At 36.8% G+C, this 1,153,433-nt stretch overlaps 1 long non-coding RNA gene across 4 annotated transcripts; it reads right to left on the bottom strand.

Moving 5' to 3' along the window:
- Window positions 447,246–1,087,837, bottom strand: LOC102165712. 4 transcript variants are annotated; one of them, XR_002342756.1, is made up of 9 exons: window positions 1,087,707–1,087,837; window positions 962,702–962,787; window positions 814,200–814,326; window positions 497,516–497,604; window positions 489,380–489,499; window positions 464,689–464,767; window positions 450,618–450,720; window positions 450,371–450,516; window positions 447,246–447,808 (listed from the first exon to the last, which is right to left on the bottom strand). It is a non-coding gene; the product is annotated as an uncharacterized LOC102165712 (long non-coding RNA). The 4 variants fall into 4 exon arrangements; XR_002342754.1 differs by having other exon boundaries at window positions 962,707–962,787; XR_001307769.2 differs by lacking the exon at window positions 1,087,707–1,087,837 and adding an exon at window positions 1,001,804–1,003,731 and having other exon boundaries at window positions 962,707–962,787.

Raw genomic sequence — 1,153,433 nt, 5'->3', positions numbered from 1 at the left:
TTTTGACAATATTCTGTTTAAAAGAATGCCTTATTAAATATCCCCCACACATGAAATGTATTGAAGTGACAAATATACATAAAAACATGATGCTGGAAGGGCGGAAAAAAATTAGCAATGCAGTCTCAGGATGAATAATCTTTTATTTTAATAGATCATTTATGCAACGTGATTAAAGTACTGTTTTGTTTGATCACTTTAAGCCTCACTGACTATTTGATGCATGAAATAGGTTCTCCATTCAGTAGCCTAAATTATTTTTGTCTTTAGACTTCTGGAAGTTTGTACATCCATTCTATCACTTGTAAAAATAAGAATTAGAACTCATTATATTTTAGATTTTCATCTAGGAATATTCCTAGGTACGATGTTTCCAAACTGACAAAAATAAAATTTTGTAATTTCCTGTCAGATATAGCATTTTATAAAATACTTTTGGGGTAATTTTACAAGAAAAACAATTTATAATTATAGTAGTGCTTTATATTTCACAACATAAGTTCACATGTTTTTTGGTTTTTTGGGTTTTTTTTTTTTTTTTTTTTGCTTTGCTTTTTAGGGCCGCATTTGCAGCATATGGAGATTCCCAAGCTAGGGGTCTAAGTGGAGCTACAGCTGCTGGCCTACACCACAGCCACAGCAACATGGGATCTGAGCCACATCTGCGACCTACACCACAGCTCACAGCTACCCCGGATCCTTAATCCACTGAGCGAGGCCAGGGATCAAACCTGCAGCCTTATGGTTCCTAGTCAGATTTGTTTCCGCTGCACCACTATGGGAATTCTGACACAGGTATTATTTGTAGTTTAAAATTATATTAAAGTCTGAAGATTTTAGTGATGTTAGAGTAAGTTTTATACTTTATGAAATGTATAATGATGTATAAATGAGTAAATTAAAATAATATGCATAAAATAATTATATATCTATATTATATTTACATAAATTATATATGTATAATATATGTACCTATGCGTACATAATCATACATAATATATATGTGTGTGTGTATATATATATACATATGCAGGGTATATGATAAAAATATTATGACAAAATATTAAAAATCTAGATAAAGGGTATATGGGAGGTTTTTTGGCTTTGTTTTGTTATTGCTCCACAACTTTTCTTAAGTTCAGATTACTTTAAATCAAATTAACCAAAAAAAAACTTACAAGGATAAGATATATCTGGTTCAGGACCCCCATTTACAGGTGAGCAAACTGAGGAACAGTCAGGAAAATCATGTATTAACATTATAGGGGACTTCAGTGCTGGAATAAATTACATTAACATTCCAATTTCTCATTTTCAGGTAATCCATTTACAGATAAAAAATAGACTGAGAGGTGTTAAATTATTCTTCTTAGGTCACATAATTAGTATAGCAGAAATTCTCACTTATATTTGGATTCCAAATTTTGTATTCTTTCCATTATGCATTGGATCAATGTACATTTATACAAGGGAACATGCTTCTACTTAAATCGGAATAAAATATACAGTTAAAGAAATGATTTTTCCTTCAGAATGTATCAATATATAAAGGCATAACAGAACATATTAGCATAATATTCCAGAATGTATTATCATAATATTACTGGAGGCTAATCAGAGATGAAGTTAAGGTCAGATATTATTTGTATTTTGTATTATAGTCCACATATATTGAGAAATAATAATTTTCACGCTATGACTGAAAATTCACTGCATACTGGCATTGAAAGTAAAGTAACAACAATTACAATGAAGCCAACCAATCACAAATTCTGTTTTAATTTATTTGAATTAATTCCACTCCAATATTTAATTTGTTTTGACTTATCTGACTCAGAGGAAAAACTCAAAAAACCATAACAAAAACTTTGTTTTATGGATAAGCTTTTTATCATTGCTCTGCACTTAAAACAATCTCTGTTATTTTCATTTCATGTTGGAAGTGTAGTTTTCATTTCTAGAATTAAATAACATTAGGTCTAATTTGTATTTCTCTGTTTTAGCATGTTTTCCCATTGTTGTATTTTCAATCTCTTCTCTCCTTCCTGCATTTTAGCTATGAGTCAAATGAAACTTATTAATGATCTTTAAGGACATTTATATTAGAATTTGTTATACTTAGCATATAATGGATGCTCAATAGATGTTTGCATACATGTATATATTATATATATGTTGTATATATTCACAAATGAATATATGTGTGAGAAGATTGGTGAACTTAGGGTAAGGTAGCAATCCTACCAAAAGTTTACTGAAATAATCAGCATTTTTTAAATGGGAAAATTTTACATCAGCCCTGGAAACTAGCCTGAAATAGAGGAGATTCTGCTAAATATATTCAACCACTCAAAGAAAGTACCTAAAACTATCTGACAAATCTGCTTCCTATGAAAAATAGGCTTTTCATAAAGTGGACAGAATTCACTCAGAATCCCATGATTTCTCCCTGATTTGGAGTGGTGAATATGAAGAGATATTTACATATATCTTTGTCATATCAAACATGTTTTAAAATATTGGATCAAAATGGCCATATTACTAAGGAATGAATATGGACTCGTATTAGTGGAGTGCCCCAAATTAAGATGGCTGAAAAAAGATGAAACTCTCTTTAAGATAAAAATATCCAGAAGTAAGAAGTTCTGGGTTTGGCATGGCATGGGTAAGAAGTTCTGGGTTTGGCATGGCATGGGTATGGTTTCAATGAAGATCATGTTCAGTTCTTTCTCCGCTGTCATCCTAGATACGTGAAAGCTCATATCATGGCCACTGGAACCTCAGACATCCATTTACATTGTGAACCAGTGTAAATAGGGGACACAGGTAAAGTCAAGGGGGACTTTCTATGTAAGTCAGTTCCTTTTAACCAGTCATCCTGAAAGTATGTGTAACATTTTTTCGTACATTCCAAGGGCTAGAACTCATCCAGTTTGCTACAGCTACCATCAAGTGAGGCTAGAAAATGACATCATTTATTCATGTGCTATTTTAATGTGCCAGAATTTTGGATTTGTTACTGTGAAGACAAATTTCCTAGTTATTTGTTTAAGTCAGATTCATGAGATTGGTTTATAATATCAATTATAGTTGTCTGCAAGATTTTATTAGCAAAGCTAGAAAAATATAAGGAAACACTTCATTTCTAACACTCACTAAGACTAAGGTTCTGGTCATAATTTAGGTTTGCCAGTCAATTCATTTTTATAGGATGTTAGTTCAGGGCTGAATTACACAGGGACAGAGAAAGGACTGAGGGGAGTTGCCATTGTGACTCAACAGGTTATGAACCCAAATAGTATCCTTGAGGATGGGGGTTTAATTCCTGGCCTCACTCAGTGGGTTAAGGATCCAGCATTGCTGTGAGCTGTGATGCAGGTCACAGATGTGGCTCAGATCCCACGTTGCTGAGGCTGTGGTGAAGGCTGGCACCTGCAGCTCTGATTTGACTCCTTGCCTGGGAACTTCCATATGTTGTAGATGCAACCCTAAAAAGAAAAAGAAAAAAAAAAAAAGGAATTGAGGCCTCTATTTTACTGGTAAAACTAATCTGAGATGGTATGATTCTATACCCAGCAGTGAATTCCACAGCTTTCTGAACATGGTGATGCAGCAGCTTAACTGGTGGCTCACTTCTGTGATATAAATTCTGGAAGCTTATTCTAGCATCAGTTTCTGCACTCCTGTAAATTAGTCTTTGTCCTAGTTCAGACACCTGAAAAATGTCATTGTACTTAAAGAGTTACAATAGGTTTTGTTGTCTATATTTTAAAACAATAAATACAAGATAGGATACTTATTTAATTAAATAAATTAATAAAATCACCAGGTTACAACAAAAGTGAGAACTTTCTGAAAGATATAAAACCTAAAGCTTCAACTTTTTTTTTTTTTTTTTTTTTTTTGTCTTTTTAGGGACACACCTGGGACATATGAAGGTTCCCAGGCTAGCTGCAGCTGTAACAGCAGACACAGCTGCAATGACATGGGATCCAAAACGTGTCTGTGACCTATACCACAGCTCATGGAAATGCCGGATCCTTAACCCACTGAACCCAGGGATTGGAACCCGCATCTTCTTGGATCCTAGTAGGGATCATTAACCACTGAGCCATGAAGAGAACTCCCTAAACTTTTATTAAAAAATAGTTTAAGTGATATAGTTATGATATTTTAAGTTGATTGCTATAAAAATAAAAAATACAATTTTCAAAAAGAAAGAATTTTTTTCCCAACAGTTGAATTGTATGAGATAGTAACATTGCAATGAAGCAGGAAAAACATTAAATTTATGTTCCATGACTAGAAAGCATAGATCTTGACATGCAAACCCCCGCCAATCAAATTTATACTCTCTATAAAAGACATTCTTAAGGGAAAACAAATAAGAAAATATGAAAAAAAGAGATGTATAATAATATATTGGGCAAACCGTAACAAGAAGGGGGCAGGTAAGGTTGTGCTTCTGCCTAATATATAGAAAAGTGAAATGAGCATCGTTTTCATAATAAAACAGAAAAACTTAGCAAATCATAGCTTTTTAGAAACCAACACATAACTGAATTTGCGTGGAAACCACCAAGGAGGAAACAGTCTAAGGAGAAGCTGGCCCTTTTGAGGAGACAGGACACAAGCTGTCACACAAATGTTGCAGAGCATGGGAGGGAAAGGGACTGGGCACTGTATAAATGGATAGGAGGATGTCAGATAAAAATTTTAAACAAATTCTTAAAGATTGAGCATGGCCTATTATGAGAGAATTGAATATCTGGGGGCAGCAGGCAAAAGACAAATTCACACCAAATGCAAGTAAAATAAAGGAAATAAGTAAAATCGAAAATAAAAAATTCCTGAAGTATAAAGCAGAAAGAGAAAAATCATGAAACTAAAAGTTCGTCCCTTGAAAATATTAATAGAATTAATGAACTTCTAGTCTATTGAGCTTGAAAAAAGAATAAAGAAATACATTATAAATATTAGGAATGAAAGAAGTGTCAAAACTATAACCATTGAAGACATTACAAGAAAATAGGAAATACTACAAATAGCTTTCTGCCCATAGCTTTGACAACTTTGATGAAATGATCAAATTCTTTGAAAGATACTAACTTGCAAAAGCTTACTCAAGAAAGCAGATAATTTGAATAGTTTATGCCTAATAAAATAGTTGAACTTATAGTTTAAAGCATTGTAACAGAACTGTAGATCCATGTGTCTTCTCTGGGGAATCTACTAAACACTTAAGGAAGTATTAATACCAATTCTCCACAATCTCTTCTAGAATATAGAAGGGGAATGAACATATCTCAACTAGTTTTAAGGAGGAAAGATTACCTGATACTGAAAACAGGATAGATATTACACAGATCAATATTACTCATAATCATAAATGAAAAATTTTTTTTTGTTATTATATCACCAGATGAGGTATATCCCAGAAGTGCAAAGGTGATTCAACAAATTGATCAGCATAATAAACAGACTGAAAAAAAAAAGCAGGGAATTGCTGTCACGGCTAAGCAGAAATGAATCTGACTAGCATCCATGAGGACACAGGTTCGATCCCTGGCCTCGCTCAGTGGGTTAAGGGTTTGGCATTGCTGTAAGTTGTGGTGTAGGTTTCAGACGCGGCTTGGATTCGCACTGCTGTGGCTGTGGAGTAGGCCAGGGCTACAGTTCAGATCTGACCCCTAGTCTGGGAACCTCCATATGCTGTGGTTGCATCCCTAAAAAAAAAAAAAAAAAAACAAAAAAAAAACAAAAAACTTCCCCTCTCCCAAATTTTAGGCCCAAATGCCTTCAACAGATGAACTCCCCCAAATATTTTAAGGACGAAGTTGTTGAAATTCTATAGGGGAATCTTCCATAAAATACAAGAGTAGAGAATACTTTCAAAATCCTTTTAGGAGGCTAGCATTCTCTGATAGTAAAACCAGAAAAAGACATTAGAAAAACATCCAGACCAGTATCACCCATGAATATAAATGAAATTATCTGTAGCAAAATATTTTCAAATGGGATACAGCAATACAAAAAAGCATATTATGAGTAAGAGAACTTTATCCCAATAAAAGAAAACTATGGTTTAACATTCAAAATTAATCAGTGTAATTCATTACATCAAGAGATGAGAAAAAAAAAACCTATATGATTTTCTCAATATAGTCACAAAAATATTTAAATATTCAGTAGCCTTCCTTGATGTACAACAATTTTGGAATAGAAGGTGCTTCTCCAACATAATAAAATGCACCTACAAAAATAATTAGCATTGTATTCAATATTGATATTTGAAGGCTCCCTGCCTAAGCTTGTGAGCAGGGCAAGAATATTTTTACTACATATATTTCATAATGTACTGGAGGTCCTAGTCAGAATAAAATGTCAAGAAAAGAATTAGAAGTTAAATAAAAAACTTCATGAAATTCCTGACTGTATTTTTTTTTAAGAAACTCCCCAAATCTACAGAAAACTTATTGGAAGAAATAAGTGTGTTTAGCAATGAAACATGATATAATGTCAATATACAAGCCTCAATTTTATTTCTATATGCTAGCAATTAAAATTGGAAATTGATAGGATGTAGAAAACAAACATAAAAATACTGATAAATTGGATTTCTTCAAAATTAAAAAAAAAATCCTCTTTAAAAGACACTGTTAAAAAAAAAAAAGACAAGCCAAAATCTGGGAGAGAATATTTATAGAACACATATAAAATTAAGAATTTTTATTCTAAATATGTTTAAAGAAAAACAACTTAATAGCAAGATTAATGATTTGATTTAGAAATTGGGAATAATTTGAAGAGATAACTTATCAAGAAAGAGATATGGATGTTAAATAAACTTATGAAAACATGCTTAACAGTTTTAGTTATTGGGAAAATACAAATTGAAACCCAAATGAGTTATCACTATATTCTGATTAGAATGTCTGCAATTAACAACAAAATTTGACATTATCAAGCAAATAACTAGGCTGACTTGAAATCTCATATTTTGTAGACTAGAATAAATGTAGAAAAGAAAAAGGAATTTAAAATTATAGATCTCTTTAATAAAATGTTTTAAGAATTTCTCATAAAGTTAAAGATGAATTTACTAGGTAATTCAGCATTCCATTCCTAGGTATTTACAAAGAGAAAACAAGACATATGGCTCCACAAAGACTTGTGTACAAATATTTATGGCACTTTTTAAATAACAGCCCCCAACTGGAAATAATACAAATATCCATCAACTTGTGAATGATTAAACAGAATGCAACATATTGCTAAAATGGAATACCACTCATCTATAAAAAGGCATGATGTTAATAAATGAATGTGACAACTTTTTGCTAAATGAAAGAAGACAGAAGCCAGGGATTTTATGATTTCATATTAAATTTCATAAAATCATAATCACAGGGAGAGAAAACAAATCACTATTCTGTAAAGGGCCATGAGTTTTGGGGAGAAGATGGGTAAGAGGTGGGAGGAGACTTGTGGTGAAGGAATTTTTTAAAATCTTGATGGTAATGGCAGTTATGCAACTGTATATGTTACTTGCAACTCATTGACTCATATATCTAAAACTGGTGAATTGGCATGTAAAATATACTTCAGGAAATTATTAAAATATAAATTTTAAAATACATAAAAGCAATAACTGTGTTAGACATATTATGGAGAAATTTTTACCTACTTCATTGGGTTTGTGCTTTTTTAAATAAGATTATGTAGGTAAAACCCTTAGAACAAATGCCTAAAATACAGAAAGCACTCAATTAATGCTGGCATATGTACTATTAATGTTAAAAGTATGAAAAAATGCAAAACCACCTTCATTATATATGTGAAAGGATATATATATCTGAGGAAAATATTGCAAGTTTCAAGTAGTTTAAATGTTACTACTTATATGCATATTTTAACTGAAGACAATACCAGTGCAGCATGAAATAGTGTTCACATTTTAATGTCATCTCAAGGAATCTTAGCTTGGAAATCTGGCCTTCTAATGTAAGAGCAGATTTTTGAACTAGAGGACACGGAGCCACAATGCCCAGAAATGGTGGGAGATTTGAGAACCTAAGAAAGGTTTGCTTTTATGGTAGATGTTGCCAAAAAGAAATGCTATTTGTATCAATGCCTGAATGGGAAATTTGTCATTTATCAGTTTTTGTTCATCCTTTTATCACCGGTCCCTGGCACATTGCACATATTCAGCAAATAGCTGAAGAATGAAAAGATGGAATAAAGGGAAAGTCTGGTAAACATTTAACATTACAGAGCAAGAAAGAAGAAAATAAGTTTGCACTTTAAGAAGGCATATACCTCTAGTAAAACAGACCTCACCGTATGCCTGAGAAAGGATCATAATTTCTGTTATCCTTCTTTTTCCAAGATATGAGCTTCCAGTTATATCACTGTGCTTGAGAGCTCCATTTCTTTCCCCATTTCTCTTTCTAAATGGTTAGTTTAATTTACTCAGGTTATGGAAGAAAATGCAATAACTATTCTTCAAAGTTGACTGAGCATAAAAGTAGTAAAGCTCTAGGAGCAAAGAAAGGCATGATGTGAATTGGCAGTAATTAAAATGGAATGACCTCTCTCAGTCTAGAAAAGGGCATTTTGAATCAGATGATCGATAAACATTTTCCTTGTCATGCCGAAGTTGCTGTGGATATGGATGTATACATTACACTGAAGTATAAGGAGTTATACTGATTTTAGTCATTCCAGTCAGTAGTTGAACATTCAAAATAGAGATGGCAGCTTTCAACCCCATCTAAATGCCCCTGCAATACCAGTCACCTAATTTCATCAAATTTGTTGCCATTTCAGGCCATAGTTTTGCTTGTAGAGTTTAGGATCACACAAGAGCAAGGGCCTGAGATCATTGTTTGGATTTTATTGATGGGTATAACAGGAAATCTGCCATGGATACAATATCTGCAAGATACCTTTTGTTATCTTTTTTTCAAGAAGATTTTGGGAGAAGTTGTTTTGAGATCTCGACACAATGTTTATGAAAAGATTTGTGAAAGAAGAAACTTTATGGATGGATAGGATAATTACACAAAGGCTGATGGGATAACGACAAATCCTTCTAGTCAATTTATTATGTTTCCTACCTTCTCTGAGCTCCTGGGAATCAATGAACACATTCCTTTGTAAATGTGCCTGAAATAACTGAGAATATTTAATGCTGAGAGACAGTGAATACCAATGATGATCTTCTGGTGACTAAATATCGTATTTCCTAAGAATTATACAAAAAAGAATAATTTATAATTTAATTTTTGGCCAACTAGATGAATTTTTGAACATTTCAAATGAATTTTAAAGAAAAAAAAAAAACACTGTATTAAAATTTTTAAAGTAGGCTGATAAATACTAAGCCATCCGTCCACTTGTAGTTTGTAATTCATAGTAATTATTTCCTAGGGAAGAGTGCCTCTTTTCATCAGGTGTTCAAAATAACTTGTAATTTTGTAATTGTATGTTTGTATTTCTCACACTTGTTGAGATTTTACTAAATTAGGGTTATTATTCAGATGAACCTTCTGAAAAGCATTTCAATCAAAATGTCTCCCACTAATAGACAGTATATTGGTGTTCTCCTCTGAACATATATCTTTTCCTCTAAATTGCTTTATTTACATAAAATGCAAATATTTTTATCAATGCAAAGTTGTAATTGAATGAATTAATTTTGCTATTTGATTGGCTATAGCATGTGTTGCTTCCAGGCAATGATAGAACTATTTTTGTCTGAAGATTCAGCATTGCATCTGGTATAAACACATGTACAGAGCCACTTGTTCATTTATTTAGCCAAAATAAACTGATTCAATAAAATCAGAACTCTAACGGCAGATTGTTTTTTAAACATCTTGATAGTACTACTTGCCAATCTGGTAATACAGGGGTAGGGAGTGAGAAGTCCAAACTACTGGATATAAGATAGGCTCAAGAATGTAATGTACAACACAAGGAATGTAGCCAATATTTTATAATAACCGTGAATGGAAAGTAACCTTTAAAGTTGTAATAATAATAATCATGTGGGGAAAAAAGAGCCTGGGTAAGGCCTACTTGCTGATCTGGGAGAGCCTCCTGGAAAGTCAAGAAGCAACGGGAACTCACCCTGGGGACACAGACACAGGCAGCAGCCACTTTGGGGAGCTTCTTGTACCATGTGGACAGAGTGCTGACAAGCGCCACTTTGTAATTCTCCCTCTAGCTATTAGTGCAGGAACCTGGCTCCATCCACCAGCAGTCATTACCCCAGTTAGAACGTTAGAAGTCCTAACTTTCTGCCCAGTCCAAATCAGGGCTAAAATTATTTGTAGCCATGCATTTGTTGCCAAAACTCGGACTCTGTTCACCAGTGCTGAATAGAAATGCAGAGACAGAATTTTGGGTGAAGGAGAAAAAAATTAACTTTTATTGCTTTGCCAGGCAAAGGAGACCATAATGCCTTAAAGATTGTGCCCTCCCTTGGGAAAGAATTTCAGAGAGATTTATAGTCTAAACGGAGAAAAACAGGGTTTCAGATAAGAATCAGGATTGGAACAAACATGCATTCTTCTTTCTTTGGGGGAATCTTAGTCATTGAATTTGGAGTCAGGTGATCTGGACATGATCCTGGTAGTGGTCTTCTGGGTTATTATCTAGAATAACATTCTTTGTGAAAAGGGCATATTGATCAGCGATTAGAACAAACTAGGAAAGTTCCTGGAAAACATCGTGTGCTAATAGTCTTTATGCCACAGGCATTTGTGCTCAGGGTGCCTAATTTTAGCTCACAGGTGATTGTGTTTAGGGTACAATCCAGTGAGGGAGAGGTACAAGGAAAGGCTCCACGCTGTTCAATTTTAAAGTATTCATTTCTAAAAGAAGCATAAGGTATATAACCTTTTGGTTAGGTGTATAAGCTGCGTATGTCATTATGTGTATCCCTTGAATGTGAACCAGGATCCCACAGGCTGTACTGTGGTTGCTTGACTTTTCCTCCCTTGTCTTTGCATCCCCTCCCTTCTCTGATCAGCTACTGTCTGAACCTTCCCCTTGGAACTCAGGGAAGGCCATAGAGGCTGAATGAGGCCCCATTTCCTAAAAATAAGAAAAGGGGAACAAAGAAAAGCTTTTGTGCCCAGGAACCCCACAGGGCCCTACTCAGTTACATACTCATATCCATGAGAATTTGTCCCACATATTCCTTCTCATGACAGTTCTTTGTTTGAAGCCATCCTTGGATTTTGATTATATCTATTTACATAGTCTTACAAAGATATGCATAGAAATCAGTGTATTATGATGCTTTCTTCAATACTCCAGATTTTCACTCCTTATTTGGTCAGCATAGATCTTGTAGGAAGATAGTTCCTATAATGTGGACTTGTACTATAGAGCTTGTGAGTACATACTCTTTTTTCTCCTCATAGCTTGCCACATAGTCAATAGATAGGGTAGTTCTTCAGGCTAACATTACCATGCTTCCCTTAGATATTAGGTACACTGATGAATCATGTCTCAAAATGACAGGTTAAGCTAATCAAGTACTGTCCTGCTATGTCCATATAAACACATTGCATTGCCTCTTTGTACCTTTGCCAGAAAAAAAAATAATATCTACTAACTTTTCTATTCAAGAGTATTGTAGGAGTTAATAAATGTGCAGAATTTTCAAAGAAATAGATAGTACTTATAGCTGTGTGGAGAAAACACTTGTGTATAAATGCAATATATCATTGCTATAGGATCTCTTAAGCCTAATGAAATGAACCCAACGCATTCCATGAACCCATTTTTTACTTGGACTACATCCAGCTCACCAAACACAATTAGAACATAAAACTTTTGTCATGACCATAAACTAAAACAACCTGGATCTCTGTATAATGTAGGCCATTCTAGACAGTGTTCAGTTTGATATTGAAATTATTATAAGGTCTTCACTATAATATGATTCCATGACAATGATTTAAGCACAGGTTTCCAATGTGTCACTTAGGGCTCCTGAAGGGGGAACAGAATTGGCACCCCAAAATGTGCCTCTTGGGCATAAAGTTTGTTTTAGGCTGATTATTTTTAAGAAACAGCAGGCATAGGAAATGCTTTGAAAGTTGAGTAGAAGTTACTCTTTTGCAAGTGATATTTACATTGATCACTTGTAAGGGAAGTGTTATAAGGGACATCTCCATTTGTAAGGATGACTCTCTCTCTGTACTGGAAGAGAAGGGTGACTCTAAATCTCTAGAAACTCTTATCAGTGGAGAAGGCAATGATATAAATCTGCATAACAGCTTTACTCTTGTTTTATCATAGCTTCCCCCCAACTTCTTCTTTTGTCTTTAGCTGGAGATGGTATTTTCGGTGGTGGCTTGGACTGTCTGAGGGAGTTACTCAGCTTTCTTGGGTATCTCCCATATCTACAGGTGTATATGTGTTGTTAAACTTGTTTTTCTCCTGTTAATCTGTCTTTTATTACAGGGGGATCTCACCCAAGAACCTAGAAGGGTAGACAGAAAGTTATTTTTCCTTCCCCACACTCCAAACACAAAGAGCTTTGTTTGTGTTTCTATTTGGTTTTGGCTTTTTTTTTTTTTTTCCTAAAACAAATTCAAGTTGGATTTTTAAAGTATTTAAACACATCTTACCAATGACGAGATCCAAGTTTCATAAATTTTCTCTTCCCTTCTAAAAATGTTACCCCCTCTACAATTTTATTTCTCTTCTTCCTTTTAATTTCAAACTTGTAAAAGAGTAGTGTTCACCTGTCACTTTTTCATTTCCTTTCCTCCCACTTACAATTTAAAAAGAGAAATACTCTTGTTTTTCCCTCTCAAACTTATGGATTCAGTTTCCTGGAAGGTTACCAATGATGTAATGGATAAACCCAGAACTTTATTGGCCTGGTTAATGTCTTTACTCTCCTTCCTATGTCTTGGATGCATTTTATAGTATGAACTCAGGTATGATTCTTGATAATATTCCCTTTCTTTATGTTTCATTATATTTTACTTATTTCCATTTAATTCTCATGATTTCCCTCTAACTTTTTTATTTTGTGTTAAATATTATCATTTTGAGTAACACTTCTCCAGAAAGCCTAAAAATTCTACCCTGTCCAAATTAGGTCTAAAGTTATATAGGGACCATGTCTTTATATCCAAAAGGATAAAATATTGTCATAATGCCAGTTTCCTTCCATTGAATTCATTATATATTTCCATTTACAAAGTCTAGCCAAGTCCATGGTATATTGTAGGCATTCAGTAAACGCTTGTTGAATAGATCGATGTTTGTCTGATTCCTAAGCATTTATTTCCCTTTTTCTGTGTCATTTGTCCTGTTTAGTATCTTAAATTCTATACCACTATCATGATTCACTTATGAAATGCAGCCTAAACCTTTAAATATTTTTTTTCTCCAATTAAGTGGGTGCTTAGTTCAGGGTTGAGGTAGCTGGCCACAGATTCTTCTGCACTGGTTGCTGCTCCAAATGTATCATTGCATCAAGCCAGCTTTGCAACTGCTCCTGGCCTTTTGCTGTCCTCTGGTGGCTATATGCTGTATCCACCCCATCCCTCCTTCCTGGAGTGGAATATGTAAGAAAATATACTAGATGAAGACCTAAAATATTTTATTCCCACAGATTGAATTAGTGTTAGCCAAGCTAAGTAGTAAGAAGAACTGATGTGGCCTATTGGATTCATTATGAGCTTAGAGCCCCATTAATGCCCCTTTCACTGCCATTCAAGGTAAGCTGCCCACAACCCCTTGGTTTCTCAACACATATATACCTCTGTGCACTTCAAGATTCTTGTGACTCTAATCTAAAATACGTCTTGTGAGAGAAATCTCTTTTCAATAGCTTATCACATTTATAATCACTTTTAAAAGTAGGAGAGGGTACACTTGCAGGATTCAGGCTGGTGTGGATGGGAAGGAAAGCTCATGCAACTCATACTTATATGGGGCTGAGCAGAACTATCTAAAAAATCCCTTAAACTGTTATAGTTATAAAATTCTTATTTGTTATAAGATACAGTTTCATTTGAGTGATGCAATTTTAAGCTATGTGTCATGGAAAGATTAACCCCTCCCCAACCCTTTTGTTCCAGCTCACATTTGCCAAGTAAGGAACTTACATTAAATTCTGAAGTTTCATTTCTTTCTCTCTCTTTTTTTTTTTTTTTTTTTTGCTTTTTAGGGTCACACTTACAGGGCACATAGAGGTTCCCAGGGCTAGGGGTCAAATTGGAGCTTCAGCTGCCGACCTATGCCATATCCACAGCAACTAAGGATCCAAGCCATGTCTGCAAACTTTACCACACCTCACAGCAATGCTGGATCTTTAACCCACTGAGCGAGGCCACGGGTGGAACCTACATGGATAAGAGTTGGATTTGTTTCCACTGAGCCACAAGGGAACTCCTAAAGTTTCATTTCTAAATGAAAAAGTGGATACAGTAGCATCACTCTTCCATCACTAAGTTATCATAAGACTAATAGTAACTATCTGGCTTTTAAACTGTGTGGTTTTATGCACAGAGGAGGGATTGAAGAGACAGTCATCTACTACAACATGTTTACTGATAAGCATTCAGGCAGTTATACATCTCCTTAAACTTGTCTTGAGGAACTTGACACAGTGAGGGGTAGTAAAACTCTCATGTTATCTATGTATCATTAAGCTATAAGAACTTTTTACATACTCTGTAAACAAATGTTTAAATATTTATATTTACCTATATTATATAAAAAAGTCTTTTTAAAATATTATAGTAAAAAAAACCCAGAATGGACAGAATATGTAGTTGACCCTTGATCAAAATGGGTTTGAGTTGTGTTGGTCCACTTATATGTTAATTTTTTTTCAATAAATACTACTAGAGAACAACACAGGCTGCAGTTGTTTAAATCCAGATATGTGGAACCTCAAATACAGAGGACCAACTGTTAAGTTATACAGGCCTCAGGTTTTCAGTTGTGCAGGGGTTGGTGCTCCAACCCTTGGGTTGTTCAAGGAACAACAAAAAAAATGTGTGTGTCTGTGTGTATGTTTGCATATATATATGATATATATAATATTACATAAAATATATTATTTATATCAATATTATTATATCAATATTATTATATCAACTGAAAATCAATAGGAAGTGTGAGGCTTGCCCTTTCTGCCCGCCATGGCATACGGTGAGATGAAGAGAATCAGAGATAGGGACTCTGTGTCTGGAGAAAATATACCTAGATCAGGAAAGCTTACTAAATAGGTTGAGAAAAAAATCTGAAAGTAAAGATATTTTAGCCTCATCTCCTGGAAAGAGATCATCATTCTGAATATCATGTTTCACTGTGGTGATGACAGTGAAGTAGCTGAGAAGGGATAGCTGACTTTTGCAGGGACCCAGAAGTTCCTGTGTTCTCTGGAAGAGAATGCAAAAAGTAGCTGTATCTCTGGTTACTACTGTGGGGGAAAAGTGTCTTGGTTAATAAAGGCTACTGAGGATATTACTTTGGAGACAAAACTGAACTGTCAGTTATGGTTCAGGGAGATATAGAATTCTTTGGTTCTGCTGGGAATAATTTAGCCCCAGGGGAGAGCTATAGAGTTGTAGCTCGATCAGGAGACAGTCCTCATTAATGCATTCTAATGGGGTGCATATGCATAGGAAAAGACTTACCCCACCTCAGGGATACCAGCCTCCACATAGCCAGTGGAAAGCAGCCCAAGGACCAGCATGAAACAGCCTGAAACACCAATCCCAATGTCATAGTAAGCCCCATCCCAGGGGAACTATAAGCCTTCTTCTATTCCTAAATACTGTCTTTAAAAAAATACATATATATATGTGTGTGTGTGTGTGTGTATGTGTATATATATATATATATATATATATATATATATATATATATATTCCCATAATGGCTCAGTGGTAATGCACCTGACTAATATCCATTAGGACATGGGTTTGATCCTTGGCTTTGCTCAGTGGGTTAAGGATCCAGCATTGCTATTAGCTGTGGTGTAGATCGCAGATGTGCTTCGGACCTGGCATTGATGTGGGTGTGGTATAGGCCAGCAGTTCCAGTTCCAGTTCAACCCCTCACCTGGAAACTTCCATATGCTGTGGGTGCAGCCCTAAAAAAAAAAATTTAGCATAGTTGATTTACAATGTTGTGTTACTGACTACTGTACAGCAAAGTGATTTAGCTATGCATACACACATATCCATTCCCTTGGAGGTTATCAAAAAACATTGAGTAGAGTTCCCTGTGATATATAGCAGCCCCTGTTGACCATCCATTCCATATACAAAAGTGTGCATATGCCAGTCACATCCCCCCAATCCATCCTCCCTTCCATTTTTCCCCTCTGGTAATGATAAGTTTGTTTTCAAAGTTTGTGAGTCTGTTTCTCCTTTGTAAATAAGTTCATCCATGTCATTTTTTAGGTCCCACATATATGTGATAACATATGGTATTTGTTTTTGTCTGACTTACTTTGTATGATAATCTCTAGGTCCATTGATGCTGCTGAAAATAGCATTATTTCATTCTTTTTTGTGGCTGAGTAATATTCCGTTCTATATATGCTCCACACCTTCTCTTTCCATTTTTCTGTCAATGGACATTTAGGTTGCTTCCATCTCTTGGCTATTGTAAATAGTGCTGTACATGTACCTCAGGTGCAGGTATCTTTTCAAATTATGCTCTTAAGAAGGAAGAGGGTGGGATAAGCAGCCTTAATAGATCTTGGCATTTTAAACTAGCTATATATTTTCAGAATAGGAACTGTTCAAACCAAAAGAAACTTCAAAATGAATGAGATATCATTATTAGAATATCTAACTTTTCATTGACTCCAGTTGTCACTGAGTCTTCTTAGAAGTAAAGCAGCTATAATCTCTATCTACATTGAAGTAGTAACTTAAATTCTTAACCCTTTTATACAGATGGTAAATGTCAGAATTAGAATTTAAACTAGGCCTGTTCTATCACCTGTGCACTAAAACTATTTTTATATAGTCGGCATATACAGTTGGCATATATATACTGACTTTCAATTACAGGCGTAATTGAATGTCAATACAAAATTACTGGTTACTATAATTCACATAAATTGCAGTTTAAATTTTATTCTCATTATCAATAACATACCAACAATATACATTAATAGTCTGCTCCAATACAGGAAATATATATGTGTGTGTGTGTGTGTGTGTATACATTTGTCTGTATGTATATGTATGGAGATCTAGACTTAACAAATTGCTTGAGGGTTGAGGGAGATAATTTTTGTTCAGTAACCAGGCCATGTCATCCGGAGTGGGAAAATTAAATCATGGAGAGGACTTTCATAAATTATCAGAAAGAGCAATGCAAAACGTCTTCTGGAACAAGTTAGTTTCCGGCTAAAATTCAATCTCTCTCTTTCAATGTGCCCCAAATGGCCCACAGATATCTTTTCTGGGAAATACACCTATAGGGAGCCATGTTAGGAAGTAGTATCCTGTGTAAGGTTTCTGATTTACTGAGATGTTCTGGGAAACCACTTAACTTCTCACAGCTGCAAATTCCTCATGTGGAAATGTAACCCTCTTATAGGTGGCTGGAAATAACTGGTGGAAATAATCTCAAAAATATTTTGCAGGAGTTCCTACTGCAGAACAGCAGGATGAGCATCTCTGGAGCACAGGGATGCAATTTCGATCCCTAGCTTGGTACAGTGGGTTAAGGATCCAGTGTTGCAACAGCTGTGGCATAGGGTTATACCTGTGGCTCGCATCGGATCCCTGGCCTGGAAATCCACATGTCGCAGGGTGGCCAAGAAAAGAAAAAAAATTTTGTTTGTTTGTTTTGCAAAATCAATAGGAACTTTAAGCAGTGCTTCAAATGTGAGTAAAAGGGATTGTGTGTGCACGTGTATCATGGGGACAAGTTCTAATTCTATAGGTCACATGGAATATGTATGTGGCAAATGTATTCTAGAAATCCTTTAGCTCCCTAGAAGGAAATACTAATTTGGGGTATCTTTATTAATTATACTCTAAGGAAACTTTTACTCTTTTCAGATTGATGATGAGGCACATGATCTGCATGGTTGAGTTTGCTGATTTGTAAGGGAAATGTGCTACTTGGAAAAGATGCTGAAATCAGAATCATCTTGATCCTGCCATGTGAGCTGTTATATCAGAGCAATCTCTTTCTGCAGGCTTTACTAGGAAGATAAAAGCTTTAGGCTGTAGGTGATGGAAAGATGTCCCTTTGGGAAAACAATTTGAGGAGGAAAATATTTTAGATGCTAAAATTTCTGGTACAAATAATAACTATCCATTCTTTTCGTCAAATTATCCCACCAGTGAAAGCGCAAGACTCTACTTCACCATACTATCATAATCTAGAGGAATCATCTATTTTAAAAGAAGAGGGGATGTCAAGCAAGTTATTGCTACCAGGTGGAAGAATCAACCAAATAACTGTTTTGAAAATATCAGGGCATTAATTTTGTCTTCCTATATACAAGCCTACTTACCAAACACCTTTAATTCCACATTTCTTTCTTGATAGATTTTATATTCTTTGTTTTTCTCTTTTCAGACAATACAATTGAAAATGTCATTTCTGTATTTCTCACTTCAGCTTTCCTCAAAGTGTTTCTCTGTTCTTACCCACATACTCAATTATATTTTAGAATGTAAAATAAAACAGCTTTTAAAATGATAAATCTTTTATAAAATACAAATTAGTAATGGAAGACAAGAATAATATGTTAAAAAAAAAAACTCAGTGTCTGAATTAAGGAGTTGCAGGGGCCTGATGGTGTGGGAGTGATATTTTTTAAAGGAAATTAAATGCTACTTTACATTTTACATTTCATATAATAAATGATATAATTATATAAATGAATGTTCTATAGCAGGATAACCTTTTGGTTTACTGACCTTTTGAAGAACTGGGAACAGGATGATGTGTCATTCATTTTACATGGTTCACATGTACTTCCTTCTAAACTATTTTCTCGCAGAGAAAAAAATTAAGGCTGTTTTTTTTCAGCATAAGTTGGAGGTATAAAAGGCCTTAGTTAGCCAAGGCTAGCTGATGTTTAGCTGTATTTTTTTTTCTCAACACTTTCTTCCCCCATGTTTTGTTCTTATTAGTAATTACACTTTGTTTTGGTGATACTGCTATCTATCATTAGCTATATATATATATATATGTGTATATATATATATATATATATATATATATATATATATGGTACAGCTTTCTGTGACTAAAGCAAGTGTCAAAAAAAAAAAACAGAGAGAATGCTAATTGGCAGCATTACAGGAGAGAATGAGACTCACGAGTGTATGTGTGTAAGAATATGAGTCACCAAGAATAGTCAGATATGCCTGAGAGTGATCAAATATGACTTTTGCAAAAATAGGAAAACTGAGTCAAATCAGGATTCTGTGAGGTATATGTTACCAGTGAATGAGAACATAGAAATGAGGTAACAGGGAAACAAGAAAGATACCAGTCACTCCTTGATAGACACAAAGCAAAATAAATATTAAAATAAAACATGAGGATGATGGATTTTGAGCATTATTTAACAATCAGAAATAATACTTTAGTGGAACACTATGTTTCCATAGTACACAGTTTTAAAACTTCTTAGTAAATATCTAGACTTAAAAAGAATTTGAACAAGAATGGATGTGTGTACGTGTGCAACTGAATCATTTTGTTGTAGAGCAGAAATTATTTATAGTTGTAAATCAACTATATTTCAATAAAGCTTTAAAAATAAATACACAAATACTTGTAAAATAAAAAAATGGAAAAAATATGGAAAACTGGGGATTTCCAAGTGAGGGTCCAAATGATAAAGAAAATGCTGGCGCCATAGATTTTAAACGCCTCACGTATGAAATCTGGTTACCCGTTATTGATGGAAACATATATTTATTGTATCGATAAGTACCAATATCTATTTATTGGCAATATACTTGGCCAATAAATATGGATTAGCACTATAAATTATCTATTGATGGGAACAAATCAATAATGTCAATAATTTAATATATATGTGTCAAAGTTGTATCTACATCTAACTATTCCACTCAATCTATGGGGGAAACCAGTCATCTCTAATTTTGATTGCTGTTTTATGTCATGATCTTGGAGCCTGACATATGCAGAGAGTTTTTTTTCCTAGATAATATTTTTGCTTCATTTTTACTCCTTTATCCATTTCTCTCATGACCAACTAAAAAGGCATCCTCTTGTGCATGAGCAGTTGGAGTGAGGCAGTGGATGGAGACTGAAATGAACATTGAGGGCTGGACTTCACAGTCTTGGCATCGTCAGGGATCAGTCAAGTCATTACCTAGTGACTGAAGTGTTTGTCACATAAGACATCTTCGCTGGTTTAGAAATCTTCAACCAAGGGGCTGATATAAAGAGTCATCAAAACAAAATTATTCATTAGTAGTTACAAGACCGATTTTAGAAACTTAATAAACTATGAGGGAATTTAAGATATAATTTCAAAAGTCATAAATCATAAAAAAATCTACCCAGGATACAACAGTGTGTTTTTGGTATTATGTCCATTTAGTTACTTTGTAGGAATTGATTTAACTCTGGACTTTCAAGGGAAAGAAATGTTGCCAAGTAGAGGCCATGCATTGCAAATGTTATCAGGCCAGTTTGTTGTTTAGTAATATGTTTACTGCTCATAAGTCACCTGAGTTTGCTATTTGCCTTTATTGTGGAGTGTCCAAGAATGCATATTAGATCAACTGAATGACATACTCAGTAAATTCTTATGTAATTAATCTAAAAGAATCCCCATCTTTGTGTTAAGAATTAGCTGTGAAAGTTGTGTCTTTTACACACAGAAAAAATAAAATATTTTCATAACACTTGCTTAAAATAGGGCAGCTTTCAGAGAAAGGGAAGATTTAGTCAGTAAATTAAAAAGATTTGACTGCAGGAGATCCTGCAGGTCATTTAGCCTAGTCTCCCTCCCTAGTAGAGGAAGAATCACAATCTAGAGACACGGGCCTGGCAAAAACAGAACTCAGTTTTCTAACTCACAGACCAAATTCCTTTTGAACATACCATACTACCTAACAGTCACAGATACTTCAGACCTATAGTGAATCCTGGCCTTGAGTGTTGGAAGTGATCAGTGGACATATGGGAGACAAAAAAAAAAAAAAAAAAAAAAAAAAAAAAAAAATTTGAGGCCCCATTTCATCACATACAAAGCTCTTCACATTGGGCAAAATACAATAATGAGATTTGAAATGAGCTAAGAAAATACTATCTTCTCATCAAAGAGTTAAAATTTAATGTGAATTAAGTAGGAACCAGAGAGAGGGTAAAGACACCGTAAATTAACATCTTCTTAAACAAACAACTCTTAAACTCAAGTAATTTATTTATTTCAGCTATTTAAAAATATCAGTAAATCAGCTAAAATCTTCACTAGATGTTAGATGAAAGGGATCAAGGTTTTAACTAAAAGAGAAAATGAAAATTGAAATTGTGATAAATATTATATTCAGTTAGATAACTGTTAACAATAAAATCAAGTTAGAAACACATTAAAATGCATACTTAAAAAAAACCTTATCTAAAGTTTATATTGCATTTCATACAAATTTTAGAGTGTATATTGGTAATTATATTACAATTTTCTCCCCAGTTTCTTAGGGGAGAAATTGTGTATTACTAAGTGGTCATTATTATAAGATGCCAGTGAATTTCCAAGTCCATAATATTTAAAAATATTAAAAATACTTTTAAAATATTAAGTTTTCTTTTAAAAGGCAATAGCATCATCTAGTTAGCAATAATAAACATAATAAGGAGTATTTACAGTTTACCAAATGCCTACTATGGGTCAAGAACATTGCATACATTACATGAAATAAATTGAGAGCATGGATAAATACCAGATAATGATAATTACTTCTAATGAACAGGTGAGAAAACCATAACCTAGGATGATTTAGGTAATTTTCCTTGGGCTTTGTAAGTGACAGGATTCAGAATCAGGCCCTTCTGCCTTTCAAGTCTGTTTTGGAATCATGTAAATCCAGAGACTTATGTAGTTTCAGAGAAGTTATCAAACCTCTGGACACCCAATTGCTATTTTCTGTGGTATATAATTCATTTAAATAAAACTTCCTCTGGATTAATTTTTTAGTCTAAATCCATGATAGTTCAATAAAACAAGATGTACATAGTTTATTTACTAAATTACATGGAGGTTACTAGGTGGCAGAAACTATTCTAAATACTTTAGGAATATTCACTCATGTAATTTTCATAACAGTCCTCTGAGGCAGATACTGTTATTATCTCCATTAGATGAGAAAACTGAAGTACAGAGAAGTTTAGTAATTTACCTGGTATCACACAGCTGGTAAATGGCAGAGCTAGGTACTGAACCTAGGCAATCTGGTTGAAAGTCAGTGCTATTAATCACTCATTATACAATGTAAATTTACCTGGTAAATTTAAATGGAAAGTATCAGAATTCACCAAATATTTATTTTCCTCACTAGCCTTCTCTGGTAGCTGAAATTATCCTTTATACTATGTGTTTGATTTAAGACAATGAAAGCAACTAATGGTGACTCTTTGCTACCACTTATGTCATTTCTCATATTTCTTCTGAATTTTGTCCTTGACGATGTACAGCAAACTAAGATTTTCCTACTTACACCAGTGAGGGAAATGCTACAACATATACCCTGTTCTTGCAAATTCACAATGTAAAATTCTGGCAATAAAGAAAACCCTTTTTACTTTGTTTAGTCCACAATCTTCTAAGCATAATTGATTGTGAAAAACATTAAAAACATATTTACAGTCTAGATGGATACCTGGACAATGCTTCTTAATAGTAAAAACTCAAGGTCTGGGGTCAATGTTGATTAAATTACTGAACATTTAGAGTGAAAACATCCTTTTCCAGGCTCAATTTTCTCATTTGTAAAGTAGAAATCAAAACAGCCCCTAACTTAGAAGGTAACAATACAACTTGGTCACTTGGAAATCTTATATTGTGAGTAGTCTAATACAAAATTTTCAGACTGGTCTTCAGCTGTTTGATTTCAACAATAGATTATTTTTAATATTTCTAACCCTCCCCAACACCTGCCAAAGTGTAACATTCCCTCACCTCTTCCAGAAAATTTGAGGAATCCTGATACTTTCTGTACCTCAGAATCAGATGAATCCATTTGACTTGGATATTACTATTGATTGAGAACTGAAAATCTTTTTTTTTTTTATGGTTACATTGAGTTTTATTTGTATCTTGAAAAACATTTAAGATAGATCTTGAATTTGGGGGTTAAGTGTCTTAGAAGCATTTCTACCTACATACTATAGAGTAGTGCTCGGGTCTGAACCGTAATTGAACATAATTTTTTTGAGGAAATTGTGCCAAACATCAAAAGCTCCAACTTTATTTATTGTTAAATCTCTGTGCTCTCTTCTCAGAAGGCATTAACATTATTCTCCTCAGCACTCATTTTTGCCGTTGACATTTCTTGTTTAAATTCTTAATCTACCAGGTCACCTTGAGAACTGTTCACCAGAAGAGCCTTTTTTCCCAGACAAACATATCCCATGGTGACTGCAAAATGCCACTATTCTCAAAGCCAGATTCTTATAACAAAGAAAAACAAAACAAACTTTGTGATTTTCCTTTCTTACTGTGAATATGACAGACTTGGTTTCCAGACACCAAACTGTTTCTCTTCTTCTTTTTATCCTCTTTTTACTACATTGTACATGTCACTAAATTCACTACCGTGAAAGATGGACAAACGTTGCATTTCCCAGGAGAATTTTCAAGCAGCCACAGAAACTTTATGCAAAACAGTATTTTCTTGATTCATCACCTAGTTCTGAATCATAAATCAAATGTTGGCAGTGAGCTGATATATCTTGCAATCAAAGCAACTAGAAAATAGTGTGATATGGATGATATGGAGGGAAGGGGAAGTGGTGATTTATTTTAGTCTTTGACTCAGGAACAGATGATAAGTACAACGTACTGAATGTTTCCATTCACTCTTTCACTTTCTGCTTTTCTTTTCTTCCCTTTATATTTTTATCCAAGTAGAGAATAGATGGAAAAACATTTCCAGCAAATGATGTACATAAACGTGGTGGCTATAGGAGCCTTCCCTCTCTCATGTATCCTGTTTTCTTTATGTCTAGCTCTAGTCAAAACCTCTGTTGAACCAAATGATATTCACAGAGAATGTTTAATGCCTATACATTTCACATTGAGCACTCTGTGTGTGCTGGGGAGAAGGTGGGGACCCTATCATGTTTTATCTCCTTGAATCAATAATTTTTCTCCTGGATTTGAGAAGAAATAAGCCATTACTTTTAGATGATAAAAAAATATAGCTTATAATGAAATAACCTAATATTCCAGTCGCTTTTTAAGATGAAACTTCTTGAGACCTGATAGAGTCCTCATGGAGTCAACACCAGTTGTTATCAGAACAATCTTTCTCTCCTGCTTAATAGGTGTTTCATTGTGGGCAAGTCACTGAGTCTGTCCAAGCTTCTTTTTGTTTCCCCCATCTACAAGGTAAGAAAAATAAATAAATAAATAACAAAAAATAACAACAACAAAAAAATACTTCCTAAAAGTTTTGTTAGAATTAAATGAGATAAAGTCTTGCTCACAGCACATGATACAATTCAATTAATGTATTAATGTTATCACTTTCCCTCAGACTTCTGTCCTTATATTCTTACGCTCCTCCAGCCTTAGATTGCTTTTGTTTAGGTAGGTAAGTTAAAGACACTTTTCATTGGTTGACTTTTAGAAAAATATGGAACTTAGATTTAAGGTTCAAAAAGCCAGTGAGAATGTTAACCTTATCTGTTAAAACTGATCATCATTCACTGCTAAGTACTGAATATAAAAGATCAAGAGAGTATGATAAAAACAAAAGAAAACAGAGAACACCTAACACCATGATTTAGATATAATTTCTATGAATCTTGTTAGAGAAACCTTAATTTATTACTATAACTTAATACTACTTTTGACATGTATTGAATTTTTAAAATTGAATATTAGATCAATATTCACTTATTATATTTTTATTTGAAATTTCTAGCTTTGGTGTAAAGGAACTATTCCTATATAATAAGTCCCAAATAAAACAAAAACAAGAAAGCAAAACCCAGGATTCACAGTCACATAGGCCTGCAGTAAAACCTAGCTCTCTTCATTATACTAGTTAGGTAAACTTTGGGCAAATCACAGATGTTACTTCCGTTCCCTCCTATTTGAAATGGGGATCACCCCATCTGTCTCAAAGTGTGATTTTGTCAATTCAATGAAAGATTGTAGGTAAAGTCTCTGCATACATTTACTCAGCAGTTGCTTGCTGAGTACATATGTTGTACCAGGCACTACTCAAGTTGCTGAGAATAAAGCCTGCATGCAATAGGTATGGCCTACCCTCCACATTTACTTCCAGTTGGTGGAAGCATTTACTTGGAAATAAGTATTGGAGGAGAGATCCAGGGACCTATGATATCTTTGATCATAGGACCCAATAAAACCAGGAGCTCAAAAATCTGCCTCACACAAGTCAGAATGGCCATCATTAATAAGTCCACAAATAACAAGTGCTGGAGGGGGTATGGAGAAAAGGGAACCCTCCTGCACTGTTGGTGGGAATGTAAGCCGGTACAGCCACTATGGAGAACATTATGGAGGTGCCTTAGAAATCTATACATAGAACTACCATATGACCAGCAACCCCACTTCTGGACATATATCCAGACAAAGCTTTCCTTGAAAAAGACACATGCACCCACATGTTCATTGCAGCACTATTCACAATAGCCAAGACATGGAATCAACCCAAATGTCCACTGATAGATGACTGGATCAGGAAGAGGTTGTATATATACACAATGAATACTACTCAGCCATAAGAACGAATGAAATAATGCCATTTGCAGCAACATGGACAGAACTAGAGACTCTCATAGTGAGTGAAGTGAATGAGAAAGAGAAAGACAAATACCACATGATACCACTTATATCTGGAATCTAATATATGGCACAAATGAACCTTTCCACAGACAAGAAAATCATGGACTTGGAGAATAGAATTGTGGTTTCCAAGGGGGAGGAGGAGGGAGTGGGGTGGATTGGGAGCTTGGGGTTAATAGATGCAAACTATTGCCTCTGGAATGGATTAACAATGAGATCCTGCTGTGTATCACTGGGAACTATATCTAGTCACTTACAATGGAGCATGGTAATGTGCAAAAATAGAATGTGTGCATGTATATATAACTGGGTCACCATGCTGTACAGTAGGAAAAAAAACTGTATTGGGGAAATAACAATTAAATAAATGCATAAAAGCAGATTTTGAACAGAAAAAAAAAAAAACTGCCTTGAGGGAGGGGGATTCGAGACAGGACCCAAGCCAGGAAGCATGATATTTTGCTTCCCCATGCTAGAAAAAACAATGATTTTTTGAATGTCAGAAGGAGAAGAATGAATATGTAAATTAACAAATGAGTGTGTATGGCACAGTGGGTTAAGGATCCAGCATTGCTGCTGCTGTCACACAGGTCGCAACTGTAGCCAAGGTCTGATTCCTGGCCCAGGAACTCCTTAGGCCATGTGGTGGCCAAAACAAACAAACCAACAACACAAATGGGTGTGTAGACGTTAATTGTGAAAAGAAGGAGACCAGGGAAAAGGGGATGCCCCAGGCCAAAAGAAAATCATTTATAAAGGAGTATGGGATGAATATGGTGCACAATGAATGGTAGTTTTGATTACAGCAAAGCATTTTTCCAGAAATAAAATTATAGCCCAGGTTGCAATGTAAATTCACTTGAGGTCTTAGTGTTTGTAAGGAATAGAGGGTAGGACGTAAAGAAAACCTTTTGAGTCATTTATTTGGATAGATTCTTAGGGAGGAATGGGAAGAGATTTCCTATCCTGCTATATTATATGTAAGAATGACTCAAGTTCTTGTCCTTGTTACTTCCTGTTCTGCCAGATCTCAAAGATTAGCAAATGGAGCCAGCTAAGCATATATATATATATATATATATATATATATATATATATATATATATATATATATTGTCTTTTTGTCTTTTCTAGGGCCACACCCACGGCATATGGAGTTTCCCAGGCTAGGGGTCTAATCGGAGTTGCAGTGCCAGATCCGAGCTGCGTCTGCGACCTACACCACAGCTCACAGCAACGCCAGATACTTAACCCACTGAGCAAGGCCAGGGATCAAACCTGCAACCTCATGGTTCCTAGTCAGGTTCATTAACCACTGCATAGGCATATAATCTTATGACCATTATGCTTTATAGAATGTACAGTGCATAAACTATGTCAAGTTGGCTTGAAATAAAGAGTATAAAAATTTTATATTTTAATAATAACAATGTATTCAATATATAGCATTATTTTCTTAAAGTGCTATTTCATATTCATTATTTTAGCTACTGACAGCTTCTCAAAACTTCTATACTTTCATTTTTGGATGAGATAGCTGAGGCACAGGATTTGAATCTTCTGCTTCCTGGATTTTAAAATCAAATGTAAACAAAACATTTTTTGAAGAACTAATGGGAGAGGGTTGTTTCATGTTCTCTCTCCCTCTTTCCACCCCTACTTTTGCTTACACATGCAGAGTGAGGATGGATGAAATGCATTGCCAGACTAGGCTATTACCAACACCATTACAAATAGGAATAACTTACACTGATAATTAGCTAGTTTTCAAATTATTTTCAGATGACCTATCATGTCTGGTGCACCAAGTAGTGGTAAATGTGTCATATCCCATCTAGAGTCAAACAACAGAAAGAGAAGTAGATCCCGGACTGGAATCAAGATCTGCAAATACCTTTGGAAGTAACCATGGAAGGTTTTTAGTTCACTATTTTATAAAAGACACAAGCAAAGAAACAATGTAACTTAAAGTGGGACATGCTGTGAGCAGACAGTATTTCCTAATATTCCAGGAGGAAATAATCCTCTTCCCACAGTGAGCTACGGTATACATGTGTGCTTCTAGTGGTGGCTAAGATTGACTGTGGGCTAGGAATGAGGATAGAAATAGAACCAGAAAACTATCTCAAAGGTGCTTTTTACCACATTAAATTTAAACCATGCCTAGTTTAATACTGTTGCATTTTAGGTTGTTTCAGAAAAATCTAAACTAGATGCAATCTCTTGTACCCTGTTAATATTTTCCTTTGTTTATAGGCTTATTGGAAATGCCTTGAACTGTTGTTGATGCCTGATAAATTCTTCAGTTAAGAGAACCGAGAAGTCAGGATCTATTAAAACACTCTAAGGAAATCCTTGTGCCTGAGAAATTTACATTCCAATGTGCTGATCACATTGCCTTTCTTAATGAAGGAACTTTTCCATTCCAGGGTTCCCACAAGAACAGCATCATAAATATAATTTTTTTTCTGATAGGCGAGAACTTAGTGTTACCTCTTGAAGCTGGTGGAATGTAAAATAGATCAATTGATATCATCACATGATCGAGTCTAGTCTTCATTATCCTTTCTAATGGAGGGTAAAGGAGACAATTCAGAACGGAGGATATAAAAAGCCAATATATTTGACATTAAAGCAGTTTGAATGAGGGTGCCACATTCAGGAATCCTATATCAAATTGTGATAACTCACTGTAAAGCTCTGGTTCTTCAGAATATAATTTTATCCTGTTTTTGTTTGTTTTATTAAACTTAGGGATAAAATTATTTACTATTTCATAGCACTATAAGAAGAAGAAGAAAAAGAAATGAGTGATCTCTTTCTCTCTTCCTCTCTCTCTTTTTAGGTTCTTGCTCACATTATTTTGAGGGCTAACCTAAAATGTATCTTTCTCAACACTTATGGAAGCAAATTAAGCACTTCCTTATGTCAAGGCATCCATATTCTACTTGATACATTAATAAGACCTTTAATTGTATGCCACTTTACCATTATAGAGCATTTTAGCATATATGATCTCCAAGAATCCTCAAAGCAATATGAGAATAGTGTGGGCAAGTTTTGTTTGGTGGCCATTGATTGTTGCTTTTCACTTGACATATTGAGATTCTGAAGAACAGTAGCCATGGTCTCATTCACCATGCTTGAATACAGAGGATCTGACTTCTATTTTACTGCTCTTTCTACTACCTTATGTTACTTTCATCTTTATTGTTAGGTATTTATCTAATATCTGAAATCTGCCATTCAAGACTTTCTCTAGTCTAGTAGATGTGTAACTGGGTTCCCATGTTGTACAGTGGAAAAAAATGTGTTGGGGGAAATAACAATAAAAAATATATAATTTCAACTTTAAATATTCTGTCAAACATTCAATTCAGTAAAAAGGGGGTCTACTGTCCCACAAATGTCCCCTGCCCCTCCCTGTGATTGCTTGCACCTGGGATATCTTCTTCCAGTTCCCAGACCCAGCCATATCTTCCTTTTCCTTCCAGGCCACAGGTCCTGGCATCCTACCTGTGGCCACAGGGCCTTCATGAACACATCTCAGCAACTGGTTTCTCCTTTCCCTGAACTCCCTTTTTGCACTATTTGCACTGATCATTCCTGATTTAATAGATACTTTCTTTAAATAACTTATGATACTATTCATGTACATGTATTCTAAACCTAATTAACTCCCTAACCCAAAATTTTACCTTTCTGTGCTGAAAAGAAGATGCGTTAGACCATGGTTTTTAACATGGTGATTTTCCTGTGGTTATTGATTTTAAATACATAGCTCAAGAGTGAATGGAAATGTGAACAAAATAGGCAAATTAAACTCAATTTCAACTTAAATTGTTGTACATAATTTGATTCTGGCAAATAAACTGATATTTCTGATTGAATAGTACATTTTGTAGTAATTAGGTTAATATATACAATTTTTCTGATTAGTATGTGTCTTGTTGTGTTTCTCTTTGGATTTATCCTGTGTAGGATTCTGTGTGCTTCCTCAACTTGACTGAGTGTTTCCTTTCCCATATTAGGGAAGTTTTTGGCTATAATCTCTTCAGATATTTTCTCTGGTCCTTTCTCTTTCTCTTCTCCTTCTGGGACTGCCATAATATGAATTTTGGTACATTTGATGTTGTCCCAGAGATATCTTATGCTCTCCTCCATTCTTTTCATTATTTTTTCTTTATTTATTCCTATGGCATTGCTTTCCAATACTCTGTCACTTATTTGTTCTGCCTCCATTATCCTGCTGTTGATTCCTTCTATTGTATCTTTCATTTCAGATATTGTGCTATCCATCTTAATTTGCTTGTTTTTTAGGTCTTCTAGCTCTTTGTTAAGCATTTTTGTTTTTAATTTCTCTATCTGTGCCTTCATTTTTTTCCCTAAGCTCTTGGATCATTTTACTATCATCACTCTGAATTATTTTTCAGGTAGATTAACTATCTCCTCTTCATTTAGTTATTTTTGTGTGATTTTGTCTTGTTCCTTTGTCTGAAACCTATTTCTTTGACGTCTCATGATGTCTAACTTTCTATGTTTATTGTCCCCTTGATGGATATTATATAGATGCAGCATCTGGTGCCTCGTTTTGGAGTTCTGAGGGATGGTAGCAGCTAATGTATACTCAGAGCTTGTGATGGGAGCTGTAGTATTATCCTACCTCTCCTGGAGCCTGGTGGCTGCTAGGAATATGGTCCATGATTTGGCAGTTGTTCCCAGTTCATGGGATTGCTTTTGTGGTTGGGGGGCAGCATTGGCTCCTGTGACCCCTCTTGCTTACAGGTAGCTCTCAGGGAAATTACTTACAGTTGGAAATGTCAGCAGCTGCTCCTGCCATCCCTCCCTTTGTTGGGTAGGCTCTTGGTGTTGCTCTCTGTAGCTGTGGGGGCAGGTGCCTTTCTGTATTCACTCCCTTTGTTTGATTGGTCTAGGGAGTGTTCTCTGTAGCCCCAAGGGGTAGGCTGATCCCTATATGTTGCTAACAGGCTCTCACTATTCCTTAGGCCCTAGGCAGTTCTGGTGGCCCCTACCGTTACTAGGTGTATGGCAGAGTGTTCCCTGTAGCCACTGCAAAGTAAGATGTGCCCAAAAGACTCTCTCAACTCCTTTGGCTATCTGTGCAATATACACTGCTTATGTGGCCCCCTACTTGATTATTGGGTTGGGTCATAGAGCTTTTGCTATTTCCAAGGATCCCTAGTGTTGTTTCAGAGATAACTTTCTCTGCTCCCTAGGCAATTGAGGCTCTCTGCCCACCCAGGGGGCCCTGTGCAGACTCTTGCACAGGCAAAACTCTTTCCAAATTCACCTTCCACCCTCTAGACAAATTGTATCTTTCACCTACCTAGGAGGTCCCTTCAAACTCCCAGGATCATTTGTGCTGTTCCAGAAATATTTTTCCCCAACCCCTGTTTCAGAAATAACTTTCTCTGCCCCCTAGGCCAATTGAGGATCTCTGTCTACCTAGGAGGCCTTGTGCAAACTTCTGTACCATCCCTGCTGTTTCCAAATTCACCTTCTGCCTCCTAGACAACTCCTGGCTTTATGCCCGCTTAGGAGGCCCCTTCCAATTCCCAGAATCATTTTTACTGTTACAGCAATTACTTCAGTGTTCCCCCGCCTGGCTGCTGGCTGGAGTCACAGGGCCTGTGTTATTCCTGAGTTCCTTCTGCCTGCTCCATGGATTCCCTCTGCTTGCTCCACTTTCTCTGTAGCCTTAAGGGAAGTGGGTTGCTTCCCAACTTTTGCTAAGCAGCCGCTGCTTGGAAGTAGATCCTGTAGCTGTAGCAGTTGGCCTCTTGCAACCTGAGAGCACTCACAGGGGTAAGGCACCCCTTAACAATGGCGTCTATCTTTTAATCCCAACCAGGTTTGCCTCAGTTTATAGTCTCAAATTTTGTCACTCCAGACTCTAGTCCCTTTAGCCTATCTCTGTGCTACCAATCCTAGTTTTTTCCCATGCAGCCAGCCCCAGCTCTCTCTGAGTCTGACCATTTGTTGAGGGCCGTTTCCATCTCACCTGCTTTACACCAATTGTTTTGTTTTCCTCCAATACTTGGAATATCCTCCTCTGTCTCTGCTGGTGTCTTCGCTGGTGTCTTCACTGGTGTGGGGAACTTCCCAGGCTGCAGGAGTTGTTCCTCTCTCCAGCTCCCTCCTGGAGGTGTAGGACTTGACTCACTTTATTTCTCCATTTCTCTCCTTTTCTTCTTTATTTTTTTTTTTCCTATGCAGTTTCATGGAGATTTTCTTGCCCTGTCAGAATCCTGGGGTCTCTTGTCAGCATTCAGCTAATCTTCTGTGAGAATAGTTCCACATACAGAAGGATTTTCAGTGTATTTTGGGGAGTAGGTGATCCACATGTCCTACTCCTCCACTGACATTTTTTCCTCCTCCTATTTAATAAATTTCATAGTAGATACTTTTAATAGGGATCGAGGTACCTAAGTATCACTACTAAGAATCTTTTTTCATAAAAATTACCTGTTAAGCCTTAATCATTGGGGTAGACAAAATAATACTCCTCGCAAATGAGGTTGGAATAATGTGCTTTGAAGATAAAGGAAGGAACCTCTAGCCAAGTAATGCAGGTAGCCTCCAGAAACTAGGAATGGCAAGGAAATATATCGTTTTCTGAGGCCTCCAAAAAGTCTGCAGCCATTCTAACACCTTGGTTTTAGAAACCTGAACTCTAGAACAATAAAAGAATAACTTTGCTTTGTCTTAAACCACTATGTTTGCGTAATTTGTTAGAGCATCAATAGCAAACTAACACAAACATAATGAAGGTATTTTGTTTAAATTAAAGTCAAGTTACACAAATGAACATATCTATGAAATAGAAACACACTCTCAGATATTGGGAATAGACTAATAGTGGCCAAGGGAATGGGGAGTGAGGGAGGGAAAGACTGGGAGTCTGGGATTAGCAGATACAAACTATTATATATGTCGGATAGATAAACAACAAGGTCCTACTCTATAGCAAGGGAACTATATTCAACATCCTGTGATAAACCATAGTGGAAAAAATATGAAAAATTATAATTGTAATATATAAATAACTGAGTCACTTTGTTGTATAGCAGAAGTTAATACAACATTGTAAATCAATTATACTTCAATATTTTTTTTTTTAAAACTGGCATTCGTTGCCAATACTTAAACAAAAATAAAGTCAGGTTAGAACAAATTATTTACATAGAGATTTTTTTTCTCCATAGCATTCAGTTTCTATTTTGTGGATCCCTGAATTGAGAGCCTGAAGCTCTGAACATAAGGAACTTCTGTGAAATCTGAATAATATACTGAGACAATATTTTAGTTGTTCCTTTATGTGCAAAGTCATATGGAACTTAAAAGACTTTAGCACATCCAAGATTAAATTCAGTATCACTGATTAATACTTATAACTACACTGTAATTTGGATTCGTTATGTTTATATTTATTTTATCAGCTTAGTGAAACATAAGGTAGTTCTCCTTGTTACTGATTAAGTATACAGCGATTAGGTGCTCATGGACTTAGGGGTAACTATGTGTGGCATTTTCCACTGTTTTTTTTTCCGTACAGCTGTTATTATTATATGAGTTCTGTTAGAGCTGATAAGAAAAATGCCTAATTGATGACTGACCTTCCATTTTCCTTGTGTGATTTTATAGTTATCAAATTGCTCAGGGAATAGACATAGTAATAAAATCCCAAACTAAACAAAAAATCTAAACACAATCAACATTGGAGCCTCTGCTAAAAAGTGTATCCTCATAACTTAAGCAAGCTCTCCTCTTTTCTCAAAGAACATACTCTAGTCTGTGGTCTTCTCTGCTAAAAAGGCAACCCCTCTCAGTGGGATTAAATACATTTTTACTTTTAAACAAAGATATTTGGGATATTATTTGGGGTATTATTCACACAAAAATAAATGAAATTGTAGATGTGGATATACTTACATGATATGGATAAATATTCTGGATATATGGTTATAATCATCAATTAATCCATAGAGCAGCATCTCCTAATCTTTTTCATTTCAAGACACCTTTCCATAGAAGACACCAAAGATAATTTATGTGGATTATATCTATCCTTAGTTATTAGAATTTAAAACGGTCACATTAATTTATTTATCTAAATAAGAATAGAGGAGCCATGGCAGGCATATTTATCTCAATAACATATTTTATAAATATAATTTTGCTTTTCAAATATTTAATTTAGTGTGGATGGTGGCATTGGCTTTTGTACTTTGCAAATCTCTTTAATGTCTTGCTTAATAGAAGGCAGCTGGATTCTCATATCTGCTTTTGCTTTCTGGCCTCAGAAACTTCACTTTATATTTGTGAGAGAATGAGAATGTAGAAAGAAAATAATGTCTTAGTATTCTGATGAAAATAGTTTTGACATCACGAACTCCAAAGGAGGATCTGGGAAACCTCTAGAGGTCCCTGGACCATACATTAAGAACTGTGTGCTGTGTGTATCTGTATAGTTGTCTCTATACCTGTCTATCTGTTTATCTACTTATCCATCTATCTATCATCTATCTATAATTCACTTAGAAAAAGGTTTGGGAGAATTTTTATTCATTAAAATAATATATTTACTACTATCATAATCTAGTTACAGCATTATTTGCAGTTAATATTTTGAGTGTTTACTGTGATTCAGATGCTAGGATAATCACTTAAAATTATTATATTGTTCAATCTTCCCGAAAACCCTGTGAAGCACATAATCTCATCACAGGTGAAGAAACACATTTTAAAGATAAGGAAACAGATAATAATAATAGGTACCTTGCCATTTAGCAATTAGAAGATATGGGATTTTACTCTAGCTTGTCTCACTCTGGAACCCATGTTATATGTTTTAATTATAATATCTAAGAGAAATATTCATTTGACAGAATATTAAAATGTGTGTGTGTGTGTATGTGTGCATGTGTTCCTGCATACTTGTGAGTCTTTGTCTTTTTGCAAATATCAATCATTTGAGGGCAGGAAAATGTTTAATATTTAGTGATATTCTAAATTATAAGCAAGCCCATATTGGTGATTTGTAATAGGTTGTTTTTCTTGGTTGATATAAAATATTTTTCCATTTATACCATGAGTGGAAAATATAAAAATATGAGTCAAGTATTTATTTACTTTTTTGCAGTTTTGAAATTCTTAGAACACCAAAGAATGCATTTTCTTATGATTTATTTTAAAATAAGTTATTTGTGTTTATCTTTCCAACAAGAGAATTGACTCATGGAATATTTATTACATTTATTACTTTTAAACTTTTTTCCAGGAAACTGATTAAATTGATAATCAACTCTTCAATAATTTAGATAAATTTTTTTAGACTTTTGAATCTACTCATATAAACTATCAAATAAAAATGGCAGTGATTAGATTTTGCAATTAATGTTAAAAAACTAATTTGACTTTAAATCAGTTTTAAATCTAGGGTCTAAATCAACAATTAATGTATCACTAATAAATAATATAATATCAGATGTATATGTACATTTTTCTGGGCAATAGACATGTAAATTTGATCAATTTTACATAGGGATCAGTGAACCCTAATAAGTTAAAAATCATTCCCTTGATCAAAATTCAATGCCTCATGAAAATTAATGTATTAGATTACTTTAAATAGTGTGCTTTTACTTACTTTATGGCAACATAGAGGCTAAAATATTTGCTTAGAGTAAAATAAATACTTTTCAGAAATAATAGTAGTTAACCTCTCCATAAATATACAGAATTATTCATTATAGCAGATTATTATTTTAAAGAATCCAGTTGAAATAATAAAAGGAGAATATTCTAAACAGCTAATCAAAATAACATTTTGAATTGACAGCAGAGTATAAGAATATTTGAGATGAATTACTACTTTAACTTGAAATAAATTGTATTTCCCCTCATACAATGAAATTCTGAAATGTTATACTCAGAGGATCAATATTTTACAATTCTTTGTTTTGACTAAGATCCATCATGAATAAAATTATTTTTAAAGGTTGTTATAAATCCTCTCACTCTGTTGCTTAAAGGAATTATTAGTTTTTTGGTTGATAATTGTTCTAAAATAATTTTGGTGGTTTTTTTTTTTTTTTGTATTTTGTCTTTTGTCTTTTTTAGGGTTGCACATGCAGTATAGGGAGGTTCCCAGGCTGGGAGTCAAATCAGAGCTATAGCTGCCGGCCTACACCACAGCTCATGGCAATGCCAAATCCTTAACCCACTGAGCAAGGCCAGGGATCGAACCTGCATGCTCATGGATGTTAGTCAGGTTTGTTAACCACTAAGTCACATGGGGATGCTAATGTTCTAATATAATTTTGAAAGAAACTAATCTTCCAAGATGTTTATAGAAACATATTTTCCTTAAAAAAAAAAGTTCCCAATCAGTCACATTTCTGTATACTAACAATGAAATATTAGAAAAGGAATACAGAAATACAATACCTTTTAAAATTGCACCCCTAAAAATCAAATACCTGGGAATACACCTGACCAAGGTTGTAAAGGACTTAGATGCTGAGAACTATAAAATATTAATCAAGGAAATTAAAGATGATGTAAAGAAATGGAAAGATATTCCATGCTCCTGGGTTGGAAAAATTAACATGTAAAGATGGCCATACTACCCAAAGCAATCTACAGATTCAAAGCAATCCTATCAAATTACCCATGACATTTTTCACAGAACTAAAACAAACAATCCAAAGATTTATATGGAACCTCAAAAAAACCAGAATTTCCAAAGCAATTCTGAGGAACAAAAACCAAGCAGGAGGCATAACTCTCCCAGACTTCAGGCAATATTACAAAGCCATAGTCATCAAGACAGTGTGGTCCTGGTACCAAAACAGACAGACAGACAATTGGAAGACAATAGAGAACTCAGAAAGAAACCCAGACACCTATGTTAGTTAATCTTTGACAAAGGAGGCCAGAACATAAAATGGGAAAAAGACAGTCTATTCAGCAAGCATTGCTGGGAAACCTGGACAGCTGCATGCAAATCAATGAAACTAGAACACACCCTCACACCATGCACGAAAATAAACTCAAAATGGCTGAAAAACTTAAATATAAGACAAGACACCATCAAACTCCTGGAAGAAAACATAGGCAAAACATTCTCTGACATCAATCTTATGAATATTTTCTCAGGTCACTCTCCCAAAGCAACAGAAATAAGAGCAAAAATAAACCAGTGAGACCTAATCAAACTGACAAGCTTTGGCACAGCAAAGGAAACCAAAAAGAAGCCAAAAAGACAACTTACAGAATGGGAGAAAATCATTTTAAATGATGCAACTGAAGGGCTGCATCATTTGGGCTTAATCTCTAAAATATACGAACAACTGATACAACTCAACAGCAAAAAAGCCAACAACCCAATGGAAAAATGGGCAAAAGACTTGCATAGACATTTCTCCAAGGAAGATGTACAGTTGGCCAACAAGCACATGAAAAAATGCTCAACATCCCTGATTATTAGAGAAATGAAAATCAAAACTACCATGAGATACCACCTCACCAGTCAGAATGGCCATCATTAATAAGTCCACAAATAACAAATGCTGGAAAGGGTGTTGAGAAAAGGGAACCCTCCTGCACTGTTGGTTGGAATGTAAATTGATACAACCACTATGGAGATCAGTATCAAGCTACCTTAGAAATCTATCCAAAGAACTATCATATGACCCAGCAATCCCACTCTTGGGCATATATCCAGACAAAACTTTCCTTAAAAAAGACACATGCACCTGCACATTAATTGCAGCACTATTCACAATAGCCAAGAGCTGGAACCAACCCAAAAGTCCATTGACAGATAATTGGATTAGGAAGTTGTGGTATATATACACAATGGAATACTACTCAGCCATAAAAATGAATGAAATAATGCCATTTGCAGCAACCTGGATGGAACTAGAGACTCTCATCCAGAGTGAAGTAAGTCAGAAAGCAAAAGACAAATACCATATGATATTATATCTGGAATCTAATATAAGGCACAAATGAACCTTTCCACAGAAAAGAAAATTATGGAGAATAGACTTGTGGTTGCCAAGGGGGAAGGGGAGGGGGAGGGAGTAGGATGGATGGGGTACTTGGGATTAATAGATGCAGACTCTTTGCCTTTGAAGTGGATTAGCAATGAGATTCTGCTGTGCAGCACTGGGAACTATGTCTGGTCACTTATAATGGAGCATGATAATGTGAAAAAAAAGAATGTATACATGTATGTGTAACTGGGTCACCATGCTGTAGAGTAGAAAATTGACAGAATGCTATAAACCAGCTATAATGGAAAAAAATAAAAATCACTATAAAAAAAATTCTTTCCTTTATTCAAACCTCCAAGGTGAAGTTGGGGATAAACACTTAACTGTCTTATGAACTAATTTAACCTTTGGGATAATGAGTATAACAATAGCCTGTTTTTTTAAGGACTACTTAAGAAAAGAGAATGGAAAATAGAGAAACCAACATTTTGAGCTTCATTTCAACTAGTATCTACCATATTTATTCCCATCAATTACTTTCACTTTTATTACTCAGAGACAAAAATACCCATAAATAAATTTCCCCTCAGCTTCTCTTCATTTTTTCTTTGGAATGCAGTATCAGTACTTAATCACAATCAAATTATGGGTAGTGAAAGGGATGAGGAATGGAAGAATATGTCTTGTTGAATTACAAATATATTATCTGCTTTTAAATAACCTAGAGTTAGACCAAATAATGTGTTTGCATCCAGGTAACTTTTCTGTTTCAAGTTACTAACTAGATGTCCCTTTCAATCATACAATTTCAGGTCCTATGTCCCAGTCAGAAATGACATTAATTTCCATTAGGACATTTTCACTGAAAGTTACCTCAATAAATAAATCAAAGCTGTTGGGTTACAAACATTATATTCTCATTTCCTTTCAATGAAATTTCCCTTGTAAAGTTGTTAAAGAATTATTATTCTAATAATACAGATTTCAATGATTATTAAACTACTTTTCATCATTAAATGTTTAACAAATGATAATTCATGAATCTTTACATTCAAAGCAAGTGTAAAATTATGAACATTCATGCTGTACCTGAGGTCTTCCCACTCTTTGAAGATGGGAAATGCTACACTATCAATTTTTCCTTACTATTGCATTATTTTAAAAATAACACAATATACCTCTGATGATAGCTTTATCTTTTCAACTGTTAAGGTTTCCTGTGCCACCAGTAGAACCTGAATTGTACTAGTTTCTGAAGAAAAGATATTGAATCATATTACTCTGAAGTCCAGGGATGGGATTGACACCGAGGACTCCAGGGCCCTGAGTGATGCCATTGGGGATATTTCTCTTTAAGTCTCTTATTTCCCTGTTTGTGAGTTGGCCATTTTCTCATCTTTTACCAGGATGAGGAATGAGGAGAGAAGAGTGTGCCTGCTAATAGATCCAGGCTTATAAAACTCAATGCTTTGTTGCTTCTTCTCATTTACCGAGTCATCATATATCTCAGAGACAGAATCTCCCTCATGTCAGTCTGTGTGTGTGTGGACGCAAATGCACGTTTCCACATTCACGCATGCATATGGGTATGTGTGCCTGCGTTGTATCCCATCGTCACACTCAGCAGAGTTGATGGGAAAGAAGTCTCACCTTGGAGTCAGAAGACCTATGGCTAAATTGGGGCTCTTGCTGTGAAGCCGCTTAGGAAATTAGGCATAAGACATTATTACAATGCTTTTTAAAATGCAAATGTTTTCCTGTAGTGCTCTGTCTCTTAAGGTCACTTTAATAAGAAGAAATAAAGGAAAGTTTTAGAATTGTTTTACTTGAAGATAAAGATAAAACCAAATAATTTATTTTATTGCAGGCAATGAGCCTATTATGATTTGCATTGCTCTTAGGTGATTTATTCAAGGTATTGATTTGTTGCAATATGCTACAATTTAAAGAATTATTTTTCATTGATATTCACCAGTTTTTATGCTAAGGTCATGCATGACTTGAATTTGATAGTGTCAATTTACTGTACTGTTATAAACTTATTGGAGGATTCTTCAGGGCAAGTTTTCATTCCTAAATGAATCATTTTTTTTATTTTAAATTCATGGATTTGCTCTATAAGGTCACTACATTTTTTTTCCAAAGGATTTGAGTCCTGTTTTTGCTTATCCCCAAGGATGATAGATTTATACTTAGAAATAGAAAAATAATAGATTATACTTATAAAATGTTTTACTTGCATAAATTCTCACCAATTCCAAGCCATCAGAGATAAAGGATTCAAGAAATGTGACTGATAGAAGACAAAAATATGTGAATCAGAGCATAGATATAAAGTTTATACTGGATACTTCAGAGCTCCCCATCCTAACATCTGAGAACAAATATGCAACTTCTTCCCATAAACATTACCCATATCTTTAATCAAATAATCTTGTGAATGATTAGCCCTCACTTTTATTGCTTTGAGCTAAATATACACTGTCCTTCAAACACTATTTCCCAAAACATATCACTGAATAAAGGTCACTCTGGCTTATGTGAGCTGCTAATCCGTTTGCCACTTCATCGTTAGTTATCATGTAAAGTTATCATGTAATAGAAATCAACTGACTTTTCAGAAAAAAATTCGTGGAGAAAGTATAGCAAGAGGGAAGGTTAAATTATTTGTCATAGAATAAACATTCAAAATAACTCAGACAAGAGTATCTTTTAAATGAAATGGAGAAGAGGGACTCAAATAATCAGAAACTCAAGTGAAAACCTGGATGTCAGCGGCTTTTATAGCACATTTCCTGTTGTGAGTTAAGACACCAAGGTTGCCCCCTGATCTGAGTTGTTGTAAAGGGCGGTAAGGCAGACTGGGGCTTCTTTGGATGGACTACTCCTTTAAAAACATGTAGATCTATTGCTTTCATAGTTTAAAATAAAAGTCAAAGCCATTGGCTTATCATAGTCCTTTTTATTTTTTGCTTTTTAGGGCTGTACCTGTGGCATATGGAAGTTTCCAGGCCAGGGGTTGAATTATAGCTACAGCTGCCAGCCTATGCCATAGCAACAGCAATGCAGGATCCAAGCTGTTCTGCAATCTAGACCACAGCTCGCAGCAACACCAGATCCTTAACCCACTTAGCAAGGCCTAGGATAGATCCTGTGTCCTCATAGACATTCGTTGGGTTTGTTAACCACGAAGCAATGATGGGAAATCCTTACTTATCTAAGTCTTTGAGCCTAGGACATAGGCTTGAAATTTTGTTTGCTAATGGTCAGCTTTGGTGTAGTTGCACTGCCTGGTCTTGGGTCCCTTTGATGTCCACCATTTTGGATGACGTAAAAATGAAAGGTAGGAGACGAAGTAAGGATAGGCTACCCTTTGTTCTAGGTTGAATTAAGCCACATCTCCTGAATGAGGTGTCATGGCAATTTTTAAGGTAGAGAAAGCTGACAAAGTTGCTTCTAACTACTCCTGGGCCTCAATCTTATTTCGGCTAAGTCATCTTCCTCCTTGTCTCTGCTGCTACTAGCCAGCAAAGAGAGTTCTGGGTTTTCCAACCCTAAATATGTATAAATGATCACATACCCCTTCTCAGTCCACTTGGATTACAAGTTATATTCAGAAAAGTCTTCTTCTATGGGAGTTTCTGTCATAGCTCAGTGGAATGGAATCTGACTAGCATTCATGAGGATGCAGGTTCAATCCCTGGCCTTGCTTAGTGGGTTAAGGATCCAGTGTTGCTGTGAGCTGTGGTGTAGGCCACAGACATGGCTCGGATCCAGCGTTCCTGTGGCTGTGGTGTAGGCTGGCAGCTGAAACTTCAATTTGACCCCTAGCCTGGGAACCTCCATATGCCACAGATGCAGCCCTAAAAAGATGAAAAAAGAAAAGAAAGAAAGAAAAATAAAGAAAAGGCTTCTTCTAGAAAATTAAGTTTTTCTTTCCCCTCTTACCTTAGAATGATCAGCTTTAGTTCAAGCATTCATTCTAGTAGCATTTCATTAGGGCTGTGAGTAGCCAATACAAGTTAGCTTACTGAAGAGTTCCTGCAAAATATCTTAATGCTTTAATCTTCTAGCATATGCCCTGCTATAAATAATAACGTCCTGTTTGGGAAAAAATAATTAACTTTATATAAAGACTGTCAATGTTAAACCCAATATCCCCAATTTACTGTTTCCTCCTAATTGCAACCCATTTCACATTTGGACCTGTAACATGTAATCTCCTCTTTCTTGAATCAAATTCTGTTATCAGTTAAGACATTTTCATTTATAATTAAAAGAAGATTCAGTGTTCCCATTGTGGTGCAGTGGAAAAAAATCTGACTAGTATCCATTAAGATGTGGGTTTGATCCCTGGCTCTGCTCAGTGGGTCATGGTTCTGGTGTTGCCATGAGCTGTGGTATAGGTCACAGACACAGCTCAGATCCTGCACTGCTGTGGCTATGGTATAGGCTGGCAGTTGTATTTCTCAGTCAATCCCTAACCTGTGAAGATGTCATGGGTGAGGCCCTAAAAAGCCAAAAAAAAAAAAAAAAAAAAAAAAAGACTCATATTTACTCTTAAAATAATGTCAGGAATTAGTTCTTTTCATTAAATTTAAAAGCTCCAATTTCAAGGTAATAATTTGATCACAGTTCTGAACTCTATTTCTTCTTTTTTTTTTGAAAGGTTGGAGAGTTTATTATTTACTCATATAAAAAAAGTGAGGATAGAAATTGAGGATGCAGCACAGTTATGATGATAACTCCAGCTCAGTTTATCTAATTCTCTGCTCTCTGCTATGCATTTCCCTCATAGTGACAAAATGGTTGCAGTTAAAGACTCCACACATATATGTATCTCACACTGTTGAAAGAAAAAGAGAGAAGGAGAGGGAGAAGAATGGGATGGGGGGAGAGCAAGAGAGAGAGAGAAAGAAAAAGAGAGAGAAAGGGAGAGATAGAATCTGTCTCCCAGAATGGAAACCAGAATGAAGTGACTCATGTTATAGGCTCACCTCTGAACATACTGGTCTCCTTTAACTTGGGTCACATAGCTCCTTCCATTCAACTTCCCTGGAATGGCATGGATCAATAGCATGACATTCTACTTCTTTCGTGGAGAACAAGATACAGTGATTTATGTGATAATGTCTGCACATCATGTTATATGAGGAATAAGTGAATATTAAGGAGATGATGAATCTATAAACTGAAATAGAGACTCTATCCATGACTTACAAATATCATCTGTGAAAACTAACCAGGTCATTTGATTGAATATAAGTATAATATGGGATAAATATAGGATGAAGTTACAATAAAAATTAACATAAGTTTAGGCTATGTTCATAAACTATATATTGGAAACAGAAAAAATATGAGCCTTAGTTTTAATTTAGGCTGGCTAGACCTAACTTGAAATGCAGTTTTTAGGTGTGAGTGTCACAATTTAAAAGTGACATGATAGGTAATGTGTGGGTTTATCTTTGAGCTTTTTATGCTGTTCCACTGTTCTGTATTTCTGTTTTGTGCCAGTACCATACTGTTTTGATGGTAGTAGCTTTATAGAATAGTCTCGAATCAGGGAGCCCAATTCCTGCAGTTCTATTTTTCTTCCCCAGGATTGCTTTTCAGGGTCTTTTGTATTTCCATACAAATTTAAAAATGTTTTGTTCTAGTTCTTTGAAAAATGCCATTGGTAATTTGATAGGGATTGCATTGAATCTGTAAATTCCCTTGGGTGGTAATAGTTATATTGATGGTATCAGTTCTTCCAATCAAAGAGCATGATATATCTTTCCATATATTTGTGTCATATTTGATTTTCTGCAACAGGGTGTTATAGTTTTCAGAACACAGAACTTTTGTCTCTTCAGGTAGGTTTATTCCTAGGTATTTTATTCTCTTTTGATGAAATATAGTCACTTTCTGGTAGCATTGTTAGGACTTTCTATGTATAGTATCATGTCATCTGCACAACAGTAATTGTTATACTCTTATTTTCCAGGTTGAATTCCTTTTATTTCTTTTTATTCTCTGATTGCAGTAGATAGGACTTCTGAAACTATTAGTCAACATTATTTTTGAGATTTTGTTACATTAACACAATTAACTTTAGTCCACCTATGTTTAAATATTTTAGCATATTCAACTTTGTGATTACATCCGCAATATACATTCTTTCTCATTCTCAAATGTGTAGATTATTTACATGTTTTCACTTATTCTAAGTATTCAATTTAGTTGATATTATAAACTTGCTCTAAAAGTTGGTAACCTATTTATTTATTTATTTATTTATTTATTTATTGTATGGCCACATAGGAAAGTTCCTGGGCTGGGGTTCAAAGTGGAGCTGCTGCTATGGTCTCTACCATAGCCTTGGCAACACCAGATCTGAGCTGCATCTGCAACCTGTGTTGCAGCTTGTGACAATGCCAGATCTTTAACCCAATGGGTGAAATCAGGAATTGAACCTGCTTCCTCACAGAGATAATGCTGGGTCCTTAAACCACTGAGCCATAATGGGAACTTCCTGGTAGACCAATTTAGATTCATACCAACAATGAATTAGAGTTACTATTTACTCATTTATATTAACATGTTTGTTGCAAATCTTATGGATGTAATTTTAATTAAATTAAAATGGTGCTTTTTAATAGGGAAGTTAAGTATCTGTTCTTGGCCATTTGAATTTCTTCCCACTAATTCAAAAACCTTTGCTTGTTTCTTACACTGGTTGCTTTAAATTTTTGCTTCTTGATTTCTATGTTATTTGTGTTTGCTGGCTGATAACCATTAATAGTTTGTATGTATTAAAATAATTTCTTCAAAATTGTGACTTTTCATTTATATTTCTCTATGAAATATTTTCTTCTGAAGATGTTAATTTACTGAATTGCAGTTCACCAGTCTCTCCTTTGATGGTTATGGTATTGCTCCTGTGTGATATATTCCACCTTGCAGTATGTGTGTGTGCATTTCTTTACATACTGCTTTCAATGCCTTTGCCTTTCCCTCCTTTCTGATGATAACACCAAAGGTTGTAATTATATCCAAATGAATTTTTTCATCTTATTTTTACTTTGTCTGATATCCTACTCATTAATGAGTTCCTGAAAATAACCATAACATTTAGCAATATTAAAATTTCCTGATGTCTACTGGTAGAAAGTAGAGGCTCACCAGTTACCTGGCCAATATTAAAACCTTCTCTAATACATTCTTGGTTGTCAGGAAAAAAGATTGAAGTTGTTGATTTTGCTCCCTACAGTTGCAAAAAATCTAGGGTAGTGCATAACTCAGGGTTGGCACTTAATCTTTTGGCAACTCATCGGGGGTAAAGAAAATGATCCATAAGTTCTATTAACTGAAGACTCCTCAAACAGGAGGAAGACTTAGACAGGAAGGAATGATTGAGGAAACCAATGATAATTTGGCTGGGGAAGATATATGCCTTGGAGGGCACTGAGGCATGATAGTTATCTTAAAGTAATTGAAGTGCTGTCATGTGGAAGAAGGATAAGGCTTTCTCTGTGTATCCCTAGTGACTTAAACAATGAATCAGTGGGTAGAATTGGTGTTCCAGTACAGTGTAAGAGAAAGCATCAATGGCATGATACCTGAATGAACATGGTGTAATTTCAAAAACATCACTGGAAATGTCGGATGGCCTTTTTTTCTAGAGACTTATAGACTTTAGATGGACAGTTGGACTGCTATTTTCCACTTTAGAATTATAGAAAAATTAAAGAGTTATAGTATAACAACTAAATGGTATACCTAAGGAAGTTAAAAACTTCTCATATTTCAAGAAAAACAAATGACTATGGAGTGCAATGGAGAATCTCCATCTAGCTTGTAGAATATTTTCATAAATATATAATTATTTTCAAATTCTACTTACATGGCCCTGTTAAATCACTAAATACAATAATTATTCAGAAATAAATAGGAAATATAGATAAATACGTGTGAACTATTCTACATAACTGTAAAACAATGATGACTTACTAAGTTGAGCTTAGATTATAAATTATATTAAATGAAATTTTATTTTTAAGGAATGAGTGGGAGAAGGGTGTGCTCAGATACATTCTTACCATGTTAGATTGTCTCCGTGATTCTTCTAGATTTCTTCTAGCATGGCTTTAATAATACTGTAAATTTACATCACTTATTTTTAGTAGCGTTAGATGAAACTAGCTAAATCGACATAATGCTTTCTGCCACTTAAAGATTTCAGTTCAGAGTAGTTATACTGTTTACTCCCCCAAAGAACTAAAATTTTCATATTATACTTTTGTAGTAAATTAAGTGTAGCCCAAATGCATAATTTACACCAAAATCTAAAATCTAATTTGGTTTCTCACCTCAAGGTGCAGCCCTCTGACTAGACCAACAATGTAGTAGGACTTCTTACTGTGATGGGCGTTTTCTAAATCTGTGCTATCCAATATGGTGACCTCTCTCTAATGAGCTCTTGAAACATGGCTAATGTTACTAAGAAACTGATTTCTAATACTATTTATTTTTTATTGATTTAAATGTAAATAGCCACATGTGGGCAGTGGCTACCATATTGACAGTGCAGGTCTAAACAGATTTTCCAGAGTTCCTTTCAGAGATAACCCTTGACTTCTGCAGGCATATCTAAGACTTAGAACCTGTGTTTCCATTTGAAGTTCCTAATGCTCCAAATCAATTGGAATAAAGGCAAAAAAGAAAGTGAAATTTGCAAGTTTCCGTCATCTTCTATATTTTAGTGACAAAGTCCTAGTGAGACTTTACAGTGTGATACACACTGTCTAGGCCCTAATTGTATAGCATTGAGTGACGAAGTTACTTCCATATAACTAGATATATTCAGTTTTGTCCAATTGTTTCTTGAGTATTTACTGAAGTAGTTCTTGGTATTATCTCTGAACATTTCTTTGAATGAATTTTATTACTTTATGAATGGGACATGTATTAAACTCTTCTGAAGAAAATGAATGGTTTGAGAGTTTCTGTCACTCATGTTCCTGCAAAGATAAATGACAGCAATCTCCTCTCTAGTCCTTATAATTCTTAAGGGCAAGGACCTTGAAGTTTTTATTATTTTAGCAGAATATCTAAGCTGTAGAGGGAACTTAATAAATATGCTACCTGGATGATTAGTTTTTTTAATGCAAAGGAGTTATAGACCAGCGTAGAAGACACATATTTAAACCACAATAATGTACAATGGGAAAATCACACATAGTCTAGAAGGATCCATACATTGTATTATCCACTGAAGATTTATGTATTCATTAGCAATTGGGAAAATCTTAGCAGTAGATATGGCTTCCTTAACCACCATATTTTTTTCCACTTATCTATGCCATTTCCACCTCTTAATGCTTTTTTTTTTTATTGTGGTGAGTGCCTTATGCTATCCCAGTGTCACACTGTACAGCTCTTCACAACCTGCCTCTCTAGTATTTCAAGGTAGATGTTCTTAACCCAAGTTCTTTAGTGTCCTGACCTTATTAAGCAGTTAAAAGGAAATATAGAGAGTTCCTATTGTGGTGCAGTGAAAGCAAATCCGACCAGAAACCACGAGGTTTCCGGTTCAATCCCTGGACTTGTTCAGTGGGTTAAGGATCCAGTGTTGCTGTGAGCTGTGGTGTAGGTCATAGACACGGCTTGGATCTGGCATTTCTGTGGCTGTGGTGTAGGCCGGCAGCTGTAGGTCCAATTTAACCCTTAACCTGGGAACACCCATATGCTGTGGGTATGGCCCTAAAAAGACAAAAAGACAAGAAAAAGGGAAATATAGCTGCTGTAACTAATAAATCTTAAAATAATAATACGTTGATCCACTTGGATATTTATGTTCATTTCATCATCAAAAATTTTATTGATCTAAAGGAATGCATTACAGATATTTAGACATTTTTGAAGGGAAACATTTGAAAGCTTCCCTGGTGCCCCTCAGATCTCAGCAACAGGCAATTGCTTATCTTGATGTGAATGAGGCCAGCTCTGGGGAGGTACTAGGAAAATTTGTATTTTCTTTGAGCTCTAATCCATGACATAGGCTATTAATTATTTCTGATACTTCAATTTCTTGCTCTAAAATGAGAATCTTATCTAAATTTAACTTCCCAAGGCATGGTGCAGATTAATCAGATTATGTACAGTGAACTATTTGTTCAGAAGTTTATCTTTAGTAAAGGTCTACATGGGAAATCCTCGCTATTCTACTGCAAGATATACAATGTATAAACCGATAATTGTAATCTTTCTTTGTTAAAGCCTTGAGGACTTGTCTCTGATGGGTTTGATCAAAGACTTAATCAAACAATATTTGCTAATCTCTTCTTGTTAAATTGACATAGTCTTTAATTGAGAATATATCTTCACATACTCATAGGCTCATTAGAATTTCTGAATTTATGGGTATCTCCAAAGTTCATTCCCCAAAAAAACAGAAGTTTTTCTCAGTATCTAAATGCACTGGGTATGTAGATATTATCTTTAACTCATTCAAAGTTTTCTCTCACATGGAACTAATTTTCTAACAATTTTTTTCCTTGTTCAATCTGTTTGGAAATCCCTATTCCTTATAGATAATCTCCCCCAAATATTTATCTCTCAAATACCTACCTCAAAGTACTTTTTATGACGTCAGTGTAGTTACTTATTAATAACATAGGCTAACTCTACCTACCCTGTGATTCATCTATTAATATATAAATTGATTGCTGCATGCATTCTTTCACATACTCATTCTCCACACTGGCAAAACATATTATTTTAAAGAGCTTAAATAAAGTTACATATGATTAAAATAAGCTTCTCTTTTCTTCCTTTCCCTCTTCTTCTCCCTTACTTTTCATACACCCTTATCTTTTTACATCTCTCTTTTCCCCTTTCACAACTTCACACAGGGCTTTCTTAATTGTTAGATAAACAGACAATTTTGTTATTTTTAGCTCTGGGATTTTTTCCCCTAGTCTCAGGTCAAAACTGGTTTCTTACTACTCATTGACTCTATAGCATGGTCTTGATTCCCATGACCACAATCTCTTAAACCATCCTTCTTTTTTTTTTTTTTTCTTTTTTTTTAAGTCACAAATATTAGGCCTTTAAAAAATAGGGAAAACAGGATAAGCTACATTGTTGCAACCAGAAAACAAGTCAGTCTTTCTCCCACAGAAAACAAAAGTCATATGGTATTTATGCTATGGTCCCCTTAGGCTGCTCAGTTCCCATCTGGAGAAACTGTTCATTGTCAGAAATGGTCACTTCTTGCAATTTGGCACATTAGGAGAATGTACAAGGATGCTTGGAACTCATAACAGACTTACTTCCACAGGGAATTGAGATACAGAGATTACATTATTTACTCAATAACATACAAATTTTAAGAGTAAGAAACAGATTTAAACCTAGGACAATTTCACAGTTTCCATGATGAGTCTTCAATCCTCGACCTACCGGGCTGAAATCACCAAGAAATGAGGTATTGGTACTGGATAGTTTTCATTATTTTAAGCATAAAAATCTCTTTATTTTTGGAGCAATCTCCCATTGAATAAATTCTAGTGGGATACAAGATCCAAGGGGGTTGCACATTCCCAATTCACCCCAAAATAATTGGAAATAGATAAAATACTAAGGCATTGCCAGTTGGATCTCTGCCTGGAGCTAGAAAAGTGAAACTAGTAAAACTAGAAGAATGATGCTAAAATTAAGGAAGAATTAAAAACAATATTCATTGCAGTGTTGGTGGCATTTCAAGTCCAATACCAGTGATGGAATGAAAAGTCCAGGGTTGGTAATAGGTGTTGAAATGTGGAATCATAACCAGTTTTGTTGACCTCAGGCATTGCACCCCATTCCATAACCTTCATGTTTATTTCTGATTCTTATTATCCAATCTGCACTTAAGTTTTACAAGCTACATGATATTCTTTTGAAAATCAACCTCAAGGTCACTATTTGAGGATACACTTCAAGTTGGCATGTCATGGTAACTAAGTATATACAGAAAAATCCTATGTTATTTATTAAATTTAGACCTAAATTTTCTTGTTAATTGAATAAATCAGAGTCAGAATTATGCTTACACATAAAACATTTAAATGTATACAAATTGTTTTTATATCAGTGAATTTTATTATAATTTTACAACAATCACAACCTAATTTTGGAATGTTTCCATCCCAGACACCCAATCCACCCCACTTCTCCCCTCTCCCTGTCCCCTTTGGTAACCATAAGTTTTTCAAAGTCTGTGAGTCTGTTTCTTTTCTGCAAATAGGTTCATTTGTTCCTTTTTTTTACATCCCACATAAAACATTTAAACATATACAAATTGTTTGTTTCTTGGAGTATAGATATAGTGATTGAGTCCTTCCTCATACTTTTATATTTGGCTCATGCAGACCAAATTCAACATCATGTTTTAAAAAATCAACTTAACTTTTCAAGTGTTATTAGGATTCTCCAAAGAAAGAAACAAAATCATCAATAGGAGATAGATATATGTACATGTATTTATTGCATGTGGAAATTGGCTCATATAAGTAAGGAGGCTGAGAAGTCTCACAATCTGCTGTCTGCAAACTGGAAAACTAGGAAACTGCTGTAATTCATTCTGTGTCCAAAGGCCCGAGAACTAGGAACACTGATGTCTGGGGACAGAAGAAAATGGATGTCCTATCTCAAGCAATGAGAGTAAATTTACCCTTCCTCTATCTTTTTGTTCTGTTCAGGCCCTCAGAGTATTAGATGGTGGCCACCCACACTGGGGAGAACAATCTTCTTTATTCATTCTACCAATTCAAATACTAATATTTTCTGGAAACACCTTCATAGATGTATTCAGAAATAATATTTTACCAGCTATCTGCATATTTCTTAGCCTAGTCAAGTTGATACATAAAATTTACCATAGCAAGTAGTAGCAAAGCATATAACTTGTTTTATTTTTTAATTTTTTTGGAGTATAGTTGACTTAGAGTGTTATACTAGTTTCAGTTGTATAGCAAAGTGAAGTAATCATACATATAAATATATTATTACAAATGATTGAGTAGATTTTCCTGTGCTATACAGTGGATCTGTCATTAATCATCTCTTTCATACAGTAGTATGTATATTTTGTCCTCACCATCCCAATTCTGTTCTACCCTCCACAATAATTTCACCTATGGTAACCTTAAGATTGGCTTTGAAAACTGTGAGTTTATTTCTGTATTACAAATAAATTATTTAGCATATGACTGGTTTATATGGAAATGATTCATTTTTTTCACACTCACATTATATTTGGTTTGCATGATGTTTAGTTGAATGATGCAGGTAAAGGAACAAATAAAATGTAATATATAGGTTTAAGAAAAAAAATGCAACTGTTAGAAAGCACTTAGCTAAACTGGTGGGAATGGTAGAGTAGGGTGTCCTTAGCTTACCAGCTATAAGGGACACAGTGTACTATGAATAGCTGCCAATATACCTTATAGATAAAACAGTTAATCCATTGAATGACGTAAATAGAGGTTACCTGCTTTCAAAAAATAGCAAACTCCTGAAAGAGAACATAGGCAAAATATTCTCTGATATCAATCTTAACGAACATTTTCTCAGGTCAGTCTCCCAAAGAAACAGAAATAAGAGCAAAAATAAACCAGTGAGACCTAATTAAACTGACAACCTTTTGCACAACAAAGGAAACCAAAAAGAAAACAAAAAGATAACTTACAGAATGGGAGAAAATCATTTTAAATGATGCGACTGACAAGGGCTTAATCTCTAAAATATACAAGCAGGTTCTACAACTCAACAGCAAAAAATCCAACAACCCAATGGAAAAATGGGCAAAAGACTTGCATAGATATTTCTCCAAGGAAGATGTACAGATGGTCAACAAGCACATGAAAAAATGCTCAACATCACTGATTATTAGAGAAATGCAAATCAAAACTACCACAAGATATCACCTCACACCAGTCAGAATGGCCATCATTAATAAATCCACAAATAAATGCTGGAGGGGTGTGGAGAAAAGGGAACACTCTTGAACTATTGGTGGGAATGTAAGCTGGTACAACCACTATGGAGAACAGTATGGAGGTACCTTAGAAATCTATCCATTGAACTACCATATGACCCAGCAATCCCACTCTTGGGCATATATCTGGACACAATTTTCCTTAAAAAACACATGCACCCGAATGTTCATTGCAGCACTATTCACAATAGCCAAGACAAGGAATCAACCCAAATGTCCATCGACAGATGATTGGATTAGGAAGATGTCGTATATATACACAATGGAATACTACTCAGCCATAAAAATGAATGAAATAATGCCATTTGCAGCAGTCTGGATGGAACTAGAGACTCTCATCCAGAGTGAAGTAAATGAGAAAGAGAAAGACAAATACCATATGATACCACTTATATCTGGAATCTAATATATTGCACAAATGAACCTTTCCACATAAAAGAAAATCAGGGACTTGGAGAATAGACTTGTGGTTTCCAAAGGGGGAGGGAGTGAGGTGGTTGGGGAGCTTGGGGTTAATAGATAAAAAGTATTGCCTTTGGAATGGATTAACAATGAGATCCTGCTGTGTATCACTGGGAACTATGTCTAGTCACTTATGATGGAGCATGATAATGTGCAAAAATAGAATGTGTACATGTATGTGGAAGTGAGTCACCATGCTGTACAGTAGAAAAAAAATTGTATTGGGGAAATAACTATTAAGAAATAATAATAAAATAGCTCCTTATAATAATGCCATTTCAACAGATGGAAACAATTCTGATTTGAATAGTACCTATACCATTAAGATACTAAATTTGATTTTTCCTTTTCTTTAGTTTTTGAAGGTTATATACATTAAATTGAGTAAACTATTTCTGTCACCTATTGATGATTCTTCAGATTAAATATAAGAAGTTATTTAACATTAACTTCTCCATACCTAAGTTTCCTCATCTGTTTACTGGCATTAATATTACTCCTTACACCATAGGTTGCTAGGAAGGATGTAAATGAGTTAATACATAAAATAGTTAGAGAGATGCTTGGTGCATAATGAATTCCAGGATGGTGGCATCCTTTGTTTTCGTGCAACATACAACCTGTGTAGTCATATTCAACAGCCTTGAGAAGTGCAATTTTTATAAATGTGGAAAGCAGAATTAAAGAGTTTAAGTAACTTGCTCACAGTCACATAGCCAGTAAATGGGGAGAATCTATTCTGACTTATAAGCATAAACTCTGTTATCTGCCCTTGGGGATGGAAATGACACGGAGCTACCAAGGTCCTCACAATACTACACTCACTACCTATTGGCATTGAAGGAAATTCTGATGACCAGACACATGTTAAATTTCTAGATCCCTCATCCTCAAAGAAAAGGGAGGATTGCTTACTTTGCCATCCATGCAGAGCATACTGAATCCACAGAGATCTGAGGATAATTTTCAGAGCATACATAAACATACCCAATTGCAGGTGTATTTACTATGAAAAATACAAACCATTGTGAGGAATATTTAATACTGTAGTTAGATATTCTATATTCTATTTACATGTGGTGAAAAACCATTTTGCAAGTTTTACCAATTCAGGTATAATTTTAGAATTCAAAAGAGAGAACATTTTCTTACCAGTTTTTGTTAGCTCATCTGTGTTTAAATAACTCTTTAAAAATTTCATTGTCCTTTCAGTATATTGGAAGGATATATATATATATATTTAAAATTATTTGAATTGGATAGCAATGAGAAATTTCTTTTCCTAATCTTTATTTATCTAGTGTTTCTGATTTTATTTTTTTGCTATTCAGGGTGTGGCATGTGGAAGTCCCCAGTTAGGGGTTGAATCAGAACAACAGCTGCCAGCCTACCCAACAGCCACAGCAACACAGGCTCTGAGCCACATCTGTGACCTACACCACAGCTCATAGTAACACCAGATCCATGATCCACTGAGCGAGGCCAGGGAGTGAACCAACATCCTCACGGATACTAGTCAGATTTGTTTCCACTGCGCCACAACAGCAACTTCAGTGCTTCCTATTTTAAAGTCTCTATTTTTTGCCTTATGTTTTTCACAAATTTTAGCCTTTTGTGCTTTTCTCTTTTTTCTTCGTTATCTAAAGTCAAAGCTCAAATTCATTTGTTTGATTTCCTTCTTATGTACACAAGTTTTTTAGTATAAATCACCTTCACTTCTAACACATAATCTCTTTAATAAAACATTGTTTTATCTCATAAATTCTGTCTACTGGTCTGGGATTCTTGCCTTTACAAATGGCCTCTGTGTATCACAATGCTCAATTTATCCTTTGTTCATATAAAATAGTACTTTTAAAATATTTTTATTTTTCTACTATTTTAGGTTCCTTTAAGTTCCTATGTATTTCTCATAACAGGAGTCAAATCAATGGGTGAGCTTCAGATTATTTTTCTTCTGGGATTCCCCTTCTGAAGAGATCCTAATGAACAGTCAACTGTTCTCAGTCTTGAAATAGAAACAAGAAAGAGCTAGAACATATTTCTTGGCTTATCCACATAATGGATGGTCCTAGAGACCAGGCTATACCAATACATTCCACACTATCACTATGGAAGTTCATAAAAGGAAATTGTCTTATGCAATATCTTGTGTGAGGGAATGAAATCTTCACAGAGTGATACTTGTAAGTTAGCAACAGAACCTAGATTGGTGACTTGAGACCTTGATGCCTCATTCATTGGGATGTGCTAAAATAAGCCTCTGGCAAGACAGACTTAATTACAAGGGAATTCCTCAACAGGTTGACATCATATTACTCTAGGGGATTAGAATTTCCTGAGAGAGGCAGTCTCTTAAAGGGAAGGTCACAGCTCCCATGGATGGCTTCTCCAAAGAGACTGTCTTTCGGATTTTAAATATTTTCAAATATTAATTTATTTCCTTATATATGCACATTTCCCCAGTTTCTTGCTGATAAATAGTGCTATGTGCAAATGTGCAATTTTCTGTAGTATACATTACTGGAAGTAGAAATCTTGGATAAAAGGATATTTATATTTTAACTTTTGATTGACACATCCAAATTGTATCCTTAAAACTCTCTCAAATTATACTTCTAACATTAGTATAGGAAAATGCTAATGTTCTCATATGTTTTTTGAATCGTAAATGTAATGTCTTTTTTAATCTGTATCTATTTGAGTGAACAATTGTATCTTTTTTATTTTAAATTGCATTTGATTATTTCTCTGTATTTATAGTCTAATTGTATTTATTTTTCTAGAAAATGCATATTCATACCTTTGCTTCTTTGTTGTTCAGTTGTCACATTTGTATTGATTTATCGAGATCTTTGCATGTTATGAATAACCTTTGTTCACTATTTATGTTGCAAAAATTTCCCAGCCTATGGTTGTCTTTTGATTTTGCTTATAGTGTTTTTTTTTTGGTGCTGAAGCTTTAAATTCTTATACATTCAGTTTTGTCAATTTTCTTTATACTTCTGGGTTGCACATCTTGTTTAGGGAATCATTTTCTGAACACTTGTTTTTGTATTTTTTCCCACATTAACCCACTTTAAAAACTTGAAGTAATTTCCTAAACACAATTCCATAACCTTTCCTATTTTTCCTATGTCTGGAGAAGGAATGATGTAGTAAAAAAATGCAACAGATTAGGAGTTTCTCTTCTGATACCTAGTAAGTCTCAGAAAATATTTCTTAAATAAATGAAATGTGGCGGGATTTGCTGCATACCACCAAGAGTTTGTTATTAGCCTTTAACTGGCCTGACCTGATAAATTATTCATTGTCTGTGTTTATACATTTTAAATGAAATAATTATTCATATTATAATTTTAAAACACATTATTTGCAATAAAACATTTTATTCAAAAATAATCTTTCATATAGCCCTAGTATGAAAAAAGCAAACAGTGAAGTATCTAGCTGAAGCAAATGGGTGGATAGCAAGTGGAAAATATCAGACCTCTCAATGCAGTTTCCTCCCTGTCCCAAACAGTCTCTAAGGCATCTCTATACAGACCTTTAAGCTCCTAAAAGCCTATTTTGAAAAGACCTGTTTTAAACTGGTGGTCTCTAAAGTCAATCCTAGAGGTAATCTATTAGTGTTTGGAAATAAGATATTAGAACCTTCATTTATATTGAACAACATTAGTATTATTTCAATTTTTACATGTTTTATAATGTACATAAAATACCAGTATAGTATACAGGTATATAATACATAAATATATATATATATATATAGATGTATATAACTCTATTAAGCCAATTCTATGTCTAAAGGTTTAAGAATCTATGTATTTGAATACTATATCCCTATTTTTGAGTTAAGTACTACAAAATTAAACAAAGAGATAAGCAAAATATCTCACATATATTCTCTGCAGTGAAAGAGCCCTTACATAATTTGGAATATGATTTTGCCTAGTTACAAACAGACAGACACTCTAGGACATATAAATCAAACAGAATGGTACAGATATAAGTATTCAGGGTTGTTCAACACATGGAGACCAAAAGAGGTCAAAATGGTATGAGAGACTTAAAGAAGACTTGCTATTTAATATGAGTCCTGAAAGACCAAGAACATTCAAGAAGCAAAAGACTGGAAAGGGTAAAGGAACTGTCAAGAGTAGAAGGGGGGCAGGGATATATCCGAAAAAGCCAGAGAACAGAAATGAATGTTTACCATTATTTATCTTCATTATAAAGATAGATATAACTTAAGAGCATAGTATAAAATCAATGACTTAACTTTACTTCCTTAAAAATCCTTCACTTAAAAAAATTATTTATCGGAGTTCCCGTTGAGGTGCAGTGGAAGTAAATCCAACTAAGAACCATGAGGTCGCAGGTTTAACCTCTGGCCTTCCTCAGTGGGTTAAGGATCTGGCATTACCGTAAATTGTGGAGTAGGTCGCAGTCGTGGTTCGAATCCCACATTGCTGAGGCTGTGGCGCAGGCCAGCAGCTGTAGCTCTGATTCGATCCCTAGCCTGGGCACCTCCATATGCCGTAGGTGCAGCCCTTAAAAAAGGAAAAGAAAAAAAAAAACTACTTATAATCCCCATCTTAGCTGTACGAAAGGAAAGGAAATCTACACTTTCCTTGAATTCATGAGTCACTTAACTCTTAAAAAACCTAGTTAAGGACACAAGCTGTAACCACTTTCTCCTCCTGGAGAGAATTTGTAGGATCTAACTTCAGAACTAGATGAATAAAGAGAAGTAAACTAGAAGGTTGGGTAATGCCTCCTTCTCTGTCTAGATACTCATGTTGCAACAGAACAAAGGGTGGGGGAAAAATGTAATTGTAATGTATACATGTAAGGATAACTTGATCCCCTTGCTGTACAGTGGGAAAATAAAAAAATAAAATAAAATGAATTGTGATCAGGTGAACTGAAAAAAAAACAAAAAAACAAAAAAACTTGAAGGCTCCTCTGATTAGGAAAGAGGAATGCCTCATGGGGTCCTCTCAGTTCTCTGTTCTCATATATATTATAATTGAGAGTAACCAATCCTTTAATTCACAGTCCTTTTATTTTTAATGAATATATAGATATTGAGGCACAGATATCAATAAATTTGTCAAGGTCAGGTATCAAGTCAAAGACAAGTTGAGAGCTGAGATCTAAATCTTTGCCTCATTAGCCAGTACTTTTACTACATTATGGTAAATGAAAATCAAACTATACATAATGTTATGCTAGATTTTGAGTGGAGAATGGAAGGCAATATATAAGGCATAGTAAGATAGGGAAATAATATAATGACATCATGTAGAAAATATACACAATATTAAATATTCTTCTTGGCTTTCTTCTCCCATCTATGGCCTCATGGAATGACATAGCATTTCTTCTTTTTTGTGCTGGAAAACCTCTTCTTTCCCAAGCCAAATTCTTATAGTTAATCTCTTTACCTTAATGTCAGCCCTTCTTAGAAATAGATGCTACACCACACACTTATACATCGAATTTATGTTGCCAGTTCACCCACTTTCTCTTTTAATTAATGACTACATTCACAAAAACTAACTGGCTTTGTTATGGTTATAGTATTGACTGCACACAAATTTAAATAATATATGTGTGTGCATATCATAATATTATAACAGATTCTTAAGGTTTTTGGTAAATATTAGAGTGGTAAAATAATTTCCCCCACTTTATCTTTTCTATGGATGAAAAGACACTTTCACTTCACCCATGAAGGAACTCACTTCAGTGACTACCCTCCCAAACCAGTTATCAGTAAATTAAGAATTTCTGACATTCATAGGGCTATACGGATCAGAGGGTGGGGACATTGCATTGAAATATGAGGAATAATCCTGCTGGACTCCTGACACATGGCTATGAGCAATGAGCATTTGGGCTTTCCACTTCTATATATAGTGCAGGTTAACAAGACAACTTCCTAAGCATTTATGTTGAATAATTTTCCTAATAAGCACATGGATATAATCTAATTTTACTCTTTACACATTAGTTAAAGAATTAATTCTAAAACAGTGTTAACTCATGATGCACAAGTGTTGTGTAGACTGGCAGTGAAAATAAGTTTGGAGTTGTTGGATCCACCTTCTTTCAATCTTGGCAGTGTATCTCTGCAACTGCATTGGAGAATTCTCAGACTGAGGTCATTTGGGAACAGAAGGCTTGGGAAAGCATTCCCTCCCACTCTAGTGGAAATGAGGCATTACTTTAACAGGCCTGTTTTCAGTCAGTAATAGTCAGGAGAGGGGATGAACAAATGGGTTGAGGTCTCCAAATCTCAGTTGTGAAAACTTAGGAAGGGAGAGGGAAGTGTCTATAATTTTCTTCCTGTCTAGTGTTTGCATTTGTGGCTGTGTGTGTGTGTGTGTGTGTGTGTGCACGTGCGCACGCACGTGTGCAGATGTGTTTTCCATTATATTATTTGAAATTTGTCTAGGCATTTTCTTGAGGTGGTTTTTCTTTTACTAATTACAGAGACTATTCAGTTCCTTAAAATATAGTCTTAAAAGACATGATACAGGGGAGTTCCCGTCGTGGCGCAGTGGTTAACGAATCCGACTAGGAACCATGAGGTTGCGGGTTCGGTCCCTGGCCTTGCTCAGTGGGTTAACGATCCGGCGTTGCCGTGAGCTGTGGTGTAGGTTGCAGACGCGGCTCGGATCCCGCGTTGCTGTGGCTCTGGCGTAGGCCGGTGGCTATAGCTCCGATTCAACCCCTAGCCTGGGAACCTCCATATGCCGCGGGAGCGGCCCAAGAAATAGCAACAACAACAACAACAACAACAACAAAAGACAAAAGACAAAAAAAAAAAAAAAAAAGACATGATACATATATACGATGGAATATTACTCAACCATAAAAAAACATGAAATAATGCCACTTACAGCAACATAGATGGACCCAGAAATTAAATAAGTGGAGTAAGTCAAAGAAAAACAAATATCATATTAGATCACAAATATCAAAATGTGGAAACTAATAAAGATGATACAATAAAACTTAGAAAACAGACTAAAAGATTTTGAAACCAAACTTATGTTTACCAAAGGGGAAATGTGGGGGAATAAATTAGCGAGTTGGGGTTAATATATACATACCACTATATATAAACTAAACAGGTAAAAAGGACCTATTATCTAGCACAGGGGAATTTACTCAGTAATATGTAATAACCTATATGGGAAAAGAATCTGAAAAGGAATAGATATATGTATATGTATATGTTTAACTGACTAACTTTGCTATATGCCTAAAATTAACACGGCTTTGTAAATCAACTATATTACAATAAAATTTAAATTAAAAATATTTTCTTGAAATATATACCCCTGCCACATTTCCATTGCTCTGGTTCATATCTATTTCTCTACTAAATGATCCATCATTCTTTGTATGAGGATTATAACACAATGACTTTGTCAAAGACAGTATGTGTCAGTAATGTAGTCCATAAGTATGTCCGATGCTACCACTGTATAATTATCTCACTGAGGTGAAAGAGGTTTTAGAGCCAGCTCTAGCTCTGGGGGAAAGAGAGTAGTGGAATTGAGCATTACCTGAAAAAGCTCCCCTCTTTCTCATAAAAACTTTGCAGACTATGCCACACTTTCAAATTGAACCTCTCCTCCTCCCTTCCCATCCAGTGTCCTAGTTTCCTCCTTCTCGCATCCATTGATCTATGTTTTAACTTTCTCCTTCTCCTTCTCCTTCTAAGAGAACTTGCTGTTCATTTGCTTTTTATCTCATAACATGTGCTGCACTGGAAACTGAAAATCTTCAGTCATTAAGTTGTCAACATCTTGATGTACTGATGAGATGTTAATGCTTTATTGAACACCTACAGAACAGTTTGGACATTTTTGACATACACTGAATATCTAAACATATGCAGATTTGTTATGAATATATTTATCTTGCATACTTAATCTATAGTACATGGGTACAATATCAAAGAAACAATTCATAAAGAAACAATAAACTTGGACTTCATTAAAAGTTAAAAAATCTGCTCTGTGAAAGACATTGTCAAGAGAATTATAGGACAAAGCACATACTGGGAAAAAATATTTGCCTAAGACACATCTAATAAAGGTCTGTTATCCCAAATATATAAAGTACACTTAAAACTCAACGATAAGAAACAAACAACCAATAAAAGAGAGTCAAAGACTATAATAGACACTTCATGAAAAAAGATATACAAGTGTCAATTGAACTTATGTAAACATGTTACCCATAATATGCCATCATGGAAATGGAAATTAAAACAAGAAGCAGCTACCGTTATGCATGTATTAAATGGAAAAATCTGGAACACTGATAACACCAAAAGCTGGTAAGAAAGTTGAATAGGAAATCTCATTCATTGCTGGTGAATGAGCATCCATTCAGTAGCTGAATGGATAAAGAAACTATGGTGCCTCTAGACAATGCAGTAGGACCCCAATGTTACAAGAGAAACCTCTGTACCTTCCCCTCAATTTTTGAAAGCCTAAGACTGATCTAAAAACTTTCAGAAATTATTGGAAAATTCTATATCATTCACAAATATGCACATCAAACCTACGTCAAATTGCTGATTTTGTATTGTATTATAATTAGCAAAGATATAACAAATGGTTGAAACTGGGTAAAGGAGCCATGAGACATATCTATAGCCTCTTTGTAAATTCCTCTCAGTCTGTCTGTCTATCTATAATTTCAAAATAAATGTTTTAAGTTTAGTAGGTTAGATTCAGCCATAAATTTATTTTTTAGAATCACTTTCATGGTGCCACATGGCATTAACCACTAGTTGGCAGAAGTCCAATTACAAATCCATATCTTATGTATTTTCTTGAGCCCCCTCAGTCATATTTTTAAGGAAAAATCAAGTGTTTTGTACTTTTCCAGTAAGAAGCATTAGAAATATTTGAACTTCCAGCCATTCATTTTCAAGATTTTTATGTAATTCCTCAGTACCTAGCATGTTAGAAGCAGAATTCTCCATAGAAACATAGAATCTCTACTTTTTTCTTTGTCTTAAAAATATCTCTCTCAGAGTTCCCATTGTGGCTCAGTGATTAATGAACCTGACTACCATCCATGAGGACACAAGTTCAATCCCTGGCCTTGCTCAGTGAGATAAGGATCTGACGTTGCCATGAGTTGTAGTGTAGGTTGCAGATGTGGCTCAGATCCACTGTGGTGGTGGCGTAGGCCAGCAGCTACAGCTCCAATTCAACCCCTAGCCTGGGAGCCTCCATATGCTGCAGGTGTAGCCCTAAAAAGCAAAACAAAAAACTAACAAACAAAAAAAAGAAACACAAAACTCTCTCTCTCGGAGTTCCCATCATGGCTCAGTGGTTAATGAATCCGACTAGGAATCATGAGGTTACGGGTTTGATCCCTGGCCTTGGTCAGTGGGTTAGGGATCCGGTGTTGCTGTGAGCTGTGGTGTAGGTTGCAGACGCGGCTCGGATCCCACGTTGCTGTGGCTGTGGCACAGGCCAGCAGCTACAGCTCTGATTAGACCCCTAGCCTGGGAACCTCCATATGCCACAGGAGCAGCCCTAGAAAAGGCAAAAAGACAAAAACAAACAAACAAACAAAAAAACTCTCTCTCTCTCCTTACTCTTCCCCCCCCCCATAGAAAGCAGCTTATAAAAATCACTCTTGGAAACTCCTGATTTTTTGGTTTTTAAGATATGTATTTGGAAAGCAAGTGCTAATTTTGCTTAACCATTTTCATTATGTTTTTAAGATAGTTTCATTTTGAAAGAGCCTACCTATTCCCAACCCAATAATTTTAGAGAACAGTAATACTTAGTAGGAGTTCATCACCCTGCATGTGTAATTTTTTTAACTAATGCATTGCTTAATATTGCCTGTGGGGAGGGTTGATGTCTCACAGCCCATTTGCAGTAAACCTGTGGCTGGAATACTGTGCAACTACAGTGGTCTCTCTCTCCATAGGCCACGAGAGCTCTTCTCAAAACCAGTTTATATTGAGAGGTATCCCCCAAGCTGCCAACAAAATATTTTTAAAGCATCTCTTGGAGAGAATCTGCATCCAATAGAGAACTAGAGGCAAGGTGGAATCCCAAAAGAGTTTTAATGGTAAGGGATTCCTTGAACATTAAAAATCTCATTTGGGAAGAAAATAATAAAGTAATGCTTTTCTGACACTGGATATGCTAAACTCAAATGCCACAGTACTTGGTGGATCACTGTAATGAAGAGCTAATTGCCCTATATAGCTGTAACTGAATCAAGAGCCTCAGAGGCATGAATGAAGTGCATTTGCCTCCTCCATCTTTATTTATGTGTGCTGTGGCCCAGCCCAGAAGAATACATAATTCTGATTACATGCTTATTGAATAAATAGAGGAAACAAATTGTACATCTCTTTTGGAGAATGTTATATATACTACTTTTTTTTTTTTGTCTTTATAGGGCCACACTCAGGGCATATGGAATTTCCCAGGCCAGGAGTCAAATCAGAGCTATAGCTGCAGGTCTACACCAAAGGTACAGAAATGGCAGATCAGAGCCATGTCTGCAACCTATGCTGCAGCTCATGGCAACACCAGATACTTAACCCACTGATCGAGGCCAGGGATTGAACCCGTGTCCTCATGGATACTAATTGTGTTCATTATTGCTGAACCACAATGGGAACTCCCAGAGAATGCTATATATTCTAATCATCAGTTTGAACAATAGCAAATAGCTTATGGGAGCCTACTGGATTTTTAAAAATAGTCCTTGAATTAAGAATGTTTGAGTGTTAACACATTCATTTTTAGCAAATATATACAGAGAGATCTTTAAAATTCTTGTATTAAAAAGTTGCTTGAGTCAGCATCAAGGGAAGTGCTGGAGGGGTTTTGAACTTGGAGATATTGAAAAAGTTTTACAGAATTTCATAAGCTACTGAAATTGCAAATGGTAATAAAGGAAATCCATAATCAACCAGCCTTTCTCAAAAGGGATGTTGGGCTATAATTTCAGAAGTCTATCAAGCAATCCTCGACAAATGCAGCTTCACAGAAAAGTTGTATTTATGTATATTTTTCAAATTTGAGACAAATTAATATTTTCTTTAGCAGATTCTTAATAACTTTTACATTCTTTTTTTCATTTTTTTATTACTCAAATGAATTTATCATATCTGTAGTTGTATAATGATCATAACAATCTGATTTCACAGGATTTCCATCCCACAGCCCAAGCACATCCCCCACCCCCCAAACTGTCTCCTCTGGAGACCATAAGTTTTTCAATGTCCGTGAGTAAGCATCTGTTCTGCAAAGAAGATAAGCTTGTCCTTTTTTTAGATTCCACATGTCAGTGAAAGCATTTGATGTTGGCGTTTTATTGTATGGCTGTCTTCACTTAGCATGTTAGTTTCTAGGTCCATACATGTTGCTAAAAATGCTGGTATTTCGTTCTTTTTAATGGCTGAGTAATATTCCATTGTGTATATGTACCACATCTTCTGGATCCACTCCTCTGTCGATGGACATTTAGGTTGTTTCCATGTCTTGGCTATTGTAAATAGTGCTGCAATGAATATTGGAATACATGTGTCTTTGTTAGTCGTGGTTTTCTCTGGATAGATGCCCAGGAGTGGGATTGCTGGATCAAATGGTAGTTCTATGTTTAGTTTTCTGAGGAATCGCCATCCTGCTTTCCACAGTGGTCGCACCAATTTACAATCCCACCAACAGTGGAATAGGGTTCCTTTTTCTCCACACCCTCTCCAGCACTTATTGTTTGTAGACTTTTGGATGATGGCCATTCTGGCTGGTGTAAGGTGGTACCTCATCATGGTTTTGATTTGCATTTCTCCAAGAATGAGTGATGCTGAACATCTTTTCATGTGTTTCTTGACCATCTGTATGTCTTCTTTGGAGAATTGTCTGTTTAGATCTTCTGCCCATTTTTGGATGGGGTTGTTTGTTTTTTTGGTATGGAGCTGCAGAAGTTGTTTATAAATTTTGTAGATTAATCCCTTGTCAGTCGATTCACTTGCAAAGATTTTCTCCCATTCTGTGGGTTGTCTTTTTGCTTTGTTTAGGGTTTCCTTTGCTGTGCAGAAACTATGAGTAGGTCCCACTTGTTTATTTTTGTTTTTATTGTCAATACTCTGATAGGTGGATCTGAGAAGATGTTGCTGTCGTTAATGTCAGAGAGTGTTTGGCCTATGTTTTCCTCTAGGAGTTTGATAGTGTCTGGTCTTATATCTAGGTCTTTAATCCATTTGGAGTTTATTTTTGTGTATGGTGTTAGGGAGTGTTCTAATTTCTTTCTTTTCCATGTGGCTGTCCAGTTTTCCCAGCACCACTTATTGAACAAGCTGTCCTTTCTCCATTGTATAGTCTTGCTTCCTTTGTCATAGATTAGTTGGCTGTATGTGCATGGGTTTAATTCTGGGCTTTCTATCCTGTTCCACTGAACTATATTTCTGTCTTTGTGCCAGTACCATGCAGTTTTGATGACTGTTGCTTTGTAGTATAGTCTGAAGTCCGTGAGCCTGATTCCTCCAGCTCCATTTTTCTTTTTCAGGATAGTCTTTGGCTATTCTGGAAGTCTTTTGTACTTCCAAACAAACTTTAAAATATTTTGTTTGAGTTCTGTGAAAAATGTCCTTGGTAATTTGATAGGGATTGCATTGAATCTGTAGATTGCCTTGGGTAATATAGTCATTTTGATAATATTGACTCTTCCAATCCACAAGCAAGGTATATCTTTCCACCTACTTGTGTCATCTTTGATTTGTTTCATCAGTGTCTTATAGTTTACAGAGTACAGGTCTTTTGTCTCTTTAGGCAGGTTTACTCCTATGTATTTTATTCTTTTGGATGCGATGGTAAATGGGATTGCTTCCCTAATTTCCTTTTCTGCTTTTTCATTGTTAGTATATAGAAACGCTATCGATTTCTGTGTATTGATTTTGGATCCTGCAACTTTGCCAAATTTGTGGATAAGCTCTAACAGTTTTCTGGCAGAGTCTTTAGGATTCTCTAGGTATAGTATGTCATCTGCAAATAGCGATAGTTTTACTTCTTCCTTTCTAATTTGGATTCCTTTTATTTCTTTTACTTCTCTGATTGCTGTGGCTAGGACTTCCAGAATGATGTTGAAGAGTAGTGGTGAGAGCAGACATCCTTGTCTTGTTCCTGATCTCAGCAGGAATTCTTTCAGTTTTTCACTATTGAGAATGATGTTCACTGTGGGTTTGTCGTATATGGCCTTTATCATGTTGAGGTACGTTCCCATTATGCCCACTTTCTGAAGGGTTTTTATCAGAAATGGGTGTTGGATTTTGTCAAAGGTTTTTTTTGTATCTATTGAGAGGATCATATGGTTTTGATTCTTCAGTTTGTTAATGTGGTGCATCACACTGATGGATTTGCGGATATTGAAGAACCCCTGCATCCCTGGGATAAATCCCACTTGATCATGATGTACAATCCTTTTAATGTATTGTTGGATGTGGTTTTCTAGTATTTTGTTGAGGATTTTTGCATCGATGTTCATCAGTGATATTGGCCTGTAGTTTTCTTTTTTTGTGGAGTCTTTGTCTGGTTTTGGTACCAGGGTGACAGTGGCCTCATAGAATGAGTTTGGGAGTATCCCTTCTTCTGCAATTTTTTGAAATAATTTCAGAAGGAGAGGGGTTATCTCTTCTCTAAATGTTTGATAGAATTCGCCTGTGAAGCCATCTGGTTCTGGACTTTTGTTTGTTGGAAGTTTTTTAATCACAGTTTCAATTTCAGTTCTTGTGATGGGTCCATTCATCTTTTCTATTTCATCTTGGTTTAGTCTTAGAAGATTGTACTTTTCTAAGAATTTGTCCATTTCTTCTAGGTTTTCCATTTTATTGGCATATAGTTGCAAGTAGTAGTCTCTTATGATCCTTTGTATTTCTGTGGTGTCCGTTGTTACTCCTCCTTTTTCATTTCTAATTTTATTGATTTGAGTCCTCTCTCTTTTTTGCTTGCTAAGTCTGGCTAGGGGTTTATCAATTTTGTTGATCTTTTCAAAGAACCAGCTTTTCATTTCATTGATCTTTTCTATGGTTTTCTTTGTTTCTACTTCATTGATTTATGCTCTGATCTTTATGATTTCTTTCCTTCTACTAACTTTAGATCTTGTCTGTTCTTCTCTCTCAAGCTGCTTTAGATGTAAAGTTAGCTTGTTTATTTGGGCTTTTTCTTGTTTCCTGAGGTGGGCTTGTATTGCTATAAACTTTCCTCTTAGAACAGCTTTTGCTGCATCCCATAGGTTTTGGAGTGTTGTATCTTCGTTGTCATTTGCTGCCAGGTATTTTTTAATTTCCTCTTTGATTTCTTCAGTGATCCATTGGTTGTTTAGTAGCATGTTGTTTACTCGCCACGTGTTTGTGTTTTTTGCAGTTTTTTTCTTGTTGTTGATTTCCAGTCGTATAGCATTGTGGTAGGAAAAGATGCTTGACATGATTTCAATTTTCTTAAATTTACTGAGGTTGGATTTGTAGCCCAGGATGTGACCAATCTTAGAATGTTCCATGTGCACTTGAGAAGAATGTATATTCTGTTGCTTTTGGATGGAATGTCCTATAAATATCTATTAAGTCCATCTGGTTTAATGCTTCATTCAGGGCCTGTGTTTCCTTATTGATTTTCTGTCTGGTTGATCTGTCCATTGCTATAAGTGGGGTGTTAAAGTCCCCCACTATGATTGTGTTATTGTCGATTTGTCCATTTAAGGTTGTTAGCAGTTGCCTTATATATTGTGGTGAACCTGTGTTGGGTGCGTAGATATTTAAAATTGTTATAACATCTTCGTGGATTGATCCTTTGATCATTATGTAATGTCCTTCTTTGTCCCTGAAAATATTCTTCATCTTAGAGTCTATTTCGTCTGATATGAGTATTGCTACTCCCGCTTTCTTTTGATCCCCGTTTGCATGAAATATTTTCTTCTATCCTCTCACTTTCAATTTGTATGTGTCCCTAGAAGTGAAGTGGGTCTCTTGAAGACAGCATATATATGGGTCTTGTTTTTGTATGCAGTCAGCCAGTCTGTGTCTTTTGGTTGGGGCGTTTAGTCCATTCACATTTAAGGTAATTATTGATATGTATGTTCTTATTGCCATTTTATTAATTACTTTGGATTTGTTTTTGCTGCTCTTTTTCCTTTCCTTCTTCTCTTGTTCTTTTCTGCCTAGAGAAGTTGCTTTAGTATTTGTTGTAAGGCTGGTTTAGTGTTGCTGAATTCTCTCAGCTTTTGCTTAATCTGTGAAGGTTTTGATTTCTCCTTCAAATCTGAACGAGAGCCTTGCTGGGTAAAGTAATCTTGGCTGGAGGTTTTTTCCTTTCATCACGTTAAGTATGTCATGCCACTCCCTTCTGGCCTGCAGAGTTTCAGCTGAAAAATCTGCCGATAACCGTATTGGGGTTCCCTTGTATGTGATTTGTTTCTTTTCCCTTGCTGCTTTCAAGATTTTCTCTTTGTCTTTAATTTTGGTCAGTTTGATTAATATGTATCTCGAGGTGTTCCTCCTTGGGGTTATTTTATATGGTACTCGTAGTACTTCCTGGATTTGAGTGAGTGATTCCTTCCCCATGTTAGGGAAGTTTTCAGCTATTATATCTTGGAATATTTTTTCTGTCTCCTTCTCTCTCTCTCTTCTCCTTATGGCACCCCTATAATATGGATGTTGGTGCATTTAACGTTGTCCCAGAGTTCTCTGAGACTCTCTTCATTCCTTTTCATTGTTTTTTCTCTTTTCTGTTCCACATCTGTAATTTCCACTAATCTGTTCTCCACCTCACTTATTCGTTCTTCTGCCTCCTGTATTCTGCTGTTAGCTGCTTCTAGTGAATTTTTTATTTCAGTTATTGTATTTTGCATCTCTTCTTGTTTAAGTTTTATATCTTGTATCTCTTTGGTCAGTATTTCCTGTAAATTATCTATCTTTGCCTCCAGTTTATTTCCAATGTCTTGCATCATCTTTAGCATCAACAGTCTAAAGTCTTTTTCCTGGAAGGTGAGAATCTCCTCATTGCTTAGCTGATTTTCTGGGGTTTTTCCTTTCTCCCTCATCTGAGTTATACTTCTCTGTCTTTTCATTTTCACATGTTTTTGGTGTGGTGATGTTTACAGATAATAGAGTTGTAGCCTTTCTTACTTCTGATGTCTGCCCCCCCTGTGGCTGAAATCGGTATGGGGGGCTTGCTGTAGGCTTCCTGATGGGAGGGGCTGATGCCTGCCCACTGGTAGGTGGAGCTGATTCTAATCCCTCTGGTGGGTGGGGCTTAGTCTCTGGAAGGGATTAGAGGCAGCTGTGTGCCTGAGGGGTCTTTAGGTAGCCTGTTTACTGAGGGGTGGGGCTGTGATCCCACCTGGGTTGTTGTTTGCCTGGGGGCTTCTCAGCAGCTGACTGACAGGTTGGGCAGATTTTCCCAAAATGGCCACCTCCAGAGAAAGGCATGGCTGCTGAATATTCCCTAGAGCTTTGCTTTCAATATCCTACCCTCACAACAAACCACATTCACCTCTGTTTTCCCAGGATGTCGTCCAAGAAGTGCATTCAGTTTTGACCCAGATTCCCATGGAGAATTTGCTTTGCCCTGGGACCCAGTGCATGTGAGTCTGTGTGTGCCTTTTAAGAATGGGGTCTCCATTTCCCCCAGTCCCATGGAGCTCCTGTGCACAAGCCCCACTGGCTTTCAATGCCACATGCTCCAGGGGCTCTTTCTCCCCGTGCCAGATCCCCACACGTGAGAGTTTGATGTGTGGCTCAGAACTCTCACTCCTGTAGGTGAGTCTCTGTGAACCAGTTAGTTTCTAGTCTGTGGAGCTTCCTACCCAGGAGGTATGGAGTTGTTTATATTGCGAAATTACCCCTCCTACCTCTTGATGTGTCCTCCTCTTTTTCTTCTGGAGTAGGGTATCTTTTTTAACGTTTCCGGTCCATTTGGGTGAAGTGTGCTCAGTCTTTAGTTGTGAATTTTGTTGTTTTTAGGAGAGAAGTTGAGCTCCAGTCCTTCTATTCCGCCATCTTAATCCTGACCAATAACTTTTACATTCTTAAGATTACTCATCTATTTCTGGAGCTTCCTTGGCTAGTTCATCTTCTGGTTAACATTTAATTTATAGGATATACATTATCCTAGTGCATATATTTTGATTTCATTTGTTTTTTTTATTTTTAAAATTTTATTGGCATATAGTTGACTTACGATGTGTTAGTTTCATGTGTACAGCAAAATAAATCAGTTATATGATTCTCTTCCCATTTGTGTGATTTTATTTAGACGTGTTCAATTTAGGTTTTTTGTTATTTCTGTATTTTATAATATCCCTCAATCACATAATTGGAGAAATCTCTTAAGTGTGGCTCTTCGATACAGAAAAATAATGACAATTGTGATCTAAAACATCACCTTGAAATTACATAGTGAGTATATATGAGTAAACAGAAACATTAATACAAATACAAAATTTATATTTGTATAAGAAAAAAATCTGATGGTGTGATGATTTGAGATAAAAGAGCAGAAAAATACAAAGACTAAATTGGAAGTTTAATGATAAAAAGTGGATGCTGAGCTGTTTTATACTAGGGGTTTACATTCAAATTTGGTCCCAAGTGAAGGTCCTCTTATGCAACATTATTTAAGATGACATGAAACCAATAATGTGTTGATATCATATTTTAACAAAACATGGTGACTTCTCTGGAAATTCAACTGAGTTTTTATTTTAAAAGCACAAAATAAAGCTTTCCAGTACAAATTTGATGAGCATAATTACTAAAGACTAAGATAAGAGACTAAAATCACAGAGCATTCAAATTTACATTTACTCAGTGGGGAAGGAGCTGTACTATGGTTAGGAAGCTTAGGAGTTAGATGCAGACAGATATACTATGGTCAAATGATTTCTTTATCAAATGGCTTTTTTGACAAAGGCAATTGCATGCCTTATGAAAGAGTGGGATTTTTATACAAGCTGTTTTTTTTTTAATATAAACCACTGATATACAAATCCTGCATCAGTTCATAATGTATATGTGGTGCATATATGAATAAAAGTGCTCAATGAAATTTTATTCTTTCTATTAAAGAAAAATTCATTCTACCTAAGAATATCACTTTGTTAATAAGACTAGAGAACTTGTGTTGGGAATTTCATATGGGGAATGTTATTCTTATGCACAGCAAAGAAAGGAGATTATATACAATTAAAATAGGTGACACACTGCTTTCTTCACAGAGAATGGCTTGTCAATGACTAACTTATAAAGAAAACAGTGAAAATTGTAAGCATGATCAAACTTGAGCCACCGTGTAAATATGCATTCTATGTTCTGGGCAAAAAAATAAATATATGGGAGTCTGACCAATGGTCCCCAGAGATGTCCATGTCCTAATCTTTGAAACCTTCAAAAAATGTTTCCTTACATGGCCCAGGGAATTTTTTACAGCTGTGATTGCGTTAATGAGTTTGAGTTGGAGAGATTACACAGGTGGGCCCAGTGTAGTCATAAGTATTCTTATGAAAGGAAGGCTGGAGGGTGAGAATCAGAGCAGTGGTAATGAAAGCTGAGATCAGAGTGATGCCATTATTGCTGGAAGGGGCCACAAGGCAAGGAATGCAGGTGGCCTCTCAAAGCTGGAAGTAGACACGGAAAGAATTCTTCTCTAGAACGTCCAGGAGGAATGTAACCCTGATGATACCTTAATTTTAGCTCCATGAGACTCTTTTAAAACTTCTGACCTCCAAAATTTTCACGTAACAAATATGCATTAAGTCACTAAATTTGTGCTAATTTTTTACAGGAGAAATAGGATAATAAAATAGAACATAAGAAAATTTCTCTGCTGGGCACAAAAGGGAACAGGGCATACTTAACTTTAGAAGTGATGATGGCATTGAGGTCTATCTATTTAACCTTGATACTGGCAGTAAAAATCATTTGTAAGTGCTGAATGATACATTTTAGCAATCAATTTTGAAAAGCTTGAGCTTACCACTTCAGGTTTTAAATATAGCCTTTGGAATGGATAAGCAATGGGATCCTTCTATATAACACTGGGAACTATGTCTGGTCACTTGTGATGGAACATGATAATGTGAGGAAAAAGAATGTATACATGTATGTGTAACTGGGTCACCTTTCTGTGCAGCAGAAAATTGACAGAACACTGTAAATTAGCTATAATGTAAAAAAATCATTATTAAAAAATTTATAAAAGCTTTAAGTCTTGAAAATGGGACATTATGACTTAAGACTCAATTCTAGTGAAAATAGCACATTCAGAGAACTCGACTCCTTTTTAATATTTGGTCTTCGTCTTCATTCATTGGAGAAAGAAATCAACAACATATTCAGGACATGTTTAAAAACTAAATCCAAATTTAATGAGAGAGCTGAATATTTTGCAAAGCCAAATAGCATAGGATGGACTAAGAAACAATTTGACAATATTTCCCAAGTTACAATATTGCAATATCTAACTTTCATAAATGAAATGCATTACTGAATTTCAACTTCTCTTAATAGCTATATTATATCTGGGTGCATGTTTCATATAAATAAATGTAGAACTCTGTCGGAGTGTTACAGGGAAAAAAAAAAAAAACAAATGACAAAACTCCACACTTACACTAAGATTTTTTCTCTTTCATGGGAAACATTTAGGATTAACCCTCAAACTGTTATATTTTTAGTTAATAAAAGTTATGTTAAATTCAACAATAGATGTTAAAAATAAAAATCAGCTGTCTTTTGACATTTCCTACATAAATTTGGTGGACCATAACTTCTGGTAGATAGCCATGAATGGGTTTACAGCAGGTACATTAAAAAAAAAATACAAACAAAAAAAAAACACAACAAAACAAAAAAATTTGTATATTTCATAAAATGTTCATTTTATCCTGATACTTAGACAATTTGGCTGTAAATAATATTCTAGATTTGGTGCCATTTTTATTTAAAATTTTGAGACCATTGTTCCATCATCTCAGTTTTCAGTGATACAGCTAAAAATTCCAGTTTTGACCTTTAATTCTTTGTAATACATTTTCCTTCTCTGGAAGTGTTTAAATCTTCTCTTTATTCCTGGTATTGAAAACTTTTATGATGTCAATATGTTTGTGTATATTTTACATTTTCTGACTGTTATGATCCTTGGTTGGTTCTTTCTATACAAAAGCATATGTCTTTAAATTCTGCGAAATATGCTCATAAGTTTTCTTTGATTTTTTCTTGATAATTACCTATCATTGTTTGGACATTTTAATTTTATAGAAGTGAAGTGTAATAAGGAAAATTTACTGGAACCTGAGTTATACCTCAAACTATCTATTAAAAAGCTAGATATATATTCTTTGGTGACAATTATAATAATTTCATCCATTTTTCAATGTGAAAAACAACCTTATTTTCAGAAATGTTCTCATCTTTTAAAAATATTAGCTAAAATCAATGGTCTGTGGCTATTCTGAAAGAACATTTACAGATCTATGAGTGCTATAAATTGGAGAAGCATGGCCATAACCAGTGTTTCAAAGATTACAAATGATCTTTAAATGCAATGCATGGTATTGTTTTGTCTCTGACTTGTGGCAAAAAATTAAGTCTGAATTTTATTTGTGGCTATTTCTCACTGAGAATATTCCCAGCAACTAAAATTAACATATATGATGGACCTAACCTCAGATATAAATTAAAATCTTATATAATTCCTGTGACCAGCAAGTACATGTCATAGACTTACTGAATATCAACAAAGAATTCTAGCAATGCCTGTGGATGAACCCTATATTTTGTGCTCCTTAAACAGAGGAGTAAGCCCTCCTTCTGTGAGTGGCATCTGATAATATCTCACCTGCTTGACTGACACTCTATTAAAATACAGTTTCTCTTCCTTCCTTTCTCCTTGATCTCACTTATATTCTCTATAAGAAGCAAAAGATTCAAATCTTATTCACCTCGTGGTTAAAAAAAATACTCTAAAATTCAACTAATGTCAGAACTTCAAAGAGGCCAAAGAGAACTTGAAATTCAGAAAGCATTCTATTCATTTTGTCATCATTGACACACATGCAAAAGCCTTCAGACCAAATTTTAGCCTACTAGGAGCCTCCTTCTTGTAACAACATCTCAGGAAATTCAAAATTCCTACTATGGGTTTGCTTCTATTTGAGCTGAGTATTTGTAGTAAAGAATGGAGAGCAGAAAAGGATCAGGATGTTGTTGTATGCTTCCAATTTTCCCAGGAAGAGTAAGTCATATGGAAAATATTAGCATTCTAGAGTATCTGAAATATATTTTCCAGTTTTGTTGAGAAATAACTGACATACATACTATATAAGTTAAAGGCATGATGTTTGTTTTACATACACCATAAAATGATAATCACATTAGGTTCAAGTACCATACGCCTTCACATATAGATATAAATACAATAAAAAAAAGAAAGAAAAAAATCTTTCATTGCAATGAGAACTCTTAGGATTTACTCTCATCACAACTTTCCCACATAACATATAGCAGTGTTACTGCAGTCATCACATTGTACATTACGTCTCTAGTAGTTATTAACCTTATAACAGGAAGTTTGTATCTTTGACCACCTTTCTCCAATGTAATAAATTTAACCTAAATTCTGAACCAAACTGCAGCACCAGTTGGAAAATTTTACAAATTATATTCTAACATCAGCAAAAATATAGGATATATGCCCAGGAGTGGCACTGCAGCACTATTCACACAATAGCCAAAACATGGAAACCACCTAAATGTCCATCGACAGATGAATTGATTAAGAAGATGAGGTACATATACACAGGGGAAAAGTACACAGCCCTAAAAAGAATGAAATAATGGCATTTGCAGAAACATGGATGCAACTAGAGATTCTCATACTGTGTGAAGTAAGTCAGAAAGAGAAAAACATACCGTATGATATCCCTTGTATGTGACATCTGAAATACGGCATACATGAACCTATCTACAAAACAGAAAAAGGCTCAGAGACATAGAGAACAGACTTGTGGTTGCCAAGGGGGAGAAAGTGAGTTGGATGGGGAATTTGGGTTGGTAAATACAAACTATTACAAACTATTAGAATTGATGAGCAATGAGGTCCTGCTGTACATACAGCACAGGGAACTATATCCAATCTCTTGGGATGGAACATGACGGAAGATAGTATGAGAAAAAGAATATGTGTGTATGTGTATGACTATGCTGTTCAGCAAAAATTGACACAACATTGTAAATCAATTATACTTTAATATAAAACAAGAGAAAAAATATAGGGCATTGAGTTTTCTACCAAAAGTAGTTATCTGTGGTCTAGTTTTCTTGAAAGGCACATACTGTGAGTTTCTGATCCTGTTTTCTCTTGTGGAGTGGATCCTGTCTCTCATAACTGACTAAAAATCGATGGAATGCTTGCTGCTTTATGTCATTGACTTGTGAATTCACATTTCTAACTGTTTAACTTTAGGGCATCCTGCAGTGCTTTCAGGATATGACAAAGTAGGATGTATTTTGTTGCTATATGCTGATGGGTATTCTCCAGCTTTTGTAGCCCCTGAAAATGATGACAACAAAAGTGCCTGAGTTATGTAACTTCCACACAAGCCATTGCTGGACTGAGATGTGTTCCTTCTGGATGACAAACACAACATATTATTTAAATGTTTGAATTAAAAATTAACAATCTAGTGAATGCATTTTTCTCTTTAGAGGTATTTTGTTTAAATTTCTTCAGGTAACCATCAGTTGTCAAGACTGAGCAAGCAAAGAAGTAACAGAAATATACAATGACTTTTCTTTCTCCCAAGTCTTTGGCAGAGAAATAATGATAAAGGAGGCCTGTCTCCTATTATTCCCTTCATACCCTCTGACAAGATGGCTAAAGGAAATGAAAGTATAAAGGTAAAGAGTCCTTAGTGGCTGATAGGTTCGTATTTGGGGACTTAGGTCATTTAACTTCTCTGAGCCTGTTAACTCAGTTACCAAGTTGAAATATAAATTAATATAATTGCTGTCAGAGAATTCTGAGATCGTGCAAGGAAAGAGATAATTAGAAGTCACTCAGTGGATTTGAAAAGGCAAGGAAATGGGATGATGGGATACAAAGAACACTGTACTAGGTGTCAGAGGAGTTTTGACTCATTCTGACTCATTGCATGAAGAGTCAGAGAATGCCCACCTTTGGTTTTGACCAGTTATGATACTGCATAAAGGTCTCTATACATGTCTGGTCTTTATTTCTCTTCTAACTAAGGAATTTAGGTGGCAATAAAGAGAGGCCAATTTAAACTAGTTCAAGGTTATGCTTCCATCTCTGAAAAGTGATAGATACTATTGCAATCTCAAAGTGATCTCACCTTCTAGGAGAGGCTACAGATCACATGGTTCACTTTCGTAAACTGAAACACTTTTATAATCATACCAAGCCAAGAAATATATAATATAGCCAACTTTTACATGGGGCTGGAACTAGAAAGTGAGAAAATGCATTATTTCTCAGTACCTTAGGTATTATGATGTCTCTCTCACCTCCATTTCTCTTTATACTTTTGCTGCATTTCTATCCCCATTGCCCTTTTCCAGACTAATTTTCTCTACTTACACATGCTTGGCATGGTCGTTCCATTCCAGTGCTTGCTGTTCCATTACAATCATGGGATTTCAATTATAGTCCCCCTACACAGACTGATAGTGGCATCAATGTTGCCTTGATCAAGTTATTGGAGGAGGAAAAAAAAGTTTTATTCTACCCTATGGACTGGTTTCTCTAAAGTCAGTGGTCCATATTTAATCAGCTGTTGACAGAGTAGAGGTGCCTAGAGATGATTTGTACTGTGGTGGTCTGGCCTGTAGGTGGAATGCTATATAAAGTGCTTAATAGACAATATGTCATAAAAGTATCTTGACAATACTGTGGAGTGGGTGGTATTATGTCACTTTCATAACAAAGGAAACTGAAGGGTAGAAGATTTAATAAACATTTCACGTCACGTAGTTTAGGTGACGTGTCCATTATTTGAGCTCAAGGTTGGCTAATCCCAAAGTCTATGCCCTTAACCAATATTCTCTCCTGCCTCTTCTCAACAGTGAATAATCCTTTACTCAACATAGACTCTCTTTTTAAGTGGCTGCCTCAGTGTTATACTAATTGTAGCTTCTGTCTGTCATTTCTCTAAGTGATGGACTCTCTCCACCAAAGAATCCCTTTTAGTAAGAAGACTTATCTTTTCTCATTAAGGAGGGATATGCTGAACAGTATATAAATATGGCTAAATGGAGTAACTCCCCCATCCCTTTTCAAGACACTGTGTGTGGTCATGTGACCATACATACTCTATCCTTGCTGTTCTGTGGTAGTCCTCAAATTTCATCTCCTATTAAAATGGATCCTGTAAAACCCTCTTCTTGCATCTATAATTACTCTTTGTTATCATGATGCTGGATGCTAACTTTTCTTGATGATTCCCTCCAGTTCCTTGAAGGTAGTTCCTAGCTATTGAAATGATGTCTGGTCACTGCCAGCAGCATCTGTAGCAAAAACAAACTTCACCCAATCCTTCAGCTGTTGCCAAGCCTCTCAATCCCTGGGTTTGAACTTTTCAGGATGGTAATTCCTATCTTTAAGTCATCAGTCAAAACAGTGTTGTTTACCAAGTATTTCTGGGTAGTATCTATACAGTAAACATTCTGTGGTTTTCATTGTCTGTAGGTTTTAACCTTGTTAGCCAGGGTTTACTGTCTCTGGTGTCAGAGAGGGCTTATAAATAGCAGTTACACTGTAAGTCATTTCCTTTAACTTTTATAATGTATATTGAACTAGACTGACTTGTCAACATATTCCCTTGATTTCTTAAATGCCAAATAAGATTCATTTGAGCAGTGCTATTGGATTGTTTCATTATTAACCTTTCATAGTCAATTGCATCATGTAAAAGCATATCAGGATAGAAGGGCAGACTCACTGCACATCTGTACAATGTAAGGGGTGCTCTCAACAGACTGTCGAGCATATCTGTGGTATTTAAATCTCAATGACAAGTGCCTTCAAATGATTTTCAAAATATAACAAATTTCCCTGTGCATATGAATTCAATAAATAAAGTGGCTAATAAACAATAATGCTCCAAACCTACTTTTTACACACAATTTGCTTTAAGTGTCAGAATGAATGTCATATTCAGATGTCCAACAGTTTAAGTTGAAGCAACGGGTTTCTACTGCCCACTCTTATCTTGAATTCTGAGTTTATTATCAGAGATTACAGTGTATGTAAACACACTGGACGTGAATAATAAGAGTTACCTCAAACCATTTCTTTCATTTAGGCATTTTGAAAATATTTTTGAGCTACTGCTATGTGCCAAGCATTTTTCTGGGTGCTAGTTGAGCAGTGTTGAACAATGCATGATTTTTGCCTTCATGAAACTTACACTCTGATGAACAATTGTGATTACAAAACTGAATTGTGCAACATTGGTTAGATAAAAGAAAGTGGAAAAGGGTAGGCCAAGACAGCAGAAGAAGGAAAAGTGCCGTGCCATTAATATTAGTTTATGTGTTCAGAGTACTTTATATGAAGGGATAAAGGGGGTAATATGCAGAAGTGATAAAAATAAACCTAAATTGGTTAACATCATCCTTATTTTTGAGAATCTTGAGTGCTCAGATATGACTTTTATTCTAAAGGCTATGGTGAAATTCATAAGCAGAAACTTTAGTACTGCCATTGCATATTGCCTCTTTTAATTAAAGGAAACATCTAAGTCTTACAATAGGAAAAAAAAGGGAAAAAAAGGAAATGAAAGTTATTGAAAATGAAAATGTAATATTTTCCTATCCAAATCTTAGCCTCTTAACTCTAAAAAGACTTACTTGAGGAATATACAAGATTTCTAATAAATTTAATTATGGTTGGAGACCATCAATTCAGATAACTAGTTCTTGCAATTGCATAATTTTCTAGAGCTATGTACAGGAACCTAAATTGAGAATGAAGAATTTCAAGACATTTAATGAACCCAAAATTGGAGTTTTCTTTGGCAGTCTAATGAGAAATACCAACTGGCAAGTGAGTGAGGGAAGAGAAATGAAAGGAGAGTGAAATTGGGTCTATGGGTTGGTTCTTGGCTAGATAAGAGTAAGTGGTATTGAAAGAAAAGTCATGAGTTGGGGAATATTCAGTTGTCAAAAGTTAATGGCCTCATTGAGGTTGAAGAATAAATGTATTGTCAATAATATATTTAAAAAATCTAGAAGTTGATGTTTACATAGTGAAATGCTGAAGATTATGACAGAAATGAGAGTGTTACATGTTATGATAAACCGTGTAGGAGTAAATGAATTTTTGAAATGAATTAGAAGATGAGGTCACTACATCAAAGAGATATCTGCACCCCCATGTTCATTGCATTATTTACAATAGCCAAGACATGAAAACCATCTCAGTGTGCATCAACAGATGAATGGATAGAAAAGATGTTGTATACATGTACAATGAAATATTTTCAGCTGTGAAGAAAAAATTGTGTCATTTGTGACAGTGTGGATGGATCTGGAAGGCATTATGCTAAATTAGATACATTGGACAGAAAGACAAATATTTTACCATATCACTCCTGTCCCAAAATCTTCAGATCAACTCCAAAGTCAGTTTCAAGGTGTCAGAGTAAGGCAAAGCTGAACCTCAGCAAACCTTGGGGAAGAGGTTGCTAATCTCATCCACCCAAAATCCATACTCATGGTGGCCTTGCCAGTGGCTGAACTATCTCACTGCACCCACCTAGCATATACAGCCTATCACTCAACCCAGGTCTTTGTTTCTTATTTGCTTGAATTTTACTTCTCATTCAAATAAATATAAGGGCTCATTTTAAGACCAAAAGAAAAATCAAAAAGGAAAGATAGATACTGTCTGTGACTTGCATTTTCACTTTCCTTACTGGTCTTTGCTAATGTGTTCTTGGAAACAACAGTCTGAATCTTCACCTTGCTGAGTTGGGAGTGAAGAAAGAGTAGATCATTTTGAATACATATTCTTACTTTTGTTACTGAATTTTCATAGATGTTCTTTTTTTATTATTATTATATTTTTTTCCCACTGTATAGCAAGGGGATCAACTTATCCTTACATGTATACATTTTTCCCCCACCCTTTGTTCTGCTGCAATATGAGTATCTAGACATAGTTCTCAATGCTACTCATCAGGATCTCCATGTACATCTATTCTAAGTTGTGTCTGATAAGCCCAAGCTCCCAATCCCTCCCACTCCCTCCCTCTCCCATTAGGCAGCCACAAGTCTCTTCTCCAAGTCCATGATTTTCTTTTCTGAGGACATGTTCATTTGTGCTGGATATTAGATTCCAGTTATAAGTGATATCATATGGTATTTGTCTTTGTCTTTCTGGCTCATTTCACTCAGTATGAGAGTCTCTAGTTCCATCCATGTTGCTGCAAATGGCATTATGTCATTCTTTTTTATGGCTGAGTAGTATTCCATTGTGTATATATACCACATCTCCCAAATCCAATCATCTGTTGATGAACATTTGGGTTGTTTCCATGTCCTGGCTATTGTGAATAGTGCTGCAATGAACATGTGGGTGCCTGTGTCTCTTTTAAGTAGAGTTTTGTCCGGATATATGCCCAAGACTGGGATTGCTGGGTCATATGGAAGTTCTATGTATAGATTTCTAAGGTATCTCCAAACTGTTCTCCATCGTGGGTGTACTAGTTTACATTCCCACCAGTGCAGGAGGGTTCCCTTTTCTCCACAGCCCCTCCAGCACTTGTTATTTGTGGATTTATTAATGATGGCCATTTTCTGACTGGTGTGAGGTGGTATCTCATGGTAGTTTTGATTTGCATTTCTCTTATAATCAGCGATGTGGAGCATTTTTCCATGTGTTTGCTGGCCATCTTGTATATCTTCCTTGGAGAAATGACTATTCAGGTCTTTTGCCCATTTTTCCATTGATTGATTGGCTTTTTTGCTGTTGGGTTTTGTAAGTTGTTTATATATTCTAGAGATTAAGCCCTTGTCAGTTGCATCATTTGAAACTATTTTCTCCCATTCTGTAAGTTGTCTTTTTGTTTTCTTTTGGGTTTCCTTTGCTGTGCAAAAGCTTTTCAGTTTGATGAGGTCCCATGGGTTTATTTTTGCTCTTATTTCTATTGCTTTGGGAGACTGACCTGAGAAAATATTCATGATGTTGAAAGATGTTTTTTCATTTGCTGTTCACCCTTAGGAACATTTACAGAAGCTTTAAGTGGTTGTTTTGTAACGGTTTACCACAGTTTCACTAGGAAATGGGTTAGAAGAGCTCCTTACACTAATCTCTTACTGTAGTTTCTTACTTTTTTGTATGACTAGTAATTTTTTTAATGGGTGTCCGACTTATTGTGAATGTCACGTGGTTGGGTGCTTGTTGTTTCTGTATTTTTAAAAATATTTCTAACTCTCTTCATGTCTGTATATGTATATGTATATGTATAGCATATATATATACACATGAGGGGAGCAAGAGATAGAGATATCTTAAGGCTTGATTTAAGCTCTTTATGTTGACCAGGTCAGTATTTTGCCCCACTCCTAAGGAAATTTCATCTGATTATGCCACCTAATATTCTGAGTTTTTTTTTTTTTTTTTCACTTTGGCCAGTGAAACTAAACATTATTTTGGACCTGTGTCAGCTGAAAGGATTTTTTGTTTTACCACTTTCGATTTGCCTTTCTAATCCTAAGGCAGTTTCCTCTGAATCCCTGATGAGGAATCCTTTGAAAATCTCCAGAAGCCTTTCTTTTCAGCTTCTTCTTTTCTGTTACTCTGCCCTATGAACTCAGACAACACTTATATTCTCTGACTTCTAACTAAATCTCCAACTCTTGGAGCCCATAGGGCTTCACCTGGGTTTCCTCTTTATGAAATGTGTAAGTTGCGGAAAATATAGTGTTTATCTTGTTTTCCCTCTTAGTTATCCCTTTCTTGCACTACCCAATGTCCAATATCTGGTATTGTTTTATATATTTTTTCAATTAAAAATATTTTTAGGTGGGACAGTAAACTCCATACTCTATCTTGGATGGACGCAGAGGTTTTTTTTCTACATTCTTTATTTGAACTAACAAAGTGTAATAGTTTTTTTTCTCTTTCCTTTTTGTCTGTGTGTGTGTGTATGTGTGTGTGTGTGCATGTATGTGTGTGTCTGTGGCTTCATATGTCTCATCAGACTTGGGAAATTCTTAGTATTCTTTAGATTTTCTTTTGAAATATTTTTTTTTTCTTCTGGTTTTCTTGTTTCTATATCTTAAATTTCTTTTTTTTTTTTTTCTGTTTCCTCTATGATTCTTATGGTCTTTCCAGTATTTTCCATTTTTGTCTTCATTAGAATTCTTTCTACTAATACATGATTCTAAGAGAATTTTCTATTCTCCTATTTCTAATTTATTTCAATTATCTATTGAAATTCTTTTTTTTTTTTTTTGTCTTTTGTCTTTTTAGGGCCACACCTGTGGCACGTGGAGGTTTCCAGGCTAGGCGTCTAATTGGAGCTACAGCAGCTGGCCTATGCCGGAGCCACAGAAATGCCAGATCCGAGCCATGTCTGCAACCTACATCACAGCCCAAAGCAATGCGGATCCTTAACCTGCTGAGTGAGACTAGGGATCCAACCCGCAACCTCATGGTTCCTACTCAGATTTGTTTCTGCTGCACCATAATGGGAACTCCTGAAATTATAATTTTATTGTGATATTTTTCTTATAGAATGTGTATATCTTTAATTGACTCCTTGCCTTTGCTAACATTTTCCACCTTTTCCTAAATTTCTAAATATAATAATCATTATTTTTTAATCTTTGACTGATAATGCCAACATATGAATCACCTATAAATCTATTTCTGATATTGATTTTTAATCTTTGTTATTCATTTTATTTTAATATGTTAGCTGTTCCTCTTTTTATTGTACTTCGTAATTTTTATTTTGTTGATTGATATTGTTCATGAAAAAGTATAGATACTCTACTCTACACAATGTTATTTTTTTTCTTCCCAGAAATGTATAGAGAACCCATGAATCTCTTCACTAGTCTTGAGTTTGAGTCACAGCCTTTGTCATGGGCATTCTATTTCCATTTTTCTTTTTGTTTCAGAGTATACGCTTTAATCCTACAATAAACACTGTAGCTTTTCTTATGTTGTTCAGGTCTCTCAGACTCAGTCTCACAAATAATGTCAGACTTGGTTATTCCCTATCTTATTACTAGTCTAGAAAAACTTATTTCAACCTTATCAGCAGTACATAATCTTCTTTATAACATTGTGCTAAGTAGAAATCATGCTGTGCTTAACCTTTTCTGATGAGTAAATTATTATACCTCTCATGGAAGTACATTTCATCTTTGATACCTTGATTCTACTTTTGGAAGCAGCTAGTTAAGGAATTTTAATGGAAGTCAGAAAACATGCTTGTGCATGCACTCCCTATCCCTACTTCCCTTCTCTCTCTCTTTCTCCTACCTTCCCTTTTTCCCTCTTCCTTGTTAAAGAACACCTTTCTAAGGTAACTGGAGAGCAACAGAAGATCATTATATACATAGGCAATAAAATTAAAATTGAAATAATAATTCATTACAAAATAAATGATAAATTGAAAAATTAATTAAAGGAATATGAATCCTGATAAGTAAACATACAATATTGTAGTTAAGGTGGAAATGTGCTTATTTTCTAAAAAAACATTTTTCAAATTGTGAATTTCAGACTTGTTCCCCTTTATAAGATATTCATGCTAAAATGACCTAGCAAAGCCATGATAAACAGAAATTTTACATCTCTTAATAAGAGTTACTTGTTTGTTTTTGCGCATGTGTGGGTCTATGCTTAAGTTGATGCTAGCTAAAAAAAAGCTATCAAACTTTCAACTTAAAAGATTAAGCTAAATTTTGTATTTTTTTAGATTTCTGGCATTGCTAGGGGACTTAAAATGTTTACTAAATTAAATTTGCATAAACATATATAATACCTAATAGTAATTGATTAGGTATCACAGATCATTTGAAATTAAGATATTAAATAATGTTGATAATTTTTCATGTCTACGTCATCTTTATTTTTTTAATTGCTCAATGAATTTTGTTACATTTATAGTTGTACAATGATCATCACAACCCAATTTTATAGCATTTCTGCCCCAAACCTCCAGTGCATCCCCCCACCCCCCATCCTGTCTCCTTTGGAAACCATAAGATTTTCAAAGTCTGTGAGTCGGTATCTGTTCTGCAAAGTTCACTGTGTCCTTTTATTAAATTCCACATGAAAGTGATAACATATGATGTTGGTGTCTCACTGACTAACTTCACTTAGCGTAATATCTAAGTCTATCCATGTTGCTGCTAATACGTTATTCTTTCCTTTTAATGTCAGCAATATTCCATTGCGTATATGTATCACTTCTTCTTTATCCACTCCTCTGTCAATGGACATTTAGATTGTTTCCATGTCTTGGCTATTGTATATAGTGCTGCAGTGAACAATGGAGTAGACATATCTTTTTGAGTCATAATTTTCTCTAGATAGATGCCCAGGAGTGAAATCTCTGTATCAAATGGTAATTCTATTTTTAGTTTTCTGAGGAATTTCCATACTGTTTTCCACAGTGGTTTCACCAATTTACATTCCCACTAACAGGGTGATAGGGTTCCCTTTTCTGCACATCCTCTCCAGCATGTATTTTTTGTAGACATTTTCATGATGGCCATTCTGGCTGGTGTAAGTGGTACCTCAGAGTGGTTTTGATTTGCATTTCTCTAATAATTAGTGATGTCGAGCATCTTTTCATGTGTTTTTGGCCATCTGTATGTCTTCTTTGGAGAACTGTCTGTTTAGATCTTCTGCCCATTTTTGATGGCGTTTTTTTTTTGTTTCTTTTTTTTTTTTTTTTTGGTTTTGAGCTCTGCCATATACTGTTTATAAATTTTGCAGATTAATCGCTTGTCAGTCACTTGATTTGCAAATATTTTCTCCCATTCTGAGTGTTGTCTTTTTGTTTTATTTAGGGTTTCCTTTGCTGTGCAGAAACTTTTAAGTTTAAAACAATATTTGTTTATTTTTTATTTATTGTTAATCTAGATGATGTGAGAGGGTATTGCTGTGGTTTATGTCACAGAATGTTTGGCCTAAGTTTTCCTCTAAGAATTTTATTATATCCATGCTTATATTTAGGTATTTAATCCATTTTGAGTTTATTTTTGTGTGTGGTGTTAGGAAGGTTTTTGTTTTTGCTTTTGTGTTTGTTTGTTTGCTGCTCCAAATATTTATTTCCTTCTTTTTTTTAATGTTACTTTCCCCAACACACTATTTTTTTTTTAGAAATGTACAGCATGGGGACCCAGTTACACATACATGTATACGTAATTTTTCTCCCATTGTCATGCTCCATTGTAAGTATCTAGACATAGTTCTCAATTCTACACACCATGATCTCATTGTCAATCCATTCCTGAAGCAATAGTTTGCATCCTTTTACATGAGGCTGCCCAGTTTTTCCCAGCACCACTTATTGAAGGGACTGTCTTTCTCCAGTGTATAGTCTTGCCTCCTTTGTCATAGATTAGTTGACTGTAGGTGTGCAGGTTTAATTCTGGGCTTTCTATCCTTTTCCACTGATCTATACTTCTGTCTTTGTGTCAGTACCATAGATTTTGATGACTATAGCTTTGTAGTATAGTCGGAAGTCAGGGAGTCTGATTCCCCCAGCTCCATTTTTCTGTCTCAGGATGGCTTTGGTGATTCTGGGTCTTTTGCGCTTCCTAACAAATTTTAAGATATATTTGTCTTATTCTATGAAAAAATCTCCTTGGCACTTTGATAGGGATTGCATTGATTCTGTAGATTTCCTTGGTTAGCATAGTCATTTTGATAATATTGCTTCTTCAAATCCAAGAGCATGGTATGTCTTTCCATTTGTTTGTGTTGTCTTTGATTTCTTTCATCAGCATCTTATAGATTTTAGAGTACAGGTCTTTTGTCTCTTTAGGTAGGTTTATTCCCAACTATTTTATTCTTTTTGATGCAATAGTAAAAGGGATAGTTTCCTTAATTTCTCTTTCTGATCTTTCATTGATAGCATATAGAAATGCAGTCAATGTCTATGTATTAATTTTGTATTCTGCGACTTTGCCAAATTCATGGATGAGCTCTAACAGTTTTCTGGTAGAATCTTCAGAATTTCTAGGTATAGTATCATGTCATCTGCAAACAGTGATAGTTTCACTTCTTCCTTTCTAATTTGGATTCCTTTTATTTCTTTCTCTTCTCTGATTGTTGTGGCTAGGATTTCCAAAACGATGTTGAATGGTAATGGTGAGAGAGGACATCCTTGTCTTTTTCCTGATCTCAGTGGGAATTCTTTCAGCTTTTCACCATTGAGAATGATGTTAGCTGTGGGTTTGTCATATATAGCCTTGATTTGTTGAGGTAGGTTCCCTCTGTGCCCACTTTCTGAAGGGTTTTTATCAGAAATGGGTGTTGGATTTTGTCAAAGTTTTTTTTTCTGCATCTATTGAGAGGATCATATGAGTTTTATTTTTTCAGTTCATTAATGTGGTGTATCAGCCTGACTGATTTGTGGATATTAAAAAATCCTTGAGTCACTGGGATAACACTCACTTGATCATGGTGTACAATCCTTTTAATGTATTGTTGGATTTGGTTTGCTAGTATTTTGTTGAGGATTTTTGCATCTATGTTCATCAGTGAAATTGACCTGTAATTTTCTTTTTTTTTTTTGTGGTATCTTTGTCTGGTTTTGGTACCAGGGTGATGGTGGCCTCATAGAATGAGTTTGGGAGTGTTCCTTCCTCTGCAATTTTTTGGAATATTTTCAGGTTAGGTGTTAGCTCTTCTCTAAATGTTTGATAGAATTCACCTGTGAAGCCATCTGGTCCTGGATTTTTGTCGTTGGAAATTTTTTAAATCATAGTTTTAATTTCAGTGCTTGTGACTGGTCCATTCATCTTTTCTATTTTGTCCTGGTTTAGTGTTGGAGGATTGTACTTTTATAAAAGAGTTTGTCCATTCCTTCTTGGTTGTCCATTTTATTGGCATATAGTTGCATGTGGTAGTCTCTTGTGAACTTTTGTATTTCTTTGATATCTTTTATAACATTTCCTTTTTCATTTCTAATTGTATTGATTCGAGTCCCTTCTCTCTCTTTCTTGATGACTTTGGCTAAGGATTTATGAATTTTCTTGATCTTTTCAAAGAACCAGCTTTTAGTTTCATTGATCAATGGTTTTCTTTGTTTCTATTTCATTTATTTCTGCTCTGATCTTTATGATTTCTTTACTTCTGCTAACTTTATGTCTTATATGTTCTTCTTTCTCTAGCTGCTTTATGTAAATTTAGGTTGTTTATTTGGACTTTTTCTTATTTCCTTAGGTAGGATTGTATTGCTATAAACTTCCCTCTTAGAACTCCTTTTGCTGTATCCCATAGGTTTTAAATTGTTGTATCTTTGTTGACATTTGATTCTAGGTTTTTTTTTAATTATTTATTTATTTATTTATTTAGTCCTTTTTGCAGCTGCAATTGCAGCATATGGAGGTTCCCAGGCTTTGGGTCTAATTGGAGCTGTAGCTGCTGGCTTATGCCAGAGACACAGCAACGCCTGATCTGAGCCACGTCTGTGACCTACACCACAGGTCATGGTGATGCCAGATCCTTAACCCACTGAGCAAGGCCAGGGATCAAACCTGCAACCTCGTAGTTCCTAGCTGGATTCATTTCCACTGTGCCATGATAGGAAGTCCTACTAGGTTTTTGGTTTTGTTTTTTAATTCCTCTTTGATGTTTTCAGTGATCCATTGGTTGTTTTGTAGCATGCTGTTTAGTCTCCACATGTTTGTGTTTTTGGTGTTTTTTTCTTGTTGTCGATTTCCAACCGTATAAGCATTGTGGTTGGAAAAGATGATTGGTATGATTTCACCTTTCTTAAATTTACCAAGCCTTGAGTTGTGAGCCAGAATGTGATCAACCCTAGAGGATGTTCATGTGCACTTGAGAAGAAAGTGTATTCTGCTGCTTTTGGATGGAATGTCCTATACATATCTATTAAGTCCATCTGGTCTAATGTTTCATTTAGGTCCTGTGTTTCCTTGTTGATTTTCTATATGGATGATCTGTCCATTGCATTAAGTGGGGTGTTAAAAGTCTCTGCTATATTGCATTATTGTCAATTTCTCTTTTTAAGTTTTTTAGCAGTTGCCTTATATATTGAGGTGATACTATGTTGGGTGAATATATATTTACAATTGTTATCTTTTTGGATTGATCCTTTGACCATAATGTAATGTACTTTTTTGTCTCTTATAATATTCTTTAAGGTCTATTTGTCTGATCTGAGTATTGCTATTCCAGTTTTCTTTGAATTCCTGTTTGCTTGGAATATTTTCTTCCATGCTCTCACTTTCAATGTGTTTGTGTTTCTAGAATTGAGGTGGATTTCTTGAAGACAGCATAGGCTTTATGGGTCTGGTTTTTGTATCCATTCAGCCAGCCAATGTCTTTTGGTAGGGGCATTTAGTCCATTTACATTTAAAGTAATTATTGATATGTATGTTCTTATTGCCATATTATTAACTGTTTTGGATTTGTTTTTGTTACTCTTTTTTCTTCCCTTCTTCTCTTGTACTCTCCTCTTGTGGTTTGATGACTGTATTTAGTATTGTATTTGAGTTGATTTTTCTTGTTTGTGTGTGTATCTATTGTAAATTTTGGCTTGCAGTTACCCTGAAATTTTGATATAGGAGTCTATATATATATACTTACATATATATTTATCTATATTTATCTATATTCATATATATATATGAATTATACTATTTTAAGTTGTTGTTCTCTTAACTGCATGAGCATCTCCAGTGTGCTATATTTGTACCTTCCTCATGATTTCTGATATTGGTAACATATTTGTGCATAGATTATTTCCTACCTTTACTGTATATATGCCTTTACTGGTGATCCTTGTTATTTGTAGTATTTTTTGTTTCTAAGTGCGGCCTTTTTCTTTTCTGCCTAGAGAAGTTCCTTTAGTATTTGTTGTAAAGCTGGTTTAGTGTTGCTTAATTCTCTTAGCTTTTGCTTGTCTGTGAAGCTTTTGATTTATCCTTCAAATCTGAATGAAATGCTTGCTGGATAAAGTAATCTTGTTTGGAGGTGTTTTTCCTTTCATCACTTTAAGTGTATCATATCACTCCCTTCTGGCCTGAAGAGTTTCTGCTGAAAAACCTGACAATTACCTTATTGGGGTTCCCTTGTATGTTATTTGTTTCTTTTCCCTAGCTGATTTCAATAATTTCTCTTTGCCTTTAATTTTGGTCACTTTGATTCATGTGTGTCATGGGGTGTTCCTCCTTGGCTTTATTTTGTATGGTACTCGTTGTGTTTCCTCAATTTGAGTGAGTGGTTCCTTTTCCATGTTAGGAATGTTTTTCATCTATTACTCTTCAAATAATTTTTCCATCCCTTTCTCTCTCTCTTCTTCTGGCACCATTATAATGTGGATGTTGGTTCATTGAACATTGTCCCAGATTTCTCTTAGACTGTCTTCATTTCTTTTCAACCTTTTTTCTCTTTTCTGTTCCACATCACTGATTTTCACTAGTCTGTCCTCCACCTTGCTTATTCATTCTATGCTTCCTGTATTCTGTTGTTGGTTGCTTCTAATGAATTTTTTATTTTCAGTTATTATATTTCACACCCCTGCTTTCTTAAGTTTTAAATCTTGTTTTTCTTTGTTCAGTGTTTGCTATAAATTAACAATCTTTGCCTCCAGTCTATTTCCAATGTCTTGCATCATTTTCACTATCATCAGTCTAAAATCTTTTTCATGGAAGCTGATCATCTCCAGATCACTTAGCTATTTTTCTGTTTTTTTTTTTGTTGTTGTTGTTGTTCACTTATCTGAGTTATAGTTTTCTGCCTTTTCATTTTTATATGTCTTTGGCATTATCTCCTTTTTGCAAACAATACAGTTGTAGTCTCTCTTGTTTTCTGCTGTCTATGCCCCTTATGACTGAAGTTGGTTCAAGATCTTGCTGTAGGCTTCCTTATGGGAGGGACTGGTGCCTAAACACTGGTAGGTGGGCTGTGTCTCTGGGTGAGATTAGAGGCAGCTGTGTCCTCACTGGTAGGTGGGGCTGATTCCTATCTCTCTGGTGGGTGGGGCTTTGTCTCTGGGTAAGATTAGAGGTGGCTGTGTGCCTGGAGGGTCTTTAGGCAGCCTGTTTACTAATGGGTGGGGCTGTGGATTATTGTTTGACCTGGGGCTTTGGCACTGATGGGTGGAGCCAGATTTTCCCAAAATGGCCACCTCTGGAGGAACACACACTGAGAAATATTCCCAAGACCTTTGCCTGCAATGTATTTCCCCCACAATGAGCCACAGTCATCCTCTGTTTTCCCAGGAAATCCTCCAAAAACTGCAGTCAGGTCTGACCTAGATTCCTGTGGAGTCTCTGCTTTGCCCTGGGACCCAGTGCACATGAAAACCTGTGTGCACCTTTCAAGAGTGGGGTCTCTGTTTCTCCCAGTCCTGTGGAGCTCCTGTGCACAAGCCCCACTGACCTTCAGTGCCATATGTTCTGGGAGCTCTTTCTCCCAATAGCAGATCCTCAGGGATGGGGACCTGATGTGTGGCTCAGATGTCTCATTCCTGTAGGTGAGTCTCTGTGATACAGTTACTTTCCAATCTGTGGGCTGCCCACTCGGTGGTTATGGGGTTGCCTTCTCACATACTCACCCTCCTAGCATCTTGATGTGGCCTCCTCTTTGTCTTCTGGAGTAGGATCTCTTTTTTGAAAATTTCTAGCAAATTTGGTTGAAGGTTGTTCAGCATATTTTTTTGGTAATTTTATTGTTTTTATGAGAGAAGATAAGCTCCAGTCCTTCTATTCTGTAATCTTAATCCCCTCTGTCTATATGAGGAGATTTTTTTATAGGAGTTATTGACAAATTTTTAAATTTTTATTTTTCTCTTACCAAAAGTAGTGTGAGTTAAGGAAGAAATCATTGAGTGTTAAGTAAGCATCTCTTATTTGTAATCTTTTATATACTCCTTACATTGCCTTATAATGTGAAGGTTTTCATTAATTTATTTGTAAAATAATTATCACATATTTAACATGATCAAGCATAATTGAGATTTAAAATTCTATTATAAAGGAAAAGTGATCTAGAAACATTCAAAGAAAGTGTTAGGATTTTGGCTATCTTAAAAATGTCACTCTAATTAATTAATGATGAATTTTCAAATACAGATAATACTTTTTATGATCCCATGTGATTTCAATAAGAATTCTGTCCTTGATTGCACCTGGTTTTGAATTCTGCAGATTTACTTCTCTCTAATTACTGGGGGATATTTGCTTTATAATATCTGGTACTTTTTCCACACTGAAATTAATATTTCTCTTTATTACAGAGAAATTTTTGCTGCTGATTTTAGAATGTTCCACTTTCGGAAATATTATGTTATGTGCTATTTACCTGTAAAACCAAATGAAAGACACATACAAATGTAGAAATTAAACTGCTGAATTTATGGAATCTGCCCTTATAGTTATTTCTGATATTATTTTATGAAATTTGAAATGTCTAAGTTTCTCTATCTACATAATAAAAATAAGAAAATATTTTACTTACAACATATATTTAGCATTTCTCTTGTTACTTATTTTCAATCTAGTGACAAAATTTTGTTTTAAAGTTCCTCTTTATCTGGATTATGTTTCTAAATAATCCATTGTAATAATACAACTTTTAAATTATATTTGAAAATTAAAATAAACAAGGAAGATATACAGATGGCCAACAAGCACATGCAAAATTGCTCAACATCACTGATTATTAGAGAAATGCAAAGCAAAGCTACCACAAGATACCACCTCACAGCACTCAGAATGGCCATCATTAATAAGTTCATAAATAACAAATGATGGAGGGGTGTGGAGAAAAGGGAACCCTCCTGCAATGTTGGTGGGAATGTAAGCTGGTACAACCACTATGGAGAACAGTATGGAGGTACCTTAGAAATCTATCCATTGAACTACCATATGACCCAGTAATCCCACTCTTGGGCATATATCCAGACAAAACCTTCCTTGAAAAAGACACGTGCACCCACATGTTCATTGCAGCTCTATTCGCAATAGCCAAGACATGGAAACAACCCAAATGTCCATTGACAGATGATTGGATTAGGAAGTTATGGTATATATACACAAAGGAATACTACTCATCCATAAAAAAATGAAATAATGCCATTTGCAGCAACCTGGATGGAACTAGATACTCTCATCCAGAGTGAAGTAAATCAGAAAGAGAAATACAAATACCATATGATATCACTTATATCTGGAATCTAATATACAGCTCAAAGGAAACTTTCCACAGAAAAGAAAATCATGGACTTGGAGAATAGACTGTGGTTGCCAAGGGGAGGGAGAGGGAGTGGGATGGATGGGAAGCTTGGGGTTAATAGATGCAAACTATTGCCTTTGGAATGGATTAGCAATGTGTAGCACTGGGCACTATGTCTAGTCACTTATGATGGAGCATGATAATGTGAAAAAATAGAATGTGTGGAGAGAGGACAATATGGCGGAGGAGTAGGGGGACATGCTCGCCCTCTCCCACAAACACAACAAAAAAAGCCCATTTACAGAATAAATGACTCACACAGAACAGCAACCAATCGCTGGCAGAGGAACCTAAACTCCAATAATGGCAAGAAGTTCGTAACATTACTGGGCAGAACGAGAGAAAAGAGGAGAGTGAGAGAAGGTGAATCTGAGCGGGACGGGTGCTCCCGAAAGGGAACTGTGGAGGAGAAAGGGATCCCGCACCCTGGAAAGTCACCTACACGGGGGAAAGATCAAATGAACCTGAGGAATCTCCAGATGCAGAGAAGAGTGTAGCAGTAAGTTGGAGTAAGGAAAAGCCAATCAAGAACCGAACGGACCATCTGAACTACGGGCACAGTCACCAAAAATTGAGACGCCTGGGTGGGGGCTGGGCACTGAGACCTTGGCTCCAGAGGTTAGACCCTGAGAATGGGCTGGGGGAGCGGGGCGGAGTGGAAACTGCTTGGGAGATCTAGAAACCATTTGACTGGGCAAAGACTGCCTGGGAGACTAGAAAACAAAGCTGTCGCAGAGGAAGGGAGCAATACTCTAGGGGCAGGGAAGTGGAAAGCCGCATCAGAGGGAACCTGGGAGAAGAGCCTGGTCTGTGCCCGTGCTGGGGAGGGGAGAGAAGAAGGGGTGGGTCCCCATAGAATACCTCCCACGCCACAGCAAGCTTACAGGCCCACTAACTAGCTGAAAGCTGTGCTTCCCAGTGCATCCCCTCCCCCACCCCCCCTACACTCTCACCAAACCTGGGGCTGCCTGCCATCCAGGAGGGCTGGCCTCAACAATTGCCTAAAGCCTACCACCACACAGGCCTGCTTGCCCTTTGGAGGGGCTACACTTCCGCAGAGCAGCACCAAACACCACCAGCACCCAAGAAAAGGCCTGCAGCCCAGAAAAGCTAGAACAAGCCTAGCCAGGCCATGAATAGATCTGCCTAATTCTCAGACAGTTTTTCTGAGTCAGGCTGCCCCGGGGAGGAGCCTCTTGGATTTCCAGCGGCCCTGCTACCCGCCCAAGCCCCCAGGGGGTGCCAAGCTCTAGAGGATCAGCTGCATAGGACTGCCAGCTCCAGGCAGATCCCCCTGCAGCCCAGAAAAGCTGCAACAAGCTTGGCCGAGCCAGGAAAAGATCTCAGACAGTCTTTCTGAGTCGGGCTGCCCTGGGGAGGAGACTCTTGGGTTTCCAGTGGCCCTGCTACTGGCCAAAGCCCCCAGAGGGTGCCCCACTCCCACGGAATAGCTGCTCAGCACCACCAGCCCCCTGGAAGAGCCCCTGCAGCCCAGAAAAGCTGCAACAAGCTTGGCCAGACTGTGAAAAGATCCGCCTACATTCTCAGGCCATCCTTCTGAGTTGGGCTGCCCTAGGGAAGCACCTCTCACATTCTCAGTGACCCAGATAGCTGCTCCAGCCCCCAGGGGGTGCTGCACTCCTGAGGAACAGCTGCCCAACACTGCCAACCCCCTGCAAGAACCCCACAGCCTAAAAACACCAGAGCAAGCTCTGCATGACCAAGTGAAATCTGCTACCATCATGGTGTGGACCTCCCAGTCCTGTCTGCCCTCAGGAAGTCCTCCTTTGCTTCAAAGAAACACTGTTAGCCCCATCAACACTCCAGAAAAGCCACACTGCCTCAAAAAAGATTGACCAACAACGCCAGCCCTCAGGAAATATTCCATGGCAGTGACAAGGCAAACACTGTCCGATAACGGAGAGTACAACTCCCTCAGGAGAATGAAAACAACAAGCAGATGAAGAAGCTGAGAAACCACCCCCAGTCAAACCAACAGGAGAACTCACCTAAAACAGTCAACAATGAAACAGACCTCTGCAGTCTGACAGACCTGGAGTTCAAAAGAGAAATAGTGAAAATACTGAAGGAATTAAGAGAAGATATGAACAGTAATGCAGATACCCTCAGAAAGGAACTAGAACATATAAGGAGGAGCCAAGAAAAACTGGAACATTCATTTGCAAACTGCACTAAGGGCAGTAAAAACCAGAATGAATAATGCAGAAGAACGAGTTAGTGATATGGAAGATAGAATAATGGAAATCACTCAATCTGGTCAACAGACAGAAAACTGAATCAAAAAACTGGAAAGCAATATAAGAGACCTATGGGATAATATAAAGTGGGCCAATCTACACATAATAGGAATTCCAGAAGGAGTAGAAAAAGATAAGGGGATGGAAAATATATTTGAAGAAATTATCGATGGAAACTTCCCAAATTTAAAGGATACTGGGTTCAAGATACAAGAAGCACAGAGGGCCCCAAACAAACTGAACCCAAACAGACCCGCACCAAGACACATCATAATAAAAATGGCAAAAGTTAGTGATAAAGAGAGGATCCTCAAGGCAGCAAGAGAAAAACAGAATGTTCCCTACAAGGGAACCCCCATAAGAATATCAGCTGATTTCTCTACATAAACACTACAGGCCAGGAGGGAATGGCAAGAGATATTTAAAGTGCTAAAAGGAAAAAATATGCAACCTAGAATACTCTATCCAGCAAGAATATCATTTAAAATAGAAGGGGAAATACAAATTTTTTCCAACAAACAAAAACTTAAAGAATACAGCAACACAAAACCCAGGTTAAAGGAAATATTGAAAGGGCTTCTCTAAACCAAAAAGAAAGGAAGGAAAGGGAAGAAAAAAGAAAAGAAAAAAAAAAAAAGAAGAAGAGGAAGAACTAGGACTGAGGAAACCGCAATCAGAGAGCAGTCACTCAAATAAGCCAGCATACAGATTTAATCATGAACATGCAAATCAAAACTACCATGAGATACCACCTCACACCAGTCAGAATGGCCATCATTAATAAGTCGACAAATAACAAGTGCTGGAGGGGCTGTGGAGAAAAGGGAACCCTCCTGCACTGCTGGTGGGAATGTAAACTGGTACAGCCACTATGGAGAACAGTTTGGAGATACCTTAGAAATCTATACACAGAACTTCCATATGACCCTGCAATCCCACTCTTGGGCATCTATCCGGACAAAACTCTAATTAAAAGAGACACAGGCACCCACATGTTCATTGCAGCACTATTCACAATAGCCAGGACATGGAAACAACCCAAATGTCCATCGACAGATGATTGGATTCGGAAGAAGTGGTATATATACACAATGGAATACTACTCAGCCATAATAAAGAATGACATAATGCCATTTGCAGCAACATGGATGGAACTAGAGACTCTCATACTGAGTGAAATGAGCCAGAACGACAAAGACAAATACCATATGATATCACTTATAACTGGAATCTAATATCCAGTACAAATGAACATCTCCTCAGAAAAGAAAATCATGGACTTGGAGAAGAGACTTGTGGCTGCCTGATGGGAGGGAGAGGGAGTGGGAGGGATTGGGAGCTTGGGCTTATCAGACACAACTTAGAATAGATTTACAAGGAGATCCTGCTGAATAGCATTGAGAACTATGTCTAGATACTCATATTGCAGCAGAACAAAGGGTGGGGGAAAAACTGTAATTGTAATGTATACATGTAAGGATAACCTGACCCCCTTGCTGTACAGTGGGAATATAAAAAAAATTATAAAATAAAAATAGAATGTGTAAATGTATGTGGAAGTGTGTCACCATGCTGTACAGTAGAAAATTGACAGACACTGTAAACCAGCTACAATGGAAAAAAATCATTATATATAAAAAAAATCACTTATAAATAATTCATAGAAATTAGAATATATTTAGGGCTTAATAGATCTAAAACTACTATATAAACTTTTAGGATGAAGCTGTATCAGTATTTCACATGAAGTTATGCTTTGCTTTACTTTTGTTTGTTTTTCTTAGGGCTGCACCAGAGGCACATGGAGGTTCCCAGGCTGGGGGCCTAATCAGAACTGTAGCCGCCAGCCTATGCCAGAGACACAGCAACACGGGATCTGAGCCACATCTGTGTACCTACACCACAGCCCGTGGCAACGCCAGATCCTTAAGCCACTGAGCAAGGCTAGGGATTGAACCCACAACCTCATGGTTCCTAGTCAGATTCATTAACCACTGTGCCATGACGGGAACTCCCCATTTCTCTTTTTTATAAGTGTTTTTGGTGTCAACTCTAAGAACTCTATACCTAGCCTTAGTTCCTGAAGATTTTCTACTAGTTTTTTTTTTTTTCAATAGGTTTTATGCTTTATATTTAAATCCATGACTATTAAGTAAAATATTGTATAAGGGGTGTGTGTGCATGTGCTATTGTTATTGTGGTTGTTTTTAATTGTGGAAATATTTATCCTGTATTCATTGGTGGTATTCTTAGAAATTTCTCAGGTGTAAAATTTGTTGACCCTGTAGGGAACTTGGCATAATTTGTTGTAGACCATCACAACAGATGTTATATAAATTGTCACCAAGTATCTTGATCCTTCATTATCCTAACACTGTTCTAGAAGACACTATATTCCTTCAGTTGAAGAAGTGATATCAAAGTCCCTTATTAAGATGTGACTATAGGAGTTCCCAACATGGCTCAGTGGTAATGAACCCAACTTGGATCCATGAGAATGTGGGCTCGATCCCTGGCCTCACTCAGTGGGTTCAGGATCATGGCATTGCCCACCATTCTTCAGTGTAGGTCACAGACATGGCTTGGATCCTGCATGGCTGTGACTCTGGTGTGGGCTGGCAGCTGTAGCTCTGATTCCACCCCTAGCCTGGGAATTTCCATATGCCATGGGTGTAGCCCTAAAAAGATTTTTTTTTTTTAAATGCAAGCATATAACTTGAGATGAATGAGATCAAAAGTCAACAAATAGCGGTCACTGCCATTCCGAGCCTTTGTTTCCTCATATTTTAAATGAAGAACCTTACCCTGATGATCTTAACCTGGATGATCTTCCATTCCTGATCATCCTGAGAATTCTGTAATTCTCACTTTATTAGTACCCCTTCAAGACTTGTTCTTGATCATTTGTGTTAGGACTACTCCCTGCCTATGCCATTAGTGTATCTTGAAAAATCATTTGGGCATACTCTAACATGTCCTTCTCCCATCCCTATATTTAAAACTACTGTTTCTAATATTAGTGAGAGGTTAACTATCAGCTAGGTTAACCATGTATCAGGAAGACATATGCTGACAATATGACACATATAAGAGGTGAGAGTTATAATCTGAAAATACATTGAAAAGGCCCAGAGGTAGAGTTAATACCTAAAAAAAAGAAAATAACAATATAGGTTAGGAGAGAAGTAAAACGAGAAGCTTTAAATAGCTCGAAGTTAGAAACGGGAGAACAGCAATATGTTGTAATCTAGGGGTAGTTAACTACCGGTAAAAAATAGGTCTGAAATTAGGAGGGTAGTCTTCAGAGTGAGAGAAAGAACAGCACAGTATATGATTAATTTTCCTTAACATCATGATGTTCGGTTCCGTCACTAACTTTGCCCACCATTCTTCAGTCTTCTGAATTTTCTGTTTCTCTCTTAATTGTGTTAATAATTGAGGAAAATTCTGCCCCCTTAATGAATACACTTGTCTCTCTTCCTGTTCTTCTGTTTACCCTAATGTGTGCTCCCATGCTGAGTAAGATAGCAAACCACTGAATTTCCTGGTTACTTCCAGCATTACCAATGAAAACTTCCTTCTCCGTTTCAAGGCTGGATGTTCAATAAAGGTACTTTCAAAACATGTTTATAACGATGCTTTATCATGTAATCTGTTAAAAATGTATTTAAACATATAATTTAACTTATTATAAAGGGAATCTCCAGCCACTAGAATGTTTGCATTATCAACTCGTGTTATCTCAGATGCATGAGAAACTCTTCTTTGGTGTTTTGTTTTGTTTTGTTTTTGTTTTTGTTTTTTGGCTTTTTAGGGCTGCACCTTTTGGCATATGTAAGTTCCCAGGCTGAGGCTTGAATAGGAACTACAGCTGCCGGCCTATGCCACAGCCAAAGGTACACAGGATCTGGGCTGTGTCTGTGGCACACACCACAGCTCACGGCAACGCCAGATCACAGACCCACTGAGCGGGGCCGGGGATCAAATTCTCATCCTCATGGATACGAGTTAGATTCACTTCACTGTGCCACAAAGGGAACTCTGGATTGTGTTTTTTAAGGCATTCTTCCTCATCAATTTTGTATCGACCTTTCTGCTCCCAGATCCCTCTGTACACTAGTTCTTTACACATTTCTGGAGTTAACTTCTGGAGTTAAGGTTCATCCTCACTGCATCTTTACTGCAAATCCTGTGGTTAAATTCAACTTTATTTTTTTGAAGAAAAATTGGGACCCCTATTTGAAGAACAAGCTGCTAAATATTAAAGTATCCTTGTTCCTAGGATAACTGTATTAAATCAACTATACCTTTATTTTTACATCTGAGGTTTAACCTAGTATTCTATTTCTAGCATCGAGTACCCTGTTTTATTGACTTGTATCTCAATCTGTTCTTGGGAAATCTGTTTACTGTTTCCCAGATCCAGACCCTTTCATGAACATTTTCAGTTTCCAAAAGATTTAAATTCTTCTCTGAGCCCCAGTTCCTAAAGATGATACCCTGCTTCCTTTTTCTAGAATTCTATCATGCCAACCTTCTACATCCTCTCTGAATTGCTACCTACAGCCTGTTCTGTTGTGATTTTTTTCAGCAAATGAATTTGTTGAAAATTCATTATGTTTTACCAGAGCTTTCTTATGTCACATTCCTCAGTTACTTTTACCACAATGCTGTGTAGTAAACAATCTCAAAATTCAGTGGTTTATTACAACAAATAGTTATTTCTCAGTCACAGGTTTGCTAAAGGCTATGACTCTGGTGAGCTTGCCTGGGAATAACTGGGCTTGGCTCGGGCTGTGATGTGGATTCAGATCTTTATATTTCGCTGCGATTTGGAGCTGTAGTTCTCTCATACAAATGGCAGATATCCTAGTGAAAATACATAATGTCTCTTAAGGTTTTGTCTCAGAAATAGCTCATTGTCATTTCACCCCATATTCTTTGTCTAAACAAGACTAATAGCCAATCTTCATATCTGAGAGGCAGAAAATAATACTCTGTTCAAAGTGAACCATAGCAATAAAGGGAGGAAATAAAGAATTGGGAACAAATTCAATCTACTGCACATTCCTACCACTTAATTAGATTGAAGGAAATAGTCACTATGCATTTCAAAGGCTATGCTCAACTTATTTATTTATTCATAAGTATCTACTAAATATTTATTGAATATCAGGCTTAGGGTTACATTACTGAAAAATAAATTAGCTTTGTCTCATGAAATTCAAAAGTCCCCTGGGAAAGCTGAAGAGGTAAACAGACCATTAGGTGCCATATATGCTAAAATATCATGGTACATATAAGATGCTTTGAATTCCTAACCCAGTCTTGGTGGTGACAGAAAACTCTCTAGATGAGCATTTCTCATTCATAAGTATAAAACTGTCACATTTTTTAATCCCACTTGAGTATATTTAACCTCTGTTTTCTATTTTCCTACTTAGATCTATCCCTGAGTTAACTGAGTTCTCAATTCCTACTTTCAAAATAATGTTTATTTTTATTCATAGAAATAATATCATATGTTGTGAAGATAAGATAACCTTTGAGAGTAATTTCCACAGTAAATTAAAAGATGTAAATGAATAGACAACTACTCATACCTTGTAAAATGTGAATTTTTTAGAAAGACTGCTGTAAGAATAGTTTTCTGCCTACCTTATAGGTATTCATTTTTAGCATATAAGATATTAAAACTATTTGTATTATGACAATAAGATATCATTACCAAATGCATTGTATCTGGATATTTTTCATACTATGATAATCACATATCTCACTTTAAAGATAGTGCATGTGTATATATATATATGTACATATTTACGTATGACTTAATAACTGTTGAAATCACCTTGTTGTTATGATCAATGAGGTATTCATAAAGTCTCATTAGAATTATCTTCTGCCCATAGATAACTAAGTTCACAAGAGACTCAAGCAGAACAAACAGCAAAAACACTCAGAAGCATTTTTCTTGCTATTCCAATTCCTATTCCACTTGGGAGAGCAAATGTAAAGAGTGTGAAGCGAGACTTAATTCTTACCACAGTTCCAACACTCATCACTTGACCAACTGTGAACAGGTTTAATTAAACTCTCTAAATCTTTATTTTATCACTTATAAAATGCAATAAAATTATAATAACAAAAACACCTAACTGATAGAGTTTTTAGGAAGATTAAATGTGATGTCAATGTGCTTTACACACTATTTTTCATACAGTGAGCACTCAAATAATATTAGCTTATATTTTTAAAGAGATGGCAAGTCTATATTCTCTAAGCCTTGGTGATTGGCTGTCATTGGTGTCATTGAATAAATTTCTAAAGTTAGCCACTTCTTGCTTTTTGGCCTGTAATAAGTATGCCAGCATAACTCTTTGTTCTTCGAGTCTAAAGACTATACATTAAAAGTAATTGCAATATGAATTTTAAGAGTCCAAGAAGCAATCAATTTTATACTAACCAATAACATAGACTTACAAAAAATACTGAAAAATCCAAAAAGTCTTGAACAATTCCCTTTAAATTTGCTGTAGTGTTTTGGTTTTGTTGTTGTTGTTATTGTTGTTATTCTACACTCTGATTTATTTCAGCAATATTCTTTGGTTATTTAAGCACACCTAATACCTTACTTTTAAGATGCTGTAGTGGTGCCGTCTTCACTATTCCACATTAGTAGCCCCTAATGTTGAAAGAAGATGAAGGTCATTAGTTATTTAATATTGTTCTCACTGGGGTGAATTGATATAAATTGAACTACACAAAGTCCAGTGGGGTTGGAGGCCCAGAATGTTTAGATGGTGGCCTTCAGGTTACCAGGTTAGGAGCCTAAAGGATGATGACAATCTATACATCTATTTTTGATTAACTGGAGATATATTTCTTGACTTTGCAAGCATGAGAGGAAATTAGATTTAGGCAAGTTACTGAGACAGATTAATCTTGTATTCATTGATTTCCTAGGACCCTTTACAATGCTTTCTCATACGAAAAAATGGCTCCAAAGGAATATAGTAAGGAAATTCACTAACTTGCAATTATCACCCCCATTCCACCAGTTTGGCATATCGGAACTTTAGTGAGCCTGACAATAATTAATCCAGTCCCATATGTAACATAGGAGAAAGTTTCTTGATGTTTGTCTTGGAAATTTCTTCTATATCTGTGCTTTTCTCTTGGTCTACCTCATGAATACTAATTATCTTAAACTATTGCACTGATATTCTAAGCAGATCCTTCACCAGTCTTTGCCTACCAGAATGCAGCCAGTTCCTAACACTGAGATCCTCTCTTTCCTCATTTCCTACACTATATCATGTTATAATATCTCTGGTTCACAAACTCCTAGAGTGATTCAAAGAAGAGAGTGTCCACCTAGTTTGAATTACTTTGGGAAAAAATTACTGCTCTCACAATGTCCATTGAGATTATGTAAGCAAGCTGTGCTTTGAGTGAGCTCTCTGCTATCAACCTTGGTAAACCTTTAATAGTCTATGTCTTGCTCAGTGAACGACCCTCTTCTAGTTCAACTCCCTCCCATCATTGTGACAGCCACATCATTATGTGAGAGAATACAAAAGAGACAAAAAAAAAAAGTAAAGAAAACTAAAGCCAAAAATGTTGCATACTTAAATGCAGATAAGAGCAGAGTAGCTTTGGAATATAGGGAACTAAAATTCATAAAATTCTATGTCCCAATTAGTACTAATGAGTTTTTAAATATTTTATGATTTTTTTGGTTCTTTACCAAACTTACAATTATGCTTATTATGTCAAAATTCTGTTAAGTTTACACTCGAGCTTATTTTTAACCTTTATTTACTAAAATACTTTATGAATTTGTATTGTAATTTAGTATCTTAAAATAGTACTTCTTATTAAAAGTTGTTATTAAAAAGCCAAATAAAAGTAATGTGCTTATTTTTTGCAAAGATCACACTATTTTTCAAGCCTGTATTTATTTGAGTAAAATCTATTTGTTTCAATTTTCTCTTTCTCTCACTTCTTTTTCTAAATGAAGAATGTAGTTCTTAGAATAGTGCCTGGCAAATTTAAGTGCCAAATGTTAATTGAATGAGTTCTGTATATCATTTAATTTTGTCTTCTGAGATGATAAAGGAAGGAATTTAGATAATAATGTTGATAATCCTCTATAGAGTTTCACATACACAATCAATTTTAAATCCCAAAGTATCGTATAACATTATTATCATGTTTATATAAAAGAATTAGGAAACTAAATTCCTCTCTTGCCTAAGTGCAAAGAACAAAGGGCAAATACACACCATGTGTCTCTCAATAAAAAAACTATTCCTAACCCTAACCCTATAATAATAAAATTTAAGAACTTACTATATTCCAATCATTCTGTCAGTGATTTACAATAAGCATCTTATTAAATCCACATTACAACCTTACTATACAGAGAATTTAAGGTTTATTATAAGTTAAATGACATGTTCCAAGTGATACAGTTCCTATGTAAGGGACTGGATTTCCAACACAGTTCTTTTCAGAACCCATAGCATGCAGTCCTTCTGGTATCTTTATAGTAGTAGTTGTGAAGGCAATAGAGTGTGGTTTGAGGGAAATTTTTTCAAATACAGCTATTCTGATGGAGAAGAATTTAGAGATTTTCTTTTAGAAACATATGAGTAAGGAGATAGCTTTTCTGAAATATATGTTCATTGGGCTATTCCTTAATTTATATTTTTAGAGAAAAGCTAACACCTATCCTTCTGAAATTATTCCCCAAAATTGCAGAGGAAGGAACACTCCCAAACTCATTCTATGAGGCCACCATCACCCTGATACCAAAACCAGATAAAGATACCACAAAAAAAGAAAATTACAGGTGAATTTCACTGATGAACATAGATGCAAAAATCCTCAACAAAATACTAGCAAACCAAATCCAACAATACATTAAAAGGATTGTACACCATGATCAAGTGAGTGTTATCCCAGTGACTCAAGGATTTTTTAATATCCACAAATCAGTCAGGTTGATACACCACATTAATGAACTGAAAAAATAAAACTCATATGATCCTCTCAATAGATGCAGAAAAAAAAACTTTGACAAAATCCAACACCCATTTCTGATAAAAACCCTTCAGAAAGTGGCACAGAGGGAACCTACCTCAACAAATCAAGGTTATATATCACAAACCCACAGCTAACATCATTCTCAATGGTGAAAAGCTGAAAGAATTCCCACTGAGATCAGGAAAAAGACAAGGATGTCCTCTCTCACCATTACCATTCAACATCGTTTTGGAAATCCTAGCCACAACAATCAGAGAAGAGAAAGAAATAAAAGGAATCCAAATTAGAAAGGAAGAAGTGAAACATCACTATTTGCAGATGACATGATACTATACCTAGAAATTCTGAAGATTCTACCAGAAAACTGTTAGAGCTCATCCATGAATTTGGCAAAGTCGCAGAATACAAAATTAATACATAGACATTGACTGCATTTGTATATGCTATCAGTGAAAGATCAGAAAGAGAAATTAAGGAAACTATTCCCTTTACTATTGCATCAAAAAGAATAAAATAGTTGGGAATAAACCTACCTAAAGAGACAAAAGACCTGTACTCTAAAATCTATAAGATGCTGATGAAAGAAATCAAAGACAACACAAACAGATGGAAAGACATACCATGCTCTTAGATTTGAGGAAGCAATATTATCAAAATGACTATGCTAACCAAGGAAATCTATAGAATCAATGCAATCCCTATCAAAGTGCCAAGGACATTTTTCACGGAAGTAGAACAAAATATCTTAAAGAAGAATATCTTAAAGAATATCTTTTGTACGTACCAAAAACCCCAAATAGCCAAAGCCATCCTGAGACAGAAAAATGTCAGGCTCCCTGACTTCAGACCATACTACAAAGCTATAACATTAAAACCTATGGTACTGACACAAAGACATAAATATAGATCAGTGGAACGGGATAGAAGCCCAGAATTAAACCCACACACCTACAGTCAACTAATCTATGAAAATGAGGCAAGAATACAATGGAGAAAAGACAGTCCCTTCAATAAGTGATGCTGGGAAAACTGGACAGCCACATGTGAAAGAATGAAGACTTCCTAACACCATACACAAAAGTAAACTCAAAATGGATTAAAGACCTAAATATAAGACCAGATTTCATTTTTAAATTAAAAATTTCTGACCTTATGAGGATGTTAATACACACTGAAAGGTTTTGGGTGTGTTACATAATGGAACACTATCTGATGAAAAAAAAATCCATCAGACTTAATAAAATTTTAAAAAATTAGTTGTTTTGTAAAATAAAAGCAAAATCTTGTTCAAATCTGCAGTTCTATGGAGCCAATATTTTTATGCTCTTTTTCCTTTTACATCACTTTTAGGTGTTCCAAGGACTATCAGATACTCTTTAATGAATTTCAATTCAGAATTTCCTGACCAGCATTCAAAAGGAGTTTTCAAAATGTTGGCCGTTTTTTTTTTTTTTTTTTTTTTTTTTCTGCTTGCTACCAAATTCAGAATCAATAGGATAGTATGAGTATTTTTCTGGCATTGACTCAGAGTCTTATTTAATAATTTGAGAGGTCAAATTTACAGCCTACTACAAATAGGTAAATTGAAGAGAAAAGCATCAGGTAAATCAAAGAGCGTCTGGCAATCACTTTGTTAACTTATTTTTAACTTGTTCTACTAAACAGAGTCACTCTCCATTTCCTCTACACTGACTGCTGCAAACAATACAGGGACAGTCAAACTGATGAACCCCTCTCAATCCACATTATCTACCAATGGAAAGTTAAGTGTTTAGCGTGTGACAGCTGGATTGTTTTCAAACATTTCTAGACAAGTTGTTTCATTTACTATAAATGCAAATGTTTATAAAATAGAATATAAACTAACGAAACATTGCAAAAAAAGTTCCTTCCTTGAAAGTGATGCTGAACATGGGAAAAACTTGGCAAATGTGAGTTAGTTAAAATAATATGATAAAATTACGGCCATGTTAAGTAGGGAAAGACAACTGAAAAAAAGGTAGGGAAAAATCATAAAAATCTAGAAGGATTCTGTATTCAGATCATTTAACAAATGGCTTTTTATTTATTTATTTTGCTTCTTATGGCCACACCCACAGCATATGGAAGTTCCCAGGCTAGGGGTCAAATCGGAGCTACAAATGCTGGCCTACACCACAGCCACAGCAGTGTGGCATCTGAGCCACATCTGCAAACTACACCACAGCTCACGGCATCGCTGGATCCTTAACTCACTGAGCGAGGCCAGGGATAGAACCTGCAACCTCATGGTCCCTAATTGGATTCGTTTCTGCTGCGCCACAACAGGAACTCCCAACAAATGCCTTTTTCAATCCAAAGAAACCAAACCTAGAAATCATAGGTAACGCATGACAAGTTTCTGAAAGAAGATGATTTTGGACTCCATTTCAAGGATTTTCATTCAAAATGACTTCAACTGAATTTTCAAGTGATTATATATTTATATCATTTACATTAAATATTATGTGGCATGTATATTTCACTTTATGTATATATTCTTATGTGTTATATACTTTTATTTTATTATGGTATCCCACTTCAAATTGATTATTTGTTCTGTTTTCAGAGCAATCATTGGCCATGAATAGGTTAGGCAACAATAATAAAAGGTTTTTTATGAAGCACTTATTTTATGATATACAAGTCCAAATGTACATGTGCTAACTTATTTCATTTTTCTAGCAGCCTTGTTACTGCCACCTTTTACAGATGAGGATGCTGAAGCAGAGAGTATTTAAGCAATTGGTTCAGTGCTTTGTAGCTGTCACACAGTGGAGCTAAGATTCAAATGGGGGCAGTCTGTCCCCAGAGTCCATAAATTGAACATGCATGTATAGTATATGTTTTTCTATATAAAGATATTGATAAACACTTGTCCTTTTTTAGACAGATCAAATTAATGAATAAGCATGAAAAACTGCATGCATATTTATTAAATTATCCCAGTGCTGCCCACTCAGAAGGCAACTTCAAGGTTGTGTTTGCCTACAAATAAATTTGCACCCATGTTCACTTGCAAAGGATGGTTTATCTCTCTTAAAATTGTTTTCCTAGTCTATTTTTACTAATATCTCATTCCTAACCTCTAATTCCTCACCACTAGACACTTTTCTAATACTCCTTCTGAAGAACTGAAAGATGCCTGGCATATCTGGTCTGTTTTTTCTCCACAAAACTCAATTGCATTTGCAGCCTAACTTCCACCCATCGTTCTAGCTTAATGATCGACACACTGGCCAAGAGAAAAAAAATGAAACAAAATACCTTGACCTTGAACCAAAATACACCACTAAATTTAGCTCTGCCTGCTCTCACCTCCATTATGGTGTCCCCAGCCATGTATACAGGATGCCCTTGATGCCACCATCCCACTGACATGCCTGTCATAAATTGATTGGAACTAGAAGAACTGATATTTTTCATTTTCTCTTTCTAAAATCCAAACTTATTCATCGAAAACCCTGGGAGGTAGACTCTATACATAACACTCTCTATTTAACTCCATTAAATTCAAAATATATTCTGACAAGTTCCCTGTCTTCATAACAGTCAGCCCTCAGAAATAGTTTCCTACCAACCAGTAAATGGATTTTGATTATGAACACAGGGAAAATATGGGTGATGGGTCATTAGCAAGTACTACATTTAAAAATATGAGTTTTAATAATCTAAAGTGTAGCCTTAAGTAGTTATGGGAAAGTAATTCTTATTCATTAGCTATAGATGTTCTATTAACTCAAAAAACCAAACTGGGCAACCCAGGAGAAAAGGGAATCCCCCCATTCGTGGTTGATGAGATCATGTTGAAACTCTCTCAGCTGATGCCTGTTGGAAACCTGAATGTAATATGTTGGGGAGTGTGATTCTATAAGAAAATTACATGAATAATAGCAGACTTTGCATTCTTCTATGCACTTACTTTTTTTTTTCCTATTCTGAAATTAATGACAATTTAGTCTGTTGAACTTACTTGAGAAAAACCTGAAGATGACTAATCTTAGTTCTGACTTGAAAGGCAGGAAAGGGAACAGGTAACTCTCAGAGGATGTGTGGAAATCCCCCTTTTTACTCTTTGGTCTCTTCTCTCATACACCAGCCCTCTAGCAATCCCTGATGACAGATAGAGACAAAACTCTGGGGAAAGGGGACCTTTTTTTGTGTTCAAGGAAGCTCTGGTTACAAAAGGATTGGGTGAACCCTATTGCCTTTTCTCCTCTGCATCTCCCTATTGCTTCATTCCAGACACTACTAGCACAGTTGTGGAAGTTCACAGCAGAGTGGGGTAAGTAAAACACCAGGTTTTTTTTTTTTTTTATTACCAGAGATCCAAAAAGAAGATATCCAGCGAACTTAAAAGAACTGGAAAAGTCATGGAGAGGAAGAAGCTTAATAATATAACTCCATAAAGTTTTCTACCTGAGCATCCCCAACCTCATGCATGAATCTGATACTATTTCCTGTGTCAAAGGCACTGATAACTGAATTAAAAGACCACCTGCTATTCTCCACTGGATGTAAACAAGACCACAGTCTCCTAACGTTATATATGAAATGTCCAGGTACAATCCAAAATTATTTTACAAACAAGCAAACAAACCAAAACAAAACAAAGCAAAAACAGGAAAAACCTAATTAGTATGGGAAAAGACAATTAATAGATACTAACACCAAGGTCGAATAGATGTTAGAATTTTCTGACAAAGACTGAAGCAAGTATTGTAAAAATTCTTCAGCAGGCAATTGTGAAAACTAATGAAGCCAATGGATAAATAAAAAATCTTATCAGAGAAATAGAAGATACAAGGACCAGGCAGAAATTTTAGAAAATAAAAATTCAGAGGACGATGGCGAATGGGTAAATAAACTGGATTGTACAACGAGGCAATAAAATAATATCCAGTGCTAAAATGAAATCAGCTATAAGCCATGACAAGATATGGAGGGACCCTAAATGACCAAGTGAAATAAACCAATCTACATACTGTATGATTCCAACTACATGTTCTGGAAAAGGCAAAACTATGGAGAAAATAAAAAGGATTAGTGGTTTCCAGGGTTAGGGTGGAGGGGAAGGATGAATAGGGGGTGCACAGATTTGGGGGGCAGTGAAAATACTCTGTATGATGCTATAACGATAGATATATGTCATTTTACATTTGCCCAAATCCATAGAATGAACAGCAAGGGTGAACCTTAATGAAACTGTGGACCTTGGGTGATTATGATGTGACAGTGTAGGTCCATCAGTTGTAACAAATGTGCTGCTTTGGTGGAGGATGTTGATAATGGGAAAGGCTGTACATGCGTGGGAGCAGGCATTATATGGAAATCTCTGTGCCCTCCTCTCAATTTTCTGTGAATCTAAAACTGCTCTAAAAAATAAAATCCTTAATAAATGTTATAGGATGGGCATAATATCAGAAAATAAATGATAAAACAAAAGATCCAATAAGCTCAAATACTGAGAACAAACAAGTGGTCACCAGTAAGGAGAGGCAGGAGGGGCCAATACACGGGGAATAAAACTACTGTGTATAAAATTACAAGCAACAAGGACATATTGTATAGCACAGGGAAATATAGCCACTGTTTTGTAATAAATTTAAATGGGGCATAATCTATAAAAATATTCAATTGTTATATTATACACCTGAAATTAATATAACATTGTATGTCAACTATTCTTCAATAAAAAGAATATCCAAAAAAATAAATAAAAAGAATATCCAGTGAATTTAGAGATAGACCTCTATATGGAAATATCCAATTTGTAAAACAGTGAAGATAAAAGTGAAAAATAATTCTGTTTGGTAGTCTTAGAAAATATAATCTCAATTCCTTCTCATTCCAGGAGACCAATTTAAGGATCTGGGAAGTTTATATTATGCCTATAAAATAAAGAAAGGAATCCAATCTTATTTATTTGCTTAGTGATAAATCACGGCAAAGCCACCTGGCTTTACCCTTATCTGCCCTAGTGAACTCTCCTGACATTATCCTTATTCCTGGCCTGTTACCCAGGGATGACATCATCTACGTGTTGCTGATGGTATATAAACAACTAAGGTCACTCTCACTTAAATGAGACCCCTCACCTTATGGTCATGTCTCTAGCTCTCAAACTCCCAGCTTTAATAGCTATTTTAGATCATTATGTTTTTGAATGGTATTAAAGCTCCTCTTTGATTTATTGCTTTCTCTGTCTCATTCAGCTTCCAGATCTGCACAGTCATTTGCTGTCTCTGGAGAAAGAGTCCTTCTTACACTCTAGCTCTACAATTGAAGACTAAATTCTGATTTATCAGCCAAAAGTAAGTGTTTAATCATGAGCTACAATCAATTTCTTGAAGCCAAATCTCAGAAAGGTCTATCCACTCAAAATTTTACCTAGGTAGTGATACCCTAGAATTTTGCCTATTTTGCTGTGCAAGGAGTTTTGAAGAAATTTGATATAGAAATTGTTTTATTTGCTTAATTTGTGACTGACAGTTTCACATAGTGGTGTTTATTTCTAATTGATAGATATCATACTTTAGCTCAAATCCCCATAGAAACACAAAATTGAAGTAATTTAATATTTTGAGGTGATAATCTTTCTTAGAAGACTTGTTTTGTTATTTTCTTTTTAAGCTTTAGTTAAAGTTTCTTTTAAAACCTCAGGTAAACATTTCCCATTGATCTTCTCAATACTTTGGCCTTGTATTTTATGTATATCTTCTCTGATTTCCCCTTAATTTTTAGTCAAAAGTTTTCCAGAGACATTTATAATGAACTTTTACATGAAGATAACTTGAAATGTGAAGTGAGGGGATTATTTATGAATTCTAATTCCTCAGAAATATGATGTCATATAAAGCATTATTTCTTAACTGTTTTCTGATTGTTTGTATTCTCCATATTTTTAAAGTAAGAACAGTCCTGCTAAAATCTGAAATTTCTGTGCATGCCCCATAAGAAATCATTAGGATCAGCATGGCTAGAGTACTTCCATGATATTTGAAGAGTTATTTTTTTGGTTTGTTTCTGTGTTTTGATTTTTTTTTTTTTTAAAGCAGCTTTACAGCTGTAAAACACATACAAAATCTAGGTGGTTCTCTAGCTACACTTCCCTGCCTCTGTAAATAATGCAACAGGGTATAGCAGTAGGGGCTTGATGGAAAGTGCTGCAAATGCAGGAATCTGCAGTCTTTTACTAGGTTCTGCAATGCATTCAGTACATCTAGCTACACTAGGATGAGCAATGGTACAAGCACTTGCAATGCCATCGTCTTATTTTATACAAGAATTCAGCTTAAATTTTAATGTTGTGCTTATTTTGTTGAGGAAAAAAAGTTATATGGGTTATATCTTAAAAACAACAATGATAACAAACCCCATCTTTAAAGCAGCTCCAAAATTGCTATTCTTGAATACAGTGTTACACTGTCAATATTAGCTCTTTAGCAGTGTTTCCTGAACTGTGATCTTTAGACTAGATGGTCAAAGTAATATGCATCCAGCCCTAAATATACTGAACCAGAAATTCTGTGAGTGAAGCTTATAAATTTACTTACCTACTTTATATCTTCCATAGGTGATTCTTATGCCACTAGTTAGACAACCCTTATCTCTAAGTAAGGAAAAGACTGTGCTTCAGAATAATAAAATTGATGAAATAGCACTGATGCTCTTTAATTAAGGCCTGAAGGATAAGAAAAACCATCAAAGACTAAAAAGGAAGAAATGACCTAAAATCAATAACTATTTCAGTATTAAAAATCATATATTAGAGCCAAAAGGGACCTTAGTCCAAACCTTACAGTATATGACAAGTAAACTGATAGTAGCAAGTGTTGTCTAATGAGTGCTTACTATGTGCTAGATATTGTGCTAAGCACTGTAGAGGAAATATTTGATTTAATCTTTGTTTCTCTGATGGTTGAAGATTTAAGATTCTCAAGTATGTTATTGGTAAAGATGGAATCAGACTCTAAAAATTAGGCTCAAAGCCACATTCTTATTTTACCTCGTAGCTTCTTTTCTTCTTCCTGGATGGAAGAAAGATGAACGCCACCAATTACATGTACCCCTTGAAATGAGTTTCAAGTACTGATAAGTCACACTTTTACAAAATGTTTGCAATCTACTAACTTTTTCATTTTTCCCTGAAGAAGGAAGAAATTGAATTCTCTAAAATGTCATACTTTGACCTTATTCAAAGGCTAAGGCACAAAGTATGTTGTGTTAAAATGAAATGACTAAGAAAATATCCAGATTGAAGTTTTATGTGAAGAGCACCAAGACTATTAGAATTAGTTCCTTCTCAATGATTTACTCTTAATTTTGTAATGAGCAATTATACATCATGATCTTTAAGCAATAATTTAATTGTACATTCTGTGCTGTGTAGAATTCTAGAGCCATCAATTTGCTTGCTCATTATCTCTAAGGATCTGTTTGCATGTGGGCTGTGTGCATATGCTTCATCCAGTCATTTGTCAAGCATCCTTATATTTTCTGTTTCCTACAATCATCATTTCTTTAAGTTTGCATGACTTTATAAGGTCAAAACCTCTATCTTCCCTTCTATTCTCTGTGACAGACTCAACATGGGGAATAAGTAGTTCTGTCTTCGCTCGCATCACTTTAAGCAAAAAAGCCAAATATTTTAGCATGGCTGAACTTTCATGCTCAAGTCCTGACCTACTTTTTCAGCTCTATTTTTTAGCACTTTCTTTGTTCTCCATCTTATATTACAACTATATTTGAAATGCCATAAGCATATAACAGTGTCTCATTCACCTGTGCATGTGTACATAGTGTTTTATGCCCTGAGACTCTCATTTTCTTATCTGCCTGAAGAATTCTAAGTTCTGCAGCAAACTCTAACTCAGCCTCAACCTCCAGGCAGGATTAATTGCTTTCTTCTCTGCATTATCTCTGGACTTTGTACTTACCTTTCTCTGTCACTGCATTTACCACTCTATATTCAGCTGTTTGTCTTCTTGACTTCTTGATTCTGAATTTCTTGAGGGAGATTCTCCTTTATTTCTCCAGAACCCAGGATACCTGACAGAGCAAATGCCTACTGAATAAAAGAGATTTATCTTTCCCTTTGCTTTACTTTTGTTTGTTTGTTTGTTTGTCTTCAGGCTGCACCTGAGGCATATGGAGGTTCCAGGCTAGGGGCCCAATCAGAGCTGTAGCCACTGGCCTAAGCCACAGCCACAGCAACATGGGATCTGAGCCACATCTGCAAGCTACACCACAGCTCATGGCAATGCTGGATCCTTAACCCACTGAGTAAGGCCAGGAATTGAACCTGCCGTCCTCATGGATGCTGGTCAGATTTATTTCCTCTGAGCCATAATTGGAACTCCTGCTTTACATTCATAAAGACTCATACCTTCTTAATGGAGTTTTCTTTGTAAAGAAAATGTAATAATTGAGAAAACAGCATTTAGTGGGAATTAGCAGTTGATTACCAGACTGAATATTAATGATTATGCTTACTGGTCAATACAATGGGAACTATTATTGTCAAAGGGTTTCACAGTTTCTGAAGAATTTTCTTATACATGAACTTAATGTTCATACTACCAAGGTTGATATTACTTAATTATTGCAGCTAAGAGACTGGAGATCCCACAGCTGTAAATGGTTTGCCCATTTTGGCTAGTTTGTTTTTAACCACAAATTTCATGCTCATTCCAACTGCAAAGAGAGGAGTTATGAATGAATAGCTTAGAGAGTCCAAGGAAAATGGATAATTTGTTCCTTTCTTAGAAGTCTTCAAAAGAAAAATAATTTCATTTTCTTAAATATTATTTAGCATAAATAATTCATTTTCTTTCAAATCAAATGGGAGCTCACAAGCATTTGTTTTTAAATATGTATTCTGTATCTCAGATGTTGAGATATATGGCATGTGGATAAGTATGCCCTAAGGCTTATGCAAAATTTCAGAAGACTTGTGGGAAAGGAGTTTTTGCAATGATTAAAAAATAGCAATTATTTCCTTTTTGGGGCGGTATTAGGATCATTTGTTTTTTTTTTCTTTTCTTCAATAGATCCCTAATACTTTCTGTATAAACACATACATGACTTATTTTTACTTGATAAAAAAATTATTATAGAAATAAAATCTGTTTTAAAATTTGGAATTTCAATTAATAGATAACATCATTTTAGAAATGATTATGCTATTGCAGCTCAACATTGTCCTCTGGTGATTTCAACAAGAAAACAAGGAAACTAAAGCATAGTCCCTACAATGTATTCACACATCATTTCGACAAAAATGTCTTATTTAATTACACACAGTTTTGAAGCCCAGAACTGCTATTTTTTCCCTCCTCGCTTTTTCATGTCTTTCCTTTAATATTCTCTGAATGAAAAGTGCCTAACTGCATTTAAGAGCACTGAATCACTTCCCCACACTGCAACCCTACGTGCCATTGTCAAAGGCTCTTCCAGAGCTGCATTTTCTAATAGTCACTGACATAGGCTATTAATGGCTTATGCTCCACTGTCTCATTTTTTGTGATAATTTTCATCCTAGTATCACCAGTTATTTCTTCATGAGACTGCCACTTTGCAGGTAGACTTTCATTCCTTCCCACCAATGTGACTCATGACCCTGGGTCTATGTGAGAGAACACCCTTCTCTGCTGTGAATTTCCTGCCAAGTCTTTCCCCTTTCTCCATTTCCAAAGCGTAGATGCAAACAACTGAGCTCAAACACTATGTATTTAAAGAGGCTTCACTAAAGTTTAATGAATAATGAAAGGGGAGTGTAACTCAAGCAATAACAGCTATTCCACTGTCCTCTGCTAAACTGGCTCCTTGTGTAGGTCTTCATCTGTGTCCTTCCTGGCTTCCCTCTATTCCTCAGCATTAGAACTGCTTACCGGAGTTCCCATAGTGGCACAGTGGTTAACAAATCCGACTAGAAGCCATGAGGTTGCGGGTTAGATCCTCAGTGGGTTGAGGATCTGGCATTGCCGTGAGCTGTGGTGTAGGTTACAGCCACGGCTCGGATCCCGCATTGCTGTGGCTCTGGTGCAGGTCGGTGGCTGCAGCTCCGATTAGACCCCTAGCCTGGGAATCTCCATATGCCTCAGGAGCGGCCCTAGAAAAGGCAAAAAGACAAAAAAACAAACAAACAAACAACTGCTTACCACCTGCCTACAGTTCAGAGCGTGAGCCTTCATATCTCCCACCAGCAAAGAGAGAGGATATTTCCCTACGATATATCTAAATTTCTGTTCCCCAGGTTTTCATTGTCTTTCTTTGGTTTAACTTCTTTCAAGGATGATTGAGACTGGCAATATCCATCATACTCCATGGAAAACCCAACCCTACCTCTGAGGTTTACTATGCTTTTATGGTCTGGACGCAATAGTCAGAAAGTATTTATTGCTAAATCTGCAAATGCCTGAGCAGTTTAATTTTGTTCGTGTTCACCTTCAGATATATATCTATGATTATATCTGTATATTATATTAAACAGACATTTAATTGCCTCAAATGACAAAGCACATTTGTATTACAGGAGTCATGCATCTCTAGGCAAACCTTTAATATTTCTCAATTACTTGCTAGATTATATTCAAACTTCTTAGTTTGACATTCAAAACCTCTCATATTCTGCTCCTAGCCTACATTTTAACTTTATTGTTCCTGTGCGTCCAACGTTCCATTATATCTGGCCAGTTGAGTAAGCAGTCTTTACATTTCTTTCACCCATGGTTGTTCTAATACAACTACTTTCCCATAGAGACATGTTTTTATTCAATGACAAAATTGTTAAAATCCTCTTCATAACTCAGTTATTAACAAGGCATCATGGAACTCAAACTAAATGAACCAGACTTTTTGTACTAACCATATTTCTTCTAAGAAACTATTTTTTAAAAAATTGTTAGTGCATTATAAGCTGTAGTGAGCTTTATAGTTATGAAAAAATCAAGTGTTGATTAAGGGACCTATGCAGTCCAATAGGAATCTGATTTTTTAGGTTCCATGTGCTTCCAAGAGTGAAATTCTGTAATGATCTAATTCCATCACTTGACCTACATAATTTACCAAGGTGGACATTGGGGAAGCATCAAAGTCAGCACTCTTCTCAATTAACTAAAAAGAGAACAACTACTGTTTCTTTAGCTTATTCGGAAGAAAATAAAAGATTCTGCTCTCAATGATCAAACACATGGGTTACAAAGGTAATAAATAATACACTGAAGAGATTTAAAAAAACACAATTTAGAAAAGAGTCCTAAAAGTGCTCTCTGAACTAAATGAATGCCAGCTCATTCATTTAGGAACTAAAGCATTAAAATTAAAAAGCAGTAACCTGGAGTCCCCGGCGTGGCTCAGTGGTTAACGAATCTGACTAGGAACCATGAGGTTGCGGGTTCTATCCCTGGCCTTGCTCAGTGGATTAAGGATCTGGCATTGCCATGACCTGTGGTGTAGGTCACAGACGCAGCTCGGATCTAGCGTTGCTGTGACTCTGGCTAGGCTGGCAGATATAGGTCTGATTAGACCTCTAGCCTGGGAACCTCCATATGCGTCGGGTGTGGCCCTAGAAAAGACAAAAAAAAAAAAAAATTAAAAAAAGCAGTAACCTATTTTTTCCCAGTGGCAAATGAATCTCATTTCAGTGCTTTTTGCTTTCAATATTTTTTTGTAAAGTTGTATGACAAAGCAGCTTAGTAAGTAACAAAGTGTTAGCTCTAGGGATAAGATAAACATCTGAGAAAATATATCACTTATATAAAAGGCAGGGCTATGTTATTCCCTCATTTTGAGTTTGTTTTTTTTTTTTTTCACCCCTTCAAACAGACATGATGAAATTATCTGCAGTGCAATAGCTATATGATGACTATGTATCCAATTACTGCTGAAAAGCCTCTCATGTAGGTAGAAGACTTATCATTTCATGAGTTTGGAGATTCACTGAGCAAAAGTAAAGGCAGTGAAATCAGGATGTGTTAGGGAAAACGGAGCCAGTTTATTAAAATAATGCAAAAAGGGAAAGGAAGTGATGAGAAAAGGAAAAAGAGGGAATAAAAAGATCAAGAGAATTTACACTCCACTTTAAAAAAAAAAAAAAAAAAAAAAAAAGTCCTCCAAAAGTACAAATGAGTCTTGCTTAGGGAAAAAAAAAATGTTATACTGAAAACTCTCTGCAAGTGTTTGAGTCATATTATAGGTTGAACTGTAATTGAGAATAGATTTATATAGTTTAAATGTATAGTATGCCTTCATCTGTTCAAGGTGCTTTCATTTTTAACACTTCTTCTGTTCCCCAGTTATACTGAGGCTATTAGCCACATTATTTAAATATAACAAAAGCTTATCTTTATAAATCACCTTCATTGCAATGGTTAAAACCAATGAAAAAAATAAAAATATTCAGTATTTATGTTAAAAAAGGCTATAGACCTTGAAGTTTTAAGTAACTAGACAGTGGTATTGCCATTAATATAATTTCAAAGAAATAAATAAATATGGATGAATCCTGAAGTCTAGATCATGTTCTGATTCCCCCAATTAGGTCCATAACTTGATAAATTGAAGACAAAGTAATGGCACCATTTCAAGCATCAGAGGACTGTACAGGGCCCCCTTAAATGTAGACATCAGGTTCATGTGGCTTTCTCATCACTAGAGAAGAAGAGACATATTACAATGAGAAATGGGGAATCAGATGGACTGGGAGTTTGAGGATAGTGGATACAAACTATGAAATTTAGATGGGTAAGCAATGAGACCTTACTGTATAGCACATGGAACTGTATTTAGTCTCTTGGGATAGACCACGATGGAAGGTAATATAAGAAAGGAAATATATATATGACCTGGTCACTTTGCTGTACAGCAGAAATTGGCACAACATTGTAAATCAACGATAATTTAAAAATAAATAATTTGAAGCAGAAAAAAAGCAGAAATATCTGTTTCCATAGCTGAGAAAACTAGGGATCCCTAGCACCCCCTGCTGAAGGAAATTGAGGACAGTGGATTCTGGCTGATTCATAAACTAAAGGAACTCCACATCTTCTAAATACCAAAAATAGTGACATGCAATTTTATTTTAATTTCTCTACTGCTTTTAGCAGAGTTTTGTTTATATGAAATCAATAAATATGTACTCATGGGATGTATGTCTAGTGCAACCTGTGGTCACATGGAGATAAAACAGTTCATTTATGCTCAGTTCACTTGAGTTTGCTGCTAATGATTTTCCATTTTTCTTTACTGCCTCAGCTGGCATCACCTCCTCCAACTTTCATTGCTCATTTTCCCTTTCTTCCCTTTCTGTTTTGATACTTCAATTAATCATGTCATTTAATCATTCTGATCCAAAATCTGCTATCAGGAATTTATATGAGTTGAATAATTGGCAGATTTTACTTTGGCAATGAGTGCCTGTGTTCTGAGACTGTATATACAAATGGAATATGATTGGTCTGTACCTGAAAATAGAACTCTGACCCCAAACTTCTTCAGTATCCATCCTGGGAAGTCAAACCACAGTCACTGCAGCAATCAACCCAGAATGGTTTGGACCTCATCATTAACTTCCATCTTCCCTAATTCTTGGCCCCATCCCCTTTGTCCAACTTTGGGTCAACCAGAGAAAGCCAAATATCTCCCCAAACCAATCACAGAGGATAGCTCATGTCTCTTTTCCTGACCCTAGTTTCCTCATGCCTCATACCAGCAGCCTCCACTTAGAGCAAACTGAAAATCTTGCCCATTTTTTCACTACAAAGCTGTCCTACTACCATATCTATCTTTGAGTCTTTGCAAAATGCAAGTGATGGTGTCTGACCCCCCCAAGCTCTAAATAAACAGCCTCTGCTTGGCCTCATTTAGGTGATCTTCATTTATTTGCACAAAATTGCCTCTACCAGTATTTATATTGCAAACCCCTAATTAATAACTTAACAAAAGAATGTTTTGTTTCTGTTTGAAAGGTAAGTCAAACATAGCCGAACAGTGGGGGAGAAATTGTTTGGATTCTTGCAAGATGCTTGCGACTGAGGACGGTATAGTTCTAATTCCCAGAGAAAATCTACCAGGACTTGCTGATAGGAAGAAAGCCTTTGAATCTTTTTAAATTTATGATGGTACTCGGCAACTACCCAAGGTCAGGTTTACTGAAAGAAATCTCTACTAAATAGCTACCTTTTATCTCTTGCTTGTCTACCATGAATGGAAGACAGTTCCTATCTGTTCCAAGTATTCAAACTGTGAACAATGTGTAAAATGTAAAGAAATTGATGATCAAAATTGTAAATGATTTAGTCAAAACACGGAGTTGATATATACCAGATTCATGATGTGAATGTATAGTGCTCTGACTGTTGGCCATTTCATGTCTTCTTTGGAGAAATGTCTATTTATTGGGTTTTTCATTTTTTTGTCATTTAGTTGTATGAGCTGTTTATACATTTTAGATAATAAGCCCTCATCTGTTACACACTTTGAAAATATTTTCTCCCATTCAGTACATTGTCTTTTCATTTTGTTGATGGTTTCCTTTGCTGTGAAAAAGCTTTTAAGTTTGATTTGGCCCCATCTGTTTATTTTTGCTTTTGTTTCTTTTGCCTTCGAAAACTAATCTATTGAAACTATTGCTACGATTTATGTCCAAGAATATTTTGCCTATGTTCTACTTTAGAAATTTTATACTTCAGTTCTTATATATTTAGGTCTTTAAAATATTTTGAGTTTATTTTTATATGGTGTGAAGAAGTGTTCTAGTTTTATTAATTTAAAGGTAGCTGTCTATTTTCTCAATACAATTTCTTGAAGAAACTGTCTTTTCTCCATTGTATATTTTTGCCTCCTTTGTTGTGGTTTCTTTGTATATAAATGATTTTTTTCTTCCTGCTGCTTTTAGGATATTCTCTTTATCTTTCATTTTTGCCATTTTACTTATGGTATGTCTTGGTGTGGATCTCTTTGGGTTCAACTAGTTTGGGAAACTCTGTGCTTCTTGTGCTTAGATATACCTTTCCTTCTTAAGATTTGAGAAGTTTGCAGCCATAATTTCTTCAAATACATTTTAGATTTATTTTTTCTCTGATTCTTCTCCTCTGGAACCTCTGTTATGTGTAGGTTGGAATGCTTTACATTATCTCATAGATTGTATATGTTGCTTTAATTTTTTCATGTGTCTTTCTGTCTGCAGTATTTGTTGGGTGATTTCCATCATTCTATTTTGCAGATCACTTATTTGTTCATCTGTATTATTTAGTCTGCAATTCATTGTTTCTAGATTGTTTTTTATCTCAGTAATTTTGTTGTCTAATTTGGATTGGTACCTCTTTAATTTTCGAGTTCCTTGTTACAGTTATCTGCGTTTCTATTAATAATCTTTCTTAACTCCTTTAGCTTTTTTCTTACCTCTTTTTGAACTTGGAATCTAGTAGACCAGTAAGGTATGTTTCATTATTTGTTCTTTCAGTGAGTTTTTCAGTTCTTTGAATTGAGCATAGTTCCTCTGCTACTTCATTTTACTTAACTTTCTCTGTCTCTGTGAATTTCATTTAACAGTTATCTTCTATCATCTTAAAGTGGTGTTTTTATGTGGGAGCATCCCTGTATAGACTGTGTGAGCCCAATATTTTTGGTGTGAAGTCTATTTTTCTTAGGAATGCCATCCATGCCTTTCATTAGTTTGTGCTGGCTGTTATCCCCTTGACAGGGGGTGTCAGAGCCTGCATCAGATATTGGGTGGGGCCTCCTCTTTGCTCTGTAGCTGCCACTGCCCTATCGGGAGCAGGGTCTGCTTCCCAGATGTTGAAGTAGGAGCCCTGAGGGTCAGATTTTGTTAAGGCTCCTTTGCCATTGAGTGTATGTTCTGTTCCTAAGGGGTTGAGTACTGAAGCAAGTGAGGTCTGTGTGGTCACAGTGAACCTATGTTCCATCTATAAAGGTATCCAGGGCTCTGCCTGGGAGCAGCTCAAGTTTACTTCCCTTTCTACTTTGTGTGTTCTTGACCTAGTGCTTAGCTGGTGTTGGGGAATGGATGCTGTGGATGCTAGAACTGAGATGGTTGTGCAGCTGGCTGGGACCTGGACTGCCTCTGTGGTAGGTTTCTCCTCGGATCTTTCCACATGGGGAGGGTGGAGCCCACTGGTAAATGAATCTCTTCATACTCCCACCCATGGAATGTCTGCCAGAGATTTTTCTGCAGTCCCACCCGGTGTTTGTACCAAGAAAGTCTGCTACTTCTGGACCCACTCCTGCAGTGTGTATGTTTATAATGGGCTCAGAAGCCAGCCCTATCCTTGCTGAGAAATTGCCCACAAAGTTCACTGCAGCCAGGCCTGCCTTCACCTCTGTGTGCTGACAATGGGCTCCTAGGTTTGACCTAGACCACACCCTAGGTTCTCTGGGCTGTCTCTATTCAGCTAGACTGAGTTCTTTCCCAGGCACTCAAGATTCAGTGCCTAGTTGCTAGGCTTACTAGTAGCCTTGGCTTGGGTGCACTTCTAGCTGGGAATGGTGGGGAGGCAGACGCTGTTGGTGCCAGTCTGTCTCCCCCCCCTGATTTCTAGCAAGCCAGCTTATGTTTGTTCTCTTGTGAGTAGAGTCCAGCTTTTTCCAGGCCCTTTATCTGTCCCAGCAGACCTCATAGCAGGCAAGGGGCTCCTCAGGGTGAGAGCCTACCCATGTGGCCCTTCTCTCCTTCATAGATCCCTCCCAGGAGTGCCAGTCCCACTTAGCTTTTGATTTTGTCCTACCTTGTTATGTGGAGATTTTTATTAAAGCTTTAGTTGTATAAGAGATCTCCTGCCAGTCTCCAGTTGGTTTTCTATAGGAATCATCCCACATGTATATGTATTTTTGATGTATTTATGGGAGGGGGTGAGCTCCACATCCTCCTACTTTGCCATCTTGGTCCTCCTCCCATAAGAACATTTGTAAATGTGAAATTATCAAACACGTTTGAGATAATATGGTACAAAACAAGAGAGAATTTATATAACAAAAAGGGAAAAATTTTAATCAATTGTAATCATGCCTTGTAAGAGATACAAAAATGTTCAAGGAAAGAGGTTAAGATGATGAAGACACAAAAATCTTTATGGAATGATAAATAGGTGAGTGGAATTGTGATGATTAAAAGGGATGAGAACAGTTTCATAAATCTCTTAAAGTTTTTGAAGAATTGTACTGTTAAAGAGAGATATAGGATTGTGCTCTAACCAATGCTGAACACATATTAGATTCCCAGTAGATATTATAGAGCAAAACAATGAGTGATTGAATTAATAGAACTGGCTGGTAGAAGGAAAAGCAAAGATGAAAGATATAGGGAAATATATATCATTTTAATATAAAGAAATGCTTTCTTAACAAGCTCTGTCCACAGACTTTCAAATCAGCAATTAACTTGGTTGAATTGAAAAATCAGGTTACAGTTATTTTTTTTCAGTATCATTAAAAAGAAAGACAGTGGTTCTTACTAAAATTGTACATCTTGCAAAAAGTTAGACTTTTCTGTAACTGCTTCTAGCTACAAAATCTAGGCTTCACACTAGTATCCTTTTAAATTCTCATAATATTTTGAAATTAATTTTTACACATGGAAGCAATTTTAGGATGCAAGTTGTTCTAGGAAAGAAAATGTCAAATAATTTTTAATTAAATATGTATTTTCATCTGTTTCTAGCACAAACAAACCAATATTTGCAGTAGTAATAATATAGCTTATTGTCTGTCTTCTCTTATCTAGAAGCTGTGCTGAGAGTTTCATATATCTCTAACAATAATACCAAAACAGGTCTAGGACAACCAAAGAATGTGTGTAGTATATAAACTCTCTTGGGTTTTGGGATGTTTGGTAGTTTACTCAGTGTCATTTATTAATTAATGGAGCACATATTTATATCTGCATCTGTCTTATTTTTTTTCTCATGTCCTTTTTAACTTATGTGATTTTCCCCCTGACAGAAATTCTTCCTTATGCTGTTGCTTCAATGCCATCATTATATATTGCCTAATCAACATTCTCTAGTAGGCAAAATAATACACAATTTATAGTAAAGTAAATCCCAGTAGTTTCATATGAATTAAATGATATCTGAAGATAAGTAAAAATTTAGCAAGCGCTTTTATAAGAAAAATGCCATACTGAAATACCATTGTCATTTTTGGAAAATGCATACTGACAGGAAATTTTAAAATTCATAGCAGATATTCCTGGGGAAGGCTTTTTTTAGAGTCAGAATATGAACTAATAATGGAACTCATGCAGGAAAGAATCTGTGAAGTACTGAGTTTGGTGTGATGGACAGAGAGATTTGAAGATAGGTAGCAATTTACGATAGCAACCATTCATCCAATATATTTTTTTTAATTATTAAAGTGAAAGAGTAGAAATGATACCAGTTATAAAATATAGAAAATCCTACAGAAGGCAAGGATCACTTAAGTATTTGCTTTTATAATGGAAACAAGATTTATTCACACACAGTATTCTATTCTCCTCTTCCTGCATGTAGTGAATTTTCTCTTTGCACAGTAAATTACCCTATCCTCTACCCTCTGTGAAAAGTTTGAACCCCACTGAATCCCTTGAGATTGCACTATCTGCCTCCCAAATACATCAATCCTAAATTTTGTTTATTACTTCCTTGCTCGTCATTTTAGTTTTCTCTCATATGAATAAAACCCCAATAATTTTGCTTTCTTTGGAATTCATATAAAATGCATACAATATACATATTCTTTAGTGATTTACTTGCTTTCATCAACAAATTCATTTTCATTCCTGTATAATGGCCAAATATATATTGCTAAACAGCTATCCAAAATGAGTATACTGATTAAAAACACCACCATGAAAAGCATACGGAAGTTTCCATTACCCATTTATGCTCTTAAATCTTTGAAGTCAAACTTTTTATATTCAATATGATAGGTGTGAAATAGTTTCTCCTCATCATTTTTAATTTGCATTTTCCTGATGACTAATGTATTGAACATTTAAAAATGAATTTCTTTTTCTGTAAAATATCTTTAAATATCATTTGCCTATTTTCCTATTATATGAGTTTTTCTTATTTAGGCTTTATCTAAATTGTAAACAAAACTACAGATTTTGTCATGATATGTGTACAAATATATTCTCAATATTTGTACCCTATTTTACCATATATTTAATGAGTAGAATTTTTAGATTTTTATATAATTCCTCATTTGTAAATTTTATACGTTTTGCCTTGATTAAGAAATATTTTCATGAGATGAAGTTATAAAGATATTACCTTAGGGAGTTCCCATCATGGCTCAGTGGAAACTAATCTAACTAGTACCCATGAGGATGCAGGTTTGATCCCTGGCCTTGCTCAATGGGTTAAGGATCCAGAATTGCCATAAGCTCTAGTGTAGGTCACAGACGCAGCTCAGATCTAGCATTACTGTGGCTGCGGCATAGGCCAGCAGCTACAGCTCCAATTTGACCCCTAGCCTGGGAACCTCCATATGCCATGGGGGCAGCTCTAAAAATAAAAAATAAAAAAATAAAAAGATATTATCCTATGTTCCCTTCTAAAATTTTACAGATTTATCTTTTAAAAATGTCTTTAATGTGTCTTTAATCCACACACATGCGTATATATTGTTGACTCTTGAGCAATGCAGCGGAAAGGGCTCTAACCTGCCATGCAGTTGAAAATTCACATATAGCTTAACAGTCAGTCCTCAGTATCTGCAGTTCCTTCACGTCTGTGAATTTTACAACCTCAAATCATGTAGTCCAGTAGTATTTACTCTTGAAAAAACATCCTTACATAGGCAGACCTGTGTAATTCAAACCTCTGTTAAGGGGCAACTGTATATATACACACATATATACATATATATATGATATCTCAGTTTAGAACTTGTCATTTTACCTGCCTTGATATTGATACCACACCACATTAATTATAACTTTATAATAAATAAGAGTTTAAAAGAGAAGAAGGTTATGTCTTGCTTGTTTTCAGGCAAGCCATATTTAGGCCTAGCCATTATGATCTTCCTTATAAACCTTGGAATCTGATTACCCAGTTCTATAAATAAACTATTGGGATTTTCATTGGAAAGCCTTTAATATATAGGTCATTTGGAAAATAGTCTGTGACTTTAAGACATTGATGCTTTATTCCTTGGAATATGGCATACTCAGATATTTAGATGTCTATAATGTTTTACAGTAATATTTGATAATTTTCTCCATAAATGTACATTTTATTATGTATTTTATTTCTATTCCTTTAATTTTAGTAAGTATTATAAATTATACGTTTTATAAACTACAATATTTGACCATTTGTTACTGGCATAGAGAAATAAAACATTTCTTTACTAATCTTATGTATGATACACTTAATAAATTCCTTAATTATTCAAAAGGAAATTAGGTACATTTTTGGCCATATATATACACACATAACATTGAATTGTATTCTTTCAATTGGTGAATTTCGTGGTAGATAAAGTATGTCTCTATAAAATTATTTTATAAAAGATAAAAAGACAATCCTCTTGAACACCTACTGTGCCTGAAACCAGGATTCGTACCCTAGGATCTCAGATGCAAAGAAAAGGGGGAATATGGTGACTGTTGACCAAATCATGTTATGTTGCCAGGCACTGTGCTGGATTCCAGCATATGATACTACTTTCAATGATTGTCAAACAACAGTCCAGACCCTCACGAAACTTATGAACTGAAACTCAATTGCAGTGTCATGAATCAAAGACTCATGATCAGCAGCTATGATGACAAAGAACATCTGTGCGTGTGTTATGTCTTTGTGTTGATTGGCCAGGTGGATCGATCTGATGCTACTTTACCATCATCACCTCAGGGGAAGTCAGATGCAGTAATCATCTTTATTTCTTTACCTAGTATGGATATCTGGTAAGAAGAAATGGTTTTCACTTATTTTAGCTCTCAGTAGATACATCTTAGGAAGTACCATTCTCAGATGATACTTTGATAAGGGATTTTATGAACACACCAAGTTATTAAATACAAATAACCCACCATAATTTGTACTTATGTTCTCATGGCTTTCCCCTCAAAAGAGAATATCCAATTCTACCAGGTTTTTCCTCTCTCAAGAACTACATTTGTGATTCTGATATTGTTATCACCTCACCTCAAATTAATAATTATAAGAGATGGTCATTAAATAAACAGGCTTCAGTCAAAATAACACAATAAAAAAAGAAAGAAAAGATAGTTTTGTTCTACTTTCTTATCTCATTTTTATCAGTAGGTCTGGGAAAGAAAAGCCTTTTCTTGCTACTTTCACTCAAGGTGCCTGAAATACTGCTTCATAGTTGAGAGCTTTCGTTCTTTCCTTCTCACTTCACTGAATGTGCTGTAGACTTCAAAGGTTATAAGGGACACAGCTTATCTGAGACAGCTGGAGAAGGAAACTTCTTAAGCACATATATGATACAAATACCACCAAGACTTGTTATTTGCAAAATCGTACCCAGATTAGCGTAGAAATTATGCAAGTTAATGTTAGCTGCAAAACAGAAATATATACTGTATACATTACTGCTCTTTTACTGACTTTTACAAGTTATATAATATTGTTCCCTAATTGTTCCAAGTACTTTGTATTGCTGAATGTACTATATAAACATTATGGCAGCAACTTTTCTGTCATCTTAGGCCATCTTCCTATTCAGTATTCCTTCTAAATGAATCAATGTTCTGTTCTTTTTAAAAGACAATCACAATTCCATCTAGGTCTCTGCATTTATCAATATATTTCTGTATATCTGTATATTTCTGTAGAGTCATAAATAAGTCTCACTGATACTCTTTCCCATTTATGTGGTATACTGTGACTTATACTGTCATACTGTGACTCATACTGTGTGTTAAATAAGTAAAGGAATGTTTCATTTGTTTAAATGATATACTGGTCATCAGATTAGCCTTCTTCAAGAAGGCAGGTTTGGATTCTTTCAGCTCCGAGGTTGAAAGCCCAACTCTGTGATAGGAGTGTGAACGTGAGTTGATATCTAACATTTTTGTGTAAATTGGTGTTCTTCTCTTTATAAGAAGGAAAATATTTATCTCAAAGTTTATTGCAAATATAAAGAAAGATAAAGTAGGAAACCAGCCATTAAGTAATTGTTCAAAAGGTTTTAGTTATCTTAATCATTATTATCACTCTTCTTGATAGTAGATATTAATTTTAAGATATAAATAAGAGTTAATAGTTAAGAGAGTAGAATGTCTTCATTTTTTAAATTGATGAGCAAAACATGTCACAAGGCCTGCCATCCTTCCACCCTGTCCTTTTATCAGGTATCACTGATCAGTTACCTCCTTCTTTACTGAGCTGAGATGTGCCCTCAAATTCCTTTTCAAAACTACACCTTAACTTTCAGGTTTAGCTTATCTGTAAATTTATAATAAAGCTAATTTTGCTGTGTGGTTAATTTTGCTGAGGTTAATTTTGCTGTGTGGATCCAAGAACTTGAGAGCATGGGTCACTGCCTAGGAACTGTGGTCAAATTTGGGATGAAGCAGGAGAGGCATAATGGGCAGCAGAAGTTCAGCATAAGGTCAGATAGTGAGTAAGCAAATTCTGAAAAGGAAGTAAGGATTCTTATTACCTTGTTGAACCACCTAGAGCTTTGCACTGCTACCATTTGCTATTTGATGTGAACTTGAGTTAATATTCTACTTGAAGATAAATAGAGCCCTTAGCAATTTTTCACCAAGCATACAAAAGAATACAGCGCCATTCCTTACATTTACACATATCCTCTTTCCACAAGAAAAATGGTTGAAAATACACAAAGGATATTCTTCCTTTTGGGGTCACAGGGACCATGTCTGAATTGACTATGTTGTTTCTTATCTATTACCAAAGGAATGTTCTCTCTGGATTCCCATAGTGAGATACTATCACACCTTCAACTATGGGACATTTTTTTTTTCCAAGAAAGAGGTGGGAATAATATCCTTCAGTTCTGCACCTATGGTTATAAAAATGAATTCTGAGGTTATTGCAGTTTCCAATTTCTGCAGTCCATGCACTACTTTGTTTTCTTACCATATGATAAAGAGAAAGTAAAATGACAAAGTAAAAAAATAAGTTATCAAAGAATACTTCTTAAATTGGAGCTTGTCTTTTTCTTTTGTAGTGCCAACATTGGCAACTATTTGAATGTGGAAGACAAAAGACATCTGTAACACCAGAAAGGTCAATATGTGTTTTATATGAAAAGTTGCATTTGACTTGAGTTTTCTTAGCAAAATTTCCAGGTGCTTTCCAATGCTTTATATCACTATTTATGTCGAATAGCCTATCAGGAGAGTCTGAAGCATAAAATGAATTGGAAGATGGGAAAGCACTGTTGAAGAGAGTAGCATGAAATCAATGTCAGATTGGTCCCTCCAGCACTGGGGATACCTAGATGTTTGGTATATCCTAGATCTTATGCATCTGGATACTCAGTTCTTCAGCTGCCACTGCCCTGTTATTTTACATTTATGCAAACGTTGCATAGATATCTTTGTTAAAAGATTTAATTTTAGCAATGGGAAGGTCTCTTTCCATTAGCTTTACCTTCATTAACTTGTCTATCTAGATATCTTTGTCTCAATATTTTCTGATAAATTTGCTCATATTATACATGCCCTGTATCCCTACTGTGGCAGAATTTAAAGAGCAGCAACTGTTGAAGATGCTGGAAAAGTTGGGCAGTGTGAAAGAGTACATGTTTGCTCTAGGGTAATTCTCAAATTTCTAGTTGCTTAAACATTGTCTAAAGAGTATGATTCAATTGATTTCTAGGCTATACCCCAGATGATCTGATTCTGCAGGTCTAGGAAGAGGGGAAAGAATTTTGTTTCTAGCATTGTCCAAGGCAGTATTGCTCTTGGTATGAGACTACACATTAAATATCTCTCAATTATGATACCAGTAGTCATTTTTTAGGGTAGTTTGTTGACAGATTTTAGAGAAGGAACTTTCACTTCAGATGTAATCCTCTTTCTTTATCTTTTGACATATAATGTGGCAGGTGTATTCTTAAGCTAGCAGTGATGTCTCATTTGATTCACAAATGGGAATGTCAAGAAGAGAAGTACAGTGCTTCTTGTGTCTTTGGACAATGATCACATTCTACACATAATCCAAATGTAATCTGATATCCTGTTTTGCACTTCTGAAAGCTCAAATTACAATGTCTTTGAACCTGTTTCACTAATCTAACCAAACAGAAATATAGCATTCCTAAAAGTATCCTCTGTTATTCCGCATAGTCCCTCAAAAGGGGACATAGCTTACAAAAAGTTCATTAGGTACAGGCAATTGTCATTTCAATTATGTCCTTCCTCCCATGCTTGGTTCCCTGCTTCACAGTCTCTTTTGCAAGTATCAGTGCTGCCACTCAACATTGTCCACTCACTGCAAATGTACTATCTATGTACTTAAAATGCAGCATGACAATGTGAGAAAAATTTATGTATAAATGTATGTGTAACTGGGTCCCTATGGTGTACGGTGGGAAAAAAAAATGTGTGTTGGGAGAAATAACAATAAAAAATTAATTAAAAAAAAAAGAAAATTTCTCAAGCTACCAATCTTCAAAGTGCCAATCTTCAATCTGATGTTTTTCTCCCCTAAAAGATGCAAAATATTGAGATTTACTGGGGTAACCCTGTCCAAATATCCACTAATTCTTTTCATAGTTAATGGAATATGCAGTAAATCTTGACAGTTTTTTTTTAATATTTTAATGTATTCCTATCTTTTGTTATCCACAATACTGGTTAAGGCTTTCATTACCTCTTGTCCAGATTACTGAAATAGTCTCTTAACTGGTCTCCCTCTGTACTTACTCCTATAAAATCTATCTTTTCTACAGTCAAAGAAAGATTTATCTAAACACATAATTATGCTACTTTTAATTAGATCTGTGTGTTTCCTGCATTATAGGATATAGGTAAACAAATATCCAGATTTGATCTTTAAAGTGGTCATTATTAGGCAATTATGGGAACCAGAAGTGCTTAGTAACATTCCCTGTGAATAGAGGAACCATTATACATATGAATGGAACTTCTGTTAGGTATGTATTTGAAGACATTAATTCAGTGTCTTCTATATAGGAAAAAATACGTACCCTAATTTTCAGTGTTTGGATCAGCAGTTCAGAAATAACTGTCTTGAGCTAAAAATGAGACTAACTAAACAAAATGATAGAGGACTGGAAATGAATCACATTTTGATTTCTATAATAAAAATTACTGCCTTGATATCAGTGAGGAATTAATAGGAATCAGATTATAAAGGTTTTGGTGACAATAAAATATGGAGAAATAATGAGGATGATGTAAGGAACATTACATTGTTAGTATAGATTTCGAGTAAAAATTATTGGTTGTTCAAATTGTTCTCAATATAAGAACATTATTTTATTGCTATCTTTATATTTAATAACATTGATCTAATACACTGTTGAATGTCAAACATTACATTTACTTAATCAACAGATAATCAGCAGAGAACAAATTTTGGGGAATTCAAAGGACTCATTTTTTAATGAGACTGGGGAAGAATGGGGGTAATAATTCTTTCAAATTTGGATAACCTGGCACTTGAATTAGTCCTGCTGTTCCCATGTAATGTCCCCAAATAGCAAACAATCCTTCTGTCCATGCTACCTAGCTTCTGCAAAACTCCTATTTTCATGGTGCTGGGAGGCCAGGAAACCCTAATAAATGTCAAAAGAAATATGAAAAAAATACATGGAAAGGCACTAGTCAGGTGGATGATACTCCCTGCTTTTAAATTCAATTTCTACTGATCCTATTCCAGGCTTCTTTAATTAAAAAAAAAAACAAAAAACTTGTGATAATCCCAAATGTAATATTCAAAAGAAGAACCCTCAATAGCTCAAAAAATAGGGAGGTTATAACTCATTTCTGTAGTCTCAGGAAATGAGGGAAGGGGATTCTTGACCTATACCGTCTTGAAACTGTTCCTGATCCCACTCCACAATCCCTCCTCCCACTTGCCTGTCATTAACCTATTTTAGGGTTCTAACTCTATAGAGAAACAGAACAAATGTAGAAGAATTAATAAGCAGATAAGATATTTTTAACAAGGTAATTTTATTATTACCAATTGCTGTGTAATGAGTAAATTACTTGAAATTTAGCATCTTAAAGCAGCAAACATTTCTTCTGTTACAGAAGTTGTGAGGATCAGGCATCTAAGAATATCTTAGTTGGATGATTTCTGGATCAGAGTTTTTATGAGGTTGTCTTCAAGTTGGCTCTAAAGACTTCAGTGGCGTTGGAAAATGCCCTTCAATACTTATTCTTGTGGTTGTCGAGAGGAGGCTTCAGTTTCTGTCTCTCCACTTGCATTTTATCAGTTCTTTCAGTACTTTGCTTGGAAATCTCAGCTAGATCATCCAGTTACTAGAGGCAACACTGTTGCTAAAAATGTCTGTCACTTCCAAGCAAGGACTACCTTTCCTCAATTTTCCAGTAACACTTTGTTCTGATTTTATAAGTCCTTGCTTGCAGCTTTATTCATGATCACATGGCTTTAAGGCTTCAGATAACCTTCAGTTATCCTTCTTCAAGGGTAATATTTGAATAGTGATCTAAAGGAGTAAGAGAGAGAACTATGTAGCTATCAGGGGTGAAACATTCCCATTAGAGGGAGTAGAATGCACAGATTCGCTGAAGTAGAGGTTCTAATTTATCATTTTGTATATACACACACATACACACACACCTAAAGGAAAGTTTGGTCAAAAATAGCACAAAGGCAAGTATGTCTGCAGCAAAATTAATAAAGGTAGAACTAGTATGAGTAGGAGGAGAGTAATAGCAACTAGTACGATCAGTAGAGGGATTATAGATTACTGTAAAGACCTTGGCTTCCTGCTGATTGAGGTGGGAAGGTAATGGAGGAATTGCAATCTAGCTTAAGTTATAAAAGAATCATCCTGGCAGATATATGGAGTATAATTCTGTGTGTGTGGTGTATGCGTGTATGTTTGTGTGGTCATGAAATGTAGGCCAGTTAGGAAGCATTACAGTCCAGTGCAAGATGATGGTGCCCAAAGCTTGGCTTACAACATGGAACTTATCAAGAAATTGCTGAATTTAGGATATTTCTAAAGGAGTATCTTGAAGCCTCTCTTTTTGTGGATCCATATTACTACGGGGAGTTAATGACAAGTCATAATTTTATAACACTTAAGACTTGAGATCCTTAGCATTTGATTGTAAAACCAAAAGTATGAATTTAGAGAATGTCAGATTACAATCCTGGTAAATACATCACTGTCCTATATCTAAAGCCTGAGGTCAAATTATAGATCAAGGAGTTCCCTGGTGGCCTACTGGTTAAGGACTCAGTGTTGGCACTGCTGTGGCTCAGATTACTGCTATGTCTCAGTTTCAGTCCCTGGCCTAGGTACTTCTACATGCCATGGGCACAGGCTAAATAAATAAATAAATGAAGTATCAGTCAATAAAAATGTATTTGATCATTACACAGATAGTCCAGCTTCAACATCAGGTTTGGAAATTGAAAATTCCATTGAACCTTTCTTTACTTGTATTTATACAAACAAACTAGTTCTAATTTATCATTTTGTATATACACACACATACACACACACCTAAAGGAAAGTTTGATAGGTAAAAGTGGCAGATGACACCTGATATATAATAGAATAGTAAAAGACAAGTGCCTTGGTGTCTGTGCTTATTAGATAAGAAATAACTAATAACTGAAATTGTACCTCAGTAGTCAATCTTCAATTAGTTGTTAATGCATAGATTACTTTTCCATTAACTATGCTTTTGAAATGTATTTAGGAAGAGCTCCCTTAAAATTCACAGGCAAAGAAACTGTGGAAAGTGAAGAATTCTGGTTAGGAAAGCTGATGTTTCAGAGATATTATTTCAAAGACAAATTGAAAGTAGATAGTAGTATATTTTCCATCTCTTTATCATCTTGTGTTGAATAAAATTCAACATCTTATGTTTAATTTAATGTAGAAATGCATTAAATTCTATATGAAAGTAAAAGTTGTATAGGGCAGATCCCAGTTATGGAGAAGTCCCAATTTCTCTAGGTATGGCTCAGCACTGCTGCCCCTCAAGTCTATTCTGCATCTGTTTGTACCCTAACCTCAGTGTAATAAGAGACAATATTTAGACACTGAAGATTGTTCTTTAGTACCCCCAGTCATCCTTCACCTATAGGTAGTCCTGTCATATGCTTCTTTTGGGTACTGTTATGATGTCTACTACTATAGTACTATATAGTACTATATCTTTTGTCTAAGGTCTACTGTCTGTCAGCCATGTTTTTAGAGTATTTACTAGATAATCATTAAGTTTGCAAGGAAACTTTTCATCTGAAGTTGTAAATAATATCTGATGGGTATTGGAGGTTATTCTTGGAATGGAGTAGGACTTCATAAAGTGTATTTTTAATAATAAACCTCATGTTTTTATGGAATACATCTGCATTATAAATCTTGTGCCAATGCCCAAAGTATTCTTGATATTTATTCATTTAAAAAAAACTAGCAATTTTTGTGATATATCCTTGAAAAATGGCTAGATACTGCACATATTTAATGGAGGTTTAAGATTTGAAATCTTAATGGAGGTTTAAGGTTTGAAATAAGAGATTGAGACATTTTTAGAGATTGAGACATTTTTGGAGATCAAGGCATTTTTATCTTCTATTATAATACTTTGGTCCTTTGTTGCTGACTTCACACTCATTCTTAGAGCAAACTTTTATGTGGTGAGATAGTGCTAGTGAAACCTTCAGATTTGTATTTAATTTGTATTAATAATAATTGAATTAATACTATTTACCAGGTATTATGCTCAGTATTTTCACAGGTTACCTAATTTAGTTCACAAGCAGGCATGATTTAGTACTATTATTCAAAATGGAAAATAAAACTTAAGTAAAATTGATGCATCACAGACCCTGTTTAGATCCAGGTTTTTATTCCCAGTCCAGTATTCTCTGCCATCCACCCAAAGTCACTTAATATCCTGCAAAGAAGTTTCACATCCTTAACCATTAGCTTTAAACATCTGTGACAGTTATAATGAGACGACCTGCTAATCCTACTGCATTCTGGGTTATTATTTCTTGAATACTATTTTAGTCTGAGGGTTAGTAGTATAAAAGTAAGCACCCAGCTACATATCACAGTTAATTATTCAAAGTCTTCAACATTTTTCCAGACAGAGCTTCACTTTTAAATTATTAATTTTTATTTCATTTTCTCAGGGGTTTGAATAAAAGCCAAGATTGGAGCTTTGGTTTTCTCAAATTGAGCTAGATTAAATTATATCTTGTCTTTATTGTGTCATGCAATGGCCTGGAATTATAAATAGTACTAATATGATTGCCCTGGTTCACTTTACTATACACATGACTACTAAAACCAACCTAAATTAATTAAACAAGTTTTAATTTGATTTTTAACCTTTTAAGCAGCCCAAAATAAGAGAGAAGATCTAATTTAGAAAACAGAAATGCCCGGGATGCCAAATCAAATTTAATCCACATAACAAGACAGACATTGACTGGGAACACATTTCTATGGACCAATTTATGCCCTAAAGAGAGACCAAAAATGTTAATCCTGTACGTAAGAGACTTGGATTTAGAAAATGTTTATTGATAGACCAAGGGACCTGGGTTCAGCATTAGTAGATAACTCATCTACTTTAGGATGTATGTTTATTCTCTATGAAAGCCATCTAGGCTTCTTTATTTTCCTTTTTAAAAAAATTGTATTGGCATATAGTTGATTTACAATGTTGTGTTAGTTTCAGGTGTACAGCAAAGTTAATCAGTTATACATATACATATATCCATTATTTTCTTTTTATGTCTTTTTCTACATCATACTTGTTAGAAATATTTTATTGGAGGTAGTACTGGAGGCAGAGTAGGACTTGGCAAAGTCTTTTGATTTAGTTAAAAAGGATATATGTGCTCTGTAATAAAAGTACTAGTGATGATGACGGCATTGGTGATAATGCCAACATTGATTGAATGTTTAATGTGTACCAGACCCTATTCTAAGTTCTTTACATTTAGTAATTTAGTACTTATTGCAGCCCCACAAGATGGGTTACTATTATCACCTCTATTTTATAATGAGGAACATAAGGGGCATTTTTTTTCCAGTTAATTGTAGAGGTATTGTCTTCTTTTTGTGTTTGTTTTTTATAATCCCTAGATACATGTATTCAATAAATATCTGCTAAGACTTGATGCTAGAAGTACCATGGTCAACATAATTTATATCTTTACCTCAACAGGCTCAAAATTAAACAAGAAGCAAATATGAGAAGTTATAAATTATACCTATGGATAAACCCATATGAGGGACTATTGGATCTTAACATTCCTGTGGAGGGAGATAAACATGTATTTTAAAAAATTATATGTCAAGTGATAATAACTGTTACACAGGAAACTAAAGTACAGAAGGGAAGTAGGGAGGGCCTAAGTAATGGGGCAATTTTAAATAGGAAGACCTGGGAGGAAAGAGACCCTTGAAAGTAAAAATATTTGAAAAAAGACCATATATTAATGAGAGAAGGAGACATTCAAATATCTGGAGAAATACTAGTTATGTCAAACAGAAAAGAGGGAACAAATGCAAAGGTTCCAAGGTAGAATAATTGCTGATATGTTGGTGAAACATTAGGAGGCTATTGTGGTTGGACAGATGTAAGTAAGGAAGCAATAATAGGAGATAAACATCAGTTCAGCAATGGAAGTACCATTTCCTAGTAAGAATTTGCAAACTATTGTGAGTTTTTCTTTTCTTCTTCCTTTATCTATTGTTTGTTTATTTTGCTTGGAAGTGAGTTGAGGAATCATTAGAAGGCTGCAATCAGAGAGTAAAATAGTTTGTTTTCCATTTTTAAAGTAAATTTTATCTACTGCGTTGAGTACAGATTTTAGAGAGATAAGGAAGGATGTTAGAATACCAGTTAGACAAAAAGTTAGATTGATGAAATATAGAATGACTGATGACTTTGAGAGCGATAAAATGGAAATTAAATTCAAGAATTAGTCTGGGAATTCCCATCGTTTTTCAGCAGAAATGAATCCAACTAGGAACCATGAGGTTGCAAGTTTGACCCTTGGCCTCACTCAATGGGTTAAGGATCCGGCATTGCCTTGAGCTATGGTGTAGGCCACAGATGCGGCTCAGATCTGGCACTGCTGTGGCTCTGGCATAGGCTGGCAGCAACAGCTCCAATTAGACCCCTAGCCCGGGAACCTCCATATGCCATGGGAGTGGCACTAAAAAGACAAAAGACAAAAAAAAAAAAAGAATTAGTCTAATTTACACATTGATAACACAGTAATTAAATATAACTGCAATATTTAGTATAATAGAAAATGCCTTATATTGTCTTATGCTTGGGGATTTCTATAGCCAATAAACTCAGTAAATGTTAATTAGGATAAAGTCATTCACTTCTTTGCCTCTTGAATTCAATTAATTTCATTATCCATTGGCAAAAGCCATATCCCATCTGAGGTAACAACTTCTCAAAAATTTAATGATTAAATATTCATTTGAAAAAACATGAGCTTTGGCTCTTACCCATGCCGCAGGTCAAGACTAATATGAAATGCATCAAAAATACAAATGTCAAGTTAAAACAGTAAGACATCTAGAAGAAATATTGGAGAAAACTCTTCATAAACTAGGGACAAGTAAAATTTCTGTTAAAAATCAAAATGCAAAACCATTAAAAAAGTAATGAATGCACCTTTTTTTTCAAAATGAAAAGACTTAGTCTTCAAAAGATAGTTTTAAAAAATGAAAAGATACTGGGAACAGTAAGATGGTGGAGTAGAAGAACTGGAGCTCACCTTCTCTCATAAAAGCAACAAAATAACAACCAACCGCTGAACAGCTTTCAACCCTCGACTTCAAACCATCAAAAAAGATATCCTACTCCAGAGGAAAAATAGGAGGGCACATCAAGATGGTAGGAGGGGTAATTATGTGATATAAGCAATCCCATCCATGCAGGGTGGGCAGCCCACAGACTGGAAACTAACTGTATCACATAGACTCACCTATGGGAATGAAAGTCCTGAGACTCACATCAAGTCCCTTAGCCTGGGGATCTGGCATTGGGAGAAAAGGAGCCTCTGGAGCATTTGACAATGAAGGTCAATGGGGCTTGTGTGCAAGAGCTCTACAGAACTGGCGGAAACAGAGACCCCATTCTTGAAAGGTGCGCAGAGGCTTTCATGTGCACTGGGTCTCAGGGCAGAACAGAGACCCCATATAAATCTGGGTCAGATCTGACTGCAGTTCATGAAAGATCTCCTGGGAAAACGGGGTGACTGTGGCTCACTGCAGATGAAGGTCATTGAAGGCAAAATCTCAGGAATAATCATCAGTGTGTGCTCCTCTATAGGTGGCCATTTTGAAAAATCTTGCCCCCCCAGGCCAAACAGTAATCCTGGTAGGACCACAGCTCCACCCTTCAGCAAACAGGCTCCCTAAAGACACCCAAGGCACAAAGCCACGTCTAATCTCACCCAGAGACAAAGCCCCATGCACCCGAGGGTTAAGAATCAGCTCCACCTATGCTTGGACAGGTACCAGTCTCTCCCATAAGGAAGCCTACAGCAACATCCTGTACCAACAACAGCCACAAGGGCAGAGACATCAGAAGCAAGAGAGGATACAACTTTATTGTCTGCAAGAAGGAGACCCCAGCAAAAATCTATACATGATAAAAAGGCAGAGAATTATGACTCAAATAAGGGAGCAAGAAAAAACCCCAGAAAAACAGCTACGTGATCTGGAGATTATCAGCCTCCATGAAAAAGACTTTAGACTAATAATAGTGAAGATGATTCAAGATTTTGGAAATAAACTAAAGGCAAAGATTGATAAATTATAAGAAACATTGAGGAAATAAATACAAGATTTAAGGATTAAGCAAGCAGAAATGCAAAATGCAATACTGAAATAAAAATTTCATTAGACATAACCAAGCAGAATACAGGAAGAAGAAGAACAAATAAGCAAAGTGGAGGACAGACTATTGAAAATAACCGATGTGGAACATAAAAGAGAAAGAAGATTGAAAATAAAGACAGTCTAAGAGAATTCTGGGACAATGCTAAACCCACCAACATCCATATTATAGGGTTGCCAGAAGGAGAAGAGAGAGGGAAAGAGAAAGAAAATATTTGAGGAGATAATAGCTGAAAACTTCCCTAACATGGGAAAGGAATCACTCACTCATATCCAGGAAGCACAATGAGTACCATATAAAATAATCCCAAGGAGGAAAAACCCAAGACACATATTAACCAAACTGACCAAAATTAAAGACAAAGAGAAAATATTGAAAGCAGCTAGGGAAAAGAAATAAAAACATACAACCTGAAACCTGATAAGATTATTGGCAGACTTTTCAGCAGAAACTCTGCAGGACAGAAGGGAGTGGCATGATATACTTGATGAAAGGAAAAAACCTCCAACCAAGATTACTCTACCCAGCAAAGCTCTCATTCAGAGTTGAAGGAAAAAATCAAAATCTTTATAGACAAGCAAAAGCTAAGAGAATTCAACATGACTAAATCAGCTTTACAAGAAATACTAAAGGAACCTCTCTAGATGGAAAAGAAAAGGCTACAAGTAGAAACAAAAATATTCCCAATGACAAGGCTCAGCAGTAAAGGCATACATATAGTAAAGGTAGGAAATCATCCAGACACAAATGTACTACCAAAATCAGAAGTTGTGGGAAGAGGAGGCTACAAATGCAGGACAATGGAGATGAACTCGCAATTATGAGACAAACAACTTAAAATAATCTTATATATCTTGTATGTATGTGTATATGTGTGTGTGTGTATATATATATATATATATGTGTGTGTGTGTATATACACCTATATCAGAACCTCAAGGTAACTGCAAAACAAAAATATACAACATATACACATACAAATAACAAAAATCAACTCAAATACAACAGTAAATATAGTCATAAAACCACAAGAGAAGAGAACAAGAGAAGAAGGGAAGAAAAAAAGACCAAAAAAACAAATCCAAAACAGTTAGTATAAAATGGCATTAAGAACATAAATATCAATAAATACCTTGAATGTAAATGGAATAAAAGCCCCAACCAAAAGACATTGACTGGCTGAATTGGCACAAAAACAAGACCCATATATATGCTGTCTTCAAAAGACCCACTTCAGTTCCAGGAACACATATAAATTGAAAGTGAAAGGATGGGTGAATATATTTTATGCAAACAGGAATAAAAATACTAGGATAGCAATATTCATATCAGACAAAATAGACCTTAAAATAAAGAATATTATAAGAGACAAAGAAGAACATTACATTATGATCAAAGGATTAATCAAAGAAGAAGATGTAACAATTGTAAATATATATGCACCCAACATAAAATCACCTCAATATATAAGGCAACTGCTAACAACATTAGGAGAAATTAACAATAATACAATAATAGCTGGGTACTTTAACACCCAACTTATAGGAATGGACAGGTCATCCATACAGAAAATCAACAAGGAAACACAGGCCCTAAATGAAGAATTAGACCAGATGGACTTAATAGGTATTTATAGGACATTCCATCCAAAAGGAGCAGAATACACATTTTTCTCATGTTCAAATGAAACCTTATCTAGTATTGATCATATTCTGGGCCACAATTTAAGCCTGGAATATAAATGGCAAATTTAAGAAAATTGAAATCATATCAAGTATTTTTCTGACCACAATGCTATACAATTGGAAATCAAAAAGAAAAAAAAACCCAAACATGTGGAGACTAAACAACATGCTAATAAACAACCAAGGGATCACTGAAGAAATCAAATCAAAAAATAACTAGAAACAAATGAAAACAAAGACGCAACAATCCAAAACTATGGGATGCAACAAAAGCAGTTCTAAGAGGGAAGTTTATAGCAATTAAAGCCTACCTAAGGAAATAAGAAAAAGCTCATTAAAAAAACCCAACTTTACATCTAAAGCACCTAGACAGAGAAGAACAGACAAGATGTAAAGTTAGCAGAAGGAAAGAAATCATAAAGATCAGAGCAGAAATAAATGAATTAGAAATGAATAAAACCATAGAAAATATCAATTAATCTAAAAGCTGATTCTTTGAAAAGATTAACAAAATTGACAAACCCTTAGCCAGACTCACCAAGAAAAAAAAAAGAGAAGACTCAATAAATCAGAAATGAAAAAGGAGAAGTTACAATGGATATCAAAGAAATACAAAGGATCATAAGAGACTACTACAAGGAACTATATGCTAATAAAATGGATAACCTAGAACAAATGGACAAATTCTTAGAAAATTACAATCTTACAAGACTAAACCAAGATGAAATAGAAAAGATGAACAAGTCAGTCACAAGTACTGAAGTTGAAACTGTGATTTAAAAACTTCCAACAAACAAAAGTCCAAGACCAGATTGCATCACAGGCAAATTCTATCAAACATTTAGAGAAGAGCTAATACTTATCCTTGTAAAAATATTCCAAAAATTTCAGCAGAAGGAACACTCCCGAACTCATTCTGAGGCCATCATAACCCTGATAATGAAACCAGACAAAGATACCACAAAAAAGAAAATTATAGGCCAGTAGAAATGATGAACATAAATGCAAAAATCCTCAGCAAAATACTAGAAAACCAAATCCAACAATACATTAAAAGGACTGTACACCATGATCAAGTGAGATTTATCCAAGGGACGCAAGGATTTTTCAATATCTGTAAATCAAAAAGTGTGATACACCACATTAAAAAACTTAAGAATAAAAACCATATGGCTTAATAGATGCAGAAAAAACATCCAATACCCATTTCTGATAAAAACCTTTCAGAAAGAGGGCATTGAGGGAACCGACCTGAACATAATAAACACTATATATGACAAACCCAGAGCTAACATCATTCTCAGTGGTTAAAAGCTGAAAGTTTTCATACTAAGATCAGGGACAAGACAAGGATGTCCAGTCTTGCCACTACTATTCAACATAGTTTTGGAAGTCCTAGCCATAGCAATCGGAGAAGAAAAAGAAGTAAAAGGAATACAAACTGGAAAGGAAGACGTAAAACTATCACTATTTGCTGATGACATGATACTATACTTAGAGAATCCTAAAGATGCGACCAGAAAACTGTTAGAGCTCATCAGTGAATTTGGTAAAGTTGCAGGGTACACAGTAATTAACTGCATTTCAACATACTAACAATGAAAGATCATTAAGAGAAATTAGGGAGACAATCCCATTTACATTTCTTCAAAAAGAATAAAATACTTAGGAATAAACCTACCTAAAGAGACAAAAGATATGTACTCTGAAAATTATGAGACTGACAAAATAAATCAAAGATGACACAAACAGATGAAAAGACATACCACGCTTTTGGATTGCAAGAATCAATATTATCAAAAGACTATACTCCCCAAGGCAATCTACAGATTCAGTGCAATCCCTATCAAATTAACAAGGACATTTTTTCCACAGAAAAATGGGATTGTAAATTTGTGCAATCACTGTGGAAAACAGCATGGAGATTCCTCAGAAAACTAAAAATAGAACTACCATTTGACCCAGCAATCCCACTCCTGGGCATCTATCCAGAGAAAACCATGACTCACAAAGACGCATGTACTCCATTGTTCATTGCAGCACTCTATTCTGTAGCCAATACATTGAAGCAATGTAAATGTCCATTGACAGAGGAGTGGATAAAGATGTGGTACATATATACAATGGAATATTACTCAGCCGTCAAAAGGAATGAAATAATGGCTTTTGAAGCAAACTAGAAGTTACCATGCTTAGTGAAATTAGTCAGACAGTGAGACACCAACGTCATATGCTGTCACTTATACGTAAAGTCTAAAAAAAGACACAATGAATTTCTTTGCAGAACAGATACTGACTCAGAGACTTTGAAAAATTTATGGTTTTCAAAGGGGACACATTGTGGTTAGGAGGGCTGGGCTGGAGGTTTGAGGGATGGGATGGGGGTTTTGGATAGACATGGTATAAAATTTGGTTGTAGTGATCATTGTACAACTATATATGTAATAAAATCCATTGATTTGAGAATTAAAAAGATATTGAGAAGATATATTTATGTATTCTCCCAACATTTTATATATACACATATATGTGCTGATGTTTTATATATATTATATACATATAATGCTCTTCAAAAGATAGCATTAAAAAGAGGAAAGAAGATCAATACTGAAAGAAGATATATATGTATTCCTGACCTGATAATTCTCTCATATACATATATTCTTATATTGATAAATATATGGTAATTTAAATTTATAATATATAAATTTTTTCATACAATATAAAATAGCATGCTTATGTATTCTCTCATATATATTTACAGATATACTGATAGGTATAATGATATATTAATAAACATGTATCAGTATGTTGATAAATATATGCCAATATAATTTTATAATAGAGGAGATAAAAAAAACTCATAACCAATATTTTAAAAAACTAAAAACCTAACACAAAATAAGAAAAATATTTGGACACTTCTACAAGGATATATAAATGACTAATAAGCATATAAAAAGATCTGTAACCATATTAGTTCCATGAAATATGCCAATTAAATTAATGAAATAAAGTGATATTACTACATAGCTCATGCAACAATTAGGAAGGTGAGAGTTTTAAAAACAGACAATGCCAGTTAAGTTATTAGCAATGATGTGGATCTACTGGGACTCACATGTATTCCTGTTGGGAATGTGAAATAAAAAACTTCTTTTGGAGAAAAAGTTGAAGTTTTTTTTTTAATTTAAATATAACCTTACCATAAAAATCCCAAGAAAAATGAAATTATGTGTCTATTAATAAGCTGATACATGAATATCCACTGCATCTTTATTTTTTATAGCTAAAACTTGAAAGCAATTCAAATATTCATCAACAGCTGAATAGATCAATTGTGGTATATTTATACAATGAAATACAATTCATTCATAAATAGACACAAAGTACTAATACACATAAAAACATGGGTGAATTGCCAAAAGATTGTACTGAATGAAAGGATCCAGACACAAAGGAAAAAAATGGTATTAGATCCTATGAATATGACTCTTTAAAAGAAACCAGTCTAATTTATACCAAGAGAAAACAGATTAGGGTTTACCTGGGTTTGTGATGTAGGGAGAGGATTGATTAGGAAAGACACAATAGTGTTGCCATGTTTAACAAAAATAAATAAAATAAAATAAAATAAAATAAAATAAAATAAAATAAAATAAAATAAAATAAAATAAAATAAAATCATAAAACAACATAAAATAAAGAAAATACAAGATGCCTATTTTAATCTGAATTCAGATAAATAATGGATTTTTAAAACCTTTGTCTCAATTATTACATAGGACATACTTATTTTATGAAATTCAGATTTAACTACACATCCTGGCAGATAAAAGGCAACATCTATTTATGTAAAAAAATCCCTTCAGAAAGTGAACTTAGAGGTAACATAATTTAAAATAATAAAGGCCATATATGACAAACCCACAGCTAAAATCACATTCAACGGTGAAAACCTGAAGCATTACTGCTAAGATCAGGAACCAGACAAGGATGGGCTCTCTTACCACTGTTATTCAACATAGTTTTGGAAGTCCTAGCATAGAAATCAGATAAGAAAAAGAAATAAAAGAAATATAGGAGTTCCTGTTGTGGAATAGTGGAAATGAATCCGACTAGGAACCATGAGGTTGTGGGTTCAATCCTTGGCCTCACTCAGTGGGTTAAGGATCTGGTGTTGCCATGAGCTATGGTGAACGTTGCAGACATGGCTCAGATTTGGCATTGCTGTGGCTGTGGTGTAGGCCGGCAGCTGTAGCTCCCATTAGAGCCCTAGCCTGGGAACATTCATAGGCTGATAGCATGGCCCTAAAAAGAAAAAAAAAAAGAAAAAGAAAAATATCCAAGTTGAAAGGAAGTAAAAAAACTGTCACTAATTACAAATGATTTTTATATTATACTTAGAAAATCCTAAAGAAGAGGTCATCAGAAAACTATACAACTTATCAATAAATTCAGTAAAGCTGTAAGATATAAAATTCAATTACAAAAATAAAACCAAAGACATAGACTAACATGAAAAATAAGACCCATACATAAGCTGCCTACAAGAGACCCATATCAGATCTAGGGACACATAGAGACTGAAATTTAGGGAATGATAGAAATTATGGTATTCCACACAAATTAAATTCAAACAAAGCAGCATAGTCCCTGCTGTGGCTCAGCAGGTTAAGAAGCTGACTGGCATCCATGAGGTTTGATCAGCAGATTTGATCCCTGACCTTGCTCAGTGGGTTAAGGATTTGGCATAGCCTCAAGTAGCAACGTAGGTCACAGATACAGCTGGGATCTGGAATTGCTGTGGTTGTGGTATAGGCTGGCAGCTGCAGCTCCATTTTGACCCCTAGCCTGGGAAATTCCATATGCACAGTTGTGGCCCTAAAAAGAAGAAAAGAAGCTGTAATAGGATTATTCATATCAGACAAAATAGACTTAAAAAAAAGACACAATAGACAAAGGAGACTATCTAATGATCAAGGAATCAATCCAAGAAGAAGATGTAATAATTGTAAATATATATAAACCCAAGGTAGAAACACCTCAATATACACACAGTAAGAGTAGGGTATTTTAACACCCAACTTTCAATAATGGACAGATCATCAAGGCATAACAATCAATAAAGAAACACATGTCTTAAATGACACATTAGACCAGATAGCTTTAATTAATATCTATGGAACTGTCATCTGAAAGCAACAGACTACCCTTTCTCCTCAAGTGCTCATGAAACCTTCTCCAGGATAGATCACGTCTTGAGCAACAAATCAAACTTCAGTAAATTTAAGAAAATTGAAATGATATCAAGCATTTTTTCCAACCACAGTGCTATGAAACTAGAAATCAACTAAGAAAAAAAAAAAGAAACTTCAAAAAAACAAACAAATGGAAGCTAAAGAATATGCTACCGAACAGCCAATGGATCACTGAGGAAATCAAGGAAGAAATCAAAAAAATACCTAAAGACAAATAGCAATGATAAAAAAAAAAAAGGGATCCAATACCTAAGGGAAACAGCAACAGCAGCCCTAAGAGGAAAGTTTATAGAAATACAGTCTTTTTTTATTACTCAATGAATTTATTACATTTGTAGTTGTACAATGATCATCACAATCCAATTTTATAGTATTTCCATACACACCTAGTGCATACCCCATCCCCAAAACTGTCTCCTTTGGAAACCATAAGTTTTTCAAAGTCTGTGAGTCAGCATCTGTTCTGCAAAGAAGTTCATTGGGTGCTTTTTTTCAGATTCCACATGTCAGTGATAGTATTTGATGTTGATGTCTCATTGTCTGACTGACGTCAGCATGATAATTTCTAGGCCCATCCATGTAGCTAAAAATGCCGTTATTTCATTCCTTTTAATAGCTGAGTAATATTACATTGTGTATAGGTACCACTTCTTCTTGATTGTGTTGACCAAGGACACTTGTTAGGTATCTTCTATCGATGGACATTTAGGTTGTTTCCATGTCTTGGCTACTGCAAATAGTGCTGCAATGAACATTGGAGTACATGTGTCTTTGAGAGTCATGGTTTTCTCTGGGTAGATGCCCAGGAGTGGGATTGCTGGATCAAATGGTAGTTCTATGTTTAGTTTTCTGAGGAATCTCCATACTGCTTTCCACAGTGGTTGCACCAATTTACAATCCCACCAATAGTGTACTAGGGTTCCTTTTTCTCCAGCACTTATCGTTTGTAGATTTTTTGATGATGGTCATTCTGGCTGGTGTAAGGTGGTACCTCATAGTAGTTTTGATTTGCATTTCTCTAAGAATGAGTGATGTTGAACATCTTTTCATGTGTCTTTTGGCCATCCATATGTCTTCTTTGGAGAATTGTCTGTTTAGATCTTCTGCCCATTTTTGGATGGGGTTGTTTGTTTTTTTGGTATTGAGCCATAAGAGGTGTTTATAAATTTTGTAGATTAATCCCTTGTCAGTTGATTCACTTGCAAAGATTTTCTCCCATTCTGTGGGTTGTCTTTTCATTTTCTTTAGGGTTTCCTTTGCTGTGCAGAAACTTTTAAGTTTAATTAGGTCCCATTTTTTAGTTTTGTTTTTATTGTTATTACTCTAAGAGTGGATCTGAGAAGATGTTGCTGTCATTTATGTGGGATAGTGTTTGGCCTATGTTTTCCTCTAAGAGTTTTATAGTATATGGTCTTATATCTAGGTCTTTAATCCATTTGGAGTTTATTTGTGTGTATGGTATTAGGCAGTGTTCTAATTTCATTCTTCTCCATGTGGCTGTCCAGTTTTCCAAGCACCATTTATTGAACAGGCTGTCTTTTCTCCATTGTATAGTCTTACCTCCTTTGTCATAGATTAATTGACTGTATGTGTGTGGGTTTAATTCTGGGCTTTCTATCCTGTTCCATTGATCTATATTTCTGCCTTTGTGCCAGTACCATACAGTTTTGATGACTGTTGCTTTGTAGTATAGTCTGAAGTCAGGGCGCCTGATGCCTCCAGCTCCATTTTTTCTTTTTCAGGATATCTTTTGGCTATTCTGGGTCTTTTGTGCCTCCAAACAAACTTTAAAATATTTCATTCGAGTTCTGTAGAAAAATGTCCTTGTTAATTTGACATGATTGCATTGAATCTGTAGATTGCCTTGGGGAGTATAGTCTTTTGATAATATTGATTCTTGTAATCCAAAAGCGTGGTATGTCTTTTCATCTGTTTGTGTCATCTTTGATTTCTTTCATTAGTGCCTTATAGGTTTCAGAGTACATATCTTTTGTCTCTTTAGGTAGGTTTTCTCCTAGGTATTTTAATTCTTTTGGATGTGATGGTAAACAGGATTGTGTGGTATATTCCTAAGAATTTGTGCATTTCTTCTGGGTTGTCTAGTTTATTGGCATATATTGTCTGTCGTAGTATCTCATGATCCTTTGCATTTCTCTGTTGTCAGTGTAATTCTCCCTCTTATTTTCTAATTGTATTGATTTGAGCACTTTTTTCCCCTTGATTAATCAGGCTAAATGTTTATCAATTTTGTTGATCTTTCAAGAACCAGCTTTTGCTTTCATTGATTTTTCTATTGTTTTCTTCATTTATATCTCATTTATTTATGCTCAGATCTTTATGACTTATTTTCTTCTACTAACTTCAAGTTTTGTTTTCTCTTCTTTCTCTATTGTTTTAGGCATAAGGTGAAGTTGTTTGTGATTTTTCTTCTTTCCTGTGATAAACCAAAAGCTGGTTCTTTGAAAAGATCAAGAAAATTGGTAAACATTTAGCCTGACTCATCAAGGAAAAAAAATGTGCTCAAATCAATACAATTAGAAATGAAAAGGGAGAAATTACACTGACACCAGAAAAATACAAAGGATTATGAGATACTACAGCAGGCAATATATGCCGGTAAATTGGACAACCTAGAAGAAGTGCACAAATTCTTAGGAATGTACCACCTTCTAAGGCTGAACCAGGAAGAAATAGAAAATATGATTAGAGTTCAATCATAAGTTCTGAAATTGAAACTGATTTTGCAAAAGTCCATGACCAGATAGCTTCACAAGTGAATTCTATCAAACATATAGAGAAGAAAAAATACCTATTCTTCTGAAACTCTTTCCAAAAATTGAAGATCAAAGGACACTCTCACACTCATTCTATGAAGCCACCATCACCTTGATATCTAAATCAAATAAAGACACAACACACACACACACAAAATCATAGACAAATGTCATTGATGAATATAGATGCAAAAGTCCCCAAGAAATATTAGCAAGCCAAATCCAACAATGTCTTAAAAGGATCATACACCATGATCAAGTGGGATTTATCCCAGGGATGCAAGGATTCTTTAGTAGCCACAAGTCAGTCAGTGTGACATACCGCATTAAAAATCTGAAGTCTAAAAACCATATGATCATTTCAGTAGATGCAGAAAATGCTTTTGACAAAGAATGACACTGATTTCTGATAAAAACTCTCCAGAAAGTAGACATAGAGGGAACCAACCTCAACATAATAAAAATGCATGTATGACAAACTCACAGCTAACATCATTCTCATTGGTGAGAAGGTGAAAGCATTTCCACTAAGATCAGGAACAAGACAAGGATGTCCACTCTCACCACTGTTATTCAACATAGTTTTGGTAGTCCTAGGCATAGCAATCAGAGAAGAAAAAGAAATAAAGCCATCAAAATTTGAAATGAACAAGTAAATATTCCATTGTTTGCAGATGATATGGTACATCACATAGGTCATCCTGAAGATACTACCAGAAAACTACTAGAGCTTCTCAATAAATTTAGTAAAGTTATAGGATAAAAAGTTGATACCCATAAGTCTCTTGCATTCCTATACACTAATAATGAAAGATTAGAAAGAGAAATTAAGGAAACATATCCCATCAAATAGAATAAAATATCTAAGAACAAACCTATATTGTTTGAGGTTAAAAACATATATTCTGAAAACTGTAAGATACTGATGAGGAAATTGAAGATGACAAAAACGGATGGAAATAAATAAATGCTCTTGGATTGGAAGAATCAATATTGTCAAAATGACTGGACTACCCAAGGCAATCTACAGATTTAATACAATCCTTAAACTACCAACAGCATTTTCACAGGACTAGATCCCAAACTTTTGAAACTCATATGGAACTACAAAAGACCCCTAACAGCCAAAGAAATCTCAAAATGAACAATGGAGCTGGAGTAATCAGGGTCACTGACATTAGAATTTACTACAAAGCCACATCATCAAAAGGGTATGGTACTGGTACAAAAATGAAAATAAAGATCAGTGGAACAGTATAGAAAGCCTAGAAATAAATCCGTGTAGCTATTGTCAATCTACAACAAAGGAGGCAAGAATATAGAGTAAGTAGAGAAATGACAGCCTCTTTCATAAGTGGTTCTGGGAAAACTGGACAGCTGTATGTAAAAGAAAGAAATGAGAACATCACTTTATACCATGCAAAAAAAAAAAAAAATACTGAAAATGGTTTAAAGACCTAAATGTAAGGCTGGATACCATAAACCTCTTAGAGGAAAATATAGGCATAACACTCTTTGCCATAAACTGCAGCAGCATCTTTTCAGACACACCTCCCAGAGTAATGAAATTTAAAACCAAAACAAACAAATGGAACCTAATTAAACATAAAAGATTATGCATAACAAATAAAACCATTAACAAAATAAAATGACTACCCATAGAATGGGAGAAAAGCTTTGTAAATGAAATGACTGACAAGAGATTAATTTCCAAAATATCCAAACATTTCATGGAGCTTTATATGAAAAAACAAGCAACCCAATCAAAAAATGTTCAGAACATCTAAAAGAACATTCCCCCCAAAAAGGACACACGGGTGGCCAAAAGAACATGAGAAAATGCTCAACATCACTAATTATTAAGCAATTTAAATCAAAACCACAAAGAGGTATCACCTAACACCAGTCAGAATGGCCATCATCAAAAAGTCTACAAACAATGCTGGAGAGGGTGTGGAGGAAGGGAATCCTACACTGTTGCTGGGAACATAGTTTTGTACAACCACTGTGGAGAACAGTGTGGAATTTCCTCAGGAAACTAAATATAGAACTACTGTTATGATCAAGCAGTCCCACTCCTGGGCACATAGCCAGAGAAAACCATAATTCAAAGGATACATTTACCCCCTACGTTCATTGCAGCATTCTTTAGAATAGCCAGGACACGGAAGAAACATAAATGTCCATAAACAGAGGAATGGATGAAGATGTGATTCATATATAAAATGGGATATTACTCAGTCATAAATAGAATGAAATAATGCCATTTGTGACAATCTGGATGGAGCTAGATATTATCATACTAAGAGAAGTAAGCCAAATCCAAATATTATATAAAATCACTTATATGTGGAATCTAATAAAAATGATACAAAAGAACTTATTCACAAAACAGAAACAGATTCAAAGCTTTTGAAATCAAACTTATGGTTATCAAATGGGAAACATTGGAGGGAGGGGTGGAGTGGGAGGTTAGGAGTAGTTTATACAGACTTCTATGCACAAAATCAATGGGTAAAAGAGAACTAATATATAACTCTGGAAATCCAACATTCTGTGACAGCCTATATTGGAACATAATCTGAAAAAAAAATATATATATATATCACATATGGGAGTTACCATCATGGCTCAATTGTAATTAACTCAGACTAGGATCCATGAGGATGTGTGGGTTCTATCCCTGGCCTTGCTCAGTGGGTGAAGGATTTGGCATTGCCATGAGCTGTGGTGTAGGTCGCAAACATGGTTCTGATCCTGAATTGCTGTGGCTGTGGTGTAGGCTGGCAGCTGCAGCTCTGATTTGAGCCCTAGCCTGAGAACTTTCATATGCTGTGGGTGAGGCTTTAAAAAGGGGAAAAAAAGAAAAGAATGGATACATATGTATACAGGTATGGTTCATTTTCTTTGCTGTACACCTGCAACTAGCACAGTGTTAGTAGTTACCATACTCCAATAAAATTTACTTAAAAATAACTTTGATGGCCCAGAAATTTCACTTTTTTTTCTTAGTATCCTGGAGAAACTGTTGTATATCTTCAGTGGGTCAAATAAATACAATGTTCAAAACACTGTGGTTATAAACAGCAAAAAAAATGAATCAAACCAAATGTTTTCAATAGTAAAATATATAAATGAATCATAAAATATTCATGAAATACAGCACTATTAAACAGTTAATAAATTCTACCTTTATCAATCTGGGTATATGTCAGAAATATAAGGTAATATATCATTTAAAAAAGAACATGTAGTTTTTAATTTACATTATTTAAAACAAGTAAAACTGGATATTACATGTTAGGAGATTCATAAATGTAGAGCAAGTGTATAAAAACCCATAAAGGTGTGGCAAATACTGAGGCCTAAGATACTAATTAAGCTAGTTTTTGTAGGTGATAGTGGGTACAAAGTTGTTTGGAAGATGTTCTTTATCTTGCGTATATATATATATGTATATATATATATACACACACACACACACACCAAATACACTCATGCATGTAAATTATTATTTCATTTGTATATTTCTATAAATGCATGTTTTAAAAAGATCAAGCAAGATATGCAATTTTTTCTTACAAGAAAGCCATTGAATAACAACATTCCTTACCTTATACTCCCATCTGGTGTAAATATAGAAATTCTTGGTTTTCTTTGTTTCTATGACACTGAAGCTTAATGTAACCTAGGCAAACTTCATTACTTTCCTATGTTTGTAATTCTTCTTTGTAAAATGTATCTTTCATTCATCTTGGAGGAAGACTAGGGGACCCAAAATGCAACTGTGTTCAAAACAAAGCTCACAAATTCTTATTTGCTCATTTGAGGATTCCAAATTTTCCTTCAGGAAATTCTTAGATTGCTAATACCACTTACAATGGTCCTCAAGGAAATGCATATATCCATTTTTTGAACATCTACCATCTTTTAATATCATCTATTATGTACTTTAGCATTTCAAAGTTATTCCATGTTTGTGATTGAATTTTACTCTCATAACACCTTCATGAAATAGTAAGGAATTGTTAATACTATTTTACAGAAAGTAAAGTTCACAGTATCAGCAACATCCAAGGTTAGTAAGTTCATTATTAGACATCGATCCTTTATTTTCTATATCATACTATGCACTGTATTTCAGTTTCTAAAGGCCTTGAAAATATTCAAAGAGCTCTCTTTTATTTAGAATATTTATTAAAAGAGTAACAGCTTTCTAGTTATTGCTATTGTCAATTATGTGGCTATTCTTAAAAATTTTCAAGGAATACTTAAACTCTTTCAAGAAAAGTAGTATCCCTCATTTTATATATGCAATTGAGATCTATGAATATGGAAATTTTCTTAAGGTCACTAAATAATCTGAGATCATAAACATATCATTGCATTTTTGTTCTTTTATCTTTTAAAAACTAGTTTTCTAGGAAGTAGAATGAAGTCAAAGTCATTGAATAGTTTAGGGATTTGGAAGTGGCGTAAAAACTTAATGTGAAAATTCATTTATAGAATTCCCTTAACTTGCAGCTTAAAGAGATAAATACTATACATATATTTTTTGTATATTTAGCCCCTAGGCAAGCATGTTTCCAGACTTCTGCTTTTTTTTAACCTCCATCAACTTCCTAATACAATTAATTAATAAAATAATTTTTTCCACAAAAAAATTGTCTAACATTTGTCTTTCATTTCCATTTGCCTTTTCAAGATCTCAGTGGATTTTCTATTTGTCATGATCTATCAGAGAAACAGAACTGACAGAATACATGTGGAGACACACATATCTCTCCATAGTCCAAATGTGGTGGGTAGGCCAGCAGGCTGGGCACTTATGCAAGACTTGCTGTTTGCTGGTAAAATTCTTTCTTGCTTGAAGGTGGTCCCCCTTTGTTCTATTAAGGCCTTTAGCTTATTAGATGAGGCCCAGTCACCATATGAATGGTAATCTGCTTATTAATTACATTTATTTAATATTAATCTTATCCAAGAATCAACTTCACAGAAACATCCAGTATAATGTTTGACCAAATATCTGAGTACCATGGCCCAGCTAAGTTGACACAGAAAATTAACCATGACAATTTTGAATGTCCTATGCTCCAAATCACTCCCTAAATATTATTAATACTTATAGTCTAATTCATTTCAATTGCATTCTTTACATTTTTATTAAAACATGTTAATTTGATGATCCACTTCTGATAATTGATATAGACTGCATGTTAGTATCCCCCTAAAATTTATGTTGAAATATGATGTTATCAGGAGGTGGGACCTTTGGAAAGAACTTGGTCATGAGTGTAGAACTCTTATGAATGGGATTAGTGTTCTTATAAAAGGAAGCTCCCTTGCCCCTCCCTCTATATGGGAACATGTTGAGAAGATGGCTGTGTATGAACCAGGAAGCAAGTTCTCACCAGACACCTAATCTGATGCTGCCTTGATCTTGGACTTCCCAGCCTCCAGAATGGTGAGAAATAAATTATACTGTTTACAAGCCACCCAGTCTTTGGTATTTTGTTACAGCAGCCCAAAAGAACTAAGACAATAATATTTTACTAAAACAATTATAAAAACCCTAAAAATTGTTTTTTAAAATGCTTGAAGACACTGAAGGAATAAAAAGATAAATTGGTAGTTTTAGGAAGATTATGAAGAGGATGGAGCTGTATCTATGATGATAAATCTGACATTTTGGTCATATATTTTTTTTCATTGTGGAGAAGGCCAAACTGAGGCAGAAACTAGGAGGAAGAGAGGCTGAGTAGTTTTTTTTCAACCCTCAAGGGTTATGAAGAAAAGCGGCACTATCCAGGTTATGACAAAAAGTGAAAATACAAGTGTAAATCCCTCACTTTGGATCTGAACCATGAAAAGCTATATATTAACAACATTGGTTAGATGGTATCATTCAACAAAGAAAAAAAAATAAACATTGGTGAGTTGGCTGTAGATCCTTATAAAAACTGGAGTCAACTCAAACCCTAAAATTTTATTTGTCTCATCTGGAAATTCTGGAAATGATTGTGTCTTGCACTACATTCCAGAAGCAATCATCATCTTCAATGAAGGATGATAATATCATTTTAGACTTTAAATTATTTTTACAATAAGTCTTGTGGTTCCTAGAGATGAAGAGTGGAGGGAGGGAAAATTGGAGAAAGGTTTTCAAACGGTACAAACTTTTAGTTGTAAGATTAGTAAGTACTAGATATGTAATGTACAACACGATGACTAACTAACACTGATCCATGATATATAGGAAAGTTATTAAGGAAGTAAATCCTAAAGTTTCATATCATAACCTTTTCCCTTTTTTCTTTCTTTTTATTGTATCTATATAAGATTAATGTTATTTGAGCCTATCGTGATAATCATTTTGCAATATAGCAAATCATCATACTGTGTACCTGAAACTTATAAAATGATATGCTAATTATTCTCAATAAAATTGGAATTTTTTTTCTTTTTTAGGACTACACTGATGGCATATGGAAGTTCCTGGGCTAGGGGTTGAATTGGAGCTACAGCTGCTGGCCTACACCACAGCCACAGCAATGTGGGATCTGAGCCACATCTGCGACCTACACCACAGTTCGTGGCAATGCTGGATCCCTGACCCACTGAGTGAAACCAGGGATTGAACCCACATCCTCATGGATACTATTTAGATTCATTTATGCTGTGCATGATAGGAACTCACTGTAAAATTTTTTATAAAATTATTATACATATAATGATAGGAACACTGTCATAAACAACCAAAACAAGAGAAGAATATAACATGGACACAGGCCAGCATATATTGTAAACTATAGAAACAGAACCACAGGGTATCTGAGCTTACCTGAAATAGACTATATAATAGAAATATTCACTATGTTCCAAGAGATAAAATACGTGGTTGCAAATTTAGTCCATAACTGAATAATGTAAACAGTAACTAAATGGAACTTCTAGAACTGATAAATACGATAATCAACTTTTAAATATAGTTATGGGTTCATAGATAATTAGATGTTTAATTGATGAAGAGAGAATTCGTACTGTAAATTTGGTCAGAAGAAAATATCAGAATTTAGCCAGAGAGGCAAAAGAATAAAAATCAGAAGAAAAGAAACCAAGCTGGTGAGATAAATTGATAAATTCAGTCAATATGGCAAAGAATAGGGCAGAAATTCTGTTTAAAGAAATAAGAATTTACAATTTAACTGCTATTGGAAAACATCAATCCCTAGATTTGACAAACCCTAAGAACCTAAGCAGAATAAATAAATTTAAATCCACACTTAGGTCAATCACAGTGAGAGTGCTTTTTGAAAAGCAAGCCCGAAGAGAAAAGCCTTAAACATATTGAGAGTCTATCGTTAAAACAAACAAAGAAATAAACAAAAAGGCAACAAATAGCCCAATAACTGATTTCAACAGAAACAAGGTAAGTGGATACAAGTCCAGTATCAGGGTTGTCATTGTCGTTTTAATTTTGTAGGGATGTCTTCCCACTCAGTGGTTGCTTTTTTTACTTTCTTGATGATGTCCAAATCCTGGCTTATGTGCACCAGCATCAAACTGAATCTAGGAGACAGTTCTGTGTGAAGCAGAAAAGAATAGCTTTATTGCTTTGCTAGGCAAAGGGGGCCATAGCATGCTAATGCCCTCAAGTGTATGTGTGTGTCCTACCCTGGAGCGGGTGGTGAGGAGTCTAATAGTAATGGTTAAGGAGCAGGTGTGATCAGCTCCTGAATATTCTTCTGATTAGTTGGCAGTGAGGTAATTGGGAGTCAGAATCATCAACCTTCTGGTTCCAACCAGTCTGAAGTCTATGTTCTTGTGGTCAGTTGTTTTCATCTAGTGGGGGTCAGCTTCCTGTAAAAACGATTTAGAAATGTGTGTCAGGCCTTGATATGTATCTTTCAGGGAACTGAGAGTTGGGAGATTGTGCTATGTGGCAGATTTATAGTCTAAATTGTTCCAGTTTCCCAGCCCAACAGCTCTTCCTTGTTTCTACATCGACACATCACCTAATCATTAACTCTTGAGTCAGCCTTTTGGGACTGAGAGAAGGCCTGGAAGGCTAAAGAATAAGCCTTTAATGTCAAAAGATAAGGACACAGGGGCTTGTACATGGTTTCATTTTGAAGCACAAAATATTTTAATTGTGATTAAGTCCAATTTACCTGTTTTCTTTTATTGTTTCTATTTGAGTGCTGTATCTAATAAGATTGTATATGTGTATATGCACTTATGTGTATATATGTGTATATGTGTGTATATATTTCTCTCTATATATGTATATAGATGAAGATTAAGATTTAAAATATTGTTTTAAAAGTCAACAGGATTACCTATATTTCTTAACCTCATTACTAAATAACATTTTTTTTTATTTTTTCCCGCTGTACAGCATGGGGATCAAGTTATTCTTACATGTATACATTTTTCCCCCACCCTTTGTTCTGTTGCAATGTGAGTATCTAGACATAGTTCTCAATGCTACTCAGCAAGATCTCCTTGTAAATCTATTATTCTAAGTTGTATCTGATAACCCCAAGCTCCCGATCCCTCCCACTCCCTCCCTCTCCCGTCGGGCAGCCACAAGTCTATTCTCCAAGTCCATGATTTTCTTTTCTGTGGAGATGTTCATTTGTGCTGGATATTAGATTCCAGTTATAAGTGATATCATATGGTATTTGTCTTTGATTTTCTGACTCATTTCACTCAGTATGAGAGTCTCTAGTTCCATAAATAACCTTTTTTTTAATGTGTTAATTTTTAATTTAATCATACAAAGATGTCTTGTCTTTCCTTCCTTTCTTCCTTCCTTTCTTCCTTCCTTTCTTTCTTTTTGTCTTTATAGGGCCATAACTGCTAGTCTATGCCACAGCCACACTAGATCTGAGTCCCATCCGAGACCTATGCCACAGGTTGCAGCACCACCAGAACACTTTAACCCACTGAGCAAAGCCAGAAATCGAACCTGAATCCTCATGGATACTAGTTGGGTTCTTTATCTGCTGAGCCACAACAGGAACTCCTAAAGGTGTTTTCTGTAGCTTATTTTTCATCCTGATTTCCAATGCCATTGATGTTTAAATTACCAAGAAATCAAAATTTTGCTTGTCACTTTATTGATGAGAAATATGAGAAATTTTGCTGAAAGTAAAGTCAACATCTCTTCGTCCTTTAAATCCAGGTCCTCAATTTTTGTTATCAACCTCATGCAAGATATTGAGCAATGCTCAATTGTGCCTTTCAGATCAGTTTTTGGTGAAATATATTGCTTGACATCTTATTTCTGGCTTAGACATTTCAAACATTATGGAGAAACAAAGTCATCAAGTCAGAATCACAACTTGATGAAAAGTGGGATGATGGTGGAAGTGTGAGACTGGAGAAGCCTAAGATTCCCACCCTGCAGAGAAGATGAAATATGACTTGGGTTGGTTGTTGTTGTCAGAAAGTGGAAACCTCTCCACTCTGCTATACTTACCATGTCCTGCACCTTCTGCTCCCATCACTTCTTCCATAATCATCTGTCCTCTTGTTCTTATTCAGAAAGACAGAGGGTCAGTAGCAATGATAAAAGCCACTCTCTAAACTCTAAGCCACACTTTAAGTATTGCTCAATATTTTTATACTGTGAATCATGCATTACCTACTAAGAGGTTATACATTTAAAAAATCTTCTTGAATAGAAGATATTCAAATAATTACTCAGAGAACTAGATCTTTTAGTGATTCAGAGAGATATTTAGCTCTGTAATTTACAGATACTCAGAACAAATTGACCAATTCATATTCCCAAAGTAGGAAACAATAGAATATACAGCTCAGGGTTTTTTCCTGCTTTCTTACTGAATAGAAAACTAAATCCTATAGGTTAGAAATGATTTGCTATAAATATTATGAAGAACAATTATTAAACTGTTGATTTCAACTCATAGCTTTGGGGGGAATGGTCTTATAGACTATTAAAGAATTAATATGTATAGCAGTGTTGAGGTTTCATGAATTTGAAGTGATAGTCTAAATAGATCATTTATTAAAGTACCAGAATCTGGAAATGATTATGAAAAGTATTGTTTCATAACAAAATTATTTTAACTCTTAAATAATTTTAACTGAGATTTTTCAGCTTATATTTTTGTTTATTTGTTTACCTAACCCAAGATAATATGAGAGTCTGACAAAATAAGGAAGTAGACAATCTGTTTATATAGTCAAAGAAGAAAGGACAGGTTAAAATCTGTACATGAGGAATACAAAGGAAAGGTTTGCAATCTTTATACATTATGCTTATGTGCAATCAAATAACCCAGCCAAGGAATAGAAATCCCTTAGAAGAAACTTAAAAATGTGGACAAGAGAATTCTGTTGTTATTGTTGTTGGCAAAATCAATTTTAGTTTCACAAAACAAAACAAAAAGAAATTGAGTAATAAATGTAGAAATCCACAGCCACTTCACTGATTAGAAAGGGAATGGAACAAAAATGCACTCTTTGAATATTTATGCAATAGGCATTTTAAGATAAATATTTCATCGTAATGCTCAAAATTAATAATCCTGTAAGGTATTACACTACCCATTTTCCAAACAGATATAATAGACTAAGTCATTTTCCCAAGTTAAATCAAGGAGTAAGTAATGGAAATAGATTCCGAATCATGCTCTGTTTAAAAAATATGATCTTAATAAGAGTAGCGGAAATTTCTCTGAAGTTGAATGTTATTCCCTGTAATTTCCTTTGTCCTCTAGGAATCTTCAATTTGTCTTAATATTTAAAAAATTATTTTTATCCTAATGATAATTTTCAGACAACATAGTTTTTGTTAATATGGATCTGGGGAACAGAGGACAAAACATTAGAATGTAAGGAAGTTGGCATAGTCACTAAATGTTGAAACAAAATTACCCAACCAAAAATCAATACTGTAAAAATGGCCATACTACCCAAAGCAATCTACAGACTCAATGCAATCCCTATCAAATTACCCATGACATTTTTCACAGAACTAGAACAAACAATCCAAACATTTATATGGAACAACAAAAGACCCAGAATCGCCAAAGCAATCCTGAGAAACAAAAACCAAGCAGGAGGCATAACTCTCCCAGACTTCAAGAAATACTACAAAGCCACAGTCATCAAAACAGTGTGGTACTGGTATCAAAAAAGACAGGCAGACCAATGGAACAGAATAGAGAATCCGGAAATAAACCCTGACACCTATGGTCAATTAATCTTTGACAAGGGAGGCAAGAACATAAAATGGGAAAAAGAAAGTCTATTCAGCAAGCATTGCTGGGAAACCTGGACAGCTGCATGCAAAGCAATGAAACTAGAACACACCCTCACACCATGCACAAAAATAAACTCCAAATGGCTGAAAGACTTAAATATACAACAGGACACCATCAAACTCCTAGAAGAAAACATAGGCAAAACACTCTCTGACATCAACATCATGAATATTTTCTCAGGTCAGTCTCCCAAAGCAATAGAAATTAGAGCAAAAATAAACCCATGGGACCTCATCAAACTGAAAAGCTTTTGCACAGCAAAGGAAACCCAAAAGAAAACAAAAAGACAACTTACAGAATGGGAGAAAACAGTTTCAAATGATGCAACTGACAAGGGCTTAATCTCTAGAATATATAAACAACTTATACAACCCAACAGCAAAAAAACCAATCAATGGAAAAATGGGCAAAAGACCTGAATAGACATTTCTCCAAAGAAGATATACAGATGGCCAACAAACACATGAAAAAATGCTCAACATCGCTGATTATAAGAGAAATGCAAATCAAAACTACCATGAGATATCACCTCACGCCAGTCAGAATGGCCATCATTAATAAATCCACAAATAACAAGTGCTGGAGGGGGTATGGAGAAAAGGGAACCCTCCTGCACTGTTGGTGGGAATGTCAACTGGTACAGCCACTATGGAGAACAGTTTGGAGATACCTTAGAAATCTATACATAGAACTTCCATATGACCCCGCAATCCCACTCTTGGGCATCTATCCAGACAAAACTCTACTTAAAAGAGACACGTGCACCCGCATGTTCATTGCAGCACTATTCACAATAGCCAAGACATGGAAACAACCCAAAAGTCCATCGACAGATGATTGGATTCGGAAGAAGTGGTATATATACACAATGGAATACTACTCAGCCATAAAAAAGAATGACATAATGCCATTTGTAGCAACATGGATGGAACTAGAGAATCTCATCCTGAGTGAAATGAGCCAGAAAGACAAAGACAAATACCATATGATATCACTTATAACTGGAATCTAATATCCAGCACAAATGAACATCTCCTCAGAAAAGAAAATCATGGACTTGGAGAAGAGACTTGTGGTTGCCTGATGGGAGGGGGAGGGAGTGGGAGGGATCGGGAGCTTGGGGTTATCAGACACAACTTAGAATAGATTTACAAGGAGATCCTGCTGAATAGCATTGAGAACTATGTCTAGATACTCATGTTGCAACAGAAGAAAGGGTGGGGGAAAAAATGTAATTGTAATGTATACATGTAAGGATAACCTGACGCCCTTGCTGTACAGTGGGAAAATAATAAAAAAAAAAAAAAAGAAAGTAAAAATAGAGGGAAGAAGCAGTAGGATACATTACCTGCAGGCACATTTTTAAGGCATATCTTTCTTAAGAAAAAAAATCCATGTGGATGTTGTGGATCTGGAAACTGACTCAAAATCAGAAGTGTGGAAAAAAAGAAAAGAAAAGGAAGAGTTCCCATTAGGGCTCAGCGGTTAACGAGCCTGATTAGCATCCATGAGGACTCAGGTTTAGTTCCTGCCTTCGATCAGTGGGTTGAGGATCCATCCAGCATTGCCATGAGCTATGGTATAGGTTGCAGACGCAGCTCAGATTCCAAGTGGCTGTGGCTGTGGCATAGGCCAGTGGCTAGAGCTCCGATTGGACCCCTAGCCTGGGAACCTCCATGTGCCAAGGATGCAGCCTTAAAATAAATAAATAAACCTTTTAAAAGAGAGATCTTCAAAAGTGGGCAAATTGGTTTTTTAAATTTATTTTAGAGTATCTAGAATTTAAAATCATGTTTACAAGTGAACAGATAAGATAATAAAAGGAGTTTTGTTTATTAAAAAAAAAAAACAAAATTACCCAACCAATATTTTTTAAGCTTTTCATCAATTATTTATTTTTCAATAAATATAGGGTTTTAAGTTGTTATTTTAATACACATTGCAAATTTTTCAAATTTTTTTTCAAATTTTTCAAAATGGAATTTAATATCACAGATACACTTTGTATCTAGTTATGTATTATATGTTTATCAGTGCTTTGTACATGAAAAAGTTAAATTTTGAGGGCCCCTAAAAGTGAAGTTTTGCTTCTGTAGGTATATTATGACCTCCAGTGAGGTTATATCACCTATATTTATGGTTAATTTATTCCCAGTATTGTTTATTTGGTTCTTTCATTTTCACTTAAAAAAAATAACTTGAAAATTTTTTCTGAGTTTTTTTTTTTTTTTTTTTTTTTTTTTTTTTGTTTGTTTTTTTAGTTTTTTCAAAGAACCAATTTCAGGCTCTTTTGGTGCTAGTTGATCTTTGTATCTCCTATTCCATTTATTCTGCTTTTAAACTTAGAAGTTTTTCTTTCTACTTTCTTTGACACTCATGTTCTTTTTTTCTAACTCTTTGGTTAAGTGATCAAATACTTTGGATTTTTAATTTTTTTCTCCAATAAAAAGATTTAAGTTCACTTATATCCTAAAATATTTTTTAAAAATGTTGGAGTATATATACTTGGCCTACAAATTATGTTAGTTTCAGATGTACAGCAAAATAAATCAGTTGTTTATAAACATGTATCCATTCTTTTTCAGGTTCTTTTCTCATATAGGTTTTACGCAGTATTCAGTAGATTCCCCTGTGCTATACAGTAGGTCCTCGTTATGTATTTTTATAATTAATAAGGTGTATATGTTAATCCAAATCTTCCAATTTATACCTGCCTCCCCACCTACTTTTCCCCTTTGGTAACCATAAGTTTGGTTTCAAAAATCTTTTGAGTTTTTTTCTGTTTGGTGAGTTCTTATGTATCATTTTTTATTAGGTTCCACATATTAGTGATCTCATGATATTTATCTTTCTCTCTCTGACATACTTCATTTAGTATGATAATTTCTAAGTCCATCCATGTTGCTACAAATGAAATCACTTGTTCTTTTTATGGCTGAGTAATATTCCATCATACATACTACCTTTTTTTTTTTTTTTTGCTTTTTAGGACCACACCCACAGCATGTGGAAGTTCCCAGGCTATGAGTGCTATCAGAGCTGTAGTTGCTGGCCTATGCCACAGCAACAGCAATGTCAGATCCTTAACCCTCTGAGTGAGGCCAGAGATCAAACCTGCATCCTCTTGGGTACTAGTGTGGTTTGTTACCACTGAGCCATCACTGGAATTGCTATACTACATCTTCTTTATCCACTCCTCTGTTGATGGACATCTAGTTTGCTTCCATGTCTTGGCCGTTGTAAATAGTGCTTCAATGAACATTGAGATGCATGTATTTTTTGCATTATTGTTTTCTCCAGATATATGACCAAGACTGGAATTGCTAGGTCATATGGTAGTTCTATATTTAGTCCTTTGAGGAACTTCCATACCATTCTCTACAGTGGTTGTACCAATTTACATTCTCACCAACAGTGTAGGAAGGTTCCCTTTTCTCCATAGCCTCTCCAGCATTTATTGTTTGTAGACTTATTTGATGATGGCCATTCTGATTAGTGTGAGGTGGTACCTCATTGTAGTTTTGATTTGCATTTCTCTAATAATTAGTTATATTGAGCATCTTTTCATGTGCTTTTTTTATTTTTTTATTGCTATTTCCCCAATACAATTTTTTTTCTACAGTACAGCATGGTGACCCAGTTACACATACATGTGCATCTGTCTTCTTTGGAAACATGTCTTTTTAGATGTTCTGACCATTTTTTAATTGGGTCATTTGTGTTTTTTTTATATAAAACGGTATGAGATGCTTGTATATTTTGGAGACTAATCCCTTGTCAGTCACTTCATTTGCAAGATTTGCTCCCATTCTGTGGGTTGTTTTTTTTTTAATGGTTTCCTTTGCTGTGCAAAAGCTTTTAATTTTAATCCTACCATATTTTAAGTAATATTTACATTAGCGCTAATAGTTACTGAGTACTTACTATTCTTGAAGATCTGTGGTAAAATTTTGCATATTTTAGCTCATTTAACCCTCACATCAACACTTTCAGCCAATAGTATCATTTTCCTCCCTTTTCAAAGTAAAATCACATTCACATAGCTAATAGATCCTGGTGATAAGATTCAACCCAGGCAATCTGACTCCTGAAACTAGATTGTTAACCATTTATGCTATATCATATTTTCTATTTTTGTTATTATCTTTAATCAAAGCATGAGTATTAGAAACCTTATTTTATTTCTCCATATATGGATGTCTTTAGTTATCATTTGTATATATTTATAACTTGAACAGAAAACATATTTGAATAGAACCAATTGTTTGAAATTTGTGAGTTATTATATGAATAAATACTTTATTTAAAGTTTCATATTTACTTAAGAATTATACATCTATTTTCTTACTTAATGAGGATAAGTTGTTATCATCTTTAACAGATCATTCTTATTAATAATTCTGTTTGAGTCTTCTGTGTCTTTAAATTCTTTTGTCTCTTTGTTAAATGAATATTTGAGAATTATATAGTAAATATTTTTCTCTCTTATTGGGGGTTTTAAACTTCTCTTCTAGTCATGTTAGTATATCCTACATGTATAATGAAGCTACTTTATTGTAGGCATTCAAGACTTTTAAATCTAAGTGTTAAATATACATGTTGTCATTATGTAATAAATGACCTTTATGCTGCCAATGGCTTTTACATTAAAAATACATTTTCTTTGATATGATATCAGCTTTCTATTATATTGGCTTTGTCTACTCTATTTCTAGCCTCTGATTTTCTACTTGTCACTATTTTATATTTTGTAATATACATGACTCATTTCTAAAAGATCTATTAGGTTTTATAATGGTCAATTTCATGTGTCAGCTTGGCTAAGCCATGGCACCAAGTTTCTTGGTCAAATACCAGTCTAAATATGCTGTGGAGGAATTTTTGTTGTGATTAACATTTAAATTAGTCGACTTTTAACAACGGAGATTACCCTTCATTATGTGGGTGGGCCTAGCCAAACACTTGAAGTCTTTAAGAGAAAAAAGTTGAGGTGCCCCAGGGAAGGATTTCTGCCTCCAGATTGCATTTGGACTCAGACTGCAACACCAACTCTTCTGCATCTCTCCAGCCTGCCATCTTGTTCTGCAAATTCAAACTTGCCAAGCCCTACAAGTGTACAAGTCAATTCCCTAAAATAAATCTCTCTCGTAAAGTTTAGACCAAGCTTATATTTTGTGGGAAGCCTATGGGGTCTTGGTTAAGAGAAGTCCCTCCAAATAGGATTTGAACTGGACCAGGGACCCAGAGGAACTATAATTATAACATTTAAAATTATTTCCTTAATTTGGGGTTTCCTGTACCATGAAGGTAGAATAAATTTGAACTTCAAATCCACATAAGACAAACCTGGTGTTCTAATACTAATGGGAGATATTATTTTCCATCTGAGTTCAAGCCCAACAGACATCCTTTTTTGTATTCTTCTTTTCCCATTGGGCAATCCCCCCCCCCCATTTTACACTTTCACTAAAAGGAGAACATTTTGATGGTCCAGGTTTTATTTAAGTGTCTCAATTCTAAATCTCTACCTTGAGTATGTTAAAATGATGGCTTTAAACATGTTCCTAGTTTCTAGGATGGCCAATCCCCTCTGGACTGCTTGACCTTCAAATTACCTCTCTTATTTGTGGTTGTTCTTCATTTACTGTCTCTTTGGGATTTCTTTCACATTTTAAAAAATCTCAGCTATACTGAGAATCATATACTTTTTATGCAACATTCCTCCCTATTTTATATCAAGATATTTTTCAGAATATGTAGCCCTTAGACAATTTTTTTCTTAAGCTAGTTAAAATTCATGTCATTGGTGAAACAAAAACAATTTTAATATTAATTATTGCCCTTAGTGTTTTGAACTCTAGTCAGTTTTAAAATTTGTCAACTTTTTTATGTGTTTTTAAATTTTTTATTATAGTTGATTTACAATGTTCTGTCAATTTGTGCTGTACATCACAAAGTGACCCAGTTATCCATATATATATACATTCTTTTTCTCATTTTATTCTCCATCATGTTCCATCAAAGTGATTAGATATAGTTCTCTGTGCTGTATAGCAGGATCTCATTGCTTATCCACTCCAAATACAATAGTTTGCATTTACCAACCACAAACTCCCAGTCCATCCCACTCCCTCCCCCTCCCTCTTGGAAATAAGTCTGTTCTCTAAGTCCATGAGTTTGTTTCTTTTCTGTAGATTTTTTCATTTGTTTCATTTGTGATATATATATATACACACAAACACATATATATACACACCATATATATATATACCCATATATATATATACACACTCTTTTTATATACATAATTATCTTGAGTATAATATAAGGAAGAGAATGCATATATAACTGAATCACTTTGCTGTACAACAAAAATTAGCATGACATTTTGAGTCAACTATACTTTAATAAAAAATAAATACAAGAACAATATATTTTCTATTTCTTTCCAACAAGAGAGAGGATATCTCCAGAGGGCAACAGAAGTCACAGAGAGAAAAAAACCTCTGATCATCCTGAATAATTTTCATCTCTTTTTTAGCATGTAAACTTTGTCTTTTGTGAGTCAGCAGTGGTGTGTGCATTTTAATTCTGTTTAAATACTTACCTTTATATCCATACTTTCTTCCTCAGAATCAAGTACCTACTCTCTCAGAGATGTGGATAGATATTAAGGTAATTTCCTTACTAACTTGTTTCTGGCATGACCTTTCTGCCTCATTTGCTCTGAATTGAATATTCTGATCATAATAAGATTCAACTTAGTTTGGGGTTAATTTCCTGAGGTATTCACTGGCTGTCTCAATATGTAGATTCAGGTCTTATTATTGCAAAATTTTTATTGATTGTAGTTTTAAGTATCTTTCCATACAATTACTTTGTTTTACTTCTTCAGGCTATACCGTTGTAATTTCAGTGGATCATCTTTGCCTGTCTATAACTTCAACCTCTTTCTTTGTCTTTTATTTTGCTGTCTCAAAATTATCATAACATACAGTCTCTTAATACACATGAATGAGTCTTTCTATAATAATTGCTGGGACAGTTTTAAGTTGAACTACGAAAATTTTTGATTGTCATGCTAATTTCTAATTTACAATCAGAAACATATATCCCAAATCATACTACACAAACCACGCAAAACAAATTTTGGCCTCATACTCTGGCTCACACTTGCAATCAAAAATTTTTTCCTTGTACTAGGGAGTAAATTTTAATACTCAGAATTTTAATTAATTTGCATTATCCTAATTACCAGAAACATTAATTGCTTTATCATATATGTATTGGTTGTATTTATTTCTTTGTAAATTCTTGTTCACTTTCCCCTTTTCTTCTTAGAACTTTTTTCTTATTGATTTATAGGAGATCTTTATATATTCTTGACAAAAATGCTTTCTTTTACATATTGAATATAGTCTGTTACATCTATCTATATATAGAAATATATAATACATACTTTTTAACTTTCGAAGCTTAATTGTCTTTGTGGTACATAATTTTTAAAATGTGTAGTAGCCTAACAATATTTATTCATTCCTTTATTAATGGCCTTTTGTTTTATCATTAAGAATTCTTCATTTCCTACCCTAAATTATAAGACATTTTCCTGTATCTTCTGCTAGTATTTCATAGATTTTTTTAATATTTATATATTTGTCATATCGGCAATTTTTGTTTGTGAATTTGTGAGAAATAAGGAACTAACCTTTTCTTTCTTCAAGTGAATTGGAAAATTTAAATAAAAATGTTATGGGAAAGCAGACTTCCAATCCAAGAGAGTCTTTTTTCTATGAAAGGCTGGTTTATTTATCACACAAATATAATATAAAAATGAAGAAGTCATCATTTATTAGAATATATTTGTATAATTGTGGATTTATTATATATATAATATATGCTATTTTTTGTCAAATACAAAGCTTAATATAAACTTATATTAAGCTATATGCAATTGTCTGCTAATTTTACTATCTAGTCTTAGGTGGAATTTACTGGGATTTAGTGCTCAGATTATGAGAAAGAAGAATTTAATTACAGGAGTTCTCATTGTGGTTCAGCAGGTCAAGACCCCAACATAATATCTGTGAAGAGGTGGGTTTGATCCCTGGCCTCACTCAGTGGGTTAAGATCTGGTATTGCCACCAGCTGTGACTGAAAATGCAGCTCAGATCTGGTGTTGCTGTGGCATAGGCCTGTAGCTACAGCTCCATTTCAACCCCTAGTCCAGGAACTTTCATATACCGAAGGTGTGGCCTTAAAAAAAAAAAAAAAAAGAATTCAATACATTTAGCAGTGACATTACACTAGGAGTTTGTGTTGATGTGTAGTGACATTATTTTTAGACTAAACATTGTACACTGGAGACAAATTACATAGTGCCGTATTACATATAAACAAGTGAACAAAGGAAAGAGATGAGGCCTTTGGCCTGAAGAAATCTTAGAGGATTCATGGTAGTTACTGTCAAGTATTTGAAATGATATATGTAATGAGAGCCGGCCAATGAATAAGCATAGAGAGAAGCAACATTTAATTTAATGAAATAGAAAGTTCTTTGTTATTAACACTGGCTAAGAATTGAGTAGGTGGTCATGTGAGGAAGGGAGTTTCTGGTCACTGGAGGAATCCAAGCAGAAACTGGGAAGCTGCTTTCAGACCATGCATAGGGGATTGGGACTGGAGAGTCTGCTGGATGTTAGACTAACATTTTATTTCTAAGATAATGTTATTTAACTTTGTACCATATCACTTAGAATTTCATAGCCTCGTGAAAATTAAACGATGGGAACATAAACTGACGAATTTCCTAATGTAAATGAAAATTTTGTAAGACGTGATGAAAATTTAATATGAAAGATTAAGAAACAATGAAGGGGAGTTCCTGTCGTGGCTCAGCAGAAACGAATCCAACTAGGAACCATAAGGTTGCAAGTTCAATCCCTGGCCTCGCTCAGTGGGTTAAGGATTTGACGCTGCTGTGAGCTGTGGTATAGGTCACAGATGCGTCTCGGATCTGGTGTTGCTATGGCTGTGGTGTAGGCCGGCAGCTGTAGCTCTGATTAGACACCTAGCCTGGGAACCTCCATATGCCACGGATGTGGCCGTAAAAAGACAAAAAGACAAAAATTAAAAAAAGAAACAATAAAGGTGTTTTTTGATTTCTACTGATTGCCATAAACATATTTTCTAACACAGACAAGTGAGGGAAAGCAAAGTAGAAGGTGAAAAATCCAGAGGCTAATGGCAATGAGGAGGAGGGGAAGAAAGTCTGATACTCCCATAACTTGTGTTTGCTGTTAACCTGTGTCAGGTTCTCAGCACATTCCACGACATCTCAGTCACTCATTTCTAAACATTGTTTTAGTTACTTTGATGTTTGCTTGCAAGTGTTCTTAATTTTCTCTCAAGACAAATGTATATACTTTAAGCAAAGCATTATTAAGCAAAGCATGCTTTAGGCTGCTTCACATTAAGTCTTTCTAACATGCAAATAGAAAAGAGAACCTTTTGGAAAATCTCATCCTGTTTTCCACAGTGGCTGCACCAATTTAGATTCACACCAACAGTGTCTGAGTGTTCCCTTTTCTCCATATTCTCTCCAAAATTTATTTTTAGATGTTTTAATGATAGCCATTCTGACAGGTGTGAGATGATATCTAATTATTATTTTGATTTACATTTTTCTGATAATTAATGACGTTGAATACCTTTCCATGTGCTTGTTTACCATATGTTTGTCTTCTTTGGAAAAATGTCTATTTAGGTCTTCTGCCCATTTTTAATCAGGTTGTTTTTTTTTATATTGAGTTGTCTGAGTTGTTTATATATGTTTGTATATTAATTGCTACTGGTTGTATTATTTGCAAATATTTTCTCCCATTTAGTAGGTTATCTTTTTGTTTCATTGATGATTTCCTTTGCTGTACAAAAGCTTTTTGGTTATTTAGATACCAATTTTTTTTTTTTTTTTGCTTTTATTTCCTTTGCCTTAGGAGACAGATTCAAACAATATTGTCAGAGAATGTTCTGCCTATCTTTTCTTCTAGGAGTTTTATGGTTTCTGGTCTTATATTTAGGTCCTTGATCCATTTTGAATCTATTTTTCTATGTGCTATTAAAAAGCATTCTGATTTCATTCTTTTACCTGTAATTATCCTGTTTTCACACCCAGTCCTTGCCCACTGGTTAGTGGAGAAGGTCCTGGGGCTGGTTCTGGCCCACTGGGAGACAGAGCCAGGTTCTGGAATCTGTCTGCAGGGTCCAGGGGTTCCAGAGCTGGTATAGGAACACTGGTGGGTGGGGCCAGTTCCTGACACAGCTGGCTACAGGGTCCAAAATGTCTCAAACCTTGTGTCAGCCTGCTAGTAAGTGGGGCTGGCTCTGTGGAGGCTGGCTTTGAGGCCCAAGGTGTTTCAGGACTGGCATGGACCTGCTGGTGCATGGGCGACAGTTGTCCTAGGGCTGGCGTCCACTTCAAATGAAGTGAGGCTGTTTCCTGAGACTAAAGCAGGCTAGCTGGTAGGCAGGGCTGGGTCCCAGAGGATTCTGGGGTGGTGCCTGCCCACTGGTGGATAGAGCTGTGTCCTGAGACCTCTGATTGTAGGACCCTGAGGGTCCCTGATCTAGTACCTGGGCACTGTAATGTGGGATTGGTCCTGGGTCCCCTGGTGGGTAGGGCCATATCTTGGTGCAGTTGAGGACTCGGGATCTTAGGGCAGCCTATCTGCTGGTAGGTGGGGCTGTGTGCCTGTTCAGTTATTTCCTTGACCTGAGGCATCCCAGTACTAGTGCCTACAGTTAGGTGGGCCTAGGGTAAGCCTGGGTCCTGAGGCTAAAAACTAGAGGAGGAATGAGCTCCCCAGTATGGCTGCTGCCAGTGTCCCTGTCCCCTGGATGAGCTCTAGTTGCTTCCTGCCTCTCCAGGAGACTCTCTAAGATCAGCAGGTAGGTCTGACCCAGGCTTCTTTCAAATTACTGCTTCTGCTCTGGGTCCCAGAGCATGAGATTTTGTATGCATCTTTTAAAAGTGAAATCTCTATTCTTATAGTTCTCTGGGTCTGTGAAATTTAGCCCTACTGGCCTTTAAGGCCAGGTATTCTTGGGACTTGTTTTCACAGTGTTGGGCCCTTGGGCTGAAGAATCCAATATTAGCTCAGACCCCTTGGTCCTTGGGGGAAACCTCTGCAATTGTAACTAATCTCCCATTTGTAAGTAACCAGCCTTAAAGTGTGGGTTTTGTCTATACCATGACCATGCCTCACCCATCTGTCTTGTTGTAGTTCCTTTATATATAGATTTAGTTGTAGAAAATCTTTCTGGTAGCTCCCATCTTTTTCATTGCCAGTTGTTTTATAAAAAGTTGTACTTTTGGCATGCAGGTGAGAGGAGGTGAGTGCCACATCTTCCTACTCTGCCAACTTCATACATCGTGGCTAATATTATCAATGAATTTTCTTATAAAGAAACAGAAAAGAAGGAAGTTTATTCACTTGCCAGGGACAAAAACCACTCTCTTAATTTCCTTTGTTATCTTTTCCCATGTAACTCTTCCTTCCTAAGGTAGGGCACAAAAAAACAGAAAGTAATATACAGAAAGAAGACTGGGTTAAGTTCTTCCTTAAGCATCCCTAAAGGTCAAATAATAACAGGGAGAGTTTTGACATTTTTGAAAATGATTATATGGAGACACTCAAAGCTAAACTACTTAGCCTTGGTTAAAATGAAAGGTGATGCAGCATCACCATACACAGTTCCTGAATGGCATTTATTGAAATATTCCTTCCTGTTTCTTTCCCTTCTTCCCTCCTCTCCTGCCTCCATTTCTCCTTCTTTTCTTATTTTCCAGTGTCTACACTCTCTTTTATTTACTTTCACAATTTTCTGCCTTCTGATTTACTTGATATAAAATATACTTACTATAAACATATTAAAAATATTCTGGACTCTGATTCACATTGTAAATGGATCCCTTTTCCAGAAAAAAAAAAAAAAAAACTTCCCCTCCTCCCTACAGCACTATCGTTGTTAGTACATTCTGCTAGTTGTGCTGAATGTTAAAATAATTTCTGGGCATATCTTTTAACTGAATGCCCAGCATGGTACTCCTAGTACTGAATGTTTTAATTGGCCATTTTCTCCTTTTGGAGCCCAGAATAAAAGCGGTAATCATATTTTCCAGACACTGTTAGCACTGTTTGGCATTTTCCTAATAAAGCCTAAATGCTCCTGGCCTTTCATCACAGCTTTCCAAACCACCCTACCCTGATTGCTGTAGCCTGGAAACATCACCTCCCACTGGCTGCAAGTTTTACTGAACAATCAGCAATTTGCCTAGAGGAATGATGACCATGTTTTATTTCTCTGACTTTCAAGTAGTCAGGCTTCTTTTAAATCAATTCAGCTTTATGCTCAGTCTTTGAAGGATGGTAGTGGGGCTGCTATTCCATTCTCAGAAAGTAATCAGTAGCAGTAAATAGAAATGTCTCCTATGAAGAATTAATTATCGTGTCTGTTAACCTGTGGATCAGAACTGAATGAAAAGCTGGGCGAGAAAGGGCCACGCAGAACGAGATGTCATCTCCCCAAAGTGAGCTTGTTGAAATATGATTTCATGAGCACAGGTTTTCCTTAGTTCTGTTTTAGTCTTTATTGAAATGAAAAAGAAATGCCTCAGGAAATTGAAATATCTATCGTTGACAGCACTGCCTACAAGTCAGGACACCTTTTTTTTTTTTTTTTCTTTTCTATATTAATCATCCATCTTTTCCTTAACAAATGAGTGGAAAGGGGCATCTTTTTCTTGAGATTCATTTTTAAACCCAAATGGCAGTGTTCAGGCTAAAGTAATCACTGTGTCATAGTTATTTATTTAAGGAGAAATTTATTGTCAATAGCGTCCTTTAAAATAAAAGGAGTGAAAAATGTATGGATATATGAGTTGGATATGTACAACATAATGCATTAGAGAACTCTACATTGCACACTCAGAAGAGAAGGAAGGAAAAGCTACACAAGAAAGAGTGAGAAACAGTCTACTTCAACACTGACAAAAGACCAGCAATTAATACCTGCAGGGAAATGAAAGAAAAGGGCTAGCATAGATAGTCAATATCTCCCTGAAGAGCATTTGCTTAAAGAGAAGGGGGAAATTCTAATTTGGTAATCATTGTTCTATTTGCCATATCTCATTTGTTCTTCAAAGGAATTTTTGATGATACATCATTTGCATTTCACAAATTGAGTATTGCAAAGATTAAGATGCATCCCCCAAATCACATAGCCAGGGGTAAAAGGATGAGATTTGTTGAGCTCTGAACCTTTGCTCTCTCTACTATAGCAAGCTGTCTCAAACTAAAAAGCAGTTTTATATAGAGATAGAAAGATATATAGGATTCCCGTCATGGCACAGTGGAAACGAATCTGACTAGAAACCATGAGGTTGCAGGTTCGATCCCTGGCCTCTCTCAGTGGGTTAAGGATCTGGCATTGCCATGAGCTGTGGTGTAGGTCACAGATGCAGCTCAGATCTGGCATTGCTGTGGCTCTGGCATAGGCTGGCAGCTATAGCTCCAATTAGACCCCTAGTCTGGGAACTTCCACATGATGTGGGTGCGGCCCTGAAAGACAAAAAGACAAAAAAAAAAAAGAAATTTAAATATTACTATACACATTCTTTAAATAGAGACATAATAATCTTTAAGTTCTCTAATCTTTCATTTAACATATATTTATTGTTTTTTAACATATATGACTGGGGATATAATAATAAAATGTGAACAAAATATAGCATTTAAGAAACACAGTACATAGGAGGAAAATATACCATGAAAAATAATTATTGTGAGGAATTTTAAACTTAAAACTTTTTCACAGCAAAGGAAACCATAAACAAAATGAAAAGACAACCCACAGGATGGGAGAAAATATTTGCAAATGATGCAATTGAGGCGGGATTAATCTCCAAAATATACAATTAGCTCAATATCAAAAATCAAACAACCCAATCAAAAAATAGGCAGATCAAAATGACACTTCTCCAAAGAAGACATACAGGTGGCCAACAATCACATTAAAAGATGTTCAACTTTGCTAATTATGAGAGAAGTATCAATCAAAACTACGATGAGGTATCATGTCACACCTGACAAAATGGCCATCATCAAAAAAATACAAATCATAAATGCTCAAGAGGGTGTGGAGAGAGAGGAACACTCCTATATTATCAGTGGAAATTGGTACAACCACTAGGGAAAACAGCATGGAGTTCCTTAAAAAATTAAAGATAGAACTCCCATATGATCCAGCAATCCCAGTCTTGGGCATATATCCAGAAAAACCATAATTTTGAAATGATACATGCACCTTAATGTTGATTGCAGCATTATTTATGATAGCCAAATGGGGGAATAGCCTAAATGTCCACCGACATAGGAATGGATAAAGAAGATGTGGTATATTTACATAATGGAATATTACTCAGCCACAAAAAGAATGAAATAATGCCATTTGCAATAACATGGATGAATCTAGAGATTGCCATACTAAATGAAGTAAGCCAGATAGAGAAAGACAAATATCATTGATATCACTTATATTTGAAAATTTTAAAACATTATACAAATAAACTTATATACAAAATAGAAATATATCCATGGACATAGAAACCAAATTTATGATGACCAAAGGGGAAGGAGAGGGTGATAAATTAGGAGCTTGGGATTAACATGTACACACTAAAATAGATGACATAACCAACAAGGAACTACTGTATAGCACAGGGAAATATACTTAGTGTTTTATAATAAGCTATAAGGAAAAAAATTTGAAAAATGATATAAATATAACTGAATACCTTTGCTGTATAGCTGAAACTAACACAACGTTGTAAATGAACTAGTCTTCATTTTTTTAAGGTCTAAATTAAAAAAATAGGATTTTCTGAGAGAACATTCCTCAATCCTTTAGAAATAAATAATTCCCCACCTATTTGTAGGCTCCTATAACAAGAGAACAGGAGGGTGGGATGACAGGGCTTTTTACTCTCACAACTACTGTGATTTTTTTTTAATTTGCTAATGAATTACACATAAATTAGGAAGAAGATGATGAAACTATCATTGTTGGCACTTGAAATTATTATAAAACTAAAACTCACCATAGAACCTAGTGAAAAACCATGTAAACAATATGAAAATGCAATACAATTATAGGGCATAAAATCAATATACAGAAACCAAAACCATTTGTATGTATAAAACATAAACCACTTAGAAGGTATATAATAACAGAAAACTGCTCTCACAAGACCCATATGGAGAAATGTATAATATAACTCTAACAAAAAAAAAAGGATATAGGTCATCTTAAATAATAAAAATGCTAATATTCTCAGATAATTTATAGTTTTATCAAATCATCAAGATGCTTCTAAGGATCAAATGGGATAATATCAGAAATAGCCAGGACATTTTGAAAATGAATATCAGAGAAATAGGCTAGGTCCTACCATTTATTAAAATAATTATAAATTATTTAATAAATAATTATTTAAATTTATAATTATTAAATAATTATAAATTATTTAATAAATAATTATTTTAATAAATGGTAATACTACCCAAAGTAATCTACAGATTCAATGCAATCCCTATCAAATGACCTATGACATTTTTCACAGAACTAAAACAAACAATCCAAAGATTTATATGGAACCACAAAAGACCCAGAATTGCCAAAGCAATTCTGAGGAACAAAAACCAAGCAGGAGGCATAACTCTCCCAGATTTCAGGCAATATTACAAAGCCCCAGTAATCAAGACAGTGTATTACTGGTACCAAAACAGACAGACAGACCATTGGAAGACAATAGAGAACCCAGAAATAAACCCCTGACACCTGTGGTCAACTAATCTTTGATAAAAGAAGGCAAGAATATAAAGTGGGAAAAAGATAGTCTTTCAGCAAGTATTGCTGGGAAACCTGGGCAGCTGCATGCAAATCAGTGAAACTAGAACACACCCTCACACCATGCACCAAAATAAACTCAAAATGGCGTAAAGACTTAAATATAAGACAAGACACTATCAAACTCCTGAAAGAGAACATAGGCAAAACATTCTCTGACATCAACATCATGAATATTTCATCAGGTCAGTCTCCCAAAGCAACAGAAATAAAAGCCAACATAAACCAAACTGACAAGCTTTTGCACAGCAAAGGAAACCAAAAAGAAAACAAAAAGACAACTTACAGAATGGGAGAAATAGTTTAAAATGATGCAACTGATAAGGACCTAAACTCTAAAATATTCCAATAACTTATAAAACTCAGCAGTAAAAAAGCCAATAGCCCAATTGAAAAATGGGCAAAAGACCTGAATAGACATTTTTCCAAGGAAGATGTAAGATGGCCAACAAGCACTTGAAACAATGCTCAACATCCCTGATTATTAGAGAAATGCAAATCAAAACTACCATGAGATACCATCTTACACCAGTCAGAATGGCCATCATATATAAGGTCACAAATAACATGCTGGAGGGGATGTGGAGAAAAGGGAACCCTCCTGCACTGTTGGTGGGAATGTAAACTGGTACAACCACTATGGAGAACAGTATGGGGGTCCCTTAGAAATCTATCCATAGAACTACCATATGACCCAGCAATCCCACTCTTGGGCATATATCTGGACAAAACTTTCCTTAAAAAAGACACATGCACCCGCATGTTCACTGCAGCACTATTCACAACAGCCAAGACATAGAATCGACCCAAATGTCCACTAAAATATGATTGGATTAGGATGATGTGGTATATATACACAATGGAATACTACTCAGCCATAAAAAGAACAAAATCATGCCATTTGCAGCAACATGGATGGAACTAGAGACTCTCATCCTGAGTGAAGTAAGTCAAAAAGAGAACTGCAAATACCATATGATATCACATATCTGGAATCTAATATACGGCACAAAGGAAACTTTCCACAGAAAAAAAAAAATCATGGACTTAGTAGACTTGTGGTTGCCAAGGGGGAGGGGGAGGGAGTGGGAGGGACTGGAAGCTTAGGGTAAATAGATGCAGAATGTTGCCTTTGAGATGGATTAGCAATGGGACCCTGCTGTGTAGCACTGGGAAGTCTCTCTAGTCTCTTATGATGGAACACATAATGTGAGAAAAAAGAATGTATGCATGTAAGTGTAACTGGGTCACCATGCTGTACAGTAGGAAAAAAATACATAAATAAATGATAAAAAAATGACAATGTGTCATGAGCAGACATGAAGACCAATATAATATAATAGTAATGCCACAATTAGTTTCAAGCACATTTAGCAATCTAAATTACAAAAGGCATCATAGGTAATCAATGATGAGAAGATAGATAATTTAATAAATGATCTCAGGAGAACTGTATGGTCATCTAGACATAGTCAGATCTATGCCTTCCATCCTCTGCCAGATGGATTTCTAGTGGTCTGAAGATGCAAATGTAAAAACATAAATAAATAAAACTATAAGGTAAGACCATGAGATAATATATTCCTAACCTTGGAGCAAGAATAATATTTCTGTTTTTGGCTAAAAATTCAGAAGCATTAAAATGAATACATTCAAGTAATTTAAAAAATCCACATGCCTTAAATAGTAGAAAACCAGAACACTTTGAAAGTAACATGAGGAAAGAAAAATATAAATTAACATAATATATTTTGAATCCATACCTATTATGGGATAATTTTCCATAGATATATAATAAATTATCTAGAAAATATTAAAAAAGCAAGATCACAATAGAAAAATAAGCCTAGACTATTAATAGAAGGCTCAGTAAAAAAAGAAAATTACAAATAGTCCTTAAAAATAATCAGGTAGTAGCAATTTCATCCTTCCAGTTGCGTAAGACAGAAAACTTGGAATAATAATTTACTTCTTTATTTCCTTTACATTACATATCAATGTTTCAGGAAGTCTTGTTTGCTATATCTTAAAAATACATCTGGAATCAGACAACCCATTTCTGTCACTAGCAACCTGGACTAAGCTGCCACCGTCTCTTGATAGGATTGCTGCTTTAGCCTTCTAACTGATCTTTCTGCTTCCACTCCTCTTCCAGCTTGCTTTAATCTTATTAGTAGCTATAGTGATTGTTTTATTTTTTTTTAATTTTTTTGTCTTCTTGCTATTTCTTGGGCCACTCCCGCGGCATATGGAGGTTCCCAGGCTAGGGGTCCAATCGGAGCTGTAGCCACTGGCCTATGCCAGAGCCACAGCAACGCGGGATCCGAGCCACGTCTGCAACCTACACCACAGCTCACGGTGACGTCGGATCGTTAACCCAATGAGCAAGGGCAGGGACGGAACCTGCAACCTCATGGTTCCTAGTCGGATTCGTTAACCACTGCGCCACGATGGGAACTCCTATAGTGATTGTTTTAAAGTTTATGTCATCTCGTGTCCTTTTTCCTTGACTTCTTCAGTAGATTTTTTCTTCATTTTATCCAGAATGAAAGCCAGAGTTTTTTACATTGTTTACAAATCCCTGTGCATTCTGGTTTAACATTCTTTCTCTAACAATCTATTCCACTCTTCTATTCTCCTGCTCTGCTTCAGTCACACTGAACTTGTGATTCCTTCACAATGCCAGATATTATTCCACCTTGATGTTTTGCACTTGCTATTCCATCTACCTGGAACTCTCTTTCCCCAGATACCTCTCTTATCTTCAAGTTTTGCCTAAATGTAACTCTCATTCTTCTGTCACCTTATTCTACTTTTATTTCTTGAGAACAGTTATCATTATCTAATATTATATTATAATTTACTGTACACATACCATTAGCTGTATAATTAAATCTATAATTTTTTTCTATTCAGTTCACTTTTATATTCCCATCACCTAGAATAAGGCTGGCACATAGTAAGGATTCAATAAATATTTGTTCAATGAATAAGTTTAATTCTGTTCCTAATCCTACAGGGAAATGTAACTTAAAATTACAGTGATATGCCATTTTCATATAACAAATTGGCAAAATCTAAAGTTGATAACACCCTCTGGCAAGACATACTTTCATAAATTACTTGTGGGTGTGTAAAATGGTGCAAACCATATGGAGGGAAATTTGGCACTATCTGCTACAGTACATTGGTACATATTCTTTGGTGTACCAAGTCCATTTATTCGCACAAGGATAAAATGCCATATGGTCAGGTTCTTTATTGTCGTAGCATTGTTAAAGTAAAGAATGGAAAATATTAAAAAAAGAGCTGGTTGAACAAATTAAAGTACATTAATATATAGGAATACTATATGGCTTAAAAAATAAGGATTGGTTCTCTATGCACTGATTTCAAAAATTTTCCTAGCTACATTTTTGAACTTTAAAAAATGTACAAAGAAGTATGTACAATAATCTAACATTTGCGTAATAAGAGAAATTAAGCAATTACATATTAACATTTGTTTGTACCTATCTATCAACTATGGCAGGATGTAGAAGAAATCAATTAGTGTTTGTAGGATGGAAAAAGACCAAAAAAGGAAAAATGGAGGCAAAGTTAAGCAGGAGATATTTCTCTTCACACACGTATTTATTTTATATTTTTGAGTAATGTTAAAGATGCTATATTGATATGTTAAAATATTGACTATAGATAACTAAGTTTTAAAATACTGCAAGTTTGCATTTACTACAAAAGAACTATAGATTTAAAAAACTGACTTCTTAATCACATTCTAAAGAGTAATTAATACAGAGGCAGAAATTTTCTTCAGAACTTAGAAATTTGTTACACTTTTGAGAATAGATTGAAGAAAATCACTATGTGAATGGATGAAATCAGCCATATGGAAAAACATGCACCTACGTAATTATTTCTTGGAAATAGGTGGTCCTAATCAAGAGATGAGGGTGTAGTTTCTATCAAAATATGACTGCAATAAGCATGTTCAAATTATGACTAAGACAGTGCTATTAAAAAAGGAAAAAAGATATTTCGTGAGGGAGATAGTTGATTAGAAACAGAAATGCAAGTGTCGGAAAGAGAAGGTGACACCTCGTTCTTCCATGTCCCATGGTTGGAGTCCTCTGGACAATAGTCATTAGCTTCTGGTCTGCTTAGTGTATGTACACACTCACTGTGCAGATGGATACAAACACCCTTAAAGCTTTATGGAAAAATCCACTAAAAATATCTCATTCCATCATCCTACTTAAATTAATAACAACTTTCTAGTTATTATCAGATGTAGCTATCTGAGAAGGAATAACAAGATAAGGTTAATTTGAACATTTCATTCTACTCGATGATTATATTTTACAGTGGAAATCAGTACATGTATATTTTATTCTCTTGAGATTTTGGCTAATATAATCCCATCTCCCTGAGTTTGATCATCCTAGGGATATTAACAAATGCTAAAAGCCCATGAAACCAATAAGTGCAGAGTTGATAATCCTATCACCAAGGTGTTGCCAGGAGGAATTCTCAGGATGACCAGCCAGTGACATTACTGATATCACCTTGTATTACTATGGTCCTCCTACTACAAGCATAGGAACAAAGGTAATTTGATAGCTGAACATAGGATGGAAAGAATGAAATGACTGAGGTAACTCACGCTATGTCCCAGTTTTTAAAATGCTGTTAAGATGAAAATATGAAAAAGTTTTTTGTTCCCTAGAAAAATTGGTCATCAAGGTATCACTCAAAAAAGAGAAAAGATTATCTCCTATTTCATTAATGCAGAACAGTCATAAAATGCACTGTTAAACTAACTACTAAATAGGGCACTCTTAATCTAAAAAAAAAAACCTGAAAAAGTCGAATTACCTTCTTCTCAATTACTATGCAAATAAAAATTGATAAGAGCCTCCGTGTCTCTTTCTGTTAATGACCGTTCAAGCAAAGAGAATATTCCATTAGAAAAAAAAAAGAAAACAACTTCCCACATAATATCACCTTTTTCAAATTATTACTATAGTGACTGATAGGTTACTTTAAATATGGGACTATGGAAGTGGAAAACATAAGAGCACAGTACTAGAAGCTCTTAGTCCCCAGTTATTCAAATAAAATTCTTCAGGGAATTTATTTTTGTCTTTTTGGAGCATGCCCATTACATATGGAGGTTCCCAGGCCAGGGATCAAATTGGAGCTGCAGCTCCCTTCCTACACCACAGCCACAGCAACACCAGATCTGAGCCGCATCTGCAACCTACAGCACAGCTCACAGAAATGCCAGATCCTTAACCCACTGAGTGAGGCCAGGGGTCAAACCTGGATCATGGATCCTAGTTGGGGTTCATTACCACTGAGCCATGATGGGAACTCCTTTTTAGGGTTTTTTATTTCATTTCCGTTAAACTTTTTCCCATAAGGGAAGTTTTGTTGTTGTTGTTTGTTTGTTTTGCCACCTATGATGAATTTTTAAGTGAATCAGTTGTTTATTAAGTACTAAAGCACAAAGTAGGGTAAGAAACCAAGACTTCTGTTCTCAGTCTTGCCCTTTCTCTTAAATCTTCTTCTCCTTTTGAGCCATTTTATCTCCCCTTCCTTCCAAATGATTCCTTATTGAGTGCTGCATAGTTTTGCTTGCTTTCTCTGAATCATTTTAATACAATTTACTTATCGTTGCAGACAACAGATACTAGCTTACCTAATTATGTAGAGAATTAAATTAGGTAACAGTTGTAAGTATATAAGGAGCTGCTCTGTTATTTTCTATACCAGCCACTGTGCTAAGCACTGCACAATTATTACCTCCTATAGTACTCAAAATCACCTTTTGCATTCCCATGTTGATTCTGATTGAAAACCTATAGGTTTTTGATGTCCTTTTTGGAAGAAGCCCATGAAGTCTATGCATACTCTGTTCATATGCTTTGCTTTTTTTCAGAATAGTTCACCCAATTACAAATATATTATCAAGTGTTTATTAGGTGTTCTGAAATTCACTGGAAGAGTTCCTTAATTATGCATTTTGAAAGCTATCAGTATTGAACTTCTGTCTCATGTCTTCATTGAGCATTAGTTCAGTCCACAATTATATAGTTTTTGGAGTTCAACTTTGGGTACATTACTTGCAAATTGGCCTTTCCCTTTTGGGGACTTATATGCTCACTTTGAAATGGGGATGGGGAATTATTAGGATCTCCAGAATTTTGTGGTACAAGACATTTTATCAGTATTTATTATAACTTTGATATTTGGACAATGAAAAGGTAAAAAAAAAACAAAAACAAAAACAGTTTTCTTAACACAGACTACAAGATTGAAAAGCTCTACAAAATTCATTTTGCCTGGTATACCATCCTTAAAAACACTAGCACAATTAATCTGCCCATGAAGGGCAGTAGAAGCTGACACAGGGGGTCAGGATTCAACTAACAAGTTTTTTTTATTTGCTTTTTCCTACTCATATTTAGTTCCAACTTGGCCATCTTTTCCTTGAAAAATAAGTTTCCTCTTCTAAATATGAAATTTGGAAAAAGATTTTAGACATGAGCACTGACTGTTTTAAGAAAGGTTTAATCATTTAGGGGTTTTATCACTGATGGGAGAGTTGTGGAGAGAGTTAATTTGGGTAAGAAGGATAGAAAAAGATGATTCATGTGCTGGAAATAGCTGTGAAGAATGTGACCATAGGGCATAGTAGAATGGTTGGTTGAGGAATTGTTTTTCAACATATTTTTGCTTTAATAATTATGTCTTTTGAATAGAAAATTGCTGGGGAGGAAAGCCAGATTGTATAGACTTAAGGACAAAGCCAGTGGAGAGATGATGATAACAGCTGGCAGAGATCACTTAAGTGTGAACCCACTCTTTTAACACTGAAAGAAAGGATAAAAGGCAAAGAATAGAGAGAAGTGTGTTGAAGTAGGGGACATAGACCATGGAAAATATAAGTGCTATCTATGTGCAGCAGTGTAAAAAAAATTAGGAGGTAGACTCAACTTTTGAGGCTGAGACATGAATTACAAATGATGGTGGAGCACAGGGAACTCTACCCAATACTCTGTGATAATCTTTAGAGGAAATGAATCTGAAAAAACATTAATGTGTGTATATGTATGACTTGAAGCATTTGGCTATACAGCAGAAATTATCACAAAATTATAAGTAACTATTATTCAATACAATTTTAAAATATGACTATGGGAGCAAGAAGAGTGAAGGGATTATTTTTTCAAAATGGAAATGTGATATTTTGCTTTATTCAAATGTATATACACACCGCGACAAAAACTGAATTTGACCCAGGAAATCACAATGAATTAAAATAAATCTAAGTCCTGTGGTCTTAAAGTGTAACTTATGTCACATGGGAGTTGATTTTTTTAGTTTGAATCCTAAGTACTATACTCCTACTATTACTTCCTCTTCCCAATCTTTTCCCTAGTATTTGAGGCTTCCTGTAGGCTTAGGACCACTTTTTCATGCTAGTAACTTGATTATATTTAGGTCTATTTGGGGACTTGCTAATTTCTTCCAGATATCATTTGGTGTATGACTTCTTCAGTACTCATTTGTTTTAACTATGGGAATTTTAACTTGACAAAGCAGTTTCTCCTTCATTATTCCTTTTTTTCAAGAATTTTCCTGGATAGTGTAACATATTTATATTTCCCCATAAGTTTTAAAAGTATTTTGCAATTTAACAAAAAATAAATAAATAACATTTCCTGAAACAGTATTTAATTGAGATGTCATTAAATTTATATATTTCCTTGTGAAAAATATATTTACAGTTTTTTCTTTCCCTAAATTAGTTTAAAGGATGCTGCCCAGGAAAGTTTTATAGAATTTTTATGTGCTATTCATTTCTTGTGAAGATCTAGGTGTTTATACTTCTTATTTTAAGAGATAAACTAATTTGTTATATTTAATATTATAATATTAAAAACCATAATACTCTGTAGATTTAGTAATTAGCTAAATTACCATTTTGTGTGTAGTATAAGATACAGGTCCAATTTCATTCTTTTGCATGTAAATATCAGTTTTCTGAATAATATTTATTGAAGAGATTGTCATTTCCACTTTGTATATTCTTGGTGCTTTTTTAAAACATTAGTTGATCATATATATATATAGGGTTATTTCTTCATCATCTATTCTGCTCCATTGGCCCATGTGTCTATTTTTTGCCAGTGCCATATTGTTTTGAATCCTCTTGCTTTGTGATATAATTTGAAATCAGGAAGTGTGATGCTCTAGCTTTTTCTTTTTCAAGATTGCCTTAGTAATTTGGAGACTTATGCAGTTCCACATGAATTTTAGGATTCTTTTTTATATTTATATGAAAATACCATTGGAATTTTTATAAGGATCACATTGAATCTGTAGATATCTTTGTGTAATATGGACGTCTTAACACTATTAATTCTTCCAATAACTTGTCATAGGATATCTTCCCATTTATTTTTCTTTGTTTTCTTTCATCAATATTTTATAGTTTTCGGTGTGAAGATCTTTCTCCAGCAATATTGGCTAAAGTCATTCCTAAGCTTTTATTCTTTTTGATGCCATTATAAACAGAATTGTTTTCTTAGTTTCCTTTTTGGACACTAATTGTTTTGTATGCTGATGTATCTTGAAACACTATTTAATTTGTGTATTAATTCTAATAGGGATTTTTTGAAGTATTTAGGATATTCTATACATAAGATTATGTCTTCTGCAGGAGATAATTTATCTTCTTCCTTTTAATTTAGATGACTTTTACTCTTTTCCTTGCCTAATTGCTCTGGCTAGAAACTCCATTACTATGTTGGATAGAGGCAGTGAGAGTAGATATCTTTATACTATTCCTAATCTTAGAGGAAAAGCCTTTTTCTTTTCACCATTGATTATAATATTAGCTGTAGGCTTATCATATATGGCCTTTATTACATCTTCTATACTTAATATGTTGAGGGTTTTTTTTTTATCATGAAAGAATTTTGAATTTTGTCAGAGGTTTTTTGCATCTTGGAGTTGATCATACAACTTTTATCCCTCATTCTATTTATATGTTATATTACACTTGTTGATTTGTGTTTGTTAAATCAGTTTGTATTCAAGGGATATTTCCCACTTGTTCTTGGTATATTATCCATCTAACATTGCTGTTGAATTCTGATTGCTGATATTTTGTTAAGGATTTTTGCACCTATGTTCATCAGGTATATTGGCCTATAATTTTCTTTTCTTGCAGTGATCTTGATAGCTTTGTATAAAGGTGGAAGTTGTTTGATAAAATGAATTTGGAAGTATTCAATTTTTTGGTGAAGTTTGGGAGGATTAATTCTTCTTTAAATGTTTGGTAGAATTCCCCAGTGAAATCATCTGATCCTGAGGTTTTCCTTTGATTCTGTCCATATATTCATTATTGGTCTTTTCAAAATTTCTATTTCTTCATGTTTTAGTCTTGGCAGGTGGTATGTTTCTAGGGATTTATTTATTTTGTTCTAGGTTATCCAACTTGTTTGCATTTACTAACATATTTTGAAGATATTGTGGATTCAGTTCCAGACCCCCACAGAAAAGCAAATATCACAATAAAGCAGATTACATGAATTTTTTGTTTCCTACTAAATATACAAGTTATATTTACAGTATACATTTTTATTATGAACAATAACATAATTTCTAAAAAAGAAATGTATATACCTTAATTAAAAATAGTTTATTTCTAAATAATGCAAACCATCATCTTAGCCTTCAATGAATTATTATCTTTATGCAATAGTAACATCAAAGGCCACTGATCAGATGACAGGTATAATAATAATGAAAAAAAGTTTGAAATGTGAGAATTACTGAAATGTGACAAAGAGACATGAAGTAAATAAACACTCTTAGAATAATGGTGTAGGATTGCCACAAAGCTTCAATTTGTAAAAAACACATCTGTGAAAAACATTAAAGCAAATCACAATAAAATGAGTTATGTCTATAATTGTTCATAGTAGTCTTTTATGATGCTTGATATATCTCTGGTATCAGTTGTAATATTTCCTCTCTCATTTCTGATTTTATTTGTCTTCTCTCTTTTTTTAAATTTAATTTAGCTTGCCAATTTTTTAATCCTTTCAAAATACACTTTCATAGATTTTTTTATATAGCTTTCCTATTCTCTATTTAATTTTTTTCTGCTTTCTGCTTTGAAAGATGTTTAGGTAACTACTTCAATTTTTGTAACGTTTATCGCATAATTGTACCATCTCATTTTACAGTTAAACCTTTATTGAATTTATATTTTATTTTGTATTAAAGTTATACTGAAGTTGTGTTAAATTTCCCCAACCATTTGATCTTTATTTTCTTGCTGTGTTGTCCATGAAGACCAAAGAAAGGCAAATGATAGTTAATCCAAAATCTCTTTAGTATTTAAGGTATCTTTGCCTCTAAGTCATAACTACTAGATATTAAAATTAACACTATGTAAAAAAAGTCCTCAATTAAAAACAAGAAGAAATTGAGCATTGCCTAGTTATTCCATTTTCACAGCCATTTTTATGTTCTCTCAAAAGATATTATTCTTTGGAATTTCTTCTCCCCTTTCCAAAGGTTTATTAACTGATTATTAATTGAATCTTACTCAAAACTAACATGAAGTCATCTTTATCATTTCCACTGATGTTCCTAGGATTTGCTACCTAGACACTGAATTGGTTTTACACAGACAGAAAACTTGTTTTGTTAAATTTTCTTGATCAACAGCATCTTTTATCATGTGTAAGGAAGGACATAAATCTCTTTTGCCACATAATATATATAACATAAGAGCTACCAACTAAATATTACAGAAGTTCAAAATAGGGTGAGGACTATGGACTGAAACAGATGAATAGGGATATTATTTTGAAATGGCATCGAAAATATGGTGGACATTTGTGTTAGTACCTCCATAAGGAGCTGAAAATGAAATGTTGTAATGGGTTCATATGTATGCTCATAAAACTGCAGAGAGGGAAGAAGCATCCACTACAAAAATTGTAGGGAATCTGACTATATCAAATATATTTTTGTCCATAATTTACATGAAATAAAGTTGGATACACTTGATTTTATCGTAAAATCAACATGAAACCATTGACAATTTCATGCAGAAAAATAAGTGTTGAGAGAAGAAAAAATAAAAGCAATTGATAGAAGGGAAATTTGTTACTTTTTCAAAGAACCATAATAATGACATATTTTTCTATCAAAGGAAAATAAGCTACCTTAAATGAATAAAATTTTTACTTACAATCAAATCTTGTATAAATAAAGTGAGAAAAAAACAAAGTAATGTTACTTGAATTATGGAAGTAATACTATCTTTCATGCTCCCCAGGGATCTCCAGGAAAAAGACAAAGATGAAAATTACCATTAACTGCTATTTGTGCAAAAATGAAACCAGTTGCAAATCTTTCCGAAGGAGGGTCTCTTGCTTAGTATTTGGTCTTATACATTTGTCCTTTGAGAGCTGTCACTGAAGTTATACTTTAGAAATCTGACAATATTTTACCATGCTATTTAAACAAAATATAGTTCAATGGGAATGAGTTGGTTATTTTAGTTTTGAACCTTCTCTTTATAATCTGATAGGCAAACCTGTTTATACTTTCATTTTTTCCCCTTAGGTATTTCTTGTTTTTTTGTTTGTTTCCCTTTTTTCCTTGCCTTTCCTTTCCTTTCCTTTTCCTTTTCTTTCCTTTCCTTTCCTTCCCTTTCTTCCTCTTCTCTTCCCTTCCCTTCCTTTTGTCTTTTTTCTTTCAGGACCATACCTGGGGTATATGGAAGTTCCCAGGCTAAGGGTTGAATCAGGCTTCAGCTGTAGGCCTATGCCACAGCCACAGCAATGCCCAGATCCAAGCTACATCTGCAACCTAGGCCTCAGCTATGCTGCAACACAGGATCCTTAACCTACTGAGCAAGGTCAGGGATCAAAGCCTCATCTTCATGGATACTAGCCAGGTTCTTTACCCACTGATCCACGACAGAAACTCTGTATTTCTTCTTTTGAAGTGTAGATATTTAAGTAATACTTTTCAACAATTACCAGATAAGCATATACAATTAGGACATTTTTCCAAAACATATACATTGCCTTTCAGAGTTTGATATCTCTTTGTACTATCATTTTCAAATTGTGCTCTGAAAATCCTTGGATGATTTTAATTAGTGTTTCACAGCTGCCTTTTAGGAAAATTTAGGGATTTGTGAGAGGTATAGTTTTTGACTAGAAAAGTTAAAACTTTATATTGGTCTTCTACTTGATATTTCTTTTGAAGAAACTGTACTCTTGCCTTAAAAGGGGGGAGGGTTATTCCTTTTTCTGCTTTAAAAAAGTTTTTTCTTTTTAAATTAATGAGCTGGAATTATTGACCTAGTGTCCTTTATTTAAATAACATTTAATTTCATGTGTTCTCTGGAGAGTCATTTGGACTTAAATGTTTCTTTTCTTATTATTCTTTTCCACAATATTATTAAATTTATCTTCTCCAGACCTATCACACTGCTTACAGACACTAACATTCTTTTCAGAGAGAAAGGGGAGACAGAATTAGAAAGGTGTTTGATCTGAAGAGAAATTCACTGTGGCTAACTACAACTCCCATTTAATAACATTTATTTTTCTATTGAATTAAGGGAAAGGAATTTACATCTAGAGTCCTTGTTCTAGTGATGGAAATGGCAGTGTATCCAGGAGGTAAATATGATTCGGAAGTGACATTAGGTAGATAGAGACTGTATCACATGTAGGGTGACAAAAAGGAAAAAAGAAAAAAAAAATAAGACCAGAGAATATATCCTTGAGGAACAAAATGTGAACTTAAGAAGAGTCAACAAGAAGACAGTTTTGTGAGCATTTAGCAAAAGAGGAAGTTGGCAGCTTGGTAAAAGATGCTCCAATAAAGGAGAGTCCTGCCATGTGGGGATGGGGGAGGCAGTATCTGAGACTTCTTATTAAAGTCTTACAGTTCCAATACCGTTTGATTTGTATGCTTGGCAAGATATCCAGGACTCTTAAAATCTGAAGAGAAGAACATTGAATTCCATCCAAAATTTTAATTCAATTTTTTTTTTAAGTTTACTTGATCTGTGGGGAAAAAACATGAGATATTTGGAAGTTTTATATATATATATATATATGTATATATATATATATTTGGCAGCTGTTCTTCTCTCAAGTAATAACTTTGAAGAAAATATAATTCTGTGATAAGCACAATATGTCAGAACAAAGCAGAGATAGACCTTTGAAACTGAGTTGAAGGATCCAGGGAGGATTATCAGCTTTATAAGGACATAAACCATGCAAAATAGGCCTATGCTTTCCTTTCCAGAACAGATCTGATTTATTCTGTCCATCTAAAGAGCTTCAGTTGACCCCTGCACTTCTATACTGGTTTGTATGGACTATGTACATACACACATACAAACACACATATACAAACATACATACATAACTGCATCTTGTTATAAAACAATAGCCTGGATCCTTCCAGGAAAGGCAAGCTGAAAGCTATATGCATTGTCAATAATACACAAGTTATTGTTAAAGACCAAATAGGTATCTTCTAAGATAGTTAGAACCAGTTTTGTGTTTTTCTATTTTAAAAATTATCTCAGGTCACCCTACATATAATAATCTTCTCCTAGACAATCTTTCTCTTCTTTATTCTTCTACCTATTGGAATTTCCTGAGATTTCTGTATTATAGAAACACATTCACACAAATAGAGACATTTCCCTCGAGTTCCTATAGTGAAAACCATGGTGCTCTGCACATATTTGGCACAACATCAAGGTTTTTGACTGACAGGCTGGCACTCCAAGCTAGCTGTGCTTCCCAGGCAGTGCTGCACAGAGTGGAAACATGGCTATGAAACTGATACTATAAAATTACTTTTCTAAGAATGCCTGTAGTGCCATAGGATGATACATATCGCACTGGAACTGGCTAAATCATGCTTCTGAAAGTGGTTTTCTGCAATAGTTTCATTGTTGTTTCATTTTTGTTATTGCTGAAGGGGGAAAGGGAATGAAGATGGAGGAGTATATCTTGTAACAATATTCTAGGAACTCATAATTTCTCTCTGGGTATAGCCCTTCGGCATACAGTTTTCCCCCAAGGATAGTTCAAAATGTAATATTTTTATTTTATCTTTCTGCATCAAAAAGGTCCTCTAAGCTAACAAACATAAAAATCTCATCAAATGATGCATAAATTGCATCTAATTCAGCAAATTATTTCATGACCCGCTTTAGGGTGGAGAAATCACAATTAAAGGCTTAGATCCTAGGGAAAAAATGGATTTGTAGTTATAGAAAATAACATTTCTTAATGATTGTTTGGTATTCATATTTTAGAGCATATAACCATTTCAGTCATCTAGGAAACTTAAATGACAGTAAGGTCCTTGACTTTTCATGGAAATCATTTTCATAATATTTGTAGACCCACCAAGAGCTGATTTGGAAGCAGAATGGGTCTTTTAAATAAATCAGTGTTTAGAGAGTATTATTACCTTCCTAAATTTAGTTATATGATCTTTCTTTATGGAACTAAGAAGTTAGTTTTTGTCATTGTTGTTGTTGTTGTTGTTGTTGTTTAAGCTTTTGTTGGTCCAAGCCCTTTGCAAACTCTCTATATTACTGTAGCCAGGTAAGAAATACTTGTGTTCCTCATATGCATAGAACTCGTTCAAAAAGAATGAAGTAGTAATTTGCCTGAGTCATTTCTTCATGTTATACATTCTCCTTAATGGTTTCACAGAATGTTGATTACCTATCTCTGTGTTGTCTCATATTGAGAAACATAGTATTCCTTTATACATATAACATATAATGGAATCATCTTTGCTCTGCACCTGAAACACAACATTCTGAAGTAACTATATTCCAATAAAATAAAAATGAATGAATAATAAATAAGTATTTTTAAAGAGAAATACAGTATTACTTACACCTATGTTAATTCTACATGTGTTCCTTCCCCAAATCAGTCATGATCTTGCAGCCGAATTAGCGAGACTGGTTTTTTTAAGGTGACACTCAAGCAGTACAGGAAAAATAGAGGAATTAAAATGAGTTAAGCCAAAGCAAAGGGTGCTATGTGATCAAGTTTATCTTGTTTGCTATGAGCTACACATCAGCAGCACCCTCCTTTTTAGTAATTTACTACCTGTGTCTTCTCACTGCCTGGGGCTGGACCAATGTTGGCTAAATATATAAATAAATAAATAAAAATCTATTCAGTATGCAGTCTTTAGAGAAAGTACTATGAGCAGTTTAAAGAACATAGATATCATGATTCTTAAACTCAGTCATCACTTGGCATAAAGAGAAGCACAGGGTGAGTGGTAAAAGGCTAGTGCTCCTTCTTTTGTCATGAGAAACGGACAGTTTTAGACTTAAAAAGAGAGATATTATCTGATTATGTACTACAGTCAGTATTATAAATATGTTTTGCACTTTCAGTAGTTTGATTCTGCTTGACATCCTTCCAGTTGTCCAAGCCAAAAACTTTAGGATGATCTGTGATTCCTCCTTTCCTCCCCACATATACCTAATTCATAAACAAATTCTATTGGCTCCAATATCAAAATATATCTAGAATCTTAACACCAGATATTCTGTTGACACCCTAATCAGAGCACTGCTCCTTTCTGTTCTAGATTATTGAAGGAGATTTCTGATTTATTCCCCTGCCAATACCCTTGCTGCTCGTCAGTCTATTTTCACTCCGTAACTAGTGTGATTCATTTAAAAGGTAAGCCAGGTCATATCACTCCAATGGTTTCCCTTTTGACTTGGAGTAAAAGCCAAAATCCTTCTACATGCCCTGCAAGGTCCTCCCTGCTCTGATCTTCTGCCATTTACCTCACCTCTTCTCTGGTCTTATTTCTGGTCCTTTTTCACAGATTCAGTCATGCTGGACACAGGATGGTTTCAAACACTCCAGGCATGGTCCTATTTCCAGGCTTTGTTCTCTTTGTTCCATTTCCTTATACAGCTTTTCATGTAAATTACTACTTGACTCACTCCCTCACCTCCTTCCAGTCATTGCTCAAGTCTCACTTTCTCTCTGGAGGTTATACTGTCTACTCTGTTCAATATTGCAAATGGGCCTCTCCCTACTCCCAACTCCTCACAATTCTGATTCTCTGAACCCTGTCTTTTCTTTAGTTTTTATAGTACTCTTAGAACATACAATTCATACTTTTATGTTTATTGCTTGTTGTGTGATTCCCCCACCAGAAGGTTATCTCTTCAAGGGCAAGGATCTCTATCTATTTTGATCTTGATATACACTTGAGTACACTTAATGAATTGTTGCTGAATCATTGAATGGCAGAGATTTACCTATCCCTATTCATCTCTGTTACAGAAGAAAACAAAACATGTAATATGCAAGTGACTTTGAACATGGTCAGTATTTTATCATTTGAGGCATTAAATCAAATACACAGGGACAAATTAAACAGCACATATTTATCAAGAACTTGATGTATGTTGTACACATTTATCTAGATTTCAAAAGAAACATTAGGTATGGTTCTGACCTCAAAGATAACCTCTTGGTTGTAATTGGTTAATGAGCAAATCTTATCCATATTAATTAATTAGTAGAAAAAAATGCAACTCTTTATATGACTTTATGGCATTAGAATCACCAGGAAAGCATATTAAAACATTGATGGCTGAGACCCCTCCCCCAGAATTTCTGATTCAGCAGGTCAGGATTAGACCAGAGAATTTGCATTTCCAACCAGTTCCCAGGTGGTGCTAAATATTGCTGTATCTCACTTTTAGAACCACTGCTCTATCCTAACAGTTCTCAACCCTAGCTACACATTAAAATTATATGAATTTTTTGGAGTTCCCATCGTGGCACAGCAGAAACGAGTCCCAGTAAGAACCATGAGGTTGTGGGTTCAATCCCTGCTCAGTGGGTTAAGGATCTGGCATTGTCGTGAGTTGTGGTGTAGGTAGCAAATGCGGCTTGGATCCCACGTTGCTGTGGCTGTGGTATAGGCTGGCACCTACAGCTCTGATTCGACCCCTACCCTGGGAATCTCCATATGCCATGGGTGCAGCCCTAAACAGCAAAAATAAAATGAAATAAAATAATATGAATTTTTGTTAATTAAAAAAACATGCACTGGTGACCAGGTTCCAAACCCACAGATTTATATTTAATAGTGTTGGGTGGGGCATAGTCAAATTGATAATAATGTTCTTCCACTTCAGAAGGACAGTTGTATTGTTACTCAGAGTTAGTTTTCATAGTAAACCAACTGAAGAGAGATTCGAGATACTGTTCAAGATGATCAGGCCCTTTGCAATGAGCAATGCATTTTCTCAGTCAATTGCTCTTGTTTCCTTTTAGCATAAATTTTAGATTTTAATTAATATTTCCAACACACAAGAAGTCCAGCATCCCCCTCTTTTCTATACCCCTCAGTGTACAATTTTCAAAATTCCTGAGTTTATTAACTTCAAAAGATAATCCTCCATGCATTTGCCAGGAAGGACTAGGGCTCTAGAGACCCTGTTCCCACTTTCCAAATGTTATTGTTTCTGTTGTAGCCCAAAGATTGTCATAATTGAAAACTGCTGCAACCCTAACATATCTGCATTCAGTGGCTCAGACACCTTTGCCAGTCCAGGTGTTCATGGAGACCACAGAAAGATCTCCAGGTACTCTGTGCTCTCAAGAATACAGTTCTTCTGGATTACACTAACGTGCTCAAACACTTAAAGTGGAACTGCTCTGTCAGGTCAATGTGGCTGAGTCAGGTGGGCTTTTCAGTGTAAATGGTATGTGTGACTAGGACCAGCTCTTACCTAAGAACAAGTAGGGTATGCTTTCACTTTTCAGGAGGAATTTTAGGTTGAGATTCTTTACCTGCAAATAAATATCTATCTGGAATATTTCAATCCATGACAGACTCTAATAAAGTGGAATCTCAAAAAGGAAAATATCTGGATTCCTTTTCTTCAAGATGCTCCTTGGCCCCTATGCATACTTTTTCATCCATACTCCAGCTGTCACCTCTGCATATCTATGAAATTTCAGAATAAGAGTTATGGGTAGTCCAAAAAGTTGCCATCATATCCTTTCCATACGACAATGGGTACTACTAAATACCATTCATTTTTATTATTAACTGGGACCATTTGAATCAGTATTTTCCTAATAATGAAAATCTACTATAGCTTTATGTCTATACCATCCAGTAAGAAAAGGGCTGGCATACATTTTTTCTTAAATCCTCTTTAAAGGAGATTTGCTTTTTAAGTTGAAACTTTCTTCTCTGAACATACCAAGGAAAGAGACTATGGTTTATTCATTTGATATTTACATTTCCCCTCCCAGTCTAGCATACCATGTGGAAAGCACTGATTGAATGTTAAACTGAATTATAAATTTCTGACATTTATCCTAGTTCTACTTACACAAAATATGTCTCTCTGATATTTCTATTCTTCTCATTGGAGATACATAAAATAAGTGTAAAAACTTTTGAACATAAAAAATATTTAAATATTTGATGGCAGCTATTTTGTCCTTACCTTTTTGGTGTTTTTTACTCCAAACTAAGCATCTCCATTCTTTTAATTCATTTCCTATGTTAGGGAATCAACAATCGTCCCCAATTCACCTTTTGATCTTAGATCAGAGGTTCTTAAACTGAAATCCATGGATACCTAGGGAATCCATAGATGGGTTTCAAAGAATTCTGCAAAAATTCTGAAACTGTAGATATTAAGCATGTTTTTCTGGGGAAGATAACTATATAGCTTCTTGGAGATTATCAATGATCTCCCAAATAATAAGCATCACTGAAGGAAAATTTTTCCAGTTTGTTGTTGTTGATCTTATGTTTTGTTTTGTTTTGTCTTTTTGCCTTTTCTAGGGCCGCTCTCGCGACATATGGAGGTTCCCAGGCTACGGGATCTTATAGGAGCTGTGGCCACTGGCCTGCGCCAGAGCCACAGCAACACAGGATCCAAGCCACGTCTGTGACCTACACCACAGCTCAGGGCAAGCGGATTCTTAACCCACTGAATGAGGCCAGGGATGAACCTGCAACCTCATGGCTCCAGGTCAGATTCATTAACCTCTGAGCCATGACGGGAACTCCTGTTGTTGATCTTAATGTGTGGTTTCCAGAGTTCCCATCTTGACTCAGTGGTTAACGGATCTGACTAGTATCCATGAGGATGCAGGTTCAATCCCTGGCCTTGCTCAGTGAGTTAAGTATCCAGTGTTGCTGTGAGCTGTGGTGTAGGTTGCCGATACACCTTGGATCCTGTATTGCTATGGCTATGGCTACGGCTATGACTGGCAGCTATAGCTCCAATTTGACCCCTAGCCTGGGAACCTCCATATACCACTAGTGCTGCCCTAAAAAGAAAAAAAAAAAAAAATAGGGTGGGGGTTATAAAACCAGAAAGAGCAGAGAAAATTTATTATTTTTCTTCCATAAGACATTTTTTTTAAATTAATGCTACTCAAGCTTCCACTTAACTCTCTACCTGTCATGTGATATTCTTAGCTAACAGTAAATTAAGTTGTAAATAAAACTGCTCTTTTAACACACACACATACACACACACACACATTATCAAGCTTAGTTCTACTACTACTTTTATATATCTTTTAGTGTAGAATTTATATCCCACATTATACCCATTAAACTTTATCATGTTGATGTGGCTCATCATCATAGACATTTTCTTGCATCTTATTTCTTATATTAATTAACCTTTCTGGCTTCTAGTCATTTATAAATTTTAAAACCATGCCTTCTCTTTCATCTTCCAGTTTGTCGATAAAACCATTGAAAGCTCTGTATCAGTCCACAAAAGACCACCCTATACTTTACCTGTGAATCCCTTAATCTACTCTCTTTGGAGGTTTCTTATTTGGGTTCCCTGGCTTATCATACAGTACATAGTTCACCAATGTTTTAGATGAAATATCATGAAAGAGTTTGATGTCTAAATTAAAGGTTTACTTTATCAACAACATGCAATTTGCTACTCCTGTCACCACAGAAAATAAGGTTATTTGGGACAAAACTCTACATAATGTAAACAATTGGTATTACTACTGACTATTGCTTCTCTAAATTTTGGCTAACAATTCTAGAACGTTAAACAGTTTGAAAAAATTATTGAAAGGAGATCATCAATGTATAACACTACATTACTCCATAAAATTGCGTATTAAAGAGAGCAATTTAGAATAGTTTAGGGATTTTTATTTTTTAAAAGGGATTCTCTTCAAAAATGTGTTTTAACAAGTTTGCTCTGTGTTATACAAACAAGCATTTTAAAAGAATGAGAAAAAGTGACTCATTTTGATACAGTGAGAGCTTGCTGTCATTTTTTCAATAGCAGAATGTAGATTCTTTATAGCAAAACATTGCAACATATAATACATGTATAAATATAGGGATATTAAATTATTTATACAAAATTAAGCATCATGGATGTTATAATATTTTCTCAAAAAATGGATTTTTTTCCCTTATTTGAATGATGCATAACTGACATAAAAAATGTTATAGAGGGAAGGAACACTTACGGATTATTGACCAAATCAAATATGTTAATTTGTTGATTTATTTTAATATCACAGTTGGTAAAAAATATTTATAAAACTCCTATAATAATCATACATATAATTATAGATGTTTTACTAATTTTAATAACATAATTTGTGATATCGATTTACTTGTTAACTATTGATTTATCTATAAATGTTAAGAATTTTCTTAGAAATAAACAATGATAAGTTTAGAAAGAGTAGTTTGGGAGTTCCTGTCGTGGTGCAGTGGTTAATGAATCCGACTAGGAACCATCAGGTTGTGGGTTCGATCCCTGCCCTTGCTCAGTGGTTTCGATCTGGCATTGCTGTGAGCTGTGGTGTAGGTTGCAGACGCGGCTCGGATCCCGCGTTGCTGTGGCTCTGGCCTAGGCTGGCAGCTACAGCTCCCAGCTCCGATTCGACCCCTAGCCTGGGAACCTCCATATGCCGCAGGAGCCGCCCAAGAAATGGCAAAAAGACAAAAAAAAAAAAAAAAAAAAAAAAGAAAAAAAAGAAAGAGTAGTTTGAATTTTGAAGTGTGGTGCAAGTGAAATAAGAGTGAGTAAATAATTAAATAAAAAAGAGAAAATAGGAAGCAAAATGGAACATATAATTAAAATTAAAATGTCTATTATTTCTTTAAAAGTCATTATCTCCCAGTGAGGAAGAAAATTTCCCATATCAGAAATATAAAAGCATACAAAACAAAACTTTAAAGAATAAAATAATATTTTTGAATATAATTTCTGTCAAAGTTTTTAAGGTTGTAAAACATATTTACAATCAAAGCACATTTAACTTCTGCATAAAACATGAACTCCCTCAAGAATGACCTTGATCTTTAATAATATATAATTTTATTTTCTGAGAAGCAAACCATACCTCAGTGTGAAAGGGCTATCATCCAGGTCCCTAATAAAGGAAAAGAGCTGAAGTTTCTAAGATAACAGAAAATAAACCATGATAAGATAATTACATAGAAGATGCTTCAAATATTTAAAGTTTGGAAAATTACTTGAACTGTTTGGAAAAGCTAAGAACATGTTTTTAGATCAAATGATATATAAATACCTATCAAGCTAAAGGAACTTTTGAACCTGAAGTTGTTTTGAGTTCTCACACGTATCAGTTCAAGTTGCATTCTTGGCAATAGCCTTCTTAAATCACATCCATCAACATGTGATCACTTGCTTACATGCTGCAATCATCAGTGTAGTGTTGGATTATGTCTTCCTTCTTTATTTTCTTTCTCCTTCTGTGAAAGCTAAAGGGATAATTTGGGAGAAAGAAAGAGAGGTATTATAGATTATGGGGTTCTTCATCAGCAATATGAATCTCCTTGCTGTCTTGGCTCACTTTGTGGTACTTGGCATATGTATGAAGATACTTAACCAAAAAAAAAGCATTTACTATAAAATTTAGCTTTCACAAAAGGAGAAAGAAAATACAGAGGAAAGACAATAAGCAACAACTACACTGACATTTTTGGAAGATCATGTAGACATTTTGTAAAGGTGATATTTAGTCCCTGGGTTTTCCTTTCCGAGAAAAAGGAATTATCTTTTTTCTTCTGAGGTGTATGTTTCCAAGAATCTGTAGAGTTTCCCAAAAGTAAGCAAAAACCGAATCAAGCCATACTTCTCATATACCACACGGTGTGTGTGTGTGTGTGTGTTGGATGTCTATTCCCCCCACCCAATAACATCAAATTGCTATATGTGATGATCAGTCATGCTCATAGCAAAAGGAAATATCTGCATGGAAAAGTGCATATTACCTTCCTAAAAATAATTGCCTAAGAAGCACATTCATTTTAATGTTTTAAATCTTATGAGAATATAATCAACTTTCAAATTTCTTGTTCAGTGAAATTTATGCTCTAATAGGGGAAATGGGGAATTGAAAGGATGTTTTTCTGTTTTGTTTTTTGTGAGAACACTCAGATGCATCCCAATCATAAAAGTGGCAAAAGGAGTTTTATGTACTTGTGATTGGTTAAAGAAAGATGTCCTGTATTATTGATTAAAATATAAAGCTATGGAAGGATTCTTATTTTAATAATATAATAATACAGATTACAGATTAACTGCTAAAATTGTTCTTCATTATTTCAAGATTTAAAAATATATGCAAAGGATCCAATGTGTATTAACCTTTAGGTCAAAATGGTGACATGATTTTCTCATTGATAAGTATAATCTTGGAATATAATGGTATGAAATTCCATTTTCCACAATCAGGCTCATGGAAACTAAAATCTTTGTGGGGTACCCAATCATTCTAATGTTAGAGGGTCAAGAAGGACACTGATTCTTCCAAAATATATAAACATCCAAGAACCGAAGTTGGTAAACAGAGAATTTTATAGAAATGTTTATGATCACTTTTGAAGTTTGTCCCATTTGTTCAGAACATTGAACAATGTATTAATGAACCATGAATTCTGAACCTTCTTCTTCCATTACAATATTTAGTTTGAAAATATTACAACAGGAGTGAAATAGAATTTTTTATAGAGTATTGGAAACATTTCAAACAGGATATTTTTCATTAAATAGAATTAGCAGCCTTCAAAATTACTAGATATTTGTAATGCATATTGGAAGTTTTCTAGATTTTTAGATTCTCTTAAATTTTATTTTTCTAGATTTCCATTTACTGTACTTTTTAAGAAATTTTTTATCCCAGGAAGATCTTTTAAAACACACATGCATTCCACCAGTCTTAAGAACTATTCTCTGAGTTATCAGCATCTTCTGATTAGAAATTCGTGCATTTGAACAGCGGTAGGGATAGTTAGTTAAAGCTATTGCTGCTGACTCCTCCTGCCCCTTTTTTAGAATTAGCATTTTAATATTGTTTTATTTTACATTTTATTTTATTTTATTTTATTTTATTTCATTTCATTTCATTTCATTTCATTTCATCTTATTTTATTTTATTTTATTTTATTTTATTTTTATTTTAGGTTTGCTTTAGCTTGTAGAAGGATGCCAGGACTTACATGGGGTTGAGCAAATCTCTCATTCTGAGTAAAGCTAAATGACTACTACTAGATTTTTTTTTTTTTATTCACGATTATCATGCCAATGTCAGTAAAGTGCTATCTCTCAAATCATGTCTCTTAGGATAACTTCTGAACCCAAAGCAGTTAGTGAAATAGACTAAATATCTCTAAAATCATTTGTCTTTAAATGTCAAAAATAAAGACTAAAGAGTTAATCTACGATTCTATTTTTCTCCCTGAAGTTTAGCTTTTGTATTTTTCTCACTCTTCTTTATTTAACACAGACTGTTTTTACTTTAGCAGTTAAATTAGTTTTTCTTGTTTTTTTTTCCCCCAGCTAGCCTGAGCTGTTCACCTGAAAAACTGATTCTATGGAAAAATGCTTTCCATCTCCCAAATAGCCAACTTAGTAGCAAATGTGTGCCTCACAACCTGGTTTTAAGTGAGGAACTTATTGTATCAAAATATCTGTCTCTCAGTGCTATGCTGAGGTCATTATTCACAGTAAAAGTTCTGAATACTAATTTCCATTGCTAGTAGATTTAATTACAGGGGTTAGAAGGCACCTTAGAAAGAATTCATTCTTACAGTTATGAATACTTAAAAACATATTTTTAGGTCCATTTTTCTGTAAAATATTACTTCCACTAAACCCAGTATATAAACACATAATAGCAGCAATTTACATTGAATGAAGATGAGGTTGAAGGTGAGAGATGAGTAGGTTAACGTCTGCTCAATCACTGTCTATTCTGATCCCTAGAGACTGCTGAGATATATCCATGGAAGCCTTGAATGAAAATGGCAGAGCTAGTCTGTCCATCTCATTTAAAGATGTAAAACAGATTCAGAAGGGGGAAATAACTTGGAGAAGTCAGCCCATGGATCAGTGGAAATAAAGAAGTGAGTATGACCTCCTGAATCATTAAACTATCCTGTCTTGGATAGCTTATACCCTCTTTAAGCAGTTAAGTCATAAGATGAAGCTCAAGCATGACATTTATATTTAGTATGTTAGCAATTTTCCTATTCTCTTTGGGCAAAATTTGTAAAAATTAATCTTATGCAGATTTCAATGTGTAAAACTAACTGGCTATACTAAAGATATCATTAAAATATTTCCAGTTTTAGTTCTAAATAACTTTGATTGACTTTCCCATAAAAATAATCTGCTCTTCATTAAACCTATCATCATAAAGATTCAATCTGGAAAGCTGCCCTTCTAAAAATAAAGAAATGTCATCTTTCTGTTGCCCATAGAACAGAAGTAGTCCAAGACTGCAAGACACACTGTCCAGTTGGTTGTTGAGTGGGAGCAAAAGGCAGTCAAGAACAGAACTTCTAGTTATGCATTTTTTCCATTTAAAAAAAGGCTTTCTCCACAATGAGTTACCACCTTACAATTGTCAGAATGGCTGTCAAACATAAGCCAAATAATAATTGCTGACAAGTACATAGAGAAAAGAGAACACTTGTTTACATTTGGTGGGAATGTAAATTGGTGTAACCATAATGCAAAGCAGTATGGAGGATCCTCAAAAAATTAAAAATAGGGAGTTCCTATTGTGGATCAGCAGAAACAAATCTGACTATTATTTATGAGGACCCAGGTTTGATCCCTGGCTTTGCTGTGTGTTAAGGATCCGGCATTGCTGTGACTGTTGTATAGGCCAGCAGCTATAGTTCTGATCGACCCCTAGCCTGGGAACCTCCATATGCTGTGTGGGGCAGGCCTAAAGAGACAAAAAAAATAAATAAATAAATATATATATATATATATATACATATATATATATATATATAATTTCCATTTGATCCAACAATTGCATTTCTGAGTGTGTACTCAAAGAAAATAAAAATACTAACTTGAAAAGGTATAGGTACTCCATTGTTCATTGCAGCATTATTTACAATAGCCAATATATGGAAGGAACCCAGTGTCCATCAATAGATGAATGCATAAAGACAATGTGGTATATCTACACAATAAAGAATTACTCAGACATAAACAAAGAATGAAATCTTGCCATTTGTGACTTTATGGATAGATCTAGAGGGCGTTATGCTAAGTGAAATGTCAGACAGATAGCAAAAACATCACATGATCTCAACTTATATGTAGAACCTAAAAACATACAAACAAGTAAAACAAAACAAAACCATACACATAGATACAAAGAACATACCAAACAGGTTACCACAAGGAAGATGAATAGGGGGCTATATGTGAAATAAGTGAATCCATTAAGAGCTACAAATCCCCATTTATATAAGTCATGGGGAATGTAATATACAGTATAAGGAGTATGGTTAATAATATCATAATAGTTTTGTATGGGGATGGATGCTTACTAGGCTTATCATGGTGATCATTTCATAATGTATACAGATGTCAAATCATTATGTAGTACACCTGAAACTAACACAGTATTGTACATTCTTGGTTTATTGTTTTCCCTGTTTTTCAAGCTTGGACAAATTCCTAGCCATTAGCTTGCTTCCATTAGTGGCATGAGCTATATCTTTCAGGCTTATTGAAATGAAGAGGCATGAAAAATAATTGGCATTAGCTATAACGAATGGACTAATGTAATGTTCTCAATCTTCGATTTTCTCATTATGTGCCCCAGTTGCTAATGAAAACTTTGTAAATAAATCAATAGGTAAATTATAAGAAATATCTTTTAAAAATCCACTTTTCCAAAAAAAAGTATATTGATGTTGCCAGCTCTTCAAAACTCATGCTGTACATGTCAGTAATACCTATTGTAAACTGCTTATGTTCTAATATATCTGATAAGTTGTGACTTATAGACAGAAAAGTGTTTTCTCAGTGTCTGAAGGTTATTTATCAAGGCAAGTCAACTAGTAAGTCTTGCTTAGTTTATAATATCACAGAATATTAAATATTTATAATAAACAACAGAGGGAATATTATGACTTCAAAAATAATACTTCTAAATTGAATTTTAACAAAATATTATTTTAACAGAAATGCCATTACAAGTTATAGAGTTACAACAAAATTATCACCATTTTCATAAATCTTGCTGGATATGTCTCAAAGTTGACTAATTAAAATACCTTTTTAAGGAAAAATTACTTAGCTATTTTCATTATAGTAATATTTAACTTGTACTCATATGAACTATGTGTATATGACATAAAGCTCCTATACATCTATAAGTAAAACTACAAAACCAAAAAATAAATTTAAAACTTTAACAGTAATTTTTTTTCTCTCACTAAATTAATATAGCAAGTAGTTTTGAGTTGAAATGTTAATGGCATACCTGTTTGGTGGAGATCTTTTTAAAATTTTTTTATTTTTTTAAATTTTATTGGAGTATAGTTGACGTAATGTTGTGTTACTTTCAGGTGCATAGCAAAGTGAATCAGTTATAAATATATCCATTCATTTTTCCCCATAGAGATTATTACAAACTATTGAATAAATTTTCCTATGGTACATAGTAGGTTCTCATTAATTACCTACTTTATACAATAGTGTGTATATGTTATTCCCACCTTATCAACTCCTCCCTCCCACCAACAATTTCACCTATGGTAAATTAAACATAAGATTGTTCTAGAAATCTGTGAGTTTGTTTTTGTATCATTTTTATTAAATTACACATATAAGTGATATCATATGATATCTGTCTTTATCTGTCTTACTTCACTCAGTATGATAACTTCTAGTTGCACCCATGTTGCTGCAAATGGCATTATTTCATTATTTTTTATGCCTAGTATTCCATTGCATATATGTACCATATCTTTTTAAAAAAAATTTTCATTATAGTTGATTTACAATGTTCCGTCAATTTCAGCCATACAGCAGAATGGCACAGTTATACATATACATACATTCTCTTTCTCATATTATCTTCTGTCATGTTCCATCACAAGTGATTAGATATAGTTTCCTGTGTTATACTGCAGGACTTCATTGCTTATCCATCCCAAATGCAATAGTTTGCATCTACCAACCCCAAACTCCCAGTCCATCCCACTCCCTCCCCCACTTCCTTGGCAACCACAAGTCTGTTCTCCATGTCCACGAGTTTGCTTCTTTTCTGTAGATAGGTTCATTCATGCCATATATTAGATTCCATATACAAGTGATATCATATGGTATTTGTCTTTCTGATTTATTTCACTTAGTATGAGAATATCTAGTTCCATCCATGTTTATGGAATTCTAATAATTTACTCTTCCCTTTTCTGAGATTCTGCAAATTTTTGGTTAGTTGATATAAATTAATATTCACATCATGGGAATGAATAATTTGTATACAAAATGTATACTGTGTCTTTTCTGGTCATAGCATAATTATTAAACTACAGCACTATCATGTAGCACCAAAGGTTTATACACACAAATGAACACATGTTTTTACAACACTCATCAGTATGTAGTAAGAAAGCTGTCATCTGTGAAAAAAGTTTGAATTAGTATTTATAATTTAGTCTCCATGATAGAAAAGTGCATGGGGAAGCTGTAAGTGCTTATGTAGAAGCTGCATCAAGTTACCCAGAAAATGTAGCTAAGGTGATGAAGGTGGTTACAGCTAAATAACAGTGTAGACAAAACAGTCTTATACTGAAGGAGATGCTACCTAGGGCTTCCATAGCAAGAAAGCAGAAGTCAATGCCTGGTTTCAAACCTTCAAAGGATAGGCTGACTCTCTTATTATGAGCTATGCAGCTGGTGACTTTAAGTTAAAGCCAGTGCTCATTTACAATTCTGAAAATTCTAAGCCTTAAGCATTATGCTAAATTTACTCTGCCTGTTCTCCATCAATGGACCGAAAAACCCTGGATGACAGCATATCTGTTTATAGCCCACTGTTGAGAACCACTGCTCAGAAAAAAAAAAAAAAAAAAAAAAAAAAAAAAGGTATTCCTTTCAAAATATTATCGCTCATTGACAATGCACCTGGTCACCCAAGAGCTCTGTAGAAGATATACAATGAGTTTCATGTTTTTTCCACACCTATTAACAAAACATCCATTCTCTAGCCCATGTATCAGGAGCAATTTCAACACTGAAGTCTTATTATTTAAGGAAGATATTGGGTAAGGCTAACCAGCTGCCATAGATACTGATTCTTCTGATGGCTCAAGGTAAATTGAAAAACTTCTGAAAATATTTAACCATTCAAAATGTCATTAGGCATATTTGTGATTCATGGGAAGAGGTCAAAATATCACCATTATCAGGAGTTTGGAAGAAGTGGATTCCAACCCTCCTGGATTACTTTGTGGGGTTCAAGACTTCAATGGAGGAAGCAACTGCAGACATGGTAGAACTAGCAATAGAACTGGAATTAGAAGTGGAGCCTAGGAGTTCCCATCGTGGTGCAGTGGTTAACGAATCTGACTAGGAACCATGAGGTTGTGGGTTCGATCCCTGCCCTTGCTTGGTGGGTTAATGTTCCGGCGTTGCCGTGAGCTGTGGTGTAGGTCGCAGATTGGGCTCGGATCCCGCATTGCTGTGGCTCTGGTGTAGGCTGGTGGCTACAGCTCTGATTAGACCCCTAGCCTGGGAACCTCCATATGCCACGGGAGTGGCCCAAGAAATGGTAAAAAGACAAAAAAAAAAAAATTAAATTAAAAAAAATAAAAGAGGATAATAAAGGGTTTTCAAAAAAAAAAAAAAAAAAAGTGGAGCCTAAAGATGTGACTGAATTGACTGAATTGCTGCATCTCATGATAAAATCTTAAGAGATGAAGAGTTACTTCCTACAGATGATCAAATAAAGTGGTTTCCTGAGATGGAATCTACTCCTGGTGAAAACACTGTGAAGACTGTTGGAACGATAAGGATTTAGAATATTATATAAACTTAGTTGATCAAGCAAGAACAGGGTTTGAGAGGATTGACTCCAATTTTAAAATTTTACCTTCTATTGTAGGTAAATAACTCTCAAACAGCATTAAATACTCTGGAGAAATCATTCATTAAAAGAAGAGTTAATTGATGTGGTAAACTTATTGCTGGCTTATTTTAAGTAATTTTCACAGCCACCTTCAGCAACCTTCAGCAACTACCACCATGATCAGTCAGCAGCCATCAACATTGAGGCAAAACCCTCCCCCAGCAAAAAGATTCCATCTCACTGAAGGCTCAGGTGAAGGTAAATTTTTTTAAGTAATAGTTTTTATTTAAGGCATGTGCATTTTTTGAGATAATGCTATTGCACACTTAATACAGTGTAAATATCTTTTGTATGAACACAGAAACCAAAATGGTTTTTGTGACTCGAGTTGAGATAATCTCTTTATTACTATGGTTTGGAATCAAGGCAGCAATATCTTTGAGGTTTGCCTGTCTTTTATTTATTGGTAAAAATCTTATCAAGGGTAGCTTGAACAGCATTTGCCTTGTTGTTGTTTTTTTTTTAATTTACATCATCAAAACATTTTTAATTGAAATATAGTTGAAAAAGTATTGTGTTAGTGTCAGGTATATAACACAGCGATTCACCTGTTAAATACATAATGTAATAGTCGTCATAATAGGTCTAGTAATAATCTGTCTCCATATAAAGTTATTAGAATATTGCTGATCATATTCCTTATGCTGTATATTACATCCCTATGACTTATTTAATTTTATAACTAGAAGTTTGTACCTCTTAATTCCATCCACCTATTCCTCCCATTACCCCTACTCCCCTCTTCTCCAGCAGCCACATGTTTTTTCTCTTTATCCATGATTCTGGTTCTTTGTTTTTTAGATTTCACATATAAGTAAGATCGTGTGTTATGCGCCTTTTTTATCTGCAATATTTGACTTAGCATAATCCCCTCTAGACTCATCCATGTTGTCATTAGTGGGTGAATAATACCTCACTGATTATACACACCAAGTCTTTTTTAATCCAGTTGTTTATTGATGTACACTTAGGCTGCTTCCATATCTTGGCTATTATAGTATTATTATTATAGTAATAAACATAGGGTGCATATATATTTTTGAATCAGAATTTTATTTTCTTCAAGTAAATATCCAAAAGCAAAATTGCTGGATCCTGTGGTAGTTTTATATTTATTTTTTTGAGGAACTTCCATGCTATTTTCCACAGTAGCTGCACCATTTTGCAGTCAATCCCAGTACCAGCACACAATTCTTCACAACTTTGCCAACATTTGTCATTTGCTGTATTTTTGACACCAGGCATTCTGACAGCTGTGAGATGGTACCTCATCGTAGTTTTGATTTACTTCACCCTGATGATTAGGGATGTCGTGCATCTTTTCTTGTGTCCGTAAGCCATGGATGAAAGTGAGAGTTAGGGAGCATATTTGTTTTGTGCCTGATCTAGGGGAAATGCTTTGAGATTTTTATATTTTCAAATTTTTAATTTTTATTATTGAAGTATAATTGATTTACATTATTATATTAGTTGCCCGTGTACAGCATAGTGATGCAGTATTTTGCAGTTTATACTCCATTAAGTTATATACGAGCTATATATGACTATAGTTTCATGTGCTATGCACTATATCCTTATCGCTTATTTTATTCATACTAATCTGTACCTTTTAACTCTATACACATATCATATGCCCCCTTTCTTCTCCCCACTGGTAAACATTAGTTTGTTTTCTATATCTCTGAGTCTGTTTCTGTTTTACTATATGCATTCATTTATTTTTTAGTTCACATAAAAGTGATATCATACAATATTTTGACTTCTTTCAGTAAGCATACTATTTCTAGATTCATGTACATTGCTGCAAATAGCAGAATTTCATTCTTTCTCATGGTTGAGTGACATTCCAGTGTGTGTGTACACATTTTTATTCATTTTTCAGTTGATGGATACTTGAGTTACATATCTTAGCTATTGCATATGGTGCTGCTGTGAACATTGGAGCATAAGTATCTTTCAAAATTAGTGTTTTCATTTTTTTCCACATATATAACTAGGAGAGGAATTGCTGGAAAATGTGGTAGTTCTATTTTTAGTTTTTTGAGAAATTTCCATATTTTTCCATAGTGACTGCACCAATTTATATTCCCACCAAGAGTGTACAAGGATTCCCTTTTCTTCACATCCTCACCAACCCTTTTTTTTAATTTTAATTTTTATTATTATTTTATTTATTTATTTATTTATTTATTTATTTATTTATTTATTTATTTATGTCTTTTTGCCATTTCTTGGGCCGCTCCCGCGGCATATGGGAGGTCTAATCGGAGCTGTAGCTGCCAGCCTATGCCAGAGCCACAGCAACGCAGGATCCGAGCCCAATCTGCGACCTACACCACAGCTCACAGCAACGCCGAATCGTTAACCCACTGAGCAAGGGCAGGGATTGAACCTGCAACCTCATGGTTCCTAGTCAGATTCGTTAACCACTGCGCCACGACGGGAACTCCCTTTCTTTTTCTTTTTTTTTTTTTCCTTTTGCCTTTGCTAGGGCCACTCCTGCGACACATGGAGGTTCCCAGGCTAGGGGTCTAATCGGAGCTGTAGCTGCCAGCCTATGCCAGAGCCACAGCAACACAGGATCCAAGCTGTGTTTGCGACCTACACCACAGCTCACCGCAACGCTGAATCCTTGACCCACTGAGCAAAGCCAGGGATCGAAGTTGCAACCTCATGGTTCCTAGTCTGATTCGTTAACCACTGAGCCACGACGGGAACTCCCTTTTTTATCTGTATGTTTTGATGATAGTCTTTCCAACATGTATGAGATAATAACTCATTCTTATTTTGATTTGCATTTTTCTAATAATCAGCAGTGTTGAGCATCTTTTTTGTGTACCTATTAACCATTTGTATGTCTTATTTGGAAAAGTGTCTATTCAGGTCTTCTGCCCATTTTTTATTATTTTCTATAATGAGTTGCATAAGCTGTATATGTATTTTGGACATTAACCCCATGTTAGTCCTTGGTCACATCATTTCCAAATAGTTTCTCCCATTCTAGTAGTTTGTCTTTCATTTTGTCAGTGGTTTCTTTTGCTTTGAAAAAACTTTTAGATTTAATTAGGTCTCTTCTTATTGCAGCCTGACCAATACTTGCCTTGTTCTTATTGTGTAACTTATTTAACAATATGAAGTAAGTCCCTTTTCTATATGCCTTAGCAAATTGTCATACTTGTTATGTTTAGATTAGCTCCCAACATTTAGTCTGTGCTTTCAATGTTGTGAAATATCCTTGAGAGTTCCCTTAACATGGAGCATGTTACTGGTATCACTTATGTTGAGATGTGCTGTTACTTCATGAAGTAACAAATGAGAAGTGACCACTCATGGACAGACTTTGAAGGAAGTAACATGGTTGGTCATTGATCATGATACACTTCTGTTATTTATGCAGTGATTGTGTGCCAAAGAACTAGTATTAATATCTGTAATTTATCCAGTTACTCAGAGTTAAAACATTATAATATGAACAGCATTACTGGGGAGTGGTGTTATTTAGTTAAGTCATGGTAACTCAAAGGCATGCGTATTGAAACTGCAAAATAAGGACTGCCTCTGTGTATGTACATGTGTATTAAAATTTTATGATTATGTAATAACCAAATTAAGACTTGTATTCTCTCAGTACTAGACAGTTGCCTCATTTTAAACATGTATGTCCACTCTATCTTAAGGTAAATTATTGTTAACTTGAATTAGTTTATATTTTTCTACTTTAAGACCAAATAATTAGTCTTCAGTATATTTTTCTATATAAGTTATTTGAGAGAAAATAAAATTGAGGTTATCTTTTACGGATTTAAGTAAAAACTCCTTAAGTCTAATAAAATAAACAAGATGTTAAAACACAGAACAAACTACATACTTTGCAGTTAATTTAATTCACAGCCAGGCTCAGAGCAGTGCCTTTACGGCCCATTGTTTTTTTAATCCTCCTGGAAACAGTCACAGAAAAATTGTGATGCCTTAGTTTTCATGAAGCTGGTGAATAGAGTGAGTGCTGGTATGCAGGGTATGATGCATGTTTGATCCCTGGCCTCATTTAGTGGGTTAAGGATCTGGTGTTGCCATGAGCTGTGTAGGTCACAGATGTGGCACTGACCTGGAGTTTCTGTGGCTGTGGTGTAGGCTGGCAGCTGCTGCAACTCTGATTTGACCCCTAGCTGGGAACTTCCATATGCCCAAGTTGCGGCCTTAAAAGGGAAAAAATAAATAAATAAATAAACATAAGACAGGCCACAATAAAACTCTTAGAAGAGATCATAGGCAAATGTTCTCTGGTATAAATTGTACCAATGTTTTCTTAGGCCTCTTCTTCCAAGACAATAGAAATAAAAACATAATAAACAAATGGGAGCTAATCAAACTTAGAAGTTTGTACAGCAAATGAAACTATTACAAAAAGACAGCCCACAGCAAGGGAGAAATTATTTCCAAATGGTGCATCCAAGAAGGACTTAATTTTCAAAAACTGCCTTTCTTTTCAAATTCATATTGGTGGAAAGAGAAATCACATCAGAAACTTAAAGATAGAGCATTTTAAATGAAGAGAGAATGTTACTTTGACTGGACTTTTATTTTTTTTTTTTGATGTGCATTAAAATTTTAAATCATCCAACATTTAATATTTAGAGAGAGGGCTGTTAGTACAGAATAATGAGAATTAGTCACTGTGCATATATTTTCTAAGTATGTAATCTGCCAAAACAATATTTCAGATATAACTCTCAGATGAATATTTAATTTCAATTTGGTTAGCTTTTCCTGTTGCTGTAAAATATTTCAATGCATTCATGAGGTTTCTGATAAAATATCAATCCATTCTATTATAGATATTTAGTTGGCATCTGACAGGTGATAAATAATTTATTAGGCTTCAAGAAATTTAAAATATAAGTGAAACACGTGATACCCTCTCAAAGAGCTCAGTGTTTTCATGTGTAGTTTTATTAAAATGAGAAGATTTCAAATTTGCTATTGGGGTTGTGATTTTTAAAGTTGTGATTTTTTTCCTAATTATATCACCTACTATAATTAGTTCCACCTGTCTGACTCCTGGCCGAAACATCATTGTATACTATCTTGGGAGTAAAACCATCCTTCAATTTAGTCTGTTCAGACACACTCAGAAATTAATCAATGCAGTATTTTATATTCTTCTTGATGACCTCAGTATTTTTACATCTACACTCACCACAAGCCTTTCATTTTCTTTATTTACCAGCAATATTTTGTATAAAGAAATCAATAACTTAGATACATGTAAAAATATAGCACATTAAAATTGTCCTTGGTTTAAGATAAAACCATAAACACAGCAACCAGTCATGCTAACAACTGAATTAGTGACAATACATGTGGAAAGATCAGTCAAGAGTTTTTCAAATAGTCATTTGAATATTCTTATGTTATTGTTTATATAATAATATAATAAATATTACAAACATTCTCAGGAAATTTTTTTTTCACAGGTTGTTCAAACTCACAACAGCTTTTGTCCAGATGATGTTTTCTTCAATTTTATTGAGATATGTTTGACATGCAGGTAAGTTGAAGGTGTACAGTAAAATGATTTGATTTATATACATTAAGAAATGATTACCATAATAATTTTAATAAGCAGCTACATCTTATATATAGACACAAGATTAAAGAAACAGAAACATTTTTTATTTTTTATTTAAGGCATGTGCATTTTTTGAGATAATGCTATTGCACACTTAATACAGTGTAAATATCTTTTGTATGAACGCAGAAACCAAAATGGTTTTTGTGACTCGAGTTGAGATAATCTCTTTATTACTATGGTTTGGAATCAAGGCAGCAATATCTTTGAGGTTTGCCTGTCTTTTATTTATTGGTAAAAAACTTATCAAGGGTAGTTTGAACAGCATTTGCCTTGTTGTTGTTGTTTCTTTTTTAATTTACATCATCAAAAAAAATTTTAATTGAAATATAGTTGAAAAAGTATTGTGTTGGTGTCAGGTATATAACATAGCGATTATATATATACATGTATGTGTAACTGGGTCACCTTGCTGTAAGTAGAAAATTGACAGAATACTCTAAACCAGTGGTTTATTTTGCTTTTATTTCTGTTGCTTTGGGAGACTAGGAACTATGTCTCGTCATTTATGATGGAGCATGATAATGTGAGAAAAAAGAATGTATACATGTATGTGTAACTGGGTCACCTTGCTGTAAGTAGAAAATTGACAGAACACTGTAAACCAGCTATAATGAAAAAAAATGAAAATCATTATATATAAAAAGGCAAAATTATCAAAAAAGAACAAAAGGAAGCTTTAGATAAAAAAATTCTCAAATTATGTTGACAAGAGTAATTCAAATAAATACAAATAAAAATTAGGATTTGATTCACGTACCTCTTTTCACATGCATATTAGAAGACAGAAGAAAACATCTCTAGTTCCAACTCTCCATGAACAGGAAGTTAAACTAGAGAGGAAAGCATAAGTAAATATTACTCTCCTAAGACGGTGGTCTTCTTTCTTTCTTTCAAATTCTGCTCTAAAGGAAACTTACTAGTTTCACCGCAAAGCGAGTCATTCCACATATTTTCCCTAAAAATGTAGTCTTTTCTATTTTCAACATTATTAATTACTTCTCCTCTTTCTTAAATAAAATAAAATATACATGGAAAGATTAATCCCTATATAACAACATTTTTCTATAAATATATATGTATGTTATAAGTATAGCCAAAAATCTACCTATTTTACTGAATTTTTTTCTTGCTTAGTATCATTTCGGTATGTAATACTTTGGTTCTTTTTAGCAGAAAACATAAAAAGCGTTCTTAATACACTAAAACCTGAATTCATTATTTTTATTTATTTATGTATTTATGTATGTATTTATTTATTTATGTCTCTGCCTTTTCTAGGGCCGCTCCCACGGCACATAGAGGTTCCCAGGCTAGGGGTCGAATCAAAGCTGTAGCTGCCGGCTTATGCATGAGCTACAGCAACACAAGATCTGAGCCTCGTCTGTAACCTACACCACAGCTCAGGGCAACACCGAATCCTTAACCCACTGAGCAAGGCCAGGGATCGAACCCGCAATCTCATGGTTCCTAGTTGGATTTGTTAGCCACTGAGCCATGACAGGAACTTCAGAATTCATTATTTCTGAGATGATTTTATTTGAATAACTTATCTTTATTTTTGCTAGTCATTTTTTAAAAATACTTAATATTTTTTCCCAAAATAAAATACTCTTTGACTTAGAGCAGAAACTGCTTTTCTGTTGCATATCTGTTGTTCTTCCATCATGGAAAAAGCTATGAATCTCAAAATAAAATAGCAATGGTAACAGTAAACCAATTATAATGATTTTCTTAGAAGACTATCAACTCTATAGAATGATTTGTGAGTATGCTTTTATAGGAATTCACTATTGTTTTTCTACTGATTAGTTTATGATTATAGAACATATGCACATAGGATCTAAAATTTAGGTCAAAATTTTAAGGTTTGTGTGTAGATGAATTTACCAGTGTTATGGTCACCAAGTAAAGTTTTCCTTTATACTTCCATGTATATTCAGTTTTAAAAAATACAAATATCCAAAGTGCTTTTCAATTACAGTATTTTTACAAATGGAAAAATTTCTATGTCTACATCTATAACTGTACCTTCCAGAAATCATTTCAGATAGATAAAACAATGTTTTATGCATAAGCATTAAAATAAAGAACAGAAATTCTTTCAGTGTTACAAGGCAGATTTCCTACATTAATCTGAAAAAGTTTCTAACTAAACTATCTTCACTCTTATTGCTGTCCTTGTCATTGTTTTCCTTATATTCTTACAGGGTGTCAATAAAAATGAAAATATGTATGCGGTTATTCCCTGCTGCAGAAAATTATTTGTGTGAATAATGGTTCAAGAAATTTGTCTTGCTGTCTGCTAAATTATTGAAATGTAAACAATAGCATTCATTTATCTAAAATCAATATTTAGATGTTAAAGTTGAACCATTTCTTACAATTTTGATTTTTCTTCCAAGCTTCAATAATTATGAATAGGTCTCATTTTAGATAGTGGTGGTGATGTATCAGTTTCTTCAAATAGCAGTTAATGTTTGGAAGGTAAAGAACATTACCAAATATCCAAATATCCAAACACCCAGTGGTTAAAAAAAAATCATTATAATATAACTCTGTTCTTTCCAAAACATCATAAAATACATAAAAATAAAGTAACTTAAAGATGTTTGGTGACATAATCTTTACTATTTTCAGTCATTATTCCTCTCTGTGAAGAAAGCTGTATCCTGTTACTTAAATAGTGATGAGGTTCAGAATAGTCCACCCCCCAAATATACCTCTTTGGCATATTGATTTTTTGAATAAAATTATGTCAAAAATCACTGATTCTAGAAAGACACTCTGACCCTTATTTGTCCTCCTGAAAGTAGGAAATAAAATTCCCATATAAAAGGTAACCCATCTGTACCAGAAGGTAGAGAGACATTTTTATCACCAGAGGTACGGAATTCAAAGAAAAGAAGGTCTAAAACAAATCTTGTTACTTCTTTACTCCTTTACTACCCTATACCCAAATCCTTTAAATTGTCAGTTCTTTAAAACTTATTATTTCTTTGTATAAAAGATATAAAAGCTGCCTGCTTGGTTCACTTCTTTGAGCCTCATATTTCTATGAGCTCCTGTACATAGTAATTAATTTTTTTCTCCTGTTACTCTGTCTTATGTCAATTTAATTATTAGACAAGCCAAAGACCCTAGAAAGGAAAAAAAGTTTTCTTGCCTACAATAACATCTCAGAGTTGATCACATGTCAAAAGATAGAGTTGTGCCTGGAACACTAGGTCTTATTTATCTCAAGAAAGTATTTTGTTTTGTGCTCTCAGTTTTTCCACTGCAATGCAAATATCAGGTGTTTTGTCAATTATTCCTTCCAAGATCAGTAGATTTAGAGTTGGACAGTAACCATGACCATAGCAGTGCATTATAACATGAATTGAGATTACTCAATTTTACCAAGAAATAAACCAGGTCTTTAGAGATTCTGCTGGCTCATTTAGGTGACCTCACTTGAAAATTAAAATAAAGCCCTTTAGTAATGGGCATGTGTTTGTGAATGTTTTCCTGAGAATATGTTTTTAGGAGGACTACTATTCAAAAATGAAGTTGACTCTTCTCATTTTTATATGCAGTAAAATGCTCTTCCACAGTTGAATAAAATTTTGAAGTTTATTTGCATAAAAACAAAGGATGTCTGAGGTCTCAAGTAAGTGTTGCAAAGTGATGTCAACCAACAAATTACATTTCCCATTATTGTCCTAATAATAGCTTTCTTTGTTGAGAAGTTATAGTGCTTCATTTAGAAAATAGAAAACATGAGAAAATTAATGATATCATTCACAAAAAACTGAAAACAAATCAGAAAATATAAATTCATTAAAAATGCCTATATTTATAGGCCTTTCTATTAAGCTATATATATGAATTATTTAAAATCTTTTTAAAAAGCACTGGCTTGAGAATAAAAAAACCTGAAAGTTCTTCATTAACCTAAAAACCGTGTTTTTCACAAAGAACAATTAAATCCATGAATTTCAGTATCTTTTGAAGACACTAGGGATACAGTATGAACTCCAACAGAAAACTTTCACATGCACGCAAGTCTAAGAACAATTATTTCCATAGCACAGGGTGTTCTATGCACAAAATTACAGGGTTAAGAGCATTTACTTGATTCACTAACCTGATATCCGCTTTATCCCATCCTCCAAGTTCTCCATATCTGGATTTGTAGCTAAAAGGTTTTGTTACATCAAGTTCTTTTTTCTGTTATACTAAATTTCAGTTTCTAATCACGGTTGAACCACATTTTACTCTGCAGATTCAACCATTTCAAATCAAGTTAGTCCGTTTGGGTCTATTGTATATGTTTGTATGTATACACGTGTATTTAGTATATTTCTTTAAACACATAAAACATATATAAACTGGGTTGCAGCAGATCACACAGTATTTAGAGTGATATTATATACTACTTAGTTTTGCCTCTGCGGTTTGTATCTGGATCTTTGTATCAACATTTAATTGTAAGATCACATCTACCAACCTACCTATATCTGTTATTATGGACAAAATTTTCATATTTCTATAAACTAAATTAATTCTCTCTTATCTACTCAATTTCTCCTTCCTCTCCTTATTATCAATTTTTTATCTTTGTTAGATTATTTCAACTAGGATAAAAACCTGATATATGTCATATTAAAATATATATTCTGTTCCAGTTAATACCTCATTTCTTTATACAACAAAACTCCTTGAAAATAGTGAATCCATTTGTGATCCTTCATGTACTCTTCAAGCCCGTATAATCAGACCTTCTTCTAGATCACTATTGTTAAGGTCAACAGTGACCAGCACATTGCTACATCCAATGGTTTCAGTTCTCAAGACAGTTGATCACTTATTCCCTCATAAACCCTTTTTTTCACTCGGCTTCCAAAATGTCATTCCCTCCGATTCTCTCCTACCATCATTGCTGTTACTCTTTTTCCCTGTTTTTTTCTTTTCCCTCTAACCAGTTGGAAAGCCTTAGCTAAGCTAAGACCTCAGACTTCTTTTCCTACACCTACTCTTTAGGAGACCTTGTTCAATCTTATAGCAGTAAATGTTATTTATATTCTTAGCATTCCCCATGTTTTATCTACAAATCTGACAACTCCTCTGAAGTCTAGACTTTCATATACAACTAATTAAATCAACATCTACAGTTGGATTTCTAATACTCATCTCAAACTGAACACCTTGATTGTTAGCTCTCCTAAATCCTCTCCTTCTCATCTACCCTGTTTAACTTAGAGTATTATACGTCTCCTCTATGTCTTTCATGCATCACACCCAATTAATCAGAAAATTCTTTGGGCTTAAGTTTCAAAATAGATCTGGAGTTTTCCCATTCTTGGAATTTCTACTGATAAAATCAAATTCCAAGCCATTGTTGTCTCGTATTTGGAGTATTGTAAAGTTTATAAATGTACTGGCTCCCTACTCTGCCCTCATAATTATTCTTTCAAAATCTAAGATTATGTCACTCCATATATAAAAATCCTTTAATGAATTCCTTTCTTACAGTAAATAACAAAATTCAAACAGTATCTTACAAGACCCTACATAGTCTGACTTCCCCAAGCTATCTCCTAATACTCATGTGCTATTATTTCCCCTCTCTCTAATTTTATTCCATTATACCCTACAAGTATACTTGGAGGACCAAAACACTCTGAGCATATTTTTGGCTAAATTATGTACACTCTCTCTTCTCTTTGCCTGAAATGCTGACTTTCAGATAAGATTGTAGCTCACTTCCTCACACTTTTCAGGTCTCTACTCAAATGTTCTATTTGGCAGTATATACCACTACCACCACCATCCTTAACTTATTGCTCCCTTGACCCATTTTAGTCTATTTATTAGAGGTTCATTATCTTCTTCTTTGCTAATTGAATGCCTCCCTCTTGCTGAAATAAAAGGATGCTTAGAGCCAGGAGTTCCTTCCCTGATGTCTGTGACCCCAGAACTTGTAAAAATTTCTGGCACAAAGAAGGCATTCCATAAATCTATTGAAATGCTAAGAAAAAACCTCTATATTTCTCTTCCATCTCAAAATGTATCCCACGGTATGTTTCCTAATACACTTAACCATAAAATGATTTTGTTTTCAACAACAACAACAACAAAAAAAAACTTGATTTTCTGTCAATATTTTGTCCACCTATTGTCTTCTAATCTCTCCTATTGGGACTGATAACTGTGCATTACAGGTAATATTTTATATTTAATAATTAGGAATAAATTTAAATTTTTTTAGGACCACACCTGTGGAAGCTCCTAAGCTAGGGGTTGAATCAGAGTTGCAGCTACTGGCCTACACCACAGTCGCAGTAATGCCAGATCTGAGCAACATCTGTGACCCCTGCCACAGCTTGTGGAGATTCCAGATCCTTAACCCACTGAGAGAAGCCAGGGATCTAATCCACTTCCTCACAGACAACACATCAGGTTCTTAACCTGCTGAACCACAGTGGAAACCCTAAAAACTTATTTTTAAAAGAAAATAAAGGTACAGAAATTTGATGGGACTATTACAAATGTTATGAAGCTATCTAATACTTTAATTCTAAATTAATGTTTTAATTGCAAAGGAACTTAAACTGACTTCTAAATTAAAATAACTGCAATATAATACACTTCAGCTGAGCAATTTTTGGAAATGATGCTAGATTATAGAATGTTTTCATCCTAGAACAAGTTGGGGAAATACACAAATCTAGACAGTAGTTTTGATGTAGTTACCATCTGGCCTCAAATTTGATGATTTCCCCATTGAATGTAGGATAAAATTCAAGTCTCTTATGTTGGTATTTAAGATTTTCTTTAACCTGTAAAATTTTATTACAGCTCACTTTTAGTCCACCTCTATTGCTACCTTACAGCCCAAGATCCTGCCACAGCCCCATTACCCACACGCATTATAATGCTTCATGCCTCCTTGTTGATTGGCTCATATGGTACTATCGGGTATAGGAAGTTTGGGAGTCACACATGTGAGTTTGTATAATGACAAGTTTCTCTGAACTTTTCAAGTAAACTTTACATAAGCATTTTAACCAAGATACTATGAATAATTAGATTTAAGACTTAGCAACTGTGTGACTATGGCTAAGCAACATCGCTCATCCAGTCTGCTTAGTTGTAAAATGAAAATAATTATCTATTCTATCATTCTATTATAAAAAAATAAAAAGTGCCTAATAAAATGCTTGAAACAAGTAGATACAAAGAGATGCATGTTTATTCTCTTTCCTTCTCCAATCCACTATCATTCAACATCATTACCTGTGTATATTACAGCACTATCTTTAGCATATAACTTCTCATGTAACTTCTCATTATATATCACAATTCTTGTTCTTGAAGTTTTTTTCTATGTAGCTTAATATATTATTATAGCCATAACCAAGGGACATACTCTCTCTGGGCACAAATCACTACTGTTTTCAAGTTTTAAAGATGTAATATGAAGCTTTAGAATGTCTATATTAATAAGAAATTATAAAGGTTAAGATAGCTCACTTATGAGTCTGGTTTATCAAAAGTTGCTTTTAGATGAAATCTTTAAAATATATGAGTTTGTGTGCTGGGGAGGAAAAATTTTTCCTTTACCCTTCTAAGTTCTTATGGCTGAAATAAGAATTAAATTAACGACAGATTAACAAGAGAAAATCAAAACAAAATTTAATAAGATGTATACATAGGAGAGATCCAGCAAAACTGAATAACTCTCAGGGAGGGGGAAATTGCCCCTTCCACTTCTCTTGACTTCTTATGGTTGAACTAATAATAAAATTGATACAAAACACATTAACAGGAAAAAAGAGACAAATTTTGTGTGCATGGAAGTCATAGAAACGAAACCTAAGATGTGGCCAAAATAGACAGCTTTTATATTTCTTAGACAAAGAAATAATAAAGTTGTGCAAATTGACAGGTCAAAGAAACTTGGGTTTAGATGGTAATTAGTGAAGAATCTAAACAGAGTTTGGGTTTTGGATACTAATTAAAGAAGTAACGATGTTGATGTGGGCTTCTCAGCCTGAATCCCTGTCTCTGATGATGAAGGTGTCCTTCTACCTCTAGATGCAGGGAATGAAACTATTACTTGAGAAGCTCTTATTTCCTGCCTTCAGGGAAACAGAAAGGAGGGTCTGAGGATAGCTCTTCTGTTGGCCATTTCTTAAGAAACTTTAATTCAAGGTAATTCATGTGCCATTGAAGCACATTCGGGGGCAACCTGCTATGAGACCCAGACATCACCAAAATAGCAGAAGCCCTCACCTTAAATACCATCTTCAGCTGAAGACAAAAAAAAAATCTGTCCTGGGGTAGTGACTTTGCATTTCAAAGAGGAGGAAACAATCAACATGGGGAGATGGAAAAGCCATGTTTGGTAAACACATGTTTGCTGGGTCGTGAAGAGACAATTGGACACAGAGTCATCCCTGGTTTGCCACACCATACCTATCTCATATTCTTTGCAGGTATTTCTGGTGATAGCTCTATTACAGGAATAGCCCCTTTATCAAAGCTCTTTAGATAGCTAAGGGGGAGGTAAAAAAAAGACTTCCCAAGTCTTCTGTTTCTTAAAAATAATCTGCCTAAATTAATCTTTAGCTAAAGCAGAATTTTTGAGGTGGTAAATTTTGCTCCCCTGTACATGTAATCATCCATCATTGTTTTAATTTTCTGATGAACATTAATAAAAATGATCTGAGGTGTCATGATGTGATTTTAATAACTTTAGTATAACTAGTTTCTGATCTTATTCATAGAAATGTGAAATACCTTGCAGAAAGATTATTTTCTTTAAACCGTATATTTTAAAATAACATAATCCTACTTCAAAATTACTGTACCTTTTCTTTAAATCAAAGATGTTTAAACTTTCTCATTAGCTGAACTAGATAAATATTTTATAAGTCTAGATAAAATGAAAGCTCTATGTTGAAATTAGAATATTTTCTCAGAGGAAGCAAAAACCAAAAATTTGGAGGCTAACTTTGGTTAGATAAATAGGATTTGCTATTTCTGTCACATTATCCAAAACAGCATATTTTCTTCTGGCTTTATAGATTGTGTTTTTAGTGCCTGTTGGGTCATTTTGTCCATTAAGCACTTTCCTTCAAGGTACTGTGTAGTTGTTCCTTTTAAGAACAATGTAGCAAATAATCTGTTGTCAAATGTTCTGATGGTTTCCTATTTTTTTCCCTAAGTACTAGATATTTTTTTTACATCAATTGAATTTGTAATCATGACCATTTGTCCAGGAGAAAAAATGCTTTCAGATTGAAAAATAGACCAATTTAAATGAAAGCTCATTTTGACATTTAAGCCTCAAGTAAAAATTAAGCTTTGCCAATAGTATTAAATAAGAAAAAGAAAGAAAATTGGAAAAAGGTAATTTGGGTAGACTACAATAATTGTAAATCAGATAAAGTTTGTGTTCTTTTTCATTCTATCCTTATTTTCTGTAACATTATTTTAAATATATATTCTTGCAACTTATCTGAATATTACAAGAAAAACTAAACTGTGTCTCATGTTTGAAAAAATATTCTTTTGAGTACATTGAATATTCTGAAGAATTTATTATCCATCTTATTTTTCATTATAACTGTTATTCTGCCAGAATTATTTTCTATAAATTTTAGTTTTCTTGAAAACTTCCCATAGATTTGAAAATATTATCAAATCTATTGTTATAATAAAGAAGTCTTTGAAAAATCTTAGAAAATGGTAAAATGATAAATACAATTAATGTCATCAGCATTAGTCCTAGGTCTATATTATTAAGGTTAAGATTTTTTATGTAATAGCTAGAAAGAGCTAAAGATGCAGATATGAATAGATAGATATCATACCTATCTACCTATTATCTATCTACTTATCTATCTACCTACCTATCATCTAGCTATCTCTTCTAATGATTATGGATGCCCCACAGTAAATATCTTTACAATAAAGAGCAGCCTTTTTAAAAATAAAATTTAATGGGACAAGAAATTGCAAATCACTTTGATTTGACCACATCAGTTTGGTCATTAAAAATCTGTTAATATCAGGTATATAAACACTTTCCTCAGAGTTCTATGGTGGTTCGGTGGGTTGAGGATCTAGTATTGTCATTGATGTGGCTCTGGTTACTCCTGCGGTACAGTTTTGATCTCTGGCAGGGAACTTCTGCATGCCATGGGTGACCCCCCCCCAAAAAAAAAAACTTTCCCCCAACCAAGGAATGTTTTACAGTGGAAACGTTTAAATTTATTTTCAGCTTTCATTAAATCCTGTTGATAAAATAATATCATCCTCCTTGAAAGACATTGAGAAAGTCTCCCTTCGAGCACAAAACTGAGGACTTCCTTTAGGTTCGGCCTCTGAACTTCTCTCTCTACCATTCACTTATTCACTATCAGGAAACACTTAGCAAAATATTTTTCCTGTCTTACAACTGAGAATATACCTAGAGGAGAAACTTCTAAATTAAGACCGTGTCTCAGGGCTCATGAGGGAATTTTTACCCTGTAATTCTATTCCATGTGGCATTTTCTTTGCCAGGGATCTCCATTTTAAGAGCAGTTCATAGTAAATAAAAAGTCTGTATACTATGGTTTTTAAGTTTAGAACCAAATTCTCTAGAAAGAGTGACTAGAATCATTCCACAACATGTAAAAATAGATAATTTTTTCTTGTATTTTGCATCAAATATTCAAATATGACTAGAGAGTTTCATTTATGCTTCACATTGACATCTAAAAAAAATGTAACTATTGCTGTGGATAGTTTCCACTGCATCCTATGGGGCAGGATTGGTGAATCAATCAAAATAGCATATCTTCAACTTTCTAAAACCTTCTAGATACTATATATCCCAATTAAAAAAGATTTATATCTTCTCTTTAATACTTTTTGTCTTGTGGAAAGGATTTCAGTCCATGACTCAGAACTTATCCAATATTCTTTTTTAACATAGTTTGATTTCTCATTTCTTTATTAGGTGTTTTGTTTGTTATTGGGTGAAAATTTTAATTGAAAAGTCTTTTTTTAACAAGTGTTATTTAAATTAATTGATTTTATTATTGATTATTTTTTGTAATCAAGAAAAGTAATAGTTTCTGCTTATGTCTATGCTAGTCTATTTAAAAAAATACATATTCTCTTACTTGTTGTTATTCATTGAGAGAATGTGATATTTCTAAAGGAAAATACAGCTCAATGGAATAAAAAAGGCTACCTGAGGAGTTCCTGTTTTGGCTTAGCAGAAACAAATCTGACTAGTATCCATGAGGATGCAGGTTTGATCCTTGGCCTCGCTCAGTGGGTTAAGGATCTGGCATTGCCATGAGCTGTGGTGTAGGTCGCAGATGTGTCTCAGATCCTGCGTGGCTGTGGCTGTAGCTGTGGCCATCAGCTGTAGCTCCAACTTGACCCCTACCTTGGGAACCTGACGTGAGTGTGGCCCTAAAAAGAACAACAGCAACAAAAAAGGCTAGCCTGAAATCCACAATCTTCTTTATGTTCAAAGAACATAAATGGAAATAAAAGAGTACCAAAAAATTATGATGGCAGATCTTTTCCCTAAACTTGTGGTTCCTATATATATTCCTTGACCGAACAGAGTGAAACTTGAGAAAATTATAAATTGACAGGAAATGTATTAGAAAGTTAGAGAATTTGATGGTTTAATCTATTGCTAAGTAACAAACATCATAAACATAGCAGTAACAGCAAAACAAGTAACAAATATCATAAACCTAGCAGCTAACAGCAAAATATTTCTTATCTCAGTCTCTATAGATCATAAATTGGAGCACTGACCTCAGTGCTGTGGCTCAGAGTGTCTTAATTATGCTGTATTCAAGGCGTTGGGCAGGGCTGCAGTCATCACAAGGCTTAACTGTGAGCCCTTGATCAATCCAATCTGCTCCGAACCTCACTCACATGTCTGTGGACATGCCCGAGGTCCTCACAGAAAATTGACTGAAAACATCAGTTCCATGCCATGGGGGCACTCCACTGGGCAGCTCCAAGATGCCACCATGGCTTCTCACAGAGCAAGTGTGCCAAACTGTGAGGGATAGAAGTACAAGGGAAACAAAACAAAGCAAGCAAACAAACAAAAACCAGTATTTTTTGTAAGTTTTATTGAAGTGGAGGGGATTTACAAGGTTGTGATAATTTCTGCTGTACAACCAAGTGATTCAGTCATACCTACACACATATCCGTTCTCTTCCAGATTCTTTTCCCAAGTGGATTATCACAAAATGCTGGGTAGTGTTCTCTGAGCTATACAGCATGTTCCTGTTGGCCAGTCATAACAACAGCATTTTAATTACAAAAGTGACATCCCATTATTGTTGTCCATCGTTTATTAGAAGCCAGTCATTAGGTAAAGCCCACACTCAATGGAAGGCATCAATACTAAGAGGTAGAGCTCACTAGAGGCCGTCTTGGAGCTGTCTCCCACCCTGTCTGAATGAAAATGAAAGTGAATATGGGCCTAACATAAGGGTTACAAAGGCTTAATTATCCCAAATTTAAAGTTACTATAAGCATTCCTGGTTGTTTTATATAATATGGCCGCTTCAACTGTTATATCTTACTTCCTTCCCATTAATCCAAGAGAGAAAATCTAATTCATGGATTGGGGGGAAAAATGCTGCCAGCTGTTGATTGATAAAATTAATCAATAAAGCAAAAGTTGAAAAGAAGAAAATAAAACTTTCTCAAAATCTGTTGCCAATCCAACCTTTTTTTTTTTTTTTTTTTTTTTTTTTTGGTCTTTTTAGGGCCATACCCATATGCAAGTTCCCAGGCTTTGGGTCAGATTGGAGTTATAGAAGCCAGTCATGCCACAGCCACAGCAACAGGGGATTGGAGCCACGTCTGCAACCTACACCACAGCTCACAGCAACACTGGATCCTTAACCCACCGAGCTAGGCCAGGAATCAAACCCAAGTCCTCATGGTTATTGGTTGGATTCGTTACCACTGAGTCACAACAGCAACTCCCAATCCAGCATTTTTAGAAAGTGTGAAGGAGTCCTGTTTTTTTTTTTTTTTTAACCCTAATTCCTTGTATTGTTATGTTATTTACCTGTTGTCTTGAAGGGGATGAACCTATTGTGTATTTTCTACTTTTTGTATTTGAAATCCTGTTGGGGGCATTAAATCTTCTGTAAAATAATTTTTAGTCATGCTTAGTGGTTAATAACTTACCTAGCTACAAAATTCATGGATGTAATTACTATCAGATAGTGCACTATAATTTTTAAATTCCATGAAAAGAATCTCTACACACACACACACACACACACACTTATGCTGAGAGTAGATGATACTGACAGCTAAGATGATCTTCAATACAACCTACTTCCAAAACAAATAATAAAAAATAAAGGAAACAATAAAGGAACTAGCTATGTGTGTTTAATATCATAAAGCTAAAGGATTGAGAAAGATTGTCATTATTGATAACCTTTGCTCAGGTAAGAAGACAGGATGTAGATATTTAACGAATGGGAAGGAGATCTTCTTAGGAATTTATGTTTGAAAAGTTAATAAAATGTAATTTTAATAAAAATATCCTCTCAATGACTATAAAAACAGTGCATTTAAGCAGTTAACACTAGAATGTAAGATTTAAAGGCTTACCCTGCACTTATAAAGTTTCTCTTTGTTTTTCTTTCAAATTCCGTTATTGAAATGAGGGCTGATATGAAATTTCTAGGACCCCGAGATATCCATATTAGAAGGAATCTCAGTTTTTAATACCTCTCTGACTTCTTTACTAAATCACTTGTTACTTTTTAACATTATAAACTGCTACCTCTTTAATAAAGAAATCAGAAAATAGGCAATTCTCAAGACAGAAGAAGTGGTTGATCACTGTTAGAAAAATCAGGGGTTTTGGAAATCCCCATCATGGCTCAGCAGAAATGAACCTGACTAGTATCCATAAGGATGCAGGTTTGATCCCTGGCCTCCTTCCATGTCTTAAAGATACAGCATTGCTGTGAGCTATGGTGTAGGTCTCAGATGTGGCTCCAACCCTGTGTTGCTGTGGCTGTGATGTAGGCCCACAGCTGCAGCTCCAATTTGACCCCTAGCCTGAGAACCTCTGTATTCTGCAACTGTGCCTACCCCAACAAAAAAAAAAAAAAAAAAAGAAAGAAAAGAAAGAAAGAAAGAGAAAGAAAAAGAAAATCAAGGGTTCTGGACAAGAAAACAAGGGCACAAAGCACATATTTTATCCACTAGAAATAGTAACATTACAGAAGTTAAGACAGGTACACAAAGGAAACTGAGGACTTGCTTGAAAATAGGGAAATTAGGAAGTCACTATGGAAGAGGTGGGAGAGAATGTACAGAAGGCAGAGGAGTCACTGTGCTTTTAGAGAGGGACGAAAACATGTATACGTCTCGAAAGTGAGTCTTCCATTAAGGAGCATAACCCTGTTCCCATCAAATATGAAAGTGGCGCAAAAGACAGTGATGTAGATGGTAAATTAATTGGATACAGTTCTGAGGACTTCTCAACACATAGAGGTGCTTTGTGAGGTCTCAGGGGATTTCCTGTGAAGAGGAGTAGTATTTATCATCCCCAAAATACACCTGTTTAGTGTAAGGATTATTTTGAGCTGAGTATTTTTAAGAAACAGAAGACTTAGAAAAAACTCTTAAAAACTGAGCAGAAGTTATCTTTTCATAAGAAACATTTACATGTATAAGGGAAATCTTATAAATTTAAATTGATAGGTAATATAAATAAAATTTAGAACCATCCTTCTCTTCTAAGTACAGAAGATAAGAGCCCCTAAATTGCTAGAAACTTTTATCAATGGAGAATCAAGGACATATCTGCATAACAACTCTACCCTTGTTTTCTGTGCTTTTCCAGGCAACCTCCCATAACTAGGACTTTCCTACCACCACCTCCCCCAATGTTTGTCTTCGTGTTTAGCTGGAGATGGTATTTAATGTGATAGCTTGAGTCCTTTCAGAAAATTAATAAGTTTCCTGGGTATTTTCCATGTATATAGGCGATATACATGTTATTAAACTTCTGTTTGTTTTTCTCCTGTTAACCTGACTTTTATTACAGGAAGGTCTCAGCCAAGAACCTAGAAGAGTAGAAGGAAAGTTATTTTTCCTCCCCAACATCTGCATGTGGGAAAGATTAGAAAGAGGGATATTTTCCAACAAGGGAAAACTTCAATAAGTTGAGATAGCTTTTAAGATCTTAGTACATCTGTGCTATGCCATAGAACCCTGGGAAATGAGTGCTGTTGTTTTGCACATTTTATAGTTAAAGAAAAAGATTCCAAGAACTTAAATAACTTGCCCAAAGCAAAAAGTAAATGGAGGGGTGAAGATGTGAATCAGGCAGTTAGGTCTAAGAATATAGTGCATTTCAGAGGAAACAGTATCTTTTGCCTTTCAGGCAGATAACTGCCTTTCTAGTGGGATTAAATATTTAACCATAATCACTCAAAAATTTGGATTTCTGGAGTTCCCGCTCTTGTGCAACAGGATTGTGGTGTCTCTGTAGCACCAGGGAGCAGGTTTGATCCCTGGACTGGCAGAGTGGGTTAAGGATCTGGTGTCGCCACAGATGTGGCTTAGGCCACAACTGCAGCCTGGATCTGATCCCTGACCTAAGAACTTCTCATACCATGGGGAGGCCAGAGAAAAGGAAAAAAAAAAATGGGTTTCTTGAAATCTATGCCATCTCAGGATATGTACAAACACATGACCAATTTATTAAAGTGATGTGTAAACATACAAGGATAATTATTTCAATTGCAGTTTAAGGAATATGAGGAGTTCCCATCATGACTCAGTGGTTAATGAACATGACTATAGTACCCATGAGGATGTGGGTCAGATCCTTGGCCTCACTAAATGTGTTAAGGATCTGGTATTGCCGTGAGCTGTGGTGTGGATGGCAAATGCAGCTCAGATCCAGAGTTGCTGTGGTATAGGCTGGCAGCTACAGCTCCGATTCAGCCCCTAGCCTGGGAACCTCCATATGCCATAGGTGTGGTCCTAAAAAGATCCCCCCCCCCAAAAAAAAGGAATATTAAAAGTTCAATATCCCAAACAATGTTCTGCTCTTCAAAACTCTGTAGACTGAAAAAAAAAAAAATACAACGTTAAGTAAGAGCAGTGAGTTTCATTTTACTCGGGGGCCTTATTGAGTACTCTAGCCCAAGAGACAGACTCTCAGACAGCTCTGCGGAACTGCTCTGAAGAGACAGGAAGGGAGCCAATATGTACAGATTTTTTTTGACTGGAAAAATACACGTAGTCAAGCACAAAAAGATTCCTGCTAAATACAATAAGCAGATATCTCAAGTTAATGGTTCTAGTGCTTTTCTGTGTGTAGGAAGATACAAGAATCTGGGATCATTAAAATTCTTTGCTAGATAAGCACCTTAACAGTCTAGGGGCCCTTTGGCCCAGAAGCACAGAATATTTCATCCAGTTTTTAGCCATCCTGAATTCCCCTCAAGGTTCTTTGTTGGTGGGCAACTGCAGAAAGTTGCAACCTAATCTTTGTAGTACTGGAATGGCAGGTAACAGTCTTTGTTTATGGTGTCCCCTGTTGGTCATAAATGTGAATGAGGTTTGGAAGGCATTTCATGATCAATTTATTCCAGGGCTCTTGGAAGACTTATTCCTAGGTCAAATGAGGATTTCCTTGATAGGCTAATCAATGTGCTACTACCTTGTACATGGTATCCCATAAAGCCTCTGGATCACCTGTCTTGCTAGTCTGTTGTGGTCCAGGAAATGACCCCATCTTGTTTATTCCATATCTAAATTTACAACTATTGCAATCATTTGATCTTACAAAGAATTATATATATATTCAATTGTTTCAAGTCACTTAGTCATCATCATTTTTATCAGAGGCCCAGTCATACAAAGAAACAACAATCTTGCAAAGTTGACAGAATATAAATAATATGGCTAGTCACTTTAATAAAGCCATAAGTAAGAATTTAAGGCAAGAACTTCCATTACTCATGGCCTTCCATTATATATGACTATATATAGTATATACTATACTATATACTACTATATATATACATTATATACTACTATACTTCCATTAGTAGTATATCCTTAATTGTCTGACACGGTCACTACCTTTAAGGAAAATTATATAGTGGTGTGGTTGATAAGGCATCCAGCTGAATTTCCTGGTGTTAGTTAATCCAATTATCATTAGCATGATTTAACCATTGCCAAAATAAGGGACTTTAAACTTAAATGACCATAACCTGGTGTTAACCATAAAAATACCTTTCATAACTGAGGTAGGGTCCCTTATATTAATTGGAAAGTTATATTCTTTCACTGAAATGTAACTCATTGCTCTGATTGAGCCTGAGTAAACTTTAAAGAAGATAAGCCCACCTGGGTTATAAGTTAGAGGTTATCTGGTGCCCCTTACCTAATCACCAGTTCAAAACTCCTCAGTATCTTTCAACCAGGCAAAATCTTCCCAGTATCTCTCAACCAGGCACTTTCCCAGTGTCTCTCATCAGGTCATATTCTCAGTATCTCTCATCTGAGGAGTCAGGTATAATTTTTTCTCCATCACCAAATAAAACTCAAGATCATCAACCAAAATGAGACATTTGAAACCAGGAGAGACTCACCCAAATTTATCTGGTCTTGCGAAGAGGCAGACAGGCACAAGGGCCCTTGCTGTTTCCGAGGCTGCAGACCTTCATAGAGTTCAAATGAAAGAGAGAAATCTGCTCTGGGTCCTTTTCTGGTTTCCACAACTGTCGACTGAAAGATAATGCACAATGTAAGGGCAGTGAATTTCAGTTTTATTTGAGGACATTACTGAGAACTATACCCAGGAGACAGTTTTTCAGATAGTTCTAAAGAATTGATTCAAAGAAGTAGACTTAGAGGAGGAGCCTCTGTGTGTGTGTGTGTGAATTGTTTGCCTAGGAAATACATGTAATCAAGAATAAAAAGATTCCTGCTAATCCCAAAGAGCGGACTTCTCAAGTCAGTAATTTTTGTGCTTTTCTATGTATGAGAAGATTCAAGAATGTGGGGTCATTGAAATTCCTTCCTACATATGCATCTTAAAAATCTAAGGGCTTATGTATTCAAAAGTGCAGAATACTTCATTCTGTTTCTCTCCATTCTGAATTCCCCCTAAGGGTGTACTGTCAGCACTGCAGTGCTTTGCAACTTAATCCTCATAGAACTGCAATAGCAGGCAACATTCTCCGATTACAACCCAAAGTGCAGTTAATAGTACTTCCCTCTATTCAGATTTTCCAGTGGTTTGCTAGAGCCAGCCTGTACTACCTCACAAGAACCATTACATTTTCATGAATTTCTTGAGCAAGTTATTTAACACAGACATTCTTTAAAATGAAATCATATAGATATACAATTAAATCAGAAATGTACATTGTATCATGTAACAGGGTGGTGGAAATAGAGTTCTCCCTTTAAAAAAAAAGGTTTAATCTAAGCGGATTCACTTATTTGTGGGTATTTTTCAATAAATATATACTGCAGTGCTATACAACCTGCAGTTACTTGAATCCTCAGATGCAGAACTGAGGATAAAGAGGACTGACTATAAAATTCTATGTGGATTTTGTACTGTGCAGAGGGTCGGCACCCCTAACCTGTATGCCGTGCAAGGATTAACTGTACTATAAAATAATTGCGCCTATGTGTTTCTCCCAACCTTTCCATTCAATGACATCACCTTTGTAGCTAGAAATTGGCCAAGGTAGAAGTACTTACACCATGAGAATCAGTGAAGGGGGCAAATTTTGCCACCCCCAAATGTGTCTCTGGCATGAGAATTAATTTAGGCTGATAATTTTTAAGAAACAGAAACAGGAAGTCTGTCTTTTTACCTCCCTCTTAGCTGCCTAAAGGATTGAGATAGAGGGCCTGTCCCTGTAATAGAAGTATCACCAGAGATATCTGCAATGTAAGTGGGCCAGGTTTGGTGGGGGAACCCAGGCAGGGCCCAGAGATCAGAAGCCATACTGTGTCCTATCGTCTCTCTCTGTCTCTGCCAGACACAATGCGTGTAACCGTTTACCAAACATCTGGATTCCATTTTCATATCCATTGCAATCCTCCCCTTTGTTGTCCCAAACCATTAACACCCACATCTTTTGTCTTTGACCTAAAATGGTACTTAAAGGAAGGGTTTTGACCATTTTGACAAATTACTCAATTTTGATGGGTTTTTAGTATGGTTTTTTTTGTGTGTTAATCTGTTTCGTGTCAATTAGGTTCTTAGACTACCTAGAAGAAACTAGAAGGGTAGAGGAAAATATATTCCTCTCCCCCGTCAGCAAATGGTATAAATCAATGATTGTGTTGTTTTCTTTTCTGTTTGTTGCTCTTTACCAGAATATCATTGCAATGGACATGAAAGTGGAATCCAGATGTTTGGTAAACGGTTACACACATTGTGTCTGGCAGAGACAGAGAGAGACGATAGGACACAGTATGGCTTCTGATCTCTGGGCCCTGCCTGGGTTCCCCCACCAAACCTGGCCCACTTACATTGCAGATATCTCTGGTGATACTTCTATTACAGGGACAGGCCCTCTATCTCAATCCTTTAGGCAGCTAAGAGGGAGGTAAAAAGACAGACTTCCTGTTTCTGTTTCTTAAAAATTATCAGCCTAAATTAATTCTCATGCCAGAGACACATTTGGGGGTGGCAAAATTTGCCCCCTTCACTGATTCTCATGGTGTAAGTACTTCTACCTTGGCCAATTTCTAGCTACCAAGGTGATGTCACACCTCTGCACAGTACAAAATCCACATAGAACTTTATAGTCAGTCCTCTTTATCCTCAGTTCTGCATCTGAGGATTCAAGTAACTGCAGAGGAGGGGTGAGGAATGGGCCACATTCCTTCCCTAGCATGGAGTGAGCAGGCCAGGTTGCTCAAGGTAGGGAAAGGGACATTACAATGAGACGTGACCAGAGATTTGTATGGACTCTCCTTGAAGGGGATTTGAAACCTATAACATAAAAGGTCTTGGTGGGTATCTCATTTTTTTAATTAGCATTTCCTTGATAACATATGTTGTGAGGCATCTTTTCATGTACTCATTTGCCATCTCTATATCCTCTTTGGTGTGGTGTTTGGTAAGGGTTTTTGCCCATTTTTAATCAGGTTGTTTATATACTTGTTGAGTTTTAAGAATTCTTTATGTGTATTAGATAACAATCCTCTATTACAGGTGTCTTTTGTAAAAATTTTCTCCCATATACATTTCTTCTTAAACAAAAGATACACCAAAGATCTGCACTGATTTCAAACCACCTATTTTAAAGTTAAAAGCTATTCAGCAAAAGAACTGGGAGGAATTGTTAACAGCATCAAGTGGGAAGCAGGTCCAAAGACCATTATTATGTAAGGGTCTTTTTTCTGTGGGAGAGAGAAGAGAAGAGGTGGGAAAATGCAGAGCATTTAGGTTTCAGATGTCTATTTGCATAGATACTACTTAAGGAAATAAAAAAAGTTTGTTAAATTTACACAATTTTTAAATCTACTTCCCTTCAGTTGAAATTTTTTAATTTTAAATATGATTACCTAAAGTTAAGCTGCACTTGTAAAACACATACATGACTTGGGAGAAGATTAAATTTTATACTTGTGTAATCAGTTCCAGCATGCCATCAGAGGAGGGTAGGAATTAAAACTCTGAAAAGTAATCATTTCAGAACAGCACCAATAACTATACAAGATAATCAACAGTATATATTCCCCACATAATAGCTTTAAGTAAGATTATTTTTTAAATTTTATAATGTGCTTCTTTTTAAGCCTCCAGGTGCATCTACCCAATTTAACATTCTTGCAAATGTAACTTTTTCCACTTGAATTATTTTGAATCAATGGCATATGACTTTTCCTAGAGAGGAAATCATCAGACTACATGGAGTATAAGCCATATTCAAAACACGTAAGCATGCAACACTCTTGTAATGGATGCTAGAAACTTCACTAAGCATAAAAAGAGATGCAGTTATTACTGTGTTATAGAGGAAAAAAAGTAATTTTCTCTCTACCCATCTGAGTTCTTAGCTGAGATCCATGTAGTAAAAGACATAAACAAGAGAAAAACAGAACTTTATTAGCATATCTCATGTATACTTTGGAGAAACTCAAGGAAAAATGAGTCACTCCCTGAAGTAGCTTGGAATTCAGGCCTAAATACTATGATAATGGGGAAAGAGGAGAGGGGATGTATGTCTCTGAGGATGGTAAAACATTTTTGTGGAAGATAAATGTGCTCCTAGAAGAACAGATGGGAGTATGACAGTGTGGGAAAAGAAAAATAAATTCCTTCTACCCTTTTAGGTTCTTGGCTGAGATACTCCTGCAGTAAAACAAAACAAAAACTAAACCAAACCAAACCAAAACACAAAACATTAACAGGAGAAGAACAAACAAAAGCTTAATAACATGTATACATGGGAGATACCCAGGAAAACTGAGTAACCCTCCAAAATGGACCAGCCATTACCTTAAACGCCATCTTTAGCCAAAGACAAAAGAAAGATGTTGGAGGTTGGAGAACCAATTATAGGAGGTTACCATGAAAGCACAGTAAACAAGGATAGAGTTTTTGTCCAGATTTGTCAGTGCCTTCTCCATTAAATAGTTTCTAGAGATTTGATTATCCTATTCTTCCTCATGCAGGGAGTGAAGCAGTCTCATAAAGGGAGATTTCCCTTATAAACATAAATATCTCTTTTAAAAGCTTACCCTCTATTAATTTTTGGAACTTGTATCTGCTGTTTAAAAAAAAATTAATCCTTACGCCAAAAAGGCCTATTTTGGGGTGAGAGATTGTGCTCCCCTTCAATAGTATGTGACGAGGTTGGATGTGGTGTTAAGGTCTAGTCTCCTCTGATATGAAGAGGCAGACTTCCCTGGTTGATGAAATTCTCAAGGAGAAAATCTGTGACACCTGAGTTCCTTTTGGAGGGTCTGTCTTTAAGAAGGTAAAAGGAATTCGGAGGAAGCCTCTCCTTGTTTTCCAGCATCTGCTGTTTCTCAAGTCTCTACAGCTCAAATTAATCAACATATCGAAGTGGCATATTTGGGGGCAGCATGTCCTGAATTCCTACATTGTATTTTGAGATGGCATATTCTTCTCTTTTTCAGAATCATATATATATTCATTTATCACCCCAAATCAATTGTCCGATCTCTGCTTATTTTGATACAGGAAGACCTCCAGGTATGTTTATGTAAGTGTTCCAAGTAGAGAAAAAACCTCCTTTGATTTTACAGATAATATACATTTTTCAAAACTGAAAAGATTAAGAAAGAAAATTTATTCATGTTTCTATATCATACTGTTGGTAATTCAGACTTTGAATACTAAGGCTCAAAAATTTCAGCTGTTTTCTCTTTTAATACATATGATCAGCAATGAGTGAAAAGCAAAAAAGCACATTTATCCTGGGAATAGTAAAAGCAAAATAATAAAATTAAATGTCTAGGACAATGCAAAAAAATTTTTCTTGCAATCTTTATGAGTTTTGTACAGTTTAATATGTTATACATCTTATTAATTTTTGTGTATGAATCATTTTTAGATACGAAGTCATTTAAAAATTCTAAGTAGGGAGTTCCATTGTGGCTCAGTGGAAATGAATCTGACTAGCATCCACGAGGATGCAGGTTTGATCCCTGGCCTTGCTCAGTGGGTTAAGGATCCTGTGTTGCCTGTGGTGTAGTTTACAGACCTGGCTCAGATCTGGCATTGCTGTGGCTACGGTGTAGACCAGCAGGTGCAGCTCCAATTTGACCCCTAGCCTGGGAACCTCCATATGCCACAGATGTGGCCCTGAAAAGCCAAAAAAAAAAAAATTCTGTAAAGTAAAAACCTACTTAAACACTTTGCCTTGAAATCTGTCCCCCAAAAATATCCTGAATTCAATTACTCACATAATGTACCTTAAAAGAGAACACAAACCTTTCCTTTAGAAAGAAAAGTTTTCTGGTTATAATCCATGATATGTAAATTTAGGAAAACTAATAGCCTAGCTATCCCATTCTCTAAACTCCTTTCTTTTCCCAGACCCCCACCCATCCACATACATGCACACTGGACCAAAACCACACATCCACCAGCTGAAGTCTCCAATTCTATAGTTAGTCTTTTAAAGTCTGTAACTACTTTGCAGAGATGATTATAATTAATGACAGTGCAGAGTGAATAAATTCCATATTTCCCCCCTAGAAAAGGCATTGGACAAGAATGATGGCAAGGATTTCCCTGGTGGCTCAGCAGGTTAAGAACCTGGTATGGTCACTGATGTGGCTCAGGTCTTTGCTATGATGTGGGTTCAATCCCAGCCTGGGAACTTCTGCATACCATGGGCCAAAAACAAACAAACAAATGAAAAATGATGACAAGCACACAAAAACAAAATGGTTCAAAATGAGAAATTGGTTGGTGGCAAAGATAAACCACTCACTTTTCAGTTTTGAGAAAAAATAAGTGCAAGTTTGCCTTTGAGCTGTTTCTTGAAGACCCAAAGCCATGTCAATACCATTCCTTTGGTTTAGGCATTGTTCCTTCTCCCAAGCAGTGGTATCATATGGATGTGGTCTCTTGTTCATTGGGCATGAAAATAATGCATCATGGATTACCCCTTCTCCAAGCTGAGGCAATCTTTTACACCATAGAACTTTGTTACACTTATCTGTACCCTGAAAAATCAACCATAAGATTCATGAATTATGTATGGATCAGGTGGGGTGTAGTAATGAATGCATAATTACCAAAAATTCATGAGATTATTCATATACATATGACTTCTCAAAGCCCAACTATTATTAACCACATCATAAATAAATTGAATCATATAAGTGTTAAAAGCTTTAAAAAAGTACTTCCATGGACATGTTATTTATAAATCTCATTTATTGCAATCGATTTAGCAGTTTTCATTCCATTTTATGAATTTCCAAGTTACATAAAATGTAGATTTTTAAGAGCTGTGATATGTTGGTGTTCCCATTACTGCCATAAGTGCTTTCATTAATGATCAGTTAGATATTCTACTTGGCCTTTATGAAATCTAAGCATTATAAAAAAGAAAAAAGAATGGTAAACCACAGGTAGCAAAATGCAATTTAACAGTGTGTGTTCAGCTTTTACGTTCTTTGTAAGCCAGAATTGATTTTAGTAATTATCCCAGTTTTCTAGGAGCCCTGTTCTGTGGGCTATTTCTTCTTTCACAACTAGCTTTTCTTCTTGTGTTCTTGGAACCCCACCTGTAAAATATCAATAATCTGCCTCCTTCTTCAAAATGACGTTGCCTGGATATAGAAATTTATGTCCATAAACACCATATGTTATTTAGGATATTCCTTTAAAAAACAAAAACAAAAACAAAAACCTGGATTCCACTGTGCCTCTAAAAACAAAGTCAGGACTGAGGATGAGCATCATGTATACATTTTAATCTATTAGTCAACTGCATTTAAAAATAAACATGAAAATCCTAAGTTTACACTTTGGTCAAGTAATTTTGCAGGGAAATCACCTTCCAAATTCACTGTTTCATTCCTGACACCCTCTCCACAAAGACCCTCAACTTGCTCTCATTCAACATGCGTACCACATTAATCTCCCACAGAGCATTTTCATGTTTGCTGCCAACAGTGCTTTAGTACTTGGCTTTACATAGATTTGCTCTTGTTGTATATTGCATTTGGTTGTTTCCTTTTCGTTCTCTTGTGTGAGTTATCCAGTCTCTAGTGCTACACTCTAAATTCCATTATGACAAGAGCTAAGTGTTTTAAAATATAGCTTTTTTATTATTTAGGTATGGCATGACCAACAGATCAGAAGATGACTGCCATTTAAAAAGGAGTTTGTTATACTCACAGATTCCAAGAGAAGGGGTCATGCCATGCCATGGGGAACCACAGAAGGAAGCATTAGGATCAGTCAGGAGGCAGAAAGAGCAGAGAAAAATAAAGAAAAGAAGCCTCTGTTGTGGTTTCCATGGAAAAGAATGAATGGGCTAGCCAGGGAAAGCAGGCTGTAAGAAGTAAGTAAGAAAGCAACTATTGACTGGTTCAAATAAGTTCAGTGAGTTTGGGGGCACAGCAGCTTTTCTAGGTGTCTGGTACTTGGCTCTGGGGTGATTAGGGCAGTGGAATAGTGACCGAAGACATGAGGGTGTAAAGGAAGTGGTTAGAACTCTGGGCTCTAGTTTCGTTGATTTGCATATAAAAAGTGTAGGCAAACTCTATGCAAAGGATTAGCTAACCCTGGGAAAAGAAGTCTCTCAAGAGACTGTAAGGCCCCAAAATGTCAAAGCCTCAGAAAATACAAGCCATTAGAAATACTAAGGTTTGTATATTTTAACTCTTCACGGGACTACACAAACAATAAATAAACTGAAACCCTTGCAACAACAAAATTAACTCTCTTTGAGAGAATTACATGCTGCTTATTTTTTTTCAGTCTTTCAGGAATATTTAGCAAGGGTTAGCCTCACAAATATATCTGTAAAATCAACAAAGCACTTCTACCTAATAGGTATGTCTAATGTTAATGCCCTCCAGCCAAAGATCACAAGAATACACATGTAGGTGAATGAGATGGGCTTATTTCTCACTATAGCAATGGAGAATGAATGGCTTGGGGAACTGTGGGGTGTCTCAGTAAGAGAGTGTTAGAAAGGATTTAGACACAGGTTGGTTGGGTGAATTTGGAGAGAGTCCAAAACACTGGAGGTCTGGTCTGGATTCAGTGTTGTCTGAGATTGAGGGCAATTCTGTAGTTGGGCATTTCTGTAGTTGGACATTTCAACTAATGTTATCTATAGAGGGGTCACTAGAGGGAGGTAATAGGCAAATAGGTAAAGAAGCAGCCATCGTTCATATTAACTGTGAGAGATGAGCTCCCTCATGATCAGAGTTACCTTAACCAATATGAACCTGCTGTGAAATTGCTTGTGCTCAGTAGGGGGATATTGATACCTAGATGTGAGTGCCCAGCCAGCTCTAGATGTCAAGGGTTGCTTTTTTTTTTTAGTACATTATATCAAGTGCTGAATTTATGTATATGCAAGTCAATTTTCATTATTAGTGAACAGTCACAAAGTTACCATGTACACTGAATTAACTTATATTGAAGCACTATTCCTATGGGAAATACAGGGTTAGGTTCCTGTGAGAAATTAATATTGTTTTTGTCAACCAATCAATACAGAACCTTGTTCCTTGTGTATTTCTGTTTAAAGATACCTTATTTAATATGTGTTGTTGATTCATTAATACAGAACTCACAGCCAACAGCACTATAATTCATGTCTGACCAAAGCTTGTCTAATGCCTGTATTTTTTCTACAAGACATGTCATAGCCTTCTTGCATTTAGAAACATTAGGCAGTATTTGGGGGTCATTTTATATAACAGCAAAATCACTATAAAAAAGCTCAAAAATGCCAAACTCTACGACTAAACAGACCATACTAAATAGTATGAGAGCTGAGACCAAATAGTAGTTGAGCTGAGACCAAATAGTAGGAGAGCTAAGACAAATCATAGCTTTGTTTGAACTCAGCTGGGAAGATGCCCACTGGAGGATTTAATTTTTTTTGCTCCTTTGTACATGTCTGTGCAGGACCACAGAGATGCCATAGTTATTGAATTTGGGAGTTACCAATAAATTTTAGTGAGTAGGTGAATTAACAAATATAAAATTTACATACAATGAAGATTGACTGTGTAAATTATTTCTAATCCTCTGAAGAATTTTTCATAGTAGCATTGAACTAAAACAAACAAATAAAAAGAAAACAAGAAAACAAAACAAAAAAATAAAACCTGAGGCAAAATGATGTTTTTTGCTCACGGTCACAGAAGTAGTTTCTAGAAGAGTTAGAATTTGAACCCAAGTCTCTGTGATTTAAGTTCTGTTCTTTCCATCACACCACATGCTCCTATGAGCATGCATTCTCTTTAAAAATTAAGGTCTTTTTTAAATTTGAGAAGGACATTATAGGTAATATTTCCAACATGGGAGCATATTAGTACTATCAAGTACAATAATTTGGTGGTGAGTATAATGTTCCTTTCTTAATTATTATTAAGTAAATATGAATGATTATAATCAGTCAGCAATAATAGTAATGCCTGTATGTGTCATCCATGTTCTGTAATTACAGGATACGATGATTAAGGGAGTGACTAAGAAATTTCTTTTCAGAAACTGTAGGAGGCTGCTATCACTTATTTCCTGAAGAATATGGTTTGAATCTAGAAACAAGTCTTTGCCTTGAATATTAGCTTTCCACATGAAAAGGGGTGAATTCCAATACAAATATGTCAGAAAACCTTAGCTTTCCATTGTAATTGGCTTACCAATAACAATAACCTACCAAAGGTTAACTAGAATTCAAGGCATTTGGCTAGAGACTGGCAATGATGAACTTTAACCTGGGATCCTAAAAAAGCGAGATAGTTTAATGCCCCCACCCTTATATTCTAGGGAACAACTTACTGTAAATGACCACCTTTCCCCACAAGGCTTAGGTGAGACTTGGATCCTCCCTTATTAACCAGTACAATGCCAACTATAAACCCTTCAAAGTCCATTATTTGCCTTGTAAAAGATTAGCTGAACTATTTGTGCCTACTGATCAATCTGAACATATGTTTGAGAACCTGACCCAGTTTTGTTAAGCTTTTCTTCTATACATAGGATCTGACCTTGGAGACTCACAACTAGACAGCATCAGGATGAGAAATAGCACTGCCTTAAGTGCCCTTCCTAAAAATCACAAAAAAAAGACATTCCCAATCTCAACTACCGATTCCTGTTTTTTCTAGCCTCTTTTTTGGGGGGGAGGGAGGATAGATCATAATTTATTTAAATAATTCTTTTTTTAATCAAAGTATAGTCGATTTACAATGTTTCTTCGATTTCTGTTATAAAGCAAAATGACCCAATCACACACAGTTCCTGTGCTGTGCAGTAGGGCACCATTGCCCTCCATTCCAAATATAGCAGTTTGCATCTAAAAAAATCCTGAAATGCCCATCCATCCCACTTCCTCCCCCCTCCCCCCAGGAACCACAAGTCTGCTCTCCTTGGCCATGATCTGTTTCGGTTTTGTAGATAGGATAATCTGTACCATATTTCAGATCCCACAAATAAGTAATATCCTATGGTATTTGCCTTTTTCTTTCTGGCTTACTTCACTTAGTATGAGAATCTCTAGTTCCATCCATGTTACTGCAAATGGCATTAGTTTATCTTTTTTATGGATGAATAGTGGTCCATTGTATATATATAAAACACATCTTCTTAATACATTCATCTATCAATGGACATTTAGATTGTTTCCATGTCTTGGCTGTTGTGAATAGTGTGATGAACATAGGGGTGCATGTATCTTTTTCAGTGAAAGTTTTGTCAAGATGTATGCCCAGGAGTAGGATTGCTGGACCTCCTCCTGTATAAGAAAATATACCTGAACTTTGAGATCCTTGCAGTATCCATGACCAGAGCATCTCCCTAATCACATTCTCTTTCTTTCTCTCTTTTTTTTTTGGGTCTTTTTAGGGCCGCACATGTGGCTGTTTCTTTCTCTATTGCAGTAATTCTTTTTGAATAAAGTCTCCTTACATAATTCTGAATTTGCTTTTTTGACTTTTCTATGTCATAAAATTCTGATGATAATCTAAGATTAAAAACAAAAACCCATTTTGCAATCAGTGTTTGAAATATGCTATTTTGCAGGTATAGGCCACATGTAACCATGAGACAAATGACATTTTCTTAAAGTTCCTTTTGTTTGCCCTAGTAAATTTGAAGTTGAGAACTAAATGCACTTTCTTAAGAAGCCATATTTCAGGGAAAATACATATTCCTTTTCATCCATTTACTGAAATTACTTCTTACCTTACATAAACTAAGTAGGTTTAAGCCTTGGATTATATACTTCAATTTATCTCCTATTATAAGCAACCTCAGAGAATTAGAGATATTGTTTCAGTTTCTAAACTTCTTAAAGAGAATAAATACAGAACATCAAACAAATTGAAAATCTTTAAGTGACCAACTTGAAGGTTTTAGTATGAATGTTAATGTAAATTACATTTGACATAAAATGGGTCTATAAATAATCCCTTTTAAGTTATTAAATTGACCTGAATATTGGTGTAAGTTTTGCACGCAGCCTGTATATGATACAAATTAAGGCTTTTTTTGCTCATGGAAAAGCAATGACATTAAAATAAATATGATAGCTTTTTTGGAAGGAAGGGAGAATAATCTTTATGAGGGGTCTGCAAAGTTCCAGACACTGTGTTGACTATTTTTAAATACATAACTTTAATTTTCTCAATCTAGTATTGAGAAATTAAGCAGTGAAGTAGTAGTATAATGAAGTAGCTGTAGTATAGTGTTGAGGTAGTAGTTACTGGAACACTGAGACTAAGACCTTGAAACTAGACTTTCCAACTAGAAACTACCAGAGACAGATTATGAGCACATGACTCCTGCTGCCGTGTATAGAACTTCTGCCATAGCTTATCTCTTTGCTTGTTCCATAGCTTGTCGCTTCACTATTCACAGCTTGGATGAAAACTGACAAAATTTTCCACAGTGCTTTATGACCAGAAAAGCTAATACTTTACTCACTCAAAGATGGATTTTACAGCAGAAATTCTATATTGAGAAAGTGTTACAGTCAACAAGTAAAATCGGATTTTTGGGGAGTTCCCGTCGTGGCGCAGTGGTTAACGAATCCGACTAGGAACCATGAGGTTGCGGGTTCGGTCCCTGCCCTTGCTCAGTGGGTTAACGATCCGGCGTTGCCGTGAGCTGTGGTGTAGGTTGTAGACGCGGCTCGGATCCTGCGTTGCTGTGGCTCTGGCGTAGGCCGATGGCTACAGCTCCGATTCAGTCCCTAGCCTGGGAACCTCCATATGCCGCAGGAGCGGCCCAAGAAATAGCAACAACAACAACAACAACAAAAAAAAGACAAAAAAAATAAAATAAAATAAAATTGGATTTTTGTTTACATAAAAGAGTGTGGTGAGCACACACATTCTGTAAGTGAAATTTACCCCAAACAGTAAAATAATGTAAAGAAGAATGGCTTTCCACGTCCAGCAGATGTTATTACTAGGACCTTCTTTCTTATCACATATTTGGTTCAAGATTTCAAATCACCTCCATGACATATACTCTGGCTCAATAGAGGAAGAGCATGGCCTTTATGGATTATAAAGAAAATTTCATCTGTTTGATTACCATGAAAACTGTTATTTTATTTCAAATAAATATTTCCCTATGACAAAGCTAATCATTTATAAAATTTTTTTTACAAAAGTTGCCTTTTATAAAATAGCATTCATAAGGATGCAAATGTAAATCTTAAGAGATTATAAAAACAAATGAATTTAAATAAAACAGGAAGACACCTGGAACTCAAATATATATTTATGTTAAAATGTATTTGTGTGTTTTTTTTGGTTTTGTTTTTTGGTTTTTTTTTTTTTTTTTGGCTGCATCCATGGCATGTGGAAGTTCCTGGGCCAGGACTTGAAACCATGCCAGAGTTGCAACCTGTGCCACAGCTGCAGCAATGCTGGATACTTAACATGCTGTGCCACAAGGGAACTTCCAAAATGTGTTTGTTTTAAGTACTTGAAATCTTTCTTCAATGTCCTCTAAATATAATATTTCCTTCGTCACTCATAAATAGGTTTTCTGGTAAGGTCTATTTTGGAAAATTATATTACTTAAAGATCTTTTATTAAGAAATTATGAACAGTAAATGCAGAATACTGGCTGATGAGGGTAAAGTGGAATGAAAAGCATGTTTTATTGAGGGTTGGAAAAAGAATTAATGGCTTATAGATTAGTCTTTTGGGAATATCATACTCAAAAGGGAAGGTTAGAGAAACATGGTCAGTTCTACTCTTCTAAGCTTCAGATATGATGATCCTTCTTCAGGTAGATAGCTATAATATGAGTTGGCTCTTAGAAAATAATGAACTATTGAACTATAACATGTATAAATGACTGCAAAGTTATACTATATCATGGTGCTTTTTTCAATAAAATAAAATATCAAGGATACAGCATACTTCCATGATTTTTTTCAATCAATGTATACCTCATTGCTCATTTTTTCAAATCATTATTGACTCAAGCATGTTCAAGATTAATGTTAAATTTAAAAATTATTTTCCCCATTATGCTAAAATGTGTTATATTCCCTTCCTTATGTGTCCTCTTAATATCTGTCCTCAAAGCAAATTGCTAACATGCAATACAAGCTCCAAAGATCGAAATCTTCAATAAGTACAAGACTATATTTCTTCATCTATATATTAATGTTTTTAGTTATATATTAATGCATTAGTTATCCATTCTGTAAGAATGATTCTTACCTTCCCCATGATACCAATGATTCCTCTCACCTAAACTAAGCTTGCTTTTATTTTGTTTTATGTATTCCATCTTTCACTTTTTTCTTATTGTTGTGTATCCTGCTGTTTTTCTGCAACAGAATTACATATGTAGCCAAATTAAATATGCAAATACATGTGAATGAATTTTTCTCTGACAGGGCTATCATGGTTTTCAGCAATTCAAATTCACTAAATTTTCTACTTTATGGAATAATTGAATAGAGGCTATACCAGTTAATTAAATATTTTTGATAACATAATAAACCATAACTTTATTTTTTATTCACTTACTTTAGGACAATTCAGGTCTTTCTGGTCTTCATTCCATTACTACATAGAACTAAGGTATCCAGTATAAGGGAGAAAGGCTAGTAAGTTAACACCTGTGCTTCCTCCATAGTATACTGTGTTTTTGTACATAGGGAAAGGGGTACATTTCTGTTCAAACCTTTTGCCCATTGTTTCAGTTGGGTTACCTTTTTAAAAATTGTTTTGTAGGAGTTTTTAATTTTATAAATTCATGTCCTATATCACAAAAATAACACAATGTGATATTGCTTACCTTTTAATTTTCTTAATAGTTTCAGTCGATGACCATTTATTTTGCTATTTTACATTTAGGTCTACATTCTACCTATAATTGAATTTTTTTTTTGTATAGTATGAGGTAAGGAATAAAAAATTACTTTTTTTTACCTATGGATATACAAATGACAAACATCATTATTAAAAAAATAGAACAAAAGCACCCAAAGAATCATTTTTTTCTACTCTATCCCAGTGGTGTCATTGTCATAAACAAATGAACGTATATTTCTTGGCTTCCTGTTCAGTTCTTTTAGCCTATTTGTCTATCTTTGCAAAGCTAGTAGCACACAGCTATTAATTACTGTGGTAGTGTAATATCTAAATATATTTTAATAAAACTCCTTCCAATTATTCTTATTTTTCAACATTATGCAGACTAGTTTTGAACCTTCCTATTTTCATTTATTAGTTCAATTCTACAAAAATAATACTGGGATTGAATTAAACTAAACTACAAAAGAATTGGGGGGAAATTGACATCTTTATAATATTTAGTTTTGTAATTCATTAACAAAATATTTTAGTTATTTAGGTCCTTTATAGTTTATCTTAAAATATTTTGTGATTTTCTTAGTAGTTCTTTAAGTATCTTACATTTAATTTATTCCTTGGTATTTGATATTTCAGATAAATAGTGTCACTTTACATTATATTTTTTGGTCCTTTGTTGCTATATATGGAATTATTAGAATTCTATGGGATACCAAAATTATTTTTATATATTTATGTGTGTCTATCATTTATGACAATTGTTTCATTTCTTATTTTTCACTTCTTATGGCATTTTGCTCTTATTTTTTCTTTCTTTTTGTGCTTGTGAAGGACCTCCATATAAATGTCGAATTGAAATATTGATAATGAGCATATTTCCTTCTCTCCCATCTTCAATGGAAAGTTTTCATAAGACACCATTAAGTATGATATTTACTATAGGACTTTCTAGATGTGATTAACTAAATAAAACAATTTCATGTCTATTTTTTGTTTTCACTTATGACTTAAAATTATGCTTATTAAATATTTTTTCTAATCAAATATTTTATGTCATTCAAGTCAAGTTTATTATTTCTGTTGTTCAAATCTCCTACACACACATATAGACACACACTTTAAAACAATCACTTAGCCCTTGTAGAATAAAATGCCTCTGGAAATGAAACTTCATTAAAAAAATTTAAAATAATAACATGTAATGTCTGATGATAAACCATTTTATAGCCTGAAAAATCTCACATCGAGTTTATTCCCAGATGTAGTTCTGTAATCTATTTAGGAGTATATATTTCCCATCCATATTTGATACCATGTTTAGCAGCAGGTAGAATGCTAGAATTTTTTTTCCTTTTTGAAACAAGTAACCAACCTTTAAATATTGTTATTGTAACTTAATTCTTGTGTTAGAAGACAACTGCTAAATACTTCACGAAATATAGAGAAATCTATTGCATTGTGCTACTCAGTATTTACATGTGTGTAAAAACATACATATATATTACTTTTATTTTTATGCCAAAAATGTAACAAAGATGTTACTCTGTAGTAAGATACAATAAATTGTAGGTGACAATGGGTAACTAATATTTGAAGGGTATAATTAGGAAATACTACAGTATTTTCCAAAGATTTTTTTGCGTCATTATGCAAATACCAGTGTTATACTTTGAACTATGCTATTCAACTCAGTTTAATTGAGCACACACTTACGCAAATCTTGTTTTAGAAAAGGCATTCTAATAGTCTAAAATAATATGACATTTTATTATTTTTTTAACTGATAAAGTGCCATTATAATGAAAATTTAATTATATTAATCAACGATATTAATGATGGAGTTCCAATCATGGCCCAGAGGAAAAAGATCTGACTGGGAATCATGAGGTTGCGGGTTCAATCCCTGGCTTCACTCAATGTGTTAAGGATCTGGCGATGCCCTGAGCTATGGTGTAGGTCATCTGGTGTTGCTGTGGCTGTGGTATAGGCCAACAGCTACAGCTTCGATTAGACCCCTAGCCTGGGAACCTCCATGTGCCATGGATGTGGCCCTAAAAAGACAAAAAGACAACAATGACAAAAGGAAATATTACTGTCAAGGCTATCCTCACAGGAATTTTACCAACACCCATCTTTTAACTCTGAAGAAAAATTACATCAAAAAGCAAATTATGGTGTCTTGTCTTATATTTAAGTCTTTAAGTCATTTTGAGTTTGTTTTTGTGCATGGTGTGAGGGTGTGTTCTAGTTTCATTGATTTGCATGCAGCTGCCCAGGTTTCCAAGGAACACTTGCTGAAAAGACTGTCTTTCTCCCATTTTATGTTCTTGCCTCCTTTGTCAAAGATTAATTGACCATAGGTGTCAGGGTTTATTTCTGTGTTCTCTATTCTGTTCCATTGGTCTGTCTGTCTGTTTTGGTACCAGCACCATGCTGTCTTGATGACTATGGTTTTGTAATATTGCCTGAAGTCTGGGAGAGTTATGCCTCCTGGTTGGTCTTTGTTCCTCAGGATTGCTTTGGCAATTCTGGGTCTTTAGTGGTTCCATATAAATGTTGGGATTGTTTGTTCTAGTTCTGTGGAAAATATCATGGGTCATTTGATAGGGATTGCACTGAATCTGTAGATTGCCTTGGGTAGTATTGCCATTTTTACAATATTAATTTTTCCAACACAGAAGCATGGAATGTCTTCCCATTTATTTACATCTTCTTTGATTTCCTTGATTAATGTTTTACATTTCTTGGGATATAAATCCTTTGTCTCCTTGGTCAGCTGTACTCCCAGGTATTTGATTTTTTTGGGTGCAATTTTAAAAAGTATTGTATTTCTGAATTCCTTTTCTAATATTTCACTGTTAGTATACAGAAGTGCGACTGATTTCTGAATGTTCATCCTATATCCTACTACTTTGCTGAATTTGTTGATCAGTTCAAGTAGTTTTTGGGTTGAGTCCTTAGGGATTTCTATATATAGTATCATGTCATTGGCATACAGTGACAGTTTTACCTCTTCTCTTCTTATCTGGATGTCTTTTCCTTTTTTTGTTTGTCTGATTGCTGTGGCTAGGACTTCCAGTACTATGGTGAATAAGAGTGGTGAGAGTGGGCATCCTTGTCTTGTTCCAGATTTTAGTGGGAAGGCTTTCATCTTTTCTCCATTGAGTATTATATTTGCTGTGGGTTTGTCATAAATGGCTTTGATTATGTTAAGTAATGTTCTTTCTATACCCACTTTGGTAAGAGTTTTGATGATGAATGGATGTTGGACTTTGTCAAATACTTTCTCTATTGAGATGACCATGTGGTTTTTAACTTTTCTTTTGTTAATGGGGTGTATGACGTTGAGTGATTTGCATATGTTGAACCATCCTTATGCACCTGGAATGAATCCCACCTGATCAAGGTGTATGATCTTTTTGATATGTTGGATTCAGTTGGCTAAAATTTTGTTGGCAAATTTTTTTCTTTTTTGGTAGGAAAATACACCTTACAAATGTTTTCTCAGGTCAGTCTCCCAAAGCAACAGAAATAAAAGCAAAAATAAACCAATAGGACCTAATCAAACAGACAAGATTTGCACAGCAAAAGAAACCAAAAAGAAAACAAAAAGACAACTTGCAGAATGGGTGAAATAGTTTCAAATACTGCAATTGAAAAGGGCTTAATCTCTAGAATATACAAGCAACTTATACAACTCAACAACATAAAAGCCAATAACTCAATTGAAAAATGGGCCTGAATAGACATTTTTCCAAGGAGGATGTATAGATGGCCAATAAGCACATGAAAAAATGCTCAACATCCCTGATTATTAGAGAAATGCAAATCAAAACTACCATGAGATACCACCTCATGTCAGTCAGAATGGCCATAATTAATAAGTCCACAAATAAATGCTGGAGGGGGTGTGGAGAAAAGGGAACCCTCTGGCACTATTGGTGGGAATGTAAGCTGGTACAACCACTATGGAGAACAGTATGGAGGTCCCTTAGAAAACTATGCATCAACCTAGCATATGACTCAGCAATTCCACTCTTGGGCACATATCTGGACAAAACTTTCCTTAAAAAATACGCATGTGGAGTTCCCGTTATGGTGCAGTGGTTAACGAATCCGACTAGGAACCATGAGGTTGTGGGTTCGATCCCTGCCCCTGCTCAGTGGGTTAATGATCCAGCGTTGCCGTGAGCTGTGGTGTAGGTCGCAGACGTGGCTTGGATCCCGCGTTGCTGTGGCTGTGGCGTAGGCCGGCTGCTACAGCTCCGATTAGACCCCTAGCCTGGGAACCTCCATATGCCACGGGAGTGGCCCTAGAAAAAGGCAAAAAGACACACACACACAAAAAAAAACACATGCACCTGCATGTTCATTGCAGCACTATTCACAATAGCCAAGACATGGAAACCCAAATGTCCATCGACAGATGATTGGATTAGGAAGATATATATAGACACAATAGAATACTACTCAGCCATAAAAAATAACAAAATCAGCCATTTGCAGCAATATGGATGGAACTAGAGACTCTCATCCTGAGTGAATTAAGTCAGAAAGAGAAAGACAAATAAATACCATATGATATCACTTATATCTGGAATCTAATATATGGCACAGAAAAGAAAATCATAGACTTGGAGAATAGACTTGTGGTTGCCAAGAGCTAGGGGCAGGGAGTGGGGTGGATTGGGAGTTTGGGGTTAATAGATGCAAACTATTGCCTTTGTAATGGGTTAACAATGAGATCCTGCTGTGTAGCACTGAGAACTGTCTAGTCACTTATGATGGAGCATGATAATGTGAGAAAATAGAATACGTATGTGTAGCTGGCTCACCATGCTGTAGAGTAGAAAAAAAAATGTATTGGGGAAATAATAATTTAAAAAATTGTGAAAGAAAAAAAAGGCAAATTAAAATCAGAATGACACTTGGCAAGTGTGAAATTAGAGAAAGAACAATTAAGTAGATAATGAAATGGCTTTGGAATCTGTCAACCTAATGAATTTATACAATTTCACTTCATAATAACCCAAACTGAATCAGTTAAATTATGTAAACACTTGATATTTGTAATTGTAAGAATTAAAACATTCAACGTTTTTGTGCTCCAAAATATGCATGGTGTGTACATGATGTCTTTGGTATAATTAGTATGATTCGCCTCTGAGCTGTGAAGCACATATTCATGATTGTGATGATAAAATACAAATATATGTAATGATTATAGTTTATCATACTGTATATATGAGAAAGTCAAAACTCAATAAAACACACTCAGTTGGGCATTTAAAACATGTCTCCAAATAGATTTTACTTTTTTTTCTTTTTTTTTTCTTTTTTTTTTTTTTTTTTTGTCCTTTTAGGGCTGCATCCGTGGCATCTGGAGATTTCCAGGTTAGGGGTTGAATCGGAGCTGTAGGGCCGGCCTACACCACAGCCACAGCAATGCCAGATCCGAGCCGCTTCTGCGACCTACACCACAGCTCACAGCAATGTTGGATCCTTAACCTACTGACCGACGCCAGGGATCGAACCCGCAACCTCACGTTTCCTAGTCGGATTCATTAACCACTTAGCCATGACAGGAACTCCAGCAATTAGGTTTTGAACTTTTTAAATTTCAAGTGAATGCTTGAGATGTATTTTATTTGATTTGATTTGATTTGATTTTTAGTGCTGCATCTGCGGCATTCAGAAGTTCCCAGGCTAGGGGTTGAATCAGAGCTACAGCTGCCAGTCTATGCCACAGCCACAGCAACACGGGATCCGAAACTCATTTGCAACCTACACCACAGCTCAAGGCAATGCCAGATCCTTAACCCACTGAGCAAGGCCAAGGATCAAACCCATGTCCTCATGGATGCCAGTCAGGTTTGTTGACCACTGAGTCGTAATGGGAACTCCCATTTATTTTATCTTATTTTATTTTCAATTTTTAATTTTTTAAAGCTTTGAGATTCAAATGGAAACGTCAAGAATTTGAGAATTTGGATCTCAGTGAAGTCATGTGGGCCAAAGAAAACACTTTGGGAATTTACAGTGAATTGATGATGTTCTAAGGACTTGATATGAAAGATGATGCAAAGGACCATATGAAGAGACAGAAGACTTCTAAGGCCCAAGCTTTGTAACTTTAACACCTCAATTTCACGAATATGTAGAGGATTCAGTGCAGAGAACAAAAATAAGAGAGTGGAAAATTAGGAGGAAAATAGAAGAGAAAGTAGTGTTCTAAAGGAAGAAAATTAAGGAAGTGTTTTTTTAAAAAAAGAGGAGCTGATCAAAAGTTTCAAATTCTGTTGTCAGATCAGCTAATAGAAAGGTTAAGAAATCACCATTGTGCTGACTACTGGAGGGCATCCAGTGACTGAGGAGAGTTTTGGTAGAAGGATGTAGGTGAAAGTCTGGTTGAAATGCGTTTAGAATAGAGTGAGGGTAGAGAAATTGGAAAAAAGAAAATATAAATTAATTATTTGAGAAAATTTTCTGGAAAGGGAATTGGATGGATTCTTTATTACCTGGAGGGAAGAGTGGGGCTTGTTTAAAAACAGAAGGTATGAAAGTTATTCAGCTGTAGATGTCCCCCGTTTGTAAGAAAGCAAAAGTTTTTGAAGTAAAATACTGTAAACTTCCACATTCTGACTGCATGTCCTGGCCACTCAATTTATAAACATCATTTCTGAGAATGTGAGGCATTTTTAGTGAGCGAGAGGGGTTGATGTGTTCGAATGCTCTTAAAAAGACAAATATTTTCCTGAAAGTTTCACATGGTGTCAGTGGCTGTTTCTATACTCAGTTTCAGAATATTTCTACACACAATCTCCCTCTGAGGAGTAAAGGAAGTCTTCAGCCCTGTGCAGGGCTCGTACTAAGATTTCATCTTCACCATTTGAACCAAATATTGTGGATTGCCTGTATTGTGTCAGTATAATAAACTGGGAGTATAAAAGTGAAAAAGACAGCTGTTCTGCCCCCAAAGAGTTTAAATTTTGAAGGCAGTGACAAAATAAGATGTATGCTGAAGGTAAAAGGGTTTGGAGTGGTCTGTATGTATCAACATAGGTAGTGAGTGGCTAGGTAAAGCAGGAAATAGTGTAGGGATTACAAAATAGCAATTAGGACCTTATCACAGACTGCAAACACATAATACCATTTTCCTCCCTCTTTGTTCCACTCTCTATTAGAATTTATGGTTTGAAGACTGAAGAGCCAAATAACACATTTATGAAACTATTTTCCAATTTAACTGTTAAGAATTTTTATCCTTTAAACTTAATTCTGTTCTTGTGGTATAGGCTTCCACTGGGCTTAGATCTCTGTCTTATATATTTGTGTACCACTTAGTGCCTTAGCACAGATAGCCAGGATCAATTAACTTTCACAGATCCCCTCTGCTCTCATCTCCTACCTTCCATTCTCTGGAATGCTTGACAGTCCTTCCCAACTTTTTATGTGGGCAGCATATTGTCCTTTGCTAACTCTGCTTCTCTATATCCCCTTCCACATCTGCTGCTTTTGTTTTTGCTGACTAGAAATCCAATGATGTGCATATTTTGACTTGCTGAAATCCTAAGTAGTTATGAAATCAATTACTTCAGTCTAAGAATGCTAATACTGAAAAATACTTACAGTAGACAGAGCACTTTCCTCTAACTCTAGAGTTAACAATGTGATAACAAAGTCTTGTTTGGAGAAACCTGAAGATATGTTTGGATTTTTAAACTCTTATCATGATATATTTTACACTTAGTATTTGATTTTGACTTGTTAATTGCCTCTTCTAGACCTAAATTTGTGGATTTAACTCTGACTTCAGAAGATCATGAACCTTTTGATAACTTTGATCTAACAAATTTGTAATTTGTTTCATGAAGGGAGAATTCTCAAAATGATTGCCAGAGCTTCAGATAAAATCAATACATCTTTGGGGAAAAAGCTGAGTCCACTATAAATATAATGTGCTTAGAAATATATCACGTGAAAGTGTTAGTAAATATTTGTGTGCATATGTAATATGTATGATTATATATGCATGTCTCTATATACGAACATACACATGTGTATGTATTTTTAATATACATATAAATTTTGGTGCTTTTGTTATCAGTTGGAGTCAATTTTGATGAACCTTATTGGGTCATTCTTTTTCCCTAATAAGTTCATTAAGTTCAGAAGAATAGGTGAGAAGTTATGTAATAATGGTAAAATACTAGAATATTCTTCCCACATTTCCCTTGGAACGTGGAATCAGCAATATCCACCTTCTACTACTTCCTTGTGTAGCTAAGGCACCCATTCCATATTTACTAGGATTTCTTTCTTTCCTGGAATTACAACTGCCTAAGATCACCTCCCTAATTACCTATAAAATGAGATCTAGGTTCACCCTGCCTAAATCCAAAGTCCCAGCACTCTGACATTTGGGGCTGGTTAATTTTTCGTTGTGCACACCATGAGGTAGGGTATTTCCTGAAAACACTGTGGGATATTTAACAGCATCCCTGACTGTTACCAATTAGATGTTGGTAGCACAACACTTTCAATCTGTGGCAATCAAAAATGTCTCCAGACATTGCCACATGTCAGCTAGGGGAGTAAAATCAACCTGGTTCTATTGATTTTTTTTTCTTTTCTTTTTCCTTTCCTTTCTTTTCTTCCTTCCCTTTCCTTCCCTCCCCTTCCTCCTTTCCCCTTCCTTCCCTTCCCTTCCTTCCTCCCTCCCTCCCTTCCTTCCTCCCTTCCTTCCTTCCTTCCTTCTTTCTTTCTTTGTTTCTTTATTCCTTTTTTGTAAAGGCAAATCTCTCCTGTCCTTTGTCTCAAGGAATTTTCAGGAACAATCCAGCTCCTATATGGAGAAGACACTGAGATTTTTCTCGTTGTCTACATCTACATATGTTCTCTCTTCAGATAGACCTCCAAAAATTATGTTAACATGGAGACTCTGGGTTGCACTGACTTTCCTCATCCAAGCCCTTGGAACAAACCCTTTTACTCTCCTTCGCCCTGGTTCTATTTCTTGCCATGAACTTGTGCTTGGTCAGGTCTCTACCATTAACTATAAAAAGACCCTGGGCATGTCATTGAAACTCTTAATTGTTTATGTTCCTTAAAAATCTTGCCTTTAAAAATAACCATATTATCTTACTGCCTACTGATGTAGATCTTACTGTGGAAGTGGGAATTAAAAATAAATGCAATAACAGAGATGGAAGTAGCTATAAAAAGTATTACTCATGTTTCTTTTTTCACTCTTTCACCAGATACTTAAAAGACATTAAATCCTATTTAAAACATAACCTAAGGGGCTAATTTTGCCTGAGATATATGTGTAACTGGAATGTTGTTTACTTGAGTTTTTTAACCCCATAATGTTAAGTAACCTACCTTAACGTTGTTGGCATCCTGCCCTCATGGAATGAATACCCACAGCATAGCATCCAACTGCTGCAGCTGCCCTCATTTCACCGAAGGGGAAGGCAAGCAGCACATGTCCTGAGGTTGCCCAGGCAACATGTGGGAAGGCACATGGAGTACAACGGGGAAGAATTCCAAGATGCCAGCCCCTCATTGTACAATATTGACATCCCCACACAGTTCCCCACACCTCCTATACCAGCTTGCTTAGCAATCACTGAAATAAAATAACAAATCAATTTCAAGCTACAAATGCTCTTGGTAAATAGAACAAACTGCTGCCAGTTGACTGGCTTGATGACACACCACAATGGACAAGCATGGAAATTTCACCACTGCTGAGACAGGACAGAGTTCACCCAGTGAAATGCTGGGGAAATCTAACCTCAACTGTGGAAAATTTCTCTGCTGCTTGTTCTTGTAGCTGTGCTGACCTTTGCCCTAGTTGCAAAGATAAACAAACCAACAAAATAAAACCTTCAAGCCTTTCCACAAAACGCTCTAAGTTTCTACAGGTTCTCTTTGAAGGAAATGATTGACTTCTTCCAAGTTTAAACTAATATTCATTATTAAGCCCCACTGTTCCCTCAGTTTCTTATGATAGCATCATCATCACCACCTCAGTAAGACATCCAGGCACATGCCTCAGTCCATCCATTTCTCTGGTTCCTCTCATCAGTCAGCCTGACAGCCAGCAAGGACTTCTTATGCCAATATTTAAATATCTATTAAATTCACCCTCTACAGCCAATTCACTCCCCATTACTCATTATTTTCACTTGGATTACTACCATGTTATCCTAATTGGTTACTTAGTCTATACCAAGTACCAGTCTATTCTCTAAATAGACATGATTCACTTCCTGTAAAGCAAATCTGATAATATATCCACATGCTCAAGACCCTTCTCAAGTGAGACAGCTGAAAGAGCCCAGGTCCCCTTTCTCCTAATGCCTCGTGCAATGTCCCATAGAAGGTGCAAGATCAAAAAATAGCTTCTGAATGAAATTCCTTTTAGGTATTCTCATCATGGCTCAACGGATAAGAATCTGACTAGAATCCATGAGGACACAGGTAGGATCCCTGGCCTCTATCAGTGGATTAAGGATCCAGCATTGCTGTGAGCTATGGTGTAAGTCACATACACACTCGGATCTGGCATCACTGTGGCTGTTGTGTAGGCCAGCGGCTACAGCTCCTATTCGACCCCTGTTCTGGGAACCTCCACATGCTGCAGGGGTGGCCCTAAAAAGACAAAAAAAGAAAAAATCCTTTTGGAACACTCTTTACATATGATTGCACTCCAGGAGAGGGCAAATTCTCACCTGGAAACTTCTCTCAAATCAGCACATTCTTCAGTTTGAATGTTGGCTCTGCTTACTTGGCCCATTATTCAACTGAGACATAAGAAAGCAAGGAAATGATGATGAAGAACATTAAAATTTTATATGAATATGTTATAGAAAACTGAGGCTCTGTATCTTTGAAATGACAATAAATATAGATTCAAATCAAATTTTTGTTCTGTGGTTTTGTCCAGTGTAGGGAGTGAGCAGAAAATTGGAATCAAGAAAACTGGGTCCTCAGTGCCAGAGTCCTGTTCAAATAATTTGTCATCTGCTCTTAGTATCTTCATCTGTGAAATGAGAAAGATGAACCCTATTTATGTCACTAAGGGAAACAATGAACTATATATCCCGTGAGTTCCTTATGATGTTAAGTATATACAGATATAACATTTGAATATAATGTCACAAGTGTACATCCATCAATTTTTCATATAGTTCTGATTATTCTCAACTTCCTAAAATTTATCCATGGACTCCGACAGGTTTTTTGTTTGTTTTTGTCTTTTGAGGGCCTCACCCACAGAATATAGAAGTTCCCTGGCTAGGGGTCGAATCAGAGCTGTAGTCGCTGGCCTACACTTCAGCCACAGCCACACCAGATCTAAGATTCATCTGTGACCTACACCATAGCTCATGGCAATGCTGGATCCTTATCCCACTTAGCAAGGCCAGGGATTGAACCTGAATCCTCATGGATACTAGTCAGATTAATTTCTGCTGAGCCATGATGGGAACTCTGACTCTGTTTTGATAGTGACAATTTGTCCCTAGATCTCAGGTTTAAAACATTTTCTTTACAACTTACACCATAATTTCCTACTCATCATATTATTTATGCCGAATATTTGTGCTCTGAAAAATTCTGCAGCCTTGTGTATTTTCATTCTAATATCATAAGAAATAAACATGAAGAAGATAATTTAAAAGTGTTGCTATATTCATTTTATTCATCAATTCTTTAAACAGGAAAGATTGTGGTTAAAAAAAATCCTGTGAGGATAAACATTTTTATCCCTACAAACACATCTGAAAAATGTTAGGATTAAAAAATGGCTTACCAGAAGTGGAAAAAAATTGATTTTCCTGCTTTTTACTGACACAATCACCTCAATTTACCACTGCATTGCAGTGAGTCTTTGTGGATACCAGTGACTATATTTAAACAGAACACAGAAGTCTCAGTCCAAACTTAAATGCAGGATGTGCAGTGTCTATAATGGGGTGTGCAAGTCATGCCAGCACAAATGTTTAATCTAAAGAATAGAAAAATCTTAGAGTTCCCATAGTGGCTCAGTGGAAATGAATCCAACTAAGAACGATGAGGTTGCAGGTTTGATTCCTGGCCTCACTCAATGGGCTAAGGATCTGGCGTTGCCGTGAGCTGTGGTGTAGTTCACAGATGCAGCTCAGATCTGTCATGACTGTGGCGTAGGCCAGCAGCTGTAGCTCCGATTGGACCCCTAGCCTGGAAAACTCCATATGCCATGGATGTGACCCTAAAGCAATAAATAAACAAATAAATAAATAAATAATAAACAAAGAGTAGAAAAATCCTTCAAATAAGTTCCATAGAGCTCAATGCAATTTTACATCTCAACTGGTTGTTCTGGCATTAGATTTCCTATATCATATGTACCAGGTCATATAATTGAGGACTGTCAGAATAACTATTACATTTCCTTGAAAACATGGTTCGTATTCTAAGCTCATGCTTTAAGAATCATGAACATAAACTGCGGTCAGTAATGCCTTTATATTATTTATTGAAAGTGCTGGCCGATGCCTACTCAGGAGCATTATGTAAAACTTCCCTCAATACTTTTAGCACATATTCCAGCTTGTTCCTGTGTATCTGTGTTTTTCTACATTTGCACTTACTATGTATATTGTATTTCTGCATATGCTCTTTAAATAAAGATGAGTATTAAAGAGTTGAAAAATCAGGTAGCTGAGATCTAGAGTCATTCTGAATTTAGGAAGGATAGCTGTTCTTTGATGACTTGTACTTTTTGTCTTTTTTTTTTCTTATATAAGAAATGAGAATAGCATTAATCTACCCCCTAAAGCTGTTCAAGTATTTGACAGAAGAATTCAAAGTGTTTCATAAATTATAAAATACCATATGTTTCCAAAGTAGTGTTATTATGATTTTGTTACAAAGTAAGGCATATCTTGTTTTATTGTGCTTTTCCTTAGTGTGAATCAAAGACTGCATTTTCAATAAATTGAAGGATTATGGCAACTATGTGTCAAGCAAGTTTAGGTGCACAATTTTTCCAACAATATTTGCTCACTTTGCATCTCTGTGTCACATTTTGGTAATTCTTGCAATATTTCAACATATTAATTATTATTATATTTTTATGGTGGTCTGTGAACAGTGAACTTTGATGTTACTATTGTGATGATTCTGAAGCACCAGGAACTGTATCAATACACAGGAGAAAATTTAACTGATAAATGTGTGTGTTCTGACTGTTCCACCAACTGGCCATTCTTCCATCTATTTCCCTCACTTAGAGCCTCCCTATTCTCTGAGACACAATGATATTTAAAAAGGCCAATTAATAACCCTACAATGGCCTTTGAGTGTTCAAGTGAAAGGAAGAGTTGCACATATCTCACTGTAAATCAAAAGCTAGAAATGATTGGGCTTAATGTGGAGGTCATATCAAAAGCCCAGATAGCTCAAAAGTTAGGCCTCTTATACCAGTTAGCCAGGTTGTGAATGCAAAGAAAAACTTCTTGAAGGAAATTAAAAGTGCTACTCCAGTGGTATAGCATAGTATGCCTTATCATGGTATTAGCATAGTATTCCTTATCATGAGTGATAAAGAAGCAAAAAAACCTTATTACTGATATGGAGAAAGTTTTAATCATCAAGAGAAAAAGCCTAGTCCAGAGGAAGATCCTAACTCTCTTCAATTCTATCAAAGTTGAGAGAGATGAAAAAGTTGCAGAAGAAAAGCCTGAAGCTAGCAGACATTGGCTTATGAGGTTTAAGGAAAGAAATCTTCTCTATAACTTTAAAGTTCAAGGTGAAACAAGTGCTGATGTAGAGGCTACAGCGAGCTATCCAAATGATCTACCTAACATAATTAACGAAGGTGGCTACACTAAACAACAGATTTTAAATGTGATGGAACAGGCTTCTATTGGAAAAAGATGCCATTTAGGACTTTCATAGCTAGAGAGAAGTCAGTGCCTGACTTCAAAACTTCAAAGGGCAGACTCTCTTGTTAGGAGCTAATGCTGCTGGTGACTTTAAATTGAAGCCAATGCTCATTTAAAACACTTAAAAATTATATTCAATTTAAATCCTAGGGTACTTAAGAATTATATTCAGGAGTTCCCATCATGGCTTAGCAATAATGAACCTGACTAGTATCCATGAGGATGTGGGTTTGATTCCTGGCCTTGCTCAGTGGATTAAGAATCTGGCATTGCTGTGAACTGTGGTTTAGGTTGCAGATGTGGTTCGGATGTGGTGTTGCAGTGACTGTGGCATAGGCTGGCAGCTATAGCTTGACTGGACCACTAACCTAGAAATTTCCATATGCTGCAGTGTAGACCTAAAAAAACAAAAACAAACATAAATATCATATTCAATTTATTGCTCCTGTGCAGAATAGATTATATCAATGGAATAGCAAAGCTTAGATGTGAGAACATCCATGTCACTGCAGATACATTATTTCATTAATTTTTATGGCTGGATAGTATACCATGGTATAAATATACCACATTTTCTTTATCCATTCAATTGTCAATGAACATTAGGTTTCTTCCATGTGTTAGCTGTTGTAAAAAGTGCTGCAATGAACATTGGGTGCACTATGGTTTTCTCCAGATATATGCCTAGGAGTGGGATTGCAAGATGATATGGTAGTTCTATGTTTAGTTTTTTAAAGAACCTCAATTCTGTTCACCATAGTGGCTGCACCAATTTGCATTCCCACCAACAGTTTAGGAGGGTTCCTTTATCTTCTCAGCATTTATTGTTTGTAGACTTTTTGATGATGGCCTTTCTGATTGCTATGAGATAATACCTTGTGGTAGTTTTGATTTACATTTCTCTAATAATTAGCAACACTGAACATCTTTTCACATGCCTTTGGCCATCTGTATGTCTTTGGAGAAATGTCTATTTAGTTCTTCTGTCCATTTTTCAATTGGGTTGTTTTATTTATATAGAGTTGTATGTGCTCTTTGTATGTTTTGGATATTAATCCCTTGTCAGTTACGTCATTTGCAAATATTTTCTCCCATTCTGTATGTTATCTTTCTTTTTATTTTTGGTTTCTTTTGCTCTACAAAAGCTTTAAGTTTAATTAGGTCCCATTTGTTTATTTCATATTTGTTTCCATTACTCTAAGAGATGGATCCAGAAAGATATTGCTGTGATCTATGTCAAAGAATAATCTGCCTATGTTTTCCTTTAGGAGTTATATTGTATCAGTTGTTACATTTAGGTCTTTAATCTATTTTGAGTTTATTTTTGTGTGTGGTGTTAGAGAATGTTCTAATTTCATTCTTTAACATCTAACTCTTTTGATAACTGTATACATTTCTGTACCATCACCCAAAACAAGAGTTAGAATGTTCCCACTACTCCTGGATGTTCCTTTCTGTATTATATACTCACTTTAGCAGAAACAGTCATTTCTAATTTCTATCACATAGATTTTTTTTTCCTGTATCTTGGATTTTACAGTATTCTTTTGTTTCTAGCCTCTTTTGTTCAGCAGAACGTTTTGGAGATTCACCTATGTTGTGAATATCAATAATAAATATGTTCCTTTAAATTACTGAATAGTATACCATTGTACAAATATGACAAAAATATGTCCTTTTTCTATTGAATGATACTTGACTTGTTTCCAGTTTTGGGGTGCATGAGTGAGTTTGCTATAAACATTCTTGAACAAGTCATTTTGTTAACACATGTTTTCATTTTTCTTGAGAGTGGGACCTCCCTTAGGAATGTGGTGCTCCTGTGGGTATTTCCTTAGGAGTAGAATTGCTGAGTCATAGAGTAGATGTTGGCATGAGAGTAAAGTGGCACATCTACATTGAAAAATTATCACTATAAAAGTCTATCTAATTTACCTAACATCTACTTTATATATGCTAGATTTTAAATTAAATTTCCAAATTGTCCTTTAAAATGTTTGTACAAATTTTACACTCTCACTAGCAAAGCATGATGGTTCCAGTCACTCCATAACCTAAATAACCCTGATTGTCTTGGCAACTTATCCATCTTCATTTGGCATTTTCAGTGGATTTGTGTGTGTGTTTTAATTTTTTTTATTTCCTCCATATTAGTTGCATGCATTATTACTTCATTCTTCTAAATTTCTGAGTGGTAGTTCATTATACAAATAGCTGAATTTCTTTATCCATTTTTTTGTTGATAGATATTTGCAATGTTTCCAGATTTTTACTATTGTAGATAAAGCTTTATAGACACTGGAACACAAATAGTTTAATAAATTGTTTTCGTTTCTTTACTGGGTTTCAATGAAAAGTATAGATAAGGAATCATCAAACTGCTACCTCCTGTGGGCCAGATCTGGCCCACCACCTGTCTTTGTAAATAAGATTTGATTAATACAAGTTTATGTTCTTTTGTTTATATATTTTCTTTGGCTGCTTTTGTGCTGCAGAGGACAAATTGAGTATTTTAATTAGAAACCATGTGACCTACAAGGCTTAAATTATTTACTATTTGGCCATTTACCAAAAAAATTTTTTCCAACTCTTAGTTTATATATACATTTATCTTTATAAGAAGCTGGTACAATTCAACAAAGCTGTTATGGAACTTTAAATTCATACAAACATAGCATAACAGTTTCAGTTACTCCACATCCTTGCCATTCTTTCTTATTGTTATTTGTTTTTATTTTGTGTATTCTAATTTGCTGAAATGACTTTACATTGTGGGTTTTAATTTCCATTATCCTGAAGGATAAAAATGCTGATCACCTTTTCATGAAATCTTATTGATGATCCATGAATCTTCTTTTGTGAAATGCCTGTTGAAGTCTTTCGTGAGTTGTTAAACTACATTTTCTGCTTTTTATGTTATTCATCTGTAGGTGTTTCTTATGTACTCAAGATACAAGTCCTTTTCAACATGTATTTCAATTTTATCCTAGTTTATGGCTTTCATTGTCATTCTCTTAAACTTATCTTTTGATAAACAGGAAATTTACATTTTTATGAGGTCTAATTTGTCACTTTTCATTCGTGGTTAGTGCTCATCAAGTCCTGTCTGAAAAAGCTCTTTGCCTTTCCCAAGGTAACAAAAATATTCTACTAAATTTTCTACAAATTTTGGAGTATGTGCCATTCCATACTACTTGTGTCCAGAGGGAGATAGGAGGCAAAGCTCACTTTCTTTCCATATGAATCTCCAGATGTTAAGGTATCATTTATTAAAAATATTTTCTTTCCCCGCTGAATTAATTTGGCATGCTAGCCAAAAATCAACTAATCATACATGTTTGGGTTTACTCCTGGATTATACATCCCATTTATCTGTTTGTCTATCATTAGACCAATACCATACTGTCTTTATCCCTATAGCTTTATATGATCTTGAAATCACAGTATAAATCCTCCAGCTTTCTTAAAACTTTTTATCATATTTTCGTTTTCTAGGTTTTGGCATTTTAGTTCAAATTTTGGAAATAAATTGTCAATATCTTTGAAAGAACATCTAGGATTTTGATTGCGATTGCATTGAATCCATATATCAACTTGGAGATAATGGAAATCTCAGCAATAGAGTCTTAATAAGCCACGTGCAATCCATAATCCATATAGTTAGATTTACTTTATCTCAGCCTATTTTTCTATTTTCCATATAGCTGTATTCTATTATAGGTACTTTGCATATATTTCATATTTAACATCTAGGCACTTGATGTTTTAGATTTAAAAATTTGTTTCTAGTTATTTACTTTTGGTATATAGAAATATGATTAGTGTTGTATCTTGTGGCCTGTGTTGTGTTGGTAAATGTCTAACAACCAGCTCTTTGAGTGAAAAAGAGCTGAAGTTTGCAGTGGTACTTATTTTTATGGTATAACTACCATGGCAGATTTCAGGCTGTCAATGTATATCACTGAACATTGAATTGAGATAATACGTGCAGTAGCACATCATTTCATCCATATACAGCATATATAAATATCCTCAAAACATAGATATTGCTAAAATATATTAGGAGGTGATCATATCTGAGTATACCATTGATTTTAATATAACTTATTTCATTATATGTTTAATTTGTATTAATTGCTATGCTTACAACCTGCACATAAAATTCCTGAAAATTAAAAAAAAAAAATCATCTCTTGAATGCCAGTATCGCCAAGGTCAGCAAGTTCCTGCCTATGACTTTCGTAATTCTGTTACTGGTTCTATTATTAGTTACATTTTTTGTTAGTTGTTTTTAGGATTCATAGGGTGCTCTACATATCAATCATGTTATCTGTGAATAAAAACATATATACTTCTCCTTTTTAGAGTTTATGCCTTTCATTTCCTCTTGCTAATTAGGATTTCCAGTCAAATTTTAATAGAAGTGGTAGAACAAGCATATTTTCCTGTCTCCCAATCTCAAGACCCCTCAGATCTTTTTATAAGAGCTTAGTTACCAGCCTTACAAGAATTAGATCCACCTCTGCTTTATTGACTGCTGTTCAACTGAAGGGTACATGGGTGATCTCTTTGCTCTCAGATTTTAAGACCAGTTTTCTGCACCTTAGGAGACCCCTCTCTTCACTGGTGCCCAACCCCAGCCTTTGGATATTTGCTGCAGTGCACTTGAGTTAGGCCTGGGGTGACTTGGGAGCTTTGTCTAGGGAACTGCTATCTACAGCCAGCATTTGGTATGTCTGCCTTCTACTTGGTGAATCTTTAGAGTTCCTAACAGGGAATTATATTAGTTACATTTATCCTTCCCAAAGCCACCAAAATGAAATTATCTACTCTTCTGCCCTAACTCTGCCCTAAGCAGTGTCAATGTCTTGTTTAATGACAGTCTCCTGAACCTTAGTGGGGCTCTCTCTCTGCTCTCTTGACCTAATCCCACTTTTAGGCACTCTATATTTCACACTCTTGGAAGGCCCAGGGGAAAGCACTGGCGAATGGTTGCAAACTTGTCCTGTGCTTAGGGATCCTCAGGATTCAAACCTATTAACCATGTCCACACTCAGCCATTAAAAACTTGACTGATTCTTCCTTACAGCCATCTATAGTGGATTTCTCCTTTTCTTACTATTCTTCATAGACTTGGACTTCTTTCTTGGGAAATGCTAATTAATTTCTGTGATTTAGTTCATTTAGTTTTCTTTGTTTCCTCAGCTCTCTGCTCAGTTTAAAAATACTATGAGTTCTGGGCTTATCTGTCTTATTTTTATTGTTATGGTGGGAGCAATAGAGTCCTGTGATTTTTTTTTTTTTAATTCTAACTGAAAAAGTCTTCATTTATATATTCAGATTTTGAGTACACTCAAAAAGTCTTTATAAATTCTTTATAAAGATACTTACCATTACTTATGAGTTTTTAAGAATTTGGAAGTAAGAAAATGGGAAGTTAATTAAAATTACATCATTTCTTAATATCTATATGCTATATCTAGCCATATCCAATTGATACATTATCCTAATTTTTATCTAGTTCTAAAATTTACTTAGCGCTAATGGCTTTATGGGCAATATTAAATTCAGTGTTAAAACACAATCATGAGGAGTTCCCATTCTGGCTCAGCGGTAATGAACCTGACTAGTATCCTTGGGAACGTGAGTTCAATCCCTGGCCTTGCTTAGCGGGTTAAAGGATCTGGCATTGTCATGAGCTGTGTAGGTTGCAGACACAGCTCAGATCCTGCGTTGCTGTGACTGTGACATAGGCCAACAGCTACAGCTCCGATTGGACCCCTACCCTGGGAATTTCCATTTGCCTCAGGTACAGCTCTAAAAAGACAAAAAGAAAAACTCACAATTATGAGTTTCATACTTTGGTGTAACTGAGGAAATCAGGGATCAGTGAGTTATATGTTTAATATCACACAATAAACAACAGGGTCAGAATTCAACTTCCATTTGTCTAATTTGTGACCCCCCTGCTTAACCTCTGCACTCCTCTACTTCTAAGTTTATTCATTTTTGAAATATAACTACTTTATAAGTTGGCAATCTCATGAACCACTGCATCGTTATCGCCTCCATAGGTTGACATAAGCCTACATACAAACATAATGGTAAAGATTTGCCAAAATTTACTTTTAGTAAAAAAGGAATTCTCCACCTAAGAAGCAGGGCTATCACTGTTAAAAATTAAAACAAAAAATTGCATGGTTGTAGTTATTAATGCAGTTGATTGATTTCTTTTTCACATGCATGTTTCTGAGCTGGATAGGTATTTATCTCAAAAAGCTCTCTCTGCATGTCTATACTTTGATCATCAATCCCCACCTAACTATAAAGCTATTATTAAGAGTGTTCAATTTCTGATTCATTTCAGAAGAACAGCAGGAATAAACTTGAGGCTATTTTTTTCCTTACTGAATTACTTCTGTAATTATTGCTGTATCCTGTGGGCTGAGGAGAATGTCTTTTTACTCAGAATTATAGGAGAATTTGCACAAGGTCAACACAAACCTAACTGAAGGAATAGTTACTAACTTAATGTTCTCTCTTTGTCTGTATTCCTTAAGAAAAGAAGTTCAAGTGAATAACATGATGGGTTTTACCAGATTCTGCCCTGTTTCTCAGCCATATTTTATGTTCAGATTTTGTACACTGTCAATTATTTTAAATTTCACATTTAGCAATAGTTAGAAGAAAAGGAAATGTGGAATATTTAATTGATGAAGCCTTGTTCTCATCCTAGTGCTCAGATCAATCAAGGTATTTTAACCACAAAAAAAGGTGCTTTTTATAATAGAGGCTCTGCATTCAAATATGAAAAGAAATGTGAAAATATTTGATTGTCCTGTTATCATTGTAAATCTCTCACTGAGTGGAACTAAACAATATTAAGTTGTGTGCCTTAAATTTACTATTATACTTTGGAGCATGAGCAGTCCTCCCACGTCCCAGTGCTTCTCCCCCACTTAGTACCAGGATGCACAGCTCAGAAAAAAACTAAACATTCCTGTTCCAACGCCATACATCTGTTTCTGAAAAACCTCAGTTCAGAAAAGTCAGAGATTATGGGGGAAAATAGGATTGAGGAAAACCACTCAAAACCTATGGAACTGTGTAACCAGAACATTGACAGCAATTATAATAATCTTATTAAAAGTCCTAGCACAGTGATATGCTGATATTTTTTATATCTCAATTTAGATTTTTTTAACACAAAGCAAAATAGCTGCCTATAGTCCCTTTTAGGAAATGGGCAAAACAGGTCCTTCTCCTCTCTTAGCCGTGTCAGGCCTCAACTATAGATGCTCCTTATGATAGGCCCATTTGTATCAGAAGTTCTTTGGAAGTAATATTTCAGAAACAACAGAATTTGTGGGGCAATGAGGACTAGACAGTCTCATGTCTGTAGGAACTTTAGGGTTTTTTTTTTTTTTATTTTCATGCTTTTTGTGTTGAGATACATTTGAGCAGAGAGATGATGATGAATTATTTTTAGGGAAATGGTAAAATAGTAATTAAATGGGTATTTGAGACAAGCACTTGTAAATAAGAGCATCCTTTTGGCATCCAAACACATTTGTAGTAAAAAAAAAAAAATCAGCAATTTACTTCACCAATTTTGGGTCATTTACATATATGTAGATGGATGAGGGCTGAGAATTAGATACTTGTGTGGTTTTGATTGAGATTTCTTGCTCTCCTAAATCCATTTACTTGTTGAATTGCACAGAATTCTCACTTTTCTAAATTTTAAATTAATGCTTATTAAAATAAGAAGGATATTTTCATTTTCTCATTCAGCTTGTTTAGTATATGTAAAAAGAAGATGGGGCTGATGGTGGTTTAACTTATGCCACCTTTCATCACTCTCTCTACTAAAGCAGCGTGAACTCCGTCATGAGATTTCTACCTGCTCCAAGAAAAGGCATGGCTATGAACAATGTTTCCAGCAGTTAGATAGTCAGCTCCCTGGCTCCAAAGTTGTAGTCATTGGCAGTAAGCAAGTCAGGCCCACTAGGTATACGTGGGAATTCAAGAAGCAGCAAAAACCAAACATAAGAAACATAAAAAAAAAATGGCAAATATGGTAAAGTAATTGAAAAAAATTCAACCTTTAATTCACTACAAAGAGCCTATCACCATAATCTATATTGAGGTCAGCTTAAGTTATAATAAGCTTATGTTACGTCTGAAATGATTATCTCCATGAGAAACTGAACAGATAGAAGTTTTCCAGCTGACTATCTACCTATATATTTTTACCCATAATTTTTTTAAAATGATAGTAATAATAATAGTATTATTCTGTGTCATGCACTCTTTGACCCCCTTACATGTATTGAACAATTTAATCTGTACAGAAACCCTGAGGAAGCTGAAACATAGGGTGTTTAAATATGTTGTCTAAAATTGCATAGTTAGTAATTGGCAGATAAAGAATTCATACCTAAGCTTCCTAGCTAAGAACTTACGGTCTTAATCACCATGTTAATGTAGGAATCTGCTGAGAAAATCATCCACTGATAAAAGAAATTATAATTCTACATGGCACAATTTGTAGGAGGAGGTATAAATGTGACTTACATACCAGTCCTTAGAAGATAATATTTAAGGAAAAAACAACTAGAAATTCAAATATTTGATTTGAAGTATTAAAGTCACAAAAATCCAATGATACTTTTGGATTTTGATGTTCTAATGCTACTAAAAATGGAACTGAAAATTAGAGAACTTTAAAAAAATGTCTCTTCTTGAGAAATAAGAACAGTCTGAAGAAATTTTACCGTCTGCTAAGTTTATATAAATGATGAGGAATACAACCCTAAATTTACATCAGTTTCCCCCATGCAACTCAAAGATGTGTGTATGTGTGTAATGCCATATTAGATACTCCCTACTCTTTGGAATTCTATGACTTAATTTTCTAAAATCTCAAATAATTTGGGACTATGACAACTCAAATTTTAGAGTTTATAGACAAAACTAAAAGATTAGATCAGTGGATTTTTGTTTCTGTTGAGCTGGTGACTGAGAATGAGGATCAGAGTATTTAGGATAATTGCAAGACCATTTTTCTGTTGCTGAGAAGGACCAGGGAAAGCTTACTCTTGGACTGTGCAAAACAACATATAAATCCTAGCGTTTAATATAGTGCTCTGTGACCTGCTGATGCACACAAAATGCTTGTTGTTCTATCGACTGAATTTAATGACCTGTAAATAAGCTACTGCTTCACAGCTTTAATGGCATTTCCCCTTGATATACTAGATGGGTTGTATACATTTGCGAATTTAAAATCGACTCTTGGAAATCATTCATACTGACAAACACTATGATTTCACTCATGTGTGGAATATAAAAAACAAGCCAACAGAGAAACAAAATAAATGAACAAACAAGCCAAACAAAAGCAAACCTGCATGTATGGAGAACTGAATATCAGTTATCAGATGGGAAAGGACAAGGAGGAAGGGCAAAATGGATAAAGATGATAGATGGAAACTAAACTTTTGGTGGTAAGCACTCTGTAGTGTGTACAGAAGTAGAAAAATAATCTTCGCATGAAATTTAGTATGATAAACCAATATTTTCTCAACCAAATTAAATTTAAAAAAATCAACACTAGGATAACAAATTATAAAATGACACTATACAGCTATAACGTTTAATAAGACCAATGTTTTAATTTTTTGATTTATATAATAATTCTTCTTTAATTTAGGTTGAAGTCTTTGCGTGGAATTGTGTGCTGTTAAATTCCTGTTCTTCTCTAGCCAATTAGTCCCCCTAAATACAGCCACTGACAAGAGACTTGCCTCGTAAGCTTATCTCCATTCTACAGAATACATCTCCGTAATCACACACAGTGTTGATGAAGAAATGAGACTCAACACTCGACCGCAGAACCTAGAAGAAATACATAGTCTAAACCTTGTTCAATTTGCTTATTGGTTATAACAGAGGATTTTTTTTAAAAAAAAGTATTGATCCCTGTACTGACAGGAATCATTTAAATCCATGCCTTATAAAATACTTCTACTATTTATGGTGTTGAAAGCTGTAAATCCTAGACCGCTTACAAAAATAAGATTTGAAACACTTCACTCTGTTTTCCTAGAACCAGTCGCAAGATTATATTGAGTTTATGAATTCTGGTTATGAATGTACCTGGAACGTTTTAAGATTATCTCCAACATAGAAGTAAATGATTTCACTCACATCATAGTCAACTGTTTACAATTCTACTATGTGCAAAGAAATCGGTTATTCTGACAACAAGAAAAATATTCTTCCAACTTCCCTCCATTAAAAAAGCTTTCATCCTGAAATGGGAAAAAGTGAGGCAGGCATACCTACTGCACATTATTACAAAATAATTAGCTAACAAAACAGACACCCAAATAATACAGAACTTAGTCAAAGGCCAATCGTATGCTGCATTAATTGTAATTTCAAATGATCTTAAATTTGTGCTTTAACTAAGATTTTTAAATTATAGCATTGTTCTCTACAAACAACATTTTAACTCAAAAAAGAAAATTATAGGAGAGGTAGATTTTATTTTACTTCTTAAATAGGAGAATCACAGAAGGAGTCATTCTACTTAGGTGTGTGCCATTTCTGATGCTAGAGATGATAGACATTTTTTCATTCCCTTCAGAAAATTTTGTTAAGAATTTCAGAAATGCCTTTTCTAATAAAACTTTGCAGAATGTTGTGAACAAAACAGCCATCCTAGCCAACAGTAATAAAACAACATTTTAAAGTAGAAAATGCAGAAGTTTAAAAATTCACATTTAAAAAAATTTCGGGTATAACTAGTCCCAGAGCTTCATCCAGTCTGAATTTTCTGAGCATCCTACTCCCCTTAATCTGTAACGTGTTTCCAAACAGTGTCTTTATAGGAGAAGCAATGCCATTTTTGAGGAACAAAGAGAGGTAAACAAGGTTCATATCCTCAAATGTAAGGCGAGCTCTTTTTTAGTTTCTTACTATTAAAATATGGCTTATTATTTAAGTCAACACTTTAACAATATTTGCAGAGCAGATTAAACATTTTAGGACACATGTACAAATCTCTGGTGTAAGCAGGGAAATAATATTATTTCCATTTAATTACATGAGAAAAATTAGAATGAAACTTCATGATTTTTCTCAACTAGTTTTGCAGATTAGGTCTTGAATTCAAGATTTTCTGTATTGTTCTCAAAATACTTGTTTTCCCTTCTGTTTTTGGTAACCAAGAATATTTTTGAGTTCTTTTGGTCACAAATACCACTTTTTATCAAACAAAAGATTCTGGTATGTAATTAGGTCAAAGACCTAATGAAGTTTCCTTGTAAGAGTTTTCATTCAGAAAATAAAATGTAGATGCTCTCTGGAGCTGTGAATGACAAAAGGAGTGTGGCTCTATTCAAGGCAGCAGTTTAATCTTCATTGTTAGGAAACCTAGGCTAAGGGATCCCACCTCAAAGATTATTCCATTATCCAGAGACTAGATTGTTTTCCACATCTTAACTGGCAAATCCTAAAAGGGCTTTTTACATTATAGAAGATCCACATTGCTAAAGACATCATATAAATACAGAAAAATGCACACTTGTTTAAACAGCTAAATAAAGATGGATCTTAATAATAATATCTTTGTAAAAAGGACAGGTGGTATTCAAATAAATGGCTTACAACTAATCCTCTGTGTGTCAACCATTCATTGCCAGAGTTTGTTAGGGGCTTTCTCTCAGCCATCTATTCTGCAGAGCATACCCAGAAAATCTTGTATTTTCCTCTCTCAATCTTTTGCTGATGCATTCCTCTTTCTGAAATGCCCACTCCCTTATTTCTACTCACCTAAAGTCATCCAGTCTTCAAGACAATTCAAATATTTACTTTGCTGGATCAAGTAAAAGATATTTCTTCCTGTTCTGTTTCTCAGTCCTAAATTTGTTTCTGTCATAATATCTTTACCAAATAAAACACACTATTTCAGATATATATTCTTCTAGGAAAATATTGTAAACATAGTAGGAACTCAATAATGCTGTAACAGCTACAAAAGGTCAGTGATTGTACACTTAGAAATAATAATAATTGGTTGAGCAAAATGTCAATAAATGACAAATTTGAGTATAACCTAAAGGAAAGTCTCATACAGAAATATAGGAATACTTTTCTAGTCAATATTTTTACTACCTTGAAAAAGGGTATAATATAATGTTCTTTAAATCTACCTATAACATCAAATGGGAAATGATATGCATTTCATCAGAAGACAAAATCAGCTCTCTCGTCAGTGCCAAAAGTTTAATACTCAAATGCAAATCCAATCTGACTCATTTTATTAAAAATATTTCCCCAACACACATTCAACTACTGATATATTTTACTCCATCTAAAATCAGTTCTTAGAACACTGACAAATTCTTTTAAAAAATATAGAAATGGAAAGCCAAAGAAAGCCATTTTCTGCAACTTTTTCCCTCTCATTGTAAAGTCCTCTGCCTATTATCTTTAACATAATTATATGATGCTTCATCATTTCTACTAAATGCAAGCCTACAAGACTTTTTCCTCTTTCCTCTCTTCCTCTCACTGCTCTCCCTCTCCCCCCTCCTTCCTTCCTCACCTCTCCTCTCATTCTCTCACACACACACACACACACACACACACACACACACACACACACACACAAACACCCCTCTCAATCAGTACAGGAAGCCAGAAGAGAAAAGTATTTTAAGACAGGAAGAGAGCCTCTTTTTGCCCTAAACATACAATACTTAGATGGTAATACTCTGATTGCCCATGAGGCTGCCCTGCTGTCATAGTTTCATTTTTTAGATAAAATTTGTGAATATGAACCGCTGTCATATTTTCATTTTTTAAGTAAAATGCTGTGAATAAGGCTAGAATATCTAGTACTTAAATGTTCTCCAACTTGATTTTTGTGGGCTTTTTTGCCTTGACTTCTGTCTGAGCACTTGCCTTTTACTATTTTTCTCTCAGAATACTTAAACTCAGTGTGACAGATCCTTTGAAATTACAACCAATTTAAAGGAAAAACATTAAAATAAAAATAAATTATATATATTTTATTTACAGAAGAGTACATATATATATATAAAGATATTTTGTGTTTGATAAAATATAATTTAATCCCTGCAAGTTTTCAAATAATGGTAATTTGAGAGGGCCAAGAAAACCAACAAAAATAAGTGCAGGTAATGTGTAAATTAAACTATATGAAAAATTTAAAGTCATATATAATTCCTTTTATTTCATTTTATACTCAATGTAAAAATACTCAATTTTTTTTAATAAAAGCAGAAAGAAGAATGCATCTATTATCGCCTGATGCAAGCAAACCCTGTTAACATTTTGCTGATTCCTTTTAATTCTTTTCTTTTTTAAAATTTGAAGTATAGCTGATTTACAATACTATGTTAATTTCAGGTATATAGCAAAGCAATTCAGTTATTTTTTTCAGATTATATTTTTTATGGGTTATTACAAGATATTGAATACAATTCCATGTGCTCTTCAGTAAACTTTGTTGATTATCGTTTTCTGTAGTTTGTTAATTAATCCCATAATCCTCACTTGTCTCTCTTCCCTCCTTTTTGGTAAGCATAAGTTTGTTTCCCATGCCTGTTTGTTTTTGTTTTGTATATAGATTCATTAGTGTTACTCTTAGATTCCACATATAACTGATACCATATAGTATTTGTCTTTGTCAGACTTACTTCGTTAAGCAAAATATTCTCAAGATCCAAACATGTTGCTGCAAATGGTAATATTTCATTCTTTTTATGGTTGATTAATACTCCATCACTGCTACTTAAGCCAATTGCCTGTTGATGGGTAATTTCTTCCATTCCTTAGGTTGTTTTGTTATTGGCTTCCTTTGCTGTGAAAAAGCTTATAAGTTAGATTAGGTCCCATTCATTTTTTATTTTATTTATTTTGTCTCCAGACACTGATCTAAGAAAATATTGCTGCAATTTTTATCCAAGTTAGTCATTATGCCTATGTTCTCTTCTAGGAGTTTTATGGTATCGTGTCTTATATTTAAGTTTTTAAACCATTTTGAGTTTATTTTTGTATACAGTGTAAGGGGATGTTGTAATTTCATTGATTTACATGTAGCTGTCCAGCTTTCCTAGCACCAATTGTTGAAGAGATTGTCTTTTCTCCATTGCATATTTTTATATCCTTTGTCATAGATTGTGTAGGTTTTTTTTCTGGGCCCTCTCTTCTGTTCAATTGATCTATAAGTCTGCTTTTGTGCCAATACTAACCTGTTTTGATCACTGTAGATTTGTAATATATTCTTAAGGCTTTGCCTCTTTTTCTCAGGATCCGCAATTCTGGGCTTTTTGGTTTTCCATATACATTTTAGGATTATTTGTTTTAGTTCTGTGAAAAATTAGCATGAGATTTTGATAGGGTTCAAATTAAATTTGTAGATTGCTTTGGGTAGTATGGATATTTAAAAAATATTAACTCTTCTACTCTAAGAACATGGGATATCTTTCCATTTCTTTGAATCATCTTCAATATCCTTTATAAATCTTTTTTCTTTATATATATTTTATTATTATTAAAGTATAGTTGATTTACAATATATCATCAAGTTCTGTTGTACAACAAAGTGACCCAATCACACATATTTCCCTGTGCTGTACAATAGGATCCCATTGCCCATCCATTCCAAATATAACAGTGTGCATCCCCAAAACCCCCGAATGCCCATCCATCCCACTATCTCTCCTTCCCCACCCCTGCCCTGGGAACCCAAGTCTGCTCTTCTTGGCCATGATCTGTTTCAGTTTATTGTTTGCTTGTTTGTTTGTTATTTTTAAGTAGGATCATCTGTTCCATATTTTAGATTCCACAAATAAGTGATATCATATGGTATTTGTCTTTTTCTTTTTGGCTTATTTCACTTAGTATGAGAGTTTCTATTTCCATCAATGTTGCTGCAAATGACATCAGTTTGTCTTTTTTATGGCTGAGAGATATATATATATATACCACATCTTCTTAATCCATTTATCTGTCAATGGACATTTAAGTTGTTTCCATGTCTCGGCTATTGTGAATAGTGCTGCTATGAACATAGGGGTGCATTATCTTTTTCAATGAAAGTTTTGTCTGGATATATGCCCAGCAGGGGAGTTACCTGGATCATATGGTAGTCCTATTTTTAGTTTCCTGAGGTACCCTCCATACAGTTTTCCATAGTGGTTGTATCAATTTACATTTCCACAACAGTGTAGGAGAGAACATTTTTTGTCACACACATTCCAGCGTTTGTTATTTGTTGACTTGTTATCTTTTATAGTTTTTAATATATATGTCTTTCACCTCCTTGGTTAAGTTTATGTCTAGGTATTTTTAACACAATTTTACTGAGATTAAAAATGTTTCCTCCTTCTGATATTTCAATATTAAAGGAATGCAAGAGACTTATGTATATTAGTCTTTTATCCTGCTAAATTGCTGAATTCATTTATTATTTCCAATAGGTTTTGCGTGGAAACTTTAGGATTCTCTATATAGAATGTCATATCATCTGCAAATAATGATGGTTTTAGCACTTCTCTTCCAACTTGGATATATTTTATTTCTTTTTCTTGTCTGATTGCTTATCTATTACTTCCAATACTATTTTGAATAGAAGTGGTGGCAGTAGGCATCCTTGTCTTGTTCCTGTATAAGACTGCTATCTCTTCACCAGAGTATTATGTTGGCTGTTGTTTGTCATAAATGACTTCTATTATGTTGAGGTATTTTTCTTCTCTCTTTTCTTTTATAAGAGTTTTTATCATGAACAGATGTTGAATTTTATCAAATGCTTTTTCTACGTCTATTGAGATGATTATGTGTTTTTTGTCTTTCCTCTTGTTAATGGGGTATAACACATTAATTTGCATATGTTGAACCATCCTTACAACACTGGAATGAATTCAACTTCAACTTGATCATGGCGTATGATCCTTTTTAATGTTTTGTGGATTTACTTTGCTAATATTTTGTGGAGGATTTTTGCATCTATATTCCTCAAAGATATGGGCCTATAATTTTCTTTTTTCTTTTTTTTTTTTTATCCTTAGGTCTGCAGCTATTGGAATATGGAAGTTCTCAGGCTAGGGATCTAATCAGAGCTGCAGCTGGAGACTACACCACAGCCATGACAATGCCAGATCTGAGCCACATATGTGACCTACACCTCAGCTTGCCACAATGCTGGATACTTAACCCACTGAGCAAGGCCAGGGATCAAACCTGCATCCTCATAGATACTAGTCAGATTCTTAACCTGCTGAACCACAACAGAAATTCCTTTCTTTTTCTTTCTTTCTTTTTTTTTTTTTTTTTTCTTGTAGTGTATTTGTCTGGTTTTGGTATGAGGGTTATTGTGATTTCATAGAATAAATTTGGAAGTATTCTCTCCTCTTCCATTTTTCATAATGATTTGACAAGAACAGTTATATATTTATTGTATCTTTGGTAGAATTCCCCAGTGAAGTTGTCTGGTCCTGGGCTTTTGTTTGCAGAATGTTGTTTTGTTTGTTTTTTAGCAGATTCTATTTCATGTTTAGTGATTAGTGTGTTCAAATATCTGTCTCATCTTGACTCAGTTATGACAGACTCTATGTTTCTAGAAATTTTTTCTAGGTTATCCACTTTTTTGGCATTTAACTGTTCGTAATATTCTCTTTTTTTTTTTTTTTTTTTTTGTATTTCCGTGGTATCAACTGTTATTTCTTCTACTTTATTTCTTATTTTTTTTATTTGGATCCTCTCAAAATCCTATTATTATTATATTATTGTCAATTTGTTTTATATATTCAGGTGTTCCTATATTGAATATGTCTATGCTAATGAGTATAATAATATCCTCTTCTTATATTGATCCTTTTATCATTGTATAATGTCCTTCTTTGTCTTTCTTTAGAGACGTTGTTTTAACATCAAATTTGAGGGCATTCCTGTCATGGTGCAGCAGAAATGAATCTGACTAGGAACCATGAGATTGTGGGTTCAAACCCTGGTCTCACTCAGTGGGTTAAGGATCCAGCATTGCCGTGAACTGTGGTGTAGGTTGCAGATGTTACTTGAATCTGTCATTGCTGTGGCTCTGGTGTAGGCTGGCAGCTACAGCTCTGATTGGACCCCTAGCCTAGAAACCTCCATATGCCTCAGGTGAGGCCCTAGAAGGACAAAAAGAAAAATAAATAAATAAATAAAGTCAATTTGAGATATGAGTATTGCTATTCATGCTTCCTTGTTATTTCCATCAGCATGAAATGTCTTTTTTTTTTTTCAAATCTTACCACTTTCAGTCTATGTGTCCTTTTCTCCCTGAAATGAGTCTCTCTTTTTTTTTTTTTTTTTTTTCTTTTAGGGGCCGCACCCGTGTCATATGGAGGTTCCCAGCCTAGGGGTCAAATTGGAGCTGTAGCGTCTGGCCTACGCCACAGCCACAGCAACTCGGGATCCAAGCCATGGCTGTGACCTACACCACAGCTCACATCGATGCCAGATCCTTAACCCACTGAACAAGGCAACGGATCGAACCTGAAACCCCATGGTTCCTAGTCGGATTCGTCAACCACTGAGCCACGATGGGAACTCCTGAAATGAGTCTCTTACAGGAAGCATAATTTGGGTTCTTGGTTTTTATCCAATCTGACACTCAATGTCTTCTGATTGGAGCATTTAGTCTATTGAAATTTAAAGTACTTATTGTGGGAGTTCCAGTTGTGGCTCAGCAGAAACGAATCTGACTAGCATCCATGAGGATGCAGCTTCAATCCCTGGCCTTGCTCAGTGGGTTAAGGATCTGTCATTGCAGTGAGCTGTGGCATAGTTTGCAGACACAGCTGAATTGCTATGGCTGTGGCATAGGCCAGCTCTACACCTCCGGTTCAACCCTATGCCATGGGTATAGCCCTAAAAAAGACAAAAAAATTTTGTTTTTAATTAAAAGTACTTATTGCCATTTTAATCCTTTTTCTCCTGGTGATTTTATATTTCTTCTTTGTTCATTTATTCTGTTTTTCTTTTTGTGGCTTGATGATTTTCTTTTGTAGTATACTTCAGTTTCTTTTGATTTGTTGTGAATCTGTTGTATATTTTGATTTGTGGTTACCACAGAGTTCAAGTATGTGGACCCCAATTACATTTACTTGTTTTAAACTGATAGCTATTCTAGTTCACAATCTAAAAGATCTAAATTTCTATATTTCCTTCCTGTACATTTTGTGTTTTAATGTCCTATTTTATATGTTCATGCTATCATTTTACTGTTAATTGTATTTATAATTACTTTTTTCCATTTTTTTATTGTTTATCTTTGCACTTGCTTCTTTAAGTGAACTTCATTCATTTTTTATATTTTCCATTCCTATTGTGATTTTCCCTTTGCTGTAGATTCTTGCTTCTTTTTTTATCTAGAGAAAGTCCTTCAATGTTTCTTTACGATAAGTTTAGTATTGCTGAATTATTTTAGTTTTTGTTTGTCTGAGAATTTTTTTTTTTATTTCTCCTTCTATTCTAAATGATAATCTTGCTAAGTAGAGTACCCTAGGTTACTGAGTTTCCCTGTCAGAACCTTCAATATATTATGCCACTTCCTTTTGGTCTGCAAAGTTTCTGCAGAGAAATCAGCTGATAGCCTCATGGAAGTTCTGTTGTTCTCTTACTCTTCTCTTACTGTTGTTCTCTTGCCGCCTTTAGGAACCTCTATCTTTATCTTTTGCCATTTTAACTAATATACATCTTGGTGTTGGTCTTTTGGGCTTCATCTTCTTTGAAACCCTTCATGCTTCCTGTAACTGGATATCTGTTTCTTTCTTTAGGTTTGAGAAGTTTTCAGCCAAAATTTCTTCAAATATTTTTTCTATTGCCTTCTATCTCTTCTCCTTCTAGAATGCAATATTTATATTTTCCCACATTTCTTTCTTTCTTTTGCTTTCTTTTTTTTTTATTTGTCTTTCTATATGCTATTCTAAATAGGTGGTTTCAAATATTCTATCGTCCAGATCAATTATTGATGCTTTTACGTGATCTAGTCTGCTCTCTGTTACTTCTGGTTTGCCAATTTTTGATTTGTTCATCCTTATATTTTTGAATTCCTTGTTCCAGTTATCTACATTTCTATCAATAATCTCTTTTAATTCATTTAAGATCTTTATGCCTCCTTTTTGAACCAAGGGTCTAGTAGACTGCTGAAGTCTGTTTTATTATTTATTATTTCAGGATTTTTTCTTATTCTTTTACTTGGGAATAGTTCCTCTGACTTTTCATTTTATTTAACTTTATCTTTATCAATTTAGGAGATACAGTTATCTACTCTGGTCTTGAAATGGTATTTTTATGTGGGAGTATCAGTGTGTACAATTTGTGCTTCCAATGTTTTTTGGTAAGAGGGCTAGTTTTGTTATGGATAACAGCCATGTCTTTTCCCATGGTATGCTGGCTATTATACTCTATGGGGTGTGTCTTGTGTTGTAGAATCTAGAGCCTGTTCTGAATGTGACACAGGGCCTCCTTTCTGTTCGATGCCTGTCATTGCCCTGGCAGGGGTAGAGTCTGCTCCCTGTTTGTTGGAATAGAAGCCCCGAGGCCCAGGTTTGATCAGCCTCCATTTCACCCAAAAGAGGTTAAGTGCTAAAACAAGTGATGCCCTTCTATGCTACAGAGGACCTATGTGCCACCTATATAGGCATCTGCAGTTCCACTCAAAGCATTTCCTTCTCTATTGTAGGACTGTAATGTGGAGTAGGCTAGGGCTGGGGATCAGGGAGATATGGCTACAGGAATTGAAATTGTGATGCTATCATCAGAGATATGTGTTGCTTCTGTGGCAGCTTTGTCACAGGTCCTATCTGCCCTAGATCTAATGCCAACCTGTGTTTTGAAGTGAGTGAAACTGGGGCATCCCCACTGGGAGACAAATGGCTGCATACTTTTAAGTGTACCAGCATTTGCTGCCCCAACTGGACCATACCACAGGCCCTCTTTTTTGTCTTTCCATAGCTAGAGGAGTTCTCTTCCAAGGCCTATCTTCCAAAGATTCAGTGCTTAGCCATTCTCTGCTCCTGTGGTGCTACCTCATGTGGACTCTAACAGTGTCCTCTGTATCTCTGCCCAGATCACACCCCCAAGTATCCCAGTATCTCCTTGTGCAGCTAGTCTGTATATATGCCCAGATCACATGCTAGCTGTGGTGTGGAGTGATCAGGGCTGAGATGTTCTCCCCTTTGGATTAGGAAGTACTGTGAGGTGGCAGCCTCCAATGCAGGGCTCTTTCCACTCTGATTGTCAGCAAGCCAGCATGTGCAGCAAGCCAAGAAGTAAAGTTTAGACTTCTCCAGCCCTTCTCTCTGAAAGTGGATTTCACAGCTGGCAAGAAGACCTGTATTCTCTGCACGGGAACTCAGACTGGAATGACCAGAATGTGGTTTGATCTGTTCACTTTCCTGGGTGAGAGCTTATTCTTCCAGACCTCCTCCTCCTCACAGATACTTCTCATGGTTGCAGGTCCCAATCCAGTGCCTTTTGTTCCCATCCTACTTAGATGAGTGGAGATCTTTCTTACAGATTTGGTTTTATAGGATTTCTACATTTTCTGGCTAATTTTCAGGAGAATTGTTCCATATGTAGATGCAATTTTGATGCATTCATTGGGGGAGATGAGCTCCATGTCTTTTTTTTTTTTTTTTTTTTTTGTCTTTTTGCCTTTTCTAGGGCCACTTGCGCAGCGTATAGAGGTTCCCAGGCTAGAGGTTTAATCAGAGCTGTAGCTGCCAGCCTATGTCAGAGCCACAGCAACGCAGGATCTGAGCCATGTCTGTGACCTGCACCACAGCTCACGGCAATGCCAGATCTTTAACCCTGGCAAGGCCAGTGATCAAACCAGCAACTTCACAGTTGCTAGTCGGATTCATTAACCACTGAGCCATGATGGGAACTTCTCCATTTTTTTAAATTTAATTTTGTTTTTTAGGGCCACACCTGTGGCATATGGAGGTTCCAAGGCCAGGAGTCAAATCAGAACTATAGCTGCCAGCCTACACCACAGCCACAGTGGGATCCGAGCTGCATCTGTGACCTACATCACAGCTCATGGCAACACTGGATTCTTAACCCACTCAGCAAGACAAGAGATCAAATCTGCATCCTCATGGATACTAGTCAGATTCATTTCCACTGAGCCACGTGGGAACTCCTTCATGTCTTCTTACTCCACCATCTTCCTCACTTTTTATTTCTTTCTTAAGTACCTTTTTCATTTATAAAGATGTTCTGTATATAATTGGACTTTTTTTCATGAAGCATTGTCATATGGATTTTAAAAATAAAACCTTGCAAAGACCCAGTTACAGCAGTCAAGTGTTTTGTTTAGTTACGGATATAAGAAAAACAAACAAACAAAAACCAACTAGCCAACAAACAAAAACAACCTGGTGTTCTCTATTTTTCTCCTTGCCTGATAAGGAAATCTTATGATGTCAGCAGGCATAGTAAAGTTTAATTTCTAATGGAAAGTTGCATGGGGTCTAATATGAGGCTAAATATGAGAATAGAATGTAGAATGAGTAATCATGTCAATTTCTGTGTTGTAGTAATTCCTCATGAAATGAAATGAAAGAACTCCATTGCTTACCCTGGGTACAGTTCAAATATTGACTAGGTTAAATCACTCTCCTTTTGGGGTAAGCTACACCTGTTGCAGTGATGTTTTCATTTGAATGGAAGCATAACTAGCTATACAGGGGCCTAACTGACCATGAGTCTCCTGACAGATTGTCATTACCATTGGGAAGAACACCAATGCCAGTCTTCATCTTTATATCATTGCATACAGGGCTACCAAAACATATAGAAAATACAGGAAGCTAACCAAGCTGCAAAAATTGAATCATAATGTTGTCTTGAGAAGCCTGTCTACAATCTTGTATTCTTTCTTGTCAGGACTTTCCAAAGTGACTAGACAGATACAGAGCAGTAGGCAAAGGTGGTGACAAAGAGACTCTGGGGAACTGAAAGAAAACTCAACAAAAGGAAACTTTTTTCCTCATCTTGAGTTCCTTTCATGGTATTTAAGTCTCACCACTACAGAAATTTTTTGGGGGGTAGTTATTTAAGAAGATGCACATAATGTTTATTTTTGGCAGGAATATCAATCCTATCAACTTTCTAGATTCCATTCCTCTCAGTCTCTTCAAAAGTGCATATCTATTATTTCTCTATGTCTCTCTGGGCTCTATCCTTTTTCTTCAAGCAAGCCCACTGTCTTTCACTATTTAAATCTCCTAGAATTAATGGTATCTAATAATTATGTATGTTGTCTTTGTAACGTTAACGAGTTATTACTGCCTTTGATTTTCAGATGGGAAACTGCAGCCAAAACAAGCTAATTCAGTGGCCAAAGTTACACTACTAAATAGTAGAATCAAAGTTCAATCTTCATACCTGTTTAACTCCATTCCCATTCTTTGTATTGCATCAAATGTTGCTTTTCCTTCCCCCTTCTTCTACTTGTCTTTTTCCTTTACTTCAGTGCTTTCATGTTGACCCTGAATTTTTTAAATCTCTTTCTGCATTTCCTATCAGCCTTGACCTACCTTCATTGTGCCATCTGACCAAACCTCAAGCCAATAGTACTCTTTTGTAGGTTCATAAGGTTAATTCACTAGCTTTCTTTTAATCCTTAGTTCTTCCCAGTCTTTCCCCAAATCCAGTGTTGAATACCCTATCCTTAAAGCTTGTATTGCCCTTATTAACATGACATTGCTATTTCCTTTTTTAATTCTTTTCCAAAACTAAAATCAGTTTTTTAAAAGTGTAAAAGCTAAACTTTCTCAGCTTTTGCTAATGTATTATTGGTTAAATACCTACCTAAAGCAGAGTCAGATTTAAATATCAATTCTACCACATATTGTGTATGAGCTCTTGTCCAAGTTCCCTAATATCTCTGAACCTTGGCTGCATGATCTATGAGAGGTATCTTGGATAAAGGAAAATTGCTCATAGTGCTCACAGCGTACAATGGATACTCAAGGCAACACCAGATCCTTAACCCACTGAGCAAAGCCAAGGATCGAACCCCATGTCCTTGTGGATACGAGTTGGGTTTGTTTCTGCTGAGCCACTGTGGGAACTCAGAAAAAATAAATTTCTTTATGAACAACAACCATACACAAACATAACTGTAAAAAGTCCTGATGCTCATGAGAGATTTTAGGCAATGTTACCTCCTGAAGTTAGAAAACAGCAGAATTCATGCCACTTTAACTTTGTTTCTTATTGTAGCCTACTTCCCAAAGAGTAAATCCTGGGAAAAATGTATCTTCATAAAAAGTAATACATCATATTAATTTCTTATAATTTTTGGCAGTGTTTGTGCTTTTAGGATGCCAAGCCAACAAACAAAAATAAAAAAATATATAAATTGATTACACACAATGATAGTAGTCAAAATATTTGTAAAAAAGGTAGTTTACCAAACTTGATAACTTAAAACAGACATATCTTTAAGTTTGGATCCTCTTCAAATCAGATAACTTGGAAATAAGGGACAGTATAGACTCCCTTAAAGTAAAATCTGTTTGTGTATCTGTCATACGGAGACGATATAATACTAAGTCAATTAATTTAAATGCCTCTAATGAAACAAACTGAAGTCTTAATTAGGTCTTCGTTAGACCATCCCTCAGTGAAAAGTTGTGATAAATAATTATTCACGTGGTGCTTCCTTAGCCAGTTAGCAAGTTTGCAATGATTTAATAATTACTTTCCTTTTGTGCTTCTAGGAAGCTACATCACTTTTACTCTCCTATGAGAGTCAACGTTTAAGTGAAAAAGTATGATTTATACATCTAAACATTCATCTTTGGGAATAGTCTCCAAAATAAAATGTTATTCTTTTTGGGGTTAGAGCTTCTATAAACAATTAACTAGGAGGCCACAGTAGAACATGAGAAAAGGAAATGTGTACGCCATCTGAACATCTGGGTTTCTTTTCTCTCCTGGCTTGAGGAAAGCTCCATGTTAAAACCTCAAGAAATATTTTACTATCATTCTTCATCCAGCCTCAATTAAATAGGACGTGGTTTTATACTTTTGGTGGTTTTGAGGTTTTGGCATGACTTTCACATTTGGGGTTGGATCCTTTTCTAACATTACAGCTGTTTTCAATATAGGCATTGAAAACTAGAGGAAATGTATTAACTTTACTGCATTACTGAGAGCTGTTGACTTTTTTTTTTTTTTGCTTTTTCTAGCACTTGTTTTAAGTGCCCTGCTCTAGATTAAACCCAAATCATTCCTTTGATACATTGAGTTTCCTGTCAAAATAGATGTATTATAAGTTTCCTGTGCATTAAGCAGTCCCTTCATGCCAACAAAAATACATTTGCATCTTCAGCTACAGATGAACAACTTTGGTCATGACATTCTTTAAATAATTAGAATGACAAATTTTAGGTGGCTTTTTCAAAATGATAGTGATAGTATATACATTATCAAACTACCCAGTTCCACCCCTCACAATGCTCCCAATCTCACCAATATCAGAGAACATTTTTGTTGAAAAATTAGTAGTTACAAAAGTCACAAGTCAAATGTTATCAATTTCAATAAATTTATGCTACTATTTTAAACCTAAGCTATGCTATCCCACATTAGAATTTAAAGAAATCCCAAATAATAGTGCCAGCAGTGATGGCAGTAATACCTAAATAAAGTGATTTGAAATTTTTTTTTCATTTTCATGCATGGTGCTTACTTTGTCATCTGTGAAGCATAACTGTGTAGGATTATTAAACATTTCAGAAAACGGGAAAAATGAAATCCAAGGAAATTAAATATCTTGTGTGAGATGACACTTTCATGACGTGAAAAATTCAGGTTTTTTGGATTTAGCCCTACAGTCTTTAGTGTCAGCAGTTTTCTTTACCAGTTTCTCTTGTGACTAGAAGAATGATCTGGACACATTTCTACCAAATCTTTCTGGAAAATACATTAATGAATTTGTGTAAAAAGTTTCTAAGCACAGTGTTATTGAGGGACTCAATTAGAGTGTGGTATTTTGCAGCTCCTGTCATCTAAAGAGCAAAACTATGCTTGGCGAAGGAACTTAATATTAAACATTAAAAATTATAAAAACTTGTCTTGAAATTTAGTTCTGCTACTCTAGGGCATGAATAATCTGAGAAACGACACAATTATCATTGAGACACAATTAGGACAGTTGTTTAGGGGCAAGAAATGTCCCAGGGACTTAGTGCTTCGAGTTTCACCAGGAGTCTTATTTCTTTGTGACAAGTTTTTTTCTTAACCAACCTCTAATTCTTCACTTACTTAGTCTATAGACAGCAAAGATACTATGGAATAATTAAAAGTATGCTACCAAAAAGTTCTGAAAGTACAAATTTTAGTAAAATGGCCAAAGTGTTAATTTTATTTATTTATTTATTTATTTATTTATTTGGGTCTTTTTTTTCTTTTTTTTTTTTTTTTTTTTTTTTTGTCATTCCTTGAGCCGCTCCCACGGCATATGGAGGTTCCCAGGCTAGGGGTCCAATCGGAGCTGTAGCCACCGGCCTACACCAGAGCCACAGCAACGTGGGATCCAAGCTGCATCTGCGACCTACACCACAGCTCACCGCAAGGCCAAATCCTTAACACACTGAGCAAGGCCAGGGATCAAACCCACAACCTCATGGTTCCTATTTGGATTTGTTAACCATTGAGCCACGATGGGAACTCCCAAAGTGTTATTTTTAAAAGAAAGTATTATTTTAAAAGTGTTTTAAAAAACAACCATAGTACCTAAAATACTTTTGTTCACTGAATTTCTAGCCAGAACTAAGATTATTATGCTAAAATTGTTCAATAATAATAATCCCTCAAATGAAATTAGTTCTGTCTCCTTATTTGAACATTGATAACTTCAATATAAATACAGCACAGTGTAACCAGGAAGTTGTAGTTGAAGCACTATGACAGTGTATATGATGTTACAAGTTCATGATTTTAGAAGTATCTGTCAACCATGACTTTTAAACCTTTCCTCCCCATTGAGGCTTGAGCTGGTTCCAGATGGTGATATAATTTTGGTAGAGAGATATTGGCATGTTGTTTATAACAATATCTATAGTAAAGGGTAATAGGAGGGTCTACTCTTCACCCCAAGTGTAAGGAAAGGGACTTTAATTGGGAGCATTCCATTTATTCTATGGGGCACTTATGGATTGGTGTTTGACATACAACAAAAATCTGAAGGTATACTGAGGGATTAACCAGTTGCTTTGATGGTGAAGAAAAGGAACTCTTGTTATTGTCTAAAAATTGGCTTGAACTCACAAACTTTTTAGGGTTTTCAGGGTACTAAAAGCATGAGAACTTTCTTTGGTAGTTATATGTGAAAAAAAGCAAGCAAGCAAGCAAGCAAGCAAGCCAGCATTGGGTGTTTTTTGAACATAAATCAAGTTCTCACAGAAAGAAGCTGGACATAAGCTTCTTTGAAAGGAATCACAGGGGAAAAGAAAGAACAGGTTCCACTAGTGCTGTGGAACCTCAGTTGAGTGATCAGAAGGACGAGGATTTTTTTTTTTTTTAAAAGTCAGCGTAAACATTGGTCAGGTTCAGAGGGTGGTAGATCTCCAGAGAACACCAGTTATGAAAAACTTTCCTGATTCCATTTTCTATCTCCCACTACTCTAATCATAAAGGGAGGATGAAACTAAAGACAGAAAAGCAATGAAAGTATTCCATTGGTGGAGATGGGATAAGGAACTACATACCCTTTTTCCCATCTTCCATGTTCTCATTTATAGTAAGCAAGTCTGGGAAGAAATTTTAACTTGAAAGCAAGATTGAGCTGTCACTATTACTCAGACCTAAACAGTGACTAAACCGAGACTGTGCTATGTGAACTGAAGAAACTGGAGAATAATTTTTGCTACTTATGATTAACCAGAAAAGCCATTAGGACCTGCCCTATTTTTCTTTCAAGGGCAGGGGAAAGCCCACAGAGTAAATTTAAAGGAACTGTAGGGGGCATTTCATCTGATGACATTCCATTGAGTTTTACAGTAGATTGTTATAGAATCAATAATAATAATTGCTGCAAAGTTATTGCATTGCCTACAAGATAATTCATAATTTTTGACTTTCCTTCTAATTCTACAATTCCAACTTATATTTTCAAACTCAGAGTATCTCTTTCTTTTGATATCTATTATCCACTTCTGTTCTCAAGTTTCCATTCTGTTTCTAAAAATAATATAAAGCAAAATGTTCTGTTTCTCCTACGAGCCTGAGAACATTTTGAACCATATTATGGAAAAATAGAAGTCTAAACAGCTTTTAAGCTACAGTATTAAATATCTTCATTTCCCTCTCTTTCATGAAAGGGCAGGTAGTGATAGAACTTGAAGGTGATTAATAATAGAATGGTAGCTGAACTAGTGCAGACATGTATCTCTTTGGCTGTGCTTTCAAGGTAATAATGAAAGAGCAGCAATATTATGCCGTAATGGCCTTCCCTCCTGCCACCATTGTTTTTCAAAATTGTACTCAATAAACCACAGCCTGACTATACTTCTTTAATAATCAGCTATATATTTAGAAGCAACATAAAAGTACTTGAATATTTTATGGTAACTAAGAATCACTCTTATCTATAATTACAGTCAATACTTGGACAAAGGGGGAAGAACTTAATTTTCTTAGTGTTTTCATGCATGGAAAAACAATCAAGTTTTCCCCTTTTTTTGGTAATTGCATTGAATAGCCCTAACTGTGTTGACTTTTCCATATTATAAGCAAGCCAGGCCATTGCAGTGTTAAAGTCTTAAAACATCTAGCTGTTACTTTATTTTCTATAAACCTAATGATGGTGATCAGAATTTTCCCAAGTCGCATTTATTTTTTGTTCTTACAAGGCTTACTCTCTATTCATTGACCTTATATCTTGATTACGTTTTGGCTGGAAACTAATAAAGCCCCATACTGGAAAATGGAATAGTCCATTATCGATGGAATCTTGCCTTAAGAAACAGTGGGGAAAGTAATAACAAATGTTCTTTTGTTAAATATTGTGCTAGGCTAATGGGTCTGACTTTGTCAAGTTACTAATGGAATGCAGGAGTGTTGAACACAGCATGCTCACAGAGTGAACAAGAGTGTAGAAAGAATGAAGGGGATGAAGTCTCAAATGATTTATTTTCAAGCCTTGTAAACTAATCTTGTTGAATGATGCATTCAACAAGAATTCAAACTTGGCATTGATGTCTAGTTCATGTCATGTCTAATGTCTGACAATGCTGAATTGTCTTGACTATTTTATTGTGTAACATCGAATAGAAGACGCCATGTTTTGGTATAAGTGATAAAATAATTTCTTTTTCATAGACATTAGTTATTGTATCAAGGATTTTTAGAGAGTTCTATTCACCAGAATTATCTACTTTCTGTTTTTAAAACTTTTTATTATAGTTGATTTTCAATGCTCTATCAATTTCTGCTGTATAGCAATGACCTAGTTATACATATTTAGCCATTCTTTTTCTCATTTATCTTCTATAATGTTCTATCACAAGTAATTGGATATAGTTCCCTGTGCTATACAGCAGGACCTATTGCTAATCCATTTTAAATGTAATAGTTTAACAACAGATATGGCTCGGACTTGAGTTGCTGTGACTTTGGCATAAGCCAGCAGCTACAGCTCGAACTTGACCCCTAGCCTAAGAACTCCCATATGCTGTGGGTGCAGCCCTAAAAAGACACACACACAAAAAAAAAAAAAAAGCTTGTAAGTTTGATTAGGTACCAATAGTTTAATTTTGTTTTTTATTTCTATTGCCTTGGGAGATTGACCTAAGAAAACATTTGTATGGTTGATGTCAGAGAATATTTTGCCTATGTTCTCTTCTAGAACTTTTATGGTATCTTGTCTTATGTTTAAGCCATTTTGAGTTTATTTTAGTGCATGGTGTGAGGGTGTATTCTAGTTTCATGCAGCTGTCCAGTGGAGTTCTCACTGTGACCCAAAGGGATTGGAGGCCTCTCTGCTGTGCTGGGACACAGATTGGATTCTAGGCCTGGCACAGTGCGTTAAGGACCCAGTATTGCTGCAGCTCTGGAGTAGCCCAGAATTGTGGCTGGAATCTGATCCTTGGCCCAGGAACTCCATATGCCATGGGGCAACCAAAGAAGAAAAAATAAATTAGAAATATATATTTTCTTGTATTATATGTTTATATTATATTGAATTTTCCATTATGTTCTCTAAGCCATTGAAAGAAGCTCACTCACATCTCCCACTATAACTGTGAAATTCATTATTTCTTCTCACGGATCTCACTTTTTGTTTTTCACATTTTATTGGATGCCTACAAATTTTTAAGAATTATACATCTCTGGTGAGTCTTTACCATTCGAAATTCCTCTTCTTAATTTCTTCTGCATTAAAGTTTAGTTCACCTGATATTAACATGGCTGCACAGTTTTTCTTTTCAATACAGTTTGTCAAGTTTATTTTCCCCTCAATTTTTTTCTATCAGTTTTGTATTAGTATTTACATGGGCCTCCTACAAAAAACTCGTAGTTAAATTTTTGAAACTTTAAGTGCATCTGAAAATATTTACATTTAAATGGAGTATTTATATTTACATTTTATATAATTACCAAAATATTTGGATTTATATCCATCTTATTTTAAGCTATGTTGCCTCCCTCCCTCATCTCTGCTCTAACTTTTCCCTTGTGATTCCTTTCATAGATTCTAGGCATCTGTTGTTGTGTCCAGCTTCTTTCTGTGAGAACTTGAATTGTGTTCAAAAAATACCCAATGCTAGCTTGCTCACTTGCTTTTTTTTTCATGTATAACTACCAAAGAAACTCTCATGCTTTTAGTACCCTGAAAACCCTAAAAGGTTTGAGAGTTCAGGCCAATTTTAGGACAATAGAAAGAGTTCTTTTTCTGTTCCATCAAGCAACTGGTTAATCACTCAGTTCCTTTGCTGTTATGTCAGACACCAATATCCCAGAGAATAAATGGAACCATATAGGATGCTCTGAGAATTCCCAGTTAAAGTCCCTTTCCTTATGCTATATTGCCTCCCATCTTATTTTATGCTGTCTTTTACTCTCCTTTCTTGTTTTGTCTCAGATTGTTTGAATATATTTACCATTGCATTTTCCTTTAATGACTTTTACTATCACAGTTTTACATATGAGGAAACTGAGTCACAGTAAAAGTTACCCTTAGGAAAGTTCACTCAAGGTATGAAACCCTGTTGAGTACCTCCTGAGACCAACCTTTTTCCCATGGTGCTACTATTCCAGAAGCCTAACTGCAGTTATCATTAATCCCACCATCTTGGAACATTGTTATAACCACGGGGGTAATACCTTTAAACTGAATTCTTTTGCTTAAATTCCCTTTTATTGTTTCTGTGCTGTGATTTGAAACCCCAGCCTCCCAATTTGGCATTAAGAGTAAGGCAAGAAAATGTGAGTCTAGGGATAGGTTATATAGAGTCAACTCTGAACGCAAATGATCTTTGCAGGGGCACATTTCTAAGAAACACATTTTGAAAGCCATACTAATGAAATAAGCTATCTGTCCACCTCTCCACAAGCTTAAAATAACACAAAAATTAATTATTATGATTAATTATCAACAAATTTATACTCTGTGAATAAGACCAAGCAGATGAGGAATCAGGAAGTTGTTTGCATGTTGCCCTCTACCTCTGAATTAAGATATTTTAAATGACAATTTTAAGGATTCTCTGGATCACCTTAATTTCTTAATTTGGAGGTGTTTGTTTATAGTAATAAGAAAGACATTAGAGGGTAGCAAGGAACATCAAAGAAAATAGTCATGTAGACTCCTATTGTAGACTCCCATTTGATTTCCATTTATAATTGACAATAAAAAATGCTTTAACTTCATGAAGTGCATGTTTTATATCATTCTTCCTGAATTTAAAATAAATCATCTAGGTAGAATGTAATATTAAAATAATTTGGCTGAATTGACTTTCTAATATTTGGAGTTCATATTTTATTGCAATTCTCTCTTTAATGAGGCTAATTTTCCTTAACTTTTCAAGTTAATATTTTTGAAGAGCAATAGAATCTACTTTAGAGAGTTTACTGTCCCAAACAGAATTGTAGACAGAGCACTGAGGAAACTCAAATAAAAGAATGATGTGCATCCACAATAATTTGGACATAAAATCAAATATAATTTATTCAATTAATATTTAAACTTGCATATGTGTGCATTTGCATGTGTATGTGCAGCTGTTGTTTTTTTCCATCAATAGGGAACGTTAAATAGAAGTGAATTCAATCTTAGGATGGTTTTGATTGTTTTTTGTTTGTGTTTATTTTCCTTTTAAATTAGTAAATGCAGTAAACAGTGAAGACCAAATACAAGTATTGAAAGGAGAACCTTCCAAAGTAAACTACAGTCAGATCATTCTTTTCGTGCGCAACATTTGCAAAATAACAAAACTCTTTAGCATCTTTGGATTCCTTCCTGGGAGTTATGATTCTTATAAACTCAAATTGGTTTGAATTTTTGACTCATCTAGTACCAACATTATTCCATTGATTCAGTTATATCAAAAGATATTTTTCTGGTATCTAGCCTTGTGGTGCTTATTTTAAAATCTGGGAGTAATTCCAGTACTATTAAATAAGCTCTCAGGAAGATGAAAGAGGGAGAAGGGACATGGCAGGGCCTATAAATGCATAATAAAAAGTGGTTCTGCCTTCAAATCTTATATATCAAAGTGAAATGATTTATTGCTTAAGGTGTTTCTCTCAGAATATTTTTAGAAACAATATATAGTAACCTCAACACTTTATAATCACATATAATTTTTGATCAAATATAAAATCATATATTGACCACCCATTTTTTGTCAGTCCAAGTTCTTATTGCCATTTGTTTATTTTTAAAAAGCAAGTCCTCCCTCAAATTAGAAAGATGTTCCACTCTATAGAATATTAAAATGTCTGAAAAGTAGAGATTTGTCTTTCTATACTGTTATTAACAGTAGTGTCTAGAGGATTGCTTATAACCTAGCAAGTAATTTATTATCCAAAAGCATTAGCTTAACTGAATATCAAGAACCACAGCTTCCAAGTAAAAATTTCCAGAAGTGAGCTCAAATTTGTACAAGTGTTTATATTCAGATTTTGACCCGGAATTATATATTTTGAGGCTGTATTGCTCAGGGTGGGTTATACAACTCTCCTGTGTGATACCAGAGTGCTCTGGATGACTTCCTTTCACAGCCTGCTTCACACCACAACTCATTGCCTCTGTACTTATTTATCTCACAAGGACAGACTACAACCTCCTCATTTGCAGAGTCTTGTCTCATTTGTATTATGTCCCCTATAACTTTTACAGGATTGCATCATAGCAGGAACTTAATATTTGTTATATGAGTGAATTGTATGTTTTTAAGACAAATAGGGACATTAGTAAGTATCTATGAAGGCTGTTGGCTCATTCAGTTGAGTCTTTGGACTTGCTACACCAATTACCCTGTTTGATGGGAATTATTGCTCCAAAGAATAAACTTAAATTTCTGTTAAGTCTAAGGTTTTACAAGGACCATTATATAAAGTACTACATATAAAGAAAATAACTAGTATAATGTCTGGGATATGATGGTGGTGGATGATATGAACACAAACATATTATGTATATACTTTGTACATGTATAGAAATAAATTATATTACTGAGTGGCTCTTTGCATTATTATATTCATCTATAAGCTGATCATAATGATACTGACATTACTACATGTAAGAAAAAATTATTAAAATAATATTAACTTTAAAACTTTGCAAAGAGACACTTCACAATTTTTTAAAAATTGACATACCTAGATTTATAATATCTTTATAAATAAATTTAGAAAAAGTGATTCTTAAAATTAGTACAACTTTGAGATATACCAACTTCATTGAACTTGTAGTTATGCAAGAGAAGTTTGCTTTTTTTTTGAAAGTATTTATAATCTTATGAGCCTTACCTAAAACCATTAAACAAGTGCTAAATATGAACTCCTGATTATGAATATTAAAGTTACTCAGAAAGGGAAGATATAAATGTGGTTTGGAGGATGTAAGATCCATGACAGGAAAAGAGTTTGATATAGGTCAAGTAAAGTTTAGGATTCAGATGTTCCAAAATAAGTTGGATGAATTCTTTTTGGGCAGAAGGGTTGAGTTCAAACATTGGCCTGAGAATAGATACGTCACATGCTAAAGATAAAAGCTGTGAATACTTAAAATTGTAAATGTAGTTGGCAGTGGCAGAGCACACGAGTAGGGGATTTTATGAAGTTAGGAGATAGGATCACAGGATTATTCTAAGATCTTGAGGAACCAGGTAACCTGAAGAAACTAGCATGTCTTAGGTGATTATTCTGGAAATGATCAGCAGAATATTTGCAGAGAGGATGAAACTGCATCAGAAAGGTGAAACTGCAGTCTCCTATTCATGCTTCAGTGTTAAAGCCCTAGGTCAGGATGAAAAGGTAAGAGTCAAATTGAGTTGAAATCTTAAGGGAATAAATAAAAACACTTAATATGAATATCCGAGATGAAAAATAGGGATGAGAAAGATATGTCAAGGTCTTAAGAAGACTGATGAATTAGCTAATACCACAATACAAAAATCATTATCTATAAGGACAGAGGTTTCTGGAAGTGTGTATGTATCTGTTTCATAAATAAGTGCATTTGTATCAATTTTTTTAGATTCCACATATGAGTGATATCATATGATATTGTTTTTTACTTACTTCATGTAGTATGATAATCTTTAGGTCCATCCATGTTGTTGCAAATGGCATTATTTAATTTCTTTTATTGGCTGAGTAATACAACATCTTTTATTTTTTATTTTATTTTTATTTTTTTGTCTTTTTTGTCTTTTCTAGAGCCACACCCATGGCATACAAAGGTTCCCAGGCTAGGGGTCCAATCGGAGCTGTAGCCACCGGTCTCCACCACAGACACAGCAACTCAGGATCTGAACCATGTCTGCAACCTACACCACAGCTCACAGCAATGCTGGATCCTCAACCCAATGAGCAAGGCCAGGGATCAAAACCACAACCTCATGGTTCCTAGTCAGTTTTGTTAACCACTGGGACAACACAGGAACTCCCACATCTTCTTTATCTATTTCCCTGCCAATGGATATTTAGGTTGCTTCCATGTCGTAGCTATTATAAATAGTGCTGCAATGATTATTGGGTTGCATGTTTATTTTCAAATTCGGGTTTTCTTTGGATATATGCCCAGGAGTAGGGTTGCTGGATCATAGGTGGTTCCGTATTTAGTTTTCTGAGGAAACTCCATGCAGTTCTCCATAATGGTTGTACCAATTTACATTCCCACCAACAGTGTATGAGGAGTCCCCACTCTCCACATCCTCTCCAGCACTTATAGTTTGATGGCATTTTGATGATGGCCATTCTGAGTGGTGTGAGATGATATCCCATGGTAATTTTGATTTGTTCTTCTCTAATAACTAGAAATGTTGAGGGTTTTTTGTTTGTTTGTTTGTTTTTGGTATGCTTTTTGGTTATCTGTATATCCTCTATGGAGAAATCTGTTCAGGTCTTCTGCCCATTTTCTGATTGGGTTGTGTGTTTTCTTGATACTGAGTTGAATAAGCTGTTTGTATATTTTGGAGATTAATCCTTTGTCAGTCACTTTGCTTGCAAATATTTTCTCACATTCCGTGGGTTATCTTTTCATTTTGTTTATGGTTTCTTTTGCTGTGCAAAAATTTTTTAGTTTAATTCAGTCCCATTTGTTCATTGTTGATTTTATTTCCATTACTCAAGGAGTAGATCCAAAAAGATATTGTTGCACTTTATGTCAGAGTGTTCTGCCTATGTTTTCCTCTAAAGGTTTTATAGCATCCAGTCTTACATTTAAGACTTTAATCCATTTTGAGTTTGTTTTTGTGTATGGTGTTAAAGAATGTTCTAATTTCATTCCTTTACATTTTGCTGTCCCATTTTCCCAGGACTGTTTATTGAGGAGACTATTTTTCTCCATTGTATATTCTTGCCTCCTTCATCAGAGATAACTTGATCATAAATTTTCATCTGCTCTTTTCAATCCATCCTTTATTCCCATGTCCTCCCCTTCAGTCCCCAGGAAACTGTTGATCTTGTATTACTATAGATTTATTTTGATTTTCCAGAATTATTTTATGAAGGGAATCATACAATGTATATATTTTTTACATAATTAAAAAATATTGTGTCTCTTCAACAATAGTGCAATAAATCTATAACAATGTACTGCCATTTTCTATTATTAGCCTCTGTGCTATTGTATATTCTATGTATAATCTAAAATTCACAACATTTTTTTGCTTTAAATAGTCAATTTTATTTTAAAGAGGTTTTCAAAGATTAAAAATATTTAAAAATACTCATGTATTTACCATTTCCATTGTTCTTTATTCCTTTATAGAAATTCATATTTCTATCTAGCATTATTTTCTTCTTCATGAAAGAATTCCTATAACAATTTCTATATGACAGATATTTTGATGATAAATTCTTTTAGCTTTTAAAACCAAATTTGTATTTGTTTTAAAAGATATTTTTTCTTGTTACAGAATTATGAGATTTTCCTCTTATATTTAGCTATGTTGCTCCATTGTCATCTGCCTTGTATTGTTTTTTTTTATATTTTTTTCAGTATTCTTTTTTATCATTTATTTATATATATATTTTTTCTACTGTACAGCATGGTGACCCAGTTACACATACATGTATACATTGTTTATTCTCACATTATCATGCTCCATCATAATTGACTAGACAGAGTACCCAGCAGGATCCCGTTGCTAATCCATCCCAAAGGCAACATCCTGCATCTGTTTACCCCAAGCTCCCAGTCCCTCCCACTCCCTCCCCTTCCACCTTGGCAACCACAATTCTGTTCTCCAAGTCCATGATTTTCTTTTCTGTGGGCAGTTTCCTCTGTGCCATATATTGTTAGATTCCAGATATAAATGATATCATATGGTATTTGTCTTTCTCTTTCTGACTTACTTCACTGAGGATGAGTGCCTTGTATTGTTTTAAAAAAAGTGTGCTGTTATTGTTTTCTTTATCCTTCTCTCTCTCTGCATATATACATATATATATGCATATACATACATATATATAATATCTTCTCTGGTTATTTTTTTTTTTTTTTGTCTTTTTAGGGCTGCACCCATGCATATGGAGGTTCCCAAGCTAGGGGTCAAATTGGAGCTGTGGCTGCTGGCCTATGCCAGAACCACAGCAACGGGGATCCAAGCCACGTCTACAACCTACACAGCAGCTCACGGCAACCACGGATCCTTATCTCACTGAGCAAGGCCAGAGATCGAATCTGCTTCCTTGTGGATGCTAGTCAGCTTTGTTAACCACTGAGCCACAACAGGAACTCCCTATTTTAAGATTTTTTAATTCGTGTAAGTGACTTGATTATGATGTGTTTTAGATGAATTTTGTTCATGTTCCTTGTACTTAATATTTGTTGATTTTCCTGGATCTGTGAATATATAGTTTTCATTAAATTTGGAAAACATCTAGTCTTATTTCTTCAAATATATTTTCTGTTCTCACTTTTGGAGGCTCCATTTACTTGTGTATTTGATAACTTTAAGTTATCCCACAGTGCAGTGTGCTTTATCATTGTTATTGATAATAATTATTATCTAGTCTTTCTGTTTTACTTTTTACTCATTTGGTATAATTTCTTCTGCCATGTTTTTAAATTTACTCATCATTTTAATGCAGTCTCTAATTGTCTGTAAAATTCAACCATATGTTTTTCATATTAAATGTAAATTTTAATATATTTTTAAAACATATATTTTATATATTAGTATATATTAATTTATTTTATTCTATTTGAGCCTTTATTATATTTTAATACATCTCTTTTACTGACTCATTAATGATTTTTTGAACATATAAAATATAGCTATAAACACTCAGTTAATGTTCTTGCATTCTAATATTATCTATCTCTTATTCGAATCTGTTTCTATTGATTGCTTTCCTTTTCAACATGACTTGTATGTTCTTCTTCTTTATATGCCTGGTAATTTTGGTTTGGTTACCAGGTAGTGTTAATTTTATTTTGTTAGATGCTGGATATTTTTGAATTCTTTAAAATATTCTTTGTTTGGGAGTTCCCATCATGGCGCAGTGGTTAACGAATCTGACTAGGAACCATGAAGTTGTGGGTTTGATTCCTGGCCTTGCTCAGTGGGTTAAGGATCCAGCATTGCCGTGAGCTGTGGTGTAGGTTGCAGATGCGGTTCAGATCCCAAGTTGCTGTGGCTGTGGTGTACACTGGTGGCTATAGCTCTGATTAGACCCCTAGCCTGGGAACCTCCATATGCCACGGGAAGCGGCCCTAAAAAAGCAAATAGATTAAAAAAAAAAAATTCTTTGTTTTATTTCTGAAATGCAGTTATGTAGACATGGTTTTATCCTTTGGAGTCTTGCTTTTTACCTTGATTAGTCAGGGCGAAAGCAACTTCTTAGCTATGGTTAATTTTGACCTGCTGCTGAGGCAATACTATTCCTTTGATTTTTTCCTATTGTATTTTTATAATGGACATATTTCCCAAAAGTTGATTATAAGTTGTAAAGGTACAAAAAACCTGATAAATGTTCACAGTGAATATCCATTTGTTTACTACTTATATTTTATGATTATTATTTACTATGCCTTCTTTATGACATATATTAAATTTATTCCTCCCTCTCAATCCATCTGCAGTTTACGTTTTCTCATGTAATCTAGCAAACTGTACTTTTATATTTACCATACTTTTGCTCTTTTATTTTTTCTTATTTCCTAATGTTTTAAGTTTTTGTTTTGTTTGTTTGTTTTTTTAACCATGATTTTTAGGTTTGGACATTTTCCCTTAGCCATTCTTTTAGGAGAGATGTGATGCTGACAAAGTTTTATTTTTTTTTTTTTTTCAGTTGAGAATATTTTATTTTTTCTCTTTATTTCTGAAGATTATTTTCTCTGCATATAGAATTTTTATTTGAGAGTTCTCTTCCTTCAGCACTTGAAAAATGTGGTGCTACTTTCTTCTGGCTTCCATAGTTTATCATGAAAACTGCTGTCATTTGAATTGTTTTCCTTTTCAGTAAGATGTTATTTCACTGACTGCTTTCTTTATCACTATTTTCATAAGTTTGACTCTGATGGATTTTAACGTGTATGTTTGTATATTTGTATATCTGTTTGGGGCTTATGCAGCTTTTTAAATCTTTGGGTCTAAGTCTCTTTTGCCAAGTTTGGGTAATTTTCAGCCATTCATTTTTTGAATAGTTTTTCATCTCAACCCTTGTTCTCCTCTCTTGAAATTCTGATGACAGAAATGCTAAATATTTGGTTATGATGCAGGTCAAGGTTTTGTTATTTTTGTTCTGTTATTTTCCTCTCTTGTTGTTTAGGTTGAGTGCTGTCTATTGTCCTGTATTCAACTTCCCTGATCATTTTCTCTGTTATCTTCATTCTGATGTTGTACACATGGTTGATTTTTTGTTGTATTTTTATTTCTAAAATTCTATTTGGTCCTTGTTTGTGTACTTTATTTTCTGAGACTTTCTATTTTTTTTCCATTTGTTTCAGGTGTGCTCATAGTTACTCATTGAACCAATTTTATAATGGTTATTTAAAAATCTTTGTCCAAAAATTCTAATACCTGTACAACTTCTTTGATTACCTTTTCTCATTTAAGTTTAGATTTTTATGGTTCTTGGTATGAAGAGTGATTTTTCAAATAAAATTTGGACACATGATATAGTATAAGACTCTGGATCATAGTTAAATATTTCCTTTTGATATAATTCCTCTGACACAACTCTAGTAAGAGAAGGGGGATGCCCTCCCATTTCTGTAATACTGAAAAAGTGATGGAAATACAAGGTCCCTGGGTGGACTCCATGGACACCTGGGACCCATACCTACATAGCTTATACTAACATTGTGAGGAGGTAGCCTCTTACAGATGGCTGGTTCTAAAAATTTGAATCTCCACTAGTCCTTCTTTTTACCACTCCAACAAGGAGGGAGTAGGATGCCTCATTATTACCATGTAAGGTAGAAGTTCAGGCTGCACATAAAGTCTCCATTGACACCATAGAAGAGAGGCCATGTTTGTTACCTGGAGAAGACACTTGCCCCATTCCTACTCATTCTTCCCTAACTCTACCCCAATATGATGTTGCAGCCCCTTGATATAGCCTGAGGTAAGATCAGGCCACTCAAGATGTTGTTCTCTTGCCCTCTCTACTTGCATCCCCTATTTGACCAGTCCCTGCCTTACCCATACCCTACTTGCATGACTGCTTAATCAGTAACTGCATATGTGTTTGCCTTCTGACCCAGTTGGTGACTATTCTAATCCTTAGACCAGAACATCTCCACCATGCTAGATTATCAAAGGGAAACATCTACCCCCGTGATAATCATTAACCCAAGGAACTATGAGGACCTGCCATTCTGTTGGTTTCCCTAGGAATTGATAAGCCAACCTAACATCAATTCCACCCCCACCCCCTAACTCTGCATTGAAGATCATTGACGTGTTTGGCCTGCCACTGCCATATATTGTTGGGTGTCACTCCAGGACCTTTTGCTCCTGACTTGCAAGATTCTCTAGCCGATAAATTATAGATGCCTCTGTCACTGTCTTCAGCCTCTTTCTTTGGTCTCACAACTAGGCAATTACAAAACTTGCAGACTTATGGAGTGCAGCCCCACACCTGACAAGGTAGAAGTCTAAGCTCTTGACTCAGCCTTTGCTGCTGGGGGTGGGGATAGGCCTCAGTTTTTCTGTGGTGTTTGGCTGGAATGGAGCAGTTATTATTTATCTTACTAGACTTCACCTTTTCTAGTCTTCTAGTTAGAGAGAACAAGATTTTGTTGGGGCTTTGTTTTGTCTGTGTCCATTGGTATTTCCCGGTTGCTAGCTTCTCCAATACTCAGCCCAAGATCTATAAGGCAGAAATAATATATAGGGAATCTACCACACTTCCTTCCTTAGATCCTGAGATTTCTAGCCAGTCTGCCTCTTCTCTTCACCTTTTAGAATCTTCTTGTTTGTTAGCTATAGAATGCCCAAGATTTTAATTTATACTTATCAGGAACAATGAGGAACATTATCAGCAACGTTTACTATTCCTAGAGCCGGATGAGGTTTCCCACGATAACTGATAAGATCAGGAATGATCCTTTGAGCTCCAAAGATGGCTTCCTTCCCCTATCAGGTGGTTCTTTCCTGAACTCAAAAGCACTTGCTAATCAGGATGCTGCTAAAGACTAGAGGGTGCCTCTTTAGATCTTTAGACTCATTCTTGGTTCAAAGCAGTCTCATTGTGTATCTCCTCTCTCTGCAGTGCTCTTTCCTCTGGATCGTGGCTGCTTTGTCTCCCTCCTCATTTTCCACTCTGTTGTCTCCCTTTTTTGCAGCCAAGAAACTCCTACGAAACAGTAAATGGAGAAATTAAAGGGCTCATCTTTTTTTGTTTTCCTTCTTTCAGGGATCACGGTCTTACACTAACTTCTGTCCAATGTCTGAAAGAAATCACAGTTTCATATACTTTCCTTTTTTTTTAAAGGTAGGTACAAATATATTTCAGCTATTCCATGATTTCCAAAAGTGTCATTTATGTTCCCTGTTTTTTTTTTAAACTTTCCCTTTCAGTCTTAACTTGAATATTGCCTGAAACATGGTATATTTACAACAACCTTCTCAGTTAAACTTCCTGAAAATACATACTTCCAGTGGAAAATATTAATTCTACAATGATATGCCTTGTCTTACATTCATGAGGACCAACTGATATCCCTCTATTAATTCATAATGTTTAAAGTAAACAAAAAATCCAAAAAACACAGACTATTAATGTGGGAGATAATGGAGATGATCTAAACTCATCTAGAGATAAATTGAGAAAAACAATTTTTTTCAATAACATGATAAAAACAACCAGGACCCTGTGATATTGCTAGAATGACAGACTTCATTTTTACCTTATTATTAAATAGTTTAGTGGGAAAATAAAATCTTACACTGTGTAGATATAAGAGATCTCAAACTATTGAAAATTATCAAAGGCAATAAAAGTTTTCTCCAAAAGAAATATTCTCATTTGTTAAGAAAACATGAGAGCTTGCCACTCTTTTATGTTCTATTGTCACTAGCTACATAGTCTCATAATGATATTCCAAACTTTAAATAGTTCAGAAAAATGCAGGATGTGGTTACATGTACTCATTTGTTAAGTTTATGGAGACTGAGCATCGTGTCCTTGTATTTAAATAGCATTATAGATACCATCTGTTCCAGCAAAGTTCCTCCATTACTGAACTCACATTTATTTCATGTCATGGGTATTTAATGAGTACAAAGAGAAATAATGGCTTACTGTGATATTGCTTTGAAAGTTGGCATGAGAAAATGTCTTATTTTGACAAATTGCAATCATTTCCAAATTTATTGCCGATATGCACATTTCCAAAAAGCCTATAGGGAATGTTGCTAAGGAAAAGACGTCTCTTCCACACATAGATGGAATATATAAACAATTTAGAATAACAATTTGATACTATTAATTGTTACACATACTGCTTCAAACTGTTTTGAGGAGTTCCCATTGTGGTGCAGCAGAAATGAATCTGACTAGAACCATGAGGTTGCAGGTACGATACCTGGCCTTGCTCAGTGGGTTAAGGATCCGGTGTTACCGTGAGCTGTGGTGTAGGTCACAGAAGTGGCTTGGATCTGATGTTGCTGTCTCTGTGGTGTAAGCCGGCAGCTACAGCTCCGATTGGACCCCTAGCCTGGGAACCTCCATAGGCCATGAGTGCAACCCCAAAAAGCAAAAAAAAAAAAAAAATGTTTTGAAAAAAATTACAATAGCAGGATTTTTAACTTATTGAATTCTGTCAGTTATTAAAATAAGAGAGTGGATGATAAATGTAAGCAGGGGAACAAGGGTTCTACTCTAATTGGAAATAGAGTAGAAAAGTTATACCTTGGCTTCATTTCCAAAATAAAAAATAGCTCATACAACTCACCAACAACAAAACAAACAACCGACCAAAACTAGGCAGAAGACCTATATAGACATTTCTCCAAAGAAAACATACATATAGCCAACAGACACATAAAAAGTTGATCCACATCACTAATTATTAAAGAAATACAAACCAAAACTACCTCACGCTGTCCAGAATGGCCATTAAAAAGTCTACAAATAGCAAATGTGAGATGGTGTTGAAAAAAAGGGAACACTCTTACACTGTTAGTGGGAGTGTAGGTTGGTACAGTCACGGTGGAAAACAGTACGGAGGTTCCTCAAAAAACTAAAAATACAATTACCATGGGATCCAAAAATTCCACTCTTGGGTATACATCCAAAGAAAGTTGAAACATAATATTGAAAAGATATATGCACCCCAATGTTCATATAGGTATTATTTAATAGCCAAGATGTGAAAAAAAAAGTTGATAAGTGAATAAAGAAGATATGGTATGTGTGTGTATGTGGTATGTGTGTATATTTATTTATATACACTATAAATATATATATTTATTTATATACATTATAAATATATATGTATGTATTTATAAAGTGGGATGCATAAAATTGAATAAAAATATTGCCATTTGGAAGTACATGGATGGACCTGGAGGATATTATGCTTAGTGAAGTAAATCAGATAGAGAAAGATAAATATTTTATGCTTTCACTTATATGTGGAAATTAAAAAAATAAAACAAGCAAATGAATATAACAAAACAGAAACAGACTCACAGATATGGAGAACAAACTAATGATTATCAGTGTGGATGTGGTAAGGTGAAAGACAAGACAGGGGAAAGGGATTAAGACATAGCAGCTAGTAGGTATAAATAAGCTACAAAGATGTAATATATAACCCAGGGAATATAGCCAATATTTTATAATTTAAACATGTATTAAATCACTGTGCTATAGACTTGAAACTAATATTTATAAATCAACTATACTTCAATAAAAAATGATCACATTCTAAAATCTCATCATATAATGTTGAGAGAGAATAAAGAGGAAGCTGGACGCCTTTGCTTGAGAAATTACAAGTGTCTTGGTGAAGTAGTTGGTATTTTCTTTCCAAATAGCAGCATAAAAATATAGTTTGGATACTGAGAATAGGAAAAAGCAGGAAAACTAAAAGCAATACAGACTAATGATAATTCCTCTTTGTCCCCATTACCATACATGGACACCTACCACATAGCTGTATAATGTTACCAGTAGCCTTAGTTTTAAGTTACTCTAATCTTCATAGAATAGATTAAAGGAAGAATTTGAAACTTTGTTTATTTTATGAAAAACACCTGTCCTGAAGTGGCTTATAATGATGCTAGGGTTTTTCATTTGGAGTTTTTTTTGTTTTGGGCTCAAATACTAAGAATTGTTCTGACATGAAGGAAATTAATAAAAGATGGCTGTCACATCAAAAACAAACAGGAAACCAAAAAGACAAGACAAACATACTGCTTTTCCAAGAACAGGAAAAAAAGAAAAAGAAATAAAAAAGAGGGACACTGGAAAGTATACAAGTATCCTAGAGATAAACTGGGCTTATTTGCAGAAGCAGCAAAAAAAAGTAAGCCCCATATTGGGAACTGGATGGACCAGTGAGGAAAGAGCAGTCCCCCTCAGGAGAGCTCTCAGATGCTGTGGGGTGGTCATATAGAGGATTTTTAAAAGTCTGTCAATCTATACTGGGGTATGGTGTTATTGGCATTGGACAGCTCCAGATTGACATTTATTGCTAAGTGAAGATGGACTTATATTTGTCATATCCTTTTCTACTGTGGGAAAGGAAGAATTGCTCACCTTTTACGGGGGCATTATTTGTTAAAGACCCTCGAGTCTCATTAGGACACACTGTAGGAACGGTTACTAAATGAGCTATAGAAATTAATGGCCCTGCAAATGATCAAAAACTTCAACCCTTACTAACACTGAGTAATATAATATAAAGCAATGACAAAAGCCAGTGGAGTGAAGACCATACTGTACAGACTACTAAGTTATGTTGGCTTGCTGAAGTGTTGGGAATTATTGTAGTAATAGAAGCCAAGATGGTGTATGGTACATCACATATTTTAAATGTTACAACTTTTAATTTTGGACAAAAGTTCTTTGCAGTTCTTGTTTCTTTATTCCTTTTCCCCCCCTTGAAAACAGACCCTCTGAGTAGATAAAGAATGCCAGTTTAAAGATGTCAATAGTCTATTATATTAATTGAAATCCCTTATAAAATATTTCAATTTAGTTAACAGAGCTGGAGTATGCATTAAAGAGTTATGACATAAGAGGAAGCTATGAGTATGACTGTTACATAAATATACATATTACACAAACACACATGTGAAAATAAACGGGCATGGGTGCTCCAAGTGATGTAACAGTGCCTATTATGACAGTTATCTTTGGATGCATAAAAAATGATGACCAAACGTAATGACTTAAAAAAATTATTATTTCTCATGATTCTATGGAGTTTGCTGGATGGCTTATTTGGGCCACCTTTTCAGGTATTTACGGTTAACAGGAGTCTCAGCTGAGGTTGATGGCTTAGGATGGTCTCACAAATCTGTTGTTGGCAGAATGATTAATACAGGGAATCTCAGGTGTGATGGCCCATTTCTGTTCCATATGATCCCTTACCCTCCAGTAAGTTGTGTTGCCCTTCTTCACATGGTGGTCTCTGGATTCAAAATAGCTGAAAGAGAGGGTAAACTCCAATTCTAAAGAGCATCCTAAAGCTCTAATTCTTAAGTTTCTGCTTGTATCACATTTGTCAATGTGCTGTTATTGAAGCAAATAACATGGCCAAGGCTTGATTCAAGGGGTGGAGAAAGATAGCACACTTTTGTTGGTGGGAGGGTTGACAAATATTGTAACAGTTTTTGCAGTCTACAGCTGTGAACTTTGAGAGCCTATTCATTCTTCCTTAAATTCATAATCCTATTATCTTTGCATATTAATGTAGACATCATGAAAATAATGTTTTTGTTGCTAAATGCCTGATACCCATTATTTTACTTTATTTTATTAATTAAAGTTGATTTATAGGAATTCCCATTGTGGCACAGTGGAAAAAATTTGTATCCATGAGAATGAGGTTTGATCCCCTGCCTCCCTCAGTGGGTCGGGGATCCAGTATTGCTGTGAGCTGTGGTGTAGGCTGAAGATGTGGCTCAGATCTCACACTGCTGTGGCTGTGGCATAGGCTGGCAGCTATGGGTCTGATTAGACCCTAGACTAGGAACTTAATATGCGTGGTTGCAGCCCTAAAAATAAGTGGGAAAAAAGTTGATTTACAATGTTGTGCCAATTTCTGCTGTACAGCAAAGCACAGTGACTCAGTTATACATGTATATAAATTCTTTTTTATGTTCTTTTCCATCATCGTCTATTCCCTGTGCTGTACAATAGACCTTGTTTTTTGTCCATTCTAAATGTAATAGTTTACATCTACTAACCCTAAACTCCCAGGCCATCCCACTCCCTCCCTTCTCCACCTTAGCAACCACAAGTCTGTTCTCCATGTATGTGAGTCTCTTTATGTTCTGTAGGTGGGTTCATTTGTGCCATATTTCAAATTCTACATATAAGTGATCTCATATGGTATTTGTCTTTCTCTTTCTGACTTGGTATGATAATCTCTACTTGCACCCATGTTTCTGTGAATGGCCTTATTTCATTCTTTTTTTATAGATGAGTAGTATTGCATTGTATATATGTACCACATCTTCTTAATCCATTCATCTGGTAATGGACATTAGATTGTTTCCATGTATTGCTATTGTGAATAGTTCTGCAATGAACATAAGAGTGCATATATTTTTTGAATTATGGTTTTGTCTAGATATATTCCCAGGGGTAGGATTGCTGGATCATATGGTAGTTCTACTTTTCAGTTTCTGAGGAAACTCCATACTGTTTTCTATAGTAGTTTTATCAACTTACATTTCCACCCACAGTGTAGGAGGGTTCCCTTTCCTCCACACCCTCTCCAGTATTTGTTACTTGTAGACTTATTTTTTCCATTTTTATGACCACACCCATGGCATATGGAAGTTCCCAGACCACAGACTGAATCTGAGCTGCAGCTGTTACCTTATAAAATTATTATATAACATACATCAGTCATGACACATAGTTGTTAATTCAAATCTATGGATATTTTATGGTATATGGAAGGCCAAATTATATTTCTTTACATTGATTAGTGTGACTTTTTTACAGTATATATCCATTGGATAAAGTGAGGTAAAAGAATAAAAAGATTCAATACTTTGTAAATACAAAATGGGCATCCAATTCCATTTTTGTTATTATAATTCCACTAGCAAATTTTAAAGTGTCATCTGTTTAATGTTTATTAAGTATCAGGCATAAATATTTAAAGTTATAAGTTCAGTAATGTATTAAGCTACAGAAAAACTCTGAAAAGAGTGACATTATACCTGTTTTAAAGATAAGAAATAAAAGCTTAGAGACAAATAACCCACTTTACTCATACAGTTGTTGGAGGTAAACAAATTTGTCCAGCATTTTTTGAGTCCAGGTTCACTCCATATACATTTAATATCTTTGATTTAAAAGAACACTGTTTTACTTCATCCAAAAGTCATTCCTTAGATATAGAAAGATTAGCTCTATAACATTGGGTATAAGCATCATCTTACTTCTCACTTTTTTCTCCATTTGTTTTATGTTCCTCAGCCATTTAGTAAGCTCAGTATCATTTGATTCCTTATTTCCTTTGTTCCTATGAGTCCCCACAAACACTACCTAACACCAGCACCTAGCATACATCTTTGGACATATAATCTGTGTTCAATTAATATTTTTAATTAATTGAAAAGAGCAGATATTGTTATATTGTGTTCAAAGACATTAAATTGGCTTGCCTGTATCTACATTGTTATCATCCAAAGTAGTATTAAATTCCCAATCCTAGAACTATTTCTCTTGCAGCTAGGTAAAGTTGTTTCCAAGATTTTGGACTTACTGTGTTTTGTGATAGTATCTCCCTCTACAATTTTACTTAGCAGGAGATATACTTTATATTTGACATTATCCCCTTCTCATTGCATTTTTTGACTCTATTCTCTTCTTCAGTGAGAATCATATTTATCATATTTATATCATATTTATATGGTAACACAGATTTTTTAGAATTTATTTTATTGAAGCCTAGTTGATTTATAATGCTGTGTTAATTTCTGTTGTACAGCAAAGTGATTCAAATATATATATATTTATATATGTAAATATATATATATTTTTCATATTCTTTTCCATTATGGTTTATCACAGATTGAATAATGATTTTGTATTCATATTATTTCCAGGTAAATGTTAATTATGACCTTATATTCTGCTCTGAATTCATCCATAAATTTCATCTCTAAACCATCTGTCCATCTTTGCTGGATTACCTCACCCATCACTGTTTGTACTATGTACCATCAACCCAACCATCCCAACACATCTATTCAATTCTCTCAATCTTAGTCATTCTCCCGCTCCTACAGTCTAGAGCATTAGATTTACCTAATTTTTCCCTTAATTCTAGAATCAAAAAAATTCTCAAATTTAAAAAATCAATTATTTCAAAGTCTCATTACATTTGCTATCATATCAGAAATCTGAATTCTCTATTTTCCCATCCATTTTCCTTTTTCAAAATTAGAATATATTTTAGCTTGATTTTGTGATTTTTGTGGTGTTGTTTCTTCATTCATTGTTAGGAGTTTTTCTCTTCCCAGCGTGTTGCTCAATGAACACTCAGTATGTGTCATGTATGAAGAATATCCTGCCATACTTTGCAACCTAATGGGACTGAGACTTACACCACTTCCTGGCCTTTACTCGAGAGTGATGCTTTTTATTATGTTCTGATAGCAAAAATTCCCACATATCCTGTTTCTAACAGCTGTTCTATGAATGGATAAAAGTGAGGAGGAGGAAATGGCATTTCTTATATGTCAACCCCTTTTTCCCAATCCAAAAACAAATTGCACTGGTTTGATGGGACTCATGAGAGCCAAAAGAAATACTGAAGTACTGTGTTTGTTTGCTTGAGCTGGAGAATCAAATTTAAATTTAAATAGGTAGCAGATCCTGAAAATCTTCTTTGTATGGTCTAAGCCTTGAAATCTATAGAACATCTGTCAAGATGGGAAGTTTGTTTCAGTTTTGCTCTCTTTTGCAAGTGAGCGTGTGAATGGAACCATTACCATAGTCAATAGCTAAATTTGAATTTTTACCAAAGGACTAACTTCAAAATAGTTAAACTTAAGGGGAATGGTTTGATAACTCAGGGTCAGGAAACTGGAAGGAAATCGATAAAACAGTGAAAGAACTCTCTGCTCTGAGAAGTCTTTCTTAATATATATTATGATAATGCAGATTATAATATAAAGGCTATAATTATTAAAGATTCAGATGATGCAGTCTCATAATATCTTCTATTTGGTAGTTTTAGATACCTTGAAAGGTTTAGGTATGTTTCAGATCTCTATATCAGATTGACAGTTGATCCCATAGCCTACGCCACTTTAGTAAATACATATTATTGCCACTAGGTTGATTCTATACTTAAGTCATACTCATTAATATCTTGTGTCAATGCTCAACTGAAAATCTGCCTTAAAGTTATTTTGATAACAATGTCTGGAGCACAATACATTTTAATACATTACATTATCAAACATAAATTTTAGCTACCATTTCAGGGAAATTGATAGAAGAGAAAATAAGTTAGAATTAATCTAATTAATATTCTAGGATGATTCCAACTACAAAATTAAATATGACTTATTTTAAATACAATCTTGGGTATTGTATTTTACTCTTAGGCCATTTAATACCAGGGTGCAATAATCTGAGGATTATTGATGCTACTGTGGCTGTGTGTTGGTTCATTCCTTGAAATATTTCTAAGGACTCATGAAACAATTTTTCTAGTGCTCTCCAGCACGTTCATATTTTTATCTTCCACAAGTGAAGTTAGCCAAACTGTAAACAAATTTTTCTTTCTCAAGCCTCTCAAGACTAGGTAAAAATAAAGATGCATCTAGTAGGCTAACAGCATTTATTAAACTGAATTAGGAATGATGAGGTAATTCAGCAATGACCTTAATAATATTCATAAAAAAAAAAACAACTAGCATTTCAGAGGATTATGATGAACCAGGTAATATACTAGATATTACATAAAAGATATTTCTAATCCTCATAACCTCTCCTCACCCCAGTTTAGAATTATCATCTTCATTTAGTTGTGTAAGGACTGAAGAATAAAGTGGATTGACTTGATCAAAGCTATTCAACTAATTGACTTGCACTGCTATATTCAAACCTAATGTTTCTGGTTCCAAATCCCATCTCCTTACTACTCCAAACATTCATTTATGATCTGCCATCAGTAGGAGAGTTGTAGGTTTATTAGGAATCACATATGCCCTCAGATATATTTTTCTGTCCTTTATTTTTATTTATTTATTTATTATTAGGTCTGCACATGGCATATGGACATTCCCAGTCTAGGAGTTGAATTGGACCTGTAGCTGTCAGCCTACGCCACAGCCATAGCTGCACTGGATCCGAGCCACATCTGCAACCTACACCACAGCTCATGGCAACGCTGGATTCTTACCCCACTGATTGAGGCCAGGGATTGAACCCACGTCCTTATTGTTACTAGTTGGGTTTGTTACCACTGAGCCACTATGTGAACTCCCAGATATTTTTAAAGTGGAAGAAATAATAGGAAAAAAATAAAATGCTATAGTCCAAGAAGAATGTGACATTGTTCAAAAGTGAAATGTAATCAATTGAATGTGATATTGAAAAGAAACAGACAGTATTGCCATAATTCTTAGAAGAACCCTTACGAAAGCACAACTCTAGGACTGCAAGCCATAGGCCATGACTATGGCAAAGGGTGGGTGTGTAGACTGATTATACTATTGTTTAAAAAGTGTATTCAACATGCACTACTGTCACCTTTCTGGGTCTCCCAACATTTGAGATTACTCACTGAGGATCTGTTAATTTTCAATAAAATCTTACCCAGAAAAGTTATTGGTGATGTTCAAGTAGCTCAATATGAATGACACACATTGAGTGACAATGACTACATGGAAGCGATCTGCTCAGCAAGAAGCAACGACCCTCCAGAAAAGCATTTATTTTTATATTCCCTTTTTTTTATGCCTACTCTAGATCTCTAAAAAAACTCAACAAATTGATGCCTTTGAGCTGAGAAGCTGATTTTCAGTACTTCTCGCATTGCAAAAACAGACCTGTTTTTGTCAGTTTTCTAAATTGGGATTTTGTATAAGAGTTTAGGTTGAAACAAAATGTGAACTACATTATTCTAAAAAAGAAGTATTTAAAGATGACTTTTCCAGGGTTTAAATGTTCAGAGAATTTTCCATTTGGGGTTTTTCAAAGGTCTCCTCAACTAATAATCACTAGAGTAGATGACAATGATTAGTTCACAATGATGCTTTCCAAGGGCCTTAGTGAATCAACAGAGGAATGTCTGACAACAATTTTCTGTCCCTCAGGGCTTCTATTGGCATCTTCCTGAGTCACCTGCAGGGTGTTATCTGTCATCACTATACATTGCTTTTTGTTGGATCCATTTCTAGAAGTCTGTTTCTTATAAATCCCCTTGGAGACAGGCACTCCTTCAAAGTGAGACATATCAGATTTGAGGGTTTTCCAAAAGTCTCAGGAAACTAAGTCAGAGCTTAGTCTGAATCAAGGTGCATGCACTGTTAATTGAATTTCTGTACCAACAGTCAGAAATATCTTATGGATATAAATTAGAATCACAAAAATTCAAAGCCTGTGACAACCCCAAAATGACTTATTGTTCTTTAATAAATTAAAGATATTATCTATGAGAGATAAATAATATATATCTATCTTTTGATAGATGCATATTCTAGAGGAAAGAAAATCATTCTAATTTCCCCTTTCAATATCTTTATATGATGCATTTAAAATATAAAGTACTCTATATGTAGAACTACAAAGGTAGATGTCTGAAGGTAGTTTGATGAATAACACATTTTTGTTTGTTTATTTGTACGTACACTAGCAAAGTAATAAAATGGAATTATTTTTCCATATCCAAAGAAAAAGTATCTTGGGTCTGGTTTTTACCGTATAGGATAAAATAGTTGAAGAATTTTTTTGAAAACCTGGATGTGTGTGCAGAGTGCCTGTTGTGGTGCAGGGGAAATGAATCTGACTAGTAAACATGAGATTGTGGGTTCAATCCTGGCCTCACGTGGGAACTTCTATATGCCACAGGTGTGGCCCTAAAAAGCAAAAAAAAAAAAAAAAAAAAAAAACACACACACCTGGATTTGTGAAGAATACACTGCTCCAAAGAGAGGGGACAGAGTCGGATGGGTGGGGAGTTTGGGGTTAGTAGATGCAAACTATTACATTTGGAATGGATAAGCAATGAGCTCTTACCGCATAGCACAGGGAACTATAGCCAATCTCTTGGATAGAACATGATGGAAGATAATATGAGAAAAGGAATATATGTATATGTATGACTGGGTCATTTTGCTGTATGGCAGAAATTGGCACAACACTGTAAATCAACTATAATAAAAATAAATAAAAAGGAGTAAAGAAATAAGCACTGGTTCTATCAGACCATAAAGAGAGTAGTAAGACTGGGAAAGGAATTCAAATCACCAGGCTCACTAAGTACTATTCAAGATAATATAGAACTATAGGTTCAAGGGTTCCTTTGGCCTAGTCCAAGGGCCAAAATTAGTGACCCCGTAGAGATCATCTCAGCATACCACCTGGGAAACAGGAAGAAACTTCATGTTTCTTTGAGATGGACTCATAGAAATCAAATTTACAACCCCACTTGAAACAATCAGAAAAACAAAAGGAACGGAATGTATGGAAATCAGTTTGCAATCACTGCACATCAGGCAACAAAGGACAGTGATTTCCGCTGCCCCCTCCCACCCAAAGTCAAGCAAGACAAATGATTGCCACAGGTTGATGCCTTAATGCTTTGGAAATGACAGTCTGAGGGAACTCAAATAGCTGAAGTTCTCTTCAGAACGACCTGAAGATTTGCAGAGTGTCTTCAGCTGCACTTCTTCACGTCACTCTCTTTAAAGCCTTTACCTCCCTGGTACTCTGTCCTGAGAACTTCAGTCATTAGCTCCAACCCAATATACCATACAGGAAGGAATCAATAGCTATACAAAAATGCAACAAAAATCAAAAAATGTATTTTTTCAAAAAAAGACAACAATTAGTATCTTCTTTCTTGATTTGATGCTGTTTACACAGTGAAGCTGAACATGTTTTAACTTTAAATTCACTGGTTTAATTTTAACTAAATTTTAAATTCATTTATTTTTCAATAAAAGGCGTTTTAAAAATAGACACCATTGATAGTGATAAAGAGCAAAACAAAAAGTAAAACTAAAAACACTTGGGAAGATTCCAATAAAAGGTATGTAAAACCCATACAGAAAAAAATAAAACTTTTCTAAAATTTAATAAAGAACACAAATAAATGGAAAGAGGATTCTGTGTTCATCAATAAGATTACAGCTGCAGAAATAGCAATACTCAATAAATGCAGATTCAATGATGCCATAATAAAAATTTATTACCATCTTGTAATAACCTAATGGAAAAGATCTGAAAAAGAATGTATATATAATATTGTATACTTAATAAACATGTATATATGTATCACTTTGCTGTACACCTGGAAACTAATATATTTTAAATCAACTATATTTCAATTAAAAAAATTGTTACCAGATTTTTCATGAAACATGACATAGAAATTTCATTTCAAATTTATATGGAAGAGTAAACAGCCAAGAAACTTCAAGATATTTCTGAGAGAAAGACTCAAGAGTGGGAAAAAAAAAGTTGCCATATTAGGTATTAGCACTCATTATAACGTTCCAGAAGTGAAGGATATTTGATACATCTGGAATTCAGAAGGAAATAGGGTCTTGGGATCAGAAAGAAACATATTTATTGTTAATTTTCCAGTTCTAAAGTTCAAAAATGTAGTCACAATGTTCATTACATCATTAGAATAAATAAAGCAAAAGATTCATGTATTGAGTGATTATGACAATATATCATAAATTAGGTATTATGATCAAAACAATTATTTGCCCCCAAGAGTCAATAGAAGGAAGAGAAGAAAAAGGAGGAGGATAAAGAATGAAGACTTTGAGAGGCTATTGAAATGGAAAGGAGAAAAAAATAAATATTAGTAATATTTTATAAGTAAACATCTAAATAAGTTATTGAAGGACTGGCTATATGGTATGAAATAGAAGTCAAAATTAAAGATTTTCCTAGTGTACTTAGTAGGGTGTGAAATAGGTAACGCAGCTGTGGAAAGGATAAAGACATTCAGAGGCAATTTTTGGTCACTTTGATTTAGAAGAGTTTACTCTACATACCTGATAATAAAAAGTAGTGATAGTAAAAGATAATTTGAAATTCAAGCCTGGAACTTGGAAGAATACACTGGTGATTTAGATACAGGAATCATCTGCATACTAATTAATAGATGAGATGGCCTAAGGAGAAAATTAATTAATTTTACTTAGTGTAAAATACATTTCCAACAATCAGAACTGTCACATACTGACATTCATTGCCTTGAATGGTACTAAACTTTCAGATAGTTGATGCATTAATAGTCACCTGACATGAGTATTTTAGGAAATCCCTAGACTGAATCAGATATTAATCTTTGTGACTCTTAGGGTTAATGCTAAGAATTTATGGCTTGTGCTTTTTTTCTATGTATCTTTATTTATTCCTGCCACATGACACTTATAAACACATGTACAAATTTATTTTACATAAGTAAGGAAATAAAGTATTTGCTATAAGTCATATTATTTGTCAAGGGGATGAATATCATTTGTGTTTGAGAAATCACTCCTCTTTGGGCAGAAGTTCATTTTTACAGTGTTAACATATTGAATGAGATACCACACAATGAAATTAGAATAAGGTCAGAATTAAATCAAGATACGGCTTTGATTTGTACACATAGTACTTGACCTAATATTTATTTATCTGTGTACTTAAAAGTAGAGACGATCTCATGTAAAAATGAATAATTTTATTATAAAATGAAACACAATAAAAGGTGAATGCTCTAATATTTCTCCAAGGAATATCTTTACCTTTGATGAGGAATGTGACACCTTTATGGATGGATGGTAATTTCTAAGACTCTAATTGGTAAAATGATTTTCAGAGACACTATTATTTACTTCTTTCTTTTTCTCCTCTCATCTCTCATCTCCTTGCCTTTTCCTTCTACTTGTTTTGTTTGTTTGTTTTTGTCTGTTTTTTCTTCTCCCTCTTTGTTTATCCTTTCTTTTGAAAAGGAAGTATAACTTTTCTGGAGTAACACAGGCAGGAAAAGGTGCACTTTCCAAGATCTTATTGGGATTTTTATTTATGTTAATAATAAAAAATTAAACTAAAGAAATCTTGTAAATTGTTCTAAAATTGTTTCATGCCTGTACGTTACAAAGCAGCACATTCTTTTTTAAAAATGCAATTTATTGAAACAAACAAAAAATTCACTCATTTCTCCCACCTTGACCCCCTCTCTCTGGCAACCACCTATCTGTTCTTTGTATCTATGACCTCATTTATATTTCTTTATAATAACATATCATTATTTATTACTATATGTTATATGTATATTATATGTTAATATTTATTTATTTAGATTCCACATGTCTGAGAGATTATAAAGTGTTATTTTTCCTTAATTTCTCTTAGCATAATGTCCTCAAAATCCATCCACATTGACACAATGGCAAGATTTCATTCTTATTTATAAGAATGAGGAACATTCTATTGTGTCTATTTTTCTTATTCATCTATCAGTGGGCACTTACATTGATTCCATTATCTTGGCTATTATAAATAATGCTGCAGTGAACGTAAGGGTACATATATCTTTTTGAATTGATATTTTTGTTTTCTTTGGTTAGCACCCAGAAGTGGAATTGCTGGACCATTTGGTAGTCCTGTTTTTAATTTTCTGAGGAATGTCCATAGTGTTTTCCAGTGGCTGCACTGATTTATATTCCCATCAATAGCTCACAACTACTCCCTTTTCTCCCCACCCTCACCAACACATGTTATTTCTAGTCTTTTTGATAATAGCCATTTTGACAAGTATGAGGTGGTATCTTACTGTGATTTTAATTTGCAATGGCCTGATGTTAATCATGTAGAGCAAGATATTCTTTTTTAAAATTTTTAAATTATAGTTGATTTACAATGTTCTGTCAATTTCTGCTGTACAGCAAATTGACACAGTCATATATATATACTCCTTTTCTCATATTATCATCCATTTTGCTCTATCACAAGAAATTGGATATACTTCCTTGTGACCTCATTGCTTATCCATTCTAAATATAATAGTTTGCATCTACTAACTCCAAACTCCCAGTTCATCCCACTCCCTCACCTCCCCCTCAGCCACAAGTATTAGAGCTACATATTCTTCATTGTACTTTTATTTTTTCACACTTAACAATATATTCTAAGAACTTTTCCCTTTTAGCTCCAAGGACATGCTTTCTGTGTTGTGGTTATTACTTATTTAGGTAGTTCATCATTAATGCAGTTGGTTTTAGTATGGTACACTTTCTAGAAGATTTTTAAAATGACCTCACTTTGTATGGTTACTTTATATACAATGTACAAAATAAAGTAATAAAAAAGAAAAAAATGCTACACATATGAAAAGACAGGAAAATGTGGAAAGGCTCTGAGATGGGAACATGGCTGTTATGTTTAAAAGACAGCAAGGACACCAACCTGATTTGAGTGGAATATGCAGCAGCAGTGGTAGAGGAAGTCAGAGAGGAAAGGGGCTTCACACTATTACATTGTAACTTGTCAAATTGTAACTTTGAAATCCTCTCTTAAAGGGGTACATTATATTATAGATGACCCAGGATTTTTCTTTCCTTTTCTGTGACTGCAGATAAGTGGACTGAGATGTGATATCTTGGCTTATGATTATTAAAGGCATGATATCCACAGATAAACCTTTGATTGGAATACATCCATCATATCACCAACTTGGCAAGTGTTTTTATACTGGCTTATTGGAAACACTGTTACAAAGCTACTTTTTATGACTCTCATATTCAAAGAAAATTTCAAACCAGTGGGGAGAGTTGACTAGTTTTTTTGTTTCCTCTGACCATGGAAAAAATAACATAATAAAATTCAGTGGGGGTAAGGCAGAGGGGACACTCTGGAGTCATTAGAAGTCAATTAAAGCTATGATGCCATGATTCCCTCTCCTCCACTCCTTGTATCCAACTTGACGTGAGGTCTTGTCCATAGAAAGCTCTTAATAATTTTTTGTGAGCTAATGGCTGATGGAAACTTTGGAAGTTTTAAATGATAGATCTATTAAAGGAAATAATAACTAGGAAAATTTACTCTAACTGAAATTGGTGGAGCTACTTAATTATTATTTATAAGAGACACATACTTAGTGTTTCTAGGCCCACAGACCTTTCACTATTTGAAACAATGAGTATATACCTATACCTGTGCTTATGTTTTCATCTAGAATAGGGATCTACTTGTCAGGCTGGCTACTGGGTCACTGGTTTCTCCCTTTTGTTTTGTAAGTGGTCGTGCCATAAATCAGGTCCATTGGATGATCTTTGAGGCAGAGAAGACACCCTTCCTTCAACTGGCTTCCACAACTCTAAAGACCATCTTTAGTCTTTTCCTATGTGCTTTACTTGAGTGTCACCTTGAAGGGATAGACATCATTCCAGGTGTTGGGGCATGGGGAGTGGACACTAGTAAATACCTACTGCAACAACAGCAAAATCTGTCTCATGAACTTTACTTTTTTGTGTGGAAAAGTAACAAAATAAATAATACTGAAACCACACCCCTTCTCAGGTGGGCCTCAAACCCAACCAAAACTCAGATTAGGACTCAAATGCATGGGCTGGGACTTGAATCTACCTGTACCTCAGATTAGGATTTGAACCCACTGTCTTTTTATTATTATTATTATTTTCTCTTTATGGCTGCACCTGCAGTGTATAGAAGTTCCCAGGCTAGGGGTTGAATTGGAGATGCAGCTGCCACCAACGCTGGCCTACACCACAGCTATGGCATCATCAGATTTGAGCCAAACCTGCATCCTATGCTGCAGCTTGTGGCAATGCTGGATTCTTAACCCACTGAGCAAGGAGCAAGGCCAGGGATCAAACCCGTATCCTCATGGACACTATGTCAGGTTCTTAACCCAATTAACTGCAATAGGAACTCCATCAAACCCAGAGTCTTTTAACTGAAATGACTCACCTGGTGCCAGGACTTACTGAAGGTCAGCTTCTTTTGATTTGTCACAGAAAGAATTCTGAGTGAGGCAAGTGGCAGGCAAAGAGTGAGTTGATTAGTATAGGACAATTGTGAGAGACACAAGTGAGTAGGAAAGGAATATAGCGGCCCTGAGAACAAAGAGGGCTACATTTTATAATCAAAGAAAAAATGAGGAGGGGAGAAGACCACTTTCTTCCTTATTTTGGGTAGATTTCAAGTCTTACATCATTAGTTCCTCCTTTGACCCTTATATGTTCTAACCAGGACTGTCATGGTGCTATTCAAATCATATGTATATTAGCAAAAGGGTGGTAACATAGAGTAAATATTGTAATTCATCTCAGGATTTGGTATAATATCCCCTTTTACCTAGTTTTTTTCTTTTTTCTCTTTTCTCCTATATTTCTGTCTTGACCACATGCAAAAAGAAATGCTACTCTTCAAGGACTATTAATCATGACTTCCTGTGATAAGATTCAGTTCCAGGTCTATCATCTTGCATCCTTACTATCAGGGTTTGTGGTTTGAGTGTGATTGGCACTTAGATGCATCCAGTCTTCCTTCAAGGTAATGTGGATTGTTGCTAGGTTAGTACTTCCTTAAAATTCCCTGTCCTTAATCCACTAGTGGGATTTTTAAACTATTTAATTATCCTTATCTATCCCTCTCAATATTATCCACTGTCCATGGGGGTTTGGGATGCACACTGTGGTATATGGAATGATTGGCCAGTGGGACCTGCTGTATAGCACAGGGAACTCTACCCAATATTCTGTGATAATCTATATGGGAAAAGAATCTGAAAAAGACTGGATGTGTGTATAACTGAATCACTTTCTTGTATAGCAGAAATTATCACAACAATGTAAGTCAACTATACTTCAATAAAACTTTAAAAAATTTAAAAAATATATATTATCCATGACATCACAGACAGAGTTTTAAAAGAGAATAGAAAAAAGTCTAAGAATTAGTAGTAATGATTAGAATGCCCAAATGTTACTTATTAGGCATATTAATGAAAGATTTGAGTACATATTTGTTATCTGTATGTTGAGATTTAAAATAATGCCTATTTCCTGCATGCTAATAAGAAATAACATGTGAGAGAAAAATATTTATCTTGTATTTTATGTTCACAAATTTTCAAAAACACATTAACTTTATTGAAACTGATAAAGAGCAGCAGCATAGATAGTTACTTAAAAGTCAGTGATTCCAAACACTAAAATTTTCTCAGGTTTCTCTAATACATTTCCAGTTGGGAAAAGAATTGGGAAAAATACCAACAACAATAGTAAGTTTCTTTATAAGTTCAGTTACAATTAAAATCATTAACAGTATCTCATCCATGTGTGGTAGGCAAAATAATGATGCCAAAGTGGTCCATGTCCTAATCACCAGAACCTGTGAACATGGCAAAAGAGAATTAAGATTAATGATGCAATGAAGGCTGCTAATCTGATGACCTTCAGATGGGAAAATTATCCAGATGGAACCAATGTAATCACCTGGGTCTTTAAAAATGAGAACTTTTCCCAGCTGTGGTGTGAGGAAGAGCCACAATGGAAGAAGAGTTAGAAAGACACGATCTTGCTAGTTGAAGGAGAAAGGAGCTACCGAGTAAGGCATGCATGTGGCTTACAGAACTGGAAAAAAAACAAGGAGTGGATTTTCCCATGGAGCCTCCAGAGGACCTATCTCAGACTTCTGACCTACAGAACAGTAAGAACATAAATCTATGTTTTTTTTTAATCCACAAATTACAACAAGGTCATGTTAATGTGTTACATCAGCAATATAGAAAACAAATATACGTGACTCATAACTTTCCACATTTACCTGCCCCATGTCCATTTAACATTGGTGTCTGTGCTGATACAATGTTTACATCTCTAGCTGGGTAGAGGAGAGCTCAAAAGTAAAAGAATTTGGAAGCAAGAAACTCCTAATTTCTTTATGGGGAAAAAAAAACACATCAGAAATAACTTATTAATTTTGAAAGAGATAAGAATACGGGACAAAATTATTTTCGAGACCAAAAAAGAAATGGTAATTATGTGATGTGATGGAGGTGTTAGCTAGAGTATGTTAGTAATCATTTTGCAGCATGTAAGTGTATAAGAATCAACATGTCTTACACATTCAACTTCCGCAATTTTATATGCCAATTACATAAAAAATAAACCTGGAAAAGTGGGGGAATCCTTTTTTGCTTCTATGGTTCATAGTATTTTGTATCATTTAACTTTTCTTATCAGTCAAGTGAAGGAATTTACAGCATAGTACCTGAATATTTGTGAAAGCACTTTTAGGTGCAAGTGATTTGCCTCATAGCTTCCTTTTAACTGTGATTTCTTGTTAATGGTAGAATCATGTATCTGATTTTGTGTTTTTCTTTCCTGAGAGAGAAATGTTGTTAATATCTCTTTCCATATTTCATAAATTAGCTCTTACTGCATGGGTTCACCAAAGATGCACAATATATGTTATTTGTCTCATCTAACTATTTTTATCTTATATTTATTTCTTGTATTCAGGCATTCCTGAAGTCTGGTCATTGGCTTTTTAATCATCTACATATTCTGTTTGTGATTTTATCCACTATTGATAAGTATTAAATTTATACAGGTGTTTTAACCAGTATGATATTTCTCACATAATTTATTAAAAATAAACAAAGCAAAGCACACATATTCAGTATTCCCTCTGTTCCAAATTTTGATGATAATATTACTGAAAATATCTGGTTGGATTTTTCATAATCACCTTTCAAATCATTAGCTTTCCTTCCAAATCAAGTTTTCCTCTTGGTTCATAATTTTTATTAAAAGCAGATATTTCCCAGAAATGTCTCAGAAGAAATGTGGTATAGTTTTGAAAAGATCTTTTACAGACTTGACTTTAAATCAGTCACTGTTTTCTCAACTGTCACTTGATAACAACATTAGTTGCATTTTGTCTCCCTAGCCCTAATTTCGCTTACTAGCTCTTCAATCACCCATGTAACCAATCCCCAGTATTAAATTCCCTCCATTAGAAATATCTTAAGTGTTTTCTGTCATTCTCAGGAGACAAACAGATTGTATTGGAATTGAAAAATGAAGAGGCACCTTCCTTGTTAATTTTCTCATTCATGTTTTTCTATAATTCAATCTTACAAAATGTCCACAAACATTTCGTTTTCACCAAATAGCAGTTGTTTTCATTTTCTCATTATAACACAGGTGTGAGTACAGAATTTCCAAACAGTAGATAAAGGAGAAAGGGAAAAATAAGACTTTTGAACTAAAAATCAAATACCACATGGGAGGAGGCTATACCTCAACAAGAGTGACTAGATACATAAGGCTAAGTCTGAGAGACACACACAAAACTAATGATTGGAGAGCTGCAGTAGAGGATGGCATAAAAATGGGCATCACAACGGATGAGGAAGGACTTCAAAGGAAGCTTTCTTATCTCTTGTCTTCAGGGTGTGTGTCCTCTCTGAGCTATTGAGAAGAATGTTACCTGGTAACATGCTGGTTCCTCTGTGTTCTTTTACCTTTACTCAGAAAAAATAAGTGCCATCACAGAGCATACATCAAAGTTCTCTGATGGATTTGCATAACATGATTGAGCCTTTTGATTACCACAGAGGAAACAGATTTAAAACATCAGGCTCTCTAAATATCTTCATTGCGGGAAAAACAAAGCAAAACAAACAAGTAAAAACAAACCCCACCTTATTTCTATGCAACCGGAGAAAAATTACATATTTTCTCAAATAATGTCCTGAATTTTCTACAGAGAATGAAAACCATCAACAAAATCGTTTTATCACTATCAGGAAAGATAAAGCAAAAACTATTTCATCTGCTAGAAAATTGAATGTTTGCCAGGCACTACAACATAGAGAATGTAATTGGGATTGTACCCCCCCTCCCCACCTGCCTTTTCAATGGATTACTTGATAATTCAGTTGTGGTAATGTAGATGCTTGGTCATCATTTCTATTGAATATATGACAAATAAACTTCATTCATTTTCTATTTGAAGTAATCTTTATATATTTGAAGTTATTCTACTCACTGATTTTTATTTCTTACTGCAACATGTATACTGAAATGACTGAAAACTTGAAAATTTAAACTATCAAAAATCATTACTCTCCCCACAACCCTACCTTTTTTTCTCTTTGACAAGAAAGAACCTTATTTCCATTAGGCTTTCTCCTCTAACAGGATGTAGACATAAGTACCATGCCTCAGGTTATTAAAGCTAATGATTTTAAACAATGTTTTAAGTCTTTAATCCAGCCCTCTGCTTCCTGAGGGCCTGAGGCCATGGGAAAGACTGAGAGGGACATGTGATGGACTCAGTGCTTTAGAATGAACTTTGGACATGGGATACAGAGACCTGGATGGTGGCCAAAATTCAACCCATTATTGGTCTGTTAATTTATAAAAGTCATTTAAAAGTGTTTAAAAGTGTCGCTTCCCACTGATCTTAAATGACTGTCATAAAATATCCTATCTGGAGTTACTGTTATGGCTCAGCAGGTTAAGGACTCGACATTGTCTCCATGAGGATGCAGGTTTGATCCCTGGTATCACTCAGTGGGTTAAGGATTTGGCGTTGCCACAAGCTTTGGTGTAGATCATAGACGTGCCTTGGATCTGGTGTTGCTGTCTCTCTGGTGTAGGCCAGGAGCTGCAGCTATGATTCAGCCCCTGGCTGGGAACTTTCATATGCCACAGGTATAGCTATATGAAGAAAATAAAAATATCCTATCTGATCAGCCTAATAGGAAAGTATCAGTTGAACCAACAAAGACTATAAGAACAAAAATGTAGGCCAGACCCAAGAAAAGTAATGAAGATCTTTTTAAATGTCGAAGAACCATATCATTATAAGCAATATTATGAGGCTACAGGAGTGCTAAGGTAGCACATTGGCCAGAAATGATTGAGTTGAGATACCAAAGGAAGGGGATATAGCTACTCAGACCTTCAAAATGCTTTTGCTTTTCAGGTCTCCTGCTTTGTCACTGACCAAAACATGGATACAAACCTTCTAGTGAAGTGACGTTACTTGTTTTCTGAAAGCTATGTAAAGAGAAGGATCTTTTTCTCTCAATTATAAATTACACAAAATCCTTTGTGATCTGTCCCCTTTTTCCTTTCTAGTCTCTATCTAATCTTTCATTTCCCTTCCCCGATTTCAAATATACTGCACTTTACCTTCCTCAAATATTCCAGACATCTTTTGCTTCTGGGCCTTCTATATAGTCTTTCTGTCTGGAATGTGCTTTCCATTTCTCATTTTCCCTGTTAACTGTGACTCAAACATTCCAGATGAGGTTTTGCTTCCCCTAGGAAGCCATGTATTGCATGCTGAGTTAGGTGATCATTCTGCTATGTGCTATTACGCACCTTTTGCTTTTTCTATCACAGAACCTGTAGCATTTCTTACAATCACTGGGTTAATGTTCTATTACCTCCTCCAATGGAATTTAAGTTCCTTGAAGGCAAGGTTAATGTCTGGTCAGCCAGGGATGCCATTGTATTCCAGCTCTAGCATCCTTCTTGGTGTAGGGAAGGTATTTGACACATATGTGTTGAATGCATGATTGAAGGGAAGAGTGAATGACTGATTGCCTCTACATTCTGCTTTTGTGGTTTTCAGATTTCAATTCTATTGTTCCTAGAGACTGCAGAGACCCAGTTCTTTATTGATGTGGTCCATGCTAGCTCTAATTGCCTCTCGACTTGCTTCCATGTGAAGAGGGCCATAAAGTTATGCTTCAGCTTTAACTCAGTTTTGTATGAGAAAAAAAAGTAGCTACGGCTAAACCAATAGACAGTGTCATGAACTAAGTAGGGCAAAGAAACTGTTAAGTGTATATCACAGAATAGGAGAAAACAAAGAATTTCAGGAGGCTGTTTTAGGGGCTAGTAAACTCAACAGATTATATAAACAGAGGGACTTTATATCTTTGAAGAATGGAGTTCTTTTTGATTTCCTTTGAACCACCAGAAAAGGTAAACAATTTTTCCGTGGAGACCAGAGAAATTGCTTGTAATGCCTTCTGCTGAGTTGTGACTTCTAGAATTGGAGCCTGATGTGAGAATTCTAATGCAGATGATTAGTGAGGGAGTGCCTGCAGGTAAAAACTGCAAAGGAATAGGAGAAAGAAGATCTGAGGAATCTGGGCAAAGATGAGGACTCAGCTGAAGCCCATAGTCTTTCTGATCCCCAGTGAGCTCAGGAGCATTAATGGTAATGTAAAGCTACAAGCAGATAGGAGCTGACATTCTGTACTCTAGTATCAGTCAGTCATGAACTATAGACTACGCTTTGTGGATATAGTGTCATTTTCTAGGTGTATCAGGCCAGGTGGCAATTATGAGAAGACAGGTAAATCTGAGCTTTTGGAGTCATTATGCAACTGCAGCTGGGACTTGAGTGCACCAGCCAGTTTAGGAGAACTGAGCAGGACACCAAACATACCTACACTCTGCAACCCCAGAAACAGAATTATTTCAAGACCATACCAACTAACCAAGAAAATGATCTAAATCTTCTTATACCATTGTCATACCTGAATAGGGTCTATTCTTTTGACAATACTGTTTCTTAATTCCATTCTCCATTTATGTCTCTGTGGATGAGAATGTAAAGGAATTAAATCTGAGGCTCCCATCACACCCTTTATGTATTCAGCTGTCTCCTGAAGAAAGCCTAATAGAGTATGCACTGAGTTGGATACAGGTTATGGCTCTCTGCTAATTTAGTTGGCCTTTTAACAGAAGTTTAACCCCATTAAAATTAATTTTTTTCTAGTGTAAGGTGAAGGTGAACAATACAATTTCTGGTTCTTTCAATAGACCATGCTTTTATTTATTCAGTAAAAATGAAATATTTATGCATGCATTGGAGTTGCTTTCTATTAATTTTTTTGATAATGAATATGTTATAGTTAGTGAATAACTCATCTTTTTCTCACTCATTTGAAATACCGTAATAATTATAAAATGAATATTTATATTTTTTCAGTTTCTGACTCTTATTATTTAGGATTTAATCCATTTATTGACAAACTATTTTTAAACTGCCTACTATATGTTAGTCACTGTACTATGTGAGGATTTATCTGTCAATTATTATAATAGTATCACAGTGTTTTAACTGTTTCATAGCATAGAATAAGTGCTCCTTAATTATATTTCATTTTCATTATTTTACCAGATAATGTATATTTATTAGTCTAAATGAAGTGTTATTTTGTCAGTTTTCAATATCTAATTAGGAATTGTGTTTGGACTTCTAGAAGGATTCTTAATTTCCTACAAGATTCTGACAAATTTCTTGTTTTCATCCTTTCAAAGTAGGGGCTATTGGTGGGTGTTTTAGAATATATTTTTACTTTTTGCTTACATTTGGAAGTTGTATATTGTATATTAGAGTCGCTTAACATTTTCAAAAGTGTATAGTGTCTAGCTACATAACATTAGTAGGAGGCTGTAAAAAATTCCTGAGTTTCAGTTTAAAATGACTCTCATGATTTGTGATTGGTTCATTTGTTTTCAGTTGAATGTGATTGAGTAGGTTAATACATCTTTACTTGACCATCTTTCCTGGGAATTCATTTGTACTCTGTGAAAGGTATAGCAAAAACTCTGGAACTTTATCAAAATATCTATTTTCCTTTCTTCTTGGGTTCAATCTAGACTACCTTTCCCAACCACCCTTGCAGGCAAGTAACTGGGTCAGGATGATGGAATGTGAACTGAAGTAATACATGCAACTTATAGGCTGCTACTTTTAAGAAGGGGATATAGGAGTTCCTCTCGTGGCTCAGTGGTTAACGAATCCGACTAGGAACCATGAGGTTCCAAGTTCGATCCCTGGCCTTGCTCAGTGGGTTAAGGATCCAGCATTGCCGTGACCTGTGGTGTAGGTTGCAGACGCGGCTTGGATCCTGCGTTGCTGTGGCTCTGGCGTAGGCTGGTGGCTACAGCTCCAATTAGACCCCTAGCCTCGGAACCTCTATATGCTGCAGGAGCAGCCCAAGAAATGCAAAAGACAAAAAGACAAAAAAAAAAAAAAAAAAGGGGGGATATACCCACTCTCTCTTCTCCATTCTGCTCTCCCCAGGATATAGAGATCTAAGGACTGGGGGTGTTGCACTGTGAAAGGAACATCGCATTACCACAAGAAGACTCACTGACTATTCCTTCATGGGAAGAAAATAAATTCCTATAGTGTGAATCATTATATATCAGGTTATTTTTCTTCTTTAATCACCAACCAGCCTTCTTTAATAATATCATTTTTTAATCCTCTTTCCTTGTTAAACTCAAGGCACTGTGGTTTCTATTACAAATAAAATTTATGTTAAAAAATTATATCTGAAATACCATTCAAAACTCCATGAACAGTGTTCTTTCCATGCTGAGAAGTAGAATATGAGATAGGGCCTTAGACTGGGTTTCCTTGAATCAGACTCTGAGATGGGGAATTGCATGCAGAAGGTTTATTGGGAGATAATAACACCTGTAAAGTGAGAAAGGCGGTGTTGTGTATAGAGAGAAGCTGACCTGCAAGGTCAGCAAATGAAAGCTGTCTAGGTCTACAAGGGCCTCTGGAGCTGGGAGGGCTCTTTGGCATTGTCTCAGGCTAAGGAATGGAAGACAGGCCTTCATATTTCCACATAACACTGGCCACCAGCAGCCCCCTGGCAAGGGTCATAACCTTGGGGAAACAGTCATGTATGGCTTATGATGTGTCCCATGAGGGAAAAAGCTGAGAGCTGTCAGTGTTTCAGCAGTTAGTGCATAGACACTTGAAGGCAGGATTGTTGGTAATGGGAGGGAAGGGTCATAAATTAGTAATTGGGTAAATAAAACTCTTTTTTTATTTGAAGGTATTAATTGCATCATGTTCTCCAGTGTACGGCAGGCACACTGCAGGCTATGGGCAATACCCGTTGATCATTTAGAAAGAAAATATAAGTGTGTGTTCATGAAATACTTTCATTCTATTGTGCTTTGGAGATACTGTGTTTTTAACAAATTGAAGAATTGTGAGAACCCTGTGAAGCACAAGTCTGTTGGCATCATTTTTTCAACAGCATTTGCTCACTTGGTCTCTCTCTGTCACATTTTGTTAATTCTCTCAATACTTCAAAGTTTTTCATTATTATGTATAGATATTTCGTAATACTTAATAAAAAACTATTAAAAACAGTTGACATAAAACAGTACATGTATATTGTTTATGTATTTGACTTATCATAATAATTCTTATTTTATAGTGTCTGTTTTGTATAGACTCTAAGTGATACCAGTCATAACATTACCATCCTATGCAACATTAGGCAAGAAAAATAAGCTGTTGTAAAAATTCCAATACCTATGCTTTTTAAAATGAGTCCAGAATGACACATAAATTGGTTACAATATATCTTTGTTGCTTTGGAATTTCTTTAAACTACTCTAAGATATTCATATTTTTTTGGCTGTCATCAGTTGCATTACTTGGTGTTTGATCCATTAGAAACAATAACACAAATTTATTTACTTGGGAACATCTTTCTTCCTTAGTATATGTAATATATTTTGTTGTTTGCAACAAATATGGAATTGAAGTTATTCTTCTAAAGACAAATGTTTGCTTTCACTTATTGGATTTGTGGTCTGCCACCCTGCTTTCATGCTTTGTTGATTGCATAATGTCTTTTTCTTTCAATATCCAATCACAGGATGATCATTTTGAAAAGTTGTGACAATGAAATTCAATATGCACAGAACCATCAAGGCACATAATTTGAAATCATTAAACTATGAGTGTCTGACTGTAAATCTGAAAAGGATCCTGATTTGGGAAATAGTAAATTTTTTAAAGTATATTTTAGAATTGATGAAATATAGTATATTACTGTTGTATATTAGTATTTTATCAATCATAAATATGTGCATAATGGATATGCACATTAAAAAATTTGGGGGAAATTCTGGTTTATATTGCCAGGGGATTATTTTATTAAAAGTTTTAATAAATTGATTTATAAAATGGCATATTGTTCTAGTTCATTTCAAGGATTTTGAAAATAAGAACCCAAATATGGCATAAAATAAAGCAGAACTAACAAGGGTTCTAGAATGTATTAAATGCCATTTTTCCAGAGAATTCCATATATCTTCTTGAGTTGGAATCACTCTGACATACCATCTCATTATTAATGGCTTCATAAACATCTCTACCCATTGTCTAAAAAAACTTTCAGTTCAAAACCTATCCATCACCTACTCTCCTACTTGGTTTGTTTCTTGTTTGTTTTGTCCGTCACAGACTTCTGGTACCAAATTGTATATGCATATCAAACTATATTGCTAGTTTGATGCTATATTTGCCAAAATATAACAATTATGTAAGACTGATAACCTAATGGCCAAACCCCATTTTTGTGTTGACTGATTGACATAAATCTCATTTTCACTTGAATTATTTTTTTTCCTTTTGTCACTGGCTTAAATTTTTAGAAAAATACAAAAATTAAAGAAAAATAAATAAAAATGTATAAATAAGAGGAAATTATTAGGTTTCAATGTTTGTAAGCTCACAAAATTGAAAATAACCCTTTTTAAAAAAGGGTCCTTCAAAACAACTTTCTTATATTCCTTATTGTTAAATATATTAAACATATAACAGAAAATAGAGAAAATCTAAATTATTCTCTAACTCAAAATTCACTCAAAGAAAATATTTTATGTAACTATTAAGCAGAGAAGTTGTTGTTGTTGTTGTTGTTTTTTCTCAGATTATTTAAATTGCTTCCAGAGCATGTTAGAAACTTCCTTTTTATAAAACTCTCATCCTGACAGTGAAATAAACAACACAGCTTTTCACCTCCACTGACACCATCAAGCCCTGGGCTCAGAAATTTGTAATTAAAAACTATGTAAAAGACTCATGTCACAGTTTACTCATGGGAATTCCATTCCTAAAAATGCCTCCCACACTATCACTGAAACCTGTTCAAAGGTCATGATTGAAGTAAGCACCTACTTTGTTTTATGTGTGGCTCATGCTACTAAGTCATCACCATATTCCTAAATTGTTTTACCAACCTCATTTACCAGAGATAGGCTCAGTGTTACCCTCCACACTCTACAGCAGATTTTAGACTCTTTTGAAAAGTTCTCCCAACATTAAACGGTAGTAAATAATAGACTCTCAACCTAAGTCCATGGCTCAGCAGTCTAATCTCTTGCATGGCTATTAATATCACCTAAATATTACTACCAGCTCTTTTGCTACTATCACTAATAATGTAATGATTTCAAACATGGTGTGGAATAAAAACACAGTCAAGAGTTAGACAGCAACCTCAAGAGAAATAAACTAAGTAGAGCTAAATTGATTTTTTTTTTTTTTAAGAGAAGAAAATCATACCAAATAGGAAAGGCAAAAGCAGAAGCGTAAAAAATGTTTTAACAACAATTTTAAAAATCCATAAACAGAAGCAAATATCACATATATGATATTGCATTTACTCGATTGCAAAAAATGTTCATGTCTTAAGCTTTTCTCTATTTTTCAACTTGATTGAGGTTGAGGTATAAATGACAAATGTAATTGTAGTGAAGTGTGTACACCATGATATGATATGCATATACATTGTGAAAAAATTCCAACCATTGAGTAAATCTCACGGATTTACTTTTTTTGCAGGGTGGGGTGAGAAAATTTAAGTCCTACTCTTTGGCAAATTTCAATTATGATATAGTAGTATTAACTATAGTTACTATGCTGTGCTTTAAATCCTCAGACCGTATTCATCTTATAACAAAATTTACACCCTTTTACCAGCCTCCCTGATCGCTCTCTCTGCTAGTCCCTGGCAACCACCATCCAACTCTTTGTTTCTATGAATTTGACTTTTTTTTTTTTTTAATCTAAGGGATATCATGCAGTATTTTTCTTTCTCTGCCTTACTTTTTTCACTTAGCATAATGCCCTCCAGTCTCATTCATGGTGTCACAAATGGCAGGGTTTCCTTTATTTAAGAAAATATTATTCAGTTGTGTATATGGATATATATATATATATATATATATATATATACATACATTATATTTATCCACTTATCTACAGACAGTTATCTCTAGGTTGGTTCCAGGCTTTGGTTATTGTAAATAATGCTGCTATGAATGTGGGAGTATAGATTTCTCTGAAACAGATTTCTTTTCCATTAGGTATACCCAAAATTGAGATTGCTGGGTCATGTGGTAGTTCTATTAAAATTTCCATAGTAACCTCCATATTATTTCCATGGTGGCTACACCTGTTCACACTCCCACCAGCAGTGTACTACGGCTCCCTTTTGCATATCCTCACCAGTGATTGTTTCTTGTTTTTTAAGATAATAGATATCTTTAAGGTGTGAGGTAATAACACATTTTGGTTTTGATTTGTATTTCTGGGATTATTAGTGATGTTGAGTACCATTTATTTTTAAACTTATTTTTATTAAGGTATAATTGGCAGACAACTAAGATATAATTGGCAGATAACATTCTGTATGGTTAAGCTGTAAAAGGTTGATTTGAAGTGTTTAGATGTTGCAGTTTGACTATTACTCTAGTGTTAGCTAACACCTCTATTATGACACAAAATTATCATTTCTTTTTTTATGGTGGGAACAATTAATATTTTTTCTCTTAGCAACTATATTCTCAAACAACCCAATTCCCCAACCCAATCTCCAAGCCCCTGGTAGCTACTATTCTACTCTCTGATTTTATGGAGTTGACTTTTAGATTACACATGTAAGTGATATCTTACACTGTTTTCCTCTGACTTCTCTCACTCAGCATAATGCCCTGACATTCCATCCGTGTAGTCACAAATGGCAGAATTGCCTTCTTTCTCATGGGTGAGTAATATTCCATTGTGCATGCATGTGTGTGTGTGTGTGTGTAATATGACATTTTCTTTATCCATTTATCTGTTGGTGATATTGAGGTTGTTTTCATATCTTGGCTATTGTGAATAATACTGCAATGCAGTAAACAATGTGGTGCATGTATCTCTTGGGTATCCTGTTTACATTTCCTTTGGATAAATGCACAGGAGCAGAATTTCTAGATCAAATTGTACTTATATTTTTAATTTTTTGAGAAATCTCCATACTGTTTACCATAATGGCTTGAACCAATTTCCAATCCAACAACAATGTAAAAAGTTTTCCTTTTCTCCACCACTGCACAAATTCTTGTTATGTCTTGTCTTCTTGATAATAGCTTGTATTCTTTTTTTTTTTTTTTTTTCTTTTTCTTTTTAGGGCTGCCTATGCAGCATATGGAAGTTCCCAGGATAGGGGTTGAATTGGAGCTAAAATTTCCAGCCTGCGCCACAGCCACAGCATCATGATATCGTGCTGACCTACAGCAAAACTCACAGCAACACTGGATCCCCAACCCACTGAGCAAGGCCAGGGATTGAACCCACATCCTCATGGATACTGTTCGAATTTGTTTCCACTGTGCCACCACAGGAACTCTGATAATAGCCATTCTACTGGTTGTAAAGTGACATCTCATTGTGGTTTTGATTTGACTTTCTCTGACGATTAGTATTATTGACTACCTTTTCATGTGTCTGTTGTCCACTTGTATGTCTTTTGGGGAAAATATCTATTCAGTTACTTTGCCCACTTTTAAATTGGGCTATTGCTTTTTTGCTATTGAGTTGTAACAGTTCCTTACAAATTTTGGATAATAACCCTGTATGACATATGCGGTTGGTAACTAGATCCTCCCATTTGATAAGATGTCTGTTCATTTTGTTGATAGTTTCCTTTGCTATGCATAAGCTTTTTAGTTTGATGTAGTCCATTTGTTGATTTTTGTTTTATTGCCTTTGCTTTCAGTTCAGATCCAAATAATCATTGCCAGGACCATTGCCAAGGAGCTTGCTTGACATGTTTTCTTTTCCTTTTGTGTGTGTGTTTTTAGGACGACACCTGTGGCATATGGATGCTCCCAGGATAGAGGCTGAATCAAAGCTCTAGCTGTCACCACAGCCACAGTAATGCCAGATCCAAGCTGCGTCTTCAACTTACACTGCAGCTCACAGCAGCACCGGATCCTTAACCCACTGAGGAAGGCCAGAAATTGAACCCATGTCCTCTTGGATAACAGTTGGGTTCGTTACTGCTATGCTATGGCAGGAGCTCCACATGTTTTCTTATACAAGGGTTATGGCTTTAGGCCTTTTTTTCAAGTCTTTAGTCCATTTTTTAGTTGACACTGTGTACAAAGTAAAATAGGGGCCTAGTTTGATTCTTTTGCATGTGGATACCATTTCCCAACAGTATTTATTGAAGAGGCTATCCTTTTCCCAGTGTGTATGTATGGCTACTTTGTCATGCATGGCTACTTTGTCAAATTCATTGATCATATATGGCTGATTTACTTCTGGGCTCTTGATTTTGTTGTATTGAATTATGTGTCTATTTTTATGCAAAACTACTTCATTTTTATTACAATAGCCTTGTAACATAGTTTGAAATCAGGAAGTGTGTTGTCTCCAGCTTTGTTGTTTTATTCTCAAGATTCCTTTGTCTCTTCAGAGTCTTCTTTGCTTCTATATACATTTTAAGATTAATTTGTCTATATTTGTGAAAAATGTTATTGGAATTTTTGATAGGGATTTTATTAAATCTATGGATAGCTTTGGGTAATATGGACACTTTTACAATATTAATTCTTCCAATTCATGGGCACAGAATATCTTTCTATTGTGTCTTCTTCAATTTCTTTTATCAAAAGGCATATATTCTATTTTATAGACCATTTCCTTGGTTAAATTTAACCACAAGTATTATCCTCTTTTTGATGAAATTATAATTTTTTTCCCTTCATTTCTCTTGCAGATAGTTCATTGTTGTGTAGAAACACAACTGAGATTTGTGTATTTTATAACCTGTGCTTTACTGAATTCATATGTTGGTTGTAACATGTCTTTGGCATAATCTTTGTGTTTTAAAATATATAATATCATGTCATGTGCAAGCAGATAAACTCTAACTTCTTAATTTCTAATTTTGATGCCTTCTATTTCTTTTTCAATCCTATCTTCTCCCAGTACTGTGTTGAATAAATGAGATGAAAGTCTGGGCACCTGTGTGTTGTTCTGGAACTTAAGGGAAAACTTTCAGCTTTCACCATTGATGATGATGTTATCTATGGGTTTACATTTACAGCCTTAATTATATGAAGGGAAGTTACTGTTATTGGGAAGTTTTATTCAATGAAAAAAAATACTGAATTTTCTCAAAAGCTTTTTCTGCATCTGTTGAAATAATATGATTTTTATGCTTCACTCAGTGTGGTATGTCACATTTATTTAATGTACTGTTGAATATGGTTTGGCAGTATTTTGTTGAAAAATTTTGAATCTGGGATATTGAACTCTGTTTTTTTCTTTATTTGCAGTGTCCTTGTCTGACTTAAGTATCAAGGTAATCTTGGCCTTGTAAAATGAGTTTATAGTATTCCCTCATCTTTTACTTGTGGGGAAGAATTCAAGAAGGATTACTATTAATTCTTCTTTAAACCTTGGTAGAATTAACCAATGAAGCCATCAGATCCTGGGATTTTATTTGTTGATTTGTTGGGAGGTTTTTGATTACTGATTCAATCCCCTTACTTGATATTGGTATGTTCAGATTTTCTCTCTCTCTCTTTTTTTTTTTTTTTTTTTTTTTGGTCTTTTTAGCTATTTCTTGGGCCGCTTCCGCAGCATATGGAGGTTCTCAGGCTAGGGGTCGAATCGGAGCTGCAGTCACAGGCCTATGCCAGAGGCACAGCAATGCGGGATCTGAGCCACGTCTGCAACCTACACCACAGCTCACGGCAACGCCGGATCATTAACCCACTGAACAAGGGCAGGGACCGAACCCGCAACCTTCCGGTTCCTAGTCGGATTCGTTAAGCACTGCGCCACGACAGGAACTCCAGATTTTTTATTTCTTTTAACTCAGTCTTAGCTAGTATGTTGCTAGGAACTTGTCTATTTCTTTTAGGTTTCCAATTTGTTGGCATATAATTTTTCTTTGTAATATTTTATAATTTTTTATTTCCTTGTTATCAGTTTTAATATCTCTTATTTATGACTTAAATTTGTTTCCTCTTTTTTCTTAGACTAGTTAAAAAATTGTCTTTTTTTTAATCTTTTCAAAAAAAATCACCTCTTTAATTGTTCTTTTTCTATTGTCTTTGTAGTCTATTACATTTATTTCTGTTCTGATCTCTGGTATTTTCTTCCTTCTACTAATTTTGGGTTTAGGCGGCTTTTTTTTTTTTTTTTTTCATCTCTTGAGGTGTTAAGCTGTTTATTTGAGATATATTTTTTTCCTTACATATGCATTTATCACTATAAGATTCCCTCTTAGATTGGTTTTCAAGTATACCACGAGTTTTAGTATATTATGTTTCCACTTTAGTTTGTCTCAAGATGTTAAAAATTTCCCGTTTTATTTCTTGTTTAACTCATTATTTTTTTTTTTTTTTTAGGAACATGTTGTGTACTGTCTACATGTTTGTGACTTTTTCAAGTTCTTTTTTTTTCTTTTTTTAATTTTTTTAATTTTTATTTTTTTGTCTTTTATGGAGCTGCTCCCATGGCACATGGAGGTTCCCAGACTAGGGGTCTAATCAGAGCTATAGCTGCGGTCTATGCCAGAGCTGCAGCAATGTGGGCTCTAAGCCGTGTCCGCAACCTACACCACAGCTCATGGCAATGCCGGATCTTTAACCCAATGAGCAAGGCCAGGGATGGAATCTACAACCTCATGGTTCCTAGTCAGATTCGTTAACCACTGAGCCACAACAGGAACTCCGAAGTTCTTTTAATAATTTATATTTACTTCATACAATGTGGTTAGAAAAGATGCTTGATATGATTTAAATTTTTTTTTTTTTTTTTTTTTTTTTTTTTTTTTTTTGCTTTTTAAGGCCACATAAGATGTTGAAGTTCCCAGGCTAGGGGTCAAATCAGAGCTACAGCTGCCAGCCTATGCCACAGTCACAGCAACATTATCTTAGCTGCACCTGCAAACTACACCACAGCTCATGGCAAAGCCAAATCTTTAACCCACTCAGCAAGGCCAGGAATCAAACCTGAGTTTCCATGGATACTAGTCAGGTTCATTAAAACTGAGCCACAATAAGAACTCCCTAAATACTCTTAAATTTATTAATACTTTTGTGTGGCCTAACACATATCTATCCTAGAGAATATTTCATGTGTGCTTCAGAAGAATGTATATTCTGATGCTCTTGGATGGATATGTCTGTTAGGTTAACCTACTCTAAAATCCAGTTTAAGTTTAGTATTTCCTGATTCACTTTCTGTTTGGTTATTACACCCATTGTTGAAAGTGGGATGTCGAAGTACCTTTATTGTATTGTTGCCTACATCTCCCATCTTAACTGTTAACATTTGTTTTATATACGTTGAGAACATAAATACTTAACACATCATTCCTTTTGATGAACTGACATCTTTATTATTCTATAATTACCTTCTTTGTCTGTTGTTATTTTTTGGCTTAAAGCCTATTTTGGCTGATGTAAATATTACTACCCTTGATTTCTTTTGGTTTCAGGTTGCATGGCATTTCTTTTTTCCAACTTTTTACTTTCAGTCTATTTGTATTCTAAAACATGAAGTGAGTCTCATGTAGATAGCATACAATTGAATCTTTTTTTTACCCATTCAGACACGCTATGATTTTGATTATAGAATTTAGTCAATTTACATTTAAGGTAATAATTGTTAAGTATGGACTTGATATTGCCAACTTAATTTTTAATTGCTTCTGGCTGTTTTGTAGTTCCTTTGTTACTTTTTTTCCTCTTTTGCTCTCTTTCTTTGTGATTGATGATATTCTGTAGTAGTATACTTTGATCCTTTCCTCTTTATGAATCTATGGTAGTTTTTTGCTCTATAGTTGGCATGATATTTAGATAAAACCTCTTAATTATAGCAGTCTATTTTAGGACCTAAATAGGGGTCTCTTTAGAGTCGTCATTTTTGGTACTTTTTGAACTTTGTGGATTTAGATATGTTTCTTCACTCAGTTTAAAGAATTTTCAGCCATTATTCCTCTTATTAGGCTGTCTGCCCCTTTCTCTCTCCTTTTACTTTTGGCTCCTCTGATTGGATGAATTGAATTGTCCTATCTTGAAATTTGCTGACCTTTTCTTCTGCTTGATCTAGTCTGCTGTCATACCCATGTATTGAATTTTTCAATTCAGTTATTGTATTCTTCAACTCTATGGATTTCTTTTTGATGTTTTAAAATACTTTTTATCTCTGTGTTGAAATTTTCATGTTGTTGTATGCACTACTCTCCTGACATTGATGAGCATCTTTATGATCACTATTTTGAAATCTCTATCAGGTAAATCATTAATCTGTGATTAATTAAGATTGGTTACAATAGATTATTATTTTTTCTTTTCTTTGGAACATATTGAACATATTTTATTTATTCATTTTTTTTCTATCTAAGAGATGAGCAGCTTGTTCAAGGTCCTAATTAGGGATTAGCTATATCACATTCTAGCCACCTTCTTTAAAGCAGGCCAGTGAATCCAACGAAACTAGTGTGTTGATACGAAAAGGGATTTTCTTATTATCATTTTTTAGGATTGAACAGCCTCACAAATGAGGAGGATTATAGAAAGCTCTAGATATGTTTATTTGTTGATAAATATGATAACTGAAAAAGGTGTTAGTACATTCATCCTATATAACTAACTAAACTGATACATTAAATGATATCTTAAAAGAACCATTTCTGGGAGTTCCCATCATGGCGCAGTGGTTAATGAATCCGACTAGGAACCATGAGGTTGCAGGTTCAATCTCTGACCTTGCTCAGTGGGTTAAGGATCCGGCATTACCGTGAGCTGCGGTGTGGGTTGCAGACATGGCTCAGATCCCATATTGCTGTGGCTCTGGCGTAGGCTGGTGGCTGTAGCTCCGATTAGACCCCTAGCCTGGGAACCTCCACATGCCAAGGGAGCAGCCCTAGAAATTGGAAAAAAAAGAGAACCATTACTTCTTTTTCTAAATTGATTTTATTTCTTTAAATTTTATCAGAATATAGTTGATTTACATTGTTGTATTAGTTCAGGTGTACAGCAAAGTGAATTAGTTCTACATATACATATATCCATTCTTTATCAGATTCTTTTCCCATATAGGCCTTCATGGATTATTGAGTATACTTCCCTGTGCTATGCAGTATGTCCTTGTTACTTATGTATTTTATATATATAGTATTATGGATATGTTAATCCAAATTCCTAATTTATCTCTCTTCTTAGCGTTTTCCCTTTGGTTACCATAAGTTAGGGTTCAAAATCTGTGTCTCTTTCTGTTTTGTGAATAATTTATTTTGTATTTTTATTAGATTCCATATATTAATGATCTCATATGACATTTATCTTTGTCTGACTTGACTTAGTATGATAATCTCTAGGTCAATCCATGTTGTTTCAAATGGCATTTTTGTAATGGCCAAGTAATATTGCATTGTAAATATGTACTATATCTTCTTTATCCAGTCCTCAGTTAATGGACATTTAGGTTGCTTCCCTGCCCTGCCTATTGTAAATAGTGCTGCAATGAACACTGGTGTGTATGTATCCTTTTGAATTATGGTTTTCTCTGGATATATGCCCAAGAATGGGATTACTCTTTCATACAGTTGTTTTATATTTACATTTTTAAGGAACCTCTACACTGCTGTCCCCAGGCTTTGCACCAACCTTCATCCTTACCAGTAGTTTAGGAGGGTGCCCTTTTCTCCACACATTCTCAGCATTTATTGTTTGTAGACTTTTTGTTGATGGCCTTTTTGTTGATGGCCATTCTGATTTTGGTGTGATGTGGCATCACTATAGTTTTGATCTTCATTTATCTAATTCATGATTTTGAGCATCTTTTCATGTGCTTTTTAACCATCTGTCTTCTTTGGAGAAATGCATATTTAGAATTTCTGACCATTTTTGGACCGTGTTCTTTGTGCGTGTAAGTATATATAAAGCCATATGAGGTGTTTGTATATTTGAAGATTAATCCCTTGTTTGTCACTTCATTTGTAAAGATTTTTTCCCATCCTGTGGGTTAACTTTTTTTTTTTAATGGTTTCCTTTGCTATGCAAAAGATTTTCAGTTAAGTTAAATTTGTTTTTTAGATATTACTAATTTTTTAAATTTGTTTTTTAGTCATTACTCTAGAAGGTAGATCTGAAAATATATTACTGTGATTTATGTCAAAGAGTATTTTGCCTTTGTTTTCCTCTAAGTGTTTTATAGTATATGGCCTTGAATTTAGGTCTTTAATCCATTTTGAGTTTGTGTATGGTATAAAAGAATATTCTAATTTTATTTTTTTACATGTATCTGTCATGTATCTGTCCAGAACCACTTACTGAAGATACTATCTTTTCTCCATTGTATATTCTTGCTTCCTTGATTGTAGATTTGTTGACCATAGATGATGGGTTTATTTCTGAGCTTTCTATCCTGTTCCACTGATCTTTATTTTTGTTTTTGTGCCAGTACTATGCCATTTTGATTATTGTAGCTTGTAGCTAGTCTGAATTGAGGGTGCCTAATTCCTCTACAGTCATTAAAAAATTATTATAGTTGATTTACAATGGTCTATCAAATTCTGCTATACAGAAAAGTAAACTATTTATTTATACACACCCACATACACATTTTTATGTGCTTTTGGATTCAATTGGCTAAAATTTTTTGAGAATTTTGCATCTGTATTCATCAAAGATTGGACTATCATTTTCTTTGTTGGTAGTATCTTTGTCTGGTTTTGGTATTATGGTGATGATGACATCATAAAATGTCTTTGGGAGTGTTCTTTCTTCTTTAGTATTTTGGAAAATTTTCTCAAGATGGGTATAATTTTTTCTTTGAATGTTTAGTAGAATTCACCTGTAAAGCCATCTGGTCCTGGACTTTTGTTTGTAGGGAGTGTTTTTATTACGTATTCAATTTCATTTCTTATGATGGATCTGTTCAAATGATCTATTTATTCTTGATTCAGTTTTGGAGGGCTGTATGTCTCTAGAAAGTAGTCCACTTTTTCTAGGTTTTCAAATTTGCTCCACTTCTTCTAGGTTTTCAAATTTGCTGGCATAAAATTGTTCATAGTTATGGTTTTCTGTATTTTTGCAGTATCCATTGAGATTTCTTCTTTTTCATGTCTTACTGTGTTCTCTCTCTTCTTGGTGATTCTGGCCACAGGTTTGTCAATTTTGTTTATGCTTTTGAAGAACCAGTTCTTGGTTTTATTGTTTTTTTTTTCTATTGTTTTTTGAATTTCTATTTTATTGTTTTCCTCTCTAATTGTTATGATTTCCTTCCTTCTGCTAACTTTAGGCTTTATTTGTTTTTCTTTTTCTTTTTTTAAGGGATGCACTCATGGCATATGGAAGTTCCCAGGCTAGGGGTCAAATCAGAGCTGTAGCTGTCATCTATACCACAGCCACAGCAATGCTGGATCCCAGCTCCCAGTAAACTATACCACAGCTCCCAGTAACCTATACCACAGCTCCCAGTAACACCAGAACCTTAACCCACTGATCAGGGCTAGGAATCAAACCTGCATCCTCCTGGGTATCAGTCAGTTTCCTTACTGCAGAGTGAAGATGGGAATTCCTGTTATTCTTTTTCTAATTATTTTAGTTGATAGGTTAAGTTGTTGATTTTTTTTTTTTTCTTTTTTGAGGAAGGCCTATGTTGCTAAGAACTTCCCTCTAAGAAGTGCTTTTTTGGCATCCATAGATTTTGAAGAGTTGTGTTTTCATTGTCATTTGCCTTGAGGTATTTTTAATTTCCCTTTGATTTCTCATTGACCCACTGGTTTCTTAGTAGCATGCTGTTTAATCTCCAAGTAGTCAGTTTTATTTCTCATTTCTCTTTCTGTGGTTGATTTCTAGTTTCATGCCTTTATGGTCTGAAAAGATGCTTGAAATAATTTCTGTACTCTTAAATTTGCTGAGGTTAGTTTCATGCCCCAGTATGTGGTCAATTCTTGAGAATGTTCCATGTGCACTTGTGTATATATATATACATACATATATATATATATATTTTATGTGATGTCCTGAGAATATCAAGTAACTCTTCTATTGTGTCATTTAGGATCTCTTTTGCCTTATTTTCTGTCTATATTTGTCCATTGATGTGAGTGGGGTATTCCCATCAATTTCTCCTTTTATGTCTGTTAGTATTGTATGTATTTGTGTGCTCTCATATTAGAGGCATACGTACGTATTGATGTGTATAATATGCTATTCTTGATCATTTTGTCATTAAATAGTGTCTTCTTTGTCTTTCTTTTTTTTTTTTTCTCTAACCTATTTTTTTTTTAATTATTTTCCCACTGTACAGCAAGGGGGTCAGGTCATCCTTAGATGTATACATTGCAGTTACAGTTTTTTCCCCCACCCTTTCTTCTGTTGCGACATGAGTATCTAGACATAGTTCTCAATGCTATTCAGCAGGATCTCCTTATAAATCTATTCTAGGTTGTGTCTGATAAGCCCAAGCTCCCGATCCCTCCCACTCCCTCCCCCTCCCATCAGGCAACCACAAGTCTTTCTCCAAGTCCATGATTTTCTTTTCTGAGGAGATGTTCATTTGTGCTGGATATTAGATTCCACTTATAAGTGATATCATATGGTATTTGTCTTTGTCTTTCTGGCTCATTTCACTCAGTATGAGATTCTCTAGTTCCATCCATGTTGCTGCAAATGGCATGATGTCATCCTTTTTTATGGCTGAGTAGTATTCCATTGTGTATATATACCCATCTTCCGAATCCAATCATCTGTTGATGGACATTTGGGTTGTTTCCATGTCCTGGCTATTGTGAATAGGGCTGAAATGAACATGCGGGTGCATGTGCCTCTTTTAATTAGAGTTTTGTCCGGATAGATGCCCGAGAGTGGGATTGCAGGGTCATATGGAAGTTCTATGTATAGATTTCTGTTGTTATTATTATTGTTGCTATTTCTTGGGCCGCTCCCACGGCATATGGAGGTTCCCAGGCTAGGGGTTGAATCGGAGCTGTAGCCACCGGCCTACGCCAGGGCCACAGCAACGCAGGATCCGAGCTGCGTCTGCAACCTACACCACAGCTCACGGCAACGCCGGATCGTTAACCCACTAAGCAAGGGCAGGGATCGAACCCGCGACCTCATGGTTCCTAGTCGGATTCGTTAACCACTGCGCCACGACGGGAACTCCATATGTATAGATTTCTAAGGTATCTCCAAACTGTTCTCCATAGTGGCTGTACCAGTTTACATTCCCACCAGCAGTGCAGGAGGGTTCCCTTTTCTCCACAGCCCCTCCAGCACTTGTTATTTGTGGATTTATTAATGATGGCCATTCTGACTGGTGTGAGGTGGTATCTCATGGTAGTTTTGATTTGCATTTCTCTTATAATCAGCGATGTTGAGCATTTTTTCATGTGTTTGTTGGCCATCTGTATATCTTCCTTGGAGAAATGTCTATTCAGGTCTTTTGCCCATTTTTCCATTGATTGATTGGTTTTTTTGCTGTTGAGTTGTATAAGTTGCTTGTATATTCTAGAGATTAAGCCCTTGTCAGTTGCATCATTTGAAACTATTTTCTCCCATTCTGTAAGTTGTCTTTTTGTTTTCTTTTTGGTTTCCTTTGCTGTGCAAAAGCTTTTCAGTTTGATGAGGTCCCATGGGTTTATTTTTGCTCTAATTTCTATTGCTTTGGGAGACTGACCTGAGAAAATATTCATGATGTTGATGTCAGAGAGTGTTTTGCCTGTGTTTTCTTCTAGGAGTTTGATGGTGTCCTGTCGTATATTTAAGTCTTTCAGCCATTTGGAGTTTATTTTTGTGCATGGTGTGAGGGTGTGTTCTAGTTTCATTGCTTTGCATGCAGCTGTCCAGGTTTCCCAGCAATGCTTGCTGAATAGACTTTCCTTTTCCCATTTGATGTTCCTGCCTCTCTTGTCAAAGATTAATTGGCCATAGGTGTCAGGGTTTATTTCCGGATTCTCTATTCTGTTCCATTGGTCTGTCTGTCTGTTTTGATACCAGTACCACACTGTTTTGATGACTGTGGCTTTGTAGTATTTCTTGAAGTCTGGGAGACTTATGCCTCCTGCTTGGTTTTTGTTTCTCAGGATTACTTTGGCGATTCTGGGTCTTTTGTGGTTCCATATAAATGTTTGGATTGTTTGTTCTAGTTCTGTGAACAATGTCATGGGTAATTTGATAGGGATTGCATTGAATCTGTAGATTGCTTTGGGTAGGATGGCCATTTTCACAATATTGATTTTTCCAATCCAGGAACATGGAATATCTTTCCATTTCTTTACACCTTCTTTGATTTCTTTGATTAAAGTTTTATAGTTCTCGGCATATAGGTCCTTTACCTCTTTGGTCAGGTGTATTCCAAGGTATTTGATTTTGTGAGGTACAATTTTAAAAGGTATCTTTTTTTGTATTCCTTTTCTAATGTTTCATTGCTGGTATACAGAAATGCAACTGACTTCTGAATGTTAATCTTATATCCTGCCACTTTGCTGAATTTATTAATCAGTTCAAGGAGTTTTGGGGTTGAGTCCTTAGGGTTTTCTACGTATAGTCTCATGTCATCTGCATACAGTGACAGTTTGATCTCTTCTCTTCCTATATGGATGCCTTTATTTCTTTTGTTTGTCTAATTGCTGTGGCTAGACTTCCAAAACTATGTTGAAGAGCAGTGGTGAGAGTGGGCATCCCTGTCTTGTTCCAGATTTGAGTGAGACGGCTTTCAGTTTTTCCCCATTGAGGATTATATTTGCTGTGGGTTTATCATAAATGGCTTTGATTATATTCAGGAATGTTCCCTCTATACCCACTTTGGCGAGGGTCTTGATCATGAATGGATGTTGAACTTTGTCAAATGCTTTTTCTGCGTCTATTGAGATGATCACATGATTTTTGACCTTTTTTTTGTTAATGTGGTGTATGATGCTGATTGATTTGCATATGTTGAACCATCCTTGTGACCTGGGATGAACCCAACCTGGTCATGGTGTATAATTTTTTTGATATGTTGTTGGATTCGGTTGGCTAAGATTTGGTTGAGAATTTTTGCATCTATATTCATCAATGATATTGGCCGATAGTTTTCTTTTTTGGTGGTATCTCTGTCTGGTTTTGGAATGAGGGTGATGGTGGCCTCATAGAATGTCTTTGGGAGTATTCCTTCTTTTTCAACCTTTTGAAAGAGTTTAAGGAGGATGGGCACCAATTCCTCTTTATATGTTTGATAAAATTCACCTGTGAAGCCATCTGGTCCTGGACTTTTATTTGTAGGGAGTGATTTTATGACCTCTTCAATTTCATTTCTAGTGATCGGTCTGTTCAGTTGGTCTGTTTCTGCTTGATTCAGTTTTGGCAGGCTGTAAGATTCTAGAAAATTGTCCATTTCTTCCAGATTGTCAAACTTGTTGCAATACAGTTGTTCATAGTATTCTCTTATGGTTTTTTGTATTTCTGCTGTATCCGTTGTGATTTCTCCTTTTCCATTTATAATTTTGGTGATTTGGGTTCTTTCTCTCCTCTTTTTAGTGAGTCTGGCCAGGGGTTTGTCAATTTTGTTCACCTTTTCAAAGAACCAGCTCTTGGTTTTATTAATTTTCTCTATTGTTTTTTGAGTCTCTATTTTATTGATTTCTTTTTTGATCTTTATAATTTCCTTCCTTCTGCTGACTTTAGGACTTTTTTGTTCTTCTTTTTCTAATTCGTTTAGGTGGAGGGTTAAGTTGTCAATTTGGGATCTTTCTTCTTTTTTGAGAAAGGCCTGGATTGCTATAAATTTCCCTCTGAGCACTGCTTTTGCAGCATCCCATAGGTTTTGAGAGGTTGTGTCTTCATTATGATTTGTTTCAAGGTAGTTTTTAATTTCCTTCTTGATTTCCTCATTGACCCATTGGTTTTTTAGTAGCATGTTGTTTAGTCTCCATGGAGTAGGTTTTTTCTCTTTGCTTTTCCCCTGGTTGATTTCTAATTTCATGGCATTGTGGTCAGAGAAGATACTTGAGATAATTTCTACGCTCCTAACTTTATTGAGATTCGCTTTGTGTCCCAATATGTGGTCGATTCTTGAGAAGGTTCCATGAGCATTTGAGAAGAATGTGTATTCTGCTTTTTTTGGATGTAGTGTCCTGAAGATATCAATTAAGTCTAACTTTTCTATTGTTTCCTTTAGGATCTCTGCTGCTTTATTAGTTTTCTGTCTAGAGGATCTGTCCATTGATGTGAGGGGGGTATTTAGGTCTCCTACTATGATTGTATTCTCATCAATATCTCCCTTTATGTCTGTTAATATTTGTTGTGTGTATCTGGGTGCTCCTGTATTTGGGGCATATATGTTGACAATAGTAACATCCTCTCCTTGGATGGATCCCTTAATCATTAAATAGTGTCCTTCTTTGTCTTTCTTTATGCCTTTTGTTTTAAAGTCTATTTTGTCTGATATGTGCGTTGCGACTCCTGCTTTTCTGTCATGTCTACTGGCGTGAAATATTTTTCCCCACCCTTTCACTTTCAATCTATATGTATCTTTTGTCCTAAGGTGAGTTTCTTGTAGGCAGCATATTGAAGGTTTTTGCCTTTTTATCCACTCAGCCACTCTGTGTCTTTTGATTGGGGCATTCAGTCCATTGACATTTAAGGTGATAATTGATAGATGATTATTTATTGCCATTTGAACCTCGTGTTCCAGTTGATTCTATGGTTCTCCATTTTTTTTTTTTTTTTTTTTGGTTGGATGATCTCCTGTTATTATCTGCTTGAGTGGTTTTTTTTTCATTTTTTGCAAATGCAATATTTGGTTTTGGCTTGTGATTGCCCTGTTTTTTAAGTATGCTAACCCCTTCCCATAATTGTGTGTTTTAGCCTGATGGTCCTGTAAGTTCAAACACTTCATTACTATATTAAAATTAAGAAGAGAGACATACATATAAACAAAAAGGGTTATTTACCTCCTGACATCCCTTGCCCACATTTTATGGTTTTGATGACTCTTTTTTATTTTTTTCTTTTTAATTTTATTTTGTTTGAAGCATGTTCATGATTAAATCTGTATGCTGGCTTATTTGAGTGACTTCTCTCTGATTGCAGTTTCCTCAGTCCTAGTTCTTCCTCTTCTTCTTCTTCTTTTTTTTTTTTTTTCTTTTCTTTTTTCTTCCCTTTCCTTCCTTTCTTTTTGGTTTAGAGAAGCCCTTTCAATATTTCCTTTAACCTGGGTTTTGTGTTGCTGTATTCTTTAAGTTTTTGTTTGTTGGGAAAAATTTTTATTTCCCCTTCTATTTTAAATGATATTCTTGCTGGATAGAGTATTCTAGGTTGCATATTTTTTCCTTTTAGCACTTGAAATATCTCTTGCCATTCCCTCCTGGCCTGTAGTGTTTCTGTAGAGAAATCAGCTGATATTCTTATGGGGGTTCCCTTGTAGGTAACATTCTGTTTTTCTCTTGCTGCCTTGAGGATCCTCTCTTTATCACTAACTTTTGCCATTTTTATTATGATGTGTCTTGGTGTGGGTCTGTTTGGGTTCAGTTTGTTTGGGGCCCTCTGTGCTTCTTGTATCTTGAACCCAGTATCCTTTAGATTTGGGAAGTTGCCATCGATAATTTCTTCAAATATATTTTCCATGCTCTTATCTTTTTCTGCTCCTTCTGGAATTCCTATTATGCGTAGATTGGCCCGCTTTATATTATCCCATAGGTCTCTTATATTGCTTTCCAGTTTTTTGATTCGGTTTTCTGTCTGTTGACCAGATTGAGTGATTTCCATTATTCTATCTTCCATATCACTGATTCGTTCTTCTGCATTATTCATTCTGGTTTTTACTGCCCCTAGTTCAGTTTGCATCTCTGCAAATGAATGTTCTAGTTTTTTTTGGCTCCTCCTTATATTTTCTAGTTCCTTTCTGAGGGTATCTGCATTACTGTTCATATCTTCTCTTAATTCCTTCAGTATTTTCAGTATTTCTCTTTTGAACTCCAGGTCTGTCAGACTGCAGAGGTCTGTTTCATTGTTGACTGTTTTAGGTGAGTTCTCCTGTTGGTTTGACTGGGAGTGGTTTCTCAGCTTCTTCATCTTGCTTGTTGTTTTCTTTCTCCTGAGGGAGTTGTACTCTCCGTGATCGGGCAGTGTTTGCCTTGTCACTGCCGTGGAATATTTCCTGAGGGCTGGTGTTGTTGGTCAATCTTTTTTGAGGCAGTGTGGCTTTTCTGGAGTGTTGATGGGGCTAACAGTGTTTCTTTGAAGCAAAGGACGTCTTCCTGAGGGCACACAGGACTGAGAGGTCCACACCGCGATGGTAGCAGATTTCACTTGGCCATGCAGAGCTTGCTCTGGTGTTTTTAGGCTGTGGGGTTCTTGCAGGGGGTTGGTGGTGTTGGGCAGCTGCTTTTTAGGGGTGCATCACCCCCTGGGGGCTGGAGCAGCTATCTGGGGCACTGAGAACCTGAGAGGCTCTTCCCTAGGGCAGCCCAACTCAGAAGGACAGCCTGAGAATGTAGGCGGATCTTTTCACAGTCTGGCTGAGCTTGTTGCAGCTTTTCTGGGCTGCAGGGGGTCCTGCCTGGAGCTGGCAGTCCTATGCAGCTGATCCACTAGGGCACCCCCTGGGTGTTTGGGCGGGTAGCAGGGCCGTTGGAAACTGAGAGGCTCCTCCCCGGGGCAGCCCGACTCAGAAAAACTGTCCGAGAATTAGGCAGATCTATTCACGGCCTGGCTAGGCTTGTTCTAGCTCTTCTAGGCTGCAGGCCTTTTCTCGGGGGCTGGTGCTGTTTGGTGCTGCTCTGCGGAAGTGTAGCCCCTCCAAAGGGCAAGCAGGCCTGTGCAGGGACAGCCCCTGGGGTGGTAGGCTTCAGGCAATTGTTGAGGCCAGCCCTCCTAGATGGCAGGCAGCCCCAGGTCCATGAGAGCGTAGGGTGTGGCGGGGGTGGGGGGAGGGGATGCACTGGGAAGCAGAGTTTCCAGCTAGCTAGCGGGCCTGTAGCTTGCTGTGGCGTGGGGGGTATTCTATGGGGACCCACCCCTTCTTCTCTCCCCTCCCCAGCACGGGCGCAGATCAGGCTCTTCTCCCAGGTTCCCTCTGATGTGGCTTTCCCCTTCCCCACTCCTGGAGTATTGCTCCCTTCCTCTGCGACAGCTTTGTTTTCTAGTCTCCCAGGCAGTCTCTGCCCGGTCAACTGGTTTCTAGACCTCCCAAGCAGTTTCCGCTCTGCCCCGCCCCCCTAGCCCGGGGACTAATCTCTGGAGCCGAGGTCTCGGTGCCCAGCCCCCACCCAGGCGGCGCCCCCCGGCCCTTTCTCGGGGACTAACCTTCTGCGGCGAGGTCTCGGTGCCCAGCCCCCCTCCCAGGCGTCCCCCGGCCCTCTCTCAGGGATTAACCTTCGGAGGCGAGGTCTCGGTGCCCAGCCCCCCCAGCCCCCCCCCCCCACCCCAGCGAGTCTCGTGCCCAGCCCCCACCCAGGCGTCTCAATTTTTGGTGACTCTGCCCGTAGTTCAGATGGTACGTTGGGTTCTTGATCGGCTTTTCCGTACTCCAACTTACTGCTACACTCTTCTCGGCATCTGGAGATTCCTCCGGTTCGTTTGATCTTTCGCCCGGTAGGTGACTTTCCAGGGTGCGGGATCCCTTTCTCCTCCGCAGTTCCCTTTCGGGAGCCCCCGTCTCGCTCGGATTCGCCTTCTCTCACTCTCCTCTTTTCTCCTGTTCTGCCCAATAATGTCACGAATTTCTTGCCGTTATTGGAGTTTAGGTTCCTCTGCCAGCGATTGGTTGCTGTTCTGTGCGAGTCATTTATTCTGTAGATGTGCTTTTTTTGTTGTGTTTGTGGGAGAGGGCGAGCGTGTCTTCCTACTCCTCTGCCATCTTGTCCGCTCTACTTCTTTGTCTTTCTTTATGACCTTTGTTTTAAAGTCTATTTTCTCTGATATGAGTATTGCAACTCCAGCTTTTTTGTCATTTCCTTTCACAGGAAATTTCTTCTTCCATCCCCTCACTTTCAATTTATATGTGCCCTTTGCCCTAAGGTGATTCTTTTGTAGGTAACATATTGAAGGCTCTTTTTTCTTTTGTATCCAATCTGCCACTCTATGTCTTTTGATTGGAGCATTTAGTCCATTGATATTTAAAGTAATTATTGATAAATATGTATTGTCATTTTTAATTTTGTTTTCCAGTTGATTCTCTGTTTCTCTTTTGTTCATTTCTTTTCTTTTCTTTTCTTTTTTTTTGTCTTTTTGCCTTTTCTAGGGCTGCTCCTGTGGCATATGGAGGTTCCCAGGCTAGGGGTCTAATCAGAGCTACAGCCACCAGCCTACGCCAGAGCCATGGCAACACAGGATCTAAGCCACATCTGCAACCTACACCACAGCTCAGGGCAACACCGGATCCTTAACCCACTGAGCAAGGGCAGGGATCGAACCCGAACCTCATGGTTCCTAGTCGGATTCGTTAACCACTGAGCCATGATGGGAACTCCTCATTTCTTTTTTTGATTTTCTTTTATGTTTGTGTCTTCTTTTTAGTTTTTGTATTTAGTTTTTAGTATTGTTTGTTTCTGATTTGTGGTTGCCCTGTTTTTCAAGTATGTTAACCCCTTCCTATAGCCACTTTCTTTAACTTGATATTCATATAGGTTCAAGCGCATTTTAAAAAAAGGGTCTAGATTTTCTTAATTTCTTTCCCCACACTTTATGATTTTGTTGTCCTTTTTTATATCTTCATGTTTATCCTTTTGCTGTTCCTTGCCTTGTATTTATCGTCACTTTTACAAGTTTTTTTTTTTTCTTTTAGATCTGTGTACTGGCTTATTTAGTGATTACTTTCTCATTGTGATTTCCTCCATCCATGTTATATCTCCTTACTTCCTTCCCATTTAGAGAACTTTCAGTATTTCTTTTGATTTTTTGCATTCCACTTAGAGTTTATTTTACTTTTTTTTTTTTAGAGTCCATGACTTATTTTTTTAATGATTTTTATTTTTTCCGTTATAGTTGGTTTACAGTCTTCTGTCAATTTTCCACTGTAAAGCAAAGTGACCCAGTCATACATACATATATGCATTCTTTTTCTCACATCATCCCCATCATGATCCATCACAAGTGACTAGATATAGTTCCCAGTGCTGTACATCAGGATCTCACTGCTTATCCATTCCAAATGCAATCGTTTTCAGCTATTAACCCCAGATTCCCAGTCCATTCTACTCCCTCCCCCTCCCTCTTGGCAACCAAATTTCTGTTCTCTAAGCACGAATAAACCTTTCCACAGAAAAGAAATTCATGAGGAGAACAATATTTTAGAATGGGTTTAGTATTGCTATATTCTTTTAGCTTTTGTTTGTTGCTAGTCAGATTTGTTAACTGCCTGAGCCATGACAGGAACTCCTCAATCCCCTTTTATTTTTGTTCTCCTTCTGGAACCCCTATTATGAATAGATTGGCTCACTTTTAACTATCCCATACACCTTATATTCCATTCATGTTTTGTTTTGTTTTTTCATTTGGTTTCCTGTCTGCTGTCCTGATCAGAAGATTTCTATTATTCTATCCATTATTCTATCTTCCAATTACGTATTTGTTCCTCTGCATTTTTCATTATGCTCTTCAATGCTTTTATCTCAGCTTGCATCTCTGCAAATTAATTTTCAAATTTTTCTTTCTTCCTCTTTACATTTTCTAGTTCCTGTCTAAAGTAATCTGTGTTACTGTTCATATCCACTCTTAATTCCTTCAGTATTTTCACTATCTCCTTTTTGAACTCTGTTTTCATTAGGCTGCAGAGGTCTATTTAATTGTTTGCTATTTCAGGGGAATTCTCCTGTTGTTTGGACTAGTCATGGTTCCTAAGGTTCTTCATTTTCCTTATATTTTTCTTATTCTGTAAGTTTATGGCCTCCAGCTCCATTTTTCTTTTCTTTCTTAAGATTGCCTTGGATATTTGAGTTTCCACACAAATTTAAAACTTGCTTTTGGCTTTTGTGTTTCAATACAAATTAAAATTTTTTTTGTTATGGTTCTGTGAAAAACGCCATTGGTAACTTGATATGGATTGCACTGAATCTGTAGATTGTCTTGGGTAGTAGAGTCATTTTGATAGTGTTGATTCTCCTAATCCAAGAGCATGGTATATCTTACCATCTGTTTATGTCGTCTTTGATTTCTTTCATCAGCATTTTATAGTTTTCAGAGTACAGGTATTTTACCTCTTTAGTTAGGTTTATTCCTAGGTATTTTATTCTCTTTGATGTTATGAACCATTTCTTCTTTTAGCCCATTATATTGTTTATATTATCAAAGCATATAATGATATACATATCAGTGTATGTATGTGTGTGTGTGTGTGTGTGTGTATATATATATATATATATGTAAAATTGCTGTTTCTCATTCTTGATGATTTTTTTGTTCCCTTATATTCTTGAACATTATAAAGCCTTGCTTCCAGCACTGTGTGTATATCATAAAAAAGAATTTCTCACAAATGTTTAAGCATTTAAGTTTGCAGATGGGAAAGCATTGTGCTTCAGTGAGTTTGAAATAAGCTAGTCTAAGAGATAGTAAAGTAACACTGCTATTTTATTATGGTAGACTACCTACAAGTTTCCTATATCTTTCTAGTCTCATTATTTTCTAAAAAATTAGCAATTTGAGCAATTTCAAATTCTATTAGGAAATGCCATAGTTATTTTTGCATTATAGGGATAAATTTCTTATTTATGTCTGTATTTCACACCTGGATTCCAGCTGTTTAGTTCAAAATAGAGTTTAGTTCAAAAATACTCTGTATTTTAAAAATAAGCACCTTTTGGTGACAAATGTTCGCATGTATTTGTATAGTTATTAAAGTAAGTTATATCGGATATCATAAAATGGTAGTAGGGAGATGTGACCATAACAATTCCCTATTTTCCCTGTTGAAAACTGATTTTAGGCTCAAAGACCTTATGTTTTGATAGAGGTTGCTTCTCTTACTTTCATTTTTGAATTGAAAACACACAGATGAAAAGAGATTGGTAGGGAAGTGAACTAAAGTTCAAGGCTCTGACTGATGTAGGGAAAGAGAGAATGATTTTCATTTTCTATTGCTATATTGAGGTCAGCTGGTTGGATAATAAATTATGTCATCAGGATACAAGAATATGTCATGGAATCCAAGGAAAGAAAGAACAAGTTAATGAGGAACCAAAATCAGGAAATAGAAATATGTCAGGAAATAAAAGTGTTGTGCATTTCTAGAGTTCATGGTTTGTTATTCATGTTCCTTTTTGCACACATTTCTTTTTTTCAAGTAGTAATTCTACAAAGTCATAAGAATTGATCACCAGTCCAAATAATCAACTCAACCTAATTATCATCTCTAAATGTCATTTCAATTTTAATAGAGGATGAGCTGGTAGGATTGGGTTGGGGAATACATGCTCATTTTGTTAAATCAGCTAGCTGAGAGGAAATGTTCATGTAATATACATTCAGGGACTAGGGTGGAGGATAGTTCTCAGAGAAGTGGTAGAGCCCTGTTAGTTATGATTATAAACAAATAATATAAAAATATAAATAATAATGTTGTAAACAGTTATGTAATATTATTTGTGTATCATTATGTTCCAGTTAAAATGTTTAGCTTTTCACATTTTTCATGATCATAAATTAACTATCTGCTTCAATCAGACTTTATTTCCAACACCGCACCAAAACATCAAGATTGCAAAGGTTCTACCTTCTATTACTTCTGATGGTCAGTTTTCTCTCCTCATCTATCAGTAGCACTTGACATAGTTGGTTATAATTTTATCTTCCTTTATCCTCTTTATGGCTTGCATAATACCACAAAACTACTGAGTTTCCTCCTAACTCATGAAATCTTCTCTCATTTTTTGTTGCTACTTTATCTTCCTAACATCTTAAATGTCAGAATTCCCTAAAACATAATTCATAGTTCAGTTTTTTATCTACCCTCATTCCCTGGTTGATTATTTTTCTGGTCTCAGCTCCACATGTTATCTGCTATAAATGCTGATGACTTCAATTTTTATGTCCAATTCTGACTGTTCTCTCAACCAACAGACTTACATGTCTATTTGGAGTTTTAATGATCTTAAAATCAATAAGCCTGACACAAATCTACTTATATAGCCCTTTTCAACTATTCTTCCTGAAACGTTGTCCATCTGTAGTTATTTAAGCAAAACAAAATGAAAAAAAAGAGCTACTCTTGAAATTCAGAAAAATATTGTACACTAAAATAAGCTAAATAAAGACATTTTTAGATAAAAACTAATAAAGTATCACAGATTGAAGGAAATTATACCAGACAGAAAATAAGAATTTTAGGAAGAAATGTGTAGCATTGGGAATGGAAATATATATGTGAATGTAAAAGGTAATTTTTATTTTATTTTTAAATACACATTGTTGTTTAATATAAAATCATACTATATTATAAGCTTTGAATGTACATCAATGTAACACATATATCAACTATGCCTAAATGACTGGGGGGTAAGTGGGCATATATAGTTGCAAGCTTTCTCTATTTTGTGTGAAATGATAAACCCTTAATACTAAGTAGACTGAAAATTTAAGGGTATATAGTCTAATCTCTAGAGTAACTAGTAAAAACAGTGAGATCAGGTACAGGTAAAAAGCCAATAGATAATTAAAATTATTAAAATATTTAATTCACTTGTAAAGTAAAAGAAAGAAGAGAAGAATAAAAAATAGAGGGGACAAGCAGTGTTAAATCCAACCAAATAAATTTAATGGACACGCTTCATTTAGAAGGCAGAGATTTCAAATTGAATCAAAGCAAATCCAATTATATACCTTCTCAAGAGATTACATATGTGTTACATATGTATATGCATATACATAGCCAGAATGTTCAATGTGTGGAAAGAGAAAAAAATTACCATGCAAACTATAAGCGTGAAAAGGCTAGAATGAAAATTTTCATATCATATACAGAGGAACAAAATATAAAAGCAGGCAAAGGTAAAAGGGCAGTTATGTACAGAGTAATAACAGTGAGAATGACTGTAACCTTCTCACCAGAACTCATCTAAGATTAAAAGTAAAAAGATGGGAAAAGATATATAATGAAAACTCTTAACCTTAAAGGTTGAGGTGGCTATATTCAAGTGTTGAAGAAAAAAAAAAAAAACGAAAAACAAGATAGTCAATCCAGAATTCTATACCCAGCAGCAATTTGAAAAAAAAAAAAATGATTAGATAAACAGAAGCTGAAAGAAGTTGTGGCCAGCAGACCTGCACTACAAGATATGTAAAAAGAAGTTCATCGGGAGGAAGGAAAATCATATGAGAAAGAAACTTGGATCTATACAAGGGAATGAAGAACTTAGAAATGGTTATTATGTATGTAAATACAAAATATTTATTTTCTCATTCTCTAATGTCTTTAATTTCCTTAAAAGCCAATCTATTCTTCAAGTAAAAACAATAACAACCTATTGAAGCATTTATAACCTACGTGAAGGAAAATATGAATGAAAAAGCCCAGAGAACAGGAAGCAGATATTAAAGTATGTTGTCAGCTCTTATATTGTATGTAAAATGAAATAAGAGCATTTGGAGGAAATATTTTATAAATTAAAGTTACGTATTATAAACTGTGATGTGACCACTGCAAAATAAAAGTACAGGTTATTAGCCAAGAGTGTAGGTAAAATAGACTACTAAAAACTATTTGATTTGGGGGTCTGTTTCTCTGCTCCAGCAATAAAGGCTTAATTGCCCTTTGTCCATACCAAGTACAGAGACAGTCAAAACCTATGAAACAACTGTTTTCATACATTGGACAATAGGCAGGACTGTTATCAATGAGAGAAGGAAACCAACAAAGGGAACCCCGCAATTTCCCTGGCTTCATTCCAGGAAGCACCTTCTAGATTGCAATGAAGTAAGCGGGTAAACAAACAGAATACGATTATTTTGAAGAATGTCCAGAAATGAAAGTTCAGGGAACCTGAGTTGATTGCAGCCTAGAATTCTCAGAGGAAAATGTGAGAAAAGAGAGATCTACACAGAGAGAGCTTCAAAGGCATGTAAAGTGGGGAGGAACTCTCATCTTTGAACTGAGCTTGGATCTTCATCGAAGGCCATGAGGTTGGGAAGAAAATGACAGGAAACAATTATTAACCATTCCAAGAACTCAAATATTTTGGGAATATTTGCATTCCCACCAGCAAGAACAGAGAAGATTTTTAATACACAAGGTGACCAGTTGAGTCTTAAGTAGGCTATTGCCTCACTAGGAGATTTAAAGGAAGCTTAGTCCAGGAGTTCCCGTTGTGGCGCAGTGGTTAACGAATCCAACTAGGAACCATGAGGTTGCGGGTTTGATCCCTGCCCTTGCTCAGTGGGTTAACGATCTGGCGTTGCCGTGAGCTGTGGTGTAGGTTGCAGACGCGGCTTGAATCCCGCGTTGCTGTGGCTCTGGTGTAGGTTGGTGGCTACAGCTCCTATTAGACCCCTAGCCTGGGAACCTCCATATGCTGTGGCAGTGGCCCAAGAAATGGCAAAAAAGACAATAAATAAATAAAGGAAGCTTAGTCCAAAGACTACTCTGGATTTAATCTAAGAAGTTTCAAAAGCAGGATTTACAAAGCTCCACCTGATTTCAAATAACTTTAATATATGCCATATCAAAGTCCTTCTGAATGATGACAGCTTCTTGTAAGCATCATGTAGAGGAGAAGCTACCTGCTCTCACCAAGTCAGCACAGACTGCCAGACTTGTAAGGCCATTGGACTTTCCAGCCCCAGCCAAGTTCCCAAATGAGTGCAGCCACATAGTGATCCTAGAAACACCACATGAGGTAAAAGGACTGGTAGCCCATAGAATCATGATAAAGCCTAAGTCTTTTCAACCACTAGATTTTGGGGTAGTTATGCAGAAATAGATAACTGAAATATGAAGAATGTGCTCTATTTGGAAGTGGCCAAGGAGGAGGATGAATAGGAAGGATCTTCCAGAAGGTGAAACTTAGAACCATAGAGAACAATGTACTAAGGAACTCTTCCCGGGAAGCAGAACTGTGGATTATTCGGGGAACAGTCTGAATTTACAAGATATTAAATTTACAGGATATTTGCAGGATTTTTGCTGGAGTTATCCTGTCTCTTTTATACTAATGTTGATATGCAGGTTGCAGATGATTTTTCTCTTTAATGGATAAGTCTGTGGGTCATGAAGTACAGGAAATGCCATGTGGTAGAATAAATTACACATTCTCTTCTAGTATTCTAACAAATTGCAATTTGCTATAATATGGGGTAACCTGTTTTTCAATGCTTTTCAAAGTAAGGAGCTTCTCACTAAGTGAGTTTTGTAAACTCCATTCCAGGAATGGAGCTGCTGTGATTGTGTCTCTGACATGCATTAGAGCAATAGCTTAACTTTACAGTAATGCCACCGTATGTTAGTTTGGTCCCAAAGTTTACGAGTTTTAAAATCACTCCTGAGACTTACTTGTCATTGGAAAGGAGGAATCTATAGAATGTAAACACATAGTCTGAGAAGATGGCAGAAAGATGAGACTTAAGTCTGAGAGAGATATTAATTTGAACTTCATAGGCTGGTAGCAAACTTTGAAGACTGCAGAAAAAAATATGTGCTGGTACAGCATTAAGCCTAGCTGTTTATGACTTTTTACTTTATGATTCTGCACTTTTATGCTTTGTATCCTATCATTTTTTCCCTAGCATTTGTTCAATAAACATTGTATCCCCAGGACTTTGAGAAGGCACAATAAATAAGGGAAGGAGAAGAAGTAAGATTTAGAGGTTCCCTGCCTCAATGTTGCCCTTAAAACTGTCCAGTCTAGTATCTGAAATCACTCAGGATAAGAAGTGTTATTTTCTCCTTTACAAGCTCTCTGAGAGCTCATCTGATCTCAAACACAAATAGTTTTTCTTTTAAGAAGGCTTCATTAAGCCAGAGGGACTGTTACTTTGTACATGGTTATGTCCCTAGCCTGGATGGACCCTGATTGATGCCCTCTCTTAGATTTATTAGTATGCTCTGTGGCACTAGCATAGCTATTAAGAGTGAAAGCCTGGAAAAAATATTCAAGAATCTTATGCACTTGAATGCATTAGAGATAGAAACCCCTTTCCTTTTCTTCTTGCTGTTCAGAGTTGGCAAAAAACTTTGATTTCAAATCTATTTCAAGAGGAGTTAAAAAAAAAAAAAGTAACACATACATACAAAAGAAGTAAAACTCAAAAAATAGATTCAACACCAACAATGTATATCCAGGAATAGTTTTGTAAAGAATTTGTAACCCAAAGTGATGTAAATTGGCCTCAGTCCATTTCTTCATTTTTGGAGCCCAGATCTTTTTACTTAACTACTGGGATACATAGTTATGGTACCCAGCACCCCTTCATTTCAAAAGGGAAATAAGAAAGAGCTGCAGATTTCTCCTACCCTCCATGAAGGACAGAAGAAGCATTTATTGTTTGAATTTCCTTGATTTCTTTTTTGCATGTCACACACTGCTTAATTATGTATTGCTTCTGTCTCATAAGTAATCATTTCAAATAACACAGTGGCCCATGTTAAGGAAATGATTCATCTTCCTAATGTATTTGAAACTATGGTTTGCAGTGCTATTTTAGACACTACATTATAATTCTGTGTTATGCAAAACATCTTTGGAGGCTAAAATTAATGTCGATAAGAAGCTTATGCAACAGGAAAAATGAACACAGGGCCAAGAAAAGCAAAAATAAACCCCTCCTTCCTGACTCTTCTGCAGTCAATGAGACTGCACATTTAATATCCCAGACATAATAAGGCCTTTTGTGCAGCAAAGAAAGGAAAGAGGGGGGAAAAAAACAACCTAAATACACCAGAGAAGTCTCTTACTTCCTGTGTTTCCTTCCCTGCCTCCTCCTACAAGTTCTCTTTATGTGATGTAGGGATTGTATATCTTTAATAAGATAAAAACAGAAGAAAATTTTCATGCCAATTTAAAAGTAAATTAATATTGACTGTTTTGTCAATTCAGGGTTTCTGAGTCAATAGAAGAAAATGTGAAAGATTAATCTCAGAAAATTTTAGACCATTGAATAAAGATTGATGAAATATATTTAGTGAGTTAATGAGTTAATTATCTTCACAGTCTAAAAGAAAGTTGTTTGCGGTCCAGAAACTGAAAAGGAAACTGTGCTAATGAGCATGATATTTTTTTTATTCAAGTGAACTCATTTTTTCCAAGGAGTAATCTCACATCTAATTAATGGCTATATATGTAAAGACAATTTCTACTCTGTATCATACATAAAAGCATTGAGTTTCTCTAACTCTGTCATCTGACTCTATATTTAATAAAGATGACCACGGCACTTAGAGCATAGCTAAGCAATTTGTTTTGGTTCTATGATTTTTGAAAGCAAGTGGGAACCTGAGAGAGATTGACAAATGTTACAAAGAGATATCCTGTAGAAACAGAATGGAAGAAAATCATACAATTGTATAACTTCTAGGCTTAAATAAAAAGAAAAACATAGTAGGGCCTCAAACACTTTTTCGAAACAAGAATCACAAAATAATTCTTCACTTTAAAAAAAAACCTCAGTTTTATAGGTGAGATTATTATAAGGTTTATTATCAAAATGATGAATTCAAAAATATTTGACTATAAAGGAATCCCTGTGAAAACTCAGATTTAGGCAAGAGAAGAAAGAGGTGGCAGAAAAGAGGAAGAAGCTGGGTAAATGGAGAAATGGTAACAGAACCAATAAGAAGTCAATTTTACAGTCCTTAGAATTTTCAAAGTATTGAAGGAGGATGTATCCTCATCTCATGTCTATTCTCTCACAATTTTTCAAACTCAATATCTGGTAAAAACAGGATTTTTTTGTTTATTGTTTGGTTCCCATCAGCACCTCAATATTATATGTGACACATTTGTATGAGGTCTCCCTTCCAACAAGATTTGCTCTGCTAACCACCTTTCCTCTCTGGAGTTGAAAGCATGTTGTATACAATGTTTTCCTATTAAAATAAGAATATAAAAAAGTGAAAAGTCAGAAAATACTACATTCCTTTATGAGAAAAGCAAATAATAATAATCATGACATCCTGTTTTACAACATTGTTTTAAAAAAAAAAAACCAAAAAAAAACACCTTTTATCTTTAGCACAAAGACAGAATAAAGTTGTCCAAAGTTGATAACACCCTATTTCACAGTTGAGTAAAATAAGGATTAGATGAATGACTTAACCACATTTATAGATAATAGAGCTAACTCTGATTCTAATCTTTGTCTAATTCCTTTAGGCTTCAATTGCTGAATAATTTTCCTCATGTGGCTTAAAATAACACTAAACATTTATTATCTCAAACAGTTTCTCTGGGTTAGTAATTTTGGAATGGCTTATAAGTGGTCCTGGTCCAGGCCTCCCAAGAGTTTGCACTCTTGTTGTTGACAGTAATTGCAGTCCTCCAAAGCTTCAACTAGTGCTGGGGAATCTGCTTCCAAGACAGCTCACTCTTGTGGCTGTCAAGTTGGTGCTGATTCTTGGCTGGAGGCCTCAGTTACTCACTATTTGAACCACTACATAGGGCTACTTCGTTGTCTTCACAAGGTGGCAACTGTTTTCCTACAGAGGAGTGCTATAAGAATAAAAACCACATGGCTTTGCTGGCCTATCCTCAGTCATGTTTGCGATATCCTATTCATCACACAGATTAGTCCTATCCAATGTGATGAGGAGGGTGGTGCCCAAGAATATAAATAATAGGAGGAGGTGATCCCTGGAAGCCATCTGGAAGGCTAGCTGCCACACCAGCTATGCCGTAAGCTTACTTTATGAATCTCTTTCATCCTTTTCTACTCCCATTTCTTGTTTTTAGCTTTTCCTTAAACTATGTAACTATTTGGGTGGTAGTTTGATATACTTGCTTTGCTGTCTTTATCATTTGTCTTACATAGACAAACCAGACCATGAACTCCCTAAGGACAAGCACTAGAACTTCCATATTTGAACCATTTATAGCTCCTCTTATAATATTTTGAGTGCAATAGGTTCCCCATTGATCCTGAGTAAATGAACAACTAAATGAATGAGTCAATTGATGAAATGATGGAATGAATATATCTAACTCATCAACCGATGTGTCAGAATCAGGTTTAAAATAATCATTTCAGAGATTTAAGTCAGGAGTGCCAGAATTTATTGTCAGCAGGAAGGTCCCAGAGTAGATCAGATTTGCTTACCCTAGTACAAGCAGCTGCTTTACTCTTTGTTCTAGATCTCCTCTCTTCCAATTTCAGATAATCGTGGGTACTTTCCACATGAAAATCATGTGAAAAAAAATAATGACAAAATAACAGAAGAGAATAAAAATATACCAGGGAAAAATAACCAATAAATGTTCATACTCTATAAATTATAAACTTTTTGAAACAAAAGGAGTTTATTGGCTTAAATAATTCACTCATAGAAATGGCAAAGTCTACTGGCAGGTATATGTTTACTATCTTAAGAATTGCTACCTTGTTTTCCAAAGTGATTGTGCCATTTTACATTCCCACTAGTAGCCTATGAGAGTTCCAGTTCCTTCATCTCCTCACCAACACTTAATAGAGTCAATCCTTTTTTTTTTTTTTTTTTTCCCATTCCTTTTATGGCCACCCTCAAAGCATATGGAAGTTCTCTGGCCAATCCAAATCCAAGACACAGTTGCAACCTTCACTGCAGCTGAGGAAACACTGGATCCTTTAACCCATTGCACTGGGCTGGGGATCAAACCTGCACCTCTGCAGAGACCTGAGCTGCTGCAGTCAGCCACTGTGCCAGAGCAGGAAGTCTGGGTCCATCTTTTTTTTTTTTTTTTTTGTCTTTTTAGGGCTACATCACAGTATATGGATGTTCCCAAGCTAAGGGGTTGAATCAGAGCTGTAGCTGCTATCCTGCTCCACAGCTACAGCAACAGGGAATCCAAGCTGCACCTGTGACCTATACCACAGTTCATGGCAATACCTGGATCCTTAACCCACTGAGTGAAGCCAGGGATCAAAGCTACGTTCTCAGGATACTAGCAGTTTCGTTCCCACTGATCCCCAATGGGAACTCCTGGATCAATCTTTTTTTAAAATTTTTAGCCATTCCATTATGTGGGTGGCATTGTGTCATTATACTTTTAATTTGTATTTGCCTAGTGACTATTAATATTGAACATCCTTCCATATGCTTATTTACTATTAATATATGTTCTCAAAAAGTATCACTTAAGACCTTTTGACTCTATTTTTAATTTTTATTATTGAATTTTAGGTGTTTTTAAATATTAGATATAAGGTCTTTATCAGATGTATAATTTGCTAGTATTTTCTCCCAGTATGTGGCTTGTATTTTTATTCTCTTAATAGTGTCTTTCAAAGAGCAAAAGTGTTAAATTTTAAATTTGGTGTTCAGTCTTATTTTGTTCTTTTATGGACCATGCTTTTGAAATCCCTAATCTAATCTTTCTCTAATACAAGATCATAAAGAAAGATATTCTGATTATAGAATTCCAAGTGGACAAGTTTTTGTACCGTTATCCCTTTGAAGCATAACTTTTATCCCTCACTTCTCCAGATGATTTTAAGCTTTTCTCTTTACTATTGATTTTAGGCATTCTGATTATGATGTGTCTTAGTGTAGTTTCCTTCATGTTGCTAAGTCTTGAGCTTTTTAGATCTATGAGTTTATAGTTGTATTATATTTGGAAAAATTTTTGGCTCTTACCCCTCCATCACATCTATTCCTCTTGTTCAGGACCTCCAAATACATTTTTATTAGACTGCTGCAGTTTTAACATTTTACTCATTCTTATCTATATATAACTTTTCTGTATGGAGTGAGAAAACTAGCACTTCTATTACATGCTTGTGTAGCTGCTTGAACTGTTCATATTTTAATGGTGATTTGGTTCCTTTTCTTTCTCAAGTCTTTTCTCTCTTTGGTTTATTCCTATTGCTATACATTCAAGTTCATTATTTTTTTCTACTGTGATATCTAATTGCCCATTTATCCTATAAAGTGTTTTTTAAGTCTCATCTAGTATAGTTTTCATCTTTTGAAATTTGATTTCAATATATTTTAAAATATTCCATTTCTCTACATAACTTTTTGAACAAATAGGGAGTTATATAACTAGGCTAAGACATTTGTTAATTCTAACATCTTTATTAGACCTGAATTGATTTTAATTATTTTTAAATTTTTGTTATCAATCAGTGTTTCTTCCTTCTTTGTATGCCTGGCAATTTCTATCCGATGCCAGACACAGTGAATATTACTGTGAGTGCTGGATAGTTTTCTATTCATATAAATATTTTGAACTTTGTTTTGAGGATTCATGGTCATTGGGAAGAGTATAATTCCTTTGAATCTTGCTTTTAAATTTTGTTAGGTGAGACCAGAGCTGTCTTATTCTACAACATGGTTGTTCATCTGTGGAATCATTGATATTTGGGGCTAAGTAATTCCTTGTGGGATGCTGTCCTGTACTGATGAAATGTCTAATGGTGTTCCTGGACTTGACCTATTTAATGCTAGAGTGCCCTCCACCTCTAGTCTGACAAACTAAAATTTCTCTGGACATTTCCAAATGTCTCCTGGGGGTCAAAATCATCTCTGTTGGGAAAGTATTGGTCTAGAGCTAATTATTACTTGTTTCTGAAGCAAGACATTTTGAGTACTCTGCCTGAGCTCCATGAGCTAAAGGTTTTCTCTTCTGACTGATGGGAGCAGGCACTGTTCCCAGCTTTATAGAGTATCAGACATTCTTCCCCCTAATCATTGCAAACTCTTGCCTTGACTTTGGGCATTTTCTTAATTTCTCTATGTAGATCAGCCCTCTGCTGAATACCTGAGGCAGCCTCTACAGATCTCCACTGTTCTTTCTAGGTGTAGCTCTCTCTTCTTTGATTTTCTATTCTGCAAATGCTAGCTAATTTTGTCTCTTTTTATTAACACTCCACTTCTCAACTCATAGTTGTCTGATGGTTACCTTTTTATTGTACTATAACTCAGAAACTTTCTCATAGCATAAAGCTTGTATATTTGTAAACTTTACCTTATTTGTCTCCCACCATCACTGTATTTCATTATCTAATGTCCAGTTTCTCATTTTATATATTTTTCATGATTTTTGGTTACCTCAGTCAAGAAAATAATATGATCCCTGTTACTCCATCTTGCTTTGAAATGGTTGTCTCTGACACATTTTCCTTAGCCATGTCTATTTTGTCTATTTTTTTCACACCCAAATTTCTTTGTTTAGATTCATCCATTTAATTTTCTTTTGTTCTTCATTATCGACAGGTATTTTCATGACAAATCACTAGATAATATCTGGAGTTTCGGAAATATTTGTTTGATGGTTATTAGTGTATAGCTTCTATTAAAGTCATGGTACTAAATAAGATTGCCTTATGTAAAAATTAAAAATAGAGAATAATATTTAGAATTTATTCCTATCTATGTGATACTTGAATTAATGGGTTTTATATAAATGATTTCACATATATTTGCATGCAAGTTGACCTGAGTTTTATATGCTTATCCCCTTTTTAATCCTGAATAAGCATTGAGCACCAGGACTATGACTTTACCATCTGTCCTGCCAGGATAAAGTGTGTAGTTAAGGAGGAAATCAGTGATGAGTGGTGAATGTAGCATGGAAGAAAGAGCATGGGGGTGAGAAGCTGAAATGATACTTTCCCATCTTATCCATATTATTTTATTCTGAAAACAGTTTGTATGTTTGCAATCCTAGTCAACCAGAATAAATAAATAATTATTTGCTTTATCTTTGCCAAGAAACAAAGTTCAATTCCCAACCAACAAATTAAGGATTTAGATGGATTTTTTTAATTGGTTATGTATCTTCAAAACACTAAGGTTCCCATGCGTATAAGTTTACTATAAGCAAGATGCATGCTTATTTGTATACAGTGTTATGAAACAGTTCACGTGAACTTTATGGAATGTGGTCATCTGAATGGTTTCTGGTTATGGGAATTATATAAGTAAACTGAAAAAAAAATACTTGATCTTTTTAAGGATGCTCTGTAATAGCAAAACCAAATGTTCGCATTAATATAAAAGGTCATTTTTAAAAAATTAAATTGTTTTTGAAATTTTACTCTTGCCTAAATAGAGGTCCTAATTTGTTTGGTGAGGGATTTGATAATCTTTGAAGAGACTAGGAAACATGGAGTCTATTAGAACCTTGAATTATGAGAATCTGGTGGAATTCCTCTGAGTTAAAAAGAGAAGAGGAGATTTTCTTTCAGAAAAGAGAAGGGAGAGGCTATTTGAGAATAACAGCTGGATTGGGGTCAAGGAAATGGAAAATATAAAGAAGGAGTTTGGGGGAGAAGATTACTTGGTGAATGAGTGTCTGTTAAATCATTTGCTGTTTAGTGTACAACATAACTATCCCTTTTTGTTTTACGAAACATTTAGCAATGTCAATATGGCTCACTAGAGATTTGGGCAGAAGATTTTCTTTCCTTAGAAAATGATGAAGTTCAGGGTCTAGATTAAGGGTTGGGATGAGACAGACCCAAAAGGTCTCCAAAAGGACAGAGCTTTTACAGGGGAAGTACAGTTTTACAGAAACACTGAAGACTTAGGTACTCTATATAGCACTGGGAATGCTGGGACAAGTTGCTTTCTAACCAAAATTTTGTGTGGCTGTTTCAGATTGGTATACAAAGTTTCCTATGCTGTATTCAATAAAGTGTTACAAATAACGCAGATCACCTTGCTAGTCTATATTACTATTCAACCAGCAAAGTAAATTTAGGCAAAAACTTTTTCATGACTATCTCCTATGACTGTTTTGAAGATTATATTTGTAAAATTATTTCAAAATATTTCTACAATGAAATATCTTTGGAGCTTGTATAGCTTAGGGCCTGAGATCCTATTCACATCCGACAATTTCTCTTAGATTTTTTTTTTAGATGGTCCTCGTTTCCAATGAAGTTGATGGCACCTAAATGTTTCTGCAAGTTGACAGAGTTCAAAAAAGATAGAGGTTGTTCTCCAAAGAACAAAGGAAAATTGGGTAATAGAAAAGTGAGATTGTTTCTTAGAGGTGGACTCCCTGTTGATAAACTGGAATGGACTGTGAAGTTGTTATAGGCTTTTTAAGATGAATGAAAAAACATTTCAATGCTTTCAAATAAAGGGGAACAAAAGGCAACTTCCTATGAGAATTTTTAAACAAGAGTCAAATGGAATAATGCATTTAATTCCTCATTGTCCCTGCATTTTTTAAGTTTGAAAAGTACATGATAATTATCTATGTTGTTTGATGATTCACTGATAAATGTGATATTTATGAGCATAGTGGAAATTTTGTTATCTCTAGGGTAAAGAATGGCTTGGAGAAACTCTGTCAACATTTGTATTTGTATTAGAATCAACATAACAATGCTATTATGCCAAAAATAGAAAGTATTTTAATTGGATTTCAATTGTATTTTATTTTAAAAACTGTTAATAGCATGTGTTCTCTTCCCATGAGTCATTTTATCTGAAAATGTTAGTATTTTTTTCCTTCAACTGTGTATGATGGGCTCAGCTTTTATTTTAGGCCAAAGAATGGACCAGCTAGCTAATGTCTTGATGACCATGATACAGATGTTTCAGTAGCAATATTTTGAGTGCAGATGGCCTAGGTGAAATTGACAGTGGTGGGAAATGGAAGCATCACCTAATTTTGAGGTATATATGACTTTTAACATTGAGATAGTAACAGATAGCACTTCATCCAGCTCTTGGGATTATTTCTACTTTGTAGTTGCTAATCTCTCTCAATTGCAATTTGTCCCAACTCTGCTGATGAGGCCCAGCAACTTTTATCAGTTCTCTTGGAAAACTAAACTATAGGCTTAAAGTGACGAAAGACTATATTTATTGTTAAGTAATATCTAATCTTGTTAAGATATTAAGTAATATCTAATTCATTTTTTCAAATATCTTTCTTGTAAGTTATCTCATACTTATTTATTTTTCCTAATTAGAGATGAGGAAACTAAAGATCATAAAGCCCAAATGGTCTTCCCTTGATCACAAAATTACCAAGTAATTTTGTCAGCCATTCAAGAAGCTGTCATCATATTGAACAAGGCATATCGAATAAGATAATAGTGTGGCATTTGGGGCACTGGGAAGCCCACAGTCGATTCACTGTTGGGAGCTCCCTCCAAGCACACAGTCAACCTCAAGACATTGAGGGATTAGTGTAGGACTGGGTGCATACAACTGGCTATGCTACAGGATCATTGGTACAAGTCCCATATCATAAAATGATTTAAAACTTCTGAAACGAAAGGAAGAGGACCTAAACTTTCTGTAATCTGGGATCACTGTAAGGTGAATTGATATTTTAATAGGATAGAATGTATGCAATGGTCATTCTTGTCTCAGTCATCACAGGAGAGATAATAAGTTCTTGAATGATAATTTGTGGCAATAGTGATGAAGAAAATTTTCAATCTGGAATTTAGAAGGTAGGTGATGGATATTTGTGAGTCATTAACATAATTTTTACAATTTTAATTTATTTTGTGATTGAGTTTACATAAAAGAGAGAAAATTTAACACAAAGAATTTCAAATTGGTTAATTTTCCTATATAAACCCTAAGGGATCTTCTTGTCCTTGGTAGTGTGTACTTATCAGAGTTGCCAAAAAAAAAAAAAAAAACCCTTTGTTTTTCAAGAACAATTTCTCCCAGGAAATTAGATGCTCCATCAATGATGTAATCCTAGTTCTTAATCCTGTGCTGTGGCACAAAATAAAAGTACAATAAATATTTATTTAATGAGTGAATGGATAAAGGGGCTTTAAACTCACCTGGGGTGATGAAAGTGAATGAGAATGAGAGAAATTAAATGAACCAGGTACCAAAGTTTCTGGGAGATATAGAGCAATGTTTTAGAAGCAGTCAAGCAATGATGATATTGATAAGAAGAAAGTATAAAAATTAGATTTAATGTTTCAGCGGAGGGGTTCCAACATCATGGAAGGAAAATTTCTATTAGAAAGTTTATAAAACAGTCACAAATATAATTTTAAAATTCGGTAATATTTTGTTAGTGCTAGTAATAAAAGAAAGTTGAAATGTTTCAAACTGACTTTCCATATTCAAAGTATAGAATTTACAAATATAATAGAACACACACCTAGGGGCTTTTTTTTTTTTTAAGAATTTGTTGGATCAATGGCTGAAGGATCAAGCTCCTAAATATATTACTTCAAATAGCACATTTCATACTGTAGTTAATCATAACAACTATTTATTTTTAAATGCTTTTATTATTCTAAATACAATTTTTTTCAAAACTGAGTTATTTCTACTTATTGCTAGAAGGGTCATTTCTCAGACATTCATAGGGATGTACTGATTTATCCCATTAAAAGAGAAATTTTAATCATCCTGCCATAAGGATATCTGTTTTTCTAATGAATAAATCAATCACTTAAATAACACTCATTAAATAACCAGAAGGTTCTGTCTTTTTCTGTAGCATTAGCATACATATAAATTCAGATATATTATTACAATTAAGAAATATTTATTGAGTACATAGGCTCTGTCTTGAGGAAGAGTGAACAGGGATAAATGATAAGCAAAAACGTCTATAGTCCCCACTTCATGAAGTTTGCTCTGAAGCAGGGGAGCCATTTGTTAAACAAATTATTACAAAATAATTTAGTTATAATTGTAAAATGTATGTATTACAAATACATTTTGAATATGCCTCATAACACATATGCTAGGAATACTGTGATAGTTATTTATGCAACATAATAAATTACTCCAAAATTTATCACCTGAAAACACAAGTATTATCTCACAGTGAAATTTGAGAGTGGCCCAGCTGGTTGGTATTGACTCAGGGTGTCTTGTAAGATTTTAGACAGTATGTGGACTAGGGATGTTGTTAGGAGAGATTCTGGGACTGAGGATCCACTTTAAAGAGGGATTACTTACGTGGTTACTGGCAAGAGTCCTCAGTTCCTCATCTTATTGGCTTCTCTGTACTGCTGCTTAAATATTCTTATAATACAGTAGCTGGCTTCTTCTAGAATGAATGATCCAAGAGAGAGAGCAATAAGTAAGTCAAAATACCTTTTTCATGATTTAGCCTCAAAAGTTACACATTACTCATAATGGCATTCCACCACATCCTATTTGTGAGAAATGAGTCACTAAGTATAGCCTACACTCAAGGGGGAAGCAGTATAATTAGGCTCCACCTTATGAAAAGAGGAATATTGCATAATTTATGGCTATATTTTTATATCACTTTATTTATCTTTTCCAATCTGGGACATTAAAAAAAATTTCTTGATAACGTAACCTTATGCTAATACTTTAAGGATGAACAGATTTACCACCACATAAGTGAAGGGTGAAATATCAGAACAATTCAGACAAAGAGAATAAACGCAAATGTCCTAAGGAAGGAGAGACCACATTAAAGAAAATAAAAGAAGATGGATGTGGCTATGGAGATAAGAGTGGAAGGGGAGTTATGAGTTGTGGCTGGGAGAGGTAGAGACTAAAAGGAGGCTCTACAGAGCCTGTAGCTCAGGTTAAGAATGTTACACTGCATCCTAAGGCAATGGGAAGACTTTGAAGGGTTTCAGGAAGAAGAGGGACACGGTTAAGATAGCATTTTATAAACCAAATACAGTAGTATTCTGTCCCCTCTGTGGAGAGTGGATTGAAGAAGAATAAAAATGAATGTAGGGAAAGAGGTTAAAAAGTAGCTGCCAGGGCATTGAGACTTGAACCAGGTGTGACATTTGACATGGAAGAGGACATATTTTAAATATCCTTAGAAGGTAGGTTAGATAAAACCTAGTAACATTACTGGGTATGGTGGGGAAGCAAGAGGAGGTGACTGAGAAGATTCCTAAATTTCTGGTTTAGGCAGTGGATAGGTGGTGATAATATCATTTAAAGAGAAAGGGAACACTGAAGAAGAATAGATTTGGGGACAAGGAGAAAACCATCACTGAGGTAATGGAGTTGCTGGGAGATACCAGAAAATGATGTATGTAACTTTCCCAAATCACAGAGTTAGTTTTTTATTGGCAGAACTCCTATCCTTTGGCATTTAGACTTATGTAACAACTACCACATTTTGATTCCCTTTTCGTGATTATTTCCTAATTTATTTCTATGGATAGAAATAAAGAGAGTGAGAAAGTAGCTTCTCCTAGAAACTTTATAAGTTTATTGACCCATCGTTATATTTAAAGAGAGAGTGTTTTGACATGTGTGATTAAAGAAAAAAAAAAAGAGACCATTATAGTACTTTCTTGTCTGAGGTATGGATGCCATTTAATTGGGATTTGTTTTGTTTTGTTTTTTGTCTTTTTTGCCATTTCTTGGGCCACTCCCTCGGCATATGGAGGTTCCCAGGCTAGAGGTCCAATCGGAGCTGTAGCAGCCAGCCTATCCAGAGCCGCAGCAATGCAGGATCCAAGCCACGTCTGCAACCTACACCACAGCTCAGGGCAACGCCAGATCCTTAACCCACTGAGCAAGGCCAGGGATCAAACCCGCAACCTAATGGTTCCTAGTGGGATTCATTAACCACTGAGCCACGACAGGAACTCCAAATTGGGTTTTTATCATGTAGATCAGAAAGACTTTTTGGTGAACTCCTAAACATATTGAATGAGAGTAAATTATGGTCTGCTAGTGTTGCTGAATATATAAGTCATAGCACCTGTGGGATGCAGTGCTGGATGGCATTTATAATTCACAACTGCCTTTAATGTTATCAGATTAGGCAAGTATAGTTAGCTAATAAGAGCATGAAAGTCAGGAGGAAGAATTAAGATTTGTTGACATGTGGTATGAATAATGAAGTAGGGAGATTAATGGGGAAGAGAGTTTAGGATGCTTCCTTGTGGGAGGAAGATGAACTTGTGGAGGTCCTCTGATTCTATAGAGTTTAGGAGTCTGTTAGATGTGAGTGTCGTTGGACCAGGTTAGATTCTGGCTGGTTATGAAAGGCAGTCTAGAGTAGTAGATGAGATCATTTTAGAAATCACATAAACCCTGCTCTGAGACTTAATTTTACAACATGTCCATTTGAGCAAGCTTAGATGAACTAAACAACTTCTCTGAATCTCACCTTTTTTTTTTTTTTTTTTTTTTTTTGCAAGTGTAGGAAAAGTTACCTCATTTGTCTCTCTGCTATTCTGTGGTCTGCACTGTTTACCTTCTTCAGGATCTTTCTCTTCTTTTGCTCCAAGGTTCTGTTACTGTGGATATATTGATACTCTTAGGAGGGCTGAGAAATAATTGATTGAACTCCACATGCCAGCTGTCCAGGTGATGTATATAGGATATTATCACTAACTGGGAGATCAAGCAGATTATAAACTGACATGTGGATATTTAGGGATCAATCAGTTGGCAAAGAATTGAAACAAAGGCTGGAGGATGAAAGCCTAGTATAAATGGACAGGAAGCCCAAAAAGTCAGGTTATAGATAGTGCGGGAGTTTCCCTGAAGATGAAAAGTACTGTGAATCTGTGTGTTCAAAATTCGTCTACAAACAAGAAGACATTGGGTAATAAAGAGTCAAAATTCATCCACTCAGCAAGTATGTTGCTCAGTCTGGCTGTGGCATGACTAAATCATCACAATGTCATTATCATAGTGGTTTGCATGCCATGATCTAGAGTGAGATTACCTAGGTACAAATACCATCATGAACACTTAGAACCTGCATGTGATTGGAAAATGACTTCTTCTTCTTCTTTTTTTTTTTTTGTCTTTTTTTCTTTTTAGGGCTGCATCCAAGGCATATGGAGTTTCACAGGCTAGGGGTCCAATCAGAGCTGTTGCTGCTGGCCTACTCCAGAGCCACAGCAATGCCATATCCAAGCTGTGTCTGCGACCTACAGCACAGCTCATGGCAACGCAGGATCGTTAACCCACTGACGAGGCCAGGGATCGAACCTTCAACCTCATGGTTCCTAGTCAGATTCGTTTCCACTGCGCCACAACGGGAACTCAGGAAATTACTTCTAATATTGCCTATGTCTCAATATTCTTATCTGTAAAATATGCAAAATTACAATCCTTTCTCAATGGGATCTTTTGAGGATCAAATTATAACACGTCTTAGCCTCGTGCTCGGTTCAGCAAATGATCATTAAATGCTTATGCTGTCTATTGTGACTATTTAACAAGCACATGTAGATGGATACATAACATACAGGCATGTTGTACTGTAAATATTCTCTCACTTTAGCCTCATCTTTAGCACAGAGCACAATTCCTTATTCCATTGACTCTGGTTTGGCTCTGTTTTTGTTTTGATTAGAGTTATCTGTACAGCCTGATGTGAGCAGGATTTCAGTGTGCCTGTAAGTATCACTATAGCTCTTCTAGATTTGCCTCAAGAACATTCCCCAGGTACAGCTGGTTCAAGGAAAGTATGGAAGCATGCAGAATGTATTTGAACCCAACCCAAAAAACTTAAACTATGTGCAGCCAGTTCATAGACTAAATTATAGCTGTCCAAACTGCTCCCCACATAGTAGGCAAAGGGGTAGGAAATGCTTATATTTTAAGCCACTGAGTTTTTAGAAGTTTTGTCATGTAGTATCATAGCAATACCTGGCTTGCATTTTGCACAACAGTGGTTCATCATTAGTAAAGCAAGCATCAGGTATGGACTGCCCATTTACCTTAAAAAAATTGAAGGAGAGTCACAAGCCAAGGGCAGATTCCATGAGCCACACTGCTTGTTTTCTGAGTCTGGAGGTATTTTTTATTGTGACAGTAGGTAACTGATACACCTACTTTCTGCCTGGCATAAGAAAGGAAACAAGGAGTTCCTGTCGTGGCTCAGTGGTTAACGCATCCGACTAGGAACCATGAGGTTGAGGGTTCGGTCCCTGCCCTTGCTCAATGGGTTAACGATCCTGCGTTGCCATGAGCTGTGGTGTAGGTTGCAGACTTGGCTCGGATCCCGCATTGCTGTGGCTCTGGCATAGGCTGGCTGCTACAGCTCCGATTGGACCCCTAGCCTGGGAACCTCCATATGCCATGGGAGCACCCAAGAAATAGCAAAAAGAAAAAAAAAAAAAAAAAAAGAAAGGAAACAAAGCCAGTTTTGCTGTGGTGTTTGCATGCTAGTGAATATTTAGAAATTGTCCTAAATGAAGGCAAAATGCCTTTACTCTTGACTGTAATGTTTTATGCAAAATGATACCATCCAGTTTTTCTTGTCTTCCACCAAATTATGAGGCTCAAATGTAAAGTCCTAAACCTGTGAAAAATTAAAACCTTGAATGTATTACAAAGATAAGCTATAGAATCCCTCCCTTGAAGAATTTGAAAGATAACACATCAGTATTTTGGTCGAAATATTTGGATATCTGCCTACCTGAGGGCAGGGGCATGGCAATCTCAAAAAAGACTGAGATTCCTCTGCTTTTATAGTTTTATTATTTTAGTGATCTTAGCCATTTTGAATTTCAAGGTAAGCTAGACACTTTCTAAATGGTATATGAAGCTAAAGTTTTATATATTTTTCTCTTTTTTTTTTTATCCTGGGCTGAGTCAGTGAGTCAATATCTTAGAAGGCTTTGTTCTTAAGAGTTTGAAACCAGAGTGAATAGCTAGAAGAAATAGCTAATGCTGGGAACACAGTTTTACAACAAATGCACACTTTCAGGTTCTAATCAATTAGTTATGCCTGAATGATTAGTTGATATACAAATACATTTATCCTTATTTGGCTGTTTAATTTTACTTCATTTTTTTTTTGTTGTTGTTGAAGAACTTTGAAATATGAAATCTCAAGCTGGAAATCAATGAGTCATGATTTCTATTTTTGCACTTGTAGTTTACAATCTAGGACTTCTTTTCCTAAGCACTATTTTTGGAAGTAATAACCTTCCCCCTGGTATGTTTGAGTAGACACAAGATAATTCACATAGAGATGAAAAGCTTTATAATATGGAAGATCACTTTGGAAATCTTAAAGATGAATTTTAATAGTTAAAGATTGTATGTTATATTTACCTTTTCAAATGAATTGAGAAATTGTCTTTTAATTCTGTAGGCTTTTAGGTATTTTGACGCTATGAAAAACTTAGTTTTCCTAAATATTAGAAAAGGTTTTGCAAATTCTACTGTCTCTAATTATCATGAACCAAAGAAAAAAAAAATCCCAAGATCAATTCATAAATATAAGTAAGAATAATTGAGAATGAGAGGGGAACTACAGTGTGTCTCAACTAAAGGAATTCATATCAAAATTTTAAAAACTAGGGTGCAAGGAATTACAATTTCCTAGGCTATAAAAACCCTCAAAGGGTGTTGATCCCAATTGAACAATGAGAAAAATCCTTGTAAACTTTTTTTTTTCCAAGTCATTACTTGGAAACCATCAGAGAGCTGAAGTTGCAAAGTAACCTCAAAGTGAATTCCAAAGTGGACACGCCTCCCAGAAGAGATGGGGCACAGGGCCATTGTGGTAGAGACCTACTGCACAACACAGGATAAAAAGGGTTCTGCACATAATCAGATTTTAACAAACTCCAAAGGCCAATTATGGACTAGATGTCAGTCAAAAATACTTGTGAGCCATAGATACTTTTTTTTTTTTTTTTTTTTTTGTCTTTTGTTGTTGTTGTTGTTGCTATTTCTTGGGCTGCTCCCACGGCATATGGAGGTTCCCAGGCTAGGGGTTGAATCGGAGCTGTAGCCACCGGCCTATGCCATAGCCACAGCAACGCGGGATCCGAGCTGCGTCTGCAACCTACACCACAGCTCACGGCAACGCCGGATCATTAACCCACTGAGCAAGGGCAGGGACCGAACCCGCAACCTCATGGTTCCTAGTCAGATTCGTTAACCACTGCGCCACGACGGGAACTCCAAAAATACTTGTGAGCCATAGATACTTTTGAGTGTGATCTCCCCTTGTAAGCTCTTCCCCATAAGCCTTTGGCAGTAGCTGAAGGGGAATTGGGAGGTGGGGGCAGGGCAGGAAACCAGTGAGAGCCTCCATGCAGTGGTGCAGATGTGAAGGAGATAACTGGTGGTTCTGGAAGTCAGCCTACTTTTTCAAACTCTTTTCTCCTAAGAAGCAATAGCCACTGCAGTAACAAAAATGAATTTTCTTTCCCATGGGATTCAAAATCAGTGATGAGATGCACAGGATAGGCACAGATCTTTTCCAACAAGTTTTTCCTACTAAAGTCTGGGAGAAGTTAGAAGAAAGCTCTTTTTTTCTTCTGAGAATATTTACACTTTAACACGAGACTTTTTTAACATTCTTTTCTTAATATATATTTTTTCCATCATGGTCTATCCCACAATATTGGATATAGTTCCCTGTGCTATAGCTATAGTAGGAGCTTAATGTCTATCCATTCTAAATGTAATAGTTTGTATCTATTGAGCCCAAACCTCCAGTCCATCCTACTCCCTCTCCATCCCCCTTGGCAACCACAAGTCTAATCTCTATGTCTATAAGTCTGTTTCTCTTCTGTAGATAGGTTCATTTGTGTCATATTTTAGATTCCAAATGTAAGTGATATCATATGGTATTTATCTTCCTCTTTCTGACTTAATTCACTTAGTATGAGGATCTCTAGTCGCAACTATCTTGCTGCAAATGGTATTATTTTGTTCTTTTTTATGGCTGAGTAACATTCCATTGTATATATGTACCACATCATCTTAATCCCTTCATCTGTTGATGGCCATTTAGGTTGCTTCCATATTTGGCTATTGTGAATAGTGCTGCTGTGAACATAGGCAAAAATGTTTCTTTTAGAATTGCAGTTTTGTCTGGATATATGCCCAGGAGTGGGATTGCTGGATCATACAGTAGTTCTATATTTAGTTTTCTGAGGAACCTCCATACTGTTCCATAGCGATTGTTCCAATTCACATTCCCAACAATTGTGTAGGAAGTTTCCCTTTTCTCACAACCTGTCCAGCATTTGTTATTTGTAGACTTCTTAATGATGGCCATTCTGACCAGTGTGAGGTGGCACCTCATTATAGTTTTGATTTGCATGTCTCTGAAGAGAAAGATTTTTACCACTGTGAGGAAAGACAATAAACTGCTTTGGGTCTAAGGTCCTAGGACACCACATAAAGGTTAGATCCTACTTGGAGTGGGCTAGAAACTCCCACCTGAGACCAAGCATAAGAAAGGTAGAAGTTCTGCCATGGGTAAAAGGGCAGAAAGATGGAGAAAGTCTCCCCACTAAGACTTAGGTGTATACACATCTCTTAGACTTAGGTAAAACTAGAACAACAGAAAACACTCTTACTCACAATGTGAGCCTAGGAAAAGGTATGAACACCAGCAGACGAACTCTGGAGAAAGAAAAAGTGCATAGAGAGAGTCTTTTGTAAATGCAGAAATGAAAGGGCAACTGAACAAAGATAAAACCCTCCAACAACTGAGCCTCAACTCTAACCACAGGGCAATGGCCATCAACTGCTAGAGGAATTTGAGATCTGTAGTATACTGCTGGTAACCATAGCAACAATAAAACCAATGGTAATTCTTGACTAGATTGATTCAATTCCACTGATGGCCTAACAAAAGAAGATGCAGGCCCATTCCCAGCGATAAATACAATTTGCCTCAGTCTCTCCTGTTGTACACAATACATCTGACATTCCAGAAATTAAACACATAAAAAAGGAAGGAAAAAGCAACCCATTGTCAAGTGAAAAGCAATCAACAGAACCAGACTTGAGATGACCTAGATGTTGGAATTCTAAACATGAACTTTGAAATAATTGTGATTACTTTGTTAAAGGATCTAGTAGTAAAGCACGTGAGCAAATGGGAGATTTAAGCAGAGACGAAAATTGTGTCAAAGAAATACTAGCCTGCTAGACATAAAAATCATTATAGACACAAAAATTTCCTTTGATAATGTCATCAGTAGATTTAACAAAAGCAAGGAAAGGAGCAGTGAGCTTGAATGAAAGTAAACAGAAATCAAAGCAGAAAAAATAAAATAATAATTTTAAGAATAAGTTTACAGGTAAATTTTCCCAAGGGCCTCTAGACCAGGACTTATTCTGACCACCACCTTGATTCCATCCTTGTAATAACCTGAGCACAAAACCCCATTCATCTTTCCTTTCCATAGTCCCCTTTGCCAAGGCATTTATTACCTCCATCTCACTCAGGGTCTCTCAGTTAATACCCTAGTCAGACCACTTTCCCTCAATATATAATATGTATTTTGCATCTCTCACTTCTTTCTTCTGGACATGCATGAAAACAATACATAGTAAAAATATTTTACACTATTATGTTATTGAGAAATATAAAAATAATCTTATTTTTGTTAGGTCTCTTAAAGTTTTAAGTGACAGTGATCATAGAGTAAGGATTGATTTGGGGAAAGGTGTTCAGAAGCTGTCTTCTTGAGTCCTTAATAGCATATCATATAAGAAAACACCTCTGAGTGTCAAATGCTATGACTTCTTCTAATAGGTATGTGAGTGCACATATACACAGACATACTTGCAGCCCTGTTAACCCCTCATTGAATGCAGTGAGGCAAGATTCTACATTGCACCAATGCCTTTCCAGCTTGTATTATACATTTTAATCAGGGAATATAGATGGTCTTAATGAGGCCACATTGTTCATTTGGCATGGAACTATTTTTTGCAATTACTCAAGGTTTAAGTAGGGTCTACTTTTACATATTAATTCAGTCAAATGAGGATCTTTAAGCAGGCCTCCTCTTCAGCAGACATAAAATCTAAGAGTAGACAAAGAAAATGATCATATCATCAGGAAGCCTTTGAACTATGCAATGAAAATGACAGGTTGGTGTCTTCAGAAGACTGGAAGAAATCCCTTTAGTGTTCTCTCTACTTATGCTCTTGTTACTGCTGTTATCATTGTCGTAGAGAGCAATCATCAATGACTTTTATCACATTACTGAGCAGTCAGAAGACAACTAGAAACCTTAGGTATTTTGAAAATAGATTTAAGTGTTAAGTAATAGAACCTGAAAGGAATCTAGTTTCTTTTCACAAACCTTTGAAGAGGTTTCACTTAGCAACACTTTAAGACCTGTTTCTGTTGTTGAAACATGTAAAAGTTGTTTTTATTTTGATATTGTGTCTATGTTGAATGTCTTGCTTTTTTCCCCTTTAGCTGTGATGATAGTTTAACCAAAATAGTGATTTTCAAGAAGAAACATAAATGGTCTAATTTGATGAGATAAATATTTTAATTTGCACATATTCATTTCTATTTTTCTCTGATGCTTAATATAACTTAGTTTCAAATATAGTAAGTATATAATTTTGTAGTTTTTGTACTGCTTACCATTTTTTAATCCATTTTTTCATACCTCCTTGGTCCTTATAATTTTCACTCTAGTGACTTTTTTGTTTCCTTTTTTCACCATTATCGATAATTTAACCATAAACATTTTGGGATTTCTTAAATGTATTGAACTATTACATGAGAAAATGGGAAAATAAGAAGGGAACTGCCTTGAGGAGAAGGGATAAATAGCTACTTGGGTCACATTGATTTCGAATTAGATATCAGTGAGAAGGCCCAGTGGGCTCTTAAATATTTAGGTTTGAAACTCAAGGGAAAAGTTTGGGCTGGGGCATGAGAAGGAATGGGATTATTTACTAACCAGATTTAGAAAAGGTAGGTGAGATTGCTGTTCACAGAATGAGACAGAGTGCCTGGCACTGCAAAAGAATGGTTAAGCATTTGGGCTCCTAACTACTGTCTGCATTCAAATTGTGCCTTCGCCACTTACTTATGGTGAGATCGTTCCTGATCTATAAAGTTGTGGAAGTGTAAATTGAAAGTTGTGACTATTCGTGTTGGATTGATTTAAAAATTAAATCAAATAATCCTCTGAAGCCTATATTGTGAAGTCTGGCTCATGATAATGCTTGAATGTACATGGCCAGCTTAACATAGCTGAAGAATTAGACCCCAACATGCTGACTCATGGTAATTTTAACTTCATGATCACTAGCCTTAAATGGGCCCTTGGGGACCATTCTATTTACCTAGCCCATCCACTCTGCCACTCTTCTAGATCACTATTTTATAACTTAATATTCCCTCCATTTGCATTTTCCACTGAGATAATGGGCCCAGGGTGATGGCCTTTCCTTAGTTATTCATAGCTCCCTTCCCACCTCTCTAGATGACTGTTTCTCAACAGACTTCTCAGAATCTAACATCTCCACTCTTCCTGCCTCATATTTCCTCCTGGATGCCTCTACTTTGCTGTCTCTAATTTCTTTCCTCTTGAACCCATTTCAGTCAGGATTTTGCCTTCACCCCTGCATTAAAATTGCTCTCATAGACATCACCAATCATTTCCAGTTTTTTCAACTCAAGGACTAATTATTAGAACTTGTTTTCTCTAATTTTCAGCATGGTTTGACACAGTTGCTCATATCTTCATTTTCTAGACAGTCTCTTTCAGGTCTTCTTTACCTAACTGCCACTTCTTTGCAGTTTTTTTCCCATTTTTTTTCTTCATCATCTTACTAACTTATAATATTGATATGCCCTTGGCTTATCCCTCAGACTTTTTATATTCTCTAGATATGCTTGTTACCTTGGTAATTTTATAATATTCCATGGTGTCAAATACTATATATACTCCTGAAGACTCCCAAATTTATATCTCTACTTACAGTTTTATTATGCATTTGTAAGAAAAAGTCATCAAATCCCTATATACAGAGTTTTATGAAATAGCTAACATTTGGCCAAATTTGCAGTCAATGCTTTCTCTGGTGACATAAGCAGTTTTGTTCATGATCAGTCATGGAGGTTAATTCTCTGCTGTAAAGAAGACTGGTTATAATGGCTGAAAAATTATCACAAAAATTTTCTTTTTTCCAAACAAATTTCCAATGTATAATTAGAAATACTTATACCTGGGAATAAAACTGGTAGAAAATAGCTATGGATTCCATTCATCTGAAGGTATACAGATCCATTATTTATCTACCTCCTTTTCCATCAAAATACTGCTGTGCCCACTCAACACACACACACACACACACACACACACACACACACACACACACACATCCCTGCTGGGCCTGTAGAACTGTGGAGCATAGGTAGACTAAAAGAACATGTTTGTTCCTTTGCAGCAATTCCAGTTATGATGGAGGGACACTCTCTGAATGTGACACAGGTTTTTTTTTTGGCGGGGGTTGGGGGGAGGTGGTCATGGTTCAGTTTTTAGAAAATCAGTGTAAACTTATTGGCTTACACTGAATCAGGCATACCAGTTTCCTCCTGCATCTCACAATGTTGAAACCATTCCTGTTGCTTCCATGTTTTTATTTAATTAATGTTCACACCTTGGTCAGCCCTTCCTCAGGACATACTTCTCTTGTCTTTTCATCTTCTTTCAGGTGTGGGTTATAACCAGCCTGACCTGCGAAGATTTCCTAGCCTTGGACAATCAAAGAATTTCACTCTTTTCCCAGAAGAGTGTTGCACTAAGGTGCCCTTAGCTCAAAATGTGTTTCAAGTGCACTGAAAATTTCCCCTATGTGGTAATGACCAAGACTACATTTTGTCTTCTGAATTTTTGACTGAATTTTGAAATTCAGTAAATTTTGGTCTGAGTGATTGATTTACTAACTGAAGATGGATCTAAATTTACAATTTTATCCAGTTTTGTGTTCTAAAACTAATGATTTTACTGGATTTTTTTTAGCTTTTCTCTATCTTATTTTGAGTCTGCCAATTTATTTTTATAACTCACTACTTATTTTCACACTTGGCATTCTGACTCTAGAGGAAAATTTGATTTTAAAGTATATCTACAGTTCGAGTTTTATGCTTTAGTCTAATAATGTATACATATAACTAATACTATTTAAGTGGGCTAATTAACATAAAGCTAAATCGATATTCACATAGACTTTTATGCTATGGCAGAAAACTACTTGGATAGATTGTAATAGACTAAGATCCTAAAAGTGTCATCTCTGTCTAAAGTCAGCATTTTGAAATGATCTACAGTGGTAGCTTCTACGAGGATTTTCCAGAGGCATACTCTCTGATTTGCATATAATTTGTATTTTTGAGTGACACTGAAATCCAGCCTTAGGCATTGTCCTAGTTAAATTTTATCACTGTTCTTCCCAAGGTCATTTTTAAAATTTCTTTTTCTAATCTATTCAAAATAATTGGTCTAAATATACTAAGAAATGATTTTCGAGTTTACAAGATTACTGTCTATACCAGTTAAAACACCATTAGCAATAGTTACTGTCACATTGATTGAGAAGAAAGGAAAAGGGAGAGGGAGAAACAAAGAGAGGGATAGGTAGAGACTCTTAAAAGCATGTAAAATTTGAGTTAACTCTGGTCAAGTCATTTGGGGTCTATAATATCTAATTGCTTGTTCAATTTCATTGGTCCAATCTGTGAATGCTTGCTAGTTTGACCTAATTAGTGGACTATCAAAGTGGATACTTGGGTATCAAGTAATGTCTTCCTATTGTTATATTATGAGTTACACCTAAGTATAAAATCTTGGGCCCTGGTCCCAGGTTTAATTATTTATATTTCCCTTCCGAACTCTTATTTTGTGTTTGGATTGCACATGATAACTAGTGTTGAGTGTATGAATGATGAAGAGCCTCATTTGGAGGTTGACTGATTTTGTGAATGAAATTCAAACATCCCAGAAGGAATTTGAATTTTGGATTCAGATATTCTAGGTTCAAATACCAACCCTGCCAGTTCATAACTTTTGCATTAAGCAAATTATATTAGTGTAAATCTCATTTCTTAACTCAAGCAAACTTTCCTGGGGAGGTGGGGAGCAGTAACATGTTACTATCTTCATCTTTCTTGGCATTCATTTGTCTGCTAACTAGTACCCTGTTCTTCTGGGGGATAATGTAATGTCTTCTGTAAAAATGGGTCTGCTGTGTTTTCATGCCCTTAAAGATGAATCTTCCATTTCACACTTACTAAACACATTCCCCTTGGAACGTTGCTGCTATTCCTACTCCATCGCCACCACTAGACAGCTCAGTGAAAAGGAAAGCAGTTAAGGGAAAATTGCAAAAAATGTTTTTGTAATGTGCCTCAAACAGTACAGGTTCCAGGAAGGGGGATGGATAAACTCTGTCTGGTAAACTGTGCACACCAAATCATTTTCTGGCTAAAATTAATGCTTTCAGGACAGAAGTCTGTGCTTATTGGAGGAGGACAAGAAGGAGAAAGAGAAGGAGGAGGAAAAATAGGAAGTTGATTCCAGTGATACTCTTTCAAATGATTATTTCGCAACACTGTAAAATTTGGGGTCCATTTTTTAAAAAATAAAAAAACAATTGTCCAAAGTGATTGAGAAAATTATGAAAATTGTGGAGGCACTGATGCAAGTAGGGCTGGAGGACTGGAGTGGTGAAAGATCTGTAAAGAGAGGATTGAGGAGAAAGTCAGAATTGCTGTTCTCCTCCTACATGGGATTTTTTATTGGTCGTCTTTGCTTATGCAGGACATTTGTTTTACAAGACTGTTTATCCATAAGATGGAAATTTTGAGGGTGTTTGAGGCCCTGTGTCACCTATTCCCTAGGTGGCCCAAACTCAGTGACTGAACTGAGAACAAACCTGACCTGCTCCTCTTCAAGTTACTTAACCCCTATGGACTGCAAATTAAAAGCCCAGCTCTAAGCACCGTCCCACTGTGGGAATTAGTGACATGGAGTTGGCAAAGCATCCTTTCGAACCCTTTGAAATTAACATGCAGATAGGAGGTATTCTAAACTGACAGAAGTGCTGTATTTTACTCCAAGAATTTAAAGTTCTTCCTGAAGCCAGTGATGTGACACATTTGTTGTAGCAATCTGCTTATGATTCAAATTCAGAGGTGTGAATTTCTCTCTGATTCCTAATACATAATGTACAAATGGGAGAGTATGAAGGGATGCTTAAAGGTTTTTTTTTCTCCTTCCATAAAGTTGTATATGTGTTTACTATCAACTTTTCGATCATGTATTTATGAGCTATCATTTCAGTGGAGGAGGGTGCAAAATCCTTGTATGATATTTAACTTAGTCGTTTCAGATGTAATGTCATTGGGCACAGCTGAGCAATTAACTGACCACATTGGTATAAAACTAGCTCAAGTCAAAATAAAAATGCTGGTCATAGGCATTTATCCTTAGTCCTTATGTCTCGAGAAAGAAAAGTCTTCCAAGATTTCATGTGCTTCTCTTTTTTTCTGAAAATATCAAATGGGTTAGACTTCAAAACTCATTTTATTTCCTTTACCCCCCCTTATCTCTGACCCTTCTTCATTTATTCTCTCTTGTCTCAGCTGCCTAACTTTTGGGTTTAGTCATGAACCAGGGCTGATAATTCTTTTTTTTTTTTTTTTTTTTTGTCTTTTTGCCTTTTCTAGGGCTGCTCCCTCGGCATATGGAGGTTCCCAGGCTAGGGGTCTAATTGGAGCTGTAGCCACCGGTCTACACCACAGCCACACCAATGCGGGATCCGAGCCACGTCTGCAACCTACACCACAGCTCACAGCAACGTCGGATCCTCAACCCACTGAGCAAGGGCAGGATCAAACCCAACCCTCAACCTCATGATTCCTAGTCAGATTGTTAACCACTGCGCCATGACGGGAACTCCAGGGCTGATAATTCTAAACTTGGTATAAAGCTCCAAGGTTGACAACATGATTGAACCTGTGACTATTGCAGATATATCTTTAAAATGTAGCATATATTTTGAGTAAATGATATTCGATGTCCTTCACTGAATATGAGTAACAATAGCATTTGGTTTAATGAAGAAAATGGTAAATCTCCTCAGGAATATGACATTTTCGTGCAGCAGCCTAGAATCAGCTGCACATTCATCATGTCAAACCAGTTGCCATTTACCTTTTATCTTCTTTATGTTGTTCTTTTTAATTTAAGATGATTCCTTTAAGTGGCTTTGCAAAAAAAGGGAAACGCTTTACCTCATTTAATTTAGTGTTTTATATGACATTTTCCAATAAGACAGATGTATTTGAGCCTTTGAGATAAGCAATGAAATTCCTCATGGCTGAGAACAGAAAATTTTGCCACATTAAGTCTCCTTGTTTTCATAAAGTAAAAGATTTTTGCACTAAATTTAACATCAATAATACAAACATCTAAGAACATCCATTGTTTTCGTCTTTCTGGAAGGCTAGTTTTCATTGCTAAATTAAATAGAAATTTCTGACATCACAGAAATGAATGAGGTTAATGGTATCACCCCATATGTAGCTGAATGCCATAAAATCAGGCATTTTTAGGGAAATTTCTACTCCTATTGATTTAAATGATGGTTCTATTGGTAGAGATATGGAAATGACATCCATTGGCATCCAATGTTGCATTTCAGTACCAGTAGAAAGTGTTTGAAATACCTCATACCTCAACTGAAGATAGAAGGTTTTTGAAACACTATACCTGTTAACCAATATCAGAATACAGAATTCAAGGTTTAGTCTCCACAGTAAACTTGCATATAAGGATTGAAAGAAATTGTTGCAATGTTTTTTTCATGACACAAAATGTAGAAAACATGAGTAGATGGTAATAGGCATTGGTTAGTTTGAGACTGCAGATTTCTTTTGAATGGAAACTATGCCCAAAGTGGCAACAATGGGAACAGGAACAAGAAAGTGGATATACTTGTCCAGAAAAAGGAGAAAAACACACTTGATGGATTCTATTTATAAATATTTTATTTCACGATAATGCTAAACCACTTAAAATGAAGGGTTTCTTCTAAGGCAAATGATCTTGCTATTTGTTAGTGGAGTTTTGGACTCTACTAGAGTCAAGGACGTAAAAAGGCACTAGGACAGTAACCTTAGAGTTTTAGCCAAGAAGGTTATTGATGTTAGTGAAGCTGTGTTTTTGAAAGCTAAGCTCTGGGCAAGCTTTGATACCAATTAATTGTTAAATTTTTGACAAAAGATTGATTTTTATGGTGACTTAAAAATTCATAATTTGTTCTTATTGTTGGCATTGAATATGTAGTTTTTATTTCCCCAAAGAATTTGCATAAACTAATTAAAATGTCAAGAGTAGTTATTCAAGAATATAAGCCCTACGTAAGACTTTATTTTCCGTAAGCTCTTCAGATATTTGAATCTTTAGTCCTAAATGCTGTAAGATAAGGCTCAAAACTACAGATTATACAATCTTGATAGTGGCATGTAATGTAACAGAAAACAAAAACAGAGTCATCTTTTTACTTGGTATAGAAATGTTTTTGCAGCCATCCCATGACTAAATTGTTCAGTATGTGTTGGTGTGACACCTAGGAAATTTCCCATTTTAGATGCTTGTTTAAGCTCTTGACATTTGTGCCAAAGAACTGATATCGCTAATTATATTATTTTGGTAGACTTGGTAGAGATATAATTATTCTTGCATTTAAATGAAAAATACATGTATATTGGACAGTGCATTCCTTTTTTTTTTTTTTTTTTTTTGGTCCTTTAAGGTCACACTCACAGCATATGGAAATTCTCAGGCTAGGGGTTGAATTGGAGCTATAGCCAAAGGCCTAAACCACAGCCACAGCAGTGCAAGCAAGATCCAAGCCATATCTGTGACCTACACCACAGCTCGCTGCAACACTGGATCCTTTAACCCCCTGAGCAAGGCCAGGGATCAAACCCACATCCTCATGGATACTAGTTGGGTTCGTTACTGCTGAGCCACAATGGGAACTCCAGAAAGTTCATTGCTTTTAAACCTGTTTATAGACTGTAACTTGGAAATCTAAGTGTATTAGCTATGCAATGTTGGGCTTCTTTATACATCTCTGTTGACTTTTACTTGACACTGGAAATGGAAACAGTCGGTGCTTCTCTGTAGGGTTTTCCTGCATATAAAATGAAGAGAATAGCTTCCACCCACTCATTTCAAATTGGCATGATTCATAAGAATCACTCATGTAAGGACCTTGCACAGAGCAGAGAAATGCTAGCTCAGCTGAAGCTATTGTAGGAATGAAGGTTAATGTTCATGCCTTTCTCCATAACAGCCACCTGCTCTGTTTGCATTTGTATTAAATCCCCTATCACTTTAAATCACTTCCTACCCTTGAAAGAAAAAACACATTTCCTGAAAAATCTTAAGACAAAATAATATTTGTGAGTAGATTGTTTTACAACAGACACAAAGTAAGCACATGAATAGTAAGCCAGATCTTTAAATAAAGACTGCTCAGAGAAAATAATAATGACAGATTTCCAAACAATTATGTATCATTGAAGAGTGAGACCTCCACATTTTCTGAGTACATTTTTGCTGGGGTTGTGGTTTACTTCTCTGTTATTCAGGAGACAATATTGTTATGTCTCTTTTTATAGCATCTAATTTTTTTTGTTTGTTTTAGAATTTTATTTATTTTTTATTGAAGTATAATTGACTTACAATGTTGTGATAATTTCTGCTATACAGCAAAGTGATTCAGATATGTATATGCACACACACAGACATATATATTCTATTGTGGTTTATTTACACACACACACTCTATTATGGTTTATCAAAGGACATTAGATATACTTCTCTGTGCTGTATAGTAGAATCTTGTTTATCCCCTCCACATATAATAGTTAAAACTGCTAACCCTGATCTCCCACTCCATCCCTCCCCTACCCACTTGGCAACCACAATTCTATTCTTGTCTGTGAGTTTTATATTTCTGTTTTATAGATAGGTTCGGTTTTGCTATATTTTAGATCCCACATATATGTGACATCATATGGTATTTGTCTTTCTTTCTGACTAACTTAGTATGAGAATCTCTAGTTGAAACCATATCACTGCAGATGGTATGATTTCATTCTTTTTTATGTATTCCATATATGTACGGTATATATATATATATATATATCAAGTGTTTTTTTAACCATTCATACTTCAATGGATGTTTAGGATTCTCCCATGTCTTGGCTATTATGAATAGTGCTGCTGTGGACATAGGGGTAAGTATATTTTTTAAATTATTTTTTATTTCCGCAATACATTATTTTTTTCTACAGCACAGCATGGTGACCCAGTTACGCATACATGTATACCCCTTTTTTTCTCCCATTATCATTCTACATCATAAGGGACTAGCATAGTATGCAGTGCTACAGAGCAGGATCTCACTGCTAATCCATTTTGAAGGCAATAGTTTGCATTTATTAACCTCAATCTCCCAGTCCATCCTACTCCCTCCTCATCCCCATTGGCAACCACAAGTCTATTCTCCAAGTCTATGATTTTCTTTTCTGTGGAAAGGTTCATTTGTGCCATATATTAGATTCCATATATAAGTGATATCATATGGTGTTTGTTTTCTCTTTCTGACTTATTTCACTCACAATGAGAGTCTCTAGTTCCATCCATGTTGCTGCAAATGGTATTATTTCATTCTTTTTTATGGCTGAGTAGTAGTCCATTGTGTATATATACTACATCTTCCTAGTCCAGTCAACTGTCAATGGACATTTGGGTTGTTTCCATATCCTGGCTATTGTGAATAGTGCCACAATGAACATGCGGGTGCATGTGTCTTTTTTAAGGAAAGTTTTGTCTGGATATATGCCCAAGAGTGGGATTGCTGGGTCATATGGTAGTTCTATGGATAGTTTTTTAAGAAACTTCCATATTGTTCTCCATAGTGGTTGTACCAGCTTACATTCCCACCAACAGTGTAGACCATGCCAGGAACACTTCGTCCTGCTTAGCCTCCACAGGAGGTGACACACAAGCTGCTCCTAGTTGCGGGTTCCTGGGAAGGGACAGTGATCAAGCTCTGGGCACTGCCCAGAGTGTTTGGCAGTGGCAGCAGCAGAGCAGGTGTGCTCCCAGGGGAGCAAGGTCAACAACAGGTGGTGTTCTATCACAATGTCCTTCTCTGTGGTGCCCTCTGAGGTGGTTGGGGCTGCAAGTGATTTTTGTTCAGGTATCCCTGGTGACAGTGGGCCACACCCACATCTGGAATTTGGGATAACTGCAGCCATTTGCCCCTGCCACGTGCAGACCACACAAGTTAGCCCATGCAGGCAGTGCTTCACCAGCTGCTCCTAGTTTTAGGGTCTTGGGAAGGGACAGTGACCAAGTGTCTGGGCACCACCCAGAGCATTTGGCAGTGGCAGCTGCAGGGCAGGTGTGTTCCCAGGGGAGTAAGAGCAATAGCGTATGGTGCTTGGTTGCAGTGCCCTTATTTTCTTCTTTGCCAGCCTCTGAGGTGACTGGCGTCACAGGTGGAGCTCACTCATAGGCCCCCAGTGGTGGCAAGCCATGCCTCCCTTTGGCCTCTGAAAGGACCTCCTTATTCTGTCCCTGCCACCTGTAGATCCTGCAAGAGGTACCTGGCCACCAGTAGCCTGCACAAGAAGCACCCAGTCTCCCCTACATAAGCAAGAGGCTCTTCGCCACCCATAGCCTGCACCAGAGCCTCCCGGCCCTCTGAGAGCCCATGGGCATGAGCACACACTCAGGTGCAGGGAGTTTCCTCTGGCAGTCCACCCCTCCTCCTCTCACCCTCTCCAACAATGGCGACTTGCCCCTCCTGTGGGTCTGGACCTTCTCCCCTGTTCCCTCTGCCATGGAGTTCCCCTCCTTAGCCCTTGGCCTACTGCTCCCTGCCATGGGCACACTGCTCCTTAGCCCCTCAGGCTGTCCCCACACAGCCAGCCCCAGTCCTCTCCCTGGGACTGACTCTGGAGCCTAAGTCTCAGTGCCCAGCCCCCAACCAAGCATCTCAGGCTATGGGGTCCAGGATAGTGGTTCAGATGATCTGTGCAGCTCTCATTCTACTTTGCCATTCTCAGTCCAGCTGCCACACTTTTCTCAGCAACTTTGAGGTTCCTCTGACTTGGCTGATCTTTCCGTCAGTTAGATGTCTTCCGAGGATGTGGGTTCCTTTTCTCCCTCACACCTCCCTCTTGGGAATGCTAGGCCCATCCTGATTCCTTTTCTCTCTCTCTTTTTATTTTGTTCTACCCAGTTATGTCAAGAGTTTCTTGCCCTTTTTGGAGGTTAGAGTTCTGCTGCCAGCATTCCGTTGATGTTCTGTGCAAGTCGTTTTACATGTAAATGTGTTTTTTTGATGTGTTTGTAGGAAAAGGTGAGCGTGACCGCTTACTCCTCCACCATCTTGCTCTGCTCCTCTGTATTTTTTGCATTATAGTTTTGTCTGGGTATATGACCAGGACTGGGATTGCTGGGTCATATGTTCTCCACAGTGCTTATACCATTTACATTCCCATCAACCATGTAGGAGCATTTTCTTTTCTCCACATCCATTCTAGCATTTGTAACTGTAGGCTTATTAATAATGGACATTGTAACTGATTGGTGTGAGGTGGTACCTCATTGTAGTTTTGATTTGCATTTCCCTAATAAATAGCAGTGTTAAGCATCTTTTCATGTGCCTATTGGCCATCCATATCTCTTCTTTGGAGAATTATCTATTTAGGTCTTCTGCCCATTTTTCTTTGGGTTGTTTATTCTTTTGTTGTTGAGTTGTTTGTATAATTTAGAAATTAAGCCCTTGTCATTCCACTGTTTGCAAAAATTTTCTCCCAGTCTGTAGGTTATCTTTTCATTTTGTTTATGGTTTCCTTTGCTGTGCAAAACTTGTAAGTTAATTAGATCCCATTTATTTATTTTTTTTAATCTCTATTTCCTTGGGAGACAGACCTAAAAAAAATGTTTGTGCAGTTTATTTCAAAATGTTTTGTCTATGTTTTCTTTTATGAGTTTTATAGTGTCATGTCTTATGTTTGACGTTAGCCATTTTGAGTTTATTTTTGTGAACTGCGTGAAGGTATGTTCTAGTTTTCATTGATTTATATGCAGCTGTCCAACTTTACAGGCACTACTCGCTAAAGAGACTCTTTCCCATTTTATGTTCTTGCCTCCTTTGTTGAAGATTAATTGACTGTAAGGGTGTGAGTTTATTTCAGGACTCTATTCTGTTCCATTGATTTCTCTGTTTTTGTACCAATACCTCACAGTTATGTATACCTTGTAGCCTTGTGTTATCGTCTGAAGTCTGGGAGAGTTATGCCTCCTGTCTTTTTTTTTCCTCAAGGTTTCTTTGGCAATTCTGGGTCTTCTGCTGTTCCATGTAAAATTGCAGATTGTTTGTTCTAGTTCCGTGAAAAAATGTCATGGGTAATTTGATACCCGTGTGATTAACACCACAGATTGCTTTGGGTAGTACTTTAACAATACTAACTGTTGACAATATTAATTCCTCCAGTCCAAATGGATATCTTTCCATTTCTTTAAATCCTCTTTAGTTTCCTTTATTAATATTTTATAGTTTTCAGTGTATAAGTGTTTCATCCTTTTTGTCAAGTTTATTCCTAGGAAATTTATGTTTTGTGTGCCATTTTAAAAGGTTTTACTTTTTTTGGCTGCACCTATGGAATAGAAGTTCCCAGGCCGGGGATTGAATCTGAGCTGCAAATTTGACCTATGCCATAGCTGTGGCAATGCCAGACTCTTAAACTACTTCACCAGGCTGATGATCAAAGCTGTGCCTCAGCAGCGACCTGAGACACTGCAGAGATAATGCTTAGCCTACTGTGCCACAGCAGGAAATCTGAAGGTATTGTTTTTTTACCTTCCCTTGCTGATATTTCATTTTTAGTATCCAGAGATGCAACCAGTTTCTAAATGTTAATCTTGTATCCTGCTACTTTGATGATTTTTTTTTATCAGATGGAATAGTTTTTGTGTGGCATCCTTATAGGGTTATTTACATTCAGTATCATGTCATTCACATATATTTACAATGTCACCTCTTCCCTTCCAATTTGGATACCTTTTATTATTTGTCTGATTACTGTGGCTAGGACTTTCAATAATATGTTGAATAGAAGTGGTGAGAATGACCGTACTTGTCTTATTCCAGATTATAGCTGGAAGGCTTTCAGTTTTTCTTTGTTGAGTATTGTATTGGCTGTGGATTCATCATAAATGGATTTTATTATATTGAGATATATCCCCTCTATACCAAGTTTGATAAGAGTTTTTATCATAAGAGTATGTTGAATTTTGTCTAATGCTTTGTCTTCATCTGTTGAGATGATCATATGATTTTTTTACTTGTGTTAATGTGGTTGTGGTATGTGATCTTTTTTTATGTGTTGTTGGATTCAGTTGGCTAAAATTTTGTTGGGAAATTTTGCATCTATATCTATCAAAGATATTGGCCTATAATTTTCTTTGTTGGTGATATCTTTGGTTTTGGTGTTAGGGTGATGGAGGCTTCATAGAATGTCTGTGGAAGTGTTCCTTCTTAGACAATCTTTTGGATGAGTTTGAGAAGGATCAGAAAAAGTTCTTCTACGTTTGGTAGAATTTGCCTGTGAAGCCATTGGCCCTGGACTTCTGTTTGCAGGACATGTTTTTTTTTATTATTATTGTTACATGTTCTATTTCATTTCTGGTGATTAGTCTGCTCAGATTATTTATTTCTTCTTGATTCAGTTTTAGTGTGCTGTATGTTTCTAGAAAGTTGTCCATTTCTTCTAAGTTGTCAAATTTGTTGGCATAAAATTATTCATAATATTCTCCTATGGTTTTCTCTATTTCTGTGATATCAGTTGAGATTTCTCCTTTTTTTTTTTTTTTTTTTTTTTTTTTGGTCATTTCTTGGGCCATCCCGCAGCATATGGAGGTTCCCAGGCTAGGGGTCCAATCAGAGCTATGGCCATGGGCCTACACCACAGCCACAGCAATGTGGGATCCGAGCCGCGTCTGCAACCTACACCACAGCTCACAGCAACACCGGATCCTTGACCCACTGAGCAAGGCCAGGGATCGAACCCGCAACCTCATGTTTCCTAGTCGGATTCGTTAACCACTGAGCCACAACAGGAACTCTGAGATTTCTCCTTTTTGATTTATTTTGTTTATTTGGGTTTCTCTCCTTTCTTCTTGGTAAGCCTGGCCAGAGATTTATTAATCTTGTTTACCGTTTCAAAGAACCAGCTCTTAGCTTTATTGATTTTTTTTCTACTGTTTTTTTAATCTGTATTTTATTTCTTTTTGATCTTTATGGTTTCCTTCCTTCTGCCAAATTTAGGTTTTGCTTGTTCTTCCTTTTCTAATTATTTTAAATGGTAAGTTAGGTTATTTACTTGAGATTTTTCTTATTTTTTGAGGAAGATATGTGTGGATATGATATCCCCTCTAAGAACTGTTTTTGTGTCATCCCACAGATTTTGAATGGTTGTGTTTTCATTGTCATTTGTCTCAAGGTATTTTTAAACTTCCTTTTTGATTTCCTCATTGACCCATTTTTTTTTCTTTTTTTAGTCTCCACATAGTCAGTTTTTTCTCATTTCTTTTCCTGTGGTTGATTTCTGGTTTCATGCCGTTGTGGTCAGATAAGATGCTTGAAATAATTTCTATACTCTTAACTTTGTTGGGGTTAGTTTTGCCCCCCAGTATGTGATCAATCCTAGAGAATGTTCCTATGTGTGCTTCAAAATAACGTAATTTCTAGTATTTTTGGATGTAGTGTCCAGAAAATATCAGTGAAGTCTAACTGTTCTATTGTGTCATTTAGGATCTCTCTGTTGCCTTTTTGATTTTCTGTCTATAAGATCTGTCCATTGATGTGAGTGGGATGTTAAAGTCTCCTACTATTATTACATTTCCACTAATTTCTCCTTTTACGTCTGTTAGTATTTGTTTTATGTATTTGGGTGCTCCTATATTAGGTCCCTATATCTTGGTGAGTATAAAATCCTCTTCTTGTATTTATCCCTTTATTGATTTTGTTTTCAATACTAGCAACTTTGTACCAGAAGGAATTGTTCTGGGGAATATCCCAAGGAATGGCTTGCAAATCCATCATCATTATATTGGCTTTACCAAGAAACAAGGAATTTCCTTATATGAATGGACATATTTTCCTTACTGGCTTAAAATCCTTGGCCAATTCTAGTTAAGCCTGAGAAGATAGAGATACAAGGAGAAGGCTGTACTTAATAAATGTATACCCACAGGGAAGGCATAATTTCCTGGTTCCAGAAGTTTTCTGAAGGATGAGGATTCAACTTTGAATATACAATGAAAAGTGACATGAAGTAAGACAATGAGTTGGCATATATGACAATCAAAGGGATTTAGCTTTTGCCTCACGGCATCTTCATTTTTATTTTTATTTATTTATTTTTTGCCTTTTTTTTAGGGCTGCATCCATGGCATATGAAAGTTCCCAGGCTAAGGGTCAAATTACAGCTGTGGCCGCTGGCCTATACCACAGCCACAGCAGCATGGGATCTGACTTATGTCTGCGACCTACACCACATCACAGCAATGCTGGATCCTTAACGCACTGTGCAATGCCAGGGATTGTACCTTGTCTTCATGTATACTAGCCAGATTCATTTCCACTGAGCCACAGCAGGAACTCCATCATTTTTGTTTTTAAAAGATCATCTATATAAATTATTTTCACTATAGAAAAATTGACGGGAAAAAATGATTCCCCAGGAGTTATCTTGTGAGGCTGTGGATTAAGGATCCAGCATTGTCACTGAATCATCCTGGGTCACTATTGCGGTGCTGGTTCAATCCTTGGCTCAGGAATTTCCACATGCCATAGATGCAGCCAAAAAAAAAAAAAAAAATCAAGATGCCCAATATTCCCACTCAGGGATAATCACTGTTAACATTTGATGATTATATTTCAAGTCTTTGATATATGTGTCTGTATTATATGCATTCACAAAGTTAATTAATATAGTACATATGACTATATTTTCAAGTTTTTAATTGTCTTTTTAAGACCTTTACTTCTTGTTATTGTTGTAGTTTATTATTTTGGTCAACATCCTTTTTAATGGATGCATAGCTCTGTATCATATGGATGGCTTCTCAACTTTGAAGAATACTTATTATCTCAAATCCTTGAATGCCGATTTTCAGGCTGAGCAAATATTGTTGCAAGTTTGGAATACTACCAATTCTTTCAACCTGAACCATAAAGAATATTGTCTTCTGGGGACATTTATATATTGTATATTTTGGGAAATGTCACTCAGGGGCCTCTGTTTCAGTTACTTAATCCATAAGACAAGGAGCATGTTTTTCATTTGACATCATAGACGTGTTTTTTGGGGAAAATGAGATGTTAGACATTATGTAAAAAACTATAAAGGACCACACAAATGAAGATAGTAGTGATAAATTTAAATTGACATATGTCTCTTTCCCTGAGATCTGTCTATGGTTCACCGTATAAATGAATATAAGCATTATTTTATTGCAACTGCTTGATCTAGCCAGCACCATGGATAGATCCTTCAAGAGTCTGTGGTGTTAAATCCAAAGGTATATAGGAATTAAATCCAAAGGAATATATCCTTAGATTTCTCTTCAACTTTAGGTTGATTACACTTAGGGAAATACTCAAACATATCAACATGAAAATGAAAAATTTATAAACATGAAATTGCAGACTAGGAACTGCATGTTATAAAGATGATTCTTGCAGTACAAAATTAATATCTTGCGTAAGTTAAGATGTTACTTTATTACTTTTAAATAATAATATATAATAGACACAGATGTTGTAACAGACATTTTAATTGCCTTATCAGAAGGCATTTATGATTTTCTTGTTTGTTTCTTATTTTTTTCTTTTCTTTTTTCTTTCTTTTTTTTTGTTTTGTTTGTTTTGTTTGTTTGTTTGTTTGTTTCGCTTTTTGGTTTTTAGGACCATGCCTGCAACATATGGAAGTTCCCAGACTAGGGGTCTAATTGGAGCTACAGCTGCCGGCCTATACCACAGCTCACAGCAACACCAGATCCTTAACCCACTGAGTGAGGCCAAGGATCATGAACCTGCATCCTCATGGTTACTAGTTAGATTTGGGTTAATAACAAGCTGAGCCACAGCAGGAATTCCTTCCTCAATTCTGTTTGTAGCAGCAATGTTTTCAGTCAAAATGATGAACCATGATTTGCCTAAGTCAATAATGTTATTCTATTCCCCTGTACCAGATACATAATTTCTTAGTTTCCTTAATAGCAGACATTTGGAAAAAAAGCTACAACTTTGCTGATATTTTTAACCCTACATCCAGGATTTTTGTTGTTTTTAAAATGTAATATTTTATTTGTTTAATCTCTGTTCATCTGTTATTTTATTTCTTATTCTTGAAGAGATTCTTAAGCTAATAGTGAGGTACATCTCAATAGGAATTGTATTTTATTTTTAAATTCTCAGCACCTAAAATAATGTTTCCCACATAGTGGATGCTAATAGATGTATGGTTAATAAAATCATACAGAATACATAGAGAGACACATAGTTCTATGTATTCAGGGATTTACAACATGTGGAGAAATTTAAACTATAAGCACTGTGAAGGTAGGGATTTTATTTTATTCACCATTTTTCATGAGTCCTGTGCATACTATTCAGCTATAATAGGTCGTCATTAAATATATTTTAACTAATGGATTAAGTAAGTAATGAATAAAACATTAATTTCTGTGATTATCACAATAACCCTACAAAGCATATCTGGTGAGTATTAATACATACTATTTACAGATGAAGAAACTGACAGTCAAAATGACTAAATTATTCACTCGAGTTCGCATTGCTGGTAAATGTTAGAACAGATCTTCCTATACCATGGCACTGTCTTGTTCATAGCTATTTTCAGACCATTTGGGGACATATGCCCCTGTCTTCCCAGAAAGCTTCATTATGTAAGCAATAAGTTTTCATACCCTCTTGATGCATTTGTGTGTGTGTGTGTTTGTGTGTGTAGCATCAGTGATAATACCTAGTCCAAATTTTCAATGGTGATATATTCTATGTTTATAGGGTTATCACAACAGGAAGAATGATAGCTGTAAGAGATTTATAATTAAAACACTAAAGGCTTAATTTTCCCCTTGTCTGGCAAATATATCAATCTTTTTAATAAACTGTTAACCTATTATTTGTCATGTGTGGTTTGAGGTGCATGCTAAAGTCCAAGTTGACTGCTCTTCTACCCCATCATATTCTAACCCTTCTGTGGTGATTAAATTTGCTTCTATAGAAATTCCTGAGTATTAAGCTTTGATCTCTGCTTCTAGTGCTTTTGCAAGTCACCCTAGGAAAGCTTTATTTTCAGACCCTATTGCCCCTTTCTATGTGAGTTTTTCAGTTTATCATTTGATAGAATGAGCCCTAAGCTGTATATAAGGTCCTTTTTTGTACACTGGAAATAATGTGAAAGACACAGAAAGAGAAAGAAATGGACCAGAAAAAAAGAGCAGCTCTGTTTTAATATGATAAACCCAAATACTTTCACACTCTGAAAAAGCAGGGTCATAAGTGACTCTCAAAGTAGGTATGCTATTTAAGTTTCTTGAATACAAATCTTCTAAAACTTCTTTTTAATTATTTCATTGCTGCATTCAAAAAAACTCTGTTCACTTTATTTTCAGCAAAATTGAATCTAACCTTCAACAGGCATTCAAATTTCCCTTTTTCTGACCACATTCTAAATTAAACACATTCAACTCTCATATTTGTCAACTCCTTTACTCTACTTTAAATCTGTTTCTTTAAATTTTCTAACAATTGACAAATTTTATTTTTTGTTTTGGGAAAGACTTCTCCTTTTACTTCAAACCGCCTAAATCTCATGCATTTTTCAAGACTCAGTCAAGCCACCAATCAGTTTAAAATTAATTGACTCCCTATTTTTCTATAAACATTGTTCTCAGGGTTCACAGTGTAAGATAGCGGTACAGGCACAGCATCTGCTCTCAACAAACTTACAGTTTAGTGAAAAGAGAACGCAGTTAACCAACAAATATGTGGGAATTCATTTCTTGAATCCTAAAATGTTCTGGGAACAAAATGAAAGGGCACCTCCACAAGTCCTTAAATACTCAAGCCATCACTGATCCTTTCAATTTTCTAATTTCTATAACCCCTTTCTTGCACAACACAATTTAACACTTTAAATAATATTTTGTGTTTTTCAATGTTGTTGCAAGATTGAAGATAGAGCACTTTTATTCACTATATTTCTCCCAGGATTTCTTTCATGGAAATATTTTGATGAATAAGTTTGGGGTGGAGTTTAAATTTTGCTGGCATGCATGTCTGGCTGAATTGCTATAAATGAGAAAATAAGAATTCATACTGTTCCTGAAAAATCAAGAGAGGAAGAGGGGAGGAAAGAAAAGACTTAACAACTGAAGAATCAATTAGAGACAGTAAGAATTCATGCAATGTGTAATGTGAGCCCTCATTCTCACTCTTGAATCTTCAGCAACATAGCTAGACTGCCAAAATCTGTGATGAATACCAATTGCTCGTGTGTGTGTGGTGTGTGTGTGTGTGTCAAAGAGAGAATGAGAGAGAGGGAGGATAAACTTTGTCCCTTACATGGGTCAAAATAGAAATAACATTTAGTAAATGAAGGGGTCTTGTACAAAACCTGTATTAGTGCTAATACTCTAACTAGGTTGTAAGTTCTCTTAAATCTGGGCTGCAATTCCATTTTCTGTTCATAATGTGGAACAAAGAAGGCATCTAATGTTTTATTTTCCTTTTTTACAAGTTCCATAATTTCTAACAAATCAAAATTAATGTTTGGGGCTATAGTTGGAGGTGGCAGAAAGTAACAGACAGAAGGGGATGACATTTCTGGAAGTGAACACACATCCATTAAATAACCAGCCAGCTCTGAATGTTGCTTCTCACTGAGGATTTCTACAGAATCAGTAGCACAGCTTTTCTGACTTTCTGATATTCTGAATGACGTTCAGTTCCAGACGTGCTGAATGTGATTAAACAACATGAGTAACAGCATGCCTCAGGAGAACAGTGTGTGGTCGTCTGTGCTGCCTGGTTGGAGGGACTGGCTTTGTGCCACCTGTCAAAATGCATCACCTCACGGGCAGGAAAGGTCATAGCCATTTCCTGTGTGGATCCAGCAAAGCTATTGAATGAATTCTTGACCAGAAAATGTCCTTGGTCAATATACACCAGGGGAAAAACAAACCCTGTGCTATAATGGGATTTACTTCCAAAGGCTTGAAGGAGAAATGATTGATCAACTCTGATAACATTGTCATTTTATAGAAGGCATTGTGCTATGCATCATACTAACATTCACTGAGAATAGCTTTGCAATTATATTCTAAAACATGTCCAAATCACAAATTTTTCTTTTGCTATTGTGGCTTTCCATGACATATCTCATTGAACCCCCATGGGTTCAACCCCCTCATGTTGTCCAGTCTCTTTGAGAACAAACATAGTTCAGGTTTCAGGTATGGTGGAATTTCACCACTCTGTTATAGACTTTCTCAGAACTGTAGATTTCATGGTTGTCTACAAACTTTCAAATTAGAGTCTCTGGAGGTTACAACCTGGTATCTGTGTTTATAAATATATCAGAGGTTGTTTTAATGAGGTTAGTCCAGATCCTTGTTCAAAGCAGGTAGCTTGGTCCCTACCACCCCAAATTATGGAATTTTAAGGTCTAGAGCAGGGCCCTAAAATCTCCCTTTATAATGAGGATTCCTGGAGATTCTTATAAACCATCCTTGAAATTAATCAAGTGAGAGATGTAAAGCATACAAATTATCCCTCTCTGTTTTACATAATAACAACCGAAGAGCTTAATATTTTCAGTGATATTATTAGTTGTTTTGACATTAATTGAACAGAATCTCTGAGTCTCAGTTTCACACATTTAGACACAGTGAAAACCAAATGGAAAATGAGTGAGAAAATAGATTAACTTTAAAAGTTACTGTTTTATAAGTTCATCGGGGGACCTAGCAGAATATTTGCAAACAATGAGAAGCATAAATTCAGAGAGATTGAGAGATTAACCAGAATATTATTTGCTATACTTTAATGAGAAAAAAATTAATAAACTATATCATTCTAAATAAAATGATCATTAAGGACCTTCTTTTTTCCAGGAAATAATGGATTTCCTCAGAAGACAGATCCTTTTAGCTCCCACCTCACTAAAGATTTGGGGAATGACTGAGAAGCCATGAAATATTACACAACACCCTCCATAGGATCTCATGCTTTGGGGGCCCTGATTCTAAGGAATGTTCAGGAATGCCACCAAAAGACTACCAAATAACATTAGAGAACATGAGGAATATTAATTGACCATTTAAGAGAAAGAGGTAGAAATTTTAAGAAATTCTTTAGAGTTTGGAATTCTATAATTGAAAAAAATTAAATTCCTATGGGAGAAGAATGTCTACTGTGAGAGTAGAAATAGACAATAGTCATTGATTCAAATACACCTCCTAGTAGCAAGACTTGCACATGGTTTGGGGAGGGGGGCAGATGATTTTTGTCTATGCTATTGGTTGTATAGTGACCAATCATCTCAGTTTGCCTGGCATTAAGGGGTTTTATGGGAAACAAAATTATCAACTAAAACAGGTCAAGTCTCAGGCAAAAAAGAAAGAGTTGTTTACCCTGGTTGGTTGCCTCCCCACCCTCCATCCCACATCCTGGATGGAGAGTGAATGGCCTACCTCCAACTTCCTCATCACAGAGATTGGTTTAGGGAGAGACATAACTTAGGTAGGTGTGATGTGTGCAAAGCCAAGGACTTTTGCATGGTGATTTGAATAATGGAAACTGTCCTTTTCAGGGTGGTCTTATGTTCAGATAAATATAATCCAGAACTTCAACAGCCACCTTGACTACAAAGAGGAAAAGATGCAACTGATACACAGATGAAGGTAGACCTAAAAACAGAGAAATCATAATTTTGACAATAATGGGGCCTTCTCTAACAAACTTTATCTAAAACCTACCCCACACCAGGACTATTTTATGAAGTCCAGTAAATTCTACCACCTTTTTTCCCTTATCATTTCATAATGTACATATAAGTTTAAAGACTATGGAATAAATTAACACTCAATATTACTTACACTTCAGAAACCCAGTGTTCTATTCCCACTTTCCTATCCCATTTCCAGGGACGATTGTACTCCAGATTATTGTGTTATGTCTTGCTTTATGTTTATATCACATATGCATTCATTAATAATAGATTAATATTTTAGTTCTATCTATTTTACACACACACACAGCATGAGGACAGAGGCCTGCTCTTGGTGTCTTAAAACATGCCACAACATTGCTGCTCTGTTATCAATGAAAGGTTAACTTTCAAAAAATAAAATCATGTTGCCATATTCTTATATAACCTGCTTTGGGAGATCTATTTATGTTAAAGAATGTAGCTCTAGTTTATTTGCCTGTTAGATAGTTTTCTTTCATCTTTTGTTCACTGTCTAATTTTCTTATGCTTTAAATATATCTGGGGTAAAGATCAGAATATTTCTGAATATTTGTTCATTTCTTTAACAGACTTTATTTTTTCAAAGCAATTTTGGTTTATAGTATAATTGCATGAATAGTGCAGAGGGTTTCAAATGCTCCTTACCCCATACACATAACTAACTGCCCCACTATCAACATTCTATACCACAATGGTGAATTTGGTGTTGTACATTCTAAGAGTTTTGAAAAATGTATATTGCCATATATCCACTAATGTAGTATGACAGAGAATGGTTTCACTGACCTAAAAACCTTCTGTCCTTTGCTAACTCATCCCTCCTCCCTTTTGTCCCCAACTCTAATTATCTTATCCCCATAGTTTTGCCGTTTCCAGAATATCATGTAATTGGAATATACAGCCTTTTAAGACTGGCTTCCTTTCATTTAGTGATAAGCATTTAAGTTTTCTCCGTGTCTTTTCATGCCATGATAACTCATTTCTTTGTAGTGCTGTATAATATTCCATTGTCTGGATATACCAATGTTTATTATCCATTCATCTACTGAAGGCATTTTAATTGCTTCCAAGTTTTGTCAAATATGAATAAAGCTGCTACAAATCTGTGTGAAGATCTTTTGTGGACTTAAGTTTTTAATTCCTTTGGATAAATACCAAGGAATATGATTGTTAGATTGTATGGTAATAGTGTATTTAGTTTTGTAGGAAACTACCAAATTGTCCTCTAGTCTGGCTGTACTGTTTTGCATTTCCACCAGCAGTGAATTAGAGTTGTTCTAAGTCCTTATAAGCATTTGCTATTCATTGATGAGTTCTAGCAGTTTTTTTTGGTGATGTTTTAGGATTTTCTACCTGTTGTATCATGCTATCTGCATACAGTAAAAATTTGACTTCCTCTTTTCCAATTTGGAGTCTTTTATTTCTTTTTCTTTTCTGATTGCCATGGCTAGGACTTCCAACATGTGTTGAATAAAAGAGGTGGGGGTAAGCATCCTTGTCTTGTTCCTGGTTTTAGCAGAAATACTTTCAGCATTTCATCATTGAGAATAATGTTAGCTATGAGTTTGTCACATATGGCTTTTATTATGTTGAAGTAGGTTCCCTCTATGCCAACTTTCTGGACAGTTTTTTATCAGAAATGGTGTTGAATTTTATCAAACTTTTTCTTCATCTATTGAATGATCATATGGGTTTTACTCTTCAGTTTGTTAATGTGGTGTATTACATTGATTGTCTTGTGTATAGTGAATCTTTCCATCCCTAGGATAAATCCCACTTGATCATGATGTATGTTCCTTTTAATGTATTGTTGGATTGTTTGCTGATACTTTGTTGAGGATTTTTGTGTCTATATTCATCAGCCATATTGGCTTGCAATTTTCTTTTTTGTGTGGTATCTTTGTCTTTTGCTGGTGTTGAAGAGTCTCAATAACAAAAGACTCTACATTATTATGAAAGAATTCATCTAGTATATACACAGAACCAAAAATATCAGTTTATCCTTCCACCCCCACCCCACAAGCATACCAGCAATAACAGAGTTCCTTCATTGTAACTAGAAAAACTGTAAAACTGGTGGGGTAACATGATCTGTGTCCTGTATTTTTATACTTTACATAATCTAAGGTAGTATTTGTCTAGTTTTTCTATCAGGGTGATAGCAGACTCATAGAGTGAGCTTGGAGAGTTTCTTCCTCTGCCATTTTTTGGAAGAGTTTCAGTAGGATAGGTGTTACCTCTTCTCTAAATATTTGATAGAATTCACCTCTGAAGCCATCTGGTCCTTTCGTTTCTTGGAAGTTTTTTAATCAGTTTTAATTTCAGTACTTGTGACTGGCATATTAATATTTCTATTTCTTCCTGATTCAGTCTTAGAAGGTTGTACCTCTCTAAGAATTTGTCCACTTCTTCCAAGTTGTCCACTTTTTGGCACATGGTTTGCTTATAATAGTTTCTTATGATCCTTTTGTACTTCTATGGTATAATTGTAATTTCTCCTCTTTGTTTCTGATTTTATTGATTTTTAACACTCTCCCTTTTTTTGTGATGAGTCTGGCTAAAGGTTTATCAATTTTGTTTATCTTTTCAAAGAATCACCTCTTAGTTTCATTGATGTTTTCTGTTGTTTTCTTCATCTCTGTGTCATTTATTTCTGCATCTCTGTGTCTTTATTTATGCTCTGATCTTTATGATTTCTTTCCTTCTACTTTGAATTTTGTTTGTTCTTCTTTCTCTAGTTTTAACTGTAATGTTAGGTTGTTTATTTGAGATTTTTCTTGTTTTGGAGGTGAGATTTCTTTGCTTTAAACTTCCCTCTCAAAACTGTCTCCATGTTTTCATTGTCATTTGTCTCTAGGTATATTTTAATTTCTTATTTGATGTCTTCAGTGTTCCATTGGTTATTTAGTAATGTATTTCTTAGCCTCCATGTTTCTGGTTTTTTACAGGTTTTTTTCCCATGGTTAGTTTCTAGTCTCATAGCGTTGTGGTCAGAAAAAGATGTTTGATATGACTTTAGTTTTCTTAAATTTACCAAGGCTTGATTTGTGCCCAAGATATGATCTAGTCTAGAAAATGTTTCATACACACTTGAAAAGAAAGTGTATTCTGCTGCTCTCAGATGAATGTTCTATAAATATCAATTAAGTCTGTCTGGTCTAATGTTTCATTTAAGGCCTATATTCTTTATTGATTTTCTGTCTGAAATGAGGTATTAAATTCCTCTCCTATTATTGTGTTAATGTTAATTACTCCTTTTATGGCTGTTAGATTTTGTCTTATATGTTGAGGTGCTCCTGTTTTGTTTGCATATATATTTGCAATTGTTATATCTTCTTCTTGGATTGATCCTTTGATCATTAGTAGTGTCCTTCTTTGTCTCTTGTAACATTGTTTATTTTAAAATCTATTTTGTATGATATAAGTATTGCTACTCCAGCTTTCTTTTGTTTTCCATTTGCATAGAATAACTTCTTCCATCCCTCACTTTCAGTCTGTATGTATCCCTACACCTGAAGTGGGTCTCCTGTATACAGCATATATGTAGGTCTTATTGTTTTATCCATTCATCTAGTCTATGTCTTTTGGTTGGTGCATTCAGTCCAGTTACTTTCAAGGTCATTACTGTTATGTATGTACTTATTGCCATTTTCTTAATTGTTTTGGATTTGTTATTGTTGGACTTTTTTCTTCCCTTCCACTTTTGTTTTTATCTCTTGTGTTGGTATATTTTAATATTTTACTTGGATTGTTTTTTTTTTCTTTTTTATGTGTGTGTCACTTGTTTTTCTGGTTTGTGGTTCCAATGATGTTTTGATATAGCAGTCTATATATAAAAATTCTCCTAATGTTTTTATTTGCATTTCTCTAATGATGTATGATGTGAAACATCTTTACATGTGCTAATTTTCCACCTCTATATAATCTTTGGTGAGATGCCCAGGGATTTTCTCAATTTTGTTTCCAGTTTTATTGAAATATATTTGACATACAACACTGTATAATTTTAAGGTGTACAGCATAGTAATTTGACTTCAGCATCAAGTGGTATTATCACAGTAAGTTTAGTAAAAAACTATCATCTCAGTGGATAACAAAATTAGAGAATTAGAAAAGAAGTATTTTTCCTCATATGAGAGCTCTTAAGATTTACTCTTAACATAAACTTTCATAACATAATAACATATGTTAACTATATGTTATTATGTTCTACATTACATCTCTAGTACTTATTTATCTTCTATATAGAAGTTTGTGCCTTTTGACTGGCTTCATCTGATTCTCCCATCTCTCATACCCTACCTTTGCAATCACAAAGCTCATGTTTTTGTATGGGTTTGTTTGTTTGTTTTTGAAGAATAATTAACCTACAATACATGTTAGCTCTGTTATACTACACAGAATTCAATATTTCTATTATTTCAAAATGATCACCATGATAATCCCTTTTTAATTGGATTGTTCATTTTCTTATTACTTAGTTTTAAGAATTCTTTGTATATTTTGAAGAGCAGTACTTTATCAGCTCTTCCTTTTGCAAATATTTTCTCCCAGTCTGTTGTCTTCTCACTCTCTTTATTGTCTTTCACAGAGCATAAGGTTTTAATTTTAATAAGGCCCAGCTTAACAATTACTTCTTTCATGGATCATGTCCTTGGTATTGTGTCTAAAAACTCATTGCCATATCTAAGGTCAAATTGATTTTCTCCTATAATATCTTCTCCAAATTTTTTTGTTTTACATTTTACATTTAGGTCTATAATCATTTTGAATTACTTTTTGTGAAGAGTGTAAGGTCTGTGTCTAGATTCTTTTGTTTTTGCATGTAAATGTCCAGTTCTCCAAGACATTTGTTGCAAGATCTGTCTATTCTCCATTATAATGCCTTTGCCTCTTTGTCAAAGAATAGTTAAGTATATTTATAGGGGTCTCTTTCTAAGCTCTCTATTCTCCCATTTATTTATTTGTCTATTCTTTGTCCAGTACCATTCTGTCTTGATTACTATAACTTTATACTAAGTCTTGAAGTCGAGTAATGTAAGTTCACCAACTTTGTTCTCCTTAATATTGAATTGATTATTCTGAGTCCTTTGCCTCTCTATATGAACTTTAATCAGTTTATAAATATCCAAAATTTTTTTTTGCTAGTACAATGTTCTTTGTCTTTTATCTGGAAATTGTAGTCTGTTTATTGCACTTTAATTAATAATATATTTGTATTTTACTATAATATTTTTAAAAATCTACATCAATATTTTAAAAAAATCCATCTAGATCCTAAAATTTAAGGAACTGAAAAGGATGTCATTTATGGTATATTGTAAAATTTGACATTTAAAATAAAACCAATTAGCACATAGCATTCCTTTATATATTTCCAATGGCATACTAATACAATAGCAATTTGCTGCTAACTATAAATCACTTAAAATGAACAAATTATCTTTACTATTATAAATTTTACATTGCTCCATTTTCTCATGAGTTTGTATTTTCACTATACTTCATTAATATAATAGTAAAGTAATAAAATTTTATCCTTGAAAGTATTTTAGTAATCACCTTTTCATTCTTTATAATAAACTGTGTACATAATTGAAATTTTTAATTTCCTTCCTATGACCACATGCATTTATGAGCTAATTTTTTCTCAATTGAGTTCTTATTCCAATTATTATTAACATAAAATTATCAAATCTTGAATATATTCACCTTTTGAGGAACAAATATTAAACATAAAAAGAAAAATTATGTTGGAATATACTTCTTGAGATAAATAGGTGAATGATTTATGCTACAATTGTAGGGTTTTTTTAGGACTGTTTATCTGGGGTAAGGAACCACAGTAAGAGTCAAATGGAGTGATAGGTAATCCTAGAGCTTCTACAACAGGGGAAAAAGGGCAATTGTAAAAGGAGAGGTGAAGAAGAACCAGTGTTATTCAACCAAGAGCACACAAATGCTCAGATGGATATGTGTATAACAGAAAGCATAAAGACAGTAAATCTTTAATTATTCAGCTACAAAAGGAAGTTGGGAATTTATATGTGATACACATGAATTGACTTTGAAAACATATGTGAGGTGAAATAAGCCAGTCATTAAATGCTAAATATTATAGATTCTATATATATTAATTGTACAAAAGAGGCAAACCTAGAGAGAAAGGAAGTAGATTTATGATTGCCAGAGGCTGGAAGGAGTAATGCACAGTGACTAATAATGGATACAGGCTTTGATTTACTTTTTTGAAGTGATAAAAATGTTCTGAAATTGGAGAGTGGTGATAATTGTATAACTTTATGAATATACTAAAAATTACTGAAATATATATTTTAAAAAGGTGAGTTTATAGTCTATGAATTATATCTCAACTTTTTAAAAAATTGTCTTTAGATAGCATGTTTTTGCGTATTTTTATGTATATGCATCACTCACTTTGAATAATATTGTCTTATGAAACCCCATGAATCAGAGTACAGACAATGTTAAAATTTTACTTCTGTGTAGCTCTCTGTACTTTTTACCTTCCTATCTTCATGCACAGAAATAACCATTATCCTCTTTGGTATTGTTTGACTACATTTGTCCAAAAATAACATAAAATAGTATTTATTTCCAATCTTTAATTTTTATAGATTCTTCATCAACTTAAACCTTTACCATCTTTTTGTCTTTATCCTTGATTCCATGCTTCTTCCAGTCCTCCTTGCCTCACTTTACTATTAAGCTCAGATGGGTTTTGAGCCTGGAATAAGATCTAGGATCTGTAGAACTAATACAGTTTCTGGGAGATAGAGAGGTAATTTTCTTACCTCTGTAAAGGATCTACTCTGTACAGAGAGATCTCTGTTGCAGGCACTCTGCCTGGAAGCCAACCCTGAGTTGTATATGCATGAAAATTTTCACATTCAATATTAAGAGGAAAATATCTGTAGGCAACAAACACAGGTTTCTATGTTCAATAGCTCCCTTAGATAAAATCTTCTTTTAAAATTTTCATTAAGTACGAATGAAATTAGTCTGTTTGAAAACAAGTGGTTTCCTGGAGTAAATATTTGTGTACTAGAACTATTAACTGTTATATTAACAAATATTAATATATTGCATATATTCTGCAAATATATTCTGTATTATTAATATTTTGTATTATACTTAACATATTATATAGTGATAAATATCAATGATATTAATGAATAATATATATGATATAACATCCATATATAATATGCATATATTATATATAATAACAACTATTCATATTAACAGAGTAGGAAATATCTTTAGATGAAATGCAAGAAAGATGGATTCTACATTGTGCATGGTCATATATTCTGTCTCTCTACCACACTAACATTTTCTGTTAATGATATGTTTCTCAAGATCAAATTGAAAATATGCAAGAAGGTTTAGCAGATGAAAGGTGCCTTGAGCGTAAAGAAACCTACTCTATTAGAGAAAGTCAGGGGCAAGTACTCCTGGTCATGGTTGAAATTTGTTTATATCCTGCTGAGCATCTGTGGTTTAGAAGAGGATATATAAGATGAGAAACAATGTCACTTATGGATATATGATTATATAAATACCAATTGGAGATGACATGACATATGCCTTAGGAAATAAGTACAGTTTACTTGTTCCTTCTATCCTTTCCTTCTATGATCAGCAAGTGTATATATGTGCTATATTAACTTAATGTCTGGCATATCTTAGATGTTACTTGCGTCTGTGCTTAATTTTGTCTATGATTTTTATTTGTCACATTCTTTACAATAGAAATGAATATTCTTAAATAATTCACCAAATACACATTTCATACTTCCTTGCTTCTTTGCCTCTTTCTCCCTTCCTTTGAATTATCCTTGATTTATTTCACAATAATGAGGTAAGAAAGACATCATGGAATATCCTCCTTCATATTGAGACTTGCACAGTGGCATGAAATTCTCATACTCATTTGGATATAAGCATTTTTTCCACATCTTTCTCTGAATAAAGAAAATGGTGCAAGAAAATACCTTCAGACTTTTTTTTCAGCCAAGAAGAAATTAACCTATACGTATGTGAGCCCTTACACACCACCTTTCTGTTACATGTAGCTAAAACCTTCCTAACCAAATAAGGAGATCACAAGGAAATCATATCAATCCCAGCTGCCTCATGTCTGCTTGTGAATAAACATGCATTCAATAAGGAACATGTCTGGCAAGTAAAAGATGAATAAGAGCAACTGGAATCTTTATTACAGTCTTTCTAGTAATTCCCACTTTAACATACAGCAAAAGTTCTCAAAGCCTTGTTTCCTACCCAGTTTCTCAGTCTCACACATAATGTGCACATATTTCTAAGGATTTCATCATTTTATCACAAAATTTCCCAAAGATTGTTCTTACATGATTCACATGGACTCTCAATTTCCCCCTGCATGACTCTGTTTCATTTTCTGTACCTCAGTACTAAATATGAACTCTTTCTCTTTTTTTCTTCTTTGTATAGCCACACCTGTGGTGTATGGAAGTTCTCAGGCTAGGGGCTGAATGAGAGCTGCAGCTGAAGCTTTGCCATATCCAGGCTATGGAAGCACTGGATCTGTGCCACATCTGTCCCATGTAGCTTGCAGCAATGCCAGATCCTTAACCCAATCAGTGAGGCCAGGGATCAAACCTACATCCTCACAGACACTGTGTTGGATTCTTAACTTGCTGAGCCACACATCAGGAACTCCTAAATATGAACTCTTTCTAATGAAAATGCTTCATTGCTTCAAAGGTGTTACTACCATTGCCCCAATTCCCCTTACAGGAAGACAATTAGAAACCAGTAGCTAAAAGTATAATTCTTAATATTCAGGTTAAAGGTAGGGGAGAGGTTGAGTAGTTAAAGGTGGAGTTAAAGGGCAGGAAATTTGGGGAAATTGTGATGATGCACACATTACTAATTTTTATCTCTTCCCATAGTATTCTCTCTCATTAAATACTATTGTCATCTCCTTGGCTGCACTTGGCTTGTATAGCAGGATTTGAGGGCCCAGTGTAGGTTCCAAGTGCCTAAAGCATCATTATTTTACTCCTCCATCCAGTCTGTAATTCCCACCATCAATCATTGTTTGCATAAGAGCAACGTCTCATGGTAAATGAGCACAAGTTAGAGAATTAGAACCTCTCTTTATCTTTGCAAACTTATCAGCAAAATGGACATGATAATTCATCTTATGCTTGTCATATGGGCTGGCCTAAGACAATCTATTAATCTTCTAGTCATTTAACAACTATTTATTGAGTATTCACTGTGTTATAGGCATAAGGACTATAGCAAAATTGAAGTCTGTGGAAGCTTAAAAACTAGTTTTTTGAACAGGGTGACATGGGAATCATGGAAGTGGAATGGCAGGAGACATATAAAGTTAATGGAAAATAACCTGAAGGTTTTGGATAGTAGGGCAAGTGTGTGTGTGTGCATGTGTGCAAGCGCGTGCACTATTGTACTGGTGGTAATAAAAGCTGAGTGACTAGAGGAACTCTGAATATAAGCTTTACCTGTTCTGCTACTCAGTCCATGGGTAATCTTGACCTTCTGTAAATCAATGGCCTGGTAAGAAATATTGTATCAACTACAATTCCATTTCATATTACTTGTTACCAGAAAAACTTGTAGAACTACTGATGTGTGTGCAATTTCTGGACAACTTTTAACAACCTTAAAGTGTCACAGCTATCATTAGCTATGACATTTCCTGGGCAAGGGGAAATATTTTCATTGTAATAGGCTGCCTCCAGGCCTTAGCTTCTGTTAGTTTCTGATTCTGTCCCTCTCTCCATCTGTCAAGTCTTTGATAAAACCTTTCTTGATTACTTCAAGAAAAAGTGGGCTCTTCCTCTCGAAACTCCTAGAGAATTGCCTGTGCTTCTTCAGACACTTAGCACAGACAATTGTGTATTATTATTCTTTATGTTACCCTAAGGTCTTTTGTCGAGACTGCTCTCTATATAAACTACCACTAACATTTAGCAATCCATACACTATGCATTGCTTAGGAATTGGATTCTTCATAATGGGCCCATTATGTATCATTTGCCTGTTTTGTGAATAGAGCCTTAACAAATAAATTCTGCAAGGTACTATCTTTAAAATGCTTTTACCTTGAAATCAAATGTTTTTGTATGAAACTTAGGGAAAACAGTGTTAGGTAAATATAAAACAGATACGCGTTTCCCTAAGAAAACTACCAGTTTACATATTGTCTCAACTTTTGACTGTCTATTTGGCCTGTTGCTGACCCCAAAATTATAGATGACGTGAACCATTATCTCCTCTATGAAAAAGAAGCTAATAATTTCTAAAGAACTGGGAGACTAAAATCCTAAGATGAGTGAATGGCAGTGAAAGACCAGTTTGCTCTTAATGGTAAGCTGGCAAAAAGACTTAAAATATAACCACAGAGAAATTTTTGAAATTTCAGGAATTATGTTGGCTGAGAGGGTTTCAAGTGGAGAGATATCCTCATTGGGGTTATGTTTGACAAATGATGTTCTTCAGCCTAAGCTCAATTTATATGTCATGGTGTTTCCGACAATCATTGCAGTGATACTATTTTTATTTAGCAAATAGATGGCTTCTGCTGTTTTTGTATTTATCACTTGTCTCTTATAACAGCTTGGAAGTACCACATTTTGCTAAGTAGACAGTACATACACTATTATATCCAGAAACACAGAATAGAGTCCAGTGACGATTGCTTATCACACAGAGGTACAGATCACATGATTTGTACACATGATTGTATATGTTTCAAACAGGAGCACCAACAAAAGGCTGAAGAGGAGTGGAAAATTTGGGGGGGGGGAAGAAACATTACAAAAATAAAGTTAAAGAAACAAAGGGTGAAATAGAGCTGCAAAGCTAAGAAGGGTGCTGGGGACTCTTTGGTAAAGGTCATTACAAAGGCCCTTGGTCCCTGAATCTCAAGGATGGAAAAATCATGTGCACTCAGGTAGAAGAGCAAGTCACAAAGAAGGGCACATCAAGGTGGTGCACACTTCTTCACAATAACCCACAATTCCAGAAATAATGCCTATAAGGCAGCCCAAGATGGTCATATTCTCTCAGCCTTTCTTAATCTCTAAAGAAACAAAAACCATTAAGCAAAGCATAACTGTGAGAAGACAATATAAGTCATTCTTACAGCCAATAAAATGATTACATAACAAAATGGAAAATAAAAAGAGCTGCCTCTATATAAACTGGTCAGGAATAGAGAAATTCTGGGGGAAAGAGTGGTGCTGAGTGTTTAACCCATCTCAATGGCGAACCAGTTTTTAAGAATGCCAATATTTTCATGTTAATTTCATATGACTTTAGATTGATATTGAGAAAATAATATCTCTCTGGCAAAGAAACTATCTGAAATTCAGCCCCAATTTTACTTTCATTTCAGTTTCTTTTCTTCACCTAAATATGAGTGTAATAATGAAATCTCTCTCTTAAAAAGGTTATTTTGAATAGTTTTAAAAATGAACCTATTTTCCTGCTTTTTTTTCTTCTTCCTCTTATCCTCATCTTTGTCCTTGGCGTATCAGCATGTCTGGGACCATCTACACCAAATGTGAGCAGGACCTCCCTCAGGGTGATGTGTCAATTTTTAATTTCAAACTTTTTTCTGTTGACTCCACTCACATGATTTTTTTTAGTATTAAGCATATACCATTTTTAAATGTGTTTTCTTAAAAAGAAGAAATAATTCTTATGCTATTTTCATGTGAAAGTACATGAATAAAATCTAAGGAAATTTTTTTGGTCTTTTTGTCTTTTCTAGGGCCACACCCACTGCACATGGAGGTTCCCAGGCTAGGGGTTTAATCAGAGCTGTAGCCGCCTGCCTGTGCCAGAGCCACAGCAACTCGGGATCCGAGCTGCGTCTGCGACCTACACTACAGCTCATGGCAATGCTGGATCCTTAACCCACTGAGCAAGGCAAGGGATTGAACCCACAACCTCATGGTTCCTAGTCGGATTTGTTAACCACTGCACCATGATGGGAACTCCAGGAAATATTTTTTACAAAAGATATTCAGTACAGTTTAGGGAACCAGGTAAGATTGTGATCAAAGCTTATGATTTTCTAGAGTTTTAAAAACATATCTTTTGGTAAGCCCTCCACCCTGTTGGTATCACTCGACTATGTGATAAATGTTTCCTTCAAAAATCCAATAGGCATCTTGGTCTCAATCCTATAGGCATCTTGGTCTCAATCTTATAGGCATCTTGGTTTCTTGCTTTGAAACAGCCTAAATGCAAAGGAGGATTTAATCACAAATGTAGTCATCAAGAAGTTTTGCACCTGCCACATTACTAATTTGTAAAATATCAACCTGACTTTCATATGTAAAAATAATAGGTAAGCAATGAATTGCCCTCTATTTTCTTCAGTACAGAAAAATATTTACTGTTTTTCAAGTCTTAGAAGTTCTTTTTTTAAAAAAAAACTTTGCAACATTATAAACTGAAATTTTTAACTTCTATAAGGAAAGACTACAAATAACTGTGGTCCCTCCTAGACTTTGCTGATTTATTTAGCATTTCTAGTTCCATGGGGGGCAAGGCAGGTCCAGTTTCCTAAAATGTAGAAAAAGTAAGAACTGCAGGGACACTGCATGCCACCATCACCTTAATCCTAAAACACCCGATCACCCAAGGCCCTATGTGAATAACAGCATCTTATACACTTATATAACACCAGAAATTGTTAAGATCTTTACAGATAAGAGCATACCTAATCATCACCAAACCCATAGGTTGGTTTACACAAATGAAGAAATACTTAGTTTTAAGTGACCTGCCTAACGTCACAAAGCTAGTAAATGTAGAAGCTATGACCGGAACCCAGGAAGCTTGGCTCCAGAATTTATTTCTACTTCTCATCCAATCTTCCAGAAGGAAATTTTCCTAGCCATATTATTAGTTTCATAATGAGTGGAATAGTCCTATAAGTAGCATTTCCATGAAGAATGCTATTCTAACTAAGACTAATATTATAAACATCTTTTAAGACAGAGACTACTCTAAAAAGAGAAAGTACTTACTGATCGGTGGCATATACCACCATACTTAGTGTATTTACTCTTTGGGTGGGGTATTTTGGGGGATACACGTGTGTGTGTGTTTTGGGGGGACAGATTTGCAATTAAACTAGTATGGGGAGAGATAGAGAAGCAGATGCACCTGCTGGCTGTTCCTTTCGGCCATATTGACAGCATCATTAATACTCTAATGGCCATAAGTATAGATGTTCTTATGTCTTCCTTGGAGGCAAGGAGGCGAGCAGATAAGGGAAGAACATAAATCTAATGAATAAAATCATTAGAAACTGGCATTGTGTCAGTGTAAATCAAGAAATAATAGTCTCTGTAAAGAACAGGCCATGGATATTTGTTTTTATTGTGTAGCACTTACTATTATTATGAGGCATTGCAACTTATGTTTCTGTTGCCAACAGCATTTATAAAATTGACAGTTTTACAGGGAAAATTGTGAGCAGCTATAAAAATATTATTTTCTGATAGATAAAATTAATTCTGATTTCCATCAATACATGAAACAGAGTTTAGGGTTCAACTGAAAGAGTCAGAAGCAATAGTCTGAAATCTCATCTTTGTTGTTGAATCTTAAAGGATACACAAGTATCAGACTATGTTTTCTTTGAGCCTGGGTCCCTCTTTGAAAATGAGATGAGAATCTAGAGAAAATTTATTCTTTAAGTTCTTTAGGGGACCATTTTTTTCATTACTAAAGTCATGAAAGTTTAAATATACCAATTCTACTGGCTCCCATTGAACAGCACATACACAAAAGGCATTTTACTGTGGGTACTTTGGAGGTGACAGGAAATGAAAAGTGTTATAATTCAGTTTCTGGCCAAAAAAATTCTATTCTTGAGGCCTACAGAGTGTGTATGCTATGTGTGTGCTTCATCAATATGGTTGTCAATAATAGGTTTCACATATGCAACACCTCAGATGGAAAAATCTTTTTGAAAAAGTTTGAGTTATATGTGTGTACTCTAGCATATTTGCGAAAATAGATGAAAATAATCTATAAGGAATCCGTAAAAATTAAAGCTATGAAGAGTAATAAATGTTTTTGTAGGTTAGAGAAATAAGCATTATTGTCATCTTATAAAAAAATTGAGTCAGGTAAAAATTGAAAAAAGAATCTGCTCTAGACTTTATCAATGAGGATAATGGAATATAGAGGAAAAAGAGAAAAAGAGAATACTATGTACCATTACATGAAATAAGATTTTGTTTATACTCATTTGGGAGATGGATATTGAGCCCCTATTATTAACTAGGCTATTTTAGATGCTTGAAATATATCAATAGGATAAAGAGATAAATATTAGTCTTTATGGAGCTTGAATTTTAGCAAGAAGAAACAGAAAATAATAATGATAATAGTAATAATAGCATAGAATGTTAGGAGGTGATAATTTGGCAAAAATAAAGCAAGGCAAGAGGGTATGGAAAAATTATGAAATTAAGTACCTAAATGCTGAATCTGGATTACATGAAGCAGTAGAATTTAACAATTTTAAACAGAATTATGAGGAGAATATCTAGGCAATAGTAACTCAAGGAAACTTGTTGATATCTGTATCATTAATTTTATGTGTCAACTTGACTGGGCTAAGGGATGCCCAGACAGCTGGTAAAACCATATTTTAGAGTCTGTCTGCGAGGGCATCTCTGGAAGAGATGGGCATTTGAATTGGCAAACTAAGTAGAGAGGATCCCTTTCACCAATGTGCTTGGACATCATCTATCTCACTGAGGGCTTGAATAAAACAAAAATAGGTGTAAAAGAAGGGTGAATTTCCCTCTCCATTTACTGAGACATCCATTTTCTCCTGCCCACAGACACTGGCACTCCTGGTTCTCAGGACTTCAGACTCAGACTGAATCACCTCCCTGGCTTTCCTAGTTCTGAGGCTTGAGGACAGCAGATCATGGGACTTCTTGAGCTCCATAACAGTGAGTCAGTTCCTATCATGAGTATCTTCTAAGAGAGCTGTAGCTCTATCTATGTATCTGTCTCTGAGGGAGGAAGTATACACTTATAGAGACGTTCTGTTCGGTATAAGATATTGACTTCATGGACACTGGTACGTCTAAGAAAAGCTATGCTTTTTTCCTGGGTAGGGATGTAATATAGCCTGTTACAAATCGTCAACTCTGTATATTAATACCTACTTTTGCTCACCTTCCTGGTAGTAAATCACGATATTAAAAATACCTCATTTGTGATTATGAAGTCCAGGGAAAGAAACTGGATCAAAGAACAAGTTTTACAATTTTTTTACTGGTTCATCTTTGGCATTTCTAGTTCCTTGTTACAGTGATCTGCATTTCTGTCAATAATCTTTCTTAATTCAATTAGCATTTTTATTACTACCCCCTTTTTTTTTTGGTCTTTTGAAGGGCCGCACCCACGCCATATGGAGATTCCCAGGCTAGGGGTCTAACCGGAGCGGTTGCTGCTGGCCTACACCACAGCCACAGCAATGTCAGATCCGAGCTGTGTCTGTGACCTACACCACAGCTCATGGCCATGCTGGATCCTTAACCTACTGTACGAGGCCAGGGATCGACCATACAACCTCATGATTCTTAGTCTGATTCGTTTCTGCTGTGCCATGATGGGAACTCCCATTACCGCTTTTTGAACCCAGGGTCTAGTAGACTGCTGAGCTGTTTCATTGTTTGTTCTTTCAGGGGATTTCTTTTGTTCTTTTAATTGGGAGTAGTTCCTCTGCCTTTTCATTTTACTTACATTTTTCTGTCTTTAAGAGTTTAAGAGAAACAATTTCTATATTAGTCTTCAAAGGGTATTTTTATGTGGGAGCATCCCTGTGTAGACTGTGTGTGTCAGTGTTTTTGTTACAAGGGCTGGTGTTGGTATGGACACCAGCTGTGACTTTCTTTGGGGTGTACTTGCTGTTATCCCCTTGATAGGGAGTGTGGTTTGTGTTGGAGTATTTAGAGACTGTGCAGGATGTGAAGTGGGCCTCATGGTTCCATAGGTGTCACCCTCCTGTCTAGGGTAGAATCTGTGCCCCAGTTATTGGACTAAATGCGCTGAGGCTTGGGTTCCAATAGCCTCCATTGCCTTTGACTGCATGTCCTCCCCCAAAAGAGGTAATTGCTGAAGAAAGTGAGACCTTTGTGGTCACAGAGGACCTACAAACCACTTGTGTAGATGTGCAAGGGTCCACTTAGAAATAGCCGCATCTTCTTTTCTTTTGTGTTTATACCAAATCTGGTCTGCAGTGGTATTATGGAGTAAGCTGGGTTTGTGAATCAGGACACTGTGGCTGCAGGAATTGAGGCAGCTGTCCTGCTGCCTGAGATCTGTGCTGCCACTGTGGCAGTCTTCCCTCTGGACCTGTGTGCCCCAGATCTAGTGCTGAACTAAAGTGTAGAGTGGGTGGAGCCAAGGCGCTGTTGCTGGAAGACACACACTGTGTCCTCCTGAGCATACTGAAAATGGCCTTACCCAGACCACACCCTAGGACCTCTGGCATCTCTGCACAGCTAGAAGATTCTTCTCACAGGGCCTTTCTGCTTGAGATTCAATGTTTAGCCACAGCATGCTCTTGTGGTACCACCCCATGTGCATGCTGACAGTGGCTTCCACAGATCCATCTAGATCACACCCTAGGCATTCTCATCTGTCTGTACATAACTATATGGAGTCTTTGCCTGGATCTCATGCCAAGCTGTGATGGTGTGGAGTTATCAGGGCTGGGTGTTTGCCTGTTGGATTGGGAAGTACAAAAAGCAGCAATCACCAATGCAAGGCTCTCTCTATCTTGACTTTTGACAAGCTAACTCCTGTGTACTCCTCAGGAGTCTAGGCTTCTCTAGCCTGACTCTCTTCGGCAAAGCTCCTGACAGGAAAGGGGGCTTGTCTTCTCCATGCAAGACGCAAGGACTAGGGCACCCAGCTTGTGGTTCAGCCTGCTTACTCCCCAAGTTGAGGCTCTATCTGTGCAGACCCTCTCTTCCTTAAGATCCCCTCCCAAGAGCACAGGTCCTGACCTGATGCTTTTTACTCCCCATTCTACCTGGTTATGTGGAGATCTATCCTGAAGTTTTGGATGTATAGGTGTTGTGTCAGTTTCCAGTTAACAGAATTGTTCCACATGTAGGTATATTTTTTATATGTTTGTGTGGGGAGATGAGCTACGCATCTTCCCACTCTGCCATCTTGATCCCATCCAACACCATAATTTTTTTTTTTAAGGGCCTCACCTGCAGCACATGGAAGTTCCCAGGCCACAAGTCAAATCAGAGCTACAGCTGCTGGCCTATACCACAGCCACAGGAACACCAGATCTGAGCTGCATCTGCAACCTACACCACAGCTTGTAGCAACACCAGGTCCTTAAGCCACTGAGCAGGGCCAGGGATCAAACTGGCATCTCATGAATACTAGTTGGGTTCATTTTCACTGAGTGGCAACAGAAACTCCCAGTACCGTACTGTTTTGATTAATTTATCTTTATAATACAGCTTGAATTTGGAAGTGTGACCCCTTTTGCTTTGTTTTTCTGTGTTGGTTGCAAACAAATTTTAGGAGTGTGTATTCTATTTCTGCAAAAAATACCATGGGAACCTTGATAAGTATTGCGATGAATCTAAAGATGAGTTTGTATAGTTTGGACATTTTAACAATAATGCTTCAAATCATGAACATGAGCTCTCTTTTATGTATGTCTTCTCCAATGTCTTTTATAGCTGTTTTATAATTTTTAGTGTAGAGATATTTTACTTTCTTGGTTAAATTCACTCCTAAGTATTGTAGTAGTTTTGATGCTGTTGTGAATGGGATAGTTTTCTTTATTTCTTTTTCAGACATTCTATTGTTAATATACAGAAATGCAATGGAATTCTATATTTTTTATCCTACAACTTCTCTGTATTCATTAATAAATTCCATTGTTTTGTTGGTGGTGGTGGTATAGTCTTCAGAATCTTCTCTATATAAGATCATATATCATCTTATATGCAAACAGAAATAACTTTACTTCTTACTTTTCATTTCATATGACTTTTATTTATTTTACCAGCTTAACTGCTCTGGCTACATCTTCCAGTACTGTGTAATAAAAGGAGTGTTAAGAGTGAGTGCCCTTGTCTCATTGCTGATCTTAAAGCAGAAGCTTTTAACCTTTACCATTAAGATGTTACCTATGGGCTTATAATATACGCCTTTATTGTTAAATTTATTGTGTTGAGGTACATTATGCCCACACTCAGTTTTTGAGAGTTTTTGTTATGAGTGGATGTTGACGGTTTTAAAATATTTTTTCTACATCTATTGAGATGATGACTTAGTTTTTATCTTTCATTCTATTAACCTGGTTTATTACAATTATTAATTTGTGTATATTGTGCCATCCTTGCATCTCAGGGTTGAATTCCATTTGATCATGATGTATGATGCTTTTAATATGCTGTTTAGTTCAGTTTGCTAATATTTTATAGAGATTTTTTGCATCTATATTCATCAGCAATATTTACCTGTAGTTTCCATTCTTGAGTATCCTTATTTAGCTTTGTTGTCAAGATAATGCTGGCCTTATATATGAGTTTGGGAGTGCATCCTCCTTTTGGGGAAGAGGGGATCAGAGTGAGTGTTTTCTTGCTTGCTTGCTTTACTTGTTTCACTCTCTCTATTTCTCTCTCTTTTGGTTAGACTATGTTTTATTTCAACAGACATCCTGGTTAAATGGGTGGAGGAGAGGGAGTTCAACATTTCATCACACCATCCAAGAAAACATCCATCCAAGACCTCAGAGCCATTTCTGAGGCGTTGCTTTATTTATGAGTCTTCGTTAGCTCCAAGAGAGAAAGGAGCTGAGTTTTCTAATTTTTGTTTAGGAAAATCTATCAAATATATTCATTCTTGCATAAGTGAGAGATGGGTCCTAAGGGGAAGTGATGCTGGGCTTAGAGCAGCTGGGGTCTCTGAGGTGAAGCTGGGGGCGGCCAACTGGGCTGCAGGAGATCCTGGGAGCAATGTTTGAATCTACATTTGGCTTAGGTCTGCTAGTGGCTGAGCTTATTTTTGGACCAGGTGTTCTTTGGTTCCAGCTCCCAGCTTCTTAGCCTGATGAATAAGATATATGACTTGTTGTTTCCACTGTTGCTGGCCTATTGGCTGCTCGTCTTTCTTTTGAATGACTTCATAGTTTCTTTTTTTGTTTGTTTTATTTTTATTTATTTTTTTTTAGCAATACTCAAGTTTTTACATAAGTATGCTTAGGATTTTTTGAAATAAAGTTTTTCTTTTTAAAGTGTCCCCTGCCCTACTTTACCCCTGGCTACTGGACATACACTGGACCTGGGGCAGGAGTGAAAATGGGAGAGGTTGGACATCATCTGGGATGGAGAGGGCAATAAGGTGTTTAACGAAAGCCCGTTTCCCTTTGGAGGCTGCCAGCTGACTTTCCCAGTTATGAAGATAGAAGGTATTGCCTACTCCATCCGATCATGTACCCAACCCCCAGAAAGCAGAGCCAGGGCACATGATATTCAGTTTGGTGTTCAAAACCTGGGTGATGTGGTCAGAATGTAATCCCTCCTCTCACTCTTCTAATGTAGCCCTCTTTATCTCTGGGGTTCAAGGTGGAGTGTTTTAGTCTCACCCCTGGATTCTGGCATTTTCAAAATGCTGTCTTATCTATGGATGCTTGCTAATTGTCTTCTCATGAGAGGGATTAAAGTTCAGGAACTACGTTTTTACTATCTGTGACTTCATTGTACTGGTATTGTTATTTGGAGACTGTTGTATTTATTTCATGGTACAAAGAGAGTACCTATGTTACTCTCTTTGAAACTAAGATTTTTGACATGAAATTTATCTCTTGACATGAGATAAATTTCAATTATATTCAATTATCAGATTATAGGTAAAACCCATAATACTGAATTCAGAATAAAATAATCTCTAAAATTCAGAATAAAATAATCACTAAAAAAAATATGGAAATAACATCAAACCCAGTAGTAAATGAGCACAGCTATTGTCCAGTATGAGGGAAATAACATTTGATGTCCATCCAATGTGATATGCATATATATATATATATATATATATATGGAAAGAGAGATGTCTTGTGTTGATCTCTGATGATAATGTCACTTTAACTGAGGATTAGGATGAACTGAAGCCTTAGTAATTGAGGTTCAACAAACAAGATTAAATAAAGCAAAAATAAAAACATTTGGACTGCTTATCCCAAGGTTAGTAATACCACTTCACCTCTGCTAGCATCTCTTTCACATTAGGTGGTGATCTCTTAACATTAGCAAATGTGGTCCTGGGTAGTACTTTATTTAGAGGTGGGAAAGAGGCATGATTCTGGGAAAAAAAGTCCTTTGGGAGAGGAGAGGGTTCAGAGAAACTTATTCCTATTTAGTGTAAAATTACAGTGGTTACAAGAAGAAGCACTTCTGGGTTACATCTTTCTTGCTTCATCATTTTGAATGAAATCGTGTGGGTATGTGAATGATAGGATGGCCTCCACCATTTTGGAACATTGAAAAGAAGACCTGGGAGACTACAGCGATGCCAGCTTAACAAAAAACTACAAGAACTAACCTCTCTACAATTGTTAAGTGAAAAAAGAAAAATCATCTCTCTAGTCCAGGCTGCTATTGTCTCACCCGAATAAAAAGCCTTTCCTAACTGATAAGCTAGCCATTGTATAAAATTTTTATGTTAAAAGGAAACACTGCCTTTTGGTTATCAATACTGCCATAGTCACCAACACTAGTAATGAATATTTTGAAATTCTTTCCACTTGTGTTTTTATTGCCTTGATGTTGGTCTTCCTGAATGCTCAACTCGGTTGTAGGAACTGGAAGTTCATTAAGTGATGTGTGTAGGGGGATGTTTTGTCTCAACCTAATTATTATGTCCCCAACACCAATCAAATAAACCTTTATTTTAATATTAACCTTGTTTATATTTGAGCATTTTCCCTCCAACCCAATAATGTGGTATGCTTGTGTTAGGGAAAGGAGAAGGGAAGCTCTGATAACCTTCATTAGAAGTAATATAATATATTGATTATTGTACTGGATTCCTGGAAACATTTGTCCTTAAACTGTGTTTGAACATATTCCTCAGGGATGAGCAAGACATTTCAGAGAAAAAATTTACCTTAATTGTAATTAATGAAGGCCACTTGGAAGTGTCTAATTTGCTTAGTAGTAACCTGGAGGTATCAAAAAAGTAATTTTCCTCATACATTGCCTGAATTCCTCTCTAAAAAGTATTCAGCCTCCCTAAAGTAATAGCTTTTAACCTTTTATGGGATCATCTTTTGAGATCTCTTTAAATGTGAGTATCTTCTCAGAAATGATCATATGCAAATTTATTTTTAAAATATTGTGTCAAATTTCAGGGACATGAACAAGTTCACTGCGATATTCCACAGACTCTGTATCTGCCCAGGTTTTGTGCTTCCATCATACAGAGTAGTCATAGTGATTGTAGCTCAATGATTGTAATACATTCTGAACTTTTTAGACCCCCTATTTTTCCGTGGTATTTCCATAATTACAAATGCCACATTTGTTTTTCTCATGAACCAAGGTCATTTGGTAAATGTTCAGTTGGTTGTGCATGATTCAGCTAAGTTAAAATAGATTCCCTGTATCAGCAAATCTATGGTTTTATTTCAGATTGGCACTAAGACTCATGAGACGTAAACATAAAGGCAATAATATGTAATCATAATCTAATGCTGCAGTTAACTAGCTTTTTAGAAGGCTACAAAGTAGGAAATATAGACAGTAGAATATCTTCATCACATTAGGAGGCCCGGAGGTACCAAAAAATGCAGCTTCTTTTGCCTCCTTATATATATGGGACAGGTATGGTTGTCATTGTTGATGACCAAAAATGTGAGGATCACCTTGACCTACAGAAGGCCATAGCCCCTCTATCTGTCAGTCTTACATACCATTGTAGTCAAAAACTTGTATCTCATCTCTTACATCTCTCCCAAATCAGTGCAGTTCTACCCCACAAAGGAAGCATAAAAATCACTCACTTCATTTGTCTCAACTGCTGTTTCAAAGGAAAACTTTTCAAGCAGCACTGTCTCAGCTTAGTCCAAATGTTAACCCTTCATTCACAATGTACTTTGACCTCTAATAAACTAATGTTAGATTGGCACACTGGTATGGATCAGTACTACAGTACCAGGTCTAATTTCACAGGAGTTTATAATGTGGTGTGGATTATGAAAGATCAGTTCATTATAGTAAAATATAGAATGCAATCAGTAATATAAGAGATGTGTACATCAAATGCATCAATTTGATTCCATTGAGGCTGAGGAGACATCATTAAACTTTCACTGAGAAGACAGCATTTAAGTGGGGCTTATCAGAAAAGAGGCTAAATTTGTCTGATTTTTATACAATGAACAAATGCTTTGATGATGTAAAATTTCCTTATAGAAGGTTGTCTTTCACTAATTAATGTGGAAATAAATCAGTCCCACAAAATTCCCCCAAAATATGTCTGAACTATTAAATTTAAAAGTTTATTCAGTATGTTCCAGGTAGGTTCAGTTTTGTGTGAGAACACTAAGAGAAAAACTACATTCTTCATGGACTTAGTGTGTATCAGGTACTGCGCTAAATGATTTACAAATGTTATTTTAATTATCTCTAACTGCTCAACAATTCTGTGAGGTTGCTATGCTCTCCATTCAAGATGGAGAACCTAAGACTCAGTACCATTAAATAATAGGCCCAAGTACTCACAACAGTGGAGCCAGGATGTTCAACCAAGATCTAACTGAATTCAATTAAAAGGTTTATCTTTTCAGGTATATCATGATGCCCTAAAGCCACAGTGTTAGAGTTGCCTACACAACTTAGAAACTATTCACTAAAGGATAGGCACTAATAGTGGAGAATAAGGACAAGAAAATGTAAGAGAGAATATTGAAAGAACTAGGGGAGAGTTGCCAGAGAGGAATAATACTCAGACGCTAGGTTCTGAGCCAACTGAGATGAATTTCAAGGATTTGAATAAAGGGTGGAATACATCCAGTATCAGCTTTATTATCCAAAACACACAGTTTACTGTTCACATTGAATGTGAAAATGTGACTTGGACCTAATAGCGGAGAGAAGCTTTCCACACTCTTTATGAGCTGAACTCCCTTGCCCATCCAGTCTCAGGCCAAGAAGTTGAGCAACTGTTTTTTCCTATAGTTAGGAGGACTGGGGAGGTCTTTAATGGTGAGCTTACCACATAGACAGAACTGAGGAGAACATCTGCCATTTATAGGCATTCCTGTCATCTGAGAGATAAATTACTGAGAGGCCCAGACACACACGGTCAGTGAACCTGGAGTATTAACGCTGACCATTAGAGAGGTGGCACTGTGGTAATAAAACCCAACCAGTATTGATGAGGATGCAGGTTTGATCCCTGGCCTCAGTCAGTGGGTTGGCGATCCGGCACCGCCATGATCTGTGGTGTAGGTTGCAGACATGCTCAGATCTGGTGGTGCTATGACTGTGGTGTGGGCTGGAGGCTACAGCTCTGATTCAACCCCTAACCTGGGAACTTCCATCTTTCTCCAGGTGGAAGAGAGAAAAGGGGGTGGGTAGAGGATGTAAATAGAGAACCTGAAATTTTGTTTCTCAAATTCATCACTGCTGAGAAAAAAATAACTAAAATTATTCTTATGTGACTTTTCGGGTGAAGAAATGCTCCTTTTTCTCCATCCTTGCAGCACACAGAAGAAAGGAAACCAGGAATGGAGGGGAGGGGTGGAGAAATAGCCCCACTTTTAAATTATTTAAAAGGCCCTGATGTGGTAAAAGGAAAGGTCTCATTCAGAAGACAAATGTTGATAAGCTAAGGAAAAGCCAGAGTTCTGCTTATTATGAGAAAGACCTTTCCATGAATTAGAGCTAGCCATTAGTAGAATGAGCTGTTTCAGTGTTACATTAGCAAAGACTTATGCCAAAATTGCTCATAATTAATGTTCCAGTGACCAGCAAACTCTGGAAGATTACTTCTAATGAAAACTTGAATCCTTACTTACTTTTAGTACTTAAGGGTCTTGACTCTTTCCACTTCTTACTTGGATAGCTTTTCATTTTTTTTTAAAGTCAGTAGAGCCATTTATCAAAAGTATTAAAGTGGAAATTGGATGACCATTTTTTTTCTCTCTCAGTTAAGAAAGCAGAAAACATGATTTTCCAACACTGCAATACAGAGACTAAACTACTTATTGAGGAAGTTTGGTTGGAGAAGGCTGCAAGTGAGGAAGAGTCATATTACTCTAGGGATTATATTCAATTGATTTTAATTTATTTAAAAATCTCCTAAGATATGGGATGGAATGGGAATTTGGAGTATATGAGAATTATTACATTTAGAATGGATAAGCAATGAGGTCCTACTGTATAGCACAAGGAACTATATCTACTCTCTTGGGATAGAACATGATGGAAGATAATATGTGTGTGTATGTATATATACAAATATATTTATGACTGGGTCACTTTTCTGTATAGCAAAAATTGACACACATTGTAAATCATTATACTTTAATAAAAATTTAAAAAAAAAGGTTCGTCACTATTTAGTATTAGAAATTAAATATTAGCAAATACTATTTTCAAAATACTTTACCACTTCTATGAATTGATGATATATTGTAGCATGATGACTTCAATCCTTTTTTGTGAAGTATTTTTGTTCATTTATTTAACAAATAGATTTTTGATTCACTGAGGTATAATTTGCATATATTAAAATTCATCATTCTGATGTGATGTGTGTATGATGTGTGATGAATGTAATCATCACTACAATCAAGATACAGAACATTTCTATCACTTCCCCAAAGTCCCCTCCAATCTTTTGTAGCCAAACCTTTCTCACCACCCTCTCCTCTTGCAATCACCGATCTGAGTTTTACTTTCCAAGAATGTCACACTCTTTCTGACTTACTTCACTCAGTGTGAGAGTAACAGTAGAAAACTGACAGAAATCATTATTAAAAAAATGTCGTATAAAGGAGGTTGTAAAATAAGTGACTCTTTTTAGTCTCACTTCTTTCATTTAGCATAATGTTTTTGCTATTCCACAAGTTTGCTGCATGTTATCTCTTCTTTCCTTTTTGTTGCTAAGAAGTATTCCATTGTGTGGATGTGCCACAATCTGTTTATCCATTCTACATTTGGTGACATGTACGGGTTTTCCAATTGTGCATAAAGAGACTATATTAATCAAGAGACTTTTGGTTTAGAGTAACAGGAAATTCAAATTGACTTAAAAAATAGTAAATTAATTTCTTGTTAAATAGCAAGTCCAAACACAGAGTGGTTCCAGATTTTGATGATTCAGTGGCTCAAAAATATCATTATAGTCTCAGGTTCTTTTTTCCCTTCTGTTTTTTCCCATCCCTGGGCTGGGTCTTCCCTAGGCTTCCAGATGATTTAAGCAGGTCTACATGACTTATGCATCCATAACATGCAAGAGAAGAGACCATGTCTTTGAAATAGCACCTCTGTCTCACCACACTCACATAGATTTCTCTCCATGATTTATTGGCCCATAGGAATTCTGTCAGGGGCCACATCAAGAGGAAAAAAATCTGAGCAAATAAAGGTCCAGACTTTTTCTATTTTGTATACTTTATCCAGATTAAGTACCTGTTCTCCATGTTATACATATCTTGACTGAAAAAAAAATCATGAAATACACACACACACACACACAGAGTTATTTCCCCAATACAATATTTTCTACTGTACAGCATGGTGACCCAGTTGCAACTATATGTACACATTCTATTTTCTCATATTATCATGCTCCATCGTAAATGACTAGACAGTTCCCAGTGCTACACAGCAGGATCTCATTGCTAATCCATTCCAAAGGCAATGGTCTGCATCTATCTACCCTACTCCTTCCCTTTCCCCCTTGGCAACCACAAGTGATATCATACGGTATTTGTCTTTCTCTTTCTGACTTAATTCACTCAGAATGAGAGGCTCTAGCTCCATCATGTTGCTGCAAATCGCAATATTTCATTCTTTTTTATGGCTGATATTGTGTATATATACTACATCTTCCTAATCCAATCATCTGTCAACGGACATTTGGGTTGTTTCCATGTCTTGGCTATTGTGACTAGTACTGCAATGAACATGCAGGTGCATGTGTCTTTCTTAAGGAAAGTTTTGTCCAGATAAATGCCCAAGAGTGGGGTTGCTGGATCATATGGTAGTTCTATGAATAGCTTTCTAAGGTGCCTCCATACTGTTCTCCATAGTGGTTGTACCAGTTTACATTCCCACCAACAGTGCAGGAGGGTTCCCTTTTCTCCACACCTTCTCCAGCATCTGTTATTTGTGGACTTATTAATGATGGCCATTCTGACTGGTGTGAGGTGGTATCTTGTGGCAGTTTTGATTTGCATTTCTCTAATAATCAGGAATGTGGAATATTTTTCATGTGCTTGTTGGCCATCTGTACATCTTCCTTGGTAAAATGTCTACTCAGGTCTTTTGCCCATTTTTCCATTGGGTTGTTGACATTTTTGCTTTTGAGTTGTATAAATTGCTTGCGTATTTTAGAGATTAAGCCCTGTCAGTTGCATCGCGTGAAACAATTGTCTCCCATTCTGTAAGTTGTCTTTTTGTTTTCTTTTTGTTTTCCTTTGCTGTGCAAAAGCTTTCAATTTGATTAGGTCCCATGGGTTTATTTTTGCTCTTATTTCTGTTGCTTTGGGTGACTGATCTGAGAAAACATTTGTAAGGTTGATGTCAGAGAATGTCTTGCCTATGTTCTCTTCCAGGCGTTTGATAGGGGTTTGGGGTCTTGTATTTAAGTCTTTAAGATATTTTGAGTTTATTTTGTTACATGGTGTTAGGGTGTGTTCTAGTTTCATTGCTTAGCATGCAGCTGTCCAGGTTCCCCAGCAATACTTGCTGAAAAGATTTTCTTTCTCCCATTTTATGTTCTCGCCTCTTTTCTCATTTCTTTTCCTGTGGTTGATTTCTAGTTTCATGCCATTATGGTCAGAGAAGATACCTGAAATAATTTCTATACTCTTAAATTTGTTGAAGTTAACTTTGTGCCCCAGGATGTGATCAATTCTTGAGAATGTCTCATGTACACTTGAGAAGAATGTATATTCTGATTTTTTGGGGTGTAATGTCCTTAAAATGTCAATTAAGTCTAACTTTTCTATTGTGTCCTTTAGGATGTCTGTTGCCTTATTGATTTTCTTTCTAGAGGATGTGTCCATTGTTGTGAGTGGGGTGTTAAAGTCTCCTACTATGATTGCATTCCCATCAATTTCTCCTTTTATGTCTGTTGGTATTTGTTGTAGGTACCTGGGTGCTTCTATATTAGGGGCATATATATTGATGATTTTAAAATCCTCTTCTTGATTGGATATTTTAACCATTAAATAGTGTCCTTTTTTGTCTTTCTTTATGGCCTTCTTTTTAAAGTCTATTTTGTCTGATATGAGTATTGCAACTCCTTCTTTCCTGTCTTATCCATCGGTGTGAAATATCTTTTCCCATCCCCTCACTTTCAATCTATCTGTGTCCTTTGCCCTAAGGTGAGTTTCTTGTAGACAGCAGATTGAAAGTTTTTGCTTTTTTATCCAATCTGCCACTACGTGTCTTTTGATTGGAACACTCAGTCCATCGGCATTTAAGGTGATTATTGATAGATATGTATTTATTGCCATTTTAAACCTTGTTTTCCAGTTGATTCTGTTTCTCTATTCTTCTTTTCTTTTTTGGGTTGGATGGTTTACATTTATCTTATGCTCGAGTACTTTCTTTTCAGTTTTTGTAATGTTTGGTTTTGATTTGTGGTTTCCCTGTTTTTTAAGCATGTTAAGCCCTTCCTATATCTGCTTGCTTTAGCCTGATAGTCATATAGGCTCAAACACATCATTAAAATAAAAAAAAAGAATCTATATTTTCTTACTTTCCTTCCCCACATTGTATGATGTTAATATCTTTTTTTTTTAACATCTTCATGTTTAGATCTGTATGTTGGCTTCTTTAAGTGACTGTTTTCCAATTGTGGTTTCCTCTATCCTAATTCTTCTTTCTCTATCTTTTTTTTTTTTTTTTTTAATTTAGAGAAGCCCTTTCAGCTCTTTCAGAATGGATTTGGTATTTCTGTACTCTTTTGGCTTTTGTTTGTTGGAGAAATTCTTTATTTCCCCTTCTATTTTAAATGATATTCTTGATGAGTAGAGTAGTCTACGTGGCAAATTTTTTCCTTTCACCACTTTAAATATATCTTGCCACTCCCTTCTCACTTGTAGTGTTTCTGTAGAGAAATCAGCTGATAACCTTATTGGGGTTCCCTTGTAATTAACACTTTGCTCTTCTCTTGCTGCCTTTAGAATCCTCTCTTTAACGTTTGCCATTTTTATTATAATGTCTTGGTGTAGGCCTGTTCGGGTTCAACTTGTTTGGGGCCCTCTGTGCTTCCTGTATCATGATATCAGTGCCCTTTAGATTTGGAAAGTTTTCAGTCATAATTTCTTCAAATATATTTTCAATCCCCTTTTCTATTTTTCTTCCCTCTGTAATTCCTATTATGCATAGATTGGCTCACTTTGGAAATCACCCAATCAGAACAGCAGATAGAAAACTGAATAAAATATATTCATTAAAAAAAATATAGGAGGGCCATCTTCACATAGGACATATAGGGAAATATGTATGTCTGTTTTATGAGCTAATCAGATTCCATTGCTAAACTTAATTTACTTCCCATTTTAAAAAATGTTAAATATCGGTATCATTATTTGAAACATGTACATCATGGAAAATAAAATCCAATATAAAAACCCAAATGGTCGATTTCTTTTTTAAAAAATTTAGAGATGTTTATTATTCTTTGAAAATCGTCACATTGCTAAATAAAAATATTCAAAATATGGATACCTTGAATTAATTAAATTTCCACCATAAGATAAAATTTTGAATAGTGCTATGAAATTTTACAAATATAATTACTTGCACTTTTTTCTGAATAATCGTCTTTTCTCAATTTCCTTTAAATCTACTTAAACATATTAAATATATTTTATAAATATATTATCCATATGTGTTATTTGTATATAAACACAATATTGTTTATAATATATAAATTTTATATTCACATAAATTTATATATTTTATATAAATGAAATTTTAATCTAAATAAATGCTTACATATTTATACTTTATACTTGTACTTTTATAAATGTATTATATATACATGTACTTTATATTTTAAGATATATAGTGATATAAACATACATCATTATGTATTATAAAAAGGCTTCAGGGTGTCCCTTTGTGGATCAGCAGTTAACAAACCCAACTAGGGTCCATGAGGATGAGGATTCAATCCCTGGCCTTGCTCAGTGGGAATAAGCTTCTGGTGTTGCCTTGAGCTATGGTATAAGTTGCAGACACAGCTCGGACCCTGCATTACTGTGGCATAGGCCAGCAGCTATAGCTCTGATTCGTCCCCTACCCAGAAACTTCCATATGCCATGGGTGCAGCCCTAAAAAGCAAAAAAAAAAAAAAAAATTCATATTTACCATTAATTTTTATTAAGCAAATAAATATACATATACACCATGTGTCATATGTACATATCACAATTGATATTATATTCCCTTAAGTGAAAATGCTGTACTTTTAAAGAAGCTATGTGCTAAAATGGTATAATAGGGTTTTATTTCAATTCTTTGGTTCAAGGATATGATAGAATGTTTTGGAATTATCTTTGTTCTACTGCAGGCAAATACACTGGATTAATTGCAAGAATATGGTCTGTGGATGTTTTGTAGTTTTACTTTTATCACTTTTTTTTAATTGGAAATATGTCTAAAAAGTGAAAGTTCAATGAATTTTTATAGCGATTCTAAGAAACCCAGGAAAAATATACAGTACGATATAAGACAAAAAGTTATTAAATCTGCCTATGTTTCACAATTTTATGCATTTTAGTAGGTTGTTTTGCTCTGTGTATCTTCCCCTCTACTATAGGCTCACTGAGAACAGGGGCTGTCTTATTGTATACATACTGCATCGCACAATTCCTGGCTAATAATGATAACATCATCATCATAATAGCTACCATTCATTCAACACACTTTTTTCTTTTGGCTGCACCTGAGGCATATGGAAGTTCCCCGGTCAGGGACTGGATCCAAGCCACAGCTGCAACTTATGCCACAGCTACAGAAATACCAGACACTTAACCCACTGTGCCAGGCCAGGGATTGAGCCCTTTCCTCCACAGACACATTCCAGATCCTTAACCTGCTATACCACTGTGGGAACTCCTAAATATGCTTTTTATAACAAGCATTTGTAAAACAAAACCAGGCTTTTTGCTAAGGCTTTTAAATAGTATCTCATCCTTATAGCACCATTTCTATTACATTTTTTCAATTTTATTGAGATATAGTTGATATATCACACTGTGTAAGTTTAAGGTGGCTTCATGACTATCAGGACCCAACCTCTGTCAATCTTGTTGCTTCCCCATCCTCAACCTCCTTTTTATAATTTAAGAAGTCTGCTTAGTCTCACCCCATAATGACTGCAATCCAGCCCTCAGGAAGGAGAAAGGATGACAAGGATGACAGTGACAATTTCTGGACACTTTTGGATCATTTTATGCCCATTCTGTTGTTCAGCATTTAGACATATAGCCAAGCTTCGTATTGAGAGATTGGAAAATGTACCCTTCATTCCAGGTAGCCTGTGCACCCAGCTATAAATCAGGGTTTATACTACTAATGGAGTCAGGGTACACAGATAATGGCAAACAAATAAAATTTTATACCACAGACAGAAAGATATTAAACATTTTCTTCATAGAGGTGCAGGGGCTTTTGTTTTGTTATTGTTATTCTTTGCTATTTTCCCTTTTTTAATTCTGTTCCTCTTCACCTCTTCCTCCTCTAGCATGCTCTTCGTGCTTTTCTTTTTAAAGGGAACAATGTGGACATATTTAAAGACTAATGAGAAACATCTAGTAAGTAGACAGCCATCTAAAACTCTAGAAGAGGTTGGGCTCCTGCACTTAATGTAGACTGACATTACTTTGTATCCTTAAATTCCAGTTTATATTTAAATGAATCCTGAGTACAAAATCTGTTCTTTTGCTGCTTCCCTGGAAAGTACTCTTTCCCAAGGCACTCATATATGAGAACTTTATTTTGCTTATTATTCCGTGCCCAGTTTGATTCACTCTAAATTTAATAAAGAGAACACTCTCAAAATTTTATTGCTAGGTTAATATGCTTCACCAGTACACAATATTTTCTTCTAAACACTATTTTAAGAAAGACACATGTCAAGGCGGTCAGACTACTACTGACTGCTGTCTTATTTATCTCAGAAAGGATTATGTAATATTATAAATAATTAATAATTTCTATAGGAGGGTAAATCCCTTGGTTAGAACTCACTGTTTCAATTTTCATAAAATGATGCCGAAGTTTGGGTCTTTGACTAAACATGGAAAATATATCCATAAACTGAAGGTACTACGTGCTTAGGTTGGCACCTAATAGCTGCTTTAGAGCTGGTCCAAACTAGCAGACTCTGTTTTACTCATGCTATAATCCCGAATTTCTGCACCAAGCCTGGAAGTACAAATATGGAACTCTGAAACTCTAAGGTTCACCTTTACAACCTCTCCACCTAAAATACTGTAGGGATAGTGTTGACAGTTCCATTCAAGCAGGGAGAACATTTGCCAAGATGTTAGCAAAGTGGGCTATTGTTGGAGATAGATGCTCTGGTGCTTTTTGGATGTGAGATGTTAGGTGCTAATGGTTGCATAGCAGGCAAAATTCTTTGTTTGGAATAAAATAATAGAAAATTTGGAGTGGGTGATGCTAGGTCATTTACTCAGCATGAAGAAATGTGCTAGGTTGGTAGAATAGACTCATTAGAACCCTTGGATTCCTCTTATCATTCAAGCTGCTTAATACATGCCAATATTACATCCATGGGTGGAGGGGCATGAATACAACTCTCAGTTTAATAGCTAAATAAGGAAGGTGAGTAATATGTGAAGATTATTGTTGAAGTTCTCACAGTAGTGGTGAGACTGGATAGAGGCACCATAGAGCACAGAGTTACTGAGCCTTCAATAAATTTCTACTCTTAGAATTTGGGAAAATTTCCATTATTCATATAGGTAAAAATGAAGTCAGAGTATGTTGAAATGAGCGAGAAGTGGTGCATTAAGAAATTGAATGTTGTGGAGTTCCCGTTGTGGCGCAGTGGTTAATGAATGCGACTAGGAACCATGAGATTGCGGGTTCGATCCCTGGCCTTACTCAGTGGGTTAAGGATACAGCTTTGCCGTGAGCTGTGGTGTAGGTTACAGACATGGCTTGGATCCCATGTTGCTGTGGCTCTGGTGTAGGCCAGCAGCTATGGCTCTGATTGGACCCCTAGCCTGGGAACCTCTATATGCCACAGGAGCAGCCCAAGAAATGGCAAAAAGACCAAAAAAAAAAAAAAAAAAAAAAAAAAAAAAGAAATCGAATGTTGTAATTGATGTTCGTGATGCAACAGTCTACATATATGACAATAGAGGGGGCTTTTTTTCATATTTTAGGTTTTTATTGTTTCTATTATGGTTTATTTACATTGTTCTGTCAATTTCTGCTGTACAGCAAAATTACCCAGTCATACATACATTCATATACACATGCTTTCTTTTTCTATTATCCTCTATCATGTTACATCACAAATGACTAGATATAGTTCCTTGTGCTATACAGCAGGATCTCATTACTTATCCACTCGAAATGCAATAGTTTGCATCTACCAACCCCAAACTCCCAGTCTATGCCAACCCCCCACCCTCCCCCTTGGCAACCACAAGTCTGTTCTCCAAGTCCATGAGTTTGTTTCTTTTGTGTAAAAAGGTTCATTTGTGCCATTTATTAGATTCCAGATATATGTGATATCATATGGTATTTGTCTTTATTTTTCTGACTGACTTCACTTAGTATGAGAGTCTCAAGTTCCATCCATGTTGCTGTTAATGTCATTATTTTGTTCTTTTTATGGCTGAGTAGTAATCCATTGTGTATATATACCACACCTTCTTAATTCATTCATCTGACCATGGACATTTAGATTGTTGCTGTGCCTTGGTTTTTTGGGTGGTTTGTTTTTTTTTTTGTCTTTTGCCTTTGGCTTTTGTCTTTTTAGGGCTGCACCTATGGCATATGAAGGTTCTCAGTCTAGGGGTCTAATTGGAGCTACAGCTGCCGGCCTATGCCACAGCCACAGCAATACCGGATCTGAGCTGCATCTGTGACCTACACCACAGTTCATGGCAATGCTGGATCCTTAACCCACTGAGCAAGGCCAGGGATTGAACCCACAACCTCATTGTTCATAGTCGGATTTGTTTCCACTGTGCCACAGTGTGAACTCCTATTTCCATATCTTGGTTATTGTGAATACTTCTCAGTGAACATATGGGTACATGCATCTTTTTCAAGGAAAGGTTTGTCTGGATATATGCCTAGGAGTGGGATTGTTGGAGCATGTGGTAGTTCTATATTTAAATTTCTGAGGTGCCCTCCATACTGTTTTCCATAGTAGTGGTACCAATTTCCATTCCCACCAACAGTGTAGGAGGGTTCCCTTTTCTCCACAGCCTCTCCAGCATTTGTTACTTGTTGACTTGTTAATCATGGCCATTCTGACCAAGTGCAAGGTGTACCTCATAGTAGTTTGGGTTTGCATTTCTCTAATACTTAGTGACATTGAGCGTTTTTTCATGTGTCTGTTGGCCATCTGTATGTATTCTTTGGAGAAATGTCTAATCAGGTCTTCTGCCCATTTTTCAATTGGGTTGTTAGTTTTTTTTTGTTGTTGTTGAGTTATGTAAGTTTGTATAGTTTAGAGATTAAGCCCTTGTCAGTTGCATCATTTGAAACTATTTTCTCCCAATGAATTTATTTCATTTGTACAATGATCATCACAATCCAATTTATATGATTTCTATCCCACACCCCTAGTGAATCCACCCCCCAACCTGTCTCCTTTGGAAACCATAAGGTTTTCAAAGTCTGTGAGTCAGTATCTGTTCTGCAAAGAAGTTCAGTCTGTCCTTTTTTCAGATTCCACATGTCAGTGATAGCGTTTGATGTTGGTGTCTCATTGTCTGGCTGACTTCACTTAGCATGATTATGTCTAGGTCTACCCATGTTGCTAAAAATGCTGATATTTTATTCCTTTTAATGGCTGAGTAATATTCCATTGTGTGTATGTACCACATCTTCTTTAGCCACTCCTGTGTCGATGGACATTTAGATTGTTTCCAAGTCTTGGCTATTGTGTAGAGTGCTGAAATGAACATTGGAGTATATGTGCCTTTTCTCTGGATAGATGCTCAGGAGTGGAATTGCTGGATCAAATGGTACTTCTATTTTTAGTTTTCTGAGTAATCTCCATACTATTAGCCACAGTGGTTTCTCTAATTTACAATCCCACCAACAGTGTAATAGGGTCCCTTTTACTCCACACCCTCTCCATCATTTCTTGCTTGTAGACTCTTTGACGATGGTTATGCTGGCTGGTGTAAGATGGTACCTCATAGGGGTTTTGATTAGCATTTCTCTAATAATGAGGGATATGAACATCTTTTCATGTGTTTTTTGTCCATCTGTTATGTTTTCTTTGGAGAATTGTCTGTTTAGATCTTCTGTTAATTTTTTGATGGGGCTGTTTGTGGTTTTTTTTTTCTGGTGTTGAGAGGTAGGAGGTATTTATAAATTTTGGAGATTAATCCCTTGTCAGTCGATACATTTGCAAAGATTTTCTCCCATTCTGTGGGTTGTCTTTTTTTTTTTTTTCCTTGTTATGTTTCCTTTCTTTTTTATTTTTTTTTAGCCTCTGGTATATTTGTTTTTGTTTTTTGTTTTTTATAATTTTTTTTATTTTCCCACTGTACAGCAAGGGGGTCAGGTTATCCTTACATGTATACATTACAATTACATTTTTCCCCCACCCTTTCTTCTGTTGCAACATGAGTATCTAGACAAAGTTCTCAATGCTATTCAGCAGGATCTCCTTGTAAATCTATTCTAAGTTGTGTCTGATAAGCCCAAGCTCCCGATCCCTCCCACTCCCTCCCCCTCCCAATCAGGCAGCCACAAGTCTCTTCTCCAAGTCCATGATTTTCTTTTCTGAGGAGATGTTCATTTGTGCTGGATATTAGATTCCCGTTATAAGTGATATCATATAGTATTTGTCTTTCTGGCTCATTTCACTCAGTATGAGATTCTCTAGTTCCATCCATGTTGCTGCAAATGGCATTATGTCATTCTTTTTTTATGGCTGAGTAGTATTCCATTGTGTATATATACCACTTCTTCCGAATCCAATCATCTGTCAATAGACATTTGGGATGTTTCTATGTCCTGGCTATTGTGAATAGTGCTGCAATGAATATGTGGGTGCACGTGTCTCTTTTAAGTAGAGTTTTGTCTGGATAGATGCCCAAGAGTGGGATTGCAGGGTCATATGGAAGTTCTATGTATAGATTTCTAAGGTATCTCCAAACTGTTCTCCATAGTGGCTGTACCAGTTTACATTCTCACCAACAGTGCAGGTGTGGAGAAATGGGAACCCTCCTGGGTTGTCTTTTTGTGTTGTTTAGGGTTCCCGTTGCTGTGCAGAAACTTTTCAGTTTAATTAAGTCCCATTTGTTTATTTTTGTTTTTACTGCCATTACTCTAAGAGGTGGATCTGAGAAGATGTTGCTATCATTTATGTGGGAGAGTGTTTGGCCTTTGTTTTCCTCTAAGAGTTTCATAGTGTCTGGTCTTATATCTAGGTCTTTAATCCATCTTGAGTTTATTTTTGTGTATGGTGTTAGGGAGTTCTAATTTCATTCTTTTCCATGTGGCTGTCCAGTTTTCCCAGCACCACTTATTGAACAGGCTGTCTTTTCTGCATTGTATATTCTTGCCTCCTTTGACATAGATAGTTGACTGTAGGTATGTGGGTATAATTCTGAACTTTCTATCCTGTTCCACTGATCTATATTTCAGTCTTTGTGCCAGTACCACATGGTTTTGATGATTGTTGCCTTGTAGTATAGACTGAAGTCTGGGGGCCTGATTCCTCCAGCTCCATTTTTCTTTCTCAGGATGGCTTTGGCTATTCTGGGTTTATTATGCTTCCAAACAAACTTTAAAATATTTTTTGAATTCTGTGAAAAATGTCCTTGGTAATTTGCTAGGGATTACATTGAGTCTGTAGATTGCCTAGGGTAGTATAGTCATTTTGATAATATTGACACTTCAAGATCATGGTATATCTTTCCATCTATTTGTGTCATCTTTGATTTCTTTCATCAGTGGCTTATAGTTTTCAGAGTACAGGTCTTTTGTCTCTTTGGGTAGGTTTACTCCTAGGTATTTTATTCTTTTGGATGTGATGATAAACAGGATTGCTTCCCTAATTTCTCTTTCTGATTGTTAATTTTTAGTGTATAGAAATGCCATCGATTTCTGTGTATTAATTTTGTATCCTGAGACTTTGCCAGATTCATGGATGAGCTCTAACACTTTTCTGGTAGAGTCTTTAGGGTTCTCTAGGTATAGTATCATGTCATCTGCAAATAGTGAGGGTTTTGCTTCTTCCTTTACAGCTTGGATTCCTTTTATCTCTTTTACTTCTCTGATTGCTGTGGCAAGGACTTCCAAAACTATGCTGAATAGTAGTGACGAGAGTGGACATCCTTGTCTTGTTCCTGATCTCAGCAGGAATTCTTTCAGCTTTTCACCATTGAGAATGATGTTCACTGTGGGTTTGTCATATATGGCCTTTATTATGTTCAGGTAGGTTCCTGCTATGCCCACTTTCAGAAGGGTTTTTAATCAGAAATGGGTGTTGGATTTTGTCAAAGGCTTTTTCTGCATGTATTGAGAGGATCATATGGTTTTTCTTCAGTTTTTTAATGTGTTGTATCACACTGATTGATTTGTGGATATTCAAGAACCCTCGCATCCCTGGGATAAACCCCACTTGTTCAGGATGTACAATCCTTTTAATGTATTGTTGAATGCGGTTTGCTAGTATTTTGTTGAGGATTTTTGCATCTATATTCATCAGTGAAATTGGCCTGTAGTTTTCTTTTTTTGTGGTATCTACATCTGGTTTTGGTATCAGGGTGATAGTGGCCTCATAAAATGAGTTTGGGAGTGTTCCTTCCTCTGCAATTTTTTGGAATAGTTTCAGAAGGAGAGGTGTTAGCTCTTCTCTAAATGTTTGATAGAATTCCCCTGTGAAGCTGTCTGGTCCTGGATTTTGTTTGTTGGAGGTTTTTTAGTCACCATTTCAATTTCAGTTCTTGTGATTGGTCCGTTCATCTTTTCTATTTCATCTTGGTTTAGTCTTGGAAGAATTTCTTTCTAAGAATTTGTCCATTTCTTCTAAGTTTTCCATTTTGTTGGCATATAGTTGCATATAGCAGTCTCTCATGATCCTTTATATTTCTGTGATGTCTATTTACCATGCCCTTTTTCATTTCTAATTTTATTGATTTGAGTCCTCTCTTTTTCTTGATAAGTTTGGCTGAGGGTTTATCAATTTTGTCTAACTTTTCAAAGAACCAGGTTTTCATTTCTTTGATCTTTTCTATGGTTTTCTTCATTTCTATTTCATTGATTTCTGCTCTTTATGATTTCTTTCCTTCTGCTAACTTTAGGTCTTGTCTGTTCTTCTCTATATATCTGCTTTAGATGTAAAGTTAGGTTGTTTATTTGAACTTTTGCTGCATCCCATAGGTTTTATTTTATTTTATTATTTTTTATTTTTTTATTTTTTGTCTTTTTGCTATTTCTTTGGGCCGCTCCCACGGCATATGGAGGTTCCCAGGCTAGGGGTCCAATCGGAGCTATAGCCACCGGCCTACACCAGAGCCACAGCAATGGGAGATCCAAGCCGCGTCTGCAACCTACACCACAGCTCACGGCAACACTGGATCGTTAACCCACTGAGCAAGGGCAGGGACCGAACCTGCAACCTCATGGTTCCCAGTCGGATTCGTTACCCACTGTGCCACGACGGGAACTCCAGTTTTAGAGCATCATATCTTTGTTGTCATTTGCTGCTAGGTATTTTTTAATTTCTTCTTTGATTTCTTCAGTGATCCATTGGTTGTTTAGTAGCATGTTATTTGGTCTCCACGTGTTTGTGTTTTTTGCAGTATTTTTCTTCTTGTTGAATTCCAGTCATATAGCATTTTGGTTGGAAAAGAAGCTTGATATGATTTCAATTTTCTTAGTTACCAAGGTTTATAACATAAGATTTGTAGGATGGGGGGCTTTTTGAGTATTGCCAGGCTTGTTCTAAGGAATGTATTATACAAAGCAGAAGTCACAATTATGCCCTCTTCTAATCATGTGGCTTCCTTATTCCGTACAGCCTTCCTTCTTCATCAACCTTTAGGCTTCTCTTCAAGAATAACTGGAGTCACTTAATCAGCCTCGCAGCAGATCAACTCCTCAGTTGCTTTCTTAATCCCGAGATAACCCTTACCCTGCTGTTTTACTTGACAGTAATACCTAAGAAACAGTAACACTTGCTGAATTTCAGCCTAATAGTATTTAATGACAACACAGGCCAATGTAGAAACAATGACTTATGGATGTTCTTAATGATCAAAGCTGAAAAATAACGTATATTATTAAACATTATAGATGCTCCACAGAGCAAGAGTGACAAGGTTTTTATTTCTTGACATGTATGTACAGTAATATTCTTTGAAATATTTGAAGGGGTTTACAAAATCGGATAACTTCAGTAGTGTCAGTTTGTTTGAAGTAGATGAAAATTCAAAAAGCAATTACCCTAGAAGAAATTTCATCCTATTTCTTGCTGCAGATGAATGTCATAAAAGAAACCTCAATAACGAATGAATCCAGAGCAGTTAGATGATATCATTTCAGATGGTTTTTCTTCAGCTTCCTGCTACTCCAAGCCAGGATTCTACCCCAAGCTTAACAATTTTGGTAGTATCTAATTTCACCAATATTCCATAATAAAGACTGTCTTCTTTTAATGGCCACACCCAAGGCAAATGGAAGTTCCTGGGCCAGGGAGTGAGTCTGAGCCACAGCTGTGTCAATTTAACCCAGTGTGGCAGGCTGTGAATCAAACCCACAGCTCTGCAGCAACCCAAGCCCCTGCAGTTGGATTCTTAACCTACTGCACCATAGCAAGAACTCTGATAATGATTGTCTTAGATTTCTTAAATTTTCCAGATGATAAGCAAATTTGTAGTATTTTTCATGACAAGCCTTTGATGGGAAGTCTGTTTTCAAGTCAAAATATTTCCATAAGCAAAGGAAAAAAAAATACTGGAGTCTTTATATCCTATCATGTTTAGCAGTGAATGGAAAACCAATTAACATAAAAGTTTTATATTTTCCTGTACATATTCGATGTATGCTAAATTCAATGTAAAAAGAGGATATATAAAATTAGGGTTTTTTTACTGCTTTATTTTTATTTAAAATTTTTTATGGAGGTGTAATTGGCATATATATTGAACATATATAAAATGTAAAATTTTGGCATAGTTGACATATGTATTCATGAAACCACCATCAAAATCAAGAAAATGACTTTGTCCATCGCCCCCAAAATGTCCTTATTCCCCTTTAGTTTTTGTACCTTCTACCTCAGACAATGACTGATCTGCTGGTACTAATAATAAATTGACCTAATCTGTAATTTGATAAAAATGAAAACATATAGTGGGTTTTGTCCGGCTTCACATAATTATTTAGAGAGTCATCCATTTTATGTGTGTATTAATAGTTCATTCTTTTTATTGCTGATTACTAGTCTTTTATTTAGTTATACCGTGTATTGTGGTTATTGCAGTCTCACTTCAATTTTTTCCATGAGAAATCTGAAGTCTTGGCTTACATCTGTTCTTTTTATATTACATAGCAGTTTTTGGAGGGTGTTAAGGATTTTCTCTTTCACCATAGGTCTTAAACAATTTTATTATGTTATGCCTTGTAATAGTCCTCTTCATATTTCTTGTCTCAGTGCTTGTTGAGTTTCTTGGATCTATGGATTTCCACTCTTGATCAAATTGAAAAAAATTTTTAAATTTTATTATACTTGATTTACAATGTTCTGTCAAATTCTGTACAGCAAAGTGATCCAGCTATATATACATACATTCTTTTTCTCATATCATCCCTCATGTTCCATCACATATGATTGGATATAGTTCCCTTTGCTATACAGCAGGACCTCATTTTTTATCCACTCCAAATGCAATAGTTTACATCTGCTAACTCCAAACTCCCAGTCCATGCCACTCCCACCCCCTATTCCTTGAAAACTAGTCTGTTCTCTATGTCCATGACTTTATTTATGTTCTGTAGATAAGTTCATTTGTGCCATATAGGAGATATCATATGGTATTTGTCTTTCTCTTTCTGATTTCTCTTAGTATGAGAATCTCTAGTTCCATCCATGTTGGTGCAAATGGCATTATTTCATTTTTTATGGCTGAGTAATACTCCATTGTGTCTGTGTACCACATCTTCTTAATCCATTTATCTGTCAATGAATATTTATGTCATTTCCATGTTTTGGCTATTATGATTAGTGCTGCGATGAACATAGGGGTGCATATATCTTCTTAATAAAACTTTTGTCCAGATATATGCCCAAGAATGGGATTACTGGATCATATGGTAGTTCTATATTTAGTTTGCTGAGGAAACTCCATGCTGTTTTCCATAGTGGTTGTACCAATTTACATTCCCACCAGCAGTGTAGGAGGGTTCCCTTTTCTCCATACCATCTCTAGCATTTGTTATTTGTAGACTTATTAATGATAGCCATTCTGACAGGTGCGAGGTGACACCAAAATGTATTTTTTTTATTTGCATTTCTCTAATAATTAGAAATGTTAAGCATTTTTTTATGTGCTTGTTAGCCATCCATATATACTCTTAAGGAAATGTCTATTTAGGTCTTTTGCCCATTTTTCAGTTGGGTTGTTTGTTTTTTTGCTGTTGAGTTTTATGAGTTTGTATATTTTGGAGAGTAAACCCCTGTCAGATGCAACATTTGAAACTATTTTCTCCCATTTCATGGGTTCTTTTTTTTCTTTTCTTTATTTCTTTTCTTTTTTTTAACAGTTTCCATTGCTGTACAAAATCTTGTAAGTTTGATTACATCCCACTGGTTTATTTGGGGGTTTTTTGTTTGTTTTTATTTCTATTGCCTTGGGAGACTGACCTAAGAAAATATTTGTCTGGTTGATGTTAGACAATGTTTTGCCTATGTTCTCTTCTAGGATTTTTATGGTGTTCTGTCTTATGTTTGTCTTTAAACCATTTTGAGTTTATTTTTTGTGTGTAGGGTGAGGGTGTGCTCTAGTTTCATTGATTTACATGCAGCTGTCCAGTTTTCGAGCACCACTTGCTGAAGAGACTTTTTCCCATTTTACATTCTTGCCTCCTTTGTTGAAGATTAACCATAGGTGTCTGGGTTTATTTCTGGGTTCTCTATTCTATTCCTTGGTCTGTATGTCTGTTTTTGTACCAGTACCACATTGTCTTGATCACTGTATTTTTGTAATATTGTCTCAAGTCTGGAAGAGTTATGCCTCCTGCTTGTTACGCCCCTCCCCTCCTCAGGATTACTTTGGAAATTCTGAGTCTTTTATTGTTCCATATAAATTTTTGGATTGATTGTTCAAGTTCTGTGAAAAATGTCATGGGTAATTTGATAGGGATTGCACTAAATCTGTTTTTATCATGAATGGATGTTGGATTTTGTCAAATACTTCTTCTGCCTATATTGAGATGATCATGTGGTTTTTGACTTTTCTTTTGTTAATGTGGTGTGTGACATTGATTTATTTGTATATATTGAACCATCCTTGTAAATTTGAGATGAATCCCACTTGGTTGTGGTGTATGATATTTATGATATGTTGTTGGATTCAGTGGACTAAAATTTTGTTGAGAATTTGTGTGTCTATATTCATCAAAGATATTTGCCTATAATTTTCTTTTTTGGTAGTATCTTTGTCTGGTTTTGGTATTAGGGTGATGGTGCTTTCATAGAATGTCTTTGGGATTATTCTTTTTTCTTCAACCTTTTGTTAAAATTTAAGAAAGATGGGCATATAAGTTCTTCTTTGTATGTTTGGTAGAATTCACCTGTGAAGATACCTCGTTCTGGATTTCTGTTTGTAGGGAGTATTTTTTACTACATATGCAATTTCATTTCTAATTATATGTCTGTTCAAATCATCTATTTCTTGATTTAGTTTTTGTGAGCTGCATGTCTCTGAAAAGTTGTCCATTTCTTTTAGGTTGTCAAATTTGTTGGCATAAAATTGCTCATAGTATTCTCTTTTTGCCGGGGTCCCACCCTGGTGGTCAGGGGATTTCCGGAAGAGGAGGGGCAGCAGGCACAGGAAAAACAGATGCACACACTCTCAAGTAGTGCTCAAGCAGTCTCAAATTTATTGGTGAACAGCAGCAGCCTATATAGGGAGAAAACTTAAAACTTACATCAGCAAAAAAGATCAGTATCTCATAACTGTTCCAGGGTTACAGATTAAGTGTAAAGATAGAAAAAGGTACCTGGTTCGGGGAAAGTACACCATAAACCCATTGCAGAGTAACAAGCAGAAAGCTAGAGGCACACACAGATCACAAACAACCTTGTAAATGTCACATACATCTTACTGTCCTTTAACACAAATGTCTATTTACTACCTAGCAACAATCTTACTTTAACTTCTAACATTATGATAGATTTTTATACTTATACAATAAAGTAATAATAATCATCAATTCCTAATGCCTACATACTATATTATAAAAACTAAATAATTGTGCTGCCTAAATAAAGCATGCCAATATTATCTAAGATCATCATATGAAAAAACAGAAACCTCCCCAGAAGCTATTATTTTGGAAGTAGACAGCACGGAGCCATAGCTCTGAAGATAAACTACAGGCTAACAAACAAAAATAGGTTGAATAGTAACCTATTTAAAATAGAGAATAGTAAATTCCTTTCTTAAGGCAAAAAGAACACAGAGTTAAGGCACAGTAAGCAAGGCATGGATCAATTATTGAAAACAAAAGAACAGAAGCCAAAGGTATGTATCTCTAGGCACTGGTCTCTAATGCCTGTGGGGGTTTTGAGGCCTAGGGGATGTGCTGTTTTGCAGAGCCTTCTTCAGAATTCCTGGACTTTGTCATCAGGCAGATTCCTTTCTTCAGAGTCCCCTGGACTTTGTCATCAGGTGGACTCCCGTCTTCTGAATCCCCTGGACTTTGTCATCAGGTGGATTCCTTTCTTACAGCATGGCTCCCAGCATCTTTATGGTTTTCTTTGTATATCAACAGTACCCACTGAGGTTTCTCCATTTTCATTTCTTATTTTGTTCTTATTTCTTATTTTGTTCTTTCCCTCTTCTTGGTGAGTCTGGCCAGAGTTGTCAATTTTGTTTACTCCTTCAAAGAACCAGCTCTTGCTTTTATTGATTTTTATATTGTTTTTTGAATCCCTATTTTATTGATTTCCTCTCTGATCTCTATGATTTCCTTCTTTCTGCTGACTTTAGGTTTTTTTTTCTTTTTTTGTAATTCTTTTAGTTGGTGGTATAAGGTGCTAATTTGAGATTTTTCTTATTTTTTGAGGAAGGCCTCTATCACTATGAACTTTCCTCTAAGAACTGTTCTGCAGCATCCCGTAGATTTTGAATGGTTATGTTTTCATTATCGTTTGTTTCAAGGTATTTTTTAATTTCATTTTTGATTTCTTCATTGACCCATTGGTTTTTTAGTGGCATGTTGTTTATCTCAATTTTGTCATTTTTTTCTCTCATTTCTTTTTCTGTGGTTGATTTCTAGTTTCATGGGATTGTGATCAGAGAAGATGCTTGAAATAATTTCTATACTCTTAAATTTGTTTAGGTTAGGTTTTGTGCCCCAGTATGTGGTTAATCCTTGACAATGTTCCATGTGCAAATGAAAAAAATGTATATTCTGGTTTTTTTGGATGATCTAAATTCCATTTCTAAACCCCTTCTAAATTTCAGTCATTCTAAAGCTAAAATACAAAGTTTTTATCTTCCTTGAGAGTAGCCCTGAGACACAGTGAAACTTAAAGGCTGGTCAGCCAGTGCCTCCTCTTCTCTCCCTTATTTCTGTCTGGAAGGGGCTATAAATGCATGGAGGTGAAGCAGCCATTACTATCAGACATAAAAGTAGAAATTGATGGGAATAAAATAATCATAGGAGGTTTTAACACCCCACTCACATCAATGAAAGATCCTCTAGACAGAAAATCAATAAGCCAACAGAGATCCTAAATTACACAGTAGAAGAGTTAGGATTTATTGATATTTTCAAAATGAAAAATTGTGATCATTCTTTCTTCAAATAATTTTTCTACTGCCCCCTCCCCTTTGCTACTTCAGCAATTCCATTACATGTATATATGTACATATGTAAGTGTTAACATTTTAATGCATACTTTTCAATATAATAAATTATTCCAAGAAATCACCTGAATGCAAATTCTGTGTTCAATTAATTTTCTGCAATCCTACATGTATTCAAAATAAATTTTGATTAATATGTTTGTAAAATCAATATCCAAAAGTACAGGCTAAAAATATTTATTTGATTTTTCATTAAATTCAATACAATAATCTTATAAAATCATTATTTTTCACATGATTGAATATTCATTGAATTAGCACATTGGAATATTACATCCTAAATATGAACACTGGGATTATAGCAGTTTTTTGTGCCTTTCTATTCTGTTCAAAAATACTAAAGTGACAAAAATATTTTTGGGTTCATAAAATGTTATTTTAAAAAATAATGGTTTTGTACTAGAGAATGATACCAACTGATGAAGCGGCCAATGTTAGAAGGTATATAAATATGCATTAGTTTGACCTTTTAACTTCTGAAATTGGGGGAGGTATATGACCATTATGACATAGTCATGTGAAAATGTCCCATTAATATCTTTTGGTAAGATAAAAAAGTAACAGAGTCAAAACATTTTAGGTATGTAGATCATACACGGATACATTAGGATATATCATAAAAGCTTTAAAATAATATAATTTTTCCATTGGACCACTCTAACCCAAATATTTAGGAGTTTAAATAAGAACCAAGTAGTAGAGGTGGAGCAAGATGGTGGAGGAGTAAGAGGGCGCGCTCACCTTCTCCCACAAACACATCAAAAAACACATCTACATCACACAGAACATCAACTGAATGCTGGCAGAAGAACTTAAACTTCCAAAAAGGCAAGAAACTCTTGACATAGCTGGGTAGAACAAACTAAAAAAAGAGAAAAGGAATCAGGATGGGACTAGCATTCCCGAGAGGGAGCTATGAAGGAGAAAAGGAACCCACATCCTGGGGAGCCACCTAACTGACTGAAAGACCAGCCAAGTTGGAGGGACTTCAAAGTTGCTGAGAAAATGCAGCAGCTGGACTGAGAACAGCAAGGCAGAGTGAGAGCCACACAGATCATCTGAGCCACCAGCCTAGACACCACAGGCTGAGATACTTGGGCAGGGGCTGGGTGCTGAGACTTAGGCTCTGGAGGTCAGTATGGGGAGAGGACTGGGGTTGGTGATACGGGCTAAGGAGCAGTGCGCCATGGTGGGGGAATGATATATCATGGGCAGGGGAGGGGAACGCCACAGCAGAAGGAACCCAGGAGAAGGTCCAGACCTGCAGGAGAGGCAAGGCACCATTGTTGGGATGGGCAAGAGGAGGAGGGGCGGTCTACCATAGGAAACTCCCTGAACCGGAGCATGTGCATGCCTACTGGCTCTCAGAGGGTAAGCTTGCCCTGGTGCAGGCTACGGGCAGTGAAAAGCTTCTTGCTCATTTAGGGGAGGCTGGGCACTTTCTTGTGCAGGCTACTGGTGGCCAGGCACCTCTTGTGTGGGCTAAGGGCATCAGGGGGCTAGGTGTGATGTTGTGCCTCTTGCATGATCTACAGGTAGCAGGGACAAAACAAAGCAGTCCTCTCAGACGCCAGAGGGAGGCATGGCTTGCCACCACTGGGGGCCTGTGAGTGGGCTCCACCTGTGATGCCAGTCACCTCAGGGGTTGGCGAAAAAGAAAATAAAGGCACTGCAACCAAGCACCACACGCTATTGCTCTTACTCCCCTGGGAACACACCTGCCCTGCAGCTGCCACTGCCAAATGCTCAGGGTGACACCTAGACACTTGGCCACTGTCCCTTCCCAAGACCCTACAACTAGAGGCAGCTGGTACAGCACATCCTGTGTGGGCTAAGTGGGACAAGGTGCCTCTTGCATGGTCTGCATGTGGCAGGGGTAAACCGCCACAGTTACCTCTGACTCCAGATGTGGGCATGGCCCACCACCACCAAGGATACCAAAAAGATCATACACCACGACCAGGTGGGATTCATCCCAGGTTCACAAGGATGGTTCAACATATGCAAATCAATCAATGTCATACACCACATTAATAAAAGTCTAAAACCACATGATCATCTTGATAGATGCACAGAAAACATCTGACCAAGTCCAACATCCACTGATGATCCAAACTCTTACCAAAGTGGGTATAGAGGGAACATATCTTAACAAAATCAAAGCCATTTATGACAAACCCACAGCAAATATAATACTCAATGGAGAAAAGCTGAAAGCCTTCCCACTAAAATCTGGAACAAGACAGGGATTCTCACTCTCACCACTGTTATTCAACATAGTATTGGAAGTCCTAGCCACAGCAATCAGATAAACAATAGAAATAATAGGAAGAGAAGAGGTAAACCTGTCACTGTATGCAGATGACATAATACTATATATGGAAAACCCTAAGGACTCAACACAAAAACTACTTGAACTGATCAACAAATTCAGCAAAGTAGCAGGATATAAGATGAACTTTCAGAAATCAGTCACATTTCTGTATACCAGCAATGAAATATTAGAAAAGGAATACAAAAATATAACACTTTTTTAAATTGTACCCCAAAAATCAAATACCTGGGAATACACCTGACAAAGGAGGCAAAGGACTTATATGCCAAGAACTATAAAGTGTTAATCAAGGAAATTAAAGAAGATATAAAGAAATGGAAAGATATTCCATGCTTCTGGGTTGGAAAAACTAATATTGTAAAAATGGCCATACTGCCCAAAGCAATCTACAGATTCAATGCAATCCCTAGCAAATGACCCACAACATTTTTTGTAGAACTAGAACAAACAATCCCAACATTTATATGGAACCACAAAAGACCCAGAATTTCCAAAGCAATCCAGAGGAACAAAAACCAAGCAGGAGGCAAAACTCTCCCAGACTTGAGGCAATATTACATAACTACAGTCATCAAGATGGTGTGGTCCTCTTATGCGAAGAGACAGACAGACCAATGGAACAGAATAGAGAACCCAGAAATAAACTCAGACACATATGGTCAATTAATCTTTGACAAAGGTGACAAGAATATAAAATGAGAAAAAGACAGTCTTTTCAGTAAGTATTGCTAGGAAACCTGGACAGCTGCATTGAAAGCAATGAAACTAGAACACACTCTCACACCATGCATGAAAATAAACTCACTCAAAATGTGTTAAAGACTTAAATATAAGACAAGACACCATCAAACACCTGGAAGAGAAAATAGGCAAGACATTCTCTGACATCAACCTTATGAATATTTTCTCAGGTTAGTCTCCCAAAGCAACAGAAACAAGAGCAAAAATAAACCAGTGGGACCTAATCAAATGGACAAGCTTTTGCACAGCAAAGGAAAACAAAAAGAAAACAAAAATACAACTTACAGAATGGGAGACAATTGTTTCACGTGATGCAACTGACAAGGACTTAATCTCTATAATACACAAGCAATTTATACAACTCAACAGCAAAAAAGCCAACAACCCAATGGAAAAATGGGCAGAAGACCTGAGTAGACATTTTTCCAAAGAAGATGTACAGATGGCCAACAAGCACATGAAAAAATGCTCAACATCCCTGATTATTAGAGAAATGCAAATCAAAACTGCCACGAGATACCACCTCACACCAGTCAGAATGGCCATCATTAATAAGTCCACAAATAACAAATGCTGGAGAAGGTGTGGAGAAAAGGGAACCCTCCTGCACCGTTGGTGGGAATGTAAGCTGGTACAGCCACTATGGAGAACAGTATGGAGGTACCTTAGAAAGCTATCCATAGAACTACCATATGATCCAGCAACCCCACTCTTGGGCATTTATCTGGACAAAATTTCCTTAAGAAAGACACATGCATCTGCATGTTCATTGTAGTACTAGTCACAATAGCCAAGACATGGAAACAACCCAAATGTCCGTTGACAGATGATTGGATTAGGAAGATGTGGTATATATACACAGTGGAATACCACTCAGCCATAAAAAGAATGAAATATTGCGATTTGCAGCAACATGGATGGAACTAGAGATTCTCATCCAGAGTACATTAAGTCAGAAAGAGAAAGACAAATACCGTATGATATTGCTTATATCTGGAATCTAATATATGGCACAAATGAACCTTTCCACAGAAGAGAAAATTATGGACTTGGAGAATAGACTTATGGTTACTGAGGGAGAGGGGGAGTGAGTGGATGGATGAGGTGCTTGGGGTTATAGATGCAGACTGTTGCTTTTGGAATGGATTAGCAGTGAGATCCTGCTGTGTAGCACTGGGAACTCTGTCTGGTCACTTAGATGGAGCATAATAGTGTGAGAAAAAAGAATGTTTACATACATGTGTAACTGGGTCACCATGGTGTACAGTAGAAAATTGAAAGAACACTGTAAGCCAGCTATAATGGGAAAAAAAATCATTGTATATAAAAAAAGGACCAAAAACTAAATTGGATGATCTAAATTCCATTTCTAAACCCCTTCTTCATTTCAGGCATTCTAAAACTAAAACACAAATTTTCTATCATCTTTGAAACCAGTGAATTGTCCTGAAACACAATGAAACTTAAAATCCGGTTAGCCAGTGTCACCTCCTCTCCCCTCTTTCTCTCTGTCTATAAGGGGCTATTAATGCATGGAAGTGAAGGAGCTATTACTAACCATTCTGAAAAAGAAAGAAGGAGCTTCTTTCTGAAAGTGTTGTTAAGCTGCTATAGGAGCCATTCATAGAACCTCTTATCACATAAGTTTAATAGAATTCCGTGAAACTTAGTTCATCCCTAGTTGACAGAAGCAGTATTAGAAATACTTTATTTTGCATTATCTTTTAGTATGAATTGTATTTTGTGAAAGCCTTTATATTTGTTTGAGAATAACATGTGTTTGGTGACTTAACTCTGATTTGCTCTACTATATGGGGCATGAATTTACCTTTTAATTTGTCTTTAGCCGCTACAGAAAATTGTGTACTGCTATCCTGTATTACATGTTTTCTTACAATGAAGCAGGCATATGCTACTCAAAAGGCACTTGTGTCTTCACTGTATACAAAAAACAAACAAAAACAAAAAACTCCACTTGACACTAAGGAGCAATACTGTTTGTTGAAATAAGCTCCAGGTTTCATATGCACTATGTGTACTGTATATGAGATAACTTATAGGTATGTGACTATTCAGTGATGAAAACAGAGATGATGTCCAGCTCTAGTGAGTCAGTGTCTCCAGATTCTGGTGATTTAATTTCTTACATGGCAAGATTTAAGCCCCTCTCATGCTTACAGTCCCAGCTGCTTCTTTCTGGCTTGTGACTGAAAACCACATGGATGATAAGCAGTTTCTGCCATGAGTGTGCTCTGTCACTTAAATCAGATTGCTTCATCCTGCAGTTTGTTAAGCCCTATGTTTATTTCATAAAACTCTCTTGGAAGCTTGGCTGGCTCCTCAGACGTGTAGGGTTAAGGAGACCTAAGACTTTCTTCAGCATTGCTCCTCTTTTACAAATTTAATTCATGTGCTACATTTCTTTGTAAGATTTTAAAGAAAAAAAATTTCATAGCCAATTTTTTAAAAAATTAAAAATTTAAACATTGAGCGTATAGGAATACGTGCATAAAAGGACACTGAAGAGCATCCATTAACTTAATTTTCTTTCCTTTCTAGCCTCACCTCCTCATGCTATTTGCCTCGTACTTGCATGCTTTAACATCAAATTTGTCATTTTCTGAAGTTCACGGCTTAGAGACCTAAATTCTTCTGATTTTAGGTTAAGGCAATACTCTATTCCTCGTCTCTCCCTTAATCCACTCTTTGTAACACTTGAAGTCAACAAGTGCTAGAAATTCATTTTACATATATATATATACTCTTTCTTCCACATATTTTTACATGCTGTCTCCACACAAAACTTAGAATCTATTATTTACTTATTCTTATAACCTTGCTGAGCCTAATTTTGTCTTAGTCATGGGAATACAAGTAGATGGCTTTAGTGAGATCACCATCCAATGAGGCAAAAGGACAGAAAATATATTAATCAGAAATTCTGTGTGGTGGGGTCCAGCAATTTATATACATATTTTAAAAGCTTTCCAAGTGATTTTGATGTGCACAAGGTTGAAAAATCCTAGGTAGACTCCCACTACAGTCACTCAAAATCCCCAAGCAATTTTACAGAGTGCTGCTTATACACAGGTAGAATTCCTGCCATTTTCTTCTGCTTTGCTCTTGACCCCATCCCCACCACCATCTTTTGGAATGTGAAAGAGTCTTTAATAGCCTTGCTACTCTGAAGCCACATTTTCTTTTATATATAACTTTTTATTTTTTTCATTACAGCTAGTTTACAGTGTTCTGTTAATTTTCTACGGTACAGCAAGCTTCTGCACAGCAAAGGAAACCAAAAAGACAACTTACAGAACAGAATCTACATTTTAAGATGAGAAAGTTGAGGAACTCTCTAGGTATAGTAGTGAGGCCAAGATGGTCACTCCAGTACTGTTACACACTTCATCTAACTTCAAGGGGAATCCTCTTGTTTCTTCAAGAATTCTTTTCTGGGTCAGAGATCGAGAGCAAACCAATGAGGTCCCATTAAGAATATTCTGGTGATGGACATGTTTATGGCATTGATGGCAGTGGTGCTTTTATGGGTCTATATTTACCTCCAAACTCATCAAGTTGTATACAATAATATGTGTAAATTTTTATATGTCAAACATACATCAATAAACTGTTCTTTATTTAAAAAAAATAAAGTTCATACAATTTAACAAGTTCATAGAAATCATCATTCCCTATGAGCCAGTCACGTTATATTCTTTGTACTAAGTCATAAATGTCATAAAGTATTATTAATAATCACATTATTAAGTACAAAAATTTTGAGGAAATTATGATAAAGCTTTAAAAAATCAATCCTATATATATTCTAATTGCCCCTAATTGTTGTAACAATCTGAATTATTTTTTTTATCTACACAGTATGTTGATGTAGTTTCTCATTTGATTATCACAATATCTTTACAAGGGAGCAAATACATTCAGGGGAAAAAGTGACTTGCCCAAAGGCATGCTTCTAATAAGTTTTTGAGCTGTGATTCAATCCCAGATTTTTGGTTGGCAAGCTTAAGGGTCTCATGTACTTTATAGAGAGTCTAAGGCAATTAGAGTACATGATCATAGTGACTTTATTGTGGTTGATGTTCTTTAGAGAGAGCTGCCCTTTTCTCATGACAATGTAAGTGGGTAAAACTGTGTTCATAAAATATGGAATTCATTTTAAACTACTAAAATTACATAAAGCTACTGAACGATCACACAAATTTATCATTGTGTGCGATAGATTTGTTATTATTACCACAGGAGTAGTGCTAGCATCACATTTGTAATAATTTCAAATGAATTAATTTTGGGCTCATGTTAAATTTATTACTAAAGGTGTATGGATATTGAACCATATTTCATTGATTTTCACATTTCCATACAGATAAGGATATAATTGCATTAATTCTTTATGGTTCTCTTTCACAGATGATGTACCAATTCACTTAGAAACATCCATGTATTTCTAATATCTAGTCATACCATAGCACCACTATTTTATAGCAGTCACAGTTTTACTTATATCCAAGATAGCATTCCCAGTCCAAAGTAGCACAGGAAAAAGTAAAAAGACGTGGGCTTGGCTTGGAGGAAATCTCATGCATATTTGTCTTGTAGTAGTATTTATATTACTATATAATACAATGCATAATTATATAAACAATATATAATGTATAGAGTATTTTATAGTACATAATAATATATCAAGCAGTTTTGCATGAAGATGACACAGATGTTTCTATCCATATAATAAGTCATACACAAGTGTATGTGTTGAGCCTAATGAAAATGGAAGGAGACAGGGTGATTAAAGGTAAACCATAGCCTCTGATCATTCAGTGTTGCATTTTGAAAAATATCCTTTCCTCAGAAAAGGGAGTCATGTGTTTACATTTTGATGTTACTGATTTCTAGCTGGGTGTTTATAAGAAACCATTTTAAGCTTTATATCTGAGTTTCTGCAACTGGAAAATCAGAAGTGTTTATTAATCAAAAATGTTCAATCTTTCTGTCTGTCTATCTATCAGGCACCTGCATACTTAGTTACCTACTTGTTGATATAGAAACTTTTCAAAATGAAATCTTACATGCAACCCCAAGTTGTCTTCCTGGCTCAGTTCCTTTTATCTTTCCAAAGATTCATCAGTATCCCTTATTCTTCTCTAGGCTATCTATTTTTCCCCATCCAACTCTTCAGGGTAATATTATTTTACAAACTAAACAATGAAAAAAAAATACTAGACCAGATGATCTGTTTTCCTTATACTCTAAACGCACCATTATTGCATAAAAGGAGGGGACCCATAATGACTATAAATTTAAGATCATGTATCTCTCTTTCAGTCCCTTCCTCTGAAATCACCCTGGAGTTATCATATTTAGAGAGTTTGAGGAAAATTCTAACTTTGTTCATAAATGGGCAACCAGTACAATTTTTTTAATAGTTTTATTATTTCTACAAATTTGTAGGTTCTTTACATCAATGCCATTCTGTTAAATATACCAAATATCCTTAAATATATATTTGTAATTTTAAAAAAAATCTTCACTGTTCCTTCATATATACACACATAAAATTCAACCCAATTGTAATCTTCTATATAAATTTTAACATGTTTTACATTTCTTTTGTGTATCTATTGCACATTTGTTTGTGATTTCATTATGTTCATAAATCTGAGAAAAATTGATATTTTCACTAACTAGAATTATAACATATTTTACCATTAATTGTATCTTTTTTATGTTCATTAATGTTTTATGATTTCATTCATGTGGTACTTGTATATTTCTTATTTAACATTTTTCTAACTATATTTTACATACAGATTTTCCTTTTATTATTTTGGAAATGGGATGCTTTATATTTTATTAATTGATAAATGCTGGTGTAGAGACAAGCTGCTTTTTAAGATGTTAAACTTAAAACTCTAAATGATTTAAATAGTTTTCTGATTATTTTCTTGAAACCAACCAAGAAAGTGATGGGTTTATCTTTCCTTTCAAATACTATACCTGCTGGAATAAGAAATGGCACTTTGGGCAAAAAAGTTGACAGTTTCTTACAAAGTTAAAACTATACCTAATAGTTGACCCAATAATGTCATTTCTAGTTATACAAGAGAAATAAAAACATATCTCCACAAAAAGAATTGTACCTGAATTTTCATAGCAGCTTTATTGACAGTAGCTAAATGTAGAAGCAACCCAAGTGTTGATCAGGAGGAAAACTGATAAATGAATGTGTTTAATTCTACAACAAAATTTAGCATAACAATACAAAGGAAGGAACTACAACATTAACTGATTAAAATAAAACTTTTGTCCAAGAATAGTTTTGTACACTGGATATTTAGATTACTCATTTTATTTTATTAAATAAATGTAAGGGTATAATTTTACCACCAACCTCTGTAGCTACATCTGCATCCCAGGGATTTTGGCATGTACATTTGTTTATATTCAGGACTCAGTATTTTGTTAATTCTTGTTAATCCTTCTTTTAACCCTTGATTTTAAAAAAGAAGATAAAAAGTGGAAGGCAGGTAGCAGTCAGAGAACCATGTTCTCTGTGGAAGATGTTGTCAGCTCCTATACTCCAGGATAGGTCTTGACTCATCCCAGCTTTGTTCCCACAGAATGGTACCCAGGTCCATCTCTTCTGCCAGCTCTTGACTCCACTTTCAGTATGTATCTTTTTCCATTACCCTCCTTGGCCATATCTGCAAAGTTAGAATTTGAGAGTTATGCCCTTCTTTGCAGCCAAGGAGATTTTCCAAACTGTTTTTTTTTTTTTTTCCTTTACAAGATTGAGGACCAGCTATAACTTTGCATCTCAAATATTTCAATATTTTAGGCATAGATGGCTCTGTTTTTGCTAGTACACATCTTTTTTCAAAGACTGATCAATTCCTTCAGCAAAAGCCACATTCATAATCCTTTTTGAGATAGAACTCTCTACATATTTAATTTCAGATAATTGGAGTACAAGTATCTATGTAACAAGATATTTAATCTTTCTAGAGACATTTAGGTCTAGGAGAAAGGTCTACTATATACCACTAGATACCATCTAAATATTTTCAAAAATGTTAACAAATGACAAAATGGGATTAAAGCCACACTCTTCAGTCTTCACTTGGAGTCCATTTCTTAATGGTTGCATGCTATGTTTGATCTTTTCCCTGAAGCTGCATTTAAATGGCTCACTTTTGATTTAGTAAAAAACTCTTTACTCTGAATTTTACTTTTAATTTCCATCTAAATTATCTTGTAAACCAGCTAGTCTTGTTCTAATCCCCACCATTTTCTTGCACCACTATAACGAATGCAACTAGCAAGAACCAGCTCACACTTCACACTTTCAACGTTTTCTTTCAAAATCTCAGCATCCAATTTCACCCATTTATTGGAGACATTTCCTGTTTTCAGGTTATTTTAGGCACCACTTTTACTAGTATTTCACTATTGTGGAAGTCACTATTTTCCAGCCTCCTGTGTTTCCTCATTTGTTGCCCAACGGTGAAAACATATTTCAAACTTCTGCTCACATTACGTGTACTAATATTCCTGCTGGACAAAGCAAGTCTATGGCCAATCACTAAGTTAACATAATGGGAAGTTTAGTCTTCCCACATAGACAGTGGACGTGGGAAGTGTTTCCTGAATACTAGTCTTTATTACCATATCAGAGTCATAATACATTTTTAAAGTAGCCTGTCTACAGAAAAAAAAGGTAATCAGAGAGAATGTTTGAAGCTCATCTTTTGAATTTTCAAATAAACATTTATATACATTGGTAGGAATCTTGCTAATTTTGCCACATAAATATTTTTATTATACTCGTGGACATGCCACTCTTTGAAAGGACATGTATGTACCTAGAGAGTGGTTGAAGTGTCTTTCTATTCCTATCACCATATCACAGAAAACTGGTAACTACTTCCCACTAGAGCTAGTGGACACAGACTACATAGAAAATTTTCTATCTGCAAAAGTTAATTATTTCTCAATCCCCTTGATATTTTCTGTCATCTTCCACAGAAAAAGAGGAAGCATGTTCAGTTGATAAAGTGGTTGCACATGTGAACATAATCCTAATTGTTTAACCATTTTATAGCAAAGGAAATTCTGAGAAACATTTGCAGAAATAATTTCCCTTCATAAAACATTTATTTTGGTAACTGAAAAAATGTCTAAAGATGACGAATTTTTTATTTTCTGTTTTGCTTGCTTTTCATGAATCAAGATTATAGGAGGTAGGGGATTTATCGGCTGGTCCAGGAAAAGATATGACCATGTTAGGCAGTAGCACATCCAGCTTTGTCTGGTGATGTCTTGACAGGTTAGCATGTGGGAGAAATTTCCCACAAAACTAGCCTATCCAGAGGCTATGGCTCAGAGGTCTACTACTCGGAGCAGGAGATAAGTAAACTCCCAGGGGAAAGGGGAAACTGAGACAGAACTTAGATATGTCAGTAAGTTGCTTACCCTCCTAGGGGGAGTCTTTGGTCAGACCACTCAAAAAGAGGGACCTTATAACTGCAAGGCCCCGTGTTACCAATAGATAACAGTTGTTGAGTGAGGTTTCGTGGGGTAGTCAAAGCAGGAAGCCTCTACATGGCTCAACATTTGCTTATTTGGTCTATTTTAAAAATAAGCAGATGTGCAAAAATGTGGGTCTGGCACTGTCAGGCTTTTAAACTGGAAGATCTCAGTCTGCAGGGAAGAAATAGCATAGAGACTAATACACGGAGGCCATTGTTTTGTTGTTTTTTTATTTATTTTTTTCTCATTTATGTAATAGTGAGGCAATAGAAAACATAGCAAGGCAGAATACATGGACTTTGGCTGCATCTGTGAGCTCCGATATACAGTTTTTAGCGACTTAGGTTAAGTACACGATTTAATGTCTCTGAACCTGATTCTCCTCTTCTCTAAAGTACAGTGATTAGATGAAGGGTCCACAAATGACTTGCAGGACAAATCTGGCCTACCGCTTGGTTTTGTAAATATTTTAATCGGACACAGCCACATTTGTTTGTTCATATATCGTCCCTGGCTGCTTTCCTCTCCAAAGGCATGACTGAATGTTTGTGAAAGTGACCAAATGGCTCACAAGCCTAAAATATTTACTATTTGGCCTTTTTTACAGAAAGGTTTACAGACCCCCCCAGCCTATTCTATAACACAGGCTTCCTTCAGCTTAAACCTTTTGGACTTAAGAAAAAAATTACAAGTCCAGATTTATCACTTTGGAGTTCCTGCTTCTTATTTTTACTTACCTTTTGAGCAATCATTCAGTACTTCTGCTGTGGAGTCCATTTGTAAGTTTCATGTCAAACATCACAGACATCATTTCTCACACAGCTAAAATTGATGTTTCTAGTCTTACTGAATAAATCAATAGTTACTTCATTTTCAGTCTAACCTGAAATGAAAATGGGAAGGTAAAAACAATGCAGGGAAATGAAAGATATAATATTTAATTGAAATAACATGAGTATTTTATGTTAAAAGAAATGTAATTACCTAATTGGATTTCAGCCAGTGGCATGCCTTCCCTGTGTCTTGGTTGAGTGACCCAGGTCATTCCATCTCATCAGGGGTTCAAGTCTACATTTTAACATATCGTCTGGCAAAGGACAAAAATTAGTCAGAAGCAGCCCATTCATTTGAGGCACTTAGATTTTTATTTGGCAAACATTTCCATTAAATTATTAACATTTCAATGAGCAATCATTACTTATTACAAGAAGCTTCAAATTGTCAGAAATCAAACTGAAACCTCTCAGAAATCATTATGTCTTATTCCCTAATAAAAGGCAAGATCATTTGGCTATATGATGAGCAAAATTTTATTCAGATCTTCATTATATTGCCAGCTCAAGAATAGTAAGCCACATTATACAACTGTGCATCATATACATTTTTAAAATAACTTAAAGCATAATGAGAACATTCACCTAAAAAAAGAGATATGTGTTCGTCTCAGAATGTTTTTGCCATGTATATTTAAAATAATTCCTTCATGAGACTGGAGTGTGATTGAAGCCACAGTTTATTTAAATTCGTTTCTACTATGCATACGATTGTGATGGGCCAGTGGATGTAGTAAAAAGATAATGACCATGAGTTTCACTGATTTTTCAAAAAGAAAGTGCAAGATGGGAATTGAAAAATTTTAAATGTATTCTCTGTTTGCATGAAAAGTGAGGTACAGTATTTGACCAGGTATTCTAATTTTAATATTTATTGTTTGCTATATATGCAAATTAACAACGAACCACATCTAGATCTAGCTGATATAACCCAAATTGTTACCATGTATTTTTTATTTTTAATAATTGGTTGACTCATGGATTAATTTATTGATTGCTAGATTGATTATCCTGGCCTGACTCCTGTAACAAAAGTAGAAAGTTGCTTACCTATTGTTTTCTTTTTTTATTTATTTATTTTTTAAAAATTTTATTGTTATTTCCCCAATACAGTTTTTTTTCTACTGTACAGCATGGTGACCCAGTTACACATACATGTATGCATTCTATTTTCACACATTATCATGCTCCATCATAAGTAACTAGACATAGTTCTCAGTGCTACACAGCAGGATCTCATTGCTAATCCATTCCAAAAGCAATAGTTTGCATCTGTTAACCTCAGGCTCCCAATCCACCCCAGCCCCTCCCCATCCCCCTTGGCAACCATAAGTCTATTTTCCAAGTCCCGATTTTCTTTTCTGGGGAAAATTTCATTTGTTCCATGCATTAGATTCCAGATATCCCTATCAGTGCTTTTTACAACTATTTCCTTATTTAATACTGATGATATCCCTGTGAACTAGGTTCTTTTTATTGTCATTTGTTTGTTTCCATTTTATCACTGAGGATACTGAGGCTCAGGGTAAAGTGTACACTGAAAACAGAGAACAAAAAAGCAGAGCCAGGTTTCAAACACAAGTCTCATGGCTTTGGATGTCTAAACAGAATAAGAACAAAAATATCATGTCTCATCAACCTAAGCTCATATTGATTCTGCCCAGGTTTGCTGACAATTACATTCATAAGATGGATAGAATCCTATTTAGAAAATGACAATTAAAATCCTTGATAGTGCTTTTTGAGAAGCAAAAGGAATAGTTCTAGAATGGAGGCCATGAAATTAAAGATAAAAGCTTATAAGCAAATATTAATTGTGGTGTCACATCAGTGGTGGTGATGTTTAAATAGGACATTTTTCAAATGTGCATTCCCTTTATTCCTTTGCTGCTGCCAGTGCTGTAGCACTGCATGTTTTCTCATATCCTACTTCCAACTGTATTAAGGGACTACCCCAGCAGAGTGCCTACTTGGACCCCATTTGATGAATAGCAACCCTGTGTAGGTGACATGGAGGAAACAACATGCCATGCCGATACACGCAGGGATTAGCAGGAAATGATAGGGCTTTGTGGCAGCTACCAGGTCAGATGGATCATGCTTCCTTAGGCATAATAGATCAGCTGCCCTCACGCTGTGGCTTTTGTTGACGCCGTGGAAGCCATCCCAGCCTGTCTCCAAAACAGCGTGCTTTTGACAAGGATTTTAGTTCCTGCTGCTGAACAGAGCACATTTCAATGCCTTGTTGGCTTATAGCAGCAGTTAAAAGAACACTTAGCCCAGCTTCCTTTATGGAAAGCTGTTGGCAGGTAGTAAAGAGCTGTATGGCACACCTGGGCAGGTGCTGAAAATGGCTTGTGTTTTCAGGAACACGTCAAATTCTAGAAATTATAGTTCCAAGTATCCTAAAGTAAATTCCTATCAGGTATGGAACTTCTTCGCTCAGAATTCCTTTACAGAATTGGAGCCAGGTTTTCTTATATCTGACTTAAAGTCTCTTGACAAGTACATTTTATTAAGAAGGGGTTAAAATGTTATAACAAGTTAAATAGTATGCTCAATATTTCTGTGGAAAAAAAAGTTTTGAAAAAATTTCTGTACTTATTATGTCCTGCTGACACCCCCTCTCCTTTCTAAAGAATTATTTTAGGGTAGTATTATTTTCCCCCTTGATTAGAAATCCTCTCTGAACCATTAACCTCTTACTATGTGACTGCCATGTAACAAGTTTGTGATAAGAACGTTACATGCATTACATCTAAAGTGTGTTTTGTAGCCCAGTGGTTATTTATGTACTTGTTACTACTGAACATCTTTTGAACACTTTTTGTATTAGAGAATTTAGTACATTAGAGATCCAGCCTGCTCAAGCTAGAAACCTAAGTTTCTTTTCCTAACTCTGTTCATTAGAACAGAGAGATGACCAAGGCTCTGTCAATCAAAGACACATGAGAGCCTGATTCAGGAGACAGAGATGTTAGGAAGAGGACAGTGGGTAGAATTTATTGGGGAAGATATATGGGTGTGATGAAGGGACATCTGTTTGTTTCAAGTTTCTACTTAAATAGCCTTAAATACAACCTAGGAGTCAGGATCTTAACATTCCTCTCGTTCTAAGACTTTGGCCTTTGCAGATTCTCAGTGAGCTGCCTCTATCTCTTCAAGTATGATTTTGTAGTTAAAGAGCATAATATAGCTGGACTAGGTGCTCTTGGAAAACTGCCAGTAACAAACTTTTAAGCATTACCTTTCAGTTCTTGTTTTGAAAGCGCATGTTACTCTTAGTAGAGGGAAGTGTAGCAGATATGTCCCCTTAGATGCCAAAGTAATGTGCTCTACTCTCTCTTCTTTTTCCCTTTGTGTAATTATCAACTATGTGGGGGTAGATCTATCTTACTGTACCCAAGACTTTAAGTGGTTGAATGCATGATTTGTGTGAAAATAATTTCATATCTTTCATGGTTATCCCAGTACCTTTAATAGGGTGGGTACTAAATAATTATTAAGTAAATAGCTAAATGTTTCCTACCCAAACATTGTTATATAAAGCAAATTCTATGTATTAAGCTTTTTTTTCCATTTTTATTTTTTATTATTATTATTATTTTTTTATATTACAATTTTTTTTATTTTCCCACTGTACAGCAAGGGGGTCAGGTTATCCTTACATGTATACATTACAATTACAGTTTTTCCCCCACCCTTTCTTCTGTTGCAACATGAGTATCTAGACAAAGTTCTCAATGCTATTCAGCAGGATCTCCTTGTAAATCTATTCTAAGTTGTGTCTGATAAGCCCAAGCTCCCGATCCCTCCCACTCCCTCCCCCTCCCATCAGGCAACCACAAGTCTCTTCTCCAAGTCCATGATTTTCTTTTCTGAGATGTTCATTTGTGCTGGATGTTAGATTCCAGTTATGAGTGATATCATATGGTATTTGTCTTTGTCTTTCTGGCTCATTTCATTCAGGATGAGATTCTCTAGTTCCATCCATGTTGCTGCAAGTGGAATTAGGTCATTCTTTTTTATGGCTGAGTCGTATTCCATTGTGCATATATACCACATCTTCCGAATCCAATCATCTGTCGATGGACATTTGGGTTGTTTCCATGTCTTGGCTATTGTGAATAGTGCTGCAATGAACATGCGGGTGCATGTGTCTCTTTTAGTAGAGTTTTCTCCAGATAGATGCCCAAGAGTGGGATTGTGGGGTCATATGGAAGTTCTATGTATAGATTTCTAAGGTATCTCCAAACTGTTCTCCATAGTGGCGTACCAGTTTACATTCCCACCAACAGTGCAGGAGGGTTCCCTTTTCTCCACAGCCCCTTCAGCATTTGTTATTCGTGGATTTATTAATAATGGCCATTCTGACTGGTGTGAGGTGGTATCTCATGGTAGTTTTGATTTGCATTTCTCTTATAATCAGCGATGTTGAGCATTTTTTCATGTGTTTGTTGGCCATCTGTATATCTTCCTTGGAGAAATGTCTATTCAGGTCTTTTGCCCATTTTTCCATTGATTGATTGGCTTTTTGCTGTTGGGTTGTATAAGTTGTTTATATATTCTAGAGATTAAGCCCTTGTCAGTTGCATCATTTGAAACTATTTTCTCCCATTCTGTAAGTTGTCTTTTTGTTTTCTTTTTGGTTTCCTTTGCTGTGCAAAAGCTTTTCAGTTTGATGAGGTCCCATGGGTTTATTTTTGCTCTAATTTCTATTGCTTTGGGAGACTGACCTGAGAAAATATTCATGATGTTGATGTCAGAGAGTGTTTTGCCTATGTTTTCTTCTAGGAGTTTGATGGTGTCCTGTCGTACATTTAAGTCTTTCAGCCATTTGGAGTTTATTTTTGTGCATGGTGTGAGGGTGTGTTCTAGTTTCATTGCTTTGCATGCAGCTGTCCAGGTTTCCCAGCAATGCTTGCTGAATAGACTTTCTTTTTCCCATTTTATGTTCTTGCCTCCCTTGTCAAAGATTAATTGACCATAGGTGTCTGGGTTTATTTCCGGATTCTCTATTCTGTTCCATTGGTCTGTCTGTCTATTTTGGTACCAGTAACACACTGTTTTGATGACTGTGGCTTTGTAGTATTTCTTGAAGTCTGGGAGAGTTATGCCTCCTGCTTGGTTTTTGTTTCTCAGGATTGCTTTGGCGATTCTGGGTCTTTTGTTGTTCCATATAAATGTTTGGATTGTTTGTTCTAGTTCTGTGAAAAATGTCATGGGTAATTTGATAGGGATTGCATTGAATCTGTAGATTGCTTTGGGTAGTATGGCCATTTTTACAATATTGATTTTCCCAATCCAGGAACATGGAATATCTTTCCATGTCTTTACATCTTCTTTGATTTCTTTGATTAAAGTTTTATAGTTCTCAGCATATAGGTCCTTTACCTCCTTGGTCAGGTGTATTCCGAGGTATTTGATTTTGTGAGGTGCAATTTTAAAAGGTATTGTATTTTTTTATTCCTTTTCTAATATTTCATTGCTGGTATACAGAAATGCAACTGACTTCTGAATGTTAATCTTATATCCTGCCACTTTGCTGAATTTATTAATCAGTTCAAGGAGTTTTGGGGTTGAGTCCTTAGGGTTTTCTACGTATGGTCTCATGTCATCTGCATACAGTGACAGTTTGATCTCTTCTCTTCCTATATGGATGCCTTTTATTTCTTTTGTTTGTCTAATTGCTGTGGCTAAGACTTCCAAAACTATGTTGAAGAGCAGTGGTGAGAGTGGGCATCCCTGTCTTGTTCCAGATTTGAGTGAGAAGGCTTTCAGTTTTTCCCCATTGAGGATTATATTTGCTGTGGGTTTATCATAAATGGCTTTGATTATATTCAGGAATGTTCCCTCTATACCTACTTTGGCGAGGGTCTTGATCATGAATGGATGTTGGACTTTGTCAAATGCTTTTTCTGCGTCTATTGAGATGATCATATGATTTTTGACTTTTTTTTTGTTAATGTGGTGTATGATGCTGATTGATTTGTGTATGTTGAACCATCCTTGTGACCCTGGGATGAACCCAACCTGGTCATGGTGTATAATTTTTTTGGTATGTTGTTGGATTCGGTTGGCTAAGATTTTGTTGAGAATTTTTGCATCCATATTCATCAATGATATTGGGTGATAGTTTTCTTTTTTGGTGGTATCTCTGCCTGGCTTTGGAATGAGGGTGATGGTGGCCTCATAGAAGGTCTTTGGGAGTATTCCTTCTTCAACCTTTTGAAAGAGTTTAAGGAGGATGGGCACCAATTCCTCTTTATATGTTTGATAAAATTCACCTGTGAAGCCATCTGCTCCTGGACTTTTATTTGTAAGGAGTGATTTTATGACTCTTCAATTTCATTTCTAGTGATCGGTCTGTTCAGTTGGTGTGTTTCTACTTGATTCAGTTTTGGCAGGCTATAAGATTCTAGAAAATTGTCCATTTCTTCCAGATTGTCAAACTTGTTGCCGTATAGTTGTTCATAGTATTCTCTTATGGTTTTTTGTATTTTGTATTTCTGCTGTATCTGTTGTGAGTTCTCCTTTTTCATTTATAATTTTGGTTATTTGGGTTCTTTGTCTCCTCTTTTTAGTGAGTCTGGCCAGAGGTTTGTCAATTTTGTCCACCTTTTCAAAGAACCAGCTCTTGGTTTTATTAATTTTCTCTATTGTTTTTTGAGTCTCTATTTTATTGATTTCTTCTTTGATCTTTATAATTTCCTTCCTTCTGCTGACTTTAGGACTTTTTTGTTCTTCTTTTTCTAATTCATTTAGGTGGAGGGTTAAGTTGTCCATTTGGGATCTTTCTTCTTTTGGAGAAAGGCCTGTATTGTTATAATTTTCCCTCTGACCACTGCTTTCGCAGCATCCCATAGATTTTGAGAGGTTGTGTCTTCATTATCATTTGTTTCAAGGTAGTTTTTAATTTCCTTCTTGATTTCGTCATTGACCCATTGGTTTTTTAGTAGCATGTTGTTGAGTCTCCATGTAGTAGGTTTTTTCTCTTTCCTTTTCCCATGGTTGGTTTCTAATTTCATGGCATTGTGGTCAGAGAAGATACTTGAGATAATTTCTATGCTCCTAAATTTATTGAGGTTAGCTTTGTGTCCCAATATGTGGTCGATTCTTGAGAATGTTCCATGAGCATTTGAGAAGAATGTGTATTCTGCTTTTTTTGGATGTAGTGTCCTGAAGATATCAATTAAGTCTAACTTTAAAACTATTGTTTCCTTAGGATCTCTGTTGCTTTATTGGTTTTCTGTCTAGAGGATCTGTCCATTGATGTGAGGGGGGTATTAAGGTCTCCAACTATGATTGTATTCTCATCAATATCTCCCTTTATGTCTGTTAATATTTGTTGTATGTATCTGGGTGCTCCTATGTTTGGGGCATATATGTTGATGATAGTAACATCCTCTCCTTGGATGGATCCCTTAATCATTAAATAGTGTCCTTCTTTGTCTTTCTTTATGTCTTTTGTTTTAAAGTCTATTTTGTCTGATATGAGCATTGCGACTCCTGCTTTTCTGTCATGTCTATTGGCGTGAAATATTTTTCCCCACCCTTTCACTTTCAATCTATATGTATCTTTTGTCCTAAGGTGAGTTTCTTGTAGGCAGCATATTGAAGGTTTTTGCCTTTTTATCCACTCAGCCACTCTGTGTCTTTTGATTGGGGCATTCAGCCCATTGACATTTAAGGTGATAATTGATAGATGATTATTTATTGCCATTTGAACCTCATGTTCCAATTGATTCTATGGTTCTCCATTCTTCCTTTCTTTGTTTTTTTTTTTTTGTTTTGTTTTTTTTTTTTTTTTTGTTGGATGTTATTATCTGCTTGAGTGTATTTTTTTTTCATTTTTTGCAAATGCAATATTTGTTTTGGCTTGTGGTTTCCCTGTTTTTTAAGTATGCTAACCCCTTCCCATAATTGTGTGTTTTAGCCTGATGGTCCTGTAAGTTCAAACACTTCATTACTATATTAAAATTAAGAAGAGAAACATACAAACAAACAAAAAGGGTTATTTACTTCCTAACATCCCTTGCCCACTTTTTATGGTTTTGATGACTCTTTTTTATTTTTTTCTTTTTAATTTTATTTTGTTTGAAGCATGTTCATGATTAAATCTGTATGCTGGCTTATTTGAGTGACTGCTCTTTGATTGTGGTTTCCTCAGTCCTAGTTCTTCCTCTTCTTCTTCTTTTTTTTTTCTTTCTTTTTTCTTCCCTTTCCTTCATTTCTTTTTGGTTTAGAGAAACCCTTTCAATATTTCCTTTAACCTGGGTTTTGTGTTGCTGTATTCTTTAAGTTTTTGTTTGTTGGAAAAAATTTGTATTTCCCCTTCTATTTTAAATGATATTCTTGCTGGATAGAGTATTCTAGGTTGCATATTTTTTCCTTTTAGCACTTTAAATATCTCTTGCCATTCCCTCCTGGCCTGTAGTGTTTCTGTAGAGAAATCAGCTGATATTCTTATGGGGGTTCCCTTGTAGGGAACATTCTGTTTTTCTCTTGCTGCCTTGAGGATCCTCTCTTTATCACTAACTTGTGCCCTTTTTATTATGATGTGTCTTGCTGTGGGTCCATTTGGGTTCAGTTTGTTTGGGGCCCTCTGTGCTTCTTGTATCTTGAACCCAGTATCCTTTAGATTTGGGAAGTTGCCATCGATAATTTCTTCAAATATATTTTCCATGCTCTTATCTTTTTCTACTCCTTCTGGAATTCCTATTATGCTAGATTGGCCCGCTTTATATTATCCCATAGGTATCTTATATTGCTTTCCAGTTTTTTGATTCGGTTTTCTGTCTGTTGACCGGATTGAGTGATTTCCATTATTCTATCTTCCATATCACTGATTTGTTCTTCTGCATTATTCATTCTGGTTTTTACTGCCCTTAGTGCAGTTTGCATCTCTGCAAATGAATGTTCTAGTTTTTCTTGGCTCCTCCTTATATGTTCTAGTTCCTTTCTGAAGGTATCTGCATTACTGTTCATATCTTCTCTTAATTCCTTCAGTATTTTCACTATTTCTCTTTTGAACTCCAGGTCTGTCAGACTGCAGAGGTCTGTTTCATTGTTGACTGTTTTTGGTGAGTTCTCCTGTTGGTTTGACTGGGGGTGGTTTCTCAGCTTCATCATCTTGCTTGTTTTCTTTCTCCTGAAGGAGTTGTACTCTCCGTTATCGGGCAGTGTTTGCCTCGTCACTGCCATGGAATATTTCCTGAGGGCTGGTGTTGTTGGTCAATCTTTTTTGAGGCAGTGTGGCTTTTCTGGAGTGTTGATGGGGCTAACAGTGTTTCTTTGAAGCAAAGGAGGACTTCCTGAGGGCAGACAGGACTGAGAGGTCCACACCGCGATGGTAGCAGATTTCACTTGGCCATGCAGAGCTTGCTCTGGTGTTTTTAGGCTGTGGGGTTCTTGCAGGGGGTTGGCGGTGTTGGGCAGCTGTTCCTCAGGAGTGCATCACCCCCTGGGGGCTGGAGCAGCTATCTGGGTCATTGAGAACCTGAAGGCGCTTCCCTAGGGCAGCCCAACTCGGAAGGATGGCCTGAGAATGTAGGCGGATCTTTTCACAGTCTGGCCAAGCTTGTTACAGCTTTTCTGGGCTGCAGGGGCTCTTCCAGGGGGCTGGTGGTGCTGAGCAGGTATTCCGTGGGAGTGGGGCACCCTCTGGGGGCTTTGGCCGGTAGCAGGGCCACTGGAAACCCAAGAGTCTCCTCCCCAGGGAAGCCTGACTCAGAAAGACTGTCTGAGATCTTTTCCCAGCTCATCCAAGCTTGTTGCAGCTTTTCTGGGCTGCAGGGGGTCCTGCCTGGAGCTGGCAGTCCTATGCAGCTGATCCACTAGGGCACCCCCTGGGTGTTTGGGCGGGTAGCAGGGCCGTTGGAGACTGAAGAGGCTCCTCCCTGGGGCAGCCCGACTCAGAAAAACCGTCCGAGAATTAGGCAGATCTATTCATGGCCTGGCTAGGCTTGTTCTAGCTTTTCTGGGCTGCAGGCCTTTTCTCGGGGGCTGGTGGTGTTTGGTGCTACTCTGCGGAAGTGTAGCCCCTCCAAAGGGCAAGCAGGCCTGTGCAGGGACAGCCCCTGCAGTGGTAGGCTTCAGGCAATTGTTGAGGCCAGCCTCCTGGATGGTAGGCAGCCCCAGGTTTGGCAAGAGCCTAGGGGGTAGCGGGGGTGGGGGGAGGGGATGCACTGGGAAGCACAGCTTTCAGCTAGCTAGCGGGCCTGTAAGCTTGCTGTGGCGTGGGGGTTATTCTATGGGGACCCACCCCTTCTTCTCTCCCCTCCCCAGCACGGGCGCAGATCAGGCTCTTCTCCCAGGTTCCCTCTGATGTGGCTTTCCACTTCCCCGCCCCTAGAGTATTGCTCCCTTCCTCTGCAACAGCTTTGGTTTCTAGTCTCCCAGGCAGTCTCTGCCCCGTCAAATGGTTTCTAGACCTCCCAAGCAGTTTCCATTCCGCCCCGCCCCCCCAGCCCGGGGACTAACCTCTGGAGCCGAGGATTCGGTGCCCAGCCCCCACCCAGGCGTCTCAATTTTTGGTGACTGTGCCCGTAGTTCAGATGGTCCGTTCGGTTCTTGATCGGCTTTTCCGTACTCCAACTTACTGCTACACTCTTCTCTGCATCTGGAGATTCCTCCGGTTCATTTGATCTTTCCCCCATGTAGGTGACTTTTCAGGGTGCGGGATCCCTTTCTCCTCCGCAGTTCCCTTTCGGGAGCGCCCATCCCGCTCGGATTCACCTTCTCTCACTCTCCTCTTTTCTCCCATTCTGCCCAGTAATGTCACGAACTTCTTGCCGTTATTGGAGTTTAGGTTCCTCTGCCAGCGATTGGTTGCTGTTCTGTGTGAGTCATTTATTCTGTAGATGTGCTTTTTTTGTTGTGTTTGTGGGAGAGGGCAAGTGTGTCCCCCTACTCCTCCGCCATCTTGTCCTCCTCCTGTATTAAGCTTTTGACGGCAAAGCAGCATCATGTTTATCATGAGCAGAAAATATAACCTTAGAACATAATGCATTAAAGGTACTTGAGGGTTGAAGTAGAAAGGTTAGATAAAAAGAAAGAAGGAACATGGTAGGATAGAGAAAAATGAAGATTTTAATTATGATCTATAATTTTTTCTTTAGTTCTGGACAAAGGGAAAGAAATCATTTTCCATAAAGCATTGAAAAAATACACATTATCATTTCAATCAATTCTGTGAAAACAAATATGCAGTCATAAAATGCAGTAACAATTGGAATGCTGTTGTCATATTATTTTATAATAAAGTGTGGGAAATTCAATGCAAAGGATAAAGTAATAAGTTAAGGTGCCAGCATGATAAAACATTTTTTAGAGTAATGACACATTCAGCCTGGGCTCGTGTTCACTGGATTGGTAGAAGTTTAATAAAATTAGTCATGAGGCAATACACATAAATGACTCCAAATCACCCAAGTTCAAAGGTAGGGAAGGAGGATCTGATTTAACACACACACACACACACACAAACAAGAATGAGATCTGTTGTTTTCATCAACCAAAATCACAGTGTCTCAGGCTTGTTTGGGACAGTGCTATCATGTCATTACCCCTTGTTCATACTAAAGTTTTGCAGCGAAGCCAACTTCTCTTCCTCTCATGTGTCACCAATTCAATTTTCAAAGCCTGGATGTCTCCACACACTTCTGCCTACTCTAAGAAAAAAATTAATAGTTTTTCAAACAGTAAAAAAGAATTGGGTCAAAAAGCTTCTCTGTTAAAATTGGATTATTCTCCCACAGCAGGTGAAAGTTCAGCAAGGACTGTGAAGCGCAAATGTCAGTATATTCAAGGTGTTGGATCAAATAATTTTAGAGGTCAAGAGGACTTTATAAAAGTCATCTTCATCAATTTTCTACCCCCTTAAAAATCTTTTCAGCACTATAACTGGCCAATGGCCATCTAGCTTCTGCTTAAATACACTGCAGTGGTAGGGACTCTCCTCCTAAAGCATCCATTTATTTATCCAAAATAAGTTTGATTATTTTGTATGCTACAGGCACATTGCTAGGAAGAGATATGGTAGGTATTATATACTAGATGGTGTGGGGATGTATCTCTAGAATGGTCTTCTCATTTTACAATGAGCTAAAATTCATCTCACTTTAATCCCCATTAATGGACACATATTTAATATTATTCAATAATTAAAGTATCTATTTATCTTGAGCTTCATTATCCAAACAACTGAATTTAAGTATTAGGTAGAGAGGTTGGTACATATTACATTCAATTATACTTTTTTCACAAAATAGTATTCTTTATTAAAATATCAAGTTTTACTAACTTTAAAAAACATTTAAAAGAGGATACCTGATCAGAGTAAAAGAAATGTATATAAATACACATTATCCTTTCATCCATCACTGTTTTTAACAATATGCTCTAAGTGCCAATTTTATTTCAAGAGGAACATATTTCATTCTGTAGTTTCTTAACTTTGAATTAAACATCTAAAATAGAGTTTAAAGCCTACCTGGCTTTATCCTTTTGAAAACTCTACCACTGTAAAAAATTTATAAAGAAGTTTTGGACAATCCTAAATTCACAAAAGGTTCATTTGGGGAGATTTAATAGTGGCTGGGGCTCCCTCACTACTACCCATTCTGATTTAATTGGATTTTGGTAGGACTATGGTACTGGTAGATTTCTAATCTTTCCAAGGGATTCTAATATGTGGCCAGGTTTCAGAACCACTGTTTAAAGGTAAGCTTGAACTCTCTTAATGAGTCTTTCATAGGTCTGTGTATTGATAATCAGAGACAAGGCTTGCTTTCTTTTCCAAATTCATTTAAAATTTAACTATTCTAATGAGTATAATTGGCTTTAATCACATGACCTTGATAACTGATGATGTTGAGGATCTTTCAGGTGTTTATTGGTCATTTATATACCTTCTTTGTGAAGTATCTGTGCAAGTGTCTGACCCATTTTTAATTTGGTTGTTTTCTTATTTTAATGCTATAACATTAGACAAAGTATGTTGTACTTCATCACTAAAAACATTTCCAGCAATAAATTTCCATACAATAAATCTGTATGCACATAATAACGGAATTTTAAAATACAAAAGCAAAACCGCAAAATTTAAAGGACAAATAGACAAAAGTACAAGCAAATTTGGAAATTTTAGCACTACTGTATTAGGAACTGGTAGGATTCACAAAAATCAGAAAAGATATAGGATGTTTTAGTAACATTATTAAAAACTGGCTACTTGAGGAGGTCCCTTCATGGCTCAGTGGTTAGCAAACCCAACTAGCATCCAAGAGGATGTGGGTTAGATCCCTGGCCTCACTCAATGGGTTAAGGATCTGGTGTGGCCATGAGCTATGGTGTAGGTTGCAGACGTGGCTCAGATCTGGCATTGCTGTGGTTGTGGCACAGGCCTGGTGGCTACAGCTCCAATTGGAACCCTAGCCTGGGAACCTCCATATGCTGCAGGTGTGGTCCTAAAAGAGACAGAAAAAACAAACAAACACAAAAAAACCAAAAACTTGGCTATTTGAATTCCACCATGGGGTGATGAGATTGGCAGCATCTCTGCAGCACCAGGACACAGGTGCTATCCCCAGCCAGCACAATGGGTTAGAAGATTCAGTATTGCTGCAGCTGCAGCATAGGTCAAAACTGCAGCTTGGATCTCCATATGCTAAGCAGTGGCAAAAAAAAGGAAAAAAATGGCTTATTTGATTTTGATAGACTACTACATCTAACAATTATAGAATATACATATTTTCAAGTGAATATTAAACATTTACCAAGATAGACAAAATACTAGGTCACAAATTGCCAATATCTAGAATTAAAAATTTACACATCATTACAAAGCTTTCATATATTAAAAGAGTAATATAAAGTATAAACAACTTAATGCCCCAAATTAGAAATGTAGATAAAATATTTGAAAATAAAATTTCAGGACTAAGTCTTCCTCACTAAAGTAACACCAGTGAAGCTTTAAAATGCACTCAAAAATCACTGTGTGGGGGAGTATCATTATAAAATGCATATACCGTTTCAAATGTCTGAGGTTATGTATTTCTAACAAACTCCCAACTGATGCTGATAAGAAAATAAAACATGTGTTTTTCAATTAGGGATAACCATGATGCTATTAAAATCCTTCAGTATACTGAATGAATTTACAAGTACACACGACAGGTTCAGGGAAGCAAAGCAAAATAAATGAGATACGGACTTACATGAGATGCTTCCTAGAAACCTCTGAATAGCTGCCAGGTTGGAGTGGACACCATTATGCAGGGAGAATCTACACATTACCTCGAGAGATGCAAAAAATTACCTTTACTTTACAAACTTCAAAGGCCCTTCTTGAATTGGACTCCTGATGCAAGCTAATGGGGTAAAGATATTTATGTTAGGATAACATCAATAATGTAATTTGGGATGTTTTTGGTGATAATGGGTACAGTGGATACCTATGCCTCTTTTTATTCATAGTTCCTTTTCTAATTGACAGAAATTTCCCAAGTAGATATTAAAATGGTAAACGGTGAAATTAATTAAATATCACATTAATAAGGGCCCTTGATTTGCAGAGAAAGCCAAGTTCAAAAATTTTATTGATATAATGATCTTCCTAGCATAGAAGGCTTTAGTGAAGAATTTAATTAGTTTGCTTTAAAAAGATCACTAGTGTTCAAAAATAGTCTTCAAAATTAAAAATGCAACACTTTTCTCATTTAACAGCTGACTGCACAGTCAATATGAGGGTAGTTTGCTTCCTATTAATAACACTGTATGTCTTCAAAGCTCAGCAAAAATTTTAAAATGTACTTAACAAATTATTTTCTTCTTGACATATTTTAATTTCAGTAATATTTTACATTCCAACAGATCTTAAATAAGCATTGACTTCTAATTTACAATATTATTGCTGAAAACAATTTTAGAGGCTTAGTAAGAAGGAAATAGCAGGAAAAAACAAGAGAACTTATGGCACAGAAAAAAGTAAGCTATCACTTGACTTTTGCACTACACTAATTTCTTCGATAGTCACTTTGGTTCAGAGTCTGGTTCCAGGACTGCTGTTGCAAAAAACTTACCTCTGTGAAAGAGACTTCAAATTGACCAAGCTCTCAAATTTAAGAATTGGGAGTTCCCTCTGTGGTGCAGTGGGTTGAGGATCCAACATTGACTCAGTGGGAGCTTAGGTTTGATTCTTGGCCCAGCAAAGTGGGTTAAGGATCCTGCATTGCCCATAGCTGCAGCTTAGGTCACAGCTGTGTCTCAGATTTAACCACTAAGTAAAAATACACAAGTAAAAATAAATTATTAAAATAAAAATTTTTAAATTAAAAAAGGAGATGGCTGTACAATGCAGCATGTAAATATATAATGATGACAGATATTAATTCCACCTGATAATATTTCACTCTCTCTTTTTATGATTATAGATTTTTATTAAAAGTAGATTTTTAAGGCATACAGTAAGATGATTTGATATATAGGAAAATAGTAAAGTGATTATATTACAGCAATTGATATGTCATCTTACATAGTTACCATTTTTTCCCTGATGAGTGCATCTTGAATCTATTCTCTTAGCATATTTCTAATATTCAACACAGTATTATTAACTATAGTCATCACACCTGTACATTAGAACTCTAGGCTTCTTCTTCCCATATAACTACAAATTTGACCAGCATTTCCCCATTTCCCCCACCCTACCAGCTCCTGGTAACCACTTTTCAACAACCACGTTTCTAAAAGTTTTATTTTTTTTTACCTTCATCTTTAATGATTTTTATTTTTTTTCCATTATAGCTGGTTTACAGTGTTCTGTCGATTTTCTACTATACAGCATGGTGACCCAGTTACACATACATGTATACATTCTTTTTTCTCACATTATCATGCTCCATCATAAGTGACTAGACATATTTCCCAGTGCTACATAGCAGGGTCTCATTGCTAAAGCATTCCAAAGGCAACAGTTTGCATCTATTAACCCCAAGCACCCCATCCATCCCACTCCCTTCCCCTCAGTAACCACAAGCCTATTCTCCAAGTCCATGCTTTTCTTTTCTGTGGAAAGGTTCATTTGTGCCATATATTAGATTCCAGGTATAAGTGATATCATATGGTATTTAATATAAATGGCAAAAGTTAGAGAGGATTCTAAAGGCAGCAAGAGAAAAGCAAAGCATTAATTATAAGGGAACCCCAATAAGGCTATCAGCTGATTTCTCTACAGAAACACTACAGGCCAGAAGGGAGTGTCAAGATATATTTAAAATGCTGAAAGGAAAAAATTTTCCACCTAGAGTACTCTACTCAGCAAGAATATCATTTAAAATAGAAGGGGAAATAAAAAATTTCTCCAACAAACAAAGGCTAAAAGAGTACAGCAATACTAAATCCATTCTAAAAGAGCTGAATGTGCTTCTCTAAATTAAAAAAAAAAAAAAAAGTAAGAAGAATTAAGATGGAGGAAACCAGAATTGGAAAGCAGTCACTTAAATTAAACAGCATACAGATCTAAACATGAAGATGTTAAAAAAAAAAAAAAGACATCAAAGTCATACAATGTGGGGAAGGAAAGTAAAAAAATATAGATTCTTTTTTAATGATGTGTTTGAGCCTATATGACTATCAGGCTAAAGCAAGCAGATATAGGAAGGGTTTAATGTACTTAAAAAACAGGGCAACCACAAATTAAAACTGAACATTATATTCACAAAAACTGAAAAGTACTCAATCATAAAACAAATGGAAACCATCCAACCCAAAAAAGAAGAGAAACACAGAATCAACTGGAAAACAAGGTTTAAAATGGCACTAAATATATATTTATCAATAATCACCTTAAATGTCAATGGACTGAATGCTCCAATCAAAAGACACATAATGGCAGATTGGATAAAAAGCAGAAACTTTCAATCTGCTGTCTACAAGAAATTCACCTTAGAGCAAAGGTAGATTGAAAGTGAGGGGATGGGAAAAGATATTTCACCCCAATGGACAAGACAGGAAAGCAGGAGTTGCAATACTCATATCAAACAAAATAGACTTTAAAATGAAGGCCTAGATACTCATGTTGCAACAGAAGAAAGGGTGGGGGAAAAACTGTAATTGTAATGTATACATGTAAGGATAACCTGACCCCCTTGCTGTACAGTGGGAAAATTAAAAAAAAAAAAAAAAATGAAGGCCATAAAGAAAGACAAAGAGGGACACTATTTAATGGTTAAAGGATCAAGTCAAGAAGATGATATTAAAATTGTCAATATATATGCCCCTAACATAGGAGCACCCAGGTACCTACAATAAATACCAACAGACATAAAAGGAGAAATTGATGGGAATGCAATTTTAGGAGATTTTTAACACCCCACTCACAACAATGGAGAGATCCTCTAAACAGAAAATCAATAAGGCAACACAGATCCTAAATGGCACAATGAAAAGTTAGACTTAATCGCCATTTTCAGGATATTACATCCAAAAAAATCAGAATATACATTCTTCTCAAGTGCACATGGAACATTCTCAAGGATCGATCACATACTGTGGCACAAAGTTAACCTCAACAAATTTAAGAGTGTAGAAATTACTTCAAGTATCTTCTCTGACCACAATGGCATGAAACTAGAAATCAACAACAGGAAAAGAAATGATTTTTTAAAAATATTTCACATAGAAGTGTGATCATACAATATTTGTCTTTCCCTGTTGGGCTTATTTAATTAACATAATGTCCAAGTTCACTCATGTTGTAATAGGATTTTCTTCCTTCTTATGGCAGAAAAATATTCTATTCTCTCTCTCTATGAAATAGAATATTCTGTGTTTATATAATGTATATATTATATTAATATTATAAAATATTCTTTTAGAATATATATTAACATGTATATCATGTCTTCTCATCTTCTTTATCCATTCATCCATCTGCAAACATTTTAGTTGGTTCTAGACCTTCGCTCTTGTGAATGATGCTGAGTGCAAATATCTCTTTGAGATCCTGATTTCATTTCCTTTGGATATACACCCCAAAGTGAGATTGCTTGTTATATATGCCCTTTGCTATGTTGAAGTACATTCCTTCTCAACCTAATTTGTTGAGAATTTTATCATGAAACAATGTTGAATTTTGCCACATACTTTTTCTATATCTATTAAAATGAAAGATGATCATATGATTTATATGATTTTTATCTTTCAGTCTGTTGATGTGGTATATCCAATTTATTAGTTTGTGTATTGGTTCATTGATTTTTACTGGTTCAAATCAGAGCAGAGAGCATTGGGCTGAGTGTATGTTATTTAGGCCTTAGCAAACCTGATGATGTGGCTGTGTAGTAATTAGAGCCTTATATTGTCCTGATCGAGTTTCTCTATCTGTAGACTGCTAGGTAAACAATCAGAATATCCTAAGAAAACCCTACAAAAACAAACACATAAACATAAACAAAAATATTGACGTTTAGAACTCACTAAGGTTGAGTGATAAAAATGATCACTTTTTTCCCCATAACTTTGGGATAATTAAATTTAGGGTAATTTCCATTGAGATATACTATAAAAGTATCCTTTAGCTTATAATTCTTATTTCCCTTCCCCTTTCAGGAATTTAATTGATGAACTTTCCCTATCATGGTTTTTGTTTTCTTTCAAGGTTATTTTGGCACAGATGCAAAAATGAATAAAGCATGTAACCTAAATATTAAAAATAAGCTTCTTTAATGCATTAAGTACTCATACACATATACATTGAGGGTATATATGTATATATTTGTGCTACCAACACAAACATTCAAACTGCCATTACCAATACTGAGACTATTTAAGCCATAAAGACAGTGTGGTTCTAATCATCCAATGACAAGATCTAGGTCTACAAAAACATCTAATTACTAGACATTATGTTTTTCAAATAAAACAATAAAAAATGTTTTTACTAATTTAATGACTTTTGCACTTTTTGTAATTACATACACTAATGTTTTCAAATATCTAAAGAAGTTCTCAAAATTTTTCACTAATACCAGCTTTTTCATCAACTGCAATTCAAAATAAATATATTCAGACGGTGCATTCTAATGGATATTTGTCTCAAGTGGATGCTATTTCAAAATATAATGGACGTTTGCCTTACTTTTGCATATTGTGGCATTAACATATGTTTATTCCATCACTACCTACCCAAATTATCTACTCCTCTAAAGCCTGAGAATTTCTTTTTCCCCCTCCCATTACACTAAGAAAGGCAATATTTGTATAGTGTGTGGTGGGGGATGGGGGGAGGGATCTTCTAGAATAAAGAAAGGTTTTGAAAACCAAATCTCATAATTCCTATTTTTTAAATTATATATGGTCTATACAAAAGAATACGTTATGCATGTTATACATGTTAAATAAACATGTCAGCACACATTTATTGAGCAATTATTGATTCTTAATAGACACCTCCAACCAAATATATTTCAACTAAATTTTTGATTTCCCTCATAAACTTGTTCCACTATAGCTCATTTGGTGGTAACTCCATCCTTCCAGTTGGTCAGACCTCAAACTTTGGCAGTATCTTTGATTTTTCTTTTCTTCAAAAACTCCTGTTGTCTCTACTTTCAAAATATACCCTGAATCCTATCACTTCCCATAACTCTACTGTTTGTCAAAGCCATAAGCATCTCTAGATTGTATTCCTTCTCCCATCCTTGTTCCTTCTACTGTCTAATCTCAACCTAGCAGACAGTGTTACTTTTTAACTGTAAATCAGATCACACCACCACACATGGTTCAGAACTGACCAAAGACTCCCCATCTCATGAGAGTCAAGGTCACCCTCTTCACAATGAAATACATGCCCATTAGTAGCTACCTACTACTTCTCCAAGCTCTTCAGCTCAAATCTTTCTGGCTCCTTCCTGGGTAGTTGACAATCACAACATTAGGAATGTCACTGGCTCTTCCTGCTTCCAGGAACACATTTTCTCTATGTCTGCATGGCTCACCCCATCTTTCCAATCTTTTCTCAAATGTAACCTTCACAGAGAGGCCTACACTGACCACTGTACCGATAAACATAAACCCAACACTGTCACTTCTGATTACTATTTCTGTTGTATTGATCACTAATAAACTTCTAAAATATTGTTATTTCTCTTCTTACTAGAAAATCCATAAGGGAAGAGATTTATTTCTTTAGCCTAAGTATCTTGAGGAGTGGCTTATACACAGTAAAATTTTGTTAACTGAATGAATGAATATATGCTATTTACTGTATTAAGTGCCAGGAAGCTATGAATGAACATAGCTATATGCTTTAGGGAGCATATAGGCAATTACACTAGTCAAAGCTTTTCGAGTTTGAAGAAATACATAAAGTGTATGTAGTTCAAATTTACCATTTTATAGATAAGGAAGCAGAGGCCCAGTGATGTTATTAGGCTCCTCAGTGATCACAGAAGGACCAGAGTTTAATTATCTGACTCATAAAGTAGCACTCTTGTTACTACACACTGTGCTTAACAATATTTATTTATCACAGTTTGTGCTAAAGGTATAATAGGGACTGCAAAAAGTAAATATAAAACAAAAAGAGCAATATTATAAATTGTATTATTAATGCTGGAAGAGTGATATGAATACTTAGGTACTATAGAATTGCAAGAAATATCTATACCTTAAAATTAAGACAACCTTCAATGAGTTGAAAGACAAATAAAATAATTATAATAATGAAGGTAGATATAATGCAATTGAAGGTGTGGAAGTAGCATAAGTATACTTTGGGAGAGAATGAAAGAGGTTGTTAAGCTCCCTTTAGTTAACTTAAATCTTTAGGCCTCAGTGAATTGAAATCTCACTAGCGAGTAGACATAGATGTGTCACAGATGAACTCAAGGCATCATTAACAGAAATCAGATGTAAAAATATTATTTTAATTTTCAAAAAGATAAAAATAGTGGATGACAGAAATAGAGAAATATCTTTTTTTTTTTTTTTGTCTTTTTGTTATTTCTTTGGGCCGCTCCCGTGGCATATCGAGGTTCCCAGACTAGGGGTCGAATCGGAGCTGTAGCCACTGGCCTATGCCAGAGCCACAGCAACACAGGATCCGAGCCGCCTCTGCAACCTACACCACAGCTCACAGCAACGCTGGATCGTTAACCCACTGAGCAAGGGCAGGGACCGAACCCACAACCTCATGGTTCCTAGTCGGATTCGTTAACCACTGCACCACGACGGGAACTCCTTGATCTAGCTAAAGAAATTTTGTGAGTTTTTAGTGGCAAAATTGGTGATTACCAGGAGTTATCATAGGCTCACTGACAAGAATTGCTAGAATGGTTTGATATTTCATCTTAAAGTTGGAATGGGTATGCCCATGTTTGTTGTGCATGTGTATTTCTGTGTGCATGTTTGTGTGTATTTAAACAGGGTATTTGACAAAATGCCTCTTGATACCTTGCAGGCATTATGGGGTTAAATAATTACATTATACTGATCCACAGCTGACTGAATATTTATGTGCCAATGTTTATTAACAAATATATTTCAACCTAAAGTGATATCTTTGTTACAATAAGTTCTCTGTCTCTGTTTTTTCCTTAACATTTGTATCATTGATTTGAACATAGATCAGAATAAAGCATGGTTAGGCATTCCCATTCTGGCTCAGCGGTAACAAACGCAACTAGTATCCATGAGGATATGGGTTTGATCCCGACTCATTCAGTGGTTTAAGGATCAGGCATAGCAGTGAGTTATGATGTAGGTCGCAGACGTGTCTCAGATCTGGCATTGCTATGGCTGTGGCATAAGCTGGCAGCTGCAGCTCTGATTCCACCCCTAGTCTGGGAACTTCCATATGCCATACCTGCAGCCATAAAAAGCAAAAAAATAAAAAATTTAAAAAATAAACCACAATTATGTAATTTGGGAGCCATCTAATATACAAGATGGCAGAATCAAGCTTCTAAAAATATTGAGCAGAAATAGCAATCACAATTTTAATTACTACATTTTAAAGTAGCTACTGTGCGCTGAATAGGAACACTGTATATTATTCATTATTATGACTACTCAAAATAGATAATATTCCTTTTTGATTAAAACATTTTTGACATATAGTTGATTTACAATGTTGCATTAATTTCTGTTGTATAGCAAAGTGATTCAGTTATACATATATAATATTTTTAATATCCTTTTCCATTATAGTTTATCATAGGACATTGAATACAGTTCTCTGTGCTATACAATAGGACCATTTTTTTAGATAATATTATTGATTTTAAAATAAGATATATCAAAATTATACAGTAAAATTTTTACCCCAGCTCTTACTCAATAGTTTAGACCACACCTATGGCAGGCTTACATTTACAAAATTTATGAATAGGAAATTAAATAGAGACAAATACATATTCATAAATTTAGATACAAAGAGTCATTTTTCCAGAGTTCCTATGGTGGTGCAGTGGGTTGGGAATCTGACTGCAGTGGCTTAGCTCGCTGTGGAGGAGCAGGTTCAATCCCTGGCACAGAAGAGTGGGTTAAAAGGAGCTCATAGCTGCATTGGTTTCAACTGTGGCTTGGATTCAAACCCTGGCTTGGGAACTTCCATATGCTGTTGTGTGGCCATTTTTAAAAAGTCATTTTTCTGCATAGGGTAAGGTATAACTTGAATGAAATAAAATACTTATTTCTAAAAGAAGATTGTAGTATGTATGAGTGAAGAATTCTATTCAGGCCAAAGATGATAAATACAATCATAACTTTAGACTGCATTGAAAATATTAGAACTAAGAGATAATCATTTCACTTTATTACTGATAACATCAGGACTAATATGCCTAGTTTTTTATGTGACTCCAGTGAATTTTACTGACAAACTTGGGAAGCTGGTGGAACATGAAAAATTAGGAAAATAAGAACTTGAGCACTTTTCTTTCTTATCTACTTATTATTCTTTCTAAAAGTGTGTTGTTACAGAAAATGTCCCAATTTTGTTTGGAAATACATATAACAATAAGCTATTTAGTCCAAAGTATTAATATGTACAAATCCAGATAGTTAGAGAAATATGTAAGATTTGAATTCATGGAAAGTGACTGGATGGATAAGGAGCTCTGAACAACTTTGTTTTCTCTTTTTACAGCTGCACCTATAGCATATGGAGCTCCAAGCCAGGGGTCAAATTGGAGCTGCACCTGAGGCCTACACCACAGCCAGAGCAACACCAGATCAAAGCCACATCTATGACACACACCACAGCTTGTGGCAACGCTGGATCCTTAACCCACCAAGTGAGGCCAGGGATTCAACCTACATCCTCACAGAGACATTGGGTCTTTAACCTTCTGAGCCACAGTGGGAGCTCCAGAGTGCTGAAGAACTCTTAAGAGCAACACAAAGTACTTTTGGATAAAGCCAAATTACAATGCAAACAAAACATCATAGGGCTATTACATGAAGAAAATTTAACTTCCCAAAGTTTTTAATAGAGAACCATAAGGTTTCTAACTATGTGAAAATATTATAGGATACATTTATAAGCATATGTATTTATGCACGCTAGAGATTTATTTGCTTTTTCACTAAGTTCTACTACTACTAAGGGTGCCATGAAATATTTTGTAGGTACCAAGTAAGAGTGGGAGGATAATATAAAGCACTGTAGCAGTTGCAGCATATCACGCAGAGGTAACTTGACGACTTACATGAAAAATTACACTGCTCTTCATCACACTCTGTTAGACATTCAGACAGTTCATTTAGCCTTTGATTTGTTGAATATATGAACTTCAATTTGAGCTTGCAAACCAGTTCCAACTGATTTGACAGAAGCATAGGAGACTTCTGCTTTCAATTTAAAGACTATGATCCAAAAAATGATGAATGAGATTTTTCTCTTTTTCTATTTGCAGCACTGGTTTTCTTGAGTGACTTTCGTTATGATCTAATGCATTTATTGTTCTTTGAGGGAGCATAATGTAAGGCCGATTTAATAGAAATACCTGTGGCTGGAATACAAAGAGAGTTCTCTGTGTCACGTCAAGAACTTTTTTCACTTAGTAGGGAATGAAGCAATGAAAATTGATGTCCCATGAATACACTGATTTTGCTTCTACCAAGTGAATTTAGAAACTCTACCAATTTGAAAAATTATTTTTAATCTTTTTCAATTTTATTACTCAAATATGATAGCAAAGGTTATAAAGAGAAAATTTTTAACATACTGCAAGGACTATCAAGATTACATTATGTGAATCACATGAATGCTTTGTGGAAAGGAATATAGGTATTTTTCATTTATTTAATAATAGACATATCTTAGATCTACACCAGATAAAATTACATCATGTGATACTTTAGAAGCTACAAGTTAGAAATGTGTTCATTGAAGAGAAACACTTCATTTAAACAAATGCATCTCAATATCCATCCTCTACATAACAACTGAATAAATTGATGTTATTATTAATGCAAGGAACAAATTAAGATATTGGCTTATCATTCTAAATTCATTTATAATTTTGGAATTAAAATATCAGGATAAACACAAGTTTAGCGAAAGCCTTTTAATCCATTTGATTGATGTGCTTATTAAAATTTTTACATTATTTAATTGCCTTACTCCAGAATCTACTGCTAGCTACAATGGAACAAATAAAATATTATTTTAAAGCTTGGAGTTCTCCCTGTGGCACAGTGGGTTAAAGATCTGTTGCAGCAGCTCAGGTCACTGCAGAAGCATGGGTTTGATCCCTGGCCCAGGGCGATGGGTTAAGGACCTGGCATTGCTGCAGCTGTGACATAGGTTACAGCTGTGGCTTGGATTTGATTCCTGATCCAGGAACTTCTATATGCTGTGGGTGTGGCCAAAAAAGAAAAAATAAATATTAAAGCTTATCATTGATGACTTTATGCATCTTTTATCTGGGCCCTATAAAGCTCATAAAAATTGTATCGCGATAAAAAGGAAAACAAAAAAAGAAAAAAATCTAGCCTGAACTGATCATTCAGATTTTTCAAAGTGGTTTATGAACAAAAGTCCCAATTAATCAAAATCATTAAGGTGCTTTGCTTAAGGCTCTGCTTAAATTATATACTTTGCTATATCAGGCATAGAAAAGTAATATAAATGTGGATATGGGCATGGGTCAATAGCCCCTGAACACAGTCTTATGGGGATATGATATTCTAGGTCAGAAAACAAGTTATCAGCTAGAAATATACATTCAGATTAATGCAAAAAATTAAAATTCAAGTCAAATTTTAATTTACCTTCTGCAAACAGGAGAGTGTCATGACAAGATTTTCATGGAGAAGGATGAAGTAAAAGGGCAAGAAATCATCTGATGCCTCTTTTTAGTGTCCTGGCAGGACATAATAAGTATCTACACCAAAGAGTGTGAGAAAGAGATGGAAAGGATAGTCGGTATCATGTGAAGAAATGTTATTTATAGATTTTGGTTGTTGAATATAGAAAAAGAGAAAATTGTGTCCCACTAGGTTCTAGATTGGAGGTAGTGCTATTTCACAGGAGAGAGACTAGAAGTTAAAGAGAAAGTAGGGTTTGGAGTATCTGACTTTTTCCAAAGTCTCTGATGTCTTTCACTTAGATTCATAACTTAGCAAATTGATAAATGTTCTTTTTTAACTAAGAAACTACAGATATAGTATTAGTATTCACAAATGATTCTATAAGTTTTCCAGTACAAGGACAATGTAAAAAATTAAATGTGCTTACACATAGTTGTGGCAAGCAATTCACGAAAATATTTTTTTTTAAATTTATGGCAGCATCAGTTAAATCAAATATGTAGCAATAAATTAAACAAATGTTATGTAAGACATTTAACTGAAAACTATATCACTACTGAGATTAATTAAAGGATACTGAAATAATGGATTATATACCTTGTTCACGGATTGACAAATAAATGTAAGACATTGTTCTCTAAAGTAGCATATAGATTCACTGAAATGCTATTCAGAATAGTGAAACATTTATTTCCTATGAAACTTAATAAGCTCTTTCTAAAACTTATATGGAAATTCAAGGAATCAAGAATAACCAAGAGTATCTTGAAAACCATAGCTGAATGACATAAACTACCATCTATCAGAACTTATTATAATGGCTTACTAACTAAAAGAGTGTGGAATTATGTTAGCAAAAAGGCAACTGGGATATTGGAATTGAATAGAGACTCCAAGAAATAGTCTCACATTTGTAAAGGGACCTGATTTACAACTTACAATTAAAGTTTCATTGCAAGACATTAGAAAAATACTATGTTTTTGGTAAATGGTACAGGTCACACAAAAATATCAGTTCCAGTTAGAAAAAAGTCAAAGATTAATAAAACAAAAGTTATATAAAATAACAAGTGCAATTTTTCATATTTTTGTGGTAGATAAAAATATTGTAAACAGTACACAAAAAGTGTCACATCAAAGGAAATATTGATGAATTGTATTCTGTAAAATTAATCTTCATCAAAGACATTATTAAGATAGTAAAAGTACAAATCACAGGTATATGCCATACACACTAAAAAAACCTTATTCCTATTAAAGAACCCTTACTAATAAATATTTAAATGGCCAAGGTTCTTGAATATACACATTACTAAAAAGAGATATTACTGGATTTATTTTCTTTTTTACTTGTACAAAATATTTAAAATAAAGGCAGACTAAAATATTCAATTATGTGTCATTTTTGCAAAATGTGACTGATGCTAAGATGATGCTCTCTGTCACAATTCCTAACATAAAGCTGCACATCTCTACTGCACCAATGTCAATATCAGTTCCTGAATAACTGAGATTCACCCCACTTGTTAATTATTACACTAATGACAGCCTACTTAAATAATAACAGAAAATAGCTACGTCTTATTGAACCCTTATTATATACCAAACACACTAATTCAAATTCTAAATCACTATCTCTTTTCATGCTACTAATAGCCATAAAAGGTATAATTATTTTATTGCTTCGAAGTTTACCTGATTTAAATAGGTGTACAGCCTAGTGATTGTTTTTGCAGATTATATTCCATTCTGTTATATTCTATTATTACAAGATAATGGGTATAATTCCTATGGTATGCAATATATCTTTGCTGCTCATCTGTTTTATACAAAGTGGTTTGGATAGGTACTATTATCATGATCCCTCTTTTACAGAAAAGAAAGTTGGAACTAAAAGTGTTAAATAATTTTTCCCAAAACCAAAGCATTAATGGAAGATGGAGTTCAGACTTGAATTGTCTGTCTGTGAAAATCACATTCTTCAACTCTATGCATTATATAAATGAATTATAGTAAATTCCCCTTAAATTTCAGTGTATTTACCATTACTTTTCCTAATCAATGAGGGTCTGTTTTGTAGTTTTCTTGTCTTAGAAATTCACTGAAAGACTAATGCATTTAGTTGTGGGAAAGGAATGGGTGAAGTTGTGTTTGGAGAGGAATGGAACTAAGAACTGAATACCAGCAAGACTCCCTGTGTCTGTCTTTAATATGTGTTTCTCTATTTCAGCTTTACTTTATGTGTGTCTTCATTAGCGAGGATCATATCCCTAGCATTCTGAGTTTAAATTCTCAGATGTGAGAGGAAGGAAGCTTCCTTACTAACTCCAAATAGAAAAATTCTGGAGAAGGACTTCTACATTCTTGTCAACCCCTTTGCAGGTCAGGGTTTGCTCCCCAAAATTTCTAGGAGTACAGGCAGGTATAAAAAAATACTCATTGAACTTAAGTGACTCCACAATTAATGGAATTATAAACAAGCACAAAATGTAGGTATGCTCTCTTCAAAGCTCATTGAGCTCAATGTAATATGCCTAGAATAAAAAAATGTTCAAGTATGTGGAGATTCAGTAGATGCATAATCTGGTAAAGATTCCTAACATGTTGATGAAGATTGATAATTTGGCCAATTTTTTGGCAATTATAACTTTTTGGATGCTTATATTGCACAATACCTAGAAAGCCACTGAGTTTTATGAATTGGTCACTTGGAAGGTAGAATTTGGACTAGATTTTGTTAAGTTCAGTTGGTTTATGATTATGGTTGCTTGTTATAGCTGATCACAGCTTTCCTCTTGAGCTGGGGTGATTTTTTATGTTTCCTCAGCTGTCTAAAACAATAACAATTCTACTACTTTTGCTTGTGCTTAAAGAAAAAATGTTTGTATTCTACTAAATATGAATATATATAAACAATGAAATTTATATTTTAAAAATTCCAGATAAATTTCAGTATGTCTAAAATTGAAAAACAGGTTAAGATTAATTTTGAACTCTTTGATTTTAGTTCCTGCAAAATGAATGAAATACAGAATTAAAACTTCCTGTTTCAGCCATGAGGAAACATTTATGACAGATATTGACTTTAATGTAATTTAATGACAAAATTTATGGACAAAAAGAAAGAGTAACTCTGTCCTAGTTCTGGTTTACAATCAGTTTTGTGTTCTTAGAAATTTAGATTATATTTTTTTACTTGTAGGATACAAAATTTATTCCATCAACTCAGATTGATAGTGAACATAAATGAAATTTCATGTGTAAAAATTTACATCAGAAAATAATTGCCAAATGCTGTGTTTTGCTTTCATTCCTTCTTAGTGTTATTATTACTACTAATACTTCCAACTAAAACAGTCATTGCATTTTGCATGAACGCTTTCAGCAGTTTTCTAACTTGTCTACTACCCTTCAGTTTAGCTACTCAATTCGTGGTACATCACATTGATACTCTTCCAAAAGAACTGTTCTGAGTATGCAACTTCTAATTGGTTCTAAATGATTATAGAAGTTTAGACATGCCATAGACTGTCCTTTTATTTTACTTCTAGAGACCTTATTCTTCCTTTAAATCCCCCATTCTTAAAAAAAAAAAAAAAAAAAAAAAAAAAAAAGCCTTGTCTTTTTCTTCACAGACAAGATGGATATAATCCATGGGACCCTCACCAAAAAATATATGAATTTCACCCTTTGTGCAGGGGAAGTTATGTATCTTCTTCTCTGTAAAATTCTATATACTCAAACATTCTTCCCAATTTCCCCCAGTCCTTGACTCAAAAGCTACCTTTATTCTTGTGTCTTCATTCTTTCCCTTTCTGATTCCATTCTTTCTGTCCGTATGTTGTTCAAACTGCCTTCATCCTTAAAAACTTACTGCAACCTTACCTTGCACTCAAACCACTACTATCTGTTATTCTTTTCCTTCAGAAATACATTATTTAAGCTAAACCTCTAATTATTTTCCACTTCTTTAGCTCCATCTATTTTTTTAACTCATTTTAATTTAGATGTTTCATTCATTTTGAAATTGACCTTGATAAAATCCCCAGTGTACTAAAAATCATTCATCAAATGGTTCATTTCACTGCTCACTAAATGGACCCTTCTTGAGCATCTAACACTGCTGATCTCATTCTTTAGACTCTTTGCTCCTTTGATCTACAGGAAACTAATCTTTTCCAGTTTTCTATTTTTGACTTAATTACTGGTATCCACTTCATCATTCTTTTAAATGCTGGTATTTTTCATGACATACTCAGTTACTCATTCTCCTCTTCTTCTGTATTATGTTTTCTTACTCTTCATTTTCACCCAGGCATTCATGTCTAGCAAGCACCCTCTCATAAAAATGCATCTCTCCTGACTTTTCATATGACAGTCTGCCTAATTCCATGCTATTTGTCTTTCAGGGTCTTACTAGAACTGCTCCAGTAGGTGTCCCTTACTTCTTCCTCTCCATGCTGAGATATCCTATATTGTATTTTCTATGCCCTTTATGTGGTATATTGCATTCTGCATTGCTTTATCTATTGTGATTTGGCATGAATGTTACCAAAGGCAATGCTCTTGTGGTTTTATCCCCATAGCTCCTATGGTGCTTTTAAACAACAATCTTTTGTGTAGTGATTTCTCAATAAACACTTGCTGAATACATGGAAAATGAATATTACAATTGAAAAAGTTCTTATAAATCATTAGTTTCCATTTTTAGTATCAATGGCAAATGATCAGTTAGGGTTTTTATAGTTTTAGTCTTGTCCTTCAAAATACCTTCATTTTAGATTCTAAACAGTTAATGGAGTGACTTTGATAACATACTGAGCTGACTACACTAAAGGAGAGGTATAAGAGACAAACCTCATGTGCAAACTTAATTTCCGAAATAACTTACTGTTGCATATAAATGCAACAACTTCCATAAAAATTCTCTAATAAGGTGAAATGAGGTAACTTCAAACCCAAATTTATCCTTTCCTACTTCAGAAATAATTAACACAATAAAAAATGCATGGCAAATTTATTGGTTAATTCCTTTAGATATATAGTTTTTACAATATTTGTGGTCTTCTGATATACATGTATCGGGGGGAAAATGGACATAACAATGGCTCACATGTTGCTGGGAGATGCTCTTTAATTTGAACAGCAGGAGAAAGGCAATGCAAAATGAATGGAAAGAAATGAGAGGCTTTTAGACTTCCTCAGTAATGTTGTAATAGTATCAGTTTCTGCAGACAAATACTTAGGAAATACATAAAAAAATGAGATCTGCTTTCCTAATTTTACAGACTATATGAAAAATTAGGAAAGATATCATAGAAATTTATTTCAGAATAACAAGGAATAAACTAATATAATTGCATATCAATGACTACTGATACTATAGTTTTACCTCATTTTCCAACTTAATTTAGATATAATTGACCAATAATTTTTATATGTATTTAATATATACAATGTGATAATTTCATGCATACTGTGGAGTGATTACCACAATCAAGAAAATTAATATATACATCACCTCACATAGTTACCTGTGTGTGTGTGTGTGTGTGTGGTATGTGTGTGTGGTCAGAAAGCTTGAGATATACTCTTAGAAAATTTCAACTATATGGAACAGTATTAGATGACCAGAGTTATTAAGTTTAAAACTGAAAGTTTCCACCTTTGACCAATATCTCCCCATTTTCCCCATTTCCTAGCTCTTGACAACCATTATTTTACTCTGATTCAGTGAGTTCTCTTTTATTTTTGAGGCTTTGTAGCAAATTTGTATTTAGTTTACTATTACAGAAAAGTACATGAAATCTATATCCATTCAATGTATACTGCAGAATCTATTTTGTGCTCCATTGTCTTGAAAGGCATCAGTTCCACAAAGCAACACATCTCTATTGTAAAAGAAAGTAATTCCTGAGTTATTTTCTCCCTAAGATTTTGTGGGAAGAACAAGAGTTTTACCATGTATTTCCTTGTTGCTGTATTTAAGCCTTTGGTCATATTTTCCTTCAATACCATTTTAACACAAGGGCTAAAAAAAAACATGTATCTAAAAGACTTGCAACATGTCAGACGTGTATGTTGCTTTGGAATGCAATTGTATTTCTGTCCAGCAGCTTCTTTTTTGGGAATTGGAAATACATTTTCCAGTGACAAGAGCGTATTTCAACTGAGGCAGCAAGTTGGTTATAAGGCCCTAGGTTGTATTTCAGAAAAATGAAAAGCAAACCAATCAAACAGAAGGATAGGCAGGCCTTGCAGGCCAACCAAAGCCTTCATCTCTTTCTAATTTTGCTCTCATAATTCCCACATGAAATTAAAGTATATTGTTCAGAGTGAAATGAGACGCTGTATGTTCACTCTCTTATTCTTCATATATATTTTAAAAGACGCCAGACCCAGAGCAAGCCCAAATTTTAGAGCCACACTGTCAATACCAGTGACAAAGATGTTTGCATTATGCATTGCTCTTCTTTAAAAGAAATTAATTTCAATCAAAATAGGTCTGGGAAGGTCACAGAGTGGCAGCTTGGAGAGGTTCATCACAGATTGTTTGGTTCCTGATTTTGATCTATAGAAGTGCACCAAGTGGCTGATATAGCCATAGCTCTACTGCAGGAGGTCATCTCTCCCTCCAGGGAGAGGTCTGATCATCACCCAGAGAAGCCCATTTGTCTTTGGATTGTCCTCTTCTGCTTCTGGTGCCCAGGGTTCCTTTTGCCCTACACTCTCACCTTTAATCCAGAACTTTGATTCATGACATATAAGCCACCCAAAAATATATAATTTTACCTAACTTTGAAAAGTAAAACATAATCTGTATCCAAAGAGATACGTTTCCAGTCAAAGACATTGATATTTAACTGCATCTCTTACATCTGTTTTAAGATTTTTGTTGTTACATTTAACCTCCCCTTCCCTCTCTAGGTAACTCAGTCAGTATCATCATCATTGTAAGCTCTGATTATAGCATAATTGCTAGAAAGAAAAAAAGAAGTAATTAATGATTGGAAGAAAATTTTTCCTTTAATATGCCTTTTTTTCAAATAGTGCAAGGGGTCCTTTTAAATATAATTGAAGTTTGCTATGTACATATCCATAACTCCTACCCTCCATTCCCAATCTTCCCAAACCCATGTCCTTTATACCTGTGTTATTTAATTTCATCAACTCATACTTCTCTCCCTGTGATACTTAATTTACTTTATTTATTTAACCTCTCTGGAACATTCTTTCTAAAATAAAGAATAAAACTCTCTGTATAAATTATGTAAGAATCCCTAGGGAATAAGTAGTTGAGTCATATGTTGGCAAATAGCCATGCTAATAGGGAATAAAATACTAAAAACATGTTAGCAGAGGTATGTATTGTACTTACACATATGACTTCCAACAAAGCAATCTGGCATGTATTTAACAATATCTTTATTATTATATCACATAATAATTAAATACGAGTGATAAATAATTTAATGTTTATAGTGAATATTTCTTTTGCTTAACCAAAGCATATTTTTCTCACCTCTTAGCATGCTTTTCAATATTTATAAAAGACAGGCACTGAAATGTAAGTTCCCCAAAGACAATTCGCATCCTCTTCACAGTGTGTCCTCAGGCACAGTGTCATAAAGCACAATTTCTGCTTTATGAGATTTCACAATAAATGTTGAATGAGTACATCTTTATCTTTCCAGACACTGAAGTTGACAGTTGTCCATGAAAAGATATAGAAGCCTCATTTCAGATTTGGACTTACTGTCCAACTGAGATGATCATACAAACCCATACAATGTTGGACTTATTTTTATGAGTCCCCCATTTGCATCTGGCATTGAGCTATACTCATGTTTGCAGAGGTGAGAAGCCATAGTCCATGCTCTCCAGGAGCTAACAGTTAAGCTAGAGAGGTGGATAAGGCAAAGAATGATGTGAAATGGCTGGGTCATAAGTTGCCTATGGGAGAATGAAGAGGCTGGAAAATCATTCTTAGAAATTTGGTTATTTTGGGAGTTCCCACTGTGGACCAGTGAGTTATGAACCTGACTAGTATCCATGAGCACGCAGGCTCAATCCCTGGCCTTGTTCAGTGAGTTAAGGATCTGGAATTGCTGGGAGCTATGATGTAAGTTGCAGACATGGCTCGGATCCCATGTTTCTGTGGCTCTGGCGTAGGCCAGCAGCTGTAGCTCTGATTCATCCCTAGCATGGGAACTTCCAATGCCATTGGTGTGGCCTTAAAACAACAAAAAAGAAAAAAAAATGAGTGGTATAACACTACAAAAGCTATAATTATTTGTACTCATAACTCTAGTCCAGGGCCAAGAATACCTGTAGCTGCCTTTCTTGTTTCTAATTCCATGGTTCTCAACTTCATCTGCTTTTAAAAATCAACCAAAAAGCACATAAAAAAATGAAAGTTTGGGCTTCAGTAAATATCCAGATTTATGGGTTTTACTGGGGGCTCAGGCATTATTTTTTAAAAGAAGCACCCAAGGCAATTTTAATGTCCAATCATGTTCAAAAAATCATCGTTCTATTTTTTTTTCCTTCTACAATGTAGAGGAGCTAGGCATCAAAAATTCAGACAGGAGCCTATAAATGGATGACTAATACTGGGAGCTATGGTATTACTGTGATACTGCAAGAAATCATGTGATTTTATAGTTCAGTCACATGCTGATGGAGACAAGTTAGTGATGATCTATTCCATCAACTTAGAACCTGTGGGGAGAGACCCTCTAGCAGCGCCAGGCAAGCCAGGTACAAACCTTACATTGATCTTTCCTCTGATTTTGGAGATGGGAGAGGAAAGGAAAAGAGGAGAGAAAATATAAAGCACATAGGGATAGAAGAACTGAAAATGAAGGTGGAGAATGGGATGGAGAGAGACAGAAATAAGAATAACTTTAAATTATAAATCCCTTCTCATCCTCATTTTGACATCATACTAACATGGATCCCAGAGGAGTCAAACAAAAATGCCTTTTACCCTAATCTAGAAAAAAAAAATCTAATGGGCAAGTGATAGGTCTTTCCATGAAAAGGGGGTACTCATAGATTATAGGATTAATGATTTATGTTCATAAATTTGCAAAAAAGAAAAATTACTCAATGTCAGTTTCCAAATTTTGCAGTTACACTTCACACACACACACACACATACTCCTCAATACAAACACACCCAGAGGTACTAGAATGTCATGGCCTTGAGGGGGTTTACCACAGCACCAGGCATTTGCCTTCACAATCTTCTTAAATACTCAGGTTCTGAGTAACTTCATTATTTTCCTCACAGTTTCATTTCTTGAGTTAGGGCCTTTATTGACAAGTAAGGATAATAAGATTTTCTTAGGTAACAACTGCATAAGACCAACAGATAACATAATTTTTGACTTGCAGACCAGAAAAAATGGCAATAGCGGGAGTTACTCTAAAAAGATTTTTAATAGATTATCTAACTATTCTGGGGACAGGCACCCCGTCTCTTTTATAATTTAAATTTATATTTCAATCTAGCAACACAAAGTTCTACTCTAGATGCTTAAACTGAGAGAAGCTTAATTTCTCAAGTAACAAGATGTTTGCAATTGAGCTATGGGATAACTGCAAGGGATCTAGTTATTTTCTATTCTGCCATTCTTTTTTAGCATGTGGATTTTGTTCTCATGGTTACATAATGACTGATGATCCTGCAGGCATCATATCTACTTTCCTGAAGCAAGGAGGAAAAATTAAAGGAGAAAGATCAAAAGTTCCATGCCAGTGAGTCCATTCCTTTTACAAAGCTTTTTCAGAAGTTCTACCCAGAAATATTCTTTAACATTTTATTGTCCATATCTTGATCATTTGGTCATCATTACCTGCAGGGGGAAGACCAATATGAACTAAGCTGTCCAGCCTAGTCTCTATCACCCAACTTCTCTACCCTCTTCACTTCACCCCAACTAACTTTGTTCCTAAACTCTAAGAACTGGAATGAAATGAAGAAGACGAGCCAAAGCCTCAAAGCCTAAACTCACTGTCAACATTGTTGGCATTCACATCAGCAACCACAGGCTATGGCAGGGTTGGATAAGTGTGAACAGTCTCCTCAGACACAGAACAGAGGAAATAATGATTTCCTCATTAAAGTGCGGAAAGGCTTTTTAATAATTGAGTAGTTATTTTGACTTTAGCTAACTCAGTTCTTGCTAAAATTTGTGCCACTAGATGTTCTTTCAGAAAAAATTTAAAAATAAAACTTAACAAACACTATGATTTTCTCTTCAACCTATTTAGGAACCAGGCAGAAATTAGTGTTACCATATTAATATGGGAAGACATTTTGGTGGCAGTGTTGCTCTTCTTTTTTTTTTTTTTTAGGGCCACACCCACAGAATATGGAAATTCCCAGGCTAGGGGTTGAATCAGAGCTGTAGCCGCTGGCCTACGCCACAGCCATAGCAAAGCCAGATCCAAGCCACATCTATGACCTACACCATAGCTTATGGCAACACCAGATCCTTAACCCACTGAGTGAGGCCAGGGATCAAACGTGCATTTTCATGGACACTAGTCAGATTCGTTTCCACTGAGCCACAGTGGGAACCCCTCTCATGTTAATAACTACCTATATCACTTACCAGAGGGGAGAGCAGAGATACTAAGATTAAAGAAGTGGTTACTTCCTCCAAGAAGAGCAGGCAGGGGCATTTTCCTGTGAGTATTCAGTGAATACATTTATTAATGCAAATTAGAAGTATTTAAGCTAACAAGTGTGTCCATGTTGTGTCTAAATATTCTAGTTTTAAAACTCATTAAGTTTTCTTAGTAAATATCTGGATCTTCATTAGGAGTAATAGTTTTAAACCTAATTACTTATTTTTGAGTTTTTCTGGGCACATGACCACATACATATAAACACACACACACACACACACACACACTCACGACCATAATTTTTCCAGGGAGTAAAGTTTACTTCCCTAGTTCTCTAATTAAGGATAATAGAACATTCATTTCACCTTGGTGTTAACTACATATAAAAAATATGAATACCAAAAAGGAAAACATAATTACTGTACTATGTAATTCACACAAATTAAACTATTAATTCATAATGAATGGTTCTAGGAATTCTTAGGAAACATATTTAAATCTTTTGTATTGGTTCTAACTTGAATAGAGCAACATTTTAATGAGTATTCAGATCTTGGTAAAGTACTGTGGGCTATGTTTATCAAAAGAGTTTCAGTAATTTGTCATCTTGTATTTTGCATTGTGACCTTCACATTTAAAGCAGTCATGACATTGCTGACAAAGATCTGTGCTGTGTTATAATTTTATTGTCAGTAGAAATTACACATGAATTGCTTATACTCTGAGGCAAGTTATCCCCTGCTTGACAGTCAAAGCTTTGATTATGATCAAATTTCTGTTAGTTTGCAGATACATTCAATTTGAAAAAAATAGTATTTTGCCAGGAACATAAATCTACATTCTGTCTGCACCTAATTGTCTACTACTCTTAGAAAATTAACTTCTGGAATGAGTCACCAAACTAAAATAGTTAGAAATGTTTTCCTGAAAGGAATTTTGCAATTGATTTTCCTGTTTGTAATGTTGATAACCAATCAACATCTCGAATATCCATGAAGATTTTTTTCTTGAAGCAGTTCTTCTATAACACAAATAGTTAGCAATACATAACCTTAGGGGGGAAAAAAAACAGATCCCATCTTCTAACGTAAATTGATCTCCAACAAAGGTACTAAGACCATTCAATGGAAGACATAGTCTTTTCAACAAATGGTACAGAAACAAAGGATATCTAGATGCAAGAGGTTGATTTTCACAGCATATATAAATATAAATGTAAGCTTAAAATGGATCAATTTAAGAGCTAAAGTGATAAACATGATTTTTGCAAATCATATTTCTGGTAAGGGATTAATATCCAGAATATATAAAGAACTCTTAGAATTCAACAACAACAACAAAAACCATAAACCCAGTTAATTGACAGGCTAAGGAAATGGATAGACATTTCTCCAAACATATATAAATAATTAATAAGTATGTGAAAAGATGTTCAATATCACTAGGGAAATGCAAATTTAAGCCACAATGAGATACCACTTCATATGTATTAGGATGTCTGTTATAAAAAAGAGAAATTGACAAATGTTGCTGAGGTCATGAAGAAACTGGAACCCTTGCACACTTCTGGCAGGAATGTAAAATATCACAGACATTGGAAAACAGTTTGGCAATACCTCAAAAAGTTAAGCAGAGTTACCATATTCAGCAGTTTCGCTCCTAAATATATATTCTGAATAGCTATGTCCCTGTTTTCAGTTACAAATATGTCAATGTTTATTGTTGAATTATTCACAAAAGGTGGAAACAACTCTAATGTCTACCAATAGACTAGTGAATAAACAAAATAAGATATATCCATATAACAGAGTATTGTTTGGCCATAAAAAGGAATGAAGTACTGCCACATATTACAACTTGGATGAAGCTTGAAAACATGATAAATGAAAGAAATTAGTCCTAATAGTCCACATACTATATGATTCCATTCATATGAAAGTTCAGAAGAGGGAAATCTATTGATACAAAAAGTGGGTTGTTGCTTAAGCCTGGGGAATGGGGAGGAGAGGTGACTAGGAGTGATAACTAAAGGGCACAAGCTTCCTTTCTCAGGTGATGAAATATTCTAAAATTGACAGTGATGATAATTGCACATGTATGTAAATATGCAAAAAATTGTAGACTTATATACTTTCTATGTGTGGATTGTATGGTATGTGAATTCTACCTCAATAAATCTGACTTTTAAAAATATAAATATTTAAGGAATAGCTGTACCACACATGATCTCCCATTTGGATCTCTCTTAGACATCATTTGTTACTGTGACTTTGGCTATCCTAATGGTGCTACTGTGCTATCTTAATAGTGATATGAAACTCTTCTTGTATAGCCCCAGCTCCTCCTGGCAGTTGATACTGTAATATCCAAGAGTGAAACAATAAGAGGGATAAGCTCTCAGTTAAGTGTTGAATCAAACATGACCTTATTGACTTAAAGGTTATGTGAATTTTTTCTAAAATATAAGTGACCAGGCAAAACTATTTTACAGTGAAAGGTTAAAGAAAATAAACTTGCCTTGTCACTTATATCTTAGACCACAACTTTGCAATTGAAGCAATGGTCTTGAGGGGGGGGTCTTCAAATATTTTAATCCACCCTGCCTCACTTACCCACATATGTAAAAAAGATATACTTCCTTAGCAAGATGTCTTGGTTTTGTTTTGTTTTGTTTTGTTTTGTTTTTGTCTTTTGTCTTTTTAGGGCCATACCCATGGCATATGGAGGTTCCCAGGCTAGGGGTCAAATCCAAGATATAGCTGCCAGCCTACACCACAGTCACAGCAACTTGGGATCCAGGCAGCGTCTGTGACCTACACCACAGCTCACGGCAACACGGGATACTTAACCCACTGAGAGAGGCCAGGGATCAATCCTGTGTCCTCATGGGTACTAGTTGGGTTTGTTAACAACTGAGCCATGACGGGAACTCCAAGAAGTCTTGGTTCTTACCAGTAAAAGGATATGATTGAGGGCAATGAAGTCCACTCTTTTTTTGACCCTGGGGCTGATGGGAAGGAGAAGAAGCAGGTCACACCTTGGTGGTGTTATTCTTCTCTCTCTAGGCCAAATCTGGAAAGGGGAGAGAGAGCCTTACATAAATACTGATGATAGCGACAGTGGAGCAAATAACATACTTCCTGTCTCGAGCCTCAATAGAAGGTCACTAATCTGGGGCACACATTGATATGGCAGTGCAGCATGGTCCTGTGAAGAAAAGCACTGGTTTTGAGGAATCCTGACTTCCCTTAGCCTCTCTATGCTCTGGTTTCTCTGTGACAAATCTCATGCCTGGATGGGATTCTATAGCAAAGTGTAGCAACACAAGAAAGGTTAAGGGCAGAACCAATGGTCACTGCTTAAGGAAGGCAGGAGACAAGACTGTAAGTTGAATCAGTTGCAAGCAAGCTGCAAATGCCAGCAGGTCAAGATGTATCTCCTGGGCAGGCGAGGGGGATACTGACTGAGCTTCCTACACTTTCACCTTGGTGTCACTAAAGTTTCAGAATTTCCTTACCCCATTCCGCACCCAGATACCAGTTTTGGGGAGAGAAGCCGGGCGAAGGAGAGGATATCTGAAAGAGACTGGATATTTTTTCCAAGACTCAATGGTATATGTAAACACACCAACTAGGTGAAGTAAGATGGAGCTGAGAAAGTGAAATAGGGTGGCAGGTAGTTTTAGACAATGAGCAGGTGGCAGAATACAGAGGCATGGAAACCAAAGAAAAAGTTTTTGAGAATTTACATTTGCAGATTTCTCCTTAAGGTGAGCAGTGTTGCTTTGCTAATAAGTTTAACAACCTTTTGGCTGAGAAGATACCTGGATCTATCTGCTCCAAAGCTTGAGTACTTCCCTAGTAGATGCTGGAAGCATCCCTAAGAATGGGTATTTAAATTATTGGTATGTGTATGTAATGCAGTATCCAGAGGAAGGTCCCCATTTAGATCCTGAGTTCACACTCAGGACTAAGTCCATTTGCTATCTAATTAAAAATCATACGCTGACAAATATCCTGCAGGAGAGTAGTCTGTGATTAGTCAGTATATCACACACATGCAAGGAAGAAATGTAAAAAATTTAGGAAGACATTAAGACAATGCAATTCACCATATCCTGGAAAGAAGTTGATATTTTGATTTCGACTTGGACCCATATACGGGAAGGAGACATACAGCACTTTCTATAGGAACATATACATTTTTTCAGAGTTTTCTACTGTACGGTACAAAGGAAAGGTAACAGAGGCATTTTGAAGAACAGTTTTTCAATTACAGAAAATAGCCAGCTGACCATTTTGACCCATCGAAAAGAAGCATAAATTTTTTTGGCACAAATATCCCAGTAGTATCCCTAGAAAACTGAAAATTCACCTGAAAAGTGTCAAAACATGTAATCAAGCAGAACATTTACAACTTAATTTCTTTCTTCCAACAGTAAGATTGGAATGGATTTTATCTCCTCTTAAACAATAACCAATTCTGGTTATTTTCTCTATTTTTTGCGTTATAAAAAAAGTTACGTGTACTATCTCTGTGATGGCGGAGATAACTTGTCTCAAGTTCTCCAAATGCAAAACTTAGATTATAATATAATGTTATTATTTTACAGTTTCTACTTCAATAAAATGTATTAATTCCCCCAAATATACTGTCATCTCATATTAATTATACATAGGAATGAATACAGGCATGTATTTACACACAGGGACTAAAACCTCATACTTAGTATGTTGTCTTGATTTATGCAAGTACCAAAGCCTGTCATTCAAATATATATATCCATATGTATTTATCCATTTGTTTATATATACATATTATTTTCTATCATATTTCATTTCTTATCATTAGATGTTTAGATGCTTTTAATGAAAATTACTCCAAAAATTATTACATAGTCTATTTTTACATCTTCTGTATGGTACCTAAAAGAGATACAGCGGTCTACTGCATACCTGCTGGAAGACTAGGAATTGCTACATATAACTCTACGTAATTGTACAATAAAATCACTATATTCGTTTGTGATGCTTTGCAACTGCTGCCTCAGGCAAAGCCTAAAGCCCATTAGACAATTTTATCCTCTTATTTTAGGAGAGGAACTATAGTTGTTTTTTTAAAAAGATGAAGTTAATCTTTCTCAATCTTTAAAGACATGTTAAGATGTTTTTCCTTCGATTTCAATTCCTGCTCTTTGTTTCTCTCCCCCTCTTCTCCTTCCTCCTTGCTCTTTTTAAATCACTACCTATCATTCATTCAGAATTATGCTAGGTATAAGAATGAAAATTATCGAACTAAAATTTTGAACTCCAAAGAACTCTAAATCTGGCAAAGGGGATAGGGAACCAAATAACAGTTTAATGTAGGGTAAGTTACAAGGGATAAATAGAGAGTTCTGGAAATAATAAAGAGCACAACTCTGCACAATTGGCCAGGTGATGGTTGGCTGAGAGTATAATAGCAGATTTATAGCTTAAAGAATAAGTAGGAAATAACAAGGCAGGCAATGACAAAAGCATCCTCAAAGGAAAGGGTACATTTTTAATTGGGAGAACTGTAAGTTGTTTGATATGGCTGTAGTTCCATGCATATATTATTTTCATCTTACAGTTTTCACTCACATTGGCCACCAGAGAATAAAGGCTTTTCTAATGGGAACATCACTATCAAGATAATTTTTTCTTTGTATTGAAGAAAACTATTTGAAAAGTTCTTGCTCTACCCAAATGGGGATATATCATTTTTTTTAATTTGAAGTAAACTTAAAATATTGTGTTAGTTTCAGATGTACAGTACAGTGATTCAGTTACTTTTTTCAGATTACAATCCATTACAGGTTATTACAGGATATTGAATTAATTCCCTGTGTTATATAGTAAACCCTTGATTATCTATTTTATGTATAGTAGCTTGTATCTCTTAATCCCAAAGTCATAATTTATCCCTCTCTTCTTCTTTCTTCACTTCGGTAACATAAAATTGTTCTCTAGGTCTGTGAATCTGTTTCTGTTTTATATATACATTCATTTTTATTATTTCTTACATTCCATATATGAGTGATACCATATCCTATTTGTCATTCTGCCTTACTTCACTAAGCATAACATTCTCTAGGTCCAACCATGTTGCTATAAATGTCAGTATTTCATTCTTTTTTTCTGGCTAATATTCCATTGTATATATAGACACCAAATCTTCTCAGCTAATCATATGTTGAAGGCCACTTGAGCTGTTACCATGTCTTAACTACTGCAAATTGTGCTGCTATGAACATTGGGGTGCATTTATCTTTCAGAATTATAGCTTTACTTTTTTTCTGGATATATACCCAGGAGTAGAATTGTTGGATAATATGATAGCTCTATCTTTAGTTGTTTTGTTTGTTTTGTTTTTAAGGAACCTTCATACTGTTGTCCATAGTGGATGTTCCTAAGTAGAGTCCCACAAATAGTTTAGGAAGGTTCCCTTTTTCCCACACCCTCTTTTTTTTTATTTGTAGAATTTTGATGATAGCCATTCTGACCAGTGTGAAATAATACCTCACTGTGGTCTTGACTTGCATTTATCTAATAACTAGTGATGCTGGGCATCTTTTCATGTGCCTGTTGGCCAACTGTATATCTTCTTTGGAAAGTGTCTAGATATTTTGCCCATTTTTTTGATTGGGTTGTTTGTTTTCTCACTCTTGAGTTGTATAAGCTGTTTGTATACTTAGATATCCCCTTGTGTATCACATTCCTTGCAAATATTTCTCTCATTCTGTATGTCGTATTTTCATTTTGTTGATGGTTAACTGATGTGCAAAAAGATTTTAAGTTTGATTAGGTCCCATTTTGTTTATTTTCAATTTTCTTTTGCCTTGAGAAACTGATCTAAAAAAAAATTGCTAAAATTTATGTCTAAGAATGTTACAGCAAAATTCTCTTCTAGAAGTTTTATGGTGTCATGTATTATATTTTAGGTCTTTAAAACATTTTGAATTTATTTTTGTATGTGGTGTGAGGGTGTGTTCTAATTTCATTAACTTATGTTGCTCTCCTGCTTTCCCAACACACTTGTTGAAGAGACTCTTCTGCATTGTATATTCTTGCCTCTTTGTCATAGGTTAATTGACCTTAGATACATGGGTTTCTTTGGGGGCTTTCTATTCTGTTCTATTGTTCTGTATGTTTGTTTTTGTCCCAATGTCAGACTGTTTTGATTACTATAGCTTTGTAGTATAAAGTCTGGAAGCATTATCTCTGAGCTTTGTTCTTTTTCCTCAGAACTGCTTTGGCAATTCTGGGCCTTTTTTGATTCCTTATAAATTATAGAAATATTTGTTCTAGTTCTGTGAAAAAACACCATAGTGTTTTTATGGGAATTGTATTAAGTCTGTAAATTGCTTTGAGTATGATGGCCATATTAACAATATTAATTCTTCTAATCCAAGAGCACAGGATATCTATGTTTTTAATCATCTGCCAATTCCTTTATTAATGCTTTAAGTTTTCAGTGTATAGATCTTTCAACTCTGGTTAAGTTTATTCCTAGGTATTTTATTTTTGTTAATGTGATTTTTAATGTTTTTTTTTTTTTACTTTTGCTGATATTTCATAAATGGTGTAAAGAAATGCAACAGAATCATGTATATTAGTCTTGTATTCTGCTACCTGGCTGAATTCATTTATTGCTTTTAATTAAGTTTTTCTGTGGAGACTTTGGGGTTTTCTACATAGGGCCATCTATGAATAGTAACAATTTTAACCAAATTAGATAACTTATTTCTTTTCTTGTTTGACTGCTGTTGCTAAGACTTCCAATACTGTCTTGAATAAAAGTGGGCATCCTTGTCTTGTTTTTGAATTTAGTTGGAAGGCTTTCAGCTTTTCACTACTGAGTATTAAGTTGGCTGGGTTTCATCATAAATGGCTCTTAATATGTTGAGAAATGTTTAGTGAGAGTTTTTTTATCATAAATTGATGTTGAATTTTGTCAAATGCTTTTTCTGCAACTGTTGATATGATTAAGGTTTTTGTCTTGCCTACTGTTAATGCAGTGTATCACTTTAATTGACTTGTGTATGTTGAAACATCCTTGCAACCCTAGAATGAATCCAACTTAATCATGGTGTATGATGCTTTTAATGTATTGTTGGATTCAGTTTGCTAATATTTTGTTGAAGATTTTTGCATCTATATTTATCAAAGATGTTGGCTGGTAATTTTCTCTTTTTTTGTAGTGTCTTTGTCTGATTTTGTTATCAGGGTGATAATAGTCACAGAATTAATTTGGGAGTGTTCCCTCCTCTTCAGTTTTTTGGAAGAATTTAAGGAGGATAGGTATAAGTTCTTTACATGTTTGGTAGAATTCCACAGTGAAGCCACCTAGTCTTGGAATTTTGTCTGCAGGGAATTTTTTTTTTTAATTGCGGATTCTATTTCACTTCTGGTGATTGGTTTGTTCAAATTATCTGCTTATTATTCACTCAGTTATGGCAGGCTGTATGTTTCTAGGAACTTGTCAGGTTCTACTAGTTGTCCATTTTGTTGGCATGTAACTGTCCATAGTATTCTCTTATTTCTTTTTTTAATTTCTGTGGTATCACTTGTTATTTTTCCTGTTTCATTTCTTATTTTGTTCCTTTTCTTCTTGGTGAGCCTGGCTAGAGGTTTGTTGATTTTTTTTTTTTTTTTTGTATTTTTAGGGCCATCCTCCAAAGCTTATGGAGGTTCCCAGGCTAGTGGTTGAATCAGAGCTGTAGCTGCTGGCCTACACCACAGCCTGTGGCAATGCAGGATCCTTAACCCACTGAGCAAGGCCAGAGATTGAACCTTCGTCCTCATGGATACTAGTCAGATTCTTTCCGATGAGCCACTACAGGAACTCCAGTTTTGTTGATTTTATCTTTTCAAAAAAAAAAAAAAAAGCTATCAGTTTAATTATGGCCATTCTGACCAGTGTGAGGAGGTACTTCATTATAGTTTTATTTGCATTTCTCTAATTAGTGATTATGAGCATCTTCTCATGTTCCTATTGACATTGATATATTTTTGATATGTCTATCAGGGGAGATAAGCTCCATGTCCTTCTACTCTGCCATCTTGACCCCCTCCTGTGTGTTGTATCATTTTTTAACATTAGAAATATTTTGCTCTACAAAAGTTTTGTGATTATTTTCATGAGCCATATATCTCCTTACTTTTCTCAAGTACTTCTATTCTCCCACAGAGTAAAAACTAAGATCAATGATTAATTCCCTATCTACATTTAAGAGGTAAAATGGGATAAAATATATGATGGTTCCCTAGTTTGGAGAGTTTTATATATCCTATTGAGTTTAATTTCCTATTAGCTATCTCCTTCTTACCTTGGTACGTTTATGATGAATTAACCTGCCCTGAAAACATTTACACCTTCAACAAAATCTCATATACAAGAATAGGATATAGTTTTCCTTAAAACTTTTTTTACATAAATTTTTTTATTATTTTTTCATTTTTTAAAGTTCTATTGAAATATTCTTGATTTACAGGTTTGAGATAATTTCTACTATAAAACAAAGTGATTCAGGTATGCATGCATACACACACATCAATTCTCTTTCAGATTCTTTTCCCACATGGATTATCACAGAATATTGGATAGAATTCTCTGTGCCATAGAGCAGGTCACCATTGGCCGATCATTCCATACACTCTGTGAATGTGCCAATCCTGAACCCCTAGTCCATCCCTACCACCCCTATGTATCCCTCTTGGTAACCATAAGTTTTTCAAAGTCCGTCAGTCTGTTTCTGTCTTGCAAATAAGTTCCTTTTTACCCTTTATTTTATGTTCCACATATAAGTAATATCATATCATTTTTTTCTTTCACTAACTTCACTTGGTATGATAATTTCTAGGTCTATCCATGTTGTTGCAAATGGCATTATTTATTTTTAATGGCTGAGTAAATAGTCCATTGTATAGATGTACCACATGTTCTTTATCCATTTCTCTGTTGATGGACATTTAGGTTGCTTCCATGTCTTGGCTGTTGTAATTAATGAATATTGGGGTATAGGTGTCTCTTCAAATTATGGTTTTCTCCAATAGAAACCTCAAAATGGGACTGCTGAATCATATGGCAACTCTGTTTTTAGTTTTTTGAGGAACCCCGTGCTGTTTTTCATAGTGACTGCACTAATTTACATTCCCACTAACACAAGAGTATTTCCTTTTCTCCACACTTTTCCGCATTGACTGTTTTTAGACATTTTGTTGATGGCCATTCTGGCTGGTGTCATGTGGTACCTCAGTAATTTTTGTTTGCATTTCTCCAATATTTAGTGATGTTGAGCATATTTTCATGTTTTTTTTTGGCCATCTCTCTGAAAAGTCATCATTGTTCCCTGTTATGCCTGGAAATAGAGAGTAAAAAGATCAAAACTCTATTGAGCCCTCAAAAATCTCATGTGCTTCAATGTGATAAGATGTTCCATTGATTTGAGCCCATTCATAAATAGCACTAATTCTGTAATCAAATTAATTTCTATTCTTTTTTAAATTTATAATGATTTTTATCTTTTCCATTTTAGCTGGCTTACAGTGTTCTGTCAATTTTGTACTGTATAGCAAGGTGACCCAGTTGTAAATACATGTATACATTCTTCTTTCTCACATTATCATGCTCCATCATAAGTGACTAGACATAGTTCCCAGTGCTACAGAGCAGGATCTCATTGCTTATCCATTCCAAAGGCAATATGTAAGACAAGACACCATTAAACTCCTAGAAGAGAACATAGGCAAAAACATTGTCTGATATCAACCTTACCAATGTTTTCTGAGATAAGTCTCTCAAAGCAACAGAAATAAAAGCATAACTAAACCAATGGGACCTAATCAAACTAACAAGCTTCTACACAGCAAAGGAAACCATAAAAAAAAAAAAAGACAACTTAATGGGAGAAAATAGTTTCAAATGATAATTTCTATTCTAATATGCAGTACTCTGACAACTGTACAATGTCTTCTTTCTAGGACATTGAGCTTTTTAATTATTATTTTTTTAAATATAGAGGCATTGAGTAGAAAAAATAACTTAATTATATAGCTTATGGCCTACCTTCCCTTATGTGCTCCCAGAATTGAAGAAATTCTCAGTGAAACAGGTTCAGAGTGACAGCCACCAGATTAACCAGACTACACTGTGCTCTAAATAGGGGAACAAATACGAAATAATAAAAGTACACAAAACATTTACGTTGCTGTGGAGAGTTGATAACAAAATTCCATTTATATTTGAGAGGTGCAAGACAAGGCATTATTTGAATACATTTGGAAAGACCTTTGACGTAATTGTATGTAAGTTTAGTAAATTCTGCCATAAATTCTGATTTATTTCTACAAAGGTGGACATATTCTGAGGACAAGGAGTTTCACATGTATCTAGCTGCTAACACATTTTAAAACTAGTCTTAGAGTTAGCATTTTTGGTCTTGATATTTCTGTAGACCTATACCACAGTGTTCAATTTATAAATGATTTGAGATAGAACATAATTCTACCATATTGGCAGAATTTCCAGTGGCTGCTAGATATCTGGAATATACAGTTCTGATTGCATAGGGAAATCTGGAAGTCTCTAACATTGAGGGGAAGAAAGAAAATGAAAGTTATCAAAACAATAGTGTAGAACTCTAATAAATATTAGAGTATTTACTACAACATAAGTGAAAGGGAGTTTCATGTAGCCAGAATAACTCATTTATAGCAGAAGGCACATGAAACATTAGGCTCATAACTTATACCAGGAGTACCAAGGACCAAGTATTTGGAAAAAAAAAAATAGAGGAAAAAAGAGTGATTGTAAGCAACCAAATGTGTAAGTGAAACTTGAATTTAGCTTCAACTGTATAAAATGGAAAAATTTTAAGTGGCTTAAACGATACAGAACATAATTTCTTTCTCACATAAAATGAGTCTAACGTATGCAGACCAGGACTGTTAAGGGGTTATAGTGTTTGTTTTGGGTATTTGGGAGCAATATAGATCTCATTATTAGGGAAATAGTTAAGTTAAAATGTGGTATGTATACACTAAAGAACTCAGTCCAAAAGTTAGAAGGAACTAACTAGATGTATAGAAATAAGTAAATTACATATGCATACATAAATAGTGGTGAATGAAAATGCAATAGGCAGAACAAGACCTATAGCATGTAAAAACAAATATACAGAAGTTAACACTACATGTTTTCAAGGATAGGTACAAATTCAAGATTTATCATAGTGGTAATCTATGAAGACTAAGGAAATGGTGGGGAGTGAAGATAAAAGAAAAAAAGATTATGGATGGATAGATGATAGGCAGAAAGGCTTTTTTTTTTTTTTCAAGAAACCACATTTGTGATGTCTCTTAAACAGTAATTAATGAGTAACATTGTACCTGAGTTCCATAAAAAAACAACAATAATGTTTTGATAGAAAGCAGATAAATATTCTAAAGAAGAAGCAAAGCAAAGAAGGGCAATGGAAAATAAAAGTTTTTTTTGTTTTGTTTTGTTTTTCCTTCTGATGTCACCCACGAGGGCTATGGAAGAACTCTTCAATAGAGATAGAATGATATACTCGGCAGCTATGCTTTTCATGAATGATCATTGTGAGAACTGACACATAATATGAGATGATAATAACTTCTTTAACACTTGATGTATTCTGGGTGAGCAGGAAGTATATAAAAAGTAAATAATGTCCCCATTGTTAAATAAATTAAGATGAGCCTGGATTATATACAGTAATCCAAGCAAGAATATTTGTATGAGCTTTTAGGTTCTTTTAAATTAACATCTTAGAGAAAGGGAGAAAAGACCTGGTCAGTACTAAGATTTCAATTTATGCTCTTCAGGAATAAAAATAGATACAGAAAATACTGTACCTTAGTTCAAATAAACAAAAGAATACTTTCTGATTTCTTGAGGACAGTGATCAACTTATTTAAATTTTAACCTATGGAAGGTAATTCTGCCTTTGGGGAAAGGTAAACAATTTTCTGGAAGTATTTTAATGGAGTAGAGAATATTTACAGTTATTTTAGGAAAATGGCCAATTTCTGCCTAGATACAACTGTTCTTGAGTATAATATCCTATTAAGAAGTGTGTTAGGAGTAGAAGAAAAGGCCCTAGCAGTGTCTATTGCAAAATGGAATGCAATGCAAGAGGGAAACCAGATATATGGAAATATCCTAATAGATAAATCATAAGAATAGGATATAGATAGATAGATAAACAGATAGATAGATATATCCACACACACACACATATATTCAGATACCTACAGCCTGGCAATAGTCCAAGAGTCAGATGATAATGGAGACATTCAAGCATGCCCAAGTAAATACAAGAAAATAAAGTAAATATTAAAAAAAAAGATGAGAAGAAAGAAAAAAGTGAAGGGGAAAGTATGGATTCAGATGATAGATTTGGAAAGTAAAGCAGGAACTTAGAATATGGATTTCCATTGATGGTATTGGTAAGAATGATACAACACAGAGGGTACTGAACTCATTCACAAGGACCATTTGTCTTGGGCTTTTCCTTTTCTACTTGCCCCAGAGAAATTATTACATGTGGTAGACAGAATTCTAAAAGTGGACCCCCAAGATTTCCTGTCCTAATCTCCAGAACTATGAATATGTTAGTTAACACAGCCAAAGATATATCTCAGTGTAAATAAGATTATTACTAATCAGCTGCCCTTGAAATAGGGAGGTAAGAATCAGGGCGGTCTAATATAATTACATGAGCACTTTCACATCAGAGACATCTTTTTGGCTGGTGGCCGAAAAGGAAGTCAAAGAGATTCAAAGTACAAGAAGGATTTAACATGCCTTGTTGGCTAGAGGATGGGGGGTGGTGTGTGCAGGCAGGCACATGATGAGGAATACAGACAGCCTATAGAAACTGAGACTACTGTCTAGCTGTCAATCAACAAGGAAACAGGAACATCTGTCTCACAACTCCAAAGAAATCAATTCTGCCAACAAGAAGAATGAGCTTGGAAGAGGACTCTTTCCCAGAGCTCTAGAAAAGAGATCAGGGTGGTCTATACCTTTATTTCAGCCTTGGGCTTCCCGGAACATATACCCTGTCAAACCCATCTGTACTTCTAAACTACAAAACTGTGAGCACATAAATGGTGCTAGGTTAAGTCAATAAGATTACAGTGCTTTGTTACACAGCAGTAGAAAACTAATGCACGGTAACTACATCACTGCAGTTTTAGTTTGGATTTTTTTTTTTTTAGACAAGGTGATAGTATGCATCTGGTATCCAATAAGTAAAAAAAAAAAAAAAAGAATGATATCAAATTAATATTTTTAACTATCACTTTGAGTACAAAGGAAGTGGTAGACCAAGTCTTTTCAATAAAAGATACATTAACTCATATCTTAATACAACATTCTTATGAAAAATAGTAAACCAGATATTTGACTGCAAATGTAAAATTTCCCCAAGTTACCTAAATTAAGTACTTACTCCATTAGACTTTGCTCAAAGTAGTCATTGAAATTACATTTTTAAAAATTAATTTGAAAGTAATTCAGTAATCATTTATTAACTATAAATAACTAAAAATTCACCACAAGCAGCACAGTGTGGCAGAAAGCACATTCAAGGAAAACAAGCTACCAGCTCCATTGCTGATTATACAAATGTCCTTATGTGATCTTGGAGAAGGCGTCTAACACTTTTGGCCTCAGTTTTCTGATTTATGTAGGTTTAAATTAAATTTCCTCTAAGGTCCCTATGAGATAAATTTTAATATTTATACCAGAACTGGCTAAAGGTAAAATATATTGTTGAAAAGAAGAAAATTACATAAAAGAAAAATAGTAAATATTTTAATATAGTAGATTTAATGTTTATTTGGGCAACTTTTCCAAATAAAACATTATGCAATAACTGTTTTGGGAAAATGAGATTATTTATGAAAGGTTTGTGAAAAATATATACGTGTATATATACATATTGACTTCATAGGTTATTAAAATCTCTTGCATAGTTTTAATTTAAGATAAAATCTTCGAGGAATAGTAAAAAAATATATATAGAAACAAGAAACAAAGTGAAAAGAAGGAAAAGAATCAAAAGAGAAAAACATTACCCCATTTTATGAATGCCTAAAATCTCAAATCAGACAAAACCAATTCATCAAAGCAAGTGAGAGGAAAAAAATCCAAGAGGAGAATAAGAAATCAGGAAGGAACACTCGATGTTAAGAAAGAAGTCTGAGAATATTTTCCAAGAAAGAGCATGAGACATCTGAGGAATAGGAAAGGCTTGTGGAAATATAAATAATGGTCTGGATTATCGTCCTCAAGGATTTGCCAGACTTCAGTGGTAATGAGAAGCTTAGCTATTATAACTCTATCTGTCCTAGCCCAACCTTCTGAAAGATTTTGACAGCAACAGATTTCCTTGAGCAAATAATAACTACCACAGATCTGTCAACTTGGTGAAAGAACTCAATCAAAAATAGTCAATAGCAAAATGAAATGTTTCTAGGCAAGCTGCTTGGAAAGAATGAATGTTGCAGAAGCATAAACCTCAATTACCCCCTATCAGCGGGGTCTGCCTCTTTTTGGAGCATACTCAAGAATCTATCAAGAATTCTGACATTAACCACTGCTTTTCTAATGGGAAGAAAAAAAGACCTGCTACTGTGGCACTCTGAAAATTGTGTCTCAATGACAGGAATTCTGAGAAGGGAGCTGTCCCTTCATGGAAATATCATTTATGAACAAATGATAGAGACCCAAAGAAGGGAGATGAACAGGCCTTGAACCTGTCTCATCTTTATTAGAGGAAGAATAGAACAAAACATTTCTAAGTAGAGAGAATGTCCACTTGCCTCATAACCTGCCAAGCATTACTGGTTAATATGAGAGAAATAATAGCCTCCGGAAGTGTAACATGATGTACACATAGCTATTATTACATGGATCAGTCAACACAGCAGTTTGTAGAAAAAGTGATAAACATACATTATTATCATTTCTACATTGCAAAAAAAAAAAGTGTGAATCTAGAACTTCCCAGTCACATTAGCAAAATAATGACATATTTTTCTCCATCTGACCAAATACATATCAAGTTAATTTTCATTGAAGGATGAAATTAAGAATTCATCAGCTTGCACAGAACCATGGGTTAGCTATAAAAGGGAACTTAAAAATTCCTTCTCTTTTCTGTTATTTTATACACCTCTTCATCACCTTGAATCAGAAATGATTTAAATAATCTCCATTTGATTCATACAAATGTCATCTTAAGAGACTTGGCTATCTAGTTTGACCACCCACACTGATCTAATAAACTTAAACTTATATACTTGATCCAGAATTAATTTATAATTATTTTTTATGTCTTCTACAGAGCCTTACCCAGAATAGCTGTCCAATAAATTATAGTTTAACTGCAATAAATTAAAAGCCTGAATTATCTCTTGGTTTTCTGGAAATCTCATGGTCAAATTCCAAACAATGATTTTTAAAATTAATGTTGTTACTAATACAAGGCAATAATGGCTATCATTTCTTGAGTACTATATGTTAGGCATTATAATGAGCTCTTTATTTGCATCACTTCATTTAATACAACCATCTAATGAGACAGTTATTCTTTCATCCCATTATTGCAAATTTGGATGCTGGGGCTTGGACAGATTAAGCAGCATGACCAAGGTTACACAATAGGACAAGAATTTGACTCAGGTTGTCTTAATGAGTTATAATGATTTTAATGCCATGTTTAAATAATGCAAGCTATCTCTTTCTCTGAACTCTATGTATTTTCTTTGTTTGTTTTGTTTTTTAGGACTGCACATGTGGCATATGGAAGTTCACAGGATAGGAGTTGAATAGGAGCTGCAGCTGCCAGCCGACACCACAGCCGCAGCAATGCAGGATCTGAGTCACACCTGTGACCTATACCACAGCTCATAGAAACACTGCAGTCTTAACTCACAGAGCGAGGCCAGGGATTGAACCCACATCCTCATCGGTACTAATCAGGTTTGTAATCTTTTGAGCCACAGTGGGAATTCCTTGAACTCTATGTATTAATATAATTTAAAACATACATCCCTAGTGTATGGATGGTAATTTTGATGAAGACCAGGGAAAGCAAACTAGTTCTTATCTTACTAAGGAATATCATTCTTTTGCTAGAATTATTCCACAAATGGCAAGATGGTTCTTTTGGTTGCTTAATATTTTAAGTAAAGTATCTGTTTGAATGCATTAAAAATTCATTTAAAAGTAAGTCAGAGAAAACAAATATCATATTGATATCACATATGTGGAATCTAAGAAAAAGTAATACAAATGGACTTACATACAAAGCAGAAATAGACTCACAGATATAGAAAACTTGTGATTATAAAAGGGGAGAAGGGGAAGGAAGAAATTAGGAGTTTATTATTAACATATATGAACTACTACATATAAAATAGATAACCAAAAAGGACCTACTGTAACACAAGAAACTATACTCAATATTCTGTAATAACCTGTATAGGAAAAAAATCTGAAAAAAAAATATACATGTACGTATAACTGAATCACTTTACTGTACACTTGAATCTAAAACATTGTAAATCAAGTATACTTCAATAAAAAATAAATTTAAATTAAAAAAATTCATTCGAGGAGTTCCCAAGGTGGCGCAGTGGGTAACGAATCCGACTGGGAACCATGAGGTTGCGGATTTGATCCCTGGCCTTGCTCAGTGGGTTAAGCATGCAGCGTTGCCATGAGCTGTGGTGTAGGTCGCAGATGCGGCTCAGATCCCGCCTTGCTGTGGCTCTAGTGTAGGCCAGTGGCTACAGCTCCGATTGGACCCCTAGCCTGGGAACCTCCATATGCCACGAGAGCAGCCCTGGAAAAGACAAAAAAAAAAAAAAAAAATTCGCTTGAAACTCAGAATTTCTAACCATAAAAAATGGAATAGAAAATTTTAACTGTGAGGATTTTAACAGTGAAAGTTACTAAAGTCTTAAATTGACTATGATAAAAATAAATATGATTCCTATATCACATGTATTCTGTGCAGGATGCCACCTTGATGATATTACCAGGGAATTTATCTGCAAAGTGAGTATCAAAATGATTAATACATTTAATAACATTATTAATTATTATCTTGTCACAAAATATAAATATTTAAACACAATATTTGTCAAGTTTCAACAGATTCTGAAGCTATTTCTGTAAAATTATATTGCACACTATTTATGCTTGCCATTTATGCTTGCTACCTTTTTTAGTATAGTAGAAGCAATACATGAGCATAAGGAATTGCTTAATGTGGTAGATTGAACCTGGGCTCAAATTATTCTTATTTCAAAACAAAGTGATTTGAAAAATAATTTAGAGATAAAAGTGGGATCAAATTTTTCAGTAAAATATATCACACAGAATCCTTCCTTAAAAGTACAAAAAAAAAAAAAAACATATAAGTCAATTACAAGACCAATTGAGATATGAAAGGAAAAGACACAATAAACAAGACAGAATGTTGTACTGAATTTGCCTAAATGTAAAATTTAATTTCTTGAAAAAAAAAAAAAAAAAACAACTGGGAGCTCTTGTCGTGGCACAGCAGAAACGAATACAATTAGGAACCATGAGGTTGAGGGTTTGATCCCTGGCCTCACTCAGTGGGTTAAGGATCTGGCGTTGCCGTGAGCTGTGGTGCAGGCTGGCAGTTGTAGCTCAGATTCAACCCCTAGCCTGGGAACCTCTATATGCTGCAGGTATGGCCCTAAAAAGACAAAAGACAAAAAAAAAACAAGACAAAACAAAACTGGAAAATGGGGCCACAGAAGGTAAATGTCAAGAATTCAGTAACAACATGACAATTTCTTTTTTTCAGAAAAGGGGTAGGGGAAAATAAGTATAGAGTAAGGATGTTAATTTCATTTCCTTAGATAAAAGTTAGCAATGCAGATACACTGAGACAGAGTTTTATGTGTTATGTAAAGTTGTAAAGAGACCAGCAAGAAAAACTAAAAATTAAGATACAACAAGTAAAAAGATACAAGACATAAAGGAGAAAGAAAATATGCATGCTCATTTCTTCATCTTTCAGAAGGGTGTATAAATACACAGACTGTGTGATATTTTTTCCCCCTTTGAACCCCTTTCTTAAAAAAAAAAAAGCTACTCATATTATTCATTCATTCAACAAATGAAGGTGTACCATATTGTATAGGTATGAGTTTACTGATACTATTCAATACCAACCCTAATAATAACTTGCAGACTTTGTTTAGAGCCATTTTTAAAATTATCTTTTCTCAATCTTCTTGTAAGTTGACCCAAGTGTATAAAGAGAATAAAAATTATGAAGAAAAGTAAGTTTTTCAACATCCTAAAAATATGGAAGGACGCCAGGCACATACCACAAACTTAAAGAGTGTGAGATGTGAATTGGAAAAGATGTAATGATGGGGAGGTGGCAGGAATTCATGAAAAACTTACTGATGTTTCTAGAGGATGTAGAATGTAGTCATGAAGGATCCATAGCAGGGACAGAACTGGTACAACTGGAAGTCAATTTCCCACAGCAAATCAAATATAAATTTATAATAGCAAGGATAGAAAACTCAGTGCAGCCATTTTTCTATCTATGGCACAACTTCTTCTTAGGAGCACAAGATTACCTTGACTTTGGGGAAACTGATCTGTAAAACATTGCTCTAAGATAGTTCTAAGAGTTCAAGACAACCTGCATAATTTCCTTGGTTCTTAGAAGCACTATAGAAATAACAATTTATTAACAGGTGGTAACTAGACTTACCATTTTGTACGGTATAAAAATAATTTTGTAAAGTATAAAAATATTGAATCAATATGTTGTACCCCTAACACCAGTGTGATATTGCATATCAATTATAATTCAATAAAAAAACATAATTTTTTTGTATTGTATGTGGAGGGAAGTAGGGATGCAATCTTAATTTTAAGCATATTAGTTACTATAGTAACTAACTGTATTACAGTTAATTAGTTTCAAATTCTTGGTTTACTTATAAATGACAAAATGCTAATGTTTTTAACAAAGTCAGAAAGTAAACACTTTCAAAATCAATGAAGCATTTGAGTAAATTCTGAAGAAATAAGCCTCCTTCTTACTCAAACAGCATGAGTTTTTACGCCTCATGACCTAAAACAGCAAGTCCATGTCCACTTTCAGATGCCTTATCTACATTCCATGAAAGTAGAAGGAAATCAAAATTACAATAAGGTACCACTTCACACTGGTCAGAATGGCCACCATTAATAACTCTAGAAATAACAAATACTGGAGAGGGTGTGGAGAAAAGGGAACCCTCCTACACTGTCGGTGGAAATGTAAATTGGTACAACCACTACGGAAAATACTATGGAGGCTCCTCAGAAAACTAAATATAGAACTACCCTATGATTCAGCAGTCCCACTCCTGGGTGAATATCCAGATGAACTGTCATTCAAAAGGATATATACACTCCTATGTTCATTGCAGCACTATTCACAATAGCCAAGACATGGAAGCAACTTAAATATCCATCACCAGCAGAATGGATAAAGAAGATGTGGTACATATATACAATGGAATCCTATCCAGTCATAAAAAAAGGACAAAATAATGTCATTTGCAGCAACATGGATGCAACTGGAGATTCTCATACTAAGTAAGAGAAAGACAAATACCATATATCACTTATATGTATAATTTAAAATATGACACAGATGAACCTATCTACAAAACAGAAACAGACTAGACTCACAAAGAACTGACTTGTGGTTGCCAAGGGGGAAGAGGAACACATTTTGATGGACTGGGAGTTTGCGGTTAGTAGATGCAAACTCTTACATCTAGAATGGATATGCAGTGAGGTCCTACTGTATAGCACAGGGAACTATATCCAATCTTTTGGGATAGACCAATCTATGGAAGATAATATAAGAAAAGGAATGTGTGGGTGCATGTGTATGGCTGGGTCACTTTTGCTGTAGAGCAGAAATTGGCACAACATTGTAAATCAACTATCCTTTATTAAAAAATAAAATAAAGCTATGCTCTCAGGGGGAAAAAAAAGAAGGAAATGACTGAAAACAAAGGCCTAATTCCTACAATTAAGAAATTTTAAAAATTTGTTTTAGAAAACCTCAGAATTCTCTATTTCCATTGGCTGCTATTATAAAGAATCCTGAGAAATGGCATTTCTTTTTTTGTGAGGCAGGGGGTGGGGGAAAGATGTCAAGGATAAGGGGACACATTACCACCTTAAACAACATCAAGGTGGTGACTAAGGAAGGAATGGGAATAATAGATCTTTTAAGTAAAATGAGAATTTCTATAACTACCAAATCCTGAGGGACAAGATGAAGAAGAACTCCCTGGTCTGGCAGCAAAGGAAGTTTCTTGGAAACCAATCTGAGACTCCTGCTTCTGCTGTGGAGAAGGACATATCTCATTCTCTTCAATGCGTCTATGCATCAATGTCATCATAAAACAGCTCACTTGTCCCTGGTGTTGGTTTGGATATTTCAGGGAATACTTCAGAAACTGAAGACTCAAACACTTTTCAGGCCAAGTTAGGAGTTTCTTTGGGCAAACAGTATGGTTCTCATAATGTGGTAGTTAGAAACATAGACTCCTAAAACCAGAACTACCATACATCAAATCACGGCTCTGCCTCTTACTAGCCCTGTGATCGCAGTTTATTTTTCTGTAAAATGAGAGTGACAACAGCAACCACTGCAAGAGGGTGAGAATAATATATGACAAGCAGACAGAAAAAGTGCCTGAATTAAAAACAGTGCTATGTAAACTTTACTTATGATTTTTATTCTAGTTACTTTATACACCATCATTATTATTAATAACATGGGTAAATAACCACAAACTATGATGACAGATATATTCTTTAAGATATTTGCCTTTTATATGTTGGCTCTTTCTCTGTTCATTCCTTTATCCTTTCATGTAAGAGCCATGACCTTACATAACTTTGTTAAAAAAAAAGAAATATATATATATATATATGTATATATATATATGAGTAGAGTTGACTTACAAGCTTATGTTAGGTGTACAGCAAAATGAATCAATTATACATAAACATATATCCATTCATTTCTACCACATAGGTTATTACAGACTTCAGTAGATATTCCTGGGCTATTTTTATATATAGTAATGTGTACATTATTCCCATTGTCATAATTTTCTCCATGGTAACCATAAGTTTGATTATGAAATCTGAGTTTGTTTCTGTTTTACACATAAGTTATTTTGTATCATTTTTATTAGATTCCGCATATAAGTATTATATTTGCACTTGTCTGACTGGCTTCACTTAGCATGGTAATCTCTAGTTCCATCCGTGTTGCTGCAAATGACACTATTTCCTCCTTTTTTATGCTTGAGCAGCACTCCATATCTTCTCTATCCATTCCTCTGTCATGGGTATTTAGGCTGCTTCTGTAACTTTGGAAACCAATCTGAGACTCCTGCTTACTCAGGCTTAGCTGAGTAAGGAACGTCAGATGGTGGGCTCTCAGTAACTGAATGACCAAGAATGCTTAGAGAAGGGTGCTTAAGAAAGACTGGGTACCACAATCTGATCTCCTACTCAGATTTCCATTCACAAATGCTGATAACAGAGTTAAAGAAGCAGTTATTTGCTTTAACCTTGCAATCATTCAAATGATGAAAATTTCAGTCAATTTAAAAGGCAGTCATAAGACAAGAGCATCATCTTTAAGAAAGCAGCACATCCTTCTGCCTCTGCTTTAAAAATTGGATAGCTGTATTCTTATTTAATCCTGCTCTTCCAGAACTTGGCTCAATATATCCAGAAATAAGTAGGATTTTACCGTGTTCCCCCCACACACACATTTTCCCCAATACTACATATAAAACACAATACGTGCCACATAAAAACCTGGTGATCATGTGATTTTCCATTTTACCACCACATAAGAGTTATTAGCTTTCCATCTTGAAAATTCAGAGATATAGCAATTCAGGAGAATAATCTCATTTAGGACTCAAAAATAGATAGTGGAAGTAAATCAGAGGACAAGCTCATTTGAGAAGCCAGGAAATTGAGTCATTTATGTTTATCTTGACATTATCCAGGACTATAGAGACTAAGAAGCTTACTGGACCCCAAATTTAACAAGAAAATAAAGTGCTGGAGTCTATAACTTTTATATAGTATCACATGGCAACAGAAACGACCCATCCACAAAGCAAATTTGTACCTCTATGATTCCTTTTCAAATAGTCTTAGAAGCAAATACTTCTTCCCAAGACCTGGATTCACTTGGCTTTTATTACTGACCACAATTTTCTTCCGTCCCCCTTACTTTCCTTCCTCTATCCTGCCCTCTTCTTCCCCCAACTCTTTGTTTTTTCCTCTATATTTTATAGGGCTCAAAGTATAAGAACTTAAACAAATTTCCATGAGCTCCTTTTGAACTAGCCTTAAGTAGCCATCCTAGTTATTATTGTCCTTGGTTTTCTCAGCTCCTCAGTGCCTTATTCAAATGAGTTGATACTACCCAGATATGCCACATTTAAATTTGACCATGATGTACTCATTTTTATACCTGTTAGTTTATTTTATATATTTATTAGGCTATTTTAGAAGTCCTTAGAAGTCCTTCCTGACAGAAAAAGGAAATATACAACACAGAAAAGAAAACATTGAACAAATATAGAAAAAGATGAAGGAAGTAGAACAATAAAAGAATGTCATATATCTAGAAAGTAGGATACATTTATTGAATTAATTTAGACAACAAATATTTATAGACTGCTTACACTGGAGATGTAGCAGGAAACAAACAAAAATGCTTCTTTCATGGGATTTATATTACAAGAGAGGAAGATCTGATAATATAAGGCAGTAATACGTGCAATGAATAAAGCAGGATAATGTAAAAATTGACAAAGGGAAGCACTCTTTTAGATAAGAGTACTCAGGGAAGACCCTTCTATTGGAAAGACATTTGACAAGAGACCCAAATGAAATGAGAGAGGAACCCATATTCTGGGAAAACAGCTTTCCAAACAGAAGGAGCAGCATGTGTAAAGGGCCTGAGATGGGACCACATTTTTGTGTTTTCATGAACAACAAGAAAGCTGGAGTGATCAGATCATAAGATAAAATTAGAGGAATAGGTAAGGTCTAATTTACTCTGTAAAGTAAGATCATCTGTTTCATTACAAGAGCAATGGGAGGCCAAAACAGTAAGAGAGACAGGATGTTACTTGGTTTGAAAAAAATCAAGTTCATTTTGAAGTCTGTGTAATATTAGAAGGATGAATTTGAAATGCATAGCAGCCAACATTAAAAAGGGAAATCAGACCAGTTTTGCATTTAATATTGACCAAAAGATAAAAATAGGCCAAACACTCCAGAGAAACATGTTGTTTCCTGAGGCTACAAAAGGACAGGCATATTCTAGGTGTCTTTGTTATATAAGGAACTACCTCTTTAAACCATATCTATATCATTACTATATAAATATCACTGTGGACCTCATTTTATCAAGGCATTGAACTCTTAGAAAGCATCTTTTTAAAACTCATTTTATCCCCCCATTCATTTTTTCACTATACCAAAGAATTAGATATGTAATTTTTTATTGAAGGTTTTATAGGAGAAACAGAAGATTTTAGATCACATACAACATAGCACTAAATACTACGAATATACATTAACAACTCCCTTTCCAAATCTTCCCCATTAAGAGAGCTCTCCTTTTCTACTATTCTCAAACAAACAAAAACTAACTTCATTGACTCCTGTTGCCTCAACGCCCATATCAGTTACCTAATACTTTGTATTTCTATCAGATTTTATTATGCAGAACAATTGAACTTGGTTCCATTGTCTTCAAATGGAACAGCCATTCATGGGAACATTGTCAACAAAAGACCTTTCAGATACTGAGATGTACTCTCTTGAGAAGGCAGTCTAGTAATTTAAAGCTTGTATTGCTGATTCAGATGTCATGGGTTCAAATGAAAGGTTTACTTTATTGTGCTATTTTCATTAAGATAAACTACTTTCCCTCTCTATATCTGAATTTCTTCATCTTTAAAGTGAACATTGTGATAAAGACATAATCTTAGAAGTGTTAAGAGATATAATTATGATGATACTTATAAAATACTTGGCATAGCACCTGGCATATAATAATGTGATGAATAAATATTATCCATATTCATTACTCTTTCAAAATATTCTAATTTCTTTGAAATAACTGTTCTTTGTTTATATGCATAAAATTGAGAAGTTTCTCTTAAAAGGATGTCAGAATAAAAACTCTTCATATCTTGAAAAGGTTTTCTTTTAGACAATTTGTTAAGATGAGGTTGCATATTCACCCTAAGGACCAATAGAAGACCAAAGCCATTTTGATAACTGGATTTTCTCATAAGCATCTCTTCTGTATAAGAAGTAAAGATATGACATGGAATGTAGGGCTAAATATAGTAAGCTATTCCATTCCATAAACTTTATTTGTCAAAGGGTTCCTGAGAAGTAGATTTAGAGTCATAAAATTAAGTTCAAATCCCATCTACTATGCAACTATAGTCATGTTACTTAACCTTGAAGGGCCTCATCATTAAGTTTCATCATTTATTTTTTACATTAATTTTTTAAAATGTGTTGAAGTATAGTTTATTTACAATATTTCTTCGATTTCTGTTGTATAGCAAAGTGACCCAGTCACTTCAGGAACTGTACACCCAGTTTCCTGTGCTGTACAGTAGGAACCCAATGCCCATCCATTCCAAATGTTTCAGTCTGCATCCACCAACCCCAAACTCCAAACTGTAAGATGTGGTTACCAAAAGTAACTACCATTCTAAAAAATACAAGTTTAATAAATATTCTCTAAATTAAAATGAATTTCAGCTTAAAACCAATTATCCAGAGTTTTCCAGATTCTTGAAAAAAAATTTAAGTTTCTTCTTAAAATGATTTTCCATTACAAGTTGAAAATAGTTTCAAAAATAAAGGCTTTAATCAATTAGATTTAAAAATCTTTGATGACAAGAACATATCATAAATTAAAACACTGTGGATTGGATTCACCTTTAAAAGGAAGAACTTCCAAAAAACAACAGTTACCCAAAGAGCTTTTGGAATCTCTTTCCTTGGAGGTATTTTAACCTTAAGATAACTTTGGCATTATCTTTGAAGTGTAATTTTTTTTCAAAATAAGCTTTCTTATTTTCTGTTCTCTCACACTGTATTCCAGTGGAATAACTTTAAACACAAAGCTATCGTCAAATTTGTGTGAGTTAGCCAGCTATTGCCACTAAAATGCAGCATGACAAACACACAATGCTCAATAAGTAACTGTTTAGCTTGGTCATGTGCAGATAAGATGACCTAGACTTGGCATGAGCTGGAAAGGCTCTGCTCTAAGAGTTTTTTATCCTCCTGGGACCAACAGAGAAATCTGTCCCCATGGTAGTGGCAGAAGTGCAAGATAATGAGCACAAACCAGCTACCTCTCTGAAGGCCCAGGATAGAGGCTGGTTTACTATCATTATCATCTCCACTTCATCCTATTGTTCAAAGTGAGTCACTTGGCCCAACCCCAAAGTCAGGGGTCATGGAAATATACTCTGCATATTTTAGTAGGAGAAATTACAAAGCCACATAGCCAAGAGAGTACCTAAAGAGAGTGTAAAGAGTTGTAATAACATAATCAATCTTCCAAAGTAGTAAGACAGGATTCTAAGAAGAAGGGAAATTTTCTCTAGCTTCTATTCAGCATTTTCACCTTCCTCCCCAGGACTCTCTTCTGAGGTGGTATGGAGTGAAGAGGGATGTTTGGTGAAAAGATAAAATTCTAAAGAAACCATAATTTTCACTGTTACAACTATTTATGAAATTCTTGCCCATCGGGTATTATAAAAATATTTCAATATAAAAGTAACAGTAGTTCCACCTAGAAAGTTGGAAAGAAAAAGCAAAGAAAAGAAGATTATAAGGGCACAGATAGAGAAGATTTTAAGCCTCTTCTATTCTTCAATTCTTCCTCTAGACTGGAGTGGGATATTTCCAGATTTTGCAAACAGACCATATGCTCCCAATTCCTTAATATTAAAAGCTGTCTCATCTTGCTTTATATAAGATGATATTTATAGTTCCCTCTGTTCTATATGTGAGCAGTTAAGCATTTATCTATGATCATTAGCATTTATTAAAATATTTCTACTAGGTTTCATATAGCAAATTCTATTTGTGAGTTACTGCTCCAAGCTGCCATGTGTTAAAGCTGGGAATTTGGAGGTGGGGGAGGAGTGGCTGGAAGGGGTCCCTGTCAATAATATTGTTTCCTATTTAATATGGGTCTTCATTAAATATTAATAATATTATTTAGATTTTTCTGAATGTGATCATGAACATGAGAGGAAGAAAGGCTACAGTAAGAATAGTTACTGTGAGACACAGGATATTAATTAGAACATGATACTTGAAAGTTACCAACCTAAAGGAGGGAGGCATGGTTATTACAAAAGGTGAAAACTCATGATAGTTTTTTTTTTTTTCACAAAAATTACAGATTTTATCTTCTTTTTTCTTCCACAAATTAATATTAAAATAAAATGTTATTGCTGGGCAGGATGATATAACTCTTAGTTGGGGAATGCCAATCTAGAAAAATGTTGATGTATTAAGCTCTGAAGATTTGCCAAAAAAAATGTATTTTTGTCTTTTTAGGGCTGCATCCTTGGCATGTGGAAATTCCCAGGCTAGAGGTAGAATTGGAGCTGTAGCCGCTGGCCTATGCCACAGCCTCAGCAACATGGGCTCCCAGAGGCATCTGCGACCTATACCAGAGCTCACAGCAATACTGGATCCTTAAACCACTGAGCAAGGCCAGGGATTGAATGGATACTAGTCGGGTTCATTAACCACTGAGCCCCGATGGGAACTCTTCCAAAAATACTTCATTTAATAAATATTCCTCCAACAAATAACGAAAGATTTACCTGCAATTCATTATATACTTAACAAATTAAATTATTTTTCAACTCAAACCCCTACAAAATATAAGATGTTGACATTTAAATTGTTGAAGTTGAAATATCTTCCTTAAAACTCTTCATTAACTTTTCTTTCCCACTTAGCATATGGACCAAAATCTTAAAAGACTCTGGGTCTAAGCCCTTTCTTCGTGGCAAGCTTCACTTCCCATCTTTTGCTTTTCAACCTCTGTAGCCCAAACCCCTGGCTCTTTTAGTTCTTCATAGTTGTAACACTCACTTCCACCACAAGGCCTTGGACAGAGTGTTCTTTCCATCTTCCCCAACATTGCAACCCTGCTACTTTATGTAATTAACTCTTACTAGTCCCTTAGAACTCAGCTAAATGATGATTTCAAAAAGAAGTCTTAATCACTTCAGGTTTATTTGTAATATTTTTCATATATTCTATTTCTTTTGGTTTGCAATTATACATAACCAAGCTGTTTGATTAACATCAGGAAAATAATGTAGGCTCCAGGAGAACCTAGACATCTATTTTTGGTCATCAATTTATCTTTAGCATTAAGTACAAAGTCTAACATCTAGTTATGTACTATTTCATGCACAAGTCAAATAGAAAGGCTTAGTAGCTAAGAGGTAGAATGTTCTGGTGCAAAGTTAAGCTAGATTCTTAAGCTCAAAGCAACTCTTCTATAGTCATCATTGTGTAGTTATTGGGATTAGATTCCGCAAACTACAGTTTTCCTTTGTATACTGGTTTCCTGCCAATAGTAAGAACAGAGGAAAATTGGTAGCAGGAGGGGGGAAGAAGAAACTTTCCCCTTCCTGGCAGCTTTCTGTTCCCTGGGCCAGTGAAACAGCCATGGGTTTTGGATATGAATTTGTTTTCCCTGCCAATGTTACCATCTGTGAACTTATGGAGTGCTGTATTCTATGCATGTTCCACATAATGTTTCTCATTACTAAGAACCTCATTTTACTGCAAAAGAGGTGCAGCAAATGTCATGCCCATAGAATCATTGGTCTTATCATATAACCTAACATCCTGCAGGAGCTGGCCTGGCAGAACAGAACGGTAAAAACAATAGCCTTTAGCGATTCAGTTATGGTGCTGATTATGAAACAAGTGTCATGAAATATTGGAGTGCTACTTTACGGAATACAAATTGTAACTAAATCAGCAACCTATACATAGTTCTGTTTCTTCCATTCTATATTACATTGGTATGGCAAATCAAGAAGAAGTGAAAATTATTCTCATTGCTATACACCAAAAAATCCATTCAACAAATCATCTTCCTCAGATGGCAAAAAAACACATGAAAAGATGTTAAACGTCACTAATTATTAGAGAAATGCAAATCAAAAGTACAGTGAGGTATCATCTCACACTTGTCAGAATGGGCTATCATCAAAAAGACTACAAACAATAAATGCCAGAGAGGGTGTGAAGAAAAGGGAATTCCACACTGTTGGCTGGAAAGTAAAATTGGTAAAACCAGTATGGACAACAGTATGTAAGTGCTTTAAAAAACTAAATATAGAACTGCCATATGACCCAGCAGTCACACTACTGGGCATATATCTAAAGAAAACCATAATTTGAAAATATACATGCACTCTGATGTTCATTGTAGCACTATATACAATAGCCAAGACATGGAAGCAACCTAAATGTTCATGAACAGAGGACTGGATAAAGAAGAATGCTACATATATACAATGGAATATCACTCAGCCATAAAAGTAATGAAATAATAATGACATTTGCAGAAACATGGTTGGACCTAGAGATTATCAGACTATAGTTAAATCAGAGAAAGACAAATATCATATAATATCACTTATATATGGAATCTAATTTTTAAAATGATACAAATGAACTTATTTACAGGACAGAAGTAGACTTAGAGATTTTAAAGTCAAACTTATGGTTGCCAGTGGAGAAACACGGGGTGAAGGGATAAATTGGGACTTTAGGACTAACATACACACACTACTATATATAGAATAGAAAACCTACTGTATAGCAAAGGGAGCTCTGCTCAATATTCTGTATAACCTAGATGGAAGAGGAATCTGAAAAGGAGTGGATATGTATAGCTTGTTCACTTTGCTGTACACCTGAAACTAACACAGCATTGTAAAATCAACTATACTCCAATAATTAAAAAAAAAAGAATTACCTTCCTGAGAAATTTTGGGTCCCTCTAGTTTAGGGTCTTAAATCAGGAGAAAAAAAATGCTTTTATCAAGAAATATAATAACTCTATTGATTTCAAAGCTGAGAGTGTCACCTGGGCATTTGGGGCTCTCTGTCACTGGACCAGTGAGGTACTAGGGATAACTATTCCTAATATTTATAGATAAAAATGGATTTTTGCTGTACGATGATTTTGTCTGAAACACTGGGGATTCCTTGACTTTCATATCAAACGATAACAGTAAATGGATAATCAGTAGAAAAAAAAAAAGTTCACTAAAGACTCCAAATCTTCAGTTAATCACCAGGTAAAGAATTACAACAATGTATCATGCTGATTTGACAGAAAATGGAATGATCAGTGGAGTAAGAAAGGTCTAAATATCAACTATAACTTGATGGCCATTTATAGTAAAAAGGGTTGTAGCAGCTATTTATATCATCTTTGTTAGTTACATACATAGTTAAATGGTATATATTAACTAACTTGTATATATTAACTGTCTTTTTTATTCCCTCTTCTCTCTTATTACTATATATAAGGATTGTTGGGAGTTATTAATGTTACATTTTATTCTTTAGCTTCTTATACACCCAAGTAGAACTGTGGCTGAAAAAGAGTGCTGCCATTGCTCAGAAAGAGAGACAGAGACTTGTAATTTTACCTCTACCTTTTTGGGGATGAGGGTGAGTACACCTTTTTTTCAAAGGATAGTTGATACTTATTGGAGGATCAAGTTGTTCAAATGAGTAACTGAGTTGAGTAAGTGAAGGGGTGAACTGTATCTGTACCTCATCTTCTGTACTTTGTGACATTGGGCTAGGACCCAGTAGCCAATGCTTATCAGAACTCAAGAGCTAATTGTTAACTTTACAGGAATTTTGACAGCTGGTTGTCAAATAGTCATTATTTACAATTAACTTATATCAACATAATTAACTTAAAGAAATTGAATACTCAAAACATATCACTTCTTAATTACTTTAGTACATTTTACTCTTATCTACTTTGAAATCATTTAGATCACTTGTATCCGAATATTATATCTGAATAGTATCTTCATACTGTCATCATGCTTAATATTTTGAAATCAACTATGATGAAAATATTTATACCATATATATAGGCTATCTCTGCAAATATAGGCTTCTCTTTTCTCCCACAATATAGTTGTTAAACATTTATTGGAATGATACTCATTAGGTCTTTGTAAATTAAACTTTTTTTTTTTTGTCAATTAACCATCTTAATAGGTTCTCCCAATAGATGGCACCAGCAGGGGGAGACTGAAAATCAGGAGGAAGAAAGAAATTTCCTTCTTCCTGTTTGATCAATATTTTGTTTTCAGTCTGATTCCAAAAGAATTGCTTCACCCTGGTCGCAGCAGTTGGCTCTAGTGTTCAGCTTCTTTCAACACCCCTAGTACCACACTGGACTCCAAAGAGTATAGTTTGAACTCTTACAAGTGGGATGAGAAAATATTCCCAAATCCCAATTTTTCACCTTTGATCCATTCACGATCAAAGACCCAACCATTCCAGACCCAATGTTCTTTTTACAGATTTTACCTTGATTAAATTCTATTTAATCATAAATTATATGTGCATTATTCATTATAATATGGTATTTGATATATGACATTTATGGAAGTTACAGGCTAAATATACTCAAGCCATCGATTTCCCAATTCTTGGTTGTCTCAGCACCCTTCCTTCTTTTCCTGAGACTACTTCTCAAAACATATAGAATGATCCTATCTGGAGCTAATCACAAATAGTGTTATCTTTTGACTTGTTTATTTTTGTCCTTATACTTGAAATAGAGCTCATGAACGCCTCTCCTTCATTTACTTGAAATAATATTTGAAAGAGTAATTATAGCAGTTTATCAACTATAAAGTTCCAACATCAAGGAACTTATGTAAATGTTTATAACCATTTTTCTATGAGTGAATATTTTAAATTACTGATAATTGGATCACACACCCACACAGTAACATAATCATATTATTTTCATTGTGAAGTTCAGTACTGAAAGTTGGGCCAGATGCTCTGTTTTGTTTTCTTTCTTTTTTTTTTTTTCATTTTAAGTAAAGTTTATATCTAGTTAGGAAAGTCTTTTATGAGTATCTACACTATGACCTCATTTATTTGTTGAATAACAATGCAAAGTTAAGAATGTGCATTTTTTCGGGAGGAAATGCCTTGGTCATACAATACTGATTTAGAATTTTTCCTGCTATAATGTTGTTCAGTAACAGCATGTTTGTGTGCATATAGCCAATGAGTGTAAGTAGATTTCTCTCATATCACTAGCACTTATTCATGTATTGATGAGCTATTCAGTTGAAGCACTAGTACTAGTTGCTAACCTCCATATTTTAAAAATAACAATTGTTATCATAAACACATTCTTTATAAATATAAATAATGCCAGCTTTCAGCAGTACCTTGGACTTGTAAGCACACAATTTAATTCATTCCTATTTCCCTTAAACCCCATTTTTAAGTTTTTTTCATCTTTTCAAATATGGAGCTTTATTGACATAATGGAAGAATCTTTAACATTAGGGTAATTTAGCGATCATCACTCTGCCTTCAGAAGGATCTGAAACAAAATCACTCCATATACGACTGTAGCAAGGCACTAAGATTCTAACTCCCAAAGGAAAAAAAGGTGTTTTGTTACTCGTAATTCATGTAGATCTGGACAGAGCTGGTTAAGTGCCTATAACTGACTTAAGAGGAGACTATAAAATCAAGAAGTTTTAATAAAGTCGTCTTATGTATTATGTTGAGTCATGACGAGTGGCTGGGAAATAAAATAAAACTGAGCTAATTAAATAATCTTATGACCCAGTCTGTTTGTATTTAGTCCAAATATCCAGAAGTTCTCCAAGCATATCGAGTTAACTTGGTCATAGTTAATATTCATTAGTAAAATTATGTATTCCTATCATTTTTATTAAAGATAGAAGAAAAAAAAAGGATGTTGTGAAGTTATAGGTCTTCATATTTTCCTTCTTTGATGTTTTTAATATGAAAAACTATCTTGGAATTCATAAAGCCGTCCGATTTATTAGTACTGGTATTTTAATCACTAATTACATGAATTTTTAAAAGAAAAAACTCCATTTTAAGGTAAAATGTATTCTACACTATGCAAATTGCCATTCAGCAAAATCCACCTCTTTTAGTGTACAGTTCTGAAAGTTTTGACAATATATGTGTGGCTGGGCAACACCGCATTTAAGATGTTATTCTTCATGTTTCATCATCCCCTAAAATTTCCCTCATGTTTCTAAAAGACAATATCTGCACACACACAACCCCCCTTGCTGCCCAACCTTAGTCAATGTTTAATCATCCATCTGTCCCATTGTTTTTATTATTTCAGAATGTCGCATAAATGGGATAATACATTATTCAAGCATTTGAGGATAGCTTCTTTTACTTAATGAATTTAAGATTTATTCATATTCTTTCACATATCAATAGCTTATTTCCTTAAACTGATGGATGGACCATAGTTTATTTACTTGTCACTAGTTGAAGGAAACTTGGACTCTTCCAAGTTTTTCATGAGGAGACATAAAGTATCTACATACATGGATACAGAACTTGTGTGCGTGTGAATTGAAGTCCTCATTTCAGTTGGGATAGTTACTTAGCAGTAGAATTGCTGGTTGTTGTAGTAGTTCTAATTTCCACTGTATAGGAAATTATAAAGTAACTGTGGAATATTATGCAGTCATGGAAATATTGACATATAACTATTGATATGAAGAGATGATTACAGAATGTTTTTAATGGAACATTTTGTTTGAGATAATTGCAGATTTGTCTGCAGTTGTAAGTGATATTAAAGAGAGAGCTCATGTACATTTTACCTAATTTTTACCAATGGTGACACCTGCAAAACTATAATCCTATATATTATCCAAAATAATTGGCATAGACATAGTCAGGATACAGAACAGTTCCATCACAAGGATCCCTACTGTTGCCCTTTTATAGCCACACCCACTTCCTCCTCTCACTCCCAGTCCCTGGCAACCACTAACCTAGATGTTATTTCTATAATTTTGTCATTTCAAGTGTACTACATAAATAGAATCACACAGTATGTATATTTGGATTTTTTTTACTTGACATAATTCTTTTGGATTAATTCAAATGGTATGCACATTAATAGTAACTGTTTAGTAAAATAGCAAGTTACAACATGCTATGCATAAGTTAATCCAAGTTTCTATAAACTGTATACTTTCTACCCAAAAATATGCATTAAAGAGAAAAATGATAATAGTACATAGGAATAATGTCATCAATTAATTCTCATATTTGTGATTATGTGCATAACTAAATGAAAAATATAAATACAAAAAAATCAGGCAAGAGGAGTTTAAAAGGAAATGTTTAGCACCCTGTTTAAAGGGAAATGTTGTTACTGAATAGTTAACACAGTGGGCTTCGCAGTTTTCATTTTCAGATAAAAACAAACTATATTACTTCTTTTGAAGAAGAAAACATCTCTGTGTCACTAAATTCTGAAAGGAATATGTCATATCAATTCTTATATAGGGGAAACTAAGCTATCAATGCATAATGTGTTTAACAGAGATTTAGCAAAGGATGCAAAATACTCCTGACACGTTCTTTTTTCAATCTGTTATGAGCTCCAACAGACTAACATTATATTAAATTAGTGCAGTCTTAGCTAGATTCTTATATTTATCTTCTCCCTACTACTACTTATTTCATGGATATCTCCCTATTCTGACCTTTACTTATAGCAAAGGACAAAAGAGAGTGAGTGGTCTAGTCCAAATTTGAAAAATAGGCCATCAGATCTGATCAAAGGGTTTCTGTAAAGCAGACTGATTGACAGCATACAATTTAAATGAAATTTTTGTCCTCCTCCTAATTTGACCTGATAATTAAAAATGAATTAATTAAAAATTTTCTAACACTGTTTTTCTATTTCTTAAATACAATATTAGAAAATACTGTTATAATTGTATCCTATTCTACTTAGGAACAGTTTTCTTTAAGAAAAATAAATATACTGGAATTTCTTGATGATAGTAATCACATTTTTCTGGAAAATTATAAATTTAAATTATTTAATTATAATTATAAATTTATAAAATTTATAAAATTATAAAATTATAAATTTAAAATTTATAAATTATAAAATTATAAAATGAATTTTATGACCAGATATTCTTTTTTTAGAAATAATTCACTGTAAATACTTAATAGTAGATATCATGACTATGCCAGCATCATTGAAAACAAGCAAGAAAGCTACCAGGTGCCTTTGATGGCATCTGAGTGTGAGATCTCAGCTCTTAATAATTATCTAAGGAATTAAACAATACTAGGGGCTAGATTTATACAGACTAAGTATCTAAATTGGCTGCCATTTTAAAAACAGAAAGCTGTCTAGTTATTAAGTTTTCAGATTAGCATTCCTAATAAGAGATTAAATGACAAAATAAGTTATATCTGAAAATGTCATCAAAAAGAACTAAAAGCATTGTCAGCAAATAATTGCTAAGTAGATTTTGAGCTATGTAGGCTCAGTACAACTGTATAATTAGCTAAATATATTAGCCACCAAACATTTAAATGCAAAAGAATATATTATCTACCAAAATAAGAGGGTGGAAAGTTAGTGAATGCATCACATGCACAATTCAAAAATTGGTTTTTACAAATTCCACACAAAGATGTAAAGTTACTGTCCCCCAATGTGCTTACACTGCATTATATTCCCCTTTCCTAAACTGTTTAGGACAGAGATTCTTAGGTAAAAATCAAGAACTAGAAACTATGTCAATATAGAGGAGTATTTTCTCAGATCTAAAAACATATTTCTCTCAGATATAGCATAAACTCATCAAAAATTATAAAGCAGATCTTGTGTTCTAAAAGAGAACTTTTAGTCACAGAAACTTCCAGGTCTGATATAAACAGATTATTTCCAGCATAACTCCTACAAACTTGAGTTTGTACCCAACCCTCTATATCATGACATTTCCACATACCTCCTCTTTCTATTTGCTGGGGAAGCTAGATCTGTCTTATTCCAGTTCTAAATTTTATTTAAAAAATACCATTGAGTTGCTCACTGTAGATGGTTCAACCTTCATCTGCCTTCCTCTCCTCATTTCAAGATAAGCAAAATAAAAAGGAAAAGGGAGAGAGAAGGTACAGTGGGTTGAACAGTACCCACCCCCCAAATTTATCTCCAGTGGTGCCTTGAAATGTGATTTTATTTGAAAATAAGGTTTTTGCAAATGTAATTAGCTAAACTAAGATGAGGTCATTGTAATTAGGGTGAGTCCTAAATCTGGTGAGCTCACACCACACTCTTTTTTAAAAAAGAGCAGAGGACATAGACAGTCCAGGTAATGATGGAGGCAGAGATTAGAGTGATGCAGCTACAAGCTTGGGAACACCAAGAATAGCTGGCAGCCACAACAAGCTAGGAAAAAGGCTTGGAACAGATTCTCCTTCAGAGCCTCCAGAAGGAACCAACCTTCCCTATATTTTGGACTTTGGGCCTTCTGATCTGAGAGAATAAATGTCAGTTGTCAGGCTACCCAGTTTGTGGTTCGTTATGCAAGTCCTAGGAAATAATATGGAAAGTAAAATAACTGATTTGAGAATAAAATTGAGTTAGCCAAATAGAATCACAACTTGCTGCGATCACCTAACTCCCATCTTCTGATACCACAGCACCTAGCTTCTACTTAAGGACCTTATCTCCTGTGGTCATCCCTCCCAAAGCCCCCCTCTGTATCTCAGCTGTGGGTATATAGAGCTCTAAATTCACTTTCTCTTTCTCTCACTGGATAAGGACCTTTATTCCTTCAGCGCAGAACATGCCTCTTCTCTCTAAGTTATATTTTACCTATGACAAAAGAAAAGAAAACATAGTAGTATAAATTCCATGGAAGCCACACCACACTCCTTATTAAAAAATGAATAACACTGCATATGTAGTGTTATATTCTAATTTTAAATTAAACCACTGACATTCTATCATTTGATAAGTACTAAAAATGTGGTTTGTAATGGCCAGATGATATTTCATCCCATAGATGTACCATATTCACTTATCATGGGAATATTAGGCAGGTATCTTTTGCCCAGTATAAATGATGACATGATGACCAACTTCACACATTAATCTTTGACCCCATATCACATATTTTCCTCAGTATACAATCCTAAAAATTGCATTTCTGATTCAAAGGGTATAAACAATTTTAAGGCATTTGATCTGTGCTGCCAAACTTTGAGAAACTTTGCACTAGGTAGATTCCCCATTGATAATTATGTATGTCTCATCAGTGAATGCAATTTAATGATATACATTAATATATGAAAGATATTTTCCTGGTGTTGATATATCTGGTTTTTTTTTTTTTTCTTTTCTTGGTCAATCTGGCTAGAAATTTGTCAATTTGAATAATCTTTTTAAAAACCAGTTTCGGATTTCCCGTCGTGGCGCAGTGGTTAACGAATCCGACTAGGAACCATGAGGTTGTGGGTTGGGTCCCTGCCCTTGCTCAGTGGGTTAACGATCCGGCGTTGCTGTGAGCTGTGGTGTAGGTTGCAGAGGCGGCTCGGATCCTGTGTTGCTGTGGCTCTGGCATAGGCCGGTAGCTACAGCTCCGATTGGACCCCTAGCCTGGGAACCTCCATATGCCGCAGGAGCGGCCCAAGAAATAGCAAAAAGACAAAAAAAAAAACCAAAAAACAGTTTTGACTTTGTTAATTTTCTTTTCCATCCTCTCTATTGATGACTGATTCTCTAATTTGTATTATTTCCTTTAGCTACTTACTTGACTTTACTAAGATGATGGGAACTCCTAATATGTTCTTTTTAGTTTCCTAAATTAGAAGCTTATGTCAGTGAAGTATAAAAATCACTACTAATGTATGTATTTAAAGGTACCTGTGTTCCTCTAAGCATTGTTTTAACAGCATCCCAGAAAACTGGAAATGTCTTATTTCCATTATAATTTATACTAAAACATTTTCTAAATCATGTTGTAATTTTTCTGACCCAGGGATCATTTAGAAGTGTGTTATCTAACTTCCAAATATTTGAGGATTTTGTAGGCATCTCATTTTTATTTAGTCTAATTTAATTCTGCTATGGTTGGAGAATATATTCTTCATGATTCTGATCCTTTGAAGTTTCTTGAGGTTTATTTTGTTGTCCAGCATAAATTATATCTTGAAAAATGTTCTATGTGCAATGATCTCCATTCTCCATGGCTATGATAAGAAAGAAACCATTTACCTGCTTTATCTAGCATACAACCTTTTGGTTCTTATCCTTAGTTTTGCTTCATTTCTAATTTATAACCAAACTCAGAAAATCTATCCAGTGAGCCTGTTATAAAGTCTTAACAGATTTAATATCCTAAGTGAACATGTTTATAGTATCAGAAGACTGAATAAAATCTAATATTTAAAGTAAGAGTTTGTGGATTTATTTTTGTTTTTTAAAAAAGTTACAGTTTGGCTAACATACCTCATGGTAAGACCCTGTATCTTTGATTTTTTTTTCAAAATACATCTGAATTTTTCTTATGTCTGAGTAGTTCCCATAACACTTGCAAGTACATGGATGGATCTTGATGGTATTATTCTAAGTGACGTAAGTCAACAGAGACGAAAAAAAAAAATAGGCAGAAGATCTAAACAGACAGTTCTCCAAAGAAGACAGACGGATAGCCACAAAATTCATGAAAAGATGCTTGACATCACTAATTATTAGAGAAAGGTAAATCAAAACTACAATAAGGCATCACCTCACACCCATCAACATGGCCATCATCAAAAAGTCTACAAACAATAAATGCTGGAAAGTGTGTGGAGAAAAGAGAACCCTTCTACATTGTTGGTGGGAATATAAGCTGGTACAACCACTATGGAGAACAGTACAGATGTTCCTTAAAAAACTAAATATAGAACTACTTTATGACCCAGAAATCCTACTCCTGGGCATATATCTGGAGAAAACCATAATTCGGAAAGATACACACACCCCAATGTACAGTGCAGCACTTGTTTACAATAGCCACAATGTAGAAGCAACCTAAACGTCCATCAGCAGAGGAAAGGATTAAGATGTGGTACATATATACAATGGAATATTGTTTAGCCATTAAAAAATAAAATAATGCCATTTGAAGCAACATGTATGAACCTAGAAGTCATACAAAGTGAAGTAAGTCAGGCAAAGATAAATATCATATGGTATCACTTATATAGAATCTAATAAAAATGATACAAAAGGACTTATTTATAAAACAGAAACAACTCACAGATTTCAAAAATAATCTTATGGTTACCATAGATGAAACCACTGAGGGGAGGGAGAAATTGGGAGGGCAGGAATAACATATACACACGGCTGTATAAAATAGATGATTAATGAGAACCTACTACTTAGCACAGGGAAATCTACTCAACAGCCTGTAGTAAACTATATGGGAAAAATAAATGGATACAGTTCTATGTATAAACTGACCCAATTTGCTGTACACCTGAAACTAATACAATATTGTAAGTCACTATACACCAAAAATTAAAAAAAGACAAACACCATCTGATTTCCCTCAGATGTGAAATATAAAAACAAATAAATCAAACAAAAACAGACACTTGACAGTGGGAATATACTAATCATTACCAGAGGGGAAGGGGCAGAGGGGTGGAGGGAAAAGCAAATGGGTAAAGGACATCAGGTGCATGGTGTTGGATGAAAAGTAAATTTTTGGCAGTGAGCACACACAAAAGTAGAAACATAATGTTGTACACAGAACACTTACATAAAGTTATAAAACCAGTGTTACCTCAATCAAGTTTTTTTAAATATACATTTGAATTTGTACTGCAAGTTTCTAATTGTCCAAAATATTTTAGATATTTAGATGCCCAAAATAAAGTAGCCTATAGTGATTTGGGATAATAAGTATAATGCAGTTTTTTGAAATCATGTTATATCCATGTTGGTGGATAAGTTGAGAATTACTTCCACATTAATTCAGTTTTTTTAATACTGTAACTATTTGGTATTTTGACCTAATATGAAATTGATTTATAGCAAATTGGCCTCTTTTTCACTTTACACACTCTGCCAATATGTGAAATACTTTTGTGGTAGGCTGAATCTTTGTATAGTCAATCTTTTATAAGAAGTTTTATGTATGTGTATATATATACACACACACATATGTATTCTATATATTTGCTCTATAAATACATATTATTTTATATATTTTATATATATTAAATATATATATTTGATAGTAAAACTAGTTAGTGATAATCACATACACATAGTGACAATAATATAAACTATTCTTAGAATATCAAATTATACAGATATGGCTGGTGAATAAGGCAATTAAGTGCATACTGAAGTGCGGGCTGGATAGAAGTCTTTAGAGCATATTTACCAAATGACAATCAACTGTATCAATTTTACAGGCTCCATCCTGACAAAAAAAAAGACTAAGAAATATAATTATACCAGGGAATTTTGGTTATGTGAATATGATGTCTGTAAGCCACTGAACAAAATTCTGAGGCAGCAACAAGCATAAAAAAAAGCCCATGTACCAACTTCAGCCAAAAGGGGGCAGACATCAGAAGAGAGGCAACAAATCTATTGTCTGCAAAAAGGTCACCAAACAAAAATCTATAAAAATGAAAAGACAAGGAACTATAACTCTGATAAGGGAGAAAGGAAAAACAGCTAAGCGATCAGGAGATTCTCAACCTCCAGGAAAAAAGACTTTAGACTGTTGTTGATGCTGAAGATGATGTAAGACATTGGAAATAAACTGGAGGCAAAGATGGATAATTTATAGGAAACATGAGCAAAGAAATATGAGGTATAAAACTTAAGCAAGAAGAGATGCAAAATACACTAACTGAATTCAGTAGAGGCAGCCAACAGCAGAATACAGGAGGCAGAAGAATGAGTAAGTGAGGTAGAGGACAGATTAGTGGAAATCACTGATACAGAACAGAAAAGAGAAGAAATATTGAAAAGAAATGAAGAGAGTCTCAGAGAACTCTGGGACAATTTTAAACACACCAACATCCATATTATAGGGGTGCCAGAAGGAGAAGAGAGAGAGAAAGGGACAGAAAAAATATTCAAAGAGACAATAGCTGAAAACTTTCCCAACATGAACCACTCACTCAAATCCAGGAAGTGCAATGAGTACCATATAAAATAAACCCAAGGAGGAACACCCTGAGACACATATTAATCAAACTGACCAAAATTAAAGACAAAGAGAAAACATTGAAAGCAACTAGGGAAAAGAAACAAATAGCATACAAGGGAACCCCGATAAGGTAATGAGCAGATTTTTCAGCAGAAACTCTGCAGGCCAGAAGGGAGTGGCATGACATACATAAGGTGATGAAAGGAATAAACCTCCAACCAAGATTACTTTACCCAGCAAGGCTCTCATTCAGATTTAAAGGAGAAATCAAAAGCTTCACAGATAAGCAAAAGCTAAGAGAATTCAACATTATACCAGCTTTATGACAAATACTAAAGGAACTTCTCTAGGCATAAAAGAAAAGGCAGCAACCAGAAACAAAAATAACACAAATGACAAGGCTCACCAGTAAAGGTATATATACAGTAAAGATACAAAATCATCCATGCAAAATTATGCTACCAAAATCAGAAATCATGAGAAGAGGAGCATAATAATGGAGGACACTAGAGATGCACTTGCAACTAAGAAACCAACAACTGAAAACAATTTCATAGACATATAGACTCCTATATCAAAACTTCAAGGTAACTGCAAACCAAAAATTTAAATCAATACACAAACAAATAAGAAAAATCAAGTCAAATACAACACTAAAGACAGTCATCAAACCTCAACAGGAGAGAACAAGAGAAGAAAAATGAGCAACAAAAACAAATCCAAAGCAGTTAATAAAATGGCAATAAGAACATACACATCCACAATTTCCTTAAATGTTAATGGACAAAACACCCCAACCAAAAGACATAGACTGGCTGAATGGACACAAAAACAAGACCCATAAATATGCTGTCTTCAAGAGACCCACTTCACTTCTAAGGACACATACAAATTGAAAATGAGAGGATGGAAGAAAATATTCCATGCAAATGGGGATCAAAAGAAAGCTGGAATAGCAATACTCATATCAGACAAAATAAACTTTAAAATGAAGAATATTTTAAGGGACGAGAAAGGTCACTACCTAATGATCAAAGGATTAATCCAAGAAGCAGATATAACAATTGTAAATATCTACGCCCCCAACCTAGGTTCACCAAAATATATGAGGCAACTGCTAACAACCTTAAAAGAAGAAATCAACAATAATACAATCATAATGGGGGACTTTAACACCCCACTTACAGCAATGGAGAGATCATCCAGACAGAAAATCAACAAGGACACACAGGCCCTGAATGAAGCATTAGACCAGATGGACTTAATAGATATTTTTAGGACATTCCATCCAAAAGCAACAGAATACACATTCTTCTCAAGTGCACATGGAACATTCTCTAAGATTGATCACATCCTGGGCTACAAACCTCAGTAACTTGAAAATTGAAATCATATCAAGCATCTTTTCCAACCACAATACTATATGACTGGAAATCAACAACAAGAAACATCTGCAAAACACACAAACACGTGGAGACTCAACAACATACTACTAAACAACCAATGGATCACTGAAGAAATCAAAGAGGAAATTAAAAAATACCTAGAAGCAAGTGACAAAAAAGATACACCACTCCAAAAGCTATAGGATACAGCAAAAGCAATTCTAAGAGGAAAGTTTATAGCAATACAAGCCCATCTCAGGAAACAAGAAAAAGCTCCAATAAACAAGCTAACTTTACATCTAAAGCAGTTCAAGAGAGAAGAACAGACAAAACCTAAAGTTAGTAGAAGGAAAGACATCATAAAGATCAGAGCATAAATCAATGAAATGAAAACAATGAAAACCATAGCAAAGATCAATGAAACTAAAAGCTGGCTCTTTGAAAAGATCAACAAAATTGATAAACCCTTAGCCAGACTTATCAAGAAAAAAAAGAGAGGACTCAAATCAATAAAATTAGAAATGAAAGAAAGTAACAATGGACATCACAGAAATACAAAGAATCATGAGACTACTATATGCAACTATACACCAATAAAATGGAAAACCTAGAAGAAATGGACAAATCCTTAGAAAAGTACAATCTTCCAAGTCTAAACCAAGGTAAAATACAAAAGATGAATGACCAATTACAAGTATTGAAATTGAAACTGATTAAAAAACTTCCAACAAACAAAAGTCCAGGAACAGATGCCCTCACAGGGGAATTTTATCAAACAATTAGAGAAGAGCTAACACCTATCCTTCTGAAACTATTTCAAAAAAATTGCAGAGGAAGGGACACTCCCAAACTCATTCTATGAGGCTGCCATCAACCTGATACCAAAACCAGACAAAGATACCACCAAAAAAAAGAAAACTACAGGCCAATTTCACTGATGAACATAAATGCAAAAATCCTCAACAAAAACACTAGCAAACGGAATCCAACAATACATTAAAAGGAGTTCCAGTTGTGGCTCAGTGGTTAACGAATCTGACTAGGAACCATGAAGTTGCGGGTTCAATCCCTGGCCTTGCTTAGTGGGTTAAGGATCTGGCATGCCATGAGCTGTGGTGTGGGTTGCAGATGCAGCTCAGATCCTGCGTTGCTATGGCTCTGGCATAGGCTGGTGGCTACAGCTCCAATTCGACCCCTAGCCTGGGAACTTCCATATGCCATGGAAGTGGCCCAAGAAATCAAAAAAAAAAAAAAAAAAAAAAAAAAAAAAGATTGTACATCCTGATCAAGTGAGATTTATCCCAGAGATGCAAGGATGCAAGGGTTCTTCAATATCCACAAATCAATCAGTGTGATACACCACATTAACAAACTGAAGAATAAAAACCATATGATCCTCTTGATATATGCAGAAAAAGCCTTTGACAAATTCCAAAACCCATTTCTGATAAAAAAAAAAACCTTCAGAATGTGGGCATAGAAGGAACATACCTCAACATACTAAAGGCCATATATGAAAAACCCACAGCTAACATCATTCTCAATGGTGAAAAGCTGAAAGAATTCCTGCTGAGATCAGGAACAAGACAAGGATGTCTGCTGTTGCCACTACTCCTCAGCATAGTTTTGGAAGTCCTAGCCACAGAAATCAGAGAAGTAATAGAGATAAAAGGAATCCAAATTGGAAAGGAAGAAGTCAAACTATCCCTATTTGCAGATGACATGACACTACACCTAGATAATCCCAAAGACTCTACCAGAAAAGTGTTAGAGCTCATCCACGAATCTGGCAAAGTCTCAGGATACAAAATTAATACACAGAAATTGATAGCATTTCTATAAACTAAAAATGAACAATCAGAAAGAGAAATTAGGGAAGCAATCCCATTTACCATTTCATCCAAAAGAATGAAATACTTAGGAGTAAACCTACCTAAAGAGACAAAAGACCTGTACGCTGAAAACTATAAGCCGCTGATGAAAGAAATCAAAGATGACACAAATAGATGGAAAGACCATGCTCTTGGATTAGAAGAGTCAATATTATCAAAATGACTATACTACCCATTGACAGAGGAGTGGATCAAGATGTGGTGCATACACACAATGGAATATTACTTAGCCATTAAAATGAACGAAATACCGGCATTTTTAGCAACATGGATGGACTTAGAAATTATCATGCTAAGTGAAGTCAGTCAGACAATGAGACACCAACGGTGAATGGTATCACTTACATGTAGAATCTAAAAATGGACACAATGAACTGCTTTGCAGAACAGATACTGACTTAGAGACTTTGAAAAACATGGTTTCCAAATGAGACAGGTTGTGGGGTTGGGGCATGTGCTGAAGGTTTGGGATGGACATGCTGTAAAAATTTGGTTGTGATGATTTTTGTACACCTATAAATGTGATAAAATACATAGATTAGAAATATATATATATATACACACACACACACATATTTGCCATGCCACAACATTAGAATTTTCTAATTTGAGTAACATCTATGACAGTTTGAGTTTTTGATTCTTTCCCACATACTTTATGATTTCACCATGAACATCTGTGTGACGAATGATAAGAATGAAAGAGTACCCATTTAATGTCCTTATAACTGCCTTTTGTATGCAGAATTGCATTACTAAATAAGTGACATTCTTTGACAAATCGGTTTTTGTTTTCATTCCATACACAGAGTGAGAAACAGATGACATAATTTAAAAAAAAAAAACTGAGATATAGGGAACAGATGTCAGCAAATGGACCTCAACCCTGTGAATCCTAAACCAATTTCTCATTTAAATTTTACCTTCTTTATAGACTTCACCAGCTAGGAAAATGACCTGCAGATGCCCAAGTCAGCACATTTCTCTCAGGGAAATCTCATTTACATCCTTTTAATTGGCTCTTGGGTACATTTTGGTACTTGTGACAGTTTACTTCCTTGTTTTAATTATTTTTTATTAGAGCATTGTAATGTAATGTGCTTTGGGCTGTTTATATGTTGCAAGATGTTCATTTGCAACATAATTGAGCTCATATTTTTCTCTGTCCCCCGAGCAAAGCTTAGACTTTGAAATTTTGAGAATTATAGCACTTAGAATGCCTGCCTTACAAACTGAATACATATACAATTGTGTACAATACAAAATATGACAATAGAAATTGCATAAATATTTCATAGGATACATTGTGAAGTGAAATCCATAATTTCCTCCTAAACATCCTCATATTGACTATCTACTATGGTGACTCTATCCCATCTCTAGTAGAAGAGAACAGAAGAAAATCACAAAGGAATTAATTGGAAAGCTGAAAATAAGGTCTGACTGTTAAATTAACTAGCTGTGGATTGGGTCAAGTTCTTAATCTCCTAAATGTAAATGTTATCATATGTATAATAGAAATGATAATAAGGATCATTTTGAGAATCAAAAGAATTTCTGTATGTGGAATTCTTTTATATTTTAAAATATTATTCATGTGTAATCATTTACTGGACATCTTCAAAGATTGCACCTAAATGTGGAATGTCAAAAAATAAGATCTAAAAATCTTCTTTTGATAGCTTTGCCTCAGGTTTATGTAAAAGCACACTTAAAAATACCCTCTATATAAGTTCTTTTCAAAATTTTAGACATGTGCAGATCATCTCAAAATTCTGATTCAGTGGGTCAAGGATGGGTCCTGTGATTCAAGACAACTCAAAGTATGAGCCAGGATCTGTGTCTATCTTGGAACCATTGTCCCCAGTCCATGGCAATGGGATAAGGAGCTTGTACTAGAATGTGAATCAACACAATGATTCCTTCATAAAGTCTGGTTATGAAAAAAAAAATGTCAGCTCTACAAAACAGAGTCCTTGGTGATGTAGGAAATTTCCATCTGGCTGAAACTCCTTATCCCAGTGTCAACTGGGAAACAATCAGTTTCATCAGGTACTTTGGGTAACATTGTTTTAGATGGACATAAGGGAAAGCATTTAGATGTCACTTTATTTTTAGTTTGTTGCAAAATCAGTGTCAATCTGAAGTCTCTAAAGCAATGGTGCTTTGGGAAAAGTGCTATTATCTAATAATTAATCAGCAAGATATTGTACTCTAACAGATCTGAGTCAAAATTCCTATTTTGCCACTTAATAGCAGTAATTTTTTTTAACTTCTCTGAACCTCATTTTTCTCAGCTTCAAAATGAGACTAATGATACTTATCTCATAGATATCTTTCTCCTTAATTTACCCTTTCAAAAAATATACATTACATTCTAAATAATGGGGTAGTAAAAGTGAATAAGACAAAGTTACTGTTATAAGTGGGACCATGATCATGGTCAAATGAGAAAATAAACGTAAAAGAGTTTGGCAGTAACTTTTCCTTTTCTAACTCAATTTTTTTCTCTCTTTAAATATACATCCTACTCCCAATTAAATATGACCATGGTGAGTTAGGCTTGACTTTTATACTATTATGAAAACAAAATCTGAGATAATGAAACAATATCTGATAAGCAATATCATATTAAAGGCATATTATTTGAGGCTAAGTTGAGAAGAGCCTAAAGCCTATGTTTGACAGCATCTAAATTATGAAATACTGGGTAAGTTACTTAACCTCCTTGGCTTCAATTTCCTTCTGTAAACACAAGGATGCTAAGTTCTATTTCATGGTACTGTTCAAAAGATTAACTGATATTTTGGTAAAGACCTTGGTGCATAGGAAGCACCCCAAAATTATATCTCCTTAATTACTAGGGACCTACTTCTACATTAGACCATTTAGATATAGTTGGCATGGATTGTTGTAACCCCAATATTTTTCTCACCAAAGAAAAGGATTGCACGTGATTTTCAATGTATTTATAATTCACATTTTAGGTCATGGCACTAATAGTTAATCAACACTTGTTGAAAGAAAAGAAAGAAAGGATCAGAGGAATACAGAACGAAGGCAAAGAAAGAAAGTTCAGGATAACAAAGACCTCAATTTATAGAAGCGACTGCATAATATCATCAATGTGATCAGGTTGACATCAGCTCATTGTACTCAAGTTACAATAGTGAACGCGATATTCAGCTCCCCTTCCACTAGCCTGGCCTAATACGGGAAATGATTGCTAGACTAGTAGTATGTATGTGCCTAGGAATATGGGTTGCTCTATCACTGTGTCCTTTTTATGTCATTCATCCTATGGGTAAAAGAGGACTGAAGCTAATATCACTTTAAGTCTGTGACCCACATAGTGCCTCAATAATTAATACCATCACTAGACAGTGATTTCCTCAAAATATAGTCTTCATATATATCCAAAAAAATAAATTCCTTATCCCAAAGTTATGACTTTATTCTTCCTTGTAAAATTAGACTCCTGAAAAAAATTTAGAAGTTGTCTCATGCTATTCTCTAGGTTAAGCGTAAAGACAGTAAACAATTCAGAGAATGGTTTATGATTTCTTTCATAAAAGCATCTGAGATTGAAAAATCAAAACTTTTCCCATCATCTCATTTTGATATAAACTCATACAAAGAAGAGATTTTCCTATGCCCAACTAACAGAGCCATGCTTTAAAGTAAGATAACCCTGTTTCCTCTTATCTGGTATGGTCTTCTCTAGTCACAGAAAGCGTGTAAGCCTCGTCTTTATTAGGCCCAGTCAGAGGTAAAGTGTAAAGTGTGATTAGAACGTCCTCCATATATCCCTGTCTTTACCCACTTCTCACTCCTATTTAGGGGTCTATGCTCCCAGGACCTCTCAGGAGGTGGTGATGGTATATTCCTACCCCACACACTCATACATTACATATACTGTCACCTTCCCCCACCCTCCCACAAAGAAGTACCATACACACTAGGAAATCTTCCCCTTTAAATCTGTCCCATTTCCCCTTATTTCACTTCTCAAAATAATAAGTAAATTAGGAAATGCCAAAGCTCTATATTTTATATTTTAACCAAATTATTTTGAAATCTTCTAGAATCTTAGAGATATGAGCTACTTTACTATGATGATCATTATTGCCAAATATACAACCAGCCCCATTTTCTAGTTGGTTTCATAATTATACTAAGAGACAAAAGGTGGTAACTTCCGTAATGACAATAGACAAAAAAGACACAAATAATCCAATGGGACCTAATTAAACTCAAAAGTTTCTGAACAGCACAGGAAACTATTTTAAAAAAAAAAACAAAAAGATAACCCACAGAATGGGAGAAAATTTTTGCAAATGACTCAACCAACAAAGGTTTAATCTCCAAAATATACAAACAACTCGTACAACTCAACAAAAACAAACAAACAAACAACCCAATTGGTAAATGGGCCAAAGACCTAAATAGACATTTCACCAAAGAAGACATACGGATGGCCAGCAGGCACATGAAAAAATGCTAAACATCACTAATTGTTAGAAAAATGCAAATCAAAACTACAATGAGGTATCACTTCAAACTAGTTAGAATAGCTGTCACTAGCAAGTCAGCAAATAACAAATGCTGGAGAAGTGTGGAGAAAAGGGAACCCTCCTACAATGTTGGTGGGAATGTAAGTGGATATAACTGCTATGGAAAACAGTATGAAAATACCTCAGAAAACTAAATATGACCCAGAAATCCCACTCCTGGGCATATATCCAGACAAGAATTCCACTGAAAAAGATACAGCCACCTGTATGTTCATCACAGCACTATTCACAATAGCCAAGGCATATAAACAACCTAAATGTCCACCAACAGGTGAATGGATCAGGAAGATGTGGTATATATATACAATGGAATACTACTCGACCATAAAAAGGACACAGTAATGCAATTTGCAGCAACATGGATGGAACTAGAGACTCTCATACTGAGTGAATTAAGTCAGAAAGAGATAGACAGACAATATACAGTATCACTTATAGGTGGAGTCTAGAATATGGCACAAATGACCTATCTACAAAACAGAAAAGATCATGGACATGTAGGACAGACTTGTGTTTGCCAGGGGGGAAGGTAGGGAGCAGGATGGATTGGGAGTCTGGGGTTAATAGATGAAAACTCTTGCACTTGGAGTGGATGAGCAATGAGATCCTGCTATATAGTACAGGGAAGTTTATCCAGCCACTGTGATGAACATGATGGAAGGTAATGTAAGAAAAAGATGTATATGTATAACTGGGTTACTTTGCTGTACACAGAAGAAATTGACAGAACATTGTAAATTGATCATAATAAAAAATTTTTAAAAAAGAAAAAATCTAAATGCAATGCTATGGAAATTGAACAGAGAGAGGAAAAGGTTATTCCTGACTATGAAAAAAATCACAAAAAAAATTCTTGGAAGAGTTAATATATGCACAGGACATTAAAGAGCAATTAGGATTCCTATAGATTGAAGAATTCCTATACACTGAGAAATGTTATTTTTCCACACACCTATGGTTAATTAATCAATGACAAAGGGGGAAAAAATGTATGATGGAGAAAAGACAGTCTCTTCCATAAGTGGTGCTGAGAAAACTAGACAATTACATGTAAAGAATGAGATTCAAATATTTCCATATACCATATAAAAATAAACTCAAAATAGATTACAGACCTAAATTTAAGACCTGTGAAACCATAAAATTCCTAGAACACAAGAAGAACACTCTTTGACATAAATTTTAGCAATATTTTTTGGAACTGTATCCTAAGGAAAAATAAATAAAAACAAAAATAAACAAATGGGACCTAATAAGCTTAAAAGCTTTCACTCAATAAAGGAAGCCATCAACAAAATGAAAAGACAACCCATGGAATGGGAGCAAATATCTGCAAATGGTATGACCAACAAAGGGTTAGTATCAAAATATAACTCAATATCAAAAAACAAACAAATAGGCAGACAACAAGCCAATCAAAACATGGGAAGAATTCCAAGGAGATATAACAATTGTAAATACACATGCACCCAACATGGGATCACTTCAATATATAAGGCAGCTGTAACAGCCTTAAAGGAGAAATTTACAATAACACAGTAATAGAAGGGACTTTAACACCCCACTTATGCCAATGGGCAGATCATACAGATAGAAAATCAACAAGGAAACACAAGCCTTAAATGATACATTAGACCAGATGGACATAATAGATATTTATAGAATTTTCCATCCAAAAACAGCAGGATACACATTCTTCTCAAGTGCACACAGAACAATCTCTAGGTTGGATCACTTCTGGGACACAAATCGAGCCTCAGTAAATTTAGGAAAATTGAATATTAGCCATCTTTTCTGACTATAAGACTAGAAATTAACAATAAGAAAAAAAACTGAAAAAACAAACATATGGCGACTAAACAACATGCTACTAAACAACCAAATGATCACTGAAGAAATCAAAGAGGAAATTAAAAAAATACCTAGGAGCAAATGACAACAGAGACACAACCATCAAAAACCTATGGGATGCAGTAAAAGCAGTTTTAAGAGGGAAGCTTATAGAAATTCAATCATACCTCAGGAAAGAAGAAGAATCTCACATAAGCAACCTAACTTTATACCTAAAGCAACCAGAGAAAGAACAACAGACAAAACCAAAATTAGAACTCAAAATTAGCAGAAGGAAAGAAATCATAAAGATCAGAGAAATAAAGGAAATAGAAATGAAGAAAACCATAAAAAAGATCAATGAAATGAAAAGCTGGTTATTTGAAAAAATCAACAAAATTGATAAACCCTTAGCTAGCCTCATCAAGAAAAAAAGAGAATGGACTCAAATCAATAAAATTAGAAATGAAAAAGCAGAAGTTACAATGGACATACATAAATACAAAGAATCATGAGACTACTATAATAACTATATGCCAATAAAATGGACAACCTAGAAGAAATGGACAAATTCTTAGAAAAGTACAATCTTCCAAGACTAAACCAAAATGAAATATAAAAGATGAATGAACCAAAAACAAGTCCTGAAATTGAAACTCTGATTAATAAACTTCCAACAAACAAAAGTTCAGGACCAGATGGCTTCGCACCAAATTCTATCAAAAATTTAGAGAAGAGTTTACACTATCCTTCTGAAACTATCCCAAAAAAATTGCAGAGAAAGGAACATTTGCAAATTCATTCTATGAGGCCACCATCACCCTGATAACAAAACCAGAGATACCACAAAAATAAATTATAGGCCCAAATCACTCATAAACATTAAATGAAAAATTCTCAGCCAAATACTAGCAAACCGAATCCAGCAATACATTAAAAGGAGTGTACACCATGATTGAGGGGGATTTATTCCAGCTATGCCAATATTTTTAAACATCTGCAAACCAATCTGTGTGAAGAATAAAACTGAAGAATAAAAACCATATGATCCTCTCAATAGATGCAGGAAAGCTTTTGACAAAATCCAACACTCATTTCTGATAAATCTCTCCAGAAACTATGCATACAAGGAACCTACCTCAACAAAATAAAGGTTACATATAGCAAGACCACAGCTAACATCATTCTCAATGGTGAAGAGCTAAAAGAATTCTTGCTAAGATCATGAACAAGAATATAAGGATGTCCACTTTCGCTACTTCTATTCAACATAGTTTTGGAAGTCCTAGCCATGGCAATCAGAGCAGCAAAAGAAATAAAAGGAATCCAAATTGGAATGGAAGAAGTACAACTATCACTGTTTGCAGATGACATGATACAATAGCTAGATAATCCTAAAGATGTTACCAGAAAACTGTTAGAGCTCATCACTGATTTTGGTAAAACTGCAGAATACAAAATTAATACACAGAAATCAACTGTGTTTCTATATAACTAACAATGAAAGATCAGAAAAGAAATTTTGGAAACCATCCCATTTACCATCACTCAAAAAAATATACCAATAAATAAATATACCTAAAGACAAAAGACCTGTACTCTGAAAAATGAAAGACACTGATGAAAGAAACCAAAGATGACACAAACAGATGGAAAGATATACCATGCTCTTAGATTGGAAGAATAAATGTTGTCAAAATGACTATACTACTCAAGGCAATCTACAGATTCAGTGCAAACCCTATCAAATTACCAAGGACATTTTTCACAGAACTATAACAAAATATTTTTAAAGTTTGTTTGGAGGCACAAAAAACTCAGAACAGCCAAAGCAATCCTAAGAAAGAAAAACAGAGCTGGAGGAATCAGTCTCTGTGACTTCAAAGCTACAGTCATGAAAAAAAAAATATGGTACTGACACAAAAACAGAAATTTAGATCAGTGGAAGAGAATGGAGAGCCCAGAATTAAAATCATGCACCTTTTGTCAACTAATCTATGGAAGAAGAGGCAAGAACATACAATGGAGAAAAGACAGTCCCTTCAATAAGTGGTGCTGGGAAAACTGGACAGCTACATGTAAAAGAATGAAATTAAAACACTCTCTAATACCATACACAAAAATAAAATCAAAATGGATTAAAGACATAAATATGAGACCAAATACTATTCCTCGTAGAGGATCATACAAATACAATACAAATACTCTTTGAGGAAAATATAGGCTGAACACCCTCTACCATAAATCTCAGCAGTACCTTCTCAGATCTATCTCAGTAATGAAAATAAAAACAAAAATAAACAACTAGGACCTAATTAAACTTAAAAGTTTTTGCACAATAAAGGAAACCCTAAACAAAATGAAAAGACAATCACAGAATGGGAGAAAATTTTTGCAAATGAAGTGACTGACTGACAAGGGATTAATCTCCAAAATACATAAACACTTCCTGCAGCTCTATATCAAAAAAACAAACAGCCCCATCAAAAGTGAGAAGATCTGAACAGAAAAGTCTCCAAAGAAGATATACAGATGGCCAAAAAACACAGGAAAAGATGTTCAACATCACTAATTATTAGAGAAATGCAAATAAAAATTACTATGAGATACCATCTTACACCAGCCAGCATCAAAAAGTCTACAAGCAGGAAATGCTGGAGAGGGTGTGGAGAAAAGGGAACTCTCTTACACTGTTGGTAGGAATGTAAATTGGTGCAACCACTATGGAAAACAGTATGGAGATTCCTCAAAAAAGTAAAAGTAGAATTACCACATGATACAGCAATCCCCCTCCCAAGCATCTACCTAAAGAAAACCATGACTTGAAAATATACATGTACTCCAATAGTCAGTTCACTATATACAATAATCAAGATATGGAAGCAACCTAAATGTTCATTGACAGAGGAGTGATTAAAGATGGTGTGTGTGTGTGTGCGCGTGTGTGTGTGTGTGCATGTGTGTGTGTGTGTAATGGACTATTACCCAGCCATAAAAGATAATGAAATAATGGCTTTTGCAGCAACATGGATGGACCTAGAAATTATCATGCTAAATGAAGTTATTCAGACAGTGAGACACAAACATCATATGCTATCACTTATATATGGAATCTAAAAATAGGTTACAATGAACTTATTTGCAGAACAGAAAGAGACTCACAAACTTTAAAAAACTTGTGGTTACCAAAGGAGACAGGTTGTAAGGGGGAGGGCTGGGCTGGAGGTTTGGGATGGAATGTTCTATAATTAGGTTATGATTATGGTTATACTACTATAAATATAATAAAATTCATTGAATTTTTAAAAGTGTGCATAAGATCTCAACAGACATTTTTCCAAGGAAGACATAGATAGCCAACAGGCCTATGAAACAATACTCAACACCACTAATTATTAGAGAAATACACATCAAAAAAAAAACAAAGTGATATCACCTCATACCTGTCAGAATGACTATCATAAAAACATCTATGTAACAAATTTTGGCAAGGATGTGGAGACAACAACACTGCTACAATTCTGGTGGGAATATAAATTGGTGCAGCCACTATGGAAAACAGTATGGAGATGACTCAGAAAACTAAAAACAGAACTACCATATTATATAGCAATTCTACTGCTTAGTATATATCTGAAAAAGAAAATGAAACATTATTTTGAAAAGATACATGCACTCTAATGTTCATAGCAACACAATTTACGATAGCCAAGATGTGGAAGCAACCCAAGTGTCTATCAACAGTCAGATGCATAAAGAAGATGGTAGTATGTGTGTATATGTATGTATGTATTTATGTGTGAGTGTGTAATCATGGGTACATGCACACACATTGGAATATTATTTGGCCATGAAAAAAATGAAATTCTGTAATTTGCAGCTGTAGATGGACCTAGGGAATATTATGTTAGTGAAATAAGTGAGATAGAGGAAAAACAAGCACTGTATGATATCACTTATATGTGAAGTCTAAAAAAATAATACAAATAAATGTATATAGCAAAACAGACAGAGATAAAAAAAAAACAAATTAATAGTTACCAGATTGGAGGAGGGAGGGGAAAATTAGGGGGTTTAAGAGATACAAACTACTATGAATAAAATAGATAAGCAACAAGGAAACATTATATAGCAAAGGGAATTATAGCCATTATCTTATAACAACTTTTAATGGAATATAGTCTGTAAGAGTATGAATCATTGTGCTGAAATGAACATAAAATTATAAATCACAAACAATACTTTAATAAAAAGAGGTCATTGTTATATAGAGTTTTTATCAATATAATAGAATGCAGTGTTGCATTTAAGTTTATGCAGCTTGATCTGTGATGATTAAGAACCCATATAATATATATTGCCACCATATAGCTCTCCAAAGTAAAAAGTTCAATATATTCTGTAAATTTGTTATAAAATAAATGAAACACACCCTACTAAACCTTTCAAGAAACTCAGGTTATCAAAATGGTCCCAGAGAGAGGAAAGGAAAAAGAGCAGTGAGGAAGAAGATGAAAAATTACTCAAACCAATGAAAATTTTGAGTGTAGTTTAGCACATTTCTTATTTATATGATAAGATATATTTAGAAGAGGATGGAGGAATCACAGTGGGTGCTATTGCTGTGAGCATTGATTTTTTTCTGTCTCCTACCCACCACAGGCAAAATTATAGCTCTTGGAAACCTGATTGTCCTATGTTAAACACTGTAATTTCTAATATAATTAGCCAATAAATAACAACATAAATTAATTGTTGTATTTAAATACTAATGAGATTCATTTCTACTGAGCTTTGGCATATTTCACATAAGCATTAATGTGCCTCAAATCGAGAAAATAAACTAAACCACAGCAATCTTATGGAAAATTTTACCTTGTAAAGAGCACATCTTTGTGGTGAGATTTAAATAAGCCTACTTTATATGGAAATTTGGGTGTGTTCAAGCCATTGAGTATATTTTTATTCAGTAAGTTTTTTTTATTGTTCATTTGCTCATTAGGCTATGATTAATGTCATGCTTATTTTCACATGTAGTTAGAAAACTAACATGTACATAGAATAAGAAAGAAGAGCAGAAATAAAGATTTTAAAAAGCTAACAATAAAGTCATCAGTACAGAATTACTTCAAGCTCCCCTATCATGGAGGGGGACAAAAATTATTCAACAATCACATTTATGACTGAGAAAATAAAAAACAGTTCTGCTAATCCCAAATATGATGATTCTGGTAAATATTGGGGTTTGCGTAGTGAATGTGAGTATAACCTGACTATTTTACATGTATTTCTATTATGATTTTTGCAGACTTCCTTTAAAAAAAATCAAAAAAATGGGAAACTCAATGGACTTGTAGGTCCATTTTTTAATAGAACTGTCAAAAGATTACACCCCACAGGGAGTTGCCATTGTGGCTCAGTGGTAATGAATCCAGCTAGTATCCATGAGGATGTGGGTTTGATCCCTGGCCTCGCTCAGTGGGTTAAGGATCCAGCATTGCCATGAGCTAGGTGCAGCTCACAGATGTGGCTTGGATTTGGTGTTGCTGTGGCTATGGTGTAGGCTAGCAGCTGCAGCTCCAATTCAACCTCTATGCTGGAAACTTAAATATGTCACGTGTGTGGCCCTAAAATAAAGCAGAAAAAAAAAAAAAAGGACTATGGCCTACAAAATTTTAATACTTCTTTTCCAAAAGTAATCCAGAGAGAATATTTGGGTTATAGTAGGATGGATTCAATTATAAGAAAAACTTGGAAAAAATGGATTTCCATGCCTTCTATTGTACATTCAGTTATAATTGTGTAATAAGTCAATTTGGTGTTATCATAAAGCATTTGCATACTTGTTTTATTTACAGACTATCTACTGGTAATTCTATTGGCTGCAAATACAACATAAGTACAACCAGAGGCCAAAAACATATGTTCTCAAGGTCAAACACTAGGTTAGGAGCTACTGGGGCAAGATAAAATTTATTTTTATCAAAGTAACTACTATAATTTATTCATTGAGTTACAAGAAAGGCATTTATAATAGCCATTAAAGACTCCAATCTTCTATTTGTAGGGAAAGCTGGTGTTCTCTAGTAGTCCCAACTCTTCCATTATAAGATTCCTGTCTTTTGAATAGCTGATAAATTGTAAGTCAGACTTGGCCTAAACACTCCCAGAGAAGGGAAACACAGGAAACTCATAAATCACCAGAGAACATATTTCTACCTATTGACCCTAATTTTCCTTTGGGGGTAGGGAAGCAAGCAAATGAAAACAAAAAGCTAGTTACTTCTAGAAAATAAGTGTTCAATTATGTAAAGACTCTTTGATAAAATCTTAGAGAATTATAGTTACAGATTCAACCTAACCTTTGCTGAGAATATATATTCAGGTCCTACTGAAATGTTAAGATTGGCAATGAAACACAATCTTAAGGAGTTCCCGGTGTGGCTCAATGGAAACGAATCTGACTAGCATCCATGAGGACACAGGTTTGATTCCTGACCTCGCTCAGTTGAAGTAAGGATCCAGGGCTTCCATGAGCTGTGGTGTAGGTTGCGGATGCAGCTCAGATCCGGCATTGCTGTGGCTGTGGTGCAGGCCAGCGGCTACAGTTCCAACTAGACCCCGAGCCTGGGAACCTCCATATGCTGTGGGTGCAGCCCTAAAAAGATTAAAAAAAAAAAAAAAGAAAAGAATGTTAAGGGGTTGATTCCAGGCCTTCATACAATCTATTAAATAAACACCATCCATATATCAGGTATTGCTTAAGACATGAGCACCCAGAGTAAATGAATTAACCTCTTTGCCCTCAGAAAGCTTTTGGCAGGAAAAAATATATATTAGATATGTACACTCAAAAAATATTGTCACTAGCTTTCTCAATGACTACAGTAAAACCCAAATTCCTTCCCATCATCAGCCTCATCTCATACCATGTCCCACATCCTATGAGCAGTGACCTTGTTTTATTACTTGAGAAGGCAAAGCACCCTTCAATTTCCACTTGAGGAATTTTGTACAAGTTGATTGACCTTCTGAGAATGTTCTGCCCCATGATATTCATATGGCAGAGTCTTTTTCATGGTTCAAGTGTCAGCTTAAAGAGGTTTTCTCCAACAACCTCTAAAAGTAGGCCACTTCTTCAGTTATTCTCTTATGGGGCATTCTTCTTTTTTCCTTCATAGATTTGCCTTAAGTGATAACTAGTACGATTTTTAAAAATATTTATTTGTATTTGTTTCCCCCAAACCAGGATTTATTACTTCATTCAAATGTATTTATAAAGAGTCTACTGTGTACCAGGCATTGTTCTATTTGGGCCTTGGGACTATGGAAATGGACAAAAAGATTTGTTTCCAGTACTGCTTTTTTTCACTATTTAGGGCCACCCCTGTTGCATTAGGAAGTTCCTAGGATAGGGGTCAAATCAGAGCTGCAGTTGTTGGCCTACACCACAGCCATAGCAATTGGGATCCAAGCCTAATTTGCTACCTACACCACAGCTCATGGCAAAGCTAGATCCTTAACCCACTGAGTGAGGCCAGGGATCAAACCCACACCCTCATGGATACCAGTTGGGTTCATTACAGCTGAGCCACAATGAGAACTCCAAGTTTCCAACACTCTTGATGTCTGTATTTTAGAAGGTAAAGATAGAAAACCAATGGAGAAAACAATGTATGAATTGTACCAACGTGGATAGACTTGAAGGGTATTATGCTAAGTGAAATAAGACAGACAGGACAAGTACAATATGATACCACATACATGTGGAATCTAAAAAATAAAACAAACTAGTAAACATAATAAAAAGAAACAAGAGTTCCTGTCATGGCTTAGTGGGTTAAGAATCCAACATATATGCACTGCTACATAAAACAGATAACCAAAAAGGACCTACTGTAACACAAGGAACTATATTCAATATTCTGTAATAACCTGTATAGGAAAAAAAAATCTGAAAAAAATAGATATACATGTATGTATAACTGAATCACTTTACCGTACACTTGAATCTAAAACAACATTGTAAATCAAGTATACTTCAATAAAAAATAAATTTAAATTTAAAAAATTCATTTGAAACTCAAAATTTCTAACCATAAAAAATGGAATACAAAATTTTAACCAGGAGGATTTTAACAGTGAAAGTTACCAAAGTCTTAAATTGACTGATAAAAATAAATATGATACAGAAATACAGTTAAGTGTTTGTATGTTGAACTAATATTGCTAATGCAGTGAAAAACTCAATTATTGGTTCTACTAGCTTTTTTTGTATATAAATAGAGACTCTATAGAGGCAGTCAGTTCATCCTTGAATAATAACAATTTCCCTTTGTCCCTGAATATCAGGCTCCAGAAATTATATCAAGAAAGTAGAAAGAAAAAGAGAGGAGTTCCCGTCGTGTGCAGTGGTTAACAAATCCGACAAGGAATCATGAGGTTGTGGGTTCGATCCCTGGCCTTGCTCAGTGGGTTAAGGATCCAGCATTGCCATGAGCTGTGGTGTGGGTAGCAGATGAGGCTCGGATCCCATATTGCTGTGGCTCTGACGTAGGCCGGTGGCTACAGCTCTGATTGGACCCCTAACCTGGGAACCTCCATATGCTGCAGCTCAAGAAAATGCAAAAAGACAAAAAAGAAAAAGAAAAACTCCCCAATGACTCAGGAATAGGCAACATAAACTTATTTCTCCAATGTTCCTTTATTTCGACTGGCCATTCCTCCAAGAATCAGACCTCACTTAGCACAGTGGTACATGATAAATTAAAGTTCATCGAAAGAATTAACAGAGATCAATTGATGCTTCATACAAAAGCAATTTAAATGCATAATACAAGTTACTTATTAATATTATTTGGGTTTGAGATTACCTGTGACTATTCTGTTTAGTGTTTTATTTTCACTTTTTTTTAACTTACAAATTTAGTGTATTTTCTTTAGAATCTTTATGAATCATGTTTCACATCTTAACCTTTGAAAAGTTACTTATAAAAATGTGCCATGTCATTTCATGATTTTTATTTCCATGAGAAAGAGAGAAATAATGAAAAGTTTAAATGAGTTAAAAGTTTAAAATCATCTTCCACCTTCTTGTGAATTATGTACTTGCAACAAGAAAAATGGAGCTATTGAATTGAAAGAACAGATCTTGAAAAGTTTTAGTTCTCAAAAGTGCCTAACCTGGCCTCGCCATCACTGATGCTGACAGGCTAAGGAAACTCTCAAGACAGTGTATCATGTGGATCACTCCTGTTGCTCAAGCAAGTTTCATACACCTTATGACAGGCTTCAGGTAAATAGTACATAAGGTCTCACCAACCAAGCCTGCATCTTTAATTTATCCAGCTCCCAAACAGAAAGGCAAAATGTCTTTAAAGAAATTAAAATAATGGGAGTTCCCATTGTGGTGCAGTGAAAATGAATCCGACCAGTACCTGTGAGGACATGGGTTCAATCCGTGGCCTTGATCAGTGGGTTAAGGATCTGGTGTTGCCATGAGCTGTGGTATATGTCACAGACACGGCTCAGATCTGGCATTGCTATGACTGTGGCATCGGCCAGCAGCTGTTGCTGTGATTAGACCCCTAGCCTGGGAACTTTCATATGCCACAGGTATGCTCCCCCCAAAAACAAAGCAAGCAAGGAAGGAAGGAATGAAGGAAGGAAGGAAGAAAAAAGGAAAAGAAAGAAAGGAGGAAATGGATAAAAGGAGAAAAGGACAGGGAGGGTAAGACCAGAGAAATTGAGTTTTATAGTTAATTTGTATGCAGTTGCTTATGCATATCTACTAGTTTTGCCCCTTCCATAACTTTGTTTTTATAAAGGCAGGCAGTCTGTTTGCCTATAACAAACATAGCTTTATTGGTCTTTGCAAAATAATAACTGGTGAGAGAGAGGGATGTTTGTTACAAATATTCAGCAAAATGCGTGTGTCTTTAAACAGTACTGATTTCAGTGGGATATACAATGAGCTGCCTTCAAGGCGACTCATTTTATATAATCATTAAAAGATATACAACCCCCACCCCCTTCCCATGGCTTTAATAATTTATACCATGGCTTGGTAACTTAAATGTGTTGGTTTTCAGTTGTGTTGATGCGGTTATATCCACAGTTAATGACTAAATGGACAGTCCCTACAGAGTCAAAGGGCTGGGTGCTGATTGAATTACTTTACTGTTCCAGGCCTCCACTGCCTACTCACTACCTCCCCCATGCATTTTTTTTTTTATTTTATTTTCCCACTGTACAGCAAGGGGGTCAGGTTATCCTTAGATGTATACATTGCAATTACAGTTTTTTCCCCCACCCTTTCTTCTGTTGCAACATGAGTATCTAGACATAGTTCTCAATGCTATTCAGCAGGATCTCCTTGTAAATCTATTCTAGGTTGTGTCTTTTTAAAGTAGTTACGCTTCCATGTAAATCCGCTACTGAAACTTTGATGATAAAAATAATTTCCTTCAGTTCAGTATCCTGAGTTGTTTTAATATTTAGCAAACAACTCTCCAGAGTCACGTTTACTCTCTCATTTTTTTCTGTTTCATTCTTACTGGAAAGCACAGGACAGAGGCATTTTGAAATTTTGCTCTGAAGTTTCTAAGTATGATCTCCTTTTGATGGGATTGATTTGGAAACCACTCCAGCTCACTAGGGAGGCCTTTACTGCACTCACTTGTAACTATTTCTAATATGACCTTAAAAATAATTCTCTAAATTTTCCACAGGCGGCAAACAAATATAAATTCTCCAAATATCATTTTTTTTCAATTTTTGGTACCAAAAAACCTGGATCTTTATTCAACTCCTCCTTCTTTGTTGGAGTTTTTTATATATATATTGTCAACAAAACTATAATTGCTATATAAGGCTATAATTTTAAAAGAAAATGAAAAAACCCACATTGTATAGAAAGCTTCCAAAGGGGAAAAAACTCAAGTTTGGAAAACATCCAATAGAATGTAATTTAAATTTGAGAAAACACTTCGGAAGATTTATTTTTTTAGAAAGTGTTATATTTGAAAAATTGGAATACAGAGCCTAATTAATGTTTAATACTGGCAGACAAATGCAAAGAGGAAAGCAGCCAAATATCACTGTCCATTTCCCTAAAAAGAAATAGAAACTTCATAATCAATCAATATGAAGCATTTATTGTGTAATTTATTGCATATCCATCATTAGTCTGTGTGTTGTGGGGAATACAGAAGAATGAGAAAACAGACGCATTACCTCCTTGGAATACAACGTAAAATGATTCAAAGGACAAGCTTATTTTTACCTCAATACCTGTTGACCTCAACTTGCTCTGAACCTGATTTATAGAATTTAAACTGACTCTAGAAGGCTAACTAGAGTCTGACTAGAAGAGTGGGGCCATTAGGAGTACGTTCAAGGAGGGGAGAACCACAGGGTTACTTGTAGGGCCATTTTTTCAGCCTGATTAGAGTTCTGCATGTTTACCATATGGTAAGAGGAAGTTAGGCTGGGTCTGCTATGTTGAGTCCAGAAGACATGTAAAAATGTTGTGCTAAAATTCAAAGAGTTACTGAAATTTTTACACAGGAAAATGAGGAAATAAAATTGTCATATACAATAATTGCAAGAACCAATTATTGTAAACAGAAAACAATTGAAACAACTGTGTTATAGTCCAGGCATAAAGGAATAAAAGCATAACTAGGGCTCGGACTTCAAGAACAGAGAGAAAGTGATAGTAATGGATGACATTTTGAAGAAGGCGAGAACCCACCAAATATGGGAAATTAAATAAAAGAACTACTCCAAAGTTATTTCATAGAATCCATCCCAGATAACAGAGGAAAAGGTAGTTCTTCTGGCAGAATCAGGGAAGATTGGATGAACAATTGCTTAAACAAAGGGGTGTGTGTGTGTGTCTGTGTAGGGTGGGGGCTGATGTTGCTGAAGTGGTAGAAGGAGAGACTGGATAATATGATAGGTTTTCTTTTTTTTTTTTTTTAAATTTTATTTTCCCACTGTACAGCAAGGGGGTCAGGTTATCCTTACATGTATACATTACAATTACAGTTTTTCCCCCACCATTTCTTCTGTTGCAACATGAGTATGTAGACATAGTTCTCAATGCTATTCAGCGGGATCTCCTTGTAAATCTATTCTAGGTTGTGACTGATAAGCCCAAGCTCCCGATCCCTCCCACTCCCTCCCCCTCCCATCAGGCAACCACAAGTCTCTTCTCCAAGTCCATGATTTTCTCTTCTGAGGAGATGTTCATTTGTGCTGGATATTAGATTCCAGTTATAAGTGATATCATATGGTATTTGTCTTTGTCTTTCTGGCTCATTTCACTCAGTATGAGATTCTCTAGTTCCATCCATGTTGCTGCAAATGGCATGATGTCATCCTTTTTTATGGCTGAGTAGTATTCCATCGTGTATATATACCACATATGATAGGTTTTCATTTGTAACACTGACTTGCGGCTGAAGGCAAGACATTCAAAGGATAATTTCTAAGAGACAGTTGGAAAAAACCCAAGAGCAAAAAGCAATAAAATATTCTAGGAAGCCTGAAGCCAATCAGCTGCCATTCAGTGCATCTTCCTAAAAGGAGTATGCTTTTTCTTTACCTACTTGATATTTTATGTATTACTCTTACCTTAATGATTTCTTCCATGCCTATCACATAGGGCTGGTGACGATATCATACATAAATAAATTCACTTCATAAATTGTGAATCTACATGTCACCATTACATCCTATGTTATCTTTATTTTTTTTTAAAGCTGCCATATCCACACTCTTTGAGTGTGAGTTACGTAAAAGTGACTTCCTTACAGAGATACTGTTTTATAAAGGAGAAGAGGGGTATAACTCTTTAGTGGAGAAAGCTGACCAAAACTACCTCAGCCAGGTGATCAACGCTGATGTCATGTTCACATTATGTGCCCTTGATATGGTGGAATGAAAATGGCACTCTACTCCTGTTTTCTTTCTCCAGAAGACCCATAGATAGACCCATAGACTGGTTCCTCAGTCTGATCATAAGAAAAAACATCAGACAATTCCCAACTGAGAGAAAATACTTGCGCAGTACTTTTCAACAGTGTCAAGGTCATCAAAAATGAGGAAAGTCTGAGAAACTTTCACAATAAAAGAGTCTAATGAGCTATGAATGCTGAATGTACTATGCTCTCTTAGATAGGACCCAGGAATAGAAATAAAAGAGGGACATAAAGTTTGAAAAAAGGAAATGTGATTACTAAAGCATGAAGTTAATGTTTCAACATCAATTCATTAATGGTGACAAACATGCCGTACTAATATAAGATAGTAATAATAAGGAAAATTGGAGTGGGGTATGTGTGGGGTACAATTTTTATGAGTTTTCTGAAATCAAGAGGTATTATAAACTAAAAGTTTGAGGATTTAAAACATAAGGAAACTGCATAAGGCAGGCAAAAGGAATAATTAGAAGAAAAGAAGACTTTTACTAAGGCGTGAAATTTAACACTTTTTAAAAACTGCAATATAAATTTCCTAACTCGAAAAATCTCTTCAAGGGTAAACCTCTTGGGCAGGAGATAAATGTTGGGGATTTAAAGCCGAACAAGTTAGATACTTTGGAAATATGCTCTGGAAAAATGAAAGTAAGATAGCTTCTTAAATGTTCTAAAGTAGTTGTTCTAATATAACATCTGTTCTAGGATTTTGTTGTTTGACTTTCTTGTTCTTTACTAAAGTATTTATATTTGAAATCCCATTATGAAATTATTCTTCTCCAATGTTTATGAAATGCATTAGAAAACACATTTTTAAACCCAATACTTAAATGCACAAAAGTTTTACTGTTTTCTACATTCCTTTTGAATTCAAGAGAATCCACTTTACTTATTTATTCTCAGAATAGCTATGCTTCTGTTAATAAATATTATCTATCTGAGAATAATCTCTAGGAATTACCCCTAGTAATTCTATAGTCCCTCCAGAAATTACTCTTCTTATTCCAACTATTATTTTATTCTTTAGTTTCAACTTAAAATATACAAAATTCATTAATGAGAACTTATCTTTCACTTGAAATTTCCAGTCTGAATTTTAGATACTGCAGCCTCAAGTTCTGGCTAAGAAAATGGAAATACCTGCAAAACTTGGATGGGTGTATTTTTAGCCTGTTGAAATCTGCAACTAGGCTGGGTACCTGCAAATTAGGTGTCTGTGGCTCCAACCCCAAACCAATATAAGTGGGAGGTTTCATTAAGTCTGAATAAAAAGCAAGCCATATGCAAATTTTCATAACAAACAGAACAGAGCTATGATTGTTTGTTGAGTAAGAAGGCTGAGAGTGAGGAGCCATGGCCAATGAGATTTTGCTAAGAGTAAAGTCCTCTACCCCAGCTCATCAACAACATTTTGTTTCTAAATCCCTTTTGGAAACTTTCAAGCCCTTAACCTATTAGATGAATAAAACTGTAAGAATTTTAGCGATCATTTGTTCTGTTTTCCTAAATTTACAGTTGGATAAAATTGAAACATAAAGGGCACATAGAGCTGGGATGAGAACTGCAGTCTCCCAGTCCCTAGCCCAGTTGTATTCTCTGTCAATCCAGTTTCTACACTTTTATTTGGAAGACAGTGTCCCATGACAGACAGAAGCTGAGATTCAGCATGCATGTAACATATCAAGATTTGGAGAAGTCTTCCAGTTTAAAAAAATGAACTTATGTAAAATTTAATTTTCCAAGATTATCATCGTGTGGCCTCTTTTTAATGAATTTTATTATATTTATAGTTGTATAACAACCATCACAACCCAATTTTACAAGATTTCCACCCCAAACCTTTAGCCCAGCCTCCGCTCCACAACCTGTTTCCCTTGCTAACCATAAGTTTTTCAAAGTCTGTGAGTCGGTTTCTGTTCTGCAAAAAAGTTTGTTGTATCCTTTTTTTAAGATTCCACATGTAAGTGATAGCATATGACATTTGTGTCTCGCTGTCTTACTAACTTCACTTAGCATGATAATTTCTAGGTCCATCCACATTGCTGCAAATGCCATTATTTCATTCCTTTTGATGGCTGGGTAATATTCCATTGTGTAAATGTATGACATATTCTTTAGCCACTCCTCTGTCAATAGACATTTAGTTTCTTCCATGTCTTGGCTATTGGGAATAGTGTTGCAATGAACACTGAAGTACATGTATCTTTTTGAGTCATGGTTTTCACCAGATAGATGCCCAAGAGTCAGAATGCAGAATCAAATGGTAATTCTATTTTTAGTTTTTTGAGGACTCTCCATACTGTTTTCTATAGTAGTTGCACCAACTTACACTCCCACTAACAGTGTCAGAGGGTTCCCTTTTCTCCACACCCCCTCCAGAATTTACTGTTTGTAGACTTTTTGATGATGGCCATTCTGGTTGGTGTAAGGTGGTACCTCATAGTGGTTTTGATTTGCAATTCTCTAATAATTAGTGATGTTGAACATTTTTCATGTGTTTTTTTTTTTTTTTTGGCCATCTGTATGTCTTTGGAGAACTGTCTATTTAGATCTTCTGTTCATTTTTAATGGGGTTGTTTTTTTGTATGGTTTTGGTATTGAGATGCAGGTATTTATACATTTGGGGGATTAATCCCTTGTCAGTCAGTCACTTCATTTGCAAATATTTTCTCCCATTCTGTGGGTTGCCTTTTCGTTTTGTTTAGGGTTTCCTTTGCTGTGCAAAAGCTTTTAAGTTTAATTTAAGCTTTTTTGAAATTTTAACTCCTACCATCTTAAAGACATCATTGGGGAAAAATCTTTCCTCCTTTGTTAAAATCATGGAAAGGAACCAGGGGGAGGGGGAGGGAGCGGGAGGGACTAGGAGCCTGGGGTTAATAAATGCAGACTATTGCCTTTGGAATGGATTAGCAATGAGAACCTGCTGTGTACCACTGGGAACTATGTCTAGTCACTTATGATGGAACACGATAAAGTGAGAAAAAAGAATGTATACATGTATGTGTAACTGGGTCACCATGTTGTACAGCAGAAAAAAAAAATAAAAGGTAAAAAAGAAAAGAAAATTGTGGCCATATGAAATAAAGAGCCAGTCTTGCTCTCTTTCAAAACATATCCCATACTTTTGACTTTCAGTGCCTAAAACATTTCAAACTAGCTAAACGGGAATTTTAATTCTTAAACATGGATGTATACCTGAAAAGGAGTGGTTATTATGCTCCATGAGAGGGGAAGGGTATCAAACACTGAGTGACTGGGAAAAAAAAATCAATAAAAAACTATGACATATAAAATATTTTACAGTCAGTGTTTTGAGAGTTTTTGTTTGCTTGTTTGTTTTACTACCCTAAGTGAGGTATCACTGTGACTGAAAGTTAATAGCGTCAGCAACTGCTGTGAAAAAAAAAAAATTTCAGAAGTTCCTGTTGTGGGCTCAGCAGGATAGGAACCTGACTAGTATTCATAAGGATGTGGGTTCAATCCCTGGCCTTGCTCAGTGGCTTAAGGATCTGGCATTTCAGTGAGCTGTGAGGTAGGTTGCAGATCTGGCTTGGATCCCTCATTGCTATGGTTGTGGCATAAGCCAGCAGCTGCAGCACCAATTTGACCCCTAGCCTGGGAACTTCTATATATTGCAGGTGTGGACCTCAAAGTAAAGAAAAAGAAAAAGAGAAAAAAGAAAGTCATTTAAGGAATGCCACATTTTTTTATGTAATTCAGAAATATAACATGTTTAATACAACATAGAAACTATTACCCATTAGTGGGTAGCAAAAAAAATCATTTAAAAATAAGTAGAATGGAAAAAATAGAATAGTCTAGAAAATATTTAAGTATATCATTGCATAAGTAATAAATACATGCATTAAAATGTCAAACTTCTAATTGTATGTTAAGATAGAAAAATGCTTGTAAAACACAGATCTAGAACATGATTCAGACAGAAAATGTAAGTATTTTAAAACTTTTGTGCAGCTGAAATTACTATCAAAAAACATAAGCATTGGACTCTTTTTGTGGAGGAGAACCACCTTATAGACGAAGAAAGATAATTTGAGAACTAATGTATATTGAGCAATATTACATCTCCAAGGTTGCCCATTCTTTATAACAAATACAATAAAAACAGAAACTGCAGGGATATTAGGTAGAGCAGGTTCAATAGTGTACAATAGAGCAGCAGACCAGAAAACTAGGGAATATCTTAAACACCAAAATCTACAGCTAAGGCTAGGTGAGCTAGAAGGAATGTTTTAATGAGAACATATGTTGGACTGAAACAAGGAATCAGAAAGTATCCACAAAGGATCTTGTTTTCCTTATTTGGACAAGTTCAGGACTCAGGACTAAGATCTCAACCTAAGGAAAATTTCTATGGGAACAAGGCACTGAAGTAACAAAAAAAAAAAAAAAAAAAAAAAAAAAAAAAACCAGATGGAATCATGCACCAAGTTAATGTGATTCCAAATGTGAATAGATGTTACAGAAACCAAAATTGCAAAGAGAATAGGTAGAGCTCTTTAAGAGAACTCAAGCCAAAACATTAAAACCAGTGTATTAAACAAAGTACAAGGCTGGGTATCTATCAGCAACTATGAAGAGTGGATCCAGAGGAAGTCAGGAGACAAGTTATATCTGAAGGTTAATAGGACAGCAGCAAGCATTTATGCATTCCTTAATTCTATTCATGTATTCATATATTTATTTGTTAATATACTTATTAACTCACCAATTTTAAAAGTATTTATTAAATTTCCAGTGTGTGCCAGACACAAGTTCAAATCCAAGATTTGTAACACCAAAACTTCCACTCCTTAGGGAAGGCATTTTAAAATCAGGGTAGATTTTAGGACACGCCCTAACATTACTGCATGTCGGATTAAAAGCAAAAAAGAGTGAGATGCTTCTTGATAAAGGCATTTGACTTCAAAGAAAGAATACAACCAATAGCTTGAAGTTGAGGTGGAAAACAAAAGATACAAAGAACAGATAAATAACTAAAATAAGGATAACACCTCAGGATCATTTATAGCAGAACCAAATAGTCCTGTACACCTCAATGTGGCTCAGTTCAAAAACTTACATACATAAAGATAGCTGACTCATTAAATAAAAGTAGTATTATAAGAATAACTAGCATTTCTTAACTATACAGCATGCATATTATATGCATTATTTTATTTATTCCTATTGTCAACTTAATTGTCCCCAATTTATACTTGCATCATAACTTGTTTAAAAAAAAAACAAGGAAACTGATGTTTAGAGATATTAAGTAACTTAACCATGACTACCTTACTGAATAGAAGAGATGATATTTGAACCTAAATTTGTTCAATCAATGTTTAGTTTTTAACAATTGCTTATTTTAGCATGGACAAGGTTTAAGGTAGAAAAGTTATATACTTTAGAAATATTACACATGGTACTTACCCTCAAGGGGCTTATGATCCATAAAGGTTTGAATATATAAAAGAGAAAGTAATTTTAGAGAGCAATTACAATTCAAAAGTAGTAGTACCATGAGGTCTGAAAAAGAGCAATTACTGTCTGTTGCAAAAATTGGATGCAAAATATGGAAAATTTGGGACTTGACTCAGGCCTTGAGGACTTTTTTTTTTTTTTTTGTCTTTGCTATTTCTTGGGCTGCTCCCATGGCATATGGAGGTTCCCAGGCTAGGGGTCAATTGGAGCTGTAGCCACTGGCCTACGCCAGAGCCACAGCAATGCGGGATCCGAGCCACGTCTGCAACCTACACCACAGCTCATGGCAACGCCGGATCGTTAACCCACTGAGCAAGGGCAAGGACCGAACCTGCAACCTCATGGTTCCTAGTTGGATTCGTTAACCACTGCACCACGACAGGAACTCCAGGACATGTTTGAATGAATGGAGAGGGAAGGAGAGTGTATTCAGGCTGAGGGAAATGTGGGAAATATGAGGTGATATGCAAGTCAAGAAGACAGAGTGGAGGCTCACAGGTGAAGATAAACATCCTGTGGAGGGAAGACTACGATGTGCAGCCTATCTAGTGTGAATCAATGCCAGGGAAAAGTGAACCAGGAACTGGAAGAATTGAAGAAGTCCAGTTTATAGCCCCCATGAACCTAGACCCAGAAACTTGGTCATTGGTTTATAGATAACAAAGGACTAATGAAATCTTATCTATGTTTTCATGTTTTTCACTCAACTATTTCTAAGCCTTCTCAAGTCTCTCCAAACTCAAACAGATGTATTATTATTTTTCTCTGTTGTTATTAAGAGGCACTAAATTTCCATCCTCAATTACTAAAAAATAATCCTGGGTATCTAACAACAGAAATGCAGGTAAAATATATTCTCGGGTTTTTTCATGGAATCTGACAAGAGGTCTGATGGGCAAAATAGAAACCATCCACATCCAAAGTCTTACTCCCTTTCCTAACGCAACTTTCCAGCAAAGTGGATTTTGGAACCCTATGATAATTGTCAACCTGATGATCTCATTTCCTAACTGCTGCTCAGATTCCATTTCCATGTATTTCCTTCAATCCTGATCCAGCATTCTGATACAATTGATAGGCTCTATTTTAATAGACACATATTTTTATAATGCTGGTACCTCAGATATCTGAAGGAATCTGTCAGCTTCTGGGGTCAAAAATTATTAAAATAATCTCTCAAAAATAATTTTGAGACTTTTATGCCATAATTCTGTCATGACTTCATTAAAATAAAATTTAGATTAGGAATATTCCCTCTCTGAGAACTATTTACTCAGGGACAGTTGCGTGAATTAAAAGAAGAAAAAATACTAATAACATTCATTTTATTTTTTTACAATCTAATAAGATTTTGTAGCAAGCAATGACATAAGTGTAAGGAAAATTTCATTTATATCTATGACAAAAAACAGCATTATATACCTCTTAATCAAGAGATCGAGAGCTCTATACTGCTACCACTGTTCTTAAGTCAAAAACTGATGAAAGTAAATATTTAGTATTATTATTCCTGAATATGACAATATATATAAAACACATGGAGTGATCATTTATTCATTCATCCACTTCATTAAAAATATTTAGAAGGCTATTATAAGCCCTGACACTGTGCTAGACCCTGGGCATACAATTATGAACCAAAAAAGAGAGAAAAACATTTATCAAACAATCTAATAAATATACTTCACTTCAAAATTATGCCAAGTGAAATTTTTTTAAAAGAGAAGAAATTTGATAAATTCCTAGCTGGTTACTAAACAAGAAAAATCAAGGAAAAAGATAAAACAAATTACCACTATCAAGAATGAAAGAAATTAAAAACTTATAATGAACAACTTTTATATCAATACATTCACCAATTTGGATGAAATGAACAAATTCTCTAAAAATATAACCAAGCCACCATACAATGAAATACAAAATATGACTAACCCTACATCAATTAAAGAACTTGTATTTGTGGAAGAACTGCCTCACAAGCAACACTCCAATCCCATGTGACTTTGCTGGTGAATTCTACCACATCTTAAGAAAGAAATAATACTAAGCTTACCCAAAGTCTTTCAGAAAAAAGGGGAAAAGGAACAGTTTGCAACTTGTTTTACTGAGATCATCATGACCCTGTTATCAAGGCTAACAAAATAATTACAAAAATAAGAGTATAGACTGATATATTTTCTGAACATAGACACAAAAATCATTTTAAGATATTATAAACTTCACTCCAGGAATTTATATAAAGGATAATAATTTATAAGTCACTGGTGTTTTTTCACCAAAATTCAAAGTTTGTTTAATATTCAAAAAACTTATAGTTAACCATATTAGCAGATTAAAAGAAAAACCATGTATTCATCGCAATATATCCAGAAAAAGTAGCTGACAAAATTTAACATCTATTCATAAATAATACTCTGTGTAAACTGGGAAAAGTAATTTGATAAAGGGCATCTAAGAAAAACCACAGCTAATATCACATTTAATGTGAAATACTGACACACCCTCTCATAGTGGTAACAAGGAAAAGATGTTTAGCCTTACTCCATTCATAATGGTACTGGATGTCCTACTCATAAAAAAACTTAAAACAGGTATTTTTTTAAATGAAAAAAAATCTCTCTACTTGCAGATAACAATAATGTTTATCTAGACAACACTAAGGAATCTACCAAATACTATTAGAAGTGTGGTAAACTGCTTTTCCGAAAACACTCACGACAAAATTTCTGGTATCATATCCTCTTATAGAATCTTGTTACTGCCCCATCACAGTCTTTTTCCCTTTTCTTGAAACCAGGAAATGCAGAGGAAGCGATGCTGTGTGCCTTCCAAGACTGAGTCATAATAAGTAATGCATCTTCCACCTGCAACATTCTTTCTCTTTCCCACCCATTCTCCTTCCCTCCCTTCTCCCTCTTTCATTCTCTTTGTAGTTTTACCCTTAGGACTTCATCATGATGTGAGGAAGTCTGTCAGCAATATGAAAAGACTCTATCTAAATCAAAAATACTATCAGGCCTTTTCATATGAATTGATTTTTGGATTCTAAAATTTATTGGAAATACAAATGGCATAGAATAACAAAATCTACCTTTTAAAAAAAGAACCAAGTTGGAAGAATTACACTAGCTAGGAACAAGACTTATTATAAAACTATAGCAATCAAGAACAAAGAGGGATCTATGTTGTCACTTAACCTCTGAAAAAGGTGCCAAAGCAATCCAAATGGAGGAAAGACAGACTTTCTGACAAGTGGTGCTGAACAACTGAAATCCATATGGAGAAAAAAAAAAAAAAAGTAGCCTCAACCCCTGCTTCACAACATACAAAATAATAATAATGAGTCATTTGAAGTGGTACAGAGACCTAAACATAAATGCTAAAACTAAACAATTTTTAAAAGTTTATAAAAGACCATACTCACTAAAGATAGACTAATGTTTCTTAGACATACCACAGAAAGCAATAACCCAAACAGAAAAAAATGCAATTAATTAGACTTCATCAAAATTACTTCTCCTGAAGAGCCAAAAATGAAAGCACCTGTCCACAAAAAGCAATATAAAAATGTTCATAGCTGTTTTATTCATAATACTCACAAATTAGAAGTGGCCCAAAAGTCTCTCATCAAAAACTGGCTAAAGAAGCCAACTGAATCCAACAATATATAAAAAAGGTCATAGACCACAACCAAGTGGGATTCACCCCAAGTTCACAAGGATGGTTCAACATATGCTAATCAACCAACATCATACACCACATTAACAAAAGAAAAGTCATGAGTTCCCATCGTGGCACAGTGAAAACAAATCTGACCAGGATCCATGAGGACACAGGTTCAATCCCTGGCCTTGCTCAGTGGGTTAAGGATCCAGTGTTGCTCTGAGCTGTGATATAGGTCACAGATGAAGCTCGGATCTGGTGTTGCTGTGGCTGTGGTGTAGGCCAGCAGCTACAGCTCCAATTTGACCCCTAGCCTGGGAACCTCCATATGCCATGGGTGCAGCCCTAAAAAAAGAAAGGAAAAGTCAAAAACATGATCCTCTCAATAGATGCAAAAAAACATTGGAAAAAACCAACATCCATTCATGATAAAAACTCTTACCAAAGTGGGTATAGAGGGAACGTAACATAATAAAAGCCATTTACGACAAACCCACAGCCAATATAATACTCAACGGAGAAAAGCTGAAAGCCTTCCCACCAAAATCTAGAACAAGACAAGGATGCCCACTCACCAATGTTATTAAACATAGTACTGGAAGTCCTACCTATAGCAGTTAGACAAACAAAAGAAATAAAAGGCACCCAAATTTGAAGAGATTAAAATGTTACTCCATGCAGATGACAAGATAATATACATAGAAAACCCTAAGGACTCCACACAAAAACTACTCAAACTTATCAATGAATTCAGCAAAGTAGCAAGACACAAGATTAACATTCAGAAATCAGTTGCATTTATGTATACTAACAATGAAATATTATAAAAGGAGTATAAAAATACAGTACCTTTAAAAATTGCACACAAAAAATTAAATACCTAGGACTAAACCTAACCAAGGGGGTTAAATGCTGAGAACTATAAAACATTAATCAAGGAAATTAAAGATTCAAAGAAATGAAAAGATATTCCATGCTCTTGGATTGAAAAAATTAATATCATTAAAATGGCCATACTACCCAAAGCAAATTGCATGCTACAGATTTAATGCCATCCTTATCAAACTACCCATGACATTTTTCACAGAACTAAAACAAACAAGCCCAAAATTTATATGCAACCACAAAAGACCCTGAATTACCAAAGCCATCCTGAGGGGAAAAACACAAAGCAGGAGGCATAACTCCCCCAGACTTCAGACAACACTACAAAGCTACCCAATCAAGATAGTGTGCTAGGTACAAAAACAGGCATACAGACCAATGGACAGAATAGAGAAACCTAAAATAAACCCAGACACCTATAGTCAATTAATCTTCAACAAAGGAGGCAAGAATACAAAATGGGAAAAAGACAGTCTCTTCAGCAAGTGCTGGGAAAACTGGACAGCTGCATGTAGATCAATGAAACTAGAACATACCCTCACATCATGCACAAAAATAAACTCAAAACAGCTTAAAGACTTAAACATAAGACACCATAAAACTTGTAGAAGAGAACACAGGCAAAACATTCTCTGCTATCAACTGTAAAAATGTTTTCTCATGTTAGTCTCCAAGGCAATAAAAATAAATACAAAAATAAATCAATGGGACCTAAAACATACAGGCTTTTGTACAGCAAAGGAAACCATAAAAAAAAAAGACAACCTGTGGAATGGGAGAAAATAGTTGCAAATGATGCAACCAACAAGGGCTTCAGTTCCAAAATACATAAACAACTCTTACAACTCAACAGCAAAAAAGCAAAGAACCCAGTTGAAAAAAATGGGTAGAAGACATGAATAGACATTTCTCTAAAGAAAACACCCAGATGGCCAACAGGCATATGAAAAAATGCTCAACATCACTAATTATTAGAAAAATGCAAATCAAAACTACAATTAGATGACACCTCACACCACTTAGAATGGCTGTCATTAATAAATATACAAATAACAAAAGTTGGAAAGGATGTGAGAGAAAAAGGATCCCTCCTGCACTGTTGGTGGGAAAATAAATTGATATAACCACTATGGAAAATAGTATGGAGGTACCTCAGAAAACTAAATATAGAACTACCATATGATCTAGCAACCCCACTCCTAGGCATCTATCCAGACAAAACTTTCATTGAAAAAGATACACCTCTATATTCATTGCAGCACTATGCACAATAGTCAAGACATGGAAACAACCTAAATGTCCACCAATAGATGAATGGATTAAGAAGATGTGGCATGTATACCCAATGGAATACTACTCAGCTATAAAAAGTACAAAATAATGCCATTTTCACCAACACTGATGGACCTAGATATTCTCATGCCAAGTGAAATAAGTCAGAAAGAGAAAGACAAACACCGTATGTTATCACTTACATCTGAAATCTAATATATGGCATAAATGAACCTATCTACAGAAAAAAAAAAAAACTCTTGGACATGGAGAACATACTTGTGGTTGTCAAAGGGGGTGGAGGGAGTTGGATGGACTGGGAGTGTGGGGTTGGTAGATGCAAACTATTGCATTTGGAGTGGATAGGTGATGAGATCTTGCTGTGTAGCACAGGGATCTGTATCCTGTTACTTGTGATGAACATGATGGAGGATAATGTAGGAAAAAGAATATATGTATGTTTGTAAGTGGGTCACTTTGCTGTACAGCAGAAATTGACAGAACATTGTAAATAAAGTATAATAAAAATTTTGAAGGGAAAAAAAAAGAAAATGCCTAAAAAGACTGCTTCATATTTATACAATGACCATTACTTGGTAATTCAAAGGAGCAAACTACTAATACACATAACATGAATAAATTTCAAAATCAAACTAAGTGAAAAAAAAGGCTTACATAAAAGAGTTTACACTATGAATCAATTTATATAAAGTTCTAAAATGCATTAATTAATCTATACTGGAAAGAAATGAGATCAGTGTTTGCCTTGAGAGTCGTGGGCAGAAGGATAGCTTAGGAAGGGGCACAAGGGTCACTTTTTGGGTAATAATATGATATATATTATGTAATATATCATGAAATGAGTCTGAGTTTCATTTTTAAAGAGTTACTGAATAGTATAACTATGTTTTTTTCACATTTCATCATGTGTACACTGTACCTAAAATACGCAGATATATATATACTTGTTTTCATATACCCATATGCACTCAGACACATGCAGCTAGCAAGTTCAAGTTAATAATGTACCTGCAAACTGTTTAGGGGTTTAGTATATTGATGCCTGCAACTAATTCCAAAGTATTTTTAAAAACATGGATTGATGAATAAATAGAGAAATGGAGAGATGGATTGATATGTGAAAAAGCTAATATAGTAAAGTGTCAATTATAGAATCTTAGTATCGAGCATATGTGCATTGTATAATTCGTTCAACTTTTATCTACGTTTAAAATTTTTCATAATCAAATTTTAGGAGAGATTACAATTATGTAAGGAATGATATAATGAACTATGAAGGCTTTTATAACTTGATTTGATAGAATCAGGTAGTATGTTGTTTTTTTTAAGTAATCTGTTGAGGACTATGTAATGAATAGTTTCTAGAAGTGGTTCTATTCTAACAACATTCAAATGTGCATACATCCTAAGTCTATAAATACATGCTATATGCATATTTCCACAATCTATAAAGCACTATCTCTAAAATTTCCAGTCAGTTCCACTTAGCATCAGCTTAGATGCTGTGCTCTCAGAGTAGCCCTCTATACCAGGTGAGGAAACATGGTGTCCTGTTCCTCTCTCAGCACTCACCATCATTTGCCTCATCTCTTTGTTCAATGGTCACCTTCCCCAGTCACTTTCAAGAGGTATAAGGGAAGGGCATAAGTATTTCTTGTTCATCATTGTACTCCCAGTTCATACAGCAGTGCTTTGTACATAGGAGATATTAAACAAATGTATATTAAATGGATGAATTGTGTTATGTTAATTATCAAACTAGTGGATCATGTGGAAAGTAGATACTATTTATAGTAAAGTTTTAATTTCATCTCAAAATTCCTGGGCTGTTTAAGATAAGATCATCGAAACTAATTGGTATCCTAGAAAATAATTGAAAGACTTCTATGAGAGCTTTTTCCAAATAAATAAAAGTTAGATGCTCAAATGGGTAATAACCAACTTAAAAAAAAAAAACACCTGGGACTGCTTATTGTTTTCTATTCACTCCTTATTCTTTTACTCTTTTCCTAGTTTTTTTTTCTTCACTTCTCTGCAACGTATCAGGGTACAATCACAACTTTTGGATGCAAAGTTCAGCATGATGTTAAAATGATTCTTTCTGGGGTAAAAAACGTCCCAAAGGAAATGAATAAACAGAAAACAATCTCCATGTAGTAGCTTTTAATAGTTTACTATAGTGAAGTTAAAAAGAAAAGCAAAAACAAAAACCGAACAACTTACCACAGAGCACTTAGGATAGAAAAAGAAACTATATTACTTTGCATCCTTTGTACCATAGTCACAAAAGAGGGTTGAGAAAGACAACTGAAGGATGTCTACCTTGGGAAACACAAGAACAGAAATCCTTGCAAAGAGGTGAGACATTCACTGTAAAACCAAATACATTCTTTGCTGCAATAATCACATAGAAAGATTGATGTTGGAAGCAGACATATGGCTCACAGAGGAGGAGTAATGAGATAAAGGCACATGCTGCTAACGTAGGTGATCTACTAATTAGATTTCAGTGACATGGTTCATACAATGTTTAGATGAAAATTATCTTAAAATATACAAAAAACAAAACAGAGAAGCTTATGATTCAGAGCCATGGCCATAATGAAATCAGAATGATGGGGCTGAAAAGATTTTTACTAAGACTTTTGTAGGCAAATAAAAGCAGTTTGTCATGTACTATCAAAATCTTAGTAAAATTAAGCAGAGCAATTCAAGAACTAGAAATACAGATAATATGATCATCATTTCATCAAATATTGCTTTCAAATACTTTCAAAAATTAGATATAATTATCCACAGGGAAATAATCTATTTTGTTCTCTATCGCAATTATGTGCCATAACTGTATCCTAGGAAGTAGGTTTCAGACAGGCTAAATGACTTGCTCAAGGATACGAACCTATAACCAAGAGAACTGGTGTTCAAAGTTAGTTGTGTGATGAAAAAGAAATGTCCCTAATTCCGTTCAATGTGCTTTTCTTGTTCCATAGAACTGGAAAATCATACACAACGTAGAATGTGCTTTATAAGGAAATGAAATTAGTGCCTTTAAGTGTTTTTTGGTACATGCTCACTTCTGCAAATTATACAGCACTTTCGGTCATGGTCTTAACCATCAAAAAAGCACTTGTTCTGCGCTAGTTACTTTGGATGAGACCTTGTATTGTACTTTGAGCTTAAAAAAATACTACCCTTAAGGAGTGTTGCCTCCTCTTATCCATTTTTTGATGGTCCCATGATGAAATGCTATATAACTACTGTTGTTTTTTATCATTTCAAACTGAACCACTCACAAATGAACTTCCCTCCGAAACAAAAACAGACTCACAGACATGGAGAACAGATTTGGGGTTGTCAAGGGGGAGGAGGAGGGTGTACGATAGACTGAGAGTTTGGACTTAGTAGATGCAACCTATTACATTTATAGCGGACAAGCAATGACTGGATAGTCTCCTGGATAACATAAGAAAGGGAATGTATATAAATGCATGGCTGGGTCACTGTGGTATATAGCAGAAATTGGCACAACATTGTAAATCAACTATACTTTAATAAAAATAAATAAATTAAATGCAAAAAAATAAACTGAACCTATGATATTGGTCTTACAACATTAGAGATACAATGGGAAAGCTTGAGGTTTGAAGAGGGAAGTGATAAAACTATCCAATTATTCCTGGATAACCCTTTAAATTTTTAAGTGCCAAGGCATTTAGAAAGCATATGGACAAACATTATTTCTAGGGAATTGCTTTGGAATAACATGGTTGGCTGAAATACATTTTTTGTCTTTTTAGGGCTGCACCTGTAGCATATGGAAATTTCCAGGCTAGGGGCTGAACTGGAGCTGCAGCTGCCAGCTTACACCACAGCCACAGCAATGTGGGATACGAGCCATGTCTGCAACATACTCTGCAGCTCACAGCAATACTGGATCCTTAAGCCACTGAACAAGGCCAGGGATCAAATCCACATCCTTATGGATACTAGCTGGGTTCTTAACTCACTGAGCCACATGTGGGAACTCCAGGCTGAAACACATTTTAACTGATTGAAATCATCCACTCAATTTCTGTTTTTTTGTGATACAAATGTTTTGACTTGATCCCATGTGTTCTGGCTAGTCAGGGATTTTAAATTTCACCTATTTACACAAAAGTAAACATTTATTGTGAGAAGTAAAATTAATAAAAATTTAGCAATACATTTTTAAAGTACTCTCTTGGTTGAATAATCAATTTATATGACATCAAGGATTAATGAAAGAAAATAATTTCATTGGCAGTTTGCTTACATGTCTACTTTCATCAAAGGTTTTTGATAGAAATCATTAAGTGTGGTAGCAGCATGCCTAACTCAAAAATATGTGGCAAACTGAAGACTGGCTTTATCTGATAGCATTCCAGCTCCTAATAATACTTTATTACTAGCTAATAATAGCACCAACTCTGTGTCAAGAGTTATCTCACTTTTCATGTGGTTGTCCATTTGAAGAATAAGAGACATTATAGTTGGATGCAGAATGAGTTAAGGGGAAAAAAGTTCTCTGAAGGCAGAGGGATACATAAGAGAGAATTCAATCTCTAAGCCATCTGTCTGAACAGCTAGAGGAAGCCTGGGGGTAGAGAAAATGGAAAAATAACTCCTTGAGAGTGGTCTCAACTACAGCTGAGGGAAAGATCTCTGGTTCCTGCTGGGTAGGGAAATCATGAAGTCAAGTACTTCTTGTTACAAGGTGAACTTGAGAACCACAGAGTAATGAACACACTAGAAATAAGGTTTACAAATAACAAGTCCTCTACTTAGATTAATATTGAGAATAGGTTGTTGGTTGATTTGAAAGATGCCTTGTAAACATACTTGAATTTTATAAGAATTGATGACCTGATGTTACCTCATGGCAGAGAAATAGTTAATGAATGAATGGAAACAATCCAGAAAAATTTACTCAGGTTTTAAATGTATGGTGGGGTTGATCTTTCTTCTCCTAGGCATGAGGAAAATTATTTCTACACTTATTCTAATTTCAAAAGCAATTTGCCATCTCCAGAAATCCTACGCTTCCAACACTTAAAAGTCACTTTCCCTTTTGATTGAATTAAAGTAAACACCTCTAGCCTCCGAGCACTGTAAGGGTCTTCCTTCTTCTTTGGATCCCACATGAGTGATATTTACCTTATTTACCATATTTATCGAGTAAAAATTTCATAAATATGTACAAGTACTGGATGATGGGGAAAAAACAAAACAAAAAGCAAGTTTACTTGGCAAATGAGCTTCCAAATAAGGTTCTCTCAACTCTTTTCCTTTTTTCTGTGACATTAGATACTGGTCCACATCAGTAAGAGCTATATTAAATGGAAAAGATAAATAGAACAGACCCCAGAGCCATAAATGCTTTTTAAAAAGTCCCAAACATGTAGGCATTTAGCAAGCCAAATGCCATTTTTATGAGACTGCTTCAAATCAAGGTCAAATTAGTTGTCCTTGAGCTAAGGGAGGCAGTTGCCCAAACTGGCTGACTTTGAGAAATATGTGTTTCCATTCCTATATTTATTCCTTGGCAACCATTTATAGAGAAGTTACTGTGTTCAAGGCACCAGGGAAAGTGCTGAGATTAGGGATAAAAATATAGATGGTTTATGGACCCTTCTCTCAAAAGGATACAGCATATGTCTGCAAATGATTATGATACAAAGTAGAAAGTAGCCTGTCTTGAGAGATGAAATATGCAGGATTAACCTGAGTGTATACACACAAAATTTCAATGTACATATTTTTATGTGTGTTCTTCCTCTTTTGTTTGTAACTAGGTTAAGTCAGCATTCTTCTGTAAATTACCATTCTCATTTCCCATAATTGGTTTTAATTCAATCTGACACCTAGAAAGTGATGTAGATATAGTAGAATGTAAATGTACATGCTGAGTAGGCACAGATGGAATATGATTGGGGAGGGGTTGGCATGGTCTGAAATGCAAGCAGCTGCTGATGGAAGACAGGAAAGTGGATGGTTTGGTTCAGTGGACAGGACAGTTCTTAGGAAAACTGGGGTCTGACAGAGTGGTCTTACTCTAAGAGCATCTGCCATTCAAAACATCCAAGTCTTATAGTTCTGTTCTTATAAATCAGGACAGGTTGGTTTTGACTGTAAGATATTTAGATTCCTACTCAGGTCTAGGTTCTCAAATTCAAGTATACAAGAGGACTCTATGAACCCTGAGGCTTAGTTAAGGTTCTCCACTAGCACAGGGCTTGGGCTTATAGCAGATGCTCAGAAAACACTGTTTAAGTGCATGAATACATAATTACTTTTTGGTGGAATTCTAATAATGTCCACCATCTTCTCTCTTTCCTTCTTACCTCCTCCTCTAGGGTGACTGACCATCCTGATTTGCCTATGACTTTCCCAATTTTAGCCTTCAAGCCCTACTTCCTGTGAAAAACTTTGGTCTCAGGCAAACCAGGATGGTTGGCCATACTTTCCTTTTCCCTATTTTTTCTGTTTATGCTTCAGATATGCCCATGCCATCTGTGGACCTTCTTAAACCCATTGTAACTATTTAGCACTAAAGACAATGATCTAGAGAGTACCTTAAGGTTTGAAAATGTGTTCCTTTGGCTTGTTTATTTCTCCCTGGAATAAAGGAGAAAATGTTAAAACAGACATAAGTTTTTAATGCTTTTCTCTATTCATATGGTAGATGATCTGCAAACAAAAACGTCCTTCTATTTGCCAAAACCCGTCATCCTCCTGAGTACATTATGATGTGATAAAAAAACTCAGAGCATAAGGCTTCAAGTAATTCTTGGAATATCTCTCATGGATATCAAGCCAAACAGGTGTGATACACAACATCCAAACTGACAGTGAATTGAGATGGTCTGGTTACTGCTAGAGCAAATATACTAGGACAGCAAAGAAAACTAACTTGGCAATGGAAAGACAAATCCAAAAGTGCACAGAAATCTGAGGGACTATTTTTTTCTAATTTTGATATGCGTCTTGACCTTTAGCTGAATGAGGAATGATTAGAGCAGTGCCATTCCCCAGTGACCAAAAAATAAATGTCATGGCAGTGCCACCCTCCAAGCTCTAAAAAATGCAAGATAGTGCTGCCATCCACTCCCAGACTTTACTCATAACTACAGGTGCTCCAGTGCAACATGAAGTAGTACTCTAGGTGGGAAGCTAGATTTTCAATTAGTCCAGATTTCATGCCTGGCTAGCAAGGATCTTCATTCTATTTCACTCTTCTAGGGGCAGAGGTATTTTACCATTTGTATAGATGTCTGGCTGGATTAGGAAGGAGCCTTTCTCCTTATAATCCAAGTGGAGAACTTCATGTATCTGTGTTAAACTAGAGGAATTCTATGATTATTGTGATTCCAGTTTTTAAAGATAAGCTTTTTCAGTGTTAGGGTAACTATACTTTTAGTAAATCAAGTCCAATGAAAGAAACATTCAACCATTTCAGTGCTGGAGGGAAAACTACTTGTTGGCTTTAATAAGAGACAGTACATCTCTCTGCAGATGTGCTATTATTTAAAAGGATTTTCTACCCTAATTTCCCATTAGATACAACTCCACTGTGTTTCACTTTTCTGTCTCATTCATTCAAAAATACACACTGAGTGCCAGGCACTTTAGACACTGAAGATTGAGCAAGAAACCAAACAGATAAAATCCTTATTGTCATGGAATTTACATACTGGGGTCAGGAGAAAGAGAATAAGCAAAAAAAAATAAATTAAGTGGCCAGTCAGAAAGTCATACATGCTTTGGATAAAAATAAAATAGGTAAGTATGGATAGGCAAATAGTGGTGAGTTTTCTAGGGCTGGTTTTGAGCCACACTGTGAGAGTAAAACTTCCGTCTTTCAGAAGCACCCATACTTCTACTTCTGTATATACTGCATGTGAGTTTAAGTAACTAGGTTTGAGGTTTTACTTAGATATTGCACAAGGCAAGAGATACTATCAGCAGGGTTTTAATCAAAAAGAAGCAAGGTTAATTATCAAAGTGGTAGAGATTCCTTCAAATCCTAGCCAGGTAGCTCATTGTCCAGCTACAGTGTAGCAGAAAGCGCATGGAATTTGTGGTCAAGCTAAACAGGTCTTGAATTTTGATTCATCCACCTTGGCTCATTGTGACTTTAGGATTATTATTTTAATCACTTTGGGCTTTATTTTCTTTATTTGTGTCACAGTTTTAATAGTTTATTCCATGTTTAAAGGGGCAATTATTGTGAAGATTACACATGATAATTAATGAAAAGCTCTGGCACTCAGTGGATGCTCTTCATACTACAGTCAGTGGGGTGCATTGACCTCCCCTTCCATCTTCTGAAGTGGACTGACCATGATGGAGATATACAAAGAAATCATTGTCAAGGTTAATAATTGGCTCCATTAACTGCAATAGAAGAACTGAAGATCTCAGAAAAATGGGATGCCTCTACATATTTCTGGACATAAGACAGAATCAGAGGTGACAATCTAAAACAGTGTTCTCCATGCATTCCTGAAGAGCAGAGAAAACACAAGTGAGTTATGGTGACACTGGGGATAAGTCTTTCATAACTTAGCTCATACTTTGCAGTCTGTGTGATGCTGTGAAACCCCAAACTTAGAAATCAATGGCATTCATAACGAAGATCTACTGTGGTCCCTGAGAGGATCTGTTCCAGCTTGAAAGATGTGAAGAGACATTTCCATTACGTCTTTATTTCTAAAGCAGATGCAGACAAGAAAGGACATTTGAATTTCAGTGACTATAAGAGTGAAACTTTGAATTATTTTCTTTCAAAAAAAAACTAATATGTTTCTCATTTCTTATCTTTTTGGGAAACATTTTTTTTAATCAGTCAGTTAAATACATTCATGTATTCAAATATTGACTGACTCTAGGCCAAAGCTGTGATGAAAAGAATTATCGCAGCATTTAAATTACTGAACTAAGGAGCATGAGGCCAAGTGCTCATAAGGGTCCTGCCTCCTCTTTACAAGGAGTAAGGAGGGGGGGGAATAGGCAGGATATTTGCAATAGAGAAAATGGAAATGTTTTTGGAAATACAAAAAACATACAAGCCCTAATTAGAAAATGATTAATGCCTGTTAACAGGTAGGATGACTGATGGTCTAGGTTTGCCCAGGACTGTGAGGTTTCCTGGAATGTAGGACTTTCTGTGATAAAATCGGTCTCAGTCAAGCTTCAGTGACTGGTCACACTATGACATACCATAAAATTTATTATTTAAAACACACACTTGACTGGTTTTTAGTAATTAAGGTTACACAACCATCACCACTAGTTCTGGAACTTTTTCATCCCCCCCCAATAAACTCTGTATCCATTATGTCACCTCTCATTCTCCCTTCCTTTTGTTCCCTAGCATTTCAAAATAAGGTGAGATGAATTTTCTCATTTAGGAGGAAAGGGTAAATAAGACACATACAAAATTCAGAGTATATTGAGGCCTAAGAAAACTTTTGGTGTGTCTGATATATCCACAGAGTGAAAAGGGAAAAATCAACTCCAATTTTTTTAAGGAGCAATTTCTTTATTCTCATATTCCCAGAATCCCTTGTTGATAACCTGATGGGAACACTGATGTTATGAGAAGCTTGAGAAAAGTAAACTCACGGTTAAGTAATCAATTTTTATTAGCTCTTCTTTAGGAGATCTCAATATTTTCTAGGAGCTTAGCATCATTATCTGTCTCACTCCAAGTCCTTAGAGATAGCTTAAAGTTAGAAATTAGAATGATTAGGTTGGGCATACCCATGTTTTATGTGGTCTTTTTTAACCAATTAAGGGGTGTGCAATGTATTCATCTTTTTCATCAGAAGTGATTGTTCATCACTTTAAAAAGGGGAATGTTTTATTCCACAGAAAAGTTATCAGGAAATATTTTAATTAGATGCGTTCTCCTCACATCAATATCTGGTGTCTATTTGTTCTCTCATGGCTTGGAAAATCAGAAGTTTGAATCTGCCTTAACCAAATTTTGCTAAATATTACCAAACCCTTGCCACTGGCCATGTTTGCTGGCTGTTCTACAGTGATAGACAGAATTCCAAAACCTGTGCACACTGGTAGTCTTATAGAAACACCAATAGTAGAAATTTATCAAGGAACACTGGACAGTTTAACTGTTTGTTATAAACTGTTGGCTTCAAAAGCAAGTCCAGACCTTAATTTTGGAGTTTGTTACCTTGAGTACAAGATGGTACCATAGATCACCACTGGCAGAAGTTTCAATTGTTAATTATAGTAGTAGGAATAAATTTTCACTGAGCCATTCTTATGTTCTCACTAAATCCTGCTTGTAACTGATAGCACGCATGGGAAAGATATATGACCCATGTTAGCTGGAAAAGCTAAGGCATTTGGATTATACGTAGGTTGGAGATGTGACCTCATCCACATTAGAACCAGATTCTAAAGAAATGAGCTAACTAGGTATGGACTAACCTATCAAGACACAAAAATTGTCCTTTGGTCTAGGAAAGGAGTTTCCATCCAGAGATTCACAAACCCCTCAATGATTTTGGCATACTGACAGGCTTCAGAAGATGTGTGAACATTCTAAAGTGGTATACAAAACATTGTACTTTTTTTGAGAAAGAGCCACAAGTTCTTTAAAAAATTAATTATAGCTTATTTGCAATGTTCTGTCAATTTCTGCTATACAGCAATGTGACCCAGTCATTTTATACACACACACACACACACACATTCCTCTTCCTATATTATCTTCTATCATGTTGTATCAAAGTGCTAAGTGCTTGGATACAGTTCTCTATACAGCAGGACCTCTTTGCTTATCCATTCTAAATATAATAGTTTGCATCTACTAACCCCAAACTTCCAGTCCATCCCACTCCCCACTCCTCCTTGGTAACCACAAGTCTGTTCTCCACATCTGTGAGTCTGTTTCTATTCTGCAGTTAGGTGCATCTGGGAACCACAGGTTCTTTTATCAGATTCCCAAAATGGTCCATAACCTAAAATAGGTTAAAAAATGCTTACTCTTGAAGAGTATAATTAACATAGTTGAATCTATTTTCTACTAAATGATATGCCTCTACAAACAAGCCTGCATATTTTGCCTGGTGAGAATTATATCCCAAGTCTGATTAGTGATAAGTAAATTTCTGTGTTTGTATATATACATATGAGTGTATACTTCCATCTTATTGTACACACACTGTATCAGGCAGAATTTGGTCAGAGAAGCATAAAACCTGTGAGTGATGTGGAATACAGAACTTGTAAGGATTCACTTTTATGCCATTGTGGAAACAGGAGAAGTCTATTTAAAGCTATCGCTTTTGTAGCTGGTGTTGAGTCTAAAGTTGCCAAGCTGGCAGATGTGAAGACCATCTAGATGGAAAAGCCTAACAACTATAGGCAACTGGAACCCACATTTATCTCAAGATGCTTTCCCCCTTGATAGGCAGGTAACTTGCAGGTGAAATGACATCACCTTCACAAATTACATAGAAGCTGAAGAAGGAAACTTATCAGGAGACTTTGGAGAAGGTTCAGAAGATGATGCTATTGGTTCTGGAGGACTTGGAGGCGCCAGTGTTGCTCCACATCTACAAAGTGAGCCAACGGATCAACAAACACATAACCTATCACAGTTCTTGGCCCCCTACACTGATGTAGAAATAACTGCTGTCTCACATCCACCCTCCCAACCTTATGATTTTTTTTTTCCTGTGGACAATCAAATCCAAAGACAAGGATATTCTGGAAAAGTTCGTCTCAACTTCATTCGCTTAACGCAATCCAAAGCCACCACATAGTACTTACAAGCATGGGGGAAAAATGCTTTTCTTCTCAATGTCATAAAATGAAGGTGATAATTTATTCATAATCTATTCCCTTCCATTATTTTAGCCCTTGAGTTCCTGAACTTCCCCAAGTCCAGCATATAAATATGGAAGAATGAGACAAAGGTAATATCCAAGACTAATAAGTGATTAATATCTGTGATAAACAAAGCAATCCAGGAAATAAACAAAAGAGAACATTAAACACAATAGACAGATGGACAGAGAATGTCACACGGCAATCCACAGAGAGACATAATGCTTAATAACTGCATTTGAAGAAATTCTCAAATACATTGATAATCAGAGGAATGCAAAATTAAAATAGTAAGATACTACTTTTACCTCAGTTATTAGCAAATATTAGAATGCTGTATGTTGACGAGGACATCATGAAAAGCACTACTAGCAGGGAGCAGACAGGCACAGACATACTGAAAAGCTCCCTAGTGCTTACTGGATTTGGAATTAATGACATATCAATGTTACCTCAGGGTTCATATTAAAAAAGAAATTTTCATACAAATCTATAACACTAGACTTTCAAGAGTATCCACTGTTGTGTTTACTCAAGTAGATAGTTAAAGACCATAAATGAGCCCATTTCTACGTAAATAAAAAGGAAAAATATAGTGGACATACACTGTAGAAATGCTATCTAGCGATTAGAAGCCAACAACTCTGTAACACAGATAGCTATTAAAAAGCCAGCATTAAATGAAAAAAGCAAAAATACAATATTTTCATGGAAATTATAATCTTTACAAGCAAAAACATAGTAAAATGTGGTGATGATAATTTTTTAAAGTACACGTTAAAGTCAAAAGTATAAATCAAACACTTTACAGTCATAGGCAATAGGGGAGGAAAACAGGAGGAATGAAAGTAACAGTAAGTCAATTAATAAAAAGAGGATGGGCTTTGCACAGAACTGTAATAATAATGTGGTATGGAATAACTTATCCCTCTGTCCTGATGGATTGTGAAATAAACAAACACATACATTCATAAAAAAATAACATTTGACATAAATGTTTTTTAGTGTATCAAGGCATACAGAGAATTTTATCTGCTACATCTGTTTCTCTAAGCCCCAGTAAGCCCTTTACCATGCCCCACAACTCATGAAATTTTCTGGTTTCCTGGTTACTCGGACCCAAAGACAAGTGGAGTTTTCAGGTAACAGAGAGAATATGGTTAGACTCCAAAGTAGGCATGTTGGAAAATGAAGTATATATTTTCAATTTGAAAAAGAAAAGATTAGTCAGGTAAAGTGGCCTTGGTGTATAAAACACTAATGCTTTACAATCCTAATTTAAATTTTAATAATCTTGTGCCATATGCTTTTAAAATCATGATATAAAACGATAGCTAAGAAACCTCTAAGAAAGAAAAAATAGGGCAGACACCAAAAATGAGAAGAATGGGAACATCCCTGGCATCATTCCCCTTAGAACAGAAAGAGCTCTTCTTTTGAATGGACTGAAAGCAATGACGTGTTGATTTCCTACAGGACAACACCATTCTGAGGTGCCTGAGCTCCTTCAGAGTGGAGCTACCAAAGGATTTTGTATTTTATGACACTGCTGGCCCTCTACACAGGTCTTTATTGCATTGAAAATATTTCAGTGGAAATGGTGAATTGAGTGGAACTTTATTGTTTGAGTGACATTGTGTAAGACAGTCTTTATTCATGTATTAAACTACTTTAGTGTTAATGAACATGTAGAAGTTAACTGAACATCTGTAACATGTCACATATTCAACTAGATCCCAGATTTTATTTTTAAAAAAATTGACATGGTGCCCATGGTAGTTAGAATAAAGGCCTCCCTACCTCCTCGCCCCTGCCAAAGATGTCTATATTCTCCAACCTGGACTCTATAAATTCCGCCTTACATGGCAAAGGGACTTCGCAGGTGTTATTAAGGATTTTTAAATGGGAGATTATCCTGGATTATCTGGGTGGTTCCACTATCATTGCAGGGCACTTATAAATGGAAAGGGAAGCAGCTTAGAGTCAGAGAAAGAGATGTGACAGCAAAAGCAGAGGTCAGTGTCAAAGACGAGTTTGAAATTGCTAATGACTTTGAAGACTAAGGAAGGGACCATGAGCAAGGAATTTGGGACACCTGCTAGAATCTGGAAAATACAAGAACAAATTCCCCCCTAAAGCCTCCAAAAGGAATTCCAGGGAGCCATTACCTTGATTTTTTAGCCCATCGAGACCCATTTCTGAATTTTCACCTCCAGAACTCTAAGATAATAAATGGATTTTTCTTTTAAGCCACTGCATCCGAGGTAATTAATTGTAGCAGCTAGAGGAAAATAATACAGTTCCTCAATTTGAGAAATATGATGAATTGAGAGAGACTAGCAAGTAAACATTTAGAGAACCCAGTAAAGTTCACTGATAGTCACGCAGCAGATACTATAAAACTATTTAAGTGGAAGTCTTTAGAAAGCTCTTCTAATAAAACACACGAGCTGAAACCTGAAGGAGCGTTAGAATGGGCTGGTTGAAATAAAAGAAAGGAGAGAGGGAGGAGCGTCAGGAGTAGAGCCTTCTAGGCAGCAGAAATACGACATATCTACAAGAGCAAAAATCTCAGTGGTGCCCTTAGCCATTCTATTTTCCATCATAACTCTCCCCCACCCTCTGAGAAGGCAGTATTTTTTTTTTCCCTGGATGTTAGCAGTGCTGATTAACTCTGTCCATCCTGGAAAAGGAACAGTGACAAACAGACAAGTACTATCACATTATTAAGACACATTCCTTCATTGATGATGACACAAAGTATACATGTTTTCATGAAGGCTCAAATAGTGGATACCTTAAATATGTGGAAGATTTGGCTGAACTGCAATTTTAAATGTTTTTGGAAATACACCATTAATTTTTATTATAGTTAATCTAAAAACCATATAATCTGCCTCTGTCATAACACCATTACTTTTGTGTGAATCTGTGCAGAAATATGAGCAAATACTTTCTTGCAGCTCTCATGCCATATTGAAAACAAAGGCAGACCCATCACACAGAATGCTAAAGGGGAAAGTTCTGTAAATAAAAACTATATTATTGTACAGGCTTTCATCCCAGAGAATAGTGAAATTAAGTTAAAGAGCCCATTTTGATAGGATTTAAAAGTAAAATCATATTGTATTTTGTAGTGATCAAATACATAATTTGAGAAGTTCACTTCAAGGGTTTCTTACTATTCAACACAAAGCAGAGAGTGTCTTTAGGATGATTAAGGAGCTTGATCACTACGTCTTTGTAACCATGATGATATTTCTCACTATTTCAGAATTAAGTAGAGAAATTTCTTCTGTTGACATTCTAAACATAGCTTGTATATTTCTCCAGAGTTTCAAACTCCCTACCATCGTTTTGAATCATAAGTAATTGTACCACACTTTAAGTGGATATACTCTTCAGAGATGATTGGCAAATGTTATTGAAATCAAAATACCCTGGGTTTCTAGCATATTCTGTAATATCCTAAGTGGTATTGGACCATAGTGATCTATAATAATAAATGGATTTGTAATTATCTTAGCTGTTTCAAAGATAAGTTTGAAAGTATTAAAATAAAATACTGAATAATATATTTTCATGATAACATAAGCTCATCCGACAATAGACTTAAGAAAAGTTCACTCTTTTATATTATTTGTGTATTTATTCCACTTTCTTGGCTTAAATGAAGCAAAACCATTTTCCTTTTAAGAATTCAGATACTTCTGGCATATTTTCTATCTACTTAAAAAAAGATACAACCATAATCAGCTTGTAAAAATATCACGTAGTTGTACTACACAGACTGTTCGATAATTAAATACTCATTAAATAAAACGTGGTCCCTTAAAGATTCCTAAAGACCTACTATGAAGCAAAAATTTTTTTTCAGTTGAAAAAGTAATATTACCTTTATTTTATGAATGCTGCAAGAAAGCTTTTTCAGTTGAAAATTGAATTGTATAATAACACAAAGAATACTGTCACAGTGGGCTATCGATCACTGTTAAAAGACATCTTTAAAGATGCCTTCCCAGAGGATCTTGTCTTTCACACTTTTTTTTTTTTTTTTTGGTCCTTTTAGGGCTGCATTTGCAGCATATGTAAGTTTTTGACTTGGAGCTGCAGCCGCTGGCCTATGCCACAGCAATGTCAGATCCAAGCCAAGTCTGCAACCTAGACTACAGGACATTGCAACACAGGATCCTTAACCCACTGGGTGAGGCTAGGGATCAAACCCTCCTCCTCATGGATACTAGTCGGGTTCATTACTGCTGAGCCACAATGGGAACTCCACATCTTTTCAGCCCCAAATATATCCTTTCAGAAGGGACAATAATGGCCATTGTAGTCTTATTGATACTCTGGTAATTACTTTTCCCTTGAATATTTTTTTATTCACATGAGTATCAAGAGGACTAATGGTTTGGGCAACAGTTCAGAGGACAAGGAGTTTTGCTGTTATTGATGCTTTGGGTTTGTTTTTTTTTTTTTAAGTTTTGCATTAATTGCATTAGTTAGAATTTCCAGTCTTTATGCAAAGGAATATTTTTACACTGTCATTCTAGGATCTGTCTTTAATTTTCAAGGTCAATAGATCATCTTTGTCTCTCCTGGCCTGAAAATTAAGTACTAAAAGTATTTGACACAGAGATGCCCTTTGTGTGTGGCTAGCTGGCATCACTAACGATGAAGAGTATAATATTACAATGTAGATGAGTCTAGGCAAAAACATTTTACTTAACAGGTTAACGTATTTCTATAAATGAGAAAAAATATAAGGAGAAATATTTTATGTAAATCTTGAAAGTAAAATTTTAGAACAACTAACTCATTCAGTCTTATACCCTCTGCCCCACAATTACTCTCAAGGATATCTGATGCTTTATAATTAATAGTTAAATATTGAAGATATCAAATAACATCCAGGAGTTTCTGAAATTAAATAAATTTCCTACTTGTCACATCCAATCAATTAAGTTCTCTGAACTCTCATGTTTTTATGCACTCATTACATTCTGCTGTGTTTATAATTTTTTACAGCAATTTGATAGCTATGTTGTATTTGGCTTAGAAGTGTCCAAGATTTTATAGGAATAACAAATATTTCAAAATTCAAAGATCAGTTTCTGTAACTCTCAAAGATTTTAAATCTTGACCTACAGGATCTATTTCTTTCTCTTTTTTTTGTCTCTTTTTGTCTTTTTTTTTAGGGCTACACCTGTGGCATATGGAGGTTCAGGCTAGGGGTCTAATCAGAGCTGTTGCCACTGGCCTATGCCAGAGCCACAGCAATGCCAGATCTGAGCCACGTCTGCAATCTACACCACAGCTCATGGCAATGCCAGATCCCACTGAGTGAGGCCAAGGATCAAATCTACAACCTCATGGTTCCTAGTCGGATTCATTTCCGCTGTACTGCAATGGGAAATAGGTCCCACAGGACGTATTTCGTCTTTTTTTGTTGTTGTTATTTCCCCCAACACAATTTTTTTTTCTGCTGTCCAGCATGGGGACCCAGTTACACATCCCATTGTCATGCTCCATTGTAAGTATCTAGACATAGTTCTCAGTGCTACACAGCAGGATCTCATTGTTAATCCATTCCAAAAGCAATAGCTTGCATCCCTTAATCTCAAGCTCCCAATCCCTCCCACTCCCTTTCCATCCCCCCGGGAAAACACAAGTCTATTCTCCAAGTCCATGATTTTCTTTTCTGAGGAAACATAAGCAAATCAATCAATGTTAGACACCACATTAACAAAAGAAAAGTCAAAAACCATATGCTCATCTCAATAGATGCAGAAAAAGCATTTGAAAAGTCCAACATCCATTCATGATAAAAACACTCACCAAAGTGGGTACAGAGGGAACAATCCTTAACATAAACAAAACCATTTATGACAAATCCACAGCAAATATAATATTCAATGGAGAAAAACTGAAAGCCTTCTCACTCAAATCTGGAACAAGACAGGGATGCCCATTCTAACCAGTTCTATTCAAGATAGTATTGGAAGTCCTAGCCACAGCAAGCAGACAAACAAAAGAAATAAAAGGCATCCAAATAGGAGGAGAAGAGATAAAACTGTCACTGTATGCAGATAACATGATGCTATATATAGAAAAGCTCAAAGACTCAACCCAAAAAATACTAAAACTGATCAACTAATTCAGCAAAGTAGCAGGATATACGATGAACATTCAGAAATCAGTCGCATTTCTGCATACTAATAATGAAATATTAGAAAAGGTATACAAAATCATAATACCTTTTAAATTTGCACACCAAAAAATCAAGTACATGGGAATACACCTGACCAAGGAGGCAAAGGACTTATATGCTGAGAAGTATAAAACATTAATCAAGGAAATTAAAGAAGATATAAAGAAATGGAAAGATATTCCATGCACTTGGGTTGGAAAAATTAACATTGTAAAAATGACCATGCTACCCAAAGCAATCTACAGATTCAATGCAATCCCTATCAAATTACCCATGACTTTTTTCACAGAACTAGAGCAAACAATCTGAAAATTTATATGGAACCACAAAAGACGCAGAATTGCCAAAGCAATCCTGAGAAACAAAAACCAAGCAGGAGGCATAACTCTCCCAGAACTCAAGCAATATAACAAAGCCACAATCAAGACAGTGTGGTACTGGTATCAAAACATACAGACAGGGCAATGGAACAGAATAGAGAACCCAGAAATAAACCCTGACACCTATGGTCAATTAATCTTTGACAAAGGAGGCAAGAACTTAAATTGGAAAAAGACGGTCTATTCAGCAAGTATTGCTGGGAAACCTGGACACCTGCATGCAAAGCAATGAAACTAGAACACACCCTCACACCATGCACCAAAATAAACTCAAAATGGCTTAAAGACTTAAATATAAGACAAGACACCATCAAACTCCTAGAAGAGAACATAGGCAAAACACTCTCTGACATCAACCTTACAAATGTTTTCTCAGGTCAGTCACCCAAAGCATCAGAAATAAAAGCAAAAACAAACCAATGGGACCTAATCAAACTGAAAAGCTTTTGCACAGCAAAGGAAACCAAAAATACAACTTACGGAACGGGAGAAAATAGTTTCAAATCAATGCAACTGACAAGGGCTTAATCTCCAAAATATACAAACGACTTATACAACTCAACAGCAAAAAAAAAAAACCAACAACCCAATGGAAAAATGAGCAAAAGACCTGAATAGACATTTTTCCAAAGAAGATATACAGATGGGCAACAAGCACATGAAAAAATGCTCAACATCCCTGATTATTAGAAAAGGCAAATCAAAACTACCATGAGATACCACCTCACACAGTCAGAATGGCCATCATTAATAAGTTCACAAATAACAAATGCTGGAGGGGGTGTGAAGAAAAGGGAACCTTCCTGCACTGTTGATGGGAATGTAAGCTGGTACAGCCACTATGGAGAAGGGTATGGAGGTACCTCAGAAATCTATACATAGAACTACCATATGATCCAGCAATACCACTCTTGGGCATTTTTCTAGACAAAACTTTCCTTAAAAAAGACACATGCCCCCACATGTTCATTGAAACACTGTTCACAATAGCCAAGACATGGAATGAACCCAAATGTCCACTAGCAGATGATTGGATTAGGAAGATGTGGTATATATACACAATGGAGTCCTACTCAGCCATAAAAAAAGATGACATAATGTCATTTGTAGCAACATGGATGGAACTAGAGACTCATACTGAGTGAAGTCAGAAAGAGAAAGAAAAATACCATATGATATCACTCATATCTGGTATCTAATATACAGCACAAATGAACCTTTCCACAGAAAGGACCTATTTCTAATGCCAAAATTTAGTTTGAACATTCCAGGTTAACACAGCATATTCCTTCATAAAATTATCTTAATGAATTGCCTAGGTCATTATCACTTAAATGAACACCATAAACCAGGTAATTTTCTCATTATTGATGTCCCATAATATCAATGTTAATGTGTCTTCTTAAGAATGTCCAAAAGCTTGAAGCTTAAAAAGTAGGCATGAATTCAATGCAGTTAAATATATAACAGCATATCTCTACCATTGGCTTGTTTGCAAATGCAGTGTTTCAGCATCATGGTTTCTGCACATATTATTAGGAATTTTATTAGTAATAAAGTACTGAAAAGATTTGGTCCTTCTGGTTGACAGTTTTTTCTTTTAGAGTGGTTTTTTACTCTATGGCCCTCAAAACAACCTTAAGAATTCCTCAGGACCTATACTACCATGTGGAATATCAGTATATAAGTTCTCCTAGGAATAGGTCTTAAAATCAGCTCAAAAGATGAAAGTCATGCATGGTCAGAATGAGCCTTGACAGTCACCTAGCCCAACTTTTTGTGGGAGATACATATTTGTAATTCAGTCTGACAAAGCCATATTTTCTCCAGTATTGGATCAGAGAGGGTATTTTTATTTTGTTTTGTTTTTCCTTCACATGAATACTGGATGAGATGGTTGGTTTGAATTTACAATCCATCTGATTTAAAAAAAAAAAACAAACTTATACGTTTTGAAGAACTAGAGTCACTCTCAATGATGTTGGTACCAGTATTAAGACCAAAAAAAGGAAAGCTGGATTTCCCATCCTGCAGTCATTCCCAGAGCACACTCTGTTTAAGCATAATTGCTGGCTGAATCTACTATATTTATGATTGTGTCCCTTGTGTTGTTATTACGTAAGTTCATTTCATTTAAGTAAATGTCCTGTGATACAACTACATTTCTGATTGTCCATATATATTGTTTTATGCTCCCTATTCAAGACTCAAGAGGTAACTTTTCTTTGGCTTGTACCAAGATCTCCTGTAAAACAAAATGTGTAAGGCATTTGCCTGAGGATTGAGTATATTTTTTAGAGATTTACAGAAGGTGAATATTGTCAAGGCAGCTCAGTGAACAAACCTTGAACTATAGCAACACCATGAATTTTATGTCCCTGTGATGAGGTAAGTTCAATTTGCATTTACAAATAACACATTTCACTTTTCACTGCACAAAGTAATCTTTTGTGAAAATTATGTCTGTATCTCTGTCGTTTCTATCTCTATTCCTAATCACCCCTTCAGTCGGAAAAGAAAGGAAAAGTATATAATTAGGTTTAGGAGGCATTTCTCAGAAATAGCTATCAAAGACATGTTATACCTTCTTAGCAACATTTGTAGTACTCATTGCTTAGTATTTCAACAAACTTTTTCCTGTTTCATCTTTTGTCTTTTTGTCTTTTTTTTTTGTTGTTGTTGTTGTTGCTATCTCTTGGGCCGCTTCAGCGGCATATGGAGGTTCCCAGGCTAGGGGTCGAATCGGAGCTGTAGCCACCGGCCTACGCCAGAGCCACAGCAACTCGGGATCCGAGCCGCGTCTGCGACCTACACCACAGCTCACGGCAACGCCGGATCGTTAACCCACTGAGCAAGGGCAGGGATCGAACCCGCGACCTCATGGTTCCTAGTCGGATTCGTTAACCACTGCGCCACGACGGGAACTCCTGTTTCATCTTTTAACCTTTCCACTTTCTCAAGTTCTCAAGGCCAAGGCCACTGTCCCTGCCTCTATATTTAATGTGGATGCATTTATCCATTGCCTTTGCCAATCAAGAGATACCTTTCTTTCCAAACAACATCCTGTATTTGACTGTTTATATTTAGCTTCAGAGATAAAGAATACCATCTAAATTAGATGGCCATAAGGATTAAAAAGTAAGATGATGAATGAACAAGTTTCATTCCTTACAAGATACAGTAAGAGCATCAGCAAGAATGAGGAACTTAGGTGCCTGGTGGCCCAGAAGAGACTGTGGCAGGTGGAATAGATACTAGGAGAATAGGACACAAAAGTATAAGCAATGCAGTCCTACTGTATACCACAGGGAACTATATCCAATCTCCTGTGATAGAATATGATGGAAAATAATATGAGAAAAGAACATGTGTGTGTGTGTGTGTGTGTGTGTGTGTGTGTGTATACACTATGGGTCACTTTGATGTACAGAAGAAATTGACACAACATTGTAAATCAACTACACTTTAATAAAAAAATTAAAAAGATAATGGGATATAAATTAAGGTAGAAATAACATAGCCAAATATTTCTTTCATTAAGTGAAACGATGTTCTACACAGAAATCCCCACCCCCACTTCATGAACACTGCATGAATAGAATGCTTCAATCAAAAGTAGTATTTACCAGAAATTGGCACACTAGGAAATGATATATGATTATTATAGTGGAACATATATGTCATTGGTAAAAGGCAAAAGTAATGGCCTTGCAAAATTAATGTCCTTGCAAAAGTAATGGGAAAATTTGAATTGATAGGTAAGCAGTTTGGGGGATAATTTGAATTGATAAGTAAGCAGTTTTCTTTTTAATTATATCACTTATATCTCAAATCTAATATATGGCACAAATGAAACTTTCCACAGAAAAGAAACTCATGGACTTGGAGAACAGACTTGTGGTTGCCAAGGGGGAGTGAGAGGGAGTGGGATGTTTTAATAAATTTGAACTAATATTTTTACAGAAAAAAACTATTGTGCCCTTTCAAACTGTCACGTCATAAATCATGTCATGTTAGAACATCAACTTTGTGAGAATTGCAGCACATTTACAGCCACAAAGATTAAATTATGTCCTTTACAAACTTTAGTTATTATTTCAATGTTCTGAACAGTAATTTCCATATATAACAAAAATGTTTACATGTTAGTAATAGGTAAGAAAGATAAATGCTGAATTTAAGTTTATGAAATAAATTTGGTACTTGCTATTGCTTGGAAATATTAAAATGTAAACCTCTATATTTAGTGTTGTAAAAACCACAGTTCAGACTGCCCTTGGACGATAAAACTGTAGCCCACCTAAGCCTTGGGGCAGAACCTCCTTTCCTGCCTGCTTTCATCTCTCAGAAGCATCCTATCTTAATAAATCTATTTCTTATCAAAAAACAGACAATTCACATTACTACAGATTAATATATCAAATCTATTTCTGTTTAAGATACATATATACTTCAAAAGACTGCTATGGAGCTTAAACTTTTGTCCCTCTGCAGTCTCCAGAACTGAAATCATGTAGGAGCTAGTGAAAGCATATTTCTCAACATCCCTAATTATTAGAGAAATGTGAATCAAAACTACAGTGAGGTACCATCTAACACCAGTCAGAATGGCTATCATCAAAAAGTCTACAAACAATAAATGCTATAGAGGGTGTGGAGAAAGGGAATCTTCCATACTGTTGGCGAGAATGTAAACTGGTACAACTGCAATGCAAAACAGTATGGAGGTTCTTTGGAGGGGGAGGGAGTGGGAGGGATTGGGAGCTTGGGCTTATCAGACACAACCTAGAATAGATTTACAAGGAGATCCTGCTGAATAGCATTGAGAACTTTGTCTAGATACTCATGTTGCAACAGAAGAAAGGGTGGGGGAAAAAACTGTAACTGCAATGTATACATCTAAGGATAACCTGACCCCCTTGCTGTACAGTGGGAAAATAAAAAAAAAAAAAAAAAAAGAAAGAGAAAGACAAATACCATTAAAAAAAAAAAAAACTAAATATAGAACTATCACATGATCCAGAAATCCAACTCCTGGGCCTCTATCTGGAGAAAAACATAATTTGAAAAGATATATGCACCCCAGTGTTCACTGAAGCACTATTTATAATAGCCAAGACATGGAAGCAACCTAATGTCCATCAAAAGAGGATTGGATAAAAAAAGATGTGAGGTGTGTGTGTATACATATATATACAAATATATATATATATATATATATATGTGTGTATGTGTATATATATATATATAACACACACACACACACACACACAATGGAATACTACTCAGTCATAAAAAAGAATGAAAGCACCAAGGATCTTGCAAGGATGGACCTAGACATCATCATACTAAGTGAAGTAAGTCAGAAAGAGACAGCAAAATATATGGTATCACTTATATATGGAGTCTAAAAAATGATACAGATAAACTTATTTGAAGAACAGAAACAGACTCACAGACTTAGAAAATAAATTTATGGTTATTAAAAGGGGAAGATGAGAGAGAGGGAGGAATGAATTAGGGGTTTGGGACTGACATATACACACTATTTTATATGGAATGGATGGGCAATGTAGGTCTGCTGTATAGCACAGGGAACTCTACCAAAAATTCTGTGAAAACCTATATGGGAAAAGAATCTGGAAAAGATGGATATGTGTACACATATAATTGAATCACTTTGTTGTAGAGTAGAAATTAGCACAACATTGTAAATCAAATATACTTCAATAAAATTTTAATATTCAAAAAAGAAAGCATATTTCTGAAACAATTCACCAAATACTATTTCTTTATAGCAGTGATGCTTTAAGCATATAAAGTGTTGACAGAGAATTGTAAGAAAATCTCCAAATCAGATTAAGTTGAGTATGGCTAACAGTGAAAAGTAAACAAAATTCTTCAGCCCTAAAATTAGGGAATCTTTTCTTTGGGGACCTAATAATTTGGAAACTTTTTAATCTGGAGTTTTACAGACTGTGGAATTGTTTCTTGTCATTTTTTTATGTTTTTTCACAAAGAAATTTTGACTTTCAGTATCATTTCTGACAATAGATGTTTTGTTTTCGATTTTGGTTTTTGGTTGTTTTCCCTGTGGCAGGTTTCCAAATCCCTAGACTCTTGCCTTTTGTCACACATTTCTGTATAACAGAAGAGGTAAAACTGCCCATCGCAGGTTTTAGAATCTTTGCTTTATTTCTGAAGTCAACAAACAAATTTTTTCATCTCAATTGTGTCAGTCTGTCAGCTGGTACAATAAACTCCTCTAAGGGCCTCACTTGGGTACACAGATTCCAAAGTATCTTGACAATTTCAGGATTCTTAAAAGTGATTATTCTATTGCATTCTACGAAGATCTCTAGTCAGAGACACTGACAAGTTTTTAAGTAATTTATACAAATTATGTTATACCTTGTTGGCATTGTAAGAGATGAAAATTAGTCAGGCATATTGCATTGAGTCATTTCATATAAAACTATTGACATTTTACATCAAATACTATTTTTATTTTCAGGTATTTCCTGTTTGAAACTGCCCATCTATGATCAAGGGTTTTTGATCAATATTAAATTTAATGCCATCATGGCTCAATCCTCATCATATTGACAATTCCAGACAAAGTTATTATTACTTTTTCACCTATTCCTCTGAACAAAAATTAGAGTATTGCTTGGTTGCAAACTAAAACCCCTTTAAAGTTTGGTAATTCATAACACGAGAACACTGACATTAAATTTAATAAATAAAACTATACATGCTTTTAAGAATTCTAATGTTACACTTAATTATGCTCTTTTCTGTTCAATGTTTCTCTCTTATTTCACAATTATAAAAACAATATTCTGCATGGATTTGCTTTTGTTTGTAATAATTTTAAAATAATTTATTGTTAATTGGTGAAAAGAGCACTTTTTGGTACAGTATTTAAAAAAAAGAATATTCAAGATCAGGTTTAGTAGTATCATGGCAATATTTCAGGAGGAAAGGAAAAGTTTATTACCTAAATGTATGCAACATGATTTTAAATGTGGAATAAGATGGGTAATTAGAGAAAATGGTAAGACATGCCACTTATCTTAGGAAAAAGACACCTTCCTTTTAGAGGATGAGGTATTTCTTTTATTCTGTTTATATCTAAACACTAAATGAGGACATTTTTATCACAGGTGTGTGTCAGTTTGCATAAACTGTGGGATGAAATATCAAAATCATTTTTTGATAAAGTGAAAAGTAGGACATTCTAGAATTAGGGCTGAGTATATAATTATCATGTTTACCATATTTTTGATGACATGAAGCAAACAACTATGTTTAGACATACAGCTGTTTCAAATAACACAAAACAGTGTTGTCACTAAAAATACTCTTTAGAAGCACACTGAAATCTGAAGAACCTAACTGTTTCTTAGATTTCTCAATGTAACTATCTATCTCATGTGTTTCTGACTTAAAAAAACAAAATTTAAAATCCACCATATCTTAGTCTTTCTGAGGATTGACCTACACCCACTAGGGGGGAAAAAAACACAGCAAAACAAAAACAAAAACAAACCTTTGTCTTCATGCTTTCTCAAGTGTCATAACTAATGAAATGATAGGTTATTTTTTCTATCATTATTACTATAATTATTACTTCATATTCAAGAAAGAGAAAAATTACATTTCATATTGCTTCATTTTCATCATTAGGATAGTTTCAAACCTTACTTTTATGAGTTTCTGCTTTAAATGTCAATTAGAAACATAACAATGGTTACTACAAGATTATTCCAAATTCTAATTTATCACACTCATGACCAGAAAATCATTTTGGGGTTGTTATCATCTCCACTGACCTGGGAAAATTTGTTTACTAATTAACCACCTATAGACTTGGCCTTCTTTTCATTCTCTAGAGGCTTCTTTCAGGCAAGCACCTTTGTAATTTCATTTATTTTTCAAAGTAACTTGAGATTCTGTCATCTTTATTCACAAAAATACATAGTATCAAAATGTGAAGAAATAGATGACTTGAACAGACCAATCACTATAAGTCAAATAGGATTTTTAACAAAAAAGCAAACAAAACTCCAGAACCAGATGGCTTCACAGAATTCTGTCCAACACACCAAGAACATAGACCAATTTTTCTCAAACTCTACCAAAAGACTGAAGAGGAGGGAATACTCCCAAAGACATTTTAATATCAAAACCAAAGTATCACCAAAAAAGACAATTATAGGCCAATATTTTTGATGAATATAGATGCAAAAATTCTTAAAAGAATTTTAGCAAGCTTCATCCAACAACACATAAAAAAGATCATACACCATGACCAAATGAGATTAATCCAAAGTTTACAAGGATGGTTCAACACACACAAACCAGTCAACACACACAAACCAGTAATACACCACATTAACAAAAGTCAAAAATCATATGATCATCTCAATGGATACAGAAAATGCATCTGACAAAATTCAACATCCATTCATCATAAAAACTCTTATTGAAGTGGGTACAGAGGGAACATATTTCAACATAATAAAAGCCATTTATGCAAACTCACAGATAATTTAATACTCAATGGTGAGAAGGTGAAAGAAAGCCTTTTGCTAAAATCTGGAACAAGACAAAGATGCCCACTCTCACCACTTTTATTCAACATAGCATTGGAAGATTGGAAGTCCTAGCTGCAGTAATCAGACAAGAAAAAAGAAATAAATTGCAAGGCGAGAGGTAAAACTGTCACTATATGCGGATGACATGACACTATATATAGAAAACTCCAAAAACTCCACACAAAATCTACTCAATCTAATCAACAAATTCTGTACAGTAGCAGGATACAAAATTAACATTCAGAAGTCAATTTCATTTCTGTATACTACCAATGAAATATCAGAAAAGGAATTTAAAGTAATGTTAAAAAAAAAAACTATCTTTTAAAGTCACATCCCAAAAATGAAAATACTGAGGAATAAACCTGACCAAGGAGGTGAAAGCCTTGTATGCTGAGAATTATAGTAGTAAGGGAAACTAAAAAGGATTCCAAGAAATGGAAAGATACCCCATACTCAATTGGAAGAATCAATATTGTGAAATGGCCATACTGCCTTAAGTAATCTATAAATTTAATGCAATCCCTATCAAATTCCCCATGACATTTTTCACATAAGTAGAACAAATAATCCAAAAATAATCCAAAGCAATCCTGAGGGGCAGAGAAAATAATGCAGAAAAAATAACTCCCTCATATGTCAGACAATATTACAATGCTACAGTAATCAAAACACTGTGGTACCAGTACAAAAACAGACATAGGGATCAATGAAACAGAATGGAGAGCCCAGAATCTAGACACTTATGGTCAAATAATCTTTGACAAAGGAGGCAAGAATAAAAAATGAGAAAAAAAAGCAATTTCTTCAGCAAGTAGTGCTGGGAAAATTGGACAGCTGCATGTAAACCAATGAAACTAGAACATACCTTCATAAAATGTACAAAAATAAACCAAAAATGGCTTAAATATTTAAACATATGACATGCACCAAAAAACTCCTAGAAGAGAACATATAGGCAAAATAGTCCTAGCTATAAGCCATAAAAATGTTTTCTCAGGTCAGTCTCCCAAGGAAATAGAAATAAAAACAAAAATAAACAAATGGGACCTAATCAAACTTACAAGCTCTTGCACAGGAATGAAACCATAAACAAAATGAAAAGACAATCTACAGAATGGGAGAAAATAGTTGCAAATGATGCAACTGACAAAGGCTTAATCTCCAAAATATACGACAACTAATATAACTCTACAACAACAAAAGTAAACAACTCAATTGAAAAATTGGCAGAAGACCTAAATAGACATTTCTCCAAAGACATACAGATGTCCAGTAGGCACAAGAAAAGAGGCTCAACGTCACTGATTTTTAGAGAAATAGAAATCAAAACTACCATGAGGTACAACCTCACACAGATCAGAACAGCTATCGTTAATAAGTCTACAAGTAACAAGTGCTGGAAAGGGTGTTGAGAAAAGGGAACCCTCCTACACTGCTGGTGGGAATATAAATTCGTACAACCACTATGAAAAACAATATGGAGGGTCCTCAGAAAACTAAAAATAGAACTACCATATGATCCAGCAATCCCACTCTTGGGCATATATGCAGACAAAACTATAATTCAAAAAAATGCTTCCACCAGTATGTTCATAGAGCACCACAATAGCCAAAACATGGAGACAAGCTAAATGCCCACTGACAGATGACTATTTTGTTCCTAAGAGTTATCTATGTTGTCAAAAATAAATAAAAATAAAACCATAATTATTTTCACAATATAACATTCTACGTACAAAGAAACCACAATTTTTTATCCATTTTACAATTGATGATTTTTTTTATTGCTCCAAGCTCTTGCTGTTATAAACCATGCATAATGAATATTTTAGAACAAATTTCTAGTATACCTACGCTAAGATTTTTAAGCTATTTCATCTCATGATCCCTTTGGTAGTTTTATAGAAAACTTTGACTTTTTTTATTATAATACTATGAAGAATTAACAAATTTTTGCATTTTAAATATAATAAAACCAATTTTTATGAAAATATTTTCTTTTATGTGTTATAGTAATAAATGCTCTTCTTTATTAATCCATTAAGTAGTAAAATTTAGCAATGGTATAATTATTGCCACAATCTCAAAGAAATGATTAGTATACTCATTAGCCTAAGTTTATTTGGGAATATTAACTATAATGTGATATGACTATATCTATAATCTCTGTTATGATTAATCCTAATTATTGCTAATATCTATAGTTTCTTTAATTCATAACTGAACGCAAAGCTAAATTTCAGTTAAAGGTTAATGTAAACAAAGATGTCTTGGTTTTCCCTCTAAGAGCATAGAATCAGTGAAATCTATCCATGTATCTTTTGAAGGTCCACGAATCTCAAAAACCTCTGTGAAGAGAATTTTACTAAGTGATTCCAAATTATTTTCTCAATTTACACTCTCAGAATTGTTATGAGTTTTCATTATTTCAAATCTTTTCAAACTGTTGATGTCAGACATAGTATCCATCTTTTTTTTTAATAATTTTTTTAATTTTCCCACTGTACAGCAAGGGGGTCAGGTTATCCTTACATGTATACATTACAATTACATTTTTCCCCCACCCTTTCTTCTGTTGCAACATGAGTATCTAGACAAAGTTCCCATTGCTATTCAGCAGGATCTCCTTGTAAATCTATTCTAAGTTGTGTCTGATATCCATCTTATTTAAGTAAAATCCTATCTTGTGATGGCTTTAATTCTGTGATTTTTAATATTAAAAATCTTATTATGTTTATTAACTATTTTTGTTTCTACTTCTGTGAAATATCTGTTCATGTCCATATTTTTGGTTGAGTTATAAGAACTCTTTATATTACCTGATGAAAAAATTTGTTATTCACATCTCTTGAAAAAGAGTGTCTTTATTTTTGTAATTAATGTGTTCAATAAATAAAAGTTGCTCTTTTTAATGTACTCAAAATGATCCATCTTTTACTTTTCTTGTTTATGCCCATCCCAACTCTAAAGGCATAAATATATAATTTTGTGTTATCTCCTTTATGTCTTTCCTTTCATATTTAAGCCATTAATATACAGTAGTGTTCTTGAGACTGTATGCTGGCTTTCAAGAGTCAATTACTACATTCTCAAAAAGCTGGGGAGGTCATTGACATTATACTGGTAGGTGGAAATTGGCCATGATGGAAACAGTAGTAGCAGAGAAACTATAAGCATTAAAAATTTGAGTTTCTTTGTTTAAGATCTTTTTGGAGGTGGAACCTCTGGTATTAAACAATTATCACTGCAATTATGCCCTCACTCCACATGGAATTAACTTTTTTAAATAGTCATCATTTATTGAAGATTCATCCTTTTCCTATTCATTTGGAATGCCAACTCTGTCATACATCAATATTTTATACATAACATGAATCTGTTATTGAACTAATTATTCCATTTTGTATTTTTATGCATATGTATTAATAGCATGCTGACCTACTTATCATAACCATACAATAATTTCAGATATTTGATAATACAAATAATCCCAAATTGTCCTTTCTTAAGAGTGTTATGTCTACTTTTACCTTTGTTTTTCCACATAAAGTTGAAAATCATCTCTCAAGTTTCATGAAACACTCTTAGAATTTCTACTGAAATTATATTAATCCTGAAGACAAATCTGGAAATAATTGAACAGTTACTATATTAAGTTTTCCTACTATAGGCATAGTACCACTAATGAAGATTTTTTTTTAAAATAACAAAGTTTTGTAATTTTCTTTTAAACAACTCATGCTTATTTTTTATATTCATGACATTTTATTTTTAATGTTATATACTTATTAAATTATACTAATAATTTTCCTACTGTATATAAATGCAATTAATTTTTATATTTTGATTTTGTATCCAAACATACTATGCCCTCTAATTAAACTTAGTGCTTCCCTGGGTGCCCTTTGAGGTTTTCTATTGAATAATCTGAAATAATTGAGTTAGGAATTTTCATTCCTCTAGAATTCCCTGGTAGTTCAGTAGGTTAAGGATACAGCATTGTCACTGCTGTGGCTTGGGTTGCAGCTTTGATGCAGGTTCTGTCCCTGGCCTTGGAAATTTCACAATGCTGGGCACACTCACCACCCCCCCCCAAAAAAAGAAAGTGAAAAGGAATTTTCTTTCTTGATTCTTATACTTTTTATTTTTTTTTTCTTCTCATTGTTTAGGAGAGGACAGGTTGGGAAAAAATGATGAAAGCAGCCACCCTAAGCCTTACACAAACAAAGAGTATGATGTTTTCTGTAGGTTTATAATAGGTATATTTTAACAGATTAAGAAGCGTATATTTTCTTACTAATTTGTTAAGGAATGCATACTGTATTTTATCATAATGAATATATTAAAATTACCATATGATTTACTCTCATTTAATTTTTAAAAATTTGGTCAATGACATTAAATGATTATCCATTGTCAAAGAAATTTTCATTGCTGAGATAAACTGATTTTAGTAGTGATATGTTAATATTTTCTAAATGTGGCTGGATTTAATTTGTCAATATTTAGAATTTTTCTAATCTATGCTCAATGTTTTTGATAGATAATTTCCATTCTTTTTCTGTCCTTGATAGATTTCTATGCCTAAATTTTGCTAGCATTACAAAGCATTGTGTTTAGAATTGTCTTTTTCTATTCCTTGGAATATTCTGTGAATGTCTGAGGTTATCTGTTCCTTGAACAACTGGAGAACTTGTATATCAAAACCATCAGCATGCAAATTTATATTTGTAGGGTGGTATTTACTGATATAATTCTATCTTTGATTTGGGGAATTATTTGAATTTTTTATTTTACCTTGTCTTAATTTTGATGGACTATATTTTTCTAAGGATTTCCATTTCATATTATGCTTTCAAATATGTTGGCATAGAGTCCTTAATACTATTCTTACTATTCTTTTTCTAATTTTTATATAAAATCTAGTTATTTCTACCTTTTTACTTCTAACATTCTATTGTCTTCTCTTTTTTGTAACCCATGTTGCTGAGATAGACAGATAGATAGAGGATAGATAGATAGATAGATGACTGCTAACATAGATCTAGATATATATCTATTCTGGAATATCCAGCAGGTTCTTCAGTCTAATCATATGAGCTCTTAAAAGTGAAAAATAATGGCAGAATGGGTATTAGAGAGATGCATCATGAAAAGACACACTGATACCCTAACTGTACCTCAGTAAGATTGCAGCAGACTTTTTACGTACAGAACTGTAAAATAATAAATTTGGGGGAGAAGATGGTGGAGTAGTAGTACATGAAGTTCACTTCCTCCTGCAAATATATAAAAAAAAATACATCTATATGCAGAATGATCCACTCAGGAAATTTGCATAACATTGAAAAAGACCTTAGGATTCTGACAGAACAAGAACATCTTCACAAAACTGGGTAGGACAAAAGAAAGAGGAAAAAAGGAAGAGAGAGAGGATGAGAAAGAAAGTGGGACAGGATGGGACCTGCACCCCTAGGAGGGATCTTGGAAAGAGAAAAGCTCATGCATGCTGGGATGTCCCCCCACCAGCAGAGAGATCAACTGGGACAGAGGAGGAATTTTGGGGCCTTGGAAGACAACACAGCAATTGGTTTCAAGCAATTAAAATGGAAGCACTCCTACACATGGTGAGTGTTACTGTCCTGCACTTATCAGCCCAAGAGGACTATCTGCTGGTTCAGACAGGGGTTAGGAAATAAATCTCTCATTTTGGAGATCAGACTTAGAGAAATGGAGCTGCCTGAGTAGGGGGAAAAAATGGAATTGGCCATGCAGAAACAGCCTGGTGGGATTAGAGTCTAGGGCAATCACATTTGAGGGCCTATGTTGAGGAAACCCAGATGGGCTTGCAAAGCAGCTGCTATTGTTTGTGATGCTGGAGGAAAGGGGTGGGATCTACCACTACAGCCTTGTTCCCAGTTCAGCTCTCAGGCAGCAGAACAATGCCTGCTCCATCTCTAGGAGCTCTACCTAGAGCAGCTGCTGCCTGGCAACAGGAAGAGCAGCCACCACCACCACCCCCATTACAGCTAAAGAGAGCAGTAAGTACATACTTATTCACAATTACATTGAATGTAAATGGATTAAATAATCCAACCAAAAGATATAAACTGGCTGAATGGATATAAAAATAACACCAGCATATATGCTGTTTACAAGAGACCCACTTCAGACCTAAGGACACATACCAACTGAAAGTGAGGGGTTGGAAGAATGTATTCCAAGCAAATGGAAATCAAAAGAAAGCTGGAGTCACAACACTCATATCAGACAAATTAGACTTTAAAATAAAAAAGGTCACAAAAGACAAAGGACATTACATAGTGTCTAAAGGATAAATCCAAGAAGAAGATATTACAATTGTAAAAATATATGCTCCCAACATAGGAGCATCACATTTAGAAGGCAACTGCTAACAGTGATAAAAGGAGACATAGACAGTAAAACAATAATAGTGAGAGACTTTAGTGCCCTACTTTCATCAAGAGAGAGACCATCCAGGTGAAAAAAAAAAAGAAAAAGAAAACACAGACCATAAATGACATATTAGATCAGATAGGCAATTGATATTTATAGAACATTCTACCCAAGGTAGCAGAATACACATTCTTCTCAAATGCCCAGGGAACATTCTCCAGGATAGTCACATTCTGAGCCTTGGTAAATTTTACTACACCCAGCATCTTTTCCAACCACAATGCTATGAGATGAGAAATCAACTACAAGAAAAAAAAAATGCAAAACCCGCAAATTTCTGGAAACTAAACAACATGCTACTAAACAACTAATGGATCACTGAAGAAATCCAAGAGGAAATCAAAAAATACCCAGAGACAAATGACAACGAAAACACAACAATCTATAATCTACAGGACACAGAAAAAGCAGTTCTGAGAAGGAAGTTTATAGCAATACAATCTTATCTCATGAAATAAGAAAAATTTCAAATAAACAACCTAACCTTACACCTAAAGCAACTAGAGAAGAAAGAACAGAAAAATCCCAAAGTTAGTATAATGAAAGAAATCTTAAAAATCAGAACCGAAATAAATGAAATAGAGACAAAGAAAAGAATAGAGAAGATCAATGAAACCAAAAGTTGATTCTTTAAAAAGATCAACAAAATTCATAAAGTGTTAGCCAGACCCATCCAGGAAAGAAAAGGGAGAGGGCTCAAATACTAGAAATGAAAAAGTTACAATTGACACCACAGCAATAAAAGGAAAAAATATTTAAAAATTTATATGGAAACACAAGATGGCAAATAGCCAAAGCAACACTGAAAAAGAAAAACAGAACTGGAGGAGCCAGGCTCTCTGAATTCAGTTTATACTATAAAGCTACAGTAATCAAAACAGTATGTTACTGGCACAATAACAGAAATATAGAACAGTGATCCAGCACAGAAATCCCAGGAATTTCCTATGGTCAACTAATCTATGACAAAGAAGGCAAGAACATATGGTGAAGGAAAGACAGTCTCTTAAAGAAGGGGTGCTGGGGAAACTGGACAGCTGCATGTAGAAGAATGACATTAGAACATTCTAATACCATACATAAAAATAAACTCAAAATGGATTAAGGAACTAAATATAAGGCTGGATACTATAAAACTCCCAGGGGAAAACTTAGGCAGAACACTTTTACAAAAATTGCACCAATATCTTGTTTAATACAGTTCCTAGAATAATGAAAATAAAAAATAAAAATAAACCATTGCTTTTGGAATGGATTAGCAATGAGACCCTATGTCTAGCCACTTACGATGGAGCATGATAATAGGAGAAAAAAGAATGTATACATGTATGTGTAACTGGATCACCATGCTGTACAGTAGAAAAAAATTGTATTGGGGAAATAACAATAAAAAATTATAAAAAAATAAAAATTAAAAAAATTAAAAATTAAAAAAAATAAAATAAAATAAACCAATGGGACCAAATTAAACTTGAAAGCTTTTGCATGGCAAGGGAAACCATAAAAAAAAAATGAAAAGACAACCCAAAGAATGGGAGAAAACTTTTGCAAAAGAAATGACTGACAAGGGATTAATCTCCAATGTATACAAATATCTCATGGAGCTTTATATCAAAGAACAAAAAACCCAATCAAAAAATAGAATATCTAAATAAACATTTCTCCAAATAATATAGATGACAAAAAAGCACATGAAAATATGCTCAACATCAATAATTATTAGAGAAATGCAAGTCAAAACTACAGTGAGGTGTCACCTCACACCAGGCAGAATTGTCATCATCAAAAAGTCCACAAACAATAAATGCTGGAGAGGGTGCAAAGAAAAGGAAGTCCTCCTACACTATTGGTGGGAATGTAAATTGATGCAACCACTATGGAAAACACTACGGAGGCACCTCAGAAAAATAAATATAGAACTACCACATGATACAGCAATCCTACACCTGGGCATCTATGTGGATAAAACCATAATTTAAAAGATACATGCACCCCATTGAACACTGCAGAAATGTGTACAATAGCCAAGACATGGAAGCAAACTAAATGTCCATTGACAGAGGAATAGATAAAGATGTGGTACAAATATACAATGGAATATTATTAAGCCATAAGAAAGAATGAAATAATAACGTTTGCAGCAACATGGATGCAACTAGAGATTATCATACTGAGTGAAGTCAGACATAAAAAGACAAATATCATATGGTATCACTTATATGTGGAATCTAATACAAAATGATACAGAAGACTAAACCAGCTATAACAGAAAAAATAAAAATCATTTAAAAAAATTCTGTTGTTACAAGAAAAAAAAATGATACAAAAGAACTTATTTATGAAACAAAAAACTCACAGATGTCAAAATCAATCTTGTGGTTACCACAGTTGAAACCATGTGGGAGAAAAGAATTAGGAGGGTGAGAATAACGTACACAGTAATCTATAAAACAGATGATTAACGATAACCTACTGTATAGCGCAGGAAAATCTACTCATTTTTTTGTAATAACCTATATGGGAAAAAGAATTCATATATTTGTATGTATGAAAGATTCATTTTGCTGTACACCTGAATACAACATTGTAAGTCAACTGTATTCCAATAAAGTTAAATCAAATTGCACCTGAGCAAGTTTAAAAAATTGTATTGCATATTTGAAATTTGCTGAGAGTAGATATAAAATATTTTCACCATTTCAGCAAAAACTATAACTATAGGAAGTGGTAGATGTGTTATCTAACCTTATTGCAATAATCAGTTCACATTATGTAGGTGTATCAATCATCATACCACCCACCTTAAACTTATACAATGTTGTCAATTATATCCCAATAAAGTTGGAAAAAATTGTCTTTAGGGAATTATGCCCCTTACCAGGTATCCTTGTCACTTAAAGATCTTTATCCTGAACTATACTTTATCTGATATTAAGATAAAAACCCTTGCTTTGTGTTTATATTTCCCTGGTGTATATTTGTTTTTCTGTGACTTTGTTTTAGATATATCTTTTATACATTAACATAGAGTTGGGTTCACTTTGTGATCTATTCTGAAAATCACTTTATCTCAATAAACATTAACTATTAATAACAAAATTGGTTAAATATTTTGACATTATCATATTTCTTGGATTCAAATTTAAGATATTATATTTTCTTGGTAAATTGAAATTAAGCAGTAATACATTATCTCCAGAATGGCTTTTCACTTGTAGTCTATCTTGTTTAAAATGAAGTATCTCCAAAGCTTTCTTTTGTATTGTATATGTTTTGTATGATATATGTTTTCTATTCTTTGTCCAATCTTTCTTTACCCTAATGTTTTAGGTGTGCTACTTATGAATACTGATTATCTAGAATTTATAGGTTTACCAAATTTAACCGGTTTGTTTTCAACTACTATGCTTAGTCCATTTAGACTTATTTTAATTTCTGATATATTTTCACTTTTCTATGATATTATTTTGTTTTCTTAAGATGCCTCCTAAGTTTTGTGTAGTAGGATTTCCCATTAGACTCCCCACTTTTGGCTTCTCCATCCCTTAATTCATACAAATTGAATCTCAAGTTCACAAGATTTCACAAATGCTCTGAGATGAGAGCAGGCCTTGGTATGCAGATTATCTCTCTATTCCCTTTTTCATTCAATTATTTAGCCTCTGATTATTTGAACATGCTTGCCTGCTCTTGATCTGCTTAAAAATGTGCTCAGCTAACACTATGTTGTTTTTATTGGGAGTCTGAATATCTATCCTGCCTTACTGCTAAGCAAGAGACATCACTATGAACTTTTTTTAGCAAGGTAAATTTAGAGACTGTCAATGTGGAAAATAAAATACTACCATCATTATATCCACATAATCTTTATATCTGCTTCTTTAAAAATTGGACAACTGCATCAACCAGTACGCCATTGTTATTATCACTACCCTGGTGTGAACAAGACTGTTTTTTGTCTCTTGGAGAGCATTTATCCCTAGAACCACAGAAAGTCAAAGTCTGTGCACTTCTAAAAATTGAAAGCTTTCTCACTTAACACACAAAAAAACTTTTCTTGTAATAATTCATGGCATGTTGTAGGAGATCAACAAATGTTTATTGAATAAATTAATGAATGAATAACTACATGGTCCTCACTGATATAACCAGATGACTACTTTCTGTTAAGTCATTTTCCTGAGAATTTTTCATATTCCTTTTAAAATCTAGCCATAGTCTTTATTTGCTGAATAATTTTCAGTAAGAATTTGTTTTTCTTCCTAAAATGTTACTTTTGCCTAAAAATGCAATGTAGTCACGTATGTGAGGTTTAACTGAATAGCAAAATAAAGAATGAGTTTGAGGTAAATAGACTAACCATGATATTTTTTAAATGATAGATAAGTACGCTAATGCGTGCAGGATATTTGTTGCATAGTGTCTTAGAGCAGAGTAAAAAATTTCACAAAACAAGAGCTTACTTCTCAAATACTGAAATTACCCAATATCAAAACAGCATTTGTTTGTCTCATCCCTGATAGTTCTTTTGTCAAATCATTTTCACAGTTTTCATTCATCATTACTCCCAAATGTAAAGCACTTTTCTTCTATACTGATCAATTTGGTAATTTAAAGACTACAGAAAGAAATACGGTGACTTTAATTACTTTAAATAGTGTGGTCACAGATTAAGTCTTATGATGTCATTACCATATGCTATACTATTTCACACATTCTAAAATAAGCTATTTAGGTTAATGTTGACAGTATTATTCTATACTTAGTATAATCTGCCCTCAAACATTCTCTAGCTATGAGATTTCTGGAGCAATATATTCCTGCTAAGAAAAATGATGTCCTTGTATAAGGTTAGTAAAGACATTCTGACGGTCTCTATCTGGCAGGATCATTTTCTGGTACACCATCCCAGGGGTCCCATTGTGCTTTGTGCAAAATGTAATAAGGAAAAATATGCTTTAAGTAGAACACTTGGCAATACTGAGGTTTCCAAAAATTTCCTTCGGTACTTGAATTGCATAAAAACTAAGAAGAGTTATGACTTGCTATATCTGTTCATCGCTGCATTTTTCTCTTTCTGTCATTCTGTCTTTCTTTCTGACTTTTTTGTTTGTTTTTAGGGCTGCACCCACGGTATATGGAAGTTCCCAGACTAGGGGTTGAATCGGAGCTGTAGCCACCAGCCTACACCACAACCACAGCAATGCCTGATCGGAGCCATGTCTATGAACTACACCACAGCTCACGGCAATGCCAGATCATTAACTCACTGAGTGATGCCAGGGATCAAACTTGTGTCCTCATGGATACTAGTCAGATTCATTTCTGCTGCATCACTGCATTTCTTATATTGATTTTCCTATTCTGAAATAAAGAAATTCTTAAGAACATTGAATTTTTCAAAGATAATTATTGACACCGTGTATCCTATCAAATGTAGAACTGTCCCAGTTTAAGCCTTTATTTGCGTGCAAACCTTTCTTTATGCCCAGTGAGTCATTTACATTTGTCAACACACTATACCTACATGTTTATTAATAGCAGTGTGGTGGAATGTATATACTCACTTCTTTTCAGGAGTTATCTCATGGAGTACTCTCAAGTACTATTATTTCATTATACTTTTTGTTATAGTCAAATAAAAGAACCATGGTCCAAAATCAGTTTTCTTAGACTCCAGATTTCCTAATTACGATACTAACAGTTACTATTATATAGCAATAATTTAGGGTTTTAATAACAGTTTTACACAAGTGATCCATTTTTTCAACAGTACCCACCATTTAAACATTTTATCAGGCATAACAAGGAAAGAATTGTCATCCAGACCTCACAAATTAAGATATTAGCAATTCAAGAGGTTGAAATCACATACTGGGGGGAATTGAAATGTAACCTAAATCTGTCTAGATGTAATGATGCTTTTAACCACTATCCACCCTCCTTCTGCTGTAGGCTTTCTCAGTATCAGTCCTGTTTCATGGATGGTAGCACAATGGGAATGAATTTAAGGGTCCCAACTCTAATATTCTTAGACCTCAGTTCTTTGTGAACTGAGGGTGAACGAGAAATCTCTAAGCACCATTCTAACAATGTACTTTATGCTTCCAGGTTTAGATCACTTCAATAAAAATTAAAATATGCCATAAATAAGAGATTGTTTTCAATTGCCATTAGCTTGTGGGAAAATTTTTGCTTTTCGCTTTTCCTTTGTTTCAGCTAGAACAAATTTTTTAGATCATACCCACTGCTTAATTCTAAGTTTTTGACCATATTGAAATAGTTAAATTGAATAATCATATCAGGATTACAACAGACTAAACAGAAATTACAGCCCAAGAAGACATTCTACTATTTATAAATATTGCACATGCCCTTAAAAATGGATACAATTATTCAGTTCTGCTTCTATTTCAGTTTCTAGCTTGAATAAGTGTCAATAAAATTATATAATTAATATTGTTTAATTATTAGACATGATTTGGGGCTTTATGCCTTTCTAATACAGACAAACCTATTTTAAGCCATCAAGTTTGTGGCAACTTGTTACAGAATCCTCCAGGAAATTGATATACTTGATATGGCAACTTGTCCTTTTTCCCACATCTGTAGCCATATGTATTTTCCCCAAAATACAAATAAATAAAATAAGGAAAACAAAAAGAAATAACTTGCCCTAAGTTTGACATAGCACATTGGATTCTGGAACAAAAAAGAGCATTGCCAGAAAAACTGAAAATATCTAAATAAAATCTGCAGTTTAGTTAACAAAAGTATACCAGTGTTAATTTTCAGGTTTGACAAATGCAATAGTTACATATGATGCTTAACATTAGGGGAAGCTTTGTGAAGAATATAGAGGAAATCACTGTACAATATTTGAATCTTTTCTATAAACCTGTAACTATTCTAAAGTTTTAAAACTTGCTTTAAAATAAATTTGTTACACTTAGAACCAGAACGGAAGCTTACCTACTTCGGTGTCAGCCAGAAACAAATGATTTTTTAATTTTCCTATGAATCAATCATTCTAAGGTTACAGGGAAAATCATAAGATTGTGCAGGATTTAGAAAACATAAGCATATCAAAAATACACAATCAAGAATCACAAGTGGCATACTGTTTGGAAATATCACCTGCTTCTCCACAGGGGTCCAGGAAGTGGCATCAAAGTATGAACTTTACACCTAACTAGACTATCTTTATTAGGAAACCAATGGACTTACACTGATATAGCAACCAATATATTGAAAACGAAAATAAAAGCTCATGACTGAAGAAAATCATGACATTACTAATAATCTCACATATTTTAATAATTTCCAGTTATTGTGAATTTCTCATACACCTTAATTTACACGGACGGAGTGCCACATTTAATCCTCCCAATGCCACTTGTCACTATTTTACACCTTCAAAATTGAGACTCAAAGAGGCTTAGTAAAGTGTGAGTGACAGAGGCAGAGTATGAACTAGAAACTTTCTAATCCACCAAAATCCACTAATTCTACTTCATAGAATGAAAGTGGATTAAAGATTATTTTTGTCACATCTACAGGCAGAACTTTTTTCCTTCAGTGGTTTGTGTGGCACTTTCACCTGTTTATATCTTGGCCACAGTGTCTTTAACTTGCTAACGTGCAAACTTTGGTTAACTGAAATATGAAAAAGACCAATGTACATTTGTCTTGGCATAAGAAAGTGACCCAAGTGTGCTCATCTCCTTTTGTTCCTCCAAATCTTTTGTCTTCCCACCTCCACACTATCTATGTCTCAAGGAGCTGACCTCAGTCAGCTGCATCCCCAAGTTTCCGACTGGTTTCAGCCAGTGGAATGTACATGCAGAAGACAGATTGGATCATGTTTCCCCTCTGCTTCCCTGCAGCCTGAACAGTATCTTTGGTCCCTCTCCTACAATCAGAGCTTTTAACAAGTTTTGGGAATAGCTTTTGCCTCAGAAAATAGTGATTTCATTAAATTCTTTTCAGGGCCTTCTGTTTATTGTGCTAAATGCTTCATGAGGAGACCCTGACTAATATATCTAACATCGGGTTAATGGATAGTAACTCCTTGTTTTCCCTTGTTAAATTCTCTGCATTTTAAAAACATACACTTCTTTAACAAGATCTCTTCATATTGCCTACACAGTTAAGCCCCAAATTAAAATGTTTTTCTTTAATCTGTTTTTCTCCCTCAGATTTAAGCAAAACTTCAATAAATTTCATTCATTAGGGATATCAAAAATTTAATATTAACTTGTGGTATCTTCATTTAACACCACAGGAATTATTATTATTATTATTATTATTATTTGTCTTTTTGCTATTTCTTGGGCTGCTCCCACAGCATATGGAGGTTCCCAGGCTAGGGGTCGAATCGGAGCCATAGCCACCAGCCTATGCCACAGCCACAGCAACACAGGATCTGAGCCATGTCTGCAACCTACACCACAGCTCACAGCAACGCCGGATCATTAACCCACTGAGCAAGGGCAGGGATTGAACCCGCAACCTCATGGTTCCTAGTTGGATTCGTTAACCACTGTACCATGACGGGAACTCCTAACACCACAGCAATTATAACCACGTTTGACAACTGATGTGTCCTTTACCTTGACACTGATTCCTTCCATTTCTGGTCTCAGCACAAAGTTTCCCTCAAGATGAACAGAATGCTTATTATTTTCAATTTTAGAGGTTCCCCAAAACACCCAATTATAACAAGAAAATAAAAAATTCACGACATACTTGGAAAAGCACATTGCCAAATCAGTGTTAATGAGATGAACACCTCATCCAGATAGGTCCAATGCTGTATTAAATTGGTAATATTACATCTAGGCAGTGATATGGCTTTCTATTATCTTTTAGAAAATTGGAATAAGCCTAATGATTCTTCCACTCAAGAATATTTTATTGTTTTTTTAAATAAAAAGTTATATAGTCAAATTAGGAAATAAAGAATCCATTAACCTTGATTTTTTAACCAGCTAAGCAAGTTCATTTGATGACGGCCTATTTCTTTTTAGAAGTTTCTATTTCTATATTTCCAAATAAGATACTTGATGAAAGCACTGATGAGGCTATCAAATACAGTTTGTATTTTCCTGAATATTATAGTGAAACAACTCCACTTACCTTCTAATGATAACATCACAATTATCAATACATTTAAAGTGTAAGCATCTTGGTTATAAATAAAAAGCACTACATTCCCTCCACCAATGTTTAGTATAGTTATGATTCAGAAATTTATTAAACTTAATATTTTTCTGAAATTTCTTATTCAAACAAAAAGCCATTTATCATTGACAAAATACTTGTTTTCTGTTTTTGTTTGTTTTGCTTTTTAGGGCTGCACCTGCAGCACATGGAATTTTCCCTGCTAGGGGGGCAAATCTCCACAGCAACACCAGATCCAAGCCTGGGTGTCTACACCACAGCTCTCTGCAATGCTGGATCCTTAACCCACCGAACGCTGTAATGCAGATATAACACTCAATGTAAAATTCATTTACTGAATCATTCATACCAAAGTATTATAGAAAACAGCAAATATTTGAAACAAAGAACATGTAAAACTCTAAAATATATATCACTAGTGTGGATACAATTAAAAAACAAGATCTTTCAAGCAAAATAGAATCTTTATACTACTGTACAATATTATGGGAAAGATTATGAAAATTTTCCATATCACACAAATGTACGCTGGTTATTTCATGGTAGAGTATTAAAAGATATTAAACCTAAAGACATATTTAACATTTGATTTTTATGAAAGAAAAAAATTTACGAATTTGCTGTCTTAAATGCCTATGTTATGCTATTCAGCAAGTAAATTGGAAATAACAAATACTCTTCATATACTCCTTCAACCTACAGAAACATTTAATCATTACTTTATTTAAAAAAAATTGATATCCACTTGAGGTAAGAATGGGGTAAAATCCTTCCAGAATAATTCTCCCTAATAAAACAACTATACCATATGGACATAAAACCAAAATCTACAAGCTGAAGAAATTGTGTTGGGGAGGTGCATTGTGTAGAGTGAACTCCTATTTTCATAGCTTTTAACCTGAGGCCAATTGCAACAGGTGTCATATGCAAGCTGGACAGTGTGCTAATGAGAAAACTGTTGTTGGAAAAATCACCATCACAGAGGAGAATGGAGGAATCAAACAAAAATAAGAGACAGAGAAGGGACTCCCAAATCCAGTATCCACATCTATGAACCTGGAACCACTCATGTGGCAAACAGATTCAAAGCAGTTCAGCTAAAACCAGAAAGTTAAACTTTGACTGGAGCTGCTGCCCCCAGATAAAATCGACTCATGTCTAAACAAATTCACTGCCTGCTAAACAAAAGACATAATACTCATTTAAGATAAATAAGATAACCCATATTCTCTTACCAATTAATTTTCTCAATGTTCAAAATATGATACAAAATTAACCAACATACAAATGATGAGGAAAATAAAAATATATTCTGAAGAGTAAATACCTTAAAAAATGCTTTGAGACCAAATTTGAAGATGAATCAGGTATTAGAATTAGAAGACAAAGATTTTAAACTGGTTTTGATAACATCTTCAATTTTAAAAATGTAACTATATACTTTCAAAGAATGAAAGAAAAATCTCAGCAGAAAAAAAAAGGAGGATAAAAAAAATTAATGGAACTCTAGGATTAAAAACGCAGTATTTGAAATTAAATATTTCTTAGATGGACTGAGTATTGTTACGTAAATTACAGAGGAAAGAGAAAGCCTGGATACAGAGGAATAGTAATCATTCTATATGAAAAATATAGCAAATTCTGAACAGAACCTCAGGCCTACTGGATAATATCGAACAGTCCAACATATGTGTTATTGATGCCCTAAGAAGGTGAAGATAGAGAATGGAGCAAAAAAATATCCTTCACAAAATATGGAGTTCCCGTCGTGGCGCAGTGGTTAACGAATCCGACTAGGAACCATGAGGTTGCGGGTTTGGTCCCTGCCCTTGCTCAGTGGGTTAACGATCCGGCGTTGCCGTGAGCTGTGGTGTAGGTTGCAGACGCAGCTCGGATCCCGCGTTGCTGTGGCTCTGGCGTAGGCCGGTGGCTACAGCTCCGATTCAACCCCTAGCCTGGGAACCTCCATATGCCGAGGGAGCGGCTCAAGAAATAGCAACAACAACAACAACAACAACAAAAAAAATCTAAAAAAAAAAAAGAAAAAAAACAAAATAATACCAATATTTTCCTAAAACTGATAAAAGACAAAAGTTTAGATATGCATTCTCAACGAATGCCAAGTAAATAAATAAATAAAGCATACTGAGCCACATTGTGGTCAAAACTATTTAACATGAAAGATAAAGAGAAAAGCTTAAAAGCACCAACATATACGCACAACAACCTACTGGGGAAAAGAGGTCAGATTAAAGGTTAAATACTCAGCAGAAAACTTGGAGGCCAGCAGAGAGTGTGAAACATCTTTAAAATTCTGAAAGAGTATTTTAAAATTCAGTGTTGGATATTTCTGTTTGGTTTTGTAATACCTTTGAAGTCCTGAAAGGATTTTTGAAAATCAATGCTGATTGTTGAGTTTGACTTTTGAAACAGAAACATACTGTCTGAAGGTCAGCTCTGTCTCTGTATCAAAATCATGTATACACTGGGACATTTTAGTAAAAGATTGAATTACTAAAGCATTAAGAAATTTAGTCAGTATGCTTCATGCATACTTTGCTAAAAGACAGAGGTATAACAGTTGTAGGCAAGACTGCATAAACTTAAGAGGTTTTCCAATATTTTCTACTCACTCTTGCTTTCTCCCAGCCTCAGGAAAGCCTGAAAGACTGGTGTTTACATTTTGCTCTGAACGAATCCCAGTTATATAGCTGCCCCCAGAGTTATTGTCTTTAAACTGTATCCTGTATATGGAGTACCATATTTTACCCCCAGAAGAGGAATTTTAGTCATCAGTACCAGAGGGAGGAAGTTTGAGAATAGAAAATGCTCTTTTCTTCAGCCACTGAAATTGCTGCACACAGGTCACTGTATTTTTCCACAAATATAGATAAATACTGTGTTCAAAAACAGCATAAGAATGATGCAATACTGAAATATTAGACCGTGTTTTAAAGAGGACATCTAATTACTAGTATGGTATATCACTAACTCATTCAGTTAACTAATAGTCTAGTATCTCACATTTACAAACATGTACATATGCCTTTATACATACATATATGTCCTAGAGTGTCAGCAGTTGAGTATGATGCAAATCAAACAAATGCATATTCTGGAGAAAAAAATTATCTTTGAATCAGGTGAGTGCTGCCAGTATTTATAAAAGAGTTGCATAATGGACTTTAACTTACGGCAGAATAATGCTAAATGATCATTAGGATACTTAAGCTCTTTTTGATTATCTGTTTCCAAACATCCACAAGGCCAGCACTATGAGAAGCAGCCAAGGAGAGCAGAATGCCTGTGTCAAAGGAGACAGAGTATTTTCTGTGGCGATAAATTTGGATAATAGATCAGTAGGAATACTCACAGCTTTATTTTTTATTTTCTTTCTGCTCTATGCAAAAACTCTCTACTTTATGTTAGAATGATTTCTAAGATCTCTTCAGCTACCAAGAAAAACAAACAAAAAAAGTCTTCTCTTTGTTCCTTACAAATGTGTGGTTGTTAAACATAATATAGGCTACACACAACCATCAGTTTCAAGATTTTTTTTCTTTTCGTGCACGTGTGGCACATAGAAATTTCCAGGCTGGGGTTTGAATCAGAGCTGCAGCTGCCAACCTATGCCATTGCCACAGCAATGCCAAATCTGAGCTGCATCTACAACCTAAGCCACAGCTTGGGGCAATGCCAGATCCTTAACCCACTGAGGGAGGCCAGGGATCAAACCTGCATCCTCAGGGATACTATGTTAGGTTCTTAACCTGCTGAGCCACAACAGGAGCCATGAGTTTCCAGATTTTTTTTTAAAGATTTTCTCATTTTCTTAATGCTGCAAAAATGTCATTTTGACATTATTTTAGAAGCTAAACAAATCTCCTCCTTTGGTGAGAAGATTCTAAAAAGTTGTTTCTTAAAAAAGCCAATGACACCAAATATTAATGTTAAGGATTCCCTGTTGTGGCTTAGCGGTAATGAACCAGCCTAGTATTCATGAGGAGTTAGGTTCGATATCTGGCATCGCTCAGTGGGTTAAGGAGCCAGTGTTACCATGAGCTGGGCTATAGGTCGCAGACACAGCTCAGATCTGGCGTGGCTATAGCTGTGGCATAGGCCAGCAGCTGCAGCTCCAATTCAGTTCCTGGCCTGGGAACTTCCTATATGCTGTGGGTGCGGCCCTAAATATATACATACATACACACACAAACACACACGTTAACATCAAGAACTAAAGAGAAGTGTACATTTATATTGGCCAAAGACTCAGGCAAACATTTTCAGCCCCTGACATTACTGATTGACTTTGGGACAGAGCCACCCTGCCTGGATTTCCTCTCTTTCCACATCAAACCCATCCTTAGATGTGGCTATACATGTTTCATGTCAGTCCTCACCTAACAATAAATAGTACATAAAGCAGCATGGAAATTTCCATAAGAGTTGAATGTTCAGGAATATCTGACTGGAAGGCGGGACCTAGAAAATCAGCAATCACATTTTAAATTACCAGCATCTAAAAATCAATTCTGGAAACATAATTTTCTTCTTACAGTTTATAGCCTATATACAATAGAGCCTCATTTTCTATCATTTGTTGTGTTATCTTTTGCAGTGGCCCATTGCTACTTTGAACTTATCACAAGTATAGCTTTAGAAAAAAAGTAGCATTAATATATATATAATATATATTATATATATTTTGTATATTATATATGATGACAACATAAGCTGCTATAATTTAAAATAATAATTATTCACAAAAGGGCTTTACAGCTTGTGAATAAGATCTTCACATCTTCTGCCTATTAAATCTTTGTAAAAGCCCTATGGTATACACATAGCAGACGCTATTATCCCCATCTCACTGATAAGAAAGATAAAACTCAAAGAAGGGTTCATTGAATCAAGTTTTTCTAATCTAACGGGAAGTATTGTGAGAATTAAAATCCATCTAGTTGTTCTGATTCAAATTCCAAGACATGTTAGGAAAAGATGGGCTCTAAAGTTGGATAGATTTTGCAGGAAACTTAAATCTACAATGTAGTCTTTGAGGATACATCTGTTACTTGAGAGAAAAGTTATGTGATTTCTCTCTGAAGTTCAGGTTCATCATCTATAAAATAAGGATTAAAAACATTTTCCTTGCAGAATTGTTGATACAGTCAATGAGAATTCAATATGCAAATCACCTGAAACAAAATATTTACTCAATGAGCAGAACTACGTCATTATCCCCATTGTTGTGGTCATGCCACCATCATCAGCACAATCACCATCATCAAAACAATGCACTGACCATATTTTTAATTCTTTCAACACATTCTAAAATCATTTCTGATCACTTACAATATTCCAAAAAATATATACTAGATGCTGAGAACAGAGTGGTAAATAACACAAAAACTGCTTATCAAGAAGCTGATTGTACTAAGAAAGAAGTTAACATATAACCAAATCCAAGCATGTAAGGTGAAAGGAGAGAGCAAGAAGAGTTAGTTCATCCACTGGCTTAGGGACAAGAAGCAGTGTAGCCCAGGAGGAGAGAATGTATGTGAAATCACTTAAGAAGCAATGCTTTGGCTTAGTAAGCATTAGAAGAAGAATGCACTATAAAATAAAAAGGAAAAGGACTTTTCAAACAATGGGATTAACAAGTACACAGTCCCAAAAAGCAAGGGAGAATCCATCCGAGTAGTACTTCAAAGTAACTGAAAAAACTTCAAGGAAGGGAAGAGATCTGATATGACCTCACAGTTTGAACTTTACTGTGGGGATGTAGAGATACTGAGGGAGTTTTTAACAACAACAACAAAAAAATTCATCATCACATTCACACTGGAGAAACACGATCCTGAAAACTGCGTTGAAAGTGGGTTAGAGGAGATCATCAGTATAAAAAAGTGAACAGGAGAAAGCCAGTCAGAGCGTACAATAAGAATAAAATTGATTATAGGATACTGTCAAATTATATACATATTCATATATCCATGGATGTTCTAGTAGAGAATGTTTAGCAGCTGGATCTCAAGACGAAAAAAAAAAAAACCAGCCCTGATTTGCAGCATTTTTTTTATTTCACTTTGTAAATATTCCCTTCCTGGCCAATTTCAAACTATCAACAGCTATGTGACTGCAGAGGCAATTAGATATGAGCAGTAGCACAAATACATACATACACTTCTCATTTTCTTAATGGTAATATTGGCAGCATGAAAGCTTTTAATTTAGATGAAGTCCAACTAATCTATTCCTTCTTTTGTTATCTGTGTTTCTCGTGTCATATCTAAGAAACCACTGCCTGATACAACATCACTAAGATTTAAGCTTTTTTTTTTCCCAAGAGTTTTACTGTTTTAGCCCCTGCATTCAGGTCTTTGACCCATTTCAAGTTAATTTTTATCTATGGTGGGAGATAAGGGTCCAAATATATTCTTTGGATATGGACATTAAATTTTCCTAGCAATATTTTTAAAAGAAGGGTTGGGTTTGGGTTTTGGTTTCTGTCTTGTAAATATTGGAGACATTTGAATCATACATTTATGCTGAGGAGAAAAAAAAATCCTATGAAGAATAGGAAGTTAAGAATGCACCATGATTAATAAAAACGTTTAGAACTGGGAATACAAGTGACGGAGGGTGCCAAAGACAAAACACCACTTCCAACTAAATGGAAGAAAGATGGGCTAAGAGGAAAGCAAGATGCAGAAAAGGTACAATTAATTTTTTAGTAGGTAAGAGTCATAAAGTTAGGTAAATTCCCACTTGATAACCTTCTATTTATTCTGGGAGGCTACATCATCTCAACCTAAGCCAAGGTTTTAAATAGTCAGGTTTTGAACTACCAGGAAGATCACTAGAGAGCTTTCTTAGAATCATTGTGGTCATGAGGCAGATTTCGGCAAGATGAATTTATAAACTAGGTATGCATAAGGCTATCCATAAGCACAGTTATATATTTGTTTGTATCTAAGCACTCAGTAGTGTAAACATATATGTAAGGATATGCGTATTTATGATTTTTATTTCTTTAGATATTTTTATATTTTTTACTGTAAGTATTTGTTTCTCCAGCTTTATTAAGATGTAATTGATGTAATATTATTTAAGTTTAAGGTATACAATGTTTTGATTTGATACATGAACATATTACAAAACGATTGCCACCATAGCTTTAAATAACATCTCCACCATGTTACATAATTACCATTTATTATCTGTGGCGAGAATATTTAAGATTTACTTTCTTAACAACTCTCAATAATACAGTTTGTTGACTATAATCACCTTGCTGTACATCAGATTCCCAGAACTTACTCATCTTATAACTGGAAATTTGTACCCTTTAACCAACATCTCCCCATTTCCCCCACCTCAGCTCCCGTTCAACTTACACTACATTTCAGTTAGGTCAGATTTCTTAGAGTCCACATATAAGTGAGATTATACAATATTTGTCTTTCTCTGTATGACTCATTTTACTTATCATAATGGCCTCAAGGTTCATCCGTGTTGTTGCAAATGGCCAGATTCCCTTGTTTCTCATGGATGAGTAATATTCATTGCTTATATATACTACATTGTCTTTATCCATTCATCTATGGATGGATACTTAGCTTGTTTCCATATATTGGGTATTGTGAATAATGCCACAATGAATATCTGCAGTAAGTGCAGATATGTCTTGGAGATCATGCTTTCATTTCCTTGGGAAATATAGTGAGGTGGGATTGCTGGATTATACAGTAATTCTATTTTTTTGAGGAACTTCCATACTGTTTTCCATACTTCATTAGCTGTACCAATTTACATCCCACCAACGGTGCACAGGATTCCCTTTTCTCCACTTTCTTGCCAACATTTATTATCATTTGTCCTTTTAATGATAGCCATACTAACAGGTTTGAGGTGATATCTCTTTATAGTTTTGATCAGCATTCCCTAACAATTACTGATATTAAGCACTTTTTAATTCAGCTGTTGGCTATCTATACATTTTCTTTGAGAAAGTATTTATTTGGTTTCTCTGCCTATTTTTAATTGGGTTTTGTTGGGGGCTTCTTGTATGGAGTTGTAGGAGTTCTTGATATATTTTGGATATTAACTCCTTATTAGATATATAAATTTGCAAATATTCTCTCCAATTCCATAGGTTGCTTTTCAATTGGTTGATTGTTTCCTTTGCTGTGGAGAAGGTTTTTTAGTTTGATATAGTCTCATTTATTTTTACTTTTATTGTGTGTGATTTTGGTGTCATAACCAAAATATTACTGCTAAGACAAATGTAAAAGAACTTTTCATAAGTTTTCTTCTAAAAGTTTTATAGTTTCAGGTCTTATGTTTAATCTTTTAATCCATTTTGAGTTAATCTTTGTGAGTGATATGAGATTGGTATCCGATTTTATTCTTCTGCTTGTGGTTATCCAATTTTCCCAACACCAGTTATTGAAAAGATTGTTTTCCCTGTTAAGGACTCTTGACTCCTTAGTCAAATATTAACTGACTGTATATTCAAGTGATATTTCTGAGTTCTTAATTCTGATATATTGGTCTATATATTTATAAAAATATTGGTATTATACTCTTCTGACTACTATAACATTGCAGTATAGTTTTAGATCAGGAAATATACTGCCTCTGGCCTTGTTTTTCTTTGTCATGATTGTTTTGACTATTTAAGGTCTTTTGGGCTCCACACAAATTTTAGAATTTTTTTTTTCTATTTCTGTGAAGTGCTATTAGTATTTTAATAGGGATGGCATTGAATATGTAAATGGCTTTGAGTAATGTGGGCATTTTAACAATATTAATTCTTCCAAACCATGAATATGAGATAGATTTCCATTTGTTTATGTCTTTCTTGAACTTCTTGCATCAAAGTCTATTGCAGTCTTCAATGTAGAGAAAATCCATTTCCCTAGTTAAATTTATTCCTTAAATATTACATTGTTTTTGATGCTATTGTAAATATGTTTTCTTTAGCTCTTTTTCAATTATTTCATAGTTAGTGGATAGAAATGCAACTGATTTTTGTAAATTGATTCTATTCTTCAACTTTACAGATTTTTGGTGGAGTGTTTATGATTTTATACATATAAGATCATCTGCAAAGACAATTTTTACTTCCTCTTTCCATTTTTGATGAATTTTATTTCTTTTTCTTGTCTGATTGCTCTGGCCAGGATTTCCAGAATTGTGTTGAATAGAAGTGATAAGAGTGGATACCTTTGTCCTATTCCTGATCTTAGAGGAAAAGCTTTTTAAAAATCTCATCATTGAGTATAATGTCAGTTCTGCATTTGTTATATATGATTTTTTCATGTTGAAGAGGGTTCTCTTTATACCCAATTTGCTGAAAAAATTTATCATGAAAAAATGTACTTTGTCAAATGTGTTTTTTGCATTTATTCAGGTGATCATGTGATTTTCGTCTTTATTCTGATAAGGAGGAATATCACAGTTATGGATTGTACATGTTACACTATCCTTGCATGCAGCAATAAATCCAACTTGATCATGGTGTATGACCCTTTAATGTGCAACTGAATTAAGTTTGCTAAAACTTTATTGAGAATTTTTGCATCTATATTAATCAGGGATATTGGTCTGCGGTGTTTTTTTTTTTTTCCTTAACAGCTATACATTTATTCCCTTTTTTTTATTACTCAAATGAATTTATCACATATGTAGTTATATAATGATCATAACAATCAGATTTCACAGGATTTCCATCCCACAGCCCAAACACGTCCCCCCAACCCCCGAATTGTCTCCTCTGGAGAACGTAAGTTTTTCAATGTCCGTAAGTCAGCATCTGTTCTGCAAAGAAGTTCAGTCTGTCCTTTTTTCAGATTCCACATGTCAGTGAAAGCATTTGATGTTGGTGTCTCATTGTATGGCTGCCTTCAATTAGCATGATAGTTTCTAGATCCATCCATGTTGCTAAAAATGCTGGTATTTCATTCTTTTTAATGACTGAGTAGTATTCCATTGTGTATATGTACCACATCTTCTGGATCCACTCCTCTGTCAATGGACATTTAGGTTGTTTCCATGTCTTGGCTATTGAAAAGAGTGCTGCAGTGAACATTGGAGTACATACGTCTTTGGGAGTCGTGGTTTTCTCTGGATAGATGCCCAGGAGTGGGATTGCTGGGTCAAATGTAGTTCTATGTTTAGTTTTCTGAGGAATCGCCATACTGCTTTCCACAGTGGTTGCACCAATTTACAATCCCACCAACAGTGGAATAGGGTTCCTTTTTCTCCACACCCTCTCCAGCACTTATTGTTTGTAGACTTTTTGATGATGGCCATTCTGGCTGTTGTAAGGTGGTACCTCAGAGTGGTCTTGACTTGCGTTTCTCTAATAATGAGTGATGTTGAACATGTGTTCATGTGTTTTTTGGCAATCTGTATGTGTTCTTTGGAGAACTGTCTGTTTAGATCTTCTGCCCATTTTTTGATAGGCTCGTTTGTTTTTTTGGTATGGAGCTATAGGAGGTGTTGATAAATTTTGGAGATTAATCCCTTGTCAGTTGATTCACTTGCAAAGATTTTCTCCCATTCTGTGGGTTGTCTTTTCATCTTATTTAGGGTTCCCTTTGCTGTGCAGAAACTTTGAAGTTTGAATAGGTCCCATTTGTTTATTTTTGCTTTTATTGTCAATACTCTAAGAGGTGGATCTGAGAAGATGTTGCTATCGTTTATGTCAGAGAGTGTTTGGCCTGTGTTTTCCTCTAAGAGGTTCATAGTGTCTGGTCTTATATCTAGGTCTTTAATTCGTCTTGAGTTGATTTTTGTGCATGGTGTTAGGGAGTGTTCTAATTTCATTCTTTTCCATGTGGCTGTCCAGTTTTCCCAGCACCATTTATTGAACAAGCTGTCTCTTCTCCATTGTATATTCTTGCCTCCTTTGTCATAGATTCGTTGGCTGTAGGTGCATGGGTTTAATTCTGGGCTTTCTATCCTGCTCCATTGACCTATATTTCTGCCTGTGTGCCAGTACCATGTGGTTTTGATGATTGTTGCTTTGTAGTATAGTGTGAAATCCGGTAGCCTGATGCCTCCAGCTCCATTTTTCTTTTTCAGGATGTCGTTGGCTATTCTGGGTCTTTCGTGCTTCCAAACAAACTTTAAAATATTTTGTTTGAGTTCTGTGAAAAATGTCCTTGGTAATTTGCTAGGGATTGCATTGAATCTGTAGATTGCCTTGGGTAATATAGTCATTTTGATATTATTGACTCTTCCAGCCCAAGAGCATGGTATATCTTTCCACCTACTTGTGTAATCTTTGATTTGTTTCATGAGTGTCTTATAGTTTATAGAGTACAGGGCTTTTGTCCCTTTAGGTAGGTTTACCCCTAGGTATTTTATTCTTTTGGATGTGATGATAAACGGGATTGCTTCCCTAATTTCGCTTTCTGCTCTTTCATTGTTAGTGATTAGAAATGCCATCGATTTCTGTGTATTAATTTTGTATCCTGCGACTTTGCCTAATTCATGGATGAGCTCTAACAGTTAGTTAGGTAGAGTCTTTAGGATTCTCTAGATATAGTATCATAGCATCTGCAAATAGGGATAGTTTGACTTCTTCCTTTCCAATTTGGATTCCTTTGATTTCTTTTACTTCTCTGATTGCTGTGCCTAGGACTTCCAGAACTATGTTGAAGAGTAGTGGCAAGAGCAGACATCCTTGTCTTCTTCCTGGTCTCAGTGGGAATTCTTTCACCTTTTTGCCATTGAGAATGATGTTCGCTGTGGGTTTGTCATATATGGCCTTTATCATGTTGAGGTAGGTTCCCATTATGCCCACTTTCTGAAGGGTTTTTATCAGAAATGGGTGTTGGATTTTGTCAAAGGCTTTTTCCATGTCTATTGAGGGAATCATGTGGTTTTTATTCTTCAGTTTGTTATTGTGGTGTATCACACTGATGGATTTGTGGATATGAAGACAAATCCATGGGATAAATCCCTGGGATAAATCCCACTTGATCATGATGTACAATCCTTTCAATGTATTGTTGGATGTGGTTTGCTAGTATTTTGTTGAGGATTTTTGCATCGATGTTCATCAGTGAAATTGGCCTGTAGTTTTCTTTTTTTTTGGAGTCTTTGTCTGGTTTTGGTATCAGGATGATGGTGGCCTCATAGAGGGAGTTTGGGAGTATCCCTTCCTCTGCAATTTTTTGGAATAGTTTCAGAAGGAGCGGTGTTAGCTCTTCTCTAAATGTTTGATAGAATTCGCCTCTGAAGCCATCTGGTCCTGGACTTTTGTTTGTTGGAAGTTTTTTCATCACAGTTTCAATCAGTTCTTGTGATGGGTCCATTCATCTTTTCTATTTCATCTTGGTTTAGTCTTGGAAGATTGTACCTTTCTAAAGATTTGATTGTATCTTCTAGGTTTTCCATTTTATTGGCATATAGTCACATATAATAGTCTCTTATGACCCTTTGTATTTTGTGCTATCTGTTGTTACTTCTCCTTTTTCACTTTTAATTTTATTGATTTGAGTCCTCTTTTTTTCTGATAAGTCTGGCTAGGGGTTTATCAATGTTGTTGACCTTTTCAAAGCACCAGCTTTTGTTTCATTTATCTTTTCTATGGTTTTCTTTGTTTGTACTTCATTGATTTCTGCTCTGGTCTTCATGATTTCTTTCCTTCTACTAACTTTAGGTCTTGTCTGTTCTTCTCTCTCGAGCTGCTTTAGATGTAAAGTTAGCTTGTTTATTGGAGCTTTTTCTTGTTTCCTGAGGTGGGCTTGTATTGCTATAAACTTTCCTCTCAGAATGGCTTTTGCTGCATCCCATAGATTTTGGAGTGTCGTATCTTTGTTGTCATTTGCTGCTAGGTATTTTGAAATTTCCTCTTTGATTTCTTCAGTGATCCATTGGATGTTGAGTAATATGTTGTTGAGTCTCCACGTGTTCGTGTTTTTTGCAGATTTTTTCTTGTTATTGATTTCCAGTTGTATAGCGTTGTGGTTGGAAAAGATGCTCGATATGCTTCCAATTTTCTTAAAGTTAGGGAGGTTGGATTTGTAGCCTAGGATGTGATCAATCTTAGCGAATGTTCCATGTGCACTTGAGAAGAATGTGTATTCTGTTGCTTTTGGATGGAATGCTCTATGAATCTCTATTAAGTCCATTTGGTTTAATGCTTCATTCAGGGCCTGTGTTTCCTATTGATTTTCTGTCTGGTTGATCTGTCCATTGCTGTAAGTGGGGTGTTAAAGTCCCCCACTATGATTGTGTCATTGATTTCTCCTTTTAAGGTTGTTAGCATTTGCCTTATATATTGTCGTGAACCTGTGTTGGGTGCGTAGATATTTAACATTGGTATATCATCTTCTTGGATTGATCCTTTGATCACTATGTAATGTCCTTCTTTGCCCCTTAAAATATTCTTCATCTTAGAGTCTATTTTGTCTAATTTGAGTATTGCTACTCCAGCTTTCATTTGATCGCTGTTTGCATGAAATATTTTCTTTCATCCTCTCACTTTCAATTTGTACGTGTCCCTAGAAGTGAAGTGGGTCTTTCGATGACAGCATATATATGGGTCTTGTTTTTGTATGCATTCAGCCAGTCTATGTCTTTTGGTTGGGGCATTTAGTCCATTAACATTTAAGATACTTATTGATATGTATGTTCTTATTGCCATTTTATTAATTGCTTCAGATTGTTTTTGTTGCTTTTTTTCTTTCCTTCTTCTCTTGTTCTTTTCTGCCTAGAGAAGTTTGTTTTAAGGTTGGTTTAGTGTTGCTGAATGCTCTCAGCTTTTGCTTATCTGTGAAGATTTTGATTTCTCCTTTACATCTGAATGAGAGGTTTGCTGGGTAAATTAATCTTGGTTGGAGGTTTTTTTCTTTCATCAAGTTATATATATCATGCCACTCCCTTCTGGCCTGCAGAGTTTCTGCTGAAAAATCTGCTGTTAACCTTATTGGGTTCCCTTGTATGTGATTTGTTTCTTTTCCCTAGCTGCTTTCAAGATTTTCTCTTTTCTTTAATTTTGGTCAGTTTGATTAATATGTGTCTCGGGGTGTTCCTCCTTGGGTTTATTTTATATGGTACTCATTGTGCTTCCTGGATTTGAGTGAGTGATTCCTTCCCCATGTTAGGGAAGTTTTCAGCTATTATATCTTGGAATTTTTTTTCTGTCCCCTTCTCTCTCTCTTCTCCTTCTGGCACCCCTATAATATGGATGTTGGTGCGTTTTACGTTGTCCCCAAATTCTCTGAGACTCTATTCATTTGTTTTCAATCTTTTATCTCTTTTCTGTTCTGCATCCATAATTTCAACTAATCTGTCCTCCACCTCACTTATTCGTTCTTCTGACTCCTGTATTCTGCTCTTAGATGCTTCTAGTGAATTTTTTATTACAGTGATTGTATTTTGCATCTCTTCTTAAGTTTTATATCTTGTATCTCTTTGGTCAACATTTTCTATAAACTATCCATCTTTGCCTCCAGTTTATTTCCAGTGTCTTGCATCATTTTCAGCATCAACAGTCTAAAGTCTTTTTCCTGGAGGCTGAGAATCTCCTCCTCACTTAGATGATTTTCTGGGGTTTTTCCTTTCTCCCTCATCTGAGTTATAGTTCTCTGTCCTTTCCTTTTTATAGATTTTTGGTGTGGTGACATTTTTACAGATAATAAAGTTGTAGCCTCTCCTACTTCTGGTGTCTGCCTCCCTTGTGGCTCAAGTTGGTATGGGGGACTTACTGTAGGCTTCCTGATGGGAGGGGCTTATGCCTGCCCACTGGTAGGTAGAGCCGATTCTAATCCCTCTGGTGGGTGGAGTTTAGTCCCTGGAAGGGATTAGAGGTGGCTCTGTGCTTGAGGGCTCTTTAGGTAGCCTGTTTACTGAGGGGTGGGGCTGTGATCCCACCTGGGTTGTTGTTTGTCCTGGGGCTTCTCAGCAGCTGACTGAGGGGTGGGGCCAGATTTTCCCAAAATGGCCACCTCCAGAGAAAGGCATGGCTGCTGAATATTCCCGAGAGCTTTGCTTCCAGTGTCCTTCCCTCACAACAAGCCATGTTCACCCCTGTTTTCCCAGGATGTCCTCCAAGAACTGTGGTCAGGTTTGACCTAGATTCCCATGGAGACTTTTCTTTGTCCTGGGACCTAGTGTATGTGAAAGGCTGTGTGTGCCTTTAAAGAATGGGGTCTCCATTTCCCCCAGTCCCATGGAGCTCCTATGCACAAGCCCCACTTGCCTTCAATGCCAGATGCTCCAGGGGCTCTTTCTCCCCGTGCCAGATCCCCACACGTGAGAGTTTGATGTGGGGCTCAGTACTCTCACTGCTGTAGGTGAGTCTCTGTGAACCAGTTAGTTTCCAGTCTGTGGAGCTTCCCACCCAGGAGGTATGGGGTTGTTTATATCATGAAATTGCCTCTCCTACTTCTTGATGTGTCCTCCTCTTTTTCTTCTGGAGTAGGATATCTTTTCGAAGGTTTCTGGTCCATTTGGGTGAAGAGTGCTCAGTCTTTAGTTGTGAATTTTGTTATTTTTAGGAGAGAAGTTGAGCTCCAGTCCTTCTATTCTGCCACCTTAATCCCATCTCTGAGAGCTCTGGAGTTTGCAAAGTCCAAGATCAAGGTCCCAACAGCTTTAGTGTCTGCTGACGGGTCTCTTCCTAGTTTGCAGTTGGTGGGCTACCTTCTTGTTGCAATCTCACATGAAGAGATGGACAGTTTTTTGAATATTATCTGACTTTGGTATCAGGATAATATTGGCCTCATAAAATAAGTTTGATAGGGTTCCCTCCCCTTCAATTTTTTTTAGAAGAGTTTGAGAAGGATTGGCATTAGTTCTTTAATATTTAGTAATTCATCAATAAAGTATGTGGTTCTGTGTTTTCTTCTGTTGGTACGTTAATTCAATCTCCTTACTTGTGATTGTTCTCTTTAGAACTTTCTTCCTAGTTTAGTCTTAGGAGGCTGTATGTTTCTAGGAACTTGTCCTTTTATTCTAGGTTATCCAATTTGTTGGTATATATCATTTACAGTGGTCTCATAATCCTTTGCATATCTGTGTTATCAGTTGCAATGTCTCTTTCATTTCTAACTTTATTTACTTCAATCTCCTCTCTCAGTCAAGTAAAGGTTTGTCAGTTTTATTTATGTTTTCAAAAACCCAGCTTTTGTTTTCCATTTTGATCTTTTCTGTTGCTTTTCTGGTATCTATTCCATTTATTTATACTCTTATCTTTATTTCCTTCCTTCTGTAACTTTGGGCTGAGTTTGTTCATTTTCAAGTTCCTTGAGTTGTAAAATTAGGTTGTTTGAGATCTTTCTTAATATAGGCTATTTGTCACTATAAATTTCCCTCTTAGAACTGCTTTTGCAGATTCTCATAGGTTTTGGTATATTGTTTCCATTTTCATTTCTTTCAAAACATTGTTTCTATTTCTCACTTGATTTCTTCTTTGACCCATTTATTTTTCAAAACTCTACCCTTTTCCTTCCCCGTTTATGTTTTTTGATGTCACAATTATAAATCTTTTGTTTGTATGTTCATTAAGAAATTATTGTAACTATAGTTTAATACTCTTATTCTTTAACTTTTATACTGAAGTGATTAACAATATACTATATTGCAATATTAGAGTATTTTGAATTTAACTATATACTTAACCTTTACCAGTACTATATATTTTATTTTTTTCATATTATTAATTAACATACTTTCATCTCAGCCTGAAGAACTTCTTTCAATGTTTGTTATAAGGCAGGTCCAGTGGTGATGAATTCCCTCATCTTTTGTTTGTCTCAGAAAGTCTTATCTCTCCTTTATTTCTGAAGGACAAGTTTGCCAGATAAGGTGGTCTTGGTTGACAGATTTTTTTTTTCTTTCATCACTTTGAATATACCACACCACTTTCTCCTGCCCTTTAAGACTTGTCCTGATAAATCTGCTGATAGTCATATGGGGGCTCCTTTGTAATTTAAAAGCTTTTATTCTCCTGCTGCTAAGCTTGTATTTGTTTCTAATATTTGACAGCTTCATTATGATGTGTCATGGAGAGGACCTCTTTAAGTCAACTTAGTTTGGTGACCTATGAGTTCCATGATCTTGGATATCAAAATCTGTCCCCAGATTAGAGAAATTCTCAGTAGTTGTTTAAATATGCTTTCTGACCCTTTCTCTCTCTTTTTCTGCAACTTAAATCATTATCAAATTCATCCTTTTGATGGTACCACAAGACTACATAGGCTTTCTTTACTCTTTTCATTCTTTTTTTCCTTTGCTCACCTCTGATCAGATATTTTCAAAATTTCTGTCTTTAATTTCACTGAATCTGTCTTTTGCTTAAGTCTGCTTCAGATGCTATTTTCGCTTCATTTATTATAATCTTCAGCTCCAGGATTCCTATTTGGTTCCTTTTTATTCTTTCTATATCTTTGTTAAACTTCTCATTTTGGTTATGATTTCATTTTCCTTTCTGTGTTTCATTGAAGCTCATTGAGTTTCCTTGAAACAGACTTTGTGGATTCCTTATCTGGTAAATCATAGATCTCCATGTGTTTGGGCTGAGTTACCAGAAGATTATTGTGATCCTTTAGTGTTGTCATGTTTCCTTAATTTTTCATGTACCTCAAGAGTTTTGTGTTTATGTCTTTGCATTTGAAGTAACAGTCACTTCCTACTACTAACTAGTAATGGCCCAACATCCAAACTCATAATTTTTGTTCAAAAGGAATGCTGGAAATTTTCATCTTGAAAACTGGACTACCAAAAATTATTTTTCACAAACAGGTAATATTAAAGATGCTAAAATATTCTAGTGACATAAAACGCAATTTTTGTTCTAAAGTTTTTCACATTTCAAAGTCCATGGTAATATAAACCCTAAGTCAGAAACTGGGCAATCTACTGCTTCTGAAGGGACCTACTCAAAGTAAAATAAATGTTATCTGGAGTTCAGTAAGGAAAAGTAAGCTATTTACCCAACTCTAACGCTGTCTGGTTGGTAAAAACAAAATTCAAAAATGTCAAAATATATCCACCAGGCAACACATTTTTAAGTGAGCTAATAGCTAAATATTGGGGAATTTGCACTTTATTTATATGAACCACTCCTGGAAGAAAGTACCTATCATCAGGAAATGGGTAGTAATGATGATGGAAGATTTCAGTTTAGGTTACTCACTTGATTAAGCCTAATATATCCTGGCACAAAGCCATCCTTGGGAGTTAGCATTGCAGAAATACCATCCCATATATCTTAGACATGTATTTTGAAGATGAGCACATTTGTCACATTTCAGGAAATGCAGCCCTCAACTATGATTTATTTCGTCATCACTTCATAACCTTAAATATTTGCTATATTTCTGCTAATCTCACTTCAACTCATTGAGGTAAAATTGCTTCTTCTCCCTTTCATTGCTTTCAAATAATATCTGACTCTTCCTTTCCTGTCCATAAAAACATGGCCATAAAAATCATCCAAAACTTGAAAATAAGGCAAAAAAGGTAGACAACATATCCCCTCAGTGTTATAGAGAGGCAAAAGCCATCCAGGTGTTATGCAGGAACATGATCTTTGTTCATTTCACTGTTGATGGTTGATTAAAGTTCCAAGACATAGTGAATTTGTAGTTTTATAGAAGAGCAATGTAAATAATTTCTAATAAAATAAGTAATCTAAATATTGAAGTACAATAATGAAATATTGAAATAAATGTTATCACCCCACTTACTCTATTTTCCATTGCTAAAAAAGATGCAGGGCAGATCTGAATAATTAAGTCTATCAGTAACCACGGTTACCAGAGAGCTACCAGTCTCTCCTTCCAGAGACTCCCCAGTCTTGAAAATGACTCTTGTAGAACCTTCTTTGGGTTTAGGTACTGGTAGAATCTTGCCTCTTCCAAAAATATCCCATCCTAATTCTAAGAACCTGTGAATATGTTACATTAAATGGCAAAGGAGAATTAAGATTGCAGAAGCAATTAAATTTACTAATCAGCTGACCTTAAAATAAGATGATCTTGGATTACCTGGATAAACCTCAAATAATCACAAGCATTCATCAAAGTACAAGAGAAAGGCACAAGAATCAAGAGTGTTTTAATAGGAGAAGATCCCCACACTACTGGCTTTGGGGACAAGGAAGGAAACCATGAACAGTGGAATGTAGGCAGCCTTTAGCAACTGGCAAAGACAAGGGAATGGATTCACTCTTATAGCCTCCAGGAAGAAATGCAGATCTGCCGACAACCTTCATCTTGTCCAGAGAGGCCCATTTTGGACCTGAATCATAGAGCTATAAGATAATAAATTTGTGTTGTATTAGGCCACCAAGTTTGTGATAATTTTTATAGCAGTGGTAGAAAACTAGTATAGCTTATGTAAGTTTAAAGAACCCTCTCTTCACTCTCCCTTCCTATCCCCAGAGTCAGACTATCCAAATATTCTCAAATCTCTAGTCTTTTGCTTACATAGTCAGTGGGAGAGAAGGAGCTAACACTTTTAACGATTCCTCCACCTCAAGGAAGTGTGATAGAGATCTGTCAAGATTCTTAATGTCTCTTGTGAATATGGTACCTGCTGTGTCAGCTTTGGGAATTCAGGTACAATGTCAAGATGATAGGAAAGGATTTATGCAGCTAGACCAAATTTAAGAGAAAGAATTTGGTCTGAAAAACTTGTTGCAATGTCATTTAGGTGCCAACCGCTCAAATGGGGTACTTGTTTAAAATATGATTAATGAACTTTGTTCTAAATCTACCTAATCAATATCTCTGGAGAATGAGGCCCTTAATGACATGCACTAAAACTTGATAAACCCCATCATATAGGGATACATGTTTTTACTTCACTTCTGTTATGGAAACCTTAGTTAGACCAAACAAGAGTTTTTGTTTTTTGAAGTAGAGTGTACCTGCTGCCTCACTTGACAGCACAAAGACCTGAGACCCAGAAGGAATAAGGTATTTGACTAAAGATACAATATCTTGACTGACAAAATAGGAATTGGATGACAGAGTCCATGCCTTTACTCTTACATGAAGTCATCCCTCTTGAAGACAAAAGGGAACAGTGCCTTTTAGAAACAAACACATTTACTGTAGGTTTGTTTCAGCTCCACAGTAGCCTCTTTTTATTGTTGATTATTAGTGTTTCAATAAATGACTGCAAACCATTCTGTGCCATTAAATTCCCATGCCAACTGTGAGATTTGTAAGTGCTTGTTCCTTGACATTTCCTAGGCAATCAATCACATGTGCTTTCTTCTCTCCTTAAGTCTGATGCTTTTTTTCCTGGGTTAATGGGGAGCATACTGAATTGTCCTCCACATAGGATACTTGGTAATAGTCAATGAATCCAAGATTTCTATTTCTGCCTGGAGAGTGTTTTACATGTCAATAGTCACAACTGAAGTTACTGTTAAAATAAGTTAAAAGGTTTGCTTTGATCCTAGAAGCCTGTCATTAAAACTCCTGCCAACTGGCAAAAACTTGAAAGGTTTGCTTTTCAGCATTGAGCACTAGGAAAATTTAGTCAATTAGACTTGGCTTGATTTTTTTTTTCCTCAGGATGAGTTTTCTCCTTTAAAAGACTCCCCAGAAGAATAAATTAATAAGATGTCAAGAAAAAGGAAAACTCATATGTGAAGTGAAAATGGACAAAGGTATTATTATACATGAAAGGGGCATAAGGCCCCTGCCTCAGCTCTGCAGCTCAGCAATCACACACTGAGCCTGATTTTTCCAAGAAGAGCAATGTCTTTGGAACTTACACAGACCTAACTGCTAAAACCATCTCAACCTCCTTCCTTCCTCTTTGCCCTTTGTCTTTGCATGTGATATAATAACCAAAAGCAGGTCTTACTTCCATTAACTTTAATATTCATTGAGAATAGCACCATCCCAGTATGTCTCCATGTGGCACTACTCTCAAAAATCACACACCTGTTTATTTTGCCAGTGGCTCTTGTGACTCTGTATTAATCCTGAGCTGGGTTGAAATTTGCAGGAAACATCTAGCTTTGGCTTAGGGCTCTTTATACTTTCACAACTCCCTTCTTCCCTAGCAGTATGGAGAAATCTTTTTATGATTTTCTGTTGTAGAATCTGGAAACTTTTCTCAGTTGTATAAAGTGAATTGGAAAATGAAATCATTAATTTCATAGATTACATGTTTTATATACGATCATATAGGTTATAATCATAAATTGCTTATGATAGTATTATGATTGAGTCTGAACCTACATGGGAAAAGAATCTGAAAAAGAATTGATATATATATATATGTATAACTTATTCTCTTTGCTGTATACCTGAAACTAACATAACATTATAAGTTAACTATACTCCAATAAAATGTAAATATATATATATATTATGATGAGTCTGAACATGGCTCCTTCTTTCTAGTTTACTCTGACATGGTTATTTTGGTGAATTCTCAAAATGAAGTTTAAGAGGCATACTTAAAGTACAATATCTTCCACCCAAATTGTTTCATGCGCATATTAATTAAATCACTCTTCCTCATTTGCTTTATCTACTCAGTCACCAAGTCCTCTTCTTTCATCTTTTTAAAGAATTACAGCCACCGTCTCCTCGTTCATCACCTTTATTTTCAACCTCCATCTTCAACGGCACATCACTGCCAAAAAATATAGTTAAGATATTGGGTACAAACAAACGGCCCTTCCTCTGTTAATACCACACCACAATGTTTCAAGGTCTGAAATTATCTGACCCCACTGTAGCTCAACTTTTTTTCTATCTCATTCTACTGTTGATCAGATCTCTCATGCATGCTTCCTACTGTGCCATGGTTCAAGCCCTTTGGTGAAAACTGTAAATGTTCTTATCTACTAAACAAGCCATAACCAGCCTTAAAGTTCAAGAGATTCTATGAAACTTTTAAAAAACATTTATCATCTACTTGTCTCTATTACAAAATCCAATTAAATCAGTCTAACTAATAGTGTATTTTCTTGTTTATATTTGCTGGGCCCTAATTGCTAAGATTTTGGGGATTTTAAGTACAAGAACCTTATTTGGGAACTTCATGCTTTCAGTCAGTGGGTTTATCCTTCCATTATAAACAACTGAAAACACAGAAAAATCTATGAGAGACAGTAATTCTCAGGCATTGGACAAAACCAGTACAAAATCAAGGTCCCTCAGAAAAAGGAAAGAAATGAGGTGTACCCTGAGATTGCTCCAATTAACTGCCTAGAGAAAGTTCAAAGGCTGCAAGACACAGAGAGGGAAGCCAAACAGAACTTGGCAGTCTCCCTGAGTTGAGGGAACAAAGTAGACAATTTGGGGAGGCCAAGGCAGCTAGGATCAGAAGAATAAAGTATGAGACAGAAGTGAACTGCATAGAAAAGCCCTGGAGATGTTCAGAAAGTTCTTTTCAAGTCTTCAGCTGAGTACTGATCATCCCATGTTTATGAAGAAACTACTCAAAACCAGAGAAACCACCACCACGTTGGTAGAAGCAGAACATAACCCAGGAAAGTTAATTCCAAATGTATCACAGACCTGAATGTCAGAGCTCAAACTGTAAAGCTTCTAGGAGGAAACTTCAATAGAAGACTTTTATGATCTGGGTTAAGCAGATTCCTTAAATAAAACACAGAAACTACAAGCTAGAAGTGGGAAAGATCAACAATTTCACCTTTATCAAATGTATAGATCTTCACACTAAATGAAAAAGCAAGTCACATGCTGGAAGACTATATTGGAAAATGTATTTGATGAAAAAGTTTCCAAAATACATAAAGAATTCTTTAACTCAATAACACCAATAAATAAAACCAATTTTTAATGGCAAAAAGATTTGATAAGATATTTCACTAAAGATGCACGACTAGGAAATTAGCACATAGAATGATTCTCACCTAATCTGTGATTAAGGAAATATAAATTAAAGCCACAATGAGATACCACTACACAAGCACTAGAAAGACTAAAATTAAAAAATCAGACCATGCAATGTATAGATAAGAATATGGAGCCACTTCAACTCTCATACATTCTTGGGAATGTACAATGATAAAAAAAACTTTGGAAAATAGTTTGGCATCATCTTAAAATTATAAACATACCCCTAAATATGACCTATCTAATTTGTTCCTAGATATTTAGAAAAGAGAAATAAACCCACTTGCACCCCACCCCCAAATATTCCTAAATATTTACAATAGCTAGATATAAAAATGTCAAAAACTTGGAACAATCCAAATCTTCATCAACTGGTGGTTGGTTAAAGAAATTGTGATCTATTCTTACAATGGAATATTACTAAGCAATAAAAGAGAAAGAATGACTGACATGTGCAAAACATGCTAAGCTGACACCAAAGGCTGCTGACTCCTTTCTATGTTTCTTCTTTACATGTTTTCCTCTTATTATATTAGTTGGTACTTTTGATATTGTTCCATGGATCTCTGAGGTTCATTTATCTTCAATTTGTTTTATCCATTTTCTTTACAGTATATTTTCAATTGATAAATACTCATTTAGTGGTTTATTCTACCATTTTATGCCTGTTATTAATGATTATACAACACTAGAATTTACTTTTTTAGTTTACATTTATTAATATTCACTTATTCTTATGTGTTCTTTAGGTCTATAAACAAGGTTTTAATTGTTTGACTATATTTATAAGAGCATCTTTGAAATTTTTCTATTGTAAATCCCATATCTGAGCCCATTAAAAATCAGTTTCTACTGTCTGATTATTTTCCTGATTATGTCACTTTCCTGTTTCTTTACACATTTTGTATTTTTTGTCTTATTATTATTAAAATGAAACATATTACACAATATAAAAGCTCTGGATTTTTCTTTTTTCGAGGGCTTTAATTGCTGGTTTTGTTTGTGTGTGTGTAATTTTTTAAATTATATATTATATATATATACACATTTATTTCACATAACTGGACATAATCCATAGAATATGTCACCCTCTCGATATGTGGCTGCTGGTGACTGTTATCTTTTTTTTTTATTCTTATTTTTAATTTTTTAGCCTAACTTACCAAGGATCACCCCTGTGTCTCTGTAACTTAGTGGTCAGTCAATGACTGATATGAAATTATGCTCAAAAACTTTGCTCTAGGAGTTCCTGTCATGCTGCAGTGGAAACAAATCTGACTAGGAACCATGAGGTTGCAGGTTCGACCCCTGGCCTCACTCAGATAAGGATCCGGCGTCACCGTGAGCTGCAGTGTAGGTTGGCAACACGGTGCAGATCTGGTGTTGCTGCAGATGTGGCTAGGCCGGCAGCTACAGCTCCAATTAGACCCCTAGCCTGGAAACGTCCATATGCTGTGGGTGCAGCCCTTAAAAGACGAAAGACAAAAAGCAAAAAAACTTTGCTCTAGTAAGAGTTCCATGCTTGGCTGGTGAAATTATATGTGGAGTAAGAAATAGGTTTGAAGTTCAGGCAGTTTCCAAAAGCTTGACTCAGTTTCTACTTTCTGCTTGCTTACTCAGATCTCTCTTACATGCACCTATGTGTACATATAGCTTCCCAGCATTCAGGGCAGTATGAGGAACTTAGATCCTCTCAGATTTCAGCTACGTTGTGCAGTACCCATGGCAGTGAGGGATATGTAGAAACCTTGTCTAGCTCCTCTAGATCTATCTCATTTTCTGCATTTATTTTGTTAGATTTCTGGCTAGTCTGCAAGACTTGGGCTTTTCACAAAGGACTGCAATCTAAAGCTAGCAAGGGGGCAGTCTTCTCCATTTTTCCTCAGTTTGGTACTTTGGCTGACACTGTCACTAGGTATGTTTTTAACCTCAAATGCATATCACGTCAGCCCCCTTCAGCAGTAAAGCTGCTAATTTTCATTTCTAGAACTAATATGTGAGAAATACCATGTTGTTAAGCTGGGAAGGGATAAGGGGAGAAGGACATATTTATCCTTTAGTGCTTGCCTCTCATTGATCCAGAGTAATTCCACCTGGTGTTACTTTTACCATGTTTTCCAGGTATACATGTATACATGCTAGTGTGCTCAATGGGCCCAAAATAATAAGAAATATGCCTCATAAAGGAGCAGATGTTAATTCACCTTTATCAAGCCAGGGCAAAGCTGTGCAAAACTAGTCACCACAGCAATGATTAGAATAAGAGGTAGGACATGAAAGATTGAAATGCTGACCAAGAGGCTTCTGATACAAAGACATCATGAAAACTTGAATAGAGTAATATGCCTTATGCTAGGGTAGGAATATTCAGTATCGTAAAGATGTTAGTTTTTTCCAAAAGAATCCATAAATTCAAATGAAATGTCATAAACCTCACTGTACATTTTGCTGAAATGACAGCTGAATTTTTATAATTTATAAGAAAAAAATCATCAGAGAATCAGCATTCTCCTGAAGAAAAATACCAAGTTGGGGATATTATGCCATAGGCATAAATAACAAAAAGCCATTAAGGAATTGGTACAAAGATAGATGAATAACAGAACAAAATAAAGCACCCCAAAGCAGACATGTGCATATAAAAGTTATAACATAATTTATTTATAACAAAATTGGCATTTGCAGATCAATTGGGAAAACATGGTGTTTTTCAAGAGTTGGTTGCTGCGACAATGGATTTTTCCATACTTTATATTCCATAATGTAATGAAAAATTATATCACAGCATAAACAAGTTCCAACTAGATAAGAAACTCAATAGTGAAGGAAAACCTAAGGGATATAAGACATTATAAGAAAATATATGTTTAGCAGTGAGATTGTTATTAACATATTACCATATATGGTTAAATATATATTTAGCAGTGAGATATGTTAGCTAAACAATGAAACTGATTGAGTAAACTGGATAAAAAAGGAACAGTAGTTACAACTGTGGTGTGTCAGGTTAAGAATCAACACTATCACAAACAGGGATTAAGATGGAGGAATAGAAAGACTGAAGCTCAACTTCTCTCCTAAAAATAACAAAATTCACAACTAAAGACTGAGCACTCTTCACCCAAATGGACCAGAAACCTTCGAAAAGATATCCTACTCCAGAAGAAGAAGAGGAGGCCACATCAAGAAGTAGGAGAGGTGATTTCATGATATAAACAACCTCATACCGCCCATGTGGGAAGCCCCACAGACTGGAAACTAACTGATTCACAGAGACTCACCTACAGCAGTGAGAGTACTGAGCCCCACATCAAACTCTCACGTGTGGGGATCTGGCACGGGGAAAAAGAGCCTCTGGAGCATCTGGCATTGAAGGCCAGTGGGGCTTGTGCACAGGAGCTCCATGGGACTGGGGGAAATGGAGACCCCATTCTTTGTGCACAGCCTTTCACATACACTGGGTCCCAGGGCAAAGCAAACTCTTCATAGAAATCTAGGTCAAACCTGATTGCAGTTCTTGGAGGACATCTTGGGAAAACAGGGGTGAACATGGCTTGTTGTGAGGGAAGGACATTGGAAGCAAAGCTCTCTGGAATATTCAGCAGCTATGCCTTTCTCTGGAGGTGGCCATTTTGGGAAAATCTGGCCCCACCCCTCAGTCAGCTGCTGAGAAGCCCCAGGACAAACAACAACCCAGGTGGGATCACAGCCCCACCCCTCAGTAAACAGGCTACCTAAAGAGCCCTCAGGCACACAGCCACCTCTAATCCCTTCCAGAGACTAAGCCCCACCCACCAGAGGGGTTAGAATCGGCTCCACCTACCAGTGGGCAGGCATCAGCCCCTCCCATCAGGAAGCCTACAGCAAGCCTCCATACCAACTTGAGCCACAAGGGAGGCAGACACCAGAAGTAGGAGAGGCTACAACTTTATTATCTGTAAAAATGTCACCACACCAAAAATCTATAAAAATGAAAAGAAAGAACTATAACTCAGATGAGGGAGAAAGGAAAAACCCCAGAAAATCATCTAAGTGAGGAGGAGATTCTCAGCCTCCAGGAAAAAGACTTTAGATTGTTGATGCTGAAGATGATGCAAGACATTGGAAATAAACTGGAGGCAAAGATGGATAACTTACAGGAAACACCAAGCAAAGAGATACAAGATATAAAACTTAAACAAGAAGAGATGCAAAATGCTATCACTGAAATAAAAAATTCACTAGAAGTATCTAAGAGGAGAATACAGGAGGAAGAAGAACGAATAAGTGAGATGGAGGACAGATTAGTAGAAATTACGGATGCAGAACAGAAAAGAGATAAAAGATTGAAAACAAATGAATAGAGTCTCAGAGAATTTGGGGACAACGTTAAATGCACCAACATCCGTATTACAGGGGTGCCAGAAGGAGAAGAGAGAGAGAAGGGGACAGAAAAAAAATTCCAAGATATAATAGCTGAAAACTTCCCTAACATGGGGAAGGAATCACTCACTCAAATCCAGGAAGTACAATGAGTACCATATAAAATATACCCAAGGAGGAACACCCTGAGACACATATTAATCAAACTGACCAAAATTAAAGAAAAGAGAAAATCTTGAAAGAAGCTAGGGAAAAGAACAAAAAAGATACAAGGGAACCCCAATAAGGTTACTGGCAGATTTTTCAGCAGAAACTCTGCAGGCCAGAAGGGAGTTCATCACATTCATACTTAATGTGATGAAAGGAAAAAACCTCTAACCAAGATTACTCTACCCAGAAAAGCTCTCATTAAGATTTGAAGGAGAAATCAAAACCTTTACAGATAAGGAAAAGCTGAGAGAATTCAAACAACACTAAACCAGCCTTACAACAAATACTAAAGGAACTTCTCTAGGCAGGAAAGACAGCAAGAGGAAATGAAAATTCCACAAATGACAAGGCTCAAAAGTAAAACTATATATATAGTAAAGATACAAAATCTTGCATGCACAATTATACCACCAAAATTAGAAATCGTGAGAAGAGGAGGGTACAAATGCAGGACACTGCAGATGCACTTGCAATTAAGAGAACAACTTAAAACAATCTCATATACATATATACACTTATATCAAAATTTCAGAATAACTGCAACCAAAAATCTACAATTGATACACACACACAAAAAAATCAAATCAAATACAACACCTTGAATGTTAACGGACTAAACACACCAAGCAAAAAACATAGACTGGCTGAATGGATACAAAAACAAGATCCATATATATGCTGTCTTTGAAAGACCCACTTCAATTCTAGGAACACATGCAAATTGAAAGTAAGAGGATGGAAGAAAGTATCTCATGCAAATGGGGATCAAAAGAAAACTGGAGTACCAATACTTGCATCAGACAAAATAGACTTTAAAATGAGTATTTTAAGGGACAAAGAAGGACATTACATAGTGATCAAAGGATCAATCCAAGAAGAAGATATAATAATTGTAGATATCTATGCACCCAACACAGGTTCACCACAATATATAAGGCAACTGCTAACAACCTTAAAAGGACAAATCAAAAATAACACAATCATAGTGGGGGATTTTAACACCCCACTTACACCAATGGACAGATCATCCAGACAGAAAATCAATAAGGAAACACAGGCCCTGAATGAAGCATTAAACCAGATGGACTTAATAGAGATTCATAGAGCATTCCATCCAAAAGCAACAGAATACACATTCTTCTCAAGTGCACATGGAACATTCGCTAAGATTGATCACATCCTGGGCTACAAATCCAACATCAGTAACGATAAGAAAATTGAAATCATATCAAGCATCTTTTCCATCCACAATGCTATATGACTGGAAGTCAACAACAAGAAAAAATATGCAAAAAACACAAACACGTGGAGACTCAACAACATATTACTCAACATCCAATGGATCACTGAAGAAATCAAAGAGGAAATTTCAAAATACGTAGCAGCAAATGACAACGAAGATACGACACTCCAAAATCTATGGGATGCAGCAAAAGCCATTCTGAGAGGAAAGTTTATAGCAATACAAGTCCATCTCAGGAAACAAGAAAAAGCTCAAATAAACAACCTAACTTTACATCTAAAGCAGCTTGAGAGAGAAGAACAAAGACCTAAAGTTAGTAGAAGAAAAGAAATCATAAAGATCAGGCAGAAATCAATGAAGTACAAACAAAGAAAACCATACAAAAGATCAAAGAAACAAAAGCTGGTGCTTTGAAAAGATCAACAAAATTGATAAACCCCTAGCCAGACTTATCAAGCAAAAAAGAGAGAGGACTCAAATCAATAAAATTAAAAGTGAAAAAGGAGAAGTAACAATGGACATCACAGAAATACAAAGAATCATAAGAGACTATTATATGTGACTATGTGCCAATAAAATGGAAAACCTTGAAGATATAGACAAATCTTTAGAAAAGTTTCAATCTTCCAAGACTAATCCAAGATGAAATAGAAAAGATGAATGGACCCATCACAAGAACTGATTGAAACTGTGATGAAAAAACTTCCAACAAACAAAAGTCCAGGACCAGATGGCTTCAGAGGCGAATTCTACCAAACATTTAGAGAAGAGCTAACACCGCTCCTTCTGAAACTATTCCAAAAAATTGCAGAGGAAGGGATACTCCCAAACTCCCTCTATGAGGCCACCATCACCCTGATACCAAAACCAGATATAGATACCACAAAAAAAAAAAAAAAAAGAGAGAGAAAACTACAGGCCAATGTCACTGGTGAACACTGATGCAAAAATCCTCAACAAAATACTAGCAAACCACATCCAACAATACATTGAAAGGATTGTACATCATGATCAAGTGGGATTTATCCCAGGGATGCAAGGGTTCTTCATATCCACAAATCCGACAGTGTGATACACCACATTAACAAACTGAAGAATAAAAACCACATGATTCTCTCAATAGACATGGAAAAAGCCTTTGACAAAATCCAACACCCATTTCTGATAAAAACCCTTCAGAAAGTGGGCATAATGGGAACCTACCTCAACATGATAAAGGCCATATATGACAAACCCACAGCGAACATCATTCTCAATGGCAAAAAGGTGAAAGAATTCCCACTGAGACCAGGAAGAAGACAAGGATGTCTGCTCTTGCCACTACTCTTCAACATAGTTCTGGAAGTCCTAGGCACAGCAATCAGAGAAGTAAAAGAAATCAAAGGAATCCAAATTGGAAAGGAAGAAGTCAAACTATCCCTATTTGCAGATGCTATGATACTATATCTAGAGAATCCTAAAGACTCTACCTAACTAACTGTTAGAGCTCATCCATGAATTAGGCAAAGTCGCAGGATACAAAATTAATGCACAGCAATTCACAGCATTTCTATACACTAACAATGAAAGATCAGAAAGAGAAATTAGGGAAGCAATCCCATTTATCCAAAAGAATAAAATAACTAGGAGTAAACCTACCCAAAGAGACAAAAGACCTGTACTCTGTAAACTGTAAGACACTGATGAAAGAAATCAAAGATGACACAAATAGATGGAAAGACAAATCATGCTCTTGGGCTGGAAGAGTCAATAATATCAAAATGACTATATTACCCAAGGCAATCTACAGATTCAATGCAATCCCTAGCAAATTACCAAGGACATTTTTCACAGAACTCAAACAAAATATTTTAAAGTTTGTTTGGAAGCACAAAAGACCCACAATAGCCAACGACATCCTGAAAAAGAAAAATGGAGCTGGAGGCATCAGGCTACCGGATTTCACACTATACTACAAAGCAACAATCATCAAAACCACATGGTACTGGCACACAGGCAGAAATATAGGTCAATGGAGCAGGATAGAAAGCCCAGAATTAAACCCATGCACCTACAGCCAACGAATCTATGACAAAGGAGGCAAGAATATACAATGGAGAAGAGACAGCTTGTTCAATAAATGGTACTGGGAAAACTGGACAGCCACATGGAAAAGAATGAAATTAGAACACTCCCTAACACCATACACAAAAATCAACTCAAGACGAATTAAAGACCTAGATATAAGACCAGACACTATGAACCTCTTAGAGGAAAACACAGGCCAAACACTCTCTGACATAAACGATAGCAACATCTTCTCAGATCCACCTCTTAGAGTATTGACAATAAAAGCAAAAATAAACAAATGGGACCTATTCAAACTTCAAAGTTTCTGCACAGCAAAGGGAACCCTAAACAAAAGGAAAGCACACCCATAGAATGGGAGAAGATCTTTGCAAATGAATCAACTGATAACGGATTAATCTCCAAAATTTATCAACACTTCCTATAGCTCCATATCAAAAAAAAAAAACAACCCCATCAAAAAATGGGCAGAAGATCTAAACAGACAGTTCTCCAAAGAACACATACAGATTGCCAAAAAACACATGAACACATGTTCAACATCACTCATTATTAGAGAAACGCAAGTCAAGACCACTCTGAGGTACCACCTTACAACAGCCAGAATGGCCATCATCAAAAAGTCTACAAACAATAAGTGCTGGAGAGGGTGTGGAGAAAAAGGAACCCTATTCCACTGTTGGTGGGATTGTAAATTGGTGCAACCACTGTGGAAAGCAGTATGGCGATTCCTCAGAAAACTAAACATAGAACTACCATTTGACCCAGCAATCCCACTCCTGGGCATCTATCCAGAGAAAACCACGACTCCCAAAGACGTATGTACTCCAATGTTCACTGCAGCACTCTTTTCAATAGCCAAGACATGGAAACAACCTAAATGTCCATTGACAGAGGAGTGGAGCAAGAAGATGTGGTACATATACACAATGGAATACTACTCAGTCATTAAAATGAATGAAATACCAGCATTTTTAGCAACATGGATAGACCTAGAAATTATCATACTAAGTGAAGTCAGCCATACAATGAGACACCAACATCAAATGCTTTCACTGACATGTGGAATCTGAAAATAGGACAGGCCTAACGTCTTTGCAGAACAGATGCTGACTCACGGACTTTGAAAAACTTACGTTCTCCAGAGGAGACAGTTCGGGGGCTGGGGGGACGTGCTTGGCCTGTGGGATGGAAATCCTTTGAAACTGGAACGTTATGATCATTATACAACTACAAATGTGATAAATTCATTTGAATAATAAAAAAATAAAATAAAATAAAAAACAAACAAACAAACAAAAAAGAATCAACACTATCTCTAGAGTGGCTCAAGTCCCTGGTGACGTGCAGGTTCAATTCCCAACCCCACAAAGTGGCATAAGTGGGCTAAGGTTCCAGTGTTGCCACAGCTGTGGTACAGGTTGCAGTTGTGGTTCAGATTCAATTCCTGGCCCAGGACCTCCCTATGACGCATGTGTGGCCAAAAGAAACAACACATACACGCACACACACAAGTTCAATTACATTAAAATTAAGGAGTTATTATCATTTAAAAGGTACTATAAAAAAGTGAAAATTCAAGCAGGTAATTAGGTGAAACATAAAAAGCCTATCAACTACAAAAAGGACTAGTATACTAAATTCTTCAGTAATTCTCACAAATCAGTAAGAAAAGGACAAACAACCCATAGAAAAATGGTCAAAAGAGATGAAGGTAGAAAAAATGATCCATTATATTAGTTTTATCAACTAATATATTTTGATTTAGAGTTTGGAAAATACTACTCTAGGCCAAATGACAGAAATTGGAAGAATTAGTGTCAAAAGAAATATACTGTCTTTTTACACTGTGTATCATTTTTTTGCAATGTCAGAATATAGACAGCATTTTTAAAGAATTCATTTTTTCTTTTAAATTTCAAAAGTCATGGAATTTATTACTATATATTTTAAAAAGCAAACAACATTACATAATAAAATATTCAATTCTTGCTTTGTTCTTCCCTGCCTTCACTACCTCCCCAGAAGCAGCTTTATATAGCTTGGTGGGTGTGTGGGTGTGTATGTGGGGGTGTGCATGTGTGTGTCTTCAATCTTTTTCTATGCATTTACAAACATATATATGTAGAATGCTATAAAAATTATTATATATGATTATTATGTTACCTTCTTTTTTCACTTAATGACATATAGATATCTTTCAACATTAATAATTTACTATCTAAGGTTTTTGAGGGTCTGGGTTTTTAATCATAAGAAAGCACAAGGTTTAAACAACTGCATCACTTTTTAAGAGTCCTTAAAATAGGAATTTGGGATTAACATCTACACCTTACTATATATAAAATAGATAGCCAACAACAACTTAGTGTACAGTACATGAAACTGTACTTAATGTTCTTTAATAATTTATATGAGAAAAAAATCTGAAAAAGAATGGATATATATATGTATGTATAACTGAATCATTTCACTGTACACCTAAAACTAACATGATATTGTAAATCAAGTATACTCCAATATAAAAAAATTAAATTGAAAAAAGAAAAAGACAAATACCATTATATCACTTATATGTGGAATCTAAAATATGATACAAATCAACATGGATAAACAACAAGGCCCTACTGTATAGCACAGGGAACTCTATCCAATATCCTGGGAGAGATTATGATGGAAAAGAATATTAAAAAAGAATGTATAGGTATACATGACTGAGTCATTTTGCTATACTGCAGAAATTAATACAATATTATACATCAACTATACTTCAATAAACTTTTTAAAATACGTGATTTGAAAAATAAATTCCTTAAAATTAAAAGTAATAATTAAAAAAAAAGAGTTTTTATTTGTAGTTACATTTCAAATCTTTAGGCAAATTTACGTAGCATCTTTGTCAGGACTGGTTTGATGTGCATAGTCCATTTAATTCTATAACACCCTAGAAAGCAAGTTTTCCAAAGCTTTTGAATGGTACTTTCAGACAAAAAAAAAAAAGCATTTTCTAGAGGCATATTTAACTTCACTTTTAATAGCTACTCAAATTAAATTCACAGATACAAAATTCATCATACAGTGATAAAAAATACATTGCTTAGAGTTAGGACATATGAATCAGGAGCTAAAGCAATGTGTAATAACATACTACAGAGGCTACTTGATGGATATATGAATTACTCACAACTATGCTGAACTATTAGCTGGAAATATATACTTAATTTTTCTTTCAGATAAATAAAGAACGATATCACACAAACGGATGAAAGATATACTGTGTTTTTGGATTGGAAGAATCAACATGATTAAAATGACCATACTGCCCAAGGCAATCTATAGATTCAAAGCAATCTTTATCAAATGACCAATGTGGCATTTCTCATAAGTCCAGAGCAAAAAAAAATTTAATTTGTATGTAAATACAAAAGACCCTGAATAGCCAAAGCAATCTTGAGAAATTAAAATGGAGCTGCAAGAATCAACCTCCCTAATTTCAGACTATACTCAAAGTTACAGTAACCAAAACAGTATGGTACTAGCACAAAAACAGAAATATAGATCAGTGGAACAGAATAGAAAGCCCAGAAGCAAATCCATGCACATTTATCTACTCCAAAGGAGGCAAGAATATGCAATGGAGAAAAGAAGTCTCCTCAATAAGCAGTGTTGGGAAAACTGTACTGCTACATATAAAAGAATGAAATCAGATCATCCTCTAACAGCACACACAAAATTAAACTCAAAATGGACTAAAAATATAAATGTAAGCCTAGACACCTAAAACTCCTAGAGTAAAACATAGGTAAAATACTCTTTGACATAAATCATAGCAATATCTTTTGGATCCATATCCCAGAGTAAAGGAAATAAAAACAAACAACTGGGATCTGATTAAACTTTAAAAGCTTTTCCACATTAAAGGAAACCATTAAGAAAATAAAAATACAACATACATCCTGGGAGAATATGTTTGCAAATGATGTGACTGACAAGGGATTAATCTCCAAAATATACAATATCTCATGTAGCTCTTTATCAAAAAACAAACAACCCAATCAAAAAATGGGCAGAAGATCTAAACAGATATGTCTCCAGAGAAGATACAGATGGCCAAAATGCCCATGAAGAACTATTTTCATCATCACAAATTATTACAGAAATGCAGATCAAAACAACAACGAAGTATCTTCAGAATGGCCATCATCAAAAAGTACACAAACTATGAACGCTGGAGAGGATGTGGAGAAAAAAGAACCCTCCTACACTGTTGGTGGAAATGTAAACTTGTTCATTCACTATGGAGAACAGTATTAAGGTTCCTAGAAAAAACTTAAAGTAGAACTATCATATGATCCAATGATCCCACTCCTGAGCATATATCTGGAGAAAAGCAAAATTCAAAAATACACATGCACTGCAATGTACATAGCAGCACAATGTGCAAGAGCCAAGACATGGAAGCAACCTAAATGTTCATCAATAGAGGACTGGATAAAGAAGTGGTACACATACACAATAGAGTATTACTCAGCCATGAAAATATTGAAATAATGCCATTTGTGGCAAAATGGGTGGACCTTGAAAATGTAATACCAAGTGCAGTAAGCCAGAGAAAAACATATCATATAATATTACTGATGTGTGTCTGAAAAAAGATACAAATAAACTTATATACAAGACAGAAACAGACCCACAGAAGACAAATTTACGGTTACTAAAGGGAAAAGGGGGGAAGGAATAAATTAGGAGTTTAGGATTAAGAGATACATACTACTACATATAAAATAATCAACAAGGACCTACAGTATAGCACAGGAAATGTTTTATGATAACCTGTAAAGGAAAAGAATCTGAAAAATATATATGTGTGTGTATATACATATATATTATATTATGTATGTGTATGTGAATCACTTTGCTGTACACCTCAACCTAACACAATACTGTAAACGAACTGTACTTCAATTTAAAAAATTTGAAAACATTGAAAAATAACCTTATTTTCATACATAAGTGTGTGAAAAAAGTGAAGCAAATTTTGCTTATTTCCATAACTTACTTTCTCTTGAGAAGAAAAATAATAAAAGAACAAACCTACCCTTTCATCATGACCCAAGAAGAATACAACTGTTGTTGGGCTTATTAGAGTACCTGCACAGCCCACATTTTCCTATAGATGCAAATATTTCAATTTTTTGCAACTTTCTGAAAAACAGCAATCTGGTCTAGTTCTGCTGACTGGAACACTACCTCTTAACAACTTTATGCAGTATCAAAATTCAGCTGATGTACAATGAAAGTAACTTGGACTTGGGCAGAGGTATGGATTACTGGTATCTACTACAGGATTACAGCTGCCTCTCCCTTGGCTGCTGAATGCAGATACTGCTTCAATTCCTTCCCAATGCACCATTTCAGAAAGGCCCTACTAATCCATTAGAGCTTATATACAAGACGAAATCCACTGGCTATCCTGAAGCTCTGCTGTCAAACGATACTGTGACTTTGGGCAGCTATCTCTTTCAAGTCTCATTTTTTCAGAGAACAATGTAGCCAATTACACCTACCACCCACGATTATTGTGAAGATGACATGAACTAAATTGCAAGGACTAGCCCAATTTACTATGCAATAGTTGACCAATGTTTGCTGAAAGAATTCATAGAAATATGGATGAACGGTTCTTGAGTTTCAAAAAAAGCTTTTCAAGATTTAACTTAAAACTTGAGAATATAGTAATTTTTGGATGTCTCACTTTTTAAACTTTTAATTATAGTAAAATATATGTAAAAAAATACATGTAATAAAATGTACCACCCTCACCATTTTTAACTGTACAGCTCAGTGGATTCAAGTATATTTACATTGTTGTGCAATCAATGTTTGAGGCTTTTCATCTTGCAAAATTGAAACTCTATACCCTTTAAATAATAAATCTGCACTAGGCCCTCCTCCCAGCTCCTGGCCATCACCATTCTACTTTCTGTTTCTATGAATTTGACTTACAGATCTCATATAATTGGAATCATGCAGCTTTTGTCTTATTATGAATGGCTTATTTTACTTAACATAATGTCCTCGAGGTTCATCCATGTTGCAGCATGTGTCAAAATTTCCTTTGTAAAATTTAGTAATATTCTATTGTATATATACAGCTTATTTTATTCATTCATCAGTTGATGGACACAGCATAGCTTCCATCTCTTGGGTATTGACAATAATGCTTTGAACATACATGAACAAATACCTCTTTGAGACCCTGTTTTTAGTTCTTTTGAATATTATCCAGCAGTGGAACTACTGAATCGTTTGGTAATTCATTTTTAACTTTTGAGGAACAGCTATACTGTTATCTACAGTGGCTGGACTATTTTATATCCCCACCAACAGTGCACAAGTGTTTTGATTTTTCCACATCCTCATCAACATTTATTTTTGTTTTCTTATAGTAGCTATTCTAATCCTAATGGGTTTGAGATGACATTTCATTATGGTTTTGATTTTGCCAATGGTGGGTAATATCGAGCATCTTTTTATATGCATGTGTACCATTCCTATATCCTTTGGGAAGAGCTGTCTGTACATACCCTTTGCAAAAATATTTCAGTTTTTATAAGTTTTTTAATGTTGAAATTTAAGTTTTTTAATTTAAGACTTTTTTAGAGTAGTTTTAGGTTCAGAGCAAAATTAAGAGTTTTTACATTTATCCTCTGCCCCTATACATGCATAGCATCCCCAGTTATCAATATTCTCCGCAAGAGTGGTACATTTGTTACAGCTGATGAACCTACACTGACATATAATTATCACTAAAAGTCCATAATTTACCTGAGAGTACACATTTGGCAGTGTATATCCTATGATTTTGGAAAAACGTATACTGACATGTATCTATCAGTATGGACATGTATATATCATGTATTTTTCACTACCCTAACATCCTCCTGCTCTGCCTATTCATTCGCCCACCTGGTCCACAATTTTATTTTTTTCCTAGAATGTTATAAAGTTGGAATCATAATATACCATTTTCATGCTTCTTAGAGAAGCCTTTTCAGATTGGATTCTTTCACTTAGTAATATTCATTTAAGATTGCTCTACTCTGACTTTTCAAGCCATATTAATTTCTTTTAGCACTAAATACTACCCCATTGCCTGGATGTACCAGAGTTTGTTTTCTCATTTACCTACCAAATGATATCTTGATTGCTCCTAAGTTTTGGCATTTATGAATAAAGCTTTTATAAACACCCATGTGCAGGTTTTTGTGTGGATAGTTTTCAACTCCTTTGGGTAAATACCAGAGAGAATGATTGCAAAATCATACGGTAAGAGTATATTTAATTTTATAGGAAACTGCCAAAGTATCCTTCAAAATGGTTGTACCATTTTGCATTCCCACAAGCAATGAAAGGGAGTTTCAGTTGCTTCACATCCTTGTCAGCATTTTGTTGACTATGTTCTGGATTTTGTCCCTTCTAATAGAAGTGTAGTGTTATCTCATTGTTTTAAATTGCATTTCCCTGAAGACATATCATGTAGAACATATTTTCATGTGCTTATTGCCATCTGAAATGTCTACTAGTCCATTTTTTAATCTTTTTTTAATGTTGAATTTAAGAGTTCTTTGCCATATATGGCTTTTACTATGTATGGTTTTTGTTTGTTTGTTTGTTTGTTTTGTCTTTTGTCCTTTTAGGGCCATACCCATGGCACATAGAGGTTCCCAGACTAGGGGTCTAATTGAAGCTACAGCTGCCAGCCTATGCCACAGCTATAGCAGCACCACATCCAAGCAACGTCTGCAACCTACACCACAGCTCACAGCAATGCCAGATCCTTAACCCACTGAGTGAGGCCAGGGATCAAACCCACAACCTCATGGTTACTAGTCGGATTCATTTCCGCTGCACCATGATGGGAACTCTGTGTTTACTACGTTGAGGTAGTTTCCCTCTATGCCCACTTTCTGGGGAGTTTTTATCAAAAGTTGGTGTTAAATTCTGTCAAAATATTTTTCTGCATCTATTGAGATGATCATATGGTTTTTATTTTGGGGTTTGTTGATGTGATATATCACACTGATTGACTTACATATATTGAAGAATTATTGCATCCCTGGGATAATTCCCACTTGATCATGGTGTATGGTCCTTTTAATATATAGTTGGATTCTGTTTGCTAATATCTTGTTGAGAATTGTTCCATCTAAATCCATCAGTGATATGGGCCTGTAATTTTCTTTTTTGTAGTATCTTTGTTCGGTTTTGGTATCAGAGCTATGTGGCTTCATGGTATGAGCTTGGAAGTGTTCCTTCCTCTGCAATGTTTTGCAAGAATTTCATAATAATAGGTGTTAACTCTTCCCGTGAATTCTTGATAGAAGTTGCCTGTGAAGCCATTAGGTCCCAGACTTTTGCTTTTTGGAAACTTTTTAATCACATTTTCAATTTCAGTACTTGCGATTGGTCTATTAATATTTTCTATTTCTTCCTGGTTGAGCCTTGGTAGTAGCATCTTTCCATTTCTTCTAGGTTTGTCCATTTCAGAGTTCTTGAGTTCTTTGTATATTTGAGATAACAGCCTTTATCAGATGTCTTTTATATTATTTTTCCCAGACTGTGATTTGTCTTCTCATTCTCTTAACATTGTCTTTCAAAGAACAGAATTTTTTAATTTTTGTAAAGTCCATTGTTTCTTTCATGGGTTGTGCCTTTGGTGCTGTGTCTGAAAACACATTCCCATACCCAAGGTCATCTACATCTCTTCCGATCTCCTAGGTGCTTTATAACATTGCATTTTACATTTAGTTTCTGACTTAGGAGTTCAGTTTTGTATCATCAATTTCAAAAGCAAAAACAAAACAAAAGCAAATTTGTTCATATTCATCAAGAAATTAGCTGAGTTTTTTAGAAATCCTAAAGGTAGGAAAAACATGCATTTGAAATTTTATTTGACTTTTTTTGGGCCTCTGATTTTTTATTATTCTTATATCCCAGGGCTCTACAATGTGACACATTAAGGTAACTTAAAACTAGGTGCAGTTTTTCATAAAAGGAGAGAAGTGAAGATATTTCAGAAGTGCTGTCAATTCATAAAAAACAATTAGCTTTGGAAGAAGAAGGATGTGAAAATATTTAAATCTTAAAACAGGAAAGAAGAAAAACATGGTAACCTCTTCAATGATGAAAATCTAAAAGCCAAACTTCCCTGATGAGGAACATAGTAAAGTGAAATATTTATTGTGGTATTATGATGACCTCAGATTTTATTACTGAATGTTGGGTTTGATTTCACTTTGTGATTTTTCATTACATATTAACATTGTTTTCTATGCATTATTTATGGTCAGGACCTATCTTTGTATCACATGTGTGACTAATTAAAGTATTAAGGCTAGATCCTGGATAGATCATGGCAATTTAACATTATGTTCATATATCATGTTACCACAACTGAAAGAATCATTCAAAGAGTCATTTCCCCAGATGTGTTCTTATTTGACTTGTAAAATAAGTTTTCCAGTTACAAGAAGGTAGGGAAGGGACAAAGAATAGACCAGTACTTAGCTTTAGGTTTTTCGCCTACCAGCCAAACCTAATTATTTTATTCCCATACAAAACCATAAATGAAAAGCCTCTACTTAGTATACCACTGGCAACAGTGTCTTCCCCTCAACAGATACAAAGCACAAGAACCACAAGAAGGACCAACTTTTAGCACCAGAACTCAAAAGAGGCAAAATAGAGCTTTGGAAAGATAAAGGCGTTCACAACCTGAAATTATACATATAATATGAATCCCTCATACCTAACTTTACCTAATGAATAAGAAGGAATATATAATGAAACAAGCTAATTTTCCTTAGCCTGGAAACTTCAGAAATCAGAGTATGGAAAAATGCTAATATTGGGGACATTTTTCTAAAAATCAATCTTCCAGGGTTTCCAACTATTCATGACCCTGAGATGTTAGCACAAGAGGAGACAATAGATTGGAATCGGAGAAGAGGCTAAAATAACTTCCTCAGAGCAGTATTCTCTGTTTGACATTCCAAGAGACAATAAGCCAGTGGAATCAGTGAGGATAAGTGGGTATCCCAACTTGTCATCTGATTTTTAAGCAGGATCATAAACCAGAGTTATTAAATAAGGTATATAGTCCTATTTAGCCAGGAGGGGTGGCATCAGTAACACTTCCATTTTTTAAATGCTCTGAATTGGTTATGTTATTCTATTCCATCCCCTGATCCTCATGGTAAAGGCTAGTCCTATCTGATTCTTTCTCATTGTTCCAATTCCATATTTAGAATGGGTGAAGACAGCTCTTGCTCAGCCAAGCATTAGCTTGAGTAGAATGTGAAACCTGGGAGAAAAGTGAGAGATTCTGGTGGTGGCCCAGAAAGAATAGAGGAGAGATTGGGGGAAGAGGATGAGAGAAAGATTGGGAAGGTTAGGTGCTGGAAAAATCTTTAAAATCCTGCTTTCTTTTCTTCTTTTTTTTTTTTTTCTTTGTTGTTGTTGTTTAGGGCTGCACATGCAGCATATGGAAGTTCCCCAGCTACAGTTGAATAGGAGCTGCAGCTGCTGGCCTATGCCACAGCCACAGCAACACAGGATCTGAGCCATGTCTGCGACCTACACCACATCTCATGGCAATGCTGGATCCTTTACCCATTGAGTGAGGCCAGGGATTGAACCCGTATACTCCTGGTTACTAGTCACTCTAACATGGAGAGTCCTGGTGCCCCAAAGAGGCCACTCCTAAGAGCCTTGCTCTCTCCTACTAACTCATCTTCTCCCATTATCTTCTAGTCTTTTGAGTTCCACTAGCAATCTCAATTTCTATTTTCTGAAATTGTTGTTGCTATTATTATTTTAGATTAAGGTCATCCTTTGGGTAGGTCGATAGAACTTCAACTGATCTTCTTAGCAGGTCTGGGCAATACAGGAACCCCTAGTATTAATATCCTTTTGTAGATTTGAAAACTGAAGCACCAAAAGACAAAATGACTTAGATGAAGCAGATCAAATGGCTTACAAGTGGAGACAGCAAATGAATGAACGAATAAATAAATGAATGACTCACTCAAGTGGCAGAGATATAACTTGATCTTGGATTTTCTAGCAATTAGCCTAATCCTGTCTATTTGATAAACAGAATTAAAATCTCCTCTTGATAAAATATGACATCTCAAAAGACTGTGCAAGTGAGAAAAAAAAGAATTTGTACAGCACTGTTAAATTAATGAAATGTCTTATCATTATATCCCCATTTGCTTTTACTATTATGTGGCCAGGTATTAGTTCCATTTCAGGACAAGAGACTAAGGCCCAAAGAGGGTAAGTAGCTTCCCCCAGTGAACACAGCTAAGTGGCAGTAGAGCTGAGATTTGAACACAGATCTGATTCTAGGTCTAGTGCTTGTTCAATAAATGAAATCTAAGTTCAGGTCTCCTCGACTCACCTCTAAAGCAGAGCACTGGTCCATGGCTGAAGATTCATAATGCTTCAAAGGACTTTGAATTCCTTGGAAAATTAGACATGCTTTTACTTCAATAGTCATATCAATCCCCTGTGGTCTTCTGCACTCCCATCTTACAGGCGTTGTTGCTAGATAAGCCAGTTCAAAGAATTTATCATCAAAGTGTAAAATCTAACAACAAGCAAGGTTCCAAATCTCCCTGGGATATAGATTCAGTGACATTATCTAAGTCTGCCAGAAACATGATACTAATGACAAATAGAAACTTTATAGCTCCCATTTCCCTCTGCTGATGTTACAAATGTAAAACCTCTCATTCCCCTAAAAGTGCATCTGCTTGATCTATGCTGCTGAGCCTCCATCGTTATTATCTATCCAGCTGCATGAAAGATCCTGGCAGAGAAAGTCAGACTGTTAGTCTTACCCAGGGAGAACTTATTCCAGGACAGGGAAGCCACCCCTATTCTCTGCACCCTTACTCCCTTCCTCACCCCACCTCCACACACTTGCCTACAAAGTCCAAGAGCACTGGCTTCGGGTGGATAATTACACTATCAAGAAAGTAAGACGATGAGCAAGCCACCCATGAAACAAAGGAAAATTGGACTGGAAGATAGTATTGTGTATGCTAAAACTGAAAAATCCAAGGTATGGAAAACAAATGACATCATGGAAAGATATAACCACAACTCACTAAAACATAGCTAACTGAGGATTCAGTTATCAATGAAAAACTAAGTCACTAGAGAGAAAAATAGCTATAGGAAAGGTGGATTCAAAAAAAAAACAAAAACAAAAACAAAAACAAAAAAAACCCTCTGTCCTTCTGTCCTTAGTTTTACCCACTGCTGGCCCCATGAGAGTCTATTTAAGCTTGAAAACCCAGTTCAACTCTCATCTCCTGCATGAAGACTTCTCATTCTTCCAGGAAGAACTGTTTGTTTACCATCATTGTCCTCCAATAAGGATGGAATTATGTATATTTTCTTTGCTGCTTTAGCCTCTATTTGCTAGTGAAGCTAATGAAGCTCTGGGTATACAGTAGGAGCTCAATAATTATAACCCTAATTAATTAAATCATCAGTATACCCGCCCCGTACTTTCCTATTATACTTAATTCATAACAGAGCAGCCCCTTTCTCATATTTTCTCATTTTGGCTCTGGATTTTGCTCTGTCCCCCTCACTGGACTGCCAGCTTTTTGAGAGGCAAAAAGAATCAGGGTCTACTCCTTTGGGAAGTGTAACATTTATTACAGCACTTTTATGGAAAACCAATTCTACAGATGCTACTTGGATAGAATAGAAATAAATAACCTCCAAAGTAATTCAATTCTACCATTCTATCATATTAAGAAAACAAGTTCCTACAAAACATGGTGCTTGAGAGGTATATAATCTAGTTGAAAAGCAAGTAGAATACCAATTAAATGATTAGAGACACTGTGCAAGGCAAGCCATCAAACTGTAATTAGACATTATTTTGTAGCCTGCCATATTTAAACAAAATCAGTGGTACCAAGACTCAGGAAGGTAACTATTTTAAATAAATTGAACACAGTATGTGTTCCTATAAAGCAAAATTCTGATACAGAGTCTATTTTCTTTCTCATTCACCACACTCCTCAAAATCTGGTCTGATTAAAAATCCAACTACACTTTTAAATGAGCTCAGGATTTTTTTTTTTTTAACTACTGCAGAGGTCACCTGGTGAGCAGTCATCCAAACTAAGAAGTGTGAGCTGTAACTCACAGCCAACAGCAGTTAGCTGCATTGCCTCTAAAAGGGGAGCCCGATGATCAGTAAAATGTAAAATGCTGGAAGGTTTCAAACAACCAGCAATTCATAGGCTTCTTTGTACCCAACTTGCTGGGTCGGTATATTCCTGTAGTGAGAAACGTACTATTAGGCCAGGTCCCCGAAAGTGATAAATCTTCCCAAATACCTTGGAGTGTCAGAACACTGGAAGAAAAGTGAGGCACTTCGTTAAAAAGAGGTTTACTATGGCCAGTGGTCGCAAGTATTGATGTGGTATCCATGCTCAGAACAGAGGAATATCCTATAGAATATTGATGGATGTTAGCACTCAAACCCCACTTTACAGATGATCCTCACACTCAGAACCATGTACAGCAGAGACACAGGTGACAGCTGCGGAATGTGTCATTTGCCAAGGACAAGGTTAGGAACAGTTTCATGAGGATGTGGCCTGCACTGTGTACAGGGCCCTGCACTTGGGTGGAGGCGGAGGGAATGGGAGGGACTGGGAACTTGGGATTAATAGAAAAAGACTATTGCCTTTGGAATGGATTAGCAATGAGATCCTACTGTGTAGCACTGGGAATTATGTCTAGTTACTTATGATGGAGCATGATAATGTGCGAAAAAACAATGTATACTGTATGTGACTGGGTCACCACGCTATACAGTAGAAAAAAAATAAATAAAAGGTTTAAAAAAAAAAGCTCTACTATTGCTATCTTGAATATCTTAGTACATTTTGAACAAGAGGCCCCACAAATTTTGTTGCTGATCCTAGACAGGGAAGAGGGTTAAACCATCCTCTTTTTTGAAGTTGGTGCAAGCCCCTTATTGTCTGATCAGAGGGCTAAGGACCCTGACAGGAAATCATTCAGACATGAGAACATGATGCTGGACTTAGGAAATTCACCACATTTAAGATCTAGATTAGCTGCAGGGAACCTTCACACAATCTCTGAAGTACACTGTTTTATCAGGATGGCTACTACCACAACCTGAGGCAGCTGCTTTTGGTCACAAAGGTTGGTTAGTTCATTATTACCCTCAGGACAGTTCAAGCAAAATTGTACAATGAACTGTGTATGCCTGGATCCCCAGTCCTTATCCTATGCCCAGTTAACTCGCTCCTGTGACTGCATCCCTCTTCTCCCTCCTTATCTACTCAGCCCAGGTGTCCACTGCTCCCATCTTTCTCCACCTAAACATCCATGTCAAAATGTGATTTCAGCAAAGTGTCTGATAAATTATTTCACACAGAATTGATAAGTGATCTTATACATCCAAAGTACAGTGTCTGATATAGTCAGCATTTAACGGCTGTTATTTTTGTTTTCATTAGTATTATTGTGGCTATTAAAATGTTAGTTCTCTGATATATACACATATATCTTAAAATGATGTATGGGTTAACTGAAGATATTAGAATTTAGGCAAGCCTTGGTTTAGATTATATATCAGCTAATTTAAATTCCAGCCTTAGTTTCTTGAACTTTACTAAAGAGGATAATACCTAACCTATGAACTTTTCACAAAGTTTAACTAAGAATATAAAGAAAGTGAATAGCACAATGTCTGACTCTTGGGAGGTGTTCAATCAAGGTGAGCTAACAGTTTAGTATATAATGAGGGCTAAGTAATAAAGGAAGAAAAGCAACCCTGAAAGCCAGCACTGATGAGGAAACTGACTCCCAAGTCAAAGACACATAAAGGAAAGAGAAACTCCCAGTCAGTATGCCAGTGGCTAATGGAACTCCTCCTATCTTGACTTCTTCTTCCCATCTTGTCTATGACAAGGTGCAGTTCCTTGGATTATCTTGGTCTACATAAAAGTGCTCAAAATAGCACCCCAATAGCAAGAGTGAGGATCTAGGGCAAAAGTAACCAAGAGTTTAGGGGAAGAGCAAAGGCAGTTTTGGAGAACTTCACTGCCCTGTAGATAGCTTATGGATCCCAGCTGCCTAGCCAACTCTTAGAAGTATCAAGCAAATATCAAACAGAAGCATTTATGATTCTCAACATACTTTGCATTCCAACTTCCTCCCCTGCCTTTCTGATGATATCAGAGATATTAGGTCTAAGAAGCAAGTATTAACTGTCAAGTAATCATGAATTTCTGTGAAGAGTTTGATACATTTGATAATGGGAACTTTCCCCAGCAATGTGTTGAGAGTTCCCACCCACTCCTATTACATCCCTTATATGCTGTGCTGTTTATAGGCAAAGATAAAGAACCTGCTGTATTATTTATGTTGTTTTTGTTTTCCTTAGAGTTTTGCTGTATTTGTTTGTTTCTTAGATGATGTGTGGTGGTGTTTAGCACTCATGTATCCAAACTCTTTAGGTACCTGAGAAATTTAATTAGAAATGAGTGGATTGAATGACTTGTCTACTGAATTGTGGGTTCTGTATATTCCTGAAAAACCTGGCACTTTCTTATTCAGCTACATATTTCTGTAGACTTTGCACCTTGTAGATAATTCACAAATGCTTATTCAATTATTGAAAAAAGGACACACTGAGAATGATAGCATTACATCTTGTCAAAAAGCATTCATTTGCCAAGAGGGAGGGGGAAGGAGGAGGAGGGACTGGGAATTTGGGGTTAAGAGATACAAACTATTGTCTTTGGAATGGATAAGTAATGGGATCCTGCTCTATGGCAATGGGAACTATGACTGGTCACTTGTGATAGAGCATGATAATGTGAGAAGAAAAGAATGTATACATGTATGTGTGACTGGGTCACCTTGCTGTGCAGCAGAAAATCGACAGAACACTGTAAATCAGCTATAATGGAAAAAATGAAAATTATTACAAAATATAAAAAAGCATTCTTTAAAAAAATTCTGATTCAAAAAGACCCTTGCACCCCTATGTTCATTGCAGCACTATTTACAACAGCCAAGACATAGAATCATCCTAAATGTTTGTCAGCAGAGGAATGGATAAAGAAGATGTGGTATACATATACAATGGAATATGACTCAGCTATAAAAAAGAGTGAAATAATACTAACTGCAGCAACTTGGATGGACCTAGAGATTATAATACTAAATGAAGTAAGTCAGAGGAAGACAAATATCATGACATCACCTATATGTGAAATCTAAGTTTATTTATTTATTTATTTATTTGGTCTTTTTGCTATTTCTTGGGCTGCTCCCGCGGCATATGGACGTTCCCAGGCTAGGGGTCCAATCGGAGCTGTAGCCCCCGGCCTACACCAGAGCCACAGCAACGCGGGATTCGAGCCGCGTCTGCAACCTACACCACAGCTCACAGCAACGCCAGATCGTTAACCCACTGAGCAAGGGCAGGGACCGAACCCGCAACCTCATGGTTCCTAGTCGGATTCGTTAACCACTGCGCCATGACGGGAACTCCTGAAATCTAAGTTTAAAATGGACACAAATGAACCTATTTATAAAACAGAAACTTATCTACAAAACAGAAAACAAACTTATGGTTACCAAAGGGGAAACATGTAGGAGAGGGATAAATTAGGAGTTTGGGATTAACATACATGTGCTACAATATACAAAATAATCAACTAGGAACTACTATATAGCACAGAGAATGCTAATCAATATTCTGCAATAACCTATATGTGAAACAAATCTGAAAATGAATATATGTATCTGTATAAATGAATCATTTTGCTGTATACCTGAAACTAACACAACACTGTAAAGCAACTATATTCTAAAAAAAATATTTTAAAAATCCTATAAAGTTTGTCTATAAGGAGTGAGGTATTATCTATTTCTCTAAAATTTTATAGTTTAATTAAAGGCCATGTTTTGCAGAGAGAATTCCATTTCTATGCTGCCAGAACTAATGCTGCGTAATAGTCAATGAGAATACTGGTGGGTCTAGCACAAATATAAGTATAGAAATCCACCCCCCACTTTTTGCCCATACAAACCTTGTCATTGCAATAGCAGTAGCAGGAAATCAAAGCTCAATGATTATTGTCATTTACAGTCCTTTAGTTATTTTTTAGAACATCTAAGTATTATCGTCTGTATTTTCACACTAAAAATTAAAATATAATAAAAATATTCTGAGGATAATTTTACTTGATTATTTGAAATTTAAGACAATAATATGTATCCCACTCCTGGGCATCTATCCAGAGAAAACCATGACTCAAAAAGATACATGTACTCCAGGGTTCATTGCAGCACTGTATACAGTAGCCAAGACATGTAAACAACCTAGATGTCCATGGACAGAGGAGTGGATAAAAAGATGCTGTATATGTACACAATGGAATATTACTCAGCCATTGAAAGGAAAGGAACAACAGCATTTGCAGCAGCATGGATCTAGAAATTATCATGCTAAGTGAAGTTAGACAGTAAGACACCAACATCATATGTTACCACTTACATGTGGAATCTAAAAGAAGGGCAAAATGAACTTTGCAGAAGACTCACAGACTCTGAAAAACTTATGGTTTCCAAATGAGACAGGTTGGGGGGTGGGGGATGCGCTGGGGGTTTGAGATGGAAATGCTATAAAATTGGGTTGTGATGATCATTGCGCAACTATAAATGCAATAAAATTCATTGAGTATAAAAAAATTAAAAAAGAAAAAAGAAAACAATATGTAATTATAGATACAAACATAATAAATATGTTTTATTTATATATGTATATATGATTATATATGTATATAATATACACAGATAATCATTGAATGGAAGGTACACAGATAATCATTGAATAGAAGGAAAAAGAAAATATGATTTCTCATTAGAAAACTGACAAACCTATGCTTCTAAATTTGTCAGTTCTAGAACACACTGCTACTTCTCAGAGCAATTCCAACCATTTAGCTAGATATATATTTTAAAAGCATTTTCAGACCCCCATTTCAAGAGGGCATAATTTCAGACTGAATTTCACAATAAACACAGTGAATATCAAAACATACCACCCTGCTTATCTACTAAACAAGTGAAAATTTCTTCTATGTTGAAGTCCATCTCCATGACCTGCTTAGCATGGCTATTTGTATTAATGTTTTTGAGACTTTTTTTTCTTAATAAGATACTTTATTTCATAGGGGGTCTAATACAGCATATTTAGGAAATATGAAATTAGCAATCACTAAGAAGCTATGCATTTAAATATTAAATGTTAAGCCAGAGACAGTCTGCCCAAATAGAAGGAAATTTTAACAATTCCATGAGGTTTTTTTCTTTCTTTTTGATTTAGGGAGAGAACATCAACCATGCAAAGATTATTTGGAGACCTTACACAAGAGAAATTCTCCTGACGTACTGGTTGAAGATTAGGCCATCAACAGCAAAGATACTCTTAGAACATTTCTTCAGAAGCCTCATAGACTTGCTCTTAGTGTTAACTATTATGACAGTTCAACTACCCCCACTCCCTGGCCAAATCTCAGATAACACTTGGATAAAGCATATAGTGAAATGATGGTTTAGGATTGCAGCTAAAAGAAATCAGATGCATGGTTCTTCCTTACATTTATTAGCATTATTACATGAGTTAATCAAATGATTCTGGGAAACCTTTATGCCCTGACCCTTTCCCAGTAGTATAGATGAATGACAATGGAACCTTTCCAGCAGTGGACTATCACAATGTGGTGGATCAGGACAAAGGAACTGTCTCCAAGAGGCCAGGAATAGCCACTGGTCTGCATCTTTCATAGCAGGAATTCTGTTAGTACATCATCAAACTGTCCTCTCAGATATTTGGGCAATAAAATGCTTTGAGACAAAAAATACAAAGGGTCAAGTTGATACCCTTTTTAACACAAAGGTAGTTTTATTTTACTAAAGATTTATGCTAGGAGTTCCCACCATGGCACAGTGGTAAGGAACTCGACTAGTATTCATGAGGACATGTGTTCGATCCCTGGCCATCATCTATCTTGACATCAATACCACACTATCTTGACATCTATAACTTATCGCTCAGTGGGTTAAGGATCCAGCATTGCCGTGGACAGTGGTATAGGTCATAGACGTGGCTTGGATCAGGCGTTGCTGTGGCTGTGGTGCAGGCTGGCAGCTGCAGCTCTGATTTGATCCCTGGCATATCTTCAGGTAAAATAAGATAGAGGGAAAAATTCAAAATTGTAAAACTTATACATTCAATGAATTTTGTATAAAATCTGGCTCCAAACAATATCCCCAAATTTAACTCCATGACAAATGCTTAATTACCTGTTGTCAGTAAAATTGATATTACTGAGGTTACACTTTGAAATGATGTTATCTCTGTTGTACTTAATTAGGGAAACAGGAGGCAAACACATACACACATACATAATTATATTCACATGGCCAGTTTCTTGAGTTATCTAAATTAAGCAGAGTGAAAACATGAGATAGTCTTATCTCTCTCCAATCACAGTCATCAATAATGCTCTATGGAATTTCATTTTCACATCACTTAATGAAAAACTGGTCAAATTCAATAATTTCAAAAAAATTATTTTAGTATTTAGCCTGGTTTAAAACCTTAATCATCTTCCTTCCTCTGTGTTATATGTTCAATCTTGATGTGGAATTCTTGACTGTTAATTGTGAAGGATGGTAGAAAGTATAAGGTATAGGTCAAATGTACAATTTGGTAAGTTTTTACACATATATATACCCAGGAAATTACCACCCCAATCAAGGGTGTGACTCAGAATGTGTGAGATTCTGTGCATGCCCTTTCAGAGCAGAGTCTCCATTTCCTACAGCCCCCTAGCTCTCCCAAACAGAAGTCCTACTGGCCTTCAAAGGCATATGTTCCAGGTACTCATCTTCCTGGTGCAGAACCCCCAGGATGGAGAGTCTAATGTGGAGCTCAGACCCCTTGCTCCTTGGGGAGGATGACTGCAATTGTGATTACTCTCCTTTTGTGAATCACCTACCCAAGGGTGTGAGTCTTGTTTAGTGTCTCTGCTCTTCCTACCCATTTGTTCCAGTTCCTCTTTATATCTTTAATTTTGGGAAATCTTTCCTGCTAGTCTTCAGTCTGTTCTCCTAGATAGCTGCTTTGTAAATAGCTGTAATTTTGGTGTCTTTGTGGCAGAAAGGGAGCCTAAGTTCTACCATCTTGGCCAAACTTTTTCACCTCTCATTTTTTTGCCATCATTTATCTCGACACCAATACCACACTATCTTGGCATCTATAGTACGCAAGTCTTCCAGTCAGGTGATATAAGTCCTATGAATTTGCTGTTATTTTTCAAAGTTTTTGAACAAACCCTATAGTTTGTGCATTTCCAAATGAATTGTAAAATTATGCTGATTTCTATAATTAAGCCCATTGGGATTTTGATTGGGATTATACTGAATCTACTGCTCAACTGAGGAGAATCAACATCTTCAGTCTTAATCGTAACATCTCTAAACTCATAAATAAGGCATGATCTCTCAGTTTAGTCTTTAATTTCATCTAAAATACATATTTCAATTTTGATTCTATCAGTTTATTTCATTTCTGATAATTTTTTTTAGCAAATAGAAATACAATTGATATTTGTATATTAATCTCATATCAAGCAACTTTTTAAAATCACTTATTAGTTCTAGTAGTTCTGTAGTAGATTCTCTAGGTTCTCTTTTTCTGGAGAACTCTGATACAGCTACACAAGCTGACATACAGACATTATACAACAAAATGGGCAGGTAGGCCAAATGACCAGGTCCTTACTTGATTACACCATAGTATTACTTCTCAATTTTAATGATATCATTCCCCCAAAGGACATTTGGCAATATCTGGAGACATTTTGGGTTGTCACAAAAAGAAGGGATGCTACAGACATATACTAGGTAAAAGACACAGATGATACTAAACTTCCTACACTACACAGGATATCTCTCCCACAACAAATAATTACCCAGCCCAAGATGTTAATACTGCTGAGATTTAGAAACACTGCCCTGAGTTGAAGTCCATCACTTGAGAAACTCTGATCATACATAGAGCATTTAATCATTAATGCCTCTGTGTTAATTATGACTAAACCACCAAGGACACTAGTGATATCAAGAAACTTTTCAACATCAAAGAGGTTTAAATCAACAAATAAAAATAGTACAAGAAGCAAATAACACTCAAAGTCTATGAAAATGCTTTCAAATTTGAATAGGACACACTTCACTCAATTTGGAATTAAATCCAGGCAACCCTCAATTGGTGTGAGATTAGGATAAAAATATTTTCAGATCAGTAAAGTTTTCTGTACCCTATCTCAGTAATCTACTGAAGGGTGTGCTTCATAAAAGCAAAGGAGAAAGAATAACGTGTGGGATCCACATGTGAAGGCTAGCAGGCAGATAGTTCAGACTGAGGAGGGAAGATGGAGTCTTCCAGAAGGATGTCTCCAGGAAAAAAAATTGAACCAATTGATTACATACTGTGGGGAGCCAAGAAAATGCAGGGGCTCAAAAAAAGGACCTTGCCTGATGGCAGAAAAACCTGAAGGCAGGTTCTTAACCAAGAAAGGGAGCTCACCAGAATGGTACAAGCTGAAGGTGGGCTACTGGTCAGGAAAAAAGCTCACCTGAACGGTGCATGCCGAAGGTGGGCCTCTGGTCAGGATAAAAGCCTGCCTGCACGGTACAAGCCGAGGGCAGGCCTGAGCTTACACAGCTCTCACTTTGATGTTGATGGGAAAGAATTGGGGCTTTCCCAGGAAAACAATTTCTATGTTTGCACTGGAGAACATGGATTGTTTCTCGGGTGACCTAGTCTTTCCTGTTGTTTTATTTGTTATTCAGTTTTCCTCAGTCTTTCCTTATTATTTACCTATTATTCTTATTTTCCATTCTTATTTTCCTGTGGTGATTTGTGATTTAACAAAATTACAACAATAATGTAATAAGAATTTCATCCTGAAAGACTTTCCCCTATTTAAATCCAACTTAATTAAAACATAGTGTTTATCTATTAACTAGTTATATAGTAAACTTTAGAGTTAGGATTTTAATGAGGTCCATAGAAGTTAGCCATATATTATCCAAAAAACCTAGCTGTGAGTTTTGTCTTTGATTTTAAAAGCGTTTAAGTGATAGCTAGTTTAATCAAGTTGGTTTATATTTACTTACACTGTCTCCCTGCCATAACGCTTTGAAGATAAGCACCAGTCTACAAAGTTTGTAAATGCCAAATTCTTGTGTTTTATGGCCTCTTCAAAGTACTCACTTAGTTAAGACAGAGATCTGAAAACAGGATGTATAGCTGCTATACCATGTAATAGTTAACCAATGTACTTTTAACACTGTAATGTAATCTGTAGTGAAAAACTGTCTATATTAATCAACCACTGTTGCCAATAAAGTTTGAGCAGTCCAGCGCCCTGAAAGAAGGGACAAAGAGGCTGTCTCCGTATGTACATTCGCCGACGCACATCCCTCTCCAATAGGGATGTATACTCCCTGGCCGCTGGAGCTGGCCTCCGGCAACAACCTACATGCCTATGTAGAAAATAATCTCATTGGAGACACTAGGAAAAGTTCATGGTAAAGAAATAGAATAAGAAGGAATCAATCACACAAAGCAATTATTATCTCAGGAAAAACAAAATTGTTTTAGAAATATTCTTTGGCTCAGGACTGAATAAGCCTGCTATTATTCTTTAAATAATTTATTAAATTAACGAAAATTGATACAAATAGTGTGATAAAAATGCTTTACAGTAGAAAAGTGACAGAAGATTGTAAATAAGCTATAATGGAAAAAATAAAACTCAGTATATAAAAAAATAAAGTAATTAAGGAAAAAAATATTGGGAAAAGTGAAATAAACTAATGTGACAAGATTGAAAAACAGGATTAAATCTCCCATATTAGGAACTAAATAAGTAATGTCTAAATTTGCTAAATCAAGGCATATTAAGGTAAGTATATTATTTATAAATTACTAAAAGATTTAGAAATATATTTAATTATCTATTAATTGATTTAGATGTAAATCTGCAATTACCAGGAGCTTAAACAAGCAGGGTTTTGTGTTTTGCTCACATAACATGAAAGCCAAAGGCGGTCAGTCCAGCCCTGGATGGTGGCTCAAAAATGTCAAGGCAAAGATTTCTGTGATCCCCTAGCCTTTCTCTCAGGTCACTCACAAAGTAGTAATAACAGTTTTAGCCATCATGTCTGCATTCCAGGCTGGAAGAAGGGCAAAAAGGGATAGACTGCATCAAGACAAATTTTAAAACTAATTGTTCTGACAATGAGATGGCTATTGTTTTTTGCAAGAAATGGTCATGTTTTAGCTGCATATACTGTCAACCTTAACAAAGCAGTGTGATTTCATTGTTTAAAATAAAAAAAAAAAAGGAGAAGGAATATTGTGTAAGCAGCTTTCAGTCTCTGCCATAGGAGGTAAATACCAAGATAAACACAGCTAAAATATATTTGAAAGTGATCTGGAACCAGGTCTCAGGAGTGCTAAGAGGATAATAGCAGCCTCATTTTTGTTGTAATCTTTATAATCCATCTGCACTTTAACACTATAAACATGTATTGTTAAGAAAAAATTAAAGAATAGAATGTGCTTAATATATACAAAAATGCACTGATGACAAGTGAAGGATGAATAACCTCACAGTATGAGCATGGTATAGGAAATAAAAGCTCACGGATCTCCAAATGGAAAAAGCGGATGAAAGAACTGAGTCAATATAAGACATGTAGGTCTGAACATAAAAGAACATGAGACTTGGCAGTTGATATCATACCTCATTTCAAATAGCAACTTGATTTCCACAAAATAGAATTGAGAGCATTGCATAACATTTCTAAATTGGGTGTTACTAGTTTTGTAATTTTGTTGGTACTTATTTTATACACTTGATTTGGTTTTAAGTGGAATAAGAACCATAAGCATAAGGAATTTGTACTTAGTCTCATCCTTGTGCATTTGTAACTTCAGCAAAATAACTTAAGTCAACACTGAAGTTGAACAAGTTACATTTTCCTTAGAAATAAATCTGTAATTACTTTGGTTTGAGAATTATTGTCCTATAATTATTGGCTTTATGGAAGGCAGTTTCTTAATTCAATGTGTTATTTCCACCCATTTTTTTTTTTTTTGTATTCATCATCACCATTTCTTATATCTAAAGATGGGTAAGATGAGAGAAGCATAGATGAAGATAGATCCGGATACATTAACTTTATAGTTATCTTTCACAAACAGCTAGCCTGCATTTAGTTTACTTCATCTAGAAACAGGGCATAACTACATCTACCTTAAACATCTGTAGATATTAAAACACCATGTTAACTACCTTACACAAAGCAGAGGTTTGATAAGTTTTTGCTCACAAAAGATAGAATTATTAACACTGTATATCACTACACACAAAAAGTCCAATACAAATCCATTTATAAAGATGAAGTTTATAACCCTTTTGTCAACATGAAAATGGGGTGTTCTCAAATACATTTACTTCTGTTCTTTCCATCTCAGTGGGATTACATGACAATTTGATCTAGCTATTGTAGTGTTCCTCTTTAATAGTTCTTGGAGCTGTTAAATTATAATTCTTCTCATTTTGCTCTGTCTTTAAAAATCAATATAAACATATTTTCAACATAGTTTTATAGTAGGAAAACTATACCACATAGGGGAGGGGATTAGCAGGAGAGAAGATCTAAAATCAAGTCTGAACTATTCTTCCCAGGTAGTAGAAAGTAAAAGTTTAATGCAGATTTCTCTAGATAACTCTGTCACTGTCATCACAAAATCATCACTGTCACCCTCCATATGATCATCTAGTATCCCTGCATTGAAGTTTTATAATTTAATTTCTACCATGTGTGCAACAGTTTTTTCACCTGCATAAATGGCCCTTCAGGTTACAGAAAATTGCACAATAGAGTACAGGTCCAGGGTTCAAATCCACTCTTCCACTTTATGGCATCCTAGGGTAGCCACTGCAATGAAAGAGGACAGGAAGTCATTGCCATCTACCAGGCTGCTGAGGTCAAACTGTGGGCAGGAGGTGATCCCAGATGTGGAAAGGGGAAATGAGTCCAGCAAAGAATACAAAGTTACCAATACCTCCCATCTGATGGATTCCTAAGCTATAGGCATTCCTTATACCTTTAAAAGGAAGGGAAAACTAAAAATAAAATCTTACTGATTGAGCTTGGCATGTTTTGATGAGCTCAAAACTGTAAGACAGTTTGCTCAGAGAGCAAAAGAGAAAACCAGGGACAAGGTAGGAGTAAGGGCCCAATGTTTTCCCCAAAGCATAGAAGAAATAAGAACATGTGCCTTAAAGGCATAGAAATCTGAGGTCAGGGGAAAGTATCGAAGTGTTGCAGCCTGCTGTGGTAGCATGTTTGCACACTGACAAGGGAGTAAAAAGTACATTTGCTTAGAAAGATTAGTAGACAAAAAATAATAAATTGCAGTCTCAAAAAACTAAGGGCCCAGAGAAAGACTACATGGATGTTTCAAATGCATTCTTGATGTCAGACCTTGCCAAGTGCAGCTTCCCTCTTCTTTGGAATAAATCAATACACAAATTGGTGCTGAACACATTTAAAATATAATTCCCTAAATAAATCTTGCATTTGTATTCAAACACTGACTCAAATATTACAAAGAGAAGCAACACCTGCTGTATTCCTGGTTAATCATTTGGAAACACCACTACCCCCAAGGGAAGTCTGTCATTTCTTCAGACAAAATATGATGGGAAAAAAATTATATCTTAATAAAACATCGCTAATTGGTTTCATAGTACAGCTATGTGCAAGTTATCAATGTATTGCTTCTCAGCTTCAAATGCACACTTTACCATATGGTCTATGAAAAATAGGAGAATAATTGGAAGGCTTTTCCTTTAAAGTAAGCAAAATGACAACCCTTCTCAGTAGAGGGCATTGAAGACACATCACCAAAGGAAGAAGCTTTCAGCAATTTCCTGCAAGGGTCAGGGGGCCAGCCTTGTGAGTGTGAAAACATCCTGTGAAGCCTGTCCCGGTCATTGGCCTAGAGCATGGTCCCTCCATGACTTTGTGTGCTATGAATAGCAATAACCTTTCCTCAGTCCTGGAGACAGAAACCACAACTACTCCCACCCCTGCTCCCACACATACTCGCAAAAGCCTTTGTTCTGAAGGCCTCCTGCATTCCAGGCATTGGGACTCCCCCATGTGGTCTACCAGTAACCACCTATGTCCTATAGAGCCACACACAAAGCAGTCCTGCAAGCCCCCACACCCATGCAAGCCTGCATGTTCTAAAGGCCTTCCACCCTAGCTGGCACCAGACTTGCATCCCCATGTCACCAGTTACTGACCACCTGTTCGGTGGCCCACTTTCCTGGCCTACTGCTTGCCCAGGAACTCCAGACCAGGCCAGGCCCAGCCAAACTAATAAACACCTTTACTATCAAGTAGGCAGAATTCCACCAAGATCTGAACCTCTTCCAAGGTTGTCCTTTCTCAGCTACTCTCCCTCAATCTCAGGATAATATATAGAGTTTCTTTATATCATGTAGTTTCTCTTTTATCATAGTTAATAATTCTTTATTATTAATTACACGTATTTAATTTATTGTGTAGTCTGCCTCCTGATTAGAGCCAGATGACTGCAGTTTTAAAAACAGAAAAGAAAGCAAAACCCAAAATAAGGAAACATGCTTTAATATACCAAGTAATATATCCCAAGGAATGTTAGACAACTTGAATATTTTATATCATTTAATCCTCGGAAGAATTCAATGGGGTTAAATATCTGAAGTTCAGGAAGATTAAATAACTTGTCCAGATTTATATGGCTTAGGAAGAGATAACAGTTCAAACGCCGGTTCATCTGAATACGAATAGTTTTAACTTATTTACTTAAATATTTTTGAAGTTATGTATTTATGTTTATGAAGTTGCCTATCTCTCTAAACATCTGCACTGCAGAGAGTGAATTATGTTGAAAGAAGAGAAAGTTTGGGAGTAAAATTAGCAAGTCATGGTAATTGATTACCTAGAGTAGTGAGATATTGATAGGGTTTGGAAAGTGGAATTGATTATAAATGCTCCTTAAAACTTGGAACTTATTGAATGACTTTTCACTCTCACTGGACTCACTGCAGGGTTTCTTAGCAAACGCATGACTGAAAAAGAGCAGGATTTAAAGCAACTTAGGCTATGAAATGATGGAAATGGAGCATGGATGTGTAGTGGTAGAGTCAGAATTAAAGGCTATTTCTGAATGTTTGTTGCAGAAATCTGCATAGGAGGTGCTGAGGGTACAACACAGAGTAGACAAAACCAGGACTGGCCATCAGACTGAGAGAGAGGAATGAACAAAAGGCAAATATGAATATTGGGAACACTTTATAAAAGAATCTCTAAGAAATCCCTCACAAAGGATATGAGACCCCTGGAAAAACCATGCAACAATCATTTCCTTGTGGTAGAAAGTGCAAATGGTTAATGGCAAGACAAAGTCTTACAAACTGTTCATAAGCCAGATATATCAAGGTCAAAGAAGATTGTTATTTGATATCTCTCTGTCTCCAATGTTGGTTTGTTTTTTTTGTTTTGTTTTGTTTTTTCCTGTGAGAAGTAAAGGGACTGAGAAGATTATCCTCCCCTTAACACAGCTGCAGATAGTTGTCTTCACACAGACCTGCCTGCAAGGCTCTAGCAAATGTTTGGTAATAAGCCTCTACTTCCTAGAGATGGATATCAGCTCTAGAACACAGAACTGGTCCGACAACTGAAGAATTCTGTGTAGGACTTCTGTGTTACTTGGCATTGCAATGTATATTTGGTAATCCATTTCATTAAGAGTTGAGAGCAGAGACAACACTTTGATCTGCCTCTTTTCTTGGTATTCTTTGATGTTTGGCTTTTGTTTTTCTTTTTTGGCTGAACTCATGGCATATGGAAGTTTCCAGGACAAGGACTGAATCTGAGTCAGAGCTGCAACCTACACCACAGCTGCAGCAATACTGAAACCTTAACACCACTATGCCAAGCCAGGGATTGCACCAGCACCTCCGTAGAGACAAGCCAGATCATTAACCCACTGCACCACAGTAGGATCTGCCTCTTAAATATTAGTTTGATTGCCATCATAAATATCAAAGTAGTACCTTGCCCAGAGAGAAGAGACAACCTCAAATTTGGTCATTCCTACAACGAGAACCTGGTGCCACAGAAAATAACAGAAGAAAGGAAATGACTTCACTCATAGACATGCAATGTGCAAAGCATACTAGGATTTCGGAGAAAATAATCAGTTAGCAGTGAGCAAAATAGAACTCAGACTCAAGGGAGAGATTGAAGGACCATCCATACAGAAATTACCACATTACACAGAAGTCTACACCTGCAAGGGAACATGTAGTTGTTCTGGTCTAAGTCTTGCATTTTACAAAGACAACTGAACCACTGAGAGACAGTTGTTGTCTCTGTTACTTTGGTACTTTTCCAAAGTGCACTGGGGTTCTCCAGAGAAACAGAGCAGAACCAATAGGAAATATACATAGATCTCCATTTGATTATATAATATTATACATAGTAGAAAGAGACTTGTTATAAGAAATTGGCTCACTGGTTATGGAGGCTGACAAATCTCAAGTGGCAGACAGTGAACTGGAAATCCAGGAGAACAGATGGTGATAGTGTAGTTGTAGTCCTAAGGCCAACAAGCTCAAGATTCAGGAAGAGACTATTTTTCAGCTAGACTACAAAAGTAGGGGACAAAAAACCCAAAGTTCTAGCATAAGGCAGTCACGTAGGAAGAGTTCCTGTTTACTGTCAGGAGAGTCACCCTTCAACTGATTGGATGGGGCCCACCCACATGAGGAAGGACAATCTGCTTTGCTCGGTCTACCAAGTCAAATGTTAGTTTCACCCCAAAACACCCTCACAGACACACTAAAAAATATTTGATCAAATATCTGAGCATCCTTGGCCCAGTCAAGTTAACATATAAAATTAACTATCACACAAAATAACAGATTGTTAGTGATAGATCTAAGGACAGAATTTAAGCCTTCAGTTTTCAGCTCAAAATGTACATTTGCTCTTCTCTTCAAAAAAAAAAAAAAAAAAAAAAAAAGATTGGTTGGTTTTTGATTTAAAAATGTTACTCGGTTTTGAATAGGTTATACATGTACCTGGTAGAAAATTCAAAGGGCACAGAATAATATGCAGTGCAAAAAAAAAAAAAAACCTCACATTTGACCCCATCCATCTAGTTCCCTTCTGCAGATATCATCACTGTTATTAGTTTCTTGCGTGTCCTACAGCAAAGAACCTAAGCATATTAAATAGCATATAAAATATTTATTTTTGCACAAACAGCAGCATATACTACATGTCATTCTGTCCTATGTTTTTGATTTTGGCTTTTTTACAAACTTAAAGTATCCTAGAGATTTTCGCTTAATGGTACACATAAATTTCTTAGCATTTACTGTACGCTGATATAATTATTAACTAATCTCCTGCTACAATGAATATTACTATATACCAATAATTTTTACATACTAGCATATCTATAATATGTATTATATAAATAGGTTACATGTTAACATAGAAGTGGAATTACTAGGTCAAAAAATGCTATTTATTTTTGTGAGACATAACATCTAATTGCTCTCAGTAGCAGTTGTACTGATGTATTTTTCCATAAACAATGGGAAGCATCTTTTTTCCCAAACCTTTGCCAATATAATTTATAAAGCATTCTTTGCTACTCTAATAATTTATTATCATTGTCATTTTGATTTACATTTATATTATTCAGAATTTGAACATTACTTCAAATGTTTAAAATACATTTCTATTGCTTCTGTTATGAATTACCTAAGCATCACTCTTGCCCATTTTTTGTTAAAACTTCATGCTAGTTCTCTGTAAATTAAGATTAACTTTTAGATGTGCAAAAAAAATAAATGTATTACTAAATTCTTGTATCTCTTATTCTCAGTATTTCTGGACTTCAAGGCAGATTTTGATAGTTTTCATTTTGCAGAAAATAAACCAAACTGCAGTTCTAGGCACAAGGGGAACTTGGTGGGAGGCAGGAATGAACCCATTGGCCTCATTTCCAGGAAACCAATACTGCTCAGGGAGTGAGCCCATCCCTCTCCTGTCACTCTTTTATCTCCAGAACTCTCTTATCTAGCAAAGTCTGTCAAGAACATTCTGCTTGCTCAGTTCCTACTCATCACCTGATTAGAGAATACCTCTTTCTAAGGTAAGGACTTAGGTTATCCATTGCTCAGAGCACAGGCTCTGTAGTCAGGCTATCTGAGAAGCCCAAGGATAAATGTCCTTAACCCAGCACTCATGGGTGTCATCTCCACTGAGAAGTCAAGTTGCTGCCATGTACTTTCCGGTAGAATGAGAAGAGACTGGCACTTAACCTCTGTGACATTCTTCCCCCAAATCCATAACCCCAGCCTGACAAGACAAATTCCAATTAAGACACATTCTACAAAACATCCAGTCACTACTCCTCAAAAGTGTCAAGGTCATGAGAAACAAGAAAGACTGAGAAAATGGCCCAGATTGGAGGGGCCTAAGGAGACATGACAAATAAAAAAGTTGTGGTGTTCTGGACTGCGTTCTAGGAAAGAAACAGTACATTAGAGGAAAATCTGGTGAAATCAGAATAAAATCTATACTCTACATTTAAACAAGGAACAAAACCATGTGTGTATCCTTCTAGATATTTTTTTTCAATTCATTCTGCTTTTTAACCTGCTTTTTCATTAATATTACATGAAAGTTTGTCAATAAGTAATCACCTCCATAATTTCAATATTTGAGTAGGATTTTATTCTCTGTGGTATATGTATTATATCAGGATTTAGTCAGTATCTACTATAGAACAAGCTGATTAATTGTATTTGTCAATAACAGAAATAATACTATAATGAAAATGCTTGCAATGAAATTTTGTTGCAAATATTTCTCTAGGATAAACTCCTAAATTCCTCTAAGAGGACTTCCTCAGTCTGAGGTTAGACACATTTCTGAGGCTTTTGCTGTCAAAGTACCATTTAGAATATTTTCAAAGTACCCATTTCCCCCTTCAACAGTAAGTAGCATTGTTGTTTCTGCCTTTATCAAAATAGTAGGCTAAAAGATGCCTTTAATTTTTATTTTGACATTATTAATGAGATTATGAACTGTTTTTTTATGATGCCAGTGACTTCTTTAAAAAAACACGGTTTTTTTTTTTCTTGTTCAGCTATTGTTTTCTCTTCTGAAAATTTTGCATTTCTTGCTTTCAAAGTTATTGTAAGTTTAGTGTCTGTGTCTATGAAATGTTCCCTCAAAGAAATCCCTGCTATGTGTTTAAAAATAACAGAGGCATATTCCTAAGTTTCCTTAAATAATGATGTTAGATGTTCTATAGAAAACTCTGACAAGAAGCTTCTAACTTAGCAAAGAATACACATCTGCAATCCAACCTCATTTATCACTGAGCACTTGGAAGCAAGGGCACTTATTTTTAAAGATAAATCAAGCCTCTTTTGTGAGGGAAAAAAAAATGTTTTACAGATGGAATTGTAAATGTTTGGGGGGAAAGATATATTTAGGCTGAGAGGTCACCTCTGGCAGGCATATTTGCCCTCTCAAATAGCTCCTCATGGTGAGGTATGTGTGAGTTGCAATACTTAAAGACACAAATGTTAGCTAAACCTTTTCATTTTTGGACCCAGTAGCCTGGCTCTGAGCCTCATACCAGCATTTTGCCAAACCCAAGAATGCTGTAGAACAAACCAAGATGCTGATGCCGTCACCTCTAACATGGAATTACTTCCATTCCCATCACTGGTAAAAATAAGTAAATAAAATTTAAAAAATAAAAGCACAGGGTTAGGTAGTTAGACATATAGATGTCTAACTACCTAACTTGAATAATGTGCACTTTATTTAAGTCTTTGATCCAGTACCTTTTTTTTTTCATGTTAAACATCAAATTTTTAATGATTTTTATTTTTTCCATTATAATTGGTATATAGTGTTCTGTCTATTTTCTACTGTACAGCAATGATCCACTACCTTTTCAATGCTAATCAGTTCCAACTCTACATCTTTCTTTTCTTACTGCTCTGCTAAAACTTCCTATCAGAGATAACTTGTATCCCCACTACCCTGTAAAAAAGCAAACTTACACTGCGGGGAATGCCATTCAGAACTCCCCTCCACCCCACCCCCCTGCCTCCTTTCCTGGACTCAAACGGAGAGTGAAATACTTTCTAAAAGAACAAAACCAAAAACCAAATAAACAAAAACAAAACAAAACAAAACCACCTTTTTTACACATGTAAAAATAAAAGCTGATTCAGTGGTGGTTTATGCAAAGAGCTATGATCACATTATTGTGTATAAATAGAACGTTGATGAATTTCAGTCCTAAAGAGATGCTGCAGCTACTGCGCTATTGCTTAGACTAAAATCCAGGAGGACCTTTGGGTTCAATGCCTAGTGAGACTTAGATGAAGCCAACATTTACTGCAACAGAGCCAATAGGAAGTGAGAAGAAATTGATCCCCTCTGTAAACTTTATCAGCTCTTCCATGCCATCTCAAATCAGCATAAAATCTAAATTAGTGGTACTGCTTAAGAGGGTATCCCCTAAACACCTTTAACCAGATTGTTACTTTGAAGCCCCTCCTATTTAGAATTTGTAGAGCTTTCTTTGAACAGCCAAAGGCAATCCAGTGGGGATTCCTCAGGGACTGAGAAGCCAGGGAACACCATGACAACTTATTTACACAACATATTTAAACAGAATAAGGAATTTGCATGTTCCCCATCACTTACCAGGTCAGGAATCTAACTGCCACAATCACAGTTCCCCGGGAGGTCTTAACAGATGCAAACTATTGCCTTTGGAAGGGATAAGCAATGGGATCCTGCTCTATACCACTGGGAACTATGGTCACTTGTGATGGAGCATGATAATGTGAGAAAAAAGAATGTATACATATATGTGTCACCTTGCTGTGCAGTAGAAAATTGACAGAACACTATAAACCAGCTATAATGGAAAAAATAAAAATCATTACAAAAAATAATAAGTAAATAAACAAAAATAAAAGCGATAGAGATTTCTCAGCTGTTATCAAGGGCCAAAACCTCAAGCCTACAATTGGAATGATTAAAAGGTATCATCTGATGCATATGTCCCCACTTCTCACTCAACAAGAGATTTCTTAGAACATTTCCAGAATTTTCTAGGATTCCTTAGCACAAGACATCAAGTCAGAGAATTTACTTGGTGTTGTGGCCCCAACCCTGGCTCAGTGACCCAGAAAAAAAAAAAATAAAACAAACAAAAAAATAAATTCTTCCACCTCCCCTCTGCCAAAAAAGAAAAAAGAAAAAAAAGAAGAAAAAAAAAGCTGGACTTGATCACTTCAAATTTCTTTTTCATTCTATATTTTTGTAAATCTATAAATCTGTAAATCATTTAACTTTAATGGCAGCTTTGGCTTCTGAAAAGAAAAACAGAAGGAACAAGCCCTTGCTAAATTTCAGGAGTTTGAGGTGTCATTATTAATTTAGAGTTGCAATTATTAACTAATTGTCTTCTCCTAGGACAATTACAAAGTGTGAAGACTGATTTCTTCATCAAAGAAAGCAGAGCTTACACAGCCCCAGCACTTAAGCAATAACTCTAATCAAAGAATGAGAGTTTATTTCCAAAGGCCCCCCAGTTTCTAGTGGACATGTGAATTAAAATACTGGGTTTTTGGTTGCGTTATATGGCATGCTTGGGTAACAACGATCATAATGTGACCAAAAAGAACATCTGCTTCTGCGTTTTAGGCTATTATAGGTGAAAATATCTGAACAATAGAAAACTGAAATAATCCCAAATATAGTCTATTTTGATAGCTCAAAGAAATATTGATAGAATGACTTTTCTGATGAAGACAGACAAAGCGTAAGATTATTCATTTTATCATTGATATTTTACCACTCAGTTCTCAAGGATTCAGTGTCTCCAGCTATTTTTCTTCATCTGACTCTTTTTTAATTAAATTGATTCTATCAAGTAATAAAAATGTACATATCTTTGCAATGCAATTGTTCCCTGGAAGTGTTCAATATTGAGGAAAATAATAAGCCAAATTTGTGAGCCACTCAATCACTAAGCTGAGCAGAAAACACTAAAGTGTACATATGGTTGCAGCTCTTCCTAACTGTTGGGTTAAACTACATGAAATTGCCAATATCCAGCAGCCTTTGGAATATAAATTTGTATCTGTTATCATGATTGTTTTTTGCTCCATAAAGAAAAACATAAAAGTCAACTGTGAAAATTCTGAACAGCCAACACACAGAGATAAGCTAGCTTATAATTTAGCTGATACACTTGCAGAGTCATGACATACTCCATTATAAACTTATTTTTAAAAACAAACAAAAAACCATCAGAGCCAATTACTTTTACAAGACCATCAGAGCCAAACTAAGGAGCACAAATGGCAAACAGTTTAAGATAGGAAGATCCTGCAGAATTGTGGAACGGCTGTTAATGTGCTCAAGATATGCAATAGGTTTACGTACCCATATTTTACACACAATAGGTATAGCTAAAACTGCTCATCCGCAAGTATCTTTTTTCCTAATCAGTCACATTCATGCTGAAAATTCAAATGTCTTATTGGACAATTCTCTGCAAATTATACCATCACCAAGCGAGTGACAAACTAATATGCCTTGGATATATAAGTATCAACTAGACAATAATGTGACCACACTTACTAAAAGCTTTACAACAGGTTTAAACTTAATCTCTCAATCAGATGTTACAGTATGACTTTTCAAGTCATTATAATGCAGTGATTATTGATTTCATTCTATATGCATCCCTTCTGCCTCCTAGCTGCCTATTTCTAACAAAATATATTTCCCCAGATATATAATCCTGTAAATTACAAAATTATTTTCTATTTTAAGAGACTTACTTTTGGACTTAATTCTAACAGTGATCTTAAAACACACACACACATACACACAAATACTTGCTATTTGCTTTTGGACTGTAATTTTGGGGGTTTTATTTTTTACTGTTCCTAGTAAACCATCCCCTTTTTTTCATTGCAATTTCTGTTGAATTTACTTTGAAGTGTACATGCTTGGAATTTAAATGTCACTAAGAGAATTATAATAGCATGTAGCATGTCTGAAAAGTTTTTTCAACACTGGAGCTGCACTAACGACAAAAATATATTGTTGCAATTAAACAAATGCTGTGTTCATGCATCAAAAAATGAGGATTTTCTTCTGAAACTGTGTCCTTTTTTAATATAAGGTTTACTAGAGGAAAGCCATGACTCCATTAACACTTGGTAGCACACATGGATGCTATAGTATTTGTAGGTCATATCTCCAAATTTAACAAATTTTAAAAGACCCACTAACCATGACTTAAGTCTGAATTAGAGAGGATCCTTTTACAAAACATATTTTAGCTTCCTCTGCCTGTGGGGAAGAGAAAGATGAAATAAGACAGTGGTGAGGAGAGAATCTAAGTGAACCAGGGTAAGAGGTCAAGGGAGGAACAGGTTATGTTTAAATCTAATGAAGAGGATTCCAGGGCAGGATCATGAGGCCAGGAAAGAAAGATGAATGGTGACAAGTGGCAGGAGGGTGTTAAAAAGTTAGAAAAGGAAGAAAAATAAGCTAGGGAGAGACAAAGAAAGAGTTTTCCCATTTATAGCTGCAGGTGCTTACTGCTGGAACAAAGAAAAAATTCCATCTTGCTTATCTTATATCTAGCTATCTCAATAAATCTCAGCTTAAATTTTTAAGTAGACTTTTTGAAGAGCTGTATTAGAATCACAGGAAAATTGAGTGGATGCTAGCAAGATTTCTCATACATCCTCTCCTTCTATGTAAGCACACCCTCCCCCTATCAGATTTCCTCACTGATACACTTGTTAAAACTGGTGAACCTATATTAATACATTATTATCACCCAGATTCCGTAATTTGTCTGAGGGTTCTCTCTTAGTATCCTAGGTATTTTTACTGCCCTAAAAAGGCTGTGTACTCTGCCTGTTTATATTTCCCTTCCTCCAACCTCTCATTCTTTTATGGTCTCCCTATTTCTATCACACCAAAGTGTCATATAGTTGGAATCCCACAGTATGTAGCCTTCTTTGATTGGCTTCTTTCACTTAGTCATATGCATTTAAAGTTCTTCCAAGTCCTTTCATGGCTTGGTAGCTCATTTCTGTTGTCTAAAGGTGCCAAAATTTACTTATCCATTCCCTTATTCAAGGACGTCTTGGTCATTACCAACTTCTGGCAATTACAAATAAAGCTGCTATAAACATCCATGTGCAGATTTTCATATGAACATAAGTTTTCAACTCATGAGAGTAAATACCGAGGAATATGATTGCTGGATATATGGTAAGAAGTATGTTTAGTTTTATTTAAAAAAAAAAAACTGCCAACTTGCATTCCCCCCAGCAATGAATATGAGTTCTTGCTACTGTACATCCTTGCCAGCATTTTGGCTAATCTTTTAGGTATGTAGTGACGACTCATTGTTGGTTGTTTTGTTTGTTTTTGTTTTTTTCCAACCAAACCTGTGGCATATGGAAGTTCCCAGGCTAGGACTACAGCTGAGGCCTGAGCCACAGCAACACCACATCTGAGCTGCATCTGCAACCTATCCCACAGCTTGCAGCAACGCCAGATCCTTAACCTACTAATCCAGGCCAGGGATTGAACCCACATCCTCATGGAGACAACCTCATATCCTTAACCCACTGAGGCACAACAGGAGCTCCTCATTGTTGTTTTAGTTTGCAATCTCATAATGACACATAAAGTTCAGCATCTTATCACATGCCATCTGTATATCTTCTTTGATGAGGAGTCTGTTCAGGATATTTGTGCGACTTTCTTTTCAAAGATAAACTCTTCAAACTCTGACTTTATTGAACTTTGAGCATTTGACTGTAAAGAAAGCAGTCTTCATCGTCACTGGCTCACTTCCTGTCTGCTTGGACTCTGAATTTCTGCACATTCCGGAATTCAGCAATGTTCTAGGTTTTTGTTGTGATCACCAGCTTAGTAAGCACAAATGCCGTGTCAGAGTAGTATGAAAATATCATCTTGCAAGCAACAAGAGATCTAATGATTTTATTCTCCCAGAATCTTATCATTTCAATATCTTAAGTTAAAGAAAGCATCTCAGGAGTTCCCATTGTGGCTTAGTGGGTTAAGAATCCTACAAAGTGTCAGTGAGGATGTGGGTTCAAGTTTAAGAATGCAGTGTTACCACAAGCTGCAGCGTAAGTGGCAGACACAGCTCCTATTCAACCCCTAGCCTAGGAACTTCCATATGCAACAGGTGTAGCCATTACAAAAAAAAAAAAAAAAATTAAAAAGCATCTCAGCAAATATTTACCCCCTTGCTATATATACACCATTTTTAATCAAACTAACCTCAACACTGTGGTTAAACTTTTTCCAAATAACCCATAAACTGACCATCACTGAAAAGTCAACAAACAAATAAGAGGAAGAACATTCACATCTGTGATTGCTGTTTCTATTGCATTTTACAAAAAGCCTATTTCACAATAAGACAATTTCAGATGAATAATGCAGCAAAAACAGAGCCCACTAGCTTTTCCATTTTAGCTTGAATAAACTCTTAGAATACTTTATTCCTTGTTTATTTGTTGGCTTTGTTTTCTATGGCTACCACACTCTACATTATAGTTAAACAATAGATTTTTTAAGTACCAAGAATTTCCCCTATATAAATTACCCATGATTACCATGTTGAGTCTATTTAATTCCCATTTCTGCCTTGTCGGTGTCTTTCAATAATGCATCACACACACAAAGAAATGGGCTGCAGAACCATCATTAGGTAAATAATCATCCCACACATTAGTGAGATGCCCATGCCTTCAGCAGCCATATATACACTTCGTAGGCCTGAAAACCACATGCTTTTCCTTTCCTCCCATTATATATAATACAAAGGAGCTTATTTTCATCATTCTGAAGAATAATGTTCTTCTCCCTTGGAAGCTTTGTTCTGATTTATACATAAGCTAGCCTTTTTCAGAATAAAATGACTGCATTTTTAAATGGCACTTCTTAAAGGTTCTTCTCTCAGCAGGTCACTGAAGGTATATAAATATCACTCTGTTCATATCACGCTTTTACAAATACAAAGTAGTTTGAAATAAAGTTTCTCTTTAACTTCTTTTTCACTCAAGAAGGGCATGTAGAAAGTATCACTCTACTTAGTTCCCATGGTTTGTAAAGTTCATACTTCATGGATTTGTGTTAGTTAAGGGCCAGGATGTGAGATATGTCAACATACATAATACTTAGATAATGGGGGGGGTTAAAATTGGGATAAGGATGAGAAACTATTAATTAGTGGATAGAATAAGATGACTGAAAGGGTGGTGGATATTATGATATCTCATGTCTATAGTAAGTTTAGGAAAAAAAAAATTTCAGCATCATACTACCTTGCCACCAAGAAATGAGAAGCAAAACATTATTTTATTTTTCTACTCAAGGCTTCTATAGTCTTAAAACCTTGATTCCTGCTCTTACCAAATGAATCTTTAGTTGAATTGAATCTTATGAACTTACAGAGGAGACCTTTGCATGATTGATAGTCTAAGAAACAAGAAACCTTTTAAAAAGAGTTATTTTTGCCCATAGATCATTATTTTTAAAATGAAAAGAATGCCAAGATGTTCCTTCAATTTATGACTAGCTACAAATAAATAGGAAAAGGAAATAAGCATAGGAAACTCCACAGAGCAAGAAGAAGCCCTTTCTCTATTGTCAGCTGGCTATTGACCTGTGTTATCATAGAACTTTCAAAGAGTTTATGATGTCAATCTGCCCTTGAATTCCCCAAAACAAAGAGAATCTCATAGCCTACCGAAAAGCTCTCAGCTGACTTATGACAGATTTCTTCTGCTCAAGATGAAGAGGAAACTAGGTTAGTTTAAGCGTCAAGGTGCTTAACTAAGTCATACATTTATTTCATTATACCCTCGTTCTAAAATGTGTGCCTCATTTAGAGTGCTCTTTGATATCGTATGTTTCCATCCAGCTGCTTTAATACAGACCTACACTTCGACTGAAAAGAATTTAATTAGGAATAGATATGGGATAGTGTGACTAAAGTAGTAAGTAATAAAAGCAGCCAAAACCTTAGACTTAATTAGCTTATAAAGAAGATATAGGCAGGTAGAGTATCTACAAGGGATGAATGAGAATTCAGGGGTCAATAATTTGGATCAAACCAGTAGAAATAAAGCCTGCCATCTGCAGCAATGACTAAAATCAGAATTATATTAGGGGTGTGGGTATGAGGTCTAAGTCAGAAATACAGGTTTCAGAAACAGAAGACATCAATGAATCCAGCAGGAGACCACCCATTAAGTCCTCTAAGCAAAACCAGCCATGATATTGACTGCTGACACCAGGAACTCCCTAGGCTGTCTAAGTGGGTTGGGTCACTCTAAAGTTTAATTACGGAGACAGCTGCTTTTCTAAATCCGACAAGTCAAGAATCATTAAGCCGTACTCATCACTCTGTACCATGTTTAATCAGTTTTGAGTTGGACCCTGAATAGATTCATAAAGCTTTTCTGAAGGAAGTGCACATATTAATATATCCCAGGAAACACCTCAGAATCTACATCCCCACTCTGTGAATTAGAACTCAGATTAGAACTCAGAACTTTGTAAATATGACTCTTGACCCCAGAAATACATTCATGCTACTGAGAGATATCTATATACACATCATTTCTCCTTTAGAAACAGGGTCCACAAAAGTCATGACATCTATTCTCCAGCTTCTACTTCACAACCCAGCCTAAACAGGTGAGCCCCCTACCTCCTTTACTGTCCTCTGTTGCTCCATGCCAAAGGTTCCACCTCTGCCTTAGCCCAAAGCAGACTTGAACTGATGCTCAAGGTAGCTGTATTGCCAACCTTTTTCCCTAGTCTCTACCCCAAAGCTTAGAGCCAATATCTGAATGATAGAGTTAAAAAAATAAGAATGGGAGTTCCCGTCATGGCACAGCAGAAACGAATCCAACTAGGAACCATGAAGTTGCAGGTTTGATCCCTGGCCTCACTCAGTGGGTAAAGGGTCCAGCATTGCTGTGAGTTGTGGTATAGGTTGCAGATGTGACTTGGATCTGGTATTGCTGTGGCTCTGGCTTAGGCAAGCAGCTACAGCTCCGATTAGACCCCTAGCCTGGGAACCTCCATATGGCTCGAATGCAGCCCTAAAAAAAGACAAAAAAAAAAAAAGAATGGTGAGTAACTTGAAGCTTTCCCTTAGATAAAAAAAAAAAAAAAAGGTACAAGGCAAAGATGTACCCTCTTACTACTCTTCCCAACATAGTGCTAAAAGTTCTTGTTAATGCAGGCAGGAAAGGGAAATAGAAGGCATACAGATTGAAAAGGAAGAAACTGTCTTCATTCACAGATGATATTATCATCCACATAGAAAATTCTAAAAAAAGGCAACAAAACAAAGTAATAAGTCATAGTAAGGTTGCAGGATACAAGGTTAGCATACATAAGTCAATTGTCTTTCTATACTAACAATGAACAAATAGAATTTGAAATTAAAAGCACAATACCATTTACATTAGCTCCTCTTCCTCAAAAAATAGAACACTTAGGTACAAATCTAACAAAATATGAACAACTTCTATATGAGGAAAACTATAAAACCCAATGAACAAAATCAAATAAGAATTAAATAAGAGGAGAGACAGTTTATATTCAAGGATAAAAAGACTCAATATTGTTAATACATTAGTTCTTCCCAATTGGATCACAATCAAAATCCCAGAAAGTTATTTGCTGATATCAATGAACTAATTCTAAAGTTGATATGGACAGGCGAAAGACCCAGAACAGCCAATATAATATTGAAGGAGAAGAATAAGGTTGGAGGACTGATGCTACCCAATTTCAATACTTACTATAAAGTAAGTAATTAAGACAGTATGCTATTAACAAAGGAATAGACAAATAGGTCAATAGAACAGAATATAGTATAGAGTAATAGAATCCTATAAATACAGTCAACTGACTTTTGACAGAGGGGTAAAGATAATGCATTGGAACAAAGATGGTCTTTTCAATAAATAGTGCAGAAACAACTTGACATCCACATGCAAAAAAACCCAAAAAACAAAAAACAGTTCTAGACACGGATCTTATACCTTTCCCAAAAAATAAAATGGTCAGAGACCTAAATATAAAATGCAAAACTATAAAACTCCTAAAAGATAATGTAGGAGAAAACTTAGATGATTTTGAGTATTATCACAATGCCAAAGGCACAAACCATGAAAGAAATAATGGATAAGCAGGACTTCATTAGAATTTAAAACTTTTTCTCTGTAAAAAAGCATATAAAGAGAATTATAAGATAAGCCACAAACTGTTAGGAAATATTTGTAAAAGACACATCTGATCAAGGACTGTTATCAAAAATATACAAAGAATTCTTAAAATTCAACATTAAGAAAACAATCTAATATAAAAATGGTCCAAAGACCTTAACAGATACTTCACCAAATATATACAGATGGAAAATAAACATACAGAAAAATTCTATACATCATAAGTCATTAGGGAATTACAAATTAAAAAAATAGTGATATGCCACTACACACTTACTAGAATGGCCAAAATCCAGCACACTGACAACACCAAATGCTGGTGAGAACAGCAGGAACTCTAATATATTGCTGGTGGGGATACAAAGTGGTACAGCCACTCTGGAAGACAGTTTAGCAATTTCTTATAAAACCAACCACCAAACTTTTATCATGTAGGAAACAATAATCATGCCTCTTGGTTTTAACCAAAGGAGTTGAAATGGTCTTTTCAACAAATGGTACAGAAACAACTTGACATCCACATGCAAAAAAAAAAAAAAAAAAAACAAACAAACAAACAAAAAAAAAACCAGTTCTAGACACAGATCTTATACCTTTCACAAAGATTAAAATGATCAGAGACCTAAATATAAAATGAAAAACTCTAAGACTCCTAAAAGATGATGTAGGAGAAAACTTACGTACACACAGACACCCATACATTTATGTTTAGAGTAGCTTTATTCATAACTTTTAAAACTTGGGGGGAAAAAGATGCCTTTCAGTGGTGAATGGATAAGTAAACTGTGGTAGTCCAGACAATATTATTCAATGCTAAGAAAAATGAACTACCATGCAATGAAAAGACATGGAAGAAGCTTAAATGCATATTACTAAGTGAAAGGAGCCAATTTGAGAAGGCTATATATTGTAGGATTACAAGTGTAGGACACCCTGGGAAAAGTAAAACTATGGGGACAGTAAAAAGATCAGCAGTTGTCAAGGATTGGAGGGTGTGTGAAGGGATGGATAGGCAAAGCACAAAGGATATTTAGGGTAGTGGATATACTCTGTATTATAATGATGGATATATAATGATTATACATGTCAATGAATACACAAAACAAAAAGTGTACCCCTGGATAAACTATGGAACTTGGATGGGATCATCCTTGATAAACAGTAGTGATAATAATAATAATAATAATAATAATAATAATAATATTTACTTCTGGTAAATAATAATATTTACTTCTGGTAAATAATGTTGATATGAGGGAGGATATGCATGTGGAAAATTAATTGAGGTATATGAGAAATCTTTGTGTTTCCCCTCAACTTTATTATAAACCTAAATAAAGATTTAAAAATAAACCTAGAAAAAACGCTGAAGAATTTAAAAAACAGAAGCACAGAACTTCAGAGAAGGCATTAGACTAGCATCCAGAGAAAACTGGAAGAGGTATTGTGTATATCACTCATGCCGAAGAACAGGTTTGCTTCCAGAGCATGAGGAAAAATCACCATGGAAGGCAATTCTGGCAAGGAAAGGAGGAACTCTGCTTTGCTCACCTTCATTACTATGGGTTAGATCTGCATTATAGGACCAATAGTGCTCTATCATTATTCCCAAGAATGAGGCTGTTGTTTTTAGGCAAGCTTCTTGATATCAATGGATAAGGGCTGGTAGATATGCTTTCAGTAAATGTGGACACAACAAACTATATACTCTTTGCTCTATTTAAATCTGTCTGGGGTACTCTAGCAATTAAACCACATAGTCATATTGAGGTCTGTCTTCCCAAAGTTGAGCACCAGTTCCTTTAACTACTGGTTATTATTTAAAATCCCTTCTTTTTTTTTTTTTTTTTTTTTTTTTTCTATTTCTTTGGGCCGCTTCCGCGGCACATGGAGGTTCCCAGGCTAGGGGTCCAATCGGAGCTGTAGCCACTGGCCTACGCCAGAGCCACAGCAACACGGGATCCGAGCCGCATCTGCAACCTACACCACAGCTCACGGCAACGCCGGATCGCCAACCCACTGAGCAAGGGCAGGGACCGAACCCTCAACCTCATGGTTCCTAGTTGGATTCGCCAACCACTGAGCCACAACGGGAACTCCCCTTCATCTTCTTAATCAACCTCTCCTTTTTCATCATAATTTGACTTCCTATGGGGTTATAAATATAAAACCAGCAAGGACTCTGCCCTCAAGGAGCTTATAATTTACTGAAGAAATATTATGAATATATTTAATGAAGAAAATATGAATGCAATGAAATGAAGAAAATAAACCACTTGGATTTTACAGCAGCATTATTCACAATAGACAAAAGGTGGAAACAACTCAAACGCCCATGAACAGAAGAATGAATAAACAAAATGTGGTCTATACATAGATAGTAGAATAGTATTCAGCCTTTAAAAGAAATGAATTCTAATACAAGCTACAACATGAGTCGTAAAGACAGCATGCTAAGTGAAATAAATTAATCGCAAAAGGCCAAGTATGACAAGATTTACTTCTATCAAGTACCTAGAACAGTCAAATTCATAGATACAGAAACTAAAATGGTGATGTCCAGAAGTAGGATAAAGTGGGGAATGGAGAGGTTTTGTCTAATGGGTACAGAGTTCAATACGGGATGGTGTAAAGTTTCTGGATATGGATAGTGATGATGATTGTACAACACTGTGCATGTGAACTGAACTGAACTGAACTGCAGACATTAAAAAGGGTAAAATGTTGACTTTTATGCTATATGCATCTTAACAGGTGGTTTGGTATGAATTTAAATTTTGATATATTCAAGATGTTTCCTAGAAAAAAGGGATAATTTTTGCTTTAACCCAAGGGCTTCATATCCAGAGACATCCTGAAAATGCACAGAAAAAGAATAATTGTGTCTGGATGTTACAGACCAGAACTCTAAGTACTAAATGTTACAAGGATAAAAGTGGTGTGAAACTAAAACTATATGTAATCTTTGCATTTATATAAAAAAGAGTATCACAAAATGATTACTTGGTGCAACAAAAAATGTTCAGACTTTCTTATATGATACAAGTTATGATTCACCTGACTTCCTGCCTCCACCAAGCACATTAATTTTGTTAGCTTACTGATATGTCCTAAGATATCAGGGAATCTTTAGCAGTGAGTCTTTAACATAATTCTTTTTAACAAGCTTTTATATTTGAAGGCTATGTTCTCCATGTCAAATGACACAACGAAATCTAGTCACTTCCTTCAACTATATGGGTGAACTTAATCATGGGTGCCTTATAAAATTAACTTAAATAGAACCTTTGTCTCACTCATGGAACTGAGTTTCCGGAAGGGAGCACTGTCTTTCCATAAGTTAGTCACGGGGTATATTTAGCAGTTTGAAAGCTGGTACTGTTTCCAGCCAAGTGAATGAAGTTTGGTAAATGGCAGACTACTGGATTCTCGCTCTGGATGCCCTCACTATTTGTACATGAGGCAGTGAATCATCCTGCTTAAAAAAGATAACACAGTTTTTATGGATAGGAATAGCATCTAAGATTCTGCTTATATACCAGCAGTCCTGTGTTGATGGTAAGAAAGCCTACTATTATCCTGCCAGTGTATCTGATGTCGGAGAGTCCTTTTAGTTTGAAAAAGAGGCTTTAAAAATATTAACTGCTCTCAGAAGCATTTAGTACACCCTATGAGGGGCTGTCAGTTTTTCTGATCCATTTATAACTGCCAGGAATGTAATGGTGTCTCTTGAAATTAAGTCCAGCATAGTCAACATAATGATGAAATTTATCAATGCAATGATTATTTAAGAATACTTTTAGGATATAGAGTTCTGAGAATATACTCTTCAGGATGGTGGATAACTCCATGTCCAATTAAGCATAAGCAAGAATTTATCTCTTCTTTTAGAAGCTCAAAACAAACCAAAAAAAAAAAAAAAAAAAACCTCTGTTCAGAGTATTATTAAATGACCATTAGATCTATGCAAATTAAAATACATTTTCCATTTTTTCTGTTACAGTTTCCCTTTCCCACTATCTCCCTTGTATTATGCAAATTAATTTTACTTTTGGGATATAGTTAATATCTTAAAAATGGATACAGTAGTCTGCCTTGTCCATGTGAATATGTTCTAAGAGCCCCCCAGCAGGGGCCTGAAACTGTAGATGGTGCTAAACCTGCATATACCATGTGTTTTTCCTATACTAACAGGCACGATGGATATGGCATGAATATGCCCTACCAACAGATGATTGATTCACATCCCACGTGGGACAGAATGGAGTAGTGTAGGACTTCATCATGCTACTCAGAACAGCAAGCAATTTAAAACCTGTGAATTGTTTATATCTGGTATTTCCCATTTTATAATTTTTCATGCTGCAGTTGATTACAAGTAATTGAAACTAAGAAAGGAGAAGCTGCAGATAAGGAGGGACTACTCTATTGTAGATGTAAGACTTTCCACCTGCAAAAAGAAAAAACCAGGGTATGTTCCTACTGCCCTGAGGAAACTTAAACAATGTGGACAGCCATCACCACTTCCTTGAATTTGTCTCTGAATGTATTGAACGCTCTTCCTGATTTATTATCATGGGCAATGAGTGAAGTTAAAATCCATTTAAGTACCCAAAGATCTATTTCCATATATCTCTGATAACTAAACTCAATTACAAAGTATGCCTAAAAGGAGGGATTCAAATACGATTTTCTTTCTATCAAAAGAGACAATCCACGAATATATATATACCGTGCATTCATCATTAAAAGAAACTACTTAATATACTGAGTTGAAAAGGCTTTTGAGAATATATATATATATATATATATATATATATACATATTTAAATGTGACCAAATCCAGTATTAAATATAGCCATATATATAGCGTTCATAAGCAGAAGAGTATTTCATAGTTCAGGAGAACAATTTTATACAATCAGTTATTAGTTTCTGCATATTACATTCATATATTGCCTTAGTGCCATATTTCACTGTGTTCCTCTCAGTGATATCAAGAGGCTGTCATACCCAAAAAGCTATCCATACCATATTTATTCAATTATCCATTTCTTTGCCATATTTACATTTATCCTTAAAAATTCCTAGCAACTTGCCTTACTCTGACTCTGATATCAAGTGTTTTCAGACTTCAGAAAAAACCATTAAAATGATATTATAGCTTACAGAAGTGAATAAAAATATATCACAATCATATGAACAAAATTCCGTCTTTTTTGTTTTTGTTTTTGTAAGAAATAGTCTCCTTGATTGAGAATACTGGACATTTTGGGAACATGAGTTGACTAGAAGAAAACAGACAATGCAGGTAATTTTGATTTCTCTCAGGAAGTTGGAAAGCTCTCTCTTCAGTGAAAGAGGATAAAGCTATTCTTCACAAGGAACCATGATCATGAGAAGCAAGTATATGAGCCATGTTTTATGGCTCTTAATGATTCGGGCAGAAATGAAAAAGAAGACTTTACTGATCACTTGTTCCTGTGAGTCAAACATAAGAACAACATAGTGAAGAAGCATATTGCTTACCTGAATTTCAGAGGAAAGATGTTTTCCAAAGTCAATAAATTTATCACTGTTCCAAACCCAATAATTAGTCCTGTTCTTTTGTTTCTGTTTCTGGGCCTACCTCCCTTATATAGTAGCTATGTAGCCCAGATCAGTTTGTTGCTTTTGTTTTATATATATTTTATATGCTTTATATAAAAAATATACATTTTTAGAGTAATCACACAGTATCTGCCCAAAAAGAGACTGAATTAATATCTATACATGGAAACATAATGGGACCTTGTGAACCTAGATATTGACACCCTCACCCTCTGTCATCAAGCTAGAACACAGCATAATAAACAATATCATCACAACTGTATAATACACAAAGATTAATCATGATCAAAGAAAATGATAGGATCCCCCTTAGGGAGGTGTCATTTGTAATTATCCATAACCAAAGTTACAACAAACCCAGATAATAATAGTACATACAAAACTTGGTTATGTACTACCATTTTTAATGAGTAATAAAAATAGTCATGTATGAAGATGAGAATTGTCAGCACATCCTTTTCTTATAAATTGTGTTTGCTTCAAAAGGTCAGGTCTAACAGTACCATGTAAGCCTTCATTTGTTGAAAACAAGAATGTGAATTCTGACCTACGAAAACTATGAGACAGTAGGAATACACACCTAGTGGAATAAACAAAGACAGCATAAAACATATAAATATGAACTTATATAAGTAGGTCTTTATCTGATAATTAGAGCTTTTTTTTTTTTTTTTTGTAAGGAGGATGGGAAATTTCTCAGAAAAAAAAATCTGTAAAAGTTTTACCTGCCATCTTAAAGGATTCTAATTTTCATGTTAAAGCTCTTATCTATTTAAAAATTATGATTGAGTCCAACTAAATTTCTGAATACTTTTTCAGTCTCTGAGATTGCATGAGTCAGGGTTTCTTATGCACCACTGCCTGCTTCACAAATTCTTAACAGGCCACTGAAGAGAGATAAAAAGCATATGCAAGCAAAGGTTTCACAGACAATATATCCATGACTGCGACCATAAAGTAATTCATCTCTTACAGTCTTATTGACTTTGCAAGTCATCTGCAAATGAAAAAATTCCTGACTTCCCCAGTCATAAAGCTGTGATTAGCTCAACTATTCTGCTATAAAAGAACCAAAAGGAATCCATTAATAGATTTTATGAATAAGAAGCCCAGAGCTTTATATTTTTCCTCAGACTCTTCACTTCGCATTCTAAAATTGTAATTTAACACAGAAAATCAAGTTTTATATGGTAACAAAGTACAAAATAAAATGGATGAGTTTAATTTTTATATTTAATTAATCAAAGGAAAATAATATCAAATAATTGATATTTTAAAGTATACTACAATTGTAACTGCATTTTAAAATGAGGAAGAAAATCCTTAATAAGCACACCAAAAGGTTAAGTAACCTAGAACATTCATAGAATCCTATCTTGTAGCATGAATTTCAATCTGCTCTTTCAACTGCTATTTGAGAGTTTAGATGACTTCCACTCCTCCCCAACCCCATTTGTGTCCCAAAAGAAAAAGGGGACACTAGATCAAGTTCTACTATTGTGTGGTTTCTTGCCTCCAATTGCTCTGCTCCCATGACTTTTACTCCTTTTACTTATTCGTCTGATAGAAAAACCCCACAGAATAATTTAAGAAATCTCACTTTAAAAAAAAAAAAAAAATCTGAAAATACCCCCATTGGCATCTCTGCATCATGAATAATTGTTAGGGAATCTTGTGTGATTTAAAGGACTTTAATCAACTGATTGATAATATACTTTTATTTTTTACTCCCACTTCTCCTCCTTAAACAGAGAAGGTATTTCAATTATCTCCCAATACTTAATAGCCACCTACTTGAAATGACCAGGAGTTTTATTTCTTTTAAGAACATAAAAAGCAGATCCCAGAAAATTTGTAATTTAAATGGGTGGGGTATCTAACCTGGTATGACCTGGATTTTACGTATAATGTTTCCTTGTAATATAGAAAATTTCTAATCAGTCCAAACCTAAGGACCATGAACCTTTCCAACATATGTGGCAAGTCTTCTAGGAGGCATTGATTGCAAAAGCTTAGAAAGGTTTACCCTCATTACTATGGAAAGAGAGTTTTAACAAGTATAGGTACATCCATCATGATGAAGATCACTTGTATTTCAAGTCAAATATATTATCAAAAGAACTCCATTTGTGGGGAAAAGATTTAATTTAATATTACTTATCAGCAATATGATGGATTAAAAATTAAATATACAAAAAAATAGATCACCAGGAATAAGAGTCAGAAGAAACTACTAACAAGAGACTTAGATTTCCAGATAATTCAGACGTTTCAATTATCAGATACAAAATATCAGGAAAAAAAAGATAAAATAGTTAAAGTAATAAAATATGGAACAGTAACAGATAAATTTAAAACATCAAAAATATGGGAAAAGTAGAATTTTTAAGCTGAAAAGTATAAAAAAAAAAAAAACCCTGAATGAACAAGGTAGGTAATAAATTAGACAGTTAAAGAGATATCTACTGAATTTTGTACTAAACCTGAATTATTATTAAAATACATCAAAAGGAGAAAATAAAATAGAAGAGATCAAAGAGAAAGTAAGAGACACTGAGGATACAATAAGAAAATATAACATATGTTTAATCGTAGTCCCATCAAGAAAAAAAAAATAAAGAAGATATTCAAAGACATGAGTTCACAATTGTCTAGAATTTTTAAAAACTGGATTCACAAATAAAGCAACTACAATGTATAAGGCAAAAACCAAAAAAAAAAAAAAAAAAAACCTATATTAGATATACTGTGGTGAAATTATAAATCACCAAAGAAAAAACAAAGCATTAAAAGAAAATAGAAAGATAGAAAGTACAGTTTTCCCTAAGTATCCATGGAGGATTGGTTTCAGGATCCCTCCCACCTTCAAGGGTACCAAATCTAGATGCTCAAGTCCCTTATTTATAATGATGTGTAGCATGTAACCTGGACAAAGCCTCCTATGTATTTAAATCATCTCCAGATTACTTATAATACTAAATATAATGTAAATGATATGTAAATAGTTGTAAATACAATTAAATGCTATGTAAATAGTTGTTGGCACAAGGCAAATTCACATTTTGCATTTGGGAAATTTCTAGAATTTCTTCAATACTTTTGATTTGGTTGAATCTGCAGATGCAGAACTCATGGATATAATATGCCAGCTGTAAAGATAGATCTCCAAAACAAGAAAAAGCAGGAAGAGACTTTTACAAAGTAACAATGGAGAATGAAATCAGTTAAATGAGATCTTCAGTGAGCTGATGTTATTTTCAAAATGAACACATAAAGACACAAAATGTTGGAAGTAAAAGATAATCCAATTTTTAAATTTTATTGATAAGGCTAATATAAAATGCCATTCCTAACAGAGAATATACATTCTGCTCAAGAGTATGTGAAATAGACATTTTTAATTGACCATACCTTAAGCCAACAAAGCAAGTTTCAACAAAATTTGAAGACAATATCACATGACCATCTTCATGAATTCAAGGTCATTTTATTAGAAATCAATATTAAAAATATTATTTAAAAGTTTTCATACATCAGGATATAAAATCACAAACAATCTAAATAATACATGGGGAAAAGTAAACCTCAACAGAAATTTGAAATATTTGGAATCGAATGATAACGAAAGCACAAAAAGTTTGGAAAGATGCCATGAAGAAGTTTTTAGAAAATATTGGCTTCAAATAATTGTATTAGAAAATTAAAGCAAAGCATCCAAATTTTTTAAAAAATTGAAAAAGAACAAAATTCACCAAATATTTTTATTATTTTTTATTTTTTATTACTCAATGAATTTATTACATTTATAGTTGTACAATGATCATCACAATCCAGTTTTATAGTATTTACATCCCATACCCCCAGTGCATCCCCCCATACTCCAAACTGTCTCCTTTGGAAACCATATGTTTTTCAAAGTCTATGAGTCAGTATCTGTTCTGCAAAGAAGTTCAGTCTGTCCTTTTTTCAGATTCCACATGTCAGTGAAAGCATTTGATGTTGGTGTCTTATTGCATGGCTGACTTCACTTAGCATGGTAATTTCTAGGTCCATCCATGTTGCTAAGAATGCCAGAATTTTGTTCCTTTTGATGGCTGAGTAATATTCCACTGTGCATCTGTACCACATCTTCTTGATCCACTCCTCTGTCGATGGACATTTAGGTTGTTTCCATGTCTTGGCTATTGAAAAGAGTGCTGCAATGAACATTGGAGTACATGTGTCTTTGGGGAATCATGGTTTTCTCTGGATAGATGCCCAGGAGTGGGATTGATGGGTCAAATGGTAGTTCTATTTTTAGTTTTCTGAGGAATTTCCATATAGTTTTCCCCAGTGGTTGCACCAAACCAAGTATTTTCAAATAAAAGAAACATGTTTTTCTATTCTTTAATTTTGTATCTATATGAGAAGATATTCACTAAGCTTATTGTGATAATCACTTCAGAATGTATGTAATAAAAGAAATTCAAAGAATGAAGTTAGAATATTTCCTCACACCATATACAAAAATAAACTCAAAATGAATTAAAGAGCTAAATGTAAGACCTTAAACCATAAAATTCCTAGATGAAAACATACACAGAATATTCTTTGACATAAATAGTAGCAATATTTTTGGATCTGCTCCTAAGGCAAAGGAAACAAAACCAAAAATAAATAGAACATAATTAAACTGGAAAGCTTTGCACAACAAAGGAAGCCATTAACAAAATGAAAGGACAACATATTAAATGGTACAAAATATTTGCAAATGACATAACCAGTAAAGTTAACACCTAAATGTATAAATAGCTCATACAATTCAATAACAATAGAAACAAACATCCTGATTTTAAAATGGGCAGAAGATCTCAACAGACTTTTTTTTTTTTTTTTTTTTTTTTTTTCAAAAAAAGACATACAGATGGCTAACAGGAAAGATGTTCAGATCACTAATCAAAGAAATGCTAATCAAAACCACAGTGAGACATTACCTCACAGCTTTCAGAATGGCTATCATCAGAAAGACCACAATAAACAAATGTGGCAAAGATGTGGAGAAAAGGGAACCTTAGTACACTGTGCTGGGAATATAAATTGCTGCAGCCACTACAGGAAAGAGGATGGAAGCTTTTCAAACAACTAAAAATAGTACTACCATATAACCCAGCAATTCTACTCCTGAGAATATATCAGAAGAACATGGAAACACTAATTTGAAAAGTTACATGCACCCCAATTTATATAGCAGCACTGTTTCCTCTTTCTTTTGTTGTTTTGTTTTTGACCTTTTTAAAGAAATGTTGTTTACAGTAGCAATCTAAGTGTCTATACACACACAATGGAATACTACTGGGCAAAAGATCAAATTCTGCCATTTGCAGCAACATAGATGGACCTGTAAGGTATTATGCTTAGTGAAATAAGGCAGATAGAGAAAGATACTCTATGTTATCATTTATTTATGGACTCTAAAAATGAAACAATGAATATAACAATGAAACAAATGAATAAAACAAAACAGAAACAGACTTACAGATATAGAGAGAACAAACTAGTGGTTACCAATGAGGGGATAAAAGAGGGTAAGGGCAAGACAGTGATAGAAGATGAAGAGTTAGAAACTACTATGCATAAAATAAATAAGCTGCAATAAATAAGCTGTACAACACAGGGAATATAACCAATATTCTGTAATAACTTTAAATGGATTATGATCTATTAAGAATTTTGGATAACTATGTTGTACACCTGATGCTAATATAATATTAACAATCAATACTTTAATAAAAAAGAATCTCATGATAAAGTATAAAAAAATATTCTAATTAACTTAATGTAATAAAGTCAAGAAACCTTAAAGAAATTCAAAAATCCCTTAAAAAAAAAAAAGACAGTCTCTTCAGCAAGCCCCATGTAAATCACTGAAAATGGAACACACCCTCACACTATGCACCAAAATAAACTCAAAATTACTTAAAGACTTAAATGTAAGACATGACACCATCAAACTCCTAGAAGAGAACATAGGCAAATCATTCTCTGACATCAACCATACAAATAAATGTTTTCTCAGGTCAGTCTCCTAAAGCAACAGAAATTAAAGCAAAAATAAACCAATGGGACCTAATCAAACTGAAAAGCTTTTGCACAGCAAAGGAAACTATTAAAAAAAAATACGACTCACAGAATGGGAGAAAATAGTTTCAAATAATGCAACTTACAAAGGTTTAATCTCTAAACTATACAAACAATTTATACAACTCAACATCAAAAAAACCAACAACCCAATTGAAAAATGGGCTAAAGATCTGAATAGACATTTCTCCAAAGAAGGTAAACAGATGGCCAACAAGCACATGAAAAAGTGCTCAATATTAGTCATTATTAGAGAAATGCAAATCAAAACTACTATGAGGTACCACCTCACACCAGTTAGAATGGCCATCATTAATAAGTCCACAAATAACAAGTGCTGGAGGGGGTGTGGAGAAAAGGGAATCCTCCTGCACTGTTGGTGGGAATGTAAATCGGTACAACCGCTATGAAAAACAGTATGGAGGTACCTTAGAAAACTATACATAAAACTACCATATGACCTAGCATTCCCACTCTTGGGCATATATCCAGACAAAACATTCCTTGAAAAAGACACATGCACCCACATGTTCATTGCAGTACTATTTTCAATAGCCAAGACATGGAAACAACCTAAATGTCCATCAACAGATAATTGAATTAAGAAGACGTGGGACTTGGGTGTTGAGGGGATGGGGCAACCTCAGTATTTCATTTTGCAATTTCCCATGTGGTCATTTTCTAACTTAATATGTGTATTACTTTTTTCTTTTATTTTATTTCAAGGTTATCTGACTTGAGATACCAAGGCCAATTTTCATTTCATTTTGCTTTTTCCTTAGTCTATGCTAAAATCAATAAATATTTAAAAATATTATTTATAACTTCATAGCATTAAATTGAATAATTTGGATGGTACATTTAGAAAATACAATTAGCTCATGAAACAACCATATATATATATGTATACACACACATATATATATACACACACACATATATATACACCAGATCTATATATACATACAAATATATGTGTGTGTGTATATATATATGTGTGTATAAATATACATAAATATATCAGAATATATTTACACATGCATACAAGCAAAATGGTGCCAGGGAAGACAATTTCTTCAGTAAGGTTTTAATCAAACTTCAAGAAATATATAATTTCTATCTTTTATAACCTGTGCTATAAAGATCATAGGAAAAGATTAAAGCTCTCAAGATTACCAATAAAATTAGCATGAGCTAGATATAAGGCTTATAATTGTATTATAATACAATAGAAGAAATTTTCAGACTACTTCCATCTTCAAGAGTATATGTACTGTTAATATCTATTGAAATAATCCAAGCCAAAGAGGGAATAGATTGGACTAAAGTGACAGTGCAAGAGATAGTAAGAAATGATCGGATTATGCATTCTTTTAGTAGAACAAATGGGATTTGGTGATGGAGTACATATGAAACAAAGAAGCAGAGTAAAATCAAGAATCATTTTAAAGCCTTCAGTATAAGCAACTGGAAAAATTAAATTTCACTTACTGAGACTGTGAAGATTTGAGAAGGAGCTGGTTTTCAGGATGGGTATGTAGGTAGGAAACATGTTTTGGTCCTAATAAATTTGAGATGCAGATTGTACATCCTAGTGCAGTACCAAGAAGTCAATTAGAGTTATTAGTCTTTAGTTGAAGGAATCTTCCAACATGTAGATGAATTTGTTCATTGAATGAATGAATTTACGGTTCAACTGTAGAAGCTATTTAAAGCCCAGAGATGAAACACCACTTTTGATATGACTTCATAACATTAACACTTAAGTGGAGCAAAGAGTGCTTGATGGAGAGTTGAATTTCAATAGTAGTCCAGAACAGAACATGAAATAGAGAAGTTTATTACTCATAGGTGCTGGAGGAAGTACACAACACATAGCAAGGGACCACATTGAAGAGTGCGAAGTAACAGAACTTTAGAGAACATGCCGTTATTACACTCTGCGGGTGGAGTGTTTTGGGGTTCTTAGACTGTGGGTCAATTCAAACCAAAAGAAAAAGATTCTGGTAAGCACCACAGGGGTCTTATCTGAGGGGCATGTAAGAAGAAGTTCCTGGGATTCAGGAGAGACTTAATCATCAAGGCTATTGGGGAACTTACATGAGGAACTTACATTTACTGGTGACTGAGGGCAGTTTTCAGGAACAAGCAATTGTATGAAGGGCTACTGTCAGTTTAAGATTCCTGCAGGCCACCGGGCAAACCAAATGGATGTCTAGACAGCAAAGCCAAACAGTAGCTGGGCTAAGCCCTTGACAATTACCAATTAATAACATTTAAGTGGGCAGAAATAAAGTTCAAGGACTAAAGCCTGGGCTAGTGAGGTGGAACCAAAGAGAATGAAAGAGGCACTTAGGGTAAAGTTAGGAAGAAAACCAGGAAAGCATAACTGACCTAGGAGCCAAAAAAAGAAAGTGTTTCAAGAAAAGGGAAGTAAATTACCATGTTAAAGATTGCTAGTGGGCCAAATAAAAAGAGAGCTGAGAGAAGACTAGCAATTAAATTTAGGTGTGTGGTAGAGGATGGGATTGAGATGGTGGAATAGAAGGACTGGAGCTCAACTTCTCTCCTAAAAACAACAAAATTCACAACCTAAGCCTGAGGAATTTTCAACCAAATGGACCAGACACCCTCAAAAAGATATCCTACTCCAGAAGACAAAGAGGAGGCTATATCAAGAGGTAGGAGGGGCAATTACGTGATATAAGAAACCACACACCTCCCGGTGGGAAGCCCCACAGACTGGAAACTAACTGGTTCACAGAGACTCACCTACAGGAGTGAGAGTTCTGAGCCCCACATCAAACCCTCACATGCTGGGATCTGGCACTGGGAGAAAGAGACCCTGGAGCATCTGGCATTGAAGGCCAGTGGGGCTTGTGCACAGGAGCTCCACAGGACTGGGGGAAATGGAGACCACATTCTTAAAAGGCACACAAAGAATTTCACGTGCACTGGGTCACAAGGCAAAGCAAAGTCTCCATGGGAATATGACTACAGTTCTTGGAGGACATGTTGGGAAAACAGGGGTGAGTGAGGCTTGTTGTGGGGGGAAGGACAATGGAAGCAAAGTTCTCGGGAATTTTCAGCAGCCATGCCTTTCTCTGAAGGTGGCCATTTTGGGAAAATCTAGCCCCACCCATCAGTCGGCTGCTGAGAAGCCCCAGGGCAAACAACAACCCAGGTGGGATCACAGCCCCACCACTCAATAAACAGGCTACCTAAAGACCCCCAAGGCACACAGCCACCTCTAATCCCTTCCAGAGACTAAGCGACACCCACCAGAGGGATTAGAATCAGCTCCACCTACCAGTAGGCAGATATTAGTCCCTCCCATCAGCCACAAGGGGGCATAAGCCACAAGGGGGGCAGACACCAGAACGAGAAGCTATAACTATACCATTTGTAAAAAGGTCAACAGACCAAAAAGCTATAAAAATCAAAAGACAGAGAACTATAACTCAGATAAGGGACAAAGAAAAAACTCCAGAAAATCAGGTAAGTGATAAGGAGTTTCTCAGCCCCCAGGAAAAAGACTTTAGATTTTTTTTTTTTTTTTTTTTTGTCTTTTGAGAGCTGCACTTGAGGCATATGGAGGTTCCCAGGCTAGGGGTCTAATCGGAGTTGTTGCTGCCAACCTATGCCACAGCCACAGACATGCCAGATCCAAGCCCCGTCTGTGACCTACACCACAGCTCACCACATCGCCAGATCCTTAACCCACTGAGCGAGGCCAGGGATCGAACCTTCAAACCCTCACAGTTCCTAGTCAGACTCATTTCCGCTGTGCCACGATGGGAACTCCAAGACTTTAGATTGTTGATGCTGAAGATGATGCAAGACATTGGAAATAAACTGGAAGCAAAGGTGGATAACTTACAGGAAACACTGACCAAAGAGATACAAGATATAAAACAAACAAGAAGAGATATGAAATACAATCATTGAAATAAAACATTCACTAGAAGCAGCTAACAGCAGAATACAGGAGGCAGAAGAACGAATAAGCGAGATGGAGGAGAGATTAGTAGAAATTATGGATGTGGAACAGAAAAGAGATAAAAGATTGAAAACAAATGAAGAGAGTCTCAGAGAACTCTGGGACAACGTTAAATGCACCAACATCCGTATTACAGGGGTGCCAGAAGGAGAAGAGAGAGAGAAAGGGACAGAAAAAATATTCAAAGAAATAATAGTCAAAAATTTCCCAACATGGGAAAGGAACCACTCACTCAAATCCAGGAAGCTCAATGAGTACCATATAAAATAAACCCAAGGAGGAACACCCCAGGACACTTATTAATCAAACTGACCAAAATTAAAGACAAAGAGAAAATCTTGAAAGCAGCTAGGGAAAAGAAACAAAAACATACAAGGGAAACCTGATGAGGTAATCAGCAGATTTTTCGGCAGAAACTGCAGGCCAGAAGGGAGTGGCATGATATTGTTAATGTGATGAAAAGAAAAAACCTCCAGCCAAGATTACTTTACCCAGCAAGGCTCTCATTCAGATGTGAAGGAGAAATCAAAAGCTTCACAGATAAGCCAAAGCTAAGAGAATGCAACAACACTAAACCAGCTTTACAACAAATACTAAAGGAATTACTCCAGGCAGAAAAGAAAAGGCCACAACCAGAAACAAAAATACCACAAATGACAAGGCTCACCAGTAAAGGTATATATACAGTAAAGATATGAAATCATCCATGCACAATTATGCCACCAAAATCAGAAATCATGGGAAGAAGAGGGTACAAATGCAGGACACTGGAGATGCACTTGCAATTAAGAGACAAACAACTTAAAACAATCTCATATACATATACACTCTTATATCAAAACTTCAGAGTAAATGCAAACCAAAAATCTACAATTGATACAAAAAAAAAGAAAAATCAACTCAAATACAACACTAAAGATAGTCATCAAACCACAAGAGGAGAGAACAAGAAAAGAAGGAAAGGAAAAAGAGCAACAAAAACAAATCCAAAGCAATTAATAAAATGGCAATAAGAACATACATACCAATAATTACCTTAAATGTTCATGGACTAAACACCCCAACCAAAAAACATAGATTGGCTAAGTGCATATAAAAACAAGACCCATATATTTGCTGTCCTCAAGAGACCCACTTCACTTCTAGGGGGACACACAAATTGAAAGTAAGAGGATGGAAGAAAGTATCTCATGCAAATGGGGATCAAAAGAAAGCTGGAGTAGCAATACTCGCATCAGACAAAATAGACTTTAAAGTGAAGAATATTTTAAGGGACAAAGAAGGTCACTACATAATGATCAAAGAATCAATCCAAGGAGAAGACAAAACAACTTCAAATATCTATGCACCCAACATAGGTTCACGACAATATATAAGGCAACTGCTAACAACCTTAAAAGGACAAATCAAATATAACACAATCATAGTGGGGGATTTTAACACCCCACTTACACCAATGGACAGATCATCCAGACAGAAAATCAATAAGGAAACACAGGCCCTGAATGAAGCATTAAACCATATGGACTTAATAGAGATTCATAGAGCATTCCATCCAAAAGCAACAGAATACACATTCTTCTCAAGTGCACATGGAACATTCTCTAAGATTGATCACATCCTGGGCTACAAATCCAACATAAGTAACGTTAAGAAAATTGAAATCATATCAAGCATCTTTTCCATCCACAATGCTATATGACTGGAAGTCAACAACAAGAAAAAATATGCAAAAAACACAAACACGTGGAGACTCAACAACATATTACTCAACATCCAATGGATCACTGAAGAAATCAAAGAGGAAATTTCAAAATACCTAGCAGCAAATGACAACGAAGATACGACACTCCAAAACCTATGGGATGCAGCAAAAGCCATTCTGAGAGGAAAGTTTATAGCAATACAAGTCCATCTCAGGAAACAAGAAAAAGCTCAAATAAACAACCTAACTTTACATCTAAAGCAGCTTGAGAGAGAAGAACAAAGACCTAAAGTTAGTAGAAGAAAAGAAATCATAAAGATCAGGCAGAAATCAATGAAGTAGAAACAAAGAAAACCATACAAAAGATCAATGAAACAAAAGCTGGTGCTTTGAAAAGATCAACAAAATTGATAAAGTCCTAGCCAGACTTATCAAGTAAAAAATAGAGAGGACTCAAATCAATAAAATTAGAAATGAAAAAGGAGAAGTAACAACAGACATCACAGAAATACAAAGGATCACAAGAGACTACTATATGCAACTATATGCCAATAAAATGGAAAACCTAGAAGATACAGTCAAATCTTTAGAAAGGTACAATCTTCCAAGACTAAACCAAGATGAAATAGAAAAGATGAATGGACCCATCACAAGAACTGAAATTGAAACTGTGATGAAAAAACTTCCAACCAACAAAAGTCCAGAACCAGATGGCTTCACAGGCGAATTCTACTGAGCATTTAGAGAAGAGCTAACACCGCTCCTTCTGAAACTATTCCAAAAAATTGCAGAGGAAGGGATACACCCAAACTCACTCTATGAGGCCACCATCACCCTGATACCAAAACCAGACAAAGACTCCACAAAAAAAGAAAACTACAGGCCAATTTCACTGATGAACATCGATGCAAAAATCCTCAACAAAATACTAGCAAACCACATCCAACAATACATTGAAAGGATTGTACATCATGATCAAGTGGGATTTATCCCAGGGAAGCAAGGGTTCTTCAATATCCACAAATCCATCAGTGTGATACACCACAATAACAAACTGAAGAATAAAAACCACATGATTCTCTCAATAGACACGGAAAAAGCCTTTGACAAAATCCAACACCCATTTCTGATAAAAACCCTTCAGAAAGTGGGCATAATGGGAACCTACCTCAACATGATAAAGGCCATATATGACAAACCCACAGAGAACATCATTCTCAATGGTGAAAAGCTGAAAGAATTCCTGCTGAGACCAGGAAGAAGACAAGGATATCTGCTCTTGCCACCACTCTTCAACATAGTTCTGGAAGTCCTAGCCACAGCAATCAGAGAAGTAAAAGAAATCAAAGGAATCCAAATTGGAAAGGAAGAAGTCAAACTATCCCTATTTGCAGATGCTATGATACTATATCTAGAGAATCCTAAAGACTCTACCTAACTAACTGTTAGAGCTCATCCATGAATTTGGCAAAGTTGCAGGATACAAAATTAATACACAGAAATCGATGGCATTTCTAATCACTAACAATGAAAGAGCAGAAAGCGAAATTAGGGAAGCAATCCCGTTTACCATTGCATCCAAAAGAATAAAATACCTAGGAGTAAACCTACCTAAAGAGACAAAAGACCTGTACTCTGTAAAGTATAAGACACTGATGAAACAAATCAAAGATGACACAAATAGATGGAAAGATATACCTTGCTCGTGGATTGGAAGAGTCAATAATATCAAAATACTATATTACCCAAGGCAATGTACAGATTCAATGCAATCCCTAGAAAATTACCAAGGACATTTTTCACAGAACTCAAACAAAATATTTTAAAGTTTGTTTGGAAGCACAAAAGACCCACAATAGCCAACGACATCCTGAGAAAGAAAAATGGAGCTGGAGGCATCAGGCTACCGGATTTCACACTATACTACAAAGCAACAATCATCAAAACCACATGGTACTGGCACAAAGACAGACATATAGGTCAGTGGAACAGGATAGAAAGCCCAGAATTCAACCCACACACCTACAGCCAACGAATCTATGACAAAGGAGGCAAGAATATACAATGGAGAAAAGACAGCTTGTTCAATAAGTGGTGCTGGGAAAACTGGACAGCCACATGGAAAAGCATGAAATTAGAACACTGCCTAATACCATACACACAAATCAACTCCAAATGGATTAAAGACCTAGCTATAAGGCCAGACACTATAAAACTCTTAGAGGAAAACATAGGCCAAACACTCTCTGACATAAACCACAGCAACATCTTCTCAGATCCACTTCTTAGAGTCATGACAGTAAAAACAAAAATAAACAAATGGGACTTAATTAAACTTCAAAGTTTCTGCACAGCAAAGGGAACCCTAAACAAAACGAAAAGACAACCCACAGAATCTGAGAATATATTTGCAAATGAATCGACTGACAAGGGATTAATCTCCAAAATTTATAAACACCTTCTGCAGCTCAGTACTAAAAAAAAACAAACAACCCCATTGAAAAATGGGCAGAAGATCTAAACAGACAGTTCTCCAAAGAAGACATACGGATGGCCAAAAAACACATGAAAAGATGTTCAACATCACTCATTATTAGAGAAACGCAAGTCAAAACCACTCTGAGGTACCACCTTACACCAGCCAGAATGGCCATCATCAAAAAGTCTACAAACAATAAGTGCTGGAGAGGGTGTGGAGAAAAAGGAACCCTAGTACACTGTTGGTGGGATTGTAAATTGGTGCAACCACTGTGGAAAGCAGTATGGAGATTCCTCAGAAAACTAAACATAGAACTACTATTTGATCCAGCAATCCCACTCCTGGGCATCTATCCAGAGAAAACCACGACTAACAAAGACACATGTACTCCAATATTCATTGCAGCTCTCTTTTCAATAGCCAAGACATGGAAACAACCTAAATGTCCATTGACAGAGGAGTGGATCCAGAAGATGTGGTACATATACACAATGGAATATTACTTAGCCATTAAAAAGAATGAAATACCGGCATTCTTAGCAACATGGATGGACCTAGAAATTATCATGCTAAGTGAAGGCAGCCATACAATGAGACACCAACATCAAATGCTTTCACTGACATGTGGAATTTTAAAAAAGGACAGACTGATCTTTGCAGAACAGATGTTGACTCACAGACATTGAAAAACATGATCTCTGGAGGAATCAGTTTGGACAGTTTGGGGGTGAGGGGATGTGCTTGGGTTGTGGGGTGGAATCCTGTGAAATTGGATCATGTTGAACTTTATACAACTATAGATGTGATAAATTCATTGAGTAATAAAAACAAACAAAAACAACAAAAAATAAAATATGTTCACCAAAAAAAAAAAAAAGTATATTCACAAAACAATTATCATTGATAGACTAAACCCATTTAAATTGGGGTCTGGTGGGTACTTGTTATCATGGCTATAGAACAATCAGTTTTTTCCTATGTTTGCGAGTAGTATGTGTTCTCAACATTTTACTTTGGCATAAAGCAAATCATTTGTTTAAATATCCAAGTAATGTTATGATAATAATATTGCTTTTTATTGATTGTTAATGACCTTTATTAATTTTTTAATAAACTTGAGGATATTATGCTAAATGAAATAAATAAGAAAAAGGCAAATACTGGATGATCTCACTTGCATGTGGAATACAAAAAGAAAAACAACATAAAAATCAAATTCATAGACACAAAGAACAGATAGGTGGTTGTCTGATATGGGGGATGGAAGATGGGCTAAATAAATAAATGGGGTCAAATGAACAAATTCCCAGTTATAAAATAAGCCATAAGGATGTAAGATATATCATGGTTAATAATAATGTATTGAATATTTGAAAGTTGCTAAGAGAAGAGATCCTAAAATTTTTCATCACAAGAAAAAAAATGTAAAAATATATGGTGACAGATGTTAATTGGACTTAGTGTGGTGATCATTTTGCAATATATATAAACATTGAATATATTCGATTATACTTGAAACTAATATATGGCTGTCTGTCGACACTTCAATAAAAAATATTGACCAAAAAAGAATCACAATAATAGAATAAAAACTCTTTTGTATGTCAATGAAAAAAAAAAAAGAAAGAAAGAAAATCTGTTCTTTATTTACCTCTTCCATTTACAAGAAAATCTCTACTCAAATAATTGGAAGAGAAGGTATAACAGATGTCATTACACCATACACCATACCTACTCATTTGCACCACACAAAAATTTATCTAAATCTTTACAATGAGTTCTAATCTTTGAAATCACTATAAATGTCTTCTACACCTGTCACATATTCTGATTGAGAAGAAGCATTTAATTTATCAATATGATTAAAAGCATTTTAATAAAGAATGAACTCAACTCTTCCTTAAAGGCCAATCGCGGAGTTCCCGTTGTGTCTCAGTGGTTAACAAATCCGACTAGGAACCATGAGGTTGCGGGTTTGACCCCTGGCCTCGCTCAGTGGGTTAAGGATCCGGTGTTGCCGTGAGCTGTGGCGTAGGTCACAGATGTGGTTTGGATCCCGCGTTGCTGTGGCTCTGGCGTAGGCTGGTGGCTACAGCTCCGATTAGACCCCTAGCCTGGGAACCGCCATATGCTGCGGGTGCGGCCCTAGAAAAGGCAAAAAGACAAAAAAAAAAAAAAAAAAAAAAAAAAAAAAAAGGCCAATTGCACGATTGGGCAGCTATTCACCAATAGTCAAGTTTTAACATCAGGAGGCAATGGTTATGTTTCCCTTGAAGCTGCTGCAACAACCAGATTCAGTCTGATTCAGAGTAAGATCATCAAGGAGAATTAGGAGTCTTGGATCAGATGGAAAGGTTCAAAGGAGAATAAACGGTCAAGTTTGGGGTGAAGGGGGAAAAAAACCAGGAGTCATGTCAAGGAAACAAATCAGCTCCAAGTCATGGTGCTAGACGAGTCAGGAACACCAACAGTCAGATTCTCACTGACTCATTTTAAAGAATCATTTGTTCGTTCAATATTTATTGATTCATTTATTCAATAAGATGTCAGGCACTCTGTGCTAAGTCACAAAGTTAAATAAAATAGGCAGAATGTCTATCCTTAGATATCTCATAGTATAATATAAGCAATGGAAAATTAAAAATTTGTAAATCATATAAACATAAAACATAATAGCATGTTGCAATTAATCTAGGGAGAAAGATTAAGCCAGGTAAGATTTATAGAGAGTGAGAGGAGGTGATATTTTGGATAAGAATTAGGTAAGGCTTACTTGAAAAGGTGATGCTTTTAGAGACTTGAATTACATGAGGTGTTAGCCTGCAAGGACCTGGAGAAAATCTTGAGATGGGAACATGTTTGATTTGTTCAAGGAATTAAAAAAAAAAAGCCATTGGGGAAGCAGGATGGTAAGAAGAATGACAGGTCTGAAATCATAATGATAACCAGGAGCCGAATCACATAGGGTCTTGTAGGTTGTGGCAAAGATTTTGGATTTTAAATTTGGTGGAGCAGGGAGTTTCTATAGTGGCTCAGTGGGTTAAGAACTCAGCATAGTCTCTGTGAAAATTCAGGTTCGATCCCAGGCCCCACTCATTGGGTTATGAATCTGGCATTGCCACAGCTGCAGTGTAGTTTGCAGATGAGGCTGGATCCTGCATTGCTATAGCTGCAGCATAAGCTGGCAGTTCTAGCTCCAATTCAAACCCTAGCCTAGGAACTTGCATATGCCATGGCCATAAAAAGAAAAAAAAATTGGTGGAGCATAGTGGTGCCATACAGACAGACCACAAACCAGTGGCAGAGAGTGCTAGTGAATAACATGATTATGGTCCCACCTGTTCAGTGGGCACTCTCCTGACTGAGGGAGGGCTGAAAATGCCAACCACTAACCCTGTTAGGATCCAAAATTTCTAGGCAACTATTCAGAGATTAAAACTGGGCCAGAGATGGGCAATGGAATGCAGCAGCCAGAAGGAGAATGGCAGCTCTATAGTTAGATGCATGTATTAGGGTTCTCCAAGAAACAGAATCAATATGATATATAGATACAGCTAGATAGATACATCCAGTTATATAGATATAGAATGATAGATGATAGATAGATTGATCTGAGATTTATTATAGGAATCATCTCTTGCAATTATAAAGGCCTAGAAGTTCTAAAAATCTGCCTTCTGCAAACTAGAGAACTAGGAAAGCCAGTGGTATAATTCAGTCTGAGTCCAAAGATGGAGAACCAGCTGATAATACATGTTTGTCCTGAGTCTAAAGGCCCAAGAACCAGGATTGTCAATGTCCGAGGGCAGCTGGATGTCTCAGCTAAAGCAGAGATCAAATTCACTCTTGCTCCATCTTTTTGTTCCATTCAGGCCCTTAATCAAATTGAATGATGCCCACTCACATTGGTGAAGGTAATCTTCACTCAATCTATGACTTCAAATGAAAATCTCTCCTGAAGTATCCTCACAGACACACCCAGGAATGTTTCACAAAGTATCTGGGCATCCTTAGCCCAGTCAAACTGACACTAAATTAACCATCACAAAGTGGAAGTCTGTAATGGCAAGACAGGCCCATTGAATGGGAGCTAATTCTCTCTCCTGCCTTAGATCAGCAGAAATGATGGAAACTGAGTGAAACTTTTTTTTTTTCTTTTTAGGGTCTCACCTGCAGCATATGAAAGTTCCCTGGCTAGGGGTCAAATAGGAGCTTCAGCTGCTGGCCTACACCACAGCTACAGCAACACAGAATCTGAGCCAGCATCTACAACCTACACCACAGTTCAATGCCAAATCCTTAACCCACTGAGAGAGGCCAAGGATCAAACCCACATCTTCATGGATTCTAGCTGGGTTCATAACCTGCTGAGCAACAATGGGAACTTCCTGAGTGAACCTACAGATCTCAACCATACAGCCCTCTTCATGGAGTAGAGTAGAATGTTAGAATTCAGGCTGGTCTCATCAGTCCTCTCAACACTGGCTTCAGGATAACCCTGAATGCCCAGGATATCTGGTTCCATTCTGAATCCCAATGTTTACTTTCAAAAATAAATCTGACTTGTTATCATTAATTATTTCCATCTCATCATCTAGAAGAAACATTAGGTCAATTTATCTGTAATGGAAAGTTTCTGTTTATCGAACTAGGAAGCTACTAAAAGGAAAATCTTTTCTTTCAAGACAAATGGCTGAAGGTGTTTAATGTAAAAGTGATACCTCTTCATTGATTGGATTGGAAAACCAAACATAATTATCCTACCAAATGAGGGATATTTTCTCACCCAGGATCTATATCAAGCATTTATCAACTCAGGGTGCTTAACATAACAGACAAATGATTTAAGTTCTTGGAAGAGTAGGGATGTGATCACTCACTTTTAAATGTGTGAGTGTGTGTGTGTGTTTAAAAAGAACATGATATCTACCCTCATACTCTTAGTGTATAAATCAGCATCATTACCTATATGCATACTATTTCAATAATCTCTAAAACTTGTTCTTCATCTTGCATGACCAATTCCATACCTGTTGAACAGTGACTCCACGTTTTTTCCCTTCTTCCCACTGAGCTCCTGGCAACCACCATTCTACTTTCTGTTTTTGTTTGATCAGGTTCGCCAATGAACTCTTCTAGTGAAACCCTAGTGAATATTTCTATTTATTCTATTTTTAGGCTCCAATATTGGTTTGATTTCTTTCCATTTTCTATCTCTGTGATATTCTCATTTCATGTATGTGTTGTATTCCTAAGCTTATTGATTATTTTTATGATGGCTAGTTTGAGTTCTTTGTCAGTTAATCCACATAATTCCTTTCTTTTAAGGCTAAGTTTCTGGAGATTTATTCAGTTCATTTGATTGACCCATATCTCCCTGTTTCTTTATATGCCTTGTAGCTTTTTGTTGAGATACCTGCATTTGAAAGAAACAGCTCCCTTACCTAGTCTTTCAAGACTAACTTCATACAGCGAAAATTTTTACCAATTAGCCCAGCCTAGGAAACATAGATTTTCAGGATTCATCCTATAGAATCAAAGCTTAGAGGAGTAGAGCATAGGCAGATTATCACTGAAATAGATTCACAAGGTGAAAAAAAATGCTATCCTAGCTATTTTTAAAGGGCATGTCCCAATCTTTCAGAACATAGTGAGCTCAACTATCTGTAAAGTGGGGTATTATTTCTCCCATAATTAACCTCACAGGGATACTGTGAGTGTCTAGTCACAGTGGGAACACAACACATGAGAAAGCAATGTAAACTGTAACACGAAAATAAGGTAAGATAACTTTATATTATCAGGTTATTAGACTATCAAACAAGGGTTTAAAGGAAATAAAATCTCATCCATCCCCTATAGACATGATCTATATAAAGAATCACATTATTCTCTTTTTAAAGTTATAATTATACTTCCCTTATTGTTGTGTTTCTGTGAAGTGGTTGATAAATTTTATTTTAAGCACATTAAGGGAATAAGCTATTTAAAGTAACTCCCTGTTGAACCCTTTATGAAGAATACTTCTAAAATGCAAATAGACAGTCACTAGCAAATCTTTATTTAAAGCCTGGGTTTTATATATGATGTTATTTGGAAGAGAGACACAGCTATACTGCTGTCAGCAACATCTGGTAGCTTCCCTGTGAAACTGCTCATACCTTTCTTGGGTCAGCCCCACAACAGGAATACCACAGTCCTCATAAGAAGGACAAGACACTTAGGCCCTTTCACTCATCTGCCTAATGCTGAGAAATAAACACAGGTGTTACCCCTTAGATTCCAACCACAGCTGGACTCCCCTATTTCCCATGGCAAAGCCTTAAGTCAATCACAGGACTCTCTCCCAAAATGCTTGTAAGGAAATATATCCCACATTGCTCAGGACAGATTTATTACACACTTAGGGACCACACTTCCTCTCAAATCATTCAGAAATCTCACATGAAGATTTTCCTGCAAAATTCCCTATGTTACTTGGCTTCAACTAAGTTTATAATATTTCAGGTGTTAAAAAAGAAAGGGCTTGCATACAACTCGGCTTCTCAGCAACACAGGAAAAATTAGTTTCTCCACAATGAACTTTCTTTTCAGAAAATTATGGTGGTTCACTATCAAGATTCAAGTCACTTCCCATTTGAATCAAACCTGTTCCAGAATTCAGATTTGTTATGGTCCAAGCTCCAATTATGTTGATTTGGCTGCCAGTGTGCATCTTAACCATTAAAGGGGTTCAAAAGGTAAAGGAGAATTGATTAGAGTACTTCAAGCGTGGGCTTTCTATTAATTTTCACTTAACAGATGAGAAATGCCCAAAGAGAATATTCCAAAAGGCGTTGAATGTTTTTGACTGGGAACTGACAAAGCTAACCAAGGGATTTGGTAAGAACTTTCATCATTAATCCAGATGTGTTTTATGATTAATCTGGCAGAGCAAACCTCAAAGCACTGGTAAATAAAGAAAAGAAAGACCTCTCAAACCACAAAGAAATTGAGAGTTATAAGGGCTGAGGCAAGGGTAAGAATTCATAATGAACTTCCTGATCAAAAGCATGGATTCTAGAGCCAGACTGGGTTCCAAGAGCAAATCAAACACTTCCTAGCCGTTTAGGTTTAAGTAAATTAATTAGCCTTTGGAGACCTCAGTTCTTTTACCTGTAAACAAAGGGGACAACAGTATTTACCTATAATTGGTGTTTTTATAAATGTAAAGAAGTTAATAGGTGGTAAAGTTTTTAGGAGCCTGGAATATATTAAATACTCTTAAGTTTTTTAAGTAAAAATTTAAAATAATGTAGAGTAGGATTTTTTTAAATCTGGCACTATAAGGACACTTAGAGATGAGAAAGTAAGATCTGGAGAGGTTGTGAGAACCAGACTGTGTGGTCCATCAATGATACACACTTAATAGCTCTGACAACTTATCTCCATTGTGTTACCAGCTTACTGATGATTCTGAGATCGTCATTGAAACAATTACTGCCAAACCAAAACTATAGTAACACTGAGCTTCTCTGTATTAGAGGTGTGAGAAAAAAAAAAAAAAAAAAACAGCAAGAAACACTTTTAACTGTTTTGCAAGTGAAAAAGCATCAAACAGAGTTTCAGAGCATAGTCTCATTTCCCAGAACTACATTTCAGTTTTTAATCACACTTTCTGGGCTGGTGTCTATAGAGAAATGTAGACTATAGCCAGAGGGCCTGTTGAAATGCAGGTTTTAATAACAGAGAAAATGAAGTACTCAGAAAATCACATTAGGCTTTAGAAATGTGTGTAGACTGGTTTATTACAGAGTGCCCTAAACAAGAGGTGAACACACAAGCACTTGATTGCTACTCACATTGTGTGTGACCTTGAGAAATTTATAGAATCTCTCTAAATGTCATGTTCCTCACAGATGAGAGAGGGAAATTTTGTTGCATTCCTAATGATGATTATGCTGATGATGATGGATTGAAGGGTAAAGCCCTTCCCAATTAAAAAAAAAAATTGAAAGAAAGACAGGCTACTAATAATGGAACACTTTGCCATTGATAATATCAGATTTATCTCCTCTACCACATGAATCGTCTGACATGGATATAAATCAGTGAAAATAACAGTTCTAGAACTTAATGTTAGCATGTGAGTGATTTAGAAATCTGATGAGCCCCAGCTTTAACAAAGGACCGGAATGAAGATTTACTGCTCTCCCATGGTACCACATCAAGGGTAGGCTCAGATCCCTTTGAGAAATTCTGTGAGATTCTAGGAATTTATATGTATCATTAAGGAAACCATGGCTTGGGATGAAAATTACAGAATGGTGGTCCAGATCTGACAATTTTTATGGTCCTTTAGAGATTGATTTAGCTCTTTTGTCATTTCAACAGACCTCAAGCAGAGACAAAAAACAAACCATTACTTTAACAGGTGTGTATTACTCCAAGTGTAGGAAACCACAAGCCTTGTTAATTGAGGAAATATACTTTTCTCAACATAGATTTAAACAGTATTTTTAAGTTAAATGCATTCTGTGCTATAAATTTTCCAGTAGGTCAATCTACTAAAGAACATTCAAGTCCATAGTTCCCACTGGTGGAAATATTCAAGAGCAAAGTCAAGTTGAAGAGCTTGAGACTAGACAATGAAAAGAATTGCTGCCTACCCAGCTGAAGTCCATGCCACTCCCTGAGGCTTCAGGACATTGTAAAGGAAACAAGTCAAGGATACAAAAAGATACAAGGGAATGCAATATCTTTTTCTGGTTTTTTTTATTTTGGCTTTTTGGGTTTTTTTGTTGTTGTTGTTTGTTTGGTTGGTTTTTTTGTTTTGTTTTGTTTTGTTTTTTGGATGAGAGATGTCAGAAGGATTCTTATAAAGCATAGCATGAAATTCAGATCCAGAGAGTTTATTGCTGAGCAGAGGGTCCACTTTCCTTGTAAAGGTGCAGTCATTAATTACCTTCCTATGGCTATTCAAGAAAATGTTTCAATTCAGCTAGAACTTTTAACCTTTCCCTCCTAGTTGTTACTCCTTTCTGAAAGTACCCTAACCCTCTAAGGAAGATCCTTCATCAGTTTTGCATATTAGTTTAGAGGAAATTCAAGGTAAAACATGACAAAGAGGAAAGAGAACGATGTGCTACCTTTATTTTCCCAGAGACAAAGCGCCAGCCTTTTTGAATGAACTTAGAGTCATGCTTCTAGGTGACTGTTGGCAGACTTAGTTGCCACATTTTCGCAGTGGCTTAGGGACTCACGAAATCGGAATGTTATTGATAGCTAATTCAAGTTCAATAGCATTTATCCTTCTAAGGTTGCAGAAGGTGACAACCTGCAGGAAAAGAGAAAGAAACCAGAGAACATCTGGTTTGCAGTGAGGATCTGCTTGGTTGACCTGAAGGTCACCTCATTTGGGGTCAACAAATGCCCCGGTACTTTTTATTTGGAGAGTGTTCGTGATGACCCAAGCAAAAGTATGTAGAGACTTTGGTAAAAAGGATCAGAAAAAGGGAGGAAGCTAAAACCCAGTAAGAAGAAGTCAGAGGAGGAAGCACTGTGGGTAAAAAGCATTGCTCCTCAAAGTGTGGTCCCGGGACTAGCAGCATCAGCACAACCCTAGGCCCCACCCTAGATGTAGTGATCAGCATCTGCATTGTAGCAAGATGTCCATGTGTTTTGTGTGCGTACTTGGGTTTGGGAGGCATCTGTGTAGAGGGCAGCTCTGGGAGAGCAAGAAAGACTCCTTTGGCCATTAGAATCACTAATGATATCCTGGGGGGTTAGAGGGTCACCCGGGGTGACATACCACAGTGGACACTCAATATCAGGTCTATTTGGCCACAACATTACGGCTACAAAGATGAACTGTCAGTAGAGGTGAAAGATGGGGGAAGTACTCTCTCATAGGGATCCAACCCTCTCCAAGAGTTGGCCAAAGCTACCAGTACAATTACCAGAACACAAGCTGTGGCGAATGGGGTTGAAGAAAATGCTCTAGTCCCTTTAATGAGTAGGAGTGCTCAGAAGGTCAACAAAGGCAGAAGCCTAGTTCTAGAGTTTTTGTCAATACAGTAGAGGTAAGGAAGTAGGCATGACTCGAAGATTATATGGGAAGGCAGACTCATCACTAGCATGTGGATAGCCCAATCTCCTCATAGCAGAAATCCCAACAGCCACGTGGTGAGGTTCCCATAGGATGTAGAGGCATTTAGGTAGTGGAATTTAAGTTTCCATACAAGTGTGTTTTCATTTCTCCCTATTGTCTGGTGGAGCTTTGGGATATTTTATGACACAACAAAGTCCCAAGTTTGCTGAAGATAAACTGCTGTTACTTGGAACCTGATTTTAAGAGGACTATTTTTCACAAAGTTTTTCAAGATCGAGAACAAAACGCTTTAATTAAATCTATAAATTCAAACCCACAATATTTTCATAAAAGGCATTTTACATAAAAAGGTATTTCTCTTTCAAATAACTCAATTAACTGGTTTTCATCAAATGTGTACAAGTCATGTCAGCTCCCTGTAGCCCTCAGTCCTAACGAACTGAAACCACTGTTCTGGTTCATGAGGTCACCCAATCAGGGCAGGGATACATTGCCCTGTTTGGATAGCCTCAGAGGACATTCCTGCATAGCCCTGCAAGTGCCTGGGAAATGTCTCACGTAGCACTCACCACGTACTGCCATCTACCCACCAGGCCTCAGCATGGCAGCCAGTGGATGGGGGAGGGCATCTGTCATGCCCCACCAGGCATCAAGCTCTCCTCTCTGCTCTGCATTGTTCATCAGGGATTATCCCTTTGCCCAGGGTGCTGTGTCCTGGCATGCATGAATCAGAAATCCCACAGGAGACCCAAGACAGGATCATCTCTGTTCAGTCCTAACTGTGCCAAAACTAGGATGTATTTATTTGAAGCAGAACTAGAGAGAAAAGAGATGCAGACTTAGCACAATGCAACACTTGTGGAACTACAGGCTGCTCTTTCTGGTGTTCTTTCTTACCTTAGATACCCATCCACAAAGTTTCTATCCTCAGAGACTCTCTTTCCCAAATTATTTATGAAAATATATATTGGCAGGTGTGTGTGTGCACACATAGATGGGGGCTGGTGTGGTCCTTTGGCCTTATTAAGATAAATTTTCTCCTAGACTCAACAAGGACCAGCTGTTATTTTTGCACTAAAGGCCCAAACATTGACATCCATCATCTAAAAACAAAATAGTGATTTTCCTCTCCCAAATACTGTCAGTGGATATCTGACTCCAAAGAAGACGAAGCTCATTAGATATATCAGAATATAGATCTCTACTTTGAGTTTGAATAAAGGTGGGGGCGAGGCTTTTAAAAGGCATTTTAATACAATTAGTACTTTAAGAAGACTCTCCCACTAACCTCACCAACTAAGAGGACCTTTTATGTTGTTTTTAAATTTTACTTGCCTGGGCCCCTAAAATGTAAGTGTCTATCACACTTGATTGTCAAAGTGCCCCAGAGAAATACAGCAACATTCACCTCACATAGCTCACTACTGTTGTCAGCCAACCAAGTAAGAAATTCTTATACCACTTGATTTAAGTGACAACACAAAGCACCTGCCTTCTGTGGTGTATTATGTTAAACCTATTCATCTTTAGCCTTTTTTTTTTTCAGTCCAAGATCTGTGTTCTTAATGATAGAAAGCAATAAATACCTATAGATAGAAGAAAAGGTAAATCAGTGATGGGGTTGGGGAAATAAATGGAAAAACTCAGGAGTTCCGTCAGCAAAGAAGTCAGTGTTTCCTGGGCAAGGGTGAATTAAGTGCATCATTTACTGAGAGGTGGATTCTGGAGGGTTTTTTGGTTGGGGGGAGTTGTTTTTGTTTTGTAATATCAGGTGAAGTACAGGCTAAGAGATAATCATGTGATTTTAGAATTAGGAGGGTTTTTTCCCCCTCCTTCAGGGAACATGCTGGTGTTCTCCTTGAATAACAAAAAAAGTCCCAAATTCTGCCACACAGAATGATCCCCTTTGCAGAGAAAACAGATTTGATATGTCACACATATTACAGAATACTTGGAGGTGTTGAAAGTTTCAGGGAGAGTGATGGAGCAAGAAAAAAGGGAAGGGGCAGGGTATCCAGGACAGAAAAGTTGAAAATAAATTCTCCAAGCATTTGGAAGAAAAGCAGTCACTCCTAAACACATAAAAGATATAAGGATTTAAATATTAAGACCATATCTATAAAGGGCTGATGTTAAGAAGTTTTATGGAAACTCTTGAGAGTTATAGCAATGCTGGCACACAGTGGAAACAACAATTATAACTGTGAATGGAAGTGAAAATTCACGGGGTGAATAGATCCTTTGTCCTCTGAGAGCCACAAGGTACAGATCTTGCAAGACCAAGTTAATAGCTGCTCTTTTTCCTTGCTGTTCTTTTGCTATTGTGTAGAAACAAAATGTTTCCGTTTAAAGCCCAGGCTGTATTAAACCAATAGATTTATTTATGGATATTTACATTACCCAAGTAATTACAGAGGTTTTGATGACAAAGGCATTAGATCCCTCAAGGGCATTGTCCTCTCCTTTTTCCTGGTCATCTTTTCATTTCTGAACCACATTTTAAATCAGCCACATAAAAATTAACTCAATTAACACTGGATACAAAGGCATCAGAGAATGGATCTGATATACACAGGAAATATATCTGCAAAAATAAGTAGCATGAGTCACGGTCCCTACCTATGCAATTTGATTTTTTTATAGGACTCAGCTGAAATGGACATCAAGGGTTTTGAGTAGTCAGGTATAGTTTTTTTTCTTACTTCCATAACATAAGTTAGCTGACTCGGGGGTTAGAAATATGTACAGCCACTTGAAACCCCACTTCACTCAGCTACGTAATACATGGGCTTCTTATGAGTCCAAGCATTTAAAACACTCAGAAGTTGATCATAATAATTTTAGAGAGAAAGCATGTATTCTTCCTTCCTCTTCCTCATCACACACCCAGGAAAACAAATTCCGCAACCACCACTGTCAATCAATTAACATAAATAACAGAGGTATCACCAGTCTGTTCACAGATTCAGCAAATAAAAATTTGCGAGCTTGCTGTTTACCCTTGTGGCAAACATGTTCCTCTAAATAAAGAAGACATTTAATAATCAAGTACATCTTTCACTTCCAGTGGAATATTGAATTTTTTGGATGGAGATAATTGCTCATCTAGAAAACCTTTGCTTCTCACTTATATCGCTTTTCAATTACAGAAACAAAGGCTCCCCCAGGCCATTTGGCCTAAGCTAGTAAAATAAGTTTTCATTGTGATTTACCAGTGTGTACGTTACTACAGGAGGATAGATAAAATGTAAGACAATAGCAGTAATGCCTTTCCCAGAATTCCTATTTCCCTGACTGTCCTCCTCTGCTACCAGTGCAGATCTACTCTGCTCTGCCTGACAAATGTATTTTGCATCCTTCCCTTAACCTCAGGAATTACCTATTCCCATCTTCCCACAAATTTTCTTCCCAGGACTGAGATTCCCCGTTGCTTCCTGCTGTGGGGATGGCCTCCTCTCCGTGTCTGAAAAACCCCACTGTCCTCCAAAAACCTCTCCTCAGGCATTCAAACCATCATAGCTATTTTTAGACATAATAAGTTTATATCTGTAATGAACTATGATATAGCCAATATTATATATTGCATATTACATAGCTATAAATTAAAATACGTTTTGACCTTTCTTTTGGACTGCCCTGTGGCATGCGGAGTTCCCCCAACGCCAGGTCCTTAACCCACTGTGCCGGGCCAGGGACTGAACCTGTGTCCCAGCTCTCCCAAGATGCCACTGATCCTCTTTTCCTGTTGCTCCATAGCAGAAACTCCCATGTTTTGACTTTTTATCTTTTGGTTATTCCCTATCTATCCATCTGTATATTTTAAGTGTAAAGTCTCCTCTAAGAGTCTCTCCCTCTCTGAATCCAGCATTTGACACACAGTGACAACTCAACAGGTCACGCGAGTCACGTTCAAAGAGGGGAACTCCATAGAGGTGAAGCAGAAAACCACATCATTCTTTCCCCTCTGCTTCCCAGCTCCGTGACGCTAATTTTTCCTTACTCCTAAGATTAAATGGATGGCAGATCTCATGACATTTCTGGCCAGTCTCAGGAAATGAAAATTCCCTAGAAGTTTTTCAATCAGAGAGATCCTTGTATGAGTACAATGACCCTGCAGTGACAAAACCTCTGATTTCATGTAAAATACACATGGATTCCTTCTACAATTTGTTTCTGCTCCACAGTGTACCTGCAGTGGGAAAAGAGGTCTAGTTCTCCACATCCCCATCTGCACTTTGACTCCAGTCCCACCCTCCTCCCTCCCTAGGCTGCATTCTGCCTCCTCTGGGCTGAAGGGGGCATGCCGGAGGGAAGGGAGGGAATGGGGAGAGATGGTTTAGTCTACTTCTATAATTCAGAGGCAGCTACTAACTAGCTATGTGGTTTGTGCAGTTAACGTCTCTGAATTTTAATGTTCCCATGCAGTGAGAATTAATACAAAGAAGGTATTTTGCAGTTCCTGAGACAGGAATTCTATAGGGAATTCCTTAAAATAATACAAAGATACGCAAAAAGAGTGACTTGGTTTATGTAGAAATAATGCCTGACACATAACTCAATACCTGAGCATCCTGCCTCAGGATGAGTCTCTGCTGGGGCTTCCAATCCACAGAGGAAGCAGTGAATCTTTTCCAGTCCCCACAGCTTTTCTTACTTCCTCTGGCTTAGGCTCTTTTTGAAAGTACCACTCTTCTTAGCATCTGCATATAGTGCTTATAACACAGCAGTGTCCAGTAAACATCTCCCATTGTTGAGGGAATCTGTGGCTTCCACAAAATAACCCTCTAAATTCCTTTATCCACTGAATCCTGCTTCATATTTATAGAAATCAATGCTCTCCATTTGCCATACCATTTGCCATACCAGCTAACATTCTTCCTAACCCTCAAAAAGGGGTTATGTCCTGGGTGGGGCCCTAGATTTGGGGCAGGAGCAATGTAATCATTTCCATATTTTGCCTCAAAAATGTTTCACAGGATCATCTACTTTCTTTCTACCTTTGCCCTCATTCACACTATTGAAAGCATAGGACTCTGAGATGTTGAGGGGTCTGAAATTTACCTTTTGAATTAAAGCTGCCTGAGAGTCACCCTACCACATGAAACTTAGCACGAGATATAAAATTGTGTTTCATCACAGAAATTCCAAGACTGTTTATTTGAACAACTAAAATTAATTATAGTAACCAATACTTTGTTCAATGACTAGGATCCCAGGTACAGTGAACAGAACTATTTGAGGTTAGGAAAATTGTGTTTGCAAAAGGAGTAATACCAAAAAATAAAACCAAAAAAACCTTCCATTTCCTAGCCAAAGGACCTTAGACATGCAGTAAATTTTCAAATCAAGTGAGGTAATATATGTAAAAGTACTTTAGCTGAAATGTGACTTATTACTCTTAAGATTTTCCATTCCCTGGGCCTCTGAAATAGTCAGTACAGAGGTATAGAGGCAGCTCATATTCTTTCAGTGCCAAGTAACTAGCAACAATCAAATGAATTCTGCTACACACAGAAAGAGTCAAATCAAGTATTAGAAGCTATCTGCATATAGTCTGTATTGCTCCCGGTGTAGAAAGAACCCAAAATATTAGATGAATGAACTAATGAGTATATCACTGATAAGCCTTGAATTACAGTGATTAATGACATTTCCACTTAATTTTCCCACACTTCCAAATATATCTAAGCATGATTTATGAAGGAAAAAATCAGAAGTAGGACTACTATTTTCTTTACAGGTACACTTACATGTTTATTTAAAATATCTGATATAACTGATGTGTGACACGTTTTGAAAATAATATACAACTTTGTGTATTATAAATTCTATGTAGCCAACTGATTATCACAGAATGCTTTCACTGAGTTTTCCTAGACTCTTATATCAGTAGCCAATTCGTGGTTGCATTTGGAAGTATATTCCCAAGATTACTATGATTTTTTACCTCTCAGGGGAAAATTATTTTAATATGACTGAAGGGATAGATCAATGTTTCTCAAGTGAGAGCAATTTATCAGCTCCAGGAGGCAAGAGAGTGCATTATGAGCATCTAGAGTGTAGAAGCCACAGATTCTGCCAGCCTTCCTACAATGCACAGGATAGCTCCTCAACAAAGAGTCATCCAGACCCAAATGTCAGTGGTGCCAGAGTTAAGAAACCAACCCCAGGTTATACTTAGAGGGACTATATTTCTTTGCAAGCATCCCAAAAAGCTTGATGTATATACGGCTGTATTGTCTGCATCTCAGTCTGCTGTTTCACTGCAATTTTGATCATGAAAGAATATCCATGTAAATAAAAGAAAAAATAAGTCAATTCATTATATGTTGTCATGAAAAATGGAATCTTAATTCTCTGTAAAGCCCACAAACCTCAGCAAGGCAGATTGTTGAGTGATAATTGAAGGATTAAGTTAATCCTGCCACCTTGAGTTAATTATTCATCACATGCAAATATGAATACACTATTAAGCCCAAATGTGCTATACATTAAACTAGGTGCTATGCGGTATACATTCCTAACATAGATTGGATACTAACCTTCCACCCAAAATGTAAAGTAAGGGAGAGATAACATGAAACATTTTTTTCTTTTTAAATCTTGGTATCGCCAGTGTCATCATGGCACCTGAATCATATCAGTGCTTCAACAAATGCTAATTAAAAAAATTCATCAGTTGTAAGTCATCCCCCCACATTCATTCAGCAAATCTTTATTAAGTACCTTCTCTGTGTCAGGCACCCTTTTAGGTGCTAAAGATACTTTGATGAACCAAACACAGAAGCTTCCAGCTCTCACAGACCTTCATTCTAGTGTGTTTTCCAATTTGCCAACTATTGACCTACAATAAGAAATTCATGGATCCCTTGTGACCCAGACACACACATATTTAAATGACTGAAACAAAAGTCTCACAAAGTAGTGTTTATTATTTTAATTAAAAACACACTCCAATATTTTCTATTCTTTTGTGCACGGTCAATTAAATTAATTTCAAAATGTATGCATAAGTCATATCTTTGTTTTGAACATTTATTTCTCCATCTGTAGGGTGGAATAAATATTTTAATAAGATATTTAAATAGCATTGGGGCGAGAGTAACTTAGGGGACTATGATAAACAATGACAACATGGAATGACTTCTTAGACGTTATTACCATCCAGGGCTCCTGAGGAAGGAACCAAGATCTGAATGATAATAACATTTCTGTGGTATATGCGATGCATCATTCTGACTGCTTTATATGTAATTACCCATGTAAACCTCAAGACAATCCTCTAAGAGAAGCGCTGTTATTATCCCTATTTACAATTTTGAAAACCGAGACCTAGAAAAGACATGAATCTTGTGTTACATGAATCTTGTGTTCTAAGTCACAGATATGTTAATAGTCAAATTGAGATTTCAAAGTCTTTCTCCAGAGAGTTTATGTTTTTAATTATGATCAAACATTACCTCTGAGGGGGAGAAACCAGCCACTTAAAGCTGTTGGGAAGACTTTTCCTTGCAATAAATGCAAAGGTCTGAGACATGAAAATAAGCATGCCTTACTATGCCAAGAGACCTGCTCTTTTGAAAGCCTGTTACCTTTCCATTCCTAAATAATCTTTGAATCTTGCTGTGACAAGCACATGACAGGCAACCCATCACTTTCTCTGCCTTTACCCTCTGATTGCCTTTGCCTTGGAACCAACTTAAATTATCCTTTCATTGTCTAGGTTTGGCCTAGGCAACTGTTCTTCTATAATCAAAATCCAGGTCTCTATTAGGTCTTGGCCTAGAAAAACTATTGACTCCTGTAACAGAAAACACTCTTCTTTTTCTTTCAAGGATTTCCTAAGCACTCACCTTCCCTAGGAAACAGTAGCAGCTAAGAGCTAGGAACAGTGTCCATTTGAAGGAAAAGCTTCTAGCTTCTCTGCCAGGCCCCAAAGCCCCATAACAAGGAACTTTATGCTTTAGAGATGGCCCTATTTGTCCATAGCCTGAGCCAAGATGACAGGCCTGAGTCCAGTCCTAACATTTCTTTAACAAGCCTAAATCATCCCTCTGCAACACAAGTCACAGAATTAATAGAGGTGGCTTGCTTTGATTGATATGGCAATAGCTGCTGTAATCACTGAAAAGTAGTGAACAAAAGGTAAGAGGTAGGAGCAAGATAGGAAGAGAATGATCGATTGGGCATTGATTCTCTAATGACCATGCCAAAGGAGACGGGAGGATGAATAGCCAGGTTACTCAGCATACTGAAGACTGCTATCTATTCACTGTTTAAGAGTTCAGGGTGTTCCATAATGAATTCTATGGCTTAGGAACTTCCAGAGAATACACGTCAAATGTTCAGCCTATTTTCCTTAGGATATTTCCTCCACCCTAGGATATTGTATCAGTTAGGATTTAGTTTCAGAACAGGGGAAATAATTCGAGCTATTCTAAGAATAAAGAGTTTAAGTACAGAGACCTAAGCGTTAAGCTCCAAAGCTGACTCCCAGAACACCCCAGAATTGGTCCAACAGGGAAATAGCTATCTCTGCTATTACCAGAAAACTGTAGTTTTGAAGTCATTGTGCCAACTCCTGGTTCCAGCATCACCTCACCTAGGTCACAATCTGAATGTCCAAAAGCTGCTGCCAGAACTGCTGACTGATATCATTGCCAGCAAAACAGATCCCTGCTCCATTGCCTTTCTCTACTTAATTCAGTTCAGAATTCACAACTCCCTGTGTCTACCTCATTGGTGGAACCTAAATCATATTCAAAACTTGAGTCACAATGACATCTGAGAAATGATGATTTTAGTTCTCCAACATGTGCCCTATAGAAGGAAATACTAGAGAGAGTTGGAATAGATGTTGAATGATCGAAGCTATCATATCTGCCACAGATATGTTCATTTCCTGTCCAAAAAGAATGTTTTTTAATTGGCCATCTTTTTTTTTTTTAACAGATTGATCAGTAGGTGCAATAACACTTTGTCCTCTTAACAAATTTATCTAAGAAGTAACATCTGCCCAAATCAGATACAGGTTATTTTCCATGTAATACATGTGTTCCTCAAAACTACTAAGTACATTTTTGTGGATTAAATATCACATTCTCATTGATTTATATCCTTTTAAATAACTTTTTAATTGATATTAAAGTTTTAGTGGCCCTTAGTTTAAATTTTTCTGATAATCATCTTCAATCAATTAGTGATCTATTAGTAAACAATTTAAAAGACTAAGCTGGGGGGGGTGAAAGGAAAATGGAAAATTGTAAAGCATACTACATGCAATCTTTCATATGTTTTACACTTTTTTAAACCTAAAATACCCTGAAATTCACTCCAGATCAGTAAATAGGAATTTTCCATACTCTTTTTTTAAAGCTGTCCCAAATTCCATGTTAGAAATGGTGTACTTGTCTTTACACAAATTTAGATATTTTTGTAAACTAATCTGAAACTATTTTCCTTTTAACTGGTGAGTTTAGCCCAGTAGATTTAATGATATAACTGAAATACATAGTCTCTATCCCATATTACTTTGTATTATATTTAGTGCACTTCTGCTAATATGTTTCTAGGTATTCTATTTCCCTTGCTGTCTTATGCATTTATTTGCGTATTTAGAAAATGCTATATTATTGTTTTAATGGTGATCTTTTACCAACTTTTTTTTTTTTTTGCTTTTTAGGGCCACACTCAAGGCAAATGGAAGTTCCCAGGCCAGGGGTTAAATTGGAGCTACAGCTGCTGGGCTAGGTTTCAGGCACAGCAACGCAGGATCTGAGCCTCATCTGTGACCTACACCACAGCTCACAGCAACACCAGATCATTAACCTATTGAGCAAGGCCAGGGATTGAACCCTCATCCTACTGGATCCTAGTCAGGTTCGTTAACCACAGAGTCACAAAGGGAACTCCCTATACCAATATATTTACCATGTTCCTAGGCCCCCTGTCTCTTTCTTAACCTTCCACCATAGCTTTAATTACTATCACCTATGTGGTGACTAATGAGCTTATTCTGCTTTCCCCTTCCATTCTCACTTATCCTCACCATTTTGTTTTAGCTGCATGATTTCTATATTATGAGAATATATAACATTTACATACTGCCCTCCTGCTTGCTGCCAGAACCTTTGTTTTGGTCTTAGGTCTACAATTAAATATATTAAATGCTCACCATCATGTCTTTAACTGAATAATCTGCAATCACCTCTTGATTTAATAAATCCTGTCCTCTGGGAGATTCCACAGGAAGGTTTTTAAGCTCAATATTTCTTGAATTCCTCATACTTTGAGTTGTTTCTATAGCCTTGATACTACTTGAGGAACACATTCACTGTTTCACTGGATATCAAACCCTTAGATTCTACTTTCTTTCCTTGAGTTTTATGACAATGCTATTTCACTGTTGCTTTATGCTATGTTGCTTTCAAAATCCCAAAACTGGCCTGATTTCTTTTGTTTTGTAAATGACTTGCTCTTTTGGCCTATCTCAAGAATTTTCCTTAAGTCTCAAAGTTTTCCACAGCAACATCTTCTCAGATCCACCTCCTAGACTAATGATAATAAAAACAAAAATAAAACAAATTTGACCTAATTACACTTAAGTTTTTGCACAGCAAAGTCAACCCTAAACAAAACACAAAGACAACCCACAGAATGGGAGAAAACAATTGCAAATGAAGTAACTGACCAACAAGGGATTAATCTCCAAAATATATAAACACCTCCTGCAGCTCAATACCAAAAAAACGACCCCATTAAAAATTTGGCAGAAGATCTAAACAGACAATTCTCCAAAGACATACAGATGGCCAAAAAACACATGAAAACAACATCACTAATTGTTAGAGAAATGCAAAGCAAAACTACTATGAGGCACCACCTTATACCACCAGAATGGCCATCATCAAAAAGTCTATAAACAGTAAATGCTGGAGAGGGTGTGGAGAAAAGGGAATCCTCTTACACCACTGGTGGGAATGTAAATTGGTGCAACCACTATGGACAACAGTATGGAGAGTCCTCAAAAACCTAAAAATAGAATTACCATTTGATCCAGCAATCCCACTCCTGGGCATCTATTCAGAGAAAACCATGACTTGAAAAGATATATCCATCCCAGTATTCATTGTGGCACTATATACAATAGCCAAGACATGGAAGCAAGCTAAATATCCATCGACAGAGGAGTGGAGAAAGATGTGGTACATATACACAATGGAATATTACTCAGCCATGAAAAGGAATGAGGCGTTCTTGTCGTGGCTCAGTGGTTAACGAATCCAACTAGGAACCATTAGGTTGCAGGTTCGATCCCTGGCCTTCCTCAGTGAGTTAAGGATCCGGCATTGCCATGAGCTGTGGTGTAGGTTGCAGACACGGCTTGGATCCCGCGTTGCTATGGCTGTGGTGTAGGCCGGTGGCTACAGCTCCCATTAGACCCCCTAGCCTGGGAACCTCCATATGCTGTGGGAGCAGCCCAAGAAATGGCAAAAAAAGACCAAAAAAAAAAAAAAAAAGGAATGAAATAATGGCATTTTTAGCAACATTGATGGACCTGGAAATTATCATGCTAAGTAAAGTTAGACAGTGAAATACAAAGATCATATGCCATCACTTACATGTGGAATCTAAAATAAGGATACAATGAACTTTGCAAAACAGAAACTGACTCACAGACTTTAAAAAAAACTTATGGTTACCAAAGGAGACAGGTTGTGGGGCGGGAGGGGGAAGGATGGGCTGGGGGTTGGAGTGGAAATGCTGTAAATTTGGGTTGTGCTATCGGTTGTACAACCATAAATATAGTAAAATTCCCTGAGTTTAAATTTTAAAAAATAAAATAAAGTTTTACTAGGATACGTCTCAGAGGTGACATTTATGGCCAGCTTTCCAGGTACACAGTAGGCTCTTCCAATATGTACATGTAAGTAATTTTTAAATTCCCACAATTTTTATTGAATTATAGTTTTAATTATAGCTCTGTTATTCTCTTTCCCTTGTAAGTTCCTTGGGGACTATAATCACTTGTATGGTGGACTCTATCTTCCATGTCTATCCATGTCTAATACTTTCTCATCCATTTACTTTTTTTTGGGGTTTTCCTACCCTTGGCTATTTCTATGCCTCGCCTTTATGTTTTCTATCCTTCTACCCACACTTCCTTGAGTTAGCTGTAATTTTGTCCTCATCTTGGAAATGATTTTTTTTTTAATTTTCTCATCTTTTTCCCCTGAGTTTATATGATCAGTATTTGTATCACATCTTTCTCTCTTTTCCTTTCATTTCTTTTTAAGCTGCTATTCTTTCTATTTCAGGTTTGTTTTTGAATTTCTGATTCAAAGTGTTCTTTCACGTGTGAAAATACATTTAATGGTATTTAATTAATGCTGAGATGTTTTTTAGTTTTCCTCTGCTTCAGAGTTGTTTTCCTAGTGGTGTGGGAGGTGAGAAATGTTTTTGCCATGTGAAAAACTTTGATTTTCACTTTTAATCTCCCTCTTAAAGTAGCTGTGTGGGTGTTGTCTGACATTTTCTATTCAATTTTAAATGTTTTGGATTTTCCTGAACCATAAATAACAGGTGTTTCTCCATGGGAAGAGACTGAGGTGAAGGGTTTAGGTGGATTAATGTCTTCTTAGTTCTTAGTTGGTATAGAAAAGTTCAACTTCTTTAATAGATGTACCTTTGGGGGATGGTTAATATTTCTTCTTAGGAGTATTCTTTTTCAGATTTGAATTTTTTATTTTTTATTAAAGTTTGGTTGATTTACAATGTTGTGCCAATTTATGCTGTACAGCAGTGACCCAGTCATTCATATATATATACATATTCCCTTTCTTATCTTCCATCATGGTCTCTCTGAAGAGATTAAATATAGTTCCCTGTGCAATACAGTAGGACCTCATTGCTTATCATTCTAAATGCAATAGTTTGCACCTAGTGGTACTCTTTTATATAAGGCACTTAATTTTTTAACTTGCATGTTTCTTTAATTCCCTTCACCAATCAACCTTTAAAGAAAACCTCCTTCCTCCCAAACTGCCTCCTGATTCCCCAAAATTGGCACCTCAAGTTGGTCACCTCTGGTGACATAAACTCTCCCGTCTTTTCCTTTTTACTCCCCTATATAAGGGTTACACTGACTGTCAGTGTTTACACTGAAGGCAGGATCCTTTGTTCAGAGATCAATTTCACCATGTCTGTTACTACCTCCTTCCCTCTCTTGTTCCTGTACAGTCTTTATTTGATGCTGCCCTGGATTGGGATCCAAAGGTGACTCAGATGGTTTTATTTATTTTCCCACTTACGAGTTTCAATAAGTTATCCTCTCTCTCCTAGTTGTGCTGTACATGTGAATTAGGGGTACATTTTTTTTCCTATTTTTATTAATATTTTTAGACAATACAGGGAAAAGTTCAGATTGAATAGTCACCATAATCCTACAGGCATCTGGAATTCCCACTTGACATTGTGAAAGCTATTTAAATGGCATCATTCTCTAACCATGTATTTCTAGTATATAGAAATATCCATGCAGTTTTGTCAATGAATTGGTATTCCAGAAACTTGCTAAACTGTTATTATAATAACTAATATACAGATTTTAGGATTATGTACACAACCATTTCATCTGTGAATAATAACAATTTTATATCTTCCTTTCCAATCCTTACATCTTTCATTATCTTTTCTTCTTGCTGCCTAATGCTCTAAATAAAATGCTGAAGAAAATTTTTTAAATTTTTTTTATTTCCCCGATACATTATTTTTTTCCTACTGTACAGCATGGTGACCCAGTTACACATACATGCATACATTCTTTTTTCTCACATTATCATGCTCAATTAATGGCATCTTTTCTTACACCTAACAACAACAAACTCTCAATGTTTCACTATTAAGTAGGATGTTTGTTCTCCATGTTTTTTTCTAGTGTATTTCTAGGATGGTAGGAGAGTGTGTAATTCTTAGTGAAATATAGCTTATTTTCCCAGAGTTAATAATTAAAATTCACATCAAAGGATGAAAGTTTCCAAGTATCAGCAGCCATTGGGGCGATCCACCTCCTGCAGGGATCACTGAGCAGAACTCCATTGAAATTGTGCGATATCAAGTCATGATGAATAAATATAAAACAGTTTTATTAGTTTTGCCAATTTTAACCAATATGCTCCACTGAGTTTCCCTTTTCTCTAATCAATGAGTTTCATTTCATGACATATTAATCTAATTCTTTTTCAAAAATTTTATGTTATACTTAAAACAGTTCAATTTTCATTTTTAAGACTATTCCATTCATTTAAAATATTTAATCTCACAATTAGAGAAAATTCTTTAAACACCTAATAGGTGAGAAGATTCTTGCACTAGCAATATCCCTAGTCTTTGGTCCCCAATCTTTTCACTTGGGTGATCATTGTATTAACATAGGAAGAAGGTAAAAGGAAAAGAGATATTTTGCTATGCATCGCCTATGGCAAGGTTACTCTTCTCTTCTCCTTTTAAGCATCCCCACGTGCTTGCATCAAGCAGCATTATTCTGACACGTAAGCATTTGCTCATTACTATAGTAATCCCCAGAAAACCTGCAATCCCAATCCCACACCCTCACCATAGCTCTCAACCCTGGAGCCCATGGCATAAATAAGTCCATTTCACCTAACCCTGAGGACTGAGACTTGAGGAGCAAAGCCAGTGTGCCAACTTTCCCAGAGCTCTAATCCTATTTGTCTTGATGATGTCAAATCAGGCAAAATCTCCAACATATACCAATATCTCATACAGCTTTTTACCAAAAAAAACACAAAAACCCAACTAAAAAATGGAAGATTTAAACAGACATTTTCTCAAAAAAGACCTACAGATGGCCAAAAAGCACATGAAAACATGATCAACATCACTAATTATTAGAGAAATGCACATCAAAAGTACAATGAGGGAGTTGCCATTGTGGCTTAGTGGGTTAAGAACCCAATCAGAGTTTGTGAGGATGTGCATTTGATCCCTGGCCTTGCTCAGTCGGTTAAAGGATTTGGCATTGCCACAAGCTATGGTGTGGGTCGAAGATGCAGCCCAGATCCAGCATTGCTGTGGCTATGTCATAGGCTAGCAGTTTCAACTCTGATTCGACCCCTTGCTCAGGAACTTCTCCATGCCACAGGTGTAGCTCTAAAAAGAAAAAACAACAACAACAAAAAAAACAACAATGAGGTATCACCTCACACCATCATCAAAAAGTCGACAAACACTAAATGCTAAAGACAGTGTGGAGAAAAGAGAACCCTCCTACACTGTTGGTGGAAATGTAAATTGGTACAACCACCATGGAAAACAGTGTGGAGGGTCCTCAGAAAACTCAATATAGAACTACTGTATTACCCAGAAATCCCACTCCTGGGTATATATCCAGAGAAAACCATAATTCAAAAATGCATACAACCCTATGTTCATGGCAGCAGTATTTACAATAGCCAAGACATGGAAACAACCTACATGTCTATCGACAGAGAACTGGATAAAGAAGATGTGGTACATATACACAATGGAATATTATTCAGCCATAAAAAATAATAAAATAATGCCATTTGCAGCAACATGGGTGGACTTAAAAATTATCATACTAAGTGAAGTAAGTCAGGCAAATATATGAGATCACTAATATGTAGAATCTAATAAAAAACACAACAGAACTTACAAAACAGAAACAGACTCAAAGATTTGGGAACCAAATTTATGGTTACCAAAGGGGAAATGGGGGGGAGAATAAATTAGGGGGTTGGAACTGACATATGCACACTACTATACATAAAATGGGTAAGTAACAAGGACCTACCATATAGCAAAGGGTAATCTATTCAATACTGTGTAATAACCTATATGGGAAAAGAATCTGAAAAGGAATGGATATATTTATATGTACGATTAATTTACTTTGCTGTACACCTGAAACTAACACAACTCTGAAAGTCCACTAGGTTCTAATAAAATTTATTACAAAAATAAAATAAAAAAATATCAGCAAGCTTAGCTGCTTGGCAGAGATGCTACAGGACACTAGAGGTAATTTTACCCTCTAGTAGACATGCCCAAATTCTGCTTCTCTTAACCCTTTCCCTTACTTTGAAAGACAACAACCAGTTGGGGACCCTTCTCATCTCTCACAGGAAGGAGAATGAAGGCCCTATCTTCTCTGCTTGAAGAATCATTCCACAAAAGGCATAACCAGCTTACTTCTAGCCTTTGTCTTACATGAACAGAAAGGAGTGGAGCCAGGTTGAGAGGGTCTACCTCTGATGAAAAGGCACCCCCTCAGCCATCTCTGAAGGGAAGTGGCCAGCCCAATAGCTGATGGGTTCTCTGAACTTAAAATATAGAGTAGAGAAACTTTTGTTCTCAGCTGTAGGCTTTAGTTCCCAATTTCTGAAAAACAGAGTTCCTTCTACTTGGTACCTCAAAACTTCACCATCATGAGGCAGTTTTTTAATCTTTAACTTATGGTCTCTGTCTCTATCCCAGGTTACTCTAAACCATGAAAATGATAGATGCTGCTCAACTGCTTTTCTCATATTCACTTGACAGTTTGACCAAAATTTGTGGTACAGAAAAACCATGTATCAAACATCTGATAACACTGAAAAAAGGCAAAACAAAAACTAGGGTTGTCACCATCAGGGCACATTTACAAATAATGGCATCCTGCCTGGTTCCCCATATGTACGATGAAGCAGCCAGCTAAAGCAATCACTCAGCTATTTCAGGGCTGGCATACACAACTTGGAAAAAGTGAGAGTTTCTGGTCCATCCACTTCAAGCAATCTATAATATTCACATTTATTATACTGTGACTTCATTCTAACTATTAATACTTTATTACTACAACCTAAGGTAGTGACAACCAAATTTATGAGAGGACATATTCCCCAAGGACAGGGACCAATTATCTTTCATTCTTCCTTTTTCTTTCCTGTTTTCTACCTTCCTTGCTCCCTTCCTTTCTTATTTCTTCCCTCCTCATTTCTCCCTACCATCCTCAGTATAGTAGGATAGTAGAAAGAAGCGAGTGCATCTCTAGCTACGCCTAGCCCATTATAAGTGCTCGGTATGTGTGTCAAATTAAACAAATAGGAAATGTCCTACTTATTAGAAAGAAATACGGTACAATAGGCACCCTGGACATTGAACTGTCCTCAGCTTCCTAGTAACTGTCTAGGCAGTGGCACCTCCATCTATAGTGGCCACTTCCTAAAGCTATGCTATCTTTGTGCACTATTCATCTGGCTTGCTGATTGATTTGATTATTTGATTCCACCATGACAATCTCTAATCAGTTCTAAAGCATATTGGGGAGGAAATAAATCTGTTCCACACTATCATATTTTTCCCCTTCCTTCTTTTTCATTTTTCCTATCTCACCATCAAAGAATTAGACCTCTAAGTTCCCCTCAGACCCTGTAATCCTGTAACTTCTCCAGATGCAATTCTATTTTATAATCACATAACCCATATCACATCTCTAAGTAGTTTTCTTGCAATCCTCTCTCTCCCATATCCATACACACATCATGAGGTACTGACTGATACCACTGTTGAACTTACAGCACTCCACCTATTGACTTATTTTCTGTATTTAGGACACTGTGAGTTTTGAAGGAAATAGTCCAAGACGCAAATTTCTCAAGAAGCAGAGACCCTGCTGTAAAAATTAATCATATTTTTAAAAATTCTACGCTGGTCCTTAAGAATGGACAAGAAACTAGGATCCAATTCTGCAGGAACCAGGAAAGGAAATGACAACTAAAACACAAATATATTCAACACCAGACAAAGCAAAAGGAGAGATACTGGACTGAAACCCAGAGACAAAAAGCAATTTTGTAAAGAAAACAGGAAGTGACCGAAGCTAGAAGATTCTTGGCCAGTTGTGGTGTGGAATAGGACTGAATGATAAACTGTGGAATATAAACAAAAGAATGAGGGGGAAGGAGGCTTGGGAACTGAGGCACACCTCAATTCATCAGTATCCCAGGTAAGTCACAATACTGTGACTTCTACCGGCGGCTGCTGAGCTCTGCCATTTCAGCCTCTCTGACACCTCAACGCCCAGAATCAATTCCCGTCTTCTACTGGGAGACCTTAGGTTGCCATTCTGTCCTAGTCTGATCTTTTGTGTGGCCTTAGAAAACATTGTTGTAAGGGCAGACTGGAACAATAGCTGCATTTTGTGGTCATGACAGTGATTGATCTCACCAGTATTTGTCAAATATGTGTACTCTGCTGAGTGCATCCTGGACAACCCACAAGACCTAAGCAAATCAAAGCCAAAATAATAAAAAATAATGTCGTATACACATTAAAATTCCATTTTTAAAAAATTAAAACTGGCGTTTATAAAAGCTGAACCATTTGTACTTTGGTATTGATGTTTTGTGTGCCAAGCCTTATTTTTTTTTTCACAGAAATGAATGGTATAATTACAAACAATTGCCTCTTGTCATTAAAACAAATAGCTTCACTGACAGTTAGTTGCCATTGTGTTTCCTTAGTTATAACATTTTGAAAAAAAAAAAAAAAGAGGAGAAAAAATGAAATGGCTAAAACTCCATAAAAGTAACATTTGGTTTTCAAGTTATAAAATTGTTGAGTCAAGATATTTTTAGTAAAATTAGTTCCATTGCACCAAAGGTGTAAACCCAAATTCTGGCACATAAGCAGAGTGTGTGGCTCTGCTCCAAATAATTAAAGAAAAAAATAATTTCCACACCAGAAGAGCCAAGCTACTCATAATTCCCTACTTCTTTTTTATTTTCATTTTGACAAGTTGAGGTTTGCATTTCAGCTCTCATTTATTATCTCATTTTTCTTATGGACTCTAAACATGAAGTGAATTATAAAAATACCTAATTCTGAAATTTGATGAAACTCACCTGGGGATATATTAATAGCATTCTTGTATTTATTTTTCATATGCCAGGAAAAAATAGAAACCATTTACTGAGTATCTGTTTACAAATCTCAAGAATAATGCATGATTATTTTCTTCAGAGAGCTTTAATCTAATAGGAAATACCAGACAAGTACATAAGATAAACTAGTTATATTATTAAACAAAATGAATTGTATGGTAGAGTGTGTGCATTTTATATGTTCACAATGAAAAGAATAGAAAAGAAAAAGGACAGTTAGGTTGTAGTAATGTTGGTAGCATTCATGGAGAAAGAGGAACTTAAACTAGACCTCAAAAATTGGGACAGAATTTGTTCTGGGAACATGTGGCAAGATTTATCTTATGTGTTACCCAGAAAGGAAGAAAGAAAAAATTAGGTTCCCTTGCTGAGAGAAAGAAATACTATAATGACAGTTTGTGTCATTACTGAACAAATACAGGACCCATGACAACTGGAATACGTTAGGGTACTATTATCTTCCCTTTAATCCTCAGTGACTTCATCACAAAAGTTCCTGTGAAATCATATGCACAACTTTACTCTCCACTAGTCAAGAGAGAACCAGTGAGAAGGAAAATCCTTAAAGAAAAGGGATTATGGAGTTCCCATCATGGCTCAAAGGAAACGAATCATAGAAACCATGAGGACACAGGTTCAATTCTTGGCCTTGCTCAGTGGGTTAAGGATCTGGAATTTCTGTGAGCTGTGGTGTAGGTCGCAGATGTGGCTTGGATCCCTCATTGCTGTGGCTTTGGTGTAGGCCGGCAGCTGCAGCTCCAATTCGACCCCTAACCTGGGAACCTCCAATATGCCGTGGTGAGCCCTAAAACAAACAAACAAAAAAAGGGATCATCATACAAATATGGTCTGCACCTGTCCAAAAATTTCATAAATCTCAAGTGATTACAGAGCTCTTCGTTACCTCTGCAATTAGCCCTTAAATGTTCTGTACACCATGTTGTACAGTCATTCCAAAGAAATCTGCCTGATTTGGCCCAATTTTGAAAGAAAGCTCCCATAACTTCAGTAGAAAATTGAAGCGATTATGAGGGTAATTCAGTTGTGACTGTGAGGTGATAAGTCTCTCCAGGCAAGTCTGGGCAGTGATGAGAAAAAAGTGGCAGGAGTGCTCACTCTCTCCAAAGGAGGTAATCAAGTTGTTAGAACCTAATAAATTGTTTTTAGTATACATCAGGGCCTTATTATCTTTTAATTTCATGCAGAGGGTATTTTTATTCCGTACTTAATCCTATTATAAGTTCCTACACCGGAGCTCCCAATCAAATCTTTATTCTCATGTACACAGAAGGAAGAGGAAAAGAAAATGTAATCTGTCTTAGTTACTCACCAATGTAAAGATGGTCTAACCAAGAAGAAGGGCAAATTGCAGAGGAAACAAAGGTAACTGCTTGGGAAGTAGGGCTCTGTGTTCTATGTAAGACCTCTTTTCCCTGTTACAATGTTAAGAAAATATTGCCCTGTTTTATTCTAGGAAATTTAATTTCAGTGGCTTAAATCTCCCTATGGCTATAACCCCAACTCCTTCCCTTAACAGTAAACCTCACAAAACAGTTGTCTACATTCCTCATCTTCATTTCTTCAAAAATAACTTGACCCTTGACTGCCCTTTCCGGCCCTCACTACTTCAATGAAGCTGTGCTCTCCAGGCTAATCCATTTCCCCCCAGATGCCAAGGGGGAAATGTTTTTATTCTTGTCTTCATCACTTGACTAGAGCATTTGATGCTGTTAACAAAGCTCTCCTTCGATAAACTTTCTCCTTAAAATGTTAATCATTCTAATTCATCCATATTCCACAACTACCTCAGTTCATTCCTTCTCAGTCTTCTTCACGGGCCCCTTCTCCTCTAATAATGTCTTAAACATGTAACTCCAACATGCACAAAACTCTACTGGGTAGCAGACATCATGCTAAAATCTGGAAAAATGGTAGTGAGCAAAAACACATGATCCCTGGTATCTTGGAGATGTGTATCTGGTAGTAGATAGAAACGTTAATCACATAATTACCATGATGAATGTATAATTACAAACTGGGATTAGAGTTCAGAATGAAATAAAAGTCTATAAAAGGGCTCAGGCCCCTATGGTCTGTGGGCTAAATACCAACCTTTGACTATATTTGTAAATAAAGTTTTATTAAAATACTGCCATATCCATTCATTTACATATTGTGTATGGTTACTTTCACACCATATACAAGGCTGAGTAGATGCAATAGAGACCACAGGTCATATGAAGCCTCAAATATTTATTATCTGGCCTTTTACAGAAAAACATTTACCCCTCCTGGTCTATAGTAAGAAATACATGGCCACATGCTGGTCAGAAAAGGCCTTCTTTTCTAAGCATTGGCTCTCAGGTCTCAGGATTAGGAGGTTATTTACTAGATAGAGAAAAGTAAAGTTCTTAAAGAAACAGCATATGGAATGGTCCTATAAGGAAACAAATATAGCACATTCCAAGTAAATGAGAGAAAAAAAATGAGACTGGAGAGATAGCCAGGGACAAGATTATGCATTTGGTAATTCACATTAACAGTGCTTCAAGTTTTCTCTAATGGAACATCATCAAGTACTTCCTAAGCAGAGCAGGGCAGGGAGGTTTTCGTTCTGTTTTCCTCCATCTCTTAGCTCTGACTTCTTTGATGTTGATTTTATTCTCAGGCTATTCGAGGTAGCCCCAACAACCCCTAGTTAACATTCTCCAGATTCAAGTCCAGAAGAAAAGAGAGAATTCCTCCCCACCCACGTAGTGTAAATACGTCCTGTTTCTGACTGCTCATAGCCTATTTTCAGGCACATTTCCACCAAGGAACCAATTACTGAGGCCAGAGAAATGGAATAAGCCAACTAATGGATGCTGATTTACATAGCCATCACCAGAGTGGGACACGGGATTAGTCAATAATATGCAATAAAAGTTAGACAGACATAGTAACCCAAAGGGAACATGGGGTACTCTTTGAAGAAGTAAGATGGATGGATGCTAGATGGCAAAACCAAGATATTTTTGACACAAATAGGGGAAAATTTCTCTTCTCCCTGTACATGATTTCGAAAACATCTCATCCATATGTTTTCAACTACCACCTTTATAATAATCTGTTTGTAAATATGTGCCTGTTTGTAGACCTAAGTGCTTTCCTAGTATCCAAATCCTTTAATCCAACCACAGTTCCACTTGAATATGCTACAGGTTTAATTCAATGAGAAAAACTAATTATCTATCTTTAGATGTAATCTTCTTTCTATATTCTCTTGCCCAAATCAGAATCTAAATCATTATTCTACACTCCTTCCTGAATCTTATCAATCAGCCACCAAGTGTTATGATCTATCTCACCCATTTCCAATTTAATATCTTCAAATGATTTTCACCATGTCTAGAATAAAATTCCATCTATGAAGACATTCAGGATGCTTCCCAAGGTCCCTGCTCCCTCTGAAGAAACCTTTCGGCACTCCTCAAAGTCTTTCATTCCCCCATCCCTTTGCCCATGCCTTTCCCTCTTTCTAAACCACCCCTTCTTTTCCTTCTTCACATGGCCCATATTTGCTGGTTATTCAAGAATAATTTTAATCCTCATTTTCTTTAGGAAACCTAACAGAATTACTGTGAGTGTAGTCCTCTTTCTCTGTGCCCTCATAATCCCTGTGGCATCTCCACATCTCAAAACCCATTCCACTGCCATAGTTTATTCCTCTGTCTCTCATAGTCGGCCAGGTCTCTGAAGGATGGGGATGGGTCTAACCTTTCTATCACCATGATCTAGTAAGTGTCTGGCACATAGTAAATACTCAATGAACACTTGTTGAATTCTAATCCAGTCAACTGGGGAAAGAAATTACACTTTTTGAAGAATATTTTACTGATGGAAATACAAAATTAAACTTATCACTTGGTAGTGATAAGTTGGTCAACATAAGTAACTCATGCACATTTTTTTAAATCCTTTTTTACCCTGTCTGCTCACCTCTTTTCTAGCAAATCGTGTCCATTCCCAGAGAAGCAGATGTTTAGTAAAAGATTTCAACCATAAAATGCAGTCACAAAGAACAACTTAATGCTAAGGGAATGTCCTCTCCAGTTTCCATAAAACGTCTCGTTTAGTGCCCTGCACCCCAAAGGCAACCGTTACGGTTTTAGTGACCACAATCGTTAGGAGGACACAGGATGGTGAGACTTATGATAAGCATACTCTGACATTTGCTGTTGTTAGGAATACATGTAACTAACAGAAAGCAGTCTGTACAACTATCTCTAGGTTTAAGAAACTTTCAGTGAAGGTGGCTCACGGAATTCCTCTTTGGTATAGGACATTTAGGTGCTAATTTCTACCTATAAGAAACACCCTTTCCTTATGTTTTTTCCATTTTTCTTCTACAATTTAAATACAATTTCTTTAGAATATTCTTACTATATTCAAGTATCATTCCTTTATAAATTTGATTTTCTTTTATTATGTAACAGGCATCCTCTCCCCGAGGATACAGTGAAGAACAAATCAACCCAAGCTCTGTTCTCATAGTGTTTATAGTCTAGGGGGAAAAGAGTCATTACATAAATAATCAATCACACACACATACACAAACTGAAATTAGACCACTGTGGCATACTTTAAAAAAAAAATTACGGAAGTAAGTCAGAAAAACAAATACCATATGATATCACTTATATCTGGAATCTAATATATAGCACAAATGAACGTTTCCACAGAAAAGAAAATCATAGACTTGGAGAACAGACTTGTGGTTGCCACAGGGGATAGGGAGGGAACAGGATGGACTGGGAATTTGGGGTTAATAGATGCAGACTACTGCCTTCGAATGGATTAGCAATGAGATCCTGCTGTGTAGCACTGGGAACTATGTCTAGTCACTTATGATGGAACACGATAATGTGAAAAAAATATATACATGTATGTGTAACTGGGTCACCATGCTGTACAGTAGGAAAAAAAAGGTAAAAAAACAATAATAAATAAATAAGTAATTACACATTTCTATTACAAGCATATGAATATGGGATGTAAGTGAAGTCATCCCTGAAGAAAAGATGCTGGAGTTGGAATTTGAAAATGAGGGCACTTGATTAGCTAAAGAGAAATGAGGCTGGGAGAAAGCAGGGAAAGTTTCAAGCAGAAGAATATCACGGGCAAAGGCTTTGAGACAGGAAGGAGCATGGCATTTTCAAAGGACTAAATAAAAATAAAATAAATCCTAAATTCCCATGAAAAATGTAATTTTTTCAAAGATGAGAAGCAACAGCATTTAGCAGAAGAGAGAGAGAATTGGAAATATATCAGTATGAATCGAATACTACTTTTCCTCTCAAATTGTCATATGACTATTATAAAGCGCAATCTTTATGTACCTCCATTTCCAAATCTATAAAGTGGATCTGTAAACTTAGATTACTAAGTTTTTCTCCATAATTCTCAGAATGTATTGCAATTCAAAAATTAATGTAAAACTATTCTGAACCAACTTAAACTATTATTATTAACTATATTTTGGATTTTTAATTAAAGGTATCTTGACAGAGAACTCATCAATGAATTTGGTAAAGCTGCAGGATACAAAATTAATAAATAGAAATTGATTACATTTCTATATACTGACAATGAAAGATTAGAAAGGAAAATTAGGGAAACCATCCTATTTACCATCACTTCAAAAATAATAAAATATCTAGGAATAAACCAACCTAAAGGACAAAAGACCTCTACTAGGAAAACTATAAGATGCTAATGAAAGAAATCAAAGACAACACAAACAAATGGAAAGATATACCATGCTCTTGGATTGGAAGAATACAATATTATCAAAAAGACTATACTGCCCAAAGCAGTATACAGATTCAATGCAATCCCTATCAAATTACCAAGACATTCTTCATAAAACTAGAACAGAATATTTTAAAATATGTATGATAACAAAAGACCCTGGATAGTGAAAGGAATATAGAAAAAGAAAAATAGAAATGGAGGAATCAGGCTCCCTGACAGCAGTCTATATTACAAAGTTACAGTAATCAAAACAGTATGATACTGGCACAAAAACAGATAAACAGATCAAAGGAACAGGATAAAAAGTCCAGAAATAAACCCAAGCACCTATGGTCAATTAATCTACGACAAAGGAGGCAAGAACAGACAGTGAAAGAAAGATTATCTCTTCAATAAATGGTGCTGGGAAACTAGACAGCTATATTAAAAGCATGAAATTAGAACATTCTCTAACACCACACACAAAAATAAACTCAGAATGGATTAAAGACTTAAATATAAGGTCAGATACTGTTAAAATTCCTAGAGAACAACATAGGCAGAAAGCACTAAAACATAAATCACAGCAACATCTTGTTTGATCCACCTCCTAGAATATGACAATAAAAACAAAAATAAACCAATGGAACCTAATTAAACTCAAAAGTTTTGGTGCAACAAAGGAAACCATTTTAAAAAAGACAATAAACATAATAGGAGAAAATCTTTGCAAATGATGCTATAGACAAAGTCCTAATCCTGAAAACATACAAACAGCTCATACAACAACAACAAAAAAAAAAAAAAAAGAAAGAAAAAATCCAATCAAAAAATGGACAGCAGACCTAAATAGACATTTCTCCAAATAAGACATACAGATGGCCAACAGGCACATAAAAAGATAGTTAATTTCACTAATTATTAGAGAAATGTAAATCAAAACTACAATGAGGTATCACCTTACACAAGTCAGAATGGCCATCATTAACAAGTCAAAAAATAAATTCTGGAGAGGGTGTAGAGAAAAGGATACCCCCCTTCACTCTTGGTGAGAATGTAAATTAGTAGAACAACTATGGAAAACAGTATGGAGGTACTTCAGCAAATATAGAATTACCACATGATCCAGCAATCCCACTCCTGGGCATATATCCAGACAAAACTTTCATTCATAAAGATACATGCACCCCTATGCTCATCACAGCACTAATCACAAGAGCCAAGACATGGGAACAACCTAAATATCCATTGACAGAAGAATGGATTAAGAAGTTGTGGTATATATATATATACATACATACAAGAAGTTGTGGTATATATATACATATATTATATATATATATATTTATATATATATATATATATACACAATGGAATACTACTCAGCCATAAAAAAGACAAAATGATGCCATTTGCAGCAACGTGGCTGGAACTAGAGATTCTCATACTAACTGAGCTAAATCAGAAAGAGACAAATACCATATGACATCACTTATATGTAGAATCTAAAACATGACACAGATGATCCTATCTACAACGCAGAAATAGATCACAGACACAGAGAGCAGACTTGTGGTTGTCGGGGGAAAGGGGAGAGAGTGTGATGGATAGGGAGTTTGGGATTGGTAGATACAAAGAATTACATTGGGAATGGATAAGTAATAGGATCCTACACAGGGAACCATGTCCAGTCTCTTGGGTTAGAGTATGATGGAGATAATATTAATAAAAAAGAATGTATAAATATGTATGACTGGGTCATTTTGCTGTACAGCAGAAATTGAAGGAACATTGTAAATCAACTATGTTTGAATAAAAAAAAGTAGCTTCACAGAATTTTAGCTGTCATATTATCTTCCTCATAACAGCAAATAAAGATTCATAAATGAATATTAAAGATCTAAGGGACCTTTTTAACAACAGTCAATATTTTCCCAGTTTTATCTTAAATGGTAAACTGCTAACCATGTGAAATCAGTAATCAACAATAGAACGTAAGCATGAATCATGAAAAACAATCTGTTCATTAGCAATGGAAATTTGTAATTTCTAGAAAAAACAAGGCCAAATAGTAGCTAAATAGTGAATTATTATTTGCAGGCTTGGCCCCTGAAAAAAACAGAAAATCAATTCAGTTAGGTGAAAAAACAAAGATAAAAATCAGGTTTGGGAGGGAAAAGACATCGAGTTTACTTTAAGGCAAGTATAACTGGAAATCAGAGGAGACTCAAATAGAGTTTTCCAGTATAAAGTCAGAGAAGTAGCTTGGAGCTGCTCGAGGGGGCTGGGCTGAAGTAATAAAGTATGAGACATCCATCTGTAGGTATAAGTTATAACTTTGTGAGTGAAGATACTGTCCATCACTCATTTCAGATAATGTGTCCAAGGAAGTTCTTGCTTTGAGTTACAATTAATGCAGGTGAAAAAATACAATTAATTAGGAGTTCCTGTCATGGCTAACGAACCCAACTAGTCTCCACAAGGACTTGGGTTTGATCCCTGGCCTCACTCAGTGGGTTAAGGATCTGGGTGTTGCCATGAGCTGCGGTGTAAGTTGCTGACACAGCTCAGATGCAGTGTTGCTGTGGCTGTGGTGTAGGCCGGCAGCTAAGTTCAGATTCAACCCCTAGCCTTGGAACTTCCGTATGCCACAGGTGCAGCCTTAAAAAGAGGGAAAAAAAAGAAAACAAAAATTAAATGCACTTGAAAAAGTGAATATGTAAAACTTTTAAAAGAGGCAATGAATAAATTCTAAAGTGGATTGAATACCTTTGAAGAAATTGGAATACTTCCAGTTTGTTTTGTGTAAGTGTCATATTGATGACAGCTGTCACTCTACAGTACATAGGATGGGGGGCTGTTGTGGCAAAAGGAATGTCCATTATGCTGTTTACTGTGCAGTGATGTCTATAGCCTATAACCCACACAACATTCTGGATAAAGGAAGCAAGAAAAGTGGTGGTCTCAAGAAAACTACAGGCCATATAAAATAGGTAGCAAGGACCTACTGCACAGCACAGGAGATCTACTTAATGTTCTGTAAAAACTCATATGGGGTAAAAGAATAGCTATATGAATATGTGGAGCTGATTCATTCTGCTGTAAACCTGAACCTTCTACAACGTTGTAAATTAACTATATTTCAATAAATTTAAAAAAACCTTTTTGGGTTAGGGAAGTCACTACCCTAGACTTGCTTACTCTAGGCTTTTTGAATATAAGCAAGATTTGTACTCTGATACTACTTCTTATTCTACATAGGCTTTTCTCAATGCATGTTTACTTGTTTAAATATAGACATATTTACAGAATGGTCCACAGACTGCACAACTAGTTTTAGTGTGTTAATTTCACTAGCATCTCCTGAATTCATCTTCTGTACAATGGATTGATCCAGGTGTTGGAAACCAGAGCTAATTTCATGGCAGCTGAAGTCCCTATCTTCATGCAGCATAAATGTTATAGTTTTGTTGTGATAAATTGAAATTTAATATTCTGTATCTGAGTACATTTATTGTAAACTTCAAGTTGTTTAAAAGTACAGTTTTTAAAAACTTTAAGTACATGTTGATAATGATTAAGTAGAACTATCAAGAAATTTCAAAATCTTTACTCTCACAACTCTAGGAAAAAAAATAACTATTAATTTGGGGAGAAGAGGAAATCTGTAATACACTGAGGATGAGTAAGATTTAATCAAATAAATTTTCGTCTTGACAAGTACTCCTATTCCAAGAAAACAAAGTTACAACACATTTTTTCTTAAGTTCTAGGTCTTCAGCAGGCTTTAAAGAGCCTGTCATGTAGAATTACACTGACATTTTCTTCTACTTAGGTATCTACTCAAGCTGACCTGAAGAACCTTGGGAGAATCTACACTTGAAACAAGTTTCATCTATAAATGGAAACAAAATTCTACTACATTTTTTTTTCATTGTGCTATATTTTCTTCCCTGCAAATACATTAAAGTTATAAGCAATCAATGGTATCCTATTTAGTTCTAAAATTCAAGGAATAAGTTTTAAGACTCCTTGTAACTTAATATATCTCAGTTGCCAAGCTTGTTTATCACAAAATGAAGAGATATGGTCTAAAGATTCTTAATCATGACGCTGTTTACACCTTAAACTGAATAATTTTCTGCATGTGTGTGTGCCTCACATGCACTCAAGCGCTGGGTGGAGGTTGGGGAAGCAGGGCTGGCTTATGTTATAGGATGTTCAGCAGCATCCCTGACCTCTCCTCGCTAGTGTCAGTAGCACTCCCCAGTCAGGACAACCAAAACGTCTCCAGACATTGCCACTTATCCTTATGGGGTAAAGGGCCAAAATTGCCTCTGACTGAGAACCATCATCCTAGTTAGAAGTATCTACTTTGCTAATAATGTATAGTTTACAAAAATCTACCATGACTGAAGACCTAAGATGTTATGACATGCAGAAAGTGTGCCCCAATTTTAAAGCAGTTTGAATATTAAAATTTTTTACTATTCTACACATTGAAATTTGTTGCATATTAATTATAGAGGATAACACTGCAGAAGAAGCTTGAAAAGCTAATTATAATTGATGAGAACTAATGTTCTGTATGGTATTAGGCTGTGAAAATGTACACCAACACAATGTTGAAGGCATTGTTTTAGCCTCTAAGCAAAGAAACAGAGTGGAGATCTAAATATGAACAGCAAGATTGGAAATTAACATTAGTGAATTTGCTAACTAGTTGATTAAATTTTAATGGGTTTTATTGTGAGTGGGAAGCAATATTATATGAATATTAATAAAAACCATTTATGTTCCTCTTGCTTAAGAGTTTTGCTCCTGTTAAATGTAGAAAACATAATATATCACTATAGAAACCTACCATTTCCATTATTGAATTTTCTCATAAAGAGCAAACTGATTAAACTTTATTCTCTGTAAAGTTTCTGAACGTCTCACAAAAACAAAACCTGCCCTCATAAAGTTTTTGCCAGAAAGAACAGATTAAAAATAGTAGGAAAATGGGAAAGAGGTAAGTAGACACATTAGGTGAAACCTGAAATGTTTGTGTAAATATTTACATCAGCTTTGCTGATCTAAGGACTCTCAGTGCATTGTTCCAGGCTGAGATGACCAACTCACACTGCAGCTAATTGTGGCTAAGAACAAATATGAGTATCTATGAAAGAGATCCACCAAGAAAAACTAGCAAAATCTGAATGCAAGCTAACAAAGCCAGGAGTAGATTTAATCAGGAATACAATCCAAACTAAAGCTAGAAAAGTGATCCATACTATAAAAGGCATCTATCTTCAGCATCCATATAAACACCCAAATGTCCCCATAAAAATCTATATTCTTTTTTCTGGTCACACCCATGGCATGCAAAATTCCAGGCCAGGGATGGAACCGAGCCACAGTAGTGACATTGCTGGATCCTTAACCAATGAGCCACCCAGGGAACTCCTTCTAGATTCATGTTTTAATACTTAATTCCTCTGTGTATACACTGACTACAGCGATGTTAACAATATTGAATAATAACAATCATGATATAATGTTCAGAAGCAGAAAGAATTTATGCGCTGTTTTAGTATCTTAATTTATCAGAACAGAAAAAGACACTCCAACTAAATGCAAAAACTATTTTCAAGCTGGCTAAACATTCATCTTGCTCAAAAGGAGCAAAAAATATTTCGATGAAGTAAACTGTGAGATTCCAGGCCTGGTGGCTCTGTGTGAGCTCTCTATATATGGAAAGATTATTTAATACTCCCCCTAAAGTCAAGTGAGATTGCATTTATTTGACACCAAGGCTGTGAGGCATTTATGTAGACTTAGGAGTAGGACATGAGGGAAAGGCTGAAATTTAAAACTGTCAGTTTGCTTGTAAATTTTCTGACACACTGGACAAAAATAGAGAGCATGAACTATTGCCCCACAATACTGTGGACATGACCTCATCCAAAGCCCAATCTCTGACTGATCGCATTAAGCCTTTGCCAAGTAATTAATTCTCCATTATCGGTTCCCTGTATGCACTAAACAATGTGACATTGTTTTGAATTATGAATGACCCATGCCCCTTTATTCTCCTCCAAAATGACCACATTTAGCTATTTCCCCTCTTGTGCATAAGAATATGAAAACTCTGAAGCATTTTTTAAGTAATAAAAAGGTATGATCAGGAATTTCTTATCATTACAAGATCTAAAATATTTTCCTTAAAGCAGACATGCTGCTTAGGGTGTTTTCCCCTTTGGATATTACTTTTCTATAGCTTTCTAAAGAGTTTAAATAGTTTAAAAGTTTTGGTGAAAAAATAGAGAATTAATTATGTTATGGTACCTGACTATAATGAATTCTAGATGACAAATAAAAGGATGTTTATAATAATTAATGAAAAAATTAAAAAAAAAATAAAAGTTTCTAGTAACGCAACAGATCCTCCTGCACATTCCACTGAGAAGCACTTTATTAAGGACACTGGAAGTTCATGTTGTACCACATACATAAGTACCAAGAATAAAAAACAGCTTTTCTGGACATCGTGCTTTCCCCATGTCCAGGTTACAGATCTCCCAAACTTCACACTGCCAAATCAAGGCCACTCCAGGATGTTTCACTAAGCCCTGAGAAATATCTTTTTGCAGCCATCTTAAAAAGGGAATGAGAGAGGATGTGTCCTAAATTATTCCATCAGTGGCTCCTGGACAATACAAAGCACAATGCATACTTTCCCTACCCTTCATGAGATCTCCCATCACTGAATTCTCAGTTTCTTATGAGTTCTTTACAAAAGCTTGTCAAGGTAGCAAAGTGAAATGAACACTATCTGTGGAAACCAATACTCTGTGCTCTGTCCCTCCCTAATACCTCAGATAGACGAAGCATCATCTCTAAGTGCTTCATCAGTTGAGGGAACACCAAAGAATTATTAAAATTCATTTAAGGGTTCTCCAATGTTTCCACAACAACATTCTCAAAATCTTATTTCAACTTTTTTTTTAAATCTACTTTATAGCTTTCAATATAATCTGGAAATATTTTCACCCAGTATTTGGATCATGAAAGTTTTGGGGGGGATGAGGGGGTGAAAAGTGCCCAGTAATATTCTACATAGTATCAGGTAGTATAGACTTTCAGATGGAACGCATCTGAACCCACAACTACGGACCCCAGAATAGAGGTAGAATGGAAACATTACGCTTTTTTCCAAGATCATATTTAGAACACACTTCAGGAAGACAAAATCTACATCCTGTCTCCCTGGCCAGCCCGTTTTCCCAAGCATGCAGGGTCAGTATGTCATAGGTGAGCCTTTATGTTTGCCCTTCGACATTGTTCAGAGGGTGGAAATTAAAGAAAGATTGTTTACATTCCTGAAGCAATCTAAGGAAGGAATTTTCAAACCCTGGAAATACATACTTAAATATTCTGAACTTAATCACACTGGGATTAATGTTGGCAGCAGATAAAATCAGTCTACACCACTTTCCTTGGAGGAAATTAAACCCCTGCATCTCTTGTCAAACTAATATATCTTTAGTCCTGGGTCACTGATTTACTTGAAGTCTGGAATATTTGCATTGGATGTATGAACAATATAAATGAAAAAGCAGTTGCACATATGAGCCAACAAACATCAATAATTTAATTATTTTCCTCCATGGCAGATAGGGAGCATAACTTATGGGCCAGTGGGTCATTAAAATAAGCTTTCTCTCTTGGCTAATAAAATTGATGAAAATACTTCATCTTTGCCAGGCAATATTCCTAGAAAAGCTTTTCTAAGCCCAAGTAAGTTTAACAACTCCTTCAAATTTCATGTCTAATCATGTGCAAAGAACTCCTCTATAATCCATAATTCTCCGGGAGGACAGGGAAAAAATACGTCTTTGTCTAAAAGAACGATTAACCCAATAAAAATCATCATGCAGTAACCCCCAGCTTTCCACTTAGCATGTCACACCACTATACAAAGTTTAAAAACCACTCTTCCTTGGAACACAAATACTTTCCAAACCATAATACCAGTTGGGAAATTATCAAAGTAAAAAAAAAAAAGGATTTGAACATAAAACATTGCAGGTTGAAAATAGATTCCCAAGTCTTTTGTTAATTCACCTCTTATAATTTCCAATTATTTTGTTGTGCCATTATTTTATTTTTAAACTTAACCGTTTACTATCTGTACAAAATTTTCTATAATAAAAATAAAAAATTACTTCAGCACTTTTATGAGAAATAAATTTATGAATAATTTCTAAATTGTAAAAAACAAATAGCTATTAACTAGCACATGGTTAAAATATGACTGAAATCTTGTTTAGAGCTGAACACTGACTGGAGAATCAGTCTTAAGTTTCCCATCCCAAATCCCCAAGAACCTTAAGACCATCATCAAAAATATATACCATATACATGTATCTGGTGTAAATGGTTAATGGATGGTCTGATCACAGATTTCTCCCTCCCAAATTGTGACCAGATGGATTACATGCAGATGATAATAATTTTACTTTCAAGCGTTCTGGGACCACAAAAAGAGGACACAGTGTGGAAACCACGTTTCTGAGTTCCAGTTCCAGTTTCACACATCTAAGTCACCTTGACAAGTGCTGGGTTTTCTAAGCCCTTCAGTTCCTCATCTGTGAAATTGAGTGTAATATCTGATGGGTTGCTAGAAAATCAAAAACTACAAGCTAACATTAGGCTGCAATCTGTAAAAAACAATACATCGATCAATCATTCACTGTTCAAGCAATATTCAGAGATAAAAAATAAGCATATCCAAAAATAACAGATATATAAGAACAATCCATGAGAAGCCCACAGCAGAAAATCAATTATGCTTCCTCTCTTATTCTCTGCCTTTAATATTTTTGCCTAATCCACTGTCCTCATGCACCAATGTCAAAATTCAAAAATATAAAGAACTCTCAAAACTCAACAGTAAGGAAACCATCCACCAAATTAAAATGGGCAAAAAGCTTGAACAGAAACTTCACCAAAAGAGATATACAAATGGATGGCAAATAAGCACAACGAAATATGTTCAATATCATTATGACCAAAAAATGCAATTGAAGTCAAAAAGAGTATCAGTATACATCTACAAGAATGGCTAATTTTTATTGAAATAGCAAGTTTTGGGAGAATGCAGAGCAATGAGAACACTTACACACTGCTGGTAAAAATGCAAAATAGGAAAGCTATCCTGGAAAAAGGTTAGGCAGTTTCCTATAATTTTTATAAATTGTACATATATATACAAGCAATCCCATTCCTTGATTACCCTAGAATATGAAAACATATCACACAAAAAAATCTGTTCACGAGAATTTATACTCTATTCATAACCACCACAATGAAAACATCACCAGAGTCCTTGAGCGGGTGATAGATTAACAGTGGTATATCCATACGAGTGAGTATTATCAACAATAACAAACTATTGCTATATACAACAAAGCATTATGCTCAGTGAAAGAACTAGTCCCAGAATAAAATGCACTGTGATTCCACATGCATGACATCTCAAAAAAAAAAAAAAAAAACCAAAAACTGTATTATTGAAACAATCAGTAGTTATCAAAGTTATGTGGTAACATTGACTCAGAGGACACACAGGAGTTTTGAGGTGATGGAACTGTTGGTAGCCTAATTGATAATAGTCCATAATCTATACATGTTAAGATTAATAGAACTGTAAAAAGAAAACATTTGGTTATACTGAGGAAACTTTTAATGAAATCTTAAAATATTGTAAGGCATCTACTATTTAAGAAATTTAAATTCTCTATTTAAACAAAATAAATTCAACTTCAAGGCAACCTTTTGTCTTTCATTTCCATAAATTCTCTCATCTTCCCTCAGATATAATCAACAGCAGTTGTATTGTTAAGTCTCAGACTTCACATTACATATATCTAACATAAAGTTCAAATAGATGTTCAAATGTTCTAAATATTCAAAACATTGCAAACATCTGATAACTTTTTTGCTTCCTCTAAATATTTGCACTTTACCAAATTTAAAGTCTTTGTATATTTCCAATTCCTAAAGGAAAAATACTTTCATGTCAAATGAATTGCTGTCTTTAGCCTTTTAGTATCAAATTGTCATATTTCCAGTCAATGTTCATGATTTTATTATTTTGAATGTTCAGCTACAGAAAAGTCATACCGTTACTAACTTTTTTTTTGTCTTTTTCCTTTTAGGCCACACCCACAACATATGGAAGTTCCCAGGCTAGGGGTCAAATCGGAGCTGTAGCTGCTGGCCTATGCCAGAGACACAGCAATGTGGATCCAAGCCATGTCTGCAACCTACACCACAGCTCACAGCAACACTGGATCCTCAACCCACTGAGCAAAGCCAGGGATTGAACCTGAAATCTCATGTTCCTAGTCAGATTCGTTAACCACTGAGCCACGATGGAACTCCCATTACTAACTTATATTGATAACATTACCTCTCAATCTTTCTCTCCTTCTTCTTCCTTCCTTCTCTCTCTCAATCTCTCTCTCTCTCTCTCTCTCTCTCTCTCTCTCTCTCTCTCTCTCTCTCTCTCTCGCCATAAACTTGAACTGTTGAAATCTCACGTAGGCTAACATTTGGAGGGATGCCCGACCTGGTCCTCCACTTCTATGTAATTGTCACACTCATGCATAGGTTTAAGTTCCAGCAGAAGCCATCATTATATCCTCTGACAGATTTTTCAAGTTCTCTTTAAAAGTTATAATTAAGACATAATGTATAGACGAACCCATGACTACCCAAAGAACCTTGGCCAGAAAAACTGCCAAATGAACAGCAGTTGAATACCGTTAAATTCAACATAAAAACACCCCAATAATCTTGCTATGACAGAGCTATAATTGGTCTGTTCAGTAATCATTGAACATTTAAAGGAAATCTAAAAGTACAATAACAGGGTTCAGCAGAGACATACAGGGTATGAAGAAGTAGGAAGTTTTCCCTATTAAAATCATGTTCACCCACACATAACTTTGTTCTGGAGGAGTTATTCAAAGGAACTGGGCAGATAGCCTGACTCCCAAATAGCCATCCCATAAACTTTCCAGAGCTTAAAATTCTACCAATTCCTTGTCACTGTCAGTCTAGAGAAAACAACTACCTAGAAAAGGTATGGGCTTTTAATTGCAATGCTTAAGTTAGGAAATGAAAACATCCTAAGTATGAAAAAAATTTATGAACAAATAAGACTCTATAGGAAAATACCCATAAGCAGTAGGAAATCAGAGAGAAAATTGGAAAAGCATTAAAAAGCTTTTAGAGAAACTGAAACTTAGACTGAGCTCTGAGCTCTGATGACTCCCATACAAAGAAGAAAAGAGTTCCTTCTAAGTAGGACGTCTTTTAAGAATAAGAGATGCTGACAGGTATGAGAGCACAACTGTGAAGTGAAACACATAACCCAAAGGAAGAGCCACGACATCGATTTAAACAAATGACTAAATATTCCTCTTTCCTTTAGCCGAATTACTGGAATATAATTTTAAATACGAAAGTATATTACCAATGAAGTGTAAACAGATGTCTCACATGAGGTTTAAAACTAAGATTAACTGATTGTTTCTGAAATGCAGTGTGAGTACCATCAAAGTGACTAGAGGATATGCTTTTCCTCAATCGCTAGATGCTAGGATTGCTGTGCTATCTAACTCACATATGATTGAATGAAATGCACACACAGAGTAAAAAATGAGAAAAGACAGAACATTTATTTTTTAAAAAAAGAAAAAAATGTTGCCTGCCATCTTGAAGCAATAGTAATTTTAAACATATATCATCATATTTGGAGCAAAGGAAACTATATCAGAAATGACTGGGGAAATTCCCAAGAGACCCAATCTGGTATTTTTTTTTTTTAAGACAGTATATTTCAGACACTTCAAGGAGAAAGGTCAGACATGCATAAAGGTTAGGAAGGGAAAAAAAAAATCTGTTTTCATTCTCATCTTTCCCCTTTCTTGATTAGCATCAGAGAAAAGGGCTGAAAATACTTCTTTAAAAATTTTAAGTTCACATTGTGGCTCAGCAGAAATGGATCTGACTAGTATCCATGAGGACACGGGTTCGATCCCCGCCCTTGCTCAGTGGTTAAGGATCAGGTGTTACCATGAGCTGTGTATAGGTTGCAGATGCAGCTCAGATCCCGCTTGCTGTGGCTGTGGCCAGCAGTTGCAGCTCCAGTTCAACCCCTCGCCTGGAACCTTCATATGTTGTGGGTGCAGCCCTAAAAGACAAAAAAAAAATTAAGTAAAATAATATATTGTAAGTATGAGCTACACTCAAATCAGATGGTGGGGTTAAAGCCTGGTATTCCTAATGACTGACTGACTTTTAAAGAAATAGAGTTTCCACTATCTAATTTTTGTCATCTAGCAACCTACTTAGACTTGCCATCAAAGAACTCAGAAACCAAGTCGCATTTCATCTTGCCTGGACAGAAAGATATCAAAAATATTTGCTAGATGAGAAAATGAGAATAAAAGTTTCTGGAAGAAGTTCAAAAATCAATAGGAAGCTTTATTAAATCATTATGTTAAGAAAAATTGAATATTCGATGACTACACATTAAATGCTTATATCTATATTTTCTAAAATATTTGTACTCCTTCCAAAGTTAATACAGAAGATGCAAAGAGAATAGCAGGATGTAACATTTGTCTACTGCTGTGTAACAAATGATTCCCAGCATTTAATGACTTAAAACAACATTTATTATCTCATAGGATAATAAATGAGACAGGAATCCAGGTGCAACTTAAATAGGTTCTCCATTTCAGAGTCACAGGCTGAAATCAAGGTTTTGCCTGGGGCTTGACTGAGGAAGGATTTGTTTCCAAGCACACTTCCATGGTTTTTGGCATAAATTACTTCCTCACAGCTGTTGACCGGTGGCTGCCTCAGTCCCTTGCCATGTGGCTTTCCATAAAGCAGCTCACACATGGAAACTTGCTTCATTAATGCAAGTGAGTAAGAAAGAGTGCAAACAAGACAGAGGTACCAGGTTTTATTATTATTTTAATTATTATTTTATTATTTTTTAATTATTTTATTATTGTTTTACTTATTATAATTACAAATAATAATTATTTTATTTTCATTCCAGACATCCCATTACTTTCACCATATTCTACTCATCAGAAGTGAGTTACAAGGACCAGTACACACACAAAAAAGGACGGTGGTACACAGGGCATGAATAACAGGAAGCAGAGATCATTGGGAGCTATTTTGGAAACTGTCTACAATACAGAATTCAGAAGCAATTTGGCCAAAACCTAAGGATTAAGAGGCACTAAATGCATAGTCCACTTATGAAGAGAACCACCAAAAGGATAGAGTCAGGAAGTTTCAAAGTTCCCTTCATGGCTCAGAGGTTAACGAATCCGACTAGGAACCATGAGGTTGAGTGTTTGATCCCTGGCCTTCCTCAGTGGGTTAAGGATCTGGCATTGCATGAGCTATGGTGTAGGTTGCAGATGCGGCTTGGATCCACGTTGCTGTGGATCTGGGGTAGGCGGTGGCTACAGCCCCGATTTGACCCTAGCCTGGGAAACTCCATATGCCACGGGAACGGCCCTAGAAAAGACAAACACACACACACACAAAGTTTCCCTGGGAACACAAGCAGACCACAGAAATGGTTTTACTACCACAAGCATTTTCCCTACCCACCTCTCCAACTTCTAGCAAAGGAGGCTGAAGAGGATTGGAAACATGAGGAAGCAATTACTCTTCCCACTTCCTATTTTCATCCACAGACAGTGTCACAGGCAAGTAAGAGGAAGACTCAAAGGAAATTACTATAGAGACTGGGGATGCTTGCAATAAAGTATGACCACTATTCAGTTGAGTAATGGAGTTATAGCCAAGAAAGAGAGTTTGCTGATTCCTGCACCTACAGAGAAGAAAAGGGAGCTGGAGAAAGAAGACAGGCAGAAGGTGTGGAATGCCCTGCAGGTGAGCAACCTTCATTTCCACTATTTAGCACACTCAAAGTAGGTAGGTTTCCCGTAGATCAGATATCATGGACGGTAGCTGGCTGTAGCCATTTTGCTTATACAGCCCTAAAAAATGTCAATGCAGGATAAAAACACGCCACACACATGTGTAGGCAATACAAGTACCCACAGGTGTAAGAGACTGTGGGGGGAATACCAGTGGCAGCAACTGAAAGCAAAAACTTGGGTGGAAGTGATGAAGTTGAATTTGTAGCCATCAAGGTAGGAAGCTATACAGTGAACAGCCCCAGAGCTTCCCTAAGCCCCTGACCCACCTCACACACAGACACACAAGACAGCTAAAAACTCGACACTACCACACAAAGGGTGTAGATGACTAATACTTGTTAAGCAGAGAAGCAGCAGTAACTCAAAGGAAGGAAACTACCAGAGTGATCTCTTTTCTAAAGAAATCTCCTTTTTACCCATACTAACACTTTGGGGCCTGCTGTGGAGAAGGGGAGAGGAAGAACTTGGAATGAGATTTCAACAGTATCAAACCTTTAAATATTTAATGTGACTAGGAAGTTACACAATCTGACCCAGTTCTGTTGACAAACAGCAAAGGGAGAGTCAGGAGATTCTAGCTGAAAATAAGAATAAAACCAATTAAGGCTGGTTTCACTTTTGTACTGTAAAGAGTTACACTATTCAATGAATCATCAATTCTAGTTTTTCGATTGAACATTTTTCACCACAAATAACCAAGAGCATAACAATTATAAAACAATTATTATATTTATAACAATATATTGACAACAATTTTAATACAAGGCCCAATTCTTTTTATTCAGGTTATATTTAAGTTTTCTTTTGGATTACACTACAATTTTTCCTTAATGCCTTAAAAACTGGAATTAGGAATCAGGTGGATCAGGTGGAGGGAACAATCAATGTATACTCAAAAAGGACCACAACTTTTGTGTTTCCTGTTTGCATAATTCTATAACTTAAGTCAGATTCATTTTTTTATTTCAAAATATTTAAAACCATGCAAAATATAATTATTCGCTAACACCCATTTAGGCACGAAGGGTATATAAAAAATAGAAGTAAACACACAAAATAGAGAATAAAACAGAACAGAAAAATAACATTAATTCAATGCTAAGAATAAGAAAAGAGTTTACTGGAGGCCATGCATTTAGGGCATACTTCATAGTAAAAATTAAAACTTGCTAGACGCTAATATTATCTTTAAGTTTATTAATACATATACCTTGACCAATTATTTTAAGAAATAACCTTGGTACATTTATAGTTCTATTTCCCCTCACCCCAACATGTCTATAAATCATTTAAGATGCAATGGAATGGAGACTTAGCGTATATAACTGAGTGAGACGTTTATGGGGTCATTTCTCCTGAAGTAAATCAGTTGGAACTTCAAGCCATGGCATTTAATTACTTTCTTTACTAGCTAAATCCAACCAAGGAAAAGTATTTTACTATGCAGCATTGCATCATATCTACAATGCTCTAGGTTTATATACTGAAGGAGATATGTAACTGACCAAACAGGAGCAGTTATAGCTCTAGTACTACAAGCATTCTTATTACTTAAATATATCAAGACAGACTACTCTTGACTAATAAATTAGAATATTAAGATATCCTTGAGTGCATATGTGAGTTCAGTAATATCTTGTTGCAAGTTTTTTTTATTGCTTGTTATATATAAATCCTCATGTATTGGTTATTTCTTATTTACTTACTGTGGGGAAAAGGTCTTATTAAAACATCTGTAATCAACCATGCATAATATTTTCTGTGTTTTTAAAATGTACAGTCATGTGAATGACTCCAAGTACTTTTTGCAACTTGCTTTCACTACACATCGTGTTTTTAGATACCCACCAATTTCTGGGGAAGAGGAGAGAAAAAGAAGGGAGAAGGAAGGTGATTTCACTTTATTGTAATTTCTATTTCTTTGAAATGAGGGTAGGGAAAGAAAGAGGAGGAGGGGCAAGTGGGCGAGAGTACACAGGAAGACAAAGAGATTAGAAGCAAATATGTTTTACCACAGCAAAAGAAATCATAAAAAAAAGACAACTTACAGAATGCGAGAAAATAGTATCAAATGATGCAAAAGACAAGGGCTTAATCTCTAATATATACAAACAACTTATACAACTCAACATCAAAAAAGCCAACAACCCAATGGAAAAATTGGCTAAAGACCTGAATAGACATGTCTCCAAAGAAGATATACAGATGGCTAACAAGAACATAAAAAAGTATTCAACATCACTAATTATTAGAGAAATGCAAATCAAAACTACCATGAGGTATCACCTCACACCAGTCAGAATGGCCATCATTAATAAGTCCACAAATAACAAATGCTAGTGGGGGTGTGGAGAAAAGAGAACCCTCCTGCACTATTAGTGGTTGTACCAATTTACATTCCCACCATGAAAAACAGTATGAGGTACCTTAGAAAACTATACATAGAACTACCATATGATCTAGCAATCCCACTCTTGCATGTGTTTTCTTTTTTATTATTTCCCCAATACATAATTTTTTTTCTACCACTCTTGGGCATATATCTGGACAAAACATTCCTTAAAAAAGACACATGCACCACATATACACTGCAGCACCATTCACAATATCCAAGACATGGAACCAACCCAAATATCCATTAACAGATGATTGGATTAAGAAGATGTGGTGTATGTACACAATGGAATACTACTCAGCCATAAAAAAGAACAAAATAATGCCATCTGCAGCAACATGGATGGAACTAGAGACTCTCATATTGAGTGAAGTGAGAAAGAGAAAGACAAATACCATATGATATCACTTATATCTGGAATCTAAAATACAGCAGAAATGAACCTTTCCACAGAAAAGAAATCATGGACAGGGAGAACAGACTTGTGGTTGCAAAGAGGGGGCAGGGAGCAAGTGGATGGACTGGGAATTTGGGTTAATAGATGCAAACTATTGCCTTTGCAATGGATAAGTAATGAGATCCTGCTGTATAGCCCTGGGAACTATGTCTAGTCACTTATGATGGAGCATGATAATGTGAGAAAAAAAAATGAACACACATATGTGTGACTGGCTCACCTTGCTGTAGAGTATAAAGTTTGACAGAACAATGTAAACCAGCTATAATGGAAAAAATAAAAATTATTATTAAAAAAAGGTAACAATAAAATGTATTTTAAGTAACTCCTTTTTCTGTTTGGCAAAAATTTGTAAATATTTTTTTACCCTCCCTAAAAAAATAAAGACAGGAAAGAAAAAGCTAATATGGCCAAATCTTATTTCTCTGATTTTGGAAGGGGATAAGTAGGTATCAGTTACATTTTTATACTGTACTGTATGATTCAACACCCTTAGCAATTTTTTAATTTTTATCATCCTTTAAACAAAAGTTGTATCTCATGTCACAGAACCATATTTTAAGCAGGTTATCAGTTCCCAAACCGTATTAACAACCACATTCTAATTAGAAGTTCTAGACTACTGGTTAAAACTGATCTCTCAAAATAGTCCACCTCTACTTATCTGGGAACTTATCGAGTTCAAGATATTCATATTTGAATAAAATTCTACCGTTTAAAAAGTGCTTCTAGAGATTTCTCTTGACACATTTTGCTGGACCGTACGTATTATAATGTTTCAGTATTTTTGTAATATTTCATTTGTTGGTCCCTTTGGAAATAAAATCCATGAAACAGCATCCTAATCTAAAAGACAAACGTTTCTAAAGTGAAATATGCCTTGGGCTGAAGCTTTTAGATATTTGCTAAGACTTCTTATAAGGATGTTAATCAATAATTGGTACTGCCTGATAGCAGTGAATGGATTAGGTATGTAAGTACATCTAAAATGAATTTAAAAACAAGAATTTGATCACTGCCTTGGGAACAAAGGCAAGTGTGGCTACCCTTCATGCTAATCAAGAGCTGCCAGAGCTTCTGTAACCCATAAACCAACACTAGCACAAACCACATCTATTCAATTGCCTGAGTTCAGATGCAATGCACTGCGTTCTTTGTCCTTAGATAGTAAATACATGGCAACCTTCAATTTGTTGACAGACTCTTGATTTGAGTTCCTTATTGTCTTATAAATAGCCCCTTGGTTTCTCTGTGACATTCGTGGGCTCCTCTGAGTATCTTGTGCCAATTTTCAATTTAACTTCATGGCAGTAATCATAGGAAGTAATTATAGGATTCTGTCATAAAGTGTAATATTCCACAGTAAGCAGAAGAAAATCTGATATGAAGTCAGGGTCTACTTTCCTAACTTCCTTTTCTCTATATTATCTTTACCACCATAACGTAGAGATACACTGGAATTTCTATAGCGTTTGGAATAACTCAAGGGAATAATGATATAAGACCAGACTTAACATTATATATTAAATGTGATTATCCTCATAGTTTCTTATCTGGCAGGAGATAGAGAGAAGGATCTAAGTATTTCTAGATGGCATCTCTTGTCCCAGGTGAGCTCTTTCCTCTCAGTCCTCCCCTTAAACTGCCTCAATCTTTCCAACCTTACTTAGAATTTCCATTCTCTAAGAATTCTGCCCTGTATCCAAAGACATTTTTTTGTTTTGTTTTTTGTCTTTTGTCATATTTAGGGCTGCACCCGCAGCACATGGAGGTTCCCAGGCTAGGGGCCTGATCAGAGCTATAGCCGCTGGCCTACTTCAGAGCCACAGCAACTCGGGATCCAAACCACATCTGCGGCCTACACCACAGCTCACGGCAATGCCAGATCCCTAACTCACTGCGCGAGGCCAGGGATTAAACCCGCAACTTCATGGTTCCTAGTCAGATTCGTTTCCACTATACACGGACAGGAATTCCTCAAAGACACTGATTTCACTTCAAGATCCATCCCTCCTTCTCCCAGTGGTACATTTCCAAAGTGCAAGTAGGTGTTTCAACAGGCTTTTAACCAACACCCCTTGTCTGGGGACAGTGCATCTTTAAAATTACTTATACACATACACACACACGCACAGCTAACAAGCATTAATTCTGAAAGTCAATACTATCTAAAGTCAAGAGGATGAAAGATATTTCTATAACTATCTCATAATATATTCCTCTCCCTCAAAATAGCCAGTATTTTTCTTTCTTTTTATGGCCGCACCTTTCATGGCATATACAAGTTCCCAGGCTACAGGTCAAATCAGAGCTGCAGTTGTTGCCTATGCCACAGCTACATAAACACAGATGAACCCGAGCCACACCTGAGACCTGTGCTGTGGCTTGAAGCAATGCTGGATCCAAACCCAAGGGATTGAACCTGCATCCTCAGGGACATTATGGCAGGTTCTTAACCCACTGAGCCACAACAGGAACTCCCAAAAGAGCCAGGGTTCTGTTTCTTCATCATCATTCAAACTGTGCCTAAGTAAGGAAGGCACTTGTACTGTGTCACATGCCTATTAACAACTGTCTCCTTAAGGGCACAAAGAGACTCCTGAGAGATACTCAGAAATGCTTAGTGGGAGTTCCCGTCATGGCACAGTGGTTAATGAATCCGACTAGGAACCATGAGGTTGCGAGTTTGATCTCTGGCCTTGCTCAGTAGGTTAAGGATCCAGCGTTGCCGTGAGCTGTGGTGTAGGTTGCAGATGCGGCTCGGATCCCGAGTTGCTGTGGCTCTGGCATAGGCTGGCGGCTAGGCTCTGATTAGACCCCTAGCCTGGGAATCTCCATATGCCGCGGAAGTGGCCCTAGAAAAGGCAAAAAAAAAAAAAAAAAAAAAAAAAAAAAAAAAAAAAAAAGAAATGCTTAGTGAAGCGTACTGCTAATAAGTTTTACTAATTAGCTGTGGTCGTTTACACACAGCCAGGGCACTAGAGTCTTGCAGACATGGTGAGCTCTATGCAGAGCTGAATTTAAGAAATTACAGTTTATCTTCTGGAATTATCATCTCTCGCCCATCTTCCCCCTACACCAATGCATACACACCCAGGACTCTTATTCTCTTCAAATACACTCTATGCACTAAATTCTAGCTGTTTCCTCCAATTCTGTGCCTCCTCCCTCACCGACTCCCATTCTAAGTTACCTGTATGCAACTGCTCTCTGCACTTAGCACTTCCAGGAAAAGACGTAATAAATGGTTTTCATATAAGGGTTGTAACTATTTGAAGCTTAATTTTGTTATCCCTCCCCAGGATCATTAGCTCAAAGCCATGCAACATTAATAGTAGAGTTTCATGTACCAGTGATATGCTAACAGGAAAGAATATTGGTACCCTAAAATCTCACTAAATAGAGGATACTCACTCATTCCCAGTAGGTAAATAATCCTGTCTATTTCTCTAGGGTGGCAAATTATTTTCATAAGACATGGCTTAGTATCTTGAATAAAGATTAACATCTAAAAAATTTATGAAACTTATTCTTGAAGATTAATTTACATTCACTGTACATGTTTGCAATTGCCTTTTTTTTTTAATCCAGTGCCATTTGGGGTTTTCATGATCACTACTCTATTGAAGCTATTCTCACCAAAATTATCAATTTCTTTTTGCTAAACCCCTGGAGAATTTTATGACTTCAGATTAACTTCTCTGTAGCTGTTGACACTTTTGATCATTTTCCTTCTTAAAACTCTTCTTAGGTTTCTGTAGTTCTCCTCTCCTCATGTTCCTCCTATTTGTTTCATCCTTCTCAATATACTTGTGGAATCTCCTCTTTTACTCTTCCCTTAAATGTCAGAGTTATACAGGGTTCTTTCTTTAGCTCTTATTTTGCTCTGAAACTCTTCCTAGTATGACTTTCTCTGTATATATACATACATACATATACACACATATATATATGGTTAAAGTAATTATATAACATGGTATATATGGTAGTATTTATGATATATATGAATGTGTGTCTATATATTATGTATGTATAAATTTGCCAATGATTCTCAAATATATTACTTTAACCCTGATCTCAATCTCCACATATTTCTAACATTCTACTAAATGTTTCCACTAGGATATTCCACAAAGACCTCAAACTCAGCACACACAGAATTCATTATTTTTTTCCAAAAAAAAAAAAATCAGCCCACTTCTTAGGATCTCAACTCCAATGAATGGTATTTCCACTCACCCAAGTGCCAAAGCCAAAACTTTAAGAGTCTCATAACGTTTTTCTTTCCATTAGCCTCCTAATCTAATCAAGTACCAAGCCCTGTTGATTCTAGCTCCTTAGTACCTTTCCAAGAATCCTTTCATTACCAGCCCCAATGCCACTTCTTTCACATCATTAATCTCTCTTCTGGATAACTATGTGAGGCAAATGCATATCCTAACAGTTAAAAGCATGGATTCTGGGGCCAGGTTGACTGCATTCAGATCCCAGCTCTGCTTCTTACCAACTGAACAATCTTGGAAAATTCTTAATCTCTCTGTTTTATTAAAAAGCAAGGATAAGAAAAATAAGCAACTCACCTCAAAATGTTGCTCTGAGGACTAAAATTAATATACATAAAGTGCTTACATGTATTTACAGTAAGTGCCAGGGAGAGTGCCTGGCATATAGTGAGCACTCATTAAATGTGAGCTATTATTAGCAAGACAACAGCCACCTGACTGGTTTACCTTTCTCTAGCTCAGTGCTTTTCAATCTGTTCCCCAGCTGGCAGCCAGTGTAAACTTTCTAAAATGAAACAGATTATGTCATTCCTGGCTTTAAATACACAGTGTCAAAATCACTCATAAAGCACCCCTGAACTCTTCAAGACTGATATTGCCCTTATGAGTTCCAATGACATCTTTTGTATACCCACATTATAGCACAGAGGACTGAATTGTATTTTCCTGCTCATCTATCTGTCCTATGAAACTCTAAGCAACCCATTGCCACACAGCAGGATCCCATTGCCCATCCATTCCAAATGTTAGTTTGCATCCACCAACCCCAAATTCCTTGTCCATCCTACTCCCTCTCCTCTTACCAATGGCAACCACAAGTCTGCTCCCATGTCTGCTATCTCTTTCTGTTTTGAAGATAGGACCATCTGTGCCATATTTTATTTTTTTAATGATTTTTATTTTTTTCCATTATAGCTGGTTTACAATGTTCTGTCAATTTTCTACTGTGCAGCAACATGAGCCAGTCACACATACATGTATGCATTCTTTTTCTCACATTATCCTCCAACATGCTCCATCATAAGTGACTATAGTTCCCAGTGCTATACAGCAGGATCTCATTGCTTATCCATCCCAAAGGCAATAGTTTGCACCTATTAACCCCAGAATCCAAGTCCACCCCACCTGCTCCCTTCTCCCCCTTGGCAACCATAATTCTGTTCTCCAACTCCATGAGCTTATTTTCTGTGGAAAGGTTCATTTTCACTGCATATTCGATTCCAGACACAAATTATATCATATGGTATTTGTCTTTCTTTCTGACTTACTTCACTTAGTATGAGATCTCTAGTTCCATCCATGTTGCTGCAAATGGCATTATTTTTTTATTTTTATGGCTGAGTAGTATTCCATTGTATATATGTGCCACATCTTCTTAATCCAGTCATCTGTCAATAGACATTTAGGTAGTTTCCATGTCTTGGCTGTTGTGGATAATGCTATGATAAATATAGAGGTGCATGTATCTTTATGAATGAAAGTTTTTGTCTGGATATATGCCCAGGAGTGGGATTACTGGATCATATGGTAGTTCTATATTTGGTTTTCTGAGGTACTTTCATACTGTTTTTCATAATGGTTGTACCAATTTACATTCCCACCAACAGGGAAGAAGGGTACCCTTTTTACCACATCCTCTCCAGTATTCATTGTTTGTTGACTTTTTAATGACAGCCATTCTGACTGGTGTGAGGTGGTACCTCATTGTAGTTTTTGATTTGCATTTCTCTAATAATGATGTTGAACATCTTTTCATATGTCTGGTGGCCATCCATATCTCTTCTTCAGAGAAATGGCTATTTAGGACTTCAACCCATTTTTCAATTAGGCTTTGTTGGTTTGTTGTTGAGTTGTAATAAGTTGTTTATATATTTTGGAGATTAGGCCCTTGTCTGTTGAATCATTCGCAAAGATTTTTCTCCTGTTCTGTGGGTAATCTTTTCTTTTTTTTTAATGTTTTCCTTTTCTGTGCAAAAGTTTCTAAGTTTAATTAGGTCCCATTGGTTTATTTTTGTTTTTCTGACCTTATCTAGGAGGTGGATCAAAGAAGATATTGCTGTGATTTATGTTGAAGAGCTTTCTCCTTGTGTTTTCCTCTAGGAGTTTTATAGTATCTAGACTTACATTTAGGTCTTTAATCCATTTTAAGTTTATTTTTGTGTATGGTGTTAGAGAATGTTCTAATTTCATTCTTATACATGTAGCTGTCCAGTTTTCCCAGCACCACTTATTGAAGAGACAATCTTTCTTCCACTCTATGTTCTTGCCTCCTCTGTCATAGATTAGTTGACCATAGGTGCTTGGGTTTATTTCTGGACTTTCTATCCTGTTCCATTGATCTATATTTTTGGTTTCGCATCAGTACCATATTGTTTTGATAACTGTAGCTTTTTAGTATTGTTTGACATCAGCGAGCCTAATTTCTCAATTTTCGTTTTCCTCCTCAATATTGCTTTGGCTATCTGGGGTCTTTTGTGTTTCTGCATAAATTTTAAAATATTCTGTTCTAGTTCTGTGAAGAAGGTCCTTGGTAATTTGATAGGGATTTCATCAAATCTGTGAATTGCCTTGGGCAGTATAGTCTTTTTGACAACATTTATTCTTCCAATCCAAGAGTATGGTATATTTTTCCATCTGTTTGTGTTGTCTTTGATTTCTTTCATCAGCATTGTAGTTTTCAGAGTACAGGTCTTTTGTCTCTTTAGGTAGGTTTATGCCTAGGTATTCTATTTTTGATGTGATGGTAAATGGGATGTTTTCTATAATATCTCTTTCTGATCTTTCATTGTTAGTATATAGAAATGCAATTGACTTCTGTGTATTCATTTTGTATTCTGCAACTTTGCCAAATTAATTGATGTGTTCTAACAGTCCTCTGGTAGTGTCTTTAGGATTTTCTAGGTATAGTATCATGTCATCTGCAAACAGTTATAGTTTTACCTATTCTTTCCCAATTTGGATTCCTTTTATTTCTTCTTCTCTGATTGCTGTTGCCAGAACTTACAAAACTAGGTTGAATAGCAGTGGTTTAACAAAGAGCTAGAAGACCTAAAGAACAAGAAAACTAAGATGGATAGCCCAATATCTGAGATGAAAATACACTAAAAGGAATAAACAGCAGGATAATGGAGGCTGAAGAATGAATATGTGTCATGGAAGACAGTGGTAGAAAGCAATGCCAAACAAAAAAACTAAAGAAAAAAAGAGTGAAAAGAACTGAGGAGAGTCTAAGAAATCTCTGGGATAACATTAAAGGTACCAACATTCACATCATAGGGGCCCAGAAGGAGAAGAGAGCAAGAAAGGTCCAGAGAAAATATTCAAAGACATTATAGCCAAAAAATTCCCTAATATGGGAAAGGAAACACTCACTCAAGTTGTGGAAGCACAGAGAATCCCACATGGGATTAAGCCAAAGAATAAACACAGCAACACACATACCAAACTGAAAAAAATTAAAATGCAAAGAAAAAAATATTAAAAGCCATGAGGGAAAAGCAACAAATAACATACAAGGGAATGATCATAAGGATCACAGGTGATCTTTCAGCAGAAACTCTGCAAGCTAGAAGGTAGTTGCAAGATATATTCAAGGTTATAAAGGAGAGGAAACAAGAACTATGAATACTATAACCAGCAAGGCTCTCACTCAGATTTGATGGAGAGAGCAAAAGCTTCTCAGGCAAGCAAAAGCTAAGAGAATTCAGGACCTCCAAACCAGCTCTACAACTACTCAAGCAGAAAAGAAATAGGCACAATCAGAAACAAGAAAATTTCCAATGGAAAAACTCACTGGTAAGTACAAAGATAACAAAGGTATAAAATTAATCATTGACAAATATGATATTAAAAACTAGCAAACATGAGAAGACAAATGCAGAATATTGAAAATGCATCTGAAAATAAGAGAACCACAACCCGAAACAATTCTGTACATACATGGTTGGTTATATCCAAATCTAATGGGACCCACAAGCCAAAAAACTATATGGACACACAAATTTAAAAAAAGAAAGATAAAGGCATGATGCTCTTTGACATCAGTCTTAGTAATATTTTTCTTGATGTGACTCCTCAGGCAAGAAAACAGAAGTAAAAATAAATGTGACTACCTCAAACTGAAAAGCAATTGCACAGTTAAGAAAACTATTAAAGACAGCCTACTGAAGGGTAGATATCTGTAAATGATAAATGTGATAAGGGGTTAATATCCAAAATACACAAAGAACTCATACAACTCAGCGTCAAAAAAAAAAAAAAAAAATTGAGAGCCTGAGTTAAAAACACGAAGACCTGAATAGCTATTTCTCCCAAGAAGACATGCAGATGACTAAAAGGTACATTGAAAGGTTCTCAATACCTCTAATCGACATGGTTATGCAAATCAAAACCATGATGACATTTCGCTCACACCTGTCAGAATTGCCACTATCAAAAAGAGAAGAAATAGCAAGTATTGGGGAAGACATGGAGAAAAGGGAACGCTTGTCCACTGCTAATGAGAATGTTAATTGGGAAAAAAGTATAAAAGCTCATCAAAATTTTAAAAGTAGAAGTACTATATATGATACAATCTAGCATTTCACATTGGATATTTTTGAAAGAAAACAAAAACATTAATTTTTTTTTAATGTATGCACCCCTGTGTTCATTGCAGCACTATTTAAAATAGCCAACATATAGGAACAACCTAAGTGTTCATATGGATGGATGGATAAATAAGTCATAAATATTTTATGACTAATATTCCATTTTCATAAAAATGATTAATATTCCATTTATTGATGAAATAATCCAACTTGAGAAAAATATTCTAACATTTGAGTATATAGCACATCCTCCAAAGTATTAAAGGGAATGGGCAAGACATGTCTCTGAGGTCCACTGAGAACATCAGCTACGTGAGGCCCTGAGAAAGTGGACACCAAGTTGGGAAGCAGGATTTGAACTGAGCAGCAGGTGAGAGAGAGCCAGACAGACAGACATGATTTTTGCTCTGGAAAGCATTAAACAAGCAACTGAAATGAGAAATCATCCCTCGATGATAATGATGATAATAATAGTACATAGCACACTAATAGTGTGTCATGCAAGCCTGTTCTAACACTGACATATCATTTAATTCTAACAAACCCATGAGATAGTCACTATCCCAATACAGATAGGAAATTCAAGCATACAAAGTATAGTAACTTGCCCAAGGTTACACAGTTTCTAAGTGACTGAGCTGACATTTGAACACAGGCTCATTCTACAAAATATCATGCTACATATCCCAGCATCTCCCTAAGCAATTTTGAGTCATGACTAACATTCCTTCTCAATAAATTGCCCTGTTTTCCTACATAGGATAATGGGGAAGATGACAAAATAACAAGTAACAAGCATTAAGAGTATTTTGACAAGGGAGGTTCAGGGAGCTGGAGAATCAGGACAAGAACAGTAATAAGGAAAAGGCTCCTCAGAGAAATGAAGATGAACCCAGAAACAGGAGTAGGAATTTTCCTGAAAGAAGGGGAAGATGGATTCATACATGTGTGAGAAACTAATGAAATCTTATAAAGCTAGAGCTAAGAAAGCAAGGTAAAATAACAGATGAGGCTGGAGACAAAGTAAGTGACAATAACAAAAACAAAAAAACAGTAGAATGAAAAAAGCAATGAAAAGCCATTAGAGGGTGATGTGCAAAGGTAATCGTCTCATAGCTACAGTATGGAGACTAGATCAAGAAGAGAAAAGCATGGAAGCACAAGATGAAGCTGGAAGGAAACTATTTTAGAGATGCTAGTGTGGAGAAGATGGGATGAGAGAAGAAAAGGTATTTGAGAGATGTTTATGAGACAGGATCCACAGAACTTATGTAGTGGAGGCAGTTAGGTAAGAGACAGCAAGAAGCCAAGGGTGACACTCAGGAAGCAGCATAAAGAGAGCAATGGTAAACCCACAACATTGTACCTTTGCCATCAGCATCTGATGGAAAATTACAAACAGAAATATAAAGTCTGCTCATGTTTGGCAGCTAATACCACTGATCAATTGATTTATGAGAACAGATGAAGACATTTATCAAAAATATTGACATTTGAGATGCAGAACATTAAAAGATAAGAACAGAGGAACAACTGCTTAAATTGTGAATATATGCATATGGGAAATATTTTGATATGCCAAGAAGGTAGCACAAAAAACTAAAGCAGAAATTCGGGAATTTAAATGCAGAAGAGGTGTAAGAGTCAGTACTAATGAATCTTACACCCGCATCTCTTTTAGTTAATATTTTTAAACTTGGAGGAGAGTAGTTATTAGAATATATGGGCAAGAATCAGCAATGAGCCAGAAAAGAACCAAGGACCCACTCCCTGAAAATGATGAAAACAAGGAATTTGTATCTATCAGTGGTATCATCAAAATGAGTATACTACAAGAAGCTGCCTTTTAAAGAAAATGAATTCAGGGCAAGAAAGATGTCCATCTTCGTTCCTATGATCCACTATTACCCTTAAGAATATGAATTTCTGGGAGTTCCCGTCATGGCTCACTGGAAACGAATCCGACTAGGAACCATGAGGTTGCGGGTTTGATCCCTGGCCTTGCTCAGTGGGTTAAGGATCTGGTGTTGCCATGAGTTGTGTAGGTCACAGATGTGGCTACATTGTTGTGCATTGCTGTGACTGTGGCATAGACTGGCAGCTATAACTCCGATTTGACCCCTAGCCTGGGAACCTCCATGTGCCATGGGTTCAGCCCTAAAAAGCAAAATAAATAAACAATAATAATAAAAAAGAATATGAACTTCTGGGATTTGAAACAGAGGCTATGAAAGCCTTCATAGTAACTTTTACTTACTACAATGTCAACTACTTAAAATCATTTAAAATATATTGTTGAGCCCAATGGTAAATTTTAAAGAATACATTCATCTTCAAAATTAAGAATACATTAAAGATTCTATAGAAGTAAGATGGAAGTAGAAAAGCAGAGGTCTATTATTTTGTGTATGGGAAAAGATATGGTCTTATACACCTTCCCAACAGAGCTGCAATTCATATGATTCTTGTCTATGATATCCTTGTTACTTATACTTTGTTTGCTTTTTGTTTTGTTTTTTGCTTTTCATAGCTGCACCTATGGCATATGGAAGTTCCCAGGCTAGGGGCTGAATCAGAGTGCAGGTGTCAGTCAATGCCACAGCCACAGCAACATCTGCAATCTACACCATAGCTTGCGGCAACACAGGATCTTTAACCCACTGAGCAGAGCCAGGAATCGAACCCACATCCTCATAGATACTAGTGGGGTTCATCACCTCCTGAGCCACAACGGACACTCCCTGTTACTTATATTTTGGAGATCATTGTCTACCCAAAATTTACATTCATTAAATATTAACTTATTCATTTCCCTTTCTTTATTCATCAAAAGCCCATGTTGCTGCCGATTAGAAACACCAATGCAAATGAATAACCACGCTGAATTAATGTAACTCCATACAAAAGCAAAGAACCTGCTTGGCATTTTAGTTAGCTTGTGCAAGTTTACCAATCTTCAGTCCAATTAAGGTTTCTAAAATACTGAAAGTAGTTTACAAATCCCTATCAGTAACTTCAGGGACCCCAGCTGGGACAATGCTGCCAAAAGGTTGGTACTGACATCATCCAAGTGCACTGTTGTGTACTGGCTCTAAGTGGTGATGAACTTACCTAGGAGGCAATAGGGGGAAAGTTTCTCTGCAGCTTCCCAAAATGATAGGACAGTATGAAGAACTGACGAGAAAATCTGCATTACAACACACTGGGGTATCATAAGTGATTTGAGTTAAAAATGTTAAATTAGTAATTTGAATAGTCATCAAGCAGAAAAATGACACTTTATTAAGGAATTAAGGCCATTGTCCATTATTCCAACTATCTAAAAGAAGAAAGACAGGTATTTAAGAATACATTCATTTGTAAAACATTTTTTTCAATGTCTCTGTTATTATCAAGATTGTAGGGTGAAAGGGTTTGAAATTCTTGTTCTGAAATTTGTTTAACAAATACTACTCTTGATAATTCACAGAAATGGAAGGTTAGTGGAAATATTCAGGTTGCCTGGATTTGTCATTACAATTTTTTCTCTTTTACTCTGTAAATGAAATGATTCCTCACCCAGAGTAACTGAATGGCACCACGATATGGAATGAGGAATCTGAACACTTGTTTCAAGTCCAAATTCTCCTGTCAAAAAGCTGTGTCACTTTAAGCAAGAAACTTAAAGTCCATCGGCCTTGGTTTCCTTGTCCATTAGATGAAGATTAACTGATCCTGTTAAGTATTAAGCCCTAACTATGAAGGAAAAAAGTACTCAAATTTTAGCCAAACATAACTTAAAAGCAAATCAAATCCTGAATGTCAACTAAAGAACTTAAGTATTATGTTTTCCTGCCACTCACTGCTTTCTGACCAAGCTGCTATTTCTAACTCAAGAACACTCCACGAAGGCAGGCCCACTGGGTGTTTGCTGATTAAAAAAAAAAAAAAAAGAGCTTCAGATCTACAGTTAAATAACTGCCATTTCCACTTGGAATACACACACTTTACAACTGCAGAGTCCATTGTATCTGGTACCCACTACACTATCACTTACAACATTTAGGAAATTTAAAATTTTACTGTTGATAAAACTATAATTGAACTTAGATAATTAAGTTTTTTTTTTAATTACTCCTGCCAAAATCTCTTGGTAACCTGAATGAGAAGTAACAGCAGTCACAGAGCCAATGCCCTCTCTAGGCTGCTCATATTATCATCACAATCTCTCTTCTCTCTATAAACTGATATAGTGCAATTATCTCAGATGACTAGAGGAGACTGGGCATTGCCTCTTACTCTCATGTCCCAAGGCTAGCTATTATGATTTCCGCAGCAGGCTCCAGTGTCCTTGGCTAGCCAAGCTTGGAAATCAGCAGCTACTTTCACAGGAATCAATTCCTCCATGAGAAAAAGTCTGAATCCCTAGTGAGAGGCTACTTCCTGTGAAAGTTCATTTATTTTATTCAGAATTTACTCTCATTCTGATCTCAGGTACCTAGATCTTGCCTGAGTCTTAACTGCCTGGATCCAGGACCCATTTTTATACCCCAACTTCTTCAATGAGTGTACTAATCATTCAGTTAAACCAAAAAAAAGAAAAAAGAAAAATTATGTATAACCACAGGATAAATATGATGCAAGTTTTTAGAGAATGAACAATATAAAAATGTTTTTATAGAAACAAATGTGTATATATATAAAGTATAGCATACTGCAAAATATACACAATTGAAAAAAATAAACTTGAAACTATAAAATATTTCATTTCCATGTCAGGCAAGTTTCTCTGGTTCTGCTTATGTATTCACTTCACATATTTGGGATACTTTGGTAGAAGTATTTGGGGGGCAGGGAAACAATGACTTAGCTTCTCCTTTTCCTATATTTCTACAATTTTGGGGGGACTTTACTCACATTGCATTTTAATTGTGTGATTGCATGCTGGGCCCCCTCACTTTGCTGGCTGAATGAAAATAAAGTCAAAATCCTTGACAGTAAGTTCTCCTAGTGACAAAACAAATTACCTATACTCAGTCTAAGATAATATAAGTGTCATCTTGACTAAATCATCTCACTTTGATATTATGTAGGATTATCAAATATAATGTATATATATTTCAAAAGATAGCAGTATCATCTAATGATCTGATGCCATCAGGCAAGATATTAAGATTTATTTAAATAATGAAATCTTAAAGGAGACATGGAATTTAAAGATGCAGTTGATGATCAAGTTCACAAAAATTACTGATATGTTTTACATTTTTTATTAATGTATTATTGGATTTACAATGTTGTGTTAGATGCTTTCTTTTTTAAAAGAGGACTCTGAGAAGAAATTTTGAAATTCTTTAATGAGTGTCAATGTAAAGTAAAATACTAGTTTTCGTTGTACCACCAGGAGGAAAAAAAAAAGGCTGCCATTTTCAAAGTGAAACTTAAAGAATGTGAACCATACCATACAAATCACAGCTTGTTTTCATAATAGAAAAGCAGGAAACAGGTATTTTACTTTTCAACTGACTCTTTGCAGATAGACATAAACAATCCCTCATTTATACAAAGGGCTGTCCCAGGAGAGGGTCTCACCTTCTGTTACTTTTTTTTTTCCTTCATGCATAACTCTTGGAAATGCAATTTGATAAAAGAAAAAAGCCTCTTATAGCCACTATTAGGTACCAAAACACAAAACTAAGTGGCCTCTCCCAACCCCAAGCTTTCAGGTGTGATCTGGATACAGAGAGATGAGCTGAGCTATGTGGGATCTCGAATCCATCCAAGAGCTATCATTTAGTCATGCTTCATTTTTACTTATTAGCATTTTCTTAAACTTACAAAATCTTCTCAGGCCACAAGAGTGGGTAGCTGGCCAAATGCTCACAAGGTGTTTCTGTAATACCTCTCTTCTAACAACCATGTTTTGGCAAAAGGGACAAATGGGTGTTGGTTGTCCAAATATGATGGGTCACACTCTGATTACTATGGAATGTTTACATTCTCATATTCTGATTTCCTCAAGGCCAAAACTAGCCATACTTAGTTCATGGTGAAATAACTAATAAATTCTTGTTTTCATGGCTACTTTGGATGATTCCAAGAATCCCATTTGGTGTTTGTTACTCCAAAAGTGACTTTAATGATGCCAAATTTATTCTGTTTGTGTGTCGAAGTAAAAGGTAACAAATAAGCTAGGTTACTTAAGAAGCTGCAACAGGTATAGTACTGACTCTAAATGTCACATTCAACAGAAACGAATTCAGGTTATCCAAACGCTGAATCTCCAAAAGATGAAAATTTACATCAACAGAAATTCTACACCTCCTACACTGAAAAGGTACAACTGGTGTATCAAGTTCGTCACTTTGTCATGCATGGGGAGCATTCTATTCCCCTAGAAAGAATATAGTGAAAAGCCTTACCAACTTGTTCACCAGCCTAATTAGGACACAGGGAGGTGGAAGTGAAGTGAGAAAGGAAAGGTAATAATGTTCTCATGGAACAAAAGTGCTAGACAGAAAGCATGTGATGCTTTTCGCATAGAGGTTCCCAACTGCTAAAATTTCCAGTTCCCTCTTTCTAGTTGGTCCTATTTAAAATGGAAACCCAGTGTTACTAAAACAGAAAAAGAAAAGAAAAGAAAAAAAAAAGAAAGTCAAATTGGCACCTGCTAGAAAATTTTGAAAGTAAAATGCTAAGAACATTAGAAGATATATATGTGCATAAAATGCCAATAGAAACTGGTATTAAGTATACCAGGCTTGGAATACCTTTGTATAAAGTTTACAACTAAAAATACCCTCTTTATAAGTTTCCATAGATTACTGAGTCACTCGATAAAAAGTTTATCAAGTGCTCCACGAGGAAAATTTCCTAAAAGAAAAAGTGTGGGTGATCTCTTTCTCCAAATGCTTTCATTATTTTGAAGTAAATTTATAATGCTAGAGGTTTCCCATTGTATCTCTGCAGAAAATGGTGATGCTGGGAACAGCTTACCTCACTTCACAATGCCATGTTTTAAGTAAAATCATGTTAGTTAAGGCAAAGTTAACAAGAATATTTATCAGGACTTCTATAATCATGTCTTCCAATCCAGCTGGTTTATTAAAATTTTATTTTTCCCCTTGTCAGGCCCTTTAAATTTTGCCAAGTGTCAGTTTTTTCCTCTCATTATGTCAGTGGTGGTTACAGTTTTATAAGCAGTGTACAGCTGCCTCATTCTTCTGCTCTCTAATACCAGAAGATCTGTGGACCAGATGTCTCTGCCTGGGTGCCAAAGTTGGATGCTGGTCCTCAGGACAAGCTTAGTAAAATTAAGTTTAAGCAATCAAATCACCCAAGACACCTCCCAAGTCATGGTGGGCAGACCCTAGTGTAAAAGATAAGTGTTTTCACAGTGCTTATAGTGGGGTGAACAGAAGGTGGTAGATTGGGGTAGAAAAGAAAAACAATAGCCACAAACACAACTAAAAATGCTAAGAAATATGTATATCAAAATGATAAATTATAGAAGTACAGATATAGGAAATGCATAACCCTATCATTGTTCTAAGTAGAAAGTTTCTGCCAGTGAATAAAGTGAAAAATTGATCCATCCTGGGTACTCAGCCTTGGCACCTTAGCAAGAGCCCTTCCTCACCTGAGTATGAAGTCAGGTGTTGAGAGGTGCCTGAGGTCACAGTGTTGATTTCTTAATATGGAAGTCAAAACATACATATACCTCATAAGCAAGTGGATTTATTTTACCTTTGGATTTTTTGTCAACTAAGGCCTTCAGAATTAAAATGAATACCATTTTCCATAGAAGAGCAGCAAATCTGTCTAGCAACTAGAACAAGATCAAACATCAGGAGTGGTGGGAAGAGGAAGAGAGGCAAACAAGTACTACTTCTAAGCTAAACCCTGAAAATACATAACCTGACTAAAGAGAAAGTAGGACCAGGTACATAATTGATGGGACCCAGCATAAAGTTAAGAATGCTGAGCCCTTTATTTTAAAAGCAAGAACTCAGGAAGAGGAGAGCATTAACCCAAGTGTGGGGCCCTTCTAAGGTCAGGATTCTATGTGATCACACATGCGTGAAGCCCTAGGAGAGGGCATCCTAGATGGAGAAATGTTATATGTCAAGGCTCAGAATGCAAAAGGAATGAATGGCAAGGAGTAACAAGATTACAAAGGAGATGGCAAAGCCCACAAGCAGGTTGGTTTGCCAAAATTCCACTATCGTCAAAAGCGGACAATAGGACAGAGAATCAAAGAAAGACTGCTTGCAACTCAGCACAGCAGACAAGTAGTAGGATCATCATTAATAGCACCATTTCCCTTGGCCCCAACTCCCACAGTCATGACAAGTCCTAGATCGTAGCCTCACTTGCAATAGGTTGCCCCACAGTTGAGAAACTAAGGACTAAGGGCTCAGCAGCTTTTACAACAAGCACTGAACAAGCCAGTCCCCCCTCCATTGAGAGCAGTCATGATAGTCATGGCATTGCGGTTGCCTTAATTGCAGCTCAGGATTAGAGCACATTAGGCTTTGTATTTCAACATATTCAGGGGCCCTTGGTAGATAAGAGAAATTTCTCAGTAAGAGAAATGCATGTGCTCTTGAAACAGGATCTCTGTTGCAGGTTAACTGTGTTTTCCAAAAAATATACGTGTACATCCTAACATTCAGTATCTGTGAATGTGACTTTATTTGAACATAGGGTCTTTGCAGAGATAATCAAGTTGAGGTGAGGTCACACAATTAGAATGAACCCTAACTCAATGACTGTACCTTGTCTGAAGAAAAGATACAGAAACAGACCTCATGATCATAAAGGTAGAGAGCAGAATGATGCATCTACAAAAACACCATCACCAATGATAGTCAGCAAGTGCCAAAGCCAGAAGAAAAGCTAGAAACAGAACCTCACTGTATTAGTCTGCTTGGGCTTCCATAACACAATACCATTGAATGGATGGCTTAAGCAACAGAATTTTTTCTCAGAGTTGTAGATGGTAAGAAATATAAAATCTCTCTCACTTCCTCTTCTTATAAGGCCACCAGTTCTACAGGATTGGGGCTGCACTCTGATGATCTTCTTTTTAATCTGTATTACCATCTAAAGACCCTCTACCCACCTATCGTCAATCTGGGTATTAGAGCATCGATATATGAATTAAGGGGCGGGGTATATAAAGCAGTCCATTGTACTCTCAGTACCTCCCAAAAGAACCCACCCTGGTAACTCCATGATTTCAGACCTCTAGAACTCTTAAGACAACAAATTTCTGGTATTTTAAGCCACCGGTGTGTAGCACTTTATTTCAGCAGCCCTAGGAAATGAATACCACCTCCTTCAGGCAGAAGAAGATAGTAATTATACTTCTAGTGTATGGAAGCAGAGAATCTGGTCTCAAGCTTTCCAATTATAAAATCACAGATCTTACCTGGGTATTTAGTAGAATTCTGTGTGCTTATTTATTTTGGGACACCTTGGCCTTAATTGCAAGTGTCCTTGTCCCCTATGAGTTGAATGTTTAAAGAGAAATTTGGAGCTGTTGCCAAGATCCCTTCATGTGAAAAAGACAGGAGGGTGAGAACAACTTAGTAACTTTGACAAGTTAGGCATACTCTCTATGGCAAAGAAAACGCATCAGTTTTTTTATCCTTCTTTGAAATAAAAAATTAGGACGACTCAGGATCAGAACACTAAACTGTAGTTAGAGTACACCCTCCAAGCAGCAAGTATGTCTACCCCACAATTTCTTTTTGGAAAACTGCCACTCCTACTGACAGGCTCAGTTCATAGGGTTGGACCCTGATGCCATGTTTTTATCACATTCTACCAACCCTGACCACATCAGATGAAGTTACAGTTCAGACTTCTGGGCTATGGGCTGAGACAAATTCTCTCTTATTAGGATTTCAAAGTAAGGCATATAAACTAGGGAGCAATTGGAAATAGCCTCTGCATCCAGACATTCTCATAAACTTAGAAGCTAGGGCAACCATGCTCAGACAATGTATACTAATGACCAACAAGACTTCATCTGAAGCAAAGGACAGACAAGAGACCTATCCAACGGGAGGGGTTAAGGGAGGAATATTTCTTGGGTTTTGCTGGCACCCCTGCTCTCAGGTCTGATTTTTCTTGATGTTCAGTTGTATATTCTGTCTTTGTTTCTCTGCAATAACCCTTTCTTTATAATAAAACATCCTGACACTATTTGAATAAAATTTCTACTTCTTCTAATCAGATATATACTTCCTTGATATGGAGATACACTTTCCTAGTACAACTCCAGAATGTCTGTAAAGATTTCATTTTTAAAGAACATGATTTGGCAGAAGGGGCACCACTATAAATAACCTTCTAATGGGTAGGGTGGAGAGCCAGTCTGAGCTGGCCAAGAGTAGAACGAAGACAGCATCAGTTTAAGAGGCCCCAAGAGAGCCACTGCCAAAGGAAACAAGCTCCACTTACCTACCAAGCCCTAGGAGAACTATAGCCAGTGAGAGATGACTTGAACCATACTGAGCCATCATAGCCATATGCTTATCACTTGGTACATCACAACTTGCACCTTTTCTACCTCAGCGTGAGTAACTACTGGGAGAGAACAGGAACACCCCCCATATTAATTTCAGAGTAGTAAGTTAAGAGAGTATTCTTTTGTTATCTTTCTCACTGAAGAGGGAGAAATACCAGCCTTCTAGGCAAACTGATACAGTTTTAAGGATGAGAAAAACAGTCATCCCTTAAGCTGCTCACCAAAATTAAGTTCCTACATGCAATAGGCTATAGACTGGACTGAGTTTATGAGATCCTTGATTTCCTCTTACATGCAGAGTAAGAACTAATGCATTAATTCAGGTATGTGGTGACTGTTCCATTACAGACATGCAGGTGACTATACTGCTGAATGGGCATCAAGGTCACTACACTGAATAGGGCATTAGGACCATATGTCGGGCACCAAGATTAAGACAATGTTCTGGTATTAGAACTTGGAAGATGGAGTTCCCACCATGGCTCAGTGGTAACAAATCTGACTAGTATCCTTGGGGACACAGCTTCGATCCCAGGACTCGCTTAGTGGGTTAAGGATCAGGCATTGTCACGAACTGTGGTGTAGCTCACAGACATGGCTCAGGTATGGCATTGCTGTGGCTATAGTGTAGGCCAGCAGCTACAGCTCTGATTCAGCCCCTAGACTGGGAACTTCCATATGCTGTGGGTATGGCCCTAAAAATGCAAAAAAGAAAAAAACAAAACAAATACCTTGCAAGATGGTATGGGCTACTAAGTAGAAACTATGACTCAAAAACTCCTAATTATGCTATCTACTGAAGTGAGGACAATTTGAAGTAATTTGTGCTTTATCAGGATTTTCACTTTTAGCAGGAATCCATTCATTTTCTTGATTCAGGTCCTACAAACTGATATTGAAGTTTTCTTTGAAATCAGAGCCCTGGCCTGGGATAAGTTCAAAGAGCATGAAACTTGCCTGCTATGTCAGTCTTTCAGCAGGGACCAATACTTACTTTCTGCTCTTTGTTTTTTCTAGAAAAAGAAAAACCCTGTACCAGGGTCCATATTAGGTATTCATGTAAAAGATTTGCTGAACACAACATAAAGTCTGTTTGTCAAGAAGTACCTCTTCCAGAGATGTTAGGAAATAAACAGTTTTACACAGTGCCGGCCATGGACTAAATATAAATATTAAACAGTTCTATGATCCTTTACTTTCAAGCCTTTGCAGTCTAAAAGCTCCAAATCAAAAAAATTTTCCATCAGAAAATATGTATTCATCAACTACATGCAATTAATAGTATTATTTGAAACTTTCCTGCAGTGGCTCCATCTTGCAACATCTCATTTGAGATGCTTCATCAGGGTGAGGGGAAGTAAAGAAATGTTGACTGGTCTCCCCACTGTGGTCATTGATTGGATGATGGCTTCGATGTGGACAAGTAACCAAACTTACTATAGAGTCCACTTTAAGAATAAAAGGAGGCTTTGGGAGTTACCTATAAACTTCATATTAAGTATTCATTTTATCAACTTAAACAGAAGTATGAAAAAATTAGATTCTTTGGAGATAAAAAAGAATTACAGGTAGTAAAGATAGAATATCTGGTCTTTTACTTTTTTTCCTAATGCATCAAATTAATGCATCTTTCAATTTATGTAAGTCTCTGAGTTCCTTTTTCAAATTATTGTTCTGAAAACATAAATCCTGCTGAAATAAACGTAGGTTAGAAAATCACAATTGCTCAATGGTTAAAAAAAAAAAAAAGCGCAATAGAATACAAATGAAGCTCAACAATCCTTAACTTTTAATGCAGGGTAACATTTGAAGTTTAACTAATCCCCAAATAGCTTTTAGAATCACCAGACCTAAATATATTGGAATGACAGCACCTGATCATAAGTTAAAATGAAATTCTAAAATCCTGATTATTTCAAGAAGACAGACAGAAAAAAAGGATTGATGCTTAGCTTGCAGAGAGCACCCACAAAACTTGTAATATGTAAGTGTGTGAAATTAAAACATCCCTGAGGAATTAATTGTCCTTTGGGTTTTAGTTGGGATTTCAGTGATATTGACATGCATATACATCAGTCACAAGCAAATGCTATGCTCCATCAAATGCTCATTCCAGATTCTTCATCTATTTTAAGAAGGCAGTTTTTTAAAATGATGTCTCTTTTTTGTTAAATTAAACCCTCTAAAAAGGAATAGCAAGTCTCTATACATCTGCCGTCTCTATTCTCTGGGAAGTCTACAGAATAAAGTTAATTCCATTTCTGCAGTGAGTAAACATCAAATGAGATTGTCTGTTGTTCCCTTTGAATAAAGAATTTTAATCTTTCCTGCAGGCTTTTATCATAAAAGTACCTCTATGAGGTAATTTCTGCAGAGTCAGAATGAAAGAGAAAGGCTAAAGAAGGCTGAGATCAACAGGGTTATTGCAATGGTATTTCTATTGGGGACAGAGCTGCCCCCTTGACTGCCATACCTCAAGGCTTAGTGGCAGCAACCTTGGAAATATGGTTCTCAATTTCCTTCACCCATTTGCAGAATTAATCATCATGCCAGCAGCTTATGCCCAGCATAGTTACTTTAACCTAAGTAGTCTATACATTACCAAGGTTATATTAATGCTTAAATTTATGCAGCTCTTGTTCATATAATAGATTTAAAGGTCACCTTAGAAAAGAGTTTTTCTTGACATAAATTTGAAGATTTAGAAAATTATCTCTCAGTCCCAATTATCTTAAGAAAGATCTGAGTTTTAACAGTAATAAAATCTTTAGTTAGAGTCTCTAATTCAAGTTCTTTTTTTTTTTTTTTTTTGGCAGTAATACACCACAAGCTTTATTGGGTTGTGTTTGGACAGGGTTGCACAGGAGTCCGTTCAGAGGCTATGACTTGAGGGGTTGCTGCTACTCAGAAGGGGTGGAGGTCAAGGAGAGGAGGGTCAGAGAGGAGGCTGATCTGTTTAGGGGATGTCATTCAGCAGCACAGCAGGCAGCCTCTGGGACACAGGACCCCAAGGGCCATCGTCTCTGGGAGTTGTATAACCATAAGGCTTTAGCTTATCAATGGTCAGCAGATATAAGATGAGGTTTTGCAGGGAACGTAAGGCAGGCAAGCTCTAAATGGCTATAAATCTGCTTAGTTAGGCTATCTTTAAAACAGCTGGATGTATAAAAATGTGAGTTTGGTGCCAGCAGGCTTTTAGCCTAATGCGTGTGAGCCTGTAATAAAGAAGTCAGCGACCTGGGGAGGAATCCTTCTATTTTTTTGTTTGTTTGTGGTTTTTTTTTTGGTTTTTTGCCTTTCCTAGGGCGACTCCCGCAGCATATGGAGGTTCCCAGGCTAGGGGTCTAATCAGAGCTGTAGCCACTGGCCTACACCAGAGCCACAGCAACTCGGGATCAGAGCCACATCTGCAACCTACACCACAGCTCACAGCATTGCTGGATCCTTACCCTACTGAGAAAGGCCAGGAATCAAACCCTCAACCTCATGGTACCTCGTTGGATTCATTAACCACTGAGCCACGACAGGAACTCTGGGAATCCTTCTACTTAATTTCAAGACTCATTATATATTTACACAATCAAGACTGTGTGGTATCGATGAAGCACACACAGATCAATGGAACAGCATAGAGAGGCCAGAAATAGGCCCACACAAATAGAGACAACTGATTTTGACAAAGGTGAAGAGCAACTCAATGGAGAAAGCACAATCTTTCAAAAAAAATTTGTATCAAAAAAATTAGATATCCAAAAATAAATAAATAAATCTCAATCCAAGTGTCACCTCTTACCCAAACTAACTCAAAATTGGCTATAGATTGAGATATTAACTATGAACTGTAACACTTTCAGAAAGAAAAGAAAAAGAAAAAAGGAATGGAAGAAAGAAAGAAGGAAAGGAAGAAGGAAAGGAAAGAATGAAAAGAAAGAAGAAAAAATTGGGGGACCTGGGAATTGGTGAAGATTTTTAGATATAACACTAAAAACACAATCCATAAAAAAAAAAATCAATAAACTGGATGTTATCAAGTTTTTTTGCCTGGGATTTTCTGGGAGCCAGGTCTAGACCAACTTGGTATAAACACCCAAAACAGGATCTAAACTACTTTGAAATTAGGTATGGATACACACCATCTTATTTTGCATCACTGGCCAGTGTTTCTATTCAGGGAAAGGGAAAACAAACTTGAAATCTTTTGATTAAAAAATTTACAGATTGTTCTCATTCACCAATCATTAATAACTAAGGAAAGACTATACATTGCATATGTAGGAATATAATGGAGATCACTTCAAACATCATTTCTGTTTTCCATCTCTCTATTCTTTATTTCCACAACTTATTTATTTAAATATGCACTGAGCACCTGACTACCAGGCACCATTGTAGGCAGTAGAGATATACCAGCAGCACACAATTCCCTGCAATCATGAAACTTATCTGCAGGAGGGATGTTGCAAATAAACAAGTGAATGCATAAGCAATATAATTTCAGAAGGTGCTCTATGCTGTGAAGAAAAACACAGAGAATTAAGAGGTGAGTGTAGTTCAGCTGATATAACTATCAATAAAATGACATTGAACTGAGATTGAATAACAGGAAGTAGGTGCTCATAGATTCAATGGATTCAAGGCAGACAGGACAGGAGGTGGCACATTCAAGGAACAGAAAGGACCTGTAAGTGACTAGATCTCATGCAAGTGGGAGAGAACAGCTGAAGATGAAATCAGAAAAAATAAGCAACAACAGATTAGGTAGAGTCTTGTAAACCACTGTAAGGAGTTGGATATTATTCTAAATGCAATGAAAAGCCACTGGAGGAATTTAAGGGAATCATATGATATGATTTACATTTTTAAATTTCCTTCTAGCTTCTGGGACCAGAGAGGTGGTTCATACCAAACTTTCTGTTCCAGTGGTCTGAGAGCTCAGGGGAACCAGAACATCTCTGGACTGAGGCAACCTAAAGCTCCCTCACTCTCAAAGTACCACAGGATATTTTATTCAATACCTATACATCATGGCTAAGGCTAGCTACAGCCTGCTCTCCAGACATAAGCAGACCTTGGGTCGCTCTTCCTGCCACTTTAAGCCATGTCATTTAATGAAGTAAAGTGCCGATAAGGTATACAAAAAACCCACCAGTTGGACAGGCTGTGGCTGGACTACAACTGAAATAAGACTTTAACAGACATCTATAAAATGCTGAAGATACCCAATGTACAAAGACTAGAGAGAGAATAAATCCTAGGTTGCAGTATTCAGTGACTGCACTAAGTTGCCAGTCTATTTGTACTGAATGTAAATGTAAAATATTATGGATCATTGCCTAGCAAAGGGGAAAAACCCTTTGTCACATACAGTATTTCTGGTGGTTGTTTGTTTAGAACATGAAGTGATTGATATTTCCTAATGCCTATTATTTAAAAGGCACATTTTATGGCCTGTAGTCCTTTCTTCATGGTCATGAATTCTCAACAAGCTGATGCAGAAAAGGAAAAACAAATCTCCAAGGTGAAACCAGCCTATCAGGGCCAACCTCAGAAGGGGAAAAAGAAAATAGTAATGATTACTTGTCAGATACTTCTTCTAGCTATGTCATTTCACTCACATTAAAACCCTACCAGCGAAGGGTACTATCCTGTTGTTAGAGGTAAAGAAACGAAGGCTCAGAGATGTTCCAGAGATTGATCATTATCATAAAATGATAAGCATCAGAGTTGTTTAGTTGTTTCTAGTTACAGCTAGACCTGCATACAGAACCTAAGTTCTTTCCATAGCATCAAGCAAGGTCAAAGCCAAAAAATAATTGGATGTGACCTTCCGAGGGAGTGAAGCCTATCAACCTCTGGAGACTGTGTACAAAATGAACTCATATGTCCCTCCAAGGGGACATAAGCAGCAATATAAGCTGCACGGTCTGTCAGCCCCGTTTTTGGATCTTTCTCTTATCCAGCAATGCCTCCATGTCTGTGTTTCCATATCTTCCTGGTCCACAAAATTACAGCCTCTGCTCGCAAAATTCTTCATTCATGTTAGAATGAAAATGACTCACATCTAGTAGACAGATCTAAAAGAGCTATTTTATGAGGACAAGGGATTTAAAGCATTAAAATTAATCTCTACATTTTTTTTAGAAATCAGTCAGTAGAAAGGGGTAAGCTGCAGAGAACTGGACCTGTCTCAGGTCCTAAAATCCATCTGCACAGATGGTTCTTCCAGCATGCCCAAAGTAGACTGTGGTCCAGTAAGTGCCCCTTCAAAGCTTACCTGCCCATCTCCTACTTCTCTCCCTTCTAGCCAGCCCTTCCAAACCTAAGGTATCCTTTTCCAGCCTGTAATTTGGGTACTGTCATGCATTCCACTAGAAATTCTCTCCTTCCCCCTTTTTTTAATAATGATTTTTACTTTTTTTCCATTATAGCTGGTTTACAGTGTTCCGTCAATTTTCTACTGTACAGCATGGTGACCCAGTTACACATACATGTATACATTCTTTTCTCACATTATCATGCTCCATCATAAGTGACCAAACATATTTCCCAGAGCTACACAGCAGGATCTCATTGCTAATCCATTCCAAAGGCTTTTATTTATTTATTTATTTTTTAATGCAAACCCTATTCATCCTCACAGCTCTTGTTCAGGGCTAGTATTTTTTTAAATAATAAATTTATTAGCATTATGGGAGTTCCTGTCGTGGCACAGTGGAAACGAATCCGACTAGGAACCATGAGGTTGCGAGTTCAATCTCTGGCCTTGCTCAGTGGGTTAAGGATACGGCGTTGCCATGAGCTGTGGTGTAGGTGGCAGATGTGGCTCAGATCTGGGGTTGCCATGGCTCTGGTGTAGGCTGGCGGCTGCAGCTCCAATTCAACCCCTAACCTGGGAACCTCCATGTGCTGAGGGTGTGGCCCTAGAAAAGACAAAAAGACCAAATAACAATAATAATAACAGTAATAAATTTATTAGTATTAAATACATGTTCAGTGTTAGAACATTAAATATATGTTCAGTGTTAGAACTTTTAAAATCAAGAAAATTTTAAATCACTGTGATGCTATCACCGTGTTAAACATTTTTAATAAGTTTTAGTTGTCCTTAAGCCTTTCCACCTGTTCTCTTTCTCCTTTGAACTCCTTTAGTTTACTAACTGTAACAGGCAGTTCTCATTTATTTATTCAATTACTCTTTTAACAAATGTTTATGAAGCCTACCTAGTCTGTATCAGACATCATGATAGATTCCACAGTGGTGAACAGAACACATATGTTTCTGCTTGCATGAAATTTACAATCTATTGCCTATAATTATGATTTTTTACTTAACATGTCTAACTTACTAATACTTTATGCATTTTATAAGACAAGTGAATACCATCTCCCAAGTAAACTGAAACTCCTAAGGGTCAGAAAGCTAATAACACTATTAGGATCAAACATGTGGCCAGTAGTATTTATTACAATGCCTAAAGGATACAAAAAGGTATAAAACTGGACTTTTATTCATAATTGGACTTTTATTTATATCAAAAACAGCTTCAATTACGTGGGACAAAAGCCCTATTAATGAATGCATTGTTGATTTAACAATATTCTGTTTCATTTAATTCCATTCCATACTAGATCACACTGATTAAAAATACGTAACAAAGGAATCTTGAGGATTACAGTTATAGTCTGACCAGGCAGAAATGACATCAACTCTCTATGAACATGGTTGCTGAGTAGGATAAAATAAAGAACTCTTCTCTGATCAGACACAATAAAAAGATGGGAGTTACAGTAAAATAGGGGGCACATGTTTAAAGTGTGTAACATAATAACTGACTTGGACAGTACCTAACACAGATGGATGCTCTAAAATATCTGCTAGATTAATAGATGATGAAGGAGCATTGGGTTGTGGGTTAGATGACTGGGTTCTAATTCTGGTTGTGCTTCTTCAGATAAATCCCTTTACCTTCTTGGGCTTTCTTTTCACATGTGGGGAGGAGCTCGGATTTTTCACACGCAATTCTTTTTTTTTTTTTTTTTTTTTTTTTTTTTTTTGTCTTTCTGCCACTTCTAGGGCCACTTCCATGGCACATGGAGGTTCCCAGGCTAGGGGTCGAATCGGAGCTGTAGCCACCAAGCCTACGCCACAGCCACACAGGATCTAAGCCGCGTCTGCAACCTACACCACAGCTCACAGCAACGCCAGATCCTTAACCCACTGAGCAAGGCCAGGGATTGAACCCACAACCTCATGGTTCCTAGTCAGATTTGTTAACCATTGAGCCACGACAGGAACTCCGACACACAACTCTTGAATAAAAAGTACATAGCAACCACCCCAAGTAAGATATTTGTGACATTTTTCTAAACTTCTCTTAACAACCAAACACAGATAAATATGCAGTCTTCATGTGAATAGAAAACACTTCATTGCCATGGTATCTACACATCAACTGGATGTATAGAATACAACATAGTCTATAAAATTATGATAAAGTGGAGTGTCTTTGGGCAAAAACATAAATGCTAATAGCATCACCTTCCACTCTCAAATTATTGTGATTCATTTTAAAAATTCTACGTAGATCCTAATTATAAAAGACCACATTTTTTTGGCCATGCCTGCAATGAATGACGTTTTTAGGCCAGGGATCGAACCTGAGCCACAGCAGTGACAACACCACTTAACCACTAGGTCACCAGGAAACTCCTATATGATGATTTATAGATCATCATATTAGCCAATTAGCCCCACCTAGGTTTAAAAAAAAAATAAAGTGCCAGTGATTTCAGAATTATTTGTGTAATGTCACCAGAATTTTATTTGTATCATTATCCTAATTATTATTTACATTTTTTCATTTCTAATCACTTCTTTCCCTCTATCCTATGTATACATTTAACTGGCTTTTGACAGAATCCATGATATTATACAATGTTTATTGCAATTGGTTTCTTGGGCAATTTTCTGAAATGTAGGTTTTAGCTAAAATGAGAAACCATCATCTCTCAAGTGGTTTAGACTTCCAATTGGCAAAAGGAATAAATCTTTAAATTAGGATTATTTCTCAGGAAATAGTGCATTCTTTGTTAACCAGACTAGATCTAGAATTTTTCAATGCATATATTCCACAATTGGTTTGGAAATATTTGAAATTATTTAGATATTATTTCCTATAAGTTCTATATCCAAAATCTTCATAAATGTTTCTGGACAAATAGACATAGATATTCAAGCCAATGCTATGTGGAATTAAAATCTACCACCATTCCCACAACACAAAGCAGATTTGTTTTCATGGTTAGTCTATGAATAATCAATTAATACATCTGTGCTATCAATTAGATCAAACCAATCATCAGGCAAATTATCTAAAAACATTGGATTATATGTACACAAGGAAAGTGTAGAAACAACACAGATACTACAGAAATAGGTCAAAAATATCTACAGGATACAAATAAAAATAACAGTTCAATAAAAAACAATTTTTATTTCCCTACTGATCTTTCAATAGAGATTGCTTCTATTCATTTTCTGTTGCAATTTCCAGAATTCCTCTTTCATTTCCAACCCATTCTTTACTAGTGGCTACATTTTAATCTTAGACATCAAATTCCACCTGCTGCTTATATCCATGGTTTGTCTGTTTGCTTAATGTGCTTGCAGAGCACCAGTTCAATCCCTGAAAAGGCATCAACTGCTAGGGATTCACATGGGAAACCATGGCTAAATTGTTAAATGGCTTAATGGCAAAAAAAAAAAAAATTATCACTGAAGAAGTAAACAATCTATCTGTTTGACCAAAAGAAAAATCAGTCGCATCAATTTGTTGTTGCATGACAGAAAATAAATAAATAAATAAATTGAACCCTGTCCTTTGCAGCTGGTTCTGACGACTAGGAAGCTGTTGTAAAGGTCTCAACTGTCAGACTCCAGAACAACTTATTTTCAAGTACTCCCTGTAAGTTTAAAAGTTGATGCTTACAATTAATAGACCAGCCCTTCTCATTTTCAGTTGAAAATTCTTAGTTTGCCATAACACACATAACAGGGTCATGGATACAGTTGATGCTCAACCGGATATTAATTGAGGACCAAATTTGTCTGGATAGAAACTACATAGTGCCTGCTATGGTCATTTTCCTCAATTTGAGAAAATACTAAATACCTAGTATGCTTAGCAGAAGCTTGTTATATTGCTCTCCTTCTGTGCAATCATAAACAAAATAAAATATCCCAGATAAAAATATCTTTCGTAGCTGTTATCCTTAAGCCTTTCTACAATACCACCTTTAAACAGGATCATTAGGTCAGGCACAACTGTTTGAGTCACAAAGTACTAAAGAGTCTCAGGTGATAGCAGGAAAGGATAAAAACAGTATCATGTGAATGTCATAGAATGGAGAATTCAACGTGATCGCAAATTCCGATTAACAAAATGTCACATACTTTCTAAAGTGCATCTATGTAGACACATATACATGCATTTTATACTTGAATTTAACCTAAACATATACTGAACATGGACAATTTTTGGTCTATAAAATGTATCAATATCTTCCAAAATCTTGAGATTTTCAAATTTTTTATTAATTGTGGAAGACCAACAGTGTCACAGAAATGGGGGTAACATAATGGGAAAGCTGGATATAGTTTTTACCCTAAATGGTGCTATAGCAACCACAAAGCAAGAGTCTAAGAACTACAGGTACAGGGTTTTTTTGTTAGGTTAATGAAAATGTTCCAGAATTAGATTTTGGTGACAGTTGACCAATTTTGTGGACGTACTCAAAACCACCAATTCTATTATTTCAGATAGATGCTTTTTATACAGCTCAATAATCATTCTCCCGAATAAACAATCTGACCTACTTACATGCTATATATATAAATACAACACAATTAATGCAATGTTTTGATTTTACAAATAATTGTATATGATTTTTAAAACTTCCTTCAAGGTTAACAGCAAGGAAGCAAGTAATAGGTAATTTCATCTTATTTATGGAGGTGGGCAAAGGAAATAGGGTTCTCATCAAGTTCAGGGACTAACTTCTTGGAAGTGGGCACCAATAGGACACCCCAGCTGAAGAATACATCCAAAGTCACCATCACTTTAAAGAAACTAAAATTTTCACTATGAAACGTCAACAAAAGTTCAGTAAGACTGTAGGAAATTAGTCAAGAGCAGGCCTCAAGAGCAAAAGACAGATAAAATATGGCAGCTGCAGGAGTAAATTAGTACTTTTTTTGCTAATTTTAAAAATCTGACCATCTTTACAAGGCAAATCCTTGGACTGGTGGCTGTTGAAGCCATATATGATTATATCCAAATTATTTAGGAATGGAAAAATAATATTACCAATTATTTTGTATCAATTTATCTGCCAATATAATGGGACACTGCCCTGTCATCATCATAAAAGCAGGATTAAGACCAATTAAACTAATGTCTAGATCGTTACTCATTTAGTTTTGCTTCATTTTCTTAGAGTGGAGATATTAAAAAAGGAAGACACCTATATTCTCTAACATAAAAAGTTCTCTAACATAAATTTTCTGTATAGATTTCCATTTGCTCTATTTATCAGCATAATATCATTCTCCCTATGAACATTTGAATGACATATATAATAAACACCACGATGCAGAATGCTCTAAGAAAATATTCTTTATTAATGATGTTTTCCTGGATAATGTAGAATATTTAATTCCCAAACCTCACAGTAAAAATCTCTTTCAATATGTATCTCTATACTTGCCTGCCTTAAGATAGAACAATTCATTTATGATCTCCCTGTCATAATTTGAGATAATCCTAAGTACATACTGCCTCAGAAACTGAAGTGAAATATAATAGATTCAGAATAATTTTGGAAGCGTTTTTAAAATAAAGCCCAATTGCTTTCTTGATTATTTTAACCTATTTTTAAATGTTATATGCAAAGAAAAAACTAAATTATAAAGAGTTTAAGTCATAGAAGAAGAAATTGGTAGAGTAAGTATTTTACTTAATTGTACTTGAGTTAATAGAAGTTAAACCACAAACTGAAAAAGAACTAGAAACTTCATTTTTTTCCCCTAACTTAATTCAGTGGTTCTCATCCTGAATGCACAGAAAAATTATTGGACCAACTTTTAAAAAAAATGACTGACCCCTCTCCCATGTGGTTTCAGATGATCTGGTGAGGTGCCTACTTACTGGTAAGTTTTTAAAGTTCTCCACATGATTCTATTAATGAGCAAGAATTGAGAATTTCCATTCCTAAGTCCTGCTCCCCTTTTAACTTTATTCCCTCCTTTAAGCTTCTCTGTATAGTTCTGCTGAATGCCATATTTTTCTCCTCCAAAATACCTTTACACATTAATCCCTGTGCATATAAAAACCTGTGAAGATAACAACCCATGTCTTGCCCATTACTATTTCTTGGTCTATCTAGTATTGCAGTTACTTATGAATGTGGATATATCTGTTACTTTACTACATCTGTGCTCTTGGAGCTGACTTTTTTTTTTTTTTTTTTGACATGTATTAAGTCCCCAACGCTATTTATTGAATGAATGAATAAAAGCAAATGCTCATGTTTTCCCCACATTCTCTATATTTGGTTTCATGCCCTATCCCACTCCTTTACGAACCTCTTGACACCTCATTTCCCCTTCCCCACAAACCTACAGTCAGCTCAGTGCCCCAGTCATTTTTTTAAAGTATAGTTGATTTACAATGTTGTGCCAACTTCTACTGTACAGCAAAGTGACCCAACTATACATATTCTTTATTTTTTTCATATTATGTTCCATCATGTTCTATCCCAAGAAATGAGATACAGATCCCTGTGCTATACAATAGGACCTCATTGCTTGTCCACTCTAAATATAATAGTTTGTATCTGCTAACAGTAAACTCCAAATCCATCCCACTCCCTCTCCTCCTAGGCAACTACATGTCTGTTCTCTATGCCTGTGAGTCTGTTTCTGTTTTGTAGATAGCTTCATTTGTGCTGTATTTTAGATTCCACATATAAGTGATATCATATAGTATTTGTCTTTCTCTTTCTGACTCCACTTAGTATGAGAATCCCTAGTTGCATCCATGTTGTTGCAAATGGCATTATTTCATTCCTTTTTGTGAGGACCCCAGTCATTTTATGCAGCTAAAAACAGAGAAGACTGGGGAGAGAAAGCAGACTATATTCCTAACAGACCATAATCAGCAATATTAGAACTGTAAAGATTCAACTTACCTTTCGTTGATTAAGACCACCAGTTTCTGGGGGTTTATTCCATACCTCTATGTCTTCCCTTTGAATAAAAAATGGGGCCAGTCATCATTGTATTGTCTCCCACTTTGCACAGTGTGTACTGTTCTGATCCAAGATATTTAACGTCTGTCTTATTCTACGTAATGCTGTGACACCACATGGCAGCTAAATTCTAGGTGTCAGGTTGTTTCAGTTTTGAAAATGCCACCTTTTATTGAAGACAAGTGAATGTTTCAAACTATGACTTAGAATAATGGTAAACTTCCTTTTACAATGACAGATGATTTCTTACCTGTCTAAATTCAGATATTCTTGATTTGCCATTAGATAAATGCATAGCTTTTGCATCCTTTATGGATAATAATTAAGTTGGGTGACTTTTTTAAAATCCTCTAAGGATATAGAGGTCCATGTCTTGAATTCAGATGAGTCAGTTTAAACAAAGAACTATCAGATTATTAGAACATTTTGTAGAATCAAGACACAGCAATTGGTGACCCTTTACACTCCTTACCCTTTCTCAACCCTCTTCCTCTTTTCTTCAATATCTTTCTTTTCCTGAAATTTCTATTTTCAGTACTCTTCTATCACATGCAATAGATTCTTCCTTGAAGGTATCAACTCTTTTCCCCATCGATAAACTTCCCCAAACGTGTATCTAATAATTTTTTTTTTTTTTGCTTTTTACGTCTGCACCCATGGCATATGAAAGTTCCCAGGCTAAGGGGTCCAAGAGTTGCAGCTGCCAACCTATGCCAACCTATGGCGGGATCCAAGCCACATCTGCGACCTGCAATACAGCTCACAGCAATGCCAGATCCTTAACCCACTGAGCGGGGTCAGAGACCAAACCCGCATCCTCATGGATACCAGTTGGGTTCTTTTTCTTTTTTTTTCTAGTCAGGTTTTGTGTTTTTTGTTTGTTTGTGGTGGTTTTTTTTTGTTTTTTTTTTTTTGTCTTTTTGCCATTTCTTGGGCCGCTCCTGCATATGGAGGTTCCCAGGCTAAGAGTTGAATCAGAGTTGTAGCCACCGGCCTATGCCAGAGCCACAGAAACGCGGGATCCGAGCCACGTCTGCAGCCTATACCACTGCACCACGACAGGAACTCCCTCTAGTCAGGTTTTTAACCCACTGAGCCACACTGGGAACTCCCTGTATATAATCATTCTCGATCCTAAGCCCCTGATATGTAATCCAACTAACTTTTGGACATCTCTAAGGAGATGTCAAAAATGACAACATCAGATATAAACTTGTTATTTCCACCTAACCAAATTCGTTCCCCTCTATCCCTTCTCTCGGTGAATAGCAAGCTGTCCATCCACACACACCTCCATGAAGGAACTTGGGAGTCATCGCTAGCAGCCCACCTCCTCACTTACCACCCTCCATCAGTCCGTCTATCTTGGCAATAAATTCTTTCTTCAATATCCCCAAAACCTGACTGCTCCTTCCATCTTTCTTACTGCCATCATCATCACCTCTCTCCTACACTCAATTAACTATTGGGTTATCTATTGAGAAAAAGTTCTAGGAGTTCCCGTCGTGGCTCAGTGGTTAACAAATCTGACTAGGAACCATGAGGTTGCAGGTTCGATCCCTGGCCTTGCTCAGTGGGTTAAGGATCCAGCGTTGCTGTGAGCTGTGGTGTAGGTTGCAGACGTGGCTTGGATCCTGCAGTGCTGTGGCTCTGGCTCCGATTAGACCCCTAGCCTGTGAACCTCCATATGCCGAGGGAGCGGCCTTAGAAAAGACAAAAAAATAAATAAATAAACAAAAAGATCTAATCACATCACTTCCTCCCAGGACAACAGTTTCTTTAAAAATATGTAAACAAAACATGGCATACAAACATGTATGTGGCCTGGTTCTTGTTCTCTCTCTCCTTGTCAAAATCATCTCAGGCCTAACTGTCCTCTCAAGACATAATCTGGATTAAAACTGTGCTTGGGTTCCTGGAAAATGTTGTGCTTACAGAATCAGAGCATTCAGAGTATGAATTGGCATGTCCTATGTAATTAGTGGTTTATTGACTATCCTGCCTTCTAAAAAATGAGCTCCTTGAGGGGAGGGGCTGTATCCTCATTACATTTTTTATATTTTCAGAATTTAACATAGTAACTGGCAGAGAGTAGGCAACTAAAATATTTGGTTTGGTGAACAAAGTAAATTAATGTTTGGTGAAAAGATACAAATGAAATGACATTTTTCTACATAAGGAAAACAAGTCTTGGAAGGTCAAAAAAATATATAACAGGAAAAGAAACAGCCTTCTAAAATGAAAAGAGGAGGTATACTCAAGGACTAAGAAGACCTCAGCCTTCTTTTCCAGCCTACAAATGGCTTAAATTGCCACAGTGGCAACTAGTAGGATGCCTTTCTATGCATACTCCATCTGGGTCTTGTTCCTAAATCTCTGACCGTTGATCACAGCACAGAATTCTCTTTAGATGCTGAGCTGGTGGCACAATGGATTGGGAGAAGCATGAAATCTTTTCTCCTCTCTTTCAACATTAAGAATTGTTTGCATTATGCTAAAAAAGACAAAGCCATTTTGCGCTCTACTCTTCATAAATACATGCCTTAGAGACTTGCTGAACACAGCAAAAATAAAACATCCCTTTTTCACTGCATTTCTCTAGAGGAGCAAGCAAGCAAAACTTTCAAAAGAATTTTTAATAGTTGCAGAAAGCTTTGCCTTAAAAAAAAATTATCATAAAGTACGCATGAAATTAAATCCAGCCCAAAAGCCTAAGATTAAAAAGTTGTCAGGGTACCCTTTTCATGCGCATGCAAGTGATCAATTCTGTATAGGAGTATAGGAACTTGGACCCAAGAGAACTTGATTTCAAGTCTTTGCCTTGGGGCAAGTCACTCAAACTCTCCTCTCCCTCATCTTCATATTGTAAAATGGGGATATCTTCATATTGTAAAATGGGGATATCGGTCTACGCTGCCTCACAAAATTATTTTAAGAATCAAATTCATGCATTTGAACATTTATTTTAACAAGTATGTTTTCAATGTCACTGTTCTAGGCATCAGTGATACAGCTGTATAGAAAACAAGTCCCAGTCCTCCTCTGGTTTACATTTCAATGAGAAAGACAGAAATCAAATAAGTAGATGGATATATATCTTCAAGGAGTAACAAGTGCTCACAAGAAAAGTAAACCAGGAGTTTCCATGGTGGCTCAGTGGTAACAAATCCAACTAGTATCCATGAGGACACAGGCTCTATCCCTGGTCACTCTCAGTGGGTTAAGGATCTAGTATTGCCATGAGCTGTGATGTAGGTTGCAGATGCAGCTTGGATTCCACTTTGCTGTGGCCATAGAATAGGCCAGCAGCTGAAGCGCTGATTAACCCCTAGCCTGGGAACTTCCATATGCCACAAGTATGGCCCTAAAAAGCCAAAAAAAAAAAAAAAAGTAAACCAGGGTAAGAGAAGAGAGAATGACAAGGCAGTCCTGTATCAGTTGGGGAAGGGAGAAAGTTTCTGCTGAGGAATTGCTTTCTGAGAAGAGGTGTGAGTGCACTGAGAAGGTAAAATGTGTCAACCTCTCTGAGAACCTTCCAGGCAGAAGAACTGCAAGGGAAAGACCCTGAGATGGGCAAATGATTAGTTAGTACTTTTTAGGAACAGCAAGGAAGTTGGGGCTGTTGGAACCAAATTACTGAAAAAAGAGGAAGAGGAAAAGAGGCTACAGAGAGGCTGGAGCCAGATGTGATATATGTGTGAAAGTATTTTAAAACTATTATTGATAGCGAAACTCTAAGGCTGAGTCACCTCAAATGGCATGGGAGACTGGCATCATTCTTATTAACATTTACATAGCTTGTATCCATCTAAAACAGTGTCACTCGTTGCACTGTATGGATGACATGATCAGATGAGCTAACTTCACTCACATGAGTACATGAACACACACACACACACACACACACACACACACACACAGTTCACCTCCACTGTCTGTGTTCTGTGACTGAAGACTTGGATTTCTTATTTTCTGTCCACAGTAACAGTAAAGCAGTGAGAGAAAAAAATAGTACCACTGAGATCTCCAAAGTCATGACTTTTGTTAATTTCAGGCAATAACCAGGCCCTGGTGATAACTATAGCCTGACCTAGGTTTTACCACCAGAGAACATTGCTAACTTAGAGAGGGGTCGTAACAAAATGACAGACATCAAACAATTGGGAAAGCAAACCAAAAGAAACAAACAAGCCAGGACAGTCAAGGAGATTATAAAGGAAAACAAAGAGAAAACGCTGCACATATATTTTTATGTGTTAAATGACAGTCAAGGTTAGACCACCCCAGGCAATAACCGATACTATGACCAGATCCCTAGACTACTGGGTTTTATAGGGGTGGCAGATATCTTGAAAGTATTCAGCCTACAAGGGGCTTAAAAATAATAATAATAGGTGGCTAGACATAGTTCTCAGTGCTACACAGCAGGATCTCATTGCTAATCCATTCCAAAAGCAATAGTTTGCATTTATTAACCCCAAGCTCCCAATCCATCCCACTCCCTCCCCCTTCTCCCCCTCGGCAACCACAATACAAGTCTATTCTCCAAGTCCATGATTTTCTTTTCTGTGGAAGGTTCATTTGTGCTGGAGAAAAAAGAATGTATACATGTATGTGTAACTGGGTCACCATGCCGTACGGTAGGAAAAAAAAAAAAATTGTATTGGGGAAATAATAAAAAAATAAAAAATTTTAAAAAAAAGAAAAGGAAAAAAATAACAGGAACTTCAACATAGGAAAATCCCCATCTACAGTTTTTAAATTCCTTTTCCCTGCCTCTCCAGTAAACTCATTTCCACCTCCAGCCTGCCCGTCTGCCGTCCTCTTCTCATCTGCCTCACTCCCCTCTCTGCAGACACAGCTCCCAAACCTTGGGCTCTCGCCCATGTGTAATGCCTACATGTTGTTTTGACAGCCATCACCCCCATCTGTCTTTCTTTGCTAGTTTCTCAACCTGTCAACAAACAAGCCAATCTTCTCCCCCTCCACCAAATCCATTTTCCTTTATGACTCCACAGTTTCTGTTCTGAGCCCCCAGATTCTTGATTGCTCAGGCCCAAATCCTCAAAGCTATCTTTAATGCCTCTTTTGTTACCTCCTCTCAACTTTACTAAGCTCAATTACTTCCCCCTGAATTTCATTTGTCCCCCTTCCTTCCCTCTCTCACTCTTAGCCTTTTACCTCTTGCCCAGATAACCATAGTGGCTTCTCACCATGCTTCACCCTCTAACATCTCTCCTTTCGAATATATTTAATACAATGCTATCATGGGATCTTCCAAAATAGACCTCTGCTAAGGCCTTCTCCAAAATTCCTTAAAGGCTGCCCATAGCTCCAAAAGTAAAAGCCACACTCCTACACCTAGTATTCAAGCTTCTCTGTGGTTGAAATCCCAGCCTACCTTTCCAGTCTTTTCATCTCCTGCTCCTTGCCCCCACCACACACTCCCTCCAGCCTGATAAATGGTGCACTGTCTTTTGAACAATTCACATTTAACTCTTCACTCATGCTGTATCCTACACACAGATTTGCCTGCATAACCACCTTTTACTATCCTATTTGTTTTAAAGACCAATTTGACAATGAGACACCAACGTCAAATGCTACAACTTACATATGGAATCTAAAAAAAAGGACAGACTGCACTTCTTTGCAGAACAGATACTGACTCTCAGACTTGAAAAACTTAGGGTTTCCAAAGGAGACAGGTTGAGGGGTCGGGGGATGCACTGAGGGTTTGGGATGGAAATGCTGCAAAATTTGGTTGTGATGATTGCTGTACACCTATAAATGTAATAAAATTCATTGAGTAATTTAAAAAAATAAAAATAAAGACCAATTTGAAATACCACCTCAGCAATTAATTCCCCAAAACAAATGGGATCTTTGGCCTCTAAACCCTAAGGGTACACTAATCATGCATTCCTCTGTTCACTCCTCCAGCAAGTATTTAGGGATAACTTCTATGCATCTCATTTCACACTATGGTTAGTTATGCTCCTCTCTGCCCCATCACTTTCCACCTTCCTCATATCTTGTTACATTGTAAGCTCCCTGAAGACAAATATTTTTTTCAGCTTTATATCCTTTTTAGTACCTACCACAATGGCAGGCACCTAGGGGACTCTGAGAAATGCATAACTGCGGGACCCTGAATAATGAGGCTCTATCTCAGCTTTCTTAAGAGAGAAATGGAGAGCAGCTATCTCATGTCCCTCCCTCATCCAGCTTATAATTCTCCTCCTTCAAAAATTACACATTCTACAAAGAAAAATAAACATCATATGACATCACTTATATGTGGAATCTAATTTTAAAATCATTCAAGTGAACTTATTTACAGGACTCAAACAGACTCAGTTCTTTGAAAACAAATTTACAGTTACGAAAGGGGAAAGGTGGGAGAGGAGGATAAATTAGGAGTTTGAAATTAACAGGTACACACCACTATATATAAAATTGATAAATAAGGACCTATTTATAGGCAAAGAGGTCTACTTTATATTCTATAATAACTTCCATGGGCAAAGAATCTGAAAAAGAATGGATATATGTATAACGGAATCATTTTGCTACACACCTGAAACTAACATTGTAAGTCAACTATATGTCAATAAAACTTTAAAAAGAAATCACACATCCTATTTGAGGACTGTGGTCTCCCTCACCTTTGTTCCCTCCACTGGGGTCCACTGGAGAGTATTTAGGCAAGGAGAAGGGGTCTGTAGTGCTATCCAATTCTATCTATGGGTCTTGTCTTAGAACCAAACCAAGAGGATGCAAAACAGGCTCTAGTCACCTAGTAGACTTAGTGTGACAAGGCGAATGGGAGTGAAAATCTTTGACTTTGAGCTCATCAGCAGTGGAAGCTCATCCACTTCCAGGTCTATGAGGTCCTGGGGATGCCATGGCTGGGGACCCAAGTTCTGGCTCTGACTATTTAATTCCTGACCTAAAAGCCCTAGAATGCTAAAGCTACAAAAATATCCAAAGACAAACTTGCAAAGGAATTTGAACAAAATTAGAAAACAGAACCTGTATTAGTTCGCAGAGTGATCATACATCATTCATTCTAACCCAACTGAATTCTGAAAAAAAAAATTAAAATTTGCATCATTCTTGGCCTCCAGATTTATAAATATTTGATCTTGAAGAATACATAAACGCTTTCCCTCTACAATTCAACATGTTCCCAATATGCTGCACTGACAGTTCTAGGTATAATGGAAGGTTATTTCTGCTTTGTTCTTGTTCCCTGGCTCGAGGTAAGAACTAAGAGTTAAGTATAATGGCATATTCATTTAGAATTTCATGTGCATTCTGCTGATGCCAGTAGATTAGCATTAATTATACTGGAAAAGAATATTTGATGAATCTGAAAAAAAAAATCAGTCATGTGGAACGGTACACAGCCACAAGTTTTAGGTACAAATTCTGAATCTTAATTCAGAAAGCCTGATGCTCATATAACTCTCACTATGTATACTTTCTGACCTTCCTATGAAGCATCAGTAATATTTTACATTTACTCCACAAAACGCTAGATGAGAGACCAGTGTACACTTGCTTCCCTGAGGCCTTCATCATTCTCCAGGGCTTTATGGGAAAATTTGTTTCCATTTTTGAGCTGCGGCGTTGAAATTGCGGATAAAAGCTATGTGTCATATTTTCTTTGTATTAGAGAAAACGTGGATGGATCATCATTTTGTGTTCAGCATATATCAAGTGGCAGGGAATGGTTTCCCTTGTATAAAACTTTCCGCAATAAACACCACCAGCAATATATTTTTTAACATCTAACACGAAAGCAACTCAGGCAGATAATTTCTTTCAAAGTTTAACAATCCATAAAGTTCAAAGTGTTCCAGGTTTTTCAGAACTGTAGTTCAAATTCACATTGTGCGAGCACACACAAACACACACACACAAACACACACACATCATTAAATACACTTTCAGCCACCTCACCCAGGAATTTCCTGGGTACATTCCAAGAACCAAGAAAGACAGGTAGAAGCAGGATCAATTTGTGCTCTTAAAGGAGGAGCAAAGGAAATTCAGAAAGAATATCCTAGAACAGCCATGATTTGGGAGACAAAGAGGCTACCCAACACAAGAGGAACCAGATAAAGAGTCATGCCCCAAAAGAAGAATCTTTGCCTGGGTAGGTTAAGCAAGTTTGAGAGCATGAACCGAAGGCTCAGGCTAAAGTTGCCTAAAGCACGAAAATATAATAGCAGGACCGCCATCCATACAAGTTTGGGTTTTGCCTGTTGGTAACAAGGGCACTCTTAGGATCGTGAAAGCTATTTCTGGACGAGGTCTTTATTACCACAACTTAAACGTCCACTCTGAAGAAATGGTTGAGAAAACTATCATATACTCAAAAGGCCATTATGCAGTTACTAAACACGATGCTAATAAAAAGCTTCTGATGACACAAGGCAAGGCATATGCTTTAATAATTAGGAAAAAATAGCAAAATAAACAGACAAAATATAACTATGCTAAGCACACAACTCTGCATTAAGAAAAAGCTGACAGCTTCCACCAAAATTTCAATTAAGATGTTATGAATGGTAATAAAAGTTTTTCTTTTGGCATTGTGTCTGTTTTATTGTTGTTTCGTTTTCTGCATCTGTGAATTCTTTCTCATTGTACATGAATTATTCCAACAAAAAATGTATAAGTAGGACTTATTTTATAATACCCAAGACTGCTGTCACAAAAAGAGTTCAGAAGGAGGAATCGAAAGACCTGAGCCTAAGTACAAATCTGTTGCCATGTAATGGTATGGATTTAAGCAAGCCACATGACCTCTGTGATAATGACCATCAGCTATTTACCTAATGAACATACGCTCTAGATTAGGCCTTTCCCACGCACTTTTCCCATGTTATGTCATTGAATACTCCTATCTATAAAGTAGGTAAGTCTTGTTCCATCATTATACAGATGAAAAGACAGAGACTTAAAGAAATGAAAGGACTGGAGTTCTCATTGTGGCCCGGCAGAAATGAATCTGACTAGGAACCAAGAGGTTGAGGGTTTGATCCCTGGCCTCACTCAGTGGGTTAAGGATCTGGCGTTGCCATGAGCTGTGATGTAGGTCACAGACGCAGCTTGGATCCTGTGCGGCTGTGGCGTAGGCTGGCAACTGTAGCTCTGATTAGACACCTAGCCCAGGAACCTCCATATGCCACAGGTGCAGCCCTAAAAAGCAAAAAAAAAGGAATGAAATGACTGATTACCAAGATGTCCAAGTGCTAAGACTATGAGTAGAACTCAGAACGAACATTGTGTCACATAACCTTGTCATCTGTCAAATTCAGATAAACTGTACTTAAAACTTTTTTAGTTATAATCAAGCAAGGACTCTTTATTCACTTTGATCACTGATAGAGCAAGCACTTTAGACCAGTACTCAACACGTAATAGGTACTCAAACATTTGTTGAATAAAAGTACCAGCAGAAGACGTGGAACACAAGACTGAGAGTTCTGGAAACCGCTCTGAAAAATCATCTTCCTCAAATTGAAATTTCTTTGAAATTTCTCATATATTCACTTCAAATGCGATGTGGACGTCTATTCATCAAATATGTGGTTTAATAATTATATCACAATATGTGATCTAACCTAAAGATCATTTTGGAAACTATTCAACTTTAATCCACTTTTCCTTACCAGGTTAAGTAACACTGGTGCTCGCAAGATTTGACATATTCATCCTCAGTTTCTCTATGCCTTGCACACTTGCCACAGCGCGGTGAGCACACGCACCCAGGCTATGGAATACAGATCTAAGTGGCCTCTCAGGCTCTCACCAGCCCGAAAGTGCCTTTGGAACACTGCACAATCCACCAAATAAAATCAACCTGGTAAACATACAGTGGAACCTCTTTGTTCTGGACATAAAGCTTTTACGTCTTTTATCTAAGACTGCAATAAATTTTCGACAGCTGAAATAAATTAGCTCATTTTCAGCTTGTAATGAACAAAAAAGCCCTCCATCTTTCTAATAGGAATTATTGTAAACCAGACACTCCTCATTTTCTGCCAGCATATTTTTATTTTTTGAACCTGTGTGTAAGATTTTACATTTCCTCCTTAATAAAATTAGTAACGAGGTTTGGGTCTTCATTCCAGTCCCTTGAGAGCTTTATTGAACCCAGTTGTGTCATCTATCATAGACGCCATCTGTTGGAAATTTTTCAGATATGCCTTCCATGTCTTCATCCAAGGCATTTATAAAACACACACACACACACACACACACACACACACACACACACACAATGCAGGGTAGAGCTTTAGGGCCTGCCACAAGACACCTTCATCTAAGTCAAAATATTCATGACTGGGAGGGAATGCTTGCCCTAGGATATTAGGACATAGAAAAATCCCTGTGTGGACTTGAGATATTTTTATATTTTTCAAAATAACAAGAATTAGCTTTAAAGGACTAGAAACATTGACCTAGGAGGCAAAGAATAATTCATCAACATGCTAGGTATACTGTTGATCAATTACCTGTGAATTTTCCCATCTGTGCTTTCATCCATTTACATCCACAGGATGGAGGAAAAAATGTTGACTGCATGAGCTTCTAAATCAAGACCTCTTATGAGCCATTCCAAAAAAAATTTTTTTTAATAAGGCTAATTCAGCATTGTTTAGTTTCATTACTTTTTCTCTGAGAGTTCAAAAACAATGGGCAATTTTTCTGGAAATTAACATCCATTTCACTGGTATAAAGATTCCAGAATTTTCCTCTTATTCACCATTTTCCTTTGGCCACACCCAAGGTATGTGGAAGTTCCTGGGCCAGGGATCAAACCCACACCACAACAGTGACCAGAACTGCTGCGGTGACAATGCTGGATCCTCAACCCACGGTGCCAGAGTACTTGCATCCACCACTTTTAAGATTATTTTTATGTCCCTATAGCAGATGTTAACAGTACCCCACTCATTTACCCCTTCAGTCTTCTCTGAAGGTCACTGCACACTTCCTTCATATCTGCCAAAGGGCAGTTTTTGCCAGAGGGGTCTGCTAGACCTATGAGCAGAGTAGAATTTGCCAAAGAGCTAATGGCCAGTTTATCTTAATGAGGGATGAAGCTTAGTGGGTAAAAAACCCCTATTTCCATAACAGAAACAGACTCACAGACTTTGAAAGCAAATTTATGGTTACCAAGCGGAAATGTGGTAAGGAGGGATAAATTAGGAGTTTGGGATTAATACATCCACACTGCTATATACAAAATAGATGATCAACGAGGACCTACTGTATAGCACAGGAAACTATACTCAACATTTTGTAATTACCTATAAAAGAATCTGAAAAAGTAGATATATGTATATACATGTATAACTCAGTCACTTTACTGTACTACCTGAAACTAGCACCACACTGTAAATCAACTATACTTCAATATAAAATGAAAATTTAAAAAGTAATGAATCCCCTCAATGAGACTCTCCTCAGGCATGCCCTGCAGTCTCTCAGGGTATAAGATAGGATGAGTTAACTTCCAACAAGAATAATTCACTAATCAGTTCACCTTTTCTGGCTTTCCTCCTCCCTTTGGTTCACTTTTCCACTCCCATTCTGTGCTTCCTGGGATCACTTCCCAAAAACCTACTTGCACCTAGATCCTTATTTCTGGGAGTGAATAAAAACTAAGCCACTATTTCCAATCTCCCAGCACAATTCCCTCTGTGTGATTTTTTCCAAAATTACTCAGGGCTTGCCCGATCACATCAAATGTTGTTTCATTACCTATAGAAGAAATGCATTTATGTGTACAGACTGTAAATCATTGAAAACCTATGTACAGGTCCTTATTATCACTAGTCCACCTGTCTCGTACTTCAGTGTCCCTTAATCAGATTTTTCTTCTTTTTATGGCCACACCTGCAGCCTATGGAAGTTCCAAGGCTAGAGGTTGAATAGGAGCTGCAGCTGCAGGCCTACACCACCACCACAGCCACACCAAGCTGCATCTGTCAACTATGCTGCAGCTTGGAGCAACACCAGATAATTAACCCATTGAGTGAGGCCAAGGATCAAACCCACACCTTCACAGACACTATGTCAGGTTCTTAATCCCTTCAGCCACAACAGGAACTTCCCTTAGTCAGTTTTATTCGACATTTTACTATATAAAAGTCCTTGTTGGAGAAGAAAATAAAAGTTAAATAGTACTGTCTTTCTCAAGTTTCCTCAATGTCATATTCCAAGTCTTCAAAGGGAGAACTCAAGGTTAAAAATACATACATAGTGCTAAGGCTAAGCAATATTCAAATATTCCATTGCAAAGTTGAATAACCATTTATAAGATAGTTAATATCCATCTATAAGATACTGAGAGACCACGCAATTCTCCAAGTGGGAATAGGGGTCTATTATTCTTTCAACAAACACTTCTTTAGTCCCTAGTATTGTGCCAGGCAGTGCGCTAAAACATGAAGAGCTTTATCTGAGAACAAGATATGCCTCCTGCTTCTAGGAACCTATGTTGAATGGACAGGGTTGTGGGTAGTAAGGCCAGGAACAATCCACCTGACCATTTCATTTCTCTACAGCTATTCAAGTAAGATCTGGAATTCCTGCAAGTGCTATAGTCCAGTGCTATATTCCATAGGAAGTAAATTATTCTCATATTAATTCATAGCCCATCACTTCCAAGTCCTTTGAATAAACTGGCCTAATCCTCCTCCACTTTTTTTACCCCAATGTTGAGAACACAGAATATTCCCTACAGGTCCCAGATTTCTTTGCGATGCTATATTCCTTTTACTTCTCTTCCACCTCTCTTCCACTGGGAATGTTTCATTTGGCTGAAAGTGAATGGCCCCTTATTAAAGACTGACAAGATTATGCTGTAGTCAGAGGCACTAAGCAGAATATGCCGAGTCTGTGTAAAATGATTGGTCCTCGTGGGAAGCCTGCCAGGTTAGCACATTATGCCCTAAGTGAACACCCTGTGTTCAAGAACATCAGGCTTAGGAAACAGAACCCCAAGGGCTCTTTCTCTGAAACTGCTACGAAGCAGATCTATTCTAAATATGCCTGGCACTGTATCACATTAAAACTTGGTAAGAAACCCAGTTCCCACAACAGTTTCCTGTGGTCCTTCTGAGAACAGATTTAGAAATATATTACTTCAGATATCACTTGTCTTTATAAGAAGCCTTTTCAGGCTGAACACAAAAAAGTTGCCTATAGACATAGTACATGTGATTTTGTACTCCATTTATAATGACCTTTTTCAGGAAATGCACTGTTTACATGACTCATTCTTTTAGACAAGCATAGCAATCGCTATTAGAAAACTCAGCCCTTCAAATACCTAAGTTTAAAAGAAGCAACCTCACTTTCTATTATGTTTCTTTCATTAAAGTGAGACAGATGTATCATCGCTGTTGAAGTAGAATTGTTTAATAGATTCGTTCTGGAAGAAAAACACTTCAGGAAACACACCAAAGAAGTTTCTAAGCCCTTGCTATTAAAAAATAAAAAAATAAAAAAAGAGGAGTTCCCATCGTGGCTCAGTGATTAACAAATCTGACTAGGAACCATGGGGTTGCGGGTTCAGTCCCTGGCTTGCTCAGTGGGTTAAGGATCTGGCGTTGTCATGAGCTGTGGTGTAAGTTGCAGATGTGGCTCAGATCCTGTGTTGCTGTGGCTGTGGCATAGGCTGGCAGCTACAGCTCCAATTAGACACCTAGCCTGGGAACTTCCATGTGCTGAGGGTGTGGCCCTAGAAAAGACAAAAAGACAAATAATAATATAAATAAAATAGAATAAAACCTCTTAGGAATGTCCCATTTCCCCTCCTCCAACTAAATAAGCCTGTGATATTCACTGTCTAATAAGATGACAAATTTTAGAGACGTACGTAAGTTTTCTGCTTCTTTACTAGGTTTGTGGCCTTAAGAGAGTTATGCTCTTTCTGAGGGTTGGTTTTGTTTTTCAAAATGGACCCCCTTAAGGATGTAAAGGGACACTGTATTTGTAATGCCTAGCATAGAGCTGCTACTCCATAGAGTAAGCAGTTGGTGACAGTAAAAACTGCCATTAACAGCAGCTATCCCAAGAGAACTTGTGACCTAGGTCATGTCTTGGTGCTCTTGTGGGTTGTATTCCCTGGTTCTGGGAGTCCACAGGTTTGGGAGATTTCCTATTAACTTCCTTTTCCTCATGTACCTTGGACGACTGCAGCTTTCATGCAACACAGTGACTCAAGGTCAAGCACAATGCCAGCCAGCCTAACCCAGTTTGTGAGTCTATCATCCCAATGACTCCAAGCATGCCTACATGTAATTTATTATTCCTAGAGATTTTCCTCCCTTTATGATAGAGGGTTAAAGTAAGAGATCTTTGTCCATCCCAGAAAGTCCTCCTCCTCAGGGGATGAACCTGGGCAGCAAATATATTTATGTATATCAACCTCTACTTAAATTTTATTACTTATTAATTATTACCTACTTCTTATTAATGGGCAAGTTGTTTGCAACATTAAGTCATCTGATTAGGGCATTTTGTAACAGTATTAAATGCTGAAGAATAAAAACCTGTCCTATCCAAGTACAAAATGTATAATATACAGGTTAATGTCAAGATATGTAATACTTCTAGACTAAGCACTCAGTGTTTTGTCAGATTGTTCTACTTGTCAACCATATTACTGTATAGTAAAATATACTGTCAAAAAGCTTTTCTTTGAAAGGGCATTTCTTCCATTGGTTTGTCTGCTTTTGCTTTAAGACTAATTAGCCATGACAATTAGCATAGGTGCAAGTTCTAGAAGAAATAAGATTAACTGAAATGAAACCATGCTACAGGCAAGTCATTGTAACAAAAATGAAGCATGAGATATTACACTGGTAAAATGCTGTACTTCCTCAGGCTCAGGGCCACCAAATACATCCTTTTTGACACCTCTCAGAATGATAAATATTTCATAGGCTGGTAGGTAGTTCTTTAAAAAAGCTTATACTTAATGCCATTTTAATAGAGAAACCATCCAAATTTATAAACTATACATTTCTAACATTCAGAGACTAAGTAACTCATAGTCAAAAAAAACACTCATAAAATTGAGAATTTACAACAAGAAAATCAATATGGAAACCTACTTTTGGATCACGTGGGTTTTGCTGTACCACCTTGAAAGCACTTCAGAATTCTTCACTGGTAGGTTAAAAATATGAACTATAAACATGTAGCTCAAATATTTGCACATCCTGTTCCTATAATCTACTCTAAGAAGAAATGCTCCACTAGATACATCAAGTACTTGTTGGAAAACATAACCACTTGTCATTTGTGGCACCTAGGAACCCTACCCCATTTATAGAATGGCAAAATAAATGGCTTTCATTGTTTCACTATGATGAGGTGTGGGCACTCATTGGGACTCAGTTCCTCAGGCTGCAGATTTCTTTCCTGATCAATTAACACATTAGATTTTTAAAAGAAAAAAATAGACAGCAAAGATGAGGCTTTGCTTGCTTTGAAGGTCACAATCACCACAGTGAGAATAAGTTTCTTCTTTTTAGTCAATGATTAGATTGAGTTTATGACCTCATGATAGAATGTCAATTCTCACAGATGGAATTAAGCCAGAGAAAGACATTTGTGCTTGAGGTAGGGCCATTTTCCCAATTTTCCACAACCCACCTTGTTATCTTATGCTGAGAATAATTGTTTTCCTTTCAGTTAAAGCAAGCCATTGTTCTGGACTCTGCAGGGTTTCTTTAAAGCCACATTTTTTTTAAAAAAAGGTTAGTTGTGCTGTTTGCCCCTGAAGCAGGACAGATGTTTAAGAGATTACAGTTAACTTCAACATATGCATATACCTTTTGCTGAAGGAAAAAAAAAATGCTAATGATTTTCTTGCAACTACAAATGTCTTCTCACCTGAGAAGGCCATTCTAAGCAGAATTACTTGTTATTCAAAATGAATACAGAATTAATGCAGCACCATCTAAATTGCTTCTTAGGCATATTACTCTAATGATGGGTAAATCTGAGGAAATTTACCAAGAATTCATTCCAGGAATTTCAATGATCAGCTTTACTGAGTCATCAATGCCCTAATTACTTAATATACATACTCGCTATCCCCCTCCCCCATTTCTATTGGTAATAATCTGTTACTAATATAGCAACACAATTTTAATATGTTTCATTACATTAATATGTCTCAAAGATAGGAACAATTTATAAAAATCATTACACTTCATAGGTATTTGTTTCAATAGGATAAGATAGAGTTTTGAAAAAAAAATTATTTAGGGAATAGGCATGAATTTAAGGACACCAGTCCCTTGCTTTCATTATCTTCATGCTTGAAAAATCTTAGTAATATCCTCAAAGACTTATATGGTGTTTTATTTTTTGTTTTGATGATTAGTTGAGATAGCCCAAATCCATGAAGTGAAAAAAACAATCAAATCATGCTCCTAGGTGGCAAGAAACAGGAAATGTGTAATTAATTGCATGGAGGACCTGCACCAACATTTATCCTCAGAACCTGTGTCTACCATGACAAAGTGACATGGTTAAATTAAATGATTCCTAGTATCAGAATCTGAATTTATAGCTGGTAAATATTAGGAGGACTCATAGGAAATTTCCTAACATGACAACTAATTTTTCTATGAATATTTTTAAAGATAATTAAGGTAAGAAGATAGTTATGTATTTGCATGTATCCAGACACCAATCAGAAAGATACATAACAGTCCAGGGGAGGAAGAAGGTACATGGGGGTGTGTGTGTGTATAGGGAAGGGTCTTGTGCTTTATCTCTTTATATTCTCTGCCATGCTCATGGTGTAAACATTTTTCCATATTAACTTTCACCATTAAAATTACAAACAAATACACAGGAAAACTGCAGTGCAAATACTTTCATAATTACTGTTTTTGAATTTCAAATATATAATGGTATATTGATATTTTTGGGGTATGCCTGATACATTTTTCAGAAAAGATTTAGGTTTAAAGTGGTCTTAATCCTAACTTTCTCTCCTTCCTTTGTTTGCTTATCGAGATTCAATTTAACTTCCAAGTCCAGCTCACTTGTCACCTTCTCCTCCTTTGGCTTTTCATAAGGAACTTCACCCCAGCTCTTGCACAATATTATCACATTTATATGTCTCTCTCTCTCTCTAAGCTTGAGACAGAGACTTACTTTGCCTTACTCTTCTGCATTTCTTCCCAAAAAGTTAGCAGAGTGCCTGGCATGGGGAGGTAGCTCTCTGTATTTTATCACTGGAACACATTGCAACGGAATATGATACATTATTATCAAGAGATTTTTTTTTATACCATTGAAAACAAGGAGGAAGAAAAAGAAAATCCTATTGCATATTGTAAATATATGTGCCATATGGAAAGCAACAATTTGAGCTAAATGTTGGTGAAAGCTTGTTAATTGAATGAGATCTAGTTCTTAGGTCTGTTTTGCTTGGGCTTACTGAGTAGACTAAAATGCATTAGTAGTGTCCAAGAAATTATATCATCCAAATTAAAAAAAAAATTCTAATCCAAAATGTTGAAATAACAGGAATAAAATTTAATGAAAGATGGTGAAATATTGGGGTGGGTGAAAATATTAAGAATCAGAATTGTGAATTGTGTTTCTCTATCGTTGCTAAAGTGAGCCATCAGCAAGCAGCCTATTCCTCAGAAGATAAAGGTGAGACCCAAAATTGAATCAAAAAGACAACTGATATGTAATGGACCATAATTTGTAATGCACCAGGAATTGGAAACATAGAATTCCTTTTTTATCACTCAGTCTCTGTGGCAATTTGGCTAAGTCATTTCAGTTCTATGAGTTCTAATTTCTAACTCATAAAACATTGATATAAAACAGTATTTTATCATTTATCTATAAAAGTGTTTATCATTTCTGCCTATACGGTTATCAGAATGATTAGATGCCTTTGTGTGTATAAAAACCAGCCATAAACTACTTATTGTATGTGGATATAGACTACTATTGTTTATCACAGAGATTTCTTCGGTAATTCCTCTTTCCTGGCCTCCATGGATTGCAAGTGCCACAGTAGAGTAAAAGACAAGAACACACGGGAACAAGACTGATCTTCCAGCCCCTATCATTTATAACTAGGTAGCTTAAAGCAATGACTTAACCTCTCTCAACTTTAGTTTCCCACTGGGAAAAAAAAAAATGGAAAAATGGTCATGAACCAAAGAGTTTTCAACTATAAGACAAGCATATTTGTTCCTGACAAGTGGTGATAGAAGGGTAAAGTGACTCATGTTAGGATATTCAGCTTATTATTACTTAATGGAAGAAACCAAGCTAGAAACTAGTTTCAAGTTCCTCCTACTCTATTACCTATTTGAATAAAATATTTAAACATTGTTCAGAAAAAAATATACAATATTATGCAGATAGAAGCTGTATTTTCTAAAATAAGAAAATATTTATATGCATATAGGAGTTAAAATAATATTCATACATAGAGGCATTACTGTTCAAGTAGATTATAAAACAAAACACATTTGCTTTATGTATCTGACAGTGACTCACTGACTAGCATCTACTGGTTTCCAGCTTCTTACCACTTATCAAAAATAACTTCGAAGTCTATTATTTGAGTATAGTTGCTATTTGTCCTTGCTTATACAACAAAGATTTTATTTAAAAATTGATCTCTCGGTCTTGCCCAAAAGGTTCTTGAGAATTAACTAAGAGCACCAGATAATCATCAAAAAGGCTATAAATAATAAATGATAAATAAAGTAGAGAAAAGAGAACCCTCCTACACTCTCGGTGGAATGTAAACTGGTGCAGCCACTATGGCAAACAGTATGATGGTGATTTACAAAGCTAAAAATAGAGAAGACAAAGAGAAGGCCGCATCAAGAGGCAGGAGGGGCGATTATGTGATATAAGCAACCCCATACCACCCGGATGGGAAGCCCCACAGACTGGAAACTAACTCTATCACAGAGACTCACCTACAGGAGTGAGAGTTCTCAATCCCACATCAAGTTGCCCATGCCTGTAGATCTGGCACTGGGAGAAAGAGCCCTGGAGCATCTGGCATGGAAGGCCAGTGGGGCTTGTGCGCAACAACTCCATGGGACTGGGGGAAAGAGAGACCATGCGTTCTTAAAAGGTGCATGCAGACTTTCACATGCAATGGGTCCCAGGGCAAGGCAAAGACTCCACAGGAATCTGGGTCAGATCTGACTGCAGTTCTTGGAGGATCTCCTGGGAAAACAGGGGGTGAATGTGGCTTGTTGTGGGGGAAGGGCATTGGAAGCAAAGCTCTTGGGAATATTCATCAGCATGTGTTTCTCTGGAGGCGTCCATTTTGGTAAAATCTGGCACACCCATCAGCCCGGAGAAGCCCCAGGCCAAAAAAAAACAATCCAGGTGGGGGAGTTCCTACCATGGTGCAGTGGAAACAAATCACACTATGAACCATGGGGTTGCAGGTTCAATCCTTGGCCTCTCTCAGTGGGTTAAGGACCCAGCATTGCAGTGAGCTGTGGTGTAGGTCACAGATGCGGCTTGAATCTGGTGTTACTGTGGCACGGGCATAGGCCAGCAGCTGTAGCTCTGATTAGGCCCCTAGCCTGGGAACCTCAATATGCCACAGGTGCAGCCCTCAAAGGACAAAAGATTAAAAAAAAAAAAAAACACCAATTCAGGTGGAATCACAGCCCTGCCCATCAGTAAACATGCTGCCTAAAGACCCCATGGTCACACAGCCACCCAGAGATAAAGCCCCACCCCATGCCTCACTGGTAGGTGGGGAATAGGAATCAGCCCCACCTACCAGTGAGGCTCAGTCTCTCCCATCAGGAAGGCTACAGTAAGCCCCCATACCAACTTCAGCCACAAGGGGGGGCAGACATCAGAAGTAAGAGGATTACAACTATACCATCTGTAAAAAGGGCACCACACCAAAAACCTATAAAATGGATGAAAAACTATAACTCAGATAAGAGAGAAAGAAAAAATTCCAGAAAATTAGCTAAGTGATAAGGTTCTCAACCTCCAGGAAAAATACTTTATACTGTTGATGCTAAAGATAATGCAAAACATTGGAAATAAACTGGAGGCAAATATGGATAATTTACAGGAAACACTGAGCAAAGAAATACAAGATATAAAACGTAAGAAGAGATGCAAAATACAATCACTGAAATAAAAAATTCACTAGAAGCAGCTAATAGCAGGATACATGAGGCAGAAGAATGAATATGTGAGGTAGAGGAAAGACTAGTGGAAATCACAGAAGTGGAACAGAAAAGAGAAAAAAGATTGAAAACAAATAAAGACAGTCTCAGAGAACTCTGGGACAATATTAAATGCAGCAATATGAATGTTGCCAAATGCACCAATATTACAGGGGTGCCAGAAGGAAAAGAGAAAGAGAGAGAAAGGGACAGAAAAAAAATTCAAAGAGATAATAGCCAAAAACTTCCCCAACATGGGAAAGGAACCACTCACTCAAATCCAGGAAGCTCAATGAGTACCATATAAAATAAACCCAAGGAGGAACACCCCAGGACACTTATTAATCAAACTGACCAAAATTAAAGACAAAGAGAAAATCTTGAAAGCAGCTAGGGAAAAGAAACAAAAACATACAAGGGAAACCTGATGAGGTAATCAGCAGATTTTTCAGCAGAAACTGCAGGCCAGAAGGGAGTGGCATGATATCGTTAATGTGATGAAAAGAAAAAACCTCCAGCCAAGATTACTTTACCCAGCAAGGCTCTCATTCAGATGTGAAGGAGAAATCAAAAGCTTCACAGATAAGCCAAAGCTAAGAGAATGCAACAACACTAAACCAGCTTTACAACAAATACTAAAGGAATTACTCCAGGCAGAAAAGAAAAGGCCACAACCAGAAGCAAAAATACCACAAATGACAAGGCTCACCAGTAAAGGTATATATACAGTAAAGATATGAAATCATCCATGCACAATTATGCCACCAAAATCAGAAATCATGGGAAGAAGAGGGTACAAATGCAGGACACTGGAGATGCACTTGCAATTAAGAGACTAACAACTTAAAACAATCTATTATATATATATATACACTCTTATATCAAACTTCAGAGTAACTGCAACCCAAAAATCTACAATTGATTCACAAATAAGAAAAATCAACTCAAATACAACACTAAAGATAGTCATCAAACCACAAGAGGAGAGAACAAGAAAAGAAGGAAAGGAAAAAGAGCAACAAAAACAAATCCGAAGCAATTAATAAAATGGCACTAAGAACATACATATCAATAATTTCCTTAAATGTTCATGGACTAAACGCCCCAACCAAAAGACATAGACTGGCTGAATGCATACAAAAATAAGACCCATATATATGCTGTCTTCAAGAGACCCATTTTACTTCTAGGGACACATACAAATTGAAAGTGAGAGGATGGAAGAAAATATTTCATGCAAACGGGGATCAAAAGAAAGCTGGCATGATATCAAAAGAAAGCTGGAGTAGCAATACTCATACCAAACAAGATAGACTTTAAAGTGAAGAATATTTTCAGGGACAAAGAAGGACATGACATAATGATTAAAGGATCAATCCAAGAGAAGATATAACAATTTTAAATACCTACACACCCAACATAGGTTCACCACAATATATAAGGCAACTGCTAACAACCTTAAAAGGACAAAACAAAAATAACACAATCATAGTGAGGGACTTTAACACCCCACTTACAGCAATGGACAGATCATCCAGACAGAAAATCAGCAAGGAAACAAAGGCCCTGAATGAAGCATTAGACCAGATGGACTGAATAGATATTTATAGGACATTCCATCCAAAAGCAACAGAATACACATTCTTCTCAAGTGCACATGGAACATTCTCTAAGATTGATCACATCCTGGGCTACAAATTCAACCTCGCTAAATTTAAAACTGAAATCATATCAAGCATCTTTTCCAACCACAACGCTATACAACTGGAAATCAATAACAAGAAAAAATATGCAAAAAACACGAACACGTGGAGACTCAACAACATGCTACTCAACAACCAATGGATCACTGAAGAAATCAAAGAGGAAATTAAAAAATACCTAGCAGCAAATGACAATGAAGATACGACACTCCAAAACCTATGGGATGCAGCAAAAGCCATTCTGAGAGGAAAGTTTATAGCAATACAAGCCCACCTCAGGAAACAAGAAAAAGCTCAAATAAACAAGCTAACTCTACATCTAAAGCAGCTCAAGAGAGAAGAACAGACAAGACCTAAAGCTAGTAGAAGGAAAGACATCATAAAGATCAGAGCAGAAATCAATGAAGTAGAAACAAAGAAAACCATATAAAAGATCAATGAAACGAAAACCTGGTTCTTTGAAAAGATGAACCTTGATAAACTCTTAGCCAGACTTATCAAGTAAAAAAGAGAGAGGTCTCAAATCAATAAAATTAGAAATGAAAAAGGAGAGGTAACAATAGACATCACAGAAATACAAACGATCTTAAGAGATAAAATACATGCAACTATACACCAATAAAACAGACAACCTAGCAGAAATGGGCAAATTCTTAGAAAAGTACAATCTCCCAAGACTAAACCAAGATGAAATAGAAAAGATGAATGGACCCATCACAAGAATTGAAATTGAAACTGTGATGAAAAAACTTCCGACAAACAAAAGTCCAGGACCAGATGGCTCCACAGGCGAATTCTACCGAACATTTAGAGAAGTACACCTATCCTCTGAAACTATTTTATAAAATTGCAGAAGAAGGGATACTCCCAAACTCATTCTATGAGGCCACCATCACCCTGGTACCAAAACCAGACAAAGACTTCACAAAAAAAAGAAATGTACAGGCCAATGTCACTGATGAACATTTATGCAAAAATCCTCAACAAAATGCTAGCAAATCTCATCCAACAATACACGAAAAGGATTGTACATCATGATCAAGTGGGATTTATCCCAAGGATGCAAGGGTTCTTCAATATCCACAAATCCATCAGTGTGATACACCACATTAACAAACTGAAGAATAAAAAACATATGATCCTCTCAATAGATACAGAAAAAGCCTTTGACAAAATCCAACACCCATTTCTGATAAAAATCCTTCAGAAAGTGGGCATAATGGAAACCTACCTCAACATAATAAAGGGCATATATGACAAACCCACAGCGAACATCATTCTCAATGGTGAAAAGCTGAAAGAATTCCTGCTGAGATCAGGAACAAGACAAGGATGTCTGCTCTTGCCACTACTCTTCAATATTGTTTTGGAAGTCCTAGGCACAGCAATCAGAGAAGTAAAAGAAATAAAAGAATCCAAATTGGAAAGGAAGAAGTAAAACTATCACTATTTGCAGGTGACATGATACTATACCTAGAGAATCCTAAAGACTCTTCCAGAAAACTGGTAGAGCTCATTCATGAATTTGGCAACATTGCAGGAGACAAAATTAATGCACAGAAATCGATGGCATTTCTAATCACTAACAACGAAAGAGCAGAAAAAGAAATTAGGGACGCAATCCCATTTATCACCACATCCAAAAGAATAAAATACCTAGGAGTAAACCTACCTAAAGAGACAAAAGACGGGTACTCTGAAAACTATAAGCCACTGATGAAAGAAATCAAAGATGACACAAATAGATGGAAAGATATACCATGCTCGTGGATTGGAGGAGTTAATAATATCAAAATGACTATACTACCCAAGGCAATCTACAGATTCAATGCAATCCCTAGCAAATTACCAAGGACATTTTTCACAGAACTCAAACAAAATATTTTAAAATTTGTTTGGAAGCACAACAGACCCGGAATAGCCAAAGATATCCTGAAAAGGAAAAATGAAGCTGGAGAAATCAGGCTCCCTGACTTCACACTATACTACAAAGCAACAATCATCAAAAACGCATGGTACTGGCACAAAGACAGATATATAGTTCAGTGGAACAGGATAGAAAGCCCAGAATTCAACCCACGCACCTACAGCCAACTAATCCATGACAAAGGAGGCAAGAATATACAATGGAGAAAAGATAGCTTGTTCAATAAGCGGTGCTGGGAAAATTGGACAGTCACATGGAAAAGAATGAAATCAGAACACTCCAGAACACCATACACAAAATAAACTCAAAATGGATTAAAGACCTAGATATAAGACCAGACAATATAAAACTCTTAGAGGAAAGCATAGGCCAAACACTCTCTGACATAAACAACAGCAACATCTTCTCCAGATCCAACTCTTAGAGCAGGGACAGTAAAAACAAAAATAAACAAATGTGACCTAAACGAACTTAAAAGTTTCTCCACAGCAAAGGGAACCCTAAACAAAACAAAAAAACAACCCACAGAATGGGAGAAAATCTTTGTAAGTGAATCAACTGACAAGGGATTAATCTCCAAAATTTATAAACACCTCCTACCACTCAATACCAAAAAACAAACAACCCCATCAAAAAAATGGGCAGAAGATGTCAACAGGTAACTCTCCAAAGACCTACAGATGGCCAAAAAACACATGAAAAGATGTTCAACATCACTCATTATTAGAGAAATGCAAATCAAAACCACTATCAGGTACCATCTTATACTAGTCAGCATGGCCATCAAAAAAAAGTCTACAAACAGTACGTGCTGGAGAAGGTGTGGAGAAAAAGGAACCCTAGTACACTGTTGGTGGGATTGCAAACTGGTGCAACCACTGTGGAAAACAGTATGGACATGCCTTCGAAAACTAAAAATAGAACTACCATTTGATCCAGCAATCCCTCTCTGGGCATCTCTCCAGAGAAAACCATGACTCAAAAAGACACATGTACTCCAATGTTCATTGCAGAACTATATACAACAGCCAAGACATTGAAACAACCTGCACGTCCATCTACAGAGGAGTTGATAAAGCAGGTGTGGTACATATACACAGTGGAACATTACTTAGCCATTAAAAGGAACGAAACACCGGCATTTTTAGCAACATGGATGGACCTAGAAATTATCATGCTAATTGAAGTCAGTCAGACAATAAGACGCCAACATCAAATGCTATCACTAACATGTGGAATCTGAAAAAAGAACAGAATGAACTTCTTTGCAGAATAGGTACTGACTTGCAAACTTTGAAAAACATATGGTTTCCAAAGGAGACATTTTGGGGGGTTGGGGGATGCGCTGGGGGTTTGGGATGGAAATGCTAAAAATTGGGTTGTGATGATCATTGTACGACTATAAATGTAGTAAATTCATTGAGTAATACTAAAAAAAAAAAAAAATGCTAAAAATAAAGCTACTGTATGATTCAGCAATCCCACTCCTGGGTATGTATCTAGAAAAGATGAAAACTAATTCGAAAAGATACAAGAACCCCATTGTTCATAGCAACACTATTTAAAATAGCCAAGACATGAAAACAACCCAAGTGCCCATCAACAGATAATAGATTTAAGAAGATGTGGTATTTTTGTGTGCATATACACACACATACACACACCACATTGAATGGAGTATTACTCGGCCATTAAAAAGAATGAAATATTGGCATTTGCAAAAACATGGATGGATTTAGAGAGTATTATACTTAGGAAAGACAGAAGGAGAAAAACAATTATGATGTAGTATCACTTACACATGGACTTTAAAAAATAATACAATTGAATCTATATACAAAACGGAAAACAGTCTCACAGATATAGAAATTAAATTTATGATTACCAAAGGGTAAAGGGGGTTAGGGAGAAGGATAAATTAGGAGTATGGGATTAATAAATACAAACTACCATACATAAAACAGGGTAGGTATCTACTGTATAACACAGGAAACTATATACAACTATCTTATAATAACCAACAATGGGAAATAATCTGAAAAAATATATATATACATGACTGAATCACTTTGCTACACACTTGAAACAATATTGTAAATCAACTTTACTTCAATTAAAAAAAAGAAACCAGCCTGAGATTTTCGCAGAGTTTCTAAGGAACCTTATCCATTAAGATACAATGAGCTGCTGTTTATTTTTGGTTTTGATATGTTTTATTTTTAAACTACATCAACTTAATACAGAACACATTTCATGATGTTTTTGCAACTTTCTACTGAGTTCAGATTAAAGAAAGGTTTCTTTTAATGCTATGAGGGAAAGATGAGAAAATTATTTTTTTACATGTTGGTTACATTTTGTCTCTTTTGTATTTATTTTTCTCTCCAGAGATAATCTTTATACATTATCCAAATTTACTGTTATGACACACAAAAATGGTTCTGAATAAGATTGCTTATATTTGTTTATACAAATGATTTGAAATATAAATTTTCATGTTAGTACAGTTTATGAAACGTCATCCTATTTTGTGATCACTTCCTGTTCTAGAATTTTGGTTAACATCTGAGAGAAGTCACCAACCTACATAAAATACTAAAAAAGTGTTCTCATTTAAAATAATTTGCCTTTTACCAGATGTGAGACAGAAACTCTGCCTTGCTCCTTTCTGTGAGATACTAACTACAATCCAATTGTGCTGTAGATATTTGTTCATATTCTTCTCCCATTGGATCATAAACCACTTAAGGCAGGGCCTATGTATAATCCACCTTTATGATCCAAAGAGCTTGACACCAAAAGTGCATCCATCATGTTTGTGGAACTGAGTTTATATAAGTGATGTATGCTATAATTCTTTAACTTTATCCTCTGTGTTACTAACCTCCTGTGGAGACTTCAACACTCCAAAGAGCATGACATTTACCAGCCATTAACAATTAACAATTGCAGAGCCTGCCTCCTTCTGGGGAGCAGGACACACCTGCTATTCCTTATCCTCACACCTGCACAGCCATGTAAAGTCACGCCAGGAAGAACCAACACACTCAAGGGACCAATAGCTACTGTGAACATATGTCCCAATTTTCCACTGACAGACCCTGTTAGCAAGCATCTTCCTAGCATTGTGGTTTGCCTAGTGAATCCCTTTCACCCTTAAAATATTGCCTTTTAGATTGTAATTTACATGTTCTCTATTAATAGCTGTGCTTCAGCTGTGTCCTTTCATGCTCTACTTGGAGATAGGTCAAGATCTGGGGGAAAAAAAAAACAATGATAGGCAAAATTGTGCAGGGAGAAGACAGTTTAACAGAAGGTTGAATGGGACATTTTCTATTGCTCACATATTAGCACCTAAGACTCAAAACTGATAAGAAGCACAGAGGGGAGTTCCCGTCGTGGCACAGTGGTTAACGAATCCGACTAGAAACCATGAGGTTGCGGGTTCGGTCCCTGCCCTTGCTCAGTGGGTTGACGATCCGGCGTTGCCGTGAGCTGTGGTGTAGGTTGCAGACGCGGCTCGGATCCCATGTTGCTGTGGCTCTGGCGTAGGCCAGTGGCTACAGCTCTGATTCGACCCCTAGCCTGGGAACCTCCATATGCCGCAGGAGCGGCCCAAGAAATAGCAACAACAACAACAACAACAAAAAGACAAAAGACAAAAAATAAAAAAATAAATTAAAAAAAAATAAATAAAAAAAAAAGAAGCACAGAGCATGCCACATTTTAAACAGAATGGCCAACACCAAGAGTCCAAAACCTCCATAAAAACTCACTAGGAAGTAGCTGAACTTTTCCCAAGTCTCCCAAGTCATCAATTCAGGGCCATCCCACGCCCCAGCCCCACCACTCCTTTTCACTAATAAACTAAAATGGAAAGAAGAAATTGTGGGAGTCCTTAGTTATGGGTGGTGTAGAAACCTACATGAAATGTAGACATTCCTCCATGGAAGAGGCAGAGTCCCGGGAATTATTCAGAAAGATGGGGGCAATTTGAGAAGAGGAGACCATGATTATTACCCCCCAAAAGGTGTCTGCTTGTGCAGAGAATGTAACGATCTACCCTGTGCCTACAGAACCAGGGGGAGAAAGCTAGTAAGAGAAAGCAGAAGAAAAAGAGGAGCAAACCATGGAGAGCCTGAACATGCTCTTCTTGGATAGTGCAAAATGTGCATTCCTTTAGGATCACAGAGAGAAGCTGGTCTTAAGCTGTCCTGACAGTACCAGGCTCAGGAAGGCTGACTGCCAGGGAAGATATAGTTGAGTCTGAAATAGAGCCAGATTTCCTCCGCGGGGCATTTGTGTAATAGGACACTACAGCCCCATACAAAGGGATCCTTCCACAAAGGTCATCCCACATACATGAGCACTTCCACAGAGCCAGCCTTTGGACACCTGTCCTATAAAGGCCATCAGTGATGATACTGGCCAGACTGGCAATAACAATGAAGAAGCCACACAGAGGTCAACTGAAGACCAGACTCTAGTACTTTTCTTCTCCCTGTTTACCAATATGAGTACGTAAGAGGAACTAGAAAGAGAAGGACAATTACAAAGAGTCTCAGAGGGAACACAACACTTCCCACTCCAGGTGGTCACAGATCCAAGATTTAAATTAGGAGATTAAAATGTTAAACTGAATGTTGTTTTATTGTTGGTTTTGTCTTGTTTTGTTGGTCTCTCCAGCAGCATTCAGTAGTTCCCAGGCCAACAGTTACTGGAGTCACAGCAGTGATAATGCCAGATCCTTATCTACTAGGCCACCAGGGAACTCCAATTATATATATATATATATATATATATTTTTGTCTTTGCTGTTTCTTTGGGCCGCTCCCGTGGCATATGGAGGTTCCCAGGCTAGGGGTCGAATCGGAGCTGTAGCCACTGGCCTACGCCAGAGCCACAGCAACATGGGATCCGAGCCGCGTCTGCAACCTACACCACAGCTCACGGCAACGCCAGATCGTCAACCCACTGAGCAAGGGCAGGGACCGAACCCGCAACCTCATGGTTCCTAGTCGGATTCGTTAACCACTGTGCCACGACGGGAACTCCTCCAATTATATTTTTTAAGCCAGAAGTAACTGGAAGATTTCAGGATCCTGTCCAACATGTCACCATGAAAAGAAAGTCAAAATCAATAGAGTTGAGGGCAATGATTATATCAAAGTAAAATCAGTTCAAATTTACTAAGTTAAGGCTAGTTATCAAAATTCAAAAATCAAGCTTTAATTTCTACGTTTGACTTGTGGAAGTTAATCAAGTGTTCCAAGACAAGTGTTCAAGCTCTCATGAGCCTAGAAAGGCACCCTGGCTTAGTGTCCAGCAATAACTGACTTCTAGCCTGCATCCTATGTTGACACTCTATACATTAAATGGCTACTCAGGGATTCATGAATTCATATTGATGGTTTAATTTAATAGTGTCTTACCTTGTTAGAACCTGGTCATTGGTTAGAACCTGGCCTTAGATCTCAAAGCTTAACTGTTTCTTTTCCTAACCAGTTTCCTATGCCATGCTTTCTCTTTCAAATCTATCCCCAAGGCTTAAAAGGAAGGAGGAGGACTCAACCATAGGTCACCTCTGCCAGGTAACCTGACCCCCAAATAACAATCCTTTCTATCTTCATCTTCTGCCTATGCTTCCCTACTCTCTGGTGACAAGGTATTTGAGAAAAATAAAACCTTCCCTATAAAAACGTTAATAACCCTTCTCAGAAAAGCCAGTCTAAGGCCCGTATCTACATTTTCAAAGGGTACTTTTTAAGAACATCCTGAAACACTACATTAGGTCTATAGGTTCTGGAAAGGACTCTGATAAGAAAAGAAAATCCTCTTTCCTGTTCCCACTTAATTAGCACAAAGTTTCATCTTAACACTAGTAAGTCTCCAGGCTAGGCTCACTTAGGATTGGCACCCAGTAAATCAGAGGTAGGTCAAGGCAGCTGAGCTCATTCAAAAACTGGAAAGTATTGAAGGCTTATCTTCAATGTGGGTGCCATGGACACTTTTTGCTGTCTTCACTGTACCCTTGTCCCTAGGAGCCTTGTCCTTATGAGATAGAAATCTAAGTCATGGTTGGTCAAGGGTTAAACATCTCTTGGCTTCAGGCTTTACCACAAACTTGGTACTAACGCCAACCAGTTCTGCTTTAGGGTGTGCAATCCTCTTTCCATGCCTCTCCTTGCTTTTGAATCACTAATGTTCCATTTAATATATACCACGGTGCCAATCTTTTTGGCCCACAGCCACCCACAACTCCCAGTAGTAACAAATCTAAGCACTGTTGTCTAGTTGAGATTGAGAAGGGGAAAAAAATCATTTCCATAGATTTTTCTTTTCAATACCTCTCACACTATGCAGGTAGTGTGAGAGGTCCTAAGCCTCATATGGGGTCCTAAGCCTTTAAGTTTAAGGAAAAAGTTGTAACCCGAACCATGCCCCAATACACATACACACATACACACACACAGCTCATCACCACCATGACCACCACCACTACTACTGAGCCAAGTGTACAACTGGGGGGAAAACAAATACCAAATTCTGTTCCTCACAAGATAGCTAAGAAACAGATTAGAAAGAAATTCATTTATCTAAATAAACCACAACAAACAAAACGCATCATAAAATGTTTGAATAGGACTTTAACACCATAAAATAAACCATTATACTTAATTTTGTTTGGGGTATTTTTATTTGTCCCGTCTTAAAAAAAAAAAAATCTATGGGGCTTTTAAGAGGCAAGGGGAAAAGCTCTAAGAATTATACTGTCCCACATACACCTTCCCCCAAACCTGGGATATTTAGAATAGAACGAAGCTTCTTGCTAGCACTCTTCTGTTTTTTCTATCAATCATTTAACCACCCACACAGTTGCATTCTCAAGAGACTTTTCTTAGAAAATCATGGCATGAATTGACTGACATGAAGGGAATCACATCAAAGACAGGTGGGTTTTGATGTCCTGAAAAAAGCACACATTTTGTAGGGCAGGCAGACCTGGGGTTAATTCCTGGCTCCAGCTATGAAAATTTAGGCTTATTACCTCTCTAAGTCTTTGTTTATCAGGAAGATATGGAAATTTGATCCCATTCTGGAGTGTTATATTGACTCCATATAATGTATATGGCAGAGCCTGTACATAACACTTTTTCAATAAATGCTGTTCCTATGAATTTGTAGCTCTTAAACTGAGCAGTTTCTGGACAACACTTTAATTATATAATACTTAATATCACTCAAATGTGTTATATAAGTGTTTTTAGTTAAGGAGATCTTTTAAGATGACTAAATGAAACATCAGCTCTGCCCTCTTTTCTTGCTAATTTTCAATAATTTACCCTTTTGATTTTTGACTAGTAACTCATAGTTATTTGCCCTCTAAAACCACCTGAGGAAATAAGTGGATTTGTTTGTTCATAGTTCAAAACATAATCAAGATTCTGATAATCAGCCATGCTGGCAACCCCCAGAGAACATAAGAAAGGTGATGAATAAGGCATCTTTTCCCAGTTTGAGCGCATTTTCAACAAAACAGCAAAATTCAGCACTGCTTAGAAGCTTACAATTTTTAAAGTTTACATGTGTAATGGAAACAGCAAACTATTTTCAAGACCTCTATTTTTTCTTTGTTGGAACAAAGTCTATTTCCAACCAGCTACGTGTAAATAAGATATAGGCAAGCAGCAGTCAAGAAATTATAAAATAAGTGATTGAGATCATTGTTACACCGAGGGGGGTACAAGAAAAGCATTTTTCAAGTTATGACGGTCTTCTCCTTGCACCCTGCCCCCTCCCCATTCCAGAGATGAACCTCTAATAGCCAGTTATAAAAATACTACACAGACACAAGCCTGGTTCAAACAAAAACCTCTAAGGTATGGTTATTATCTGCTTTTACCACCTGAATAACAATTGCAATAGAATTGCTGACTTAGAAATTAGAGTGAACTTTGATAACCTTCAAGCTAGCCACTCAAACTATACAGAAGTTTCTCCTATAACAAACCCAAACCACTCCAATGAGGAACCATATTAACCTCCTTCCAGGAAACCCATCCTATCCTGCTACAATAAAGCTCAGGAAAACTAGTGCCTGAAAATGTTATAACTAGGCAGCTACTTTATTTCAAAGACAGGGTCTTGATATGGGCTTGCTTGAGCTCAAAGAAAAGATTTCTGGAGCTCTACCAATTCCCAACTAGGTGTCTGCTGCTAAGGCCAAACGCTGCAGCAATACTACTGCAAAGAGATAGTGGTTCCTCTGAAGATGCTCATTCTCAGCATACAAGGATGCTGAAGGTCAAGGTGAGGACTTCCAACAGCTCTAGCCCAGTGTTTGAGCCTGAATTTCAAAGGGAAAGGGTGATCCCTGCCCCTTTTACCTTGCTTCATCTAATCAATATCCAATTACCCAGTTGGCACCGAAGTTTGTGGAGCCCAATCCTAGACCAACAGCACATATGAAACCTGAAGCAACAGAAGCCTCCCCCTGCACGTTTCCCCCTATGGTGAGAAGACCCACTCGAGTGACTTCTGTTTGACCAACAGAGGACCAACTAGGGAAACTTACACAATGGAATTGGCTTTATTGCCTGCTGGCTCAATAATTAGACAAGATGTTAACTAGATTTACTACATTGATATTTCGCAGCACATGAAAATCTCAAATCATTAGGTTGTATACCTAAAATTCATTTAACATTTTAAATTAATTACACCTCAAAAAAAATGGCTTTACCACAACTTCTCACATGAATTTTCTAGTAGAAATTTACCTCCAACACTGAAAACAGCAAGAAAATAGGCTTAACCAACCAGGTACAGTGCCTGTGTATTATCCACCTTTGTACCCCCAAGGCACAGAACAGTATCTGGCACACAGCAGGTACCTGACAAATGTCAAACATTAGGTGATCTCAGTGAAGGATGAAAATGTGTTCAAGGACTAACCTGCAAAAGTATCTCTTCATGTTGGGAATTATCAGGATCACAGGATTCTCTCGCAGTGTTTCCACATCCTCAGTAAGATTTCCTTACCAAATGATTTGCAGAAGGCAGATCTGCAGAGATTCACAACCTAAAGTGTTCAAAAACAGAAAAAACATACATGAGGAAAAACAAAGCATATTATTTGGCATTATGCAAGTTCACTTGCATGTGTGATAGAACTTTCCCTATCTATATAACATTTAGGAAAATGCTCAAACAGTATTTAATAGAAGCACGACTTCCTACTGAAGCTTCACATTGGTAGTTGTGGAACTGGGCTAAATTTACCTCTCATTCTGGCCTTTTTTTATGCCAGGTTTTAAGAGTATGGCTTTAATAACCAAGAAACTCTTTATGCAGGTGACTTGAAAATAAAATGTAGAAAATATAAGTAATAATAAGTTCTTAGAGATGATTTAGGCTCCCTAAGTGGGTATATCAAAAACACCTCAGAAGGGTGTGAGAGAATCAATCCTCAGAAGTTTAGGAGTAAGAAATATTTCAAAATAGAACAGATTGGAGACTTTGTTATTGTCCAGGGTATAGTCATCACCATATGAGAATTTAACAGCTACATCATTGATTGGGTGCAGGGTAAGGAGTTTTCCATGAAAATGGTTACAAATGAATTCTAATACCAATCACATATAAATTGAGTAAACATTTTCTGCAGGAGTGCTACATAATTCTTTAGGTAGATTTTGTGTTTTCCCATTATTGCTATCATATGGATGTTTCAAATGAGTCAAGTCAGTTCCATCGAGGTAGATTCCAGCTTGTTTGGGGAAAAACTCTGCCTCACAGATCTTATTGATCTAAACATGATCCATTTGCAACACCTGGCACATAGTAGCTACTCAAAAAGTGTATAAATATTCCCATGAAATAACATTTCTCTTCTCTAAGCATACCATGGGAAGCTTTTTCCTCATTTCTTCTCAATTGTTCTCCTGTAATTTTCTCTCTGCTGTGTTTTCATCAAAATTACTTGTATTCACTTCAGTGTGCTTTTGCGTATCTCAAGACTCTTGTTTTTTAGATCTCATTATCTTGAGCCATCATAAAGAATATACACTTCGGAAACAGAGAATACAACCCCTTGTTCTTTTTATAACCCATTGTTTTGGTTAAGGCTCTTTTCTTAAAAGATGATAAAGTCTGCGAGTAGGAAACTGGCAAAAGCCTCTTTCTTCAGCCTAACTATATAGTTCCTGAGGTCTTCATGTTCATAAAGGATTCCACCTGCCATGGCCGATCTAACAGTAAGCAATGAACTCCACCTGAGCCAATCAGAACATTTTTCCCTTAAGATTTTCAATTTTAAAAAGAGAAAGTTTTTTGTTTAATGCAAAACCTGAAAATATGTGAATATAAATGTTCCACATGACCAAGTTTCCAGCCACAAGGATGACTTTGTCGCCAAGAGTAAGGCCAACACACAAAGCAGCAGACAATGGAAATCCAAGGAAGATAATTCTGAGGGTATTCAAATCCATTCAGTCTATGGTCCACCTAAAACTCTGACATTCTTAGGGTTGGTTTATTTCATTAATTCAATAAATATTCAGTACATACCTACTAAAGGCCAAGCATGTTACTAGGCATTAGAGATCCAAAAGTGAGACGGATGAGGTCTCTGCCCTGGTAGGGCTTGCAAGCCATTAAACTCCCCACCTTCCACCATGACTATCACTTTTTTTTGGCTTCAATTAGTTTAAATGACAACCAAAAGAGAGCTAACTTCACCTACATTTTTGAATTAAACTTCTGGGGATTTGCCTGTGAAATTAATCACAATTTTCATGACAAAAATCTATTCTAAACAACTAGGTAACCCACAAATTTTGGATCTTGATTTATACCTGAATTCATTAATATTTCCCCTCAAAAACTAGAAAATCCTCCACTGACTTACCCAACAGCTAAGAAATCTCAAACTTATCTTAATTCTTTAAAAAAAAAAATCTGTATTTAAGTATAACATGATGCAACAGGCGATTTTGCTTCAAGCAGTTTTATTTCCTACACCAACTATTCAGGAAACGAATATATAATTTTTACTCTTTCTCCCAACCTGGATTCAAAACAAAACACAAAGCTCTAGGGCGGTAGGTAGTGCTAGACCACATTTCCAAGGCCTTCCTCGTTCTAACATTTGAAGATGATAATAATGATAATGACATTTATTTTTAAGCAACCATAATATATGTTAGGCAAAGAAAACTAGTTCATCTTCAACTATGTGATCTTTCCAAACACAGATATGAGGGAGTCGCTTGCCTGCTCAAGGTCCAGTGAGTGGAATGCAGAGATGAAAAACCAGCCCTTCATGAGGACACTGTGCTGGGACCCCCCACTATTTGCCTCCACCCTTCATGACACACCACTGGAGACAGCTTCATGTTCACAAACGAGGTGCCCACACTGAAGCCACCCTGGGACACACAGCACCTGACAGCTACCAAGCCAACAGCTACCCAGGCTTAGATTTCATAGCCAGGGGCTGCCAGCCCTTTTCCCTGTCTCTGCAATGAGCTCTGCCCCATCCACACAAAAAAAAAAAAAAAAAAAAAGTATCTCACCAGATGAAATCTATCACATGCGTGCAGAGCCTAGGTAAATGCTTTCCCACATTCTTTACACTCACTTCATTTCTCTCCCGTGTAATTTCTCTTGGGCTTAATATAGTTAGAATTCCCTTCTGTGGCTTGTCCACATGGGCTATATTCACAGGGCTGCTCTCCAGGTTGAGTTGGTGCCTGCTGATTAAAGTATAAGTGGTAACTAAAAGCTTTCTCACTTTCTTTGCACCCATGGGGATTCTGCTGCTTACAAGTTCTGGACGTTTTCCTGCCAGTAGCTGGTTTTCCCCAAACTTCATCAGCTTTGCAGTAGGTAGTCTCTTTGGCTTCAAGTTGAGACTTCTGGTCTGCACAGGTGTCTTGAAGGATTCTTCTCCTATCAGTCCTCAGCTCTTTCTGCTCCACCTAGTTGAGCATTTGGGTTTATGGAGAATAACCCCCACTGAGCCCAGGTTCAAAATGTTCTCCAGCATCATGTCTCTACAGAATTTTCTCAGCTGGGTTCAGCAATGCCCCTCTCATGGAGGGGTCCATTACCCCTTTGTGTAGGTCTCCAAACCCTTTGATCAAGTGGTCAGCAACCCTGGAGCCATTGCTTCCTCCTCCACATTCCCCACCTGGAGAGAGGTGGGGTCTTGAGCAGGCACAGTGATGAAAAATTGAGAAGGTCTTCTCTGAAGTCTGGAAATTGACAAGGATGACAATTTTCCCCACTTTGTGGGGTGATGGTACTGGAGGTGTCAGCAAGGGCAGAAAAGCAAGAGCTGCTTGTTGGTGCCAGAGGCAGATAGTGAGAATGTTGAGCCTTCACAGGAATAAATGCAGTGCTCTGGCAATGCACACTTGGATCTCGGAGCTTGGAAGGCCCCCAGGGCAGGCCTAGGAGTGCCTGAGGCTGTGGAGGGCAGCAGCCTAGTCCTTCGAGTAAGTTCTAACCTCATACTGAGGGGAGAATAGAATCCCATTGCCTACAGGATAAACTTTCAATTTCTTACCATGGCTTAAAGTCCTTTTGCCTAGCCACTGCCTTCCTTTCCTTCCATTTCTCTTCCTACCCACTAACCCCCACCCTACACCGTATACTTTGTTGCTAGCCAACTTCACCTTGGCCACACTGAGCCTAATAGTTTCCACAAATTTGCCATACAAAGTCCCTCGCATCCAGGCAAATTGACAGTATTTCCCTCTGCTTGCAGTAATTTTGTTCACGCTTGAAGGCCTAGAAAATTTTTCACTCCACTGTCCCACCTATGAAACCTCCCATGAGGCAACCCACTGGCACACCAAAATTAGTCCATCCCAATCTACCATCCCTGGATCTCATTCATAACTTATAGAAGCTGTTCTACCGTGCTATCTTTCATCTTCCCAACTTAACTGAGACTCCTTGAGGATAAGAACCATTCTTCATTAATCTTAAATTACCATCTGTTGGGCTGTACCCTGTAGACCTGCAAGTTGCCCAGCCTCGAGACTGAAAAAAGAGCCCAGAGACGGCTGCAGTTTACTGAATGGGGGAGCTTACACAAAGGCTCCTGGAACAACACCCACCATGTGCAGCAGACAACGGACAGCGCACAGCAAGCCTCCGCTACTCACGCGAGGAGGAGGCTACTGTTTATAGAGGGGAATTGACATCAGGTGGGCTCATCAGTTACCAGGGATAATTAAGCCCTACAATTAAATGATCAGATAGTCATGTGAGTAAAGCAGAGACTGGTCAATCAGAGAACATACAGAAAGCAAGAAAACAGTCATCTCGAATAGCCTAACCATACACCACAATCTAACCCTACATCAGGTACATTGTGACGCCCAAACAGGAGGAAAAATATCTGAGGAATTCCTGATGATTCAAAAAATAATATCTGGCTGACTTAAAACTATTTTTGATGAAAGAAGATAAAGTAAGATTCAACCAATCAAGGTGGAAGGTAGCCTTGGAGAGTGATAAGCTGTCTCCATACACCTAGATGGAGATACAGCCATTACTCTGTCTGACCTAGACTATAGCTATGAAACCTAAACAGAACCTCCATGATCCCCAAAGAGGTAGCATCTTATAGAGATATATATTCTTCAGTCAGCTTAAGCCCAAATCCTTGTTCCACTATGGAATATCACTATAACCTTGGGTAAATCATTTAGTTCTCCAAACCTCAGTTCCCTCACCTGTAAAATGGGAGTAACATCAGTACCTATCCTCGGGTCTTTGGTGAAGACTAATGCAGTGACCTATGTAGCGTTTAACATATTGATGAACACTTAGCAAGTGCTTAACAGATATTAAATATCATCATTATTATCAAAATCAGCATTGCTAACATCATCATCATCTTCACCTAGGACAGTCTCCATTTTACAAATGAATTAAGTCTTAGAGAAGCTTTTCTTAGCATTGGTACTAATAAATTGCAATTATTTAAAACATGCAACATGAAGTTTTCTTTTAATTAGACTTGATTTATAATACTGTGCCAATTTCTGTTGTACAGCAAAATGACGCAGTCGTATATGTGTATACGTTCTTTTTCTCATATTCCATCGGCATGAGTATTTTTAATAGTATTAGACTGATGTCTGACTATTTGTACATACATAAACAACATTTTCATATGTTTCAAGCTAATATTAGTTTTAAGGTATTTACTTCAAATATATATATTTGGGCACATTGAGATTAAATCTATAATCCATAATAACATTATCCTTTCGTTCTTATATTTCTTATGCTTGTGATTCTCTAACTAGAGGCCCAGGCAGTGGTATTTGAAAAGCTCCCCAGGTGCTTTGAAGGTGATTTCTCCCACTTCCCTATGTTTAAGAGAATCACTGATTTCTGCTTTCTCACATGAGAAAAGAGAAGGCAGTCAAATAGGCCTCTAGGAAACATCAGTGACTTAACTCAGCAATTCTCATCCATGCAACTGATTAGAATTACCTGGTAGACTTTCTCCAAGGAAGATATACAGATGGCCAATAAGCATATGAAAAAATGCTCAACATACCTGATTATTAGAGAAATACAAATCAAAACTACCATGAGATACCACCTCACACAAGTCAGAATGGCCATCATTAATAAGTCCACAAATAACAACTGCTGGAGGGGGTGTGGAGAAAAGGGAACCCTCCTGCACTGTTGGTGGGAACGTAAGCTGGTACAGCCACTATGGAGAACTTAGAAATCTATACATAGAACTACCATGTAATCCAGCAATCCCACTCTTGGGCGTATATCTGGACAAAACTTTCCTTAAAAAAGACACATGCACCTGCATGTTCATTGCAGCTCTATTCACAATAGCCAAGACATGGAACCAACCCAAATGTCCATCGACAGATGATTGGATTAGGAAGTTGTGGTATATATATACACAATAGAATACTACTCAGCCATAAAAAAGAATGACATAATGCGATTTGCAGCAACATGGATGGAAATAGAGACTCTCATACTGAGTGAAATAAGTCAGAAAGAGAAACACAAATACCATATATCACTTATAACTGGAATCTGGTGTACAGCACAAATGAACCTTTTCACAAGAAAAGAAGAGCATGGACTTGGGGAATAGACTTGTGGTTCCCCAGGTGGAGGGGGAGGGAGTGGGAGGGATTGGGAGCTTGGGGGTCAACGGATGCAAACTATTGCTCATGGAATGGATTTACAATGACATTCTGCTGTGTAGCACTGAGAACCATGTCTAGATACTTACATCGCAACATGACAATGGGAGGAAAAATTATGTATACATGTATGTGTAACTTGGTCCCCATGCTGTACAGTGGAAAAGATAAAATAAAATAAAATAAAAATAAAATAGAAAATAATATGATCATCATACAACTATAAATGTAATAAATTCATTGAGAAACAAAAGAGTTACCTGGTGACGACTTGAAAGTCCAGAGCCTGAGACCATGCAAATTATACTGATAATAAGGTATTAAGTTTGTCAATTAGATCACATCTAAAACAAACAGAATGCATTATTCACAATAGCCAAGTTATGAAACAACTCTTTTCTTTTTGCCACAGTAAGATGAGGTACTATCATGCTGACTTTATAAGTTTAAATCACAATTTCTATACATCCAAAAAGATTTTTTTTAACATATCTTCAAATCTATTGTGGACAGGTGAATGGACCATGTTCAAAATAGTTGCAAGAATGCCCTTAGTCAACTATTAGGAAAAAATTTTTTCTTCTATGTACAAGTAGGGTTTATTATTAAAGAGCTATGTAACAAAAGGACCTATCTTTTAGGTATCAGGTGATAATGACTTCTGTGAAGAGGCAGAGGAAATACAACCCTATTATATTGACATGATTGTTTATGTAGGTTTTTTGTTTGGTTTGATTTCGGTTTGGGGTTTGGGATTTTTTGCTGTGCCCACAGCATTTGGAAGTTCCCCAGACGGGGATCAAACCTGCCACAACAGCGGCACTAGCCGCTGCAGTAACACTAGCCAATGCAGTGACAACACTGGATCCTTAACCCACTGCACTATGAGAGAACTCTCTGTCCTTTAAAATTACATTTTACCCATAAACCATTTGAGCATCTAGTTAAACGGAATGATCACTCCTGGGTCCTAGATAAACCTCGTGTATTTCACTATTACTTAGAAGTTTCAAAATTTGGTATGCTTGTTCGGATTTTTTGCTTTGTGTTGGCTTGCTTAAACCGGGCTTCATTAAGGACATGGTGCATGTGTGTGAAATCATTTTTAAGGGTCTCCAGAGGTCAGCTTTATCATCATCAATGTTTATACCTCTTGAGAGCTAACCAAGCCTTCATGAACTCTATACCAGAGCTGACTTCTGATATTGACAAGAGTGCAAACCACCCTGAGGATGAGACTCTGACAATAGGTGGTTTTCTGTTTTCTTGCTGGAAAACAATACTTTTCTCCATTTTTTAAATAGTACTAAATGTCTCAATGTAACATCAGGGGAAGGAAAATGGGGGGGGGGAAACGTAGTAGATTCTGGCCTACAGCATTTTTTAGACAGCAACAATCCATTTTCTTCAAAGCACTCATCCTACACTCTGATTCAGTTAGAATATGCTATTAGACCTGTTATTGATCCATCAAGCATTCAATTTTAACTTTGGAATGAAGAAAACAAATGTGACTTATTTTTCTGTTAGCTTCTGTGATACTTAGTAATTGTTTGAGTGAGATACATTTATTCTCAAGTCTTTAAACTCTGTGATTTTAATCATCTGACCAACATTTCTTAGGCATTAGGAGGTAATCTGTGACCTTTTTCTGCAGAGAAAAGACTGTGACCAAAATAGTTCTCCACATGTCTCAGTGGGGTCAGTATGCATGCTCTATTTACTCATTTTATTTTTTTTTCTTTTTAGGGACACACCTGCAGCAAATAGAAGTTCCTGGGCTAAAGTTTGAATCAGAGCTGCAGCTGCCCACCTGCGCCACAACCACAGCAACACAGGATCCAAGCCACATCTGTAAACTACGCCACAGCTTGCAGCAATGCTAGATTCTTTTTTTTATTATTACTCAAATGAATTTATCACATCTGTAGTTGCATAACGATCATAACAATCCAATTTCACAGGATTTCCATCCCATAACCCAAGCACATCCCCCCACCCCCCAAACTGTCTCCTCTGGAGACCATAAGTTTTTCCATGTCTGTGAGTCAGCATCTGTTCTGCAAAGAAATTCAGTCTGTCCTTTTAACCCAGTGATCGAGGCCAGGTGTCAAATCCACATCCTCATGGACACTATGTCGGGTTCTTAACTCTGAGCTACAATGGGAATGCCTATTTATCATTATCATTTTTAAAGGTAACCAGTTTTAAAAACTTTCCTTGGCTAGAACGTTAGGAATCAATAACCATATGATTGGGAAAACATTAGTGATATAGGGATTGGAACTAAAATGATTGCTATCAGGCAACCCAAAAATAATCAAATTTACGTCTTGGTTCTGTAATTCAAATGCAATTTTTATTCACTGCTTTATCATTAAAATGTTCCTTTGGAACTAAATTAATTTTTCTTTCTCTGCAAGATGATCATGCCTAGGATTTTATTTGTAGTCTTCCAAAATCACCTGTTTACATACCACTGACCACCCTCCCCAATAGTGACACATTTATTGATGAAGCTCAATGTCCTATTAAGAACTAAGAGTGAAATATTATGTGTCTATAAATCGGTAAATAAAAGAAACAACTGACTTTGATGAAAGAATCTAAAACAAACGATTTTTTTTAAAGATGAAGCAGGAAGACAGAGCATCTCTTTCTGACTCTTGTTTAATGAAACCGGTTCGCACTCACCAAACAGTTCAGGGAGTTCATAAAAACCCTATCATATTTGGCTTTGTTCCCCAAATTTGGCATAATTCTTCCGAAAATTGTCTATCTACTTCAAAATGAAGATTCATACAGGTTGACTCATGTAGCTAAAATTCATAAATTATTAGTTCTACATTTTGTTCTACTGTATGAAATCACCAACTGTCAGTTCAGTTGGACATTTGGGTTGATTAAAATTTTTGCAGAGTTCCTGTGTTGGCTCAGTGGTAATGAACCCAATTAGCAGCCAAGAGGACATGGGTTTGATCTTGGCCTCACTCACTGGGTAAAGGATCTGCTGTTGCTCTGAGCTACAGTGTAGGTTGCACATGCAGCTCATAACCCACGTGGCTGTGGCTGTGGCTGTGGTGTAGGCTGGCAGCTGTAGCTCCTATTCCACTCCTAGCCTGGGGATTTTATATGCTGCAGCTGCAGTCCAAAAAAGACAAAAAAAAAATTGCAATTACAAACATTGCACATACAAACATACTTGGTTCACATGTGCAAGAGTTTCTCTTAGGCATGTAACTAGAAGAAAAAGCTCTGGGTCATAGAGTTAGCACAACTCTTTAATTTTACAGGATACTATCAAGTGATTTTTCCAAAGTTTTTATCAACAATACAGTCTGTCAACTACTGAAAGATATGTATTAATCCACAGTGATAATGGATTTGACAAATTCTACTTATAGGTCTGCTGTGTGTGTGTGTCTTTAAGTTTATAATTTTGAACTCTTAGAGCTTGCTAATGACTTAAAACCTGTTTTTTTTCCTCCTTTTTAGGGCCGTACTCGCAGCATATGGAAGTTCCCAGGCTAGGAATCGAGTGGGAGCTACAGGCGCTGGCCTAAACCACAGCCACAACAATGCGGAATCCAAGCTGCATCTCTGAGCTGCGTCTGAGACATACACCACAGCTCACAGCAACACCCAGATCCTTATCCCACTGAGCGAGGCCAGGGATAGAACTGGTGTCCTCATGGATGCTAGTAAGGTTCGTTAACCCCTGAGCCATGAAGGGAACTCCCAACTTGAAACTTTAAGTAGTAATTTTTCTTACAGTGTTTTATTTGAACCTAGGGTCAAAGTTTACTCAATGTGCTATTAACGTAGTTTCTTTATCATTCTATTTGTTAGTGTTAACCTTCTATATCATTTTTTCAACTATTTACTTCCAACATTTCATGTCCTTATGTTTTAGGTTTGTATCTTGAAAACAGCCTGTATATAACCTAAAATATTTGCTTTTAAACTGGAAATTTCAATCAATGCACAATTACTATCCTTTCCTCCTTTCCGACTTCTTTCATTTACTTTTTAAAATATTTTAATATGCTATTTATTTCTGCCTTCACTCCTTTTTTTCCTCTTGCTTAGTTTCACCAAATGTTTTTCATATCTTTAATTCAATTCTTTGTTGATTATCTCTACTGCGTCTTTGTTTTCTAGTTCATTATTTTTTTTTCTTTTTAGAGCCGCATCTGTGGCATATGGAAGTTCCCAAGCTAGGGGTCGAATTGGAGCTGCAACTGCCAGCCTACACCACAGCCACAGCAACACCAGATCCAAGTAGCATCTGTGACCTATGCTGCAGGTTGCAACAATGTCTTTTAAGCCACTGTGCAAGGCCAGGGATCAAACTACTTCTGCATGGACACTATGTCAGGTTCTTAACCTATCGAGCTGCAATGGGTACTACTCTAGTTCATTATTTATTTTTTTTTTTTTAGTGTTGTCTCCATTATTTCCTTCCTACTACTTTCTTTAGATTAATGTTATTCTTTGGTTGATATCTTAAGTTGTATGCTTAGTTCATTAATTTCCAACTTTTATTTTTCTCTAAATAAGCATTTAAGGATAAAAAATTTTTCTTAAAACATTACTTTTATTGCTTTCTGTAAGTTTTATATGAAAAGTTTTTTATTTTCTTTCAGTTCTTAGTATTTATCTTTAATAGTTCTTATTATTTTTCCTTGACCTATGATTAATTTAGAAATTTAATTTCTAAATATTAGGGAAAATTCTATTTATCCTTCTGTTTTTAAGCTCTGACTTAATTACATTGTGGTCCAAGGTTTTGGCCAGAATAATAACTTTGAAATTTGATGGAAATTTGCTTTGTTGCCGAGTACATAATCAATTTTTATATATGCCTCATTTATAATCGCTTGGGATGAAAGTGTATTCTCTAATGTTGAATATAGAATTCCTTATAGGTATCTTAAATAAAGTTTGTACCTGTCTGTTCTAATCTTATAAAAAGTTTGCTTATTTTTTTACCTATTTCCCTATCAATAATGAGTAAAAAGCATGGAATTTCTCATTATGATAGTGATGGGTTTGTCAGTTCATATATATTTGGGGGATATTTTATTAGTTACACATTCATTTAGAATTGTATTTTCCTTATGAAATCAAACTTTTCTTATTGTGCTATGACCTTATGTATACATCAGGCTTTTTTTTTCCTTAAAATCCATTTGTTTTCTGGTATTAATATAACCACACCAGATTTCTTTCATTAGTGATTGCCTGATAAAATTTTCTCTGCCCTTCACTTTCAACCTTTATGTGTTCTTTTGTTATAGATTTTTATTTATAAATAACATTTATCTGAATGATTTATCAATTTACAATCTCTGTTATTCAACTGGTGAATTGAGTCCATTTACATTTATTATAATCATTGATATACATTTTCCTAGTATATTTTCTGTTTTTTATCTCACTTGTCCCTTTCCTTTTTTCCTGTCTTCTTGCTTTCTTATTTTTGTTTTGTTTTGTTTTGTTTTTCCTTTAATGCACTTTTTTCTCATATATTGATATGGAATTTATATACTTTATTCTTTTACCCTTAACATCTCTTTTGGCCACACTCATGGCATGGGAAGTTCCTGGGCCAGGTATCAAACTCACACCACAGCAGCAACTGGAGTCGCTGCAGTGACAATGCCAGATCCTTAACCAACTGTGCCACAAGAGAATTCTGATTATACTGTTAACCTTTTAACATGCTAAGTCTAACACTAAACTACAACTGAAAAATAAAAGAGCTTTAAAACACATTAGTATTGATCATCTCCTTTTCCAATTTTCATCCTATTAGACACTATTATCAATATTTCATTCAATGTTTGTTTGAATTCCTCAACAATTATTTTCTCTTCTGTGATTGTTTTTGCTTTTTCTTGAAAATAGTCTAGATTTCAGAGGTTTTATAAGGACAAATTTTCTGACAGTATGAATCGTCTTTTTCTTAATCTCTTTTTTTTTTTTTTTTTGTCTTTTTTTTAGGGCCGCACCTGCAGCATATGGAGCTTCCCAGGCTAGAGGTCAAATCACAGCTGCAGCAACACAGGATCTGAGCCACATCCGAGCCATGTCTCAACCTACACCATAGCTCATGGCAATGCAGGAACCTTAATCCACTGAGCAAGACCTGGGATGGAACTCGCATCTCATGGATATTAGTCAGGTTCGTTACTGCTGAGCTACAATGGAAACTCCAAAATATCTATTTGAGAATAGATTTTACATCATTTTTAATGACATCTTTTTAAATTTCTTTCAGCAGAATATATTTTACATCATTTTTAATGACATATTTTTAAATTTCTTTCAGCAGAAGTATTATTTGGGGTAGCTGCCAGAAATAAAAAAAGCAAGTCACAAAAATATTTAAATATTCAAAAAAATAGAACCTTAAGAAATAAATTGGGAGAGAAAGGCAAGAAGACGGAAGAGTAGGGGGACGCGCTCGCCCTCCCCCACAAACACAACAAAAATAACACATCTACATGTTAAAGGACTGGCACAAAACAGCAATTAATCGCTGGCAGAAGAACTTAAACTCCAACATCAACAAGAATCTCATGACATAACTGGGTAAAATGAGAAAAGAGGCGAGTGAGAGAAGGGGAAACGGGGCTGGACGGGCACTCCCGAAAGGGAACTGTGGAGGAGAAAGGGATCCCACACCCTGGAAAGTCACCTAATCGACAGAAAGATCAACGGAATCAGAGGGATCTTCAGACACCAAGAAGAGCACAGCAGTAGGTCTGAGATCTGAAAGGCAGGGTGAGAGCCGAACAGATCATCTGAACTACGGGCACAGTCACCAAAAACTGAGATGCTTGGGTGGGGGCTGGGCACCAAGACCTCGGCTCCAGAGGTTAGTCCCCAGGAGTGGGCTGGGGTGGGCGGTGCGGAGACTGCCTGGGGAACTAGGAAGCAGAGCATCGCGGGTGGAGGGTGCAATGTGCTGAGGGCTGGGGAGTAGAAAGCCACAACAGAGGGAACCCAGGAGAAGAGCTGTATCCACAGGAGAGACAAGGCACCAGTGTTGGGAGGGGGAGAGGAGGAGGGGTGGGCTGCCACAGAATACTCCTTGCACCACAGCAAGCTCACTTGCCCACCAGCTAGCAGAAAGCAGTGCTTCCCAGTGCATCCCCCCTCCCCCTACCCCATGCACGCACCTGACCTGAGGCTGCCTGCCATCCTGGAGAGCTGGCCTCACTACTTGTATGCCTGCCCTCTGGAGGGGCTACACCCCCATGGAGCAGTGCCCAGCACTTCCAGTCCCCTGGAAAAGTCCCACAACCCAGAAAAGATAGAGCAAGCTCTGCCCGGCCGTGCAAAATCTGCTTCCATTGCGGGGTAGTCCTGCCAGTCCCGGCAGCCCTGGGGAAGTGCCCCTTGGTTTCCCAGCAGCCCAGCTAGCCGCTCCTGCCCTTGAGGGTGCTGCACTCCTGTGGAACAGCTTCCCAGCTCCACCAGCCCCCTGGAAGAGTCCCACAGCCCAGAAAAGCTAGAGCAAGCTCCAGCAGGCCACAGGAAATCTGCTTCCATTGCAAGATGGTCCTGCCAGTTCTGGCTGCCCAGGGGAAGTGCCCCTTTGTTTCCCAGTGGCCTGGCTAGCTGCTCATGCCCTCAGGAGGTGCTGCACTCCTGTGGAGCAGTGCCCAGCACCACCAGCCTCCTGGAAGAGCCCCATAGCCCAGAAACACCAGAGCAAGCTCTGCCTGGCCATGTGAAATCTGCTTCCATTGCAGGGCGGACCTCCCAGGCCTGCCTGCCCTCAGTAAGTCCTCCTTTCCTTCAGAGAGACCCTGCTAGCCCTGTCCACCCTCAGGAAAAGCCATGCTGCCTCAAAGAAGATTGGCCAACACTGCCAGCCCTCAGAAAACACTCCACAGCAGTGCCAGGGAAAACCCTGCCCAGCCACGGGGAGTACAACTCCACCAAGAAGAAGAAAACAACAAGCAAGATGAAGAAGCTGAGAAATCACTCCAAGTTAAACCAACAGGAGAACTCACCTAAAGCAGTCAACAATGAAACAGACTTCTGCAGTCTGACAGACTTTGAGTTCAAAACGGAACTAGTGAAAATACAGAAGGAATTAAGAGAAGATATGAACAGTAATGCAGACTCCCTCAGAAAGGAACTAGAAAATACAAGGAGGAGCCAATAAAAACTAGAGAATTCATTTGCAGAGATACAAACTGAGCTAAGGGCAGTAAAAACCAGAAAGAATAATGCAGAAGAACGAATTAGTGATGTGGAAGATAGAATAATGGAAATCACCCAAACAGGAAAGCAGACAGAAAACCAAATGAAAAAAAAAAAAAAAAGGAAAGCAATATAAGAGACCTATGGGATAATATAAAGCAGGCCAATCTACACATAATAGGGATTCCAGTAGGAGTAGAAAGGATAAGGAGATGGAAAATATATTTGAAGAAATTATTACTGGAAACTTCCCAAATCTAAAGGATACTGAGTTCAAGATACAGGAAGCACAGAGGTCCCCAAACAAGTTGAACCCAAACAGACCCACTCCAAGACACATTATAATAAAAATGGCAAAAGTTAATGATAAAGAAAGGATCCTAAAGGCAGCAAGAGAAAAGCAGAATGCTACCTATAAGGGAAACTCCATAAGGCTATCAGTTGATTTCTCTACAAAAGCTCTACAGGCCAGGAGGGAATGGCAAGAGATATTTAAAGCACTTAAAGAAAAAAATATGCAACCTAGAATACTCTATCCAGCAAGAATATCATTTAAAATAGAAGGGGAAATAAAATTTTTTCCAACAAACAAAAGCTAAAAGAATACAGCAATACAAAACCCAGGCTAAGAGAAATATTAAAAGGGCTTCTCTAAAATAAAAGAAAAAAATAAACGAGGAAGAACTAGGATTGAGGAAACCACAATCAGACAGCAGTCACTCAAATAAGCAAGCACACAGATTTAATCATGAACATGTTCAAAACAAAATAAAATTTTTAAAAAAAGACATCAAAATCATAAAATGTGGGCAAGAGAAGTAAGGAAATAAATAGACTCTTTTTTAATTTTTTTTCTTATTTTTCTCTCTCTTTTTTTTCATCTTTATTTTAGTATAGTAATGAAGTGTTTGAACCTACAGGACTATCAGGCTAAAACACACAATTATAGGAAAGGGTTAACATACTTAAAAAACAGGGCAACCACAAATCAAAACCAAACATTGCATTCACAAAAAAATGAAAAGAAAAACACTCAAGTAGAAAATAATTGGAGACCATCCAACCAAAAAAAGGAGGAAGAATGGAGAATCATAGAATCAACTGGAAAATGAGATTTAAAATGGCAATAAAAAATCATCTATCAATTATCACCTTAAATGTCAATGGACTGAATGCTCCAATCAAAAGACACAGAGTGGCTGAGTGTATAAAAAAGAAAAAACCTTAAATCTGCTGCCTACAAGAAACTCACCTTAGGACAAAGGGAAAAAATATTTCACGCCAATAGACATGACCGGAAAGCAGAAGTTGCAATACTCATACCAGACAAAATAGACTTTAAAACAAAAGACATAAAGAAAGACAAAGAAGGACATTATTTATTGATTAAGGGATCCATTCAAGAAGAGGATATTATATTGTCAACATATATGCCCCAAATATAGGAGCACCCAGGTACCTCCAACAAATATTAACAGATATAAAGGGAGAAATTTATGGGAATACAATCATAGTAGGAGACTTTAATACCCCCCTCACATCAATGGACACATCCTCTAGACAGAAAACCAATAAAGCAACAGAGATCCTAAGAGAAACAATAGAAAAGTTAGACTTAATCGACATCTTCAGGACACTACATCCAAAAAAATCAGAATACACATTCTTTTCAAATGCACATGGAACACTCTCAAGAATCGATCACATGTTGTGGCACAAAGCTAACCTCAACAAATTTAGGAGCATAGAAGTTATTTCAAGTATCTTCTCTGACCACAATGGCATGAAACTAGAAATCAATCACAGGAAAAGAAATGAGAAAAAACCTACTACATGGAGACTAAACAACATGCTACTAAAAAACCAATGGGTCAATGAGGAAATCAAGAAAGAAATTTAAAAATACCTCCAGACAAATGATAATGAAGACACAACCTCTCAAAATCTATGGGATGCCACAAAAGCCGTGCTCAGAGGGAAATTCATAGCAATACAGGCCTTCCTCAAAAAAGAAGAAAGATCTCAAATTGACAACTTAACCCTCCACCTAAATGAATAAAAAAAGAACAAAAAAGACCTAAAGTCAGCAGAAGGAAGGAAACTATAAAGATCAAAGAAGAAATCAATAAAATAGAGATTCAAAAAACAATAGAAAAAATTAATAAAACCAAGAGCTGGTTCTTTAAAAAGGTAAAAAAAATTGACAAACCCCTGGCTAGACTCACTAAGAAGAGGAGAGAAAGAAGCCAAATAAACAAAATAAGAAATGAAAAAGGAGAAATCACAATGGATACTGCAGAAATACAAAATACCATGCAAGAATACTATGAACAATTATATGCTGACAAATTTGACAATCTGGAAGAAATGGACAATTTTCTAGAATCTTACAGCCTGCCAAAACTGAATCAAGAAGAAAGAGACCAACTGAACAGACCGATCACTAGAAATGAAATTAAATGTCATAAAAACACTCCCTACAAATAAAAGCCCAGGACCAGATGGCTTCACAGGCAAGTTCTACCAAACATACATAGAGGATCTGATGCCCATTCTCCTTAAACTTTTTCAAATGGTTGAAGAAGAAGGAACACTCCCAAAGACATTCCATGATGCCACCATCACCATAATTCCAAAACCAGACAAAGATACCACCAAAAAAGAAAACTATAGGCCAATATCTTTGATGAATATAGACACAAAAATTCTCAACGAAATTTTAGCAAACCAAATCCACCAACATATCAAAAAGATCGTACACCACAACCAGGTGGGATTCATCCCAGGTTCACAAGGATGGTTCAACATATGCAAATCAATCAACATCATACACCACATTAACAAAAGAAAAGTCAAAAACCATATGATCATCTCAATAGAAGCAGAAAAAGCATTTGACAAAGTCCAACAACGATTTATGATAAAAACTCTCACCAAATTGGGTATAGAGGGAACATTCCTTAACATAATCAAAGCCATTTATGACAAACCCACAGCAAATATAATACTCAATGGAGAAAAACTGAAAGCTTTCTCACTTAAATCTAGAACAAGACAGGGATGCCCACTCTCACCACTGTTATTCAGCATAGTATTGGAAGTCCTAGCTGCAGCAGTTAGACAAATGAAAGAAATAAAAGGCATCCATATAGGAAGAGAAGAGATAAAATTGTCACTGTATGCAAACAACATGAGTGTATACATAGAAAACCCTAAGGACTCAACCCAAAAACTACTTGAACCGATTAATAAATTCAGCAAAGTAGCAGGATAAAAGATTAACATTCAGAAATCAGTCGCATTTCTGTATACCCAATAATGAAATATTAGAAAAGGAATACAAAAATACAATACCTTTTAAAATTGCACCTCAAAAAAATCAAATACCTCAGAATACACCTGACCAAGGAGGTAAAGAACATATATGCCGAGAACTATAAAATATTAATCAAGGAAATTAAAGAAGATGTAAAGAAATGGAAAGATATTCCATGTTCCTGGATTGGGAAAATAAATATTGTAAAAATGGCCATACTACCCAAAGCGATCTACAGATTCAATGCAATCCCTATCAAATTACCCATGACATTTTTTACAGAACTGGAACAAACAATCCAAAAATTTATATGGAACCACAAGAGACCCAGAATTGCCAAAGCAATCCTGAGAAACAACAACCAAGCAGGAGGCATAACTCTCCCAGAACTCAAGCAATATTACAAAGCCACAGTCATCAAAACAGTGTGGTACTGGTACCAAAACAGACAGACAGACCAATGGAACAGAATAGAGAACCCAAAAAGAAATCCAGACACCTATGGTCAATTAATCTTTGACAAAGGAGGCAAGAGCATAAAGTGGGAAAAAGAAATCTATTCAGCAAGCATTGCTGGGAAACCTGGACAGCTGCATGCAAAGCAATGAAATGAACACACCCTCACACCATGCAAGAAAATAAACTCAAAATGGCAGAAAGACTTAAATATAAGACAAGACACCATCAAACGCCTGGAAGAGAACATAGGCAAAACATTCTCTGACATCAACCTTATGAATATTTTCTCAGGTCAGTCTCCCAAGGCAACAGAAGTAAGAGCAAAAATAAACCAGTGGAACCTCATCAAACTGACAAGCTTTTGCACAGCAAAGGAAACCAAAAAGAAAACAAAAAGACAACTTACAGAATGGGAGAAAATATTTTCAAATGATGCAATAGACAAGGGCTTAATCTCTAAAATATACAAGCAACTTATACAACTCAACAGCAAAAAAGCCAACGACCCAGTGGAAAAATGGGCAAAAGACCTGAATAGACCATTCTCCAAGGAAGATATACAGATGGCCAACAAGCACATGAAAAAATGCTCAACATCCCTGATTATTAGAGAAAAGCAAATCAAAACTACCATGAGATACCACCTTACACCAGTCAGAATGGCCATCATTAATAAGTCCACAAATAACAAGTGCTAGAGGGGGTGTGGAGAAAAGGGAACCCTCCCACACTGTTGGTGGGAATGTAAGCTGGTACAGCCACTATGGAGAACAGTTTGGAGATACCTTAGAAATCTATACATAGAACTACCATATGACCCAGCAATCCCACTCTTGGGCATATATCTGGACAAAACTTTCCTTAACAAAAACACATGCACCCACATGTTCATTGCAGCACTATTCACAATAGCCAAGACATCGAAGCAACCCAAATGTCCATCGACAGATGATTGGATTAGGAAGGTGTGTTATATATACACAATGGAATACTACTCAGCCATAAAAAGAATAAAATAATGCCATTTGCAGCAACATGGATGGAACTAGAGACTTCCATCCTGAGTGAAGTAAGTCAGAAAGAGAAAGACAAATACCATATGATATCACTTATAACTGGAATCTAATATACAGCACAAATGAACATTTCCACAGAGAAGAAAACCATGGACTTGGAGAATAGACTTGTGGCTGCCAGTGGGGAGAGGGAGGGAGTGGGAGGGATCAGGAGTGTGGGGTTATAGGATGCAAACTATTGCTCTTGGAATGGATTTACAATGAGTTCCTGCTGTGTATCATTGATAACTATGTCTAGACACTTATATCATAACAGAACAAAAGGAGGAAAAAAAATGTATACATGTAAGTGTAACTTGGTCCCCATGCTATACAGCAGAATAAATAAATAAATAAATAATAAATAAATAAAACTGAGGAAGACAAAAAAATAAATAAATTGGAAAAAATACTTTTATAGTAATAATTGTCATCTTTCATATAAAAAGATGATCTACTATTAGAATTTGTGTTTTGAATTAGAATGATTTGTATAGCTCTAGCCCCATTACATGCCCTGTCTCCCATGTGGCCACTGGCACACATTCCCGAGTTGGCAGAGAAAAATCATACCCATGGCCTTGAAACCAAATAATTGGCCCATATGTCAATGAAGCCATAGCCTTGGCTTCTTTAGCAGCACGTACTGACCAACTGTGCCAACCGACTAAGCTGACCCCTCTGATGAGTTACTGTCACTAAAGGAACAAGGCTGATTTTTATCTTTAACTATAGGAATGATGCATACCTAAAAATGTAACTGATAAATGTAGATAGAAGGACTAAAGCATAAAAATACCTTTTCTATCATCAATGTAATAACTGACCTAGACAAGGATCATCATTAAATGCCAAAATCATTGGATAAAGGGTTTGGAGGTAACAAGATATTCACCCTACAGATAACATTTTATATGCAAGATTACTAATCAAAAGGAAACTTTTTTTTGAAATTCAGAATGTAGGACCTTCTAGAAGACAACAGATTTATGCTCTTCAAAAAAAAAGACAATGTCATTAAAAACAAACAATAAAAAGGCAAGCAGAGTGTTCTGAATTAAGAGACTGAAGACATAAAATAACCAAATGTAATATAACAACTTTGGATCTTGAATTTTTAAAATGAGCTTTAAAAGACATTTCTCCAGTTGAACATAGCACACTATGTAATGTTACTGAATGTCACTTTTACGTGTGAAATTGGCATTGTAGTTATGGAGGAAAACGTCCTTATTTTTGGGATTTACAAGCAGTAGTTAGAGTGAAGTGCTATGATGATTGCAACTTAGGATAAGATAGAAATAGAGATGGATAGAGAGATAGATGATGACGGATTGGTGAATGGATGGCAGGAGGAAGCGAGTGTGATAAATAGTTACAACTGAATGAAGAAGATACGTGTCCATTTTCTTAAAATTTTTCAAATAAAAAGTTGGGGGAAATAATGCAGAAGATAAAACTATTCTCTTCTTTTACTCCGCTATACAGGAAATCTAATCCTGAAACATAGCCTAAGATATTTAGGTTGAATGCATTTTTAATAACAAAGGCTGATAAACACTGAAACAAATGTCTAAACAAGTTGTGGCATCTCCTTGTGGGAGATATTAAAACTTAGTGTGCGGTTCTCTAAAATGACTTGATGCCATTGTAATCAACTCAAGCTAAATGTCTGGCTGAAAACTAACCCCTAAATATCCTCTCTGTCCAGGAAGTTCTGATTATTAATTTACTCCAAAGACACTTAGCTTATAATTAATAGAGAATTCAAAAGAATAATACAGCAAAATAATGTTTGTTTGTTTTTTTTTAGTGTCTGTGAAACTAAATTCAGGCTTCAAAATGTAGGCTAGCACACTGATGCAGTAGACTGCCTATAGTTAAATTGTGTTAATATTCAATAACTACCAGAGTAGTTTAAGATGGAAGCCAGCCTTATCACCAATGGATTAGGGAAGTAACATTTTCCCCAAACCTAGAATCAATTTCTGGCCAATCTGGATTTTTGAACATTTTATATTAAAGACATTGTTAGCTAAGAAAGTCTGTATTACTATATACTTTATGCCTTCTTGGAGAACTTGAGAATTTTAAGATTAATTACAAGGTTAATGTTTACCCTAAATATTGGCAATACGTTAGGTTTCATAAAAGCTATCAGGGCAAATAAATATTTTACGAACATACAATACTGTGATTATTAGGTCGTTACAAGGCAGGAACTTTTTTTAATGGTGTGGCCATTAAAAAAAATGGATGATGTTTTAAATCATCTATCAAAAAAATGTACCATTAGGATACACAACTTAAACAAGTAATCTTGCCTAAATATTGAATTATTTACGTAATAAATAAAAACAGTTATTTCACCAAGTGATAATTTATCTGTGACACTTCTGAAATGGTCTATGGAGATCTTTACCCAAGCCTCAAAAAGAACATTTTATCCAGCAAATGCCTAATCATCTAGGGAACTTTTGACTTTGTTTCTAAAGATTTAAAGGGACGAAGATTTGTCTTGATAATGAACACTTTTATCACATGAGCCACTTCCTTCTGTTTACACAAGTTATCCCTTGTTATGTTTAATAAGATTTTTCTTGTTTAGGAGTTTTTGTCGTGGCTCAGTGGTTAACGAATCCAACTGGGAACCATGAGGTTGCAGGTTCGATCCCTGGCCTCGCTCAGTGGGCTAAGGTTCCGGAGTTGCCGTGAGCTGTGGTGTAGATCACAGATGCAGCTCAGATCCCCCATTGCTGTGGCTGTAATGTAGGCCGGTGGCTACAGCTGCAATTATACCCCTAGCCTGGAAACCTCCATGTGCTGAGGGTGCAGCCCTAGAAAAGACAAAAAAAAAAAAAAGATATTTCTTGTTTAAACTGAGCAGGTTGATGTATGTACTGGATATAGTACAGCCATACAAATAAAATTTATTTCAACTTGCTCAAAAGGACTCATTTTGCATTCTCTTTTCTTGCTTATCTATGTCTCTCTTACATTGGAATGACTGTTAGAGCTGGAAAGATCCTTCAGATTATATAGTTCAGTGTTTTTCAGTACGGGCTCTGAGAAGAAGTCTTCATGATTTTCACAGATATTTCTTCTCAATTTCCCCACCAGCAACCCAGAAAGCTTCTCAGAAGCTTTTATGAAAAAACTTTTCCAAAAAGCTTCTATAAAAACTCGAGGTCTACATTTGAGGCTCATATACTTGCTTCTTCCTTTATGTAATGCTTAATCTTTTCAATACTTTTTTCCTCTGTGGACCATTAACACCATAGTTTCAGAAAAAGTCATCAAAATTATAGACTATAAAATTGGACATATGGGTAGTCCCCCCCAAATTTACTGTTTTCTAGTGAAGTGCCAACCAAAAGTAATTACAGTAAAATTTATTTGTAATTTATGTCCCAGATGTTGCATTTGGTTATTAAAGTGCCTTGGGTAAAAAGAACAAGACTAAAGAGTATCAAAAAGAAGAAAACTATGGCTACGTTGCCTACAAGAACAATTTCACGAGTTAAAATTCATTTTTAAAACATAAAAATTTCTAATTGTTTTTCGAACAAACAATGTAATCATAACATCCAAAAATCAGAAAAGAATGAAAAGTCCACAGTGACAGCTGCTCTCCCAGCCTGGCTCATTGCCTATCCGGTCCCTCCTACAACTTCAAACAGGGTAACTGCCATTATTCTTTATGTGTGTCCTTCCAAAAAAAAATTATACACACAAAAGTCAAACACTAACATATACTTATCTATCCCTCCTCCATTTTTCACATATGTAAATATTCTATACATGCTGCTCAGACATTTGTTGGTTATTTTGTTTTTTGTTTTGCCTCGGAATGTTTATTGAACCTGTCACTTGGTATGTGCCTGGCACCATTACAAGAAACAATAAGCAAAATACACAAATATTCTACCTCTCATTTTCATCACAGTATTCTTCCAGAAGCTATCATAACTAAGTCATCATTGACTGGACCACAGTTCTCCATGTGAACAACACTGTAATTGGGGGCTTGCATCCCTGACCAAGGGCCAACGTCAAATAAATTATAGTTATGTACAAACTCTATTATTAAGTCAAAGATAGAAAAGGAACTGTTAAATTAGTGTTAGTTAATGTTTCCCACAAATCATAAACTATACACATATAAATGTAAATTTCCAAATGACTATATAAACCTCAATGCATGTAAACAGCTACCAAAAAAAAAAAAATGTAAACAACTACCTATCTAAAAATATGCTCATGACAAAAACATTCTTCTTATCTTCTTAGAAGTTTTAAGAGTAGTGGTTTTTTTGGGGGGGTGCATGATTTTGCAATTATCCTTTTCACAAAATCACATGCTTTTTTCCCCCTTGGTAAATGTCTTATAAAAAACAGAAGAATTCAAAATCATTTCACTGATACCATTCTTTTCAAAAATAATCACTGACACATATGCACATTTGAAGTCTTTTCAATGAGGACTTTAGTATAAGAGTTTATAGAAAGCTCCCTTATACTCTTTTTGTTCTTATTTTCCTCTGTCTTTTTATCCCCTAAATAATATTAATGAGAGCTTTAAAGAGAACATAGAGACCCATGAGAGTCTTCTGGGCAAAGGATGTGAATGAGGTGGGGCCAGGTGCATGATCATCCCCTTTGGCCAAGAGCAGGGGAAGGGGAATGAGTGACTGCGGGGTGTTGTGATTTCCACTGTGGAAGACATCTTTCACTCCATTTTTTAAAAACTGAATCACTGTGTAGGATCTCAACCTCGAAGGAAAACTTCAAATAAATGGGCAAATAGGGATGAATCATAAATAAAACTTTGGCAAATGGAATCAATGAAGTTGTAATTAGCAACTACTGCCTATTTTAAATCTGATTCTTAGCCACAGCTTTCTTATGGTTCTTAATTATTTTTTGTTATTTCTGTTAAAAACTTTGTCTCTTATCTAAAGACATGGCAACATGAATTTTCACTCAAGAATAGCCTTTTTCTTTCTATGGAAAGAATGTATATATGTGTGTATGACTGGGTCATTTTGCTATACAGTAGAAAATTGACAGAACACTGTAAACCAGCTATAATGGAAAAAATAAAAATCATTTTTTAAAAAAGAAGAATAGCCTTTTTTAGTCATGTATAGTTGTTTACAATGTTGTGTTAGTTTCTAGTGTACAGCAAAGTGACTCCATTATATACATATATATACACACATGTACATATATATAATATACATATATACATATTATATATATTCTTTTCATATTCTTTTCCATTATGTTTTATTAACGGATATTGATATAGTTCCCTGGGCTATATACTAGGACCTTGTTGTTTATCTGTTTTAATCTGCTAACCCTAAACTCCTTATTTATCCCCCTCCCACTGCATTTCCCCTTTGGTAACTATAAATTTGTTTTATATTTCTGTGAGTCTGTTTCTGTTTCATAAATAAGTTCATTTGTGTCATATTTTAGAGTCCACATATAAGCAATATCATATGGTAGGTCTTTCTCTTTCTGACTTATTTCACTCAGTATGGCAATCCCTAGGTCCATCCATGTTGCAGCAAATGGCATTATTTCAAGAATAGCCATTCTGATTGTATGATTTTAAAAGCAGTAAAAAGTGAATGTTAGTGCTGTGTAGATGTTCTCCATAAGAAGGGTCTTAAGAACTTTTTTCTTTTGATGTACTACCATCTCTTTCATTTCCTTGTACCGATCAGCTTGCAAACCCTGCTCTACAAAAGTCTCAGTATTTTCACACTGCTCTGGCCCTCCCCAGTTTTATCTAGGACCACCCTCCCTTGAAAGTTAAGAGGCTTCAAAACAGCCAGTCTATTTCCCAATATCCAATCATAACCTCCTATCTTCTGGACCTAGAAATTATCATGCTAAGCGAAGTCAGCCATACAATGAGACACCCACATCAAATGCTTTCACTGACATGTGGAATCTGAAAAAAAGGACAGACTGAACTTCTTTGCAGAATAGATGCTGACTCACAGACATTGAAAAACTTATGGTCTCCGGGGGAGACAGTTTTGGGGGTGGGGGGATGTGCTTGGGTTGTGGGATGGAAAGCCTGTGAAATTGGATTGTGATGATCATTACGCAACTACAGATGTGATAAATTCATTGAGTAATTTAAAAATAAATAAATAAATAAAAATAAATAACCCTCATCCCCTGGGAAAGCTCCCAATTTGAGAGTGATGAGTATTAACTAGAGGACTCAGAGCTGTCAGGTATGTAGAAGGTGGAGCAAGTAGATGAGTCCAAAAGGAAGAATGTCAACAGGATTTACACTTGTATTATTTCTACAGTTAAATGCTACCAGCGATTGTAAAACATACCAATGAATTTGGTGGCAAGTTGAGTTCCTGACACAAAAGTTGAATGGGTGCTGATTCTATAAGAGTGGCAGTAAACTTGAGTTCCGGGCACTTTATCCTCTTTGGGCAAGCAGCAGCAAAGTACTCTTTCACTGTGCCAGTTCTGCAGATAAGTGCCGGGTGTTGTCCTGAGATATATAACCTTGCATCTGATTATCAGACCTCTCAAAGATTCTCTCTAATACTACATCTGTGGTTTGGGGAGACCATCCAAAATGAATTCTCCAGTTTGCATCAAAAATGTGTGAGTAATAAATTCTACTTCGAGGTTGGGAAACTCAAAGGAGATAAAGAGATCATTAATTAATATAGGTTGGTATAATGATAAACCTTTTAACTTGCGTTCAAAAGAAAGGATAATATTTAGTTGCATTAAGCACAGTTGACTCTATAACTTACTTTATTTTATTGGATAGTGTCTCTGAACATCACCTTTTATAAGTTATGGGCATTTGAGAACAGCAAACAGTAGCTGCTAGATATGTACTACATTATTGATTTTAGTATAAAGATTCTGACCTAAAAAGTATTTAATATCCTCACTAAAGCAAATTTCTGATCAAAGTACTTTTCATCCTGGATTTATTAATACTCAGCAATCTTTGCAATGTTACCCATCCAAGTCTCTGAGACATGAGACCATGACGACCTTCAGGGCAGACGCCATGTATCATTTATTATTTTACAAGTACAGGGCCTGAGAGAGAGTAGATATTCAATAGATGTTCATTCAAATAGACTAAATTATAACCAGAAGGCCAGTAAGTAACCTGAACATTGTATCAATTTAATTCACTTTAAGTGGCAGCATTCCATGAGAAAAAGCTTCCACTGGTCCGTTGGTGTTTCACTTTCCTTGTGAACATTTTTAAAATTCCAAATTAATGAGTAACCTCTCTAATTATATGTAATAATACAATATAATATACAAACCCTAGAAACAATGGCTTTATTATTCGAAAAAAAAACCATTTCTTTTAAGCCAAACAATACCCAAATGTATAAAGTCTTTAGGTGTAGAGCACTATCATTTGCTTCTCCTGGACATACCATCAATCATTACTAAGAAATCAAATTTAGTTCTGTTGAGTTGTTGCAGAATGATTCAAGTCACAAAACTAACAAACTAAAAGGAGAGGAAGGAATTCTGACTCATTGGTGAAACAATCATGCCTTACATAATAAATCTTATTCCAAGGACCCTTTTGTGCAAATTTTACATAAGTATATTTGGATAAAACTATGACTAGATACACCTCGCTGATCTCAACCATGAAGCCACCACGTCATTGAGTTGGGATATATTATGATTCTCTCTTTCCTGATGCTCTCATTTTGTCACAGAAACATCCAAAAGTAGTGGGCTATCCTACACAGATTTTGGTTAAATAAGTTATTTTAAAGATTATTTTATCTGATCATGAAGAAGAAAAAAAAAAGCTTAACTTTATCTCAAACTCTTACCTTTAGAATTTTTTCCAAGAGAATCACAGTTCTTAGCAGTTATCTAGCATAGGAAAACACTTGCTATCTTTAACATCTCAAGCAGGAAGCTTGTGGTATTTACTTTCACTAAGTATCCAAGAGGATGCAGAATAGTTCTGACTAAACTCATCCAAAAAAAATGGGATACTTTTTATATAAGAACAGATTAAATATTTGGAATTTTCTCTTGGAGAAGATAAAGTCTAAAAGGAGAGGGTTTTTTTAATAAACTAAATCACGTTAAGTGAACATATCAGGTCTCCAAATGAGACATTACCAACTGCTAGAGACTGAAAGTGTCCTCTTAAAATTCACATGTTGAAATCTAATTTTCAATGTGATGGTATCTGGAAGTGGGGTCTTTGGGAGGTGATTAGATCATTAAGGCAGGGCCCTCACAGATGGGATTAGAGCTCCTATGGAAGAGATGCCAGAGAGTTCCCTTGCTCCTTCCTTCTGCCACGTAAGGACACAAGAAGAAGATGGTCATCTGTGAAGCAGGGAGTGGGTCCTTATCAGACACCAACTCTACCAGCACCTTAAGGTTGAACTTCCAGGTTCCAGAACCAGTAGAAATAGATTTTTCTTGTTTATAAGTTTCCCAGTCTGGAGTTTCCTTAGTGGCACAGTGGGTTAAGAATCTGACTACGGAGGCTTAGGTCACTGTGAAGGCTCGGGTTTGATCCACAACCTGGCACAGTGGGTTAAAGGATCTGGCATTGCAACAGCTACAGCATAGTTCAGAGCTACAGCCCAGATTTCATCCCTGGCCTGGGAACGTCCATATGCCACAGGTGCAGCCATTAAAAACAAACAAACAAAAATTAAATAAGCTGCCTGGTCTATTCTAGCATATTCTAGTATTCTATTATAGCAGCCCAAACTGACTAAAACTCAGGTTTTTTGGACAAATAAAGGGATGTATACCTTTAACAAGTTAAGAGATGAATTAAAGGCTCAGGTGAGAACTCTTTCCTTAATAGTCACCCCATTACATATTGAGTTGGCAGGCTTCTTTTAAAACAAGAACCATTCCCAGGGAAGGGTCAAAACTGGTAAACATTCACAGTACAGTACAAACAACTATATTTCTTTTATTCTAAGAAGCCAATATTTTTTCTTATATTGAACTTTTAAAATCATGGCATATTTATAATTTATATGTACTTTTGATAAGTAGTATTTTTTCTCCCACAGCAATGCTTCAACTGCCTCCTCACCAGCTAAATAGAGTACCAAACTCTTTCTTCTCATTGCTCATAACTGAAATGTAGTCACCTTGGTGCATTTGACTGGTGAACCCCAGGTATATTCTAGGTATGAGCAAGACTGCCGGGAATTTTAGTTCTGACTTCTGTAATAGTGAGATTAATATTTCCTTGGGAATTTTCCCAAACACATAAAGACTAAACCAAATATGATGGATGAACACAAATATGACAAAATGTCTAATAAATAGTGATAGTGCAGGACTCATTGTACTCATCATTCAGCGAGATTAGGTCAAATAACCAAGATCACAACCAGGGTATGGCAGACTTCCTAGGACATTCTTTTCTCAATGGAATGTCAAAACATCCCAAATTAATACTCCTAAAGTGAATGTCCACATACTCAATACCCATATTTTACCAAGCAAAACTGATTTCAGATCGAGTACTAACTGATAACTGAAAGGCGGAGAAAACTATCAATGTCAGGATATACAATTACCTGTGATACCACTGCAACATCTCAGCCTCTACCAAAACCTCCAAAACAGGGGTCTAAGGAGTTGGATTAAAGGAAAGATTTTGAACTGCAGTTCATGGGATGTTTTTGGTAGCTTGCAGCATATTTGATAACTGTGGACAATCAGAACCTCGACATTCATGTGTATGGGAATTTTATGCGCTCTACTTAAAATGCAAATTGCCACTGGGCAGGAATCTGATGTTCACACCATTCCAGCAGGCATGGGCTGGAATTTGTCCTTGGCAGAGAGAAAAAAAAAAAAGGCACCCCTCAGCTGTCACTCATTCAACATTCCGTCCCCTTTTCCTTGTGTCCCAGTTTGCAGGTCTGTTTTTGCAGAACCATTTTTAAAACTGACAATAACTACAACGAAGCATCTGCCAATGACTGATGTGCTGAGAGAGGATTTCCATACTGCTGCAGGCTTTCTTGATGCCCTGACACATATAGGACAGGCACCTTTGGGGCACGAGCATTGAATCATAAGATCTCAGAGGCAGAAGACCCCTCAAAATAACAGAACTCAGCTATGTCCTGTCAGATAAGTAGCTCTGGGGTCTCTTCTGTTCATCATTGTTCTCGAAATGACTTGAATGGCAAAAGCATTTTTCATCCACACTGGGGGCCTGGAATATAAAATACAAATTAAATATTTTAAGAAATCTCTAATAAATATTGCTAAAACTATAAACGGTACTTTGGATCATGTAGTAATTAAGGCGCTACAGTGACTAAAGGGCTTTGATGCTGAGGTTCTAAATGCAGACATATGGGCATCTAAGTCAAATCCCTCTTAATATCATAATAAAGAAGATTGGTCCATATTTTGCAGAATGGCTCTTTTGTTCATCTCTACTGGCTCTGCCACAAGGTAGTACAATTATAACAAAACTAATTATTTCTGGAATGTAGAAATAATTGTTCAGATAACTATCTGTGACTATCATTGTAAACTCCCCTACAAAATTACTCCTTGTTGTACCAGCAGGTGCATCTAAAAGTATAAAAATTGTGGCAAGCAAGGACTAAGGATCCTAAAAAAGAAAGGCTTTCAATTATCTATGATTTAACTGGCTAAATGTTACTTAACAGTTTTCTGAAACTATTAGGTTTTTTTTTTCTCAATCTAACAGATTGAAAAGACACAAAACTAATAGAATTCAAAATGTTTGATGTAAATTTAAAAAATAAACCGAGCGGCATCAAGGCATAAAATGTGGCCTCTTTATTCTGACTCCATGAAAAATAGTTCTAAACTTGAATATTAAAAATTGCCACCAAAAAGTTATTTTTCTTAGCTATCACTCTATATTTTATCTTGAAGTCTATTTCCTTTGTGCCCTCCATTTCTATCATTTTTTACTCTACCCTAGATTTTTTATTTCATTATAGGCACCCCACTCGGAAAAATAACAGTGGCAATGATTTATTGAAAAATTTATGAAGCTTAAAAACTGGAGTAAGATAGTAGGCAAGAAGGGAAAATATTCTACCTATAGGTAATTTGATTTAACTTCTGTTTTGTCTTGTGGTTTTTTCCAACACAAATGATACCAAGATGCCTTTGAAATCTATGAGCAGAATTCATCTGTAATTTATGCAGCCTTTCCTTGAGTCCTAAACTTGGAGGCAACACAAACTGATTGCTTTTTTTTTTTAACTTTATGGCCACATTCACAGCATATGGAAGTTCCTGGCCAGGGACTGAATCTTAGCCATAGCTGCAACTTACTCCACAGCTGCTGCAATGCCAGACTCTTTTTTTTTTATTTAATTTAATTCAATTTTTATTAGTTGATTTACAGTGTTGTGTCAGTTTGACTCACAGACAGAGAGCTGTCTTGTGGCTGCCAAGGGGCAGGAGGGAGGAAGTGGGATGATTGGAGAGTTTAGGGTTGGTAGATACAAACTATTACAATTAGAATGGATAAGCAATGAGCACAGCATAGGGAACTATATCAAATCTCTTGGGATAGAACATGATGGAAGATAGTATGAGAATACTGGAAACTTTAACCCACTGTACTGGGCCAGGGATTGAACCCATACCTATGCAGAAACCCAAGCTGATGCATTCAGATTCTTAACCTGCTGTGCCATGGTAGGAACTCCCACAAGCTGATCTTTTGCTATTACCACCTACTTTAAATTCACTGGTGAAGGCACGAATTATAAATGCCTTGAGGTTAGGAAAATCTTTTTATTATCTTTTTTTTTTTAATTTCAGTTAAAAAAAAATTCCACACTTCACAAAGAATTCAGGATAGGGACTTGGGCTGGAGAAAGAACATAGATGATGTCCATTATCACTGGCTTATTAAAATGGAATAACATTGAGAACTAAGTCAAAGAAACAAAGAACTCCCAACTACCACTGATTTTCTTTTTTCCTACAGAGTTTCTAATGTTCTTACATTTCATTTCTGTGTCCTTATTTTACCTTTCGGTCATTAAAAATATCGGTCTAAATCCCACTGGTAAACCACAGTCTAGGCTTTGTGCCACTCAAAGCTTTAATAGGAAGAAAATATCTTACTCATACTAAAAAGAAAATAGCCTTTACCCTTATTTATTCTATGGAAATATTTTTAGTAAGTTTTAAAGATACTATAACCAATTGCACTAGATGAAATTTAGAAAACAAACAGTGAAAGAATATACAACAAAGGAGTTAACAGTAGCTATCTCTAGGTAAAAATAATATTTTTTTTACTTTTCATAATAGAAATTTCTAATTTTTCAACAAAAGGCACATATTGCTTATTAAAAAGAATAAACAATAAAAGTCAAGTTTAATTTCAAAAACACAACAGAATTGTGGATGTTCCTTTTTTTTTACTTAATCCTATGGTCTTACAGGATGATCAGGTTTTAGGGGAAATTTCACAAATATAAAAAGATCATCTGGCTAGCAACAAAAGATCTGAAAGAGAAATTAAGGGAGTTCCTGTCATGGCTCATTGGTAACGAATGCAACTAGTATCCATGAGGACATGGGCTTGATCCCTGGCTCTGCTCAGTGGGTTAAGGATCTGGCATTGCCATGAGCTGTGTATAGGTTGTAGATATGGTTCAGATATAGCATTGTTGTAGCTATAATGTAGGTCTGCAGCTACAGCTGTGATTGGACTCCTAGCCTGGGGCCTTCCATATGCCATGGATGCAGCCCTAAAAAGAAAATAAAAAAAGAAAGAGAAAGAGAAATTAAGGAAACAATCTTGTTCACCATCACATCGAAAAGAATAAAATACCTAGGAATAAATCTACCTAAGGAGGCAAAAGACCTGTACTCTGAAAACTATAAGATATTGTTGAAAGAGGACACAAACAGATGGAAAGATATACAATGTTCTTGCATTGGTAGAATCAATATTGTCAAAATACTATACTACCCAAAGCAATCTACATATTCAATGCAATCCCTATCAAATTACTAATAGTATTTTTCACAGAACTAGAGCAAAATATTTTAAAAATTGTATGGAAACACTAAAGAGCCCCAAATAGTCAAAGTACTTCTGAGAAAGAAAAATGGAGCTGGAGGAATCAGGCTCCCTGACCTCAGACTATACTACAAAGCTACAATAATCTCAAAACTGTATGGTACTGGCACAAAAACAGAAATAGAGACCAAGAGAATAGGATAGAAAGCCCAGAAATAAACTTACACACCTATGGTCAACTAATCTACAACAGAGGAGGCAAGGATAAACAATGGAAAAGACAGTCTCTTCAATAGGTGGTGCTAGGAAAACTGGACAGCTACATTTAAAAGAATGAAATTAGAACAATAATACTATACACAAAAATAAATTCAAAATGAATTAAAGACCTAAACATAAGACCAGGGAGTTCCCAGTGTGGCACAGCAGAACCTTATCTGACTAGTAACCATGAGGTTGTGGGTTCGATCTCTGGCATCAGTCAGTGGGTTAAGGATCCAGTGTTGCTGTGAGCTGTGGTGTAGGTCACAGACACAGTTTGGATCCTGCCTTGCTGTGGCAGAGGCCAACAGCTGTAGCTCCGATTTGACCCCTAGTTCAGGAACCTCCATATGCCATAGGTGTGGCCCGAAAAAGACAAAAGACAAAAAAAAAAAATTAAAAAACAAACATAAGACCAGATACTATAATACTCTTAGAGGAAAACATAGGCAGAACACTCATTGACATAAATTGCAGCAATATCTTTTAGGTCCACCTCCTATAGTAACGAAAATAAAAACAAAACAATGGAACCTAATTAAGCTTAAGCTTTTAGGAGTTTCCTTGGGGCTCAGTGGTAATGAACCTGACTAGGATCCATCCATAAGTATGTGGGTTAAATCCCTGGCCTCGTTCAGTGGGTTAAGGATCTGGAGTTGCTGTAAACTGTGGTGTAGATCACAGACATGGCTTGGATCCTGCGTTACTATGGCTGTGGTGTAGGCCAGCAGCTGTAGCTCTGAGTTGACCCCTAGCCTAGAAACATGCCATGGGTGCAGCCCTAAAAAAATCAAAAAACAAAAACACTTAAGCTTTTATACAGCAAAGGAAACCACTAAAAAAAAACAAAAAACAAAAAGACAACCCACAGAATGAGAGAAAATCTTTGCAAATGAAATGACTAACAAGGGTTTAATCTCCAAAATACACAAAAGCATACAGCTCAATGTCAAAAAAATAAATAACCCAATCGAAAAATGGGCAGAAGACCTAAACAGACATTTCTCCAAAGAAGATAGACAGATGGCCAAAAAACACATGAAAAGGTGCTCAACGTCACTAATTATTTGAGAAATGCAAATCAAAACTACAATGAGGTATCACCTCACACCAGTCAGAATGGCTATCATCAAACAATAAATGCTAGAGGGGGTACAGAGAAAAGGAAACCTTCCTACAATGTTGATGGGAGTATAAATTGGTACAACCACTATGGAAAACAGTATGGAGGTTCCTCAAAAAACTAAATATAGAACTACAATATGATCTAGCCATCCCAATCTTTGGCATATACCCAGAGAAAGCCATAATTTGAAAAGGTACATGCACCCCAATATTTTCTGCAGCACTATTTACAATAGCCAAGATATGGAAACAAACTATATGTCCATTGACAAAGGAATGGATAAGATGTGGTACATATACACACAATGGAATATTATTCAGCCATTAAAAAGAATGAAATAATGCCATTACAGCAACATGGATGGAACTAAAGATTATCATAATAAGTGAAGTAAGTCAGACAAAGACAAACATCATACGGCATCACTTATAGGTGGAATCTTAAAAAAAGGATACAAATGAACTTATTTATAAAACAGAAACAAACTCACAAATTTCAAAAACAAACTTACAGTTACCAAAGGAGACTGGTTGGGGGATGTGGGAGGAGATTGATCAAGAGTTTGGGATAAGCATGTGCACACTATTGGATATGGAATGGATGGTCAGTGGGGACCTGCTATATAGCACAGGGTACTCTACCCAATTTTCTGTGATAACCTATGTGGGAAAGAATTTGGAAAAAAATGGATATGTGTATATATGTATAACTGATACATTTTGTTGTACAGCAGAAATTATCAAAACATTGTAAACTGACTATACTTCAATAAAACTTTAAAAAATGGAGAAATAAAATAAAAATGCTTTAAAAAGATCAGCTGGAAGAAAATACAGTGCAGTGGTTAAAGGCATGGGTTCTGAGATCAGACAGATTATTTTGGAACTGTAGCCTTGCCTCTTCCTCTGTATGTTTAGTTTGGTTTCTTAAACTGTCTTAACCATAGTCTCCTCCACTGTAAAATGGAAATAATGATACCTACCTACCGAGTTCAAGGTTGCTGTGAGGATTAAATGAGGACATATAGAACAAGGACTACAACATAATATAGGTTTAATACATAATGAAACTAATTACGTAATAATAACAGTGACAACAACCACAACATTATCTAAAATGTATAGTCCATACTGTGTGTCAGGTCCTATTCTAAGTGCATTCACAATCTACCTCATGGAATTATAAGAACTCTATATGAAGTAAACCATGCTATCTTCCCATTTTATACTTGAGGGAACTGAAATATAGAGAGACCCAATTACACAGAGTCCCAAGTTCATACCACCATGTTGGATGGTATCACTTAAAAGTATCTTTTTTTGGAATTGGATAATGATAATTTATATTTATTGATTTGTTCATAGGAATCATTTTGGATAATGTGTAGAGTATTCAGGAAGCTCAGAAGGTTAGAAATCTTCTAGCTCTAAATTTTGTGTTCATTGAAACATACCTCAAAGGCTATCAATGAGGAGTAATCAAAAGGGAAGTTACTTGGAAAGTCTGAAGTTGTGATTGATTCCCTAGAGCATAGATTGGCTTTTCTTCTGAGAGTGTCTGGGAGCAGAGTTTGTCCAAACTAAGGAAACTAAGCCTCTCAGGAGCTATTCCATGGCCCCTTCACGTGGCATGACGGTGAGGGACCAGCATTGTTTTAGCCTTAATCCTTTAAACATTTTTTTTTCTCTTCAGAGTCCTAGAATGCTTCAACAAACCTAATAGCAATTCCTCTTATAAAAGACATAGTGAGAAAGATGGATACTATGTCTTCCAGAAAAAAAATCTATTTTTCTTGAAGATAAATGACAATGGTCTGTTTTCTTTAGAATTTTCACTTCCCCTTTTCTAAGAATAAATAGCCCCTCACATAATATTCTAAACCATGACCCTTGAGGTTTCTCATTCAAAGGCTTGTGAAACATTAAAGAAAACAACCCTATCCCATATGGAGAACTTAAGTGAGATATTTTTACTGTGACTACACGGAGCTGGTTTATTTTTCTTGGACTGTATGAGGACTACAGTCATCCTTCCTGTCAAGTGGGTGCTTCTCCCTGTGACGCAGAACCTAATTTCAGGTTTTCTGGAAATACATATAATTTATTTTCAAGGGCCTCAAGACAAATTGTATCCACATCAGAGAGCAGGATAATAATGATGATCACTTACGGCAAAATGTTCTTTTATAAATTACAAAATACTAATGCTTTGTTTTAATTGACTCTCTTCTCTTGGAATCTAGATGGCGATTGAATTCATAAGCCAGTCTATCCTTTGGGCAAACTTCATGCTGATTTATAAGGCGTGGAACTTTTAGTCAGTTCTGTTCTTTGGGATATTATTCATCAAAATCTATAAGGATATGGCTTAGACTGAGGCCAAAAACTCCTATGCTCTAGTTGTAACTCTGCCACTTATCAAGGTTATTAGGCTTGGATGAATTTACATTTCTGGGACTCAGGTTTTGCAACTGCAAAATAATAAACAAACATGTTTTTCCATGGGCCATTTCCAGTTCTAAAATTCTATGGTTTTTAAGAGATGTTTAGTTTTATGTATTTTAGTTCATAAAATGGGAAAATTGGAAAGCCATCCTGCCTCATCAAAGGCAAGTAAACATTAAATTTTAACTGTTCAGAACACAATAGTCACACATTATCAATAATGATTATTTGTTTTTATGCATATTTCCCCAGGCATATTGCCTAGAAAATATTGATTCTCTATATTACCACTTGAGGGCAATATGTTATTCAGATGGGCACACAGCAAAAATTCTATTTATGGTGCATAAATTGTAAAAAGAAACCATTTCTGGAGTTCCCGTCGTGGCGCAGTGGTTAACGAATCCGACTAGGAACCATGAGGTTGCGGGTTCGGTCCCTGCCCTTGCTCAGTGGGTTAACGATCCGGCGTTGCCGTGAGCTGTGGTGTAGGTTGCAGACGCGGCTCAGATCCCACGTTGCTGTGGCTCTGGCGGGCGTAGGCCGGTGGCTACAGCTCCGATTGGACCCCTAGCCTGGGAACCTCCATATGCGGCGGGAGCGGCCCAAGAAATAGCAACAACAACAACAATAACGCCGAGGGAGCGGCCCAAGAAATAGCAACAACAATAACAACAACAACAAAAGACAAAAAAAAAAAAAAAAAAAAAAAAAGAAACCATTTCTTAGCCTCTGCTTTCACAAATCTCTTATTTTTAATTAATCAGATGGTAATTCATTCAGTAAACATGCAATAAGCATTTATGTCATGTGACTTAGATATTTTTCTATTTCTTCTTTTTTTTAATGGTCACACCCATGGCATATGGAAATTCCTAGGCCAAGGGTTAAATCCAAACAACAGCTATAACCTATCCCACAGCTGCAGTAATGCTGGATCCCTTAACCCACTGCTAGGCTGGGGATTGAACCCACACCTCCACGGTGACCCGAACTGCACCACAGTAGCAACTCCTAGATATTTTTCTATTTACATTATCCATTTTATTTTCTCAGAAATTCTGAGAAAACTGAATATGAGAAAAGTTAAGTCTGGTTCAAAAATGAAGAGTTGATAAGTGGTGGGGCCAGAATTTGACCCCCAGATTTGTTGGACTTGTGCCAAATATTTTTGTTGCCCTCCATACCCATCCTCCGTTTTTTTCCCACCCTGGCCCCATCCAGGAGGCTGACCAACATGAATACATCAATGTGCCAACAGGGAAGCCCAAAAAGACATCCTAAGGAAAGAGAGTGAGGACGGATGATGTCTTTATGTCCTTAACTCCTTCTCTTCAGGCCACTTGGGACTAGCTGTGTCCCTTCACCCTAGCTCAGTGTCCACTCAAGTGGACCTTCTCCACCCAGCTCTTCCTTCCAGAGTTTGATCATACTCCTTACCCTAGTGGGCCTAGTCCAGGTAACATGTCTAAGGTACTGCACTTCACTACTGATTTCCTATGTTCTTCCTTTGCCAGGGAAATAGCTCCTTTTTAAAGCCCTTCTCATATTATCCCAACTTGAATGTACCATCTCTTTTTTGCTCGGATGCTGACTAGTACCGTCTCCAAATCCTTTTTTACCTTGCCATTTCATAAGGTAGGACAGAAAAACATATGATTTAATCAAGTGTTTAAGACCAGATATCCTCCAAGAGTGGCAATAAGAGCTAGGATTTGAAAGACACTGCTATTATTCTGTTTCTGTAATTCTCTTATCAATTAAAACTCAAAATGAAATCAGCAAAGATATAGGACTCCAGGATGATCAAAATTCTGTTTTGCCTCAATATGTTGTGCATCAGAACGATTCTAACAAATAAATCTAATCCACAACAGGACTGAATAACCAACTCACTATCAGCTCTAGCCATTAGAGGAAAATATTCTTGGCATGCTATCCTTTCAACTGCCTGCACTTCAAGACAGGGTCTAGGATTACATGTTAAAGAGAATTACAATACAGGAGGGATTAGGTGACATCACAAAAAAGTACACTGACTCTTAATTTACATTGCCAGGATGTTGACATTAACTCTATTTTTTTGTTGTTGATTGTTTGTTTGTCTGTTTGTCTGAGAATCTCCTCAAAAAAAAAAAAAAAAAAAAAAAGTAGCAGGAATATTTTCTGCTGATTTTACCGAACAGGCAGAATTCAAGGACTATTGGTGTTTTTACATCCTAGCAGAGGAAAATACCTACACACCAACCTCCTTCTTTAAGCCACAGGGTACTAGAATTTCTTGGTCTGAAGCAAACAGGGCTGATTAATCTAAATGTTGGAGCAGAAATGGAAAGGACACGAATAAGCATTGAAAATCATAGATTGTGCACCCCTAGCTTGTGATCTGTGGAACTGGGACTCTTTGGAAACATTGAAATGTTTGAAAAAGCTTTTGACTTGAGAGACTCCGTGGCATTAGTAAGAACCTCAAAGAGGCCTGAAAACCAAAGTTAATGGGGGGAAATAGCCCATATGTCTGTTTCATTTGCTAGATCAAGGACTATAGTATTACCAGACAGGATTACTGAGATATTCTCATTCCATAAACTCATCAGGCAACCATCTAATTTTTGCTTTAATTTCCCACATAGAGATTTGGAAATACACATATCTTAACATTAATTATTGCCTTAGCTAAAAATCAGTTTCACAAATCCGAAATGGATCTTTTATGTCCTTTTACTCAAGGCTTGAATTTCCCTGAATAAATTATTGACTGAATTTCCAGGCCCACTGAACTGGAGGACTGAACCAGGAATAATAAAACTAACAAAACGAACCTCTGATGCCTTTGAGATCTTTTCTGACCACCAACCATAACCTTATAACCATGTGACCTCTCACTGCCACAGGCTGAACCTGGAGTTTGAATATGCCAATTTGAATATCAAAGCATATTCCTGTACTTTTTTCTTTATATGTTTATTACCATTTTCTTACCAGGGAACCAGCAATGAGTGATTCTGTAACTATAAAATAATTTTTTTTTTCATTTGAAAAATAGAGGTCCTGAGGATAAACTAGAGAATAGCATTTGTTTAGAGCAAACAAGGTAATAACTCCTTCTTTCTATCCAGTTCAGTAGACTTCATTTTTTGTGCTATGTGTTAGAATGTAATGGTATATTTGGTCAGTCTTGTTCCAAAATAGTTATTGATGTGATTTTTAAGAAGTTGTATTTTTCTATTATTATGTTAACATAAAAGAATGCTCTTTAAGGGAAATATTCTAGAAAGAAATCCATAGTGATATTGCAATGAATGTCCATCACCCAAGGTAGAAAAGAGAGTAAGGCTATGAATTCTATTCATGCTGAAAGAGACTCTGTATCTCTAGTTCCTATCACAAGATGCTCAGGAGAGCTGCCTTTTAGCACCATTAATACCCCACAAGGGGCAGTCCTTCTACAGTCCCTTCTATAGCCCCTAAGTTTCTTTCAATCTCTGAAAATCATCACCCACACCCCAAAGCACTGTTAACTTGAGGTTTATCATCCTTGAGCTGCCTCTATCACTCAACACTATTCACTCCCTTCTCCAAAAACTCCATCTCCTTGGTCACCATTTAACTTCTGAGATTATCCTGTCTTGGTCTCCTCACACCTCTCTGTTCATTCTCCTTCATCTCCATCACTGACCATGCAGTGCCTCAGCTCTCCTTTTAAATGTGTTCTCCTAAGTCCCACCCTAGATAATTTTCTCACCAAGAAATCTCATTCACCACTTCCATGTGGCAACACCTGCATCGTTATATTCATGTCAGGCCACTCAGCTGAATATCTAAATCCAGTGCATCTAAAAATCAACCAGTCATCCCTATACGGTTACTTCAGACCTACTTGTCCGAGATGGCATACATTACCCTCCTCCCCTCCCCCTAGCCAAACTCATTCTTTCTGCTGTAATCCTTTTGTTTGTTTGTTTGTTTAATAGTGTCGCCATCCACATAGACATTCAGGTCAAAGGCAAACCTTTCTGAGATCTTTATATAAGTAATAATACTTGAGCATCATCCATGAACTAATAGAAATGTATCAGTTTGCAAAGAGTGTGAAACAGCAGTCCAAGAATGGAACAAAATTTTCAAAAGTCATTGAATTGGGCATTTTTCTTTATGTGTTCTTTAATAAAGTTCATTTTTAAAAAATAATAAAGGGCAAAGATGGGGGAAAGTCACCAAGTCATGAAACAGCATGATGTGTTTAGAGACTGATAAGAAACTATATTTGGCTGGATTACAGAGAGTACAATGGAAGTCGGCAGGATGAAAGCAAACTATGGTCAAATTGTAAAGGATCTTGTCTATCAAACTAAGGCTTTGTACTCTATTCTATAAGCAGTAAGAGGTCTCTGCTGATCCTGAGAACTGTGTTTTTTAGCAACACCTTGTAACTTTCACATGGCCTTTCATGTTGTCTCTGATGGCTTCCAAATTCTCCTCAGTTCTGTCCTAAGCCATTCCTGGGACACATAACTCTCAAAGAGTCATTCATTCAGTATTTGTTGCTCAAAGGTCATGGGAGCTAGAATAGCATAGTAATCACTCTTATAATCGTCTTAATCTTCTTGATTAGAACACTGTAATGAACATTCATTGTGTTATATAACCACCATTCACTTCCCCATCTTTTGGAAACAGAAACTCAATTTTCCTTTGAGGCTCACCTCTCTTCCACTAAAGTCTCTGTGCTTCAAGTAGAGTTGAGTCTTTGTCCAGATCCTGCACCCTTTCTCCCACCAGCTGGATCACTTCATCACTCTGGCCACAGCAATTCTTCAAAGATACAAATGACTCAACTATTAGCAAATGATAGCCCTGATATTTTGTTTGAACTATTTAGGGAGACACTATCTTTTCTACTGAATTTGAGCTTGGGAAGATGTTAAGAGTGGAATAACTGGAAATTAGTTTATCCCTATCAAGAACCTGAGGATGAAGTCAACATAAAATAAAACAAAAGGAAGATATTTCCAAAGCTGTATGTTGTATGCTGTGGGAGATACAGTAAATGCATGACCCCTACCTTCAATAAGCTTAAAATATATCCAAGAAAACAATAATAACAATAATACTCAAGTGAAAGAAGGAAACTGGCAAACTACTCTTTCCTATTTATACCATAACAAGTCAAGAAAGTAAGACAAGAGTATTTTGGTTTTTTTCTACTGAGACAAGCAGGAATGCTGCCAAACTGCTCAAACTTGAGAAAGGGGAGTCTGAAAGAGTATAAATTAGACACTTAGGCTTTCATTTGTCTCTCAGTTTTTTTTTTTTTTTCACTTTCTCCCCATCCGCTCACATCTTAAATTTTAATGGGTAAAGATATTCTTACCTCTCACCTTGCCTTAGCTTTATTATGAGCTGTCTTATAACCAAGTTTTTCTGTAGAAAAGGAGAAATGTTGGCATACTAATTTTAAAACAGGTTGACAGGCAACATAAAGTTAGACTGAGAAATGCTCACATGATCAGAGTGCAATCCAGGGACAGTGATAGAAGGAAGATGCTTAAGAAAACTGACACATCAGGAGACAGGTTGGTGGGGTGAGACTGAAGAGGAGAGATAGCCATTAAGGGATTTGAACAGACTAGAGTGAAAAACACCAGTAAGTAAAATTATCCAGTCATACAGAAAACACCTAGAGGAGAGATATTATTATTATTTTTTTTTTTTTGAGTGCTGAGTGGAGTCTAAACAAGGGGTGTAAATATAAAATGGAAGTTCCCAAGAGAATTGTTTTGAACTGAACCTAAGGAGTAGACCTGAGACCAAAGTACAGAATTGAAGATCAGGAGACCATAACTGTACCATCCTATAAAAACCCCAGCCCTGTTTCTATCTGGCTCAGGCTGGATCTAGTAATGAGGCCATCTGCTTGCAAGGCTTGCTCTGTGTGTGGCTTATGCCCAGAAATCTACACGCCTTCCAGCAAAGTCATTTTTACACTGTACTTGACAGACAGAGCATGTGTTTGTGTTAAAAAACACTGCAGGAAAGGGGTGCTAGGAGGATTCAGAAAAGCCTTGACCTTGGAAGAAGACAGCTATAAACTCTAAGGAGGTAGTATTAAAAAGTCAGGAGCAGTGGAGTGTGGAAGAACCTACTAAAAGCAATTCCTTAGACCCATGTCACGCCACGGTAGGCAAGAACATCTGTTTGGAGTTGCTTTGGGGGAAGACAAAGCATGAGCCTCATTCTTTGTTTTTTAAATAACTTTATTTTCTTCATTATTTAGCTAAAAGAAGTATAGTTAAAAACGACTTAGAAAATCTTAGTGGGGATGCCATTGCCAACTGGATAAAGCCCAAATTACATATCATAATCCTTTACAACCTGATCCCAACTTTCTTTGCCACCAATCGTATCTCAGGGTTTTTACCACACACACTCAAATTTTTAACTATCCACAAAGATGACCTATCCTTTCATGCCTCCACACCATTGGAAGTGTAGTTTGCACCACCAGAATATAATTTTTACTCTTTCCAAAATGAATCAAGGAAAAGCGAATTTGCCCAGGGACAGACAAATGCTGAGTGTACTACATGATAGAGAGACATGAGCAATTTTTTAAAAAAAATCACCAAAAGGAATGGTCATAAGTTTGAATGGAGATGCTTAGGCAAGAGATAATATGCGGTGGTCCCCTCATCCCCTGTATTTTTTGTATAGAGAGAACCGAACTTGGCATGATGATATCTGCCTATATGAAGGGATATTTTAAGAAATAGCCCAATGGAATGAGTCTTCCATTATGTTTCATCAGGCATCTTACAAAGAACACAATCTATTACGTTATTCAAGGTTCCACTGATAAGGATCCTTCACCAAAAGTTCTTTCTGGTTGTCAGCATCAGAACTGTTCTTCCCTTTGGAAACTGAATGTATTTTGCTCCACAGACACTGGAGCCCTCATGAGTGGCGAAAGTTAGATCTCTGCATTAGCACTAGAAAGGTGAGAGGGAAATTTGGGGACTATCCTTGGTGAGTGCAGGGAACTCCATGGTGGGAATTGGCCAACTGTTCATAAAGGGCCAGATAGTAAATGTTTTAATCTCTGCAGGCCATACTGACTCTGTCGTAACTAGCCAACTCTGCCACTGTTGCGTGAAATCAGCCACAGACAATGAACAAACAACAAGGTGTGACTTTGCTCTAATAAAACTTTATTTACAAAAACAGGCATTGGGCTGAGCTTAGCTTCCTTGCTATAGTTTGCTGACCCAGCTCTATGGCATGCTTTTGTAAGAAAGCCTTTTTTTTTTTTTAAGGACTGCACATGTGGCATATGGAAGTTCCTAGGCTAGGGGTTGAAATGGAGCTGCAGCTGCTGACCTACACCACAGCTACAGCTATGCCAGTTCCAAGGAACATCTATGATCTACACCACAGCTTGTGGCAAAGCCAGATCCTTAACCCACTGAGCAAGACCAGGGATCAAACCCACATCCTCACAGACACTATGTTGGGTTCTGAACCTACTGAGCCGCAACAGGAACTCCTGTAACAAAGTCTTAATCATGATTCTGTTTAATTCCTTTAACTTACTTTTCTCCTTGTTCTTTCTTACTCTTTTATATTTATGTTGTATGGCTATGGCTTTATGTAATTGTGCTACCTTTCTGGTATTTTCTGAAACCAAGTAAGTAAGAAACACTTAAACAAAAATTAGAAAATGAACTGGTTATAGGCTTGCTTTGTGGTTACATTCAAGTAAGAAAGGACTTTTGCCAAAGTTAACAGGGCAATGGAACATGTCAGATGGAATGGGTTATATTAAGAAATCAAAAAATTAGAAAGTAAGATTTTATTTTTCAATTTTTCCTCTGGGTATACCCCTAAGGAAAAAGGCAGAGTAGTAAAGAATGAGGTCAAAAGAGAAGTCGTGACTAGGTAAGAAAGAAGGGAGGCCCTGGAGAGTGACAGTAACTATTTTTCTTCTGAGTCCTTATTTTAAGATAGTGATATTTATAGCTTTCTGACTTTTACCAGTGAATTTTTACATTTCATGAACTCTACTTGTAAATAGTGCTGTGTTTCACGTATTTACTTCCACTGTGTTATTGTTTATATATCTCTGTCCTAAACCTCTTAAAATTAATTCACTTAATACATATTAAATATTAACAAACAGCAATATTCTTATATATCAGGTGCCATTCCTGAACCATGTGCATAAGAAAAAGAGACAATATCCCTACCCTTATGGCATTTGTTTCCCAATAGAGAGAAACAAGGAAGAAATGAACAAATAAATAAGTCTGGTGGGGAACGGGGGTATTGAGTGGCAAAAGCAGAGCAAAAGAATAGGGGGTGGTGGAACAGCTATTTTACACTGGAGTAGATAACTGAGTGACGCATCAGAGTAAGCTATGCAGGTACCTGAGGGAAGAGAATCCTAAGAGAGGGAACAGAAAGTGCAGGTACCTGAGGGAAGAGAATCCTAAAAGAGGGAACAGAAAGTTTAAAGGCTCAGAGGTAGAAGGAAACCAGAATAGCTGGAGTAGAGTGATCAAGGAGCAGACTAGAAGGCAATGAAGTCAGAGAGGAAATAGAGTATTAGATTTCATAGGGGCTCAAAAGCTCCTGTTAGGACTGGAGGGTTTATTCTGTGGGATATGGAAAACTAATAGAACGTTTTGACCAGAGGAGTAACATGATCGGATTTATATTTCAGAAAGATTTCTATGATTGCTATGGAGAGAATATATAGTAGGAAAAGGTGAAATCAGACCGATCAAGAAAACTGAAATTATCCAGACAAAAGAGGATGGTGCCTAAACCAGTGACAGCAGAAGAGATCATTTGTATTTATCTGAAATAAATGCTCTGACAGAGCTTGCTGACTCACCGGAGGTGGGTGCATGACAAAAATAAAGGAGGAGGTCCCACCATGGCACAGGGCTTAAGAATCCCACTGCAGCAGCGCCACTTGCAGTGGAGGCACAGGTTCGATCCTTGACCCAGCACAGGAAGTTATAGGATCCAGCATTGGATTCAATCCCTGGCCCAGGAACTTCCACATGCCCTGAGTGCAGCCATAAAAAGATAGAGAAAGAAAGAGAAAAGAAAAAAAGAAAGATGTCAAAAACAATTCCAAGTTTTCTGATCAGGGAAAATAGAGGGATAAATTTTCCACTTATCAAGATTCAGAATATAAGGCAATAACAGAGTTGGGAAGAAAAATCAGGTGTTTATTTTAAAAGTATTAAATTTGAGAAGGCTAATCAGACATCCAGGTAGAGATGTTGACTACATAGTTGGTTATGTGAGTCCAGGGTTCAGAGCAGAAGTATACACTAGAAACATAAATCTGCCATGCTCAACAAATACATGACATTTAAAACCACAAACTAGAGGATATTATCATGGGAGTGAGTCTGAAAACTAAACTTTGTGGTTCTCCAAATTTAGGAGGTTTGAGGTGAAAATGAGGAATTTAATAAGAGAATAAAAGAAAGCAGCCAGGGAAATAAGAAGAAAATGAGGAACGAGTAGAGTCCTGGAAATTAAATGTAGAAAATGTTCCAAAAATGAAGGCATGATCACCTGTATCAAGCAAAGCTTATAAGTCAAGGAAATAAGAACTGAGAGGTGACCTTTGATTTTGGCAACATGGAGACCATGGATCTATTTCATTAGAGTGGAGAGGAATAAAATCCTGTCTGAAGTCGATTTAAGAATGGGAAAAGATAAACTGGAGAAAATGGGCATGGAAACTTTTTTTTTGAAGTTCTGCTTCTCAAAAGGGGAGCAGAAAAATGGCAGTAGCTAGAAGGGGGGGGGGGGAAGCCATAGAATTTAATATAAAGACCGGTCTACAGAGTAAACATGACAGCAGGTCATGTGGGAAAAACTGCCATCCTGTGTGCTCAACCTCCTCTTGTTTCATTCTTCTCCCTCTCTCTTTCTTTCCATGATAAGAATCCTACCCTCCTCCAAGCCCGCCTTGATATCCAGGGTCCCGAATGTCCTCCTTATGTTCTGTTATATCAAAGCTCCCGGGAATAGAAAGATGAACCCATTCCACCGAGTGGCTAATGAGACTACATGGGTTGGCTCTGGAAGATGCTTTGTATTTCTGACACTGGTCAGTAATCCTCAACCAAAATGATGGAATCAAAATAGATGCTATCTAAATTCTATCACAGCTTTGTCACCACCTCTACCTTCTCCTTCATCCCTGCTATAGTATGCAACAATACAATAAAAGAAATCATTAATTTGGTAACCAGACAAAACAAAAAGTTATTCTAGATCCCAGATAGTCTTTTCTTATGCTATTGTTAGCAGGTAGGGTTGTATTATGAAAAGTGTGTGAATATTGGAAGCAACAAGATGTCACTCAGTGAATGGATAAATAAACAGTGGGACATCCAGACAGTAGAATATTACTTAGCACTCAAAGAAAGGAGCTTTTAAGTCATGCAAAGACCCAGGGGAACTTTAAATGCATATTATTAAGGGAAACAAGCCAATCTGAAAAGGCCATATGCTGTATGATTCCAACAATATGACATTCTGGAAAAGGCAAAACTATGGAGACAATAAAAAGATTGGTAGTTTCCAGAATTAGGGTTGGGAGAGATCAATAGACAGAGCAGAGAGGATTATTAGGACCATGAAAGTACTCTGGTCACTTTTGGTGTTGTGCATTCTATGGGTTTGGACAAATGTATAATAACATTATACTATATACTATAACATTATATAACATATATAAATGTATATGTTATTATATATTTTCCAAACCCAAAGAATGTACAACACCAAAAGTGAACCCTATAAACTGTGGTCACTGTAGGCTTATCTTTGGTAAAAAGGTACCATTTGATGAGTGACATTGATAATGAAGGAGGCTATGCATAAGTAGGAACAGAGGGAATATGAGAAATCTTTGTACCCACCTCTCAATTTTGTTGTAAACCTAAAAGAGTTATTTTTTTAAAATCTTAAAAAATAAAAGTACATCAATAATGGCACAAGAGAGCTGAGTTGACTTTAACTTTTTAACTTGATGAGTATTTATTTACTAAGTATTTCTGGCACCTTCTCTATGTAGCCATCCTGCTAAGTGCTGTGGGGGGAATGGAGGAGAAAACAAAGAGTGAATGGGAGAAGGCTATCTAAACTCAAAAAAAAAGGTTATTTTACTCTCCTTTATCTCTGATGATAGTTAATTTTAGATATTCCTAAATTGTAATTGTTTATATCAACTAAGTGTTCTTAATGCAAAGCATTTTACTAATCTTCCGAATTTGGAAAAACCAAGGGAAATTCTCCACAGCTGTTTTGGTATCAGTACCAGACATGATAGCAAAGAATGGATGTTCAGAGGTAAAGCCGAAATATATTTTTTTACCTCTGCCTTTTGTGGTAATATTTGAATTTGTATAGTGGTGTTTAAAGATCAACGCTAATAAAAACTAATAATTCAGAGGAAAACAAAGTGGACTACACCTCAGCAATAGCTGTTGTAGGACAACAGGCAGGTTCTCCAAAGGTCTGAGTCGCATCTGAAGATTAAGCAAAATGACGAAAGTACAGTATACTACACTGATATCGAAACATGACACTGCTTATATTTTTAAGTGACAAGCTTTCTCTAAAACAAAAAGTCCAAGAGAGTCATTTGCCTATTTTAATGTGAGCTTCTATTACCTTCGCTCTTGCCCTCCTTGACTGTCTTGAGTGGGGGATGCTGAGCAGTGGAGATGGGGGGAGATCTGCAGGTGTGAATGAGAAATAAGAAACAATCACCCCAATATACCTGACAGAGAACAAGATTCAGGTCCTTAACCAATGACTGGCAAAGGAGAATGGGAAGACCAGAACATGTAGACTTAGAAGGGATAAGTCTGTTAAGGTGTCCTCTCCAAGCTCACATTAGGGAAGGAGCCCATAAAGTTACCCCGTTTTCAGTGAAGAACCATTGCCTCTCCCACTGCCTTCCCTGTAGACTCCTAGTTCCCTGCCACTGCATGTGATGCCCAGAGCTCACCACCTCCAGGAAACTCCCCAACTCCACCCAGAGGTCCCACTATGTCCCTTGAACTTAAATCTTTGTCAGCTATATCAAGGTACACATGTCTGTCTCCACAATGAGACGCCAGGCAATCAGAGAGAAATGATTATCCTATGTAAAAATTTCCCATCTGTTCCGACATACAGGAACACATGGTACTTAAAGAATGCCTGCTGAATGTATGAGTTAGAGGCATTTTAACCCCCAGCACCCAGGTTATAATTGTTAGGAAGTGAAATGCACAGATAATAGCTATTTACTCTACCTCTTTTGCTGCTAAGATGTGTTTCTTTTCTTGCATCATAACATCACTGGTGTTTTATAAAGCTGAATGAAATAGCCCTTTGTTGTGCCACTCCTTAATGCATATCAAGCAAAGAACATTCATCACTTTCCCTGACCAGCAGTATTAAATACTGGGGTTGAACAATTCATATTTTGTGAGTAACTGCTTCTTCGCTATTTGTCCAGGTTCATCATGGCAACAATAATTAATGATATGAGAAAGTTCTTTACTAAGCACTGTGAAAGAGAAAAACTCTTTCCTGAACTTACATATTGTACATGTCCTGATTTTATATGCATCCTAAGATATTCAGAGCACATTCAAATATAGCTTTCAAGGAATTTGTCCTCCATGACATTTTAATGTATTAATTCCAGATCCACAAGAACTGGGTGATTTTATTGGTAAAAGAATGGGTTGAATTGTGATTTTATTTGGGAATCTCATTTTTCATGCTCACCTTATGTCTGTCTCCCAAGTTCCTAAAATTATCCATTCGACAATGGATATGTAAAATGCTGTACAGACAGACACTCCCTTGTCCCTCTGAAGCCAGACACCACAGTGTCCTCCAAGGGGAAAAAAAAACAAAAACAAAAAACATTAACTTAGGTTATGATACTTTATGCCATTCAGAAATAAAGGAATGTTAAATTCAAAATATCCTACGGTGCATATTTTTTATTAGGTCAGGTACATGTTTTTACCTATAAATCATCCTAAAGTAATGAGCTTTTACTGTACAGTTAAATGTCACGTCAGTTTAAGTTTTTTGGTTTTGGGGTTTCTATTTTACTTTCAATAGGTGCATTATTTCCAGTGCCTTTTTCAAAATCCAGTTTTTTGCTACCAGCAATGGAGTCTCTAATTCCTTTAGAAATTTTCTAATTGTCTGCTTTTCAATGCATTGTTTATGTAGAAATAAGAAGACTTTAGTTTTTCTTCCCATCTTCACCTCATGTAGCTAGAATCTCATTCTATAAAACAAAATAAAGTGATGGTGATGGCCATTTTGCCTTTGCTTTCTTTTTCCATTTGAAACCCCCCAAAAAAGATGAATTTTAATTTTTATGTTTTTTCCTAATCTGTACAAGTTCAAAAAGCATCATTTTTCCCCATTATTTTTACTACATGGTACTGCCATCTATGGGTGCTACTCATAGAATAATTTTGGTTCCAGATTTTTTAAAGTTAGGATTTGGAACCTAAAAGACCATCTAGTCTTCATCTTTCATTTATAGCTAAGAAATTCAAGATTCTAGTGGTAAATACCCACAAAACACGCATATTGGCTAGATGCTAATAGGGGCTAAATTATCACCTACGCTTAATATTTTATTAATATTAAGTGATTTTAAATTTATATTGTTTTTGTCTCTTATGCAACTTGAACAAGCAAAAATATGTTTCATTTCTAACATTTAACAGTATTGTTTTTATAAGTGAGGTAAAGATGAGCTATTTTAAATATATAAACATCTAACCACCTAAACATCATTATTGTAGTTAATTTGAATATATGTTTGGGGGATTTTTTTTTTAAAGAACAAGGCAAAAATCTCTGTATTTAAGGAAGTTTTAAAACTCAAGAAGATGTTTGCATACACAATTTAGGTGTTATTTTGAAGTTGAAGGAATAAGATTCAATGTCATTTTAAATTTCTTCACAGTAATGGCCAAAGACAAGGGGATTGAAGGAATAAAAATAAAGGCAAGACTTTTATTTCTGACAGTAACTGCAAAAATATTTTGAAAGTTTAATAGCAAGAAATTCCAATGGGAAATTTAAAAATTTTATGTTTCTTCCAGAAAAGTTCAAATTTAATAAAACACATTGGAGTATAATGATTTTTTAATCTTTTTTTTTTTTGGTATTCAATTTAACATGCCAACATTTTATTAATAATTTTTGCAACAATACACATAAATGACATTGGTCTCTGGTTTCCTTTTTATTCAGGTTTGGAAGGTTTTGGAGTCAAGGTTATGCTTACTTAAAATGAATTGGGAAACTTTTATCTTCTTCTACACTGCACAACAGTTTAAATTGGAAGCGCATGTAATGTTATTCCAAAGCTTGCCCTCATTTTAGGCCGTCATGCTGTTTTTCCTTCACCAGCTTTTCCGAGATCTCTGGAAATTCTTACTATACCCTGAATATGTTTCAGGTTTTGTGCAAAAAAGTTTTTGTTGTTTTGTTTTACAGCTTTATTGATGTGTAACTGATATACAAAAGCTACACATATTTAATATATAAAATTTGATGAGTTGGGACATATGCATATACCTATGATATCACCATTATCAAGGTAATAAAATATCTACCACTTCCAAACTTTTACTGGTATCCCTTTGGGTTTTTTTGGATTTGGTTTCATTTTTTGTGGGGGTTTTTTCCCCCTGTGGTAAGAACACTTAGCATGAGATCCAATTTTACCAAATTTTTAAGGGAACATTCACTTCCTTTCCTGACATCAATACCATTTTAGTATTTCCCAACTGTGTTAACTTAGTGTGATGACTCTGAGAAATTAGCATTCCAAAAATGATATCATTTAATCACCATTTAGTAACAATTACTAGAAGTTAAAGCCTATCTCTTAAAATTCGAAATTGATAGTGGATCAGCCCACACTCTCCCAACCTAACTTCTGATTCTCCTTGACCTATTTTTGAATAACTCTCTCAGTTCTCTGTGAAGCAAGGCAATTATGTGGTTGGTAACTATTTATTCAGAAAGAATATTACCTGAGGTAAGTTGAACTGTTGAGCAAGTCATAGGAAAAAAATTCATTATTTCTCTTTATATTTATCTTGTAAGGAGATTCACAATCATTTAATGATCTTTTGCAGGGTGCAGGGAAAATTTAGCTCAAGAAATTTCTTTGCTGTGTAATCTAAGTAAAAACACACACAAAAGAAATTAACTTCATGCAAAGAAGGGTTTTACCTACCTCCAAAAAAAAAAAAAAAAAAGATTACAATGAATGTCCGTTGTAATTAGGAAAACAAATCATTTCTCAATTATCCAAGTATAAAAAAATTTTTATACAAAAAAAATCCCAGTATAAAATGTGCTTGTTCTCATTTACTAATTACTTTGTAAACAAGGTAGGAGAAAATATAAAACTGTTGCAAGTGTAACCACATTCTATGAGCACTTAATGAAGATTTAATAATAAGAATAATTATAATTAACATCAACAGTGCCAGAGTCTATCTGAATCCTGAGTTAAGTTCTTAAATTATTGATTTTATTAATTTATTAATATTATAAATTTATTACATACAGAGTTCTCTAGATGCTACAGAAATTACGAATGTGGGTACTATCCACTTGTGGTCTCTCCTAAAAACTAGTCTCGTTGAAGGAATAACTTTATAAATCACTGGAACATAAAGCAAAACTATGCACTAGAGAGATGCAAACCAAGTGCTGCTAGAAAAAGTTCTTAGAAGAGATTTTTTCATTGACATTGAAATTTAAAAGCACAGGTATCATCTGAACAAAAATTGGGGCCAAAGTAAACACTGGAAAGAAAAAAAACAGCAGATAAAAGACAAATAAGTGGCAAACATTGGATGTGTTCAAGTAATAGCAAGTAGCCTATTTTGGCACGAGCTTCAATTAATTTTAACATTTAGAAGATAACCTAAAAAAGTCAAGTTAGAAACATAATGTGAAAATTCTTGTACATCAGAGTGAATGTGTGACTGATTTAGACACAGAGAGTAACTAGAAAATTCAATGAGCTCTGATCTGGAAAACCTGGTGACAAAATAAGAAGCTAAAGGGGATAGAACAAAGGAGAAGAGACTATTATTTTAAAGTGGTTGGGCTGGAATGAAGAATGACAGTAGTAGGAAAAAAAATAAGTGGATGGTTATGAAATATCCTATGACTTAGCATTCATTAATTGGATGTTGGAAGGAGGGAGGAGTCAAATACAACTCAGAGGTGTGAGTCAGAATGACCTGGAAAATGGTGCTGCCATTGGAAATAGGGAAGTCAGGAAGGAAACATCTAGATGGAAAGATGACTAGTTTCTAATGACAATACTGAATTTGAAGTGTCAAAAACCATTCAAACAGAGATCCCAGAAGGCAGGTGGCCGTACAAATCTGGAAGTCAAGGCTGAATACAGTCATTTGAGATATTTCCACATGGAAAAGATCATTGAAATCACAGGAGTTGTTTGAGTTGGAACTGCTTAGCAATAAAAGGGCCAGTGAAAAGTCAGGTGGGAGAGCCTTATTTCTAGAACCACCATTAGAAAGATAATTAACAAAGGCAGAGAGAAGTCTTCAGAGAGGTAAGAAGAGAACCAGGAAAAATACTATAGAACCGAAAAGAGGAAAACATTTCAAGGAGGAAATTATCCAATGCTTCAGGCAAGGGGAAGAACTAAAGATTTAGAATAAATTGTAGATTATATTGCAGGAGATTATCAATGATCTTTGAAGAAGATTTTTTTATTATAGAAACCTCCCCAAAATATTAATTTTTATCAACAGTGCCTTTTACCAACAACTTTAGATTGTATTATTTATTCTCAATGACTCATTTCCTCCCCACTTTTACTATTCTTTACTGTAGGATGGATGTACTTCTAACCCCACTGATGTTGGACTTGGCCTTGTGACTTATTTGGGCAAAAAGATTATGAGCAGACTTATGCCACCTTCTGTAAGAGATACAGACTATGCTCATTTGGTTGGACTCTGTCTCTCTTGTGTTCTGCCTTCTCCCATGAGAAGAGTATGACCCAGGAGTTCCCACTGTGGCTCAATAGCTTAAAGACGCAATACACTCTCTGTGAAGATGTGGGTTCAATACCTGGACTTGCTCAGTGGGTTAAGAATCTGGTGTTGCCACAAGCTGCAGTGTAGATCACAGATGCAGCTCCAATCCACTGTTGCCACGGTTGTGGTGTATGGCTCAGCTGCAGCTCCAGTTTGAACCCTAGCCCAGAAACTTTCATAAGCCTCAGGTGCAGCCATAAACAAACAAAGCAAAAGAATATTATGGCCCAGATGGGGACTGCTCCTTCAGCCTGGGTCCTGGAGTGGGAAGATGGATGGAGCTAATCCCAGTGCAGCCCAGCCAAGACAATTCAGCCAACTTACAGCCCTCTTGCAATATAAATTAGAAATAAATGTTTTTTCTTGTAAGCCATTGAGCTATTGGGGTTGTTTCTTACCACAACAAAAGCTGACTAATACACTACCTTTAGGAAACTGATAAATGGTTAAAATTGTTAGAATCTTTGGAAATGTTGCTGTGTGAAGTTCATTGAGGCATATAAATTAAAAATAATTTAGCTTATCCATTGTCATAAACCTAAATAAAAGTTTGAAATAAAAATCATGCCTACTAGCCCTTGGTCATTCATTTAAGTAATTTGTGAATATCTGTGAATCTTTGTGAGGTACCTCTAATAATGTAATGTACCAGATATAAAGCATGTTTTCTTTTAAGTTTCTTCATGGGTTCTTTAACAGCTATACAGCCATACTCTTCCATACTTGGATTTACCATGGAAAGTATTTTTCCTCTCTATTATTGTTGGCAAAAACTACATCTTTCTGGTCTGTTCAGAACTCAACAATCTGTACTGCCAATTGTGCAATTACAATGTCTCTTAAGATTTCCTTTGCTGTTCCTTTATTCATGGTAACTCCTTTGTGATTTATGAGATGTTTTATGGCATTGTACTGTGTCTCTTGACATATAGTGGTAACACACTAAATTACCCTGATTTAAATAAACAACTTACCATGTGAATATATTCAGACTTTTCAAAATGTGGTATTTTTCCCCTTGATTTAGCCTGAAAAATCAATGGCATAAGAATTAAAGCACAGTGCCTTAGCTTATAATGTGCATGATTTTTCCTCTGCCATCCTGTTTGTGATATTACCAAAAACTAAAATTGTGTGTTTTTGGAGTTCCCAGCATGGCTCAGTGGAAATGAAACTGACTAGTATCCATGAGGACGCAGATTCAATTCCTGGCCTCACTCAGTGGGTGAAGGATCCGGCATTGCTGTGAGCTGTGGAATAGGCCAAGAGTTATAGCTCTGATTAGACCCCTAGCCTGGGAACCTACATATGCCATGGGTGCAGTCCTGAAAAAAATAGACTAAGAAAATAAAAATAAATAAAATTGTGTGTTTTTGAAGGAAGATTGTTTATCGCCTTAGAACCTAAGGGTTTCTTTCATTTATCATCAAAATATTTCCAGAATCATATGGATGCTTAGCTATATTGATAATCCAATTTTTAAATTTTTAATAAAGATGTAAAAGATATGTAAGTAATGAACAACTGTCACTGTTTTATTTTCAAATATTATTGGGGTAGTGTTGCATGGTCAGAAGTATGTGGCTGATCGAAATGTCACATTCAAAAAAGAATGAGATTGAAGACAGGCCCCCCAAATGTGCTATTATCTTTTTTTTTTTTTTTGTCTTTTTGTCATTTTAGGGCTGCACTAGTGGCATAGGGAGGTTCCCAGGCTAGGGGTCTAATTGGAGCTGTAGCCGCCGGCCTACACCAGAGCCACAGCAACACCAGTTCCAAGCTGCGTCTGCGACCTTCACCACAGCTCATGGCAACGCCAGACCCTTAACCCACTGAGCGAGGCCAGGGATCGAACCCACAACCTCATGGTTCCTAGTCAGATTCGTTTCTGCTGAGCCACCACAGGAACTCTGAAATGTGCTATTACCTTGAATGCAGAAGTCATGTCTGTTTCCATTGTTGACTCAAGTAGGAGGCAGCAGATGGTACAATGAGACAGCTGTAAAGTACAAGAAGATACAAAGAAGCTGGCATAGAAAACATTAGTAAAAATATGAGAGGGATTAACAAAAAGAAAACTCAACAGCTTCTAAGACAAGGCAAACTGAGGATGGAAAGCTCTCAAAGAGAAATACATCAGGAAATTCACGTTGAGAAGTATTTTTAATAAAAGGAAATTTGGATTCTTAGAAAACAGTACCTATCCAAAACCTCTTTTCCCTGCTTTTATTACTTAAAAATTTTAGTTCTAATTATTCATTAAATAAAGTACTACATGCCTAAATATGTTCTCAAGAGTATATTTAATTATAGTTTCTACGTTTGGTGACTTGGTCATTAAAGCAATATACTATGACATCATGTTTCTACTGGAGCACATTCAAAAAGCATAATGTATGCAGTCTTTGGCGTTTTCCTTTTTTTCCCCTTAGAATGTTCCCTTCAGATACATCTAGGAAAATATAGCATTTCAATTGCACTGCAATTTCTTTCTTTAGCAATAATGCATCCGTGAGTTTGCCCTTAACTAGGAGACTACTTACTCTCTTTGAGCCTTCTAATAGGTAGCCCTGAATCCCATGTGATTAAGTGGGAGTGGTGCTTCTTAAGTCTCTATCTACAAATTCAGTTCTTAGTTCCACTGTGGAAACTGAGGACCACAGGAGGATTTGACCTTACAAGTTCATTTTCTCAAATATTTCCACCTATCATTAAAGCCGATGCTTTATTTTTAGCAGTTTTTTTCCTCCACAGAAACTTATCATCTAGATATTATAAGAAATCAAAAATTAACTTTCTTAATAGAAACTATCAAGGGGAAGAATGCAGTTTATTTTCCAGTATGTTTCTCCAATAAAATTTTGGAAACTGCTACTAAAAATAACACCAAAAATACTCATCTGATGAGATTACCTATGGACCTACTTCAAGAAGTATTAAGGTAAAGAGGAGATCAAGTTAAAGATGCCAGTCTATTTCACAGGGTTACATAAAATTTTATTCATTAATTTCAACACATCATCCTTAGTGAAAATGTTCACTAAAAGATATAATATGTATTTTCCCCTCTTAATGAGTTCAGATATTTAAGTTCAAACATTAAACAGATCGATATTTAAATGATCAAATTATCAGTACATAAAAATAAATTGAAAATGTTTTATTTCTTTGTCCAAAATAGAGCAGCTTACATAACATACATTCTTATATATTTACTACTCTTTCTATTATTTCCTGATAATAGAAGTTTATCCTGTAGCGGGCCTTCCTCAAAAAGAGAAAAATCTCAAATCAACAACCTAACTTACCACTTAAAAGAATTAGAAAAAGAAGAACAAACAAACCTAAAGTCGGTATAAGAGAAGAAACCATAAAAATCAGAGAGGAAATCAATAAAATAGAAATTAAAAAACAATCAAAAAAATAAATAAACCAAGAGTGGGTTTTTTGAAAGGGTAAACAAAATTGACAACTCTCTGGCCAGATTCATCAAGAAGAAGAGAGAGAGAACCCAAATAAAATAAGACATGAAAAAGGAGAAATCTCAACAGATACTGCAGAAATATAAAAAACCTTAAGAAAATACTATGAGCAATTATATGCCAACAAATGTGACAACCTAGAAGAAATGGACAACTTTCTAGAGATATACAACCCACCAAAACAAAATAAAAGGAAATAGATAATTTGAACAGACTGCTCACTAGAAATGAAATTGAATATGTAATAATAACAGTCCCCACTAAAAAAGTTCAGGACCAAATGGCTTCACAGGAGAATTCTACCAAACATACAAAGAAGAACTATCCTTCTTAAACTTTTCCAAAAGATTGAAGATATTCCTAAAGACATTCTATGAAGCCACCATCACCCTAACACCAAAACCAGATGATACAACCAAAAAATAAAATTATAGGCCAATATCTTTGATGAATATAGACACATAATTCTAAACAAAATGTTAGCCAACCAAATCCAACAACACATAAAAAAGATCATATACCATGATCAAGTAGGATTCATCCCAAGTTCACAAGGATGGTTCAGCATATGCAAATCAATTAACATACACCATATTAACAAAACAAAAATCAAAAAAAGTACATGCTCATCTCAATAGATACAGAAAAAAACATTTAACAAAAATCTAACATCCATTCATGATAAAAAAAATTTACTAAAGTGACTAGGGAGGGACTATAACTTAACATCATAAAATCCGTTTATGACAAACCCAAAGCCAATATAATACTCAAAGGAAAAAAGCTGAAAGCTTTCCTGCTAAAATCTGGAATAAGACAAGGATTCCCACTCTTACCACTTTTATTCAACATAGTATTGGAAGTCCTAGCCACAGCAATCATATGAACATAAGAAATAAAACGTAGCCAAATTGGAAGAGAAGAGGTAAAATTGTCATTCTATACAGATGACATGATACTATACATAAAAAACCCTATGGGCTCCACACAAAAACTACTTGAACTGATCGATGAATTCAGCAAAGTAGCAAGACACAAGATTAGCATTCAGAAATAGGTTGCATTTCCATACACCAACAATGAAATATTAGAAAAGGAATATAAAAAAAAATAACTTTTAAACTTGCACACAAAAAAATTAAATACCTAGGAATAAACCTGACCAAGGAGGTGAAAGACTTAAATGCTGAGAACTATAAAACATTAATCAAGGAAATTAAAGAGGATTCAAATAAATGGAAAGATATCCCATGCTCCTAGATCAGAAGAACTAACATCATTAAAATGGTAATACTACCCAAAGCAAGCTACAGATTCAAGACGATCCCTATCAAATAATCTATGGCATTTTTCACAGAACTAAAACAAACAATCCAAAAAAGTACATGGAACCACAAAAGACCCAGAACTGCCAAAACAATCCTGAAGGGGAAAAAAAAAGCAGGAGACATAACTCTCCCAGAATTCAGACAACATTACAAAGCTACAGTAATTAAGAAAGTGTGGTATTGGTACAAAAACAGACATACATACCAATGGAACATAAAACAGAGCCCAGAAATAAACCCAGACACCTATGGTCAACTAAGCTTCAACAAAGGAAGCAAGAATATAAGATGGGAAAAAGACAGTCCCTTCAGCAAGTTGTGTTGGGAAAACTGGACAGCTGCATGTAAATCAATGAAACTAGAACACACACTTCACCATGCACAAAAATAAATTCAAAATGACTTAAAGACTTAAACATAAGACAAGACATCATAATATCAACTGTACAAATGTTTTCTTATGTTAGTTTCCCAAGGCAACAGAAATAAAAACAAAAATAAACCACTGGGACCAAATGAAACTTACAAGCTTTTGCACAGGAAAGGAAACCATTTAAAAAAGTGACAAGCTACATAGGGGAGAAAATATTTGCAAATGATACAATGGACAAGGATATAATTTCCAAAATATACAAACAATACATACAACTCAATAGAAAAAAACAAACAACAATTGAAAAATGAGCAAAAGACCTAAATAGACTTTCTCCAAAGAAAACATAAGGATGGCCAACAGGCATATGAAAAAATGCTCAACATCATTAATTGTCAGAGAAATGCAAATTAAAACTACAATGAGGTACCACCTCATACAGGTCAGAATGGCTATCATTAATAAGTCTACAAATAACAAATGCTGGAGAGGGTATGGAATAGAGGGGACCCTCCTAAACTGTTGGTGGGAATGGAAAATAGTATGGAGGTTCCTCAGAAAACTAAATATAGAACTACTATATGACCCAACAATCCCACTCTTGGGTACATATGTGGACAAAACTTTCCTTGAAAATGACACATGTATCCCATGCTCACTGCAGCACTATTTACAATAGCCAAGATATGCAAACAACCTAAATGTCCATTGACAGATGAACGGATTAAGAAGATGTGATATATATATAAAATGGAATACTACTCAGCCATAAAAAAAAACAAAATAATGGCATTTGAAGCAACATGGAGCAACTAGAAATTCTCATAGTAAGTGAAGTAAGTCAGAAAGACAAATACCATACGATATCACTTCTATGTGAAATCTAAAATATGGCACAGATGAACCTACCTACAGAAGAGAAACAGACTCACAGACATGGAGAACAGACTCATGGTTGCCAAGGGGAAGGGGGTGGAGGAGGGAGTGGGATGGGCCAGGAGTTTAGGGTTAGTAGCTGCAAACTATTACATTTCAAATGGCTAACCAATGAGATTTTAGTGTATAGCACAGGAAACTATATCCAATCAAAAATTGTGATATAACATGATAGAAGATAATATGAGAAAAAGAATATATACATATGTACGAGTAGGGCACTTTGCTGTACAGCAGAAAATGACACATCGCAAATCAATTATAATTTTTTTTAAAGTTTCACAGAAGTTTATCCTGTAGGATACATCAGAATAATACATTGCCTAAAAATGGATGTATTTTGAAGATATACAAGGTTTCTATGTCAATCTGGACTTCCGGTCTCACCTATGTTAACTTTGTCCAGGCTAAAATTATCTCAATCATACATTATGTTATTGAAACTTTGAGTTCTAAATTGTTAGTTAGTGTGTATTCTAGACTAAGTCCCCAAAGAATCTGTTTAAAGATTCTTAGTACTGACTCCAAATTATAATATAATTATAATTTTGTTTCATATTGTCTTATAAACAATAAGGAATTTCTTTTACTCTCAGCTTGGCTAAATTATTAAACATATGGTTCCATAATTAACTGGCAATATAGACCAGTCATACTCCAAGAATTGGCCAGTAACTATAAACTCAAATTATCCATACACAGTATTTTAGCTCAGCTGAGAGAAACCAAGTTTTTGGATGACTGACTAAAGTATATGCAGTCCATTTACTCCTCTAAATACTCTAAAACTTGCTTCTCAAGTGTGGTTCGTAGACATCTTATATAAACACAGACTTCCAGAGTGATTATCTGAAATTCAAATTCTGAGAATCCACTTCCAAACTCCTGAGGGGATGAGAGAGATTATGAGTCTACACTTACAGGAATCACCCATAACTTTTGTTGGATCATCAAAGAATGATCAAATTTGAACCTCAGAGATAAGGTTCTACTGAGTTACATTCATTTATTTAATTTTTTTTTTTGCCTTTATGTCTTTTTTAGGGCCACATATGCAGCATATGGAAGTTGCAGGCTAGCGGTCAAATCGCAGCTGTAGCTGCTGGCCTACACCACAGCCACAGCAACACGGGATCCAAGTGGCATTTGCAACCTATACCACAGCTCACAGCAAAGCCAGCTCCTTAACCCACTGAGAGAGGCCAGGGATCAAACCCGCGTCCTCATGGATACTAGTTGGGTTCATTAACTGCTGAGCCACAACGGGAACTCCTGTGAGTTATATTCTATCAGTGCTATTTTCCTATTTTGATGAACTTTATGAGAAATCAATCTATGAGGCTCAATATTGTGTATATTTATAAAAATTGGTGAGTGCTTAATCCTAATATTGTACCATATCTTTTCCCTAAGGATTTATAGGAAAATTTTCTCACTGATCTTAGTAAGTATAATTCCCAAATGAATGGCTTGATTCTCTGTTTTGTGGCCATTATAGATCTTATGATCAATCCTTTTTCTCTCTCCTATTAATCACCAGAAAGATAAATCCAAATCTGAGGCCCATCTCTAGCGAATACATATACCTTCACAGCTTGAACCCAACGTGCTATTATCATCCTTGCCTTCATTTTACTATTTCCTTTGCCACATTTTTTTCTAAAATAATTTTAATTTTATTGATCTTTTTATATTTTATGCTTCATTGTAAGTTTACTTAAAGAAACTGGAACAATAGATGATTTAAGACATGAGCATTTTGAAAGAATGAATAAGGAAAGCATATATAGAATGATTTTTTAAAATTAATTTTCTCAACTCATTACTCAACTCAAAACTCATTATTCTATTGTTTTATTATTTTATTTTTCTAAATCCCTGAGCCCAACATCCAAGTTACTTACTTATACTCAACTTTTCTTGGGAAATTTTAGCTTGGAAGAACATTCACCATGGGTGTTCTCCTCTATAAGATTTCTCTTTTATTTGTACTTATTTTCATTATAAAATCAATTTTGCCTAATTATAGATGATAGATAAAATCACTCAAGAGTCTATCACCTGGAGTTCCCGTCGTGGCGCAGTGGTTAACGAATCCGACTAGGAACCATGAGGTTGTGGGTTTGGTCCCTGCCCTTGCTCAGTGGGTTAATGATCCGGCATTGCCGTGAGCTGTGCTGTAGGCTGCAGACACGGCTCGGATCCCAAGTTGCTGTGGCTCTGGCATAGGCTGGTGGCTACAGATCCAATTCGACCCTTAGCCTGGGAACCTCCACATGCCGCGGGAGCGGCCCAAGAAATAGCAAAAGACAAAAAAAAAAAAAAAAAAAAAAAAGTCTATCACCTGATTACATGTATTATTTTTATTGTGGTGTAGATCCCTCTAGTCATAGTCTATCAATCTACAGCACTTTTCAGTTTTTTCAGAGAACATTTTCTGAGTGCAGACTATGTGTTGATTGATCTGTGATGCCCTGGGATGCAAAGATAAATACAGGTTATTGCCTTCAGGTAGCATTAAGTCTAGCAAATGATTTCAATATGTAAAGAAATAAAGCAGCTTCCTCATATAAGTATATAGAGATCTGTAAACATCCGTGAGTAGGTAACCCTTGAGCTGGAACCTGAAAGATAAAGAGGAGTTCTGTTGGTAAACACTGGAAGGAAGGTATCCCACTATACCACAGTGTGATGGTGTGAGTGGGGCAATCATGGGAAATGATGCCATAGGGTGGGCAGAGATCAGCATTGTGAAGGGTACTACAGGCTATGAAAAGGAATTTGGACTTTCATTCTAGAGACAATGCAAAACCAGAAAGAGTTCTAAGTGGAAGAGTAACATAATCAGATTGAATTTCAAAAATCATGTTGGTTGTTTTAGGAAAGTCAGTTTGGGGGAGAGGCAGCCTTGTAAGACAGATAAGCCATTTGGGAAGCCATGGCAATGATGGCAAAAGACAGGTTCCAACTGGGCCATAGCAGTAAAAATAAAGAGTTGAGGGGCAAAACTGAGGTATGTTTAGAGGTAATCAACTTGACTCAGTGATTATACAATAGTGACTATACAACAGGGAGCCAGGTAGGAGGGTAAGTGGGAGCCAGGAAGGAGGCTGAATCTAGAGTGACTTCAAAGTTTCTGATTTAGGATGCTGAAATGGCAAAGCTGCCATTAGTTGAGATAGATAAATCTGCTAAAAAGAGTGGAAATAGGATGGTGGTGGGTGGAGGAGAGAGTGGAGACCAACAAGGGAATAAGAGCTTGGTTTGGCATGTTGTTTTTGTAAAAGGGCTGGTGGGGCTCAGAAAGACAGTCTTTTTCGCTCTTAAAAACATAGAATTGGCAGAGATCTGGAGATGTAGATTTGGGACTATTTCCTAAAGAGCTGGTAGTTAAAATCATGTGAGTAGACATTTGTGAGGGCTAATTTAATGCATGTTGGGAGAATGGGAGGGAAGCAGTGAAAACCTGATGGAAATGGATGCAAAAGTCCATAGAGGACAAGAAAACAGAGAACTAGCACAGAAATGCCAAGATTTGGCCGGAACCAGGAGACACAACAGAGCCAAGGGCAGACTTCGTTACTTCAAGATGAGAGACTTGAGTATGCTTTTATTCCCCATAATATGCTCTTACAAAGCAGACAAAAAAAAAATGAGAAAAAGAGAGGAATTAATCAATAACATAAGGACTTGAAAGAAAACAAAAAGATAAGATCAAAAGACAAATATAGAAATTAACCTGGAACCAGGGGACAAGACTTCTCCTAAGAAAAGAAGGGAGAAAGAGAAGATAGGCAGTGATAGAATAATAGTATGGGTGTGGAATGGAGATTTAAGAACCGTTATGTCTGTTAACTCCTGGTGTTCAGGAGATGTCAACTACTGATCATAGAAAGGGCAGGCAAGGCTCTCAGAAGAATCAGAAATGTGAGTGGACCTGCCAGGAGGAACAGAAGATAGCATTCCCCAATGGCAAGGAAAAGCTGGGCCCAGAACCATCGAGGCTGTGAATTTATAACAGTAATAAATTGGTTTATGATTTGCTTCCAGCTGCACTTGGCCAACTGAGTAAAGAAGGACAGAATCCATACTTTGTCTTTTTAGGGCCACACCCACAGCATATGGAGGTTCCCAGGCTAGGGGGTCACAGGCGCCACAGCAATGTGGGATGCAGTGCTGCATCTGAGACCTACAACACAGCTCATGGCAACGCCAGATCCTTAACCCACTGAGCAAGGCCAGGGATTGAACCCATGTCCTCATGGATGCTAGTCAGACTTGTTTCCACTGAGCCATGACCAGAACTCCCAGAAACCATATTTAAAGACTGAGCCAGAGCTGGGAAATGTTTTTCAGTTCTTTAGTAGGAGAAGGGGCAGCACATAATAGCCTTTAATGAGAAAGGCTAATTTGCAAGATGACTGAAATTTAGGCAATGCTAAACTATGTGAGCCCCACCCCTCCTTCACTTCAAGGTGGAGCAGAGCAGAATGTGTGCTCTCTGCAGGTAGGCAGAGTTCAGAGGGAACTAAGTGTACTCGTTCAAGCAGGCAAATCCCAAAGAGGATCTATAAGGACCTGAATAAATTATGCTTAGATCCTCATCCAAATTCACCAGTAAGATAAGCCATTCTTCCCCTCCTGAAAGGAGCAAGTGCAGGAACAGAAGCCAAGAATTTTATTCAGCTAAAGGTCTAACCACAAGGAGGAGAAGTGGGGAAAGTGACCCTTCTGCCTTAATAGACAGGAGTAAAACAGAAGGGATAGAAACTTAATGTGCTAGCGAGAAAATGATTCTGGCAATTGTCCAGGCTACAAAAGGAAATGTGGGCAGGAGAGGCTAATGGACATAAAGAAAAGAACCAGCAAAAGGTGAGGATATCTAAGAATAGGTTGGATGGGAGTGCACTGGGTTTGGTGGAAAAGAAGGAGTTTGGAAGTCCTATTTTTATCAGAGAGCAACAGAGCTTAAAGCTTTGGAAAGCAAGCAGTTGCAATGTCATCACTGAAATAGGCTGTGGGTTACACTGCAAAGACAGCAAACACTAATAGTCTAGGTACTGGCTAGGCTGACCTCATAGGCACTCAAGTAACTCCCAATGTTGGCCAGACTAAGTGTGAGGAGGAAAACAGTGAGCCAAATGACGGAGTCCTTAAAGTATGTGAAGCAATGTGCTAGTCAGGTGAGTAGATGATATTAGCTGCTAGGATATCCCTAGCAGCAAGGGGGGTGTGGGGTTGGTAACATTAAGGATGGATGAATACTGGAGAAGATTTTGTTTCTTTTTTTTTTTTTTTTTTGTCTTTTTCTGCCTTTTCTTGAGCCACTACCACGGCATATGGAGGTTCCCAGGCTAGGGGTCCAATCAGAGCTGTAGCCACCGGCCTACGCCACAGCCACAGCAATTCATGATCAGAGCCACGTCTGCGACCCTCACCACAGCTCATGGCAACGCCAGATCCTTAACCCACTGAGCAAGGCCATGGAACGAACCCTCAACCTCATGGTTCCTAGTCAGATTCATCAACCACTGCGCCACAACGGGACCTCCAAGATTTTGTTTCTGAGTGAAAAAAAAAAAATGCCCTTCCTCAGAAAACTAAATATAGAACTATCCTATGATCCAGCAATCCTACTCTTGGGCATATACCCAGACAAAACTTTCATTCAAAGAGATACATGCACCCCTGTGTTCATAGCAGCACTCTTAACAATAGCCAAGACATCAAAACAACCTAAATGTCCACTGACAGATGAATGGATTAAGAGGATGTGGTACATATACATAATGGAATACCACTCAGCCATAAAAAAGAAAGTGCTATTTGCAGCAACATGGATGGAACTAGAGATTCTCATACTAGGTGAAGAAAGTCAGAAAGAGAAAGACATATATCATGTGATGTTATTTATATGTAGAATCTAAAATATAGCACAGATGGGGGTTCTCGTCGTGGCTCAGCAGTTAGCAAAACTGACTAGCATCCATGAGGATGCAGGTTCGATCCCTGGCCTCACTCAGTGGGTTAAGGATCCAGCATTGGTGTGGCTGTGGCATAGGCCAGAGGCTTAAGCTCTAATTGGACCCCTAGCCTGGGAACCTCCATATGCCAGGGGTGTGGCCCTAAAAAAAAAATACAAAAAGACCTAAATAAATAAATAAATATGGCACAGATGAACCTATCTATGGAACAGAAACAGACTTACAGACAGAGAACAGACTTGTGGTTGCCAAGGGGAAGTGGGAGGGAGTAGGATGGACTGGGAGTTTGGGGTTAATAGATGCAAACTATTACATTTAGAATGGATAAGCAATGAGGTCCTACTGTACAGCACAGGAAACTATATCCAATCTCTTGGGGGGATAGAACATGGTGGCAGATAGTATAAGAAAAAAATATATATGTATGAATGACTGGGTCACTATGCTGTACAGCAGAAATTGGCACAACACTGTATATCAACTATATTTTAATATAAATAAATAAGTAAATAAATAAAAAAGAAAAACCACCTTAGCATTAGCAAGAGAGAGTTAAAGAGAGTGCATTCATTACCTCCCTTCTACATTATTACTGGAACACAAAAGAATGAACAGCCTTAACTCAGGGCCTAGGGCTGTGAAACCTCCACTCTTCCCTCCTTCCTGAATTTTCAGAATCAAACAGAATGATGCTGAAGTGGTAAAAGACCCTGAGGTCTTCCCAAGTCATGTTCCTCTGAGAAAGTCTCAATGCCCACGGAAGATGACCTGCAATTCAGAAATCTGTTCACTTGCATTAACCAATGGTTTCATAATGATTGTACTAAAGAGTTTTTCAAAGTTGTTAGTGAATTAGGAATAAGGTCCTGGTCTTCTGATGATGAGTCCAGGGTCTTTCCAAGCATCCATCAGAGTTTTACATGTGTTCCCTGGGAGAGGATGTTGATATGATGCTTCAGAGGCTGTCAGATAAGGAAAAAGGAGAGACTGGGTAGGTGGAACTTCAGTTATATCCCACTATTTTGATCAAAACAGCTTTGCTTTATGTTTTATATATTGGTGTTCCATTCAGGAATTGAATTTTTTAATATTTTAACATAGTCTACTAAGCAAATGCAAAAGTTTAAAGACAGAACATGGTATTATGGTATAGCTAGTAGTTGGGGGATGTTGTTTGGATTAAAAAAATCTAATCACCTAAGTAAACTGTAGGCCCTTTGAAAGGCTTGTCTCAAACCTCTTTGACTATCTTGCCTCCTACCAGGTGCCCATTAAAATTTTGTGGACAACAGGTTTGACCCCTGCCCACTTTATTACTCAGCGGCTTCTCCCCAAATCTCTGTGAACATAGAAGTAGAGAAAGGTCTGTACTAACCAAGAAGCATCATTTCCTCTAAGGTGTCAGTGCAAGCTAGAGCTCTGGAGAACAGAGAAAGTCTTGTTTATCGACCAGTATGTCTGACACTTGAACAAAATAGGAAGCACAAAATGGGAACCATGGTTGAAAGTCAGAGCTCAGCATTTTCTGTAACCTAGAAACTAGACCCAGTGAACAACACAGAGACAAAGTAGGTCAGAGTAGCTAAGGAATTTCTCATTTATTTATATGAGAATCAATAATGTGTGATGGAGGGAGCACGTGCTTAGGAATGAGATAGACATAGATATAAACCCTGTTCCATGACTTAACAGCTAGGTGACTTTGATTAAGTTGCTTAAACTCTCTGATCCTGTTTTCTCACCTGTAAAATGGGGGAAACACGACATGCCCCCACAAAGATGTTGAAGATTAAATGATGTAATATGTTTAACATGTGCTGCATTGTGCCTTACATGTAATAAATAATCACTCAATAAGTAGCAAGAGTTATTATGTAAGAAACAGCACAGGGTAGAATAAAAAAGGCTAGATTTTGGAGTTAGAAAAAATACTGAATTTAATCTCTGTCTTGGGCTGGGAAACACTGATGAGTCATTTAACATCTCTGGGGCCAGTTTTCTGTACATTTATAACAAGGTGATGATATCCAATACCTTCATCAGGTGGCAGCTGCTTCAGAAGGATTGGAGTTTCAGGACCTTTTATTGTATTTTGTTTATTCTTCTCATAATGACATGACACTCCTAAATCCACAACCTACATGGTCCATGTCAGAAATGATGTGGCATTTAACAATTCCAAAAACTAATTTCAACCTTGATTTTCATCTTTCAAAGCATTTACCAAAGTCACCTATTATCTCATATTTTCTGACTTGCCATACTTGGGAGCCTCACGTTCTCTCCCTGTGAACATTTGCTGTCTCAGGACTGTCAGGTCCTGGCACCCCGTCCCCTCTATCGCGTCTCCCCCTGTCTCCGCAACCCAATTCATCCTCTATTGCCCACAGTCCTCCATATGGATGGTTATGTCCTTTGGGTCTCCTCAAAGCTTGGAAGGAAGAAACCAAGTGGTAACATCTGTGTTCTCTGCCTTGTCATGTGGAGTATGGGAAAGACAATTATCCCCACCAGGTAATAATCATCTAGAGGTGATACTAACTTGTCTTCTCTATCTCAGTGACTAGGAATTTGTGGTTGTGTGACTGCAAATTCAGAGCTCAACCACACTTCGCCAAGGAGACCACACTCTGCTCCCCAACAACATGTCATGGCACACACTGAGAAACAAACACCTTACTACTTCCACATACTGGGGGATTTTTTTGTAATTCTCAGAGGCACTGCTTGTATTAGGAATACCTCATGCATTACTGAAGAGTTAATTCTAGGGAACTGGTTCTAAAACTTTGATTCACATTAACAGTATCCAGGAACCTTTAAAAACCTTGAATACCAGGAGTTCCCTTCGTGCCTCAGCAGTTAACAAACCTGACTAGGATCTGTGAGGATGCGGGTTTGATCCCTTGGCCTCGCTCAGTGGGTTAAGGATCTGGCATTGCCATGAGCTGTGGTGTAGGTTGCAGATGCAGCTCTGATCTGGCATTGCTGTGGCTGTGGTGTAGGCTGGCAACTGTAGCTCCGATTCAACCCCTAGCCTGGGAATGTCCATATGCCACAGGTGCAGCCCTAAAAACCAAAAAAAAAACAAAAAACAAAAAACCTTGAATAGCACTTACCAATCAAATCAGTATCTCTGGACATGAGACACAGACACTAGTATTTTTTTAATTTAAAAAAATTGTTGTGTGATTATATTTTACATCCAATTCTAAAAAACAGTGTTCTAGGGCAGTGTGTCTTAAAACTTGAACTACTAAGAAGCCTCTGAGGTGTTTTTTTAAAAATTCTGTTTCCCTGGCCCTCTGCTGACTAATTACATTATACTCTGTGAGGGTGAGTTTCAAGAAATCACTATCTTCAGAGCAGCTCCTCAGAGCTAAGAAACTGTCTCCCATGCTATAGTCCTCATTTTGACCCCAATAAAACTTAACTCACAACTCTCATTTTGTGCATTTTTTTCAGTCAAAAACTCATAACTCGACAATAAGAACTGAACAACCCAACTAAAAATTGCACCAAAGATTTGAACAGACACCTCACCAAAGAAGATGTACAGATGGTAAACAAGTATATGAAAAGATGCTCCACATCACATGTCATTTAGGGAATTTCAAATAAACAATGAGATAACACTACACACTACTAGAATGGTGAAAATCTGAAACAGAGGCAACACCAAATGCTGGTGAGGATGTGAAAGAACTGGAATTCCATCATTGCTGATGGGAATACACTTTGGAAGATAGTTTAGCAGTTTCTTACAAAGTTAAACACAGTGTCACCATATAATCTAGCAATCATACATCTTGATCATACTTCTTGATAATTACCCAAATGAGTTGAAAACTTATATACCCATAAATGTTTGTAGAAGCTTCATTCATAATTATCAAAACTTGAAAGGAATCAAGAAGTCTTTCAGCAAGTGAATGGCTAAATCAACTGTGGCACATACATCTCCACAATGGAATATTATTGCCACTAAAAAGAAGTGAGCTTGATTCGGTCTCATTTGTTTATTTTTGTGGGCTATGGGATGGAAATGAAATTGGATTGTTATGATCATTATACAACTACAGATGTAATAAATTCATTTGAGTAATTTAAAAAATAATACAAAATAAATAAATAAAAATAAAAAGAAGTGAGCTATCAAGCCCTGAAAAGACATAGGAAATTTAAATGCATATTAATAAACAAAAGAAACCAATCTAAAAAGCTACATGCTGTATGAGTCCGACAATATAAGACTAGAAAAGGCAAACTAAATAAATAGAGTAAAGATTAGTGGTTCCCAGGAATTAAGGAAGAGAGAGGGATGAATGGCTGGAGTACAGAGAATCTTTAGGGTAGTGAAATTATTATGCATGAAATTACAATGGTGGATATACATCATGATATATTTATCAAAACACATAGAATGAACAACACCAAGAGTGAATCCTCATGTAAATTACGGACTTGGGGTGATAATGATGTGTCATGTAGGTTCATCGGTTGTAACAGATACACTCCTCTGGTGGGGCATGTTGATAACGGTAAGCTATGTATGGGGAGGGGGTGGTTATGGGAAATCTCTGTACTCTCTGCTCAATTTTGCTGTTAACTCAAAACTACTTTAAAAAATAAATTCTATTAAAAACGAAAAAAGAAGAAGCATTGTTTTTGACTTTCACTATTCATTACTCATATGGCCATTGTAAGCATCATCCGGAGCTTCCTGTTGAAAATTCATGGGACCCACTGAGCCAGAATTTCTGGAATCTGTGTTTTAACAAGCATCCCACCCTGTAGGTGATTCTAATGCTCACAAACTTTTGAGAGGTGCTGTCCTAGTATTTCACAAACTTTAATATGTAAGAATGCCTAGGTATCTTGTTAAAAAATGAAGATTCTGAATCAGTAAGTCTGGACTAGAGCCAGAGATTCCATATTTTGGGCAAGTTCCAAGGTGATGCCTGGATGCTGCAGGTCCAAAGACAATTGTCTGAGTAGCAAGGCTAGAGCAAAGCAATGGAATTAAGCCCTCTTGTCCTACTCCATTTTCTCTCCTCTTGCCCCCTACTCCCAAATACATATACCCTATAATAATATCTCAAGTGCAATGTACTATAGGAAGAGGAAAGAAAATTGCCCATCCTGGGTACAGGCAGTAAGGGTGTATCTGTAAGGAATTTTAAAACAATCAGAAACCTGACTAAAATTGGTTTCCTTTCTTTTTTTGTTTTGTCTTTTGTCTTTTTAAGGCCGTACCTGCAGCATATGGAGGTTCCCAGGCTAGGGGTCAAATCACAGCTGTAACTGCCAGCCTGTACCTCAGCCACAGCAACCCAGGATCCGAGCCCTGTCTGCCACCTACACCACAGTTCAAATCAATGCTGGATCCTTAATCCACTGAGCAAGGCCAGGGATTGAACCTGTGTCCTCATGGATTCTAGTCAGGTTCATTAATCACTGAGCACAATGGAAACTCCTGAAGTTGGATTCTTAACCCACTGCACCCAGCGGAATCTTCAGTTTCCTTTCTTAAAAATTACCTTGTATACATGTATGTGTAATTGGGTCACCATACTGTACAGTAGAAAACTGATAGAATACTGTAAACCAGCTATAATGGAAAAAATAAATAAAAATCATTATATAAAAAAAAAACCTAAAAAAAAATCACCTTGTGTCAATAATTTTAAACATTATCAGGAATGAAATATTCCTCCCACCAGGAGTCTGTGTCTCACCTGCACTACTCAATCCACTTCTCCTCCCTTCTGTAATGGCCATACACATTGGAGAAATAAATGCACACAAGTCAGAAAGCTAGATTAAGACTCAAAAATTTCTAATCCCAGAGAAGTGAGATCTCTCCTTGTAGCAGAGTAAATATCTTACTTTTCCCTTCCCCATTTTCTCAACAACACATCAAAGAAACATTGAGGAAATTGCTAACATTGTGCTTTTGCTTGGGGTAAGTCAAGAAACCTCAGTTCTCACCAGAGCTCTATCCACCTCTGAAACCAGAAATTATTTAAACTCTGTGGAGCTGGAGGAGGAGAGGGAGCAAGGTGGGAAGACAGAAAACAAGGGAAAAAATGCCTCTAAAGAATTCAGTTGAAGCATTCATTCAGATGAAGCACACTTAAAGGATCAAGCGACCAATCCCCTTTCCAAGAAAAGATGGTCCAGCATTTCTCAAAATGTGGGTCCTCACACCTGTGTCACATGCAGATTCCTGGGCTCCATCTATACTTGCTGAATCATCAACGAACACGAGGTACAGAAGTCTGCCTTATTACCAAGGATCCCAGAAGATTGACTTGCCCCAAGTATGTCAGCAAAACTAATTGAAAGGAAAGCCTGAGTTCCAGGAAGTCACAAGATGCTAGGTCATAGCTCTCTTCTCAACCACCTGGAAAAGCACCGCTTGGGTCCCGGATGGCTGAATGAGAAGGAAGTTCCAGCTGCCCTGCCTGGGACTCAACACACCACTGTCCTTCCCAGGTCTGAAAGAGAAGGTTTCTTATCATTCAAGAACTTTTACTAAACTACACTCTCAGTTTGCATGAGAAACAGTGCTAAAAATGTGTTACCCTGTCTCCTGCTGAGAAGTCTCAGAAGATGCTGCTGATTTAGATAGTGTGTGCTCTTGATAAGACTCTCAGAGGACATTTCTTTCTTGTGATGTAAATAGTGGTCCATCTTCTGAACAACCAGATGATTTCTATCTTTGGAATAACCGAATTGCTTAGCTAATGGGAGTTCTTCTATATACTGACCAGGAGAACACTTAAGAGTCTAATCTGAGGCTTATGCTCCACCAAAACCTAAGATTTAATAGTGTGTATTTCTGAGTTAGTTTCAGCTCTAACCACTTTTATGATCCTGCTCTTTTTATGATCCTGCTCTTTTTTCCCCAATTGCCTTTTTCACCTATATCCAAAATGTTATCTTTCTATATTTTATGTATCCTTGTAAACCGCTTTAAAACACTTTTTGGAACAAAGCATGTTCTAGGCGAATAGATGGGTACATAGAAAGATAAATCCTTATGGGCCTCATTTTCCTTGGTTATAAAATAAGGGATTCAGATAACTAATGTATCATCCAGTACAAAGCCCAAAATTCTATCATAAGTTTTGGTACAACAGTGAACTCTCCACTTAAATACAACATATTTCTGATGTGTTATTGCAACATTTTTCTAACCAAAAGCTTAGTCATAAAAGTGCAGAAATACAAATTTCAAAAGCATTTTATATCTACAAAATGTAATTGATTTTCATTTCATCTGATTTTAGGATAGTGTTTTATGACATTACAAAACCAATAGAAAAAAAATAAAGCAAACCAAAAAACTTCGTCTAAATTTTTAATCAACTGTATTTCTCAATCTTCCACCCCTTGTTTTTAATCTTACCGTCCCATCTTTTCCTTCTACCAATAGATGGAAATACAAAATTTTGATTTGGAGGCAATTAATTACAATGTTTTAATTTTCATAATGTAGCAACATCAAACATTGTAAATGTATTCACAATGAATTGTACACTTACATGGTTAAAATGGTACACATTATGTTATAAATATTTTACCACAATTTTTTAAAGAACATAGGTTAATATCAATCCTGAGAGGTTGCTACCTTTAATCCTGATGTTAGGCATTAATGCTTTTGTACTATTCTTTTCTTTTTTACATATATATATTGCATTGTGTATATTCAGAAAACTGTAAAATGCCAGAGTTAAAACTTCCATCTTCTTGCAATAATGCTGCTATTTAAAGAAACATAAATAGCAGTTCACAGAATGCAGCTGCCTCCGAATTATCGCAAAGATAATGTTTTCGCTAAAGAATTTATAGTTTCCTTCATCTTATATCATTAACTGATTTGGATAGTGGTTTAGAGTGTTTCCTAGGATACATTTTCACCCCCAAATACTTTTGCGATACTTCCAGTAGAGTATCATCTCTGCCTAAATAACATCTCCAGTAGAGTATCATCTCTGCCTAAATAACATCCCCTTGGTCCAAATGCAACATCTAATTCCATTCCCTAAAGAAAAGTCTTCTTTGTTTACCTTAAAGAAAAACTTTTAAGTCATATATATAGAGAGTCATATATATGTAGCTTGTGATACAGATACAGACATAAAATTACTGCCAGATTGAAAATCTGCATTTAGTATGGACAGGAAACACTGAAAATTCAAAAAGGGCAGAAAAAGTAGAAGAAAATTTAACCTGATATTTATCAAAACATTTGGGTTTTGCAAGGTGTTTGAAATGGAAGGTCTCATTGAATTCTGATCCTCCAGCCTCAAAAAATTACTTGTGTTGGAGTTCCCACTATGGCACAGTGGGTTAAGGATCTGGCATTGATGCAGCTGTGGTGTAGGTTGCAACTTCAGCTCAGATTTGATCCGTGGCCCAGGAACATCCATATGCCACAGGGGGTGGCCAAAGGAAAAAAACAAAACAAACAAAAAACTTGTGTTTGAGAAAAAGACTGGCACATCTCTGTGCCACCTTCTTCTTACCTCCTTTAATATCATCACCCTAGCTCTTACCCCTGTCTTCATGATGTCACTTCAAAATATGACACTTGAACCTTCCCTATAACGCAGTTAAAGAGAAACCAGTCCAACACTTCCTCATCACCTGCCTCCTGCTGACATCCAAAAGGGCAAATGCACCCTTAGGTCCACACGCTATGCCTGTCTCTGAGGTAGACTTGATTTTTCATGTGTATATGTTGACAGAAAGCACCACCCTGGCTAAGACAACAGCCTCTCCTAATGACAGCACTTTCTTGCACCCACAACAAACCCAAGACTAAGGGACTAGTTTGGAAACCATAGAACTTGGAGTAGCAGTCACTAGTCTCCTAGTGTACAACACAGTAAATTCAAAGATAATATGTCACTCTGCAGACTTGACCTTGGTCCAGCCCAAAACAGATGTATGAAAGGGCATGAAGAAGACAGGCACTCCCCCAGGGGTTCAACCACTCAAGAAGACCTTAACACATGCCAACTCTTCCCTTGGCCTTCTGCCTCTTGTAGATGGATCCTCATGCTTTTTACCATTGATCAGAAATCCCCACCCCTCATTTTATTCCTGGGTTCTCTCACTATCCCAGATTCAAGATGGAAAGAAGATGATCACTTTTTCATAGTCTCAATCTACACTTTGAATAAATGAAACTGGCTGTCAAAATGTATCAGTTTTCACTGTTAGAGCCTTCATTTCCTATAACTCATGGTTACTAACAAGATCTTATATTAAAGCAAACACCCTAAAAAGGAAAAAGAAAGGACAGTAATGAACAGATATTAAATACGTAGAATAGAGTCTGTCAGAACACCCTCTTTTAAAGTCCTTTTGAAGTCTTATGAAAATAATCTTTAATCAATACAGTTGAAATCACTAGCATGGTGGCAATTAAAAGTTGTGACAAATAGGAAAAATGGAGTAAGCCACATTGTTACAAATATTTTTTGTTGCCCTTTAAAGATTTGTGAAATACAAGGCTGAACACAGTAATTTAATGCCTTTTAAACTGTCACTTAAATATCATGTTCCTTTTAAAATTGCAACCTCTTTTAGTCTTAATGAGTCATAAATTCATTACTGTTAAACTCATGACTCTCATTCCAGGTTAAAGAGCACCATATAGTTGGTTTACATTTTATTATGGCCCATTAAATTGATTTGGCTATGTTCTTTCAGATTTTTAAAGTGTCTTTCACTTATTGTATAGCAATTTTATGGTTAGAAAAATGAGGCAATTTTTTAAAAACAAAAACCTTAAGTTTTATTTCAAAATGTGCAGACTTTATCTTATTCATCTTTAAAAGACTGATGCCTCCCATAATGGTTGGCATATGGCTGGCATCTAATAAATATTGACTGAATTAAGAGAAATAATTTTTTCACACAATCAATTCCTCCATGTATCAGAGCTAAAGTATTGTGGTTGTGACACCATTCGCTAGACTCGCCTGTGCAGGACTGGAAATTTCTAAGATGACTATTTGTTTTTACTCATGTGATTTCTTCTGGCTTCTTTGAATTTTTAAGATGACCTATTTCTTCAATTTTAAAGCTCCATGGATAATAAAGGAAACAGTTTAAAAATAGCTTTACCACAGAAAAGAAGAAAAAGAAAACTACCAGAGTGGATGTATACATCAATTTTATGAAGCATCCCAATCTTATATATGTTAAATATAAAAATTTAATGTCAGAACCAAGTAGACACAGTATAATGGTAGTGACTTGTTATGATGATCTGTTTCAGTTGCATTTTCTACCCCATCAAATGAACTTAGGATAGGAGATGTACTTTGAGGAATGTATTCACAATGCTCTGGGTTAAGCCTATAGGCAGGTGTCATGGCTTCCCAAGGTATTTTGTTCAGTGTCTATTGTGCCCTGAATTCCTAACAGAGAGGGTAATAGCAAGCATTTTATGTCCCAAGGGAAAGAGTAATAATTTTTACCAATTTTGAAAAAAAGAACTCTGCAACGTGTGCATTGAAAATTATGTAATGGAAGTGTTTTCATCTAAGTAAGTCATTATGAGGGAATTATTTAAAGTTTAAATTCTTTAGTTTTCTCCTTTCCTGCAATCTATTCTAAATGACTCTATTTTAAAAACTTGAAAAGGTCAAGCAATTAGCAGGTTTACAAAGGCAGGCAAAGATAGCCTGCAAGAATAATAAAAGAAGAAGAAAAGAAAAGAGAATCAAAGGAGAAATACAGGCAAAAAAAAAAAAAAAAAAAAAAAAAAAGAAGAAGAAAAGAAAAGAAAAGCAAAGAAAAGAGTTCTTGGCAACTCTGGTGTGTTCTAATCCAAATCACCAATTGTCACCAGTCCAATGCAAAATGCCTGCCCTGAATTTGTTTCAGGAATTATTAAAGCCCTGAAATTAACATCTTAACGAGGTGCACAAAACGAAGCACAAAAATTCTGTCACTGAGTTTCCTAAACAAGATGATTGATTATACCCAGATGATTTCTAACTCAACTTGCTTTTTAATTCTTCCCTGTGGTTTTGCATGCTTCTGAGTTTTTTCTCCCTAAGAAGAGTTTTCATGTATCCAGGAAATGGAAGCTAACCTTAATTCTAAGAAAATTGAGGGAGATAAGCAGAATCCTGCAAACAAAATAACTGGATGTACTCCAATTGTCATCTAAATAATATAAGGTTGTCACTATTCTTATTCGTGAATGTGAACAAGCAAAAGTTCATTATACAGCAGTTGAAAAGAACAGATTTTTTTAAAAAACTCCTACCACCTATTTATTTAAGGTCATTCTTTATATTTCAAAGTAATCAATTAGAATGATTTTGTTTGTAGTTAAAATAACAAATGCTCTATCTTCTCTAAATAGAGAGCAGCTAGGTTTGAACAATAATGTCTTGTTAGAACAATTCCTAATTTTTTTATTCCAATTAGTGATTATTGCAATACAAAGGTGATAGTTTTTATGAACAGTGCTCTGATTTAGAAAAATAAATACTCACTGTACCAGTGGAGAAATTATACATTCATGTTAGTATAAACTATCTGAAGATCATTTAATTCATTTCTCAGGTTTCTATGTAAATGATATAAAACAAATTATAGTTAGTGCTATTTGTAAAATTACCCAGTAGAGATTCTACTTGCTTTCTTGAACAATAATTAGTTCTACTTTCTGAAAATTCTTTAAGTAATTCCTACCCCTGGCTAATCTAAATCCCTTCTGAAATGTTAATCATGTTTTCTCTCCAGTGTCCTGAAAAGACCAACTGGTAAAACTTTTTGAAAATGTCTTTATCTTCTTCAATATGCACTAAAATAGATTTTGATATAAGTGAGAAAGGTAGTATTTTTTTTCTTAGCATCTAAGTCATCTAAAATATGGTGTGTAATTGTATCTTCTCTAATTCCACTGTGATCCTAGGAGTATGGAGATATGCATATGTGTATACAAGCTTATATCCCGATTTTTTGCATGGATGCTTCACTTGGAAAAAACTTTTCTGAGAGCCTGAATGTTGTTGAGTAAACTGGAAAAGGGCTACTAAAATTACACTCGGTTTTTATTCTTCAAATAAGTCACAAAAGAGTTAGGCAGCTTTAGAGTGAAACATTCTCAGAATTTCTGTTCCACCAGAATTATTCTCAGAATTTTTTAAAATTACATCTATAACTGGAAAAAGTTGGATCATGAAGGTATTTTAGAGACTATATCACAATTTCTTCAAAAATGGTAAGGCAGATAAGATAAAGAGAAGAAAACAAAAACAAAAAAACAAACAAAAACAACATCCAGAACTGAGTACTGAAAGAAAAACCACCTGGATTTGAGGCTAATTTAAGATTAGTAAAGTGTAAAGGAGAAAATTAAGTTTTTAAAGTATACAGTAGGAAGAAAGGATAAGAAAAAAGAACACCAAATACAACATGAGAAAGACTATCTGTATATATTATATATTAGAAATTTTGTCTTTTTTTTTTTTTTTTTTTTTTTTGTCTGGACAGGTTGCTTTAAAATGCTTTAAACTTTGGGTATTTATTAAATAGTTACTTAAGTTTTAGCAATTTTAAGAAAGTTGGCATAATATTTGTTGTTGTTGCAAATCATTTGTGGTTAATTTTGATTTCAAATTTGCTCCAGTGAGAATGAGCAACTAGGGTAGTGGCCACCACCATGATACTAAACATGCACCACAGTAACAACCTCAACAAAGGGAATGTTAAATACTAAAATATAGAAACTGCAAAATAACTCATAACTTAGAGATAGCCCTTCAGAACTATAACACTTAGGATTCTTTCACCTATTTCTATAAAAAATGTCATTGAGATTTTTATTTTGTTTTGTTTTATGCTCTCTACAACAGACTCACTTTATTTTTTTCACTTTTAAAAAATATTTACTTTATAATTGTAAAATACACATAACATAAAACTTTAGCATCTTAACCATTTTAAATGTACAGTTCAGTTGCATTAGGTTTAGTCACATCGTGGTTCAACTATCACCACGATCCATATTTACAAAACAATTTTTACCTTCACAAATGGAAACTCTGTACCCATTAAAAAATAATTCCCTATGCAGCCAAGCAAGACCAAGGGGGCCTTCCTGGGACAGATCCCTCCCCATATTTCCTGCTTTAGCTCTTCTCTAAAGTACCTGGATAATGTCACTGACATTTTGATAGGAATTGCACTAAATCTGTAGATTGCACCTTTCAATCCATGAACATGATATATCTTTCCACTTATTTGTATCTTTTTAAATTTCTTTCATCAACATTTTATAGATTTCATTGTAGAAGTATTTTACCTCCTTGCTTGAGTTCATTCCTAAGTACTTTATTCCTTTTGATGCTATCGTAAGTGGGATTTTTCTTAATTTCCTCCTTAGATAGTTCATTATTAGTGTACAGAAGCACAACTGATTTTTGTGTGTTAAATTTGGTTTCACGGCTTTGCTGAATTCATGCAGTAGTTCCAGTGATTTTGTGGGGCGCTTTGAGGATTTCAGCATACAAAGTTGGAACCACAAAGGACCCCACATAGCCAAAATAATCATGAAACAGAAAAGAAAAGCTAGAGGCACTGCACTTTCAGATTTTAACATATACTACAAAGCTACAGTAATTAAAAGAGTATTCTACTGGCATAAAGATAGACATATAGACCATTGGCACAGATTGGAGAGCACAGAAATATCCCAAACATATAGAGTCAACTGATCTTCAACAAGAGTGCTGAGAATATATAATGGGGAAAGGACAGTCCCTTAAACAGTGGTGTGGAGGAAACCAGATATTCACATGCAAAAGAATTAAATTGGACCCTTATCTAATACCACATAAAAATCAACTCAAAATGGATTAAAACTTAAATATAGCCCTAAAACTGTAAAATGCCTAGAATAAAAAGCATAGAGGAAAATCTTCAGGACATTGGTCTTGGCAATAATTCCTCGGATGTGACACACAAAAAAATACAAGCAATAAAAGGAAAAATAGACAAATGGGGTTACATCAGCTTCTGTACAGCAAATGAAATAATCAACACAATAAAAGGGCAACTTACAGAATGGGAGAAAATATTTGCAAACCATATATCGTATTAGAAGGTTAATATTCAAAACATTTATATTTTAAGAAACTCCTATAACTCAATAGAAAAAAAAAAAGCCCAAATAACTAGATGAAAAAATGAGCAAAGGACTTGAATAGACATTTTTCCATAGAAGACAAACATATGGCTAATAGTTATATGAAAAATGCTCAACATCATTAATCATAAGAGAAATGCAAATCAAAACCATAAGACATCCTCTCACAACTGTTAAAATAGCTTTTTTTTTTTTAAGGGCCACACCTGTGGCATATGGAAGTTCGGGCTAGGGGTCGAATCTGAGCTGCAGCTGCCACCACAGCCACAGCAATACCAGATACTTAACCCAGTGAGTGAGCCCAGGGATCGAACCTGCATCCATTATGGATACTGGTAAGATTCGTTTCCACTGATCCACATTGGGAACTCCCAGCTATTATTTTCTTAAAAAATAGCAAGTGTTGGTAAGGATGTGAAGAAATTAGAACACTTGTACACTGTTGATAGGCATGTAAAAATGTTCAGCTATTATGAAACACAATTTGGAGAGTCCTCAAAAAATTAAAAATAGAACTACCATCAGTACTGCTTCAAAGAAATCAGAATCCTGAAAAAATACCTACACTCCCATGTTCAGTGCATCATTGTTCCCAATATCCCAGGTGTGGAAATAACTCAAATGTCCACTGACAGATGAATGGATAAAGAAAATGTGGGATATACACATAATAAAATATTACTAAGCCTTAAAAAAAAAGATAACCCTGCCATATTCAACAATATGGATGAACCTTGAAGACATCATGCTAAATGAAATAAGCTAGTCATAGAGGGCATATACTGCATGATTCCACTTATATAAGGTATATAAGATAATCAAAACTGCAGGAGCAGAGAGTAGTGGCTGCAAAGGGGAGGGGAGGGGAAAATGGGGAGTCGCTGTTCAGCAAGCATAAAGTCTCAGTTACACAAAATGAATAAGTTCTAAAGCTTTTCCATTCAGCATTGTGCCTATAGTTAGCAATACTATATTATACACTTGAAAAAGATTTTCAGAGGATAGGTCTTAAGTGTTCTCATCATGATTAATTTTAAAAAGAACTGTAATAAAATCCACTCACATTAAACATATACATTATAAGGATATATGTGTCTATACATATTTGCATATACATGTATATATATAGACACACATATATGTGTATGTAGTATACACAATATATCTTTCCTAATATACAGAGCTAGAGTTCTGAATATCTGTTGTTCATAATGTTTCTTACAAATGGTTGTTGATTAGCATTTTCTGCAACTTTAAAGCAATGACTATAGACATATGATTGGTAGCTCTTTATAAGCATTTCTAAGAGCCATTATCAAAGAAACAGACATTCAAAACTATACAGATTATTGTTTAAATGTATCCCAAAGCAAAAGGTCTCTGATAAAATATGTGGTTATTTCATTTCTTAATACATTGTCACCATCTTCTTCATTATTTTAATACATTTTCTATTTGTTTTAATAGTTAACTTTAAATTTTTGATCTCTCTATCCTTTACCTATGTTTCTTTAAATGTTATTTCTGATCAAATTCTGAAATGATTTGTGAGTCACACAGTCCTAACTCTGTTAAGTCAGCTATGCCAAGAAGCAGGAACACACTGCTTCCATACCTATTAGTTTGTCCAAGTTAAGGCCCTTGGACATACTCAGTTAACATTCCTCTCCCAGGCAGAGGAACAGTGAGATGTACTTCTGCAAAAGAAATGTGATGAAAGGCTGAGGCCTGGACACAAAGAAGGAGGCTGGAGAAAGGAAGCATTTTGTTAAGAAATGCTTTGACAATTAGGATCAAGTATTATTAATGTTCCACAGAAGCACTTTTTGTATTCTAAATGAGCTCTCCAGGGGAAGTACAATGAAATCCACCAACCGCTATCTCTGGCCTCTCAAATGGGCAATTGCTTGACATTTTGTCCATGACATACAGAACTGGAAAATGAGCTCAGTTTATTAACCCAAGAAACTTCAATTGTTGAAGTCTGACAACTATCAAATCTATGTCATTTTGAACAGTTGGAACATAGGACATGCCTATTACCCTATCAAATTTTATTTCGTCCTTAGTAGTCAGTGTGAATCACTTCTAAGAAACCTTTGACAGGTTTTATAAAAGCCTCTGTACCAAGATTTTGCATCTCAGCAGGTCCATTCTCCCCACCCCAATACTCAGCTCTGGCATTGTCAAGATGCCAATGCTATACATGGAACAGCACCATCCAGGTCATCCAGGTAACTCTCCACATTTCCCACTTATCAGTCAGGATTCAACCAATGAAACAGACCAGTGGGAGATATGTATTGACATGTACTGCCAGGAGCTAGCTCATACAAATTGTGGGTGCTGTCTTTCTTTCTTTCTTTTTTTTTTTTTTTTTTTTTTTTTTTTTGTCTTTTTAGGGCCACACTCACAGTATATGAAGTTTCAGGCTAGGGGTCCAATCAGAGCTACAACTGCTGGCCTGCACCACAGCCACAGTAATGCAGGATCCAAGCCACGTTTGTGACCTACAGGCAACACTGGATCCTTAACCCACTGAATGAGGGCAGCAATTGAACCCAAGTCTTCATGGACACGAATCAGGTTGGTTACCACTGAGCCACGATGGGAACTCCAATTGTGGGTGATGTCTAGGCAAGTCTGAAACCCATAGGGGCAGGCTGTCAAGAAATGCAGACCAAAATTCTCAGGAAAGATAAGTTGCTGAACACAGGCATAATTTCTTCTTATTCAGGGAAGCCTTAGCTTTGTTCTCATAGTCTTTCAGCTGATTGAATCAGACCCATACAAATTATCTAGAATAATCTCCATTACTTAAAGTCAAGTAATTATGGACTTTACTCACATCTGTGAAATACCTTCATAGGAACATTTAGATTAGTATTTGAATAACTGGTAAAGACTATCAAATCCCTCCTTGACAAACTCTTGATCATATACTCTTAGCCAGTAATGCAGAGGTATCACACTTACCCCTTGAGTTCAAACCACATTAGCAAATATTGACTTAATACAGAGAGACCACAATTATTAGAAATGTTGATCCTCACCTTCCCATATGTTTTATTATGTTAGAGATTTTCAAGAACCTGTCATTGCATTAGTCACTTTTTGCTTTTTTATCCTTTCATGACTCAGTCTCCATAATTAAAATGGATGTTTTGAAAGTGCCCAGTACAACACTATCTCCACTGAAACTTGCAACGAGGGAAAGAGAACCCTCCAGGTGCTAGGGAATACTCTCCTTAGCTGTTATCCCAGGAGGAAAGAAGGAAGGGAAGCAAAGGTGTGGCTTGGCTTCAGTCCAGAAAACTGGTTTGACTTTCCCCAAGGCAAAGCTCATCCAGAGCAAGGCTGAAACAGTTCTCATCCTCTTTCCTCCTTTTTTCATCCTTTGCCATTTATCACAGCAAAAACACATTCATTTTCTCTTGTACCAGCTGTCCCTGGGGATTCTACTCTGTTCTCTCCACGGCATCCCAGTATTTTTAGCCAAAATTGTTGTTTTCAGGAGCAAGGAACCCAAAACAAAGATAATTTTACTAACAGTGAAAATTTACCATAATGATTTAGTGATTGAATTAGCATGCCACAGCAGGGGGAGAAGAAAGGAGAGGCTTTAAAAAAATTAATATAGGAGGTTGAAAACATGGGGTTTATCTTCAAAGACATGGGTCTAATCTGTTTCATGTATTAATTGTATGACATTTGACAAGTCTCAATCTTGTTGTGTTTCAGCTTTCTTCTCTATAACCAAAGGGAGAGATTGAAAATCACTGAATTCTTTTAAAGTTCTATTGTTTTTTTTTTTTTTTCTTGCACCTGGAGGCCTCAGAGCTGAGGCGCAGGCCGCAGCATCTCTGTGCTCGGCAGACTGCTGCAGCCATCTTGAACTGCAGTGTGGTTCCCAGGGTCTCTGCACACTCAATGCCAAGCCAAAGTGCCCTCACACTGGGAACCTTCCTCTGAAGTACTCGGGTACCCTGTGAGCTAGTGAAACTAGCCTGAGCACAAAGGACCAAAAAGATGTGGAAACTGAGGCATCAGTGTTTAAGTCACTGACCCAGGGTCATGCTTCTGAGTCCTGCAGTGGAGTTGAAATTCAGACCTGGGGAATCTGGCTCTGCTGCAACACTAAGCCAGCATTCATGAAATGAAGGTGTCAGGGAACTACTTAGTTTCTTTAATCCAACCAAGTCATGATACAGATTTGATATTAAAGTCAGATTCCTTGAACAATACAAATCAGCTGTGCTACAGAAGCCCCTGAAGGAAGACTTGCCCATATGAAAGGATGCTTGGTCTTAATTTCAACCAAGATTTGGGAGTCATTTTCTGACCAATTTGTCCTGAGGTGCTAGGAATGTTCATTACCACATCAGACTAAGTCTGGCTTCATAAAACATGTTAAGTGCAGCCACAGGTAACCTGCAGGAGCGGGGAGCGCAGCCGAGTAAATGGCGGCAGGAGGCAGCGGCGCTGGGTGGCTCCGAGGCCCAGAGACTGCCAGAGCCAGAGGGAGCCCGTCCCCATCATTTCCCCTCGCCCTCTACCCTGTCACAGGCATGGGCCTCTGCGGCCCAGAGAGAAAGACTAAAGAGACGGGATTAAGATGGCGGAATAGAAGGACTGAAGCTCAACTTCTCTCCTAAAAACAACAAATTCACAACAAAAGACTGAGCATTCTTCACTCAAATGGACTGGAAACCTTAAAAAAGATATCCTACTGCAGAAGAAAAAGAGGAGAACACATCAAGAGGTAGGAAGGGTGGTTTCGAGATATAAACAACCCCATACCTCCTGGGTGGGAAGCTCCACAGACTGGAAACTAACTGGTTCACAGAGACTCACCTACAAGAGTGAGAGTTCTGAGCAACACATCAAAATCTCACGTGTGGGGATCTGGCACGGGGAGAAAGAGCCCCTGGAGCATGTGGCATTGAAGGCCGGTGGGGCTTGTGCACAGGAGCTCCATGGGACTGGGGGAAATGGAGACCCCATTCTTAAAAGGCACACACAGCCTTTCACATGCACTGGGTCCCAGGGCAAAGCAAAGTCTCCACGGGAATCTGGGTCAAAACTGAATGCACTTCTTGGAGGACATCCTGGGAAAACAGGGGTGAATGTGGCTTGTTGTGAGGGTAGGATATTGAAAGCAAAGCTCTAGGGAATTTTCAACAGCCATGCCTTTCTCTGGAGGTGGCCATTTGGGGAAATTCTGGCCCCACCCATCAGTCAGCTGCTGAGAAGCCCCAAGGCAAACCACAACCCAGGTGGGATCACAGCCCCACCCCCCAGTAAACAGGCTACCTAAAGATCCCTCAGGCACAGAGCTACCTCTAATCCCTTCCAGAGACTAAGCCCCACCCACCAGAGGGGTTAGAATCAGCTCCACCTACCAGTGGGCAGGCATCAGCCCCTCCCATCAGGAAGCCTACAGCAAGCCCCCACACTGACTTCAGCCACATCCACTGACTAGCAAACCACATCCAACAATACATGAAAAGGATTGTACATCATGATCAAGTGGGATTTATCCCAAGGATGCAAGGGTTCTTCAATATTCACAAATCCATCAGTGTGATACACCACATTAACAAACTGAAGAATAAAAACCATACGATCCTCTCAATAGATGCAGAAAAAGCCTTTGACAAAATCCAACACCCATTCCTGATAAAAACCCTTAAGAAAGTGGGCACAGCAGGAACCTACCTCAACCTGATAAAGGCCATATATGACAAACCCACTGCTAAGATCATTCTCAATGGTGCAAAGCTGAAAGAATTCCCACTGAGATCAGGAACAAGACAAGGATGTCTGCTCTCGCCACCACTCTTCAACATAGTTCTGGAAGTCCTAGCCACAGCAATCAGAGAAGTAAAAGAAATCAAAGGAATCCAAATTGGAAAGGAAGAAGTCAAACTACCACTATTTGCAGGTGACATGATACTATACCTAGAGAATCCTAAAGACTCTTCCAGAAAACTGGTAGAGCTCATCCATGCATTTGGCAAAGTTGCAGGATACAAAATTAACGCACAGAATCAACAGCATTTCTATACACTAACAATGAAAGAGCAGAAAAGGAAATTAGGGAAGCAATCCCATTTACCATTGCATCCAAAAGAATAAAATACCTAGGAGTAAACCTACCCAAAGAGACAAAAGACCTGTACTCTGAAAACTATAAAACACTGATGAAAGAAATCAAAGATGACACAAATAGATGGAAAGACATATCATGCTCTTGGGCTGGAAGAGTCAATATTATCAAAATGACTATACTACCCAAGGCAATCTACAGATTCAATGCAATCCCTAGAAAATTACCAAGGACATTTTTCACAGAAATTGAACAAAATATTTTAAAGTTTGTTTGGAAGCACAAGACACCCAAAATAGCCAAAAACATCCTGAAAAAGAAAAATGGAGCTGGAGGCATTAGGCTACCAGACTTCACACTATACTACAAAGCAACAATCATCAAAAACGCATGGTACTAGCACAAAGACAGACATATAGTTCAGTGGAACAGGATAGAAAGCCCAGAATTAAACCCACGCACCTACAGCCAACTAATCCATGACAAAGGAGGCAAGAATATACAATGGAGAAAGGACAGCCTATTCAATAAGTGGTGCTGGGAAAACTGAACAGCCACATGGAAAAGAAAGAAATTAGAACACTCCCTAACACCATACACACAAATCAACTCCAAATGGATTAAAGACCTAGCTATAAGACCGGACACTATAAATCTCTTAGAGGAAAACATAGGCCAAACACTCTCTGACATAAAAGACAGCAATATCTTCTCAGATCCACCTCTTAGAGTATTGACAACAAAAACAAAAATAAACAAATGGAACCTAATCAAACTTCAGTTTCTGCACAGCAAAGGAAACCCTAAACAACACAAAAAGACAACCCACAGAATGGGAGAAAATCTTTGCAAGTGAATCAACTGAAAAGGGATTAATCTCCAAAATTTATAAACACCTTCTGCAGCTCCACACCAAAAAAACAAATAACCCCATCAAAAAATGGGCAGGAGATCTAAACAGACAGTTCTCCAAAGAAGACATACAGATGGCCAAGAAACACATGAAAAGATGTTCAACATCACTCATCATTAGAGAAATGCAAATCAAAAACCACTCTGAGGTACCACCTTACACCAGCCAGAATGGCCATCATCAAAAAGTCTACAAACAATAAGTGCTGGAGAGGGTGTGGAGAAAAAGGAACCCTAGTACACTGTTGGTGGGATTGTAAATTGGTGTAACCACTGTGGAAAGCAGTATGGAGATTCCTCAGAAAACTAAACATAGAACTACCATTTGACCCAGCAATCCCACTCCTGGGCATCTATCCAGAGAAAACCACGACTAACAAAGGAACATGTACTCCAATGTTCATTGCAGCACTATTTACAATAGCCAAAACATGGAAACAACCTAAATGTCCATTGACAGAGGAGTGGATCCAGAAGATGTGGTACATATACACAATGGAATAGTACTCAGTCATTAAAAAGAATGAAATACTGGCATTTTTTTTTCTGTATTTTTTTTTTATTTTCCCACTGTGAAATACTGGCATTTTTAACAACATGGATGGACCTAGAAACTATCATGCTAAGCGAAGTCAGCCATACAATGAGACATCAACATCAAATGCTTTCACTGACATGTGGAATCTGAAAAAAGGACAGACTGAACTTCTTTGCAGAACAGATGCTGACTCACGGACATTGAAAAACTTATGGTTTCCAAAGGAGACAGTTTGGGGGGTGGGGGAATGCGCTTGGGCTATGGGATGGAAATCCTATGAAATAGATTGTTATGATCATTATACAACTACAGATGTGATAAATTCATTTGAGTAATAAAAAAATAATAATTAAAAAAATAACTGAAAAAAATAAAAAATAAATAAAGTTCTACTGTTTTTCGATCCTATAGACATAGCGCAGCATAACCAGGAGAAGAGCTGGCCAGAAAAAAAGGATAGAAGAGTAACTTCAAAAATAAAGTGTGATGAAACAGTCAGTCTGGAAGGTATGAAGGAAGAAGAAGGAAAAGAATAAGGAATGTGAGAACAAACAGACGGTGTACAGAGGTAAAGTACAGGAACATACTGGTACATCCAAAGAGGGAATGATAGGAACTGGGACAAACTGGAGCATTCATGACATCTAGAAAAACTTGCTAGTATTCAACACTGTCCAACTGCTGTCATGGGAATGCAAGTCTAGTGTTGCCAGGTTTTATAATTTTTCAAGAAAAGCCAGAAATCTGGATTCTCTCCTATTTTTAAACATAAGCAAACTAATTCAAATTTTAAAGACCAATACACAGAGCAAACATAATATTTCTCTAGGTAGAGCATCCTTTTAGGGCCAAGGCTAGGATGAGGCAGGTAAGGTTCTCACCTCATGCCCAATGTTTAAGGAGGCACAAAAAAACTTTAGTAATGGAAGTAAATATTTTAATGCAGTATTTTTAAAATAAAATGTATTCCAAAAAATGCATTAAGAACAAAACATCAAAATTTTCAATAAAGACAAAATCCAACCCTATATTTGCACAACTCACATCTCTTGCCTCACCCTAACCCTGACTCTGCATCCTTATTGCCTCTGGGTTAAAGACTTACCAACAGGGAGTGTGGTAGTGCATAAACACAAATAGGAAATAGGAAGAAAGCAAGCTTGAGAGCGAAGATAATGAATTCAACAGCAGGCATTTGATCGGAGGTACTGTGTGGCTTGTAGGTGAACGAGGTTCTAAGCACTTGAGGATGAGAACATGGTATGATCTCATATATAATGATCTACATATATAACTTCATCCACCAACGATTCTCGACATGACTCTTTAATCATGAGATTTCATCTTCATTTTTTAAAAGTAGGGGGAAGTTCCCTAAAAATGGGGGAAGTTCCCTAAAAGTGGTAAGGATTCAGTGCTTTGACGCTTTGACTACTGTGGCCTGGGTTCAGTCCCTGGTCTGGGAACAGAGATTCCACTTTAAGCAACTACACATTGAGACCAAAAACAAAACCAAAAAAAAGAATAAATCAAATAAAAAATAAATTACAAATTTAAAAAAAAATGGATATTAAAGTTACTGACTCGAGTTCCTGCTGTGACACAGTGGGATCAGCATTGTCTCTACAGCACCACGACACAGGTTTGATCCCTGGTCAGGTACAGAGGGTTAAAGGATCTGGCATTGCTGCGCTGTGACATAGGTCACAACTGTGACTTGAATCTGATCCCTGGCTGTGGAATTCCATATGCTGCAGGGCAGCCATAAAAGGAAAAAACCAAAAAAAAAACAAAAAACAAAAGAGAGAGAGAAGGAGAGATAAAGTTGCTGACTCTAGATCATACACACAGCCAATGGTAAAACTGACACTGTCTGGATCTCGGTAAAGTGTGACTCCAAAAGCTATACTTTCCAGTAAACTGTGTAACCTGGAGCAACTCACATACATTTATTTGTATGTTATCCAGAAGCCTTGATGTTAGATGAGAGCTTAAGTGACCCTTGCTGTTCCTCAAGCCTGTGTCCTTATCCGGATGACTCCTTCAGAGATGGGGCCCATTCTTCCTCCTGCCAGTCTCAGGACTCGAGTCTTTCTTTGGATTACAGCTTTTGTACTCACTAACGAACCTCCCCTGTAGCCATCTGGTCTTCAAATATTACAGCTTCTGAATTCTGTATTCTACTCAGTTGCAAAGATACTTAGCTTCTGTATTTCCTCTCACCATGGCAGCCTTGATAAAACAACAACCAGTTTCCACACTCTTTGGAACCTCTTTTGACCACCCAATTCCCTTAGAACTTGCATGTGTGTTCACAGCAGTCACCCTATTGCATTAACACAGTTTATTCCCAGGTCACAACTTTTCCCAAGTGCCATGTTCAGTAAAATGTTAATTGGGGCAAATCTAGTCTCGATGTCTCAGTATATGATACCTCCAAGATTCTTGTTCAATCTTAGGAAGCACTGCTTACACAGATGACTGGCTAAAAAAAAATGGATTATTTGTTCCTCAAATAAACTTTGTATCTTCTTCTTCATAATTTCTTATAGTCATGTCTTCCCCTTAGACCACCATCCTCTCTTTACTTTGGCAATATGAATCCTACCCACATTTCTAAGATTAGCTTACATTTCACCCTCACCAGACCAGTCTGAACCAATCACTTTATCTACGAACGATGATAATGTTGAGTCATGGAACATTTACTTGCCACCTTTAATCAATAGCACATCAGTCTTATCTCCAAAACTAGATGGTAAATTCCTTAAGGATGGGGCCAGTGTCCTATATTTTGTAAATATTCCCAAAACTTCAAACACAATATAGAGGTTCCAATAAATATTCCTGGTTGGTGTATTTCCACAGCAGGGAAAAACTCAAGTTATAGGCTTGTATCTGACTGCCCTTAATTTCTCTCACTGGCTCTTCACTTTTAAACAGGGACAACATTCTACCAAATTTCAAGCGTATTTTGAAGAAGGATGTAACGACTATATATATTTTTTAATGTCTACTGATACATTTCCCCTTTTGATTTCTTTCCTTGCAATCTTTAGCCATTTTCTGTCCCCAGTTAAAAGGGTAAATCCACTGAAAAAAAAAAATAGGATTTGACTAAAGGATGTCCCAACAAGAGGACAAAGAATAAAGCCTTTTTGGCCAAAGGAAAAGGAAACTGGTAGAAAGAGAAAGGAATAAGAGGTTATTCATGAGTGTCCTCCTTTTACCTGATCTGCTCCCAAAATACCTTCAGCACTGGGGCCTAACCCAAGGAAAAACGATAGGAAGGGCCCAGAAAGACCAGAGAAATCAAAAGCAGATGGGTTTGTGTCATCATCCCCCTTTCAGTCTCTGTAAGGGGACCATGCTGAAGAAGGCCCTGCCTTAACATAGGGCAATTAGAGTCAGGATGCTGTGTTTTGGCCCATATCAGGTATGTAGAGGAAGCAGAACTCCCAACAGGTCCCAGAAAGAATGAAAAGAAGTTGAGTTCTCTAGCCGGGATAAGATTATTGCAAAAAGAAGATGAGGGATTCTGTAGTAGAATGTTCATACGGGAGACTATCTAAGAAAATGAACAAATTGGTGTCTCCACCAAATCAGGAAAACCACTGCCAGGAGGAGCTAAAGATAGGGCACAGTTATGAGGGGGATGACAGAGTCACCCAAGAGAAAGGCCATTATTGCATTTTGACCATAGGAAGAAACAAACCCAGAATCACACCAGTCATGGACCATCATCATAATAGATAAAGATAGCAATGACATTAGACACCGTTGCCCAGAAACCATCAAGATAAACATCTCGATGGAAAAGAAACATGCATGGAGCTCTCATTCAACACCATGTGGGCCTGGGTACCTCTCTATTAACCAAGAAGAGAACCATCTGGGGAGGGCCGAGGAAGGAGGGAGAACAGACTTCAATTATTTGCAAATATCCTCACTGAAAAACTAGTTGAAACTGAAGAAAGATGGAATTACACATAACGGACAAATTAAGGTTTTCTTTCCCTTTGTGAGCATAAGGGCTTGAGGACAAATGAGATCAGTTATACAATAAGGGAAGATAGATGGTTTCCTTCACACATTTGGATTACAGTGTGCTAAGGTGGACTCATACGTCCCCTCACAATAAATTTACAATGAATATTTTGTCTATAACTTAAGAAAGCAACACAGGCCATAAAACTAAGGACACTGCACCACTAGATATGCTTTAATCACTCGTTTTCCTGACTGCTTTAAAGTAGGCTAAGAAAAAAATCTTCCCCAACTAAGAAAAGGAGAGAAATCATTATGACATGAGATGTTAGTGAAATTCTGCCCTAGTAGATTTTGCTAAGAAGTAAGTGCCAGACAACAGGATTTTAGAGATGAGTTATTATATTTGCAAATTAGTGTAATGAAAATTACCAAGGCAGTACCATGAATTTAAATGAGCTGTGTAATTTTTTCTTAAGTTTTAATATGAAATAATTGTTCATTTCATCCAAGAAATAGTTAAAGTTGCTGATTCTCTTGCATAAATCAATATGCTCTGAACAATAAAGCTAATAGCCCAGTAAAGTCTATAACATATAGCTGTGTAGCTGTCTGTTTCCAGGGCTTTATTCCAGGCACTAAATAGCAGTTTCTATTTCTAGTCGACTACTGTCTTTATCAAATTACTTCTTTGACTCAGTGACAGCTTTTTAAGACATCTTCTAAAGGAAAGCTTCAATTTCTCATCTTTCTTTGTTCTTTGAATTTAAGAATGTAATTTTTAAGGTAATAGAATTGACCATTATTATATTTTTGAAGATCTTTAGTAATATTGAAAACAATCATGTATGTGTAAAACTAGTTGTACAAAATACTCCTTATACTGACTTTAAATTCATTGTAGGCTAAGACATGGGTCTTACTAACTTCTATAGGATTCTTGTTTTCATATTTCTTAGTTCTGTTATCATAGTTATCTAAAGTGTTAAGTTGTAATATATGCAAAAAAGTATGTTAGTCTAAAAAAACACATTTTTTTACCTTTATGCTCTTTCCAAAAAAGATCCAAAGAAACAAATACAAGTAAGTACAATAAAAAATTTTTAAAGCTTCTGCTGGGGATGAAACTGAGCAGACCCTGTGGGTCTCCCGGGTACAAATCCTTTCTGTATCCTCTATCTTATTCGTAGGAAACAGGCATCATTCAGCCTCCTTGACATTGCCTGAGTTCCAAAGGGCAGATTCAAACAGTTGCTAATCAGGGAAGGGAGGGAATGCAGAAACAAAGGAGGAACAGTCAAGAAACAAGAGTGTAACCTTGGAGCAGGGTCCTGGTTCCTCAAGGAATATAACAATACATCTTTGAGCTTTGCAATAACTAAGGCCCCCATCCAGGTAGAGGATGGAATGATGATGTTGACCCTCCTGACTTTAGTCAACTAAAACTTGGACTCAACCTCTGCCCCCATTCTATGCCGATTTCTTTCCTGCTCAAGCCCACTCATGAATTTGCACGTAGCTTTAGCTTAAAACATTTCCAGTTTTGCTATTATGGGAGACATTGCTTTGGGAAAGATCCCCGGGGTTCTCTTTAATTGCTTCAAGTAATAATAAATCCTTCCTTTTCCCATCCTTTGGCTTAGTTGTATCTATTGGCTCGATACCCACCAAGAGGTGTATCCAGTTTGGGGTAACAGGGATGAGGGAATAACAGACATAATTATGTTAAATTTATATTATTAGATATGGTGGGAATGACAATGGATGTTCACCCCTCAGCTTTCGCTGTGTAGCAAAATTACAAAATGCGCTTTTAATGAACATAGCACACTGGCAATGTTTATCTGACATCTATTTGAAATTAAAATGCCTTAAAATATAATGTAGAAAGTTTTAACTCTAATAATCCAAAACACTCTAATCAGAAACAGCTTTAAATCTAATTAAAGTGCATTGTTTCTTATTTTTATTCTGACTCCTAAAAAAGTTAGAACAAATTGCTCATTATGTATTTCAATGCCACAATAATTAAATGTTCTACAAAACTTAAACCAGATTTGTATTTACTGTCTGAAAATAAGGAAATTGAGCTAGATGATTTCCAAGATGATCGAATTTTTACCTAATTTTTCATGCTTAGAACTCAGTCATAAGACATACCATTGGCCTTGAAAATTTCTTTTTCTTTTTTTTTTTTTTTTTTTTTTTGTCTTTTTCGGGCTGCACCCGCAGCATATGGAGGTTCCCAAGCTAGGGGTCCAATCAGAGCTGTAGCTACTGGCCTACACCACAGCCGGGCAATGCCAGATCCTTAACCCACTGAGGGAGGCCAGGGATTGAACCTGTAACCTCATGGATTCATTTCTGCTGCGCCATAATGGGAACTCTGAAAATTTCTTAAAATACTGAACAATCACGGCAGATACACAGGTGGCATGAGCTCAGACTAGCCTGAGGCTTGAACTGTCCCTCTAGCAATATGTTTTTTCCTATTCTAAATAGGGAGCAGTTTGATAATCCTTCATTTTCTGAACAGACTGAGGTTGGTCTGGGAGAGGCTTGATTTAATTCCCACCCTTAGGTATAGCTTCAGAGTAGCCTCTTAGGGAGAGAGCATCAGTCTTAATCCAGACCCTAGGACAGTCTGATATATCTGCAAATCTGTCTGGGGACCCTGAGATACTTACAGGGAACTTATCAAAATTCAACTCCAGGAGGTATGACAAATAGCTTTAACAATTTAAGAAGTTGCGTGTGTATGTCCGTGTGTGTGTACACATCCACATATACACATGAACACAACATAGAGAAAGCCGTCCATTCTGAGTATTCCATTTTTTCCTTGTAAAATGAAAGGAATGCACTAACAATCTCTAAAGTCCTTGTCAATTGAAAAATTCTGTGAACCCTCAAGTTAGATACTTCCTCTCTCCTCCCTTCAAAAAGTAATGGATAAGACATAAAAATTTTCAATAAAAAGAGCACATTGTCAATTTGAAGAGGTTAAAAATCTAAATGGTACATTAAAAAGAAAATAAAGATTATATTAGACATAAAGTTTAAAGGATTTCATAATATCAGCTGCTAAAACGGAAAAATCAATGTGAACCCAAGGCCTTAGGTAGAAATATTTCTTTTGCATCTCTATCATTAGAAGTATGGGAGGTGAAACAAATCACCCCAAAATATGTCTCTTTCACATAAGGATTATTTTAAGCTGCTTATTATCTAAGAAACCAAAGACATGGGAGAAACTCTGAAAATCAAGTAGGAAAGAAGTTACACTTTTGTAAGAAACATCTACATTTATAAGAGAAAACTCCAACTGTAAGAGTGTCTCACTCCCTGTGCCAGGAAGAAGATAACCAAATCTCTAGATCTTATCAATGGAGAAGGCAATAGCCTTAAATCACAAGTACAATCTTACTCTTGTTTACTGTGCTTTTTCTGGTTACTACCATAACTGATGCTTTCCACCCTCAAATCCTTTTTTGTTTTTAGCTAAGGATGATATTTAAGGCGAGGGCTTTAGCCATTTTGGCAAGTTAATCAGTCCTCCTAGATCCTTCCCATGTATACTTATTCTTAAATTTCTGTTTTGTTTTGTCTCCTGTTACTCTATCTCATGTCAGTTGAATTCTTAGACCAGCCAGAAGAACATAGAAGGGTAAAGGAAAATTTCTTCCTCCTTGACAGAAGTAACACAACTCAAAATTTTTGCTCATCATCAACTTTCATTTATACCCTCTTACAACAAAAAGAACAAGGAAACTAATCTCAAATAAACTATCATGAAGGGAATGCAACATCTTCTGGTTAAAAAGCAAGGACACTTCCAAAATGTATGTAATTTATGAGGTGACTAAGGAGAAAGATTATAGGAACTCTCACTGGCCAATTTCAACAACTGTGCAAATTTAAAAACTAAGGATACCTTGTCAGTTAGTACAAACTAAGCAATTAAATGTCCATTATGTTTTTTTAAAAACAGAGAAAATTAACATAAAACTACATTAAAAAACAATCCAATCAGAATAGAATCGCTTTGATAATATTAATGTTGTGAGGAATATTAATATAAATATTGTGTTCTATTAAGTATACAATGTATGCAAATGTGCTGTGTTCTTCCGGTGAAAATGGAGTGGGTGCAGGGAATTGGAATAAGTCAAAGAGTCCAAGTATTGGCAGAAACAGTTACAAGAACAGGAAAGATTCATCATTAGTGGTTACATCTAGTCATACCCAGTGGAAAGACAATCCAAAGTTAATCAGCATTGCTGGTCATGCACAGCATAATTGTATTCCAAGGTGATAGATTAGCCAAATATCCTAAAAAGGATGTATTTTTATGCAAGCCTCATCCCTGTCTCCCACAAGAGGAACGTTCAATAGCCTTACTAATTAAAATATGGTATTAATATATACTAAATATAATTTCCTAGTAATGCTCACAAAAGAGGTCAAAATAGAACAGTTTCAGAACATTGTATATAACATTGCCTAAGAGGAACTTAAAGAACATATCACTGGGAGGAAAACTAAGTTCCACAGCTAAAGCCTACATAAAAAGCCACATGGTAAGATTTAAAAGCCCTACTGAAAGCACATTTATTTCTACTAAAATGGGACCCAGCTAAAGCACGCCATTGCACGTTGAACAACTGCAACTGACTCTAATAGTTAATTATTCAATATAACAAAAAAAATAAGTTCCTTGATACTTCAGAACCTGTAACCTGACAAAGTTTAAGATAAGATTCTAACCCTAGGAATAAAGATATAAAAATAATAAGATGTAATATATTATGAAGTAAACTTAAATCTACCAAATCAATATCTCTGTAATTCATTTAAAAGTATTTTTATAATACTTTCGATAATATTTGTGGTTTTTTTCCTGATATACAAGTATTCAAGGTAAAGCTCTTTTAAGATCTGATATATAAGCTTTTAATTTTACTTAAACATTTAGAAGAATATTCAGATTTGAAGGAGAGAAAGAGTTTTACAGACAAACATAAGCTAAAAAGAGCTCAGCTCCACTAAACCAGCTTAAATGAAATGTTAAAGGAATTTTCTAAGTGGAAAAGAAAGGGCCACGCCTTGATATATGAAAATTATGAAAAGGAGAAAACAAACATACAGTAAAGGTAGAAGGTCAGCCAATTAAAAAACTGGTAGGAAGGTTAAAAGACAAAGTAGTAAAATCATCTATAACCACAATAAGTTGTTAAAAGGATACACAAAACAAAAAGATTAAAAACGATGACAAAACATTAAAAGTAGGGGTGGGAGATGAAAAATGTACAATTGTTAGAATACATTTGAACCTAAAAAATCATCAATTTTAAATAATCATATATTAGGAGTTCTCATCGTGGCTCAGTGGTTAACGAATCCAACTAGGAACCATGAGGTTGTAGGTTTGATCCCTGGCCTCACTCAGTGGGTTAAGGATCTGGTGTTGCTGTGAACTGTGGTGTAGGTCACAGATGTAGCTGGATCCCACATTGCTGTGGCTCTGGCTAAGCCAGCAACTACAGCTCCAATCAGACCCCTAGCCTGGGAACCTCCAAATGCGTGGGTGCAGCCCTAGAAAAAGACAAAAAATAATAATAATAATAATCATATATTGGAGTTTTCATCATGGCTCAGGGGTTAACGAACTCAATTAGGATCCATGAGGACTCGGGTTCTATCCCTGGCCTTGCTCAGTGTGTTAAGGATCTGACATTACCACGAGCTGTGGTGTAGGTTACAGACACAGCTTGGATCTGGAGTTGCTGTGGCTGTGGTATAGGCTAGCTATAGCTCCAATTTGACCCCTATCCTTGGAACCTCCATATGCTGCAGGTATAGCCCTAAAAAGACAAAAGACAAAAAACAAATAATCATATAGAGGAGTTCCCTGTGGCCTAGTAGTTAAGGATCCAGTGTTGTCACTGTTGTGGCTCAGGTTCACTCCCTGGCCCAGGAATTTCCATATGCTGTAGGCACAGCCAAAAAAAAAAAAAATCATACACACACACATACACACATGCCTTATGGTAACCATATACCAAAAATCTATAATAGATACACATGCCAAAAGGAGAAAGTAATCCAAAGAAAATACTAAAAGTAGTCTTCAAATCACAAGGAAAGAGCAATAATAGAGAAGAAAGTAAAAAAAAAAAAAAATTATGAAAACAACCATAAAATAATCAACAAAATGCAATAAGTACATACCTATCGAGTCATTTTAAATTTAAATGCATTAAATGTGCCAATCAAAAGACAAAGACTAACTGAATGGATTTTTAAAAAAAACAGATCCATATATGCTGCTTATAAGAGGCTCACTAAGATTAAATTAAAAAAAAAAAAAACACTGAAAGTGAGAGATGGAAAAAGGTATCCCCTGCAAATAGAAACAAAAATAAAGGTGGAATAGCAAAATTCTTATTGGACAAAATAGACTTTAAAACAAATAGTAACAAAAGACAAAAAAGGACATTAAATAATGATCAAAGGTCAATCTAATAAGAATACACTACAGTTATAAATGCACCCAACACAGGAGTACCTAAATATATAAAGCAAATATTTACAAACATAGAAACTATCAGTAACACAGTAATAGTAGGAAATTTTACACCCCATTTATATCAATGCACAAATGATCCAGACAAAAACATTCCCTCCAAAAGCAACAGAATAAACATTCAAGTGCCTTGAACATACTCCAAGATAGAGCACATGCTAGGCCATGAAACAAATCACAATACATATAAGATTGAAATTACATCAAGAATCTTTTCAGGAGTTCCGTCGTGGCGCAGTGGTTAACGAATCCAACTAGGAACCATGAGGTTGCAGGTTCGGTCCCTGCCCTTGCTCAGTGGGTTAAGGATCCGGTGTTGCTGTGAGCTGTGGTGTAGGTTGCAGACGCAGCTCGGATCCTGCGTTGCTGTGGCTCTGGCGTAGGCCAGTGGCTACAGCTCCAATTGGACCCCTAGCCTGGGAACCTCCATATGCCGCAGGAGTGGCCCAAAGAAATAGCAAAAAGACAAAAAAAAAAAAAAAAAAAAAAAAAGAATCTTTTCAGACAATAATGCTCTAAGACTAGGATCAACTAAAGAAGTAAAACTTCAAAAACACTAACAATTGGAGTTTAAACAGTATGCTACTAAACAACAAATGGGATACTGAAGAAATCAAAGAGAAAATCAAAAAATGAATAAAAATGAAAAGTGGAAATACAATAATCAAAAATCTAAAGGACACAGTAAAAGTGGTTCTAAAAGGGAAGTTTATAGCAATACAAGCCTGTCTCAGTAAACAGAAAATCTCAAATCATCAGGAACTAGAAAAAAACCAACAAAACCCAAAATCAGTAGAAGGAAAAGAAAAACTTAAGATCAGAATGAAAATGAGTAAAATAGAGACTGAAAAAATATTTTAAAAATATATGAAACTAAGAGTTGGTTCTTTGGAAAGAGAAACAAAATTGACAAACTTTTAGCCAAACTCATCAAGACAAAAAGATAGACCCAAAATAAATAAAGTCAGAAGTGAAAAGGGAGAAGTTACCAACCAACACCACAGAAATACAGAGGATGATGACAGAGTATTACGAAAAATTATACATCAACACAATTGACAATCTAGAAGAAATGGATAAATTCCTAGAAACATACAATCTCTCAAGATGGAATCAAGAGCAAATAGAAAATATAAACAGACCAATTACCAGTAAAGAAATAGAATCAGTAATTTTAAAAAAAATACTCCCAACAAGCAAAATTCCAGAACAAAACAGCTTTAAGGGTGAATTCTACAAAATACTTAAAGAAGCACTAATACCTATCCTTCTCAAACTATTCCAAAAAAAAAAAAAAACCTGAATAAAAAGGAACACTTCCAAATTCATACTATGGAGCAAGCATCACTCTAATATTAAAACCAGACAGCACCACACACACACAAAAAAGCTCACAGGCCAATATAACTGGTCAAAATATTATCAAAACAAATTCGACATACACCATGATCACTCGAGGTTTATCCCAGAGATGCAAAGGTGGTTCAATATCAACAAAACAACCAAGGTGACACATCACATTAACAAACTGAAGAATAAAAATCTATGATCATCTCAATAGATGCAGAAAAAGCTTTGGACAAAATTCAGTATCTGCTTATAATAAAAACTCTCCACAAAGTGGGTATAGAGGAAACACATCTCAACATAATAAAGACATATATGACAAACCCACAGCTAACATCATACTTAATGGTGAAAAACTGAAGGCATTTTCTCTAAGATCAGGAATAAGACAAAATTGCTCATTCTCACTACTTTTATTCAACATAGTTTTAGAAGTCCTAACCACAGCAATCGGGTAAGAAAAAGAAATAAAAGGAATCCAGATTTTAAAGGAAGAAATAAAAATGTCACCATAGATGATATGCTATTGTATACAGAAAATCATAAAGCTACCACTAAAAAAAAAAAAAAAAAAAACTTAAAATTCATCAATGAATTCAGCAAAGTTGCAGGATAAAATTTTAATACACAGAAACCTTTTCTTATGTTTAAGTCTTAAAGCCATTTTGAGTTTATTTTTGTGCATGGTGTGAGGGTGTGTTCCAGTTTCATTGATTTTCATGTGGCTATCCAGTTTTCCCAGCACCATTTGCTGAAAATGCTGTCTTTTTCACATTTTATATTCTTGGCTCCTTTGTTGAAAATTAATTGACCATAGGTGTCTGAGTTTATTTCTGGATTCTCTATTCTGTTCCATTGGTCTATGTGTCTGTTTTGGTACCAGTACCAGACTGTCTTGATTACTGTGGCTTTGTAATATTGCCTGAAGTCTGGGAGAGTTATGCCTCCTGCTTGGTTTTTGTTCCCCATAATTGCTTTGGCAATTCTGGGTTTTTTATGGTTCCATATAAATTTTTGGATAGTGTGTTCTAGTTCTGTGAAAAATGTCATGGGTAATTTGATAGGGATTGCATTGAATCTGTAGATTGCTTTGGGTAGTATGGCCATTTTTACAGTATTAATTCTTCCAACCCAGGAGCATGGAATATCCTTCCATTTCTTTGAATCCTCTTTAATTTCATTGATTAATGTTTTATAGTTCTCAGCATATAAGTCTTTCACCTCCTTGGTCAGGTTTATTCCTAGGTATTTAAATTTTGGGGGTGTAATTTTAAAAGGAATCAATCCAATGAATTCAGTAAAGTTGCAGGATAAAATATTAATACACAGAAACCTTTGCATTTCTATACATAAACAAAGAACTATTAGAAAGAGAAATTAGTGAGTTCCTGTTATGACTCAGTGGAAACAAATATGACTAGTATCCATGAGCATGCAGGTTTGATCTCTGGCCTCATTCAGTGGGTTAAGGATCTGGTGTTGCTGTGAACTGTGGTGTAGGTCATAGATGTAGCTCAGATCTGGCATTGCTGTGGCTGTGGTGTAGGCTGGCAGCTGCAGCTCTGATTGGACTCCCAGTCTGAGAACCTCCATATTGCCATGTATGCGGTCCTAAAAAGACAAAAAAAAAAAAAATAGAGAAATTAAGAAAATAATAACATTTACAATTGTGTCAAGAAGAATAAAATACCTAGGAATAAATCTGGCCAAGGAGGTAAAAGACTTATACTCATAAAACTTTAAGACATCAATGAAAGAAACTGAAGACAACACAAACACATGGAAAGATATACTCTGTTCATAGACTAGAAGAATTAACATTATTAAAACAACCATATTACCCAATCTACAGGTTCAACACAATTCTTATCAAAATACCAATGGCACTTTTCACAAAACTAGAACAAATAATTCTAAAATTCATACCAAAAAAAAACCCTAAAATACTTGTAATAGCCAAAGGAATCTTGAGAAAGAAGAACCAAGCTCTAAGTATCACTCTACCTGATTTCAAACTATACCACAAAGCTACTATAACCAAAGCAGTATGGTACTGGCACAAAAACACACATAGATCAATGGAGCAGAACAGAAAACCCAGAAATAAATGCGTACTTAATATGGTCAATCAACCCAGCAGTATTTTTTTGGATCAGTCTCCTGAAGCAAAGGAAACAAAAGCAAAAATAAGAAAATGGGACTACATCAAACCAAATAGCTTTTGCACAGTGAAGGAACTGTCAACAAGACCAAAAGGCAGCCAAATGAATGGGAGATATATATTACAAGGGGTTAATAATCAAAAATATACAATAAACACATAAAACTCAACATCAAAAAAAAACAACAAAAACTGATTTAAAAACGGGCAGAGAACCTGAATTTATTTAAAAAAACATGTGGATTGTCAATAGGCAGAAAAGATGCTCTCAACATCACTAATAATCAAGGAAAGGCAAATCAAATCCAGGAGATACCATCCTACACCTGTCAGAATGGCTGTCTCAAAAAAATACAACAAATAACAAGTGCTGATGAAGATATGGAAAAAAGAGAACCCTCTCACACTGTTGGTGGGATTGTAAACTGGTGTAGCCATTATGGAAAATATTAGGGTGGGTTCTCAAAAAAAATTAAAAATAGAACTGCCATATGATCTAGCAATTTCATTCCTGGGTATTTCCCACAGAAAACAAAAACACTAACTGAAGAGATACATGCATCCCAATTTTCATTACAACATTATTTACAATAGCCAAGATACAGAAGTAAGCTAAGTGTCCATTAACAGACAAATAGATAAGAAGATGTGGTGTATCTATTAGTGACTCAAAAATACAGTGGCTCAATTGGCTTGGTCAAGACAAAAGTTCTTTTCTTTCCCACGTAACAGTCTAGAATTGGAAGGTGGTCCCGGTATAGGATTGGGAAGTAGAAAGGCAAATTCAATCCCCTGTGGTCTCCAAGGACCCAGTTCCTCCTTTCTCATTCTGTTGTCACTTGGGGTGCTACCCTATGGTGTATGACTAGAACCATATCTGTAAAATCTTATCTGTACATTCCAGACTGTCAGAAGAAGGAGAAGAAAAAATGAAGGCAAGAAATTTCCTTTAAAGAATATGACCAGAATGTTACATTTATCCCTTGCACTCATACTTTTGAGGCAGAAGTGTGTCTGCAGCCCACATCTGGGTATTAGTAAGGCTGAGAAAGGTGATCAAGTTGTACGGCTGTGTACACAGCTACAACTTGGGCTGGGGGATGTTATTTTCTATAAAGAAGAATTGGAGAATGATAACTAGAGAACAATTAGCACTCTGCCACAGAGGAATACTCTTCAACTGATTTGTTTTTTTAATGGAGTATAAACAACATTTAAACGGGAAGTTTTCTCCACACTTGGAATATAAAATTCCTATCAATGCCCCTGCCACTGGTTATATAAATTCTACTATTAATACATTTTGTTCTGGCTGAAGTCGTAGAACCAATAACAAATACACACGTGCATGCACTCACGCGTGCGAACACACACACACACACACATATAGCTTTATTTAAAAACTCACTAAAAAGAAAATGTTGTTTTATTGGCTATTTTAAAATAAATATAAGCATTCATTTTTTAATTCTTAATAGGGAAAAAATCTTTAAAGGATGGAACTACCCATAAAAATCTGGAAAATAATGTATACAAGTCAACACTGCATAATTATTAGGTCATAGAATAAAACAGCCAAAAACAATAAGATGTATAATAGATTTAACAATAGTACAAGCATGTTTTATAGATTAAACTTAAGTTACTAAGTAAATGGTTTTGTTTGGTTGGTTTGGCCGTACCCCGGCGCACGGGAGTTCCCAGGCCGGGGATCAAACCCGTGCCACAGTTGTGACCTGCATCTCAACTGCAGCAATGCTGGATCCTTAACCTGCTGTACTACAGGGACTTTCCACAAGGTAAATGTTTTATATAATTATTAATTTTGTGAATGAGGAACTAAAAAAGGAAATGATTAAAATATACAAATTCATTTTTCTTTCATAAAAGATGATTTGCTATTGAGCTTCAAGCCTAATCATTTTTAACCTGCACTTAAAGTGGTATTATATAGTAAGGGTTTATAAACTTGCCTTCCACTTATGAAAAACTGTTTCTTAAAAATCATGTATATTGTACACCAAGTATTTAAATTATATAATTAGGCAATAGAAATCAGTAAAAGAACAATCAAAAATGCAATATCAGAATTATCTTTTAAGAACAAAGGGTGGGGGAAAAATGTAATTGTAATGTATATGTGTAAGGATAACCTGACCCCCTTGCTGTACAGTGGGAAAATAAAAAAATTATAAAAAAAATAAAAATAAACATGATTGAGAAGTATAAAAAAAAAGAATTATCTTTTAGCAATTGCATCTAGAAATTCAAAAGTGTGCATCATAAGTGTTAAAAATCATCTTTACTGATATGCTTTTGTTTAGATGAAAATGTATTAAGAACTTTATTTACTGTTTAATTGGATTTATTTTTAAAAGTGGGACTTAAACAGCATTTAAACGGCTGGAGATGTTCTTTTTAAAATAAGAATCAATTTCAACTGCTAGCCAAAAGTAATTCAGAAATCAAAACTGATCATTTTGCATTAATAATAAAAGTTTTTCAGACCAGTAATTCCTGTGTGTTATATAGATTAGGGACTCATTATACTGGCAAGTCAATGTTCACATGTTAGTCAACAGCATCTGTAAGACAATTGCGTGCATTTTATTATTTGTTAAATTGACCTTAAATAATATATTAAACACACTACTTCCAAAGAAAATGAATTCTATTCTAATTTCTTCAGTCATTAACTTTAAGTAGGCAGTTTTTGAAATCACTTTCAATAGCAATCAAAATATTTTCCCTTCTTAGTTCCTCATATCACTATCTAAGATGAAAGTAAGTGAATTATGTAGGTAGTACCCTCTCAACCAACTTCCCTCATGGTCTATTATTATTTTCAAGTATTTCCCCCTCTGACCCTATGGTCCACTCACATGGACATTTTTAATGTCTTAGAATTAATCCAAACAATTTCTATCCCATCCATCCAAGAAATAACATAAAGCAAGGGAGAGTGACATTTTATAACGATTATCTTCAATCTATTCTATAGCTTATTTAAGGGGAAAAAAATACTTCACTTCTTTTTCCACAATAGGAAGCATCAGATATCAAGAAAAATCCTCATAGTATAGAATATTTCAAAAAGCTGGATGCATTGCCAGTGGCAGGGGAGGTGGTGAGAATGAAAGCAAAACAACTTCATAGAAGAACTAAGAGATCGACAGCAATCCTCAGAGGCTGAAAGTAACAAGAAGTAGAATCTCAGAGGGAACAAAATGCTGATGTAGGTGTCTATCATGGGAACATCCACTGGTCCCTGGAGGCTCATATCTTCATGCTTGCCAGGCTGTATGACTAAAGAACAGGGGGAAATGTAAGGACTAAACTAATTAGGAACTCACAAAAAAATAAGATTCCCTAGAGCTGACACCTTAGTGAAAGAATAAACTGGAATTTTTTTTTTTTTTTTTTTTTGGATTTTTGCCATTTCTTGGGCCGCTCCTGCAGCATATGGAGGTTCCCAGGCTAGGTCAATCGGAGCTGTAGGCACTGTCCTACACCAGAGCCACAGCAACACAGGATCCGAGCCCACTAAGCAAGGCCAGGGATCGAACCCGCAACCTCATGGTTCCTAATCAGATTCGTTAACCACTGAGCCACGATAGGAACTCCTAAACTGGAATTTTTTAAAGATACTGCACACAGAGGTAATAAAGACATTTGTCTCTTTCATTTCTGTTAGCTCTGAGATGAGGAGGAATGAACCTCTCATCTCAGAATTCTTAACCAGAAAACCAATCTCCATTGGATTGGAGCTGAAATCATATTACTTGCTTCTGCAGCTCCCCACTAACCTTAGCCAACAATTTAAAGCGGTCATGAATTAGTAGTATGCCTTGGCACCAAGCAAGTGTTCTAGAAGAAAACACCTTAAAAACAAAACCCGAAAAAAATACAAAAAAACAAAAAACAGAAAAACAAAACCACAAAGAATTTCCAGGTAAACTCCTAAGCAACATGAATTCACAACCAAAACAAACAAAACAAAACGAAACAAAGAACATATTGAGGAATCAACCCAAGATCAGCAAAATGTCAGTAGAAATAACAAAATTAGATCCACTTAGCAGATATTAGAACATTCAGATAAAACACTTAAGTAAACATATTTCACTCTATTCAAAGGTTTTAAAAGAGCTGACATGGGGCATAAATCCAGAAGTGATTCGAAAGTTTTTTTATTTATTTATTTAGGAGTTCCTGTTGTGACTCAGTGGGTTATGAGCCCAACTAGTATCCATGCAGGTTCGATCCCTAGCCTTGCTCAGTGGGTTAAGGATCTCACACTGTCATGAGCTGCAGAGTAGGTCACAGACCTGGTTCAGATTCCACGTTGCTATGGCTGTGGCTTATTTAAAAAATAGACAACTTGAACAGGCATGTCACAAAAATAAAAAATAAGAAAGGAAACACAGTGGGGAGTATCCAAGATGGTGGAGGAGGAAAAATCCTGTGCCCACCTCCTCCTGTGGGCATACCAAAATTACAGCTATTTACAGAGCAACTATTGATGAGAAAAACTAGAATACCAGCAGAAAAGATCTTATGCAACCAAAGATATAAAGAAAGAACCAGAATGAGATGGGTAGGAGGGATGGAGACATGGTAGAGTCAAGATCCACACCCTAGTTGGGCAACCCACCAGCAGAAGAAGATTTACAATTGCAGAGGTTCTACCCAAGGAATAAGTGGGTCTCAGCTTCACATCAGGCTCCTGAGCCCAGGGGTCCTACACCAGGAAGATGCTGTCCCAGAATGTTTGGCATTGAAGGTCAGTGTAGCTTACTTTCAAGACACCCAGAGGACTCTGGGCAATAGAGACCACTCCCAAAGGGCACAAACAAAATTTCACACACGTTGGCGTCCAGGAAGAAGCTGCCACTAGAAAAGAGCCTGGATTAGATGTACCCTTGGAAAGTCTCCTGAAGAGGCAAGAGCCAATGGGACACAGACAGTGGCAGCAGCCACTATGGGGAGCTTGTCTACCACGAGGACCTGGTACCTGCAAGTGTCACTTTGGAACTTTCCCTCCAGCTAATTAGCGCTGGGACCTGGCCCTATCCACCCAGAAGAATCACATTGGTAAAGCCAAATACACAGCAAAGGTAATACAATCAATCATATATAAAGGTAATAGGAAGTTAAAAGACAAAAGTAGTAAAATCATCTATATCCATGATAAGTAGTTAAGGGATACACAAAACAAAATGATGTAAAATATGATGTCAAAAACAGTAAAACATGAAGGGGCGGTAAAACACACAGTTATTATACATTTGAACTTAAAAGATTAGCAACTTAAAATACATATATATATATATATACACATACATATATATACACATATATATGCACAGTGTGGCAAATATAGTCAATAACTATGTAATATCTTTGTATGGTGACAGATGGTAACTAGACTTATTGTAGGGATCATTTTAGAAGGTATAGAAATACTGATCACTATGTTGTGTAACAGGAACTAACACAGTGTTATAAGTCAGTTATACTTCAAAAACAAACTTATAGAAAAAGAGATCAGATCTGTGGTTACCAGAGGAGGGGTATGGGGGCAGGAGGGGTTAGATGAAGGCAGAGTAGTGGTTATGATGAGAGCAAAATGGTATGTTTCAGAGCACTAATCATGTTCTTAATCTGGGTGGTAGTTACGTGGCAAAAAAAAAAATTTACAATCATTTATCAGGCCGTACATATAATTTTATATTGCTAATACATTTATATGGCAATACAAATCACCAAGTTATTATAGAAATGGAAATTTAAAACTGAGAAATTTTTCAGAGGTCATCATTATTATTCCATGTGTTTCTTTAAATTTAACAGCCTCCTTTGAAACTAATTTGGGGCCAGTGTGATTATTTCTGGTTCAAAGGTTATTAGCAGAAGTTATATGTGTTACTTCTGGTCTGAAGCACTTAAACACAGGCGTAAGTTCTCCATACTCTCTTTCTCAGCTGTGGCGAGTCTTTAATTCCCATGCTGAAATGGTAAAGCCACAAAATGTAAGCAGACTGGATTCCTGGATCCCAGTGTGAGAGGGAGTTGTTCTATAAAACTGCTGCACCTTCAGAGCAATTTGTATGAATGAGAAATAAACTTCACGTTTAAAGCCATTATGTGTTTAGAATTTAAATGTCTATGCAGCATAGCCTAGCCTAATAGACTAATACAAGTGGGTTAAGAGCAATTAGACAAAAATAAAGAGAACCAGAAATATTAAATAATATGCTCCTCAGAAATTTTTCAAATAGAGAAATGTGAAACACAGGTAAAGTGACATGGAAAATAAAATGAGAAGGTCTAGTATCTGTGTAATTACAGCTCCAGTAGAAAATTCTCCACAGAGAGTAGGAAAGAAGTAAAATTTATAAAGATAAATAAATTCTGGATCTTTCGAAATTATTTAAAGAGAGCATTCCTCAAATTTAGGAAACCCTATAATTCCAAGATGAAGAAAAGGATGTCCACAGGATATCCACACCCAGGCATGTTATATGCAGCTCCAGACAAAAAAATAAATAAATAAATAAAAATAAAAAGCAGCCAAAGAGAAAAGTCACAATACAAGCCACAATGACATCCAAAAGACAGTAGAATAATCTCTTCAAAACACAAAGAAAAACTAATTGCTAAAGTATAATTCTATATTCAGTGAAACTATCTTTAAGAACAAGTGTAAAAGAAAGAAATTTTCAGACTTTCAAAAACTGAGAGAATTTACTGCCAAACGATTTTTAATAAACCTCTCATCTGCCACAGATATATATTCAAATATATAATGACTTGTACAATTCAATAGCAAAAGAACAAATAGTCAACTTAAAAAATGAGCAAAGGGAATTCCTGTTGTGTCTCAAAGGGTTAAGAACATCATATTTTACATAATTTTGTTTTGTGTATCCTTTATCCACTTATCATGGACATAGATGATTTTACTACTTTTGTCTTTTAAACTCCTACCAACTTTATAAATGGCTGATTTACTACCTTTGCTATATATTTGCCTTTACCAATAAGAATAGTCTCCGTGAAGATGTGGATTCTATCCCTGGCTTCACTTAGTGGGTTAAGGATCTGGTGTTTCCCCAAGCTGTGACATAGGTTGCAGATGCAGCTCCAATCTAGTGTTGCCATGGCTATGGTGTAGGCCTGCAGCTGCAACTCTGATTCAACCCCTACACCAGGAACATCCATATGCCACAGGTACGACCATAAATTGGGGGGAAAAAAAGGCAAAAGACCTGAAACCTGAATAGACATTTGTCCAAAAAAGACAGACGAATGATCAAGAGACACATAAATAAGGTGTTCAATATCACTAATCATTAGGGAAATGCAAATCAAAACCACAATGATATATCATCTCAGGCTTGTTAGAATGGCTACCATCAAAAGTAGAAGAGAGAAATGTTGGGAAGGATGTAAAGACAAGGGAAGCATGTACACTGTGGGTGAGTTGTAAAGTGGTACAGGCACAATGGAAAACAGTGGGGAGGGACTCAATTAAAAACAGAACTATCAGGAGTTCCAATCATGGCTCAGCAATAACAAACCCGACTAATATCCATGAGGATGCGGGTTCAATCCCTGGCCTCTCTCAGTGGTTTGGAGATTCGGCATTGCGTCAGCCGTGGTATATGTCACCAACATGTCTTGGATCCTGCATTGCTCTAGCTGTGGCTGTGGCTGGCAGCTGCAGCTCCGGTTCAACCCTAGCCTGGGAACTCCATATGCCACAAGTGCAGCCCTAAAAAGAAAAAAAAAGAAGAATCATAAAATCACAGCAATTTCATTTTGGGGAATATATCCAAAGAAAACAAAATCAAGATATCAAAGACATATCTGCACCCTAATGTTCATAGCAGAATTATTTACAATAGCCACGCTATGAAAACCTAAGTGTACATCAATGGATGAATAAGTTGTGATATATATGTTATATTTGCAACAACATGGATGGATCTTGAAGGCATTATGCTAAATGAAATAAGTCAGACAGAGAAAGAGAAATACCATTTAATCTCACATATATGTGGAATCTAAAAAAATTTAAAAATTAAAGAAAAATAAATCACATTTGTGGTTACCAGAGGCAGAGGGTGGGGGAGGCAGTGCTGGAAGAATTGGATAAAGGTGGTCAAAGGTACAAATTCTGATTATAAGATAAAGAAGTACCAGGGATACAATGTACAACATGATTACTATAATCAACGCCACTTAATACCACATTTCAAAGCTGTTTAAGATAGATACTAAGGATTCTCATCACAGGGGGAAAAAATAATTTTTCCTTTCTTTTTTATCTACATGAGACAATGGATGTCGACTAAACTTATTAATCATTTCACAATATATGTAAGTCAAACCATTATGCTCTACCTCTTAAATTTATACAGTGCTGTAGGTCAATTACTTCTCAAAAAACTGAAAAAAAAAATTCAGTGTCCAGTTCTCATTCCTCTTCCATTATGACTACTCAATGATATTTAGTACAACTGATCCTTGAAATACTTCTTTACTTGGCTCTCAGGACACCATAATCCACTCCTCTGATCATTCCTTCTAAATCTACTTTGCAAGTTCCCCCATCTCTCACCAATCTCTTTATGCTGGAATGACCAGTGGCTTAGGTTTTTGACTTTTATTCTTCCTCCTCTATACTCACACCTGTGGTGATGTCATCCAATCTCAGGTCTTTAAATACCATCTATATTCTGATACCTCAAAGTTGTATGTCTAAGGAGTTCCCATAGTAGCACAGCAGTAATGAACCTGACTAGCATCCATGAGGATGTGGGTTCAATCCCTGGCCTCACTCCATGGGTTAAGGATCCCATGTTGCCCCGAGTTGTGGTGTAGGTCACAGACACCACTCAGATCACATGTTGCTGCAGTGTACACTGGCAGCTACAACTTCAATTCAATGCCTAGCCTGGGAACGTCCATATGCCGTGGGTGTGGCCCTGAAAAAAAAAAAAAAGACCAGAAAAGCAGTTACATATCCAAAATTTTCTCCCCCAAATTTGCTCTACCACAATCTTGCACATCCCAGTAGATAGCTAAAGCCAAATTCTGGACTCATCCTTGATCCCTTTTTTACTCTCACAGTGATCTCTTTTTTTCCTCTCACAGCCCATAAATCAATCATCTGGAAATCTGTTTGGCTATACCTTCAAAATATTTACAGAGTGACCACTACCCAACATCTTCACTGTCTCAAGCAAACTACTTCATTTATCGTATGAATTATGGCAATGGCCTTTAACCATTTACCGAGTTTAAAGTCATACTGCTCATTGCATGACAAGCCAATAAAGCAAGAGATGAGTGTTTGGGCAAGGAAGAGAAACTTTATTTGGAAAGAGGGTAGACCAAGAAGATAGTGGACTTGTGTCCCAAAGAACCACCTTGCCTGCGTCAGAATTCAGGCTTGTTTTATAGTAAAAGGGAGGGAGCAAAGTCAAGCATTTCCTGGTTCCAGTCAGTCTCCAGAGGGGATGTGTAAATTTCTTCCTTCCTGCGGTCATTCAAAGGAAACCTGGTCAGGATGTTTCCTGGGAGCTGAACAGAGGTATTTTAGCTTCATACTTATTTCCTGGGAGGCAGAGTTCCCAGAGATGTGCCATTATGTATAATTTAAGCTTACAGGCAATACCCATTAGTGATTAACTTGTAATAGACTGCAAAGTTCTTCCCTCTTACAAACAGATCTCCTTGAAACTGTTGGTCCCCTGAGACCATTCTCAACTCACCTTAACAGCCCCAGATCTTTTAAAACTTACATCCAATCATGGTATTCCTTTTCATAAAATATTGGTGGTTCCCCAACTCACTCAGAATAAAATCCAAAATGCATCTAACAACTTAAATACTTCACATAAGCTGGTTTCAGTATCTTTTTATCCTCTTTTCCTACTAGGTTCCATGTTGTTCATCCAGCCATACTGAGGTCCTTGTTGTTCCTCAAACACCTCAAGTACATTCTTCCCATTAGGCTGTACACAGTCTGATACCTCCAGCTGGAATGCCCCTCCCCCAGACAACCACATGGCTAAATTTGTCACTTCCTTAGCCTTTGTTTAAATGCTACCTTCTGATGAAGCCTATCCAGACCACTCAATATAAAACAGCAGAAGAAAAAAAAAAAAAAAACAGTAACTCAAAATGACATCTGTACCTCCATGTTCACTGCAACATTAGTTACAATAGTCAAGCCATGGAAACAACCTAAGCAGATGTATAGATAGAGAAGTTGTGGCATGTTTACAATGGAATAGTACTCAGCTATAATAAAGAATGAAATGTTGCCATTTGCAACAGCATGGAGGGAACTTAAGGGCATTATGCAAAGTGAATAAGTCAGATAGAGAAAGACAAATACCATATGATTTCACTTACATGTGGAAAATTTAAAAACAAACAAATAAACAAACAAAAAAACCTCATAGATACAGAGAACAGACTGGTGGTTGTCAGAGGCATGGGGTCTGGAGTGGGTGAAATGAGTTAAAGCCATCAAACGGTACAAACTCCTAGTTATAAAATAAATAAGTCATGATAAAATAATGTACAGCACGGTGACTATGGTTAAATAATGCTGTATTATATACTTGAAAGTCACTAAGAGAATAGATCTTAAAAGTTCTTATCACATACCAAAAATATTGTAACTATATATTTGATGAATATTAACTAGACTAATGCGATGATCATTTCATTTTATATATATATATATATAAAATCATTATACTGTACACTTGAAACTAACATAATATTGAATGGCAATTATATCTCAATGAAAAAATAAAGTGAGCTGCTTGAAACAGGCATTTTTACAAAGGCACAGCTATCACTACCCCAGAGACACTCACCACTATTGGACTGGTCCACCACTGCTAAAGGCATGGACTTCATTAACTCCTCTAATCGCTATAAAGCACCAAAGCATGGAACAGCAGTATCTAATCCCAGGTGGAAAGAAGGTCTGGGAAATGACCTTGAAGACAGAGTAAATAAATAAATACACAATAAAACTTGCAAACACTTGCAAACTCTCATCTATCTCTCCAAATAACTCTACCCTGGTCTACTGTTTTCTTTTCACATAGTACCTACCACCTTGTAAAATATTGTGTAATTTACTTATTTATTATACCTCTTATTTCTTGTTTTCCCCACCAGAATGTAACCTTCATGAAAAAAAATCTAAGTTTGTTTCAAGCAGACCCTGAAAGAATTGAATGCAAGAAGTTCATTTGATAGGCAATATCAGAAAGCACAGTGAGGAGTTAGAAAGTGAGGGAGGAGAGGGAGAAAAGGGAGGAAATCCGATAGAGTGTGTGATACTGAATAGGCTACCACTAGAGAAACAGCTTCCATCCCACCCAGTTCAGAAAGACTGGGTGAGCTGTGGTTCAGAACCATCCCATACGTCACTGCTTGAGGATCACCCCTGGGCACTAATTCAACAGTATTTCTAGACCACTTACATAGCCAAGCTCACTTCTGTGGCTAGAGAACATCCTCAGGCTTAAAGATGCAGGAACACATTAGCAAGTATGAAAACTCTGCAAGTGACCCCCTGAAGATATATGGGTAGGTACCAACCACCTCACTACCATAAAAAAATCTCTGTCTGTTTTAATTAATATACAGCAAATTTCTAAAAAAGACCTTGGCACATAGTAGGTGCACAAGATCTGTGTTGAATATCATTAAATAAATAAGCAGTCAAAAAAGAAAGCACATGAAATTAGAAAATACTTATAGCAAAAGAGAAAACTCCCACATATCATAACTTGTGAGAGACAGTTAAAATGGTACTTTGAGATAAATGGATAACCAGAAATGCTTATATTACTAAGTAAGAATGATTAAAAACTAATAGTCTAAGTATTCAATTTAAGTCATTAAAAAAGAACAATATAGAGATAAATTAGGAATTTGGGATTAACAAATACAAGTACTAAATATAAAATAAACAACAAGGACTTGTTATATAGCCCAGGAAACTATATTCAACATCTTGTAATAACATGTAAGGGAAAAGAATCTGAAAAAGAATATATATGCATTTGTATATACATACAGATATCGATGACTGAATCACTTTGCTATATATCTAAAACATTATAAATCAACTACACTTTAATAAAAACTAAAAAGAACCATATAATAGCCTCAAAATATTCAAATAAAGATAAGAAGGACAAAAACTAAAATTAATTTAAATAGACACCACAGTATAATAAAGAAAACAAAATAAGCCATAAGTTGGTTTATGAAAAGAATACTGAACTGATAACCCTAGCAATATTAATCAAGTGAAAAAAGAGAAAGCACAACTAACTTTATGATTAAAATAACATAACTACAGATGCAACAAAAATTCACACTATACGAACCTGAAAAGTCCTCTAAAAAATGAATTTAAATCAGTAATTGATCATCTTCATACCCAGATGGCTTTACAGGCAAGTTTCTACCAAATGTTCAAAGAACAAACCATTCCAATTTTGTGCAAACTTTTCCAAAGGCTCCAAAGGCAGGAATTGTTTAAACAGGCTACTCAATTAGCTATGGCTGCAATAATGCTCAGTATTTTGCAACTACACATGACTGTGACAGTAGCACAGGAAGAGAAAACTCAGCAGAGTTCAAGTACAAAACTATGCACACATACAGACCTCTTATGTGATGGAGGGGAACAGGAAGGACCATGCAATAAATTGTGCTGGAATAAACAGTTTTTCATATGGAAAAAAAAAAGAATTGAATTGAAGGATGTAAATAAAAAGCAAAACTTGAAGATTCTGGAAGAAATCATAGGTGAATTTCTTCATAAACTCCAGACAAGGAAGAATTTTTTTTTAACAGGACAGAAAAGTGAAGATCCCAAAGGAAAAGACTGATACGTTCAACTACTTTAAATGTAAGAACTGTGAGCAGTCACATACAACACATATAGTCCACAAAGGAGTTGAAAAAAAGAAAATGAACAAATAATAAGAAAAAGAAAAACCTATTAGAAAAATGGGAAAAATGCAAGCAGACACTTCACAGAAGCAGCAACACAAATACAAAATTTTAAAAGGCACTCTACTCTCATTAGTAATCAGAAAAATGTAAATCAAACCTTGAGATTCCATTTTAAATGCACCAACTGACAAAAAATTAAATACCAAACAATAAGAAGTGCTGACACAAAAGAAATTTTTAATACACTATCAGTGAAAGTATAAATTAATTTGACTACTTTGGAAAACAATTTATCTAGCAAAAATTATTTAGCAAAAAATGTCTTGTCTAGCAATTTTATATATGTGTGTATATATAGAGAGAGTGAAAATGGAAATATATATACATACAGAAAGAAAATTATATATAATACACAAATGAAAATCCACATGTCCCATGACCCACGAATTTCCACTCCAAAATTTCCACTCTAGAGAAAGTATTGCATGTATGTACTCACCAGGTGACATGTATAAAATATTTAGAACATCATTGTCTTTAACAGCAAAGAAAAGAAAAACCAGAAATTATTCAAATTTTTACCAAGAGGAAAAATGAACTACCAAATATTCAAAGGCCAAAGGAATTAACTATAACTATATGCATCAACATGAACAAATCTAAAAATTAAAAATGAACAAAGCAAGTCAGAATACATATAGTGTGCTTCCATTCATACAAATGTCAAAAATATGTAAATGTGAGTCTAGCCAGAGGTTTGTCAATTTTGTTTACCTTTTCAAAGAACCAGCTCTTGGTTTTATTGATTTCGTCTATTGTTTTTTGAATCTCTATTTTATTGATTTCTTCTTTGATCTTTATGATTTCCTTCCTTCTGCTGACTTCAGGGTTTTTTTGTTCTTCTTTTTCTAATTCATTTAGGTGGTGGGTTAAGTTATCAATTTGAGATCTTTCTTCTTTTTTGAGGAAGGCCTGTATTGCTATGAATTTCCCTCTGAGCACTGCTTTCATGGCATCCCATAGATTTTGAGAGGTTGTGTCTTCATTATCATTTGTCTGGAGGTATTTTTTAATTTCTTTCTTGATTTCCTCATTGACCCACTGGTTTTTTAGTAGCATGTTGTTTAGTTTCCATGTAATAGGTTTTTTCTCATTTCTTTTCCTGTGGTTGATTTCTAGTTTCATGCCATTGTGGTCAGAGAAGCTACTTGAAATAATTTCTATACTCTTAAATTTGTTGAGGTTAGCTTTGTGCCCCAATATGTGATCAATTGTTGAGAATGTTCCATGCTCACTTGAGAAGAATGTGTATTTTGGTTTTTTGTGTTTTTTTTTTTTGGATGTAATGTCCTGAAAATGTCAATTAAGTCTAACTTTCCTATTGTTTCCTTCAGAATTTCTGTTGCTTTATTGGTTTTCTGTCTAGAGGATCTGTCCGTTGATGTGAGTGAGGTGTTAAAGTCACTAAGAAGAGGAGCGAAAGAAGCCAAATAAACAAAATAAGAAATGAAAAAGGAGAAATCACAATGGATACTGCAGAAATACAAAATACCATGCAAGAATACTATGAATAATTATATGCCAACAATAATTGACAATTTGACAATCTGGAAGGAATGCACAACTTTCTAGAGTCTAACAGCCTGCCAAAACTGAATCAAGAAGAAACAGACCAACTGAACAGACCAATAACTAGAAATGAAATTGAATATGTCATAAAAACACTCCCTACAAATAAAAGCCCAGGACCAGATGGCTTCACAGGCAAGTTCTACCAAACATACATAGAGGAACTGGTTCCCATCCTCCTTAAATTTTTCAAATGGTTGAAGAAGAAGGAACACTCCCAAAGACATTCCGTGATGCCACCATCACCCTAATTCCAAAACCAGACAAAGATACCACCAAAAAAGAAAACTATAGGCCAATATCTTTGATGAAAACAGACACAAAAATTCTCAACAAAATTTTAGCCAACCAAATCCAATAACATATCAAAAAGATCGTATACCACAACCAGGTGGGATTCATCCCAGGTTCACAAGGATGGTTCAACATATGCAAATCAATCAACATCATACACCACATTAACAAAAGAAAAGTCAAAAACCATATGATCGTCTCAATAGAAGCAGAAAAAGCATTTGACAAAGTCCAACAACCATTTATGATAAAAACTCTCACCAAAGTGGGTACAGAGGGAACATTCCTTAACATAATCAAAGCCACTTATGATAAACCCTCAGCAAATATTCAATGGAGAAAAATTAAAAGCCTTCCCACTAAAATCTGAAACAAGACAGGGATGCACACTCTCACCACTGTTATTCAAAATAGTACTGGAAGTCCTAGCCACAGCAATCAAACAAAAGAAATAAAAAGCATACAAATAGGAAGAGAAGAGATAAAACTGTCACTGTATGCAGACAATATGATACTATACATAGAAAACCCTAAGGACTCAACCCAAAAACTACTTGAACTGATCAACAAATTCAGCAAAGTAGCAGGATACAAGATTAACATTCTGAAATCAGTTGCATTTCTGTATACTAACAAGGAAATAACAGAAAAGGAATACAGAAATATCATATCCTTTAAAATTTCACCACAAAAAATCAAATATCTGGGAATACATCTGACCAAGGAGGTAAAGGACTTATATGCTGAGAACTATAAAACATTAATCAAAGAAATTAAAGAAGAGGTAAAGAAATGGAAAGATATTCCATGCTCCTGGATTGGAAAAATCAATATTGTAAAAATGGCCATACCACCCAAAGCGATCTACAGATTCAATGCAATCCCTATCAAATGACCCATAACATTTTTCACAGAACTAGAACAAACAATCCAAAAATATATATGGAACCACAAGAGACCCAGAATTTCCCAAAAGCAATTCTGAAGAACAAAAACCAAGCAGGAGGCATATCTCTTCCAGACTTCAAGCAACATTACAAAGCCACAGTCATCAAGACAGTGCAGTACTGGTACCAAAACAGACAGACAGACAATGGAACAGAATAGAGAACCCAGGAAGAAGCCCTGACACCTATGGTCAATTAATCTTTAACAAAGGCGGCAAGAATATAAAATGGGAAAAAGACAGTTTATTCAGCAAGAATTCTGAGAAACCTGGACAGCTGCATGCAAAGCAATGAAACTAGAACACACCCTCATACCTTGCACAAAAATAAATTCAAAATGCCTTAAAGACTTAAATATAAGACAAGACACCATCAAACTCCTGGAAGAGAACATAGGCAAAACATTCTCTGACATCGACCTTATGAATATTTTCTCGGGTCAGGCTCCCAAAGCAACAGAAATAAAGGCAAAAATAAACCAATGGCACCTAAGCAAACTGACAAGCTTTTACACAGCAAAAGAAACCAAAAAGAAAACCAAAAAACAACTTACAGAAGGGAGAAAATGTTTCAAATGATGCAATGACAAGGGCTTAATCTCTAAAATATACAAGCAACTTATACAACTCAACAGTAAAAAAGCCAATGACCCAGTGGAAACATGGGAAAAGGACCTGAATAGACATTTCTCCAAGGAAGATATACAGATGGCCAACAAGCACATGAAAAAAATGCTCAACATACCTGATTATTAGAGAAAAGCAAATCAAAACTACCATGAGATACCACCTCATACCAGTCAGAATGGCCATCATTAATAAGTCCACAAATAACAAGTGCTAGAGGGGGTGTGGAGAAAAGGGAACCCTCCTGCACTGTTGGTGGGAATGTGAGCTGGTACAACCACTATGGAGAACAGTATGGAGGTACCTTATAAATCTATACATAGAATTACCATGTCATCCAGCAATACCACTCTTGGGCATATATCTGGACAAAATTTTACTTAAAAAACATACATGCACCTGCATGTTCATTGCAGCTCTATTCACAATAGCCAAGACATGGAAACAACTCAAATGTCCATCGACAAATGATTGGATTAGGAAGGTGTGTTATATATACACAAAGGAATACTACTCAGCCATAAAAAAGAATGAAATAATGCCATTTGCAGCAACATGGATGGAACTAGAGACTTCCATCCTGAGTGAAGTAAGTCAGAAAGAGAAAGACAAATACCATATGACATCACTCATATCTGGTAACTAATATACAGCACAAATGAACCTTTCCACAGAAAAGAAAACCACGGACTTGAGAATAGACTTGTGGTTGCCCGAGGGGAGGGGGAAGGAGTGGGAGGGATTGGGAGCTTGGGGTCAACGGATGCAAACTATTGCTCATGGAATGGATTTACAATGACATCCTGCTGTGCAGCACTGAGAACTATGTCTCAGCATGACAATAGGAGAAAAAATTATGTATACATGTATGTGTAATTGGGTCCCCATGCGGTACAGTGGAAAAAAAAGTATGTTGGGGGAAATAATAATAATAAATAAATTTTAGAAAATATTATAAAAGAATGTCTTTGTTCCACCAAAGAAAAAAGGTAATGTCAACAATATATTCTATGAGAACATAGAAGGTAAGGATATAAAGAGAAGTAAGGAAATGCCAAGCACAAAATTCAAGATTGTAGTAATCCCTGGGAGCAGAGGAGGAAGAAGGATACACTTGGAAAGAGGCACCCTGGCCACTTCATAGGTAATAGAACATCTATATGTATGTACATACACACACACACACACACACACACACACACACACACACACACATATATATATAAAACTGCCTTAGGGTTATTTTTAAAAAGTCCTACTTATCAAGTGATTTCAATATATCAATCCACAAAACAGCAGTTACAGTCCTAGCACTTGTCTAAAATCACATGCAACTAACTGCCTAACTGCAAAAAAAGATAACCCCGTCCTCCCCCAGTTCTCAATACAAACTATGAGCTTAGCCTTCTCAACTCACCACTAACAGCATCTCCATAAAGTTCTTGGTATTACAATAGATAGAAACCTCTAATGGCTGGACCCCTCCCAACTACTGTAGTCAAGATAGAGACCTAGAGTAGCATCCTACAGAAACAGGTCTTAACCAGACATGTGCCCTGTAGGGTTGCACCATGTTCCATAGGCCCATCACAAAAAAAACACAGTATTTTATCCTGTATTTAAATTAAAAATGAAGTCATGTAGCAGTATGTCAATTAGATTAAATATATTTTTAGAAATTCATACCAGAAGTTATTAAACTAAGCAAATCTGATACATCAAAATTTGGCTGTGGGATGCAGCTGGGCAGCTCTCACATTATTACAGTAATAAAAAAGCATTAGGTTTGTTGGTTTCTTTTAAAGTTAAGTTCAGCAGTTACTTATAGATCTAAGTATTCACCTACTCTGGCACAGCAGTTCCACACCTCCATATTTACCTAAAAGAAATGAAAATGTATGTTCACAAAAAATATGTCCATATGCCCACAAAAAGACTTGCTCAAGCAGCTCTTTGCATAATAACCAAAAACTGCAAACAATCCAAAGCCCTATCAACAGGCGACAGAATAAACAAATAGTGGTATATTTATACAATGAAACACTATTTTTTAAATTTTTTAAATTAACTTCTGATACACATAACAATGTGAATGCATTTTAAAATTTTATATTTAGCAAAAGTCAGCTATAGTGCATACATTATACAAGTTAACGTAGATGAAGTTCTAAAAAAATTCCAGTTCAACTTAAAATGATTAACATTTAAGCAACAATTGTCTATAGGTTTGGGAATCAATTGGAAATAAGCACAGGGCACTTTCTGGAGTGACAGAAATGTTCAGCATCTTTCTTGCCATTGTAGTCATATGGTCATTACCAAAACTCATGGAAAAAAAAAAAAAAAACCTGCTAAAAAAAAAAAAAAAACTCATAAAATTGTACAATAAAAGTCAGTTCATTTCTCTATATAGATGTGTGTGTTCTGTGCGTGTGCAGTGTGTGTGTGTGTATAAAATCTCAAAAGGACATTGAGCTTCAAATGTATCATATCAAGTGAAATACTTTATTTTGATAAAGGAACATTATTCCATCTCTAATCTTGAGAAAGAAATTTTTTTTCTGCTGTACTTGGCTAATTATAAGTGTATTTTTCAGAGAGCTTTTATGAGAGAAGCACCTGGGGAAATCATGTATAAAAGAAATATAGCTTATGTGAGAAGAAATTTTGTAAATACATTTTATAGTAAATAATAGATTCAAGAGTGGTTCCTTGTTGTCAAAAATTATTGGAAATGATCTGCTCTCATCAAGGTTCTCAACTAGTCATGAAACTAAAATGCAGTGAAAAGTACACTCATAAGATAGTGTTTATTCAACAGTGTAAGCTAGAAGGAATACAGAATAAAATCAGTGTAAGAGAGGAGAAACTAAGCCCCCAAATTTTAGTTTTATAGTGTAGTTTAAAAAATTATTTCCCAAGACAAAAATAATTAGTAAAATATGAGAAAGATAATTTAGTAGGTAAAATTCATTGTAAGAATTCCCTTCAAGGGTTAACTCCAACTCTACAGTAAAGATAAGAACAAAATCTAAAGTCAACATTTAAGACAGTGGGTAGTTCCACATGCAATCCTATGTTATATGAAGCAAGCCACATTAAAACTGGAATCTGGCCTATTCAACACCTTCCTCCATTTCCAACAGCACATGCACACACACACACACACACACACAGTTTATTAAGTCTTTCTGGATCTAGGCAGGAAATTTAGCGACCACCTATTAAGAAATGAAATAGGTATAAAAGGCTGCAGCTTTCTTAGCAAGAGAAATAAAATTAAGCCCCGCGGTCTACATTGAAGATGGTATTTTGATTTGTTGCTGACATGAAAAGATTTGGACAACCTCTCTTCAAATACTCTATGTCCCAATGCTGTTTAGCATTTCTGATTAAGTTGGGATCAGATCTTAGCACCATCTAATTTCACTTTTATCAAGGAAGATATATTCTCAGTTGAAGTGATCTAAGGAACCTGGAAAACTAGTGGTAGAGGGAATAGAACGCATATGAGGACACACAGAAGATCCTACGCCCTCAAATTTAAGAATGTTTATAGAGAGAGAGAAATTTAAAGAATTACGCATAGAGGGTCAGCTTATTCATTTGTTCAGTAAAGACCCATTGAGTCTAAGTACCATGAAGCCGAGTATTATTCCAGGCACATAGGAATGTTAGAGAACCAAACAAAGATCCCTGCCCTCATGTAGCTTACATCCTCGCTGGTGAAAACAGAGTTAAATAATAAACACAGCAATTAATTAAACCGTATAGAATATAATGTAATAAGATGATCTGTGTCTATGGGCAAAAATGTAGAATAGGGAGAGGGAGATTGGGACTGACAGATTTAGGGAGGGTTAAGACGTGCTCAATGCATACTATTGCATTTGGAATGGGTAAGCAATGAGGTCCTACTGTACAGCACAGGGAACTATATATTCAATCTCTTGGGACAGAACATGATGGAAGATAGTATGAGAAAAAATGTGTGTGTATATATATGTGTGTGTGTGTGTGACTAGTCACTATGTTGCACAGCAGAAATAGACACAACACTGTAAATCAATTACACTGTAATAAAATTTTTCTAATTTAAAAAATAAAAATTTTAAAAAGACTAGTGGTCAATCTATTGAGAAGGTGATTTAAAATACTTGATCTAGGAGTTCCCGTCGTGGCGCAGTGGTTAACGAATCCGACTAGGAACCATGAGGTTGCGGGTTCAGCCCCTGCCCTTGCCAGTGGGTTAACGATCTGGCGTTGCCATGAGCTGTGGTGTAGGTTGCAGAGGCTCCGGCATAGGCTGGCAGCTACAGCTCCGATTAGACCCCTAGCCTGGGAACCTCCATGTGCCGCGGCAGCGGCCCAAGAAATAGCAAAAAAGACAAAAAAAAAAAAAAAAAAAATACTTGATCTAAGTTTCAGTCCTTAGGAGTAGATCATTCATTGAACAGCCAAAACCAGATGAACATTTTAACATAGGTGTTTATCATAAGACTTATGTTTAAAACATTACATATCTCTGTATATTTACTTTCTCTTAATAGCAACAAAACTTTTGCCATAAACATTTTGAGATAAATGCTCTTTTAGGGGACATATTTTTAATCTGCTATTTTCAACTTGACCCTGAAGTTACCTGTTATATAATGCATTGACTAGAAATTATGAAATTTTGTATCTGTTCTTAACATTTTTACTCTTAGAAAAAGTGCTACGCAGAAGTAGGTGACATAAACATTCAACCTACTCACTGGAACTGTACTGTGTGCCATGCTAGATACTGTGGATGTAACAATTTAAAATATACAACCAATGACCTCAAAGATTTTGTAATCTAGTACCATTAATTCTGACGCTTATTAATGCACCATCTTTATTACTGTACCAGGCACTGATCCAAGTTCTTTATATTCCCAGACTTCATGACAAGATTATGAAGCATAATTTTTTTTTGGATGATAAAACTAAGGCCCAGAGTAGTTCAGCAACTCGCTCAAAGCAACCAAGCTAGTTAGCTGAAAAGCCAAGATTTGAATCCAGGCAGTGTGACTCTAGAGCTTGCTCTCCAACAAGGTCAGCAAGGATATGGGACAGACTGATCAAGAGGATAAAAGAAAAACATCTGCAGGTGATATTTAAATTAGTCTAAAATGTGGCAAGTGTCAACATCCTCTTTTGAGCTGTTTTCAGTGGAAACCTGCATCTCAGCACTTTATTCAGCACGGGTCCTGCAGCAGAGGTGGTAAACCATAGGAAGAACTTCAAGTGACTTCAAGCAGTAGTAAGGAGCATGGCTCAGATGGCATCAAGAGCTTAAGAGCCACTCTGCCATCACCCATCAGGCATGATTCACACAGGTTGGAACCAAGTCCTTTCTTTCTTTCTTTCTTTCTTTCTTTCTTTCTTTGGGCTGCAGGTGTGACATATGGAGGTTCTCAGGCTAGGGGTCAAATCTGAGCTGCAGTTGCTGGCCTACACTACAGACACAGCAACACTGGATCCTTAATTCATTCTTATACTCTCCTTTCCACTATAGGCAAATTCCCCCAGAAATAGCTTTCTGTCACCGATGGTATTTGCATTATGAAATTACATTTTGCAAAGTAATATGACTTTTATTTCTTTGCACATTTACATCATTTTTATTTTTCCTTTTAAAAATGTTTTCAATTAAAACTCTCCTGGATATGAGTACTTTATGTATTCAGTGAACCACCTCATACAAAGTTAAGAAATTTCTCTCAGTAATACTATTTCAATATTTTTAATAAGAACCAGTAAAGTGGCTATAAAGTTCAAACAGCTTTAGAGGAAAAAAATGCATTAGAATTGTGTTCTAAGATTAACATGTAAACACTATTGATCTACTTACCAAAGAAAAAATTAGTACTTTTTTTATAATGGCAGAGTAGAGCATGATCAAAGATTATTAAGTCTTGGATAAGGGATTTACAGAAATAATAAATTAAAACAATCTATTAAGTTGACAATATCCTGCTTTTTTGCAATTTTCTGTTTAAACTATATTATTTGGTTGCTGCTCTATAGAGGAAATTCTCATATGAGGACAGATTCCGAGGTGTCACATTTGTATTATATATGGGTGTATTATTCAACATTTGCCATCAAATTGATATGAGATAAAATCGTAAGCAATATTTTTAAGATAAGCTCCACAGACTTTTTTTCAAGAGTGCATTAGTTGTGTTTTCATAGCAAATCCAATGTGAGTAGTAATTAGACTTCTGACAACCTGAACACCCAGGGTCAAATTCAATAAGGGAGATTGTCACAAAGTCCAAGCACTTTGTTCCATAGGTGAGATGTGTCCCCCAAGCAACTTTCTTCAGGAAGAAAACAAGGAAGTATTAGAAGCTGGTGTTCCAGGAAGGCAAAAACACCTGAAGAGAAAGGACAATATAATAAAAGCCTGGCCATGTAGAATCACATTCGACAGGCACTGACAACCCTAATGTTTTTTAAGGACCTCACAATACAATAGTTGACATTGATAACAATACACCCTAACCACCAAGAGGTGGTTAAATTGTACTCATTATTCACTATTTACCAAGAAGTAGGGATGCTATAGTCTCTGTTTGAATGGCTGGAAAGAATTTAAAAACTGGAGCACTTCAGTGTCCATGCTACTAAGTTCATGGGGCTCATTTCCCCCAAGATACCACACAAGGATGAGCCTTTTTAGGATATCAGAGGGAACTGGTGAAGACGCTAATTCAGAATCTGACAGCCAGGGTTCTAGTGTCTGCCACTTACTTTGGCCAATCTAGTAACCTCCCAAAGTCCCTTGCTTGTCATCTGCAAGAGCTCACTCACACTGTCATTCCCAACAAACAAGATATTTGTGAGGATTAAGAGAGGTTTTTGTGTGAAACACTGTCCAATTAGAAAGAGCCTCCTCAATGCTACATTATTACTGAATAAGTTTTCGTGACTAATTTATCCTTAATATAGTCATTAGATCAATCCAATGACGTCTTTCATAATAAAAATGATGACACCTCATTTCTATTTGAAAACCATATGGCGAGTAGAGAGCTTGAGTAATACTGATCAATAGTGACACAGCACAAAGAAGCTGGCTCCAGCACTGCCCACACATTTATAGAATTTATTTAAAGCTATTCGCTAAGCCCTATATTTGAATTTGGACAAATTAAACCATTGTCCTTCGCTATAATAAACCCAAAGCAAAGTAATCACCAATTTTTCATCACTGAATGCTGGCAGCTATGAGATAATCCACTTGCTTTAATATATTTAAATGAAAACTCAAAAGCCAAAGAAATTCATTGCAGTCTTCCCCCAACCTCAGCTCTTGTCCTCCTTTCCTTCAACTTAATTCCATATCCCTATTTGATGACCAAAGATCTCAGACCGGCATGCCCTCACTGCTAGGCTTTCCCTTCTGAGAATAACTGAAAGAAGGTACCAGAAATGCAGAATGGAAACCAGACATAGAGCAGAGATCAGGAAGGAGTTGGGGGTTCTATGGGACAGGTAGCGCAGCTAAGGAAACTTAAATTCAGATCTCATGTTGGCTCTCTGAAGAGGTCTGTGATGAGGGAGGTAGTGAAGATGGTTTTAAGAGGCAACTTGTTTGTATCAGTTTTCCATTGCTGCCATAATAAATTACTACTAACGCAGTGGCTGAAAAAGCAGACATGTATTACCTTGCAACTCTATAGATTAACAAGTCGTAGACCTCACCAGACTAAAAATCAAGGTGTCCAGTTGCTTTCTGTAAGCTCCAGCCTCCTGGCCTTCTCCAGCTTCTACAGACCCACATCCTTTGACTCGTGACCTCTCTTCCTCCATCTTTTCTTTTTAATTTTATGACGGCACCCGTGGCATATGGAAGTTCCTGGGCCAGGGATCGAATCTGAGCTACAGCTGCAGCCTACCCCACATCTGCAGCAACACCAGATCCTTAACCCTCCGTGCCACAGTGGGAATTCCCCTCTTCCTCCATCTTTGAAGTCAGAAACGGCAGGTCATGTGCCTCCCACATTGCATCACTCTGACCTTCTCTTCTGCCTCTATTCCACATTTAAGGACCTGTGATTAAATTGGGTCCACCCCCATAATCCAGGACACTTCCCCCATGTCAACTTGAATCACATCTGCCGAGTCCCTCTTGCCATGTAACATAACACAGGTTCCACTGTTTAGGACTTGGACACCTTTGAGGCTTGAGGAGACATTATCTGCCTACCATGGTGCTATAGGTAAGAGGTGATTTGCCAAAAAGCTATCACCATTGCTTTCTCTCACTCTTGCTCCCCTCATTCAGCTTTCCACATGGCAGTTAAAAAGCTTGAAAACAGCAATCCCTGTATGTCTCTCCCCTGCTTGTTTAGACTCCTTCAGAGGTCTCTTGCCTTTGTGAATAAAACCCACGCTCCTTATCACAGACCACAAGGGTCTACATACTTTAGCCCAGTATATTTGAAACTTTTTGCACTGGTATCCACAGTAAGAAATTTATGGAATTCCTGCTGTGGCACAGTGGGTTAAGGATCCAGCATTGCCGCAGATGTGGCATAGAATGCAGCTGCAGCTCAGATTCGATCCCTAGCCCAAGAACTTCCATATGCTGTGGGTGTGGCCATAAAAAATTTATTTTTAAATCATAACACATACACATATATATACACATATGTTTGGGTCCCCAAACCAATATTTATCTTTACTATATACTATGCACTCTGATAACATTTTTTAAAATTGATTTTTAATGTGCTTGCAACCCACTAATGAACTATAATTTGGGGGTTGGAAAGCACTGATCTGGCCCTGCCTCCAACTTCTGGCATTGTATCATGTTCTCTCAGAACTAGACACATTGACCTCCTACATCAAGAGAAGCTCTGATAGAAATATTTTCCCTGGGACTTCACAGGGTCTGTTCCCTCACCTCATCTGGGTGTCTGATCAGTTGTCCCTTTCTCCAAGAGACTTCCCCTGACCACCCCACGTCTAATAATCCTTCTCCTCAACCCCAGTATTGGGTTTTGTTTGTTTGTTTGTTTGTTTTTGGTTGGTTGGTTTTGTTTTGTTTTTCAGTCTTTTTAGGCTGCACACACAGCATATGGAAGTTCCCAGGCTAGGGGTCGAATTGGAGCTGCAGCTACCTACACTACTACTCATGGCAATGCTGGATCCCCAACCCACTGAGTGAGGCCAGGGATCGAACCCGTGTCCTCAAGCATCCTAGTTGGGTTCTTTACCCTGAGCCATAATGGGAACTCCCCAGCATCATTTTCTAGCCCTGATTTGCCTCCGCTTTTCTTCACAACACTTACTACTGCTTTGCATGTTACATCCTTGTTTCTTCTCTCCCCCTAAACTGAAAGGTCTGCTAGGACTGTCTTGTTTACTGACATAATCCTAGTGCTTGAACTAGGACCTTCTAAAGCAGAGGAAACACTCAAAGCTTAGTTATAGAATGGATAAATATCAGGTAAATGAATAAATGGATTGGTAGATCTAAGACTATATGAGTTATTGGAAGAAATTATAAATATCATTACATTATAATTTATGTAATTAAGTATAAACATTGGTATTATGCTTTATTGGTATTATAAACATGACGCCAGATACCATGCAGAAGCATCTTAAATTAGTCACGTCTAGTTGTTATATGACTCTGTGAGGTAGTTATTTTTACAGATAGGGAAACTGAAGCTGGGAGAGGTTGGGTTTGTGTTCCAGGCTTAATATGGTCTATAACAAGAACCAATTTTTTACATATTTAACATTTGTTGTCAGGTATTGTTCTAAGCATTTTACATGGAGGCACTGTTATTATTCTCATTTTACAGGTTATTTTGTTTAAAATAATAATCCATAATCATTTTCCAGGTTATTGTTGGGAATAATAATCTGTAAAACCCCAATTTTATAGATTGGGAAGCTGAGGCCCAGGACTTGCTCAAAGTCAAGCAGTTAGTAAGAGATGGCACCAGAAATCCAATGCAGGCAGTCTGGGACGAGAGTAGCTGCTCATACACATCTTTGCTGCTCAAAGTAGGGTCTAGGTGGGAACAGCAGCAGCACTGCCTGGGAGCTTACTAAAAATGCAGATTTCATGGGTCCCGGCCCCAAGCCTGCCTTCTAGCACCATCCCCAGATGATTCACACACACAATAAAGTTGAAAAGCTCTGCTCTAAACATACTGCCCCTCAGGCAGGCAAGCAGAGTTGGAGAGAAATAATTTTATGACAACTGGACTAGAATATAAATGATATTTTAACTGGAAGCATTAAGTATAATCGTACATGAAGTATAATGACAGAAGTATAGTAATCTAAAATAAAGCTAAAGGAAATTACTGAACTGCAAAATAAGTGACTATTTACTCTAAAATACTATATTCCTTTGGGTAAAAAAAGAAAAAAAAAAGATTATGAGGTACATTAAGAGATTGGAACCATTATATCTGCCTTATTCTTAACCCCATGTCTCAACTTTATCAACTGACTCGCTGCTACAGAAGATGAAATGTTAAAATTGCTCCCATTTTCCCTCCTTCATTCTCTTTTCCCTTCATCCACATTTATCTTGGAATTTTACTGTTTGTTTTCACTAAAATATGTAATATTTCCATTCCACCACACAACCATAATCCCCTAGTTATTTAATCTTAAATCAATATTTCTTTGGGTTCAGTGATCCCGCATGTGCCTTTATCATATCTTCTCCATTTCTGAGTTCATTATTTTGATTCGCCATTTGACTGGCTGGGTTGTGTTTTTTGTTTGTTTGTTTGGTGTTTTGTTTTGGCTTTAGCTTTTTTGCTTGTTTGTTTTTGTTTTGTTTTGTTTTGGTTTTGGTTTGGTATGTTTCAGTTTGGTTTTTATCAAGGAGTGCTTTTTCAAAGGAATCACAGGTATCATATTCCATAAATTCTTTAACCTTTAAGACTGTTTACCTGCTGCTTTTGTAAATGAACGAGAACTTGACCAACGATATTATCTGGGGAGCACACACTCCTTTGGACTCTGTAGGCGCTGCTTCCTTGTCTCCCAGTGCTGTATGTGGGAAAGAAGTCTGAAGCCATCCCAAGCACAGACCTCTTGCAGTTGCGTTACTTCTCCCCAGAAGTACTTCTTTTTTTAATTCAACTTCTGTTTTTCACTTTTGACAGTTTTGACATGTTATATGTTATATATGTCCTGATATATATATAATATATTATAGCTACTTAAGCTGTAAGTAGAATATGTCCTGATCTAGATAGCTACATATATTTTTCCCTGGCATAGTATTTTCAGTGTGGTCCTTTGGTTCCTTACTTTTTTATTTTATTTTAGGAGAATCTTGAATTATTGTTCAGAACACTTTATCTTCCAGGTGTTAGTTTCTCTCTTGTTAGGGACAGGACTCCTATTTGGAACCCTTTCTTGATCATAGAGGACACCTCCTCTCTAATTGCTTTAGTTTATTTTTTTTTTTTTCAATCTTCACATTCACTGAAACTAACTCAAGCTTCTCCTTCATGCTAGTGATTTGATTTTAAGCTTTGTCTATTCTGCCACTTGCTGTTTGGGGTTTATTTGTTATCTGTAATGGAATTGTGTTGGCACTTCAATCACTCTTTCCCTCTAATTGTATTGATTTAATATAATACCTTGGGGCTCTTGTTTTATCAAATTCATATCCTTATTAGATTTTTCCAGAGCATGAAGCACACGTATGGCATATTCTTCATTTCCTTGTGTTAGGCTTAATTTTAGATTCTCTTCAGCTGTGTTTTACATGTTACATTCCAGTTGGTTGGTTTCTTTTTGCTTATTTTATATTGGTATAGTTATCCTGCCCTCTCTTTTGCTATGCCCAAGCCTCAGTAATGCAGTGTGGAAATCTCCATATATAACCCCCAAAGTTATCATTTTATTGCCCAATAATTAAAACTGTAGGATATTAACCTGTATCTAACACTTGCCATCATACTTCAGCTGGACCCATCCTGCTGATTCCCTCATTAATGAGTTAAATAATCTTAACTTTGGGGGTTATCATTTCTACTAGATGGAAAATACATCTCTACCAAATAAGTCTTTTTTCATATCATCAATTTTCTGCGAATAAAGATGTAACTTCACAGAGTCTCAGCCGTAATCAACAGTAAATAGTAAGTCACCCAAGACTGAACCAGGAAGAAATAGAAAACAGACCAACTACCAGTTCTAAAATTGAATCAGTAATTTTAAAACTCCCAACAAATAGATGCCCAGGACCAGATGGCTTCACAGGTGAATTCTGCCAAATATTTAGAGAAGAAATAACACCTATCCTTCTGAAACTATTTCCAAAAAATTTCAGAGGAAAGAACACTTTCTGAAATCAATCTATGAGGCCAGCATCACCCTGATACCAACACCAGACAAAGAAATCAGGAAAAAAGAAAAATACAAGCCAATATTACTGATGAACATAAATGCAAAAATCCTCCACAAAATACTCGTAAACCAAACAGTAAATAGTAAGTCAGAGGTACATTCCGCTAAAGCTACACTGACCAATGTAGGAACCACTACACACATGTTTAAATTAATTAAAGTTAAAATTCAGTTTCTCATTTGCATTTGCTACATCAAGTGCTCCATAGCCACATGTGGCTGATGGCTACTATATGGGGCAGCATATAGACATTTTCATCAGCACAGAGAGTCCTTTTCGGCTATGCTGCCTGAGAGAATCAATTCACTCTTAGACAATATTCCGGTATGACACTGAAAGGACATGTTGTCATCCTTTTATTTTATTTCCAAGTTTAGGATCAATTTTCTTAACGGTAGAAATACTAATGATAATTATAGACTCCTTGAGAAAATTGTATCCTACGTTTCTCTCTGCTTTTTTTCATATCTCAAGTCCAATTTTATACCTCCCTGTCTATAGGTGATACCCTAAGTTGAGAAATTAAAGTGACCCCAGGTTAGCAGTACACTGTAGGATCTGGCAGAAATCACATAATTTTTTTGGAATTTTGTTTTATTTTAACAACTTTATTGAGATACAAAAGCTGCACATGTTTAATGTATACAACTTGATGAGTTTGCAGATATCATGAAACCATCACTATAACTATTCCAGAAACATATCCATCCACCTCCAAAAGTTTCCTCCTGCCCTCTTTGTTTCTTGTTATTGTGCATGTAAAAACACAACCTGAAATCTACCTTTTGGCAAATTTTAAAGTAGTGAGAATAGTACTATTATCTTCCTTGAAAGTTTGATGTGTTACAAAACAGAAACAGACTCACAGACAGAAAACAAACTTACAGTTACCAAAGGGGAAAGGGGGGGAGGAATAAATTAGGAATTTGGGATTAACACACACACACTACTATATACAAAAGAGATAAGCAACAAAGACCTACTGCATAGCACAGGGAACTATATTCAATATCTTGTAATAACCTATAATGGAAAAAAATACATGTATAACCGAATCACTTTGCTGTCCACCTGAAACTAACACAACATTGTAAAATTAACTATAATTTTAAAAATGGTTAAATTTTTTTAAAAAAGGACAACCCATACACAAAAAATCTGATGTGAATCATCTTATTTTATTCTCCAGTCTAGAAAGATAGTGAAAATTTCCTAGTAAAGTTCTTACACTACTACTCTTTCAGCATAAATTACATTATCTGAAAATTTATCACAAATACAATTTGAACTTTTTCCATAAAACTTCCAGGAAGCAAAGGACTTCTGGGCAACACATAACATGAATGATAACATCTAATATTTGTTACATGACTTACAGTTGACAAAATGCCTTTGGAAACAAAAATAGAGCTAGTCTCTCTTCTGGGAAGGCCTGATTACACAGCATCAACTCCTTAAAAAGCTGGCACATGGCCTCCACATGTTACTTCCAGAAAAACTGCCCAGTGAATGATGAGTCACCTTCAACTTGTACAGATCAGCCATTTCACCTCTCCTCTTTAGAGTTAATGTCCTTTTATATGTCTCTTTCTATTACAGTGTTAAAGAAAATAGGAGTTCCTGTTGTGGCTCAGCAGGTTATGTACCCAACCAGTATCCATGAGGAGGCGGGTTCGATCCCTGGCCTCGCTCAGTGGGTTAAGGATCCAACGTTGCCACAAGCTGCAGTGTAGGTTGCAGATGTGGCTTAAATGTGGTATTGCCGTGGCTGTGGGATAGGTCTGCAGCTACAGCTCTGATTCTACCCCAAGCCTGGGAACTTCCGTATGCCCCAGGTGTGGCTGTTTAAAAAAAAGAAAAGAAAAGAAAATAGATGTGAATACTGTTTGCACAACTTATAAGCTGTGTGACTCTGTGCAAGTTACTGACCCTCAGTTTCTTCATCAGTAAAACTGAAAACAGAAACACCTACCCTGGGAGTGCTCTGAGGGCCGAATGATATAAAGGTTTGTTTACTCTTACACGGATTTTATTATGCTTCATGCATTCCTTAGTGTCCTTGAATTTATCCATTACTCAAAAACAGAAAAGCCCTTGCATAGAATCACCATTTTATGTGTAGGTACATTGCTTACTGTTTCCATATAAAGGGGTTGTTGCTTTAATGTCTTTTTATTACTAAAAAAGCTAATTATGATCAAAGAGCATGGTCCATATGATAGCCATTCTTCGGAATATACTAATTTCATCTTTGACCTAGTATGTGGTGAGTATTTATAAACATTTCACCTGTATTTTGAAAAAATATGTATTCTCTATATTTTTAAGGGGCAGGAATATGTCTAAATTTCTATATATTTATACCTGTCTCTCTCTATATATACATATATATATTAATCAATCTTGTTAGATGTGTTGATAAACTCTTCCACATTTTTTTTTTCATCTTTTTGCCATTTCTTGGGCCGCTCCCCCGGCATGTGGAGGTTCCCAGACCAGGGGTCTAATAAGAGCTGTAGCCGCCAGCCTACGCCAGAGCCACAGCAACGCGGGATCTGAGCCGCATCTGCAACCTACACCACAGCTCACAGCAACGCTGGATCATTAACCCACTGAGCAAGGGCAGGGACCAAACCCGCAACCTCATGGTTCCTAGTCGGACTCGTTAACCACTGCGCCACGACAGGAACTCCATGTTTTTCTACTTATCTATTTTGGAAGAAGTCTATTAAATATTGCACTATGACTGTGTACTTTATCAATTTATTCTTGCATTTCTGTCCAGTCTTAGTTTATATGTTTTGGAACTAGGTTATTAAGTGCACCTAATAATACAGCACATTTGCTATGCCACTATTTGGGGACAGCCTACTGGTAAACTCTTTCATGCACAATTATCTTTTTTATTCCTAGTATTTCTCTATGACTTAAAAATCTATTTAGTTAGTTGTTAGTATTATAAAAAGTTTCCTTCAGTCGCAATTTGTCTATGTGCTTTTTCCATTTTCTAACTTTCTTTCAGATTTTAGCCATAAAATCTGACTCATAAACAGAAAAAAAATGTGTCCTTTCAATCTGAAATTTTCTTTTAACAAATTTAATCTATTTACAATTACTATTATTGACATTCTTGAATTTTTTTCATCTGATTTTGCCTTCTCCACAATCTGAATCAGATTTCAAGGGCAAAGAGTTGAATAAACCAGGTTTTTCATTTTATATCAAATTACCACTAGTTGCACATACTTAATTTTGGGTTTTTTTTTTTTTCCAATTTCCTCCTTCATATATTACATTCATATGATTAGAATTCATCCTTAATAGGCCTAACATGATTACAAAAAAAGTAGTTGTGTTTTGATACGTAATTCTTCCAATTTACATAAATAGCACTGTACCTTAAATCTCATTGTTTCTTACATTTTTCAACCAATAGTGTTTTTATGATCCATCTGTGTACCTATATGTATCTCTTGTTTGTTTAAGCTAAATACTATGTATTACTTCATAATACGCTACCACAACATTTTCTTTTTTTCTTTTTAAGGCTGCACCCATGGCATATGGAAGTTTCCAGGCTAGGGGTCAAATCGGAGATGCAGCTGCCAGTCTGCACCACAGACACTGCAACACCAGATCCAAGCCTCATCTGCAACTTACATCACAGCCCACCACAACACCAATCCTTAACCCACCCACCGTGAGGCCCGGGATCAAACCCAGGCACTCATGGATACTAGCTGAGTTTGTTACCACTAAGCCATGACAGGAACTCCTATTTTGCTCAGGTTTCTATTGGATTTCCTAAATTTCCTCAGTGGTTTTGGTTTTTTATGAATTCTAACTATTAACCTCTTGACAATTTTAGACATCACAAATTTTTTTCCAAACTTTCATCTGTCTGTTAACTTTGTATGTCCTCAGCAGAACAATCAGTCAGTCTTTATCTCATAGTTTTTACTTTCAGGATCTTTCCTAAGAAGTCTTTTTTGCCCTACACTACAGAAATATTCCCTTACATTTTCATCTATTAATTTTACGGTCATATATTTACCACTGGGCTCTTTAAATCATCTAGAGTGCAGAGATTCAGCTCTATTTCTCTTCATTTGGTATACTAAAATAGTTATCCCCACATATCTACAAAACAAATGAAAACTTCAGTGGAATCTTAATTAGGATTGTATTGCACATATACAATAATTTTAGAAGAATTGACACCTTTGCTGTATTAGGTTGAACTCTCTTTGAACATCCTAAGATTTATTAAGATCTTCTTTTATGTCCTTTAATATAACTTGAATATTTTCTCTGTAAATATCTTGGGCATATTTTTATAAATATGTTGTTAGATACACCATAAATTTGAATAATAAATTGTAAACAGTAATTATAATTAACAATTATAAATAATTGTAAATTTTAAAGAGTAGTACATTTTCTCTTATTTTAAATTTATTACTGCTATAAGAATGTGAATGATATTTGTAGGTTGACATTATATATAACAACTTGGCAAACTCTACTTTTTGTTATATATTTTCTGCTGATAATGTTGGCTTTTTAGGTGTGCAATTAAATCAATTACAAATAAAAACAGCTGTATTGTTTTCCTTATAATCTGACATATGTTATAACTTCTTTTCATGCAACTTTGGTAAGAATATCTACTATGATAAAAGGCATAGTTCTCTTGTCACTAATTTAATGGGACTCTATATGTATAAAATTTCTCCATTACTATAATTTTCACGTAGTGTTAGACATATAGACTTTATCAAGTTAAGGAAGTTTCCTTCTATTCCAGTTTACCTGGAAGTTTTAACATAAAGAGAAGTTGAATTTTATCCAAAAATGCTTTTGTTCATGCATCAAGACAAGCATGTGATTATTCCATTAGTCCATGAAAGGAGTAAGTTACATTGATTGATTTTCTGAGGTTGAACCACTTCCACTCTTCAGACAAAATTTAACTAATCACACATTAATTCATTGTTAGATTCAGGTGAGAAGTATTTTGTTTAGGATTTGTATACTAGTGATCATAAGAAAAACTGATATTAAGTTTTTATTGCACAGTTATTCTCAATCAAAATCAAAGTTTTACTAAGTTCAAGAAATGTGGTGAACACCTTTTCCTCTTTTTTAGCTATACTGTAATTTTAATAAACTAATTATCTGTTCCTTGAAAGTCTGATAAAATTCATTCATTAAACATTTAATCTTTTTATTTTGTTTTTAATTTTTTTCTTCTTTCTTTCCTATCATTGTCTGATAGAATTTCTTAATTCCCTCATCCCCCGCTACTGGTTGCTGACTTGATTTCTTTCTACTTTTTTTTACTTACCGCCTTTACATTTTGAACATGCAAACATACATAACAAAGTCTGAAATTAATGTTTATGTTATCCCCCTAAACAACATAGACTCTACTCTTCCTTTGCACCAAACCCTCATCTTCCATGATGTTACTGTGGGATGTATTGCTTCCACTTTATCATTCAAATGAATTTTATTTTTATAGTCAGTGCTTATTCAGATTTATCAACACCTTCAGCAATATCTGAGTTCTCTGTGCTTTTTTGCTTCTAAGTCCTTTCTTCAGAGTTTAATTTCCTCCCTCCAGAAGGACATTCTTTTGTAGTTCTTAGTGCAAGTGTCTTTAAATAATAAATGTTCTATTCTTGTGCATCTGAAAATGTCTATATTTTATCTTCACTCTTGTATTATAGTTTAACTTGGTATAGAATTCTACATTATTTTCACTCAAAACTTCCCAACTATTTTTCCACTTTCCTCTGCAGTCTACTGTTGATAACTGTCAGCATGCAATTAGTTTTTCTCCCTGGCTGTTTTTACAGTTTTGTCTATGCTTTAAATTTTTTCTATAGTTTTCACCATAGGATGTCTGTTTGTAAATGTATTTCATATTCTTTAGAACCTAGGTGCTTCTTCAATGTAGGTATTACTATATTTCTTCAGTTCTATATAAAACTAGGCATTATATCCTGTATTATTACCTCTGTCTTATCTTTCTGTTGGGCCTCCTCATTCTGTCCTCCATATTTCTCAGCCAATACTCTCTATCCTTTTATCTTTGGGGTCAGCACACTAGGTTACTGTATGTTACCTCTTCCAGTTGGTTATTTATCTCCTTCCTGTACTTAATATGTTGTTTAAGCCATGTATTATTTACAATTTTCATAACATTTTTTATTTTTAGAAGTTCTACTTGATTTTTTTCAAATCTACAGATTCTTTTCTGTATCATCAGTTCATATGTATTATGGTTTATATGCCTTCATTAAGCTCAAAAGCCCTTTAAGTAAACTTATTATATAAAATCTTTCAGATTGTTCTATTTTCTGTACTTTGAGTATGAATTCTCCTATTTCTTGCACCAGCTACTTTCTGTCATGATGTGTAATTTTCTCACATAATTTATAATTTTAATTATGAGCTCATTTCAGTTAGGGTACTAAGATGTCTTAATGGCTCTGTTTTATGGAATTATCCATGTATAGTAGTTTAACATTTACTTCACTGAGGACTTCAAAAATTTTAATAATTTCTCAACTGTGGTTCCAATGCTACAATAGTAAAATAAATTAACATAAGGGATTTTATTTCTTATAATTGCTTTTTTTTTTAACTTCATGTGTAGCCTCAGGCATCCAGAAAACTTCCTTGCTATCTCCTTAGTTTTCTCATCTCTTTTCCATGGTTGGGGTAGCTATCTAATCTTCCATGCTTTATGCAAGAGCTCCGCTCAAACTCTCTGCAGCCTAAGTCTATACAGCTTGCTCTGTTGCTCTGGCTTTGGGTTACTTCTCTATTTTCACACTTAGTTATCCCACTTTTTAAGCTCAGCTTTCATTATTATTATGTTGTTGTTGTTATTGCTTTTATCCAGCATGTATCTATCTGTGTTTGTAGCATGAAGGGTACTGACTACATCAGTTTGATCCACTTTGTTGTTAGAAGTTCCATTTGCATGCCTTGTTATATGTAGGAGTTAAGATCCTTTTCTATTTCTGCTGTCCTGACTCCTAGTTCTCAAACCTAGTCTTCATTTGAAATGTCCCACTCAGTTATTCCCAGCACTTACTCAACTGCCTTAAAGACATGCTTGGAGAAAAGCAAAGCCAAGTCACTCAGATGTTTTTGAATTATTTGAATCTGAACTTCTATGTACTCTTCAATCCCTAAGTTTTTTCATTACTTTAGGAGACTAAGGGAGTGACTGTTATTTTTTATCCAAAAATACATTTTCCTTGGATCCTTCAGTAATGCCATTGTTAGGTCTTATGCACAACAACTGGATATTTCCATATCCCTTTCGAGAGGGTACCTGTCTAATTAAGAGCACTTCAAGACCTAGAACACAGATAATGTGCTTTACAGAGAGGCCAATTAAATGATTGTTTTTGTTGTTGCATTACAAACACAATCAGAAATAAAATGAGGATTTAAGCTCATATGCAAAAGGAAGTTCTGTTGTTTTTAACATTCTTCTGAAGTATGATGCCCTCTGACCAATATAAGGTAACATTTCACACAAAGCAGTATATTTAAGTATTCAACTCAACATAGTCACCCTTGGGAGAAAGAAAAGCCCTGTTAGTACCCAATAAGTGAGAAATATTACATTATTGCATATGCTATATATTATTTATGCATACATACCCATAATGCCTCATTTTGAAAGTTGTATTCTATCCAAAGACAAAAGTAAGTTGGGTTGTGATCTAAGATACATAAGAAAAAGATGAGTATGAAATAAACAAGCCACTCTACAAATATTTGTCTATAATTCTTCAGGATGTTAGTGAAAGACTGCATTTCAGTAAAATATTCTGTGGTTTCATCAGTTACTTAAGTATTTGTTCATCATTAGCCCTCTAGCTATTTTTAATAAGGTCTTTTTTGTCAAAAAATATAAATAATGTGGGTCATTGCCTCCAAATAAATAATCACTATGTATTGTAGTAAGAACAAATATTATGTTTGTATATTTGAATGATTGATCTCTCTCTCTCTCTCTCTCTCTCTCTCTCTCTCTCTCTCTCTCTCTCTCTGGCTGTGCCTACAGCATGTGAAAGTTCCCAGGCCAGGAAGCAAACCTGTGTCACAGCAGCAACCCAAGCCACAGCAGTGACCATGCCAAATCCTTAACCCGTGAAGCAGTGATGGAATTGTGAATCACCTCTCTTCTCTAGAAAAAATTTTATGTCTTTGTTTTGTATGTCTTTATACATTCTTTACCTCCTGCCTTCACTAATTAATGCAGAAAGTTCAGGCTTCACAGGGACTCTTGAGCCTCCTTATATTGTAAGTAACTTCTAAATCCCACAAGGATGGCTCCTTCCACACTCACATATCTTTCTACTGGTGCATCTTCTACTGGTGTAAGAATAAGTGCCTACTCAAAGGCTTTTAACAGCAGCCTTTGGTCCATGCTTTGTCTTAGTCAAAGTAGAAAAAGGAATAGATGTGCAGGCAGATTCAGAGAGCTCTCTGTTCCCCCACTCTGCTCTGTTGCCTCTCCCCTCTATTTCTATACATCTATGTCTCTCTCTTCTTTTAGGGGACTGCAGATCTGTTAACAATGAGTGGAAGGATTAAAGACATTGATTTTTGGCTCTCTACATGTACCTGATTCACAAACTTTTCATGTTTACAAAGAAAAGGCAGATTCTCATAACCAAACACAGCAGAAATTATATCGCTCCAATACAACCCTGTTGTTGAATTAGTCAACCCTTATGGTCTTTCTAGAAGGGTAGCTCCTCATATACATTTTCTAGTGGCAAAGAAACTCACCTGTTGATTTGGCAGATGAAAAGGATGACAGCTATTGTAAATAATACAGAAAGCCTATATGCTGGATCAACATACACAGTAATCAAAACTCCTCGTTTGAGCAACATGCCAGAACTCATCATCCAAATTATTATATTTGTTTTTATCTCTTTCTAAGTAGGCAGCTTGGAATGTATCTTTACTGTTCTCATGGGCAATGTTGCCTTTGCTCAGAATGTGTTAGGAACTTCCCTTTCAGAACTGGCTTCATGGCCTGGTACACATGGTTTGAACAGCCTCTGGGGTAGCAAATCATTTCATGGAAGCACTGTTCTTATTCCATTTCATTTTTTAAGATGTAAACATTGTTTGGAGCCAGTTGAAATAGGTGTTCAAGGTGGGTGATATATTTAGGTTTGCTCAAATACCAGGTAGAGAGACCGTGAGATAATGGGAGTATTTGCCTAGTGTACCTCATAAACTGATTCTGAAGCTATAACGAATATAAAAATTATTATGGAAACAGCAGCATCATAGCAACCAAAACAAATACTCTCAGTGCAACCTCTTCAAAAGGCAACACTCCTCCTCTTCAACAGTTTAAGTACTGTTGTATCTTTTGTGAGAGACAACTTTTTTATGATTCATATATTCATTCTCTTTTAAAAATATTTAAAGAGGTTTTCTGAGGATATTTTTTCTGTTCAAGTTGTATGGAATTTTTAAGATCTGTTTTCAAGGAGTTCCCACTGTGACGTTAAGGATCCAACGTTGCTACAGCTGTGGCGTAGGTCTTGGCTGCGGCTCAGATTTGATCCCTAGGTCCCTGGCTTGGGAACTTCCATATGCTGCGGGGGCAGATGAAAAAAGAAGAAGGAAAAGAAAAGATCTGCCTTCAAAATATGTTTGGGCACTATTCAAGGAAGGTAAATGTTTTCTGGGAGGACAGCTAGGATGTGATCATTGAAGTTTTATTTACTGCAGAGTAGGTTGCCTTGGCTGCATAGAACATGCAAATATTTGTACAATGTTCCCTTTCCTGAGGCAGAGAGGTGGAGTGAAATTAACAGGAGATGCTACAAACTTGGAATGAAAGGGTGTCAACTCTAGCTCTGGCTAATCTTTTGATTAAGTGACTTAAATATCAGTTTGTTTTTCCATCAATGATGCTTATCAGCCTCTGAGGATTTGGGGAATTAAGTGAAGTGACTTTTGAAAGCCCTACAGAATCAAGTTGGAGCAGAAGACAGATCCCTAGAGCTCTGAATGGGGAAATCCAAAAATACTATTGTGAACCAGTAATTAGAGTTTAGCTCCCTTTTAGCCTCTGACCCACTCTCTTCACTTTCAGCCTTTGGGAAAATGCTGAAATGCTGGATAAGCACAAGGATCACTGAAGCACAGGACTCAAACGCTCACAACCGAAAACCTGAAACATCAAGAGTTTCTGGAATTGTTATTATAATCAGCAATCACAGTAAACATTGCCACAAGAGACACCAGCTAGTACTGGAAGACAGACAGTATAAATGTGACACCGTATATAGCTTATCTACATATGTTTATTTTTTAACTATATATTTTTTTTAAAAATCTGGAAGTATACAGATTGATCTATATTTTAGATAGGTAGATGGATGGATAGATAGATACATATCATGAGGAAAAGAGGCTGTGATGTGGAATTATTTTTCCTTTTTTTTTTTTTGCTTATTTGTATTTTCTAATTTTTCTAAGAGGAACACACAGGAATACGAATAACTTCAATTCTCATAAAAAATAAAATACTCAGTGTAAGAGGCATTCCTGTGCAGAAGTGACACCAGAGCATAGGTCTGTTACCTCTATCTACTCGCCCCATAATGGGCTGCACAAAACTGCCAGGCTCGTGTGTCCTGGGGATTATGCTCTGGATCATCTTGCTTATTTAGCAAAATTTTCAAATCAGTCAATTGTCCATATAAAAGTTGATTAAAGGGCTCATTCATTATACTGAATTTAAGGTTGCTTATTCCTGTGCAACTGGAATAACAATGCAAATAAAATACAGAGCCTGCATTGCTCTCATCATTCACATCTATCCAAGCTAATTAAAAATAGATTTTTTTTCTCCAATTGTTTTGTACTCAGAAAAATTAAGGTTCTTGTTTGTTCTCTTTGTACCACCAAGAAATAGCATGTACCTGAAGATTGCCAACCTTAAAATATGGTGCATTTAAGTCTTAGAAACTGGAACTACATTTAGTTTCTCATTTTTTCCATCTTTATTTCATTGTTCAATGCCAAAATGTTCTTTGGAGAGTACACAGAATAAAAGACCACATCCATTTCCAACAACTTACAGAAGAGTGTGAATCTCAATGAGCTTTGCAAAGGGCACAGTGGAAGAGAAATACTTTTGAGTGAATTACTATGAAAAAAAAATGCAGTATGTGAGAACTTCTGTTTGACAGTTTTTGACTGAAAAATTATAAGGTATCCATGTTATTTCTCAAAGTAGTCATTTTCTTCAAATTAGACACTGGTTCAAATACTCTTTTTAAATGGCATTGCTTGGAGGTAAGCTTTTTCTGGGGGGAAAAAAGCCCCACTAAAGTATAGTCTGGCATTATCACTGGCCTAATGGTCCATTAGCTTTACACACCATAATTTAATAAAAAGGATTTTAGAAAACTTTCAAAGCAATGTGAGTGAGGAGGTGGGAGGGTGGGTGGGAGATGAGAAGGATAAATGAGGCATGCTGCCGTGGTATTATTTTAGCAGATTTTCCAAAAGAAATTATTTGAGCTCATTCTTAGCTTTCAAGGCATCATTTGGAAAATATATGCTGCCTTTGAATGAAATGCAGAATTTTAGATTAATATATGTCCTTCTGTTGGAGTGAAATAAAAAAATCTTGGTTTCTATAAATATTACCTATCTATGAAACTGGCATTTTTCAGGCCACTAAATCTAAGAGGTCTTACCCAAGGTCACTGTGGAGGCAGGATTTTAGCCCCATGACCTTTCATCCCTGAATATCGACTATGTTAGTTGTGTCATTACATACAGCATATGTAATTAAGGTGCCTAATCAGTTGACCAAACTAGGGAAATTATCCTGGAGTATTCAATGAGCCTAAGCTAATCATGAGATCTTGAAGGCAGAATTCTGGAGTTCCTGTCATCGCACAGCAGAAACGAATGTGACTAGTATCCATGAGGTTGCGGGCTCGATCCCTGGTCTCACTCAGTGGGTTAAGGATCTGGCATTGCCGTAAACTGTGATGCAGGTCAAAGATGCAGCCCAAATCTAGAGTGGCTGTGGCGTAGGCCAGCAGCTGTAGCTCCAATACAACCCCTAACCTGGGAACATCCATATGCCGTTAAGTTCAGCCCTAAAAAGCAAAACAAACAAACAAAAAAAGAATTCTTTCTCTGGCTGGTAGCAATGAAGAAGTCAAAGATTCAAAGAATGAGTAGTACTTGCTATGCCATTTTTTATTTGAAGATAAAGGGAGCCCATGTTAAGTAAATAAGAATCTCAGCTCTACCATATCAAGCAACTGAATTCAGCCAACAACCTTAATGAGTTTAGAAGTGTAATCTCACCCCAGAACTTCTGAATAGGAGTCCAAACTAGCCAGTTTATTGATTTCAGTCTTGTGAGGCCCTGAGTAGAGGATGCTTCTAGGCCACACTTTCCCTAAACTTCTTTAACCTTTTTTTTTTTTTTTTTAATGGCCACACCTGCAGCATATGGAAGTTTCCAGGCTAGGGGTCGACTCAGCACTGCAGCTGAGGCCTGCACCACAGTGACAGTAACACCAGCTCTAAGCCACATCTGCAACCTTCACCACAATTCGTGGCAATGCCAGATCCCTAACCCACTGAGCAAAGCCAGGGATCAAACCCACATCCTCACAGAGACTACACAGGGTCCTTAACATGCTGAACCACAATGGGAGGTCCTTTACCTAAACTTCTGAACCATAGAACTGTGAGATGATAAGTGCCAAGTTTATAGAAATCTCTTACAGCATCAATAGAAAATGAACGCAGTCACACAATGAATAAGAGGTCCAGTCGCTGGGTCAGCCCTGGGCTGACTTTCAGTCCATACTCTTAGACATCACACTGTTAACCACCCTCCCCGCCTGGTGGACCAGCACACACCACCATCTCTGTCACTGCCCCCTGGATGCCTCTCTCACGCAGGACCACTGCCCCCACCCCCCTTAAGTGATGCCAAGGGCATCAATGCAGCCACATGCTCACAAGCCTCCACATAACTGCCTTCTACCACCACAGCAGCTCCAGGACCCTAGATGTTGAACCAGCAGTGCCTTTAGGTGGCTCCACTGCAGTTGGGAGAGTATTCTGGGCTCTTTTTTTAACCCCAATGTTGAGCATTACAGCTTCGCCAGGATTAGACAATATTTTAGTCTGTGTAATATAGCAGAAAGAATATGGGCTCTGGAGTCCATATCTAGAGTTTATCCTTTACCAGCTACATGACTTGGGCAAATTATTTAACATCTCTGAACCTGTACCCCCACTGTAAAAGAGAGGTAAAAATGGTTCATCCCGCTTGAAAGATCTGTGGGGACCACTAAATGAAATATTCATTACATGCTTAGTATAGTTCCTGGCAGGCAATAAATGCACAATTACATTATTTTTTGTTTTTTTCCTTCCTACTCCTCATCATCAGGAACACTATGGTGCTTCCTCTTTTCCTACCTATTCAGTAAGTTCACCCAGTGAAAACTCACACCCTCTTATCACCTTAGAATGCCTTTCACGGGTTCTTTGGTTCAGTGATACCCAGACTTGCTTGTTTTTAAGAAATATCTAAAGTACTTATTAAAAGTACAGTTTCACAGGCCCCATATCCGAAGCTTATCTTTCAGGAAGTCTTGGGTAGGAAGTCAGGAAGGCTCCAGAAATCAGCATTTTTAGCAAGGGCTTCACATGACTCTTATGAACTGTTCTGGTTAGGAAGTAGGGTCTATATAATCCTGGGTGTTTCTAGCCACTGATAATGGTTGTAGAGAGAGCCTCGTGTGCCAGGATATTAAAAAGAGAAAGAAAGGAAGAAAGAAAGAAAGAAAGAAAGAAAGAAAGAAAGAAAGAAAGAAAGAAAGAAAGAAAGAAAGAAAGAGAGAGAGAGAGAGAGAGAGAGAGAGAGAAAGAAAGAAAGAAAGAAAGAAAGAAAGAAAGAAGGAAGGAAGGAAGGAAGGAAGGAAGGAAGGAAGGAAGGAAGGAAAGGAAGGAAGGAAGGAAGGAAGAAAGGGAAAAGAAAGGAAGAAAGGGACAAGAAAGAAAGAAAGAAAGAAAGAAAGAAAGAAAGAAAGAAAGAAAGAAAGAAAGAAAAGAAAGAAAGAAACTTCTAGTGTCACCCCAGGCACTGTCACAGGATACTGGAGATTTTATTAGGAAAAGATACAAGCATTCCCCAGTTAAAGCAAAGTTTGCAAAAAGCAAATGCATAGGCTGTTTTTTTTTATTTTATTTGTATAATGATTTTTTTTCCATTATAGCTGGTTTACAGTGTTCTATCAATTAAGAAAGTGTTCCTTCCACCACACTCTATGTCATTCAAAGTGGCTGGTTAAAGTGAACATTATTTGGAGAAGGGATAAAACCAGAGCTATTATGCCATGCTGTGCTAGAGCACACAGCAGGCAACAAAGTATCAGCCTTACTAACAATACCTGGCACAAAGGAAACACTCAAATGGCTACTGATTTACATAAATCCTGACCCAGTGTGTATAGCTAAGTGAGTAACAGACCAGAGATGCTGCTTTACCTCTTTGTTGACTGCAAGAGGTTTGTAAACACCTGCAAGTCACTCTACATCTTGCAAGGGTGTAGACTCCAAGGATCATAGATAATGGTGAATTTATAAAATTTGCCAAAAGAAGATATTTTTGTATTATTTTCTTTATGAAAGCTCCCAAATTCGATAAGCTTCAAGCTCCATAAAACCTGGGTTTACCACCATAGCTCTTCAAATAGGGGTGTGGAACTGTGAAGAGCACAGGAAAGTAGGATGGTTAAGACAGCCATGCCCTCCTTGCAGCCTGGAGCCCCCAACAGGTTACTCTCTGAGCGAGTTAGCAAACTGTGGGCCCCTGCCTCAGGCACAAATGATGCCCTCTTCTCCACACCTGGCCAGCAGTGCCAAGCTCCTACGCTGGCCAGATTCCAGAAGCTATAAGAAGTCAAGGAAGACCCTCCACCAGCCCTGCCACTCCAATTCCTTTTCACTGTCCCAGGGCTTGTGGTCTCTCACCCCTAACTCCTCCCACCTATGCCAATTTCATTCTGGCCCCAGTCTGGGGTCCCCACTCCAGCCTCCACTCAATGATCATGCTCTCTAACCATAAAAAGCAAGGTGGCAACTTAAAAAATGCTCATGCACAACCAGGGCTCTGCAAACATTCTGTGATTTAATTTGAAATATTTGCTTTATGTAATTTGTAGATTTTAGCTATTGGACTAAGATCACTCACAGAAAAAAGTTTGTAATTTACTGCTGTTTCTCTGGTTTTTTTTTTTATTATTACTGCATAATTAAAACCTACTGTTAGCTAGCACTGTGGGAAAATGTTGGTGTTATGCAGTGTGCATTTTAATTGGCTATATGACCACCATCTCTTCTTCAAGCAGCCCTGTGTCTCTGCAGTAATGCGTGTGCATAATTCTCAGACCCCATTAGGTGCTTGTAATCCATGGCCTTGCAATAAACCTATCATGTTATTTTCCCTGCATATGCTTTCAGAGTAGAGGACCTCGAACTAAGGGCAAACAGGCTCGGGGAAGTTGGTGTTTAAGTGTGAGCAGGTTTGGAGGAAGCTCAGCACAGAGCATGGGGTTTTTGCCCCTCTGGTTGTAGTCCCTGCAGCCATCAGGGTTTGTTACCAAGATGAAAACATGAGCCAGCAGATTTTCCTTTGTGCTGTTTCTCATAGGAAAAGACAGGGCACTGAAGTGGGCAATAGAGTGAAAGAGGACCTCAGTTTCTTAATAGGATAACTGCTGTCTCATTCTACAGGCTCTTTTTTTTCTAAATGAAGTCTAATTGATTTACAATATTGTGTTCATTTCAAGTGTATAGCCAAGTTGTATATATTTTTTAGATTATTTCTGATTATAGGTTATCATAAGATATTGAATATCGTTCCCTATGTTGTACAGTAGGTCCTTGTTATTTTTTTTTTTTTTACAGTAGTGTGTATCTGTTAATCCCCTACTTCTAATCTACCTCTCTCCCCATGTCCCCTTTGGTAACTATAAGTTTGTTTTCTATGTCTGTGAGTCCGTTTTTGTTTTGTATACAGATTAATTGGTGTTATTTTATAGATTTCACGTGGAAGTGGTATAGTGTTTATCTTTCTCTGACTTCACTAAATACAAGATTCTCTAGATCCATCCATGTTGCTGCAAATGGCAATTTTTCATTGTTTTCTTATGGCTGAGTAATATTGCACTGTGTGTATTTACCACATGCAGGTAGGCTCTTTTGGTCCACAAACATACATCTACACTGTGCCAGTCACTGTGCTTGGCTCTGGGGGTGTAGCAATGAGTAATGCACAGTCCTCGTCCTTAACAAGCTCACATTCTAGTAGGGAAAGAAAAATATAAATAACCACATTGCATCACCACAGGTTTTGCTGGAGCTCTGAGGAATTCTTTGACTTAATGGAAGCAACAGGGTCTTTGAAATCAAAGGGACTAGGAGGGTTCAAATCTCACTCTGCTATGTGTTCAGCTCTATTGCCTTTAGAAAAGCTGCTCCATCAAAGAACAGTGAGTTCCTGATAGCAGCAAAACGCTACCCTGCAGGGCTGAGAGGCTACCCTGCAGGGCTGAGAGGCTCCAAAGCAGCAAGGAGGGAGTGATTGCTCAAAGGACCCTCCCCTGTGCTCTTTCCAGCTCCAGTTCCCCTTATAGCAGAGGGGTGGTGGGGATCCAGTGACAAAGATTCAAAGTGGTAGATGTCAAGTACTTGGTATAGCGGTTAGCGTGTCATAGGCATTTGACAGACAGCAGTTATCACTGCTGACAAATATTAGGGAAACACCATCTCTCATGTCCTTGGGCTGTTTCAGTAACCACCAAACTCCAGTCGCTCCTCCCCCTGAGCCTCCTTTAAGCATTCCAGGAGAGCTCCTTCTGCAAAGCAAAGCTGACCTGCTCAGGATCTGCTTTAAAGGCTGAGTAGCTCCACCCCACCCCACCCCACCCCACCCAGAAGAAATTCTATCTTTTTGGCAGAGTGGGGGGCAGCACAGTGTCCCCTGCCTTCCTCTCTAGCTCTCTGCCCAGCACCCCTCCCACCACGCTCCCTTTGTCCTTGCAGAGCTGGTTCCTTCCTTGCCCAGCCCTCCTGCCTCCTGATTTTAGACATTCTGTTCCCACAGTTCTTCAAATGCTTGTTCAAATGCCCTTGAGAAGCCATACTCCAGCCATCATCATGTCCTACACAACTACTAACAGAATCCAACCACCCCCACTCCCAACTGCTCTCTCTGCTTTCCTATTTGCCCCTCTCTAATCCAATCTCCAAGATGCAGCCAGGCTGGTTTTTCACACACTACTCCCTTCATGGCTCTTGCCTTCTTAAAACCTTCAGTGGCTCTCCTCTTGTTGTACTAGAGTGAAATTCACCTCCAGACCATGGCCTGCGAGGCCCTGACCTGACCCCTCACCTTCTCCCACCTGCTCGCTGCCTTCAGCCACACTGGCCAGTCTGCAGGTCCTCCAACCCTGAGCCCTCACCTCCCTCACACGTGCCCCAGCCTCTGTTTCCAGAATATCAGACCCCCATCCTCCGTGGGCCTCACTGCTTGCTCAGACTTTCCAGCTCTGCGCCAGGGCCACGCCCTCTGGAAGCGCTTTTCTACCTCCCCACACGGAATCATGGCGCAGGGATCCTCTGTCATCAGACCCCATTCATTTCCTTCATAATATGAATTATCACCCGTAATTACTTAATGACTTTTTGACTTTTTCCCCCTTAGATTGTAAATTCCGAGAGGACTGAATCTTAGCCCTGTGCAGGAAGTCGAGAGCCCCTCAGAAACGTCTGCGGAGCAGATGTCCCTATGAAGGTTTCCCGCTACTGGCCACCCTCCCCCTGCGCCCATCTGCATGACACACCGCTCTGTCGCATTTTGTCTGTCTCCCCACAAGAATGGGAGCTTCTTGACACCAAGGCTATTCTTCTATGTGTTCCCAGCAGAGCAAAACCTCCTGCCTCCACTCCCACGTCTGCCATAAAGATTAATTCATGAAGACACAGTGCTCCTAAACCTGCAGATAAAAATGTGAAAGCCCAGCCTTCAGAAAACATTACGAAAAAAATGCAAAACAAAAAAAAAAAGTTCAACTTTACTGAATATACCGAAAATGCCTGCAATCATTCAGTGGTCAAACCAAGTATTTAAGTTAAGTGATACTGGCACTAAATAGCCACAGCCTACCTTACCCTTGAGAGGGCTTCAGCCTGGTTTTCTACTGGCACTGAAGCCTCCGATAACCTGAGGAGTGGAAAACCTTGTCCAGGGACCTAGAAGAAGAAAAAAAGGATGAAAAATATTAGGAGAAGTGTAAGGAAAAGAGGGTATAAAGGGCAAAAAGAGGCAACACGGTGGGTTACAAAGAGCTGAGCTCTGATGTCAGACTCTGTGGATTCATGCCCCCTCTGCTTTCCCCCCACCCCACTCACATCTGACCTCAGGCAGGTCCCGTGGCTTCTTTAGGTTGAAAAACCAAGATGAAGTTGCCCAGCAGGTTGTCCTGAGGATTAGGAATGCAAAGCATGCACAACATGGAAGTGGACGCACCCAGCAGTCAATGTTCACAGCCCCTGTTCACTTGTATTTGCTCATCCAAGTATTTATCCGATGCCTACTAAGTGCCGCAAACTGCTGCGGCAATAAAGACAGCAAAAATGAACATGTTTTCACACCCCTGGAGTCTACAGTCTCTTTGGGGGTATAAATATCCACATAATCAAAGGTAAACATGCACGTGTTTACAGAGATGATACCATGAGCATCTGTAACCATGGAGGAGGCAGCGTCCTGGGCAGGCTCTGCAGCCGGCTGGCCCCGGTCTGACTTTCAGCACCACCACGTGCTACTGGTAAGTGATTTGACCTTGGGCAAATCCATGTACCTACCTCCTTATGTTTCTGTTTGCTTATGTAAGAGATGGGTAACAGTAGCACCTACTGCATAGGGTTATGATGAAGATCGAATGAGCCAGTCAATATAGAGAGGGCTGGGGCTTGATAACCACCATATAAGGATTTGCTGTTTCATTATTATTACATTGCCTAATTGGGGCAGTAAAGAAGGATTCCTAAGAAGTAACATCTGAGCTGAGATGTTCAAAGATCAGTCGTGTTAACTGGGTGAAAAGAGGGAGTTAACTAGGTGAAATGAAAGGGGGAAGAGTGTAAGCAAGTGTCCACAGGTGGACAGGATAGCAGCAAATCCCAGGAAATAATAACAGGCTACTAGGGCTGCAGTTGAGAAGTGAAGTCAGATGAGGCAGGACTTAGAACGTCAGGAGTTTCATCTTTATCCTACAGGCAACAGGAGCCGCTGGGTTTATTGAGCAGGCAGAACATCACTCTAAAAGGAATGGATGTGTGTATGTGCATAACTGAATCTCTCTGTTGGACAGCACAAATGATCACAACATTGTAAATCAATTCTACTTCAATAAAACTTTTAAAAATGAAAAAAAAAAAAAAAAAGAACATCACTCTAACTTCAGAGTAGAGACTAGTGAAGGGACAAAGTGAATGCAGGTACACCAGCTGGAAGTTTCTTATAAAGATCTGAAAGAAAATAGGCTGACATGGACAAAAGGGATGGTAATCCAGATGATAAGGCATGGAACGGGTTTAAGAGATGTTTCGAAGATAAAACTGACAAGACTTGGTGACAGGGCAAGAGACAGAGAGAAGAGAAGCAGAGAGGGACATCCAGCGTGGATCTGAGATACCTGGCTTGCAAAACTGGATGGATGGTGGACCACGCACAGAGATGGAAATGGGGGACCATGGTGCAGATCTTCACAGGAGTAGCATGGAACGAGACAGAGGTCAGGGGTGCCATCCAAATAACAAAGTGTGTGAGTGATCTGAGGGCAAGGAATCTGGGTGCCCTTCCCTTGGAGAAGTCACTCGACCTGTACATCTCACACTCCGTTACTAGTTCTGTGGACAGAGAGAACTGGTCATCTAAAGGTCATTCCTATTCAGCCAGGGGATGCAGTCATGTGACAACAGTGTACACTTAACCTCCTCTGTCTAGCCCAGACAGTCTTACACCTCAGGCCCCTCTCAGCAGCCTGAGACCAGCAAGGGGAGAAAGAACAAGGTTCTAAATAGATGGCCCACTGGAGCTAAGAGATGACTGTATCTTCACAGGGAACCAGGATAAAACCATGCTCGCCTTGGTGTTCAAGGAATCCAGGTAGGTTGTCATAGAAACAGTCAATGGATTTTCACTCATTGTTATTTCCAGCTAACCCTTGCTTGAGCATTTATGGTGTGCCAGGATCTTCATCTACACTATCACCTTCACACAGCACTATAGTGACAGGAAGAATGATCCAGAGAGAATAACTTACCCGTGAGAGAATAACTGACACAGCTCCTGAGTGACAGAGCAGGAATTTGGACCCAAGCCTGCCTGACTCTGAGGCTGAACTTTTTTAACCCTAGTGAATTTCTTTGACTTAAGCAGAACTTCAGCATTGACTCCTATATTCCAAACAAGCATTTCCACGTAGTTAAACACATGTAAGGTGAAGCCCTTGGCCACACACTAGAACAAAGCTAACTGGCCTCTGCAAATATTAAAACTATGACCTTGTCCTTATTTGATCATTCTGTCAATGGAGTGCTTAAGGCAGACAAACTTGCCGTCAAATGGCTATCAAGCGTTTTATTTCCCTTCCAATTGTGTAGGTTGCTTATTTATTCAAAAAGCTCAGCCTTTCAAAATAAGCTACTGGATAGAAGAGAGACAAGTAATGCTTCTACATATTATCAAATGGAAAGGCTTTTATAGAGTTTGCCAAGGACTTAAAAGGCAGAAGGTAGGGGGCTAGAAACCTACCTTCAGAGATGTGCACAACCAGCTCCCAAGTCTGGCCCTCAGAAATGGGCTGCCTCTACTGTCCCTGCCACGTGCTCACACTGCCACCTGGTGGACATCATACACATCTTCACATCCACTAACAGTCCACCTGGAGATCCACACAGCCTATCCTGAAGATTGATTACTCACACTTTATCACCTCCTTTTTGCATTTTAAGATGTCAGACCCAAGATGAATTTTTATTTTCTAACCCAAAACTCTTCTCAGCCTGATACAAAAAAAGGCAAGTAGGAACTCATGTGATCTCTGGTGTTGGTGGAGGGGAGCCAAGAGTACAGAGGAACATTGTGTGAGGGGTCCAGTGTGTGTGGGGGGGGGGATTTGCGATGATACCTGGGAGAGCCTGCTGCACCTGTGAACCCAGCTGTCTAACTTTCAGAATCTTGATGCTCTTTGGCCACAACCCTAATGACAGAACCTCCCCAAATCCCTTTTAAACAGAGTGAGATATATTTTTCCCTGCATATTTTCTTTTCCTTTAAGCACAGCTTGTATAGCTAAGGGCAGGGTGAGCTTCCAGCTTCAGAACATAGTACTATTATTTTATAAGACCACAGGCAGCAGTCTTTCTTTTTAAAAGAATTTCAATCTTCCCCTTTCATTCACTCACAGCATGAAAATAAATTACTGTGCTTGAGCATTTTAAAAATTAAAGGCTTAGATGGTGCATGCTGATCAAAAGCTGATCTTCAAATACTTATTTTCATCAGCTATTACATTTTTTAAGCTGTCTTTTTCATTTTTCAAGTTGTCTTTTTCATTTTTCTTGGATTTACCTCATGCGGCATTGTGTAGATGCAATGGACTGAAATGTGTCTGTCATTCCAAATTAGCTGGAGGCTAAACCCCATTCCGTTTAGATAAGTTTGGAAGAGAAAGATGGGTTAGAGAGTATTAGGGGTAAAATTCAGGGACTTACCTAGTGACCCATCCCTCAAATGTTTAAGGTTCAACAACTCAAATAAATTTAGAATCATTTTCTGAATCCATCTTCCAAAGGAGGACCCTGAAAGATTTTTGCTTTCCAGATTTCCAGAACTTCCTGAATAACAGAAGAAAACCTAGAGTTTCCTAGCCAGTTTTCAGACTTTTTGTATGGTTCCCTGAAGCCCTGATTTAATACACACAATTGAAACCATACAGCCAGTCTCTCCCCAGATGGCCTCACTTATTCCTAACTCCCAAGTCTGTGTCTTTAGTTTCCAGTACTCACCTAAGGTCTAGACCCATCTCTCTAACAACCCACTAAATATTTCATCCTGGATGTTTCACAGGCATGTTAAACTCATGGCGTTTAATCCCAATCTTGGACATCTGGACTCATCTCCCAAATCTGCTCTTCCTTCATATAATCATCCCATTTAATGGCAAAACTGTCCATTCAGGAGTTCCTATTATGGCTCAGTGGTAATGAACCTGACTAGTATCCATAAGGATGTGGATTCAATCCCTGGCCCCACTCAGTGTGTTAAGGATCCCGCATGGCTATGAACTGTGGTGTAAGTCACAGACACGGCTTGGATCCCACATTGCTGTGGGTGTGGTGTAGCCCAGCAGTGCAGCTCTGAATCAGCCCCTAGCCTGGGACCCTCCATATGCCATGGGTGTGGCCCTAAAAAACAAACAAACAAACAAAAAAGAACTATCCACTCAGTTATGTAAACCCAAACCCCAAATGTCTCCTGATACCCCCACCCTTTATGTATGATTGATCTTAGTCCTGTTAACATTGACTTCCTAACAGAACTATTTATTCCTTTCTCTCCAGCTATACTGATGCTGCCTTTTCACTTGGACTGTTGAAACAGCTTTGCAACACTTCTCCATGCTTAGTGCTGTTGCTTACATCCTTTATATTTAAAAATACAAAACTCATCACTTCCTTGATACCACAATCACAATACATAAGAGGAAAAGTTGACAAATTGGACTTCCTCAAAATTTAAAACTTTTGCACTGAAAAAAGATCCTGTCAAGAGGACAAAAAGATAAACTATAGACAGAAGAATTCATAATCATATCCAAGAAAGGACTCATGTCTAGAACATATAAAACTCTCAAAACTTAACATTAGAAAAACAAATAATTCAACTCAAAAATGATCAAAAGACATGCACAGATATTGCACAAAAGAGTATATGCAGGGAGTAAATAAGCATCATAAATCATTGGAAAATGCAAACTAAGACCACAACAGGATATAACTACACCTATCGGAATGGCTAAAATAAAAAATAATGATAATGCCAAATTCAGGGGACAATATGGAGAAACAAATCACCAATGAGAATGTAAAATGGTTTAGTCATGCTGGAAAATAGCTTGACATTTCTTTTTCTTTTTTTTCTTTATATGGCAGGGCTTGTGCCACATGGAAGTTCCCAGGCTAGGGGTCAAATTGGAGCTGCAGCTGAGGCCTATACCACAGTCACAGCAACACTGGCTCTGAGCCACATCTGTGATCTACACCACAGCTTGCAGCAACTCGAGATCCTTAACCCACTGATGGAGGCCAGTGATAGACTCTGCATCCTCATGGAGACTATGTAGGATTCTTAACCAGCTGAGCCACAATGGAAACTCGGACATGTCCTTTTTAAACTAAAATGGGCTTACACCAAAAGACCCAGCAGTGGTACTCTTGGGCATATATTGCAGAGAAATGAAAACCTTAAATTTCTTCACACAGAAATTTCAACACAAATATAGCAGCTTTACTTGCAATACCCAAAACTACGCAAATGCCTTTGATAAGTGATGCTTGAGCAAAGTGTGTACAGACACCCCACGGAATACTACTTGGCAATAAAAAGGAATTAACTATTGATGCAAGCAGCATCTCGGATGAATCTCAACAGAATTATGTTGAGTGGAAAATGTTTATGTCAAAGGGATGTATTTTACATGATTCAATTTATGTGAAATTCATGAAATGACATAACTATAGAGATGAAGAACAAATTAGTGGTTACCACGGGTTAGAAATGGGTGAGAGAGAAGATGGGTGAGGCTATAAAAGGCTATCATAAGCTTGCAGTAATGGTACAGTTAAGAATCTTGATTTTAAAGAGAAAAGAGTTCCCGTCATGGTTCAGAAGAAATGAATTTGGCTAGTATCCATGAGGACACAGGTTTGATACCCGGCCTCACTCAGTGCATTGAGGATCTGGCATTGCCATGAGCTATGGTGTAGGTCACAGACACAGCTCAGATCTGGCGTTGCTGTGGCTGTAACATAGGCTGGCGGCTACAGCTCCAATTCTACTCCTAGCATGGGAACCTCCATATGGCACAGGTGCGGCCCCAGAAAGACAAGAAAGAAAGAAAGAAAGAAAGAAAGAAAGAAAGAGAGAGAGAGAAAGAAAGAAAGAGGAAGGAAGGAAGTTCCCGTCGTGGCTCGGTGATTAACAAATCGACTAGGAACCATGAGGTTGCGGGTTTGATCCCTGGCCTCGCTCCATGGGTTAAGGATCTTGTGTTTCCATGAGCTGTGGTGTAGGTCGCAAACGTGGCTCAGATCCTGCATTGCTGTGGCTCTGGCGTAGGCTGGTGGCTACAGCTCCAATTAAACCCCTAGCCTGGGAACCTCCATATGCTGTGGGTGCAGCCCTAGAAAAGACAAAAAAAGAAAAAGAAAGAAAGGAAGTGGGGAGGGAGGAAGGAAGGAAGGAAGGAAGGAAGGAAGGAAGGAAGAAAGAAAGAATCTTGAATGCAATGGTAGTTATACTATGTTACACAGGTAATCAAATTGCATAGCATCACACACACATACACACACAAATGAGATGAATGAATATATGTATTAACTGGTGAAATCTGAATAAGCAGATTGTCCCAATGTCAGTTCCCTGGTTTTTATTTTATAGTAGAGTTATACCAGATGTCCACATTAAAAGAGGTGGGATAAAGGGCACACAGGAACTCTCTGGACATTGCTTTGCATCTTCCTGTAACCCTATATAACTATTTCAAAATAAAATTTGAAATAACTGATTATGTCACTCCCTCCTTATTCATAGACTATAAAACACATTCATCTATGTACATAACGACCCCCATTCCAACTTTACTTTCTTTAAGTGTAGTGTTGCTGACTTTCACCTCCTTAATAAGAGTGTGCCAAAGTGTCTACCATTTTTCAGATATCTGCTTTTACTTCTAGGATGACAGAAAATGTATGCATGCAAACCGAAAATTCTTAAATTTGCTAGAGTTGGATATTCTAAACATTTCCATGACCATTCTGTAAATCTTTGCACTCCTAAGCCAAATTAATCAATCCAATAACCACCCGTTCTGGATAGCAGAGGCTTTATATAATTTCTCTAAAGAGAATGGAAAGACGAGGGCCTGGGATGGGGCAGTAGAAGAATGAGAATTACCATAGCACATAAAGAAGGAAACGAAGTGAAAGGAGTCCACAGACCCAGAAAATATCCTTTCCTTGTTGATTCTGCTCCTTTCACAAACACAATGTGTTCATTTCCCAGGACTGCAGTAGCAAAATCCCACAAACTGGGCAGCTTAAATAGCAAGAATTGTCTCTATGTCTTGAGGCTAAAATCAATGTGTCGGCAAGACTGGTTCCTTTTGGATCTCTTGCAGGCCCTTCTGCTAGCTTCTGGTGGTTCGCTGGCAATCTTTGGCAATCTTTGGCATTGCTTGGCTTGTGAAGCACCACCCCAGTCTTCACCTTCATCTTCACAGGACACTGTTCCTGAGTGCATTCTCTGTGCCCAAATTTCCTTTCTGTTACAAGGACAGCAGTCATATCAGATTAGGGGCCCACCCTGCTCTAGTACAACTTCATCTAAATGAATTATACCAGCAATGACTCTTATTTCCCAGTAAGGCCACATTCTGAGGCACTGGGGCTTAGTATGTCCACCTGTGCATGAGTTGAGGAAACAATTCAACCTGAAACACCCAGGAAACACTAGTAGCTGAAAAAACTCTCTTCCTTCCTCTGTTTGAAGGAATAGATAAGTCTCCATGTCCATAGTGTGCCTGGTAGCAGAGGGCACACAGAATTTGATGTGGAAAAGGGGGCTTACTGGGAAGATTCCTGTGCTTGTCACAGAAGACATTTAATAACCACAAAAATGTACTAGACACTTTATTAGCAGATATTTGATGGCCTGCCAAATACTAAGGTTGGATCATTCTGCAATCAAGCTGCTAATCACAGTGTAATCATATTCCAGTGCATAGTGTTGACTCATCTGGTAGATGGCTTAGAGTCATAAATTATCTATAAAATATTTCAATGTGAAAAAATACTTATTGGAAACAAACCATAGTTGGTAAATAATTCATTTCACTTCTCCAAGAGCCAAGTTGCTTAAACTGTGACCAATTACAACCAAGCATTGCAAGAAAAAAAAGTGGATGTGGCCATTCAAAACACTGCCTAGGAATTGTTTAGTGCCTTCAGGGGGAAGGGAGGGGAATGAAACAGACTCTCTCCAAGGAAATCCTCTGCATGATCGCCCTTCGTCTCCAACAACCCAATCCTTTCATATATTTTCAGTGTGAATGAATCAATCCAACCAGTTAGTTGTTGCCCAATAACTTCTAATATCTAATATCTTCTGTATCTTAGAGCCTCCATCTAAATGTCCTTTATAACATCCTATACGTATGCATGTTTATTTCTGCTGCATTTAATACAGAATCATCTGTGCTTTGTAGAAACATCCATCACCTATTTGAAGAATTTAAATTTGTATCAAGGCATGAGACATCCACTTGGGGAAAAATAGAACATGGAGAGGTTTTATGGGAAAGTGCCATTTGAGAGAGGGCTTGGCTGATGTACAGGAAATGGACTGGCAGAGATGACAAGAAGTGACCCACCAAGCAAAGGAAGGAGAATCACGTGACTGAACTCAGTGTGTCATAAGTGGTAGAGCCCAGCTAAGGAGCATGGGGGCCCCTGAGAGCTCCTTATTGAAAGGAGGAAGCAAAAAAAACCCAAGTGGGATAGAGATTGAAAAACCAACCAGAAAAGAAGGAATGACTTGAGGATGAGGCTTGAGTCCAAACCCTTAATCTGCAGAGCAGCAGAAATCCCAGCTGGCACCAACACCAAGAGATCCAATTTGAGAAGCGAAGTTGACTCTCAGCACAGAATGGGTTATCCAAGTCACAGAGTAGGGTTCTAAGTCTGAAAAAGATACTGAGTGGGAGCAGTTTGGGGTCTTAATGATGGAGATTCCACACATTCCTGATGATGCGGAACAGGAAGCTTCCCTTCTGTGGGTCAGGACTAGAGGGGTAGATCCGAGTTGCCCAAGCTGCCTGAGATGGAACCAAGAGAAACCTGGGGAAAGGGGCATGGCAACACCAGGTGGTCCAAGTACATGTGAAAAGACACCATCCATCGTCATCATCACCATCATCATCATTGCCATTGCCACTCAGGCTTATAGAGCACTAACCATTCATTGGGCACTTGTTTAAGCACTTTACATGATATTAACTATTTAAAACTTACAACAACCCTGTTAATATCTATTGACAGATGAGGTAACTGAGGCAAAGCGAGGTTAAGCAACTTGCCCAAGATCGCTATCTGAAAAACAGTAGAGCTGGAATTCACACCTGGGTAGCCCTGCTCCACAGTCCATATGAAGCCCCTCCTGCCTGCTCCAATTCCCTGATGGACAAGAGAACTTCTGCCTCGACCTCACTGTTGCTTCCTCCCTTTCACCTTTCTGCCTCTATCCCCTGAATTCCTGCCCCTTCCTGATGCCCTTTATGCTACCCAACAGCACTCTGCTCTTGGTAACAGAGCTAGACAACTTGCCTTCTGCAACAAAAGGACTAGCAAAAAACCAGGGTAAGGCTGCAAAAGGGACTGTGGGTTAGAATGAGAGCCCTACTGAGTGACCAGCACAGCCCATTTCTCCTTCTTTGCTCTAAATGCAGTAAAATCATAATGACAGAGGCAAAAAGGTCTGCAAACAAATGGATTGATGCTTTCCCTGTGTATAAAGCATGGCACACTCGCTCCAAGACTGTCAAACAACTGTTTTCCTTGCTGGGTGTCTTAGTCAGCTCAGGCTTCCCTAACAAAATACCACAGACTGGGTAGCTTAGAAAACAAAAATTGATTTCTCACAGTTCTGAAGGCTAGAAAGCCAAGATCAAGATGTCCACAGATTAAGAGTTCCTGTTATGACTCAGTGGGTTAAGGACCTGACTTTGTCTCTCTGAGGATGCAAATTCGATCCCTGGCCTTGCTCAGTGGGTTAAGGATCCAGCGTTGACATAAGGTACAGCAGATGCAGATGTGGCTCAGATCCCACGTTGCTGTGGCTGTGGTGTAGCCCGGCAGCTGCAGCTCCGATTTGACCCCTAGCCTGGGAACTTCCATATGCTGGCGGCGGGGCAAGGGCCGGGGGGGAGGGGGGGGTCGGAGGGAGAATGTCGGCAGATTGGGTTTCTCCGTGAGCGTGCATCCCTAAACCCCATCCTGTGCATCATGTATCCTTCTTAGAGTCTCTTCTTCTTACAAGGATCCCAGTCCTATCCAGTTAGGGCCCCACCCTTCCCACCTCATTTAACTTTAATTATCTCTTTAAAGATCCCATCTCCAAATACAATCACATTTGGGAGCTAGGGCTTCAACAGGGGAATCTGGGAGTGGGGAGAGGGACACAGTTCAGTCCATAACACTGGAGATAAGTCATATGACTACAGAATTTATAAACCCAAGCCTGCCTTTCAAGCATGGGGAAAGCTTCTGTATCTGGAGAGGCCCAGGTGAGTCTGCTCTGCCCTGAGGAACTTGAAAGTTGAGATAATCACACAGGCTCTCAAGTCACTCACCAGTCCAGGCCACACGGAAAGTATGGGGTCTTTTGCCGCAAGTCCAAGTTTTCCCGTGCACTCCTATATATTTTCATATATATAGAAGTAACCTATATTATAATACCACTCCATTAATGCAATGATAGGGAAAGGACGCTAGTTTGAATTCTTTTATTTTCACTTAATACATACTTATTGGTATTTTTCATAATATGGTACATGAACAGAAAGAAGTACAGGAAAAAAAAATTTGGTCCCTACCTTCATAAAGTCTACAGCGGTTCATTGGGGACCATCATCCTAAGACCCTTCTCTAGCACATCTGCTTGGCAGATGGCAGCAGAAAGACATTAAACAATACCAAAAAATTATATTGTTTGCAAATACAAAGTACATTTTTTTCCTTTCTATACTAAAAGTAAACTTTTCTCCTTAATAGGCTGCCATTTTTACAAGCCTGGAGAGAGCATAGCAATTTTTAAATACCATATAATTGATTTAAAGGGCTTACCACCTGGATTTCACAACTTTTCTACTTTTGCTTATTGTCATGGGGTGCCTCAAACCTAGCTGTGAGGCACAGGGACTGCTCACAGGAAGGACAGTGAGGTACTTTACAAATCCAAGCTTGTGATGCAAACAAGCCTCTGACCTTTGAGGAATACAGGGCTGCTCTCAATTTTCATTCATCTTCAGATCAATCGCTGAGCCCATGAAGGTCACTGGAGAGAAGTGGTACCACTGCTGTGGCCACATTTCCCTCTGAGTGGGAAACTGAAACAATCAAAATGTCTTAAAAACTCAGAAGTGGATCTAAAGCACCAGAAGTCCATTAGGGCAAATAGGAAATAGGTCAATCATGGCAAAGATTTTTGGTAATAAATTAGAATGCAGTTAAGTGGAAAAGCTAAAGGTGAAGTTAATTTAAGGTTGAGAACATGAACGTGGCATTGCCAGGGAATTCCCAGCTTTAAATTCCATATTAGTTCAGCAATTTGATTAACCTGCAGGAATGGTTCAGCCATATAGGTCACTTTGCAAATGTAAATCACCCTAACTAATTTAATTTTTCTGAGCTGGATCCCTTTGAACTGATCTGCTCAAGGCTTACCTCTTCTAGTCCTAAACCATTTCAGACCTGCTGAGGCCAGCCTAGACTCCCAAAAGAGTGTGCTCAATCACACATCAGAGCTATACTGAACATAGAGAGCATCCTTGAGCAAATCAGAAAAATGTCACCACCTCCTCAAGTTAAAAGTAAAAAAAAAAAAAAAAAAGATTGTATGTGAGTGGCATCACCTGAACAGCTTGCCATAGCCATATTCTTGCCTGTTCACATGTCCCCAGAATGCCAAAAAGCAAATGCCATTGGCGGTTTGCATAGTAGATGCCCACACGCATGTCTAAACACACTCTAACCCCAATGTGAAATGCTATAGCAGGCTCAGAGGTTGGTAGGGGTTGAAATCAGGCCACCAAGATCAGCTAATGAGAGGAATGCCAAGAGCATTCAGACTGGGTATAGTGCATGCCCACAGGTGAGTGAGAGCTTGTGTTGGAAGAGTCTTACCTACAGCCTCTGGTACTCCCTGAGAGCCTTGACTCTCCACCCCTCCCCACTTCTTCTGCAACCAGTTACTCCAGTGGCTCTCAAAGTGTGGTAGGGGTCCTTGAAGATCCCCACGGTGCTTTCAAGGGGCCACAGGTCCGAAGTATTTTCATAATAATATTAAGACTTTTTTGCACTCTCTGGATTTTCATGAATGCACAGTGGAGATTTCCAGAGGCTATACCACATGCAGTGACCCCATCACTCTGAGGGCTAATGGAATATGTGCTCCTGGTTATAAAATGTGCACGGTGTCAATTTCTTACAGAGTTAATGTCGGAAGATTTAATACACACAGACAAAAGCTTTTTGGAATCTTCAATCATTTTAAGAGTATAAAGAGGTCTTGAGACCAAAAAGGCTCTGAACCAAGTGAGTGAGTAGATGTCTCAGTGTGGCCCTCACCCCCTGAAGAAGTAGCAGCCACAGGTGGTGTCAGGATCCCTTCCCTGCTCAAATCTGTACTGGTTCAGGAGCAGTGAGGCAGCATGGAGGACAGGTCTATTCCAGACCCTAGCTGGACCACTTATTGGTTTATATGACCTAGGCATGTAACTTACTCTTTTTGAACATGAGGACTGATAGGTGTAACTTTAAATCCTTCCCATTCTCAGAGTTCCCATTGCGGCTCAGCAGGTTAAGGACCCAACATTGTCTCTGTGAAGATGCAGGTTCCATCCCTGGCCTTGCTCAGTGAGTTAAGGATCCAGCATGGCCATAAGCTTCATTATAGGTCATAGATACAGCTTGGATCTGGCATTGCCGTGGCTATGGTATATCTGGGCAGCTGCAGCTCCAATTGGACCCCTACCCTGGGAACTTCCATATGCCACAGGTGGGGCTATAAAAAGAAAAAAATAAAAACCTTCCCATTCTCTGTCTATCACTCAAACAAAAGAAACATATCCATGAAAACCAACAGCAAAATGAGAAACAAATACCAATTGTATCAAAGTTGGCTAAGTGCTCCAAACCCCAACTCTACTAAAAGATGGACGAAGAAGGAAAGGAGTTCAAGCAAAGCTTCCTCCTCCTTTGTCTAAGAACTTGAGAATGACCAGCTGTCTGATCAGAGTCCGAGTCTATTTACCCAGCTGCCTTAGCCACACAGGCACCAGAGAGAAGCCATGGATGCAGAATGCAGGAAAGGAAGGTGTGGATGAGCAGAAAACACTTCAGAGTCCGGTAATCCTGCCCCCTGGATTTTTTTTCTTTTTACAGCTGCACTTGCAGCAAGGGAAAGTTCCCAGGCTAGGGGTTGAATCAGAGCTGCATCTGCAGCCTACGCCACAGCCACAGCCACAGCCATAGCAATGCAGGATCCGAGCCGCATATGCAAACTACACCACATTTTGCAGCAAAGCCCAATCCTTAACCCACTGAACAAGGCCAGGGATCGAACCTGCATCCTCACAGAGACAATACTGGGTCACTAACCTGCTGAGCTACAACAGGAACTCCCACAGCCATCTTTAAAAGAAGGAAAGAAAAACTGGCACACTGCCGAAACTGGACACCTCAGTTTGGGACTAGAACCCATGTGCTGGGACTCAAACCGGCGAAAACCCAGACTGGGACTAGAACCCACAATTTTTTTTAATTAAAATCACACACCTGGGAAGTTCCCATCATAGCCCAGCAGAAATGAATCTGACTGGTATCCATGAGGATGTGGGTTCGATCTCCGGCCTCGCTCAGTGGGTCAGGGATCCAGCATTGCCTTGAGCTGTAGTGTAGGTCACAGATGGGGCTCGGATCCCGCATTGCTGTGGCTGAGATGTAGGCCAGCAGCTGTAGCTCCAGTTTGACCCCTAGCCTGAGAACCTCCATATGTCACAGGTGAGGCCCTAAAAAGAAAAGAAAACAAAAAAAAATCACACACCTGAGGAGTTCCCATTGTGGCTCAGCAGGTTATGAATACAACTAGTATCCACGAGGACCTCAGGGCTGACTGAGCCCAGGACTAACTGAAGTTCAAGTTATTTATGTCTCAGTGCACAAGGAATTCAGTGAGCAGCAAAGTGATAGGAAAGAAGTAGATTTACTGAGAGAGAGACAAAGTGTGGGCCATCTCAAAAGATGAGAGGGCAGCCCTGGGAGAAACACACTCCACAGTCAGAGTGGGGGCCATTTTAGACGGTAAGAGATGAGGGGCCCGGAAATGTGGGGTGATGAGTTTTTATGAGCTGGGCAATTTCATAGGCCGATATGGGGGAAGATTATTCCAACTATTTCTGGGAAAGGCCAGGGGGTTCCAGGGATTGGGCCACTGTCATGGTGGACCTTGGAACTGTCATGGTGGCTGTGGGCGTGTTACTCAGCTAACGTGTTACAGTGAGAGCAGAGTGAAGCTCAAGTTCCACTGGACGTCAAATCATCCACCATCTTGGACCTCTTTGGTTCTCACCAGTTTTTGTCATATCTTCAAGGCCTAGGTCATCCTTTTAACGGCTGTGCCCTGCCCCCTTCCCTCTGTTTCACTGCCATTTCACTTATTTTAATATTTCTTCACAAATGGTGAAAAATACTTAAGTACAGACAAGGAATAATCATAAGGTTGAAGCCAACATTATAAATATGGAATTATAAATTTAAAATATTTTCTGGTTTAAAAAATAAATCTGGTAGCCAGTGAAGCTCTGCAGGGTCTCTGCTCAGCTGAGGATGGGTATGGAGTTCCAGTTTCAGATGATGAGAATGTTCTGGAGATGGATGGCGGTGATTGTTTCAAAACAATGTGAATGTACTTAATGCCACCAAACTGCACACTTAAAAATGGTCAAAATAGTAAATTTTAGCATATGTATATTTTATCAAAATAAAAAGAGTTGTACAACATTTAAAAAAAAAAAAAAAAAAAAAAAAGAAGGTCTTAACTTGGACTCCAGGCATGCAGGATGAAAAAAAAAAAAAAATAGCATTTACAGATCAGGGTCTTGGGTGACCCTCTACATGGCCATAAGAAAAATCTCCCTGGAGTTCCCGTCATAGCGCAGTGGTTAACGAATCCGACTAGGAACCATGAGGTTGCGGGTTCAATCCCTGCCCTTGCTCATTGGGTTAACGATCTGGCGTTGCCGTGAGCTGTGGTGTAGGCCGCAGACGCGGCTCAGATCCCGCGTTGCTGTGGCTCCGGCGTAGGCTGGCAGGTACAGCTCCGATGAGACCCCTAGCCTGGGAACCTCCATATGCCTCGGGAGCGGCCCAAGAAATGGCAAAAAGACAAAAAAAAAAAAAAATCTCCCTGAATGTCTGTAGTTCCAGATCTTGCTCCTGCTTCAAATCTCTGGTCAATTAGCCCTCTCAGTCAGCTGAGATGTAACCCCAGTCTCCTCAGGGTGGCGGCCTCTCCTCATTGGGTAAGGGTTTTGTTTGTTTGTTTTTGCTTTTTGCTTTTTACAGCCACACTTGCAGCCTATGGAAGTTCCCAGGCTAGTGGCTGAATCAGAATTGCAGCTGCTGGCCTATGCCACAGCCACAGCAATGTGGGATCCAAGATCTGAGCCACGTCTGCAACCTACACCACAGCTCACAGTAATGCCAGATCCTTAACCTACTGAGCCAGGACAGGGATCTAACACATCCTTATGGGTACAAGTCAGATTCTTAACCCACTAAGCCACAGTGGGAACTCCAGGCAAGGGTTTTTTATTATTACCCAGAAGACTGAGAGAGAAATAGAGGTGATAAAGTAATCATATCTATGGTATCAGTATTTTTAAAATTAACTAATTATTAATTTTGCTTTTTAGGGCCACACCCATGGCATATGGAGGTTCCCAAGCTAGGGGTCGAATCAGAGCTATAGCTGCCCATACACCACAGCTTTAGCCCTGAGCCATGTCTGCAACCCACACCGCAGCTCACAGCAATGCCAGACCCTTAACACACTGAGCGAGGCCAGGGATAGAACCCTCAACCTCGTGGTTACTAGTTGAATTTGTTTCCACTGAGCCACAATGGGAACTCCTCATGGTATCAGTATTTTTAACTACTTAGAAAATCTGGTACATCAAAGCATCTGACAGATTAAAACATGTAGCCAAATAAAACATGTATTTGAATAATTGATTTTTAGACTAATGGTTTAAGTTAAAAGGTATAAATGGATTTGCCTATGTTTGTACAAACTATTAGAATATATAAAGGAATTGAGATGTACAATGTTTACAAATTTTATTTATTAAATTAGCTAACTAGAACATTATAAGTACTCTGAAGTAATTTACTTGTTACAGGTATTTAGTTCTTAAGAAGAGCAAATCCATTAAAGTTTAAAGTATTTAAAGGACTATAATTAGGCAAGTTTAATAAATTATTTTAAAGTGATTAGTAACATTTACTAGATTTATAAATGGAGTAATAGTAGTTGGAGTTGAATGTAACACTTCAATTTAAAAAGAAAATTTAGTTCAGGAGTTTCCACTGTGGCTCAGCTGGTTAAGAACCCAACTAGTATCCATGAGGATATGAGTTCAATCCCTGACCTCGCTCAGTAGGTTAAGGATCTGGCATTGCCACAAGCTACAGCATAGGTCACAGATGGGGATCAGATCCTGTGTGGCTGTGGCCTAGGCTGGCAACTGCAGTTCTGATTCAACCTCTAGCCTGGGAACTTCCATATGCCATGGGTGTGGCCCTCAAAAAAAAAAAAAAAAGGTCATAATTTTAATACATCAAATTCTCATTTTAAAGACAAAAGTACCTGCAAATACGCCTTTCTGTGAAAAACATCAGCCCCCAATATCACCAAAACACACAAGACATTTCTGATTCTCTGTTTCCTTTGACTCTTGGCCCTTGGTCTTTTGCAGAACATAACCCTGATCCATAAAGAACCAGCTGTTTTCAGAAGAAGAAAAAACCATTTACATGTCAAATGTGAATCTATTTCTTTACTATATTTAATCTCTAGGAATGGCCTCATAAAATAATAAAAGTTCCAGTTCAAATTAGCATCTGATACTTCACTCCATTATCAAAAACTATTACTATCTAATGTATTGGCCTACAGAAAGAAAGTGCCTTTTCTGTTTGGTCTTGAACTCTAGGTAGTTCTGGTTGTCTACATCTCCATCAATATTAATCAAAATTACACAGAGACTCCTGCTCTGTCTATATAACTTTCCAAAAAGATTAAAATGTATGGCTGCAGAATCAATTGTAAATATTTACAGCCTGGGCTCTATTGAAGTGTGGCTGACAAAACATGGAACAGAGAGAGAGGCAAGAAATGTACAGAATGCAGTAGAAAAGGTAACATCACAAGGTAAGGGGTCAAGAGATATAACTAAGATATTAGTGAAACTGAAGCATCAGAAATAGAGCTCTAGGTATATTAAAGATATAACAGATAGCCAATCAAAGAACTAAAATTATAAGCATAAATCAAATACATATATACAGATACACATAAGTATGTGTGTGTATATATCTAAAAACATTAGGGAGAGGATAGGAGAAGATAGAACGGTTTAAGCCATCTTACCTTTCATAACAAAGAGAAACTATGGATATATTATATACAATATATAATATACATTATAAATAAAAAAGATATTATATATATTATATAATTAATATATACTCTATATTATAAATCAAAAAGATATGACCTGAAACACATTACCTGGATCATCACTGTTCAATACCATAGCCACCAGCCACATGTGGCTACTGAGCCCTTAATATGTGTCTAATGCAAATCGAAATGTGCTACAAATGTAAAATACGCTACAGATTTTGAAAACAATATAAAAATGTAAAATATCTCACCAATAAACTCTATGTGATTATATGTTAAAATGATAATGTCAGATATACTGTTAAATAAAATATATTGTTAAAATAAGCTTTATATGTGTATTTTTACTTTTTTAATATGACTACTGGATAACTTAGAATTATAGATGTGGCTCACATTAACTTTCTATTAGACAAGACTATCTAGCGTTTTCACATTAAACATCAGAAGAACTAAAAATACAAATAAAGGAGTTGGCCTCAGGAGAAATAGAAGCGAGAGAAAGAGGCACATGAGAGTGAGAGCCAATTGCCTTTTATCAGAAATTCTTCTGTATGATTTGAATTATCACGCTACATTGCAGAGAATCTTAAATGTTTAAACAAAATTTTTTTTCTGCTTTTTTAGGGCCGCACTCATGGCATGTGGAAGTTCACAGGCTAGGGATCGAATCTGAGCTACAGTTGCCAGCCTACACCACAGCCACAGCAAAGCAGGATCCGAGCTCCATCTGCAACCTACACCACAGCACACGGCAACGCTGGATCCCTGACACACTGAGCAAGGCCAGGGATTGAACCCACATCTTCACGGATACTAGGAGGATTCGTTTCTGCTGCACCACAATGGGAATTCCTCCTATAACCTCACTCTTTGCCAACTGGAAATTCAGTATTTCTAAAAGTATCTTCCTTTATCATGCTCTCAGTTGTAGACAGTGAGTGTGTCTATCTCGGAATCTGTAAGATTTGGACCTTTTAACACTTTCTCCCATGGTGGACACAGTATCCTAGTGCCTGAGACAGTAAGAAGGTCAAGTCACACAGCAAACACATTCTTGCAACAAAAATCTTTGAGGACCCACTTGTGCTGAGCCTGGTTCTAGGACAGCAACAAGCAAAACCACATCCTCTGAGTCCTTGGAACTTAACGTCTTAGTGGAAGAGACAAATAAACAAGCACACAAACACATATATATATCTTAATGTTAAGTGATTATAAGTATTACCATTGTACAAGAAAAATATGCGGATTGATGGGGTGGAGAGTGACGGGGTGAGGCAAGGTGACTGTTTTAGTGAATTCTTACTGAGGAAATGATCCTGGAGGAGCCACCTGGATGATGGAAAGGGTTCAGCTATCCAAAACTCTGGGGGAACAGGAAAAGATATTCCATGTAAGGAATGACAGTGTCAAAGGCCTTCAGATGGGAATGAACCCAGTGGTCAAAAGCAGCAAAGAAGCATGTGCGGCTGGAGCAGGTGGAGGAAGATCAGATACAGAGCCAGCCCACCTCCTAGCTTACAGGGCCTTATGGGCCCTGGTAAAAACTTTAGATTTTATTCCAAACAGGATGAACTCTATCAGAAGGTTGTGAGGCAGAGAATGAAATAGCAGGACTTTTGACGTCCCGAGTTTCTTGTGGAATTATAAGTAAATAGCCAAAAGATCCTTCCCTCTTTTCTTTCTCCACTCGAAGGATACTGAAACAAAAGAATAAATCAGAATTCTTTATTCAGCATAAATCTGGAATCACCCCAGATCACTGACACTTACAGGGTGGTGTCATTTGCCACTGCTCTCTGCCATTTGCAGGAGAATTTGTGTCACATCTAATTTTTTCAGAGTTAAATATCTACTGAGCTCTTTCTTTAGGCCAGCCCTGTGCTAGGCACTCATCTATTTCATCCTTATAAGGATCCCATGATATTGCTAAAATGATCCCATTCCATATTTGAAGAAACAGGTCTGGAGATGAAATGACTTGTCTAAGACTTTAAGCCAATAAATGACAGAACCTAGATTCATACCCAGCTTTCCTGATGCAAAGCTCCACATTGCATTGTCTTTTATTTATAGCCCTCTTATCAGCCATAATGGGTTTTTCTAGCATTTTAAGAGACAAATACCAAAATGAAAAATCTACTTGGAGGTAAATAGTGGTAATTGCTGTCAGTTTCTGATGGTAAAATAGAGATTCAGCAAAGTAGAATAATTTGCTAGCAATTATGCCACCTCATAGTGGCCAAGCTAGGATAATTATTAGATTTTCCCCAATGTTCCCATTGTTATCCAACCCCATCTTTGAAAGTTCAAAAGCAGAAAGACATAAATTAAACCTAAGAATGAATAAGGATTTCAAAGTAATAAAGGTTAATTACGCTCTAGATATGCTCACAGAAAAAAAAAAGTGCATAGCATCTGCAAAAATAAGAATATTCAAAGAATGTTTCCAAAGTAGAGATGTGGGGGAGCATATTACAAAGTAAAGGCAGCAACAGAGTGGGTGGATGGATGTGGATGAGCAGGAAGCCTTGTACCAGCCCAGGCTAGCACATCAATTCTATTGAGTAATTAAGGTTCCTACAGATTAGTCATTACAAACTGTTTACCAGAACAAACTGTACTTTAAATTGAAAGTGTGTTTACCTTGTGTTTTGTGATTTCTCAATAAGATTTGTGTCATATTGATTGGGTCATATCAATCTTGAAAAAAGCTGGTTTAAAAAAAGCATATCATATTTTTATGAAGACTTATAAAAATAATATATTGCATATAGCTGTTCATACCACTCCATGCAAGCAATGTCACTGTAGTAAATGGAGGGGAAAATTCTATTACAGCAATACATGCTTTACTGCACTAATATTTTCTTTTCAATTTTAAGCTATACTAGAAAACAAACTGGACCCTTCAGGAAGCATTTGTTTTAGCTTTTGAAAAAAAGCATTGATTTTAACACTGGAGCATATAATCAGGTTTCAGAAACATTCGGTTCAAAATGATCTTTGGCAATTTGTCAGTACTTCATTTGTCCATCCTCTGAATATTAAATTGTTTAAATTTGTTCTGACCCTCTATCTCACATAAAGTAATTTCCTTTAGAATTATGTCATTATTTTAAAATTACCAGCTTACCATGTTTTTTTATTTCCTATTCCACTTACAAAAACAAGATACCTATGTAATAAGATAAAGGGAGGAGTTTTACATTTTAATTGTATAATTTAAATGATAATGGCTTTGATGTAAAAAATGATTATGGAATAATTAAGAAAGGAACTAAATGACTCAGAGATTGTCTCCTTCTATCTTTTGATATTGTCATCCTCAACACATGGCCTTTCCCAGAAAGGGAAAGAGAATGTGGAAGATTGCACAGTGGGTTTTACAACCAGGCCTACAAATAGCACACATTACATCCAACCATATTTCACTGAACAAAACCCAGGTACTTGGCCCCAAACCAAATGCAAGGGATGATGGTAAATGCAGTCTTTCTGTGTGTCCAGGAAAAGGAAATGGGATGTATTAATATTTAGCAAGTCTCTTAGAGAAAAAGCTTAATTAGATAATGGTGAGCTATTCAAATTTCCTCTATAACTTCTGAAAGTAGTTCAAAGCATTATTACCAAATTCATTTATATGTATACTTTTTTTAGCTTTATGTAGAAAACTTATGAGCAGTTCACACACACACACACACACACACACACACAGAAGCCTTACTACTGATATTCTGAGATATGAAGAAATCTGAATCTATGGCTCATTCATCTCAGAAAGCAGTTTTTTAAAAACTGATGAAGATAAAGTTGTGGATACACCATATTGTCTAATATCAAGTGTGAACTGGAGTTTGGCACTTGCCATCTGCCTCTCCATGGATTAAATCATGAGCAACTGAAGCTGCTGACTCACAGGACCCCCCGAATGGAGCTCAGGGTGGAGACCAGGAATGAGGCACTCTGCACTCTGGGAAAACTGGAAGAACAAGTCTTCAGATAAATAGATATTTTTAGAAGATCTTATGAGCCCAATTCTTGCATGTCCTCATATCTAGAAAAATACTAAAACCCTTCTTGGTGATGTCTGCTCCTCGTGACTAGCAGGAACCTTCACAAAACCAGCAGCAAACTTTGTAAAAATGTGTGCATGGCTGCATGCACCTCCCCCCTTCTCCTTTATCACTTATATCTTGATATAACCTCTTTCTTCTTTGGGGCAGTATTTCAGCATGGTCTGAAATACTGTCTCCTAGGCTGTAGTTAAGTGGACAAAACAAAAGATGTCATGGTCAGTCACTCCTAAGAAGGGACAGGTGAGCCCTGAGGGAACTCAGGAAAGAAACTAAGAATACTGGCCCATAGCTGATGTGCATATCAAAGGAGTGATTCCAGTAAGCCCAAACCTTTTCAGCTTCCCATAGAAATTGGTTTGCTGTAAATCTTTTTCTGTAAATTTCATTATCTGTAAATCTTTTGTTCCTACTACCTTCCCTTTGTTGCAAAAACTCCTATATCCTAGCTTCCCCCTTGCCTCCTCAGAGGGGTTTCTCAGGGCTACCTGAGATGCTCTCTCCCAGGCTTAAGTCCCAATTTTGCCCCAAATAAAACTTAACTCTCAGCTTTCAGCTTGTGCATTTTTTTTTTAAGTCAACACAAGTCAAGCCCAACCACAGACAAAGAACCACCATCTTGCTCTCAACTCCCATCCTGTGGTTAAATTCAAAGAACACACTCTACATGTCCAACTATGCTGCTGAGTTCTAGATTGATACAAACACTCTAGAAAAAAACTAAAATCTATGCTGACTCTGTGATGCCTTTTGATACACTTACCAGAAAGGAAGAAAGTGCCAGATGGAGGTAGAGAAACCAAGAGGACTGTGAATGGTGGGCACAAAACAGCCTCGAATTTGCACTTTGGGTCCTACTTTTAGATTGTGAATAATTTCAGTGTCTGTGCCCAAACTAGTAACAGCGCTTTGTGGAGAATGGAATTAAATCACTAATTACAACTTTTATTTAAAAATGTTCAAAGCCATAGTGGTTGCTCTCTCTGCAAGGAATGGGTCCCACCTTACTAGAAGGGTTCCAACAGTGACAGCCTGATGTCTGATGAAATGGCACCAAGGACTTCATCACTGAGTATGAAGCCTAAATGATATCCACATACCAACCAATGCTCGGATTTCAAGATCTCGTGCCCTTAAATCTCTTTGCTACTAAAAAAAGGAGGGAGTATTATGTATCAAGGCACAGTCCAGTTCTCTACCGTCAGTGTCCTTGGTCCAACAATTATATAGGAAAGGCAAACAACAACAACAACAAAAAAAAACTGATTTTAAACTACAGCTTAAATCAGTGCTTTGTTCCTTTCTTCAAATAGATTTTTCTACTAGCCACCAATTTCTTACAATAAACAAATCCAGAATATTCCAGTTAAGTCATTTTTAACTCAAAATAATATTCAATTTTGCCACCCAAGAGGATATCAAAGGTAATTTATCTAGATAAATGACTATAGAAGATGAAAGTATGAGTAAGCCATACTTCCAGAGGTATGGTTTTCAAAAATGATGCTTAAAGATCCAAAATAACGGATTTTTTAAAAATCTGGGTATATAACTATATCATAATTATATGGTATACATACATATGTGGGTACCCAGAATACCAAAGGTGAATCATCATGTCTTAATGATTAAACCAGGTTAAAACTAGAAATGATAGAAAATCTTGATCTAAAATTAAAAAACCAACAACCCCAGAAGGCCAGGGACTAGTTCTTGATAGCATCACTGGAGTTAATAATTCCAAGAGGGAAAAATATAGCCATGACCGTAAATTAAACTTGGTGTTTCTTGCTGACTAAACTCTGCAAGCTGCTGTTAAAAATGCTTGTTTCTTATCTAGCAAAACATCTGCTTTTTGATGCTAAAAGTGGGACCCTGAGGGAAGTAGTGATCTTTCCCAAGGCAACTTGATTAATAGTAGGCTTCCAAATTTTAGCTAAACGACATTCTGATGAAGCCAGCAGTACTGAATAATTGTTTCCACAAATAATCCTAGGATATATTTCCTTTTTCTCCAGGATTTTAGATGGTAGGACTCTGAGATGCACTGTTTTCCTATTGCACAGCTTTGGCTCCTATAGTTAACCCACAAGTCAGTCGGTGGTGTTTGCTGACCTGAACCATGTGCTGCACGACATCTTAGTTCACTGGTTTCTAGGAGAGAAACCATCTGAATGTGGAGAAACAATAAACAAATAGACGTAATGTTTAAAACAAGGAATTAAATTTATTGCAGTAGAGTGGAAATGCAAGAATAAAACTCTCCTCTCAAATACACAGAGGTGGGCAATCGAGAGTTGCACGAGATATAAAAAGTATTGTTGGCAGTGAATAATCTGTATGCAAAGTGAGGAGAAGATGCTTCAAGGACAAAACAAGGTTTTGAAAAATATGGGAGAGCTGATGGTGGCTTGAAAACATAAAATAAGTCCTTAGAACACACTGGAGGAAATAAGGACAGGAGAGAGAGACGGAGAGGAGAGAGAAAAGGAAAGTGGTATGGGAAGGAAACGGAAAGTCTGCTGAATCAGGAATCACATGACCTGAATTCATGTCTCTGACCCCTCCTGGCCATGCGATCTTGACCAATTCTTATCATCATCATCATCATAACAGCTATAATTTCAGAGAATTTACAATGACCTCAGCCCTTTATACAGATTACGGACTATCTCCTTTAATCCTCCCAGCAATTTTACAAGCAAGATCCTATCATCCCCACTTCCTAGATGAAGAAAAAGATTCAGAAATCATAAATAATCATCCCAAAGTTTTACAACTAGTAGATGTCAGAACCAGGGTTTTTTTCCCTGGCTTGAAAGCCTGTGTATAATTTGAAAGCACCCACAGTGGTGGGGGACACCTCCTTAATGTAACCTCTCAGGACCCCAGTCTCTTCATTTAGAAAGAGATGATCACAATTCCTTCTATAATCACATGAAGATGTGTATCTGCTATCTTTTGCCACAGTAACTTAACTTTCTCTTGGGTCCATGAGAAGACTAAGCAGTCTGCTGGACTTGGCTGGACTTATGGGACCTAAGCATGTGCTGGGTGGTCCTCTGGTTGTTGGTGATCTGGCTGACATCAATGAGATAACTAGTTCTGCTCCCTATGGCCTCTCATCTCCAACAGGCAAGTCCAGGTTTGTTCCCATTACAGAGACAGGGAAAGCATGCATTCCTCTTGAATCCTAGGGTCAGAACTGGCATGACATCAGTTACACCACGTTCTATTAGCTAAGTAAATCACAAGACCAGCATAGATTCCAGAGCTGGGGAAACAGACTTCAAAATCACATTTCAATGTACATATACATGTATGACTGGGTCACTTTGCTATTGACTAGAAACTGGTACAACAGTGTATATCAATTGTAATTTTAAAAAAGGAAAAGAAATCACATTTTAAAAGACATGTGTACATGGAAGAGTGAAAAAATAGGGCCATTTTTCATTCATTCTAGCATAGGATATATGTAAATATGCTATATAAACTGTAAACTGTCACATCATTCCTATCTAAAACCTTTATCTGTCATGGTGTTGCCGCAGCCTTCGCCAAGGTCACAGCTGGAGTCGCTGCAGCTGCAACTTAGAATTGATCCCTGGCCTGGGAACTTCCACATACCATGCATATGGAAAACAAAACAAAGCAAAACAAAAGACAAGACACTGCCACCAATACCAGTACAACTTTTCATTGCTGTCATCTCTCCTAGCTGCTTTTGTGGATAAGAGCTAGACAAAACCATGTCATGAGAATCAGTGCATCGGGTTTTTCTCATGCTCTCTGAACTCACATAAGATTTTTCTCTAGGCCCTTGCCCTAAGACTCTATCCACACTTACTTTCTGTTAAATTAGAAATTTCTTCCAGAATTAAAAAATCAAGGAAAATAATTTCCAGGATTGGTATCATTTATTCTTGGCCTTTCTGAAATTGTACATTCCATCATTTTCTTCCTAAACCAAAATCCCAAATTCATAGTTAAAGTGCTTTAAAACCACACTCCACAGGTTCCTAAGGGACATAGCCTGGGAGGGCATCAGATGAGCACAGGGATTTATGTTAAGCCCTGAAAGTTACTGTGATTTGGACAAAAAAGCTGCTGTAACCAGAAATTCCAAAGATTCCCTATTTTCTGTCTCAAAACTATCCATATATGTTTAAGTCCCCCATGAGCCTACAGGAGGATGTCCACCCTTATCATGTAACTTTTCTAGGCCAGTGGTTCTCAACCCTGGCAAGGCTACATATCAGAAGCACCTGGAGAGCTTTTTAAAAATCCCATGCCCAAATCACACCCAGGACAATCGCATCAGATTCAATGGGGAAGCAACACCAGCTCCAGCATTTTTTTGAAACTACCTATTGATTCCCATGTACCCCCAAAGTTGAGAGCTACTGCAAGGGGCCCTTACCTTCCCCACCTAGGAATAGAAGGCATTGCACTAAATTCCAATGTGTACTAGGTTTCAGTTCTATGTCTCTCTTTGAATTGCTAGCAAAATAGCTTGGCAACTTCTGATTAAACCATTTTGAAACAGTGTAGAATAGAAAGAAGCTCTGGATTCTATGCTGCAGTTAAATCTCTGGTCAGTTACTTACTAGGTACAAGACTTGGAGCAAGTTATTTAACCTCCTTAGCTTCTCTGAACCTTGACTTCCTCCTAAAGGAAAGGGCATAATCCTATCACATAGGCTGTTTAAAGACTCAGTGAGCTTAAGTATATAAAATGCCCCCATAGTAGACAATCAATAAATATCCATTTCTTTCTCCCTTTGCCTGCAGACTCTTGAACAAGCTGCTCAGCATCCTCGGGTGGCCTGCTGTTGACCCTGAGAGCAAAAGGAAAGAACAGCACTCAAACGTACATGACATGGGTCTGTACACAATGAAGGAGTCCAGTTGTCTGCCTTTCACATGCAACTGAAATCCTGCTAATTCTCTTGCAGTGAAATATCATTACATCTCTGCTTGTTAGGGCTCTCTCCATGGGGAGGGGGTGGTGAGGGGGTGGGGTGTCCAAATGGCATTTGCTCTGTCCAAAAACATCACTGATGGTGTCTTTATTTTCTTCTCCATCAGCTCAGCAGGGCTTATGCAGACAAAGTTTGAGGGAAAGGCCACATAGGGAAGCATGGCCAAGGACCTGCCAGCCTCCCTCTGCACCAGACTGGTGCACCAAAAAAGCAAAGAACTAAAAATGACCTCAGAGTAAAGCAATATCACCATTGCAGCTACAGAACAGCAAAATGATCTCTGGATAGTAGAACTGTTTTCTTTGCTAAACATAAGTTTCCTGGACAGGAATGCACGGCTGCAAACATACCTCTGCACAATGGAGTATCATTAAATCTCTATCGTTTTTTTACAAAAGGCTGGCGCCACAAAGCAAATGGCTTTTTCTATTTTTTGGTCTCTCTGCATTTGTAACAAATAAGAGATGCAGTTAGACTTTCCCTAAATGTATTTTTAAATTATTAAACCTATTTTCTTGGTTCTGACTCATTTTCCAATTACAGAAGATCTTTATAAATTAAGACTGACCGAACGGGAGCAAAGCAGAAATTGTAAGAATATTATTGATTAAATGATATGTCACTGAATGTCATCCACTTAAACAGTCATTGCAAAATGACCAATCTGTGGAACTCTGCCCTCAGCAGCCCCTCAACCATGCAATTTAGGACAAGTCATGCTGCCCCCATCCTCAACCTTATTCTGGTAAACTTCCCTTATACTCCAGTATCACCAAGCCTGCACCCCATTGTGGTGATTAATTACATGTTGGTGCTCACAGCTTTCCTTGTCTTCACTTTGTTTCTTATTAAAGTCAAAGATTTTTTAAAAAACTAACATGCTTAGCTTCCATGGCACAGGGACTACCTAGCCAATATTTAAGCCTATGCAAAATGGAACTGTTTTGATCAGAAATACTGAGTTGTTAGTGAATGTTGTATTTCTCCCTGATCTTACATCTCACTGAAATTGGTTTTTATCACCACTTAAGTCTTACACATCTATTTATTTGTATTATTTACGTCTGCAAATTCTATGCCAGAGGTCTACAAACTCTGGCCATGGGTCAGATCAGGCCCACCATTTGTTTTTGTACATAAAGTGATTGTTTACCTAGTCACATCCACTCCTTTGCATATTGTCTGTGGCTGCTTTCCCATTACAAAGGCAGAGCTGAGTAGTTGTGACAAAGTCTGGTCTGAAAAGCCAAAAACATTTATTATCTGGCCTCTTCCAGAAAAAGTTAACTAAGACCTGTTCTAAACACTAGGTTTCCTAAGAACAAGGATTTTTGCTATAAACTCAGTGACCTGCACAAAGTAGGTGTTAAGTGTGCATCCTTTGCATAAATAAATTATGTGAAATATGTTTATCATCTCAGCCACAAAAACACTGTTCAGGTGCAGGGCTTCAGAAAGAAAACAAGCAGATGTGCGTTATTTACAGATTTAAAAACCTGGAGAAATCCTAAAGATGAACAAATCCCTAAATTTTCAGCTGAGGAGACGGAGGTCCAGAAAGCTGACTTGAGTCTCCCAAGGTCAAGCCCAAGGAGAAGTGGGGCCTACTCCAGCAGCATATTTGTTTTTCCTTTAATTAATAAGGCACTCTGTGAAGTTAGCCTGTTCTCAGGAGGGCCAAGGTTTTGAACACAATATGCATGCAATAATAATCACACTTATTTGGAACTTTCAATTCTGACTTATTCCCTGAAGTTCTTTAAATGCTCACTACCCCAATACATTTTCATAAATTTGATTTGTGAATGTTATGCATGCATTGAAGAACCTAAAGTGCAGCCTCTTTTTTTTTTTTTTTTTTTAACAAACTGTGTTAATTAAACTGATGCCCAGAGAAAGTTCCGGTGCCCGGTGAATGATTACTCCATCCACCACCTATCTGTTTTGACAAAAATTTGTCCAGATCCGATATCCCAAAGTACTGGCTTGAATTTTAAGGCATCCACCTACTCCCTGAAGTGCAAGAGAAAGAATAATTTAATTCTGCCAAGTCACACTAAAAAGTAGAAAAGGATTGCCTAGCACAGCTCGATTTCTCTGTCTCTTGCCAATATTGGCTGAGAAAGAAATGCTGGGTGGTTTGGTGTCTCCAATGCACTAAGGCAATTTTTCTTATATCATCATTTATTTTTTTCCTCCCCAAGTTCTTTCTAATTCAGTCCCATAAAGGAAAGATCAGAGACAGAAATAAATCAGGGAACAGGTCTGCAAGGCCTGGAACCCACAGTCACAGCTCATTTCACTCACTAGAAACCACTGGTTAGACTCCCTAGTCAGCCAGGCACTGTGATGGGCACTCGGGGAGATAGAAAGCCATTTGGGCCCCAGAAAGAAGGGACATTTCATAGAGGAGAGAGATAAAGAGAGGATGACATGGGTCATCTGAGACCATGAGGTGGGTCCACTGAGTCCATGAGGTAAGCCCAGAGTGCAGTGAGGACCCTGAGGGACACCAAGGCCAGACTGTCCCCAAGGTCAAGTTAAAAGTTAGATAAAAAGGAGAAGTAGGAACAAATTCCGTGAATGTGAAGTTATATGTTCAAAGACAAGGAAGTAAGAGAAAACAGGAAATATTTATGGGAGTGGAAACAGTCTAGTATGTCTGGAGCCTCAAGTGGAAAGTGAACCTAAAACTGAAGGCTCAGATCTTTAAGCTTTGACAATGTACAACTTACAACAAGCACTTGCTCCAGTCTGTTCTCAGTGCTAGACTTGGCACCAAGACCTCCTTTAAGGTGGAGTTCTCATTGTGACTCAGCGGAAATGAATCCAACTAGCATCCATGGATGCGGGTTAAATCCCTGGCCCTACTCGGTGGGTTAAAGATCTGGCATTGCCGTGAGCCGTGGTGTACGTTGCAGATGCAGCTCGGATCTGGCATCGCTGTGGTGTAGGCTGGCAGCTGTAGCTCTGATTCTACCCCTAGCCTGGAAATTACTATATAAAAAGCAAAAAAAAAAAAAAAAAGAGAGAGAGAGAGAAGATATCCTTTAAGGTGAAAAAGGTATCTTCAAGGTTAATCTTCTGGAGAGCAGGGAACTCAGTGGCCTCCTGGTTCTAATCTCCCATCCAATTTTATTCAAACATCCTAAATAGAAGATAGTCTGCCCCTAGTTTGAACACTTCCAGAGACATGGTGCTTACTGCCTCAGGAAGTATCTTATAAGAAAATTTTCTACGTCAAATTAGAAATTGCCTTCCTCTAACTTCTTCCCAACTTCCATATGACAGTGGCCAACAACTTTTCTGTGAAGAAAGGCTCAAATCACAGTAAACAGAGCCCAGAGATCAGGTTTTGAACTTTATGCAGACTTAATACCCGACTCACCACATTCCAAGATGCAGTTTATTTCCATCTCCCCAAGAAATGCAGGTCATCCCAGAACCAAGGATCTTCTGAATCAGGACATGTCTCCAAGGGTGATTGAGCACCTGTACCCTGAACATCTAGACCCAAGAAACAAAGAAGGCCAGAGGAACCAAAAAAAAAAAAAAAAAAAAAAAAGGGCAAAATATAGAAGCCAAAGCACATAGCTCCATGGGTAGGAGCTAAACGGCAAAAGCTGGAACCAGGCAGACAAGTCCTGGAGGAAGTGGAATCATGTTGCAGTGGTTCAGCTGCATGTCTCAGATTCACGGGATATAAGAGAAGCTATGCAACCATAAAGGCACTTTAACTTATGACCAAGAAAAGAACAGGTGCAATCTTAGAGACAGAAACTATAATGTTACAGGGAGAAAATGTAATATTACTTAGATGTTATTTATAATGTTAAGTCAGAAAATATAATGTTACTCAGTTACAGGGAGAAGGCAGAATTACTCAAATCCTATTTTGCTTTCCTCCTCGCTACTGAGAAAGTGATGCTGACTCTACAGAGAAGATGACACATTGTCAATTAATGGAAGCTAGGGATGGATGAAAAGACAGTAAGATACCCATAAGTGCAGTTTTACATTTGTTCGAGGGCCTGGCCCAGATTAATTCCAAGACAGTGGAAGAAACTTCAGGTGCTATCCAAACTGCAAATCTGTGCAAAACCATGGTCAATGAGCACAGAGTCAAAGACCAGAGCCAAGCTATCACCATCTCAGTTACCAAAAAGAGAAGTAGTTAGATTCTGTGAAAAATGTGAAATTTTAGATAGCCATAGTACTAATAAATATACAGGAGAAGCTTAGAACCAAGTAGTGAGGGAGAAGCCATGACTAAACATACCATAAGCAATTAGTACTGAAAGAGGCAAATGCAGAACTGATGAAGCAAACTGCTCACCATGCCCAAACTGTTCCAAGCACTTAATCCTCAGACCAACCCTAAGAGGTAGGTGCTATTGTTACCCCATTTCACAGATGAGAAAACTAAGGCACATACTTTATGTAACTTGCCCAAAATTGCACAGCTAGTAACTGGCAGAACTAGGAACGGAACCACCATCAGTGCTGCCTCCCCAAAGAATTCAAAGGTTGGTATGGAGGGGACTTTGAGAAGGAAGAGGAATTGGACAAAGTTGAAGGATTAAAGTAAATTGGAGAGTGAGATCGAGCCAGGACCTGGGGAGGTATATGGGGACCATGAATACCTCACTGGAGCTCAAGGGGACATGATGAAGACTGAGAAAAATATGATGACAAGCATGAGGCCAGATTTAGAGCATCTTACATGGGACGAAAGGAGACTGGCTTTCAGTTCCATTCCCAGGTGTGCTTGAGCCTTTCATGAACACCTTTCAAATTTTCTCTTTGCTTCTAAGATCTCCCTTCTTATCTTATTAAAGGCGCTTTTAGTTGAAAGTAATGTAAATCTTTTCAAAAATGCAAATGCCAAAGGAAAATGTTTGGGAAGGGGAACTTCACTGGGAAAATTCAAGGTCAGGAAGAGCAATTGAGCCTCACAAGGGCCGTGAACCCAATATTCTATGTCAAAAGATGAAGTCCCAGTGACCTTTCAGTTGGCATTGCTGATGAGGGTGAGACCTAGGAAAGCCCCAGTTATGTGTATCTGTATCTTGTCTCCCCATCTAAACAAGTATTTTATAACTTCTATCTCTGACAAACACAGTAAGAAATGCATTCTGTATCAAGACCTAGTTTACACATATTTACAATCATAAACAGTATATTATCCCCCAGGATAATACATACAGCCCAGGACCCATACTCAGAACATTTGTTGGCTGATTGGTTAATGACTGGTGAATATATTGCTTTCCTAATATTTAGAATAAAATAATCATAAAGATCCAGGAGTTCCCATTGTGGCTTAGCGGTAACAAACCTGACTAGTAACCATGAGGATGTGGGTTCGACCCCTGGCCTCGCTCAGTGGGTTAAGGATCCAGCGTTGAGGTGAGCCATGGTATAGGTTGCAGATGTGGCTTGGATTCTGCCTTGCTGTGGTTGTGGCGGAGACCAGCATCTGCAGCTCCAATTTGACCCCTAGCCTGGGACCTTCTATATGCCACAGGTGCAGCCCGAAAAAGTAAATAAGTAAATAAATAACATAATCATAACGATTCAGAGAAAATAGACTATAGAAATTATCTTACATGAGGACTTTCAACGTTATTTTATCAAATGATTCTTCTAAATAAAATTTTTTTTTCTTAATTGAAGTAAAGATGATGTATAATGTCTTTGTTTCCGGTGTACAGCAAAGTGATTCATGTGTGTGTGTGTGCGCACACACACATGCACACTCATATATATTCTTCTTTAGATATTTTTCTATTATTGGTTATTATAAGATATTGAATACAGTTCCCTGTGTTATACAGTAGAACCTTGTTGTTTATCTATTTTATATAGAGTAGTATATATCTGTTAAACCCCAAATCCTACTTTATATCTCCCTTCCCTTTTCCCCTTTAGTCACCACAAGTTTGTTTTCTATGTATGTGGGTCTGTTTCTGTTTTGTGACTAAATTCATTTGTATCATATTTTTAGCTTCCACATATAAGTGATATCATATGATATTTTTCTTTCACTTACCATGATAATCTCTAGATCCATCCATGTTGCTGCAGATGGTATTATTTCATTTTTTTTTATAGCTGAGCAATATCCCACTGTGTGTGTGTGTCTGTGTGTGTATTTATATCCATTCATCTATTGATGGACACTTAGGTTGCTTCCATGTCTTGGCTATTATAAATAGTACTGCTATGAACTCCAAATGAAATCTCAACCAAAGGTCAATATATAAGGTACAGGGTCAAAAATTTATTAACACTATACTCAGTGCAGAGAAAACAGAACTTTTTAAATTTTTCTGTAATGGATCTGATTTTTTAAAATCCTCTTACCACCAAACCTGCTCCCCAATATCCAGACACCACATTGGATAGATGGGGCAGAGGAAGGGAGAAATGAACAAATGCATTTCAATTTAGTAAACTCAGTCTCATTTTCACTGACTCAGCTTTTCTGGTTTTCTCTCCCTCCCAGGTCCTCTCCAAGAAGGTATGTACAGGGAGTACATGTGGCCTTGTGGCACTGGAGGTTGGCATGGGGATCAGAGAAGAACTCACACTCTACCACCACCTCCTGCTGGTTCCTGGGTCCACATGAATATGATTGGTCAACCCCACAACTATATCCCAGGCATTCTGCTGACTCCCTCTGCTGACCATCTATAGCAGATATAATTCACAGACTATTCTTTCTTGGTCTGGTCAGGCCCAGGGTCTCCCTTCTCTCTTGGCCCCATTTCAGCTCTCACCAACCCAGCAGGGCCCTTAAAGTGACCCTTCTACAGTCCTGACCCCAAAGTCCTATCTTACAGCCTCAGCAACATGGCCAGAGACACCACACCACCCCTTCCCACCTCTGGCAATCTTCCCAGCCAGGCTCCCTAAGAAAGGAGCTTTGCTCTATTCAGGAGCTAAGGCCAGGCCCTCACTTTCACCAAATGGATTCCAGCTTGCAGAGGGTACACTTCAAGGTAACCTCCCAGAGCCTTGAATGGGAGCAGCACAAAAGACCAGCTTCCCTCAATCTACTAATTCAGCCCCCTTCACAGATTTAACCAGTAAGGGGAAACAGCACATGTGCCTTTCTTCCCATTCCTCTATCTCCCCTCTTCTTCCCACAGCCTCTCAGGCTGGGAGGGGCAGGTTCTCTTCCTTCCTCTTTCTCATCAATTAGAGCATTTTCCTGTTCTTTCCCCCTCTTCCTCTAGAGTTATAATGGTGAACACAGTGGAGACAGAGACCATTTCAGGTTCATAAAAGAACCTAAATTCAAAGGTGTCTCAAAATTGCAATACCCACTTTATGTAAAACAAGTGAAAATGAAGCCAGGATGCTCAGAGTCCCACTTGCTTGCTAGGCTCTCCCTTACTCTTCTCAGAGCCCCTAAGGAATATCTAAGGAATCCCAGAGATATTGAAACACACTGGGGAAACCACTGATACAATCCAGCTCTCCAACAGAACTTTCTGCAATGATGGAAACATGTCATGTCTACACTATCTGTTATGGTAGCCACTAGTCACATGTGGCTATGGAGCACTTGAGATGTAGGTAGTGCAACTGAGAAACTGAATTTTTAATTTCATTCATTTTTTTTTCTTTTTTGGCTGTACCTGTGGCATATGGAAGTTCCGGAGCTAGGGGTCAAATCAGAGCAACAGTCAACACCTCAGCCACAGAAACGTCGGATTTGAGCCGCATCTGCAACCTACAGCAATTCCAGATCCTTAACCCACTGAGTAAGACCAAGGATAGAATCCACGTCCTCACAGAGACAACATCTGGTCCTTAACCCACTGATAATAGGAACCCAAATTTCATTAAATTGTAACTAATTTAAATAGCTACCATATTGGATAGCCTTGACCATTCATTGTACAAATAGAAGGACGACGAGGCCCAAAATCCCTCACCAAACTTATGGTAGTCTTAGCACAAAGATTCAGGTCCCATCTTATCTCACCCATTCTTTCCACCACTTCTCAGCTGTCGCATCCAGGTCACTGTCTAGCACAGTGCTTCCTGGCTGCTTCCTACTTTGCTGAGGTATGCTGGGGGTTTCTTACAGCATGTATTCTTACACCATGAAACTTGGTTTGGATCCAAGCATTCCTTTTTTAAAGAAGGGAATCTGATCTGTCCAGAACTTTAACCGTCAAGGGTGAAGGTCTGAAGAATGCTGCTATAAAAATTTCAGCATAGTGTGAGCTCAGCTATAATGACATCCGGATGAGTGGTCCCCATGGATCTGGTATTTTGAGCATCCACAAGTGCAAGTGAACTTCTTCATCAGAAAATGTGACTTCCTGATAGATCTTGATGGCCACAGCAAAACAGCACAACCAGGTGAGAGGACATTTGGTAAGGAGATGTGGGAGCTGGGAAAAGGCTTTTCATTAACAAACACACATTCTTAGGCAAGCCCTCTACCTGTACTGGGCCCCCATTTCATAGTCTATAAAATATACAATGGGCTACCCCCTCCTCCCTTATTTCAAGGATGTTATAAAGATGAATCAGCAAAATATATGAGATGCTCCTTATTCCTATGAAGAAAAGCACTCTATAAAGTTTCAAATTTCTCATTATCAAACACGAAAGTCAAGGTTTTTTTTAAGTATAAGATAGGTAAAATCAAGCATCTTTTATCACTTTCTGCCAAAAATTATCATACTGTTAACATGGGACTACACTGGTGTGCATTTAACTGGAAACCTCACATTGGAGACTATTCTACTGTTATTTAAAAGTTGAGCAATGATTCACAATGACAGGAGCCAAATTTCTTTGCTATCTCCAGTTGCAGGGAGTAACGGATTTTAAAAAGACATATTTATAATCTGTGCACATATTTTCACCAGCTAGTAAGTTGAAAAGCTTAAAGGAAGTTGGGTGTGGGATTTCAGGAAAATACAATGGAAACTCGAATCATCTGTGTCAACTTTACCTTTTGCCTTGAACAGTAAAAATTATAATAATGACATTCTATCCTGTTGTAGCCAAAGAAGAAACCGCAGAAACACAGCTTTGGAGCATCTTGGTCCCACCCTTTGGGCTATGGATGTACATGCATGAGTCAGCAGCCTGGGGAGCCAATGACATATACAGCAGAATAGTAGAATCAATTGCTTCCTCCTTCACTCTCCCACATCAATCTGCTTATGCTTCCATTATAGGGCTTGCCATATTGTGTTTTAGTAATTAATTACTATCCCACAAGACAGTGCGCTTCTAGAGGGTAAAGCCTGTGTTATTTGTATCTGTATCCCATGATGGGCAGGTGGAAAATTATCATTGTATTGGGTAATCACTGGTGCACTGGGAACCAACACTTTCAACTCCAAGTGCCCCCAAAGCATCAAAGTCACCCAAACTCTGTGCACATGATTGATCTTAGATTGGCAATATTTATTCCAATATAAATAAGCTTGATTCCAGAGTTATAACCAAGGCTTCAACCTCACTAGTGGAGAAATACTAGCACATTAGCTAAACCAGAAAATCTCAGCCAATTTCCTCCCTAGCCATGAAACACAAGATGCTTACATTGGATGTTTGGTTTGTAACCTGTTTATGCCAGTACCCCAATACCCCATAAGCATCCTCACCCCCACATCTGAGATTTGATTCACAAGTATTCTGAACATTTGTATCCAGTCTGGAGTCTGAATTCATTCATATGACCTTTCAGAACAAATTGGCTACTGGTTTCTTGGAAGTAAAGAAAACTCTGAGGTAAAGACGCAAAGGGCAAATTCCAATAATAAGCCAAAATGTCAACACTGATAGGGACTTTCAGGATTATATGGTCCACCCCCTCACTTTTTCAACAAAGTGACGTAGCCAGTGTTCCATGGCTATGCAGCAACAGAGCAAGGACTTGAACTCAGGTCTCTACATACACTCCTGGTCTAGGTTGGGTGAACAACGTCCCTAATTTTCCCAAAATTCTTAATACATGAAACTTGCCATTTTCAAAGCAGAACAGCCCAGGCCAACTGTCTCTGTTTGCCTAAGACTGCAAGGTTTCCAGGAAATAGGACCTTCAGGGCAAAAACAGGAAAAGCCCCAGGCAAACTGGTACCAGCCGGTCAGACTAAGTCCAGTGCTCCCTTTCCTACATAAATCTGCCGCTGTTATCAGTCTCCTAAAATGCTGTGCTGGTTCTGCCTCAAATGCTTAAGCCCAGTAAAAGCCCAGCAATAAGAAATAACATTTGATAGCTGTTGCACAGCTGTGTCCCCTTTACGAGGGATAAAATTCTATCCATTAATTATAACACATAAATGATCAAAACTAGAGTCTCAAGATTCTCTATGAATTTTTTAAAATAATTTTCAGGTCTTTAAATAATTAAAAGTTCAAAAAATTCAGGGGGAAGAAAATGAGCATCATGAAAAAGAGCATTATGAAGCCAGTCCTCTTTAAGTATCAAACTATTATTCTATGTCCAAACTAATCAAGTTGTTGCTGCTGAGAAAAGAAGGCCATGGAAGCCTCACAAAGTTATGCTGATTAATTATCCCAAGAGTCATTACAGAATGCAACCATTACTCACAAGGCACTCCTCTGACACTGTAATTAGCCTACAAACCTTGTGATTCCAGGGAAGGCTTCAGAGCCTGTGCTTAAAATTCCTACAGCATTTCCCACAAGGGAGCTGGAGCTGATATTTCAGGCTCTTTGAGGGGACCTGGGATTCTGAGTGCATGATAGCTCCATTCATAATACACGTATCTTTCTTCCCTCCAACTTCAATCAGCAGTTTCACAAAATCAGGTCGTCAGGAGGATTTGATAGGAAAGTGTTGCTGGATTCAGCCAATCCTACAGCCATGAAGTCATAGACTAACTGGTCAGACACCTCATTGGGAATTTCATATATGCACACTTTCCACCTCACAACCATTCTTCAAGGCCAATGTCATTTTCTCACATATATGAGTGAGACACTGAAGCTCTGAGCACTCAGAGACTCCTAGGTGACAGAGCTAGTGAGAAACAGTGCCAGTCTGAGTATGGGTCTCTCTCGTACCCAATTCCAGGTCCTTTCCTCCAGCAGATCTCCTCCCTGATGTCCCCTCCCCTCCAGAGAAGCTGTTCAACTCCCACATTTTGAGAAGTTTGAGCTTGTAAAGGATAGCATGTGTCACACTGTATATATGAGACTTAAGTTACCTGGTGAGGCTTAAGAAGATGATGGGCTCCAGGGTAGACATTTACAACCAGCCTCTTGTTTATACTTCCTGATGCAGGAGATAGGTGGGCTCTGGGATAGCTGTTTATACCCAGCCACCTATCTATATACTTCAGAACAGAAACAGCAACAGGCACAAGGCAAATAATTGGTTCTTGTCTTCTGTGGACATGTTAAACAATGGTCAAAACAGGGGCAGAGAGGGGATAAGCCCTGCTTCGGCAAGAGCTCACATACTTCCCATTCTCCGGGTCAGGGAGACCCCAATTACACATGCTCAGAGAGATCCCTCTGGGTCAGAAAGGAAGGGGGTGCCAGGCCATAAAACTTCTGGATAACCTTCCCACCATGCCTTACTTGGGAATCCATCCTGGCCAAAAGATTCACATGCAGATCAGGGAGTGCCCTGGGTCTTCAGGTGTGAAAGATAAAACAAGATAATGGGCCAAAGGGAAACAAAGACCTGGAAGAATTTCCCCACGTAAGTGGTTGAAATCACCTCTCTGCACTTCCCATTCAGGGGGATGCCCAAAACCACACTCCTCCCTTGGGTGTGTATTGCTGCTTTGCTTCTGCCGTAGATAAACAGACTAATTCTCTGTGTGCTCTCCCACATGTTGTACTGTGTTCTAACAACAAACTAAGTACCTGCTTTTACAGTCTTTGCCTCCTTGAAACATTCTTGCCCAGATTCAGTTCCTGAGCAGAGAATTAAGATCTCGCTTCAAACCATCACTCACTGTTGTGTTTCCAATATCTCCAGGAAAAGGAAAATACCTACTCTCCCTACTAAATGGAGAGAAAAAAATTCCACCTTATAATTAAATGTATTTACCAAAACCCCATCTGTTAGTTAAAAAATACATAAACCAGTTAAGGCATTTTCCAATACAGCCACAGTTAATAAGCTATGAAATGCATGATCTTACATATGATCTGCCATATGGAAATCGCATCTCTGGTTATAGGCTGGCTACTATCCCTATACAAATCTACAGTCCATACTCCATACAGGGATAAATACCTTGCTCCATTGAAAGCGGTTATCTGGATCCTTATACATTTAGGAGAAATACAAAAGACAATAAGTTATAACGCAGCAAGTGACAAGAATGGAAACCTGGAACATAGGCTTTTCTGGGGGGGGAAAAAAAAACTCTTACCTTTGGCTTGGCTCCGTTTTTATTCTCTCCCTTTAAAAAACAAACTGAAAAGAAACTTCCAGTAATTTCAGCTAGAAAATTAACATTCCAGATTGCTCTCCTTCCTGAGGATGATGATCATCTGATTTACTGCCTCCTTGCCTGGTTTAAATCAGTAAAGAACATTAAGCACAAGTTCTAGATATATTTGAAAAGACAAATTTGCTATTGCAAAGGGCACTGCTGCAAGCAGCCAAAGGTTTCAATGCCTTAACCATTAATAAATCCCCTGGAGTCTTTGAAACTTTCTCAGCAAGATCATCCAAATAGCAAGCTCCCAGCCCCCTTGGGATGGAGCTCTGTGAGTTTCTAACCTGGGGTTCTGGTCCTATTAACTTTTCTTTTTGTGCATTTGGCAGGTATTTCTGCTTCCTTGGCTGCTGTGGGGCTCCGGGAATGGTCTTCTCTATCATCCTACAGGCCTCACTCTCTGCAGTAGGTCCCCTGGTGAAGAAAGGCCTTTGGGGAAAGCCAGGAAACACATCCAGAATTTCTGCCATTCTATCATGTTGTAGAGACATTACATGACTATTTTTAAAAACAAGGTTTGAGAGTTACAAATCTGGAGCTATCAGAGGACTAAATTGGAAGCAGGGAGGTGGAGGGAGATTTCATACACTCTGAATAATTGGAAATGCAGAGTTTTACACAAAGATAATTTTTAAAGTGAATGCTCTCCTTCTAAAAGGGGCTCATAGAAAAGCTCTTAACAGGCAATTCTCCCCAGCCCCTTCCAAACCCAATTCACATTCTGATGCAGTTAAAGCAGGACCTTTCGGAAATTTGAGTTGTTCCAAGGGAACATTGTACTTCTACAGTCCTCAAAAGGTTTTCAACAAGCATGAAAGTCCCATGTGTATGGGAACCCATATGACCCAAATAACCAGGGAGCAATGAGCCTTTGCACCTTTGGGTCCAGGAGGGAGGTATATGAGCTGCTCTCTCTTCCAGCTCAGACCCCAGGGCCCTGGGCAACAAGCTCGTCTCTCATACCACCTCATCAGTAAGCTCATTCCCTACTTTGTTTGCAATTCCCCTGGAGGTGGGCAGAGGAAACAGGACAAGATAAAATCAAAGTAATCACTGCTGCTACTTTTGAACAGCTCTGATGGAAGACTTACTACATGAGAGGCTGTAGTTAGCACTAGGGACAAGGAGGATTTAGGATTACACACGAATTTCAATTAACCATGTTAAACCTATTGCTCTAGCCCTGCCTGCTGTCAACTCCCCAGAAAAGATAAACTTCTCCCCTCAGAGCCATGATTTTGGACCCTCTCAGCCCTCCTCCTTCTGCTGATTTGAGAAAACTGCTGAATCACACTGGCTTTCTTCCCCAGCAAAGAGACGATCTGGTTGCAAACCTCCTCAATCCTAAGAGTTCATTCCCTCTATCCTCACCCAAAAAGTGCTTCTTCCCTCTTTCTTTGTCCAAGGAGAAAGGGCATTTTTTCCTCCAAGCAACTTATTAAATTTCTCATCACTCTTTGTCAATAAGGAATCAGTCTCACCCCTGGCCTTAGCTCTTTTCCAAAAAATGTCTGAGCCAAGGAAAGCTGGGGATTCCTGGCGCCATGGAGAGCCGGTCTTCTTCTATTAAGATGCTGAGCTGAGTAACCACCATTGACTTGCAGGTCCTCCCCGCTGAAATAATAATCACCCCTTTATTTAGATCCAGCAGTTTGCAATGGTCTGTCCCAGGAGTTGGCTAGGTCCCCATCTGCCAACATGAAAAGTAAGCTGTGGAAAGGGTGCCCAGAGAAATGCCAAGAGCATCAGGCTGGGAGTCAGAAACTGAAACTGACATTAATTAAGCAGTAAGGTGAGGTGCTCCCATTGTGGCTCAGAGGGTTAAAAACCCAACATAGTTTCCATGAGGATCCAGGCTCAATCCCTGGTTCTGCTCAGTGGGTTAAAGATCCAGCATTGCTAAAAGCTGTTGTGTAGATCACAGATGTGGCTTGGATCTGCTGTTGCTATGGCTGTGGTGTAGGCCTCAGCTGCAGCGCTGATTCAGTCCCTAGCCCAGGAAATTACATATGCCACAAGTGAAGACCATAAAAAGAAAAAAAAAAATTAAGTAGTAAGGGTGAGAGTTAGAACTCAAGTCTGTTTGGACTAAACCTTATGAACTTAATAACAATTACCCTACTTCCTATATTAATAACATGCTAATGATCATTGCTCATGAACTGTATGCTGGGCACTTGATTAGGCATTGCTATACCCAATTTTTTTTTTTTTTTAATGTAGCTTTTTTTTTTTTTTTTTTTTTGTCTTTTTGCTATTTCTTGGGCCGCTCCCGCGGCATATGGAGATTCCCAGGCTAGGGGTCTAATCGGAGCCGTAGCCACCAGCCTACACCAGAGCCACAGCAACACAGGATCCGAGCCGCGTCTGCGACCTACACCACAGCTCACGGCAATGCCGGATCATTAACCCACTGAGCAAGGGCAGGGACCGAACCCGCAACCTCATGGTTCCCAGTCGGATTCGTTAACCACTGCGCCACGACGGGAACTCCTATACCCAATTTTTATAGTTAGGGAAACCGGTTGACTTTGGTAAAAATAAGTGATAGAACTAATATTTGAGCCTAAGGCTGTCTAACTCCAAAGCTAGCTGTGGCATCATTCAAGTGTCCAATGAGCAAAGGCAGGTTGTAATGAGAAAAGGGAGCAAGACTGAACAGCATCCACAACCATGGAGGCTTGTTGGTGACTGGGCCAGGGCAGGGCTGGCTACATTAGGAGAAGAGCTAGAGGAGTTTCTCTCAAAGTTCAGCAGAAACGAATCTGACTAGCATCCATGAGGACGCAGGTTCAGTCCCTGGCCTTGTTCAGTGGGTTAAGGATTTGACACTGCCGTGAGCTGTGGTGTAGCTCTGATCCCGCATTGCTGTGGCTGTGGTATAGGCCAGCAGCTACAGCTCCTATTGGACCCCTAGCTTGGGAACCTCCATGTGCCATGCATGCAGCCCAAAAAAGACAGGAAAAAAAAGGAGTACAGCTGGAGACAAAGGCAGGATCAGGTGGTGGCAGCCTGGGTGGAAATGCATCAGCAGTGCTTCTGTGCCTGGGGTAGGGACATTCCATACCCTCAAGGGGCAGCAGCAGGGACTAGAGAGAGACCCACCTGGAGTCAACAACAAGAGATTATGACTGGGCAGTAGCCTGAGGCCCAGAAGAGGGTCAAAGCAAAGCCTGAGATGCAGCTCCTTAGGAACACACAGGGCAGGTGGGGTGAGGAAGTGGTTGGCAAGGCATCAGACTGTGTCTAGACCGCAGCCACGAGGGACTAGCCCATAAATTCCATGCTCCTTGAAGCTGGCCACCAACAAAACTTAAACAAATGCATTAAATTAAAAGCAGAGATTAGAGAAAAAGAAAAGTGTCAAGACCTAGGAAATCTGAGTAGGAACACAAGCAAGGAGGCTCCGGGCAAGAACATAACCCCAAACTCTCCAACAGCAACCATGGCCTGAGAGAAGAAGCCCCTCTGGCTCCAGGGTTAGCCTAGGTGGTCTCCAAACCCACAGGAATGTCAGTAAGTGGGGTCTAACTTAGAATCAGATGTGTTACCAGGAAACTCCCCAAAAGGGCATGCCTTCACTCAGCCATTCATTCTCATAAAGGTCATTATCTTGGCCATAATCAAGAGGATTAAAATAACAAATTATACATGAAAGGCTGCCTGGGCTGAAAATGAGAATAGCGTGGAAAGTTGAACTCAGCCCTTCTGCCAAAAATCACACTATTTACAGAGATGTGTAGAAAGTGATACATGATACATGAACTAGAGGCCAGGAGAGCTACACGGTTTGGGAAGGAGCCATGGAGGAAACCTGTGCTTTCTTCTCCCTACTTCAGCCCTCAGATGACTTAAATCTGTGATTTAGCCCTCCCTCCATTCTACTTTCTTCCTCAACTCCAAACCCCAAGCCTTAATCTCTCCTCCTGCTTCTGATCAGCCATCATTTGAGTGTGTAGGTGTGCAAAACAAATGATTTTAGGAACCCACAGGTGAGGAAAACAGAAACAAAAGAAGAAGCAGTACCTGATGTCTCAAGGCAATGACCTGAAAGGCAATGAAGGGGATCAGGGTAAAGTCCCAAAGTAATCCATTGTAGACACCAGCCCAGACATGGGCTGATGGTCATGCTTCTTCAGCACCTGGAATAGGAATTTTGAATCGTAAATCAACATTCGCCTTGACCCTCTGAATATCTAGGGGATTGTCTGGAAAGAGAGAAAAGATGCTGTCACTGCCATTGAGGAGACTTCTGTCTTATAAGCCTTTATGGGCCCTTATAGCCTCAAAGATTTGTCTCAGAAGGGGGCTCAAATGTCAGGGCAAGGGAAAAGAGGACTGTCATTCCTGAGAGTGAGAGAAAGCCTTAGGAAACTCTCTCCTCCCACTGGCCCCAGACAAAGGGTACAAGAAAACTCAGAGAGGCTGAGCAATTAGGTCAATATCACTGCTGGGATTACAGACCCCATCCTAGTCATGGCCCCTTAGGATCCCTAAAGATCAAGCATCTGGGAAGAACAGCAATAATACCATATTATCGTCCAATCTAGGATACTAGCAGTTGTAAACTGCATTCTGGTTTCAGAAATAAAATGTGAGTGAGCTACGGTAATGATAAGATGATTTTGATTGTTCAATGCATCTCAACTTCAGATACTAATATGGAGTTGGGGGTGCATCTTAGAATCAATAAAATTTCATAAACATACCTATGCTTGGCATTACTGAAACTCAATAAATTCTCATGGAATGACACTTCTATCTCCTCTCAAGTTAGGAAAGACCTTATTTTTGACCAATGAAAACTGAGCAGAAGTGAACATCACTTCTAGGCCAATTGTGTATAATTGGCCATGTGTGACACTCTAGTGTTCTCTCTCCTGAGGCAGTAATCATGGAGGCACACAGTGGCAGCACATGGAGAGGATAGCATCACAAGAAGATGGGATCTTCATTAGCTTGGCTCTCTGAGGAACTTCAATGAGAAGAGTTCCCCTGCCAACCCATCCAAACCATTTTAGTCATGTACTGTGAGGGAAAAAAAAAAAAATTCTTTTAAGCAACTGAAATTCCAGGAATGTTTGTTACCACAACATAACCTAAACTCTCCTGACTGAAACACTATCTTATATTTAAATAAGGCATTATTTGGTCTTCATAACTACACATTAAGACAAGCAAGACAGGCACTATTCCCTTTTTAAAGATGAAAGAAATCAAAGTTCAAAAAGACAATTTACAGAATGGGAGAAAATAGTTTCAAATGATGCAACTGACAAGGGCTTAATCTCTAAAATATACAAGCAACTTATACAACTCAACAGTAAAAAAGCCAACGACCCAATGGAAACATGGGAAAAGGACCTGAATAGACATTTCTCCAAGGAAGATATACGGATGGCCAACAAGCACATGAAAAAAATGCTCAACATCACTGATTATTAGAGAAATGCAAATCAAAACTACCACGAGATACCACCTCACATAAGTCAGAATGGCCATCATTAATAAGTCCACAAATAACAAATGTTGGAGGGGGGCGGGTGGAGAAAAGGGAACCCTCCTGCACTGCTGGTGGGAATGTAAGCTGGTACAACCACTATGGAGAACAGTATGGAGGTACCTTAGAAATCTATACATAGAACTACCATGTGATCCATCAATTCCACTCTTGGGCATATAACTGGACAAAATTTTACTTAAAAAACGCACATGCACCCGCGTGTTCATTGCAGCTCTATTCACAATATCCCAGACATGGAAACAACCCAAATGTCTATCAACAGATGATTGGATTAGGAAGGTGTGTTATATATACACAATGGAATACTACTCAGCCATAAAAAGAATGAAATAATGCCATTTGCAGCAACATGGATGGAACTAGAGACTTCCATCCTGAGTGAAGTAAGTCAGAAAGAGAAAGACAAATACCATATGATATCACTCATATCTGGTAACTAATATACAGCACAAATGAACCTGTCCACAGAAAAGAAAATCATGGACTTGAAGAACGGACTTGTGGTTGCCCAGGGGTAGGGGGAGTGGGAAGGATTGGGAGCTTAGGGTTAATAGATGCAAACTATTGCTTTTGGAATGGATTAACAATGAGATCCTGCTGTGTAGCACTGAGAACTATGTCTAGATACTTACAACGGACCACAACAATGGGAGAAAAAATTATGTATACATGTATGCGTAACTGGGTCCCCATGCTGTACAGTGGGGGGAAAAAGTGTGTTGGGGGAAATAAAAATAAAAAATAAATAATTAAATAAGAAATCAAGGTTCATAAAGGTTAGCCAAATTGTCCAGAGTTGATTAGCTAGCATGGGGTGGAGGAGGGCTATGTGGGACTAGAATTCATGTCCTCTCACTAAAGAATGAGCCCACAGTATCCCAATCTCTACCCGGTCTCCAAACCCCTGTTCAAAGGATTTTAGGAATATATATACATACATACCTACCTTCTTTGGGCAAATGGATTTTCAATCTCAATCTCTTTCATTTAAGCAGCAGTAAAACACCCAAGAACCTGGCCAACCACAGAGCTTGATATCTGGAGTACAGGTGAGAGCTGAGCCCTGCCTACAATGCCACAGTGACGTGTCTGTAGCTGAAACATAAGTTGGTAAGTTCTAGAAAGGCAGAGTGATGAATGCCAAGATGAGCATTTTTACAACCAGCAGGTAAAGAGTGACAGAAGACAGAGGGGTGGTATCTAAAGACGATAGTTTCTTCTTTTATGTTTTGCATTTCACTTCAGTCTCTTCAACTTATCTTTACACCCTGAGTGGAAAATTAGACCCAGTTGCTCTAAAATTGCCAGCAATCACAAGATGACATCCAGGAAATTCTAATCTCTTATTAAAACATGGAGACAAGAGACTCAACAAGAATGGGCAGCCTCCCGGGATTCCTGACCACAACACCACCACTCTGATTACATTCTGTGCTCAGAACCTCAAATTGTGCAAACCCAAATAATTTCCCCAAATCAACACTGTGCTGAGAATTTAGTTACTTCAATTCTAAGCTGAGAAAAGGAGCTCCCCTAGGATCAACTCCTAGAGCCAAAATATCAATCAGCTGGTGTCAGCAACTGACTTCAGGGTTTGCCCTGGGTGCCCAAGCTGGTTTAATGTTTAATTTCAAGACAAGAATGTGAACTTTATTATTCCCCAATTTTAGGGAAACTCTCAGGGGCTATTTCCCTCACACTCTTTCCTTCAATAGACTCCAAGCCCTGCGCACAGTCCCCTCCCAGGATGATGGTTTCATTCAGTCTTCTAAGCTTGGCTAAGCACTTGGTCCAGAAAATGTGTGAACTGTCCCTGGAACAGGCATGTTATGTTCGTAGCCAAAGTTGTGAGCATGACCTCATCAACACCTCCGAAATTCAAAGCAAAGAAATGCTTATAAAATAACTGCCTAAGTCCCTCTTTCCCTTATCTGATGTCTCAGCAACTGTGGCTCCCTTTGTGGTAACTTGATAAGCTAATGTTCCCTCTATATAAACATAGGTGTACAGAAAAGAAAAACTTTCTGAGTTTCATACACCTTACCTAGGAGGGATACATAGGATATTGTTAATGCTGAGCATTTTCTTCTTAAAATGGCAAGCCTGTCTTTATCATTTTTCAGCAAGATAGTCAACTCCACTGTGGAACCGGAGGAATTCCCTCAGATTATAAGATCAGGTATTCCTATTGTTTTGTAAGTAAAACAGATATCCATAAGGCAGATATAAACCCTGCCTGAGAAGATTCTGTGCCCCTTTCCTCTTATAAAAAAAAGCACTATATTCCCACAGCAAGGCTCTGCCTATCAGTTGTTTATGCAGAGCCCAGGACCATCTACAGCTAGAGAACGTCTGAAAAATGCTTCTTAACAGCTTGAGGGTTTCTAACCCCCTCAAACATTGGCTGAAGGCCGTGGACTCTCTCCAATAACATGCACACATAAAAGCTGTTTGTGGGTTCAGGATGATCACATGCCCCTAAAGCCCATCCATTTTTTCCGTACTTTGACCTAGCCCTGTCCCTCTTCCCCAAGGAAAGGGGTGTTCATACAGGACATGCCAGGTCACCCAGCTGATGCTGTTACCCCATTTCTCCCACAGGAGCTTGTTACTCGCTCCCAAAAAGAGTGCTGTCCTAAATTCCTCTGCATCTCGGTTCCCCCCACAAACTGAGAACTATAAAACATGCCGACCCACCTGATGGGACATTGTGGGAAACAAATTAAGGACGAGACATAAATACCCTCTGAATTATGGATTAAGCATTGCCTGTTGGTGCAATATTGTTGGTGAAGAGTGCACGTGTCAGCTGTAATGGGCCCCATCCATTCTGCTTCCAAGCTCCTCCATCTATGTTTGCTGAACGCACCAGATCGTTGATTTGATTTTTCACCAAGGGCATCCGGGGTTCACAGTGCTTACACATGCCTTTGCAAATGAGCGTGTGTGTGAGGGGAACCACAAGGCTGTCTATCCTTTAAAGTCGATGTATTGGCACCTGGGGAACAGACAAATGTTGCTGCAATCTCAGTAATTCAGAGGCTTCCATAAATCACACTGATGAGAAAGAAATGCTAAAGCAGGGATATTGTTTTCTGCCACCTAGAAGAGAGAATAAATGGTTTTCAGGGGATCCTTTAGGGTTGACCTAGTTGTTCAATAACGCACTCCTCAAGTTGTCAAGTGTAACCAAGGACTTCAAGGATAAGACACAGGAAAAATAAAGATGGTAATGAAAATATCATCCTCCATCTTTCTTAGCGTTTTTGGCATGTTAACTGCTTTAACAGGTTAAGAGTATTTATTTGTACAAATTTATTTGTGAGGGTAGATTAACCTGCTGCCACAAAAAGACACCCAATGATGCATAACAGGCTCAGGTGCAATAGGAGTTTAACTTCTCCCTCACATTAATCTCCTTTTGGTTCCACAAAACTGCCCCAGACTGATAGAGACTCTGCCAGCCTTAACACATGGCATTTGATGTTGTCCTGGCATCGATGCCACATACAGGAGGGTAAAGGCAGAGAGAATAAAGTTAGGGAGACTTAATGGAGCAGATGTGCGAGGGATACATAACGAACTCCTCTGCTCACGTTCCATTCATTAGCTACACTGAACAGCAAGAGAAACTGAGAAATCAAATCTGGGCAAAAAGAAAAAATGAACTTTCTTAAAAATTCTTCTTGGAGTTCCCACTGTGGAGCAGTGAAAATGAATCTGACTAGGAACCATGAGGTTGTGGGTTCGCCCTCTGGCCTCACTCAGTGGGTTAAGAATCCAGTGTTGCCATGGACCGTGGTGTAGGTCGCAGATGCAGCTCGGATCTGGTGTTGCTGTGGCATTAGATCCCTAGCCTGGGAACCACTGTATGCCACAAATCAGCCCTAAAAAGAACCCCCCCCAAAAAAAAATCTTCTTTCCATAAATAACTTAAAAATAATGATAATTTTGAAATCAATTTCTGGCCAATATCTGGGTGAATAAATTCAGCTGGCTAATTTATTCTTATGTTCATTCACTTAATATGCATTTATTGACCATCTACTCTGTGCTAGTCACTCTTTAGACACTGAGAATATAGCTGTTTTTTAACAATAGCAAACTCCTTGTCGGCATAAAACTTACTTTCCAGTGTGATCAGATATCAAACAAGGAAAAAATAAGTAAAGTATATGGAATTTTAGTGTTGAGTATTAAGAAGAAAAATAAAGCAGGAAAGGAGAGAGGGGATTTTGGTGGAAGGTGGTTTACAACTTTAGACAAGATGTCTAGGGAAGTTGTCAGTATTAATTACCCGAGTTTGATTTTTTTTAAAATGTTCAGATTTGCTCCTTTCTGTTGTGAGCCACAAGGGAAGTCCTCAGATTTGCTCCTTTCTAAAAAAAAAAAAAAATGAATTATAAAATAAAACAGACACAAAAATGTGAAATCTAAGCTCCCTAAAACTCTCAAAAAATATCTCTGCATGGCTTGACCATGGTCAGGTCAGGTCCATAATATTGGAGTCAGGCCGGGGAATCGTAATTTTAAAGACATAAATCAACAAGAATATAATCCAAAGGAAGCAATCAGGATGGGGAAGAGAGCTGAAACCACACTCATATTCCAGTATTCATTTATACCTGCCACAACAAATGTCTTCTGAGCACTGACCATCTGCCAGGCTCTCTTCTCCTCAGAGCCATGGAAGAACAGACAACAAACGACTCAACAAATAAATTAGAGGGCTTAGCAGTGCAAGGCCATGAAATGGGATTGAGTTTGGCAGGTTCAAGTAACAGAAAATCAAATACCATGCATGAGACAGAGTGGTAGGGCTCAGGATGAAGGGTTCATGCGATTGGGTCGAGACTTGCAGGCCATAGTAGGTGGCTTGAATTTTCCTTCCTAAGGGTAACTGGGAGCCACGGCAGCGTTTAAGTGGGCAGTGATGTAATGAGGGTATTAGTTTCCTACACTTCTGTAACAAATAACCACAAACAAACATACCATTCTAGAGTCATAAATCCAAAATCTGGTTCATTTTACTAAAGTAACAGTATCAGCAGGACCAGTACTTTCTGGAGGCTGTAGGGGAGAATCCACTTCCTTGCCTTTTCTAGCTTCTGGAGGCCTCCTGCGTTCCTTGACCAGGGACCTTTTCCTCTTGTCACTCTTGCTTCCATTGTGACATCTCCTACATGTATCTTAGTCAAATCTCCCTCTGCCCACCCCTCCCCTTTTTTTTCTTCTTTTCCTTTTTTTCTTTTTAGGGCCATACCTAGTACATATGGAAGTTCCCAGGCTAGGGGTTGAATTGGAGCTGCAGCTGCCAACTTATGCCATAGCCACAGCAACAGATCCAAGGTGCATCTGTGACTTACACCACAGCTTATGGCAACACTGGATCCTTAACCCACTGAGCAAGGTCAGGGATCAAACCCACCTCCTTGTGGATACTATACCCACTGAGTCACAATGGGAACTCCTGCCTTCCTCTTATAAAGACACTGTAATTACATCTAGGACCCACTAAGATAGTCCAGTAAAATCTCCCCATCTCAAGACCCTTACTTTTATCATATCTGCAAAGTCCCTTTTACCAAACAGGTAATATTCACGGATTTTAGGGATTTGAAGCTCAATATCTTTGGAAGAAATTATTCAACCTACCACAGAATACCTGATGACACTTAAGCTGAGAGCCGTATTTCCCAAAATTCCTTCTTCAAATCTTGAGGATGTTACTAGTTATTCCATAAGTGGAAAAGTTTTCCTGAACAAATTAGTTTGGGGAAATTGGATTAAGCCAAATTTAAACTGTTTTCCTTACTTCTCAGAGCCTCAAATAAAACTTTCCAAAAATCAAACATAGTTGCAATTTATGTAGCAATGAACCATTTGTTTCCACAGAACATTTTATAAAACTGATATTCCCTGACACAAGTTCCAGGAGATACTGGCCTGGAAAACCCTCAGGGAGGTAAATTGCTTTGAGATCTTCTAAGAACTGTGGTGAAAAAAACTGAAGTACACATGTGTAAGGCCCTGAATGCGAAACCAGGAACAAATGAGAAAGCACTAAAAGTTCAGTTTGGGGCTCAGTAACATCCTTCTAAGAATCTCCTAAAATGAAATAGGCTTCTCCAAAATACAGTACATCTTATCTCATCAAAAGTGTTCACGATGGTGTATAGCAGTACTTCTCAGATTACCCTGTGAATACGCATCATCCGAGGGCCATGATAAAATGCAGACTCTGACTCAGTAGATCTGGAGTTGGGCGTGTGATTCTTTTTTCACAAGAGGTGATACTGATGTTATTGGATGATAGAGAGAAATTGGGTTAAGTGGTTAAACCCAGCATCTTGATATATTCTGAGGTCTGCACTATTGGGATAAGCAGAAGCTTACTGATCTTGAGGGTTTATCTACCACAATGAGCATGAAATAATAAGACAGTGAAAACTATAGATGCTTGATATTGCAACATAGAAAATATAACCAAGTCAATACGTTTTGTATAGTAGGAGAGATTTCTTTCCAAGTTTGTATTTAGTCTAGGAATTTATATTACCACTGAATACCTGAAATATAGACATTGATATAGATATTAAACATATGACTAATACATGAGTCTTATTTTTAATCACTTGTAGATTCCGAAACCAGATAAACCAGCTTCTTAGGCTTGTGTATGGAATAAGAATAAATCCATTCTGAACTGTAGCATAAAACTGGCCTGATTTTATGGGGTGAGTCCAATGGCAAGCTAAACTTGATTCATTCAACAAATAATTTAGCACCTCCTATGTACCAGATACCCCACGGGGGACTGGGGAGCCAGCAGTGGGTGAAATAGACATGATCTCACGGGCCTTAGCAGACCCTAAATAAATAATCACCTAGCCAAACAATTAAAAACCATGATAAGTGCAATGACTGCATTTAGCAAGGAGACATAAGAGGGTATGAGATATATGGTAATAAAATATTAAGCTGAGTCGTATTAGACAGATAGGTGTCTGAAAACTAGCTTAGAACACCTCAATTCTATCTGCCTTCCAGAAATTTCTCTGGAAGGAATGGCAAAAAATACACTCCTATTCTCTTTACTGAGTGGATGTCAAGATACTGTGGGAAAAGCCTCAGAAAATAAAATGCAGTGCCTCCACCCAGTAAGTCAATTCTTTCCACAGCCATAAGAGAGGAAAAATCTCCGTTTTTACTTTCAAGGACTTTTTTGTTTGTCTGTTTGTTTGTTTTTGCTTTTTTAGGCCATACCAGCGACACACGGAGGTTCCCAGGCTAGGGGTAAAATCAGAGCTGTCGCCACCGGCCTACACCACAGCCACAGCAACGTGGGATCTGAGCCACGTCTGCAACCTACACCATGGTTCACAGCAACGCCACTGAGCAAGGCCAGGGATCGAATCCGCATCCTCGTGGATACCAGTCAGATTCCTTTCCTCTGTGCCACAACAGGAACTCCCTACTTACGAGGACTTGTGAACACAAAGAGACATCACGAAATAATAGTAATGATGATGATGATGAAGAACCATTTCTGCTTTGAGTACCTACATCCTGTCCAAAGGACCCAACCAGAGGAATGAAATCAGCAGTGGACACAAGGCTTTGTTCTAGTTTCTTCTTGTTATTGCCCAAGGACATTTATTTTGATGCCACTATTTGTAGGTAAATATCACATCTCCTAATAAATTGCTGACCCACTAATATTCAGTAGAGATTTGGAAATCTGTGATGGATCCTGCTGCTTTTGTGCAGGAGAGATGAAAAAGTGATTCCTTATCTTTTATTAGTGCATAGTATTATATATCACAATTTATGATCAATAAATAAATTCTACTAGTTATGAGTATTTGGGTTATGTCTCATTTGATACTATCAATAATGAGGTGACTGTGAGTATTCCTGACCATTTAGTGTACATTTAGACACATGTCATTTGAGTATGTATACCTAGGAGTGGAATTGCTCAGTCAGAGGAATATGCATGTATGTTCAGCTTTTATAAACCCTGTCAATTTTCCAAAGTGGCTGCACTAATTTATACCTCCCACCAGCAGCATGTGAAAGTTCCAGTTTTTCCACATTTTTGCTAAGAATGAACAATGATAAGTCTTCTTCATTGTAGTCTTTCTGGCACATATGTAAAAAATATTGAATTCTGTAATATTTCAATAAAGCTGGGGGAGAAAATGAATCAGTCTTATGGTTGATTTTATTGAAACAGTTCTGTATTGGAGTTCCCGTTGTGGCTCAGTGGTAACAAATCCAACTAGCATCCATGAAGACACAGATTCAATCCCTGGCCTCACTCAGTAGGTCATATGACATGGATTCAATCCCTGGCCTCACTCAGTGGGTTAGCATTGCTGTGAGCTGTGGTATAGGTCACAGATGCAGCTCAGATCCTACGTTGCTGTGGCTATGGCATAGGCTGGCAGATGAAGCTCTGATTGAACCCCCAGCCTACGAATTTCCATATGCCACAGGTGTGGCCTTAAAAGCACAAAATAATAATAATAAATAATTTTTTTTGGTCTTTTTGCCATTTCTTGGGCTGCTCCCGCGGCATATGGAGGTTCCCAGGCTAGGGGTCGAATCGGAGCTGTAGCCGCCAGCCTATGCCAGAGCCACAGCAATGTGGGATCCAAGCCGCACCTGCGACCTACATCACAGCTCACGGCAACACCGGATCATTAACCCACTGAGCAAGGGCAGGGATCAAACCCGCAACCTCATGGTTCCTAGTCGGATTCGTTAACCACTGCAAATAATTTTTAAAAATAAAAAGCTCTGAATTAATTAATAATTGCTCATGCAGAGCCTATAAGGGACTTAAAACACCAAAAAAAAAAAAAAAGAAGAAGAAGAAGAAGAAAGACAATAAAAGAAATAATCTACCATGATTTTTTTTTTTTTTTTTGCTTTTTTAGGGCTGTACCTGCGGCATATAGAGGTTCCCAGGCTAGGAACCAAACCTACACCACAGCTCACAGCAATGCCAGAACCTTAAGCCACTGAATGAGGCCAGGGATCGAACCCACAACCTCATGGTTCCTAGTAGAATTCATTTCCACTGCACCACGATGGGAACTCCTATCCTACAATGATTTTTAATTTGCATCTTCTCCTTGATTACTGAGGTTGAGCAATTTTTCTTCTTTATTGGGCACTGGATATCCCTTTTTTGGAGTCTATTCAAGTCTTTTGTCCACTTTCTTTTGGATTGTCTGTCTTTTTTTCTTCACTGACTTGTAGGAATATTTTGTTTTATGTCAGTATAAGTTATTTGTCAGTAATATATACTACAAATGTATTTTCCCACTCAATGGCTTGCTATTGCATTTTTGTAATGGCTTATTTTTATGAGCAAAGAATCCTAATTTTGTATGGTTAGTAGAACTTTTTAAGGTCATATTTATATTCTCTTATGATATCTTCCAGAAGCTTTATTGTTTTATGTTTCACATTTAAAAACTACAATCCTTTTAGACTTTATTTTCCTTTGTACAATTATGGAAAATTCCAAACTCATGCAAAATTAAAATAATATTATAAATCCTGAGGTATCTTTCACTTGGCTTCAATAATGTCAACAGATAACCAATCTTATTTCATTTATACCCACATTTACCTCTCTCTTACCTTGGGTTATTGTGAAGCAAATCTCAAGATATATCATTTTATCTATAAATGGAGTTCTCATTACGGCTCAGCAGAAACAAATCTGATTAGTATCCATGAGGACCCAGGTTCAATCCTGGCCTTGCTCAGAGGATTAAGGATCCAGCATTGCCATGGGCTGTGGTGTAGGTTGCAGGTGCAGCTCGATCTGGCGTTGCTGTGGCTGTGGTGTAGGCTGGCAGCTATAGCTCCAATTCAACCCCTAGCCTGGGAATCTCCATATGCCGTGGGTGCGGCCTTAAAAAAAAGTGGGGGGGGCTCTATTAAACCATTAGGCTGAGAAGTTCAGAAGTAGGTCTGGCTGCAGGTGTAGTTATAATTAGAAACCCTACTAATGTCATCAGAACCCAGTGATTCCCCATCTCTTGGCTCTCTGCCTTTTGGCTCCATTTTCAGGTTCCACACTATGGCCCCAACCACCTGTAACTCACATCTACTAATATTCAAGTACAAGACCATGAGGGTTTGACTCCCATCTCACAGTTATAGGACATGTCCCATGACATTTCATTCACTCTAAATAGGATAGAAGTCCATCTCCCAAACAACTACTGTGACCAAGAACATGATGATCTGTTTGAATCCACGCCTCCCCCAGTGCTGGAGATTAGGGGTGGAGGTAATCCCCACCCAAAAGGAATTTCAGGGAGAGAGTAATTCTCCCAGAGAAAAGGGGGAAGAAAACTGATTGGAGCATGGAGAACGAATGCAGAGGAGCAAAAGAACAAAACAGAGCATGTTCATTCCAGGAAAAATAACTACAAACAAGCAAAAGACAAACATGAAGAATCCTCCCCCTGGCCACAGTTGCGTGTCACAAACTGAAATTTTTTTGTGTGTGTGTGTGTGTGTGTGTGTCTTGTTGTTGTTGTTGTTGTTGCTATTTCTTGGGCCGCTCCCACGGCATATGGAGGTTCCCAGGCTAGGGGTTGAATCGGAGCTGTAGCCACCGGCCTGCGCCAGAGCCACAGCAACGCGGGATCCGAGCCGCGTCTGCAACCTACACCACAGCTCACGGCAACGCCGGATCGTTAACCCACTGAGCAAGGGCAGGGATCGAACCCGCAACCTCATGGTTCCTAGTCGGATTCGTCAACCACTGTGCCACGACGGGAACTCCACAAACTGAAATTTTTTACTGTTCCTGCACAAACCCATTTTTTGCTGGTTAAAGAAATAAATAAATAAATAATTCCTCCTACTACTACCTTCACTCTCAAAGTCAACCATTTTCTTAGGGTACATCCTTCTAGATACTATCCAGTCCCCAGGCTTCAGTGGTGCATCTGATGGGTCTCTGCATCCAGAGCCATTCTCTATTACCTCTACTTCACCCACACAATGTTCTGCTCCATTCTCCCCATCTGTTTCAACTCATACATCTGTCTCACCCGTGCCATATGCACTGACGGAGGGTGAGAAGAAAGATTTCCCTTCATCATTAAGAATTTATGCTAGGAAAACCAAAACTGCAAAGAGATGCAACCTCAAATATTAGGGCAGCTATTATTCAGAAGTCAAAAGAGGGAGTTCCCACCATGGCTCAGTGGGTTAAGAACCCGACTAGTATCGATGAGGATGTAGGTTCGATCCCTGGTCTTGCCCAATGGGTTAAGGATCTGGCGTTGCCGTGAGCTGTGGTGTAGGTTGCAGAGACAGCTCGGATCTAGCATTGCTGTGGCTGTGGTATAGGCTGGCAGCTACAGCTTAATTCAACCCCTAGCCTGGGAATCTCCATATGTAAGGGGAGTGGCCCTAAAAAGACAAAAAAAAAAAAAAAGAACTTCTTGTTAAAGGAGTAGATAATGATGATAAGCGGAAGGAAAGTGAAAAGGAGGAAAGAATAATAATCAAAAAAGTACTTCTTTGAGTTCTATATGCCAACTCCTCACTGCAGGTGTGCCAGCCCGTGTTGTCAGTGGTGAGGCCTGGGGCTGGCACTGTAGCAGATACCCAGAGAAGCAACCTTCCCTTATCTGTGCGAGCTGTCTTCCGCACAGGCTGCTGAAGGCAGGGCAAAGCCCTAGGCTTAGACAGGCTGCTGGAAAGGAAAGGGAAGACCAAATGGGGCCAGGCCTTGAGTCCTACCTTGGACAGAAACCGGAGGGTTGGAAATTCAGATTTCATCTCCCAGAGCAGCTGGACAGTGTGAGCACCCTGCCTCCCCATCCCTCATCCAGAGTTACAGATCCAGGGGCCTTTCCTGGGGCTGTGGTTTTCGGTTTCACCCAGTTTCCCCTAAACATTCCCTCCCCACTGGCCCAGAAGTGACACCAATGAGTCATTTAACAACCCCAGGTCCCTAGCCTATGACTTTAAAGCTAATCTAAACTTGGCCTGGAGTTCCCGTCGTGGCGCAGTGGTTAACGAATCCGACTAGGAACCATGAGGTTGCGGGTTCAGTCCCTGCCCTTGCTCAGTGGGTTAACGATCCGGCGTTGCCGTGAGCTGTGGTGTAGGTTGCAGACACGGCTCGGATCCCGCGTTGCTGTGGCTCTGGCGTAGGCCGGTGGCTACAGCTCCGATTCAACCCCTAGCCTGGGAACCTCCATATGCCGCGGGAGCGGCCCAAGAAATAGCAACAACAACAACAACAAGACAAAAAAAAAAAAATAAACTTGGCCTAACTCCATTTCAGTCATTGCATCTAATAAGTCGCCAAATTCTGTGGATTCTTCCTCAGCAACACTTCTCATATCCACTTCCTCCCCTGCAGCCAACTCCCTGAATAAGGCGGTCGTCTTTTCTCTCCTAGAGTATTGCAGTGTCCCTTCCCAGCACCCCCCGCACTAGAGCCAAAACAGTCTTTATAAAGCATGGACCTGATCATTGTCACTCACCTGCTACAGAGAAAAAAAAAAAAAAAAATTGATGGCTCCCAATTTTTTTTTTTTTTTTTTGGTCTTTTTAGGGCCAAACCCTTGGCATATGGAGGCTAGGGGTCAAATCAGAGCTATGACTGCTGACCTACACCATAGCCACAGCAACACCAGATCTGAGCCACACCTGCGACCTACACCACAGCAACACAGGATCCTTAACCCACTGAGTGAGGACAGGGATAGAACCCACATCCTTATGGTTACTAGTCAGATTCGTTTCTGCTGAGCCATGACAAGAACTCCCAATTACTCACAATAAAACCCAAACTACTCATCCAGCATTCAAACGCAATCTCAACCTAGTTGGAGTCCAGAGTTCTCCTCCAATACCTTTCTGGACAGCCTGTTTGGAAAGCCAGGCTAATAAAGTTACCCCATCACACCCCATGCTCTCCAGACTCCAGGCCCTGGCTTTTGCTTTCCCCTCCACCTAGAAAGTCCTTCCACCACCCTACCACTAACTCTATCCACCCATTCTACCTTCTCCAAAGCGTCCTTCATCAAAATTCATCTCATTCCCTGTTTTTCTAATCATTTTTCTTTATAGCACATTTAATCACTTGCATTATATTTATATTATCTATTTGCTTCCCTGCTACACCTAAGGGAAAAGGACTCATGTAATCATGATTTTATTATGCTCATTTTACCCCTTTATGGTCCTAAAAGCATGTAGGGTCAACGAACCTAAGTCCATCCCAATTAGTTTCACATACATTATTTCATTTAACCCTCACCATAACTCTACCAAGTATTATTATCATTACTATCCATTCACTTTGCAGAAAAGAAAACTGAGGCACAGAGAAGTTCAACATCTGGCTCAAAAACATGAGCTGGTGTGGTGAAGCTAGCCTGAGCACCATGCTTTGCCGAGGACCCAGGCTCACCAAATAGGGGCTAAAATAAACTTCTGTCCTAATACCACATATGTGGTAACAATTACTCAATTGCTACGTATAGTATAGTAAGGACCAACTTTAATCTTTGGTACTTGATGGTGGCTCCATTACCTCTGTTCACTGTACCAGATTTTTATTTTTATTGTTCACACACCCTAGACTTCTACTCAAATTTAAAACAGAGAACTAATGAGGCATTAGTCTGGGCAATCCTATAGAGAACTGGCTGAGCCTCACTTCTTTCCAGGATCTCTTCCCTCTTTCTCCCTGATCTAGGTTGTCCAGCTCCAACAATACAGACAACCCTGATGGACAAAGATGCAGAGGCAGGATTCAAAGGAAGAGAGGCCTCACAAAGGAGCCGTGCAGGGTACCTCAAACAGATGGGGCAGAGGCCTATCCACAAAGTTCTAGGACAGTCTTTCACATCCCCAGGTGCATCCACCTGCTGAACTCAAACATCACACCAAATTTTTTACAAGATGACTGGATAATGGCACATTTGCCTCTTTTGTCACAGTTTTCCCTGAAATAATTGTGTTCTGGGCCTGAGGGTGAAAGGGTATTCTCTGAAAATCCAATAAGCTGACTTTGTTTCTTTTGTGTGGGAAGCATTTCAATTAAACAAGAGAAACAAGCCCCAGCAATTTCAAGCACCAAGAAGAATACACAATGAGTGGCATTTCTTTTCTGCTAGAACATTAATTAATCAAAAGAGTTGACAAGGACAAATGGTATCACAAGGAAGAGAAGCAAGGGTCTTTGCTGTTCTTTAAATTGTCAAATCAAGGACCCATCCTTGAAGCCTGTACAGAAGCAGTCTCACAGTTTCTTTGGGAGATAATTCCCCTTCTGATGTTGCCAGAGCAACAGACATGGGTTTTTTTTTTTTTTTTTTGGGGGGGGGTGAGTTCCCAGGTAAAACTTTTGAAGGAAAAGCACCTTGTCATTATTCATGCAGAGATAAGAAAGAAGAACCTTTTAGTCCTTGGGAACAATATCTTCTATGTGTGCAGCCCCTTACTGAGTAAGAGGACTTGGCTGTGCAGTCCCTGTGAGCAAGGGCAGGGTTTATTTCCATTTTATAAACTTTACAAGCAAGAAAATTGAGAAGCAGAGAAGGGAGAGCTATGAGAAATATAGTAAAAGGAAAGACTGGGAAAAGATTTAAATGATCTTGAATTCCTAGCTAAGGGCACTGAATTTAATATTATTTAATAATTAGTACTAATACCAATAAAGTAATTACTTCTATTTTTTACTCTCATATGCAGTATCTCATTTAATCCTTATAATAATCCTGTAAGGTAAGAATTATATTCTTCTCCACTTTTCAGATGAGGAAACTATAGCTTAGAGTTCTGTGCCACAGCCAAGATCACAAAAGTGACAGGATCAGATCATGCAGGCCAGAGAAGGGACATTATGTGAAATAAGTGGGAGCTATTGGGATGTTCTAGGAAGGAGGTGACATGATCTTTAAAAAGGGTAAATATGGCTGCTGTGTTGTTAATAGATTATAGAGAAGGCTAGAAACAAGGAGCCCTGGGGAGACTATTGCAGGAATTCATGCAAGAGATGGCAGTGAATTTGAGTGACAGCAGAGGAGTTGGTGAAAAGTGGTCACTTTCTGGGTAGATCTTAAAGCCAAGAGGCTCATGCAAGTCAATATCAAAAAAAAAAAAGACAACCCAATCAAAAAATAGGCAGAAGATCTAAACAGACATTTTTCCAAAGACATACTGATGATCAAGAGGCACATGAAAAGATACTCAGCATCTCTAATTATTAGAGAAATGCAAGTTAAAACCACAATGAGGTTTCACCTTACACCTGCCAGAATGGTCATCATCAAAAAGTCTACAATAATACATGCTGAAGAGGGTGTGAAGAAAAAGGAACTCCTGCACTGTTGGTGGGAATGTAAACTGGTGCAGCCACTATGGAAAACAGTATGAAGGTTCCTTAAAAAACTAAAAATAGGGAGTTCCCGTCGTGGCGCAGTGGTTAACGAATCCGACTAGGAACCATGAGGTTGCGGGTTCGGTCCCTGCCCTTGCTCAGTGGGTTAATGATCCGGCGTTGCCATGAGCTGTAGTGTAGGTTGCAGACGCGGCTCGGATCCCGCGTTGCTGTGGCTCTGGCGTAGGCCGGTGGCTACAGCTCCGATTAGACCCCTAGCCTGGGAACCTCCATATGCCACGGGAGTGGCCCAAGAAATAGCAAAAAGACAAAAAAAAAAAAAAAAAAACTAAAAATAGCATTACCATATTATCCAGAAATCCCACTACTGGGTATACATTCAGAAAAGAGAAAACCTTAATTCAAAAAGATACACATATCTCAATGTTCAAAGCAGCACTATTTACAATAACCAAGACATGGAAACAACCCAAGTGTCCATCAACAGATGACTTGGCTTAAGATGATATGGTATATGTGTGTATATATATACACACACAGTGTGTATTTGTGTGTCTGTGTATGTATATTTGTGTGTGTGTGTGTGTGTGATGGGATATTACAAAGACATAAAAAAGAACTAAATACTGCCATCGGCAGCAACATGGATGAACCTAGAGATTATCATACTAAGCAGTCAGACAGAGAGAGACAAATATTACATGATGTCATTTATATGTGGAATCAAATAATATAAATGAATCTATATACAAAGCAGAATCAGACTCACAGACATAAAAAAAACAAACTATAGTTACCAAAAGGGAGAGGGAGTGAAGGAGGAACAAATTAGGAACATGGGATTAACAGATGCAAACTACTCCAGATAAAATAGGTAAGCAACAAAGATTTACTATACAGCACTGGGAGTTATAGTCAAGATCTTATAATAACCTAATATGGCATATAATCTGGAAAAATATATAACTAAATCACTTTGCTGTACATCTGAAACTAACACAATATTGTAAATCAACTATACTTCCTTTTTTTAAAAATGGTAAAGGCAACAGGATTGCCTGACTGCTTAAACATGGAGGGTGAGAGAAAGAAGAGTCAAGAATAACTCCAAGGTTTTTGGCTTAAATAACAGAACAATGGATTGCTATCAATTAAGATGGGAGAGGCTACAGCTGTTACAGGTTTGGCAACAAGGGGACAGGAACTCAGTTTTGGACAGATTCGGTTTAAGAAGTCAATTCAACATCCAAGTGTAGATGCCAAGTAAACAGATGGATATAAGGATGTGGCTTATGAAAATCTGAACTGGACATATCAATTTTGGAGTCACTGGCATGTAGGTGGCATTTATAGACATGAGACTGCATGAGTTCACCAAAGAAGTGAAGTTGGAGAGGAAAAAAAGAGAGGATCAAGAACGGAGCCTTAGAACATACCTACATTATGAGATCTGAGAGAAGAAAAGGAAGCAGCAAAGGAAGCCAAGGAGGAGCGACCAGGAGGGTACAGTGTGCTGGAAGCCAAGCAGAGAAGGGGTGTCAAAGAGCATGGACTGAACATGTGTGTCAAAGGCTGCTCAGATCATGCGGCATAACAACGTGGAGGTCATAGGTAGCCTTGACAAGAGCCATGTCTAGGGAAGAATTTCTGATAAAGCCTCATTAAGTAGGTTTAAGAGAAATCAAAAGGCAGGAATTAGAGACAGTGGCCATAGATACCACATTCTAGGATTTTTGCTGCAGCAGGTGCAAAGAAATGGAGTGGCAGCTGGTGGAGAAAGTGGATTTTAGAGAAGATTCCCTTTTTTGGATGGGAGATATAATAGTATATTCATAAGAATGGTCTAGGAAAGAACAAAAGAGTCAATGGTGTACTAGGGAAGTGGGGAGCTGCTAAAGGGGTGACCTGAAAGCACAGGAGGAGGATGGAATCTAGTGCACAAGTGGAGGAGCTCAATGTGAACCTGAAGGACAGGCACTAGCAGGGGAGCCGCCTGTAGAAGAGTCTTTCAGTTGCTTGGATGTCCTCAATAAAGAAGGATGCATGGGGAGTTCCCACTGTGGTTCAGAGGGTTATGAACCCAACTAGTATCCATGAGGACGCAGGTTTGATCCCTGGCCTTGTTCAGTGAGTTAAGGATCTGGCATTGCTGCAGACTTCAGCATAGGTCACAGATGTGGCTCACATCCAGGGATGCTGTGGCTGTGCTGTAGGCCTGCTATTCCACCCCTAGCCTGGGGACTACCATATGCCACAGGAGCGGCCCTTAAAAAAAAAAAAAAAGTAGGATGTATGGCCCCAGCTCAAAAGCTCAAAGCAATGTTAGGAGAAGTACTGAAGGTTTGAAAAGACAGAGGGCCTGAAATAATTGTCATTTGGAGCCAGGGAAGGAGAAGGAGTGCCTCCCTGATCCTCCAGTTTTAACAATAAGTACCCAAAATTCAAATGTAATACAATTCCTTCTTCATGATTTTGTCAAAAGAGACAAAATCATATGATATCACATAGATATGGAATCTTAAAAAAGGATACAAATGAACTTATTTTCAGAACAGAAGCAGACTCACTGACTTTGAAAACAAACTATGGTTACCAAAGGGGACAGGTGGTTGGGGGATAGACTGGGGGTTTGGGGTTGTCATGTGCACACTGTGGTATATGGAATGTCTGGCCAACAGGGACCTACTATATAGCACAAGGAACTCTACCCAATATTCTTTGATAATTTATATGGGAAAAGAATCTTGAAAAAGAATGGATGTGTATATGTATAACAATCACTTAGTTGTAGAGCAGAAATTATCACAACATTGTAAACCAACTATACTTCAATAAAACTTTTAAAAAATTGTCACAAAATAAAAGTATCTGAGACAAGGAAAAAAAAAGAGGTAGATATGCCAGAATAAGATATCTTCTTATGAAGCACCTTTTTCAAAGATAGGTTTCTACATCTAAGAACAAACTGAAATATTTCCAAGTAAGGAGCTCCCTAATGATTGCCTACAGCTAATATAATGAAAGGATTGGCTATCGGCCGTCAGGGAGAAAACACTAAAATCCCTCTTAAAGCCAAATCTATGAGAACAGTGGCTGGAGTCAGGACAGAGTTGCTCTTAAATAATGTTAAGTAAAACCATCAGTATATAAAGCAATTTTTTTCTAAGTGGGGATAGCTCGAAAGGCTGGTGTCAGAAAAACACTTGGTTGGGACATAGGGTTAATGAAAAGCAGTGTGGTTAGTAAATTCAGAAAACCAGGGAGAGTGTTCTGTGATGGAGTCAGGAACAGAGGACACTGTGGAAGTGGAGGGGCTGCCCCGCTAGGTGGAACAGAGCCCAATCAACAAGCAAAGTCCTACAGAGAGGAGAGCCCCCAGCTGATCAGAGCTTGGCTCTAATGTACCCTGGCCTGAAATTTGATCTTTCCACCAACTCACCTGCCCATTTCCTCAGTGGGTTCTAAGTGTTACTGAACCACAAAATCAAAGAATTTTCACAGCTTTTTAAATAAAGGGGCCCAAGCAGTGGAATAGACACTTCAGAAGGCATCAGGACATTGGCCACTCCAATGTGGCCATCATTGGTCATCAACATTCTTTGCAAGGAAGACAGGGTATTACAGACTCAAGAGCAGCAATGCCATAGGGCCCAGGGTGATTGTAAAGTACGCTCTTCTGTCTTTCCAGGAAGGACGTTTTTACGCCAATTGTGGGTGGAGTAGTCCCATGGGAAGTCCCAGAGTCATATTTGTTATCTATTTCTGTGTAATAAGTTATCCCAAAACATAGCATCTTAAACACACTTCTTATCTCACAGTCTCTGTGGATCAGGAAGCTGAGTGCTGCTCAGATGGCTCCTATGACTCAGAGTCACAAATTGATCAAGACCTCAAGACTCAACTGGAGGAGGACTGGCTTCCAAACTCATGTGGTTGTTGGCAGCACTCAGTTCCTTGGAGGCTGTTGGACTGAGGGTCTCAGTCTCCCACTGGCTGCTGACTGGAGGCCTCGTCTAGCTCCTGTCCAGGTGGGCCTCCACAGGTCAGCTCATGGCTTGGCAGTGGATCCCATCAGAGAGCAGGTGGGAGAACCACATCCCGGTGACATGAACACAGTGGGTGGAGATCCTTGGGGGCCATTTCAAAAGCTCCCTACCCTAATAGTGAACTTATAAGGTAACAAAAATAAGAGTTCTCACTGTGGGGCAATAGGATCGGTGGCATCTTGGGAGTGCTGGGATGCAGGTTGGATCCCTGGCCCAGCACAGTGGGTTATGGATCCAGTGTTGCTGCAGTTGTGGCTTAGGTTGCAACTTTGGCTCAGATCTGATCCCTGGCCTGGGAACTCGATATGCCAAGAGGCGGCCAAAAAAACCCAACCAATGTGCCCGCTAGAAGTCTTCCCTTCAGACTGTTTGCCTCCATTCCCAGCTCTGAGCAAAATAAAGCTCAGAAATGAAAGGAGGCAGGCTATTCATCTTCTATTGCCTTTCCTTAGCAGAGTGTAGCCCCAGGATGCTGTTTATTATTTTTTTAAGGCAACAAGCCTCTTACCTCAGCCTTTGGGGATGCTTTAGGCTTCAGGCTCCTGCTCCCCATAGGACTTAGGTTCATAGCTCTCCTCTGCTCACATGTCCCTCAGTATGCACCCCTTTTCTGAATCTTTAGTTCATTCACTGTCAGTTCCCACCCTGTTTTCCTCTCTGAGGGCCTTTGTCTATGGCCAGGGACACAGTGCCTGATGTCAGGAGATCTCCCCAGGAAGGTGAGAACCCTATGTCCTTCTCTGGCTCCAATTCTAACCCATGCTGCTTCCACCAAGAGGGAAATAGAAGGTAGTACTAAGTAGGCAAGAGACACTTGAGAAGGATTTCAAACTTCAGTTTAACACAAACTTCTAGGCTTATGTGACGAGAGCTGAAAAGCCAACTTGAGGAAGCGTTCTCCAGAAAAACGAGAGACTTCCACCCCCTCCCCCCCTGTTATTATTCACACTTTAGAGAGGGGAAGCTCCCCTTCTGCCAGACCTACTGTGCTGGTGAATCTGCCCCCTGATGAGCAGAGTAAAGGATGGTGCTTGTGGCCAAAACCTCTGTAGGACAAACCAGAGACTTTCCTTCCCAGAACCTCTCCAGCTTCAAGGAAGATGGTGGTGTGGGGCTGTGACTAGTTTGTGCATTTTGGTGTCATAACAATCCTGGGCTTGATTCCTAGTCCATTTTCTTATTCCCAACCCAGGCAACCCCTGGGGCACACGTCTGAGCCTTCTGTGTTCATTTCACAGCCTTTGAGAAAGGATTAAATGAGGAAATTCTTGACATAGAGGTCAAGGCGCTGCCCCTCCCTTTGGGAGACTTCTGCTGTCCCAAGGTCCCCAGTGCCTCTGCTTTCCAACATTATCCTAACCCTCTCAGTCGTGCTCTTCATTTTTCCTCATTCCTTCACATGAAAACTCACTTTTGAAAGGTACCATACCAGGAAGACCTCCTCAGGGAAGTTCCTGAGTGAAAGAGGGCAGGTAAGCACCGTTGAATTGTGTCTCTCAGACTCTCATGATCTCTCAGTGATCACCCACCAGGTCTCTGTTGTTAAATACAGACACAGAGAAACACCTTGAAGTCCTCTTCCCAAACTATTCCAACCTATGATCTCTCTCATCTTGCCAATCCCCACCCCTGGGTAAACCTAATCATCCATTTTATCTGCTCCTGTTCCCAAGCAGTTGAAAATTATAACAAGTTGAAAATTACAACAAGCCAGCTGACCAGCTCCATTTTAAATCTGTTATTCCACCTCAGATGCTCACTAATCCTTTTATTCATCCTTATTAACTGTCTATCCTGCTCCATATGGCAGCAATTGCAATCCATCCTACTCTAATCTTCAAATACCCCGCCCACTTCTTTTCAAGCCTCCTACATCACTGAAAAACTTGTTCTCTCCCTCACCGCCCCCTGCCTTCACCACAAAGTAAAAAACTTCATTGCTTCATCTGCCCCTCTGGCCTCTCTGTTGTCTTCAGGGAGGGGGGTCCTGGTTCCTCCCTGTGCTCCCAATGATCCCTGGGCTTTGGTTCCCATCCTTCATGCCTCCTCCTGGATTCTGCCACATGAATCAGCCCCTCACCCTCCCTTGCATGTTCACACCTTCCCTTCATCCCTTTAGGGGAAAGTGCCTTTTCCATGTATACCCAACTCTCCTTCCATCCATCAACATCACCCACAAATCACATTCACTTCCCCTAGCTCTCCACCATTCACCTCTCAGCTCCCAAGAAGCATGCTTTCACATCAAAAGCTTCATTGGTAATGCTTTTTGAAATAGCTCTAATATCTTTCTAAGTGGAAACCGTATAGTCTCATCTCAGTACTCCCCATGTTTGACCCCCTCTGCAACATTTAATGTAGCGATCCTCTCCAAAAACTGTTTTGTTTGTCTTCTGCGCCCTCTCATCCTTCTTTTTCTACTGTTCCTTCTCGGCTCCATTGGCCTGCCACTTTCTCCTTCCAGCCCTCAAATGTAAACATTTCAGACATCCTCCATGGATCTCTTTTCTTTTCTCTCTCTGTGCAGCAACACCTACTTGAGCCTACATATTATCACATCAACAGGAAATACTCTTAAACCTGTCTCACTAGTACGGATGTCACCTCTGAATCTCAGTTCCTTCTGAGATTTCCAACTTCCCACCAAACACAACCCCCAAAGTTGTGTGCTTTCCTTACCAGCTCAGCAATTCTTACAACCATTCTAGATCAGAAATCACCTTCCCCACCAAACCTCAAATAATCTCCTTCCCCTGTTTCCTCTTCTGACTTTCCCTTTAGTCATTTCTTTTCTTACTCTGTTTGTACATTTAGGTTCTTCCTTAAATTACCAGCATAGAACTCCAATTCCCCAAATGACTGAAAGCCATCCAGTCACCAAGTCTGTTGACTTTTTTTCCATTTCCATTGCCATCTTTATAGTTCTGTCATTGGGACTTCACTTCATCTTGAATCTCTCCCTTCCCTGAAGGATGTACAGTCCTCCCTCAGTATCTGCAGGGAATTGGTTCCAGAAGCCCCCATAGATGCTGAAATATGAGGATGCTCAAGTACCTTACATAAAATGAAAGAATATAAAGAATACATGGAGTTCCCACTGTGCCAGCGGTAACAAACCCAACTAGTATCCATGAGGACTCACTCAGGTTCAATCCCTGGCCTCATTCAGTGGGTTAAGGATCCAGATGCTGCCATGAGCTGTGGTGTAAGTCACAAACACAGCTCGGATCCCATGTTGTTGTGGCTGTGGCATAGTCCAATTAGACCCCTAGCCTGGGAACTTCCATGTGCCATGGGTGCAGCCCTAAAAAAAAGTAGGGGGGAATAAAATGAATACAGTTAGCTCTTCATACTGATGAGTTTCATGTCCACAGATTTAACCAACCACGTGGCTGGTTGAATCTGCCGAGGCAAAACTCGAGGATATAGAGGACCAACTGTATATAACACGGCAGTGACTAAGCCATAGCAATAGGCCACCAGAAGTCAGCTCAACCCACTGGAAAATTACAGTGGAGGCAAAATGGGGTTCACGGTGGCTACTACAGAGCACAAAGAAACTTTCCCCACCACCACCACCTTGTGTCTGGTTGAAAAAGGAGAGACACAGGGAAGGATCACAAGTCACAAATACATATACTGTTTTTGTGTGTGTGTGGATAGCTTCTTTAGTCTCTATTTGCACAAAGTAGTAAGATTTTCAATTTGATTCTTCCCCCGCCTATTCTTTTTTTTTTTTTTTGGCTGTACCCAGTTCCTGGGCCAGGGATCAGAACTGCACCACAGCAGCAACCTGAGCCATAGCAGAAACAATGCCAGATTTTGAACCCACTGAGCTACAAGGGAACTTCCCATATACTCTTTTTTGTATTAAAGTACAGTTGATTTACAGTATTGCGTCAATTTCTGCTGTACAGCATAGTAACCCATTCTTTTTCTCACACTATCTTCTATCATGTTCTATCCCAAGAGACTGGATATAGTTCCCTGTGCTGGACAGTAGGACCCCAGTGCTCATCCATTCTAAATGTAATACTTTGTATCTGCTAACTAATTATTGCTTCAGGTTATTGGAGCCTGCAAAAAAAAAAAAAAAAAAAAAGAGGTTATATTCAGTGTCATTATTAGACACTGAATAATGCCTGGTCCAAAAGAATATGGGACTCGAGCTTTAGGGCAGAGCCACCAAGAAAGAGAACATTTATGCAAAGTATTGTGAGGGTTCCTATAAATGAGCACAACTGCCTTGATTGTTTTTCCCAGACTATGACTGTGGAAGTAGATACCGTATGCCAGGGGATACTTCTAATCTGAAAATCACAGCTGCTTTCCCTGTTTCCCACCTTGTTGGGAAACAACATCCCTATCTTAGTCCAGTCAAGGTGGAACTAGTTTACCAGGGAACTTGGATGCTGGCCAGAGTGTAGAAGAGATACTGTCTCCAGTCACCTTCAGCTGACTCCAAGGTTCCTGGGATTCATCGAAGCATCAGGCAAGACCAAAACATGGTTCTAAACTAAGCATGTTTCATCTACTGGCAACACACCTGTGAAACAGATGGGAAAGGGCAGACCATCAGATGGTCATTAGCTAAGCAAGGCCAGCTTTGCTAACCAAGGATTCAGATGCATCTGTCAGCCCCACCTTCTGCGTGCAGGTGCTGCATCTTAAAAACTCGGGGCTCCTATTCTAGCAACTCTGCGTAGAAACATGCAGCCTATTTCCCTTCCTTCCATGTTGTGTATATCATTTTTCTTCCTCGTTTCATAGTGATTTACAGGGATGGCAGGCAGTGAAGAGTCAGCCATGATTAACTGAAGGAGAGACCTCTGAATCACAGATCATTCACTTCCTTCTTCAGCAATCTGAAGAGCAAAGCTCATTTCTTTGTGGTTATTTTAGTACCTTTGAATCTCAGTAATGTATGAGACTTCCAGAGCCCATCTCTCTGTCTGATGGCGAGTTTAAATCTTGGTAGGGGAGAAGGGCAAAAAAGAATCTTTGCAAAGAGCATTCCCTACCAGGTCATGCATCTCAGATAGCCTTGCCCTGCACCATGAAAACCCATCTCACTTTACGGACCATCCAAGGCTCTGCAGTGCTTCCCAAGCGGTAGGTTCAAGATGATGTATTTTGTAACTTATGGAATAACTACTTGGGAAATCAACACTCACCATGTTACCTTTGCCAGCTAAGGAAGAGAATAATCTGAATTTTTTAAAATGTTATCAATAATCTGAATTTTTTTAATGTTTTTCAATGCCCTGCATCAGTTCTGGGGAGCAGGTAAATCCGATTGACTTTGCTGGATTATCTTTCCCTGATACAACGGTGCAGTTAGCATTTAGGTGATTTAAAACACACACACACACACACACACACACACACACACACACACACACACGCCAACAGATCAAAAAGGAAAAAGGCATGTGAAGCTTGTCCTCATTAATTAGAGAGTACTGTAGAGCTGACTGCAGGCCACACCCCAAGCCACTGGGAGAAAAGAAAACACTAGAAGGCAACAACTTTGACCATTTAATGAATCTCTCATCATCACTGGAGATCCGCAGCCAGGTGAAACTGTCCTTTTCTCTTGAAAGGACTTTAGAACATAATATTCTGGCTTGAGTGCAGGAGTGTGTGTGTGTGTGTGTGTGTGTGTGTGTGAGACTTTGTGATGCAGAGTATCTCCAGTTGAGACAGACAAATAAGGAATCGAATGCTGCAAACTCTAAAGAAAAATAAAACCACAAGGGTTCACTCTGCTTGTGAATGGATCCCAGGAGGTCTAATCACTTTCAGAGCATGTGAACATAAGATCTCTGTGGCCAGGTTATTTCTATGTTACATTGTGCTAAAATGTTCCATTCAAAAAAAAAATTTACTTATAATCTCATTTTAAACAGTGCAATCTCTGATGAGACACCCTCAAAGCACTTCCATTCATATTTCACTGTCCAAAGCAAGACATAAGCCCACACCTAACTTCAGAGGGAGTCAGGAAGCAATCACCAACTGTGGAGATTCTCCTTGCAAGTATTTCTCAAATCGGTCCCTCCCCAGCCAGTGCTCCTGTGAGTTGTGAGCTCAGGACACTGTGCTTTTCTTCCTTGCTATAACAAAAGCTCCCAACACCATTTCCTGCGGCTAGTCTGACCCTTCTCCAATCCATTTTGTACGCAGCTGCCAGAGGGCACTTTGGAAAGCACCATGTGAGCCCTCAGTGGAGTCCCTGGAGATTTCAGGTCCATGTTCAAAGCCTTTCATGTGGCACAAAGGCTCTTATTGGTGTGGCCACTGCCTGCATCCCTGGTCTCATTCCCCTCCATCTGCTATATTCACCTAAATCCTTTATAGTTCTCTCTCACTTCCAGTTTACACTTCTGCACCCTGGCATTTGCTACTCCACTGGACTGAGATACATTTCCATCACTTTTTTTCAGTAGCTAACTAAACCTGAGCCTTTGAAAATCAACTCAAGAATGAAATAATGCCATTTGCCAAAACATGGAAGGACCTAGAGATATCCTACTAAGTAAAGTAAGTCAGACAAAGAAAAATGAGTACCATATGATATCGCTTATATGTGGAATATAAAAAAAATGATACAAATGAACTTATCTACAAAACAGAAATAGATTCACAGACATAGAAAACAACTTATGGTTACCAAAGAGGAAAGGGGAGGTTGTAAATATGGAGTTTGGGATTAACATATACACATTCCTATATATAAAATGGATAACTAACATGGACCTACTGTATAGCACAGTGAACTCTACTCAATATTTTGTAACAACCTATAGGGGAAAAGAATCTGAAAAATAGATATATATGTGTGTATAACTGGATCACTTTGCTGTACACCTGAAACAAAATACTGTAAATCAACTACAATAAAAAAAATAATAAAATTAAATTAAATTTTAAAAAAATGGAGTTCCCATTGTGACACAGAGGAAATGAACCCAACTAGTATCCATGAGGATGCAAGTTTGATACCTGGCCTTGCTCAGTGGGTCAAGGATCCCACATTGCTGTGGCTGTGGTGTAGGCCGGCACCTGCAGCTCCAAGTTGACCCCTAACCTGGAAATTTCCATGTGCCATGAGTACACCCCTAAAAAGCAAAAAAAATTAAAAATTTTAAAAAAATTTAAAAATTTCTACTCCAGAAGACATTCTCTGATATCCCTAGTCTGACCCAAAAACATTGATACCACAAAGCACCTCATACAAACTTTAATCTGAGCACTGAGACAGTCTCTGAGACTATCTCTGAAAGAAAGAGCCAAACCATCAGGAGGGCTAAAGATAGAGAAACAGGGCCAGTTTCCTACCAATTAAGTAAGCAAATGTTTCCATTTCTATTCCTTCCCAAGCCCCAGCCATGGGCTTGAGCTCTGTAATAAATAATGTTTGCCTTTTCCTTTTTCTTTTCTCTCCACTGCAATCCCCTGTTCTTGTCCCTCCCAAAGAATCCTGAGAGGCCCCTCAAACAAATGTAGGAACCTAATTGAGGTTACTCCTCCCAGATAACACATCTGCACCTTGGGATACGTTCTCACAATAAGCAACAAGCTGCTTAACAAGAAATTCAGATCCATGGCCAGGGATTCATGTCAGGATTGGGGACCACAGAGAGGAGGAAAAATAGAGAATATTGATCCTACTTTTTAAGCTACAAACTTAAGTGGTTTCCCTGACTGATATACAGACAGTGCTCATGAGGAAGTGCTGGTCACCTGAACTTACCTATGGAGGTAGCAGGTAACTTCTCTGTCATGGGCCACTAAGAGCACCATAGACAATGAGGAAGAGTGGACCGTGCCCTTTTCCCGAGGCCTCTAGAACCTCCCAGTACCGTTGGTCTGACTCCACTAACAAACTCATCAGGAGAAACGGAGTTGCTCACTGAGAATTTTTATTTATTAAATATAAAATCAAAAATGAATAGTCCATCTTTGTGTGGGTTCCAAGAAAGAAATATAACAACCACACATTTTACTTCCTAGGCTGCGTGCATTATAACATCACTAAATAAACAAAGAGGCAAGACAGTAAAGTGGTTGTCCAGTTTTCCAGCTTTGGAGGATGCTGGACCAATTACTTAGCTTCCATTTCTCTATCTGTAAAATGGGTATGATAGTAGTACCAACTGTCCTATAAAACAAGGAATCTCAATGTCATCATCATCAATCTTTAGCATGGATGATTCTATGTTGTGGCAAGCTGTCCCGTGCATTGTAGGATGTTTGGCAGTAGCCCAGGTCTCCAACCACTAGATTCCAGCCCCCTCTCTCACTTACAACAACCAAAAGGTCTCCAGATATTACCAAATATGCTCTTGGCAGGCAAACTTGTCCTTAGTGAAGTACCACCACTGTAGCAGAATAAACAAATCAATACATATAAAGCTTAGACCTATCCTGGCATTTAGCAAATGCTCCAGGGCTTGACCCAGAGGATAACAGAGTCTGGAGAATAAAGAGACAGTTTGTTCTGTAACAAAGAGGACTTTCTTGTAGAGCTCCTAATAAAGTTATGCATTTCTGAATCACCCTTCATCCTTCGAAGACCTCAGTAACAGATCCAGGTGGCACTGACCACCTGACAAACTTGTAAGTACTGTGATTAGTATGTCTCCCTCTTCTCTTTGAACGATACAAGCAATTTGTTGAAAATAACATTTATTATCCCCCTCAATACTTGAATGCCTGCTCAACCAAAGACACTCTACACTAAGAGAATATTTTTATTGGATTTTGCCAACAATAAAAATAACCCATCTGGCCTCACTCTTTTTATCTTTGCTTAAAGACCATTTTGTTAGAACACCAAAAAATTGGCTTTCCCTACTGCAGAGGGAAATGTTGCTGCATCTCAGTGACTCTTTGGTGCCCGCCACTGTCCAAAGGCTTAGAAACAACCAAAGCAGCCATTCCATGGACAGACATCTCTGGCTGTTAGAAAGTTTATCTTTATTCCAGGCCTGACTTTGCCTCCTTGACAATGTGCAGTCAAGTACCGATTATGTGCCTGCTGTGTGCAAGCACCATGGTCCTTAAGCCCTACACCAGTGCTACTCCCCTTTGCAACAGAAATCCAGACACATGAAGATAATGACAATCTTCATTTCTGTTCTCTCCTCCCTGACAATAGACCCAGTTCAGTTCACGACTTCTCACAAACAGTGACATCCTTGTCCCTGATCGTCTTGGTCCCCCTCCTTCAGGTGCACTTTAATTTGGCACTGGACCCAAAATGAGGTGTCCGAATTGCACCCCGCACTCCAGGTTCCAGCAAAGAACCTAGCAGGACTATTACATTGCTGATCAACACCCAGTCAACCTGCACTACAGCTCAAGACGGCCATCTCTTTTAGCAGGCAAGGCCTCCCACTTTAAGGCAAAGTAGGAACTCAGGTCTTTTTCATGCAAATTCCATCCCAGCAAGTTTACTCCCATCCTACATACTTAAGGTCCCAATCTGAACCTATCATATTCAATCTTGTTGTCTTGAGCAGGGGCCAGAATGTCAAGACAGCTTTGACTGTTGGTTCTATAAACCATGGTCCAGCTACATCTTCCTCTCCCAATTTTCTCAGCATCTTTGGGTCCTCTTAAATTTTGAATGATAAATTGTTGCCTTCATCTAAATCAGAGGTAGGCAAATATATAGCCCATGGGCCAAATCCATCCCACCAATTGTTACAGTAAAGTTTTAGGAACATGGCCACCTAATTTGTTTACATATTGTGTGTGGCCACACTCCCACCACAATAGCAAGATTAAGTAGTTGCAACAGAAATCATATGAACCACAAGCCAAAAATATTTCCTATCTGGCCCTTTATAGAAGTTTTACTGATCCTCAAACTAAAGCCTTGAAATACATAGATTAAATTAAGTCAAAGACAGGGTGCTATAGGCCTTCAGTATGTCACAAATGATTAATTAGCACATTAGGGGAAAATGGTTCACAGTTTTGTGGGGGTTTTTTTGTTTTGTTTTGTTGTCTTCCATATTCTGCAGGTGCTAGGGGTCAAATCAGAGCTACAGCTGCTAGCCTATGCCACAGCCATAGCAATGCGGGATCTGAGCCACATCTGTGAACTACACCACAGCTGATGGCAATGTCGGATCCTTAACCCACTGAGCGAGGCCAGGGATCGAACCTGTATCCTAATGGATACCACTCAGGTTCTTAACCCAATGAGCCACAGCAAGTACTCCCATAGTTTTGAAGTCATGTAAAAATGTGATCATTCCTATGATCTGCGTAGAATTAAAGATATGCTCTGACCTTAGCATTGCCTGATCCTAATAATCCCGTCAAAGTAAGAATGGGATTAAGGAGTTCCCTTCGTGGCTCAGTGGTTAATGAACCCGACTAGCATCCATGAGGATGTGGGTTCAATCCCTGCCCTTGCTCAGTGGGTTAAGGATCCATCATTGCCATGAGCTGTGGTATAAGTTGCAGACACAGCTCAGATCTGGCATTGCTGTAGCTGTGGCATAGGCCGGCGGCTACAGCTCCGATTCAACCCCTAGCCTGGGAACCTCTATATGCCGTGGGTACAGCCCTAAAAAGACAAAAAAAAAAAAAAAAAAAAGAATGGGATTAATCAATTAAATGTTGATTAATTAATTCAATAATTGTTCTACTATTATATAGATAGATAAAGGGGAAAAAATTAACCAGATTTTGAAGAAATACAAGAGGCTGGGGAGAACACCAATTCTAAGAAGCAGCCAGAGTATAAATTTTTAAACTCCAAAATTTATAAACACCTTCTGCACCTCAATACCCAAAAAAACTATCCCCATCAAAAAATGGGCAGAAGATCTAAACAGACAGTCCTCCAAAGAAAATATACAGATGGCCAAAAAACACATGAAAAGATGTTCAACATCACTCATTATTAGAGAAATGCAAATCAAAACCACTCTGAGGTACCACTTTACACCAGCCAGAATGGCCATCATCAAAAAGTCTACAAACAATAAATGCTAGAGAAGGCATGGAGAAAAAGGAACCCTATTACACTGCTGGTGGGATTATAAATTGGTGCAACCACTGTGGAAAACAGGATGGAGATTCCTCAGAAACCTAAAACTAGAACTACCATTTGACCCAGCAATCCCAGTCCTGGGCATCTATCCAGAGAAAACCATGACTCAAAAAGACACAAGTACTCCAATGCTCATTGCAGCACTATATGCAATAGCCAAGACATGGAAACAGCCTAAATGTCCATCAACAGAGGAGTGGATCCAGAAGGTGTGGTACATATACACAATGGAATATTACTCAGCCATTAAAAGGAATGAAAGAACAGCATTTGCAGCAACATGGATGGACCTAGAAATTTTCATGCTAGGTGAAGTTAGTCAGACAATGAGACACAAACATCAAATGCTAGCACTGACATGTGGAATCTGAAAAAAGGACACAATGAACTTCTTTGCAGAACAGATACTGACTCACAGACTTTGAAAAACTTATGGTTTCCAAAGGAGATAGGTTGGGGGTTGGGGAGATGCACTGGGGGTTTGGGACAGAAATGCTATAAAATTGGGTTATGATGATCACTGTACAACTATAAATGTAATAAATTCATTGAGTAATAAAATAAATTTAAAAAGAAAAGAATTGGATTAATCAATTAAGTGCTGATTAATTAATTCAATAATTGCTCTGCTATGATATAGATAGATAAAGGGGAAAAAAATAACCAGATTTTGAAGCAAATACAGGAGGCTGGGGAGAACACCAATTCTAAGAAGCAGCCAGAGGCCCAGAACCAAGAGGGACCTCTGAGGAGACAGAGATTTGTTCTGATGGTGGTTAATGCTTTCCATTCATGCTGGCCTGTGTTTGCTGGGGTCTGGCTTGGCTCCAGAGACACAGAACTTGGAAAACTACCACGGCCTCTGCCTGAAACTGTTGTCAGATGGGCCTCCTCACTGTTGCCTCTGTACCAACGTGACTGCTTACTACATCCAACACTGTACTAGAATCCAACACCTTGCACAGTAGTAAATTCTCACAGTCTGAAATCCAGACAACCCAAAGCCATTCATCACCTTTTAAATGCCATGCCCTTTTCTCATTTCCAACTAACAGTTCCCACAGCAGATATCTAGAGCCAGAGCTGTCTAGATTATGCAAGGTAGGTCTGCTCAAATTTACAAAATAACATTTGCATTTGAAAACACATACACACTATAATGAACCCAATTGCTAACAAATGTTAAGCCTGATACACTGAGCCTGAAAATGATCTGAGAATGGCTCATTTACCAGGGAGGAAGAGAATATTGCCAAGGTTAAGCTCACGGGCTTTGGTATCTGGCAGGCCTGGAATGGAATTTGACCTGTCATTTGAGCCCTCCAAACCTCAATTTCATCTGCAAAACGGAGATAATAGTAATGCTTCCTCACAGAGTCATTGTAAGAATAAAGACATAATGCATCTATAGCACACAGTACCTGGTACCTAGTAAGCATTCAGTAAACATTCATTATTATTGTCATCATTTTCTTTATGTTCATATTAACAAGAACATAATAGGAAATATTTGCATTTCCAACGATTTCTAAGAAAATGCCCAAAATACCCTGCTTTGAACAATAGCACTGAAATTGTATGCTCCACTTAAATGAGAACACAAAACACAAGGGCATACAAGTGTTCAGATTTTTCCCAAGGCAAGAAAACAAGCAATGATGCAGAAGTGAAAAGAATGTTTTCAGTCCTGCCTACCTGCAATATTCTCATAAAAGAAGTCACTGTCATTAAACAATTGCCTTCGTTATATTACTTTTCCAAATAAAGATTACTCATGTTGAACCTAAGAGTCAGCTGCCCAGTAGTCCCCAAGTCCTCCAGCCTGCATAAACTTTGCCTGTAATATTCATATTAAGTTCTATTGCTCTAAAAAGAGAGAGATACAAAAATACTGTGGCTCCAACAAGATAGATGTTTATTCCACTCTTATGGAAAACAGTCCAGACATAACACTGAGTGGTAGGACACTATGCTTCACAAAAACATCTAGGGACATAGGCTCCTTCTACTTTGTTTTTTTCCCATCTCCTCTGGCCCCTGGACCAGCAGTATCAGCATCACCCAAGAGCTAGTTAGAAAGGCAAATTCTCATGCCCCAGCTCAAACCTACTGAATCAGAAACTCTAGAAGGGGAGGTCCTGCAATCTATGCCTTGTAGATGTTGTCCCTATCTTTGCATTCAAATAGATTTACTGCCACTTCCACATTCTAGATCATGGATGGAGGTGGGGGGAGAGAGAAGAGATGAGAGACAAGTCATATCCTGTCAAGGGAGTAAAATGAAAATTTCATGCATTGCACATTCTGTTCACCTTCCACTGGCAAGATGTATGGTCAAAGGGCACATCTAGCAGCAAAGCAAATGTAGTCTCTAGTAGGGTAGTGATGTGCCTTAGTGAAACTAGAGGAGTTCTAGGTTAAAAGCAAGAATAGGAGTTCCTTGCTAGCTCACTGGGTTAAGTTAAGGATCCAGCATTGTCACTGTTGTGGCTCAGGTTTGATCCCTAACCCAGGAATTCCCACATGCCACAAGCACAGCCCAAAAAAAAAAAAAAACTAAACAAATCTCAAACACCTTAAAAAAAAAAAAAAAAAGCAAGAACAGATGTGAGACAATTAGAAGGTTCAGACACACTACTAGAAGAAATGGTTACAGCCTCCCTGTTCCCACACAGTGAGAACCCCAACATCCCTAATATCTCTCAAAGAAATTTCATTATTTCCTTTAGCTTTGACTTCTTCCACCCCCAAATAATTACCTTAGTCAAGTCAGTCCACTTAAGGTCATTCTCTCCATCCTCTTCTAGTCTCTTTCCCTCACTTTCCTGAAACCTTTACATAAGAGCAGGTAAATGGAACAGTACTTGTGGGGGGCACAACTGCACAGTGGATAACCTCAAACCAAAGACACCCTTGCTCCAAAGCTCCCCTCAGCCATTCCTCCCAGAAGCTCTCCCTAGTCAACTTTCTTGCTTTCCTCTACTTATGAGCTCCTCATCCCCTCATGTCTCAGTTGCCCATGGGAATCTAACATTGCTCCAGCTTCTGATAAAGAGAAATTCTCTTCTCTCTTGGCCTCTGATTCAGCCAGTCAGGGCAGGAAGGCAGAAGGATCGGGAGCATGTTCCTATACCTAAAGAATATAACAGCGAACTTCCCCAAAGAAAGGTAAAGCCCACTCTGACGGGATTATGCCATCAGGCTGGAAACAATGCATTTTTTTCCTCCACCCAAAAATTCATCATGGTGCCACCTTGCATGGCAGTTCACCTCTGAAACACACAAACTATTTTCCCACCAGTGATGCTGTGGGATCATATGTAAAGGTAAATCAAACAAATCAAAGGGACTTAGGAGAAGGGATGATATAATAAGGAGCATTTGTTTCACATGTTTATTTCTCATTTTTTAAAATGGCCTTTCAAGACTAATTTTACTCTGAAATGGCACAGATTTATTGAAGCCTTATTTCCACACAAGCATTTCCCCCCATACTATTAACAGGCGACTTCACTTAATTACTAAAGAGAAGAAATGCTTAGTTAATTTAAATCTTTAAATTAAAAAAGTATAGGGTTGGAAGCTGACACAGTACAAGGAAGTACAAAATCAAAAAGCAACATCTCCCTCTCTACACTGCTTCTCTTCAAAGGTTATTTGTTAACAACTGCATGTGCCTGCTTTCAGGGGAAAAAAAAATGTTCATATTATAATGAGGATGGCTAAGCATTTATTGGAAGTTTACTCTGTGCTAGGCACTGGACGAAGCATTTTACATGTTAAGATGTGATAGGGATAGAGTAGCATAGTCACACAGGTAGTTGTAGAAGTCCCAGTAGGGCACCATGGATAGAGAGGGAAACCCAAGGAACTTAGGGAGACCACTGTAAGTTAATGACAGCTCAAGAAAATCATCAGAACATTGAGGAACAAAGTAGGCTTGCTTAACTCTAAAACCACAAATAAAAGCAGGAGATATGCCTCAGGTCATTAAGTGAAAGCTAAAATGAGGCCTGCATTCAAGTTCAGCAAGATAATAATCCTTAGAACCAAGGACAGGAATTTAAGGGAAAGATGACATTTATAGGAGAGCCTCATTATATGGAAACCTGTACTGAACATACTTTAGCATGTTAACCCCCTTCTGCTGACCTGAATAAGCACCATGATAGTACTAGTTTGACCTCATAGGGTCAAGTCCTCTCTTACCCAATTCGAAGGAGGAGCTAGTGATATAAACCTGATGTCTCGGAGTTCCCATCAGGGACTCAATGGTTAACAAATCCGACTAGGAATCATGAGGTGTGGTTTCGATCCCTGGCCTTGCTCAGTGGGTTAAGGATCCAGCGTTGCCGTGAGCTGTGGTGTGGGTTGCAGACGCGTCTCAGACCCCACATTGCTGTGGCTCTGGTGTAGGCTGGTGGCAACAGCTCCGATTCGACCCCTAGCCTGGGAACCTCCATATGTCACAGGAGCGGCCCAAGAAATGGCAAAAAAAAAAAGAAAAAAAAGGAAAACCTGACGTCTACTCCAAGAATGAGGAAGGCCTCTTTTCCCACCTTCACATTCCCTGGATTATAAAAATGTAGCCCACCTAATCCTCAGGCAGAGCCTCCTCGCCTGCCTGCTTGTATCCCTCACAAGCGTCCTATCTTAATAAAACTATTTCTTGTCTATCACTTTGTCTCTCGCTGAATTCCTTCTGCACTGAACCTGAACTTCAGTAAGTCCAGACATCAGGTGAGTGATTCTGATTTAAAAAAAAAAAATGGGTTCAAGTACTAAACTGGGTTCGAGTCAGAGGTGTTTGGGTTTCAGCATCCTCATGACAACCCTATGATGAAGCCCAGATTTTACAAGTGAGGAAACTGAGGCACAGGGAGAGACTTGGGCAACTTGCCCAAGTTGGGTGGAGGTGAGAATCAGCCCAGGTAGATGGACTTCAGAGCCCAGGCTCTAAAGCACCACACTCAGTGGGATGTGGACTCAACGTGGACCACACATTTCTCAAAGTAAAGAAACATCCACTCTTGGAACCCCAATGCAGCAGCCCAAAGGATGTCCTCTCTGTTTATAATTTATTCCCCACTCAAGAACACATTCTTAAAAGAAAATTACAAAATAGAGAGAACCTTGTGGAAAAAGAGATCAGACCAAAGAAGCATTTAAGTAAGGCAATGAGCATCTGTAGGATTACAGACAGAAGCTGGAGGGACTGGAAGTCAAGCTGGGAGGTGCCAGGGTGGTTCCATCCGAGAAGAAGAGGTTACTCCACACCCGACTCCAGAGTTTCAGAAAGAGGGTTTGGATGGAGCAATGCCAAAGAAAATTGTACCAGAGTTAAACAGGCAAGAAATATTTTACTCAAGACTCTTAAAGCAGGTAGGGAGAGAAGCTGAACAGAAGGCAAGGCAGGGAGAGTGTTTAAGTGCTGGTGGGAGCTGGTGGAAAAGTACTAGTTAGCAGGGAGGTTGGTCAATGTGACGATCAGGCCAGCTATGTTTGCTAATCAGTGCTTGTGGAAGTTAGACTCCTACCTGCCCACATAGGCTGGGAGATGAAACACCTAGATTTCCTAATGATTCATTTCAAAGTGACGGCTCTCAGGTCCTTGAGAAAGACATTGCCAGGTTATAAGCCTGGCAAAAGGCTGGGAGAAGATTTACATCTCAAAGGGGCAGAGAAAGAACTTACAGTGGAAGGTTTTCACAAGTAAGCACTCTAAGAAAGCCCTGTTGCAAGACTGGCAAGCTTAGCCAAGCTGAGTGGAACCTGCAGCTATCTGGCTCCTTCCACTTCCAGGGGCCTCTGCACACTTTGCAGAGAAGGCTCTTAAACTCAGGGCTGCAGCACCACTGTCTTTGTCCCCAGAACAGCAGTTCAATACTGATTTTTCCTTTCATTGTGAAAACAGCCCTTGTTTTTAGAAAATGACTTGGTTCCCCGTCAGTTTTGGCTTCCTTCCTGCTCCTTTGGCATCTAAACTGTTGAGATTGTGGAAATCATTTCATTTAAAGACAGAGAACTGAATAGTGAGGCTTTCTTAATCAGGTCTCAGCATTGCACCAATTTAGCTGACTTTGCATTTTTAAAAAGCTGCCCGGCTTCCTGGGGAGGCAAGATTAGCAACTATTGAAACAAGCAAGCTGCTTTCTTCAGTTTAATGCTAGGCAGCTTCAACCTGAATGGCTTAGGTATTTATTGTTCTACTCAGACAACACTCACCAATGGGAGACCACTGGCAAGGAAGATGCTGAAAGGTGTCAATAGCCATTCCTGCAGAAAGGAGACGAAATTCTATTATAAATAGATTAGTAGTAGCACAGCTCACACCCTTGACAGTAGACTGTGCCTGTCTCCAACTCTAAAAAAAGGACCAGAAGTCACTCATTTAAGTCTCTTCAAGGGAGACTCTGTCAAGGCTCACTTCCCACCCCCTCTGCTGTGACTTGAAGGAGTTTCCCTGGTGTCATCAAAGTGTCTGCTTCCTCTTCATTAGAAAGCTCAGCATTTACATCAGGAGAAGAGACTTGTTTCAAACCCAAATCCTGCAGCTTTGTCCTCCCTCCCCCGCCCACATGCCTGGACTGAGAGAAAACCTGCAAAGTGGTAATGGCCATTCCTGTTGCCACACAGCAAGCTCATTCTAGAATTTCTAGCAAAAGAGGTGCTTTGCAGAGTGATTGAAAGATTCTGGAGTCCCCACTGTGGCTCAGTGAGTTAAGGACCTGACTAGTATCCATGAAAATGAAGGCTGTAAATGTGGTTCAGATCTGGCATTGCTGTGGCTGTGGCATACATAGGCCGGCAGCTGCAGCTCCAAATTGACCTCAAGCCTGGGAACTTCCATATGCCGTAGATGCAGCCCTAAAAAGAAAGAAGAAAGAAGAAAGAAGGATTCTGCTCTGAGGTCTCTATCTTCGTCTTTTCTTCTTAAACGCAAAATTGATCCTTCTATATCTCAGAAGCATTATTCAGGAGCCCCAAAATCAGGGACTCAGAGCCTCCTTGAGATAGTCCCCTTGGGGAGGTCCACGACCCCATCCCAGAAACTCCAGTTGACTCTTGGTCAATTTAGGCAGAATATGAACCAAATGGAGAGACCTTTCCCATTTCATGGACAGTGGCAGAACAAGATTCCCTAACAATGCAGGTTGTGATGTCTAAGGCAGGCTACACAGCCCCTTTCTCCTCCTGAGGAAAACTACATGGTGGCTATGAGATCCACATCCACGTGGTAAAGGAGAAAAGAGCTATCACTCAGTGAGCAGCTCAGAACCAGACAGACAAGGGAACACACATGTCCCCATCAGATGGAGCTTCGTCTACCCAGGGACAGAACAACCCCATCAACCTGCAAAGCTTCCCTTGATTTCTAATTTTATTGACTTGAGTCCTCTCTCTTTTTTTCTTGATGAGTCTGGCTAAGGGTTTATCAATTTTGCTGATCTTTTCAAAGAACGAGCTTTTAGCTTCAGTGATCTTTTCTATTCTTTCCTTCATTTCTATTTCATTTATTTCTGCTCTGATCTTCATGATTTCTCTCCTTCTGCTAACTCTGGGTTTTGTTTGTTCTTCTTTCTCTAGTTGCTTTAGGTGCAACATTAGGTTATTTGAGATTTTTCTTATTTCCTGAGGTAGGCTTGTATGGCTATAAACTTCCCTCTTAGAACTGCTTTTGCTGCATACATAGATTTTGGATTGGTGTGCCTTTGTTGTCATTTGCTTCTAAATATTTTTTAATTTCCTCTTTGATTTCTTCAGTGTTCCAGTGGTTGTTTAGTAGCATGTTGTTTAGTCTCCATGTGTTTGTGGGGTTTTTTCAGTTTTTTGGTTTTTTTTTTTTTTCTTGTCGTTGATTTCTAGTCTTTAGTTGTGTGGTCGGAAAAGATGCTTGATAAGATTTCAATTTTTCTTTAATTCACTGAGGTTTGATTTGTGGCCCAGAATGTGATCTATCATAAAGAATGTTTCATGTGTGCTTGAGAAGAATGTTATTATGCTGCTTTTGGATGGAATGTTCTATAAATATCTATTAAGTCCACCTGATCTAATGCATCATTTAAGGCCTATGTCCTTGTTGGTTTTCTATCTGGATGATCTGTCCATTGCTGTAAGTGATCAAAGGATCAATCCAAGAAGAAGACGATATAATAATTGTAAACATATATGTACCCAACACAGGAACACCTCAAAATATAAGGCAACTGCCAAGAGCCTTAAAAGGAAAAATCAGCAATAACACAATAATAGTCGGGGACATTAATACCCCACCGAGCCACAATGGGAACTCCAGAGTACAACACTTTTTTCTTTTTTTGTCTTTTGTCTTTTTAGTGCCACACCTGGGCATATGGAGGTTACCAGGCTAGGGGTCTAATGGGAGCTGTTACTGCCAACCTATGCTAGAGCCACAGCAATGCCAGATCCAAGCCAAGTCTGCAACCTACACCACAGCTCACAGCAACACCAGATCCTTAACCCACTGAGAGAGACCAGGGATCAAACCCACAACCTCATGGTTCCTAGTCGGATTGGTTTCACTGTACCAAGATGGGAACTCCACTTTTTTATTTTTTATTTTTTGTTTTTTAGGGTCACACCTGCAGCATATGGAGGTTCCCAGTCTAGGGGTCGAATCAGAGCTGTCACTGCTGGGCTACACCACAGCCACAGCAACACCAGATGCAAGCCACATCTGCAAACTACATCACATCTTATGGCATCGCCAGATCCTTAACCCACTGAGCAAGGCCCGGGATCGAACCTGGGTCCTCATGGATCCTAGTCAGATTAGTTAACCACTGAGCCACAACAGCAACTCCCAGAGTACATTTTAAAAGGGGGTATAAAACCCTTCACACCTATTGTATTCCAAAGGGCAAAGCCTAAAACCCCACATACCTGGATTAGCAAGACATCCACCCTGTCTCCTCACCACCACCTTTACAGATCCACAATTCTCACCATTAAAATAATAACACAAAACCATGAAATGTAAGATATTTACCCAAGAAAGCTGAGGGCACAGGAAGTGATTTCAATTCACATCCAGTTTGGCTCTGAGCTTTCTGGAAAACAAGGGAAAAAGGAAGGCAATCATGGGCTTTTCTTCTCATTAGCATAAGCTCTAAAGTGGCCCAATTTTTTCTTTCTGGTTTCAAAGATAAAGAAACTTGGACATAAAAAACATAGGAGTTTTGTACAAGTTTGCAGACCTGAGCTGAGTCTGAACTTGAATACCAGTCAATTGAACCTTCCTGAATTTCTGTGCCATTTTGCACCCTAGTGTTTCCCTCCAGCCCGCAAATATACTTCTTCCCTGAACTTGGGCAGAAGCAAGGCCACAGTGGCCAGGGAAAGCTTTGGCAACAGCAGGATTCATAGATATGGGTCACTGGGTCATTAAGCTGGAGTTTGCATGTGGCTATGCATGCACACATGTATTCACATCTTGTAAAGGTTCCTAGGAGGCACAGGATAGAGAAAACTGTGCTCCTCCACTATTGGAGTTGTGTGAACTTGCCAAAGAGTGACAGGGAAGGAAACTAATCCTTACAGCCAGGCCAGCTGAGCTAGAAGCATTTGTATGTATTCATCTTTTTTAGGACACCTGAAGGGCTTGCAAGATGAGAAGAATGAGGCTCTGATGAGAGCTAAATAGCTTGGCCAACAGTGGTAACTATTAGGTTGTAAGATTAACATTTAAAACCCAAGACTGTGTGACTCTAAACAAAGCACAGCCCCCCCCCCAAAAAAAAACAATGTTGGCTCCAAATGCTACATTGTGTCTTTCTTCATTTACAAAACCAGGATCTTACATGAAAGTTCATTAAGAAAAGACATATATTGGAACTCCCTCATGGTTCAGTGGATTAAGGATCCAGCACTGTCACTGCTACAGCTCAGGTCATTGCTTGTGGTGGGTGTTCAAGCCCTGGTCCAGGAACTTCCACATGCCAGAGGTACAGCCAAAAAAAGAAAGAAAAGACACATATTAAATGTACATAATACCCCAAAGGGTTGAAAATGGATTGTCTCTGCAGTGGGGAATTAGCACAGCAGAGAGAAAGTAAGGACGAGAGGAGGAGGGGTTTATATAAAGCTTGATTCCATTACAATTAAAATGTATTTATATATCACATACATAAAATAAAATAGTACAATTAAAATAAAAGGAATTGAACTAGATAATTCCGGAAGTCCCTTCTAGCTCTATCCACTGTATATTTCTCCTTAAGGAGCTCAGGTTCAGCAGCCTCCTAAAAACCCACTTCATCTGAAAATGTAAAATGGTTTCACTAACACTGTGGAGCAATTTCGCCATCCAGTGGACACACTAAAAATTACAAAGTCCTATTAACAGGACCTAGGCATATCTTGGGTTCAGTATCAAGCCTGGAGGGAAAAAAAAATAGTTCCTTTTTTTATTTAGAAATGATATGTAATTAATTTGATAAAAATAATTTTATCTAATGTAAAAATGTATTTATTATTTCTCCAAGCCAACCAACACTGTTCTCTCTTATCCCCATGTTCACAATTTTCAAGTTTATAGGCTTACAGTGTCATAATCAGAATGAGCCTTAGGTATCTATGGAACATATCCACATCATTTTAGGAAGGAGGAAATCTGTCTCAGGGCTAAGAACCCCTCTCTTCATCAACCCTTTAACCCTGAACACCACCTCAAATCCAGAGCTGGATTAAGAGACAAGTCAAAGCAAACAGCATTTGAGGTCGTAATCTACCTCCAGGATGCATTCCTGGATACATACCAGATTAACATGAGTAAGAGAAAAGAGATGGACTAATGAACAGGGGAAAATGTTTTCAAATGATATGACCCCCGAGAGGGTAATATTCAGCAAATATAAATGCAACTCATACAACTCAATATCAAAAAACAAACAACCAGGGAGTTCCCATTGTGGCACAGTGGAAACGAATCTGGCTAGTAACTGTGAGGTGGCGGGCTCGATCCCTGGCCTCTGCTTAGCAGATTAAGGATCCCGAAGTGCTGTGGCTGTGGTATAGGCCAACAGCTGTAGCTCCAATTGGACCCGTAGCCTAGAAACTCCCATATGCTGCAGGTAGGGCCCTAAAAAGACCAAAAAAAGAAGAAAAAAAAAAAAAAACCTGATTAAAAAATGGTCAGGAATAGACATGTTTCCAAAGACGAAATGCAGCTGGGTAACAGTCACATGAACACACACACACACACACACACACCTATGACAAATGTGCAGCAAATTACTAAGTTTAAGTTCATCCATCTATGAAACAGAGGTAATATCACCAATCCCACAGAATCATTTTTAAGGATTAAAGAGGATCATGCATTTAAAGTGCTTAGCACGGTGCCTAGCATACAGTAAGTGCTTCATAAATGATGTTAATGGTGGTGTTGCTGCTGTTTCATTAATACTAAATTAAAAAGAAAGAGAGTGTTGGGCCCTTTGGATCTTAAGCGTTGTAGTGTTGGGCCCTGTAGGGTCTGCAGTGTTCCATCTCTGGCACATCAGGCAGAGATCAGACAATCAGCTGTCAAACAAGTTATGCAAGAGTGTCTTTCATTAGGGGGGAGGTTGAATCTCATGGATTCTGATGTCCTCTGTGACTTTGTCTTTCTATGGATACATGCAAAGGTCATCAGGTCTTGGGTCTTCCAAAAACAACAAACTTGCACATCAAAAGAAGGTGAGAATCTATGGCAAGATTTAATATCTGGGCACAGAAAAGGAGGGGGAATCTTAGAGCTACAGCCCTTCCCTTGTTTTTTATCAGGTACTCCCATGCCTGATATCTACTTAATAAATGTTTCTTGATATTTCTTGGATGATTGCTTTCTTTGTTCTCTACTTAGTGAAAGCATTGCCTTGTCCTTGCCCCACTCAGAATAATGAGTATGGGCCTGACATTTAGTGCCTCTCCTGCCCTCTACAAGAAATGTGTGACTTCTAATCATATTCTCATTTAAACTAAACTCCTCTATTACCAGCCAATGTTGAATTCCTTGTCACACAGGGGTTCTTAGTCTTTTGTATCATGGGATGTCTTCATCAGTCAGAAAAGTCTATAAACGCACAAATAAACCACACTGTATCACAAAGGGACCAATTATATTGGAATGTAGTTCCATCCATGGATTCCCAAGGCTCCATGAACGCCAAATAAGAACCCATGGAAAAAGATCTGGTGAATGATGCACTTCCTGAAGACACGGATTGTGACTAATGTGCTAAGCATCAATACCCACTGAATTGCCTGTGGTCTCCAGGTCCCCACTTTGTCGAGCAGGTGATTATCACCCCTATGCTGCCCTATGATGCCGAGAAGACAACTTCCTCCAGTTAGCCGTCTATTCCCCTTTTTTTTTTTTTTTTTTCCATTCTCTACTGCAGTAAAGAATGTTCACAGAAGGCTGCAGACATTCCAGTTTTCTCTTGGTCTCCCTGAGCAGGTGTTATGGGCCACTGGGGTGGAATGAACAAAACAACAGCTGTGAAATGAGCCAACACAGTTTTGAATCCCGCTTCTGGGGTAAGTGGTTGAGTGCTTCTCCCCTATGAGGCACCAGAAAAAGGAACCTTGGCTTCCAGGAATGGTATAAAGAAGAATGTCTGGCACAGAGCCTAGCAGATGGTTACTGATCCATAGACACTGATTTTCTTTCTCTGTACAAGTAGCTGAAACAAGTAATATGCTGGTTATTTCCCAATTAACTTTTCAAATCCTCTCTACCTTCTTCATCTGACTCTTTAAAGCATACGCTACATCAATGTGTCATTCCCTTGCCCTTTGGCTTCAATTAGATCCAGACATTGAGAAGCACAGTTGGGTATTTGAAGGAAAGAAGAAAGTAAAATCAGGTTTTAAAATCATCTAGCTCCCTCCCTCCCAAGTCAGCTGAGCTGGGTGCACAGCTCTCACCAAGGGCTCCTATAACCACTTCTTCCCTTGCTCCCCAGGCCTAGGGGTAGGATGGCTCCACTCCGAGCCTCATGATCCTGGAGTGATGCTCCACTCCTTATCAGTTCCCCTAAATCCTGTGCACACCATTATAAAGAGTGCTTTTACTAAGACCTCCTCAGTGACACCATCAGTACAGCATCTGTTTCCCACTGGAACCCTGAGAGACAATAGCTGACAAGATGAGGAAGGCACCTGGAGCAGTCTGTAAGGGGTGTGTCAGCTCATTCAGACACAATCATGCCCACACACACACATTCTAGTTCGGAATTTGTGGTTTTGAATGTGCCCTGGATGACACATTCATCCTTTTCTTTGTCCTGGTAAGACAGGCCTTTACATATATATATAAAAGGAAGAGTAGTCTTCATTTTGAAATGTTACAGAAATAACGAAACACTCTGTTGTCTACCAGGAACTAACATAGTGTTGTAAGTCAATTATTTTTCAGAGACAAACTCATAGAAAAAGAGATCAAATTTGTGGTTACCAGAGGTAAGGAGTGGAGGGAGGAGAAATGAATGAAGGTCAAAAGGCACCAACTTCCAGTTATACAATATATAAGGACTAGAGATGCAGTGTACAACATGCGATTAACACTGCTGTATATTACACGTAAAAATTATTGCGAGTAAATCCTAAGAGTTCTCATCACAGAAAAAAGAACAATTTTTTTTCTCTTATTTTGTAACGATACGAGATGATATGTGTTCTTTAAACTTATTGTGGTAATCATTTCATGACATGTGTATGCCAAGTCCCTATGCTGTGCACCTTGCACATATACAGTGCTATATGTCAATTACATTTGAATAAAACTGAAAGGAAAAAATAATAAAAGGAGGAGGAGGAGAAAAAGAAAAAGGAAGAAGAGGAGGAAAGGGAAGGAAGGAAAGGGAAGAAAGAAACATACTGTTGAGGAATAAAACTCTCTTCATGATTACTTATAGCAGTAGGTAAAACACAGAGTGGAAGGTACATAATAATTAGAGCTAGATTTCTCCAGCTATATTTTGTTTTATAGATTTGACATGTAAATATTCGATACAATTATAAAACAAATTAAATGTTAAAACAAAGCTAAGATTCAAAGGCAATATTAACCAAATGGATCTATGTCATTTCAACTTGATGACATAACCACACAGAAATGTTTAAAAGAACTTTAAAATACAGTATTTTGACAACTTGTCCCTAAATCCTTAGGGCAGTGGTTCTCAACTAGTGGAGACATGTGGCAATATCTGGAGACATTTGTGACTACCACAAGGAGTGAGACTTGCCACCAAGATCTGATAAATAGAGGCCAGAAATGCTGTTAAATATTCTACAATGCACAGGACAGCCCCCCATAGCCAAAAATTATCTGGTCCAAATGTCAATACTGTCCTCATTCAGAAGCTGTTAAGGGCAAGGATCAGCAAACCTTTCTTTTTTTTTTTTTTTTTTTTTTTCCTTTTTTGGTCTTTTTAAGACCACACCCACAGCACATGGAAGTTCCCAGGCTAGGGATTGAACTGGAGCTGTAGCCTCTGGCCTATGCCACAGCCACAGCTAAGTGGGATCCGAGCCATGTCTGTGACCTACACCACAGCTCATGGTAATGCCTTAACCCACTGAGCAAGGCCAAGAATCAAACCTGCATCCTCATGGATGCCAGTTAGATTCATTTCCACTGAGCCAGTATGGGAATGCCCCAGCAAACCTTTTCCTAAAGGGACAAATTGTAAACATTCACCGTGACGAGCCACACATTCTCTTTTGCATGTACTTAATTCTGCTGATATAGTGAGAAAGCAGCCAGAGACAATATGTAAATGAATGAGCATGCTGTGTTCCAATAAAACTTTATTGACAAAAACAGGCAACCAACTCATAGTCATAATTTGCTGGTCCCTACATTAGCATATGCTTAAGGAAATGAAAAGATGCTTAATTTTAATAATTATATTATTTGTTATAGTTTTGGTATTTACATTGTGAAACTGTTGTGAAATAATGTAAATGAGTAATTATGCTGCAATCATCAGGTACTTGAATTTTCTCTACACTAGCAACAAAGAATTAAAAAATAAAAATTTTAATGTACAAAGCAACCTCACTGTCATACCCATGGAAATAAGTCTAGTGATATATGTGCAAGGCCCTTTCACAAAAAACTTTAAGATATTTCTGGGAGAAATTTTAAAAGATCTAAATAAGTGGAGAAATATGCCAGGTTCATGAAATAAAAGGCGCAATACTGTTAAGATGTATGGTCTCCCTAAATGGATATATAAATTGTTATGCCAAAAAAATGCCAACAAGCTATGTTGAAGAAATAGACACTGTGATTCTGAATTCCAGAAGGAAATTCAAAGGCTCTAGAATATTCAAATAATTTTTGAAAAAGAAAAATAAAGTTGGAAGCTTTACACTAACTGATTTTTTTTTTTTTTTTTTTTTTTTGTCCTTTTAGGGCCTCATCTGTGATGTATGGAGGTTCCCAGGCTAGGGGTCGAATCAGAGCTGCAGTTAGTTACCAGCCTACGCCACAGCCATAGCAATGCAGGATCAGAGGTGCGTCTGCGACCTACACTGCAGCTCATGGCAATGCCAGATCCTTAACCCACTGAGCAAGGCCAGGGACTGAACCTGCATCCTCATGGATACTAGTCAGGTTCATAACTCACTGAGCCACAATGCAAACTCCCAACACTACCTTTTAAGGTGTACTATAAATCTACAGTCATCGATATAGTATGGTATTGAAAAGGGATAGACAAATGGATAAAATGGAACACAATAAGCATTCCAGAAATAGGCACTCGCATAGAGCAAAGTGACTTCAACAAATTGATTTTATGAAGTCAATTCAGACTATGAAAATTACCTTTTTTTTTTTTTTTTTACAAATGCTGCTGGAATATGTAGATATCTAGATGGAAAAATGAACCTCAACTCAATCTCACCCTGTATCCACAAATTAACTTAGGATGGATCAGACCTAATACTTCCAGAAGAAAGCTCAGAAAAATGTCTTCATGATTTCAGGGGTTGGTAAAATCTTGAACCAGACACAAAAATTACATACCATAAAAGAAAGAAATTGACAACTTAGACCTCATTAAAATTAAAAACTTCTGTTCATCAAAAGACACCACTAAGAAGAAGAAAACAAGACACTGGGAAAAACTATTTTCAGCATACAGATGCAACCTTCTTTTTATGTCTGTGCAGTATTCCATTATAAATATACACCACATCTTCTTTATCCATTCCTCCATCAATGGAAAACTTTAGGTTATTTCCATGTCTCGGCTATTGCGAATAGTCCCAAGCCCCAACAATAAATACCAATCAGTGGAATTGGTTGTTTCATACTCAGGCAGCACAATGGAGAATTTTTTTTTTCCTTTTATAGTCACACCTGGAGCATATGGAAGTTCCCAGGCTAGGGGTGGAATGAGGGCTGCAGCTGCTGGCCTTTGCCACAGCCACAGCAACGTGGAATCCAAGCCACGTCTGCGAGCTACACCACAGCTTGTGGCAATGCCAGATCCTTAAGCCAGTGAGCGAAGCCAGGGATCAAACCCACACCCTCACGGGCACTATGTTGTGTTCTTAACCCGCTGAGCCACAATGGGAACTGCAAGAATATCAATCCCAGGCCCAATTTTGGACCACTAGGTCTTACTCTCTAGAGACAGGGCCCAGGCACAGTATTTTTTTTTTAAACTCCCCTGAGAGTCTAAAGTACAACCATGGTCAAGAAGTGCAAATAAATGTATTCTTAACTCCTGGTTACTTTTCATGCCCTCTTTGGATGTCATAACATTCAAGGACCTGACAAGAAACAGATTCCACCCCACATGAGACTATTTGTAGAAAGCTGGGCAGGATTAAGAGAACAAATGCACCAGTAAGAAACCACTGCATTAAATAAGCCCTGGAAATGAAAGGATGAGCAATAGAACAGTATAAGCAGAGCCCAGTGATGCCAGAACTGTGGGGGAACCATAGCCCTGGGTGGGGCAAGGTGCTAAGGCAGGAGGAACACATGTAAACCAGCTATAATGGAAAAAATAAAAATCATTATAATAAAAAAAAAAAAAAAAACCCTGACCTCCCTCTCCTCCCACCCTCCAGAGTAGCAGAGAAGCCTAAAGTGATACACTCTCCAGAAGGGGACACGGAGCAGGATAGAGACGGCAGAGTGTTCAAAGAAGAGGGGGTCAGGCAGGCACACAGATGCCAACAATTCCAATCACCCACCACCAACTGCCTGTCCACCAACACCTGGCTTCCCCTCCTTCCTGTCACTGGTGACTGGGGGAACAAATGAGTCACTTTCTTGAACCTACCAACACAGAAAAGGCCAGAGGCCAGTCTGCAAGAGTGCAAGGCAGGGTTCTCTGTTCTGCATAAACTATACATCAGTCTCAGACAAAGAATTTACGTCACCAATCTAAGAAACCATGGAATCACATGTTATATCACCTGCAGAGAATTAACCCCTGATTTCCCTTTCTAGCCACTCTTTATCTTAAAAAGGAAGAGGAGTTCCCACTATGGTGTAGCGGGTTACAAAGCCAGCATTACCTCTGTGGCAGAGCACATTTGATTCACAGCCCAGTGCAGCAAATTAAGGATCTGGCATGTCTGTAGCAGGGTGGAGGTTACAGCTGTGGCCAGGATTTGACCCCCGGCCTGGGAACTTCCATATGCCATGGGTGCAGTAGAAAGGAAAGAAGGAAGGGAGGGATGGACAGAGGGAGGAAGAGGATGAAAGATAGAGAAGGAAGGATGAAAAAGAAAGAAAGAAAGAAAGAAAGAGAGAGAGAGAGAGAGAGAAAGAAAGAGAGAAAGAAAGAAAGAAAGAGAGAGAGAAAAAGGAGAGAAAGAGAGGAACAGAAAAAGGACAGAGACTGGAAAGTATTGTTTTCAATGACTGCATCCAGAAATGCTGTCTACAATCTCATCATTTGATGTAGAAAGGTCTGGGTACATCAACTAGCCCATCCCCCTCATTTTACAAGTAAGGGAACTGAAGCCTGAGAGGTGACCCGATTTACCAAACGTCACCATCTGGACAGGAGCAAGTCCAAATATTGTGACTCCCAGCTCAGGGCACAACTCACAACACCACCTGGTCTCTCAAATAGCTGTCCTCTTTGCCAACCAAAACTGGACCATTAGACCCCCAGGGCAGCAAGACCAAGTAAACACATGTCACTTACATCTTACCTTTCATTTTTACCTAGATGTGACTGCCCACATCTATTTCATGGTAATTATGTGATCGATCTCAGAGGGCAGAGTTTTAAAGCTTAGAAACGACCTAAATGCCAAAGAGCTTCAGGCTGGCTCCCAGGAGAGTGGCTGGTCCGGAAGGGCAGAGGGGGCCACCTGAGGCAATGCCAAGGTGTCCTAGGGAAGCGGGCATGAGAAGGAAGCAGGCTTCATTAGCCTCCTGATAAAAAGCTTGTCAGCTCTCCAAACACTTGTTTCTGGCATTTATTAACTCAGCCTGCAGGCTAGGGAGCTGGCAACCCAGAAGCTGCTGGCACAGTTGCCACTGGCTAGAGGCTTTGGTGGGGGAGGCCTGGTGATTAGGAATCTCTCTCATCTGTTGAGGGGAGACACAAGTGGCAGGAGACACTGAGGTTCCAGATCCCAGGGAGGGGGACAAGGAAGCAGCATGTTCTCCCCAGCATAGGGCCAGAGGCAGGGGGGCCATGGCTGAGAGCAGTGGTTCTGAAACAAGATTAGCTCTCCTGCATCTGGGATCCTTTTTTTTTTTTTTTTTTTTGAATTTTATTGAAGTATAGTTGATTTACCATGTTAATTTCTGCTGTACAAAAAAAAGACTCAATTATACATATATATATATATATATATGTATATATTTTCATATTATTTTCCCTTAAGGTATATCATAGGATCTTGAATATAGTTCCCTCTGCTATACAGCAGGACCTTGTTGTTTATCCATTCTATATATAATAGCTTGCCTCTGCTAATCCCAAACTCCTAATCTTTCCCTCCCTGTCCATCCCCTTCCCCCTTGGCAACCACAAGTCTGTTCTCTATGTCTGTGAGTCTTTTTCTGCTTTGCAGATATGTTGATCTGTGTTATTTTAGATCCCACATTATAAGTGATAACAGATGGTATTTGTCTTTCTCTTTCTGATTTACTTCGCTTAGTATAAGAATTTCCAGGCCCATCCATGTGGCTACAAATGGCATTATGTCATTCTTTTTTATGGCTGAGTAATATTCCATTGTGTATATGTACTACATCTTTATCTGTTCCTCTGTGGATGGAGATTTAGGTTGTTTCCATGCCTTGGCCATTGGAATCACTGCTATGAACTGGGTCTGGAATCCATAAACAGAGGTCCAACCAAGGATGAAGGGAAGGGCCAGTGATGTCCCAGGGTTCCTTCCAGCTCAAAGAGGTGCATCCTGGAAAGGCCAGAAGAGGGTGCTCCCTTCAGTCCACATCCCAGAATTCTCAACCACAGCTCTGTCAGTTCCCTCCATCACACATTACAATCTGGAATTACAAATCGAATTGTTTGTTGACTTGTTTATTACCCCACATGACCAAACTCCATGAGGCCAGGGATTGTTGTATCCAGTGTCCAGGATAGCACCTTATACTTTGTAGGCACAGACACACACACACATACACACACACACACACACACACACAAAATTTGTTGGAAAAGACATAAATGGATAACTATGAAACATTCTCACTCCTAAAGAAGGGCAACCACTTGCAGAGGCAAACAAACTCTGGCATTTGAAAGTAGGATCAATTACAGTGTGTTCCTGTATCTCCACTTACTTGGCCAACTGGGACTCCACTCTGCCCTAAGATAATAGCATTTCTATAGAGCTTTGTGGATGCTGAAGCACTTTCATATCCTGGCTTACCCAAAATAACTACATTAATAAGTAGGAAACACTGCTTCTACCTCCAAATCCAATGTTCTTCCCTCCACCCCTAACATGATCAGAGTCTCAGTTCTCAGCATACACCAGGGACAGGCACTATTGTTCCATTTCTGAAGAAAAACAGGATCCCTGAGAAAACTTTGGCTTTGCTGGTCAAAGTCAGGCTTGTAGCAAGAGCCAAAATTCCTCAAAGGATTTGAAAGGAAAAAAGAAAGGAAATTGAGGCTTAAAGGGGCATGTACTCTTCCCTGCTGGTAGAGAAGAAGAGAAAGGAGAAAAAAGAAACAGAGAAAAGGGGAGTGTTTCTGGCCCAGTGAGATTAACTAAGTGGCCTCTAATCTTCTATTTTGCCCAGATAAAGAAGGGGCGTTAGTCACTAGGAAAGGACGCTCCCCCGCCCACCCCCGACCCCCGGCCCCGGGAGCTCATGTTTCCTACCACCATCCTGCCTGGTGCACAATAAGCCCCTGTCTTTTGAAGATCAAAGTGTTTGACAAATATTAAATAACTGTTACTAATAATGCCAACACTTCAGATTTGCATAGCTCCATTCCTCCTAAAAATTTAAAGCCTTTCACACATATTGTCTAATTCTTGCTCAGAATTTTTATCAGAAAAGTATTCCCCAAGTTGCTGTGTGAACATATTCAAAAGTTCTTTAAAACATTTCACCCTCATCTAACCCTCTTCCATCTGCCCCCCTCCCCCTGTTTAGCACATTTCCATTTTGATTTTCTGTCTTTGGAACACCAATTTCCAAAACAAAAATCTTAAAGAACAACTATAAACCTCCAAACTCTGGCCAAACTAATTTCTTTTCCATGGCACAGGACTCACTTCCCCCCATCCTCACCCATCCTCCCTCTGGTGGGCCTTCTGTTCCTGATGTAACTAAGGGGCAAAAACAATAGTTAATTCACACTAAGTTTCTACTCTGACCTGGTTACTGTGTTAATTCTTTTACAAACGCTGTCTTCTTTTTTTTTAGGGCCGCACCCACGGCATATGGAAAATCCCAGGCTAGGGTAGCTGTAGCCGCCAGCCTACACCAGAGCCCCAGCAACACCAGATCTGAGCCAAGTCTGCAACCTACACCACAGCTTACGGCATGGCCAGATCCTTAACCCACTGAGCGAGGCCAGGGATCAAACCTGCATCCTCATGGATACTAGTCAGATTCGTTTCTGCTAAGCCACAACAAGAACTCCACACTGTTTTATTTAAACCTTGGGACAGAGACATCTAAGTGTACCCCTGTATCAATGGTAATAGAAAACTTAGCTGGACACACAGCTATAGTTCCACTCTCCCCTGTAGCCATACGACTATTTTCTGGTCAAAAATTAAAGGTATCTGTGGAAGTGAAACCGAAACACCTCTGACTCAAATCCAGCCTAAACCCAGACTGAGACTTGTTTTTTAATTAGAATCACTTACCTAGTGTCTGGACTTACTGAGTCTCAGTTCTTTGCACCTCAGAAAGAATTCAGTGAGAGCCAAAGTGACAGGCAAGAAATAGATTTATCAAGCTAAGACACCTGTGAGGGATACAGGCAGGCAGGCGAGGAAGCTCTGCCCTGAGGATTAGGTGGGCTACATTTTTGCAATCTAAGGACAGTGAGGAGGGGAAAAAGGCAGGCTTAGTCCTCATTCTTCAAGTAGACATCAGGTTTACATCACTAGCTCCTCCTTTGTATCGGGTAGGAGAGTATTTGACACAATGAGGTCAAACTAGGACAGTCAATGTTTTGTAGTTAAGCAAGCCTGCTTCGTTCCATGACATTCTGATAACGTTCTTGAGCCACTGTTAACTTACAGTGGTCTCCCAAAGTTCTCTAGGTTTCCCTCTCTGTCTGTGGTCCCCTACTGGGACTTTTACAACTACCTGTGTAACTGTCCTATTCTATCCCTATCAGAAGCTTCCAGGGACACAGCACCATCGTTAAGCATGTTTTTCCTCTCCCCTGACTTCACGGGGATTCCACTGGTTTTCACAGCCTGAAAACCCAAAACACAACCCATTAAAAACCTCTATTTTGACTTTTTCCAGATGATGGTTCAAATGTCTCACAATTCCTTGACTTCTCCATTTTACCCCTTAGGTATTGATGGTCTTTGTTCTCTCTTTCTTAGACCAACTTAGTCTTAAAGGAAAACAGCTTGCGAATTTCAGACAGGCTAGACTAGTGTTCCTCTTGTCCTCCTCTCTCTAGAGCACTACAGATCTTCCCCTTCTCCTTGCCTTTTTCCAATCCATTGGTAACATCAGTACTCACCAGGACCCATCCCACCTCCCAAAAGAGACAGCCAGATTGACATCCCCATGGCCCCTACTCTATGCTGATGTCACCCGCACACACATACACCTCTACTCAGTTCCTTCTCAGCACTTACCTCCTGGCTCACGTGATCTCATCTATTTCATATCTTCTCTTTCTTCCTGACAGCTACAGTCATATCAGGGTCTCCCCAGAATGCCTCTTAGATTAAGAAGGCAGCTATTTATTATTATCCTCATTTTACCAACAGGAAAATGGAGACACAAAGAGATGTGAGGATTTGTCCACAACTGCACAAAAGAAGGCAGGTGACACCATAGCCCTCAGAATCCCAATCCAGGGCCCTTCTTCTTCCCTTGCATCCCTTTCTTTCTCTCATATACCCTCCAAGAGTCCCTGAAGACCAGGAAAGATGTGGGGACTTTTACTGTCATTTATAGGTACACCTAGTAACTCCTCCAAGGTCCCTCACCAAGTCTTCACTGAAGTAAGAAGCAAGGGGTCTCACTCTGCTTGCCCCATACTCTACCTACAACAACTCAATACCAGAGAGCCAAGGAGGGTGATTTTTTTATATATATAGACTTCAACTGTTGAACTTCAGGTATGAAGAAGAGATGGATACAGTGAGTCCCTTGTTACTACAGAAAATGCACTCGTGAAAGTTTGAGAGAACCCATGTGTTAGAAAAGAGTCTTAGCCTGAACTCCACCGTTCACTAGGACTTCTGGAGAAACAGGGTTGAGAATAAAGTACTAAATAATCTGTGTGACAGACCTTGAAAAATACCTTTCCCTTCTCTGGAGAACGCTTTCATCTTCAGCACCAGATTCCACTTAAACCAGACACTCAGATGTTCAGGGGATGTTGAGTGTCACACGGAAGCTACAACAGTACTAAGAAGGTACACTCTGGAGACAGAGTTGGAGAAACAGGGGCTAGTTTATTTACTCAACCAAGATTTTCAGATGATGAAGAAGGGATGAAGGCAAAGAAGTTACAACTTCATAAGACCAGGTGTCTTAGCTGTCTCTGCATCCCTAGTTTTTATCACCCACAGAATATTCTACATATTTGATGACTAAAAGAAGGAATGAAATGAGAGTGAAGCCACAACACTGACCAAACATCCATTATTGGGCAAGATGCTCCATACTCAGTCATAATACTTGGGTCTACATCCTAGGTATCTGAGATGATGAGACTGGAGAATAGCAGATGTCGATGTAGGTATTGATGACTCTGTGATTGATCTGAGTTTGCAGGCTGCTAAATTCTGAGACATCTGGATTACAATAGCCTTCCTAGGGTAAGCATTTCATTCCAATTTGCTTGGGACTTTCTTGATTTTGGCAGTGAAAACCCCATGTCCTAGAAAGCCCCTCAGGCCCAGGCAGACCAAAACATCACCCCCTAAGCACCCCTAGACTGAACATGTCCCACACTGGCCATTTTCTTAGTCTATCAAAATGATTCAACTAGACCCAGCAAAAAAAAAAAAAGCCAATGGCTTTTACTGCCCTAATCCTCACTTGGGCTCCTGAAGTTATGTTATTTGCCTAGTTAGAAATAAAAGAGCATTCCAAGAGGAAGAACCCCTGGCCTGAAAGAAAGAGACAATGCGTAATATGAAAGAGATGGCAAAAGTCCCCAATGTACTAAGTACCACATACCAGATGTTAAGCCTTGCTTACTTTGGGAAGCTGCCAAGCACCTAAAGAGCAAAAGAAAGGCTAGTTCAGATGCTTATTTAAAATAAATTAACCAAGGAACAATTAAAAGCCTTGAATAAGCAATTAGCCCAACTAGCAAAGACATAAATCCTACCTTGATCAAAACAGTTAATTGAAATTATTAGCCTTTGGAGGGGAATTACTCTTTTTGAAACTAGTGAATGTGTCATTAGGGTGATGAAGAGCTACAAGGAAAAGGTCAATAAGCACTTATTCAGAAAAAAGAGGGCCAAACTCTTTATTCAAAGCCACGGTAATTAAACCAACAATGTATTTAGCCAACACGGGCATCCTTGAACTATTATGTGGAATAGAATAGGGTACACTTTAAGTTACTGTGGAGCAGATAGGTTATCCACCAAACCCATCCAGGGAAAAGAGGAAAATGGAAGCACTGTATGTAAACCAAAGAGTCTGCTATGGTCACCCAAATTCAGTCCTTGGAATGAGCATGAATTAGAAATCTCTAGATGCTCTCAAATGTGGTCTATTTAGACATCACTGAAAGACATCCTTCCTTTCATGTTCATTTTAGAATAGATGTTTAATAAGATGTAGTCATTTTAGTTGTATTATTTCAGATATTCCAATAATTTAGACCAGTAGTCCTCAAACAGAAGCAAATTCGTTTCCAGAGGACAATGCCTCCAGACATTTTTATTTGTCACTCTGGGGGGAGGTGGGGAGTGCCACAGCAGGGAGTGGTTGCTCCTGGAATTTAGTAGGTAGAAGTCAAGTACACTACTAAATATCCTGCAATGTACGGGGCATCCCCACAATAAAAAATTATCTAACCCAAAATGTCAATAGTGCCACTGCTGAAAGACTTTGATTCAAACAAGCTCTATTCTGAAGTTTGATTTTGCTCCACCTATAAAGAGAAAGGCTTTCTTGCCAATTTAAGGCACTAACATGATAAATGAAAATATTACTTTGAGTAACAAAAATTATAGTACTGGAAAAACTTTCTTGCATGTCAATATTGAGTGTAACAATGACAATGCTTTTGTCTTTTCCTTAAAGCCAATGTGTCAGGATTTTTAATTGGAGATCTTTTATTACTAGTTTTTCAAAGTATTAACACTGTATATCCATTCAAATTTTCCATACTTTATAAACACTTTTACTTATTAAGACTGAATTTCTATAAATAAATCCTGGGGATGTAATACACAGCATAGAACATGGTGACTAGAGTTAACAAGACTGTGTTATATATTTGAAAGTTACTAAGAGTGTAGATCATAAAAGTTCTCATCACAAGAAAAAAAATTTGTAACTATTTGAGGTGATGGATGTAGACTAAACTTACTGTGGTAATCATTTTGCAATATATACATATATCAAATCATTATGTTGAATACCTAAATCTAATACAATGTTATATGTCAGTTATATCTCAATAAATAGACTGGGTTATATTATAGCACTGAGCAAATTGTTTGAAATTATTGAGTTTTTCCCTTATTGAAATATATTTTATATATATATATAATTATCCTAAAATAAACTAATGAATTCCTTTTCTATTTTTATCAAATTTCTCTTTAATGAGAATTCAACAAAAAAAAATAGATGACATCATTTTTATGTTTCTTTATCTACTTTATCTACCTAACTAATCATCTAGGGTTTAAAAAAAAAAAAATAGCAAAACACTACTTGGTCTCTTTGTCCAAAGAGACAGGAGTTAATTTTTGGCTCGTGTTTAACTCTACATTTCTGTTCCCAAGCATTCAACATTTATTACCTGGGAGACTTCTTTGTCAACAGAGCACATATTAAACCAGTTACTGGAAGTATGTTTAGCTTATATATGTTAATTTACATTTGACAAACTTGCCTCTCTGGTGCCGCTGGGACACTAGCTAAACGTGTAGCTTGATTGTATTTATCCAAACTCCATAAACAGAAAATCCAAACCCCCACACAGGGCATAAAAACATGAATTATATGATCCAGTAAGAGTTCCTGAGGGAAATGGCAGCTCCCAAGAAAAAAATTATTCCAGAGTAAGTCTCAATCTTTGATGAGTCATGTATTTTTCACCTGGTATTTCTCCAGGGGGGGTGAAGAAGCACCCTTTGAACGAACATAGTAAGGAAAAATAGAGGTAAATATAATAGTCTTTCCTTCTATTCTTGAGTATTTTAAATTACATTTGATGGCTGAAACAAAAATTATAATCCTGTCTGATATGGTTCTATTCAAGACAGTTTTATTATTTTTATTTATCTTTATTATAAATAGAGAAAAGAATAGAGAAATATATAAAGGGAGGTAAGATTTTATACCTCATGCAAAACCGGCAAAATGATGACACAAGCAGACTGGGATAAGATGTGTGTGTGTGTGTATATATGTGTGTGTGACATGATACCTAAAGCAGCTACTAAAAACACTCTGAAGAGAGAAACAGTCAAAAACACTATAGGGAAATCAAAATGAAATTCTACAAAATGTTCAAATAAACCACAGGAAGACAAGAAAAAGAAAACAGAATTTTTTTTTTTATTTTAAACATACAGGACAAACAAAAAGCAAAAAATAAAATGGCAGATGTAACCTTATCATAACAATAATTACATTAAATGCAAACAGTATGATTGAATGTAAAAAGATGGAAAAAGATATATCATGCAAGCATTAATCAAAAGAAAGATGCAGTGGCTATTTTGATACCAGATAAAGTCAACTTCAGAGCAAAGAAAATTACCAAAGAGACATTATCCAAGGAGTTCCTGTCATGGCTCAGCAGAAACGAATTTGACTAGTATCCATGAGGATTTGGGTTCAATCCCTGGCCTCACTCAGTGGGTTAAGGATCCAGCATTGCCCTGAGCTGTGGTGTAGGTCGCAGACATGGCTCGGATCCTGCATTGCTGTGGCTGTGGTGTAGGCCAGCAGCTGCAGCTCCTATTCAACCCCTAGCCTTGGAACTTCCACATGCTGTGGGGGGTGTGGCCCTAAAAAGCAAAAAAAAAAAGAAAGAAAGAAGAAAGAAAAAGAGATTATCCAATGCTAAAAGGATCAATTAACCAATAAAAAGTAGCAATCCTAAATGTAAACATACCAAACCACCCAGCTGTAAAATATGTAAAGCAAAAACTGACAGAGTGTTTGGAGAAAGAGACAATTTCACAAGTGTATCTAGAGACTTTAACATGCCTTAACCAACAACTGTTAGTACATCTTGACAAAAATCAGTAAGGATAAAGAACTCCACATTACCATTAACCAAAAGAATCTAATCAACATTTATAGAATACTCCAACCAACAACAGCAGAATATATATTCTTTTCAAATGTCCACAGAATATATACCAAGAGAGACCATATCTTGAGTCATAAAATAAACCTCAACAAATTTGGAGGAATTAAAATCTTACAGCCTGTGTTCTATGACCAAAATGGAATTAAACCACAAATAAATTAACAAAGATAACAGGAAAATCTCCAAACACTTGAAAACTAAACAACATACTTCTAAATAATTTATAAATAAAAGAGATAGTCTCCAAGGGAAGTCAAAAAATACATGTATTGAGTAAAAATGAAAATCCAGCATAACAAAATTTGTGGGACAGAACAAAAGCAGAACTGAGAGAGAATTTTATAATACTAAATGCAAACATTAGAAAAAATAAACCCAAATCAAGCAGAAGGAAGGAAATAATAAAGAACAGAAAAGAAATTTCCAGACCCAGATGGTTTCACTATAGAATTCTATCAAATGCTTAATGAAGAAGTAACACCAAATTTACACATTCTCTTCCAGAAAATAGAAGAGAAAGCAATGCATCTCAATTCATTTTATGAAGCAAGTATCACCTGGAAACCAAATCTAGACAAAGAGAGTACAAAAAAAAAAAAAAAGAGAGAGAGAAAAGAAAACTACAGACAAACATCTCTCATGAACATTGACACAATAATCCTTAACACAATATTAGCAAATAGAACTCAGTAGTATAAAACACTTAGAGACCATGATCAAGTGGGGCTTATTCCAAGAATTCAAGGCTAGTTCAATATTCCAAAATTAATCAATGTAATCCACCATATCAACAGGCTAAAGAGGAAAAATTACATGATCACAATAGTCAAGATAGAAAAACACTGGACAAAATTCAATGCCCATTCATGATTTAAAAAAAAAAAATCAGAAAAACAAGAAAAAAGGAGAATTTCCTAACTTGAAAAAGAACATCTACCATAAACTTAAGCTAATGTTATACTTAAAGGTAAAAGACTGAATCCTTTCTTCCGAGGAGGGAAACGGAGGAATGAGGCAAAGATATTCACCCTCACCCCTTTAATCAACATAGTCCTGGAAGTCCTAACCAATGTGCTACAGTAAGAAAAGGAAATAAAAGACATACAGATCAGAAAGAAAGAAAGAATTCTGTCCCTCTTTTCCAAAGACAGAATTATTTGGAAAATACCAAGGAAGCTACAAATCATCTCCCAGAACTAATAAGTGAGCGCAGGAAGGTTGTAAGATACAAGATAAATATACCAAAATTGACTGTGTATCTATATACCAGCAATAGACATGTAATATCAAAATTTTAAATGTAATACCATTTTAAATCACTCAAAAAATGAAATACTTAGGTGTAAGTCCTATAAAACATGCACAGTACTTGTATGTTAAAAACTATGCAATGTTGATTAAAGAAGTCAAGGAAGATCTAAAATGGAGAGATATACTGCATTCATGGATTGGAAGACTCAACATAGTTAAGATGTTATGTCTCCCCAAAGTGACATGCAATTTTAACACAATTACTGTCAAAACCCCAGCAAGATTTTTTTGTATCTATAGACAAGATTATTCTAAAAATGCATATGGAAAGACCAAACAATTAGAAGGGACAAAACATTTTGAGAAAGACAAAGTGGTAGAAATGCGTCTACTCATTTTTGAGACTTATTCTATAGCTACCAGCATCAAGACTGTGTGGTACTAGTGCAGAGAGAAACACACAGATTGAAGCACACCGTAAAGAATGCAGAAACAGATCCACACAAATATGCCCAACTGATTTTTTTAAAAAGGAGCAAGAATAATGCAACAGACAGTGCTGGAGGAAGTAGACAACCATAGGTCCAAAAAAAATGAACCCTGATCTAAGTCTTACATGTTACATGCAAATTGATTCAAAATGGGTGACGAGAAAAGAAACAAACTCATGAACACGGAGAACAGACTTGTGGTTGCCAAGGGGGAGAAGGAGGGAGTTGGATGGACTTGGGGTTTGAGGTTAGTAGACACAAACTATTGCATTTGTAGTGGGTAAACAATGAGATCCTGCTGTGTAGCACAGGGGACTATATCTAATCACCTGTGATGGAACATGATGGAAGATTATTTGAGAAAAAGAATGTATATATGTGTATAATTGGGTCACTTTGCTGTAGAGCAGAAGTTGACAGAACAAAAAAAATTAAAAAACAAAAAAAAAATCACAGACTTAAATGTAAATCATGAAACTATAAAACACTAGAAAGAACGTTTAAGGGAAAATCTTCATGATCCAGGGTAAGGCAAAGAATGCTTAGTCTTGATACTAAAAGATAGCCATAAAAGCAAAAATTGATAAATGCTCAACAAAAGACTCTGTTAAGAAGAGAGAAAGACAAGTTACATTTCTGGGAAAAAATATTTGTAAATCATCTATCCAACCAAAGACTAGTATCTAGAATATACAAAAAACCCTCAAAACTTAACAGTAAAGAAACAATCCATTAGAAAATGAGGAAAAGACATGAACAGACATTTCAGCAAGGAAGATATACAGATGGCAAGTAGGCACACAAAAGGATTTTCACATCACTAGCCACCAAGGAAATGTAAAGTAACCTCACAATTAAATATCTCTACGTGCCTATCAGAATGACTAAAATAAAAAATAATGACAATACCAAATGCTGACAAGATTGTGGAGAAACTAGATCATTCACACATTGCTATTAAGAACGTAAAATGGGATAGCCTCTCTGGAAAACATTTTCTTAAAAAACTAAACATGTGACTACCATATGACCCATCAATTGTACACTGGGTGTGGAAAAATTCTCTGTGGGACTGTCAAGTACCTGTGAGATGCTCAAAATGCCTGCATCTCTCCACCATGCCAAATGTCACCCTTTCCCCATTACTGCAACAACTAGAATTTGCCCTCCTCACTCCAAAACCACCCACAATGGACAAGTCCAGCCACACAGAAAACCAGTGCATTGGAGGCTGACAATAATTGTATAGGGCTGATAGGAAAAGACTACTTTATAAATGAGAAGTTGAAAGGTCTCCATGAGGTTAAGGCACCCAACAAAAATCATATAGCAAGTAATTTCTATACCACTGTTTTCCACCACTTCATACTGTTTCACATTATCATCTCAGTCCATACTTCCGATAATCTACAACTGTCAAAACTCTTTTTAAAATATGACCTTAATTGATCCCTAAGATGTTCTGGCTAAAACTAAATGGAAAAAGACTAGGATAATGACAGCGGCTGCAGTTTTTTTTAGCCCACGTGGTTGACATCCTGATAGGTGCTAACCTAAAGCTGGCAGCCAAAGGAAGGCCAGCCAGCCTGGAAGGCTAGATATGTTAACGCCATAATCCTGGGATTGGCCAGGACCCTTACTCTGTTTCACTTACCACTGAGGCATTACTGCTTACGGGGTTCTCCCTTCTCATTTTCTTAATCAGGAGGATCTGCTTCAATAGCAACAGCTACAAAAGATAAGTATCCAAAGAAAGCTCACTGACAGCATCTCTGATGATATTTCATGAAGGTACAGGAAAAGAATTCAGGAGGTACGTCTTTAACACTAACCCACAAGCAGAAGACCACCACTCCCACTTCACAATTTCCTACCTCCACATCTGCAAAATGCTCACATCTGTCCTCATATTTGCCTCCTTCATACCCAAAGTATTCAGGTTCTCCTTGCGTAAGACTAATCTTTCCCACCCCCTGCCTTGGTTTCTGGATACCACTCACCTTCACTTCATTTTATTGATTATCTCATCTCTTTCCTGAACTTCCAAATTTCTCATCCACGGTTCTTTCCCATCAAGAGATAAAACATGCTCCTTTAGTCCTGTGGCCTCTTTAGAATACAGCCCCTCTCCTCTCGAAGGAGTACGTTTACACTCCCTCCTCTATTTCCACTCCTTCTTTCCACTCCTTAACCCAAAGAAATCTAGCATCTGGTCCATCATACACCTTAACCGTTCTTGCCAAAGATGCTAACGTCCACCTGTGTGCTAACTCCTAAAGGCACTCTTCACTCCTTCTTTTAGTTGACTCATCCTCATCATTTGATACTGTTAACCTCTTCCTTACTGAACACTCTCTACCATGGCCCATGCTGCCCCAGTTTTCCTCCTGCTCTCTAACCACAGGACCTTCCTCTTCCTCTGCCTGTCACTCAAATGTTAATTCCTAAGTATTCTAGCTTAGGCTCACTTCTCTTTTCTCTTCATACCCTCTCCCATCATTTCAGTTACCATCTATATTACCCACTCTCTCAAGCTCCAAACCCATCTCCTACCCAACATCGCCGCCCCCTTGTCCCTCTGGGACTCAAATTCAACAAGTCCAGAACTGAAGCATCACCCTCCCCTCTCAACCCTGTTCCTGAACATATATATGACACTTTTATACACCAGCCACCCTTGCCTCTACTCCTTCCTCACATCCACATTAAATTTCAAATTTCTCAGCATGTCTATTTCACCTTCTGCAGGTTCTTCAAACTATCTTCATTTCCAGTGACACGACCTTGGGCCACACACCCAACATCTATCAGCTGGAAATCTTCAATAGCTTCCTAACTGGTCTCTCCACCCTAATTGTGCCTGCCCCCCTCCTCATCCAGACTTCCAATCTCAGTAAGACTGATTTTCTAAAATGTGAATCTCATCGCATCATTTTCTATCTTAAAACCCTTCAGTAATTTCTCAGTGTCTTTCAGATGCAGCCTAACATTACCACAGCCTCTGATGGGGTTCTATTGATCTCTCCAGCCTAATCCCCTTCTCCCTTTCCTGTCCCACACCCTCTAGCTGTTTCCTCCCACAGTAAGCTTTTTCAGTACTCAAGGCATCACATCACCTTTCACCCCTAGGACTCCAAACAAGAACTCACTCTCTGGAACTCTCATTCCTTAACGACTCCATGAACTGGCTACCCTCTACGCATCCTTTAGACCCCAGCTAATGCCACTTCAGGGCCTCCATTTGATGAGGGTGGGTGCCCTGTTCTGTTCTCTCAACACCCTGCACTTTTCCTATTATGATGCCTAGCACGGCTTTTCATAACTTGTCATTTAACTATCTGTTTTCCCCATTAAGCTATAAGTCACTTGAGGATTCTAGTCTATCTTGTTTATCTTTATAACCATAATACCAGTGGAGTTCCCATCATGGCGCAGCAGAAACAAATCCAATTAGGAACCATGAGGTTTCGGGTTCGATCCCTGGCCTTGCTCAGTGGGTTAAGGATCCGGCGTTACCGTGAGCTGTGGTGTAGGTCGGCAGCTGTAGCTCCGATTAGACCCCTAGCCTGGGAACCTCCATATGCCATGGATGTGGCCCTAAAAAGACAAAAACCAAAAAATAATAATAAAAGAATAACCATAATACTAGAAAAGTGCCAATATAGTTTTTAATAGAATATATTAAAGAAGAAGTGAAGTATCAAGAAACTCAAGCCTGTATGGTCACTCTCCTGGAACTCAGAAGTCTCCCCTGCTTCATGTCTGGCTTATGCTGACCCCTATACACACTATCACTTATGTCCCTAACCTCTGCACATTGTCACCAGTGCTCTCTGTTCATGGTCATGTCAACTTATCACTATCACTTATGTCCCTAACCTCTGCACATTGTCACCAGTGCTCTCTATTCACGGTCATGTCAGCTTTGAGAAAACAGTGTCCATGTTGCATGACCTCCTGGACCAGCATCAGGAACTCATGATTTTAGAAACCATGAGAAAAATCATTCCCTGTCCCAACAAAAAACAGTAATAATACGTCTCCTTGGGTAATTCTCAAAAATTCCCTTATGTGGGGGTCCAAGCAAATGTTCCTCAACTAGAAGCAAGTCAAAACGCAACTGCATTTTAAATGTACACTACAGTGGAGTTCCCACTATGGTTCAGAAGTTAGCAAACCCAACATACATGAGGACATGGGTTCAAGCCCTGGCCTCACTCAGTGGGTTAAGGATCTGGCATTGCTGTGAGCTGTGGTGTAGATCACAGATGCAACTCGGATCCCACATTGCTGTGGCTGTGGTATAGGCCGGCAGCTGTAGCTCTAATTAGACCCCTAGCCTGGGAACCTCCATATGCCATGGGTGTGGCCCTAAAAAGACAAAAAGACCAAAAAATTATAATAATAAGATAAATATACACCTCAGAAATAAAATTATAAACTCTAAATTCTTTAATTAACCACTGACTAAAGTTAAAGTTCTGGGGATCTAAAGTACAACTTGGTAACTATAATTAATAATACTGTATTATATACTTGAACATTGCTAAAAGAGTAGATCTTAAATGTTCCCATGACAAAAAAAAAAGAAAAAAAAAAAAAAGGTAATTGGAGTTCCCATTGTGGCTCAGAGGAAATGAACCCAACTAGGAACCATGAGGTTGCAGGTTCGATCCCTGGCCTTGCTCAGTGGGTTAAGGATCTGGTGTTGCCGTGAGCTGTGGTGTAGGTGGCAGACTTGGCTCGGATCTGGCATGGCTGTGGCTGTGGCGTAGGCCAGCAGCTATAGCTCCGATTGGACCCCTAGCCTGGGAACTTCCATATGCCAAGGGTGCAGACCTAAAAAGCAAAAAAAAAAAAAAAAAAAAAAAGGTAGTTATGTGAGGTGATGGAAATGTTAACTAACCTTAATGTGATAATCATTTTGCCATATATATATATATGCATGTGTGTGTATCAAATCATCCTATTGCACACCTTAAGCTTACATGATGTAATGTATCCATTATATCTCAATAAAGCTGGGGAGAAAATAAAAATTAAAAGCTTTGAAAAAAAAAACAGAAGCCACAAGTTTTTTGACAGAAGAGTTTTGAGAGATTGGGAAGCTTAGAACTTTTGACATGAGACTGAAAATTCCCTGCACAGATCTAAGAATTATATGTTGTTATATAGATAAGGAAAGAACTGGAAAAATATTTACCAATCACTTAACTCAAAGCTATTAAGAATACAAACATAAGACAGATTGGAGGGGAATCTGAGAATGCTTTTTTTCATCAGATTTATGCTTTTCCCTGTATTTTGTAACCATAAAATTCAGCAGTTTATACACAGAAGGTTCTTGAGGGATTCTGCTATTAACTATAATGGTTAATTATTACACAACTTCTAATCTTGAGACTATAAACTCACCAAACTTCCCATTGTAGCAAACTGCATTTACCAACCATTGCTTATTTGTTATAGGAAATTGCATTTTGTAATGTTTAACCCACAACGACTTCACTGAGAGTGTTGCAATTATGTCAACCAGTATAAAAACTATTCAGATCCTCTTGTGGTTAGAAAAAAAAAATCACCTGTCTTTTCTTCTGGTACCAACTATTATACAAGTAAAGATAAACAGTGGTGATAGCGGAAATCTTTTAAAACAATACCAAAAATATTTCAACTTTTTCCTCTGCAGCTCTAAAGTGTTAAGTGGCTAAAAGCAGGGCCTTTCATGGGGTTACAACTGGGGAGGAAATGGGCTGGAGGGCACTACAGCCCAGGGAATCTTTCAAAGGTGCAGGAGAGAGTCCCACATATGGAGAAAGAAGGAGATGTGGGGTGACTCAGAAGGAGAAGAGGGAACTGAACAGAGTACTGCTCTAGGGAGGATGATAGTGATTCTGCACCCACCCCTTGGGGCTCCATTAACCTGGGTTCAAGTCCTGGCTCTGCCTGCCACTCACATACTTTATCATCAAACAGCTTCCCTAACCTCCCTGAACCTCTATTTCCTCAACTGTAAACTAATGATACCAACGGTCAACTCATGGAGGGTTAAGAATTAAAAGGGAGGCTTATAAAGCGTTTTGCTCAGTTCTTCACATGTAATGATGTTGGATAAATGCTAGGTGTTATTTTTGTTGTTGTCATTGTTGTTATCATTTTCTTTCCATTTATTTCACTACTTCACTTAGGTCTGGTTTCGATGACAAAAATGCCCAGAAATGTGATTCAGTGGGGGCACCCTCAACCTGACCCCTGCTCGGGGGCAGTGCCACAGAGCCTTCAGAGTGACCTCACTGATGGAAAGGGTGTGCAGGGGCTTGTCCTGGTTTCATCTCTGTCACTGGAATTCTCAGCTCAGGGCTCTGACAGGGCAGTTTGTGGTGAAGACCACATCTTCTGGGCATCCAGCAAAGCATCGTCAAAAGGCCATTCTAAAACATCTCCTGCTGTCCTTTTGTAAGAGAGAGGAGACAGCATAAGACCTGAGGTCAGACATACCTGAACACCAATGCTCACTGTCAGAGCCTGGCAAATTAGCTTCTCTCCAGATTCTTCATCTTAAACTGGGTGTACTGCCACCGCCCATTCAGATTCACTGTGAATATAAAGTGCCCATCACAGCACCTGACACAAGGTAGGTGACTCAACAAATGATAGTTATCACTGTTATTACACTAGTGATCATTGTGAGGGTCTGCTGAATACTCCTCAGGTCCTGAGAAGTACTGAAAATTAGAACTAGAATTGAGGTCAAAGATCATGTCTCCAACTACATCTGCTTACATGGGAAGCTAAATGTTTTAACCTATCTAAATCTCAAAGGCTGCAAACCTTTATCTTTCTGTTGACAATAAGTATTACCTTTTTCAGGTTACCCTTCTCCAAGATTTCCCTATAATTATCAGGATGCATATATGTAATCATGACTTAAGTCTGTGGTCCTGGACACTCCCATCACTCCATCCCATGATGATGCCATGGATTTGAAAGTTGGTCCTATACCTGGAAGAACAAAGCCCTTCTTCCAAAGTAAGACGGTCACTGGTCCTTCTGTGTCACATCTGGCTATGGGAGGTAGGATCCCCAGTAAGTGTTTATGGATACAGTACTTTAAATTCACAAGCAAAACCCCTTTTGTCCTAGGATGGCTGGGTCTAGTCAAATTCAAGATTCTGTGGCCACATTGTCCTTGGATACTTAAGTCTCATTTTAAAATCAGGCTCTCTTTGCCCAACCCCTTCTTCCTTCTGCTAAGGCCTCTCAATGGCTACCCTCACCAGTCCTAGAATAGGACTCAGTCAGACACATGTGCACACACATCAGTCCATCAGACATGCTTATAAATGCTGAAATCCCAAATGTGGACAGCAATGAAGTCCTTTTGTCTTATGCCCTTTACAAATAAGTAATTGCAAACAGTCAAATGGAGTTGGTAAAGTATCCTCACTCCATTCCTCAAAAGTCTCAGCTTAGCATCACCAAGACACATGCTGTTAACAACAAGTGAGGAAAACCCAAGGTTAAATTATTGAGCTGGGACACATCAGCAGTTGGTGGCAGGGTGGGACCTAGAACCCCCGTCCAAAGCTCCCTCTCCCCCACCACTCAGCCCCTTTTTTATTGCACAAGCCCCCTCCTTTATGCTGATGCCTTTGATTTAGCCAGATGGTTGACACATCTTTTTCCCTTTTTGCCAAAAGGATGATTTGCTTTCCAAAAATCTCAAATTAAGCAGCTCATGACTGCTTCCTAAGATAAAGAGAACTGAATTCTAACAAAGCACTGTAGAAAGCAACTTGACAGGACTGTGTGGCTTCTGTTTCCTATCTCTGGATGCCAGATGCCTGCTTTCTCCTGTCCACCCACAGGGGATTTGTGACTGGGTTTGAATTCTTGAACATCGTATCCTGGAAAAGGCCCCAGAGCCACTGGCATGTCTGCAAAAAAAGGAGAAACACTTGGCCAACCCAGGATGGGCAGGCCCTAAGGCATTTTAGAGTCCCGAATTCAGCTTTATTTGGGTGCTAAAAAATATTTTAGCAGTTGCTAAGTTTCAGAAGCAAAAGGAAACCAAGACTTGAGGCTCTTCCTACTTAGTTAAGGAAGAAGAAAACAAAAAACAACAAAAAAAGGCAGTCCAAGGCTCAAGACTGACTGTGCTGACCACAGTGCCACTTTAAATTGAAACCATCCAGTTATGTACTGGTGGCTGCATATTTGATATGGTTTAGGGCAAGACATTTTTAACTAATATTTATCCAGAATTCTTATTTCCCATGTGTTACAATTCTACAGGAATCTTCCATTCCTCCCATGTAGCTAAAGATAAATCAGTTCACAGAAATACAAGCACAAATTTATTTGACCATGTTTTAGAGGAGTTAACTCAGAACCAACCAGGTAAATTCACTGTTCTGGAGACTATTGAACAGATTACACCCTGGGTTCGTCAAGGGAACATGAAATCAATTCATTCTCAGTGGTTGCGCTCTTTCACTCATCTGTGAGTCTTCCACAGCCAAGGATCTTCTCCCAAGTCTTCTCATAGCACCCAGCACACTTACAAACACTGATCCATATGCAAAATGAGGGAATCTGTGTACTAGTTTTCTCAAGCTGCATCACAAAATACTCAGACTAAGTGGCTTAAAACAACAGACATTTATTTCTCACAGTTCTCAAGGCTGGAAGTCCAAGATCAAGGAACTGGCAGGTTTGGTTTCTTCTATGTCCTCTCTCCTTGACTTCAGGTGGCTGCCTTTTTGCTATGTCCTCACGTGGTATTCCCTTTGCGCACATGCCCTGTTGACCCTCTGTATGTCCTAATCTCCCCTGCTTAGATTGGATTAGAACCCACTCTAAGAGCCTCATTTTAACTTAATCATCGCTTAAGGCCCTATTTCCAATTAGTTCCATTTTGAGGTTCCTGGGGTTGGGGCTTCAACAAATGGATTGGGGGAGGAGGGGCACAGTTCAGCCTGTCTTTATGCAAAGTTTCCAAATCATATAAAGGAATAAAGAAACCCATTCCAAACTTAAGAGCCCTGTGGTCTGGGGAAGCTATGTAGAAAGACAGGGCCAGATCTAACATGTGGTTTAATTTTAGGGACTGCATGCTTCTTGTCCTCCCCCCCCAATTCTTCACATGCCTTCAAATTCCCTTATTAGAGCTTCATATTTTTTTTTCCTTATATCAAACAGAGGCTTTGTTCTGTTAAAATGCAAACAGCCCTAGACCGAGCTTCATCTGTCACTGAGACTTCGGTACAACCATCACTTCCTTCCTGAGAGCAGTTTCTAACAAAGGGCAGATGATTGGGCACCTACAGAGCTAGGGAGGGCATGCAGGGAGGGTCGTGGAACAATAAGAGCAAGGGCAATAAAGGCACTAGGGGCAAAAAGAACAGACCCAAGAAGCTGGGAGAAGGCAGACCTCACTGGCTTTACCCATTAACCTGGATAATAGCAGACACTGAAATTCATGCTCTAGTCCATAACGCCAGAATTGTTGCAAGAAAGAGTTGCTCAGTCAGAGACTATATTCATTAGCATATGCCCCCTGCCTCTAGGGCCATGTGATGGACTTCTGGACAATGGGTTATGAGCTATGATATATAATAGTTCAAGGCCCAGCCTATAAAAACATTCTACACACCTTCTGTTCTCTCTCCTTTCCACCTAGCAGTGTAAAGAAAAGGATTCTGAAGCCCTGTGAAATAGAAGAATTACAAAAAGGAAAGAGCCTGAGTCCCTGAATCACTACATGGAATAAATGAACTACTATACTGAACTGCTTATGTGAATCAATCCTATACTGAACTGCTTATGTGAATAACTCCTGTTGGTTCAATCACTGAGATTTAAGGGATTATCTCTTTTAACAACTGACAATTCCTTAATTAACAAATCAACATAGTCAATGTATGGCTGGGTTTGGCAAGAAATCAATAATCCCTTCAAAAGTGGATTATCCATGCTAGATTATGCCAAGAGTAAATACAGACAATAAGAAGGGTATTAGGCACAGAAGGACTCAATAAAATATATATTCAATTAATAAACATTTCCAAAGAGACTATCTGCCTGACAAAGCAATTCACACTAAGAGAGCAGAGAGTGAACGCAGATGTAAACTTTCACCTCCATCCTCTCCTATCAAACTGAAAGAAGTGTCTCTACCTGTTCACATGGATGTCTCTACATGTTCATATTAAGGATTCAGCTTCATTTCTGAACAGTGAGAACAGGGAAGAAATATGAACATATCTGAGGATATGTAATCAAAAAGTATAGTCATCTGTGTAAGTCCTGCATCTAAAATTTAAAGAATTTTTAAAAAGAGCAAGAAACCATTGCAATATTGAAGTAAAACTCACTTCTGTTTAATCGAAAATAATAAAATAAAATAGATTTTTGTTTAGTCACAAGCAGAGAGTTTTGTCTATCTCGCTATATTAAGGGCCTAGACCAGTTGATGGAATATGGCAGGCACAGAAGTGTTGGTTCAATGACAGAGTTAATAACTGAGCACCTGTGAGTGCAAAGTGTTGTGGTAGGCACCCTGATGGTGCACACCCTGAGTGAAGCCTCTCCAAGAGATTTGCAGGCCAGTAAGAGAGAACCACATGGCATCAACCTACTCAAACTCAAGGGAAAACGAAATACATGCTAAATAGAGGTATAAAAAGCATACTACGAGAAAAAGGAACAGTTGATTCTGATGCATAGGAAGAGGAGATAGGGTACCAAAGAGGAGGTGGGATTTAGGCTGAGCACCAGTAGAAGAATGACTGAAGGAATGGCATGGCCAAGGTGATGGAGAAATGGTAGCACCTGGTTGCTTGGGAAGGCTAGGCACATGCAAAGCACTTCAGGAGGTGGCCTTGGGAAAAAAGAGGGGAGCCTCCTTTCAGGGTCTGATTGTGAGCAGGGAGTGAAATCTTAGCCTCAAAATTGGACTCTCATGAAAAGAAGTGGATTTCCTTTCTTTTCCTTCACCCCCCATACTTTGTAAAGCACTTACTTGCTTTAAACAATACAAAATGGCATTTTTATTAAGTTGTTTTTATCTGTGTAAGATGGCTGTCATACCCAAACTATTTTAATGCAACAGAAGTTAAAATAATGTCAAGAAAATATATTACAGAATAAAACATGGGTATATTTTAGTTCTATCTTCTTAAATTCTATTAATTTCTGAATAACAAGACCTCATTTTGTTTCATTTCTTATCATTAGAAGGGTATGCATGAGCAATCCAGGTGCCTCTCCTGGTAACTGTGCTTCAGAAAGGGACCTGAATTCAGTCTATAGTGTATCTATATGACAGAGTCGGAAGGGAGGATCTGGTAAGAGCTCCTCACATGTCAACACAATTTTGTTGGTAACCTAAACCACTCGAATCATTTTAGGGGTACAGAAATAGAAAGAAATGGCTGGACAGAAGTCCTAGCTTAAATAGAGGCTCAGAAAAATGTCAAAGGCTTTCTTCCATTCACTCAGCAAATAGTAGCTTATCATTGTACGCAAACTATTATGTTTAGAATGGATAAGCAATGAGATCCTACTATATAGCACACGGAACTATATTCAGTCTCTTGGGATAGACCATGATGGATGATAATATAAGAAAGGGGGAGTTCCCATCGTGGCGCAGTGGTTAATGAGTCCAACTAGGAACCATGAGGTTGCGGGTTCGATCCCTGCCCTTGCTCAGTGGGTTAACGATCCGGCATTGCCCTGAGCTGTGGAGTAGGTCGCAGACGCGGCTCCGATCCCGCGTTGCTGTGGCTCTGGCATAGGCTGGCAGCTACAGCTCCGATTAGACTCCCAGCCTGGGAACCTCCATATGCCATAGGAGTGGCCCAAGAAATGGCAAAAAGACAAAAAAAAAGAAAGAAAGAAAGAAAGAAAGGGAATGTATATGTATGTATGACTGGGTCACTTAGCTATACAGCAGAAATTGGCACAACATTATAAATCGTTTATACTTTAATTTTTTTAAAGAGTAAAAATTAATTTATCATTGCAAATTGCTTAATTAACAAATGTTGACTTTGTACCAGCACTGTTTGGGGCCCCGGGAATGAATAAGTAGACAGGATCGTGACGGTCTTTGCTCCCATGGAGATTGCTTTCAGGGGTGGGATGAGGCTCATACACAACAAGATGTGGTGGAGGAGTACTATTTTGAGACCCTCACTGAGGTTTCTTATTTCCATAGTCAACCCCACACTTCACTTCTTCGTGCCCTTTCAGAAACAGCAATCCCTTTCTATTGGCACTGTTCTCAGTGACGGTGAGTATGCACACAGATTTTCTTTTTTCATAGAAGAGAATAGTATTGGAAATCAGGGTGTTTGAAGAAGAAATCCTTTGCTTTATTTTGCCTTGTTTTGTTTCATTTCAAAACTTGGCTTTGAACATCAAGAAGACAAAGCCTGAAAGAAGAGGTCATAGAGTTTACCCATAAACACAGTTTGGAAAGAGAAGAGTTGAGATCTCAGTTTTCTCACCACACAGAGGGGAGATTAAAGACCTTTTTGAGTTAAAGGAAAGAGCTTCCAAATTGGTATATAAAAGCAAGAAAGAAAATTATTGATGATGGTCCCTCAAATAGAAGCCCTTCCTGCTGGCCCCTCTCAGAAAAGAAATTGCAGTTAGGTATTGATACAGCCCCTCAGACAGGTTAAGGAATGAGAGCAGAGAGTTTCTTAAAACCTCATGAAATGGCTCACATTGCAGGGAGTGTTTTCAGCAGAGGAGAATGGAGGCTGGTGTGGTCAGGCAGAAAGAAAACCTAATATAGCTGTCCTTTAACCACGGCCTCCCCCTCTCCCACCAGGCTCCTTCAGCACAGAATGGTACAAGAGAGCCTCAAAAGCTTTTCCCTAATCTCAGTAAGATACAGAGTTATCTGAGAGAGCACAGTAGATCTAGAGAAGCAACTGGCCTTGAACAAAAAGGATGCTGGATGGCTGGAGTGGATTGAGTGGGTGACAAGGTAGCATGACAGCCTCAGTGACTGATGGCAGCAGAGACCAAAGTCTTAAACCTCTCAGATGAGACAAGAATGGACAAAAAGTAGTGCTAGATCAGACACCCCTTCCCCAGCCCCCACTCCCATATCTCCCACCCCACGTGGGACTGTGCCATGCACAATAAACCAACTTGAATGTGTCAAGCCACTGAAAGTTAAGGCTGTTTATGACAGTAGTTAGCTTACTATGATTAATGCTAAGAACAAGCAAATTACCACTTCTTTTGCTTGTCTGAATATGTGACATATAAAATTTGAACCCAGTAAGTGATAAATCCTAAGAAAATGAAGCCAGGAGACAAGAGAGATAGTGTCTGAAGGAGAAATAAATAATTTCTCTCTCATGAATAAATGATCTCTCTGTGAAAATAACATTGGAGCTGAAACTTAGATGTTGAGAAGGAGCCAGGCATCTGAAATTCTTCAATACTGAAAGTTCCAGGCAGAAGAAACAACTACAGAAGCTTTGAGATGGGAATGAACTTGGCATATTTAAGGAATTAAAAGAAGGCCAATGTGGCTGGAGCTGAGAAAGCAAGAGAGAGAAGAAGGAGGTGAGTCAGGGAGATGGACATGATGGTATCATGTAGGGTCTTAAAGGCCATAGGAAGAAAGGAGTTCTACTTTTATACTAAATTCAATGAGATGCCACGGATGAGTATTAAGAAAGGAGGTGATATAATTTGATTTATCATTTATTTTAGCTGCTGTTTGGAGAAAGACTTTGAGAAGAAGAAGAACAAAAACAGAAGCTGAGAGACTAGTTAAGAGACCATTAACACAGTCCAGATGAGAGATGTTGATTGTTTAACTTGAAGGTGATAGTTGCAGGAATGGAAAGCAGTGAATATACTGTAGATGTATCTAAAAGATGGAACTGATTAATTGGATGTGACAAAAGAGAAAAAGAATGGAATGACACCCCCCCAGGGGGGGTAGTTTGGTTTGTTTTGTTTTTTGTTTGTTTTTTGTTTTTGTTTTGTTTTGTTTTGTTTTTTGTCTTTTTAGGGCCGCACCCACGGCATGTGGAGGTTCCCAGGCTAGGGGTTGAATCGGAGCTGTAGACCCTGGCCTAAACCACAGCCACAGCAATGCCAGATCTGAGCTGCATCTGTGACCTACACCACAGCTTATGGCAATGCTGGATCCTTAACCCACTGAGCAAGGCCAGGGAATGAACCCACAACCTCATGGTTCCTAGTCAGATTCGTTTCCACTGCACCACAAGAGGAACTCCAGCCAGGTTTTTATCTTTTAAAAACTAGGAAACGCTGATGCCATTTTCCAAGGAAGAAACTGGGAGAACACTTTAGGGAGAGGGAAAAGACAAGAACAGAGAGTTGTTTGGGCCCATTATATTTAAGATGCCTGTTAGACACCCAAATCAGGGAGGCAGTCTGACATCAGGTAGGCAGTTTGATTTATGAGCCTGCAGCTTACGGAAAGGTCAACACTGGAGACTAACATTTGGGAGTCATCTGCATATAATGGTATTTACATAATGGGACTAAATAAAATCCACAAGGGAGACAGGGTAAGGTAAGACAGGGTAAAATCCACAGAAGACGATCCAGGAAAGAGCCTAGAGGTTAAGTAATGAAGATGGAGCCAGTTGAGAGATTAAAAGGGGGCATCCAGTGAGACTGGAGGTGGGGATCAAACTTGAGAAGCTAGTGTCATAGAAGCCCAGGGTTATCTTTACTCTGAAATGAGCACAGATAGTTCAGAAGGTTTGCTGAGTTGCTAAGAGCATTGAGTCAATAATCTCTATCTCATTATTCCTCGTAGAAAGAGAAATGTCAGGGTTATGGATACAAACTGCCTCTCAAATGCATACCCTTAGTCTTCTGGGGGAGCTGATGAGCATATTAATAGCTCTGCTTCCTCCTCTCTACTACTGGAGTAGCTCTTGTCTCATTGGCACTGACTCAAGAGAGTCTTCTCCATAGTCAAAAAAAGAACACCTTTCAGGACAGAGCATTCAAATCAGCCATGACTTTGAGAGAATGACTTTCTCTTTACATATATTGTGTATATTAGAATATTAAGCTATGGACTACCATCAGACAGGCCCCAAATGATGAATGTGGGGTGATTTTCTTTCTATTAAGAGTAGGTTTTGAGGATGTATTTTAGGTGAGATTTGATTAATAGCCATCACCTTGTCTATAGAAATAGTCTGACCTGTTGCAAATACCAGCTAACCCAACACTCCATAACCACTGACTTGAATACTTGTAAATCCATCAAGGATAAGAATATTTGAAAAGACGATATGTGGGGAAAAAACTCCTTAATCACCCAAACAACCTCATTTCCCACATGAACTATGACCTATAATAAGATAGTATTTTAGTAATATAAAGTTTCCAGATTAGCCAAAATGAGCTATATCCCATTCTGTACCAACTTCAATGGACCTCCATCACACTTGAGAGTACTTCATGTTATAGCTTGAGGTGTCAGAGTTGGGTACCTTCAGGAATTGTTTGTATGCTTGTTTTTACTGATGTTGTCATAGTTGAAATGATACAGAGAATTGTTAGGTACTTGAATAACAAGGAGGAACTTAAATAAAATTCTCTAGTCACCCGCACAAATCTTAAGAGGTCTATAAAAGTCCACAAATTGTACGTAAAAGTACACAAATTAGTTGATCCAGAATATTTCCATCCTCAAATGGAGACGAAGTTAATGTCCCCATCCACTAAAATACATGTACATAATCTTTCTCACAGTTTTTCATACAAGTTCAGGAGGGTCTTAGATCCTCTGAAGCCTACCTATGCCCCCATTGCCCCAGAGTTTCCACGTTAAGCACACTGGACTTAGGATATTTTTTTCCTATAGGGTGTACCATGTACCCCTTTATCCTCTAAGAATATAGGCAAGCCCCATAGAGAATTGGAATTCATTTCCAAATACGTATGGAGTTGGAGATGCTGGGAGCTGTCCTGCGTGCTGAAACTCTTGAGCAAACAGCACCCCGGAGCTGTCCAAGGTCTCAAATGTCTAAGCAAGTGCTTCACAAAGTATGGTCTACAGCCCACCTGTACCAAAATCAACTGGGTATGCATGCTAAAATACAGATTCCTAGCTCATCCGAGAATCACTGAGTCAGAATCTTATAGGTAGGCCTCACAAATCTGCATTTTGACAAGCTTTTCAGAAGCTGCTTATGTCTAAAGTTAAGATGTGTCCCAAATGTTAGTACCACTTTGTTAGAATTAGGGACCATTTATTCCCATTGAAACTCACTGACCACTGTAAATACATTGGAAAACTTTGATATTATCCACATTAGTCATGATAAGTTATTACATTCCTGAAAAAGACATTAAAAAAATTTCTTTGGATGGTTTCTGTCACAATTTGTCACCAAATACAAAAATCCAACTTCATCAAGAAGTCTCAGGAAAGATGATCCCTTTTTAAAAATTAACTTCCTCAAAACATAGGCCAAACACTCTCTGACATAAATGACAGCAACGTCTTCTCAGATCCACATCTTAGAGTAATGACAATAAAAACAAAAATAAACAAATGGAACCTAATCAAACTTAAAAGTTTCTGCACAGCAAAGGAATCCCTAACCAAAACAAAAAGACAACCCACAGAATGGGAGAAAATATTTGCAAATGAATCGACTGACAAGGGATTAATCTCCAAAATTTATAAACACCTCCTGAAGCTCAATACCAAAAAAAAACAAAAACCCCATCAAAAAATGGGCAGATCTAAACAGACAATTCTCCAAAGTAGACATACAGATGGCCAAAAATCACATGAAAAGATATTCAACATCACTCATTATTAGAGAAATGTAAATCAAAACCACTCTGAGGTACCACCTTACACCAGCCAAAATGGCCATCATCAAAAAGTCTTCAAACAATAAGTGCTGGAGAGGGTGTGGAGAAAAAGGAACCCTATTTCACTGTTGGTGGGATTGTAAATTGGTGCAACCACTGTGGAAAACAGGATGGAGATTCTCAGAAAACTAAACATAGAACTACCATTTGATCCAGCAATCCCACTCCTGGGCATCTATCCAGAGAAAACCATGACTTGAAAAAACACATGTACTCCAATGTTCATTGCAGCACTATATGCAATAGCCAAGACATGGAAACAACCTAAATGTCCATCAACAGAGGAGTGGATAAAGATGTGGTACATATATATATACAATGGAGTATTACTCAGCCATTCAAAGGAAAGAAATAATGGCATTTGCGACAACATGGATGGACCTAGAAATTATCATGCTAAGTGAGGTCAGTCAGACAATGAGACACTAATATCATATGCTATCATTTACATGTGGAATCTAAAAAAAAAAGACACAATGAACTTCTTTGCAGAACAGATACTGACTCACAGACTTTGAAAAACTTATGGTTTCCAAAGGAGACAGGTTGGGGAATGCACAGAGGGTTTGGGATGGAAATGCTGTAAAATTTGGTTGTGATGATTGTTGTACACCTACAAATGTAATAAAATTCATTAAGTAATTTTTTAAAAAGGAAAAAAATTAACTTCCTCAATCTTTTAGTATTTCCTGTCCATCCAATCTAGCACAAAATAATTGTAACAACAACTTGTATTTACTGATCACTCACTCTGCGCCATCTGTCAAACCTGTAATAATGATAATAGTCAAAACAACAAAAACATTGTGTTTACTACATGCCCAGAACTATTCCAAGTTCCTCTCATAATTGTCTCATTTAAATGCTTATAATATACCTACCTACAATCCCAAAAAAGAGCAGGAAAGACTGTACCCTATACTACTTGAGGTGTTGGTGCCCACTTACAGGCTTTGTCATTTAAACATATGATGCTAAAGTTAATGTTTCAATATTGTTTTTTAAAATATGTGAAAATAGGAAAGAACATAAATGCCCTTTATTGATTGCCTGGGGTGTTCCTGGCATTTTAGCATGTTTTTTTCATGAAACTATCACAACTATTTATGAATAGGTTTTTATTATCCTCATTTTGATAATGTTATTGATGTACTGATACTTATTTAAAGTGTGCAATTTAACAGGTTTTGATAAACCCATGAAACCATCAACTCCAAAAGTTTCCTTTTTCCTTTTTTAATCCTCCCTCCACCCCTCCAATTGCTTGTCCCCAGACAACTGCTGGTCTGCTTTCTGATGCTATAGATTAGTGTGCACTTTCTAGAATTTTATATAAATAAGATCATACAGTGTATACTGTTTTTGTCTGCCACCTTATACTCAGCATGATTATTTTGAGATTCATATATGTTATTCCATGTTATTTCATTTGTCGATACGTTATCCTTTTTACTGCTGAGTAGTATTCTAATTATCCCTCATGTATAAATAAAATTATGAAAATAACCAACTCACCTAAGATCACACCATAAAGGACTAGATTCAAATGTAAGTCTGCCCAACACAAAAGCCCCAGATTTTCCCATTAAAATTCTGCCTCTTTTTAAATTTTAACTGAGAAATACCTCTAACATACATCTTCAGCAGCATAGAAGCAATACAGCCCTCAGAGTAAGCAAAACACCACAATCACACAAAAAAACATTGTTGAATGACTGGAGGGGATGCCAACTGTCCTACCCCCCTCCACCCCTATAGCTCCCAGTAGTACTACCTCCTCAACCCTTGGGCTTCCCATTACTAAATTATTCACCATAAGAAGAACCCCAGGATCCCAGGCCTACCAAAGTACATGGAGATCACAGTGCAGAGGGCTTAAGCTCTAGCTAGAGGCCCATCTTACAAGCCAAAAGGGATGGGAGTGTGTGGGGCAGATGATAGGAGGTGGTCAAATTTATAGCAAGGTAGGGAGGCATCTAAGGAGTTATGAAGACCTCATTAAATTGGGTCACTTATGCGACCTCCCCTGCTCACTCGTGCATGCACTTGCGCTCGTTCGCGCTTGCTCGCTCGCTCGCTTGCTCACGTGCTCTCTCTCTCTCTCTCTCTATATATATATATATATACACATATATATATACACACACACACATATATATACACATATATATATATACACACACACATATATATACACACATACATATATATACACACATATATATATACACATATATATATACACACACATATATATACACACACACACACATATATATATGGTTTTTGGGTTTTTCCCGAGAGAGAGAGACAGAAGAGGAGATAACAAATGGAAAGTGGTAAAGCAAAGGTGGCCAAAGTCCCATTTGTTGATCTCAGGTACTCATGATTCTTAGAATATAAAAACTTAATAGATTGCATTTTTCCATAATCCTCAACATACCTTTGAAGATGAATCAATAACAATAATAACTAGTATTTACAGATAGTTTCTTATGTTCCAGGCACCAAGCAAGAGAATCCATTTCCATTGTACTAACTACAAAACTAAATTCTCAGAAAATACAAGCGTCTCATCCAAAGTCACACAGCCAGAGAGTTTATATGCAGAATTCAAATCTCGGAGTCTTAGTTCAGTGCTCTTCCACGACTCACAAGGATTTCTGCACCCAACCACCATCACACATTTCGCCATCTCTGGTCCCATCACAGGCTCACCCTAGAGTATATGCTGACTTAGATCCTTCGCTTTTTTTTCACTTAGATCCAGACCCCTGACATCCCATCTCGTCTTAAACCATCAGCAAATTTCATTTTGTGTTCCCTTCCCTCAAAAGACTGTTCAACACTACAGTCAACTTAAAAGATATTCTAATAAACTAATTCTGCACCAAAGAGTTAACGAATATAATGTTATGTTATTCTGTACCAACTGGAGCTAAAGAAGACAGTGCCTAAGAGTGACAAATGACTGTCAGGGCTGTGATACAGAGATTTTTTTCAAGTCTGGTCTCCTCACATTTGAATGTAATATATTTATAAACTCTAATTTGAGGCAAAGTAAACTACTAGTCCCCTTTCAGAGAGGCCAACTTGGGCTGAAGTGACGTTTTTCCTGGAGGAGGAGGAAGAAGGGAAATAGTAATCATAATAGTTAAATGATAATAATAGTAGGAGCCAATATTTATCCACCACTACGTATTGGGTATTTTTACCAGTATTATCTCCATTAATACACAATTCCATGACGTATTGTTTGTTGCATAAAGAAGAGGAAACTGAGAAAGTGAGAGAGGGAAAGAGAGAGACCAAGTAATCTGAGAATTAAAGGCTGATCTTTCAAACTCAACACTCATTCTTAACCAGTCCAAATATCTCCACCAGCCATTGTTTATTATGCACCTATAATGTATCTGACACTGTGCAAACCTTAAACATATCAACTGAAACGTCACATCAATTCTCTGAGCTAGATATTATTATTATTATAGCCATTTTATAGATGAGACCCAGGCAGGAAAGGAACTGACTTAAACATAAAGCTGGAACCGAGCACAGGCAGTCAGTCCCGAGAGCCTACACTTTCATCCAGCATGGCTGATTTCTATTCGAGTCTAGGTTTTTCGTCTTTCTATGTCAAAAGCTTGAATTTCTGAGAGCCAAGCAAACCATGCGCGACCTCTGACTTGCAAGAGCGCCCGGCGTTACGCCTGCACACCCCCTGGGGGCGCTGTCCGCCCTGGGCTGGAGAGACCTCGGGGAAGCCGGGCTTCTCCCCCGCTGCTCGGGCTTCTCTCTAGCCCGCCCCATCCCACAGCAGCCAATCAGAACCTCTGCTGACGGCGCAACGCTCACCGCGGGAACAGACATGAAGAGGTGGATAATTCTCTTAAAGGGCTCCTGCCTTCCAAAGATGTAAAACGACACACACCTGACGGGAAGCCTCCACTGGAGTAGGTAGTGGGAAGAAAAGGCCCCAGGCATTTTTCTCCTCAAAAATTCTCTTGGTGAAGCGTCTCTGCCCGGCCCTCCTACAGTGGAGAAGGCAACAACCAATCCCGATAGTACCCTTACATGTTTATGGTATCCACCAATCATCGCTCTACCTTCTAGACGGTAGCTTACCATTTCAGCCTATCAGGAGCGTAGTTTGCCGCTTGACGTCACGTGGTCCAAGGGGAGGTGGGGCTCTTTGTGGCCCTAGCGCAAAGCAGAGGCAGAGATCTGCTCCCGCCCCGGGCTTTAAGAGGCTGTGCGTTTCTGCAGGTTGGCGGTCTGCGATAAAACTGCCTCAGACAACAGCCGCCACGTTTTTTGTTTGTTGGTTGGTTTTAGCGGGGCTGCAGTGGGCACCTGGCTTGGTTCTGACCCAGAACTTTAGATTGGGGCCGCATTCATTCATTGACAGGGCCTTTCCCATGCAGTCACTCTTGCTCTAATCCCGCTCACCTCCACCTTTCAGGATCCCACACAAAATGTCACATCTTCTTCTTGCAGAGACTGGTCCTGTCTGAGCGCCTTTGGAATTTATTAAACAGCACATTGCAGTATTTACTGAACTATTTTATTATTACCTCCTCATTGGACTGAGGGTAGAGACCAGATTTTAGACTTCTACATTGCGCAAATTATTTAATCTGTCTAGCAGTTTTCTCAACTGTAAAACGGAGATAATAGTGCCTCCTAAGAGCAGTGCGTTAAATTGATACTTGGAAAGCACTTAAAAGATTGTCTTGCACACAACGAATGCTGAGAATTATGTTAGCTCCTATTATTCATATGCCTAGCACAAGCCTGTAAGTACATCACAGTGTTCAGAATTAATTTCCCATACTTACTTTGGAGGTTTAAGTTTTGGCTTCCTCAGAACTGCTGCAAGAAAGGGATAGTAAAACTTTATATACATATAGATATATATTTTTATTATATATTTATATATTTTATGTATGGTATGTATATGTATTTTATATAAGGATATCTATTAAAACTATACATATATTTGTATTTATGGTACTTCAACATGTTTTCACAACTGACAACAGCTCTCTGGAGTCAGAACCTGGGTTCAAGTTCTGACTGCAACTAGCTGTAGCTAAACGATGATGGAAATTACCTTAAAAGTTTGTTTTTTGTTTTTTGGAGGTTTTTTTAAGGGCCGCACCTGCAGCATATGGAAGTTCCCAGGCTAGGGGTCGAATCAGCTGCAGCTGCCACCCTACACCACAGCCACAGCAATGCTGGATCTAAGCCGCATCTTCAACCGCAGCTTGTGGCAATGCTGGATGCTTAACCCACTGAGCAAGGCCAGGGATCAAACCTGCATCCTCATGAACCCTATGTCAGGTTCTTAACCCGCCCTACCACAACAGAAACTGCAAATTTCTTTAGTTCCTCAACCTAAAGTGGGGATAATAATAATAATACTTACTTCATAGGGTTGTAGTACATGCAAATAATGTATAAGAAGTGCTGAGAAGAGGAGTTCCCATCGTGGCTCAGCGGTTGGTGAATCCAACTGGCATCCGTAAGGATGTGGGTTCTATCCCTGGCCTCGCTCAGTGGGTTAAGGATATGGCATTGCTGTGAGCTGTGGTGTAGTTCACAGAAGGGGCTGGATTCCGAGTTGCTATGGCTCTGGTGTAGGCCAGTGGCTACAGCTCCAATTGGACCCCTAACCTGGGAACCTCCATATGCCGAGAGTGCAACCCTAAAAAGACAAAAAGACCAAAAAAAAAAAAGTGCTGAGAACAGTGTCCCATAATAAACTCTCAATTTTCTCCTTTCTTCCTTATTCCAATTTCACTTTGGGAGCAAGGGAAAGAATGTTAGGGCACAGGAAATATAGTTTTATATCCTCTGCCTTACACTTGTCTCCCGCTTTAACTTTTGTAAAGCACATTTGTTTTTTATCTCATTTAACACTCACGGTAACCCTGTAACTCAGAGCAGTGACTAGTTTGCTCAAATCCCAAACTGCCTTTTTGGTACAGTTTCATACATGCGCATTTGGGAGAAAGTTCTTTTTTATTATATTTTTAAATTTATCCTACGACTTGCTTTCATCACTTAACAGTATGTTTCTGAGATCTTCTTATGTCCCTATCTCTATTTCTTTTCAATTACTACACAGTCTTTCATACTAAATTCATGGTCCTACATTCGAATTTTTAAAGCCAAGTTCTGTTGAGTCTCCCTCAAGGGCTTTGATTGCTCAGACTCTGAGCAGTCCTCGAGCCCCAAGACTCAAATCACCAGGAAATGAAATTTTTACGGTCAAGAGTTTCCACCTGGCTCCAGATTTCTCCCAAACTACAAGCCCAAATTTCCACAAAGATTTGGGATAAGAGTCCTTCCTCCCCATGAGAAAACAGGTGGGAGAGGATGCCCGCACAGGGCTGGAAAGAGCTGATGACTTTGCCCTTCAGGGGCACTGAAAGAGGGGCTCTCTCAGACAGCCCCTACCCAAAGCGAAGGGTTACTCAGCATCTCTGCTTTTATATCTGCCCTATCCAGGTCCCTTGCACACTTTGCCATAGGAACTTATTTAACTGTAACCTCTTCACCCTCCCCCAAAAGACAATATCCTTTTGTCAGATGTGCTGTTTTTCATTTAAAACTCCCCAGACATCCTAGCAGAGTTCCCAGCCCTGCTTTTTCTAAGGGATCAGGCTCAGCTAGGAGATAGGAGAAGTGCAAGAAGGTCACAGGCACCCATCATGACACAGGGAGGCCTGAGACATCTGGTTCTAAAATGCAGCTCTGCAGCCAGGAAAGTTGCTTGCCTTCCCTGGGCCTCAGTTACTTCACTTGTTAAATAGAAACAGAGGAGAGGGAGTGAGGATCCAGGATACACAAATGGACGGAGGAGGGGACATGCAGACATCACGTGCAAAGCTGTGAGGGAATGAGGAGGAGAGGACAAAACCCTGCATTTCTCCCTTAGGGATGGACAGAGGTGCTCCTGGAACACAGCTCAGCATGGGACACCCCCCCCCCCATACTCCTGGAAGAAGCTGAGGAACTGGACTGTGTCCCAGGGTACCATGTGGCTGCTCCTGCTCAAGGCCCAGCCCCTGGAAGACCTTGTACATCATTAGAACCAGTCTCACGTAGGACAAAGGCTATTATCTGCTTCCCCCACTATCCAGCCCTCTTTCTTTCTTAGTAGCAGAACCCTGATTTACAGCTGTGGTCACTGACTTTGGGAATAAAACTACATTTCCCAGACTCCTTTGCACCTAGTTTTCTGGCCAGTGAGATTAAGAGACAGTTCTATGGGGGGCTTCCTGGGAGGCACAGTGAAGGCTGCTGCAGCTCTCTTTCGGCTTCCCTCCTCTTTCCCTATCCCACCCTTCCCCCTTCCACAGCCCTGCTCTCTGGGAATGAGGTGACCTTCACTGAGGATGACAGTCACAGGCTAGGGTGATGGTGCAGAAATACCAAAGGAGCCTGAATCTTCATGACATGAGCCTTGAACTGCCTACCACCAGACTTCCTTGATATGAAACAATAAAACCCTTATGTGTATAAGCCACTGCCACTGGGGGTTTCCTATTCCTGACCAGTATCTCTTCCCCAAGGTCTAGGTGTTGGTAGAAGGAGGGAAGCCTATAGGAGTTCCCGTCGTGGCTCAGTGGTTAACGAATCTGACTAGGAACCATGAGGTTGCAGGTTTGATCCCTGGCCTTCCTCAGTGGGTTAAGGACCCAGCATTGCTGTGAGTTGTGGTGTAGGTTGCAGCCATGGCTCGGATCCTGTGTTGCTGTGGCTCTGGTGTAGGCCAGCAGCTACATCCCCAATTGGACCCCTAGCCTGGGAACCTCCTTATGCTGAGGGAGCGGCCCAAGAAATGGCAAAAAGACAAAAAGACAAAAAAAAAAAAAAGAGGGAATCTTATAGCCCACTGATTTTGTTTTTGCCTCACCCACTACATATGCAAGTTCCCAGGCCAGGGATTAAATCCAAGCCTCAGCTGCAGTGATGCCAGATCCTTAACCCACTGCCCCAGGCCAGGGATCGAACCCGCACCTTCACAGCTGCCCAAGTTGCTGCAGAAACAGCACAGGATCCTTAATCCACTGCACCACGGTTGGGAACTCCTGGTTAGTTTTTGTCTTTGTTTTCTTCTTTTTTTTTTTTTTCTTTTTTTAAGAACAAAGTAGAGGAATTAAAGCCTATTACTGGCTCAACTACCTTAACTTTAAATCCACTTATAATGTCGAACATTCTTCTGACTGGGTCAGGTTGACCGGCCCAAAATTAACTTCAGGCTCATAACACTCTGGGCCAAAACATACAACGTACTTTCTCGCTAAACCACATGTTGGCACGGCCTCGATGTTCGAGTTTCATGTAGAAAGAAAATGTAAGATTCTGCAGAAAAAGAACACTGCTGTACGCTTTTGTTGATGAATGTGTTCGATTCAGGCTCCAAAGTGAATTCTAAGTAACAGCTTCTTTTGAAAGGCATTGAGCTACATTAGAGGTCTCTGAGGACTGTTCAAGCATTCACAGTTGACTTCTGGCTCAGAGTCTTCTCAACTTCCAACCCCTGTTTCTCCTTAGGAGGGATTCAGCTGGCCCCTCTCTTAGCAAACCTTTGGCAGTTCTGCCCTCCAGGAGACACTGTGGGAGGGAATATGTGTCCCAGAGCAATTACCAGGGCCTCAGAATTACCTGGCAGGCCTGTTAAAATACAAATTGGGCTCCAAACCCAGAGTTTCTGATTCAGTAGATCTGGGCGGGGGCCCAAATATTTGAAGCTTTAATAAGTTCTCCTGGGAGTTCCCGTTGTGGCTTAGCGGTAACAAAACTGACTAGGATCCATGAGGACTCAGGATCGATCCCTGGCCTCACTCAGTGGGTTAGGGATCCAGCATTGCTGTGGCTGTGGTGTAGGCTGGCAGCTGCAGCTCTAATTCGACCCCTAGCCTGGGAACTTCCATGTGCTGCAGGTGCAGCCCTAAAGAGACAAAAAAAAAAAAAAAAAAAAAAAAAGTTCTCCAGTGATACTGGCAGTGCAGGGACCACATTTTGATAACCACTGTCCTAGAGAAAGGTAAAGTTCTTCAGGCTACTTCTTTCAGATGTTTGGGGAATTTCCTCCAGAGTGTTCAGAGGCAGCTTGACCTTGGTGGTGGTGGCCTCTGCATAGCTGCCCTGAGAATCTGTCTGCCAGGACCTCTGTCTGTCTCCCCAGCCCCAAGGCTCCCCCACCCCAGGCCCCCTCAGGGACAATTCTGTCCCACTGGGCCACTGAGCCAGGCACTTCCACGGGCTCTTCCTCCTGTGAAGTCCCCCTTACAGTGTGGGGTTGGGTTTGGAGAGGGAGAAGGGTGGAATTAGATAACTTATTTTTCCTAAATATGATTTTTTTAAGTGGGCTCTGTTTTTATAACAAAATGACAAAAGAAAATGTTAAGGAATGCAGGCTCATTTGGAAATGTTTGTTAATAACTAACATTTTATTAAACAGTGACTGTGTTTCAGGTCTAATACTAAATGCTCATCTAATCACTGTCACCATATTTCAGCTGTAAAACAGGCTTAAAGAAGTTAAGTAACTTGCCCAACGTGACACAGAGTCAGTGCCAGAACAGGGATCCTATTCCAGATCTCCCAGTTCCAAAGCCTAATCCTTTCATGTTTGGGCAATGCTGTGGCTTGAAAATGCTGCTAATTTTCTAATGCTGCTAGGACGTGAATTCTCAAGGAAGGTAATAAATCTCTAAAGGGAGCAAAAATTGGTTCTTGGGGATGGGGGCATGAAGCAAAAAAACTTTGCCGTTTTGTATGTAAAGCACAGATTTACATACAGTACATAATAGATATGCAGTATATCTGTAGTAGTAAATTTTGTGAGGGAGAAGCAACTGGGAAAAAATAACTAAGAGATCTCCTTACAAGGACAATGATGAAAATAGGATTGAGATACACCATGCAAGGACATTTTGGCAAAGAGCCTGTCTGCTGAGAAAGCTAGCTCTGTCTTACACGACTTCCCAAGTTTTCTCATGGAGCAGAGGACAAACAAAACACCTGACATTTATTACTGAAAGCTTTTTAGTCATTATGTCATATGGTCCTCCAAAGAACCTCCTGATGAAATCATCAAGGAAGATATGTAGCATCCACATCTACTAGATGAAGGAAATAAACTCTGGAGATAATAACCATCCACTTAGATTTAGTACCAAACAAAACTATCCTTCAAGAATAATGGGATATAAAGAAATCCATAAACAAAGCAAAGCAGAGCTTGTTACCAACAGATCTTCAATAAGAAAATTTTAACTGTGATGCAAGGAATGAGAAAAGCAAACAAAGCTATTCACATGTGAGCAGATCTGTGCAAACACTGATGTATAAAATAGTTGTGATGTCTAATTTGCGGGCTTACAAACAAAAGACAGAACTAAGGTGTTAGACAACAATGGCATATAGGTGAGGAGGAAAAATTGGAGTTGAGGCATGCCCAAGTCCTTGAGTTGTCTGGGGAGAAGAGAACAAATACTAGCCTGAGAATTTAAGTTTCACATGTATGTTAAATGTCCAAGTTAACAAATAAAAGGGTAAATATCAGTCATAAAACGTCACAGCCAGAAGAATGGAAGCAACAAATCCCAAGCCCTCTCATCACAAATGTTATGAATCAATTGAAAAAAAAATTAGTGTTTTTCTATTTACTTCAAATCATCAACTTTGAAGACAGTCTTTTAAAATGTGGCTTAAGCTCAATTGCAGGAGTTCAGTTTTTCCTACTAAAAATAAGAGTCTTTTTTTTATCATTATGACTTTAAAAATGTCTAGGACTTAAACAGTGTTCCCTAAAGAGTGGTCCATGAAATTCTGGCTTCCGGAGTTGCTGAGCCCCAGGGCAAAGTGTTCCTTGTCCAGCAGTTTGAAGGTGCTACACCCCACATCCTCACCTGGAGATTCTCAAAGCTCAAAGACCACAAGAGAACTTCTACACTTAGTAATGAAGCCTCTATGCCTCGTCAACCCCAGTATTTTCCAAATATCCCTCCCCCACCTACCCACTCCATGAAATACAGTAACACTCCATGGAGCTCACTCAGGGGACCTCTAGATGAAACCTTCTTGTTTGGGCTAGGTGGCTCAGACTGAGAACACACTACAAACACAAAATATGGACTCAATTCTTTCAGATCACTGACAAAACTAACTTAAAAGGTTGAAACTTTGACCTCAAGCAATTTGAAACTAATATCAGCCACTTGCACAACCTCACAGTCACACCCCTTGGTACCGATACATAGCAAACACTGCCTCCATGTCCACACACACACACATACACACGAAATTTCTCTCCTGTAGTCTCCTAACCTAGAGACAGCCTGCCTACACCCCAGCCTCACACCTCCTACCATTCCGCCCCCAAAGCCACCAATGTTGGTTTTCTCATTTCTGCACTGCTTACCCATATTCTTCTTCCTCTCCAGTTTGGTTAGTTTTGCAGGATGAAACTAAAGAGATTTATTTTTTATTTTTTTGGCCTCACCCATACCATGCAAATTTCCTAGGCCAGGCATTGAATCTGTGCCACAGCAGTAACTAGAGCCACATCAATGACAAGCATGGATCCTTAACCTCAGAAGGAACTCAGAGACTAAAGGGACTTCTGAGGAGACAGTCTCCTGGCTCCTTAAAGTAGGGTCCAAGGATAAAAGTGCCCCAGCATAAGTGACCTCCATTGTCTATATGGGCCTCAGTTTCCCTACTGGTCTAAGGAAGGAAGGGGTGGGTGACAGAGCTTCTGAGCTCCTTCTAGTCTCTGCCTATGCATCTGTAAAATGAAAGGATAGAATAAGATGGTTCCTACCTTTGCTTCCACCTCTGACTTTCTCTGATCTCGGAAACCATCTCACTTCACTCTCTCAGAGAAGGCAACTACAGCCCAGAGAGGTGAAGCAACTTGTCCAGGGCTAGTAAGCAGCAGAGCAGGGACTGAACCTAACTTGGCCCTGAGTCTGAGCTCGTATATGCATGTTTGTACATGCATGTTGTGTGTGCATGTGAAGACATGACCAGGAAGCATATCCTGAAGCTTCCTGTTGGACTGTGATAGTCCCAAAGGCATTTATGTACATGAGGGGTACTGTGCAGCCAGCCTTGGATGTGAGACAGGAGGGGCAAATGAGGTGGGGAAGAGCTACAGGAAGACTCATATCTTCCTCCTCCTCCCCCACCCCTCCATCGCATGGGCTCACACTCCTCTCCCAGCCAAATGGGGCCCCCTCCAGCCAAACTGACCCAGGAGCAGCTTTGTGTGCCCCATTCAGAAGCACCAGGCATGTAGATGGTGGATCCTAAGGAAGATTAGAAGTAGTTTCTCCCCCAAGATCTAGTCGGGTTCCAACCAACCCATGCCCCCCATGGCCTCCAAATGGAGAAAGAGTAATGCTTCAGGAATAAGGTTGAGCCTGGTGTGGTCTGCTGCCTCCACCTAAGTGTCCCCAGCTCCCTAGGATCACAGCTTCCTCCAGCTGCTCACACATCCCTTTACTCACTGTACCTTTGTGTGCTCCGTGGCTGAGTGTGAAACCTCCAAGTAATTACTGTACAAGGTGCCTGGCGTGGGATCTGACTGGGGCACAGCCAGCCAGTGAATCCTGCCTGACCCAGCCTAGCATAGCAATCGGCCTTTTGTTAATATCTCCCAGGGTTTAAATCTCGACTGATCAGCTGGACCTTGAGGCCTAGAGTTCGCTGTCGTACTTGCTGGGTTCTGTCTTCCTCTGTCTTCATCCCCTTGCAGCCCCTCCCTGCCATTCCACTCCTCTCTGCACTTCTTCTTCTCTTTTTTTTAGGGCTGCACCTGCAGCATATGGAAGTTTCCAGGCTAGGGGTCATATCAAAGCTGCAGCTGCCAGCCTATGCCTCAGCCACAGTTACGACGGATCCAAAATGTGTCTGCGACCTACACCACAGCTCATGGCAACACCAGATCCTTACCCCACTGAGCAAGGCCCCACCAAGCAAGGCCAGGGATTGAAGCCAAGTCCTCAGAAACACTATGTCAGGTTCTTAACCTCCTGAGCACCAAGGAGAACTCCCACTCTGCACTTCTTGATCAAGTCTTTGCTGCCACCATCTACAGGAACAAATCCCCCTCAGTGGCAGCTGCTGCAAGTCTTCCTGCTTTGATCAAATCCCCATGACTCCTGACCCCCCTTGATTAACCGTTTGTACCTGACTCCTGGTCACCAGCTCCAAAGCCCAAGTTTCCCGCTCTTCTTTCCTCTTTTCCATCCATGCTTACATCAGCACCTCTAAAACTCACTTTCATCTTCTCCACTAAAGTAGAGATTATAAAGCACATGCCATAAATTCTGCATTAAGGATGTACGAATGTGTGTGTGTGTGATACACAAATGCTGGGGGAGTAGGAATTGTCAGTAACTAATCTGTTGCAATAGGAAGAGGGAATATTGAGTATCTTTAAGTTCCTGATTTCAAAGTCAGTCCAATCTTTCCAGAAATGTCACTCCAACCATGGGAAGAAAATACAGGGGTTCAGATCACATTAGCTCCCTCTTTCTCATCCCAGTGGGTAGATTGCGCACATTGTCCCTCCCATCCCCAGCAAAGGTCCCTTCCAAGTTCACTTACACCGGCCCCACCCCACATCCAGACCCACCATTGTCCATATCCCAGAGTAGGAAAAACTCCATCTCTGCCCCTGCCTGAGTCTGTGTCCCAGTGCAGAGGGGCTGGAGCGAGTCTATGAGGACCTCCCTGAGGTGGGAGGAGTTTGAGCTGATGAACAAGCAGTGGTTCTGTGGGTTTGGGATGCATGGCTTTACAATGCATGGATGGATTGCATAAATTCGCAAAAGAGAGAGAGACTGGAAGGCTGAGCCTCACAGGTTTCAGTCGGGCCACCCAACAATCCCTGTGAAGTTTTTAAATAATGTAAATGTGCTGAGTGAACCACAGACCAAAGAAACTGAAACTCTAGGTGGGAAGCCCAAGAATCTGTATTAGAAAAAATTTCCCCAATGACTCAAATATACAAACAGCATTTAAAGACAGTGATAGGAGTTCCCACCATGGCTCAGCAGTGACGAACCCAACTAGCATCCATGAGGGTATAGGTTTGATCCCCGGCTTCACTCAGTGGGTTAAGAATCCAGCGTTGCCATGAGCTTTGGTGTAGGACACAGATGCAGCTTGGATCCCGCATTGCTGTGCATGTGGCTGTGGCATAGTCCAGCAGCTGCAGCTCCAAGTCGACCCCTAGCCTGGGAACTTTCATATGCCACAGGTGCAGCCCTAAAAAGCAAAAATAAATAAATAGATAAAGACAGTGATATAACCCAACAGCAGGAGCTTCTTGATACTACACAACAAGAAATGACACAATGAAGTATTCTTGCCAAAATGCCTAACCTGAACACAATCATGAGCAAAAAATCTGACAACTCCAGTTGTGGGACATTCTTTTATTTATTTTTATTTTATTTATTTATTTTTGCTTTATAGGGCTTCAGTTTTCACAAAGCCAGCACTGCAATCCCTTAAGTCTAAGGCTCAGATGAGGGGGACCGCTTCTCTTCACACACAGAAGAGCATCCTTCCTGCTTTCCGTCTGCAAGCCCTTCTCTCCTCCTAGAGGCTTAAAGAAGCATTTTGCTTGAAGGAGTTGAACCCAGGCAACCAGACCCCTGAATCCAAGCACTTCATATGTCAAACTGCCTTCTGCAGAGACATTTTCAAAAGAAATTCCACACGGACCACAGGCCTCTCGTGTGTTCAACAAAGCCCTCTCCCCAGGAGCTGAAATTTTCTTCTGCCCCAGCCTTAGGCTGAGTTTTGGCTGCTCAAGCTCCTCTTCTCCTCCCCCTGAGAAGAAACTGGGAGAATATTCCATCGTCTTCCAGTGAGTGTGTCCACACTTACCCTGGGCTAGAAGCAGCCACTGGTAGCTGACACTCCAGATGTGCCATGGCCTTGGGCCCCAAAGCAGCTGGGCCTGGGGTGGGGGTAACCCTGAGCAACCGCCAGAAAGTTTCATCTTCCCTTGAGGCCCTGAGCCCAGCGCTCCGCATCTTCCAAGAAAATTGAATGCACCATGGAGATAACACCCACCAGAGGGCAGCAGACCCTCATGAAAAGAAACTCCTGAAGGGAAAAGAGGTTGAACCCTCAGGGCCAGTGCAGATTCTGACAGCCCATGGGAGGACTCAGGTGGTTAGGGCAACAGGGGTCAGAGTATAATCATGCTTTATATTTGATTAGTGCTTCATGGATGTCAGACTTTCCCATGTATCACCTCGCCGGAACTATACAATGGTCCAGAAGAAATGACGCATCAACAGCTCTGTGACAGATCAGGAAACAAGGCTCAGAAAGGTTAGGTGTAGGTGACTTGGCCGAGTCAGAGGGCTGGTAATTTATCAGATCTGGAACTTGGGAGCCAGCAGCCTGACTCCACATTCAACGTATACCCCACACCGGTCTACAGTCATCACAGCTGTCATTTGGCCACTGCTTACCACACACATGTACTTCCTCTCTTAATCTTCACAACTTAGAAAGCATGCTAATTATTCCAGCTTTACATAAACAACAAAGGAGGTGGCAGAAATTAAGTAACTTGCACAATTAATAGAGTGTAGGAATTCCCGCTGTGGTGCAACGGTATCTCAACATCTCTATAGCGCCAGGATGCAGGTTTGATCCCCAGCCCAGCATAGTGACTTAAAGGATCCCTCCTTGCTGCAGCTGTAGCGTAGGCAGCAACTGTGGCTCAGATCTGATCCCTGGCCTGGAAACTCTATGCCAAAGGGCAGCCAAAAAATAAATAAACAAGTATAGCTAGGATTTGAACTTGGGTTTGTCTGACTCGATATTCCACTAAGACCTGCTGTGCTCCTATTGTCACTTGTCATCAGCAACCATTAGTTGAGCAGCACTTGGAGTGAGCTGAGTAATGTAGCATCCAATCTAGGACAACCTAAGATGTAGGGACCTTACCAGGTGCTACAAGAAACCCACCAAGGTGAGTACTAGTAGCCCTATTTTGTCTATGGGGCAACAGGGCCTAGAAAGGTTAATGAACTTGCCTGACGCCACAAGACAATAAGTGGTGGATCAGAGATTTGCACCCAGGCCATTTGCTATACTTACTGCTTTCTTACACCTCCCAGTGCCAAGTTTGATGAGCCAAAGTATCAGAAATAGGAAATTCCCAAAGCACATGGGAAATTCATTCAGAGTGGACATTTCATCAGATCTCTGCCAGGCAAGGCCCTTCTCACTCACAGAACCCCCACACCCTTCCCATCATCAAGTCAGACTTTTCTTTCTCTGGATTGACGCAGAAAATAAAGGCAGACCATTTGCATACCTGAGAACCCTTGATGAACAGCTGTTATTGAGGGCAAGGAAGATTCCCCACAACCTCTCACCTGTCTTCACCCCACTATCACCAAGAGGCCCGGAATAAGGGCAACTCCTAGCATCACATACATGCCAAGGGCATTCAGGTGTTCTCTTACCTGGGCCCTACCCCAAGCAAGGCACATTCCCTGGGCATCTTTTCGGTGCTTCCAGCAGATTCCAGTGCTCAGTCTGCTGGAAAGCGCTCTGCTCCTCAGGGCTGCCACTTCCTACTGAGTACACTAGGACATTCTCTGCTTAAGTCTCCTCAGGGCTCTGGCTAGAAAAATATTCCCCCTCCTACCCTGCTCCCTAAAGCAAGCTCATGTGCCTACTGCAAGAACAGTGGTATAGCATCTGAAAAGAACTGGATTTAGAAATCAGAGTTCAAAGATATGGATATAAAACACAGCTTTCACACTCACCTGTGGAGAACAAGGACAAATCCCTGAATTACTCTGGACTGGGCATCATCTTCCTCTTCTTACTTTGGGAATGACATCTTTGGTTGTCATTAAATGCAGTCACAGTGGCATTAAAATGCCCATCAACAAATGAATGGATAAAGATGTGGTACATATACACAATGGAATATTACTCAGCCATAAAAAGAATGAAATAATGCTATTTGTGACAACACGGATAGACCTAGAGATTATCATACTGGATGAAGGAGGTCAGAAAGAGAAAAATAACATATAATATCACTTACATATAGAATTTAAAATATGACACAAATGAATTTACTGACAAAAAAGAAACAGACTCACAGACATAGAGCACAGACTATAGTTGCCAAGGCGGAAGGACAGATTGGGGGTTTGGGATTAGCAGATACAAACTATTATATACAGTTCTACTGCACAGCACAGGGAGCTATATTCAATATCCTGTAATAAACCGTAATGGAAAAGAATACGAAAAAGAATCATTGAATCACTTTGTTGTACACTAGAAACTAACACAACATTATAAATCAACTATATGTCAATAAAAATAAATTTAAAAAGTAAAATTTCACTAGAAATGCATTTCTAAAGAACTAGTCTTAATTTTCCATGCACTCGTTGCCACAAAAATGGAATTTCAGAATCAATTCCATTCTTTTTCATTTTAATAGAAGTAAGCACTGATAATCTTGTCCATATTAGGGGGTGACTAGAAACAGAAGGAGTTTGGCTATTAGAATGTCACTTCTTTGGAGTTCCCATTGTGGGAACCTGACTAGTATCCATGAGGATGCGGGTTTGATACCTGGTCTTGCTCAGTGGGTCAGGAATCCAGCGTTGCCGTGAGCTGTGGTATAGGTCTCAGATGCAGCTAGGACCTGGAGCTGCTGTGTCTGTGGTGTAGGCCTGGCAGCTACAGCTCCAATTTGACCCCTAGCCTGGGAACTTACATATGCCACAGGTGTGGCCCTAAAAGGCAAAAAAAAAAATTCACTTTGAACTACTCCTGAGTTACATGCCAGGTATCACAGTGATATATTCCCAAACCCATCTTTAATGATCAACAGGTGTTAAATAACTTCTTCGATATGGTTGAAAGAATTAGAAACCAGCTGTCATTTGCTTTTTCATTTTCTGAAAAGCACAGCAAAAATCTTTCCCAAGACTTATCAAATGGCTAACAAATATAGCTTTTACCCATTCATTTAAAACCACCATTAAGTCTACCTACTAAAAACAGTTTAGGAACATGGAAATAATGGTAATCTCAATAGATTTTACCAATGTACTAAATTTCTAACAAAACGATTTAATGTCATTGTGTTTCCTTTATGTTTAGGCCAAAACTTTGGACCCAAGATCAAGCTTAGTTGATTTATCAGAAGTAACAATCAAGTCAATATTAAAGTTACATAACTCTATGTAATCAATTATTTCTGGTTTTAAAAATTGTAAAACAAGGTGATTAATGAATGTGCTATTTCTGTCCCTTAATTTATAATAATGGAAATTAATGAGTTGCAAAAATTGTCATTTATAAGACAAGATGTATGATCAAAATAATAGCATTATTTTCAGTATGTGTTATCAGATTGTGATGTTCAGCTTTCAGGAAAAATAAATAAAATTCCACATTTGAAATTCAGAAATAATTTATTAAACATGATAATCAAACTTTTCCTATCCATTTAATGACAGAGAAAGTTATATACTGCAAAAAACAAAATTAATCAATTTAGCAGCTAGCATATAACTTTGTATTTTTATTAGTAGTAATAGAAAATAGTAAATATTTACTAAGATGAAATAACATAAGCAATAAGTATAATCAGTTGATTGTTTGATTTGATAATAAAGATTTTAATTACTTTATTAACTCCAGATAATTTGAAATAAATCATACAAGTTTTTTTTATTACTCAATGAATTTATCACATCTGTAGCTGTATAATGATCATCACAATCCAATTTCACAGGATTTCCATCCCACACCCCCAGCACATCCCCCCAATCCCTGAACAGTCTCCTCTGGAGACCATGTTTTTCAAAGTCTGTAAGTCAGTATCTGTTCTGCAAAGAAGTTCAGTCTGTCCTTTTTTCAGATTCCACATGTCAGTGAAAGCATTTGATGTTGGTGTCTCATTGTATGGCTGACCTCATTTAGCATGATAATTTCTAGGTCCATCCATGTTGCTAAAAATGCCGGTATCACATTCTTTTTAACCGCTTAGTAATATTCCATTGTGTGTATGTACCACATCTTCTGGATCCACTCCTCTGTTGATGGACATTTAGGTTGTTTCCATGTCTTGGCTATTGCATATAGTGCTGAAATGAACACTGGAGTACATGTGTCTTTGTGAATCATGGTTTTCTCTGGATAGATGCCCAGGAGTGGGATTGCTGGATCAAATGGTAGTTCTATGTTTAGTTTTCTGAGGAGTCTCCATCCTGTTTTCCACAGTGGTTGCACCAATTTACAATCCCACCAACAGTGAAATAGGGTTCCTTTTTCACCACACCCTCTCCAGAACTTATTGTTTGAAGACTTTTTGATGATGCATTTTGGCTGGTGTAAGGTGCTAACTCACAGTGGTTTTGATTTGCATTTCTCTAATAATGAGTGATGTTGAACATCTTTTCATGTGTTTTTTGGCATTTGTAAATCATACAAGTTTTAAGCACATATTTTTTCCAGTGTATCTTGAGAATTTGGTAATACCAGAAAGGATTAAAAGAATCAGCATCACTAATTGCTTCCACTGGTTAAATGTGTTTTGTTTTGTTTTGTTCAGCCACACCTGTGGCATGTAGAAGTTCCCAGGCCAAGGATCAAACCCATGCTACAGCTGTAACCAGAGCCACAGCAGTGACAACTGCTGGATCTTTAATCTCCTGAGCCAAGAGGGAACTCCTAAATGTGTAATTTTTTCCCCTAGCTCATGAGGCATCCTAGAATGAGTATGGGAATAGCTGAAAGGAATTATTTGTACTAAACATCTGAAAATAACCATTTTTGCATTTAGTACATTTTTGTGCTCTCTTAGCTTCTCTATTCTAGAAATCTCCTTCAAGAAGGATTCATTCTTTGACAGTAATCCTGGGTTGGAAGACGCAAGACTGATCATTAAAGGTATTTTGTCTTCACTCCAGCTTCCCCAGTATGTAATGTATTAGAATTCAAATGTCACAAAATGGGTTTAAATACCCTTTTCTAACACAATACTTTATAGTCAAGAGAAGTGTATTTAGGATACAAAACCAGAAGGCAAGCTCATGGTTCTTTAATTCATCATTAAAGGAGGTCCCCGAAACTGTTTTAGACAATTCCTTTATTTGGTGCTCCTGAGGTTACATCTGGGGCCACAGATCATGAGGAGGTTCTGAGAGGGTAAGAAGTAGCGCTTGCCTGTGGAAAGCATGGAAGGGAAATTCGGGGTGGGGGAACAACTCAAAGCTGCTGAGAGAATGGTTTAATCAGCTGCTTTCCAGCAGGGAAATTTCAGGAAAGATACACATGGACATTAAGGATCTAGAAACAGATTCCCTTCCCATGCCATCAAACCTCTTGTAAAGCCCTCCAATAACCCCAGTTTGAAGACTCTTTAAGATACTGCTCAGGGAACACAACCAGTGTCTGTTAAAAAGTGGTTGCAGAACAAAGAGTGGTCAACCAAGCATCCTAGCAACACCTCCCTGCATTCCTGTTTCCTTACTCAGTATGTCCCCAAAGGCCTGCTCCTGATATTGACATACCTGGGTTCCCATCTGCCCAGTTCAAGAAGTTGCCTTACAGAAGTTCCCATTGTGGTGCAGCAGAAAAGATCCAACTAGTATCCATGAGGATGCAGGTTCGATCCCTGGCCTCGCTTAGTGGGTGAAGGAACCGGGCGTTGCCATGAGCTGTGGTGTAGGTTGCCGACACAGTTCAGATCCCGAGAAATTACGGCTGTGGTGAGGCTGGCAGCTACAGCTTTGATTCAACCCCTAGCCTGGGAACTTCCATATGTTGTGGGTGTGACCCTAAAAAGAAAAAAAAATAAAAGAAAAAGAAGCTGACTTACAAACTCCCAGTCCTCAACCCCCCTGATGACCCCAAGTCTTTTAAGACTCTGGTTCAGACCCTCACCTCATCTATCCTTCCTTCCATATGGAATTACACCTCTGCTCTACCCCATATGTTCATGTACCATAATATCTGTAATATTTTATTAATTTTGTTTTCACACCTGTTCCTCATTCTGGAATTAATGTTTTATTCCTTTATGCATCCTTGGTTCCTAAAATATTGTGGAAGTGGAATAAATGTCAGTTGAATGAGAGAAACTGAGGCTTGCTTGTTTCTCCATTAATGGCAGCCTCTTTGTTCCAGCCCCATCCAACCTTAGCTTGACCCAGGCCTGACATAATGTACCCCAAATTAGGCCAGGGCATGACCTGTCTACAAAGCTCTTTAACCCTCTCAGGATGTGTTTGCTAGCAAAGCCACTAACAGCTGACTACAGGTTAGAATCATCTAGGGGCTTTTTTTTTTTTTTTTAATGCTAATGATCAGGCCTCCACCTAAACCAACAAATGAGATATTCTCTTAAGAGTGGGACCTGGGCATCACCATTTTTTAAAGCTTCCCAGATGATTCCAATGAGCAACCAAGATTGAGAACTGCTTATCTGCAGCCCAAGGAGCATGGGTTTACATTACCTTCAGATGTACAAGAATTCTCAGTTCAATCCCCAATTTGTTTCCTAACCATTCCTCCAGGTGTGGGCTCCCAAACCTTTTCCTCCAAGCTCCACGAACATCCACCTGGAAGTCAGCCCAGCATTCAAGCCCACCCAAAATACCATATGTCTAAATATTTCCAAGTTATAAATCAAGCTAAAAACCATCAAATACTGTCTGTCCTTCCCTCCCTCCTTGACAAAGGTAAGTTTATAACATCAGAATTGAAAAATGAGTGCAAAGCTATGGTTTTTGTATGGCTGAAAGTTGGCAAAATATCAAAAATGATTGATTTCGCATATCTTTAGCATATCTTAATGAGCTGAGGATGTCTGGGTGGGTAATAGGAAAAAGATACACCATAATTAATTAACTATTACAAATTAGTTCCATAAAATTTTATGCCTTGTCCTTCATTTCAGCAAGTCATTGTGTTTATAATCAATTTTCACAGTGACGCCAAATTTGGCAACTTTTTTGGTCTTTTTAAGACCACACCATCAGCATGTGGAGGTTCCCAGGCTAGGGGTCAAATTGGAGCTATAGCCACTGGCCTATGCCACAGCCACAGCCACACAGGATCTGAGCCATGTGACCCACACCACAGCTCACAGCAATGCCGGATCCTTAACCCACTGAGCAAGCTGAGTCTGCAACCTACACCACAGCTCACTGCAACGCCAGTTCCTTAACCCACTGAGCAAGGCCAGGGATCCAACCTGGGGATTGAACCTGCATCCTCATGGATGCTAGTCAGGTTCGCTAACCACTGAGCCATGACAGGAACTCAAATAAATAAAATTTTTAAAGCAAAACTTAGATAGGAAATGAATCATGAATCTTACATATCAAGCTCAAATAATTTTTTTGTCATTTATATTACATCTCATTGTATGTATTTATTTAGTCTTAATTTTTTTTTATTATTTTATTTTCCCACTGTACAGCAAGGGGGTCAGGTTATCCTTACATGTATACATTACAATTACAGTTTTTCCCCCACCATTTCTTCTGTTGCAACATGAGTATCTAGACATAGTTCTCAATGCTATTCAGCGGGATCTCCTTGTAAATCTATTCTAGGTTGTGTCTGATAAGCCCAAGCTCCCGATCCCTCCCACTCCCTCCCCCTCCCATCAGGCAACCACAAGTCTCTTCTCCAAGTCCATGATTTTCTCTTCTGAGGAGATGTTCATTTGTGCTGGATATTAGATTCCAGTTATAAGTGATATCATATGGTATTTGTCTTTGTCTTTGTGGCTCATTTCACTCAGGATGAGATTCTCTAATTCCATCCATGTTGCTGCAAATGGCATGATGTCATCCTTTTTTATGGCTGAGTAGTATTCCATTGTGTATATATACCACATCTTCCGAATCCAATCCTCTGTCGATGGACATTTGGGTTGTTTCCATGTCCTGGCTATTGTGAATAGTGCTGCAATGAACATGCGGGTGCATGTGTCTCTTTTAAGTAGAAGCTCAAATAATTTTAATGGGGTCCCAGATAATAAATTAGCACTGTCATTGGAGATACAAAATATTTTCACTTCATTATATAAATTCCTATCACTTATATAGTTATTTTTAGCTTCTTTTACAATATCTAAATCAACACAGTATTTCATAGGTCTTCTTTTAAAATTTTTCTGGACTGGGTTATGATAATGAAAAGTGAAAATAGCAATGTTCAAATTTCTCTCTGATCAAGATAATACCTTAATCTAGAATGGCCCATAAACAGTCTATAGAAACCAGTTTTTATATGGTCATAGATGCAGCTCGGATCCCACACTGCTCTGGCTGTGGTGTAGGCCAGCAGCTATAGATTCAATTTGACCGCTAACCTGGGAACTTCCATATGCTGTGGCAGCAGCAATAAAAAGAAAAAAAAAAGTGAAAAAAACAAACTTTAAATGGTTTAGGATTTAATTGTTTTTATTTCTGTTTTTGTAAATCTTTGATAACACTATTTATAGTAAACTGAAGCTCATAACAAATAAAGAACAGTGAAAATTCAAAATTGATTTCACTTTCTGCCAAAGCCCAAGATTTGCTCTTTAAGGATTTTGCCTTGTTCTGCTTCATTTTACTAGCATAGTTCATATCTTGTCTAAGTTAAATCTAGTTGCTTTAATGGTATTTCATTGGAATTCCCATTGTACGGCTAAAAGTATAAAGTCAGATTTGGTGTGTGTTCTCATCTAGATGTTCTAAATTTCAGCAATAACAATAAAATATATTGAAAGCAATGTATACACATTGCTTTGAGTTTTTCCAAGGAATGCCACTACTATCAGCACTGAAGCTACGTTTGTCTTTATTAAAATTCAAGCCTTTCTTCAGAGAATGCTTCTAGTATTTTTAGCTAAATTTCTGAATTGTTCACCTTTTTCTCTACAATCAAATTAGCATCATCATCATAGGCATACCCTCAAAAAAATCTTTTGTGGCTAAAATTTAAAGCTGTGTCTTCAGTTAAGACAAAAAACTGTATATTTCACAACAGATGTAAAACCAATAAAAGCCTAATTACTTTTACATTTTTTTCTGATAGTTTAGCATTGAGTATCATAAATATGTTATTCAACATGACTTTTGACTCAGCTCCAATCTAGCTGAACTGAGTAATATTTTCTTTCTTAAAAATTATATATGTCTTCTCAACAAAATATTAACAAACCAAATCCAACAATCCATAAAAAATCATATACCACTATCAAGTTGGATTCATCCTGGGGTCACAAAGATGGTTCAACATATTCAAATCAACACTACATCAACAGAAGACAAAACCACATGATCATCTCAATAGATGCAGAAAAAGCATTTGATAAAATTCAATGTCCATTCATAATAAAAACTCTTAGCAAAGTGGGTATAGAGGAACATATCTCAACATAATAAAAGCTATTTATGACAAACTCAACAGTAAAAAACTGAAAGTCTTCCCACTAAAATCTGGAACAAGACAAGGATGCCCACTCTCATCACTTCTATTCAATATAATATTAGAAGTCCAAGTGACAGCAGTCAGACAAGACATAGAAATGCAAGATATCCAAACTGGAAGAGAAGAGGTAAAATTGTCATTAGATATAGATGACATGATACTATATATAGAAAACCCTAAAGACACCACATGAAAAGTACTAGAACTACTAAATGAATTCAGCAAGGCAGCAAGATATGAAATTAACATACAGAAATTGGTTGCATTTATTTACACTAAAAGTGAAAGGGAGAGATTAAAAAAAAAATCACATCAGAGTTTCCATCGTAGCTCAGCAGTTAATGAACCCAACTAGCATCCATGAGGATGCAAGTTCGATCCCTGGCCTCACTCAGTGGGCTAAGGATTCAGTGTTCCATGAGCTGTGGTGTAGGTCACAGATGCGGCTCAGATCCCAAGTTGCTGTGGCTGTGGTATAGCCCAGCAGCTACAGCTCCGATTTGACCCCTAGCCTGGGAACCTCCATATGCGACAGGTGCAGCCCTAAAAAAGACCAAAAAAAAAAATCACATCAAAAAAATGACCTACCCAAGGAGGTGACGGACTTTATGCCAAGAACTATAAAACATTGATAAAGGAAAGTGAAGATGATTCAAATAAATGGAAAGACATCCCATGCTTTTGGATTGGAAGAATTAATATTGTTTAAATGGCCATACTACTCAAAGCAATCTAAAGATTTAATTGATCACTGTCAAATTACTGATTATATTTTTCATAGAACTAGGACAAATAATCCTAATATTTATATGGAACCATAAAAGATCCAGAATTGCCAAAGCAGTTCTAAGGAAAAAGTACAAAGCTGGAGGCATAATCTTCTCAGACCTCAGACAATACCACAAAGCTACAATAATCAAAACATTGTGGTAGTGGATAAAAACAGACACATGGATGAGTGCAACAGACTAGAGAGCCCAAAAATAAACCCGGATACTGATGGTCAGCTAATCTTCAACAAAGGAGGCAAGAGTATACAATGGAGAAAAGCCAGTCTCTTTAGCAAGTGCAATTGGGAAACCTGGACAGCCACATGTAAATCAATGAAGTTAGAAAATACCCTCACACCATACACAAAAAATAAATTCAAAATGGCTTAAAGATTTAAATATTAAACATGACACCATAAAACTCCTAAAAGAAACAAAGACATTTTCTGATAAATTGTACCAATGTTTCTTAGGTCAGTTTCCCAAGGCAATAGAAATAAAAGCAAAAATAAACAAGTGGGACTGAATTGAATTATAAGCTTTTGCAAAGCAAAGGAAACCATAAACAAAATGAAAAGACAAGTTACAGACTGGGAGAAAATATTTGCAAACCACGAGATCAACAAAGGATTAATTTCCAAAATATACAGTTCATACAATTCAGTAACAACAAAAACCCAGTTGAAGAGTTCCCGTCACGGCACAGTGGTTAAGGAATACGACTAGGAACCACGAGGTTGCGGGTTCGATACCTGGCCTTGCTCAGTAGGTTAAGGATCTGGCTTTGCAGTTAGCTGTGGTGTTGCAGACGCAGCTCGGATCCCTCATTGCTATGGCTCTGGCATAGGCCAGTGGCTACAGCTCCAATTAGACCCCTAGCCTTGGAATCTCCACATGCTGGCAGGAGTGGCCCCAGAAAAGGCAAAAAAAAAAAAAAAAAGACAAAAACCCAGTAGAAAGATAGGCAGAAGACCTAAATAGACATTTCACATTTGGTGCAGCTGCTATGGAAAACAGTATGGAGGTTCCTTAGAAAACTAGAGTTGCCGTATGATCCAACAATCCCACTCATGGGTATATATCCAGAGAAAACTATTATTTGAAAAGATATATACACCCCAATGTTCATAGCAGCACTATTTGCAATAGGCAAGACATGGAAGCAACCTCAATGCCAATCAACAGATGAATGGTTTAAAAAAGATGTAGTATACAGGGTATTCCCATCATGGCTCAGCATGAAACTGATTAGTATCCATGAGGACACAGGTTTGATCCCTGGCCTCAGTTAGTGGGTTAAAGGGTCTGGTGTTGCTGTGAGCTGTGGTGTAGTTCACAGACATGGCTTGGATCTGGCTTTGCTGTGGCTGTGGCGTAGACTGGCTGCTGCAACTCTGATTCTACCCCTAGCCTGGGAACTCCCATGTGCCATGGATGCAGCCCTAAAAAGACAAAAAATAAAAATAAATAAAGATGTTGTATATATACATATACACAATGAAATACTCTTCAGCCATAAAAAAGAATGAAATAATGCCATTTGCAGCAACATGGATGGACCTAGAGATTATCGTACTAAGTGAGGTAAGTCAGAAAGAGGGAGAGAGAGGACAAGATGGCGGAGGAGTAGGGGGACACGCTCGCCCTCTCCCACAAACACAACAAAAAAAGCACATCTACAGAATAAATGACTCGCACAGAACAGCAACCAATTGCTGGCAGAGGAACCTAAACTCCAATAACGGCAAGAAGTTCATGACATTACTGGGAAGAATGGGAGAAAAGAGGAGAGTGAGAGAAGGTGAATCCGAGCGGGACAGGCGCTCCCGAAAGGGAACTGCGGAGGAGAAAGGGATCCCGCACCCTGGAAAGTCACCTACCGGGGGAAAGGTCAAACAAACCGGAGGAATCTCCAGATGCAGAGAAGAGTGTAGCAGTAAGTTGGAGTACAGAAAAGCCGATCAAGAACCCAACAGACCATCTGAACTATGGGCACAGTCACCAAAAATTGAGACGCCTGGGTGGGGGCTGGGCACCGAGATCTCAGCTCCAGAGGTTAGACCCTGAGAACGGGCTGGGGGGGCGGGGTGGAGCGGAAACTGCTTGGGAGGTCTAGAAACCACTTGATGGGGCAGAGACTGCCTGGGGGACTAGAAAACAAAGCTGTCGCAGAGGAAGGGAACAATACTCTAGGGGCGGGGAAGTGGAAAGCCACATCAGAGGGAACCTGGGAGAAGAGCCTGGTCTGCACCCTTGCTGGGGAGGGGAGAGAAGAAGGGGTGGGTCCCCATAGAATACCCCCCACGCCACAGCAAGCTTACAGGCCCGCTAGCTAGCTGAAAGCTGTGCTTCCCAGTGCATCCCCTCCCCCCACCCCCACCACCCCCTACGCTCTCACCGGACCTGGGGCTGCCCGCCATCCAGGAGGGCTGGCCTCAACAATTGCCTGAAGCCTACCACCGCAGGGGCTGTCCCTGCACAGGCCTGCTTGCCCTTTGGAGGGGCTACACTTCCGCAGAGCAGCACCAAACACCACCAGCCCCCGAGAAAAGGCCTGCAGCCCAGGAAAGCTAGAACAAGCCTAGCCAGGCTGTGAATAGATCGGCCTAATTCTCCGACGGTTTTTCTGAGCTGGGCTGCCCCTGGGGAGGAGCCTCTTGGGTTTCCAACGGCCCTGCTACCCACCCAAGCCCCCAGGGGGTGCCCTAGTGGATCAGCTCTTAGGACTGACAGCTCCAGGCAGGACCTCCTGCAGCCCAAAAAAGCTGCAACAAGCCTGGCCGAGTCGGGAAAAGTTCTCAGATGGTTTTTCTGAGTCGGGCTGCCCTGGGGAGGAGCCTTTTGGGTCTCCAACGGCCCTGCTACACACCCAAGCCCCCAGGGGGTGCTGAGACCTAGTGGACCAGCTGCATAGGATTGCCAGCTCCAGGCAGGACCCCCTGCAGCCCAGAAAAGCTGCAACAAGCCTGGCCGAGTCGGGAAAAGATCTCAGACGGTCTTTCTGAGTCGGGCTGCCCTGGGGAGGAGCCTCTTGGGTTTCTAGTGGCCCTGCTACACGCCCAAGCCCCCAGGAGGTGCCCCACTCCCGCGGAATAGCTGCTCAGCACCACCAGCCCCCTGAAAGAGCCCCTGCAGCCCAGAAAAGCTGCAACAAGCTCGGCCAGACTGTGAAAAGATCCGCCTACATTCTCAGGCCGTCCTTCTGAGTTGGGCTGCCCTAGGGAAGAGCCTCTTAGGTTCTCAGTGACCCAGATAGCTGCTCCAGCACCCAGAGTGTGCTGCACTCCTGAGGAACAGCTGCCCAACACCGCCAACCCCCTGCAAGAACCCCACAGCCTAAAAACACCAGAGCAAGCTCTGCATGGCCAAGTGAAATCTGCTACCATCGCGGTGTGGACCTCCCAGTCCTGTCTGCCCTCAGGAAGTCCTCCTTTGCTTCAAAGAAACACTGTTAGCCCCATCAACACTCCAGAAAAGCCACACTGCCTCAAAAAAGATTGACCAACAACACCAGCCCTCAGGAAATATTCCACGGCAGTGACAAGGCAAACACTGCCCGATAACGGAGAGTACAACTCCCTCAGGAGAAAGAAAACAACAAGCAAGATGAAGAAACCACCCCCAGTCAAACCAACAGGAGAACTCACCTAAAACAGTCAACAATGAAACCGATCTCTGAAGTCAGACAGACCTGGAGTTCAAAAGAGAAATAGTGAAAATACTGAAGGAATTAAGAGAAGATATGAACAGTAATGCAGATACCCTCAGAAAGGAACTAGAAAATACAAGAAGGAGCCAAGAAAAACTAGAACATTCATTTGCAGAGATGCAAACTGAACTAGGGGCAGTAAAAACCAGAATGAATAATGCAGAAGAACGAATCGGTGATATGGAAGATAGAATAATGGAAATCACTCAATCTGGTCAACAGACAGAAAACCAAATCAAAAAACTGGAAATCAATATAAGAGACCTATGGGATAATATAAAGCGGGCCAATCTACGCATAATAGGAATTCCAGAAGGAGTAGAAAAAGATAAGGGGATGGAAAATATATTTGAAGAAATTATCAATGGAAACTTCCCAAATCTAAAGGATATTGGGTTCAAGATACAAGAAGCACAGAGGGCCCCAAACAAACTGAACCCAAACAGACCCACACCAAGACACATCATAATACACATGGCAAAAGTTAGTGATAAAGAGAGGATCCTAAGGGCAGCAAGAGAAAAACAGAATGTTACCTACATGGGAACCCCCATAAGAATATCAGCTGATTTCTCTACAGAAACACTACAGGCCAGGAGGGAATGGCAAGAGATATTTCAAGTGCTAAAAGGAAAAAATATGCAACCTAGAATACTCTATCCAGCAAGAATATCATTTAAAATAGAAGGGGAAATAAAAATTTTTCCAACAAACAAAAACTTAAAGAATACAGAAACACAAAACCCAGGTTAAAGGAAATATTGAAAGGGCTTCTCTAAACCAAAAAGAAAGGAAGGAAAGGGAAGAAAAAAGAAAAGGAAAAAAAAAAGAAGAAGAAGAAGAAGAGGAAGAACTAGGACTGAGGAAACCGCAATCAGAGAGCAGTCACTCAAATAAGCCAGCATACAGATTTAATCATGAACATGCTTCAAACAAAATAAAATTAAAAAGAAAAAAATAAAAAAGAGTCATCAAAACCATAAAATGTGGGCAAGGAATGTTAGGAAGTAAATAACACTTTTTGTTTGTTTGTATGTTTCTCTTCTTAATTTTAATATAGTAATGAAGTGTTTGAACTTACAGGACCATCAGGCTAAAACACACAATTATGGGAAGGGGTTAGCATACTTAAAAAACAGGGCAACCACAAGCCAAAACCAAATATTGCATTTGCAAAAAATGAAAAAAAAAATACACTCAAGCAGATAATAACAGGAGACCATCCAACCAAAAAAAAAAAAAAAAAAGAAAGGAAGAATGGAGAACCATAGAATCAACTGGAATACAAGGTTGAAATGGCAATAAATAATCATCTATCAATTATCACCTTAAATGTCAATGGACTGAATGTCCCAATCAAAAGACACAGAGTGGCTGAGTGGATAAAAAGGCAAAAACCTTCAATATGCTGCCTACAAGAAACTCACCTTAGGACAAAAGATACATATAGATTGAAAGTGAGGAGTTCCCGTCGTGGCGCAGTGGTTAACGAATCTGACTAGGAACCATGAGGTTGCGGGTTCGGTCCCTGCCCTTGCTCAGTGGGTTAACGATCTGGCGTTGCCGTGAGCTGTGGTGTAGGTTGCAGACGCGGCTCGGATCCCGAGTTGCTGTGGCTCTGGCGTAGGCTGGTGGCTACAGCTCCGATTCAACCCCTAGCCTGGGAACCTCCATATGCCGCGGGAAGCGGCCCAAGAAATAGCAACAACAACAACAACAAAAGACAAAAAAAAAAAAGAAAGTGAAAGGGTAGGGAAAAATATTTCACGCCAATAGACATGACAGAAAAGCAGGAGTCGCAACACTCATATCAGACAAAATAGACTTTAAAACAAAAGACATAAAGAAAGACAAAGAAGGACACTATTTAATGATTAAGGGATCCATCCAAGGAGAGGATGTTACTATCGTTAAAATATATGCCCCAAATATAGGAGCACCCAGATACATACAACAAATATTAACAGACATAAAGGGAGATATTGATGAGAATACAATCATAGTAGGAGACCTTAATACCCCCCTCACATCAATGGACAGATCCTCTAGACAGAAAACCAATAAAGCAACAGAGATCCTAAAGGAAACAATAGAAAAGTTAGACTTAATTGATATCTTCAGGACACTACATCCAAAAAAAAGCAGAATACACATTCTTCTCAAATGCTCATGGAACATTCTCAAGAATCAACCACATATTGGGACACAAAGCTAACCTCAATAAATTTAGGAGCATAGAAATTATCTCAAGTATCTTCTCTGACCACAATGCCATGAAATTAGAAATCAACCATGGGAAAAGGAAAGAGAAAAAACCTACTACATGGAGACTAAACAACATGCTACTAAAAAACCAATGGGTCAATGAGGAAATCAAGAAAGAAATTAAAAACTACCTTGAAACAAATGATAATGAAGACACAACCTCTCAAAACCTATGGGATGCTGCAAAAGCAGTGCTCAGAGGGAAATTTATAGCAATACAGGCCTTTCTCAAAAAAGAAGAAAGATCCCAAATGGACAACTTAACCCTCCACCTAAACGAATTAGAAAAAGAAGAACAAAAAAGTCCTAAAGTCAGCAGAAGGAAGGAAATTATAAAGATCAAAGAAGAAGTCAATAAAATAAAGACTCAAAAAACAATAGAGAAAATTAATAAAACAAAGAGCTGGTTCTTTGAAAAGGTGAACAAAATTGCCAAACCCCTGGCCAGACTCACTAAAAAGAGGAGAGAAAGAACCCAAATAACCAAAATTATAAATGAAAAAGGAGAAATCACAACGGATACAGCAGAAATACAAAAAACCATAAGAGAATACTATGAACAACTATACGGCAACAAGTTTGACAATCTGGAAGAAATGGACAATTTTCTAGAATCTTACAGCCTGCCAAAACTGAATCAAGTAGAAACAGACCAACTGAACAGACCTATCACTAGAAATGAAATTGAAGAGGTCATAAAATCACTCCCTACAAATAAAAGTCCAGGACCAGATGGCTTCACAGGTGAATTTTATCAAACATATAAAGAGGAATTGGTGCCCATCCTCCTTAAACTCTTTCAAAAGGTTGAAGAAGAAGGAATACTCCCAAAGACATTCTATGAGGCCACCATCACCCTCATTCCAAAACCAGACAGAGATACCACCAAAAAAGAAAACTATTGCCCCGTATCATTGATGAATATAGATGCAAAAATTTTCAACAAAATCTTAGCCAACCGAATCCAACAACATACCAAAAAAATTATACACCATGACCAGGTTGGGTTCATCCCAGGTTCACAAGCATGGTTCAACATATGCAAATCAATCAGCATCATACACCACATTAACAAAAAAAAAGTCAAAAATCATATGATCATCTCAATAGACGCAGAAAAAGCATTTGACAAAGTTCAACATCCATTCATGATCAAGACCCTCGCCAAAGTGGGTATAGAGGGAACATTCCTGAATATCATCAAAGCCATTTATGATAAACCCACAGCAAATATAATACTCAATGGGGAAAAACTGAAAGCCTTCTCACTCAAATCTGGAACAAGACAGGGATGCCAACTCTCACCACTGCTCTTCAACATAGTTTTGGAAGTCCTAGCCACAGCAATTAGACAAACAAAAGAAATAAAAGGCATCCATATAGGAAGAGAAGAGATAAAACTGTCACTGTATGCAGACGACATGATACTCTACATAGAAAACCCTAAGGACTCAACCCCAAAACTACTTGAACTGATTAATAAATTCAGCAAAGTAGCAGGATATAAGATTAACATTCAGAAGTCAGTTGCATTTCTGTATACCAGCAATGAAATATTAGAAAAGGAATACAAAAATACGATACCTTTTAAAATTGCACCTCACAAAATCAAATACCTCGGAATACACCTGACCAAGGAGGTAAAGGACCTATATGCCGAGAACTATAAAACCTTAATCAAAGAAATCAAAGAAGATGTAAAGAAATGGAAAGATATTCCATGTTCCTGGATTGGGAAAATCAATATTGTAAAAATGGCCATACTACTCAAAGCAATTTACAGATTCAATGCAATCCCTATCAAATTACCCATGACATTTTTCACAGAACTAGAACAAACAATCCAAACATTTATATGGAACCACAAAAGACCCAGAATCGCCAAAGCAATCCTGAGAAACAAAAACCAAGCAGGAGGCATAACTCTCTCAGACTTCAAGAAATACTACAAAGCCACAGTCATCAAAACAGTGTGGCTGTGGTACCAAAACAGACAGACAGACCAATGGAACAGAATAGAGAATCCGGAAATAAACCCGGACACCTATGGTCAGTTAATCTTTGACAAGGGAGGCAAGAACATAAAATGGGAAAAGGAAAGTCTATTCAGCAAGCATTGCTGGGAAACCTGGACAGCTGCATGCAAAGCAATGAGACTAGAACACACCCTCACACCATGCGCAAAAATAAACTCCAAATGGCTGAAAGACTTAAATATATGACAGGACACCATCAAACTCCTAGAAGAAAACATAGGCAAAACACTCTCTGACATCAACATCATGAATATTTTCTTAGGTCACTCTCCCAAAGCAATAGAAATTAGAGCAAAAATAAACCCATGGGACCTCATCAAACTGAAAAGCTTTTGCACAGCAAAGGAAACCCAAAAGAAAACAAAAAGACAACTTACAGAATGGGAGAAAATAGTTTCAAATGATGCAACTGACAAGGGCTTAATCTCTAGAATATATAAACAACTTATACAACCCAACAGCAAAAAAGCCAATCAATCAATGGAAAAATGGGCAAAAGACCTGAATAGACATTTCTCCAAAGAAGATATACAGATGGCCAACGAACACATGAAAAAATGCTCAACATCGCTGATTATAAGAGAAATGCAAATCAAAACTACCATGAGATACCACCTCACACCAGTCAGAATGGCCATCATTAATAAATCCACAAATAACAAGTGCTGGAGGGGCTGTGGAGAAAAGGGAACCCTCCTGCACTGTTGATGGGAATGTAAACTGGTACAGCCACTATGGAGAACAGTTTCGAGATACCTTAGAAATCTATACATAGAACTTCCATATGACCCTGCAATCCCACTCTTGGGCATATATCCGGACAAAACTCTACTTAAAAGAGACACATGCACCCGCATGTTCATTGCAGCACTATTCACAATAGCCAGGACATGGAAACAACCCAAATGTCCATCGACAGATGATTGGATTCGGAAGAAGTGGTATATATACACAATGGAATACTACTCAGCCATAAAAAAGAATGACATAATGCCATTTGCAGCAACATGGATGGAACTAGAGAATCTCATACTGAGTGAAATGAGCCAGAAAGACAAAGGCAAATACCATATGATATCACTTATAACTGGAATCTAATATCCAGCACAAATGAACATCTCCTCAGAAAAGAAAATCATGGACTTGGAGAAGAGACTTGTGGCTGCCTGATGGGAGGGGGAGGGAGTGGGAGGGATTGGGAGCTTGGGCTTATCAGACACAACTTAGAATAGATTTACAAGGAGATCCTGCTGAATAGCATTGAGAACTTTGTCTAGATACTCATGTTGCAACAGAAGAAAGGGTGGGGGAAAAAATGAAATTGTAATGTATACATGTAAGGATAACCTGACCTCCTTGCTGTACAGTGGGAAAATAATATATATATATATATTAAAAGCAAAAAAAAAAAAAAAAAAGAAAGAGGAAGACAAATGCCATATACTATCACTTATATGTGGAGTCTAAAATATGACACAAATGAACTTATTCACAAAACAGAAACACGCTTAAAGACATAGAAAACAAAATTATAGTTACCACAGGGAAAGGGAGCAAGAGAAGGAAAATTAGGAGTTTGAGATGAGCACATACAAACTAATACATATAAAATAGATATACAACAAGGTCCTACGGTAAACTATATTCAATATCCTGTAATGAACCATAATGGAAAAGAATATGAAAAAGAATGTGTGTGTATATATCTATATACAATACATTCTGAATTGCTTTGCTGTACACCAGAAACTAACACAACACTATAAACTGTACATCAAAAAATGTTATGTTTTTATTGTTTTATTATCCATTGATTTAGTAATCTCTTTTTAAACCTCCATCCTCAATAATGATTATTTGGTTCTTTTTAAATCGCTTTCATATTTGATCATTCTAGTAGAAAATTTTTAAGTCATTTATAAGACCCAGACAACTTTACATTGTTTTCTGTAAAGACTATGCTATTACCATGAAAAGCATAGTTTTTTGCCTAAATATTGGACATATAAGTATTTTTCTTTTAAAAACATCACACCAGTGTTTTGTGTTAGTGCTTACTTTTCTTTGTTGAATACTATTAACTGTTTGCTGCTGATTCACATTTATTTTTCTTTAACAATTGCTTGGGTGATTTTTTGTGTGTATGCAAGTGATTTACCTCTTCTGGATGTAAATATCTTCTTTACCCAAAGCTAACCTTCAAGATTGACTGTAATTGGTACAGAATGAACAAAATGTAGTCTTTGAACTTAATATATAAAAGCCAGTTTCTACCATTTCTTTCTCCAAATGAAAGAATATTGGTATGAGGAGTTCCCGTTATGGCTCCATAGGTTAAGAACATGACAGTGTCCAGTGGGTTTGATCCCTGGCCTTGCTCAGTGGGTTAAGAATTGATGTTGCCTTAAGCTTAGGTGTAGTTTGCAGATGTGGCTTAGATCTGGTGTTGCTATGGCTGTGGCATAGGCCACAGCTGCAGAACCAATTTGACCCCTAGCCTGGGAAATTCCATGTGTTGCAGGTGTGGCCATAAAAAGAAAAAAAAAAAAAAAAAAGAATGTTGGATGTTGGTATAAAAGTTTTCGAAATGTTAAATTTATCTTCCAGTGTTTATCCAAACAAGATCTGTAGCCATTCCTTTGGATGAAACTACATTTTGAGGAAACTTTCTCCTGCAGTAAGAAGGACATGATGGGCCATTTTCCAGAACAAGTCTCCCACAAGTGCAGTAAAGCCCCAAAATTTCCCTTCATTGTTCTCCTCCCATTGGGCTAGTTTCATGAATGTAATTTTCTTCATGTCTCCTAGGCAGACATAAATTACATATCTGGCTTCTGAGTTGTAAATTCAATATGAATAATTCCCTTTTACATTCTCATTGTTTTGATCACTAATTAAATCTCCATTAAATACATAATTTGTAAGGTTCTATAAACTTTTTATGGGATAGTCCAACAAAAGCCTACTCACTTCTACAGTTTTTAAAGATTGAAGTAGATCCCCTCTTTGGCAATTTTCTGTTTGTTTTTAGCTTCTGAGATTTTATTTTATTTTATTTTATTTATTTATTTACTTATTTATTTATTTATTTGCCAAACCCACAGCATATGGACATTCATGAGCCAGGGATCAAATCTAAGTTGAAGGTGTGACATAAGCACACACCTGTGGCAACACTGAATCCTTAACACACTCCTAGCTTCTGAGCTTACTCTCCTATTTTCTATTCTTATCACAGTCTTGACATACTCATTCTATTCATTGTCAATGATAAAAAGATTAACATAAAATGTGATTCTCTTCAAATTTGCCCCATTGAGTAAATCTCATCAAAAATGTAAAAAAAGATGGAGTTCCCGTTTTGGCACAGCAGAAACGAATCTGACTAGGAACCATGAGACTGCAGGTTCCATCTCTGGCCTTGCTCAATGGGTTAAAGATCTGGCATTGCTGTGAACTGTGGTGTAGGTCACAGACGCAGCTCAGATCTGGCGTGGCTGTGGCATAGGCCAGCAGCTGTAGCTCTGATTTGACTCATAGCCTGGGACCCTCCATATGCTGCGGGTCGGCCCTAAAAAGCAAAAAAAAAAAAAGGGAAAAAAGAAAATGTAAAATTGTGTTCACCTATATTTTAAATTTATTTTCATAATATTTTAATATATAAATTATTCATTAAATGTATTGGAAAAACACAAATTATAATTAATGAATATAAAATTTTTAATGGTAATATTTTAGTTTGAATTTCTGAAATTTAATTTAACTATACTTAGCATTTTTATAAAAATAAAGCATTCTTTTGGTTGTTGTTTTCCAGCTGTATCCGTGGCATATGGAATTTCCCAGGCAGGGACCAAATCCAAGCCACATCTGTGGCCTACGCCACAGCTATGGCAACGCTGGACTGGCTGGGAATGGAGCTGGCAACACCAGAGATGAGCCAGATCACTCACGCCCTGCGCCATAGCAAGAACTAAGTATCCTTTATTTTTAAGTTGCAATAAAACATTACAATTCTAGCATGCAAAGTCTATCTGGTTTCCTGCTCATACAAAGAATACATATGATGTCTCCTATGTGATACATGTGGATATATACAAATCTAAGAGTAATATGAATTGTTTAGGGTTGCAAATATTCCTCAGACATTGAATATATGCAATTGTTGCAAATATTAATATCATGCTAATTCTTGGACCAGAAATTGGAAATTAAAGAGAAGCAAGAAAATGGATACTGAGCACATCTGGAAAAAGATACTTGGAAAGAATCAATGGCATTTACGATATCTAAGATGAATATTTTCACAAGTTAATCCAAGCTAATCAGTTTTTCCCACCTAAGGGCTTCTGCCACCAGAATCCTCCTTGCACTTCTGATATTGGTGGCAACACAGCACCGAAGTTTTCTCACATCAAATCCAGCCATCTTGTGGCATAGGCCAGCAGCTGTAGCTCTGATTCCAAGCCTTGGAACTTCCATATGCCATGGGTGTGGCCCTAAAAAGCAAAAGCAAAAAAAAAAAAAAAAAAAAAAAATCCAGCCATCTTTCCTTCCAAGCACATACTACCAGGGACAAAAAGAGAAGCATTTGCTGGAGCCTGAATGGTGTTTGAGAGTTTCAGGTCATACTGGCCAATGTTAAGTGCCACACCTGAGTGACGTCTTTCTATGTGTTTGCAACAAGTGGGACCTCCTGCCTGGGGCCAGCAGTCCCACTCTAACCCCTGGTCTCACCTCCCACCAGGAGAAAGGCACTGCCTTACCTTGCCCCAGGGAGCCCTGGAGTCATCTGCCACACCCTAACACAGCATTCCTGGGAGTCTGTGGCTCTACCAGAAATCCCAGCCTGTCCCTGGCTTGACTCTGCCCTGCTCTGCCTCAAGAATATACACTCTTCAATACCATTTGAGAACTTGTCACTTCCCCAAGGTTCTGCACTTCTGCCTTAATAGCAACTGCCCAAGGAACCCGCACAGACTGACACCCAGGCAGGCTAACAATGTGATTACTGTTCAACATTTTAGTTTAGTTTTGTTTTAGTTTTATTTTAGTTTAGTTTTGTTTTTTTAATATTTGGAAGCAGTATAGGAGTTCCCATTGTGGCTTAGCAGGTTAAGAACCCGATTAGTACCCATGAGGATGTGGTTCGATCCCTGGCCTCCTCCAGCGTTGCCACAAGCTGCAGCAGAGGTCATAGATGCAACTCCAATCTGGCGTTGCTGTGGCTCTGGCTGGCCTGGGAACTTCTATATGCCATGGGTGTGGCCCTAAAATCATTTCCTTCCAATGAAAGAAAGAAAAGGGAGGAAGGAAGGAAGGAAAGAAAGGGGAAGGAAGGAAGGAAGGAAGGGAGGGAGGGAGGGAAAGAGAAAAAAAGAGAGAGAGAAAGAAAGAGAAAGAAAGAAAGAAAGAAAGAAAGAAAGAAAGAAAGAAAGAAAGAAAGAAAGAAAGAAAGAAAGAAAGAAAGGAGGGAGGGAGGGAGGGAGGGAGGGAGGGAGGGAGGAAGGAAGGAAGGAAGGAAGGAAGGAAGGAAAAAAGAAAGAAAGGAAGAAAGGCACTTGAATTTGGACCCAGAATAGCAGACGGGTTAATGGCAGGAACTCTGTAGTCCTGGCGCCTGGGTAGGCATTCCAGCTCTGACACTTAAAACCCGTATGACTTGAAGTCAGGTTACTTATTCTTTCTGAACCTTAATTTTCTTTTCTGTAGTTTGGGAATAAAAATACCAATTTCACAGCATTGCTGTGGGCCATTGAAATGACATATGGAAAGTACCTGGCACATAGTAAGTATTCCATAGCTATTTTTTAATTATTTGCTTGACATCTGGTTATATGTTTATTTTATATTAATAAAAGCATTATACTTCTTTCTTCAGGCTTAAGACATGATACATATCACAAGTAATTTTCCAAAGTAAAAAAATCTATTGAAGAGTCATATTAAAGCATTTTTGATTTGCATAATAAAGTCAATCATTTATAACTAGCAAATGTATTGGTCCAGTTTGTCTCACAATTATAGCAACTGTAAAAGTTGACATCCAGCAAATATGAAAGTCTAGACTCAGGGTTTAAAGTGCCATGCAAATAAAACATTATATTCGCCTATGTGGGAACCTGAGTGTGATATTGTGATTTATCATAAGAAATAGTCTTTGTCCTAGTTCCTGGTATAAAGCTCCTAAAACTCGGAATTTCCTAAATGATAAGAGCAATAACGATGCTTTGAGATTTATAACAAACCCCCTTTAACCACACCAGTCTTTATGCAAATGAGGTGACTTTTCCAAAACACCTAAGGTAGGTACTGGTTGCCATGGGAACCAACTTTGTGATTTGAGGATTGGACCTTTTAGTTCCACTGCCCTGACCTCTGGAGAGGGGGAGAGGGGCTGGAGTTTGAGTTCAATCACCAATGGCCAATGATTTAATTGATCATGCCTATGCATGAAACTTCCATAAAAACCCAAAGGATGGGGTTCCAGAGGGTAGTGAACACATGGAGATTCAGGGAGTGGGGGCCTGCTCATGGAAGGTATGGAAGCTCTCTGCCCCTTCCCACATACCTTGCTCTATGCACCTCTTTCATCTGGCAGTTCCTGAGTTGTAGCCTTTTATAACCAACTGATAATCTAGTAAAATGTTTCTCTGAATTCTGTGAGCTACTCTAGCTAATTAATCAAATGCAAGGGGGGCGGTTAGTAGAACCTCTGATCTATAGACAGGAGGTCAGAGACACAGGTGACAACTTTGACTTGCAGTTGGCATCTGAAGCGGTGGGGAGACAGTCTTGTAGGACTAAGCTCTTAACCTGTGGGATGTGACGCTATTTCCCAGTAGAGAGTGTCAGAAATGAGTTGAATTGTAGGATGCCCCACACATTGGAATTGGGACAGAATTATATTGAGTTAACAGGCAACATATCTGTGATGTGGTCCACCAATGTATGGATACCCCTATAGACCACCAACCCCTCTTCCTGCCCTTGGACCTGGTTTCTCTCAGCCCCTACCTTCCACAGCCACCGCCCATAACCCAGGGGCGGGGGACATGAACCAAGTCAGCACCCTCCAACAGGCCATGCCCTTCTGGGCCCATCACTAAAGCCCCATTTCTAGCACTACTTTCCACTTGGGTTTGGTTCTGTTGGTTGTTATTGTTTCCAACTTACTCTGAAACTGCTAAGAACATATGCTTACAGGTTTGCCATACCAAATACCTCAAACATAGAACACTACTCAACTGTACCTCCAAGAAAAATACCTATTGCCTCAGCAAGCAAGTGTTCCAGTGCTGGGCTCTGTGTCTGCAGGAAACCCAATAGGTCAGAGGCATCCATTTAGTGAAAGAAAAACCAATCAAACCAGTTGTTTGGCATCATGTGGACCAAGTACAAATAAGCTAGTAAACAGATGGTGACCCAAAGAAAGAAAGGCAACACGTTTGCACAAGCTGCATGTCTTAGTCCATGCCTGTGAGGGGCTAGGGCTACCTTAAAATCTCCAAGTAATCTGACCAGTTTCCCCATTAAGATGCCAATGGTTTTCAACCAAAGAAGCCCTCCGAAGTTGTGAGAGTGCTCCCATGGTAGGAAAAGATTCTGTGTGATCACCTGGGAATCAACTGTCAATATCTATATCTTTGTCCCAGACTTGGAATCTAAAAGGGGGATCTTTTGCTTAACATTTTATAATGAAAGGATACTAGGTAAAGACATGTTCTCCAATGTGCTGAGATGTAGACTCCAGCGAGCCAGGAGCACTATCTCACAGTTTTCCCAAGTTCAGCTGACTCCTGAAAGGGAGCTTTAATATATGTAGTCTTATTGTCCATCAGTGGCCTTTGGCCTTTGTCTCCTTTCTCCTTCTCTTTGTTTTCTTAGTACCAGACATGGCTCCTCCAAGTGATGGATATGGCTGAGAAATGTGCATGTTGTTTCTTTGCAAAAGAATTATGTTTCTCCTTATTACATGTAAAAACATGAGCTGTACAATTTATCAGTCTTCTTAGTACCTTGCTATTCTTGCTTACTGCTTTTCTGAATAGTTTTCATGTCCCAAGAGGCAATATTATCCCTAATCATAAATTTAACTTACACTCCATTTATTCCTCCCAGAGTTATTTTAAAGGATTTTGAACAAGTGACATGACTTTCTCCCTGTTAGTTTCCCTTATAAAAAAAAAAAAAAAAAAAATCTTGCTTCTAGCTTGACCTTTGTCTTCTAAAGCTTTGTATTCTGAACACATATCCAACTGCCTCAGGTGAATATTATACATACTCCTCCTGTTGTTTGGCGGTGTCTCAATCATAAAGAAAATCTTACCAAAAATGCAAAATAATATTACCACCATATTTAAAACTACTAATTTGGAACCAGCATGAAATTGCTATTCAAACAGAGTGCATAGATTTGGCCTCAATTTTCTCACATTGAGAATGATCGGGTTCATTATAATTTAGAGACAGCCTCTAAGGTTCTTTCCTGCTCAAACGTCCATTTGTTCTTAATTACTCTCACAGGCAAAGGCAGCAGGAATCTGCCAGAGACCAGAGAAATCACTGAACCAAGAGGGGGAAGTGTGACAAAAAGGAAACTGTCCCAGTTCCAGGTGGGAAGGTTGTCTGGTCCAAGGTGTGGGCACCAGCTGGGGAAAGATATTGCTCCCCTTTCTGCTCTTTATAGCCAAAAATACCACCACACACGCACAGCCCCCCACACACACACCATATACAGATACTGCACACACACCCCACTCATCACACACACACCACACACCACAAGCACCCACAAAAAGAGTTAGCTGAGATCCATCCTTAGTTTCCACTCTTGAACCTTGATGTGGAAACTGCTAAGGAGGTGGGAGTTGGGGGTAGCCAGTGAATAAGAAAATAGAAACAGCCTTGGTATGGGGGTCCCTCAGAAACTCACAAGATGTCTTTTTAGTCCTGGACTGGTTTTCTGCTGTGCATGAAAGGAAGAGCTGTGGCAATGCCTGGGGGCGAAGCCTCAAGGAGGCAGTTGCCAGGGACAGCAGAAACCAAGGTGGCATGGGGAGAGTGTCGAGGTAGGGAGGGTGGCAGAGGAAGGAGAGCTAGTGAGCACGCTCAGGACTCCAGGGTGGGAAGGTCCTGCTCTGGGATGCTCCTTACCTAAACTCAGAGAATCATCCTGGACCCAAAAGGAAGTTGCTGCCTGGACAGGCCAGAGCTGCCCATGGCCCAAGGATGGGTGTGGGCTCATCCCCGTGGTGCTGTGTGTGCAGAGGTAGAAGGAGTTAGCTCACCTCCAGCAGGGCAGCCAGTGTCTATAGCCACAGTCACAAACATCCCACAAATGACCACTTCAATGAGAGTTTTTAACACTTGGGTTCTCAAACCTTAAGAAATTCTCCACCCTTCAATTTCTCAAAGTCAGTCTCATTTGGGCATTTAATAGAAGGTCAAGAAGTTTTGCCACCTACATCAGAGACATTCAGCTTTTCTTCCCTCCTCTTCCTTTTAAAATGAAATCCAAACCCCAGTGGTTTCACTGCCTGGGAGAATGCTGTGCCACACACAACATCTGTAAGCAGTTAATTTTCCAAATGGGAGACGGTCACCACAGATGCAGACCTTTTAAAAATAAACACTAGAAAAATATTTCTCCAGCAAAAATGAAAGCCTAGATCCAGGCATGGGTGGGAGGGAGCTGTGCTAGGACAAGATCCAGTTTGGGTAGATCAAAGCCGCATCCTAGCTTGCCCGGCTGCACAAAAGCAAGGGAATTGCAACCACAGAATTTCAGCACAAAAGGGACCTTGGGGGGATAATGCAGCCTCAGTACAGATGAGGAAGTTAAGTTCTGGGGTGGGATGTGAGCCCTTAACTGTGTTGGAGCTAGAACCCAGGCTGAGAGCTTTGTGATCTATTATAAGCCTCACTCTTATTTGAACACTTTAGTTTTCTCCTTCTTAGGAAAATAAAGACCCTCTGGCTTTTAAATGATTACCTTTAATCCCTATTTGGAGCCCATTTGAGGTGGAGGGGGCTCTCATCCTGAGGATGGGTGTTTCTGCCCCCTCATCCTTCACCCCCCCGCCACCCCGCCAACCCATACACACACCTCTCACCCTCCCCTGCAGCTGCAGTGGCAAGTGATGAGAAGCCAGGACCCTACAGAGCCCACAGCAAGGATAAGAGCTTCATTTGGGCAGCTGCTGCTTATCTATTTCATGGGACAAGGTGGCCAGGCTTGAGGATCTCATGCCTTGCTGTTGAAGAAAGCCCAGTCATCATGACCAGCACGAGGTAGAGGGAATCGGAGGCAGGGCAGGCTGGAGATCAAATTGCACCCACGTCTTACCACAGCCACCTTCTCCCCCCACCCCAAAAGAAATAGGGTGCCTCTGGCCAGCACCAAGTAGATCCCCACAGAGTGGAATGGCGAAGATTAGGCATTCAGTATATAGCAGGTGTTTAGGGCTGAAATGGAATAGAGGATATTTGAGAGACAAATGGTACAAGGAACGAATATACTGATCCTGTCCAGGTGACCCCCTTGGACAATGCTAACTCGTCATGATTTATCAGCTCGTAAAGCCATATTGCCAGTGTAGCCATATTATCCCTACAGGATGGTTTCCTGCAGCAAGTTTTCAAAAGGCAGAAGCTGCATTCCAAAGAAAAAGTGAAAGGAATAGATAAAGAAAAGGACAGAAGATAAGAACTGTGGGCAGTGGGGGCTCTGGGTCACCAGGTTGGCAGACCTGGGAAGCCACGGAGGTGGGGACAGTGGAGAGCCCAGGTGTGGCCGCCACCAGGGGGCACTGCTGCCCCATCCACGGCCCTGGGGCAGGCGGAGACTCCAGGGGGCTTCTGTTCCTCCCCTACCCCACTCTAAGCCCTAGACTTTTCCTTAAGGCTTTGAGAGCTCCTGTCCTGGGCCCACGGAGTTGTCTCAGAGGACTCTGGAGGGACCCTTCCCTGTGAGCCTTTTTCTGAGAGGGAGCAGCAGGAGCTGGCCAGGGAGCCATGTGGATGACAGGGACACCAGGTGGGGAGAGAAAAGCCCTCCTGGATTTGCACTCAGTTCTGTTCCCTATTGGAGGCTAGGACCCTGACGGAGTGAGCACCGCCAGAGGGCCTGGGGGCAGCAGGGGTCCTCTGGTGCTCCGAAGCTCTGTTTCCCTGGCACATGCCTGAGCTGGAGTACTCACCTTGGCTCTTCGTGTCAAATCACGAATTCAGGGAGGACTGAAAGGTAAGTCAGAGTGCAGGTGTCTACCCACAGTAAACCCCGGAGGGACTCCCTGTGGCCAACAGGGGCTGGGATTTGCACTTAGATGCACAGAATCTGAGCTGGGCAGTGCATTTTCCTAGGACCATTTGCAGCAACTCCTGTTCCCTTCTGTCTGAGGCCTGGCACCTGTTGTCTAGAATCAGCATTTACCCGCAGACACCCTGACAAATTCTATAGTCTCCCGGCTTCTCTGTTTTCAGTTCTGCTCCTCAGACAACCCAAGCTCCCATCTCTACAACTTTCTTCATGTTACCTTGTCCAAGGTGGTGGCTTAGCAGACATTAGTTACAGTGCAGGTCCACTGATATTGTGAGAGGAGATTGGGGGGCATGTGGGCCTCCCAAGTTTAAACCACACTTCAGGATGATTCCCCCACAAACTTAGACATCCTTTCAAAAGGTATTATTGGTCTTCTTGGTTTTCTAGGAGCATGAAAGAGGCAGGCTTTTTTTTTTTTTTTTTTTTTTTCGGCTTTTTAGGGTCACACCCGTGGTATATGGAAGTTCCCAGGCTAGAGGTCCAATCAGATCTGTGGCTGCTGGCCTATGCCAGAGCCACAGCAACACAGGATCTGAGCCACAACTGCAAACTACACCACAGATCATGGCAACACCAGATCCTTAACCCACTGAACAAGGCCAGGGATCAAACCTGCATCCCATGGATGCCAGTTAGATTCGTTTCCGCTGAGCCACAACAGGAACACCCACGAAAGGGGCAGGTTTAAGGAACCAAGTGTGTTGGGACTCTGGGCTCATCCTTTTAGCCATGGAGGTCACTCCTATGAGGATGCTGAGCTATGCAAGGCAAGATCAAGTGTGGTTACTGTGGGTAACAATTGAGGGTCTAGTCCCACTGAGACAAGAGGAGATGCCAGCAGAGTCCAGGCTCTGGTGGGACCCTGTGCTGTCCAGACCCCCCAGCAGAGTGATGTGCCCTGGGAAGACCACCAGCCCCAAACTGAGTCTCCGGGAAAAAGGGGCAGGGTCTCGAATATACTAGACAAGACTATAGTCTGACTGTGGATTCAGAATCACTGCTGACACCATTGGGCGGGGGGGGATACCTAAGAAATTCTGAAAGTTGGGGTCTGCCCAGGCAGCCAGCCTGCCTCTGACACACCAAATCCTTATTTGGATTTGAGCAAAGGAGACTCAGAGCAGGAAGAAGGCACCCAGGAGCCTGCGAGTCGTGCCTAAGCCTCTGGATCCCACATCTGAGGAACACGACTTACTATCAGCTTTGAGCAGTGGTAGCACCGTCGCCTCTGAGGTTTAACCAAGGCACGACTGTTACTGATTGAAAACATGAGACCAAATTCCAACCCCCTCCTCCCCCCAGTGGCAGGCTGAGGCTCCACATCCATTTCCTGCTTTGGTCTGAATTGGCGGCATAATGGGACGTGCCTGCCCGTGGCTCTGGCCTGGAGAGGCTGAGGAGGATAAAGGCAGAGAATGAAGCATGGATAGACCTAAAGAGCTGATGCCCCGTCTGTCTCTTCCAAGTCCTCCTACAATCCAGGGCATAAAGCAAGGGACATTGTAAGAAGTTATTGACGAAAACTCACCTAATGGCCATGATGCCCTAATGTTGTGATGCTTTGGGGATAGCCGGGCTCCCCAGCCATTTCCCACAGGATGACAGGCTGTCCTTGTTCACAGCCCCTTCCCCCCAGGCCTGTACATGGTCAGCTCTACAGCTCACAGAACACCGATACACAGGGGATTATTAGAGAGATCCTAGCAAGTGTCAGGTTTAACCAAAGCCCTCATGTTTTACAGTCAGGGTTCAGAGATAGTAAGCAACCTCACAGAGCTAGATCCATCTGCAACTCTTGACATCTGAGTCCTAACTGAGGGATCCTTTTCTGAAGCCAGAATCTTCCAGAAGACCTCTAGAAATCCACAGCTCTGATCAGCTTATTAAAAAATCAGCTTCACTATTATGACAGGTGAGCAGTCCATGTGCAAATAAACACACTACCTCACCATTTCAATTAGCGTGGTCCTGAGGGCCATGCCTCACAGAGAGCCAGGACTCACGGTTTCCCTCTCGGTCCCCTCCTCTGGGAAATGAAGCCACATCCCTGCCTCAGACCTGCCTGTGCCACAGTGAGAGGTACGGGTAGTACTGTCTCACACATCCTCAAATCACTTCTTCAGCTTGCAGTCAAGAACAAGGAAGCAGAATAGGCCCCCACACAACCAGTGCAGACACCAAAGTCCAGGTTCCAAAGGTCCTGTCATGGGCTTACTGAAAGTTCCCTCAGACTTGTTTAGATCCTTTTAACTCTTGCTTTATAAATAGTTCTAACAAGCTTCCCTTTCAGGTTTTCATTTGTTTGGGTTTGGGTTTTGTTATCATGATTCCTTTTTTTTTTTTTTTTTTTTTTTTGATTCACTGCATGTTAGGAGTCAACAAATTAAAAGAAAGGTGCTGAACTACCAGTGATAGGTAGATTGCAATTGCAAAAATGACAGTTGTATGACACAGAGGAACAAAAACACGCAAATAGGAGTCCTCAAAGCATAGAAACCTGGAGCTTTTTTAGTGTAGGGCTAAATAGCCAGGTATGTTTCAGAAAACCTGAAGGTATTACTAGGTGTCTGAATCATCAAAAAAAAAAAAGAGTTCTTCCACTCATCTTTTGATTCCAAGAATAATGGCTCAGCCTCACCAGTTCAAAGGATTTTTACTCCTATAAGTCCACACGTCGCTTTCTGTCATTTTCATCCTCAAGAATGATTCCCCCACTCGGCCTCTGTGTTAACATTTCCTCCTCAGACCCACTTACATGCAACAGACAGATGCACTCGGTATTTCCACTGCTTTAGCAGATAAGAATAAGAATGTAAATTAGTATAAAGATTCTTCAAAGCTGGTGTGCAGAAACCCTGCTTGCAGGATATGGGAGGGAGGCCTAAAACACTTGAGAACAAACTATTTCCAAGCTCTCATAAGCAGTTTGGAAGCTTCTATTTACCTACAAATAACCAGCATGCTCCAGATAATCTTTCTTCCCTGTTTATTAAAGGAGGCCCTATAAGCCCCTCTAGGCCACTGTTGAATGATTGGATGAATGCATGGGTGGGTGGTAAATAAATAAACCTGGTGGCATAGATGGAGTTATTTGAAAATAACAAATCACCTTTCTTTAAATATAGCTCAGTGAGGACTTTCAGATTCACACATTTCTTCTCCCGATGAATCCGTATCGGTAAAACCTGACCAATTTTATATTTCCACATTTTGAATCATTTTTGCTGCTTATATTCTAGGATGGCATCCAACATTCAGGTGAAAAGTCATGAATCCATCCATTTAGAAGTTTCTAAGTATCCAGGTGGTTGGCATCAGTAGATATAAATGTTGTGAATCCATTCATTCAACAAATATTTATTAAGTGTCTGCTCCATGCCTGGCTTTCTGCTAGACCCTGAAAACCCCAAACTGAATAAGATTGATTATTCAGTCAACTTCACAAAACCACAACATCTTGAAGCAGAAGGAAGAAATGACCTGCTCCATGCCTAGCACTGCTTTAAGCATCTCCGAATGATACCACTTTTTGTTTCTTGACGACCTTCAAAAGTAGGTATAACCCTTAAACAGATGAAGCTCCTGAAACTCAGAGAGGTCAGGTAAGCTGTTTGAGCCACACAGCCCGCAAGAGTCGGAGTGAGAACTGCCACCCTTTGCTCTGCACAGCCCAATGCAGGGATGTGTGATGGAAGACAGAGAGACTAGACTGACTCTGCTGCCCCCTGCTGCATCGCTTCAGGAATACCACCAGCTCTTCTGAGCCTCAGTTTCTTCATCTATCTAATGGGACCACAGCGTCTCTCTCAGAAGTCACTTGTGGGACTCGAAGGAAATCATGCAGATGGGATTGCCTAGCTTTGGATCCCACACACATTAGGTTCTCAACACATGTCTTTTACATGGGTGGGTGTGGTCTGCAAACCGTCATCCACTCTTATCTCCCACACCCCAAGGTCCTCTATACCAGTGTCTGCTAACAACAAGCATGCCCCCTGACTTGAGAGTGGATAGCTCATAACCTCCTAAAACATTCCTTTTTTTTTTTTTTTTTTTTTTTTTTTAATGGCCACACTTGTAGCATATGGATGTTCCCAGGCCAGAGGTCAGAGATGCAGCTGTGACCTACACCACAACTTGCAACAATTCTGGATCCTTAACCCAATGAGTGAGGCCAGGAAATGAACCTGCATCCTCACAGACACTATGTCAGGTTCTCAATCCACTGAGCCACAATGGGAATTCCCTGAAGCACTCTTTTTTGGAGCTGGAAGGCCTTGTTCTCCTGCATCTCCATGTGCCCAGATCTCGCCAAATGTGAAGAAGATACAGTCCGCCCCAGGAGATGACAACTTAGCTCTGGAGATGAGGTGAGCAATAGAGAACTCTCCAAAATACAGTGTCTTGAAGAACAGGGAAGGGAGGCATGACAGCTTCTCTCTTCCTCCCTCTGCCTCACCTCTCTCTATCCCAAGGACAAAGGTGGCCAGGCCTCTCCTTGGATCCTGATACTCACAGAACTGACTCTTGTTTTCTCCATCTCCTTTTCTCTCTCTTTTCTCTTGACATGTATGCATTTTATTCTATTCACCTTGATGATTGTTACACGACCTACAAAAGCCAAATCCAGTTTCCAATACCAGGTCGGAGCCAAGTTGCAAAAAGGAGCTGTAGAGTAAGTTACAAGAGGAGTCTGGCTGTCCTGTACAAATCATACTGCCTGCCACGTGATGATGTACTTAAAGCTGTAAGTACTGCCACAGGACAGTATCTTGTCTTTGCAGCAGCCACCTGGTTCCTGCCAACGAGGCCCATGTGTCAGTCACCTTTTGAGCTACTGTCCCGGGTGACTCCCAAGCCACCAAGGTATCTCCTGGCCTTATGAGAGACCAGTCACAGAAAGACAATGGGAGAGAGGTCCCATCCCCCCAAATGCCATCCCCTGGACTTAGCCTTCCACTGGAATACACAGTGAAAGGACCTGGAATGGAAGCAAGTAACAAAATCTCCAGATTTCTTTGAATCACAGAACATTGAGGGGAGTGAGGACCTTAGAAATCACCTGATCCAACTGCCCTTGTTTTATTAATGAGGTACCTGGGCCCAGAGGAAGTCAAGGGGCTTAGCCAAGAGCACCCCACTCTCTTTGACCACTGCCACTACATCATCCTCGTGCCTCGCCTACATGTGCTATCCTCTGCCATTCTCCCTGATGTGACTGCTTCCTTCTGCTTTTATTTATTTCATTTTTTAGGTAGGAGGGGGCTCTTTAGGGCCACAACTGTAGCATATGGAGGTTCCCAGACTAGGTGTCAAATTGGAGTTGTAGCCACCGGCCTGTGCCACAGCAACACCAGATATGAGCCTCCTCTGCGACCTACACTGTCTTTAACCCACTGAGTGAGGCCAGGGATTGAACCTGCGTCCCCATGGATACTAGTCAGATTCGTTTCCGCTGAGCCATGAAGGGAACTCCTGCTTTGATTTCAAATCTGTGGCTCAAATGACATGTCCTGACTATCATGTGATGTGACCTTGAAAAAGTTTATGTGCCCTAATTTATTAGATGTTAATAATCTTGAAAGCCCACCAGATCCATTTTTAAAATTTCTTTTACTGAGTTATAACTGACAGATAACATTAAATTAGTTGCAGGTATACAACATAATAATTTGATATATGTATATATTGTGAAACCATCACCACAATTACTCTAGTTAACATTCATCACCATACAGTTTTTTCTTCTTTTGACGCGAACTTTTATGCTTTGCTCCCTTAGCAACTTCTCAAATATGCGGTACAGTGTTATTAGCTGTAGTCACCACACCGAACATCCCCATGGTTTATTTATTTTAAAACTGGAAGTTTGTACCTTTTGACCCCCTTCACTCTTTTTTTGCCCATCCCCCACGCCCCCCAAATCCTTTTTTTTTTTTTTTTTTTTGTCTTTGTTGCCATTTCTTGGGCCGCTCCCGTGGCATATGGAGGTTCCCAGGCTGGGAGTCGAATCAGAGCTGTAGCCCCCGGCCTACGCCAGAGCCACAGCAACACAGGATCCGAGCCGCGTCTGCAACCTATAGCTCACGGCAACGCCGGATCGTTAACCCACTGAGCAAGGCCAGGGATCGAACCCATAACCTCATGGTTCCTAGTCGGATTCGTTAACCACTGCGCCATGACGGGAACTCCCCAAATCCATTTTTTTTTTTTTTTTTTTTTGTCTTTTGTCTTTTTTGTTGTTGTTGTTGCTATTTCTTGGGCCGCTCCCGCGGCATATGGAGGTTCCCAGGCTAGGGGTCGAATCGGAGCTGCAGCCACCGGCCTACGCCAGAGCCACAGCAACGCGGGATCTGAGCCGCATCTGCAACCTACACCACAGCTCACGGCAACGCCGGATCGTTAACCCACTGAGCAAGGGCAGGGACCGAACCCGCAACCTCATGGTTCCTAGTCGGATTCGTTAACCACTGTGCCACGACGGGAACTCCCCAAATCCATTTTTAAAACATTGCCTCAGGCGTGACATCCACTGCTGAGCAAAGGCAGGCTCTTTAATATCCCTAATCAAGATCTGTCCATGTTGAGCCAGACAGGACCCTGGCTCCTCACAGGATGCTGGCAGAGGCCTCCCTCAGCCGCTCCAGAACAGGTGAGGAAAACAAGAAGGCCCTGCCTGGAGCAGTGGGACTCCCGCCTCTCAGCCTGCCCTTCATACAGCAGGACAGAAAAGGCATTCACTTGCCTCCTCCTTGTCATGATACCGACTGAAATTACCTTTAAATGAGGAAGAAAGTCATTATTTAATCAATAGGATTGCGTCAATTGAGGGAAATTTGTCTCCAGTGTAAACAAGCGGAACGTCTTTGCGCTCTATGAAAACAAGGTTAAATTACTTGCAGATCCGGGCAACGAGAGAGAGGTAGGAAGTAAACCTGAAGCCTGACACATTCAAGGTCTGGGATCTGAAAATAATAGAGATTGTTCTGATTTTTCCAGCGGAATCGAACACACAGATGGGCCCGCCTCTTTGCAGAACCAAGAATGCTTATTTATGCCTTACAAAAGGCGGGATGGCTGATCCCTCCTGAGCTGGCCACTGTCAGGGACCTGGAGGGGGATGGCGTTGGGGAAACAGTGGCATTAAAAGGTGGTGATCACGTTTCAGAAGGCCAGTGCTTGCTGTTCACAGCCTATCCTCTGCTTCACCGATTGCATCCAGGAGGTCCAAATAGGAAGAAGTTATTAAAAGTGTAGTGACGTGCATTGTGTGCCCACTCCATGCCAAGCATGCCACGTGCTACTTACCATCCATGGCAGCCTTAGATGGTAGCCACAGAGGTCATGCCCATTTCACAGATGAGGAAGAGGACAAGACAGCTGGAGACCAGCAGGGCAGTTCTGCCTGGTTCCGAGGCCCATTGTCCTTATTGCCCAGTCTCAGAACACCAGTCTTGCTGGGTGCTCCTCCGGGTGCTGGCCCAAGGTCAATACCAGCCAGACTTGCCCTCTGGACATCTCCACAGCCACAGGGAAAAAGAGAGAGAGCATCTATCCCTGTTTAGGGAAGGGCTCAGCTTGTACCAGGCATCTTCCGCAGGGCAGCCTTTGTGCCCTCTTCTCTGCCACTCCGTCCCCCTTCCCCTTCCACGTGGACTCCTCCACCCGAGTAGCCCCTCCGTGGTGAAGGTGATTTCCGTCCAGGCTAACAGCAGATGGCGGGGTCTAAGTTCCCTGCCTCAGGACAGAATTTCTCAGTGGGAATCTGACCTCCTGTTTCTTCTCCCGTACTCAGGAGACCAAGCTAACAATGGAGGGACAGCCCCAGGACACAGGGAACCATAACCAAATACATTTTAGCTCTGGACTTTTCAAAAGCCAGATTCCACCACCTTTATGGTACATTCTGGCTAATGTCCATTCCTCACTCTCTTCTCCTCCCATCCCTACACCCACCCCTCACTCAGCTCCAATCTGAAGGGTCCGAATGTGTGGTTCCTAAGGGACCTTCCTTCTGTGGCAATATCCCTTCCATGTCCCTCAGGAAGTACAATCTCCACAGGCCTAGACCCCGGGGTCACCCCAGCAGGAACCTCACACACAGCCCAGCCCAGGCAGCAAGGGCCTGGCCTGCTGAGAAGAGTTTTACATTTAAAAAAAGCAAAGTGAAATGAAACATAGTTGACCTGGAAAGAAACAGAAGACCTCTCAAGTTGCCAAAGTGACAAATGAGAGAGAGGAAGGCAGAGCAAATGTCAACTCCTGGGGAGTCGGTCAGGAGCCCGGATGGACTAGAGCAGGCTGGGGGTGACCGGGGAGCGGAGGGAGACAGCCCCGTTTATCCAGGTTGGGTGGGGGGAGACCAGGCAGAACGCTGCACAGAGCTCCACACAGTCCAGCCTTTGTGCCCGTATTTATCTAACTCGTCAATTTTACAGCCGCATTACCTTCCGAGTGGGCAGGAAAGCAGATATTGGTGCCGTCAGGAGGCCTGGCTGTGGTTTGCGCGGTGTAATGACAGATGCCAAAAACAAAGAGGAGGGGAAAGGGCACTTCGGAGACCACAAAAGAGCCTTTATAATTACGCCAATGCCCCCCTCGGGAGCCCGCCTCTCCCTCCCGCAGAGATGCCCCCGCCGGCTTGAGGGGTGCTGCCTTCCCCGGATGCAGGGGGCAGCTGCCTAGCACGCGTCTATTAATAACCGTGCACGGACTTGAAGGGACCTATTACGACGCCAGCTCTCTTCTCCAGGCTAAATAGCAGCGATCCCTTTAACCTTTCTTCATGGGCCTGATTTTCCATCCCTTTAATCATCCCTGTCACTTTCTGCTGGATGGGCTCCACTCTCACCACATCCCTCCCCCCGGGGTGGAGACTCCGAGCCAACTTGAAGGATGGGGCCCCACGGAAAGCTGCTCCTTTCCGGCCGCCCTCCCTCCTCGCAAGCCTACCCTGCAGCCTGGGACCTGGGAAGCCCCCCAAGCTGAGTCACTGTCATCCATGACCCAACTGGAACTCTCCCCTGCACCCGCTTGCATGTTCCCCATGATCAGAAAGCCGCTAAACTCCAGGAGTCTCCTCTGAGCTGGTTCTCACCGTTTTTCCTCCCCACCCGCCTCTGTTTCACTGCCCCACCCCCACCTGGGCCCGCGTCCCCAGTCTATCCTTGGGACCAGAAAAATGGGCCCCCAGCCAGCTTCCCTGCTGCCATCTTCTCCAGACAGAACCCTAAAAAGCCAGCTTTAGAAATAATTCTTTAAGTCAGATGTCGTTGTTATCACGTCCCTCTCATTCTTAAGAGCCGTTAGTAGCTCCCTGTTGCTATACAGCAAATGTAATCACTCGCCAGATTCTGGGTCCAGCACGCACTTTCCCTGCGCCTCTCTGTCTTCCTCCAGATCCTCCTTCAGAAAGCTTTCCCTAGTTAATTTCCTTCCCATCCATCCTCAGAGTGTTTTGTTGGATACTGGTTTTTCGGAGGGGCAGGGGAATGTTAGGGCTCTTTGACTGCAAACAACAGAAATCATCTCTGACTGGTTTAAGAAACAGAAAGAGATAGATTGGAAATGAAAGGCATAGTTTGCAGAATTAAAAGAATGGCTAAACCATACACCCAGGAAAGGACAAGACAGGGCAGCTTTACAGGTCTTTCTAGAATATTGCCATCAGATGACTGGCTCTGACTGTCTTCGATCCTTATTCATCTCTGCTGAAGATTCAGTGTCCTAGAAGCTGCACTAGCTCTGTGACCACTGGGCATAGCCCTGTGACTGACTCCCCCTCCAGAAACACACTGGATGGGGAATTGGTTGCCAGATTTAGAAAATAAAAATACCGGCTGTCCAACTAGATTTTAATTTCAGATAAACGATGTATAATTGTTAGTATAAATCTGTTCCACGCGGTATTTCCTGGATTTGTCCTCCTATTCTTCCCTTGCCCCTGGTCCCACTCTGCACCTGCTAGGAGGGTACACTTACCCTCAGACCTGTGCTTATGTCCGCTCTGACGCAGTGTCCTATTGTATCTCGCGCCTCTTCAATTCACCATCAAGGTGGCAGTGATTTCTATTTCTTTCTCCTTACCTTCATTTATTTTATTTATTTATTTATTGCTTTTTAGGGCCTCACCCACAGCATATGGAGATTCCCAGGCTAGGGGTCGAATCAGAGCTATAGCTGCCGACCTGCACCACAGTCACAACAACGCCAGATCTGGGCCGTGCCTGCGACCTACAACCACAGCTCACGGCAATGCCGGATCTTTAACCCACTGAGCGAGGCCAGGGATCGAACTCACAGCCTCATGGTTCCTAGTCAGATTCGTTTGCACTGCGCCAGGACAGGAACTCTCAACATGCATTTTCACATTCATTATTTTATTCAGTATCATAAATTAACTCAGTTAGGGAGTTAGGTGGCTAGTTGGCACTGTGTAATATGGTCCCTTTCACAGATGAGAAATTAAAACTTTGAAACTTGGATTATAAAAGCTACTGTGGATTCAGTTGTGGAACCAGGACCTGAAACTATGTGTTCTTTCTGCTACATCAAGAGTCAGCAAACATTTTCTGTAAAGGACTAGACAGTAAATATGTCAGGCTTATTTGTAGTTGAAACTACTCAAATCTGCCGTGGTAACACAAAACCCACCGTAGTCAATACCTAAATGAATAGGTGGATGTTTCAATAAACTGTATTTGCAGAAAAGGTCAATAGGCCATATTTGGCCCACAGGCTGTGGTTGCTATACCCCCTCTGTACTATATAATAAACTCTTTTCAATCTTTATGAGTCTGTCATAGCAATTGGAATGCTATGATTTTGACCCATATCGATATTAGGACATTCTACTCATTTTTCCTCTCCTCTTACCTCTTCTATATCTGTGTTGTTTGGACAGTAACGGACTTGGCTTTCCACTATCCACCTTGGTCCCTCTTACACTGTGGCAAAGTTTTCTTTCATGCTGTGAATATGCCCAACTAAGCCAAGCATTCTTTTTTTTTTTTTTTTTTTTTTTTTTTGGTTTTTAGGCCTATACCCAAGACACATGGAAGGGAAGTTCCCAGGCTAGGGATCTAATCCAAGGTACAGCTGCCGGCCTAGGCCACAGCCACAGTCACAGCCACTTGGGATCTGAGCCATGTCTACAACCTACATCACAGCTCACAGCAACGCAGGATCCTTAACCCACTGAGGGAGTCCAGGGATTGAACTTGCATCCTCATGGATACTAGTCAGATTCGGTTCCTCTGCACCACAGTGGGAACTCTCCCTAGATCCTTCTTTACCTGCATGTGAGATCAGTTCTGATGGGCCTTGTGAAGAGCCACCTTTCTGGGACAGGACATTCCCTGAGACCCCCAGGATTAACCAGAATAAAATCATCCTTCCAGCTTTTCCTCACTCTGGGTTTCATATGCCACCTCCCTTGGGCCTTCCTCATGGCAAGTGGTCCCAGGGAAACTCAGGCCAGGGGATATAACTCCATCAGCAGAACTTTCTCTACCTTCTTCAGCTCTGGTCCATGGGAAATGATGGCTTATTTAGTTCCATCTTCTGCCTGCAGAGCAAAATGCTCCTCCTAGGGAGAGCAAGGGCTCCCTGGAGCAAACCAGCTGGCTTGATTTACACCCTTCACTATTTATAAATCCTGGAGAGTGAGGTTTGAGGACTGTGTACAAACATCATCCTCCTGGGCCAGGAAACCAGTTGCTTATGACTGCGAAACAGGCTGGGACCCAGGACAGAGGCCCCGTGGCTGCAATGATTACACCTGGACAAATGTCTCCTCATCTCCTCCAGTGACAGAATACAAAGAAACTATAAGGGACTAAAAATAACTGCATGCATGTGCGGTTGGGACAAATTATGAACAACAAAACACAAAAAGTCCAAAAATCCAGCTGTCGCTTCTGAGAAAAAGCAGGGTACTATGTATGATCCCTGCACACACCACCACCAAGGGGGTGGGCAGATCACCTAAGCCACCCTCCTTCCCAACCCACTGATCAGCTCCCCACCACCCTCACCTCATTTAAGGAACCAGCTCACCTCTTCTTAGGGAGCCAGGAAATTTGCTACTTGTTTCTACTCCCCTGTGCTGTAACTTGAGTCCTCATAAAGCCTTGCCTGAATTTCTCATCTGGCCTCTTATCAATTTCTATTGATTAAAAAGTCCAAGGACCCGGGTCAGTAACAACCGGAGCTGCAAATCCCCACAAGTGGTGACTAGCCACCTGGACCCAGAATTCCACATTATAGGAGCCAGTGGGACATGACTAACACTTCATGTAAGGGATTCCCAAGACTTTAAAAAGGTTTCTTGGGTGTGTGTGTGTGTGTGTGTGTGTACACACCTGAGCAGCGAGTCAAAAGAGATTATAGAGATCAAGTTGCCCGAACCCTTCATTTACAAATAAGGAAACCGAATGCCAGAGAAATCACCTTAAGTTTATCATGATGTCAAGGGGTAAAGAGCCCTACTGTCTTTATTAAATAGTATGCAGAAAGATGGTGGTGAACCTCATCAATGAAACCAATATTTCTACTATAAAGCTTTTCTTGAATATCACTATATTTTATTTTACATAGGAGTCAGAGAATGTGCTCAGCACAGTATAGTTCAAAAGCCATGCATAACATCAACTCTTTTAGGAATGTTTGAAATTTGCCCTTCTCAAGGCTCAACTGTGTCCCAAAGGTGGAGTTCTCTGAAAATACCTACAACCTCCTCCAAATTTCTTCATAAAGTCTTCAAACATGTCAAGAGGCAGTAAAGGATACAGAGTGTAAGAAACACTTGGGGTCTGAATGCCCTGATTAGAAATTGTGAGATCTTGAGCAATTAATTTAACATTTTAAGTCCATTCATCTGTAAAAGGAGTATAATTGTAGTACCACTCTTGTAGAGGCGATGTAATAATTAAATGAGATAATGTGTACAAAGCTCCTAACATAAAGCTGATTTAGTGGTAACTACTCAATAAATATTACTCTTATTGCCATTGTTGTTGACACCTCGGGATTTTGCAGCAAGTCCAACTCTGATTTTGAGTTGACCGCTCTGCCTACTGCCCTGACTATAAAACAGGAATAATGATTTAGCAGGAGAGATGAATAAGTAGAAGTTAGTTATGAAACAGCTCTGGTTCCTTGCCCAGATTTGGCCCACATGACCTCCAGGCTAAGAGACAGAGTGCATGTGCTGAGCTGGGTCTCCTCTGAGGGGGTGGGCTCCAGGCCAGGACTCAGGATTTCTGAAAGAGGTTAGGGGCAGTTGCAAACCAGAAGTTCAGAGAATCAGGGCCAGAGAGCAGAAAATGTTAGAAAGGCTCAGGAACACTTTTCTTTATGGACAATTTTTCTAACATTATTATGTTTGGCCAAATTGTGCCATCCTTCAAAAGTTCTGCAGGTTGAAGGCAAAAGAAATCAGAGAATTCCTACCACAAAAAGACAAAGGGCTTAGGACGAACCCTGAATAAACGTCATGCTTCAGGGGTGCCTCAATAGACCAGACTGCAGTACTTGCAACCTCTCCATACCATTAAAAAAAATTACAAAGAAAAAGCAGACCACCTAGAACTTCATTTTCCTGGTGATAGAAGAAATGTGCTAGACAAAAACATCCCTTTCTCCTCCTGTCCGGGTTACTTGGCAGCCACAGAAAACACTTGACAGAAAGTTCCAGAAGCGCTTCATATTGAGTTTGAAAAGTACAAATTCCCACAACAAGTGACTAAAATAGCAATATTTTAGCCCTTCACAGGAATCTGGTTATTATTACCATTAATGCCAAGGATCTTGTTTCTATTCTTTTTGATTTAAGGTAATTTTCTTCATAAAAGCCTGCTTTGTGAAGCTCTACGCAGTTACATTGGTTTCAGCAGAAAGAGAACCGAGCCCATTGGGAAAGTATCGTATTGTACTGAAACTCTAGAGGGCCTGCTTGTGAAGAAGAACCCCCTTTGTTTCTTCTCTGAACCTGATGCAGTTCTTCAGTCTTCATTTTCTAGTTCAGTGCTCTAATTTCAGCGTTGTCCGCTCTGATGATGCTATCTCTGTTTGAACATGACAATTTCCAAGGATGGTCTCCAGGAGGCTGTACCTACCTGGTCAGGCTTGGCTACGACCTGGCCAAAGAGATTCAGTCAATGTCCATGTGTAGAAAGTGACCCCATAACTCAGGGTCCATCTTATAGGCCATGAGGAGGGACAGATCCCAATGCATGAAATATCTAGCTCAGGGGTTCTCAACCAGAGCCAGTTCTGCCCTCCACTGGATATTTAGCGATGTCTGGAGACATTTCTGATTATCACAATTTGGGTGGCCTTGGGGGTGGGTGTTCTACTGGTATCTCATGAGTATATGTCAGGAATGCTGCTACACTTCCCACAAAGCACAGGAAAGGTCCCGCAATGAAGATTTATCCAGCCCCAAAAGTCAACAGTCCTGAGCTAGAGAAACCCTGAGACAGACAGAGACACCGGAGCCCTCATGCATTGGCCCCACCCATCTCCTAAGTCATAAGGTTCTCCACCTTCCCCTTCACTCCCTGAACTCAAGGCATACAGACACCTTCCAGATCTTGACCGCACTGTATTCCCTCAGCATATTCGGATCCCTCTGCCTGCCAGGCTCTTCCCTTTTCTTTCGTCTAAATGGTGCCTTCTCATCCTCCAGGTCTCAGCTCAATAGATTGGAAGTCTTTCCATCAAGTCTAAGTCAAATCTCCCATTACTGGCTCTCTCCCCGTTATTTGTTCTTTTTTCAAGGATTTTGAAAGTATATTTATGGGTTTTTCAGAACTCCCTAAGCTCTCTGCCTCTAAGCTCTTAAGGGCATGGGCTAACAGCACTAACTTTGGAGCCAGGTGGCTCATGTTGAATCCCTACCCTAGAATGTGCTAACTGTGTGACACTGGGCAAGTTCCATAACTTCTCTGTATCTTTTTCTTACTCCAGCATGAAGATAATAACTGTATCTAGCTCATAGGGATGCTGTGAGAATGAAATGAGAGGTGCTCATAAAGTGCTTAGAACAATGCCAGGTCGATTGTGAGCACCATATAAAAGTTGGCTATGATTATTACTTCAGGAATGAAAAACTGCCCTTCTCAGACATGAAGCTATATAAGAAAGACAGCATTTTCTGTTCCCATTAGCATGACCCTTCATCACTGTCTTCTCTCTACCAGGGGAATAAGAGCTCAGATCATTTGAGGCAAGGGAGTTAAAATCAATGCTTTCTATTTACAGATAAAGAAGTTGAGACCCAGAGAGGTTAAGGGATTTGGAAAAATCACATGGCAGGTTTCTTTCTCCTGCATCAATCTTTCTCTCTCCTCCCCCACCCCATCTCCTCTCCTCCCATCCCCACTTGGAGGTGATAACTGGTAGGATTCCTGATCCACACTAACTGAATAGCCCATAGCAACTATCTTCATCTGACTGCAGGTCCCAGCTCCCCAGCCTTTCTACAAAAGACCTGGGAGTTATAAAATCCATGCTTATCAGAACAAAGCACACGAAACAGAACACAGCAAGGTTTCTAATCAGAGATTTAAGGTGCTTATATAACAGCTTAAGGCAGGAGGGGTGAGGGTGGGGGAGAAACTAGACCTGAAAAAAAGAGTAGACCACAGGCAAATAATAACCTAAATGAATTAAGAAAACACTGAGGCAGTCTCCTGAAGTCTTCTGCTGTTACATCACTGATCCTGAGACAGGGCTGCAGAATGTCTCCGCAGGACTAAATGGGCCAAGCCATTATCTCATTTGTTTTAACTCCCTCAAATCCTAATTCACTCTTTGTTACCTGTCCACCACCCCCAGCCTCTCATGATAGTTCTTGCTCTTTTTCTACACCAAACAGGTTTGTGTAAGCTTACTCTTTGGCAACACCACAGTGTTTTAGCCCAAAGAGGCCCTGGACCTTAGACCCCATGGAGAGGAGTGTGGTGTCCAGTCTGTGGGGTGGCAATGCCTCTGACCTCTTGGTCTGACCACACTTGGGGAGCCTGCCCATGACTGGGTCCTACTCTTTAAGAAGGACATGAGCAAACTAGAATAGCATAAGAGAAGTGGAATCAGAATAAGACACTTCATCATAAGAGGACGACAGCATAGAAGAAACTTGGGGTGGACCGTAAGAGCTGCCTTCAATAACATGAAGGGTTGGTAGGTTTTCAGTTTCCAGTGATATTACAGAAAAAGCTCACACAAACTCCTAATTCTCCTACAACCCCCTAATAATACTGATAAATGATAGACACGGAAAATTTTTTTATAAATACAGCTAAGCTCATAAAAATAAAGTAAAATTTCTAGGTACTAGAAAAAAAAAAAAAAGAGGGAGTTCTCATTGTTGGCTCAGTAGGTGAAGAACCCAACGAAGTCTTCGTGAGGATGTGGGTTTGATTCCTGGCCTCCCTCAGTGGGTTAAGGATCCGGTATTGCCGCAAGCTGCCACGTAGGTCACAGATGCAGCTTGGATCTGGTGTTGCTATGGCTGTGGTATAGGCCAGCAGCTGCAGCCTCAATTCCACGCTTAGCCTAGGAACTTCCAGTCAGGGTGGTAAGCTTTGCTGTACCAGTGCATCCAGTGAGATACTGACACAAATATCTAGAGGTTGGGTTTTAATGCCCACAAAAGACCGAAAGATGGAGTTTTGGGGTCCTGTAATGGAGAATCTAGAAGCATTAAATGGAGATTCTGGGCGGATAGTTGCTTCAATTTAACCCTCACTCACAGGCCCAGGAAAACCCCGTGATATGTGACTCTTTCCAAAGTTGCAGGTAAAGAAACAAAACTACCCCTGAAGAACAAAACCTCAAATACAAGAGTGTTCTCCAAATTTATTATTATTATTATTACTATTATTTGTCTTTTTAGGGCCGCACCCACTGGCATATGGAAGTTCCCAGGCTAAGGGTCAAATTGGAGCTGTAGCCACTGGCCTACACCACAGCCACAGAAACACCAGATCCAAGCTGCGTCTGTGGCCTTCACCACAGCTCTCAGCAACACCAGATCCTTAACCTATTAAGCAGGGCCAGGGATCAAACCAGCGTCCTCATGGATGCCACTCAGCTTCATTTCTGCTGAGCCATGATGGGAACTCCTGTTCTCCAAATTTATACTCCTTACCTGGTGTATTAGTCAGGGTTCTTCAGAGAAACAGAAACAGTAGAAGAGAGAGAGAAATTTATTTTTAGTAATAAAATGGCTCATGCAATTGTGGGGACAGGTAGGTTGGGAATCTTCAGGGCAGCCCCGCAGGCTGAAGATCAGGGAAGTGTTTATGTTGCAGCTCAAATCCAAATGCAGTCTAGAGGCAGACTTTCTTCCTCAGAGGACCTCAGTCTTTTTCTCTTAAAGCCACCAACCAATTGCATGAGAGCCAGATTATGGAGAGGAATCTGCTTGACTCAAAGTCTACTGATTTAAACGTCAATTGCATCTAAAACTCACAGCAACAACTAAACTGGCATTTGACTAAAAACTGGGTACCATGGCCTAGCCAAGTTAACACATAAAGTTTATCACCATCCCTGGCATGTGAATCCCACACCAAAAAACTTAATAAAAAAATTGATCTTAGGGGGTTCCCTTTGTAGCTCAATGGTTACCAAGTCTGACTAGGATCCATGAGGATGTGGGTTCAATCCCTGGCCTTGCTCAGTGGTTTAAGAATTTGGCATTGCTATGAGATGTGGTGTAGGTCTCAGATGCAGCTCAGATCCCACGTTGTTGTGGCTATGGTGTAGGCTACCAGCTCTAACTCCAATTCAACCCCTAGCCTGGGAACTTCCACATGCCAAGGGTGCAGCCCTAAAAAGAAAAAGAAGAAAAAAAAAGTATTGATCTTAGACTGCCCCCCTTGGAGCAGAACAAATGAAAAACTTCTCTGCAGAGAACATTCCCTACCCCAAGAAGAATAAAACAACTAAAGATGTACTCACAACTAAAAATTTTGTTACAAATCAACCATAAGGAAGGGAGGGATGGATTGGGAGTTTGGGATTAGCAGATACAAATTGTTATATATATACAAACTGTTAAACTATAATAAAAAAATATATAGTTATTTATTCATTCTGTAGAATATAGTACCTACTGTATAGCACAGGGTACTATATTCAATATCCTGTAATAAACCATAATAGAAAACAAGATGAAAAAGAATGCATATATATGTATAACTGAGTCATTTTGTAGTACTGCAGAAATTAACATGGCATTGCAAATCAACTATATTTTAATAAAATACTTTTTTAAAAAAATCACATAAAGAAGACTAGAAGGTATATGAGAGGATTATTCCATCAAGAATTTAAAATAAGAAAACAACCTGAAAGAAACCATAACATACATTTAAAATTTAAAGAAATAAAAGAATGACTAGAAACCATAAGGAATGAATATTGCAAAAAAAAAAAGATAAATTTGAAAAAAGAAACTCCTAGAACTCCTAGAAATAAAAGATACAAAGGATAAACAACGAATTAGACAAAACTGAAGAGACTGAAGAGAGACTAACTGGATCTTAGAAAATTATCCAGAATATAGCATAAAACAAATATGAATAATTTTTTCTATGTTGAAGAAGAATAGCTGTCATTATAGAACATCAAGCCATGGTCAACCATCATTCAAGAATGGGAATTTAAAGACATCGCATCTTCAGAAAAGGACACAAGAGTTTATCATCTATAAAAAGAAGCTGAGCTGAGAGGAAGGAGAAGGATGAAAGAAACAATAGTTAATGAAGAAAAGGATGAGCATGTGGATAGATCTAAATACAAACTGTAAAACAGCAGTAACAGTGGTAATGTCTGACTTGCAGAGTTTAAAAACAAAGTAGAGCTAAAATGCAAAATAATGATAACATGAAAATAGAGATGTTTAAGAAGATCCTAAGGATGTAGAGATTCTGATAAATTGTAAAATTATTACATTAATATGCATGAGTTACAGAGACCTGGAGCTGCCCACACAATGTGTTCTCTTTCTCCTTCTTTCTTATGGTAGAAACTTGAGTCTCTACAAAGCAGCTAAAAATACTCATCTTGCCTAACTTCCTTACAGATAGGAGAGCAATGTGTTACAGTTTCAGCCAATGAAATATAAATACAGATTACTGGTAGGCTTCCAGGAAGAACACTTTTCCTTTTATCCTTTTCTCTTCTTCCTACCTGGAATGAGTACACATGATTGGACAAACATCAGGTATCTTGTGACCATGAAGTGAGGATGAAGTCACATACTAAGGATGGGAGAAATAGATAATAAAGTAAACCCAGGTGCCTGATGATACACTTAGAGGCACACTAACTCTACACTGCCTAATTCTGGCGTTCTTGCTACAAAATAACCCTTTCATATTAAATCCACTGTTTTATATTATTTGCAGCCAAATGCAATCCTAAATTGCACAGCATGTTAAAAAAAAAAAACTTAAAGATAATCACAAAAAGAGATTTTGAATGCATGTAAATTTTAAAACAATAAAAGAAAGATGGACTAAAGGAAACTCAGTCAATATAGCAGAAGACATAAAATAAGCAAAGAAGCTAAGAGTATAACAAAAACATAAAAATATCAATATATACCAGTAATAACTAGATTCCAATTATACATAAAGATGAAAAGGATTAACATTACATACTAAAATGATAAAAATGCTAAGATCAAATAAGAAATAAAGCTTTTTTCCCCAGGAGACACACTAAAATATAGTAACAAGGAAAGATCAAAAGTAAAGAGATTGGAAAAAATACATCAAGCAAACATCATCCAAAAAAAACCAAGTGAGGAAACAACATTAAAATCCAAAAAAGTGGAGGAAATGATTACAAAGTAATACAAAGACAAATTCTCTAAGAAAATACAATAATCCTAAACTTGGTGCACCTAACAACACAGCCTAAAAATAAGAAAAAAAGAACTGACGAATTCACCATCACAGTGAAAGATTTTATCTTAAAGTAGCCTTACACAAATGAGTGCAAATTGCAGAAGGAAAGGGCACTGACTTAGTCTACAGAGGAAAAATCTGACTTTCAAAGCTGACCAAAATGGAAATGGGCTGCCTTGGGAGGGAGAACTACAAATTCATGGAAGTTTCACAGAACCTATTGCTGGCATAGGCAAGCAGCAGACACTTAGCTCCATGAGGGCAGGAACCATGTCTGCTTTGTTCACTCCTACTTATCCAATGCCTCAAGCAGAGCCCAGCACAGAGAAGTCATCACTAAGAGTCTCCTGAACGAATGAATGAATGAACAATCCAGATAATAAAATGGATGAAATAATCTCTAGAGTGGCTTCCAATTCTAAAGTTCAGTGACTCTTATATGCCCATTTCTCTGACCTTTGCCCTTAGTCTACTCTGAGGCCACAAACCCATGAGACTTGAGGCTGGCACTGAGAAGCAAGGGCAGGGTAAGAAGTAGATGGAAGCCAGCTCTGCAAAAAGCTTGCAAGCATCTTCCTGCCATAGAAATTCCACTTGGCCACAGTAATTTCCGTGGCCTTGGGCCTGAAGGGAGGCAGCAGATGGCCTGCCCTTGGTAGAGCCTTCTGGTCCGTACGTCTTCTCTGTGCTGCTTACAAGGGTAGAGGAGCAAGACTGCAAGTAGGTCACCAGGTCAGTCAGGTCCATAAACCGAGCTTCTCCCACATACTGGGTTCTGGGACACCTTGAAAGGAGGGGTTAAGATTCCTAGCACCAGAGATTCCGTAGATTAAGGAGGGACCGTGTCCCTGTACTTGGGATATTTCAGTCTGATCCAGACACAGCCCTGCCTTCCTGGAAGCCGTTATGGACTGATGTTTGTATGTTTCCCGAAGACTTCATATGTTGAAATCCTAACTCTCAATGGTATTAGGAGGTAAGGTCTTTGGGAGGTAATTAGATCATGAGGGTGGAGCCCTCGTGAATGGGATTAGTGCCCTTTATGAGACCCCCAAAGAGCTTCCTCAACCCTTCCACCACAAAAGGACACAACACAGGACAGCTATCTGTGAACCAAGAAGGGGGCTTTCACCAGACCTCACCAGAATCTGGCATCTGGATCTTGGACTTCCCAGCCTCTAGAAGAGTAAGAAATAAATTTCCATTGTTGATGAGAAACTCATCTGTGGTACTTTGTTAGAGCAGGCCAAAAGGACCAATCCCAACCCTAACCCTAACCCCTAACCCTAACCCTAACCCCTAACCCTAACCCTAACCTTAACCCTAACCCCAACCCTAACCCTAACCCTAACCCTAACCCCTAACCCTAGAGTGAACACCACACACATTTCCTCTCATCAGGAAAAAAATCAAATCTCATGGAAGACACCAGGCCCCGCCCTCAGGAAGCCCTAGTCAGAGCCTGCCGTGTCTCTTGCCCTCTGGCCCAAGCAAGACTGGGGAGGAGGAAATGACAGGCCCAGGAACAGGCCCATTTCTGTGATGAATGCAGGCTGAGCACTGCCACCAAGAGACACCTGGAGGATATTCCCATGGCCCTGCTATTGGGGTCAGGGCTCCCCTCCCGCCCTGTCTCCCTATCATGATGCCTGACACCCCCCCACACCACCACCACCCCACCGTTGGAACAATCCCTGAGCCCTAAACCTGTTTCTAACACAAGAATGTTGGCCCCTTTGCCACATCCTGATCTCCCTCTCTCTGTTTTTGTTCCTTTTCCCACCCTGCCTCCCCCTCCCCCACCCCATCCCCATTTCCCAAGCTCACTCCTGGGAGACCAGACCCGACAGCCCACTGGTGATCTTGTTTTACATGAGACATTTCCAAAAAAGACCAAAAAGTCCTTTCCAGGAAAATGCCATTTTTAAAATTCCGCTCCAGACACTGTGGCAACATTAGGAAAACAAAGGACTTGGCAGAAAGATTTTTCTGAATCGGGACTTTCTCTCTAAAATACCTTTTGCAAATTGCCTCCACTGGGAACAGATCCAAGGATAAGCTCTGGAGCACCCGGGCAACTTCAGACAGTGACCTCTGGTTTGCACATCACCCCAAAACTTTCTTACCTGGGATCACCCCAAGATCTACCCCCAGCCTTAAAGAGAGAGCCCTTCCCAAGGGTCACCAAAGGAAACACCTGTTTCTGGAGGATCAGGAGATGCTGCTGCTTCCTTTCTTCAACATCACTAAACTGGGGGGCCAGGCTGGGGTCTGGGCAACAAACAGTGCCTAGTAGGAAGCTATTTGCCCTTAACATCCAAGTGAGAGGAAAATATATTTTCCCCGGAATACACAGTGATGTTACTCCTTTTGCATATATCATGTATAATCGTGTCAATGTCACGCATATATATTGACATACATACATATGAGTAATGGCCATCATTTATTAAGCATTTATCAGGTGTCCACCCAAAACCTATTGTTTAGGTTTTATCTCGTTTAATCCTCATAACAATTGTTATGGACTAAATTGTGTCCCCCTTCCCGAATTCATACACTGAAGTCCTAAACCCCAGAACTTCAGAAAGTAACTGTATTGGCAAAAGAGTATCTTTTTCCCACATCACTTTGTCATCCTTTTGTTTGCCTGTTTTGCTTTGGGTTTTTTTGTTTGTTTGTTTGTTTTTGCCTACCTATTTTTTTATTACTCAAATGAATTTATCATGTCTGTAGTTGTATAATGGTCATAACAATCTGATTTCACAGGATTTCCATCCCACAGCCCAAGCACCTACCTATTGAAGTATTGTTGGTTTACAGTGTTGTGTTTGTTTCAGGATTCCATGATACATGTATATCTATCTCTTCTTTTTCAGAATCTTTTCCCTTGTAGAGTATTACAAGGTATTGAGTATAGTTCCCTGTGCTATATTCTAGGTCCTTGTTGGTTACCTATTTTATATATAGTAGTATATGTATGTTAAACCCAAACTCCTAATTTATCCCTCCTCCAACCTCCTTTCCCCTGTGATAACCATAAGTTTGTTTTCTATGTCTGTGAGTCTCTTTCTGTTTTGGAAATAATTTCACTTGTACCTTTTTTTTTGATTCTGCATATAAGCAAATCATATAGTATGATTCATGTTGCTGCAAATTGCTTCATTTTGTTCCTTTTTATGGCTGAGTAATACTCCATTGCATATATGCACCACATCTTCTTTATCCATTTATCTTAATAGGTAATTTCAATGCCTCAGCTATTGTAAATAGTGCTGCAATAAACACAGGGGTACATGTATATTTTTGAATTAGAATTTTCTTTGGATAGATGCCTGGGAGTGGGATTGCTTATTTTTACATGTGATCAAATGTAGACAGATAGGGGTGTTCACAGAGGAAAGACTACGTGAAAACACAGTGAGAAGGCAGCCATCTATCTACCAAGGAGAGAGGCCTCAGGAGAAACCAAGCACCTTGCAGACAGCTTGACGTTGGGCTTCCCAGCCTCCAGAACTATCAGGAAATTAATTTCTCTTTTTAAGCCAGAAAGTCTATGGTATTTTGTTATGGCAGCCCAAGCAAAATAATACAACAACCTATAACTTTAATATGATTTTTATCACCATCTTACAAAGGGCAAAACAGTCTCAAGATCGTATGAAACTTGCCCAGCACAAATGACAAAGCTGAAGTTTGAGAGTCAGTTGTCTGACTCCAGAATACAAACTCTTAGCATTATGTCCAGTTGCTTCTCTTCCATGCTCCACTACGTATGTGCATAGCCTATTTATTGCTGCATAGTAATACAGCCCACAACCTAATGGCTTAAAACAGCAACACTTATTTTGCTTAAGCAACAGAAATTTGGTGTCAGCTGAGGTCTAGCTCTCTCTTGTTTGGTCACTGATGCTGTCTGTCAGGACCTAACTGGACCTGTTGATCCAGACACTTCATGTGGCCTCTCTTAGGTGGCTGAGCTTCTTCCTAACATAGCCATGGGCTCCAAGGTGAGAATCCTGAGAGGCAGAGCCCAGCAGATGCTGTATCACCTTTTCTACCCCAGCCTTGGAAGACACACAGCATCACTTTCATTAGAATCCAATCGCTAAAGCCAGCCCATGTTCAAGGGAAGAGGAATTTGATGCTACCTTTTGATAGGAGGAGTGCCAAGAAATGAACCTGCCTACATGTTTTAAAACCACTATAGCACATGCGCTGTTGACAGAGTTGTCCATGTTTTACGACAGGTGTTTATTTACCAGCAGCACCATATCACTGAAAGAGCATCAAGCTGGGGGTCCAAAGCCCTGAGCAATAGTCTTTCAGCTGCAAGGGGCCAGGATTCTACAACCCATGCATGGAAAGAATAGGACCTGCTTTGGGTTCAGCCACCCTCTTCTCTGTGGGACTTAGGACACTTAACTCCATTCCAGTCTCTAAAACAAACACTGATCTCCATCAAAAGGAGTTTTAGGATGCTGCTCTTCTGATGCTCCATGTGTCTCTGTTATAACTTGAGTCCTACCTTGTCCCGGTGCCCAAGCCACTGTCCAGAAAACGTAGCAAGCCGTGTAGTACTGAGCACTTCCTTTGGTGGCAGACACTACCACTGGCACTTCATGTTTATTTCATTAAGCTCTCCTTTTAACCTGATGAAGTAAGTAATATTATACTCCCCATTTTATAGAGAAACTAATGCTCAGGGGAGGTAAGTCATTGGCCCAAAAGTTAGTAAAGGACAGAGCCATAACTCTAGGCTGTGCCCTGAACAGTTCTATCTCCTCCAGGACCCCTGCCCAACATCCAGGCCCTGTTGACAGGCTTCCTGCACAGCCCAGCTGCCTGCCAGGACATCTGATGGTTTCTGGATTGGTCCCCTCTCTGCCCCACTGAACTTTTGGGGACTCGCCATGCTCCTTGTTGGACTTTATCTCTGCACCCCCTGCATCATGAGCTACTCACTCACCAGACTCTTAACTAGAAATGGCTGTCATACTGGGTTCGCCCTCCTGATCTACATCTAAGCCTTTCATGTCTGTCCCACCCATCCTGGTAACTGGAGAGTACCCTGGCCTGGATAGAGAGCAAAACCAAGCAAA

The sequence above is a fragment of the Sus scrofa genome, chromosome 3, assembly GCF_000003025.6.
Source record: "Sus scrofa isolate TJ Tabasco breed Duroc chromosome 3, Sscrofa11.1, whole genome shotgun sequence".
Lineage (NCBI taxonomy): Eukaryota > Metazoa > Chordata > Mammalia > Artiodactyla > Suidae > Sus > Sus scrofa.
The sequence above is the reverse complement of the archived record's forward strand: the minus strand, read 5'-3'. Positions and strand labels throughout refer to the sequence as shown.